General features: G+C 42.0%; 13 protein-coding genes and 1 long non-coding RNA gene across 30 annotated transcripts; 6 read left to right on the forward strand and 8 right to left on the reverse strand.

The window, feature by feature from the left end:
- The first annotated feature begins 6415 nt into the window (after positions 1 to 6415).
- LOC127587106 (zinc transporter 1-like) lies at positions 6416 to 18146 on the forward strand. Its single transcript, XM_052045328.1, has 2 exons — positions 6416 to 7047; positions 10125 to 18146. Exons 1-2 carry the CDS (start codon positions 6585 to 6587, stop codon positions 10862 to 10864), a joined length of 1203 nt encoding a protein of 400 aa, XP_051901288.1. The 5' UTR covers positions 6416 to 6584; the 3' UTR covers positions 10865 to 18146.
- Positions 16742 to 36352, reverse strand: LOC127587107 (histone H3.3A). 3 transcript variants are annotated; one of them, XM_052045332.1, is made up of 5 exons: positions 36236 to 36287; positions 35144 to 35253; positions 24833 to 24989; positions 23522 to 23675; positions 16742 to 19514 (listed from the first exon to the last, which is right to left on the reverse strand). In XM_052045332.1, exons 3-5 carry the CDS (start codon positions 24958 to 24960, stop codon positions 19386 to 19388), a joined length of 411 nt encoding a protein of 136 aa, XP_051901292.1. In that variant the 5' UTR covers positions 24961 to 24989; positions 35144 to 35253; positions 36236 to 36287; the 3' UTR covers positions 16742 to 19385. The 3 variants fall into 3 exon arrangements, with proteins under 3 accessions (XP_051901292.1, XP_051901290.1, XP_051901291.1); XM_052045330.1 differs by lacking the exon at positions 36236 to 36287 and adding an exon at positions 36112 to 36171; XM_052045331.1 differs by lacking the exon at positions 35144 to 35253 and having other exon boundaries at positions 36236 to 36352.
- Positions 36353 to 48499: 12147 nt separating this feature from the next.
- Positions 48500 to 57715, reverse strand: LOC127587066 (LRRN4 C-terminal-like protein). Its single transcript, XM_052045241.1, has 2 exons — positions 57595 to 57715; positions 48500 to 53803 (listed from the first exon to the last, which is right to left on the reverse strand). Exons 1-2 carry the CDS (start codon positions 57638 to 57640, stop codon positions 52920 to 52922), a joined length of 930 nt encoding a protein of 309 aa, XP_051901201.1. The 5' UTR covers positions 57641 to 57715; the 3' UTR covers positions 48500 to 52919.
- Positions 57716 to 71157: 13442 nt separating this feature from the next.
- Positions 71158 to 117075, reverse strand: LOC127586984 (fermitin family homolog 3-like). Its single transcript, XM_052045050.1, has 15 exons — positions 116754 to 117075; positions 104444 to 104621; positions 93258 to 93491; positions 89083 to 89220; positions 87647 to 87812; positions 86792 to 86894; positions 86028 to 86135; positions 85350 to 85481; positions 84421 to 84470; positions 83044 to 83165; positions 82363 to 82469; positions 80031 to 80252; positions 79302 to 79426; positions 78390 to 78531; positions 71158 to 73800 (listed from the first exon to the last, which is right to left on the reverse strand). Exons 2-15 carry the CDS (start codon positions 104607 to 104609, stop codon positions 73621 to 73623), a joined length of 1995 nt encoding a protein of 664 aa, XP_051901010.1. The 5' UTR covers positions 104610 to 104621; positions 116754 to 117075; the 3' UTR covers positions 71158 to 73620.
- A 5548-nt stretch (positions 117076 to 122623) lies between these two features.
- Positions 122624 to 147331, reverse strand: stip1 (stress-induced phosphoprotein 1). The gene is made up of 14 exons (XM_052045029.1): positions 147180 to 147331; positions 140238 to 140447; positions 137013 to 137154; positions 133361 to 133502; positions 131719 to 131884; positions 131495 to 131621; positions 130625 to 130727; positions 128431 to 128551; positions 127984 to 128080; positions 125892 to 126016; positions 125062 to 125098; positions 123832 to 123935; positions 123281 to 123453; positions 122624 to 123069 (listed from the first exon to the last, which is right to left on the reverse strand). Exons 1-14 carry the CDS (start codon positions 147192 to 147194, stop codon positions 122997 to 122999), a joined length of 1635 nt encoding a protein of 544 aa, XP_051900989.1. The 5' UTR covers positions 147195 to 147331; the 3' UTR covers positions 122624 to 122996.
- A 3251-nt stretch (positions 147332 to 150582) lies between these two features.
- LOC127586941 (ADP-ribose glycohydrolase MACROD1-like) lies at positions 150583 to 884664 on the forward strand. Of its 3 annotated transcripts, XM_052044972.1 has the most exons (11): positions 150583 to 153582; positions 159664 to 159765; positions 175774 to 175890; positions 402255 to 402284; positions 540677 to 540793; positions 812916 to 813034; positions 839042 to 839072; positions 850115 to 850188; positions 864469 to 864550; positions 865969 to 866064; positions 883272 to 884664. In XM_052044972.1, exons 1-11 carry the CDS (start codon positions 153279 to 153281, stop codon positions 883280 to 883282), a joined length of 1083 nt encoding a protein of 360 aa, XP_051900932.1. In that variant the 5' UTR covers positions 150583 to 153278; the 3' UTR covers positions 883283 to 884664. The 3 variants fall into 3 exon arrangements, with proteins under 3 accessions (XP_051900932.1, XP_051900934.1, XP_051900933.1); XM_052044974.1 differs by lacking the exon at positions 540677 to 540793; XM_052044973.1 differs by lacking the exon at positions 402255 to 402284.
- On the reverse strand, positions 161010 to 162788 carry LOC127586942 (RILP-like protein 2). Of its 2 annotated transcripts, none has more exons than XM_052044976.1 (2): positions 162730 to 162755; positions 161010 to 162593 (listed from the first exon to the last, which is right to left on the reverse strand). In XM_052044976.1, exon 2 carries the CDS (start codon positions 162565 to 162567, stop codon positions 161998 to 162000), a length of 570 nt encoding a protein of 189 aa, XP_051900936.1. In that variant the 5' UTR covers positions 162568 to 162593; positions 162730 to 162755; the 3' UTR covers positions 161010 to 161997. The 2 variants fall into 2 exon arrangements, with proteins under 2 accessions (XP_051900936.1, XP_051900935.1); XM_052044975.1 differs by having other exon boundaries at positions 161013 to 162593; positions 162735 to 162788.
- Positions 208030 to 212365, reverse strand: LOC127587076 (leucine-rich repeat transmembrane protein FLRT1-like). The gene is made up of 3 exons (XM_052045256.1): positions 212290 to 212365; positions 211710 to 211754; positions 208030 to 210027 (listed from the first exon to the last, which is right to left on the reverse strand). Exons 1-3 carry the CDS (start codon positions 212363 to 212365, stop codon positions 208163 to 208165), a joined length of 1986 nt encoding a protein of 661 aa, XP_051901216.1. The 3' UTR covers positions 208030 to 208162.
- Positions 249669 to 328428, reverse strand: LOC127586943 (uncharacterized). The gene is made up of 3 exons (XR_007958730.1): positions 328218 to 328428; positions 252481 to 252519; positions 249669 to 249765 (listed from the first exon to the last, which is right to left on the reverse strand). It is a non-coding gene; the product is annotated as an uncharacterized LOC127586943 (long non-coding RNA).
- Positions 884665 to 930510: 45846 nt separating the features above from the next.
- Positions 930511 to 958166, forward strand: LOC127586982 (G protein-coupled receptor 137Ba-like). Of its 4 annotated transcripts, none has more exons than XM_052045043.1 (11): positions 930528 to 930658; positions 936011 to 936221; positions 937345 to 937468; positions 938139 to 938679; positions 939909 to 940333; positions 943025 to 943074; positions 949834 to 950059; positions 950266 to 950415; positions 951866 to 951994; positions 953334 to 953455; positions 955285 to 958166. In XM_052045043.1, the coding sequence occupies exons 5-11, from the start codon at positions 939965 to 939967 to the stop codon at positions 955454 to 955456; spliced, it is 1218 nt and encodes a 405-aa protein (XP_051901003.1). In that variant the 5' UTR covers positions 930528 to 930658; positions 936011 to 936221; positions 937345 to 937468; positions 938139 to 938679; positions 939909 to 939964; the 3' UTR covers positions 955457 to 958166. The 4 variants fall into 4 exon arrangements, with proteins under 4 accessions (XP_051901006.1, XP_051901004.1, XP_051901003.1 ...); XM_052045045.1 differs by having other exon boundaries at positions 939912 to 940333; XM_052045044.1 differs by lacking the exon at positions 936011 to 936221 and having other exon boundaries at positions 930521 to 930658.
- A 19754-nt stretch (positions 958167 to 977920) lies between these two features.
- LOC127586894 (centromere protein F-like) lies at positions 977921 to 986107 on the forward strand. The gene is made up of 7 exons (XM_052044909.1): positions 977921 to 978060; positions 978938 to 979140; positions 980641 to 980766; positions 982228 to 982356; positions 982840 to 982962; positions 984979 to 985114; positions 985671 to 986107. Exons 2-7 carry the CDS (start codon positions 978952 to 978954, stop codon positions 986105 to 986107), a joined length of 1140 nt encoding a protein of 379 aa, XP_051900869.1. The 5' UTR covers positions 977921 to 978060; positions 978938 to 978951.
- Positions 986108 to 987643: 1536 nt separating this feature from the next.
- Positions 987644 to 999256, forward strand: LOC127586893 (centromere protein F-like). 2 transcript variants are annotated; one of them, XM_052044907.1, is made up of 4 exons: positions 987644 to 988681; positions 992445 to 992613; positions 993606 to 994118; positions 995278 to 999256. In XM_052044907.1, exons 1-4 carry the CDS (start codon positions 987644 to 987646, stop codon positions 995382 to 995384), a joined length of 1827 nt encoding a protein of 608 aa, XP_051900867.1. In that variant the 3' UTR covers positions 995385 to 999256. The 2 variants fall into 2 exon arrangements, with proteins under 2 accessions (XP_051900867.1, XP_051900868.1); XM_052044908.1 differs by having other exon boundaries at positions 993714 to 994118.
- A 1888-nt stretch (positions 999257 to 1001144) lies between these two features.
- LOC127586896 (RNA-binding protein 4-like) lies at positions 1001145 to 1046894 on the forward strand. 7 transcript variants are annotated; one of them, XR_007958727.1, is made up of 6 exons: positions 1001145 to 1001356; positions 1003268 to 1003574; positions 1038387 to 1038527; positions 1039114 to 1039315; positions 1040769 to 1040891; positions 1045473 to 1046894. XR_007958727.1 is itself a non-coding variant. In XM_052044912.1 (4 exons), exons 1-3 carry the CDS (start codon positions 1001252 to 1001254, stop codon positions 1009140 to 1009142), a joined length of 987 nt encoding a protein of 328 aa, XP_051900872.1. In that variant the 5' UTR covers positions 1001145 to 1001251; the 3' UTR covers positions 1009143 to 1009149; positions 1009961 to 1010341. The 7 variants fall into 7 exon arrangements, 6 of the variants coding, with proteins under 6 accessions (XP_051900872.1, XP_051900875.1, XP_051900877.1 ...); XM_052044912.1 differs by lacking the exons at positions 1038387 to 1038527; positions 1039114 to 1039315; positions 1040769 to 1040891; positions 1045473 to 1046894 and adding exons at positions 1008568 to 1009149; positions 1009961 to 1010341; XM_052044915.1 differs by lacking the exons at positions 1038387 to 1038527; positions 1039114 to 1039315; positions 1040769 to 1040891; positions 1045473 to 1046894 and adding exons at positions 1008568 to 1008787; positions 1009961 to 1010341.
- On the reverse strand, positions 1024390 to 1033429 carry LOC127586895 (prokineticin receptor 2-like). Of its 2 annotated transcripts, XM_052044911.1 has the most exons (4): positions 1032878 to 1033429; positions 1028664 to 1029470; positions 1027010 to 1027202; positions 1024390 to 1026922 (listed from the first exon to the last, which is right to left on the reverse strand). In XM_052044911.1, exons 2-4 carry the CDS (start codon positions 1029113 to 1029115, stop codon positions 1026527 to 1026529), a joined length of 1041 nt encoding a protein of 346 aa, XP_051900871.1. In that variant the 5' UTR covers positions 1029116 to 1029470; positions 1032878 to 1033429; the 3' UTR covers positions 1024390 to 1026526. The 2 variants fall into 2 exon arrangements, with proteins under 2 accessions (XP_051900871.1, XP_051900870.1); XM_052044910.1 differs by having other exon boundaries at positions 1024390 to 1027202.
- Positions 1046895 to 1057205: the final 10311 nt, after the last annotated feature.

Below are 1057205 nucleotides of genomic sequence, written 5' to 3' on the forward strand. Positions count from 1 at the left end.
GCGCTCCCCCCTCACCGCCCCCCCCCACCCCAGCGCTTCCCCCCTCACCGCCCCTCCCTCAGCAGGGTGCTCACCTGCCACAGGGTCCTCCACTGGAAGACACCGCCTTTGGAACAGTTGGAAAGAAACCATTAAAGCCTCCCATTGTTTTGAAGGAGAAAGAAGTCCTGGCCTGGAACAGCTCGGGGCCTAGCAGTGAGGAAGCCGAAAGCCTGAACAGGAGCGCCCTGGAGCCCAGAACTCTCTGGAAAACAGACGCCGACGACCAGCCCTTGAAGATCCACAGGTTCACCCCGGAAGAGTACAAGATGGTCTTCAGCGCGGTGGTGGGCAAGGCCCTGACCAACACAGCCTCCCGGCCTACTCGCAAGTGCAGCCTGGAGCTGGCCAGGAAGATTAAAGAGCAGCTGTACAACGCGGTGAACCGGCCAACCTTCAAGGAGATCGTCCACACTGACGGGCGGGTGGAGTTCATTGAGCACTACAACACGTCCAGCAGGAAGAGGATCCCGCCCCACTTCGAGCTGGACACCACCGGGGAGCCCGACTCCGAGGACAAGGCCTCAGAGTGGACTGAGTTTGCAGGAAAGAACTTATGAGGCAGAAGCTGGTGCCATCTCAAGTCTCGCCCTCCCTCGCCTTCCTCCCACTCCCCCCCTCCGCCCCAGCCTTCCTCCCACTCCCCCCCTCCGCCCCAACCTTCCTCCCACTCCCCTCCTCCGCCCCAATCTTCCTCCCACTCCCCTCCTCCGCCCCAATCTTCCTCCCACTCCCCCCCTCCGCCCCAATCTTCCTCCCACTCCCCTCCTCCGCCCCAGCCTTCCTCCCACTCCCCCCCTCCGCCCCAACCTTCCTCCACTCCCCTCCTCCGCCCCAATCTTCCTCCCACTCCCCCCCTCCACCCCAATCTTCCTCCCACTCCCCCCCTCCGCCCCAATCTTCCTCCCACTCCCCCCTCCGCCCCAATCTTCCTCCCACTCCCCCCCTCCGCCCCAGCCTTCCTCCCAGTCCCCCCCTCCGCCCCAGCCTTCCTCCCTCCAACTAAACACCAAATGCAATTATTTTTATTGTATTTGATGGTCAAGAGTTTATTAATTGAATAAAACTGAAATAAAACAAAGGTTTTACATTTTTCCTTCATGGTACCATTTTTAACTGGGGAGAGTTGCAGTGACTGCAATATAATGGTCTGTTACAGAAGATGTCATCGGCTGTGCTATCAAGCGCCACTTACTCACCAATAACCTGCCTGCCGATGCCCCGTTTGGATTTCACCAGACCCCATCACAGCCTTGGTCCAAACGTGGACCCAAGAGCTGAATCCCAGGGGTGAGGTGAGAGTGACTGCCCTCAACATCGAGGCAGCGTTTGACCAAGTGTGGCTTCAACAAGCCCTGCTGCATCTGAAGTCCACGGGCATCGAGGAGAAAACACAAACGGCTGGAGTCGGACCAGACACAGAGGAAGGTTGTGGTGGTTGGAGGTCAATCAACCCTGTCCCAGGACATCACTGCAGGAGTTCCTCGGGGCAGTGTCCTGGGCCAAACCATCTTCAGCTGCTTCATCAATGGCCTTCCTTCCATCGTAAAGTCGGAAGTGTCATTAATGCACAAAGTTCAATTCCGTTCACAATTCCATAGCAGCCGTGTCTGCAGCAGTCCCTAGACAACATTCAGGCATGAGCTGAGAAGCAGCAGTAACAGTCAGGCCATAGCAGTGCCAGGCAATGACCAGCTCCAACAGTGAAGGCTGACCACCTACCCTTGGCGTCCAATGATATTCCCGCTGCTGAGCCCCTCACCATCAACATCCTGGGGGGGGGGGGGGGGGTCACCACTGACCACAATTCAACTGGAGGAGCCACAAAAATATGGCGAGCGACTCACCTCCTGAAGCCCCAAGGCCTTTCCGCCATCTACAAGGCATGAGTCAGGAGTGTGACGGGACACTCCCCACTTGCCTGGGTGGGGTTAGTCCACGCACTCCACATCCGCCACATTACCTCTCCACTGTCTACAGGTCAGGAGTGTGACGGGACACTCCCCACTGGCCTGGGAGAATGCGGCTCCGACAACTCTCGAGAAGCTCGACACCGTCCAGGACAAAGCAGCCCGCTCGATCGGCACCCCACCCACCCCCCTAAACACTCCCACCCTCCACCGCTGGCGCACAGTGGCTGCAGTCTGCACCGGCGATAAAACACACTGCAGCTACTCGCCCGGGCTACTCCCGACAGCACCTCCCAACACCACCACCTCCCCCCCACCACAAGAAAGTGAAGGGCAGAAGGTGCAGGTTCCTCTCCAAGTTCCCCACCATCCTGACTTGGAAGCTTATCGCCGTTCCTTCACCGTCACTGGGTCTAAACCATGGGACTCCCTCCCCAGCAACGCCACGGAAGCCCCTTCACCAGAAGGACGCAGTGGTTCGAGAAGGCGGCTCACCCACGTCTTCCGGAGCGGCAATAAACGCGGGCCTTGCCGGACGCCCAGATCCCAAAAAAGAATTTTCGCACAAAAAAGTCTGAGGTGAACATCATTGCAGCCATCGTGATCCAGATGTGACTGTCCCAAGCAACGTCAGACCACAGAGTCACTCACCCATTCATTCATTACTTCACTGGGGGTATGGCAGCATTATAGTTCAGGGATTAGCACCTAGAAGTCTAAACAGGTGCTCTGGAGATATGAGATCGAATCCCACCATGGCAGCTGGGGAATTAAAACGTATGATTAAATAAATCTGTACTAAGAAGTTGGTAACCACAGTAACGGTGACCAAGTAACTCAGGACTATCGTAAACACCCATCTGGTTCACTAATGTCGTTCAGGGAAAATAAATACCTGCTTTGGAGGTTTTTATGATCCACCAGTGTAATGGACTGCAGCTGCCCTGATCAAGGACAATTTGGGTAGGGAGTAAATGCTGGTCCTGCCAACTCTGTCCTGGGACTGCTGTACGGAGAAATAAGTTTTCAACAACCGGATAGTTTGCATTTAGAGAGCCCTTGTGATAAACCTGCCAAGTTACTGAAGGGATGCAAGTATCAAATGTCTGAATCCAATTGAATCCACCTCAGGGCAAGTGACCAAAAGGTCGGCTTAGAGTGTTTTAAAAGAAAGAGGAGGTAGGGACGTGTGGGGAATATATGTCTTGTGTGTTTTTGCATGTATACATGAATGTGTGTGTGTGTGCGCATGTGGGGGGCGGTGTGAGGGTGATCAGAGATGGTTCATCCTCACAATGCACTACACAAACATATACATGCAAAAACACACAAAACACTTACATACATGCACACCAGAGACACACAAAAGCGCAACAGACAAGTGTGCACGCGTGCACGCGCGCGCGCGCGCGCACACACACACACACACACACACACACACACACACACACAATGTAAATTGCTACCATTCACTATGGAAATGCCAAAAGTACCAGACTTCATACCAGTGAGTACAGCAGAGAGAGAGAGAGAGAGAGAGAGAGAGAGAGAGAGAGAGAGAGAGAGAGAGAACTGCCCGTGTTCTGGAACATTCCGTTACATCATGAATGCGAAATCACATTGCAGCCATTGTGAGCTGTGGACTGTCAGAGCAGACAATATCGTACTGTAAATCAGCCGACCCAGTCAGACTGACCTCTCAGCTGCTGCTGAGTCCACAATAGGCCTCGTCCTTAACCCCTTCATGCCGCTTCCCCTGCACGTTCCTTCTATTGTTGGCTTCATGCTCACTCAGCTGAGCAGGCCATTCCTGCATGCCCTTGGGCAATGTCGAGGGAGCTTCACTGTGTCTGACCCCGGGAGTGTGTGATGGGACGGTGTAGAGGGAGCTTCACCCTGTGTCTGACCCCGGGAGTGTGTGATGGGACAGTGTGGAGGGAGCTTCACTCTATGTCGAACCCTTGGAGTGTGTGACGGGACAGTGTAGAGGGAGCTTCACTCTATGTCGAACCCTTGGAGTGTGTGACGGGACAGTGTAGAGGGAGCTTCACTCTGTGTCGAACCCTTGGAGTGTGTGACGGGACAGTGTAGAGGGAGCTTCACTCTGTGTCGAACCCTTGGAGTGTGTGACGGGACAGTGTAGAGGGAGCTTCACTCTGTGTCTGACCCCTACCCCGGGCGTGTGTGATGGAACAATGTAGAGGGAGAAACCTAGCCACATTGTGTGCCCCCTGCACTCTCTTGTCTATTGGCCAGCAGTCAGGTCTACCACTTCCCACAGGGTATGGAACCTCAGAGGAGTTATCTACACAGAACCCCCACCCCTCCATCCAGCCCATAGACTTCTTTTGATTCCTGATCTGAACCCAATATGTTCACGTTCCATCAAGCTGAGGTTGTGCAGCTCAGCTCCAGGGAAGTGGGACCTCTACCCCTGCAGCTCAACCAGCAGTGCTCTGGTGAAAGTCAACGACCTGAACTGTCCATCAAGTCAGTTGTCCCGGTTTGCCCAGAGCAGGGTTTAAATTATTTTAGTGATGAGCAAGGGTATGGCAGCAGGATGGTGAGATTCCAGAATCTGATCGTGGAACATCTTCGAATGTTTTTCAATATATTGTCCCTGGAGCACAGTTGTGTTTACACAAGCTTAGAAGGGAATCATGTACTTCAGAGATGTTAAGAACACAGGTTACATACAGAGCCAAGTTCTCTCTATACACACTCTCAGGGCAGGGACAGTGCAGGTTACATACAGAGTGAAGCTTCCTCTACATTGTCCTGTCACACATTCCAAGGCACAGGTTCAGCAGAAAGTGAAGCACTCTCCACACTGCCCTATCACATGCTCCTAAGGCAAGGACAGATAGGTTAGACACAAAGTGAAGATCCCTCTACACTGTCCCATCACACACTCCCAGTGTAAGGGTCAAACACAGAGTGAAGCTCCCTCTACACCGTCCCATCACACACTCCCAGTGTAAGGGTTAGACACAGAGTGAAGCTCCCTTTAGACTGTCCTGTCCCACACTCCCAGTGTAAGGGTTAGACACAGTGAAGCTCCCTCTACACCGTCCCATCACACACTCCCGGCGTCAGACACAGAGTGAAGCTCCCTCTACACCGTCCCATCACACACTCCCAGTGTAAGGGTTAGACACAGAGTGAAGCTCCCTTTAGACTGTCCTGTCCCACACTCCCAGTGTAAGGGTTAGACACAGTGAAGCTCCCTCTACACCGTCCCATCACACACTCCCGGCGTCAGACACAGAGTGAAGCTCCCTCTACACCGTCCCATCACACACTCCCAGTGTAAGGGTTAGACACAGAGTGAAGCTCCCTCTACACCGTCCCATCACACACTCCCAGTGTAAGGGTTAGACACAGAGTGAAGCTCCCTCTACACCGTCCCATCACACACTCCCAGTGTAAGGGTTAGACACAGAGTGAAGCTCCCTTTAGACTATCCTGTCCCACACTCCCAGGACAATGGCAGCATTGATTAGGAACAGAAAATGCCAGAAACACTCAGCAGGTCAGGCAGCATCTGTAGAAACAGAAACATTTCAGGTTTCCCCTTCCACAGATGCTGCCTGACCTGTTGAATATTTACAGCTTTTTCTGTTTTATTTCGGATTTCCAGCGTCTACAGTTTACTTGACTTTCCCAGCATAGTTAAGATACTGTACAGAATAAAGCTCCCAGTTCTCTCTGTACTGTCTGGTTACACACTCCCAGGGCAGGGACAGCACGAGTTAGGAACTCGAGTAGAGGTTCCTCTACACTGTCCTGTCATACATTCCCAGGACGGGGACGGTGTTGCACAGAGCAGTGCTGTGCAACAGGTTTTTAAATTGGTTCAGAGTCATTTAAAAGGTTTTTAAATTGTTTAAAAACCGTTTACAAGGTTTTTTTAAAATTGAGGAGTCTGCAGCCCCTGTTTGAGTATTTGAAGGGGCTGCTCCTCAAGTTCTGGTTGCACTTCAGCCCCACTCTCCTGATCTCTGGGCACCTGGTGTGGAAGGGGATGAATCGGCTGGGGGAACCCCCTCGTCGGTCATTCATGGGTCCAGCCAGCGGGCCTTCCGAAGGTTCAGCCTGAGCTGACTGCCTGCTCCTCCTCCGAGGATGCGTCCGTGGCCGGCAGTCGCTGGAGAGGGAGCAGGCGGTGTCGACTGGCTCTCTGGAGGGCTTACAGGAACAGTGGGCACCGCAGGGGCTGGAGTGTATCCTGGACAAGGATGGTCATGTTGAGTTTGGATTTGTATATATTCTGATAGAAATGTACATATTGTAATTATGTAAATAAACTTTTTCTGAAACAAAAAAACAAGTCAGACACAAAGTAAAGCTCCCAGGGGTTAAAAACATCATTTCATGGGCTCAGCAACTTGCCCCTTTAAGGGCGTGAGCTGCAGGGAGACCACAACCACTGAGGGCAAAGGATGAAGCTTTTCGATGCATGAAGGAACTTCGTGATCTGTTTCTGCAAGTGCTGTTATTTACTTGGTTCTGATCTCTGGGTCCGTGTGGAGAGAGCTTGGTTTAGACCCGTGTGCATCCGACACCGGGTGCATAACTTCGAAGGGGCAAGTGAAGAATGCAAAACGGCACTGTGCGTGTGAGGGGGGCTTTGCAATGGGCAGGAGGAGCGGCTGGGCTTTGCAACTGATGCTTGCACTAACTCTGGCGGTCTGGCTGTTGCAACTGAGTGCAAGCAAAGTGTGCAGCTCTCTAACTTTGCTGGCTCACTCCTTTCACACCTTCTCCACTCTACTGGGTCTGGGGACCCTGCAGGTGTCTCTGAAGCTCAACGGGGGCGGCCGGAATACTCAGGCCAGGAACACCTTCGGCTGGTTGAGGGTCGAGCCGCTGGGAGCCCTGGTGCAGGGGGTCTTACTCACCGGCCTCTGCTTCACCGTCCTGGGAAAAGCGGTGGAGAGCGTGTTGCAGCCACGCCCCGTCCGGCGCCCCGGGGTCCTGCTGGGGGTCGGGTTAACCAGCCTCCTGATCGACCTGGGTAGCTTTTACCTCTTCAGGAGAGACAGCAGCCCACAAGACTGGCCCTCTGCAGACATGGACTGCAAGCATGAAAACAAAGGTAAGATTTTACAGGATTTTTTTTTGGGTGGGGGGGGGGGTGTAGTTCATTGCTGTTACACTTTGGACAGTTTGGTACAAAAGTTAGAATTGCACCGCATAGAAACAGGCCATTCGGCCCACAGTGTCAAAGTCGAGTTTGTTGTCATATGCACAAGTACATGTCTGCACAGGTGCAGTGAAAACTTACTCACAGCAGCATCACGGGCACATAGCACCTGCCCTGCACTGATCCCGTTTACCCACATTAGGTTCGTAGACTTCAATGCCTTGGCATTCAAGTGCTTGTCTGGACGCTTCTTAAACGTTATGAGAACGTCTGTCTCCACCACCACCTCAGTCTGCACGTTGCAGATCCTAACCACCCTGTGTGAGAACCCACCCCACGTCCCCTCTCAACATCTCATCTTCATTCTATGCCCTCTTGTTTTGGACACCCCCATCTAGCCTATGTATTTTATATAAATCTTTCAGGTCAGCCTTCTGTCTCCTCTGTTCCAGGTTATCCAGTCTCTCCCTATCACTGAATTGCTCCAATCCAGGCTACATCCTGGTGAGGACCCAAGAGACTGCAGATGCTGGGCTCTGGAACATAAAACAAACCACTGGAGGAACTCAGTGGGTCGAGCAGCATCCATGGAGGCAAAGGAATTGTCAACGTTTCGGGCCGAAACCCGGTATCAGGACCGATGCAGGGTCTTGACCCAAAACGGCGACCATCCCTTTGTCTCCACAGAAGCTGCTGGACCCGCTGAGTTCCTCCAGCACTTTGTTTTATCGTCTTGGTGAGTCTCCTCTGCACCCTCCCCAGTGCAATCACATCCTTCTGACAGTTGGTGGGGTGCAGATCCGCATTTATATAGGACCTTTCTCCACTTCAGGGGACCCCACCAGAAAACTTTGAGCTGATGAGGCTTTGGGGTTGGGAGTGCACTGCCAGGGAGGTGGTTGTGGAGGAATAGTCGGGTACAGAAGGGTGCTCAGTCCGGTCTTGGAAAGGATACGCTGAGCAGGCAGGGGAGTGGGACTAACTGTAATACTCTTACGCAGAGCCAGTACGGACGCGACTGGCCGAATTGCCTCCTTCCACACAGTAAAACTGTTTATCATTCTGTAATGTGCCACACAAGGCAGCGACCTGTGTACAGCAAGATCCCACAGTGATATAATAATAACCAGAGATATGGTTTCATTGAGAGTTTTATTTTTCCCGGAATGGAAATATCAAATACTAGAAGGCATAGGTTTAAGGTGAGAGGTGGAAGGTTTAAAGATTTGCAGAGCACGTTCTTTCTCACAGAGAGTGGTAGGGGCCTGGTACATGCTGCAAGGGGAGACGGTAGAAGCAGATCTGATGTCTGAACCTGCACATGATTCACATCCCCCATATTCATGCCCGTCTAAAAGTGTCTTAAACACCACCATATCTGCTTTCATCACCATCCCTGGCAGCCCATTTCCAGGCACCCACCGCTCTATGTGCAAAGAAACCTGCCCCACACATCTCCCTTAAACTTCCCCCCTCTCACTTTAAATGCATGTCCTCTGGTTTTTGATATTTCTACCCTGGGAAAAATATTTTGACTGCCTACCCTATCTGTGCCTCTCATAATTTTATAGGCAAGGCATGCAAGGATACAGTCCTAATGCAGGCAAGTGGGGTTAGTGTAGGTGGACAAAAAAGTCGGCAGGGACGTGATAGGATGAAGAGCCTGTTTCTGTGCTGACTTTAAGCAATACTAGGTGTGAAATTACCCCTTCCTCCTCTCGCCTAGTCAGTTAGCTACTGCACCTCAGACACTGTGGCATTCCATTAGGACCGAAATGAGATAAGTGACCTGAATTTTGAGCTTAAGGCATAAGGTTTGAACCACAGACCATATGACTAACTGAGAAAGGACCACTAAATCTCCTTTACAAGGGTGGCAGCATAGAAAGGCAGAGTCCAGAAGTGGTCATTGCGCCCATCGTAGCCGCACTGTCTCTTTGAGAGATTTCTGATCAGTCTCACTCCTTCCCCATGACCGTACCAGGTCGACCAAGTACTCGCCCAGTCAGATTTCCATTTATAGCATCTTCTTCTGATGCCTTTTCTTGGAGTGTGTTCCAGATCACAGGTGGTGAGGAAATTCTTTTGTTGGTCTCTTATGTTAGTATCGCAGACTATTTATCACACTGCACTCTCCTTGTAACATGAGGATTTGCAGCTTGTGACTTCTTAAGAGTCTAGGACTTTATTACCAGAGGGTTTGAACACAGGAGGGAGGAAGTCTTCCTGCAAATGTACAGGGGCCTGGTGAGCTTAAAGAGAGTGCAGGAACCAGGGCCCAGCAAGTTTAAAGGGAGGGTGGGAACTAGAATCCCATGAGTTTGGCAAATTGGTTTATTATTGTCACATGTACCGAAGTACAGTGAAAAACTTGTCTTGCATATGATTCCTACAGATCAATTCATTACACAGTGCATTGAGGTAGTACAAGGTAAAACAATAACAGAATAAAGTGTTACAGTTACAGAGAAAATGCAGTGCAGGCAGACAATAAGGTGCAAGGTTATAACGAGGTAGATTGTGAGGTTCAGAGTCCATCTCATCAGACCAGGGAAACTGTTCAATAGTCTTCTAACAGCAGGATAGGAAATGGCCAAGGAAAAGTGCAAACTGGAGCCACAGTGAGTTTAAAGGGAGCCTGGGACTTGGTGTGGAGGCAGCGGAAACCGGTGGTTTTGAAGAATCAGATAGCAGATTATCGGAGTTTTGATGTATTTGGCCCCCATCACCGTCTCTCACAGCACCCAGCAGCAGTGTAACGAGCCGTGTCTGTCCCATGGATCAGGTACATGGATAGGAAAGGTTTAGAGATGGGCCAAATGATACGGGCTTAGATGGGCATCTGGGTCGGCGTGGTCGAGTTGGTCCAAAGGGTCTGTTCCTGTATTGTATGACTCTGAGTATCTGCTGAATACGGCAGGCCTGAGGGGGACCTCCCTGCAACCCAGACAGGCTGTTGGAATCTCGGCCCAGGATCTTAGGAACTGGCGGGTTGGTTGTGACGTCCTTGTGCCTTGCTGTCGTTACAGAGCTCCTCGGCGAGATGGTGACCAGTGACCCGGGACGGAGCAAGGGCTGGTGGGGAGAGGACCTCCAGGAGCCCGGCATGGTGGGTGAAGGAGGGCACCTTGGCTGGCAGAGGGCCTCCCCCCATGTGCTGGGGGATGCCCTGGGATCGGTGCTGGTGCTGCTGAGCGGCCTGGCCCATTACACCACCTGGCCGGCTTGCCCCGGGGGGCAGTGCGGCAGGGAGGAGGAGGAGACGGGCAGGGCCGGGCCCTACTGGTTGCTGCACCTGGACCCCGCCCTGTGCCTGGGGGTGGTCTCCAGGGCCCTGTGGATGGCCTGCCCCCGGCTGAGGGAGTCGGCGCTGCTCCTGCTGCAGGCCGTGCCCGCGGGCCTGGACGTGGGCCGGCTGCGGGAGCGGCTGCTGGGGGTGGAGGGAGTGGTGGCTGTGCATGAGCTCCACCTGTGGCGGCTGGCCGGCTGCCGGCTGGTGGCCACGGCCCACGTCAGGTGCCGGGAGGCGGGAGCAGCCAGGCGCATCGGTGCCCTCTTCCGGCGGGAGGGCTTCCTCGCCGTCACGGTGCAGCCAGAGCTCGGCGGGGGCGCGGCCCAAGGCTCGGGGTGCGAGCTGGCTTGCGGGGAGCACTGCGCCTCCAGGCTGTGCTGCTCGGGAGACAGGACCCAGCAGCCCCGGGAGGATTCCGTGCTGGCCGAGGTGCCCCTCCCAGCTTACACCGGCACTGAGTGCGAGACCACCGTCTAATGCCGCACAAGTGCACTTAGATGCACACACTTGTGTACAAACACGTGCGTGCACACACGCAGAGTACATATGTGGGCTAGTACATGCAAATTACCAGTGCACACATAGCTAGGCATGCATGCACAGAGGTGCACAGACAAGCATGTTTAGAGGCACAGACACAGTTGCATACACGGAGCCATGCATGCGTACACACACTCAGTTGCATGGAGGGAGGCATGCATGCACGCACACAGTAGTCCGGCCAGTTTCATCAATTCCTCATTAAACCAACAGAAAACTCAAAGCAGAAAAGTCCTAGTGTTGTACTGTTCTCCCAAGTAGTTCTGTTGGGCAAAGAGGAGAAACAGTTGCTCTGCTTTTCCTTAAATCACCCAGGCCATTCGGCCCCTCTTCTGTGCCAGTATTTCTGTTCCACAACAGTGCTACTCTCTCACATCTCCCCCATCATTTCCCTCCCATGACTAACCAACTCCCCCCCCCCCCCACCCCCAAGCTCCTCTCTGCTGCTTGCCCAACCCTTCCCCCATGGAAGTGAGCCCCCACCCTCTGGGCAGAATAAGTTAATGACTACCTTAGATGGATGGGGCCCTTGCTTTTGAACTGCCTCCCTCAAGCATCATTTTTAAACAGTGTAGAGCTCTGAACTATTTCCAGTGTCCCGAACCTGGTCTCACAAAGTTTCTGCCCGTGTTTGATCTGGCTTCCTCCGTCCCTTTTATCTCTCATCTGCATTCCCAACTTCCCTTTGGATTCATCCTTTACTATTTGACTGTTCCCTGTCAGAAGGCATGCCACAATCCACGCCTCCAGTTCTCCTCTTCATCACGAGGAGTTACAAGGTTGCAGCAGATGATTTAGGCTTTGTATTGACAACATTCTTCAGTTTCTGTGTTTGGACTTACTCTTGTAAAAAGAAACGACATGAACTACTTAAGCCCCCCACGTCAATCAAGGTGTATTTTAAGAAAGGAATTGGACAAGTCCTCTCCCAGGTGCCATTGTTATTTAGTCACTTTCAGGTGGAATTTGACACAAATTGAGAAGCAAGTTCCCAAGATGATTGGTTCAGCTGGGGGAGGTCTTCTACCCCACGTCGAGGCTTGTGGGCCCAACCTGCATGTCCACAGTACGCAAAGAGGATTGACATCTGAACACACCCACGAGGGCCCACTAGATATAGACTTGCATTTATACATAGCCTTCCACGACAAGCTCTCCCACTTTTACTGCCAATCTTCAGAGCATTTCATGTAAGACAGGAGCAGGACTCAGCCAGGTGGCGTGTTGAAGCAGTGCCATTGTTCAATAAAATCATGGCTGATTCGACCTTGCCCTCAGCTCCCTCATCATTCAAAAATCTGCCCTCTTCAGTCTTGAATATATTTAGTGACCCAACGGTCAGCTTCTGGGTGGAACCCCTCTCAACAGAAATTTGTCAGCTCCATCTGAATGGATGACCCCTTATTCTGAAACCAGGCCTCCCTGGATTTAGTTATCCCAGCAAGGTAAACATCCTCTCACCATCCATACCATCATAGCTCCCCTCCCTCACCCCCCCCCCACCACCACCACCAAAGAAAATATGTTTCAATATCTCCTCTTCAAGACGCCGAGTATCGGCTCAACTTTTCCTAAAACAACCTGTTCATCCCAAGAATCAACCTAGTGAGCCTTCTCTGAACTGTCTGCAGTGCAAGAACACAAGAAAATAAGAGGAGCAAGTCATGAGACCCCTCAAAAGCCTGCCCTAATGTCCAATGTGATCATGGCCGATCTATGCTGGCCTCAACTGTGCCATTTCTCCATTCTCCTCTATTCCTTGATCAAATATTTATCCACCTCCAATTTAAGTACTTCCAATCCAGCTTCTGCTGTCAGGACAGAGGATTCCAGAGATTCACTGCCCCTCTGCAAGAAAGTTCTTTGTACCTTGGTTTTAAAATGAATGGTCAGTCCCTTATCTTGTAGCTGTCCCCTTGGTCGCGAGACTCCCACGAATGAAAATATCCCAACGTATCCCCTTAGAATCTTATATGTTTGATTAAGGTCACCCCTCACCCTAAGCTCGAGGGAATACAGACCTAAACTATTGGTAGGGCAGCTCTCTCATCCCAGGTATTAGCCCGGTGAGTTTCCTTTGAACTGCCTCCAGTGATACTGCACATCTTTAAGGTGGTATTCCGAGTGTTTCCTCATCAACTGCAATAAAAACTTCCTTTAAAAAACACCAACCCCTTTGCAATGAAGGCCAAAATGCCATCTGGCTTCTTAACTACTTATTGGACCTTCCTGCCAGCTTTTTGTGATTCATGGACCAGAACACCCAGGTCCCCCCTGTACTTCGCCTGTTCATTCTCTCCTCACTTCAGTAACGACCGGCCTTTTGATTTCCCTTACCAAAGTGCATCACCTCACACATTCATCTGCGTGTCTTGTACCCACTCAATCTATAGCCCACTGCAGTCACACAGTCTCATCACAATTTGCCCTTCAACGATTTTCATATCATTGACACATTTGGAAACCTTACATACTGTTCCTTCCTCCAGATCATTTATGTAAATAGTGAACAATCGCAGGCCAAGGACTGACCCCTGCAATACTCCATTGGTTACCTCCTTCCAGTCTGAAAAGGACCCAATACCACCTTGTCAGTTTTCAATCCATTCTAACACACTTGCTCCATTACCGTGCGCTGATATTATTTACAATGCAAATGTATTCCCCAACTGAGAGAAAAAAACTGCAATCCTCCAGGTGTGCCTGTCCCCACACGGTGTGCCGTTGCAGCAATATTTCCCGAAATTTTATGGCCCATATTCCTCTTGCAATAGAGGCTGACGTTACATTTGCCTTCCCAATTACTTGGCACACCTGCTTGCTAACTCAGTGCTTTGTGCATGGGAACACTGATCCCTCACGTCTCTCTCCGTTGAAACGTTGTTCTGCTTTTCCGCCCTTCCAACTAAAGTGGATGACCTCACATTCCCCCACATCATCTGCCAGCTCCCCCCCCCCCCACCCATTCTCCAAATCCCTTTGCAGACTCATAACCTATTTCCCCGCTACCTTCCCACCATCAGATTTGGCTACAATGCTCTCATCCCCGTAACTCCATCAGCAACACTGCCTGTAAATAGCTGGACCCCACCACCGATCCCTGGGCCATCCCATTTGCTACAGCTTGTCAAACTGGAAAATGGGCCATTTACCCCAACTTTCAGTTTTCTGTTGGTTATCCAGTACTCCATTCATGCTAATACACTATCCCACAACAGAGCTCCTTCCTTCAAGTCACCTTTATATAGCACCTAATGGAATGGCTTCTGGAAATCCAATATACTAAGTCTACTGGTTCTCCCTTTATCCATTATTCATTTTCCAAAGAACTTTAATAAAATTGTTAAACATGATTTCCCTTTCACAAAACCACTGACTGATTATATTTTTGATTTTTTTTAAGTATCTGCAAATGCTTTAATAACAGATTCCAGCATCTCCCCCCCCCCCCCCCAATGGCAGACACCGATGGTTTCCTATCGTCTCCTTCCTTGAACAAGGGTGTTACATTTGTGGAACCTTTCTGAACCCACGTGTTTTGGAAGGTCACAACCAACACATCCACTGTATCTGCAGCCACTTCTTTTCAGATGCTGGAATGCAGGTGATCAGACTGAGGGGGCATCAGCCTTTCGTAACATCAGTTTACTTTGTATTTGTTCCTTGGTCGTGATTGTTTCAAGTTCCCGTCTCCCCTGATTTTCTAGTATTAAAGAGAGATTCCTTGCACCTTCAACAGTGAAGACAAATACCAAATATTTGTTCAAAGTCTCTGTCACTTACTGTTCCCCCCTCCATTATTAATTCACTTGTTTCAAAGTACAATCAACAATGTTTACTGTCATTATTTTGCATTTATATTTTTAATTTACTTGTAAAAACTTATTTTGCTACTTAATCAATTTTTTAAAAAAAATTATTCATACTTTGCTGGTTCCCAATCTTCTGACACTAATTTTCACATGTTGTAGAATTCTTCCTCAGCCCAAAGATCACAGTGCAATCTTTAAGTGTCACACAGGAAGAATGATCAAGGGCTGCTGCAGAATTATTTGCTCACTCCACAATTTTCACATGTTGTAGAATTCTTCCTCAGCCCAAAGATCACAGTGCAATCTTTAAGTGTCACACAGGAAGAATGATCAAGGGCTGCTGCAGAATTATTTGCTCACTCCAACTGATAGGCTTGGTCTAATCAATCTCCTCATGTGGCAAAGCCACCATCCCTAGGACTAATCTGGTGAATCTTCACCACACTCCCTCTAAGGCAGGCATGTCCTTTTTTGTTTGGGGTACCGAGACCCAAACAAAGTATTTTGGAGAAGGCACTCAATGCAGTGGCCAGACTTGGTCAATGTTAATGTGATGCTGTTCATTATCCAACTGAAGCCCCACTGTACGTAACAAAAACAATGCTGGAAGCAGCCAGCAGGTCAGATAGCATTTGTGGAAAGAGAAACTGGGTTCATGTTTCAGGTCCAATACCCTTTTGCAGAACTGGGAAGGAGACAATACAAGTTAATATTAAGTTGCAAGGGGGGCGGTGGATAAGATGATGAAAGTAGCTCTGATAGAGACCAAACAAGCTAACGTGGCAGTTGGAGGCAGATCATGTTTCTTTATCCATGTGGAGCTTTGCTAATAGCAGGCCAGGCTATACTAATGAGCCAAATATCACAGATGGATGACTGGCAGAAGTGACCAGTTCTGATACAAACAGGAATAGAAATTTACACAAAGTTGGAGAATTCTACACGACTACGTGTTAGGTTTGGGTTGTGCTGGGACATTGTAAATAAGTGCACTGAGATCTCCAGAAATTTCACAATTTAAAAGCATAACTATGAAGAATGATTTGATAAACTGGGATTATTTTGTTTAGAACAGAGAGCGAGACCATACTCAAAATGTATCAAATTAGCAGGGTCTTGATTAAATTGGAAAGACCCATTTCCCTTTGTAGATGAAAATGTGGATTTAAAGTTATTGAAGGATTCGAGAGGTCGAGGATGGGGTTACGGAGCTTAATGTCCAAGAGGGTGACAGAGGCAGAGACCCTCACCACATTTAAACACTATGTGAATGTGTATTTGGAAGACTGTGCATCCAAAATAGGGCTACAAATCAAGGTGGGTTCGGCCAGGCAGCTTTATCAATGAGCAAGTACGTGTTGGGCAGAATGGCCTTTCATGCCGTACATTGGTGGGGAGGGTACTTTTGGGCTGTCTCCAGGGCGATGGATGGCTGCTCCAAGAGGCAGCCACTTTAATCGAGCCAGGCTTGGAGAAGTGTACAAGTCAGAGAGGTTTAACTAGGAGGAGGAGGATCAGGGAGAAGTAAACTCTTAATCCAGGGACCAATTTTACTTCAGATGAACAAACTGCAGATGCTGGAAATCTGTGGGGATAAAATAAGATGCAGAAAACATTCAGCAGTAATTGGGGGACACAGAGGCAACACGTCATCAGAACCAGGCAATTGAAAGAAACTAAAAATGAAAAATAAAGAATCTGCAGGTGCTGGAGACCCGAGATAAAACAGAAGAGGCTGAATCCACTCATCAGGTCAGGAAGCATCTGTGGAAATACTGAGTTAACATTTCAGGACTCAATGTAGACTTTGTTTATAAGTGGGGATGAACCCCAGACAGGCCTGGATCTGGTTGAATGACAGGAACAGGTCAAGCTCGTCACAACAGATCGCAGGCAGGGGGAAGGGACTGTTAGACAGGGCATTGTGTTGCAACCCCAGTCCCATCGAGCTCGGGGAAAGACTGTTGAAACTGGCAAAAAAGAACCAACTACAACTCAACCATCAGATTTCACGCTTTTAATAGTAATGTGTACAAGATAGAGAAAGGAGACAGTGGTCACAGAACGCAGAGGAGACACGTCATGAATACAGATGAAGAAACCTCTTTAGAAAGACAAATACAAACAGGTTTAGATTATTCTTTTAAAACACAAATAAAACGCTTTCTACAAACATTTTCTTTTTCTACAGTGTAGTTGATATGAAAGATTTAAAGACTGGATTATAAAATACCCTGGACTGTGCTGTGAACTAGAGAAACTAGTGCCGCAAGTGTGGGAGGCATTTTGTCCATTTTAGAATGGAGGGAAAGGGGGGAGCGTGGGCAGGAGAGGGGGGGCACCCAGTGATGATTGGCAGAGGTGAGACAGGAGCCATTTCCTGTGAAAGTATTCTTTAGAACAACAGTTATGCTCAAAGCAATGTTGACGTGGGGAAAGGCATTCCCAAAGCAGGGACGGCAGAGTACAGCTCCTGCTCCACTGTCCTATGACAAGTTCCCAAGGAAGAGACAGTATGGGGTAGATGCAGAGTAAATCTCCCTTTACACTATCCTGCAACACCTTCCTAGGGCAGGGACAGACTGATGCTGTCCTACAGCTTGCCTCAGCTCCAATCTTCTGTTGCCAGTCTCTGGCCATCACCAATGAGCATTGCTGATGAACACTGGGTTTGTACTAATAAGCCAGTGCCCACCTGGACCACAACCTCCCAGTTTCCTCACCAGTAAACCTTAACAGTCAGCAGAACAAGGAAGTTTCCATTTCACCTGCAGGGATGCACCTCCATTCAAAAGGTGAGCTTGGTAGTTAATCCTACCCACCCGCATTCCCTCCTTTGCAAGGGGTAACAGCCCACTCACACCCATGTTGTGAATCTGGTGGGCAGGAAGAGAAGCAATTTTCTTTTAAAGCCAACCGTTCACCCAAACAAAAGCAAAATCACAGACACACTTGGATAATCCAGATTCTGAAAGTTACCTCATCCAGCAATGAGGAACAGGTTCCTTACTCCCAACCACCAAGAGTTCAGACACTTTCTTGCCGCCATTTCACATTTGAAATGCTAATTTTGAATGAATTGTATTTTTTTCCTGGGGATTCAGCTTACAAAGAGAATGGGGTTAAAACATTCTGGTGGCAGACATTTTGCAAGGAATCTGCCCTCCAAAAATGTCTCTTCTCAATAAGAGACTGAAGTAAAAACTGCCCACAGAACAGTTTTTATAAAAACCATAAACAACGAGAATAAAAATAATTCAAAAATCATCCCAATCCACTGGGTTCATTGTGGCTGAGGAAAGAACAGGTAGCCAAAGGAAACAGTACGAACAATTTGCCATCTCACGGCTTGGAGGTAAATTGGTAAGCACCCATTGTCACTTCCTCACCCCCCCCCCCCACCCCCCGATTAAATTGTCGCAAAGTCAATATTAGCAATGGAAAAATAGTTTTTTCTTCTTTACTGCAGTATAAAATTTATTATAAAAGGCAGGGTACCAATTGGTACGTTTGGGCCCATTTAACCATGGCTAGAGAGAGACAGACAGACAAGTCTGGAACAGGGTGGGCAACTATAATTTAGTGTTGAGATCAGGAAGCATTTCTAATCCTTGGGGTGTTTGGTGGGGGGGGTGGAAAGAGGGGAAGTGCAAGGATAAACTTAAATTTCAACACCATCCAAGCCACATTACTCCCCGTTCATTCCACTAAGTGATGAATGAATGCCAAATGTACAGCTCTGGACGAACTGCATCAGGGAGTGCCCAGACATGGTCCTGTGTGGCCAAATTGCATGGCACCAGGTAGTCAATGGGAAGCCCAGCCCCAGCTCAGACTCCTTGTTGCCCCTCGAATGCCTGGGGTGTGGGGGGGGGGGGGGGGGGGGGGGGGTGTGGAAGGCAAAAAGTGGAGGAGGGGAGAGGAATTTAACGCCCCTGATGGGGCAGCGCTGGGCTCCTGTACCACTCGGCCCCTCCACAGGATGTCCACAGCGGCCCTCCAGACAAGCCCCGCCCCCTACCGCCGAGGAGGAGGTACTGCGGCCGCCGGACGTCCCTGGGGCCGCCAGGCGCTGCTCCCCAGCCACATCCGAGCTGAAACCGGCTGATCATTCCTGACTCACCCGCCCAGCGAACGACCAACGTCAGAAGGGAGGAAGATTCCCTCTCCTCTTCCTCCTCCAAGAGACCGCGTCCCCCTTCCCACCCTCAAGCCGCGTTCGACTCGTGCGAGGGGCGGGGCGCTGGCGGCAGGAAGACAGCGGTGACGGAGATTGGGCGCAGGCACGGATGGCGGGGAGACGGCGCCGGCAGCAGGAACGGAGAGTGGGCGCAGGCGCAGAACGACAGCACGGTCGGCGGGGACGGGGAGAGGTGGGCGGGGTGCCGGCAGCACGACGTCCCACACTTGCCTGAAGCACCGAGCCCTAATTCACCTGCGTGGAAAGAGATAGGGAAAAAAAAAATAAAAAAATTTATATAATTTTACCTCAGACCCAGCCCCACCCACCCCCTCCCCCCCAGGAAGGAGTTAGAACAGCGACAGTTTCCTCAGAGGAAAATTCTAGAACAGTCGACAGAACTACCGAACAAGTGGGGGGGGGGGGGGCAGGGAAGCCCCCAGCCTCCTCCCACCCCACAGCCACCTTAGGCCCGCTCCCCACGGATGCGACGGGCCAGCTGGATGTCCTTGGGCATGATGGTGACTCTCTTGGCGTGGATGGCGCACAGGTTGGTGTCCTCGAAGAGGCCGACCAGGTAAGCCTCGCTTGCCTCCTGGGGGTGGGGGTGGAAACAGAAGGGAGATAAAAAGAGACCATGATTTAGTTGGGGTTCAGGGCGATCAAAGTCAAACATACACATTACAAGGAGTAGGCCACTCGGCCCCTCAATCCTGCTCTGCCACTTAAGATCGTGGCTGATCCAAATTGTAGCTCAACTCTGCATTCTGGTCTAACACCAGTAACCTTTCAATCCTTGCACATCACGTAACAGTATTACAGCGCCAGCGACCTGGGTTCAATTCCGTCCGCTGTCTGTAAGGAGTTTGTACGTTCTCCCCGTGTCTGTGTGGGTTTCCTCCGGGTGCTCCGGTTTCCTCCCACATTCCAAAGACGTACGGGTTAGGAAGTTGTGGGCGTGCTATGTTGGCGCCGGAAACGTGGCGACACTTGCGGGCTGCCCCCAGAACATTCTACGCAGAAGATGCACTTCGCTGTGTTTCAATGTACATGTGACTCAAAGATATCGTATCGTATCAAGAATCCATCTTAAAAATACTCAAAGACTCTGCTTCAACCACCCTTTGAGGAAGAAAGTTTGAGACTTACCACCCTGAGAGAAAACATCCATCCTAAATGAATGACCCCTTATTTTAAAGCTACAAGCTAGTTTCGATCCTAACCTCTGGCACTGTCTGTCTAGAGTTTGCACCTTCTCCCTGTGACAGTGTGGGATTTTACTTGGATCCTCCAGTTTTCTCCAACCTCCCAAAGACGTGCTAGCAAGTTATTTGGCTGCTGTAAATTACCCCAGGAAAATCAGAGGTGGAGTTACCAGACACGTGGGAGAGGATGAGTTAGAGGGAACGCAAGGTGAGGAATAGGTTTGTCGGGAATTAGCGTTGACTCAATGGGCTGAACGATCCATGTTGTAAGAAGAGATTAGAAAACAATGCTCCCCCTAGTTCTAGATTCTCCCTCGAAAAGAGACATCTCCACATCACCCTATTCAGAGCCCTTATGGGGACAACTGACTTGCTCTTTCCCAAACTGTTGAGATTTACAATGCAGGATGGGGTCAATTTGCTTCAAGTCAACTAAGATAATGGAGCTATTTTGGTTACCGCCGTTTACTCACTCTCAGTCTGACTCAACAGATTACAGGTTCGCTTAAGTGACTTCCAGGTGAGTGGAACATTTGACAGTGGAATGGGGTGTGGCGGGTGGCTCCCTTGCTTCTGAGCCCCTCTAAAAGCCATCTAGCTGCCTAAAGTCAAACCTGCATCTCCTATGACTATAGTGCGAGGGAGACACTACTGCAGCAAGGTGTGGCTGCCACCTTATGTTCTTCCAAGTCAGCCAGTGCCACCAACCCCCGAGATCCCGGATATCCATCTGCACCAGGGCCGCTGTACACAGGCCACCCATCAGCAAAGGCACATCAACAGGATCTGCTGATCTGCCAGACAGCAAACCTGTTTACTTTATTGTGCCAAAAGCTTGCATTCTGTGCTCTCCCCAGGACATGTCAGAAGTGATCTCATGCAGTCACCCTCAGTGATGAGCCCTCCCCTCCTTCTTTCCAAAACACCCCCTTCAAGGTGAACTAGGATGCTCAATGCACCCACAGCATAACCCAAACAGCATTTTTTTTTAAATTAGAGAAACAGGACCGCAGACGCTGGAATATCGCGATGAAAACACTGATGCTGGAGGAACTCAGCAGGCCAGGCAGCATCCGCGGAGGAAAGCAGGCGGTCAACGTTTCAGATCAGGACCCTTCTTCAGGACTGAAGATAGGAAGAGGGGAAGCCCAATATATAGGAGGGAAAAGCAGAGCAGTGATAGGTGGACAGAAGAGGGGAGGCGGGGTGGTCATAAAAGGTGGTGATTAGGTAGATGCAGGTAAGAGATAGGTAGGCGCAGGGGAGGAGGGGAGAGCAGATCCACCAGCGGATGGGTCAAAGGCGAGGAGGGGAAAAAAGGGGTAGAAAAAGAGGCTTAAAAGCGAAGAAAGGAAGAGGCATAGTTGGGGGGGGTTACTTAAAGTGGGAGAATTCAATGTTCATGCTGTTAGGCTGCAAGGTTCCAAGATGGAAAATGAGGTGCTGTTCCTCCAATTTGCGCTTGGAATTCTCCTGGCAGTGGAGGAGGCCGAGGACTGACATCAGTGATAGTGTGGGAGGGGGAGTTGAAGTGACTGGCAACGGGGAGATGCGGATCGCGGTTACGGACAGAGCGCAGATGTTCTGCGAAACAGCCACCTAGTCTGTGTTTGGTCTCACTGATGTAGAGGCGGCCATACTTGGAGCACCGAATGCAGTCGATGATATTAAGGGAGGTGCAGGTGAATCTCTGTCCCACCTGAAAGGACTGTTTGGGTCCCTGGATGGAGGTGGTGTAGGGACAGGTGTTGCACCTATGGCAGGGGCAGTGGAAAGTCCCCGGGGTGGGAACGGGATGGGTGGGGGGAGGGATGGAGGGAGGGAGGGAGGAGTGAACTAGGGAGTCGTGGAGAGAGCAGTCCCTACGAAAGGCTGAAAGGGGTGGGGAGGGGAAGATATGCTTGGTGGTGGGGTCCCATTGGAGATGGCAGAAGTGGCGGAGAATGATGTGTTGGATATGTAGGCTGGTAGGATGAAATGTGAGGAGAAGGGGTTCTTATCCCTGTTGGGTCTGGGAGGGTGGGGGTGAGAGCAGAGGTGCGGGAAGTGGCAGATATGCACTCTCGACCACTGTCAGGGGGAAGCCACAGTTAGTAAAGAAATTGGACATCTCAGATGTCCTGGAGTGGAAAGCCTCATCATGGGAGCAGATGCGGCGGAGGCAGAGAAACTGAGAAAAAGGGATCGCGTCCTTGCAAGAGACAGGATGGCAGGAGCTGTAATTGAGGTAGCTGTGGGCATCAGTGGGTTTGTAGAAGATGTCGGTGGATAATGAATCTCCTGAGATGGAGACGGAAAGATCGAGGAAGGAGAGAAAGGTGTCAGAGATAGTCCCAAGTGAATTGGAGAGCAGGGTGAAATTTATGAAACTGTCGAGTTCCACATGGGTACAAGAGGTGGCACCAATGCGGTCGTTGATATAGTGCGGAAAGTTGAGGAATGGGGCTGAGGTAGGCTTGGAACAGAGACTGTTCAATGTAGCCAGTGAAGAGGCAGGCGTAGCTGCGGACCATGCTAGTGCCCATGGCTACACCCTTTGGTCTGTAGAAAGCGAGAGGAATCAAAAGTGAAGTTGTTCAGAGTGAGGACAAGTTCAACCAAGCATTTTTTTTCCTTTTTAAAATTGGTACATGGATTTTGCTGGCATTTAACATTCATCGCTAATGGCCCCTTGAACTTGAGGCAATTGAGAATTATATGTAGACTAAAATAGGCAAGGATAGCAGACATTTGTAAATCAGATCAGATTTTACAAACAACTGGTAGTTTCTGAAACTATTTTTTTAAATTCCAGATTTATTCAAATACTTAAATTTAACGTTCCCAGCTGGTGTGGTGGGATTTGAACTATTGTCTGTGGTCCAGAATGCTGGCTGCGAGCCCAGCACCTTGACCACTATGCTGCTGCAGTTGGGCATGTTTAATTCCCAGCTGCACATCTCAGCCAACAACTGCCTGCTAGGATCACATCAAATGACAGCAGAGCCTTGAAAAGCCTTGGTTCAGCAGATCCCGATACTCTGGGGGAACAGAGTTATCCACAGTTTTGCTCTTTGAGAGGAAGCAGGATGCCTTGTCGGAGGAGAGACCCCATGCCCTGGCCAGTCCCCCACCAAAAATGGATACCAGAGAGATAGTCCACCAAACCTGAATGGGAAGATGCAACAGGTGGGGGATTTCATCAATGATCTCTGAATTCAGTTTATTTTACAAAGTTGACCAGAAATGAAGACAAGAGCAAGTCCTTGCTCTGTCTACCACACATATAAACCACCCCCTTGCCTAGAGGACACACGAGAATCAGAATCTTCCTTGATAACCTCTCAACCAACAGGGGACTATGGCCTGCCCAAGAATGGGTTGCCTAGTTCCCACCCCATGGGAATTTATTCTGTACCTGGAGGGCACCGATTGCTGCACTCTGGAAACGTAGGTCCGTCTTGAAGTCCTGGGCGATTTCACGCACCAGGCGCTGGAAGGGTAGCTTGCGGATCAGCAGCTCAGTCGATTTCTGGTAACGGCGGATCTCTCGCAAGGCCACGGTCCCCGGCCTGGAAAGATGTACAGAATGGTAGATGTGCACTTCAGAAAGCAACCAGCAACACAAGTCTAATCAAAACCCAAAGCCATCGTGGCATCTGCAGGATATCCCAGCCTCTCCATACTGTAGAAGCTAGATTCTAGCAGCTGCTTGACTGAAATGGGATGGAGCAACAGTTATCATAGAAATTTTTTTCTGCCAAAAATTAAGCCTTTTTGGGGCAATCCTACATCCCCAGCGGGTCACGGTTTTTCAAGGACTCATCCAGGGGTTCTTTTAGTCAATGAGTTCTGAACCCCACTACTATGGATGAAATTTCTTTCCTCATCTCCCTAAACCTAAACCCCTAGTTACAAACTGCTCTGGTGAAACAAATAGGTCCTTCCTCCTTACCCTGCCCAGCCCTCTCAATCTTAAAATACCTCAGTTAAATGTCCCCTCAGTCTTCTGTGTCCCGAAAAAAGAATCTAACCTGTGCTAAACTTCCTTCATAATTAGAGTTCTCCAACTGGCAGCACAGCTGTGAACCTCCTCTGTGGTGCCCATGAACCCTCCGTGTGGTGCCCAGACCTGTACCCAGTACTGCAGCTGTGGCAATACTGATTTTATAAACTGGTCCCACTTGACCTCCCACTCTTGCATTCTGTGCCCCAGCCAAAAGACAAGCATCCCGTTTGCCCTTCTAACTGCCTTCCATACTGTTCCCATTACATTGTTATCTCTGAACAAATATTCCAAGATCCCACTGTTCGTGTGTAAATCTTAATATCTTGCCTAGATACAGTGGGCCAATGTCCCTACCTTTGGAAGTATGAGTTATCCTGTATTCCCGACACAAATATTAGCTCCCACTTCTCTGGCCTGAACTGCACTTGTCACTTTTTGAACAACAGTGATAAACTACCTGCAGCTCAGACCGTTTTATCAACAAATGCAAACAATGGCTCCTCCAGTTAAGTCATTCCAAGTGACCAAGAGTTAGAAAGCATTTGCTAGGAGGTCACAAACTACAAGAAGGATTGCAGTGTCTCCCAGAACCTCTGAGAGGGAGGGGCGTCCCTTTCTATTGCCCAGGGGTGGCACTGAGCAGGTCTGATGCTTTTCCTCTCACGTAACTGATCGCTGCCCAGTGTCTGAGACCCCAAATCAAATCCAGACAAGACTTACCTGTAACGGTGAGGCTTCTTGACACCCCCGGTGGATGGTGCACTTTTACGCGCCGCTTTAGTAGCCAGCTGCTTGCGAGGGGCTTTGCCACCTGTAGACTTACGAGCTGTCTGCTTGGTACGTGCCATATTCCACCTTCAGTACACCGCACACCTTCCTGGTACAGGCATAAGAGGAGGGAGTTAAAGAACCAAAGCATCATTGACACTCCCCCCTCCCCTCATCCCAATGTACCCACCCTACCACTGATCTAAAACTCAGTGTCGGGGGGGGGGGGGGGGGGGGGGGGGACTGAAGCATGGATTTCTGTGTTCCTTCCAAAATTAGATCAGCAGAATTGATAAATGCACACATTGGTATTTTAAGTCATTTGATGTCTACGCAGATATTGGATTTCAGAGGATTTTTTAAAATTAATTCACATGACATTGTCACTGGTCAGGTTACTAAAGTTCCAGGTTCACCACAAGGCTCAGAGCAGCTAAGAATTGTAGATGTCCATCTTTAATGGACACAGTGAACCTGATGGCATTTTCACAAAGTACACGTTTCATCATTACCACAAATGTACTTATTCTAATGACTTAATTAGCTGACTTTAAATTCCCCAAATGCTGTGGAATCTGAAGTTACGTTGCTGCATTATCGTAACGTAACAGCGATGCTACTTCACCCATAAGACCATAGGAGCAGAATTAGGGCATTTGGCTCAAGAGTCTGCTCCACTATTCAGCCATGGCTGTGTTTTCCTTCCCCCCACCACCACCCCACCCCTCCCCCAACCCCATTCAACCCACAACCTTTCCAGAATTAATTTTGGTCCAGAAGTAGGACATTCAGCCCTTTGTGCTTATTCTGCCATTCACTTGGATCACGACTGATCTTTCCTCACCCCATTTCCCTTGATTCCCCCCATATCTGTAGCAGAGACGCAAACCTCCAGTCCACCTGGATTCTCTTGGTGACGCAGCAATAGGATACACTGAGCTTTTGTGCCCATTGGGTGAATACCAGGTATACCACAGCACCATTTCAAGGAAGTGAAGCTCTCCCAGATCTTGGGCCCCTTCAAAAATAGTATCATGACTGTTTGTGGAATCAAACTCTGCACAGATGGAAACTGTATTTTCCGATGCAAGAAGCAACTCCAAGCTGAAAGTTGTCTCAAGACAAACAAGTGCCTGTGGACTCATCACATGGTTACTCCAAAGCAAGAATAGATACTTGCTCATGCCCAACAACAGAGCCCATCCACCACTGTATCCCAGGGGCATGCCTGTGGTCAGGGCTTGGTTCCACAACTTAGGTGCTCAGGTCAAACCCACCAGGCAAGAAGACCCAGCTGCACTGAAAGCCCAACCAATACAAGCAACTTGGTGGGAACCCGGGTCCACATCAAGCTAACCAACCCTGCAAGTGAGCACAGCAGTTGGGCTGTCCCAGATGCAATAAAACAGCACACAGGGCAGACACCTAGGCTGCGACAGCCTGCAGGAGTGATAGCGACCCGTAGGAGACACTGGAAGCAACCTCACTCTAACGGACAATTCACGAGGTACTTAGAGTACTTCCAGAGCACACTAATGCTATTTTACGAGAGAATGACTTCCCCTTATGGATGCAGGTGAACCTTCAATAGGAAGGCAAAACAGAACTGTCAAAATTGGCTGAAAATGACCAAGTTGTGGAGAATGAAGGCAATCTGACTATGTCATCATAAGACAAAGGGTTGACTAACAATGCAAATCTGACTGGAAGCACTGACATTGAGTGCCCAGTGTTACTGCACCTTTGCTGATGTTAATACAGCTCCCTATCAGGGTCACTCAGTAACCGTCTAGCCCAGTATCGTATGACAGACTGCATCTCTTCTCCCATTTCTATTTCTTACCGAACTTGAAGTCCTAATATTCTTTCGCGGGCAGAAGTGTCCTACTTCCAGGATGTTGCCTGGATTGGAGAGCATGTCTTATGAGGATAGGCTGAGTGAGCTAAGGCTTTTCTCTTTGGAGAGGAGGAGGATAAGAGGTGACTTGATAGAGGTGTACAAGATGATAAGAGGCATAGATCGAGTGGACTTTTTCCCCAGGGCAACAATGGCTAACAAGAGGGGACATAATTTTAAGGTGATTGGAGGAAGATGCAAGGGGGATGTCAGGGGATGGGGGGGTGGGGTGGGGGAGGTGTTCTTTACACAGAGAGTGGTGGGTGCGTGGAACGCACTGCCTGCAGAGGTTGTGGGGGCAGATACATTAGGGACATTTAAGAGACTCTTAGGTAGACACATGAATGATAGAGAAATGGGGGGGGGGGGGGGCGGCTATGTGGGAGGGAAGGTTTAGATAGAACAGGATAAAATATCAGCACAACATTGTGGGCCAAAGGGCCTGTACTGTGCTGTAGTGTTCACAAGATCACAAGACAAGGGAGCAGAAGCAGACCATTCGGCCCATCGAGTCTGCTCCAAGGAAAGGGAAATAGAAATGAGAAATGGGGAATGGGGGAAGAAGAAAAAACCTATTCTAATCCCAATTTCCGGCCTTATCCCCATATCCCTTGATATCCTGACTATTTAGATATCTATCTATCTCCTCCTTGAACGCCCCCACTGATCTGGCCTCCACTGCTGTACATGGCAAGGAGTTCCACAAATTCACCACCCTCTGGCTAAAGAAACTTTTCCTCATCTCTGTTTTGAAACTGTACCCTCTAATTCTAAGATTGTGCCCTCTGGTCCTGGACTCACCCACCAAGGGAAACAGCCTAGCCACATTTACTCTGTCCTTTCCTATCAATATTTTAAATGTCGCTATGAGGTCCCCTCTCATTCTTCTGTACTCCAGCGAGTACAGTCCAAGAGCCGACAAACGCTCCTCATACGTAAGCCCTTTCATTCCTGGAATCATCCTCATAAATCTCCTCTGAACCCTCTCCAACGTCAACACATCCTTCCTAAGATGTGGGGCCCAAAACTGCGCACAGTATTCCAAATGAGGCCTCACTAGTGCCCCGTAGAGCATCATCAACACTTCCTTACTTTTATACACTATACCTCTCGAAATGAATGCCAACATAGCATTCGCTTTCTTTACCACCGATCCGACCTGGTGGTTAACTTTCAAGGTATCCTGCACGAGTACCCCCAAGTCCCTTTGTACTTCCGTGCTTTGGATTTTCTCTCCTCCTAGATAATAATCTGCCCGCTTATTTCTGCTTCCAAAGTGTACAACTGCACATTTCTCTACATTGAATCTCATCTGCCATTTCCTTGCCCATTCTCCTAAACTGGCTAGGTCCCTCTGCAACCTTCCTATCTCTTCAATACTCCCTACTCCTCCCCCTATCTTGGTGTCATCCACAAACTTAGCCACGAAACCATTTATTCCATCATCCAAATCGTTAATGTACAAGGTAAAAAGGAGCGGTCCCAACACCGACCCCTGCGGCACACCACTAGTAACCGGTAACCAACCAGAACGAGATCCTTTTATTTCCACTCTTTGCTTCCTGTCAACCAGCCAATGCTCCACCCATTCTGTTATCCTACCTGTAATTCCATGACCTCTCATCTTATTAATCAGTCTCTTGTGAGGCACCTTATCAAAGGCCTTTTGAAAGTCTAAATACACAACATCTACCGCCTCTCCCTTATCCACCCTACCTGTGATTTCTTCAAAAAACTCCAATAGGTTGGTCAGGCAGGATCTTCCCTTCACAAAGCCATGTTGGCTAGGACCTATCTTGCCTTGCGCCTCTAGGTATTCCGTAACCCCATCCTTGAGGATAGATTCCAATAACTTTCCCACCACTGATGTCAGACTAATAGGTCTGTAATTTCCTTTATGCTGCCTCCCACCTTTCTTATACAACGGAACTACATTTGCGACCCTCCAGTCCTCCGGAACCACGTCGGAATCTATCGATTTCTGGAAAATTATCGCCAATGCCTCCGCTATCTCTAAAGCCACCTCCTTCAGAACCCAGGGATGTACCTCATCCGGTCCGGGAGACTTATCAGTCTTTAGCCCATTTAGTTTTCCTAGCACCTTCTCCCTAGTAATCTTAACTGAACTCAGTTCCATTTTGTGAGACTCCTGACTAACCGGCACATTGCCGACGTCCTCCACGGTGAAGACCGATGCAAAATATTCATTCAAATGTTCTATGTTGATGCTGGAAAGACTGTGGAAGGTAACGTCATCATTATGTTCACCTGTCTCCCTCACACTGCCAGTCAGTAATCACCACCTTCAGCACCATGTTATAGACTGTACATCTGATGGTAATCCCTCACATTTGCTCTATAACCCCACTCTGCAGCACCGTGTCATGACTACTCACGCTAATACAATTCAGCATGCACGTCACGGTATTGCTCTGACGCTAGTCCACCTCCCTCACGTGGTGGCTCAGCAATGACAGCTGTTAGGGGGATTGGCCCACTGCTGGGGATGTACAGCACAGACTGGTAAAAGATGATGGTTCAAGCCATTGTTTTCAACTGACACATTCAGCAGTCTCCTTAAACTGTTTGGCCTGAAGATTCTAAAATTAGGCACTTTACGTGAACTTATTTACATGCAACCAGTTGATTTTTTTTTTGAGCAAGCAAAAGAGGCGAGCAGAGGTTGGGTCTCACCCTAACTGTGCCCAACTGCCTGAAGGCAGGCTGCAAGCCTGGCACTGAATTACCTCACCAGCTGTAGGTGGCGCCATTGGCAGTGATTGGACTTGACAACAAGATTGCGTCAAGAGACCCAAGATAATCGCAGAGCAACATGGGCCAGTGGCAGGCACCACCAACATCTGGCAGGTTTCACAGGCAGTGCTAACAGATTAAACCCCTCCTCAACTTCAGTCGGCCAAGATTAAAGGTCACAATACAGAGAATGCCGCACACTGGTTTCAGTTCTATCGTGTACAGGGAGGACACCTGCTATTAGATAAAGAGGGAATTTCTAGAATGTTCTATTAAATGTCACCAATAGTGACAAAAGATTAAGGAGGAAAGGCACCGTTGATGCATTGCAACAGTGAAGAACTGTGTGGATGATGGTGGCAGAAGGAGAATCAACAGTGGAGCTCCCAGGGCACTTAAAAATCCCCCATCCCCAGCTTGCCCGTGTGCGGCCCAGCAACTTGCTGAACCACAACATCTAACACACAAGCAATTTGCATTAATTAAGCTGCCTTGCAAAGGCAGTCCCACGAGCCCCACCCGGCCTGCAGCCTCCTAACCTCCTTTGCAGACAACAAGGAGACTTGGGCATTGAAAAAACTGACAGCAAACTCCTCCCTCAACACCAAGAGCCAGGCCCACTTAATGACAGGAAAAAAATGCATCGGCTAATTAGTAAGTATTCCACCTTTGTGTCAGATATTCAATCTGTTGACAGGTGCAACGTCTGCCAGCTCATTCCTTACTCAAAGGTCCCAGACAAGATTAAATTAACAGCTTCCCTTCCCTGGAGACAGTATCGATGGGACATGTGTCCTGTGAGCATTGCACCATCTCTGCATCACCCCAGCAGCCACCATTCACATTGTAGACCAATGCTGTGTCATCATTGCCACTTCAAAAATGAATCAAAGTAAGGCAGGTCTATTCCTCAACAGATTGCACACACACGAGAGAATCTCACCCTAGTTGCCTTCCGGACTGGTTCCTTGGGGAAAATGCACCTAGTACAGGGACAAGCTGTGGGATGTGAAGGGAAGACAGTCATTGGGCCGAGAGCTCTGCAGACTGCTCAGCGTTCCTGGAGACTGCTCAGTCTCTTCACAGTGGGAATTCAAAGAGCTATTGGTGCTGATACCATTTAAAGGGGATACCCTCTCTGCCACCACCCAGGAAAGTCAGCCTAGCCCACCTAACCAAAAGAACCTCAACACATATGGAGTTCCCTCCCAAACAATGGACACCCAAGAAGACCATGTCCAACAGTTCAGCATTGCCACTTAGATGCAAGCACAGAGCCATCCATCCAATGGGTTGGACCTTGTCAGAAGCAGAGTTGGCACCAGTCTATCTGATGACAAATTTGAGATCCAACCCCACCCTCCCACAGTAGCTTCAGTAGTTATCAGCCAAGCTGAGCCTGGGAAAACCACTGAGTGCCACACACGTCTCAGAAGGCAGCGCTCTCACCCCTGTATGCCAAAAGCTAATAGGCTCACATCTCACTCCATAGACTGAAGCACAAAAAACATGGAGTGACACCCGGGTTCAGGACCGAGGGAGTGCTGCACCATTGAAAGAGCCAAGTGATTTGAGACCCTCAATCTCTCTCAAGTGGATAGATGAACAGTAGTCATGAAGTCAATATTTACTCCTTAACATTGCTAAAACCCAAGATCTCAATCTGTGGGAGCTTGCGGCGTTTCCTCACTAACATTCTAACACCATTTCATCTTGGCAGAGGGAATAGCAATCGATAATCCATTACAAGCCCTTGGACTCCAACAGCTGACTGCGCTGCGACGGTTCCCACTCCATTCACCCAGTTTCTCTGCCACACAAGCTCTTCTGGATTTCCACACCGGCACTTCCGAGATATTGACAGGACCCTCAGTCACCTTTCTTCTGGTCTCAACCTTTCAACTGGTGTTCACCTTCCATATTCAACAGCTTATCCTCCATTATTTCCATAACTTCAATAGGATTCCACCAGGTATACATTTTCCCCCACTCCTTTCGGAATCCTAACGGGGCCATTCCCGCTACAACTTGCTGATATTCCCCTCCACATCCACTAATTACTCTGCTTATAAGGGCCTTTCCCAAGCAACTGCAGGAGATGCAACATTTGCCCTTTTACCATCATCCAGCAAACAAAACAGTCTTTCTAGATGAAGCTGCAGCAATTTACTTGCACTGCATGCAACACGTTAAACTAGCAATTCACAAAATGTGCTCTCCTCCACGTTAGAGAAACGAAACGACCGAGCTTCCACTTATCATCTCCCTCCTACTCCCACGCGGATCCTTCTTTGGCCACGTTGTTCCAATGAAACCCAACAATCTTGAGCAGCAGCAGCTCATCCTCCTTCTGGGCACATTAGAGTTCTCAGGACCCAATGCAGGGTTGTGGAAATCTGACAACGCAAATTCTCCCATCCACTTTTAAGAAACTTTCGAGATAGTAGTAATAATGTCCTAGTACAGTATATATTCCATGAGATTAGTCATGGGTAGTGTTAGGGTGAACGTTCCATGAAATGAAGTTATCGCAAGTGTACATAGAGCTGTACGATATGGGTAGCCATAGAAAACTGACGTTTCTGACTTGGAGAAATTGGCTTACAAGCAGTTCTCAGGAATGGAACCCTGACGTAACCTGGGGACCACCTGTATTGAATACAGCGATTTCAGAAAACCAGCCTTTCCTCTGTGTCAGAACTGGCTGGTTCTGATACAAGGTCACACACCGAGAACATGAACTCTGTCTTTCTCTATCCACAGATGCTACCTGATCTGATTATTTCCAGCAGGTTCTTTGATTTCAGATTCCCTGCAGCTGCTGGGTTCTGTATCTGACGGGTTCAGCATACTGGGTATACTTTCTCCCCTAACTATCCTGATTAGTCTATTCCCACTCCTCCACACAGATCAGTTATCATTAACCAGAAGGAAAGCAAAGTGCATCACCTGGAAAACTTTGCTCTCCACTCAATCACAGTCATTCCCTTTGTTCTGGCCATCCCCCCCCTCCCCCCCCCCCAAATGTACACAACTTTAAACAGGCACGTTCTCACACTTCTCCTGATGAAGGTCACTAACCCGAGGCATTAGCTGTTTGTCTCCACAGATGCTGCCCGACATGTTGGGCACCTCCAGCATCTTGTTCTTATCCTGGATTTTCAGCATCTGCAGTTTCTGTTCGTCATTTCTATTTCAGGCCTTTAATTAAGTGGCTGAATTTCAATCGCCCCACTGCCCTGCTAGAACCCAACACATTTCCAAATCAATCCCAGAAAAAGATACAGTGACATAGTAACTTCTATGCTCCCTCAGCACAAGGCCAGGAGATTAGTCTGTGCTAATTTGCAGCAAGGGTTAGGCAGTTTCTCTTACAAGATTGTCCCAAGTTGGAAATGAAAATTCATCACATGCTTTTCTCAGTTCAGAACTAAAATGCATTATGGGAGTAGACTAAGTAAACTTCTACAAAGATTCTGGCTTGGGAGTGTGTGACTGGGCAGCACAGGGGAAACTTTACACCCAAGCTGTGCTGTATGTACCTGTCATGGGATCATGCAAGAGGGAGACACTGAAACCAATATAGGTGCAGCAAACAATTAAGCATGAAGGTATATTGACCTTCGTTGCAAGCAGTTGAGTAGGGCCAAGGATGTCTTGCTACAATTATATAGGGCCTTGGTAAGACCACACTTGGAGTATTATCAGAGTCATTGAGGGATACAGCACAGAGACAGGCCCTTTGACCCACTGTCCATATTTACACTAATCTCATTTTATTCTTCCCACATTCTCATCAATTCCTCCCATTTTCTACTGCTTGCCTACACACCTGGGGCAATTTATACCAGCCAATTTAACTACCAACCAGCATCTCTCTGAAAGATTTTAAGTAGCTCCAGCTTTGTTTAATTATTTGAATTTAAACTCTCCAGCAGCCATGGTGGGATTTGAACACATGCCCCTGAGCTCTGGCTGCTAAACTATAATTAAGCCACCATCTCTGTGCATTTCTTGTTCCCTTTCCAAGAAAACATACTTATTATAGAGGGAGTAACCAGGATGTCGCCCAAATTGGAGGACTTTAGTTATGGGGAGAGATCAGATAGTCTGGATTTATTTTCCCTGGAGTGAAGGAAAGGTGACCTGATAGAACAACACGAGATTCTGAGCAGCATAGACAGGATGGACAAAATATTTTTCCCAAGATAGGGGTATCAAAAACTAAGGGGACATAGAGAGGGAGGAGTTTCAAAGGGGATCAGAGATGCTTTTTAAAAAAAAGCACAGGAGAGTGCTTGATATCTGGAACACACTGCCACAGGAGGCAGTGGAATCAGGTACACTCACTACCTTTAGAAGGCATTTAGGCAGACGTTTAAATAGGTAAGGCATAGAAGGATACCGTCCTAATGTGGGCAAATGGGCAATAAGGTCAGCCTGGAGGCGATGGGCTGATCTCTGCAACAGAGTTTCACTAGAGATCTCTGGGATGGTGGATTGCCATGAGGGGCAAGATTAGGCCTTCTACATTTACTAGAGTCTAGAAGAATGAGTGGAGATCCAAACTGAAATTAACTACCTTCTAGCAGAGACTGGATGCATGGAGGATGCTTCCCCTGGCTTCGGTGTCAAGAATGAGCAGCCACAGGACAAAATATTTAGGACTGAGAAATTTCTTAATGGGTGGTGAAGCCGTGCAGCTTGCTAACACAGAAGGCCGGGGGGAAGCAAATTACTGAATATATTTGAGATAGATGGTTTTCTACAAAAGCCATCAAGGGATGTGGGGAGAGATTGGAAATGTTGTACTGACATAGGTAATCAGCCATAGTCGGACTGAATGGTGGAACAGGCTCGATGGGCCAAATGGCCTACTCATTTTTTTTCCTGTGTATGATGGTGTAGTGTAGAAGGAGCTTTATTCTGTATCTAACCTGCCCTGGGTGTGTGAATCTGGACAATACAGAGACAGCTTTACTCTCCAATTTAGACAGCATGCACTCAGGGAGCTGCGTCAGCCACCCTGGTGAACATAAATATCTACACCTGCCCTTGTTTGTGTGTCTTCACGTTTCATCAGCCACACAAGGTTAATCCAGAAGCAACGTTAATTCTCTCTCTACACTAGAATGGTCTAAAATTAATCCGGTCACAGAGACCCAGTTCCTGCCCTCAAGCGAGACACTCAAAATCTGCCCTGACAAACATCTATTAGGCAACAAGACAGGCAGGAACAATCTCTTGAGACAAATATTTCCCGCTCAGAAAATATGGATCCCGATGGTGATCCCTAAATAGTTTCATCTGTCTCCTGCACCTGGAATAGGGATGGATCGCCCAAACCGACCCAATTCTTTAAAATCGCATGCAAAAATCATTTTTTTAAAAAAAATATCACGAATAAATGATAAACGCGGTAGAAACAGGTTTAAAATATTAGCAACAGCAAAAATCGATAATTGAGCGAAAGTTGAAACAGGAACCACCGAATTTAAAAAAATCCTGGATTATTTTTCTTCAAAAATGCAAGCTCTGGAATAAGTCCTTGATTGCAATGAATCAAAATATTACAGGCCTGAATTGCCCCAAAACGTTACCATATGCCCTACCTCCTTGGTCTATCCCGCCAATATGAGTAAAATTTGACCCCCTTCCGTTCAATTGAAATTTACAAATCGGCGCCGTTTGCGCACACCACGTGGCGAGGAAAGGCGATCAGCTAGAACAACAAACACAAGAAATACAACAGCAATTTAAAAATGCCCCCCAAGAGAAAATTATCCTGCAAGAAAATCCACTCTAGCATAAACAACCACGATAGCACAAGCACAAACTTAAAGGCGGCGCGGAAAATGTACTCACACACATCCTGTCTTAAAGCACTCAATAATTGTTAACAATTTTTAAAAAAATATTCAAACAAAAAAAATCTTTTCTGTGGTAAATCTAATCCGCCCTGAATCGATATAAACGAGTCTCCAGCTTTTTACTTTGCCCTTACTTCAAAATCCGAGCAAGAATAAACAAACACGGACACCCGGTCTCTCCTCTGGAAGAAGTCGTTTGTTTCTATTATTTTAAAATCGGTTCTAAATTCTGGCGTTCAAACCGACAAGGAGAGAGGAGGAGGAGAAAGCTTATTTTAAAAAAAAGTACAGGGACCGAAAACGCGAAGTAAAAACATACACACACGCACACCTCGTCTTCCAGGGCAATTCTTTCACCATTCTCGCACGTTTTATGGGTGAGTGTGTGACAGACACACACACACACTCTCTCTCTCTCACACATACACACAAAAGGACAAAATGGTGATCGGATCTAAAACCCCTCCAGAGCTCAGGCACCAAAGCACCGAGACAGTAACAAGCGTTTAAATAACCAACCTCCCAGCCAGCTCAAGAGCCACGCTTAATAAACAGGAAAGGACGGGGATAAAATGTATCAGTACGACCGGACACTAATTAGACACAGCATTGTAACGAATTTTTGATACAATTTGGCCACAGGCACAAACAACAAGAGCAGTCAATGTAACAAGTCCGTCCACACACACGCAATACAAAAAAACATTTACTGCAAGGAGATAAGAGCCACAGATACAACGACTTCAAGCTCATGAAGGAAGCCTCCAGACGTTCCAGCTGAAATGTGAGGGGACGTTAAGTAGATTTGGGGGGGTGGGTAAACCAGCCGCTCACCTCCCTCGCCGCTGGATCTCCCTCCTCAGCTTCCCCCTCAATTGCAGCTACACAATGGCAACGTTCTGCCGTATCCCAGCGACCCACTCGCTACTCGGTCGGCCCAATCAACGCCCGCCCCCCGCGGGATGGCGGGGGGGGGGAGTTCACCAGCCAATGGCAGGTGGCGGAAACTCGGCTCCATTCATAAAGCTACCGGGAGGGCGCGGGTAATTCAAATTCTCATTCCCCCCCCCCCCCCCCCCGGTTACTTTTCATTTCCCAAATGGGATCAAAGCTCAGGCTGAGCCTGCGGGACACAGAGGAGGGGAATTTCAAGGCTGCACGAATATTTTACACTGGCAGCAGTGTTGCTCGGGGGCATCACCGAATCCATCAGGGAAACACTGGCTGCAAAATATAGGCGGCACTGATAAATACAAAATCGGCCGAAAGAGATCGGGGATTTCCCGGTGATGGTTGTGGGCTGGGGACTGAACCCCTTCTCCCACACGGAACCTCTTCTCGTAGGTATCACCCTCACTGACAGGACAAAGCGGTTACAGACTTTAACATAAGAACATATGAAATAAGAGCAGGTCATTTCCCTCTCGAGCCAGGCCGGTCATTCAACAAAAGCATGGCTGATCATCTACCTCAATGACATATTCCTGCAAACAACAAACCCAGAAAATGCAGGTCAGGCAACATCTGTGGAAAGAGAAAACAGAGTTAACTTTTCAGGTCGAAGACCTTGCAGATTTCCAGCATAGAGTAATGTAGCACAGAAACAGGTCCTTCGGCCCAATTCGCCCATGCCGATTTTCCCTTGTTTGGCCCACATCCCTCTAAACATTTCCCATCCGTGGACCTGCCCAAATGTCCTTTAAACATTGTTACTGTACCTGCCTCACCCACTTCCTCCGGCAGCTCGTTCCACATACGCATCACCCCTGCATGAAGAAGTTGCCCCTCAGGTCCCTTTTAAATCTCTCCCCTCTCAGCTTAAACCTGTGCCCTCTAGCTTTTGATTTCCTTTCCCTGGGAAAAAGACTGTGTGCTCTCACCCTGTCTATGCCCCTCATGATCTTATACACCCCAATAAGGTCACTCTCCAAGGAATAAAGTCCTATTCTGCCCAACCTCTCCCTATAACTCAGTCCCTCAAGTCCTGGCAACTTCCTCGTAAATCTTCTTTGCACTCTTTCCGGCTTAATGACGTCTTTTCTATACCAGGGTGACCAAAACTGAACACAATATTCCAGCTGCAGCCTCACCAATGTCTTGTACAAATGCAAGATAATGTCCCAACTCCTATACTCAATGCTCTGACTGATGAAGGCCAGAGAGCCAAACGCCTTCTTCACCATCCTGTCTTCCTGTGACGCCATTTCTGGGAACTATGTACTTGCTGAACAATGCTCTCCAGGACTCTACCGTTCACAATGAAAGTCCTACCCTAGTTTGACTTTTCAAAATGCAACACCTCACATTTGTCTGAATTGAATGCCGTTTGCCATTCCTTGGCTCACTTGCCCAGCTGATCAAGGTTCCCCCTTTCATTTTTGATATCCTTCTTCAGTGTGTTATGTTCAACATACTATGTTGGCGCCAGAATCATGGCAACACTTGCGGGCTGCCCCCCAAAATCACTACACAAAAGATGTATTTCAGTGTGTTTTGATGTACACGTGACTAATAAAGATCTTATCTTATCTTATCGTCCACTATAACAACTGTCTGGTGTCATCTGCAGACTTACTAACCACGCAAATTTTCCATATAATTATCTAACAGCATCAATCCCTGTGGCACACCACTAGTCACAGGCCTCCAGAGAAACAACCTTCCACCTTCAGCCTCTGCTTCCAACCATCCAACCAATTATCTGTCCAATTAGCCAGCTCTCCCTGAATCCCATGCAATCTAAACTATCCCTTCCATACGGGACCTTGTCAAAGGCCTTGCTAAAGTCCAGATAGACAACGTCCACTGCCCTGTACTCATCAAACCTCTTGGTTATCTCTTCAAAATACACTGACAGACTTGCATCAGCAATTTTTTTTCAACTTTGATATTGGCAAAGTTTTCACAATTGGTTTTATTGTTAAAATTACTTAATTTTTAAAAAAAAATTCCAGCTTTATTTAACTACTTGAATTTATATTCCCCAGTTAACAAAGCAGCATTTGAACTTGTATCCTCAGATCAATAGTTCCGAGCTCTGGTTGCTACTCCAGTAACTCAACCAGTACGGTACTGTCCCATTATTACAGATCCAAAGTGGTTAGCTGAAGTTAAGACAGATGTCAGTCATTGAAGTGCAGAACTAGTTCGATGAATTGAGTGGTGTCTTGGTGCTCCACTCTGCTTATTGCTGTTTACTCCAGCCACTGGTTTTGTAACAGGAGCAGCCCTGACCAACCGATTGGTTTAAAAGATGAAACATAGGGAGGTTGTGCTTCCCATAGTTATATAGGGCACTGGTGAGACCACTTCTGAAGTACTCTAAATAATATTGATGTCCTTATTTAAGAAAGAATTTACCCCCATGTAAAGATAGTCAAATCAATGCACACCTTCCTCTGATGTCCCATAGCTTTGTTCATAGTCCGAGGATAAAAAGACTTACAGAATGTAACCCTTTATTAGCCGTGGTTTAAAACATAAGAGTAGGGAGATTATTCTGGAAGGGTATACAGCACAAGTTAGGCCACTGCTTACAATTCTGATCATTACATTACAGAGAAGAGGAAGATTTATGTTGTCAGGACTTTAAAATGTTAGCTTTGTGGGAAAAATTGGATAGGCTGAGGTTGATTCCCTTGGAACTGGGGGGGGGGGGGGGTGCTGAGGGAAGACTTGAATGAGGTGTATAAAATTATGAAGGGCCCAGATAAATAGGAAAGATTTATTTCCCTTAGCAGAAGGACCAGAAACCAGGAATTGAGGAGGAAAAATTGTTTTTAACCCAGAGGATGGTAGAAGTCTGGAACTCACTGCCTAAAAGGGTGGGTGGAGCAAAAATCCTCCCCACATTTAAACAATACTTTGACTGAAGAACCTTGATCTGCTGAGGTATGGACCCAGTGCTGAAAGGAAGGATGAGGTTGGTGATCTTTTTCTCATCCGGAACAGACATGATGGGCCAAATGGCCTCGTGCTGTGTCCTAACTTCTCAATGATTCTAAGCACTGGATTATAACTTGCAATGATATATAACTGCTACTTATATAAGGGAAAAGAATGAGGGATTAAGAGAGTTTCGATGGATTTCAAGGCTTCCTCCTGTGTGCTGTTTGACAAAGTTTGTCATGGGCTTGAATGGCAGTTGACAGTGTTAGAACTGTGAATGGAAACATTAGATATAAAGAAGTATTAGTGGACAGACGAAATATTGGCAGATGGATTTCATTTGGGAAAATGTCTCTATCCGACTTGGATTGGCACAGTGGTGCACCCAGTTGAGCCGCTGCCTCACAGCTCTGATGACCTGGGTTCAATCCTGACCTCCGGTGATACCTGTGTGAAGCTTGCACATTCTCCCCGTGACCACATGGGTTTCCCTCTGCTGCTTCCGTTTCCTCCCACATCCCAAAGATGTGCGAGTTAGTAGGTTAATTGGCTGCTGTAAATCGCCCCCAGTGTGTGGGTGAATGGTAAAATCTCTGGGGAGCTGATAGGGATGTGGGGAGAATAGGTTACAGGGTGATGGGATTGCTGTGTGAGCTGCAAGCTCAGTGAGGCTCAGTGGGCCAAAGTGGCCTCCTCCTATGACATCAGCCAATATGGATCTAAAAAGAATAATGGGAGTACTCTCTAAATGGTGAATAGCTGGAACCAAATGTGCATAAATCATTAGAAAAGTCAGGGAAAGCACAGGAAATAATTGAAAAAGCTAATGGAATTCTGAATCCATTTCTCCAGAGATTTTTTTCTCCAAAAGTATACTTCTTTCATACAATTTGCAAATATATAATACAGGACATTCATATCTTGTCACTCACATTACCAAAGCGTTCCATTTGCTGCAAAATTTACATTATATCAGCATGTCATCAACTTTCCTTTCTCATATGCTCCATGAGCAAAGGAAGGGTTCCAGCCCGTCAGATACAGTAGAAGGAGGGCCTTAAAACTGGAGCCTTCCCCCAAAGAACCTGCAGTAAATTTCAGTGCGTCCCTCAGCACGTGTCCTGCACCATGGAATGTGCTCGTTGGCACCATTTGGTTGAGGACACTCCTTGCACTGGAAGACCAGCAGGTTTCAGGCCAACTAAAGCCCGTCGTTTACTGAGTTAACAATCTTCCAGCAGCAATCGATGTTTGCCTCAGTGTGCATTCCTCTCAGTATCCATTCCTTTAGAAAGAAGTTGGATCAAGGCCCTGTCTGCTCTGAGTGGATGTAAAGAATCCCATGGCTACCACTTCACAGAGGAGGGTGGCTAGTGTGCTCGTGTCCTGGGGCCAATGCTTCTCTCTCAGACAACATCAGATGATCTGCCCATTCCTCTACTCCACTCTGATTCTCCTACCACCCTACACTAGGGGTAACTTACAATGACTAACTAACCTTCTGACCAGCACATCTATGGGATGTGATAGATTTTCAGTTAACTAAAGGAATTAAAGGATTTGGGGAAAGGATGTTTGCCCACAGCGAGGTGACAGATTTGTCAATCAAATTGTAAGGCAGAGGACACTCAAGCACTTCCTCCTGTTCCTACCTACCTAGATTCCTGTAGCTGCTGAGGTATTTTCTCTGGGACACTAATGCTTTCTGTGGTAATTTAGAAACTAATTGCATCGAATTTTCCTATATTGTGCGACACTTATAAATCCTTAGTTCCTACACTTCTCATCCAAGTAATCAAGGTGAAGGAACAAGTCTTCCTTCTCTTTCCCACATGTAGTTTATACAAGATATACACATGCATGTACATTTTATATACAGATCAAGTCAAGTCGAGTTTATTGTCATGTGCACGAGTACGCTGAGGTACAGGTACAATGAAAATCTTGCTTGCAGCAGGATCACAGACACGTAGGTTCAGACGACAGAAAATATAAAATTATACAAGACAATGAAGAGGAAAAACTTTGCAAAACAAGCCATTAGTGCATGAAATATGCAGGAATATGCAAGCCACATCGCTTGCATATTCCTGAAACAGACCCTCTATTTTTATCTCTGCCCTGGTAAAAGATTACCACCAATAGAGGAGAAGATTTAAGATGTTGTTAAAGGCTGCTTGAAAAGGTGTAACCTTCCACTGGGAATCACAAGCACATAGAAACTCTGCGCAAGCTGAAGGAGTGGACCACCTCACAAAACTGCCCGCCCAGTCAGTCACCTCCTGATCCTTCTGGGGGCAGAATCCACGGGTCCCACATCAGCCACCTCAGAAATGTGGTGGAAGCAAGTCACCCCTGCTCAACAGGGGATGGTTAAGAAAAAGAAATGTACCTGTCTACACACATATTTTTAAATTTTGTTCATGAAGGTTAGATCTGGAGATGATGTTGTCCAAAAGGTTCTTCAGAAGTCAAGAATGAGGCACAAATTTTACGGTTACAGCTGTTTTATTAGACGTTCATCATCGTGCAGGTCAGACAGGGTCAGCCTGTACCAGCAAGCAGGGCAAGGAAAGAAGTCACAAAAAGAATTTGACCACATGCTCTCCATTATACTGCAAACCGGTCTTAGGGAAACAGGTGAACAGGTACTGACTGAGTCACACTTCAGCTTTGCAGACAAAGAAATTACAGAAGTATAGAACCAAATGTACTACAAGTTACTAAAAGTTTACAGATAAACATGTGATTCTACAAACATATAAGCAAGCATAAGGAAAGCTAAAATTCCAAGGAAGAGCAGAATAAAAACAACAAAACTGGACCCTAATCCAATAAGGTTATATTGAAGAATATGGAAATCCAAAGTTATATTTTTACTACATGCCTTGCAGGAATCGGTCTAATCGGTTGTTGCTCCCCTGTGGAGTCTCTCCACGTATCTTTTGGAGTTCTGCAGCATTACCACAGGGTGGTGCCAGCATCCAAGTACAGGAGCAACCCAGAGAGGATGTCCCCTCTCCGTGGCTCTGCTGGAGCCCCACAAACATTCACATGAGTGGATGTTTTTAGCAGGCCATTGACAGAGATATTTAAACCAGATTATCTGGTCATTATCACTTTGCTGTTTGTGGCAGCTTGCTTGGCACAAGTTGGCTGTTGCGTTTCATACATTACAATGGTGACGATATTTCATTGGCATTGGAGAGCTTTAGGATGTCCTGGGTTGTAACTGAAGGTTCACCTGTAACTTTATGTTCCCTCATTTCTTGCAAAATAAAACTAGCAGTTTCCTATTTTAACCTCTACTGGGCTGTCACTTTACCAACATATCTGATCAAGAAGTAGCATGCGCACGCGTGTGTGTGTACGTATCTGTGTGTGAGATGGTGGGGGGGGGGGGCGCGGAGGGGTGGGAAGCACTGTGCTTTACCTGGACTCCCTACAGCAGGCACTGAAGAGATGTAAAGTGATGCAGCGTGGAGCTGCTCCCTCACAGCTCCAATCACCCAGGTTTGATCCTGACCTCCGGCGCTGTCTGTGTGGAATTTGCACGTTCTCCCTGTGACCGCATGGGTTTGTCCCAGATGCTCTAGTTTCCTCCACATTCCAAAGATGTGTCTGTTGGTAGGTTAACTCCCACTGTAAGTTGTCCCTAGTGTATGGGTGGATGACAGAAGAACAGGGATAGGCAATGGAGAGTTAATGGGCATGTGAGGGAGAATGGATCGCAGAGAAATAAGTGGGGTGTGGCTCTGAGAATTGGCATAGATTGATGGGCCAATTGGACTCTTATGTTGTTAAAAAAAACAATAAAAATGTCTCTGCAAATTCCTCCCAGGTTTAGTGGAAGGATAAGTGAGCCACAACAGTGCTCTCTCCCAGAAAACATCCCCACTATTGAGGCCTTTTATTCCATTGGCTTCATAGGGAGGCCACGTCAATTCCATGACTAACCAGACTCCCGAAACAGAAGCTCTATTCTGAACTCTGTCATGGGAATAGCTTACGATTCAGGTTCTCAAAGCCTTCTTGAACAAGTGTCACATCCCCACTGATTCCTGGGAATCTCTGGGCCAGGACTGTTCCAAGTCAGCAAGAAGCATTACAGATGGTATTGACAATGGTAGGACCACTCAAGGTGAAAGGAGGGAACATGTGCTTGGAAGCAGGGGATGTGGGTGAGGTCTTAAATGAGTACTTTGCGTCAGTATTTACCAAGGAGAAGGACGAGGAGGATCGGGAGATCAGTGCAGAGAGTGCTAATATGCAAGGGAATTTTGAGATCAAGAAGAACATGAAGGTGAATAAGTCCCCAGGGCCTGATGGGTTATACCCCAGGTTATTGAGAGAGGCAGGAGATGAGATTGCTGGGGCCTTGACCGATATTTTCGTGTCCCCTCTAGCCACAGGCGAGGTCCCAGAGGACTGGTGAGTAGCTAATGTTGTTCCATTATTCCAGAAGGGAAATAGGGATAATCCAAGGACAGCTTCTATCCCATGGTGATAAGACTATTGAACGGTTCCCTTTTTCGATGAGATGGACTCTTGACCTCACAATCTACCTTGTTTGTCTACCTGCAATGCACTTCCCTGTAGCTGTGACACTTTACTCCATATTCTGTTATTGTTTTTACCCTGTACTACCTCAATGCACTCTGTTCTACCTCAATGCACTGTGTAATGAATTGACCTGTACGATCGGTATGCAAGACAAGTTTTTCACTGTACCTCGGTGCAAGTGACAATAATAAACCAATACCAATAGCTGGAGGTCCATGACTAGTGGTGTTCCTCAGGGATCCTTGTTGGGACCTCTGCTGTTTGTGATGTATATAAATGACCTGGATGAAAATGTAGATGGGTGGGTTAGTAAGTTTGCAGATGATACAAAGGTTGGTGGTGTTGTGGACAGTGTATTAGACTGGCAAAGGATACAGTGGGATGTAGATCAGTTGCAGATGTGGGCGGAGAAATGGCAGATGGAGTTTAATGTGAAGGGTTGCACCCTGGGAGATCAAATGTAAAGAGACAGTACACTGATGATGGCAGGACCCTTAACAGTGTTGATGAGCAGAGGGATCTTGGGGTCCAAGTTCACAACTCCCTGGAAGTGGCTACATAGGTTGATAGGGTGGTAAAGAAGGCGTATGGAATGCTTGCCTTTATTAGTCGAGGCACTGAGTTCATGAGTCAGGAAATTAGCTGCAGCTTTATAAAACTCTAGTAAGGCCACATCTGGAGTATTGCATTCAGTTCTGGTCGCCCCCCTATAGGAAGGATGTTTTGGAGAGGGTGCAGAAGAGGTTTACCAAGATGCTGCCTGGATTAGAGAGCGTGTGGATATGAGGATAGGTTGAACAAGCTTGGGCTGTTTTCTCTGGAGTGGCAGAGGCTGAGGGGAGATTGGAAAGAGGTTTATAATATTATTGCAGGCATAGATAGAGTTTTCAGCCAGTGGCTTTTTTCCATCATTGAAATATCTAATATCAGAGGGCATGCATTTAGGGTGATGGGGGTAAGTTCAAAGGAGATGTGTGGGGCAAGTTTTTTACACAGAGAGTGGTGGGTGCCTAGAACGAACTGCCTGGGGTGGTGCAGGAGGCAAGTATGATAGGTGCATTCAAGAGGCTCTTAGGCACATGAATGTGAGGGAAATGGAGGGATATAGACATTGCGTAGGCAGAAGGGATTAGTTCAGTTGGGCATTTGATTACGAATTTAATTAGTTCAGCACAACATTGTGGGCTGAAGGGCCTGTTCCTGTGCTTACTATGTTCTAATGTCCAGACCATGCTGTGGGAATGGAAGGAGTGTATTGCCTCCCAAACTATCCCTCCATGTACCAATCAACCATGTCCTGCCCAATCTGTAGAAGAGCTGTGCGTGTGTGCATGCATGTGTGCATGTGGTGGATGTATGTCTGTGCGGTGTGCTTGTAGGTCTGTATGTGTGTGGTGTGTGTGCAAGTGTGGTTTATGTATGTTGGTGTGGTATGTGGACATGGACACTGTATATCTATGTGCATATGGGGGGTGTACTGTCTGGCTGGGTGTGTGTGTGAATGTGTGGCTGGCGAACTGGCAGGAGTTGGGGGCGAAAGACTCGGCCTGGCTGGCGTGCTGGTCAGGTCTGCTCCGGGCGATCTCGTACCGGGGCAGGGCGCTGGTCATCAACCAGCTGGTGGCCTCCATGCTGTGGTACCAGCTGGCCACACTGGTGCCTCCCAACATCTTTGTCGCCAGCACCCAGAGGAGGTTGACGGACTTCTTCTGGGGTGGATGGAGGCACTGGGTCTCTGCGGCGGTCCTGAGTCTGCCGTTGGTGGAGGGGGGGGGTCAGTCGCTGGTGTGCGTGCGTACCCAGCTGGTGGCCCTCCGCCTCCAGGCACTGCAGAGGTACCTGTATACCGAGCACCCCCTGCGGTGGCACGCGCTGGCCACCTGTTTCCTCCGCCGGGGATGCTGCCTCCGGGAGGGAGCGTGTCTCCCGGCAGTGGGCGTTAGCCGTGCCGCTCTGCGGGAGCTGCCCGGGTTCTACCAGGATCTGATGCAGGTGTGGGACACGGTGTCGTGCGGCGAGCGCGAGGCCGCTCCCCCTCCGGCGTGGCGGGCGCCGGGGGGTTCCCAGCTGTGCCGGCGCCTGCCCTGCCGGGGTTGCTGGTCAGGCCCATGGCCCAGCGTCTCTTGCGGGAGGCAGCGCAGCACAACCTGAGCAGCCTGGCGGACACACCGAAGGTGCCGTTCTGCAAGGCGCCGAGGCAGTTCTTGTACAGGCTGCTCCTGCGCACCTTTCACTTCCTCGCCCTGGTCTGCTGGCCGGACACGCCGTGGCAGTCCGTCTTCCTGGCGGACGGCGAGGGTGGTCCCCGGTGGAGGTCTCTCTATGCGGGAGTCCTCCTGCTGTACATCGAAGACCTAGGGTGGAGGATGTTAAACTGGGCTGTGCCGTGCAACCGAGTTTTGAGCCGGTTCACCGACACCCAGGCCGCCTGTCACTTCTGCGGCCAGGAGGAGACGGTGTACCACGCGTACGCGGTGTGAGAGGTTGCAGCCCCTCTTTGCGTATCTGAAGGGGCTACTGCTCAAGTTCTGGCTGCACTTCAGCCCGGCGCTGTTGGTTTACGGGCACCCGGTGCAGTGCGGGGAGGGGCGCGTGGAGGACCTCCTGGTGGGTCTCCTGCTGGGCCTGGCCAAGCTGGCCATCCACGGGACGTGGCGGCGGGCGGCTGAGGGTACCGGCATGTCTGCCTGCCTGCCCGTCTTCCGTGTTTACGTGCGCGCACTGGTGTGTTTAGAGAGGGAGCACGCGGTTTCTGCAGGCACCCTGGCTGAGTTCCGTGCTCGGTGGGCCCCTCAGGGGATCGCGTGTGTCGTGGACAGGACAAACGCGATTCTTATTTGAAGTGTCACGTGTTGCGTTAACGGGTGTAGTGTTGCGTGTGTGTTTTGTTAGTATTAGTTTGCATTCTCTACCGTAGTATGTTGTTGCGTAGTTTCTTCTTTTCTGTACTAGATGTCGTGTATTGACACTGGTTGTCCTTTTGTAGTGCTTTTAGCGAATAAATGTTTATATTAAAAATGTGTGTGAATGTGCATGTGTGATTGTGTGTGGGTGTGTATATGTGAGCACATGAGTGGATATGCGTGGGTATGTGTGAGTGGATGTGTGTGTTTGAGTATGGTGTGCGTGTGTCCATATGGGTGTGCATGTGTATATGCTTATCTGTAAGTGTGAGCCAAGTACAGCCAACACACACAATGAGTTACATTCACACAGAAAAGCATGTGGTCAGAAAACTGCTTGCACTGTTCCCAGTGGGATTTTAAACATCCACCAGAGCAGGTGGACAAGGACTTTCCTTTAATGTCTCAGCCAAGCAACAATGGCTGCTACAGTTCTGGGAACTCATCCCAGAAACCACCATTGCATTATAGATCTCCTCTTTTGGTTGGAGACTCAAACTCGTGACTTAGAGCAGGAAGAAACCCCAACTAAAAGTTTTGTGTATCAATACAGGTTGCACCTGTACCTCACCATACTTGTACATATGACAGTAAACTCGATTTGACTTGTAGTAGGAAGCCACTTGGCCCTTCATCCCGCCATTCAACAAGATCTTGGCTGATTCGGTGCATCCTCCATATTCCAGCCCATTCCTATAAATCTCAATACCCCAAACTGTACAAGTCACAATTCAACCCACAGAGCATCCAGAACCCTCTCTGGAGGGGAGAATTTCCAAAGATCCTCAGAGGAGTTTTCTCCTCAGCCCAATTCTAAATAGCCACCTCCTTATCCTGAGACCAATCCCATTTATTCCAGCCTTTCCAGATCGATCTTGTCCATCCCTCTAAAGTATGCAGCTAAGCATCTTAATACTTAGTTGCATACTTAGCCCAGCAGAATGATGCCATCAATTCAATTCCCCCCGCCCCATTATTTCCCTATAACATTCACACATGCCCATAAACTCCCCTTTGATTCTTTTTGCTATTAATCTAAATGAGGGGCAATTTACAGTCACCAATTAACCCACCAGCACGTCTTTGGGATGTGGGAGGAACCTGGAACATCCCAGAAAAAGCCTAGGAAGCGACGGAGAGAACATACAAACTCCACGCAGGTAGCGCTGGAGGTCAGGATTGAACCCAGCCTAGGTCGCTGGAGCCATGAGATGGCAGCACTACCAAACCACCCAGCAAAAACAGGATCAAAACTTTTAGGTTATTTGCCCGTGGCAAGTTGCTGTGTGCATCATGTCCACTTACACTTACACTTGCTGGGTCTGCGATGTCCCAGATACCTGCTGTTTAATGGTTTGGACATAACAAGAGTGTAGACAGGAATGTGGATTGTCTCCCTCTGAATCAGACTGCGAGTTACATCATTCAGTCCCAGCGCTGAGGGAGTGCTGCACTGTTGGATGCATCCTTCAGACGAGGATTAAACTTGGGCTCCCCCTGCTCTTCTGACCTTCCTCTGAACTCTCCCTGAACCTCCCTGGCCACTATTTGAAAAAAACCTCCGGAAATTATCCTCATATTCTTGTTACCAGTATTTATCCCTCAATCTACAACACTGACACAGATGATCTGTTACATGTTTGGTGCTTATGGGAATTGGCTAACCCTCACTTTACTCCAAATTCTTTATTTTCTCCTGGGTCAGGCACAAAAATAAAATTAAAAGAATTCACAGGAGAGGGAGAGAGAGAGATTTACACAAATATGTTTATTAATATCAAAACTGTACAGAAAGATTTATTAGGAATCAAAATCATTTCCAGATCATACAATGACTAACAGACATTAATATGTACATGTATTGAGAAATCATAGTACAGAAAGATTTATTAGGAATCAAAATCATTTCCAGATCATACAATGACTAACAGACATTAATACATACATGTACTGAGAAATCATAGAAATTTATCAGAGGCCATTTGGCCCATCATGTCCTTTCTAGCTAACAGTGCACTTCAGGTTAATCCCACTCCCTTGCGATTGGTCCAGAGCCCTGCAGGTGAAATAATGGAGGGACCTGGGTACCTCAAAAGATCTCTTTAGTACACCCCCACCACCAGCACCACACAGAATCCCCAGCCCAGTTGATTGAGATAATCTGGCAGACAATAATACATGACCTTGCAAGCACTTCGGGCTTCAGACCACAAAATTATGAGGGACATAGATGAGGCAGATGGTATGAAACTTTTCCCCATAGCAGAGGTCCATAAAACCAGAGGACATGGCTTTAAGGTAGGGGAAAGAGGTTTAGAAGGGATCTGAGGAAGAATTCTTTTCACTCAGAGGGTGGTCGAAATCTGGAACACAACTGCCTGAAGGAGTACAGACTGAGACTCTCACAACATCTACGAAGCATCAAGACAAGCACTTGAGTCACCAAGGCATAGAAGATGACAGGGCCAAGTGCTGGTAAATGGAATTAGTATAGATGGGCGTTTGAAGGTTGGCATGGATCTAATGGGCCGAAGGGCCTGCTTTTGTCCTGTTTGACTCCATGACCTTCCAGAGTCTGCAGCAGAACAGAGCAGCAGACAAATAAGGAGCTCAACAGGTCCAAGTCCCATCTAAGATGCATTCTTGCAAATTCCACATTACCAGCCCTCTGCACCAATAGAATTTTTTAAAAATCCTCAGATGCTGGAGATGCAAAATAAGAACAGAAAAACCTGGAAACACTCAGCAGGTCTGTGGAGAAACAGGGCTAACGTTTCCGATTGGAACCAGCTCAGGAAGACACCTTGGGTGGCATGGACAAGTTGGGCCGAAGGGCCTGTTCCATACTGTATAACTTCCCCTGTTAACCCTTCAGCTCCGTAAACATTGGAATCATCTAGACAAATGTAGCCTCACCCAAGATATTTACTTTGTCCTTTCCATCCCTCCCACACCCTTTCTACAATGTTAGCTTGTTTTCTTACAATCCCAGTTCCGATGAAGGGTCTCCAACTGGAAACGTTAACTCCGTGTCTCTGGCCCAATGAGCTGAGTAACTTGACCCACTCCCAGGTCTCTGCCCTCCCTCTTTGCCGTTCCCAGGATCTCGAGTTTCCATCTCTGCCAGTCCGAGGGCCTCTGACCTCCACCTCAGCTGCCCTGATGTTTTCCAGCCTCCTCTTAGCCCCCCGGGGTTTGCTGTCCACCCACACATCCTCAAAACCCCAACAAGTTGGCTGCACAAGTCAACAGGGTGTAGGGAACGCATACGGCATGCTTGCCTTTATTAGTTGAGGCACTGAGTTCAAGAGTCAGGAAGTTATGTTGCAGCTTTACAGAACTCTGGTTAGGCTGCATCTGGAGTATTGCATTCAATTCTGGTCACCACATTACAGGAAGGATGTGGAGGCTTTGGAGAGGGTGCAGGAGAGCTTCACCAGGATGCTGTCTGGATCAGAGGGTATGTGCTATAAGGAGAGGTTGAACAAATTTAGGTTGGTTTCTCTGGGGTGGCAGAGGCTGAGGGGAGACCTGACAGATAAGATTATGAGAGGCATAGGTAGTCAGCTGATATCTTTTTCCCACGGTAGAAATGTCTAATACTACAGGGCATGCATTTAAGGTGAGAGAGGGAAAGTTCAGAGGAGTTTGTTTTAACACAGAGAGTGGTGGGTGCCTGGAATGTGCTGCCAGGGGTGGGGGGTGGAAGCAAATATGGGAGAGGTGTTTAAGAGGCTCTTGGATAGATCCATGAATATGCAGAGAATGGAGAGATATGCACCATGTGCAGGCAGAAGGGATTAGTTTAATTAGTTTGGCACACTATCATGGGCTGAAGGGCCTTTCCTGTGCTGTACTGTTCTATGTTAAACACACAACCCACCTGTCTCTGTAGCACTTCCTGATCTCAAACCCACGTCATGTTGGATTGGAGCAGAGATTGGAGCGGTTCACAGAAGTACATGTATTGAATGAGAAGCAGCAGTTACTTCTGTAAAACACTCCACAGACAGGAGTCAATGTTACGGTTTAAACATTCTGTTAAGAAAAAAAGTGCTCAAGTAGCGTGAGCCATTTTACAAACGTAACCTGCTGACACTGCAAATTACTGCAATTAATCAAACAGCAACTTTCCCCAATTTTGGCTGCCAGTCAGCTACCAGTTTTTGAAGTTCCTCCCAAATTTTCGGCAGGAGCTTGTGAGTCATGGACCGCACGGTGAATCTGAAACACGTCACACATGACATATTCTCCAGCTATGCCGTCAGATACCTGCATCCACACCCCTGAGCCATGTTATTGCTCAGCATTCTTCCCCTCTTGTCTGCTTGGCCACTTGACTGGCAGGCGCAGACGGACAAAGTCATCAGATAGGAATATGTGCAGTAACCTGCTCTGATAAGAGCAGGCAGGAGGGAGGAATTCAACCTGAGGGCAGTTAACACTATTTCCTTACGGCAGAGAGGAAGGCACTTTCAGCCCATCGAGTCCCTACCAGCTCATTCCCATTCCCCTCTTAATTTTCCCCACAAAGACCCCCCCCCAGGTTCTACCACTCACCTATATACTGGGGGCAATTAACCCACTGACCTGCATGCCTTTGGGATGTGGGGGAAACCCGCGCAGTGACAGGGAGAACGTGCAAACTCCACACAAACAGCACCTGAGGTCAGGATTGAACCCAGGTCGCTGGAGCTGTGAAGCAGCAGCTCTCCCCGGTGCACCTCTGTGCCACTCCTAATGAATAGAAACTCTTTGGCCATCAGTCTATCCCACAAAGCTTGCTCTTGGTTGTGATGGACACACCTGAGCAGGAAAAACTCAGCGATGAAGGGTGACGGAGGGGGGGGGGGGGGCTGCACTTGGATGAGGGAACACAATAGGGTCTGGTACAACAGGCTTTGATTCATTGCCCTCCCTCACCCTTAAAGCAGAATTAAGTTGGGCCATGAGCGTCACTAACTCACAGTTCTCTCATTCCCTCCACAACATGATGAGGGGCTGGCGTCCAGCTGACAAAATCGGCCGTCCGTTAGATTGCCTGAGGACGGTGCTGACAGCACAAAGTATGAAGCAAGACCAAAGAAGTGGGTGTACAGAATGTGGGCTTGTGTAGGACACATGAAACAGCTTGGGGTTCATTCACCTGGACTTTGCCCCACCTTACTCCCCCTGTCGAGTGATGCGACGAGCACGTTGTTGGACAGGGCTGCCCTGGATGGATGAGGTAGAACGTCGTACTACAATTGTATAGGTTCTTGGTGAGACCTCACCTGGAATATTGTGTCCAATTTGTTCTCGTTAATTAAAATAGGATTACAGAGGGAATGCAGCAAGATACAACAGACTAATTCCAGGGATGCAGGTTTGCTGTGTGAGAACAGATTGAGAAGACGGAACCTGTGCTCTCCAGAGTTTAGAAGAATGAGAGGAGATCTCATTGAAACAATTCTTAAAGGACTTGCAGACACAAGAGACCCCACCTCCCTTATTTGGTACCACGGTCCACCCTCCTCTCCTGTCAGATTCTATCATTCTGCGTGCCTTTGCCCCATCACCTCCCAGCTAATTCCACTCTTGCCTCCTCAAATGGATCCACTATTCTTCTCCAACCCTCCCCTCACCTCTTTATACCGGCCATCTCCCCGCTATCTCAGTCCAGATGAAGGGCCTTGACCCGAAATGTCGACTGTCCATTCCCCTCCACTCGGCGGGTCAGATGCTGCCTGACGCACTGAGTTCCCTCTAGCAGCTGCTTACGGGACCTGACAGGCCGGTTGCAGGGAAGGTGCAGATTTCTTCACCCAGAAGGTGGCGAATCTTTGGAATTCTCTGCCCAAGAGGGGCTGTGGAGACTCCGTCACCGAGTGCATTCAGAAGAACGACCAGTAGTTTTCTGATTATTAAAGGAATTAGACTACAAGAGGTAGAAGTGATAGTGGGACAGGGTCGAGGGGCCGAGTGGCCCACTCCTGCTCCCAGGTTCTTACCCGACTTCCAGGAGCCTTTTCCTGGCATTGCTGGGGGTAGCCCAGAACATTGAAGTCCTGCCATTAGATCCTCGCCCACCCCTCCACCTCCCTACCCCCACTGCCGCGGGGGCTCAGCAACCACGCCAGGGGAACCGGGTGGGCTTCGGTATCCAACACCACCCTGGGCACAAGCTAGGACTGCGAGGTGCCCTTGTCGTGCTCGTAGATCGGGTTGCGCAAGCCGAGGGCGACCGATGAGGGGGTCGGGGGATCCCGGTGCTTGGCGCAGAGGCACCTCAGCAGGACGCAGAGGACGCTGAGCAGGACGAGGAGGCAGATGGTGACGCCGATGTAGAGGATCAGCCTGCGGGTGGAGCCGGTGGCAAAAACGAGGCAGGGTCCCGCCCCGGGATCCGCCCCGTCCAGGTCCCGCTTGGTGAGCTGGCTGGCGCCGGCCGGGTTGAAGGCCAGGACGCAGACCACATAGGTGGTGGCCGCCTCCAAGCCGGCCAGGGTGAAGAGGCGCTGGCGGCTGGGGATGAGCTGGGTGGTCACGTTTTCCGAGGCGCCCTCCGGCCAGAACACCAGGCGGTAACCGCTCACCACCGAGGACGGCTCGCACCAGTGCACGCTGGCCTCGGAGTCCGACGTCCCCGTCACCCGCCGGATCCTGGGCTGCTCCGGCGGGATGTCTTCGCCCGAGATCCCGGGACAGAGGCAGGGCTGGGCGCGCTGCAGTTCCTCGCAAGGCACCTGCATGTGGCTGCAAGGGTTGTAGTCGCAGCGGGGCAGGGGACCCCTCCGGGTGGGCGGCGGCGTGGCCTCTTCCTCCTCGTAGTCCTCGTACTCATCGTTGTTGAGGGTGAAGCGGATGAACCTTCTCCGCGTTGTCCTCCAGCTGCTGGTCACTGGTCCTGGCGACTCCCGGCTCTGATTGAGGTTGGGCAGTTGCACTGAGGTCGCCGGCCAGTCTGTGGTTCCGGGGCTCAGGGGGGCAGAGGCCGTTTGCTTCCAGCTGGCAACACCCACACAGGCGAGGAAGACAAACACGGCGGAATATCGGCTCAAAGTGTCACCTGGAGAGAGACAGCAAGTTTATTGTCATGGGCATACATATCCAGGGTATAAATGCCACCAGAATTAGCTTTTTGCGGCAGCCGCACAGTAAACAGAAGTTAACATAAACTTAATTGACATAACTTACACGACCAAAATAAACAGAATAACATGAGTGCAAGTTGAGACAGAGGCAAAAGAAATATAGTCTAAGGTAGTGTTAGGGTTTTTCAGGTCTGTTCAAGAACCTGATGGCATTGCAGAAGAAGATGTTAGAACACAGTACGGCACAGGAACAGGCCCTTCGGCCCACAATGTTGTGCCGAACTAATTAAACTGGTAATTAAATGCCAAACCAAACCACTCCCTTCTGCCTACACAACGCCCATATCCCTCCATTCTCTACACATTCATGTGCCTTTTAAACGCCTCTATCATATCTGCCTCCACCACCACCCCAGGCAGCGCATTCCGGGCACCCACCACTCTCTGCGTAAAAAAACTTTCCCCCAACATCCCCTTTGGACTTACTCCCTCTCACCTTAAATGCATGCCCTCTAGTATTAGACATTTCGACTCCAGGAAAAGGATATGGGCTGTCTATCCGTGCCTCTCATAATCTTAAAACCTCTATCAGGTCTCCCCTCAGCCTCCGCTGCTCCAGAGAAAACAACCCAAGCTTGTCCAACCTCTCCATATAGCACATGCCCTCTGATCCAGGCAGCATCCTGGTAAACTTCCGCACCCTCTCCAAAGCCTCCACATCCTTCCTATAATGGGGCGACCAGAATTGAACGCAATACTCCAGATGCAGTCTAACCAGAGTTTTATAAAGTGCAACATAACTTCCTGACTGTTGTTGAACCTTGAGGTGTGGGTCTTCAGGCTCCTGTACCTCCTGCCTGATGGCAGCATCGAGAAGAGGGCATGGCCCTGGTGGTGGGGATCCCTGATGATGCATGTCGCCTTCCTGAGAGACATCACCTCTTGTGGATGTCCTGGATGGTGGGGAGAGCTGTCCCTGTGATGGAACTGGCCTCTTGTGTTCCTGTGCATTGGATTTCTATACCAGGCTGTGATGCAACCAGTTCATCAGTCCCACCTCAATGTGGATGGACGGAAGGCTGCTGGACCATATGCTGGTTAACGAGATCAGTATCGATGGTTGCCACAGACGTGGTGGGCCAAAGGGCCTGTTTCTGTGCTAGATGAGATGACCTCTTGATCTCTCAATCTGCCTCATCATGGCCCTTGCACTTTATTTGTCTACCTGCACTGCACTCTGGCTGTAACTGTAACAATATATTCTGCATTCTGTTATTGTTTTCCTTTTGTACTACCTCGATGCACTTATGTATAGCATGGAAACAAAGCTTTTCACTGTATCTCAGTATGTGTGACAATCATGTACCTTAACCACCGACTAGTTTTCCCAATCTGGCAGCTTGCCCTGCATCCAATCTGTGCACAAAAAAATCCCACAAACAGCAATGCAGCTTCGATTCATTGCTTTTTCATGGGAGCTTGCTGTGCGCAAAATAGCTTCAGGATGCCACACTGCCTGAGCATGTCTCATTGGTTGTGACTGGCTATGGGAGGTCGTTGTGTAGGCTTTCTCCCTCCTGTGACCTCCACTGCCCCACCCAAGAGTTGTCACTCATTGTACCCGGGGGGGGGGGGGGGGGGGGGGGTGTACCCTGTGATCAGAGGTGGGGAGCAGCAAGCCACAGCGAGCTTAAGCCAATCGGTGTGTGGGGGAAGCAGGGAAGGCTGGCGGGCAGTGATCAGGCCAAATGTTACAAGTGGATTCATGAAGCTGTAAGATAATTTGATTCCAAAGCTTACAGAAAACGAAATAAAAGTTTGAGAATGTTGCCAGGACTTGAGGGCCTCAGTTCCAGAGAAAGGTTGGACAGGCTAGGACTTTATTCATCATAAAACACTGAGGGGTGACTTTATCGAGGTGTGTAAAATCATGAGGGGCACAGATAGGTGAATGCACTCACCCTTTTTCCCAGGGAAAGGGAACAGAAGTCTACACGGCATAGGTTTAAGGTCAGAGGGGAAAGATTTAAAAGGGACCCAAGGGGCAACTTCTTCAAACAGAGGGTGGTGAGTATGTGGAACGAGCTGCCAGAGGAAGTGGGTGAGGCAGGTACAATACAACATTTAAAAGGCACTTGGACAGGTACCTGGATAGGAAAGGTTTAGAGGGATGTGGCCTAACTACAGGCAAATAGGACTAGCTTAGATGGGCATCTTGGTCAGCAAGGATGAGTTGGGCTGAAGGGCCTGTTTCCATGCTGTGTCACTCTAGGACTCCAAGTTAAACCAGCCGCAGCCTACTGTACTGCTCCAGCAATTCCCAGGAATTCAAGACGAGCCCCAGCTACTCAAAACAAAAGTGCCTCTGATGTAGGAGGGGTGGCTTATTTTACCAAATATCAACAAATGGGGTTCTTGATATAAAAGGATAGGGGCCATTGGCTGGTACTGAGTTTTTTTAGATTCTCTCCCCAGGTTCCTGAGGCAAAGTCCTGTGTAACCACCTGCCTGACATTGAATGGTATTAACCCATTCAATGCCAGGCAGAGACTTGAACTGGGGAACCTTCGCATGCTGAAGAGCTCCAGCATGCTCCTGGGGTGGTCAAGTTTTCCATAGAACATAAAACAGTGCAGTGCAGGAACAGGCCCTTCAGCCCACCATGTCTGTACTGACCATGGTCCCAATTGAAACTGCATATCTGTCTGCACACGGTCTGTATCCCTCTGTCCCCCCCACCCCCACCCCACCATTCATGTGCCTGTCTAAATGCTGCTTTAACGTTGCTATCGTATCTGCCTCCACCACCCCTGGCAGCACGTTCCAGGCACCCACCGCTCTCTGTGTAAAAAAGCTTGCCCCGCACATCTCCTTTAAACCTTCCCCCTCTGACGGTAAAGCTGTGCCCTTTGGTATTTGATTTTTACCATCCTAGGGGAAAGACCCTGTCAATGCCTCTCATAATTTTATATTTTCGTTTTCCTATTTCTCACAATAACGGAGGCCATTCAACCCATCATGTCTATACCGTCTCTCAGAGCAATCTCATTCCCAATAACCTGTCCGCTCTCACAATTTCATCAACTTCTGCCATCCCTCCACCCACCCACCCATGTCTTTTGACGTGGGAGGGAATCAGAGCAGCTGGGAAAACCCACATGGACACAGGGAGAACATGCAAACTCCACGCAGACGGAGCCGGGGGTCAGGATCGAACCCAGGTCTCTGCAGCTGTGCTAACCATTGCGTAACCACGTCACCCTCCCTCCACCATAACTGTCACCAACAGAAGCCACTGAAACTGCTTGTACTCAAAGTTCTATTTTGGGATCTTGCTGTGTGTGAGATGGGGGACCCCATCCCCTTCATCGTTGTTGGATAGAAGCTGTGTCCTGGATGAATGATTGGATAGCCCGTGGCCTGGATTTTAGCCCCTTGAATCAGGAGGAAGAAGCAATACCAGGGTTAATGAAAAAGATCTCTTGTGCAAGGATCGAGCATTTGCAATGTGAAACACCCTGGGACAGTTATTCAACAGAAAACATTGCAAGCGAGTTAGATAAAACCTGGAAGGAAGATTGTAGGGAAGGAGCAGCAGATGTAAGCTGGATGGGCTGATTGGCCTCCTACACTCTATGAATACGGTAGCAACACTTCAAGTAACGTAAATGCTGTTTAGCACTTTGAAAGTAGGTGTAAGTCTCAGTATTAAACAATTTCTGTTTTTAACTCAGGAATCCAAAAATCTAAAAGCAACTGGGCTTACCTGAAGATAATTTGCTTCTCTGTATCTTTGCCTGCATCCCTTCCATGCCCTGTCCGAAAGCAGTCAATGCACGCTCCTGATTTCTGGAGACTATCAGTCGATGTGTATCCCCGTCTCTCTCTCGCTCTCTTGTGATCCTGTAACTCAGTTTTATATGGAGCACGGGAAGCTGACGTAACCCAGAAGTCCCTGGCAAGGCTCCAAGAATTGCTTAATTGAGGGTTGGGAGTGGAGAGTGTGGTCACTTAACTGAGTGAGAAGTAAACACTGGATGGATTCAGCTTTGAAAACCTTGACAATGTTTCTCTGTTGAAGCCGGATCTTGGGAAATGCATTTAATAACACAACAGAGAGCCTGGATCTAATTAAAAACACGATTAATGCATGGCAACAGCATCGATTGACATCAACTGCCTTCCCACATTTTTGTCAGTGTTGTTTTGATTTTATCCTGTCTCTATTCAGGTTGGAAAGGGGGTTGGGATGAGACTGTAGTTACTCCACTCCTTCCCACCGATGCAATCAGCCAATCCCGTCACCGTCTCATTCACAACTTGGCCGTGTCACTGGCTACGATGCCCCTGCCTCCTTCAGAATGGCTGCCGAGGGGCACATGACCATTGGTATCCATTTTGAGTGGAGAGGTACGGGGGCTTCGGGCAGCCGAGTTGCCATATTCTGTTGGCAAATCTTACCCCTCAAGGGGAGGAACGAGGGCTTTAACCATTTGCCAGCCTCCTCTGTGGAGAGTGGGAGCTAATGCTCAGTAAGGTGGGGAGGGCCAGGTGGCAAGATGGGCAGTGTGGAGTGTTCGTTCCTTGCCACGGTTACATTGCTACACCAGCCAAAGCAGAATGGCTCAAAACAAATGAGGAGGTTGGATATATTAGTTGATCCGTTGGGTCCAACCGTGCTTTGACCACATCTGTTTCCATTCCACACTTTCTTTCGCTCGGATTTTTAAAGTGTATTTTTGGAACAACATGCTGACCTTATTGAGAGTGGGAGGGAGAGAGGCCCTCGCTTTGCACAGTGTATCACAGCTGAAGACAGCAAAGCATCTTTGTTCAGTCTTGCCTCACTCTCCATTTACCCCAGGGCCCTGGCCGAAGAAGTGCTCATGGTCTTTTAAAGGCTTGTATTCCTCGCAGTCTGGAAAATTAACCTATAGTCATTGAGAGATCCAGCATAGAGACAGGCCCTTTGGCCCATCGAGTCCATGATGACCAACAACCCCCTATTTCTACTATTTCTACATAATCCCATTTTTTTATTGTCCCCACATTTATCATCAGCTTCCCCCAGGTTCCACCTCTCACCTAACACTGGGGGCAACCTTACCGTGGCCAATTAACCTCCTGACCCACGTACCAGAATTGGAAAGAGATTGATTATCACTGACATATGACGTGAAATGTGTTGTTCTGCGGCAGCAGTACAGTGCAAAGGCATAAAAATCTATAAATTACAAAAATAAATAAAGTGTAAAACTAAAGGAATAACGAGGTAGTAATCATGGGTTCATGGATCATTCAGAAATCTGATGGTGGAAGGGGAAGAAGCTGTTCTTGAATCATTGAGTGTGGGTCTTCAGGCTCCTGTACCTCCTCCCTGATGGTGCTGACAAGAAGAGGGCATGACCCGTCTGGTGAGGATCCTTACTGATAGATGCCACCTTCTTGAGGCACCGCCTCTTGAAGATGTCCTTGATGATGGGGACGGTTGTGCCCGTGATGGAGCTGGCTGAGTCTACAACCCTCTGCAGCCTCTTGCAATCCTGCGCATTGGAGCCTCCATACCAGGCTGTGATGCAACCAGTCAGGATGCTCTCCACCGTACATCTGTAGAAATTTGTAAGAGTCTTCGGTGACATACCGAATTTCCTTAAACTCCTAACTAAGTAGAGCTGCTGGCGTGTCATCAATGTGTTGGGCCCAGGATAGATCCTCTGAAATGTTGATGCCATCTTTGGGATGTGGGAGGAGACCCACACGGCCACAGAGAGAATATGCAAACACAGACAGCACCTGATGTCAGGATTGAACCTGGGTCTCTGGCACTGTGAGGCAGCGGCTCTGCCCGCTGTGCCACTGTGTTGCCCATCTGAGCTGTTTGAAATGATGGTGGGGGTCAGTGGAATAGAGCGAGAGAGTATTTGTTCTGAATTTCTGAAAATTGAAAATCATGTTAACTGTTTCTCTTCCCACAGATGCACCCAACCTGCTCTTGAGTATTTCCAGTTTCAGGTCAGTTAGAGGGTCATTTTCCTGAGTTCACCAATTAGTGGCGGGATCTGGAACAAGGAGGTGACATGTTCAACCGACAGCCAAGCCCTCAAGGGCGAATATCCTCACAAAAGTGGCAGTGAAAATTCTCAGGAAGAGGGTCTGAGGCTTGGGACACATCACCTTTGGGCGGAAGTGTTCAGGTCTGCTTTCCCTGGAGCAAAAGAGGCTGAGGGATGATCTTATAGAGGTTTGTACAATTATGAGGGGCATTGATAGGGTAGGTACTCACTATCTTTTTCCCAGGGTAGGGGAGTCTAAAACTGGAGGGCACAGGTTGAGGTTGAGAGGGGAAAGATTTAAACAGGACCAGGGGGCAAGTTTTTCACACAGTGGGTGGAACAAGCTGCCAGAGGAAGTGGTAGAGGTGGGTACAATTAGTGTTTAAAAGTCATTTGGACAGGTTTGTGGATAGGAAAGGTTGAGAGGGAAATGGGCCAAGCACAGGCAAATAGGATTAATGTAAATGGGCACTTTGGTCGGCGTGGATGAATTGGGCTGAAGGCCCTGTTTCCATGCTGTATAACTCTACGACTTGTGATCAGAACTGGGATTGAGCTGTATGCGGGGAGAGAGAGAGAGGATATCAGGCATGATTTTATTGAAATGGGGAGCAATCTCAAATGTGCTCTTATTTTCTGTGTTTGCAGTAAAGCAGAAGGCTAAAAAACCCCAGCGGGTCAGGCAACGTCTGAGGGAGAGGAGTGAGTGAATGTTGCAAGTCCACAGAGTTCCAGTACAGATCAGCCCTGATATAGTAGGAAAAGCTTGAGGGGCAGAATGGCCAGTAGGAGGCAAGGAAAGGGGTTAATTAAGCTCCGTTGAGACGGAACTAGGTGAAAGGTTATCACCATCACTTCTTGACTTGGACGCATTCTGAAGGTGTGATCACAACTTTATTCACCTTGCCTTTTTTGGGCAGCGGAACAAGGAGGGGCTGAGGGGGGAGTATGTGTGCTGTCCACAGCTAGCTGCAGTGACATGTACTGTCTGGCAGCAGTTGGGGTGAGTTGTCGGAACACCATTAACATTTTTCATTGATTCACTCCATCCTGAGTAAGACTAAACAAAAAGCTTATTCAATCATGGTGTAATCGCATTGAACTGAGCTTTAAACACCAGCATCAAATATCAGACATCTGCCTCCTCTGGCCCACTGTCTCACCACCGTACACCCCCTCACCTCCCCTACAATGAAGCCAGGACAAATTTGGAACCTGGCATGAAATACAGTTCAAAACCCTTCGTCTACCCAGCAGCTGTGAGTCCCCACCCTCCTGTTCCCAATACCAAGCAGATTTCCACCACTTGCGGTTTTTTTGCCTTTTGATATGTGGACTTGTAACATTAACTCACTCTTCTCCCTCCACAGACGCTGCCTGACCTACTAAGGGGTTTTCTAGCCTGCTTTATTGCAGAAACACAGAAAATAAGAGCACATTCAGCCCTTTTCAGCTTGGTCCCCCATTCAATAAAATCATGCCCAATCCCTCTCTCCCTCCGCCTACCCCCCAATTCCTTTTGTGTCTATCTGCCTCCTTCATGAATATATTCAGAGAGTTGGTCTCCACAGCCTAGTGCAGTAGAGGCCTCCATGGATTCACCACCCTCTGAGTGAAGAAACCTCATCACAGTACTAAATGTCCTAACCTGTATCCTGAGACTGTGACCCCTGGTTCTTGACACCCCTACTAACCAGGGGAAACATTCTCCATGCATCATGTCCGTATCACCTGGATTAGGTTTAGCCTGATTTGTACAAGTGGTTCATTTCAATCACTCTTACACAAGGTAACTGGTTCCCACAAGTTTGTTGAGTACTTATTGCAATCTAACATTCCTTGCAAAACAGGAGGCTAGATCTGAGAGAATGCGTTCCCAGGACCTGAAGGGTAGACGTGGGAGTGTGTTCCTGAGACCAGGAGTGGTCAATGTGGGAGTGTGTTCCTGGGACCAGGAGTGGTCGGTGGGGGAGTGTTTTCCCAGGACCAGGAGGGGCCGATGGAGGAGTGTTTTCCTGGGACCAGGAGTGGTCAGTGGGGGAGTGTGTTCCCAGGACCAGGAGGGGTAGATTTGGTTCCCGGGACCAGGAAGGGTCGATGTGGGAGTGTGTTCCTGGGACCAGGAGGGGTTGAGGGTGGAGTGTTTTTCTGGGACCAGGAGTGGTCAATGTGGGAGTGTGTTCCCAGGACCAGGAGGGGTAGATGGGGGAGTGTTTTCCTGGGACCAGGAATGGTCAATGTGGGAGTGTGTTCCCAGGACCAGGAGGGGTAGATGTGGTTCCCGGGACCAAGAAGGGTAGATGTGGGAGTGTGTTCCTGGGACTAGGAGGGGTCGATGGGGGAGAATGGTCCTGGGACCAGGAGTGGTCGATGTGGGAGTGTGTTCCTGGGACCAGGAGTGGTCGATGTGGGAGAGTGTTCCTGGGACCGGAAGGGATCGTTGTGGGAGTGTGTACGTGGGACCAGGAAGGGTGGACGTTCCTGGGACCAAGGGTAGCCAAACCAAAAACAGTCTCACAGGCAGCAGTGGTTCTAGGAGGTGGTGTCCTTAAACCTCGACCGAACATGCACCTAAATTCCCCTGGTAGGGAATCATCTCAGAATCCTGTCATGTCCAGCTGCGAATCTGGAAAGCGGTGTCTCCCTGTGAAAATTGCTGGGCTAAACCCTAGAATCCATCTCCTGTAGTGTGGTCTGAACTCAGCCAAAGGGCTGAAGCATTAACCTGTTTCTCCTCCACTGATGCCACCCAGTACTCTGACCATTTCCAACATCCCCTGCGAAGTCTGAGATTGGATTCGTGCCCCCAGTCACTTGAAGCCAGCACACACCCCACCCACAGCATCGAGGAGAGAGCTGTTCCTTATAAAGATGCCAACTGCTTGGAATTACATCCGAGCAGCTGTGGAGAGCCACTCCCACAGCCACATTCCTGCCTTGTGACATAAAGCGGGAGGAAGTGGCAGACATCCAAGGCGAGATTCTGAGGGGTACACTCATATTCCACACAAGAAGGAATGCCACAGGTGGGCGTGATGGAAGTATTCACTGATTTATCTTGTCCCCTTCGCCATAAATCTTCACATCTCCCTATGTTCTGAATATGGGATGGCCCCCTCCCTGTTTTTGCCAGCAGTTCCAATGAGATCCATCTGTCAACTCTGACCCCTTTCTTGCTGCAGGTTCAGTTTTCATGGGAGTAGCATATTTTCCATCTGTTGGATCAACAACATGGTGAATTCTCTTTGGCAGAGAGCTGAAGGTTTGCACTGTTCAAGGGAGATCAGGCAAACTGTAAAAGAGGCACTCTTCTACCTCTGCCCCCACCCCCACCTCCCCCCTGCCCCCACCCCCCTGACAGTCACATCTGCTCTTCTTCCGCAATCCGGTAGATATCCCCCGATCAGGATTCTGCCTCTTTTCAGAATGTCCATTGATAAACGTCTGACCTCTGTCCCAACAGGGGTGGATTATCTGTCTCCCACTCTGGCCTCCCTCTCCCACTCTGGCCTCCCTCTCTGCTGCTTCTGGGGTCTTGGGTGCCCTCTCCTTCAGCAGATCCTTGGGGTCTCCTCCCCTCCAGTATTTTCTCCTCTTACTGGATATTATGTTCCCCTAATTTTGTCAATTCAGCCAGGATTTCTTCGGTTTATCTCACAGCCGAAGTGTGGCCTTTACCATTGAATCTGCTTCAACAAACAGATGGGAAGAGGGGAACTGAGAGCATACCCAGAAGAAAAAGGGGCCTTGGTATGGTGGTGCATAAGATTTGGAAACTTCTTTTTAGGCAGTCATCGAGTCATAGGCCCTTCGGCCCAACCCGTCCGGGCCGACCAAACTGTCGTCCTGAGCTAGTCCCAATTGCCCACATTTAGTCCATTTCCCTCTAAACTTTTCCTATCCATGAACCTGTCCAAATATCTTTTACACCTTGTAATTGTATCTCCTTCGACCAGTTCCCCTGGCAGCTCATTCTATATACCCACTGTGTGAAAAACTTGCCCCTCAGTTCCCCTTTAAATCTTTCCCCTCTCACCTTAAACCCATGCCCCCTAGTTTTAGACTCCCCTACCCTGGGGAAAAGGCGGTGACAATCCATCTGATCTATGTCCTTATGATGTTGTAAACCACTATAAGGTCACCCGTCAGCCTCCTTCGCTCCAGGGAAAACAGTCCCAGCCTGTCCAGCCTCTCCTTATAACTCAAGTCCTCCAATCCCTCGGGATAGAGGGTGACTTGCTTCCACTCTGGTTCTGAGGCAGCTGTGGGAGCCACAGACTCTGCCACAGAAGGGGCAGGAGGTAGCTGACTGGGTGGGGGAGTGAGTGTGTAGTTTGTGAGATGTCCGCTGCACATACAGGGCCTCTGTGCGTTCCCGATGCATGGCCTCGAGATCCTCAATCCCATCCAGAATGCTCCTTCTCCGTGTTGAGCGGTCATGAGCCAAGGACTCCCTGGAGTCAGTGGGGATGTCGCATTCCTTCAAGGAAACTAAACACACAGGAGTGGCCTGCAGTTGGGAAAGCAAATAGTTACTGGAGTACAAAAGTAAGGAAGGCTTTGTGACAGTGTGCAGGGCTTTACATAAGATCTCATCTGCAATTCTTTGTGCAGTTTTGGTCGCTAGGGTAGACTTTGCTCCTGGAAAGAGGGCATTGCTCCTGGAATGAGGGCATTGCTCCAAGATGAAAGTGGTCAACACCCTTAGGAGTTTGGCAGAACAAGATGTACAATCCCAGAACAACAGAATAGTTAAGCACAGAGGGAGGCTATTCGGCCCATAGAGTCCCTGCAAGCTAGTCCGTCTCTCACTAACCCTGCAAATTCTTGCACCACCAGCTCCCTTCTGAAGGCTACAGCTGAATCTACCTCCACTCCTCCAGGACCCTGACTGCTCCCTGTGTAAAAATGTTCCTTCATGTCACTTTTAATTCTTTTGCCAATCCCCTTCATTCTGTCCAATCGCCCTGATTCTGCACTCCTCTGCCAATGGGAGAAGTTCCTCTCCATCTACTCTGAATCCTTCAGGACTGTAAGCACCTCCATCAGATCCCCTGGCAACCTCCTCTGTTCCAAGGAGCTTCTCAGCTTTTACAACCCATCCACATCTATCCCTGGAATCATTTCAGGAAATCCCTTCTGTAGCCTCTCCAAAGCAGAGAGGGGATTGACATGGCAGAGGTCCAAGGAATGCTTTCCTCTGGTTCAGACCCAGGGCACAGTCTATGGATACAGGAGGCCACTTGGGACCAAGACAAGCAGAAATTTCTTTACTTACAGGGTTGTAATTCTCGGAGACCTGTACAACAGAGGCACCTAGGAGTACAAATGCATAGCGCCCTGATAGTGGTGTCCACAGGCAGATGTGGTGAAGAAGGTGTTTGGCACACTGGCCTTCATCAGTCAGGGCATTGAGTACAGGAGTCAGGACTTTATATTGCAGTTGTACAAGACATTGGTGAGGCCACACGTGGAATATTGTGTACAGTTTTGGTTACCATGTTATAGGAAAGACATCATTAAACTGGAAAGAGTGCAAAAATGATTTACGAAAATGTTGCCAGGATTCGAGGGCCTGTGTTATAGGGAGAGGTTGGGCTGGCTAGGACTTTATTTCATGGAGCATAGGAGACTGAGGGGTGACCTTACAGAGGTGTATAAAATCATGAGGGGCATAGATAGAGTGAGTGCACACAGACTTTTTCCCCGGGAAAGGGAATCAAAAACCAGAGGGCACAGGTTTAAGGTGAGTTTAAGGTGACCTGTGGGGCAACTTCTTCACCCAGAGGGTGATCAGTATTTGGAACAAGCTACCAGATGAAGTTGTTGAGGCAGGTACAATAATAACGTTTAAAAGGCATTTGGACAGGTACATGGATAGGAAAGGTTTAGAGGGATATGGGCCAAACACAGGCAGATGGGACTAGCTTAGATAGGCATCTTGGTCGGCATGGATTTTTGGGCCGAAGGGCCTGTTTCTGTGCCGTGTTACTCTATGACTATGATATTCAGTGATGAATATATAAGGGTGGGTGATAGACTATGGGCACAAGTGGATGTGGGGATGATGTGGAAGGTGGACAAGGATAGACCATGCTTCTGACTTCAGCCTGAAATTGTCCGGATGTGGTAAAATTAGTCAAAGCCCACAGAACAGCACAACCCAGAACTCCCTTAATCATTCATAAAGACCAAGTAAATGCAACACAGAATGTGAAAATCATACACAACAAATAATGTATTACAGAAATTACCAAAGATTAAATAATATTAAATGCTCCAACTACAGGTTATTCTGCTATTAGGTGTGTTTCCATCATTCCACAGTAGATGAAGGGTCTCGACCTGAAACATCGACTGTCCATTTCGCTCCACAGATGCTGCCCGACCTGTTGACTTCCTCCGGCAATTTGTTTGTTGCTCCAGATTTCCAGCATCTGCAGTCCATGGTGTCTTCTCCAGCATCTTGTTTATAGTGCTATCAGGATTGGGGAAACTTGTTTGAACCTGTGCTTTCACAGCCTGATCTGCTATAACATGCCTTTCTAATAATGTGAGATTTCTCAGAGACATAACTATCACGTATCAGGACTACCTGTATTGTGAGGGTAATGTTTGTAATTGTAGCTTGCACGCATTTCTGTCTGATCCTGAACACCTCCGGAGATCGCTCGAAGGAGCCCATTCCCACCTCTATCATGCCATTCACAGTTCCCTTATAAGTGGCTCTTTAACTTTAAATGTCATTTATATGTACGGTTCTCTTTAAGTCTGGATGATTTTGAACTTGAGGGAGTCTGTTCCCATGTGTACAGGTGATCAATCCTGTCTGCAGTTTCCTTGCAAGTTGTTAAAGTTTGCCCTGACCCCTCCTTTACATCATAAAAATCACACCCAGGACAATTTGATTGAAGCAACCCCCCGTCCCTCTGTTTACCCAGTGTGTCTGTTGTAAGTCCAGGAACTGGACGATTTTGTGAACCAGTCCATTGTCACTTCGGAAATGTCATTCCACTTGATGATCAACTATTATCACAACCAAAATATGTTTCAACCCACAAAGCGCTGGAGAGACTCAGCGGGTCAGGCAGCATCTATGGAGGGAAATAGACAGTTGACGCTTCGGGTCGAGACCCTTCATCTGGGTGGAAGGAAAGGTGGAGATAGCCAGTATAAAAAGGTGGAGCAAGAGCTGGCAGGTGATAGGTGGATCCAGGTTTGGGGGGGGGGGGTGTTGATAGGCAGATTAGGGAGGGAATGATGTCAGAAGCTGGCAGGTGATAGGGTGGAAGTGACAAAGGGCTGAAGATGTTGGAATCCGATAGGAGAGGATGGTGGAGCTCGGAATAAGGGGAAGGAGGTGGGGAGGGGAACGTGGGAGTCGTGGGTGATGGGCAGATGGAGAGGGTGAGGAGATAGGGTGGTGGGGGCCAGTTGGGTCAGGAGTAGAGACAAAAAGAAATAAGGGAAAGGGGACAGAGGGGGAGCGGTTTGAGGATTCGATGTTCATGCCACCATGTTGGAGACCGCCCAGGTGGAATATGTCATTCCTCTAATTTTCGTTTGGCCTCAATCTGGCTGTGGAGGAGGCTGTGAGCAGATATGACAGCATGGGAATGGGAACTGGAATTGAAATGGCTGGCCACGGGGAGATCCCAGCTGGCATTGCAGACGGAGCAGAGGTGCTTGACAAAAAGTATGTTTGAGGTGTGGGAAAGTCTGAGCTTATCAGCATTCTGAAAGGATAATGAATGAGATTCACTCCAGTGATGATCCTGATGTTTACCACTTTCAAGAACCATTGTGGACAAATCCAGACTTGGTGGGACTAATGATACATACGTGCTGCCTCACAGCACCAGTGACCTGGGTTTGATCCTGACCTCGGGCGCTGCCTGTGTGGAATTTGCAACGTTCACCCTGTGACTGCATATGCTTCCCCCCGGGTGCTCCGGTTTCCTTCCACATCCCGAACACGTGTGGGGTCGGTGGGTTAATTGGCCACCGTAAATTGCCCCTAGTGTGTAGGGGAGGGGTAGACATCTGGCGGGAGTTAATGAGAATGTGGGGGAGAATTAAACAATGGCTTGCATGGGACTTCGTGGGCTGAAGGGCCTGTTTCCGTGCTGTGTCATTCTCCAACTCTTGAGTTGTGTTGATGGCCAGACACTAGGGCTCACGGGCGGAAGCAGATAATTAAGTTCCAATGCTGCAGGGTTGCGACAGGGCAGAATAGTTTCCAGTAAAGTTCCCTGCCTCAGACACATCTGATTTTTCTGCCAACTCAGCTTATGACAGGAAAGTGCTCAGGCAAAAGTCCATAACTGTCCAACAAACTGCAGTGGAACCTCTGTATGGTTGATCAGAGATCCACAGGGGAGTTGATGATGAGTGTTCCCTCTACACTGGAGCAGTGGTAGGGATGGGTGAGGTTTGGAAAGACAATTTCAGCTTCCAAGCACTGTGGGCATCGTGCTCTGGGCTGCCTTGTGCTCTCTACACTCACAACTTCTCTCTCACACCCCTTGAGAAGTAGGAGTGAGTGGCTGCAGTCCTTCTGCTGGTGGTGGGACGGGGGGGGGGGGGGGCAGGTTCCAGGATTTAGACCCAGCAATGGAGGACAGGCGATATATTTGCAGATTACGATGTATTTTGAAATGGGTGTGTGTGCATCTGCGTGTGTGTGTGTATTTGTGTGAGACGCGAGTGGGTGTTGTGTATGTGCTTTCTATGTATGCAGGCGTATGCAGGAAGGGGTGTGTGCGTGTATGAGAGTTTGTTGCAGGTGGATGTATTAAAGAGTGTGTGTGTGTGTGTGTGTGTGTGTGTGTGTGTGTGTGTGTGTGTGTGTGTGTGTGTGTGTGTGTGTGTGTGTGTGCGTGCACGCACACATGCATGGTGTGTGTTTCCACGTGTCTGTGTGCCTGTACTTGTTTCCAGTCTACATTCCTCTGTGTGCACCTTGCATTTTCCAGAGGATTGAAGAGTCCTTGAAACCTGCTGGGGGGGGGGGGGGGGGGGGGGGGGGGGGGGGGGGGGGGGGGCCGGGGGGATGGGCACATTCCCATGGTAATCCGTGTTTGGTGTGAAGCCCGCTCCCTCCAGTCCACAACAACCAATCTCTGGTGGCTGCTGTCAGTGCCAAGTGCAGATGGCCGTGGCCGCCCCCGCCCCCTTCTGCATGGCCGGTCTGGCTGGGCACAGAACACTTGCTGCTGTGGTTTGATTCACACTGCGGACACGCCAAGCAGCACATTCCAGGGAGGCTCAGAGAATAGACTTAGTCCAGGCTTCCCATACAACCACTCCTGGGTGGGAGGGGGGCAGGGCGGAACTACAGCATTGACTGATGATCTGCAACAGTGTGGTCTGCCTAACATCACAGTGCATGCAGGAGGGCAGAGAGGGGGTGGGGGGGTGATAGAATGTGGAGCGGGGAGAGAGTGACAGAATGTGGAGGGGTGAGAGAGGGAGGGAGGGAGGGAGTGACAGAACGTAGAGGGGTGAGAGAGTGTGAGAGGGAGAGCATGACAGAATGTGGAGGGGAGAGAGAGGGAGGGAGAGTGTGAAGGAACAGAAGGGATAGAGTCAGTGACAGATTAAACAGTGGGAGGGGTGGGGGATGTTTGAGGTGGAACTGCCGGAGACAGGTGCAGAAAAGGAGGATGATAGATAGGGATTTATCTGATAGGACACGTACCAAGAGTCAGGTTCAGACATAATTAGTGACGTATATACGTGAGACACAGGCAGAAACCCACACAGTTTACTGACAAACTAAAGACGAAACCCAGCGACAATTATCCTCCCCACACACAAGCCACAATAGCCTGTCTCACACTGGAGGCTCGAGGCACAATCCCCTTCAATGGTCAGTTTCTACACGAGGAACTCATCAGCTCTCCCCACCCACCTCTGGCCTCGCAGTTCCTGCCGCTCTCTTGATGGGCAAGAGGCAGGGAGGTATCCTACCAGGGCAGCATTGCTGCCACCTTAACACTGGAAAACTGGCATTGTGACCCCCCCCACCCTAGGATCAAAAATTGGCATCATGCCCAGGTCAGTGGATCTTAGGACCCGGTTTGGGAGAGATGGCTTCAATAGGAGATGATGTGGAGGGATGGATTTCAATGAAAGAGGTAGATCCATCTGCAATATTACTTCGGCTTTCTTCCCTGAACAGGTGCTGCCTGACTTACTGGGTATTTCCAGCTTTCTCCTTTTTGTTTCAGGTTCAGTCGAGAGGTGAGGAGGAATCAAGTACAATTACAACGTTCTAAAGACATTGTGACAGACACTTAAATAAGCAAGGTATAGAAGGAAACAGTCCTAATGCAGGAAAATGCAGGTGGGGAAAACAGATCAGCATGGATATGATGGGCCGAAGGGCCTGTTTCTGTGCTGAATCCAGCACTATGATCTGCATTTCACAGCTTTCACATCTCCTCGTGTGTTCTCTCTAAATGCCCTCATTTATCTATTAACTGGACTGAAAACCTGGGCTCAGAGGTATTCCCCATTCCTCCCTGATGCTTTCTGCAACTTAAAACTAACTTAGAAACGCAAGAAGCTGCAGAGAGTCATGGAGTCAGCCCAATGGATCACGGGCACGTCCCTCCCCACCATCAGGAGTATCTACAGGAGGCATTACCTCAAGAAGGCAACATCCATCAACAAAGATCCCCACCCTCCGGGCCATGCCATCTTCTCGCAGCTCCCATCGGGCAGGAGGTACAGAAGCCTGAAGTCCCCACACCACCAGATTCAGGAACAGGTACTTCCCTTCAACTGTTCAGTTCTTGAACCAACCGGGACAACCCCAATCACTACAGTTTAGCAACACTATGACCACTTTGCACGAAAATGAACTGTTTTTTTTGTTCTAATTATCTTGTAAAAATCACGTACATATTTATTTTTCTTGTGAATGCTGCTTATCTGACACTATGTGCCTGTGATGCTGTGGCAAAAGTTTTTCATTGCACCTGTGCACACGTGGACTTGTGCATCTGACAATAAACTCGACTTTGACTTTTCTCCTTTTCCCAGTTTTGACAAAGGGTCTTCAACCAGAAACATTAACTCTGTTTCTCTCTCCACAGGTGCTGCCCAACCGGCTGGGTGTTCCCGGCACGTTCAGATTTTATTTCAGATTTCTAGCATCTGCATATTTTTGATTCTGGTTTTGGAGCTAACTCTGGGTTCAGAGTTAACGGTGGGTAACGGAAAGTGTCGAGGTAATAGGGACAATAAAACCTGCGGGTGGTACAAAAGGCCATTTTTATTCTCAGTTTAAACCATGCTTCTCCTGTGAATATTCTGTTATATAACACAGAAATGGGCCCTTCAGCCCACCACATCCATGCCAACCCTTCCTGCCCACTACACTAACCCCATTTGTCTGCATTAGGTCCATACCCTTCTATGCCTTGTCTATTCAAGTGCCTGTCTAAATGCCTCTTCGATGTACTGATTGTATCTGATTCCACCTCCTCCTCTGGCAGCGCGTTCCAGATATCATCTGCTCTCTGCGTATAAACCTTACCCCTTAGATTTAAAACCTCTTCCTCTCACCTTAAACCTGTTCTCTCTTGTTCTTGATACCCCCTACTGTGGGAAATGGATTTTGACTGTCTACCCTATCAATGCCTCTCATAATCTTACACACTTCCATCGGGTCTCCCCTCAGCCTCCTTCGCTCCAGGGAAAAATAGCCCAGCCTGTCCAGGCTCTCCCCATAACTAAAGTCCGCCAATCCAGCCAACATCCTGGTTAATTTCCTCTGTACCCTCCAGTGTAACCACATCCGCCTCATCGTGTGGTGACCAGAACTGCACACAGCACTCCAAGTGCAGTTTAATCAGTGCTTCGTAAAGTTGCGACATAATGTCCCAACTCTTATATTCTCTTAACGTTTAACGGACACAAGATCCTAAAATGCAGAAGAAAAAACATTTATTGTTTAAATATAACTAATTGCTTTGACTTCTCAAAAGTGATATAAAAACCATGTGCTTTAGCATCGTCTAGTTTCCTGTTTTATCCATATTCTGTTAGACAGTGTATGTTATATTTGTTAACATTATTTAAACCTCTCCTCTTTTATACAAAGATGGTATATGTGACTACAGCTAACTTGCTTTCCCCACAGGAAGTCAGCTTCCTGATCCCAGGGGCAAGGATGAAAAGTGAGAACCTCAATGGATGACCAGCCAGTGTCCAGGACGGCTAATTGCAGATTCTCCACAAGGTCAGACACACGATTGTCTCCTCCACTCACTCGTCTTTTCAAAGTTGGGCAAAGTGTGACCCTTCAGCTTTCAGGCTCTCTACTGGCAAATGTAAACCTTGTCCCCACTGACCCAACACCCACTGTGACTGCACAGTGGAGTGAATGGGAAGGGGTTTGCATCCATTGGGAGCATGGACGGTGGGAGTGAGTGGGAAGGGGTTTGCATCCATTGGGAGCGTGGACAGTGGGAGTGAGTGGGAACAGATTTGGCACCTTGGGATTGTATGTTAAGGTTAACATTAAAAGTTTACTGGTGGTCACAGGGATAAGGGAAGCTCCTTATAAACTGGGCTCTCTAAACCAATGGAGCTCAGATTAAATCTAATCCATGACATACCCTCAGTTCAATTCTCCTCCAGTGGGTGAGCCAGAGGCAGAGAGTTCAAATTCTTCACCAAGTTACACAGAGATCCTGCACATTTCTCTTTTCCCTTTCACGTTCCTGCTGCCCTGCAGCGCAGCTATTCCACTGGAAGATGCTGCACCAATTGGGATTCACAGCCCCCCCACACAGTCTCAGTGCTGCCTCCTGATGGGGGAATGTTATTGGGTTGAGGCTGCTGGCTCTATGAGTTGTCCACCCAGGGACACGAACCCAGCACAGCACAACTGACATCTCCTAGGAAAGCCCGTGGCAGGAGACTGATGCAAGGTCTGACTACCCAGCCCATACACTGGGTGCCCCTCTTCACAAAGCAAGTCTGTCGCTGGCAGTGTGTGCTTGGCTCCCAGCATCAGACAGAAAAGACCAGCTGAAATGTGAAATTGCCGTCTCTGTCAGTGAGGGAGAGAGGTGGAAGTGGGGAGGATTGTGCCTGATTTTTTTGGGGGGGCAGGGGGGAAGAGCAGACAGAGACAGAGAAGGAGAGAGACAGACAGACAGAGAGACAGAGAGGGAGAGGCAAAAGAGGGGTGGGAAGTAGGAGGCAAGAGGCAGAAAAAGAGAAAGAGGAGGCAGCAAGACGAGAGGGAGGGAGGGGGAAGGGGTGCGGAGAGGACAGAGAGGAAGGGGAGAAGATGCTGAAGGTGTGCTGACCTCTACCAGCTATGTAACTGAGAAGAATAGAATGAGAAAAGAAGGGAAAGGAGGAAGACAGGACAGGAGGAGGGAGGGAGGGAGCCGGCAGTACTAACTACACCTGACGACACGGGGCAGCCTGACAGTGATGGGGAAATAGGACTGGTGTTCAGTCAGTGAGAACGTCGGATGTGACTAGGATCTCCCACCAGTGGCCGCGAACAAATATCCAAAGCACCCCCTGGAAGTACAGAGACACCAAAGCATGGGAGCCTCTGTGCTTTGAAAGCTGCGTGCTGTGCAGTTTGCTGGATTAGTGAGATTAATTTAGTTAGCAAAATTGAAAGGAGACTATTGTTTTCATTTTTTCAATGCTCAATGCCTTCTCTTTGCTTCTGTGACAGAGTGGTATCTCCCAGTGAGAGTAGTTCAGAGCGCCTCGTGTCCCCCAGTTAGTTTGAGGAAGAGTTCTTCGTTCAGGACCTCACTCTGGTCCTTAGCACGGGTAGACAAGAAGATGTAACCGCCAATATACTCATGGACGATTTTGCAGTCGGCTGTCAGACAGCTGAAGGCGATGTTTATGTTTTCGTCAAACTCGATCGCAACCTAAGGACGCAAGGAGTTGGACTTCCATCAGTAAAAGGTAACAGAATTTATTGCTAACACTGCGTCAACTAATGCTGGAGGTGAGGCTCACTGCAAACCTCCTTGGTCTGTGCAAAGAACACAGGAAACAAACTGCAGCAACTTCTCCCAACAAAAGCAGGGCGATTTCTCCAGAAGAACGCAGTGAGTGGAGGATAGTTACATTTAATCAAAATGTGGACAGGTACATGGATGGGAATAATGGGATTAGTGTAGACTGGCACTTATTATAGGCAAAAGCTTGAGAGCACCTACCACCAGGCTCAAGGACAGCTCCTAGCCCACTGCCATTAGACTCTTGAACAGACCTCTCATATGCTAAAAGCTGAACTCTTGATCTCCCAGTCGACTTTGTAGTGGCCCTTGCACTATATCTGACTACCTGCACTGCACTTTCTCTGTAACTGCAACACTTATATCCCTTTTTCCTTTTTTTTACTACCTGGATCTACGGAATGACGTGTCTGGATGGCACGCAAACAAAAGCTTGTCACCGTATTTCGGTACATGTGACAATAATAAACCAATACCATATTGGTCAGCATGGATGAGTTTGGCCGAAGGGCCTGTTTTCATGCTATGAAATTGTATTCGTGAAATTAATCTCAATCACATGCAGAGGAATGTGCACTAGGCTTGATTGACAGGGGAATTAACCAATCATGTCCACTCTGCCTGGCAAGAGTCCAATCATATCTGTAAGTTTATGGATTTCCAATGGGACAAAAGTTGGCAGCTAGAAGATAGAGATCCACAATCAATGGCAAAGAACTCAGAGAGAGGAATGAGGAAATTTAATTTCATGTGCAAATTGTGATCTCGATTGTGTTGCCTGAAAGTGAGGTGGGAGCAAATTCAACAAGAACCCACACAGAACAAGCGAATTGGAGAAATACTGGGAAAGGGGAAATGTAAGAGTGGAAGAGGGGTCTGGAATTAACTGTACTCTGGACAGTTTTGGTCACCCTGTTGTAGGAAAGACGTGGTTAAACTGGAAAGCGTGCAGAAAAGACCTACGAGGAAGTTGCCAGGACTGGAGGGCCTGAGTTACAGGGAGAGGTTGGCCAGGCCAGATCTTTATTCCTTGGAGAATGAGGGGTGACCTTGTAGAAATGTTTAAAACTGTGACAGGCATTGAGGGCAGGGGAGTCCAAAACTAGGGGGCATAGGTTTAGGGTGAGAGGAGAAAGATTTAAAAGGGACCTGAGGGGCAACTTTTCCATGCAGAGGGTGGTGAGTATAGGGAATGAGCTGCCAGAGGAAGTGTTTGACAGTATCATTAAAGAAGCACTTGGATAGGTACATGGAGGGGCGGGGCCTGGAAGGCCATGGGCCCAACGCAGGAAAATTGGGACAGGCTGGGTGGCCTCGTGGAGGGCCTGTATCTGTGCTGTATTTGCTCCACGTCTCTACAAGTGGCTAAAGAAAAGGCTCCAGTGGCCTGATGACCAAACGTTCTCCTTATCTGCTCTGCCACTTTAAGGGATGTCACCCTTCATTATCCCCAGGTTATGTTCCTGGTGCACCTTCGAGTTACTGTTAGGAGGAGTTTATTACCTTCTGGTTTACTCCGGTCATCAACAATTGGACACCGACCACACAGGTGAGATATGAACAGAATCAGGAGGAAGCCATTCAGCCTGTCGTGTCTGTGCCAGCTCACAAAGAGCCTCCTAGTCTCATCCCACCTTGTGTATCTGGATGAGGTACACAGTGGCAGACAGAACTGCAGATTTGAGATTACAGTCAGTTCAGCCACAGTCTCATCTAATAGAGCAGGCTCAAGGGGAAAGAATTTGTGGGGCAACAGAGAGGTGGTAGGTGAGTGAAACCAGCTGAATTGCTCTTTCAGAGAGAGCCAGGACATGATCGATGGGCTGAATGGCCTCTTACCTTCTTGTAACCATACTATGGAAGGTGGTTTAAATGTAGGAGGGTTTGTCTGTCACCAGCCTTTCAGAACGAGGAGCTCTGGAGTCTACCACACTCTGGGTGAAAACATTTTCCTCAAATCCCCTTGGACCCTTCCGTAAATCCATGCACTCTCCCCCTGGATTTTAAGCCTTTCCCCACCCCACCACCCCCATCTCCTGCTAAGGGAACCAAGAAGTATACTCAAAGCAGCTGGACCATGACCCCAGCTAACTTGGAGCTCAGCACAGAAACCACCCAAGAGGTTGTGGAGAGAATGAGACAAAAGCAGAAGCCTCTGGGCAGGGGACCTCAAAACAGTGCAGTCACCAATTCTCCTGGGCAGTCGCTCAGGCAGGTTGAGCGCGGATCTGGCAGTAGGAAAGGATCCAGGGCCATCTGACAGCATGATACACCAGCCATGACAAAGGTGTAACCGTGGATAAAAAGCCCTGTTGGACTTCAGTGGAAATTTAATATTTTTCCCCACACATTGAGTCCATGCTGGTTACCACAGTAATCCCATTAGTTCTACTTCCCTCTCGCCCTGTTCTCTCCCTCACCCACCTCCTCCCCCACCTCTGTCCTCCTGCCATCCACCTACACTAGGGCTAATTTACAGTCGCCAATTAACCCACCCACACGGACTTCCAGAGCCAGGGCTCTCTGAAGAAGTAGGTGGCCATCTAGGACTGAGAGGAGGAGACATCTTTTCACCCAGAGGGTGGTGAATCTCCGGAATCCTTGATCCTGGAGGGACTGCGGAGGTTCGGTCACTGAGAACCAGATGGATAAAGTTCTGGAATCTTTTGCAGATCAGATCACAACCCGACACTCTCCTGAGTCACAGGTGCTTGTCCCCTCTCACCTCAATTTCAACCTCTCATATCACAAGGATTACAGCAGGAGGAGGCCAATTGGCTCCTCGAGCCTGCTCCCCAGTCATCAAGATCATGACTGATCTTCTACCTCAGCCCCACCATTCCTGCACTATCCCCATAATATCCAGAAATTTATCCATCTGGTTCTCAGTGACCGAGCCTCCGCAGTCCCTCCAGGATCAAGGATTTCGGAGATTCACCACCCTCTGGGTGAAAAGACATGTCCTCCTCTCAGTCCTAAATGGCCACCTACTTCTTCAGAGAGCCCTGGCTCTGGAAGTCCGTGTGGGTGGGTTAATTGGCGACTGTAAATTAGCCCTAGTGTAGGTGGATGGCAGGAGGATGGGGATGGGGGAGGAGGTGGGTGAGAGAGAGAACAGGGCGAGAGGGAAGTCGGTCTAATGGGATTACTGTGGTAACCAGCATGGACTCAATGGGCCAAATGGTCTCCTCCTCCATCATAATATGAGATTAACTCCTCAGCCAATGAAGCAGCCTGTGCCTGCATGCAGCAAGACCTGGACCACATTCAGACACGGGCTGATCCGTGATGAGTAACATTCACCCCACACATGTGTTGGGCAACAACCACCCCCAACGGTGGTGTCTAATGACATTCCCATCGCTGGGTCCCCACTACCAACATCCTGGGGGTCACCACTGACCAGAAACTCAACCAGACCAGACACGTAAATCTCGTGGCTACAGGGTCAGAGGCCAGGGATCCCATGGTGAGTGACTTACTTCCTGACACCCCAAGGCCTTTCCCCCATCTACAAGGCACGTCAGGAGTGTGACGGGACACTCCCCACTTGCCTGGGAGAGTGCGGCTCCGACACCTCTCGAGAAGCTCGGCATCATTCAGGACAAAGCAGCCCACTCGATCAGCACCCCATCCACCCCGCTAAACACCTCCTCTCTCCACCACCAGCCTCGTGGGCTGAAGGGCCCATACTGTGCTGTACTGTTCTATGTTCTAAGCTGGTACCACTTGCCTGCGTTTGGCCCATGTCCCTCTAAACCTTTCCTATCCATTTACCTGCCCAAGTTCCTTTTAATGTACCTGCCTCAATCACTTCCTCTGGCAGCTCATTCCATGTACCGATCACTCTTTGTGTGAAGAAGTTGGCCCTCAGGTTCTTATTAAATCTCTCCCCTCTCACCTCAACCTGTGCCCTCTAGTTCTTGATTCCCCAACCCTGGGAAAAAGACTGAGTGCACTCACCCTACTTATGCACCATGATTTTATACACCTCTATAAAATTACCCCTCATTCTCCTACACTCCAAGGAATGAAGTCCCAACCTGCTCAACCTCTCTCCTTAACTCAGTGCCTCGAGTCCCAGCAACATCCTCGTGAATCTCCTCTGCACTCTTTCCAGCTGAACGGCATCTTTCCTATAGCAGGGTGACCAAAACTGAACACAACTTTCCAAAGGCGGCCTCAAGTTGTCCCAAGAGACCCTGTACTACTCTCCCAGACGAGGACGAGGCTCCAGCAACCTCGGTCGTCAACCCCCCACCACCACCCCCAGCCACACCCTTCCTGTGGCTCCTCCACAACCTTAGTTCTCTTCAGGAGAAACGTCAGTCAAGGCAAAGAACATTCCCAGTCTGGATGGTTATGGGATCTTGCTGTGCCACCGGACCAAGCTCCCTCTGAGGTCCCACCCCTCCTAGTGAGGCCCCAGCCCCCGAGGTCCCACCCCCAGCCCCCCCAACGAGGTTCCGCCCCAAGACCCCCCCACCCCACCATACCTGCCGAATGTCCCAGTTGACGTTCCACTGCCTCATGTTGTTGAACCTCCAGGTCTTCACCACGTCGCCCACACCAAGGTCGATGCGAATCAGCCGGTTGGGCGCGATGCCCAGCACCTCCTCCTTCTTACAGCCCTTGAACCTGCCGGGTCAGTCACAGTGTCAGGGGTGGGGGTGGGGGGCCCCAAATCCTTCCATCCCACCCCATCCTATATGGCCCACACACACCCAACACTGAGCCTCCACAGGCTGTGTCCTGACCTTGCGCTCCACCAGTCGAACAAACGCAGTACCACCTCTGGGACCTGTACAGACTCAGCGCTGTACCACTCTGGGATCTGTACAGATCAAGTGCAGTCTGCCCTCTGGGACCTGTACATTACCTAACACAACTCTGCCTCTGCGACCTGTACAAACTTATGCAGTCCAGCCCTGGAGTCTGCACAGACCTGACACAGTCCCATCCCCGGGACCTGTACCGACCCAGTGCAGCCCCGGCCCCGGGACCTGTACCGACCCAGTGCAGCCCCGGCCCCGGGACCTGTACCGACCCAGTGCAGCCCCGGCCCCGGGACCTGTACCGACCCAGTGCAGCCCCGGCCCCGGGACCTGTACCGACCCAGTGCAGCCCCGGCCCCGGGACCTGTACCGACCCAGTGCAGCCCCGGCCCCGGGACCTGTACCGACCCAGTGCAGCCCCGGCCCCGGGACCTGTACCGACCCAACATACTGCTGCAAGTACGTTTTTCATTGCCCATCTGCACACATGGACGTGTGACAATGAACTCCACTTGACTGACTTTTCCGCCCTTCCTCTCCCCACACCCAATGCGACCCAGAGAGATCCCGGGGTGGGGAAGACCACGGACACTACAGCTGTTCCGCCCAGATGTGGAACACGGTCACTCTCACCTGACGACGAAGTAGGACAGGCCAAACTCCGGGAGGGACTGCCAGGCCTGGATGAACTTCATCTTGGCTTCCATGAGCGAGAGTTGGTCAACGTTCTGGTAGGCCTCCAGGATGCGAGGAGACAACTGCAGGAGGTCACCAGTCAGAGGTTATCACATGGGACCCCCTTCTCCTTGGTCACCCGAACACCTTCTCCACCTCGGCACCCAAACTGCCCTGGGCCCCGGAATCTCCCATCAAACCCAAACCACTCGAGGTTCCGAGGGTTGGGGAGGTCCCGAGGGTGAAGGGAGGCAACATGGGGTTCCACCAACTGAGGTCACCAGTGGGGTCGATACCCGTCCTGTCACAGGAGGGGGAAGGGAGGGAGAGGGTGGGGGTAAACACAGGCAGGCAACCCTCCCCAAACCGGACACTGGGGACCACATTTCCCAACATCCCCCAGGAACCCGAACCTGCCCCAGAGGGGGGTATCAGACACACAGACCCTGCCCCAGAGGGGGATATCTGACACAGACCCTCCCTGGGGTGGGTGGAGGGAATATCAGATGCACAAACCCCACCCCAGAGGGGGAGTATCAGACAAACAGACCCTGTCCCAGAGGGAGGGGGGTATCAGACACACAGACCCCGCCCCAGAGACAGGTATCAAACACACAGACCCTGCCCCAGAGACGGGTATCAGACACACAGACTCCACCCTAGAGATGGGTATTGGACGGTGCCCACCTGTTTGATCTTGTACTTCTTCTGATACCGGTGGGACACCAGTGACTTGGTATTAATGTCCTCGGCTCCTGCCTCCGCTGCTGCCTGGGGCTTGGAGTTGGTTTTCTGCATTGTCAGGAAGGAGCGGATGTTCTGAACCTCACTCTGGTACGAGCTGTCCGCCATCGTTTTATTCTTGGCCGCTAACCGACAGGCTGCCATCCACTTGGCGTACTGTTCCTCCTGGGCCAGGCGAGGAAAAACAGCCTTAAACACATAAACTCACATCCCCCTCTGTACCCATGAATCACCCTGCAGGGTTAGAGAGAGCACCACCTGGCTACTTGACTACACGAGGCAACACAGCCACCACCAAGCCCCTTCAAGCCATCTCCTCCAGATGGGTCACTGTGCTGTGTAGTCCCTTCAAGAAACATTTAACCTTCACTGCAGCCGCACAGGAGAGACCACACCTGGAGTACTAGGACCACTTTTGGACTCCGTACGCAAGGAAGGATTGACTGGCCATGGAGGATGTGCAGGGAAAATTGACGACTCGTTTTCTGTATGAGGAGAGATCGAGTAGATGAATGGTATTCTCTGGGGTTTGGAAGAACAAGAGGAGATCTGATCAAAACTTAGAAAATATGCACAGAGCTCGACAGGGTAGTAGTACCCGAGAACCAGGGGTCACAGTCTCAGAATAAGGGGTCCACTATTCAGGAGTAAGATGGGGAGAAGTTTCTTCATGTAGAGGGAGGTGAATCTCTGGGATTCTCTACCCTGGCGGAGGCTCAGTCACTGCCGGCATTCAAAAGGAGAGATGGATAGACTTCCAGGAGAGAAGGGAGTCGAGGGATATGGAAATGGAGCAGGAGAAAAGGGGCTGAAGGGACGAGATCAGCCGTGACCTTACAGAATGGCAAGCAGGCTCGAGGGGATGAATGGCCTCCTCCTGCTTCTGTTAGGAGATGCCCTGGGGATGGGGCAGGAGCGGAGATGGGGCTAGGATCGGCTGTGTCCTGGTCGAGTGGTACAGTTGGCTCGAGGAGGAGTGTGGCCGACTCTTACTCCTGGTTCCCAGCTCTCGATGAGCTGGTTCCCCGGAATCCTCACTGCTGTTCGGCAGCCAGCTATGGAGGAATGCGCCCTGCCTGGCCCACGAACTCTGGCGCAGTGCTGGACCCATGGCAACACAGAGATCATGACAGAGAACGTTCTGTTTGGTCACTGCTGTTACGCACATATCAACTGGTAGTTATACTGCTCCCTGGGCACTCACTTTCCCCAAAGTAAGAGAGTCTTGCTGGCATCTAAGACGATCAAATTCCTCCCCCACCAGCCACTCAAAGGCTCGATACACCTGTAACATTACCTTGGTTTTTCTCTCCATCACAGGCACAACCCTCCCCACCACGGACAGCATCTACAGGAGGTGCTGCCTCAGGAAGGTGGCATCTATCATCAAGGATTCCCACCATCTGGGTCATGCCCACTTCTCGCTGCTACCGTCAGGCAGGAGGTACAGAAGCCTGAAGTCCCACACCACCAGGTTCAGGAACAGCTGCTTTCCTATAACCATCAGGTTGTTGAACCGACCTGCACAACCCTAACCCCACCTCAGCAACGGGACTCCACAGACCACCTCTTGCACTGCCGTGGACTCGTCTCTGATTGTCTTCTTGCACCAAGGTCTTGCTGTTGCAGAATCTTTCTCTCCCCCACTGTGCGGGATAATTTTATGTATGATTTATATCCTGCGTGTGGTCTCTACCTCCGTGCCTGTGAAGCTGCTGCAAGTGAGGTTTTCATTGTACTCCCTCCATAGACGCTGCCTGATCAGCCGGGTGTTTCCAGCATTCGCTTTGATCTCACGATTCTAGCGACTGTCTCTCGCAGTTGAGGCTGCAATTGGGTCAACCCCGATCCTGATTGAACGGAATAGGCTCAAAAGGGCTGAGTGGCCTCCTCCTGGCCCAAACTTGTATGTACATTTTCCCCCCTCTCTGCATTCGTCAGATGGAGCAGCTGTGGTCATCAGCCTCTCCGGGATGGCACCAAAAGCAACTGATCTTATCCCCACCATCCTGGCCTTCCTGCCCCCAACCCCACAACTTAAAACACAATTTCTCACTTTCTCAGTTCTCAAATGGACTGAAACATTAACTTTCTCTCTCCACAGATGCTGCCTGACCTGCAGAACATTTCCAGTGATGTCCGTCTTTATTTAGTGATGCTGATGGTCTCACGATGAGAGAACTCAAGACATTGTCCCACCATGTGCCCCAGCTCCTGTGCGGAGCGAGTGGGTAACCTGCCTCCTCCCTCCCCCCTCCTCGCCCACTGCACTCACGTTCTCACAGCGCAGAATAACCTCGTTCATCCCTTCCGGAGCTGGGATCAGGAGCTTGATGCAGAACTTCTGAGCGGCGATGTTGACATCGGGGGCGACCTCACAACCTGTGGTGGGAGCGGAGGGTCGGGGTTAAAGGTGAGAGTCAAAGGTTGGGTTGCCTTTGATGGGCCAGGACAAGGGGACAGCTCCCCTTGTCCCGTCCCATCTGAGTGTCATTCCCACTGGGACAACAGGAAGGCGACAGAAATGCCTTTCCTCTCGACTGGTGGGGAGGAAAATACCCTCGTTACAAACAGCTTGGATAGCCAAGATTATTCTCCTCCCCCTCCTAACTCCTGGTGGAGCAGCAGTTAAATTTCTGGCACTGCCAAGTCCCAAGTTCAAATCCAGCACCGCCCACTGTGAAATTTGATCATCTGCAATGGTTCTGCAGCAACAGCCATGACCCGACTGTTGTAAAACATCCTCGAGTAAGTTCATTCCTTCTCAGATCCAACAGCATCTTCACTGGAAGGACTGCAGCGGTTCAAGAAGGGGGCTCACCCCCCACCTTCTCAAACACCGGAGCCGGACAGATCCCATAAAACAGATTAAATACTTCGACCCCTGAGCTGCAGCTCAATCAAACCCGGTGTCCAATCCCAACCAGGCCCCCGAAGAGCCAAAGGAGAAGCTCACCTTTGAGGTTCATCTGGTGAATTGGCTCGCCAAAGGCTTCCTGATTTTTGTAGCAGGATATGGTCATCTCTTTAAATATACACCAGTACTGCTTGTAGGCTTTCAGTGTTAGCTTCTTGGGCCTGTGAGAGAACAAAAAGGTTTAATTCTGCTTGGACGGTCCCCACCTTTGGTATCCTAGCATCCAGATACGCGGCTGATCCAGTCTCGGGAGGCTATCCTAGGTCATTGACCACGATGGTGCAGTGGGTAAAGCAGCTGCTTCACAGCTTCAGAGACCCAGGTTCAATCCTGACCTCTGGCGCTGTTTGTGGAGTTTGCATCTTCTCCCTGTGACTGCCTGGGTTTCCCCCGGGTGCTCTGGTTTCCTCCCAAATCCCAAAGATGTGTGGGTAGGTTAATTGGCTGCTGTGAATTATTCTTAGATAAATGGGAACCCTGCAGATAAATGGCAAGAGAATGAAATGGGAGTGGATGGGAAGCACAGTCTGGACACATCCTCTTGCCCCACATTTTGCACCTTTTCTATGCTTTTTGTATTCTCACTGTCCAACCACCCTCATTTAACCATCAACTTTACAACTTATCCCCACTGCAACCCTGACCTCACCCGAACACAAACACTCCCTGTCCTATCCAACTCCCCGCAATCTAAAACTAACTTGTCTTTTCTCATTTTTTGTTCCGATGAAGGATCTCCAATATTAAACACGGACTTTATTTCTCCCTCCATAGATGCTGCCTGACCTGCTGAGTGTTATCGGCGTTTCCCATGTTTGTTTTGGATCTTCAGCATCTGCAGTTTTTTTATTTTCTTCCTAATGCCCTTAATGAGCAAATTATTCCAAGTATGTAACAACCACAACTTGTGGGAGCTGGAGGATGTTAGAGAGTTATGGAGGGGTGTAGGGGATGGAGTTTACAGGGATAGAGAGGGTTGCTGGGGCTGAAGAGGCAGGGAGGGGTGTAGGAGATTACAGTCAGGAAGGAATGTAGGGGCCAGAGGGGGTTAGGGACTGGAGAGGGGTTACAGGGACGGGGAGGGGTGTAGGGGGTTACAGAGTCAGGGAGGGGTGTAGGGGGTTACAGAGTCAGGGAGGGGTGTAGGGGGTTACAGAGTCAGGGAGGGGTTAAGGGACTGGAGAGGGGTTACAGAGACAAGGAGGCGGTAATGGCCCCAGAGGGACCATGAGACAGAATAAGTCACTAGGTTGGGGTGTGAGGACGATGGGGAAACAGGCCGGTGTCCACAATGCTCCCTTCCACACTCTGAAGGTTCCCTACTCCAGTTAATGTTCTGCTTCATCAGGGTGTGAGACTGCACACTGCCCTGGCCTCACATTGGACGGGGTCTGCACCCTCGTCCTGCAATCCTACCTGAAGAGCTTGAGGTTGTCTCGTAGCTCGGGAATCGAGGTGATGCTGTCCTGGAAAGAAGGCAGTCGGAATTATTTTGCATTCCCAAACAAGATTCCTCTCCTGCCCCCTTCATCCCCCATCACTTGCGAGACATTGTACCAGGCCATTCAACTTGGAAGCTCATCGCGTCAAAGTCAACCCCAACACAAACCATCTGACTGACATCATGTCAGAGAGTCATACAGAACGGAAACAGGCCCTTCTGCCCAACTCGTCCATGCCGACCAAGTGCCACCTTCAGCCAGTCCCATCTGCCTGTGTTTGGCCCACATCCCTCTAAACCTTCCCTATCCATATGACTGTCCAAGTGTCTTCTCAATGTTGTAATTGTACCCGGCTCTACCACTTCCAGCTTGTTCTACATACCCACCTCCCTCTGTGTGGAAAAACCTGCCCCTCAGATCCCCCTTAAATCTTCCCCCTCTCACCTCAAACCTGTGCCCTCTGGTTTTAGACCCCCCTATCCTCGGAAAAGGACAGTGACCGTCCACCTTATTTATGCCCCTCATGTTTTATAAACCTCTACAAGGTCACCCCTCAGCCTCCTTCGCTTCAGGGAAAACAGTTCCCAGACCGCGAGAGGGGAGCCAGTGTGTCAGGAGCTGGGACACTCTCGGCATCCCCAATCCGGACTTTAAACTGAGGAGCAGGTGCTTGTGGTGGGGATTCTTTCAATGGTTGTTGCACACCATCTCACACAAGGCCTGAAGGAGCAAGATGGGTAGGGGCACGCATGCGTGCATACACACACATGGGCACGCGCACACACACAGACAGGGGCATGCCCAAGTGACACGTAGATAATAAACCAAGACATACAGGAGGGAGACATGACCAAACACAGAGACACGATAACACAGGGGCAGGAACAAGGGAAGTCCCTTTACCAGGACATCCTTTGGGCTCGATCCCTCCAATTTCACTTCCAGCGTGGACAGTGCTGCCTCCACCTCATCCAGCTCAGAGTCCTTCTGGGTGTCCTCGATCTCCCCTGACTGCGAACGTTTGTTTATGTGATACTGGAATGAGACAAGAGTGAATTTAAGGTGAAGCATTGTCAGCACCGGAGAGCTGGGCCCCACATCACTGACTTGACTAGGTCACTGAAGCAATGTTTTCTGGCAAGACCGTCAGCAAGGGCAGAGCCAGGTCTGGTCCAGTCTGCTGCCTGGTGACTCTGCACAGTAGGAGGGGTGACTAACCTGGGCTGTCCCTGTCCAGTACAGGGAGCTTCACCCTGTGTCTGATCCCGGGAGTGTGTGACGGGACAGTGCGCAGGGAGCCTCACTCTGTGTCTGACCCTGGGAGTGTGTGATGGGACGGTGTAGAGGGAGCTTCACTCTGTGTCTGACCCCGGGAGTGTGTGATGGGACGGTGTAGAGGGAGCTTCGCCCTGTGTCTGACCCCGGGAGTGTGTGATGGGACGGTGTAGAGGGAGTTTCACTCTGTGTCTGACCCCGGGAGTGTGTGATGGGACAGTGCAGAGGGAGCTTTACTCTGTGTCTGACCCCGGGAGTGTGTGATGGGACAATGTAGAGGGAGCTTCACTCAGTGTTAACTCATACCTGCAGAGCTCCAAACATCATCATTTCCTCCTCTGTGCACTCTATCTCCTCCAGAAGGACGGCCCACCTTGCCTGCTCGTACAGCTGGTTAATCCTCACCACGTCGTACTGCCGGGCGAGAGACACAAGGGTGTCAGGGATCACAAGGAGCATTTCACTGGCCGAACTTTGAGCTGGTGAGTTTCACTCTGAGCTGGGGAATGACTGCCCCCCACTGGCAAGGATCCGTACTGCCGCAAGCTTTCAAAAGTGCGCTCATACCAGGGAAGTCTAGAGACGGGTAGAGGAAGGTTGTCCCACATTCAAAGTCAGAGGGAAGCGCCCAGTCCACCAAGGGTGATCAGGTACGAGACATAGGTGGGCAGGAAGAGCCCAGGCTCACTCACTGACAGCCGCGTCTGGAGAGGTGGGAGGGGAGATCGGGCAATAGAAGGGAGGAGAGAGAGGCCTGCCTCACAGCTCCAGAGACTCGGGTTCAATCCCAACCCCTGGTGCTGTCTGTGTGGAGTTTGCACGTTCTCCCTGCGGCCGCGTGGGTTCCAGTTTCCTCCCACGTCCCAGAGGCGGGTGGGGTTGGTGGGTTCACTGGTAATTACCCATCTGGTGTCAGTACTCAAATCCTCCAGGCTGGTGCGTTGGCTTTGCCTGGCTCACGAGGGACAGTTCCTCGGGAGATGGCACCTTTGGGAACCCACCAAGTTGTTGGTCTGTGGGGTGAGCCCCTCTTCGCCCGCCCCCCACTCGTGGCTCCGGTGAGGCCATACCTTGGTGTCCAGGTCATAGAAGCTGTAGTACTTGAAACGCAGCAGAAGCCTGTCATTCTCCTTGATGCCCTGAGACATCAGCGATCGGGAGGAATCCAACCACCTGTGGGGGGGAGCACAGGGTGAGGAGGGGGGGCACAGGGCCAGGAGGGCACATCAGCAGTGAGGGGAGGGGGGAGCAGGGCGAGATGTGGGGGGGGGGGGGGAGAGATGGAACAATATACCTAGCAGGAGGTTCTGAAAGCTGAAAAGATGAAGCTCTGTGGGAGGGGAGGGGAGGGGAGGGGGAGTGAGGGGAGGGGGAGTGAGGGGAGGGGAGGGGGAGTGAGGGAAGGGGGAGTGAGGGAAGGGGGAGTGAGGGAAGGGGGAGTGAGGGAAGGGGAGGGGGAGTGAGGGGAGGGGGAGTGAGGGGAGGGGGAGTGAGGGGAGGGGGAGTGAGGGGAGGGGAGGAGAGGGGAGGGGAGGAGAGGGGAGGGGGAGTGAGGGGAGGGGAGGGGAGGGGGTGTGAGGGGAGGGGAGGGGAGGGGGAGTGAGGGGAGGGGAGGGGAGGGGGAGTGAGGGGAGGGGAGGGGAGGGGGAGTGAGGGGAGGGGGAGTGAGGGGGAGTGAGGGAGGGGAGGGGAGAGGGGGAGGGGTTGAAAGCAAAGGAGGAGGAGGCACAGAGAGGAAAGAAGATGGGGCAGTGAGTGAGGGGAGGGGGAATTGCTGCCAACTGGACCATCTGCAGAGGAACTTGACTGGAGGAAAGAGCGAGGGGGGGGGGAGGGGGCACTCCCTCCCAACCCCACCAGCCATCCCTCAGGCAACTGCCACTGGCGGGAGCTCCTTCCACCCACCACGACCGCAGCCTCCTCACCTGCTGTGGACCTGGGCCTTGTCGATGACAGAGCTTGGCCGGTTCATCTTTGCCAACACCTCGGGCGCCACGTTGGGCTGACTGACGGCCAGGATCCTGTAGCCGGCCTCTCCCTCCTCCGTCTCCCGCAGGTAGTGAACTCCGTTCGGGTGGTGGTACCGCTGGTCTGCACATGGAGACACAGGTCAGACCTGGTGGGGCAGACCAAACGCCCCAAGGCACACCAACTGAGGGGAGGGAGAGGGGGAGGGAGGAGGGGGAAGGAGGAGGGGGATCGCTCCTGCCACCCTTCACTCAATGTCAGGTACAGACACTCTGCCCACCCCTCCCTTTCCCTCCCTGTGATGCCCTCCACAGTCAAATAGTCTTGCACGTTCACACATCCTTTGGTGAGCTGTGCCCAGGTCCATGATCACTCAGCACTTTTAGATGGAGGGGGGAAATCTGAGGTGAATTGAGAAGTTTGTGAACACCCAGCCACCCTGTTTGGAAGGTCTCTCGGTGTGACTGGAGTACCTGCCGGTGCCTGCAGATGGCAATGCTGAGTCCATGAGCTCGGTACTGCCACCTGCTGGGCAGCGACGACACGTCGGAAAGTAAAATCCAATTCCGGAAAAATATCTTAAATATCTTTTTCAATGACTTTTCTAGGATCCATCTCTAACTGCCCCCTAAAAGTTAAGGGTAAAGAACATTGTTGGGTCTGCAGTCACAAAGATAACTGCAAGATAGGAGGACCATAGGCCCATACAGTCTGTACTAGCTCTATACAAGAGGAACCCATTCCCCATTTCCCTCTTCCCCCCCAAAATTTCTTCCTTTCAGATACTTACCCAGCTCCCTTTGGAATGCCGTCACTGAATCTGCTTCTGCTATGTATCGTACTTGTTGTGACATTGAAAGAGCTATTTGGCCCATCTTATTCCTTGTACCCATTTCCTTGTAACTTATTCCCTCTCTCACATGCCCAATCTCCCAATTATCCCACCACCTGCCAGGGGTCATCTACAGCGGACAATCAACACGTCTTTGGAATGTGGGAGGAAACCAAAGCACCCAGGGGAAACCCACGTGGTCACAGGGAGAACGTGCAAACTCCACACACACAGAGACAGCGCCGGAGGTCAGGATCGAATCTTGGTCACTGTGTCGCCGACTGGCCCTCTATTCCCCTGGCCTTGCATTCCAGCTCCCCATCACTCACTGTGTAAAAATGTTGCCTCGGGCCGCCTTTGTTTCCAGGCTATTTCTCTCCTTAACCTCCTCTACTCCAAGGAGAATGAACCCAACTTCCAAACTCTTTCTGGATCAGTTTCAATCATTCCCGATACTTGGGATGGGATGGGATGGGATGGGATGGGATGGGATTGGTGGGGGGAGAAACAAACTGATCACTTTCAATCCATCTTAAAGCAAGAAAACTCTGGTTTCCTTACTCTTTGAGGCTTGAGGCGTTATGAATTTCTCCAGGTCCACCACCTCCTCCTGCTCGTTGTCCTGATCTTTCTTCTTCTTCTTCTGGTTGGGGTCGTCCACTGGCCTGAGGAGGGACAGTTCCTCTGGGTGCCGGATGTCTGGCAAGGAACACAGGAGAAGGGACTGAACGAGGGGCTACACAAGGCAACCTCGGCTGCACCATGTCACGAGGGGCAGAAGGCTCATCCCTATTTCTGAACAGTCCATGAACACCACCTCATTATCCCTTTTGTTTTTGCACTAGTTACTTCTGTAATTTTTATATTTTTATGCCTTTGCGCTGTACTGTTGCCACAAGACAACAAATTTCACTTCATACATCAGTGATAATAAACCTGGTTCTGACTCACCCGCCTTCAATAGCGTTTCAGACCCTCTCCTGTCCCACCTACTTACCTCTGATCCTCAGTGGTTTCAGCCTTGTTGGTTTAGAGTCCCAGAGCTCTTTTGGGGGGGGGGGGGGGTGCTGCGAAATTCTGAAGCTCCTCCTCCTCTTTGTCCAACATGACTGGGGTCCTCCATAGTTGCAGATAGAGGAAAGAGCAGTGTCCATCCCTTGGACACTCACGTCAGCTACTGATGCTTCCAATACCTCTTGGCATCTTGGCTTTCCAGCTCCAGTGTAACCAGTTTGGTTTTGTCCAGGCAAGGCAGTGGGCAGGCAAAATGGGACAATCCCCTGATCGGCTTGTCCTTATAGACTACACACATTCCACACAACAGGTGGGCGAACCATGTCCTCTCAGCTTCCAACACAGGTACAGCGAGAATGTCTGTGCTCTCTGTCCCCTCCCACTCCTCTGCAGCATAAAACTTGCCGACTTCTCCCAGTTCCGTCCACCTAAACAATCAGCTCCCCACAGATGCTGCCTGACCCGCTGAGGATTTCCAGCGTTCTCCATTTTTATTTTGGATTTTCAGTGTCTACAGTACGCTGCGGGTACAGGTGAGCAAATCAGAGGCCGTTCTGTGATACCACCCCTAATTCCCAAAACTGATCTTCCAGGACAAGCCTCTCATCCCAGGAATCTGCACTGCACTGACTGACAGAAAGTAAAGCTGGAAGGGAAATATTGTGAGCAATTTTGGGCCCCGTATCTAGAGAAGGATGTGCTGGCCCTGGAGAGGGTCCAGAGGAGATTCACAAGAATGATCCCGGGAGTGAAAGGCTTAAAGTATGAGGAGCGTTTGATGGTTCTGGGCCTGTACTTGGTGGAGTTCAGAAGGATGGGGGGGGGGGGGGGGATCTCATTGAAACCTGCCGGATACTGAAAAGCCTGGATAGAGCGGACATGGAGAGGACGTTTCCATCAATAGGAAGGGTCCAGGATGAAGCCTCAGAATGAAGGGACGTCCCTTTAAAACTGAGATGAGGAGGAATTTCTTCAGCTAGAGGGTAGTGAAACAGTGGAATTTGTTGCCACAGAGGCCAAGTCACTGGGTGTATTTAAGGCAGAGATTGATAGGTTCTTGATTGGTAAGGGGGGTAAGGGTTATGGGGAGAAGGCAGGAGAATGGGGTTGGAAAAACTAAATCAGCCATGATTGAATGGTGGAGCAGACTTGATGGGCTGAATGGCCTAATTCTGCTCCTTTTGCTTATGGAAACTCCAGCTGTGGTCTCGCCAGACTCTGTGTGGTGGCAGCAAGACTTCTGTTGCCTGAACTGCCGGTGAAGAACAATGTACCAGTTACCCTCCTACTTGCTTGTTGTACCTGCACCATTCCCTCCCAGGTTGGAGGTGGAGAGAACACATTTGGCTCACCTGTTATTAAACAGGCGCATGTCTCCAGCTAGGCAGAGCACTCCCCACTGCACAGATCTCAGAGTCTGGCCAATGCTCAGAATCACTGGGGATTGTTCCATCTTGCCTGCCTTTGCTGGGTGAACAGGTTGAACCAGTTAGACAGGAGCTGGAGGGCTGAGATCCACCAAGCACAAGTTCAGTCATCGTTAGCGGTGTTGGTCACAGCTCAGCAGGTGCCAACGGTGCTCCAAGGATAGGGGGTACTACCGGCCGCCCAGACTCCAGCCCAGACAACCCAGTGCCTGTGGCGAGTGCACAGGGAGCCCTGATTAGTTCAGTATCACTACTGAGGCTCAATAGTTACCCCACAACCAATACCTAAAACAGGAGCAGCACACAAGACACTGGAGGGTCTCAGTGGGTTGGACAGCATCAGTGGAGGGAAATGCATAGTCGACATTTCAGGTTGGTATCCTCCACCTGGGCTGAGCCCTTCAAAAAAAAACCGGAAAGGGCCCAACCAGCTGAATTCCTCCAGCTCATTGTGCGTTGCTCCAGATTCCAGCATCTCGTGTCCCCATCTGAAACAGTATTTCACCCATCCGCTGCTGGTTCATTTTCCTTTCGACACAACGACTTCAAGACCGCAGTGAATGCCCTCCACAGAGATGGATTGGACAAAGGGGATATTTGTGATAGGGCAAGGCCTGCGTGGCCATGGGGACGAGTTTTTTGGGGGTCATCCAGTCAAATGTCTTTGCATATCTTTAAGGCAGAGGTAGACAGATCCCTAATAAGCAAGTGGGGGGGGGGGGGGAAAGGTCACTGGGGAGAGGAGGGTCCCTTTTGATCTTATCGAAGGGGGGAGCAGGTCCAAGAGGCTGAGTGGCCCATTTATGGTCCTAATTTGTTTGTCTTCAGCATCCTGTTGAAGACAGACATGGCCCTGTACAGTATTGATCCTATTGGGATGGTTCTCCATCCACTCCGCTCAGCGGAGTCACCAGGAGAACAGTCATTGGATGCTCGCCCCATCAGGCACCTCGAGAGGTCCCATGCCCAAAAACCCCAGGTGGGTGAAGGGGTGTGCAGGGGGGGGGGGAGCGGGACAGGGACACGCAAAGGAAGGTGGAGATGGTGAAACCCGGGTCTGCCCACAACTGGGGCAATGCGTCCAGTTCTGGGCAGCGCACTGCAGGATGGACATGATGGCCTTGGAGAGAGTCAGAAGGAACTGACTGAAATAATTCAAGGGATGAGGGACTTCAGCTCTGTGGATGGACTGGACAAGATCAGTTTCTCTTTGGGAGATGAGGTTGCTGAGGGATTCAGACCCAGGAAGGGTCCAGAGTCCAGCAGCAGAAACTGGTGTCATTGGTGGTTAGATCAAGGACCAGGGGCCAGAATTCAATTGACACGGGAACATTTCCTTTCCCGCAGTGAGTCGTTGGGATTGGGAATGTATAGCTGGGGCAGGAGTGGAGGCAGACCCAATGGCAGCATTCCATAGGGAGCTGGGTCAGTATTGGAAAGAAAGGAATTTGTGGGGAGAGGGTGGGGGAGAAGGACTAGCTGGATTGCTGGAGTGTACTGGTACGGAATCAATGGGCTGAATGGCCTCCTTGTGTCCTGCAAGCATTCTGTGATTCTAGAAGTGAGGAAACAGGGAACAGATATGAAGGAGGCAACAGGGAGGGAAGGGGAGAGGGGGTGGGAGGGGAAGAGGGAATTGGCCAAGGGGAAAAAAAGTTCAACAAAGAGCCTTTTACCACCTTTTCAACGTGCTTTATAGCCAAAGGAGCGAGATTTTCAGACATGTAGATCGGTGGGAAAAGTAGCAGCCAAATTTTGCACAGCAAGAGCCCACAGTCAGTAACCAGCGTCAGGCGAGAGCCGTATCTCAGCCCCAGAACGAGCTCTGCTCCTCCACAGCAGTTGTGGGATCTTCCTGCTGGGATCTGTGCTCCTACTCTCTGGACGCCCAGCGGAGCGAGGAATCACAGCCTCTGGCATGGGATTGGAACCACAGCCTCAGAGTGGTAGAGTTAGACAGCACAGCAAAAGGCTCTTCAGCCCATCGAGTCCCTGCTGACCATCAACACTACTCCAATTTTTGTTCTTCCCACATTCCAGTTGACTCCCCCCAGACTTTGTCCCTCACCCACACACCAGGGGGCATTTAGAGCAGCCAGTTAACCCACTGACCAGCACATCTTTGGGAGATGGGGAGGGCGTGACCAAGGGGGAGGGAGGGTGCAACAGGGGCGAGGGCGGGCAGAGGGCGTGACGGGGGCGAGGGGGGCAGAGGGCGCGACGAGGGCGAGGGGGGCAGAGGGCGCGATGGGGGCGAGGGGGGGCAGAGGGCGCGACGGGGGCGAGAAGACTCACCGAGTATTTCACAGATGCCGACCACAGACCGGAACAGGGGGCTGGAGAAACTTGCCTTGAGCCTCACCGTCTTCATGTTGGGGAGCTGCAGCCGGATGGACTTGGATTGGGTGGTGAAGTGGAGCTTGGCGTCGGCCTGGATCCCACACTTGTCCAGGGTCCAGTTGGTCTTGAGGACCCAGTTGTTCTTCTGCTCCCACCACAGGGCATGGTCTGACCAATTCTTCTTGATATCTGACAGAAATGAAGAGGGCAAGGTGAGTGACTGAGCCCACACAATCCTACAGGCCTCCCAACAGAACAGAGCACTCAGGACCCAGCAGCTCAATGGGTTGTGGGGGGGTGGGTCAATCATCTTGTAGACAGAAGGATACTTGCCCCCATCTGTGCTGAGGACTTCTCCTGTCTGGTCTCCTGTTTACCCCTCCACTGGTTCCTGCTCCCACCACACCTCAGGAGTCACGGAGCAAAGCACCAGGCCCTTCAACCAGACGGGCAGAGGCACCATTTACATTGATCCCATTTTATTCTCCCTACATACCCCTTCAGATTCTACCCTTCACTCACACACTTGGGACAATCTACAGCAACCAATTAACCTTCCAACCTGTACGTCTTCGGGACATCACCAACATCTTGTCCTGGTCCAGCCAGGTAGACACCATGGTCGAGAAAGCACATCAGCGCCTCTATTTCCTCAGAAGGCTAAATAAATTCAGCACGTTCCCAAAGACCTTCACCAATTTTTACAGATGCACCACAGAAAGCATCCTATCTAGATGCAGCACAGCTCACTCTCCCCGGGACCGCAAGAAATTACAGAGTTGTGAACACAGTGCAGTCCATCACACAAACCATTGACTCTGTCTACACTTCTCACTGCCTCGGGAAAGCAGCCGACATAATTAAGGACCCCTCCCACCTCATTCATTCTTTCTTCTCCCTTTCTTTGGGCAGAAGATGTAAAAGCTTGAAAACACGTACCACCAGGCTCAAGGACAGCTTCTAGCCTGCTGTATCATCTCTTGAATAGACCTCTTAAACAATAAAAACGAACTTGATCTCTTAAACTACCTGGTCTTGGCCCTTGCACCTTATTGTCTGCCTGCACTGCACTCTCTCTATAACTGTAACACTTTATTCTTCATTCTGTTATTGTTTTCCTTGTGTACTAACTCAATGTTCTTGTATAGAGAATCTGTCTGGATGCATGCAAACAAAATTTTTTCCATTGTATCTCGGTACATGTGACAGTAATAAACCAATTCCAATTAGCACATGGGTGGAAACCCATGTGGTCATTATTACTGAGCCCACCCCAACACCCACCCTGTCCAGTCTGTTGATTATTTTGCCTCCTTCCTGACAACTGAACTCGATCTGGAGTGGGCAGGGAGTGGCAATGCAGTCTTGTGCACAGTTTACCCTAGTGGTTCCAGCAGTGCAGAGACTCAAACTGTGCACGAAGCCAGGGTCTGATGCACTGCAGCACCTCTGGATTTCCTAAAAAATGTAATCATGTTTGGGATCCTGGCCATACTGACAAGACCAGCATTTATTGCCCATCCCTAGTTGCCCCGTGAGAAGGTGAAGGTGAGCCACCTTCTTGAAGTACTGCAGTCTTTCTGGGAGAGGGGCTCCCACGGTGCTGTTGGGGAGGGAGTTCCAGGGTTCAGACCCAGTGACGGTGAAGGGTCAGTGATATGTTTCCAAGTCGGGACAGTGGAGGGGAACCTGCAGGTGGTGGTGTTCTCCTGCACCCGCTGCCCTTGTCCTCCTTTGGAGGAGAGGTGGTGGGTTTGGGAGGTGCTGTTGGAGTAGCCCGGGTGAGTAGCCGTGGGGCGTTGTGTAGACAGTGCACACTGCAGCCACCGTGCACCGGTGGTGGAGGGAGAGAGTGTTTAGGGGGGAGTGGGTGAGGTGCCGATTAAGCGGGCTGCTTTTTCCTGGATGGTGTCGAGCTTCTCAAGAGGTGTCGGAGCCGCACTCTCCCAGGCAAGTGGGGAGTGTCCCGTCACACTCCTGACCTGTGCTGTGTAGATGGGGGAAAAGGCGTTGGGGTGTCAGGAGGCAAGTCACTCACCACAGGAGCCCCAGCCTCTGACCCAGGTTATTGAGGACGGCCCAGCCTTTGATCAGTATCCAGAGGAGAAGTGTGTTGCACCCCAAGCCCCAACAACCGAATAACATCTGCCGCCAGGTGAAATGCCTCTATGGGCATTTATTTCCTGAAGACATACTAAGCGCAGTTTATAAAATCGTAATTTTTTTTCATTCCATCAGCGATGAGTTTGGGAGGTTGTTCCGAGGGTTCTACCCGCAACCGCCCCCTCCCCCCGAGTGGCCAGTGGGGTGGACACCTCAAACTACGGCCTTTTCCCACACAGTCTCCGCAGTGGTTGCACTGAGCTTTGGTGCATCCCTCAGCGCGCAATCCTGCGCCAGCCAGCAGCGTTCAGTTGTGGACACTCCTCTCGGAAGGATGTCATTAAGCTGGAAAGGGCGCAGGAAAGATTCACGAGGACGTTTCTGGGACTGGAGGGCTCGAGTTACAAGGACAGGCTGGATAGGCCGAGGCTTTTTTCCCCTGGAGTGAAGGAGGCTGAGGGGTGACCTTATAGTTTATAAAATCATGAGGGGCACAGATAAGGTGGATGGTCACAGTCCTTTTTTTCCCTAGGTTAGGGGAGTCTACCAGAGGGAATATGTTTAAGGTGATAGGGGAAAGATTTAAAGGGGACCCAAGGGGCAACTTTTTTCACAGAGAGGGTGCTGGGTACATGGAGCAAGCTGGAAGTGGTAGAGGTGGATACGATTACGTTTGAGACAGATTTGGACAGGTACATGGATAGGAAAGGTTAAGAAGGATATGGAACAAATGCAGGCAGCTTGGACTAGCACCTTGGTCAGCATGGACGAGTTGGGCCGAAGGGCCTGTTTCCTTGCTGTACAAGTCTATGGCTCGTGAGTAAGCCTTCATCTCTTTGTAAAGGTGAGACGGAAATTAAAAATATAATGTGGCTGAAGAACACAATTGTCTTTTCTTGAAGACTTCCCAGTCCACGAGCTGCTGTTGACGGGTATACAGGACTTGCCATGGAAGGAGTGCAGTGGGTGATTCACCAGGCTGGTTGCAGGGAGGGAAAGTTTGCCAAGAGATCGAGTGGGCTGGGACGGTATTTTCCAGATTTTCGAAGAACGAGTTCATTGGGCAGCCCAGTGAGTGGGTTTCACCGGATGCTCTCGTTTCCTCCCACAACCCAAAAGGTCCTGGTCAGTAGGCTAATCGGCCGCTGTACATTGCCTGCGGTGTGTTGGTGAATGGTAGGTGCAGAGTACCAAAGGGCCAGTCTCTGTACCATTTTATAAAATCTTTGACAGGCCAGACATACAAGGTAGTGTAGCGGCTAGCGTAATGCTTTACAGCGCCAGCGACCCGGGTTCAATTCTGGCTGCTGTAAGGAGTTTGTATGTTCTTCCTGCGTCTGCGTGGGTTTCCTCCGGGTGCTCTGGTTTCCTCCCACATTCCAAAGAAGTATGGGTTAGGAAGTTGTGGGCACGCTACGTTGGTGCCGGAAGAGTGGCGACACTTGCGGGCTGCCCCCAGAACACTACGCAAAAGATGCATTTCACTGTGTTCCGATGTACTAATAAAGATATCTTATCTTACATTTCGATCCCCCCCCCCACCCCCCGGGGTGAGGAGGCCGGAACCAAGTGTCACTGTCTCAGAATAAAGGGTCATCTGTTCAGGCCACAGAGGAGGAGAAACATCTTCACCGAGGGTGATGGATCTTTGGAATTCTCTTCCAAGTAGGGCTGTAGAGGGCCAGTCATTGACTTCATTCAAAACAGATCAAGTAATGCAAGTTTAGGGTAGGAAATTGAGGCAGATCAGCCATGATCTCGATGCATGGTGGAGCAGGCTTGAGGGCTGAATGGCCTAATCCTGCTTCTAATTCACACCTTCACATGAAGATGATGAGAAGAGGCCTGCAGGTCGGCAAAGGGAACAGGTGCCCTGGAACCCACCTGCCTGCTACATAGGAGGACGTTCACAATTCCTCAGGGGCCAAAACCTTCTCCCCCGCTCTTGTCTCCGAGCTCCTGCAATTCTGGCCTCTCCTCTCCCCATTCCCATCACGCCGCCATTGGTGACCGTGCCTTCAGCTGCCCGGGCCCCAAGCTCTGGGATTCCCTCTCTAAACCTCTCCACCCCTCTTCCTTTGAGAGGCTTCCTACAACCTCCTCGGGGGTTTTCAGTCTCCATCCTGACAATCTACCATGTCAACTCTGCCCGATCCACTCTCCTGTGAAACACCAAGACACCTTGCTGTGTTGAAGTTGCCAGAATGATGCAATTTATTATCACAAGGAGTGTTCTGACTTGCTTGCACATTCTTTCCTAATATGGAGATGAAGGATGGGTTGACCCTGGAGGGTTTCTGATACTTTTTGGGATCTATTTGGCCCATTGAGACTATGCCGGGTCTCGGAGTAATCTCTTCCCTCACTTGTCCCCGCAAACCTTCTGTCTCACACTCCCATCAATTCCCCTGAATCTACTGCCAGCCACCCACACTGGGGGCAATTTACAGTGATCAATTAACCTACCAATGGGACTAGCTTGGATGGGCATCTTGGTCAGCAGGGACCAGTAGGGCCGAAGGGCCTGTTTGTGTGCTGTACGACTCCATCAACTCGCACATCATTGGGATGTGGGGGGGGGGAAGCAGGGGAGAAACAGGAACACCCGGGGGAAACCCACGCGGTCACGGGGAGAACGTGCAAACTCCACACAGACAGTGCAGGAGGTCAGGATCAAACCGATGTCGATGGAGCTGGGAGGCAGCGGCTCTACCCGCTGTGCAACCATACGGCACAGCCCTTCCGACCGGCATGCGAGGTCTGTGCTTTTGGGTGTTGAAATAAAAGGGGACGAGCTCAGAGGTTCATGGGCCCCTTTTCAGTTGTACCTGATGCTTGTACCGCGCCCAAAAGTCATCTGCAGGCTAGCCCAGAGTCTGAAGGGTCCCGCCTTCCACACTCACTCCATCCCTCCCACCGAGTGAAGCAGAGTCCTGCAGGGGTGATGCTGCAGGCTGCACAGCAAAGCAGACAGGACGGCGGCTCAGTGGCGCAGCTAGTAGAGCAGCTGCCTCACAGCTCTAGCAATCCTGGTTTGATCCTGACCTCGGGTGCTTCTGTGTCTGTGTGAAGTTTGGGAACTTACAGTGATCAATTAACCTACCAGGTTATGGGCCAATGGGACTAGCTTGGATGGACATCTTGGTCAGCATGGACCTGTGGGGCCGAAGGGCCTGGTTCTGTGCTGCATATTCTCCCTGCGGGTCTCCCCCAGGTGTGCCCCAGTTTCCTTCCACATCCCAAAGGTACATGGATTGGTAGGTTGATTGGTCGCTGTGAATTGCCCCTAGTGTGTAGGTAGTGGGTAACCTTGGAGGGGAATTAATGAGAATACAAAAGAATTGCAGAGACGTGCCTGACAAGTGTAAATGAGTGTGGTGACACAGTCAGCGGACCAACTGAACCATTCAAAATACCATTCCCTGGTGTTTCAACCGTCAGTCCTTCGGGAAGTGGGCACATTTCAAGTCGTTGCCCACTCTCGTCTCTGACAGAGGGGCAGCCCCAGGAAGTTTGTCTCGGCACAGACGCCTGCACATGTCGCTTGCAAAGGCGGCAGCTGAAACTAACTGAACAGCAAAGTGCAGCTGCAGGGCAGAAATGTGCGTTTACCAACAATCATCAGGGTGTGTTCTGGCAAAGATCCAAGAGTACTCAGAGCTCCTTCTCGGTTCCTGAGAGTCTGTGGTCGCTTCATGTTCTCTTCCTCACTCACCGCACACTGGGAATTTCTCCTGTGGGTCTAACCCCCACCCCCCCTCAACACTAAGTGACGTCCTCATTTTTAAGACTTTAGTATCTGTTAAGTGACTTCATTCTTCTCTTAGGAATCAGTATTTTGCAAAACCAATGCATTGCAAGTGCCAACGGTCTCCCCTGCTGTTACACGACTACACAGACCAGGAAAGTCCATAAAATTCCTCCAAGACTTTCACTTTGTCTCTGTATCCTCCACTACCCTGAAAACTCTGAGATGGAATCAGAGAGAGGTACGGCATGGAAACAGGCCTTTCAGCCCAACGAATCTGCGCCATCAACAAACCAATTACAATAATCCGATTTTTCTTGTTTTAATTCTTCACATATTCCCATCAACGTTCCCCCAGACTCTAACACTCGTCTACACACCGAGAGCAACTTACAGCGGCCAATTAACCCACTGACCCCGCACGTCATTGGGATGTGGGAGGAGACCCACGTGGGAGAACGTGCAAACTCCACACACAGGCAGCGCCGGAGGCTGGGATCGAACCCGGGTCACTGGGAGGCAGCAGCTCCAGCAGCTGCACCACTGTGCTGCCCCAAATCTCCAATTCATGCATTTCTCCTCCCATTGCTGCACTGTTCCTTTAGCTGGGCCCCGAACTTCAGAATACCCTCTGTAAACACCTCTGCCACTCTCTGTTCCTTTAAGATGCTCCTAAAGACCAAACTCCTTGACTGAGTTTTTGTTCCCCTGCCCTAATATTTATGACTTGGAGTACAACTTGTGCTTGGAATGTTTGATGAGGTTGAAGGTTCTGTGATACACGCCGTGTTCTCCATGCCTGGAGTACATTCAGTCAGTTGATACAAGCACAGTGACAGACGTGACCATTGCAATCACTCAAGACCAATAAACGCAGGAGAAGCCCAGCGTCAGATTCCCGTCCCCTCTCTGGGCACAGTGCGCCAGGTGAACCAGGCTAGGCCCAGCTCTGATCAGTCAACCTGTCCACCGTTCAAAGGAGGATCTTCCCCACAGTCCATCAAGGCCACATTAGGTGGGAGTGGATCTCAATGCCGAAGGTTAATAATGAAGGCGTCCTGTGAGTCACTTTGTTGGATCGCTCGTCTTTAACTTACTGCGTGCCTGAAAATGCCCTACACATTGTCGTCCCACTGATTCTCCCTCCAGTGTGCTGCACCCAGCATCAAGAATGGCTCGATAGCGCCCCCACTGCCTGAGCTCTGAATGGCAGGCGTGGCAGTCTGGGTCTGTGGCAGGTGGCTGGTAAACTCATCCACTCAAACCGCATCTGCGATGGTCCTGTGACGGACTGTATCAGTGGTCGTGCAGAGGCAACAGTTCCGTCTCTGCCTCCATGGTTGATGTGGGATTCAGGACGGATCTGGAAGTTCAACCCGAGGGTCAGCGAGGTGCTGTGGACCATCAGCTCACCACTACAATCTGTAACCTCATGGCCCCGGCGTATCCCTCGCTCTGCCATTACTGCTAATGCCAGGGGACCAACCCTGGTTCGCTGGGGCTGGGGTGTGGGTGGGGGTCAGGTATGTCAGGAGCATCACCAGGCACTCCGAGAAATGGCGAAGCTCCAACTCCGGACTCCATGTGCTCAACAGCAAAACCTGCAGCCGAGTGCTCCCACGGCCAACAGATCGGATCGAAGCTCCTGTCTCGTCTACTCCGGAAAGGTGGAGCACAATTAAACAGGTAAAGGGAGGAGATGGCTCCAAGAACATCCCTGTCCTCCACTCAGGAGGGACTCTGTGCGTGGGGGAAGCAAGGGGAAAACTCTGAGCTCACGTCTCACACAGAGGAAGATGCTGGTGGCCGTTGAGGTCAATCATCCCAGCCTGTGTCCTGGGCCTGACCACCTTCAGCTGATTCATCAATGACCTTCCTTCCTTCCCAGGGTGAGACGTGGGGATGTACGCTGGTGATTGCACAACGTTCAATTCTACTCACAAAACACTCAGCAACTGCAGGAGCCGGTGGCTGCAGCAACATTCGGGGTGATGAAGGGCAAGTGTCACTCATGGCACACGAGTGGGGAGCAAGGAAGGGGGTGAAAGGATTCGGGGAGGCAGGAATGCCAAGTTGATGTTCCAATCAGATCAGCCATGGTCTTACTTAGGGGTGGGATATGCCCGAGGGGCCACGTGATCTCCATCTGTTGCTTCAACAAGATTAGAGTCAAACCATCTACATTAGCACTCAATTCAGGACTGCCACTGTTAACCAGCCTGCAGATCGGGATCCCAACCATTAAAACCACATTAACCACCCCCCATTATTTGATGGCCTCCCTGTCCCCTTTTCAGCCGCGAGGCAAAATGGCCGAGGTGAAGAGCACAAGAGAAGATGGCTCCCAGCAGGAATTACACGCCAGCCTCCTCCGCCCTCTCAGTTTCTGCACAGACTGGAGCATTTGGTCGTTGGTCTCCTGTGATTGTCAGCAGTGCACTGCAACTTCCTGCCCCAATCTACATCTTACTCACTCGAGCACCCAGGGCCACATCTAACCACTTCCTTCCGCTTTGACACCAGAGGGAAAGAAAAGTAACTCTGCACAGCAATGTTTTGTTTTTGGGGCCTCTAACAACCAGAGACAGTCAGAGGCAATGGCATAAAACAAGACTAAACCCTCTCATTACACATTACGTAAATAGACTTCCATCTCCATGCCAATGACTTCATTGCACTTGTGCTTCCAACAGTCAATGTTTCCACTCCTGGCTGCCATCTCCATGTCCAGCACTCCCCACAGTGAAGAGGAGGACAGGATTAAACCATTCCATCCATCGGGAATAGCTCTCAACTTGCCTGCCCTTTGGCTCCCACGGTGGGAATAGTTAAAATAAGCTATCAATCACAATGCTCCTTTCGCAAACCCAGGACATCCCTGAGCCACCACCAGCTGACGATTGACCCAAGTGAACCAGGCCAAGGCCATAGACTGGCCTCACTGGTTGCCTGTAGCAGGAAGGTGGTCAGAAGCTGGTGGCACTGGAGGGGCCCCTTCCCGCTGCAGCTCCTGTGGTGCCTCACAGAGAGGTCTCTGGCATAGACTCCATCCTCACCTCTCCAGCACTGACAAGGCAGCTCTCAGTCCAGCTGCAATTCGGACCTCAGCACAGTGCTCCTTCAAACCAGAGACCATAGAACACGACAGCACAGAAAACAGGTCGTTCGGCCCTTCTAGTCTGTGCCAAAACTTTAGTCCTCTAGTCCCATTGACCTGCACCCAGTCCATAACCCTCCAGACCTCTCCCGTCCATGTACCTATCCAATTTATTCTTAAAACTTAAGAGTGAGCCCACATTTACCACATCAGATGACAGCCTGTTCCACACTCCCACCACCCTCTGAGTGAAGAAGTTCCACCTAAACTTTTCCCCTTTCACCCTAAAGCCATGTCCTCTCGTACTTATCTCTCCTAATCTAGGTGGAAAGAGCCTACTTGCATTTACTCTGTCTATACCCCTCATAATTTTGTAAACCTCTATCAAATCTCCCCTTGTTCTTCTACGCTCCAAGGAATAAAGTCCTAACCTGTTCAATTGTCCTAGGTTAGGAATAAAGTCCTAACCTTCACAGTTCACCTGGCTGTGTTATACCAAGAGGATTAGGAGTGGAAGGAGGCCACTCGGCCCCACGAACCTGCCGCCCATTCACCCAGATCATGACCGATCTGTGTAACCTTCACTCTGCATTCCCGCTGACCCCTGATGACCTTCCACTCCCTTGCTCATCAACTTCAGTCTTAAAAATATTCAAGGACTCTGCTTCCAGCCTCTTTGAGGAAGACTGACCACCCTCCAAGAGATAAAACTTTATCTTATCTCTATTCCAAAATGGGCAACCTTATTCCTAACCAGCGACCCCGGTTCAGATTCTCCCGCAAGAGGAATTATCCTCCCCACGTCCACCTCAATCTCATAGGTGCAGTCTCACCCTTCTGATAACTCCAGCAGATACAAGCCAAGCTTGTCCAACCTTTCCCCGGGAGACAACTCCAGGGAATCTCGCACAAAGTGAATCTGCCTCATTTACATCAAAGGATGTTGAATTACAGGCCAGGTTCCCACTGATCGAAACCATGACAATCTGATCCCTTCATGGTTTGCAAAGAGTACATGCCTCATCCCTCATTCTGGACTTAAGGGTCTGGAGCTCAGGGACAGTGGCAGGCTCAGGCTTTGAGCCAATCTAGGAAGACAGAATGGTACAGAAGGTAGTGCTGCTTCCTCACAGCTCCAAAGACCCCAGTTCGATCCTGACCTTCAGCATTGTACATGTGTAGTTTGCACGTTCTTCCTGTGACTGTGTGGTTTCCTGCCAGCTCCGGTTTCCTCCCACATCCCAAAGACGAGTGAGTAGGTTAATTAGCTGCTGTAAACTACAACCGATGTAGGCAACTGGCAGAAGAATTGGTGGGGAATTGATGGGATGTGAGAGAGAGAGAGAGTGAGAGAGAGAGAGAGAGAGAGAGAGAGAGAGAGAGAGAGAGTGTAATAAGCAGGGGAATGGGATTGCTTAGAGAGTTGGAATAGACTGGATGGGCCAAATGGCCTCCTTCTCGGTCACAAGAAAACACTAGCAGCAACCTGATACAACTTCCAGACCAGGCTGAATGTTGGCAAATGAACTTCAACAGCTGATGCAATTGGGTGGGAGCATTAATAACGTCAGCTCCACCTTAGGAAATGTGAAAGGTAAATGGATCTGGGAGGTGAGCAAAGTATTAAAAGCATCTTTGCAGATTGGGACTGTGGTCAAACTGCTAACAAAGCACTGAGAATTATTTCCAGTGTTTAAAAAAAGTGTTTTGGACCCTGGCTTCGTGGACAGTTCAAGTCTCCACACTGCAGGAACCACTGGGGTAAACTGCAACACCACTCCCTCCCCACTCCTGACAGAGCTCAGCTGTCGGGAATGAGGCAAATCAGTCAATGGACTGATCAGGGCAGGTGTTTGGGGGAGGGGGGTGGTGTTGTTGGTGAGAAACATTTCTAGTTGTGGGTGAACCCAAAACTAGGGTCTCAAAAACAAGATGGTAATAAAGAGGGTGAGTAGAATCAAAAGAAAGAGCTCAAATGCAGAGCTACCAGGGGAAGCTGTTGGATGCTTCTAAATGGATAGGTAGAGATTTGGAAAGGCTGATATGAGATAGAATGGGGGGGAAAAGACTTGTGAACTATAAATACCTGCAGAGTCTAGGTGGGCTGAAATGGCGGGTTTCTGCACAAGACATTTTGCCCCCCAAAAAATTAAGGACACCTCCACTTTCATGTTGAGTGTCAGTAGAACTTACCAATTTTTTCCACCAATTGCAGAATGACACCACCAACATGGATATCGCCCGTGACTCGCAGGGTAATGGGGTCTGCATCAGGACCCAGTTCCTCGACCGCGATCTTCAGCTCCCACGATGCGTCGATGTAGTCTCCGCTGGCAGTCTTGATGCCACCCAGTGCCATCTTCCAACATACCTGTCGTTGGGAGAGCAGCCAATGAGATACAAAGCCTGCAGAGATCGACAAAGACAAGGCCGGGGAGCGCTCGGCTGGTCAGGAGGGAAGCGGAGTCCCGATTCACGGCTTGGACGTCAGACCGGCTCTGGTCCTCCCTCTGCAGATGCTGCCTGACCTACTGAGCGTTCCCAGCAATTCCTGTTTCCACTTCAGATTCCCAGCATCTTTGGGATTGTTTATGGAAAAGGGAAAAGAACGAGCAAGAGAGGGGAGAAAGGGGGAGGAGGAAATAGACAGGTGACGAACAGTACACAGGGACTCTGCCAAGGAGACCATTACATGCCTACCTCCCTCATGACCACCTATTCCTTAATTTCGTCACCTTGATGACATAAAGGATTTAAAAGATATGTGGAATTGTTCACAAGAAGAGGCCATTTGGCCCATTGAGTTCAGGCTAGCTCTGATTAGTCCCATCCCCTCTCTTCACATCTGCAGGTGTTTCCAGTATCAGCACCGTCCTTTTACCAATCCACTCATGTCACCAGCTCATCCATCTTCACATCACTGCAATGCGCTTTTGTACAATCCAGGGTTTGTGTGAATAAAACAGAGTCTTTCTTGCTTTTATCTTACTTTTTAGGATATGGAAGTGACCGGAGCATTTATTGCCCACCTCTAGTTGCCCTTGGAGAAGGTGAGGCACCTTCTTGAACCACTGCAGTCTTTCTGGTGAAGGTGCTCCCACAACTACTGTTGAGGGAAGTTCCAGGATTTAGACTCAGTGATGATGAAGGCGCGGCGATATAATTCCAAGTCAGGATGTTGGGGGACTCGAACAGGAACCTGCAAGTGGTGGTGTTTCCCTGTGCCTGCCGCCCTCAGTGGGTTTGAGAGGTGCTGATGGAGGAGCCGAAATTTAACTGCACCCACTGTGCATCAGCAGTGGATGGAAGGGGCGTTTAGGGTGCCAATCGAGCTTCTTGAGAGTTGTTGCAAATGTGCACGGAGACAAAGGGAGAGAATTCCATCACTCCTGACTGTGGTGTGTCAGGAAGTGAGTCACTCATCACAACATATGACCTACCCTTGTAGTCATGGTAAGTATGTGGCTGGTCCAGTTAAATTCATGGTCAATAGTTACCCCCAGGGTGTTGATGGTTGAGGACTCGACAACAATAATTCCACTGAATGTGAAGGGTAGGTAGTTAGATACCCTCTTATTAGAGATGGTCATTGCCTGACACTTCTGTGGTACAAATGTTACCTGTCAATTATCAGCTCATGCCTGAATGCAGTCTGGGTCTTTCTCGCTGCCTCGGTAAAGCAGCCAACATAATCAAAGACCCCACCCAGGTCATTCTCTCTTCTCCCTGCTCCCGTCGGGCAGAAGATACAAAAGCCTGAGAGCAAGTACCACCAGGCTCAAGGACAGCTTCTATCCCGCTGTTATAAGACTATTGAACAGTCCCCTAGGACAACAAAATGGACTCTTGACCTCACAATCTACCTCGTTGTGACATTACACCTTATTGTCTGCCTGCACTGCACTTTCTCTGTAACTGGAACACCTTAATCTGCATTCTGTTATCATTTTCCCCTGTACTACCTCAATGCACTGATGTGATAAAATGATCTGTATGGATGGCAGGCAAAACAAACCTCAGTACGTGTGACAATAATAACCCAATTTACCAATTTATGTAGGCAAGGATGGACTGCTTTATCTGTTGAGTTGTGAATGGAATTGAAAACTGTACAATGGGAGGACATCCCCACTTCAGACCTTATGAAGGGAGGAGGGTCTTGGGTTGAGCCCATTGCTATGCACTCCTTACGTCCATACACACACAAAAAAATCTTGGGCCAGAGGGTGAATGCACACAGACTTTTTCCCAGGGAAAGGGCGGCACGGTAGTGTAGCGGTTAGCGCGATGCTATTACAGTGCCAGTGATCGGGGTTCGATTCCCGTCGTTGTCTATAAGGAGTTTGTATGTTCTCCCGTGTCTGCGTGGGTTGGGCCGGAAGGGCCTGTTACCACGCTGTAAATATAATTAAAAATTAAAAATTAAATTAAAGTTAAAAAACTAGAGGATATAGGTTTAAGCTGAGAGGGGAATGGGTAAAGGTGAGAGAGGAATGGTTTAAAAGGGCAATTTCTCCACACAGAGGGTGATGCGCATATGCAACGAGCTGCCAGAGGAAGTGGTTGAGGCAGGTACAATAACAACATTTAAAAGACACTTGGACAGGTGCACGGATAGGAAAGGTTTGGAGGGATATGGGCCAAATGGGACGAGCTTAGATGGATTTCTTGGTCGGCATGGACAAATTGGGCCTATTTCTTGACAGTCTATGACTCTATTCCCAGCCGTTGGGATTTCCACTCATTGAACTCTGATGCAGATCCTACAGCCAGTGTTTGGTTCACCACAACCTTCCGTTTCTAATTCCCTGTGATCACAGGTGAAACATCTGATACAAGTGAGAGTCCAGAGCCCCCAGTGCAGTGCTGGTGAAGTGTTCCTTCTTCCACCACCGTGGACCTCTCTGGAGGACCACATACGCCTCAAAGCCCCTGGGGCCCCAGATCCGGGAGTTCAGCTCGTTGATGCGTAGGTGTGTGCCTGACGGGCAGTCGGTTCTGTTTATCTCAACTGTAGCTTCCAGCCATCAAGAGTGGAGATGATCATTTGTTTTCCTTGTTATTGGCTGGGTTTGAGCATTGGTAAAATGCCACCTGTCTAATTGTGGGATGTTTACCAATGTTCACGTCACTGGTCTGTAAAATTCTGGAGTGATATCATTCCCAGTAAGCATGCAAATTTATGATCCTGATTTATTTTCCCATGACTAAGGAGGCTGTTACTTGACTCATTGACTGGCCTCAGAGCAACCCTATCAGTCCCCTTCTCCCACTTACTTGCCTGTAACCCATTCTCTCTCACATGTGCCTCCATCACACTAGGGGCAACTTACAGCAGCTGATTAAGATTTCTTTATTAGTCACACCTACATCGAAACACACAGTGAAATGCATCTTTTGTGTTGAGTGTTCTGGGGGCAGCCCGCAAGTGTCGTCACACTTCTGGCGCCAACATAGCATGCCCACAACTTCCTAACCCGTCTTTGGAATGTGGGAGGAAACCGGAGCACCCGGAGGAAACCCACACAGACACGGGAAGAACATACAAACTCCTTACAGACAGTGGCTGGAATTGAACCCGTGTCGCTGGCGCTGTAGTAGCGTTACGCTAACCGCTACACTACCGTGCCTGCCCCACCGACCCACACATATTTGGGATGTGGGAGGAAATCAGAGCACCCGGGGAAAACCCACACGGTCACAAGGAGAACATGCAAACTCCACACAGACACACACTCATATAGACAGCGCTGGAGGTTGGGATCGAACCCGGGTCTCTGGAGCTGCGAGGCAGCAGCACTAACTGCCACAGCATTCCGCCGCGCTTCTCCCTCTGCTCATTTCAAACCACCACATGCATAATTTGTTGCCTCCAGCACAACAGAAAGAGGAAGAGTGTGGGTCACTAGCAGGGAGCAGCAAGAAAATAAGGTTAAAAGTTGCTGAGCAAGTTTTCGAAGACGTGAAAGACCTTCCATTTATACCGAGGCTCTCACATCCACTAATGTGCTTGTGAAGCTAATTTGGAAACATTGAAACCCAGCACCAAAGTGGTAATAAGCAGTTTACTAAACAAAAAGATGAGTACCCAAGGGATAAGTGTTGACGCTTGGACTTTCTGAGACTTTGAGAGGGCAGTGGAACAGCTGGTGAAGCTGCCGCCTCACAGTTCCAGCGACCCAGTTTGATCTCTGGCGCTGTGCGGAGCTTGCACGTTCTCCCCGTGACCGGGTGGGTTTTCCTCGGATGCTCCGGTTTCCTCCTACTTCTCAAGAGACTTGCGGGTTCGTTAACTACCTGTTGCAAAACATCCCCTCAACGTAGGTTAACGGCAAACAGAACCGAAGGGGAGTCGACGGGCATGTGCGAGGAGGAGCAAGTTACTAGGGTATAGGGAAGTAAGGAGAGGGGGAAAGAGGTGAAAGAGGTTGGGAATGTAGAAGAATGAGGGGTGATCTTATTGAAACACAAGATCCCAAGGGGCAGGACAAGGTAGATGTTGAGATGTTTTCACTGGTGGGAGTATCTTTGGTATAATTAAAAGTTAAGGGGTCGGTCATTTAAAACTGAGATGCATAGAAATTCCTTCTCGTAGAGTGGTGGAGAATCCGTGGAATTCTCCGACCTCGGAATTGGGGAGGCCAGGCTAAATCTTTCTGAAAGCTCGAGGGTTTCTGGGGATCAGGCAAAGAGGAGTGGAGGCCTGGGGCAGATCAGCCATGACAATTTTGAATGGTGGGGCCAGGCTTGAAGGGCCAGGTGGCCTACTCCTATTTTCTTGTGTTCGAGGGATGGTTGGGATTGCTGGGCTTTGGCTGAATGGCCTCGTTCTAGAGCTGCACCCTCCCATGCCAAAGGACACAAGACTCACGGTGTCAACCACAGACATGCCGGCCAGGCAGGGCCTCTCAAATAACAGGAAGCTGAAGGGTCGCGACCTCTTGACTCAGAATGAGGTGAGTGACTGCGGGAGGAGGAGGAGGAGCTGGAGGAAGGGTGGAGATCCATCGCTGGGGTCTGGGGCAGGAGGGGTGGCATAGGACAAGGCAGGCAGGCCGGCCCCTGGAGGAGCAGGGATAAGGGGCAGCAATCTGGGCAACTGCAATTGCCCACCACTGATCTGGGCAACACCTGCTGAAATGGTTGCAAAGGGAATGGGACGTTGGTCCGAAGGCAAGAAGAGTGGCATATTCTTTCAAAGCGCATCTTGCGACTAGCAATTGGGGCAAGTAGTTATAAAGGAAGTGGAGGGAATAAAGTAGGATGGTTCAGACCACTTGCAGATCTTTCAAAGGGTAAAATGGGTTGAATAGGCTCCTTACATAATGGTAGCTTGGAGTGTGATTAACATCACGATCTGCAAAGATTCAAGTATGAAGCGGTAATTGATGGATTAAGTGAATGAGCAAAACTGAGAAAGATGGAATTTGCCCCAGAGGCTTTTGTGAGATACAAGGGGACACAGTGGGCAGGGTCTCTGCCTTGTAGCGCTGGAGACCCAGGTTCAATCCTGACCTCTGGTGCCGTCTGTGTGGAGCCTGCACATTCTCCCTGTGATTGTGTCGGTTTCCCCTGCGTGCTCCGGTTTCCTCCCCCATCCCATTGCCCCTAGTGTGTGGGTGAGGGGTAGACATCGGGGGGGGGGGGGAATTGATGGGAATATGGGGAGAATTTTTTTCAAAATGGGATTAATGTAGGATTAGTGTAAACACGCGGTTGATGGTCAGTGTGGACTTCGTGATTGGAAGGATCCGTTTCTGTGCTGCATCTCTCTGTGATTATGAGAGATCAGTTTGGGCTGGACCTTAAAAAGGTAGGACAGAGTACTTTCTAAATGTTGATCAGCCAGAAGCAGTGGTGATTCGGAGAGACTCGGGGAAGGTGTCCATGCACACAGGTAGTTAAAATGTGGTTGGCAGGTGGAATTCATGGGCACTGGAAGTTGCTGGATTCTTCAAAAGAGAAATTAAATGAGAGGAAAAGGAATAGAATTGGGAATGCTGAAAGGAAAGGAGGAACAAAGACGAACTGCCAGGGCAAGTTGTATCCCTCTTGTTTTCCAGCTCCTACGGAGAGCTGGCCTATACTTATTACAACATAGAGATGAGCAGAGCAGAACAGTACTACACAGGAACAGGCCCTTCGGCCCACAATGTCTGTGCTGAACATGATGCAGAATCGAACAAAATCTCTTCTGCCTGCACATGATCCATATCCCTCCATTCTCTGCATATTCATGTGTCTATCTAACAGCCCCTTAAACACCTCTATTGTATCTGTTTCCACCTCTATGTGCTAGGGAGGTTCAAGTGGAGGTCACTTGGTCCGTACCAGCTCCCAGAACAAATGCATTGGTCTCATTCCCCTCTCCTGACCTTCCTGTTCCCCGACTTCATTCCCTCGCACATGCCTGGTAAATCATTGTTGAACCATCTGCCACTTATCCAACTCCGATGGATAACTTACAGTAGCCAATTAACACCTTTGGAAAACTGGAGCACCTGACAGAAACCCACACGGTCACAGGGAGAATGTGCAAACTCCACATGGATGGCACCCGAGGTCAGGATTGAACCAGGGTGCCTGGAGCTCTGTTAGCTGTGCCACCGTGTCACCCCATATCCATGGGGGAGATACGGTGGGAGGGGGGGGTGGTGGTGGTAGAAGTCTTACTGGAGCTGCACTCAGTTCGACCCACCTGTGAGTGGACACCGCACTTTTTACTGGCCCTGGAGGGAGATTTATTCAACTCCAAAGAATGTTACAAGTAGAGATTTCAGAAACTTGGGTCGTTTACTGGCATTTGGAAGGTTATAGAGTGACTCCAAGAATCGTTAAAAAGTGCAAGAAATGAAACTCCACTGGTCAGGGATTCCATGCCCAGGAGGCAGAGCAAAAGTTGGAGCTTGGTTTCAGAGACGTGGAGGTGGGGGGATACTGGAACCCCCCCCCCCCCCTTCCACAAATGGCAACTGATGCCAAAGTAAATTGTTCACCTTCAGCCGGGAGGTCAAGAGACTTCTTGTGAATTTAGAGGTTATAAATGGACATGGGGGGGAGAGGGGGCAGGTTGGAGTTAGGCCACATGTCAGCCTTGATCTCGCTGGCTGGGTGGGATCACGAGGTGGAATGTTAAAAATAAGTGGTCACAAAAGCCTGAAAGCACTATCACCAGGCTCAAGGACAGCTTCTATCTCGCTGTTATAAGACTACTGAATAATCTTATAACTATTTAATATAATTATTGAATAAGACTAGTATGATAAGGATGGACTCTTGACCTCACAATCTACCTCATTATAACCTTGCACCTTATTGTCTGCCTGCACTACATTTTCTCTGTAACTGTAACACTTTATTCTGCATTCTGTTATTATTTTCCTTTGTACTACCTCAATACACTGATGTGATGATCTGTACAGTTGGCATGCAAAGCAAAGTAAGTTTTTCCACAGTACCTTAGTACATGTTACAAAAGTAAACCAATTTAAGACAAACGAGGTGACATTTTTCTCTCTCAGATGGTAGATCGTCCTTGCAACTCTCCTCCTCAAAGGACAGTGGAAGCAGAGCCTTTGAATAATTTTAAGGCAATGATGGAAAAAGGTGGCTAGAAGGGGGAAAGATTACTGGTGGTGGGCAGGAACACAGAGTTGAGGTTACAATCAGATCAGCCATGATCTCTTGCTCCAAATTTGTATGCTCATAACCTAGTCCTGAAGTTTAGCTTGCCAGATTGTGGTACAGGGCACACATGCTCTAGAGGTAAAGCAGCAAAGACCAAACCAGTGGTGAAGGTGCTCCCACAGTGCTGTAAGCTCAAGGTTTGGCAGGACAGGCTGTTATATCTCTGAGCTAGGAAAGTGTGCGACTCGGACGTGGACTCAGAGAGGTGGTGGTCATCCTGTGCAGTTTCTGCTGTGGAAGCCAGGGATTTGGGTGGTTAGGCAGAGATGTGAAGCCCCCCAAGATAGCCACGCACAACCTGGAACATCCATAAGGGTGTGACAGCGAAATTCGGCATCTCCAGCAGGACGAAAGGAAAGGAAACAGCACCAGTGTGAAGGGAGATAAATAATTCAAGGGACACTTTACACAGAAGCAAGAGGTCCAAGTATGGACGTCAATCTGTCAGGCTGACAGGCCACAATATCCTGTCATAGTGTATGAGGAACAAAGATAGCAGCTGGCCTGCCTCTGAACCACTGGAGACATTTTTGGATGGTGTCATTTCTGTAATTATTTGTGTTGACCAATTCCTTTTTGACAGCTTCTTTCAAGTGCATCTGATGAAAGTTTGGACAGTCTGCTTTAAGTGACTTCTGGAAATATAGATGGGCTAACAGAGCCCTTGTATCAAGTTAGATGCACCTCTATTATTATTTAGTACCTGCACACCCCTGCTTGCTAAGTCATGGGCTTTCGAAATAGCCATGAGACTCTTGCTCATTCTCCCCCCTCCCCCACTGCCCTCCCATCTCCTCTCCTCCTCCACTCTTGCCACATTCCCTGACCTCCTCTTCCTTTATTACACCAAGTATGTTGCACCCTTTCTTCTCCTGGATGCCATGTTAAAACCGATCCCTCAGGTGTCCATGTCCATGACAACAACAACCAATTTTAATACGTGGGGGAGGGGGGGTAGTTCTCCTTGATGTTCACCCAATATTTAATCCTCAAAAAACAAATAGTTCATCTGGTCTTTGTGCGAGTTTCTTGTGTGTAAATTGGGTGGTACAATTCCTAAATTGCAATAAAAAGATCATCAGCTTTAAATCTGTGAACATACCTCTCATAGAAGCACACAGTACGGAAATGGGCTCATTGTCCCAAGTCCCATCAAGTATTAAAGCAGGACTGTCTGAGGGTTTGACAAGATGGCTACAGAGAGGGTGCTTCTCCTATCAGGAGTCTGGAAGCAGGAGTCACAGTCTCAGAATAAAGACTGAAATGAGGAGAAATTTCTTCACGCGGAGGATGGTGAATGTTTGGAATTCTCTGAGGGCTATTGAAGCTTAGTCACCGATTGCATTCAAAACACTCTGATAGATTTATGGACATTAAAGGAATTAGGGATCTGGGGATAATTCAGGAAAATGGCGGTTGAGGATCAGTCATGATCTTTGGAATGCTCTTCCTCAAAATGGCAGTGGAGGCAGATTCTTGGAATTTTTTTAAAAGGCAGAGGGAGATAGATAGATACTTGATCTGCCAAGGAGGTGAAAGGTCAGAGGTGGATGGGAATGTGAATTGAGGTTACAATCAGACCTGCTGCAATCTCACCGAGGCCGGAAGGCTTCCTGCTTCTAATTTGCATGCCTCTTGTGGAATGATAGAATAGGCTTGAGTGGATGAATGGACTATTTCTTATGATGTTCTGTCTGGGACTTTACTCAATACGTAGGCTATGTCCACAGCACTAGGATAAATATAATCTCCCTTTTAACTTTGATGTCTGGAGCACTAGTTTCGCTGGTAATAATTAACTACTGATTACCTTCTGACTCACATAACAAATGCACTGCAACCATAAACCCTTGGTAAGGAAGTAAACATGGCAGCTTTTGAACATCAGTACATCCAAATGTCTCTCACTTAAGTTTCAGAAATTATAAAATAAAACATTTAAAACTAGCAAAGGGAAACTGTTTTCAGTAAATGGAGGGCTGATAACCAGAGGACATTGAAGATAATGGGCCAATTTCTTTTCTACACCACGATTGTTATGATCTACACTCTATTAATCAATTACTTTTTACGTGCTGCTGAATAATTAGCTGTAAAAGGAGCCACCATAGACAATGGGTAAAATGTTCTCTATTTGATTCAGGTTCAAAATGTAGTTAAAAGCCTCCCCCCCCCCCCCCCACCTTTTTTTGGGTTATATTAAAATTACATACTAAAATTGGTTGTCATGGATGTTTTATAATCATTTGAGAAGTTTTGACGTAGCATCTAGGAGAAGAAAAGGTGCTGTAAACATAATGTGGCTAGGGGAGAGAAGGGTAGGGAGTGTGGGAAAGGGGGGGGAGGAGGAATGACAGGGCAGTGGGAGGATGAGCAAGAGTCTCATGGCTATTTTGAAAGCCTATGATTTAGCAGGCAGGGGTGTGCAGGTACTAAATAATAACGGAGGCACGTCTAACTTGATAGAAGGCCGTGTTAGCCCATTTATATTTCCAGAAGTCACTTAAAAAGGAAGTTGTCTGAAATTTTATCTTACTCACACTTGAAGGAAGCTGTTGAACAGGGATCTGTCAGCACATGTAGTTTCAGAAACTAAGAAAGCTCATCATCAATCTGACTGCTACTGTTTGATTGCTTTTGTCTGCTGCCTTTCCAAACTTGAAAGCTTCTTGTGTTGTAAACGAAGTAATCCAATTAAAAAAAGAATCACTTAAAATTGTCTTAATCAGAAAGGTTGGTGAAGCCTGTGGTACAGAGAGATTCAATAGACCCCAGTTTCTATACAAGCCATATCATCATCTTTATTGGTTACAATGTAGTGGAAATATCAACAGTTCTCCACAGCCTACTTAAAGCACAATTCATGACCCTCTAGCCATTACTCCAATACAAAACACAGTCAAGAGACCACATATAACAACAACTTGTTCCTTATGGTATCTTTCATTGTTGTAAGACATTGAACAACGTCTTACAAGTGCAAATAAAGACAAAAATTGATACCAAATCAAAAAGGAGATACAAGGACAGGAATGATCTTAAAAGGAGGAGAAAGGTTTACGGACAGAATCCGTGAGGCTCAGGCAGCTGAAGGAACAGCTGCCAATGATGGATCAATGGGAATTTGGGACATGCAAGAGATGAAGAAGTGCGGAGAGTTATAGCACTGAAGGTTCTTGAACTACCGACCTGAAAAACCCTAATTCTGTCTTGGAATACATTTCCCTCAACTTGCACTAATGTCGTGATGTTATTTTTGTTTATCGTGTTGTGCAAGTTATGTATTATTTTATGTTAACGTAACTTAATGTAATCTATGTTTGTCATGTTTGCAATGTACTGTGCTGCTGATGCAAAAGGGTATTTTTCATGGCATTTATACCTTGGGTATGTATGGCCATGATAATAAACTTGAACTTGAAGGTGGAGGTGATAACAGAGATAGGGAGGGATGAGATCATGAAACATTTGAACACAAAGTTGAGTTTTATATCTGAGGCACCGCAGTGGCAGGAAGGTCTTCATGCACAATGGGTAGTGGTGGGATGGTGACAGAAGCACCAACTCAGACAGGGAGGAGCAAATTTGGGATGACCTCAAGGGTGGGAGAAAGGAGACTAACTGGGTGAACACTGGAACAAGGGAATCTTGCACCCTGACAGACTCAAGCACCTCTTTTACACTCACTCATCTTATCCCAACACCATGAAACTTTAGTATATCTCATCTCACTTTGACCATCACAATAGACCCAAGCTGAGCACCCATTAAATAAAGCTTTCAACTTTTACAGTGGAAGTTGGGGATCTCATAATAAAATTATCCTAAGAAAATCTGTTACACAAAGCCCCCCTCCCCAGCCAGATAGGACTCCCATGCCAAATTTGCCACCAATTTGCTGTAGTACTTTGCTCCAAAAAATGGGACCGGGGGGAGCACAAAGCACTGCCCCCAAAGTGATGGAGAAGGAATGCATTTCCTCATTCTATACCGGTACGGTTCTTGGATCTCAATCACACCGTCAGGTAATGGGATCGTAACCAAAAGAGGACATCATTGTGAGACACCATAAAAAGAAATCTCATCTGTTCTTCCCTACCCAGCCCCCACAAAATAGCTATTGAACTACCCAAGGATATGGCTAAAGAAGCAATAACAGAAAAATTACTAATTTTAAAAATAAGCTAAGTGGAGAAAAATATTTAAGCAGTTGGTTTATAACAGGCTCAAGGAGATGTGTTACAAAAGAACGGGAGTGGGTCATACAAATTTATTCCTCTACTCTAATGTAAATAGGTATTTTAAAACCAGTTGGAATAAAAACACAATCCTCAAACGGTGGATGATAAAATTCCAATTTAAGTTTTGTATTTATCTGTACATACTTTACGTGGAGAAGCTGGAGCTGTTTTCCTCAGAGTGGAGACGGTTAAAGGGAGATTTAATGGAGGCGTTCGAAGGCACGAGGGGTTTTGATAGACTGGGAGGGAACCGTTTCTGGGGGCGGGAGGGTCGGAGACCAGAAGGACAAGGAGTGAAGGCGATCGGTGAAGGGACGTTAACATCACTTGGAATGTACTGCGTAATAGGAGTGGAAGGGAATTTGGTAAACGCTTGAAGGTGGGAAATTAGCAAGGCTTTGGGACAGGTAAGTCTTGTAAAGAGCTAGTACAGGCTCAATGGGCCAAATGGACACCTGCGCTGTAACAGTCTCCATTCCTCATTTTACATAACTTATGAATTATAACGTCTCCTCAGCCACAATGACGACGGAAATCACTCTGGTAAAAAAAAATCATATAGAAGTGGCCCTCACCAGTTAATACGGAATCCGGTAGTCCTCTCGCCACTTGTTAGAGGTTAACGCAGTAAATTCCCTTTGCTCGGAATCGGCGTCGATATTAAACTTCTCCCTTGTGTTCCTGGCTCGTTGCGGTGTAGGGCGTCACCGACTTTCAACTGCAGTTTCCGTTGAGTAAGAATATCGTGTCACACTTCTGCTGTTGAACAAATACACGCATACACACACACACCCCTACTCGGCCTGAAGTCCCGGCGTGACTACACTCTGCATCACGATGAACCCAACACAATGCATTCATTGGGCAGAGCTGACTGCTTCACCTCACTGGGAAAATACCTGTTGATGTATATTCCGCGAACAAATGAATTAACTTGCGAGTGCGTAATAATAGAGACGTCCCGTGGCTCCGAATATGAAGCAACATACTCAGTTTACTTGGGTGTAGTTCCTGTCTCTGTCTTTTCGTCTGTGGCCACTGAAATATTGCCCTCATTTGGCCGCCCATTTAAAGCCACTTGTTCTCTTAGCAAATTCGTTTAAAACTTTTTTTTAACTTGAGGAATTCAGTAGAGGTTGGGACTTGTAAAAGGAATTGCCTCGTCTGGGCATGCAGTAAGGGGTTATTAAGAATTCCGGTTACCCTAATTTAGAAGCTGTGGCATGTACGTTCTGTGGCATAGTTCAACATGTACTGTTGAACTATCTCCCATCAGCGTTTGTAGTCCGTGCACAAACGGGAGTAGCCGTCCCCGGCGTGATGTAATATGCTTATTGGGCAAGAGAAAGCACTGAAACATTAACAGTACCAATTCTGGTAATAACACGTTGTTGGGATGAATTCAAAGGTAGGTGGTTGTCCAGACTGCCTTCGAAGTAATACCGAGACAGAGAAGGATTTCTGCATCGGATGAGCCAATGACACTATATACAGGTAGTGCACTGACAGATAACATTTCAAACCCACTATAATGTTGACTTCACAAAACACTTAGGGGGTGACTGTTCATACATTTCGTCTTGTGTTTACAATGAGATTTTTAGCAGTTGAATAAGAGCAGAAGATCCTGGAATTCCAAGTGGTCCTTAACGCTCACTGTAAACCAAGATTCTGTCAACTTTTGGGCTGGTTTATTAAAAGGTCAACTTCATCCACAAAACTGGCCACGCCCTAGATCAAATAAATTATTGTGGCGAGATTTTGCTAATTTTGGGCTCCAAGAAGGTTCTTGACATTTAGCATTAAGCAGATTATTTATTGTCAACACTAGCTCAGCCTTTGAGTTTGGGTGGCCAGCTAAAAAAAGCAATTCAATTTACTCAGTAAACTGATCTATTTAGACTAGAGGAAACAAAATACAACAAACTCTTCCAGCAATAGCAAGTAAAAAAAAGTAAGAAAATGCAGCAGGTGGAGGATTGTTATGAATAAAGAAAGTGCATAAAATCCTCATTCAGGTAACATTGTGGGCCCCAAGCTTGATTGACAGGGGAATCAGCCTGGTTGCTTGCATGTTATGATCAAACACAACTGTTTAAGCACTTAGTTGAGGGGTGAGGTTAGGGGAAGGGCATAATTCACCATATTTGAACTTCTTCCACAAAAGCCCATTCACAATTGTGGTGATTATGGTCACTTTTGCCGATCCCTTCCCCAGGTCCACTCCCTGACATGATGGGAATGATTATATGTTCCCATTACGCTTAAAAGCTGCATGTACAGTTATGACTGAAGACTTTTCAGGCAGTAGAGCAAGACACCAGACTGAAAACACAGCATTTCCCATTGGGGGGATGTGGATCTAGCTAACAACCACTATAAATATGGGAACAATTCTGAGACAAGATGGGGGACCATAGGGCGGCATGGATATGGAAGAAAGCCACAACTGGCTGGATGCAAGAGAAGGTAATATCTTGTTTTGGGTCAATAATCCCTGGAAACTCTAACTTGTCCAATTGTGTAGAGTGGGAGGAAACAGTTTTGAACATTCAGCACCATTTTACTTTTTAAAGAATAGATCTCATTAGTTTTCTTTACTTGCATCTGTTCATCTCCCGGGAGATCAAGTAGTTTTTGGGACAGGGAGTGCTTTTATTGTGATGTACAGCATGTCACGATAGCATGGGACAGGCTAGGAGATCCAGAGGATTCATTTTTGTCATTCTTTATACAAATCCCTGTATAAAACTGCAGTTGTTGGTGGCTTTTGCAGTTTAACCTCCATCAACTAAATTGCTATTTCTGCCTCTTTGGAACCGTCAATCCCTGTTCATCTTTTGCAGAAACCCTCAATTAAGGTTTTGTTACCTTTAGGCTGAACTATGCCCACACCTTCCTTGCCAGCCTCCACCCTGCCATGCTCATTCAACATCCTAGCTGACATACACCATTCCTACACTGTTCTCACTGTTAATGCCCTGATTTTAATACTCTTATTTTGGTTTTCAAATTCCTCTGCTGTTCCATTATTTTTCATCTCTGTAATCTCCAGTTCTACAAAAACGGTGTTCTCCTCCAATGCTGGCATTTTATGCATCCTTACTGTAACCCATATTGGCAGTCAACGTGTGAATTGCCAATCTCTGGATTTCCTTTCTTAGTCCTCTTTGCCAAAGGAATGACCTAAAACGTCGTCCAAGCATTTGTGCTACGGAAGGAAATGCAATCTGTTGGTCTGAAGCTTTGCAAAATCCCAAAATTTTGTCTTCTGATTCTTCTGCAAAGGAGGCAGCCAGATACCTCTTCGAATGGGATGGGCTGACTGTACAGAGCTGGTCTCTGGAATCATACAGGCACAAACAGATGTCCCGCAATAACAATGTTTTTCTAGCCCTAATATTCACATGCATGTTATAGTTATTGTCATAGACTGATTTAATAAGAGTATGGTTATGCCCTGTGTATCTGAGCAAAAACACTGTCTTCTGCAATCCATCATTACCAACAATCTGCATAAAAACCCAATACGAGTAAATAATTTCCCTAACTAATTTCCTAAACCCTGTCTTGCCTTCATCCAGTTCATGGTTAAAACACACACCGAACAACGTGGGCCCATTGCTAATACACCACCTACCCAGCAAACTTTTTCTGTAATTTTTGCAACCAGTAAGCTGTGCTCCTGTTGCAAGATTTTCCCCACTAACAGTGATATTTTTGAGGCATCATTTCTCCTCTCCTGGTATATTAGTAGAGTCTTCTCACTAACTTTTTTTTCTGCAATTCATTGTCTTTATGAGGATGCTAATTGGTTAAAGTGGGATGGCCAGTGATAGTGTTAATGTCAACTGTGGGTGCCTGCAAGAACTATCCTCATACTTATACCAGAATGTGGTGGGGCATGTTCTTGGAATATGTCAAAGTGCTACATTGTGGGATATATTATTCTTCATGTGAGATATCAAAATGAAGCCCTATCTACTGGCCCAAGTTGATGGAAGAGCAGGGGAATTTTCTCTTGCCCAGTCTTTATCATTTAATGGCATAACCAAAATGGTTATCCAGTTGCACCAACTCTAGTGATAGACATTCATGAGAGTTATGGCATTAGATGTCTGTTGAGGGTTTGGTATTGGTATTTATTGTCACTTGTACCAAGGTACAGTGAAAAGCTTGTCTTACAAACCGATTGTACAGGTCAATTCATTACACAGTGCAGTTACATTGAGTTACTACAGAGTGCATTGATGTAGTACAGGTAAAAACAATAACAGAACAGAGTAAAGTGTCACAGCTACAGAGAAAGTGCAGTGCAATAAGGTGCGAGGTCACAAGGTAGATCGTGAGGTCATAGTCCATCTCATTGTATAAGGGAACCATTCAATAGTCTTATCACAGAAGTAGAAGCTGTCCTTAAGTCTGGTGGTACATACCCTCAGGCTCCTGTATTTTCTACCTGATGGAAAAGGAGGGGAGAGAGAATGTCCCAGGTGGGTGGCCAGAGCTGTGGCAAATTGCTACAATGCTTCTTGTAGAAGATAATACAAATGGCAGCTTAAATCAAGCCAACTGCATTTAGGTGCAACAAACTGTGTCCTGATGCAGGGCCTTGAACCAAAAAACAAACAATTCCTCCCTCCCCCACAGATGCTACTCAACTACTGATATTCTCCAGTAGATTGTTTGTTGGATTCCAGCACCTACAGTTTCTTGTTTATCTCAACTGCATTTAGGTAACTAGTGCAGCTTAAATTTCCTGATCAATAATGACCTCCCATTGGAAACTGATACAAGTTGAAACTCTCTAGTTCAGCACACTTGGGATCAGGCTGGTACTGGACCACAGAAGTTGGTCCCTGATCACCCTACTCTGAGCAGGAGAACTGTTCTTTTTAAGTATAGACACTTTGTAGGTTACACAAGGGTTCCAAAAACTATTTGTACCCCAAAGTTTCCATAAGTCAGAAATGCTGACTGCTGAGATTGCAGAAGTTGCACTTGATGGTAATTGAGCTACAGATCAGTACTTGGATCTGGGTTGGAATTAGTTAATTAGTACTACAGATTAAAAACATGCCAGACCGTAGGAGTTGTCTGACCACAGAATGCCAGACCTGAGTTTCAACCTGTAATACTCATCACAAAAATTTTAAGTGCCATTATTCCTCAGAACTTAAATTGGAAAATGGTGGGACTGGGAACACTAGTCAATGATGCTAAACCTCATAATATTCTATTTCCTATAAAAAGCTTGTACTTGAATGTTAAGACATTTGCCACTTCTCAAAATTATATTTATCTTATCCATAAAGTATTCCCACTTGCAACAATGGAATAACAAGATCTGACAGACTTGGGTGATTTTGAACAAGGGAAACAAAGTCAGTTGCTATGCATACAATTCTTCCAAATGCTTTCAAAACAGAATACACATTTGGACATGATACATTTCCCCTATGTTTTGTTACATTTTTTTTCTATATATATAAAAAATGAGGTTTAGCATCATTGATGAATGTTTCCATTCCCATCATTTTCCAATTTGGATAGGGCAAATTCAATCATAATTCCAGGTTCTGATGACCATGTTCTTTAAGGCTTACAATGATCTTATGGCAAGAGATCCCAGGGCACATGTGGCAGTATGTTCCAGACAAACCTAATTTCTCTCAGATAGAAAGGAAGTTATTTGAGGAAAAAAAAAGATTATTTCAAAACTCACATTACTAAAGCAGTTTATGAAGCAGGCAGGCAAGTAAATGAAAAACAAAATTAAAATGTTACAAGTTACAACCACACAAACAGGCTCTTACACCCACCATGTCTGTGCCAGCCATCAAGTACTTATCTACACAAATCCCATTTACCAACACTTGGTCCATAGCCTTCTAGCTTTGGCAATTCAAGTGCTTAACACTATGACAGACCTCAGCATGCCCCTTTTGAGAACGTAGTGTTGGCCATCTGAATAACATGGTCTGCCCATTGGAGCCACCTTAGTGCAATTAGAGCTTTATATCCAGGGTATTATCCTGAAAGGAGATACTGATGTTGGTTTGCTTAACATGCTAAATGGATTTAGAATTTTTTTATTGGAGATAATATTAGCAGTACTACTCCAGGTGTCCAAGATTCCTGAAGTGGTGTACAAAAGGTTGGAGATTGCTGCTCAGAAGACAATGAACTTTGTGCCAGGTTTTAGGCCTTGTCTATACATTTCTCCTCAGATGGCCAAGCACTGTGCTAGCATCACCATATCTGCCTTCATTGAGAGATGGCTTCTAGAAACTTCTACAAAGTTCCAGGAACTGCAAAAAAATGTTCCTCCACCTTAACTGTTAATGAAGGGGGAAAAGGTATATTAAAGGTCTGGTTACAAGAGAGATTGCTGTCTGAACAACACATTTAATAGCAGCAGAAATGAATAAAAATAGACCAGATACATGGTTGGGTACAATGTTTTATTGCAACTCTGCATGTGAGAAACTGCAAAACCTCTGAAAGCCAACATCTCTGCAGTTACTGCAAGGTGACAACAGCAGCAGAGGTGCACATTTCACAGTCACCTTACAAATGAAAAAGAAATTAAAATTACAAGTGCACAGTTCTTTTTTGTATCAAGATTACACTAAATATCAGATCTCACTAAATAATTAGATGTTACAAGATGAGATGCTGTACAGTTTATTTTGGCTGTTTTAATTTTTTTTAAATCCTAGTCTTTCCCCAACCCACCCCACCACAAACCCCAAAATCCCTGGAGGGCATGTTCCTGAAGGACTATCCTGGTGTCTCTGGTGAAATTTAGATGGTCATCACCGGATTGCAATGAGACCAACATCAATGAGTTTCTGAATCTTCTGGGCTATAACGGGATTCTTCAAGTGGCTGGGGAGATAAGGAGAGAACATTAATGCTGTGTGTGATAGGAGAGTAATAAGCAAACTTATCTCCATTAAAGATCACAACAACTATTACAGAAGTCCAAACAAATTAATTCAGCACTTCAGAATAATTGCCAGTGATTAAAGTAGGCATATTAAAGAGGTCCCAAACTCATTCAGGACAATGAACAAAGCACATTAGTGCACAAACTTACTCGCTTAGTGCCTGTGGGTCTTTCTGCATTTGCTCCAAGATCAATCTCATTGCAGGGTCACTCATGATCTGCTGCACTTCTGGGTCACCCATAGCACGGCGTTTCACTTCCTCTGGAGTATCATTTCGGTTATACTGCATCATAAGGCAACGCTGGTAACCTTCAGAAGCTTCCTAAAGAATTTGGAAACAAAGGATCATCAGGTTGTCTTGTTAACAGTGACCTCTAGTCACATTATATGTTGTCAACAATGGACATAATATGCACTCTACACCAACAATCTCAACACTCCACTCACATTACTAACTGTACACTTTTGGAACTGGCTCACATGGCCACAATTTTTGGCTTGCCCAAGTACTGCAGCACCTTCATCTTCCAAAACTCACTTTAACTAGTCCACAAGCTTAGCAATTGGACTTCCCTTCGTTTTGGGAAGTCCAGCTGAGAACTTGCATAATATTTTTTCCAGGGTATTACTCAAAACTGCAGAGGCCACTCACTATATGAACAAAGCCAGAAGAGCCAAAATGTAGGTACTTTATTCATACCTTGGAGTTAGGGTCTAGTTCAAGCGCTTTCTGGTAAACATCCATGGCTTTGGAGAAATCCTTCAATGCCTCCAGGGCTGCTCCTTTTCGTGTGTAGCCTTTGACTACAATGAATAAGGTTGAACAAAAAAAAACACTCACTTGTAATATTACCATTAAAAGCAGTCCTCTTTTCAGTAAGAGGATATTTAGAACCCATTTGTTTTTCCTTTCATTTATTGAACATGGTAATGAAAATCTGGGAAACCCCATTTCAACACAATTCTTGACCAATTCTCTGCTTGCTCAGCACACCTTGCAAAAAATATCATGTATGTTAGTGTCTTAATAATCCTGCTTGTAAAGCAGTCCAGTCATTCAAATTGATTATGCTTATTACTCAATATCAAATACTCAATACCAGTATCAAATATGTTACATATTCCCCATACCCAAAGATCAAAAGGAAAGATTTCACAGATGTCAGGTACACAAATGGCTCTAGATGAACTGGATATCTGAGAGGATCAAAATGCTATCATTTAGCACCTCCATACTAAAAGATGTTTTTCATTCTGTACTGCAATGAAAACAGTGGAAGAGTGTTCAATATAGTCTCAAGCAGGCTGGGATGGTGATTAGAAAATAATGTTGAGAGGGCAGGAAAATAAAAACACTTCAGCTGCTGAGCAGTGCCAAGTAAGCAAACTCTGCTCAAGCACACATACACCAAGGCAGGCATGGATGAAGCTTATGAATACTAGTAAAATACCAGGGAGTTATAGCAATGTTATGAAACTATATTCCCGTAAGGAAAGCAGAGTATGAGAAAAATATACCTTAAAATATTCCAAGCAAATGTTTTGAAAAGATAAGATACCATGAATGTTGAAAAACAAAATCATACCAGAAATACCAAACAAAATTAGGCAGTGTCTGTGCTAAACATTTTTTTTTGGCATATGCAGATAACTGTGACACTAAGCATTTCCAGCAGTTTCTCATGATAATTTCATTCTGCAACTGAAAGATTTCAAGCATAATCTAATAGCAAATAAATCTGCTGTTTTAAAAATAAAATGTTAAATCTACCATATATATCCAACCTGGGTCCCAGCAATGCAAAAATTGAATTTGGTTTGCTTTTGAAGCAGACAAATTTGACAACCACCACCCCAACTGGTCCCTCACCACCCACCACCCCACAAAATATAAAAAAAAACTGGATCCTACAACAAAATTGTTACTTACGAAATGTGGGATCAAGGCGGATACAGTCCTCACAATCCTGCCGGAAGAGAAATAGAATAATTTGTCCATTTAAATTCTATGAATGAATACTTAAATATGAATTGGACAATGAAAGTGAATAAGTTGCTTAAAATTTCACAAACTCAACCTTTTAAAATTAAGAAAAGAAATTTTGGGATAACAATTACATACAAAAAACAAGATCATCTGCAACATTACTAATAGTTGTGTCTGGTTATAACTTGTGTCACAAGAGCAGCTACAGCCACACAAATATTAAGATGTTGCTAAGGAAATGCTCCCATGACTGAATGATATTTATTAAAAAGTTGCAACACTGGAAGTGTCTACATTACAGATTCTTAATCCAATTGTAAACAGATCCAAGTTTTATTTCCTTTATTCACCCACCAATTTCCACCCTTCATTTGTGTTCAACAAGGCAGAAACCAGCAGCTTGAGAGGCAGTTCCATTAAGACAGAAAATCCATTCATACAGAAAAGTCATCCCACTGACCACAACTTTATAGCATGTAATCATGAGTTAGTAGGATGTGAAATTCCTCGTGTAGGATGCAGTTTTCCATCAATAGAATAAAGGATCAGCTTTCTTTCTTAAAAAGTCTTTCCTTTTCTCTATCATTAGTTATTTGAACCTCATTAACTCGAAATGTGGCAAACTGAAATTGAGTGGCAAAGATGGAACGAGTATTAAACCACAGCCTTCCTAGTCTGCATTATGCTGCTGCATATATTGAGCAATCTATTAATGGACAGCTAGGGAAAACCAAGAATATTCCTTCAAACAACAAAAAAAAATTCTATATTACCTTCAGAGCTAGCTGGAATTCTAAGAGCTTGGTATAGCAGGCAGCTCGGTTACTATAGAGTTTAGCATCAGCAGGATTGCGTCTAATAGCTTCTGAGTAATGCTTCATTGCCTGTGGGTAATCACCTGCAAGAGGATCAGTCACAGATTAGATACCATATCCACAGAAGCAAATGCGCATCATCCATTAGGTTTAAAAGAAAAACTCGAGGCTTGATAATGCTTAAAGTTTTGTGCAGGCATCATCCATGTACATGCAGAAAAAAAAGCAAGGCTTCAAGGCAGCATCTGAAAAGCACCAAATACAAATGGTTTTCCCCACTGAGCAACAGCCTTAAAATCTCAGATAATTTATTCAATAATGTAAACATGCAAATCCACTTCTCAATATTGCATTTATTCAATTTCAAAATAATGCAAAATGTAAGAATCCAAACTATTGGGCCTCCATTTCTTTCTATGGATTGATTATTTGTTCTTAATTCTGCCATGGTCTGTTCCAGATGGCAGTGAGATGGTCAGGGGTGGTTGATATAGCATGGGTGATCCAATGACTCCTTTATCCAATGCTAGCACGATTGAATATAAATGACAAGACAGCATATTACTTTTGTCCTAATTGGGCAAGCATATTGAAAAGAATTCTTCCACAAATATGAGTAGGTCATTTTCTCATTACTAACAAAATTACTAATCCAGATTTTATAATTTGCACTTCTTATAGATTCAAGAGACTGGAGTGGAAATTTCATAGCCTAGGGGTTCACTGGACAACAAACATTGCATAGGATAAGATATCATCTATCTTGGCACACTACAGCTCATAGACCTCAATATTGAACCAACCATTTCAGAAAACCAATCTTTCCAGTTTGTATCAGCACTGGCAAGTTTTGATACAAGTCAATCTGTAATGTTAACTCAGTTTTTCCTCTCTCCACAGATGTTACCCATCTCATGCACTTCCAGCATTCTCTTTTGGTTCCAATATCTGGATTCCCTGCTTCCCTCCCCATCACTCCTTGTGCTCTCTTTCTTTGCAGGTCCTTCAGACAGATAAGTGATGATTAACAAGCCTTCATCACCCACTCAGGTGGCATTAATACCAATTGGATTCTCTTAATCTTCACCCAGTCACAGACATTCCCTTTGTTCTCTCCACTCTCATCTTTTCTGTAGACTTTTCAGTTCTGATGAAAATCCACTGAAAGGTTAATCATTTCTCCCCTCACCAGGTGCTGCCTGACCTGCTGAGCACTTCCAGCAATGTTTTTATTTCAGATTTCCAGCATCTACTATTTCTATTTGCTTTATATTATTGCAGATGTATTGTATATTTCCCAGTTTCTTCACCCAAAGCACAACTTTCAAATTCAAAACTGAAGATTTTTACATAATAGACAAGGGGAGACTGCTTCCACTAGCAAGAGGGTTGGTAAACAGAGGAAACTGGTTAAGACAAATTGGCAAAAAAATGCCAAAGGAGGAAGTTTAAAAAAAATTACAGGGAACTCTGATGACCTGGAATTATCTGAATAAAGGTGACAGAGAGAGATATGCACAACTTTAAAGGAGACTATACACAAACAATTGAAGAAAGAGGTCTGGTTCTACGGGTAAAGATCAAATGGGAGGCAAATTGGATGGTTCTACCAAAAAGCTCCAAGTGATATCTGGCATGTTGGACCAAATGGCCTCCTTCTAAGCCACGATTACATGAATATTAGAACCATGCCAAGTACAATGCACATGGACTTGAATTCCTGTTCCAATTAATTTAATTGTTTTGAGTAATTAAAATATATAAAATTTCACTGTTGCTTCTCAACAGCTCAAATACATTAAAAAAACACCAAAACATGTCAGGCAGGCAATCAAACTTTTACCAGACAAAAATCACCAATTCAACTTTTTTTTGATTCTGATAACAGCTTCAAGTTCTGTAGGAGCACCCTCTAGTGTCAGAAAATCCCTACTGAGTACTCCAGCTAAACTTATATAAAAAATAAATACGAATACCATACAATGGCATTAGTTACGTTCTTTTTCACCTGCATTTTATCATCAGAACTTAAATATCAACTTGGTGTTACCTTTCTGGAAGAAGTCATTGCCTTTGTTTTTCTCTTCCAGAGCAAGGTCTGGATTAATATATGCTGCTCTCTCTGCATCCTTCAGGATCTTCTCAGCCTGGAAAACAGCAGGTTATTTTAGAAGATATAGCCCCATTGAAAAAGGTAGGCAGCACAGGTTAAGAAGGTACTAGGTCTTTCATAGTAAGAACTCTTGAAACACACAAACAAGCACACCAAGTACAACAGTGCACTGGAAGTAAGGCTCTCCCCACAAAATGGATTTAAAATAACCCATTTTCCTAGTTAAGAAGCTGAGGGATGGGGCAGTAGACAAAAAGGCAATACACTTAAGCTGGATCATGAGGCACCAAAATCAACTGCTTGAGTAATCAATTCCTGCATCACCCTTTTAAGGTGACTCAAGCACAATAAAAAAGTGTGAAGATACAAACAAAGGAAGCTCACTTGTTGACATTTCTTTAGGACTTCAGGAGTTCTATGCTCCGCAAGGGATTTGTTGTAGAACTGAACGGCTTCTTTATATTTCTCTTGCTTAAAGTAGGAGTTGCCAATTCGTGCATATGCCCTGAAAAGGTGCAGGAGATAAATGGAGTATTTAAATTGTTCACATTAAAATCAACATCAAATGCAATAAGTTATGAAAATACTCACATATATTGTTTGTATTTACTTTGGTCACCCCCCCCCCCACCAAGATAAACTTAGTCATATTTTACTTGTCCAACCCTTACAAGAGCCATCAAATGAAGTCAAGAATGAGCAGCATAAACAAATCACTTATTCTACAAGAAACACTATTATCTCAATGATTTTATTTTGAGAGCTGACTGAAATTTTTTATTTTTGTTTCATAAATACATTTGTAGCCTGCAGAGTGCTCTTGGTTCTGGAATTGAAACACTGTACTGTCCCCCTGCTGTTCTTTTAAAATAGAAAAGGTTGGATGCAGCTATGCCAGGAACCTGGTGCTTCGGAAGCACTGAAATGGTGATCTCACTGCTGCACAGCTCATTGGAGAGTGAATCATAGAGACAATGTGAAGAGGCTGCCTGTGAGGGCCACTGGTGGGCAGGCTGCAGCAAGCAGTGTGGCACGAAGGTGCAACCTGGCCAGCAACGGTATGGGCCATTGTTGGGGATTGGGAATGGCTGCTCCATGTGTTGACAGACCATCTGTATCCTAATGTCCTGCCATTTATCAAAACAAAACTTCTTTGTTACTGTTTAGAGGCCAGCCAAAGTAATACTGGAATATTCACATCTGGATGTGGCACAAACCATTAGAAGAATACAGACTGAGTTAGTTCAGAAAATGGCAAACTCTAAACTTTTGAAATGGCTGTTACTATGAATTAGAAAGTTCAAAATCAGAAGAGACAGAGGTTCAGCATGGCATCAATATCGGGAAGAGGATTGAGAAAGCAGCACCTATAATTTGTAACTGGGACAAAAGATAATGACTTGCATTGGGTATACTCTACTGAATTTCAGCTCATGCAAAGCTCTGTTGCCCACAATCTATTCTGCACTGTCCAACATTTCCCTTCCTGTTCACATCATTATGCTGCCTTAACCTCCTCACACTCTCTAATCCAATTTTCTGAAATAATGGATTTCTTAGACTCTTACACATCTCTGCCGGTAGCCATCTTTCAGCTGCAGATGCAACAAATACTTCCCTAATTCCTTTGCCTCCTTCCTCTATAATACTTAAAACCCACCTCTTAACTAAGTTTATCTCCTCCTTTAACCTTATGATTTTTTGTTACCCTTTCAACTGCTTTGAGACTTTCTTCTTAAAAAAAGCAAACTATAAAAAGCTAACTAGGAAGGCAGTATTAAAAGGTAATTAATTTTGCAAATGTGCCTCTTTCTCTAATTTGGTAAGCTCAATACAGAACTTTAAAACATCACAAGAGGTTTGCTGCTATACTTCAGCATTAGCATAAGACAGATAATATACCACCTACTATATAATAGTTGAGTGCATGAAGTATGCTCTCCTTCACTCACACGTACTGGCTTTGTCACAGGAGCCCTTGACTACTAACTCCCTTCCAGCTTCTTACCCTCATTCCTCCCTCCACTGGAAAGATAAGCCAACCAATGTCAGTGCTCTCTCCCAAGCCAACATCCCTGGAATTAAGACCCTTGTTACATTCAATCAGCAACACTAGGCAGGCCACATTGTTTGTTAGACACCAATCTTTCAAAACAAACTCTTATTCTGTCATAGGAAGAGATCGCCAGGTACACAGGAGGCACTTAGTGCCTCTCTGAAGATAACATCTCCCCAATTCCTCTTTGGTCCATGACAACTCAGAGAAAGAATATTCGGGAAGGCTCAGAGGCCCTGCATAACCAACAGCAAAAGATCCGTCCCTGAAACAACCCCAACACATGCTCAGCTACCACCTGCCCCCTCTATGGAGGTTCCTACAATGACTTCCAATAGCTTTCTCCAGAGAGGATGCAAGTCATTCTTCAGAGAAAATGCCTAAGAAGATACTTCCCCAAGCATACAGATACTAAAAGCTCAAAAATTGATGCAGTCTGAGGGATACATGCTGTGCCTTAATAACATAGTTGTAGTAAATTTTTACCCAGACAATATTTTGACTGCAAATAGGGTGACTTACTTTGCAATTTGTCTGTAATCTTCACGATTTTCTCTTCCTACTTCAATAGCTTTTTCACAGGTTTCACGGCATTTGTCAAATTCACTTTGCTCGAAGTACACAGCTGCGCAAACATAATATGTCATGATGTATCCAGCTAATTCTCATTAAAGAGTGGTGCTTTTTTGTTTATAAAAAAGTTATATTAATTTGTCCAAGTTTTGGATCTTTTGACATCATGCATCAATTTAATGAGTGCAATGAGTAACATGTCCCTAAGTATCTAGGATTGCTATCTTAAAACAACTTGTAAATAAACAGGTGAAATTATCAAGAACTGAGTACCCAGCCAGTTCACACCAAGGAAGAGGACAGCAGGAATTCAGTGTACAATGAATTTGCAGTCATTTTCCCCATTCTCCTCTCAGAGAGCAGCAAATCTCTGGAATTCTCTACCCAAGGGTAATGGAGGCCAGATTGTTAGATATAGTTAAGGTGAAGATAGCTAAACATTCGAAAGATCAAGGAATTGACAGTAATGGGCAACTGGTTCAAATGGAGTCAAGGTCAGAAGTCATCAGCCATGATCTTAATGAAGGGCAGGCTTGAAGGGCTTGGTGGCTTACTCCTGCTCCTATTTCCTTATGTTCATGGAAACATAACATCCAATTAAAACAGACTGCTTTGGTACTGGTATACTTCCACTTCTTTTAAAACCCTTGGCATACAGCGATTCCCCCAAGAACGCTGATGGGTTCTGACCATTGATGGCATTTCAGTGGATAAGTACAGAATAAGGATGACAAAAAAAAGCAATGCTATAAACTCTCACTGCACCATTCAAATTCATTTTGTTAAAAACACTTAAAAATAATACAACACTATTCTCACCTGCTTTGTTGGTTAAATAGGTCATACTTGTAGGATCATGTTCTGCTGCCTGATCATAGTGTTTTAATGCAGTTGCAAAGTCCTTCTTTTTGTAGGCTTCGTTGCCCAACTCTTTCTCTTTCAATGCCTGAGGATTAATTTTAATATGCTTATTTCATGATGGCCGAGCAAAACTGATTTTGAATTCCAAGATGATCAGAGAGCCATTTTAGATGGCGCTGTACCTTTCTTTTGTTTTCAGGAAGGTCCTCTTCCATAGGCTCTGGTTTAGTTGTTTTTTTGGGCTGAGGTGGAGGTGGGGCAGGTTCCTCTTCATCATCCTCTGTGCCTTGCAAATCAATTCCAAGCAAAACACTTAGAGTTGTCATAACTCTGGGATCTTGTAGTTTCCTGAGAAAACAAACAGTTGCTTTCTATATGTTTAACAAAACCTTTAGTCTGTATTTGGAAGAGACCCCCCCAGAGTCTGCCTATATTTCAAGAGATTTTGGTTTAAACATCTTCTACCCCACCCAAGACATTTGCTAAGAGGTTCTAATGCATCCAAACAGGTGCACTGAATATGCATTACAGTATTGACCATTTTGATTGAGGGCCCACTGCTGCAAATTTAATTAAAAACATATTTTACCTTCCATATTTGAAAATATACCATCTGAGATCAAAGCTGGGTTGAGCAGCGTACTTGAGCGAGGGGAGATAGAAAATGAATGGCTTGGAATAACCAAGAGTTGGTCATCTTGTCCAAAAATACAAGATCCTAACCAGGGGGCATGATAGAGTAGATAAAGTTGTTATCACTAATGGAGAGTCTTAAATGAGGGGACAGTTTCAAGAAAAGGGACTGATCATTTAAAGATCAAAATATGGAGAAATTTCTTCTCTCAGAGAATGGTGAATCTCCAGAATACTGACTCAGATAGTTATGGAAGCTAGCTCAATAGAAATGTAGGCAGATAAATTTTTGAAAGATCAGGGCACTGAGGGGGGAATCTGGCACAGCCCAATGAAAGTTATTGTTACAGCAAGGTCAAAGTTATCCCACCATATCATGAAAGGAGCAAGACACAGGGAATGACATCATCTCATACACAACTGCTGCGAGAAATTGTATCAGTTATGAAAGGGAGAGTCATACATCGGGAAGTTCCTGGACAAATTTCCAGAAAGACAAAAAGGGCCTGGAAAAGGCAATTTTCACATTTTAGTCAATGTAACGCCGATCTCCAAAAGGCACAAACATCGAAAAAAGTGAATTTCTAGACCATCAGCTTTAAGCCTCCCCAAAACAACACTAGAATTTGGGATTAACATTTCCCTAATGGTCAGAAACAGAAAGAAGGGAAGATCCAGGTCTAAATCGTAATTGGTTACGTGATTCTTAGAAAATGGCTCCAAGATTAAAGAAATGGAGTTTTCCTTCTCAATGAATGATCCCTTATGTGTACATGGACAATACCCCCGCTGCTGCTCCCACCCAGCCCCCATTAATGGTTTGCCAAAAGACTATTTAAACACAAGGACCGAGGGCCACAACAAACACAGTCGTCCTACTGAAATTCAGCATCTTCTACAGAGGGGTGACAGAGCTTATGAGACAGGTAAAAAGATTAAGTTTATTAACATGGGCACATAATTGCTCAAGTTGGATTTCTTAATATTCACCAGATGGTATTCACTTCACTATATTTTAAATGTTTCTTCCATAACTATGTGTTTAAAACTAGAGCTGGATTTAAGTATTTAGCTGACCAGAATAACAAGGGACAGAACAGTATTAACAAGTCACCCCAAATGTAGGCTAATCTTCCATGAAGAACCCTCCCACATGATAATGGAACACCTTGACTGTGAAACAACACATACGTGGCTAAGTCAGCTGGTTTATTTTTCAACTGTTCAATCAATTCTTTGTAACTAGGGTCACTTAGTAATCCCCTTGTCCTGGCGTCACTCTCTAGTTTCTGATACAAGTTTGGAGAAGCAAATGGGTTCATGAATTTCTTTTCTGAAAAGGAAACAAAATAGATTACTATAGCATCCAAAAGAATTATTTTTCTACAAGTATTTTTTTTTAGAACTGAAAATTATGAATCATTCCGTGAAGTTAATTAAGCAAATCATCACAAGAGGCTTTTCAAACATCTAATAAACTATTATTCATCCATTAATTCTTATCAAGAAACAGGAATAGATTTTAAATAGCAATACAAGAGTGCAGATTTTCACCTCGACTACCTTGGAAGGCTGAGAGTGGGAACTAAATGTCCAGAGGTACACAGTGTATAGGAAAGATAGGCAGGTAGGCCAGGGAGTGGGGGTGGTGGCCCTGATGGTTAGTAATGATATAAAATCAATAGAGAGAAAGGACATAGGGTCAGAAGAAGTGGAATACCTATGGGTGGAGCTAAGAAATGGCACGGGTAAAAGGACAATAATAGCAGTATAGCAGTTATATATAGGCCCCCAAACAGCAGCCGGGATGTGGACTATAAGTTACAGCTAGAAATAGAAAAAGCGTGTCAGAGAGGCAACATCAAGATAATTATGGGGGATTTTAACACGAAGGTGTATCGGGAAAGCCAGGAAGGCAGTGGATCTCAGGAGATTGAGTTTATGGAGTGTCTACAGGATGGCTTTTTGGAGCAACTTGTTGATGAGCCCACCAGGGGAACAGCTGTTTTGGATTGGGTGCTGTGCAACGAACCAGAGGTGATTAGGGAACTAAAGGTAAAGGAACCATTAGGAACTGGCGATCACAATACGATTGAGTTCAGTTTCAAATTTCAAAAGGAGAAGCTGATATCAGATGTGTCAATATTTCAGTGGAAAAGGAAATTACAGTGGCATGAGAGAGGAACTGGCCCATATTGATTGGAAAAGTAAGCTCATCGGAGGGATGGCAGAGCAAAAATGGATGGAATGTCTACAAGAAATAAGGAAATTGCAGGATAGATATATTCCAAGAAAAAGGTTATGAATGGAAAAATGGCACAAATGAGGATAATGAGAGGGGTGAAGGCTAAAGTAAAAGCAAAAGGGAGGGCATACAAGGAAGCAAAAATTAGTGGGAAAACAGAAGACTGGGAAACTTTTAAAAACTTGCGGAAAGAAACTAAGAAGGTTGTTAGGAAAGAAAAGATGAATTATGAAAGGAAGTTGGCAGATAACATTCAAAAAGATACCAATAGTCTTTTTTTAAATATATGAAAAGTAAAAGAGAGACATGGGTTGATATAGGACCAACTGAAAATGGTGCGGTAGAGATTATAATGGATAACAAAGAGATGGCAGAGGAACTAAATGAGTATTTTGCATTGGTCTTCACTGTGGAAGACATCAGCAATATACCAGATAGTCAGGGGTCTCGGGATAGAACTGAGTTCAGTTAAGATTACTAGAGAGAAGGTGCTCGGGAAGCTGAATGGACTAAAGGCAGATAAGTCTCCTGGACCAGATGAGGTGCACACCCGGGTTCTGAAGGAGGTAGCTTCAGAGATTGCGGAGACATTGGTGATAATTTTCCAGGAATCAACAGACTGCAGCGTGGTTCCAGAGGACTGGAAGGTCACAAATGTAGTTCTGCTGTATAAGAAGGGTGGGAGGCAGCATAAAAGAAATTACAGGCCTATTAGTCTGATATCAGTGGTGGGAAAGTTATTGGAATCAATCCTCAAGGAATACCTAGAGGTGCAAGGCAAGATAGGCCCAAGCCAGCATGGTTTCATGAAGGGAAGATCCTGCCTGACCAACCTATTGGAATTTTTTTTTTGAGGAAATCTCAGGTAGGGTGGATAAGGGAGATGCTGTGGATGTCGTGTATTTAGACTTTCAAAAGGCCTTCAACAAGGTGCCGCACAAGAGGCTGATTAATAAGATGAAAGCTCATGGAATTACAGGTAGGATATTGGAATGGGTGAAGCATTGGCTGGTAGGCAGAAAGCAATAGGTGGGAATAAAGGGATCCTGTTCTGGTTGGCTACCAGTTACTAGTGATGTTCCACAGGGGTCGGTGTTGGGGGCACTTTTCACTTTGTACATTAATGATTTAGATTATGGAGTACATGGTTTTGTAGCTAAGTTTGTAGATGACACCAAGATTGGTGGAGGAGTAGGAAGTATTGAAGAAATAGGAAGGTTGCAGAAAGACTTAGATAGTTTAGGAGAATGAGCAAAGAAATGGCAGATGAGACTCAATGTTGAGAAGTGTGCCATGGTACACTTTGGAATAAGAAATAAATGGGCAGATTATTATCTAGATGGGGAGAAAATTCAAAGTACAGAAGTACAAAGGGACTTGGGGGTACTCGTGCTGGATACCCTAAAGGTTAACCACCAGGTCGGATCGGCGGTAAAGAAAGCGAATGCTATGTTAGCATTCATTTTCAGAGGTATAAAGTATAAAAGTAAGGAAGTGTCGATGAGGCTCTATGGGGCACTGGTGAGGCCTCATTTGGAGTACTGTGCGCAGTTTTGGGCCCCTTATCTTAGGAAGGATGTACTGATGTTGGAGAGGGTTCAGAAAAGATTTACGAGGATGGTTCCCAGAATGAAAGGGCTTACTTATGATGAGCGTTTGTTGGCTCTTGGACCGTATTCATTGGATTACAGAAGAATGAGAGGGGACCTCATAGAAATATTCAGAATGTTGAAAGGACTGGACAGAGTAGATGTGGTTAAGCTGTTTCCCCTGGTGGGTGAATCCAGGACCAGAGGGCACAATCTTAGAATTAGAGAGTACTGGTTTACAACAGAAATGAGGAGAAATTTCTTTAGCCAGAGGGTAGTGAAATTATGGAATTCCTTGCCGCATACAGCTGTGGAGGCCCAATCATTGGGGGTGTTTACGGAGGAGATTGATAGGTATCTAATTAGTCAAGGTATCAAGAGATATGGGAATAAGGCCGGAAATTGGGGCTAGATAGGAATAGTATTAGTTTAGCTCATGGAGCAGACTCGATGGGCCAAATGGCCTACTTCTGCTCCTTTGTCTTGATCTTGCGAGTAAGGCATGATCAGCCCAATTTTAATTCCACTGTTTGTGATGGGATGAAAATGAGCCGCCTATAACACTTTCCTACCCAAGCTTCAAAGACATCTATCCTGTTAATTTAGAATGTCAAAAAAAATTGCAAAACAAACTGCTCTAGTTTCTTTGCCCTCAACTGGTTTCAAACCTAGTGCGATGCAATATTCATTGTCTATTTCAACACACTTAGAAGCAGTATAATTGAACTCGAGGAATTTCTCTGCAGTGAAGCTTGATTGTCAGCACTATCTTTCTGAGTAGTATCAGCTTCAAGAATGAAGCTTCATAAACAGTACATAAATTTTGTCCATTCTGCATTAGCCTTTCATACACTCCATTTTTGTGACAGCTTCAATCCTGCAACACTTTCTCACCTTCCCCCACCACCACCCCCACCCCCCAACCACCACCAAGTTGGAAGGAATCAAATAGTAAGACATTGCAAACTTGATCCAATATTAAGGCTGTATATTGCACTTGGTGTCTTACCTGCTAGCCTGGCATCCACATTTTGCATTCCATCTTTTAGCTGTTGGTTTCCTGGTTCATGCTTTAGTCCCTCCTCATAGGTTTTCCTTGCCTCCTCAAAGCGATTGAGGAACTCCAAGGCTGCAGCCTTCCTTGAGTAACCCTAAATGGCACAATTATAAAATACAGTTTTATGATCTGAATACAAGTTACTGCAAAAGTTTGAAAGAACTACAGAACTTTGTAAATGTTTTCTGTCAACTATTCCACACCAATTTGACTTCAGGTCAAGGCTAGTCAAAACTGGATTCTTGCAATAGTATCTGATGTACTGTGAATGTTTATGTAAGGTTTTGAAAAAAAACAATAGGAACAGATTGAAAGTTAGGGTTGAGTGAACAGAATTTTAAACAGAGCACTTATGCACTGCTTTTGAGATAATTTTGTTTTGGTTAAGCAGGAGCTTCAGGCAGAGTTAAATGGAAGTATTCATTCATGGATGATATTGGTCCAAGACAAAGGGAGAAATTATTGCTCTAAAGTATAAGAATCCTTTACAGTCAATAAAGCAGTCATCATTCCTTCAGGAATTTAGGCTGATACTCAATGGAGTAGGTACTCAATCCTGGAGTAAGACCACTTTCAGTAAGCTAAGTGTGTATAAATCAAACAATATGCTGGAGGAACTCAGCAGATGCCACCAATAGGTAGAACTAGGCAGGTAAGGGTGATAGGCAGATGGAGGAGGGAAAAGTGGAAATAGAGACAGACGATGGGAAGTGATAGGTAAAGGGCGGCAGATGATAGAATCTGATTGTAAAGGAAGGTGGAGCATGGAACCAAATAAGGGAAGGTGGGGTGGGCTGGGCTGGGCTGATGGGAACAGTAGGAATGTTACTGTCCATCTCCTTTTCAGTCGAGATGAAGGGACTTGACCCAAAACATTGACTGTCCATTTCTCTCCAAAGATGCTGCCTGACAAGCTTAGTTCCTCCACCATCTTGTTTGTTGCTCCAGATTTTTGTGTTGGTTAGTTATTAGTACTCTCACTAGTAGTACAAGGTATGGAGTTCAAGTCCCATGTCAGGGGCTGACAACATATCCAGGGTAATGAAACGTTGCAGTTTCTGACACAGGAAATAGGAAACAGAAATCAGCTGTTCTATCGGTCAAATGAGATCCAAAGTGCTCTGTGCCTGACTTCACATACCCAACTTTCCACCATATGCAGCTCTTAATATCCTCACTTAACAGAAACCTATCAAGTCAGATGCAAATTCACTCTGCATCAATTGTCACTTGTTCCAAATTTGAACTATCCTCTATATAAAAGTGTCACCTGTATTCCAGAAAATACTGGTTACAGTTAGGAGATTATACCTTTCAGTCCTGGATTGTCCATGCATCCAATTAACTCTAAGAAAGAAAATCAAGTTGATCCTTCAACATTCTCAATTCCAGCACACAACCCAATTTTGTATGATCTCTCACAATTTAACCCAGGGAGCCCAGGTGGCACTCTGGCAAATCTATGTTGCAATCTCCCCTTGGCCAATATATCCTTCCAAAAGCTGCTCAAGTGCCCAGGTGTTATCCAACTAGGGCCTTGCATAGCTGCAGCACATTGAAAAAAAACAATTATTTGCACAAAAAGACCAGCACTCCATTAACTTTAATTATTTCCCATAATCAGTCACAACACTTCAATGATTCAAGTTCATGGACTCCAAATTTCCTTGGACCTCCACTGCTCCTCTTGTCCTATTCTTTCTGGTCCAAAGTTGATGATCCTACACTTGTTTACACCTAAATCTATTTGCCACAGTTCCGCTTATTTGTTCCATATTGCTTCATAATTTAATCCTATCTGTACTGCTTACAATATTGTCCATCTTTGTGTTAACTTATCTTAATTGTAAACTTAAGTGGCTTTCTGCATTGCCGCAAGTGTATTTTTCTGTTTCTGAATTAAGTTGACTGATCATCTAGTGGACTATGAGAATTACAATTATCTTATGACATTTGAGAAAGGCAAGTTGCTAATTGTGACAAGAGATTCTGCAGATGCTGGAATCTGGAGCAACACACACAAAATGCTTGAGGAACTCAGCAGGTCAGGCAGCATCCATGAAGGGAAATAAACAGTTGATGTTTTGGGTCAAGACCCTTCATCAGGACTGGAAAGGAAGAGGGCAGAAGCCAAAACAATGTCAGGGAGGGGGAGGAGCACAGGCTGGCAGGTGACAGACGAGTCCAAGTGAGATGGGGAAGGGGAATAACAGGGAGTGATGCAAGAAGCTGAGAGGTGATAGGTAGCAGAGGCGAAGGGTTGAAGGAGGAGGATTCTGGTAGGAGAGGGCAGTACACCATGGAATATAAGAAAGGCGGTGGGAAATAGATGGGCAGGTCACGAGGGTGGGGGAGGGGAAAGAGAAGGGCGAGGGGGCCACAGGAATGAGGAAAGATGGGTTGGGTGGTTACCAGAAGTTCAAAATCAATACTGCGGCCGTCAGGTTGGAGACTACCAAGGCGGATGTGAGGTGTTATTCCTCCAACCTGCGTCTGGCCTCAATGTGGCAGCAGAGGCGGCCGTGGATAGACATGTCAGTATGGAAGTGGGATGTGGCATTGAAGTGGCTGGCCACCGGGAGATCCTTGCTTTTGCAGCAGACGGAACAAAGGTGCTCGACGAAGCAGGCACCCTCCTTCAACCAAAAGGCATCAAAAACTAGCTTACATTTAATAGCCATTATACTGCACCTCAAGTTTTCTAAATGCCAAAAGAAAAATTAAAATAATTAATCAAGTGAAATGACTTACTCAGGTAATTGCTACAACTATTTTGAGCAAAGACTAATCTTCCCAAAAATTAGCAGACCCACTCAAGTCAGAGTAGAATGTTCAAGTTTTACTTTGGAAATAACAGCACATGCACACAATAAACAGGTTGTTACAGCAGTACTTCACCAAGAGAGGGAGTACTACTTGAGGTACACAAGACAGAGGCCTTACCTCTCAGTGTTATTTTGAAGAATAGGGTCAGTAATATCACTAAAACAGACTTTCTGTTCATTATTACATTGATTTTTGTAGAAGCTTGTGGCAAACATAATGGCAACAAAATTGTCCATATTCTGACAACTGCTTCACCAAAAAAATTTTGTCAGCAGCCACTTACGGAGACCTCAAAACCACAGAGAAATACCAGTCTTTTCCTTGCTCTTCCCTCCCCTAATGGTAGCTTACCTTGCCCCAGTCTGGTTTAATTTCAACAGTTTTGCAGCCATCCTCGTAGGCCTTCTGATAATCTCCTTTTTTGGCATAAGCAGCTGACCTGTTGCTGTAGAGTACATGGTTCTTGGGATCCAGCTTAATGGCTTCACTGTAGCATATGATGGCATCATCTATCTTCCCAGCACTTAGGGCTTGATTACCCTTCTCCTTAAGTTCATTCACCTAAGAGGAAAGAAAAAAATATTTTAGAATGAAATCCTCATTTTATGCTTTTGTACAAGCTTGGCATCCATAATTAACTAAAAATATTGCCCAATTCTTTAGCCCTGATAGCTTTAAACTCAAATCTACACAACTGCTATTTTAATCTCACTTCTGCAAGGTTCAATGCCTATTGTAATTAGTGAAACAACCATCACATTCATAAGCTTATTAAAGTCTGGTTATAGGACACGTTGCTTTGTAATGAAGGCATAATGTAGCCCAAAGTTATTCACAGTGACACAGTAGGATCTTCAACCTAAGTTGTCCATGCTGATCAAGTTGTCTACCTAAACTAATCCCATTTGCATGCATTTGGCCCATATCTCTCCAAGCCTTTCCTATCCATGTACCCGTCCAAATGTGATTTTTAAAAAAAAATAAATGCTATATTTGTACCCACCTCCACTGGAAGCTTGTTCCATATACCCACCACCCTCTATGGAAAAACCTACTCCTCACATCCTGCTCAAATCTTTCCCTTCACTTATATCCTTTAGTTTTAGACTCCCCAACACTGGGAAAAACCTGACTATTTACCCTATCTAGGCCCCCCCACCCACCCGCCCCCACAACCAACCTTAACTGGGAATGCACTGGAAACAGTAATTAAGAATCACTGGAAAAACCATAATGGAATTCATCAATAGAAATTTATTGATACAAACACACCAAGCCATTTCAGACCGACAATTCTTAAGTCCTCACCCTGTAGGCAAGGGCATTAATTGTATACTTTTTGCAGGAAGACTGGCCATTGGTCAGGATGGCACTCTCAAATTCAGGGTACAAAGGCCTGCAATTTGATGAAAGCTGCTCACTGTTGTTATGCTGGAATCCTTTGGGATCACCATGAAATTTAAAAAACTTTACCTGTTATTTCAATGTTAAGCTGTGCAAGGATGTTGGGGTGGGGGGCGTGGAAAGAAGAAAAAGCACTTAAGACCAAACTAAATTTAAAACTTGTGCCCTGAAATGTGCCATGATCTATCATAAACAAATGTTAGTAAGACTTCTCTTTATGCACCAGAAACACGATGAATAAAGAACAAACTTAAAGTTTAATACAGGTCATCCCCAGGTTATGGCAGGGTTCCATTCCTGTAAACTGTTCATAATCTGAACAATTCACCAGTTGGAAATGCAGCTGTGAACAGAGATTACAGAAGATACCTGCAGCCCTACAGCACCTGGCAAATTCACACAGTTGGTCTCCCAAACACTCATTCGTCTGTACAGAGCGTACACAAGTCAGGTGTTGGTAAGCTGGGGAGGACCTGTTTATTATACAACTGCTCTAGTGTCAGACTTCATGCTACGACCACAGGGATGGTAGCAATATTAAATATCAAAATGCATGTCAAGATCACCAATAAGTCAGGATTAAGAATTCACATATGATGAGTGTCAATCAGAAACATTAATCGTTTTACTCTCCACAAATGATGGCTAACCTGCCATGTGCATTGTTCTTAATTCCAGCACCTGCTCTTTCTGCTTTTCAATGAAGATTTTTTGCATTTTGGAACATTAGTAATTACCATCAATCCCCAAAGGATGCAGAGTTAGCCACAGACCGTGGATCAATACGTAGGCCAGGCCATGCAGGTATAGCAGTTTTCTCCTTTGAAGGGCATTTGTGAACCAGATGGGTTCTTGCAATAATTCAGCAACTTTCATAATATATGCTAAATTCTGTTTCAGACTCAACGTCCAGGTTTAGTTCAATCCACTAATGCAAGGTTGATGTGCTCATCTTTCAAATAAGATGAACTTTATAGCAAACTGAACTTCATTTTACAGCATTAAGCAAATTTCAAATTTGGCCATGTTCTTGCTCCTAAAACCACAAAACTCTGTTTCTAGCCCAAGGAAACATTTAACAAATGATAGCATACACTGTATCAAAGCTGCCAGTGAACAGGAGATTCAGACTATACAAAAAAAATGATTATGTTTTCAAGAATCAAGACAAACATTAGATTCAGTTGTATAAACATTAGTTAATTACTTAAATCTACCAAAGACCCGATTTCAGTCTTGCTTTTATTTATGACATTTTGACTGTTGGTCATGAAATAGAAAAGGTTATTATACCGATACAGTACTGGATACCAGTACAGTTATCAGTTCCCCTCTTAAAAAAAGAAATAATGAGAACAAAAGGGGGACACTGGATATAATCAGTTTTACAATCTGTGTCACCATTTAAGATTACCCCAAACTCTTGTGCATGAGCTGATGAAATACAAAACTCCATGAATTTTCCAAAAATGTGTCAACACAGAAAATCATTCATCACAGCTGCAAATTTTTCATGCCTTTTTCAGAGAACATAAAGACAACTGTAATGCCAATTTTATGCTGTACATTTTTAACAGTGAAAAATTCAGAGCTGGTGAAGAAAAGGATCCAGAGTGGATTTAATACCAGGAAAGACATCCAATAAAGTGAATCAAGGGCCAGGGGCCTAAACAGTTAAGGTTAAAACTTTAAATAAAATGAAAACTTTCACTGGACCATGTTGTCCATTAATAGTTCAAAACACTCATGATTTTCTTTTTTTTTTGGCTTGGAATTAGGGGAATGTCATTTTAAACAAAGCCCAGAATTTAAAATAATTGATGGTTTTTTTCTGGTTAGCAAAGAGAAACCATACATAGCTTTTCACCTGCCAAAACAAATGTGTACTCTTACTTCTTACCTCAACAGTTTAATTAATACTAATTTCGACAACCCAAAATGAAGGCCTCTAAGAAAAGTGAAAACTGTTTCAAGGTATGCAAAATTTAACCAGATGAGGGTTGCATAAAAATCTGAATTGTATATTTGAAAGGGAAATGTTCCGTGATAAAATCCCTGCAGATCATGTGTATCATAGTTTAATTCACAGAACTCCAAGCTGGAAATGTTAAGAAAATTCAAATTAGAGAATCTAGGAATTAACCATGTTAACACGAACGAAATGTGACAAAGGAAATTAATGTACCTGAACTGGTGGGGAACCAATATCCCGGCAGGGAGATTTGCTACAGCTACTCGGGAGGGTATAAACTCCTCTGGCAGAGGGCTGGGACCCAATGTGTGGCAGATGAGAAAGTTGAGTAAAATAGACAAGTTAAAACAAGTGAGTCTAGTAGGCAGGGGCAGAACAGAGAGCGAGGAAGGTCTGACAGGTTAAACTGCATGCATTTTAATGCAGGAACCCTGACAGGCAAGGCAGATGAGCTCAGGGCATGATTTGGCACATGGGATTGTTATATTATAGCTACTACAGAAATATTGTTGAGGGATGGGTTGGACTGGCAACTCAATGTTTCAGGCATGATAGAGGTGGAGACATGAGGGAGGGGGAGTTGAGTATTTGGGAAGAACATCATGGCAGTACTTAGAGAGGAAATTCCTCGGGGAACATCAAGTGCAATAGGAGTAGAATTGAGGAATAAGAGAATGACCACTTTGATGGGACTGTACTATAGCCCCCCCCCCCCCCCCCCCCCCCCCCAAAACATCAGATGGAATTGTAGCAAATATGTAGGGAGATCACAGATAGCTGTAGGAAACGGCAGTGTAGCAGTTAGCATACTATTACAGCGCCAGCAACCCAGGTTCAATTCCGGCCGCTGTCTGTAAGGAGTTTGTATGTTCTCCCTGTGTCTGCACGGGTTTCCAGTTGCTGGGAACTGGGTGCTCCAGTTTCCTCCCACACTCCAAAGACATACAGGTTAGGAAGTTGTAGGCATGCTACGTTGGCGCCGGAAGCGTGGCGACCCTTGCGGGCTGCCCCCAGAGCATTCTATGCAATGATGCATTTCACTGTGTTTTGATGTACATGTGACTAATGAAGAAATCTTATCTTAATAGGGTTTTAATAGTAGGCCATTTTAACTTCCCTAATGTTGCCAGGGCTAAGGGATTAGAAGGCACAAAATGAAGTATGCCTAGGAAATTTTTCCCAAGCAATATGTAGCTGGCCCTACAAGGGGGGGCAACACTCAAGCTCTTTTTGGGAAATGAGGCAGGGCAAGTGATGGGTGTCAGTAAGAGAGCACTTTGGGACCAGCGATCACAATTCTATTAGTTTTAAAATAATTATGGAAAACAATAACTATTGTGGCTTACTGCAGGCATCAGTGCTGGGTCCCCTGCTATTTGTCATACATGTTAATGATTTGGATGAGATTATAGGTGGCACGATCAGGAAATTTGTTAATTATATGTAAATTGGTGGTGTGGCACACAGTGATGAAGGTTGTCAAAGACTACAACAGGATCCAGATTAACTGGGAAAATGGGCAAAGGAACAGCAGAAGGAATTTAACTCAGACGTGCAAAGTGATACATTTTGACAAGTTAAATTGGGGCAGGATTTGCACAGTAAATGACAGGGCCCTGGAAGTATTGTAGAACAGACACACCTAGGGACACAAGTATATGGTTCCCTGAAAGTGGTGAGACAGGTAGACAAAGTGGTTAAGGCGTACGGCATACTTGCACTCAGGACATGGGACATCATGTTACAACTGTACAAGATGTTGGTGAGACTACACCTGGAATATTACCTGCAGTCAGGAAGGATGTGACATACTAGAGAGGGTGCAGAAAACATTCACAAGAACGTTGCTGGGACTGGTTGGCTTTAGTTAAGAGGAGAGGCTGGGATTGTTTTCCTTGGAGCAAAGGAAGCTCACAGTGACCTTAGAGGTTTATAAAATCATGAGGAGTATAGATAAGGAGGATGGTCACAATCTTTTTCCCAGGGTGGGGTCTAGAACTGGAGGGCATAGGTTTACAGAGAGAAGGGAAATATTTTAAGGGGAACCGAGGCAAGTTCTCACCTACGCAGATGGCCATGGGTATGAACGAGTTGCCAGAGAAGTGGCAGAGGCGGTTAAAGACATTTCGACAGGTACACGGATAGGAAAGGTTTAGAGGGATGTGGGCCAGGTGCAGGCAAATGAGACCAGCTCAGGACGACAAGTGAGTTGGGCTCAAAAGCTTGTTTCTGTGCTGAATAACTGTGACTCCAGCATAATTAACGCACAAGATTAATGGTCTTGCCTCAACTTCCAGTGATAGAGGCCAACCATGCTACATGCCATCCTAGTTCATCTTTCTTCATCTGGAATGTAGACAACACCTCCCATAAGGAAATCACTTAAGATCGCTTGTAGCTGTCATATTTTAAATTGTGCGCATGTACAGAACCAAAGAAATAAATTTAACAATGCGCAGCACCCACAATAAAAAAATTGGAGATGCAAAAAAAGTTTGTACATTAAATGAACAAAAATAGTTTTAAGTCATGAAGGGAATACAGCCCAAAAGCAGTTTCGCATTGAGTTTTTTTTCTTGACTTCTTATATCTTGGTCAATACTAAAGCGCATTTCCAAAGGATGAACTGCAAATTGGTAATGTGTAATCTGTCATAAATGCAAAAATTCTAATGCAAGAGGTACAAAACTACCAGGAAAAAAACTTACCTATTGCTGATTGTAATGTTAATTTTAAAAATAAAATCAAAGCAGATTTTGCATTTATGGATGGTGGAGAAATTCTTTTATATATCAGCTCATTGCAAGCGAGGCAATCCCACTCAGTTAGAAAACAAGAGTGATACTTCTGCCAAGGCAATCTGGAACACATAGCACCTCTCCAAGGATCTTCAGAAATACATTAGCAATGAGACACCTCAATGTAATGAGCTTCTGTTGTTGGTCAATAGCTGACAAGCATTTGTACTTGGAACATTAGAACAGGGAAAGCTAGGTTGGGGTTGGAGACAAGTAAAGCACCACGAACCAAAAATACTCACCATGGATTTTCCTTTCCCTCCATGCCAATAGCAGAGATACCCAACTATAAATAGACTATAAATTGTTGGGGCCAGCATTGAAAGAAGGACTTCATTGATCTTTCCTTATTCAAAGTAGGGTATAGCAAAGAGGTTATTCAGCCTCCAGGTCAATGCCAGCTTTAAACAAAAAACACTTCAGCCAGACCCACTCCCCCGCCCTCTCCCCACAACTGTGCACATTTAGCCCCCCAACCTTTTTATTAGCTCACACCTGATTCCATTCCAAAGACAAAAAAAATCCCCAAGCTCACAGTCATTTACACTAGCACCTAAACCTTTATTTTCAGAAAGCAGGAAAGAAGGGAATTAAGTTAAACATCTCAAGATCTTTATTAATTTCAACTTAGATCCACAATATCTGCCCAAACCAGAGACACAAACATGAGACTGAAGTCCCAAGAAGAGCATCAGGCACACCTAAAAAACAAAAAGCAGAGGTGTTCAGTTCTGAAACAAAAAATTATTAATCTCCAAACGAAAAAAAAATTACAAGTTGGGGGGGCTTTAAAATCCAACGTATTCGAACTAGTAAAAAAAATTGTAAGTTAAATTTAAAATACTCTTGCCCAATTTTTTTTAAAAAATGACATTTTACAGGGAAACTGAACAGCCTGGCACAAGTTTACTGTTCTGCTCTGGGCATTTGAATGCTTTTTAAACAGTTGATCATTTCACTCCTTTAACGTGGTTTTCCTCCACACACCCCATTTTAACCTTCTCATAATATAAATCGCGCCCATCGTCCACAATGCCGCTCCCCCTCCCCGCCAACTGCTCTCCACTTTAACTGTTGCTGAAGTATTTTTGACTGCTGCCTCTAATTTAGCCAACTCACCTTCGCCAGATCCATCTCCAGCGCAGCCTAACCAGCTCACCGACTAACCATGCACCTTCTCGAACTTACTAGAACTCGCCTCGGAAATCCCGCCTCTGCCCAGTCATTGGCTTCAGCTTTCGACAGCCGCCCTCCTGATTGATCCGCACAGCAGTCAATCGGAACCGGCTGGGCAGGGGAAAAGGGGAGCGGGGAAAAAACTCCCGTCTCCCGAGGCTGCTCATTGGCTAAAAGCATGGTCGCTGCTGTCAATCAATAAGCAACATCCAATAAAACGATGCAGTAGGAACAGAAAATGCTGGAAACAACGCACTTCCGTCTTCGTTCTATGACGACGGAGCGGATTGGACCAATCAGCGGCATCTACCCGCTTCCTAATGTTATGATTGACTTCCAGCTGTCAACAATGCCGCTGCTCGTAAGACCCACCGACTCCGTCAAACGACGTATGTGATTGGTTATCAATCTGTAGCCTTGTGATTGGTTGGGTGGAACGTCAGTCAATAGGAAGCGGGGGGAATTTGACATCTTCAGAAGCTTGTGATTTATTTAAAAGTCGGATGAATATTCACGAGCAAATGCATATACTTGCATTCATCTCCACCTTTCACGTTCATGAACTATCGAAAGTAATTTGCAATTGACTCTTACAGTGTTATTATTTGTCATTTTATACAAGGAAAATTCTGGGCTGCCACAACTATTACATGCAATCACAGAATCAGCAAATATTGATACTGGTAATTTCTTAACCGGCTGCAACTTCCAAAAGAAATGCGAGGAAGCAAGATTTGTCGCTGTCACAAAACAAGAAATCGAGCCAATTAGTTTATCCATGGAAACTTTAAAAATAGAATATTGCACAAACTATGTCGTGATGTGTAAAACCTGGCAAATTTAAAAATGCTTGCAAAACCAGTATGAGGTTTAATTAGTTCCTGATTAGCTCAATATTATGTTTATTTTCAGATTAATGCTACAATGAATAATTGTATTAGCCACTAAAGAACTTCATAAGTATAATTATTTTAGCAAAGCAAGCATATTTGCCAATATGTACATAAACAATATAAAAATAACTGGCCAAACGTTATGTTTTATTGGTTGAAGGACAAATGTTGGTTAGGACACCAATGGTGCCCACCATAAGCTTGAGGTGCAGCAACTCATTTTCCAACCAGGAATGTTATAACCCTCAGAACTTGTTACTAAGTTTAACAATTTTACATAACCCCCCTCTTTATCTTTGTACCCCCTCCTTTGTACCTTTTTTCAATGTTATTTTTAATTCGTCTGTGTAATATTTTGTTTCAATTGCTGGTTTTTAACACAATTGTTACCTTGACAAGTTTTGTCGGCACCTTATCATGGACATTTCCTCTTTTTATCATCACCCATTCTCTGCAACTTTAAACAAATTTGTTTTCTCACTTTTCTTATTCTATGAAGGGTCCTTAAACTGAAATGTCAACTCCCCATTGATGCTGCCTGACATACTGAGCACTTCCATCATTCTCTGCTTTTGTTTCGAATATCCAGCATCTGCAGTTTTTTGTTCCACACAGTGTATTCTTGCTAGTGTTTAACTCGTGATATCCGACGGTATATCTCACACCTATCAAGTTCAGGATGCACACACTTCCCATTTCTTAAATAAACAGATATGCTCATATGATCCAAACACAGATTATTTTACCATCTACATCACAATGGCCATGAGGGAATTTCCATTCCATTCTAAGGTGGCTAGGTCATGTATTTGTTAAAGGCCTTTATATAGTTAACCTTCTAACTAAAATTATATAGTTAACCTTCTAACAGCATTTATTTTCCCATAAATGAATTTGGTTGAAGATAGTATGGGGGACCTAGTTCCAGGAGAGAATGGAGTGCAGGATTTATGTGCAGTTGTGGGCACTGCAATGGCACAACAGGTAATGCTGCTGCCTCAGGTCCAGGGACTCATATTTGACTCTGACCTCTGGTGTCATCTGTATAAAATTTTTCCATCTCCGTGGCATCTGCTCCTATGGTGAGGCTTTCCACTCCAGGACATCTGAGATGTCTAACTTCTTTTCTAACTGCGGCTTTCTCCTGACTGTGGTCGAGAGAGCTCGCACCCACATATCTGCCACTTCCCGCACCTCTGCTCTCACCCCCACCCTCCCAGACCCAACAGGGATAGGAACCCCTTCTCCTCACATTTCATCCTACCAGCCTACATATCCAACACATCATTCTCCGCCACTTCTGCCATCTCCAATGGGACCCCACCACCAAGCATATCTTCCCTTCCCCACCCATTTCTGCCTTTCGTAGGGACTGCTCTCTCCACGACTCCCTAGTTCACTCCTCCTCCCCCCCACCCATCCCGCTCCTACCCGGGGAACTTTCCACTGCCCCCACCATAGGTGCAACACCTGCCCCTACACCACCTCCATCATGGCACCCAAACAGTCATTTCAGGTGAGACAGAGATTCACCTGCACCTCCCTTAATATCATCTGCTGCATTTGGTGCTCCAAAAGAGGCCTCCTCTACATTAGTCAGACCAAACACAGACTAGGTGACTAGTTCGCAGAACATCTGCGCTCTGTCCATAACTGTGATCTGCATCTCCCCATTGCCAGTCACTTCAACTCCCTCTCCCACACTATCACTGATATGTCAGTCCTCGGCATCCTCCACTGCCAGGAGAATTCCAAGCGCAAACTGGAGGAACAGCACCTCATTTTCCATCTTGGAACCTTGCAGCCTAACAGCATGAACATTGAATTCTCCCACTTTAAGTAATCCCCACCCCACTTCCCCACAACCCTCCCCCCAACCAGGCTTCTTCTCTTCTTCCCTTTCCTAACCTCTTTTTTTCCCTACCTTTTTCTCCTTACCTTTCACCCATCCCCTAGTGGGTCTGCTCTCCCCTCCTCCCCCACACCTGCCTATCACTATCTCTTACCTGCATCTACCTATCACCATCTTGTGCCCACCCCACCTCCCCTCTTTGGTCCACCTATCACTGCTCTGCTTTTCCCTCCTATATATTGGGCTTCCCCTTTTCCTATCTTCAGTCCTGAACTGAAACGTTGACCGCCTGCTTTTCTGCATGGATGCTGCCTGGCCTGCTGAGTTCCTTCAGCATCATCGTGTTTTTCAGCAATTAATGCTGCTGGGTTTGATGTGAACATTTGGTGACGTCTATGTGGAGTTTGGTTGTTCTTCCTGTGAGCACATGAGTACCTTTGGGTGCTCTGGTTTCCTTCCACATTCCAAATATATGCATATAGGTTAACTGACAGCTGTAAATTACCCTTTAGTCTATGTAAGAGGCAAAATTAATATAAAGAAAGTTGACAGGACAGGAATGTGAGGGAGAATAAGTTGCAGTGCTACAAGTAAATAATAGGTGTGGAGGTATTGGTATTGGTTTATTATTGTCACTTGTACCGAGGTACAGTGAAAAACTTGTCTTGCATACCGATCGTACAGATCAATTTATTACACAGTGCAGTTACATTGGGTTAGCACAGAGTGCATTGCGGAATAGAACTAATGGAATTGCTCTTTTGGGAACTGGCATTAATCTGATGGGTCAAATTGCCTCCTTTTGTATTAGAGTCAAAGAATTATACAGTATAGAAACAGGCCCTTCGGCCCAACTTGTCCATGCCGACCAAGTTGCCGACCTGAGCTAGTCCCACTTGCCTGTGTTTGGCCCATATCCTCTAAACCTTTCCTATCAATGTACCTGTCCAAATTACTTTAAAATTTTGTAATTGTACCCACCTCGACCACTTCCTCTGGCAGCTCATTCCATATGCTAATCACCCTCTGTGTGGAAAAAGTTGTCCTCAGATCCTCTTTAAATCTTTCCTCTCTCACCTTAAACTTATGCTTTCTGGTGTTAGACTCCTCTATCCCGGGAAAAAGGCTATGAGCATTCACCGTATCTGTGCTCCTCATGATTTTATAAACCTCTATAAGGTCACCCCCCCAGCCTATCCAGTCTCTCCTTATAACTCAAGCCTTCTAGTCCCAGTAACAGCCTTGTGAATCTTTTCTGCACCATTTCCAGCTTATGACATCCTTCCTCTAGCTAGGTGACCAGACTGCACACAATACTCCAAGTGCGGTCTCACTAACATCTTGTATAGCTGTAACCCAAGGGCCCAAGTAAGTATTGGACATCTTCAAGAGGTGGTGCCTCAAGAGGGCGGCATCCATCACTGAGGACCCTCGCCATCCGGGACATGCCCTCTTTCTTTGCATTACTACCATTGGGGATGTGGTACAGGAGCCTGAAGACCCACACTCAATGTTTTAGGAACAGCTTCTTCCCCTCTGCCATCAGATTTCTGAACAGTGCATAAACCTATGAACACGACCTCATTATTCCTCTTCCACTATTTATTTATTTATGTAACTTATAGTAATTTTTATGTCTCACACTATACTGCTGCTGCAAAACAACAAATTTCATGACATATGTCAGTGATAATAAACCTGATCCTGATTCTGTAAATACAAGGGATGCATTTGTTTCTAATTTTCCTTCGGCTCCCGAAGTGTTAAACTACATATAATGGGAGTATGGATTAGACTCAGAAGTACAGAAACAAGATCTTCTGCCCAGAAATCCACGCTGACCACCAGACACCCATCTAAACTCACATTTTATTCTCCTCACATTCGATCGACTCCACCCAGAATCTCAAATTAAAAAAAGTCAAAATGTTGAAAACACTCAAGCCAGGCAGCATCTGTGGAGCAAGAAATGCAGTTAACTTTGAAGTTTAAGTCACCTAAGAGGTTAACTCTGCTTCTGTCTCTGCAGGTGCTGTGCAATCTGCTGAGTTTTCCAATGTTTTCTTCTTTAAATTTCAGACCCTGAATAAAAGATAGTTAATAATAACTTTAACAAAATCAAGAAGAAACTTGTTTACTCAGAGAATGGTTGATTCCTTTTAAGTTATTGGTAACTATCTTTTATCCATGGTCTGAAATTAAATAAAAAGTTGGAAATACTCAGCAGGTCAGGAAGCATCTGTGGAGCAAGAAATGCATTTAACTTTGAAGTGTAGGTCACCGGAAAAGTTAACTTCGTTTCTCTCTCAACAGATATTACTTGTCCTGATGGGTATTTCCAACAGTTTGTTTTGTTTTTAATTCAGATTCCCAGCATTTTTATGATTCTGTGTTCACATGGTCCACACTTCTCAATTTTCCCGCGGGCGGAAACATTCTCTTCATCTGCGTCGTCCACTCTAGATCATTATTTTATCAAGGTCTCCTTTTTTTTAACTAAGAAAATTCTCTTTGTAGAATGACTGAAATAGAATAAACACCGAAGTGTTGATATTTGTGCTTGAAATGGGAAAGAATTGGTCGTTTGAAATTGAGCAAATCGTCGTTGTCGTGGCTATCCCTCGAGGTCAAGGACGATGGTCTTCGTTCCGTTGATTTACTTATGGGCCCTCAAGTGGCCTATGAGTCCAGTCTCGGCTCTGAAAGTTCTTCCGCATTCAGGACAGGTGGTTCCATATGGCAGATCGGGCTTTGGTTGCTGCTGCCTCTCTTTCCATTTTCTTCTCTTTTCTTCTAATTCTGCACATCTGTTGCCTTTGAAATTTGCTGTTCCTTCTCAGATGATGGTTTGCCAGAGTTTCCTGTCCTTGGCATTGGTTTCCCACTTGTTGATGTCGATGCTACATTTCTTCATGTTGGCTTTTAAGACGTCTTTGAATCTCTTCTGTTGTCCGCCTCTTTTATGTTTGCCTACTTTAAGCTGGGAGCAGAAGATTTGTTTCCACAGACGTTGGTCTTTCATCTGAACAACATGACCACTTCATCTTAGTTGGTTCTTGATAACGTTGGCTTCAACGCTTGTCGTTTTTGCTTCATTTAGCACGCTGACGTTGGGTCTTCTAGCTAAAACTACAACTTCCAGAGGCCCTTGCGTCAGGGAGTCCCGCCCCTCTCGTCTATAATTGGCCAACTGGTCGGGCCACGTGACAGGAAGCGTCCCCAAACGTGATTAAATATTAATTAAAAATCATTTCAATCGCCGACTTTATCAGGGAAGCGAGTTCGGGATCGATCGCTATGCCGTTTCCGATCGGGCGACAGCTGGCTTTCCTTCTGGCCCGGAGGAGGAGCTGGGAGCGGCGCGGGCCGCGGTCGGTGAGCGCGAGCCAGCAGCGGGCGGCCGGTTCAAACGCCTCGCGCGGCCAACGGCCGCCCGCGTGCCCGCTGTTGTCCGCCGGTCGCCCGGGCTCGCGCCTGCGCCTGCGCCACTCGCCGGCGAGCGCCGTCACCTGCGCCTCTCTCTCCACCTCCTCCGCCAGCAGCATGGCTTCCAAGGAGTTTAACCCAACTTTCCCCACCACCGACTGGAGTGTGGCCAAAAGTAAGTTTTGTGCTTCCCCCCCGCCCCGTTCCCCCGCAATCTTTTCCACATACACAAACGCCAAACATGCTCCCCTCCCCGCTGCATACAAACACCGAGGATAAATCGCTTGACATTTAATACCCCCTTGCAGCAGAAGAATTTCTAAAGGTTGAACGTTTACGTTTTCCAATGTAACAGGTATACCAATAACCCGCATGGTGGACTTGCCCCAGATACAATAAAAAAACATTCTAACTTTATATTTGTGAGGTGACTTTTTGAACAGGTCGACAGTTTTCTAAATTACGCTCAATGAAAGTTTATTGCTTTAAAAAGACGTAATTTATGCACCGAGGGTTGCAATATTTTGAGACCCTTCATTACTATTAAAGTGCACTATCCTACTTAAATAATACATCTGATATTGCAATATATTGAGGACCTTCACTGTAAATTGCACCATATAAAAGTTTATAATTAATGCATGCAGCATTGAATATCTTCCACAAAGTAATTGGATAGCATATGGCAGAAGCAGGCCATTTGGCTAACTGGTTCATGCTGGCATTTGTGTTTCACTGGAGCCACATCCAATTTCTCTCATTAACTCTAAAAGCATAATTCTCTATTTCCTCCCTCATATCCATGTCTAACTTCTTTAATGCAGCTATACAGTTTTCTTCATACACTCCTTGCAGTAGTGAGTTGCAAGTTCCGAGTTCAACGTTCTCAATGCACTTTGGGCAAAGTTGTTCCTTCTTAACTAAGTGGACTCCTGTATGTTCCAGATTCCTTAATGGTGATTGTTTCTAGTTACTTTCTTCCCTACAGGTAGAAACATGTAAAAACATATGAAACAGGAGCAAGAGTTGGGCACTCAAGCCCTTGAGCTTGTCCTGACATTTAATAAGATAATGGCTGATCTGATAATAGCCCATTCAGAATTCTCATTTACCTGTGGGAACCTTTTGCTCCCTTGCTTATCAAGAATCTATCTATCTCTGCCTTAACCATATTCTTTTCCTTCTCTTCTTAGGCAGTACCTTGGGATAGTGGATGATTTACTTCCACTCCAGTTTTGTAGGTTCTGAGGTGGTTGATGAGACCAGTGTGGGAACCACAGACCCTTCCACAGATGAAGCAGGTGGTGGCTGATAGGGCAGGTGGCTGGGTAGTGTTACGTACCAGCAACAATAGAAACACAATGAGCCACGTATAAGTGTTAGAAACTATTTTATTAATAACTACTTGTAATAATAAGAAAAATGAAAGTTAGATATTAAACATTAACCCCAAAACTAAACTCGAAGTGTGTGTGTGGCAAAATCCCAAACCCGAAGTCTAGGAATAGTTCTCAAAGTTCAGTTCAGCAAGTCATAAGGTAGAACGTGAGCAAAAGCTTTTGCAAAACCACTGTTGACTGAAGAGAAAATGTAGAGAGAATTTACAAAATCCACATGTTCCACGATGGAACGCATACGACACCTCAATTTCCGAAGATCTCCACTGCTTTGTTTCAAAGTATCTGCCACCCTGAAGGCATTCGATATATGCCGCCCACAGAAATACCTGCCTTCCAGTACAGGTTAATGACAAAGTGGACTCCACTTGATTGCTCCAGAAATCCATACATGGATTGTAGTGACAGACACATCTATTGTTCCTCATCCATAGGTACAGAGACCAGCAGTCTCTCTCTCTCTCTCCCCCCAACTGTGCAAACAGCCAGTCCAGCTCCAATTATAATCTTGCCATCTTGTAGATAACACCACACACACACTACTACTCTACTGTCCAGGTGCCTTAGAGCGACATTTACCAAGTGGCGACCTGGCTCGTAACAGTAGTTTGTGAGATGGTGCACTTCTTCCACTGCTTACACGGTGTTTCTTTGTGCTTCCAATGCATAGCTTCAAGATTCTCAATACAATCCTGAATTCTGCTCCACTTTGAACAGTCATGGACCCAAGTTTCCCAGGGGACATGGAAGGTTGGAGACCTTTAGAGATCTTTTTCTCTATCCATGTATTCAACTCCTCCCATGACAGAGCTCAGACTAGAGTCTCTTTTGGGAGCTTGGTAGGGGGTATGCAAATAATGTGACTAGTGCAGCTGATTGAGGGTATCTGGGACCAAAATGCTGGGGATGTTGGCCTAAAGAGGATGCTGATGTTGATTCATTTACCCTTACAATGAATGTGGAGGATTTTTGCAAAGAGACACCATTGATAGCATTTTTTCAGTGCCTTGAGATGTCTGCAGTCGGTAGTCCAGATTTCAGAAGCTTATAGAGGGGCAGGATCATCAGTTCTTGGTGCACCATCTTCAAATACCCTTTTCCTCATTTGATCAAAGACTGTGTTGATGTATCTAAGGCCAGTTGTATTTCATTAGGGATGTCTGCCTTCGCTAAGGCCTCTGAGACATGGGGAGTGGTCTACATTTTTCCAAGGTCTCACTGTGAGCTTTTATTGTTGGAGGGCCTATCATCCTCATGCTTTGGTAAATGAGTAAACAAGGTTTTGAGGCTTAGCTACTGAACATAACAGTGTTGAATGCCTACTGCAGCTTGACTACTGATGTTCAGGTGACCTTGTTCTGGAGAATAGATGCCACAAGTTGAACAGTTTTCCATTAGATTGGAATTGCAAAAAGTGTTGGGGAGAGGACAGAGTTTTGTTTAACACTGGTTTTCACTGAGATTGGTTAGGATCATGGCTTTTATGCTTCATGGACCAAATATAAGAAATTCTACCTGCAGCCAAGTTTGATGATGTTCTACAGCCCTTTCTGATTGATGGATTCAAGTGAGGTCAAAGAAGGCCATGTGTAGTGGGGGTGGATGTGGTTGATGCTGCTTCCCTGCACTTTTCATGGGGGTTGTTTTGCAGTGAAGATCCTGTCCAAAGTGCCTCTACATGGATGTAGTCCACAGTGTTATTGGGAGAGCACTCATTTGGCCATTGGGAGGAAGGCAGTTGAGGAGGATCCTGTTGGTAACTCTACTTCTACCACTCTTTGAATAAGACTTCAAATGACTCATGAACTTCAAAAAAAAACTTCATGAATTAATTGCTGCACATTATTTTTTAAACAATAATCCCAAATGCAAGATTCTCCCGAAAGAGGAAACAGTCTTTCCCCATCAAGACTCCTCAGGATCTTATGTGCAACAATCAAGTACACTCTCACGCTGCCAAACTCCAGTGCATACAAGCCAAGCCCTTCCAACCTTTTCTTTCAAGACAACCTGTTCATTCCAGGCATTAGTCCAGTCAACTTTCTCTGCATCTATTCCATCAAAGCAGTCATCATTTTAAAGATATAAGAGAAACCTAGTCTGTTCATTCTTTCCTAGAATGTAGTGCCTTATATTTCTGGTTTCATTCTTGTGAACCTTCTCTGCATTGTCTCCAGTCCCTCTGTCCATTTCATAAAATGTGGAGCAGAACTAACCAAAGTTACATTTTTTAAACAATAACCTCCCTACTTTTCAATGCTGTTCCTCTAGAGGTAAACCCTAGTGGTTGACTGTTTATGGCCTTGCTAAACTGAGGTGCAACTTCAGTGATTGGTGTACTGAGATCCCTTTGTATTTCTGCTCCACCTTGACTTGCACTTTCCAAGAAATAAGTGACCTCCCTATTCCTTCTACCAAAATGTGCAACCTCACAGGAGTGTGTTGAATCTCATTCATAAATTATTCATCCATTTTGCAGTTTAGTTAATGTACTCCTGCAATTTGTTGCCATCCACCTCACGAATGACTATCCCTCTGGTTTGGTATCAGCCACAAAGTTAGAAATTGTTCTCGATTCCAGTCTAAATTGTTAGTGTAAATTGTGATCAACCATCATCCACATTCCACTGGAATAGCTGTCTTATATTTCTCTCTACTTTTTGTCTTGAAATGAGCAAGCAATGCATTCTGCTACTTATCCCACACTAACCACAGCCTCGCAAGTTTATTAAGGGTTTTTGAAAATCTAGATTAATTACCATTGTCTACTCTCTCTATCTCTTAAGAAAAATCTATTAACCTCTTGAAATCCGTGCTGACAATTCATTATACTTTTTGTTTTTAAATGGTCAGATAAAATTTTATATAAATAATTTGTACCAATTTGCAATAGCTATTTTCACTTTGAAGTGTGCCAAATATATAAAAATAAATAAATCAGCTTTGCAATAAATTCCTCAGAACAAATGTTACTTCAATTGTACATTGCCCCTTTAACCTGGAGAAACATTCAAAGCAGCTTCACGGGAGTGCCTGAATGGTGCAGTCTTGCAGTGTAGAATAGAGCCATTTGGCCCATTGTACTTGTACTGGCTCTTTGCACCACTTCAAATCTGTCACTCTGTCATTAACTCTTTTGCTTCATGTGCTTCCCACCTAGCTCTCTCATCTTTCCTAGTGTCAGAGTGTTACAGAAACAGATCTATTGGCCATCAAGTCCATGCTGCTCATTGTACCTATCCACACTAATTCCATTTATCCATGTGTAGTCCATACCCTATACCTTGGCAATTCAAGTACTTGTCTGGATGCTTCTTAAGTGTCTTGAGAGCATCTGCCTCCACCACCTTTTCAGGCAGTCCAACCTATACTCCAAACATGGTGTGGAAAGAAAACTGATCTCTTCTAAACCTCACATCTCTTACCTTAAACCTATGCCCCTTTGACTTAAGACACACCTACCATGGGAAAACAGTTTTTAACTATCTGACCTCTCACCCTCAATTTCATATACTTCTTTCAGATCACCCCTCAGTCTCCTCTGCTCCAGGGAAAACAAACTTAGCCTATCCAGTCTCTCTGTATAATTGAAATGTTCCAATCCAGGCAACATCCTGGTGAATCACCTCCACAACCTCTCTAGCACATAATACTCTAGATGTGGCCTAACAATTTATATACTCAATTAAATCTCCCCTCGGCTTCAAAGTAAATAATCCCAGCCTGGTCAATTTCTCCTCAGTGAAAATTCTACAGCCATAATCACATCCCTTTTGGTCCTTTTTACCACTTACACATCCATCCTGCTGTGTAGTGTCAAGAACTTGAGTTTCTGAGCTTTGGCAGTAATATGTATTTAAAAAAATTCCAAAAGTACAATTGTGTAGTGTCTTCTACCTTTCCAAGTTTTTTCACACATCTCTTAAGGTCCATGGGAATCTGAATAACCTACTAGATGCAAGCTGGACACTGTCATTTTGTATCATAGTTTCTTGTATGTATGCTTAAATTATTGGAATAACATTACTGAATAGAAAGTCCTAGGAGTTCAAAGAAAAATATTCTAACAGTTGTTTAGTACTAATTCATCTGAGCAATGAATGTGCTCAGATTATAGTATTCACATCATTCTAAGGTAACAGCTCTGGACAGAACTAGTAGATATTTTAAACATATTATCCAATTACAGTCTACTTAAATTTGTTTGATTCTTAGTTCTGCATTGATTTAACTGTAAAAGCAGTTGGGCAAATGTTTCAGTTGACTGTCAACTGTCCTGATAAGTTATCTAGTAAGCTGCTCAGTTGCATCATTATCTTCTTAGGGCAACTAGGACGTACAGTCATATGTTGATCTTTCCAGCAATGCCTACATCCTAGGAATGAATTAAAAAGAAATGGAGGCTTGAATGAATCATTTGAGAGCAGGTTCCACTCATTGATCTGTAATCCTAGCAAGGGAATTGGACTTAATTTAAGAAAGGTAAAGTGAAGTGGATGTGTATAAAATATATGACAATTTCTGTTAGTTATAATGTAGGGGATGCAAGTTGTAAATATTTAATTTAAAATAATACAAATTCAGTCTGTTAAAATGTTATGTTTGTGTTGGAGAATGCTTTCATCCTTACATTATGCATGAGTGCATTGTGCTCAGATCCAGAAGAAATATATTGAACCATGAAATATAATGTCAGCATTTGACTACAGTTAAAGTTCTATTAAATATTAATAAAGGAATAGGTTGATTGGCTGTTTATTGTTGAGGGCCTGATGTGTGGGATGATTTAAAGTGGAATAAGGAAACCCCATTGAAAAAAAACAAGGCTAGAAATTAACAGAATTTTTTTTCTTTTTAAGAGCACTTAAAGGAACTTGATCATACAGAGAGAAGAAGTTACTACAAAGCAGAAAGATTTGTCATCCTTGATGAAATTCAAACATGGAAGGACTTTTCTACGGGTGAGTAATAAACTTTGATATTGAAAGGGAAATAAATTTGATGGTGACTTAAAAATTTAGGCCTGTAAACAGTGATTCCATATCTTTTCTTTCTATTCAAATAGGTTTTCAGGATGGAAGTCCTATTTTAACCCTGATTAGTTTTTAGTAGTTACTAAATCTGTGTAGAGTGAAGTGCTTAGGCATGAAGAAAATAGGGAAGCGATGTGTTTGGAAACAAAACAGAAAATGGTGTAAATGCTCAGCAGGAAAAGGTTAAGATGGAAAAGGTTAAGATAGAAAAAGAAGACGACTTAATATTCATGTCACTGATCTTTCATCAGAATTAGAAGTTGTTTCAGCAGTTTGTAACCAGTACAGAAATATGGGTAAAAGGTGGCAGTGGGGGAAACAATTAGCCAAAGTTCTTAGTCAAGGTTGGACTGAAACTTTACATGTGTGAATGTTTGGTGAGCACAGGATTGGACTTCCTTACAATAATATGGTTGTTATTATCAGAGATAAACAAAGAATGGAAATTACACTGAAGAACCCAAACCCTTCCCAGTCCAGTCTGCGTTCTCTCCAGAAGATGCATCAAATCAGGACGAGCAGAATAAAACTAATTTCATTAACTTGGCATTCCTAAGTCCACTGCTGCATTAGAAGTGTTCACAATCTTATCCTGTTAACAAGTATGCGATTAAGCTACCTCAAATAACTTGTGCAATTCTAATAACTGAATAGGGAATCAATACTTCCACTCAAGTCCACATTATGACAGTTGAATAATTGTAGACAATATTCTTGAAAGCTGGATAACCTGAAACTGTAAAACTACTGTAGTCTCCAGGATTCAATATTGAATTCACAAACTAGGTAATTCACTGTTTCTGTCTGTATCAGAACTGACCATTTCTTTATCTGTGATTTTGGCTGTTTTTCCTCTCTCCGTTAGGGCAGTCTGACCCACTGAGCATGTCCCATAGCCCTGCTATTAGCAGCACACGAGAAAAACAAGTATAATCACCATCCAAATGCTCCATTAACCCATTTGACCTGGTTTCACCCCATCATAGATGTTTCTTATGTCCTATCTATTTCTTCCACAATTACCTGTGTTAAAATTACTTTTTTTTAATAAAAAGTCTCTTTTCTAGTTCTGATGAAGCGTCTTTGACCTGAAACTGGCCTTTTTTCTCTTTCCACGATACTTCTGACCTGCTGAGTGTTTCCAGCATTTTCTGTTTTAACTTCAGATTTCCAGCATCAGTTTTTTTTTTATTTTCATTAACTGTCAAAACTCAATGGTTTATCAAAGAAACAACTCAGTTAATCAATATTCAAATGATAATGTACTTACGTTATCATCCATGTTACTAAAGTACTTTGTGTAGATTTCATTTCTTAGCAGGAGGAATGCTCTGTAAATGTATTGCATAGGAAATTAAGTGCCGGTCCTTGACACATGTTCACTGCTGTGGACTAATCATTTTGCATAGTTTGCATGGATCACTAGTTATTTGAGTTTTACGGTGACACTGGCATAATCAGGACATGAAATTGTCAAAGGAGATAAAAGGCAAGTGGTGTATGCCCACTGGCAGGAAGTAGCTGCACATTGTTTTGGCTTCACACCAGCTACAGACAACTCCACGCAACATTAAGTAAAATAAAAAAAACTTTCCAAACGTTTTTTATATATATTAATTCAGGGTGCTTTGCTTGTTCCTCAGAATTGCAGGGAGGAAGAAGTCTCAAACTGCTGTTTGTAGTAAACCATATCTCTACAATTGCTTCATTGATAAGAACATGCTGGAAGATGCATTAATTTAATGTCCCATATAATAAATATGGTTGCATCATAGATTTTTTATTCTAAAATTCTCATTGACAAATACCAGAAAGATTGGTTGGGCTGAGAGAAATATTTGCTGTGTTAATAACTTTTGTGTAGTTTATGGGAAGATTTTCCAGAATTACTATGGTTTATTGGAGATTTTATTTAATTAGAAGTAGTTATTTAAAAATTAAATCTTCAAATTTCTTTTTGCTATCCTTTTATTATTGCTATAATTTTTTAAAAATGCATTGTTATTTTACAGGCTGCAAAATCAATTGTGTAAAAAAAAGTAAACATTGAAAATTCTTTCATAACACTATACAGCTGTTTCAAAGTACTGAAATTCTGTTAAAGAATTCCCTTCTATAAATGCTCATCAAATCTTTCGAACATCCGAGTCTACGTGATGTTTAAGGAGTTTTTTTATGTCTAAGAGAAAAAAGCTTTTTAATCATGGTTTGTTCACTACCAGCACTCGGACCTGACTCACTTATTTTTACAGGTTGAGATTCTTTTGTGCCGATTATTCCGTTCTTATAACACTCAAGTTCTTCTTGTGCAACGTGCAGCTGTGCCTTCAGTTTATTCCGTTCATGTAATACATCTCGCAGTTCCTGTAGTGTGAAACGAGGGCGATCTGGATCATCGATGTCTACCACAAGTTTGCCCGGCCCAATATTTTGCTTTGAATTGCTTACTGCCTGTTGAAGTTCTCTGCTTAGTCTTTCCGTCTCGGTTCTTAGATTGTCTCGTTCAATTTTTAGTGTTTCCACTGTTAAGTTGTGTTTGTTCACGAGACATTCCAGCATTTCCAGGACTCTGATTATCTTGTATTGCAACTCGGAGACTCTGTTACAGCCTTCTGAGCTGCTAAATTGGATTAAATCACGGCCAATGATGTAAGAGATATCATAGACATTTTCAGCCGTGAGCTCGAATGGATCTTTGTCAAATGCTGATGCGGGGTCCAGTTCCTCCATCGACCTGTGGTTCCAACTCCCGCTCACTGAAAATGAAAATAAAACGAGTTGACCATCCAAGATGAAGAATAACTGCTTTGCGAATGGCACGCTTAAGTTTCACTCTTTGAATTCAAACAATAAACCTGTAAAACAAACAGATTCGCATTTTTCATTACACGCCTTACCAGAATCGGCTGATGTTTTTATCACTTCCCTTCGAGTGCAAGGGAAGGGAAGTGATAAACATTTTCACGTGACAGGAAATAGCTGGGATTATTTGATTGACATTTTTCTGAAGCAATCAAAGGTTTCGTTTGGTAAAATCTCGTTGCTGAGGAAACAAACGAACTGCTGGAGGAACTAGGGTTCAGGTAGCGACAAATCCTTTCCCCTCTACAGATGTTGTTCGACCAGCTCGGTTCCTCCAGCAGTTTGTTTTTTTGCTACAGCTTCCAACATCTGCTGTCTCTTGTGTCTCCAGATAAGCATTTATGCTTGCTTTTTCTTCCTACGCCTGATTCTGCAATGGACTGCATGATACATATATTAATCAATATTTTCCACAAACATTTATTTTTGTTTAAATTTTAATTTACATTTCACACATTTTCACTCTTCCACTCGAGTCTTTAAAGAACAGCATCCGCATGCCTATTCTCGATTTGTGTGGTTTTAATAGGCCTATACTGGCATGGATTTAAATACAGATTGGGAGCAGGAGTTCTGTGTTTTTCTGTACTTGTAGTGCACTGAGAATAGGTGTAGTGTCCTGAGAGCAGTGAGTGAATATGGGACTCTTTGGCTGCATTTGACTTGGTATGTAATAATAGATATTGCATTTATATACAGTTACTGAGAGTAAAGAAAATGGATCCTCAGCTTCACGTTTTAACATTTTCCCTTATCTCACATTTTATAAAGATTTTTTAATCCATATTATAAATCCATTAATACTTAAAAAAAAAACTGTCATCCCCCAATCTTCCTTCCTCCCCAATCTAGCAGCCACCCCATTACCAAAGGCATTTTCAACCAATTACCATGCACCCTTCACATGACAATTTCTGTAGTTGCATGCAGGCTGCCATGTCATTAATTAACAATGGTCTTTGTTTTCCCAGCTGTAACCAATAAGCTTTATAAAGCATCTATTTGCTTTTAATTTAGTTATATTTATGCATCACTTGATACGTGTATTATGAAGTTGGAAGTTTTCCAAATCCGCTGATTCCTTGCTTTTCCACCATCCTGTCTCATACTTGGCCAAACTATCAAGTAACAAAGCATATCGTGCAGGCATGGGAACGCAGAATACTGAACTGGGGTCCTTTTGATTGACTTCTTTAAAAGAAACTTTTTCGGGATGTAGTTGTCACTACTGGTGGAGGAGAGAATGAATGTTTATGAACATATGACAGAAGGCATGTCGTTGATAAGATATCTGAAAATAATTGGCCCCAGAATACTAGTCTGAACTCTTGCAATGATGTTGTAGGTCTCGGATGATTGACCTCCAGCAATCACAACGAGTTTTCTTTATGTGACATATGTCTTCAACAACTGAAGTGCTTTCTTCTTGAACCCCATTGATTTCTGTTGTACCAGAACTCCTTGATGCTACACTCATTCAAATGCTACATTGCTGTCAACTGCAGACTCTCTCATCTCAGTTCTTGAATTTAACTCTTTGATCCATGTTAGGACCAAGGCTGTGATGAGGACTGAAGAATCAGAATCAGGTTTATTATCATTGATGTATGTGGTGAAATTTGTTGGTTTGCGGCAGCAGTACAGTGCAAGACATAAAAAATTACTATAAGTTACAAAAAAAACATATATAGCACAAAAGAGGAATAACGAGGTAGTGTTCATGGACCGTTCAGAAATCTGATGGCAGAGGGGAAGAAGCTGCACCTAAAACGTTGAGTGTGGGTCTTCAGGCTTCTGTACCTCCTGCCTGATTCTCAGGTCAACTCTGCAATATAAGTTCTGCAACTTTGTGCTCTGTTGCTGGTCTCTGAAGTTGTCAGTTGCTGCAGAAGAGCAGTCAGCCAATCTGCAATTTCTACTTCTTTGCGTAATTGTGTGGAAACCCCAAGTTTGGTGGCACTTAAGCAGAGAGTTGTTTGCAGTTCCACATGGAACCATGCAACATTTCTTCCCATAAAATGGTCAATATTTTTGAGCATTCCTTTGTAAGTGGAATTTGCTTCATTTATTTTGTAATGTTAAAAGGAAGCAACAATTCTACGATCAGCTAAGCCTTAGTTAGGTCATTTTTTGAAATCTTGAAGTAAATTGAAATTTGAAATTATTTTTTCTTGGGTCATGGCAGTCCCAGCAAATTAGTGTTCATGTTCTTGAGGTGTCCTGAAGATATTGTTAACATGACACAACATACAGTCCTCAGGCCAAAGCAACCACTAGATGTTTCTTCCCTGTCTGTCTCTGGTATGGGTTGGTAGTTGCCATACTAACATGGAGTCATAATAGTGGAATACAACAAATCTCTCAAGTAGCGCTCATTTGAAAAGTTAAGCTAATTGAGCAAGCAGGCTTCATTTTAACATCTCATCGCTCTCAGCATTGAACATAGTACCAGTCTGGATTTTTGTTCTCAAGTCTTTGAAATGTTAGTTGGCAACAGTTAATTCAAAATTGTGATCTCTTTTGATGTATGCTACTATTAACATTAAATATAGTTGGTCATGGGCTCATAGGAAAGGTACTGCAATTTTCAAGGGTAACTTTAATCTGGACAAATAAATTGGCCAAGACACCTTGGTGTACGAGGTTATAGAGTTTATTTAGGATAGTTTTTTTTAAAGGACATTTTGTTGTGGAGCCCAACCAAGGAACAGGCTATTTTAGGGTTGTTCATATAAGATGAGATTGGATTAATTAATGATCTCTTGGTAAAGGACACTTTGGGAAGAGTGATCATAACATGATAGAATTTCACATTCTGTTTTAGAGAGGGAAACTTAAAGAAGTCAATTTCAAAAGTATGAAGTCAAAATTGGCTTGTGGACTGGAAAAGTAGATTAAAAGGTAAAATGATAGTTAAGCAGTGACAGACGTCGAAGGAGATGTTTTGTAATTCTCAACAAAGATGTGTTACATTAAGAAATAAAGACTTTATAAGATAGGATATCCACCATGGAATATCGAAAGAAAAGGCATGCAATGTTGGGAAGATCAGTGGTTGAGAAAATTCTAGTAACTTGCAAAGGAGGAAATAAATCATGAAACTATGGCAAGAAATATAGAAACAGATAGCAGGAGTTTCTGAAAGTATAAAAATGTGTAACAAGATGTTAAGGAAATTAATGATGGTACTTAAGTAAATGGTTTTGAACAATTTTGTATCAAAGGCACTAAAAGCATCTCAGTAATAGAAAAAAATCAGAGTGAAAATGAAGGGTGAACTTAAAACCATCATTATTGGAGAAGAAGTACAATATTAAATAATGGGACTAAAGGCTGGCAAATTCCATGGACCCAATGAACTGCATCCTATTATATTAAAATAAGTAGCTGCAGAAGCAATGGATACACTGGTTATGATCTTCCAAAGTTCTGAAAATTCTGGAAAGTTCCCAACAGATTGGAAAAAACAGGTATAATGCTACTGTTCAAGAAACGAGCTACAGAAAGTAGGAATCTTTAGACTAGTTAGCCCAATATCTGTTGTTGGGAAAAGTTTGGAATTCAGTTTTAAGGAAGTAATGGCAAGACAGTAATCTCTTCAGATCGTATAAATCTTTCGCCTCTTACTAAAGAAAATCATTATGCAGTCAAGCAGCATCAATGTGGTCTTACGAAAGAGAAATCATGTTTGATAAATTAGGAGAAAATCTTTGAGAATGATTAAGTGGGAACCAGTAGATGTCGAGTATTTGGATTTCCAAAAGGTATTCAGCAAGATGCCACATAAGAAGTCACTCTACAAGGTAAGAGCTCATGGCATTGGGGATAAATAATAAGTCACATGAATGGGTTGAAATGTGTTTACTTTAATGCGAGAAGTATTAAGAATAAGATTGATGAACTTAGAGCAAGCATCAGTATGTAGAATTACAATGTTGTGGCCATTACAAAGACTTGGCTGTTGCAAGGGCAGGATTGGCTGCTTGATATTCTGGGGTTTCAAAAGGGAGAGGGAGGGAGGTAAAAGCAGGGTGGGGAGGAGAGTGCCATTGCTAATCAGGGATAGTATCACAGTTGCAGAAAGGGAGAATGTCGTGGAGGGATCGACTACAGTGTGGGTGGAAGTCAGAAACAGGAAGGGAGCAATCACTATTGGAAGTATTCTGTAGGCCCTCCAATAGCCACCAGGACACTGAGGAGCAGATAAGTTGGTAGATTTTCGAAAGGTGCAAAACTAACAGGGTTGTTGTCAAAGGAGACTTAAACTTCCCTAATATTGATTGGCATCTCCCTAGTGCAAAAGGTTTAGATGGGGCAGAATTTGTTAGATGTGTTGAGGAAGGATTCCTGACGCAGTATGTGGACAGGCCAACTAGAGGAGAGGCCATACTGGATCTCGTACTGGGCAATGAACCTGGTAAGGCGACAGACCTCTTACTGGGCAAGCATTTCAGAGATAGTGACCACAACTCCCTGATCTTTAGCATAGCCACGGGCAAGAATAGGAGCAGACAATATGGGAAAGTGTTTAATTGGGGGAGGGTTAATTACGATGGTATTAGGCAAGAACTTGGGATTGTAAATTGGGAACAGATGTGCTCAGGGAAATGCACAGTAGAAATGTGGAGGCTGTTTAGGGAACACTTGCATTGGGTTCAGGATAGGTTTGTCCCACCAAGACAGGGAAAGGATGGCAGGGTAAAGGAACCACGGTTGACAAGAGAGGTGAAATATTTAGTCAAGAGGAAGAAGGAGGCATACCTAAGGTTTAGGAAGCAAAAATCAGGCAGGGCTCTTGAGAATTATAAGGTAGCCAGGAAGGAGCTTAAGAAGGGACTTACGAGAGCTAGAAGAGGACATGAGAAGGCCTTGGCGAGTAGAATTAAGGAAAACGCCAAGGCATTCCACATGTACATGAAGAACAGGAGGATGACTAGAGGGAGGGTAGGACTGCTCAGGGAGAAAGGGGGAAACATGTGCCTGGAGGCAGGGGAGGTAGGGGAGGTTCTTAATGAATGTTTTGCTTCCGTGTTCACTAGGGCGAGGAACTTTGATGAATATGAGGTCAGCGTAGAACAGGCTAATGTGCTGGAGCATGTTTAGATTAAGAAAGAGGTAGTGTAGGAGCTCCTGAAAAACATTAGGATAGATAAGTCCTCGGGGCTAGACAGGATATACTCCAGGTTATTACGGGAGGTGAAGGAGGAGATTGCTGGGGCATTGATAATGATATTTGCGTCCTCCTTGGCCATGGGAGTTGGTACCAGAGGATTGGAGGATGGCAAGTGTTGTTCTTTTGTTCAAGAAAGGTAATAGGGATAATCCTGAGAATTATAGTCCAGTGAGTCTTATGTCAGTGGTGGGCAAGCTGTTGGAGAGGATTTTTAGGGACAGGATTTATGAATTTATTAGGGAGAGTCAGCATGGCTTTGTGAGGGGCAGGTCATGAGCCTAATTGAGTGTTTCAAGGAGGTGACAAAACAAATTGATGAAGGTAGAGCGATGGATGTGGTGTATATGGACCAAGGCGTTTGACAAGGTTCATCCAGAACGTCATGAGGCATGGGATCCATAGAGATTTGGCTGTATGGATTCGGAATTGGCTTACCCACAGAAGGTAGAGGGTGGTATTAGATGGAGAGTATTCTGCCTGGAGGTCAGTGACTAGTGGTGTTCTGCAGGGATCTGTTCTGGGACCCCTGCTCTTTATGATTTTTATAAATGACTTGGATGAGGAAATGGAGGGGTGGGTTAGTAAGTCTGCAGATTACACGAAGGTTGGAGGTGTTGTGGATAGTGTAGAATGTTGTTGTTGGTTACAATGGGATTTAGACAGGGTGCAGAGTTGGGTGGAGAAGTGGAAGATGGCGTTCAATATGGAAAAGTGTGAAGTGATACACTTTGGAAGAATGAACTTGAAGGAAGAGTACAAAGTTAATGACACGATTCTTAGCAGTGTGGAGGAACAGGGGGATCTTGGGGTCCAAGTCTATAGATCCCTCAAAGTTCGCGCAGGTTGATAGGGTGGTTAAGAAGGTGTATGGTGTGCTGGTCTTCATTAGTCAGGGGATTGAGTTCAAGAGCTGTGAGGTAATGTTGCAGCTCTGTAAAACTCTGGTTAGACCACACTTAGAGGATTGTGTTCAGTTCTGGTCACCTCATTAGAGAAAGAATGTGGAAGCTTTGGAGAGGGTGCAGAGGAGATTTACCAGGACGCTGCCTGGATTAGAGAACATGTCTTATGAGGGAAGGTTGAGCGAGCTAGGGCTTTTCTCTTCGGAGTGATGCAGGATGAGAGGTGACTTGATAGAGGTGTATAAGATTATGAGGGGCATAGATAGAATGGATAGCCAGCACCTTTCCTCCAGGGCGACAATGACCAATACCAGAGCACATCAGTCTAAGGTGAGTGGAGGAAAGTTTAGCGGAGATGTCAGAGGGAGGCTTTTTACACAGAGACTGGTAGGTGCCTGGAATGCACTGCTGGGGGTGGTGGTAGAGGCTGATACAACAGAGAAATTTAAAAGCCTTAGATAGGCATATGGATGTAAGAAAAATGGAGGGTTATGGGCTGTGTAGGAGGGAAGGGTGAGATTGATCGTGGAGTAGGTGTTTATATAGGTTGGCACAACATTGTGGGCTGAAGGGCCCGTACTGTGCTGCACTGTTCCATGTTCTATATTTGTATGGTTCGAGGATTGAATAATAAACTGTAGCTAGTTAACTGCCACAAGGATTAGTGCCGGAATATCATCCATTTATAATCGATAGTAATTACTTACAAGCAGGCTTGGGAACCATAAGGCCGACAGCCTTATTTTTTATTTCTTATATTCTTATGCTCTGCTAAATTGTCCTGGGTGTGACTTGGAGCTTAAAGTGGAGCCTTTGTTCACTACATATCATATTGCCTTTCTGCTAGTGACGACCCACTCAGCATTTGAATTTCTTATCTTGAACAGTTATTAATCAGAAAGAGCATCCAACTATTGACCATCTTACTCTCCTTTACCTGGATATGGTCAGTTGCTGTCAGCAGCAGGCATTAATCATATTTTGGCAAAATCCTTTGACTATGTCTATTATTGAATCTCCAGGACTGATAAGAGCTATAAAATCATTTCAAAGAAGATTATACTGTCAAATACATTAAAACACCAAACTTTATTTCCTGCCTTTTAAATAAGAAAATAATTATTGGCTTATTCCGTAGCAATTTGAGCACAAACATTTGTGTCTTCATATCAGTGATTAAAAATGTCAGTACTGGATAATTATGTATGGTTAAAAATAAAACCTGTTTCAGTTGAATGGTGCTCGGAAATGATTTGTCAGTCTACTTGTTGTGCAAACAAGTTGTGATGTTGTGTGGCACTAGAATTGTATTGGTCAGACCAAGGTGACAGTGACAGTTTCTTGTTCCTGTAGACATTGACAAACCATTGATATTTTCTGACAACAATACAACACCTTTTATGATCATTATTTTTTTCCTGGTGTCATCCCACCAACTTGTCGATGTTTCAGGTCTGGGTAAAGGGGCTCGACCTGAAACATTGACTGTCTGTTTCCCTCTATGGATGTTGCCTGATCTGCTGAGTTCCTCCAGCATCTACAGTCTCTCATGTCTCCTTAATCAAATTGTAATTGGATATCTTTTCCTTTCATTCTGTTCTGTCAGGGAAGTGCAGTACCTTCAGGAAAGTTGCTGCCCACCTCCCCACCCACCCAACCCCAATCTCCACCTATTTCAGAATACATAGATACGTAGAACAGGAACAGACCCTTCAGCCCAGAATGTCTGTGCCAACCATGATGCCAAATGAAACTAATCCCATTTGCCTGCACATGATTCATATCCCTCTATTTCCTTCATATTCATGTATCTGTTCAAATGTCTCTTAAGCGCCACTATCGTATCTGCTTCTACCACCACCACTGCTAGTGCATTCCAGGCACCTACCACTCTGTGTAAAACAAAAACACTTGCACTGCACATCTCCCTTAAACTTTCCACCTCTTATCTTAAAGCTATGCCCTCTAGTATTTGACATTTCTACCCTGGGAAAGAGACTCTGACTATCTCCCTTTTCTATGCCTCTCATAATTTTATAAACTTCTGTTAGCTCTCCCCTTAGCCCCTGATGTTCAGAGAAAACAATCCAAGTTAGACCAACCTCTCCTTGTAGCTGATACTCACGAATCCAGGCAGCATCCTGGTGAACCTCCTCTGCACCCTCTCCAAAGCCTCCACATCCTTCCTGTAATGGGGCGACCAAAACTGAACATAATACTCCAAATGTGGCATAACTAAAGTTTTATACGACTGCAACTTGACTTCCAAACTTTTATACCCAATGCCCCAACCGATGAAGGCAAGCATGCTACATGCTGTCTTTACCACCCTACCTACTTGTGTCACCGCTTTCAGGGAGCTATGGACTTGGACCCCAATATCCCTCTGTACATCAATGCTCTTAAGGGTCTTGCCGTTTACTGTGTAGGAGTCATTCATTCAAACAAAAAGATACCAGTTAGGATAGTATTTGGCATGTTTTATATTTGTGCTCAACTAGGTAATAGGAGAATCAGAATCAAGTTTATTATCAATAACTTATTTGATGTGAAATTTGTTGTTTTGCAGTAGTAAAGACGTAAAAATTACTATAAATTACAAAATAAATAAATGGTGAGAAAAAAAGCCAATGTTCATGGGTTCATGGAAGGTTCAGAAATCTGACGGGAGAGGGGAAGAAGCTGTTCCTAAATCGTTGAGTGTAGGTCATCATGCTTCTGTACCTCCTCCCCGATGGTAGTAATGAGAAGAGGCCATGTCCTGGATGGTGAGGGTCCTTAATGATGGATGCTGCCTTCTTGAGGCACCACCTCTTGAAGACGTCTTCGATGGCGTAGAGGGTTGTGCCCCTGATTGAGCTGGCTGAGTCTAAAACCCTCTGTAGCCTCCTGCAATCCTGTGCCTTGGAGCTTCCATACCAGGCTGTGATGCAACCAGTCAGAATGCTCTCCACTGTGCATCTATAGAAATTCACAGGAGTCTTTGGTGACGTACCAAATCTCCTCAAACCCCTAACGAAGTAGAGCCACTGGCATGCCTTCTCCGTGATGCCATCAATGTGTTGGGCCCAGGATAAATCCTCTGAAATGTTGAGGCCCAGGAACATGATTCTGCTCACCCTTTCCACTGCTGATCCCTCAATGAGGACTGGTATTTGTTCTCCTGACTTCCTCTTCCTGAAGTCCACAATCAATTCCTTAGTCTTGTGACATTGAGTGCGAGGTTATTATTGCGACACCACTCAACCACCCAAACTATGTATCTCATTCCTGTATGCCTCCTCGTCACCAGGAGATCATATGAGGGAATATAACATCTTATTTGATTGCTTTTGTTGAACCTTGATGTTCCCTGCAGATTTCACTTTTGTGTGGTTTAAAAGCCATCTTAACAGTGTTAAGAAGAAATATCTAGTGTTATGTCAATATGACAAGTATTGTTTACATTGATTTTGGTTTTACTGTTTCTTATCCTTAACTTTGTGAGTAATCTATTTATCTCGCCCATTATTTATTCTGGGAATTGTGTATGTGAAATCATGCATTTGTATTGCGCATATTTTCACTGAGCTCCCTCCAAACGCTTTGCCCAAGCACAGGGAACGTGAACAGTGTTGAAAGTAAATACTGTTATAAATTAGCATGGATCAGAGTACAATTCAATGAACTCAATGTAAAAGAATCTCTATTTCATTTTTAAAATTCCTCAGGAATAAATTCAGAACAGGCACCCATTCTAATATTTGTATAACTGTTCAAGTGAACTTTTTATTGCATTAGGCACTAAAGAAAGAAATTTTACATAAATGCCATAAAGCCATTTAGAATTTTATTAAACCATTTAATGAAATGCAAAATGAACACTAGTTTTACCACTTACAGATTCACCACTTACAGATTCAATAGGCTTCCAGAGTTTGGTAAGCGTTACATAAATGCATGTAAAGACATTATTAATTTGATCATATTGCTTATGGAAGGTTTAATGGAAACTATTAGGAGAACCATTCAGATGTGGTTTAAATTACTGTCTCATAATCAAGAGATTTCACAGTCCAGGAAATTTAAAAAAAGTACTCCTTCAAAAATTAAAACTATATTGTTCAGAAGGAGCAGGGATTTTATATGGACAGCAGAATAGGTTGATATTGTTGTGCACTATGTTCCAAGTGGTAGATTCCATGTATTACGTTCCTGTGAAAAACAAATCATACAGCCTTGTTTATTGACAAAATAAAATTAATTTTAAGTTGAGATTAAGGCCCAACATATATACTTGCAGTGAAAGGGGTGTTTTGGCCAGCGATCAAATGTATTTAATAACTTCACTCCAGATTGCCTTGTAAACTCACGAATGGCTTCCTTGCATGTGAGTTATTTAGTCACCCAAGCTTAAACCTGATAGTTTTAAGTACAGTCTTGGCACTGCAAAGAAAACCTTGGCCATATTACAGAGTAGAGATATGGATCATTGGTTTCCATTTTTAAAGTGGTTCAGTTTTAAAGAAAAACTTCTCTTATAGTTTATCTAGTTAGAACTGCGGGTATTTAGAGAAGGTGCTCTGGTATTGGTATTGGTTTATTATTGTCACTTGTACTGAGGTACAGTGAAAAGCTTGTCTTACAAACCGATTGTACAGGTCAATTCATTACACAGTGCAGTTACATTGAGTCAGTACAGAGGCCATTGATGTAGTACAGGTAAAAACAATAACAGTACAGAGTAAAGTGTCACAGCTACAGACAAAGTGCAGTGCAATAAGGTGCGAGGTCACAACAAGGTAGATCGTGAGGTCATAGTCCATCTCATTGTATAAGGGAACTGGTCAATAGTCTTATCACAGTGGGGTAGAAGCTGTCCTTAAGTCTGGTGGTACGTGCCTTCAGGCTCCTGTATGTTCTACCCGATGGAAGAGGAGAGAAGAGAGAATGTCCTGGGTGGGTGCTGGCTGCTTCACCAAGACAGCGAGAGTCCAAGGAGAGGAGGCTGGTGTCCGTAATGCGCTGGGCTGTGTCCACAACTCTCTGCAGTTTCTTGCGGTCCTGGGCAGAGCAGTTGCCGTACCGAGCCATGATACAACCAGATAGGATGCTTTCTGTGGTGCATTTGTAAAAGTTGGTGAGAGTCAAAGGGGACAAACCAAATTTCTTTAGCCTCCTGAGGAAGTAGAGGCGCTGGTGAGCTTTATTGGCCGTGGCTTCTATGTGATTTGACCAGGACAGGCTGTTGGTGATGTTCACTCCCAGGAACTTGAAGCTTTCAACCCTCTCGACCTCAGCACCATTGATGTAGACAGGTGCATGTACACCCCCCCCCCCCCTTTCCTGAAGTCAATGACCAGCTCTTTTGTTTTGTTGACATTGAGGGCAAGGTTTTGTCATGACACCATCCCACTAAGCTCTCTATTTCCTTCCTGTACTCCGACTCATTGCTGTTTGAGATACGGCCTACAACGGTGGTATCATCTGCAAACTTGTAGATGGAGTGAGAGCAGAATCTGGCCACACCATCATGAGTGTACAGGGAGTAGAGGGCTGAGGACGCAGCCTTGTGGGGCCCCAGTGTTGAGAATAATCGTGCCGGAAGTATTGCTGCCTATCCTCACTGATTGCTGGTACTTGTGAGCCTCTGCACCCTTTGGAAATGCAGAGTAATAGAGACATACAGCATAGAAACAGATCTTTTGGCCCACCATGTCCATTCCAACCATCAAGTGTCCATCTACACCTATCCCATTTACCAGCACCTGATTCCTGTATCCTCATTGCCTATGGAGAAGACAGAACACCATGGTGGATGGCTCATTTCCCATTTGCAATAAATGTATACATGCCTCTCACTATTTTAGACTCTTAGGCACCTAATATATATTGCAAGACTTGTGCAGTGTGATACAGTTCATGCCATGCTCCTTGGGTTCTCACTGTTACGGTTCTTGCTGTATGGAACTAGGTTGCTGCATTTACCTTCAATTTTAACAGTACTTTATCAACAAAAATACTTTGGAAGGTACCAAGAACCTGACAAATAAATGCAAAAGTTATACTTTCCTTTCAGTAAGCCAGTTCAGTTTTCACTTTGTCAAAGGATACAGCAGGATATAGATCAGTTGGAAATTTGGGAAGAGAAATGGCAGATGGAGTTTCATCTGAATGAGTGTGAGGTGATGCATTTTGGGAGGTCAAATGCAAGAGGGAAGTATACAGTAAATGGCAGGACCCTTGGATGTACAGAGGGATCTTAGGGTCCTCTGAAAGTGGTAATACAAGTGTATAGGGTGGTAAAGAAGGCGTACTGCATGTTTGCCTTCATTGGTTAGGACATTGAGTATAAAAGTTGGGAAGTCATGTGGCAGCTGAGTGAAATCTTGGTTAGGCCACATTTGGGGCATTGTATGCAGTTCTAGTTGCTACACTATAGGAAGGATGAGGAGGCTTTGGAGAGGGTGCAGGAGGTTCACCAGGACACTGCCTGGATTGGAGTGCATTAGCTGTAAGGAGAGGTTGGACGAACTTGGACTGTTTTCTTTGGAGCGTCGGAGGCTGAGGAGAGATCTGATAGAGGAATAGAAAATTATGAGAGGTGTTGATAGGGTAGATGGAGTCTTTTTCCCAGGGCAGAAATGTCAAATACTTGAGGGCATAGGTTTAAGGTGAGAGGAAGAAAGTTTATAGGAGAATTATGAGGCAGGGATTTATACACAGAGAGTGTTAAATGCCTGGAACACCAGAGGAGGCGGCAGAAGCAGATATGATAGCAAGATTTAAGAGGCATTTGGACAGACACATGAACAGACCATGTACTGTCTAATGGGATTAGTTTAGATTGGCATCATGGTCAGTGCATACATGGTGGGCCAAGGTGCTCTACTGTTCTACGTTGTATGAAGAGTGAGGCCAATGATCATTTTCTTGATGTTTCTGTCAGAAATATCTTCCATTGAAAATTATGATTTTCATGATTCTTGTTATTTTAATTTTGTTTGTTTTGTTTTGCAGAAGAAAAGTTGAAACAGCCAGTAACACACTACAAGAAGAATGATGTTCTGAATGAAAAGGTTTCACTCTTGCAGGAGGATATCACAAAGCTGGAAATTGATGCAATTGTTAATGCAGGTTGGTTTATTGTCAGGAATATACAATTGTGATAACATTAGAGAGAGTACAGAATAAATTTCAAGAAATGTTTTGGTTGTTAGGTTAATTGGCCAATTTAAATTGGCCCTAGTATATAGGTGAGTAGAATCTGGCGGGAGTTGATGGGAATATGGGGAGAATAAAATAGGATTAGTGTACATAGGTTGATTGGAGCTGTCTCAGTGGGTCAAAGGGCCAGTTTCCATTCTGTATGTTTCTATGACTATGATATTTCTAGGACTGGGCAAATATATTTTTGTGGAGAAACTGCTGTTGTTTTGTTTGGAACACTGAAGGTTGCTTTAATTGAGGTGTATAAAATGAGGAGTCAATGTAGGATGAACCTGAAAGATTCATGCAGTTGGAAGTCCTTTCAGGCACTCATCAATTGGGTTTTAAAGGACTTTAGCAAATTCATAATTGCTAACTAGGAACTTTATTTCAGAGGATGATGACAGGCACCTGGACAAATTCTTTTTATAAGAGAGTACTTAAGCATGATGTCTTTTCCTACTACACTCACCCATTTCAAAGATTCCATCCAACAGGCCTGCATTCAATCCCCACATTGTTTAAAGAATTACAGTCATATCCCTTTTCTAAGCTGGTTTTAATTGTAAAGCAAATCTAGTTGCTGGCATCATAAACAACTTTGATCAAATCTGCCTGTAACACTGGCCAAAAATCCATTCATATAAAGGACGTACATTATGTACTCAACTGCATTGTAACCAAAAATGTTAAATTATGGGATTGTAATGCCAATAAGGGGTTGGCTGTCTTTTTTCACACAGCCTGGTTGTTGTTGAACCCATCCAAAACAGTTCTAAAATGTAGACCAGAAACAAAGTCTGATTTTTAAATACCTTTCCAGTTATCTGTTTTTCTTGAAATAGAAGCATTAACAGGTTACAATAATTATCTTTACAATCTATAGCTAAGAACTCATATTTAAGCTTTCTTTGGCTTGAAACGTTATATCTCACACAAGGACCAAATTGCTGAAGCTCACCATCATGTTGGTTTTAATGGGCTGGATTGTCATTTTATTATCCTCTCACTGGTGAAGCTGGTTCCTTGATGGTCTCTTGCATAGCTGCTGGGGGCTGAACCTCCCATCCCCTGTGTTCACAGGCATCTTCCTCTTCCCATGATCTAGGTGTGGTGAGATTTTTTACACAACTGGATTGCGGAACCCTCAGATGAGGAAAGAATAGGGCTTCAGTGTAGACCGGGGCTTGAAGAACAAGATGAATAGGAGAAACTGAATTTTTTTTTTTAGCAACAAAGATATCAAGGGTCAAAGGTAGACAGTTGTTCAGCATTGGAGATACAAAGATTTGGAAAGTGGGCATTTGAAACCATCGTTCTAAATTAGTTGAGGATTCAGGGACAAACGTGTAAAGGAACTGAGGTTGGAATGCAAATACAGTGAACCATTTAGGTGAACTTGTTGAGGTCAATTTGTTAATAATTTAATATTATTAAAATGAATTTATGAGTTGTATGTATAACTATATAATGGGAAATATAACAATTCTTATTTTTAGCCAAAAAGTGGGGAACAAAATTAAGAAATTGAATATTGGGTGCTCTGACCTGTTTCTTAATTCCATATGTCTTTAGTGCATGGAAAGGAATGCATTTTATGTGATTTGTTGCTGACTTGGACACATTTGGCAACTTGATGTGTTTTGATACAGCAGTTTAAAAGTTCTACTCTTAATGCAACAGTCTGTTAGAAATAATATTTCGTGAAGTGTGGGAGTGGTTGTTTAACATAATGTAAAACTAAGAGAATTAATGGAAAGATTATTTTGACACATTGGCTGTTCTTAATGGAAGCAAAAATGCTGGCTGCTTCGTGGGAAGTGGGCTGCTGGTTAGTTTTATTCATAGTAATGAATGTCCTTCCTCTTGTGCAAAAGTAATAAAGGCATACAAAGTTAAGAATAGTCACGGGCAGCTATCATCATAAATTCTTAATTTGTTGATTATTTTGGCTGAAAGTTAGGATCTGATGCAGGACAGAATGAATAGAATTCTTACCTACACTGGGCATGATTCCCATTGAAGGTACTGTGGAGCTTGAAGTAAATTATGATTTAGAAAATTAATGATACCTGCATAAGAAAGAAGTCGGACAGTCAGCAATGGGGTGGGTAGCACAGTGTGTATTGCCATCTGACCTTCCCCATGTGTTGATGATTGCTGAGCTTGGTATCAGTTTCTGGAACTCATTTCGTAGTTTGGCAGGCTTGCCAATGATTGCTGAGAGCACATGTTGAGGTAGCAACTGGGCAGAGAACGGTGAGTGGATATCAGGTTGGGTGATCTTGCTCATTCCACCATTGAGATGAGGAAGTGGGGCATGCATTCTCAGGGGATTCTTTACCTTTGTCACACCAGTAATATATGTTATTTTCGTGCCAAGACTTCTTAAAAAGATCACCATCTTAAATGATCACCATCTTAAAGTCAATATCCAAAGATTGTACTCAACATATCCATTCCAGATTCCATTCATTGATTATAAGGTAGTAATGGAGAGTCAGCAAATAAAGACAAATGCAAACAATGAATTAAAAATATTCATATGTTATGTTCATTATTAAATATTAAATGCAATTTAGTACTAAAATCTAAATTATGATAAATATATATGGTCTTTAATATTCTGGGATTGATTCATTTTTAATTCTGATGACATTTTAAGAATTAAGTATAATTCCAATTTATATTCAGGAGGTTGGATACAAATGCAGATGAAAGGTTCTGATCTTCCAGTGTTGACTAATTTTCACAAATTCAGCGTAATCTTTTGAAACATGTTCATCAGGGTTTAAAGTATTTTTTAAAATTACCTCATGAAAAATTTAGTTCGAGGAATATTCTGCTTTTGATTATCAAACTGCTTTGTGAACTGAAAAATATATTCACCCTTCAGTCTGTTCACTTTATTCCACCTGCAATCCACTTCTCTTGAAACTACTGACTCCTATTGGTTTATTGCTCCAAAGATACCAGCTATCTGGTACCTTAGTCAATGAGCCATTCTTCATGAGTGAAATTAGGTACTGAGACTATCTGACAGGAGCTGAATGATCATTTTCATGCATTTGTATTTCTGAGAAGTGGATCACAGAGCAGCAAACAAAAATGAATTTCTTTGACATTTTTTAATGGAAATGAATTGCAGCACTCTGTTATCCAAGATTAGCCAACTCAACACCAAATAGGGGAAAAAAAATCTGCTGATTTAACTAAAGTGGGTAGCCAGTATCATTGATCTGAATGTCTCTGATTTCCATAAGGAAAAGTCAGGTCTTATTTCTACTTCTGAATCCTCATTATGGTGTCCTTTCCTAAACAGAAATATTGAGGCAGAGGAGGTATTGAATTGATAGATTTGTAGCCCCAACATAGATTTTAGCAGTTGACCTCATCACAACCTGCTAATTTGAGTATCTGCTTCCTGATCAGGTGAATAATGTATATCCAGTTTCATGATGTTCAGCTTTAGGTAATAGTCTCTCATGAGACATTTTATGAAATCCCTATAGACAATTATAGAAGTAACATCAATAGATGTTCGACTGTCCATTACAAAAAATTCAGTCAGGTTTGTAGGACGTGAACTTCCCTTTACAATCTATCCTTTCTGTCCCTGATCAGCTGAAAAATTTCCAGGTGTTCAATTGTTTTCTGCATAATTATAGACTTTAATAATATATTTTGACAGCAGGTATTTGCTTAATGGCATATAATTTCCTCCTCTCAGATAGCATATTAAAATATGATTAATGAGAATAGGCACCAAGGGTAAAAAGAAATGGACGAAGAATAGTGGGCAGGATTGTGTAGAGTTGGAATGGGCAACAAAACTGCAAATGCTGCGTAACTGAAATGGAAAGCATTTCATTCAACCTAATATTGGCTTCCATGTGAAACAATGACTTCTCTCTGTATTTCAGATGTGGAATCAATCATTTTCAATATTTTCTATAGGGTAGGATTAAAACTGATAAATAGTATTAAGGTATTTTTGTGAAACTCTGCTACCTTGAACAGAAATAATATATTAAATGTGATTGGTACTCTCACAAAAAGGGGAAATTATGAGCAGTGATGATTTATGGATTAATTTTGCTGACATTTGTAACATTCATCATACAACCCAAATCCTTTGCTAAATCTTTTGTTTCATTATTCTGTTATTGCTTGTCAAGGGTTTCATGAGAAATGCTGGCTCAGTCAGTATTTTTTTAGATCCTTTCTTATTGCAAATACAGACCATTTTAATTGCGAGGCTAATATTGCTTTTTTCCAAGCTACAGGATCAAAAGAATGATTGGGAAAACTGCTCACTGGGAATTCTGCCAAAGCAACACCCACGATGATCATTTCTTGCACTTTGCTCCAATTTATTTTACAGAATGCACTGATTCTCTTCTGAGCAGCTTAACCTCATAACTCTAGTACCCTAGATTCCATGAAACCCAGGATTTATAATCATATTGATTTGAAATGAAGCTTCTGAAATGTTGGTATAAAAAGTATTTACACAATTTTGATGTACCTAACTTTGAAAAGCAAATGAGGACAGATTGCAACAGATCAAGCTATTTTTTTCCCCGGATTATCAATTTTATGACAGAATTTCAACATCTGAGTTTATTTTTTATTCCAATTCTGAACCTATTTCCCTGCAGCCTTTTCCCATTGCTGTTCACTGAACAACCTTTCTTGCAAATTAGTTTTTTCAGCATGCTCTCTATGCTTCTGTCCTTTCTCACTCAAAAGGTAACAAACTGGAACTCTCTCCTCATAAACATGTGAATGGTGTGACAATTGTCTCTTTCAAGACTGATAAATAAATTATTGTCTGTGAAGAGATATGACGGTATTTGAAGTGCAGATTAGCTGTGATCTAATTGAATGGCGTAGCAGACTCAAGGGATGAAATGCATTCTGCTTGCCCTGTTTTTCAGCAATTTTATTCATTGATTTTTTTAACTTTCTTAAGTTTTTGTTGCTTTCTTGTTCTCACTTGACATTAACTTGCTTCGGTATCTTTTAAAATAAATTTCAGTACTATTTACTTGTATATCATATGCTCTCTATCCTTAACATCTAGTCTAAATTATACTTGTTTATCAGGCCCTTCTTAACCTCCAATTACAAAAAAAAATCTAAAACCAACTTGTTTTTTCTTTTTCCCCAGTTCTGACAAAGGGTCTTCAACCAGAAATGATAGCTCTGTTTCTCATTCCAAAGATGCTGCTTTTCTGTTTTTATTTCAGGTTTCCAGCATATGCAATTCTTGAAAAATTTTCACTCACTAAAAATCTTATATTGTTTTCTATTCTTATTACTATTGTAATCTTTTTTATTTGAAATATTGCCCTATTTTTACTGTATGTATTAATTCCAGAAATGTTTTAAACTATTTTCCAAATTGTGGCAATATTGCCAAATTCCAGCAGCTGGCACTGTTGATCTGAAAAAAATGCTGTCCTTCACAAATTCAAACCATCCTATTCTCATCACTACTTTTTTGCAGTGGTTTTAGAAATGCAAAATATAGCAAGGTCTGCCATATATCATCACATTTGAAAATGTAGTGTGAGGTGATTACATAATAATTGGTATCTAGTGTCACTCATCATTTGGGGAAATTATAGGCAGGTACCAGAAAACAAATGACTTGGAATAAAGAATTTCATTTTTACAAACACAGTGGCCCAGATCAGTGCCTCTGAAAGAAGAGCAGAAGCATCTTTGGCCCTCTGCAATGTACAGTGAGCTGTGGTCATCCTCCTGCTTTGCTTATGAATACGTACACTTATAAATACAAAATGATCAACGTGTATGATGGCATAGCCTTAACAAATGGTTGAACTGTTGGAACGTAACTGATAATTTGAAGATCATTGATGTTCATTATACCACTACATTCTTGGAAACCCGCAGCAATGGAATCATTAAATCTTTCTGCACAGAACAAGGCCATGCAACTTATCTTACTTTTAATAGCTCTTTGTTTGAGCTCTCCAATTAGTTCCACAACCTTGCTTTTTCTCCATGGCCCTGAAAAACATTTCATCACAAGATTTGTACTTTCCCCACTGGGTTAGTGTTTCTACCACCCTTTTAAGGCATTGCATTGCAGATAAGAACAAATCATGTGAAATAATCTTTATCCACATTTCTTCCATACGCAAGTGTTGAAAGATAAGTCAAGATGTCTGAATACCTCTGACCTCCTTCCACAATTTTCTAATATAGTTTTTATATGAAAACAAGTGTGTGCAACTCAAAATAATAATTTAAAAATGATTATTCTTACCTAGATTCTCACTCACTTTCTCCCAACTGTCTCGAATTGCCTTTGGCATCAGACTTTATACTGATGAATATTTTTAAATCTGCTCAGATAGCTCTGGGAATATTTACAAATATCTATTGTCATATATTTTTCCATTTGATCTAAGAGTTTTCATTAAACCACTGAGACTATTCTCCTTTCTGTAATATGTCTGCAAATAGGATTGGAATTAATAATAAGCTTACAGTGTTCTGGATGTATGTGTCAGGCACCCCTGAATGTTTAACTAGTTAGGGCGGTGAGTAGTTGCTCTATTCAGAAAAGGAATGACCCAGACGCAATGCACATAATGTTTTTTGTTAGCTGATCTCAAGCTCGTTGGTAGAAAGGGCACTACTATTGGCTTCTGCAGTACTATTTCAGTGAGAAATTCTACAAACTCCTTGTTTCTGGTATATTGGGCTTTGTTGTACTTACCTTTAGTCAACAGTTTCACAGGGAACTAATACTTGCCATTTTGCTTGTCTCTGAAGCCTGCACTATGAAAGGCATCATAAAACACTGCTTTGTGCTGCATTTACAGCAAAGCATAAATGAAAAATATTAATTTTAGTATGCATCATATCACACCCACAAATTTCCAGAAGTGTCCTCTTTTCCTTGATACTTGAACCTGTCCTGTGCCAGCAATGGTAACTTCTTCCAAATAAATGAATTTCTGACTCCATATACTGTCCATTTTGCGGATTATCTCTGTTGCATTGCCCACTTAAACTCCGTAGGCAATGGGGTGGAATTGGGAGGATGAAATCTAATGATTTGCTATAGTGTAATCAAACAAAAATAGTACTATCTAATTGTACAGTGAAGGAGAGAAATTGGAGTTGGGTGGAAAGCTATTTCCTGTCAAAAGCTGCAAATAAATCAAGAAGAATAAGGTGGTAATTTACCATAGACAGAGTCATATTTGTGACATCGAGAAATGCAATTTCAGTGCTATGGTGAAACACAAACTGGGACTGGATAGATTCAGAAATAAACAAGGAAAAGATCGGACTGAAGAGGTGTGAACACATTCAAGGATGGTGGATAGGAAAGAAAGATTGGAGATAGGGCAGTAACCTTCAAAGACAAGTGGGGTCTGGAGTGTAGTTTGATGAATAGTGCAATATTGCAGATTTGAAGTAAGGGTAACAATACTTGAGGAGAGGAAAGAATTAATAATATCTGCTGTTATTGGGTCCCGGAAAAGAAGCTGAGTTGTCAGTGGTTTGGTTAGAGTCAGATCAAATCAACAGAAGTTCATCTTTATGGATAAGGTAAGTGTGGAAAGAGCAAGAAAACTGATGGGATAGAACTGGTCTTGTGACTTCAGCATTAGGCAACCATGGGGAGTTTTGTTCCAGCAGAAAAAGGGGGAAGCAAGGAATGGCAAAAGCAGATGATTCGGATGTCAATTTTTTTGTTTAGCTCCTCAGACTTCTTGTTGGATTTTAGAAGATAGCTTGTGGTGGAGTAGAGAAGTGACCATGTGGAAAGGGAAACTAGGTTTTAAGTCAAAGATCAAAATTAAATTAGGTCACTAGTTTTACCAGTGATTGAGGTCATTGAGCTAAAACAAGCATCTGAATCCTTGGTAATTAGCGATGAAGAAGCTTTACTCTAACCATCAAGAGCTGAAAATCATTTAGAGAGTAAATTTGTTACTTTCCTGTAAATTATGAATTCAGTAGATTACATGTTAGAGGAAATTGATCAAATATTAGCATATTAGCCTACCCATCAGAAACAGAAACTGACCAGACGTGTGGATTTCAGTTGATTGTAGTCATAGAATAATAGAGCACGAAACAGGCCCTTCGGCTCAACTCCTCCATGTGGACCAAGATGCCCATCTAAGTTAGTCCCATTTGCCTGTGTTTGGCCCATACCCTTCTAAACCCTTCCTATCCATGTACCTGTCCAAGTGTCTTTTAAATGTTATTGTTGTTTCTGTTTCAACCACTTCAACAAGCAGCTCGTTCCACATATGCATCACCCTCTACATGAAGAAATTGCCCCTCAGGTCCCTTTTAAATCTTTCCCTTCTCACCTTAAACTGATGCCCTCCAGTTTTGGATTCCCTTTCCCTGGGAAAAAGACTATGCATTCACCCTATCTATGCCCCTCATGATTTTATACATCTCATTAAAGTTACCCCTCAGTCTCCTACACTCCAATGAATAAAGTCCTAGTGTGCCCAACCTCTCCCTGTAACTCAGGCCCTTGAGTTCTGGCAACATTCTCGTGAATCTTCTTTGCACTCTTTCCAGCTGAATGACATCTTTCCAATAGCAGAGTAACCAAAACTATACAAAATACTCCAGGTGTGGCCTCGCCAATGCCTTGTGCAACTGCAGCATAACATCCGAACTCCTATACCCAGTGCCCTGACTGATGTAGGCCAGTGTGCCAAATACCTTCTTTACAAACCTGTCTACCTGTGACGCCACCTTCAGGAAACTATGTACTTGTGCTCCAAGGTCCCTTTGTTCTTCAATACTCTGTTCTACAATACTCCCCAGGGTCCTACTGCTCACTGTTAGTCCTTCCCTGGCTTGATTTTCTAAAATGCGTCTCACACTTACCTGGATTGAATACTTTGCCATTCTTCGGCCCACTTATCAAGTTGATCAAGATCCCCTTGTAATTTTGATAACCTTCTTTACTGTCCATCTACTTTAGTGTCATCTGCAAACTTACTAACCATGCCTTGTTTATTCTCATCCAACTTATTTATATAAATGATGAACAATAGTGGGTCCAGCACTGATCACTGTGGCACACCACTAGTCACAGGCCTCTAGTCCAATAAACAATCTTCTACTATCATCCTCTGCTTCCTACCATCAAGCCAATTATGTATCCACTTAGCTAACTCTCCCTGGATTCCATGTGATTGATTTAACCTTCTAGACTAGCCTTCATTGCGTAACCTTGTTAAAGGCCTTGCTAAAGTCTCCTCTTCAACCTCCTCAAAAAACTCTTACAGATTTGTGAGATTTTCCACACACAAAACTGTGCAGACTATCCCTAATTAGTTCTCGTCTATCCAAATGCTGAGAGATCCTGTCCCTCAGAATCCCCTTCAGTAACATACCCACCACTAATGTTAGGCTCTGTAGTCTTGTAGTTCCCTGGCTTGTCTTTGCTGCCCTTCTTAGATAACGGTACAAGATTAGCCACTCTCCAGTCTTCCTGAATTTCACCTGTGGCTGAAGGTGATGCAAATATTTCTGCAAGGGCCTCTGCAATTTTTTCCTTAGCTTCCCACAAGGTCCGAGGATGCACTTGGTCAGGCCCTGGGGACTTATCCACTGTAATGTGGTTTAGGACTGCTAATACCTCATCTTTGTTAAATCGTAAATGGTCCAAGTCATCACAACCCATTTGTCTCAATTCCTCAGCTTCCATAATCTTCTCCACAGTAAAATCTGATGAGAAATATTCATTAAAAATCTCACCCATTTCCTGTGGCTCCACACAAAGATGGCCATGCTGATCTTTTAAGGAGACATAACCTCTCTCTAGCCACCCTTTTACTCTTGATATACCTATAGGATCTCTTGGGATTTTCCTTAACCTTGCTTGGCAAATCCATCTCCTGCCCTTTTTTTTGCTGAGACTCAGAGCTGGTCATGGTGCCACAGACCTGGCTGCTGCTGCTACCCTTTGAAAGGTCATCCTTCCCAACAGCATCTAAAGAGATATAGCTGTTACTGAGTGGAATGGCCACAAGGTAACCCAGCAATGTATGCCTACTCCCTTTACCTTTCCTGGTGGTCACCCAACTACCTGCAGCCTGCACCTTAGGTGTGACCACCTCACTATAACTGCTATCTATGATGCTCTCAGCATCCTGGATGATCCTGAGTGTGTCCAGTCCAGCTCCAGTTCCTTAATGTGGTCAGTCAGGAGCTGCAGCTGGCTGCACTTCCCACAGGTGTAATCACCAGGAACACTGGAATTTTCCCTGATCTCCCACGTCCTGCAGGAGGACCATACCACTGCCCTGACTGTAAAGTAACTAGGTGCAAAAAAGTTGGCAGCAATTAAGAACATTAGAGTTGAAATGAAGCAAAACACAGTTACATCTGGCAACCACTGTAAGAACTTGGTCTCCCAGCAAATTTAACCCAAAACACTCAGAAGGACCCAGGAGACACAATATCATGAAGGGCAATAAGCATTTGTAAAAACTACTGCTACAGCCTGCATGATGGAAAGAACAATTAATGTTCCTGCTCCGTAAATGTCAGGTATTGACTACCTTCAACAATAAAGCATTTAGCCATCTGTTCTTGATATTCAATTGCATTACCATTACTCAGTCCCCAGCATTAACTTTCCTGGGTAACTCTTAATTGTACCAGCCACATTAATACTGTGGCTACAAAAGCAGGTCAGAAACTAGATTTTCTGTGGCAAATGACCCAGGCCCAAACTCCCCAAAGCCCTTTCCACCATCTACAAAGCACACCAGGAGTGTGGTAGAATACTCACCACTTGCCTGAATGAGTGTAGCCCAACAACTCAAGAAGCTTGACACCACAGCTATGCTTGACTGCACCACATCCTCTACCAGTGCACCACATTCACAATGTTTGTTAGCTACAGGATATGTTGCTGCACCTAGTAAGAGGCTCCTTTGAAATCACTTCCCAAACCCATTGCCTCTGCTATCCAGAATTGGTGCATGGGAACACCACCAACTCTTAAACTCCACTCTAAGTCACTCCATTCAGGTTGAAGTCACCATAGGAAATATGGGTCTGGTCACTGCACTGTCAGCAGGATGTGATTGCATTGGAGAGGGCATGGAGGAGATTCATCAAGATGATGTCTGGATTGTAGCATTTCTGTTATATGGAGAGATTGGATAGGTTGGCTTTGTTTTTCCAGGAGCAGAGGAGACTAAGGATGACCTGATAGATTCATATAAGATTATGAGAGGAATAGATAAGGTAGATAGTAAAAATCTTTTTTCCCATTGTGGGATTATCTAAAGCATGAGGGCATAGGTTTAAAGTAAGAGGTAGGAAGTTTAGAGGGGATCTAAGGGGAATTTTTTCACTCAGAAGATGGTTGGGGTCTGGAATGTACTGCCTGAGGAGTAGTGGAAGCAAATACTTTCTCAGAGTTTAAGAAGCATCCAGATAAGAATCACCAAGGTACAGAAGGCTACAGTCCATATGCAGGTAAATAGGATTAGTGTGGATAGTTACAATAGATGGCATGGACATGGAGGGACAAAGGGCCTGCTTCTGTGCTGTATGACTCCATGGCCATCCTAACTTCGAGGTAAGTCATCATCACTTCATCATGCTGGGTCCTGATGCTGGAACTTTCCCAATAGCACTGAGGGAGATTATTCACCAGATTTAAGAAGGCACCTTACCATGACCTTGTCAAAGGTAATTAGAGTTGGCCAAAAAATGCTAACCTTATCACTGATGCCCATATCCCAAAAATGAATTTAAAATAATTATAAGTAGTTGTCAAGATAAAAACATTGAATTGTTTCTGAAACAAATTTGTGACCTCAAAATCTTCCTGAGTGAATTGCACTGGTTCAAAGGGTAATTTTCAAGTGTAATTATCTTGACCTTTCGACAAATGCAAAGAAAAGAGAAATACAGAATCTGGGAGGAAAATCATATAAAATAGAATTATTTGTCTGATGAATGAGAGTTTAATTCTTCTTCTGCTTAGTTGGAAAGTGCAAGATAACCCAATGTGGATTGATGGATAAAAATCACTCTTCCTTAAGATCCTTACATTTTTCACAATCTGAGAGGAAATATCTGATTTTCCCAGTGGTGTAATTGAAATTGAGAATTGGTCCATTAGGGACCATAACTACCAGTTTGCCAACATCAATACATAAATTTTATATTTGTTTTACAAAAAGAATTACATTCAGTCATAGGGAACAAAGAATTTCTGAATGTATGATTTATCTTTTAATATATTTGTTTGATCATCAGCTTCAAAGTTCACTTAGCTGAATGAATCATCATAGTACTTCTGAGATCAGAAAGCATTTTACGCTGATGATGCATTGAATGTCCTTAGTTCACATTGTAACTTGAAATTTAATCTCTGATTTGTTTTGCTTCATCGGTTTCTTAACCAACATTCCTGTCTCTGATTCCAAGAGAGTTTAACCCTTGATCTAATTGTAAAGAAAGTACTAAGTTGAAAGTTCTGGATTTGTGATTTATTTGAACAGGCACTAGAATTTCTAATTCATTTATACGGAAGGGAAAGTTAAGTGAGTGAGTGCTTCATGTGACTGAAAGTAGGGGAAGCAATTAATTCTTTTGTAGCTTTCATTGTTGAGGATGTTCCCACTCTGAAAACTAAATTGGGAATTGCTAAAACTATTGAAGAAAGAAAGAAAAAGAAACTTTAGATAAAAGAGACAGATGTGATGGTATTTTAGTAACTACCACTATCATGGAAGTCTATAATAAAAGTAATTTCTTCTTCAAAGTCATCAAAAAATCAGATTCATGTCATATAGACCTCCTCTTTTAGTTGTTGAGCTAAGTTGTTAAAAAAAAACTATGCCAATGGCAAACTGAAGGATTAAAAGTTCAAGGGACCTTGGACCTAAAGTCCTATGAGGTGGGTTCAAATGGTTGGATTTGAGGAAAAGGTTGTTGCAAAACAATTGGCATGACAGGGCTAATGCTATACAGCTGGTTAACGATGTGATGGCTATTGAAGGGGCTGAAAGACTAAGTGCAGATTTCATTGTATTTAATGCTCTTTTAATTAAAAAAATGATGCAGTGAGTTTTGCACAATGAACTGAGAGTGTGTTCAGCTTCAGCACATCACAACAAAGTTCCCTCTTCCGGTGTCATTCAGGATTTATTGGACCCCCACCACTCTTTAACAATGTGTGTGGTGGACTTTAACAGGCCTATATCTGCAGTTATATTGAAGGCACTGGTAAGACAATATAACTATTCTGACAATTACGATCTATTTAGAAAGTGCCTCTTTAACATTTTGCTCTCTAGAATTTGTTGAACTTTCAGTTGTAGTGTGAATTGCTGACTTTTGGCAGTTGGGAAAACATCATAAAATGAATAATAAGTAAATGCTTATTTTTATTTGAGTTTGAAAATTAATTTGATGCCTTTTTTATCATTACCAAAAAAATAACAAATTTCTTGGGGGAGCTGAGATGCTTTATAACGAATGCAGATACACTCAAAGGAAAAGTAAAATATTTACTGCAAGTGGCAAATTGATCATTTCAAAGCCTTGTGTTTCTGGGAGGTAAATCAAATTGTTTGACGTTGACAATAATTCCAGCAATTGGACCAGAATAAGAACTTAATAACTCTGAGAGGCAATTAAATTAGTAGATGACTGATACTTCATGTGGTTCAGTTAGGACTTTTAAAAAAATGTTAAAAATTGATTTTAATTTTAAAAGTAAGGATTGAGTATAAAGAACTGTTTTAGCCACAACTGGAGTATTGTCCCATTCTGGGTGCCACACTTTTAAAAAGATGTAAAAACAGAAAATGCTAGAAACACTAAGCAGGTCAGGCAGCAATGGTAGAAAGGGAAACAGAGTTAACATTTCAGGTTGAAGACTCTTTGTCAGCTTTTTACTTTAAAAAGATGAAAAGGCTTTAACAAGGTACATAAGAGACTAACTAAAATTATTCTAGGGATGAGGAACTTCAGCTATGCTAATTGACTGGAGAAGTTGTTTTTTTCCTGCTTGGAACAGAGGAGGTTTCAAGTGAATCTGATGTAGACAGTAGATAGAGAGAAACGGTTCCCATTATTGGAAGGGGCAAGAAGCATGGGAGAGAGAATAAAGGTGATTGGCAAAAAGAACTAAAAGTGACATGAAGATAAATTTCTTAAGCAGGGAGTCAATAGGGGCTGGAATGCACTGTCAGAGTTCTAGTGGAGGCAGATTTAATTATAGTGTTCAAAAGAAAGCTGGTAATGTATCATAGAAAAGGAATATAGAAACATAGAACAGTATAGCGCAGGAAAAATACCCTTCAGCCCACAATGTCTGTCAACCGCAATGCCAATTTAAACTGCACATCTGCCTGCACATGGTCTATATTTCCAATCCATGTCTGTTCCTGCACCTGTCTAGATGCCTCTTAAACGTTACTATCATATCTGATTCCACCACCTCCCCTCGCATTGCATTCCAGGCACCCACCACTGTCTGCATAAACAAAAAACTTGCTTTGTAAATCTCCATTAAACTTTCCCTCTCTCACCTGAAATCTATGTCCTCTAGTATTTGACCTTTCCACTGGGAAAAAGACTCTGACTACCTATGCTATCCATGCCTCTCATAATTTTATAAACTGATAGGTCTCCTCTCAACCTCCGATGCTCCAGAAAAAACAACCCAAATTTGTCCAACCATACCATACAGCTCATACCCTCTAATCCAGACAGCAACCTGATAAATTTCTTCTGCACCCTTTCCAAAGCCTTCACGTCCTTCCTGTAATGGGGTGACCAGAATTGCACAGAATACTCCAAGTGCAGCCTAACCAAAGTTTTGTAAAGCTGCAACATGACTTCCTGGCTCTTATACTCAGTGCCCCGACCAATAAAGGCGAGCATACTCTATACCTTCTTTACCACCTGTTGCCATTTTCAGGGAACCTCAAAATCATCCTGTACATTCAAGGGCCCTGCCATTTACTGTATAGTTCCCTCCTGCATTTGACCTCCCAAAATGCGTCACCTAACACTCGTCCAGATTAAAATCATCTGCCATTTCTCCATCCAATTTTCCAACTGATCTGTATCCTGTTGTATCTTTGATAAAGTAAAAATCAAACTTGCTTTCTGAACAGAAAGTATAACTTTTGCATTTATTTGTCAGGTTTCTTTGTACCTTCCAAAATATTTTAATCTCAATAAAGTAGTTTTAAAATTGAAGGTAAATGCACCAACCTATTTCCATACAGCAAGGTCCATAACAGCGAGAACCCAAAGAACATGGCATGAACTGTATCACACTGCACAAGTCTTACAACATATAGTAAGTGCCTAACATCTAAAATATTGTGCATACATTTATTCCAGGTGGGAAATGAGCCACCCACCATGGTGCTTTTGCTCCTCCATTGACTAAATTTGCAATATCTCTTGTCATCCTAGGTTCCTGAACCTTGCGATCCTTGTCTTTCTTCCTCACTGGAACATGTTGGTCCTGAATTCTGACCAGCTGGCCTTTAAATTACTCCCACATATCAAATGTGGACAATATCCTGACAGAAAGAAAAGAATTAGAAGAGATTTTAGAAAGGGTTGTTGGGGGGGGGGGGGGGGGTGGAAATGGATCTTCTTACAACCTGTGCCGTAAGCAATCTGTGGTTCTGATTCTGTCAGGGAGATGAAACCATTTTCAGTCTAAGTAATTCAGAAACAGTAAATCTTTTACAATATCTCTATATCTCTTCAGCACTTTGTATCATATCAACATTACAATAGAAGATGCTTAAAAATGCACAAAAACTGAAAAAAAACAAGGAGAGGCAGACTTAGAAGCATAGAAATTGAAGAAGCACGCTGAGTAGAGGAGACAGTGTTAAGAATTGCAAATAAATGCAGTTTTAATTGGTCTGCTTCTGATATTGAATTGTAAGGTATTGGGCAGGTATCACACTTGTGAAAGCTTTTTTCCCAATCCTGCTGAAATCCTCTATTTTGTCCACAAGTTCCCATTCCCAGATTTTAGAGCTACCTCCAGACTTTCTGATACCATTCTCTACCAGATCTCTGGGATCATTACTGCGATCCTAGTAGCTTCCTCAGGGATTTTTAAATCTTCCTCATCATTATTTCCAAATTACTCTCACTGGAGCCCAAGAAATTTCCATTGATGCACCACCCTGTTTTTAGACATCATCACATTTGAGTTGAGAGGGACAGAAGGTTGGAATATTCATGCTGGTTATTCAGTAGAGGAGAATAGGTGCAGTATTAGGGAAGAGTGTTGCTCAGAGATTTTGTATTTGCATTTAAATAGTGGCCTTCTTGAAACATAAACACCTTTGTAAAAGAGCTAGTGACTGCTGAGAGATGTGAAAATCTGTCTCAGCTGATCTATTAATTTTCTTAATTTAGTATGACTATCTATCCTTTGGAGTCTCCCTAGATGGCCAGGTCACAAAATTGCTATGTTCATTCTGCAAAACAGACAGTGCCAGATCAAAATGGTATACCTAACAGCATGTGTCTCTGCAGGCAACAATTTAACCATGCCACTAGGAATATTTTCACTCCACTTAGACTGAAATAATGCCCTGAGAGCGATTTTGATGGCATTCTCAACAGATACTGGCTCTTTTATAATGATGTCTGGATTTCAGTAAGATCTCCAAGCAATGCTCTTCCCTATTACTGCACCAGTGACTGTTCCATTAGATAGATAACTTGTATGTTATAACCCTCCTTTTCTCGCAACTCAAAACTTATGTTTGAAATTAAGGTGGTACTTCAGAAGAACATCCAGTGGTTGTAGTGGGGGTGATTTGGAAGCATAGAAAGGGAGGTCAAAAATCTTTGGGAAGCCATTGGGGGTTCTGGTGTTGCGGCATAACTTATGCTATGAAAATGCTGCCTCCAAGATAGAATGGATTCCAGAGCATAATTGTTGACGAATAATTAAATTTATGTATTATCTTTGTTTTTTAAATTTCGCACAGGTAAGAAGTCGTCCCATGTCTGAAAGGCTTTGCAGACTTCTTTAAATTTAGTTCTCTCTCAGAAGTGCTGTTGTGTGTGAATACAATTTCAAATTATGTACAGACCAAGAAGCACATCCCTATTTCCTCTTCAAATTATTTGTGGGGCTTTGTCCTGTATACATAGAGCCAGCTGTAGATATACATTCCTTAAGCACTCATTTTCGATGATGTAGGCTTGAGATAAAATAAGAGGTTTCATTTAGGTTTCCACAACTAATCCGTCAGAGGATGGGAACTTCAGCAAAAGCCTATTGAAGTACTCCATTTATTTAAGCATTCCTTTGAAGTGAGAATTGTACTCACTGATCTCATGGGTTTTTGAATTCTGAATAAATTCCAGGGATCAACTGAGGCAGATTTTCACATGTTTTAGCAGCCACTGGCTTTTTTACAATAGTGCTTGGCTTTCAGGAAGGCCACTGTTGAAATGGAAATACAAGATGACAGCAAGGTGGCTATGAGGGTTTGGGTTTGAGAAATTCTTCAGCAATGAGCATTATTTTTATTAAACAGAAAGCCTATTATTTTTCTTTGTTGTTACACATTAGTACAGAAATTGTAGGTTTTACTACAGGTATAGTGTCTAAAAAAATTAGATGCAGAATTGGGTTTGCAATATAACACAAGAAAGAAACTTCTGGAAGAACTCGTGGCCTCAGACAGCATTTGTAGAGGGAAATAGGCAGTCGACGTTTGGGTGGAGACCCTTCATCTGGATTGAAAGAGTTGAGGAGAGATAACCTGTATTGGTGAGAGGAAGGCGTAGGACAAATGCTGGCAAGTGATAGGTGGATCCAAGTGAGAAGGGGTGATTGGCAGAAGGAAGAGTGGAAATAGTGATAGAGGCTGGGAGATGATAGGTGGAGGCAACAAAGAGCTGTAGATGATGGAACCTGATAGGAAAGGAAGGTGGAGCATAGAACCAAGTAATGGAGGTGGGATGGGCAGAGGGGAACAGTGAGGGGAGGGGACCCAGTGGGAAGAATATGTGGGTGATGGCTCGATGGAGTAGGTGGAGGAGGAGGAGAAAGAAACAGGGTGATCTGGGTTGGTGGGGGTTGTTGGGTGTGTGTAGACTAGGAAGAGAGAGAAAGGGACAGGGGGGAGCAATTTAACTGAATTCATTGTTCATGCCATTGGGTTATAGACTATGAGGTACTGCTCCTCTAGTTTGAGTTTGGCTTCACCCTGGCAGTGGAGGAGGCCGAGGACCAACAGGTCATTGTGGGAATGAGGAGGGGAGTTAAAATGGCTTGCAACCAGGAGCTCCAGGTGGCCATGGCAGACAAAGTGCAGGTGCTCAGCAAAGCAGTGGCCTAGTCTGTGCTTGGTCTCACTGATGTTGACGAGGCCACATCAAGAGCACTGAATGCAATAAACAAAGTTGGAGGAGGGGCATGTGAATCTCTGCCTCACCTGGTATGGCTGTTTGGGTCCCTGGATGGTGGTGAGGGAAGAGGTGTAGGGCCAGATGTTACATTACCTATGGTTGAAGGGGAAAGTGCCTGGGGAGGGAGAGGGATGGATGGGGAAGGATGAATGGATCAGGGAGTGGTCCCTGTGAAAAGCAGAAAGGGATGGGGAGGGGAAGATGTGATTGTTGGTGGGATCACGTTGTAGCTGATGGACATGTTGAAGAATGAGGTGCTGGGCTTGTGCAGTGAAAGGTAAGGATGAAGGGAACTCTATCTCTGTTCTGTCTGGGGGTAGGTGGCATGAGAACAGTAGGGGAAATGGAGGAGATGCGGAGAGGGCTCCATCAACCACAGTGTGGGGGTGGGGGAAGCCCTATTTCCTGAACATCTCAGATGCCCAGGAGTGGAAGGCCTCATCTCTAGAACATGCAGCAGAGATGGAGAAACTGAGAAAGGAATGGTGTCCTTACAACGGATAGTGTCAAAAGAAGTGTATTCTAGGTAGCTGTGGACTGAGTGGGTTTGTAGTAAATGTCAGTGGATAATTTGTTTCCTGATATTGAGACAGAGAGATCAAGAAAGGGGAGAAAGGTGTTGGAAATGGTCCACACAAGAGATTCTGCAGATGCTGGAATCTGGAGCAACAGATACAAAATGCTGGAGGAACTCAGCAGGTCAGGTGGCATCTATGGAGGGAAGTAAGTGAATTTGAGGGCAGGGTGGAAGTTGATAGTGAAGTTGATTAAATTGGCGAGTTGCACATGGGTGGAGGATTCGAGGTAATGGAGAAAGATTTGGAGTAATGCCAGAGTAGGTTTGAAACAAAGGCTACTCCATGTAGCCAACGAAAAGGCAAGTGTAGCTGGGGCTCATGCAGATGCCCATGGCTACACCTTTGATTTGTAGAAAGTGTGAAGAATCAGAAGAGAAGTTGTTCAGGGTAAGCACAAGTTTCGCCAGGTGAAGTAGAGTGTTAGTAGAGGGGCATTGGTTGGATCTATGTTCTAGAAAGAAACGGAAAGCCTTAAGGCCTTCCTGATGGTGAATGTAAGTGTATAGGGACTGGATGTCCATGGTGAAGATGAGGCGGTGGGGGCCAAGGAATTGGAAGATGTTAAAATGATGGAGAGCATGTGAGGTGTCCCAGATGTAGGTGGGAAGAGACTGGATAAGGAGGAGGAAGGGGATGAGGTATAAGTTCAGTAGTGCAAGAGCAGGCAAAAGCAGTGGGCCTACCATGGAAGTCATGATTGTGAAGCTTGGGTAGGAGATAGAAATGGGCAGTATGGGGTTTGGGAACTATCAGGTTGGAGGCTGTAGAGGGGAGATTTGCAATAGTTTAGGCCAAATTTCATTCTGTGCTCTGGTTTAATGATATGTTGGCAAAAGAAATTTGTGCTTTTTATTCCTTTCCTTATTATCTAAATGGGTGTACCATGTATGATTTTCTGATTGACTAACCTGACTGATGGATGAAGGCTTATAATGCAATACATTACCAAGGCTGAAAAATAATAAAGGGTGGAAGAAAAGGGGTAGCCTTGCAACTCCAGCAACCTGGGCTCGATCCTTACCTCCAGTGCTGGAGTTTGCATGTTCTCTCTGTGGCTTTTCCCCCTGGGTGTTCTGTTTCCTCCCACATCCCAAATACATATGGGTTGGTAGGTTAATTGGCAACTGTAGATTGTCCCTAGGTGTAGGTGAGTGATAGAATCTGGTTGGAGTTGATGGGAATGTATTGAAGAAGAAAATGGGATTAGTGTAAATGGGCACTTGGTGGTCAGCATGGACTTGGTGGGCCCCAAGGACCTCTTTCAATGCTGTATTACTCTATAAAAAGGTGAACAGGATGTTGTGATTAAATGATGACAAGTTTTTAACTTAAATTGTGCAATCAGATCAGATTGACTATTTGGTGCTGTAATGGATTATGCCAAAGAATAATAGGTTCATGCTTGTGGTTTTCCATCAGTGAACCATTGATGTTACTACAGCTGAATATCTAAGATACTTACTGGTATTGGTTTATTATTGTCATGTGTACCAAGATACAGTGAAAAACTATGTTCGTGTGCCATCCAGGTTGATCATGCCATACATAAGTATATTGAAGTAGTAAAAAGAAAACACAATGCAGAATATAGTATTGCAGCTACAGAGAAAGTACAGTGCAGGTAAACATATAAAGTGCAAGGGTCATGATGAGGTAGACTGGGAGATCAAGAGTTCATCTTGATCATATTGGTAATTGAAGCCATCTCGCAAAGAGTCACCATGCTTCAGTGCCACCTTGGAGCTCACCCTCCAGAGGTCTGTTCAAGAGTTTGACAACAATGGGATAGAAACTGTTCCTGAGTCCAGTGGTACGTACTTTCAAGCTTTTGCATCTTCTGCCCAATGGGAGAAAAAAGAATGACTGGGATGGGAGGTGTCCTTGATTATGTTGGCTGCTTTCCCAACACAGTGGGAAGTGTAGACAGAGTCAGTGGAGGGAAGGCTGGTTTGCATGACTGGGCTGCATTCACAACTTCCTGCAATTTCTTGCGGTCTTGGGCAAAGCAGTGCCATGCCAAGCTGTGATGCATCCGGTTTGGATGTTTTCTATGGTGCATCTGTAAAAATTGGTAAGAGTCATTGGGGATGTACCAAATTTCCTTAGCCTTCTAAGGAAGTAGAGGCACAGGTGTGCTCTGTTTGCCCGAGCATCAAAGTGGCTGGACTAGGACCAATTATTGGTGACATTTACATCTAGGAACTTGAAGCTCTCAACCGTCTCCACCTCAGCACTATTGATACAGACCCCACCCCATTTCCTGAAGTCAATGAACAGCTCCTTCCTTTTGCTGACATTAAGGAAGAGGTAGATGTCTTGATACCATGCCGCTAGGCTCCCTATCTCTTTCCTGTACTCCGCTTGTCATTGTTTGAGATCCGGCCCACTACGGTGGTGTCACCTACAAACTTGTAAATGGAGTTAGAGCAGAATTTGGCCATACAGTCGTGAGTGTTAGGGAGTGTAGTAAGGGGCTGAGGATGTAGCCTTGCGGGGCACCGGTGTTGAGGATAATCACGGAGGAGGTGTTGTTGCCTGTTCTTACTGATTGTGGTCTGTCGGTCAGGAAGTCAAGGATCCAGCTGCAGAGTGGGGTGCAGAGTCCAAGGTCCAGGAGTTTGGAGATGAGTTTGGAATTATGATGTTGAAGGCAGAACTATAGTCAACTAAAGTCTGACATAGGTGTCTTTGTTATCTGGAGGTTCTAGAGATGTTCAGGGCCAGGGAGATGGCATCCGCTGTGGACCTGTTTCAGCGTAGGCGAATTGCAGTGGGTCGAGGTTGTCTGGGAGGCTGGAGTTGATGTGTGCCATGACCAGCCTTTTGAAGCACTTCATGATGGTGGATGTCAGAGCCACCGGGTGGTAGTCGTTAAGGCACATTACCTTGTTTTTCATTGGCACTGGGATGATAGTGGTCTTCTTAAAGCAAGTGGGAACCTCAGAATGGAGTTGGTAGAGGTTAGAGAGATTCCCGCAAGCTGGTCCACACAGGATCTAAGGACACAGCCGAGAACTCCACCCGGGCCAGTTGCTTTCTGAGGGTTTAGTCTCAGGAAGGCCGATCTGATGTCTGAGACGGTGGACTGATTGGAGGTTAGGTACTTCCCACAGAAAAAAAGGGAAAAGAATTTGAAAAAATCTCGGTCATTCTTGTTAAGTAGAAATAGCCCATGTCTAAAATAATGGGTTGTTCTCCTAACATTGGCATGAAAAGACATTAAAACCATTCCTGTTTAAGCAGGTCCTTTGGCCCACCATGTTCATGCTGACTGTCAAGTATCCATCTACACTAATCCCATTTTGGTCTGTAACCTTCTATGCCCTGGCAATTCAAGTGCTTGTCCAGATACTTCTTAAATGTTGTGAGACTGCCTGCCTCCACCACACTGTCAGGCAATGCACCCCTTTCTTGTGAAAAACATTTCCTCAGATCCCCTGTAACCCTCTTATTCTTTACCTCAAACCCCTATGCCCCTACTTTGAGCCATCATTATGGGGAAAAGTTTCCGATTATCTACCCTATCTCTGCCCCAAATAATTTTGTATCCCTCTATCAGTCTCCCCTTGGCCTTTTCTGCTCCATGGTAAACAATCCTAGCTTGTCCAGTCTCTCCCCATAACTGAAATGTTCCATCTCAGGCAACATCCTCTGCACCCTCTCCAGTGCAATCACATTCTTCTTATAGTGTGAGGAACAGAACTGCACACAATACTCCAGCTATTAATTCTGAAATATTTCTCCAGATAAATGATCAAAGGTAAATGACCTGACATGAATGATCTTCCATGTTAGAACAGAAAGGGTTGGCCAGTCTAGCTCCTTTTTCCATAAAGGCTTATAGTTTCCCTTCATCCCACTTCACCAACCTTTCTCCAGTAATAAGTCATTAGCATTATGAAGAATGAGATCACAATGATAATTTTTTTTTTAGCTGCTGCAGTTTTCGTTATACTGTGCCTTTAATGATTTTTGTGCTAAGTGGCTAGGCCAACACTGTGTAGTTGTAAATTGTCTTTTAAAGTTGTCTGTGACATAATTATTTTAGATTTATGAAGGAACTTTAAGCAGTTTAATTGAAGGTTATGTTATATTACTTTGGAGTTGGAGGATTGACAGGGATGTAGCCCTCTGTCATAATTTGATTGGATATGTTCAGTTCTGAAATATTGCCAAACCATCCAAAGGCACTTTCATACTACAAGCCAAAAGCATTGCATGGTTCTTTTGCTATCAACTGCACTTCGAAATGTGGTATGCATTAACTTAGTTTGAGCAGCAGCAGAGATTTACTTCCTTGGCAGATCTTTTAAATGGCTATCCAATTCCTTGATTTTAACCTGAGTCCAGGCGGTTATTGTGGATGAAAATGAACGTTGGAGGGGGTGGGGTTTCACTGGGGAACTGCTATTTCAATGTCTTCATGGATAAAGGCACAACCAACTAAGAGGAGCGATAAGATCCCAGTTTCAAACATTAGTCTGTTCTGAGTTAGCTGATTATCACCTGACCCATAAATGGAACAGTGAAATTAGTCTCTATGCCCTCTGGTGTGTGGAGTCAATTTGGCTCTTACTCTTAATGAATGTCTAGTATCTTTTGCAGAGATCTGTATGCATGAGCACACGGAGTTGGGTAAAGTACACATTGATTGAAGGGTTGAAGTCTCCACTTCAAGAGTTCAAGGGATGAACTCTTAATCTCACAATCTACCTCATTGTGGCCCTTGCACCTTATTTGTCTACCTGCACTGCACTTTCTCTGTAACTGCAACATTATATTCTGTTCCTTTGGTACTACCTCAATGTACTTATGTATGGAATGGTCTGTGTGGATGGCATGCAAACAAAGCTTTTCGCTGTACCTCAGAGCGTGTGACAATAATAATCCAATTACCATTTACCAATTAAAAATACACTGTGTTTCTCTGTGACTGCTTCGACACTGAGATTTGCTGGAGACTCAGATGTCTGGGTCATCTGAATGTTCTCCCTAGTTTAGACAGACATTTCCAGTGGGGAAGCATGAAGTACCAACAAGGAGCAACAAACAACATATTCTGTCAAGTTTCAGCTGACCAAGGAACAAATGTTGGGGGACCAGAGAGTGGCAGGGAATCAATTACCCTCAACAATGCAATCATAACTTGCACTTTTATATGCCTTTAACATGGCAATACATAACAAAGGAATCTATAGCAGCTTTTATCATCAAAATTTGAATCAAAAACCATGGGAGAAGATATTAAGATAATTTGATCAAAGAGAGAAGCTTTATGAAGGGCAGAAACATAGAGCCTTGGGAAGTTTTCAGTGTGTTTAGCTGAAATCTGGCTGCCAGTTGAAAGAGAAAGGAAAATGATCATGCACCTTAGGATAAAATACACTGATCTTGGAAATTGGAGGGATGTAAAAGGTTACAGGGATGTGGTTGGAAGGGCTGGATGGTGGCAAGATTGTGGAGGGAATTGAAATGTGTTGATGAACCTGGAGCAAATATTGGCTGCGGGTGATGAGTGAATGATAACTGCAGAGGGTAGTGGTTGGTCAGGTCAGTGGTTTTCATCAGTTTTGAAATGTTAATCCTGTTGCCTTCCTACTGATACTGCCTGACATGCTGAATATTTTCGATTTTATTTCAGATTTCTATTTTGGATTATTTCAGATGTCAAATTTCTAGTATTTGTGTTATTTTACCCTTCTATGACTATCGTGATAGTGGGGAGATTTTGAGAGACGTAGGTGACACAAAGTTGACATTATGGGGAGTATGATGATGCGTTTTTGGATGAATTTGATGGGGCAGAGCATAGATGAGGAATAGGCAAAATTTAGAACATAGAGCAGTACAGCACAGGAACAGACCCTTTGGCCCATGATGTCTGTGCCGTTGTTAATTCTTGGATGGCACATTTTCTAGTTACAACTGGATAGATAAGAATGGAACAGAGGGAAGCATAGTCAAATATGTCAAAGGCTATAAATGGATTGGAAGAGGATATATTGTGCACCATTTTCACAGAGAATACCATTTATTCTGTGCCTAGGTTAGAAACTTGGGGGGATTTAAATATGAAGTCGGAGGGGTAAGATTTGGAAGGCAACCACAAGTTTAATAACACTGGAGAGGAAAGTAAGGTTGGAGATGGGTCAATCGATTGAATGACAGGAGTTGATGGTGGCTTTTTTTTGGGGAGTTGGGTGGTAATGGGCAGGGACTTCTTGCAGAACAAGAGAAAACACAACCACAACCTGTACTTATTTAACAGCTTTTTAATGCAAGTGGAAATTACCTCATTTTACTATAATTAACCACAGAATTTGGCAATAGTGCTCAAATATTCCAGCCAAGAGAAGTTATGTGATATGGGGATACTTTGGAGAAAAATATAACTGACAAACCTAAGTTATCAGTGATAATAGTAAACACAGTCTGTATTTTTAAAAATTTTATTTTGAAGAGAACAAGGAAATTTTCACATTTGTATGTACAAGAAAAAGGTCAGCATGTTTCAGTTTGAACACACATTTAACATTGAAATTTCAAGGCACCTACAAAAAGAGGCCAAAGGGCTTCACAATGCACTTTGGTTTTGTCTTCTGAAAATCCTTTTTTCCATGTAGCAATTCTCATCAAAAACACAGCAAGCCAACCCTAAACAATACAACATTTAGAGAATGAAAAAGGAGTGACCATTTTTTTATATAATGATGACTAAGCTTAAATAATCAACCTGCTCCTTCTGATTTATTGTTTTGTGTAGGACATAATTATTCACACTATACAGCAGACACCAGAGCTAAGAATATTAATTCACCTTTTGATAGTTAGCTCCTGTCAGGAAGTCAATATTTCTGCAGTTCCAGTATTTGCCTCCATGTCCTTTGAACTGCATTTTCGTTGTGTTCATTTTTTGTTCTTCAAGCTGTGCACTTAGATTTGACCAGAGCAGTAGATGCAGGCAATCACTCACCTTGACTTTTTAATAATTTGTGATATTTGCGGCCTAGCCCCCTTTTAACTAATCTTAAAATAATAATTCTGGGGCAATTCTTTGCCAATGTATGTATTTGTCCAGAATGGTAAGTAGGCCTAGGCCAAACTGTTCTGCAGTCAGCTGCAGTGACCACCACTTCATATTCTCAGTGGATTGCTCTGCTCCTAACATCAGACTCATATCTTGTGACAGTGACAAAAAGAATATTTCATAAACTAGATGACACCTACTTTTTCCACAGAACAGTGTAAACTCTAATGAGGATTTTTGATTTAAGGTTGTTTAAGATTTTTAAGCAATTTCATCATCAGGAATTTGCATTAAGCAGAGAATAGTTATTTGTATTTCAATTAAGGAAACATTTATGCGATGAGTACCTGTATGACCAATTGATTCTGAATGATGCATGATATGGACCTGAAAAGAATTTAAATTTGAGATAGCATACTCTTGTGATAAAATGGCAAGTTGTATTGGCCAATACAAATTTGTTGCTGTACAGTAGTCCTTGCAATAGTGTTCTGGTGACACTGTTACCTATGTAAAAGTGGCAATTTATCATCTGCTAAAAGTGAGAAGTGAATTGTGGTAAACCATGGTTTCTCAAAGGGATGCCTCCTTACATAAGTGAAACCCAAATAGGAAGTAAAACAACAGCAAATTAGGAGTGGAAACAAGGCTGAGTTCTGAGATTTGCTTTGTTGATGCTAAGTAAATATCAAAAGATTATATATAATGTTTAAGTTCTGAGAACGTAGCCATTGCTGGCAAGGTGAACATTAATCGCTCATCCCCATTTGCCCTCTTTCTTTGCTAGGCCAGAGAGCAATTAGGAGTTAATCATGCTGAGGTGAGGCTGCAGCTGAGTAAAAGCATAAAAGCTATTTCCCTCATGAGGGGTTTTAATGAACACCTTAGATTTTCTTAATACTTCAGCTGTTTCATGGTAACTGATTCTAAATTCCGGTTTAGTTTTGTTTTCAATTTGGTTCAAATTTTCAAACAGTCATGGGGGGATTTGAGCATATCTGGATTATTAGTCCAATTACTTAGCCACTATATTACCATGTGTTGTGACCAAAGTTATTGATACTTCAAGATCATCAGTCACAGAAATGCATGGAAAAATTAAATATTATTTTTAATAAAAATTTGGTGTCTTAGTTACTGCCCGGAAATGACCACAAAGTCTGCATAGAAATTAGACTTTTTGTGGTGAGAATGGAAAGTAGCAAACCTAGATTCTTCCTGGTACTTTTTAGTGCATGGACTGGGATCTTAAAGGATATTTATTAATTCTTCATGCTTTTGTTTCTTTAATTAAATTAAGTTTTATTTACAGCGTGGTAACAGGCCCTTCCAGCCCAAAGAGTCCGTGCTGCCCATTTTAAACCCAAATTAACCTACCCGTATGTCTTTAGAATGTGGGAGGAAACCGGAGCACCCGGAGGAAACTCATACAGACACAGGAGAACGTACAAACTCCTCACGGACAGCAACGGGAATCGAACCCCGATCGCTGGCACTGTAATAGCGTTGCGCTAACCGCTACGCTACCGTGCTGCAAAAATATTCCATGGAAAGAGTAAAAGATCTTTATTCGTGAAATGCTAGTCCAAATGCTATGGAAGGACAGATGTATGCTATGGGGAATACCAGCTGAGTCACATAACATTATTTTTGCAGGAATATTTTGGTCATAATTGCCATTGCCATTATGGTTTTATCATGTGCACAATTGTCCATGTTGCAAGAAATGAAGAAAATCAAAAAAGATAATTATTTAGAATTTGTAAGGATTGTTACTTATGAATTATATATTGATTTTGTGACACTTCAAGGTTGAGTTCATGTGAAGTGAATTTTACATAAAGCAAGTTAGCAGATTGTTAGCGGATGAACTAAGGTGATGATGATATGTCTGAGCTGATGGGCAGTGCGTTTACTTATGATAATTATCCTCTGAGATTTTATTTTTGAGATGATGAGATCAGAAGGTTATAGAAAAACATCTATAATTTAGCTTCCTGATGAGTAATGCTATTCTATTTCAAAGTACACATGCAATGCCCATGATGGTGGTCGAAGAGTAAAAGAACTATTTTGCTTAAAAAAACGGTATTATCTACCATCTAAAAGAATGACTGGAGACATGCTCTCTTTGGGAGTGGGGGAGGGATTTTCAGTATGGAGTAGTAAGATGGCAGAAGAACAGCGAAGATTTGATGGTGATTTCCTTTAACAATAACAACTTGTGTTTATATAGAACTCCACTAACATTGCAAAATGTCTCAATGTCCTTCAAAGGAGTGTTATCAAACAACATTTGGCACCAAGCCTTGTAAGTGACAAAAAGCTTGGTCAAACAGATAGCTTTTATGGAACATTTTAAAGGAGGAAACAGAATGAGAGAGTCAGAAATATTTAGGAAGGGAGACTTAATAGTCGGGAAAGGAAGAATGATGGAAACATGTTTTAGAGTGCCTGTTTTGTCATTCTGATTTCCATTAATCATACAGCTGAGTATGTGAAATATCTGTGTTACTCACGAAAAGTCATATCTGATATGAAATAAATTCCTCTCTGAAATTTATATACTTTCTCCCTTCAAAATTAAGTTGTGTTTGAGGAGACCATTTTAATTTGTGTGACATTAGGGTGATGAACAGTGAATGTACTTTTAACTGACTTCCTGTTTTACTTTAATTCAATTAAGGCCAGGGACAAAATTGAAGGAAAACTATTTTGGGTCAAGGAGTAATTATGTTACATATGTGTCCAGGTGTTGAATCGTGAGGTTAACATTCCAATATGCTGTGTTAGTGTGTCTTTGGGCACTGGTTGAATTCCTTATCTTGTTTATGTTGCCCTGGGTGGTTGCTAAATGGATCATCTAACAGTACAGACATTTTTTTGAGTGGGAAGAAAGATTGGAGAGGCAAACTAGAGAATTAAGCAGAAACCTTCTTGGCTGCAGGGCATGTTGGGAAATAAATTATCTGTATCTTTTTGAACCAAGGTGTTGCTTGGAGGAACCCAAGAAAAATAAATCTCAAAGTAACCAATTTAAGCATGTGTATAAATTAGTCAAATTTTGGACTGCACTGAGACCTGCAGTTTTAAAGTGTTCCTCAAACAAAGAAATGTAATAAAAAAACTTCCCCTCATTTTTCTCTCCTTTCCAGATGGGAGACCCCTCTGATTGATAAGATGCAATTGTACCCATGCCATGGTGCTCTTTGCTGCTTCCTCCTGGTCTTTGTATGCAAACCTAGCGAAGTGACATCTTTTGGTAAATTTACAGTCATATCACAGAAGTCCATCATTACTTGTTTTTCTCTAAGAAGGCCAGCTTGGTAACTCACTGGAACATGTAGGGGTACAATTTATTTTTAACTTATTTAACTGATGGTGGACCAGTTACTCTTGATAGCATTAGGTTTGCAAAATAATGAAGCATAAGCATGAATTGAGAGGATGGACAATATAGTTTCTTCTTACAGTACTTGAACTAAAACTGCCTTTGTTTTTTGGTTATCAGCCAGTAGCATGGTATCTTCATACATATTGTCGTCATGGTCAGTGTTGCTGCATTGACAAGGTCAAGAATGCTGAACGTTCAGATCTGCAAGTAACATCGAGGCAGATAATTATTCATGCTTGTCTGCTTGGAACAGTTTGTAAATCAGTCTGGTGGATATATTGGCAGTTTTCCTGTTTAGTAGAGTGATGTTGCAAAGATTGCTGGTGGCTCATTTTTCTCATTTTGAAAATGTATCACACTACAATGAGGTGTGCTCTCACTTTAAAGCTGTAAATTTACATCTTTCTCAAATAATGGTGCAGTGAATTAGAATCAATATTTTATTTTATGCACTCTATTCTCTGTACTACGCACTGCATTTTAATTACCTTCTGGGTGGTTGAGATAAATGTTTTGTATAACATTTTACTTAATGGTTTGTTTAAGTGAAGCATTTTTAACATTTTAATTTGAGGGTTTATTACAATTTTGACTCTTCTGAGGATGCATAAAGTATAAATGCAAAATTTGCTGCAGTAAACAAGTTATTTGGGTGGTTCTGCTTTCATCTGGGCTGACTGGTGCGACAGACAAGATAGTCTGAATCTACATGTACATATCATTATCCAAGTCGTCAAAGCGCAAAACGTTCAGCCTATCCAGAATGCAAATGCATATCCTGCCATTCTTCACAACATTCTATTATATTTTGTCAACCTATTTTTAATTCCATTCTGAAAGTAATTTAAAAGTGCTAGGTTTGGGCAGGGGAAATGAGAGTGAAAAATGTAGTTAATATTCTCATTAAAATTCTCTGATTTAAAATAAATCAATATTTCATGGTTATTTAAAAACAAATTAGAGCTGAGAAATAACAGTGAAAGGTTAGATGATATAACTACAATTACATCATCATTAGTGTGGAAATATGAACTTCTCATTTACAATGTCTAAGGTCGCACAAATATTAGAACATTTCACATTTTAAGGAGGGGGATTTATTTAAAAGATCAGTTGTAACTTGGTGATCATAGCTTTAAAAAAATTATTTACAGGCAAACTTTTATGTAATCATATTATTTCTGTTAATCGCCAATCCAGGGTATTAATGTATCTGCTAAGTAGAAAGGTTCGAAGCTATCAATTCAAATGTTCAGGAAACCTCATCACTAATATACAGGAATCAAATGAAGACCTTTTGGAACAGAGGGTGCGGACAATGCTGTCAGTAAAGATGTACAAACTTCCCTGAAAGAATTCTCAGTATATAAAAATGCATTTCTGGATGATCACCATAAAGAGGCCAAAAATCTGACATTACAATGAAGAAGATGAGACTCCAATTCTTAGATTAGCAGCAGGTAATACATTTGTGCAGCTGTGGTATCTTGGGACATACTTTCCATTTAAACTGTAGCCTTTTATCATCCAGAAAATATTTAACACCAAGACTGGGTTTGCTTCAGTTTAAATTTGTTCTTTTCACAACACCCAGTCTAGTTTCTTTTATGGAGAAAGTATTATTAACCCTTTGAATATTTAGTTTGACTAGTCACTTCAGAAATTGTATTGTTTTCTTCAAAACAAAGGAGCTTTCATAAAATAGAAGGCAGGGCATTTCACTCAGAGCAGATAGTTTTGGCTAAACCTTGTCAAAACCAAATGCACCATGACATGTCAATTTTTCTACACTTTGTGTTATCAGAATAAATGTAACCACACAACAAAACTGAGGCTCATAGTGTTATTCAAATAAATTGCAAAATTTGCTTTTGGGTTAAAATTTGTTTTAGTTGCAAGTTTTTCCATAGTAGTCCTTAGAGAGTTAAGTTGAGAAAATCAACAGCATGACAGGTCAGATAACCATGTTACATCCATTTGGCCTGACATTTAAGGACAAGTAATTCACAGTTGAGATGCACAAAACTAACTTGATTTTTTTCAAAAAATGTTTCAGCAGAATTATCTTCAAAAATAACTATGATATTCTGTCTCTTTTCCCAATTATGATTAAGTCCTAAAACAACACCATAAATGCTATAAAGAACTAAATATTTTAAAACTAATTTCCTCTTTTAAAACACCATTGCAGAGAAAAGGAAAACAAAATGTCAACAGATGATACCGCTGGAACTGTGGGGAAAATTTAAATCCTGCACAAAGAAACAGAATTTTTATGTATGTGTGTGTATACATATATATGCATATGCATGTGCATATGTATACAGCCTTTTGCTGAACCATATGTAGTAAATCTTCAAAATGGTGGTGAAAGAACTCATTGCTAAAAAAAATTCCAATGTTGTTTACCTGTTGGATATGAAAAAAATTTGGAGTCTTTTAATCGCCTGATGATTCCAGAGTAGGCTGTTCATTCTTTATCCCACTTCTAACCAAAATGCAAAAGAAAGACTGGCTTGAAAACAATTAGGAAGCTGTGTTTTCTTTCTAAATATCCAGCTTTTTTAATCTTTTAAGCATATTAAATATAAATTATATGACAAATGTACAAAATATCGTGCCAGGCATTTTCTGCTGGACTTTGTGTTTTGTCCCTAACGGTTTTTATGATTTTTTTTTAAATATCTTTTGTTTGCAGTGCATTGGAGATGATAATGCTACGAAGCATCACTGCAATCACGTGTAAGAGTATTCAGCATCTGGTATCCCACCGTCTCTGTAACCTCGGTTACTGCCAAGTGCTGTACTATGACTGTTCTTGTAAATACTTGTCCCATTGGATGGAAATATGGTGTGAATCACATATTCCTCCTTTGGTCGCTGTAGGTTGTTGAGTGGTATCATCTGAAACCCACTCCCTCTGATTTCTAAGATGGAATTATCTTTCTTTGTCCCTGCTTCTGCATAGTCATCCTTTTTCCTACAACCCCTGTTGTATGGTTGATCCTGTGAGAAAACATCCCTGTTGTTGTTGATGTAACAGCAGAATGCTGCAAGGACAACAACAATAAATACTAACGCTGATGCACCTCCAATAATACCAGCCAGTGGAAGGGCTACTTGGTCCGATTCTTCTTGCTCCCTGTTTAATGTTGTGGTTGGACTATATAGATCAGCAGTCTCTGCTTTAGCACAGACTGGAGTTTCATCTCTTACGTAGAAATTGCTGGCCTCCATTGTAACCATGCAGATGACGTAGGTCGACTTGGGTTCAAGGGCTGTGAGAAGATATTCAGTCTGGTCTCCTTGTACCAAGGTTTCAGTGATGGACCCAACTGATGGATTGTGGTCAAGTCGAAGCCAACTAAGCCTGAAGGATGTGACTGGCAACATTGCCCTCCATGTTATACGAATGGTGTCAGCAGTTAAAGGCATAACATTAATGATTATTGGTTTTGTTCCTGACCCTCCTGACAAAGGATGGTCTACAGCTGAATCTGGTGACTTCAGATTTGGCCGCCTTGGTTTATATGTGAATTGTAATCCTTGAGTGGCAGTGACTGTATGTACAATTGGGGTCGTCTTCAGAGCTGTATTACCACCATGTAAACCAGTCTCAAAACATTCATTCATTTCTGTTTTGATGTCTTTGACTGCCATTCCTCGAACTTTATCAGGTCCTTGGCACATTAACCCTCTCACGTTAACATGAAATGCAGTCGTTTGTAACCAGTCTCTCAGCCACATCATCTTGCAGCCACAGTACCAAGGATTGTTGCGTAAAAGTAGCTGACTCAAGTTGACCAAGTCATCAAAGACTCCTTTGGGCAAATTTGTTAAATTATTATTTGATATGTCCAGTCTCTGGATCTGTCTCATTTTAGAAAAAGCATTGGGTGGAATGTAGCTAATGAGGTTATCCTGAAGATACAGCTTTTGTAAATTTGAACTAGGTAAATTTGATGGAGGAAAACTCAGAGAGTTTCTGATCAGTGAAAGTTCAGTCAGATTTTGAAGTCTGCTGAAAGTCTCATCTGCAATTCTTTGATTAGCTAAAAGATTGCCATCCAATACCAAGCGCCTCAAGTTGACTAAGCCTTTGAAAGCATACTGTGGAATGGTTGCAATCCGGTTGTCATCCAATCTCAGTTCCTCCAGTGTTTTAGGAAGACCAGTAGGGATGCTGCTCAGATGATTCCTTGACAAAAAAAGCAATTTGAGGTGCTTACTGTCAGCAAAAGCATCTTCCTCAATACTAACTGTGGACACTGAGTTATCATCCAAATGTAACTTTTCCAGGAAAGGAATCCTTGAGAGTGCGTCATGGGTAATGGCCCTAATATTGTTGTCCTGAAGATGCAGTTCTTTTAGTGATCTTGGAAGGTTTATTGGAAACTCATCCAAAGCATTTTCATAAAGGTAAATCACTTTTATGTTCAATAGATTTTTCAGTTGCTTTGGGATCCCAGCATTGTTAATCTGGTTATTTTGTAGGAAAAGAGTTGTAGAGTCTTCTGGTATTTTGGCAGGAATGGATGTCAAGCCTCGATCATTGCAGTAAACAAATCCATTGTCACATCGACACATAGAAGGACAAGCAGATAGAACATTTGGCATCAGTAGTGCTGGTATGGTAATGCAGAACAACAAACGATCTTTGAAATCCATTGTTTGAAGCAACATTTGGAGATATGTAATTTATATTTCTGTCCTCTTATAATCTGCAGGGTAGGAGAAATTACAAAATACACATTAGTTAACATAGAATTTCTTCTCACCTTTTCTGTTCCATGCACCATTCCCCATACAAAAAAGCAGTTTTGTAATTTCACTTGTTATTTATCAGATGGAGCATAAATGATGGTTGCAAATCCCTTGTGCACTAAATTGGCTATCTACACTAATGAACAATGCCATAAGGTCTTAGCATTACAAAAATGAAGCTTCCTGCTAAAGTGTGCTTTCCTTCTGTCAGATAAACTTGTATATGAATAAGGGCTTATTTACCTGCCATTGGAAACACTGTTTTCTCTTGAATCTTTTGATCTGTCATCAGATTTGCTTGGATAGTGGCTCACAGAAAGCAGTATGTGACCATGCAAAGCAAAGCTAGCATGGTGTTACTTTTCAGAAATTTGATACAAAGATGCCATAAAATTGACTTATCTTGAATTAAAAGATTACATTCCTGGCATTTACATCCAAAAACTAATGTGCCGATAAGAATAACCACCAAACTAATTTTACTGGGTAATGACACAATTCCATAATGTTAAATATATTCAGAAATATGTCCAAAATCAAGGATTTCTGAGTAAGAGCCCTTCTTGATATTCTACTAAGTTGAATTATTTTTACGAAAGGAGAAGATATTTTTTCCTCAACAAATATTATTTCTTGTAGCCTGATCCTTCAATTAGCTTGTATTCATATCGAGTTCACTTTGGAGTCAAACAATTAAAAACACTTGCCTCGTCAATTAGCAAAAATTCCCTTTATAACTAAATACTCAGTTCACGTCCGTACTTTGATTAGGACAGATATAAATTCATTTGAATTGGAGGTTTTGGTGAACAAACTTGTTAGTTTTCAGATTAGATGTTAAAAATTGATTATATTTACTCCAACCAGAATTGTTAGAAGTCTCGCTGTTAATGTTTACAGCATAATTGAATGTCCAGACATATAAAACTGTTTCTGTAGTTTCACATGTATGTTTGACATTAATTCAAAACTGCCTGTGCGTGGGACCTGACCTGATTGATTTTCATGGATGAGGTCATGAGTGGGGTGAATTACAGACATCTGTTTCTGTCAGTTATTACGAGGTGAGAAGGAAGATGCTTCTTCTTCATTGTGAGTAACAATGCAGTAATTTCGTTCTTCTTGAATTTATGAGTTTGGAGGAACAATGTGGAAGCATTATTTCTAAAATGTCATCATGATCTTGTGATTGGTTACAGGCTTGTAACTTGGTTCTTGAAATGTTGTGTGAAATGCCAGACTGTGTAAAATATCCAGGTATCCCATATCAGAATTCATATGTGCATATTGTCCTTTGTTTTAATTAATAAGGATTGATTGAGAATTATGATGTGAACTTGAAATTCAGAGCATCCTCTTCTTTTGGAAGTTGTTCATTTATTCTCCCTTGTCTGAGTTCATGATGCTCATACTCCAGCATAAAACTACACCACAAAGTTAAAACACAAGGTTATATTTCCACTGGAAAAATCAATAACACCTTTTATTTATTTGAAAGATATTACTTTATTCATAACATTTGCAAATGAATAATATAGGAAATGCATTGTCATGATTATCAGCACTGGCACACAAGAAATGTCATTATGTTTACATTATATTCAGTGTTTCTTCATTCGTTTTCCTTTACATAGATTCTTTATGTAAGTAATCTGAGGATTTTTTTAAACATTGATTCCAGCTTCATAAAGCTGCACCACTTTTCAGTGTATCTCCCAGCATGGAGTCTTAGACCATGGAATATGCAGTATTCAACATTCGGAGGTGGACATCTCCTTGTCTTGGATGACCATTAAGTTTCATGTAGATCTTTCAGGGAGTTGATAATCTTTGGCAACAGTTAGTGTTTCTCTCAGTGTGTGTCCCTGAGAAAAGTCCATAGAGCATAGAGTTCTGTGTCATACAGCTGCCTGAGTTAAACTTCGAAAGAAGTCATTGAATCTCTTTCCAGACCTTCCAGACAGATGCACATTCCAGAAGTAGGTGGATGATGGTTTCATCCCCAGCACAACTGCTTCGTGAGTAGCATAATGTGACATTGAGTCTCTGACTGTGCAAGAAGGATTTGACAGAGAAGGTTCTTCTTATTTTCAACTTACTTGTATATTGCTTGTATGAACGTTCTATTGATGAGGCATTTTGCCACATGATCTTGATGGCCAATAGGATCCCCATATGGGTTTCTGCTGTGCTTTGAGACTATTCTTTGCAATTCAATGCCTCATTGAGTTATGGTCAAAGATCTTTTGCACAAAATTTTCAGTGTGTGACAGGTGGTATGACACAGTCCAACTGAAAGGAAGGTTTTAAGTCAGTACAGCCGGAGGACAGATAGAACTTGAGCATGCAGTGATACTTGGTGTCTACATGCCCAATGAAGGAGCAGGCTGCTTGGTCTCAGAATTCACTGTCCCACTACAATACCCAGCTTGAATATTCCTGTTAAGTTTCATACTTGAGTTTGCTTGTTCTATGACTGGTGTGCCATCTATCTCATACCTATTCCTAAACCACACTTTTGCTTATGTTTCATTCCAGCATAAATCCACGAAAGATTAATCCCCTGCTGTGTTGTACAATGAACAATCTTGCATTCAACTTGCTTCTCTTTGTTGCACTAATACATGAAATCTTGCTTTTCCTTGTATCATCAATTCCCTTTGTGATTGGAGTTTAGGCCTCAGTTTTATATAAATAGAGCATGTTCCACACAAAATCAACAGGCCTTCGTTTGTTTTAATTCACACAACCAATTTAAGGCTATGTACAAATTGCAAGGTGTGTGATACTAGAAGAAAATCCATGACATTTGCTTACCAGTTTAGTCCTTCAACTTTCAGTTAATATCATTAAGAAAATATACAATTAATTTTTCATAGAAATATAACTGTTATCAGTGCTGAGGATCCCTCAGGGATCTGGAATTTGATTGCAATTTTTACTAACGATACTGTGTGAAGAATCTAGTTTAAGACACCTATCATTCAAAAGTGTTTCCAAATGTGAATTAAAATATGATGAGTTCAGGTTTGAACCTTGTATAAGTGTGCCTTCCTGGCTCAGCTGTGAGACAAAACAGTTTCTTGTTGTACAAAGAAGTGGCATTAAAGTTGGTTCCATGAAGTCAGGATTCTCTGTTCTTCTAAATTATTCCCTTGAGAAGTAATGCTTATTCCACCACTTTTTAAGTCTCAAAAGGATAGCTCCTTAGATGGGAGTATATCACTACAGCACTGTAACTTAGAAAGCGAAGTGTAACTAATGCATTTTATTACAAGACTTTAAATCAAACATGCCCTTTATATCAGGTTAAATTATGTAGCAATTTTCTGTGATCCTTCTCCTCCTTTACTTTAAATGTGTCTGACAGGGTTAAGATTTATTTTGAGCTTCATGACTTTAAGCTTTGGGTATCTTTGTTCCCACGCATTATCTTCGTATTTTCTTTTAAAACGCACCAGTAAAATGCTAATGGTGCTTTAAACACGTGCTAATTTGTTTTTAAGAAATTGAGTATAAATTGTAAGTGTCAGAAAAGAAGCAATTTAAGAAAGTTTCAAAGACTTCTGTTTATTTTTTTCCATTGAGTCAGTCTTCTGGAGTTTCTCTTTCACACTGGGACATAAAACTTTGTTTTTTTAACTTTCTAGCCTGTGAGTACTTATTTTACCATCAAGGGGTGATGTAGAATTTAACAATGCTATTGTAGTTTCTTTCCTCCCTCCTTCACAGACCAGTAAACAGTAAGGTCACTGGGGTGAGGGGTTTCACTCTGTGTTGTAATCTTGGAGAAATTCAGTTCCAGAATTTGAAATGTGTAGCGTCCACATGATAGTATCTGTTACTGCTTCCAAATTACATTCAAAATTTTATAAATTGAAATGTTCATCCAGTAGAACACTGGTAAATCAATGGTTGAGCATTGTTGCTGTATCAGCAATTGATTTTGTTAAGATTTTCACTTGGCTAATGAATTGAATGAATGACCAGCCATGTTTAAGTAAATTTCCACCAGAGAAGACATGGCATATATAGAGCTTGAGAGGAATGAGAGGGGGAAATAATGAGATTAAATAATAGGTTAAAGAAGGAAACTATTCCGATTGACAATTCCTACTTTCAGTCTTGTTTGGTAAAATTATTGTTGAATTTGGTATTGGTATTGGTTTACTATTGTCACTTGTACAGAGGTACAGTGAAAAGCTTGTCTTACAAACCGATTATTACACAGTGCAGTTACATTGAGTTAGTACAGAGTGCATTGAGGTAGTACAGGTAAAAACAATAACAGTACAGAGTAAAGTGTCACAGCCACAGAGAAAGTGCAGTGCAATAAGGTGCAAGGTCACAACAAGGTAGATCGTGAGGTCATAGTCCATCTCATTGTATAAGGGAACTGTTCAACAGTCTTATCACAGTGGGGTAGAAGCTGTCCTTAAGTCATGTGGTACGTGCCCTCAGGCTCCTGTATCTTCTACCCGATGGAAGAGGAAAGAAGAGAGAATGTCCCAGCTGGGTGGGGTCTTTGATTATGCTAGCTACTACACCAAGACAACGAGAGGTAAAGACAAGAGTCCAAGGAGGGGAGGCTGGTGTCCGTAATGCGCGAATTTAGGAAGCATTGTTTAATAGTCACTGAGACATTTTAAGATAGATTGACCTGTTCTGCACTAAAAAATGGGAATAATTGTGTGCAAAGGTAAGTGTCATTTCATGGTAAAGATCTGTCAGCATCATTTTGTATTACTCACTTGTTTATTGTCTCAGTACCATTTTCCTGCAAAAATCAAAAGCTGCAGATTATTCAACCAACAGTCCATGCTCAGGACTATATTAAATACTTCTACGCACAGAATTATGTGCTGTTGTTAAATGGAAAGAAATGTGAAAATGCCACCATGTCTATTTGAAAAAAAAATTAAGTTTCTAGAATTGCATTTTTATTGAATTGCAGAAAGTTTATGGCACACAAGAAAGTTATTCAATCTATTTTGTTTGTGCTAGTTTAAAAAAAAGCTACCCAATCTAATCCCATCTTCCAGTACTTGATCTGTAGCCCTGCACACCATGGCTCTTCGACGTATTCCAGATTTTTAAAATGTGTTTGGGGTTTCTGACTCTGATAGTGAGATATAGACCCTGACTAACCTCTGCATGAAAAATCTTTCCTCATTTCCCCACTAATCCTTCCTGTGTTGGACAAAAAAAGGGCAAGATGGAAAAGCGGGTTTGGTGTTCTCGCTCAGAATTTGAACAGGAACTGGAAAACCCATATCACCAGGTGTAGATAGCATTCCTTTAGAAGATTGTTGTTGAATTTTCACCACCATATTAAAGCAGAATCCACAAATTTAATAGTGTTTTAATCTGAGAATTTATGTGTGCTGATATGTGTTCATAATGCTCCTTCAATTATCTTGAGGTTCAGTACTGGTTTGTAATTAAGAGTCTGCAATCTAAAAGTAAGTAGAAAAGGCATTTACTTTCCCACAATGTGCTGTACCTGCTCATGCATATTTTAATGCCTAAGTATCACAGATAGTATATTCTCTAACACCTGCACTCCAATTCCTCCTCTGCACAGCATTAGCTTAGCACAGCTGAACAACTGCTTTTTCAATGACACTGCCATTGTATATCTGCCATCATAATCTTCTTCTTAGCATTCCCTCAGGAGCAAGGATCACTTGCTTCCCCTCCAGTTTTGTGGGTTCTGAGGTGACTACTGAGGCCAGTGTTGGGAATTGCAGAATTTTCCACAGATAGGGAAAGAGGTGCCTGATAGGGCAAGTAGTTAGTGGTTTGTGACATGGTTGTGTTATTTCTGCAATTTAAGCAGGGCTTTGGTGTGCTTCCTTTTCTCAATAATGCCCCAAATGCTCCTTCACTTTGAGCAGGGATTCCCAAGAGTCAGTGGGGATTAGCATTTTAACAAGTAGGCTTTAAGCACCTACTTTTTTATTCTGTCCATCTGGTAATCTCTTCCCTTGACAGAGTACAGAATAGTGTGTCTGTTTTTGGAGTCTGGTGTCAGACATGCGAAAGATGTGGCCTATCCGGTGGAGCTAACTGAGTGTAATGAGGACTTCATTTCTAGGTATATTGGCCTGGGAGAGGACGCTGATACTGGTTCACACATCCTTTCAGTGGAATTGAAAGACTTCGTGAGACAGTGTTGGTGACACCTTTCAAGTGCCTTGCTGTCATCCTGTCGGTAGTCCAGATCTCATTAGCATAATAGGAGGCCAGTCTCACTGCTGCTCAGTATAGAATGAGTTTAGTATTGGATTTGAGGCCTTGATCTTCAAATAGCAATGTCCTTGATTGACCAAAGGCCATGTTGGAACCTTCAAGGTGGTAAATTTCATCATTGATGTTTACCTTCACCAAGAGTGGCTCCAGAGATATGGGAATTGGTCCATATTTTCCAAGGTCTCCCCATTAACCTTTGTTGTCAGGGGGTAGGATTTTGCAGCAGAGGTGGTTTGGTAGAGGACTTTTGTTTTCCAGATGTTGTTAAGGTCTATCCTTTCATATGCTGAAGTGAATGAACTAGTGATGGCTTGGAACTTGGCCTCTGGGAATATGCAAAAATAAGTATCTTTAGCATGCCACAGTTTTACTACTGAGGTTTGGGCGACCTTGATCTTGGAATGTAACCAAACCAGTGCCTATATCATACAACAGAAAATGGTGAAAAACGCGATGATGCTGGAGGAACTCAGCAGGCCAGGCAGCATCCGTGGAGAAAAGCAGGTGGTCAACGTTTTGGGTCAGGACCCTTCTTCAGGACTGAAGATAGGAAAAGGGGAAGCCCAATATATAGGAGAGAAAAGCAGAGCAGTGATAGGTGGACAAAAGAGGGGAGGCGGGGTGGGCACAATGTGATGATAGGTAGATGCGGGTAAGAGATAGTGATAGGCAGGTGCTGGGGAGAGGGGAGAGCAGATCTACCAGGGGATGGGTCAAAGGTAAGGAGTGAGAGGAAAAATAAAGTAGAAAAAAAGAGGCTAGAAAAGGGAATAAGAGAAGGAGCATGGTGGGAGGGGGTTTGTGGGGATTACCGGAAGTGGGAGAATTCAATATTCATGCTGCTAGACTGCAGGGTTCCAAGACGGAAAATGAGGTGCTGTTCCTCCAGTTTGCGCTTGGAATTCTCCTGGCAGTGGAGGATGCTGAGGACCGTCATATCAGCGATAGTGTGGGAGGGGGAGTTGAAGGAGTGAACGAGGGAGTTGCAGAGAGAGCAGTCCCTGCAAAAGGCTGAAAGGGGTGAGGAGGGGAAGATATGCTTGGTGGTGGGGTCCCGTTGGAGATGGCGGAAGTGGCGAAGAATGATGTGTTGGATATGTAGACTGGTGGGATGAAATGTGAAGACAGAAAATGGTGGTTTTGCCTCCTTCAGAAGTACTGTTCTGAAACAGCCAACTGCCAAATACCAACTAGCTGCTGTACTGGTCCAAGAGACCCACATAGGAGACCCTGCCAAATGTTGCCTGGCTGCTTTCATTAAAGCTAATATCCAACGTTAGGCAACTAAACATCCCTTCCAGACACACAATACAATGAGCAAGTGTGAAACAAAGCATCAACAAAATCATGAATCTAGAGATGTCATGCTGAGATAACAATATGGGATCCCTATACCCATCTTAGTTGTGGGATGGGATGGAATGCCATGACATAGAGCATATAGAAAAAAACTTGATTGGGGTTACCTATAAAGATTTGTCAGATACTTCTGTTTCTCATATCTATCAACATTGGCTGGAGTTTGAATTGCTATGACTCTGTAATCCAATCTATTTACATTTCTTATGTGTTTAACGTAAAACAACTGATATTGCACTTTCTGTTGGAAGATTTATTGTATGTGGAGCTGAAAGATTAATCTTACTTTATGTTGATGTTTAATTGACATTCATAATTGTTTAATCTTCATTTGTATAGTTTATCATGGCCTTATAACTCATTACTACCAAATTATTATCTTTCCCTTTGTCTTTAATATTTATATTTTATTGCTTCCTCAAAAAAATTAAATATATTATTGTGCATCTTTCACCCCATAATATATCCCAGAACAATATAATCATATGCTTCATTGTACATAGCTTTGTAGGGTACATAAATTTGAGCCAGAGCTGGCTTGCAGTTAAACTGCAGACAGATACTCACTGCTGTTTCTTTTGTTCTGCTTCTGCCTAGATTATGACAGAATCTTCATGGTTATATTGTACTTTGGGGACTAAATTTTTGAGTTTTCTAGTTCTCATATTATGGTATGGTCAGCATGACATAAATACCCCCATTCTTTGTGCTGTTCATCATACTTTGGTGAGTTGGGTTTGTAGAGATTCTCAGACCCTTGATGGATGACAACAGGTGACTGTGCTGGTAAAGGCGAATGCCACATTAATAATGAAACAGTGCTCAGGGATAGGAAGGGCAGGTTTGTGTGTACTTGATTCAACTTTTGGGTTAAAACTGATTTTGTTTGTTTATTAAAATTCAACATGTTCTTACATCGCCTAAGAACATATAGAATTTGCTATGATACTGACATGAAGAGTGCTTAGTGAGAATACTTCTGAAGGCAAGTGTACATAGAGATATGATACTGAAATAAAATTAGGAATATAAAAGTAAAATGACACCTCCATATGTTCACCATTAGAAATAGCTGAAGTTCAGGCCAACCATTTTTGCTCAGGAGATGAAGGTGACAGGAGGGCTATAATATGCTGGGTGAACATTTTGAATGATAAGTTTCTTGAAACAATATGGCCTGTTGCAGTTTTTATCTGCTACTTATGCTAAATGTATTCAAACCGTGTCATCTTGTAATGATTGGGTAATCCATGAAAGAGAAACTGCCTTCTCTTTGCTTGCTTACCACATGGTACCAGAACTCTTAATTCTCTCCAAGTGCCACACTATTACAAAAGAAATGGTTCGGTGGCAAAAATCCAGTGAAAGTTCTACTATGGAATAGAGAAATTTGAGTGTTCATCCTTAGTGATTTACTCATGTATTGAGTACTTGACCTCAGCCATGTCTGTGCTGAGGAGGTGGAGGAGGACAGGAGGAAAATAGGAGAATGAGTCAACTCTGTTCCTTGACAAGGCTGCAGCTCATAGTTTGGTCTAAAATCTAATTGAGGATGATCCAAAACCTAAAAGTACTTAAACATTGAGGAGAAACAACACAGCCTGATTTTAGGGTCACAGGGAATATACATCCATTTTGGTGTAAGTTATTAATCCAGGCTTTTTCATTATAAAATGAATCGGCCATTTTAATTTGCTTATGATGCTAAAGGATTTGAAACATTCACATTCACATTTTAGATTATGTCACTAGCCTAAAAGTATTGTAAAGATTTATTTCAGCTACTCTCAGCTCTTCTTGCAAGAAGGATCAAGCAGAGTACCGTTTAACTGGTTTAGTTAAGTGCATGATTGGCAACTCCTTTCAAATTTAACTATCAGTTACTTAAATCCATAACTTGCTTCAGTATTTAAGTACAGAAATGTGCAAATTAAAGTTGTTTTGAGATGGCTCAAGTCAACTAGCATTTCTATTGCTATGACTGCATACATAAAGATAATTGATAAACTAAAAGTACAGAAGTTACAAATGTTATTTTGGTTTTGAGAGGCCAGTTTAATAGAATATCTGTAGTTTTATTTTCCTTCATTTTTGGGGGATCTGTGCATAACTGGAAAACCAAGTGTGTATCGTCCATCTCTTAATGAAATAGCTGGACGTGATTGAGCCCAGAACACAGACTTGAGCAATCAATATCTTTGGTCTGGAATAATTGACCCTCAACCACTGTAACCATCTTCCTTTGTGCGAGGTATGATTCTGACCATCGGGTTGTTTTCCCCTTGACACCCATTGACTTCTTGATACCATTCTCAATCAAATGCTACCTTGATGTCAAAAGACACTCCCTCCCTCCTCATTTCCAGAATTCAGTTCTTTGGTTTATGTTTGGATCATCTTCCATCACTTTGCTGAGTGAGAGTAGATTGAGTCGATTGTAAATAGCCGGGTTGTATCTGTCCTTTTTGTGAACAGGTCACAACTGGGCAATTTTCCACAATCATCATGCTTGTGTTGAGAACCATTTTACAACTAGATGGCAGAAATACAAGAAACTTCCTTCCCATTACAGAGGGAATGCGTCAATCTGAACCATATAAAAAGGCTGGGCAGACTCCATGTCATACAACATCCTCACCTGGAAATTTTTTTTTATTCTTGTGTGTTTGCATATCCACTATGCTGCAGCCAGTTCCAGAACAATAATATCAGTATACCCTCACAAGCTGCACTCTAGCAGTCTGAAAGGATCAATAACAATGGGCTCCCATATGTTACCCAACATTCACGAGTGATAATCAACACAGAGAAATGCATATCCCTGTAGGGAAACAATTCCCATGTTGCTCTCTCTCTGTTAATTGTCACCTGCACAAATTATGAAGGGCAGCTCTGACCAATTAAACATACCTCACCATTTCAAACAAAAGTGAGATGATACAATCATTGACTAATTGTCTTTGGTCCCTGTCTTCCAAGTTCCTCTGCCTAAGCTATTACTTCTACACAGTTCTCCAGTCATTCACAGACTTGTAGACAGTTTGATTGCTGAGAAAATGCAAGAGCATTGAAGTCTTTATATAATTAAACAGATGTCTCCTAGATGTAACTTGCACTGTGACACTTCATACACTTCTGAGTATTCCACTTCTCAAACTGGAATTCAGTCAACCCAGTTCCACTGGTAAGTTTATTTTGTATTTATTTCTAGAATTGTTTTAAATTTTAAACACAGTCCCACTTAAAACAAAGTAAACACTACGCCTGATCTTGGCAATCCTTGCAACTCTACATATAGATTAATTAATTGCAGTTTTTGTCAACTGAGGTACCTTTAGAAAGAGACAGAAGTAAGTTTCCATTAACCATTCTGTGTCACTGCCTTTTCTTTGCATTCTTTTCTAAAAGCAAAGAGGAGGCAGGCATTAGGAGAAAGGGAGGGAATCCCAAGAAACTGAATAATGTACAAGTGCAGAAGGGGCACGTGATTGAGTCTTGTCATCTCTGGACCCCTGCCACTGCGATTTGTTATTACAGTTGTTTCAAGGTATCGGGTTTTTGTTGTGGTAGGCACCACTAGGCTGGCTGCCTGCTAATTTGATCAAACAAAAGTGCATATGTTCTCACTTAGTCACACTGGCACTCTATGAAAGGGGTTTCTTTTATATTTCAATGGTGCATTTTCTGTCACATAAATAATGCATTTTATGGCTGGATTAAATACTGCGGAAAAGCTTCCTTCCATCACAGCTCAATTAAGACCTTGAAGTTTTGTTTATTTTCTTTTTATTTAAATATTGTTCAAGTGGCAGGTTCTTGCAAAGCATCATCTGATTTTAGACTTTGTGAGCACTGAAATTTTTTGAGGAACAGTGTTTTTGTGAATGTTTTGTGTTTTGGTGAAATGTTTATCCCCACTGAAACATTGGCCTAAATAGTCATATAATATTGATACTAGGAAAGAAAAGGAAAGGAATCTCAGATGACTGAGTTAAGTAACTCTGTAATAGTGTGCCATAAAAGTTACTTTGGAATCAGTTGGTTTCAGGAAAGTTTATTGGAAGGAAAAATGCACAGCAAGTTTAAATAGTTTACGGTTTTCTGATTAGCCTCGCACCACATCTGATTTAGGATAGTCATTGAGAGCAAGCTTTTTAGAGTGACAGTTTTCTGCTTGTGAATGGCTGAGGAGACTATATTGCCTCAGTGCCCAATTCAAGCATGGGAGTGGGTGAAGTGCCCCCCAGCCTTCGTGCAGAATGTCTACAGGTGTATTTTTTAAATTGAAGTTTGTGATTCGATGCTTCAGCATAGGGGATTGTATTTGTACTGTACAGGTAGAAGTGGATCATAAGGTGGAAAAAGTTGAAGAGTTCAAGTAGTGCCATGAGGAATAAGAAATTCTTCAGTTCTGTTTATTTAATGCTGGTATCTGATAATGTATATTGTGCAAATCTTATTTCACAGTGACTCATAATTTTAAAACTATATGTCTGGACAAAGCACTATAGGAACCTTCTGCACCATGTATGGTTATGTATATATGAAAAAAATAATGTAACTACAACCATGAACCTGGTCTGCAATTAAATTTGAATATCTGTCTTTCTCACCCTGTACCTCTTGTGTGAGCCTTGTTCAGTTGGTAACAATGATTGGGCAAAAATTTGCAGGTTAAATCTCTCTCAAATATATGAATACCTAATCTGGACTTCATTTTGAGAAGTAATTAAGCAGTAAACAGATGCATCATTTGTCAATTTAAATTAATGTAAAAGAGCTAATAGTACTTTTTGAGAAAATCCTTTTCTTGCTTTTGTGGCCATCATTCATTTCTCAACAAACACCACCAAAGCACATACTCATTTCACTGCTTTAATGAGATTTTTGCTGCGTGCAAATTGGCTACCAAATTTGCCTCTATAGTTATCACATTTCAAAAAGTATTTAACTATCCATCACACGTAGAAATGTGTAAATATTTACCAAGAGCAGAATTGAAAGCCGGTCCTCCAGTGAATTTAAATATGTATTTTTTTAAAGATTCAATAATAGTTCACTGTGCTATGACATACTGCGTTTGCCACAGTTTAACAAATTCACATCAATATACTGATCCAACTATTACGTAAATTATACAGACAAAAAGGCAGCACCTTATGTAATCCTAAAGAAAATTAACACATGACGAAGTTCATATCTCTGTAACTTTTACTAGTAGACTGTGACATTTAATTTGAGCACCCAGCTAATGTTCCCCCCTTGGGGCAAATATTATAGGAATTCAGTGCCATGGTCAATTAAGTGTTATGGTGGAAAATGTAATGAGATTTTTGTCCTAAAATAATAAGTAAAGCTTCAAAGAACAGTAACTACATGGACAACATTAAAAACAATTGAAATAATGTGAAGTATTACTTATTACGGTATTCACATGAAAGAAAATCATGCTACTCAGAGGAGCATTTCATACAATATCTCAGCTGTATAATTGCCTTTGATTCTGCAGAAGTATATTAGAATTTTATTATAACACCTTTTTTTGATGCAAAATAATTTAGTTTTCTTGTTAGTTATTCTGCTTATCACATGACTTGTGAAGGTCTTCACAGGCTGAAAATCTAAAAAGTGCAGATACTGCAAACCTAAAATAAAACAGAAGGCACTCAGCAGGCAGCAACTGTGGAAAGAAAAACAGAGTTAACACTTCTGGTCAAAGAACCTTTGTCAAGAAAAAGAGAAAACAATTCACAATGAAGGTGGGGGAGGGATGGATGGGACAAAGGGAATAGCTGACCAAGTGAGGCCAGGGTTGGTGTGGGGATAACCTGCAGAGGTCATCTGATCAATGGATTAAGACAATAAGACCATAAGACATAGGAGCAGAATTAGGCCATTTGGCTCACACTGGAAAGTAAGAAGACAAACAAAGGAGTGTGAAAAGTTGCAAAATGCAGGGCTGTAGGATATGCCCAGCAGGTCAGATTGTTCTAATGGAGAGAGAAAATCTGAGCCTCCTACATAGGAGAAACCAAACGCTTTGGGTGACTGCTTTGAGGAGCACCTGCATTCAGAATATAGGGGCATCCTTGCTTGAGCTCCCTGTTGCACACTCACTTGCACTCCGACCTATCTCTCTGTGGCCTCCTGCACTGACATAATGGAGACCAACACAAGCTTGAGGAATAACACCACATCTTCCATCTGGGCACAACGTAGCCTTCTGAAGTCAGTACTGAATTCTACAACTTCAGGCTAACTCACTTTCTCTGTTTGAATCAGAAATGGCCATTTCTGCTGTTAGTCATCCATCTGTAATATTGGTTCAGTTTTTTGTTCTCCATTAGAATTGTTTGACCTTGCAGACATGTCCTGCAACCTTGCATTTCACAATATATTACATACTTTTGTTTTCATTCTCACTCTCAAACTGCCCCCATTAATCCATCAGCTGAATGACGTCTACAACTTATCCCCACGGCCATCCTGGCATCACCTTATCAACAGATATTCCCTTTGTCCTGTCCATCTCTCTCCATCTACTGACACTAAAAAGTAACTTGTTTTCTTTCTTTTCCTGTTCTCATGGATGGTCTCCAACCTGAAACATTAATTCTGTTTCTTTTTCTACAGCTGCAATCTGACCTGCTAAATGTTTCCAGCATTCTCTGTTTTCAGAGGCTGAGCAGCTTGATAGTTGATAGGCTTTCTGCCAAGATTTCCTTCCACCAGGTGGCCGCGAAGTGCTACCCAAGCAGTCTGAGATGATTCTCCCTCTAACCTTCTCTTTGAAATAGCTTGTAGCTTCTGTTACGTGACAGTGAGATTGGGCAATTATTTGTCTGAAACATCTGGGTTTTTAAACTCTGAGGATTTTTAAGTATGATTAGGATTTATATTGACTTCAAGATCTTGGCTCACATAGCAACATTTATATTGTTTTGTATCAAAGATGTTTCTCAGTGTCACTATTGCATTCATTTGGTTAATTATTAGATAAACAGCTTAAGTAAATTGTTCTTTATTCCTTCTATAAAAGGGTTCAATTTCTTTCCAACCTGTCTACCCCTAAACTTACAATTTGTGTGTATTAAGACATATTGCAAAATCGATAAATTGTTAATTAAATTGAAAGTATTGGCAATGTTGAGGAGCAGTTAAAAAATCAAGGCTATTTCTGTTTTAGGGAGGACAATTATGGATCACATTCCTGTGCAAGACAATCAAACGAAGGAATATGACTGGGTGTTCTGTATATTGCTCTGAGAACTTCTTGGTATTCTGATTTGGCAAATCAGAGTCAATCCTGCTACATACGCTTATCTTGCTTGTATTGCTAATAGAAACTGAGTCAGTCGGTAACTTGAGATCACGAATTAAACACGTGGAGGATTTTGGCTGCAATCAACTGTTGCACTGCCATTCTATCTTACAATATGCTTTTGCGCTAATTTACTGCTTAACTCTGCTGCTTAAGTTATTTCTTGTTTTAACTTTCAACCCAGTCAGAGCTAAAGTGTTTAAAACTGAAATAGGAATTTTTCCCAAAATATTTTTTGTTCTATCAAAGGAACCATGGAGAAAATACTTTTCTTTAGAAAAATAATTAGGGATTTTCTTTTCAACTATTTGATATCATACAGATTTGCTTTAAGGCAGGAGTAAGCTGTTGTGAGGTTATCAGCTGCAATTTTTGGAAGAAACAATAGTGTTGCAATGGTATGTGCTTATAAAACTTTTATTTGATAAAGTTTCATAGTTCATGTACAGTAAAATCAGGCAACCAATTCCCTGTGTGGCTCCACATTTCAGGTGTGGACTGACACAGAAAAGGAAAGAGCAAGACATACGGGGTTCTGTATTAAACAAGAACAACCAAATAACCACTGTAAAAACACCTTACTGAGAAAATCTGTTCCGAGTACTGCTAACTCTAACACTAGTTTATTTTAATCCTGATTTCAATCCAGAAGCTTATTAATAAGGGCAAGTCTAAAAATGCTAAATGCTCCCAGGTGAAATGCTAACAAAATCAGATCAAAACTGAAGTAACCACTCCTTTTATCAGCCTTATTATGTATGTTCCATGCCAGTCTGCTATAGTGAGCAAAATAATGTTTAATAATCTTACTTCATCACCTCTAATTTCACAGCAATAATTATCTCCAGTGGTCTGGTGTGGGAATATACTGTTCAAAATACTCTGACACGTTCAGAAGGATAAAATAAGTAACAATATGTTTTCAAAGTTCAAATGAACACCATATGGAAATATCGCTTTTACTGCAATTTTAATGGCAGTAATTATTCTGAGATAATCTTACCTCTTTCACTGTATTTTCAACTCCTGTAGCATCTGAATTGAACAGAATTAGCTAGAATGGCATGTATCCAGCAGCAGAAGGGATCCTCCTTTGGTCTACTTAAATGTTTTGTTTCAGACTTACATTGGTAGTTTTGCAGTATAACTCACACAGGCAAATCCCCCCACAGATTCCAATGTTCATGTTCCAGGCTTTCAATGAGATCTTCCCTCTTTTCAAGCAAAGATTCTGAAAGTACTTCAATTTTGTGTATTTGCCTTTTTTATCAGCTTGTAAAGTCCTTTCTTATTTCCTTTTTTTCGTTTCTGTCAAAGCCAGCTTCTTACAGATTATTTCCAAGCTAGATTCTTCAATAGCAAGTGGGGAATTAGCAAGCAGAGGAATAGCTCCAGTCTGTAGTCCTACTATTAAAGAGAGCAGTCTCCAGAACAAAGTAGGTGGGATTCCTGGTATTACATTACATAGCCGTGGAGTTGAAACACAGGTTCTTTATCTGTCCAGTCACTTAACATGCAATAGAGAGCTGTCATGCTCCTAAGGAACTTCCAATGTGAACCTTGACCAGTGGCATTCACTTGTATGACCAAGGAATTTGGCACCAACCCACTTATTATTTGTTGTTGTGTTTCTTTAAGACATGGTAAACAGTTTAAATGACAGAGAGCTGCTCTGTCATTTGTTCCTTTCTAACAAAAAAATGTTTTCTTTCTCCAGGGTTGTCTGTCCAGAGTTAAAGGCAGCAAGGTTACCCCTGCAAATAGTGAAAGAAAATTAGCAACAACCATAAAATTATTTGCTGAACTTTTGTTCCTACTCTTGATTTGAAGAAATATTTGTTTTCAATTTTCTTTAGAGGCACTGAGTGAAACTTGGGTGTAGTTTCACAGGTGTGTAAATCTAAATAGGTAGTGTCAATTGAAGTTTTAAATACACCCTATGCAGTCCTTATCTAATATTTACATTAGTAACTAGCAGGGAATGCAGAGTGATCAGGAGCAAGGCCTCTGGTTGATTTCCTCTCCTCCTTAGTGACTCTCTTGAAATCAATGTGGCTCTAAATCTTTAACCTTAGATGAAATCAGTTAACTCAGATCATGAATCATGCCAAAATGTCTCCTGGTCGAGGTGATTTAGCCTTTACTAAATGATTTATAGAGTCTTAGAGCAATGCAGCATGGATACTGGCCCTTCGGCCCAATGAGTCCATGCTGACCTTGGTGCCCGCCCAGCTAGTCCCAATTTCCTGCGTTCGGCCCATATCCCTCGGTAAGCCCCGCCCCTGCCTGTACCTATCCAAGTGTTTCTTAAATGATACTATTGTATCTGCCTCAACCACTTCCTCTGACAGCTCGTTCCATAAACTCACCACCCTCTGTGTGAAAAAGTTGCCCCTCAGGTCCCTTTTAAATCTTTCCCCTAAACCTATGCCCCCTAGTTTTGGACTCCCCCAACCCTGAGGAAAAGACTGTTACTGTCCACATTATCTATGCCTCTCATAATTTTAAACACCGATAAGGTCGCCCCTCATTCTCCTACGTTCCAAGGAATGAAGACCTAGCCTGGCCAACCTCTCCCTATGACTCAGGCCCTCTAGTCCTGGCAACATCCTGGTAAATCTCTTCTGCACTCTTTCCATTTTAACCACGTCCTTCCTATAATAGGGTGACCAAAACTGTCCACAGTACTCCAAGTGCAGCCTCACCAACAACCTATACAACCGCAGCATAATGTCCCAACTCCTGCACTCACTGCCCTCATTGATGAAGGCCAGCGTGCTAAATGCGTTTTTCACCACACTGTCTACCTGTGATGCCGCTTTCAATGAAAATTACGGTGTATGGCTCTCAGGCTAAACTCGCTCCTGTGCATTTAAAAGCCCACTCCCTGTATTAAGTGCCTGTGACATGCCCCAAGTGGGTTGAGTGTCAATTGGGTTTATTCAAATTGGGTGGCCTCCTGCTTGCCCAGTTTATTCGGGGCAGATTGCCTCCTGGCTTGTTCCATTGATAAGATATCTTTATTGGTCACGTGTACATTGAAACACACAGCGAAATGCATCTTTTGCGTAGAGTGTTCTGGGGCCAGGCCGCCAGCGCCGCCACGTTTTTGGTGCCAACACAGATTTGCACGAATAGTACACTAGAATGATTATTATAAAGGAATCTATTGTTGGAGAACATGTACAGTACTGGTACTCCATTAAATGTACATTGTTGCTTTTCCTTGTGGTACCCAGCAACCATTACTAACAAATTCTGCCAAAGGCAACTGTTCCTCCAATACAGGAAAAATAGTGCTTTTGTTTTTTTTTCTCATGTCTTTAGCTGTCAACGTGACTTGTTCCTTTGTTGAAAAATGAGAGGTTCACCTGCATATGGTTACAAGAAAATGAGGCTGTATTCTGGGAACACATTTGTGAGCAATTCCATTTCAAATACGGCACTGGATGTCTTTTACTGCAAAGTCCAAAAGTGTTGACAATGGAATATTTGTTGAAATGGAGAAAGCAATATTGTAAGAGTTAGTGATTACTACAAAGCTGATTAATTCGCCTTATCTCTCAATTGAAGTGTACAAAATGGAAAGTTTCCCTTATCATACCCAACCCTTCATTATAAAGCACTTTATTAATTTGATTTCTGCAGTATAGATAAATTTATTAAAATACCCATTTTATTTTTGGGTTGTGAATCCATAACACCATGTCTATTATATACTCTTTTCACCAGCAAGAACACATCAATGATCTTTGGTATTCTGTACTAATGAGGGCTCCATCAAATACCACAACCATTTATATGCCATCTTTAAGGTGGAACATCCCAAGGTGCTTCATAGAACAGTTATCAATAAAAAAAAGATGCCAACCCACATAATGAGAAGCTAGAGCAGATGATAAAATGGTTGGTTCAAAAAGCTAGATATTAAGAGAGGCAGATGTTTTGGAGAAGCAGTTGTAGAGTGTGGGCCCTGGCAACAAAAGGCGTGGCTGCCAATAATAAGCTATTGCTTCAATTTTGTTGGGGGTACAGGAAAGTAAATGGTACCACACTTTTGCAAGGAGAAGGTTTTTGCCAGTGTTTCTGAAGGCAGCACAATTCCCGACTCCCATCTTTCCTGTCTACTGTGAGGCCAAAAACCCAGGCTAACACTGAAGTTTCCTGATGGCTAGGCCTGTAGGGACTATACTGACTTGGAAAGGATGGTGACTGGAAATAAATCCACTAGTTACAAGCAATCATGTAGAAATAACGTTCTGAATGCACATTTGTTTGTCTTTTGTTCCAGGACTGTGAAATCTGAACAGTGTTTTGTCAGGCTAGATTCCGCAAAAACAGGAATCTGGAAGATTATAGGATGAATTCTTGAAGCAGCAATGTTGTAACAAGTCATTGGTTATAAAATACCAGTTACAATTTGCAATTTAACATCAACAGTTTTCTGCCGTGACACAGTTTCATTGTTTTTGGTACATTCCATGTTATCCCTTTTTTGCCAGGTGACAGTTATAGAACCATAAATACAAAGGGAATGGCGTGGTCATGGGTGAAGGAATGTAAAGGTTCTGTTCAGATATTAGAATCAGAAGAATGAAGAACCCTGTTTATAACTGTCTTATCAACTAGGGCAATGTTTTATAACCTTAAATCTGCTATAGTAAGCATTGTCAAATAAAAGTATTTTATTTATCTGACAGATTTTCAAATATGTTGTCATGTTCAGTGATAGTGTTCTCACCTTTGATTAAGAAGAGACCAATACAATATCTAATCCTGGATGACAATTCAGTGCAGTGCTGAGGGAGTTGAATAGTTGGGCCTGTTTTCTTTGGATGAGACATTAAACTGAGGCCCATCAACCATGTCAGGTGAATGTAAAAAAAAATCCTGGATGTCTATGTAAAAAAGAGGATAGGTGTTCTCCCTGGTGTCAACATTTATCCCTTAACTAGCACAAAAACAGGTTATGTCCTCATTACCTCATTTCTTTTTGTTAAACCATGCAATGCACAAATTGGTCGCTGTGGGTTCATGACAGGTACAACTTAAATGGAAGTTATTTCCTTAGTTATATGCTTTAATGTATTATGACAATCTAAAGGTTATTAAAGATGAGTTATTGATGTGTGCCACCAGACTTTTTTTTACCTGTGTGCCAACCTTTAATGTGAATGGACTGAATTTGGCTCATGAATGTGCTTTGAAAGGCCATGTTAAAAAGAATGTACTATAGCTTAATTCTGAACAGGGCCCGAGTTTTTAGTTATTATTTTTGGTTCATAGGGTATTCTTTAGCCTTTTGGCAACATCAGGCAGAGGAAGAGGGAAAGAAGGTGAAAGACAGTGTGCAAAGTGAAAAAAGGCTGAGGGGCATAGAAGGAGCAGTGAGCTGTTGGGATTGGAGGGGCTGAGAGAGGGGAGATTCAGGGAAAGGACATGAGGAGTGGGGTGCCAAGGAAGAGTGTGTGTGTGTGTGTGTGTATGTATGTGTGTGTGTGGGCAGGCAAGCTTGGGGTGTGAGTAAGCATATGCACATATGTATCTGTGTATGCAATGTATTAAGTACATGCAGCACTTAATTTCTAATTGTTTTGGGCTTCCACTCCATGTTAAAAGAAATCACCCACGGGTATCTTCCACTCCTCAAAATGAACTTGAGAACCCAGATATTCAGGACCCTCAAACTCCAATGGTGATAGACCTGAGCTATTATAACCTGGAAACTCAAATGCTTCAACATTGATATTGCTACCCTGAATCAGATACGATACAACACGATTTTTTTATTAGTCACATGTACACAGTGAATCGAAACACACAATGAAGTGCACCTTTGCATAGAATGTTCTGGGGGCAGCCCACAAGTGTCACCAAGCTTCCGGTGCCAACATAGCACGCCCACAGCTCCTAACCCGTGTGTCTTTGCAATGTGGGATGAAACCGGAGCACCTGGAGGAAACCCACACAGACACAGGGAGAACGTAAAACTCCTTACAGACAGTGGCCGGAATTGAACCCGGGTCACTAGCGCTGTAATAGTGTCACATTACACTAACCACTACACTACCGTGCCGCCCTGATGGGAGAAGACCATCTCAAAGACTAAAGAAGCAGGTCCACTTTCTTCTGAAACTTGAAGAGAAATGCCATTTCTTTGGGGTTGGTTTTGCTTCATGAATGAACTACTCTGGCAGCTCCCTGAAGGATGAGTGGATGCCTTATGACTTACTGACTCACTCTAATGCTGGATCAGTATAAAACCCAGTCATGGAAACAATGGAAGCTGAAGAGGAATTGCACCCTGACAATGAGGACTCTCTAGATAGACCAAGTCCTAACTGGAGACAAACTTGTTGTCCTTGATGACTTCATTTCCAGAATTAGAAAGAATGTGAACCTCAGGAAAGTTTGATTGGCAAGGAAGGAATAGGAAAAGCTCACTCTCATGGAATTCTCCCCTTGACAAAAAGCTTGAAACGGTCTTGTCATAACCAACACTGTTTCATCAGAAAAAAATAGAATGCTTTGTGGCTGTACCATTGCTCCAAGCATTGCTAGGTTATGTCATTGGCCAAGTGAAAGGCAGTAAGGATGTCTTGATCACTTGTGCAGTTATAGGTGCCAATGACGCCTGAACTGACCATCACCTAGTCTGGTTCATTATCTCTATCTATCTGACCCTTAAACTATGGCTGCAGCAGAAACAACAATGATCTTTCATAAGAGAAACAAAGGACTGCAGATGCTGGAATCTAGATGAAAAGCATGATGATGCTGGAGGAACTCAGCAGGCCAGGCAGCATTTGTGAAGAAAAGCTTTTCTCCATGGATGCTGCCTGGCCTGCTGAGTTCCTCCAGCATCATCATGATCTTTCATAAGGTCTTCTAAAGGCTCAGGTCCAAAAAAATACCTGTGACCAAAAGAATAGATGGCAGGTTCAAAGAATGCCTGGATCTAGCTGATAACGATGATATGTCTGAATTCTTCACTACTGCCATGACCATCTGGTTCATACACTGAAGGATCCACCCCATTAAGAGTCAAGAATGGAGGACAGCTTATCAAGGACATAAGAATCCCCACTAGCTGCTAGGAAGCACTACATTGAAGTATTTTGAAGAGCTTTTTGACCAACTGGCAGGCAAAGTTTCTGTATCAATTGGCTTTCAACCCCCACCGCTTCCCCCACATCCCCCCAAACAGGAAAACATGGATCACTTTTCATACTCAAGAGTCACCTCTTGGCAGAGGCAAATGTTTATGACAAAGTTAACCACCACCTTCAGTGCACTAGCACAGCTGTTGGCCAACTGAGGAAATCCTTTTAGGAAAACAAGATGCAAAATCCAGTAACAGGCTCCAAGACTATTGAGTGGTAATGATTCCCATCCCCTCTGTATTTTTTAGATACTTGCACAACCTACATGGTAGCTCAAAAGACTGGAGAAGTGTGACCAATGCTGTTTGTGCAAAATCTTCCAAATGTCAGATTAGGTGAACCAATGTCAGTGTCTTCTCCCAGGTCAACATATCAACCCTTTGATAGTGCTCAGCTAGCACTGCTGGGCAGGTTACATTGTTTTCATGCCTGACACCCGTCCTCAGGTTATGGAAGATGGTGTGCTGAAATGAAGTCAAGGACATGACATTTGCAAGACATAGGGAAGGCTTCCAGAGTCTTCTCAGTCCTTGAAAAAAATGTAGCATACACATTCATTCATGGGAATCTCTGCCCATGATCCCATAAAATGAAGATGGCATACTTGTGAAGGCAGTGAGCACCCTGAGTCTTTATGCAGAACCCATGCATAAACAAATGAAAGATGATTAACTTAATATGTTGACTGTTTCATTTACAGATACTGCCCAACCTAAAGAGTATTTCCTCAATTTTTTGTTTTTGTTCCAGATTTCCAGCATCTGCAGTATTTTGCTTTAGCATTTCAGCAATGCTTTTGTTCATGTTTATGGAACAGCTGTTTGTAACCATTTAAACATCTGTCTTATTTGTGATCATTATCTGAGAAGTTACAGTGCAATTTTTTTTCTGTCTTTAGTGCTGCTGCTGGTTTGGTAAAGACTCGATAAACATGATAGTGGTGATCCATTAGAATGATTTTCCAAATGGGGTCGGGTGTGAATAATTGAGTCAGTTACCTTTGCATTTTGTGAAATTTTTCTTTCTGGTTCTTTTTTTAATTACCTTTTTCTTTCTGCTATTCACTGTACTCTGGACGACAAAGCTAGGAGATGATCAGGTCCCATGCCACTGTAATTTTTTCATGGGATATGCAGATCTGGCTGTTTCATCCCTTTCTCACTACAAGTTGTTCCTGGGTTAAGAATATCCTACTTATGGATACCCCTACATATGAACGAGCTCCCATATTGTTATTAAATTCAAAAATCCAATGTATGTACATATGTTCATTCCTACAAACGGAAAAACTAGTTTTCTCTCTCTCTCCACTTCTTGTAATTGTTGTTTCTTATTGGTCTTATGTGCTTTTAATGCCATTCATTACAATGTTGTGGAGGTAATGGCTACCATATCAAGCGATTTTTGTGCATTTTTCAACTGATGGACGTCTGTAAAAATGGAATCTGTTTGTTACCTAGGGATGGCCCGGGTATGAAGTTTATGAGGTTTCCAAGTGTGATAACCTTTGAAGTTAAGACAGAAAACGGTGGAAAAACACAGTAGGGCAGGCAGCATCTGTGGAAAGAGAAACATACTTAATGTTCCTTTGTCAGACTGAGGAAAAAGAGAAGTTAGTTTTAAGTTGCAGAGAGGGTAGGTGAGGACAATGAGAATATCTCTGGTAGGCTGAGGCTAGGGTTGTTGTGATGATGAGTTGTTGATGAAGCTATTTGTTTGATAGATTAATGAAGAAGGTTAGAAACAAAGGAACTTGTAAAATGTTGTGAAATGATGGTTGAACTGTAAGAATTGCCTGGTGGTTCAGGCAGTGTTAGTGGTGAAGGAAAAACTGAATTACTTACAGTAGAACTGGCCGTTTCTAATACAAACAGAAAAAAGCAATTATCCAAAATTGGTAAATACAATATTGTGTCCAGAAGTTTGCAGCACGACAGAATATAAGCTGCTATTCCTCAAGCTTGCATTGGGCCTTAGCAGGACCCATGGACACAGTTGATGTGGGATGTGAATTAAAGCAACTGGAAGCTCAGAGTCACCATGTAGACTGAACGCAGGTGATCCATAAATTGATCACCCAGTCTGCATTTGGTTGCTCCATTATGGTGGGAATAATGTTGTGAACATTGAATGCAGTTTACTAGATTGGAAGAAGTGCAAGTGAATTGCTGCTTCACCTGAAAGGCCTGTTTGGATCCCTGTTGATGGGAAGGGAAGGGGTAAAAACAGATGCGTTGCATTTCCTGAAGTCACTTTGGAAAATGCCATGAGAAGGGGAGTGGTTGGTGGAAATTGAGAGTGGACAAGGAAGATGCAAAGGGCACAAGCCCTTTGGAATGCTCGAAGAGGAGGGGTGGAATCTCGTTGAAGGTGGTGAAAATTACAAAGGATGATCTGTGAATGTGGAGGCTCATGGGGTGGAAAGTGAGGACCAGGGGAACTCTGTACACACTGTCCAGGAGGAGAGTGGGTGAAAGCATAGGTGTGAGAAATGGATGAAGTGGTGTTAAGAGCTCTTCCTGCTTTGGTAGAGGAGAATCCATGGTTACAGAAGATGGAGGACACTTCAGAAGCATATCTGTGGAAATTCTCATCATCAGTGTAGATAGGATGGAGACAGAGGAATTGGGTGAGTGGGAGGAAGTACGGTTAAGAAAGCTGTAGACATCCATGGGCTTGTAATGGATGTTGGTTGCTAAACTATTTTCTGAGACAGAGACAGATCTGGAATGGGAAGTGAATAGTCAGGGACGGACTATGTTAAGGTGAAAGGAGAATGAAAATTGGCAGCAAAAGTAGTAAAATTTACAAGTTCTGCATGAGGAAGCAGCACCAATGCAGTTGTCGATGAATTGGAAGAAGAGTTGAGGGAGAAGGGAGTGAACAAGGATTGTTCCACATATTTCACAAAAAGACAGTCATGGTCTGGGTCCGTGTTCATTCACATAGTTATACTGTTGATTTGGAGAAATTGAGTGGATTGAAGGAGATGTTCAATGCGATAATCCTTGGATGGTTCAACAGTAAGATGAAATTGCTGAATAGGTAATATAGATATTTATCTGTCCCACAAATTCAATGTGAAGCATTCTACCATAGTATCTTGTGGCAAATATTCTGCTTCAGATATCTTTTCTCTGTAACTTAATATATTTTACATAAGGACTATTTCAGTCACCCATTGTGCAATTCCTGAGATGCATTTTCTGGTTGGTGCAATTATTATTACATGCCTTTGGCAAGTAAGTTTTTCATTGCACTTGTGCATAAATGTACTTGTGCATATGTCTATAAATTTGACTTCGACTTTGGTAGCATTGATTTTTCATCCTGCCAACTAGATTTTTTTTAAATTTATCATATGGATTTTCAATGAGAGTAATGTTTGTGATGGTAAATGCAATTATCATGAGCAAATAATACTGGACACCATTTTTTGTTAATCTTAACCATATTCATTGCTTTTATGCAAAAGCAATAAACAGAAGAAATCTGAAATAAAATTGGTGAAACAATGGTGTAAACTCTCAGGCATCAAGATGAGGAGAGAACATGAGAGAGAGATAGAGAGAAGAAGCAAAGTTACTGTTTTTTTATCTTCTGTGATCTTTCATTGGAAGTTGTATCAGACCATATCTTTAGATGATGCATGAGCCTGATAACTCATTGGTATGGAAGATTAAATATGTATCATGGTGTGTAGGTATTTTGTATTATGCACACAGGCTTGCCACTTTTTGCCAAATTCAAAATGGAATAAAGGAAAAAAAAGGAATGAAGCAAATGATAGGGTTAAGGCATGAATTCTGATGAGGGCTTTGCTAGTGTGAATATTAATTGAAACAGTTACTAATATCAACTTGTGAGTCACAGACACAAAGAGGATCAAACATACATCTATTTAAAAGTGGATTTCTAGGAAGAGAAATTATTCTGTGACTTCTTAACAAATTACTATGTTAAGATCATACTGTTAATTTGGGTTAACTCACTCAGGGTTACTTGTGTTGGGATGTCTTTGACACCGTGAGAAAGTCAGCTTTGGTCTTACTTCAGAGATACAACCTGAAGACCATGGTTCAAAACCCATTGCAGGATGTGAGCATGTAATTTAGGCTGTGAATCCAACAAGCACTGCATGGCCAGAGGTCCTGTGGTTTAGACGAGAGATTAAACTGAGCCCCTATTTTCTGTTTTAGATTAATTTGCAGAAATTACCATGGCAAAGCAGTTGCTTTGGTCAGTATTCAGCCTACAATCAACATCATCAAAATGGATTAATAGGTCATTCATCATGCACTGTTTGTAGGATATTACAGTCTGCAAATTGTTTCGGCATTGCCTGCATCACAACATTCCAATAGTGATTCATTGGCTGTGAAGCACTTTGGGACATCATGAGAATATAAAAAGCTCTGTATAAATATAACCATTCTTTTCTTTCTCATTAAATCTCAATCTTTTTCATTCAACTACATTAAAGACTGGTTAAAAATGTTGCAAAAATCTATCACTTGGTGATAAATTCATATCTTAGAAACTTGCAGAGTGCTTAGCCCAGACCTAGATGGTAGAACCTTAATCATTCAGTGCAGCCATTATTTACCCTCTTGTTTATATCCACTGTTTTGCTCCCAAGCACATTTTTGTATGAATTACAAGGAGGTAGGTATTGCAAATGGCCTGTCTGTAAAGTGTTTGCAGTCTGGGGTGACTTTCCATTTATAATTTATTTCTTTGAGATTTGTTTATGCATCTCCCTGAGACAGTTTAATCATCGACAACCCATGTAAAATAATAGGTCTCAAAAACTTTCTCTCTTGGCTCCCAAGCAACCTCACACTTGCTGTCCTGCCCTCTATTATTGCTAGACCACAAGTGATAGACAGTGACATTTTACAATTATTGATTCTCCAGAACGGTGTGGGAATGTTTGACTAATACTTCTCCCATCCAATGTGCTTCCCCACCCCCGCAAACACATGCACTCGAACACAAACACCCAGTACATTTATTTAGAGGGTTTGGGTCTGTGAATCCTGCATTGAGTTCAATTATTGTTAAAATGTTAACACACTTAACATACAATATACTGGTACAAGTGGATGCTCTGCATCTTTGCTACATTAATATGACAGGTTTATTTCATTGCTATGTAAATTCAACATAATTGTATATATGATAAATAAGGTTGTGAATTCTCTGTCGAACTAGAAACTAGCTTAAGAATAGGGAAATGTTGATCGAGTATTTGTCAAGGACTTTATGATAGTTGCTTGAACATAAACTATTGTGAATCAGAATTTCATTATAACTGTGAAACATTTTACATTTTGCTTCCTACTTTGCTCTTTTAATTTTCCCCATTCCTGAGATCATGCCAAGCCAAACACTATTCTCTTGCAATCAAGGCAAACCTCAAGCCCCAAGATTGCTTCTTCTGCTATTATTTAACCATGTGTCAGGAAGTGCATACCTCTGTTCCTGAGTAACTTTGTTGTCCAATTTTCCCTTTAGCACCAAGCCTTCTCTTAATACTTGACATTGATAGCCTCACCAAAATCATGAATCCATTTAACTGAGCTTCTATGATCTATAAACGTTATGGATGGAGCAATCTTGATCTGTTTCATTAATAATTCCAATTCAACAAAATATTATAACAAAGCTATAGTTCTCAACTACTGTTGTATTAACATGAACCATATTTTGTGGATGAAATTTGTCTTCTTTGATAGATCTGTTTAACGGCAGAAGTAAATTCAGTTACTGTAAGGGCCATTTATAACTGCCTCATTTCATGGTTGTCATGGTTTCGTCATTTGTTAACAATGATCATAATTAAAGCATTTATTATTATTGACATTCAGGAATAGCATGGTGCCCAGATACAGAGGATAGAATCTAAATAAGTGTTGCAAATGTTCTGCCTTTTGTGTTCTCGAGATATCTAAACTATAACAATGCACTTGATGCAATGCAATGAACAACTTACATTACTGATAGGGCTATTAAGATATGTGTGTCACCTGTAGAGAGATTAGCCAGGTAAATGACTCTCCACTAGGTATGAGTACAAGTGAACAGTCAGCAGATACCACAGTGATGTGCAAATGTGGTAAGATTCCCTTAAAGAAAACAGTAAAAATAAATGATAAACAAATCTGCTTTCAGGTTGTTATTTGCCAGTGGTTAAATTCAAAGCAGCATCAGCAGAAACTGAGCATTTGAGCCTGCTAAGCTCAAATTCTTTGGCTCACTAAAAGTACACAGATGATGGCAAGGAAGAAGAAATTAAGAATGAAAAGGAGTAAGTGATGTGTACTAATTAAAATAAAGTGATCAAATGGGAACCCCATCTTATATTAATTCACAGAACCAACCAGAGAGCACCAACAAGAGGAAAAAAAAATCAATCTTTTTGGGTTCTCTTTAGTACCTTTTCAAGGTGATTGAGATAGTTATGATGCTGCATTGAAATGCAATGCAGTGCTTTATAACATCCTGTATAAAGTCAAAATAGACAGCTTTTTTTCATTCAAGGCTTTTCAACCAACCTCAATTTTACTGGGGTCTGAATCTATTGGCTTTGTAATGTGCGCAGTGTTTGCTGAAACACCATTAAGCAGAAAGGAAAATGGTGTGACCATTTCAATAACATCACTGCGTCTCTCTCACTGATGGATTGCATACACTCTGCTATTAGGATGGGCAACTGTGTATACAGATTTATCCTGCTAATGGACAAAAGTGGAAAGTAATGAATATTTAGTTACTGCTGCCACTGAAATTTTAAACTAGAGTATTGATGCTGCAAATGGTTTCTGATTTGGTGATGTATTGTACAATTATGTGCAGAGCAGAAACTAATGAAGGTACAGATATGATGACTTTGGTAATTTTCTCTTCATATTTTGACGTGCACCATGAGCTGTTTCTCTAACTTAAGCCTGCACCAAACATAAAATATTAACCTTTTTCAGGGGTTCAGATAAATCCTGTATTTCCCCTACTTTGCACTGTGATTATATAATTACAATCTCATGCGTTCCTAGATTAAAACTCCTCCAGCAGTAAATTCTATATATGTACATGCATGTCATTACATAGGCAGCTGTCTGCAGAGATACAGTATGGGCTTACTGGAAACAAACAGTGAAGATTGCATTTGCACATTTATTAAATGTTGTGCAGCTGTAGCTTCAAGTCTGCCTTTTTATTGCATTGTAAAGCCTTCAGGGTTGATGTGCAAATATTTGGTATGTTTAATCATTTTCAATAATTGTCCCCATTTTCTCTTCCATCTCCACCCCAGCCCTGCAGGCATGAACACTTGTGGGGCAATTCTTCATGTGCACATAACAGACAGTGAATTTCATCAGTCTGTTCAGCTGGAACTGGGATGGGGGTGGGTGTTGGAGGGTAGAGAATCAGAGTCTAATGCTTTCCTCACTCGATTTCCACGAATGTGTATTTCCATTAGACAGTGATTAGAAATGAGAACTCTGGCTGTTTTCTTTCCTCACTCACCAGCCTAGGGGCAGAGGACAATTGTATTATTCAACCAGATAATTTCGTAGAGGTTGGGACTAAAATGTGGAATGTCCCTCATCTGCATGACTCCATACTCGTAAATGCTGCAGTCACCAACTGGGCCATTAAGGGTTCTTCTGGTATATATTTATGTTTTTAAAATTGGATGTTGCCTGGATTAATAAATCTAATCAGTGGACACAAACTGAATGAATTAAATGAATGGCGAAGTACCTAAATTATACCGTGGAACTGAATCTGTAACAAAATATACAGAGTATAAAGGTTATATTGATATAAATATATGACAATACATGACATATTTGACATAAAAATATGCAAACATAAACAATGCTGTTGGCCCCAAATATATTTTTTTCATCAAATGGCCTCAGACTAAAGAAGAAGCTAATCCTCAAAGCATTTGGGAATCCTCAGTGCATGCAAGTAATTACTAAGACATGCATACAAGGTGACCTGCTGGCTCTGAATTACTGTACCATGGCACAGCCTTTTGTCACAGGAAATGTGATCCAGGGCTTTAATAAATACTTGCTTTAGTTTTTTACATCAAATTTGTAACTCCCGCCTATTAAATGTTCCTCAGTACAACAAAGCTCTTCTTTCCACATCATGGTTAGTTTGAACTGTACGATGCGTAAAGCTTCTGAAAATTACAATTTATTTCATTATATTCAAAAATTTCTGCAAGTTTCCTTGAGTAACCTGTACAGGGGGATAATTCATTTCTAATTCAGTAATCATTCTGGATGATTCAAAATGAGCCATAAATGATGAAGGCAAGGTTTGAATGGTTTATAGTTATAATCTGAACTTTAAATTGCTACCTGGAAATAATGATCTTGTGTTGGAGGGACATATTTTCAAGTTTTTGTTCTGGCATTTGGTGTAATGGCTGATGTGAAATTTATATGTGCTGAAACCCCACTGAAAACTCAAACATTTCAAAGTAATCATCACCACATATTTGTTGCAGATAATTATCAAAAGAAATTGACTGATAGGTTCAGATGAGAGTTCCTTATTTGTTTTCTGGTTCCTGAATTATTGAATCCTAGAAAATTTATGGCATAGAATGAGACCATTCAGCCCATTGTGTCTGCATTGGTCATAAATCCCTTCTTCCAATATAAGGTTTTCAGCTCTACAGGTTATGTATTTTCAAGAGAAATGCAGAGAGCAGCACCAGGCACTAATCATGCCCTTCACCTCCATTTTAAATTTTGCTCTAATGGCATTCAAGCCATGATCTGAATTGAAGGTTGACAACAAGGCTAATCTTAGTGCAGACTAGTGTCAAGCAATGCTGCATCATTGTTTCAACACTATTTTTAATCATCCTTGCTGCAATCCTGCACCTCACCTCCATCAAATCTCTCGCTGGAGTGGAATTAATCTACAGGACTAATGGGTAATTGCTCACCCTACATTGCCTAAACATTTTTCAATGGGAGTCACTGGTAGTGGTTCCCACTCCAGACCAACGTCACCTCAACCTTGGTAGTTGAGCTGCAGTGTACAGAAAACACTTGCATTTATGTGCATTCAGAAGCCGCATTTGAGCTAATGGGTCTTACGCTCAACAACAGTAAAACAAAGGTCTTCTACCAATTTACCGCAGTTCTATAATGCTGCATTTTGACAATAATGGTTAATAGCATTACTCTGAATAACATGGACCACTTCCTGCATCTTCTCAACAAAGGTAGACATCTGATAACGAGATTCATCATTGTTTTTGGCCATCAGAGGAAAAGGGTGGTTGAGGATTAAGATTTTTACCAAGCATTCATACAGAGTACTCTCAGAGAGCACCCCTTGGGTGATTTCCACCCCCCCCCCCCCTTCTCCCCTCTAATCCTTTTACTAATTAACTCATGATTTTGATCCCTGTTTCAAGGGAATTATATCCTTCCTGTTTACTCTTATGAGGTACCTCATTTTCACATCTTAATTACTGAATATTTCCACTTTTTTCTTATTCGTCACTCAGCACAAAAAACACATGCATTATTTTTGCTATCATAAATATGATGAGTATTTTAAGCTGTTGAATAAAAAGATGCAGAATATTTGTGTTATTTTCATGTGGAATGGTATGCACTCACATTGGGGGGACTATGCCATTCATTAAAAGAAAAAAAATACTAAAAGATAGCAGATGAAGTGCCAACCAAATTGTGAATGTGTTGATGAAGCAACTTGTCAATAAGCAACAGAATTTTAAAAGCAAGTTATTTGTGCCTGCCCAACAATTTCCTAATGAGGTGATAAAATCTATTTTCAGAACTTAATAAAAGCTGCAGAGACTGGCTTCAGGAAAGAGAGAAGGCTGAAGGGTGACCAGAGGTCTTTAAGGGAGTTCATAAGGCAGGCATAGAAAAGATATTTCCATTTTTGGAGTAGGAGGGGCATAATTATCAGAAAGTCTTTAAGAAATTCAACAAGGAACTCCTGAGAAACTTGCTACTACATGGATTAGTTGAGTCGAAGAGATCAATGAATTTTAGGGTAAGATAGATAAGGAGGTAAAAGAACGCGCAGACAAGGTGAGATAAAGTAGGATTGGAAGAAGCTTGTTAGGTGCATAAACACTGACAGGCCATTGATCCCAATTGCTGTAATTTCTGTATAATTCTATTTTGTAGAGAATAGACAGCTGCTCTTTGCTTGTCTAAGTGGTTTTGATTGCACATTTCTCAGAAATATAAAAGGGAAAAAAAAGAAATGGTTTTTAGTTGAACTGGTGAAACATTTGTTTTATGCCCTGGAAAATGAGATTGATTCTGTGATTGTTTCATTATTTATTACAGTAATCTAATTTTAGTATAATGTCAAAATATTTCCTTTCATCATTTTGGCACAATGATGGAATCCATTATAATGTTACAATTAAACCTGGAGAATTTGTACTGCTGCTCCTCCAAAAATAATGACTTTAGATTTTCAAATAATCTCATGCTTGTGAATTTTGATCCCTGAAATAATGCTCAAACTAAAATTAGCTTTCATTATTACAATGCATTAAACTAAGCATTTATTTCCAGCGAGCACATGAATTTCAGGATGTATGTGAATGTCCACTTTATATGGCACAGAAGCATAACTGCATAATAAATTAGAATTGATGAGTATTAAATTAACTATCTCTGCAGGCAGATATTGAATTAAATTCTTGCTTGTTGCACAGCTCGTGCAGTTTATGACCTCATTATTAAATCTTTGCAAGAAGCAAATATTTTCTTGATGAAATGGACACAAATGAGCAAGTCTCACACAATTAATTATAAATCCTGATTTATTGCATTGATGAAGGTGGAGTCACAGCTTTTTACTTCACAAACGTGAAGGGCTTATAACTTATAACTACAAGTTGTATAAAAGGAGTAACACACCATTATCATGACAATATATTTCAATGATTCACTCAACATATTGACATTTATATTAATAAATGTTTCTCTTGTTTTTCTTCTGGTTTTGGCTGGTGTAGCTGTTTCTGGGGCATGGTTCCCTTTGTGCTATCAGGTCTCTGGATAGCTCGCCTAAATTGCCATTCTTCAAGTATGATCTTAGATCTTTAGCTATCAGATTTGATCTCAGTTCTGTCCTATTCGACATACAGACACCTTAACATTTTTCAATGGGAGTTACTGGTAGTGGTTCGGACCACAAACTCACTGATATAGTCACAAACACTGAGATTAATTATGGTCTTTCTTGTGTTGTAACAATTTAGATCTTTGAAAACAAAACCCAGCATGGACATTAAAGTAAATTTTTTTAAATTGAGGAATACTTTCCCTTTTTCGGTTAGTTTTATTTCCTTACAACTTACAGGTGTTTGAGCACCAGGCATAGTGGGTGAAGTACTGCATTTTGCTGGCCTTCTACAAGACTGTATGAGGAAGTAAGTTCAGGCTATGGTTTGGCAGGGAGATGAGGTGTCTCTTGCCCACCTCAAGACCGTGTATGAGGAAGCTTTCATTTATTTATTCTCCCATCTGTTTTCTCTTTCAGCCCATCAGGTTTTTTCTGGTTGAATTAATAGGAAGGGCATCTTACTCCAGATTAGAAATGTTGAAACAGGGGGCCAAAATAGACACTACCTGTTGCGCACCAATTAGATTTTCTTTAATTCTGTACAAAATAGTAGAGTTGGTAATTGGGAGTAATCTTGATGACTGTCTCTGCTACAACATTGATGAGTGAACACCAATGAACACAGCTTTGGATGAGGAAGAAATTTGTTGATAAATTTCTTCAATTTTTTTAAAGACAGTCATCTATCTAATGCCATTTGTTAGGAATTCCAAAAGGAATTTTATGAAGTTTCACATGAAAGATTACTAATTATTTTCAAAGCTGTGGAGATTCTGGGTAAACTTAGCAATGGAAACTAAACTGGCTGACTGGTTAAACACATAGAAAGGACAAAGTACTGAATGGAATCTCCCAGGACTAAGTGTTGCAACCAATTGTGTTTTTAATTGATATTGCGACTAGGATTTGAAAACTCAATACAAATTGAGAACTGTTCCAGATGATACAAAACTCAAGAGGGGCAAAGGAGATGAGATAGAAAATGAGCCAAAACATTTTCAACAATATCTTCCAAAGCTGGAAGGACAAGGACAGGGGGAGCATGGAAATTCACAGATTCCTTCTGAGTTAAATGCAACCCTAATTTTATATTCATATATCTTGAAACTCCTTAACTAATAGGACTATGGGAGAACCTTAATCACAAAGACTGCAACAATTCAAGAAGAAGGGTTATTGCTGCTTCTCAGGGGCAATCCAGGACGAGCATTAAATGCTGTTCCTGATAGTAATGCCCACATCAAAAGAGCTAGTTGAAGCAGGCAAGTGAGCTGAACATTGTCAGATGTTCAGTTTGAAGACAAGGGGTCACCCATTTAATACAAAGATGAGGGTCATGAAGAGCAGTCTTTGAATATTTTTAAAGTAGAGATAGGTAGATTCTTGATTAGAAAAGGGTTGAAAGGTAACCAGGTATTGGTGGGAATGCAACTGAGAGGTTACAATCAGAGCCACTTATTTTATCAAATGGCAGAGCAGGCTCAATGGGCTGAATGGCTGATTCCTGCTCCTAAGTTCATATGTTTATATTAAATCTAATGCAGACAAGTGTAGAGCATTGCACAGAGGAAAGAAGACTGAGTCACGCACATACTCCATGAATATAACATGGGCACAGGAGTAGATAATTTCTTCCTTTGAGTCTGTCACACATTCTGTACAGCTGAAGTTGTTAAAGCTGAGTTTGAATTTTGGGATTCTCCTGAAAATCCCACCTGTCCAGTCAGTATCCAGTAAAGCCAGCGTGACATTAAACCAAAAGCCAAAATAGTTGAATGCGAGTCAGAAGATGTTATCATGGTTATAAATAGAAATTACAAGTGTTGGAACAGACATTTGACCCAGCGGGACCATGTCAATCTCTATCCTACACATGAGCAGTAGTCCAGCTACTGTATACACACTCTGTTTCTCTGTTTTTATTCCTATTGACAGCAAACTTCTAAATAACTCATTCTTAAATACAGGCAGTCCCCTGGCTGTCTAAGTGTTCCCTGTCTGGGAACTGCCAGTAAGCCAATTTCTCCATAAGTCAAAAACATCCATTTTCTGTTGTAGCCCATGTCATATTGTGATGCATACACGTTATAATTCATTCATTTCATTCAGTAAACACCTCCTTGCACTACCCATAATTAAACTAATGGAGTATTTACTGTATTCAATCATTAGTGAATATCATGAAACATATTATTGTTATTACTTGCTTGAAGAATGCTTTAAAAATATAGGGGAGAACTTGCATAAAGTCAGATGTCTATAAGTCAGGTCATTTGTGACCCAAGGAGCCACTGTTTTTATGTGGTCCTTGTTTCAATCAATAACTTCAATCAAGCCTAAGTATGGTAAAGTTAGAAAGGGAGGCATCGTTACTAAAATTAATAATTTTTATTCATCTTTTTCTAATTTGAATAGAAATGCATTAGGGTGTCATCCAGTAAAGAACAAATTTCTTGGAGGTGGGATACGTGAAAAATTTTGGGAATCTCTGGCAGTGCATCCATTCTGTCAACTAAGAAGTATGATTTTTTTAAACCTTCTCTCTTATATATGTCTCTCATTTAACCTGGTATGTATACACCTAATATTTCTATTGCTATAAATTTTCCAATGACATCCTTTTGGTACTATTTGCATTTAATTGTATCCAAGGTGAGAATGGAAGAGGAGCAAGATATAACTTGGTCCACTTTTGCCTATCTTGTGCTGTTGGAAGAGGTCTGGAGGCACTCAAATGTTTGTAATTAATAAATGTTTGTAAATCACACCTTGTTCTGTAAGGTCTTGACTGTCAGGTTCATGTGTATTGCTTCCAATGTCATCAGCACCATACCACCAGGAATAAAAAGTGCTTTTGATGTCTGGGGTCTGATCTTTGCGGATTATTGTGTGCAGCTATAGAAGGCAATAGAAAATTGAGTTCTCTACTGCTGACCCCCCTCTTGGTGCTGCTGACATGCTGATAAAGAGGGAGAGCAATGCTGGTCTGTCATCTCTCAAGTGCTATTTCATAGCCCAACATTGATATAAAATTTCTATAAGTGGAGTGATCTCCTTTATTTCTTCCACCAATCCAGATAGAGAGCACTAGGAATTGTCACAATTTTCTTAACATGTTCATAGTTCCATGTTGTAGCAGTCCAAACTTGTCCAGTAGACTGTCTTGGATATTAAAATATACATCCGGCATGTGTGTGTATTGAAGAGAGAACTGTCTAGTAGTGATGTCAGGTTATAGTGTTGGCTGTGAAGTTCATTTCTCTTGAAGAATGGCTGCTTGTGCAATATGTGAAAGGACTGATGATGAGCATCCAGACTAGATCAACACCTCTTAAACTGGGAGAAAATTGAGGAATAAACATAAAAATAAATGTCCAAAAATAATTCCTTTAATTTTGTGATCATAATATCATCTGATATGTTTGATAGGATTACCATTCAATTTCATGTTTGTGTATTCATTATTCTATTTATGATTTTTAACAGCATTGCAGTGAATTATGAAGTAAAATTGTCATCAGCTTCTGTTGGGTAAATAACTATCACAACTGCAATAATGCTGCAGATTTTTGCAGTGGTTATGGCATAACTTATGGGACTGGGAAAGAATTATGCGCCTGGATCTCTCTTGTGCATTTCAGCATTTATTGATTAAGGAACTGTAAATCTTTTGTTTATGATAGAAAATCAGTGTTCAACCCAATATAAATTTCAATTATAAAATCTATATACTGCAATGACCTCACACTTGAAGGAGATGAAAGGAAAAGTATGACAATTGGTCTTTAGCCGTTTGCTGATTTGGCCGTAATTTCCATTGTTATCTTTAATCCAGTTTTATGGAATGCATCACAATGTAGTTCAATATATGACATTTAGAAAAAGGTGTGTATATTATATCTGACAAAATAATACAGCTACAACTTAATTCACACAGCAAAATGTCTCATTAATCTCCAGTCATTGAATCCATGACATCAATCTAAAACAACATAAATCTGTTACTAAAAGTGAAAGGAAAATATTTAGCTTTTAAGCATTATAGTATTAGAATGTTAACAAGGGGCCTATTACTTGTGAAAGTTAACAGATTTTCTATTAGTACTTTTAGTTGAGGGACTTAGTTTAAAAAAAAACTGTTAGGTATGCACCATTGAGTGGCAGTGATGTGCTTCTCTTTTGCAATTTGTACTTTATTATGAAGAAAAATACCAGCATTGGGCATATAAGAAATGGATAATAGGTAGTTCTTCCTCTCTTCCAAAGAGTTAGAGCAGATGGAAATGAAAGCAAATAGATTTTATTTTCCACATTTACAAATTGAAAGGAAGGACAATCGCACTTGCCCATCCATTTCCTCCTTAAATCCTTAAATCCACACCGCAGAAGCCAGTCTTCAGCCAATTTTGATTCACTCTGTGTAATATCATGAAATGGCTGAGAGCACTAGAATGTAGCAAATGTCATGGGGCAGACATTTTCTGGTTGTTGTACTGAAGACTTGCACTTTGAAACTAGCTGCTTCTCTTGCCGAGCTGTTGCAATATACTAGCACCTACCTGGCAAAAGTTGCCTAGGTAGGTCCCATGCACAAAAGGTAAGGCAAATCAAATCTGTCTATTAACCACCTAAGCAGTCTACTCTAATCGTTAACAATGTGATAGAAGTGGCCATTGACGGAGCTATCAAGCAGTACTTACTTGTCAATAACCTACTCACTGTAATACACTTTGGGGTTTTGCCAAGACCACATGGACATGGTTCCAGACTTCATTGCAACTTTGATCCAAATGTGGACAAAAAAATTCCAGAGGTGAGGTGAGAGGGACTGCCCTTGACATCAATCCAGTATTTGACCAAGCATTGTGTCATGGAGCTCCGGTAAGACTGAAATCAATGGGCATCAAGGGAAAAACACAGTAGTAGTTGGAGTCATACCTCTTATGTTGTAAGATGCTTATGGTTATTTAGATCAATACTTCCACTCCAGGATGTCACTGCAAGAGAACCTCAGGGTAACGTCCTAGGCCCAACCATCTTCAGCTGCTTCATTAATGACTTTTCTTCCTCCAGAAGTAGGAATGTGTGAGATGATTACACAAAACTCAATTCCATTTGCAACTCTTCAGAAAATAAAATAGCCCATGCCTACATGCAGCAGACCTAGACAACATTTAGGCATGGGCTGTTAAGTGACAAACAACATACATACTACTGAAGTGCCAAGCATTGACCATGTCCAACTAGAGACAGTCTAACAACCTTCCCTTGACATTCAGTAGCATCACCATCGCAGAGTCCTCATCTGTCATAATCTGGGTCACTCTTCACCAAAAATTCAACTGGACCAGCCACATAAATCCAAAGGTTACATGAACAGGTCAGAGTGCCTCATTTGCTGATACCTCAAAGCCTTTCCATCATCTACAAGATTAAAGTTATGAAGGTCCTTCATAACTTGCTTCAAGAAGCTCGACATCACCTATGACAAAGCAGCCTGCTTGATTGGCACCTGATCCATCACCATAATTGTTTACTCCCTTCATCACTGTCACAGCATGGCTGCAATGTGTGTCATCTGCAGTCACTCGCTGAGGGTTTAAAGTGTCTCTCAAACCTAAGGTCACAACCACCAAAAAGGACAAGAGCAATAAGCAGCTGTAGATAACACTCTGTGTTACATGTCATAATTACTTGGAAATATATTACTGTTTCTTCAGTTTCAATGGGTCTAAACTTCAACCTCTGTATTGAGCAGTGTTGTGGAATTATGTTTTACTTAGAAGAACTACAGCGGTTCAAGTCAAAGCACCGCCTTCTCATTTTTTTTGGCCCACACCCTAAAACTGAATTGAGAAAGTGAGAATTTTACGAAGATAAGAATTGTGATTGAAATAAATGCATCTCTTCCATTTTTGGATAATCCTGAACCTATTGGGGACAATCGTTTTACTTTACTTGAGAGTAAAACATGGTTGTATTAGTGGGGGAACTCAACATTACCTCATTGTTGATGACCTGTTGGTTCAAGGTTATTGGAAAGAAGGTTCTGCGTTGATGTCTTTCTGCTCAGTCAGTTGTACCAAGCACAGGTGCAAGTAGGTCTTCAATTGGCGTTGGTACTTCTAGGTTGGAAGATGGAAAGATTACTCTGGATTTTTATTCCTCATCACTGTGTTGCTAGAAATTTGGATGTCAACTGGGAACTTCATCAAGTTTGGCTGTGAAGCCTTCTGTGGAATAATCTGCTGTCTCTCATTATTTAGGCTCACACTTGTGTGTTCTTCCTGAGTAGGTATGGCCTGTGTAGTACATCTTGCCACCTTCAGAAATGGAGGAGAAAAAGTGAAAGAGAAAGCAAGACTGGCTATGTGGAGAAATGTGTTTGCCAACAAGTACTTTATAATATTACTCTGGGAAAAGCAGTGGAATTCCAGGTGCTTGCTAACATGTTGGTGATGTATATACATATATGTGAGGGATGGTTATACAGGGCAATTCTCCAATTTCCGTATCCCAGTCTTTCATTTGTGCAAGTGAGACTCTTAGGATGTTAATGGGTGTTGGGATATATGATGAAGGAGAGGCCTGATTACATAATTTGGAAAGCATCTTCTTATTTTGCTCTGGTCAGTTGATAAAAAATGAAGTCAGTGCACACAATGATAAATGAGATGAGCTGTAATTGAGCTGAGCTGATACAGTCCTGCACTGCTTGTGTGGTTTGCTCTGCTGACGCGGTTATTTGTTCATGCAGACTTTTTCATTCATCTACAGCATGCTCAGCTTAACTGTATATAAAGGTTAGAAATAAAATGTTGATGTATGTCCTCTTGTAAAGGTGTAACAGTTATGCTTGGTCTCTAATCCATCAGGTAGACATTTTAAACTGCTGAGCCAAGTCTTTTTTATGATCTCTGGAAACGAAATTTAGGTTCAAATAGTTTTAATCCTCAAGATTGACTGAGGTCATATGTTTTGATATCACAACCAAATTCTCAAGAACAATTTTAAGAATGTTAATATTATTAATCTTAAAGGTCTTTTCTTTTGGGACTTGCATGATAGTTGTTTATTTTTGTAAACTTAAAAGTAAGGCAGCTTTTCTTTCTAGGAGGTGCCCTCACATCTGAAGGGATCAACTCATAGTGGTGTGGAGTTACACATGCATCAGAAGTCTTCCTGTATCTCATCCATATTTTCACTAATTATACATGACATGTTCCCCAGCTGTTTGACCATCAGTGCTTGAACAGCCAATTCTGACAATGTCTTGCCCAAAATCCTGTGCTTACCAGCTGAGGTACTGTTTGATTGATGACAGGGAGCAAGTACTTTTGCAGTGCTTCCACTATTTAGTTGAGAGGTGTTACTTGTAGCACCCATATGTTATCCAGGTGGTGCTTCACTTACTTGCCACAAACCAGAAATGAACCTGGCACTTTTTCAGTTTGTCTTATTCATTACTACACCAGGCAGTGAACACACTTGCAGAATTGATTCATTTCAATATTTGAAATCAGTATTTGATTATTTACTGAGCCCATTCCCATTTTGTGAATCTTTACAACTTGACTTTCCAAATAGTTTCCCTCTAGGTTGTCTCCATCTGGCAGTCGAGTGGGGAGTGGAATAGGAACTATTGGGCCATGTTGCCCATCTCCACAAGCCTAGTTCTTTAGTCCGATTGGCAAAAGTCTAGGAGCGTGCACACAGGATTCTAATGAATAAATTTTTGGACTTTGGGCTAATATTAAATGCTTTTCTATACAGATGGTGTGACACTACGTTCAGATCCGTGGCGCATCCCCTGCCAACAGCACGTGATCAACAGAGAAACACATAAATTCTATGTTTTTGTTGGTTAGGACCTGACCCTTCTGATTTGCCTGTAGCTAATCCAGAAAAAAAATGATTTCTTTCTTGTTGGCTCTTGCCATGGTACTGCTGATACATTGATAAGGAAGGCAGAGTAGTCCTTAAGTCTGTATCTTCCAACATTGATATAAGAGTGTCTTAAGAGAGTTAGCTGGCACTTCATATATTCCTTCCATCAATCCATATGAAGAGCAGTAAAAGTAAGTTGACAATGGTATCTTGTATAATTTAACTCATTAACTGTGTACTAAAAGACTGTGGCCTAAAACAAGAAGTTAAAAAGAACTGATGAAACTTTGAGCTCAGGAATCAACACTATACCATGACTTTTGCAATTTTTATTTCACTTCCAGTTATGTTATTTTCCCATGTTTCTCTGCATGGTGAATTTCCAGAATTTCAGGATGTCGATGAAGGACAAAAGCCATTGTTCTACTAAATTGACAGTACACGAACAAAAAACAACTATCTGTTTTCAGGTTGAATTTTGAGGTTGTCATTCTCTGGTAAGCACTACTGTGTCATGTTCTTTTCTTTTGGCTGCAGTCATTATGTTTTTTTCACCTCTTGACATAAATTACAGGGTCATGTGCTTTAAAAAAGAGCGCATTATAACATGACATTTGTATAAACAAAAACATTTCAAGGTCCACACATTATACCATGATACAGTATATTGCTGGTTGTCAAATGGAGCAATGCTTAAATTTTTAAAAAAAGTAAATCCCCTATGCTATAATTGGTAAAGCCAGCACATTGGAAATACATGTAGAACTTGATGGGGTGCCCTGAAAGTGACAATGTTATGCCAGCCAGAATGGAGTTGAGTGGACAATTTCCCTTTCAGTTTGCTGTAAGTGAATGAGACCAATTCTGTGCACAAAATTTGCATGTAGCTATCCTCTATTGGATTTCTCTGGAGAAAGTACCCTGTTTTAATCGGGTGGAAGTTGCTGTAATTTCTGTTTCTTGAAATAGACTTAATTATATGACTAAATTGAATTTGGTGTATAATAGATTGTTTGATATGAATCATATGGCCTGCCCCCAGCTCCAATTCATTGGTGGACACAGTGTTGTCAGTGAATAATGTGATCAATGGTATCTTTGATAGCATTTGTAAGCAGTACACCAAGTGGAAAGTAAATAACGTTACTTACCAGTGAGACATGGTAAATTGCATTCTTTCTTTGGCTGAGCTGTAAAACAAAACCAGCTCAACAATTTGCAAATGACATCAGTGAGGAATGGATAAAGAAAACATGAGTGTTCTTTTCAGTTCCTATCCTTCATTTCCTCCGGCTGTGATAGGAGTGAGCATTTAAACTGCTTGCCAAGGCCCACAATGTGGTTTCTGCAATACTGGCATTTTCCAGCAGCTGTGGAAAATCTGGCAGTTAGGATTCAATCACAAATTTTCTTTTACTTTGTTTTGCAGTCAATACTTTACAATCTAATTCAGCATATAAAGAACTGTTAAAGAGCTGCTCCTTGAAAATGCAAACCTGACATGAGAGAAATTACAATTTGTAGTTTGTACCCATTTTTTTCTCAAATGTATTTGGAGTATTTAGTTCAGAATATTCTGATTTTCAAAATTTAAAGGTAGTTCTTATTTAAACAGGAAGTTAATGAGATTAATATTACTAACTCTTTTTACATTAAACGTTGTTACGGACTCAGTGAAAGTCCCTTTAAGATAGAGAGTGTGTGTATGTGTGTGTGGGGCGTGCTTACGTCAATAGAAGATAAAGGACGTAATGACGTGGTTAGAAGAAGAAAAAAAGAGAGAGAGAGAGAAGGGAGAGAGACACCAGCCTGCTTGTTTTCTCTATCGGTGGATGAGAAACAATAACTGTGTTTGCCACTGAAATCCATGTATGGAAGTTGGAAGTAATCCGGTGGAGTTCACTTTGTTGCTGACCTGTGGAAGGAAACAGGTATTTGTGTGTGGACGACCACGGTTCGGATGCTTTTCGGGGTGAGGCAGTCACTACCGAGTAAACGCTGAGGTGTCGTTTGGGTTCCATCGTGGAACATTTGGATTTCGTATGTACTCTCTCTATGTTTTTCTACATCTACATCTTATCTTCAGACAACGGTGGTTGTTGAAGAAGCCCTTGCTCATGTTTCACCTTATGGCTTGCGGAACTGAACTTTAAGAACCATTCCGGAACTGGGAGTTTTGGACTTTGTCACACACACACACACACGACAAGTTTAGTTTCAGGGGTTAACGTTCAAGGTTTAACATTTTTGAATTCTAACATACTAACATCTTTACTTTTATTTTACGTATTATCATAAGTAGTGATTAATAAAATAGTTTTTAACGCTAAATTATGCTCAGTGTGTTTCTTTTGTTGCTGGTTTGTGACAACGTTACTGTGTGGGGAGATAGAATGAACAAACACCTGTGAAACTGAAGCATCATGCAGTTAATGTGAACAATGAAAGTCTCCAATATTCTCTGAGTAACTCTCAGAAGACATATCTTTCTCTCAGTGATATTTTCAACATTTGCTGTTAGTCATAGAGTAGGATTGAAGAGGTGGACAAGGGAAGGCACTAAACAATTGTAGGAGCTGGGACCTGACTTTCAAAAATTCAGCCAATGTGAATTGTGGTATTGAAATTATTGATTGAACTGGCTTTCCAGTCTCCATATGGACTGACCATTATTATTCTCTCTCTTCCATATCTGAATGGGTAAATCTGAATCTGGTTAATCTGAATCTGTCTGAATCGATATCATGCCATTAGAATTTGATTTTCCTCCATCTGCATTTTGTTGCAAATTTTTTCCCAAGGTCTCTCCTCTGTAGAAGCTAAATGGGTTTGGCTTTGCTTCTTTCTGATTGCTCTTGTTTCTTTCTGATTTTACCCATTAGATCATTATGGGCTATCTTCGGAAATTGTTTCTTTCTCAGCTCTCCGACATCCCCCAAAGTTATATTCTTAGCCCTTCCTGCATCTGATTTGCATGCTCCCTTGTGACAAGTGATATTTGAAGACACAAGAGACTGCAGGTGGTAGAATCTGGACCAACAAACAATCTGCTGGAGGAACTATGTGGGCCAAGCAACATCTGTTGGAGGGAAAGAAATTGTTGATGTTTCGGGTTGAATCCCTGCATCAGGACTGAGACTGGATAGGTAAGATAGTGAGTATAAAGAGGAGAGGAGGAGGGGTAAGACAGAGGCTAGTAAGTGATTGGTGGACTGAGGAGGGGTGAAGAATGCTGAGTAGATGGAGCCGGGTGGGGGGTGGAGTCGGGAGACAGAGGCAGATGCGACGTTTTGGGTCAAAACAAGGTCTCTCATAGTGTTCCACTTGTTCGCTGACAATACACAGCTCTACCTTTTCACTTTCTTTTGCATTTTCTCAATTCAACTCCATGTTGTCAGTCAGCCAGTTTCACATTCAGTGCAGATGAGCCACAAAAGTACGCACATTGAAGGCCAACACAATTGTCTTCAATCTCTTTAAGTACTCACTTACGATATCATTCACTTCTTTAGCTACCATCCAAAACTGGACTTCATTATTTACATCCTTGACTTTGATGGTGATCAACTTCCCTTCCTGTATCCTCTATGAACTGAAATACTGATAAGCAGAGGTGTAAGCATTTGGTCAGTGGTAGGGGATTACACAAATATCTTGTCATAAATGAGGTGGAAGTGTAAGGTTGGAGTTTTGGAAAAGGTATCCTTAAAGCACAGACAGAGATATAAATCCTTTGAAATATAACAAATAGAATAGTTGGTATTTAAAATTACAATTATATGTTTGAATCAGAATAAGCTTTTTTTTGCACAAATACAAGGATATATGCCAAAATATAGCTGCAAAGGAACGACTCATAAATTGTGTGAAACCTCCTTTTATGCTTTCTCAGTTCTTTCCCTGCCATTCTTGAAGTGATTGTATTTCAGGATCCTTATTGCCTTTGTTCAACCCTGATGCCTGTCATTTACATGCTGAACATTTCAAACTGCTCATTGCTGAAGAATTAGTATATCACATAACTGAAAGGTTCGAGAAATTTACCACTGTGCTTTTCTGATTAATACTGCAGTCTTGATGTCAATCTAAAGGCAAATAATCTCAAGAGCTCAGCAGAAAGTGTCCATTTTTTCCCCTAACATAGGAATGTCAATGTGATTCAATACTGTAGCACCATATCTTTATATTCAGGATTTCTTTGAGATTCAGGTACTTAAGCACTAGAGAACTGGACATTTCTATATTGCATCCCCAGAAGACTGTGATTCAAATCTTAACCTCAAATAACATTCTAATTATATCAGTAACTCGCCGTAAGCTAATGAAAACATTTTGCTCTCAAGGTAGTATAATTTGATGAAATTATTAGCACTGCATAGGTTCTAGTTTTACAGTTATTTTCCAATTTTCATTTTTAAGGTGTGTGCTAAGCTAAGGAGTGTAACTGAGCACTTTGGGGTTAGTAGAGATTCTATCAGCACAAACATCTCAGATTTTACACTAATTGCTGTTATAATAATGTTGCTGGCTCCTGCTGTACAGGTGATGCTTAAGCAGTGGCAACGCTAAAAAAAATACCCATTGGTGATTCTTGGCCACTGGCCAAGAAAATGCGATATGCTTACTTTGGTTTTGCTGCCATAGCACAGAGTACCTTTGCAGAGAGCTGATGGCTCCTCGGCAATATAAAAACAAGGCAGTAATTCAAAGAGTATACCCTCCTAGGATTTTAATACCCACACCACGATTTCATCCTTAAGTATTTCATTTATTTCATTGAATGTGACAACTTTTGCCAAATTGTAGGCAGTTTGGTGGAATGAATTGGTAACCTAGTTTGTCTCAGACTTCAGAGAAAGAGTTCTGATGAAGGGTCCTGATCTGAAACATTAGCTGTTACTCTTTTTACAGATGCTGCCTGACTAGCTGAGTGTTTCCAGTATTTTCTGTTTTTATTCTGGGAAGAGAACATGTTCAAAAGAGGGATCTCAATGGCAAATGCACACTGCCTGTACTTCTGAACATAACTTGTTCCTCAACCTATCTTGTTCAGGCAGCAGATGAGACCCACCTCTTCAAAAGTTTTGTGACCTGCTGTTGGATTTAATAAATATACTTATGGACTTCTAATTGAGTAGAACTCTCTGTACAACATCAGTGTTGGAAGTCATTCCAAACAATGACATCCTTATCTCCAGCTTTGTGACCCTGCAAAACCAATGCTTTAAAAATAGGGATCCAATTATTCACAGTTTCAACTCAAAACTACCCAAATACCAAATGTAGATTGAGACAATAAAGCATTGTGAATACTTAAAAAAGCAACCATTGCTTTTGCAGTTAGCCTTCTCTGCAACTATAAAGAGCAATGTCAGGTTGGCAGCATAAACAAGGAAATCACCATTTAGAGGTTTGTTTTGCAGTGCTCTCTAGAAACTGGATGATAATAAACCTTAACATAAAAGCAGTGAGTGAAGAGTTTTTCATCCCATTAGACTCTGCTACCATCATCATGTTTAATTCCACAAATGTTCTAACTGTGTTGCATCCTTCTTCTTACCCCTCCTTGCAATTACTTTCTAATGCTAATTGTAATTCAAGGCTTGCTGAAGCAATTTTATCTCATTTACAGCATAATGAAATAAACTGTGCAGTGAATAAAACACTGTTACTTGAGCAGAAAAATAAATTTTATCAGTGTTCTTTTTGCAACACAGCTGGTTGGTCCCAAATTTCTCATAAAATAGAGGAAAATATGTCCTCACATGGTAATGAATCACTTAAAACATCACTGCCTTTTCATTTATTTTTCTCTTGCTCAAAAATGTGAATTATAAGTTGCAAAGATGTGCATCAGGCTACTTTGTTCAGGTATGGTTGTGAGGTTAGGGATGATAACTGTGAGCTGGGAGGTGGAATTTCTTACTATCCTTTTTAGAAAGCATTTTGTGGTAATTTTTCTCTCACTTTTCTGAAAGCATATCAGTGATCAGAGTTAGGATAGTTGAGGAATCCAGGATTCTTGGAGTGAGTGGAGGAGGTTGTGAATGTATTAGCCATAATCCTATTGAATGGCAGTTGAATGTGGCCTACTCCTGCGTCTATCTCTTACATTAGTCACTGTCATTTGTAAAACCAATAGCAGGTATGGATAAATTATAAAGTGTTAGCCATTTAGGACTGAGGAGAGGAAAGTTCTTTAGACAGATGGTTAAACCTTCAGAATTTTATACTGTAATAGCTGTGGATTCTTCGCCATTGAGTGTCTTTAAGGCTGATTGATAGATCTTTGGACTTCACAAATATTAGAGAATACTTGAATCAAGTGAAAAAAATGAAGGCACAGGATTAGCTATGACCTAACTGAATGATGGAGCAGAATTGAGGGGGAGTATGTCTTACTCCTGCTCTTGTTTGTTCTGACTTCAGCTGGCTTATGGGTTAAAGTGTACCATGAAATATGTACCCAGATAAGCATTATTGACATTATTCACCATGAAATTGAATGCTGCAATTAGTTGGTTTATTATTAGAACTTTGGTCTCAGGGAGAGATCACAAAAGATCACCAGGGCAGTGGGTAAGAACGCTTCATGCAAAATTGTGGGTATACCTGGCATGACCAGCATTTATTGCCCATTCCTAATTGGTTTTGAATTAATTAGCTTGGTTGGCTATTTTAGAGATGAAATTAAGAGTTAACATTGCTCTGGTGTCACAAATAGCCTGGACTGGATAAGAATGGCAGACTTTTGAGAATTAGATAAGTTTTTACGACAATATACAGAGGTTTCATAATCAATATTACTTATACCAACTACTAATTTCAGATTTGTTTTAAATAATTGAATTTAAATTCCCCAGCTGCCTTGCTGAGATTTGAATTACTATCTCCAGATCATTGATGTAAGCTCTGAATTACTTGTCCCATTGCAAAAATACCATACTTCAGTATCATACAGGAATGCAATTCCATTAGCAAATGCACAGAATATTTAGGTTGATGCCATTTTTATAAGACAAGTTGCACAACATTTATTTTGTTGCTTAGCCACAAACATCACTTAGGGAATCTACTATATTTCTTCTTTAACAGAGCTTATATGTGGTACCTACATCAAACATTAGATCATTATTATCTCATAAGCTGCCAGTTTGATCCTGCTTTTTCTGCCCTTCATTCCCCCCAGAAAATCAGTTTTCCTTGACCTTGAATCTGCTGCTGTGAGAGGGACTAAACAGACAGTATGGCAAAAGAGGTTAAACTCTTTATCCCAGCAGAAGGAATATTCAATAATTTCCACTGAGAAGCTGTTGTTCAATGACTAGGACTTGCAAGTGCAGATCTTGGCATTGTGTTGGTGATAAGATGCATTGCTATGTGGGGACCAGTGACAGGTGAAAATTGAACCAGAGAAGATACTTCTTGTCTATTTCTGGAGCAATATTTATAAATTGTTTTAAGTTTATAAGCCTTTATTCGCAAGGATATCTCCCATTGAACCTGGGTTACCACATTTACAGGCAGAGGAGTGTTTGATTTGCTACTCATGCGCATTTGGTGATCATGTTTCCAGTGAATCTTCTGATCTTATTTAAAACTGCCCAAGTCCTTTGACGCAGGTGAAATGCAGGTAGCCTTGCTGTTGGATCTTGAACTTGATAAGATTAAGGAACTTAATCTTGATAAGTTCTAGGCTTTATTCTATTCATATTCACTGTTGAAAGTAAAGTGGAGAAGGTAGTCAGTCCAGAAACATTTTCTTGAAACTATATGAGTTGTTGGGGCTTCAGGGAGGTCTTGATGGTCTGGAGGTCTTGATTGTGGGTTGCTGAGAATTTGTACAAATTCTTTAAGTGTCTCAGCACTTCAACAGGTGTGAGGGAAGGTGATATTTGATAGTAATGCAAGCTATTGAATTGCAGTTAACTTTAAGGTTTCAGTGAATGCCCATGTTGTCAGGTTTAGCTGAGTATCAATGAATTTTGTATGGAGTCTTATGCTTGGTTGTGGATTATTTGAGTGCAAGAACAAAGGTCCGTAGTACCTCCACATTGCCAATGATATGTTGCCATTGGGTCATACTGAATTTTCTTTCGAGAGAAGGTAAGTGTTGTGATTGTCAAGTGAGTTGTGGATTAGAATACTGTGACCATGGATTTTGCTGTATTTGGTTGCAGCTTCACTTTAGCCAATGCAGTTAGGTGTTCTGTCTCAGTGCCTTCCAGATCCTGGAAGGTTTTTGCCTGTATTGCAAGTTCCACATCATAAGAGTTGGCAAATTTTCTCATTGTTGTGGCAAGCATATCGCTTGCATATATATTAGAGGGAATAGGAGCAAAGTTCCTCCTTTGGGTTGCCTGTTGTTGAGGGTTTGGGCATAGTTGATCTTATCTCATTGATGAACTCTCATTTTTTGATTGCTTGAAACTGTTCACAGAGGTTAAGCAGCCCAAGCTGAGCATGAGTTGTGCTTTCAGGCTATGACCTAGGCAAATGATGTCATTGCTGTTTTGAGACAAAGGTGGATTCAATCTTGAAGTTTATTGTCAAGAACTTGGCTGCCACAGGTTTGAGGATGCCAAAAGCTTGCCTGCTCATAAGTGAGAGAATCATTGATAGTGGACTAATTCTTTGGCAAATTAGCTGTACGATGAATTTACAGGTTGTGAGGAATAATGGGGTCAGCCTGCAGTTCTTCAATTCAAAGGTCAATTTCCCTAGCTTTGAGATGGTGATAGCCATTGCTTCCTTTGCCAGATTTGTGGGATATCACCGTTGCCCATAACACAAGAGTAGAACTCCAGGAGCCATTTGTTGGCACTTGCAAAATACAGTATGCCTCCTCTTAGGGTTGTTACCTTTTGCCAGCTCCAAACAGGATAGTGGAAGGGTAGTTGATGAAACTACCCTTTCAGCCATTTTGATATTGGTGACAATTCTTACACCAGTATGTCCCTCCACATAATTAAACATAATTATCTGGGAACATTGTATTTTAACTAAAAATGTAATTTTGCTGTCTTCTTCACATTTTTATGCATAATTGTTTGAAAAATTTGCAGTTGGGTCTAAAACTAAATGTCACTGCTCCCTGCCCTTATAATAGGCTAACAAAGTGGCATCCACTAAAAATTATTTTTAAATTGCTTCAAAATGTTACCTCAATGTAGTTATGTGGATGGGAGAAGGAAAGCAGGGCATAGGAAGCTTGCTTGGTGAGATGTAACTGATACTGTTCCCTGAAGGATAAGCAGAGGATCTCCCTTTTTGTTTTCTACTAAATACTTTGGAATGTTGCATAAAAGCAAATAAAGATTGCTGATGTCAAAGTAAGAAAGCAAAATCCAAGAAGGTATATTGGAAGTGAGAGGATGGAGCAAAACTTTATTTGGTTGACATTTAGAAATGATATATAATTCTAAAAAATGCACATTTGTGTTCTAAAGCAAAAGAGCTTCTTCATTTATGCCACATACTCAATCTCTAAAATTATTTACTTTGAGAGAGATTGCACAGTGAGGCAGCTGCATCAAAAAAATTAAATTCTGAGTGATAATTTTTTTTTATTTTAAGCTGCTGGTTCTTGCCTGTTACTGGAAAAAATGCAGTGCGACTAAGTAATGCTGTGTCCAATATGAGCTTGCCAGTGGCATTCCTGCTTTATATTTGCCATGAGCAGCACCATTATCTTGAAAGAAGTTGATAAACATTATCTGTGGCACTGGTTCTCCCTCAATGATAATGCTCTGCCTGTGCTAATGAAGACCAGGCTTACATCAAGGCTATTGCTGGAATATAAAGTGGGTTTGAACTGCAGATGGCACTGCAGTGTCTGCAGCTGGTGCCAGTAACTGTGCCCGAACAGCAGCATTGGTCTACAAGCCGGATATTCTTGAGTGAAAATATGAACCTCTTTTTTTGTAGATGACTACATATAGCCAGAGCATTGTCACATGATGTGCTGTGCATTGCTTTCATATCTGCTTATCTGTGGCAGCTGACGACTTGACCCTAATGCCTACCAGGAAGCTATCTGAGATTGGCTAAGAGGATTTATGGGAAATGGAAGGTATGACATTACACTTGGAAGCAATCTTGACCTCAGTAATGGAAATGCATTGAATTAAAACTGAAGTACTTGTAAGGCGATCCAGTCTCTGAGACACTTTGTTCATTACATTTAGTCAGAAACTCAATTTTCTTTCTCTATTTCTTTCCTAATTAATAAATATGAAGTAGTCCCAAATGAAACTAGGATGATTCAGTGTTGAGGTGGGGGAAATGGATTCTTCAGCACCTCTTCTGACATCTGTAGTTGTAAAATAGACCATAAGGGGAGTTGTGACAAATAACAGAAATGCATTTCAGGGAATGTGGAAATGAATAGAAGAACATGACTTTATAATATATTGTTGGGGTCCAAAGCAGCTGGGTGGAAGCTCCTGTGGTTCTGGACTTGTGAGGCCAAAGATGCTGTTTCCAATCTGTTAATGGTTTCAAACAAAACACTCAATCTTTTCATTTGTAAAGAAGCTATTGCATTAGCATTCAAGTATGTCATAGATTCGAAGCCCATAGTTTATCTATGTAACAAATCCTAATAATCAGTTCTACTACTGAGGAAAGATATTCTTTGGAGACCACTGCTTCTCCATATGGAGGATCAGTAAGCTGCCTGGTTCATGTTATTCATTAAGTTGCACTTTTATCTAGTGAATAGCAAATGGGGTTGTGAATCCAAAGAGCTCAGATTAAAGGGTCTCAACTAGAAAGGTTGATTGCTTCTTTGTCCCGGTAAGTATTTCCAGCATTTTCTGTTTTATTTTTTGAATTTGAAGAGAGACAGAATGTGGCACTAATTGGGTGGCTTTGGCACACTGGGCCAAATGGCATCCTTCTCTGCTGTGTTTCTCTGATTATCTGAATACTTTGTGTATGATAAACTCAATGAGCATTAAATGAAAACTGAGGAAGAGCTTGCTTTAGATGTTTATCTAATACCTGTCAAGAAAATAGGCATGCTATTTGGTGGCTCCTTCCTAAAATGAAAGATTCTCTTTGAAAACTTACTGTGGGGAATAAGATTGCAGGCAATTCTAAACTACATACAGCCAAAAGGAATGTAAGTTTACTTGATGTAGGCTACAAAATACTACCATACTAGGAACCTATATGAAGTATCTAACATTTTTATTTGTCATTTTAAAGGAATAACAAAGTTAATGGATTTTATGTTTAGCAAAAGAGTGTGATCGTCATTTTAGAGGGATGCAAACAATAGTTTGAGGGTCTGACTTGGGATTTTAAGTTAATTCTGCAGAGGCATATATATTCAAGGATACTGCAATATCTTGTATGTTCTCTTTTGATACATCCTGACCTCGAATACAATGTTTGATGCTGATGTCGCATTTTCACCCTGTATTCATCCAATAATTTTCAATTGTCTGTTTCTAATGAACATATTTTCCACACCATTGAAAACAGCTGCCTAAACAACCAATATCTCCTATAAACTACCATTGTTATATGGACATTTGCCTGCAGTGAACTGTTGAATGCTGCTAAAAAAATGCAGACAGTGCAGAGCTATCAATTGAAGTGTGCAATGTTAACAAAGTATGTGTTGTTTATGACTCTTTAACTTCTTTGCAGCATTTGCATTGATTACATTTTAATATCAAAGTTGAACAGGATAATTTGTGTATCAAAAATTTGGGGAGACCTTTGTGCTACAGGTGACTCTGGCATTATGGGGGAAGGTGTGTGGTACTCCTTCCCGAATAAATGTGTGATTTTCCATAGCATACATGTTCATCATCTGCTCATGTGTCAAGAAAAGCAAATTGAAAACAAACAGATTTTGTGTGGATTTATTTACTTTTTTTCACATAAATCCCACGAGATCGACTTTTATTCTGGATCTCAAATTTTTGGGTAGTGATTTGTGAATTTTGTAAGGGCAAATTTCCATAATGGTTGTTACGCTGGGGTCGCCTATATCTGTGCTAGGAAGTGAAACTTTTCTTCACCGGCATCAAATCGTTCCAGGTTAGGTAATTCCAACACAAATTAGATACAGCATTGTTTTATTCTAGTCCAATAGTAATCCTTGACACCAGCTTCAGAAGATCATCATTTATTTTATCAATCTCATGATGGCCCTTGAGGCCCATCAAAGTGACACTGCCAGTCTTGTGTCAAATTATGCTTAGTTTTGTGCTGTTGATGGACTGAGGTTGTTCAAATTGTTTTGAGTTTCCAATGTTAACAATGTTTTGGGAAATACAAGACTTCATCTGTCTGTGCTTGATTAGTTTTAAAAGTCATGGTTGGCTTTCTTCAATACTCTGCTACATCAGGGATCTTTCTTGTTCCAATTGTTTACTGCTCATTACCCACATACTGTTTAAAAAAAAGCAACAGATGTTGAGTGAGAAAGGAGCAGGCTTTAAAGGTGGAAAATGTTCCAGAGGTTACATGAACTGTCACTCCTGTGTGCCTGTGAATGCTTAGCTCGATTCCGAGCACTGGAACCCAACATGTTCAAGTCTCTATTATTAATTTCAGTCACGTTATGAAGCTCAAAGCTCTAGCCCTTGAGAACGATAGAAATAATCTTTTTAACAGAAAAATAACCCACTTTTTTCTTTGATTTTCATTGTTGAAGTGAAGGGCATCTGTTGTCCTGTGGAGAGTCTAGCAGCATAATTACAACAAGCCGTTAGCCAGAGGGATGTGTGAAATCAAAGGTGCACCAGAAATCCAAATCTTCTGTGATCTGAAGGAGTGTTTTGGGAGAATTTCACACTGACCTGTGAATGTGTCTTCAGCTTTGTAGTATGGGTACGAAGGATCAGATAAAACCATTTGGGAAAATATACAGCTAGAACACTCTTTCCAATACATTCTCAGGACGTGCAGCATCACTGACAGTGCCAGGAGTTATTGTCTCCCTCTAATTGCTATCCTCTTGATCTGTGGCAGCTTATTTTTGTGGGATTCTTTTTGAGTTTTTGCTTAGTCACTTCAGATAGCAGTTACACTTCAACTGGTGTGGGACTGGAGAGAGTAGAATGTGTAAGTGTGGTAGGCATTGTTCTCAAAAACAACGTAATTGAATTTGTTTTCTTTTTTGTGACAGGCTATCATTTTTAGTGATGCCAGATTTTCTATTTTTTTATTTGCAGATTTTAAAAAACTCAATTAAAATTTTCAAATGGCCATGGTATATTTTAATAATGAGGGCTTTATTTAGTATATCTATAACATAACTACATCTTTGGTTTCAGCAGTCCCTACAGGTTGAGATAGACTTATTTTGGCTCCGGTTGCTACAATGCACTACTACAGGTGGGGTAGGAGGTTCTTTAGTGGATGAGTGAATGGTTAGTATGGAACATGCTGCTGTTCTTTTGCCATTTTTATGTTCCTAATGGAAGGACTGAAGGTCCTCAATGCTATCATGGATGCTGTTTTTTCTCTTTGAACAATCATGGTCAAGTATTTCCATAAGATCAATGGGAATGTTCCAGTTTTACAAGGAGGCTTTAAGAACATCTTTGAATTATTTCCTGTCCTTCTGGTAATCTATTGCTGAGAAGGGGTTCGGAATTGAATTTTGGGAGTTTGGTGTTTGATGTTGGTTTCCTATTCAGGCCAGTGAATTTGTAGGATTTTGCAGAGATAGTGTTGGTGGTATTTCTTAAGCGCTTAAGACCCTGTTTCAGAAAAGTACGGGAGGGCAGGCTTCACTGTGGAGATAAAGGATGGACAGTGGAGAATGACTGGGATGAAAGAGTAATAGAGCTTTAATAAAAACTAAGGCATCAGATATATAGTGGAGTATGTGATTTTACAGATTAGTAACTGCAGAAAATGTTTTACTTGTGAAGAAATGAGGACAATGGCTTCAGAAGACAGAAAGCAAGAGATGTTAAATTAAGGTGAAATACACAGGGTGAGAAGTTGATTAACCTAGAGGCTGAGGGAGAAGAGCAGAGAAGAAATCTCATTTGAAAACTTGGGTGAACGTTAAAAAATAAAGCTTTTAAGTGACAGGTACCATGAAGTGACATGCTTGAAGGAGCAGAGTAAAAGTATTGACCAATGTATGACTTAAAAACTAGGGCTACACGATCATTTTGGTGGTTTGAATGCACTACTGGTTCTTTGCAAGAGCCAGTTTGAGAACCAGGCACATGTCAAATTTCATCCTCTCTCTTTGACTTTGAATGTTAATCATCTCTTTCTGTTCTTCCTGCAGTGTCTATGTTATTTGTTTTTATATTTTGCATTCAGAAAATTTGCTTTCATCAGCAAATAAAACATGAAGCTGCTGCCATATTCTGTTGATGAATGAACATGCTGTGCCATGATCTGAAGTTGCTGAACCATGAATAGATCTGTAAGAAGCAGCATGTAATTCCAAAGGGAAACAGGAAAGAGTATTCCACCCTATTTTCAGGTTTAGGAAAATTTTAAGTATTTGCCAGGAAGTTTAATTAATGTATAAAGAATGATTACAACATTCAAAAGCCTTAATCAAGATTAAAATTTTCTTTTCATTGCAGGAGTGTGTATTTATGGAATATACTGTCAGGAGAAGTCGATCATTGATACCTTATTAAAATAAAGGTAGATCTGTATCTGAATGGAAATGAGTACAGGGTTGATGCAGAGGCTAGGAAGAGTGTTATGGATCTGTATTATGGAATATGATGTCAGATTCTTGGGTTGTCTGATTGGACTGACTTTCCAAAAAAAAGTTAGTATTATTTTTTAGCAGCTTTCTGTTGGATTAGGTTGTTCAAGGTACTTTGTAGACAATGAACTACTGTGGAAGTATTGGTAACACAACAATCAATTTGTACACACAAACTCCCACAAAGCAATGTGATATGATCAAATCATCTATTTTTATGATGTATATTGAGTGATAAACATTAGCTTGAAACTGGGGTTAACAATTCTTGTTTTAAAGTTTTGCTATAAGATATTTTACACTGAATTGAGAAGGAAGATGGGTCACACAAGATCACAAGACAAGGGAGCAGAAGCAGGCCATTCGGCCCATCGAGGCTGCTCCAAGGAAAGGGAAATAGAATTGAGAAATGGGGAATGGGGGAAAAAAAAACTATTCTAATCCCAATTTCCGGCCTTATCCCCATATCCCTTGATATCCTGACTATTTAGATATATATCTGTCTCCTCCTTGAACGCCCCCACTGATCTGGCCTCCACTGCTGTACATGGCAAGGAGTTCCACAAATTCACCACCCTCTGGCTAAAGAAATTTTTCCTCATCTCTGTTTTGAAACTGTACCCTCTAATTCTAAGATTGTGCCCTCTGGTCCTGGACTCACCCACCAAGGGAAACAGCCTAGTCACATTTACTCTGTCCTTTCCTATCAATATTTTAAATGTCGCTATGAGGTCCCCTCTCATTCTTCTGTACTCCAGTGAGTACAGTCCAAGAGCCGACAAACGCTCCTCATACGTAAGCCCTTTCATTCTTGGAATCATCCTCGTAAATCTCCTCTGAACCCTCTCCAACGTCAACACATCCTTCCTAAGATGTGGGGCCCAAAACTGCACACAGTATTCCAAATGAGGCCTCACTAGTGCCCCGTAGAGCCTCATCAACACTTCCTTACTTTTATACACTATACCTCTCGAAATGAATGCCAACATAGCATTCGCTTTCTTTACCACCAATCCGACCTGGTGGTTAACCTTTAAGGTATCCTGCACGAGTACCCCCAAGTCCCTTTGTACTTCCGTGCTTTGGATTTTCTCTCCTCCTAGATAATAATCTGCCCGCTTATTTCTGCTTCCAAAGTGTACAACTGCACATTTCTCTACATTGAATCTCATCTGCCATTTCCTTGCCCATTCTCCTAAACTGGCTAGGTCCCTCTGCAACCTTCCTATCTCTTCAATACTCCCTACTCCTCCCCCTATCTTGGTGTCATCCGCAAACTTAGCCACGAAACCATTTATTCCATCATCCAAATCGTTAATGTACAAGGTAAAAAGGAGCGGTCCCAACACCGACCCCTGTGGCACACCACTAGTAACCGGTAACCAACCAGAACGAGATCCTTTTATTTCCACTCTTTGCTTCCTGTCAACCAGCCAATGCTCCACCCATTCTGTTATCCTACCCGTAATTCCATGACCTCTCATCTTATTAATCAGTCTCTTGTGAGGCACTTTATCAAAGGCCTTTTGAAAGTCTAAATACACAACATCTACCGCCTCTCCCTTATCCACCTTACCTGTGATTTCTTCAAAAAACTCCAATAGGTTGGTCAGGCAGGATCTTCCCTTCACAAAACCATGTTGGCTAGGACCTATCTTGCCTTGCGCCTCTAGGTATTCCATAACCCCATCTTTGAGGATAGATTCCAATAACTTTCCCACCACTGACGTCAGACTAATAGGTCTGTAATTTCCTTTATGCTGCTTCCCACCTTTCTTATACAACGGAACTACATTTGCGACCCTCCAGTCCTCCGGAACCACGCTGGAATCTATCGATTTCTGGAAAATTATCGCCAATGCCTCCGCTATCTCTAAAGCCACCTCCTTCAGAACCCGGGGATGCACCTCATCCGGTGGGAGACTTATCAGTCTTTAGCCCATTTAGTTTTCCTAGCACCTTCTCCCTAGTAATCTTAACTGAACTCAATTCCATTTCGTGAGACTCCTGACTAACTGGCACATTGCTGATGTCCTCCACGGTGAAGACCGATGCGAAATATTCATTCAACTCCTCTGCCATCTCTCTATCGTCCATTATAATAGCTCCTGCACCGTTATCAATTGGTCCTATATCAACCCGTGTCTCTCTTTTACACCTTATGTATTTAAAAAAACTCTTAGTATCCTTTCGAATGTTATCCGCCAACTTCCTTTCATACTTCATCTTTTCTTTCCTAATGACCTTCTTAGTTTCTCTCTGCAGGTTTTTAAAAGCTTCTCAGTCTTCTGTTTACCCACTAATTTTTGCTTCTTTGTATGCCGCCCCTTTTGCTTTTATTTTAGCCTTCACCTCTCTCGTTATCCACATTTGTGCCTTTTTTCCATTCAAAACCTTTTTTCTTGGAATATATCTATCCTGCAATTTCCTTATTTCCTGTAGAAATTCCTTAGTTTAATGTTTCACGTGACAGACAGCACCTCCCAACAGTGCAGCATTACTTCAGTACCACACCGAAATGCCACATAGGTTTTGTGCTCAAGTCAGTGGAGGGTGAATTACCAATGGATGTATGGCTTTTAGTATTTTTTAAAAATTTATTTGATTTAGTAAAATTAGTCTGGAGGAATTACAGTAGTTGAAGGAACTGAATGCAGAATTGGTAGATGCGCTTGTTCATCCAGGGTAATATTCAAATGGCTTTCTTACTCCAGCTGTGCTTGTAAGTCAGCTTCTTTAGTATATGAGTTTGTCCAAGTCAGTACTTGTTTTTTCTTCAAGCACTGCCACTGGCACTTGCTGTCCATAGTATAGTGAACATGAAATATACAGACAAAAATAAGATTGGTGGAATTAATAATTTCTTGTAGATTTTTGAATTTTAAATGGGAATTGACTGTCTTTAAAAGTAAAACACTAAGAATGAGCAGATAGCCAGATCCTAGATTTTGTCTGGTGTTATCCTTGAGGTGTTCCAAAGGGCCTGTACAGAAAGGACAAACTAACAGGAAGGTCAATTTTTAATGCATCACTTTAATCTGACAGACAGTAATTATAGCATGTGATTGTAAGGTTACTTTGAATGCATTTATTAAGGGATTATAAGGAGGTATCTATTAATATGGAATGTAATTACTTTTCCCATCATACCATAGACCCAGAGCTAGCCATGTGAAACAAATAATTATCAAGTCCATACAATGGAATGCTTTAAAGGGTTAAGAAGGAAATAATGTGTAAAATGTTTACTTTTAGAATTTTGTTTTGGTTATGTTGTTATTGCTTAGTTGCTGATTTTGTACAGAGATGTGTGAGTTTTATTTTTCATAGCACTCATCAGGTTCGATTTGTGAATTTTCCTGGAAGCAGGGCATATAGAACATAGAACAGTACAATATAGAATAGGAACAGACCCTTCAGCCCACAATATTTTTGCTGAACACAATGCCGAATTAAACTAAATCTCTTCTGCCTGTACATGATCCATATCCTTCCATTCCCTACATATTCATGTGTCTATCTAACAGCCTCTTATATGCCACTATCTTATCTGCTTCCACCACTATTCCTGGGAGCCCGTTCCATTCACCTACCCACTCTCTGTGTAAAAAATACTTGCTTGGCACATCTCCTTTAAACTTTATCCTCTCTTACCATAAATGCATGTCCTCTAATACTTGACATTTCTACCCTGGGAAAGGATCTTGACTGCCTGTCATATACTCCTGACATATATTGTATATTTTTCCACATGTTAAAGTTCTGGAAGCACATGAGCTGCAGTGGGAGCTGAATCTGTCTCAGTGTGGTTTTAAGTGCTGACCTGGAGTTTAATCATTTTTTTGAAGCATTAATTTGAAGTGATCTCTGACCATGTTACGATGAACTGCAACCCAACTTGCCTTTAGTGTACTATTCTCTGTACATAATGGTGTACTCTGCATTTGGGAGCCGTAAAATGGTCAGGCAAAGGCTTCAATGTAAATGAATGGCAAATAAACAGCAAGTCTTGAAGTATTCCATATCTGGGTGGGATTTTGAATTGAAACAGTCTTGACATTTGAAATCACTTAGGTCATGTGTTTTTTTGTCACAGTTTTGGATTGGGTCATCTGGCAGATCAAGGAAAAAAAAATTACTTGTGACTGAGTGTTTGGTAGGGAGAGGATCCTGTATCCTTCGATGAAGCTTGCTGTCTGGTAAATCTATCACAGAATGGATTGGTAGTACACAATCACAAATAAATAGTTTGAGAGAGGTTATTCATTCCATCTTCTCATCCAACCAAAGAAAAAGTAATTGTGCTCAAAATCACAAAATAATCTAAATGGACTTTGAATTAATAAGATTTTTGCCTCCACTGCCATCACATCCTTGAAGACATCGGGTATTTATCACTCGTGTGACGCTTTCACTTTAAGATTATAATTCCCAATATAGGAGGCCATCTCAGTCCATTGAGTTATGCCAGTTCTCAGGGCAACCTGTAAATCCCTGTAACCTATTCTCTCACTAGTGGTAATTTAGAGCAACCAATTAACCTATCAACCCGCACACCTTCGGTTCCCTTACAGGGGAAATTACACTGCCACAGACAGCACTGGAGGTCAGAATTAAACGCTGTGAGACAGCTCCAATAACTGCGGCATCATTGTGTCATTCTTGCAATCTGTTGGCTTCTAAAAGGTTGCGGTGGATTTACTTTATCTATACATTTTAATATTGTGTTTTTAATCATTATAAGGATCTGAGCATCACTGGCAAGACCAGTTTTGATTGCCCATCCCTACTTGCCCTTGAAGTGAAGATGAGCTGCTACCTTGATCTGTTGCAATCTATATGGTGAAAGTATTCTGACAGTGCTGTTGGGCATGGGCTTCCAATACTTAGACCCTGTGATGATGAAGGATGTTGAGATATTTCCAAATCAGGCTAGTATATAACTTGGAGGGGAACCTGCAGGTGGTGGTGTTGCACTGAACCTGCTGTGTTTGTCCTTCTTGATGATAAAGTTTGTGGATTTGGATGTGCTATAGGAGTAGTCTTGGTGAATAACTAAATGATACACGTGCAGTTGTGTGCTGGTAGTAGATCAAATCAGTGTTTAGGGTAGTTGATGGGGTGCCAGTTGTGAATAGTGTTTTATTATGAATAGTATTCAGCTTCTCGAGTGTTGTTGGAGCTGCCATCTTCCAGGCAAGTCGAGGTTATTCCATCACACTCTTGATTTATGCCTTGTTGATGTTGTAGAAGCCTTGGGTTGTTAGGAGGTGAGTGACTTGTTGGAAGATACCCAGCCTCTGACCTGCTCTTGTATGTATATGGCTGTTTCATGTAAGTTTCTTGCGAATGGTGACCTCCTGATGTTGATAGTGGGGCACTCAGCAATGGTCATGCCATTGAATGTCAAGGGTGGGAGGTTGGACTCTCTCTTATTGGAGATGATCTCTACATGGTACCTTCGTGGTGCTATTTGCACTTATTAGCCCATGCTCACATATGTCTGGGTCTTTCTGCCTGGAGACATGGGCTGCTTTTTGCTGAAGAGTTGCAAATGCAATTGCACATTGTGTGACCATCAGCGAACATCCCCACTTCTAGCATAATGTTGCAAAGAAGGTCATTGATAAGCAGCTGAAGATGGTTGGGCCTACGACACTACCCTGAGGAACTCCTGCAGTGGCTTCCCGTTGACCTCCAACAACCACAACCATCTTCCTTTATGTGAGGTATGACTGCAACCACAAAGCGTTATCCTGTTGATACCCATTTATTTAAATTTTACCAGGGTGCCTTTATGCCACATTTGGTCAAGTGATGCCTTGGTGTCAAGGGAATCAGCTTGGTGTTACCTCTTCAACAAGGTTGTGATGATGTCTAGAGCCGAGTGGTTCTAGTAAAGCCCAAAATGAGCATTGGTGTGTGGTTTAATGGTAAGTGCTGCATAAGAGCACCAACAGTGACAGCTTCCATCACTTTACTGATGATTGTGTACTTGTACAAGATGATTTATATGAGATACTTGTGCAAAATGCTTTGTGACTCATCATAAAACAATACTTCTCCAAAAATGCTTTTTATTGTTGTTCAATAGAGCAGTACATGATCAGGATGAGGAAACTTTCAATGGTTGGTTAATTAATTTAATCTGAAGTAGTCTAAGGCAATCAGACTTCTGGAGCCAGATCTAAATGACTACAGTTTCACCGCACCACCTCCACCCTCCCCCCCCAATTCAGCCAAGGAACTGCCAAGCATAATCTTAAAGGAAAAGAGGCAAATGATAAGGTTTTGGAAGAAAATCTCAGGGCTTAGATGGTTGAAAATTTAGGTGCAAATAATGAACACATTGTGTGGGAGTTGCACAAAAGGTATTGAGGAAGGCAAAAAAATGCATGTTAGACTTTGGTTTGCCTTAAGTTTTCAACAGGAGTTACGTCTAGAATTATGCAAACTTGTAAACAAGGGTTGTAAATATACATTGTTCTGCTTACATTCAGTCATTGGGCAACAAATGTATTTCTCATTAATTCAGTATTTTAACTGTCAACTATTTGAATTCCATATTGATGGGGAATTTGTTGGACACTGGGTAGTAAACTAATTGTTCTAAAGTTGTCAAAAATAGAGCTGCTTGTGCTTTCATATGTCAACACTTCACTGCAAACAAATCAATAAGATGACCAATGCAAATAACTTTCATTTGAGCTTTCAATAATTGAAGCTATAATTGGTTTTAGTATTCTTCACATGTTGACAGAGCTTCAGATGATTTTTAAGATTTACAGACAATATTCAAAGTAAGCTTGGGGGCTGGATAATGGTGAGAACCAGCACTCATCTCAATGAGAAAGGGATTAAAAGTTCATTTGGCTGTTTTAGTTCTCCCCACCCCTCAGCTATCCACCTTCTACCGGAAGCCCCACAAAGCATAAAAATAGACGAGTGAAATTATTACATTATTTTGCCCAAATTATCCAAAAAAATGAGCGGTATAATCACAGATTTCATCCTTACAAACTTGGGGTCATGTCTGGGGAGAGACTGTTATAGACTATACATAAAGCTAACTTTAAATTGAAGGTATCACATAAGAAGTGTAGATTATTCCCACTGAACAATGTTGCTTTAACTACAATCTTTTTCTTAATGTGCATTGGTAAGTGTCAAATATCTAGGAGGAACTGGTGACTTTGAACCTCAGATTCTTGAAGCTTCTCACTGATGAGATTTATCTGAGTTTGCTATAGACTAATTATAGAGATTGATTACAATAGTTAGTCAATGTCTCCATTGTTATTGATCCATTTAACTAGTAGTTTTGTAGAAAGTGAACTTGGCCTTATTGTCCATTTTGTTGATGGGTGCTAATATTCAAATCCTGCTGGGTTATTTATTGAACCCGGTGTTCCCGGTGTGGCCTCCTCTACATTGGTGAGACTGGATGCAGGTTGGGGGACTGCTTTGCCAAGTGCCTTCGCTCTGTCTGCCATGGCAGCCAGAATCACCCAGTAGCCAGCCATTTTAATTCTGTTTCCTATTCCCACATCAACACATCTGTCCATGACATCTCCACTACCTCGTGGAAACTAAATGCATTTTAGAGGAACAGCACCTCATATTCTGCTTGGACAGTCTCCAAATTGACAGCATGAACATTGAATTCTCAAACTTCCGGTAACCGCACCCCTCTATCCCTTTTCTTTTCTCTCCACGCCTGATCCAACTGGCCCCCATCACCCTATCTCTTTCCCCTCCCCCACCCTCTCCATCTGGTCATCACCTACACACTCCTCCCACTGGTTCCCCTCCCCATCTCCCTTCCCTTATTCCAAGCTCCACCATCTTCTCCAATCAGATTCCATCTTCAGCACTTTATCACTTCCACCCATCACCTCCCAGCTTCTGACATCACTCTCACTCTCCTCCCTCCCTCATCTGCCTATCACCACCCCTCACCTGGATCCACCTATCATCTTCCAGCTCTTGCTCCACTCCTTCCCTCCATCTCTTTATTTACGAGCTATTTCCCCTCTTTCTTTCCAGTCCAGATAAAAGGTCTCGACCCAAAAGTGTTGCCTGTCCCATTTCCCTCCATAGACGCTGCCTGACCCGCTGAGTTCCTCCAGAGCCTTTGTGTGTTGCTGAGTATGAAAAATAGAATGTTCAATTCTCTGTAATCATTGTTGTGGAAGTTCAGAACTGGTTCTGATTTGTTAGATATATTGTCATTCTTCACTCAAGTGTAGTTGTCAGAAAAGAAAAATACATGGAAAGCTCAGAACTTTTTTTATTGCTGTAGAAGTACTTGAGTTACAGCTTTGATAGTTAAAGTTCATTAATGTTTCTGAAGAAGTATTTTTAATGAGGTATTTTGGTTGCAAAGAATAAGCTTTGGAATAGTTATTGATGACTTTAATGGTGTTCAAAACGAGCAGCTTAATTTTTGGGTTAAAATATCTGGTAGTGAAATGTCAATCAGACATAAAGAACATTCATTTATTAAAATCACCAACTATGATTTCTAAGCATCAGTCAAAAGATTTTGAATGAAAGGAAAAGATTGTTGTATTTACTTAGTGCTCCAAGTCTTCTGGGCATGGTTTCCAAGAACGAACTTTTAGAGTGTTGTAACGCTTTATGTAGGGAAATATGGTCATAATTTTATATGCCGTCTAATATTTTTTCCTGCTATTCTATAATACTCTACAACAAATGAAAATAACCAGAAATAACTCTGATTTTGGTTGAGAAAGAAGTATTAGTCAAAACATTGGGTGAAACTATTTGGACATTTCGAATAGTCCAGTGAGTGTCTTGTTTTAATGACATATCTTAAAGACAATGGCCTAGAAATTCTTTATGATAGATTAACATTTGGTGCAGGTTGCTTGAGTCCAGATTTTAAGTGTGGGGCTCATGTGCATGTGACACACGTTTGTGAGGCTGCTGAACATGCGCAGTGGTATCAGATGACAAATAATACATGGTTTTACACCACCTGTAGTTAGTTAATATGTGTATGTGAAATCTGAATGGTGTGGGCCACTCACATAGAGGCAAGTTTGCACAACAAATGTGAGTCTGTTTCCTCACTATTTAAAGGGGAACTGGTTTCCTTGGTCTGTCAAAGTGCAGTTCAGTCCATGGGTCCTGCAAAAGGGAGTCCACTTCAAGCTTTCACCTAAACCCCTCATGAGAAATTCCTATTCCCTCTGACAACACCTGTCTGTGGATGTTTGTTCTACCAGACCCCTATGCTGGTCCTGTCTGATTTCAAATGCCTCGGCATGACCCTCCAATGGCAAAACATCCTCCTCTTCCATCACGCCTCACCCGCCAGCTCCACACACACACACACACACACACACACACACACACACACACACACACACACACACACACACACACACACACACACACACACACACACACACACACACACACACCATCTCTAGGTCTCTTTCAAAAAAGGTCTTTGTGCAAATTCTTGTGAAAAAGGCTTCTTTAGCATATGATGCATTAGGTCTTGTGCAGTGGAATATTGCAGCAGAATCACAAAACATGCATTGACCCTACCCCTCCCTCCTTCTGGCTCAGTAGTGGCAGTTTGGCACAACCATTTAAAGTATCACACTGGATTATTTGCTCAAGCTGTAGAATCAAAATTTCTGACACAGGTTGGTCAAAAAGTTATGATAAAGTGAAATACCAAGTATCGCATTAATATGTTGAAAATCTGCTTTCCACTGAATTAAAATTTATGCATGTATTTGAAAATGTAGCTATAAGAAATCAGATTTGGAACAATGTTGCTGAATATTGTGGCTCCTTTATTGTCCGTGATCTTAAACCTGGGTCTGCATTTGCAGTAAGTCCAGACGTTCTTCTGACCAGAACTATTTAACCAGGGTTTTTCTTTACATTGGTGCCCCAGAAAATGCTGATTCATTCTTGTGCTCTTGGTTCTCCTGTCCAAATGCTCACAGGAATGCTGCCTATGCCACCACCATACACAAATAAAAAGAGTTCTATGGACAACATGCTGCTGTGCTGGGAATCTGGTGAGAACACTTGCTCTTTGCTGGTATTCCCACTGTAATTAACCCATGGCTTGGTGTGAAGTGGCTGCCCCTGAAGGCTGGTGATGGGCAGACTGGGGTGACTGGTAGAGCTCGGGCTTGCTAAGGACAGGCAACACCTGCTCCTGTCATGACAGAACATTCAGATCCTATGGTGTCTCTCATCACCACCACTTGGAAGTGATGGAAGCTGCTGTCTCCACCTCTCTTTCTTTGGCTGCTTGGCTCTCCCCAGCCTGAATATCTTTCTATGGTGACAAGCCGAACAGTGGGCAGCCTCTATCACATCCCACAGGAAGTGATGATAGAGGCAATAGGATGCAGGTTGTATGTCATTGCATGGAGCAGCCAAGCCCCAGTAATGGCCTGCACATGGCATGCTGGCCAGAGTACAGCCCTGAGCCCCACATGTCAGTGCTAAGTAGCTGCAGCCCTTGTCCCAGCCTGCATACCGCCAGCCCTCACAGGTAGCCTCTTCGCATTGCATAGTGGGCAATTCATTACTGCAAGAGCACCAAAGGAAGGCACTGAATTCCAGGTTCACACACAGTGGCACTGTCAGTAACCTATGCCATAATAATTCCTTTTACCACTGATTCCATTAATTCCATTTTTTGTTCCTGGCATCACATCCTTAATGCCAAGCGAGTTACCAGTCCAGTGTATTGCTGTTTCATTTGTGACTTTGCACCTACTCAGTGTCCATGATTGAGATTGGAAATTTCAGACCTCGATTCAACTACTGCACAGCATCGCTGTTGAGAGTGGCCCATGAGTAAATCATTGGGATTGTGACACACTACAAAATCACAGGAAGAAATGTTACTTTAAATTGTGATTTTTCACTAAACAAAATGCAGTTCTATCACTTTTTACTATTGTCTTAATTTATATGTGAATGTAAATCAAGTCCATGTGATTAAGGTTCTGCTAATCCCACTCCACTGCTAAATTACTAATAGCCCTCTGTCCAATTAGAGAATTGGTCCTAGATCCAGCAATAGATTTGGGTCGACATAGGATGCAGAACTATGTGTAAACTAATTTCAAAATAATGGGAAGAATTAATGATATGCATCTCAGTTGGGAGAAAAAGTTGTTAGAAAGGCACATTAAAATCTTAATAATGTTGAGTTTTGCCATGGCTTAAAGGAGCTTCATTGAGGAAGAGAAGGAAATTCTATTTGCAATCATAACTTAAAGTAAGGAAGCAAGAGAAAAGCTTGCAAATATCATCAGTAACTACTCAGTGGTTGCAAGGATGGCTATTCCCTTTGCTGGTCCACAGCAACAGGTCAATAAAACACTGTTTAGGCCATAGAGCACTATGTCCAGTGCTGGTCACCACACTTCAAGAAGAATGTGAAGGTCCAAGAGGCGTTGCAGGAAAAAATTATTAGAGTGCTTCCCAGGATGAGAAACTTCAACTACAGGGAAGGTTGAGAGCAGATTGGAGATTTGATGAATGTGTAAAAGATTATGATTGATTTAGATAAGGTAACAGGTGGTTCAGAGACCAGGGCTAAAGATACAGTGGGAGAAGTTACAATCTGACTGCAAGGGTGGTGGAAACAATGTCAACTGGAGCCTTTAAAATGGAGTTGGATAGGCAATTGATGAAAAAGTAAATTGCAGGACCATGTGGGCGGGGGATTGAATTACTTTACAGGGAGCCAGCTTAGACTTGATGTATCATGATTCTGTCCAAATTATAGAGGATGGTAGGTCCGCGATTGTAAGGCAGTAATGTGAAGTTGAAAGACGCTATTTGAGCTTGCATTGAACTGGAGACATTCATTAAGGAAGCAAAATGTGGCTGGTGAAGTGAGTTTGGTAAGTACATTAATTAAAAACAAGGAGGAAATCATGAACTAATGAAGATAAACGAGATAAAAGGGATGCATGAAAATCCTCTCTAAACAACACCTCACCTTCCAACTTGGTACACTACAGCTTTCAGGAATCAACTCTGAATTCAACAATTTCAGATATTCAGCCACTCCTACTTGCAGCATTCAGTTTTTTTTTCATTTCTCCTGTTATTATTGATCTTCACCTACTTGTACCTTCTTCTGACTACATCTTCTTTCAATTTAAGCCACCACTATTCAGTCTCTCCCCCATTTCTCTGCAACTTAAAATTTGCTTGAGTTCTAACTTTTTCCAGTTCTGATGAAAGATTATTAACCTGATACATTAACTCTGTCTCTCTCTTCATGATACTGCCTGACTTGTTTAGTATATTCAGCATTTCCTATTTTATTTGATGTGCAAGAGCAATACCAGGGGTTGGTTACAAGTGTCCTTGCTTACAGAGGCACACTTTGCTTTCTTAGAAGTGTTCCTCATAGCAGTTACCAAGCAGATAAAACAATGTCTGCGAATATAGATGATGTCAGGTATGGTCCAACAACATAAGCTGGCAGTAGATCATACTGCAGGACATTTTCATGGGCTACCATGTAAAAAGTAACATGCAGTTTACTTCTGAAGAACTATCCAGTATAAAGTTCTGAAGGCATTCATGTATTTTTGTATCATCAGACCTGGTCTTATAACCTACCATTTAAAGTTGGTGCCTCAATATTCATCAATCGTGTTCCAAAGAAATTTCAAGAGCAGGAGAAAGACTGGGTAATTCTGCATTGATTCATCTTATGACTCCCCAGAACATCTCAGGAATCTACAAAGCACAAATCAGGAATGTGATAGAAAATTTTCCACTGGAATAGCACTGCTCTATCAAAGCTCAAGAAGCTTCACACTATCCAAAAGACAAGGCAGCTTATTTGATTGTCATTGGCCATTCCTCTTTTTCTGGTAACTTCAAATAACAAAGATTTGCTCTTAAAACACTCCAAAGCACAATCTTAATTTAAAAGGATTTTGAAGCAAATTCTCCTGTTCCTTGAAATCATTATGCTATTTTTCAAAGAAAAAGCCAAAGAGTTGTTCTTGAATCTGTACAGAGACCAGTCTGGTGTTGGCTTTCTTCTCCTTTTCCTCCTTAAGAGAAAGTGCTATATCTCCCAATTGATCAGTAACTTCACATAGCAGACTGCAGCTTGCGACAACTCAGCAATTCATAATTCTGTGATACAGCACATCATCCATTTGAGTAGTACCAAAAAAATTACAGCTGTACAGTAAAAAAAATGGAAGGTTGGCAGTTTAAGTACTGCATTCATGAAGATGCATTTAGTGGTGCTGCAGTAGTGCTGTAAATCTTAGTACTTACAGCTCCTTTTTACTTCAGGTATTGAACGCAGCAAACTGCAGTTTTCTCAGTTCATTTTCTAGTTCCAATCATAGTTCTAACTTACTTAATTTGCTGTTGCCTGAGGATGTATGAGTGTAGGGGTTATTGGCAGCATTCAATAGAAGTGCCGCATGGTGCTTAAAAAAGTGGAAGAAAGACCTCTAATGATATTGATAACATATTTAAAAATACTGCATCTGTATGAACTTCCTGATTACTTCTTTCACTATAAACATCCATTCCACATTTATCATAGAAACTTGTGTAGTTAAAAGTATGATTCTTCAGTTGCAGACTTCCACCACTGGAGGCAGGACAGTAATTGGTCTGGGAGGAGGGAAGTGACTGCATTTTAATGATAGTTCCTATTATGAATATAGACATTAGAATTTATAAAGGTCAAGTCAGGGTATATGACTTTAAAATGATTACCAGTGTCTGCATGTCCGACCCAGGAACCACTTCTGTCATCAAATTCTTGTGTTCAATGCCACAGGGCATTAATTGATCAGAAGTAGAATTATTTAAGTTATAATTAGTTGTGTTGCTTTTATGAATGGATGACTAAATCTAAATCTCCTACAGCTGGCACATTATCTACATCCAACTCACTTTTTCTTCTGCTTGCTCTATACAACTTATATGTATCTCCATCACACATGATCATGTAAATTGCTATCACATATGATCATGTAAATTGCTGTTTCTTTCAATATGTAGAAAATACCTATCACAATGTTGCTAGTTTTCATGAGGTACATGATGGACTACACTGCAATATTGAACACATATTGTCCTAGTTTACTAGGCCAAGTTTCCCTATATTCCACTTAAAATAGTTTTCATTAAGCAATTGCTTCATTATATCTTATCACATTTCTCACAAACCTTTACCATATTTCCCTACTTCTATAAGTAGTGTTACAGGAAATTAATTGACTAAAATATAAAACCATAAGTCCAAGGGATCTATGAGACAATTTTTGAAATCCATATTCCACCTTTTTAGCCATGTTCGTTTTCTTTCCTGAAATATATTTGAGGACCTTGGGATTTATTCAAAAATGCACTCCTTGTTAACTGATTCCTTTGATAACGAGATGTGGAACATAATGTTGAAAAAATTCTTTCTCAAAAATCTTCTGTATTGAAGATCTGGCAGTTTGACAGCGTTTCCGAAAAAAATGTTCTCTGACCCAATCTCAAACCTTTCACTGCTGCCACATTTTGTAATACCAAATTTAAATGGGAACAGAATATTCCATATTCACTTAAATTAAGAATTATTTGATTATTATGAAAATTCATTGAATGTCTCGGAGACTATTAAAATAAATGGTGAAAAAGAAAAACAAATGAAGTTGGTTTGCAGGTTGGAAATATTCAGACAGTTTGCTGAAAGATTAAGCCACCTGTTTCAGAAAATGGAGAATGAGCACTGGGCCTCTCATAGATTATGGTTACGAGATTAACTGGAGACAGGTGAGGGAGAAATGGAGTTCAACAGCACCAGCGCATTAATTCTGGCACTGAAATTTACCAAAATCTACTTCATAACGGACATTGCCAAAAAGAACCAATATTACCAGATCATCATCCATCCCTTGCACTTCGTATATGAGGAGAAAAGTAATTCAGTAATAAGACCAGCATAATTCATTTGAACAGTAAAACAGCTTCAACCTCAGGTGTAAAAATGCAGAAAATTGCTTCAAATTGTTGTTTATTTACCATCCCCCTTTCCCCCTTACATGGATATAAGAAAATCTTTGTGTCTAATCTCATGAGTTGACCTGTGACATAGTAATCTTATTATTGGACTGCAAGAATTCCCTTGAGGTAGTTTTAATGAGGTGCTATCAGCCCTGCTAATGCTAAACATGCCAGAGCTGCATTGTTCAAAGAAAAGCAAAATACAGACTGGTTGTGGGCTGAGACAGCGTGGGTTTTCATTGTCAAACATTTAAACATTACCGTGCTGATTGTTGCTTGTGGTATGGTTATTTAATATGTTTTAAATGTGTTGTGAAATATCATCTCATTTCTGGGACAGAGTGGAAAATATATGTATAGTTGCTCTTTGTACATTATATGGGTTTAGTGCAATTACTCTGCTGTGTCTGCGGGCATACTTTTTATTCATATATTGCTAATGTTTCTTAACATCTGTACAGTGATGTAGAATATTGTGTTGTAGTGTGTAGCACAAAAGAACCTTTTAAATAGGGAAAATGGGTTTATCTAAAAGGGTTGTTACTGGATTACTTTGGGAGTTTTCAGGCATTAAAACAATGCTTTGTTAAAAATTGATGATGTTGTGATGTTGGCTGCTAGGGAGTGTTGTATTTCAAATACTGTGTTAGTGCTGTTGTTCCCACTTTCAAGACCAGTCTATTTGCTTTACTGTGTCTCAGGCTAACCCCGATTTTCTGTGCTATTCATCAATTATCTCAAGTGGAAAACGCAAACCTTTTTCCAATGGATTATCTATAGTAGAGATTCACTTTCATTTTTAATATGACAGTTTTATTTTTCTCTTCAGCATTTCTTTAGCTGTATATTAATAACCAAGTGCAGCAGTGGTGAAATAGTTTCTTGTTTGAAATACTTTATAGTTAGGTCAGCTTATTAAATTGGAGTATGGGCACAAGTAATCATTTTCAGTTTTTTATTCACTTTCTTCAACTTTGTTGTAAGGGTATATATAATTGTTCCTATTTTTCTGCTGGTCCAAGGAAAAACTCCCTCAACATCTGTCTCTCCATCTCCAACAAATTCTAATTTCTCTCCTTTTGTCTTCATTTTACCCTTTGATCTGTGAAATGTCTTGGGGTAGGTTCAAGTTCAAATGGATTCTGTGCAAGTTCAAATTTTTGCTTGTGCCCAAAATACATCTACATATCCCTGTGTCAAACATTTTGTTTCTCTTTTCTTGTATCTGGTGGTGTTTTCTTATTTTCCCTTCTCTGCCTCATACAAGAAATTTGTACATTTATTAGCTCATTCATATAGCCACATCATTTACAGTACTTCTACATTTTGATCATGAAAAGTTCAAACAGGTGTGTTGCAGTAATGTGGCATCATTGCCTCAACATTTTACTTAATCTTTCTTTACGCATTGCTATATCGTAGCTCCAGCAAACTTCCTGCAGGAGTGGTGCTAATCTTTGCAAATGGTTCAACCTTTGGCAACTATACTCTAGAACCATGGTCACCTGAACCTCAGGAGTCAATCTGCAATATGTAGATGATTTGTTTGTGCATGCTCAAAAGGCCAAGCTCCAAGCTGTCCTCACTGATTCATATGAGAAGATGGTCTTTATGCTCAACGTCAGCAAGACAGTTGTCGTCTACCATCCTTCCCCAACTGTACAGCACTGCCCTCTGATTAGAAAGGTTCAAAGCAAGAAACTGGAATCACCTCTTGTACCCCAATAGCCACTTCTCAGTGAAGATAGACATTGATGATGAAATTCACCATTGCTCAGTATGGTCAATAGAGAAAAATGGTGTCTGTAGATCAAGACCACCTCAGACCTGGCACAAAACTTATAGTCTACTACTGGGCTATGATCACTGTTCTCCAAATGCTTTTGAGACCTAGACTACCAACAGCAATTCTTGAGGTACTAGTAAGATATCACTGTCTCTGCAAAATCTTCCAAACTCTCTGGAAGATTCGTGAACCAATACCATGTCCTCTCCTAGACGAGCAATCCCAACATTGAGGTTCTAGTTATACTCAGTCACCTCCATCAAGCAGACCACATTGTTCATGTGCCTGACTCCAGACTCCTGAAACAGGTACTCTATTCCAAATTCTGTCACAGAAAGAGATTACCAGGCTCACAGAGGAAAAGGTTCAAGGATATGCCCAAATGCTCCTTGAAAAATCCGTCATCGCTATCCCTGACCCCTGACCACTCAAGGTAGAGAAGGAGCGTTTGGAGTGACATTGACAACCTTGAGTTCATGCATCAGGAGCACACAGTGAAGCCCTGCATAAACAGTGTAAAATGCATCATCTTCTAAACCATCTGCCCATGTGCCCTGGCAAGCACCACCTTCCCCATCCTGTTCTGACATTGTTCTCATGAGTCACCTCAGAACTCACCAAAATAGAGAGGAAACAAGTAATTTTTTGATCCTGAGGGATTGTCTTAGAAGCCAAAGAAAGATTTTGTTCCCTGAAGTTTGACAAGATTGGTTGGCTTCGGGGATCCATTCTTTAACAGCTAGTGACCAGTTAGCTGTGATAGCTGTCTTCGGCCACAAATGTACCATCATAAACATATTGTTCCTTTTAATTTGGTTTATTGCGATTTCCAAACAAATGACCTGCCTGACATTTTAACTTGCAAATTTGTTAACAGAATCAGGTAATTTTACTAGATTATCAAACTTTTTTTAAAACTCCTTGTACTATTATTTATTGGTTTGTACTGTTTATTACAATAAGATGGTTCTCACAAATAGGAGAATCTGAGAAAGTTGATTGTCCTTGTAATGTATAAATCTGTTAAAAATAAAAAGACAATCAAAGCAAGTCTTTGGGAATCACTTAAAGAAGGCCCTTTCACAGTGATTTAGAAAATAAAAAACACGTACTTTTTAATAATTTTGGAAATGCATTTGCCAGGACAGAACATAATAAATTGCTAATCAAGGTTATTAAGTGCATGAAAAATTAAATTAATTTTAAATGGGGATGTATTTCTTTATTTTGTCTCACCAAATAAGATTAACCTCCTTATTATATTTTGATACATAGTTTAAATCTGTAATCCCTCTGACTGAGTATAAAAAAAGCAAATTAATCAGAAAAGCCTTTTATTCACTTGCTCAAAGCAAACAGCAAATTTGCTTCACCAGTAGTGAGGCAACATATAGAATAAACAGTTGAATTGCTTTAATGATGTTGGTTGAGGGATAAATATTTGCTAGAACACAGGTAACTCAAATACTACCAAAGGTTAGATCTTGTTCTCCTAAAACAAGCAGATGGGGATTAGTTTAACATTTCAGCTGGAAGATGGTACCTCTGATAAAGCAGCACTACCTCAGTACTATGCTGGAGTATCAACCTGGATTGTGCATTCCAGTCTTTAGCATGGGACATGAAAGCCAGCAGAATACTGAATTACCATGACAAGGTCATAGGTGAAGTACTGTAATGGCCAAATTGTATAATACTGAGAATACAGATGATGTAATCTACATGGATTTCATTCAGGCCTTTGGTTCAAAAGAGATGAACCCATGACATCCAGGACAGTTTGGCAAATTGAATCCATAATTGGCTTGGTGATCGGAGACAAAGGGTGATGGTCAAAAGTTGCTATTGTGATAGGAAGCCAGTGGTGTGCTGCAGGGACCGGTGAGTGATCTGAATGTGACTGTAGAAGGTAAGATTAGTAAATTCACAAATTATATGAAGATTGGTGATATTGTTCATAATGAGGAGGGTAGTCCTTGGCCACAGTATTATATTGATGAGTAGGTAAAATGGGCAGAGAAATGGCGGATGGAATTTAATCCTGAAAAATGTGAGGTGATACATTTTGGGTTGACAAAGAAGGCTAGGAATGAATGAGGACCCTGGGAAGTGCTGAGAAACAGAAAGCTTGGTCTACATGTTCAAGGATGTTTGAAAGCCGCAGCCCAGGTAGATAAGATAGTTAAGAAGGCACATGGGATACTTGCCTTCATTAGCTGGAGTATAGAATATAAAAACAGGGAGATTATGGTACAACTATATAAATCATCAGTTTGGTCACAGCAGAGTACAGTGTGCAGTTCTGGTTGCCACATTTACAGGAAGGGTGTGATTGTATTGGAGAGGTACATATGAGATTCACCAGGATGTTGCCCAGGTTGGAATGTTTCAGATATGAGGAGAGACCAGATGGGCCGAGTTTGTTTCCTTTGGAGTGGAGGAAGCTGGAGGGAACCTGATTAAGTTACACAAAATTATGAGGGGCATAGATAAATAGTGAGAAAGTTTTTCTCTTATTAGGGATGTTTATGACCAGAGGGCATAGAGGTTTTATATTAGGTGGAGGAAATTTAGGGAATTTTTTTTCACTCATAGAGCAGTTGGAATCTGGAATGTACTGTCTGAGGGGATGATGGAGGCAGGTATTCTCATAACATTTAAGAAGTATGTAGATGAGCACTTGAAACACCATGGCATAGAAGGCCATGGGCCGAATACTAGGTAATGGGATTAGTTTAGATCTTGGTCTCAAAAGGTACTTGATAGCTGGCATGGACATGGTGGGCAGAAAGGTCTTTTCCATCCTGTGTGACTATCACGCTATCCACTTCTGATAGAATGTTCACATGCTCCAGGCAGTGCAGTGAAGAGTCATAATACAGGGTCCAAGTCATCAGGAAGCATTGGGGAAACTCTGGCTTTTTATCTGAAAAGTATGTGAGCTCTGGGGACCAACACTAAATCATTATAGCACTCCAAATTTATTTTTCCATGATCCAAATATACAAGCAGTTAAAGGAGTATGGATCTAATATTAGCTTCGGGACAGGAAACAGGGACCCATGGCAAATGTTTGCTTTTCTGGCAGAGTAAAGTTTGCTGTGGTGACCCCCAAGGGTCAGTTTTAAGAACTGCTTTTAGTAATGGGTATACAGGACATAATTCCAACATTTTCGGATGATGCAAAGTTTGGCAGTGTAGAGTAAGCAGTGGGAAGGATAATGATAGAATTCAGGAGGATATATTCATTCTGGTGAAATGGGTGGATACATAGCAGATGAGATTTGACGCAGAGAGGGGCAGGGATTTAATTTGTTAAGAGAAATGAAAAAAACAGTATAATTATAAAGGAAACATCAAAAGTGGGAGTAGAGGCCTTGCTGTAATTGCACAGAAACCTTTGAAGGTGGTGGTACAAATTGAGAAACCAATTTAAAAAAGCAAATGGGATGCTGGGCTTTGTAAGTAGAAGCATGCAAAGTGCAGAAGCAAGTAGATAATTTCATAATTCTTTATTAGAACTTGTATTCAATATCACCTGTGCTATAGCCACAACTAGAATTTTGTGTCCAATTCTGGACATCATCCCTTTGGAAAGACTTGAAGCCCCTAGAGACAATGTAGAAAAGATTTAGTACAATAGTCATGGAAACGAACAGCAACGGTTAGGTCAGTATGCTGGAAGAGCTGAGACTGTTCTCCTTTGATTAGGCTGAGAGGCGATTTGATGGAAGTGTTCAAAATGATCCAGAACACATACAGAGTGAATGAAGAAAAACTTTTTCTACAGATGGGAAGCATTGAGAACCAGAGGACACAATAACCTGACATTAGAGAAACATTTTCGCTTAGCAACTAATCATGGAAGCAGATTCAGTCTCATTTATAAAAGGGAATTGGATAGATATTTCATGGAGAAAAAAAAAGTTACAATGCTGTTGAAATTTGCTGGGAATGGGACTGAATGGACCATAGTTTCAGAGAGCTGGCATGATCTTGATGGGGTGAATGTTCTGTACTGCAGTGGCTCTGTGATTCTAAGGTAGTCAGAATCGAATATTACTTTAAACTAAATTGCAAGAAATAGAATAAGGAAAGACGGGATCAAACTAGGTATAATTTTGGACTAATAGCTAACAAACAATGATCAAATATGTAATGTACTAGCAGCTCATCAAACAAACACTGCAGGAAAAGCCCATACTATCCAAACACTGAGGGGAGAGTGCCCATTAGACATACAGACATTGAATAATCTCTCTTCAATTATGAACTACATGTTTAATCTATTGAAAACACTATAAAGCCGAAGAGGATATTCAGGCTTTAGAGAGGGTGTTTGGCAGCTTCACTGGTACTGACTAGAATTACAAAATAAATAATGAAGTCCTGAAGAATTGGCTCTTTTACATTAGAACACTGCATATCATGAGTTGATGTGGTACTGATAATTATGAAAAGATTGGACAGAGCATTCAGGCAGTGCATGAGCTGCATTATAGCACATTTAGCTTCACAGAACAGGGATGAATTTCTTAGCATGATTCATCACTACCTGAGAACTCAAGAACATGTGGCCATAAATGCAACACTAAAACAAGAATCTATTTTAGTCAGGATTATTAGAATACAGGAATTCATCTGCAGGGTTAATGGTTGAAGAACAAACCATATCAGCATTTAATTTAGGTTGGATAGACTGACAAAGAAAAGGCAGTTGAAAGAACTGTGATAGATTGTCTAGGTTGTTTCCATGTTGCAACTTCTGTATGTGGACTTCTAAGCAAATTAAAGTGTGCAGATTGTATTGGGAAAAGTCTGCTTACACTAATTGCTCTTGGATTGTTGAAAAAAGTTCAGTGCAGTCTCTGAAATGTTAATATTTTAGATATTCTAATTTTCTTACAGGGCATAATTTTGGATGCACTATTCAATTTTTACCTCCTGATAAACCAGGTACATTCAAGCATAAAATTAATAATGAATGTCTTTTCCATTTGGAAATAATGTGTGCAGATACTTTTGTGAAGATGGAGTGTGTTGAAAGTGGAGAATTCTGTCTGTACTTTGTGAGCACTGCAATTTTTTTAAAACCTAAAACTAATTTTAAGGAAGATGCTGCTTCTGTAATTGCAAGCTAGGAGAATGGCTTCAATTTGGGTGGTCTGAGAAAATAGCAGAAATAATTAGCACTATAATTTAATCAGGAAATCACCAACAAATAATAACATTTGGCATATATCATAAATCAGCATACTTTTGTCTATGAGTTTCTGTATATTGTTCCAGGAAGCTTATATTTAGTTGTCCTCCACTATTTATGATTGGATGTAGCATAATTGCAGATCTTTTATCTAATCCAATCACTTAGCTCTATTTGCTGGTTTGGTACTATGGTACACAATACGGAGGGTAGAGTTTTGGACCAGTAAGAATTTTTGCAGAATAGTGTTTGGGAGACACAACACTCAAATAAGTAGCACAAAACAGCTTCTAAACCTTCAGTAAGATTGATTGGAAGTGCTCTTCCCAAACTGACTTTTGCCAAGGATCTGCATGAGTATCCATGCCTGGAAAAGGCATAGAAGTTTACATAATCAAGGATAAAGAAGTTTTGAGAGAGAAAATGAAACGGACGTGGTAATGAACAGGTGTGAAGTTTGATGCTAAATTCAGGGTCAGAGAGCTTCAGACTGTGTACTATGTGGGTTCATCCAGTGAACAGCCAGAAGAATTATATACACTGTATGAAATCACTTAAAGCCATTCTAATAACTAGGCTATAAGTTCAGTTCAAATTTAGTGCAAATCAACTTAGATACAAGCAAAAGCTTTAAATGTGCTGCTCAGTTTTAAAGCAGCATGTTAATGAAATATCTCCCAATCTTTGGTATTATCAAACTTGCCATTCCTCATGTCTAAGCTGTACATTGAGTGCAGTTGGATTATTTCATCATGAAAGATGAGGGACAATGCAACCCCTTTTTATCTTACCTTCCATCATGAGTACAGGCACACTTCCTAGGGAGGGGCATAGTGATGACTATTGCAGATTTTCCTCTCTCCAGCACAGAGTCTATTAAATCATTCATGGCATTCAAATTGCTGCCTAACTGGGATTAGTTAACAGTGTCAGACAGAATTAAATAAGGGATCTATTAATTATGCTTACCATTTATTCACTGAGATCTTCTGAGAGCTCTCCTTGGTTTCATTGCATATCTCAGATACCCCTTCCACCTACAGTCAAAACTTTAGAAATTATAGTCTTTACTTAAGGTGGAGTTGGCAAATTTTTCTGTGTAAAATAGCAAACACCTCAAAAACTTGCCTTATTGAAAAGGAAAAAGATACTTTTCAGCACTCGTCTTCATGGGCTACCATTCAGCTCAGCATTTAGTTAAACAGATCGTTGAGTTTTACCAATTGATTACCCAAAAGAAATAAAACTGCAGATGGAATCTGAAACAAAAATAGAAATGCTGAAAGAACTCAGCCAGTCAAGCAGCATTTGTGGAAAACCAGCTTACATTCTCAAACGTGAACTGGTTTCTCTCTCCACAGATGCTTTTTGCCTGGCTGATTTTTTCCAGCATTTCTGTTTTGGTCACCCAAAAGACCTTACTGCAGTTTGAGACAAATGAACTGTATTGTTTCTATCACCCTTCAGGCCAAGATACAATTCCAGCGAAGCATGGCCATTGATGCTTAGTCCAATTTTTCTCTATCTGCTTGATGGTTCAACCAAGGTTGAATGATGTATACCAGTGGAAAATTGTGGGAATCAGTTTCCTGGCCACTTTATTGTGCATTGATTATAAGTGCAATAATTGACTATGCCTCAAGTTACATCCTTGCATCTGAAGAATTAATAAATTATACAGACACATCATTTATGCACCACAGAGATAGCTGAGTAACGTTGTATATTCTTTTTACTTTTAAATATAGAGGGACCTTCAATTTAACCTGCAGTCCATATCATTCATGGTACAGTTATTACAGCATTCAAAGGAAATAATTCCAAATAGTTAAAAATCAATGTAAAGCAATGGTGAACAAATATTGATTGGGCTGTATACCAACTTTGAGCTAAAGAACTAGAATGTAATGATTGATATACATCATGCTCTTTGGGGAATTTCTAACAATGCCTGGTGAAGTAAACATTAAACGAATTGAGCTCCAACAAGCGAACCATTACATTTGCTGATGTTTGTATGATTACAATTAACAAGGCAACTGTGTTAATTAAGAAGGCAGAATACATTATGATTGGTGTGGGATTTGATATTTGTGCTTGGAGAGAGTGCAGGGTCAAATAAGTGGAGGCTGCCAACTAAGGCAGTGAGCAGATTACAGAGGCACTGAAGATTAAGCTGAGCTGTGCTTTGCCTCCAAAATGCTTCCAGTGGAGGTTTTAGTACCTAAAGTCATGATATCTTCATGCTGGCGGGACTATGGCAGATCACCTTTCAACCAATACGCTTACTTTGGGATCCAGAATCAAAGATCCAGAATTATTGAGATTGGAACCCTAGTAAATATTACTCTTGATGCAATTTTGAACTTACTTCAGTTTTCACTAAGTTGAAATTCACATTCAGCAAAATGTACAATTTAGAAGCAAAACTCTGCAAATTATCTCCATGTTTTGTTTCGAGTGGATTGGTGAAAGAAACATTTTAAGTGGATTGTGCTTCAACGATTGGCAAGGTAGCATTTTTCATCTGTTTGCTAAAGATTCCTGATTGAAGCATAAAACGTGTTGGTCTATGTGTTGTAAATCTTATCATTTACTTCCAAAGGAGATTGTGAAATAAATACAGAATGACAAGTAGCTGTGTCCCATAAGTGACTCAAAGTCTCAATAAAGGCTACTTATTGTGGCACACGTCTGCATTATTTACTACTGTGCAGTGTAAGCAAACGTGAATCTTGATGCAACAAATGAACCATTACATTTGCTGATTGCAGGATTTCAGTTACAAAGTAGATGTAGTTGGCGGAAGGTGTGGTGTGTAAAATAGCATGCAATAATCCTATGAACAAGACCAAGCCTCACTTCCTTATTATGAGGGGCAGGCAACAGCCAACTTTATTTATACAGCATGGTAATAGGCCCTTCTGGCCCAATGAGCCCGCGCCGCCCAATTACACCCATGATAACCTACTAACCCATACGTCTTTGGAATGTGGGAGGAAACCGGAGCACCTGGAGGAAACCCACGCAGTCACGGGGAGAAAGTACAAACTCTTTACAGACAGCGGCGGGAATTGAACCCCAATCACTGGTGCTGTAATAGCATTACGCTAACGGCTATGCTACTGTGCCGCCCTAGTAGGGGACTGCTTAACAGAATGAAGTACAGTCGTCTTGGAGGCCTGTCATTAATCTCAAAATGGGTTGACAAATTGATCAGATGGAAGAGGACCTTTGAAACTCAAAGGCTGTGAAAATGGATGAAGGCTGCAGCAAATTGGAGATCTCTAAGCGACTCAAGAGTTTCACATTACTAGGTTTGTTAGGACCTATTGGCCACTATGCACCCAGCTTCCTACAGTACAAAATACCACAGGCAGGTTTCTACCATGCTGAGATGACTCACAAGCCCAATCCTGAAACTACAAATCTGCCCAAGGAAAGAAGGTCTTCCATTTCCTTCTTTCTCTCTCCCTGAAGAAAACATGTGTAGGTATCATGACTGAGAGGAGCAAGCCAATCATGACAAGATAATTCTTGGAATCCACATACCTTCATTATTTCCTTGATATCACATCTTTTATCTGTGACCAGTTGGGAGGTCTGCAGCACTTACCATGTAAACTGACCTCTCTGCTGTCCCATTTGAAGATAATGTAAAAATTCTCATTCCCAAATTTAAATCCTTCCATGTCTTCAACTCACTCTTTGTCTGTAATGCCCTCCAGCTCTTGTGATTTCTGTGCTTCTCCAAATCTGGCTTTGCATCCATCCCAGATTTTAATCACAGTATCACTGTCATCTGTGTCATTAGTTGCCAAGGCCCAAAGCTCTGGAATTCCCTAGTCAGACCTCACCAACCTCCTCAACACCCTCAAATACTTAATTCTGTGACTAACCTACTCTTAACACTCCTTGTGCAGCATGCTGTTTTTCTTCGCCAACAATTCTGTGAATGGCCTATTGCATGTCACTGCATTAAAGGTCCATGCTGTCGGAATGAAGTATGGTGGTTACAGCCTGAGACAGTGATACAAGCAGGAAAAATATGAGCTAATGAATTAAAAGCATCTTGTAAGTGTGTTGGCACAACATTGTACCAATACTGAATAAGGCAAGTGACAACTATAATAAATTTCAAATCCCTTTAGGCTGCTCAATTGTTCAAAATTGATTCCATACTGGTAATGGTTATGATTTTTATTTAAGCATAAATAATAATTAACAGCTCATAGTATTTATGTTAAACTGAGGTATGTAACTTTGGGAAGACAGGCAAGAGTAAAAGACTATTAAAAAGCTGGTTGTTTGCTAAGACAGCTTCATAAAAAGAAACTGGTCATCCCACATGATCTGACACACCTGCCGAACGTAGATCATAAAATAAACTCTTGATTTCAAAATTGGGTTAGTCGACAAGGAATAATTGAGGATTAAATCACCATATAGATCCTCAGGTAGAATTTGGGGCGATTTTTTATGCAATTGACTAGCACATAGGATGTACACCAATATGATACCTTCCTTAGCCCTTCTACCCTGAGAATGAAGCAAAAACATAAAACCAGAACCTTGGAGAAATCCATCCTGTCATGGCACAGCACTGGATCTCTTTCACCTGCTTTTAATTTTAGCACACGCTTTTGCAATTAATAATAAGATTTGAATTCAAAGAGTTCTAACAGTAAATTAAATCTAGATTTAACATTACCAATTTTCTTTTAAAATTGAGGAAAATAAGTTTGTAAAATTATAAATGATATTGCTATCTGGGAAAGAAAACTTCTGAATTATAGTAAAGGGAATTGTAATAACAAATGATAAAAATTTGCTTATCTCACAAATACAGAAAAAGTCAGAGATGTGGTGTTAAAGCTTTCTTTTTCGCAGAAACCATTAGCCCTTGCATTAACATTTGCAGAATCTAATCCATCTAAGTATCCTCATCAGCCTATATATTCTTACAGAATCCTAATTCTGTTCTGATAGTTAACTCTGATTAAATGACCATAACTAAATCATTGTCACATTGCTGTTGTTGAAGCTTGTTACACAAATTAGCTGCATTTCCTGGATTATAAGTGACTGCACTTCTAAAATACTCATTGGCTGTGAAACACTTTTGAACATCCTGATGTGCAAATATAGAAGATCTTACTCTTCTGCTTCCCATTGGAGTTCCCATTAGAACTCTTCCACTGCCATTGAAATCCAGAATTCATTTTGTAAGATTAGTTGATATTTCAAATGATGTAGTAGTACCAAGTTGTTTTGATATCCCTGTCTTAACAAATTGTCAGCTTTTTAAAATATCTCTTTTTCTGTATTATCTGTTTTCCCAAAGCCACATACCTGTTTTAACTGCCAACAAGTTTCTCAATAGAGATAATATGTGAAATAATTAGTTATTTTGTGTTCAATAATAACATGACCCTTGTAAACCTGTCAGTCTCACAATGATAAGCTATGGGTTGCAACCTATCATATCTCTCACTGCATGTTGACATTTGAACTAGTTTCTCTTCTTGTACACAGTCATTCTTTAGAGGAGGCTATGCAATTTTCTACAGATAATAGCAAGTCATTGGTGGATTGTCCTCTTAAATTTGAGTGAATACAAAAATAATGCCTTTTAGAGGGTGAAGAACTGATTTTCTCTACTGTCAATGAGTGCAGTTTGTGGTGGAAGGTGATCTTAAAAGGAAAAGTGAATGGCTGAAGAAAAAACACCATTCATGTTTGTTTGTCTCACTGTATGCCCAGTTGAAGGAATGTGGAAATGTGATATCTTTGATGATTCCTGCTTTCCAATGCCTTCAATTGTCTGATTTCTATATGACAGCAAAATAAAGGTATTCCTTTATCTGTATTTTTGCTGTGGAAGTAAATAGACAACAACTCAGTATCAGTATAACTATATGACGGTTTTAATGAATTGGTGAAGAAAAGAAGGAGAATTAGGCAAAGGGATTTGTTGTGCCCTCTTGAGCCAATTTAAATTAGTGGAATGGGCTTGTGGCAGGCCTCAAGGAACTGTGGTATTTTGATAAAGAGAATTTAGCTTTTGTCATGGTGGATTTGTAGCAGTTTTTTTAGAAAAACTGTTCAAAACAGATGACAATTTATAGACACATCTAGACAGATCCATATTTCTTATTTACCTGGCAGCTGAAGTATGGCCTGAGGATTGCAGAAAATATGACTAAGAATGAGTTGATTTTGCATTGGCTGGACAACAGCTAGCACAACAAGGGATTATATTTCTCATCTAGTTACCTTGACTAAGTTGGCAGTACACTGTTATCATCTTCGGTTGTTATTTTGTAAAGAAAAAAAATGTCTATTAACAATATGAAAGCATTTAAAAACAACATATTTTTATTATTATCATTCCAATGATTACATTCTGATGAAGAACATTGGATGTGAAATTGGCTCAGGAAGAGGAAATACATAAATAATGATTTCTTGGGGGGGTTGGATGTTCCGCAGGGGCAATGTTTGACTTGATTTATATTCATGACTTGGATTTGTATTAGTTTGATTTATATTAATGGCAGGGCACAGTTTTCAAACTTTTCTAATGACACAAAACTCAGAGTGTTGTAAACATTGAGGGAATGATGATAGACCAGGAAGGGGTAGATCTGCAGGAATGTGTAGCTACATGGCAGATGAAGTTCAATGTAGAGAAGTGTGAAGTGATTTATTTGAGTTGGAAGAACAAGGGGAACCAAAGTAATAAAAAGGGTGAAAAAACAGCTGCTAGAAGAACTCAGCGGGTCAAGCAGCATCTGTGGAGGCAAAGGGATAGTCAACATTTTGGGTTGAGACTCTATATTGGACTGAAAGTGTGAAGATAGCTAGTATGAAGACGCAAGGGGGAGCCGTGAGGCAGGAGCTGGCAAGCAATAGATAGACCCAGGTAAGGAGGGGTTGGTGGGCCGATAAGAGTCAGGTGGGATGGTAGGGTGGAGACAGCAACAGAGGCCAGGAAGTGATATGGAGACAACTAAGAGTTGCAGATTATGGAATCTGAAAAGAAAGGAATATGATGAGTGGAACCAGATAAGGGATGGATGGTGGGCAGATGGGAAAAATTGGGATGGGGGGGTGGCAGAGGAGGGGAGGGGATTGGGTTGAGTGTGTGGATGATAGGTAGATAGAACCAGGTGGGGGAGGGGAAAGAAACTGGATAGCAGGGGCTTGGGGGGGGGTGGTGGTTAGAAAGAAGGGTGCATGTGAGAATACCTGGGTGGATCAGAAAAAGAGCGAAAGGAACAGAGAGGATGAGGGCTACCTGAAAATGGAGAATTCAGTGTTCATGCCATTGAGTTGTAAGGTGGAAATGGGAGGGGAATTAAAATGGCTTGCAACTGAGAAAGCAGAAGGTACAAAATCCAGTTTTGTTGAACCACATAAAACACTTGTTCAGCCACAACTAGAGTATTCTCTTCAAATCTGGGTATTGCATTAGGAAGGCAATGAGGCCTTAGAGAGTGCAGAGAAGATGGTCCCAGGATGAGTTTCTATTCTGGATTCACTGGAGAATCTGGGGATATTCAACTTGGAATAGAAATATTGAGAAGCGATTTGTTATAAATATTCAGAATTATGAAATGACAAAATGAATAAACTGTTTCCATGGGAAAAGGGTCAAGAACTAGGTAGCACAGGCTTAAGGTGTTTGGTCAAAGAGCTAATGCTGACATGAGGGAAAGCTTTTTCACGCAGTGAGTAGTTATGATTTGGGAATGGAGTGCTGGTAGGATAATGGAAGTCTGGATTTGAGTGGATGTCGTGAGAGCTTTGACATTAGTGAGCTTGTTACTGCTGAGCGCTGTCAATGACACCTTGCATTACTTTACTAATGGTAGAAACTCGTGGGGTTGTAATTAGACAGATTAAGTATGTCCTCCTGTCTTGTGAACAGGATGTCCCAGAGCTGCTGGAGAAATACCAATATGCTGCCACCTCTGGTGGGTTTATTCTGTTGATGAGGCAGGATATGTCTTGGGACTGTGTAGAAGGATGGAATATTAGCTGATGTATATGATGCCAATTGTGGCTGTGCCAGGTTTTTGTGCTTGACTAGTTTATGGTAAAGCCCTCCCAATTTAGCTGTAAGGCCCCAGAACCTAATGAGGAGAATTTTGCAGTGCCAGCTGGGATGGAAACCATATAGCCTCTGTAATTTGTAGCTTAGATTGAGGTTGAATAGACTTGAGATTTGAAACAACCCGAGAAAGTGGGCAGGGAGGGGAGTGGAATCAACGTGAGGCTACATAGTTTAAAGTGGGCATTGAAAATGATGCATTTGGTCTTCTCTCTGTTTAGCTGGAGGACATGGTAGTTTATTTGAGGACCGGATGGTGGATTAACAATTTGACTGTGTGGTCTCAGTGCAGGTGAGAAGTGAGATGATAAAAAGGTAGTGCTGACTACTTAGCATTTCCGCAGGGAACATCATGATTGAACAGTATGTACATAATGAGGAGGAGGCTGCCAAGGATTGAACCTTAGCTGCTTCAAACTGGGTAATATAGGGGCAGAAGCAAGTTATTAATGGCAATTGTTCGGCTTTGATGAGGGAGAATCGTGCCACTCAGATGGCCAAAGAGGAAATGACCATGCCAAAATGCTATTCTCTAGGTGACACTTCCTAATCTTAACAAAAGTAAAAGTTTAAGTATAACAACAATAAATTGTCACTTGTGAATAATTCAGTCAGCACCAAACAGGAAATCTAAACAACTGTTTTTGACAGAGGTAGACCAACAAAAAAATTTGAAGTCTTTATTGGTAAGTTATATGTTTTATTCCATTAAGCTAATCCATCAGTAACAGACCATTGCAGAGATGATAACTCCCAGTGAGAAATCTGTGGATGTAGCCCCCCGCCTTGCTGATTTACAGTTAAGTAGTTATGGTGTTTGTATGGCTGGGAAATTCCTGCAGCTGCTCTCTCTGGGGTTTGCCCACATGGGGGTGGTACATACTGCAAGGTTGCCTTATTACCAGCAAAAGGTCATTTGTTAGCTGTTGCTTTCATGTTTGCCTGCCTATAATTATGATAAATTCCACCATCAGAAGCCACCAGCTGAGGTCTATTAAGAATTGTTGGCTCTTGCAGTTTACAAATTGTTCCAATATTAACTTTACAGCAATCTAAATTCATACAAATGGTGTATAGCATTTGAAGCTTATTGAAAAATATGTGCTCCTTGTATTGATGCTTCAGCCTTGCCAGCCTCCTGAACTACCCTGGATCTTCCAACTGAAAATTAATATCTCGCACATCACCATCAGCAACCTACCAAAAAAGTCATTGGGAAATTAAAAACAGTAATTTAAATTACTTTTTACATTTTTGTTAACTGTTTTGATGATGATGTGAGGTCCATTGCAGAACCAAGTCACTATATCATCAGTCATCGAACATATGCACACAGGCCAAGCTACAAGTTATGGTTGACTTGTTAACTGTAAGTGTACAAGAGAATGGCCCTCGCACCAAACAGAGCAAGGATCTACTATCAGCCTAAAGCCATTGCCCAAAACTACTTCCAAAAAATAAAGGCCCACCTTTGTTTGTTACTGGAAAATGTGGACCATTTTCCATACCTCAGGAGTTATCTCTCAGCAAAGGGAGACAATGATGATGAACTTCACCATCAACTCCTGTGCACCACAAAGCCTTTATGTTTCTGAGGAAAAGAGTGTTCAAAGATTAAGCCCTCAAACCTTGCACGAAGCTCATAGTTTTCCAGGCAGCAATGATCCTTGCCCATCTGTACACTTCTGAGACAAGGACTACCTTCAGCAGGCACCTCAGAACATTAGAGAGGTACCATCAACATCGTCTTCACAAAATCCTCCAAATCCAGTGGCAGGATAAATGAATCACTGACAGTATCCTTTCCTGTGCCAACTTCTCCACCATTTATGTTCTTGTTACATTCAGCCAGATTTGTTGGGCAGACTACATCATTTGCATGGCTGACATCAGACTTCTGCAATAGGCACTGTACTCCAAGCTCCATCATGGTAAGGATCCCAGAGGACAGAGGAAGCAATTAAAGAACATTCCCAAAGCCTCCTTGAAAAAGTGAAACATTCTCATCAACCCTTGTGAATTCCTGGACTATCAAAAAGGAGAAGGAACATTCAAGATGGGACTGAGAATCCTTAATCACTTTGTCAGGGCCATGCTGAAGCGCAGTGAAATTGGCAGGAGAAGCAGACTGCCTCCCAAACTACCCAGCCACCCATCTGCTTGACCCATCTTTTACAGAATCTGCTAATCCCACATTGGTTTCATCAGACACAGAACTAGATTGGAAGCAAATCATCCTTGACACTTGAGGGACAGAAGAACATGAAAAATACAAGAAAAACCTCCAGGAAAACATCCAACCAAAGTTGGCAAACACATCATTATTGACGCAGAAATCGTGGTTTGAAAATCTGGTTCTAAACCAAGTTATGCAATACTCAAAACTTCTTTATATTCAAACAGAAATGATTTCTTGATGAACCTGCAGGAATGGTAATACAGCCATTAATTCTGCAAGCAACAAGCGATCTGCTGGAGGAACTCTGGGTCGAGCAGTATATGTTGGAGGAAAGAAATTGATGTTTCTGAACGTCTCTTGAGTCCTGATGCAGGGTTTCAACCTGAAACGTGGACAATTCCTTTTCTCCAATAGATGCTGCTCAACCGGCTGAGTTCCTCCAGAAGGTTGTTTGTTGCTCCAGATTCCAGCACCTACGGTCTCTGTGTCTCCATTGATTCTACAATATGTACATTAGTATGCGGTACTTTTATCTCTATTTTAATAGATATTTTTAATGGAACTTGAAGATGGGTGACATTGTAGACTTCAGTGAATAGGGTAGAATGTTGATACAGAAGATCTGATAAATTGCAGCATTTAATTATGAAGCAGAATAGGCAGAAGCCAGTTAAGGACTGGGGTGAGGGAACATGGGAAACAAGGACTCAACTATTAATCTAAATCCTAGCTTTACAAACTGGGGCACATTGATGAAGGGTACATTGATGAAGTTAGAAGGGTAATGCAATTATAAAGATTGCAAGAGGCTGCAGAGGGTTATAGACTCAGCCAGCTCCATCACGGACACAACCTTCCCCACCATCAAGGACATCTTCAGGAGGCGGTGCCTCAAGAAGGCGGCATCCATCATTAAGGACCCTCACCATCTGGCATATGCCCTCTTCTTGTTACTACCATCAGGGAGGAGGTACAGGAGCCTGAAGACCCAAACTCAACAATTCAGGAACAGCTTCTTCCCCTCCGCCATCAGATTTCTGAATGATTGACGAACCCATGATTACTACCTCATTATTCCATTTTTTGTGTATTTTGCATATTTATTTTTGTAATTTATTAATTTTTATGCATTTGCACTGTACTGCTACCACAAAACAACAAATTTCACGTCATATGTCAGTGATAATAAATCTGAATCTGATTCTGAAGCTAGGTAGTTTTTATTCACTGTTTAGAACATACAGTGGGAACAGGGTGGGGAGCAGCAAAGACTAACTTCTGCAGTGGGGTGCAGTGAAAGAAATTTAGGACTAATTAAACAAGATGGAAAGATGTACTTGTTCAAAGAAGTAAGAATTCTGCATTTTAAAAAATTATTTTTTCCTGATAAAGTATAATTTAAAAAAAGTGGAGGCACAAGAGACTGCAGATGCTGGAATCTGGAGCAACAAACAATCTGCTGGAGGAATCTCAGCAGATCCTGACCCAGGTGCTGATGCAGGGTCTCAATCCGAAACTCCTTCCCTCCCACAGATGCTGCTTGATCCACCGAGTTTCCTCCAGCAGAATGTTTGTTGCTAATTTAAAAAAAAATCAGTGTTTAATATCCACATGCTTTCTCCCCCTTAGAAGGAATTAGTGAAGAACTACTGATGGGGATTCCTGGTTTTACTTTTACCCTTCTCTCTTGCTAACTCCTGGGAAGCAGCTGACCTCTGAATAGCTCTATCTCCTGAGATTGTTAACTCATCACTTGGGGAATCAAAGAGGAAACGCATGATGAGCTCTGTGAGTCACTCACACACTAGTTGTTGTGCCAGCAGCAACCGCTGGGCTTCAGCTTTGATCTGCATCTCACATGAGAGATAAATGCTGGTGTGAATTCTGGCTTATACTCATGTTATTCAGAATAATGTTACTTGACTTTCTAGTTGCATAACTTTGGATTTTTGGCTGCTTCCATTTGTAATCACTGCATGTGCTTTAATAGCTATTGTTTTTCATGTCTTTCTTACTGCTTTCATAGCTGCTCCTACAGTAGAAGATAGTGAGGAGGCTAAAATCTTTGTCGCTTGTGCTGTAAGCAGTACAGGAAGTCCCCAACTTACGAACATCCGTACTTATGAACTGACCTCCATAAAGCCTATCATTTAAAAAAATCGAGTTACACACAATGGTTCGTACTAACGAACGGGCGGACTACTTTGCGCGACGCTCAAAACACTGCGCGTTTTAAGCAGTTCGTCAGCCCGTAATCATGGCTTCAAAGCGTAAATCTCGTGCAAGTGATGGTGATGGTGATGCATCGAAGAAACAGAAAACGATCACGATTGAAATGAAAGTAGAAATATTAAAGCGTTCAGAGAGAGGTGAAACACCATCAAACATTGGAAAAGTGTTAGGCTACAGTCGGTCAATGATCGGGACAATTATAAAGGACAAGGGGAGAGTAATGGAGTATGTAAAAGGCTCTGTCCCAATGAAAGCGACTATTATCACTAAGCAACGCAGTGGTTTAATTATCGAAATGGAAAGGCTATTGGTAATTTGGTTAGAGGATCAAAATCAGCGTAATATTCCTATTAGCCTTGGCTTAGTGCAAGAAAAGGCGCGAAACCTTTTCAGTGATTTAAAGGCTGCACATGCAGCAAGTTAAGGTGCTTGTGATGAAGAATTTGTTGCAAGTAGGGGTTGGTTCAACCGTTTCAAAGGGAGGGTAAATTTACACAATATCAAAGTGCATGGTGAAGCAGCGAGTGCTGACGTAAGTGCTGCGAGAGAGTTTCCTGAAATGTTGAAAAAAATTATTGCGGAGGGAGGTTATGTGCCTGAGCAAATATTTAATGTAGACGAGACTGGCTTTTTTTGGAAAAAAATGCCTGAAAGGACATACATTTCAAAAGAAGAAAAAACTGCTCCAGGGCATAAGGCATCCAAGGATAGGCTAACGTTATTGCTTGGTGGTAATGCATCCGGAGATTTCAAGCTTAAGCCTATGCTTGTGTATCGCTCCCTAAATCCGAGGGCACTTAGCCAAATCATCAAGGCATCTCTTCCCGTTATTTGGAAGGCAAACACAAAGGCTTGGTTAACAAAAGCTCTCTTCGAAGATTGGTTCCTGAACTTTTTTGTTCCTGCTGCTGAATGTTATTGCTTGGCCAAGAAGATTCCTTTCAAAATTCTCCTTGTGCTTGACTACGCCCCCAGACATCCAAGCACTTTAGATGACCTTTACCCCAATGTAAAGGTTGTCTTTTTTACCACCCAACACCACATCACTACTTCAGCCAATGGATCAGGGAATCATAGCCTCCTTTAAGGCTTACTATTTACGCCGGACCTTCTCACAAGCAGTCAGGGCTACCCAAGATGATGCAATGACCTTAAAGGAGTTCTGGAGGAATTACAACATCTACGATGGCATCAAAAACATTGCAGATTCTTGGGAGGAAGTGAAGAAAACCAACATGAAAGGAGTCTGGAACAAACTGTGCCCCCAATTCGCAGATGGTTTTCAAGAGTTTACAGCTGAGGACATTGCCGAAGCCAGGCAAGCTGTGGTTGATATTGGTAATAATCAACTTCAGTTAGACATCAGTGAAGATGATGTCTTAGACTTGCTTGAATCCCATCCCGAAGAACTGACCAATGAGGACCTTATGGAGCTAGAGCAGCAGATGATAGTATTTGAGGAAGAAGGCTGGGACCAAGAAACCCCAGAACCCAAGAAGTTTTCGACGAAGGACTTAGCTGAAGCCTTTCGTCTCATTGAAGCAGGGATGGCAAAGTTAGAGGAGCAAGATCCTAACGCAGAGAGGTTCAACAAAGTTTACCGGATGGTTGCCGACGGCCTCAGCTGCTACAAGGCCATTTATAATGAGAAAAAGAAAAGCTCTGTTCAAGCCACCCTTGATGTTTACTTTAAGAAATTGACTTCAGAAGTTAACCACTCTACAGCAGCAGAATCAGGCCCTGACTCTCCAGTAGTAGTATCAATCCCTGACTCTCCAGCACCAGGCCCATCCTCTCCAGCACCAGGCCCATCCTCTCCAACGCCAGGCCCATCATCCAATTAATAAAGTCATTTTAATTGTTAATTAAGGCTCCTTCTGGTATGCAAGGCATCAATTGGAATGAGAGTAAGTGTTAACCTTCAATCATTATCTTTTCTATCTAAACAGTTTAAGACATGTTTCTTTAATGTTTTTTATACCCACACACACACACACACACACACACACACACACACACACACACACACACACACACACATTCTCTCTCTCAATTATAGACATTTGACTAATTGACGCTAGATGTGAACTGTTCCGACTTACATACAAATTCGAATTACGAAGACTGAAAAACGGAACTTGTTCGTAATCCGGGGACTTCCTGTATTTGAAAATTATTTACAAAACTAGGTCATTTCTCTTCGATCTCTCTAAATTCTGAACTACCACCATTTTTAAATGGTAAAAGTGACAACTGGAGTGCTGCAACTGATGTCAGGTACTTTTTAAAAGAAAATTCTTATTTAAAGTTATTTTATCCCTATGATTCTATAGATAAAATTCAAAAATGTTCTTTTGTCACAAAGAGCACAAGATTTATGACTTGTGTTTTAAAGACCTTTATTGATGATACCATGAAAAGCTTGCAAAAGCTATGCTTTTGTTTGTAAGTTCTGAAAGATTAATTCCATCTAAGCTGAGTCAGTTTGTTCCTGTTAATAAAAAGAATTAGTAAGACTTCGGCCTTTCATTATTAATAACTAAGTTCTTTGTATGTTCTCAATATAGTGTTGAGAGCAGAAGCCTAGCAAGGACAATGTAGTAATTTTCTAAAAACTGAAATACTGAGTAGATAGTTAGCTATCAGACACTATATTAGAATGTTCAAAAACTAAGGTTATTAATGAGCATATTGAAGGGATAGGTAAAGTAATGGTAATACTGTTTTTATTAAAATCTCTTATAAATTTGTGAAAAGCAAATCACATAGAAATGCACTCATTGCAAAGCTGTAGCAATTCACAGCAAGGAAAATAAAAGTTAAATGGTACAACACAGTGTTAAGCAATAAACACTTCATAATAAATTTATTCTGGTTGTTAAGTTATAAATTACAATTAAAGAGCACTTCCAAAGTAATTTTAAAATCAAGTAAAAATCTTTTTTCTTGATTTTTTTTCCCTAACAATTGTTTTGCTAAACTCATGCTTGGTGACACTTATCCTAGCAACTCTCATCCAGAATGGATATGACACATTTTTGACTTGCCTTTGAAATTTACGCTTTCATAAAAAATCACCCTGTTAAACCTGTTTGCAAATATTGCTGATCCAAGGACAGAATTCCGAAGTGCACTTCTAATTCACCTTCTGTGCTAAGTAAATTATTGTAATTATAGCTAGAATTTCACAGCAGCTACTTTATTGTCAGGATTCAACCAGAATTGTTTAGTTGTTCAAATTCCTGAAACTAAGAAATGACGTTATTTAGTGGCCATGTTAACTGGAAATGAAGCTTGGATAAGAGAGTAAATGTCAAAGAAATTGGTGGTTGACCCTGGTAATTAAATTTTACCAAATTAGCTGAGAATTGTTGAGTGAAGAAGAGTAACCTGGACAAATTGTGCTAATTGCTTTTGCTCAGGTAGGCAGCTCAGAGAAAACCAGCTAACAATAGCACTATTGCGCTGGATGAATACAGACTAAATACATTTGCTCTGTGCTAGCAATAGTTTCTGTTAGCGTTAACACCTGAATGTCCTTACTTTTCATTGTTATTCATGGTTAAGGAAGCAATTCAGTGCTGTGAAAATGCTCCCACTTAGGTTGGAGAGTTGATTTCACAGCACTTAGATCAACGTCAAAACTGCATCAGCGAGCTCAGAACTCCTTAGATGAGCAGTTTTGATGAATTGAACTTTTTAGCAAGTCTGTTCCAGTTAAGGCAGTTTTTGGGGCAAGACTCATTATTGGGGAATGAATTCTTTTCTGATTGTTCTGCCTTTGAAGGTAGTAATATTTTATATAATAGAATTATAGAAAATTTGCAACATAGAAGGGGGCCATTTGACTCATCATGTCTTTGTCAGTTGACAAAAAGCTACCTTCCAGCAATTGGCCCTTAGGCCAGCAGGTCACGGCTCTTCAATATACTTTCATGCCATCGCTTATCTACCACCCTTTCACCCTTGGGGTGAAAAATCTTTTCCTTATAATCCCTTTAATCCTTCCAATAATTACTTTAAATTTATGTCCTCTGTCTTTTAACATTTTATTCTTTTAAATGATCATGTTGGTAAAACTAATAAACTTGTAATAATCAAGTCTGATCTTGATCTTGAAGTTGCAAAAAAGTTAACATGAATTTAGCTGGAAAAGATTGTGGAAAATCAGCGTGTTTCTAATTATTTGATAGTGAGGGCATCTCAGATCAATGGAATCCTGTCTCTGAGTGACGTCTGTGCAAGATGATGCTTTTATCGTATTTTGTGGACTAGGTCAGCTAATATCTTGGGGAGGATGAACACAACAATATCTTTCTTCTCTGGATAGTTCAGTGCCAAACTACGTGCCAGCTAAGAGTACTATGGTTAATATTTTTGCTCACACAAAACGTCACATTTCGACAAAAGGGGCAAGAAGCAGTGACCCACCCTATAATTTACCCTTCCCTGTGATCTTCCTTCCTTATTTGTGCTGACCTCTACCTACAGCTTTTGTCAAAATCAGTGATACCTTTTAGGGAATTGTTACCTGCAAGGCAAGCTTCGCCTACTCGGGTACGTCAAGCTGTTCTATTAATAGACAAGACTTTGAAAACATGACACTACCAGATATAAATAGGAATGTTGTTATTCATGACTATCAAGGAGTAGAAGTGCTCAGAGACTCACTCATTGTGGAATTTAGATTTCTGCACAGAAAACCACAAGGGAAGGAGAATCCCAGAGAGATCTCATCCAGTTGCTGTTTTATGTGGGTGTGATTTATGTATTATATGTACAAATGCTGAAATTGAAGACTGCAGTTGACCTAGCAGGAGTGCAGGTGGGGTGATTGGGAGTTCACTTATTGAACTCTTGGGTTTAGAATCCTTATTGCCCCCTCCATTTCACCTTGCATGATTCTTCCAGGGCACCCCTGGATTTGAGGGACACCTTTACAAATGCTTAAATATAGCTGTCTGAAAATAAAACAAGTAATTCTGATATGAACCTGTGAGCCTGTATGTAGAACTAGGATTTCTTTTCCAGCTTATTTTTTAAGTCATTAAACTTACCTGTTCATTAACTCATTCATAATGGCAATCCAACTTTGGTAATTAATAGGATTCCCATTATGAAATTGATCTAAGGAAAACCTTGTTAAAAAAAGCCCTAAACAATTCTCTCTTATCAGTAATAGTTATCAATATTAAAGATAAACCATGATTATCAATCTCCCAAAAAATATTTGTTATATGTTGGAAGCTGTTGCTTCTTCCTAGGGATTCCTTGGAATGAAGGATGACTCTGGGTCTGTGGGTTCTGAGGTGACTGATAATGCAGGACCACCAGACTCTGGTGCAGGAGGTGCCGTATGGGGCAGGTGTGTGAGTAGTCTGTGAGGTAGTTTGCTTCTTCTGTCATTTACATAGGGCTTCTTCTGCTCCCAATACATGGTCTCAAAATTCCCAATATCATCCCAAATGGTCCTTCTCCACTTTGAGCTGTGATGGGCTAGAGATTCCCAGGATTAAGAGGGATATTCCATGTTTTCAAGAAAGGCTTTGAACCCATCATTGAATCAGTGCTCCATCTGCCTGGTAATCTCTTCCCCTGACGGATAATCTATTCCAAACTGTGTTTCGGGAGTTTGGTGTCAGGCATACGAATGATGTGGCCTCCCTGATGAACTGACTGAGTGAAACTAGAACCTCAATATTAGGAATGGTGGCCTGGAAGAGGGCACTGACATTGCTTACCCTTTCAGTGAATTTGGAGGATTTTGTTGAGCCTGGTGGTAGCTTTTCAGTGCCTTGAAATGTCTGCTGTAGGTAGTCCAGGTTTCGGAAATATACGTGGGCTTGGAAACTACACTGTATGCCATTATCACCATGCTGTGAAGCAGACAACAAGATGGGCTTTATACTCTATAAATGGAAGGTGAAGATCCTTCACAAATTTGCCCCTGCTGGACACCACTTCCCTCTGACAGTAAAGGTTCACAGCAAGACCCTGGAAATTGTTGACCATTTGTCATATTTCAGCAGCCAACTCTCTACAAAAATGAAGAAATTCAGTGTTCCTTTGGTCATTGAGGAAAGGGCTGTTTGAAGATGAAGACTTCATACCCTGCATATAACTGCAACACTCCCTGTCCTCCCTTATGTGTAAGAAGCAATTGTACAGTAGATAACTGATCTTTAATTAATCACTCATCATTTTGTTTTGGAATACTGGTGTGCAGATAATGGCTGATGCATTTGCCAATAAAATTTCAGCATTTTTGTTGCATGTGAAGTGTCTTGAATTCTGAAAAGATGCCTTCTTGTTCATAATATCAGGCAATGAAACACTGAAAAAAATACAATGTGCACAAAATTTGACAATTCAGTTGATTTTTGTTTTGACCACTTCAACCACATTATTGTCTAGTAACCAGTATTAAATTAAAATCAAAAAAGAACTGCACCCTTTGTAAATATTGGTGTTATTTACAAACACCAATCGTTTTGTTTGTAAACAACTTTGGTATTATTATCACCACTACAATCCACAAAAATAGGACAAAATAGTGGTTTTTTTGCAGTTCAGGTACGTGCTACTTAATCTGCAGTCAGATTTCAGATATTCAAGCTTTGAACAGTAAGCTAAATTCCTCCCTTAGGGCTTTGTAAAGTGATTTCAAGTGCCATGTTCAATGAAGCTTTTGCACTGAATGTGTAGCAGGGTTTTTGTCCAAAATTCTGTCATGTTCTGTTTTAAAGAGACAATAATGTATAGTGGAGAATGATAACAAAGCAGTAATCTGACTGAATCTGATCACCTGAACACTTGATGAGATTACAGCTTTGAAATCACTCCAGGGTGTCTTTAAAAAGAATATCTCCTCTATATTTCATGAGATAAATGTGTTCTGTTTAATTTTTTTCTTTCCTCCTTACAGTTTTCAGTGTGGCTACTGATAATATTAACGCAAAAGGACACAATAATTGTGATGAGTGCTCTGCAAATTTATTGATAAAATAATATTCATTTGATATACTGAGCAGGAATGTGATCAATGTTTGTGAAACTATAGGAAAAATTACCAGATAATGTTATTTTTAACAATATTGAAGTACTTGGAGATCACCATTTACTAAAAATATATAGTGGGACTCCACAACAATGAATAAAGGTAAGTTTTTCAAGATCTAAAGAAAGGAAAGGGAAATTAATCCATTATGTGCTTCTCTGACTCACATTTGCACACAGGTATGGTCATGTAATGGTAAAAGTTACTGGACTAGCAGCTAGAGTTCTGGAAAATTGATGGAGAGACAAGTTCAAATCCCTCTGTAGCAGCTGGTGAATTTAAATTTAAGTAATTAATAAAATGTGGAATTTAAACCTATTATCATGAAACTATTGGATTGTCGTAAAAAAACATCTGGTTCACTAATGTCCTTCAGGGAAGCAAATCTGCTGTTCTTACTCAGTCTGGTCCATATGCAACTGTAATTGATTCCTTACCTCTTCAGTTTAGAGGCAATTAGGTATGGGCCACAAATGCCAGCATTCCAGCAATGTCTACATCAGTTAGCAATTAGATAATATAAAAATATTAAAATACCTTCCCCGTTGTAAGCTGCTTGTTCTTTTTAGACATTGTTTCCACTCATTCAAAATCACCAACACCACTCTGTAAACAAAATATGATGAGTTCTGTTTCCGTAACATTGTCTACCATTATCCATATCTCATATTATCTTCAGCTGAAATCTTTGGCTATTCTTTTGTCACTTTAAGATTTTACTATGGCAGCTGGAGTCAAGTTGAAAGTGGTTGTTTGCCCATTCTTCATCCTTTGTAAATTTAAGCTCATCCAAACTCTGCTGCCCTTCTCTCTACTCCCACTGACACACCTCTGTCCCTGCCAACACCGGTTTTCATCCTTGTTTAGATTTCTAAGGATGAGAACCAATGTCATCAAGAAAAACAAGGTCCTCATTATATTTCTGATATCAGCTTTTAATCCATCTGCCTTTTCATCCTATTGAATTTTGTTGCATTGTCCCTCAACTCTGGAATTCCCTTCATTTCCCCTGCATCGTTTGATCCTCCTCGGAACTCAACTCTCCTAATCATTTTCTTGAGCTAAACGTCAGTTTTCATTGAACTTCTTGATATATTTATCAAGATTTTGTAACTTTTTAAAAAAGTTTTCCCTTTTGCAGATGCTGGTACATCAAAATTTTCTGCCCTTATTACTGGGAGATGTTGTGACACCCCAGTATGGATGGGGCATGTATGCATTCCCTTCCACTAAAGTGAATACTACTCAATTCCCAGGCTCAGTTGTGCAGAAGCCTTATAGTTGGTTGTTAAAAGAAGCTTGGGAAAATCTGAAGGATAGTTGCGACAGGATCGATCTTAAAACTTGATGGCTGTTTGGCTGCATCTAGTGGAGGAGAAATAACAACCACAAAACAGAAGTGCTGTGTTTGGTATGCAGCCTTGCAGAACAGTTAAAGTAGCAAGAAAATAACTTGGAAAATGGTGCTTTTAACCAAAAACATGTTGACCATATTCCAATTGTCATAAAACATCGATGATATATTCAGTTACTGACCCATGGTGTTTCCTTTAAACACATGGAATGTACCAAAAATATGACTGATGTTTTTTTGACACTAAGAATATGAATACTGGGGATATAGTAATCAAGTAGAATAGTGAATGAGTACAGAATCAGCCATGGTATTGGATCGGGCTCAAAGAGTAGAATGGCCTGCCTTTTGTGTCAATGTCTTATGTTCCTGTTCTTGCATTAAAGCTTGACCCAACCAAAACTCATTTCTCACAAAAAATCAGCAGCTTAAAAACCAGCTGTGTATTCACTTTTGTGATCATTGCATGGTAGTGTTACCATGGAAACTTTCTCCCTCTGACTGGCCTGAAGCTTTTTGCACTTTCAGGAGAAAAAAGAAAAATATAAAATTACTCAAAACTTTACTTACTTCCCATGTTGGAAGTTTAATAATGTAATTTACAATATGTTGCATCTTACCTCAATTCACATTGCAAGTGAGGAACCTTATCAGTGAAATGCAAATTATTTCAATGCCTAGACGCATAATGCCACAAATTAATTGTGACAGTCTTTCATTTCTTACTGTTTCAGTGTTCATTATATGAAAATAAATTAAATAAAGACTGAATTTTTACTATCTTGAATTAACAGATCTATGTAATAGATAATTCACAATGTATATTTAGTGTTTCCTGATGACATTCACTTAGAAAATTTGTTGTTGATGTGATAAGGTTGTTAGGTGACAAAATGAAAATGAGTGTGTTTGGATTATTCTTATAATCATTGAATTGTACAGTGTAGAAACAGGCTATTTGGCCCAACTCGTCCACACCGACCAGTGGGAGCCCTTCTTCCATCTACCAGCACTTGATCCATAGCCTTTTATTCCTAAACAATTCAAGTGCTTCTTAATGCTTTCAGTGGCCCAACTTCAACCACTTCCTTAGGCAATGCATTCCAAGTACTTACGATTCCCATGGTGAAGAAGATCCCCCTCATATCCTCTCTAAATCTCTTCCCCCTTACCACAAATCTCTTCCTCTAGTTTCAGCTATTGATATGGAGCAGTTTCCTGCAGTCTACCCTATCTACAGCCCTCATAATCTTATATATCTCAGTCATGTCCTCTCCTAACCTCATCTGCTCCAGGAGAACAGACCTAGTTTCCCCATTTTCTCTTCATAACTGAACTTTTCCATCCTGGGCAATATCCTGGTGTACCTCCTCTGCATCCTCTCCAGCGCTACCCCATCTTTCCAATAGCATAGTGACCAGAACTGCATGCAGTACTCCACCTGAGGTCTGACCAAGGACTTCTAAAATTGGAGCACAATTTCCCTACTTCTGTATTCAGTGCCCCGACTAATTAAGGCCAGTATCCCATATGCCTTCTTAACCATGTTACCTACCTATGCTACCACTTTCAAGGATAAATTGACTCTCAGGTCCTTTGTTCCTCAATACTCCCAAAGACCCCACCATTCATGGTGTATGCCCTAGCAGTATTAGTATTCCCTAAAATCATCACCTCATATTTCACAACCTTTAAAAGACACCTCACAACATTTAAAAGATGCTTGGACAGGTAATGGATAGGATAAAGGGATATGGGCCAAACACGGGCAAATGGGACTAGCTTAGATGGGAATCTTGGTCAGCATGGACCAGTTGGGCCGAAGGGCCTGTTTCCGTGCTGTATGACTCTGTGAAACATTTGTCTGGATTAAATTCCAACTGCCATTTTTCTTCCCATTTCATCAGTGCATTGATATCTCTCTGCAGCCTAAGACTACCTTCCACACTATCAAACAACTCTGCCAATCTTTGTGTCATCTGCAAACTTACAGATCATGCCTTCCACACCCACATCCACGTACATTACAAACAGCAAGTGTCCCAGCACTTATCCTCCTGACACCACTAGTCACAGGCATCCAATTACAAAAACAAGTCTCTTCTATCATTGATTGCCAAGCCAATTTTGGATCCAGTTTGCCAACTTCCATTGGATTCCATGGGCCTGAAGCTTTTGAAACAGCCTCCCATGTGGGACCTTAAAAAGCCTTACTAAAGTCCATGTAACTCACATCTACTAACCTGTCCTCAGTAATACACTTTGTTACCTCTTCAAAGAATTCAGTCAAATTGGTCAGACAGGATCTGCCCTTGACAAAGCCATGTTGGCTGTCTCTGATTAGTCCCCACTTTTCCAAGTGATCATTAATCCTCTCCAGGTTTTGTTTCCAGTATCTTCCCTACCATTGATGTTAGGCTCACAGGTCTATAGTTAGCAGGCTTTTCCCTGCTGGCTTTCTTGAAAATTGGGGGAACCAAATTTCCTGCCCTCCAGTCAATTGCTACCTCACATGTGTGCAATGAAGATTTAAAAATATCCACAGAATATTGACTATAGAGAGATTTAGGTGTCCTCTCACATGAAACTCAGATATTTAACTTACAGGTACAGTGAGTAACCAGGAAGGCAGAGGGAATGTGAGCCTTCTTGCAAGGGGGATGAAGTAAAAAGTAGAGAAATCATGTTTCAACTGAATAGGGCATTGGTGGCATCACACCTAGAGGACTGTACAATTTTGGCGTCATAATTTAAGGAGAGGTGTCCTTCCATCAGAGGCAGTTCAGAAAACGTTTGCAAGGTTGATTCCTGGGATTAAGGGGTTACATGAGGAGGATGAACGGGTTGGATCTTTCTTCACTGGAGCTTAAAAGATGAGAAATGATTTTACATTAAAGAGAAGAGGATTAGGCTATTTGGTCCCTCATACCTTCTCTGCCATTCAGTAAAATCATAGCTGATTTTTTTTACCTCAGCACCATTTTCCTAAGATTCTGAAGGCAGCTGACATTTCTGAGAGGGTTTTCCCTCATTGGAAAATATAGAACTAGAGAGCATTGCTTCATTATAAGGGACCATCCATTTAAAATGGAGATGAGAAAGAATTTCTTCTGTCAGAGGGTCATAAATTTTTGGAATTCTCTATACCAGGAATGGTGGCTGAACCATTTAATGTATTTAAGGCTGAAATAGATTTTTGGACTGTGGGGATTGGATAAAAAAGTGAAGTTGAGGCCAAGATCAAATCAACCATAATGTAATGAATGGCAGAGCCAGCTTGATGGACTGCTCAGCCTACACCCATTCTTCTTTCTTACGTACAGGCACCCCTGCGATATGGTGGTGGGGGAGAGGGGGGTGGTTGGTTGCATTCCTAGATATCAGCCTGTATCATGATTTTCTGTAATCTGCTCGAAGAAACGTGAATTGAAAAAATATGATTTATTTATTTTCCCACAAATTCCATCAGAGTGAGTTCCATTCTGTTACTCCAATTTTTAAGTAGTAATTTGTGAATTCTGTAAGGGTGAATTTCTGTAACCCGAATGACCAATACGCAGGGGTCACCTCTATTTAAATTAGATCCTTGTAACTAAAATGGCAGCTTGGATGTTGCCAAATTTAATTATGTGGATTGAATGTTATCACCTCCCTTCCCCATATTCTTATTCCTTCTATTCTTCACAAGGTCAGAGAATGAATGGCATCTAGCAATGCACATTGCAGGTATAACTGATTCTGTCTGTAGGAATCACTTGAAATTGACAGGAATAGGAATCACTGTAGATTTCCTCTTGTCTCTATTCCAGAGATAGTGAGGTTAGTTTGATTGTCTCAGCCAGAATCCTGACAAAATAGCTAATAATGTAGGCCAGGGTTGAAATTTGGGGAATTTATTACCTATATCAAATTTCACCCAGAGCCATTCAATCATTGGCAATGTATTTTTTAATTTATTTTTAATCGATGATCGAGTATATACATAAATTATTATGTAAGAGGATTTGTTATCTTTATTCACCTTGAAGGACTAAAGCTACATACTTTAGCTAATATAACTTTCTGATAACTGTAATTGTTTTTCAACTTATATCTTCTATGAGCAGGATAGTACTCTGTCTTGCCTTCTGTTACTGAGACACAGCATATGTGCATTAGTCACTCTCAAATCGTATTCTTCTCTTTTCTCTATTATTTACCGCTCTATGTACCTTTAGCTTCCAAACCTTATCAGCACTACTTCCCCACCAAACCTGTATTCTGCTGGTTCCCCAGAGACCATCAGGCCAGAGCAGAGATTCATCGAGGCATTCTTCTCCTGCATCAAAAGTGTTTGTTCCCAACTTTTTTTTACATGCCCTTATTTGCCTTGAAATGTCAGATGGACTCTCTCCTATTTTAACCCCAGAAAAGCAAACTCCAACATGGCCTCAAGTCTATAAAACAGAGATTAGGACTGGCTGTTAACTATCAGGTTCCCTTTGCTCGATGATTATAGAGGCCAGGAACAATATCAAATATTTTTATATCTCTATTAACTGTCTTATTTGGGAAATATCCTGCCAAATATCCCAACCAGAAGTCTATGAGAGTCAATAACTTCTTGTCCTTCAGCTACTCCATTTCATCTCTCATTCTTCTTCACTCCATCCTACATCATGCTATCCTACTGTGTGAGTGGAGACAAAGTCATCTTAACCACTCTCTGGAACTCTTTAAAATTGCCCTGTGACCTCCCTTTCGGCTTTCTATTTCATTGACTCCTTCTTCCATGTCTCTTGCCATTTCAATATTAACTTTGCTGCTCACTATCGCCTTTCTTTTGTACACACTCCAAGACATACCTTTATATGAAGAGCAGAAAATGTGGATGGTCGGTAATGATGGTCCATCATGAAAGTCATTTATAAGTATAATAAATGAATGTCTTAAGACTGTGATCAAATTTTCAAATTATAAAGAGTCTTTTTTAGATGTTTAATGGGTAAATGATCCGATTAATGAGTACAGTACTTGCCTTGGTGGGTTAGCTAAGACTGGCTTTACATTCCTTATGGTAATGCCTCTGGTTTGTGGCTATCAGGTTAGAATAAAACGTAGTTGATTATGATGCTTCATCACAATAGAAAGGCCTGTTGACACTTCCTTCTTACATGAAGAATGGAAATTTAGATGGTGGAGGATTGCCAGGTTGAGACAGTGCCTCAGGGAAGGAAAATGGAGTAAAACTGAAAGAATCCTCATTATTTGTTTCAGGAGAGTGGAAAACCCTCTGGTGCAAGTTATTAAGCCTCAGTATCTATTAGTCATTCTCTCTGCTCCCTTGCAAATCCATCATAGTTCCCACAGAGTAATAATTTGGAATCTGAGCTAATCTTCAAACTGTAAGAAAAAAATGTATTCTGGCCCAGTTTCTGATGAATTTTGTAGACCGATCTATTCAGGTAACATGGATTGTAACCTGGGGCAGCATTTCCTTAAAACGGTACCAGAATTCTTAAAATTCCTTACACAAGGCTGCAAACATTTACATAAATTGCTGTTCTGAAAACAAAAGTTAGTGCTTAATGTAACCTTGTAGATACTCAGTATAGCTCCAGCACTGTAATTTGATATACCTTTTCCTGGTAACTTGGTTATATGCATTGACAGTTCAGTATAAAAAATAAGGACATAGTTGGTTTATTATATACAGCCATTCATAAGTTTCAAGTGCATGATTATTTTGGTATATGTTTGAATGGGGTTTTTAATAGAATTTTTATTCATTGTTTGACTGTGGGATTCATTCAAATATATATTCTTAGGTTCTTGGCCTCCTGCACATAGGCAAATACATCATCTGCTGATATCTTAAATCTAGAAACCACATTGCCTTACGTAAATTAGTTAAATTTTATAAGTAGAGTGATTTCATAAAGGAAAGCTGTAGGAATTCATCTTCCATGAGGTGGATTTTAAAACAGTGTATAAAATATACAATTATAGCGACTGTAGGTTTAATATACAGATAAAACAAAATGGAGACCAGAAGAGCTTCTTAAAGCTTCTTTTACACTGGCATTCATTTGATTTAGATTTCAGGAGACTGGCATCCATGAGCAAGCTCCCTGCAGTTAATCTACTCCCCTGTCCCAGTTGCAGAATTACAGATCCATGAAGATCTCTTATAGCATCCTTTGAGAGTTTAAACTAAATAACATAACAATGTAAAAATAGTTTAACGAGACTACATGGCAGCAGCTGACATAAGAACTTCCTGGTTCCTGCTATTGGCTGACCACAGAATGCTGGTAAGGATTCCACAGTTGCTCTCAGATTGCACAGGGTGTAGTCACTTAGTGCCGCCCTCCCCCCCCCCCCCCCCCCCCCCCAACTTCAATCTGGTGCCCCTGCTTGGAAGGACATCCATGTAGAAGGTTTAGCGCAGGAAAGATCAAGTTTTAGCTTATATGTGCTCAATGCCAAATAGTTTGGTGATCTTTTTAGCTTCCCACCAAAAGAATCATCACTTGGTGCAGTTCCAAAGAAACAGATGCAGGCAAGAGTCAACATATACAGAAGTTAAATAATTTCTATAAAATGAGATAAAATTTGTTCAGATTTAACCAATAAATGATTATTTTATGATTTTAGTTTCACTTCAATATGCAGTCATTCATAATTGGTATAGTCCCTTACAAACTGTCCTTGTTAATTGTTATAGACCGATTAAAGGTCTCATCCTTACATTATTGTTATCTTGCTGCCAGTTCTTAACTTCCTTTCTTTCCTTAACACATTGAAGAATGCAGATGGGTACTGCTTCAAGCTTCTATCACTGGCCTCAATTCTGTCAGCAGAACTGATCATCACCAAAATTGTTGATTGGGAGAGGTGCCCAGCAGTGTGAAGGAATTTAGAAACTTCAGTTACTGCACAGCCATTACCTCAGGTGCTTCAGCTGCTTTTGGTAGCGCTTATTAACTATGCTCTCTGACATTATTGAGCTTTAAAACTTTTTAAAGTTGTTTCCATTTAATGAAAATCAGAAGAATAGCCTGCAGTAACAAATTGGTGTTAGATTTCAATGTAAATTCTTTCTAATGCCTTGAATTTCAAAGCAGAGTACCAGTGAGACTCCGTCTAGGTTTTTCACATGTGCTGACTGTAGCTGCCATTCTCTCAATTATTATTATTATACATTCAATTCTGATTGCCCCCCCCCCCATAGGAAGGATGTGGAAGCTTTGGAGAGGGTGCAGGTTTACCAGGGTGCTGCCTGAATTAGAGGGCATGTGCTATAAGGAGAGGTGAACAAACTTGGGTTGTTTTCTCTAGAGTAGCGAAGGCTGACAGGTTTATGTTGTGCCAAACTAATTAAACATAAATAAAAACCTAACTAAACTAATCCCTTCTGCCTACATAATGTCTATTCTCTGCACATTCATGTGTCTATTTAAGTGCCTCTTAAATGCCTCTTATCATATTTGTCTTCACTACCAACCCTGGCAGCCCATTCCAGGCACACATCACTCTCTGTGTAAAATAAAAACTTGCCCCACACATCTCCTTTGAACTTACCCCTCTCACCTTAAATGCATGCCCAAGAGACATTGACAGACAGTCAGAATTTTTTTCCCAGGGTCGAACTGTCTGATACTAAAGGGCATGCATTTAAGGTGAGAGGGGTAAGTTCAAAGGAGATGTGTGGGGCAAGTTTTTATTTTACACAGAGAGTGATGTGTGCCTGGAATGGGCTGCCAGGGTTGGTAGTGAAGACAAATATGATAAGAGGCATTTAAGAGGCACTTAAATAGACACATGAATGTGCAGAGAATAGGCATTATGTAGGCAGAAGGGATTAGTTTAGTTAGGTTTTTATTTATGTTTAATTAGTTTGGCACAACATCATGGGCTGAAGGGCCTGTCCTGTGCTGTACTGTTCTACGTACTTACAACAATCAGTTTGGTTTCAAGTCATTACTTTACAACATGTAGAAGTGCACGTAATGACCATGGCAGGATGGTACAGTGATGCATTTCTGACTGCTGTTTTACTGTGCATTAGCACACATTTAGGCAAACATGCATGTCGAGTTATAACTTTTTATTTCTTGCTTTCATTCCTGTTTTTACTGAATTTGTTTTATAATCAGCAAAAGCAAAAAAAATTTCATCGTAAATAAAATCAGAAAACTGCTATGGATACTCAGCACCATGTGTGGAGAGAGAAACAACAGTAACGCTTCAGGATGATAAGATTATTAGCAACAATTTTTGTGTTTTCTCCCAGATTTCCAGCATCTGCAGTATTTTGCTCTTTCCACTAAAAATGACCAGAAAATATTCTTAAAATATTTTTTTGCCAAGATTTAATGGGAAGAGGGATTGCTTAATGTCTTCCTGAGACATTTCTGCCACCAAGGTCTCATTTGCATTCTTGTCTTAGAATCCCAACAATCTGCTTTATTTCACCACCAATTCCCCACATTGGGAGAATGGAGATTGTACAGTGCCAGAAGATCCACATTTCTTTTTGGTGGGGGGGGGGGGGGTGGTGGTGGTGGTGAGGAGGGAGAAGTGAAGGGTGGTGAGGAGGAGGAGGAGGAGAAGGGAAAAAGGGGCAGGGGTCAATGGTAACCATTTGTTCTTCCCTTTGAAACTTCATTGAAGTCATGGTCTTGCTAAAAAATTTTTGCAAAATTGCCAGTCCCTCTTTGGGCATTTCTGCCCTCTTTAATGATCCTCAATCTCTTTGGCTGAATTTGTCGTTCTGTTGTGGAACTGCCACTGTTTTCCTCTCTGGCTATAGCTGACCACCTCAGTGGGAAGTGATTTGTTAGGAGGCTTATCTCCACAGCTAATGATTGTCCAGCTTTCCACTCTGGAAAATCCAGCTCTTCCTTCTTGGGTTCATACCATGAGGAATGACTATACAGATCAGTTACTGAGCAACGTCTGTACATTTGAACTGCAGCATGAATCAGTGGATTTAGGAGAGAAGGAAAAAGATAACAAAATGGATGTTGATGACTGCTTGTATTTGATCTTAAAAAGGCAAAAAGGTTCATTAATTATGTTGTCAAGGAAACAACAGCAGTGACTTCTTAATTTTCTTTTATAATTTGTATATTATTTATTTATTACTACCAGGATGCATTCATTGGGAAAATGCATAAAAAGAGTATTTTTTGTACAAAATATTGTTTCAGTAATTTATGACTAGCATTTGCCTCCATTACTTCATGTATTTATTTTTTGTTCCATTCTGTCAAACACTGACATAATATCTGGGTTGATGCTATTCCATAACAGGATTTTGTTTTGATAAAATTATTCCTGGTAGTAGTGATTCTATTCAACAGCTTCCACACTGTCATGACATACTTTCTTTGTCTCTTTCAAATGGAGCAACAGTATGAACAAAACACCAGTCTATTGCTGTGACATAGTCTGACGTAGCATTCTGACTTCAATGAAGAAGTCATGAAACATCCTTCATTCTAGTACACACTGATAAAAAAAAATGTTTGCAGGTCCACCTTCCACAAAAAAACCTACAAAAAATTTTACTAAAATATAGAGTTCAGAAATGTAATATTCAGTTAGTATGTAACAGTAGGGTGGGATAATTTTTCAGGTCTAATGAAGGATTATGTTCGGAAATTAAACAGACACTTCCTTTTGGATCATGAATAAGTCACTGTGAACATCCAACATTTTCTTCAGATTGTTTTATTTCAAATCCTTGGTACTTGCAGTTTCTTTTTACAAAACTCGGTATAATGCTTTCTGTTGTGACCTGTTATATTCTAATTTGTTGCAAATGAACAAAGCATTGTCCTCTTGTCTCGAAACATGCTTTTGTATAGCAAAAAGACCATTATTAAAGTATATCCATTTCCTTATTCATGTGGTACTGAACTGTTGATTATAATTAATATATTAGGTTTGATTACTGCTTCATAGTTAGGTGAGATTGAAGGCAACAGTGAGAATTGTAAAACTTTATAGAAAAAGAAGATATCCGGCTGGTTGTCTGCAGTAATTTCCATCTCCATGAATCAGCTGCTCTCTAGTATACAGTTTTTAGGTAACTTGTTTAATTTCCTTTCACAAGACAATGGACTCTGCTCAAGTACTGCTCAAGAAGTGCTTGCATTCTAACCACCCTCTAAGCAAGTAAATTTAAACCCACTATAGTTCAAAACATTCTGTGACATAAAACCAAAAAGTATTGGAGACACTCAGAAGGTCAGGCAGCATCTGTGGAAAGAGAAATAGAGTTAACATTTCAGGTCGATGACCTTTCACATTTGCATTTTTTTTGCTTTTTGTCATTTTAAGACATCCTGTGCTTGCGAAAGGCACCATATGAATACAAAGTTTTCTTCTAATTTGACCGTATTTATAGGAATTACTCTGTATTTCAATTACAACATGCTTTTATGAAATATAAATTATCTTTGTACCAGAGCTGGAAATTTTTTTGTGTCTTCTCCCATATCACCAAGAGTTTGGCAGAAATCAAATGTGTCATGAGCTTTCTGCTTTATTCTTATTATTTCTTATGTATTATTGTGATGAAATGGGAGAAGGCCCGAAGAAATTTCACTGTTAGTATTTAACATTAATAAGAAAGTAAGGAATAAGCAAAAGCCATTTTGTTCATTTAACTCCTGCCTTAGTAAATGCTGTATAAACTATCTCATCTAAATTCCTGAGGGAAGGTTTTGCATAAATGCTTTATAATCTTTAAAGATAATCTTGCAAATCTTCTGAATACTCATCCATCTCTGCATTCTCTCTCAGTTCCAGAACTGTATGCTTTAAAATGCTTAGAAACTGACTGGGAATAGCTATTTTGTATATTATCTACCTTGCAGTGAATTGTAGTTCTGGTCCAGTGACAAATAAATAGGCAGATCAGCGCATTGCTATTGATGAAAGTTGATTCAGTAAAAATATGCAGAATCTCTCTTTGCTAAACATCTTCAGCATCCAAGGCACTTTGAATGAGCAAAGAGATGCTTCAGATATGCACGCTCTCCCAATAAGTCTTCTGTCTCCATAGCAACTCTGATTACTTAAAAATTAATATTTTTTTACAATGTTAATTTTCTCATATACATCTTTCATTTATGCAAGTATATATTTTTCATTGTCATCTTGTGTAATTTCTTTACAAAGCGCATGTCCCATTTGTTACGTTAGCAAGACTGCGTTCTCTCAATACTTTCCACTGTTGTAGACTGCAGGATCGTGCCTTGAGGAGATGCAGAAGTACCACCATGAAATCATATTTCAATCTTTAAAATAATATGGCACTTCAGATAAATTGGATCTTTTAAAGGGGAAATGTATAGGAAAGAGTGCTTTGTTAAACTAATCTCCATTTGTATTTTTAATGAAAACAATTGTAGACACAGAAAAAGAAGCTAGGTGAGTGGTCCTGATGTAAACATTTAATCGAGTAAATAACAAAATTGATTTAGCCCCTTAATTGGCTAACAGTTTGCAGTTAGAGGACTCAGTTTCAGGAGGTTATGTATTCAAGCCCATTATAGACATTTAAGGGTGCAATCTGGGCTGACTTTTCATTAGGGCATTGAGGACAAGCATCATTGTCCAAGATGCCTTTTTACAGGTGGCATGTTAAGCAGTACAGTGGGTGAGCTTGAAGAATGATATCATGCCAATAGGGAAGAACAGAGCAGAAAATTGAAAGCTTTCTCATTAAGAAGAAAATGTACTAATAAGTTCAGCTCCAACGTGACAGCTTTCAGTGCTATTTCAGATACATCACATGGCCTGCGCTGATCAGCAAATCATTTTTTGAACAGTTCAAAAACCATGATTTATTTAAAATATTCACATGTAATTCCTTTGACCATCATTTTAATACAGGGTTGTTACCTCTTTATGCACATATTTGATTTCAACTATCCATTCAAATAATTCATAAAGATTCCTGAAACTTTTCAAAGGAGGAGTAGGGTTATCCTGTTGATCTGGCGAATGATCCTCGCTCAATCAACACCATCAAAAACACGTTAATTGGTTACTCATCATATTTGCTGATTATGGCAATTTGCTTTGTTTCGATTGGATAACTATGTTTGCCTCAATAATGCCTCAAAAAAATATCATGGGTTGTGAAACACTGGGATGTTTCAAGGATACAAGGAAGTGTTTTGTAATCATGTTCTTTGCCTTTTTTAAAAAAAAGTGAAATTGATTGCCAGTGTGATTTCAGGACATGTGAGACAAAAAGGTTCATAGCTATATCCCCGTAAAAGACATCACTATCATATTCCAATGTTAATTCTTGATGTAAAATTGTGGTTTGAATATATAGCAAATTATTCTGTTAAAAATAGTAAGGTTCACAATGAAGAAACATGTTTCATACACTTCCTTTTTGAGGGAACAGTTTGAGAGTCTCAAAGGCTTGGAGCTTGTTGTATTCAATTTTTGCAATGTGGGTCTAGCTGACATTTATTGCCCATCCCCAATTGCCCTTGAGTGGTGGTAAGCTGCCTTCTTGAGATACTATAGTCCTTTTGCTGAAGGCACTCTCACAATGTTATTAAGTGTGGACTTCCAGTATTTGGACACTGCAATGAAGAAAAAATAGCAAAATATTTCTAAGGAAGGATGGTACATGACTTGATGACATGCCATCATGTTCTTATAATTTGCAGCTCTCATTCTTCTAGGTAGTACAGGTTACAAGCTTGGGAGGTACTGTCTGAGTAGGCTAGGCAAGCACTTACAGTGCATTTTATAGATGGCACAAACTATAGCCTTGATGGGATTGTGATGGAAGAAGTAAATGTTTAGGGCAGTGGATGGAGTGGCAGACATACAGGCTGCTTTATTCTGAATGTTGTTGAGCTTCTCGAGTTTGTTCAAGCTTCATTAAAGCAAATGAAGAGTGTTCAATCACATTCCTGATTTGGAATTATAGATGATAGAAGGGTTTTGGGGTGCCAGGAGCTGAGTCATTCACTGTGGGACAGCGTGCCTCTGACCTCTTATTGCAGCCATTGTATTTATATGGCTGTCAAATTGAATTTCTGGTCATTGGAGATCTCCATGATGTTAATGGTGGGGGACAATGATGGTAATGCAATTGAATGTTGCTGGTAGATTGTTAGACTGCCATTTATTGGAGATTGTCATGGCCTGCCAATTTAGTGATGCAAATGTTACTTGCTCTTTATCAGCTCATGCCTGCATACTATGTAGGTCTCTCTGCATACAGGCATGAGCAGCTTCATTTCCTGAGGCATTGCGAATAGTATTGAACATTGTGCAATCATCAGTGAACGTCTGACCATATGATGGCGGGAAAGTCAATGATGAAGCAGCTGAGGATGGTTTGTCCTAGGACACTACCCTGAGGAACTCCTGCAATATTGTCCTGAGCTGGGATGATTGACCTCCAACAACCACAACCATTTGCATTTATATGGCTGCAATCACTGGCATATTCTTCTGAATGGCCATTGACCAGTTTTACCAGGTTTTCTTGATGCCACACTCGGTCAAATGTTGTGAATGGAACCATATTTAAGCTTGATTCTGTTCATATCAATACACACTTCACTGCAAGAATCACTGAATCCTGACCAGCAGTTTCCCCCTTCCAAGTGGCCTCAGTGTGCCCCCCTTGCTTCCCAGGTTAAGAGTGTATAACTTCATGGACCAAAGAAAAAAACAGGGCCTCTTTCTGCAGGTTCAATATGACATAAGTGATGCACGAGTTCACTAAGCGAATGGGGCCTCTAATCTACTTGATCCAAGTTCCATGGAACCTCTTCTTCATTAGCCAAAAATTCTTTTGTGCAGTAGTCTGTGCCTCACAAATTTCTTCCTCAATCCCCTTCATTAGCTGAGGAAATACAGTAATTTTCTCAGGAGATTTGTTGGTCTCAGGTCCTTTCGACTTAACAAATATCTCCTGTCACTGATTTCAAAATGTCTGTACTGATTAAACTACCAACATTGAATTGCAAATTAGTATTATACTTTTTGTTACAAAAAATACTCGTAGATTTTATCATCAGATTCTCTACTAGGAGCTCAGACATCTACACCAAACACTGTTTTATTTTTACAATATGAGAAGTAGTAGTAGTGCAGCTGAAATTTGTTAACTCATCGTAGACCAGGAGGCAAATCTGGGACTTTTTAGCCAGTGGGGCTTGTTTCAACCTCCTGTGGAGGCACTTAAGCACCAAACCATTTGGGAAGTTGTAATTTTTTTTCTTTAATAATATTAGCATTTGCCAAGAGTAACATAACATCAAAGTACAGTAATGTTAATTTATTTTTCAGTTAAATTATCACATGCAATTGCTTATTGGGTGCAATTTTGTGAGGCACTGCTTTCAAGTTTTAGTAGATAGGTGCAGAAGGGTACATCTATATGGTTGATTCTGACATTCACAATTCCATTTTGCCTGCTGAATTATCATTACCGAATAAATTTTACTGGTTAGAATTAAAATAGTAGTTTCCATTTGCTCATTAAGAATTATTGCTTCAGTAAATCCATTGCAAATTACATGCCTGGTAAAACAGTGACTCTGGTCAAAGTGGTCCTTGGTTCAATTCACTGAGTACTGAATTTCTTGATTTCAGTTGGGGCATTAGTTGGAGTGCTACCATATAGTCTTTGGCATCCTTTGGCTTAGGCAGAAGGGATGAACAACAGCCATGATTCATGCTCCTGTCTGTTAACCAGTGACCTCTGCTAAAATGGGGACGGTGTGAATGGAATTGGGTTCAATTCCATTGTAACTCCCCCCTTCCCACATCTGACTTATCCACTCATGTGCATGGTCAAGTCAAGCACATGAACAATGATCACTTGGGTGAAAGCAGCAAGTGTGTGAAGATCCATAACCAGAAGTTGAATTTATTGGCAAATGTCATTCAGACGATAAGGATCATTGGTCTTGAGATCTAGAAATTGACAGTACATTGGAGAGCATTCTTCTGAGATGAGCTGTTTGGTCAAACTGAAAGGGAGGAATAATATTTTTCACCCGCTGAGAGAGTATAAGGTTAATTTTGATGCACTGAATTATGGAAAGTGTTCTGTTTTCAACAGTGAAATTGTTCATCTCTGTGAGTAAAAGATTCAATAAATTTTACAAAAGTGAATGTCCACAGCTTTATTATGAATAATTTTTAAAGGAAAAGTTTATTAACATTCCTGCTTGTTAGGCAGCAATATAACCTGTGATTTGTTTTTTAATGATGCATTAAAACTTCGACAGCTTGAGGACAGTTAATCCAATTTGAGACTAAGCTCATGCACTGATTTGCATGTGGTTAAAGTCGAGGTATTCATATCCATAGAGGATCAACCGTTGGCCGAATGGTCTTAGTTGAATAGAGGCTGCAAATCCATACAGATCAGGAAACATCCATCCCAGAACGGAAAGAATACCTTGGATATGAACCTGAAGCAAGTCTCCATTGATCCTTTCATGTGTTTTCAGCTGATTATCATTAGTTCAGTTTCAGTGCATTTGGAAAGGAGCTAAAAATAATGTAATACTTCTGTTTTAGTAACTGCAGTCAGGTGTGAAATAAAATTCATGTTTCATTGTTAGTGCTTGGAAGTAATAAATTCCCTAATGCTTCTCCAGTATTACGCGCACAAAAGAGCATTTGCAAGTTCTGAAATTAATTTTTTTTATTCTTATCTCCTTTCAAAGAAGTTTATTTTTAAATGGTTATTCCCACACTTGTGACATATCGTCAGCCCTTTGTTGATCCTCCTGTACATCTGTGCTATTCATATTGGACAAAAATGTGCCAGGTTAATTGTCCCCCTTATATTTTCTGTTAGGTCCCTGTGTGGAAAAATACTCGCTTTCTGATCTTATTAGATGGCCTCAGTTGTGACCTGGGGATTCAGTGTGTAGGGTATGGTTCGTGGGGGCTCAGAGATGAATGTACCATCTTCCAAGCCTTCTGGAGTAATGCATGGTACAGCAGAACACTGCACCATCAGGCTGCCTTAGATTAACCTTTGAACAGTTTTGCTGCAGTTGTTGTGACACTGTAATTAATCCCTAAAGTATTTAATCTGGACTAAAATTCAGTTCAGAATTGAGTGCATCTCAAGCAAACTGGCATATTTCTTTGAAAAGCTTTTTGTAGCTTCTCCAGAATCATTGCCCCGTTTATCTTCAAATTAGAAGATTTATTGCAGCCACATTCAGAGACACAATAAATAAGTGCAGTCCTGCTACAATTGCATTCTTATAGATGATGCCAAGGGGAATAACAGAGGCCAGTAGGTTTTCAGCTTTGGGCTGAATTGTTTTCCAAGTTCAGTCTATAGATGCAGGAAATGAAAGGAACCGTAGATCAGTAGGACTAGGTGGTGTGTGTACAAGGTGGAGAAAGAAAGGAAGAAAATCAGGATTGGCACGATAAAAACAGGAGACTAAGTGAAACTTTCAAGCTCCACAAGCAAAAAGACCAGCAGCTTCATTCATTGTCACACTCCCTGTTATGTAAACCAAGACCAATGTTGTTGTTTACAATCTATTGTAGCTCAACCAAGCTGTGAGATGCAACTCTGGTTTGGCCTTCTGATCAGTCAGTTCCGTTATATATGCACTTGGTTTACAGTGCAACTTTTTCATTGCATCAAAAACTATAATTGCCATTTTCTGGGATTCTTTAAAATTGATAAACAAGGAAAGTTAGCAATTTTATTAATTATGCAATGTTTGGGCAGAAGATCATTATACTGAAGCATACAAGGAAATCACAGATTCTGATCTGCTTATTGAGTATTTCTTGATTTTACTTGTGTTGTATGACAGGTATCTCAAGACTGATAAAGGGAACATTGGATACCCTTGCATACAGCCACACATTGAATATTTGAAGGCTTCACCTCATTTTGCTACTAAAAACATGTTAACTGTAAGATATTGAAGACCTTTCTGTTGACCTAGAAAAACAATACCTGCTTAATAACTACTTTTTTTTGGACTGATGGGGAGGAGGTTGGGATTAGAATCCAGGTCAAAGGTTGAATTTTTAGCACAATATGACTTAATCCTCCTTGCTTTTCATTGAAGTTACTGAAAGGCTCTATTGGGTATGTGTGCTGCTTATTCTCACTGTAACGTCTCTTTTGTTGGACTTCTTTCCATTTAGATTTGATATATGTCTGAAAATCAGAGCTCCAGTACACTGGAGTTTCGTTTCTTTCCTTTTATATATACAGCTTTCAAACTTGGCAGCTGGCGTCTGTGCTGCTTCATAGACTGTTTCATAGAAAACTGACAACTTAGCTGCCTTTTACACAGTGTGTCTCACAAATACATCAGAGCTGAGTTGCTTGTGTGTGTAAGCAGGTTTGAAACTGGTCACCCAGTGGTAGGACTGATCTCCCAGTGTTATTTGTTTCCACCCTTTATATCTCATGCATTTCTCACTTCATTCCTTCCACTCCATCTTTACAAATATCATCAAAGCATTTGTTGTTATTTGTGACCAAAACCTCTCCCCCAACTTCATTAACATTCAATGCATAGAACAGCGAAAAAAACACAGCTAATCTCCCTGCAGGAATACATAGTACGGCAATAGAGATGATCTAAATTTGGTCAAAATACAAAAGGGAAAAGAAAAATGAGGATTGGTACAGTAACAGTTCTAAATCGTGCAGTGCAGTTTTTCAGCACTTTGCTCTGAAATCTTAGCTATTCACCACAGAAACCAGTTATGTGGAACATCACTCACCTGGTTAAAAAACTGCTTAGGCCATAACATTCTTTCTCCAATTGCACTCAAAGTAAAATTACCATAAAAACAATCTTTGCACAGAATGATAAAATTGAATTCGTCAGAAGACCGCCAGGAATGAATGTTATCCAATGCTTTTGACAAGCAGGTGAGAGTGAAGAAAGGTAAGAATTAAGCTCCTGGCAATTTACTGCAAAATGACATTGCTTTATGGTGCATGAAAACAGAATTAAGAGAGTGAAAGGATAGCGCAGGAAGAGAAGACTTGTCATATGCATGTAGGTTGATTAGTCGATTGGAAAGGTTTGCAGAAAGAACAGGCTTCTTCATTGTCATAAGCTAAACAAGCAGAATGCTACAAAGCAGCTTTTAGTTTTCAGATATTTCAAAATCTTTATATCTTTCCTTGGAGTTCACATGTTGATAGTTAATTAGCTAAATGTTCCTGTTTCTTTCTGCAGGTATTTTTCTTTCCCAAGTTTGCAATTGTTCTTTTTCTCTATATTCTCAGGATATTACTTTATGCAGAGCCAGAGATACATAGGCATCAATGGCTGTGCTGGAAATTCGTGAACAATATAGTAGAGTAAGCATTAGAAATTTGCTTGATGTCACATTGTTAACAACATATTTCCCTTGTTCAGCACTGCCTAAACACAAAATGACAGCTTTTATTCTTACTTTCAGTTCACTTAGTTTCATTGCTGATTTGTGCATATGTTGTGAAAATCGCACTTTGTGTAAAATTGTAACAGGGTTGCAGTAAAATAATATCCAATTTTCCATAGTTCCACTTTATAAGGGGAGTGCAATATATAGTTACCTGACCTACAAGAATGGAATTAAATACAACCAGAACATTCAATTTTAACAATAAAATCAAAAGTAGAATGTAACTTTCCATCAGTAACCACAGTTAGTTACCACAAGGTGCACTTTCCAGAAAAATATGCTTAATGGGGTGGTGGTGTGGTGCTTTTGGATTGATGTAAACCTTGACAGGCTGACCCAGAATATGTGTGCCAAAATTGGAAATCATATCAATATAATTTATCAAAATAAACCATACCATAAATACTACAAATAACGAAATTATCTGTAACTCTCTACATTTGTTTAACGTAGCAATCATATTTCAATATATTATGAAAATTGCCAAATGTTTTGATGTGTAGATGCACAAAAGAAATTCCTGTTTTGAGAGCAATTTGGATCTTTCCGCCCTCACGGAGTTAACTCGCACAATTATTCGTATTAAGATCGGCCAGTGCTGACTGAATCTGTTCACAAGTGTAGAAAACTTTGTGTGTATAAAACAGAGGCCTTCTATTCAGCTAGGTTACTCTGCATTTAATAAAGTGAGTGGAGATCTGCAAATTTGCAAAGTATAAAAATCTTCCAAATGAATAAAGCATTTTAGCTCTCGCTTACCTGTTCAAGGTTTGCTCATCTTCAGGCACTGTGATTCAAATGAAGCCCCCATGAAACACAAGAGATATTCCACTAAGCGAAGGAAAAGAGATCAAAAAGAGTTCAACACACTCCTGAAGTCAGAAAGCACGAGCAAGGTACATAGCCACTGGACGATCATACATCAAGGAAAAAAAAACAGGTTGGGTCTCAGTGTTCCAAAGATGTCACAGACGAGCCAGTTAGTACCCACTGCAAGAGCTCAACTGGAGAACTGAGGGCTCCTGCTGACACGCTTGCTGAAAATTCTGATGAGATCACCGGTAGGTTGGGCTTCTGGGTTGACAGACAGCCGAGGATGTGTTTGGGACTTTGCATTTACAGCTATCTTGAGGGGATGTGAAGCTAACCTTGCGGGCTATTCCATACGGAATAACTCAGTCATGTGTACTCATTTAAACAAAAGCCAGCGGCTAAGATAAAAAGCGAGACAGACAGAGAAAACAGAATGAATGTGCAGTCATTTATCTGCTACAACTTGAGAGAGTTTGATCATTTTATTGTTCTTCAATTTGCTGATAGAATATTGAGTAAATCAGGCAATGCCACCTTTTTTTTCTAAACCTTTTTGAAAACCCTCAGTAGCACGATACATTGTTTGCTTTCCTTTTGGATGGTCATTGGTCGGGCAGACCTGAAAATCTCTGCACTTTATGGAATTGACAATCTTAACGTGATACATAATTTTGATGCATTGTTTAAAAGGGGGATGGTGGAACATGGGTCATTTGCTGTATGCTATGCTGCTGTTATACACTTTTAAACAGTATTTTCTTTTAGCAAGGGGGCAGTATTTTGGGATTCTCCAATGCCGATGTTTATTCTGACCAGATTAATTCGATGATGCTGCCTGCTTCTATCAAATACATTATGAATTTGTGTAACTCTGTGTGTGTGTGTGATATATATAGACATTGCATTCAAAATATGCTTTACATATCCTCATGCACTATATGTGTAAATATTTTTTGGAAATGTTATTTACTTAATAAAAATTAGGCAGGTGGCAGATGTTTATCTGAGGACAGAGCTGACAAGTGTGAAAGTGTCAGTTTAAATTTCTGTGAGTGCAGCATTGAAAACTGTCAAGCACTGCTTTGAAATCTGCCTGGTTAACATTAATGGGAACTCAGTAGGGCATGTACTTGAATTGATTTTGAACATCATTGGACACAGATATTTTACACATTCACGATGGTTTTTAACATGATTAATGATTATGGGGTGAAGGGAGTCATGAGCTGTCCTGTGATGAGAGTTGAAGTGCATGGCAAACTGAGGTCGGGTTTCAGACAAAGTTAACTTACTCTTGTCTCTGAGCTGAGTATTTGATATCTGAGTAATTCCTTATCACAAAGCCAAAGCTAAAGCCTCAAAGTTACCCAGTACACTACTGCCTTGTTTCTCTTTTGTTAAGTTCAGGTACAGGTATAAGTTGCAAATCCCTGATAAAATGTTTAAAATGTGCTATATGGACATATATCAACACTGCATGCATGCATTGTAAAGTGAGATGGATAGTTAACTACATTAAAAGTGTTTATGTGTATTTCTGTTTACTGCATAATATATAAAAATAAAATTATGTAAAATTATATAGAATACACAAGCATAGTGGTTGAGTTGCAGAACTGAAATCTAGATGCCCAGACTAATCTAAAGACATGAGGTTGAACCCCATCAGAGCAGCTAGGAAATTTAAATTCAGATCATCAAATATCAGTAGCGGTTACCACAAAACTACCAGATTACCAAAAAGAACCACCTGATAGACAGATGTCCTTTGAGGAAGGAAATATGCCATTCTTACCCACTCTGGCCAAAATGTGACTCCAGGTCCACAACAATGTGGTTGATTCTCAATTGCCGTATGATTTGGCCCATCAAGTCACAAAGGTCAATTGCTGATAGACACTAAATTCTGAGAATAAATGAATAAACTTAATCTGGGCATATAATATGTAGATACTTAACAACAACACAAATGGGCTGTTATTTGAGCAGCTTTAATATAGTTAACAACATCATATTTTGCAGGAGTGCTGCAGAATTTCAAATTGAGCTAGATGATACTAGGATTGATGATTGAATGTTTGACACATTTGGGTACTTCAGACCAAATACGTTCATCTGGAGAAGTTCAGTTAGATATCAGGAGACAATTGGAACACGATGCTGTACTTCTGATCCTAATATTTAGATAAATTTCAATTATGTACTTAATTTTTTAATAACTTCATGGAATGATTTGGGAAGTTGAGAAATAGACTTGGTTGAAGCAGTGTTTTGCTGTCCATGGTGCAGAAATGGGAAAGGTGAAACAGATGCTACATATCACCACTGATAGGTGTTTAATTACACTGACGGGTTTAGGTTGGAAATTTCCACTATAAATGTAGTTTGTGGAATTAACAATAGGATTTGTTGAAGTACTGTGTAGGTCTAAGATCTGAAAATCAAAAAACCCTGCAGATACTGGAAATCTGAAATAAAAACAGAAAGTGCTGGAAATATTCGGCAGGTCAGACTGCCTCTGCAGGAAGAAAAACAGACCTGAAATGTTAAATCTGTTTCTCTCACTATCAATGTGGCCTGACCTGCTGACTATTTCCAGCATTTTCTGTTTTATTTTAGGTTTAAGATTTAAATGTTCTAGTCAAAGATTTGCATAAATATCTATAACCTATATAGTTTATTTATTTAAAGGCCCATTACTTTTGGGAAGTATTTTTGTATGCTTTGTAACTTTTCACTTAAAAAATACAGAATTATATCAGCCATTCTGATATGATGGATGATGAATTTTTAGTAATTATTGCAATGCAAGTTTTGTTTTGATTATTATAAATTTATCCATGCAACGACATTTGACCAGATATTCACTCAATTAGGTAATTCTGATTTCTCTTTATACAAACCTGGAAAGCTGACTCTCAAATTCTACTACCAGAGTGACAGTGTGACTTAGTCCTCAGTGAAATCTCAGGGTGCAACACGAGTATCACATACTGTACTTCATTAGTGCTTGTGGTTAACTAAAACTTGCCATTTATGCTGATAATTGAGATTCTTGTACTATGTAGAATTAGTAAGTGTAGCCGTTGAGAGCAATGTGCAGTAAAGTGTTAAGTTGTCTGAATAATTTGGCTTTGCTTTCATTCACTGGACTTGTTAGTGAATTGTTTTTATTTTAGAATCAAAATGACAATTTTGCAAACTAACGACCTTGAATGTGGTGAAAGGTTCTTTAAGAGATTGAATAAATACCTTTAAATTGATAGAGGGAAATGTCCATTGGTTTTGTTGTCAGTTTTTAGCACCGTGAGCTGCAGTGTTTTGGAGAGTCATTCTATAAGTGATTTCCTTTCAACTCACTAATGTGTCTCACTGATTGGCACATGTGGGATCACCTTGGCAGTGGGAGGTGAATTACAGAAAATAAGATGGGTATTGAATATCTTTGGCAGACTTTGGCAGAATGAGAATTGCCCACCATCTTCTTGGCCAAGGAATGTTGTCAGGAAAGGGGGAACAATGGGGAATAAAAGGATGAAAACCAGACAATTTACCCTTTTCAAGATCAAGTTGAATACAAATTGTACAGGGACAACTTTGGCAAATATCAGATTGCTGTCCAACATATCCTTTAGGAGCCTGAGTGTATCAAGAATTTAATTCTGAGCTATTTTACTCCAAACAGGGGTGAAGCTTGCTGCAACAATATTTTTACAGCAATATCTGGGATCTGCAGTTGCTTTCATATGCAGTCCAAATGTAGAGGAAGTAATTACACAGTTTTTAGGTTTGTTTTCTGTTCAAAGCAGCTGAAATTTCATTTAATTCTCCAGCAGTCAGAATGTCCCAAATCAACTTAGTCCTTAGGTCCCAAAGCAGCCACAGGTGGCAACCAGACTTTAAACAGAATATTCTTAAATAACTTTTTGTTCACTGGATAGCTACCTTAATTGCATACTTGTAGGTGTACATCTCTGCATTTACATGGGGAACATTGAGCTCAACATGTATTCTGGGATACAGGCTCCATTGTGCAAAATCATTCAGCAATCAGAATTATAACACATTGATGCAATCACAAAGAAGGCATGCCAGCGGCTCTACTATATTAGGAGTTTGAGGAGATTTGGTATGTCACCAAAGACTCTTGCAAATTTCTATAGATGTATGGTGGAGAGTATTTTGACTGATTGCATCACCGCCTGGTATGGAGGCTCCAATGCGTGGGATCAAAAGAGGCTGCAGAGGGTTGAGACTCAGCCACTTCATCACGGGCACAACCCTCCCCACCGTCGAAGAGAGGCGGTGCCTCAAGAAGGTGACGTTCATCATTCAGGACTCTCACCATCTGGGATATGCCCTCTTCTCGTTACTACCATCAGGGAGAGGTACAGGAGCCTGAAGACCCACACTCAACATTTCAGGAACAGCTTCTTCCTCACCACCGTCAGATTTCTGAACGGTCCATGAGCCCATGAACTCTGCACAATTTTATTTATTTTGGTAACTTATAGTAATTTTTATGTCTTGCACTGTACTGCTGCTGCAAAACAACAGATTTCACGACATATGTCAGTGATAATAAACCTGATTCTGATTCTGAATTATTCTTATTTTCATCTCTTCTGTTATTGGAATATATTTCCACATTGCCACATATCTTCTGATGTTTTGTTCAAGAGTCTCCCCCACATAGTAACTTCCAACAAGATTGCACCCAGGAGGGCAGCACTGCTGGACTTGTTTTCACCTAGTTTCCACTCATCAGGAGGGAAAGACCAGATATAAGTCAGCCACAGGAAACTGGAATAATCTTTCCCTCTCTTTGCTTGGTATCCAAGTTTAGGCTGACTGGCAAAATTTTTATTGATTTGTTCATGGAATAAGGGCATTGCCGGCAAGACCAGCTTTCAATGCTGATCTCTAATTGGCCTTGAGAAGATGCTGGTGAGGCACGTTCTTTAATGCTGCAGTCTCTGTGATGACCATGTATTTGAAGAGGAAGTTCCTGGTTGAGATCAATTAGCTGGCTTCAAGACAAAGTTAAGAGCCAGGATTTTTAGTTTTAATACAGCTCAGTTAAAGGCTGACTTAATCAACAAAGTCAACAGGAAACAGTTATAATTATATTCCATCCAGCCAAGATGTGCAAAAGTGTGAACCGTAACATTTCCTCCTGTTGGTTTTCACTCCCTGTGGCCTGAGGAATTATCTGGCTTCACTTCAGTTATTGCTTCCAAAAGACACGTATGAATTCAGGGGAATTGGTGCTGAAACTCCATCTCAGAGCTCTGGTTTACCACCTAGTATTTTCAAATATCTTAATAGCAATTTTATAGAGTAACAATGCTAACGTGAAATATTGAACTTCATTCTTCGAGCTCCCCTGGTGGCCTAGTGGATAAAATCACTGGCCAACATAGAGTTTTATCTGTGCAACAAGAAGGTTCAAGTTCAATTGCTAGGCTTATGCTGAGGCTGCCAACCGTAGATTTATTATAGAGATCTTGCGTTGATCCTTCGTGCTCCTGGCCTGAAGAGTGAAAGTTAGTCATGGTTCTTGCTTCTGTCATAAGCAAATAAGTCCATCTGGCACACATGAATATGCGGCTATCATTTGAGAACAGGTTTACACTCAGTTTTTGCACCATCTGTGGTCAGGTTTGTTGCTGATGTCCACATTGTCACTTGGATAAGGCATTGGAGAATTGTCACAACTATTGGAGCTGTTCCCAGCATGAGTCAATGTCTTTAGAAAAAAAGGTAGACAATTATTTAAGCTTCATGAAGCATGATTGTCAATACATCTTAAAGAATATATTGGTTTGAAGGAAAAATGTCCCATTTAATATTAATTATAATTACCTGCAGGCTTGTTGCTTCTGTAGGTGATGCTAATATACTTCTAATGTAAGAAAGCTGCTAAGATTCTTCACAGCTGGTTGTTTTGAAGTGGGAAGAGAGGCCAAGTTGGAAAGAAAAGACTTGTCCGATAGAAAGTTTGCCAAAGAGAGCAACTTAGAAGATACTTTTGAAGATGGAAAGGGTTGGAATTGCAAAGAAGCAGGATGGTTTTAGAGTAAGGCTAGGATTCAGTTAACTTTTCTAGCCTTTTTACTATCCAATAACTTAAATAAATCTCTTCGTGAAGGTCATGTATCTCTTCCTAACATCGTTCTGCTCTCAAAATAACTGTCTTTTTTGTATTTCCCCAACAATTAATGCTCACATTCCTCACCTTGATGCCTCTGCTTTTTTGTCTCTGCATCATACCTATTGCAGTTCAAATTCACATGCATACTTTTGTCACTTCTAGATTTGATTTCTGAAACTCTCTCCTTACCATTTGATTTGTTTGTAAAGACATTTCCAGGTCTATGGGGAAAGGATGAGGCAGTGGGTTTAGCCAGATTACTCTTTGCATAGGGCCAAGAGCTAAATAGTTGCTGAAACCTTTCTGAGATTCTACAATTCTCTCTGTTGTCTTCAGAGTCCTCAAAACTTGGGTACCTAATTTTTGCCTAGCACTGAGTTCTGCTTGTCCATCACCCAGATTTCCAGAGATACCTTTTCATTTAAACATTACATTTAAAATTTTCATTCACTCTGTTAAGATCCTTGCCTATCTCGCTGCACTTCACCTTACAGTGCCCTCCAACTCCTATCTTTAAAATCTCTTGAATTCTTGAGTGCTTCCCTTATGTACATAGTCTTCAATGTGCTTGGTTCCTCTTCATCCATCTGTATTCCAACAAGAGCATTGTTATTTGGAGTCATCATGTGACTTTTCCACCTCAACTATGTTTCAAGGTTTTTCTGGACATTTTTCTATATTAATCAATACACTTGATTTCTGTTTTTGTTACTATACGTGCTCAATAATGACAAAATCTGTCCACCAAAATCTAATCCTATCCTTCCAGTGTTGATTCTTGAGTCTCTGTAGAATCTAACTGTTCAGCTCTTGTAAAACCTCAGGCTAGCTCAAGCTAGCCTGAGTTAGCCTTTTATCATTTGTTGGGAAAATGTTAGATACTTTGACTAAGTAAGTGTTAATTTGTTACTTAGAAAATAGGATTAGGCAGTGTTAACATAAATTTATGAAAGAATTACTTCCGCAAATCTGTTTTGAGTTGTGATCAGCAGGATAAATAAGGAAACCAGTGTATGTGGTATATTTGGACTCCAGAAGCCCCTGGATAGAATGCAACACAGGATATTACAAACCAAAACCAGAGTGATGGAATTGGGTTAGTATACTGCAGTGGAATAAGAAATGATTAACAGACAGAAAAAAGAGATAAGGGAGGCTGTAAACAGGTATGTGGTCATTTTTGAATTGGGAGATGGCACAGTGATTAGTGCTGGATCCCCAGTTGTTCACTCTCTATATGTGATTTGGATGGGGAGAGTGTAATATATCTAAGTTTGCTGATAATACAAAGCTGGGTGGCAGTAGTGAGGAGGATGCAGGGAGCCTTTAAGAGATATGGAGAGGTTTTATCGATGGATGGGGATATGGTAGATGGAGTACAATGTAGAAAAATGTGAAATTGTCCACCTGGAAGGAAAAATAGAAATGCAGAGTACTTTACTTCATTTTACTTTATTTATACAGCATGGTAACAGGCCTTTCCGGCCCAATGAGCCCGCGCCACCCAATTTCACCCATGTTAACCCACTAACCCGTATGTCTTTGAAATGTGGGAGGAAACCGGAGCACCTGGAGGAAACCCATGCAGTCACAGGGAAACTGTGCAAACTCCTTACAGACAGTGGTGGGAATTGAATCCTGATCGCTGAAACTGTAAGAGCATTATGCTAACTGCTACGCTACCATACCACCCCTTGTAGTTTTTAAGTGGTGAGAGATTGAAGGGTGATCATGTTCAGAGGGGCATGGGTGTATTGCACATAAATCACTGAAAGTTAACAAGCTGCTGCAGTAAGCATTGAGGAACGCAAGCGGTGCGTTGCCCTTTATTGCAACTTTATTTGAGTACAAAATAAAGGAGTCTTATTGCAATTACACAGGGCTCCGATGAGACTGCATTTGGGGGGGTGGGGGGAGATTGTTCAATAAGGAGAGATTGAGTAGACTGGAACCTAGGCTTTAGAAGAATGGGAGGTAATTTCATTGAAATGTACAAAATTCTTGCCAGGCTTGACAGGGTAGATGCAGGGATTATGTTTCCTCTGGCTGGGGTATCTAGAACCAGGAGGTTCAAAATAGGGAGTTGACTGTTCAGGACTGAGAATTGGAGGAATTTCTTCACCTGGACGATAGTGAACATCTGGAATTCTCTGTCCAAGAGGACTGTGTAGGCTCATTCACTGAGTATTTTCAAAACAGAGAATGGTGGTTAACAGAATCAAGGGAAATTGGGTTAGTACAGAAAGGTGGTGCTGAGGTGAAGTATCAGCCTTGATCTTATTGAATGTTGATGCGGCACAAAGGGCCGAATGGGCTTTGCCTGCTTCTAGTGCTTATGCTTTTACCAAGTACCACTGAGTGGATACACACAGCTTCAGCAAGAGCAGCAAGAAGATGTTTGTGTAGTCTTCAATTATCCTACTTGTGGTTTGCTTCGCTGGATTATGAACCCAGAATCCCCTGTCTATTTCCTCATATACTAAACTGTTATATTACTTAAGACTGATGATATATAGTGCATAGTGTGTTCCTTCTGTTTGTAATCAGCAGCAACTCTTATACAAATTTGTCAAGTTCCAGATTAATTAAGTAATTCAGTTTTCTGAAAGTTCTATACTAGGATAATTGTTTTGAGCTGTACCAGAATAAGTAAATTGGTTTATTATTGTCACATGTACCGAGATAGTGGAAAACTTTGTTTTGCATGCCATCCATACAGATCATTTCATCACACCAATACATCGTGGTCGTACAAGGGAAAACAATAATAGAATGCAAAATAAAGTGTTACAGTTACAGAGAAAGTGCAGTGCCGGCAGACAATAAGGTGCAAGACCATGACAAGGTAGATTGTGAGGTCAAGAGTCCATCTTGTCAGACAAGAGGTCCATTCAGTAGTCTTATAACAAGATAAAAGCTGTCCTTGAGCCTGGTGGTATGTGCTTTCAGGCTTTTGTATCTTCTGCCCGATGGGGGGAGGGGGGAAGGGGGAAAGAAGAGAGAATGTCCGGGGGGGGGGGTTCTTTGATTACGTTAGCCACTTTACTGAGGCAGAGAAGTTTAGACAGAGTCCATGGAATGGAGGCTGGTTTTCATGATGTGAAGTGTTTTACAAACCTAAAATGATAGTTTCAATTTGTACCAAAATCGCTCATTATAGTTCAAATAAGACATGAGGATCCAAAATTCATTTATGGCCTCATATAAGTTAGTAATCTCAGTGAGAGGAGCCATTGTGTTATTATAATTACGTTCACTGAGGGAGTGAAAAATTCACCTAGATACCAGCTCTTGACTGCTACTAAGTGATCCCTGTTGAAAGCTGTGTGGATGTTGGTTGAAAACAGAGCACATGTGTGTACAAGATTATGGAAGTGAAATTTATGCTGGCACATTGTGCATCATTTACTTGTGTCAACTGTGCTTCTTAAATTTTACAAGGCAAATCTCTCTCATGATGTAAACAAACTTGTGGCAAAAACTTTGCCTGTCATATTTAGGGAGAAAAGAGATTACAGATGCTAGAGGGCTACAACCCACCGTAGTCTTATAGTTCATAATGGAACAGCAGATAACTGAAATGGGTCCTTTTGATGATATAAATTGGAGATATTTCAAAGAATGATAGCCCTAGTTGAGACTGAAAGCCAACCTCTGGTAACAATGAAGGTGCAAACTGTGCATGGGGAGGTCATTACTCAAATCTGAAGTCCCTTGTGCTTGATTGAAACTGAGGTTTGGCAGTATCAGGTGAAAGGCAAAGATGAAAGACCTTAATGGTTTCAGACACATTGTGTGGTTTATAGAGCACACACAGCACAGCCAAAGTTAGGAAGGAAGAAAAGGTAAACCGAATATGAAGGCAAGTGACACAGCAACCTGGCAGTTGAGTCCAATTTAACAGTTTCTGAATCAGATGTGGCAATATTCAAGGTGATTGGAAAAAGACTGGCTGCATGCATCATTCCACGTTGTCACCCCTGAGGATCAGTATTGCTTCAAGCCTGCATGAAGAGCAGGCAGTCATTGTCTATGCCACTTGTGAGGTGGTTCTCAGCAGCAGGTCTCCTAATACCCTGTAGCATTCCTTTTCAGTGAATCAGGACCATACCAAAAAGTAGTTTCCTGTGATCAATATCAGGGTCTTACAGTATAGTTGGTAGCAACTTTGATAGTACTATCTAACGCAGTGCCTTTCATTAGTACCACCTAAAACAAACATGCTGTGATTATTTCCAAAGAATCATCCGGCATATTAGTTAACTGCACATTCATATTGGAAGCATGCCATCTGGAAATTGGGTTTCTGAGGAAACTGAGAGTTCAGATTGCTGAGTGTTTCTGTTTAACTCCCTTAGGCATAGAGGGCCCTAAGTCATTGAACATTTGCTAAGGTGAAGAATGTCTGCTTGATCTTGCTCACGTCAGTGGTTGGGTGCAGAATATTTTTTGTACAATCTGGCCAGCTTGATATCCTCCCATTGGTTCGTTTCCTCCAAAGAAACCAAATGGGGGAATTCCCATTTGTGACGCCAATAGCTGGCATACCAGCAGCGGAAAATTTGCTGCAACTCCAACATGCTATGTGGAAACATGAGAAAAAATAAGAAAGTTAGTGCAGAGATACTGATTTTTCTTAATTTGGTCTTTAAACTTATTCTTGGATATGCTGCATTAAGTAGACCTGAATGCCATTAATATATTTGTGTTGTAGCGGTTGCTACCGCGAAATAAAACAAGACGCTAGTCGGAGGATTGTAGAACAGAAGTGGTTTATTTTCCCGCCTTGCGCGGGCCCTTTAAGGGAGACTGTTCCCGCCCAAAACAACCGGCAATGACGTAAGTCCTACGTCATCAAGACTTTCCCGTGCGCGGGTTCTCCCCGTCACTCGGAAAGATGAGGCCCGCCGCCATCTTGGGCCTCGTCGCTCCGACGCCGCGCAACCCGACTGCCGAGCCGGTTCGCCCGACTAAATGGTGAGTCGCCACAAAACCCCCCTCAGAACCGGCGATACAGTCCCCAAGGTCCGTGGGCTGTGCCAGCTGCCGCTTAGGGGGCCGGCCTCTGCGTCGCGGCGTTGCAACCTCGACAGGTTGTTGCAGATCCAAATGGGCCGGTTTGAGGCGGTCCGCCGTGAAAACCTGTTCCCTGCCTCCAATGTCCAAAATAAAGTATGACTCGGAACGGTCCCTCATATGGTCGTTGCAATGGCGCCCGACGTGTGCCCCTGCGAACGAAAACAAACTTACAGTCCCGTAGTTCCTTGGGCTGGCAGGATGGGGCTTGACCGTGCCGTGAGGTGGGAATCAGGGCCAAGTTGCCAAGCTTCTCGCGCAGTCTTTGTAGGACTGCTGGGGGTTGTTCCCCTTGGTCCCGAAGGGCAGGTATGAAATCCCCGGGGACAACTAGGGGCGCCCCATACACAAGCTCAGCTGACGAAGTGCGGAGGTCTTCTTTGGGGGCAGTGCGTATGCCGAACAGGACCCAAGGCAGCTCGTCAACCCAGTTAGGACCCTTCAGGCGGGCCATCAAGGCCGATTTCAGATGGCGGTGAAAACGTTCCACCAACCCGTTTGATTGAGGATGGTAGGCCATGGTGGTGTGCAGCTGCGTCCCTAGCAGGTTCGCTAATGCAGCCCAGAGACTGGAAGTGAATTGGGTGCCTCTGTCTGAAGTGATGTGGGCCAGAACACCAAAACGTGAGACCCAAGTTGTGAGCAGCGCCCGGGCGCAGGAATCAGTTGTGATGTCAGTCAGGGGGGTTGCCTCAGGCCACCTCGTGAACCGGTCCACGATGGAAAGGAGGTACCGGGCTCCTCTTGAAACCGGCAGAGGGCCCACGAGGTCGACGTGTATGTGGTCGAACCTCCTACGGGTAGGCTCGAACTGCTGTGGTGGGACCTTGGTGTGTCGCTAGATTTTTGATGTCTGGCAGTGCGGACAAGTCCTGGCCCACTCACTGACCTGTTTGCGCAGGCCATGCCAGACAAACTTGCTGGCGACCAGTTGGACAGTAGATCTGATGGACGGGTGCGCCAACCCATGTACCGAGTCAAAAACGCGTCTCCGCCAGGCTGCAGGGACTATAGGGCGGGGCTGACCAGTCGCAACGTCGCAAAGTAGTGTCCGCTGACCTGGACCAACCAAGAAATCTCGGAGCTGCAGACCCGAGACTGCGGTTCTGTAGCTGGGCAGTTCGTCGTCGGCTTGCTGTGCGTCAGCTAGGGCCGTGTAGTCGACACCCAAGGATAGGTTGTGGATGGTTGGTCTGGAAAGTGCATCAGCAACGACATTATCCTTTCCGGAGACATGTTGGATGTCAGTTGTGAATTCAGAAATGTAGGATAAATGTCTCTGCTGACGAGCTGACCAGGGATCGGAGACTTTGGAGAAGGCAAAGGACAGAAGCTTATGATCGGTGAAAGTGGTGAAAGGCCTGCCTTCTAGAAAGTATCGGAAATGCCGGACCGCCAGATACAGCGCTAGAAGTTCCTGATCAAAAGCGCTGTACCAGTTCGGGCGGTCTAAGGTGCTTGCTGAAAAATGCCAAGGGTTGCCAGCGGCCTTCGAGTAACTGTTCCAGTACCCCACCCACCGCGGTGTTGGACGCATCTACCGTGAGGGCAGTCGGGACGTCAATCCTGGGGTGTACAAGCATCGTGGCGTCTGCCAGGGCGTCTTTGGCCTTAACGAAAGCAGCCGCAGCCTCGTCAGTCCAGGTGATGTCCTTGCCCTTACCAGCCAGCAGCGAGAACAGAGGGCGCATGATACGGGCTGCTGCAGGGATGAACCGATGGTAAAAGTTGACCATCCCAAGGAATTCCTGTAGGCCTTTGACTGTGTCGGGGCGGGCAAAATGGCGGATAGAGTCCACCTTGGCGGGTAGGGGTGTTGCCCCGTCGCTGGTGATTTTGTGGCCGAGGAAATCGATAGAGTCAAGTCCGAATTGGCACTTGGACGGGTTGATCGTGAGGCCGATATCGCGGAGGTGGGAATACAGCTGGCGGAGGTGGGAAAGGTGTTCCTGGCGGTTACGGCTGGCGATCAGTATGTCGTCTAAGTAAATGAACACGAAGTCCAGGTCTCGGCCTACCGCGTCCATCAGCCGCTGGAAGGTCTGCACGGCGTTCTTAAGGCTGAACGGCATCCGAAGGAATTCGAACAGGCCGAATGGGGTGATAATCTTGGGGAGGTCATCCGGATGGACCGGGATTTGGTGGTATCCCCTAACGAGGTCCACTTTGGAAAAGATGCCCGTGTAAGTTCGCTGCGAAGTCCTGGATGTGAGGGATGGGATAGCGGTCCGGGGTGGTAGCGTCATTCAGCCTGCAGTAGTCGCCGCAGGGCCTCCACCCTCCGGTGGCTTTGGGGACCATGTGCAGGGGGGAGGCCCAGGGGCTGCCTAACCTACGAACAATCCCCAGCTCCTCCATGTGACAGAACTCTTCCTTTGCCAGGCGGAGCTTGTCTGGAGGTAATTGTCGTGCTCGGCCCTGTAGTAATGATGTGGTGTTGTACCCCGTGTTTGGGCCTAGAATCTGAAAACGAAGGTGCCAAAATTGATGGGAATTCGGCTAGGAGCTTGGCGAAATCGTCACCAGGAAGGGAAATGGAGTCCAGGCGCGGGGCTGGTGTGCTGATTTCTCCCAGGAGATAGGTCTGCAAGGTGCTAGAGTGGACTAACCGCTTCCCTCGCAGGTCGACTAACAGGTTGTGGGCCCGAAGGAAATCGGCTCCTAGGAGTGGTCGGGCGACCGTGGCAAGGGTAAAGGTCCAGGTAAAACGGCTGCCGCCAAAGTGTAATTGAAGCGTACAGGTGCCGAAAGACCGTATCGTTGTACCGTTGGCGGCATTGAGTAGAGGACCGGGTGGCCTGTTACGAGTGTCGCGGCCGGTCGGGGGCAAAATACTGACCTCCACTCCAGTATCAACGAGGAAACGCCGTCCAGATTTCTTGTCCTGAACGAATAGGAGGCTCTGTCGGCGGCCAGCCGCCGTAGCCATCAGCGGCGGCTGGCCCTGGCGTTTCCCTGAAACTTGCAGGGTGGGCGGCATCGACGGGCCTCCGCACCCCACCTCTGATGGTAGAAGCACAGCTGGTCACCAGTGTCGTCGTCTGCGTTCCTGGGGTGTGGTTGCTCGGTTGCTGGGGCCGGGCGAGGCGGGTGTTGGGCTCGCGGCCTGGTGATTTGACTGACGGACGAGCCGCTCTCGCGCTTGGCCCTCCACAGGACATCTGCCCGGGCAGCCACCTCATGGGGGTTGCTGAAGTCGGCGTCAGCTAACAACAGGTGGATGTCATCAGGGAGCTGTTCGAGGAAGGCCTGTTCGAACATCAGGCATGGCTTGTGTCCCTCGGCCAATGCCAGCATCTCATTCATTAGGGCGGATGGGGATCTGTCCCCCAGGCCGTCCAGATGAAGCAGGCGGGCGGCGCGCTCACGACGGGAGAGGCCGAAGGTCCGAATCAAAAGGTCTTTGAAAGCCGGGTACTTATCTTCCTCCGGAGGCGACTGGATGAAGTCTCCAACCTGGGCAGCTGTCTCTTGGTCCAGAGAGCTAACCACATGGTAGTACTTCGTGGAGTCGGAGGTGATCTGCCGAAGGTGGAATTGTGCTTCGGCCTGGTCAAACCAGACGCCGGGCCGAAGGGACCAAAAGGTGGGCAGCTTGACGGCCACTGCGTTGGCTGCTGTGCTGTCGGCCATTGCGCGGGTCCAAAATCCGTTTGGACCGTCGGGGTCACCAATGTAGCGGTTGCTACCGCGAAATAAAACAAGACGCTAGTCGGAGGATTGTCGAACAGAAGTGGTTTATTTTCCCGCCTTGCGCGGGCCCTTTAAGGGAAACTGTTCCCGCCCAAAACAACCGGCAATGACGTAAGTCCTACGTCATCAAGACTTTCCCGCGTGCGGGTTCTCCCCGTCACTCGGAAAGATGAGGCCCGCCGCCATCTTGGGCCTCGTCACTCCGAATCCGCGCGACCCAACTGCCGAGCCGGTTCGCCCGACTAAACGGTGAGTCGCCACAGTGTCATGATTTTGATATCTCATTGCTATGGACTGGTGTATAACTCTTGGGTGGGAGCTCCTGCTGTCTCTACCCAACCCCCAGCAACCAAAACGTGCACAGATGGATTGGGTGTGATTCCCATCCATTTTTGGTAATCCCATCTGTGCCACATTCAAAGCTGTGACAAAAATTGCTTCAGGCCACACCAGTGATTTTGTTTGAAGGTGGAGTGAAAAGAATTCTGCATTACTTAAGGCAAATGCGGCAACTATACCCATTTACCCAATAAATTATCTTAAAATACAGGTATATGAATTAGAATGCACTTGACATTTTGGATTTACTTTTCAATTGGCCTGGTGACCCAAATTGCTTCTGTGTGTTGTTCTTATGGAGCCATTGCATTGCTTAGTCTTTATTTTAGTAGCTACAGTATGTACCTCATTGCAAAGCCCTTGATACAGGACTGTCAATGTTAAGGGAATGTTGGAGGTGACATTTATGGCCAGCAAGACTGACAGATTGTGTTTCTCAAAGTGACATCAAGTGGGAGATGAAACTGAGTGTTGGCAAGTCTCTCTGATGTTGTTGCATTTGTGCTTTGAGAAGGATGAATGCAATAAAAATCTTACAATTGTAATTCAGTTAATTTTTAAAATTATGGAAAGTTGTGTTATTATAAACCTTTGCACAGGGATTTTCCCAATTGGTAGAAGAGCCTTCTGAGAAATATTTCAAAATGGTCAGTCCTTCTGAAGCTCTGTCACTCTCCCTCTGAAGATGTAGTAGGAAAGAAGAAGAATTCTTGCTGAGTTTCCTTTCAGTTTGAACTCTTGTGGACCTAAAATATTCATGAATGCTTTAAGGCATAGACTGGGATTTTTTGTTTGTATGGGGTTCTTCCAACTGACAGCCATAACGTTGGGTAAGATCATTGGAAATCTGCTTCATGATGCAATCCAGCTTTTTCCATAGTATGTACCCATGAGGAAAATACTGGCAGTGCTTCATAAGACTTTTGCAGAACTAATTTCACATTGCAGTTTCAATATGGAAGTGATCTGAATCATTGAGTATGGAGGTAACAAAAGACATGGATTGGAGTTTTTGGTACTTGGGTGGAGAAGGAGAAAAGTAATATTGTTACAGAATGAAAGGTAGTGGATACTGTAATGGAAAGGGTTTTATGTTGGAAGTGTCTCTGTACTGACAAGGATGTCATGATTGTAAACAGTTCGAAGTAAAACTGCAGCTTGAGTGGGGGAAGAAATTGGCAGTGAGAGTTCACAGTGTCAAGTACTTTTGTTTTCTCCAAATGATGAGCTGAGGAAATTACAAGCAAGTAAGGCTTGATGTTACCATGTGCAGCACCATAGCACAAACGCAGACAAGACTTTAAACCTATGAGGTTTAAATATTGATCATATATTGGACCCAGCTAGTTACCTTTTTATGTCTCAAGTATATGTGTTCCTTTTATTGAAGTCATTGTTTTAAGATGCCTGTGACTTTTTATCTCATTACTATTCAGCTCTGCAGAGCACTATTTTCATAATTAAAGGCAGTTACCCTGAATTTATTATTTGTAGTAAGAACAATAAAATAGTGATTTAATCTGGTGCAAACAAAAAAAAAGGAACTCAATTTGGTTTTCTTTTAAGGTATGCAGAGGATGTTACATAGACTGCAGTGTGCACAGCACATCTGCTGCTATTATGATAGGCTTTATTCATTATTATACAATTCCAACTCTATTGTTTATGTTTCTGGAGAGCCTACAGTACTCTGTAGACAGCTGTCTGTAAAACTAATGTAAATAAATGCCAGGAGCTGTGTGTTTATATATATCTGCACAGATACATAGAATAGGTTCTTTAGAAATGCACACAATGGAATTACAATTCTGGATGTATTGGGTGAGCAGGGATAATAGTTGTGGCATTCTGTGTAAACTAGGGCTGAAACCTGATGATATTTGATTGATTTCACATGGTGAGAAGGAAAACTAAGATAGCATATTATGCCAGGTTAACTTTCTCTACCTTGGACTAAAAGCTGAAGTGGAAGTATCTCGTGATGAGATAGAAGAACAGTTCAAATCAGAGCCACCCAGCAGGCAAGTTGTTGAACATCATATCCACCTACTATCTCCTCAGTGAATCAGCTCCTAGAGGCTTTTCCACATTTGGAGAGCTGAAATAGCTTGACATAGAAGATTGACTGACTGGCAGAAGGCAAAGAGTGGGAATAAAGGCGTCCTTTTCTGGTTGGCTGCCGGTGACTGGTGGTGTTCTGTAGGGGTCGGTGTTGGGTCCGCTACTTTTCATGTTATATGTTAATGATCTGGATGATGGAATTGAGGGCTTTATGGCCAAGTTTGCAGATGATACAAAAGTAGGTGGAGGGGTAGGTAGTGTTGAGGAAGCAGGGAGTCTGCAGAAGGACTTGGACAGGTTAGGAGAATGGGCAAAGAAGTGGCAGATGGAATACAGCATAGGGAAGTGTATGATCATGCACTTTGGTAGAAGGAATAAAGGCATAGCCTATTTTCTAAACGGGGAGTGAATTCAGAAATGGAGGTGCAAAGGAACTTGGGAGTACTAGTGCAGGATTCCCTGAAAGTTAACTTGCAGATTGAGTCGGTAGTAAGGAAGGCAAATGCAATGTTAGCATTCATTTCAACAGGACTAGAATATAAAAGCAAGGGTGTAATGCTGAGGCTTCATAAGGTATTGGTCAGACCACATTTGGAGTATTGTGAGTAGTTTTGGGCCCCATATCAAAGGAAGGATGTGCTGCCGTTAAGAGGGTCCAGAGGAGGTTTACAAGAACGATCCTGGGAATGAAAGGGTTAACGTGTGTGGAGCATCTGATGGCTCTGGGACTGTACTTGCTGGAGTTTAGAAGGATGAGGGGGGATCTCATTGAAACCGACCAAATATTGAAAGACCTGGATAGACTGGACGTGGAGAGGATGTTTCCAGTAGTGGGAGAGTCTGGGACCAGAGGGCACAGCCTCAGAATCAAAGGACATCCCTTTAGAACAGAGATGAGGAGGAATTTCTTTAGCCAAAGGATGGTGAATCTGTGGACTTCATTGCCACAGATGGCTGTGGATGCCAAGTCTTTTGAAGTGGAGGTTGATAGGTTCTTGATTAGTAAGGGCATCAAAGGTTACGGGGAGAAGGCAAGGGAATGGTGTTGAGAGCCGTGATCAAATGCTGGAGCAGACTTGATGGGCTGAATGGCCTAATTCTACTTCTATGTCTTATGGTCTAAGCAGAATTGAAGCTAATAGATATTCACCCATCATGATCTTACAGAATTAATTTCCAAATATATCATCCTATCTTCCTCCATTTGTTTAACACTTTGTGTAATAATGCTGTACACATATCACTTCTATTGTGGTATGTGAAGCTTATCCATTTCTGTCAATTTTAAAAAAAATGTTAGAATTCTAAATGTGAAATACTAACAATAGTAAATAAACATAAAAATGGTCAACATCATCTAAAGTTACTTATCTTAAGTTATATCCCAAAGTAAAGCATTTTACATTTTATATCTTTTTGTTCCATGTGTTTCAGTCAGAAGGTGACAAAGCATAAACATAAGAGACTGCAGATGCTGAAATTTAGAGCAAAAAATAAACTGCTGGAGGAACTCAGCAAGTCATGCAGCATCTGTGGAGGCAAAGGCATTGTTGATATTTTCGGGTCAAGACCCTGCATCAGGACTAACAGTGTAGAGGGGAGCCAGTGAGTGTAAAGAGATGAGGGAGGGGTGAGTAAGGGGGCTGGCAGGTGATAGGCAAAGAGGGAGATAATGGGCAGATGAGGCCAGGTGGGGAAGGGGGAGGGATGGAGTCAGGAGACAGTGGCCGGTGGGTGATAGGTAGAGATAAGGAGAGAGAAAAAATGGGGCAGATGGAGCCAGGTGGATGAGAGGTAGAGACGGAGGCTGGAAGGTGATGTTGAGGCACAAGAGGCTCCAAATGCTGGAATTTGATAGGTAAGGAAGGTGATAAGTGGAACCAGATTAAGAAAGTGAGATAGGCATATAGAGCCAGTTGGGGGATAGGATAGGAAAACCAGAAGATGGAGTGTGTGGGTGATAGGCAGATGAAACCAGGTCAGGGAGGGATATAGACCACATGCAGACAGATGTGCAAATTGGCATCCTTGTCAGCACAGACATTGTGAGCTGAATGGCCTGTTCCTATGCTGTGCTGTTCTATGTTCCATGAAACTGGGTGATGGGGAGTGGCAGTAAAATGTTCTGTTCTTCTAGTTTGTGTTTGGTCTCACCCTGACAGTGGAGAATCCTGAGGACTGACAGGTTGGTGTGGGAATGGGAAGCAGATTTGAAATGGTATACAGTCGGGGACTGGGACGTCAGGATGGCCATTGTGGACAGAGCGTAGGTATTCTGCAGAACAGTTGTCTAGTTTACACTTGGTCTTGCCAGTGTAGAGGAGGCCACATCAAGAGCACTGATTGCAGTATATGAGGTTGGTGGAAGTGCATATGAATCTTTGTCTGACCTGGAAGGGCTTTTGGGGTCCCTTGCTCGTAGTGAGGGAGGACGTGTAGGAACAGGTGTTGCACCTCCTGCAGTTGCAGGGTAAACTGCCAGGAGATGGGGAGTAGTGGGTAGGTATGGAATGAGTGAACCAGGGAGTCATGGAGATTGTTGTCCCTGTGGAAAGCAGAAAGGGGTGGAGAGGGGAAGATGTGACTGGTGCTGGGATTCCATTGCAGCTGGCGGAGATGACGAATGATGATGAGCTGGATGTGAAAGTTGGTAGGGTGAAGCACGAGGACCAAGGGAATTCTATCTCTGTGCTGACTGGCTGGGGAGGGGTAAGAGCAGAAGTCCATAGAACAATACAACACAATACAGGCCCTTCGGCCCACCATGTTGTGCTGACCTTCAAACCACACCTAAGACTATCTAACCCCTTCCTCCCACATATCCCTCTATTTTAAATTCCTCCATATGCTTATCTAACAATCTCTTGAACTTGACCAACGTATCAGCACCACCACCCCAGGCAGTGCATTCCATGCACCATCCACTCTCTGGGTGAAAACCTCCCTCTGACATCTCCCTTTAACTTCCCACCCATTACCTTAAAGCCATGACGTATTGAGCATTGGTGCCCTGGGAAAGAGGCGCTAGCTGTCCACTCTATCTATTCCTCTTAATATTTTGTATACCTCTATCATGTCTCCCCTCATCCTCCTTCTCTCCAATGAGTAAAGCCCTAGCTCCTTTAGTCTTTAGTCCAGGAAATGCGAGACAGGGGCTCATCAACCACAGTAGAGGATAAGCCATGTTTGTTGGAGACCTTTTGGTGTCAGCTGAATGGTGTCGAGACAATGCAGTGGAATCAATAGCAGAAAAAGCAGTTTGTGGCCTGGCTGAAGATAATGGCTTTGTTGTTCTTTGTTTAGCAGGAGAAACGCTAGGCTAGATGTTGAAAAAACAGTCTAAAATTTGGTGAAGAGATTGAGAGATATTATGGAGGGGTAGAGCTGGATGCCACAATTATGTCTATGGAACCCGAACTCCATGACTTTTGATTATGCCGATGAGGAGAGGAACTGGATGAGAAAGAGGTGTCAGATTATATTTTTTTAGGAACTCTTGAGCCAACATATTTTTGGCATGTTGTTTGCCAGCCCCTGCATTGGGAAGAGCAGAAATGAATCCAATAGCCAGGGTGAGGGGGAGACATTGGAGAAACCATTACTGGAGATGACTTAATTATAATCAAATAGCTAGGAGTGAAATTGAGCAGAGGCAGCCCAATGCTTTGGAAATAAGAGAAGGGGTTTTGTAGAAGAATGATGTAGTCACCACTTCCATAGGCTGTAGAAATAGTGAGAAGGATGATGCTGGGTAGTGATCTATGGTCCAACTTGTTGAGGAGGACACGTGACCTTCACGGATGCAGAAGGGGCAGAGCCTGAATTAGAAAAATTCGTTGTTAGTTGTGGGACAGATGAAACCAAATTTGGAAGGGGAATGATTGATAGCTTTTTTAAAGGGGAGGGGGCAAGAGACCGTGATTAAAAAGCAGTTTTGATGGGGATGGGGGAAGGAAACCACTTGTTAGTTATTAATAATGCTAGGAAGATAAGTTCTTCATTCAACAGTTTAGTAGGAATATTGTTAGTGAGCTGCAGGTGGATAGTAATGAATGAGTATGGAAGAAGCTTTTGCACAAATGTTAGAGAATTTATTGGAGACAAAAGCAGTTTAAGAAAAATGTTTTTTATTGGAGGGGAGAGGTGGACTGTATTGACTGCTGGACAGTAATAAGGTAGTAAAGTGAAAGAGGCCTTTGGTCTTGATCTTAGTCACAGTTCATGAGTGCCTCATATTTATTTAAGGAGATGGTTGGTGGTGGAGAATAGAAACAGGGGCTCTCTTTTCTCTCCAGATTAATCCTGGTATATTGGTTTTGATGAAGGATACTTGAGGTCCGTTTTGTTGGTGTAATCCAGCTAGATTTGGTGATAGGTGGAAAAAACAGACATGTGCCTTATACACTAAATTGTGCACTGAGACTTCAGAGAGTGAAGATGTGAACCTCGGGGTGATGACCAATTAGGTGATGATTTATAATTTAGTGGGACAAGACTGCCAAAGGAGTGGGTAAGTTTTAAAAATGATGGCTGCAGAATTATCACATGTTCAGAATTTGTGAAACAGTGGGAACCATCAGGGCAGTTTTGCATTTTGAATTTACTTTCTACAATGTCCCTATCTTTGTGGTGGTATTAAGGAATACTGTATACCCAGGCAGTTGTGAACAGGGAATTTAGAAGGCTAACAAGGTAGCTTTTTGTAAGTCCATTTATCCTTCTTCCTTTTTGATAATTGTCTGGATAAGTTGTTTTATACCAGCACAAAGATAAAGAAATTGTGAAAGGCGCACCCTATGTGCAAAGCTGCATAAGTTTCTATTGTTTCTCAAATCCTTTAGACACAAAAAGAGTTAACCTGATGAATTTAAATGTATAATTAGCTGTTCCTAAACATTAATCTCAGAATGGCTGTTCGTTATAATTTATGAGGAAAAGGTTGTACTGTATGTGGAAATATTAGCCAAGAGGCTGAACTGCATTTGCTAAAATCTCTTTAGATCTAATTTTTTATGAAGGCAAACCATTACAAATGAACAATTGCTGCACTTATGATTAACAGTCACAAGTAGCTTGGTTTGCTCGCACTGCCTGTAATTCATGTTTAAAATAATGTTAATGTATTTTTTTGGACTCTAATGAGTATTTCATTTGCACATTCCACTGTGATATTTGTTTAACATTGCCCTGTTCACTGGTACCCTCAATATAATACAGAAGCAATTTCAACAGTGCTTGAGTGCTGCAGACTTCATAAAAAATTGCTTTAAAATAATACATAATTTAAATCAATAGTCAAAATATGTTGCTGGTAGTAAGAGGAATCTTTTCACATATTAAGACTTTTAAGGATGGACTTCCATCTCTAAAAGATACCCCAAATGTCAGATGTGGTTTAAAGAGAGACTCTGATTCTCTGGATTAACCAAGGACTCCAGATCAATACTGCAAGCACCTTTGTTTACTAGTTATTAAAATATTGGGTGGTGGGGGGAAGACTGGCAAGAATTATCCATTTGAGTACCGAGGAGTCTGTTTACTTTCTGATTGGCATAGGAAGGCAAGCTTCCCCATTACTGGCCAGTCATTGGAGAGATTGAAGGGTAAGGCAAGTGGATGCAGAAGTTATATATTGAAACCTCCAGGAATCAATATGGATCAGTGTGGGCAATCCTATACACAAGGTATTACAGTTGCAAGAGACAATGGAAAGTTGTTTGTGTATTTGTAAATAGTCTTCATTATTTACATTTGGGATTATTTAGTGACAGAATTGAGCACAATTGTAATTCCTCCCCATGATCATCTGGTCTTCCAACTCTCTCTGGACTTGATTATGAAGGACAGTTATTTAGGCGAAGAGTTGAAGTGAATCACAGCATGTATCATTATCTTCAGGGGATGAAAAATAGGGAAGAAATGAATAGATGTTGCCATCTTATAAAATTCAGTTAATTATCATGACATCCTTCTTTCTTCCTCCCAAATAAGGACCAGTGCAGGGGAGGTGGATAAACTGAGCAATGGAGAATCCAATGATTTTTTCTAACTTTTGTCAAATGTCTACTTGTCTCTGAGATGATTGTAGAATCTGGATGGGAAGCTTTACAGAGCTCACAGTGCGTGGGAATTAAATTAAAAGGAGCAGAATTCAGTAACCCATTGGTGTTTTGACTGCAACTGTGCATATTAATTCACTATGTTCTCACTGTCAATCTTGATGTTTCCTAACACTTGTAACTGTGTGAAGTAAATGCTGCAGGATGCACAAGCAAATGAAATGTGTGAAATGACATTGATTAAAAGCTCCAAAGTAGGAGAGAGAGGTGAAAATTACTTCATTTGTTTCAAATGAGCTTTGGAGATTTGGAAGTCCTGAAACTCCATGCAAGTCTTAAACCAGTGATTGGTACATAAGTGCTGATTTCATGTCTCTTTCTGTTTTGGGGGAAGCAGTATCATAACAATAGTTTACTTGTTAAATTCTCAATTAATATTTGTGGTATACCAGTATTCTTTCGAGGCCCATTGAATACCAGTGCAGAAAACAGACAGGACTTCTCTGTGCATGCAGACAACTGAGTGGACCAGTTAATCTGATGTCATCTCACAACGTCCACAAAAATACAAGAGTTGAAAATCACTGGAATTTTTGTTGCACAGTTGACAATTAGAATGTCTTTGGTAAAGGTGAACTGCATAGCTGTGGGTAGGGAAAACCACATTCTCCAAGCCTAACCCTAAATTATATTGTTTTATGATCATTCCTGTCCATTGGATAACATGGATTCCAGCACCCCACGGCTGATGTAGGATCTTGATCTGAAACACCAGCTTACAACTTTTGTTTCCACAGATGCTGTTTGACCTGCTGAGTTCTTCCAGATTCCAGCATCTGCAGTTCCTTTTGCCTTCTTCCTAACCCTATCATTTCTGATGCTTACATTTGTGAACTTTGTAGTGCACCCATGAACAGTACTCAGAAGCAAAATCACCTGGTGACATTCTAAATTCTGGGCTGCTAGCTTATACTCCCTCATTGCCGTTGAACTGGGATCAACTAACAGTGCAATGCAGGAATGAAAGGGTTCAAACCTGGATATTATTGATCTTGCTAGATAGCACAGATACTGATAAGTATTGTTGGGGAGCTGTCAAATAATACAAGAGTTGTTTACCTTTAGTCATACATAGCAGATGTGCAATGATATATTAGGGAAAACTACAATTGGGATAAAAGATGCCATAAGGCTGATTACTCTTCCATTGCAGGCACATTTTTTGTCATTGGTCACAGTTACAAAGTGTACCCAGTTACATTCAAGAAATTCTACAGAAATAGAAAGGGCACTGATCAACGACTCTGTCTCATGAGGGGCATATAAGGACCACAGTGGAATATCAGCTTGGATGTTTGCACTAGTCTCTTTAGAGGAGCTTGAACCCTCTTCCTGACTCAGGCAAAAGTACTGTCTTTTGATATAGATATATAGATAAATTAGATAAGCTATAGATAAATTAAAATATATTTTAGAAAATGTGTTAAGCCCTCATAAATCTGCCTGGCTGATTGTTCTAATGATAAATGCTTTTACGATTACTCAAAATGCAGTCAGCTACTGTAATGAAAAAATTAAGGCATCAGATAGGACACAAATGATTTCTTGAAACGATATATTTTGAGAGTGATCTGAAATTCATGCTGAATTGAGGTTAAGGGATAAAAGAAGCTGCCTTGAATCCCATATCTGCCAGGATTTCAGCTTGTTTCCGTTGTATCCCCTTCCTAAGCTACTGTAGAAACTCCACCTGGTAGATCAAGTGGGATTCGAGCTTCCTAAGAGCTGGTACAAATTCCATATCGATCTTTAGGAAAGCTGTGCAACTACCACCAAAATGAAAAAAGTAATTTATACCAGTTCATTTGAGAAAGATTCTGGCTTTCCCCTTCAGAGTAGAACGAAATGTATCTATCTTATCTGTTTAATGCTTCCTGAATATTAATATGAGTTACAGACGATGAGATAATGGGTGTATATATTGGCTGATTGCCTCTCCAAACAAGTTCTTTTCCAACAACATCAAAGAACTTGGAGGGATCAACAGAATCAATAAAAGGTAAACTTGAAATCAACCCTGAAGAAACTTGGGATTGATAGAGAAATCTGGTGAAATTCCATCATGAAGATAGAAACCATTCTGGCTACAGCAACATTTGTTTGAGAGATCCTACAACTTGGAAGAAATTTGTCTCTCTGGCAATGAAGAAGAGAGAAAAGAGAAGTCCAAGGGACAAGGAATGATGATGATATGGCCATATTTTCCTTTAATCAACGTGTGCCACACTATGGATGTGCCTTGAAATCTCGGCTCATAAGCCACCGTAGGGTTCACAAGTTACCCTGATTCTGAATAAGGACAATTTGGAAGAGAATATCCTTACAAGACATGTCAAGACTGTGAAACTGGAGGGGACACTGTCAAGCGGATGGCTCCTTTGCGCACTAGTAGGTGTCTTTTGTCTGGCTTGTCAGGAACTGAAGTTGAGCTGAGCCTGCAGCAGAAGATGAGATCAGCACCTGGGCTCAGTAGTGGTAGACAGTGATATTCTGCTGGATTTTCTCAGTAAAGCAGGAATCTTGGAATCTCAGAGCCTATTTTTGAAAGTTCCAATCCTCTTTCTATCGGTGAAAATCATGAGTTATATATCACTGGAATTTGAATAATGATTGCTGGATGACTTCCTTTATACATTACATTTATTAGAAAGTGGATGTTGTCTTGCAGATTTATAAGGAAGTTGTACATTCTTCCATGAATTTGAAGTAATCTGAGATTTAAAGATTTCTCTGTGCTTGTTTAATGAGTTATCAGTGTATCTTCAATCTGACATTCTTTTGTTTTCAATATTCAATCTGTGTCAGTGATGTTGATTGACATAACATTAATTCATTTATGTCCTGCCACAATCTTGTAAAAGCAAATAGAACTACCAGCAACATCAGAGGTAAAACAAAAGACAAGAGAAATAATTCATAATCGGTAATGTTTGTCTTTGATATTAAATTCTGCTTAAGTCATTCACCTGTCCAGCTGGTGGGTACAGACATTCTTCATTACATTTCCAACTGATTCTTCCTTTGCTTTTCCTCTTCTTTGACATTTCTCATTCAAACTGTCAATTTCTGTGTTTTTTTTTTCATTAAATTGTTGAAGAATTCAGGTAAATGGCTGTGCTCCAAACTGCTGGACTCAAGCAAAGTTGAACAACAATTCGCCTTTATTGAGTATCTTTATCACTGTAAAATGTCCCAACATGCAGCTGAACTTTGACAACAAGCTAAATTCCAGAATTTACTTAACATGCCATCAGTCGCTCCATGAGGAGTACTTCGGCACATTTTTGTGCTGTAAAACAAAGTTGATGTCTAGTCCAAACCAAGATTTGGAATAGTGATATTTATTCACAGTTCTTTCTCCATGAATGGAGATTCCACAGCAGAAAACATTCTCTTACTGAAAAGTGTGATGAACAAGTGGGACCTACTAATCTCACATTACTGCCAATTGGATAAAAAAGCAGATAGGCCAGAAATTCATACTGTAAATTGCACTTGGAAAAAAAGTAAAGTAACATTAAATACCTAACTGTGGTGTTTTAATGTACATTTATGCAAAGGAAATACAGAAAGCAACTTTGAAGTTCCCTTAAATTTTAGCAGTTAATTTAGGAAAAGATACGAGAAGAGGTATGGTAGGGTAATTTAGTAATGCCAAGTTTATGATTTCAAACCCTGGTTATAAAATGAGTGGTAGATAGAGGAAAATAGTGCTTTAGAGAGTCTTAAAATCCTGCAGAAGAACAAGTTCAAGAAGATTGTGATGAATCTTGATGACAAAACAGTGCACAGTAGGGTGGGATAATGTGGGAAATGCACTGAGGACAGGAAATGCCTGTGGTAATAGGAATGGCAGCACAAGCCCATTATATTTCATTTTGTCACATATTGGGCAGAATCTAAAAAGAAATGGTGGAGTTTAGTCATTCAAACTGAACTAAGTCCCAGACTTCTATATATATGCTTTGAGTCTAGCACTTACTTATGGATTTGTTAGGTAGAATCTGTCAACATACCTCTAGAATCCAGTGGTGGGAGCCAGTTTTGCTTGGAGTTCCCAGCGTCTGTTGCTCAGATCCTGCCATAGTCAGATTTGGTATGGGCTCTGAGCTCCTTACGATTTCATTGGGGGTTCTCAATGTGCAGGTGAGCAGGCATTGGGAATGATAAGTAATTTAAAAATTATATACTTTCCATTAGTTTAATGTTTCAAATTCTTTCAAAGTATTTAATGTGTTGTTAATTTTTAAAAATTTTTAATAGCTGTATAAAAATATTTACTTCAATTTTAATAGTTTTTACATGTCTGAATGATAGCCATTTAAAATAAGAATTAATGGCTGTAACAGTTTCATCAAAAGGCAAAAAATCCAGGCCCAGCTTGCATCAAAGGCTGTCAGGGTGTTTCTGCACAATGCCGCCCATGGTCCCGTTGTTGCTCAGACCTCACCATCCAGTTTGAGGGTGTGGATCACCAAGTGAGATTGATTCCTTGGGGCATCTAGGTCAGGTGAGTCTGAGTCTGTGAGGACTGTGGACGACAGGCTTGGTCCAACGGTGAGACCTGATGCAGATTGGGGGATCACTTCGTTGAGCACCTTTGCTCTGTCCCCCGTACCAGCTGGGATAACCCGGTGGCCAGCCATTTTAATTCTGCTTCACATTCCCACACTGACATGTCTGTCCACGACCTCCTCTACTGAGGCTAGATGCAGATTAGAGGAGCAGCACCTCATATTTTGCTTGGTAGTTTGCAACCTGATGCATGAACTTCGATTTCTCTAACTTCTGGTAACCACTCCCCTCTGTCCCTTTTTTCCCCTTATCCCTCCAGCCCCATCACCCCATCTCTTTCCCCTCCTCCCGCTCTCTTGATCTGCCCATCACCCACACATTCCTCCCACTGGTTCCCCTCCTCATCTCCTTCCCTTTATTCCTTGGTCCACTGTCCTGTCCCATCAGATTCCATCTTCAGCCCTTTGTCACTTCCAACTATCACCTCCCAGCTTCATTCATCATTCCTGCTCTCCCCCCCCCCCCCCCACTCACCTGCCTATCAACCCCTCACCTGGATCCACCTATCACCCGCCAGCTCTTGATGCACCCCTTCACCCCACCTTTTTTTTCTGGCTATTTCCCTCTTTCTTTCCAGTCCTGATGAAGGGTCTGGACCCGAAACATTGACTGTCCGTTTCCCTCATAGATGCCGCCTGACCCACTGAGCTCCTCCAGCTTTTTGTGTGTTGTAACAGAATCACCATGTGTGGATCTAATTATACATCAGCTGTAGGTCAAACTCCACTCTGACTCGGGATAGGGTTCAATTCTTACTTGTGTGGCAAGTACACATAACCTAGGTTGATGCTCCAGTGCAGTATAAAAGCTCAGTTGTCAAAGTTGCCATCCTTATGGAGGTGACATTAAAGTGCTTTCTCAGATGAACATAAAAGATCTCATGACATTATTTTGAAGGACAGCACATGAGTCCTGAGCAATGTTTATCTCTGTCAACATCACTTCTCACTTGAGGAATAACTCGTCATCTTCTGTCTGGGTATGATGCAGCCTTCTGAGTTCAATATCAAATTCAACAATTTTAGGTTACTTGTTTCCTCTGTTTATGTCAGAACTGGCCAGTTCTGCTGGAGTTATGCATCTGTAATGTTAACTCAGTTTTTCTCTCTCCACTAACACCACCTGATTTGACAGGCATTTGCTACACCCTGACCTGTGTTTCATATATGTTTGTATGTTCCTTTGTTTTCTCCTTCTCTTACTGCCCTTCATCAACAGCTTATCATCACAGCAACCCTGGTCTCGCCCAACTGGAAATATTCCCAAAGTTCCATCCTCTCTGCAACTTAAAATTCTGTTTCTCAGTTCTGACAAAGGGTCTTTGACTTGAAAGGTTTTCTCTGTTTCTGATTCCAAAAATGATGCTTGAGTGTTTCCAGCATTTTCTGTTCTTGTTTTAGATTTCCAGAATCTACAGTCTTTTGATTTTCATTCACTAAAACAGATTTTCAGGGGATTAACACATTGCTGCTATGGCAGCTTGCCATGACTGTGTTACTTACAATAAAAATTGTGACATCTAAATTATCAGCTTAGGCTATGAAACTTTTTGGTTTGAATGCCTAGCGTCTGTACACCTTAAACCTTGGTCATCAATAGAACAGTGAAAGTGGTCCATATATAGTATTTTACAGTCAACTGTGCATGATGTTTTTCACAGTTGTAACTAATGGAAAATCTTTGTTTTTCTTGTAGAGTGCACCATCAAGGGTGTATCCTGCAAGCTGTAGTTTATTTCATGAGCATGGATAAGATATATAAACTCCTCTCCAATCAGTAATATATAAATATACATGGGTAGAGTAAGCTGCATTTATTCTTTATCGAGCATTTATTATCCTGGTGTTAGATGTCATAACAGAGTGACAAATGGGAAGCTTCGGTAATCAAACCAGGCATTTCAGCTAAAATTATATAGATTAAAAAGAGGTAATATTGGGTTTTATTTCACTACAGTAGTATACCATTAAGATGTTATATTAGGAATAAATAATAGCAGTGCAGCGAGCTAAATTACAATAAATAGAGGTTCAGCCATTATCTCAGTGGGGCTTCAATGATTTTGCTATTTCAACTGGTGCATGTGTTAATTCTGTACTTAAACAGCTCAGTAATCCCGTCTTCTTAATGAAATCACAAAGAAACACATTTTTCAGTCATAGGATTATGTAGAATATGCATAGAAAACAGGCCATTTTGTCCAACTTGCCAATGTTGGGCATTTTACTCCCCTTGAGCCATGATAGGTAGACTGGTTTGCCAATGGTTCATTCAATAACTGAATCAGCCGGTGTGGTAGTGAGCCATAAAGGTGAAGAAGATTTGGTGTATGGAGAGTTAAAATCAATAATGATTTCCACTGTAGATCATGATCTAGAAGCCTTCTGCTGAAAATTCTGCCTATTCATACATTGCTTTAAAATTATAGGAATGTAAAATATGGAATATAGGAAGAGGATGAGGCATTTTAGACATTGAAGTGGTTCTGTCTTTCAATGAGATCATTACTGATCTGTGACCTATCTCCATGTGCCCCCCCCCCATTAGAACCTTATCCCTTTATATCTTTAGTTAACAAAAGAAATCTACCAAAGATTTAAAATTAATAATTGACTAGGTGTCAATTGTCATTTGTGGAAGAAGATTCTGAATTTCTGTCATTTCCCTATCATCACCCCAGAAGGACTGACTAATTTTTAGACCATGCTGTTTATGCACTGCACCAAGGCTTTTTAAAGGAAATGTATCACTTAAGTTCAAGTTTATTGTCACAGATACACATACCTAGGATATAAGTGCCATGAAAATTAGCTTTTTGCAGCAGCAGCAGCACAGTACATTACAAACATGACAAACCTAAGTTAACATAAACTTAAAGTAACATAAATTGTACATAACTTTGACAACAAAATAAACATAACGACATTAGTGCATGTTGAGACAGAGAGAGAGAGAAAGGAAATATAGTTCAAGGTAGTGTTAGGGTTTTTCAAGTCAGAACCTGATGGCAGTGAAATAAATAGTCGACGTTTTGGGCCGAGACCCTTCTTCAGGACTGGAAAGAAGAGGGTAGAAGCCAGAATAAGAAGGTGGGGGGAGTGGGAGGAGCACCCTGTACCACAGTAGCAAAACTTTCCTATTCTTAAACTTCAACATGTAGTTTGCTTTCTTAACTATTTATTGGACCCGCCTTCTATCTTCCGTGATTATGCACTAGGATACCTCGATTCCTCTGTGCCTCACTTATTTGCAGTCTCTGCATTTAGATGATAATCTGCCTTTTGATTCCTCTTACCAAAGTGCATGACCTCACATTACATTTCCAAGGTTTCACTCAATATCTCAATTACCTATGTCCCATTGCAGAATCACAATGTCCTCATCATAACTTGCCCTTCCACCCATTTTTGTATCATTGACAAACTTACGTTTCGTTCCCTCCTCCTGGTTATTGACATAAATAATAGACATCTGAGGGCCTAGAATCAATCCCTGGGGTACTCCACTAGTTACATTCCTTCAGCCTGAAAAGAACCCATTTATTGCAACACTGTTTTCTCTGTGACAGCTAGTTTTCAATCCATGTTAGCTGAGGGATCTAAGCGATCTCATGGGATCTAAGTACTGGGACCCCCGCAGCACCTTTACAATTCAAACCGCAACAAGTGGTTTATCACCATCCTCTCAAGGGCAATAAATGTGACAATAATATCTATAAATGAATAACGGAATTCTTGACTTCTGAGCCAGTAGAAATAAGTTCTCTCCTAGCCTAGCCTAGCTTTAATGTTTTTGAAAATGTGTTTCAAAACATCCCTTAATCTAAATTCCAAGGTTTGCCACCATACTTTGTGTCATCTCTCTTGATAATGATCCATAGAGTACAGGCATCATTCTGGGATCCACTAATGCAAAGTACTGTCTATTCTGGGCATCTGAAATAAAAGCAGATTATTCTGGAAGTAGTCCCCATGAGGCATCTGTGGAGAGAGAATCAGCATTCATGTTTCAGTTTCAGTCTGATAACATTTTACGGGGTATCCTTAAATTCATATAAAGCAAATGACACAGAATAATCATCACTTATTTTGTAATTTTAAGGAAATACCTGAGTTTTTCCAGCATTTTCTGTGGTGTAGGCAGGGCATATTTACTGCCCATTCCTGGTTTCTCTGACCACATTTCAGGGAGCTTTGAGAGTAACTGCACATGTAGATTGTAGTCATGTGTGGGACAGCTCGGGTCAGAATGACAGCTCCATTTCCCTGGAAAAGGTCAGTGACCTAGTTAGATTTTACAATAATGCAGCAATGTTTTTTTCTGTTGCTGAGCAGCACAGTGGCACAGCAGTTAGCACAGCTACCTCTCAGCTTCAGAGACCATGGTTTGATCTTGACCACTGGAGCTGTCGCTATGGGGTTTGCATGTACTCCATGCGACCACATGGGCTTCCCGTGGGTGCTCCAGTTTCCTTCTACCTCTCCCAGGTAGGTTAATTGGCTACTGTAAGCTATATGAAATGAGTTGAAAATTAATTTATTTCACAACTTGTAATAGTGAGATTTGAACACTTGTTTGTTAGTACAGTACACTTCCATTCTTGGGTTAAGACCAAGAAAAGATTTTGATGATCTTAATGGCTTAATAAGTACTCAAAGACTGGATGCCTGGACGTGGGTTTTCTGCCTGTATTGATCCTTAACCTGCTTCACCAGTCAGCAACTTCACTTGCACTTGGATTTCCATATGTTGTTAATACAGTAGGGCATCCATGATGGTTTACAGGAATGTTATCAAACAAAATTTGATATTGTTATGAACCAGCAACAAAAGAAACACACTGAGTCATGATTCAGTGTTAAAAACTATTTTATTAATCACTACTTATGATAATACGAAAAATAAAAGTAAAAATGTTAGTATGTTAGAATTCAAAAATGTTAAACCTTGAACATTAACCCCAAAAACTAAACTCTTCGTGTGTGTGTGGCAAAGTCCCAAACTCCAAGTCCAGGAATAGTTCTTAAAGTTCAGTTCCGCAAGCCATAAGGTGAAACATGAGCAAAGGCTTCTTCAACAACCACCGTTGTCTGAAGTTAAGACGTAGATATAGAGAACATAGAGAGAGTAATTACGAAATCCAAATGTTCCACGATGGAACCCAAATGACACTTCGGTGTTTACTCGGTAGTGACTTCCTCACCCCGAAAAGCATCCGACTCGTGGTCGTCCACACAAATACCTGTTTCCTTCTACAGGTCAGCAACAAAGTGAACTCCACCAGATTACTTCCAACTTCCAGCAATGGATTTCAATGGCAGAACACAGTTATTGTTACTCATCCATCGATAGAGAAACTAGCAGGCTAGTGTCTCTCTCCCTTTTCTCTCTCTCTCCCTTCGACTTCGACTGACCTCTTCAACAACGTCATTACGTCCTTTATCTTCAATTTACGTAAGCACGCCACACACACACACACACTCTATCTTAAAGGGACTTTCACAGAGTCCGTAACAATATCAAGGCACATCAGGACAGATGACCAAAAGCTCGGTCGAAGAGGTAGACTATAAGGTACGTCTCAAAGGAGGAATAATGGAGAAGTTAAGGAAGTGAATTTCAGAATTTTTGTCCTGTTTGCTGAAGATACAGTTGTCAATGGTGGAGTGACACTCACTGTGGTCAGGAGTAAATAAAACTGACAAAAACATTTAAGTTGTTATGTTTAGTAAGTAATACAGAGTTTTAAAATGAATGCTGATGAGAGAAACCCATTTTAAAAGAGAACTGCTAAAACTATAATTTTACTTTTTAAAGTACTTATAAGATTAAACTCCCCTTCTTGTCATTGCATGACCGAGAAAATGATTCAGTCAATATTCAATTCTGCAATACACCAGCGTGCACAACCAAGAAACCTCGAGTATTCAACAACTATTCAGCTGGAGCTTTTCATAAATTTCTAAAGAATTGTGAACTTTTATGTTTCTTTTACATGCCATGAATTAAATCACAATCTTATACTAAAAAGTGATATGGTCCTTTGTGACCCAGGAATGTATACAGAATTTCAAGTGAAATTGCAAGTAATCCTTTAAATTTTGCAAATGATCTCTAAGTGGCTTTTAAGGCTTGAGAAGGATTTTCATCTTTGTAGTATTGCCCTGGGCATCCCAGGACATATGATTAGTAGTTTAGAATTCAACACAAAATAACCCTCCAGCCATGTCAAATCTCAATGGAGTATCAGCATCAATATAAAGTGACGGACATAAAGCATGAAATTGATGCTATAGGTTCCGATGCTTCCACTTTCTTGCACATTTTTAATTGCAGTTTCTGCAATCCTGCAAACCAAAAGCATGTGTGTCACTCCCACACACTAGACAATTGCAGAGCAGAGTGATCATGATTGTAATATTTGCGCAAATCTGATTTACCAGCACTGATAAATTAGACCGAAATGATCCAACTAAAGCCATGAGTTAATTGCGAACATAGTTGGGGTTGTGGTTGGTGGTGTTTAGTTGCAAGAAGAACCCTCTTCTCGCTTGTACTATTTAAGGGGAACCTCAGTGATTTTCAGGGTTATTGATGATTGATTGGAAGGAAAAGTGGTTGTGAAGATTTGCTGGAGTTTGATTATTGGCTGCAAATGGAGTTTTAGCTAGAGGGTAAGTTTAACCCTGTTTCATCCAGGTATGAAAGGCAGAGGCTTTTCTACATCAAGAACCATACTCAAGGTACTCGCTTTTCCATCAAGCTCCTCATAGAGATCTTAAACATTTTGTACCTATACTAGAGGCTGCACATAGGACCAGATTTGCAACAATGAATTTTTCTTCCTTAGATTATTTCCAGGTTAGTGCTGGAGACGTGTAGTTGAGCAATTTGTAGCCAGCTTCTCATTATTAAAGCAACAAACCAATTCAATACTTTTTTTTCCTTGGGTGCTGAGTAGCAGGGATTGTCTGGGATAACAGTTTTCATGGTGGCACAGGGAGATATAGTCAGGATACTGGTAGCGTTGCTATGGTGTGGATATTCCCACGGTATTAGAACCATAGAACCATACAGCACAAAACAGGCCCTTCGGCCCACCATGTTGTGCCGTCCATCAGACCACCCTCACACTACCTAACCCCTTCCTCCCGGAAGTTACAGAATATAGACCCAGACGTAATGAAGGAAAGGCAATAAATTTCCAAGTCAGGATGGTGTGTGGCTTGGAAAAGAACTTGCAACTGGCAGTGTTTCTTTTTGCCTGCTGCCCTTGCCTTTCTGGCTGTTTGAGGACACAGGTTTGGGATGCTGTTGAAGCTGCCTTGCCAAGTAACAGCAGTGAGTTTTGCTGATGGTGTACATTGCAGACAAACCCAGTGGTGTGGAGATACTGAATGTTCAGTGTGCTCAGTGGATTATCTGTCAACTGGCCTGCTTTGCACTGGATGTTCTTGAACTTCTTCAGCGCTATAGAAACCAATGGGGGGTGGTGGGGGGGTGGAAGGAATTCTTTAAAATCATGATGGTGTTCAATGGTCAAGACATCAGGAAGGTTTTTCTACCTGAGGGAGTCCAAAATTAGGGGCAACAGGTACTAACATCTGCTGATGAAGTCAGAAGATTTATCTTTACGTAGAGAATGGTGAGAAAATGGAACGTATTATCATACGGAGTTGTCAAAATGACAATAGAGACTCATCTGTGCAAGGGGCAGAAAGTAACAGAAGAATATATTAAAAGTGTGGGATGAACTAGGTTTGAGGAGACACATGAGGAGCAAAGGCACAGGTGTGTGCAAATTATAGTCTGGATCCTTGCTTCTGATTTGTAAATTAAATGCAACCTCATGTGCATAGAAGTTTGAAAAAATATGAATCCCATTGTCTCAGATGGGTTATCCTAAATCTGGTCATCATGATTTAGTAGTATCCGTAAGTTAGTGAAGATAGCTTGATGTACACTACAGTTAGAAACGGAAATTAAAATTGGAAACAAAAAAATGGCAGAACAAGTAAACACTTACTTCACAAAGGTGGATACAAACAAGCTTTCTGATATGTTAGGGAAACAAGAATATACAGTAGATTGAGGAAAGAACTGAGGGAAATCAGTATTGCTAAACAAATAGTACTAGAGAAATTATTGGGGCTGAGACTGACAAAGCTGCAGATCCTGATAATCTTACATCATAAGAGTACTGAAGGAAATGCCATAGAAATAGTGGATGCATTGTGGTCCTTTTCCAAAATTCTTTAGACTCTGGAGCAGTTCATACATATTGGAGTCTGGCATATGTTACCCCACCATTCAAAGAATGAAGGATAAAAAAGATGCAGGGACTTGCAGAACTTGCTGGAATCTGTTATGAAAGATGCAATGTCGAACACTTGGAAAGCATTAATAGGATAGGACAAAGTTAAATGAGTTTATGAAATCTACTGGAACTTTTGAACTTCGGTTCCACAACAGAAAGATTATTATCTGAAATGTGATAGATTGGGAAAAGGGAAGTTGCAACAGGACCTGCGTGTACTTGTACCCCAGTTGCCGAAAGTAAGCATTCAGGTGCAGCAGGCTGTTAAGGCAAATGGTATGTTGGCCTTCACTGCAAGAGGATTTGAATACAGGAGAAAGGATGTCTTGCTGCAGCTGTACAGGACCTTGGTGAAACTCCATCTGGTGCACAGTTTTGGTCTCTTTATCAGTGGGAGGATGTTCTTGCCTGTGGGAGTGCAACTAGATCAATTCCATGGATTGCAGGATTGACGTTTGTGGGGGGGGGGGGGCTAGTTTGGGTTAATTAGACCTATATTCCCTGAAATTTAGATGAATAAGAGGGGATCTCATAGGAACCTATAAAATTCCAACAGGATTGGACAGACTAGATGTAGGGAGCATGTTCCTGATGATTTGAGAGTCTGGAACCAGGGGTCACAGCTTCAGGATATGCAATGTGCCATTTACAGCTGAGATTCTCTTCACCCAGAGATGGTGAACCTGCTGTGATCTTTACCATGAAAGGATTGGAGGCCATGTAATTAAATACATTCAAGCAAGTAGATATATTAGTTAATACTAAAGGGATCAAAGGATATGGGGAGAAAGGAGCAACAGGATACTGAAGTGGGTGATCAGCCAATATCACACTGAATAGTGAAGCGGAGCCAAATCACCTACTTCTGCTGCAAATTTTTGTTTATGTTTCTGACTTGTGGGAACATCCACTTGAATTTACATGGGATGACAAAAGCTATGTGAGCCCACATCTAACTTATCCATAAAAATAAAAAAAACCTCCTGCAATACAAAGCCTGATGCAACATGGCAAATTGATGTCAATGGACATCGAGTCAAGGTGAATACAGTAGTTGGAGTTAAAGGAACATGTCTGATTGTTTAAGTTCATTTATCCCATCCACAGGACATCACTGCAGGAGCTCCTCAAGGCAATGTTCTTGGCTCAACCATTTTCAGCTTCTTCATCAATAACCTTATCTTGGAAGTAAGATCAGAAGTGGGGATGCTCACTGATAATACTCAGCAAATGAAACAGCTCATGCCTGCAAGGAGCATGATTTAGAGAACATGAAGTCATAGGCTGATGTGGCAAGTAACTTTCACACAACAGGTCATGACCGCCTTCAATAAGTGAGAGTATGACCACCTATCCTTGACATTCAATAGCATGACCATTGCTGAGTCCCCCACCTTCAACATTCTGGGGTCACCATTGATCGGAAATTCAGACAACTGTGGCTACAAGAGCACCTGAAAGCTTAGGTACCCCATGGCAAGTGATTCACCTTCTGACACCACAAGGCCTTTCCAACAATGCAGCTGGCTTCATTGGTTCCCTATCGACGATCCTAAACAAGCGCCCCCACCACCATGGGCACGTAGTCTGTAGTGTGTCCTATCTACAAAATACCCTCCATCTAACTCATCTAGGCTACTCCATTAGCAATTCCTGCCACCAAGGACAAGGTCAGCAGTCATTTGGCATAACTACCACTCGCAAGTTCTCCTCCAAGTTGCACATCATCCCGATTTGAAAATATATTGTTGTTCCTTCATCGTTGCTGGGTCTAAATTCCAGATCACCTTGTCCAGAATTTAAAGTTCAGTGGTTCAAGAAAGTTGCTCACCACCAATTCTGGGGTGTCCTAGTGCTTGATTTACAAAAGGCATTTGCAAGTGCACCATGTCATTGAGAAAGCCAGCAGAGTGTTTTTTGTTTTTTGCTAGAGAAATACAGTGTAAAAATAAGATTATGCTTCAGTTATAGAGGGAATTGGTGAGACTACATCGGGAGTGTTGTGTGCTGTACTGGTCTCCTTATTTAAGGAAGAATATTAATACCTTGAAAGCAATCCAGAGTTATAATGGGAGCTTAATGTATGAGCAAAGGTTGGACAGATTAGGCTTGTATCTCCTGGAGTTTAGAACAGTGAGAGGTGACAATAGAAATATGTAAGATTCTGAGTAGTCATGACAGGGTGGTGTGGTGAGAATGTTCCCTTTTGTGGGAGAATCTAGAACTACGGGTCGTTGTTTAAAACGGGAAGTTTCCCATTTAAGTCAGAGACTAGGTGAATTTTTTTCTCTTGGGCTTGTGAATCTTTTAAGGGTCTTTGGATATTTTTAAGACAAACATAGATAGAGACTTGATAAGCAAGAGGATGAAAGGTTACTGTGATTAGATGGGAATGCAGAGTTGAGGTTACAGACAGATCAGCCATGAGCTTAAATGATGAGCAGGTTGGAGAAGCCAAGGGCCTCCTCCAGCTCCTAACTCATGTTCTCAAGGGAACTTAAGGATGGGTAATAACTGTTGGCTGAGCCGACAATGTCCACATCAGGAATAAAATACAAAAAGTTTTAAAATGAAGAGTCAAAACTTATTTGCAAATTTAATATTTGCATTTCAGTATGAGGGTCAGATATTGCTCAAAGCAACAGGATGAATCTGGCTATAGAACCAATGAAGCAAGAGACATTAAAATGTTCAAAAGTTCTATTCTGCTTGCATGTTTTATATAAACAAAGGGCAATAAAGTGTTTTCATAATATATGTATATATTATATATATATATAATATATACATACACACACACACACACACACACACACACACATACATATATGTTTGTGTGTGTGTGTGTGTGTGTGTGTATTCAACTAAGTAGGAATTATCCTAGTTTCTTATTCCTCATTTTCTTGCAACAGGAACTAGAACCACATATAACAGTGAATCTCTTGATTTTTTTTAAGCCATTTCCAAATTGGATCATATTGGGACAGTTTTGAGTTCAGTATTCTATGGGCAAAATGTTCTGTAAATATGGTACAGTTTCATGGATTCTATGTTTTTAATTTCAAGTCATTTATTTGAGACGCATCAACAGTACACATGGACATACTTGCAGGCATTATAATGTCAAAAAGGGCAATTATTGTCAGTGCACAGAATGGGTGGGGCGGATGGGTGGAAGAGAAATTAAAACAAGAGATGCGTGAAAGGCTGAACAGCATCAGTCTTTCATGTTATTGGGTATGGAGCAATTCTTTGCTGCTTCCCATTCTTTCTCTACCTCTCCTGAAGCTGCTCATTTTAGTTGAGGTCCATCTTTAAGGGCCCTCTGATCTCTTGCTTCAGTTGAATCTTTCTCATGTGAGCTGAGATTGTGACTACCAACGGGATGCTCAGCATGGCTGATCCTGTCCACTCCCAAAATCTACACAAGGAGCTTTTTCCAATAGGGATCACTGGACAGTGATTCAGAGAAGGAACCCCAGCTGTTTTTTTTGTTATCTCCTTCCTGACCCAGTGGTGTTGAATCCAGCCCTCGATTGCTTTTTGGGCTGACATCAATTAACAAGCACAGAATGGGAATTGTGCAAAGTTCTTTTTATTTCTCCCCATGCTCAGTTTTCTGGAGCACCATTGATCACTTGTGTCTGTGTTGTGCTCTGCTGTCAGGACCATTAACCTCTGTTCCCTGTTGATTTGGGCATCCACATTTCTTACGAATGAAGGTTTTCCCCTTTAGCTTTTTCCATTGCAATTAGCTTATTATATTCAAGCTTGATCACACCCTCTTGTTCCTTCCCTATGATGTAAACTTAAAATAGAGGAATAAATGATGGAAAAAGAAGGTGGAAACTCTGCTAACCCACGGGATCTTCTTTGTGCAAGAATAGACTATTCCCAAACAGCAAATGATTATTTTTCAACAAGAGCTCACTGAGAATCTGATTAGTTGCATGTCCCTTGTTTATGTTGTGTGATGCTTTTTGAGAAATTAGTTTGGAATGCCAGGTCAGAGCTCAGCCCTGCACAGAGCTGCTTTGTATAAACATTGATCTTATCAGTGGGCAGGAGAATTTCTTTCAGGTGCGGTACAGGAGAAGATAATGATTTCAGGTGAAGAAAGGCCTTTATTTCCCAGATGGCAGACTGTTCTGGCTGAGAATAGTTTTAATTGTCAAGAAGCTGTTTTTGTCATCAAAAGTTAACAAGTGTGCTACAGGCCCTTGGAGTATTGAGATCTTTTTCCCTTATTAAGTTTCCTCATCCTATCTGGTGAATGCTTACAGAAGCAGACAAGAATGAGCATTTAAGGCCATTCTACCTTGTGTGACGATCAAAACAGAAACTGCGGGATATACTCAGTAGATCAGGTATATCTGTGGGGGGGGGGGGGGTGGAGGAAAGAGAGGAATAACATTTCAGATCAATAACGTTTGTTCAGAAATTGTTGGTTAAATCCATTTGCAATGATCTGGTGGGGGAGGAGTTTGGTGTTGGGAACTTACACTTAGGAGCATTTCACTTATTAGATGCAGCACCATTATACCTACACCAGATAGTCAATGAGGCAGTTGTTAAAGTCAGTTTTCACCAAAAGATGTGCTTTATTTAACTGAACTTATGTGAAGTCTGAGAGGAATCTTACAATGCTAAATTTTAATTTGTGTGAAAATGATACTGGTAAACAACTCTTTACCCAAGTGGAGAGGGAAGAATCTGTTGAATCAGTTGAAACATTAATGTAATTTGGAAAATGTAGGCTCATGGAGTCCTGAATGAGTCTAAAGTAGAGTGGTTATATCAAGGTCAGATGGATATGATTATAATCTGACATATCCTTCTGTCAACCTGAAGGAGTAATTGAGTTCTATTCGAATAACCACCGGGACTTTTCTTTGCTAGTGATGCCCTCCTTGTCAGATCCTTATGCACCACCACACACTGCCCTTGAAGTGGCTTTGGTGGGATGAGACTGTCATCCATCTCCTTCTGGACTGTGCATTTACCAAGAAGTTGTGGAAAGGAATGCAGTAGTCTTTGTCAAGATTCATTCTGAACAGCTGCGTAACACACGATTCTGTGCTTTAAGCTGTTCCTGCGACATATACTGAGACTAACACTGGCTGCTGCTGGAAGATGATTAGCTTGGTGAATAACACACACTGGTTTGCCTTAAATTTGCTGCTCCTTCAGTGCAAGGAGCTGTCCATAAACAGTAGACTGGTATTGACTCCATGGTCCATAGCTACCTACTTAGCGATGCACTGAAATTTGGTGTAGCTGTTGCAAAGGCTCTTTGGGAAAAGGCCACAGTTTAAAGCCCTTCTGCCATTGTACATGCTGAAACTCAAGTAAAATCCCCTTGGACTTCGTGCTCATTGGATGTATATGAAAGAAAAGTTGATGTTACACTGACATAAGGTAAATTTTCTACATAAATGGAATACTGGAATGGAATATATACAAAATGGAATACCTACAAAAATATATATGATATTGCTAATTTTATGCATAAAATATATTTTTGAAAGGATTTAAAAAATATGTGAACCATTGATACACAGACAGGATCATTTGCAATAATACAGCACAAAGATGGTCAGGACCTTGTGAAAAAATTTGGTTGAGCAAGGTCAGAATTTGTGAGAAAGCTGAATTTGGATTCAGGAAAAGTGAATAATTGTTAAGATGGAGCAACATGGAAACAGAACTTGCAAAAGGCTTACAGCTAACAGTGTTATTAGGAAAGTTGAAGCACATGACATGAAATGAACATTGATAACATAGATACAAAGTTGGCTAAGTAATGGACAACAGAAGATTGTGGTAAATGGTTGTTCAGACTGCAGGGAGGTTAAATAGTGGCATTCCCCAGGGATTGTATTAGAGAGTTTTCTTTTCAAATATATTCATGATCTAGACTTGGGAGTGAAAGTCACAGTAAGTTTTTGCCCAGACCAACATGGAACAGAGGTTAATGGTCCTGACACCAAACCACAACACAGATGTAGGTAATCAATGGTAGTCAGAAAATAGAGCATGGGAAGAAATAACAAGAAATTACTATAACATGTGCTTGCTAACTGATATCAGTCAAAGAAACAGGGCTGGATTCACTACAACTGGGCCAGAAAGGGGACAACAAAAAGGGAGCAGCACTTTTATCTCTGAATTGCTGTTGGAAAGTGCTGCTGGTGTGGATTTTGGGAGTGGGTAGGATCAGCCATGCCCTCTTGACCACAACAATGTGGATGACACAAAACTTGGCAGTATTGTGAACTTCAAGGAATTATAGTGATAAATTGCAGCAAGATATAAACAGGGAGGTCAAATGGGAAGACACAGAATAGTTCGATTTAATGCAGAAAATGTGAGGTGATGCATTTTGGTAGGAAGAATAAGGGGAGGCAATATAGAATGATAGATTGTTTTCTAAAAGGGGTGCAAAAGCAGAAGGACCTGGGGGTATGAGTGCATAACTCATTGAAAGTGGCAGTTTAAGAAAGAATATGCAAATCTGGGTTTTCATCAAGAGAAGTATAAAGTACAAAAACAGGGAAATTATGCTGAACATTTATAAAACATTGGCCTGGCCTCAGCTGAATTATTGTGATCAATTCTGGTTGCCATATAAGGGGAAGGATGTGGAGGCTCTGAAAAGGGTCCAGAATAGATTTACAAGAATGGTTTCTGGGATAAGGGACGACAGTTGCAAGGAAAGTTGGGAGAGGCTGGGACTGTTTTCTTTGGAGAAAAGAAGCTTGAAGGGAGATCTGGTAGGAATTATAAAATGATGAGAGGTCAACATAGAGTGGAGAGTGGAGGCTGTTCCTGTTTGTGGAGGAATTGAGGGTGAGAGGACAAAGGGAAAGGGAATTAATAGTGACGTGAGGAAAAACTTTTTTATGCAGCATGTGGTTGGAATCTGGAGCGCATTTCCCACAGATGTGTTGGAGACAGGTTTTATTGTGGTCTTCAATATGGAATTGTATCAATATATGGTGAAGAAGAATTTGCACGGCTGCAGAGAATGGGCTGGAGGGTGGAACTAGTGAGGTGTTCTGGTTTGGAGCTGATGCAGACACGATGGACTGAATAGCCTCCTATGATTCTAGGGGTAGGCCATTCAGTCCCTTGAGCCTGTTGCAAAAGAGTACAATTTGAGGATGAGAAATGTGGTAAACTGGAGAGGGATGAAAATAGAAATGATAGGAAAAGGGAAGGGAAAGGAGACAGGAAAGAGAAGAGAAAGAATTGAGGATTGTTGGCCTCAGCTCACTGATGTTTAACTTGCATTTGTAATTTTTGTTCCGGTGAGCAGACTGGATTTTTGCTTGGGGGAGAGGCTTCAGGATTGCTACTCCAGGAAAGGAATTGCAAATGGAGACACAAGAGACTGCAGGTGCTGGAATCTGGAGCAACAAACAATCTGCTTGAAGAACTCAGTGGGTCGAGCAGCATCTGTGGGAGGAAAGGAATTGTTATGTTTCAGGTCGAAACCCTGCATCGGGACTGAGAGTGGAGGGGTGAGATGGCCAGTATAAAGAGGAGAAGGGGAGTGGTGAGAAAGGAGTCCAAGGTGATTGGTGGACTGAGGAGAGGTGTAAGATAACAGGCAGGTTGTGCCAGGTATGGGATGAGAGCAGGAGTGGAATTGGGAGGCAGCAGCAGATGGATGATAGATGGAGGCAGACAAAGAGAGAGAGAAAAAAGGGAAAAAAACAGATGGAGCAAGGTTGGGGGGGAGGGGAGTGTGAAGACTGGAGTCAACTGCTGAGTTCTTCCAACAGATTGTTGCCTCAGGAGTTGCAAATCTTGCTTCATGTGTTTACGATTCCCGATTCTTACTGAACAGCATTAGGGGTGGGGCAGGTTAATGCTCTCATATGGGTGTGGGACACGAGGGAATTTTTGCTGAAGAAAAGTGCTTAGGCAATTATTTTACTATCTTTGATCTACTTCACAGCTTTTACAACTTGAAGGCTTTTACTTTTGAAGTTGACGTTATTTTTTTGTACTCAAACTTAATCCTTACAAAATGTCGATCTTCTCTACCAAGTGTTGCAGTCTTCCAGACCTTGGGTGAGAGAGGAGAAATCTTGGAAGAGTTTTCAGAGTTAAGAGCAGGATAATTGCCTTAAACAGAAAATCAGAAACACTGTAGGTGCTGGAAATCTGAAATAAAAACAGAAAATGCTAAAACACTTAGCACATCAGGCAGCATCTGTGGAAAGAGAAATAGAGTTAATGTGTCATGTTGAAGTCTCTTTGTCAGAACTGGGAAAGAGAGAACAAGAAGTTGGTTTTAATTGTGGTTGTTGGAGGGCTGAAGGCATGGGGTTATGTGAATTTGTTACAAGAGTTAGGAGAAGAGTGTGTGGCAACACAAGATTGGAAGCTTGCTTTTGCATCCCTTATATCTCTGCTGGCAATTGTTTCTAATTGCTTTACTCCTTCTAAACATGAGATTTCTGGTCTGGTTATCTTGGTGAGGAAAGCTACTTTATGGGAAATAGGACCTACCAGAGAGGTTTCAAAGCACACAAATCGAGGATATTATATGCTGGCTCTACAAAATTGCAATAATCTGCTTAGTGTCAAGTACAGTGGGGCTCCTATAAGTGACTAGGACCTAAGGAATAGAAAAACAATACGTGGATATAGTCCACAGATGTTATTTGATGATTTTTGCAAGAAAATGCCATTAAATTATGGTTCCACCTGCTGCCATAGAAGGAGTCAATGTTGTCAAAAGAAAATGGCAAGGAAGATAAAGAAAAGTTACAATTTATATTACCAAATCCTCTTCAGTTAAAAAAAAATCTTTGGGGAGAACTGACAATACGTGGGAATGCAGTTTGCATAGGACAATAAAATATTTTTTTCCATGGCTAGTCAGTTTCACAAGCAATGAAGGTAGCTAGATTGCCTGGAGGAAAGCAACAGGGAAATTAAACAAAATGTTTTCTGTTATACCAGAAGATTGCAAATGGGACGTATGTTGCATTAGAAAGTGTCTACATCAGCGGACAGAACAGACCATGAGTTGAAAATTGAAAGTCAGATTAATCTCACAATATAGGACATGTGACTGCTTGAGAACCACTGATTATACACAGACTATTAGTACAAAGAAAAAAGATGTGATCAGTTGCTTTTATTTTATAATCTGGTGCTGTGTAGAATGCTTTCCTGAATTGATGAAAAGATCTCTTGTAACGTACTTACTAGAGGTTTTTAAGTCTTGCTCCATCTGCTACAGCAGCCTCATTGATTGTTCTTTATTGAGTGAATCCAACTTGTCATAGATTGCTTTGATCAGTGTGAGAAGTACTGTAGAACTTGCCAGTTGCATTTATTGCTATTATCAAAACTGCTTAGTTTATTTACAAAAGTGTTAACACTAACTCAACATTAATATTTATCTGAAACAGTAAAAGATAAAATTCTCTACTTTTTAATTTTTTTACTCTTTTGTACCTATCAAATGTATTACCTTTGACCCACCCATATGAATATAGCTGCCTTGTCTCAAAGAAGCACTGAAAGTTCAGATACTTAATTCACTGCCTATTTTGACAAGGAGCTATGCACATTCTGTGCTGAATTAGTCAGCATAGAGGTGCCAGCGTCTGGATTGTCCAAGGATAACCTCCTGAATAACGTATTAGATGGCTCTCTATGCTCATGGAACTTTCTCTGGTATATTGGTACCATGGTCTGGGCAGAATGTTCCCAAACCAGGTAACATTACATTTTGCATGCTGGATGGCAGGGTCTCCTTGCTGCTTATGTGTCTGAATAAAAAATGGAAGATGGTGAAAGAATTGATCCACACATTAAAGGAGCCACTTGGTTCCCTCCAGAGCATTAGAAGATCCATTGGAGTTATTTGAAGGAGATTTGGAAACTGACTTTGATTAAAACCCCTTGCACTCTCCCAATCCATGCTCCAATTCTGCACAAGGTAAATCACTGTATGGATGCAAAATATTGGATTTGTGCTGCAATTGGTATTGTGTGCTTTGAAATTTTAGCTTCAGTACTGTAGTTCCTTGCAGAAATACCAATTCAAAACTGGTAAATATGCTTTTGTGGAAAGGGCCAATCGATTATATTCATAACTCTTATGAGGGACAAGTTGCTGCTAACGAGTGATTGTGTTTTTCTTTCCATGTTTAAAGTTTCATGAGACAGTGTATAGGAAAATTGGCCCTTCTGAAACTTGTTTTTTGATAAAATGACAACTAAACTGGAAGAAATAATGTCCCATGTTAATGGCAGCAGTTGGTTCCAGAGGCAAATAATTAGTACTGCGTTCAGATTCAGGGCGTAAATCGGGGAATAGAACAATATGTTTTTGTTATTGTGAGAGCATATTAATTAAAAGAGGAAAAAAACCCTACAGACACTGATACCTAAAAACATTATTAATCTTGGCTTAAAGGTCACTTGATCAAGAATTGCCTTAAGACTTTCCATTGTGTAAATTCTAATTCCTATTGTTGTAATTGGCATCTGTGGGCTCAGTTTGAGAAAGCAAAAGGGGAGGATGAAGAAACTAATGCCTATGCTGTAACATGTCTGGCTCTGACTGAATGGAATGGAATGGCTTTTGTCTTAGTGAATGTCTCCAAAGATTTTCTGTAAGCCAGATGTTAGGGTTTTCAAGAGAACAGTTTGGTTTCTACTTCCCCTGGGCTGATATTCAATGTCCCATGATACGAGCCAGAAGTAGACCATTTTTGATGAAGGAGTCATTGAACTGAAAAATTAACTATTCCTCTCTCCATTGGTGCTGCCTTACCTGCTGAAAATTTCTAACGATTTTCCAACCGGAAGTGTCCTAGTATCAATCCCCATTTTATGTGTGTTGCATGATATCATGCAGAATGATTGACAGGAGGACCACGATTGGTAGCAATATTCCTTTTTGAGGATTGCGATGATAAGGATGCTTTAAAATAGCCTTCTGGGCCCAGGTGTAAAGTGGCCACCTGGTGACGTAACTGAAAGGTGCAGTCATCATGTTTTATAAAATATGTGGAATCACTCCTGCAATCATCAGGCATTTTAAAATGCAAGCTTGATGTCAGTTAATTATTCCTTGACCTATCTAATAAGCTTTTCTACCATTTTGTATTTTGCTGGTATCCTGCACAATTTCTGTTGTTGAGCTTAGTGTAGAATGATACAGTTCAGAAGTAGGGCAGGTAGATGCATATGTGTAAATACAGTGTGGTATATTTTCCTCATCCCTGTTGGAAAATAAAGGTTAGTATGACTTAAGTACCGGTCACAAAATGTCATATGCTTTGACTCCTGCATCTCTGTTATCTGTTTTTTCACCTTTTCACCTCTATCATGCTGTCTCCATCATGCATGCTGTTCAACAGTACAAGAATTATGTTTGTTCCTTTCTTGAAAGCTCCTACAGATTAGCTACTTGTGCTGGAGCAGCTCTGCATCTTGGATGATTTTTAATAGAAAAATGCCAACATATTTCGTGTAAATATTATTCATTCTCTGCCAAAATCTCTGCTGCAGTCCCTGAGGTGATCGACTGAGAAGGTGGAAACTGAGCATAAATCTTGAGAGATGAGCCCCAGGTGTAGTGCTGTGCAGCCTTTATGAGCCTGGCAATGTGGTCTTTAATGCCAACCTCTCCATGCACATGCCAATGAGTATTCTTAATGATGACTCTCTTGCAACTCAGCTGAATCTGCAAAAGAAATAAACTGTTGTATTCATTTGCACCTTTCAGAACCTAAAGACACAACAAAGAATTTAAAGTAATGAAGTACTTTTGAACTGTAGTTTTGATGATAACAGCAGTAAAATACAGTGATCATCTGTTTGTTTCATGATGTTGGTTGAGGAATAGGTACTGGACAGGACTTTAAGGCAAACTTCTTCATAAAACTTTTGTTATGGGAACTTCAACCAGAGAGTGTCTCAGTTTAACATCTCATCTTGCACTGTATTAGCCCTCAGCACTGCAAAGGAGTGCAAGCCGAGGTTTTATGGAATGTGTTTCTGGAATGGGACCTGAGTCTGCGCCTTCTAACTTAAGACAAGAACGCTGTGGGTGATGTTTTTGCAGCAATATGCGCAAGGTGCAGGATAATACACCTCTTCTTGGGAATCTAGGGTGCAGTGCAATAGATGTTACACTTTTCAAGTAATGCTTAATTGATTGTATTGGAGCAGAAAGTAATACAGCCTTTGAAAAAGATGATATGGTTTTGCTCTGGTAGAATTAAAGTAACAAATGAATGGAAGTTCACAATTGCTTTTCTGCCAGGCACTGCCACTTTTCTAATTCTCTCTGAGGCAGTCCCTTGGGGCTAAGCATGACAGACTTCCATACCAGCTCTTTGGGTTCTGAGGTGGCCATTGAGCCTAATACAGGACCCACAGACTCCGGCTCAGTGGGGGAATAAGTGGATAGTTTGGCAAATGGTGCACTCCTTTCACCATGCTAGGCTTTTGTGTGCTCCACAAATGAATTTGAAGGTTCTCATTGCAATCTTAATTTCTCTTTTTTGAATGGTCATAGGCCAGGGATTCCCAGATATCAGTGGGGATATCTAGGAATCTTTGAGAACATCCTGGAATTATTTCCTCTCCCTACCTGGAAATATCTGGCTGTGGTGAACCATGGCAGACTTTGCCTTGGGTCTCAACAAATTTTGATTTTATGAAGTCTCCTCAATATCACAACAGACTAACTGATTCATCTGGGTTAGAGTGAAACCTAGGCTATGACATGAAAAGGCACAATTCTGAGAAATCAAAATGATGATTTTCTGTGATTTTATTGCATATTTTAATATTGAATGAATAAGTCCACAAGGGTATCTGTGAGCTTCCATTCAGTTGTCACCTTAATCCTCCATCCCACTCCCACTATTAGAGTCCATTAATCGGTGCAGTTTTGAAACACAAGCTCATTCCCTTATCTATTGGAATTTTGCAGTAATTAGAATAGGATAGTGGAAGAAAAGCTTTAAACTTTTTACAGGCTGTATTAGAAATTGCATTGACACTTCTACCTTGCTGCTTCCTGGCCCTCAAAGACAGAAAGGTGCTTGGCATCTGTATTTACTATTAAGAAGTGTTTCCATGGGAACTTGTTTTCCAGCACTTAGAGAAAAATGTACATGTAAAAAACAAGATATCCCATCAATTTCTCCTTGATAGTCTATAGTTTCTAATTCACTTATTTTGTAAGGCTGCAATGTTTTGTGATTATAAAATGCAGTTCCTGATTCATTCTTTCTTAAATATCTCTTGATAAAAGTTGCATGACTAATGATTGGGGTTAATCTTTTATAGTGGATCTCTTGAAACCGTGCAGTGACCAAACTGTTGAAAAGTACCATGTGACACACTGTGGACAAAGTAAAACCAAAGCAAAAAAAACACATGTGGGCTGAACAGAGTGTTTATTTCATCTGCTGGGTCAGATTTCAATGGATCATATATTTTGTATTTTATGGTGACAGGTTTGAGCAGCAATAGAGTCATAGAGCAATATAGCACAAATACAGGCCCTTCGGCCCAACGAATCCATGCTGACTGCATGTACCTATCCAAGTGCTTCTTAACTATTGTACCTGCCTTAACCACTTCCTCTGGCAGCTTGTTACATATACTCATCACCCCCTGCGTGAAAAGTTGCCCCTCAAGTCCCTTTAAATTTTTCCCTTATCACCCTAAATCTATGCCACCTAGTTTTAGACTCCCCTACCTTGGGGAAAAGACTACTACCATCCACCTTATCTATGACCTTCATGATTTTATAAACCTCCATAAGGTCAATATTGGAGATCTGGGAATAAGTCAGGCATGGAGATTTGAAGGGAAGAAGAATTTAGCAAGTGGTGTGGCTGATTGCTTCCAATGCTCACCTGCAGATGGAAGTCCACAAGCCTAAACTGGGAGCTACGGTATTTTGGAAATTGAGTTATGTGACTGAGAGGCATGGAGTACAAGAGTAAGAAAGTAATGGTAAACCTTTAAATATAAAAAAGTAATGTGGCCATAACTGGAGTATTGTATTCTGTTCTGGGAACCACACTTTAGATATGAAGGCTTTAGAGAGGATGTAAGAGAGATTTACCAAAATAATTCCAGAAATGAGGAACTTGTAGCGGTTGCTACTGCGGAATAAAACAAGACTCTACTCGGAGGATTGCCAAACAGAACTGGTTTATTTTCCCGCCTTGCGCAGACCCTTTAAGGGAGAATGTTCCCGCCCAAAACAACCGGCAATGACGTAAGTCCTACGTCATCAGGACTTTCCTGCGCGCGGGTTCTCCCCGTTGCTCGGAAAGACGAGGCCCGCCGCCATCTTGGGCCTCGTCGCTCCAACGCCGCGCGACCCGACTGCCGAGCCGGTTCGCCCGACTAGACGGTGAGTCGCCACACAACCCCCCCCAGAACCGGCGAGACAGTCCCCAAGGTCCATGGGCTGTGCCAGCTGCCGCTTAGGGGGGCGGCCTGTGCGTCGCGGCGTGGCAACCTCGACAGGCTGTTGCAGATCCAAATGGGCCGGTTTGAGGCGGTCCGCCGTGAAAACCTGTTCCCTGCCTCCAATGTCCAAAATAAAAGTGGATCCGTTATTCCGTATGACTCGGAACGGTCCCTCATATGGTCGTTGCAATGGCGCCCGAGGTGTGCCCCTGCGAATGAAAACAAACTTACAGTCCCGTAGTTCCTTGGGCTGGCAGGATGGAGCTTGACCGTGCCGTGAGGTGGGAATCGGGGCCAAGGCGCCAAGCTTCTCGCGCAGTCTTTGTAGGACTGCTGGGGGTTGTTCCCCTTGGTCCCGAAGGGCAGGTATGAAATCCCCGGGGACAACTAGTGGCACCCCGTATACAAGCTCAGCTGACGAAGTGCGGAGGTCTTCTTTGGGGGCAGTGCGTATGCCGAGCAGGACCCAAGGCAGCTCGTCAACCCAGTTAGGACCCTTCAGGCGGGCCATCAAGGCGATTTCAGATGGCGGTGAAAACGTTCCACCAACCCGTTTGATTGAGGATGGTAGGCCGTGGTGGTGTGCAGCTGCGTCCCTAGCAGGTTCGCTAATGCAGCCCAGAGACTGGAAGTGAATTGGGTGCCTCTGTCTGAAGTGATGTGGGCCGGAACGCCAAAACGTGAGACCCAAGTTGTGAGCAGCGCCCGGGCGCAGGAATCAGTGGTGATGTCAGTCAGGGGGGTTGTCTCAGGCCACCTCGTGAACCGGTCCACGATGGTAAGGAGGTACCGGGCTCCTCTTGAAACCGGCAGAGGGCCCACGAGGTCGACGTGTATGTGGTCGAACCTCCTACGGGTAGGCTCGAACTGCTGTGGTGGGACGTTGGTGTGTCGCTGGATTTTTGACGTCTGGCAGTGCGGACAAGTCCTGGCCCACTCACTGACCTGTTTGCGCAGGCCATGCCAGACAAACTTGCTGGCGACCAGTCGGACAGTAGATCTGATGGACGGGTGCGCCAACCCATGTACCGAGTCAAAAACGCGTCTCCGCCAGGCTGCAGGGACTATAGGGCGGGGCTGACCAGTCGCAATGTCGCAAAGTAGGGTCCGCTGACCTGGACCAACCAAGAAATCTCGGAGCTGCAGACCCGAGACTGCGGTTCTGTAGCTGGGCAGTTCGTCGTCGGCTTGCTGTGCGTCAGCTAGGGCCGTGTAGTCGACACCCAAGGATAGGTTGTGGATGGTTGGTCTGGAAAGTGCATCAGCAACGACATTATCCTTTCCGGAGACATGTTGGATGTCAGTTGTGAACTCGGAAATGTAGGATAAATGTCTCTGCTGACGAGCTGACCAGGGATCGGAGACTTTGGAGAAGGCAAAGGACAGAGGCTTATGATCGGTGAAAGCGGTGAAAGGCCTGCCTTCTAGAAAGTATCGGAAATGCCGGACCGCCAGATACAGCGCTAGAAGTTCCCGATCAAAAGCGCTGTACTTCAGTTCGGGCGGTCTAAGGTGCTTGCTGAAAAATGCCAAGGGTTGCCAGCGGCCTTCGAGTAGCTGTTCCAGTACCCCACCCACCGCGGTGTTGGACGCGTCTACCGTGAGGGCAGTCGGGACGTCAGTCCTGGGGTGTACCAGCATCGTGGCGTCTGCCAGGGCGTCTTTGGCCTTAACGAAAGCAGCCGCAGCCTCGTCAGTCCAGGTGATGTCCTTGCCCTTACCAGCCAGCAGCGAGAACAGAGGGCGCATGATACGGGCTGCTGCAGGAATGAACCGATGGTAAAAGTTGACCATCCCAAGGAATTCCTGTAGGCCTTTGACTGTGTTGGGGCGGGCAAAATGGCGGATAGCGTCCACCTTGGCGGGTAGGGGTGTTGCCCCGTCGCTGGTGATTTTGTGGCCGAGGAAATCGATAGAGTTAAGTCCGAATTGGCACTTGGACGGGTTAATCGTGAGGCCGAAATCGCGGAGGCGGGAATACAGCTGGCGGAGGTGGGAAAGGTGTTCCTGGCGGTTACGGCTGGCGATCAGTATGTCGTCCAAGTAAATGAACACGAAGTCCAGGTCTCGGCCTACCGCGTCCATCAGCCGCTGGAAGGTCTGCGCGGCATTCTTAAGGCCGAACGGCATCCGAAGGAATTCGAACAGGCCGAATGGGGTGATAATCGCAGTTTTGGGGACGTCATCCGGATGGACCGGGATTTGGTGGTATCCCCTAACGAGGTCCACTTTGGAAAAGATGCGGGCCCCGTGTAAGTTCGCTGCGAAGTCCTGGATGTGAGGGATGGGATAGCGGTCCGGGGTGGTGGCGTCATTCAGCCTGCAGTAGTCGCCGCAGGGCCTCCACCCTCCGGTGGCTTTGGGGACCATGTGCAGGGGGGAGGCCCAGGGGCTGTCTGACCTGCGAACAATCCCCAGCTCCTCCATGTGACGGAACTCTTCCTTTGCCAGGCGGAGCTTGTCTGGAGATAATCGTCGTGCTCGGGCATGAAGGGGTGGCCCTGTGGTAATGATGTGGTGTCGTACCCCGTGTGTGGGCCTAGAATTTGTAAACGGAGGTGCCAAAATCGATGGGAATTCGGCTAGGAGCTTGGCGAAATCGTCGCCAGAAAGGGAAATGGAGTCCAGGCGCGGGGCTGGTGGGCTGATTTCTCCCAGGGGATAGGTCCGGAGAGTGCTAGAGTGGACTAAACCGCTTCCTTCGCAGGTCGACTAACAGGTTGTGGGCCCGAAGGAAATCGGCTCCTAGGAGTGGTCGGGCGACGGTGGCAAGGGTAAAGGTCCAGGTAAAACGGCTGCCGCCAAAGTGTAATTGAAGCGTACGGGTGCCGAAAGACCGTATCGTTGTACCGTTGGCGGCATTGAGTAGAGGACCTGGTGGCCTGTCACGAGTGTCGCGGCCTGTCGGGGGCAAAATACTGACCTCCGCTCCAGTATCAACGAGGAAACGCCGTCCAGATTTCTTGTCCTGAACGAAGAGGAGGCTCTGTCGGTGGCCAGCCGCCGTAGCCATCAGCGGCGGCTGGCCCTGGCGTTTCCCTGAAACTTGCAGGGTGGGCGGCATCGACGGGCCTCCGCACCCCACCTCTGATGGTAGAAGCACAGCTGGTCACCCGTGTCGTCGTCTGCGTTCCTGGGGCGTGGCTGCTCGGTTGCTGGGGCCGGGCGAGGCGGGCGTTGGGCTCGCGGCCTGGTGATTTGACTGACGGACGAACCGCTCTCGCGCTTGGCCCTCCACAGGACATCTGCCTGGGCGGCCACCTCACGGGGGTTGCTGAAGTCGGCGTCAGCTAACAACAAGTGGATGTCATCGGGGAGCTGTTCGAGGAAGGCCTGTTCGAACATCAGGCATGGCTTGTGTCCCTCGGCCAATGCCAGCATCTCATTCATTAGGGCGGATGGGGATCTGTCCCCCAGGCCATCCAGATGAAGCAGGCGGGCGGCGCGCTCACGACGGGAGAGGCCGAAGGTCCAGATCAAAAGGTCTTTGAAAGCCGGGTACTTATCTTCCTCCGGAGGCGACTGGATGAAGTCTCCAACCTGGGCGGCTGTCTCCTGGTCCAGAGAGCTAACCACATGGTAGTACTTCGTGGAGTCGGAGGTGATCTGCCGAAGGTGGAATTGCGCTTCGGCCTGGTCAAACCAGACGCTGGGCCGAAGTGTCCAAAAGGTGGGCAGCTTGAGGGCCACTGCGTTGGCTGCTGCGCTGTCGTCCATTTCGCGGGTCCAAAAGCCGTTTGGACCGTCGGGGTCACCAATGTGGCGGTTGCTACCGCGGAATAAAACAAGACTCTACTCGGAGGATTGCCAAACAGAACTGGTTTATTTTCCCGCCTTGCGCGGGCCATTTAAGGGAGAATGTTCCCGCCCAAAACAAGCGGCAATGACGTAAGTCCTACGTCATCAGGACTTTCCCACGCGCGGGTTCTCCCCGTTGCTCGGAAAGACGAGGCCCGCCACCATCTTGGGCCTCGTCGCTCCGACGCCGCGCGACCCGACTGCCGAGCCGGTTCGCCCGACTAGACGGTGAGTCGCCACAAACTTTAGTTAAGTGGTTAAGCAGGAAATGCTGGTATTGCAAGGAGATCTGACATTTGGAATTATGAATGTTTTAGACAGAGTAGATGGAGAGAAATTATTCCCATAGCTAGAGGGGTCAAGAACAGAGGACATAGCTTGAAAAAGTACCAAAAGCAACATGAGAAAGGAATTTTCACAGAGCATGTGATTAGGGTCTGGAAAGCACAGCTGAGGAGTGCAGTGGAGGCAGATTTAGTTTTGACATTCAATATGCTGCTGGATAAATATCTGAAGGCAAGAATTTGCATGGCTACAGGGTGTGGGTGGGGAGTGGAACTACCTGGATTGCTCTGAAATAGAGGTGGTACAGATGATGGGCTAAATTAGCCCTTCCATTCTGCAACAATTCTGTGATTTCCTGTGGTGCATTATAGTCCTGCGTTGGTCACCCAGAGATCATGAATTCAAATCCCATCATGTTAAGTTGTGAAATTTAGTTTATAAACCTGGCAAGTTGTCACCAGAAACAAAAATATGGTGAAAGCTGTTGTATGTTGTTTTAAAACAAAACAAATGGATCACTACAGTCATTCAGGCAAGAGAACCTGACAGGTCCATGTGTTCTGGCATGAACACAAATGTAGTTTATCGTACATAGCTGATTCTTAATATGTACTGAAGTGCTCTAGTAATATAGTCAAATAGAAGAACTGCATAAATGACTCACTACCACTTTATGAGGCCAATGCAGCGGGGCTCAAATGCAGCCTTGGTAGTGTCATTTGAATACTGACAGTAGATGGAATAAAAGAAAGGCTGTCTAATTGAATGTGATAAGAACTGTCTGTGGATAATTGCAGTGATTTGTTGAGTTTCTCATTATCTGCTATTCTTCGTTAAATGCTTTACTATAGCAACCTTCAAGTAATCCTATGTAATAGTCTTGCTTCTTGAAACCTGAATTTGAGTCTTTCTCATAGCATTAAATTTGAGAGCGCTTTATGAAACAATGCTCAATAAGAAGCCTTCTACTTGCAGTAATTGTTTGGGCTTTGAGTCCTGAAGACCAGCTAGCATCTATCATTACTCAAAAAATCCTCAGGGAAAAGCCATTAGCTGAGTGCTCACAGACTAATATCCAATTAAGTGTCATATTCTGTACATTATACATGTTTGAACATTTTTGTTGGTTTAATTGTTTTAAGTGTTGGCTTTTAGGGTAGCACTTTCCCCCCACTTAGATCTAATTTGCATGTTATCATTTCTGTAATTGGCGTAGGTAGACTGGGTTTAGAGTGATCAAGAAAGGGATCTTGCGTTGGATTCTATGAAACTTCGTAGTGTTGCACATCTATGCACTGGCTGTAGAATTTCTGAGGAATCACTTGCCGATTGTTTTTCAGTTTGAAAACCTGTTGTTACATCATCGGTGCTAATTCCTAAGTTGTAATATACTTCAGTGATGTAAGGCATGCACATTGGAAGTACATACTGAACTGCTGTCAACTGAAAACAATAATTTATTTAGTTTATTCATTCACAAGCAAAGTTGGCATTTATTGTTCATCTCCAATTGCTCACTGAACCTTGTAGCTTGCCAGGCCATTTTGTAGTGTAGTTATGAATCAACCACGTTATAGAATTATGTATCAGTTAGACCAGGTAAGTATGGCAGACTTCCTTGCTTAAAGGACCTTAACAAACTAAATAGGCTTCTGCGAATTCTTGTAATTTAATGGTTACTATTACTAAGATCAGCTTTAGCTATTTCAGATCTAATCTGTTTAATCTTTCATTTAAAATCCCCAGCTGCCATGGTGGGATTAAAAATCATATCTCTATATCAATAGTTCAGGGCTCTGGATAACAATTCTTCCTTAATTATTATGCCATTGCACAGAGTGCATAGGGTAATTTTACAAGACTTTCAGCTTGTAACATTATAAGAGGAAAACTGGGGTATAGATAAAATTGTTTAAAAATGCAGAACCCATGTATAACTCATTGTGTGAATATAAACCAATGGGCTGGGGGATGATTAGCTGGCCCTGGAGGTTTAGCAGGTCAAAATCCACCAAAACAGGAGTATCATTTTCTAATTCTCCAGGCCTTGGAAATTTTTAGAAGTTGAAGTGGATAAATTCAGATCTAAGAAGCAGGAAAGCAATAGGGTGCTTGCGGAACAGGTCAAGGAAGTTCCTGGGCTGTTCCATTGACATCATTGATCTAGTGGTATGGGTTGTTGCTCAGAATGATCCATGCTCACTTCATGAGTATCAGCTGAGACAGACCAAAGATTAACTTGAGTTCCTCCTCTTAATCATTGTTCAGTGGCTCCTGCTGGAAAGTGCTGAGGATAGAGTGGTGAGGGTAGAGTGAAGCTTGAATGTAAAATCATCAACTTGTACTGTCTGAGTTCAAGCATGAAGTATGACCCTTTAGCTAGGACTCCAAAGAACATTCAATTACCCAGGAACATATACAAGAATCAGCCCTTTAGGAAAAGAGAGATGATGATTGGAGGGGTTTGAGGATAAACTGATAATTCAGTTTCCTCTTCTAGCTCTGAATGCTTTCAAGTCAGCCTGGCTATTGCAGTCACCCTACTTATTGCTGCCAAGACCATCAAACAAAGTATGCAAAATGAATTGTAGCCACAGAAGAAGGAAATTAAAGTAAGCTAATTATTTTGAAGCCTTTTCATTTTTTTGAAGAGGCCTTAAATTTCATATGTGGGTAAGCAGCAGTGTCAAAGAAAAAGTCAATTTGCCCTTTATGCCAAGTATTTGCTAAACTGTGGATATGTTAAGCAATAGTGTTATATTGGCTGAACGTCAAAGGGCCAAGTTAAATTGTTTGTATTATACCCTGACTTAACTGTTTATTATTCTGTTCACATGATAGCTGTTTCATGGTACATTTGAGTGCTAATATTTTTTTAAAAGTAATTAATTAAAGTAGAATTATTCCAGACTTACCGCCATTTGTAATCTGTGACATTTTCTGCTTTACAAGCAAACCTCAGCCCAAATATTTTCAGAGCTGACAATTCCTCTGCTTAGAATTCCCAACTCACATTTTGTGACTTGTTCTTCTGGAGAATGCTCATTTCAGTACCAGCTCAGATTAGGTGATAAAATAAAATGCTGTTTTCTGCATCTCTCCACAAAAAAATGTTTTTGGTACTCGCCATTTCTGACATTGATTCCTAGTTGACAAAACAAGGAAGCTGATCCCATTGATGTTCAAGTGCATAAATACAAAATCTAGTGTATAATGTGTTTTCAATTAATCCAGGAGGATAACACACATTTCAAATAGATGGAGATGTTATAATATGAACCAGGAATTTGGTTTGCAACTTGCACATCTTGCACTCCATGGGTTAAGCTGTATGTTCTCAAATAAACATTAACTTTTTAATAACTATAAAGCATATAATTGAGAACAAAGTGACTTCATAATTCTTTAATGGGGAGTGCTTGCATGGGTAATGAAATGTAACGTATAGTCACAAAAATCTAACTTTCCCAGTTAGTAACATTTACAAATAAATTTACCAGAGTTTATCCGAACTGTGAGAATTCATCAAACTGTAGAATACCTAACAGAAGTTCTATGTCTAGATGCAAACATTTTAAAGTAAAACAGAGCTAATTGTCTTGTCATTGAGTTTTGTATCAACAAAGCCCACACATATGATTTGATATTTATGTCGCAGTGAATTGATCCAGGTGTTTGGACTCTTGTTAATAAGATAGAATATAATAGAGTGGTTTGAATAGATACATTGAATTCAGGATTTTTAAAAGTGGGTAATACACCGGAATCTAATTCAGGTGTTTGGATTGGTATGTGAACTATTGGCAACATGAAAAAATGAATAAAAGGCTCGTATCTAATTAAATAGTTCATTTGGATTAATTAGTTGGCAATGGGTTAGAGGTTGGAATGTAATTGAGCCATTTTAAGAGGTATTTTTAACAATGAACCTTGGAAGTAAATTATAGAGTATCTTTTTCTAAACAATTTTGATAATGATGATAATGCATTCCGTAACTGTCATGGTTCACTAGACTGGTTCATGGGATGAGATGGCTGTTTTATAGAATTGGCCTATTTTCTTTGTTCAGAAAAATGACTGATGATCTTATTGACAGGGTAGCTGCTGTGAGCTTGCTTTCTCTGGTCAGAGAGTCTTGCATTGAGACAATAAACAGGATTAATCTTTAAGATGAATCACTATCTTGCTATGGGAAAAGTCCATATCTTTGGAGAGTTACCTCAGGACTTCTGTAGGTTAAGTGCTATTTATAGTGGGATCTACATATAGGGAAAAGAGGACTGCCTGTTATGGGTGAGGAAAAGAGGAATTTCTTTAGTCAGAGCTTTGTAAATCTTTGGAATTCTCATCCTCAGAGGGCTCTGGAAGCTCAGCTGATGATTATATTCAAAGATTTTAATGAATTTTTGTGCACAAAAGGAATAAATGGATATGGAGATAGGGTGGAACATTGATAGTGTTCACCCATAAAATTACTGAATGGCAGAATGAGCTCAAGGGACTGTATGATTTCAATACTTCAATTCTTCAAAGTTCCGTGTAGCTAATTAACAGAGCATCTACATTTATCCAGTGATTGATACTATTAGTAGCCAAGTGATGAAATGCAACCTCAATATATTTTGTACACTTTTCAATTTTGGATCTATTCTCCCTGACAGGGATGATGAAGCAGACTAGTTTCAGGAAAGGGGAGTGAAAAATGTAAGTAGCTTGCTCCAGTTTCCTTTGATGGTCTGGGCACAGGTTTGTACTGAGACTTAAATATTGCACTATGTTGAAAGAGCGTGTGGGATAGATCTGTGACTTCTGAGCTCTGTGACATCACTAGTTTTTTGGGTACCAGTGGAGAGGAGCCAATGTAGCAGATGATGTAGGTGGCCTTTATCACCGTGAACTAGTAAGGATTATTTTGTAGATTTTGGTAGGCTTTACTTGGACCCAATCAGAGCTCGGACTGTTGAATAACCGTAAACTTGACTGGAATTTGGCTGGTGGAGAAGTCAAGTATGGATGAGACCTGAAAGGAAGTCAGTGCCATTAAGATAAGATATCTTAATTAGTCACGTGTTCATTGAAACACACAGTGAAATACATCCTTTTGCGTAGAGTATTCTGAGGGCAGCCCGCAAGTGTCGCCACGCTTCCGACACCAACATAGTGTTCCCACTGCTCCTAACACGTACGTCTTTGGAATGTGGGAGGAAACCGGAGCACCTGGAGGAAGCCTATGCTGACATGGGGAGAACGTACAAACTCCTTACAGACAGTGGCGGAATTGAAGCCAGGTCGCTGGCACTGTAATAGCGTTATACTAACCACTACACTACTGTGCCTAATTAGTTTTATTTAAAATGGACAAAAGCAGGCTTTTCTTGAGAGTTATCACTGCTGCCTCACAATTCCAGAGACCCATTCTAATCCTAATGTAGGATGCTCTCCCTGTGGAGTTTGTTCATTCTTCCCACATTCCAAAAAAACATGCTGGTAGGTTAATTTGCTATTGAACATTACTCCTTAGTGCAGTTAATTGGGAAAGGAGAGCGATGGGTATGGGATAGAGAATAAGTTACAAGGAAACAGGGAAGTATGGAGAGAGTACACAGTGTTGATGGCCTCCTGTGTGTAATAAGTAATTAGATCAAAATGTGTAGATGCAGTCTTATTATTTCAGTTGCTCCATTGGAATTTCAATCTGAATTTAGTGTTTCAATCAGATTCACAGTTTTATATATCATTTATTTTTTTTCACTTTGTGGTATCTTCCCTTTTGCTAAAAATTTGCTTTTATGCCAACACCGTACTTAGTCAAGTGACTGTAATGCAAGGGCAAAATAGTGCAGGTGCTTGAAATCCAGATAAATAGAAAATATTGAAAATACTCAGCAGGCCAGACACTAATTGTGGAAAGAAGGAGAATTAATATTTCAGATCAATGACATTAACTCTTTCTCTCTCCACAAATGCTGCTAGACTTGTTGAGTATTTCCAAACTTTTTAGTTTTTACTTCAGCTTTATTTTAAATGTCTGCCAAATGGAATCTTTTAGTAGTCTGTTCAGAAATGTGTAAGCATTAATAGTGATTCATTGTCCCTTTATCACACTTGCAATGAAGTGCAATTCAATGCACCCTTGTACCTGTCAGTTCTTTGTTGTACAGAATTAGACCATTGCTCCTAAAATTGCCCTGAGATTCCTAGGGTGAGCTATCCAATGAGCTTTGATAGGAGTTCACTGTGTGGGAATCACAGAAATGAGGATGTATCACACAACTCCTGGCACTGCACTTCAATTCCAATGAATGCTAGGTCAGTTATTGGATGGCCTTACTTTAACAAAAAGACTTACAGATTTGGTCACCTGCAGATATCAATATTTTGATTTGTATGGTTAGATTTGTCTCCGATACTGACTTATACATTTCTATCTTATTTGATTGAAGGCCTTGGGAAATCTGTGCTTGGACTCAGTGTGATTGAATTAAAGACAAGATAGTGCAGCTTTCCTTCATTTCAACATTTTTCCATTCCATTTTAACACTGCGATGCATTGTTACTTCCAGGTTGGTGCATCTCCCCTTCCCATATCCCCACCCCCTCCCCCCCTCCCCCCATCCCCCAATCCCCCAATCCCTCAGTACCTGAGAAATGGACCATCGCTCTCAAAGCTCAGGCTGAGCCATCTCTCTAAAGACCCTAACGAAATAGTGAAATGCAATATAGCTGAATCATCAGTGAAATTCTTCCCCACAGGAAAGTATTTTCCTGCTGGTATCTATTTAAAATGCCATCTGGGGCCTCATTCAAATACTAAGCTGCTCAGCATATGACAGTATTGAGAAGATCTTAGCAGCCACCTCCTTTGGGAAGCTTTTCAGTCTATAATAACACCATCCACTCTCACATAGTGCTTAGATTAAGTGAACATTGAAATTCAGATGAACAGGGTCATTATCTCAGTTTCTTGGACTTGAAAAGAGCAGATTTTACAATTTAACTCTTGCCTTTATTCCTGTGAAGCTAACATGTTCTTTTGCAACTAAAAAGCATGTGCACTGTGATCATAAATATAACATATGCTGGAAATCTTAGACAGAAGTGGAAAATTCCAGAAAAAAAACAGAGCACTTTGATCAGTAATCCAAAAGGGAAAGTGAACTGATAATGTTAAGAGAGATTCTGTCTGAAATGGTGTAGGAAGACAAGACTGAGAAGGAAGGAGGAGAATAACCAGTGAGGGCCAAGGATTATCTTTGCACAGAAGCAGCTTATGCATTTAATATCCTAAAATAAGGTATTTTTTTGTGTGGAAAGAGGTTATGAGGTTTTGACGATAAAGTTCATCTCATTCAGGTTGCAAAAAGTGAGAAGGACACAAGGTCAGTAAAACAGCTCCAATTTATGCACTGCAGTTTAAATATGAATAGGGCTGATTTTAATGCAGGCCAATTTTCATCAAGCACTGTCTTTATTGTCTGATTAACTCCAGACTTGCAATGTGTGCCAGGGGTGTGGGACTGCTACTGACAGCTCTGTTAACACCAGTTAACTGGCTATCGGTTTTGAAGTGATTAACTGTGGCAAACTGTGAGGACGAATTATGGTATTGATGTGCTTACTGTCCTTTTAGATTTACAGAAAAAAGATCCAAATTAGTAGAGTGACACATTTGGCAGGGTGGAAAAGGTGGTGAGTTTTATTCATGTGGAGATAATGGTTGATTGTGTGAGAAATCAATAGCAATGTTTAGAGTAGGATTTAAAACTATTACTTGAAACTTCAATTTATTTTTAAACCCAGAACTTTTATTTATTCTCCCCTGGAGATTTCTCTGCTTTGCTTTCATAAGCACCAAGATAGTCTTGATCCAACGACAAAAAGGTGCAAGAGTCCCTTCTTGATTTTTTTTCTCCCCTTCTGAAGATTTCTCCTTTTGCCATTGTCCAGTGGGATTTTGTAACATGCAAATCATTTCGTCAAATCCTATCAATCTACCCTTTCAGTCTTCCTTTATGCCTTTCATCTGCAAACTTTAAACAAGATTTCCCAATTTATCCCATCATTCTTTTAATTCAACCCCAAGGATCCTCTTTCTTGTATTAATTTTGTATCCATGTCAAGGGTAGGGATATCAGTGATGCAGAATATTCAAACATCCATTGTTATCTTAAAGTACTCCCCTGTCAGACACAGTGCAGCTTTTTCAGGGTAACGTTCCCTCTGCTCTGTTCCAAAATGTACCTCAATCGCAACCTAATCACCTTTAATCTGCTATCCAATAATCTACAGTCATAGAAAGCATCCCATCGGGATGCATCATGGCTTGGTATGGCAGCTGCTCTGCCCAAGACTGCAAGAAACTGCAGAGAGTTGTGGACACAGCTCAGCACATCATGTAAACCAACCTCCCCTATACTGACTATACTTCTTATTGCCTCAGTAAAGCAACCAACATAATCAAGGACCCCACCCACCCTGGACATTCTCTCTCCATTCCTCCCCCCCCAATCAGACAGAAGGTACAAAAGCCTGAAAGCACGTATCACCAGGCTTAAGGGCAGCTTCTATCCCGCTGTTGTAAGACTATTGAATGGTCCCCTTGTGTTATAAGATGGACTCTTGACCTCACAGTCGATCTCATCACAGCCTTGTACATTATTGTCTGCCTGGACTGCACTTTCGTTGTAACTGTAACCCTTTATTCTGCATTCTGTTATTGCTTTTCCCTTGTATTACCTCAATGAACTGTGTGATGAAATGATCTGTGTGGATGGCTTGCAAAACAAAGTTTTTCACTGTACCTCGGTACGCGTGACAATAATAAACCAATTTACCAATTTACTGTATTGCTCTGTACAGGATGTATTTAGAACAAACAGACATGGCATCATGTGAATAATCTGTTCATGTGACAATAATATACCAATTTCAATCTGATTTTTCAGAAATCTTGATTGCATGGCATCTGGCTCACCAGGTGCTAAATCCTGCTCTCCCTTAAACACACCAGGGCCCTGGTTCCTGCGCTTCCTTGAAAACACTGGGGCTCTGGTTCCCGTGTTCTCTTTAATACAGTGGGGCCCTGGTTCCGCACACCCTTAAACTCACCAGGGCACCTCGGTGGGAAACAATGCTCTCTTGAAGCTCACCTGGATCTGTTTAATGCACTACCTGAAATTCACTGAGGTTCCATTTTCACACTACCTTGAAACTCACAGGGTCTATTTCCCCCTTTATACTCACCAGAGCCCTCTTTCCCATGCTCCTTTTAAATTTACTGGGCTTGCTGGAAAATGTATTCTATTACTATGTAATATTTTTAGAAAATGAAATATAAATGTGTTGGAGTATTAATTGGAATAACATCCAGTCATCAGGAACATCTGCCAGTTTGGCTCCACCAAAATTGCAAGCATGCTGATTTAATGGAGTTTTATTGTATCATGTGTTTCCCATCTCCCATACCAGTCATACTGTTGCTGTGTTAAGTGAGGTTGCCAGTTAGTCATGAATCAGTCTCTGCTTTGTGCTGGGGCTCACTAGAAACTGAATAGAGATTGTTTTGTGTCATTGCTGTTGCCACTTTACAGCTTACAACAAAACAATATTTTTCACCCTGTGGATTTGAACGCAGGACATGAGGATGCGAATCAAGCATGTAATCTACTGTGTTACCAAATGCCAGAACATCAACTCCTTATGATGATTTTTCAAAGAAAACCTGCCTACCAAGGTTTAATGAACCTTTGCTTGTATTGATATTAATGGTAACTCCAAGCAAAGTATCCCAAAGAAGGTTAAAATGGATCTCCATTGTTGGTATGCTGAGCGATGCATAGAATAGCCATCTGTGGTGCAGTTAGGGGGTTGCCCTGGTCATCCCGAAACGAACCAGTGTGACTGGAGGACTTCCTGAGAACTTCCAGGTTTAGACTTCCTTCATTTATTTCATAGATGTGGACTTTACAGACATTGCCAGTAATTGCAACCCATCCATAATTACCCCTGAGGTCCACCTTCTTGAGCCATTAAAGTGCACTGCAGAATTCATCTTATCTGGCTATGTATTGACCAAAACTACATTGAGGTCTAATGATGGGTGCTCCTGGAAAGATCAAAACTAAGTTTAGTGATTAGTTTATCAGTGAGTACGTCCTGCTGTTCAGCATTGTTAGGGGCAGTAATTGGTCATATTGGATTTATTCTTTTTTTATGGATAAGACACATTTGTTAGAATACAGTTGTAGTGGATAGTTTTGCTAGAGGAACTAGGATATTGTTAGGTCATAGAGCCTTTACACATCCAATGCACTCAGTTGTTTCTGGATCTGACATGGAATGAATTGAATTGACTGAAGACTGATTTCTATGATGACGGAAGCTTTGTCATAAGAAGGAGATCCATAATGGATTACACATTTGGAATTTCTGGCTGTAGATGGTTGCAAATACCTAAGCTCTGTTGTTATCTTCATGTTGGGGTCTGCTTTTTTTAGAACCTCCTTCTCCTGTTGGCTGTTTAATTTTTCACCACCATTTATGAGTGGGTGTGGCAGGACAGAAGAGCTTTGATCTGATGCAGTGGTTGTGGGGTCAGTTAGGTCTGTCTGTAATATGCTGCTTTCAGTGCTTTGCATGCACGTAGTCTTTCACAGTTTGGTGTACCTGGTGCTGCTGTGGCATGCTCATGTTGAATATCCCATACTTAAGGCTATAAGTTGTGCAGTTTTTAACAAGGCCTTCAGACTAGGTGTGTTAGCATTCCTCTGTTCCTAGCTCTTGTCATGTGGGTTAAATTTTATATTCTCCCCCTCTGATCAACCGACCTAACTCTGCCACTGTGGCCTCCCATGTAGTTTTGAACAAGTGGGCATGATTTTCCACATTGTCTCTTGCTAATTTTGATAACTGAAAACCAGACTGCAATGTCTGGCTTTGATTATTGTATTTAAAAAAATACTTTATGCACATATATACGAATGGACATGCTTTGCAGAAGCAGCTAAACTCGGTTAATTTATTTTTCCCATTTAGCTTGAAGCTGGTTAGAACCTAGCAGCTGTAACTGCAAAAGATTTGAATTCAAACATGTTGCATACTACAAAACTAAGTGAGTTAGCAGAGAAGAAAAATAGTGGCATGTTGCTTCCATTATTAGCTCCTCCAAACTGGATGTAAATTGCCCTCAATTATTCAGCAAATCCTTCCAACCCCAAAATGAGCTGTTTTCTTTCCTTCATGGTTAATGACATTAAGCACTGTGGTATTTACGTATTGTCTTCCTGTTTCTCCATAGTCTTAGAGAAGCAAAAGACTTGCATGCTTATTGTTGGTAATCAGTAGTCCCCCTCAGTAAGGAACCACATAAAAACAATCTGGAGTAAAATGAGTAATTGATGTAAAGAATGAATGTGTTGTAATTACAAAACAGAGAGTGGAATGTATGCCATTCATTCCAGAGCAGTCACTGGTCATGATTAACTGGTAGACTGTATGAATAGTGTATAATGTAAGACATTACAAACTGTGTGACAGTTTGGCAAAAAATTACGCCGCATGATTACATTAAATAGATTAATTGTTAAGCCTGAGTTTGTTTCTCCATCTGGAATAAGTTGTATTAAATGTACGGCTTCCAAATTGTAAAAGAAAAAACTAATTGATGTTAGACCATATTGAAAATCCAAAATTGTCTGTTGGGATTCAATAGTCCTTCATTATCATTGAGTTTTCTTATATGTCAAATTCAACCATTTTACGTTCCAATTTTACTTTCCATCTCTCTGAAAGGATATTCCATGGATGAAAACTAACTCTCTGATGCGATTCATGATGATTCCTTGGAAGGAGGTTTGACGCCAAAAGAAATGAAGCTTGCTAAAATTATTGTGAAATAATAAAAAAAAATGAATCTTCAGTCTTGTCAGTTGCAGTGCAGTACAGAATGCACAATGTAGGTGACAATTGCTGGTCATAATAGATTTGGACCTGTATGGCTGATGGCCATAAGTTGGTCAGACCCATGAAATTGGGTGGAATTCTGTGACACACATCTTCACTCATTTATGCACCATGCCATTTTCCTCATTAGTTTCACTTGCCTGTTTCCTGATAGTTCCATGTAAATGAGATGAAAATTATTCTATGACCTAGTACAGTTAGGTTACTTCTATCTAACATGCATTATTTCATCACCTTTGCTATGAAGTGAGGAAAAATACTAAATAAAATATGCTTCAACTTTGATAGCAAAATTTTGAAACATGCTACTGACTCCACTTCTGCATCTTTTTGTTACGGTACTCTTTACGCCATTTGTTGTGTATGCATAGTTTTAAGCCGGATGATACTATTCCCCACAGTTATTCTCCTTGTGCCTTTACTTTTGCTATGTAAGAATAGAGGAGGAACAGTTAAAGACATTAAGATGGTCAGAAGTGGATAACACCCATCTGCTAGAACCTGAAATCTCTAGTGTATGGCACACATCTGTATATAGCACACATCTGTATTTGTCAAAGAAGATTCAGCTTACAAAACCTCTCACTGAGTTATGCTGTATACAAACAGTATTCATACATACTTTACACACAGGAAACAAGTTATTCAGCCCAAGCAGTCCATGTTGCTGTTAGCCCTTCACAAGAGTATGAAGTTCTAATCATATTTACCTATCCAGTATCATTTCTCTTCTGGTCCCTTCCTTTCATTAACTTCTGCAATCTACTGGAGAGTGCTTTTTTAGTTCTGGCTTCAACCACTTATCAGAGAAGGAAACTATACAGCCTTGCAACTCTCTGAACAAGTTCACCTGCTGTTCAATATTTGCTACGTTTCAATTTTACAGTCCCCTTCATAATAAAAAGTATACCTATTTCTGATTTTAAATATTGAAATATTGAATAATATTTGAACAATAATTAAATATTTTTATTATAGATCTTGTTGTCCACATGAAGCCCTAGTCTTGAAACTTATTTTGCATTTCTTCATGTTGTATACTACTCTGATGAATCTGTTGTACCTGCTCAAAAACTCATATGGTATAGAGCCCAATGCTGCATGTGGTAATCAAACTGAGGCCTCAGTTGGGTTATTATACACTCATAATTGTTTCTTGTGTTTTATTTTCTATAACACAAGATAAAACTTAGAATTGTATCTTTTTGTTGTTATAACCTCAGCAACCAATGGTGCTAACTTAAATTTTCTTCAAATTTCACCCACAAATCCCTTTGTTCTTCCATAGCTTGTACGTTTCTACCATTAAGAGTATAATTGCTGCTTTTTTAAAAATGACAATGTGTTGCACAAGAGGACATTGAAGTCTGTCAGATTTTAGCCCATTCCTCCACCTGATCACTATTACTTCATAACTTGATCTTGTTTTCAAAACAGAAGAACCCTTACCTCCTATATTAGTGTCACCTGCACATTTTGACACCATTCTCTTCAGGACTACACCAAATCATTATTCAATGAATGGTACTGATGCCACTCTAGAGAAACATCCTTTAACTCTGACTCTGTTCTCCCCCCACCCCACCTCTAGTTAATTTCTAATTCAAACTCTTTCGTTTTCTCTAGTAAGCTCCCATGTGTTTTCATGTCTTGACATTTGTCCCTCTGTAGTATTTAGTACCTCCTCAAAGAACTGTATGAGTTTGTCAAGTACAATTGTGCCTTTTACAGTCTGCACCAACTTTTAAATCTTCCTCTTTGTCTGGAAACCTGGGAATTTTATATTTGATTCAAGGCTCTAATCATTTTGATATCGCAAACTGCAGGCAGTCCTCCAGTGCACCTCCATCACAGGCAATGCGTTGTCAGTGGCTTATTTGGGTTAAACCATCCTTGATCTTTTATAGTTAACACATTTTTTCAAGTTGTCACAAGGGAATGAGTAACATTAGTCAACCAACTATGCATGGATGCATGAAGCAAACCGCTGATGTGTTGCTAGTGTAAGTAATTTCATCTTCAATCCCATTGACAATTGTTGGAGATATTATGGAGCACTTCAGTTCGATCAGGTGAAAGTATTTTGCAGGTCCAAAGAGTTACAGATTGCATCTATTTGCTTTCTGGCTCAATAGTGCTGCTGTTGCTTTATTTGTAAGGCAGCTTACTATTTGGAGAATTTTCTTTTCACTCTGGAATACAAATGAATGAAAAGAAGTGAGGAAATTCCAGGAGAGAGCTTGCTAAGGGACAAATCTTTCTCAGAGGCATTGAAGATAAGTAAGTAATATGTATAAACACTGTGATGTGTTACTGATGGAAATTGTTTGTTGCTTATCATTCTTATAAAATGCAGCCATCTCCTCTTATTTGCATGACCTGACCTGGTCATTAGACTTGCTTCTGCACCACCCAACCTGGCTTGCATTGGTTGAGTAAGTAGTAACTGCCTTCATCACAAATTTCCACTATCTCCTACACAGCTTCAGATTCCTTAATGCTAAATAGGTTTTTGCTTGTCAGCCTCATTTTCTGTAGTTGTGAATGTGGGGAATTTCAGCTTTCCTGCAGAACTTTGGGCATATTTTCTGAATATTAGTGTCAAAGAAACAATAGTTCTGCCGTTAAGCAATGTGACTTTATATTATGCTACTTACTTCACATCTCCAAACAAGCTAGATTCAAACTAGGTATTTTGATGCCTGAGGCTTATTGGCTTGGGGTGGGAAATTGCAAGTTGTTAATGGGTCAGTGGGGAGGAAGTTGTTTTGCTGGTTAGTTTGGAAGCAGGCAGGACTGCTTTAGCATCTCAGTCCAAAGCAAGATACTTGATGCTCATGCTGTCTTTGGCAGTCTTTGATTTGAATGATCGAAACTCCTTGCAAAGGAACAGCCCATTTATAGGTTACAGGTGTATTGCAGAATCCTGCTAATAGCCAATTAACAGATTGCCGCTTCCCTTAAAGATGTTGCAGGTGTTCCCATTACTGAGCAATTAATGGTTTACAGGTGTTCTGAGATGTCACATTAAGAGGGAAAATAAAATATCTACAAGACAATCTGTTTGCATGTGATTTTAAAACTGGGATATTAATATATGTACCTTCTCCTTGTGGGTACAACCCAATGGAGTAATTTACAAAACAAAAGAGCTAATAGTAAAAGAGGCAATGCAAGTTGTTACCTGTCAATTCGAGTTCTCAGTGGACTAGCACACACAATCTTAAGACGCAAAGGAAGAGTGCTAGGGATTTAACATTATCTGATTATACAACAATCTAACAAATTTTGGTAGAACAATGGAGCATAAGAAAATATGTTTAACCACTAAAGTTATATTGTGTGACATCTTATTGCCTTGAACAAATCCTTGGAGTAGTTCAAGCATTAGGCAGCACTCACAATACTTAAATGCAGCTGAAAAGAGAGATTACTTCAAATCGGAAATAGTTCAAACCTTTCATACCTGACAATGTTTTGTAGTTGTTGGATCCTCAGGTGTGCTTTGTTGTAATCTCTGATGTGTTAGACTATTAACCAACTAATTTTTATCTTGGTTTTCATTTATTCAATGAAGACTTGAATCAAAGTTAGAAACATCCAACCAAATCGATGTATAGTGCTAACTTATGGATCAAGCAGTTTTCATGTAGAAACTGCATCATGATCTTCACAATACATTAACTTTATTCCAAACCATGAGGATGGTGACCTCATGTAATGTATCACAGTCAAAAATGTGTTCTTAAAGTCTCCATCTTTAGAGTTTTATCTTCCTCTATTTTCTCTATGCATTTTTCAGTCTCCCCCCCCCCCATTTTTCTGCATAATTGGATCTTCTTGGTTTCTCCCTTAATTCCTTCTAAAAAAATCTTTCCTTCCCTTTATCTTCTAGCTTCCATACATGTTTTGTTATTTTTTTAAAGCAGGACTGTAGTGATCATAGTGGAATACTCTCTACATTCCTGAATACTGAAACTTCCAACAACTTTCAGGAAGCTGAGCACCACCCAGGATAAAGCAGCCCACTTAATTAGCATCTTATCAGCCCTCCCAAAATCTCAACCCCTTCACCACAGATGTTCCATGGCTGTGTACCATGTACAAAATACATTTGTGATTGCCTGTCAAGCCTTGTTTGATGGCGTCTCATAAACCTGTAATCTTTAGCATTTAGAAGGTCAGGTATTCTGGCACATGGGAACACCATCATCTGGAAGTTCCCCTCCAACTCACACACCATCTTAACCTGGGGGTGTATTAATATCCTATTATTATTGTAGAATATAAGAAGTGGAACTCTGTACCCAGCGTCATCATGTGAGTACCTTCGCCAAAGAGATGACAGTGATTCAAGAAGGGATTTCAGTACCAACTTATCGAGGGCAATCAGTGATGTGCAGTAAAATGCTGGCCTTGCTTCATCTAAAATTCGGGTTAAAACATGTACTGGATTGGATGTATTTGCATGAACTAAGCAGATAAAAGCCACCTGATTATGGCACAGTGGCACATTGGCTTGGGCTGCCACTGCACAGCTCCAGTGATCTGGGTTTGATCCTGACCTTGAGTGCAGTCTGTGTAGTATTTGAATGTTCTTTGTGCAACCATGTGAATTTCAGATGGATGTTCTGGTTTTGTTCCACATCCCAAAGGTGTGATGGTATGTTGGTTGCCTATTGTAACTTGCCTCTAGTCTTGGTAGGTAGTAGGAGAATCAGTGGGACGTTAATGGGATTGCAGGGAAATGTCGGGGAATGATCTGATTTGCCTCTTTCTAGGTCATCAGGTAATATATGAAATATAGAATATAAGAGAGATTATTCATATATACATGGGGCACAAGGTAGGTCTAAGATCTCGAATGGGCAAGTGAACAGGCATCAGGATCCAGATGTGAATGGGAGATAGGACTGGAACTGGAACTCATTTCTAGCAGGGTGAGTAGACTTTTTTCATCCCTTGTATTGTCCTGAGATCTAAAGCTACTGTTGCATCCTGTACCATTATACCTGTAAGCTTTCAATATTCTGATGATGAATAGCGTCTATTTTTACACCAGCGATTTCAGTTCTGCTGATGTCGGAAAACTTTGAATTAACCCATCCATAAAATTTGGGGTAACTGCAGGTACTTCACCTTGGCTCATCTTTTACGTGAGGTGGAGTTACGCAAATAGGTTATGAGGGGAGAGAGTTTCAATGAATGTATCTTAAGAATGGAGCAACAAGGCAAGGAAGTGTGTATGTACTGATATATCACCTTGAATGAGTATGTACATGATCAGTGCTGTGCTTAATTTTTAATAATTGTACTGAAAAATTTTTGTATGATGTGTTATTATTTTGTATTATTTCTAACTTTCATAGGTAAGTTGGGAAGTTTTTGACTACAAACTATATAACATTTCACTATTGCAAGCAAGATTGTCCTTATGATTGTTATTCACAGACTAGTCTCACCTTTCCATCCCAGTGAGCCTGTTCTATACTTTGAGTTTCAATGGATTTTGTCAAAAGTATTAATTATATCTTCATAATTAAAACATAGGTGTAGGGGAAGGTATGATTGCTAATTAGTTTTGGGAAATGGAAAGGGAATAAAAAAGCAAGAAAGGTATGTGGCAATCGTCTTGATCATGGTATTCATGGTATGAGTAATTGTGTGAACAAGGGAGACCTTATAGTGTTTAACAGTATTGGCTATTAAAAAGTTGAACAACCATAATGTACATCACTGGATGAAGTATAGACTGTGCTTAAAAGAGAGTTAAATTAGTCCGCAAGAAATCGACTGATTAGATGAATGAGCAGGTTAGAAGAGCTGAAAAAAAATTGCCTTATCCCAAGACCCACACAAGTGTGACTGGAGCACAGACTGCCTAATTACTAATTTCGAACAGAGCATCTACCACTTTGTGGCTGTCAGAAACTCACACTGTAGCCCAACCCTTCATGAAGCTAAGAACTGAACCAGCAACATGTGGGTATTTCTGCTGGGAATGTATTGCCACGGTAATTAGCCGGGGCCACAAAGTACCAATCCAATTAAACTTGGCAATATTAAATACTGGTGCAGCTCCAGCCTTTTTTAAAAAGAGCTAAAAGAAGCATTGTAACAGAGGAAGAGACAGCCGCAGTAATTGAGGTTGTATGTAATTAAAGATCTCTTTACCAGGTTTATCAGAAGGATCAGATTCAGAGCTGAAAAACTGTGAAAGGCCAATGTCAGTTTAATCTTTCTGTCTCTTTCTTGGCTTACAACTTTAATTTCCTCATAGTAGATTCCCACAACACTGGTCTATTTATTAGTCTTGGAACCAGAAACAACATGGGATCCTTGTTAGATGAAATGCTGGAGTTTACTGATCATTTAGGAAAAACTGGTAAATGTCATTTATTAGGATTAACAGCCACTTATCTGTAATTAAACATGAAATCTATTTTGATGCATCACTCTTAAATACAGATTTTCACTTAAATTTGTTGGTTTTGCTGACCATAAGCCCACATGCTGACATCTCTGCACGTGAGCTCTGCTTTTTTTCCACATAGGGTAATTACTTTCAGATTTTGGATATAATGTCCTTCTTTAGAGATAAAAAGAAAACATGATGGATAGCAGTCAAGCATCAGAAGTAGTATAGGGAAGTTCCTCAAGAACGATGCCCATTTTATCAGGAATATCTGGAGGAACAGTTTATTAGCCTATAAAGTAGCCATCTGATGTGATCTTAGAGAGAAGATAGCTAACAAAATACTAAAGGTAAATCAGAATTCTTACTTCAAGTTAAACTCAGAGGGTAAGGTAATGAGTCACAGATCTGGTGAAAGATCATCCAGCTGAAATGTTAATCTTGTTTCTTAACAGATGCAACCTGGCCTGCTGAGCATTTCTGATATTTTCTGTATTATTTCTTCATATGGGATTTTGTACAGTGGAATGGGCATGATAGAAAGGTTTGCAACCATATTTATTAGGAAGTGATTTGGTCATTGGAATTAGTAATTACATCTAACTTGGTTATTGTAATTTGACTTTATGCTGCAGGCTGCATTGATGCATAAAGTGTACAGGAATAAATGTGCTAAGTTGAGTGTTATATTAATTTTCCTTTTCTTCTTTGCAGCAAATTCTTCGCTGATGGGAGGAGGTGGAGGTAATCATTTTGTATGATGCTTTTTTTGTTTTTTATTTTATAATATTTTTTCTCATATATGTCTTGAGGCACAGACTGGGATGACAGCAACTGTAAAAACCAATCCAGTAAATGAAGAGAGGCACTTTTGTGCCCGTATGATGAAGCCTATTTGTTTAAGTATCTGGACTGTATTTAAAATCAAATTTAGTAAAATCATTTCTAGCATTTAACAAAATTTCAAGTTTCAAAATACGTTCAATATTCTGCACTATTTCATTTCCCTGATGTGTGCCAGTGGCACTGATTTTTATTGTGTGTATAACAGATATAAGATTCTCTGCTATAGTTACTATTCTGCTATTAGGTCAAAATAAAAGCTTATCCCTTCATAACTCCATGTTCTCCTTTGATATTAACATTTCCCCAAAGAACATTGGCTTACATGACTGATACAGGGTTTTAAGAGTGTGAAAGACTTTGATTGTTTGGACATGGAGAAGATATATTTTACTTGGCAGAGTCCATAAACTAGGGGCCATCATTATAAGATAAATTAAATAGTAAATTCAGAGCAAATATCTTCACTTGGAAACTGGTGAGAATGTTGGACTTGCTGGATGTTGAATATGGGAGCCAGATGAACACATGCAGAGAAAATGATGGAAACTGCGATCTTTCACATATTAATTTCAGTTAACCCAGAGGCCTGTTAGAATTGGAAAATTCTGGTAAGCTTAGGTTGCAAATCAGAGCTGTTTGGCACCAAAGCAGTTTATTTTAATTTTTTACGATTACCAAGCACAGGAAGTCTGACTGCTTAGGAAGCTGATTCTTGTTTTGGGAGTGGATTTGCTGCTTTTTGTTACAGGATGATATAGGAAAGAAGCTTACACATAGACATGTATGATTGACACTTGATAGGATAGACATGAAACTCCTGTGGGTTTTAGTAAATAAACTATTCATGACTGTAGTGTTATGCATTTAGGCCTTTCTTATTGGTTCGTGCCCTCTTTGACTTCTTTTTCTCCGCAGTCTCCACCAACTGATGACAATTGAGAAAAGTATAAGTGTTGTATTTATTTTTTAACAGCTACAATTTTCTGTTCAAGTCCTTGTTGTCCTTGCTGTTGCCATTTGAGGTAATTCTATTAATGGAATGAGCAGATTTTTAGTGTAAATGCAACCAGCTTTGCTCTATTGCTGGTACCAGCTGAATGCGTGAAATGCACTGAATATACACCAAAAGAAGTTCTGATGGTGGTTATTAGAAAATTTAAATTTTCACTAAAATGCAACATTACAAAAACTCATCCTAAAAGTTCATTCTACAATAAGCAGTATGATTGACCTGCATGCCAACATAGTATTTAACATTTTGTGGGCTTCCCTCAAAATACAGAAAAACTCTCAACAAAATATTGCTCCTTGCCTCCTATTCCATGTCCTATAATCCTCATGTAGGTTGATAAGGGACATTTCATTGCTTGGAAGGTGGCAAATGGAAGCAAAGTAATGAGGGAAACCCTCTCTTTAAAACGAGATACAGCAAAAAGGATTCCCACTAAATAAAATATGTGCACCTAACCTGGATCATGGAAATAGTGGGGAAGATGATGGAATATATAACAGGTGCGAGGATATTGATTTATTTCCAAAAAGTCACAGTCCTTGGGGGTTCCTGCCTGTTTGAAAACTTTCAGTAACATTATTAAATGTTATTGGTTTATTTTGTTAAAGATTTTTATTGTACAAGCAGAAGTAAGAGTAGAGGAGAAGATTTGTGTTGTTATTCAATAAATTCTCCTCATAACACATTAAAGACATGGTTGGCTAATAAATTCATTTAGTGTTTTGATTCTTGTGATAAATCAAAGCAAGTTACTTAGTTTTTTCCTGCTGACCAGCAAATTAGTTTGATAGTGGTTTGATTTATCTTGGAAAGTTACAGAATCCACTAGTGCTTTCTTCCCAGGTTGTATTTCCAGAAACACATGGATAAAGTATTCAGAATGCAAGCAAATTAAATGGGATTGTGGTTAATGTTGGTGCTGGTTATTTAAAAGTTGTCAGATAAATACTGAGCATTAGTCAGTGGTGTTGAATGGAAGCATTAAAATAGAATACTCATAGAAATGACATCATACTGCATCAAGGATATTTCTGTAAATACTTCCTATATAAATTACCAATATTAAAATTATATTTCATAATATCATACCATGGCCAATTACAAATATTTAGCAACAGCCAGCTTTGCAAACTATAATTATTAACCTAAATTTAAACCCCCACTTACTCTCCTGTCTTTTGCAGAAGTCCTGTCTTTCGTTCAAATACAGTAAGGTAGTCTGACATATCAGTGTTGTCCATGAGACTTTTTTTTCCTCAATCTGACAAGACAAACAGAGTTAGAAGCTTGCACCTTAGCCAGATTTGCCTGCCTTCTCAGGCAACTTTCCTCACATGCACTCCAGCAACAAAAAGACAGGAGCTCCATTGTCAGTGAAGAATGACCTATGGACAGTAGAGAAGAATGAGGAAGTCTGGCTACATTATTGACTGCCTGCCCATCTATGTAATTCTTGCCTGCCATCATACAATTAAGATTATTTTTAGATAGGTAATGATGATGGGTTTGTAAGATATCAGAAGTACTGAACTTTGTGCAGATGAGAAGACCAGAGCATCTCAGGTTAGGCTGTTAATTTGAACTTGTAATTACAGTCTCAGTAAATCAAAAATAACAATGCTCTCATATACAATTATTGAATTAGTATATTCATACAATTACCATGTCCATATCAAATAGAATAAGATGCAGTTTATGTCTGCTTATAGCAACTAAGTGCCTGTTTAGGGAATTGAGTCTCATCTTTAGAAATGAAACAGGATGAATCTAAGGAACCTGACTTGGTACAATAATATTCTTTTATCTCTTGGTATATTTAGCAGGAATTATGACAGGACTATGGACTTATTGCGTGAACTTGTGACAGAATATCAATACACCACCAGTCTTTGTTTTTTCTCTATTGACAAAATGTTTAATTTGGACCCCCTTGATGGTGTGTATAATTGGATTGTCAATTGCTCTATAGATACTTAGATTTAATACTATATGTCAATACTCAGTGATGCTTTATTTCATGGTGAAGCTTAACTTCTACCAGAAGACTTGATTTCCTGGAGGAAGACTTGCTTTGAAATTTTATTGTGCTGGCCAGGTTGTGTTCAGTATACGCACTGCTCCTGTTTGAAGGTTTGCCACACCATTTCACATATATCATATTTGTATAGCATTGAGAGTTAGAGTAGTACTTGTGGAATGTTGCATCTGACTAAGGGTGAAGCTAATGAAACCTAACCATCATGCTTTGTATTCATCAGTGCTCATGTTCTCTCTGATGGAGTCAGACTTCTTTTAAGTAAACCAGCACAAAATATAAAAAGGTCTTATAATTATATAAAGCAGAAAAGGGTGGCTAAAGTGAACGTAGGTCCCTTGGAAGATGAGACGGGGAAATTAATATTTGGTAATGTGGAAATGGTCAAGGCTTTGAAGGACTATTTAGTCTTCACAGTAGAGGGCATGTCGAACATGCCAAAGAAAGATGTTATGGATGCAATGGGAGGTGAGGTCCTCGATACAATCGCTGTCACTGAAAAGGTAGAGATGAGCAAACTAGTGGGCCTAAAGGTAGACAAGTCCCCTGGTCCTGATGGGATTCATCCCAGGGTACTGAAAGAAATGGCAGAAGTTATAGTAGATGCATTTGTGATAATTTACCAAAATTCTCTGGAGTCTGGACAGGTCCTGGCGGATTGGAAGACAATGGGTGCCACGCCACTGTTTTAAAAAAAAGTATGTAGGCAAAAGGTGGGTAACTATAGGCCAGTTAGCTTAACGTCTGTGGTTGGGAAAATGCTTGAAGCTATCATTAAGGAAGAAATAGCAAGACATCTGGATAGAAGTGGTTCCATCAGGCAGATACAGCATGGATTCAGGAAGGGCAGGTCCTGTTTGACAAATGTACTGGAGCTCTGAGGATATAATGAGCGCAGTGGATAGAGGGGAACAGATGGATGTTGTATACTTGGATTTCCAGAAGGCGTTCAATAAGGTGCTGCATAAAAGACTTATCGATAAGGTAAGGACGCATGGAGGTGGGGGTAATGTATTAGCATGAATAGAGGATTGGTTAACCAATAAAAGGCAGAGAGTTGGGATAAATGGGTGTTTCTCTGGTTGGCAATCAGTGGAGAGCAGAGTGCCTCCGGGGTTGATGCTGGGCCAGTAATTGTTCACGATATACATTAATGATTTGGAAGAGGGGACCAAGTGTAGCGCATCTAAGTTTGCTGATGACACTAAATTAAGTGGAAAAGCAAATTGTGCAGAGGATGCAGAGAGTCTGCAGAGAGATATGGATGGGTTAAGTGAGTGGGCAAGGGTCTGGCAGATGGAGTACAACATTGATAAATGTGAGGTTGTCCACTTTGGAAGGAAAAATAGAAGATCAGATTGTTATTTAAATGGTGAAAGATTGCAGCATGCTGTTGTGCAGAGGGACTTGGGAGTGCTTGTGCATGAATCGCAAAAGGTTCGTTTGCAGGTGAAACAGGTTATCGAGAAGGCAAATGGAATGTTGACCTTCATTGCTAGAGGGTTTGAATTTAAGAGCAGGGAGGTTATGCTGCAACTGTACAGGGTACGGGTGAGGCAGCACCTAGAGTACTGCGTGCAGTTCTGTCTCCTTACTTGAGAAAAGATATACTGGCTTTGGAGGTGGTGCAGAGGAGGTTCACCAGGTTGATTCCAGAGATGAGGGGGTAGCCTATGAGGAGAGATTGAGTCGCCTGGGACTAACTGAAATTCAGAAGAATGAGAGGGGATCACAGAAACATATAAAATTATGAAAGGGATAGATAAGACAGAGGCAAGAAAGTTGTTTCCACTGGTAGGTGAGACTAGAACTAGGGGACATAGCCTCAAGATTTGGGGGAATTGATTTTGGACAGAGATGAGGAGAAACTGCTTTTCCGAGAGAGTAGTGAATCTGTGGAATTCTCTGCCCAAGGAAGCAGTAGAGGCTACCTCATTAAATATATTTAAGACACAGTTTGATAGATTTTTGCATAGTAGGGGAATTAAGGGTTATGAGGAAAAGGCAGGTAGGTGGAGCTACGTGCATGGCCAGATCAGCCATGATCTTATTGAATGGGGGAGCAGGCTTGATGGGCCAGATCCTGCTGTTTCTCATGTTCTTGGACTTCTATTGGTGCTCTGTGTTAATGTTTAGTGTTAGCTTGGCTCAGTTGAAACAAAAGGATTTGGGTTGATAGTGCGGGGAAGCTCTATTTCAGTTGATACAATAGATTGGCATCTGTTACAGTGACTATGAATAAAATGAGTGTTCTTGTTAATGCTTTGCTAGCATGCACATTCCCCATTGCAGTTCATTGGGAAAGGTTCAAAAGTGGCTCCAGAGGAAGACTTTCTCTTTTAAGCACGGGGAGGGTATCAGCACCTCCAAATTCTGAGCATTGAATATTACAGTTTATATCCCGCTTCTACCCTGCTGTTGTAAGACTATTGAACAATCCCCTAGTACGAAAAGATGGACTCTTGACCTCACAGTCAACCTCATAATGGCCCTTGCACCCTATTGTCTGCCTTCACTGCGCTTCCTCTGTAACTGTAACACTTTATTCTGCATTCTGTTATTTTCTCTTATACAACCTCAGTGCACTGATATGATGAAATGATCTGTATGGATGGCATGCAAAATAAAGTTTTTCACTGTACCTCGATGGATGTGACAATAATAAACCAGTTTACCAATTTACAGTTTAATTGAAGCTTTTATGATGGCTAACCGATTTAAAAACATATCTTTCAACTGAAGAATTTGACATTTATTTTTCCCAGGATGTTCTCCAGATGAGACACTCATAAGATGAATAATTTCCTCATTAAATATGGCAAAGGCACCTTTGGTTCCCATCACAAACTGTGTCCGAGCCACCAACTCCACTTCTCTCTGCAGCAACTGTCTGAAATTGAATCATTCTATTTACTGCCTCTCTGTTCCAAAATGAGCTTCATATCACAATACCATGCCATTACTCTGATTTTCAACCCTGTAACATCACCCACCTTTACCCTCACCTCAATTAATCTGTAGCTGACACCTTCTTCCAGATTTGGCTATTTCTGTGGTCCCATACTGGTCTTTCTTGTTTATTCTCTGTAAGTATGTCATCCATACTCTGCGGTTTGATTTCTATTTCATTCACCCATTATTGCTTGTTGACTTACTTTATCTGAAATTTTCATTTCTCATGGTCATTCCACCCCTATCCATCTCCGTTATCTCCTTCAGCCATGTAATCCTCCGAGATATTTGTCCCCCACAGAGTCTGGTCTCTTGATCAACCCTGAATAGTCACCATAATGGAATCTGCAAACTACAGCCTGTGGCTCCTCATTGTGGGTCATTCTACTGGCTCGCAGTGGCGGATTGGCTGTCAATTCTGTGGCATAAAGGATGCATTAAAAAATCATGCCTTGCAATTCCCAGGCTTGGACCAGAAACCCTGTCTGAAACTTGCACATTTGCAGCATTTCACCCTTTTGCATTGCTGGAATTACCAGCCCTGTTGTGGCTTTTTGTGTACTTATTGCCATCTAATGATATAAAAGTTATCTGTAACTTGGATCAACTACTATTTTAAAATTATTTAATTGTTTGTAACTGTTTTGCATAAGTTATTAGTTTCAAAGTTTGGATCATGGGACAAATAAAGAAAGTAAATTTTCTGGGGAGCATGTTCTCAGTATCCAAGGAAGTAAATTTTGTGTTTAATAATTTCTAAATATACTGCTGCAAAAATAACACTTCTGTGTGCCTAATTTATTTTTATATTACAACTGACAGAACATTGTGCATAACTGCAGCTGATGACAATCGCATATTCCAGATTAATTACCAGTTTCAGATATCTTGCACTACCCTATGGACTTAGATTTTCACAGCAAAGTGGATTGACTTGTGAAATGTGATTTCCAAAACACTAGTCAAAATTCCAGCAGCCTAAAACATTATCATAGTTCTACATTCAGAGCCACTTGAAGTTGTCTGGCGTGATTAGAGATGTCAAATTTTGCAGATTTTCAAGGTTGACATTTATAGCTGCATCCCAAGTGAGCCCATGAAAATGCAGCTGAAGCAATTGTGGGTTGACAGTAGAAATTGTTTTGTTACCTTCTGAATTCTGTCAATTCTGTATCATGTTTCACAACAGGCTACTTCATCAAAATGGCAAGATTTCCTCTACTTAATTACTAGGTAATGACTCTTAATGAATATAAAAGTATGTAGATGTTGGGTAAGAACAGGATTTGATCTGGGTGTACCCTTAAATTCTCACTGCCCATTCTTGGACTCAAGGAGTGACAACTTCAGCAAAGTATTGGTGAGTCAGCTATATCGGAGAAGTCACATGAGTCATGGAGAAGGATGAAAAGGAACAAGTGGTATAAATTGTTGGAGGAGAAAGATCTAACACTGCTGTGTACCCTATATTGGATTTGAACTAACATAAATTCCTCCATCATTAAATAAAGATATTTTTACTTCTGGATGGTCTAGATCTATATTTCATGATTATTAGGCACCAATAAATCCAATAGGAGATATAAAACATGCTTTACCCAAAGAATCTGCTGGAAAATAATGAAGAGCCCATGGGCTAATGAGAACTTTGATGAGACCACACTTGGAGCACAGTCTGCAACTTTGGCCCCAAACCACAAAGGAGAATATGTTTGTCTTGAAGGGAGTGCAGTATAATTCATTACTTGATTCCTGAGATGAAGATGTTGCCTTATGAGCTGATATTGAGTAGGATTGGCCTGTATCAAGATTGATAAGGAAGATGTTAAGAGGCAATTTCCTTTGACTGAGAGTCTAGTTCTTGGGGCCAAGGCCTTGGGTTAAGGGTTTGTCTATTTAAGACGAAGATGAGAAGGAATTTTCTCACTTGGGTTTGTAAATCTTTAGAGTCCTCACCCCAGAGGGCTGTGAATGTTCAGCCATTGAGTGTATTTACAGCTGTGATCAATTGACTTTTGGGCAGTGAGGAAATCAGAATGATGGAGAATTGGTGCAGTAATGGCTGAGGTGGAGGATAAACCATGATCTTAATGATGGAGCAAGCATGAGGCACCGGGAGGAGCTTGTGTAGCACATAAGCACCAGTATTGACCATTTGGGTAAAATAGCCAATTCTTATGCTCTAAATTCTGTGTAATGAAATTTTATGTAAATGTGCCACATGACTTGACAACTCCAGTTGAGTAAAGGTGCAGTTTTACACTAGTATGGACAGCAATTGCAAAGCAAATTTACCCATGTTTTATTATTCCGATGGCAAATACAAGCTTGTACAACTTGCATCATTCTCTGAGCTCATTAACTGGACTGCTGCTTTTTAATTCATGGACTAATATATTGTTTTTTTTATGATCCAAGATGGAAAATCTCATCCTATAATTCTGTGTCTCAGAAATAAAGCGGCAAGGATTTTGATGATTATTTTCTGAATGTGAAAACCAAACACAAATTGATAAATAATGCCACTTGCAAATCTTTAAGCTTCATTCTGCTGAATTTTATTTTTCATCCTTAAAATCTGTTTATTAAAGTCCTGTATTCCTATTGTAACTCATGCACCTTCCTGTTAGAGGTTCAGGACAAAGCCAATGTAATTGCTTTATTTTAATAATTAAATGTTCAACTATTATGCTTTCCAAACATTACAACAGTGACTACTCTTCAAAAGCTTTTTGGAATTTCCTAAGATCATAAAAGTGGCTGTATATATGTAAATTTTTCTTTCTATTTCCATCTCTGAACTAATTCCCTGGGATATAATATCTGAAAATCAACTTCAATTTTATATCCCATTATAAGTTTTCAGATAGATTTTATAAATGGGTTTACTGGTAAATCCAGTTGGATTAGTAGTATAGGAAATATAACTCATCCCTTTACGGGCTGATATCTTGAAGTGGCATTTCTACTAATCCACATGAAAATGCAAAACTGTTGCACAATATACCAACAGATACTAAGATTTTAGAAGTCACCAGTTTGAAGTGATGCTGAAGTAGATGTTGGTTGTGTACTCCTGAGTTTAATCTAAAAGCCTTTTGGTTATGACAGCAAGGATAGCCTGAGTTAAACAAGTCCCTGCCATCCTTCAAGTGCTGGATGGAGAAATAATCAGAATGGGTCGCTTTACCTTGGTAGAGGCTTGAGGCAGGAGCTGGTGGGTTGTGGATTAATGATTTGTGAGATAGATTTCGAGAAACTTAGACTACAAGAGGAGGTTATTCAGCCTATCAAGCCCTTAACAGCTCTTTGAAAGAGCTGACCAAATAGTCCTTTTTGCTCCTCTTTCCCTATAGCTCTGCAGTTCTTTCCTCTTCATCTGAATATTCCATGTCCTTTTGAAAATTACAAATAAATTTCCTTCCACTGAAATTAACAACTCAAGTTCTTCTTCAATGATATTGAAAGCGGTGATGTTATCACGCTTGGAAGCACCATTGTTGACAAACCAAGGTGAAAAGCCCCAGCAAGATTCAGGAAAATAACTGAGGCAACAAGAGAGATGAAGTAAGTAATTTTTTTAACTATAGTAAATGGCTACATACTGTAAACTGTAAAATTGGTCTGTGATATGACTTCCCTTTTTCATCCTTTGTAGCGTTTGAGAACTTGTTATAACAGACAACTCACTTTGGTGCTGATGTTAAAGGTGTGATTCATTAATACCATTTAAAGCCCAGAGGCATCTGGGTAAGGCATTCTGAATCACATTCAGAGGTGTCTAGTTTGAAAATGCATTATTTGGTCAATTAACAAGCAACATTTGGATATCTTCTAAGGTTACGCTTTCTCCTGAGTCACAATTGGTGTGTGAGTTTGCAAAGCTTGGTAACCTTCCTAGAGTGTTCAGCTATAGAAAACAATCAAGCCAACATTTGCACTTTCCAGCACAACATGGATTGTCAGTAGCAGTGGGGCACTTGATTCAATTGGACTTGTTAAATATAAAAGTGGTGAGGAGAGTTTGAATCTCTGTCTTGTCTTCAGTGGAATTAAAATATATTTGTGGATGAGGAGAGTGTGTCTTTGTCTCTCCAAAGAAATTCTGACCAAGAAATTTGATTGTGATGTGACTGTTTTACAGGTATAAAGTATATGCTAAGCACCCAATATGGCACCAACCCATCCTTTACTGAAAGCAAGCCACTGTTGTGTTGGATCAGTCTTCTCTGAAGGCCTCTGGAGCATACAGGTCCTCCTGAAGTTATGACAGGATTCCATTCTTGAGAACTGTTCATAAACAAACAGTTTGTAAGTTGGAAATGCGGCAACATATTGAAATAAAAACCTACGGGCAACTAAGGGCAAGGAGTAGTTAAACCAAGGCTTTTAACTCAACCATTCAGATATTGCCATGGACCGAGTTCCCACATGGCAAAAGATCCCAACAGCCCCCCAGCAGCTGGCAATTCCATCTTGTGGGTCTCCCAATAGCTCATCCTTATGTGCTGACTGTACACAAGTTGGGCATTCATAACCTGAGGAGGACCTGGGAGGAAAATCATTTAAAAAAAACCTGATTACAATTGTGGCGACTCACTGTCTAGTCGGGCGAACCGGCTCGGCAGTCGGGTCGCGCGGCGTCGGAGCGACGAGGCCCAAGTTGGCGGCGGGCCTCGTCTTTCCGAGCGACGGGGAGAACCCGTGCGTGGGAAAGTCCTGATGACGTAGGACTTACGTCATTGCCGGTTGTTTTGGGCGGGAACATTCTCCCTTAAATGGCCCGCGCAAGGCGGGAAAATAAACCAGTTCTGTTTGGCAATCCTCCGAGTAGAGTCTTGTTTTATTCCGCAGTAGCAACCGCCACATTGGTGACCCTGACGGTCCAAACGGCTTTTGGAGCCGCGAAATGGACGACAGCGCAGCAGCCAACGCAGTGGCCCTCAAGCTGCCCACCTTTTGGACACTTCGGCCCAGCGTCTGGTTTGACCAGGCCGAAGCGCAATTCCACCTTCGGCAGATCACCTCCGACTCCACGAAGTACTACCATGTGGTTAGCTCTCTGGACCAGGAGACAGCCGCCCAGGTTGGAGACTTCATCCAGTCGCCTCCGGAGGAAGATAAGTACCCGGCTTTCAAAGACCTTTTGATCTGGACCTTCGGCCTCTCCCGTCGTGAGCGCGCCGCCCGCCTGCTTCATCTGGATGGCCTGGGGGACAGATCCCCATCCGCCCTAATGAATGAGATGCTGGCATTGGCCGAGGGACACAAGCCATGCCTGATGTTCGAACAGGCCTTCCTCGAACAGCTCCCCGATGACATCCACTTATTGTTAGCTGACGCCGACTTCAGCAACCCCCGTGAGGTGGCCGCCCAGGCAGATGTCCTGTGGAGGGCCAAGCGCGAGAGCGGTTCGTCCGTCAGTCAAATCACCAGGCCGCGAGCCCAACGCCCGCCTCGCCCGGCCCCAGCAACCGAGCAGCCACGCCCCAGGAACGCAGACGACGACACGGGTGACCAGCTGTGCTTCTACCATCAGAGGTGGGGTGCGGAGGCCCGTCGATGCCGCCCACCCTGCAAGTTTCAGGGAAACGCCAGGGCCAGCCGCCGCTGATGGCTACGGCGGCTGGCCGCCGACAGAGCCTCCTCTTCGTTCAGGACAAGAAATCTGGACGGCGTTTCCTCATTGATACTGGAGCGGAGGTCAGTATTTTGCCCCCGACAGGCCGCGACACTCGTGACAGGCCCCCAGGTCCTCTACTCAATGCCGCCAACGGTACAACGATACAGTCTTTCGGCACCCGTACGCTTCAATTACACTTTGGCGGCAGCCGTTTTACCTGGACCTTTACCCTTGTCACCGTCGCCCGACCACTCCTAGGAGCCGATTTCCTTCGGGCCCACAACCTGTTAGTCGACCTGCGAAGGAAGCGGTTAGTCCACTCTAGCACTCTCCAGACCTATCCCCTGGGAGAAATCAGCCCACCAGCCCCGCGCCTGGACTCCATTTCCCTTTCTGGCGACGATTTCGCCAAGCTCCTAGCCGAATTCCCATCGATTTTGGCACCTCCGTTTACAAATTCTAGGCCCACACACGGGGTACGACACCACATCATTACCACAGGGCCACCCCTTCATGCCCGAGCACGACGATTATCTCCAGACAAGCTCCGCCTGGCAAAGGAAGAGTTCCGTCACATGGAGGAGCTGGGGATTGTTCGCAGGTCAGACAGCCCCTGGGCCTCCCCCCTGCACATGGTCCCCAAAGCCACCGGAGGGTGGAGGCCCTGCGGCGACTACTGCAGGCTGAATGACGCCACCACCCCGGACCGCTATCCCATCCCTCACATCCAGGACTTTGCAGCGAACTTACACGGGGCCCGCATCTTTTCCAAAGTGGACCTCGTTAGGGGATACCACCAAATCCCGGTCCATCCGGATGACGTCCCCAAAACTGCGATTATCACCCCATTCAGCCTGTTCGAATTCCTTCGGATGCCGTTCGGCCTTAAGAATGCCGCGCAGACCTTCCAGCGGCTGATGGACGCGGTAGGCCGAGACCTGGACTTCGTGTTCATTTACTTGGACTACATACTGATCGCCAGCCGTAACCGCCAGGAACACCTTTCCCACCTCCGCCAGCTGTATTCCCGCCTCCGCGATATCGGCCTCACGATTAACCCGTCCAAGTGCCAATTCGGACTTGACTCTATCGATTTCCTCGGCCACAAAATCACCAGCGACGGGGCAACACCCCTACCCGCCAAGGTGGACGCTATCTGCCATTTTGCCCGTCCCGACACAGTCAAAGGCCTACAGGAATTCCTTGGGATGGTCAACTTTTACCATCGTTTCATCCCTGCAGCAGCCCGTATCATGCGCCCTCTGTTCTCGCTGCTGGCTGGTAAGGGCAAGGACATCACCTGGACTGACGAGGCTGCGGCTGCTTTCGTTAAGGCCAAAGACGCCCTGGCAGACGCCACGATGCTGGTACACCCCAGGACTGACGTCCCAACTGCCCTCACGGTAGACGCGTCCAACACCGCGGTGGGTGGGGTACTGGAACAGCTACTCGAAGGCCGCTGGCAACCCTTGGCATTTTTCACAAGCACCTTAGACCGCCCGAACTGAAGTACAGCGCTTTTGATCGGGAACTTCTAGCGCTGTATCTGGCGGTCCGGCATTTCCGATACTTTCTAGAAGGCAGGCCTTTCACCGCTTTCACCGATCATAAGCCTCTGTCCTTTGCCTTCTCCAAAGTCTCCGATCCCTGGTCAGCTCGTCAGCAGAGACATTTATCCTACATTTCCGAGTTCACAACTGACATCCAACATGTCTCCGGAAAGGATAATGTCGTTGCTGATGCACTTTCCAGACCAACCATCCACAACCTATCCTTGGGTGTCGACTACACGGCCCTAGCTGACACACAGCAAGCCGACGACGAACTGCCCAGCTACAGAACCGCAGTCTCGGGTCTGCAGCTCCGAGATTTCTTGGTTGGTCCAGGTCAGCGGACCCTACTTTGCGACATTGCGACTGGTCAGCCCCGCCCTATAGTCCCTGCAACCTGGCGGAGACGCATTTTTGACTCGGTACATGGGTTGGCGCACCCGTCCATCAGATCTACTGTCCGACTGGTCGCCAGCAAGTTTGTCTGGCATGGCCTGCGCAAACAGGTCAGTGAGTGGGCCAGGACTTGTCCGCACTGCCAGACGTCAAAAATCCAGCGACACACCAAGGTCCCACCACAGCAGTTCGAGCCTACCCGTAGGAGGTTCGACCACATACACGTCGACCTCGTGGGCCCTCTGCCGGTTTCAAGAGGAGCCCGGTACCTCCTTACCATCGTGGACCGGTTCACGAGGTGGCCCGAGGCAACCCCCCTGACTGACATCACCACTGATTCCTGCGCCCAGGCGCTGCTCACAACTTGGGTCTCACGTTTTGGCGTTCCGGCCCACATCAGTTCAGACAGAGGCACCCAATTCACTTCCAGTCTCTGGGCTGCATTAGCGAACCTGCTCGGGACGCAGCTGCACACCACCATGGCCTACCATCCTCAATCAAACGGGTTGGTGGAACATTTTCACCGCCATCTGAAATCGGCCTTGATGGCCCGCCTGAAGGGTCCTAACTGGGTTGACGAGCTGCCTTGGGTCCTGCTCGGCATACGCACTGCCTCCAAAGAAGACCTCCGCACTTCGTCAGCTGAGCTTGTGTACGGGGTGCCACTAGTTGTCCCCGGGGATTTCATACCTGCCGTTCGGGACCAAGGGGAACAAACCCCAGCAGTCCTACAAAGACTGCGCGAGAAGCTTGGCGCCTTGGCCCCGATTCCCACCTCACGGCACGGTCAAGCCCCATCCTGCCAGCCCAAGGAACTACGGGACTGTAAGTTTGTTTTCGTTCACAGGGGCACACCTCGGGCGCCATTGCAACGACCATATGAGGGACCGTTCCGAGTCATACGGAATAACGGATCCACTTTTATTTTGGACATTGGAGGCAGGGAACAGGTTTTCACGGCGGACCGCCTCAAACCGGCCCATTTGGATCTGCAACAGCCTGTCGAGGTTGCCACGCCGCGACGCAGAGGCCGCCCCCCTAAGCGGCAGCTGGCACAGCCCATGGACCTTGGGGACTGTCTCGCCGGTTCTGGGGGGGGGTTGTGTGGCGACTCACCGTCTAGTCGGGCGAACCGGCTCGGCAGTCGGGTCGCGCGGCGTTGGAGCGACGAGGCCCAAGATGGCGGCGGGCCTCGTCTTTCCGAGCGACGGGGAGAACCCTACGCGGGAAAGTCCTGATGACGTAGGACTTACGTCATTGCCAGTTGTTTTGGGTGGGAACATTCTCCCTTAAAGGGCCCGCACAAGGCGGGAAAATAAACCAGTTCTGTTTGGCAATCCTCCGAGTAGAGTCTTGTTTTATTCCGCGGTAGCAACAGCCACACAATGTTAAAATCAAGATCCTATGCTCTTTGCAGAACAGAAATTTAATTAATCCTACAGCTTGACCTGGCTGCATAGTAAATCACTTGTGCATTAAGATGTAGTTTTCACAAAATAAAATCAACAGAATTTATATTTCCTTTTATAGATTGTTTGTAAACTTCTTGAAAGTAGAAGAAATTCAGTGCCAAACACTAGCTAGGTTTATATGTGTCGCTATTTTCTTTAAATTTGAAAAGTCGGATTTACAAAAAAACAATTGGAATCTTCTATTTTTCAGTCTTTTGCAACATAAATTTTAAAGGGATAATATGTGATGCATATTTAATCATTCATATGTCAATGATGTGTAAATAGTAGCAGATTTTACATAGTTGCATGGAACTCACAGCTCAGAAATGGGTTACTATACTCGAGACTGGTCATGGGCTGAGGATTGGCACCTGAGGTTAGTAGGATCAGGAATATTGGGGGCTCAGTGAATTAGAAGGTTTATGTACATTGGTGGATTGGGGAGCACAGGCCCTGGACATTAGAATGGTCAGCAGCAAACTCTGTGGGCTGTGGTGATGTTGATGCCATGTTGGTTGGTGGCCTTGAAGGATTATTTATATGACTTGCCTTGCAGGAGTCAAAACGGGCACTTCAGTATTAAAACCTAGTTTTCTCAGGTTTGCCTGATGATGGATACTTCCTGGACAGTGTGATCTAGGTTCCATCCCAGTGTTCCAGCATGGGGATGACATCATCTGTTGCACAACTGACAGTAGTTTCATCAAGGGCACAAGTGAATCAATTCAATGTGATGAAAACAGGTGAATAAAATGGTTGTTATTGTGTTTCACTCTGAAAAGAATCATTTTTTCAATTGCATCGAGCTGAGGTTGTATTCTTCTCGGTTACCTTGTTACCTAGTTTTGATATCATCAACTTTTGATAATGATGTAGATATTCTTCAATCCAAATCATTAATTATTAATAAGTGGCCTCAGAATTGAATTGCTTTCTGTTCTCCTCCCAAATTTGTTAATTTTTCTGTTTCCCAAGTGGATTCACAGTGGGCAATGTTCCATGTTCACACTTATTAACTTAAGTCGTCAAACGTACCTTCTAACTTTTAAAAAGTACCAATCCCTTTTAGAGAATTGAGTGGGAAGGAATTAAAATGCAGTCTCAAACCTCATTTCTTAGTGAATGATTTTCTATTTCATTAGGATTAGCATAGAACATGGTCAATTTTGCTAGATTTATAATATTCTTTGTTTTAACTCATCTGCTATTGGTGATGATCATTAAACCAAACAGTGGCATTATTGTTTCAGCAGAAATTGGTTCACTAACTTGATCATTAAAATCCCATTTACTTTGTAAGTGCACAATGAAACATGGCTTTAGTTTTGAGGGCAATTAATGGAACTTTGGTGAGCACAGACTTGTATCCTTGGTGATGCTCAGGTAGACTTTGGTATTGGTGATCTTCTCTGCTACTAGGAGTGGAATATCAATTTATTCTGCTAGTCTTTTGAACCTGGTGGCATATCATTGTAATGCCAGCTCTGCTGAATTTGATGCTCATCGTGCATTGCTGGTTAATAACAGAACTCAGATTAAGAGCATTAACACCACTATTGAGGAGGCATACAGGAGTGAGATAGTTCAGCTGGTTGAGTGGTGTCACAACAACAACCTCGCACTCAATGTCAGCAAGACCAAGGAACTGAATGTGGACTTCAGGTATGGGAAGTCGGGAGAACACAGACCAGTCCTCATTGAGGGGTCAGCGATGAAAAGGGTGAGCAGCTTCAAGTTCCTGGGCGTCAACATCTCAGAGGATCTATCCTGGGCCCAACGCATGCCAGCGCTCTACTTTGTTATGATTTTGAGGTGATTTGGTATGTCACCAAAGACTCTTGCAAATTTCTATAGATGTACGGTGGAGAGCATTCTGACCGGTTGCATCACCGCCTGGTATGGAGACTCCAATGCACAGGATTGCAAGAGGCTGTAGAGGGTTGTAGGACTCGGCAGCTCCATCACGGGCACAACCCTCCCCACCATCAAGGAGATCTTCAAGAGGTGGTGCCTCAAGAAGGTGGCATCCATCACTAAGGACCCTCACCATCTGGGACATGCCCTCTTGGCGTTACTACCATTGGGGAGGAGGTACAGGAGTCTGAAGACCTACACTCAATGATTTAGGAACAGCTTCACCCCCCTCTGTCATCAGATTTCTAAACAAGCAATCCATGAACACTACCCCATTATTTCTTTTTTTTGCACTTTATTTATTTTGTAATTTTTATGTCTTTGCACTGCACTGCTGCTGCAAAACAACAAATTTCACGGCATAGCAGTCAGTGATAATAAACTTGATTCTAATTCTTCTGATTCTTCTTCTGAAAGAGAGAGTGGCAAAAGAACAGAAGTGACATGAAGAAAGACAGGGGTGGAAGTGGAAATTGTTCCATAAGTGAAAGGATGCAGTCCAAATGATGGCATGATCACCCGGTCTGTAGATTTTCTCTTGGTCAAGTATAACACTGAGGTCGTTTCAGTTTTAGAAAGTTGTCAGTGACAGGGCTGGAATCAATGGTTGGAGAATGGATTTGTGAGGGAGTTTCCTAAAAGAAAGGGATGACTTGGTTTTACAAAGGAACTTCTATGACTGCAAGATATATCCAAGTTGCTTACATCCAGTAAGACAGTTCTAGTCTTTGTTGTAATGTATGAAATGCAGCAGCTTATTTACAAACATTGAGGTTCCACAAACATCAGTGTGATGTGGAGTGAAAGATAAATGTTGACATGAGACCACCAGTGAGAATCTCCCTACTCTTCTATAAAGCAGTGGCCATGGAATCTTTCATGTTCACCTGAGAGAATAAACAGGGCTTCAATTTATTATTGATTTGAAAAGCATTAATTCCACTAGTACGGCAGTGTACAGCATTGGAGCGTCAGCCTAGATTTGGCAGTCTAGGTTGTACTGTACACTAGTGCACTCCCATGATAGCTGCACATACATTAGTGTATCTGATAGATATCTTCTTCTGAAGCAGTCTCTCAGGATCAAGGATGACTTGCTTCCACTCCAGTTTTATGGATTCTGAGGTGGCTAATGAGGCCAACGTGGGAACTGCAGACTCTTTCGCAAATAGGACAGCGGGTGGGTAGTTTGTGAGGTGGTGTGCTCCTTCTGCCACCTATGCAGGGCTTTTGTGTCTCCTTGAGATTCTCAATACCATCCAAAGGGCTCCTTCTCCACTTTGAAGAGCCAGAGCTTCCCAGGAGTCAGTGTGGATGCTGGACATCTTCAAGGAAGTTTTGTATGCATCCTTGAATAATTTTCTCTGTCCTCCTGATTAGCTCCTCCCATGACAGAGTTCAGAACAGGATGTCTGATTTGGTCATCTGGTGTTGGGCTTGAGAATGACATGACCAGCCCTACATAGCCAACTGAGAGTAATTAAGGATGATTTTGGGGATGTTGACTGGAGGAGACACTGTCAGTGGTTTGCTTATCCTTTTAGTGAATTTGGAGGATTTTGTGGAGGGAGCATTGATGATATTTTTTCATTGCCTTGAGATACTTGTTGTAGGTAGTCCAGAATTCAGAAGCACAAAGGAGTCAGGCATAACTTTTGTCCAGTTGACCATGAGTTTTGTGCCAGGTCTTGGTCTTCAAATGCTCTTTTTCCAATTTGCAATATAAACAAGTAGCACAGAATAACATTGGAAGGTAATGGATCCATGAATAATCGAAAGAAAGAACGTAGTGATAAAGCCAAAATCAGAGTATGATTTTGACCTTTAAATTAATTAACCAGACTGTCATATAAAGTGCAATGATTATAATTTTTAATAGGTTGTGTTTGAAACCTTCTAATATTATATATGATCTCTTACCCTGTGATATTTTAATAATATAAACGTTTTACTTTATGTGCACTGTTCTTCTCTTGGAAGCACTCTTAATATTTGGTACTTTAATTTTCTATGGGAGCTGTGTATTCCCAGCCATTTGGAACACATCCTGCCTTTTCCCCTTTGTTTTCCCATGCTGTACCACTGAGACAGCAATAAAATATCTTTAAGATGGATCAGTTGAGCTCCCCAGATGGTTCAGCTATCAACGCCAGTGTGTAATTGAGCCACAAAAACAACAGATTGCAAGGTCACTCTTTGAGCCTGTAGTGAATTGGCTGATCTCCACAGGGAGTGGGGTGAGTGGCCAGGGGAGGGGTGTGGAGAGTGTGGCTATAATTGCAATTGTACTGGGAGCAGGGAAATATTGTCTGAGGCACCAGCTCCTGATCAGTTGAGTGTTGCTGAAAGTTAAGGCCAGCAATGATATCCTGCATGTCTCAAGCCCCGTCAATGTTACCCTCTATATACCTGGCCTTCTTTGAGCTAAGATGAACAATGTTGGTTTGTCCAGTTTAATTTTTGAGTACCTAGGTTTAGAGCGGTTTTTAGCACTGTTACAAAATAAATCCAAAACTACAGCAACATGGAGACACAAGAGACTGCAGATGCTGGAATCTGGAGCAACAAACAATCTGTGGGTTGAGCAGGTCCTAATGCAGGGTTTTGACCTGAAACATCAAAAATTCTTTCCTCCCTACAGATGCTTCTCAACCTGCTGATTTCCTCCAGCAGATTGTGTGCATTGCTTACAGCAAAGTGATGTGCTTGTATCATCAGCTTGCAAATAAATTGGAATATGGACTGAAGCTTCATATGTGTCCCTTGTTGGTCTGAACCCATGTGGCCCACAAATTCAATAAGTTAGGTGGGTGCAAAGGATGAGGCCAGCTGTAAAGTCCTCCATCATAAACAACTAACCAATACTCTTGATCAGCTCATGCATGCCATCTAACTTGTGGGCTGTGGTCAGAAAGTTAATCATTGTGGGATGCAGGTGAAGGGAGCTGGATACAACCTGGATTTCTGAACTGGTATGTCACTAATTATATTTCAGTCGTATCTTTCTTGTAAAGTACCTTTCTCAATGTATTTTCTATTATTTCCAGAAGATGAAAAAATGTAAGTATTGAGCTAAATTACTTCCTTAAAAACATGCGGTGTTGCTTATTATCACTTAAACTGTCACTTTGATTTCACATGTTACATGAAGTCCTGTCAAAATATGGTAAGTAAATTAATGAATTTAAATGTTGACGTTAAAATAAATCTCAGAGCTGACAACTAACGCGCTGCTAATTAAAGCCCAAGAAATAAAAACTTGCAATTCTGACTATGTATGGGGTTTGTGTAACATTCAGCTCGTAATTTTAACCAACCTGTTATGACCTTGGACATTCTTTCAGAATCATATTTAATCTCAGAATTATTAGCTATATTGTTTTGGTTGCCTGGCAGACTAGAGTGGCAAAATGCTGGGCACATCTGTTAGAAAAGATACACAAATTGAGTTTGGGATGCCACACAACACTCTCCAGGAAGGCAAGAGTTGTTGACCATGTTAATTCCTCTAGAACGGTCCTCTCATTCTATAGAAGCAGCTTTTGAAACTGACTCCCCTGACTACAGAGAACCAACAGCACAGTAAAAAGTTATTTCAGTTCTATTGGACCATACAAAGCTTTTCTCGCTGCCCTCATCCAACCCTCACAGCTGAGTGTCATCTGGGATCTATCCAAAGTAGAAATATTTACCTCTGATTAGAAATCAACTTTAATGTGGAAATTGATACCTGGACTTAAGGATGTCTGACTTTATGCACAGATGAGGTGTTCTGCACACCAATAAAGAATTACATTTATTTACAATTAACAGTAACTTTTAAGAGCAAGGATTAAGAACAGAAAATACACAGACATCCACAGTAAGAAAGGTGTTAAATAGGTTAATTAACAAAGGAATAATTTGATTCAAATTTTAAAGTATCTTGTGTTTTGTATTTTTGTCGTTTCTGGCATTAATGGAATGCAGCAAAATAGTCACTGTGCCGAAATTAAAAAGTGAACCTTTCCATCTTAATTCTATGGGTATTTCAGAAGAACACAACATTAATTTCAGTTCTGTAAAATCACAAAAGTTGCCACATTCAGGGCAAAATCCTTAAAATATCTTCTATCGCTACACAGTCTGCTTATAAGTTTTAACTCAGTGGGTTGATTTTGAGTGTTTTTGGTTGGTTCTAACCTCAGAGTGGGGTTGACAGCTTTAACTGTTAACACTGTCAGTGTGCCTGGTTTCGTTTTAAAAAGGTCTTACCACCAAGTTTCCAAAGGAACCATCTGTTTGAGGTATCAAATCCCTTTTGAGAAGGAAATCAGGGTCCTGAAATGTAAGGAGTTGCTTGGAATGGGACTTTAGACAGGAACTGGATCATGGCCTGAAGAATTCAATAAATTCATTGGCAATAAATCTATAAGAACTAGTCCTAATTTTTATTTTGGAGGCCCCATTGGATCGGAATGCTTCTGTTGGGCTTACAAATAATCTGAATCTCAGAATTGATCTGTAAGAACGGGATGCAAGACCAGTTTGTCACTGTACCTTGGTACAAGTGACAATAATAAACCAATACCATCACCCCACCACTTTTCTTTTGTTGAATTTAAGTGAGGCTGAAGCTGAATAGTCTCCTTCTGTGTTGTATCTTTCCACAAGTCAATCAATGGTACCAGGGAGAACTCTCTAGCCCACCTTTGAAATTAGATCATTTCTGTCTACTCAAGAAGATGGGTAATTTAATGTCTCGTCCAAAAGACTACAGCTCTGATAATGCAGCACTCCTTCATTACACTGAGGCTACAGATCTAGAAAACCAACACACTTAAAAAGAATTCACTACGTTTTCCCATCAGTAACCAAAACAGGGAATTCACGCTTTGCAGCTTTGTTCCACCAAAACAACTATCTATATATCAAACAACCCCAACATTTTTCTCTCTGCTTCCCTGCCTAGAAGTTAATTCCAAACATTTATCATTCTTTCAGTTTAAAAAAAATCTTTCTGCTATCTATTTTAAATTGACTACCAACTAATCTCCGTTTATGTCCTCTGGCTATACTTTCCTGGTTTCTTTTGAATCAATCTGGCATTACTTCATCTACACTATTTAATATTTTATTATACTTTCATGAACTTTCTTTCTTAAATGCCTTATCTCTAGGCTTAAGCTTCCCTCATTTCTCGACATAGTTCATGTTATACTTTGGATCAGCCTTGCTTACTTTCTCTGAAATGCATGAATATCTTATCGGTACTGTGGTCACACCACTAATTGTGGTTTGATCACTGCATTGTATAACCTTAGCAGAACACCGTAGAACTTATTTAATCGTTTCATGATTTTATCTGGACATTGAAGGTAACAGATACACTAACACCCTGAGGGGATTATTTTGGTGAACAGTTGCATGCAGGTGCCAAATGGGTGCTTGCCCATATGACATGCCTGTTTGAATGTTTGGTCTTTACACACGGTTTTGGTCCCAGTTGCTAATAATTATAATTTGATTTGTCTGAGGGTGCTAACAGAACAATTTCAGGTTCAGCACTTAAATGCTGACTGGATGCATACTTTCACGTGCAGTATACTGAAGGTGTAGCGAGTGCAGGCTTTGGGATAGTTAAAAATAATGTGAGAGGGTAGTCAGGTTCTTGAATACATCATTGAAGGCTCTGATGTGGTTGCAGAGAGGTTGGATGCCATGAGCAGCAGGACCCTTTAAGCTTGATCAACTATTCAGTAAGATTAGGGTTGACCTTCTACCCCCAAAGCCATTATTTCAAGCATAGTTTTCAGTGTATTCAACATAGTGACCAGCCTGTTTCCTGGGGCCTCTTATAAAATGCTGAGGAGCAAGCACTTGCTTAGACGCTGTTGGTGAAACATTCCTAGCTGTGGGAGATGCAGAGATATATGGAGGAAAACACTGGGCTGACATTCATTCAAAGAACTCCTCAGTGATTGCTGCAAGAGCTATCAGAGCACATCTGCAAAATAGAATTGACCTGTGACAACATTTCTTCTTTCCAACCTTCAAATAAAGGAACACTCCTTCAATCACTACCTTTCCTGGAAAATGACCATACAACAGTTTTCCCCCGGATTCACATGGCAATAATCATAACATTTAAATAATTCAGCACTAATTTTTTAAAATAAATTCATTCGAGGGATGTGGGCTTCACAGCCTGACCCAGCATCTAATTGCCCATCCCTAGCCGCCCTTGAGAAGGTGGTGTTGAGCTGCCTTATTGAACCACTGCAGTCTTTGAGATGTGGGTATACCCACAATGTTGTTAGAAGGAGAGTTCCAGGATTTTGACCCAGCAACGGTGAAGGAACCATATTTCCGAGTCGGGATGGTGTGTGGTTTAGAGAGCAACTTCCAGGTGGTGGTGCCCCCATGCTTTTGCTGCTCTTGTCCTTCGATCTGGTAAAGGTTCATGGATTTGAAAGGTGCTGTCTTAGGAGTCTTGGTGAGTTGCTGCACCTCATCCTGCAAATGGTGTAAACTGCTGCTATTGTGCGTCAGTGGTAGAGTGAGTGAATGGTTGTGGATGGGATGTCTATCAAGTGGGCTGCTATGTCCTGTATGGTGTCGAGCCTCTTGAGTGTGTTGAAGGCGTATTCGTCAAGGCAATTGGAGAGTAGTAGATAGAGTATAAGATTTCCTGGTTCTTTGGAAGTGGAACTACAATCAGTCATTAACCAACATGCAGCCAAGACAGGCTCCATTCTCAGTTAGTGGTGCTTTGAACAGTTTGTTTTACGCTAAGTGGGTATTTGTTCTGGAAAGCAAATGAAGGAAATAACCTTAAGATCTAATGTGGCAGACAAAGTTTAGTATCAACATTGGACCATATGCTGATGGCACTTCTGTCTGCTGAGAAATGCTACTTGCACAACATTCCTACTGGATCAGGATTTTTACATCTCTGAGTAAATACAAAATACAGAATGGAATCTTGTCAAGATGTACATCCTCATGGAAGACTGTCCATCCCGTTGAACCAGTTTTCACAAAAGGAGATGTCACTGTAATTACCAATACCTTGTCAAAGTGATGATGTGAACAAAGGGTCGAGGACACCATTCATGTAAGCTAATGGCCCCTTCATGACAAACTTATGTGGAATTGCATTGAATTATTGTAGAACACAGGAATGGCCCAGTGTCTCAACTGTCCTTTGCTATTATTAAGGCTTCACACAAGCCACCTCCAACTATACTTGATCTAATCCTATTAATACATCCTTCTCTTTTTTCATTCCTGAGTTTATGCAACTTCCCATTAAGTATATTTCTGGGTGGCATAGCTCACAGCACCAGAGACCTGGGTTCAATCCTGACCTTGGGTTCTTGCACATTCCTCCTGTGACCGCTTGGGTTTCCTCCGGGTCCTCCAGTTTCCTCCCATGTCCCAAAAATGTGCAAGTTGGTAGGTAAATTGGCCACTGTAAATTGCCCCTGGTGTGTAGGTGAATTGCCAGAATCTGGGGGGAGTTGATGAGAATGTGGGGAGAATAAAAATAAATGAGATGAATACAGTATGTATAAATGAGTGGTTGATCAGGGTGGACTCAGCGGGCCAAAGGGTCTGTTGTCATGCTGTATCTCACTATGACTCTGCTGTTCATCTTAACCACTGTGGAAGCAAGTTCCAGGTTCTCACGACTCCCTGGTTAAAGAAATTCCCTGTGAATTTCCCAGTAGATTATTCAGTGATTACCTTATATTTATGGGGCATAGTATTAATCAAAAATAGGAACTCTAATGAAGATGATGTTTTCCAAGCTAAAGTGTAAAATGTGTTGGACAGGAGGGTTTGAGGGAGAACTGGAGTGGGCAGAGCAAGGGGAAGAGATGGGCAAGTATCATTCAACACTGGGGGTAGGACTTCCAGCATTGAACTTCAAACATCAGAGGCAGATTGAGGGTGGGGCTTGTTTTGCCTCATCAGGAAGGATTCCAGTGGTTCTTACACATTCTCGCTTGAAGGTCAGTGCTTGCCACTAATTACAAGATCCTGAAGCTTTCCATCTGATGAGTGACTCCGGGCAAATGATATCCTGGAGTCCTTTGAATAGCAATGCCAAGGAAGTAATATTTTAGGTAAGAAACATGGGAAAGCTATATGGAAAAATGGAGTTTGGTTCTGATATTGTGTAGAGCAACCAATTTTCTCTTTAAATATAATGTGCCTGGCCACTATGGAACCATTGACAATGCTGCCTTCACCTATCCACCTACCTCCCTCGCTTCCTGCAACCCTCTTTGCTTCCTCTTCCTCCCTTTTTCTCATCCTTCCCTCTCTTTCTCCTCCATGCTTTCTCCTTGTCCCTCTCTTTTCCTCACTTGCCCTTCTTTTCTGTCCTTTGTCCTGGCTGTTGGGTCTTTGCTGGTTTGGGACATGACCTTTGTAGGCTAGGTGCACAGTTTAGGAAAATCTTGGGAAACAGGGCATCCATTTTGATCTCCTCAGGTACAGCTGGGGCACAAACCCACAATTCTAGATGGGGAAAAACACATCTCCTTTGGCCTCAGCTTGTGCGTGGGGTCTCTGTTGGAATCATACTGAAGCCTGCAAACACATTTAAATCTGGCTCCTATGCCAGTTGTAAGGCTGTGATGCATATTTCAATTGGGGGAATTATGCATCACATGTTGCATATTATGCATCACATGTTGCATCTATTGATCAGGCTTTGTGCATTTCAATTGACAGGTTCTAGCTTCTTGATTCAGTTCCATCAGCTCTGAGGCAAAGCATTTTAAACAGAATTTAACGCGAAAAAGTTTATTGCAGTTTTGTTTCGATCTCAAGACAATGTGACTTTCTCTCTCCCAAATATGCCCATTTCAGCACAGGGTAGCATGCTCTCAATTCAAAGACATTCATGGGAAAGGTGTTTATAGGTCTAAGTAAACAGAGTTCTATTAGTGACAACACTGTATACAAAAACAGTCAGCAGTATTTGGGAAATGGATAGTAATTGCTTGGAGTAATTTTCATGTCAAGCTGGAGGAGTTTGCAACTAACGGTCACCTTTTAGTGGAGCTATTGAACAGCAAGAGAGCCTATTAACAACTTATTTAATCTTTACTTGCTCATTTGGTGGAAACCAATCTTTCACACAAATCCTTGAATTTGCCTCCTGCTTAGTTAGTGCTGTGGTAGGAGTGATTCTGGTAGCTGCAAAATTAAGAGTATTTCTTAAGAGTATCGCATTTATATTTATGTTCGAGCATTGTATGTCGATTAATATTCTTTTAAACTCATGATGCATGTTGCCTTAAGTATAGGATTGACAGGCCAGTTCCCTACACATTTGGGCGCCATACCACAGGAGTGATGTATTCGGGCCAAAGAGGGTGCTGAGGTGACTTACCAGGATGTTGCCTGGGATAGAGAGTTTCAGTTACGATGAGAGCCTGGAGAAGCTTGGTCTGTACTCCCTGGAGCAGAGGAGGTTAAGAGGAGACATAGAGTTATACAACATGGAATCAGGCTATTTGGCCCAACATGACCATACCAACCAAGGTGTCTCCCTGAGCTAGTCTGCTTGAATTTGGCCCATGTCCTTCTAAACCTTTCCTATCCATGTACCTGTCCAAATGTCTTTTTGTGGCGACTCACCGTCTAGTCGGGCGAACTGACTCGGCAGTCGGGTCGCGCAGCGTCGGAGCGACGAGGCCCAAGATGGCGGCGGGCCTCGTCTTTCCGAGCGATGGGGAGAACCCGCGCGCGGGAAAGTCCTGATGACGTAGGACTTACGTCATTACCGGTTGTTTTGGGCGGGAACATTCTCCCTTAAAGGGCCCGCGCAAGGCGGGAAAATAAACCAGTTCTGTTTGGCAATCCTCCGAGTAGAGTCTTGTTTTATTCCGTGGTAGCAACCGCTACATTTTAAACATTATAATTGTATCTGCTTCTACCTCTTCCTGTGGCTGCTCATTCCATATATCCACCACCCTCTGTGTGGAAAAACTCGCCTCTCAGATCCTCTTTAAATCTTTCCCCTCTCACCTTAACATTATGCCCTCTAGTTTTACACTCTCCTACCTCTGGGGGGAAAAAAACCATCTTATCAATGCCCCTCATGATTTTATAAACCTCTATAAAGTCACCCCTTAACCTCCTACACTCCAGGGAAAACAGTCCCAGCTTATCCTGTCTCTCTTTATAACTCAAGCACTCAAGTTCCAGCATCATCCTTGAGAATCTTTCTTACACCCTCTCCAGCTTAATCACATCCTTCCTACAGTATGGTGACTCAAACTGCACACAATATTCCAGGTGCGGTCTCGCCAATGTCTTGTGCAGCTTTAACATGACATCCCAACTCTTCACTCAGTGCCCTGACTGATGAAGTCAAGCGTGCCATACGCCTTCCTCACCTTGTCTACCTGCGTTGCCACTTTCAGGGAACTATGTACTTGTATGCCTTGGTGTCTCTGTTCTACAACACTCTCCAGGGCCCTGTGTACGTCCTGCCCTGGTTTAACGCCCCAAAGTGCATCACTTTGCACTTTTCCAAGTTAAATTCCGACTGTTATTCCTTTGCCCACTTTCCCAGTTGATCCAGATACTATTGTAACCTTAGACAACGTTCTTCACTGTCCACCACGCTACCAATACTGGTGTCATCTACAAACTTACTAATCATGCCACCTACATTCTCATCCAAGTAGTTAATATATATTACAAACAACAGTGCACCCAGCACCGATCCTTGCAGCACGCCATTAGTCACAGGTCTACAATCTGGAAAAACAACCCTCCACTACTACCTTCTTTGTCCTTCCACCAAGCCTGTTTTGTATCCAATTGGCTAGCTCATCCTGGATCCCACGAAATATAACCTTCCAGGCCTTCTATCATGCAGGACCTTGTCAAAAGCCTTGCTAAAGTCCATGTGGACAATGTCTACTGCCTTTCCATGATTGTGGTATATAAAATTATGAGGGGTAAACTACAGGAAAATTTTTTCCATATCAGAAGGTAAGATATCTTTATTAGTACATCGAAACACACAGTGAAATACATCTTTTGCATAGAATGTTCTGGGGGCAGCCCGCAAGTGTCGCCACGCTTCCGGCGCCAACATAGCATGCCCACAACTTCCTAACCCATATGTCTTTGGAATGTGGGAGGAAACCAGAGTACCCGGAAGAAACCCACGCAGACATGGGAAGAACGTACAAACTCCTTACAGACAGCTGCTGGAATTGAACCCAGGCCGCTGGCGCTGCAATAATGTAATGCTAACCACGACGTTACCATGCCTCTTATTTAGGATAAGAGGGAAGAGGTTAAGTGGGGGTATGAAGGGGTTCTTTTACAGCCAGGAAATGGTAAGTGGCTGCCTGAGAGAGTGGTTGAAGCAGGATCACTGATAGTATTTAAGAAGTCCATGGATGAATACCTGAATCGCTCAGGCATAGGAGGGTATGGACAAGTGCTGGGAGATGGAATGGGTGTGTGCTGGTTGGCTTGGATATGATGGGCCAAGTTGCCTGTTTCCATGCTGTTTGTCTCTATGACACTATCACAGTATGTATGGCATTAATCTAAGAAGGAAGCTGGATTGCAAGGAACAATATTTCACTAAAACTAGCAACTTTAAGGGAGGGTGGGTGGAAAATTGAATAAAAAAGTGATACCTGCAGGTGGCGAAGAATATGGATTGGGTAAGGAGAGGATATTCTGGAATAATATTTCTGAATATAATTGCCTTCAGAAAGAGATGATGTGGTGATACATCCAGGCATTTCTTGCATGAATGAATGAAGAATGTCATGAGACAAACCAAGGCTGCTGTAGCAAGGCTCATATGCTTAACATCAAATGTAATGTGTGAATAAGCTATAAAAAATACTTACCGGATCAAAATATAAAAATACTATATTCACAATAAACATAGTCTGAAAAAACACTATATTGTAAGTAATTTGCATAGGTAAGTTTCATCAATCTTGTGAGTTGTGCATGAATATGCTTCTATCCAGGTTGACATTTTTGACACCATCCCATTTTTGATAACATAAGCGGTTTGATGAGTGTGAAAGTGATGAATGGCATCCTAAATCCAACTACTGTGAATAGTTGTATAACATTCCCTAATATTCAGCTGTGTTCAGAACCCCTATATCCCAGCTCGACCCATCTGGCGTGTTTTCAGTAACAATCATCTTTAACTCACAAACATACATTAGTTTGTGTTTAATTTCCCCTACAACATTGCTCCTTCTGATATACCGCTAAAAATATATACTAACAAAGCAAGCTGCTTGGACCATCAAGTACATGTTCATATACCACTCAAACCACCAACTATCCTTCCTCATCAAACTTTATCAGCAGAGTCCTCAATTCTGTTACCTTTATTCACCTGGACTCTGTTTCCTTTGCTGGTTTCTGCATTTTCTGGTTCTGGAGAATTAGTGAAGGCTGTACCTGAGATTGCTGCTCTCTCTTTCTTGTTAGTGTTCTTGTTCAATTTGTATGTCTCACAGTTCAGAATGCTTCAATGAACAGTTAACATCAAAGGTAATTCAGCCATTTCTCCCATTCTCACTTACTATGCATTCCTTCCCTTTGCCTATATTTGGCACCAGTGTCACCAAACATTTTGATGCTAGGTTTGAGAATTCCTCCCTTGCCTCTTCTTCCGTCTTACCACCTAAGTTCCAATGAACGATCATTTGCCTAAAATGTTAGCTCTGTTTCCATTATTGCTGCCTGATCTGGTAGGTATCTTAAGTATTTTCTGTTGTTATCTTCTGTTTTATGTCCGCCCTAATGTATGTGTCTTTGACCATCCCTTATGTTGTCTTTCCCATTATCTTTTCCTGTGGCTTGGCCTTTGATCTTGGCTCTTCAAGGTGTTTTTGGAAATTTATTTCTGTTAAAGGTGCTGTAAAATTATTAGTAATAACTATGATAATTATAAAGTGCATTAAATATCTTTGCACTAAATTTCAAAGAGCATAATCTCAAGGCCAGTATTTTCTTGTTTACCTTTTAGATTAAACATATTCTTTGGCATCCAAGATAATAAATCTTTGAAGTAAAAAATAATGTTATTTATTGAAAAATGCTGGGTTCTAAGTTTTTTTTTTAGTTTAATTTATAATGCAACCTGAAGTTGTTAACCAGTCTCAATCCATTCTGTAGCCACATGGTTGAAGCTCATGAGCCTTACCAGCAGCAGTTTATCGCATCACTTCATTGGTGGGGAGTGCTTATAAATCGTTTGAAATAACACTGATATCACTCATGGGAATGAACTTTTGTGAGAGGTAAAAGCATTCATTGCCAGCTTTATGGAGTTCTAATTTGTAGCAAGATTAAAAATTAACAACATTTGTATTGCTGATGTGCAGAAATGCCACTATGAATAAAAATCACTTTTAAACCACTATGACAACCTGAATAACAAAAAAAAAACTACCACTAGTGTAATTCTATCCAATTGTTGATGGTGAAAACAAATGACAAATTGCTCATTAAAATGTATTTTTTTCCAGTTGAAAGCATACTTTAGGTGTTATAAATAGAAAGCATCATTGCCAGCAGTGTGTGGTAGGCTCATGTAAACTTGTCATGGCTCAGTGGCAGTAAATTTAGGGTATATTTAGATTTAAGAGTTGTACATGTCGTGACTTTTTTAAAACATGTTTATAGTTGGTGGGGGGGGCTCTATTCCATATTGTTACCTTGATAACTGAAAGCTCTATCTACTAATTAAATTCAGAAAGATTGGAATCGAGGGACTAGAATACTTTGGAGAAATATGCGACACCCACACAAGTTACATCACCAGATTTTGTTGTGGCTAATCTCTATGGAACTCTATACCTAAAAAAAAACAAAAATGAATTGTGCTCTTTAAAAAAAACACTTGCTGCTGATGTGCTTCCCATGCAAAACAAACTTTTAAGATAAAAGGTTAGAGGTTATTTTTTGAATATTGCGCAATAGAATTTTTTCTTTTCCTGTGGCTTGGCATTTGATCTTCTCTCTGCGAAAAAACATGGAATTTATAAAAATTTCCCCCCCTTCCACCATTCTAAAATAGGCATTAACCAATTTATTTGATAATTCCATTAAAACAGCAGAAATAAATTTTGCAAGAGTGTATTTGGCCAATCGCATTTTAGGTTCTGGATCATGCTGTAAAGAAAGCTTTAGCTGTTGACAAGAAAGTCCTTTCTTGCTTTTTTTAACTGCAAAGGTTGTGGAATTTTTTGCCAAGGTCAATCATAATAAGATTTCTTCTTTTCATAGTGATCTGCAATTCTTTAAAAAAAGCAGTCTATCCAACCATGGTGCACTCCCCCTTCTTGAAATATTATTTTCACACTCCTAATCCATGTTACATCTCTCTGTCCTTTCTTCTACAGTATAATTGGGACTAAATTAAACTATCCCCTGGAAACAAGCACCAAGTTTGTGATGCACAATTAACCTGTGCTCGCTGCTTCTGATCTAGGCAGTTTACTTACAAGATTGTTGCATGCAGCTGGAGCTTGCTGTGCTATTCAGAGTCTTAGCATCTCAGCAGGTTGCCTGAGTTTGTGAGCAGCTAGCACCATATAAAGTTACGCTGCTCTACTTAAATCTGGCTTTCACCTCTGAGAGGATACACACTGTGCTGCAGCAGATTCTGGCAGGTATTGCTAAATTCTGGTCTGGGATGAAGCAGTTTCCATGGTTGTTTGAACCTGAGGCCTTGGTGGAGATGGAGAAAGGTAGGAGAGATATCTTGTCTCCACAGGGGCACAAAAAAATACTGTGAAAGCTTCAGAGGAGAGATTCAGAGGAGAGAAAGGAATGTGGAGGACAGCCACTCGGATGCAATGTTGCAAAAAGATTCAGTGACCTCACAACTTTGCCTTTATTACTGTAGTTAGTTAATTTCCATGACTGTGCTTTCAGCCTTCAAGGATCTGAAATTCACCATCTAAACCACTCTGCATATCTGTCCTTGGAACCTTCTTAAACCCTTCGTCTTCTAACGAGTCATCCATCCTAAAATTTCCTTCTTGTTTCTCCACCCAATTCCAAATCTTTCTGTCTTCACTCCTCTGAGAAACTCCTTCCCAACTTATTTAAATCTGGGCTTTCAAAATTTCAGCTGTCTACCTATTGGTCTCCCATCCATGACATTTCTTCAATTACTGATCTGCTTGACCACTCCATCAACTTCATCTTGAATGGCTTTTGACCCCATTAAAACCCTTACTTTCTCTTTCACCTTACTTTCTCTTTCACCTTGCTTTTTTTAGTAGAGCATTTATTTTCATCCCCTTAACTTGAAGGGATTTGGATTTGAAGTGTAATGATAACTGTTGCAAATTATCTTTTTAAACTCATACCTTCTGTCTCCTCAACCATTACCTCCAACAATAAGTGAGAGGTGCTCGTTGGGTCTTTTTCATTAAGGATGCCGCTGTCACTTTTTTCTTTTTCTGCATCTCACCAGGTCAAAATTTCTATTGTTCTGCCCAGCAGCAAACTTGAACTCATCTTTTTGCACTTCGTTTCCCAACTCCCTTTATGCGTTGCCTACCTCATCTTCCCCATGAGACCCAATACCTGCTTCCTCAACCCTACTCCCACTAAATTACTGACTCCTAACATTCCTTTCTGGCTCTCATGTTCGTTGATATTGCTAATAGTTCTCTCTCCTCAGTGAGCTGTTTCCCACTGCTTCTTCACCCTTTTTTTTGAAAGGAACCTTCTCAACCTCTTGCCTTATAAATTACTGCTCCACCCCCAACTTTCCTCTTTTTGTCAAAAGCCCTGAAGCATGTTGAAGCCTTCCAAATTTGTAGTCACCTTTCCCAGAATTCATTACTTGAACCTTTCCAGACAGACTTCCACTCTGCCACATTCTAAAAAGTCTTTTATTTAAGTTATAGGTAACACATTACGTTGTTGTGACAATTCTCTTGAATTCAAGTTGTCAAGTTGAGTTTATTATCATGCAGGTACAGGTAGAATGAAAAGCAGCACTTAGGTTCAGACAACACACAGAACATAAATTATACATAAATCATACCAAACAGTGAAGAAAAAGAAAGACAGTGCAAAACAAGACATCGATGCAAAAAAAATCACAATCAGTGACATGTCCAAGGTCGTGCAAGAGGTGATCCACAGTGTTCCATCACTGAGGTAGGATTAGGGTTGTGCAGGTCGGCTTCAGAACCCAATTATTGTAGGAAAGTAGCATTCCTGAACCTGGTGGTGTGGGACTTAAGGCTTATTTTCCTTCTGCCTCATGGTAGCAGCGAGAAGAGGACATGACCCAGGTGGTGGGGATCCTTGATGGTAGATGCTACCTGCTTGAGGCTGCACTTCCTGTAAATGCTGTGAGTTGTGGGGAGGGCTGTGCCCATGATGGATCAGGCTGTGTCCACTACTCTCTGCAGCCTCTTGATTCCTGTGCGTTGGAATTGTTATGCCAGTCATGGAGTCATACAGCATGGAAAAGACTGCTTCATACTGATCAAAATTCCCACCTAAGCTAGTCCCATTTGCCTGCATTTAACTTCACTCCTCTAAACCACCCTCTAAACCTTGCCTATCCATATATCAGTCTAAGTACCTTTTAAATGTTGTTAGTGTACCCACCTCAACCACTTCCTCTGGCAGCTCATCTCATTTCATATACTGACCACCCTCTTGGTGAAAAAGCTGTTCCTTAGGTTTCTATTAAATCTTTCTTCTCTCACCTTAAACCTATGCCCTCTAGTTCTTGATTCCCCAACCCTGGGAAAAAGACTGTGTGCATTCACCTGATCTATGCCCCCCATTATTTTACACCTCATTCTCCTACACTCCAATGAAAAAAGTCCACGAAGCAACCTGTCAGGATACTTTCAACAGCGCATCTGTAGAAGTTTGTTAGAGTATTTGATGACATGCCAAATCTTCTCAAGCTTCTAAGAAAGTAGAGGCGCTGGTGCACTGCCTTCATGATTGCATCAATGTGTAGGACCCAGGACAGCTCATCTGAGATGATAATGCCCAGAAGTCTGAAGCTGCTAACTTTCTCCACCTCTGATCCACCAATGAGAACTGGCACATGGTATTTGTAGATAGTATTGGGGTGTCTTAGCCCCATGATCATGGGTGTAAAGAGAGTAGAGCAGGGGGCTAAGCACACAGTCTTGAGGTGTACCTGTGTTAATGGTCAATGAGGAGAAGATGTTGTTACTGATCCCTACAGATTGTAGTCTGCAGATGAGGAAGTCAAGGATCCAGTTGCAAAGGGAGGTACAGAGGCCTGGGTCTTGGAGCTTGGTGATAAGTTTGGAGGGGTTGATTGCATTGAACGCTGAGCTGCAGTCAATGAACAGCAGCTGAGATATGCGTTACTGTTGTCCAGATGGTCCAGAACAGAGTGAAATAGTATTGGGGAGGCCTCCACTGTGCCACAAAACGTGGTCGCCAAGGGAGGAATCATGGAATGAGGATAGGATGCAGTTAATGACATGCACTCACGATCATCTCAGTCTACAAGCCTGTAAATCAGCAGTCCCATTGCCACATGCCGCTTCAATACATTGCACGGGCGTGACAACTGATTGAAGTACTGGGTATCACAGGTTGGGGAGATTTCTGACATTTCTATCTGTCCTTTCAACAACTGTAGACAGCCTTCACATAGTTTGTTGCTGTTACATGTTCCCTCTGTGTTACTGGATATAGTCATTTAGGAAAGGAGAATATAGTTATACTGCCAAAGGGAAAGCATTTGCCTCCTTCCATTGACCAAAGAGCTGGTCCCCAAATCATAGTAGGGCTTCTGTCTTCTGAGAGGCACAGTGGACATGATCATCATTGCATGACAATTCCAAGAGAAATATAGCAAACAGAATCAATCACTATCCATGACCTGAAAAAAGCCTTTCCGTCAGTTGAGAGAGATTGTTGAAAACCTTCATTTTTGGTTATCCTCTGAAATTTATCTCCATTCTAAGTCAATTACATGATGGCATTTGCGCAATTCCGCCTCAGACCCAATATCAGCGCAGACTGTAGTCAAGCAAGACTGTGTTTTCGCACCTCAATTCCAACAAACTTTCCACTGAAGTGGAGCTAATGAAAGGGAAACTATTCAAAATATGTCATCTCCACTCCAGAACTAAGGTCCATTCAGCCTTAGCCTTAAGGTCCATCAAGCTAGAGTATGCAGATGACACATTTGAAGGCTAAGCTCCAAGTTATTGTTGCATCATTCACTGAACCATGCAAGAGAATAGGCCACTGCAGAACAATTATTCTCCACTAACTTGATTCTGCTGTGCAATACTGCTCCCCTGACAATAAAGGTCAATAGTGAGATCCTGAAAAATAGAGATCAGCGAAGACAGACACTGATGATGAAATTCACCATCAGCTTCAATGCACCAATAAGGAAGGGATTATTCAAAGATCAAAACCTGAAACCCAGTAGAAAGCTCATGGTCTACTGGGCAGGAATGATCCTTGCCCTGCAGTACACTCCTGAGATAGGGACTGGCTAAAGCAGACATATAAAAATACTGGAGTGATATTAGCAACATTTTCTCTGCAAAATCCTCCAAATGTACTGGTAGGATGACCAAATCAATGTCAACATACCTTTCTTGACTAGTATTTAGATGCTAATCACAGTAAGCCGACTCCCTTAACCAGGCCACATTGTTTGCAGTCCCCAAGACCAGAGTCTTGAAACAGGCATTCAACTGCAGGCTCGGTCAAAGATGTTCTCAAAGCCCCATTTAAAAAAAAAGTAACATCCTCACTGACATTGGAAGCTCTGGCCCCCATTGCCCAAAATGAAAAAGGAACATTCAGGATGGCACTGATAACCTTGAATCTCTCTGTCAGGAGCACTTGGAAGCTCAGCCTAAGCAATGGAAGGAGTGCACCATTTCACAAGCTACCTGCCCCACATTTTCCAGAGCATGTGGAGCCCATAGTGGCCTCATTGGTGATTTCAGCACCCAGAGAACTGAATTTGAAGCATTTAGATGTACTTAGACAGGCATGTGAACAGGCAGGGAATGAAGGGGTATGGACCATGTGCTAGTAGATGCAATTAGTTTGGATTGGCATCATGGTCAGCACAGACACGGTGGGCTGAAGACCCTGTTCCTGTGATGTACTATGTTATGTTCTATGTTCAGGATAACACTGAAGTTACCCCTCTACCCCAGCTGACTACCTAAGAAGAAGACTCATTAACCCGCAAATCAGTCTGGGTCTGGCTGTGGGCATTGGACTGGGGTTAGAATTCAGGGTTGGGTTTTGCACTTGGGCTGACTTTAATTGCCCATTTGTAGTGGTGGTCATGTGGGCAAACTATCATCGGGCAACTGCAGCTCTGTGGGGCGACTGAATTCCAGCAAAATGCAATTGAGAATAGTCTACCTATGGCCTCACAGGCAAAGAATGATACCCTGGTGTGAGGTCACTGATTCTTGAAATTCCAGAGAAAAAAAAAGTTTAGTTCAGGAGAGGTTGAGTTGGAATTAAGTAATGAATAATAAAAGTGGCAGATGGGGAAAGGAAGGATCTGGGCTTCAGATTTACAGATCACTAACTCAGCTTAATAGGCCAAATGGCCACTGGTGTTCATTTCAGAGGGACAGAATTAAAAAGCAGAAAGGTTGGGTTAAACATACGTATATAGCATTCACGAATTACCACAGCTTTGATTTCTTTTTCATTAAAATAATACAGATGTAATATATTTTACAGATAATATGAGAGGTTAAACCCATTAGGAAAGATTGAGCAGTCTTAGGCTCTTTTTTCTTAAAAATAGAAGACTTGGGAGTGGCCTAATAGAGGTTGTTAAGATTATGAAAATTTTATCGGGTAGATGTAGAGATGTTTCCACGGGGAGGGGGGAGAATCAGAGGCCATAAATACAGTTGCCAATATCCTCAGTCAGGATTCCATGAAAAACATTTTTACTCAGATGATTCTTGCAATGTTCAGTGTTGAGTTTAACCCTGAGGTGAACTTGCAGCAGCATTCTTACATCATAAAGACTCTACTTCCCTTCTGTAATATCACCTTGTCTCTGCCTTTCTTTGGCATTGTGAATTGAAGTGTCACCAATCAAGCAGTTCTGAATTTTACTATTGGTAGGCTGTTACTGGTTTGTGTTAAAGCTCTGTGTGCACTTGAGGTAATCATCTGTATCTTGGAGAAGCAAAGTGAAACAGCATAGAAATGACCATGCTGGATCTTTGGTGTGGGTGGCCAAATTGGTCACAGTGCCTTGCTCCATCTCATAAAACTGTATGCTTTTCTCTTCAAACATTTACTGAATTCACTTTTGAAAGTTCTTATTGAATTTCCATTCTCCTTGTCAGGCACTGCTTTCTAATAATAAAAATAACCTGGATATACACATTACTTTTCACAGACTGGCATATCCCTAGGTACTGGGAAGATATTAGGGCAGATGACTAAAAATACCTTGGTCAAGCAGAGGTTTTAAAGAACCTCTTAAATAAGGAAAGAGAGGTAGGGAGATTGTGGGAAGGATTCTAGAATTTAGGCATTCGGCAGCTGAAGGCTCAGCTGTCAATAATTGAACAATTAAATTGGGGATGAACAAGAAGCCAGGACTGAAGGAGTACAGAAATCTCAGAGTGTTGCAGTGCTGATGCTTCTATTGTCTGTTTTGTTGAACATTCACCTTAAGGATATCTGTGTCCCCTGGTTCCCGACTTTTTTCCTTTCTGCCCCAGGAAACACTTTCTCAAGTATACTCAAAGCTGAAATAATCCTGAAGGGAATTAGGGATAAGAGGACCAGACAGGAAAATGGAACTGAGGCTGAGACTAGATAACTAATGATTCTACTGAATGGCAAAGCAGGCACAATGGGCCATGTGGTCTACTTGTGCTCCTATTTATTATGTTTTTATGTTGTTCTCAATTACTTGATCACACTTGATTATGAATAGTTCTCAAATATCCTCCACATTCTCTGTCCAGAGAAGAGAAATCAAGGTCCATCATCACTTGAGTCCCTTTTGTGAGAACAAATATTTATTTCTCCCATTATAAGCCTTCGAAATTAATCTCATCAGCCTTTGCCAAAGCTGTTGGGAAAGTGTCAGGTGAATCATGTGGAAGAAACCCAATATGCAGGCAAAGAATAAGAGAACATAAAGAAGTGTACAACTGTTGATTCCTTGATTTCGGATAGTGAAATGTATGAGTAACAGCAGAAGAAGGATGCTAGAGAGTTGTTCAGTTTGACAATATAGGGCACACCACCAAAATGGTATCTGTGTCATATTTGTGATGGCACAGGGTAAATACTACTTGCATGACCTTGGAATAACTGAAGCAGCAAGACTTTAAGGAATCTGACAAGAGCATTCAACAGTATCACATGGGTGATCCAATGATTGCTTCTTTCAAAGTGTTTTTAAGTTCCATCTTTACGCCAAACCTCCACGAAATCTTTCAGTACAGTCTTTTACATCTCAGGTATACCCAGATCTGAGGGTGTAGTGTAAAAACCTTGCATGTTGGCATTCAGAGGTATGTATCTGAATTTAGAGGAGAATTAACTCTGTGCTGATACTGAAGTTAGTTTGTTGGTTGATGTTGCTGCATGTGTGCAAATTTCTTGTTGAGTTCTTGAGTGTGGATAAAAATATTGAAGGAAATAGCTGATTTACACTAAAATAATTATATGTTTTCTGTTTTAGCATATCTTCATACTGTATCTTGTAGTTGTGGAGTTGTAGTTGTAGAGTGGTTTGAAGGTCGGCACAACATGGTGGGCCAAAGGGCCTGTATTGTGCTGTATTGTTCTATGGATCTATGGTTGATATTTTAAGTCGATAAAATGTAACCAGTTTAGTGAGATTATCTGTTTTACCCATTTCTGCCACTCCTGCTAACTCTCACTGATTCCAAGAAAACAACTGCCCTCTCTTTACTCACCTAAATGCCTTTATATGTGGACTAGAGAATGGAAGTTATCATAGCTGAGCCTGATTTTGTCCGAATAAGTATTGTTGGAATCTATGTCAAGTTCACCAGTATTTTGTATATACCGTTTTTTGCACCTTTTTTTTTATTTTTTTGTTTTTTGTTGTGTTTATTGTATGCCTTCTGTTCTATGTATGTCCTCTGTTATGTGAGTCTGGGGGAAACGACATTTTGTTCCGCCATGTGTTTTTATAGCAAGGATGAATGACACTAAAGTAACTTGAACTTGAACTTGAACAACAGAAACCTTGGCTGATTTTCCTCTCCTCTGATTCAGAGTCACTGAGTTCCCGCTGCTTCTTGGGTTAAAGTTAGCTAACTCACCATTGATTGAGCAATCAATAATGTTCTGATTTGTGTAGCTCATTTAATGCAAGCCAGTACTTTTGCCTATTGGGCTATTATATCTCATTGCTGTTACCTCATGGACCGTACATAGGATATTTTAAACATAACTGTCTTTAAGTCAGTATAAAAGTTGGACAGTTTAAATTATTAGCAGTAGGCATTGTGAAGCAGTTATCCAATATCTGTAAATAGGTTATCAGTTTCCTCCTCATTTCTTTACTAAACATTGCTACATTACTGGCTTATCTTGTGCACAAAGTACAGGCATTCACAGCTGGTGACCAAAAGCTATTAGTTTTCTGTAATGGAAATCACATACTTCTCAAAACAACAGCAGCATGTTGTCAGGAATGTTGTTTGGGCACACAATGGAAAGCAATTTTTCAAACATTTACTGTATCGTTGAGTTTTCTCTGTTTAAAAGTAATGGAAAATTGACTTCATCTGGTGTTTTGAATTCATGACTGATAAACAAATGGGGAACTGGCAAAATGACCATCTCTAACTTATCTAATGGAGCTCAGGAATCAGAAACTCCTTGCATTGCTTTGGTTTATCATCTTTTGGAATCTGTAATCTTTTAAAACTCCAGCTGCACTTGTGCTTCCCAATTTACTTCATCCCTTTCACTCTTTCCACCTTTTTTGTTGTTCGCACAATGGCTCTTGGTTCTTTAGTTATAAACAACCAAATTTACCACATTTCCTATCAGCCTTGAGCTGCAGTCAGGAAACCTTGAACGTGTCCAAACAAGAATAGAAGGAAATAGGTCAAGATACAGGTATTCTGCCAATTAAACCAATTGCTGTCAACAGGCCACAAGCTGTCCATGATGTTATATATTCTCTTCAATCTTTGTCATGTTTCACAGAGGTGTTTGTTTATTTGTAAAACTCCCATAAGAGCTGGATGCCATTAAATTTCTCCTCAGTGAGGCAGAATCTACTGGATGAAAATAAAAAAAAACTGCAGATGCTGGAAATCTAAAATGAAAACTGAAAATTCTGGAAATGCTCAGGGGGTCAGGCGATATCTGTGATAAGAGAAATAGAGTTAACGTTTCCGGTTGAAGACCCTTCATCAGAACTGGGTTCTATGAAGGATCTTCGACTTGAAATGTTAACTATTTCTCTTCCCAGAGATGCAGCTTGACCTGCTGAGTATATACAGATTTTCTGTTTTTATTTTAGATTCTCTATATGTTAGTCCTATCTTAGAATTCATTCTTTAATCTTTTCCATTCCCAGACACTATTTGCATTGATTAGGGGAGCGAGAGAGAAGTTAATTCACTATGAGACATAAAATAAATGTCCAAAACAATTTTTAAAAAAGATGGGACCAATATATAAAAATGTGTTTTATATATGTATGACAATATAATCAGTTAAAAGTTTTTGGGGAATATAGTTAGCGAACACCTGTAATAGCTGTTTTACTCCTAATATAGATTGGAAAAAAAAGGGGGAGTGAAGGTGAATAATTACTAAAATAGGTGAACTGATTTAATGAGTATGTGTCAAGTCCATCAGGAAGGAAGCAGCATTGGGTATAGTTCTGGGGAATAGAACAGGCAAGTGGAATGTTTATAATATAATTAGGTTTGAAGCAGTTATCGAGAGGGACAAAGATAAATCAAACTTAAAATATCCAACTGAAATTTCAGTGATTTGGAAAGCAATCTGCATAGCTGAAAATAGATCAGAGATTGCACAGGAAATCAATAAATGAGCAAAGTAGGCTTTCAAAATGGAGATACATAGAGGAGCAAACAAGCTTCTTCACATAAGGAGGAAAGATGGAGCACTGAAGCTTGGCTCCTCCAGTGACAAAGGAAAGATTAAAATAAAATAGAAAAAAGTTCATAATCAGGAGTAAACCAAGCAGAATAGAGAGTGCTGAAGGAAATAAAAAATTTGATCTCAGAAGACAACGAGAGTGTATGGGAAAGCTTAGCTGCCAGAAAACATTGAACCTATCTAAACATGAATGGAGGATAGGAGTATTTGGCTAATTAAATAGCTTGCTGCCATCAGGCCATGAGTTGTTCATGATTTCATATTATTTTCAATCTATTTAAGTTTGAAGATTAAGTGAGGCAGCAGCAGATTTCAGCAGCTCATCAAAGTGGGCAGATATGTGGCAGGTGAACTTGAAAGCTGAAAGGTGTGAAGTGGTGCACTTTAGTAGAAGCAACTAGGTGAGCTGACGTTATTGAAATTAAATTATTTTGAAGGGTTGCAAGAGTAAAGAGACTAAGGAGCTTACTCTTAAATCATTGAAGGTGCCGTGTGCATTGATAGGGAATGTGTGCTAAACCTTTAAAAGACCTCAATGGGAATATTGTTTCCCATACTGGGCACTACACTTTAGGAAAGATGTCAAGGTCTTGGGAAGTCTGCAGAAGATATTGGTTGGATGAGTAGTTTGTTACTCTCAGTCCTGATTCAGGGTTTTGCCCTGAAACATCAATTCCTTTCCTCCCACAGATGCTGCTCGACTTGCTGAGTTCCTCCAGCAGATTGTTTGTTCCTCCAGATTCCCCCATCTGCAGTCTCTTGTGTCTCCATTGTGCAGAAGAGATTAGTTGCATGAGTAGTTTGTTATGTGCAGAGGTTGGAGAATCCAAGATAGTTCTCATTATATCAGTAAAGTTTAGAATAGACTTAACAGAGGCAATGGAGACACAAGATTCTGCAGATGCTTGAATCTGAAGCAAAAAACAAACTGCTGGTGAACTCAGTGGGTCAGGCAGCATCTGTGGAGGCAAAAGGATAGTCGACGAGACCCTGCATCGAGACTGAGAGTGTAGGGGGAAGATAGCCAGTATAAAGAGGTGAGAGGGAGGGGTGAGGAAGGGGCTGAAAGGTGGAATCAGGTGAAGTGGGGGATGATGGGCAGATGGAGCTAGGTTGGGGAAAGGGAGGAGGAAGATAGAGACCGAAGCTGGAAGTGATGAGTGGAACCAGATAAGGGAGTGATGATAGGCAGATGGAGCTAGATGTGACAGGGGGATGGGGAGGGGGAAGTTTAGAGATAGAGGCTGGTGTGGTGATACCTTCTCATCTACATCCAGGACACCTCTCATGCCCTCCACCATTTTAACAACTTCCATATCCCTGGCTCCAACCACTTCTTCTTCACTATGGATGTCCAGTCTTTATACATCTCTATCCTCCATCAGGAAGGTCTTAGGGCCCTCCACTTCTTTCTGGAATGAAGACCCAACCACTTCCCTTCCACTAACACACTTATCCACCTGGCAGAACTTGTTCTTACCCTGAACAACTTTTCTTTTGATTCCCCCCACTTTCTACAAATCTAAGGTGTAGCCGTGGGCACTTGTATGGGCCCAGCCTCGTCTGCCTTTTTGTTGGCTACATAGAACAGTTTTTGTTCCAAACCTGCTATGGAAACCATCCCCAACTCTTTGTCCACTACACTGATGACTGCATTAGTGCTGCTTCCTGCACTCAGGTGGAATTCATCAATTTTATCACCTTTGCTAATAATTTCCATCCTGCCCTCAAATACACTGACCATTTCTGATATTTCTCTCGCTTTTCCGGACCTCTTCATCTCCAGAGCCAAACTACTACTATATCTACTATAAACCCACTGACTCCCTTGGCTAATCTGACTACACCTCCTCCCACCCTGTCTCCTGTAAGGACACCATCCCTTTCTCTCAGTTTCTCTGTCTCCAATGCATCTGTTCTCAAGATGAGGCTTTTTGTCCCAGGACTTCTGAAATGTCCTCCTTTTCCAGGAAACATGCCTTCCCCTCTGCCATAGTTGATGGAGCCCTTACTCAGATTTCCTCCATTTCCTGGGGATCTGCTCCCAACCCCTCTCCCCCAAGACAGAACTGAGAGAGAGTCCCCTTGGTCCTCACTTTCAACCTACTAGCCTCCACATCCAGCATATCATCCTTTGCCATTACTGCCAGCTTCCACGGCATCCCACCACCAGCCACATCTCCCTTCTCCTCCATTTGCTACTTTCTGCAGGGACCACTCTGTCTGTGACTCCCTGGTCCACCCCTCCTCATCCTCTGACATGTTCCCCTACAACCATAGGAAGTGCAACATCTGTCCCTTCACTGTCTCCCTTACCATCATCCAGGGACCTAAACATCCCATCCAGACAGAGATTCACATACGCTTGTTCCAACCTCGTCTACTGCATTTGGTGCTCTTGACGTGGCCTCCTCTATATCGGCGAGATCAAGCGTAGACTAAACAACTGTTTTGCAGAGCACTTGCGCTCTGTAAGCTAGAACAGAACCTCATATCCCACTTGGCTGGCCTATTGGGTTTGAACATTGAATTTTCCATGTGCAGATAACCCTCACCCCCTGCGGACCTTTCCCATTCCTGCAGGTCCACTTGGGTTCTTTCTCCCTTTGCTGACCATTTCTATTCCTTCTCCCTCCCCTCCCCTCCCCCTGAATAACCTCGATCTGTTACCTCTCCCCCACTCCCAGTTCCACCTGTCCATCACCCACACACCTATCCACCTGGGTTTCTTCTCCCTCGGCCAACTTTTCCTTAACCCTCCCACTTCTGGTTCCATCTGCCCATCTTCTCTCCCTTATCTGGTTCCACATCACTTTCCAGCCTCTAAATCTACCTTCCCCCTCCTCACTCCCCACCTGGTTTCATCTGCTTAATTCCTTTTTTTCCCTTATCGGTTTCTGCCTATCACCTACCAGCCTCTGTCTCTAAACTCCCACCCTCCCCCTCCTGGCTCCATCTGCCCATCACCCCTGCCTTGCCTGGCTCCATCTGTCCATCATCTCTCCTTTATCTGGTTTCACTCATCATCTCTAGCTTTTGTATCTACCTGCCCTCTCTCCTTCCTCCACCTGGTTCTCTGCCCATCACCCCCCACCTCACTTGGTTCCACCTCTCAGCTGTCTGTCTCACCCCTTCTTCTCACCTCTTTATACTGGCTGTCTTCCCTCTGTACTCTCAGTCCTGATGCAGAGTCTTGACCCAAAACATTGACCATCCCTTTGCCTCCACAGATGCTGCTTGAAAACAGGACATATATTTTATATAATTAGCAAAAGAATTAGAGGGGAACTAAAGAGAAATGATTGCATGCGGAAGGTAGTTGTGATCTGCAAAATGCCATCAAAGGTTGACAGAATCAGATTGCTTAGGCTTGTAAAATAGGAAATTGGCATGAGGAGAGGAAGTAGCTGAGACAGGTACATGGATAGGAAAGGTCCTGAGGGATATGAGCCAAACTGGCTAGATGGGCATCTTGGTCAGCATGGACTAGTTGGGCCAAAGGGCCTGTTTCCATGCTGTATGACTCCGTGACTTGAGACAGAATAACTCTCAGGCTTATGAGGAGAAAGCTGAGCTGAAGGGCTGAAATGAAGAGTGCTTTCAAAGAAGAGAGTGCAGGTATGGTGGGCTGCATGCAGCCCATCTATGGTGTGAGATTGTATAAATTGCAGAGCTGAGCAGAGAGCAAGGGTTGCAGCCTCCATTACTCATGGGGAATTGAAGCAATGAAAATGTTAGATTGTGGCTTATGTGGTAATGGATTAAAATAGGAAACTGAGGCTCATTGCCATAAACAGAGGGCCTTTGCAGCAGGAAGCAGAATGTCATTGTGTACATGGTATTCATTAGCTCAGGGATTCTAGGTATTCTATACTAGATTCAGCTTCATTGCAATCAGGAACTCCATACCAGAGTCTGAGGTTTATTTCTTTTTTCTCTCTTATAAATGTAAAATAACATTTGATGAATATTTTTGGCATGTTGCAGTAATGGGGGTGTTATGGTGACACAGAAGTTAGTGTTGTTGCCTCACAACTTCAGGGACTTGGGTTTAACCCTATCCATGGGTACTGTCTATGTGGACTTTGCATGTTTTCCCTATGACTGTGTGGGTTTCTGCTATGTGCTCTAGTTTCCTCCCACATTCCAAAGATATGTTAGTAGGTGAACTGGATTACTGTACATTAACTTATGGTATTGGGAAGTTGATGGGCATATGAAACAGAATAAGTTATAGGGGAAAAGGGAAGTGAAATGGGTTTGAGGGGATTGATTCGTTGGAAGCCAGCATAAACCCAATGGGCCAAATGGCCTCTTCCTTGCCATTGTAAGGGTGTAAGTAATGGAAGTATAAAGTAGGATGGATTTTGTATCATCACAATGTGACCACTAAATACATGTCATTTTCCTCCTCTTTCTGCTTAAAACTAACTGATGCTGTGCAGTGCTGCTGTTTGATGGAGCCGGTTGACATTGGATACTTCTGTCAAGTGGCTAGTGAAGAATGAGCTCAAAAAATGAATGTTCATTTAACCCGCAGCATGTGGCAGTTCTGCCTCATGTTTTGCATGTCACCTGCTGTTGCTCTTTTGATCAAATAGAAAGGTACAACAATGTAAAATAGGGGTAGGTGTTGGACTTATGACCTTTAGAATCTGCTTTGCTATTCAGTAAGATCACGGTTGATAAGATCTTTGGCCTCAACTTCACTGTCCTGAAATTAATGATTCATTGGCTACATCCTAACGCCCTCTTCACAACCTGCGTACCTGAGATGCCGCTTTCAGGGAACTATGTACTTGTACTCTAGGTCACCAGCAGGAATCATCCACACAGCATCTGTCCTGTGTGGTTCCCTCAGACTCTTAAATGTTTCAAGAAATAATCACTAATTCCTTGAAACTCAAGATAATTAACTCAATCTACCCTCATAAGACAACACATCCATTGCAATAGAAACGGACAGGCAACCTGATAGGTTGTTAAAATGACTCCATGATTGTTTCAGCAGACCTTTTCATTGTAAGCAGTATCCAGTGGATGATCCAGAAATGTGCCAGGTCAGGTGTTGGATGTGTGCCTGATTTTCTACTTTCCTGAAGCCAGATGTCGGTTGTATTACCTGACCCTAGTTCAGCAAACCAAATGCAGATGGGGGATTGAAAGTTTGAGATGTGTGCAGTTGTCTTGCTTTGCTGGAGACTGCTCTAAAGTAATCAGATGAACATATAATTTGGTTACTCACTTAATTTTCTTCTGTTATCAGATTCAGTTGCAACTTTAAACTGTTTTCCCAATTGTTTTGGTAAACCTTTGCATTTATTGAACATTTGTATCAATTATCTCATATGTACTGAATGGCATTATAAGACTGTATCTCCTGATATTTTACCAGATGTCTGTTTCATCATTTTTGTGGGAGGTACAGATGCACCTTTTTTAGACTCCGAATGATTACGAAGTTAAACATCAAATCAATCAGAATACAATTGATGATGAAGTGTTATTTGGATCGTTTAGCTCCATGTCAGAAATTCCCACTCTGGAGTACACTGTCCAAGCTAACAGTGGATTGTCTGAGATATCAGTTTTCAGATGAGAGGGTATTTCATCTGATTGTCCCATGCATTGAGGTGAACACAAGCAATCCAAAGGCAATGTTTTTAAAGAAAGTTTGGAGAGGTGTTGTTGTGAGTGAGAAAACAGATTCGATGGGTCTCAAAAGCAAGGACTCTGAACACACTGGCAGAAAAGGACTTTATTTACAAAAGACAAGCGTGGGAAAATGGTAACGGGAATAACACACACGTGGTCAGTTTAGAGCGATCGTGGAAGAATTGCACAGGGTAAAACACACACACACACACACACACACACACACACACACACACACACACACACACACACACACACACACACACACACACACACAAAATGAACTAGGTACATGCAATCAAGGAAAAACAATACGATACCCACCACCCCTTGACTCAGTGCAGGCACGGCTCTATGCTACTAGGGACACTAACTAAAATGCTCCCAACCCTTTAACAGTGCACACCTCACTAACGATTTCTCCAGCGCCGTTCCACAGTACTCAGCTTGGAGTGAAGCAGGGTGGTCTCTCGAAGATGGCAAAGAAAGCAAGCCGAGCACACATGGCACCTTTTATAGTGTTGGAGGGCTGGGGGGTCCAGCCCAGGTAACTTACAGAGAGCCAATGGTCAGGTGTGCGCTGATGGATAGGGCGGGGCCAAACTTTGATTCCGACCAGGTCGTGGGCAGTGCTGTCACATGACAGCCACTACCCTCCACAATACAGGTGTTTTCTGGCCATCTGCTTCAACAAAAACAATAGCCTGTCCTTCATCTTATTGCCTTTTGTTGCTGTGTGCCCTGTTTACCCTTGCAACATTAATTATCTGTGTAATTAAATGTATGTGAACATTTCTAGAAGACATGATATGGAGCAGCATTGATATTTTTTTTTATTTTCCTGAGTTTGATACTCTTCTTCATCAACTAATCTTTGGTCCACTAATCAGCCTTCTGTATGCACAGCATGGACATATTTGTCAGATTGTGGACCTGTTTGAGCAACTACATTGGAAAGAGTTTCTGCAGCCTTTTGACACATGGGATACAGTTTGTTAGAAGAAAGGAGGACCTGAAAACACTTGCCTTTAAGGCCCATTTAATGAGGTTTTGAACTATCAAAGCAACGGGGAGTTTCTTGGTTTCATAGTCATTCCAGTTTTGCTGAAAAATATAAATTATAAGGCATAATAGCACACAGTAGAATCTCATAAGAATGACTGGAATTACAGCATGCTCAGCCCAGATGATTAGGCTTGGGTGAGGTAGAGTGTGCTGACGGAGCACTATTTCAATAATCCTCTGTATCTGAAGGAGATGAGTAGATGATTGGGAGTCCTCTTTTCTCTATATTTACATGAATGTGATGAAAAAGAATGTATGATAGGGAGAATATTTTTATAGCTTCTACATAAAGAGGTTGTTTGAAGTTTGTGGACTCTCTTCGAGTGGGAGTCCTGGTGTTAAGATTTTCTAGAGTTGTTTTTCAGTAGTTTTTCCTCAGGAGTCGCAGCCACACGCCACCTCTTTGTCTTGGGACTGCTGCTTCTGTTTACAGCAATACAGTCGCAGATGTGCTGGTGCTTTGTGGCCAAGATAAATGAGTGAGAAGAGAAATGAGAGCAGAACTCTAATTGGACCGTGAAATTACCTCTCGAACAAAATTCTGTTGTGAGTTAATTAGCCTTTATGTGACTTATTGTTTTGGATTGGGTCCTGCCAAGAGAAGCAGTTGTTGACATACCTTTTAACTAACCTGACTAATTAACCCAAGTGCAAAGTGCATAATGAAAGAACGCCCAACAAACATTGGCTTAAGCAATTTATTTACTGGGTCTGCCTGTCACATGTTTTACATATGTGAGTGCAAACTTTTGCTAAGTCCAAAGCCAATCAAGGACGAGCAGCAGATTTGATCCTTTCTGAGTCAAAGTTGTTCATCACAAAATGTTGCTTTCACTTCATGAGCCACAGAATATAGGTTTTTGTTTCACAACTCGTAATTTCTACAGTCTAGTTTGGCTCTTTTTTTTCAAAACTATCTGCTCATTCCAAAATCAAATAGGTGGCTACTGCCTTGGGAGTGAGAATTTGCATATGTGATTTTTTTTTGATAAATAATTTTCACATTTTATACATTGGGAGAGGGAGTCTGGGTAAACCCAGTTCAACCACATCCAAGTTACAATGAGAAGATGAAAAACACGATGATGCTGGAGGAATTCAGCAGGCCAGGCAGCATCCTTGGAGAAAAGCAGGTGGTCAACATTTTGGGTCAGGACCCTTCTTCGGGACTGAAGATAGGAAAAGGGGAAGCCCAATATATAGGAGGGAAAAGCAGAGCAGTGATGGGTGGACAAAAGAGGGGAGGCGGGGTGGGTACAGGGTGGTGATAGGTGGTAGTGCCCACTTCACCTCTCTTTTGTCCACCTATCACTGCTTGTGCCCACCCCACCTCCCCTCTTTTGTCCACCTATCACTGCTTGTGCCCACCCCACCTCCCCTCTTTTGTCCACTTATCACTGCTTTGCTTTTCCCTCCTATATGTTGAGCTTCCCCTTTTCCTGTCTTCAGTCCTGAAGAAGGATCCTGATCTGAAATGTTGACTACCTGCTTTTCTCCATGGATGCTGCCTTGCCTGCTGAGTTCCTCCAGCATCATCATGTTTTTCATCCAGATTCCAGCATCTGCAGTCCTTTGTTTCTCTAGTATTACAATGAGAAGAGAACCTTTGAGGAAATTCATTCTGTCAGCAATGATGTAAGAGATTTTCCAGTAGTCTGAAAATTTATTCAGTGAAGTTGATCTTCCTCTTCATTATGGTGCCCAAGGTTTCTTTTTTTCTGAAGGAAGGTCTTCGACCTGAAACATCAGCTCTGCTTCTCTTCCCACAGACGTGACCTGACTTGCTAGATATTTCCAGCATTTTCTATGTGTTTTTTTTCCAGTATTATTGGTTTGAAATGCAGCAAGTGTGCAATAAAATGAATATTTTGCTTCTGAAGATAAGGAAGATGCAGCTACTTTGCTTGCAAATAAAGTGTGACAAGAATATGAGGGGACACTTCTTACCTCCTTTGATAGATTTTTGAGAACGATGTATTTTCTGGAAATTCTCATTCAGAGGGCTGGTTAAGGCAGAAGGCATGTACTGTCATTCCCACTAGAATTACATTCCCACTATCATATTTGTGACCTTTTATTTTGGGTCCCTGCTCTCTGCACAATTAAAATTTGTAGGAACGTAACTGCAAGTTTAAAGTGCATATGGTTATTCGCAGCAGGGAAAATTTACAAGTCAATATAAATTAGTAGTTAGTTTACCTGGTTACCTTAACTGATCTCCATCCCATTAGTTTAAAGAAATTGGTGAAAAGTAAACATAATTGTTTAATTTTTAAACTCATCTTAGAAAATCAGGGATGATATTTAATGCCAGCAATGATAACACTTTAATTGGTGCTTGACACTGTAGATGTGGTGTTGATGTTTGTTTCAGCTAGTATGTCTGGAACCAGAAGTCACAGTCTCAAATTAAGGAGATAGCTATTCAGGAAAGAGAAATTTCTTATTTGGAATTCTCTACTGAAAAGGACTGGAGAGCCTTGGTTGTTGAATATATTTGAAAAAGACATCAATAGATTTTTAGATATTAAAAGAATCAACTGATGTAGAGATAGTGCAGGAGATAAAAGGTCAGGCATAATCTTTTTGAATGATAGAGCAGATATGAGGGGCCAAATGGCCTACTCCTGCTTCTGTTTCTTACGTTCTTGTTCTTAATCTCATTTGCCCAGAAAGAGAATAATGAATATGTGCAATCTCTATTCTGCAGGCAGTAAATTGTTCTTAGAGCTTTAAAGAAGCAGTATTTTAAGCATTTGAATTATTTTCCACTTCCTCTGTCGTCTTCCTTCATCTAATTTCCTTCCCTTTGTTTCGATTCCTGCTCCAGATTTGACCCTAACATCCTGTTTCTTTTTCCTTTTTCAGTCCTCGGATCTCACCAATATACATTGGTTAGTTGATGCTAAAATTCACACAGTCTGCAGATTGCCTTTTTCTCTCCGCTTTATAATCCGCTGTCACTTCCAGCAATTTGTGGTGTTTAAGTCTTTTTCAGAGGAAGAATGAGGAGAGAATTCAAATCAACAAGGCATGCCACTCTGGGGAAATTCTGGGCCATGATGTTCAGGGCATCACAGGTCAATCATTCATTATAATGGAATATACTGCTTTGGATGGGGCTGCATGTCATAATGGAGATACTATAAACATGAAAATTAGCAGTAATTTCATGATACCCATATCTGTCAGTTAATTGCTTTCTCCCCCGATATGCCCAGGCATTCCCAATATTGAAGCAAATAACAACTTGCATTTGTGTTGCACTGTAATAATAGGGAGCTATCCCAAGTACCCCGCAGAGAAACGGTTGATTAAGGTATTGGTGAGACAATCAAAAGTGGGTTTAAAGAAAAGGGAGACAGAGGATTAGAGTGGTCTAATGAGGGAATGCTGAAGTGTGGGGTCAATAATAATGTTGTTACAGTCTTGTCACCGCATGAGTGAGGAATGCCGGTGTAAGCTAGTGAAGATCAGAATCATAGCAAGAGGGGCTTAGGGTGCAGAGACTTAGCTGAAGTTGTATCCAGTCATCATATCCAGATGTGTTAAAGACATAGAGGGATTCAGCAGAAGACTTATTGAAATAGGATCAGAGGTGAATGGTGTTACTGTGGTATTGGTAATTCAGAGGATATGGGGGTTTGAGGTTGAGTTTGGAATTTAATAGGATGCAGGGGTTCCCTAGTCTATTTCATTTAGACTAATATATTAGCCAGGAAGAGGATGAAATTAGTATTGAAGGTAAAGAATTTGGGGAACCAAGATGAGGGCATGGGCCTTCTCAGTGTTCTATCTGCAAGTCATTGTGGCTCATCCAAGACTAAATGCAAGTCATGCTGTTTTAAACTGCAGTAAATATCACATTGAAAATATATTTCTTATTTCCTTATTTGAAAATATAACATTGTAGCGGCTAGCTACACTACTATAGAATAAAGACACGGAGTCTGTTGCTTGGAGTCAGAAGTCGATTGCTCGACAGGGGTGCGGTGCGCCTTTTAATACCGAAACTGTTCCTGCGTTAAAGTTCCCGCGCTGACGTCACACGCGGGTCACCTGACCTTCCCGCGCGTGGGCTTTCCTAGCCCAACGATGGAGAAGGAGGAGGGCCCCACGCCATCTTGGGTCGGGGCCTCCAACGACGCTCGCGATCTCGGGAGCCGGTTCAATACCGGTAAGTCGCCACATAACCCCACCCCTCCAGAACCGGCGATACTGTCGCAAAAGCCAGAATTAAATAAACTATGACTTGGGTGGCCTGCCCCTGCGTCGCGCTGGCTGGACCACTACCGGTTGGTCCAGGTCTAAATGAGCCGGCTTCAGCCGGTCAATTGTAAAAACCTCCTTGCGCCCCCCCAATGTCCAGCACAAACGTAGACCCATTGTTCTTGACGACCCGGAATGGCCCTTCATACGGCTGCTGCAGCGGTGTTTGGTGCGTGCCCCTCCTGACAAAGACAAACTTACAGTCTTGGAGGGACGTCGGCATATGGGTCGGGACCTGTCCGTGTCGCAAGGTGGGTATCGGGGCCAGGGTGCCAAGCCGCTCGTGCAGCCGGTTGAGCGTCACAGCAGATTCTTCCTTGCCCCCGAGGGACTGGTAGGAACTCGCCCGGGACGACCAAGGGCATTCCGTAGACCATCTCCGCAGATGAGGCATGCAGGTCCTCTTTTGGCGTGGTACATATCCCCAGCAGGACCCAGGGGAGTTTGTCCACCCAGTTGGGCCCCTTAAGGCGGGCCATGAGTGCCAACTTCAGGTGCCGATGGAACCTCTCCACCAGCGCATTGGATTGCGGATGATAGGCGATGGTGAGGTGGATCTGGGAACCCCACAAGTTGGTGACAGCAGACCACAGGCCTGAGGTGAATTGAGCTCCCCTGTCTGAGGTGAAATGGGCTGGGACACCTAAATGGGTCACCCAAGTTGACAAAAGGACCCATGTGCAGGACTGGGTGGAGGTGTCCGCGGGGGGAATGGCTTCGGGCCAGCGGGTAAAGCAGTCGACAATCGTGAGGAGGTACCGCGCTCCTTGGGAGACTGGGAGGGGACCGACAAGGTCGACATGGATATGGTCGAACCTCCGGTGGGTAGGTTGAAAGTCCTGCAGAGGGGTCTTGACGTGCTGCTGTACTTTCGAGGTTTGGCAGTGTGTGCAGGACCGGGCCCATTCAGAAACCTGTTTACGCAGGCCATGCCAGATGAACTTGTTGGACACCATCCGGACAGTAGTCTGGATGGTTGGGTGTGCCAGGCCGTGGATGGAATCAACGCCAGGCAACTGGAACGATGGGGTGGGGTTTACTGGTGGCGATATCGCAGAGCAGGGTGCGCTCACTGGGGCCCACCAGTATGTCTTGCAGTTGCAGGCCCGAGACTGCGGTGAGATAGCTGGGCATCTCCATGTCCGTTTGTTGTGCCTCCGCCAAGGCGCCGAAATCCACCCCCTGGGACAAAACTTGGATGGTGGGCTGTGAAAGTGCATCTGCGACCACATTCTTTTTCCCGGACAGATGGTGGACATCAGTGGTGTGCTCTGAGATGTACGACAAGTGCCGCTGCTGCCATACTGACCAGGGATCTGAGACCTTGTTGAAAGCGAAGGTCAACAGCTTGTGGTCGGTGAAAGCTGTAAACGGCCCGCCCTCAAAGAAGTATCAGAAGTGTCTGATGGCCAGGTACAACGCCAACAGCTCGTGGTCGAAGGCGCTATATTTGAGCTCTGGTGGTCGAAGATGTCTGCTGAAGAACGCCAGCGGTTGCCAACACCCTCCAATGAGCTGCTCTAGAACGCCTCCGACTGCTGTGCTGGAGGCGTCGACCGTGAGGGCAGTTGGGACGTCCATACGAGGATGCACCAACATGATTGCGTCCGCCAAGGCCTGCTTGGTTTTGACGAACGCGGCGTCAGCCTCCTCTGACCAAACAAGGTCCTTGCTTCCGCCCGACAGGAGAGCAAACAACGGGCGCATGATGCGGGCCGCGGATGGTAGGAACCGGTGATAAAAGTTTACCATGCTGAGAAATTCCTGCAGGCCCTTGATGGAGGTGGGTCTGGCGAAGTGGCAGATGGCGTCGACCTTTGCCGGCACGGGCAAGGCACCGTGTTTGTCAATCTGATGGCCCAGGAAATCGATTGTCTTGAGCCCGAACTGGCATTTGGCTGGGTTGATGGTCGGGCCGAAATCCCTCAGGCGAGAACAGAGTTGGCGGAGGTGCGTGAGATGTTCCTGGCAGCTGCTGCTGGCGATCAAGATGTCATCGAGGTATATGAAGACGAAGTCAAGGTCGTGCCCGACTGCATCCGTCAGTCATTGGAAGGACTGAGCAGCGTTCTTGAGGCCAAAGGGCATCCAGACGAATTCAAAGGGGCCAAAAGGTGTGATTAGCACCGTCTTTGGAATGTCATCCGGATGCACCGGGATCTGGTGATAGCCGCGGATGAGGTCGACCTTGGAAAAAATGGACCGCCTGTGCAGGTTGGCAGCGAAGTCCTGAATATGCGGCACGGGATACCAGTCCGGGGTAGTTATGTCGTTCAGGCGTCGGTAATCGCTGCAGGGTTGCCAGCCTCCGGCTGCCTTGGGGACCATGTGTAGCGGAGAGGCCCATGGGCTGTCCGACCTGCGGATGATCCCCAACTCCTCCATCTTCTTGAATTCCTCCTTCGTGAGGCGGAGCTTGTCCGGAGGTAGCTGTCGGGCACAGGCGTGGAGGGGTGGGCCCTGGGTGGGGATGTGATGCTGGACGCCGTGTTTGGGCAAGGTGGTGGAGAATTGGGGCGTTACTACAGACGTGAACTCTGCCAGGACCCTGGCGAACTCGTTGGTTGACATGGTGACGGAGTCGAGGTGTGGGGCCAGTAGCTTGGCCTCACCCAACGAGAACGTTTGGAAGGTCCTGGCATGTACCAAACTCTTACCCTATAGATCAACCAGCAGACTGTTGGCGCGAAGGAAATCTGCCCCGAGGAGTGGTTGCGCAGCAGCGGCCAGGGTGAATTTCCAGGTAAAGTTGCTGATGCTGAACTGGAGTTGCACCGAACGGGTGCCAAAGGTCTAGATGGTGCTGCTGTTGGCAGCTCTGAGGGCGGGTCCTGGTGTGCGGTTGTGAGTCTTGTGGCTGTTGGGAGGCATGATGCTGACCTCAGCCCCGGTGTCTACCAGGAAATGACGGCCAGAACGCCTATCCCACACATGCAAGAGGCTATCCGGGTGGCCAGCCGCCATAGCCGTCAGCGGCAGCTGGCCCTGGCGTTTCCCGGAAACCTGCATGGTGGCCAGCACCTGCGGGCATCTGCGCCCCACCGCTGGTGGTAGAAACACCATTGGTCGGTCAGTGTCTCAGACCTGGTGGCGGGTGGGGTGCGGTCGATTGCCGGGTCTGGCCTGCTGGGTACGTGGCGTGGCAACGCACTCGACAGATGCCCCACTCTCCTTCGCCCGCCAAAGGACATCAGCACGGGCGGCCACCTTCCGGGGGTCACTGGTTGGCATCCGCCAGGAGCAGGTGGATGTCGTCGGGTAACTGCTCTAGAAAGGCCTGCTCGAACATCAGGCAGGGTTTGTGGCCGTATGCCAGGGCCAACATCTCTGTCATCCAACCCATCGAGGTGGAGGAGGCGGGAGGCCCATTCGCATCGGGAAAGGCCGAAAAGTCTCAAGAAGAAGGGTCTTGAACTTATCATACTTCTTCTCCGGGGGTGCCTGGATGAAGTCCTTGACCTGGGCTGCGGTGTCTTGGTTGAGGGCGCTCACCATGTAGTAGTACTTGGTGTCGTCCTTGGTGATCTGGCGAATCTGGAACTGGGCCTCAGCCTGTTAGAACCAGACATGTGGTTGGAGGGTCCAAAAGGTGGGCAGTTTAAGGGCTACTGCCTGTACCTCTTGTTGCACAGACATTGTGGGTCCAAAAACGTTTGGGTCCGTTGGGGTCACCAATGTAGCAGCTAGCTACACTACTATAGAATAAAGGCACGGAGTCTGTTGCTTGGAGTCAGAAGTCGATTGCTCAACAGGGGCGTGGTGCGCCTTTTAATACCAAAACTCTTCCCGCGTTAAAGTTCCTGCGCTGACGTCACGTGCGGGTTACCTGACCTTCCCGCGCACGGGCTTTCCTAGCCCAACGATGGAGAAGAAGGAGGGCCCTGCGCCATCTTGGGTCGGGGCCTCCGATGACACTCGTGATCTCGGGAGCCGGTTCGATACCGGTAAGTCGCCACAACATAATAAATCAAAATTGCAGTTCACATATGTATCAGGTCAAATATAAACAGCATGTAGTACAAAAAATATTAACACCACTTTTTACTAAAATACTAATGCAGGATCCAGTTGTCCTTGTATGGGTCTCTCTCTTCTGAAGTTCTTAGCCGTTCTATCCAGGAAGACTGAGTTTCCAGGGGTTTATTGATGTCAGTTAGGAATGTTACAGTTAGCATCGATATTTCTCTGCTAAGAGGAAGAATAACCAATAGGAGTTATTGCTTCTGATTGACCTCATCTGGAGGGCCTTTCCTCTAGCTGTTGAATGAGAATAGGATGGTGGTCAAATAGATTATTGTCATTGTTTAAATAGATGCTGATGACACTCTTTGCCCATTTGGAAATGACAGTGATGGACTGCTTGTGAAACCATACTTAGCATGAAGTAATGGCTTACAGAAAAGGAAAATCATGTAAAAAAACTAAAATAATTTTGACACTGTGGTCAGGCACTAATTATTGACACTCAGTCATGGCTATAGTCTCTCAACTTGCTGAACTGACAGCTTGCAAAAATTCTGAATCCCAATGGTGGTGGAAAGTGAAACATATCTACTGTATTGGGTGACGGACAGATTCACAATCTACGGTATGGATTTGGCAGGAATTTTATAATGAATGGGCTTTTAAGTTCTTTTCCATTCTGTTGAAATGCTTTCCTTTATACATTCCAAAGCTGCTTTGAATGAACAAGGCATCAGTTAAGCCCTATGTCCAAGAACTAGGTGAAAGGAAGCCTTTTATGAAATGGAATTTAATGCTGACAAGATCAGTGTTTGTTTTGAATGAAAGATGAATGTAAAATCCATTGAGTGAATGGAGAAGGAGAAACTTTATAAAAATCATTTCCAAGATGTCCTTCAGCAGAGATGCACTACCTTATTTTAGAAATGGTGATGGTGTATTGTATTCTCTGAAACATTCAACTTTAAAATATGGAGAGTGTTGATTCCCAATCTGACAAATACCAATTTGCCTTTTTTGGATCAGTTTTCTACCTCCCTCCTCTCCCTGTTGAATGTTTTGACATAAGATAATTCAGAATGAAGGAGGTTAGTTGGCATATCTTAGTTTATTCATCCAAAAAGACCATGTTCCTCAGCACAGGTGATGATTCCAGGATGTTTGCTTCCATGGCTCTCAACCGGAAGTCCATTCAACGTATTGTTCACCTTTCACATGAAATGCATCTTCCATTTGGCTTAAAACTTTTCATTTAACAGTTTTAACCAGGCTTCCCTGTCCAATTCTCCAATATGATTTGTTGATATTCTAAATTTATATTTTACGTTCTCTTATACACCATAAGATCACAGCTCATTCAGCACCTTCCAAGCCTTAGAATCCCATGAATTTTCTCCTGGAGCTCAGTGACTCTTGTCTTTTTAATTTTAGCATCTGATGACCTCCTTTATATCAGAAGAACCAGAGTTAGATATGGTATTTCTAAAGGTATGCTCTGAACACATAATTCAGTTTATCATGGCATCCCTACCCATAATCTACTGTTCATACCACACAGATGAATATTCTGTTCACTTTGTTGATTGTCTAATCAGGATTTAATTGGAATATGCTGAGCATCACGACTCCTGTGTTTGTTTTGACTTTGTCCTTAAATATATTTAAGGAGTTTGGTCAGGTAACATGTTTCCCTCTGAGGCCATTTGATGTGTAATCATCTCCAGATTAACTTTTTCTAAAGCTACCCCATTCACTATCTCACAATTCACTCCTGATTGTTGTATGACTCTTTAACCCTACGGTCTCTTCAAGATCATTTGGAAAGGCAGGGACTAATCAGAGACAGCCAACATAGCTTTGTCAAGGGCAGATCCTGTCTGACCAATTTGATTGAGTCTTTTGAAGAATTAACAATTTGTATCGAAAAGAGCAGGACAATAAATGTGGTTTACATGGATTTTAGTGAAGTCTTTGACAAGGTCCCACATGGGAGACTGGTTCAAAAGGTTAGGGCCCTTAAAATCCAGGGCAAGTTGGATTCAAAATTGGCTTGGCAATAGGAGAGTAATAGTAGATGGTTGTTTTTGCAATTGGATTCCTGTGACCAGTGATGTCCCACAAAGATTGGTGCTGGGACCCTTGCTGTTTGTAATATAAGTGAATGATTTGGGTGTGGATTTGGGAGGCATGATCGGTAAGTTTGCAGATGACTGAAGATTGATGCTGTTGTTGATTGTGTGGAAGATAGTCTTAAGCTGCAGAGAGATGTCAATGTATTGGTGAAATGGATTGAAAAATGGCAGATGGAGTTTAATCCAAATAAAGGTGAGGTGATGCATTTTGGGAGCACTAATGAGGCTAGGACATACACCATGAATGGCAGAGTCTTAGGGAATAGTGAGGAACAGAGGACCTCAGAGTGCAAGTCTATCGATCTTTGAAGGTGGCAATGCAGTTAGGCAACATGCTAAGGAGGGCATAGAGGATACCGGCCTTCATTAGTTGGGGAATTGAATACAGAAGTGGGGAAGTTGTGCTCCAACTTTATAAAACCTTGATCAGACCTCAGCTGGAGTACTGACTGCAGCTTTGGTCACGAAGGTATCGGAAGGAAGTGATAATGCTGGAGAGGTGCAGATGAGATTAACTAGGATGTTGCCTGAAATGGAGCAGTTCAATTAAGAGAAGAGACTGGAGAAGCTAGGTCTGTTCTCCTTGGAGTGGAGGGGATTATGAGAGGACATGATTTAGGAATATAAAATTAAGAGAGGTATAGATATAGTAGACTGCAGGAAACTTCCTCCTCTATCAGAGGCAGGTAAAACTAGACAATGTAGCTTAAGGATAAGGGAGAAGAGATTTAGAAGGGATATGAGGGAGACCTTCTTCACTCAGACAGCGGTAAGTACCTGGAATGCACTGTCTGAAAAAGTGGTTGAAGCTGGGTTGCTGACAGCATTTAAGAGGTGTCTAGATGGATATTTAAAACGCTTAGGTATAGAGGACTATGAACCAAGTATTGGATGATGGGATTAATACGGAAGGGTGCCTCCGGGCAATGTGGATGAGTTGGCCAAATGGCCTGTTTCCATGCTGTACAATTCTATGATTCCAAGATCTCTGCACTGCTCCAATTCTGATCCTTGCACAATCCCAGTTTTCATCAATTCACATTGGCAGCAGTGCCTTCCTCTGCTGAGGCCTATCATCTAGAATTTCCACTACAGGTACTTTTTGAACTCTCTGTTAGTTTATGAGACTCCTTGAAACATCCCTTTCTGACTAAATTTTTTGCCTCCCTGTCCAAATATCTTTGTGGCTCCATGTCAGAAGTTCTTTGGTAACAATCTTGTAAGAACCTTGGGTCATATTATTTTGTTAAAGGCATTATATAAATTCTTGTTGACAACTTTGCATTGACTAGAAGGTTCTGTGTTATTGTTACACTAATATCAGCAAGAAGTTCGAGGAATTTCAGGAGATTATCCACTGTGTCTTAGAAATTATGTACATTATACAGCCTTTGAGAAAGCTGTTAAAGCTCTCCAGCTGCTGTTGTACAAGGTATATCCTTTGGTATTAAAATGGTAAATCGATAATCCGGGCAGTGTAACCGTAACAGTTTTGCTAATGAGTCAGTTTTCTATATTTCTACTGTCATGTCTATGGATTAAACATATCCATCAAACAAAACTTATTTAATGGGCATCGAAGCACCAATACAAAATATGCTCAGATCCCAAAGAACAGCTGGTGGAACAAAGACTAGGATGCAGAGACCTAAAAATTCTAATATTCTATTTATGCCAAGGAGTTGAATAATGGATCCACATTAGTCGTATGGCTACAGGTAGGGTACGATGAGCAGGGCATAGTAAATGCTGGGTGGTTTTGTGCATTTCTCACTAAGAACTGCCACTTGAAATACTACTACAGATGTGGTTCAGCAATTCCTTGAGGAAACAGTTTGGAGATAGGAGTGGCATCACACATCTCTCATGGATGATGGGATAATAATTTCAGATAACCCCTATATTTCTCTCTTTCCTTGTGGCTTTTCCCTCTGTTTCAGTTTGTTTCATTTTTCTTTTCTATCTCTGTCTGCCGTTTTGTGACAAGATGCAATTTCGGTCTGCATCCTGTCACAAACATTCCCTCTGTTTTCTCCACCCCATGCCCTTACTGCACCTTAAAGCACCATTGTCCTATCATATTTCGACCCAAAAGAAGTGACTCTGTATCTCTCGTCACTGCTTGAGCTGTTGGGTGCTCCCAGAATTTCCTGGTTTTGCTTTGGATTTTCAGCATCTACAGTTTTTTTGGCTTCAATTCTGATTAGATTCCTCTTCAAAATAAGCCACCACATTTTCTCTCTCTTTACCTTTCACCCATCCCCGGTGGATCTGCTCTCCCCTCCTCCTCCGCACTTGCCTATCACTATCTCTTACCTGAATCTAGCTATCACCACCTTGTGCCCACCCCATCTCCCCTCTTTTGTCTGCCAATCACTGTTCTCCTTTTCCCTCCTATATATTGGGCTTCCCCTTTTCCTACCTTCAGTCCTGAGCAGGGGTCCTGACCCAAAGCATTGACTGCCTTCTTTTCTCCACGGATGCTGCCTGGCCTGCTGAGTTCCTCTAGCATCATCACGTTTTTCATTCTTCAAGCCACTACAGTTGGATGGGTTGAATATGCTCCATTGATGCTGTACTCTTTTTGCATTTTGTGATTAGTGAAGCAGACGTGTAAAAAAAGAACCACTGTACAATTTTGCATACAGAGAGATATATATGAATCAATAAATAACCCAACAATTATATATTTTAGTTCTATATTCATGGTGACACTGTGGTACAACAGATAGTGCTGTAGCCTCGCATTTCCTGTGACCAGGTTCAATCCTGACCTCAGCAGCTGTCTGTGCACATTCTCCCTGTGACTGTGCACATTTCCCCCTGGTGCTCCACTTTCCTCCCTCAAGCTAAAGACGTGCTGGTTGGTAAATTAATTGGTGACTGTAAATTATCCTCAATGTAGATAGATGTTAGGAGTCGATGGGCATGTGAGGGAGAGTAGGTTGCAGGGAAATAATTGGGAGAGCGGAACTGCAGTGAAGCTGGGGTTGACTCAATGGGTCAAATGGTGTCTGATGTCATAGGAAAATATGAGGAATATGAGATGTATTTGAGCTAACTTTGGACATAGTAAAATGCTAAATATTTTATGTATAAATGTGAAAATGAACTAAAAATAATTAGAGTATAATTTTGCTGAAAAATCAGGGATTTTGGGGAGAGAAAAGGCTCATTGATAAGTTTCCCCTCTCATAACTCCAACATTTGTTTTTAATCAGCTGAGAAGCTTGTAAAAATCCACATTACTCCACACTGATAGTAATGCTACCAGGACAGAACCAGGACTGTCTACAGGACAGAATAAAGATGGTGACCATCTTAACTCAGACAGAATGAAGAATGTTTATTCTTGATAACATATATGCAGTTTTTCCCAGTGTAAAAGAACATGGGCAGAGATTACCGCCTAGTACATTAGCAGATTGAAGCTCACTGTTCAATTCCCAGCTATTTTAAAGATGCTACAAGCTCATTTAAAATAAATGAGATGGTATATATTAAAAGCAATAGACAAGAATATTGAACTTCTATGACTCAATTCCTGATAATTTTGACCAGATGAATAAATATGAAGTAGATGTTAGACACATGTTGTAATTTAATATTTGCACTGAAAGACTTTAGAAAATATGTATAAAAGACACATCTCAGATGTTTTCGGAGAAATTATTCTCTATAACTATTTTTAGTTCATTTTCACACTTTATACATAAGGTACTTAGCATTTGGCTGCTGTCGCTTCCTCTCCAATCCTCAACTTCTTTTCCCTGCTTGTGGATAAGCTCTGCTGCTTGGTACTCCCCCATATAAGGATATAACACTGATATATGACAACAAGACCAATTAGTGAGCTCCGGGAAGTGCATAAAGCCCACTGCCAGCATCTGTTCCAGGTGTCTCCTTTTCTGCAGTCACTATTGGACTAATTGCTTTCAAAGTTACAAGATGACTCAGAACTGCAGTTGACATGAGTGCCAACTGTCTGCATCTGTGCTATTTCACACATGCCACTGCTTATAAGGCACCTTTCTTAAAAAAAACTGAACTTTGTAAGCACCTGATAAATTCTGATGTTTTGTTTTCTGATTACCTTGCAACAAAGGCCATCAAGTTGAAGCTGGCCTGACTACATCTTGTGACTGTAGACTCTACAGCTAAAGTTGTGTTACCTTCCTTTGTTGACATGCAGATATGCTCTGGCATACTGAAGTTGGCCAAGTGTCACTCCAAGCTTCATGCGTTCTAGTGCTGCATATTATGTTTACCACCTCCATTGTAAAGGAAACACATATAGATCCTTATTATTTCTGGACCTTAAGAGCGCCATTAAGGATGGTTGAGTTCCATCTTGAGCCAGTTGGCTCTTAATCAGTCCTGCTGTCCCGTCATTATCACTGTCTGCTATTGGATGCTTTATTTTCTATATTATTATAATATCTTGTAGAATATGTAGGCAAGGCTAACATTTATTGCCCATGTTGGTTGCATGAGCAAGTGTCATCGGGCTTTCTTATTATTGATACCATGCATCCCAGGATTGTTTGCTAGACATCTTCAGGATTTTGGCTCAATGTCAGTAAGGATTGCTGATATGTTCTTAAATCAGAATGCTTTGTACTTTGAGGGAATATTGGAGGTGGTGCTGCTGACAATATTCTTGCAGGTAATAGAGCTTGCTGGTAAAGTCAATGTCAAAGTAGCCTAAACAAATTACTGCAGTACGTTTTGTCGCTGGAACTCATTTCAGCCAGTTGCATTGATGATGAAATTAGTGATATTTAAGGTGGTGGATTGGATGCTAATGAAGCCTGAATGGTGTTGAGCTGGTTGATGACATCAATATACATTCCTGACTTTTGTCTTGACAATGGTGGAAATGCACTGGGGAGTCAGGAGCCAGGACACATATTGCAGACTACTCGGCCTTCAACTTGTTCCTGCCGTCAGATTATCCTTGTCTATTAGTGATGCTTAAGGTAAGCTTGTGGGCTCTTGTGGCTGTAATATTCAGTTTTTCCTTTTACTCCTTTGCCTATGATCATTCATTCCTGCAGGACATTGCTTTCCCATCTCTTATAGTAATTTTATGACATTCATTTCCTTACTTCCTAACCTCTAAATCATTTGTTCTATCCTTTCAAAAATTCTTTGTTAACGCACTGTAGTGTAGTGGTTAGGGTAATGCTATTACAGCGCCAGCGACCTGGGTTCAATTCCAGCTGCTGTTTGTAAGGAGTTTGTACGTTCTCCCCGTGTCTGTGTGGGTTTCCTCCAGGTGCTTCGGTTTCCACCCACATTCCAAAGACGTACGGGTTAGGAGCTGTGGGCATGCTATGTTGGCGCCGGATGCGTGGCGACACTTGCGGGCTGCCCCCAGAACATTCTACACAAAAGATGTATTTCACTGTGTGTTTCGATGTACATGTGACTAATAAAGAAATCTTACCTTAATACTGGATTTCACAGGATCAAGCAGGAAATGAATCAGATTTGATCACAACTTGATCCATGTAAGGAAGCTATTTGGAAAGGAAATTGAAGAATCTTTGGATTGAGAGGACTGGAGCAGGACACATAATTCCTCGTATATACCCTCTTAATCACATGTCCACATGATTAAGGCGGCACTAATATATCTCTAACATCTACACCTGTGTAGTTTCTCTACGGTAACATTTACGCTGTATGCATGTACTCATCTTGCTGGGTGTTTGATTTATTTGACAAGCAGTTCTTTCAAATGACAAATTGCTGTACTTGTGTATGTGGGGTCACCATCAAAATCTAAACAATGATGCAGAAATGGATTTTTATCTGTCTATGGGAAGTAGAAAATAGAGTGAATAGTGTTAGATACATTTTTATATCTAGAAAATCTATCTTTGACTTCAACATGAGAATTTTAAAAAAATGTAGTCATTCTGTTTAGAGATGGATGACTTTATGTGAGTTTCATATTGCAGTGAAGGAGTTTTGGATTTGGAATTCTCTGAGGTTTGTGTGGAAGGAGAGCAGCGGGATATTTCCCACCATACCCTGCATGCTGCATTCCCGCAGCAGAATGGGACATGGTTAAAATTGAATTCTCTCTTTACAGCTCTCAGCTGTCCAGAGTGGATTAGTGGAGACTGCTGGCTTTAATTGCCTTAAGCCTTTCAGGAATTTCCCTCCTTCCTCTGATTTAGCTTTGGTCCTCATGCTTTTCTGGAACAAAAGCTGCATCTGCACTAACAAATACATCATTATTATCAAAGCTAGGACATTGATCTGAATTATACGTTACAGAATAACTGAAATGCAGCCAACCTTTCAATCACTAATTGAACAGAAGTAAGCAAGAGAAGGTTGTGGGTTCTTGGCTTTTGTTATTCATACTTGTTTATGTGGTGAGTGGGGGGTTAGATGAGGGAAATTAAATATTTTTAGAATATATTTATAGAATTGTGTTATCCAGCAAGAGCAAAGTTCTACTGATGTAGTGCTGAGTTAATATTATAGTATGAAGAGGCTGATTTATGTTTGGACTGCCACCAAGAGCTTTTACAGACATAAAACATTTGGAAAGTAAGAAGGAACTTGCATTTACACAGCATCTCAGGACACCCAAATTGTCACTGTTGTAATTTAAGAGGGATATATTTGGTTCCTGCCATAAAAATTCAGAACAAGGGTATTTTGAACATTTTAGTATAAATTGCTGGACTGGGGGAAAAAATGGAAATAAACAGGTTAGTTAACACTTTCCTGAAAAGGAAAGTTGATTTATGTTTCTTAAAAAAAAAACTCCTGAAACTTATTTTGTAAAGGAAAATGTAAAAATGACAAAAGTGAGCTGATTTCAGGACTACATCATTTTCACATTCTGTTTGGTCTTTCCTGTTTCATATATATTTATGGTTAATCCAAGAGCAGGTTTATCATCTGGTGAAGTTTTTGATTTCAGCATATTGTTGCTTCAGACCTGTTACTTGCCTTGAATTTACCTTGGGTGGCAACTACAATTCTTCTCAGTTACATGTTCGTGATTACCTTGACAATAGAAGCATTTTTCTATTATCAACATTCTTGCCTCCAATAGAATTTTGGACTATTATTTTGCTTTCTAACTGGCTTTATATAGCATTATCTTGCATGGCACAATCAACATTGAGCAGTGCGACAAACATATTTTGAGATTTCCAGAAGCATTAAAAAAATTTGGTTTCTGGCAGTTCAAGAGAGTTGCCATTTAGGTTATTGCGGAAGACTTATTTTCACTATAACTTAGACCTATGTTTTACGTTAGACATAAGGAAGGGAATGGGATGTCCAAAATAATGCATGATTTTCCCAAATACATTTTTTTTTTGAAACAGTTGGATCTCTTGGACAAAATTATGTATTCCTATTCCTGAGATTTGAGTGGATGTTATGACTTTATTTGAAGAATTAGAAACTCTCCTGGTATCCTGGATGACAATTCTCACCAAGCCAAAATACCTAAAAATAAAATAAGAGATAATTCTCACTGTCATTGCCAAGGAAAATTGGATTCTGCATTTTACTTGGATTACAGCATTCACTACATTCTGAGAGAATTATTTGAAGAAATCCAAATTTAAAAAAACCCTGTGGATGTTAGAAATACGAAATAAAAACAAAATTGCTGGAAATACTCAAAGTCAGGCAATATTTGTCAAGAGGTAAACAAAGTAATTGTTTCAAGTCAATGACATTTTATCAGAACTTGACCGAGCAAAACTTATTTTGGTGTGGTAAGCTGCATCAGCATCCATGCAACAAGGGATCGTAATGCTCACCATATTACTAGTGGTGTCTTGTACCATTTACATTTTAATAAAATTGTGAAGGCCATATTATTTCACACAAAAACATTTTTTTGCTACTACTCCAACTTTGGAGCAGGTCGCTCAGGTGACCCTTCACAGAAGCAGTAGCAGTTCAACCAGCTGTCATCAATTAAGAAGAAATTTGAACTGTTTGTATAACAGGTTGGTAACATCAGTCCTGATGAAGAGTTTCAACCCAAAATGTGGACCGTCCATTTCCCTCAATAGATTCTGTCTTACCTGCTGAGTTCCTCCAGCTCCTTTGAGTGTTGCTCCAGATTTCCAGCATCTGCAGTCTCTTGTGTCTCCTTTGTACTTATCCTTGGTTATTTCAATTAGGCAGTAATTTGCTTGCAATATATATAACAAAATAGAGTTGAGAAACTGAGATGTTGGGAAAAAGAATTAGTTCAAGGCAAAAGGTAAAAAAAACCTTAACAAATCTAGTAGCCTTGCTGTGTCACACCAACAACTATTAGGATCACATTCATTAGAGTATAACAAATAGGAGCAGGAGTAGGGGTATTTCAGTCTCTTGAGCCTGTTTCGCCATTCAACCTCAACTCTATTTTCTTGCCATATACTGTATCTGTATTCTTAGATTACTGTAATATCCACAAATCTATCAGTCTCTGTGTTGAATACAATCAATAACTGATCCTCCACAGCCCTCTGGTATAGAAAATTCCACATAGTAATCATCCTTTGAGTGAAGACACATCTGCTATTTTAATCCTAAATGGCCTACCCTTACTTTGAGACTTTGAATCCTTGTTCTACTCTCCTCAGCCAGGAGAAACATCTGCCACATATTTGCCCCCATTTTTAAAACTTAAAAAGTCTGAAGCAACAATATTCCCAAATCAAATCCATCAGCAAATGATAAACCTGTTCTTGGGTTAATCATAAATATGAAGCAAGAAAGATCAAATAGAACATGATAATTTTTTTTATATATAAAATAGTTCTTTTACAAAAAGAGCATTTTTTATGTTTCAATGAGGTGAAGTGGAGAATATCACTCATCACCTTACTGGGAATTAGAAGATTTTCCTTATTTTTATAAATCTGAACATTTTTTTGTCTAGTTCTGCTGAGGGCACTACATCAGTTCAACAAGATAATAGTAGCAATCCTCAGAGTAAGAACAATATAAAGGCTGAGCCCTGAGTCATATTGCACTTGAAAGCCAGTGATAGCAAAGTGAAGATAGCTCAATCATACCTTCCATTCTATCAGGTCTCCTTAGTCCACGTACAATTCACCCTGGGTCTCCAATGAATTTCCCATCATTTTCACCACGAGGATTATACAATCCAGCATGCAGCTACTCAGAGACAGGTCATTCAGTCCAATTGATCTCCACCAGACTTTATCTTCTGCATGAGTGTCCTCCTACTGTTCTTTATCTCAACCTGTGAGCCCCTCCTGTTATTGAACTTATTCTTGCTTATTTAGCCTTTAACCCATTGACATGTTGGGATATGGTTCCACAAGTACCAGCAGTCAAAGCATTACTCAATCCAAATACCCGTCATGACTAAAGGCCATGCATTTAAGATGACAGAAAGTTCAAAGGAGATGTGCGGGGCAAGTTTTTTTACACAGAGTGTGGTGGGTACCTGGAATGCACTGCAAGGGGTGGTAGTGGAGGCAAATATGATAGAGGTGCTTAAGAGGCTCTCAGATAGGCACATGAATATGCAGAGAATGGAGGAATATGGACCATGTGCAGGCAAAAGGGATTGGTGTAATTAGGCATCATTAGCTTAATTAGTTTATTAAGGGCCTGTGTAATTAGCTTACTCAGGGCCTGTTCCTGTGCTGTACTGTTCTATGATCTATTCAGGTGCAAAGTTTCAAAAATGCTGAGTCCCATAGCTGAACCTATTTCAAACTTCACTTAGGGTCCTTCTGTGCACTTTCCAGCTTTTTTGGGCTACAGGGGAATTGAGATTTATGGGCCCCATTGTGCAATCATCAGCAAACATCCCTACTTCTGACCTTATGATTGAAGGAAGGTCATTGATGAAGTAGCTGATGATGGTTGGGCTGAGGAACTCCTGCAGAGCTGTCCTTTGGCTGAGATGATTGACCTCCAACCACCACAACCATCTTCCTTTGTGCTAGGTATGATTCCAAACTGTGGAGGGTTTATCCCCTGATTCTCATTAACTCCAGTTTAGTCAAGGCTCCTTGATGCCATATTTGATTAAATGCTGCTTTGATGTCAAGGACAGTTTGGGTATAGGTATTGGCCAGGATACTTGAGAGGGCACCTCTTTTATTAGTAATTAGGAGTTTATGCACCAGCTGATTTTTATTTTCCTTTTCTAGCACCAACAACTCTGAAGTTATTTTTTTTATCACGGACATATGTCGTGAAAATTGTTGTTTTGTGGCAGCAGTACAGTGCAAGACATAAAGATTACTAAAAGTTACAAAAATAAATAAATAGTGCAAAAGAGGAAGAATGAGGTAGTGTTCATGGACCGTCCATAAATCTGATGGTGGAGGGGAAGAAGCTGTTCTTGAAATGTTGACTGTGGGTCTTCAGACTCCTGTCCCTCCTCCCTGATGGTAGTACCCTAATTGGCATCACCAAACTGCATTCATAGTAGAGACCTGGGATTTTCTTGTCTACAGGGCCTCAGTACCAAACAACTTGTTATTAAATCATAAGGAGAACTATTCTGGAAAATCTTGACATTTTTTTTTCTGAATGTTGCTTCATGTGCTTCCCTGAATGTGAAATTCTGATATTTAAGGAGGACTCCTGGAAATGTCTCAATTTTTGTTTTAACAAATGGGGTTCCAATGACTGTTCTGTAGTCTTGAGATTAGAACTGTGAATTTATCCTGATGCAAAAACTATGTGATCTTACTCAGACCATGAGCAAGGTAAGAGTTTGTATGTATTTCTGAAAGTTTACTTGCATGAGCTTTTGCCTCCATTTGTCCCACACAGACAAGTAGCACTTTTCCCTAACATTCTCTCAGTATTTCTTAACTCATAAGCAAAAGCTTTCAATTGAAATAGTTTATCTCCTGGATTCTCACAGCCATTTCCATGAGGTAGTAACCTCAAGAGTTGTTTTATTTATTCATGGGACGTGGATGTTGCCGACAAGGCACACATTTATTACCCATCCCCATGACACTTTAAACTACAGTTCTTCTAGTTATTGCCCTTTCACAGTGCCATTGGGTAGGGAGTTCCTGGATAAAGGATTTAGTGGAGAGAGCAGAAAGAAAGTTGAATGGTGATTCATCCTGAACTACTACTATTTCTCAACACTTTTCATTCACAACACTGGTGCTCCACAAGGCTGCGTCCTCAGCCCTCTACTCTACTCCCTATACACTCATGACTGTGTGGCCAGATTCTGCTCTAACTCCATCCATAAGTTTGCAGATGATACCACAGTTGTAGGCCGTGTCTCAAACAGCAATGAGTCGGAGTACAGGAAGGAGATAGAGCTTAGTGGAATGGTGTCATGACAACAACCCCTCCCTCAATGTCAACAAAACAAAAGAGCTGGTCATTGACTTCAGGAAAGGGGGCGCGGTGTACGTGCACCTGTCTACATCAATGGTGCTGAGGTCGAGAGCTTCAAGTTCCTGGAAGTGAACATCACCAACAGCCTGTCCTGGTCAAATCACATAGATGCCACGGCCAAGAAAGCAAACCAGCACCTCTATTTCCTCAGGAGGCGAAAGAAATTTGGTTTGTCTCCTTTGACTCTCACCAACTTTTACCGATGCACTATAGAAAGCATCTATCTGGATGTATCACAGCCTGGTACAGCAACTGCTCTGCCCAGGACCGCAAGAAACTGCAGAGAGTTGTGGTCACAGCCCAGCACATCACGGACACCAGCCTCCCCTCTTTGGACTCTGTCCTTACCTCACACTGTCTTGGTGAAGCAGCCAGCATAATCAAAGACCCCACCCACCTGGGACATTCTCTCTTCTTTCCTCTTCCGTCGGGTAGAAGATACAGGAGCCTGAGGGCACGTACCACCAGACCTAAGGACAGCTTCTACCCCACTGTGATAAGACTATTGAACGGTTTCCTTATACAGTGAGATGGACTATGACTTCACGATCTACCTTGTTGTAACCTTGCACCTTATTGCACTGCACTTCCTCTGTAGCTGTGAGACTTTACTCTGTGCTGTTATTGTTTTTACCTGTACTACATCAATGCACTTTGTACTGACTCGATGTTACTGCACTGTGTAATGAATTGACCTGTACGAACGGTATGCAAGACAAGTTTTTCGCTGTACCTCTATACAAGTGACAATAATAAACCAATACCAATACCAATACTATTACTCATCTTTTAGCATGATACTTCTAACAGTGGTAGTCTGGCAAGGTTGAAGTTGGACTTGCAGCTTGTTGGGTCTTGTTCACATGCCAGCATCAGCTGACAGTTGACTGTTTCTCTGATTGGGTTGTGTATTCATTAGTGTGGAACTGCATGTGGGATATGAGACAGAAAATAATGTCTATATCTCTAACCTTCACTCCACTGAATGTGGTTATTTCCAGCTAGCGACAGAGCATGTTCCCAGTGATCTGATAAGTATGCAGCCCAGATTCACTTAAGGTTGAACCAATTAGAAACTTGGGGGGGAGTCAAAGGTTCATCTGAAATAATACCCTTATCTGGTATTTTGGAACCTCCAGTTTATCAAACAACTTCTAATTTCTGACCTTTGCTGTGATATGCAAATTTAAATAACTCAATTAGGCCACCCTATTTGTACTTTGGCCTTGCTAAGTAGTTTGAACATACATATTGGTAGTTTTCTAAAACTTGCCTTTCAGAATTTATTTTTTTATTGGCGATGTCTCAAATCCTTTGTGAATTAAAAATTAAAGGTTTGGTACTCAGAATTGAAGGCACTTCTGAATAACTCTCATGGCCTTCTATCCTATTCCCTCTGTGCTGCTGAATAATGCTATTCAGTTTTGCAGCATTTTTCTTGCTTCTTTGATATTGGTTGGAGAGCTCGAGCAATTGTGGAAAATATATAGTATTGTGACATGGTCACATACAGCATCCCAATGCTTGACTCAAGAATATTTCCCAAGAGATAAAATGGTTGGTTTTGCTCCTGGGCTTCCAGTGTGTTTGAGAGCAAACTGGGATGATTCATTTAGAATGCAGGCTGATAGATCTCACATTGCATAATTATCTCATATTGCATAGATTGCAAAGTTCTTCCTGGCAGAGGATCAATACTTAACATAGTTTTTTTACATTTGGTTGGTTAGCATCTGCTGGAGAAAGCCACTGTTTATATTTATGGCTGATTTTAAATAAGTTTGAATTCTACATTAAAAAGAACAAATTGCATTTTTACTTTGGAACAGTGGCATAGTTTTATTACAGCTTACCTCATGGTTAGTGTCTCTACAGTTTCTTTGTAACAAATCCCACTCCTTTTCCCTGTCTACTGATAATATCAGATTTATATTGTGTCTCCTGTAAAATCAATACTTTCTGCTGTACTCATACCCACATTAAGAAATTGGTTTTGGCTCTCTGACCATCACACAAACACAGAGGTGAATGCATTAGATACACAATCCTGACATTAAATCGGGGCTAGTAAACATAATTAATGGGCAGTATTTGTCACTGATCTGTGACTTTTCTAATACCTTGGTTACAAGACTACTACTTTTGCATCTGAAAGGAGCATTATCTGTGGATGAGGGGTATGTAATTATGGTAAAGCCTCAGACCTCCTAAGCAACCATAAGAAATAGGAACAGGAGAATGCCTCTTAAGCCTGATCTTCCATTCAATAAAATCATGGCTGATTCAACTCTCCTCAAGTCCACTTACCTCCCCTTTCCCCATTACCCTTGATTCTATCACTGTTTAGAAATCTACCTCAGCTTTGAAAATATTCAAAGATTTGGCCTCCATAGCTTTCTGGGGCAAGGAATTCCAAAGACAGTCAACCCTTTGAGAGAAGTGGGCACCCTTTTATTCTGAGACCATGCCCACGAGATGAAACATCATCTCAGCATTTACCCCATCAAACCTCTGAAGAATCTCATGTTTCAATATTTCACCTCTCATTAAACTCCAATATGTACAGACCCAACATTTCCTCACAAGGCAATCCCTCCATATCTGGCTCGTAAACCTTCTCTGAACTACCTCCAGTGAAAACATACCTTAAATAAGGGGACCAAAACTGTACACAGTACTCAAGATGTGGTCTCACAAGTATCTTCTACTGTTGAATTGACTCTTCCCTACTTTTGTACTTTAAATCCCTTGAAATAAAAGTCGATTATCTGCTGCACCTGTGTTTCAGGAGCGAAGGCCTTTGGTGCTGCAGCTATCAATAGTAGCATGTGAGTCGATGCTATGAGTTGAGCCTTTTATTGGAAACTTTTTAGTCTTCTAGGTGCTCGCTTCAGAAACTTTTCACTTTTTCTACTTTCCAAATGTTATGGATTTTAACTTCTCCCAAAATTGACTCTGAGTGTACCAATTTTATTCTAATTATATCCATTTTGTCTGATTGCTCGTCCTTCACCTATGGTGGTTCATTTTAAAACCAGAAACTAAGTAGCAACCTGCATTTACATGATGCCTTTTAATGTTCTGTACATCCCAAGAGATTTATCCAAATTGAGCTGAAAGTCTCCCTTGAATGCTAAGGGTACGAATCCATTGTAGTGACATTGACCTACAGAACTAAACTGACTCTAATTTGATACTTTCACTCAGGTGATTATCCTCAATGGGAGACACAAGAGAGACTGCAGGTGCTGGAAATCTTTGCTGCCAATGAGAGATGGAAGTACATCATACAGATGCTGAGCTGAGAGACATTGTTGAAGAAGAGAAGAGAAAAAATTCAAAATGTATCTGCCCTGTGGTGTTGGAATGGTGTGGAGGGAGTTTTATTTTATACCTAACTTTCTGCGATCCTATTGCTAGGACAGTGTAGAGGGAGTTTTACTCTGTAAGCAACCTATGCTGCCCCAGCCTGAGGACAATGTAAAGGGAGCTTTACTCTGTAGGTTTTCTTTTGGCCTTTATCCTTCACCCCCATTTTGTGTGTGTGTGTATGTTGTCCTCCATGTGCAGGATATACTCCAGCCTCTGTAGTGCCCACTAGTCCTAGAAGGCCTCCAGTGAGACAGAAGTGCTCCGACTCTAGAAACACCCAGGTACAAACATAACCTTGGAATAGGGGCAGGACAGTAGCCTCCCCTAATAGCCTGCTGCCTGGACCTGTGAATGACATCCCTTACCAAACCAACAGGGAGGTCCCCTGACCAACCAGCACCCCCATGTGCACTGGGTGCCCAAAGATAAGGAGTGTGGAACTGAAATGTAACCAGAACTTGAGGATCATCCTCTTCAATACTGAAAAGGGACTGCAACCTTGCGCATTCCATATCTGAAATTGACACTGTCATGCAGGTGCAGGTGACAAACTGTGGAAGTGGCTCAGGTGAAGAACCTCTTCTCATTATAAGGAGCCAATTCCTTGTGTTTGCCTATTTTCATGACGTCATCCTAGTTAGGGACTTTCAGTTTGCCAGACTTCTTCAGGAAGGGTCCCAGGGCCCGGACAAGTTCCAGCACATTCTGTCCCTGCCCTGGGACTATGCCCAGGCACAGTATAAAGGGACCTTTACTTTGCTTTATCTCATCCTGTCCTTGATCCCAGAGGGTGTGGTGTGACAGTGTAGAGGAAGCTTTTCTCTGTACCTAGTCCCAATTTTCCCTGCCAGGGTGTATGTGACGTTACTGTATGGAGGGAGTTTTAGTCTGTACCTAATCCCATAATTTTTTTAAATAACTTTAAAAAAAACAGGAAAAATCCTTCAGTGAAAACGGTCCAGAATGCACCAGCCCCTGTGATGCCCTTCAGTGAATCAGTGAACACTTTGTGCTCCTCTCCAGGAATATCCACGCATGAAAGTAATCTTGGAAGAGGAGAAGGCAATCAGGGATGGATGGACTCCTATGTTGTCCCTGTCTTGGGCATCTTTGATAGCACAGTGCTGAGGAAGTTTTACCCTGTATCTAATGCCTGCTTTACATACCTTGGGAACATTTGATGGGATATTGTAGAAAGTGCTTTACTTGTATTTACTGCTTGCTGTGCCAGGCCTGGGAGTGTTTGGCAACATATTGTGGAGGCAGCTTCACTCTTTATCTGATCCACACAGCCTCTGCACCAGCAGTGTTTGATGACACAGTTACATGCTGTATTTAACCCATGATACACTTTGTTGGTGTTTGATGGCTATATAGAAGGGAAATTGTTGACACTGAGACTGGCGCAGAATTTGCTTCAAGGGCTTAATCTCTAGCACTAACATTCATGATAAACACAGAAAAATTATATCCATTCTTTTCTCATTGTAGTATAGTGGTTAAACAAAGTTAGAAGAGTGAGAAGAAACTAGGTTACTGCTGTCTGGAGAGTTTATTGTAATCTAAATATAGGTCTGTGCCGATGAAAGATTGAACTCAGAATTCCCTTTTCTTTTATTACATTTTATTTATTGTTCCACATCATAATTTATTTTCTTCCTTATTTGGGTCTCCGTGGGGCATACATCTGAAAAGATGAATAGGCAAACTGTGAAGAAAGTTCTGTCACACCTGTGCTTGAACCTGCCAAGATATCCACTGATATTTTTTCTACCCCTGCAGCATTGAGGAGAAAATTCTGAACATTAAGAAACCCCTCCCCACCACTTTATGGCATAACTGATGGAGGACCATGTTCTGAGCCTTGAATTAGTCAATGGGTCAGATCATTTATGAGCCATTACATTTCATTTTTACATTCCAATATTTTCCTCTGCTGAAATAATTATTGAAATTACAGCACACAGAACCAGACCCCTCAATCCATCTAATCCATGTTTGTGTCTGCTGCACATCAGCTTCCTCCCACCCTTCTCAATGTAACTTTGGCACCTGCTTTCTTTTTTCAGTGTTTGGTTCACAGAAAGCTCTCACAGAAGGAACAATTGTTCTTTTGGTAACCTAACCAGGATAGGGTACTTAGTGAAATCTCCTCTCAAGCTTGTAGAAGTCCTATGGTGTATTATTGTATGCCCAAGTGAAAACAGGTGAAACCTTTTGATACATATGGCTGAGTGCTACATTGGCTACTGATTCACATCTCTTATCTTGGTATTGGCATTAGTTTATTACTGTCACATATACAGAGATACAGTGAAAAGCTTTTGTTTACATTCTATCCAGACAGATCATTCCATACATCAATACATCGAGGTAGTAAAAAGGAAAGCAGAATGTTGTATTACAGTTACAGAGAAGTTGGGAGATTACATTAGATTTAATAAAGTGCAAAGGCCACAACGAGGTAGACTGGGAGATCAAGAGTTCATCTATTAGCGTATGAGAGGTCCATTGAAGAATCTGATAGCAATATGATAGAAGCTGTCCTTGAGCCTGGTGGTACATGCTCTCAAGCTTTTATATCTTCTGTCCAATGAGAGAGGGGAGAAGAGAGAATAACTAGCATGGGAGGGGTCCTTGAATATGTTAGCTGCTTTCCCAAGGCAGCAGGAAGTGTCAATAGAGGGGAGGCTGAGGCCATTGGTAAGAGAAGTGTGGAGGGTGAGACTAAAGGTTAAGAAGATGAAAATAGAGTATATCTAACCTTCGTTATGTGAAGTGTTACGAGCCAGGTTGCTCCTTGGTGAGTGTCCTTTTAAGGCACCCGGATGGTAGTGTGGTAATGTGTATGGCTTTATCTGACTGCTATGAGTGGGAGTGAATAAGCGTCTATAACTGGAATGATGTACGAGTCTGAAGGTGGATTTACACAGACAGACAGACAGACTGGGGGGGGGGGGTGGAGAGAGAGAGAGAGAGAGATAAAAGTTGGTAGCACTGACTGCCAGTTTCTGTATTTATGAGTGAAGCACAATCATTGTGACTGTCACCCTACAATCCATGTATGGATTTCTGGAGCAATCTGTGGAGTCCACTTTGTCATTAACCTGTACCAGGAATCAGGTATACCTGTGGACGGCCATGTATCGAGTGTCCTCAAAGTGGCAGATATCTCTGACTGAAAGCAACAGAGTTCTTTGGCGATTGAGGTGTCGTATTGGTTCCATCGTGGAACTTGTGGAATTTGTAAACTTCTCTCTACATTCTCTCTACATTCTAATGTGGTTTTCAAAAACCTTTGCTCATCGTTTTGCTTCGTGACTTGATGAACTAAACTTTGGGAACTGTTCTTAGACTTGGGGTTTGGGAACTTGCCACACACACACTTCGGGTTATTTTGGTCAGTGTCTGATATCTAACATTTTTACTTCTCTTATTATTACAAGTAGTTATTAATAAATAGATTCTAACATTTAAACATGGCTTGTTGTGTTTCTGTTGTTGCTGGTATGTAACAGAAGGCTTTTCTAGATGATGCCTCCTAGTAAATTAAGTTGTACATCTGATCCATGCAGACTAGAAGATTCAGGATTCTGCCTTCAGACCAGTTTAATTAGCTAATTTCAGCTGGGGATAGAGATGATACCTCTTCATTTGATGTTGGCACCCATTGACAACATGAGAGAAAAACCACCCAGTATTTGGCAGTTGACAGAAACGTAAGGGGTATGGCATATCACATAAGGCCAGCTTTGCATTAAACAGTGGTGCACTCCATTGCCAAGTAGCCTGCCAATGTCCATTATTTAGGATTGTGTAAGAAAAATAGCACCTGTCACACAAAAAAAGTCATCCTAACTCCTCACCTACAAATTCTCAAAGCAGAACTAAAGTGGGAACACCTGTTGGGGTGGGGGCCCATTGAACCAGTTTGTTAGCAGGCACAACTTTTCAATTGGGCCAAAGGCAGGCACATGGGACCAGTTCAGGTAGGTAACTTGGTTGGTGTGGACAAGGGCCTGTTTCCGTGCTGTATAATTCTATGACTCTAATATCTCAGTTGAAGTCAATAGCTCTGGAAGAGCAGGAGGTGAGAAGTTTGGTAGGATTAAAGGTTTAGCCAACGCCAACAATTGACAGGAGACACAGGAGACTGCAGATGCTGGAATCTGGAGCAACAAACAATCTGCTGGAGGAACTCAGTAGGTCGAGTAACATCTGTGGAAGGAAAGAAATTGTCAACGTTTAGGGTCAAAACCATGCATCCTGATGCAGGGTTCCTCTCACAAATGCTGCTCAACCCACTGAGTTCTCCCAGCAAATTGTTTGTTGCACCAACAATTCACAGCCAGCTCTCTCATCCTTCTTGATGATCAATTATGGGTGTTTAGCACCAAACTAATTAATCTATGAGTGAACAATACTGTTGGACTGGTCATTGAAGAAATCGAGCTAATGCCTAACCAATGCAGGAATACAATTAGCAATCAGATTGGATAAGTAAGCAGTGCAGGGAATGAAGCTAATTATTTATGATACCCACATTCCTTTCTCAGAATTGTATCCAGAAATGATCAGCCTCGACTCATCGGCTGCTTGCACCGTTTCTGTAAGCATTCTTCACACACACCATAGAACTGAAGGATTCCTGCCAGGCAGAATAACAAGATATGTGGAAAACCCCAGCTGCAGTTGAGCTGAAATTGATCACAATGCACAAAGTTTGATCTTTCTTGGTGATTGCAAATTTCTCCATATTTACTAATTAATTTTTTATCTCTTGCTCATTTATAATGCATTTCATTCACCTGAAATTTAAAACTGAAGATAATCAATGATTTGTAGCCGGAGGAGTTTAACGGAACTCGTGAGTCACCAGTGCCTCGGGGACAAACAAAAGTTAATCCTAAATGTTGGGTATTTATAAAATATAACTTAATTTTGTGGTTTTCCTCACAGTGTGTTTTCTGCATTTTCCACCTATATTAGCTGCAAGCACATCAATGGCTTTGCTTGTCATCATTCAAAGATCCAGATACGGCTTTTATTATATGTGATGCGGCAGTCCTTTATAGTTTTCATGGAAGACTTTGATCCCTCACTTGTTTTGTCAGCAACTTCTGACAGGAGGGATTTTTTGCACTTCCCTAGATAGTTCATGGAACTGAAATTAGGAAGGAATATTAAAAAGTAGTAATAAATAGTTTGTTGAATAACTTGAAGAGCGGCAAGATTAATGGATCTTGGAAGCCCAGATTGTGGTGGATATCCAGACTTTCAGATGGACTCCAAAAATTGCCATGCAAAGGGAAATGACTAAGCAAGGATTGGTTATCAGGCTTTGGATTGGAGGAAGGAGTAGTAGCAGCTATAAATGCAGTTACTAACAGCATAGATTTTGCATGGAGGACAGTCATGAAGTATCAGTGTTAATCCTCTACTCCTTGCCATTTTTCTTACTGTTCTGGATCAAGTGAACTGGGAACTACACAAGACTTTGCAGGTTTCTGTTTGAGATGTTAACTTAATTAGATTGGATGTAGGCAAATTCAGCTAAGGATATTTTCAGATATGGGGAAAATATGTCTCTTGATAACGTGTCTATTAATAGCATGATGGATTTGAGTAGGGACTTCAAGCACTTGTCAGCCTTGGCAGTGTGACAGCACTTTCTCCTTTGCATCAGGAAGTTTTAGGTTTGAATCTTCCCTGATGGCAAAAGGACTCAAGACCACAAGAAGCAGCAGCTGGCCCAGGCCAGATAGCCCCCTCAGTAAGATCACAGCTGACCCGCTATTCTGTCTTGCCCGATCCCTATATCACTGAATTGCTCAGAATCCAAAAATATTTTGTTCTCAGCTTTGAACACTCAATGACTTAGCATTCACAACCATCTGGAGTACTTAATTCTACAAAATTGAAGAAATCTTTCCACATCTCAAGCCAACTAAAATGAACCACATTTTCCCATATTATAACATCTGCAACTTTGCCACTGACTTGTACATTCATGTGATTTGTCTCTATCTCTTTCCAGAACCTTTTCATCTTCTTCACAGCATACTATCTTTATATCATCAGCAAATTTTTCATGTTCATCACAGTCAGTCCCCAGCACTGATCCTTCCAGCACTCTAATCTTAACAGTCTGCCTGTTTGAAAATGATACGTTTATCCCAGCTTTCTTGGAATTGGTTTATGACAGTCACGTACCATGTACTTGTCTTGCATATCGTTCATACAGATCAATTTATTACATAGAGCACTGAGGTAGTGCAAGGTAAAACAATACAGAATGCAGAGTAAAGTGCCACAGCTACAGAGAAAGTGCAGTGCAGGCAGACGATAAGGTGCAAGGTCATAACGAGGTAGTTTCTGTTTCTGTTGTTTAACGAAAGACTTATGCATTCTGATACATTACTCCAATCACACATCCTTACTTTTGTAACTTTTAGGCAGCCCCTCAGGTTGGAGGATGACTTTATTCCATAATTTCTCTAATTTCTGGCTGATTGGTGGGTTGTTAGGTATGTATGCCAGCTCTGCCACCAGAGGTACTCAGTACTTTCCAGGCTGCTTCTCCTTCATTTTGACCTGTCACAGACCAGAGATACAGATAAGATGAGAGAAAGTTATATTGTTTCAAGGAGGCTTTGAGAATGTCCTCAAAACATTTCCTCTGCCCTCCTGGAACCCTCCTGCTATGATATAGAATATGTGTGTTTTCGGAGTTCAGTGTCAGGTATTCAGAGAATGCGGCCTGCCCATTGGAGCTGATTGAGCATGATCAGAACCCCGATACTCCGTCCATTGGCCTGAGAGAGGTCACTGAGATTGGTTTGCATATCTAACCAGTGTATTTGGGGGACAGGCTGGAAATACTCAGCAGATCACACAGCATCTGTGGAGAAAGTATGAGCTAATGCTCAGGTCCATGACCTTTTATCAAAATCTTAGCAGGTCATTTTATCAGGTCATCAACCTGAAACTTCAGCTGTGTTTCTTTGTCCACTGATGCTGTCTAAGTTGCTGAGTATTTCCAGCAGTTTCTGTTTTTGTTTCAGATTTCTATCTTCTGCATCTTCTATTTTTGCTTTTTAATTCATGGATCTGGAGGACTTTGCAGGGAAAGTGTTTGTGGTACTTTTCCAGTACTTTTAGATGCCTGATATCGGTTGTCCATGTCTCTGAAGTATGCAGGAGGGTAAAGATCACTGCTGCTTAGTAAGTCATAAGCTTGGTCCCAGATTTGAGATCAAGATCCTTGAACACTTTTCCTCAGTTGGCCAAAGGTTTTGGTGGTGCACTAGAGACTGTGGTGAATTCCACAATCAGTGTTTGTCCTCACTGGCTTGTGGCACCTGGGATATAGAAACTGGTCCACGTTTTCCAAGATCCCTTCATAGATCAGATCAAATTCAGATCAGATTTCTTTATTAGTCACATGTGCATCGAAACACACAGTAAAATGCGTCTTTTGTGTAGAGTGTTCTGGGGGCAGCCTGCAAGTGTCGCCACACTTCCGGCGCCAACATAGCATGCCCACAACTTCCTAACCCATACGTCTTTGGAATGTGGGAGGAAACCGGAGCACCCGGAGGAAACCCACGCAGACACAGGGAGAACATACAAACTCCTTACAGACAGCGGCCAGAATTGAACCGGGGTCGCTGGTGCTGTAAAGCGTTACACTAACCGCTACACTACTGTTGGACAGGATTGTGTGATGGGGGTAGGTTTGTCGATGACTTTTGTCTTCCAGCTGTCTAGTGCAAAGCCTGTCCTCTGGTACATTTTAGTGAAGGCATCAACAGCAGCTTGGAGCTCAGCCTCCGAATTAATGCATATGCAGGCATCGTATGCGTACTTAAATTGATGACTGAGTTTGGCGGTGATGTTGGTTCTGGTGTGGAGGTGAAGAAGATACTCTACATTTTCCTGTTCATCCTGTAGATCAAGCCCAATGCAACAGGAAGTTTGTGGAGATAAACTACAGTATTGCAGCCAGAAAGATGGAGAGTGTTGGTGCAATGTAACAGCCTTGCTTTATCTCATTATGCACTGGCATTAAGTCTGTGTTGAGACCATTGGTTGGGATCACCATTTGTATGTTATCGTGTAGTAAACAGAATGGCATCAAATTTCTGAGGACATCTGAATTTGACAGAGCCAGAGTTGTTTGTGAATTTAAAAGAGCATAAATAGTAGTTGGTGCTGCTTCCTATGTTTGCATAATGGCTTTGGGAAGTCATGAGCTAGGAGGAACCTTGCTATGAGTTTCCCTGTGACATACAACAGAGGGACTTCTCTGTAGTCAATGCAATCAGTCTTCAAGATGGACACAATTGTGGCATCTCTGAGATTCCTTTGCATGCTATCTTTTTTTCAGAAGAGGCAATGAATTTGCATGTGAAGTACTTGTCTCCCATTTTAAATTGTCTGCTCCAGATGCTTTGTTGCTTTTCAACTACTGAAAGGCTTTTTCAACCTCTGGCTTGCCCAGGGTAGAGCTAAGATTGTGGAGATTAGTGTGCTGTGGGATAGAATCCAGGATGTTCATGTCTAAGACTGATGAAAGCTTAAAAGTACTGTTTCCAGCAGGTATGAACTGCCCTTCTGTGCTTGGTAAGCTTTCCATGGTTCTCAACCTTTCATGTGTCCACCTTTAAGATGTTATTTTGAAAATCCCTGAATACTATATCCATTGGAACAATTTCTACTCTGTAATTATATCCTCAAAAAAATTAGATTTTAAACACTATGTTCCTTTCATAGACCATGTTGACTCTGCTTAATTATCTGTTTCTGAGTCCCTTGTTACCACTTCCTTAATAATGCATTTCAATATTTTCCTGACAACTGGTGGTAAGCTAATTCATCTGTAGTTTCCTCTTATCACTCTCTCCGTTCTTGAAAAGCTGCCTGACATTTGCGACCTTCAAATCCACTGGACCATTTCCAGAATCATTTTGTGCTTTCTACTGTGAAGACTGATTTAAAAATATTTGTTTAACATCAGGGCCACCTTCTTACTTCCTGTCGTAATTTCTCCAGTCTCTACTTTTAAGGATCCTCTGTTTGCTCTTGCTCATCATTTTGCTTTTTACATTCTAATAGAAGATATTGCAATCATGTTTTATAATCTAGTGTAATACTGAAGGAGTGCTTGGAGTTACTGAATTTATTATATGGTTATTATATTTATTATATTATTATATTTAAGATATTATATCAAGACCTGCCTTCCTTCTCTCCAAAGGAAAGCTGGGGAATTCTGCATGGGGCAATACTTATAAGAACATAGCATATGAAATAGGAACAGGAGTAGGTCATATGGCCCTTTGATCCTGCTTCACCATTCAGGAAAACTATGGCTGATCTGATTTTGACTCCACTTTCTTGACTTCTCCATAAACCTCTATAACCCTTGAGTCCAAAAATTTCAATGGATGCTGAATGTCTGAATATCTTCAACAAAGGCAAACAAATATACAATCCTGTAAAAGAAATTCCTCCTTAATACTAAGTGGTGACTCCTTATTCAGCAATATGCCCCTGCTTTTAGGTTCCCCAGGAAAGAAAACATTCCCTTGGCATTGCCCTGATCAAATCCTCTCCAATAAGATTACTTCTTATTCTTAAGAACTCCAAAGAATATATGCACAACCTTTCCTCACCAGACAACCCTTACACCAAAAATGAACCTAACGAATCTTCTCTAAACTTTTATCGAAAGATTCCATATCCTTCCTTAAACAAGGGTATCAAAACTCTACCTAGTGTTCCAGGTGTGCACATCAACACCTGCACACTTGAAGCAAGAATCCTTTACTATTTTTCTCCAACTGCCTTGCAATAAAGATAACACCTCATATTCCTCCTTAGGAGTCTCCATCCTGATGGCCTCAACATTGATTTCTCTAACTTCTGGTAACCCCACCCTTTCTTTTTCTTCCTCCCCCCACTCCTTTGTCTTCCCTTATTCCTGTGGCTCCCTTCCTCCAACTTGATGACGTGCCCATCTCCTCTCCTCTCCTCCCCTCCTCCATCCTTTATTCTATGGTCCATGGCCCTCTCCTACCAGATCCCTCCTTCTTCAGCTCTTTGCTTCTTCTTACCTATCACCTCTCAGATTATTACACCTTCCCCTCCCTCCCCCACCCTACTTTCCCCACCCCCACCCACCTACCTACCTACCTCCACCTCCCCCTCACCTGGACTCTCCTATCACCTGCCTGCGTGTGCTCCTCCCCTTCCCCCCACCTTTTTATTCTGTTTTCTGCCCTTTTCCTTTCCAGTCCTGATGAAGGGTCTTGGCCTGAAATGTCAACTGTTTATTTCCCTCCATGGATGCTGTCTGACCTGCTGAGTTCCTCCAGCACTTTTTGAGTGTTGTGTCAAAGCTGGATTTGCCTTCCTAATTATTCATAATACCTAGATACTAACTTTATGGGTTTATGTACAAGGAGTCACAGATTCATCTGTGCAGAAATATTCTGTAGTCTCTTTCTAGTTAAACAATCTTCTCTATTCTCCCTACCAAAGCAGATGAGCTCACATTTTCCCATGTTATGCTCCATCTGGCATATATTTGCCCCCTTATTTATCTTTCTTCCTCTGCAGACTATGTCCTCCTCACAGGCCAACATTTACCTCAGCTACTTTCTTGCTTTTGTACACTTATTGGGGCTCTTAGTTTCTGCCTTTATGTTTCCTGTGAGTTTATGCTCATAAATCTATTTTCTGCCAGTGTTATTATCTTTTCAGTTACCTTTTGCTGGTTTCTAAGATTTTCCACAATCTTCCACAATCTTATGAACCTTGACAACTTTGTATGCCTTTTCTTTCAATGTGATAGTGTCAGCATTTATACCTACTTTTGTATTTGTATGTTCTGTTCCTTACGTCACTCTCTGGTTATTATTATCCATAATTGCCTTAGCCTTTAACTTTTTTACATTTCCACTATCTAAAACCTTCTCCCTGCACCAGTACTTGCTCACCTCAGCTCCCACCCTATTTAGTTTAGTGGCAGAGTGGCACAGCTAGTAGAGCTGCTGCCTCTCAATGCCAGAAACACTGGTTCAATCCTGACCTCAGGTGCTTTGGTTTCCTCCCCTATCTCAAGATGTGTGGGTTGGTAGGTTAATTATCTGCTGTAAAATTCCCCTGGTGCCTGGTTGAGTGGTAGAATTTGGAACGTGTTGGGGAGGGGGGGTGGGTGCGGGAATGATGAGAATGTGGGGAGAATAAAAATGGCATTTATGTAGGATTAATGTAAATGGGTGGTTGATGGTTGGCGCAGACTTGATGGGCCGAAGGGTCTGTTTCCATGCTGTATCTCTCATGTAGACCTAGTTACTTATTATATCAGGACACTTGGTACCAGCCTAATTTAAGTGAGCCCCATTCCGACTGAACAACTTCCTCTTTCCACAGTGCCCTGTTGTGACTTTGAATGAGCCACATGGAGACGGGAGCTGTAGATGTAATGGATCTTTATTCAGCACAAGTAAACATTCAGTAGGAGGCCTAGTGGAAGAATCCCCTGTGCTTGTTGCTCAGGTAGTAACCCAGAGATTATTACCTTTGCTTGTGATAATTTAGATCTAGCTGGTCATTATCTTCCAGTAGAAGGTCTTTCTGAGTCTTACTTTTGTCATTGATACCAGCTTAGACTATGACAACCGAATCTTCCCCCTCATGATTCATCTCCTAACTGTACCAAATCTTACCACTACTGCTTTCCGTTTTATTCCCTCAGTGTGAATGGTGCCCTGTACCACAGTGCTTTGATCAGTTTGCTCACCCACCTTGCAGTCCCTGATCTCAGCTACATAGGCTGCAAGAACCTTGAACATTTGAAAATTGAAAAGGGCAGAGACTCTTCAATGTTACTTTCAGAATACCCAAACCTGATTGGCTTGTAGTTGCACCCTCCTGTCCCTAAACAACCTGAGGGGTGTGACTGCCATCTGAAACAAATTATCCAGTTAACTTTCTCCCTTCTGGTGTGCTGCAGTGTCCAGAGTTCAGCCTCCAGTTCCTCATTTCTGGGCTAAAGTTCCTCAAGCTGCAGTAACAGAGCAGATGTGACTGCTGTGGATCATAGTAGTCTTCACCAGCATCCACATGCAAAAGCCATAATACAGCACCTGGCCTATCACAATTTAATTTGTTTTAATTATATATTATAAAGCCAATTAATTATTAATATAATTCATTCTAGATAATTATCCAATTTTAAGCCCCCAATTTTTGCTGCAGATTTAAAGCAAACCCCTTTAAACTACAATACTAACCAATTATTCTACTGTCATGTCAGAGCTTGACTTTTGCACTCCACTGCCAATTTCAATTTTTAAATTTTGGGGTGCTGCCTCAAATGCTTTTTTTTGTATTAACTTAATCCTGATTGCTTTCTTAAAAGTAATGATGCTATTCTTCCTCCTCTCCCTTCAATTAATTTCCCCACTTTGCCAAATTCTGACCTTAGCATTCCATTGAACTCCATTGTATTCCATTAAAAATACACAAGGGTACACATACTGCGAGTAAGACCACAATAGTTTATAATTTTGGCCTCAGCTGACAGCAGTTGCCGGTGAACCAGTTAGTTACCAGTTCTAGCTGAGAACCTACTTAACTGAGAAACTGCCACTAGCATGCAGCATGTCTACCATAGACGGTCACTGTGAAAGAAACAAAGTTAAGGTTAAAGTCACCTAAAATTCTAAATGCAAAATATATATACATTTTGAATGAGCTAGCTTCCTTAACCCTGACTTACAATTCCCTTTCTTTATCAAATTCTAACCTCTGCACTCTGTAGAAAATACACACACTTTTTACTTAAGCAAAAAAACTTGAGATTTATCAACTGATAGTAATTAACAGCTAATCAGTTCTAGTTGACTATAATTAACTGAGAAACTGCCACTGACAGGCAGTTCTCTTAACTAAATGTCTCTGGATTTTGCTAAATATAAATTGGCTGTCACTTATACTGCAACAGTGGCTACAGTTCAAAAGTACAATGGAACATTTTGGGAGGTCTTGAGATGGTGTGTTAAAACTGATGGCCAGAGATCGCACAGGAACAGTTTTTTGCAGAATTTTTCCTACAATAATAGCAAAAATGGAGTAAGCAACAATACACATGCATGGTATCATTGCACTCAACAAAACATTCATTTACAATTCAGAGGAAGTTTAGTGGAGGCCTGGTGCAATTCATTGCCTTGCCGCCTTTACTTGGCACTGAACTCATAGAGGAGGGCCAGGGACTTAAGTCAAAACAAAACACCAATAAACTTTCACAAAAAAAATTTAGTGTGGAATCAAAAGTGGCTGAAAGGTAAGTATAGTTGAACACTGATCTCCATTAACACAAGGCAATATGATGATGGTTCCTGTATAAAGAGGCAGCTTTTTCTGGAACTTTCAAAGTAGCTTTTCTGTGTTGGTTGGCTGGGAATGTTTTCATGATGGAATTCTTCTGACTGTACAGACACCTATGATACTTTACTACCATGCAATTTGGTTTGCTAACTTGCGATTCAAATTCGCTTGGTTTACACATCAGAGTGAATTAGAGATCTGCAGCAATCATGGAATAACTTACAGTTGAAGGTCCAGTATTGCTCCTCCATCTGAGCTAAATCAATTGGTTCCAGCCAAGACTGGCAATATGTGTTAAATTTAGCCTTGAGGCATTTGAATCTTCATGAGTGGAAAAGGAAAATTTGGAGGATTAGAATAACTCTGTGATATACTTTCTCTAAAGTCATTGTCATTGTTCAGATATTGGCTTGGAGAGTTTCACTGCTCTTAGAATCTTTTCTGAAAAGGCCAGTGAGGTCTCAATTTGTTGTCTCATGCAAAATACAGTAGCTCCAATTTCACAGCATTCCCCAGCTACTGGCATAGATTAGTCACACTGGATCTTATGCTTAAGAATGGAATTTGAACTCACAACTGCCAGTTCAGAAGTGAGAGTGCTTACCACTGAACTACAGCTAGCATTGTGGATTCTGATGAAAGAACGGATAGGATGAGAAGGTGGGATGGAGGTATCAGATTGAATGATTTAGGATGGAAAAAATTAACCGTAGATTGTGTCAAAGGACTCACCAGGTCAAGAATGTTGGTTGAGTATCACAGATCTCTGTGTAATTTGGGAGATAGAATTGGGGAAGCTGGAACACTAATTGTCCAGAGCATTTAAACAAAACCAAAAATATAATGGAAATGAAAGAGCGGGATTTGTGCAGTGATATTGTAAGGATTTAAGCAGATTGCTCTTTAATCAAGTAGGTACATTGTATCGTTATTGAAGTCAAATTTGATGTAGGAGACATATTAGGGCAGACGAACCTAAAGCTTGGTCAAAGAGGTGAATTTTAAGTATCTTAAAAGAAGAATGAGAATTATGAGAGGATTATGGAGGGAATTCCAGAGTTTAAGCCCCAATCAGCTAAAGGCAAAGCGTAACTTTGTGAAATTAGTAAAATGAGGACTGTAGAATGAGGACTCGAAGCAAAACTGGAGATATTCCAGGATTGTAGGGCTGGAGGAAATTATAGAGGTAGGGCATTGCAAGTTCATGGAAGGGTATGAAAACAAGAATGAGGATTTTAAATTCAAGTTGTTGCTTAACTAAGAGCAAGTCTAGGATTGATGCAAGTTCAGACACAGGACAGCAGAATTTTGGTTGGCCATTAGTTAATGACAAAGAGTGGCTGGGGGATTGTTGGAATGGCCAATTTTAAAAGTAACAGTGATGTGTTTGAGGATTTTGGCAGCAAATGAGCAGAGGCATGTAAGATTTTGCTGTCCTTTTTTTTAATATGGCAGAAAACCCTCTCCATCCAATATTGCATATATTAACCTATTAATTTTGCTAACAACTTTCAGCATAATCACTGAAAAGATTCTGTGCCATGCTGCCTCTGTCTCTCTCTGAGTGTTGCTCCACATAATAATCTTAAATAAATAATTGAAACTGTATAAGAGCAAAGGAATGGAAACTAAAACTCCTGATAGAGTACAAAATCGTCCTGAACTCATAGAGGAAAAATAATGACTGTTGATGGGGAAACAAAATGTGTGTTAAATCACTCCCATCTGCTGATGGAGATGTGACAACATGTAGGATCATTTTTGGCAGATATTGCGAAGGGATGTGATTGAAGTTACATGAACAAGAATGCTTGAGTACAGAATTTGAGAGAGACAGAAATAATGGGACCCGCAGAGACGCAAGGCTCCGCCAAGGACTGGCAGTGATATATACTGTTGTGTTAATTCAGTTTATCAAGAAAAAACATCTCTTTCAAGATGCTTGTTAAAGTGACTGCAAATCAGGGTTTGTGTCTGATGTTTGATGATGTCGGAATTAGAGAAAAAAAATGATCTGGCCTGTGGCAAATTCTTTAGTCTGCTGAATTATGTCAGTATTATATGCAGTTCTCAGTACTCTGTACCTTGAGTCCCCAGCTGTCACATCTGACAGATCCTGAGGGTGACGCTTTAGGCAGTGAACTGTATACCCAAGGCTACCTCTTGTTTCAAAGATATAAATATGATTAGAAACTGCAAGCACTGTCTGTCATTTGCACCACAAGGGATAGCCAGACATTCTTCTGTTCTCTTTCCTATCTTTATCTCCTGATATTTTCTCAACCTTGCCCTCCCCTTTCTGTTCCTTACCTTTAAATGTTTTGCTCTTTCTCTATTTACAGACTTGGTTAGCTTCAGGTTTTTCATATAAATTTCTCTAGGACATTGTGAATTACAGCTGAATATGTGAGAATTGGTAGGCAGGTCTGTACTGCATGAAACAGCAATAAAGTTGATTTTGCTGTCATGTAGAAAGTGTCCTTGGATGATTTTTGGAAATGAGAGGTACATATGTAAGGAATAGACCAAAAACAAAGCATGGGAGAATTGAGTAAATTCGCAGTCAAAAAGATAGGAAAATTTTAAATGTGAGACAGAAAAAGAACTAAAGGTTTAGAAAGAGAGTGAGTACAACAGTGATAATTGATGGCTATCCCTCATTGATAATGGGGTATGTCAGATCATTGAAAAGTATACAAGGAAACGTGAGACTTGGCAAAAGCATATATTTGCTGAGGTAGGGTAAATTGGGAAGAGCTGCAGAGGTTTCTGCAGATTAGGTAAGAAAGTAAAATTGTATTGGAGGATGGTAAACCTGTACATGTCAGAAAAAAAGGCAGGAGTGATGGACAAATTGGACTTAACTCAGGATTCTGAAGAAATTGGAAGCTGTGGAGGTTAGATAGTGAATGAGGTAAATATTGGATGAATTGAAAGCCAAGCACTAGATACTTGCTTTCTGAAGTAAATACTGAAATTGCTGGGAATGCTCAGTAGGTAAGGCAACATCAGTGGGGGGAATAGAATTAAAGATAACAAAAATAATCAGATCTGAACCATTCACTTTGGATCTCACACCATAGATGGTCTCTGACCCATTGAATGTTTCCAGAATTATCTGTTTCTAATGGATAAATCAGTCCCAGAGCTAACAGAACATGGGTGTTGTTGTTAGTGCTGATTCTTGCGGCAGTGGGGTCGTTTTGTGAAGGTGGAAGTAAATAGATTTGGTAATGGATTGGATGTAGGATTCTATGGTCAGCTATGGATGATGAGGGATGCTTGTGCCTCACATGTCTGGTTCAGACTGGGTGAGTTTCAGAGGAAGGAAGTGGTGAAAGCAGATATGATAGCAAAATTTAAGAGGCATTTAGACAGTCACCTGAACAGGCAGGTAATGGAGGGATATAGACAATGTGCATGCAGATGGGATTAGTTTGGAGTGGCATTATGGTCAGTACAGACATCATGGACAAATGGGCCTGTTCCTCTGTTGTACTGTTCTATGTTTTTAAGTTTAGCATAACATCTTATGTTAACATGCTTATGTACCCTATACTGACTGCACCTCAAACCAAGGTTAGTATTGCTGGAATGTTCTAAACCAGGGAACAGCTGCTATTTTGTTTCCAGAGATACAGACAAGAATTTTCTTGAGAAAGAACAACTCTGCTCGGTATCCTGAGTGGTCAAAGTAACTAGGGTAGGTGGTCATGGGATCAAAATCTGACTGGGTGAATACACTACATACGTGCTACTCCTATAAGTGGATCAAGGGATCATACTGTCAGACTAGTAATTGCTAGTAATTAGTTTAGGATGCGGTTCTCAGCCTCCCAATGACTCTTATCTGCACTCTTGTTGAGTGTAATCTATGCTTAAATCAGAATACACTGGTGTACCTTAAACATTGCTATCATATCTGCTTCCACCATTTTCCCTGGCAGTGCATTCCAAGAACCTACCACCCTCTGTGTAAAAAAAAATAGCCTTGTAAATCTTTAAACTTTCCTCCTCTCACCTTAAAGCTATGCTGTGGTGTTTGACATTACCACCCTGGGGGGAAAAAGACTCCATCTACCCTATCTATGCCTCTCATAATGTTATATACTTCTATCAGGTCGCCACCCCCCCTCCCCCCAAGCCTCCAAGGCTTCAGAGAAAACAATCCAAGTTTTCTCCTGATTGTTAATACTCTCTAATTCAGGCAACATTCTGGTAAACTTCTTCTGCACCCTCTCTAAAACCTCCACATTACGGCACACAATACTCCAAACGTGGCCGAACCAAGGTTTTATATACTGTAGCTGCAACATGATTTCCCAACTTTTATACTCAACACCCCGACTGATGAAGGCAAGTATGCCACATGCTTTCTCTACCACCCTATCTACTTGTGTTGCCACTTTCAGGGAGCTGTGGACTTGTAATTCAAGATCTTTCTGTACATCAATGTTCCTGTTATTTACTGTATACTTTCCTCTTACATTTGACCTCCCAAAGTGCAACACCCCACACTGAATCGGATTAAGCTCCATCTGCCATTTCTCTACCCATATGAATAGATTGTAACTGGAGAATTGTGGAGATCTTTGGAGAATATTAAAGGTTTAGAAGGGCAAAAGAGATTTATTAGAATGATAAATCTATCACCCTTCCCTCTTTTTAGGGGTGAGCATTTTGAGTTATATTGTGACTACAGAGATTGCAGTTGAGAAGATTAAGGGAGATCTGATAGAGGTGTACAAAATCTTGGCATTTTTTTTTCGAGTACAAGTGGAGAAGCTATTCCCAATGGTTCAAGCTTTGGTAACCAAAGGGCACACATTTAATGTGATTGGCAAAAAGATAGAGACAACACGTGAAAATATTTTCATACAGTGACAAGTGGTCAGGAATGTGTTGCCTGGAAAGGCAATGGAAGCAAGTTCAATAGGACTTTACAAAAGCAAATTAGATAAATTCTTGAAAGGGGAAAAAATAACTTTCAGGGCTCTGGGGACGTAGTAAGTGGAGTGAGATGATTGAGAGAACTCCGAGAACTTACACAGATACGAAGGACTGAATGGCTGCCTCCTGTATCATTTTATAATTCTTTGTACGCCTTTGTTGAAAGAAATTCATATACATAAAGGCATTTGTTACTGTATAATGTCACAAAAATTGATTGTACCAGATGGAACTACTCCACAAAATATAGCAGCGATGAGCTTGGCACAGGATGTATTTTCTATTTCCATTTTCTTTCTGGCAAAGAATAATGCGATTTCCTCTGTCCAGCTGACTCTACAGTACTTGTGTACATGCAAGGATGGGAATTTGCCATGACCTTCGTGCAACCTCTTCACAGTCTGGATAATCTATTTGTTTACATGCATTGCATCTTATTGTCATTGAATGTGATGAGGTTTGAGATTGTCGATAATGCCATCGAGTTATGTTATTTCTTTCAGGTAACTCTCTAATAACACGTTCCATTTATTCTGCTCTCCAGCCTTTCTACAAAGTTTTGCACATTGCTGCCCACCATCGGTACTAAGGAATATAAGCTGTTCACCTCAGTTTGATTTTGGTCATGGTTCAAAAAGTTAAGACTAATATAGAGAAACAGAATTAATATAGTCCAATAATGCTTCTCTTTGCACATCCTGACCTATTTCTTGCTGCAGGATTGGGCTTCTTTGCAATGCTTGAAAATACATTTTATTTTAACACTGCATGTCCATGGATGTCTGGTTGTCATGCAGTGAAGTTAATAGTCATTATTACAATTGTCATTAAGGGAGTTATTATCAGCTTGTGAGTTGCAAATGCCACTGGGTCAGTCAGGATCATTTTTCTGATAACCATGCTGTCTGAAATGATTTGCCAGTCTATTACCAATGTATTCAACATCTTGCAGATGTATACCCCTACTGTCAGCATTTTACGTTATACATTCCTATGGCTGCATTAAAATGCAAAAGAGTCTGTCTTTTTTTCAGTGTAATTGCATCTCCCCCATAGCAGAGTTGCATTAGTACTTGCACTAACAGAATGGTCTCACAGGATGGAGATGGGTGAAGTGGGTGCACTTTTGTTGCGTAACAAACTAACTTGTTTTTCTCTCTCTCTCCCAGTTTTGATGAAGGGTCACTGACCTGAAACATTGAGTTGTTTCTTTCCACAGATGCTGCCTGACCTGCTGAGTATTTCCAGCATTTTCTGTTATTGTTGTTTTTTGTTTGATATTCATTAAAAAGATGGTTTTTGTTACAAATGTGCACAAGGAACTTATAATAGCATAGAAACAGATCCTTCGACCTACTTATCACATGGGATCCACAGTTAGCTAGTCAATTGGATACAAAATTGATTTAGTGGAAGGACTCAGAGGGTGGGAATGGAGGGTTGTTTTTCAGATTGAAGGTCTTTGACCATCAGTGTGCCAAAGGGATTAGTGCTGAGTCCACTGTTGTTCATCATCTATATTAACAATTTGGATGACAATGTAGTTGGCATGGTTAGTAAATTTGCGGATGACACCAAATTTAGTGGTGTAGTGGACAGTGAAGAAGGTTATCTAAGATTACAACAGGATCTAGATCAACTGGGACAAGTGCGAAGTGTTGCATTTTGGTAAGTAAATGGCAGGAATCTGGAGAGTATTGTAGTACATAGTTCTCTGAAAGTGTCAACAGAGGTAGACAAGGTGGTGAAGAAGGAATTTGGCATGCTTGCCTTCCTCAGTCAGGGCAATGAGCACAAGAGTTAGAATGTCATGTTATAACCACACGAAGTATTGTGTGCAGTTCTGGCTGCCTAACTGTAGGAATAATGTCATTAAGCTGGAAATGGTGCAGAAAAGATTCACAAAGATGTTATCAGGACTGGAGGGCTTGACTGGAGAGGCTGGATCGGCTGGGGCTTTTCCCCTGGAGCATAGGAGGTTGAGGGGTGACCTTATAGACATACATAAAATAACGTGGGGTAGTGATAAGATGAATAGTCTCAGACTTTTTCCGGGGTAGGGGAGCCAGAGATTTAAGGTGAGAGAGGAAAGATTTATAGCCCTTTGAAAGCAGAGGAAGGTTTTGTAGACTTTCAGAGCAATGCAGAAAGCTGAAGCTGAGACAAAGAATGGAACGGTCTTAAAGGTGGATTTAAGAAGGGTGATGGAGCTTTGGGATAGGCCAGTATCGTTGAAGTGTGGAGGGAATGCGTAAGGCCTGAATCAGGGAATCTTATCAATGGAATGAGGGTGGTAGGTATGTGGAACGAGCTTCCAGAGGAAGTGGTAGAGGCGGGTATAATTACAACATTTGAAAGACATTTGGACAGGTGCATGGATAGGAAAAGTTTAGAGTGATATGGGCCAAACAATGGCAAATGGGACTAGCTCAGATAGGCAACTTGGTTGTTATGGAAGATTTGGGCCAGAGGGTCTGTTCCCGTGCTGTATAACATTACGACTCTCTGACTATGTCCATGCTGCCCATTGTACCTGCCTACACTACTTTCATTTACCCACATTAAGTCCATGTCCTTGTCCTTGTCTAGATACTTCTTAAATGTCGTGAGAACATCTGCCTCCACCACCTCTTCAGACAGCACATTGCAGACTTCAACCACCCTCTGTGTGGAAAAAAAATCCCCCCTCAGCTCTCCTCTAAACTTCCTACCGCTCAACTTAAACCTATGCTTCTTGTCTTTGACACCCCTATCAAGGGGAAAAAGAGTCTTACCGTCTACCCTATCCATTCCCCTCATAATTTTATATACCTCCATCAGATCAATCCTTAGCCTATTCCACTCCAGAGAAAACAAATCCAGCCTATCCCATCTCTCCTTATATCCATAATGCTCCAATCCACACAACATCCTGATGAATCTCCTCTGCACCCTCTCCAGCACAATGCATGAAGGACATTTGCATGTTTTCTCCTTTCCCAAACCTTCAACCCGTGAGATCCCCCTGGGATTATTTTGGTTTAATTGTGTTATTCTTTTCCTCTAAGCTGCTGACTCTTGCTGGGATAATGTTTCATGAGTACTGGTTGCCTTTAAGTACCTTGGATGGAGCCAAATGGTGCCTCTGAATCAGAAAGCCTGAGGTTGAACTCACAATCCAGTGAGTTGAGCATAGAAGTTTAGGGAAATTATTGCCTTTCAGAAGGGTGAGCTGCACTGTTAGAGTAGATTCCTTCAGATTAGATATTCAGCCTTGGCCCTGAGTATTCCTTCCTGTAGCACCACTTGAAATGAGCAAGGGAATTCTCCCTAGAATCCTGGCCAATGTGCTTTCCTTGATTATCATTATCTGATCATGAATGTGGGACCTTGCACAAATTGGCTGCTTCATATCACTGCATTACTTCGAAATAGCTGAAAATGACTGCTGTGTGGTGACCACTTTGAAATTATTTCATTATCTGCAAAATACTCTTGGATATACTGCAACCAGCAAAAACGCTCTATGAAAGGAAGTTAATTTTCCTTTACCCATTACTCCATCAGGAAATTAACCATGGAGTTTTTATTTGAAAGTTTATTTGAAACTCCTTTTTAAGGATGAGCCTGTGATTCAATTTGAAATTATAACTGGTTTTGATGAAAATCCTGGATACTTTGTTTTTGAGCACATGTGAACTTCAACCAATCTTGTTTGTGTAATTGCACTTTTTAACAGTGATTACAGAATGCAGCCATAATTTAAGAAGGCTTTTCTCTGCAGCAGGACATAATTAAATAGTTCATGTCCAACATATTACTCTCTATCTTGAGAAAGGAATTGGTTAGGTATGCCCAAGTTGAAGCAGTGTATATATTCATTGTTTCCATTTGTTCAACAAGATAACAAGATAGGTGAATTAATGGCACAGGCAGGAAAAAAAATGGACACCAAATGATAGCCATTACAGAGACGTGGTTGCAAAGTGAGCAAGGGCAGGAATGAAATATTTCAAGATACTTAACTTTTACAAGATATAGGCAAAATGGAAAAGGAGGTGAGATGGTGAATGTTAAGGAATAGGACAAAATCATTAGAGAGGAAAGATCTTAACTCGTAAAATCTAGGAGTTAGAATGACTTTGGGTGGAGCTATGAAACAGTAAGGGGTAGAAAATATTAATGGGAGTTGTACATATCCCCCAAGTTGTGATGATAATGCAGGGCATATAAATCAGGAAATTAGAGGTGTGTGAAGCAGGGCTCACAATTGTAATAGGGGATGTTAATCTGCACGTAGATTGGGCAAATCAAATTAGCAGTAACATTGGAAGATGAATTTATGGAGTGTATAAGGGATGGTTTTCTGGTTTTGTAAGCTGATGAACCAGTGAGAGAACAGGCTATTTTCCCACATTGTGGAAGGGTTAATTGATGATCTGGTAGTTAAAGGGTCTTTAGGGAACTATGGTCATAATGTGATGGAATTTTATATGAAAATTGAAAGCAGTTTCGTCTAGCACAAATGCATGAGGCGTGAGTTGGCTATTGAGCAAATATATTACAAAGTGTCAGGGTAAGCAAGAAATGGCAAACACAAAGAATGAACGCACAGTTTACAAGTAATATCAGTTGTAAGGCAAAAGAAATTGGTATTGGTTTATTATTGTCACTTGTATTGAGGTACAGTGAAAAGCTTGTCTTACAAACCGATCGTACAGCTCAATTCATTACACAGTGCAGTTACATTGAGTTAGTACAGAGTGCATTGAAGTAGTACAGGTAAAAACAATAACAATACAGAGTAAAGTGTCACAGCTACAGAGAAAGTGCAGTGCAATAAAGTGCAAGGTCACAACAAGGTAGATCGTGAGGTCATAGTCCATCTCATTGTATAAGGGAACTGTTCTATAGTCTTATCACAGTGGGGTAGAAGCTGTCCTTAAGTCTGGTGGTACATGCCCTCAGGCTCCTGTATCTTCTACCTGTTGGAAGAGGAGAGAAGGGAGAATGTCCCGTGTGGGTGGGGTCTTCAACTATGCTGGCTGCTACACCAAGACAACAAGAGGTAAAGACAGAGTCCACAGAGGGGAGGCTGGTATCAGTGATGCGCTGGGCTGTGTCCACAACTCTCTGCAGCTTCTTGCAGTCCTGGGCGCAGCAGTTGCCGTACCAAGCCGTGATACATCCAGATAGCATGCTTTCTATGGTGCATCGGTAAAAGTTGGTGAGAGTCAAAATGGGCAAGGTGATCCAAATGTGGCTGTCAAGAAGGACTGGGAAAATGCTGGTTCCTTACAGACTGAGACAGGAGAAATAATATTGGGGAATAAGGAATGGTAGAGAAATTAAACAAAGATTTTGTGTCAGTCTTCATTAATGAAGACACAGAAAACTGCTTGGAAATAGTGGAGAGCTATACATTGAGAGGATGTGAGGTGTTCAAAGAAATTAATGTTTTTGTAAAAAAAGTTAGCATTGGAGAAATTAGTGAAACTAAAGAACCAGATGACCATGATCCTAGAGGTTTTAGGAGGTGGCTATGGAGACAATGGACTAGGCACTGGTTAACATCTTACAAAATTTCATTGTTTCTTGTACAGTAGATTGGAAGGTAGAAAATGTAACACCACCATTTAACTGTGCTTCCTAGGATGGATTATGCTGTGTGAAGAGAGATTAGGTTGACTAAGATTGTATTCACTAGAATTTAGAAAAATAAGAGGGAATCTAATTGACATACAGATAGACAGACTGGATGTGAGGAGGTTATTTCCCTGGCTAAAGTTCTGGAATAAAGAATCACAAGTCTCAGGATATGGGGAAAGATATTTAGGACTCAGCTGAAGAGAAATTTCTTCACTCAGCGGATAGTGAACCTGTAGAATTGTCTACCACGTAGAGCGGTTAAGGCCAAATTGCTGAATATATTTAAGGAGGTGGTAGACAAATTTCTGAGTATAAAAGGCATCAATGAGTATGTGGAGGGACTGGGGACATGGTATTGAGATAGATGATAGGCCATGATCATATTGAATGTTGGTGCAGGCTTGAAGAGCTGAATGGCCTATCCCTCCTATTTTCTGTTTCAGTTTTTAAGAAAGGGAGAAGAGAGAAGATGGGAAATATAGACCCATTAGCCTGATATTAGTAGGAGGGAAAATAGTGGAAGCTATTATTCAGGAAGTGGTCATAGGGTACTTGGAAACTGATAATCAGGCAAAATCAACATTGATTTATGGAAGGGAAATCATTTTTGAAAAATCTGTTAGAGTTTTTTTTGAAGTTGCAGTTAGCAGAATGGATATGGATGAACCAGTTGATGTGGTCGATAAGGTGCTAGGCAAGTGGTTATTAAACAAAATTAAAGCACATAGTATTGGGAGAAATATACAGGTGTGGATTGAAGATTGGTTCATAGGGAAAATATAGAGGGTAAGAATAAAGGGGTCTTTTTCAGATTGGGAGACTGTGACTGACTGCTGAGGTGCCACAGGAATTGGTGCTGGGGCCCCGATTATTCACAAGTTATATCAATGATATGGATGAGGGGCTCAAGTGTAATATATTCAAGTTTGCTGCTGATATAAAGCTGGGTGACAATGTGGGCTGTGAGGAGGGTTCGGAGAAACTTTAGTTTGGGGGAAAAAAGATGATCCAGTTGAAACTATTCATATGGGAATTAACAGGGCAAATGTAGGGATGATGCTTTCCCTGAATGATCTTTTAACTCAGTACTATTTTCGTACACTAGCCCCATATTCCTTGATTCCCTTAATATTCAAAAAAATGATCAGTTTCTATCTTGAATATATTCAGTCTAAGCCTCCATAGTCTTCTTGGGTAGAAAATTCCAGGAGTTTATTGCTCTCTGGGTGAAGAAATTTCTTGATGATTTTATTCTTAAAAATAACTGATACATTAAATAATTTCATGGCTGAAGCAGTTAATGTTGGATTGATTAACGTCTACAAAAATGATTGAACAAAAGTCCAGTTAAAGTGGATTGATTGTTGCAAGGATATTTAAAGATAAAGATAATGCAATACTGTTCAATACATAATGGTTCTAGTGATACTGGAACTGTGGAGAAATATATACCAGGGAAGACTATTTTGTTAGGAATTAATAGTGTGGATTTGACACTGGTTAGATATTTTGAATTTCTGATGGGATTTGCGTCAGTTTTCTGACAGATGGATTATATGGGGCCCATGGAGAGAAAAGCTTTAGCAGGCTAAATTATTTCTTCAGTTCCCTGTCTGTTTTGTTATCATGTCAGCTTGGTCACTGCATAAGGGCATTAAGTTGTTTCTGCACAGGCAAGGGACAAACTCATTCCAAATTCCTCTGTGTACTTCCTTTGGCTTATTGCACAGTGGCCTTGTTGAAAGTCTCATTACAGACTATATAGAACATTCCCTTTCTTTTGTTGGCTCAGTCAGTTATCAACATTATCTGGTATCACCTGAAGCCTTAGATACCACAAGTTAGCAGAGTGGATTTCTGATCTTCATTGTTTTCTGCTTATGTTCTTGAACTGCTAACAGGAAGGGAAAAGCAGGAATTCTGGCTCTAGACTGCTATCTTTGCAATCTAAATTTATGTATTGTAATGTAACAATTGGTACCAACCAACTGTGTGAAAAATGTCTTCAGATCTAAAATGTATGATGGTGTAACAGAAGGCAGACCTTCAGCCCTCAAATAAATACATATGTCCATAAGATAAATTAATTTTGGAAATGTGATAGGCACAGCCTTCCACATTCCTGCCTTGATCTATCGTTCTCAATTACGCACATATAAAATAGGTGCCTTTAGCTACCCTTGCTGACGTTGAGCTAATTCTCTTCGTTGAGTTCTCTCTCTTGGACAGCTTAGGCATAAAACTTGTGTATCAAAAGAAAACAAGACACAGTCTTTTATGTTGAAGTCCAGAGAAAATGATTAGGAATAAAATTTTAAAATTAAATTATCCCACTTTAAGGATGATTTAATCAGTCATCATTAATTTTTTGGCATTATTTCTCCCATTTGATTGTCTTGAAGGTATTGATTCCTGCTGTGGTAAATAAAATACTTGGGTTTATGATGGTTTTCAGGTTAGATTATCTCAAAAATACTTTACAAATTGATTAAGTTTTGTAAATGATTCCTGTTATTTAGAAGTTTGGTTGGGAAGGAGACGTGGAAGTGAGTGGGAGGGAGACCTGGAGGTGGGAGGGAGGGAGATCAGTGGGGGACTTGGAGGTGGAGATGGAGGGAAGATTGGGAGATAGATGAGATGGAGTCAGGGAGGGGAAGGAGCTGAGATGGAATCGGGGAAGGGAGGGAGATGGGATGGAGAGGGAGGGAAGAGAGGGAGATGAGGTGGACTGGTGGCAAAGCGAGAAGAAGGCAGAAATGTTGGGGGAAGGAGGGAAATTGGTTGGGGTCTGGAGTAAAATAGGCTAGGAGGAGGGTAGGTAATTACTGTGGTGAGTTCCAGCCTCTCTGCATGTAATCTCTTTTATAATGCTTCTACCAATTACTTTAAATCTATACCTCTGTGCCTACCCCTGACCCTCCTCCACCACCACCACCACCACCACCACCACCCCCGGATTTTGAGATCTCTGATGAGTAAAATGGATTCTTCCTCTCTGTTAAGGCAAATAGATTCCCTCAGCGGCCTCTGTTCCAAAGAAAATAACCTTAGCTCATCCAATCTTTCCTCCTAGCTATAATTTTCCAATCATACAGTCAGCTAGCACATAAACAGGCCCCTCGGCCTATCATGTCCATGCCAACCACGTAGTACCCATCCATACTAATTTAGTTTCCCAGCATTTGACCCATAGCCTTAATGCTTTAGTGATTGAAGTCCTCATCCAGATATTTCTTAATTGTTGTAAGTCTCTGCCTCTGCCACCACCTCAGGCAATGTGTTCCAGATTCCAGCCACCTTTGAGGTATAAAAATTCTTCGTCAGGTTTTCTCTGAATCTCCTTCCCCTTACTTTAAATCTATGCCTTTTGATTTTACACGAGAAAGGTTTTTTACTTTCTACCTTATTTATGCCCCTCACAATTTTGAATATCCCTTTGGTCTCCTCTTCTCTCAGGAAAACAAACCCAGACTGTCCAGTCTCTATTCATAGTTGATGCTGTCAGACCTGGGAGCAACTTTGTAAATCTTGTCTGGGCCCAAACCTGTGCAATACAGCATTTCCAGTAAAGCGGTGGCCAGAAGTGTATGCGTTGCACAAGGCTGTGGTCTAACTTTAGTTGTATACAATTATAATATAACCTTCTTATTAGATTCCATAATCTGCAGCACTCTGTTGTCTCCACTATCACCTCCTAACCTCTGTCACTATCTCCACCCCTTCCTCCCCCATTTAGCTCCATCTGTCTATCAATCCTCCTCACCTGAATCCACCTATTGCTTGCCAGCTCCTGCCTCTCCCCTACCCCTTACGTTTTTATACTGGCTATATTTCCCCTTTACACTCTTAGTCATGATGTCGGGTCTCAGCCTGACTGCGTCCACAGATGCTGCTTGACCCACTGAGTTCCTCCAGCAGCATCTCTGGAGGCAAATGGAGAGTCGATGTTTTTTGCTCCAGATCCTAGCATCTGCACTCTCTTGTGTCTCTATAATATAAACTCCCTATTCTGATATTCTGTGCCTCATCTAATAAAAAGCAAGCATCCTGGATGCATTTTTTTAACCTCTTCATTGACCTGTCCTGCGACTTTTTGGATCTGTGGACATTCTCTTGAAGCTCCATAAACCAAATATCATTTCTCTAGGGAATATGTAACCCTAATCCTCATTTAGTTGGTGTTTTAAAAACACAGGCATTTGGAACAATAATCAATTGGCTCACAGAATCAATTTGCACAGCCTGAAATGGCAGAAGGCCTGAAGTGCCTTGCATGCACATTATATTAACAGCAAGGAATCCATATGTTCTTCGTGTGCACAGTTGACCATTCTTATTAACAGAGACTTTGATAGCAGCCATGAGTCTCCTTTTCAACTGTCGCATCTTTCATCCTCTGTCAGTGGTAGAACTGGTAAGACTTAAGAACTGGATGCTGAAGTTTGAAAGCGTCACAAACTGGGATGACACTGTCATGGTTGTAACACTTAAATCTGATGCTGTGTCAGGGAAACAGTAACAGAAATGTTGATTCTGCAAATTGTTTCATTCCAGCAAAGTTTCTTGAAATGCTCGCTGATTCCTGCTTTCTGTTTGCTTGGCACTAACAAAAGGAAGTGGTTCTGCTAAGTGAAGATCACTGCTATTAGTGCTCTGAAAGGAGGTGCAGCCTTCCCATCTGTGAGCAAAGACCTTGCCAGGCAGGTTGGAAAATGACATAGTGAGATTGAGAGCTCGCTGGCAGGTTGCAAAAGCCTTGTTCACACTATTCCGTAGCACATCAAATTAACTTCTATCAAGCTGCATCGCTTTTTGGATGAGGCACTAAACTAAATTCCCCTCTGTACTGTCAGATGGACGTAACATTCCATGGCATTATCTCCTAACTATTTCTTAGAATTTGTTGCGTGCAACTTCATGGCCTGATTTCCAACATCACAAAAAGGCCATTTTTGACTGTTATAAAAATAGAAAATGCTGGAAATACTCAGCACATCGGACAGTATCTACGGAGAGAGGAAAACAGAATTAACAAAACTAGATGAACTGAGTTTCTAACTTTTCCTAATTCTGATCAAGGGTCTTCAACCTGACTATAAAGCTTGTTGGGGTGTTTTTCCTCCTTTCTACCATTACATTGCCTTTTATTTTGCTTGTATTAAATTCGTCATTGTGCATTACTTTGCTGCAGTTTTTGAAAGGGATCTACAACATAGATGGTTAACAATTGTAAATGAATTTATTCTAAACAGGTGAGAGTTTTGACCTCTGTCCATTTTATGATCTAGGGATCTAATTGGGTCTCTGGCAAAAAGTAATACGTCATTGTTACATAGACAAACCAAAAGACTAGGAACTTCATTGCTCAGATTTATTGTGCCTTGAACAGTAGATATTTCATGATCCCATGCTACTAATGTCAATGTCAGTGATGTAGAAAAGTCATGCAATCTAATTGCATGTTAATCTAACCACCTAAATGATGCTTGGTATTATTTAGTACACAGAACTTACATTGTAAAAAAAACAGAAATCCCAGGCCCAATGTTTTTACACCTTTTAAATATGTTGAGAGGAAATTTTGCAGAAGGAATATATTTTTTATTGTCATATGATTTCTCCACAGAATTTGCTCACAGTAATGGGCTGGAATTTATTTTTTAATTCTTGAAGACTTCACAGTAGTTTTTCACCTTAAGAATAGTTGGACAAGATAGCAGAGGACAACTTTCTCCAGCAAGAATAAGCACTTTACAGAGAAGGATCACAATAGAGTAAACATTACTTACATTTTCAGCACCATTCATGAATATCACTGATTGTGCTTTAACATCAATGAAACAAGTTTTATCCTTATTGGAAATGGCTGTTTTAACATATTCTTCCCTGTGGTCCTTACGAAAGATTTGTGCACTTACTAAAGATCAGATCTGTGAAGAAAATATACCAGGCACGTGCACAGAGAAGTGTTTCATGTGAATTTTTGGGGGGGAAATAGCAACAATACCACAAAAAAATGTCTGTCATTGTATGCTCCTCTGATTAGGATTGGGAGGTCCAAATCATTGGAAAATGCAATGCAATTCTCTATTCTCTGCAGAAGGTTATTTGCAGCTGCTCAGCAGAACAGATTGGTCGCTACAGGTGAAAGTGGAGGCAGACAGGGTTATCCCTTCGGCTGAATTAAAATGAGAAACAGCTGTTTGCAATTCAGGGCACATAGGAGCTAACCTCACTGCACCAGTACATGGCAGGCTGCTGGTCACACAGCAACTGCTGTGAGGTTCAAATGTCAGGCCTATTTGTGAAATGTTCAGGCAATATAGAATGTACCTTTGTTTCATGGTTAGTAATTTTGCTTTTTTTTAAATTGAACATTCCCTTGCCACTTTTTGTATTTTTTCTGTCATGGTGTCTGACCATATCTTCACAGTAAATGATGCACCTGTTCAATATTTGCATGATAAGTCTGATGATTTTTGATTGTGCTAAAGATTTTGGCTGGAAACAATCCAACAAGGATTATATTACTTCTAATAATAAAAAAAGAAAATTGAACTTTGAACTAATCTGGTAATATCATGTACCTGAAATGGCTCAGACTGTATTAAAATTCCATTCCAAATTTGGGTTGACCAATCAGCAATTCAGCCTCTCACAGAACTCTTCTGAGAATGTTGTTTACGAAGCCTATAGCACGTGTCAAGTGGTTGACAATAAGATGTATGTTTGGCAGTACAGAGCATGAATAATTTGTTCCTTTTAACCTGGCATGTATAGCAGACATGTGGAATTGACCCCAAGATGTACTTGTCTTACAGCACTAGATGTGAGTGAATCATTAACTTTGCAGCAATGAAAGCTGTCTTATTTTTTTCCAGATATGATTCTGTTATTTTGAGGTGCAGTTCCACAGATGTTGCATGCTTCCTATATGTCAACCAAGTGGCCTTCCTGCCTTTGAAAGCAGAAACATGATCAATGATGATTGGACGGAGGTGTGAGGCAGATTAGCCATCATCAAAATAAAGGATCACCAGCAAGTGTGATTCTCTTCTCATCCAAAGTCACAGATGCATATTGTCCATCCTTAGGTAAGACAGCAACCAGGAATGGAAGTTTGTTCTTGTTTTCTTCTCAATATTCAAAGCAATATCTCTCTCTCCCTTCAGTCTCCTAATTCAATTTCTGATAGTAATTTTCTGTTTTACAACAGGGCCACACTTTTAAGTTATTTTGGGATATCCAGAGGTTCTGAAAAGCATTTTTCAAATTCAAGATTTTCCTCTTCCATTCTCCTTTTATTTCCCCTTTTTCTTTCTCTTTCTGGTTATTTCTCTCTTTCTTCCCTACACTGCAAACTTAAAAAAATATTTGTAGCATGCCTGTGACAGAGCTATCATTTGGATGCAACTGGATGGCTTCAGTGTATCCTTGATGTCTTGCTGTGAGCTGTATCAAAAAAATCAGTTCTTAGATGCGTGTGTGTGTGTGTTTTCTTAAAAGCCAAAAAAGCTCTTGCCTGTGAGCATCTAGTGTTCAGTAGGATTTAGTTTCAGTAGCCATGTGAAGGATTCCATGTGCTGCAGTGGCTCAATGACCTATATTAATCCCTCGTACATAGTGGCAAGTTAAAAGCGTTTCAGATTAAAGTCAGTCTCCCTCTGGCAGTTTTATGTAAATACTCCAATTTGGTTGATTTTAACCTTCACAGTCCCCAAGGCTTGTACTAGTCTGAACCAGAGAAATAGTGAGCTCTTCTCATTTATTTAACTGTTGTCATTCCGGATTTTATTGATCTGAACTGAACATAAGTCAGAATCTGATACACCACTTAACCTATGCTATCTATATCTATATTATAGCAAAGCTAAACAAAGATTATTTGTATTTAATGGCTTACTTCTATAAAATAGTAATATTTTCACTGTATAATAGCAGAGCTCCTGGGTACTGGGATGATGAAATATTTTTGCCCTTATGGATCCAGGACATCTACGCGTTTAAAGCCCTGTTCATTTCCTCCAAAGAAATCATTTTGCTCTGATACCTAAGGGCTACCCTGCATTTACATCTCCTCAACTTGAAAAAGTAAACGTGCCAAACTGTATCAGCTCAGCACATCATGAAAACCAGCCTCCCCTCCATGGACTCTGTCTACAAATCTTGCTGCCTCAATATAGCAGCCAACATAATCAAAAACTGCACCTACCCTAGATATTCTCTCTTCTTCCCCCTCCCATCGGGCAGAAGATACAAAAGCCTGAAAGCATGTACCACCAGGCTCAAGGGCAGCTTCTGTCCCACTGTTATCAGACACTTGAATGGTCCCTTAGTACAATAAGATGGACTTTTGACCTCACAGTTGACCTTGTCATAGCTTTGCACCTTATTGTCTCCCTGCACTACACTTTCTCTGTAGTTGTAACACTTTATTCTGCATTCAGTTATTGCTTTTCCCTTGTACTACCTCAGTGCACTGATGTGATGAAATGATCTGTATGGATGGCATGCAAAACAAAGTTTTTCACTGTACCTCGGTACGTATGACAATAATAAACCAATTTACCAATTTACTGTATTGCTCTGTACAGGATGTATTTAGAGCAAATGGGCATGACATCATGTGAATAATCTGTAACTTGCCAACAGTACAAGAAAATCTTGCCATCAATGCTATTTCTCAATTTAAAAATAAGCCAGGTTCACTTCTTTCCATGAAATGTTTGTTTACTGATTGGCTTTTTTTCCTACCAATTTTCTCGTCTCTGGAAACCCAGGATATCTTGTTAAAGTATTACCTGCTGCTGTTTAAGTAGCTATTTTTATGCATAAATTTCAATATTAATTATCTTAAAGCATCATTCATTCTGACTTATTAGATCTAGAGTGGCTTCACTGACTAACTTTTATCTCCCCTCTGCATAATATTGGAGTTCTGAGGCCAACAGTTGCATTTAGAGTCATAGGGTCACACTGTACAAGAACAGGCCTTTTGGCCCACCATGTCTGTGCTAGCAATTAAGTAAGCCATTAATACCAAACAGATTTTCCAGTGCTTAGCCCATAAATTTCCATGCCATGGTTTTTCAAGTGTTCATCTAAATACTCATGTCATCTCAAATAAAATCAGTTCACTTCATATGGATAAGGATACATTTTGGTTGTTATAGTTCTGCTTCCTATCTTATTAACTGTCTGAACACTGGAAGAGTCCTAAAGTATTTTGGTTTTAATGCATCTTAACCCAGATAGAGAAATTCAATAGTGATCCATCATGCTTATAGCTGAGAACCCACAACTGTAGCAACCTGCAAAATGCATTTTTATCATTAACCAAAGAACAAAGTCCATAAATTCCTTTCTTGCTTCTTACTAGTGCTAAATCAGCATTGTGCATCACCCTAACACTGTTTTATATCCAATAAAGACAGAGATCTTCTAATATAAATCAGGTTCCCATTGCAGAATTGTTGGGTTTCCCCGAGTATTGCTGGGCTGTATTAATTTTAGTGAATGCTATTGTATTGCAAGACCTCAGAGCTGCTGGCACTTTATCAGTCAGATGTGACCTTGGGAACTAGGCAAAGATGCACAATACAAGCTGCACTCTTCCAACCACTAGAGAGTGTTGCTTCTTCACAAGTGGATGCTGCAATGATTGGAGAAAGGTTGCAGAGTGCTCGCAGTCGTCCAGTGGGTTCTGGACAGGCTGATGGAAATCATTATCCATAGGAGGCATGAGGTTTATGCGTGAATGCCACAGAAATGCTTCAGGGCGTCAAGCAAGACGTTGCCAGGGAAGTTTCTGTATGGTGAGAAAGAAATTTTCGGCTAAAACATTTTGTGCATGATGCAATCTTATTTCAAAGACAAAGTGCTTTGGAATTTCAGTATGTGATCACATCATCCCTTATGAGTGGCTTTATCTAGCATTTGTCTTAGTTATGAAAAATATTTTCCTTTGAACAAAAATGTTAATATTAATAAGGAAACAAACTTGTGACTTGTGGATTGTGAAGTGAGAGAGGGTTGATGCACGCATTTTGGACGATCATAATTCATACAGATGTTCAAGTTGGAATGTAGCCGTACTGATTTGTGAAACAGAAAATGAATAATATATTTAACCTTTTAGCATCCCTGCATTTATAAGACCAGATCTCTGAGTATTTTGTTTTCTTTCTTTGTGTTAATGATTTCCATTCATGAACTAATCTTACCATTCCTTTTTATTCCAGTCTAAATTCATCCACCACTTCAGATCTCTATCATTCAGTACTTGCATTCTCTGCCATCTCAAAGTGTAATGATTGATTCTCAACACAGCAATTTCATTTGTGTCCTTTGATGGAAAGTGGCAATTCTTTCACTTGGTCAATATTTCTTCATTTCTTGTATTGCTAGTGCACTGATAGTGCCACGTCTCTTTGCCCTTCTCCTTTTATTGGTGTCCTTGGCTTTACTTCTTCTCTGATCTCATAGGATTCCAGTATTTTCCCCATCACAATAGTTTCCTTCAAGAAGGTTGATTTCTTCTATTCTTCTGCTGAACTTTTTCTTTGAAGGATAATTGTTCACTGCTTATAGCAAAGCAGTAAAATCATTGCTTGTATTCGTATTTATAATTATGCTGCAAGAGGACAAAGCAGAATTCTTTCTCTTCCTTAAGTCTTGAATACTACTACATTATTTGAGGGAACTTTGCACACTTCAATTTTGCACTACTGGATAGGATAAAAGAATGTTTGTCACTGGTTGGTCCTTCCATCACTGTATTAATATCATCTGCAACTGTTTCTTCCCTAAGAATTTCAAACTGGAGCCCTTTATCCGCGTTGTAATTCTTAGATTTTTAACTCAAGGTTTTGTCACCTAACCACTGCTTGTTGATTTGTCTCAATGACCTTATGCCCTTTAACTTGACTTCCTTTTCCATTGGCTTGAAAATGTATGTGTGTAAAATACAGGGGCTTTATTTGGTATCTCGTTGATTGTTCAAAGAAAAGTCATTGGCTCCAAAATGCTTCCATGCAATACAATAGGACAAAATAAGAACTATGTTTGGAGTCTTCCTTTAGGGACAAGTTTAAGATGTGTCATTTGAATTATGAGTTAGAATTTACATTACCTGTAGTCAAACAGAACCAGAAGCTGACAATTCCTTTGTATATCTTAAGACAATCATCATTTGACAGATGGCTGAGAGAATGAACTGCCTAGATAGTAAGGATTCAACTGTTGATTGAACTCAATATTCAATCAGTTTCTCACCAAATTATTCTGACAAATATCTGTCAGGTTATTATTCAGTTCTGTATTTAGAGCTTCCATTCTTTTTATTTTCAATACAAAGATGAATAGATAAATCACTCCATTGTACAAAGGTAGAGTCATCAAAGGAAGTATGATTCATAATTTTGTGAAGCTTTTCCTCAGAACAATCACGTCTCCAATGAAAGATAATTTTTATTATGAAAACCATAAGAGGCAAGCCAAAGCCCAAAACACAAACAAGTCTAAACCACAAAGGAAAATTCATTGATTGGTTTCTACCATCTTATATTATAACCCAGGACTCTCCAAGCACATCATGTAAAATGTAGGTGATGCCAGTGGATCCTTAGGAGGTAATATTAAACTGAAGCCCAGCCTGCTCTCCCAGGTGAGTATTAGACCTCACAGCACTAGTCATTGCCCTCCTCACCCAATATTTATCCTAAAATCAGCATCTAAAGTCAGATCATCTGATCATTATTATATTACTACTTTTTAGGAGCTTGCTCTGCGAAAATTGATTGCTGTGTTACCTACATTACAATAGCAACTGTACTTTAGAAAATACCTGATTGTCTCTAAATGCTTTGGGGTGACCAGTTCTGAAAGGAACCATTTAAAGCAAATTCAGTCTTTCTTTCTTGTCTAATGGAACAAGAGCTGGGATATCTGCATCATATGACTTTGTGCAACCATCCTAAGGTTTAGTTCTGATGTTGTTAACGGTTACTGTTGAGAATTTTATCAAATCAAGGGACATTGAGTCACTTGTGTAGATCACATAGAAAATGTTGTGTATAATGGGCTGGAATTCTCTCTACCACATTTTAATTCTGTTATAACAGTATTGTGAATCTCCTTTACATTGCTTGTAAAAGTCACATTAAAATCAAGATCTCAACTATAAAGTTCCTGGGAAAGATTGTCAGGTTTTCCCATATTATGCAGCACTGAAACTTCCTTTGTCAGTTTCAGAGCAGTGTTCTCCATTGATGTATTGCAAATTCTCACTCCGGCATTTAGCAGAGCAGGTGAATTCTCTGTAACAAGCCTTAAAGGGACATACGACAATACAATGAACATTCTTTTGGCTTCAGTTATGAGAAGGGAGTGAGAGAGTGCTTCCAAGAGGTCAGAGGGTCCTGGGTAGACTAATGAGTAGTGGTCACAGGAATTATTTGTGTACATGGGCCATGGAAGCCTCCAGGACTACAGCCAGATGCTGCCATAGAGGTCTCTGTAAAGTCATGACAACAGACAATAAATGCCTGCACTTTGGGGAATGCTGCCAAATGCATGTGTGTAGTCTGCTTCCTCCGGTGGGCTGAAGGAAAAATAGATGTTGTCATCTCCAGTATAGAGAATGGATGACCTTCTTAATGCAGAAGTCAGGACCAAATTGTGAGACATGGCAGCGATCAGCAGCTGCCTGGAATGATCCTGAGGTTAGGAAGCTGAGAGTGAGCATGAGTGTCTGACCTCCATGGGCAAAGCAATCCAGGCACAGATGTATTTGAGTTTAAGGAGGTGACAGATCACAGTGAGTATGGGATCTTTAAATATCAAAATTTCTGGGGAAAATTGGTTGGTGGTAGATAGGAACTCTTCTGAATCAGAGGTTGAAACTCTTACTGCGAAGAAAGTTGCACCATGTGTGGCACTGGCATTCATGTTGTTTGGGCATGTTCTATGCTGATAAAAAAAAATTCTGCTGAAAGATCAATAGTTGAATTTCCTCATGGACTCCCCAAAATGTGTGCAAGCTTGCCCCAAGCATACTAAAATAAATTTTCCATTGCTAAGCAGCCAATTTTTATGGTATTGTGGAAATGAATTTTTAGGCAAATGTGTTTTATTGTTTTCTACGGAAAGGAAAGCTAAACTGAACTTAACAAGACTATTTTCCATTTGTTAGATGTTCATGTCACAGGGCTTGACTAAGGATATCACTTAGTGATTACTGAAAACTCTTGAAGGGGAAACGAGAGCAGCCAGGGTTAATGGTCCACATCAGTATCAGTGACACAGGTAGGAAAAGGCATGAGGTGCTGCAGGTGGATTTTAAGGAGTAAAATGACAGACTGAGAAGCAGGATCTCAAAAGTGATAATATCTGGAACACTCCCTGTGCTGTGCACCATTGAGTGCAGCAATAGGAGGATAGCACAGATAAATATGTGTTTGGAGAGAGAATGCAGAAGTGAAGTCTTCTATTCCTGAGGCACTGGCACCGTTTCTGTGGGAGGTGAGACCAATACAGGCCAGATGGATGACACCTGAACACTACAGAGACCAGTGTCCACGCAGAGAGGTTCACGAGTGCTATTGGGGTAGGTTTAATTTGGCAGGGGGATTGGCATAGGAAGGTAGCATTGAAAATGAGAAAAAAACAGAAAGAATTAGGAGAGATAAATGGCACCAGAACAAAAAATGGAAAGTTCTAGACAGATCGAAACTAAGAGGGTATACAAGAGGTCTAAAACAGGTTGATAGCACATCTGTGTAAATGGCAGAAGCATATTAGAGTCACGATACAGCATGGAAACAGGGCCTCTGGCTCCTCAAATCCACACCAACCATCAATCACCCATTTACACTCATCCTACATTGATCCCATTTTTATTCCCCGTACATTCTCATCAACTCCACCCAGATTCTACCACTCATCTTCACACTTGGGACAACTAACAGTGGCCAATTAACCTATCAACCTGCACGTCTTTGGGACATGGGAACACTCAGAGGAAATCACACAGTCAGAGGGAGAACTCCACATAGACAGTACCCGATATTGAATAAGGTTGGTGAGCTGCAGGTTCACAGGGGATTTATCCTACAACCTTTTCAGAACAAAAGTGTAATGCTTGTAATTTTCCTGAATCGATAGCTGTTTCGAAAATTATGATCAAGATCTCGGAATTTCTTCCTTTAGTTCCCTCAGCAGCCTTAGATGCATCCCATCTAGAGTACAACTTGCCTTACTAGTACATCCTCTTTATCAATTTCTAGTCAGTCCAGGATCTCAGCTACATCCACCTTTGCTGAGACTCTTCTTCCTTAAACTGACTAATTTGTAGTTACTGGATTTATCCTGCACCTTTGTTCTAAAATTTAGTCAGTTTAATCTCGGAGGTGAGAAAAGTTCTAGAAACAACAATCAGGGCCAGAATTAATGCATGTGTGCATTGATTGGAGAAAGCCAGCAGAGGTTTCATAAAGTCAGATTATGTGAAATTGACAACAGAAGTTTTTGATCAAGGAGCAGAGAGAGTTGATGAGGAAAATGTAGTTGATGGTCTTTTGAAAGGCATTTGATAAGGTGTCATATAATGGGCTTGTCATCAGGGTTGAAGACCATGGAATAAAAGGGGCTTTGGCAGCAATGATTAGTAAACAGGAAACAAAGTGAAAGGTTTTTAAGAGATGAGTGCTTTGGAGTTCCGAGGAATCAGTACTTATCCACTGCCTTATGTATGATAATGACTTGGACTTGGGTGTACAGGTTATAGTTTCCAAATTTGTTGATGACGTAAAACTTGGAGATGTAATGAATTGTGAGGAGGATAGTAATAGAATTTCAAAAGATATAGACAGGCTGGTGGAATGGATAGATAGTTGGCAGATGGAATATATTGCTGAGAAATGCAATGTGTTGTGCTTTTGTAGGATGAACAAAAAGTGACATTAGACTAAAGGTCACAATTCTAAACGGGGTACAAAAACAAAAGGATCTGGGGGCACACGTGTACAGTTTGTTGGAAGTGGCAGGGCACATTGAGAAAGTGGTTAAAAGGCATAAGGGATCCAGGACTTTATATGAGCAAAGAAATAATGATGATCCATTATGAAATGTTGGTTTGGCCATGCAGAAGTATTGTGTCCAGTTTTTTGGAGGGTCAAAAAATGGTTCTGGGGTGAGGGAGATGGCTCTGTGGATCGATTGGAGAAACAGGGATTGTTCTCCTTGGAGTAGAGGAATTTGCAAGTGGAGCTGATAGAGATAATTAAAATCATGATGGATATTGACAGGGTGATAAAGAGAAAGTTACCATTGGCCGACGGCATAGAATTAAGGTGATTGACAAAAAAAAGTGGCAAGGGGAAATATTTTCTTACAGAGATTTGCTGGGGTCTGAAATGCACTGCTGGGAAATAGTGGAAACAGATTAATGGCAGCATTCTAAATGAAGCCAGAAAAGTATCTGAAAGGTTTTAAAAAAAACAGGATAGTGGAGAGACGGTGAGGGAATAGGGCAAGCTGGATTACTCTTAGATAGAACCAGAATGGACTTTACAGCACAGGAGGCCACTCAGCCTGTTAATGTTCTGTGATTCCATCATTTACTTTTGGAAACTCCTTGTCATGGGTCAGGGTACCTGTGAAAATGAAGTACTTTTGTTCCACGTCAGATTGTTTAATTCTTTTACTATAATATGAAGAAACTCCAATTTAGGATTGGTTTATTTCAAAATGATCTGAATTCAAACATCTTTAGACAGCTTGTGTGATTTGAAATACTTATTGAATTGCCACTACTGTTTGTTGTAACAATGCTTTTTGTTTCACCAAACACACCTCAACAATATCTGTTTTGTTGGATATAATATTAGCAAGAAAAAGAGAGACATGCATTTCTATATGACCTCTGATGTCTCAAAGCATTTTACAGCCAAGAAAAGATTTTTTGACATGTAGCCAATGTTCAGATATGGAAAGCATGGCAACCTATTTACGTAAAGCAATCTACAGAAGCAGCAGCATTGTAATGACCAGATAATCTGTTCCAGTCATGTTGATTGAGAGATAAGCATCAGCCAGAACACCAGGGAAAACTTGCTGCTGCTCTTCAAAATAATGTCAAAGAATCTTTTACATTCACTTCAGAGAGTAGACAAGGGCCTCTGACTAGTATCTCATGTGAAAGTCAGCTTCTTTGTTAGTGTTCTGTTCCCTCAGTACTGATCCAGGAACATCAGCCTAGAATTTTGTGCTTAACTTGATAGACCAAGACTTGAACCACAGCTGTGTGAGCTACCATTATGTAACATGTTTTTAAAGTAGTCATTTGGCCTTAGCCCAAATCTTTTGCTGCATTGAAGTTATCCTTTTGGAATTAGTCAAGCGCCGTGGTTGTGACTTGCAGAGTGAGAGGTGACTTGTTCCACTTTTGCTCTTGTCAAATGCAAAAGGTGATCAGACCATTCACATTTGCAATCATGGGCCGTGAAGCATGGATCTTGACAATCAATAACATAATCCAGTGCTAATTCTCTTGGAGGCACTTTATATAAGAACCAATGCTTTTGTCCCTTGGCTAAACTGATGATTTTGATAGAGCAACTTCCCGCAACTCAGAAGGCTTTCTTTATCAAAGCTTGATCTGTTTTCTTTGGCATCCTTTAATGTCACCACAACATTTCTCCTTAAGAAGATTATGTGGCTTGACAAACAAGTTTCCCAAATCCTTATTTGATTAATAAAACTATCTTTCTTTTAAAAGACATAAGAAAATTCAGTGGGTAATGTTAATTTGCTTCCATAAAACATGGAAGTTATTTTATTTCTCCTTCAAGTAAGTTCAGTTGTTACGAAAATAAATTATTGTGCAATTATTTATTATGCAATATCATGAAAACAAGAAAAATACAGCAGATACCAGAAATCTGAAATAAAACAGATAACGTTGGAAACACTCAGCGGGTCACCCAGCAACTGTTGAAAGAAAGTTGGTATTTCAGGTCAATAACATTTCATCAGATCTGTGCTAAATGGTATGAAAATAAATCTTTGAGATCCTGAACTAATAATTATAAACGGAAGCACAGCACATACCCCATCCAGCACTGCCCAGGGCTGTAGACGACAAGCAGATATTTTAAAATTCTGCGTGAAGCTGCGATAATGTAACTGCCACATAATCAATCACAGCATATTAAAGCATTTTTCAAATATGTATTGAGCTACCTCAACACTTAGATTGAGGTGATGTTATAATGTGCAATGCAATTCAACAGATTAGATATAAACTGTCATAAAATATGATTTTTTTGAGTTGTGCAATTCTAATAGCTCTTCAATATTGCAGTACTGAGGCCAAGATTTCAATTGTGAACTGTTAAACTCAACTGGGCTAGCACAGTGTAAGATCTTTTCTCAGCACAGGCAGCCATTTGGATTCACAGAAACAACTTTAATACTCAGTGAGGCCCTGAGCACAGGCTGTTAAAACTCTCCTTATGGTTAGGGCTTTTGAATGTCTGCAAATATCTTTAATGTTCACCAACATTCAGTAAATCTTGGCACATGTAATAAAATAAAATTATTTTTTATAAAATAAGAATATCTTAAAAATGCTTTCAATTTAAAAAGCTAAAATACAAACCCTCAGACTAAAACCCAATCAGAATCATTAAAACTTGCTTAAGTAAATAATAACGACACAACTACTAGCCATTTTGCTGTCTCATGTTCACTTGAGTGGGGTCTGTCATGCTTGCTCCAAATTTAACCAGGTGTAGGCTCCCATCCTGAGGATTGGGAAATCTGTGAAAAGTTGCATTGCCCCATTGGGCTTCATGAATAATCTACCAGAGCAGCAGAGGCAGTAAGATGGAAGGTGCCACAGCTGTTTTTGACTGGTGCCAACAAATGAAAACCAGGTTAGTGCTGGCATCTCTCTTACTGTGTGGGGGGGAAAAAGTCCAGCTCTTTTCCTGAGTCAAATAAGGGTTACTTTGCAGTCGTGACCTTCAGGTGTCTTGTCAAAGAGATTATTTCTCATATGCAAGAATAGATGATGAATGTTGGGAAGCTAGTTAACCATATTTGCATCAGTTGAGCTCATCTTCAGCCTCCCCTCCATTAACTCTGTCCGCACTTACCGCTGCCTTGGGAAAGCAGCCAACGTAATCAAGGACCCACTCCCACCCTGGTCATTCTCTTTTCTCCCCCTTCCTTCAGGCAGAAGATAAAAAAGCTCGCAAACATGTGCCACCAGGCTCAAGGGCAGCTTTTATCCCACTGTTATAAGACTCGAACTGACCTCCTTATACAATAAAGGTAAACTCTTGATCTCTCAGTCTACCTCATCATGGCCCTTGCACTTTTTGTCTATCTGCACTATACTTTCTCTGTTACTGTAACACTATGTTCTGCATTCTGTTTTGTTTTGCTCTTGCACCTCAATGTACTTATGTATGGATTGATTTGTCTGGATGGCGATCAAACAAAAGCTTTTCACAATTACTAATTTCCTTTAGGCTTTCCACCAGGGCTCCTTGGCTTATTGTGGGAAACTAAGGCTCTGTCCGATTCCTCTCATTGTTGAAGTTTTTACTTGTCTCTCTGAGATGAGTTTATTCAGTATAGACCAAGATTCAGTCCCAGGACCTCTGATTTTTATGGCTCAGTAGGCCCGCAGATGTTGCTTGGTGAATTTTATTGTTGTTTTTATTGTTTGTACCTATTATGAATGGTTGTGGTGGGAATCTTGGTTTTTGTGAGCACTGTGTATACTGTTCCATTTGGATGGTAGGATTGCAGGAATTCCTTTTTAAGTTTCAGTTGCATTGGAATAAGTTGTTTGTGTTTCATTTAGCAAATTTCCCAGATAACAAGTCTCAAATGCAAGATTATTTGTGTGACTAAGTTTTAAAAATTTAGAACTATTTAGACCTGTTGTCTGTGCCTAATCTGCACCATCCAGTTCACTTCTTCTCCCATTGCTTGCTGACTGCATTGAGTTCGTTTTAAGAAACATCATGATTTTAAAATTCTCACTCTTGTTTTCAAACACTTCCCCATCTCTGTAATCTTTTCCAAAACCCTTAACCTTTTGGGATATGTATTTCTGGCCACCAGAGGTTCCCAGGTTTGAATCACTTTACTATAGGCACCCATGCCTGCAATTACCAAGGCCATAAGGTTCAGAATTCCTTCCCATAACCTCTTCTTTGTCTTGTTAAGATGCTTTTTAAGCCTTTCCTCTTTCACCAAGCCTTTGCTCATCTGCCCTAATATCCACTTGGCTCAGTGTCTCTGCTCAGGGCATTTTACTACATTACAAATGCAATATAATTTAGGTTATTATTATCTGGGCAAGTCCTGGTTTACTTAAAATGATATCTGCAGGCATGATTGAATCCTGGACAGATCCTGTGTTGTCGGAATTATTACCTTTGCAGTGAAACTAGTTGGGTTGATTGAAGTAATTTCAGGTGTTAGACTATGAGTCTGACATTTTATGAGGTTAACTAAAATGGTAAGGTGATTTCTCAATTTAGTTGATCACATTTCTCAGAGACAGAATGGATTAAAGTCAAGAAAGGACAGGTTGTGCAGGTGTCAAAATTGTGTAAACGATTCATTATGGGCACATAAATAAACAATGAATATTAATGACCCAAATTTTAAAAGTTCAAACAGTGGGTAGAGAAATGGCAGACATTAGTTAATAAGAGGAAATATGTTTGCAAGAATAGACAGAGGGAAGAGATAGAGGCTGTGCTAAAAAGGAAAGAGTCCCTTCAGTAGAAGAACAATTGGACAAGCTCTGTTTGTGATGTGTACTTCTTCCTGTCGGCATTTCCTTTCAGCACTGCATTCAGACAATGCTTAACATTCAGCCAGTAAGATGAAAATAAAGTCTGTGGTATCAAGTCCAGATCACAAGAGAATCCTTTGACTGCATTCCTGGCTTACATTATAGTTCAATTTTATATCATATGGACACAGTTTGAATGAAACATGTTCAGACAATTGCAAGATTATATTATCTCTTGCTCACCAAGTCCCCAATTTCTGTCTTCATCATCTCACTTGTCTATCCTGCTGTTTCACCTCCCTGACTTTAAAACCTTCATCCATACCTCTATTACTACTATTACAGTGCTCTCCTGGTTAGTATTCCACCCTCCATAAATCTCAGCTTGTCTAAAACCCTGCTGCCTATATCCAAACTAAGTCTTGTTCACCTAATGTTCTGTCAAGATGTGTAATGGTTTTGTGCGTGCGTAGAATTCTTTTGTGCTAACTGTTTTGAAATTATGACCACATTGGTTCAAGTTATATTGTTGAAACCACCAAATTTTCATTTTTAGTCTTCTCAAGATGTTAATTGTGAATTCACACGAAGATTTAGATCACCTCACCTAATTAGCCTCCTGTCCTCTATAATCTTCAGCTCATCCAAAATACTGCTGCCATATACTAACTTCCTCAAGTCCCATTCACCTAATCTTGTGCTTCCTGGCCTACATTAGATCTTGGTCCAGCAATAGATTCTCTGTCCTTATGTCTAGCTCCTTCCACAGTCACTCGATTTCCTATCTTCACAACATTCCCCAGCCTTAAACCCTCTATAATCTCTGCAGTCCTATGATTCTAGCCTCTCTTGTGTCCGAGTTGTCATTGACGGCTGTGTCATCAGCTGCCTGGCCCCAAACTCTGGAATTCCCTCCCTAAATCTCTTCCTTCTCTCCTCTTTTCGTGTGTTACTCTTTAAACAGCCTTTAGCCACTTATTATCTTTGTGACACAGTGTCAAATTTTGTTTGATAACACTGTTGTGAAATGTTTTTCCTACAGTAGAGATGTAATATAAATGCAATTTTTGGTCATATTATTTCTGACAACCAATGTTAAAAATGAGAAAACTAAACATTGACCAATGTGACAGACCTTTTGAATTACCCATAGTAGCTAGTTTTCATTGATTTACTTCAAGATATAGAACTAGATTAAGCAAAGACTGACATCTCCTGTTATAGCATTTGGGAGTAGGTGGTAATTCCGTTGAGTTCAGTTCCTTTCTGTTACATGCAGAGTAATTTAAATAGCCAGCAATTAGCTGGTTACATTATTTGAGCCGTGTACAGTCCTCTGCTGCTTCATGAGATTTGGCTGAAAGATGCACAGTTTTCTGTAATTTGGCACTGACTGGGCTCTTGTTTTTTTTCTCTTGATGCCAGGCCTCTCACAGGAGCCAAATAAAACAAGACCAGCAGCCAAATCTGAACATTGGGTGTGAAATCCAGCCAAGTGGCTCATTTTACACATGGTTTTGCTGCGTGTGCTTTGTGTAGAGATGCATAATGATCTTGTGCGTGCTCAGAATTCTGTGCAGCCAGTATCCTGCCAAGAGTTTGGAATTTGTGAAACACATCATTTCATATCATACAAACCAGAAAATTTTCATTTTTAATTTTCTCAAAATGTTAAGGGTGAATTTATCAAAAGATTCAGATTACATCACTTATTTAGTCCTGCATAATTCTTCCAATTTGTCTAGTGCATCAGTCACAGCAGATTTAAATTGAATTGCATTGTGTGACTGTTTTGTTCTTGTACCCTGTTTTTCCATCTAAATAATAGCCTTTCTCCTAAAGCACAGCACATGAAAACCAAAATTGTCTTGAAATTTTCAATTAAAACACGATTGATGGTTGGGAGATAATGACTGTAGTGTGGTCTAGTGAGAAAGGCAGCTGGTGGAGTCAAATAAGGCAGTAAGGGGATGAAGGAAAGAGTACTGAGGGAGATCAGGGCATAGGGGATGGTTGGGGATGGCATCAGAAAGAGATCAGGAGGTGGAGGATAGCAGGGCCATCACAGGCAGCAATTAGGAGCAGAGGAAGGAAGTTGAGAAGAAGGGCAAATTAGATCAACAAAAGTAAGGGTTAAGAAATGTCTGAAGCATTTGAAGGAAATGCCATGCCCACTAATGGAGGAGATACAGTGACAGAGGAAATGAAGCAGGATAGTAGTGGGCTAATTGTTGTTATTGGAGAGTTGTGAAGTAGCCATTGGATAGGTTGGAGCAGTATGTGCAAGAATATGTCAATACCTTTTTCATTTGTGGTGGAAGAGAAGAATGATACCAAATCTTGCACCTGTGACAGGATAGTGTTATGGAGCAGCTCTCCTGTGGGAGAAAGAGAACTAAGATCTTTATCTATGACAGCAATCTGAAGGGGCTTTCTTTATATTCACTTAGAGATTGTTTGGTGCAGCCCCTTTGCAATTGTATTGGTTACATTATGTATCGAATTCAGCATCACCAATGGGAACACATCGTATGGATCTTGACACCACTATAGCTCTTTATATAGAACATCTAGTCATTGTGTTTCAGACTATTTTTATACATAAGTCTTCACTGCCTTTGTTTTCAAGATCTTTTACTGACCTGCTATCAGCTCTTGGAAATATTTTCTGACTTTTCATAAACTTCAGGAAGACTATCTTTGGAGGTTAATTGATCAATTATAAACTGCTAATTAATAATTGATGATAATAATTAATAGCAGAATGTGCAAGGTTTAAGGATGGTATGATGGTTAAGTTACCAGTCTAGTATGTGAAACTCAGAACTATTGATCTGGAGACATATTCAAATCCAATATGGCAGCTGGAGAATTTAACTTCAAGTAACTAAATACAATAAGTAATAAAAAGCATGTTTTAGTAATTGTGACCATGAAGCCACGGATTGTCAAAATACCTACTTATTAATGACCTTCAGATTTGAAAATCTGTTACCCAATCTGGCCAGTATGAAACTTCAAACCTACAAATGTGGTTTACTCTTAACTGCCAACTGAAATAGCATTGCAGACTGCCTATTTCAAGGGACAATTAAGGATGGACAATAAATGTGGCCTATCTAACAATGTCCCATCCCATCAATGAATAAATAAAACAAAACCTTTTCATTCTGTAGGCAGCTAACATTACAAGACTATCCCTAAAATCTAACATATGTTTGCAAATCATTGTACATGTCCTACAACTTGACAAAGGATCCTTGACTCTGAATTAAGAGAATTATTCCAGGTACAGAGCATTTCTGTATTTCTCGGTGATTGAAGTGCTTGTGGAAAACAATGAAAGTTTATACTCTTCCTCCAGCATGACTGGTACATTGGTAAGAAATATAATAAGAAAATTTATTGTGGTAGTTACCTAGAACAAGTTTATAAATATATTCAATAAAATGCAATTTCCATGTAGGAGCAACCACAGATTGAACCAGGGTGTGGTAGCTTTGTTTGTAAATGAATGCTTTTAATCTTTTAATTTTTTTGCCATGTTTCAGATGCATTACAGAGTCAGATCATTAAAGTTTGTGCACTAGATTTCCAGCCTGTTGGACTCCACATTGCAGTGGTGCAACTTTGTTGAGCATATGAAGTGGTAGACAAGCCATTTCTTCAGAGAGGGGGTTGGCAAGTAGAAAAAAATAAACATCAAGGTAGTGCCACAGATACTGACTGGTACCAAATTCAGTAATATATGACATGATCTGTTTAATGTATTCAAAGTTGCCACCCTGTTCTCTGAAGAAATGGTTTGTCTACCATATTATCTGCTTGATTTCTCAGATGTTTTTCTAATTCTTCTACATTTCATGAAGGCCATTGAACCTGCTTACAGCACGTTGTTGCAGGCATTCTTCCAAATCTATCTGTTCCTTCAAATTCCTCTTATTTCAGCTGACCTGAATGGCATTAATGTAAAAATGTGGTCCAAGTATGTAGATGCTTGGAGCATTTTGTATCACGTTGGTTTTACAGTTGCTTTCCTGTGCTAGTGACTAATTAAATAGAACTGCATACCATGTAGAAAAGCCATTGTCTCTTAATAAAACAAGCAGGAAATTCTTGTATTCTCACCTCTCCTGAAGGCACTGACTACCGCTTGATAACAATTCTTCCGCTGGAAACTCTCATGCTGTAAATAAGTTTCCATTCCTCCTGTCGGAGCAAAGATGATGAAAGTCAATAGATTGTCACAGCCAAGGAACAGTCATGGCCAAAGGTAGTACTTTTTTTTGACCACATTCAAATTGATCTAAGAATCATTTGGCAGTGACAGTAGAAATGCCAAACCTTTGTCTGAGAGAAAAGGTAATACAACTGTCATTGCCTGGTGAGGAATATCTATTGCAATAAAGAGAAGTGATTAAACCTTGAGCCTTCCTGATCTTTGTGGTTCACTACTGAAACAAACTGCATTCAATTAGCAGGCCATAAGAGCAGGCCAGAAACTTCAAAACCTCAACCTTGGGTTTCAGGTGACTATGCAATTCTTCTCAGACTTCAGTTCATCCAGAAAAAATCCTGGCCTATATGCTTGTTACTCTGTCTTTACCAGCTGTGGTGATGCTAAGTGCATTGCATTGAAGTCCTTCAATGTTCTTACCTTATACTTTCTGAGGATGTGCAATGACTAGCAGTTCTACCTCCACCAAGCCTGTTCCCCACCGCATTTCCTTTTTCATTTGTTTACATCCTAGTTTTTGGATATCTTTCCCATAAACATTGTAGTTTACTGCCTCTTTCTGGTCTTTGCGAAGCTTCCTTATCCCTTCAGCAATGTTTGATCCAATGCCACACCTTTTCTTCTTTTCGACTCCACCTCATGTCCAATACAACCACATTCAGCAATGAATAACAATCAAAAATAGGATGTTCTGCTGTTTTTATTTTCTTCTACCTATTCTAACTCTCGTGTCTCTATCGTCATCTTAATTGAATAAGCTTATCCAGACAGCAAATGAGTAGGATCATGACCCTTGCCGATACCAGGCAGCACATGCATCACTGGATTTACAAAGCACTCTGATATGCTTCTGATTTTGGATTGATATTGACATTCATTTTATTGCCCTCGTTAAGTGTCCTTGCACGTTTGCTATGTCACACTGAAAGGAAGACTTAGCTTTACTATAGTGCCTTTCACAAACTCTGTGATCAATATAGAAATGCAAGATCTAACACAAACAATAGGGGACATTGATAAGCCAATTTATCTTAGTGATGGTAATTGATAAATATTGGCCCAATATAGAAAGAAGGGTTCTTCAGAATTGTGCTGTAGAATTTCTTCCATGAATCTAAGAAGGCAGATGGAACTAGCTGCTTGGTATGAGAAGTTTGCCTCCAGTTTTCCTATTGCATCTTGTGCAGCATTGGTTGAATATATTCCCAAATGGGAAATCACAGTCAGAACCCCTGTGCATTATCACTGTTATTTGGCAACACCAGCTGCCACCCATAGTTTCTTTGAGGTTGTTGCCCTGTTACATGAAAACAATTTCTCAGGTATTTGGACTATGAAAGGATTATTTAGTTGGGATAATCTGGATAGACCATGCAGTGATGCACAATAAAGCTTTTGTCAGTGATAATTATGGTTAGAATAGGCCTATGCACCAGCTCACACAATGGTATGAGGTACTGCTTTATAGCACATATAATAGTCCACTGTGTAAAATGGTCAGCTTGCCAACAAGCCCAAGTACTACACAGCAGAGGAAACCAGAGGGGAAGGATCCATTCATTGCCATTTTCCTCTGCAAAGTAGCTAAGCCATTTTGATACTAAATAACAGGCTTTCATTTTAAATAAAAGTGGAATTATAAAAAAACCAAGAAATGAACCAATTTTGAAAGCAAATTTATCTGGTTGGCATGGCTTGGAGTATTTTCTATGATGAATGTTTTACTTAAAACTATCCATAGACTGAGATGCAGTGCTTTTGAGAGGCATTGCCTGGTGTTTGTGATTTGAACAAGCAGAACTTCAACTGTACACAAACAGGCTGTAGGCAGAAGCTGCTTTTATATCTTTTTATTTGAATTTCTGGAGCCCATCATCCAGGAGGAAGCTCCCAGTGTTGACACCATTTTCCACGGCTTGGCAGCAGACCATCTAAACAAGGCAGACTTTGTTTACAAGTCCACTGCCAGGGTACAACAAATGAAAATAACAGCACTTGCTGAAAGTGCCTCAAGAAACATTGGATTCCTGGACTCCAGAAGAACAAAGATAGATTTGAATTTTAATCATGCCTTTCATGACATCAGGATGGCCCAAAACACTTTACTGCTTGTTGAAGAAGTCTTTAAATGGAATCACCACTGCATAGCAGGAAACATGGCAAATTACATCCAATTACACACCAAATCTCCCACAAACAGCAATTTGACAAAATTTGTTTTGACTGAGGGATAATATTGGCCAGGACACTGTGGAGAACTCCCCTTTTATTATAACTTTGCAATGAGACAAAGAAATCATAACGGTAAATTCGATAGTTATATCAAAAAATATCCAAAAGTTGATACTATAATTAGCATCCAGGATTCATGTCTGCTTCAAAGGAAATGAATGTCCTTTTAAAATAGTGCCATAAATGGTAAGTGTTTCAATTGATAACTCACAATGTTTAAATTACTCAAAGTTACCAAGTACCATTTTATACTAGTTGCATTTGTCGTAAAAAAATGACTGCATGTAAGACATCCTTGCATTCAACAGAGCTTAGATACTGATGCTTTTTGCTGTTCAAGTTAAGATATGGCAGTTCATTTTGGCCATTGATGTACAGAGGTTGGATTTCATAGTAATGAAGCACTGAAAGAAAGCCTTGTTTGCATGCATTTCATGCAATTGATGGCGCACTGTTGAATGCAGGGAAAACTTGTGCCAGTGATTTTATGACAAATACAGCCCGTAGACAAAGCTGTTGAGCTGTAACATGTCTTTGGAGAGTTGACCTTACAGTGTGTGCCTTTGGAGCTTGGTATTGGTTTCTGATGCAATATTACATTCATTAGTTCTAGCTAGTTATCATACTAAGTTTGAAGATGAATAGAACACCAGCGCTATGGGGATTGGTCATCTGTGGAGGGCAATGTTGGTTCTGCTCATTGTTATGTTTTGAACCTGTCGCAACTTCATTTTTGACCTTTGATTGTCTTGCTGTTGCTAGCTGAGATGTACGATATAGTGCTGTTCCTTGTTGCATTCTAATGAATGAAATTTAAAGTAACAGGAGGTGGGTTAATATTAAAATAATTTAGTTGCTGCATGCTCTTTCAGAACCTTGGTCAGTGGATTGTATTTCCTGTGGTCCTCATCTCTCCACACTATTGATAAGAACCCTACACAGGTGACCTCTGTGCTAAGGAGAGGGTTATGTTCCAAGAAAATGATCCATATTGATGCACGTATGATGCATGCATCAAGAAATGCAAGTTGAAAGAAAATTCTGTTTATTTATTTACTTTTTTCACATAAATTCCTTGAGAGTGAATTTTATTCCGTATCTTAAATTTTTGGGTAGTGATTTGTGAATTCTGCAAGGGTGAATTTCCATTACTTAAACAGCCGTAACATGTAATTCTGAAAAAAGTTAGCTGTGATGCTTGCCAACCAGGTGTTTCATGGCCTTTCTGGATAATGTTTTCACACCTTCAGAGAACAGGCCCTGAGTATGCTACTAGTGTGATGTAACTGGTTAGGTCTGGACAAGCAGCCTTCAGGTGACATTCAGAGGAGGTTTGTTTGGGCAATTATCTTTCTGACCTGAGGATTGATGACATGGTCACACCTTTATTAAAGTCGAACCAATAATTTTGGATTTCCTTTTAATGTTAAAATGCTCAGCCTTCAAATGCTGCCTAGAAATGCCTGATATTAGGAATTCACTGTATTACAGGTTCAAACCACATGCATGATTCCTGGAAATTGCCTTTAGCAAGATATTGATTGGGAATATAGCCCCTGGCAAAAACTTAACATCCAACACTGGAAAAATGAGGGGAACAAGTCATTTTGCACAGATCATTGTTTAAACCATCAGAGGTTTGAGGCCTTTCCATGTCTCAAATAATAAACAATTAATTATCTGGAATTTGCAATTTTCAAGGGTTAATACTTTATTTATGTTCAGGATGCAAAATTATTGAAGGATTAATTAGCATTAGGAGTCTCCTATGACTTGTAGTAGAATTAAACCCAATTTATCTGACTAATATTTAAATGCAAGCTGTTAACTTTCAGGGATTTATTTTTGTTTATGTTTTGCCTCAATAACAGATTTGATAGTTTACAAGATTTAGCCTTTGGCCTCCTTAAATTATTTGGATTCTGGAGATTAAAGCAAATTCTGCTGCTCATTCTTTATCTTAGAAAGAGAGCGCAGGTTGAGATATTCTTGATAGAAATTGATGATTCTTAGGAATGTTGAACTGCCTGCCATATTGCAAGTCTAAGAGGCAAAGTACAATTATCTCTGGGTTGCATGCTTTGACTTTTTTATATTGCTGGCTGTCCTGAAAACTCTTGATGGGTATTGATCCACAGGCTTCTATAATATTCAGGTGCTTCTCCTGATTCATATATATATATATATATATATATGCCTAAACAGTGAGTATTTTCCGGCTATTTAATAATGAAGGTTTCCATTTCTGTAGAACCTTTCATGTCCATTCCATGACATCCCAAAATGCTTCACAGCCAATGAACTAAGGTAGGACGTTTGAGAGGGCATCAATATGAAATCAATCATTTCTTATTGCTTGTTCTTTCATTTGGGGTCACTTGATAGTGAAGAAGATGACAAAGCAGCAAATTCTCCATAAATCAAGAATTCTACAGCTTGGAACAACTTTGTGCTCCCAGTGATCTTAATGAACAGACAACACTGTTAGTACTTCTTTTTAAGTGCAGAGAGTGAGCCACTGGCCAAAGCCTACAGTTTAGAAAATTGGGTAGGAAAGAAAATTTGGTTAACAAAGGAAATAGTGGATAAAAATAGCAGAAGCAAGAAAGGATTGAAGAAACAGATGATTTGTTTTTTGACCCTGGGAACTAATAAGCTGGGGGAGGATTTAGTCTAATAAGTCTCAATTTTAGTTTTGTAAAAATTAAGGGAAGAGAATGACTCTATCAAGCTGCATATTTAGAAGACAGATTGTTAAGTAAAAAAGAGCAATGAGAATTATAGTATTGTGAAAGTACAGAAGAGAAAAACAAAAATGTAAACGAAAAGCTTGGAGATGTGAGGAACACACATTGTGTATCACACTGGATTTTGAAAGAGGTGTCTGAAGAAACCTGCCTACATTCAAGTCTTTAACAACTGTACTATGATGAGTGAGAATTCAGTGCATCAAGGAAACCATACAAGTTGAAGGAAGTTCAAGAATACATTGTGGCTTCATTTGCAAAATAGTCAGATGGGTAATATGTTAAGTGGAGAACTGAGTAGAATGGGAAAGAATGTTGTTAGAATGTAATTCAAAATAAGTCATCCAAATTTCCACATCACTCTAATAAAAGGATCTTCCCAGCCACTGGCTTTAAGGACAGGAGCAAATTTATTTTGATGTTGTGGGATATTGATCCACAGGTTTTGTACAGCTGCTAGAAAGATTCGTATTTTTACTATATCTTCACAGTGGCTGGGTCTACCTGTTGGATGGCACCTGTGTTATCAGATGACAAGTGACATGAGAGTAAGATCAAAACAGCTATGTCTTCCTTTCACTTAGCATGTTTGTGCTGCAGTTGTTCTTGATATAAGCAGTTACTTCTTCAGTGGATGTTTTTTTCTTATGTAGATACTTTGTCAGTAGTTAATTATATGTTGTATTTTTTAAAAGTATATTATGACCTTTGTGTTTGTCATCCACACCTCATTTGTAGAGGCAAGGGATTCAGTTTACTGGGATAATGATATATTAAATCTCACGCCTACATAAATATCAGCAATTTTGAGAATTCTGAGTAATGGAAGACCATCAGTGCAAACTGTGTTGGAATAACCTTATTTTGTGTGATATTTTTCACTTCTGTGCTCTCCTTCCAGCATTGTTTCACAACAACATTTCAAATTAATTATTCTGATCTTCATTTTTGAATCCTTCTGTGGCCACCCCCTCAATATCTGTATTGCCTCATACACCCCCATGACCCTCTGAGATGTCTGCGCTCCTTCAATTCCAGCTCCTTGCCAATAATTGATGGCTGTGCCCTTAGCGGCATTGGTTCTAAGCTCTAGAATTTCCTCTTTACCTCTTCGTACAAACTGTGTGGGTTTCCTCTGGGTGCTCCGGTTTCCTCCCACATTCCAAAGACGTACAAGTTAAGAAGTTGTGGGCATGCTATGTTGGCGCCGGAAGCATGGTAACACCTGCGGGCTGCCCCCAGAACACTCTACGCAAAAGATGCATTTCACTGTGTCTTTCGATGTATATGTAACTAATAAAATAAATCTTATTATATATATGTGAACATACAACTTAGGAGCAGAAGTAGACCACTCAACCCTCAAACCTGTTGCACCATTTAATGAGATCATGGATGATCTGATTTTAACTTGAATTCTACATTCCCATCTACTCATGGCTATGTGGATGGAACAAGCTGGGAGAGGAAACTGTAGAGGTGGAACTTCTAAAGACATTTGGGCAGGTACATGGATTGGAAAGGTTTAGAGCGATGTGAGCCAAACACAAGCAAATGGGATAAGCTCAGGTAGGCATCTTGGTCGGCATGGACGACTTGGGCAGAAGGGCCTGTTTCCGTGCTGTATAACTCAATGGCTCTAACTTTCATCTCCTTTCTTCTTGATCTCATAAGAGGCTCTTTAAAATCTCTATCTTTCTAAATGCCCCTAATATATGGTTTGGTGTTCTGCTGACATTCTTATGAGGTGCCTTGGGTTTGTTTGCTATGGTAAGGGCAGTTTACAGATGGAAGTCATTAATGCCATGAAATACTAGGGATGAGCCAGAAGTAAATATGAAACCACAAACCACCATCCAGGACACATTGTGTTGAATCCAAGATTTAAAGCAAATGCAGAAAATTCTGCCCCAGACATTTGCAATGTCAAAAATGACCATACAGTGCAACAAACTGGGAAAAAAATTGCAATTCTAAATCTGTCAATTCTAAATCTGTAGAAATAATTGCAAGAAAATGATGAAAATAAAAAACAGACTAATGGAAATACTTACCAGGTTAGGCAGCATCTGTCAAGAAACAGAGTGAACGTTTCAGGTTGACGACTTTTAATCAGAACAGGAAAAGTTATAAATGATGTTTTAAATTGTAGGGAAGAGAGGAGGGTTGCTGGATGAGTCCAAAGGGAATATCTGTCTTAGGGTGGATACCAAGAGAGACTGAATGACACAAATGATGTTGTAGAGAGCCTGGGATCTGTTGCTCTGCTAAAAGGCTTAGTGTTATTGCTTAAGCTTTCAGAATTCTTAGCCACACAAATAAATCAAACCCCAATAATATGTTTGCTCCAAAGGGAAAATAGTTCAAAACCTCTGAGGGCGATGATACCCAGAAGCTTTTTACTTAGTATTATTTTGTGCAGTGGGTGATGACTGTGCGGCACAGAGTATGCTATGGAAGGAGACAGTCAAAATAGATTAGTGTTTTAAATATTCAGCAAAGACGAGTAGATAGTTAAGAGGGTGGGCAATATGAGTTATTAATTTTTGGTACCCGGGTCTTTTACAATCCTTTCATATCTTTTAGATGTTGTGAAGCATGACAGTTCATGATCTCTGGAATTACTAACCTAAAGCTATTTCATCTTTGAAATTAACTGAAGAAAAGAGTGGTCCTCTGTCAGATTGGAAAGTTTAGTTCTGTGTCCAGGGGTCCTTCTTACATCTTGGATTGTTAATTTTACTGTTGTACTTTGTAAATAAGGATATTGTGTCCTTGTTGAGAGTAGTTACTCTGTATAAAAGCATTGCACATACTTGGAAATGCTGAGACCTGTGTATCTGGCATTTATCCAGCCTATGAGGCATTTATTGCCTTATACAGTCCTCTCAACACGAACGTTATCTCTTAATTAACAAATGATTTATAATAGTTTGAGGAGACTTCAGACCATCCCAGGCCATATAAAATAGCTTTCACTCAGCAGAATTTTCCTGATGAAGCTTCGCTCTCTCTCACTCTCTCACCCTCACCATTAACTTTATTCCCCAAAGTAAAAAGATTGACTCATCTGCTTCATCATGCCCATGCTGTGCTAGATGACAGTGCACCGTGGTTAAAAAAAGACAGAGCATTGGAAGAACTCAATGGGATAAGCAGCATCTGTGATGAAAAAAGGTGTAAGTTGATGTTTTGGTTAAAACCTTACATCAGGAAGGACTGAGAGGGAAGAGGAAAAACTGCCAGTATATAGCAGTAAGGGCTGGGGGTAGGATAGAGGCTGGTGTGGATGTGGGTTCCCTGAAATTATAAAATTCAATGTTCACACCATTGTGTTGTAAAGTACCCAAGTGGAATACAAGATGTTGTTCTTCCAGTTTGCATTTGGGTTCTCTGTAGCAATGGAGAAGGCTGAAGACAAACAGGTTGGTGTGGGAGTGGGAAGGAGAGTTATATTGACATGCAATTGGAAACAAGATGGTTGTTGTATCGATCACCTAATTTTCTTTTTCCTATGTTCACCTCTCCCATCCCCCTCTCACCCATCTACCCATCATTCCCTCTCACCTGGTTCCACCTGTTAACCTCTAACCTCTGTCCCAATCTCTCCCCGACCTGCCCATTATCCTCTCCCCATATTGTTCCACCTCATACTGCTATATGCTAGCAACCTTTCCTTTCTTCGTCTCTCTTAGTCTTGATGCAGGGTCTTGAACGGATGTATCAACTTACACCTTCTGCCTCCACACATGCTGCTTGACCCACTGAGTTCTTCCAGCGCTCTGTTTTTTGTTCCAGATTCCAGCATCTGCAGTCTCTTTGGTCTTCACCGTAGATTAGAATTTTTCTTCATACACATGATGATGCCAACTCCTTCTAGTGTTCAATAGACATAAGAGTAGGCAGCACAATAAGAAATATAAATTTGCTTCCATGTTACCAGAACCAGTTAGCAATATAGTTCTTCCCATTTAAAATTACAGCTAACTTTTATCAATATAGCTTAAATTGCTCTCTCTATTGTTAAATTTACAGCATACATGATAAGGTGTGGACAGCAATCTGGACTGCACTCTTGGCACTGCCTGTCACTCACACATATAACTTCATCAGTCACAAGATACAGGCCATACCACTTGTGGAATATGAATCATATTACATGGCTCCTAGCCAAGGATAGTCTATTTAATCTAAAGGTTGCGTTGTTCGTCTCATTAGATGACACTTATTGCAATATTTCTGGCACCATATTTGACCCCATATGTGCACTGACAAATGACCTTATTTATCTAATAACTGAATATGATGTTAGTCACTATCTTGAGTATCCTAGGACATTAAGTTCATCTCATCATGTAAAGGACATTATTGTCCTTGAGATACTCCAAAAACAAACTGCTAAGGTCATTTAGAAATGAGAATTTAACTTGCGTGGTAAATTGGGTTATTTACTTTGCAAAGGAGAAGAAAAGGAGGATGTTGATATGACTATATACTTATCACCTATTTGCTGAGAAAATGGAGGTGGACTCTCTTCCTGATGCACTGATTCACACATTTGAAATGATGACATGATAATGGTGCTTCTATAATGGTCTTATGCAGGTAATTCTAGGGTGTTAACCAGCAATAGTGAAGATGTGTTGAGGGACATGGAGGTGGACTAGAAAATCATGGTGTTTCTGTTAGGTTGTCTTCCCTTTCTTTGTTGGGAAAGATGTGCTGTTGAAAATAATTTGGAGGCAGTTGATGCAGTGTATCATAGAAACTGGCAGCATTCAGCCAAGTATTCTTTTATTCTTCATCGATTTTCATAGTTCTGTGCTTGGTTCCATTTTTCCAGTTATATGTAGTTGCTCTATTCATTTCAGCATCATTACCTTTACCACCCAAAGATCTATCCTTAGCCTCTCCCCTTTCCCCATACCTCTTTATTTATGTTGCCCTTGGTGATGTCATTCAAAACTACACATTGCGTGCACTGCCCAGCTCTTCCTCTCACCGATCTCCTTTTTATCCTTTCACTGACTCAAAATTACATCCTGCTCTGTGATGTTCAACACTGGATGAGCAGAAATTTCCTTCAATTAAATATTAATAAGATACCAGAGTCATTGACTGTAGGGCTTGCTGCAAGCCCATTTCTGAGCCATAAACTTCTTCCCTCTTCCTAGGAATTGTATGAGGCTGAACGAGAATGTTTACAATCTTGGTGTTGTGTTTAACCATTTATTCACACTATCAAATAACCCTCTCTGCAACATTGTCTGTTTTCTAATTTATACCAAGGCACATTCATCCATCACCACTGTGCTCACTGACTTATATTAAGCAAAGCCATGACTTTCGAGTTCTCATCCTCCAGTTCAAATAGCTTCATTGTAATCGTCAATTATCTTGTAACTTTCCAAAATATATATTCCATCAATTCGTGCCTCTTGATATTCCCAGTTTTAATCACAGTACCCTTGGTGGCTGTGTTGCTGAGGATTCCCCATCACCCTACCACTCTTTTCTCCTTTCATGATACTTCCTTAAATACCACTCTGTGACTGAGTGTTATTGTCTGGACAATATTATGGACAATATTTGTGCATGCATGTCCATAATGGAATGTTACATGTCTGTTTTGGATGATTATTGAGGAATAGGGCCTATGTCTCTCCCTATTGTTCATTTGCAGGCATAATAACTGTCTATAAATCATGCAAAATCTTCAAATCTGCAGTCTGGTTAGCTCTGGCTCAAGAACTTTCAGTTTTGCCTTACACCATGTGAAAATTTTAAGTGTGTGGCTTGACATGTAAGGACCAAAACCTTTTGTGATTCTTACTCCAATCTGTCTTCCATTTCTTCATCTGGGATTTCCTTTGAAAATTCCACACTTCCTGTTTAAAAACAGCAGTGTTAGTTTGCAAATAGTAGCCAAAGTCTTTCAAAGCCATTAGAATGCAGATATGATAAGACTAAAATAAGATTGCAAAAGTACACCAGGCAGCCTCTGTGGAGGGTTGATGAACGTGATGAGATGAGATATCTTTATTAGTCACATGTATATCGAAGCACACAGTGAAGTGCAACTTTTGCGTAGAGTGTTCTGAGGGCAGCCCGCAAGTGTCGCCATGCTTCTGGCAGCAACATAGCATGCCCACAACTTTCTAACCTTGTATGTCTTCCTAACCCATACATCTTTGGCATGTGGGCGGAAACCGAAGCACCCAGAGGAAACCCAAGCAGACACAGGGAGAACGTGCAGACACAGGGAGAACGTGCAAACACCTTACAGACAGTGGCTGGGATTGAACCAGGGTCGCTGGCCCTGTAATAGCTTTACGCTAACCGCTACACTACCATGCCTGCCCTGTTTGAATGTTTTCAGGTTAATGATCTTTCATCAGTAAAATGTTTCTCTCTCCACAGATTTTGCCTAATCTGCTGAGTATTTCCAGTATTTTATGTTTTTATTTTAGATTTCCAGCATCTGCAGTTTTGTTTTAATTTTTGATTGTGATATCTCCATCCTGTCTCACAACAACAAATAGTCACAGATCTGAACCATTGACTATTTCTCTTTCCACAGATACTGCCTGACTTGCTAACTTTCTCCAGCATTTTCTCTTTTTATTTCAGATATCCAGCTCGTGCAGTTTTTCTTTGACTTTCAAGCAAATAGATCTCCTCATTGTAATGTAATTTCAATTACTTGAAATCAAAATTTAAGTGATGTCAACATCTAAGCACTTCTTGCCTTGTAAAACAGCAAGAGTCATTACTGCTGGAAAAATTAAAAGCACTGAGGAGCACAGAGTGCTCCCCAGCACTGCTCCAGATGTCATATAGTTACGCTTAATTGTCAATTCCTGGAATGTGATACAGCTTCCACTAAAATGACAGAGAGAATCTTTTTTTTGTTAAGTCTGTTTATACTTGAGTGTATCTCATTAGTGACAGGTTCAGCAATGAGGAACAATTAAATCCCTTCCCGTCATTATCTTAATTACACCATGGAGCTAAACTGCTAATGAGACAGAAAACGTGAGATACAGGCTTCAAGCCCTGTCAGGCACTGATGGTGGTGTTATGCTATTAATATTATCTTTGATATTTGGCTTGTCATGCTCACCTTTCTTTTGTTGTATTGTTTTCTTTGCTTCTTCATTCTCACTCATGCAGGAGAATGAAATCGGGAATTTTCTTGATGGAGTCTGATGGTATGACAGTGATGCACTGGAGGCACAATTATTAACCCTCCAGCTCTTTCAAAACACCTGCAGTTGGCCTTCCTTGCAAATGTCAAAATCATTAACATGTTTATAGATTCTAACATTAATACTGAAATTCATATTAACAATTAAGTGGCAGGGGAAAAAACTATTGCTAGAGTAGATGGTAATTCTGCATTTTGAAAATGGTAATTGTGATATCTTCAACTCTTAATGCCTGAAATATTGACGTTAGAACATGATGGAGATCTGTACAAGGGTGCTTCATTCTGTGAAAAGATCCAATCTACAACCTCCTTTGATGGGTGTATTAACAAATCCGGTGTGGAATACAGATGTACTGTGAATGGAAATGGATCTTGGCTTCTGTATCATCACCTAGCTCATTTCCATGGTCTGGAAGGACCATGCACAGGAGGCCAGAGTTTGTGGACAGTTAGGGGTGGCACCACAGGCTCTAGAGGTAGTCTTCATACTCCTGGACCTGTGAATGGACTGCCTCAGCCAGCTCACTGCACATTAAAGCCTGTGAAAAATGCATGTGTGTTTATATTTAGCATGACTGGGTCTTTCTCTAAAGCCATCCATGATTAAAACACATCATAGTGCTTAGAAAGGAACAGCTTGGTTTATACACTGAAGGAGACTTAGCTTATAAAACCTAAGCCAACACTTTCAGTACAGTACTGAGGAAGCGCTGTAATGTCCAAAGTACAGTCTTTCAGAAGAGATGGTAAATCAAGGCTGTTTGTCCTCCCAAATGGACATAATGTATCTCATGGCACTGTTTTGGATACAGGTGGAGATCTCCTCAAAGTATTCAATAACATTTATTCCTCAAGCAACCTCATGGTCACATTGCTGCTTGTGGGATCTGATTATATACATTTTAGATGATGCATTTCTACCATCGCATCAGTAACCACACATTAAATTACTTGCGACTTTTTGTGTCATTAATTGCACCAGTTAAATGCAGGTCTTTACTTTTCGTAACAAATTATGGAAAAGTCATCTGTGCAGTACTTTATCACTTTGACAGCACCGCTTGCATTTTTATAATGCCTTCTCAAAAGGCTCCACATCCGAGGAAATTAACTGAGGTGAAATGTAGTAACTGTTAGCCCCAAGGTAAATGTTTGCATGGAGCCAAATTTCAGAAACCAAAAATTAAATGAATGACCACTTAATCAGTTTTGGGTGGTGTTGTTCAAGGGAGAAAGCTAGGAAAATTCTCTTAAACACAGCAAGCATTTCTTATAATTAAGTTTTAAGATGTAACTGATTTAAGAAAAAATATAATGCTGCTCTGCATTTCATCAGGAACGTTATCTGAGTTAGGCAGAATTGATCGGCTGTCACATGTGAAATTGTCGGCAGGCAATGTTGGCTCTTTGGGTGAGGCAGAAATGAAAAACAGCTGCTACATTTCAGGGCACACAGAGGCTAATCTCCCTGCACTAATACAAGTCGGAATGCTGGTCACACAGCAGCTGCCTCTCACTCAAGTCATTGTGTGATACACTGCAGAACCACACTTCTTCAAAGTTTTTCCCTCTTGATGAGGTGAAGCCTCTGTGTAGCATGCATTAAACAGGGAACAGTTGATTTCTCTTGCTCAAATCTACTGTGTCCTAAATTACATCTATCCATTGATCGCCTTTGTGTTCACTGACCTTCTATGGCTAAGCAACACCTCAATTTTAGAATTCTCACACTTGTTTTCCCAATCGATCCATTACTTTCTCTGTAATCTCTTTCCTTGCTATAACTTTCTGTAATATTTGTGCTGGACTCCAGGACCTGAATTCCCTTTCTAGACCCCTCTTCCTCTTGCTCCTCTTTTAAGATGATTCTTAAAACCGCCCTCTTTAACCTCTGTGCCCTAATATCTCCAATTGTACTCTGGTGTCAAGCTTAATGACTCTCCTTGGAAGGCCTGTTGATGTTTTTTTTGTTTATGGTGTTATATAAATGTTATTGTAGTGTTTTACACCTATCCAGACCATGGAAATGAGCTAGGTGATGATACAGAAGCCAATAATATGAAAAAGTAGTAGGGGGAGGGATGCACAGGAGGCCAGAGTTTGTGGAATGGAGAATATTCAGTCCTTGGGAATCTTACAGTAGAATCTGAGCCACCAACCTCAGAATCTCAAGGTACAAAAGTTAGCACCATGTTGGGAAGGTTTATATTTGAATCAGATTAGATGAAGGGGTAGATATGATGAAATTACATACTAATAGAATATACCTCCAAGGAAGTGTATGGGGCTGCTGGACACGATGAAAGTTGGGAGGGAATGCCGTCATTAAAGGAAATAAGTGCAAGGAAGAAAAATCATTCTTTATCCTTTCCAGCTTTTCAATAAAATGTTTCCAAATTTTAACAAATAAGAAAACTAAAAGCCGAAATACATATAATCCATAAATAGATATAATCCATGTGCCAAGATTACATTTTTCATTTTATTAATGTGTTAATGTTATGTCCACCCCTTGCACCTAGTCTAATTTAAATGTGATCTTTCCCTACATGGTGCAACTTTTGTCTCATAGAGATTTAAGCTTGGTGGCGAGCATTCTACTGAAGGAGGCTTAAGGTTTGAGGAGGCAGTTATGTTTTATTGATACAGTTATTGATTTCCTTGCAAGGTGCTTCCAGTGTCACATCTCTCGTGTGTTCATTGCTTGTTTACAGACACTGGTATGAAGATTATTGGATTGATGTAACAACTTTGTCATTACTATCAAAAGTCACTGTCCCTTGTTTCTCAATTACTGGGGATGGGCACACTTGGGTTTCTCGTGTATATGATAGCAGATTGTAATGTTTTGATTAGTCCTGAGCCTTTGGAAAGTCATGCCAATGGTTGTAATGTTCATCTTGAGAACCTTCTCTTGATATGTAGATGTTTAGAAATCTACTGGAAAACACTCGCCATGGATCTTCTGCATCCTCTGGCAAATTTTCTTTGGTTCTGAAGGTTCACCTACCAGTAGCAACTCATTAGATACAGAATCTGAACTCATTCATGCCTCCAATAAAAAGATGGTTGGTTCCCCATCTCCCATCTTCTGTGATTTTGCATTTCACTCTGTGACAAATGGTCTGTTTTTGTAGCTTTATCCACCCAAGAGATTTTTATTTGCCCATGTTGCAAGATAAATTATATATTAAGTCGTCAAGTGGAGTTTATTGTCATATGCATGAGTATGGTGATGTACAGGTACAATGGAAAACCTACTTGCAGCAGCATCACAGGCATGTAGGTCCAGGCAAGACACAGAACTTAAATTATACTAGACAGTGGAAAAAAGTGTGCAAATCAAGACATTAGTGCAAGTCTGTAGTGTCCGTTGCTAACATAGGATCACAAAACTCATTCATAGCCATAACGTGCTATGAAACAACCTGAGCATGTGCCGTGCCTTCCTTTATATGCTCTGTGGATAGAACTCTATTTATAGTAACTGTCCAGTGACCCCTAATGGAAGGCATTTATTTGTGAACCTCGTATGAGATTGTGATTTGTATCAGCAGTGATGCCTTATGATTGATTGGCCAGCCAGTGCTTAACATAATAAACAAAGTACTGGAAAATACTGATGCCATTGAACTATGCCTCAATAAAAGGCAGAGGAAATAAGTTGGGGGGGGGGGAACTAAAGAACAGGCAAGAAGAATGGTATATTTATAGGGTGAAGTAAGAAGGAGCCTTATGGAGTATCATCTTCGTTTTAGGTGGGTCCATTGGGATGGAGGATCACTTGCTTCCATTCTTGGTTTGCGGATTCTGAGGTGGACTGATGAAACCATTGAGGGAACTATAAACTCTCCTAAGGATGGATCACAAGATAACTGATTGTGTGGGGTAGATAGATGGCTAGTTTTTGAGATGGTGCTCTCCTTTCCTATTCTGTGTGCTCCCAATGCAAGGTTCTCAATATCTTGGCAAATGCTTCTCTAATGGGCCAGGGATTCCCAGGAGTCGATGGGGCTGTTGCATTTTTTTCAAGGCTTTGAGCACACCCTTGAATCTTTTCCTCTGTCTCCCTGGTAATATCTTCCAATGATGGAACTAGAATAGAGTTTCAGGAGTTTGATACCAGGCATGTGGACAACATGGCTTATCTAATGGAGCTGATTGAGTGTAACAAGGGCCTCAATAATGGTGTTGGAAAGGATGCTGACAATAGTTTATTCATCTTCTCAGTGAATTGGAGGATTTTATGGAGACAGTATTGGTGGTATCTCCTGGATGCCTTGATGTGTCTGCTGCAGGTAGTCCTAGATCACAGCTACAAACATAGGCCTCTGTGCTGTATGTTCTATGTACAATAAAATTCCTACGGTCCTGTACACGGGTTGGATCTTTGGTAGTACCAGACTAGCCCATTTTCTAGCCCAGCAGATTTTGCAGACTATTAAATGTTATTCCTATTAACACCCCAGCACATTTTAATTCATTTTGTTAGCTGTTATACAATATTGTAATAAACTTGCCAGTGAACCTGGGTAGGTTTACAAGGGAACATGGTTAATGAGACCCTGGTCAGTTTAAAGTGAGCACGGGCTCCAATGGGTTGGGGGCACGGGAACCAGTGCCCCATTGAGGGGGAGGGAGCGTGGTGAGCTCATGCCCCGGTGAGGGGAGCACAGGAACCGGGGCCCAGAAAGTCAATGCAGCTAACATCACCTGGTGAGCCCAATACCAAACCCTTCGGATTTCCAAATGGTCGGGTAGTGGTAATACTTTGCAAAGCAGGCAAGAATCAGATTGGAGTCTTGAGTATCTGAATCGTGCGATCAAGAATGTTGATAAAGCAAAAAAAATGCAGAGGTGCAAAATATGAATGAGGGTGTTGTGGGAACTTGTTTTTTCGAATTCCATCTCTGTATATGGCTGGTTTCCTCTTGGGCATCACAAGAAAAAGGAGTAGGAGGAGTCTACTCGGCCCTCAAACCTGCCCTGCCATTCAATCTATGACTCAACGCCTCCTCTGTATCATTTCCCCATAACCCTCCTTGCCATCCTCTGGATATAAGATAGTGATCATGTAATAAAATATATTGTCTTTGTGATGTTTTTCTTTTCCAGTGGACGGCTGTATTCACATGGCAGCAGGGCCCCTATTGAGCAAGGAATGCAGTACGCTCGGCGGGTGCAGTCCAGGAGATGCTAAAATTACCAGTGGCTACTGCCTGCCTGCCAAGTGTGAGTAAAGATAACATTACCTTTTCCTACTTACACCAAACAAGCTGTTTCCTTCCATGTTAAGGGAATTCCTTTCTGTCAGCACTTGTGTTATGTTTAATTAAGTAATGTCCTGAAGAAGAGGTCACTCTGGCATATGCAGGAGCTTCACTATGATTGGCACATCCAATTTACTTCTCCCATTGAACGTGCATTTTCTACTCTAAATTTACTCCAATAATGTTCAACATTGAAAGAATATTTTTAAAAAGTACACCACGAGTGATAAAATATTCAACTGTGGCTTAACTATTTTATATTTGAATGTACTGATAAGACATCACCAGATAAAGGTACAAGGGAATAGATCCTTAGGTCATTTGGTAGTTCCCTGCCTATATTTGTTTAAGAAACTTGTTCCTGTTTTGAGGCTTATAATTGGGATTTAATTCCTGCAAACAGCTTTTGGCATGGAAATGCACAGCTTGACATTAACTTACAAAATCAGTAATGAGCTCGTGTGAAAACTTCTGGTCTTCTATTTTGTCAGAAGTGTTACACCTATTTACAACAATAAAGATAAGTGCTGTGAAATCACACTTTGCCATATGAACATGTTTATGCATATTGCACAAGGAAATTTTAACATTGAGATTTTTGTTCCTCTGTTTCTGACATAGTCAGATTATTTGGGGGCACTTTTCCTGGGAGAAAAATCAATACAAAGCTAGTATGCTTTCAGTTAAGCTAAAATTAAGGAAGCTTTCTTGGGAAATACATTAGTATTCCCAAGAAATCATAACACTACAGTACTAAAAGGTCAGTGGAGCTAAGGTGAAACCACATGGCTTGGTTATTTTGGTATTGGTTTATTATTGTCACTTGTACCGAGGTACAGTGAAAACTTGTCTTGCATACTGATCGTACACGTCAATTCATTACACAGTGCAGTTACATTGAGTTAGTACAGAGTGCGTTGACGTAGTACAGGTAAAAACAGTAACAGTACAGAGTAAAGTGTCACAGCTACAGAGAAAGTGGTGCAATAAGGTGCAAGGTCACAACATGGTAGATCATGAGGTCAGAGTCCATCCTATAAGGGAACCGTTCAATAGTCTTATCACAGTGGGATAGAAGCTGTCCTTAAGCCTGGTGGTTATGTGCCCTCAGGCTCCTATATCTTCTACCTGATGGAAGAGGAGAGAAGAGAGAATGACCCTGGTGGGTGGGATCTTGATTATTCTGGCTCCAAGGAGGGGAGGCTGGTTTCTGTGATGCGCTAGGCTGTGTCCACAACTCTCTGCAGTTTCTTGTTTTCCTGGGCAGAGCAGTTGCCATACCAAGCCGTGATGCATCCAGATAGGATGCTTTCTGTGGTGCATTGATAAAGTTGGTGAGTGTCAAAGGGGACATGCTGAATTTCTTTAGCCTCCTGAGGAAGTAGAGGCACTGGTGAGCTTTCTTGGCTGTGGCATCTATGTGATTTGACCAGGGCAGGCTATTGTGATGTTCACTTTCAGGAACTTGAAGTTCCTCAACCCTCTCGACTTCAGTACCATTGATGTAGACAGTGCATGTACACCACCCCCTTTCCTGAAGTCAATGACCAGCTCTTTTGTTGACATTGAGGGAAAGGTTGTTGTCATGACACCATGCCACTAAGCTCTCTATCTCCTTCCTGTACTCCAACTCATTGCTGTTTGAGATACAGCATACAACGGTGGTATCATCTGCAAGCTTGTAGATGAAGTTAGAGCAGAATCTGGCCATACAGTTATGAGTATATAGGGAGTAGAGTAGAGGGCTGAGGACGCAGCCTTGTGGGGCGCCAGTGTTGAGAATAATCGTGCTGGAGGTATTGCTGCCTACCTTCGCTGATTGTGGTCTGTTTGGTCAGAAAGTCAAGGATCCAGTTACAGAGGGAGGTGTTGAGTCCTAGGTCTCGGAGTTTGGTGATGAGTTTGCTTGGGATTATTGTATTGAAGGCAGAGCTGTAGTCAATAAACAATAGTTGGAATCTAATACCAAATCATATGCAAATATAAACAGATTATGGGAAGGAACTGAAATGTATTTGGGTGTCCATTGAAAGGCAAGAAATTTGTTGGAGGCAACTGAGTGAAGCTGGGAATTGCCACTGTGCCTAGGGTTCAGCCTACTAGAATAACCCAACATGTATATTTCCAACTGCACAAGCGAAGGTTTTGCCACCTTTAATACACTGTCATTGGGTCGAGTCAATGGCATTGGTAACAGGAGGACTTTGCTTCTTAAACTGGTAAGTTCCACAAACAACTTGGGCAAACTAGGAAGATCGCCGAACCATTCTGTATGTGCAGTATTTTTGAGTAGAATTCATCAAACAGAGGGACTTGTAAAATCACTCAGTACTTTGGAAGAATCAACAAAAAAACAAAACAATGTTGAATGTCTTGGGTATAATCTTCAGTACAATGTAAAATATCTCCAGAAGATCAGTATGTGAATGCTAGCCATGCAGAATTGCATCAGGTTTAGGGTGTACAGTGAAATACTACTGTACAGCTTGTGCTGTTCAAGCCATGCCTATAGTTTTCCACCTAATTGTGAATTCCTATGAGACATTTCTCCAAATTTGCAAATTACTAAATCCTTGCAAAAAGTACTGTTTTCCATTCAGCACCTTTTTGAATAATCGCAAGATTAAGAAAAGATTATATGCAGATATTGTATTAATAGTTGGATTCTTTAGGATATGGTGAAATATCCAGTAACAGTAATTGGAGGAGATACAAAAAATGCTTGATGGGTATGTAATAATGATATCATGGTCTTTTATTTTACTCCCAGTGTATCTGCAGTATTATTTTTCACTATTCTTCTCTGGAACAGGTATTGTTGAATGATATGCTGCTTTGTCAAAACAGACTGATTTTACTCTCTAATGTGAATTGCTGTGCAGCTAATGTGCTTCTTTAAGGACACAAAGTCCAGGTGTTGTAAATACATCCTAGTTTAGGTTGCTTAAGTCCATCACTTTTCCTTGTTTGCCTCACAGTCCTCATTCTCAGTCCAATTTATATCCTAATTTCATGTTGAGGCTGTTCCAAAAAAAACTCTCATGTCATTTATAATTGTGTTTTGAAACTCTAGCTTAGCCTTTAGCCCTTCATTTGCCACAGTGTTTCTGTTGCTATTGAGCTGCCCAAACGCGTTAGTGTGTCTCAAATTTTCAGCCCCTCAATATGGCTTTATCTGTGGTCAACATTTCCAAGTCTCCTTCAACTCGAAAAGAACATCTTTTAGCATATTTGGTGAAGATTTGATTTAACCATCAAATCTACCAGGACCTCATGAACCACTTTTGGCTCTGGGACCTCTTTCTGCTAAAAATACTCATGACTCATTCTGGAAACTAAAGTTAACTCCTTTTCTTTTTCAATCTTTTTATTAGTTTTCAAATTAATACAGATTGATATATAGCATCAGTATCTATACATGTAATACAAAGAGATCAGGATAACAATCATAGCATAGATAATCATAAAGAACAACAAAATATAAAACAAAATCTGTAGATCCAACAATCTCTTAGTAAATGAATATAATATAAAGAAAGGAAAGAAAAAGATTTGTTATATAATTTAAAAAAAAACTCAAATCAATAAGAAAAATTGTAAACAATATAAACAAAACAAAAAAAAAAATTTTAAAAAAAGCAAACAACAAAAAAAAAGAAAAAAAAACTGGGCTAAAATTTCTCAGTAGAAACAGAGCAATATTATGTCGTCAAGTCCGTTCCTCCAAGTTGGAGAGTTATTGAAAGGGGATCTACATCATGTGAAAATATTGAATAAATGGACTCCAAATATCTTCAAATTTAAGTGAAGGACCGACAGTACCACTCCTAATTTTTTCCAAGTTTAAACACGATATAGTTTGAGAGAACCATTGAAAAGTAGTCGGGGGTATTGGATCCTTCCATTTAAGCAAATGGATTGTTTGGCCATTAATGTAACAAAGGCAATCATACGGTTAGCGGAAGCAGATAAATGGCCAGACTCTATCCTTGGTAATCCAAAAATTGCAGTGATAGGGTGAGGTTGTAAATCAATCTTCAATACGTTTGAAATAATGTTAAAAATGTCTTTCTAATATTTTTCCAGAAGAGGACAGGACCAAAACATATGTGTCAAAGAAGCCACATTCGATTTATACCTATTACATATAGGATTTATATCGTTATAAAAAAGAGCTAACTTATCTTTGGACATATGGGTCCTGCGGACTACCTTAAACTGTATCAACGAGTGTCTGACACACATTGAAGACGTGTTAACTAAACGAAGAATTTTCTTCCAAGTCTCTATAGGTATGGATGTCTGGAGTTCACTTTCCCATTCATTCTTAATTTTGTCTAATGATTCTAGATGTATTTTCATAATTAATCGTAAATTATTGCTATCAAGCCCATCTGATAAGGATTAAGAACCTAAAATTTTTTCTGTAGTTTCAATTTTGTAAGCTGTCGGAAAAGAGGGTATAGTAGTTTTTTAAAAAATTTCTAATCTGCAAATATCGAAAAAAGTGTGATTTAGGCAAATTATATTTATTAGACAATTGTTCAAAAGATGAAAAAACAGTTATCAATGAATAGATCACGAAAACGTACTATTCCCTTCCTTTCCATATGGAAAAAGCTGATAAAGTTAACTCCTGTTGGTTTCTTTCTTCTTTTGCTTGTCCATGCAAGATATTCATGGACTAATTTGTCAGTGAGATTGAGACTATCTGTTTGACTTCCTCTTCGGTTTAATCATTGTGAACTTTGTATTCATTGAATTCTAGCCTCTTGGATATCCTGAAATAATTTTATCATGTGCTATATTGACATTCTGTCTGGAATTATATGTGTAAGGGGTGTTGCAATGTATACTTTGAATCTTGAGGGGCTGGTGTTGATTGACTGAAAACTGTTCTAATTTAATTTTTATTGAGAAGAATCCTGTGGGTATAAAAAAAGATGATGTGGGTACATGCAGAATGCTTAATGTGAGAAGGTTTTTTTTAAATGGACTACAATGTTAAACTTGTAGCTCAATCTTAGATGGAATATTTAACATTTTTAGGGACCAAAAATATTCAAAAGCCAAATTCCTAACTACAATGATTTTAAATAAGATACTGGATTGACAATCATAACGAACAGTACATTCGTGCCCATGTCTTCAACCATTTGGACAACAACTCCACAAGTCTCTGACTTAAACATATTGGGTCTTTACATGCTACGTTAAAAACTACTTCAGAGTTTTTACACCCCACTCTTATATCTCCACTGCTTTTGATTTCTATGTTGTGAAGTATCTTGATACATTTTCCTGAATAAAAGATAAATACAAGAGGTCATTGTTGGAAAATGCTTGTAAATTTTACTCTGCAGATTAGAAGTGTCTAGTATTTTCCACTTTTTTTTGTTTATTTTGATGTAAGCTAATTATTGGATACAGATATTCTTACTTCAGTGTCGGTGAGTTTTTTTTCTGATGCTTTGTACATTGTAAATGACTTTCTCTTTTAACACTTTTTGAAGTGTGACAGACAACATACATCAAGTGTGCCAATTTTTGCAATGTACATCCCTGGTACATTGGAAGAACTGTAAAATATTGTTCATTTTCTCTGTGGTTTCAATGCCAAGAACATCTTTGAACCTCATTATCACCAGGGAAGTGCATTTATTTAAGTGTTCTGTGCTCATGCATGTCCTTGTAATCTTTCCACTGGTAAATCTGATATGACTGGTAAATCTTAAGCATGCTGAAAGGTATTTTGTCATCCAAGAGATCTGCAGTATATGAGGTGGTTGGCTAACTTAAGCATCTAAGGTGCCAGCAAAGAAATATTGGCTTCAGCACACAGAGCGTCTTGTCGTCATGTCCAGTGTCAATTCTTCAGGCTCCTTTAAAAGGCTATTTCTGACCTACACAGATCAGGAAACTTACCAAAATGTTGTTGATCTATGTAAAAAAGCAGTCATTTCTTATTGGATGATTTTCAAGTTGCATCTATATTTGCACATGCGGTTTTATTGCACACTTAAGTGTTGTTCTGATTAGCTAATAATGTGTAGTTTCTTCCTTCCTTCATATCCAGTCATCTCATTATCTGATATCCATGGTTGTACATGCTTCATTAGAGTTTGAATCCTTTCTCGGTAGCAGGTTGAAGGTTTGTGAATAATGTCTCAGTGTCATCTTCCAGTTATGTATTATTTGACTGTTTTGTCTGGAACACATGTACAGTATATGAGGAGTACTACATTGTATACTTTGAATCTTTCATACCTGAGGAAGCTGTGTGTTTGCGTGGAGTTGTTCTCATTTAATTATTATTGAGAAGAGTCCTATGGGTGTGAGGTGTAAAAAAATGTTGATATGGAATACATACGAAATGTACAAAATAATTGGTTTTTTGAATGGATGAGCAGTTTTAAATTGGCAGACCACAATTCTTGATACCGTTGAGGAAAGATATCTGTTCAAGTGTTATTCTTGTGACCAGTAATTTTTTTTTTAAATGAGAGCACTAAACTAGCATTGGAAGAGTAGCACCATACTAACAGAATTAACAAGGGCATCATTATAACCATTCTGTCTTTACTTTCAAAAATTTCTGATGTAAGTTACTCTTTAGATTATTAGCTGTGGAAATGCCAGTTGGTTTTGAAGAATTATCTCTGACATCAATTTCTATTACAATTTGGTGTGTCACTGGAATACTATTTGGGCCCATAGTTGTTCACATTACTTAATAATTGGTCAATAATACCTCAATCAAATTGAGAGCATTCTTACCTCAGTCATGAACGTGTAGGTTCAAAGCTTCAGCACAGGATATAATCTAGATTGAAACCTTGGGCTCATACTAAAGGGAGTGGGACTGTTCTTCCAAAGAGACTCAAAATTAAGTTTTTTGGTTCAGGTAGATGATAAAATTTCATAATGATATACTAGACAAAGAATAGTCAGTACTCTGCAGTATTATGGGCAACACTAAAAGGAAGTTTTAATTAATCATATATTTAATTGTTGTTTGCAATACTTCCTTCCTCTAAAGGAACCCATCAGGCAGCCCTCAGATTGTAGCTCACTAATTCTTTCCCAGACTATTATAGATTTCAGTGGGAAACTTCTGAGTGTAGTGGAGGCATTTTTTCCAATACCTGAAGTAACTCCCAAGAGATCTTGAGCGTGTCTCCTGAAGCAGCCACCTCTGCCTGGTACAGATTGCACAGATTATGAAGTTATCTTAACTCTGTCATTTGCATTAATCTGTCACTGAGAGAACAGATTCTCTTCAAACGCTCTTGGAACTCCATGTGAGTTGATGCCAAGATGCATCTGAAAGACTTGTGCGCTTTGGACCCATTTGCAAAAAAGTCCCCATCAGGGTGCACTTACGCAGTTGCATCCTCTATCAAGTTCATAAAATTTTGGACCTAACATCTGTGGACGAGGAAATGGTAAAAAAGCAAACTGGAGATTGATCTTTAGAGAAAACAACAACCATTACAGTGAAAAGGGAAGAAACTTGTGTCATTTAAAAAGTGGGAGTGACAACAGATTCATTCTGATTGAAACAAGATGGCTTTCTCGCCTACATCTGAATATAAGTCCTTTGCATGACTCAGTAATAGTCTCAAACGTTGGATTTGAAGAGGGGCAAGAATAAACACAGAAATGAAAATGATCTACCTTTCAGTAAACTGTGTTCAGGAAAGGAGAAGATGCTGAAAGGTACCAAGATAATGAGGACAGGGAAGGAGTGTAGCACAGTGGTGTCACTGATAAGCTCCCAAGTTACACTTTTAACTTGACTAGAACAGAACACTTGCTGAGCAGAATTTTTCTATCTTGATCTGGAGATCAAGCACCCTTTTCATAAAATCTTTACCACAGTAGGCCAGAGACTTTAGATTTTTCAGAAAATTTTAGCATCCAGCTATAGAAGGGTCAGGAACTCTCGCAACTATTCCATGGCATATTGCTTCTGTTGGTTTTAAGACAGGGTTACAAGCATGTATGATTGTTACTCAACTTGGCTGGTGTTTGGTTTTTACAGTAAGAGTTTCTATTAATTATTATAAAATCAAGCAGCTTAATTATTAATCGTTTAAACTCGGGCACATTGGCGAAGTTCTTTCTATGGAGGATCACTTTGATATGAGACTTCTTTGAGGTTTTAAACAAATTTCTAGTGTTAGTGCAGGAAACTTGGTTGGAGACTAGATCTGAATATAAAACATAGGTTAAAAGCTCACCTATAACTCGTAATAATATGTCTGGCCCATGAAATACATGGTAATTGGCAGAATATCAAACTGGAGACTGCACAAATTATGCTTAATGTAAGAATGAAATCAAAATACTGCAGATGCTGAAAATCTAAAATAATATGCAGAAAATACTGGAAAGATTCAGCAAACAGGCAGGTTGAAGATCCTTCATCAGACCCGTTAAATGTTAAAACGATGGCAGGTTCAATCTGCCATCATTTTCATTATTTGTTTATTTATACTCAGGATGACAGGCTTGGGGGCAAGAGTGACATTTAGTTGACAATCCTTGATTGCCTTTGAGAAAATGGTATTAAGTTGTTTTCGTAAACTGCTGCAGTCCATCTGGTGAAAGTATGTTCCAGTACAGTTGGGTAAGGAGTTCCAGGATTCAGTCCCAGAGATGAAGGAATGATAATATATGCTCTGTCAGGAGAGACTGTTACTTGGAGGGAATTTGCAGGTTATATCCACCTGGTACATTTGTCCTTCTAAGTGGTGGAGATCTCACTTTTGGAAGATGATGTTAGAGACGCCATGACAAGTTGCTGCAGTGCACTTTTTAGCTACATTCCTCTGGGTAGTGGAGAGAAATGACGGCTTAAGGTAAAGGATGGTTTGCTGATTCTAATTTGGAAACTAACGTTGTCAGTATCAATATTGCCCACAATTCAATTTTCGTGTGAGTGAATATTGGTGTCCATTGCCAGAAATTCGCACCACAACACAAAACTATTAATTTTGTGGGATGATATTGTTTCTATCAGATTGTCCTCGTTCATTTTGGTATGTCAACTCTTTGCTCTAAGTGCAGCATTGGTCATGAACCTTTAGAGGTCCTTGCACTGCTTTATTTAGATATTTTTCTTTCCCACCATAACTCTGAGATCAGTTCCCTTCCCTGAGGTGCATATGTATCTTAGCACGTGACCTGCCCATATCTAGAGCTCCGAACTTTGCTCTCATAGAGTTGTACAGCACAGAATGGGCCCCATGATGGCAATGTCAACTTATTTACCTATAGAACATAAAATGTTCGGCCAGGAGCAGGCCCTTTGGTCTACCAATGTCTGTGCTGACCATGATGCCAATCTAGCTACTCCCACCTGCATGCACATGGTCCATATCCCTCTATTCCTTGTCTGTTCATGTTTCTGTCTAAATACCTCTTAAACATTGCTATGGTATCTGCTTCCACCACCTCCACAGGCAGCCAATCCAGAAAACTACCGTCCTTGTGAAGTGAGCTGATGGAATTTTCCTAATGAGTATTCATTGACAATACTGTTAGTTGATAAATTGATGATGGATGTGACTCATGCAGTGCCTCTGTTCAACACACACAATTAATTTACTCAGTACGCAGACTATTTAAAGGACAAAAGAAAACAAAATACAGCAATTTCCCCAGTGAAAAGCTGGATAATTTTTCAGGTAAATGCAGTGAGTGGAGGATTATTACATAAATTACATACATGCAAGTATTCATGATTATTTTTGCAGTGACAGCAAGCTTAGTTGGCAAGAGAATTACCCAATTTCTTATGATCCCAATCATTTCCACCTTGACTGGCTATAGCATTGTCACCAAAACGAGCCTTTCAGTACTAGGACAAGGAAGGGATTGATCAAAGTACATCTCCACCATTACAACATAAATACTACCAGATTCAAAGCGTTCAAATCATTAATGCTTGGGGGAGGGATATTATTTTGAAGAAACGCAGAACACAGCTCTCCCTTGAATTCTCAGGGCCAATATTTATCCTTCAATCAAAATCACAAAACAGATAATTTGGGTCGTGATCATTTTGTTCACTGTGGGATCTTGCCTCCGTAAACATTTGCTGCCATGTTTCTTTGCAATACAGCAGTGACTATACTTCAGACATATCTCATTGGATGAAAAGCTTTGGAAGAATCTGAGGTTATGAAAATAGAAATCCAAGTCTTTCATTCCTCCTTGAGTTTATATATATCATAGTTAGTGAAAGTCTTGTCACCTCATCCAGATGTTCAAAGTATCCCTGCATACCAAAAAACTGCCAGAATTGAAACTCTCAAAGGAACCCTTTTCTACCTCATTTCCTTACACATCTTTCTTGGAAATCTTGATTTGCTTAGGTAATTTGAATCAAAGAATGACAGACAGACACATGTGCTTCCCGTTTCTTTCTGTTCTTGCCAGCTTTGTTGCAGCCTTTGGGAAAGCAAGCAACAGCACCATTGTCACTCAGTAGTTCCATAACTGCAACATCTCTTAAAGGATTGTACAGGACATCCTGGTGGGTGTAGATCAAAGAAAATTCAGGCACAGGCAAGCTGCTGCTTAGGCTATGGGAGCTGTCCAGGAAAAGGAATGATTTAAGGGTTCAGGGAATTCCGTGGCACCGCCCAGTTCCTGACTGAATGAATTAACAGCAACCCCACTTCAAAAAGGGGTGAAGTGAAGGCATTAATCCCAACTGATTAGAAGGTTCCTGTTTAAATTGCCTCTATGTCCTGATTTAATTAATCTCAGTTGGGATGCTGCATTTGGCCTCAGATACATCTCGCAATAAGGAGAGAAGGATCATTTAATGCAGGTTGTTACAAATAAACTGCTCTGTCCCTTTTCCCTTGGGTGACCTGTTGTGCAATTCTGTACCAGCAAGCCTTGCTTAATTGATCCAGAAGTACTAAGTATTGTTGTAGCTGCAGTGATTTTAAAAAAGCTCCATTGAAGTTCGAGAGTGGATTCATTGAGACCAGTGAAGCTGATCACAGGTTGGAGTGATGAACTATGAGAAACAACAAAATAAACTACACGCCTTCAACTTCACAATAAAACCTTCTGGAAGGGAAATTTCCAAGCAAACACAAGAGAAATGCTTTCAGTTATCTTAACTTGAATGGTCAGGGGGAGGAATTAAGACTCCAGGAAATTTGCACAGATATGATAGCATATATTGAGAAGGATTGAACACTTGCGAAACAGATGCTGCTGTGGGTTTCCAGTACAGCTTTTATTCTGAAAGACAGAGCTTGAATGAATTCAATAATGTTCTTATCCAAGGAGGTTATGGGAGCTGGTTGTTGATATTGTAGCTCTGAGTTTAATACTTGTTCACTGAAGTCAGGAAAAGTTAAAGACACAACTGCTGTTACAGTTCCTATGCAGCAGTTTAGGCAGTTAACCTTTCATAACGAGCCGCTTTGAGACTTATTTTAGGTATTAAATATTCCGAGAGGATCGTTATTATTTGAGATCCTTAATTAGCTGGATTGACTTTAATGTCTATACATAGTTTGACCTTGTGGAAAGGAATGAACACAGTTGGGGGGATGTGGTGGGGCAAGAAAAAGCAGAAGGTAACATTAAGAGGAAAAGATGATTGAATTTGTGAAAGGAATCTGTGATCTGGGTTTTAATTGCCAGCTTGTATCTGGCAAGATTAATTGCCAGCCTGCTTGCAGTAGGATGAGACCCAGACAATGGAAAGCGGAGGAAATGGTGTGACCCAAAGGTTGCCCAGCAACAGTAAGTAAGTGGGTGGCTGCCAGGCTGTCCCCTATCAGAAAGGTGGGCGGTGAGACTCTGGCAGGAGAGGGCTAATCCTTTCCTTGTAAGGACCTGGAAGAATATTTTAAAAAAATTAAAAACATTAGTTCTGGGTTTCTTCTTGCTCCAGAAGAGCTCCAGTCCTTTATTGCACTGGAACTGGCACTTACTGTCATCTGCCGTTCAAAGTAATGGTGAAAACTGTAATAAAGGCCCAGACAAGGACTCTAGGTGAGGGTTTATTTTGAATGCTTGTAGAAGAGGTGAAATTTGGATGTTGTAAACTTACTACAACACAGGAGACCACTTGACTCATGCTGGTTCCCAGCAGAGCAATCTCACCGATGCCGTTACCCCACTCCCCACCCACCTTCACCTTCCTTATTTCTCTGTATTCTCTCTCAGATGCCGATCAGAGTTAATTTACAGTAGCCAATTCATGAACATACGCATCATTTTAGAATGTGGGAGGAAATTGGAGCAGTTTGAACCCACTTAGGCATAGGGAGAGCATGCGAGCTCTACACAGACGGCACCTGAGGTCAAGATTGAAACCTGGGTCCCTGGAGCTTTAAACCCTATATAATCTGGTAACTTCACACTTATTGTTACAGAGACTATCTTTTTGCAAAAAAAAATCCAGATTTATTTCATTACTTGAATTTGAATTCCCTAGCTTCCTTGGTGGAAATTTGAACTCGCATCTCTGGGTCAGAGGTCCAGAAGCTGACTACCAGTTCAGTAACTTAACCTGTATGCTACTGTACCTCATATAACACAAAATTGTCGTTGTTGTTTAGAATCTATTCAACCGGTGTGTTGGGGAGCTCCAATAGCTCCAGCAAGGGAAATTTTGAATCTTGTTCACTTGAAATCTAATCTTTGCAACAAATATGATTTCAAAGCTTGTTAATAAGAGACTTCCAGTCTTTGCTTCTCTATTCCATGTATCCCACTCCTCATGCTGAAGCAAAGAAAGCAAAGTTAGTAATTCTGGAGAGCGGAACACATAATTTCTTACCTTCTCATCGTTCTCACAATAAAGTACTTTCATTGTCAAGCAGGATGACCTCCTGCCACTCCTTTTACTTTCTCCACTCTGGAGGTTGTGATCACACCATATTTCATACATTCCAGTCTCCTGAACAGGTAGTATTGTTCCTGTTGGAATTAAATCAAAGACTTTATAGCATCTTGTCTCTGAAAGGGAAGATTGAAGATGTGACCTACTGGAGGTCATACAATGGATGGTAGAGTCTTGAGAAACAGAGGGACCAAGGATCCCTGAAGGTTTCTGCACAGATAGTACAGTGGTAAAGAAGACATACAGGATACTTGCCTCATTAGCCAGGCACAGAATATGAAGAAGGGAGTTATGATACAGCTTTACATAACGATGATAGGCCACAACTGGAGGTCTGTTGTGGTACCCACACCATAAGAAGGATGTGATTGCGCCGGGGGAGGGTGCAGAGGAGTTTACCAAGATATTACTTAAGATCGAGCATATCTAGACAAGCATTTGAATTGCCAAGGCATTGAAGCTGTGGACCAATTGCCCATACATGAGATTAGGGTTGATAGGTACTTGATGGTTTGACATGGACATAGTATGCTGAAGGGGCTTGTTTCTGTGCAGTATGACTCAATAAATTTGTGAAGGGTTTTTAATGGGTAGACCATATAAATAGTTTCATTTGTGGGAGCCAGAAATAAACAATGGCCATATTCAGTTCAGAGTGGGGAAGATCATGAGCAATAAATGCAGGGGCTTGTCAGTGACAATTACATCCTGTAAACAAATAAACAAAAGAGATCATTTCTATATTATTTTTGCATTGCACATTTATTGCATCAGAATTATTGTCTCAGTCCTTACCAGGCCATTTCATCTTGCAAGTGTGGGTCAAGTTGCAAAATTCCTTAGAACTGGAGCTAAAACCCCGAAAAATTAATTAAAAAAAATAGCTCCCAGCAAATGAAATTAGCAGAATTTTGATTCAAGCAATTTAGTCTGCTCAACACTTGACTTACAGGTGAGTGGCAATGATAGCAAGTTGTAAGTATGCGCTCACTCTGATCTTCTTTCCCAATATTATGATTATGTCTTCGAGCTATTGTTTAATACATGTGTGAATTGTGTGATCATTGCTCAATGTAGAACTGACCATTCCAATTACTGCTAATGCTGGCCATGTTTCATTTGAATGTGTGACAATCTGTCGCTTTGATACAATGTGGTCTGTGTGGTCCAGGGTTCCTGTTTTAGCTGTTTAAATCAACGGCAAAATCTCATAATGAGTCAAATACCTCGTGAGTCTTTTAATTTTGATTAATGTGATTATATTTGTACGGAGCTGAACCTCTTTCCCCACCCTTCCCTACCCTACATACATTTCCTGATTATTTTCTTATCTAGTGAGAGGAATTCTGCAATAAATACTGATTAATCAACAAAATACTTAGTCCCAGCTAACTTCAATTGAAATTTATCTGCATATTTACTGTCAATGTTTGTTAGTGCTATTTAGTGAATTTTTTAGGTCATAGCCCATTGAGTAAACAGTAACTCCTTAGAGTTAGTTTTTTTTATAAGTTGTGCAATGTTGCAGTAAGATATTTACATTAGCAAGTTTCAGGCTTGATTCATGATGGAATGGTTCAGCTAATCATGATCAGGACAACAGATAACTGGCTTTAGTGCTCCAGATTGGGATAATGGGCTGAAACTAATCATTATTCATGCTCCTGGGTGTTAATCAGTCACTCTTGAAGATAGGATTGCCTTTGGTAATGATGCCTTCCACAGTCAGATAACTGTCATTGCTTAGGTTCATAGTTGCAAAAGCGGTTCAGTTGATCTGCAGAAGATGAGAAACTGTACTCCAGTGTGAGCTGGAACCTTCCGAAAACAGTGAATGAAAGTGTTTGAAAGATGTACACTATTCAATAGGAGAATGAAAGACTCCTCCTTAGCTCCTCCTCAGTATCCTATTTAATTGTACGGCTAAACATTCAATGTGCAGTTGAGGATTCCAATTCAATTGAAAGCCTTGGAAGTTTCAGAGTTCTTTAAGTTGATACAGTGTAGTTAATTATAATTATATACCCTGGTTTAATATTTATTTTCTGCCAATCAGTAACAGTCATGTGTTCAGTGCATTTTGTATGTTAATATGCATTTATTGACCAGAGACAAGCTGTTTGCATTGTTTGCTCCATTTTCCACTCTTGCTGCAGGAAACCAAATGTGGGAGTCTGAGGGTTATTAAATCTACCATTGTTTATGTGTGTGCAACAATCTTCTAAGTCCAACATTGTGTTGCTTCAAAGCTCAGCTCCAAGCACCTTGATTCTAATTTCATGTTGTGGCAAGACTGGACTGCTGAAGGTCAGCACAAATACCCCATATGGCTGCAAATGTGGTTTCATTGCCTGTTTTCATCCTCAACAATACTGCTGGCATATTGTTAACTTCTTCTCTCTTTTCCTTTGACATCGTCACTTTGGTGTACTGTGTTTTATTCTGGATCTCCCCTGTGTATTCTGAATACCTTCAGTGGTCACTCCAGGGTTTCACTCTAGACTCAAGCAGGCAGGCAGCATCCATGGAGAAAAGCAGGTGGTCAACGTTTTGGGTCAGGACCCTTCTTTCAGGACTGATGTTGACCGCCTGCTTTCTCCACAGATGCTGCCTGGCCATGCTGAGTTCCTCCAGCAATCATCAATGTTTTTCATCTAGATTCCAGCATCTGCAGTCCTTTGTTTCTCTTCTCTTTAGGCTCCTCCTCTTCAGCACGCATGGTTCCCTGAGTGGCAGCAGTATCATATGAAAGGAGGTGCTCAGTATTGATTTGTTCTGTGTGATGATTTGGACATCACTGCCTTCTCCACTGACTCCACACTTTTGCTCATTTTCTGCTTGCCTCAGTATAAACATCTCCTCTTTGCCATCTCTCTTGTGTGCTTTGATAAAGCTTCTCAAAATCACTTCCTGATTGTCCTTTTTTGCCTCATTCAAATTCCTTTATTATCTACATCATTCCATAAAGCACACTGAATTGCCTTCTTTTATATAAATAATTTTTCAGCTCTGAGAAAGGGATTTCTCTTGAAATATTATGTTGACATTTCCCTCCTTAGTTCTTTTTGCTGTTTCAGCTTTGCTTCGGTTTTTATTTTATATTCCATTACAAGCAGCAGTTTTCCTTAGTACCTCCTGTGCCTGTTTGTAATTGCCCCTGCTGGTTTAGATATTTCTCTGGAAACTTCATTGATTAGAGTTGACTTGTTGCAAAAACATAAAAATCACATTGAAAGGATGTAAAAACTAGGATCCTTAAGGATTTTGTCATTACCCCCACTGCTACTATTTCCCACGCCCTGACTTGAAATCTACTGATATCGTGGACTAAACCTTGCCTGTGTATCTTGCATTTAGAGTGAATGTGAACTGTACATTATTGACAGAGGAGCGTGTAAATAGCTACCACATTTGTACAGTTAGGGCCATAAAATTTCATATTCTAATAATGCACAGTGTGATTTCACCCCAATTATTTGTTGAATGTACATCGTTATTTGATGCAGTGGTCCCTACAAAAATAAGCAGCAAATTGAATATCTGCTTTAAAAACAACCAGAGTTTTTAACTTTTGAAGTCCAAGAGTGATGAACAAAAAGGATGTTTTAATTGGTTTTAGTTTTCAAGTTCCTCCATCAGCTGATGAATCTCAAACAAATATTTTGCAACGTTTATCATATGCAATGGTGTTCGCGCAATAACCTGAATTTTTTTCCAGTCAAGTTGATGGGGGAGAAAAATTTGTTCCTGCAGAATCCTTTGATCTCCTTTATTTCCACTGTACCTATCATCTTTCTGTCTGCTGTGCTGGTCAAAGATAGATACCATTCTCTGTAGCAGCTTAATTCCATGTTAAGGGATAGTGTGTCAGCATGAGAGATAGGCAGAGCTATTTGGCTGTCTTTGTGAGGTCTCATCCCCGTCCAGAATCAGATTTATTATCACTGACTTAGATGACGAGAAATTTGTTGTTTTGCAGCAGCAGTACAGTGTGAAGACATAAATTATGATGAACAATAAAAAGATCACAAAACTGAAATAAACAAATGAATCAAATAAATAGAGATAAATAATGAACATAAATAAAATAGTGTGGAGAAAGAAAAGGAATAAAAAGTGGTGTTCATGGATTTATGGACCATTCAGAAATCTGATAGAGGGGAAGAAGCTGTTCCTGAATCGTTGAGTGTGGGTCTTCAGGCTCCCGTACCTCCTCCCCGATGGTAGTAACAAGAAGAGGGCATCTCCTGGATGGTGAGGGTCCTCAGTGATGGATCTCTGTTCATCTTTGCTGTTGTTACACTGTGGGCCTCCCTTGGAGACTGCACCAGCAATTTGGAAATTGCACAAATTTTATTAATGTGTAGAACTCATTCCCATAACTCTTATTTACATACTCAATAGCTAAGCATAGTTAACCTGTAAGGAATTGGGGGAATGTGCATTTTTTTATGTTTCTTTCTCTGCTTCTTATCCAGCCAACCATCCCCACCTCTTCCCCCCCCCCCCCCCCCACTAATGTGAATGTGAAGAGACTTCCGGGGTACAATTCCACAAATTCTGGCAACCCACCAGTCCTCGTCCAAGTCCCCTGTACTTGATGTGTGAGCCCCTGCAATGAGAGTTGGCAGCATTGCAGCTAATGCTGATACAGTCCATAGCTGGCATCAACAAAAATATTTTTCTGAGAGGATTTGTAAACAGGAGTCTTGAATGATTTCAAAGAAGGCTGCTAAGGCAATTTACACCACTCAACTGAGCCTTGGCTCACTTCTGATAACTCATCTCCGATTAGGGAACAAAACCTGCAGCTCCCTCTATTTGCAGGAGGTGTCATTCTTGGTACAGTCTGGGCCACAACATCATGGGTTCAGGCCCCTTCCAGTGCCCTGAACATATAACAAGCCTGGCACTTCACTGCAGTGCTGAGTGAGTGCTGCACTGTGTTAGGTGCTAAATTTTGGGTGAGCTATTAAACTTGAGGCCTTATCTGGTTCTCTTATGTCAACATACTTGAAGAAGGGCCACTGGATTTCTCCTGGTGTCCTGGCCAGTGTTCAATGCTCATCCAGATGACTTATTCTTTTATATACTTGTAGTTTGTGGGACCTTGCTGTGCATTAAAAATTGGCTGCTACCTTTTGCACATGACTAATGTTCCAAATTAGTTTACTAACTTAAAGGTGCTCAAGTTGTGAAAGGTATTGTAAAAATAGGGCTTGCCTGTGTTTATAGAAAATAACCAAGATATGCCCCTGAAGACCTTAAAAAATTATTTTCTTCCCACCGTAAAGCTCTGTATTGGTGATATAGCTTATAAAGCCAACCATGAAATTTGCTTTAAGAATATGACTTTCAAAATGCTGTGCCATGCACATGAACAATTGCATTTGTAGTGGACACATTGCAGAATATGCAAGTGAGAGAGGTGACTGAGTAACTTAAAAAAAGAATAAAACAGTTTAAGTGGTGTTGATAACTTTAAATATGCAAGTATTACTTACTGTCGTTACCAAATTTGTTGCAATTTATTATAGGAGCTGAAAGTTGATGCATTTGCCTAACTTGTGTTGTTGATAACTTAAAATACACGATTTACCAAAAAAATGACCAAAACAGAATTAAACCAAAGCCAAAATCTCAAAGTTTCAAGCTCTTGTTCTCTCACCCTCTGGCTCAGCCACACTTGGATAAATTCATTCAGTCATTTGGGAAATCCTTTCAATTGTTTTTATTAATCCAGCCCTGCAATTTCTACATTTTCAACCTAACCCCATCGAATGAAATAGTGCACCTGGCAAGATAGTGAACTGATCTCCATGATTTAATACAAGATTCTTTGGATGTGTCAACAAATGAATTATGTGGAAGCTTATTTCTTCAAAATATGAGCTTCAAATGGTCTGAGGCAGTACACTAATAATTTGAGAAATCATGAAGAAGTTCTTTAAATCTAATGCTGATTTGACTCTTCAAGTAAGATCTAATATAATGAAGTCATGAAAGAAGAGATAAAGTGTGGAAACAGGCCCTTCAGCCCACCAAGTCCAACTATCATGCACCCATTTTTGCACTGATCCCACTCTAATGTATTTTATCTTCCTCACATTCCAATCAACTCACCCCAGAGTCTACCATTCATCTAAGGAAAATTAACCTACCAACCCAGAGGATGTGCAAGGAACCAAAGCAGCTGGAGGAAACCTGCAAAGTCTCTGGGAGAGCATGGAAGTTCCACACAGACAGAACCTGAGGTCAGGAGTTAACCTTGGTTGCTGAAACTGTGGCAGTACCACCCTGTGGAATAAGATGGATATGGATTCGCCAAATGGAAGTTGCCAGAACTTTACAATTTGGGATGAGGTAAAATAAGGTCCATTTAAAGTTAACCATGTCTCACATCTGCTGCCAAAATGATTCTCCTGGGATTCCTGGGCCTGTGGATTTATTTGTCAAAAATAACAAATGAAGTCATACTGAATCTTTATCAGGTCCAACAAAAAACATGTGAAGTAAAATTTGCTTAGTACCTGCAACTGAAAATGTAGAGGGACAACCATTCTATTAACAGAGTGAGGTCCTTAATAGTTGGTATTAGAAAGCTTACACCTATCTGTATTAATTACCATCAGCTTCTTTCTCCATAGTTTGTATCACAGTGAACTAATGTGATATCCCCATTTATTAAAGGATAAACCTTCTGCGGTTCTGGGAGAGATTGCCTTGCTCTGGAACAGGAGATAATGTCAATGTTGATTTTTTCCAGAGTGAATCATAGGGTCGTAGAGTTGTACAGCACAGAAATGGACCCTTCGGCCCACCATATCACGCTGACATTTATTGCCCATCTACACTAATTCCATTTGTCTACATTAAGTTAGTTTCTATCTATGGCTTGCCTCTTTAAGTGCCTGTCTAAATGTATCTTAAATGTAGTGAATGTGTCTGGTTCCACCCCCTCTTCTGGCAGCGAGTTCCAGATATCAACCACACTCTGTCTAAAAAAAATCTTGCCCTCAAATCCTCTTCAAAACTCTTTCCTCGTATGTTAAATCTGTTGTTTTTGATACCCCTACCATGGAATAAAGTTCTGACCTACCCTATCTATTGCCTCTTATAATTTTATATGCATCTATCAGGTCACCGCTCAACCTCCATTGTTCTAGGGAAAACAAACTCAGCCTATTCAATCCCTCCCCATAACTGAAGTCCTTCAATCCAAAAAAACATCTTGCTGAATCTCCTCTGCACTCTCCAGCACAACACATCCTTTTGATAGTGTGGTGACCAGAACTGCGCACAGTTATCAGGTGTGGTCTAACCAGTGTTTTGTAAAATTGCAGCATAAAATCCCAATTTCTATATTCCATGCCCTATGAAGGCAACCATACCATATGCCTTCTTAACCACCCTATCTACTAATGTTGTCACTTTTAGGGAACTTATAACTTGAACCCCAAGGAACACCAACATTCCTTATACTGTATATGTCCTACTTTTATTTGACTTCCCTAAATGTATCACCTCACACTTGTTGAGATTAAATTCCATCTGCCAATGCTCCGCCTAGCTTTCCACCTGATCTAAATCCTATTGTAGCCATAAATAACCTCCCTCACTATCCATAATACCACTTACTTTTGTGTCATCCATGCACTAACTACTCATACCTCCTACATTCACATCCAAGTCATTAATATATATCCCAGCATTGTAGTACACCACAGACTTCCAATCAGAAAAGCATCCTTCCACTATCACCTTCTGCTTCCAATCACTAAGCTAATTTTGGATCCAATTAACCAGCTCACCTTGGATTCCATGTGCCTTAACCTTCTGAACCAGTGTCCCATGTGGAACATTGCCTGTATGGACTTCAGCAAGACGCTTGACAATGTATACTGTCCTGCCGACATCAACCTTCTTAGTTATCTCCTCAAAAATCTCAATTAAATTAGTGAGGCAGGATTTCCATTGCATCTAATAACACTTCCCTCTTAATACTGACCTGCTCCATATTATCCTTCGTACCCTTCCCCAAACTCACTATCTTCCATGTCCTTCTTGGTGGATACAGATGAGAAGTATTCATTTAAGACCTTACCACATGGCCTGACTCCACACACAGGTTACCCTTTTGATCTTTAAAGGGATCCAATCTTTCCCTAGCTATCCTCTTGCTCCTGATAAAGAATGTCTTGGGAGTCTCCTTAATCTTACTTGGCAAAGATATTTGATGGCCCCTTTTTACCTTCCTAATTTCTTTCTTAAATTGTCTCCTATTCACTATATTCCCTTGATTGCCTTGATATCTGCCATATGTTTCCTTTGTTATTGCTGATCAAACCGGCAATATCTATTGTCATGCAAAATTTCCTAATCTTGCCATCTTTGCCTTTCACCTTTACCAGAACATACTGTCCCTGAACTCTTACTAAGTCTCTTTTAAAAGATTCCAACTTGTCAGTTGTACTTGTCTGTCGGTTTACCCGAAAGTATCTGCTTCCAATCTGCTTTCACCAGGTCCTCCCTTCCATTCTTAAAATTGGCCTTCCCTCAATTCAAGACCTTAACTTGAAAACCGAGCTGATTCCTTGCAGCATAAGTGGAAAAACAAGTAATATAAACATCCTTCTGATTTAATAAGAATAAGGAAAGTAATAAAGATATTCACGCAATTCAAACATTTTTGAGGAACAATGTGATCAGGTCCATCAACTGGGTTGAATGCAAGATCGATATAAATGGGTGTTTGGTGATTTGCATGGACTCTGGGATGAAGGGTCTGTTTCCATGCTACATGTCTATGACTCTATAACTTTACCCCCTTTATTATAGAGGGGTAGATTTTACAGGGGTTGCACTGGAAGTTAAGAAAACATAACAAAGCTTTGATAGAAAATTGTGCCTGTTCTTCTCAGCTGAACTCTATTGATTATTAAATTTTCATGCTAAGTTACAAACTATACCCAGAACCACCAAATCCCTGTTCACCATATCCTTTGTCTGCCTGTTTAGCTTTACTTCTTCAATGGCTTTTTATTTAAACTCCATTTCCAACAAACCCTAGGATGAACAAATTCCACTTAACTTTCCTCCTTATCCAACTGACTTTTAACTGGTGATGATTTTTTTTCCCAATCAGTTGGTTTCTCTTATATAAATTTGCATTAGAGCCAGCATACATCTTAATTGTCTGACGCGTTTATACAGTGGATGCGAGCTTTTGTTACGCTCCTCAGATTGGTTCCTGGAGAATGGGGGTTTCATGCACTCTGGGATCACTGACTTTACGGTTTTCGTTGTTGGTTAAGAAGCAGTTATTTAGAAAAAATGCAGATATACTCAGGAGTTAGCATAACTTGACAGTCTGTGAACCAAAGGAAGCTGGAAGAGTTGGAGGAGAGTTAGGTGCTGGCCTTCTGAAGAGACATTATCCATCATACAATTGGACTTAAAAATCCCATGGCATGATATAAGGACAATCTTCCAGATGCCTTGCCAACAATAATACATCAGCCATTCCCACCAAAATGGTTTTATGGGATTTTGCTATGCCCAAATTAACTGCTGCATCTACCCACATATTAATAATGGCTACACTCCAACAAGCTGAAGTGCTTTGTGTGCCCAAATGATGTGAAAGGCATTATCCGATGCAAATTTTTGCTTGCTTCCATCTTCCTTTACAGTTTTCCCTCTTCAGTCCAGTGGACACTGCATCCTCCTCCTGGACAAGCTGCCAAAATAAATTGTTCTTAATTCTACAGAGTCAGTTGTTGGCTGGTATCCAAAAACAGCACGAGTTATTTCTGCACCCCTCCACTGCCTCCCCCCCACGCCCCCCAACACCTCCTCCTTTCCTCTCATTTCATGTGGAAAAGATAGCTCATTTTCACTCAGCTGCATTGTAACGAAATAGTGCTAAAATCAGGAGCTCAGCCCTGCAGGCAAATTGCCAGCAGAGAATTGATTATACATTATACTTCCTCCCTTAACTCTGTTAGCAAACTGCCTCGAGGTGCATTAGTTCTGATGTCCATAACTAATGGTGTCCTGTGTTGAAGCAATGAGTGTCCTCCATCAAGAATCTTAGTATCGCACTGTTAGTCATCGTGAAAACTGTGCTTTAATTATGAGTTTGTACATTTGACAGCCATCAAACAGATCATTAGCGGAAAACTGCTTCAGTTTTTTTTGGATTGAAATGCTTGAATTTATTTTGTAATGCAGTGAGAGAAAGGGCATGACTTAGAGCAGGAGAAAGATAACGTGAACCAGTTTGCTTTTGTCCTTGTGTTTTTAACCATTTCCTGTGGAAGTTTTTTTTAACCTTTTCCAATTAGATCCAGAATATGGCAAATTAATTTCCTAGAACTGGAATAGAGTGGTCAGAAGGCTTCTTTTAGGATCACTCATCTACTCTTCTTCCTGCCTCCCCTTGACTAAAATTCTGCAGGCATCATTCAAGTGGTAGTAATGAATTTTGACATTATTTGGCCACATGGTATCTAATAGAGACCTAATCCTTACTCGTGCCCACTCAAAGGAATTCTCGCACTGAATCCAGGTCGCTGAGTATAATCAGGTGTAGGAGTCCAGTTTGACCTTCCATTGCCATAATTCAGCAGTGTACTCTTACCCCACTGGGCTCAACTAACAACACAAACCTGGGACCTCCTTAACCTGTATTCTTAAACTAGTCCCTGGATAAACTTGACTGAGGCATCACAAAGCCATGGAAAATATTTTCAAATAGTTGAATAGTGTAAATTCCATTGTAACGTAGAGTCTTGGCTCAGTCAGCAGTACCATTGCCTCCAAGTCAGGAAGTTATGGTTCAAAGCCCATTCTATTACCTAATCCAGACTGACACCTCAATGCAGCACAGTGGAATGATGCACTGACAGAGGCAGCATGTTTTAGATGAGATATCAGGCTGAGGCTCTGTCTAACCTTTGTAATGCATGTAAAGGATCCGCTGCACTATTCAAAGAAGAGCTGGGGAGCGGCTGTAATGTTCCTTAACCATAAATTAGCAACATAAAATTATTTCACATTTATTTTCAGTACTCAGTGAGACAGATTGGCTACTGTATTGTCAGAAGTACCTACTCTTCATCAGTTGTAAAGCTTTGGTGCTCTCAAAATTCTATTCCCTTTCCACCATCTTGCTGAGTGACCACCTGCCACATGTTAGTTCCACCAGGCTGTTCCAGATGAGGGTCAACAAAGCCCACCAAATATTGTTATCATAACATGTGACTGGTGAAACAAGCCAAATTGATTTGCCTGTTTTTACTGTAAATTGTCAATATAATGGACAAAGAAAACAGTTCCCATAAAATGTAATTTCTATGTCTCCTTCATGCACTCACCCAGGTGGGTATACAGCATCACAGCTGCCAGGGTCAAATTCATGACAATTCACCTGTGGAATCTCCCAGATTAAAGATCAGAGCAGGCAAGATATTTGGCAATTTATGCATTAGTAGATAAAAAAGCTAACTTGAACCTCAATTGTCACTACCCCCACTCCCCCCCCCCCCCCCACCAAATAGCTGAGCATTATCCAGGAGTGGCCATTTCTCTGATAAACTTCAGCAATGAGTACAAACCAGCAATTCTACACATCACACTGAGCCTGGTTTTCACATTGGAACATTTCCACCATAAGCATCACTGAACAGGAAAGGGAAGCAATGCGTTTTTTTTCTTGTACTTTCTCTCAATTACAAAAGTCATATCATTACACTGGTTCATATCAGCAAACTGCATAAAACAGGCTGAACTTGGGACTTTCTTATCACTTAAAATTATGTGTGTGCAGTAGATTCATGCCTACTGTCATGGTCTGTAGTACCTTCCACTGTTGTCTGAACTAATTTCCGGCTCCTTCAATGGCTTGATGGACAATTTGTTGCATAAGGCCATTCACACTTAACTCATGGATTATGCTGAGCTATTTGGGGGGGTGACAATTTAGGGTCAAGTGAGTTTTTTTTATCTTTTGAAGTTTAAGTTGCCAAATGTCTTGTCTTTAACCTGGGAGATTCCACGGGTGAACTGTCAGAAATATGACAAATTGCAAAACACTGCAGATATTGGATATCTGAAATATAAATAGAGAACAGTAGAATACTTATCAAGGCGAGGTTGCACCTTTGGAGAAAGAAACAATTTACATTTCAGGACTGCAAATTTTTATCGGAATTAGAAAATGTTGACAGATACCAGAGGTCTTAAACGAGGACAGATGTGTTTTAGGGTGGGGAGGGGAAAAAAAGATGAAAGGCAGGAGAGTTTAAATCAACTGCAGAATAATTTCCAGAAATTGCTGTTTGAAACATTGAGAATAATTGTGTTACTGTCTGAAATTGTTGAACATCCAATCCGAAAGGTTGTGATTAGGTGTTGTTTCTCAAGCTTTCATTGAGTTTTGCTGAAACAGTGTAAAAGGTTAAAGATGGAGAGCTCAGGGCTGCGGCAGAGCCTTAAAATGACAAATCACAAGAAGTTTAGTGTGATGACACTGGACTAAAAAAAAGGTGTAAAGTGATCACCCACTCTTTGAAAGGCATATAAATGCAGATGCTGGAAATCTGAAATAAAAGCAGAAAGGGCTCCATATACTCAACAAATCAGGTAGTGCTTGTGGAGAGAGAAACAGAATTAATATTTCAGGTCTGACCCTTCATCTGAACAGGAAAAGTTAAAAAAGCAAGGTTGTTTTAAGTTGTAGGAAGGAAGAATCATGGAAAGAACAAAGGGGATGCTTGTGATCAGGTGGAGACAAGGTTGTCCGGGAGATGCAATGCTTTTGGTGCCATCTAGTTAATAAATGAAAGAAAGCTGTTGGAGACAAAAAAATACAAAAGAGTACACTGGAACTGTGAAATGCAGAATACAACAATTGCTGGAAATCTGATGCAAAAGAGAATGCTGGAAATACTCAGCAGATCAGGCAGCTTGTGTGGAGAGAGAGAAAAACAAGTTAGTGTTATGGGTGTGTGACCTTTCATCAAACCTGGCTAGTTCTGATACAAACTGGAAAGGCTGGTTATCTGAAATTGACATTGAGTGCTGGGGGCTGCAACGAGTCTGGATAGAAGATGTGCTGTTCCTTGAGTTTATGTTGGGCTTTGTCAGATCAGTGCAGTCTGCCAAAGACAAAGGCCAGAATGGGAGTGGGCTGGAGAATTAGAATGACAGATCACCCAATCTATATATGGTCTTCCTAAAAGAGAGACCATATCCTGACCGAAGAAAGAAATTTAAAAGAATGTATCACCTCCTCTGTTGTTCCTCTGTTCATATCAGCTCATTACATCATTGACACTGAGAGAGAGCTGTGACAAGCTTGATCTGTTGAAAGGGACTCATAACCTTAACTGAGGCCAAGAAAACTAAAACATAGCACAGATTATATGTTTAAATATGCGATATAAGTGAAAAGATTTCTTTGAGATAATAAACATATGATGTAATTGAGTGAAATGAATATCAACGGTTTAATATGTTCCAAAATTTCTACCTTTGTAGATCCAGTTGTTTGAGGATGTTTGACATTGCAGCATCAAATTAGAGCAGCCTTTTCTGGAAGGAATTTAAACTAGACTGTTTTTGGAGAAGCATGTCTAACACAAATGTGCATATGTGCTTATGTAGACATCCTTAATGTGCATAATGATTATTGAGGGCAGCATGGTCAGTGCCCTTGCTCTTACTCTCCCCCCCCCCCCACCAATCCTTCTGCACATCACTGCTTACAGCCATCTTGTGGTTCCACTGCAATTCATGCAATTTCAATGGGCCTTTTACAAAAAAATAATTCTAGTGGTGTGAATGTCATTGGCAAGGCTGTAACTTATTTCCCATCCCTGGTTAATCTTAGAAAGATGTTGGTGAGCCACTGTCTTAAAGTACTGTGTCCCTTTGTTGAAGGTGTTTGCACAGAGCTACTCGGTAGGAAGTTCTAGCTTTAATCAGTGACTGATTAAATAGAGAATATATATATATATATATATATATGTGTGTGTGTGTGGAAAAATGATGAAGAAAGAAGAAATTACTTGTGTAGCACCGGTGATTGCCTTTTTTTTCAATTGAATAAGATAGTTTTTGTTTTGGGAATGCAGAGGGAAGAATCATGTTGGGAAAATACTTGGACTCTCACTGGGGTCAGAAATAGTGCAGTGAGAGATAGTTGTGTGTTCTCTGTAACTGAGTCTCTCTTGACAACTCTGTGTCAGCGAATAAGCTGAATGCTGAGCAGAGCACTCATCTGGGCTCGCAGCAGTCAATGTCATTTTTGTTTTATTTTTATTTATTCATTCACAGGATGCCAACATTTATTGCCCATCCCTAATTGCACCCAAACTGAAAAGACAATAAAGAGTTAGTCACATTGGATCTGGAGTTGCATTAAAAAAAAGCTAGATGGGGCAAGCATGGCAGATTTTCTTCCTGAAGGATATTAATGAAGCAGGTAGTTTTATTTATAACTATCCAATAGTTTCAAGTACTATTACTGAGACTAGCTTTTAATTCCATATTTTTATGGAATTATTTGTATTTTAAATTCGCAGCTGTCATGGTGGAATCCAAACTCATGTTTCTGGATTATTGGTCCAGAACTCTGGTTGCCAGGCCATCAATTTAACCGCTGTGCTAACATACTAGCCAAATAATAACCTACTGCCCAGGATCAAGTACTGGACATCTTCCACATAATACCTCCAAATGCAGCCTAACCAAAGATGTATGCAGTTGCAACATGATTTGTCGACTTTTATTCTCAACATCTCAACCAATGGAGGCAACCATGCCATACACCATCTGTCCCAACCTATTTACTTGTGTAAATGCTTGCATAGCTCCTCTTTCAGGGAGCTATGGACTTACACCCCAAGATCCCTTTGTACATCAGTGCCATGAACTAAAAACTTTCCTCTAACACTTGACCTCCCAAAGTGAAACACTTCACGCTTGTCTGGATTAACCTCCACCTTCCATTTCTTTGTCTACATTTCCAACTAGTCTATATGCTGCTGAACCTTTGAGAAACTTCCTTATTGTCCACAACTTAGCCAATTTTTGTGTCGTCTGCAAACTCACTAATCAGCCTACCTACATTTTCATCCAGATCATTATATTGTATATCTTAAAAAAGACAGAGGTCCCAGCAGTAATCCCTGTGGATCACCACTGGTCACAGACCTCTATTCAGAATAACACCCCTCCAGCACTACCCTCTGACTTCTGCGGTCAAGCCAGTTTTGAATGCAATCTACCAAGTTTCCATGGATCCCATGTGCCTAATCTTCTGGATCAGCTGACCATGAGGGACCTTGTTGAAAGCTTTATTGAAGTCCATGTATGCAATATACATTGCCCTATCCACATCAATCAACATTTGTCACCTCCTCAAAAAACTCAAAACAAGTTTATGACATGACCGCTCCTTCACAAAACCATGCTGACTATCCCTAATAAGTCTATGCTTTTCTAGATGCAAGTAGATCCTATCCATAAGAATTTTCTCCAGTAATTTCCCCACATCTAAGTTCACTAACCTATAATTTCCTGGTTTGCCTCTGTTGCCCTTCTTAAACAAAGGAAAAACACTGGCTGTTCTTCAGTCCTCTGGGACCTCGTCTGTGGCTAAAGAGAATCCAAGATCTTTGTCAAAGCCTCAGCAATCTCCTCTCTTGCCTCTCTCAATAAGCTGGGATAGATCCCACCAGGCCCTGGGGACTTATTCACCTTAATGTTCTTCAAGAGCTCCAACTTGGTAACAACGTGCCCGAGAATATCAGCATACCCCTCCCTGATCTCGCTCTCCTCCACTTTCTTCTCCTTGGTGAATACCAATGTGAAGTATCCGTTTAGTACCTCATTCACTTCCTCTGGCTCTGGACATAAATTCCCTCCTTGGTCCTTGAGTGGTCCTACCCTCTATCTCGTTACCCTCTTGTTTTTAATGTATGTATAAAATACCTTGGGATTCTCTTTAATACTGCTCATCAAAGACATTTCTTAGCCCCTTTTAGCCCTCCTGATTCCCTATTTAAGTTCTCTCCTGATCCTTATATTCTTCAAAGACCCTGTCCGATTTCAGCTTCCTAAAGCTTACATATGCTTATGTCTTTTTGACAATTTACATCATCTGTTGTCATTCCAAGGTTCCCAAACCTTACCATTCTTGTCTTTCTTCCTCACAGGAGCATGTTGGTCCTGAAGTCCGACCAGCTGGCCTTTAAACAACTCCCACATGTCAAATGTGGACTTATACAATAACAGCTGCTCCTAATCTACTCTCCCTAACTCCTGCCTAATAATGCACTCATACTCTCCTTCCTTTTGGTGAAGCTTCCCATTATATATTCAGTTTGGGGTGGCAGAGTGGGGCAGTGGGTTAGTACAGTGCTTCATAGCGTTAGAGACCTGGATTCAATCTGGACCCTGGATTCTGTCTGTCTGGAGTTTGAATATTCTCCCTGTGATCAAAAAAGGTTTTCCCTGGGTACTTTACTTTCTTCCCATGTGTCAAAGAGTTAGTTGCTTGTTTAACTACCTAATGTACATCCAATCCCCCCCACCCCATGTGGATAGGTTGCAGGAGGGTCAGATGAGTTGATGGGGAGGTGGAAGAAAAATGGGATAAATGTGGCTTGATGATCGTGCGGACGTAGTGGGTTGAAGATCCATGATGTATGACTATAACAGGAAATTTGCTGGTAAAGTCCATTCGTACAGATTGGCACTTAAGAGGGGTCTGAGCATAAATAGGACATTGAAAAGAAAATTAAGAATGCTGATAATCATGATTTTTAGTTGTAGTTCCATTGAAACATAACCTAATAATTTCTATAACGAACTAACTCAACAGAAATGCAGCCTTACTGAAGCACATTGCAGAGGTGCCAGTGGCCCTCTCATCCATATGACCATTTTTCATGTGAGAGCATGGATAATGTACAATGGGGTTATTGATTTCTTCCACTGAGGGCTGCAGGTCAAGTATTATTTATTCAGGTAATAACATATTTGGGCCGTGGCTAGGTAGATAACTTTTTACCGATTCTCAGTATGTGCTACGGCATGCTTATTACAACCCCAAGGCCTGGTTGATATGATTTGAGGTTTAAAATTGCCTTCTGATTATTTTGTCAATGTAAAAGATCATTTCAAAGTCTAATGATGTGATAACTCACCAGTTTGAAACTTAAAAATAATTACCCCACTCCCTATGGAGTCATCATTTAGCAAACTGGTTCCAGGTTGAGAAAAAGAAGAATGGAGACGCCCATCGTATAGATCCAACATCACTCCTGGGATGGCTCCTTGTGCAGCAATGTGCAGTTCCATTTGCAATGCAGAGAGAAGAAGGTGTTCATATTTCAAGAAGAAGGTCCAAATCAGAGCTTAAATCTGAGAAATCCACATTGCTGAACATCGGAATACAAGATATGATGGTTTCCAATGTGAAAGAGATTTGAATTGTATTTTATTTTTAGCCATGCACCTCTACTCTCTCTACTCCCCTCCACAACCCATGTTCATCTGAAGTTACCGAGGTTTGTTGAGGTAGGCACATTAGCAGCTGGGTTTGGTAAGATCAGCCACAATCAAAACAAATAGAGGAACAAACTTTATGAAGCTCCTTATGTTCCTGTGATACTGAGCCATACAGTCCAGATAGCAGTGGTGGGATTCTGCAAATGGTCATAGCACTTTGGATGATGGAACAAGAAACAGAGAAAATTTGTCCTGATAATGAGAATGGAATCGAGCTCAATTACAATATTCACCCAGCATTAAAGAGCAATGTGTCACTTGCTCACTAAATTTATGCATAACTCATCACCACTTGGTTGAGATAGTGGAACCATATTTCAGCTTTGGTAGGACAAGGAAGAAAAGAGAATATTGTTTTTATAACAAGCATGAACTGAATTTGTTAATGATCTGGATGAAGGAACTGATGGCATTGTGGCCAGGTTTGCAGACGATACCAAGATAGGTGGAAGAACAGGTAGTGTTGCAGAGGCAGGGATCTGCAGAAGGACATAGACAGGTTAGGAGAGTGGGCAAAGAAGTGGCAGATGGAATACAGCTCGGTGAAGTGTGGGGTTATGCACTTCAGTAGGAAGAATAAAGGTGTAGATTATTTTCTAAATGGGGTGAGGATTAAGACATTGGAGGTGCAACGGGACTTGGGAGCCCTAGTTCAGGATTTCCTTAAGCTTAACTTGCAAGTTGAGTTGGTAGTAAGGAAGGCAAATGCAATGTTAGCATTCATTTTGAGAGGACTAGGGTATAAAAGCAAGGATGTACTGCTGAGGCTTTATAAGGCATTGGTCAGACCGCATTTGGAATATTATGAGCATTTTGGGCTCTCTATATAAAGTGTGCTGGCCCTAGAGAGGGTGCAGAGGAAGTTCACAAGAATGATCCCAGGAATGAAAGGCTTAACATTTGAGGAGCGTTTGATGGCTCTGAGCCTGTATTCGATGGAGTTCAAAAGGATGAAGATCTCATTAAAACCTACTGAATACTGAAAGGCCTGGATAGAGTGGACATGGAGAGGATGTTTCCATCAGTAGGAGAGTCCAGGATCTGAGGGCACAGCCTCAGAATAAAGGGATGTCCCTTTAGAACTGAGATGAGGAGGAATTTCTCCAGATAGTGGGTGGTGAATCTGTGGAATTCATTGCCACAGAGGGCTGTGGAGGCCAAGTCATAAGGTTTATTTAAGGCAGAGATTGATAGGTTCCTGATTGGTAAGGGGGGGTTAAGGGTTACGTGAGAAGGCAGGAGAATGGGGTTGAGAAAAATAAAATCAGCCATGATTGAATGATGGAGTCGACTCGACGGACCGAATGGCCTAATTCTGCTCCTACATCTTATGGTCTCATGAACGGCAGCTTATATTTCTTGAAATTTCAAATTGGAAATTCAAGTAATGGAAGGTAAGTAGTTCCTCAGGGAGACTATTCTAAATCTGGGAAAGTAACATTGATATGAAGTTGCTGTACAGAAGTCAAAAGAAAGCTGCTTAATGTGATTTTATAACACTAAACTCATCCTTTACTGATTTTGTTCTGATGTTCATGTTGTACTTGTTCAAAATGGAAGGATGGAAACAATACCATGGTGCCCTGGTGCTCCCAGGTCCTGGTGAAATGTGTGGGTCAGGAGAATCTATCAATTAGAGTCTCCCAAGCGACTCTTTCCCTGTCAGCACTCATCCATCCTGTGCCCAGCTCTACTCTCCAGTGATTCAGGTTAAGTGGAAAAATCGCCTTTGACGTGAACTGTCGTCTCATTAATAAAAATAAAAAAGTAATTTCACAAGAGCAGGGAGCTGAACTTGATTTCTTTACACCCAGCAGAATATTAAAATTACTTTGATTTGCATTTGTTCCGGGTGCAATTGCTCCAGGCTGGTAGTTTTAAAAGGAAATGGGGACCCACCTAAAATTTAAATCTCATTAATACATTTTTCAATGGTCTGGTTTTATCTCGTATAGTGGGCAATTGTAATCTTGAATATGTATTTAATGTAGTTAAGATATCCATTGGGAGACAAATAATTTGAGTCTTTTTAATAATCATTAGGCTGTTTTAATCCTTGATTGAAATTTAATTGTGCATTCATTGCTGTAAATTTGTGTACATGTGCGTCCATTAGAGTGCTTCACTTTCAGGGAACTCATAATCCTCTCTATTTTAAAAAAATGTGTTCACGATTGTGTTGCTTCTGCATTTGCAGAGCCATGCCTTCAGCTGCCAAAAATCAAGGCTTTGACAAGCTCTACCTTAAACGTCTCCTCCTCTATCTAATTGTCTTCCTTTAGACACATTCATTAAAGCCTACACTGACTATGCTTTTGTTCACATTCTGTTTGCTAACAAGTCTTCTGAAGCATCTTGGCACAAGTACCTTTGTTAAAGGTATGACAAAAGTACGAGTTGTAGTTAAGAGTTGCTTGGGGATCCTGAGGTTGTCAGATAGTTATATAACAGAGAACCAAGCCAGTCAACCCACCCAGGTCATGTTAGCATTTATGTTGCACGTGAATCTTCTCTTATTTTTTCCTTGTGTATCAGTGGAACTCTCTATTTTTATTCTCCCTTGACACTGCCTGCACCTTATACCACAACAAGAAGTGCCACACTCTCACACTGTTATATATGTTTCTTTTGGAACCTCCCCCACGTGATCACCCTCGGTAAATATTGTTTGTCGCTTTCCTTTTACCCACATGTATACGTAACAGCGGCTAAACTGGGTAGTAGTGGGCAGCATGCATTAGTCTCGTATTGCACAACTGATCCTTGTTTGTTTGACCTTCTTGGAGAACGTAAAGGTTTCTGCTTCCAGCTTGTAATCATGATTCCAGACAGAATTTACCACATTGTTGCTTTATGAATATCTACACAGTTCAATTTCATAAATGTCTTATACTATCACCATTACTTAATGTCCATTTAAACAGCAACTTTGTGATAGCCAAATAACTTGAGGCACCACACATGAGGTCCATCCAACAAGAATTGATGCAGAATCATTCATCAGGGTGAATAACCAAAAGTTTGGTGAAATAGGGAGGTAATAAGCAGTAATTGGAAAGCAGTTGAAGGATAATTTGCAACTTCTTTTTGCCTTGCTCCATCATAAGTTCCAGTTCATTTGTTCTTAAAATCTTGCTCAAACTTTATTGCTCTGGTTGATGAGTACAGTTTCTCTCCTGCAGATTTAGTATTTTCCTCAGGAATGTCTGAATTTTTTTTAAAAATCAGTTCTGAACAGCAGAGATAACAAGAATTCTGAGTGGCATTAAAACACATTGCACTGTTTTTCCTCCAACATCTTGAACCAACTTATTAGTCTTAAAATTATTGGTAGTGGAATGAAAAGACTTATTGGCTATTGGTGGTAGGAGGCAAGAAATCAAGAAATGTGCTAAAACCAGCAGGAATGTATCCAATGTGAATTAGCAGCCCTAGTTTGCTGTAGTAGCAATGCCCACATAATGCAAGAAGCTGACAGATCCCCTGAAAAAAGTTATATTATTAAAAGGAGATATTTGTATTCTGTTTTAGGCCATTTCAAGTTATAAATAATGGGTAAAATCTCTTCATACAATCCCATTTAGGATTTAATTATTATTGCAAAATTTAAGAAATGAGTATTAGATTTTTCATCAAGGTTTATGCTTGCTAATTTCAATGTTGGACAAGGTGGTGGCTGAGTGTGGCTTTGAGTTCTACAGTTTGCTTTGTTGCTGCTGATTTGAAAAGTATTGATTAACGTTTCCAGGTAGTTAAGCAGATAGACTCCATTTTTCATAAACTAGGCTTTTACCATCTGTGACGCACTTTAAGCCACCTTGTTGAAAACTGGACAGATAACTGCCCCACAGCACGAGACTGCAGTTTGAACTGAGACTATATCCATAGTTTGTCCGGGCAAGTGGAGAGGAGTGAATAGGAAGCAAACTCTAAGTTAACCACTGCTGCTCCACCATGACCCCAGTTACAATAGCTACTGTTTGCAGTCCCTTCATTAATAGTGAAGCCCTCCCACCATCATACAGCCCTGTGTATAATGCACCTTCTGTCCAGACCCTGGAGACAGACTGGTTGGGGCTATTGCTCACAAGGGTTCTACTGCACTAAACTGATGATCTTCAATGCACAACAGTAAAGGCTTTATCTTTCAACAAAATTGTCCTGTAGTTGGAATTTGAATGTGTTTTGTCAATTGAAAATGTGAACAAATGTATTAGTCTATAAAAATCTGAAAGGAACAATGTTGTTCCGTAAGGCAGAAAACTTCAGAAGGTCGCTTCAAGGGCAGCTGACAGTAAATGATTCAGTTGACATGATTCACAATTGTTCGCAAGGAATGATTCTTCTACAACAACTTCTACTTATATAGTACCTATAATGTATCAAAACCATATAAGCTGTTGGGGAAGATGATTATCAGGAAAGGACGAACATGGTCAAAATATTAAATTTTGTGGAGCAGAAGGGACATGGAGAGATTTTGGGAGGGAGTTTCAAAGTTTGGAGCCCAGACAGCTCAAGGCATGGCTGCCAGCCATGAGCAATTAAATACAAGGGATTGAAGGGAGGCAGAAACCTTGGAGTTGTAAGGCTGGAGAAAGTACAGAAACGGGGAGGCGTAGGTTATGAAGGGTCTTGAAAACCAAAAATGAGAATTGCAAAGTGCAGGCATTGCTTAACTGGGACAAACACTATCGTTTAGTAGTAATTTTGATGAATTTGAACATAGCTCCTCATGAACACCTTCATGTGATTTTTCAGAGAGCTTCGTAGTTTTTCTTTGTGCTATATGGGGCTAGTTATTCCAGTCTATCCACTACACCAAGGATTCCAAAAATTCCCCACAGATTGTGTCAGATTTCCATTGATGGGATAGTTGAATGGGTTGTGCACCCAAATGTGCAGTGAAGTGCATCACTTTTCCCGAGCATCTCTCAGAACAGATCAGAGACAAGTTTTGGCAGAGGCTCAGGATGCTGAATTGCACAGAAGCAGAAGATGGTGCACATCTGTCCACCAGGGGCAGCACTGGAGGTACTGCAAGTATCTCAGAACTAACTGGACAAAGATAAATAAGTCTGTTCTTCTTCCTCACCAGGAAGATGTACATGTGTCAGCCCCAGCAAAAGACTGAAGTAGGACTTCTGCTGTTTGTATAAAGCACACCCATCAAAAAGGCAATATGGAGGTAACCACTCTCAGGCTCTTATATCCCAGAGTACTAAATATTGAACCATTGCGACATGGAATGTGAACTTAAGATTAGATAAGGAAAGGCAAGTATACAGTCACAACTTCAAGCCTTTGTGCAGTGTGTGGCAAATGCAGGTGATAGTTGGGAGCATAAATACTTGGTGGAATAGGGATAAATTTTTGAATGTGAAGCTCTTGAGCTACACAAGATAGAAATTCATTTGCCTTTTAAAATGTGTGCTAAAATAGCACTGTCCGGGGATTCACAGCAGTTTGTCCCAGCGCTTTTACTATGTGATTTTTATGAATGGACCTCATGCCAGAATTTGTGCACTTTGGAGCCACCGTACATTATTGCACACTAAGGTCGAGTAATTTCAGGAATCCCATCTGGCAGCTGGAACTGACCTAATCCATATTATGTGTACCTTTCTGAAAAGAGAGACCACCAAATCCAGTTACTGCCAGAAGTCATTGGGTAAGGCTCTCAGCTGCCTTAGACTGGACACCTTAATTCATGACACTGTATCTGGGTGGAAGAAAGAGGTCTTTCACCCTCAGGACCCCAAGAAGCCACATGAGCAAAAACAAAATGTCTGTGGGAAGAGATGGTTAGATGGGTAATCGCCTGCAGTACTGACGTGGTCCCAGTGCCTCAAGAAGATTTAAAACCTTACATGTATGGTTAAACCTAGTGGAATGGCAATGTTTTACACTACTACACACACACCTGCTTCCACTCAAACACTCACATGCATATCTTGCAATTTAGATCCACTGACAGCTATGTAACAGCATTTAAACAAATACACTCAAACATGCACTTAGAGAAGGCTCTTAAGTAGTACAAGCTGGAGAGGAACCCTACTGTGCTCACTTATCCATTTATCCACTTGTTGGTTCTGACTTTTGTGATTTATGCAGAAGGGGATCAGAGGGCTGGCACAATGGAAACTGTATTGCCATGGGAATTTGAGTTTTTGTCTTTATTAGTTTTTACTGTTGAAACAACACACATGATGCTGGAGGAGCTCAGCAGGTCAGGCAGCATCTGTGGAGGGAAATGGGCAGTTGATGTTTCGGGCCAAGACCCTTCATCTGGACTGGAAAGTTGAAAGTTGGCTGTTTGCCATTGAAGGTGCTGTGTAACTTGAAGTACAGAAGTGCTTGTGGTGAAGGAAGTCGAACATTGCCATTAAGGGGTCAGCTCCAGCGTAATGCATGAGTGAGCCCACAGGAAAGAGACTTTATCCACCTTGCCTACTTTAAAATATCCAAGTTGCAGGCTGCCCAGGCTGTTGCAGATGGTACAAGTTGAGAGGTCTCCTATTGATAGGGAGAAGCTTTGACAAGTTACTTCTGGCCAGCTGGAAAATTCTTACACTGCAGATATTGTGTCGATGTGGAATTGAAGTGAAAGATGAGTGTGGTTCATGAGGCCGGCATGCTTTGTGCTGAATGAGGTGCAATATTGTTCATTGTCTTCAAAGTTCTTTTTATTTATTCATTAATTCACATTATGTGGCTGTTACTGGCAATGCCAGCATTTATTGTCCATCCCCAATTGCCTCCTTAATCTTATAGCTTTTTGGATCATTTTGGAATACGGTTATGACCCAACCACATTGATGGGTTGGCAGTGACATATAGACTCCATAGGGTAAGAATGGAAGATGATCAGATTTTAACCAAATGTCCCTTCCATTTCCAAGAGAGGAAAATTAAGTAGTTTAAAAGTACCTTGCAATTTGGTATGCTTAGAAATGAAAACAAATGGGAATAGATGTGACCAGATGTGATTTTGTACAAAGTTAACATGCATAGAATATATGGCACAGAAGCAGGTAATTTGATACAGCCAGTCCATACTCCACATCCCTTCTTTCCTCATCTGTCCATTGGCGTGATCCTCTATTGCCTTCTTCATTGCATGCTTGTCTAGCATCCCCTTAAATATATCAATAATATTTGCTCCAACATGCCCTGTGGCCCGGTGGTAGCAAGTACCGCACTCTTACCACTCTTTGGGAAAGGAAGTTTCTTGTGCTTTTTGTGCTGGATTTCTTGATGGCTGTTGATGGCTGTCTTCTATTGATAACCTCCGGTTATACACTTCTGTCTTTATTCTATCGAAACAGTTCATCATTTTAAAGACCTTTCGTAGGTCATGCATCAGGCTTCTTTTTCAAGAAAAAAAGAGGTACAGACTGTTCATCCTTTCCTGATACGTACACCCTCACATTTCTCTTGTCTTCATTGTAACTTCTCTGCGCTCTTTTTGGTATTGGTATTGGTTTATTATTGTCACTTCTACCGAGGTACAGTGAAAAGCTTGTCTTACAAACTGATCGTACAGGTCAATTCATTACACAGTGCAGTTACATTGAGTTAGTACAGAGTGCATTGACGTAGTACATTTAATATCTTTTTTATAATATGGTGACCAGAACTGTATGCAACACTCAAAGTGAGATCTAAACAAGTTTTGATGTAAATTTAGCATAACTCCTTGTGCTTGGTTTACTTTTTATTTAAAGACTTCCCAACTTGTGGCACAACCTTGAGTAATTGATTATTTGTTCTCCATGACCCCTTTGTTCCTTTACTTCACCTAGTATCATACCCTTCAAGTAATAACTGACTTCCCTATTCTTTCTACCAAAATATACTGCTCACATTTAACTGTGTTGGTCTTCATTAGTCCACTATTTGTCCAACTATGCATGTTTATTCATGTTATTTGTTCCAGTTCTCATTATTGACATTCTTCTGGAAATTTAGAAATTGTGTTTTTGGCTCCAAATTCTAAATTGTTAATGTTAATTCTGAACAGCAGCGATCCTAGCACTAATTATAGTGAACCATGGCTATCCACCTTTTTCCATGATGAACTGCTACTCTTTACTCCCACTCTCTACTTTCTGTCCTGAAACCAGCTAGCAATCAATTTCTGAAAAAACAGTTCCTGATTCTGCAGTCTCTGACACTTATCAGTCTCTTCAGTGGGACCTAATGGAAGACTCTGGATAAATTACATCTACTACACTACCATTTGTCTGCTCTCTGTGTTATCTCTTCAAAAAATTCAGTGAGATTGGCCAAACAATATTTTCCCCTAGAATTCCAAGCTTGATTCCACTATTTTTCCTATCACAGGTGCGAAGTTGTCTTTGTTAGCTATCCTCTGGCACTAGACATTTCTCCAACAAATTTTTAAATGAATGCAATAATGTCCTCTGCTAGTTCCTCCTGAGATTCTTTTAAAATACATAGATGCAATCCATCTGGAACAAATGTTTTATCCATCTTGATTATTTAACATACATATTTCCCTATTTTAAATGCACTCATTTCAACATCCAGTGTCATATCATTCTTTCTATATTCTATATTCCTGTTAAATACCATGCACAATAATGATTTAATATTTCTGGCATCTATTTTTGCCTGTAGTATTCTGACTATCCTTCATGACTCGGGAACAATCCCAACCTTCATTTTTAATGGTATTTCTTGATAGTTTAATTTCCCAGTTGCTCTTTGCCTCCTTAATTGTTTTTCCTAATCCATCATATTCTCTCATATTGTGTGGTCTTCTTTCCTCATCCTCAATTGTTTCCTTGATTATTCATCCATGAAGTCTTGGGTGCATTTTTAGTGGAATATATTTTTCCTGCATTGTTTGCCAATATTGTGGACTAATTTATCTTCCCAACTCATAAAAATCAGTTTTCATGTTCTCTATTATTATCTTAAAGCATGCTATATTGTGGGCAAGTTTCACTACTTCAGCTTCCCTTATCTGCTCTGGTTCATTCTGCATTTATACAACCATCTTCCTTGATGTGCTCCTTGCAAAGGAATCTATACATTGCAGGAACTACATTCCCGTGTCTTCTCTACCAATACCTTTTCCCTTATTAACATTGAAGTAGTTTAAATCCCCCATGATCATTATTCTATATTGTTTTTCTCATTTCCCAAGTTTGTAAGCATATTTCTTCCTCCACCTCCCTTCCATTAGTAGGTGATCAGTAGAATAAGCCAATTAATGTGAATAATCCTGCAATAGCTTTTGCTTCTATCCATACAAATTCTATTTTTGTCTCCCTTATAGCTGCACCCCTTTTATCTATTGCCATTCTGTTTCCCTAATAGGTACTGCTACTCCACCTCCCCTTAACCCTTCTCTGTCTTTTCTAAACATATTGTGTGTTGAAGTGTGTTTAATTTCTGGTCCTAATTTTTCTGTAAGCATGTTCTTTCTTTAACCATGTTTCAGTAATCATTGCTATGTCACGGCACAATTGCCACCAATTGCCTTATTTTATTATAGGCGCTCTGTACTTCATTGTGTAGACAGTTTAATTTGCTTTTAACAGGATTTCCTTTTACCTTATGGTTAACCATCTTTTAGTCTCCTGCTGTATAATTATTACGTCCCTTGTTGTCATTTTCCTCCCATACTTTATTCTTTTCTAAATCCTCTTTTATTGTTTACATCAAGGCCTTTATTGTTTCTTGCTGATTTTCCACCCCTCCCCCCAACACCCTGCCCCTGACTAGTTTAAATTCTCTACCACCAGCCCATTCACAATTAAGTATACCTAGGAAGAAACAGATGAAGATAAGATTTCCTTTATTAGTCACATGTACATCGAAAACACACAGTGAAATGCAAATTTTGCATAGTGTGTTCTAGGGGAAGCCTGCAAGTGTGGCCACGCTTCCGGTGCCAACATAGCATGCCCACAACTTCCTAACCCCGTACATCTTTGGAATGTGGTAGGAAACCAGAGCACCCGGAGGAGCCCCACACAGACACTGGGAGAATGTACAAACTCCTTACAGACAGTGGTCGGAATTGAAGCCGGGTCGCTGGCGCTGTAATAGCGTTACGCTAACCACTACACTACCATGCCTGCCCATGATTCAATGAGATTCTGTACTATGGGAAAAGTGGGAAACAGTTAACTCCATTCGTAATTCTGTATAGTGGAATTAACAGGAGGGAGTTTGATTCTCTGGAATTCAGTAGTGACTGGGACATCCTTTGTACTGGATTGGTTACACTGTGAATGTATTTTAGGTTGTTCCATTGATGCTTTTGAAAGATTTTACTTGCTGCTGAATTTATAGAATTTATATTTGAAACATGAATAAAAATCATTCACACTATTAAAAACAAATCATTTCATCAAGAGCACAAACTTGGGTTCAGCATTACTTGAAATGACGCTCGCATCCCATAACTCTTTTTCCTACAGATTTAGTAAAGCATTTAAAAGAATGATAAATACACACACAAGTATACAACAGTATCTCTGATTAGCATTTTAACATTTTCAACAGGATGAATAAGAATTCATGGATCTTTTAGTGGGGAAAACTTGTTAGCCTGAGGGTCTATTTCTAGTCAGAGCCATGTGAGATCTATCGCAACTAATTCAAGGATGATTTTGGATGTAACTGCATCTGTGGATCATTGTAATCACACTGATGTGATGGTGAAATTCGATTCTCTGAAACTAGAAGGAGCTTTTAGAATTTGAGATTGCAAATCACTTGATAGTATTTTTCACAATTATTTTTGATTTATGAGGCTGAATCTAGTTTGATTTCATTAGAAAAGAAGCCCTAAGTGGAGCAAATGGGTCCATTAAAACCATAGATTCTTATTGAGAGGGATAACAAGAGAATCTTAATAAATAGTAATGAATCAACAGATACAATTATACAAACAGTTTGAGCAGACTGTCCACAGAAACCAGGTAGGGTTAAATCCAATTTCAGATATAAATGGGCTCTTGATATTAGCCTGTTAATACTTCTCTGAAATACCTTAGGATGTTTTGCTTTGTTAAAGGTGTTATGTTGTTGTTGAACATAGATTGGCACATGGCCTGCGTTTAGAAATTTGGTAAGTTTTGTTCTCTCTTTTGTCCCATGAGGTTCAGTTTTAGAAGACTTCCGTTATATGTAAGTACTAATTGACTGTTCAATTAATTCAGAACCAAACTCCATCATTTCATTCTCCATACACTGCAGGTGATATAGCATGTAAACCACGAGCAAGAACCTTCCTTGAAACATTTCCCTCTTTGACACAAACCGCAGAGGTTAGTTGTAGTAACTCAACTGCAGGCAGGACTAAAAGAGGAAAATACAAAACAACATATTGGTAAAGCAGAGCTGGTTTATCAAACTTGAACTCTCAGAACTGTGATTCACACATCATCATGTTTATCCATTCCTCTTCTTCCATTCATCAGCAAGCATGTACATTCTGTGGGAGGAAAGAAATAATGAAAAGTCTTGACCAACTTCAGAAAATTCCACAAATTATTCACCATCTCCCCAACAAACCAAAACTAGCCCAGGACATCACAGTGACCATAATTTATATTAATGGTCTGCTGTGGTTTCCACCCCAACTATGAACTATTTCAGTTCCTTTCAGAAGATAAGGAGAAAATTATCTGGCGGGGCATGATCGACCACCATCCAGGAGAAAAGAATCTGCCTGGTAGCTACCATAATTGATCTCATTTGTTGATGCTGAGTATGTCTAAACCTAGCTTATTGAAATTAGTCTCTCAGAATTAATGTAGTCTGTCCCCTTAATCATTCTAATTAACTCCAAGAGAGTATTTCCAGAGTATTGCAGGTAACTAAGGCATTTAACCTGGCTATGATATTTGTGGCCTTCTGAAGGCAAAACTGCAATATGCAGGTGAGCTTCCTTTCAGATTTGCACACCCTGTGCATAGCAAGCTTCAAGACGAGCTGTAGGTCAGATCCCAGTGCATCTACCCTCCTGTTTTGTAGCTGCACAAACATTGTGAGCTGAGGGGTTGGGTGCTCTTTGCAGGGGTGGCTGGTGCATGCGACATAACCCAATGAATTTGAATGGAATTATGGAGCTTGTTTAGAAAAGATTAGTGCTTGTTTTTTCTTTATTTTACTGATCTTAATGTTTATAATATTCTCTAGACATAAAGGTATTTTAGGTAAACTTGGAAATTATTTTCATTTAAATTATTTAGGTCTATTAGAACAGTTTTAAAATATCTGTCATTATCAAAACATTTAAATATTGTTCAAAAGACTTTCAGGAGCAGCGATAGGCCAGAAGGCCGTCAGGGCAGGGCTGGGCCTCAGAATGCACTACGAATAGCTTCCGCCAAACACTCGCAGACAGTCCGCCTCATGGCACTCTTCTGGGACAGCCAGGCCTCGAGGACAATCAGACCTGCACTTGCCACAAAAAGTCAATACAAGCAGAGTAAAATGAAGGGTGCAAGCACAATTCCGCCAATTGTATTTTATTGCTTTATGTGTTCTAATCTTGGCAATGCAAGCAAATCTCTTATTTGTTTTTACTGGTGCTGTTGCATAGTCGTAATGTACACACAAGTCTTTCTTTTATCTGCAAATTCTCAGATAATTCCCCCACTACTTATTTCGAGGTCATTAATGAAGATAGTAAATAACAATGGGCCGAACATTGATCCCTGCAGGCCGTCATTATTCGCAGGTCTTGAAGCAAATCGCAGTAATTAATAACTGCAATTTGCCTCTAGGAATGCAACCAATTCTTAATCCAGTGTAGTGACCTCCCACCAGTTCCACAAGATGCCATCTTGCAGAGTAACCTCTTGTGAGGTACCTTATCAAAGGCTTTCTGAAAATCCATGTGAACAATCCCAGTGAGACTTTCTCCACTGATGTGTTCATTAAGCACACCTCTGATAAACTTTCCTGGCATCTTGTCTCAGATTGGAAGTGAAACAATGGCTCCGTCATTCCCCAGTTATTTCCAGAACTTATTATTGTTCTGAAAATTGAAACTGAATATGCATCCTTGCAGTCCAGAATCAGCTAACTCAGCACAAATTGCTTTGAATATCTCATTAACATACCAGCACTGTGCTTAACAGCTCTTTTGATTTGCCTTCATTCCGTTCTTTCAAAGTTTCTCGATTATTCCACTCATTTTCTTAAAACATCCACCTAGTTGTTTGCTTCTACCTTTTCAGTACTTTAAACATCCATATTATAAGAACTGAATATCACTGAGTATCCATGAGATACCATTTATGATCTAGGACTAGTGCAAAGACGTTGCCTGGTTTGCTAAGTGGCAAATATGGCAGGACATGCAGGCCTATTTTAAAGCTCATTGAGAATGTCATCACAAGAGGAATGCTCGAATGAACTAAAGTTCCATCAAAGCATAACTTCCCTTTTGTCCAATCGTGTCCAATCTCAGTTTAAATCCAGCCCACATTTATGGAACAAGTAGGGAAAATAGTTATAAATGTGGATGCGTTGGAAGTTTGTAGCAGATGCTTTAAAGATTACCTCATGGAATTTTGTGTACTTTTATTGGCTCTGAACTATAAGATACATTAAGATTTAAAAGCACTTGACAACTGGTCATTAATTGTTTGTCTCTGCTGTACTGCATTGCCTTCAACAATCGACCAACCTGAATGGACCACTTGGGCCATTCTAAAAACTGACACAGGCACTCACCACAACAGTGATGAGAGAACCAAATTCACTTTTACCTTTGCTGGTCTAGTTACAGATTCTTAAAGCACAGAAAGAGTGTGTTCAATCATTGTGCTTTTACTGGCTTAATTGCATCCCATTTCACTGCTCTTTCCCAAACTCTGCAAATTTCTTTTCCTTTTTAGTTATATTTCCAGTTTCTGTTGTGTCTTTGTCATCCCTATTTAGGGGTTACCATGAAGCAAGTTTGTCTCCCCAACGTATAGATTCCTTGAGGATGCTACAAGGACAGACACAACTCATTTTAGCAACAGCAGATAAGGTGACACTTAATGTGATGATTTTTTAAAAGGCAGAGTAATTCAAATGTGTCCTTATTGCAGAGTTATAGCTGTCAGGATATGAATGATTTATTTCATTAAATCATCTGTGCTTTCAATATTTTGAGCTCATGGAACACATGGACTGGTTTTTATTATTTAATGTGAACCAGTTTTGTTGAGAGGGAGCTGTCACCCACTAGGTTACAGTTCCAGTCATACACCCAATTGCATTAAAATGTACAGCACAGAGGCAAACCATTTGCCCCAACATATCTGTGCAGTGCTTATGCTGCAGATAAACCTTCTCTATCTTATTCATCTAACCCCACCCACATAACCTTCAGTACCTTACTCCCTCATGTGTTCAGGTGGCTGTCCCTTAAATGTATCTGTGCTAGTCCCTTTAGTTGCTTCTTGAGATTAGGAGTACCACATTTATATTATGCATATACATATTGGGTGTTTGTTGGCTGCTGGAATATGGCAATGCTGGAACTGGGCCTGTCCTCACATGATGACCAGATATAGGCACTTTCTATCAGGGCATCCTGGGAAGCAAGTGACCAGGAGCAGAAACCCTAAAAACATTTTTTTTTCTAACCCCATCTGAACTTCAAGGCCCTCGGAGCAATTTCTCTGTTGCTTTTCTCTGATCATGAACCCATACTTCAGCCGAATACCAGCCCATAAACAACAGCTTCTGCAGAGAACTTGTTTTCAGATAATTATATTGAAGTTGTATGGGCAGTCATTAATAAGAGCTGCATCACTGATGCTTGCCATGCTGTGGAGGACCATAGCAGGCATCTTGGTGAAGATCAGTCATCTTCTGGAGGCATGTTGTGCAGACTCCTAGTTAATGGATTTATGCTGGCAGCAGGCATATTTACATATCCTGACTCTGTCAGCAGATGCCTCTGTTGTTTCTTAATGAAATGTACCTAAACTTATTGATAATTTAGTTTATGAAGGATTTTTGTTCCAGGCATTGATTCCATAATTCACGTCAGATTTCAGCAATAAACAGTTTTTGAAAATCTTAATGGCTTCTGATGGCCTAGCAGTGAGCAGCAATACAGTGAGCAGTGAGTAGGCTCACAGTTGAACTGCCCTCCAGGCTGGCCTCCATTTTCCATTCTCCATCAACTTGAACTCATCCATGTCCAGTCCCCTCTGCTCGACCTACATAGTCTTCTCGTCCAGTGGTGCCTTATACTTCACAACATGCATTCTTGTTTTCAAATCCCTCCATTGCCTTCAATCCCTCCCTATCTTTGTAAACTCCACCAGCACTAAACTCTCCAAGATTTGTGCGTCCACCAATGCCGGACTCTTGTTCATTCCTCATTTTCTGTTTCTCCACTTTTGGCAACTGTGCCTTCAGGTGCCTGGCCCTAAGCTCTGGATTTCATTCCCTGAATTCTCTCTGCCTCTTTCATTTAAGAAGCTCTTCAAAAATAAAACACCAGTTTTTGGTCATCCACCCGATTATCTCCTTTGATGTTTCTGATGTTTCTCCAAAGTGCCTTGGGACATATTTCTACAGAACAGGTGCTGCATGCTTACAAGATTTTGCCAAATATCCTTCTGACTCTCACACCAGACATGCATGCAAAGAGTGTGGATGAATAACCAGAGGGTGACTCTGGCTCCAAACCCCAATAAAAATCAGTGCCTAGAGGCTATTTCACAAAAATATCACAAATAAGCCCTTTTAAATGTGCTGTGTTATTGTCTTTTAGTCTGTCTTAAAACCATTGTATTTGCATATTCGTGGTTGTAAATACTTGTAATAAGGCTTCGCAATAGAGCCATTCACTGAACTTTGAGATACCAGTGAAAATTGTTTGATTCAGGTGGGACTGAGTGGGATATAAGACAGAGCATGTCAATCCTTTGTGAGGCTTTATTGTCCACTCCACCTGCAAACCCGCAAGGCCCTGTTTGTTGTTCCTGGTGGGGTGGTGGGGTGGTGGAGTGGAGGAGTGGAGTGGTGCAGTCAATGCTTTATGCTGTACATCCTTCACGGAGGATAACCACTGCTGCCACTCAGAGCTCTGCTGAGCAGGGACTATAAAGAAACAGAAAAGCCTTGAATTGAGCTCAGGACCATCATGATATGTGTAACCATTCATCTTACAAGTAAATTCTAGCTCTGTATCTCTTTACTGAGCCATTTTGAATAACGTCTATACTTTTCAGGGCTGGGTTAGAAGAGGTTTTCCTGGGTCCATAAGACATAGAAGCAGAGTTAGTTGAGTCTGCTACGCCATTCAATTATGGCTGATTTATTTTTCCCTCTCAACTCCATTCTCCTGCCTTCTCCCCGTAACCTTTGGCACCCTTCTTAATCGAGAACCTATCAACCTCCATTTTGAACATACCCAATGACTTGACCTCCACAGCCGTTTGTGGCAATGAGTGCCACAGATTCACCACCCTCTGGCTAGAGAAATTTCTCCTCATCTCTGTTCTAAAGGACATCCTTTCATTCTGAGGCTGTGCTCTGGTCCTAGACACTCTCACTACTGGAAACATCCTCTCCACATCCACTCTATCCAGGCCTTTCAATATTCAGTCGGTTTCAATGAGATCCCCTCTCATCCTTCTAAAGTGCAGCAAGTACAGGCCCAAAGCCATCAAACACTCCTCATATGTGGATCCGAGTGGAATGATCCCCTGGATCATTCTCATAAACCTCCTCTGGACCAGCACATCCTTTCTTAGATATGGGGCCCAAAACTGCTCACAGTACTCCAAATGTGGTCTAACCAATGCCTTATAAAGCCTGAGCATTAAATCCTTGCTTTTATATTCTAGTCCTCTTGAAATGTATGCTAACATTGCATTTCCCTTCCTTACTACTGACTCAACCTGCAAGTTAACCTTTAGGAAATCCTACACTAGGACTCACAGGTCCCTTTGCACCTCTGATTTCTGAATTCGCTCCCTGTTTAGAAAATAGTTTACGCCTTTATTCTGTCTACCAAAGTGCATGACCATACACTTCCCCATGTGTTTTCCATCTGCCACTTCTTTACCCATTCTCCCAACCTGTCCAAGCCTTTCTACAAGCTCCCTGCTTCCTCAACACTACCTGCCCCTCCACCTGTCTTTGTATCATCCACAAATTTGGCCATAAAGCCATCAATTCCATCATGCACATAATGTGAAAAGTAGCGGACCCAACACCGACCCCTGTGGAACACCACTAGTCACCGGCAACCAACCAGAAAAGGCCCCCTTTATTCCCACTCTTTGCCTTCTGCCAGTCAGCCAATCATCTATCTACGCAAGTACCTTTCCTGTAATACCATACCATCTTGTTCAGCAGCTTCATGTACAGCACCTTGTCAAAGGCATTCTGAAAACCCGAGAAAACAACATCCACTGACTCTCCTTTGTCTATCCTGCTTGTTAGTTCCTCAAGGAATTCCAACATATTTGTCAGGCAATATCTCCCCTTAAGGAAGCCATGCTGACTTTGGCCTATTTTATCATTGTGCTTTCAAGTACCCCGAAACCTCATCCTTAATAATGGCCTCCAAAATCTTACCAACCAGTGAAGTCAGGCTAACTCGCCTATAATTTCCTGTCTTTTGCCTCACTCCCTTCTTGAAGAGTGGAGTAACATTTGCGATTTTCCAGTCCTCTGGAACCATTCCTGAATCTAGTGATTCTTGAAAGATCACGACTGATGCCTACACAATCTCTTCAGCTACCTCTTTCAGAACCTGGGGTGTAGTCCATCTGGTCCAGGTGATTTATCCACCTTCAGACCTTTTAGCTTCCCAAGCACCACCACCTTAGTAATAGTGACTACACTCACTTCTGCCTCCTGACTCTTTTAAATTGCTGGCATGTTGCTGGTGTCTTCCACAGTGAAGACTGACACAAAATACTTATTCAGTTCATCCGCCATTTCTTTGTTCCCCATTACTAACTCTCCAGCATCATTTTCCAGTGGTCCGATGTCCACTCTTGTCTCTCTTTTACTCTTCATATATCTGAAAAAACTTTTGGTATTCTCTTTTATATTCTTAGCTAGCTTTGCATTTCATCTTTTCTCCCCTTATTGTTTTTTTAATTGCCTTCTGATGGTCTATTAAAGCTTCCCAATCCTCTAGCTTCCCACTAATTTATGCAATATTGTATGCCTTCTCTTTTGCTTTTATGCTATCTTTGACTTCCCTTGTCAGCCACGGTTGCTTCACCCTCCCTTTAGAATGCTTCTTCTTCTTTGGGATGAACTGATCCTGCATCTTCCAAGTTACTCCCAGAAATCCTGCCTTTGCTCCTCTAGTGTCCCCTTCCAATCAACTTTGGCCAGCTCTTCTCTCATGCCTCTGTAGTTACCTTTACTCAACAGCAATACTGATACATCTGATTTTTAGCTTCTCCCTCTCATACTGCAGGGTGAATTCCATCATATTATGATCACTGTCTCCTGACGGTTCCTGTATCTTCAGCTACCCAATCAAATCTGGTTCATTGCACAACACCAAATCCAGAATTGCCTTTTCTCTAGTGGGCTTGACCACAAGCTGCTTTAAAAATCCATCCTGAAGGCATTATACAAATTCCTTCTCTTGGGATCCAGTGCCAACCTGATTTTCCCAGTCGACCTGCATATTGAAGTCCCCCATGGCCACCTTTCTTACATTGCCTTTCTTACATGCCTTTTCTATCTCCTGTTGTAATTTGTACCCTACATCCTGGCTACTATTCGGAGGCCTGTATATACTGTAACTTCCATCAGGGTCTTTTTAACCCTTGCAGTTTCTTAACCCTGCCACAAGGATTCTACATCTTCTGATCCTATATCACTTCTTGCTTAGGATTTGATTTCATTTTTATCAACACAGCCACCCCACGTCCTCTGCCCACCTGCCTGTCTTTTCGATAAGATGTGTATCATTGAATATTTAGCTGCCAGCTGTGCTCTTCTTTCGGCCACGACTCTGTGATGCCCACAACATCATACCTGCCAGTCTGTGTCAATTCAGATGCTAAATAGATGTGTAAGCAGACTGGGTCTGCCTTTTCTCGAGTTTAGGAAAACGAGGGGTGATTTCAATAATATATACTAAATTCTTAAGGGGCTTGACAGTAGAGTTGATATTTCCCCTGGCTGGTATATCTAAAATCAGAGACTCAAAATATGGGAACAAAGATGAGAAGAAATCTCTTCACCCAAAGTGTGAAGAATCTTTGGAATTCTCCACCCAAGAAGACTGTGGAGGTTTATTTGCTGAGTATTTTCAAATCAGAGATTGATTGATTTTTAGATATTAAGAGAATCAAGGGATATGAAATTAGTGCAGGGAAGTGATGCGGGAGTTTGATAAGAGCTGTGATCTTATTGAGTGACGGAGCACACATGAGGGGCCAAATCATGAAATCCTGCTTCTATTTCTTATGTCCTTATTATTGCAGATTTATCCTGATTGGCAAATACTAATTCTTTTGGATTATACTCAAACATTTGATTGTAGATAGTTTCTTGATATGACTCATTCATTTGTACAAACTTCTTGGATAATTATCCCCTGATTTTTAAAAATGATTTAATAGCTCATTGACGGTTACTTGTGTGGAATGGACACAGGGGATCAAAGCTTTGCTGCATTTATCACACCTGTCAGCATTGTTCCTAAAGCACTATGCAAACAATGACTGATGTCAAAGTGTCATGCCTATTGTTATGCAAGCTGTGATGCCAACTATATGGATAGCAATACCTGAAACAGGAATGAAAAGAACCAAACAGTTGTTTATTTTTGGTTATATTGGTTGCAAAAGGACCATTGGACAAGCCACCAGACCAGTTGACTGTTTTTTGAATAGTTGTTGGTTTTTAGTGTTGTTTGGACTGACCCTCAGTATAGAATCTCACCTCACTGAGGGCAGAACTCAATGAAAAATAACAAATAGTCAGTTCTTATTTTCCAAGCTGGATTCTTGAACTATATAGAAATACAAAATGAATTTTCGAAAGTTGACCAACAGTGACAAGTTTTTTGTCATTTGGAAGTATAAATAAGATTCTGGTCTTCTGGTGCTGTGAACGTGTGGTATTACATTTGGTTCTATTTGTTCTTTAATAATAATATGAAGAGATGGTAATTTATCACTGCAGAAAATCCTGCATCTCTCTAGAAAAAGGGAAATGTAATAAATAATAACTTCTTGATGTCCTTGGTTATCAAGTCTGACACTTTTATTAATGTTTTAATTCACATTATAGCATTGCTTTCAAATGGATGAACCAGTTGCTGTAGCCCTGAGGCCGCAATCTTGTTCAGTCAGAGCTCGGCATCTGACGGAGTGACTGCACTAATTTCATTTTACAAGTCTGCAGTTTCTGTACCTTTAACCCATCAAAGGTCAAGCATGGTGTTCCAGCATTCCGTTACTCAGTATGAGAAGGTTAGCATTTTCATATGCTGAAATGTTACACATTTTCTGACCTTCACTGTTTCCTTTTCTTCACTTTAATGTGTTGCGCACATTACAGTCCTTGCTTGAGCTTTTTTCTTTACATGCTTTTGGATCTTAGGCATGCTTTTGGTGTTTATGCTCCACATAAACCTCCTCCCACCCTCCACATTTTGTCAGCAGTCTACCTTCTGTTCCTTTTTCCCTTGAGTGTTTATCTGGCTTGCCTTCAAATGCATCTATAAAGAAGATTTGCATTAAAACAGATCCTTTCATGACCTCAGGGCATCTCAAAGTGCTTCACAGCCAATAAAGTACTTCTGAAAAGCAGTCCCTGTTGTAATGTAGAAAATGCAGTGGTCACTCTATACACAGCAAGCTCCCATTGACAGCAGTTTGTTAATTATTAGATTATCTATCTTATAATTGTTATCAGAGTGGTAAATATTAGATAGAGCACTGAGGAGAATTGCCTTTCATATCATCTTGGTGAGTAGACAAGGCCTTAGTTTATAGAGTGATAGAGAGACACAGCATGGAAACAGGCCCTTTGGCCCACCAAGTTTGCACTGACCACCAACCACCCCTTTACAGCAGCCAATTAACATACAAACCCATGTGTCTTTTGGATACCGGATGAACCAGAAGAACCCACATGGTGACAGGAGGAACACGCAAACTCCTCACAAATAGTACCCAAGGTCAAGATTGAACCTGGGTCTCTGGTGCTGTAAGGCAACAGCTCCACTAGCTTCGCTACCGTGCTATCCAATTTAAAAAGCAGCACCTCTAACTGTGTGGCATCCCTCAGTACTGCACTGGAAAGTCAACCTTGATTTTTGTGCTCAAGTCTTAGAATAGACCTCAAACACAGTGGGAAGTGTACAACCCACCGAGCTGTGGCAGAGTTGCTTACCAACCATGATATTAGCAGTAATATTAGAGAACACTAAGAGACCTTAACGATAAGATCTGCTGGAGGAACTCAGTGGGTCGAGCAGCATCTGTGGGAGGAAAGGAATTGTCGGCATTTCGGGTCGAAACCCTGCATCAGAACTGAGGTGAGGTGATTGCTGGACCGAGGAGGGGGGAAAGATGACAGGCAGGTTATGCCAGGAAGGGGAGAGGAGCAGTTGGAGTTGGTAGACAGTGGGAGGTAAATGAGTCACCTTGGACTCCTGTCACACTATTTCCCTTCTACTCTCTATACTGGCCATCTTCACGCTCAGTCCTGATGCAGGGTTTCAACCCGAGACATTGACAGTTCTTTTCCTCCCACAGAACCTGCTTGACCCACAGAGTTCCTCCAGTGGATTGTTGATTGCCCCAGATTCCAGCATTTGCAGTCTCTGTGTTTCCAAATTTTAAATGAAGCTGGACATCACTGGGTTTTCCTAGATGTATAGATGTACAGGCCAAAACAATGGGTAAAATCAAAAACTAATCCTTTGTTTTGTTTCCGGTGGTATAGAATAGGCAACTAAGGTGATCATGTCAAACTTGCCCAATACTTTCAGTATGTACTTTATAGTACAGCTTCCTTTCTCTTCTGCAGCTCAAGGAGAATGACAGATTATCACTGTGCATTGCCTCAGCTTTTAGTTTTATATTGTTCTTTTACACTCCCCCAAGTTGACAGTGATACTAATGAGGGAGATCATGTGTGAGTGGTGCATTTTATTTGGTCTGGGTCAGTTGGACCAGAAAATGAGTGTATGCATGTTCAATAAAGAGAATGAAAAGACAATGCCTAAATCTGATCACTTTATTAGGTCCATCTAGATGGATCATGGTCTCCCTATTGCACCATTTGTCAAATTCTTCCATTTTCTGTCTGTTATTGACTAAGTCCTAAATTGCATTTCTTTCATTTTGGGTCTGTCCCTCCCATCGTCTTAATTAGCGGTATCGCTGCATATAACTATTGCGTGCTTTGTTCTACATCATCCTGGGTCCCTCCAGTCTATGCCACAGTTTGTGAAGTAGAAGTCTTTTGCAATGGTATGATATTTCACTCAATCTTTCAAGGAATGTAGACCTTCACCATTGCTTAAATGCAAATGCTTTATTTTCTCTTGAAAGCAAAAGGCTTAAGGATGACCAAATGGAGCCCTCTAAAACGATGGAGTGTATAAAGAGAGTGATGCCACTTTCAACATAGGTGAGTCCCCAGAGAATCTAACAGGAACTTCAGAATCTACTCCTTTACAGAGATATTGATGAAAATGTTAACCTGTGACCAAAGGGATGCATGGGTCTATATGGGACATCATAATACCATGGAAGTTATTACATAATTACCATACCTCACTAACAAAACAGGTGACAAAACAGATGAAATGTTTAAAAAGATATGAAGATAGGTATGTGATGTAATTGATAAATGAATCAAAATTGGAGAGGATTAAACTGCTTATTGAGAAGGATTGTATCTTTTCATTTTAAAAGTTAATAAAGAGATAACAGGCAATATTTTATATGTTAATCCCTACACAAATAATAAATATATTACTTAAATTAATTTGAAGGGAAAGAATGACAAGGCTGGCAAATATTCAGTATGATTCCATTATATAAAAGTAGCCATCAATGGACCTGTAAACCAGTAGCTTAAAGAAAGATTATGAATCTGTACTCAAAGATGAAATAGCAAAATATACAAGAGACAACGGGCTTCTGAGAGTAAAAGCAATGGGAAGAAAAGGACAATGCAACAGACAGATGCCAGCAACCTCTTCTCATTAGAGGATTAACTAAACATGGAAAACCGATGCGCAGACAGAGAAAACACCAAAATGGAGGGGACAAAGTGGGGGGGAGCCGGCAGACAAATACAAGCAAGGGAAAAGTTCAGCCTGCTGCCCCCCCAGCTCTGCGAGACCAGGAGCAGTACAGAGGCCATCAGCCCCCAGCTCTGGGAGCCGGGGAGCAGCACAGTGTCCAGCACACCCAACTCCGAGAGATGGAGGGTGCAGAACAATCAGATCTGGAGATCGGAACAGGAATACAGACTGATTTCCCCCTCCCCTCCCCCCCACCAGTGACACCACCAGCATCGTCACACCCTGAGGAAGACCATTCCCTGTACCTGAGCCCAAAAACAGTGAGGCAGTTCACCAAGGCTGTGGATATGAGGGCTCAGGCTGATTGCCAATGGACTGTGTTTGTGAACCGTGAACTCCAATAACTATGGAAGTAAAATTAGCATCTCTAAACATGCTCTCAGGGCTGCTGTACTTGGTGCAGGTGTGGCCTGTTCCCTGTTCCTCTGCCTCAGTAACCACCTGGGATGTCTTCCAGTTTACCTGGGGATCCAAGCTGGAGCAAGTCCGACGGGTCACATTACACAAGGCCCCCAGAGAATGGGGGCAAAAATGTACCCAACATTGCCCTCATCCTGATGACCACCTTCGTGTGTGGCTGTATCAGGAGGTGTGTGGACCCAAAGTATGTTGCCACCAAGTGTTACTACGTGGTAAGGTTCTACCTGTCCCTGGTGTTGCAGAAGATAGGCCTGGCCCCGTTACCTTGACATGTCCCAGTCAGCTGGACGTTGCCACACTACTCTTCCTTTGTGGAAGAGTACTTCCAAGTAAATACCTTTGACCACAGTTCCATCAGGCAGTGGTCAGTGTGGAATGTCCTGCAGATACTGTGAGACAGGGACACCATGGATACAGTGGGGTGGTTTCCTGAGCAGATTGTCCAAACAATCTGGTAAATATTGATAAACTTACATGTTTCAGCAGCAACTTTGGGATGTCGTGGGATACACCCAGTCCTCTGAGTCTCCAGGAGCCACATCAAAATGAAGCCAGCTGATTAACTGACTGAGAAATGGCGTGTGATTACCAAATGAATTTCAATTTGGATAAGTGTGAGGTGGTACATTTTAGTCATTAAAATTAGGAGAGTATATACTTCAAAAATAAGAGGAGAAGGAGGATCTGAGGGTCAGATGCACCGCTCACGTAAAGTGACAGCAGTTAATGCAGCTATTGAAAGGTAAATAAAGTATTGCTGTCCCTTTCTCAGTCATTCATTCAGATGCCCTCATGTTGATGTTGATTTCTGGAGACCCAATGGACTGGCTGTATCCATGACAATGCATCACCACCATATCCCAAAGTTTCTGCAGAAACATGCTTGTGGCATCTTTGATCACAGGCATCCACCTTGTTTGCTGCCTTCCTCTTTTTCTGTTTCCTACCATTTTACCAACCGTCTTCTCTGTTTCATTATTTGTCCACACACCATTTCCAGTTTCTGCTTGAGTATAGCACCTTCAAGGAAACAAATATACTTTATTAGTCCCAGGACTGAATAGTTGGTTCTCCTTGTTATTCATAGGGTGTGCCAATGTTCTTCCTCTTGCTCTTTTATAAAGTCCAACTTTTATGCCCATACAATGTTACTGGTAAAACTAATGTTCTTATAGCTCATAGCTGGAGGATAGAATTGAAAAGCAAAGAAGCCATCTTAAATTTATATGGAATCTTTGGGTAATCTCACAATACTGTATGGAATTCTAATCTCCAATATCACCAAATGGTCGCAGGCACTAAGTCACTCGATTGGTACCAGAACTCAGAGGTAATACCCATCAGGAAATATTGAACAGACATGGGGCTAAACTTGATCAGTTCTTTAAGTTTGTGATATAATTTAATAGGTAGAGATGTATAGAAGGAGTTTCCACTTGTGTTCTGGTGACCAGGACTAAAAGTCAACAGTAAATCAGTCACTAATAAATCAAGTGGGAAATTTAGAAGAAACTTCTTCACAATGTGTGATGAAAATATGGTGGTACTAGTTGAGGGAAATAGGATAGGTATATTAAGGACATTAGGTAAATGCACAAGGGAAAGAAAGAAGGATATGGTGTTGGGGTTGGAATGAAAATCTTTGGGAGCATAATTATTGGTATCAGACCATTGGGCTGAATGGCCCCCATAAATACTAGGTACTGGTAATTTATTCATCAGGCTAATATTTCATTCTTTTCAGATTCTGTTATTGTACTGGCACACAAAACTTGGCTGAGTCTTAGCAAAATGTTGTGAATTTTGTACACCAGAGGAACACTGCTGATTAAAGTGTCAGATGACTGGACTGCCAGAACACTGAGGGAGGAGGAAATCACTGAATCGGGGAAGTGTGCAGTCAGCTGTGACTTCTGCTGCATTACTAGGTCTGCTGTACTGTTGAGAAATGTCACCTGAGGTGGGAGATTGACATTTTCAGGCTGAAAGATACAGAACTCTGGAACAGGCATAAGTATATAAAAAGTCAGAATTTACTACGTAAAACCAGAAACCCGTGAGCTGACAGCTGCTCCACTGAATGAAGCAAGTGTCGCAAACTCTTCAGCAAAGAAGGTTACAAGGCTTCAAGAGAAGAATTGCAAACCAAAGATCAGAGCCAAAACTGCAGAAACATCAGGTTCCAAGTGAATTAGATGAAAAGTTTGGCACGAGAAAAGTTTGGGGCTTCTATAAAATTCAAATAAACCATATTAAGGAAATTACTGGTTGTGCATGAAGTGTGACAGCAGTGACGGCTGCTTTGACGAGACTGAATACTAGTACGTGATGACTCTCTCTATGTGAAGAAGAAATGAGCAATGGATAAAAAGCAATTAGATGAGTTCTACTGCACAAAGTGAGCTTGTACTATCTTCTCCTGCTTCTGTGATTGGCATTTTTATACAGGTGGTTGGAGAGGGAATTGTAGAAAATAATCACGTAATCCCTTACAAGCCAACTTTCCAGCCTTTTGTTGAGAATATCATGGCTTGTTGATTAGCCTTCTATGAGCATTATGAGCAGTGCAAGGAAGCAAGTGCCTTTGTCTATGATCAGACACTCCATATCAGTTGCACCCCCACCTTAAAACCTGTTCCCTGCCCTCACTCAGTGCTCAAGAATTTTCTCCACAAGAACACAATGGGCATGTTTCCTTCTATTCCTAGCTGCATTTGCACACACTACTGCTATAGGATGCACAACTTAGTCATTCAGATCCATTGACACATCTCATTAGCAATTGGAAATGTGCAATATTATTGAAAGTAAATGTTCATTGAATGCAGAGAACCTAATTACAGTTTGTGTATTTGCTCATAACTAAGATCCACAACATTTATTTGGTCCATTGGGTGTCATTCTGTGGAGACTGGTGAGCTGATCATAGAACCATAGAACCATAGAACACTACAGCACAGAAAACAGGCCATTCAGCCCTTCTAGTCTGTGCCAAAACTTTATTCTGCTAGTCCCATTGACCTGCCAGAAAATTAAAATCCCAGAGGATCTATGGAAAAAGGGTGGGTTGTAATCAAAGTTGGCTTCGTAGCAGAAAGTAAAGGGTGAAAGTTGACAAGTGCTTTAGTGACCAGAAGGCTAGTTGCATTGGAGTTCTATGGGGGTTGGTATTAGACCCCTTGAAATGGCATAAATTCGTGGCTTAGATCCAAGAATAGGGGCAGTATTTGAGAAGTTTGCAAATAATACAAAAGTGGAGCATTTAGTCAAGGAAGACAGATGTGGGATATGGAATGATGTCAGTGGACTGTTCAGATGTACAGAAAAGTGGCAAATTTAATTCAGTACAGAGACGTGAGGTAATGCATGTTTGTAGACAAGACAAGGAGTAAAAGTAACTTATCTTTCTTGCCAGTATGTTGTATCTGCCTGTACCTCTGGACGTACACTGTTACGGACTAGGTGAATGTCCCTTTAAGATAGAACATAGTGGTGTGTGTGTGTGTGTGTGTGTGTGTGTGTGTGTGTGTGTGTGTGTGTGTGTGTGTGTGTGTGGGGCGTGCTTACGTCAACAGAAGATAAAGGACGTAATGACGTTGTTGAAGAAGTCAGTCAGGGAAGAGAGAGAGAGAAAAGGGAGAGAGACACCAGCCTGCTAGTTTCTCTCTCGATGGATGAGAAACAATAACTGTGTCTGTTACTACAATCCACGTATGGAAATTGGGAGTAATCCGGTGGAGTTCACTTTGTTGCTGACCTGTAGAAGGAAACAGGTATTTGTGTGGACGGCCACAATTTGGATGCTTTTCGGGGTGAGGAAGTCACTACTGAGTAAACACTGAGGTGTCGTTTGGGTTCCATCATGGAACATTTGGATTTCGTAATTACTCTCTCTATGTTCTCTACATCTATGTCTTATCTTCAGACAACGGTGGTTGTTGAAGAAGCCTTTGTTCATGTTTTACCTTATGGCTTGCTGAACTGAACTTTAAGATTCCTGGACTTGGAGTTTAGGACTTTGCCACACACACACACGTCGAGTTTAGTTTTTGGGGTTGATGTTCAAGGTTTAACATTTTTACTTTTATTTTTCTTATTATCATAAGTAGTTATTAATAAAGTAGTTTTTAACACTGAATCATGACTCAGTGTGTTTCTTTTGTTGCTGGTTCGTAACAGCACAATAAACTGTAGCTAAGGGTAGAGAAACAGAGGAGTCTTGGAGTGAATGTGGCAGACCAGGTAGATAAAGTGGTTACAAAGGCATACAATATACTTAACTTCATTGGCCAAGTCATGCAAGGATTTTACTGGTTTAGCCAAGGAAAGACTACTGTGTATAGTTCTTGATAGCATACTACAGGAAGGATGTGACAGCACTAGAGAGATTGCAGAGGAGATTTATGAGGACGTTGGCAAGCTGAAGATACAGTTATTAGGAGAGCTTGATCAGACAAGATGTTCCCTTTCAAACAGAAGAGGCCAAGGGGGTGATTTAATTGATATGTATAAAATTATGATGGACAGATGCCACAAATAGAAATGGCCAGTTTCCCTTAACAGAGGGGTCAACGACAAGGCGGTATAGATTCAACGGAGAAGGATAAGCTTAGATTTTGTTTTCACGCTGTTTAGTGGTTGCCTGAAACTTGCGGCTTGAAAATGTGGAGAGGCAGAAAACGTCAATACTTTAAAAAAAATTGGTTGAATACTTGATGTGCTGAAACCTGGCTATGGACCGATAGCTGGGCAGAGTGATTAGCTTCAATTGTCTTCAGTCAGCATGGGTAGATGGGCCAGGTAGCCTCCTCCTGTGCCATGAATTCCTATGATTTCTTTGAATTACGAAACAGAATTTCAACCTCTGAAACTATAGAAAAGATTGCAGCAGTGAATGAAGAGAACCAGGATGAATGGCTCGATTACTTGCCTAGATTTTGGAGCACCTGATGCATAATCAGATCATCTGTGTTAACATATTATAAGGTAGCTTCTCATTTTCCAGAACATGCTGCTCAGTGGAGTAGCACATAATTTTTTTTATCACTTTTAATGGGGTCTCTAATTGAGATCTCTTTATGTACATTTGTGAGAAAAATACAGTGAGCTTTTATATGTTCTCTCTGGTTGAAACCTAGGAATAGGAAGTAATAAAATTGAGTTTGTTTTTCTGATCCAGATGAAAAAAAGCTTGAAGTAAAACTTAGTGCTGGAAATACAAAGCTCATCTGTCAATAGCTGGAGGAGAAGAGGATGGTTAATGTTCAATGTAGAATTTGAATTAGAAGTGAAACTATATTTCCTTTCTTGATAGACCTGTTGTGCATTTATGTATTTCTGCCTTCATGTTTGTATTTAATCTATAAATAATTTGAAAGCTTTTAGGTTCACCTAGCTTAAAATGAAGCCACCTTTGTTGAAAGAAATTCAAGGTGAAGCCTGTTTCAATTACTCCCACTCTACTGTACATCTCACCCAAACCCATTGATACTGTTTTTTTTTAATCTTGCTTTTCACTCTCTCTGGGTTTTTTCCATTCTCTCTCTCTCTCTCTCTCTCTCTAAAACACACACACACACACACACACACACACACACACACACACACACACACACACACACACACACACACACACACACATACTTATGCTGTTGCTTTTCTCTCTCATCCTGTCTCTTTTTTTTCACTCTCCCTCTTTCATTCTTTTGTCTTTATTTTTTCCTGTTCCTATTTCACCTCTTCACAACCTTCCTCCCTATTCCTATGTCACGTTTACCCTCTCGCTGTCTCTCCATTGCAGCGTCTCTCTCTTTGTGCGTGCACACACACAAAATCTTTCCCTCTCAATGTTAGTGATGTTTTATCAAAATCAAAATAACAACAGGAAATTGACCCCTATATGTGCACACTCTCTGTCTCTGCCTCTCTCTTTCTCTCTTCTCCTCTGTTTCATCCCTACATTAGATAGTCACAGATGTTTGCCACATTTGAAAGCATTTAATACTTACTATTTTAATTTTCAAATCTTTCCTTTAACTCCACAACCTACAAATCTATATACAAGTAAGCTACTTCATAGACTTGCTTCTTTCAGCTTTTGTAGGTGTTGTTTTAATTTTAACTAAAGAGGCTGAATTTTTCTAGGGCTTTCCCTGTTCTATTCCCTACCATCACAGGAAGGCCTCTGCAACATTTCTCCTGCTGCCCCAATAATTTTGGAAACGGTGGTTTCCTTTATTATATGCTTTTTTAAGAATTCTATTCAGGAATGGATGTTCTTGTCAAAAAAGACTATTAAGCCCCCCATATGAGGCTTAATCTGTTCCATGAGCCCTGGACATTTGTCTGTCAAGTATCTCGTTTATGATCCTAGCGAAGCCAGGGAGGTCCCCTGGTGCATCCTGAACAACACTGGGAGGTCCACTGTTGTTTTTATTTATAAAAGGCCAATCTTGATTGTCATAAATTTTTGCTATTCTTCTCACCAAAATTATATCCAGGTTATCTATGGGCACTATCACAATCGCTTTCTCAGTCACCTCACTCAAGTCAAGCCAGAACCAGTTCCATTCCTTGCTAGTTTGTACTTATTTCTGGTATGAAGCTGGTTTCCAGTTTTACATATTTTATATCATATTTGCAGACTAGAATAACAGATAAAGTACATATAGTGTTGGAAACAAGCTTCTGGTTGGGAACAAAATAGCTGGCAATGAGTAAGAGGCAGGAGTACAATGCAAGGGGAAAGTTATTCAGGCTAAGATGATTATTCGCAAAGCACTTCTCACAATGGCAACTTCAGAAGCATCTCTTCTCATGCTGCCAGGTATTATGGTAAGAGTTAGAAGTCAACTTGCCCAGCTTTGCCAGATCTCAGAACCAAACCTTCCCATTTTGCTATACAAAGACTTCCTCCAGTGCTGGGGTAGTTGGTACTGAGTCCTCACTCCTAAAATTCTGGATTCTGGATCTTCCCTATTCATCTTCCCTGGCCTCAACCTCATTAACCTCCTCCTATACAATCCACATATTCCGAGACCCTGCGGAGCATCATGGGGATAAGCCTTCATCTCCAACACTCCTTCAAAAAGCTACTGTGGTTCTGAAATGGAAATAGATTTTTGTTGGGTACTTGCATTAATAATTAGGAATCAAAGAGGTGAATGAGGTTATCTTTATCTTCAGCTCAGTCTTGGTTAAGGTTTGACCTAACTTGCAGGGTGAACTTCAATACCCTCTGGCTGAGTTGCAGACAAAACACATTTGGGGAAAAGTAATGTTTCCTTTTATGAATTGTGGTAATTTGCAAAAAGTAAGTTGGTATATTCATTTCTAGACAGAAAATGGCTTATGGTACATAAGCACTAATACCTTTTCAAATAATTTAAATCATGCCATCAAATCCTATTAGTGGAATGTTTGACTGTAATAGCCATTGTTTCTTTTTCAATACATTTCCTTTTTCACTGGTCCAATCCAGTGGTGCTGCAGAAACCATTGGGTCTGGGATCTGGTTTTGGGTGACAGACAGCAAACCCCAGAAGCTGCCAAGAGGGAGGTTGGGGACCCCAAAGTATCTGAGATGGAATCCAGTGACTCCTGATATAGCATGGGGGTAGACAATCTGGACCATTGTCTGATATTACAGAATCCTTACTTTGAAGAATTGTTTTTTGGTAGCACCCCCAAACGGACCAGATCTTTGTGTCAGGGAGCATGCATAAAAGTTCCTGTAACTGGGAGAGAGAGGGTTTGGGGTCCAGTGGAACAGCAGAATAATGCAGGAGCATACTTCCAGTGCTGTAAGTTCCATATCCAATATTGAACAAGCTCCTTTTCCCCTGCTGCTACTTGATGCTCGACTTTTCCAGGAACTAACCCTGCCAAAGACTAGTAAGCACCATTTACCAACTTCCCACCTGCCACTTCTGCTTTCTATTAACAAAAGTTAACAACTAAAAATTGGGCCCAGAGAGATTATATAATAATTGAGATTCTTTTTTTTACTATAACCGCAGAATTAACTTAGATCCTCATAACACACAAACAATTCCAGAAGGCCAAACAGTAGCCCTGATGATAATACTGTAATCTGTTGAAGGGAAACACATCCCGTAACAAACCTTGACTCACTTTGGGAACCTTGAGAAATGCCTGATCTGTCACAGACTGGACATGAATCTTAGTCATCTCCACAAAACATACTTAAAGAAAAAGGAAAGCTGATCACTGACCTTAAAGGCTTGTATTCCAAAGCAGTTACATTCATTATCTGATTACTGACAGTAGTTTATCAATGGACACAATACCTGAATATGCTTGTTCAGGACTGTGACGTTAAAGGCACAACCACATTCCACTCTGGATAAACAGCACCATGTGACTCCCACCATCAGTTTGTGCAAGAAGACAGACAATATCATTCTGTCGATTCATTAGGTCTCTGAGCTTTTGAACAGAATTCCAAATAAGAAAATATGTCCTGAAAAGGGGGAAGGTTTATATCAATAATCTCCAAGAATAGAATCTCATCTTTAACTCCTGGATCTTGGAACAATCAGCAATTATTCCAGTTCAGATAAGGATCCCATAAGATGGAACAATCCTTTATTTCACCTTGAGCTGCTCCATGAAGCTGGCAAAGGATTTATTGCCTGGAATAAAACTGTGTGCTGGTCAATAAGCTTACCCTCTCAGGGATAGTTTAATAGATGTCATACTGTGCAATAATTCAATTTTACATAATTAATGTGCCTCATGTATTGAGCTGCCTGACAACATAATTGCAACCATTCTGTTAATTGATACAGTGTGATTTGTTTTAATTAAACATTAAAAATATACAGGAACCTATTTCTTTGCAGGCCATGTGATTGAAATCATGTGTCTATTTTGAGGGCTGAAAAAGGCTCTGGTAGCCCTGCTTTTTTTCATCTTTTTTCCCAGACTCTTGAGTGATGAATTAGGCAGTGTTCAGTTTGAATAGGTCTATTGGCAGCACTCTGGGTTCAGAAGTTCGAGTGCCTGAGATGTCTTTATTAAAGGGGGAAAATAGCTTTATGGTTGCCTTCTTTGTTTAAAGAAAATGAGCACTGAAGTCTGCAAGAAGACTGTGCATCCGCCTGATGGCAATTTCTCTTTGGCCAACTAACGTCACATCACCGCCATGGTTTAATGCTTCCACACTCATTGTCAGAATTCTTTTGTATGTCAAACATTTTCCACACTTTCAACCTTTGCTTGAACTGAACTTGTCAGAGGGTGAAGGTGAAGGAATGTGACAAGGGAAGCCAGCTGAACTTCCTGATAGCAAGCGAGTCTGAGTGTCACAAATTTCAAAGCATCTGGCCAAAGAGCAGAACTGGCAGAGGCAACAAGTTAACAATTTAAGTTGACTGTCTACTCTCTGTCAGGGGAGTCATGCTGGAAAACTTTTGAAAAGAGCAGATAATCTAACAAGTGAGGACCAAATGTTTACCAATAGCTTAGTTGGTATATAACAATAACTTGCATAAAAATAGTTTGGAAAAATATCCCAAGGTGTTTCACAGAGTTCAGTTTGAATTCAGCATGGAATTGACTACTGAGCCTCCAAAGAAAAAGTTATTGAAGATGGAGAATAGCTTTGCAATAGAGTGTATTGGGAGAGGGAAGCGGAGAGCAGAAGGTAGGGAATTCTGGGATGTGAGGCCAAGATGGCTGAACCATTGCAATGGAGTATCCTTGGGCAGAATACAGACAGGTAAAGATGAGATTGTGATGGATTTAAAGGATGAAAATTATAATCTTTGGATATTGTGAGGTGCTAATGAGCCACCTTCTTGAAACACCGCATTCCAGACAACAAAACTGTTCCTAATATACTGCAGGGAATGAAGTGCCAGGGTCTTAATACATTTTCAACTCGGAATGATGCTAAGCTTGCAGGAGGCCTGGAGATCATGACATTCCCATGTTCTTGTGGAGGTCATAGAATGAAATGCCTTCAACAAAGAAGACCATGCAAGAGGTGTGCAGTTAATCCTACTCTCCAGCGCATTTGTTGGAGCCTTTCAATTTTCTTTTCCTTTCAGGTACAGATCCAATTCCCCTTCAAAGCCAAGATTAAATCTTCCTCCACTACCTTGTCAGGCAATGTATTCCAGATGTTAACAACTCACTGTGTTGATCGATGCCAAAAAATTACCAGCAATGATTTCTTTTCCTCCTCCTACACTGGTCATCACTGGTATCTTACTTTTTCCATTTTCATCTTCTCTTTATGTTTTAATCACCCTCTTTTCTGAACCTTCTCTAATAGGTCTACACCCTTCTTGTGGCTTGGTAACCAAAACTGAGAAGTGTGCATTGGAATGATTAGTCTGTTTTGTGAGCTTTATAATTGCATTTGCAGGCTTGCATTCAGTTTCCTAATCTTGTATTCTGTTTGCCTTTTAGTCTCTTCGCTGCATGAAATAGACATTAATTGATGGGTTTATAATTAATTTTGGTCCTCTTTTAAATTTTCCAATGATAAAATAATATCCTTCTGCACTGGTAGCACACATTGTCATTAATTATTTTTATCAATTAATCAAATTTTTGATCATTTTCTAAAAAGTGCATATACTGATCCTGTGGTGGGTATAAAATCTTCATGATTCAAACTCACAATAGGTCTAACATTTAGCTGTAACACAAAAACCTTAATAAAAGGTTATTTCAGGGTTGAAACTGCCCACGATGAAATAATTTATAATTTTTTTTGTTATCCAGCTGGGTACTGAATTTTAATTAAAATAAAATGTAATATTTCCTATGTACAGAATTTTTCAAACTTTCTGTTGTTCAGTAGTTTCTAAAATAAAAATTCTGGTATTTTCTTCAGTCCCTATTAAGAGGTCTCTGCCCAGCTTTGTGGCATACCCACACCTCAAGGACTGCAGTGGTTCAAGCAGGCAGCTCACCACCACCTTCTCAAGGGCAATTAGGGATGGGAAGTTAAATGCTGGGTCAGCACATGAAGCCCATATCCCTTGAATGAATAAAAAAAAATGAAAGAAAGAAGGACTTGCATTGCTCTGCATCTGTTATTACCTTGAATTTCCCAAAGCACTTGGTCATTTTTGCAATGCAGGAAGCGCAGCACTCAATCTACATACAGTGGTTCCTACAAATTATAATGTTATAATTGTTTTAGTCAATAGTTCAGGAATAAATATAGGTCAGGCCTTGTTATTCATCCAAAAAGTGCCATGTGATCTTTTAAGGTCAATTGAGAGATCAGATGGGCCTCATTTAATGTTTTATTTGAATTTTGGCACTTCCAGCAATGCAGCCTTCCCTCAGTGCCACAATGGAGCATGAGCAGAGATTTTTTGATGTGCCAATGTTCCAAGAAACCACAAACTTAGGTGAAAGCTCTCCCACAGAAACAGCTGAATGTAATGATATCAGTGCATAGTCTATCACAAGGAACTCATGGAGAAGCTTTGGCAAAAAGTTTCTACCCAAACATATTTTTCATATATTGGCCAGTTTGATGCAGTATTTTGTGCAAGCTCTCTTTTATTTCAGAATTCATGTAGCTTTCTCACCTTTTTCCAATGAGATCCATCAGATTTCAACCACTTAAATCTGTCAGCCTCAGAAACTTTCTCATATGCAGCTGAATGCCAGACCCATTGAGAGAGAAATGCTGGTGTATCACTCACTCCACGTTGTCACAAACCAGCAACAAAAGAAACACACTGAGCATGATTCAGTGTTAAAAACTATTTTATTAATCACTACTTATGATAATACGTAAAATAAAAGTTAAAAAAAAATGTTAGTATGTTAGAATTCAAGAATGTTAAACCTCGAACGTTAACCCCAAAACTAAACTCTTCGTGTGTGTGTGTGACAAAGTCCAAAACTCCCAGTTCCTGAATGGTTCTTAAAGTTCAGTTCCGCAAGCCATAAGGTGAAACATGAGCAAGGGCTTCTTCAACAACCACCGTTGTCTGAAGATAAGATGTAGATGTAGAAAAACATAGAGAGAGAGTACATACGAAATCCAAATGTTCCACGCTGGAACCCAAACGACACTTCAGTGTTTACTCGGTAGTGACTTCCTCACCCCGAAAAGCATCCGAACCGTGGTCGTCCACACACAAATACCTGTTTCCTTCTACAGGTCAGCAACAAAGTGAACTCCACCGGATTACTTCCAACTTCCATACATGGATTTCAGTGGCAAACACAGTTATTGTTTCTCATCCATCGATAGAGAAAACAAGCAGGCTGGTGTCTCTCTCCCTTCTCTCTCTCTCTTTCTTCTTCTGACTTCTTCAACAATGTCATTACGTCCTTTATCTTCTATTGACGTAAGCACGCCCCACACACACATACACACACACTCTCTATCTTAAAGGGACTTTCACTGAGTCCATAACAACGTGGAATCGAGCAACAGAGCTCTGTCTTGCTGAGATTCCCCAGAAGTGTGATGCAGAGTTTCCCTCTCCAATTCTGTGCCCACCAGACCTGGCATAAAATGGGACTCCCCTTTTAAATGAATGGAGATCAGGGGGAAACGTCTAATACTCAACTTGTTTTAATGTCTTCGGCCAACATGTCCATACTGACCAAGTTGCTTCCCTGAGCTGGTCCCATTTGCCTGCATTGGGCCCATGTGTGTCTGAACCCTTCCTATCCATGTACCTGTCTAAATGTCTTTTAAACGTTGTAATTGTACCCACCTCTACGACTTCTTCTGGCTGCTCATTCCATATAGCCAGCACCCTCTGTGTGGAAAAAGTACCTCAGATCTCCTTTAAATCTTTCCTCTCTCACCTTAAACCTATGCACTCTAGTTTTAAACTCCCCTATCCTGGGGAAAAAAACTGTGACCATTCATCTTACCTGTGCCCCTCATGATTTTTTATACCTCCATAAGGTCACCACTTAGCCTCCTATGCTCCAAGGAAAAAACCCTAGCCTATCCAGTTTCTCCTAAAAACTCAAGCCCTCCAGTCCTAGTAACATTCTTGTGAATCTTTTCTGCACCCTTTCCAACTTTATGACATCCTTCCTCTCACCAGGCGACCAGAACTGCACACACTACTCCAAGTGCAGACTCAGCAATGAATTGTACAGCTGTAACATGAAGTTCCAACTGTTGTCCTCAGTGCCCTGACTGATGAAGGCAAGCTTGCCTAACACCTTCTTCACCACTTTGTCTACCTGTGTCATGTTCAGGGGACTATGTATCTGTACCCCTAGGTCTCTCTGTTCCACAACATTCTCCAGGGCCCTGCCATTTACTGTGTAAATCCTGCTCTGTTTTAATATCCCAAAGTGCAACACTTCACACTTCTCTGAGTTAAATTCCATCTGCCGTTTCTTGTCCCACTTTCCCAGTTAATCGAGATCCTACTGTAATCTTGGTTAACTTCCTCCACTGTCCACTACACCACTAATTTTAGTATCATCGGCAAACTTACTAACCATGCCAACTACATTCTCATCCAAATTGTTAATATAGGTGACAAACAACAGTGGATCCAGCACTGATTCCTGTGGCACACCACTGGTCACAGGCCTCCACAGGTTGAAAAACAACCCTCCAGTACCACCCTTTGACTCCTACCACCAAGCCAATTTTGTATCCACTCGGCTAGCTAACGCTAGATCCTATGTGATTTAACATTCTGGATCAGCCAACCATGCGGGGCCTCGTCAGATTTGTGAGATACAATTTCCCACGCACAAAGCCATGCTGACTCACCCTAATCAGTCCTTGCCTTTCCAAATGCAGCTAGATCCTGAGTATCAGAATTTCTACCAGTAACTTTCCCACCACTGAAGTGTGGCTCCCCATCCTGTAGTTCTCTGGCTTGTCCTTGCAGCCCTTCTTAAGTAAAAGCACAACGTTAGCCAGTCTTCAGGTATCCCAACAGTGGCTAACGATGATACAAATGTGGAGATATAAGAGACTGCGGATGCTGGCACCTGGAGCAAAAAGCAAACTGCTGGCAGGTCCCCAGTAATTTCTTCCCTGACTTCCCACAACGTCCTAGGATACACTTGGTCAGGCCCAGGAATTTAGCTACCTTTGTGTGCTTTAAGACCACCAGCACCACCTCTTTCGTAACGTGGATATGTTTTAAGACATCATTATTCTCTGCCTGAATTCTCTAGCTTCTACTACCTTCGCTGTGTAAAATACAGACAAGAAATATTCATTTAAGACCTCGCCCATCTCCTGTGGTTCCAACCATAGGTGACCACATTAACTCTTAAGGGGACCCATTCTCTCCCTCATTACCCTTTTGCTCTTAATATACTTGTAGAATCTCTTGGAATTCTCCTTTACCTTATTTGCCAAAGCTATCTCATGTCCTCTTTTTGCTCTCCTGATTTCCCTTGTGTGTCCTCCTGCATCCCTTATACTCTTCAAGGGATTCATTTATACCTACCTATACCTGCCATAAGGCTCCTTTTTCCTGAACAGAGCCTCAATATCCCTCATCAACCAGAGTTCCCCAATCCTGCCAGCCTTTCCCTTCATTCTAACTGGAACATGCTGGCCCTGAACTTTTCCTCTCTCACTTTTAAAACCTTCCCACTTGCCAAGTGTCCTTCTGCCTGCAAACAGCCTCTCCCAATCACATTTGCACTGCTTCCTTTAGCTGATCTCACAAGAATAAATCTGCTTTGCATTTTGGTTCAACAATTAAATACTTATTTTGTTTATTAAAAACACAATGCTTTAGATCACTTAGAGTTCAGAGCATCTTAACTGACATTGACGTTCAGATTTGTCAGCTGTGTATCTGTACTCACTCAGTGGGATCAGATGCCTCGCATCATGGTCACTTTTTTTTCAAACTGTAGATGTGCTTGGTACTGTGATGATGGAATAGAATAGTAAAATAAAATGACTGGAGTTTACAAGGGGTGCTCTCCAGTGTAGCAACCTTCCCTATTAAATAGCAAATCAAATCAAATTCCTCCACCCGAAGTTGGAGGATAATTTTGTCATTAAGTATTCATTGCTCTTTGAAGTGATTTAACTAACCAAGACACACTACATATTCAGGTATTATTGCTCAAAAAGTTTGTTTTGCAAAACCACTTAAAACCTAGAAGTAAGTAGAAATCAGTGAATGCTGGGAATTTGAAGTAAAAAATTCTAAAGTTACACGGAAAGGATTAAAAGGTTTCAGTCTGTTTCATTGAAACTGCAAGATTCACTGTGTATTTCCTGCAATTTGTGATTTTGTTTTTGCACTTTCTGTGTTAAGAGCATGGTTGTTATACTTAATTACCAACTTCATTTGCTACTCTTACAACACCTTTGAATCAGTGTCCTCCCTATAATGTGATGTAAATACACAACTTAGTTGCTTATAAGCATCTGAATCCAATCAGTGGATCCCACCGCTTACAATATCCATGCAACCGATAAATAATGATATTCTACTCAAATTCTTTTAGTTCCATGGGAGACTTCTGTGGGAAGATGAGCATGTCACATTGAGAGTGAATGTGTATGTATAGATGCAGGTTAGGGTTGCAAAAATATCTCATAAGTAATAATGATAAGAAATTCAGACTCCTTTGAATAAGTTTATTGGAATCAATAGGCCTGGTTACTACTGCATGTTGTTGGTCAGCATGGATGTTTCCCCCTTTGTTTTTAACCTGCTCTTTTGAAACATGTCACTATTGGAAAACCAGGTGCCTTTGTCATATAATTTACCAACCCCACATTTTGTTCAACATTTGACTTACTTTCTGTAGTCAGAATGATTTTGAGGAAACATTTTAAGCTGCTGCAGGTCTTCAAATCCAATTTGGTGCATTATTTCATAATCCTCACTCTGCACCATGCCAGAAGATGTATTTGAATCTCCTTTGGCCTACTGATGCAACCCTGGAATTGATGACATGGTGATTAAACTGGGTCACCCCCAGTGAAAAATCCAGGCTTTTGTCACCAAAATCAAAAGCTCTAACATCCTTTTCCACCACATTCACAGAATTCTCCAAAAGCTGATGTAAAGATTCTTAAATCTATACAATTCCACCATCTCATTTAATCTATCCGTGGAAGGAACAGATCTGGTGACTGCCAGTGAGTGTTCTGCTGTGATAAAAGTAAACACGCATTCTTATAAAGCAAGGAAACAATTACAATTCGAGGGAAGCTTGCATTACTTGGCAAAGAAATGGTTTATTTATGAAAACCTCAACATCTGTTGGAGACATTTTATTTAAATATGGATGTTCAGGCCATTGCCTTCTGGAGCAGGACAATTGTGAAGGATTTGCCTTCTGTTGCCAGATAACCAGATTATTTTGTCATCTTATGAACAAGATGAATTACAAACCCACTGTTGACATGAAAATATGTAGGTAGGTTGGCATATTGTGAAGAGAATATTTCAACTCTGCAACATGATCTAGATTGGTTGAGTGAGTAGGTGAAAACTTGGCAAATGGAGTTTAATGTGGGAAAGTGTGAGGTCATGCACTTCAAGTGAGAAGAATCTAAAGGCAGACAATTATCTAAATGGAGAAATATTGTACATGAGCAAAGTACAGATGGTGTTCTTGTGCATGAATTGCAAAAGCTTAGCAGGCTGGTGCGACAAGTGGTAAGGAAGGCACATGGTATATTGGCCTTTATTGCAAGAGTATTGATAGGGAAGTATTGTTACAATTGTACAGAGTAATGGTGAAGCCACACCTGGAGTACTGTGCACAGTTAAAGAAATGGAGGTAGTCCAAAAGACATTGACTTGGCTAATTCCTGGAATTAGAGGATTATCCTAACATGGGCACCTAAAGAAACTTTACATATATATATAGTCCACACTCCCTTGACCCACCACTGGTACATTCTCCATCGCTTTGTAAATTTTTCTCCCCCATATATTTATCCATTTCCCTATTGAAGGTCCCAATGGAACCTGCATCCAGCATATCTGCAGTCAATATAGACCAGATTCCAACCACACTCTGCATAAAAAAAGCTTATCTGCATGTCATTATTAATTCTCTTTTTTATTTTATACATGTGACTTCTTGTCCTCAACTCCTCCACCAATGAGAATAGCCTCCCATTACTCACTCTGTCCAGACCCCTCATCATTTTATATACATATCAAATCTCTCATCATTTTATATACTTGTATCAGCCTTCTCTTCTACAAAGAAAAAAATCCCAAACAGTCCAATCTTTCCTTGCATCTATAGTATCTATAGTCTCTCATTCCAACGATCATTCTTGTGGACCCTCTCAAATGCCTCCCCATCCTCTTGCAATGAGCTGACCAGAACTGAACACAATACTCAAGCTGAGGCTGGACCAGTGTTTTGTAAAGGTTCAGCTTGACCGTCCTATTTTTATACTCTCTGACTCTATTGGTAAAGCCCAGAATTGTGTATGCTTTATTAACCATTTTCTCAACGTCCTTTCATTTTTAATGGCTTGTACATGCATATCTACAGATCTTTCTGCTCCTGCACCTCTTTTAGAATAGTATCCTTTATTCTATCTTGCCTGTGCTCATTGTTCCTACCAAAATATATTATGTCACATTTCTCCAGATCTGCTATGCGTCTGCCCATTCTATCAGCTTGTTTATATCCTGCTACAATTTATCAATATTCGCTGCAGTTATTCGCCCAGGCTTCTCCAACAGTGCAGCTCAAACCCATGACCTCTCCCACCAAGAAAGGCAATGACAGCTGGTGCATGGAAACGTTGCTACCTGCAGCTTCCTGTCCATTTTGCACACCATTCTGACCTGGAAATATATCATTGTACCTAAATTCTGGAATTCCCTTCCCAAAAATAAGTGGGAATACCTTCACCAGAAGGACAGTAGTGGTTCAAGAAGGCAGCTCTCCACCACATTTTTGAGGGCAATTAGGGATGGGAAATAAATGCTGGCCCTGCAAATGATAGCTCAACCTCGAAAATGAATTAAAGAAAAAAAAAGACCTGCGCTATCAGTCCAGGGCCTGTGATCCAGGTGTGCAATTATTGCAGAGGTAAAACATGTCCACTGCTTACTGATGGATGCCCTTGACCTTCCATCTTCTCAACACAACTTCCATTTCACTGTCCCAAAGAACTTTGCTTATTTTTGAAATATTCTTCCAATTTGTGTTTCAGCAATGCCACTAATGCTGTTTGCATTGCATATTATTTTAACTCTGTGTCTCATTCCATCAAATATATATGATAGAGCACCTTGGCTTACATGGTGTAATATTGTTATAATATTAATTTTGTGGAACAAAGATGATGCAACTTGAATTGCGTGATGTGACCATGACCCAGTTTAAATTACATGGGACATCACTACAGTTTGGGGATTACAAATCCCATGGTGCCTTGAAATGGTGCTTCATTGTGCTACACGCATGTTCTCCTAAATTGTTAATTAAATGATTAAAATTTAATTACCAGATTGATACAGAGCCTGCCTTTCCAGCATAGAAGCATGGCTCCACTGCACTACCTGCAGGCATAACCATTATGCATGGATCTCTGTCAGGAGGCCAGTATTCAAGTTCCCACCAATGCCACTCCACCAATGCTCCTGTTACCCCGCCTGGACAGTTGTTGCTTGTGTTGAGATGGTGTGATCTGAAGATGCGCATCTTAGGCCCAGAGCTAACTCAAGCATCTGTTTTTCTTTGGCAGTCTCTCAGATTGATATTACCACATTTCTAAACAAGTATCCCGACATGCATTATCTTTAATTATCTGTACTTATACACCCACAGAATCTGATGAGTAAAATAAAATGTCAAATCTTCATTTCTCATGAGGACTGATTCAAACCCACCTGCAGCCTTCTTTACAGCAGATTTGCAGCCTTCCACCAGCCACACTGCTGCCATGGGGGAAGCATTCCGTAGTTGCACTGGAGACAGGCAAAGGCCCACAGAACTGAGGAATGTATTAGTTGATGATTTTATGTATTCTGTCAAAACAAATCTTCTACTCCCAGTTTAAAGTAGGCAAACGTAAAAGAGGCAGACAGCAGAAGAGATTCAAAGACGCCTTAAAAGCCAACATGAAGAAATGTAGCATCAACATCAACAATTGGGAAACCAATGCCAAGGACAGGAAACTCTGGCAAACCATCATCCGAGAAGGAACAGCAACTTTCGAAGCCAACGGATATGCAGAATTAGAAGAAAAGAGAAGAACGTGGAAAGAGAGGCAGCCACAACCAAATCCCGATCTGCCATCTGGAACTACCTGTCCTGAATGCGGAAGAACTTTCAGAGCCAAGATAAGACTCATAGGCCACTTGAGAGCCCATAAATAGATCAACGGAACGAAGACCATCGTCCTCGACCTCGAGGGATGGCCATGACGATTCTGTCAAGGTTGGAGATATGTGGTTTGGAATATTTAGCTAGTGTGGTCTTGTACATTATGATTATGGACAATCAGGATTTTGGATATTCAGCATTAGGGAGAAAGTAAAATAGGAACTGTAATGAAATAAAGTATTAGGATTGAAACTGTAATTAGTAGTCTGAATCCCCATCAGAAAACAACTCCTAATGTTTCACCTTCATCCTCTTTCACTTGCTCCAGTTACTGGACGACTCCTTTACGGTTAGGCTGTTGAGGAGAAAGCAGGAAATTACACATTTTGATACCTGATCCACAGCAGTCCAGACATCAAGAACACCAATCAAGTTGTAGTGGTACTTTGCTTTTTGCTATGTTAGCATTCTCTTCACAGGCATGGGATCCAGACTGGAGTGTAAGAGCCAGATGGATGAAAATAGCTCATACCCAATGCCCACTCTACTCTGCCAAGAAGGGCACAGAAGAATGAAAGAGCTGTGACTGATTTCCCAACCGCCCCCCAGGATCTGGCAATGGCCATCAAGATTTTCTGTGCAACGTCACAGAGCAGCTGGATACACAAGGTGTGAAATACCTTGTGATTCCTTAACATTTGCAATCCTGAATAGTGTTTGGCCCTGGTCCCAGAAGGGGAAAATGACAGTGGTTGCAGTTGATGGCTCTCTGCACTGTTGTTTAGTCCACAATCCCGCTAATTCCGACTCTGCTTTCCTTCAAGGGACAGGGAGGTGAATTTGGCTAATCTTGAATGGGCACTCTCCAAGATCTCCAACTGTTGCAAATTTTGAGTAGTTGATGTCCCTAGCACTCGCCCAAAGACTCAGGAGGTGTAGAAATTTATCTGACATCTGACACTTTCACCAGCAACACAGTTCTGGCTCTGCACTGTGAATGCATGCAACATGCAGCGACTTTGAGAGGTTAGAAACACAAAGTGTTGGAAATATTTAGCTGGTCAGGCACCATCCGTAGAAAGAGAAACAGAGTTAACATTCAGTTTAATAATCCTTCATCATGGATTCTGATGAAAGATAATTGACCTGAAATGTGAATTCTCTTCTCCACAGATGCTGCCTGACCTGCTGAATATATGTAGCACTTTTTATTTTTATTTCAGATTTCCAGCATCTGTAGTTTTTAATTTTCAATTACTTTGAAAAGTGGTGTCTCCAAATTCAATACCCTTTGCTGATGGGTTTGGCTGAGCTTCAATGCAGTACTAAATGCAACTGCATAACTACCTGAAGATTTAGGAAACTGTTGTGAATTATCCAAAGACCAATAGACAATTCTTTACAATCAACCATCAACAAACCTCCAAGTAAGTGATTATCCTTTTAACTATGCAAGATGGTTCATCTTCCTTCTGCTATACACATGGTCTGCCTTGGGAAATGACCACTGGCTCATCAAAAGTATGAATACTAAAATAACTGAGATTCATTTTAGCTGTGCTGGTATCAAATCGGCACTGCACACTGAATGTTGTAACAAACTGGCTGCCCCATATATTTCTGGCAAACAACATGCCAAAATGTGTGCAGCATCATGTCAAATTCCAATCAGTCTGCACCCATAATGTCCAAAAAAAACCAATTTTGTGGACTACTTTTTCTTAAGTAAAATGGTAGGACGATATTAACCTATACGAAGAAGTATCAAAGTATTCTAATGTTCAGGAGGGCTTTGATGAGAAAAAAATTGGTGTTTACGGTGCAGCTGCTGAGGACTCAGACATGAGCAGCTTTTGAAGCTACTATAGCAAAGAGACAAACACTCTGTATGTTAATTTCTATGGAATTATTCTTGCTACAGTGACAGTAATCTGGAGGAGTTTGTTTCACTTACAGTTGTGAAATGGAAATTAACGAGTGTGGAATATTCTGTATGCAAATTTGAAACAGTGGTGTGGAGAAGGAGTGTTTCAACTAAATAAACAGTCTATTATTCTTTTATGCCTGATAACTACTCTGGTTGGTTTGAGGTGACGTGGAGCATGGTTCATAGAGATTAGTAATAGTTCAGGATCTTGAATTTTCCAAAAGCATCTGCAAATTTCACATGAGGACTATTGCTAACATATTTAGGTCAAATTCCTGTGTGAGCAATTTTAAAGTTGTTCATTTAAGAGCAGGCAAGATAAGTGTGTGAGGGAGAAGAAGAAAGCTTCTACAGAAAAGCTGAGATGAAGTAAAATAGCAGTCTCATCTGAAATATTAACATTGGCAAGGCCCAGTGAGACCAAGCAATCTGTTCCTGCACAGAACATCTTATGCCATGTAATTCATAGAATTACTTTGACTCATTTGGCCTATTGAAGTCAAGTAAAAAGTGTGAGCAGAGGAAAGTGGCATTAATTTGTAAACCAATACCCTGTAAATGGAAAATGTTCAACTTTATGATGATCTCAACTCAGTGTCAGAAAGAGGAGAAGCAGTAGCTCACAACAACACTCCACAGGGACCAAATTGTAGGATGTGGGGAGGGAGAGGGAATGTACAGAGACAAAATGGTTAGTACTCAACTTGTGTGCCTCTAGTTGGTTGCTGCAAAATAGCAAGATCAGGATCTGGGAAAATTCATATTTTAATTTTAATCCTCCTTGGGCTTCCTCTTCCCCTTCTTTGTAACATCTGGTAATCCTCTGAGATCTCTAAACTCTTTCAATCCTGGCTTCTTGATTTCCCCTTATTTCCCCTTCTGCAAAGGACTGCAGATGCTGAAATCTAGATGAAAAACCAAAAAGAGCATCTTGTTGTTTTGCCCTTAATTTTAATTGCTCTGAAATTTCCTGCCTGAACCTCTCAACTCTTCTAATCCTCTATTAAAAATCCACCTCCTTAGTCCTAGTATTTTCTTATGTAACTGGCCTATGTGGCTAATTATGTTTGATAATCATATAAAAATTATCACATTGAAGGAGGCCATTTAGCTCATCATATCTTTGCCAGTTGAGAAAGAGGTAACTCCCTCCTTCCAGTACTTTATCTACAGTCCAGCAGGTCATGTCTAAGTGTGTTTAGGCTTACTTTGTCGACAGCCCTTTCAGGCAACAATTTCCAGATCCCACCATGCCCTAGGTGTAAAGGTTTTTCCTCATCTCCCCCCCTAATCTTTACAGGAAACACTTTATCTACAATCCCTGATTTTTAAACCCTCTGCAAAGAGAAATAGGTTCCATCTTTTTCCTATTTCTAGACCTCTCATAATTTTATATACCTCAATTAAGTCTCCCCTCAGTTTATTTTCCAAAGTAAACAAGCCTATCCAATCTTTCCAGTCCTGGTGACATCTTCATAAATCACCTTTGTACCTTCACCAGTACATCTATCCTGTGATGTTATGACCAGAATTCTATGCAGTATTCAAGCTGTGGCCTAATAAGTATTGATTATAGTTCTTACATTACCTCCCTGCTCTTATATTCAACACCTCAGCTAATAAAGGAAAGCATCAGTTTTACCTCATTACTATAATTAAAAACATAAAAACATAAAATATGGTGCTAATAATAATAATAATAAACAAGCATATTGGGTAAAGTTTTCAACCCCATCCAGATGAATTGGATATCTCCTGCATGCCAGTCATGGCTGGCTGTTACGAGCCAGGTTGCTACTTGGTGAATGTTCCTTTAAGGCACCTGGTCAGTAGAGTAGTAATGTGTGTGTGTTATCTTCAAGACGGCAAGAATAATTGGAGCATGCTGGCTGTTTTGCACAGAGAGAGAGAGAGAGAGAGGGAGAAACACTGACTGCTGGTCTCTGTATCAATGGATGAAAAACAATAGCTGTGTCTGTCACTACAATCCATGTATGGATTTTTAGAGCAATCCAGTGGAGTCCACTTTGTCATTATCCTGTACTGGAAAGCAGGTATTTCTGTGGGCGGCCACGTATCGAATGTCTTTGGGGTGGCAGATACTTTAGAACAAAACAAATGGAGATTTTCAGAGATTGAGGTGTTGTATGGGTTCCATCCAACGTATGGATTTTGTAAATTCTCTCTACATTCTCTCTACATTTTCTCTTCAGTCAATGGTGGTTTTACAAAAGCCTTTGCTCATGTTTCACTTTATGACTTGCTGAACTGAACTTTGAGAACTATTCCTAGACTTGGGGGTTTGGGATTTTGCCACACACACACTTCTAGTTTAGTTTTGGGGTTAATGTTTAATATCTAACATTTTTACTTTTCTTATTATTACAAGTAGTTATTAATAAAATAGTTTCTCAACACTTATACTTGACTCGTTGTGTTTCTATTGTTGCTGGTACGTAACACTGGCATAAAGCTGCAGTGCATCTGACCCCTCATCTCATTACATTCCTGAACTAGCTTTGAATGGTAAGTCCAGAGGCAGAGCAGGTGAATTTTACCAGGCATCTGAGGTCCTACATGTTCCCTACTTCCACACAGCAGTGTTTGGAGATGGAAGTCAAATTGCCACCAAGTAGCAGAGGAATATGGTCAGCAATCCCATGTGGAACAGTAGCACAGTCTGCCCCAATAACTTCTTAAAATTATCAAATTCTACCACATCACCACAGTGATCCCACTGACAATGCATCTCACCAAAAAATGAGATGGGATGGGGTTGGAGGGGTTCAATTTGCATATTCTGAAAGCCTCATGCAGTGTTCTTAAAACTAAATATGAATAAAAATGTAAATTCTGCACGGTTGGCATTTATTGCCAACACAGTTTCACCAGTGGGAAAAAAAATCTTCAGAGGTTTCTTTATTCATATGTATTGGTTAAAACTGAAAAATTCAAGACCTAATTCAAATTAAAATACACTGGTGGTACATGTACAACAAACAGTATATCTAAAATGTAACATTATTTATGCTTTGCTGGGAAACTCTTGGCTTTTCAGCTGCCTGTACCAATAAAATGGGGTCTTCTAAAAGTGGAGTAATTGGTATCTAGTCTTAGTCACAAAGATGATATTTTATATCCTGAGGAGATTTCTATATATTTATGTAACCAAGATTTTGCTGGCAACATGCTGAGAATATTTCCCAGTGAAGGGTTATTTTTCTTTCACAGACTTGCATGCATTGGGAAGGAGATGTCTGTATAGATAGGGTGTCTTCTTCTTATCTTCACTCCAGCAATACAATCCCTGTTTGCAGGTCTTCCAACAGAGTGAGGGCTTGCTCTAATGGTAGAGGGTCTAAGATGATTGGAGATTAGTGTTGCTCACTATTAAGAAATCTAGTGAAAGAATGCACTATTCTCTCCATCTATTCTGGATGGAGAGTGATTCATTGATTTTAAATGAATTTCTTTGAAAGGAGAGCAGAATTTTGTCAATGCAGTGAACGAAAGGAGAATAGTTTGAGACAATCGCAACTTACTGTTGGAGTTTTCGCCAGTCTGCAGAACACATGGAAACCAATATATTTAGGATGCTCTTGTGTGAATGTGCACACAATTCTTTCTTGTTGTAGTATCTTGAATCTAGTGTAGGGAAATTAGTGGGCACAACAGAATTGCAAATTTGGTAATGCTGAAATAATGTGTCACTCATTGAGAGAGTTAACTACTTTATGAATCAAGAATGGGCCACAACAAAAGATGAAAACCCAGTCTGTTTAACGAAGCTTCGGATTTTTTTGTTAATACTTTAGCAAATCTTCTCTGACACTGCTGATAAAAAATTTGGTGAATGGACCTTTTCATATCATGTTGAAGTTTCTGACATGTTCTAAGCAGAGCAAGAACAACTTCTGTTCATCCAGCAGAGTCGTAGATTGTTCCTTGAGGGGCAAGTTGACTTGAACAAGATCCTCATCCATGTGTTGCCTGTTCTCAAACCATAGGCAGACCAAAAGGTGTTATATGGCCTGCCTCTCACCCCAGGTGCTGGTTCCTGCAAAATTACCTTTTTTATAGTTTATAACCAGGAGGTACTTCTGCAAAGCTTTAAACATTTTTTTTCCTTTTTTATTCCCATAATAGCTGTGATCAACCCAAGTTTTGCTAGCCCTTACTCTTTATCCCACCCCAACATCCTGCCCTGAATAGACAAGATACTTGCAACAAAGCCAACACAAAACTTTTTAACAATTAGATTAGGAAAAAGAAATTGATCAGAGCAGCACTGTATACTGATATCACAGAGTTAGAGTTGTACATTGCAGAAACAGCCCCTTCAGCCAGCATGCCCATGCTGAGAATGTATTTATCTATGCTAATCCCATTTACCCATATTTGGTCAGCCGACTATATCTTAGCAATTCAAGTGCTTGTCTGGACGCTTCTTAAATGTTTTGAGAGTACCTGCCCCCACCATCTCCATAGGCAGTGTGTTCCAGACTCCAGCCACTTTCTGTGTAGAAAAACCTCCCCCTCAGATCCTTCTAAACCTCCCACCTCTCGCTTTATACTTGTACCTTCTTATTTTAGACATCCCCACCATGGGGAAAGAGATACATACTGTTTGAGGATAGCAAGGTGGGAATTTCTTGCAAATTATCTAAACTAGCAGAAGTAGGAGTGGGGACACTAATGGAACTAAAGAATATTTTTTAAACAATTCCAAGATTATCAGGTTTCCATCCCATAACTTTCAAGGAAGTAAATGGGGACATTGCCGAAGCCCTGACAATGATCTTTCAAAGTTCTTCTCCAAAGTGTGAGGGAAACTGAGGAACTACAGAGAAGTTAGCATAATGTCTGTTTTTGTTAGAATTTATAATTCAGGATGAAGGACTGGACACCGCCAGAGAAAACCAGCATGAATTTGTAGGTCCTGCCTGACAAACCCTATTACATATTTTGTCTAAATTAGTGGACATGGTTGTATCTCTGGGTATCAGTTAACTGGTATTCCAGGAGGCAATTGATAAATTCCCCTGTAAAAGGCATTTAAGGTTTATAGAATTGAATCAAATTAGTAATCTGGTTCAGGAATGACAAAAGGCAGACGGTAGAGACTGTAGTCATAATCTTTAATCTGCTTGATATGGCTAGTAGTGATCTGTAAAGATCTACATTCAGGGCCATAATGTTTCAGTCTATTTATTAACAGATAATGGAATAGAAAGCAGCCACCTATCTACATTTCCTGATAACAAACAAATAGGCAGCATTAAGGGCAATGTGAATAAAATTATATCTAAAGTTGCCAAATTGCAAGGGGATAAATGGTGACTAATGGATCTTGATGAGTATTTTCTAAAGGAGGAAAAGTTGGAAACGGTTAAAGCTTTCTTTAATTCACAGAAAAGTGCATTCCTGATATCCAGCATTTACTACCCATCCCGAATCACTCTAGAGAAGGTGGTACTGAGCCATCTCCATGAAGTATTTATGATGGATGTTAGCCCACTTTGGAGCACAATGAGTCTGTAGTCACACATTGGCTGGGTGGGGTAAGGATGGCAGATTTCCTTTCCTGCAGGACATCTGTGAATCGTATTTACTACATATTACATATTTACTTAACCAGCAACTTAAATTTCCCAGGTGCTATGGTGGGATTTGACACTAAGGGGATCTGATAGGGAGACGTGGGGTGCAGGACTGAAGGGAGTGACTAAACATTAGAGCCAGGCCTTTCAAGGGTGAAGTTAGGATTGAGTGGTAGAAGATAAGAATAATTTGGAAATCTGTGAAAACAGTTGGTTTTAAATGAATTGTTAATTCTGAACCTGGGATTTGGTTGAATTTTATTACCCAAAGGTTTAAGGGAGTGTGGGGCAAAGGTGGATATTTGGATTTAGTTCACAGATCAGCCACAATCTCACTGAATGGCAGACAGGTCAGAGGGGCTGAAGAGTGAGCAGACCTGAGGGGCTGAATGGCCTCCTCCTGTTCCTGTGTTCCTAATGACACAGAGGAACGTTGCGTTTCCATCAGATCATTGTGGCTAACCAGTTGAATTGCACATGTTGAAGCCTTAAATCTTTGATTATTCAGTTGCATGTTGATGAAAGTGTTTCCTCATTCCACTGTTTCTTTATGGCTTTATAGATTAATAGTAATTAACAATGAATGCAATTACAGGAATGAACTGGATTGATGCAAGCAGTATTGTTTCTAATAAGCTGCTAATCACTTTTTTTCTGCTCCCTGTGTCAAGTTCAAGTCATTTTAGGAAACCATAGTGATGGAATGCCGGATGACCATACAGGCAGGATTGTTTCGGTGATTGTTTTGTCAGATCTGCATTGGGAGAAATGACAAGCTGCAGAATGATTAGGATGGAGGATGTAATTTTTCTTTTGGACATTACAACCTCTACCCAGATCAGCAGGGCAATCATTGCCAGAGTAACCACGTTTATCTACATTCAGTAGAATATACCTTATTTATGCACTTGTCTTGTTTTAAACATCTCTGGTAAGTGGCATCCAAGACTGTAATCAATCCTCTGTATTGTTCAGCGACTATCGTAAGTGTAGACGGCAGAACTGATTCAATCTTTCTGAGTGGATGTGCATTACATGTAATGTTTCAGCGTCTGACAACCCAGAATCTTGCCAGTTTGAGGGAGCATTGTCGTCGAAATCAGAATCAGGATCACATTTGGGGCAGGGAAATTAGTATCAGCTGTTATTGAACAGGTGATGATTTAGTCCAAGTAATTTTACCTTTTCTCTGTTTATTTGCGAACTATTGAAAATTACTCAAACTGAATTCCAGCTCTCACTCCGTTATGTTACACATTGCACTTATGCTATTGATGTTGATAATCTTCAATAGTAATTTTCCAAAGTTGCTGTTAATATACTAGGGATCATCTTGGGATTACATCTCGTGCAGGAGGGAGTTGATGATTTTAGTAAGATCAACTAATTTAAATGATCATGTGCTCGAAATGCATTCAACATGAGAACTATAAATGGAATTATGTGGTAAATGTTGCTCTTGGGAAACCTTGCTATTTGCTGTGGCTGACTGCAAAGGCAGAATCAGCCAAAGGGCAGAACTGTCTTCCTTTATCGGAGCGTGAGATCCAACTGATTGGAGGAGCAGCACCAGTAATGTGCCAAGCAGTATTCTACTCGGAGTTTGGTTCAGGAGAGCTGGCCAGCCACAACACAGTGGACCCTGTGCTGTGGGTGGGGTGGGAGGGGTGGTGGGATCATCAGAGCTTCTCAGGACAGTTCCACTGATATTTGGAAGCTAAGTGGGGTGGGAGAATTGTGATATCAGTAAATTTTTGGATGGTTGCCTAGGAAGGAGATGGAAGATTGGAGGCAGTGTTGGGGACTTGGGACTCAGAGGACTGTGGGATAGCATGTTGGGTGGAAGGGGTGTAGCTGGCATTGGTTGCTGGAAGGATGAAGTTAAAGTGATTGGCTCATCTGAAAAGTATCTCTGTCTGGCATTATGCTGGGAAGACCATCTTGTCTCAGGAGTATTGATGATCCAAAAGGAGCCTTGCACTGGAAGTGACATCATGGCATATGCACCCTGACGTAGAAATAAAGACAGGGCATAATGGTGAATTATTCCAAGCTGAATCTCTGAAGTGATATGAAACAACTCAGAAAGCATCACTGGTGTGTTTCCTCCAGAAAAAGTTTTCAATTGCACAATTGTGTTACGCAATTATACTTCTGGCCATACATGTTAGCTTAGCTACCTGGAGTAGAAGATTGAGTTACATCTTGTTTAAATAGTCTAACAGTTCTGGTTTTTGTTTTGCATGCATTAATCTGTAAGAATGGAAATTAATTCATAAATAAAACCTAAAGCAACATCCCAGGAATATAAAATATAAATACCTTAATCTCGCAAGTAATGATATGAAATTAAAATGTAAAACGGCAGTTCCTTGCCTATTTTCCTCTACATCCAATATCACTGTATATTTCATGTTACAGACTGTATACAATTTACACAATGTGCAGGTGGATAAAGCAAGTCCTGCGCATCATCCTGAGATAAAGGAGTTCAATGTATAAATTATTGACTTGCCCTATAAACTATTTTGTTTACAGTTACTCCTTAATTTATAATCACACTGATTGAAACTCAGCACTTGCAAGTATAGAGGGTCCAGTGGACGCTGGTTATATTACTGAAAGTAGTAATTCAGAGGTGTGGAGTAATAATACGGGAAAGGTTGAGTTCAGTCTCTCCAAAGCAGTTTGAGAATTTCAGTAGCACCATACACTATCACAAGCATTACAGATGTGTCCCAGTATGCTTCTCTGCTGACTTAACCAACAAGGGAGAGGTGTATCCACGTTCAGAAAGCTGTCTGGTTTCCACTTGATGACTCCTTGATCGTACTACATTATGAACCAGCACAGTCTTCTCTGTAAGTGGTGAGTTGTTGGGAGGGACATTTGCTGCATTTGGCTGAGATCCTTAAAATCTGCATATTCTTTTGGCTCATGTACATTATCATTTAGTCCAGAGCAAAGAATGGACCAAGAAGAATTCTTGTCCACTGACATTTTTAGCTGTCCTGTAAAAAAAAAGATAAACCTTCAAGGTTTCGGCACAACATTGGAACTATAGGAATACAAAAACACTTTCCTAGAAGCTGAAGGAGCCACTTTTACCTTCTTGCCATTAGTCATATCTCTAGAGAATCGCTAAAATATCCTGCTCCCTTATGTGTACACACTTTTAAAGGGCAGCATCTGGCTTCAACAAATGTTGACATCTTTCGGGATAATGTATTGAGAAAGATTTCCCCATGCAATACTTAGGGGTTAGGATAAATGAGGGGAAACAGAGACTGTGAGGCATATCTCTACAGTTTTGCTCACTTTACACACTGCCTATGCTTTTATCAACTAAGGTGGGAGATAAAATAATGTTGGAATGAAATTAGGAATAATGCATATTGCTGTTCACTGTGCAGAAGTTAATTTGAAAGTTACAGAAATTGTCACTCTAAATATTGTATAAATCGCACAATTAGATGGTGGGAAAATTCAGCATTCAGTGAGTGAGTCAGTGACTTTGACAAGATGAAAAGAACTCTTTACTCACAGGGGACTGCTGTTAAGAGGTTTTTCTTATCCTGTTAAAAGTGAAGGAGGTAGAACAAAGAATTATGTGATTGACAAAACTGGAATTATGAAGTTGTGTGTCAAATAAACTGAAATGTAAAGCAGTTTACGAAATCCTGTCTGGTGCAAGAAACACTTGGAAGGTGGCAGGAGCATCATTACAGTGGAATGAATGGAGAGGCTCAATCTCGCACATTATTCAGCACAGATAACGGAGGTAGGGCCGGCATAACTCCTGTGGCTGCTGATGACTCCAGTTCAGTAAATTGCTGACGGTGGGATATTTTTGTGAAGTGAACAGAAAAATGAAAATCCTCAAACTGCCTCGATCTTCTGCTGCTGACAACTGAATTTCTTCATCTGTTGAAGTCTTTATGAGCTTATGCCCAAATTCAATATTTTATAGCATTTACAACACGAAATAACACTCTTGCATGGCACTCTTCAGGCAGTTTACATAACCCACACATATTTGCTTTGTACATACCTACTTTACAATGATTTAGGCTGTGCACATATGAGCATGAAACTCAGTAGTTGGCGACTCTCACAAGTTCTGCTGGTGCTTTAACCCCTATCTCCTGCTTCTTGCTTCCTCTTGTGAAGTTGCTAATATTTGCTCAGGCATAGTTTGACACAAAATCTCCAAAAACCACTAACTGTGAGCCAAGACATCAAGATGGATCATAGCTTTCACCACAGTCCTTTAATGCATACCAGAATATCAGTTAAATGTTATGTACCTCGGGTATTTCCAACTTCAACAGGGGTCAGTGACTATTAATCATTAATAGGAACGAAGGGGGATTTTCCCTTCGAAAACTGCTTTTAGAGCTGTATCTGGCTCAATGTAGCCAGTGGTTCCAATCATTTTGTATAGCGGTCTCACATTTTCATTCTTGGTAAAACACATGTACTGAGGCCTATACTGCTTTAAGTACCTGATGATGCCATGGGCCACTCCTTTCAAGTAGTTGGAGCCATCCCTGGGACATGTTGGACTATTCGCTGTCCAGCAGTAGGGGCAGCTAATGCACCAAGTAGATTTTTAATTATCAAAATTACCTCCATGGTATAAAAGCCTCCTTTGGGTGGGGCACCCTCTGAAGGACCCCCCCCCCCCCACCCCAAAGAGGTTGCACACCACGGATTGATTAACCATTGGACCAGGAACTCTGACCTGGAATGCCACATAAAATGGAGTTTTTACTTAAGCCAGATGTGTCTACAGTTGAGAGTACTACTGGCTATAAAAGTGCTTTGAGACAATCTGAAATGGACTTGAAAAGGGTAATATAAACGCAGATTTTTTCCTTTTTTTTGCCTAATTAGTCAAACCACTATTAGTTAAAGGGTCATCAACAACATGCTCATATTTTAATTTTTCATGTGGGTGAAACCCTTGCTAATTTCACATTATTCCTCTTATCAAGCAATACATGTTACTTCAAACACCACCTCCAGTCCCTTCCACTGTAATGTGAAACCCAAGAGATCCGTATATCTCTTGTTAATATTGAATGAGCTGATTTTTATGATACTTTTACTACACATTTGACAAACTTTGAACCTTTTCCCATCTATATTCCATAATTAAATACAACAAACTTTTATCAAGAGAAAAAATATGCTGGAAATCTGAAGTAAAAATAAAAAAAACTGCTGGAAATGCTCAGCAGTCAAGCAGCACCTGTGGAGAGAGAAACCAAGTTAACATTTCAGGTCACTAACCTTTCAGAACAGACAAAAGTTCAAATGTTAAATGTTAAATGTTAAACTTTGTTTCTCTCTCCACAGGTGCTGCCTGATCACTGAATACTTCCAGCATTTTCTGTTTTTACTTCAGAAAGCTCACATGGCTAAATCACTCTTTTCTCATCTGATTGACAGGCTTTTGTAAGCCAAACTGGATGTCACCCCTTTACTACTGTCTTTGTGCATTGTTTCTTCACCTTCCAAGCTGATGACTCCCAAAACCTTTTTTAAATCTCATGAGCTCTCGTTGATCACATTTTACAGATGATCCAGCTGAATTTGGGAAGAATGCTCATGTCAAGAACCTACATCTCATTCTGTGAACGTACAACAGTTTAACACATAACCAGCCTGAGGTTATTCCTGAGGCTACTGCTGTTTTAATTTGGGAGTGTTGTGATCACACATGCTTCATTACTGGAATAAACTATCTGTTGATAAAGTAGAGCCACATACTATCAGGGTTAATAACACCTGCACCATTGAATGACCATGATTTGGTTGATAAATAATGGCTAATGGTGTAGGATAAATTGCCTCTCTCTCTGCTAATGATTGCTCGAGGCCACTCATGCCAGGCAGGACCAGATGGTGACCACTTTGTTCATATACTTGTCAGGAATTCTCAAGAAATACATTAATCATGCACTTGTTGTGTTGCCACATTTCAGCAGGAAGCTTGCTCTGTCGTCATTTCAGTGACAAAGCACTCTATCCTGCCTAGGTTCCACTCAGCTCCAGGGTGTAACTTTGTCACAATGAGGAAACACAGTAAACATGATGTTAATTGGTGTACTTTACTTCCCCTTCTCCTCCTGTGAAAGTCAGTGCTTCTCACTGCACTAAGTTCCCCAGATGCTCAGGTACTCTAATTGTCTCCTCTGAAGTTGCAAAGATAAAAAGCACAGAGAAAGAGGTTGAATTACAAGGAAAAGCTGCAGATGTCAAAGTTCTACACCATGGAAAAAATGGTTACAAGATGAGTTTGTCAATTATTGTAGAGAATTAGAGAAACTTACAGGCCAGTGAATCTGTATAAGAGTGATTCAATTGGTTTCACACCCCCTGCTGTTTCCTCACAGCCCTGTACAATTGATGAATTAAACCCAAGCAAACTAGGGTTAGAGTCGAGATAGAGAAGCTTCAGCCAGGTAACAAATTCATTTTAAACTGTTAAAATGAAATTCCTCACTGGAATAGTACTAGTCTACTACACAATCTGTCAGGAATGTAATTAGAAAAAAGTTATTGGAAGTGTTCATACTGCGGTTGAATATAACAGTTGGGTTGTTAAGGCTTTGGAAGGAGGCTGAATGGCCTTTATTTATTATTGATTTGGCTCGGGTTTTATAAGAAGAAATAAATACAATAGTTGATCTATAATAAATGGACAGTAAAATGCTTTACTCTCTTTTGAGGTGCACTGTTCCTACTTTGCACTGTTAAATAAGTAACAGGATAGACCCCAGATGTTTCATTACTAATTGTTTGAAACTAGGCTATCTGGTCCAGAAGATTCTACTTTTGATTCAGAAGTGGGGTTTAAGCCTACTGCCTTCTATTTCAAGGCACTTTTACGTTGGATGTTTATTTATCTTTGACCACGAGGAGCAAGTCATAAACCTGGAGGCAATGCCAAGGATTTTCAGATGCATTCTTACTGTGAATGGTCAATGACAAACCCAGCCTCTTGGTATTCCTTTGTTTTGTTACTGAGAAGAAATGTAGATGGAGGTTATCCAGTCAATATTACTTAAACACTCAAAAAATCATGCTGATCAGAAAATCTAATCTCCTACCACAGAATTATGGAATGATACAGAGGTCATTTGGTCCATTTTACCTTAACGAGCCCTTTGGGAGAGTTACCTAACTGGTCCCAATGCCCTACTCTATCCTCTTCTACTACTTATCTTAATTTTACTTCCATCTTTCTCAATTTCAATAACTTACTGTGTAAAAAAAGTGTACAGATATCTCCTCTTGTTACCTTGTCACCTAAGCCTTCTTTCTACTGGAAGCACCTTTTTTATTCTATCAAAACCCTTCATAATTTTAAATACCTATATCCAATCGGCTCAACATTCTTTGCTCCAAGGGGATCAATGTTTCTTCAGTCACTCGTTTTAACTGAAGTGCCCCATCGCTTGTACTACAAATATATCTTCTGCACTCTCTCCAAGCTTTTGACTGTCTTCTTTAAGTTTTGGTTTGAGAGCAACCAAGTGCAGAAAGTTTGGATAAAATGCTTCATGTTTTCCTTTAAGAGGCAGAAACGATAAAGCAGCTGAGCTCTGCATGCAATCTGAAACAAACATCAAGTACAAAAATAGTATTCAAAGGATATATTTCAGAGGAACAGCGTCTTTGTCCGTGATTGTATTCCATTACTAATTGATTTGCACTAATGGCAGTATCTGATCTGCGTTTATCGATACAGAAACATTAAATTACTCCTAAAGCTGTCAATAAATCTGCTGCAATAATATCCTCCCAATTACACAAAAAGCTTTTTCCACCTCAAGCAATTACTTAAACTGTGCAATAAAAGCCCCGTGGAACAATAGAAAATGAAATTGTTTGTGGGCTCTCACATCTGAAATATTTTTATTATTCATCTTTTTCATTATTTTAGCACTTACTGCATATTCTCCCTCCTGGGCAATGAGTGCCCACATAATCTTTTCATAGGTTTCTGACAATCACAAATTATACCAGAAGGCAAAAAGAACAATTCTTTTGTTATGTTAAATATTCAGGCTCCCTTTGACTCTCCTTAAATATCTTCAGTGAACATGCAGTCAGAATAAGTATTCTACCAGGGGCTCATGAAGCAGAGAAAAAGACTATTCAGCCCATTATGTTCATCAAGGAAGAGCTCCTCAATTATTTGTACTACTCCACCTGCACAAACCACTCCCACCCCCCCCCAATCTTTCCCCACAACCCAATAATTTTTTTCCCTTTTCAAGTGTTTGTTCAATTACCATTTGATAACTACTGTTGAATCTAACTCTATCAAGCCTTCATGCATGCATTGCCAGATAGATTCCTGGAATGGTAGGTTTGTTAGGAGAGATGAAGTAGAATGGCCCTCTTCTCTTTTCAGTTTAGAAGAGTGATGGGTGAAAGTTAGGGTTAGGATTAGTACCAGCTCATAATCAACAAGATAGCAAGACAGATGATGAAATAGGTTCAGCTTCAGACAGCCATTCAGCTCGTGGATCTCACACACACTGAGAGCCAATTATTGCTCCAATTTGCAGAGCAATTAAGATCAAAACAGCATGGACTCTAAATCAATCCTTGGACTTTCAGAAACAGATTGTAATGCAATTCCTTGGCATTAAATTGTAATGTGTATATTAATATGTGTTTGATATGAAAATTATGTTTAATAAATGCACATTTATTGTACACCTACCACCCTGGTATCCTCCTCCATTCAATGTAAGTGTATCAAACATCAGCCCGTGGCAGTTACAAGGCAATAATACAATCTTGAAATTCATGTACGAAGTATAAACCAGCCGTCACAATGACATGTGAACCTTTGAATTGTGTGCAGATTTCCTTCTATCTCCTGTTTCTGTGTTTAATACACTCAAGGCTACTGACAGAAGATTTTATCGTGATGCTGCTGCTTTCCTGCATGTTATCAATTCTAGAGACAAGGAATTCCCTCTGCCTAGCTGCTATCAGTGTCTCCTCTCATAAATGTCTTTTTATGAACAAGGAATTGAATACTTCCACACATGCTTTACACTGTCAAATGCACCACACACACACACACACACACATTGAGTGGACACATATTTCCCTCATTAGATTAACAAGATGAGTTTTAAAAAGGAATGTGCACACTCTTAAAATTAGTGGAACAGGGCTGTGCAGAGGGGGCAATGATATGGTGGTTTTTTTGCCGAGCCAGATGTTGTGGAAGCGATGTCTCTTTCATGGTGGCAGCTGATGAACCTCCCACAGGTCAGATCATTCTGGTTGAAGGAGAAAAAACTGGGAAGCAGATTTATGAAAAGCGGTGATTAATTAGCTTCTTCTTGTGTGCCTGGATATAAACCAGTGAAACTGTGGGACTGAATCTCTAAAACCTGACAGGTTTTGGCAAATGATTTTGGCATGGACGCATCGGTCTGCATAGCATGGTACAATTGTGCATGTGCTGCAGAATAATAGGAACTGGGTTTGTGACCATGGATCCCCCGTGTCCTGCAGTTTTGAAACTCAATTCTTTTGATGTTACAGAAAATCATATCCAGGAATGGGGTGGGAGTGGGCAATTGGACGGTGGACCTTCAATAAAACATGTGTAATGGTGCTAAGGTGTTCTCACCGTTTCTAGTTGCCCAGCTTCTTAATTACACCATTTAAAAATGGGTAGCCAGAGTTTGAAGGTGGTGTATACTGCAAGCTGCAGAAAGAACAAGGTAACAATCTTACTTGTACCTTTTGTTTCATCTTTTGGCTTCAGGGATTGGATTGGTTATCTTTTTGAAGACAGGTTACTTACACTAGACTTTTGTCCACTGAAGTTTGGATGATTGGGGGGGACGTCATTGCAAAACATAAGATTCTGAGGAATCTTGACAGAGTTAATGAGGAGAAGGATATTTCCTCTCATGGGAGAATCTGGTACTGGAGGTCACTGTTTAAAAATACCGGGTCACCTATTTAAGACAGAGCTGTGGTGAATTTTTCCGAGAGGGATATGAGTTTAGAAGAGGCAGAGTTTCTGTTTTTTATGTTCTTATGTTCCCAAGCCTGCTGCATTTAGTCACAAAAAAAGTCAATGAAACTTGGCTGCCTTTCCTCACAAGTGTGCTGCAATGCTGACGTACTTGTATGGTCCTCTAGGTGGACACTGGAATCACCACCCTCCAGTCCAAAATTGCACTTTGGGACCGGAATGACTGTGACACTTAACCTGCAATTTCTTATGTGCATCCTGCAATTCCGAGACTAAGTTGACTCTTATTTCCTTCCTTACAGTCTTGGCAAAGACTGATAATGAATGGACTGAAGTGTTTATTGAACTTTTCCAAAGATTGCTAGTAAATTGTTTGTGGGAAGAGAGCAGGAGAGCCATGATCCATACTCTGTGTGGATTACTGCTACACAATTGAATATAGTGCCTTTGAACTGGAGTCCTTTGTCATTCAGTTTCTTCTGTTGCAGAGTTAGCCAGGATGCCATGTGGAACGTTGTGATGGATTCTGAGTGCTGGACTAAGGTGGTGCAAATATTAGGCTGGGTTTCTACCCAAAACCACTCAATCATGAACTCTCTTGGAAAGCATTCATTATTATTTGTTGGAAACAGGAGCAGGCGCAACTGTGATGCTCCTGTGCTTAAATGGCCTTCCAACATTCACCGTCAAGGCTGACACATGAAGTGTGTCCACTTGTTTAAGGGCTGAGAAAATAAGCAGCAACAGGAGTCCATTCCTTCACGAGGAGAGGTGGTCAGTACAAGAACGCTCTGACGACTGTAGCACTTCAAAATTGTATTGCTTCCATCTGAATTTCAAAATGTATAACACTGTAGTGTTTCTGTGCAGATTCCATCATCTGCAGCCCTTTGTTACCTCCACCTATCACCTCCCAGTCTCTGTTGCTACTTTCACTCTTCCTTCCTCTATTCGCCTATCACCCCTCCTCACCTGGACCGACCTATTGCTTGCCAGCTCTTGCTTCATCCTTTCCCCTTCGTTCTTTATGGTGGCTATCTCCACTCTAGTCTTTCAGTCCATATGAAAGGTCTCAACCCATAACATCAACTGTCCATTTCCCTTCACAGATGCTGCCTGACCTGTTGAGTTCCTCCAGCTGTTTGCTTTTTGCTCCAGCATCTGCAGTCCTTGTGTCTCCAGCGTTCCTGTGCTTTCTAGTTCTGTGATTAACTCAGTAGCTTCATTAACAGCTTATTCCCTCTTTCCGTCTTGGCCTCATCTTATCAGGAATATCCCCTTTGTTCTTTCCATTCTCCTCAACTCTTGTCTGCGATTTAAAATTAACTTGTTTTCTCTCTCCCAGTTCTGAAGGAGGGTCTGTCCATTTGTTTGCTGTCCATTTGTCATCTCATTGGGGTTATGTCCTTGTGGTTTGGGGGGGAATCAAATTACATTAAATTGCTTTCCCTTCTGTAGTTCGACTCAGGGTTGATAAGGGTTGAAGTATCTTGTTAAACAAATCTTTTGTGGAAGATTTTATCCTAATTTTCCAAACAGTCAGTGGGATTGGAGAATATATTACTCAGTGGTTTCTGTTTACCAACTGCTTGAGAGGACGGATGAAATATTATTTATAACTTCCAACATCTGGGAATGACAAAAGTAGATCAGGAAATCAACTGTACTTCTCAGACCATGCTATATTGTATTTCACTTAGCTTATTTCTGTAGGAAGTCTACTATCAGACTTAAATATCCAGCCTCTTTTAGTCGCATATTAATGAATATTAGTAAAACATTGGTTCTTCCAAAGATCTCAGTATCCAGAATCAGAAGTCATCAGAGATTCTGCAGATGCTGGTATCTGGAGCAACACACACAACGTGCTGGAGGAACTCAGCAGGTCAGGCAGCATCTATGGAGGGAAATAAACAGTCCGCGTCTGGGGTTGAGACCCTTCATCAGGACTGGAAAAGAAGAGGGCAGAAGCCAGAATAAGAAGGTTGGGGGAGGGGGAGGAGCACAGGCTGGCAAGTGATAGACGAGTCCAGGTGAGAGGGGGGAGGTTAGGTGGGTGAGGGAGGGGGGAGACAAGGGGCACTCCATTGCTCTCGCATATTCACTCTGGGGCAGGCACGGTAGTGTAGCGGTTAGCGTAATGCTTTACAGCGCCAGCGACCTGGGTTTAATTCCCGCCACTGTCTGTAAGGAGTTTATATGTTCTCCTGTGTCTGCGTGGGTTTCCTCCAGGTGCTCCGCTTTCCTCCCACATTCCAAAGACGTACAGGTTAGGCAGTTGTGGGCATGCTATTGTTGGCGCCGGAAGTGTGGTGACACTTGCGGGCTGCCCCCAGAACACTACGCAAAAAATGCATTTCACTGTGTGTTTCGATGTACATGTGACAAATAAAGATCTTATCTTGTCTTAGATGTAAGAAGCTGAGAGGTGATAGGTAGAAGAAGCAAAGGGACGTAGAAGAAGCAATCTGGTAGGAGAGGGCAGTGGACCATGGAATTAAGAGAAGGAGGTGAGAAATAGACGGGCAGGTCATGAGGGTGCGAGTAGGGGTGAGGGGACCACAAGAATGAGGGAAGAGGGGTGGGGGGGAGGAGAAGAGGGGAAGTTAGAGAAATCGATATTGAGGCCATCAGGTTAAAGATTACCAAGGCAGAATATGAGGTGGTATTCCTCCAACCTGCGTCTGCCCTCAATGTGGCAGTAGAGGAGGCCATGAATAGACATGTCAGTGTGGGAGTGCGATGTAGAATTGAAGTGGCTGGCCATCGGGAGATCCTTGCTTTGTGGCAGACAGAGCAAAGGTGCTCGATGAAGTGGTCAACCAATCTGCGTCGAGTCTCACCAATGTAGAGGAGGCCGCACTGGGAGTACTGGATGCAATAAATGATACCTTCAGATTCACAGGGGTGAAGTGCTGCCTCACTTGGAAGCGCTGTCTAGGGCCCTGAATGGTGGTGATGGAGGAGGTGCAGGGACAGGTGAAGCATTTGGTGTAGTGCAGGGATACCTACTGGGAGGGACGAGTGGACGAGGGAGTCGTGGAGAATGATCCCTGCGGAAAGCGGAGGGGGGGGGGAGGGGAAGATATGCCTGATGATGGGATTCCGTTGGAGGTAGTGGAAGTTGTGGAGAATGATGTGTTGGATGCGGAAGCTTGTGCAGTGGTAGGTGAGGACAAGGGGAACCCAGTCCCTCTTATTTGGCGGTGGGGGGGGAGTGAGGGCATGGGGTGTGGGAAAAGGAGGAGCTGCGGATGAGGGCAGCAATGATGGTGGTGGAAGGGAAACCGCGTTTACTGAAAAAGGAGGACATCTCAGATGTCCTGGAATGAAAAGCCTCATCATGGGAACAGATGTGGTGGAGACATCCTTGCAAGTGACTGGGTGGGAAGAGGTGTAGTCAAGGTAACTGTGGGAGTCTGTGGGTTTGTAAAAGATGTCTGTGGTTAATCTGTCTCTGGAGATGGAGACAGAGAGATCCAGAAAGGGCAGATGGACCAAGTAAATTTGAGGGCAGGGTGGAAGTAGAGGCAAAGTTGATGAAATTGACGAGCTCAGCACGGGTGCAGGAAGCAGCCCCAGTGCAGTCAATAATGTAGCGGAGAAAGATTTGGGGAGTATTACCAGTGTAAGCTTGGAACGTGGACTGTTCCACGTAGCCGATGAAAAGGCAGGCATAGCTGGGGCCCATGCGAGTGCCCATGGCTACACCTGAGGTTTGGAGAAAGTGGGAGGAGCCGATAGAGAATTTGTTGAGGGTGAGAACCAGTCCTGCCAGACGGAGGAGGGTGGCTGTGGAGGGGAACTGGTTGGGTCTGTTGTCGAGAAAGAAGCGGAGAGCCTTGAGGCCTTCCACAGGGGATGGAAGTGTACAGGGACTCAACGTCCATAGTGAAAATGAGGTGGTCAGGGCCAGGGGAATTGAAAGTTGTTCAAGTGATGGAGTGCATGCAAAGTGTCACGGACATAAGTGGGAAGGGACTGGATCGGGGGGACAAAATGGAGTCAAGATAAGAGGACATGAGTTCAATGGGGCAGAAGCAGGAAGATACAATGGGCCGACTGAGGCAGTTGGGTTTGTGGATCTTGGGTAGGAGGTAGAAACAGGTAGTGCAGGGTAGGGGAACTATGAGGTTGGAAGCTGCAGAGGGGAGATCTCCGGAGGTGATGAGGTCACCTCGTCTCCCGCTCTATCTCCTTGGTGAAGTCCAGGTTGAAGGATAAGTCAGAGGAGGTGTCCAAGAGTTGACGTCTGGCCTCGGCAATGTAAAGGTCAGTCCGCCAGACTACAGCAGTGCCACCCTTGTCTGCAGGTTTCATGGTAAGATTAGGATTAGTACAGAGAGAGTGGAGAGCAGTGCGTTCACAGGGGGTGAGGTTGGAATAGGTAACGGGAGTGGTGAAGTTGAGACAGTTAATGTCCTGTTGGCAGTTAGAGATGAAGAGATCCAGAGCGGGCAGAGTGCCAGGACAAGGTGTCCAAGAGGAAGAAGATGGCTTAAGGAGGGAGAAGGGGTCGTTGACTCACATTGAGTTGCCATTTCAATGGCCCTATTATTCGATAAATTAACTCCAGCACTTCCAAAAGCACACTTTACATTAAATGTTTGGGATTATTTCATAATCTAGGAATTCATCATTTGGGATTATCCTTTTTAGGTAGATGAGTATAACTATGACAGGCTGTGTATGCCCTTCCATAGTCAAATTCTGATTCAGTCACCTGCAGCCCTCTGTAGTGAATGAAAATTAAAGAACTGCAGATGTTAGAAATCTGAAATAAAATCAGAAAATACCGGAAATACTCAACAGGATAGGCAGTGTCTGCAGAGAGAGAACCAGGTTTCAGGTCAAAGACCCTTCACCTGAATTCCAATTCACTTACTATTAAATTCACTGCTCTTTTCAAAGAATGCCAGTCTTAAAGAAGCTCTGCTCTTCCATCTGATGGAACTTTCATCTGACTCCTTTGCCATGTTCATCCTCAGTGATTTTTGCTTCCCTTCTTATCTTCAGTTAGGTTTTGACCCATCCACGGTGATATTAAGTCACACGTAAGGTTTTCTGGCTGGCTATGTATAGCTAGCAGCTTCTCCAGACTGATATTGAAGACAAATTTCTTTTCCATCTGAGAAATGGGTTATGATACCTTGGAGCTATCCTTCAGTGTGGCCTGCTGTGCCCTAGACTTTTGCAAACAAGATCCTAAACAAGCTCATCAGTGGTCCTGTTTTTAGCTGGTAAAGGTTGTACAACTTCACATCCATCCTGTGGTGAAGAAATATACCTTTATCCAAATTCCTGATATAGAAATATATAGCAGCAGGTAAGGTAATGCACTATTAGGCACAACCCTGTGTCACTCTTTTGGAGATGAGGAGGAACTGGAAACTTCATCTTCCAAATTTGTGACCATTGTGATACTTTCACACCAACAAGATCCACTTCTTGGGATGGTCAGCTTTGGCAGCTGTTTGAAGAGGCCCATTACCATTGGTCTTGCTGTGATCAGTACAAACAGCAAAGAAAGCCCAAGTTTTATTTTTATATTTTCTCCTGAACTTGTCTGACAATAAGTTCATTATAGCAGTATCTCTGCCATTTCCAAATGCACACAGGGCAAGATTAATTGACATTTGGAAGGACTAATAACTGAAAGTCATTGCAGATTTGTTAGAGCTAAATTCTGTTTGACTAACTCAAATGAGTTATTTGATGAAGTAATAAAGCCAATGAATAGTTGATGTGGTATATATGAGTTTTCAAAAAGTGTTTGACAAAGTACCACATTATAGACCAGTAAGCAAAATTAAAGCACCAGGGATTGAAGGCAGTGTGGATACAAAATTGGCTAAGGGACGTAGTGTAGCAAATAACAGGGAACAGTTGTTTTTCAGTTTGGACGAAAGTATTCAGTGGTCTTCCCCAGGGGTTGGTATCATTATCGCTGCTGTTTTTGATACATGTTAATACCTGGTCTTGATTGCACAAGCCAAAATTCAAGGTCTGCATAAGATACAAAACTTGGAAAGGTAGTACACAGTGAAGACAATGTGTACTACCTTTCCAAAACAGGCACAGATGGGTAAAATGCCCATAAACGTGGCACAAGGTCTAAATCAGATAAGTTAATTATTGTGTGATAAAAAATGAATAATGCAGCTTTAAAAGGGGTGCCAGAACACAGAGAGTGGCATAGGACAGTTTCTTTTTCTTTTTTACATTCATTCTTTCATTGGATGAGGGACTTTGGAAAGTACAGCATTTACTCTGCATTACCAGTTGCTTTAGACATGATGGTGTTGAGCAGTTTTCTTCAAGCACTGCAGGCTTGAAGGCAGTACGATACTCTTGCAGGTAGTCAGGTAAGGAGTTCCAGAATTTTGTGATTTGCAGTGCTTGAAGTGGTTTCAATAATGACTTCTGACTGGTTGACAAGTTGTTTTGACTGGTTGACAAGTTATTTTGACAAATTGGATGAAAAGAAAATAAATTATTAGATTCTGGGGTCAATGCTGAGAACTGGATTAGGATAGGTCTTTCAAAAAGGTGTAATGAGGATGATGCTCTCCCTTTATGTCTTATAGTTCACTTTGTTTGATGTAATGATCTAAGGTGATCAGAGTAAGGATTTTCATTCTGATTATAACAAGTGTTATGTACCAGCAACAATAGAATCACAATGAGCCATGTTTAAGTGTTAGAATCTATTTATTAATAACTACTTGTAATAATAAGAGAAATAAAAACGTTAGATATTAAACATTGACCCCAAAATAAACTCGAAGTGTGTGTGTGTGGCAAGTTCCTAAACCCCCAAGTCTAGGAACAGTTTTCAAAGTTCAGTTCAGCGAGTCATAAAGCAATACGATGAGCAAAGGCTTCTGAAAACCACAGTAGAATGTAGGGAGAATATAGAGAGAATGAGTTTACGAATTCCACAAGTTCCACGATGGAACCCATACGACACCTCAATCACCAAAGTTCTCCATTGCTTTGTTCCGAAGTATCTGCCACACCGAGAGCACTCGATACGTGGCCGCCCACAATATACCTGCTTTCCAGTACAGGTTAACGACAAAGTGGACTCCACAGATTGCTCCAAAAATCCATACATGGATTGTATAGTGACAGTCACATCTATTGTTCTTCACCCATAGATACAGAGACTGGTAGTCAGTGCCACCAACACTCTCTTTCTCTCTCTCTCTCTCCCCTTCTCCCCTCCCCTCCCCCCCCAATCACTCTGTGCAACTGCCAATATGCTCCAGTTATAGTCTTTTATTTTCACTCGCAGTAGTCATACACACAGTACTACACTACTGTCCAGGTGCCTTAAAGGGACACTCACCAAGTAGCAACCTGGCTCGTAACACCTCCCCCCAAAAGAAAAATTTTGATCTGCAAGAGCAAAATTTTTAACTACGTATACAATTAGTAAAGCAATGCATTACAATGATCATATTACTTGATTATAGACCAGAAAATAAATTACATTAGTAAATATACATATCAAACTTAACATCTGGAAAGGCAATTGCTGACTGCCTTCAATGTGAGCCTTCAAAGTTTCAAAAGAAATCATGTGATCACACCTTTGTAAAATTAAACTCCAACTTAACCATTCTCTAACGTATACTCAATCTCTTGATCAACAAGTTTATTCTTTTCTACATTCATTCGATATGGATGTTGCTTTATCGATTCTGCATCTCCAACATCAACATCATGATAAGGGATGTACAACATCATCTATATCTGGTGCAAGTGAAGAGTTTCAACCGGAAACGTCATCTGTCCATTTCCCTCCACAGATGCTGCTGACCCACTGAGTTCCTCCAGCATTTTTGTTTGTTACTTTGGACTTCATTTATATTTTTCATATCAGCTGGAGAAACTTAGTTAAAAAATGAGTTACTTGGTGTTCTGCTGTTTGTTGTAAAGCAGAAGTATAGCAGAGGAATGCAGTTTACAGCCCGGGAGAAGTTAGTGAGCTCGGCAGTATGAAGATGCTCATTAGTATAGTAATAATGCATTTAGGTAAATATTACAATTCTTGGACAGAGTTCTTGAGCCTTAGTGATCTGCCATTGGAACAACACAGGCAGTGAGTTCCCAAGTGTAATAAAAAAAATACTTGTGGTCCTCCTGCATCTTTTGCCCATTTCTTGAGTGATGCACATTTAGTGCATCAAAGCTTGTCTTGCATCCCAACTTTCCCATCTTAAACTTCAGTGGATTTCAAACAATGTCAGTACCATCTTGACAAATTATTCCTGATACTGATCTCTAAGTAAAGAAGCTCTTCCAAAAGTCATTTAAAATTTTCTTTTCAGTGAAGTTGATATTCATATATTGATTCATTTGGAAGTAATAACAGAATTTCCTCATCCTGACGACTCAATGGTTTCTTTATACACTTCATTACTAATGACCTCCTAAGCTTCTCAAATCTTTTCTCAATGCTCATCTTTTTTACAGCTGACATCCTCTTACTGCTTCATTCTCACCTATCCACTATCTTTATGCCTTTCTAACACAGAATGAGTGAACAAGATAGTTTAAAAGCATGTTTTAAAACCTTTGTATAACCAGTGCATCATTTAGTCTGCATGGATTAGGCTGTATCATTTAACAATTTGATGAGCTGGAGTGGGACTGAATGTCCATAAAACCACTTTTCTGGAATTCCTCAATTCTTCTACCAAACTTATAACCACAAGTAGACAAATGTTTCTTAAACCATTCAAGCATAAATACAAACAGCCAGATTAAGGGTAGGAACAGGCCACTTGGTTTCTTGAAACTGCTGCACCATTCAACATGACTGATCCAATTGTAACCTCGACTCCACACTGTTGCCTACCCCCAGGAATCTTTCACCTTTGTATTTATCAAAAATCTATTTGACTCAGATTTAAAAGTATTCAAAGACTTCTCTTGCACTGTCCTTTGAAACATAGAACATTACAGCATAGTACAGGCCCTTTGGCCAACGATATTGTGCCAACTTTTATCCTGCTCTAAGATGTATCTAACCCTTCCCTCCCAAATAGCCCTCCATTTTTCTATCATTCATGTGGCTATCTAAGAGTCTCTTAAATGTCCCTAATGTATCTGCCTCCACCTCTGCCAGCAGTGCATTCCATGCACCCACCACTCTCTGAGTAAAAAAAACTTACCTCTTATACATTCCTCCAATCACCTTAAAATTATGCCCCCTCATGTTAGCCATTTTTGCCCTGGGGAATAAGTCTCTGACTGTCCACTCAATCTATGCCTCTTATCATCTTGTACACCTCTATCAAGTCACCTATCATCCTCCTCTCCAAAGAGAAAATCCCTAGCTCATTCAACCTATCCTCATGCTCTCCAATCCAGGCAGCATCCTGGTAAATCTCCTCTGCACCCTCTCTAAAGCTTCCACATCCTTCCTATAGTGAGGCGACCAGAACTGAACATAATACTCCAAGTGTGGTCTAACCATAGTTCGATAGAGCTGTAACATTGCCTCACAGCTCTTGAACTCAATACCCCAACTATTGAAGGCCAACACTCCATACACCTTTTTAACAACCTTATCAACCTGCATAGTAACCTTGAGGGATCTATGGACATGAACCCAAAGATCCCTCTGTTCCTCCATACTACTGAGAGTCCTGCCATTAACCTTGTATTCTGCCTTCAAATTCAATCTTCCAAAGTATATCACTTAACACTTTTCCGGGTTGAACTCCATCTGCCACTTCTCAGCCCAGCTCTGCATTCCATCAATGTCCTTTTGTAATCTACAGCAACCTTCTACACTATTCACAACACCACCAACCTTTGTATCATCAGCAAACTTACTAACCCACCCTTCCACATCCTCATCCAAGACATTTATAAAAATCACAAAGAGCAGGGGTCCCAGAACAGATCCTTGCAGAACACCACAGGTCACCGATCTCCAGGCAGAATACGCTCCATCTACCACCACCCTCTGTCTTCTATGGGCGAGCCAATTCTGAATCTACACAGCCAAGTTTCCCTGGATCCCATGCCTCCTGACTTTCTGAATAAACCTTCCATGAGGAACCTTATGAAACGCCTTACTAAAAATCCATGTACACCACATCCACTGCTCTACCTCTTCCAACTCCAGGCCATGTTTCCTCTTTTATCCCTGATTGGTCCTATCCTCACTCTAGTCATCCTCCTATTCTTCACATCCGTGTAGAACACCTTGGGGTTTTCCTTACTCCTACTTGCCAAGGCCTTCTCATCCCCACTTCTAGCTCTCCTAAGTCCATTTTTAAGCTCCCTCCTGGCTGCCTTGTAACTCTCCAGAGTAACTGATCCATGCTTTCTAAGCCTTAGGTAAGCTTCTTTCTTCCTCTTGACAAGATATTTCTACGTCTCTTGTCAACCACGGTTCCTTCACTCTACCATCCTTGCCCCACCTCAATGGGACAAATCTATCCAGAACCCCATGCAAGTTCTCCCTAAACAACCTCCACACTTCCACTGTTCACTTCCCCAAGAACATCTGTTCCCAATTTGTGCTCCCAAGTTCCTGCCTTGATGGATAAAATTCCGCCTAATCTCTACCTTAAGTGGGTTACCCCTCGTTATTAAACTGTGACCCGCAGATATAGATTCTCCAACAAGGGGAAATATCCACTCTGTCAAGATCATAAGGAGCTTACAAAATAAAGTAATGATACAGAAGCAAAACAAGGTATCAAATAACCAACCATATAATCCTTATAGCATTCTTAGGCAAACACTGAATGATTCCCAAAACTAGAATTGTCCAGCTGTGTCTTTAGTGATAGTTTATAAGACTAAAGACTTTCTGCAGAGCCCCTTTGATAGTCTGGACTGAGCAATGTACTTACTGGAGTGCTGTTTCCAGTGCCTCCAGCCCAATGCATATAACACTACAATGCTATCTTTCCACTTGATATCAGTGTCATGAGCACAAACACATTATTAGGATGGAAGTAAGTGTGAACACATTCGGTGCAGGAAACAAACAGCTCATCACTGACCTACCACACTGCTCCAGGGCTTCAACCTCCCTGAAAAGCAGCAGATAACCCTCAACAGAATCCACACAGGCCAAGGGCAATCTGGCCACCTGCTCCACAAATGGAAGGTACCTAATGACCCAAATCATGGAACTTTAACCTGGTCAGTAAATTGTGAGAGACATCTTATTTCTCCACCTGAAGAGGCCATTGAGTGGACTTACTACCGAACATCCAAGTGTGATGTTTTTCATATCATACGAGAGAGACTGCAAATACAATGAAAATTCTAGACTTTGTAAGATATTACTAACTATTTCTGTCTTCAGAGATGCTGCCAAGCCTGCTGAGTTTTTCAGCATTTTCGATTTTTATTTCTGGCATTCATAGTATTTTGCTTTTTAAAATCTTTTTCATATTTCATTTTTGAGGAATTGAACACACAAAATCAAAGGATCTCTTTTTCCACTTGGCACATTATCATGTTATAATCAGTCCTGTGTTCATGTCCATTCAAACAGCCTTCAAGCTACCTTGAAGGTTTCACTTGCTTTGCATACCTGAATTCCATAGCAAGAAACGTTTTTCTGTCATGAGATCAGCTTGCTGAACACTGTCTGATTGTCCAAACTGACCAACCACATCAATATTTCAGCTTGTCTCTTGGAAGCCACATGGGCCAGATAATCCCTACAGAAATCTAGCTATTTCTACGTGGTGCTCTTTAGTTATGTGTACCTTCTCAGAGAGCAGAGTCTCTCCTTTAATAAGTTCATTATATTTTCCACGGCTTAGGTCATGGACAATATTTGCGGATGGGTTTTAGGGGTAGCTAGGTAAGTACAGAAGGGAGAAAGAATAGAAGGACATGTTGATGAGTGAGATGAATAGGGTGGGGGAAGGGAGGTTTATGTTGAGCATAAACCACTAACGACCATTGGGCTGAATGGCCTTCTTGAGCTGGAAATTCAAAATGATTTTCTGATTGATGAATTCTACTAATGCGTGGGCACGTCTGCATCTTTGAACGGTAGGTCCTGGCCAGAGGCACTGATAACAAACAGTGAAAGTGGAACATTTACGCATTTAGATAAAGATGCGCTCTCAGCTTTCTGAAAACTGCTCATCCATGAAAGTTACACCTGCATTACTTTTCTCATTGCTGAATTGGAGTTTTTAAAAAAAGGGCCACATTTCACAGTGTGAAAGCTGTCACCATTGAAACAGACCCACAATGTAAAAATGGCACATATTAAAGTTTGACCATTCTGAATCAGATTGTTGCTGCTGCACTTCTGATCCTGGGAGTCTGCTACTTCTGATAAATGGAGCCCTCCATTAACTAGTCTTAATCTCATTCTGCTGGATGTAGGATAAGGAATTAAGCTGCAGCAGCAGCAACATTCAATCTGCTACAAAGCCAGGAAGATCAAAGTAAAGGGAACAGACAGAACTAGGATTCTTTCTGTGTACACTGCTCAAAGACTTTGAGACCCAAACAGATCTAACAGCCATGCCAGACAATCACAGTGGAAATTGGAATGTAGAAAGGAGGAATTGCTGAGGTATGACATTGATGGCATGGATTTGCCAAAAGACAAATGATCTGAGCTGTGAGTTTATTTCAAAATTTTTTTATTCCTCCATAATAGTTGGATTGACAAATATTATAAACCATTCGCCATCTTTTGCGTCTATCTTCTTGCATAAGGCACAAATATTTGTAGACGTCAAAGGCAAACTCTGCAGATGCAAGAGGATGTGAGATGGCATCACTGAAATGGGAACAGGCTTCTACAGTAGCTCCTAATATTTTTTATGTGGCTGGGGTGGCCATATTTTGTTTAATTAATGAAAATAAGATGGTATAAACCAAGAGGGGGTTCAGGCAAGTCAAACTGTTGAAATAACTGTCCATAATTTGAGGACCTGCTAACCTGCTAAAAACCATGGTGAAAAATAGGTTTAATGAGCACCTTAAAGGGAGAGGGAGGGAGGGAGGGAGGGAGGGAGGGAGTGAGAGAGCGAGAGAGAGAGAGAGAGAGAGGAGCAGAGTTGGGAGGGAGCATGTGTAAGGGACGGCTATGGTTGGGGGCAGAGAGAGTTAGGAAGGCAACATTCAGCAACATATGAAAACTGAGGCAGAGCTTAGGGCACAGAGAGCCGCACACTCCTAACGTGTAATTATAGACCTATCATCCCAGATGAAATCAAAGCAAGATTCTTCTTGGGTTGTGCAGCTTCCACCTACAGAAGGGAGTACTGTAAGACCAAGGCAATTGAGAGATGGACAGCCTGTAGAGCTGTATGTGTGGATCTGAGCTGCTTGTGTTTTGTTGGCCAAGACTCTGAAGTGTTGGCCTACTTTTCACGTGTTGATGAATGCTTCTGAAACTTTACAATCTGTTACCTCATGTCATTTGTGCTCTTTCCACTCAAGGTAACATTGCAGAATGTGGATGTATATTGAGGAAACTTATTATTGGGAGTTTGAATCTTGGGGTTTTCAATGAAATATTGCCAAAGAGTAGTATAGCATGTACATAAGCCTTAGAACCTATCGGGTAAAAAGATAAGTATTCCAGTTTGTGTTATTGATATTTGCTATCAGGCATTTAGGTTTTTCATTTTGTGCTTTCCCTTCCTGTCCTGAAGGATCTTTATAGGGTTCAGTCCTAGATGACTTCCACTAACTTGCACATGTACTAGTAATTCAGCTGGGAGTGTTGGTCATACTAAGGATTATAGGTGAGCTTGACTAACATTTCACATGTATCCACATGTTGGCACCAGTGGCTGGTGAAAATAACTCGTATCTTTTCCCTTTCCTAACTAAGGACAATGAGAGCTTTATCCCTCCCCATTCTACCAATTAACAGTTTATTGGTGCAGCCCAGGAATCAGTTAAACTCAGTACATTCAGCACTTTGGGAGCTTGGCCATTGAACATTTTCAGAAGGATGGTTCTGATTGGATATGAATTAACAGCAATGTGCATTTGCGTTGTAAAGATAAAGATATATTTGAAATCAAATTAAAGGATAATCTCTCTTTCTTTGTCCACTGGGACTATCTGGCCGAACTGTGAAGTGAATCATGATGTTACATATTGATGTTTTTACCATCATTTAGCAAACTTGCATCAGTAATTACTCAGAGTACACAGTTAATATTGCTCTTGGGCAATATTTTCAATATCAGGTCAATACGGACACTAACTAGCTGCTTTTTACTGCAGATCCATCTCTACATTCAAACATAGAAGGATCTGCTCAAGCTAAAGAATATAACAGTGATAAAGCAGGAGTGGGTTATTCCTCTCTTTGCAAAATACTTTTTGTTTTGATTTTGAAAGAACTTGAATGCTTTTAAATCAAGTAATGACTATTGACAATATCAATGAATGGCAAGATTCTTAATGAGATTCTTCTGCCTATTGTTTTAACCACAGGCATTGACTCATTTATGATAAATGGGTTAGCACATCTTCTAAAATTGCATGCAGTCATTTCTCCAGATTGATCTTTCTGAGTCCCCTTCTGCTATTTACTGGTTTATTTTCAGTAATGAAACAACATTTGATCCCAAACCACACAAAAGATAGGGTAGATGACCAAAGGCCTGGTGAAGGATAAGATAAGAAATTTATTTATTAGTCACATGTACATCGAAACACACAATGAAATACGTCTTTTCGTGTTACTGAGAATGTGCTGGGGGCAGCCCATAAGTGTCACCACTCTTCCGGTGCCAACATAGCATGCCAACAACTCCTAACCTGTACGTCTTTGGAATGTGGGAGGAAACCGGAGCACCCAGGGGAAACCCATGCAGACACGGGGAGAATGTACAAACTCCTTACAGACAGCGGCCGGAATTGAACCTGGGTAGGTTTTAAGGAGGAAAAATGAAAATTAACAAATTACAGATGCTGGAAATCTGAAATAAAACCAGAAAATGCTGTAAACACTCAGCAGATCAGGCAGCATCCATGGGAAAAAGAAACAGTTAATGCTTCAAGCCCAATACTTTTTATCAGAACTGTGAATGAGAGAAAACAAGTTGGTTTTCAGCAGCAAAGAAGGTGGCATGTGAAGAGCAAAAGAAATATCTGCTTTGGTGGGTTCAAATGAGTTAAATGTAGCAGATTAGCAGGTAGAAGCACATTATACAAAGTAGTATAATGTGCTTCTACCTGCTAATCTGCTACATTTAACTCATTTGAACCCACCAAAGCAAGGCTGTGGGACATACCCAGCAGGCCAGAAAAACTAATAGAAAAAGAAAAAAACGGAGCCAAAATGATGACAAGGAAAACAAGCCCATTCTGATACAGACAGAAAGATAGAGCAAGTTACCTCATGTTGGAGAATTCAATATTGAGTATGGAAGGCTCCAACGTGCCCAGACGGAAGATGAGGTGTTGTTCCTTAAGCTTACGTTGGGCTGCTTTCTAACAATACAGGAGGTACCAGCAAGGAGGTCAAAATGGAAGTGGGTTGGTGAATTAAAGCGGCAGGCAACTGGAAGGTCAGGGATACTCCTGTGAACTGAGCACAGATGTTCCACATGTGTGTTTGGTTTCTCCAGTGCAGAGGAGACCACATTGTGAACAACAAATACATTTTACTAGATTGGAAGAGGAGCAAGTGAATCACTGCTTTACTTGGAAAACCTGTTTTTCTGTTCTTGGATGGTGAGAAGTGAAATGGAGAAAGAACAGGTGTTGCATCTCCTGTGGTTACATGGCAAAAAGCCCTAAGACAGGGAGTAGTTGGTGGGATGGAAGGTGAGAAGCATTCAAAATGCTGAAAGGAGGAAGATATTTGGTGGTGGAATATTGTTGGTGCTGGTGGAAATTGTGAAAGATGATCCATTGAATATAGAAGTTGATGGGATGGAAGGTGAGAAGCAGGGACACTCTTGCTCTGTCCAAGGGGAGAGGGGAAAAGAGCAGAGGTACGGAAAATAGACAAGATGCAGGCAAAGGCTTGGTCCACTATGATAGAGGGGAAACCATGGTTCAGCAAGAAGGAAGATATTTCAGAGGCATCCATGTGGAATGTCTCATCCAATGCAATGGAGATGCAAATGCGATGGAATTGGAGGAATTGAGAGAGTTGAATGAAGTCCTTACATGATGCAGGGTGAGAAGGAGTATAGTAGAGACAGGTGTGGGAGTCTGAGGTTATAATAGATGTTTGTAGATAGCCTATCCCCTGAGATGGAGATGGAGAAATTCAGAAAGGGAAGGGAAAAGTCAGAGTTGGACCATGTGAAGGTGAGAACAATGGAAATTGGCAGTAAAAGTGATAAAATTTTGTATGGGTGCAAGAAGCAGCAATGTACCAGAGAAAGAGTTGAAGGAGTGGGCCTGAGTAGGACTAAAACAAAGACTGTTCCATATATCCCACATAAAGACAGGTGTACCTTGTGCCCACACAAGTGCCCATCTCTACACCTCTGATCTGGAAAAAGTGAGTGGATTTGAATGAGAATTTGTCCAGTGTGAGGACAAGTTCAGCTAGGTGAATGGCGGTGACGGTGGAAGGGAACTGATTGGGTCTCTGTTCAAGGAAGGATTAGAGAGCCCTCAGGCCCTCCTGATGTGGGAAGGAGGTGCAGAGGGATTGTACATTCATGGTGAAGATGAACTGGTTGGGACCTGGCGCTGTAATAACGTTATGCTAACCACTACACTACCGTGCCGATAGTAGGGAGAAGGAGTTATGTTGCCCATGACCACCAGGGTAAATTCTATTGGTTACATTGATCCCTCAGGGAAACCTTACTGAGTCATGCAATACTGTCTTAGCACTGAAGATTAAGTAATACTCGAAGCACAAGAGCCACAATTTGTCAACCGGCATCAATATCACTCCAAACTGAACAGCGTCACAAATTGACTGGTTAAATGGGCATGTATTGATCTATTCATCTTGTGGAGATAGTCTTGCAATGTGTTAGGACAACTGGCACTATTAACTTTCCCATTCACAATGTAGAAAGGGCAACCATATCATTATTGTGCAGGAAAGATTCAATATTGGATGCAATTTAAAATATACATTGCATGTTTTATGAAAATTAAGAGCCTAATCTACTGTGATGAGAAACAAATGCAGCGTTTTTTTTGTCTTTGACACTTAGCATCTAGAAGCCCCTTGAAAATTCACATCGTAGCATGGGCCCCTTAAAAGCTCAGACAGTATTATGGGCTGCTTGGAAACTCCCCAGATAACATTGATCCCAGTGCCTCTGGAGGTCCTATGGAAGCTCACTCTGTAACATGTTTTCATTGTAATAGCAAGAGTGGAATATTTAAGGCCTTTGAAGCTATTTAATCATACCATAAAAACAAGTCAGGCTCCCAGTTGCTCCATGAACATCCTTTGACTTCACTAATTCATCTGAGAAATTATTCATTTATTATCCATTGAGTACAGAATCGGTTCTATTTTTTTCTCTAATGTTCAAGTTGCTTGTGCGTGTTGATACGTATGCCATATGTAATTCAGAATCCACAGTTCAATCTATTCAGGATTTGCTTTGTTAAGATGAAAACTGCAAACTGCTTCTAAACAGGACTATTGACTCTTTCACAGAAATCTGTTTAAATTGAGTGTGCTGTTGATAGGGGTTGACATGCCTTCAGGGTACACTGAGTGACAAATGAGGATACTGACACATTACAAATCAGTTACCCCTGCCACATGGTAACAGAGCAGCAGCATTACATGGTATTCTGCGTTTTATTGGGCCAGCAGCTGAGTCTCCACCGATCAGTAGTTCCGACACTCTTCTGCTTCTGCTCTCCTATTCTGGTGTGGTCCACATTATCTGTTTGTCTGAGCTTTGAATAAAACTACATCTTCAATTCTTGTTCCAAATGCTAAAATAGAACGTGCATGCAATGAATGGAGAGCTTAGGTTCAGCAGTTTGCAAGTTAAGTAGGCCAAACTGCTGGAATGTGGAAAAGAAGGACCAATCACGCCAGGAGATCTCCAGTGGCAGCCCAGATGTTCTCCATCTTACTCCCAATAAAGGAAAGGAAATAATTTGCATTTTTTCCTGTCTTTCATAATCTCAAGGCTTCCCAAAGCACTTTAAAGCCAGTTAAGTATTTTTGATATGCAGACTCAGTTACAATGAAGAAAAGACATGCAATTTCCACAAAGCATGCTCCCATAGCGGTAGAGAAATAATGACCATTAATGACCATCTGTTATTAATGATGGTGAGGGATAAATATTGACCAAGATACCATTGAGAACTTTGAAATAGTGGTCATGGGAGAGCAGGTGGTATTTGGGCTAACGTCTCAGTCAATAGACATCACCTCTGTCAGTGCCGTGTTCCCTCGATACTAGATTCTGTGCTCGACTTTATGGATGGGGATAGATCCACAATTTTATGATTAGTGTGTCTGTTGTCTTGCAGAAGATTTATACTTAGCATAAGGTATGTCAAAGCTGTTTTCCATATGTCAGCACCAGGCACTTCCAAGCCGGCTTGGCATCTTGTTTTTTTCCCTTTATTCATGGACCTTGCCAGCAAGGTTGGCAATTATTTTTCATTCTTAATTCCCTCTGAGCTGAGGTGACCAGCTTGAGTTAACCAGACTGGATGAGGACATTAGTGAACCAGATGGGCTTCTATGATATGCTCACCGTTACTGAAACAAACTTCCTAGTCCAGTTAATTAAATAATTCGAATCTCCCAGCTGCCATGATGGGATTTGAATTTGTTTCTCCAGATCAATGGTCTGGGGCTCTGGATTCTTGTTTGGTAACTTAACAACTATACCTTATCCTTCAGAGTAAAGGTCCCTTAGCGTCACCCCAATAAAGAAGGCGTCTCATGAATTACCCTTGAGTTCTATCTATAGGCAGTTGCATGCAGTGGATCATAGAGTCATAGAGCACTAGAGCACAGAAACAGGCCCTTCAGCCCATCTAGTCCATGCCAACCTGATTTTCTGCCTAGTCTCATCTTCCTGCACCTGGACTATAGCCCTCCATATCTCTCTCATTCATGTACCTATCCAAACTTCTCATAAATGTACAATTGAACCCACTTCCACCAGTTCCGCTGGCAGCTCATTCCACACTCGCACCACCCTCTGAGTGAAGAAGTTCTCCCTCAGATTTCCCTTAAATATTTCACTTTTCACCCTAAACCTATGACCTCTAGCTGTAGTTTCACCCAACCTGAGGGGAAAAAGTCTGCATGCATTCACCCTATCTATACCCCTCATAATTTTGTATACCTCTATAAGATCTCCCCTCATTCTCCTGTGCTCCAGGGAATAAAGTCCTAACCCATTCGACATGTAACTCAGGTCCTCGATTCCCCGTAACATCCATGTAAATTTTCTCTGCACTCTTTCAAACCTATTGATACCTTTCCTGTGGGAAGGTGACCAGAACTGCACACAATACTCTAAATTTGGCCTCACCAATGTCTTATACAACTTCAACATAACATCCCAACTCCTGTACTGAATGCCCTGATTTATGAAGGCCAATGCATCAAAAGCTCTCTTTACGACCCTATCTACCTGCGATGCCACTTTGAAGGAATTATGGATCTGTATTCCCAGGTCCCTTTGTTTTACCGCCCACCTCAGTGCCCTTCCATTCACTGTGTAAGTCTTACCCTGGTTTGACCTCCCAAAGTGCATCACCACACACTTGTCTGCATTAAATTCCATCTGCCATTTTCCTGCGCATTTTCCCAGCTGGTCCAGATCACTTTGCAAGCTTTGACAGCCTTCCTCACAGTCCACTACACCCCCAATCTTGGTGTCATCTGCAAATTTGATGATCCAGTTTACCACATTATCATCTCAATCATTAATATAGATGATAAACAACAATGGACCCAGCACCGATCCCTGTGGCACACCATTAGTCACAGGCCTCCAGTCAGAGAGACAACCATCTACGACCACTCTCTGGCTTCTCCCGCTAAACCAATGTTGAGTCCAATTGACTACTTCATCCCGAATGCCAAGCCACTTAACCTCTTGGAGCAGCCTCCTATGTGGGACTTTGTCAAAGGTCTTGCTAAGGTCCATGTGGACAATTCCTCCACCTTCCCTTCATTAATGTTCCTGATAACCTCCTCGAAAAGCTCTATTAGATTGGTTAGACATGACCTGCCACACACAAAGCCATAATGACTAACCCTAATCAGACCCTGTCTATCCAAATACTTATATATCCTGACCCTGAGAATACCTTCCAATAATCTACGCTCAACTGACATGAAGCTCACCGGCCTATAATTTCCCGGCTTATTCTTAGAGCCTTTCTTAAATAACGGAACAACGTTAGCTATCCTCCAGTCCCTCCAGCGCCTCACCCATTGCTAGGACATTTTAATTATCCTCTGCCAAAGCCCCTGCAATTTCTGCACTAGCTCCCACAAGGTCCGAGGGGACACCTCGTCAGGGCCCTGGGGCATTTATCCACCCTAATTCACCTCTAGACAGCAAGCACCTCCTCTTCCGTATCCGGATACAGTCCATGACCTCACTACTCTTTTTCCTCAGTTCTCTAGACTCTGTATCTGTCTCCCGAGTAAACACTGATGCAAGAAATCCATTTAAAATCTCCCCATCTCTTTCGGCTCCACACATAGATGACTATGCTGATCTTCAATGTTGTCCTTTTGCTCTTTATATAGCAATAAAAACCCTTTGGATTCTCTTTCACCTTGTCTGCCGAAGCAATCTCATGCCCTCTTTTAGCCCTCCTGATTTAAAAGTGTTCTCTTGCATTTCTTATACTCCTCAATGCCAACTGGATAAGATATCTTTATTAGTCACATGTACATCGAAACACACAGTGAAATAAATCCTTTTGTGCAGAGTGTTCTGGGGGCAGCCTGCAAGTGTTACCACACTACCGGCGCCAACATAGCATGCTCACAACTTCCTAACCTGTACGTCTTTGGAATGTGAGAGGAAACCAGAGCACCCGGAGGAAACCCACACAGATACACGGGGAGGACGTACAAACTCCTTACAGACAGCAGCCGGAATTGAACCCAGGTTGCTGGTGCTGTAATAGCGTTACGCTAACTGCTACACTACCATGGATATTGGACAAAGATTTGTAGAGTCACATTTTACTTTGAAGATGCAGTTCAGATATTGATCCTATCAAGTGGAGCAGATTCCAAAGCATAACTCCAGCGGTCGATACTTGATCATATATCATATGTCACACAGTGGTTTGAGTATCTGCATCAAAAAAACAGGTTGGAGGGACAGATCCAAAGTGAAGGACTGCATTTAGTTGTTGAAGTAAGTGGTGACAGTGGACTTAAATGAGAAGAATCAAGTAATGTCAATCTATGGTTTTAAAAGTTTGTAGAAAGATGGAAGGGAAATCTTGAGGGAGATAAAGAATGCCATGGTTTTGAGTTGTTAGGAAAGAATAGATTAGAGTGGGAGGTGGTACTATAAGTTTTGGTTTAAATTCTTTATATCTGCATACACTAACCTATAGTTCTTGCAACAAGAATGCTATAGCATTAGATGTTTTAAGTTCAGCAACTCTCTGCTTTTTTCTTTTGTTAATATGAGTGTATGGTTTCACTTATTGATAGCTATCTTGTGTCACCTACCTAGGTTTGGAATTACTATTATTAATGGACATTATTCCAGTTTTGAAATTCTTTTCCATCATGTTCACAGTCCAGTTCATGGGGGAAGATTGTATTCTACACAGTCAATGCGTTTACAAGCTGGTATTATCCAAAGATTATTCTGGCACGACAAACTCTCATTTCCACACACTACCTATTACTGCTGTCACTGCTATTGAGTCGTAGATTTCCATTTAAAAAAAGACTGAATAATTATGATATTAAGGAAATATTATGTATGATCAGATGAAGTTTGGTGAGCCTGTCAGTTTGATTAATTGTTTGTAATATAATTTGCCATATGGCTTCATTTTAATTTACAATAACATTGTACTTTTTTTATAATTTTGGCTTCATCTCCATGTTTCCACATATTACTCGAAGCTACGTAACATTTAACTGTTTATGAGACTTGATTGAAAGCTTTAACAGACAGCAAGAGTGAGCCTGATAGAGTCCAACACTAAATAAACCTCAGGGAGGACTGTGTCTCATAGTGCCAGACACCATGAAGATTGGAAAGAAATGGAGGACAGGCAAGGTGATTCTTCTTCAGGCAATCTCTTAGGTTTAAGGATCATTTACTTCCACTTTGGTTCTGTGGGTTCTGAGGTGACCAATATGGGAACCACAGAATGTGGGAGGGTCAGGAGGTGGTGTTCTTCTCCTGCCATTTATGCTGGGCTTCTGTGTGCTTCCAACACTTGTCCTTGAGGTTCTCTGTGCTGTCCTGACTCATTTTGAGTAGTCAGAGGCCGGGGATTCCCAGATTCAGAAGGGATGTTGCAATTTTTCGAGAAGGCTTTCAATACATTCTTGAATCTTCTTTCTGCCTGCTACTCTCTTTGCATGAAAGAACTTTTTCTCAGTGTCTGTTTTTGGAGTCTGGAATTGGGCATGCAACTGACATGGCCTTAGGGCTGGGGATGTTGCTCTGGGACAGAACACTGGTATTTGTTCACTCACCTTTCCCAAGGATTTGGAGGGTTTTGCAGAGATGGTGTTGGTGGTGTCTTTCTAGTACCTTGAGATACCTGTTGTAGACAGTACAAGTTTTGGAATTATGTTAGAGAGTAGGGATCACTGCTGCCTAATAAGCGACAGGTTTTGTACCAGGTTTAAGGATTTTATCATCATCCACTTTTCTCTGCATCGATCTAAGTCTGTGCACTGCAGATGCAGGCAAGTTCATCATTAATGTCTGTCTTCACTGAGATGTGGTTCCTGAGGTTTGAGAAATGATCCACATTACCAGGATTTCTCCATGAATTTTTCTTGTCAGACGGTGGTGTTATACATCAGGACAGGTTAATGGAGGACTTTTCTTTATTTGCATGTTGAATGTAAAGTCCATTCTCTCATATTCTTCAGTAGACAACTTGACAATGACTTGGAACATGGTCTCTGAATGTATGCATATGCAAACTTTCCATACTGCAGCTCAACTACTGAGCTTGGGGTGACCTTTGTTCTGGAATGGAGGTGATAAAGATTGAACAGTTTCCTCTTAGTCCAGGAGGTTAGCTCTACTCCAGGAGGAAGCTTATTGGAGGTGAGATGCAGCACTGCAGTGAAAAAGGTCGAGGAAAGTATTGGGGCAATGATGCCGCCTAGTTTAACCCTAGTCTTCACTGAAATGGCCATGTTGTGGACCTTTTAGCTTGTTTGCCATCATGAGATAAATGTCAGATGGAGACAATTTTCATGGGCAACTGAGTTTGAGGAGGGTATTCCACAGACCCTCTCATATGACAGAGTCAAAGGTTTTAGCGAGGTTGAGAAAATCCGAGTATAGTAGTTGATGTTGCTCTCTGCATCTCTCTTGGAGTTGTTGTGCAGTAAAGAATCATTTTCACTGTTTGTCTAAATGGATGAATCCACACTGCAACTTGGGGAACGGCTCTTGAAAAGCTTGTAGGAGGTGCTGGAGGAGGACTCCGGCAATGACTTTCTTTTCCTTGAGGATGGTCACAATTAAGGCAAGCCTGAGATCCTTTGGCATTTTCTCTTGCTCCCAGACATGGATGATGAGGATATGGAACCAGAATGTTATGGTTATTAGTGTATACATCCTAACTCTGGAAGTGATAGGTGAGGCCAAGGAACGCTTCAATTCTAACGAAATTCCTTGTTCTGGATCCCAGCAGGAAGCAAACTGAACCTTCTGGGCAAATGCAGTGCCAAGGTGGGAAGGGATGCAACCTGGTAAGGAGGGAGTAAGGAAGGCTAACTCCCAAGGTCTTGAACTTATCAAGGACAGAGACGTAATGAACTCTCCCTGTAAGGAATACACTGAAGACATCCTCAATGACTACTTTGTCCTTGACATGAGTGACCTTGACTCCATCCCACAGCAGCCTATTCCGTCTAACCTTGTTGGCACTTCTGACTGATGAGAAGTCGAGAAAGGTAATATGCTAACTAAAATTCAACAAAACCTTGGAAGCATATGGTGTCCCTGCCGAGGTTCTAAAGCTTACAGTAAAGGGGCTTCAGTCATGAATCAAAAATCTCTTTGTTCACATCTAGGGTAGTTGAGAATTATTGTGTGTCATCAGTCTTGGTTCGACAGGTGTGTAGATTTTAAAACAATAGAGAGGAAAATAAATCACCCTTCATTTGTGGCGGCTGCACACAGACTAATCAATGCAGCAATAGACCATCCAGGTCCAGGTTCTTCCGCTGCCCCCTCACTGTAAAATGGCCTCCTTCAATCTTCCCGTATCCCCTTCTCCTGTGATCTACAAACTGGAGTTGTGATTTACCTGCTTTACACAATGTGTGAGTGGGAAACGTGTGGAGGAATATCCTTGCATGGCCTATTCTATAATACATAATGCCTTGGGCCTGATGTGCTGTACAATGCAATTTGAGGTGAAGAATATTTGTTGATCTTCTGCATACTTTAATGCGCCTTTGCAAGTGCTGAAGAATTTCTAGGCTGCCATCCTTTAACCTAAGTTTAAATCAGCCAATTGAAACAGCTGACAGTGTCTGTCAGGGTGGTGTGATTTGGAAGCAGGCTGGCAGTAGGCATGAATGGGAGCTTCAAAACAAAACGGTTGGCATTGGCTTTGCTTTCTCTTTTGAAGGAATGGTCGATTGAGGCAGTTCAAGGAAGTAATAACATGCTGCCCTTTTCATCTTGGTGCTATACAATTAAATAGGCTTTTGTGAACTGAGTCTAGCTGTCCAATCCTGTATCTGTTTGGCACCAGTACAAAACTGCTGTAAATATAGTAGCTGGCACAAAGTTGGTAATTTCGCTCAGAGATGTTATAAGGACAGGCAGCTGGTGAGTACTTTCATTGGTGAAAGAAAGGGGTAACATAGCTTATCTGCTTAAGGCTGTTAGGTTTTCATGGGACTGCATAGAAACTGTTTATATAATTTTATAAAAGCAGAATACTTTAATATTTCCAGTGAATTTTAAAGTGGGCAGTCAGAAAACATTTTCCATGCTGTCATGTTGCACTTGTATTATTGTAGTATTGTTTCTGGGGAGGATCTCTGACTCGGAGCTCTTGGATATCACTGTGCGGCAACCTATCACTCATGTATTTTTTGATGTACATTGAGTGAGCTAAATTCAGAGGGTGCTTTAAAAAGGATATCTCAATTGGATTCCAAACTAATGTATGAGACGGCGTGGAGAGTGTGAGCTTGGATTATAGGGTCCACTGGGAGGTAATCACCAAAGTTTCCCTTGATCATTGATCTGTGCCTGTAGGTGCTTTGAGGTAAAATTCTGGTGAGAACCAGGTTGGGGCAGTGGATGGTGCCCTCTGTAGGTCAGAGTTTACTACTTATGTGCATGAAGAGATTAGAACTACCTTTTAATTTAATATGCACAACGTTAAATTGTACCAAATACAACAAAAGACACAAGCAAAAGTAAGTCTATGGACACTGCATTGTTTTAAGAACATTTCTCTGTGGCTGCCAGCTATCAGTCCACAATACCTATGGCTTCTCAAAAGTCCAATTGTAATCCCTTCAGCAGTTAAGGTATCTCCACTGTCACTAATCTACAACATTTGACCAAAAAGAATTGGCATACAGAGAACAGGATGATCTGATACTCTTGTTGATCACGCATCTGAGTGCAAAGTAACTTTTCACCTGTCTAATAACATTGACATTAAAAATATGAGAGTCATTGAGCTGTTGAAACATTGCTCCACCAGAGTATGCATTGGGAGCTTTTCCAATAAGCTCCTTGAAGAGTTGACTCTATTAATTTGTCAGCATCTTGAGCTCTGATTAGCAGGAGTTCTGGATTTTCACTTGTCTCTAATCATGCTCTTTGAAGTAATGTTGCAGTACTACATAATAATAGTGCATTATCCCCATAGTAAATGTCTATCCTCTTGATTTTATCCATCAAGAATTCTCTTGTGTCAGCGATCTTCTTGGTACAGTTTTTCTCTTTTTGTTTTCTTCTGTTTTGTTTAATAGTACTCTGGTCATTATTCCACAATATTTTCATTGCTTATTTTTCCTCAACTTTAAGGCTGTGTTCTAATTTTCTTTGCTCTTCAAGTGTCCAGATTTTGAGACACAGGAGCTGTGGAGCATGCTGGAAGTTGAGATTAGGCAAGATAGTTTTTCTTCAACTACCATAAGATAAGATAAGATATCTTTATTAGTCACATGCACATTGAAACACACTGTGAAATGCATCTTTTTTGCATTGAGTGTTCTGGGGGCATCCCGCAAGTGTGGCCACGCTTCCGGCGCCAACATAGCATGCCCACGACTTCCTAACCCGTACGCCTTTGGAATGTGGGAGGAAACCAGAGCACCTGGAGGAAACCCACGCAGACACAGGGAGAACGTACAAACTCCTTACAGACAGCAGCAGGAATTCAACCCGAGTCGCTGATGCTGTAATAGCGTTACGCTAACCGGAATGGCTTCCTTAGGTGTTGTAAATTTTATACGATTCTATTGAATTTAAATAACAAATTTATTGCACCATCTTCTTTCTCAGAACCTCACCTCTTCTGCCTTAATTTGCTTCTATAATTTAAGTTCAGTCACTTAATTACTAATTAGTTTATCGAATCAAGGAATTAGGTAGCTACAAACTCGATGATAGATATCTGGGAGTGAGTTAGAATGTAATCAAAAAGTAGGGATGGTATTTCTGTAGAATAATAGATCCCTAGGAGTGTACTGTGGACAGGAATCTAGTCAAAGATCACTGGTGATGGAAACAGGGAATACTTGGTACTTCGAGTGGGATACAGACTGGAATGTAATCCAGGGGTTTGGGTGGTTTATATATGGAATGACAGGGTACCTAGGAGTGAGTTACAGGCTGAATCTGATGAAGGGATTTGTGGGGTTGTCAAATAGTGGCAGGTGAGTGGGAGTGAGGGGAGCAGAGTTGGGGGTGGGTGGTTATGCACAGAAAAGCAAGTGATTTTGTTGAAACCACCAACAGAATCTTTGAGCCTCAGAGAATCCATATTTTGTATATAATGTGGTCTAACTGGGATGTAAGGTATGTCAGACAGTGAATATTAAGAAAATAGCCATCAGAATCAATGGTAGTAATTGGCAGTAAGAAAGCAGGCTGTATATCTGCCTGTTAACAGAGAGGCATTTATTAGGAGATGGAATAATTTCTACAGGAGAAAGAGGGATCAGTTAGGGGTTAAATAGAAACTTGAGCTTTCAAATAAAAAGAAATAATTTCTTACCGTAAGCCAACGACATTCTCATTGAAATCACCACCTGTAGGAGCAACTAAAATGAAAAGTACTTCATTAATTTCTGAGACAAAACCAGAGAGACTGATAGTGCAGCCTGTTTGTCTGATTCATTGCTGAACTGTGACTCTGGCATTGTGCATGGCCTCTTTCTCTTTATCACCATAAAATATATATCAAAAGTAGACAGCAGGGAGTGGGATTGAGAGTGTTAAGATCCACTTTATATTCAGGTTATTGCCATGGAAAGTCATTCATCTTGAAGATAATCTTTTCCATTCCTCATTTGAAATTAATTTTGGGCTTTTGTGTTCTGCTGATGAAATGAATATTTTAGCTAGAAAGTATTCCTGTCATTAATCTTGAAATAAAATATATTCCCATTATTGTGAAGACCTGGAGTTGGGAAACCTTGGTGGAATCAGCACATTTAGAAATGCCTTGGTTCAGTGCAAAGACCTATCACGGCTGTTGAGGGTGGCAAGGTTATAACCTGTGTTAGTTGAGAATCTCTATGAATTAGTGCTAATATGTTATTCTGGACCTGGCTGAGTTCTTTATTCTCAAGTTCATGTCTTGGATCTGACAAGGGACGAGCACTTATACTTAGCCAAGAATATCCATGGAACAGTGCCAACACCCCAACCATAACTTTGGCAGGAGTTCAGTTGTAGAACTGGGATTTCCGCTGGTAGGAGAGGAGTAGATCGAGGAAAATCCATGTCTTATGTATATATCTATCCCTATATCTTGGACCACTTCATTCCACCAATTGCTTTTTTTATACTTGCATAAAGCTTAGTAATGTATTCTGTGTACAGCAAGATTCAACAGGTCAGAATGAAATGAATGAACAGCTTTTCTGTTTTTTGTTGGCGTTGTTGAAGGGGTGATTGCTTGCCAGGACACCAGGAGAACTCCTTGCTCTGGAGCAACAAACAGTCTGCTGGATGAACTCAGCAGGTCGAGAAGCATCTGTGATGTCCTGATGCAAGGTTTCGACCCAAAACATTGACAATTCCTTTCTTACCACAGATGCTGCTCAACCCGCTGAGCTCCTCCAGCTGACTGTTTGTCACTGTGAGATCACAGTTGTCCCCAGGAGTGACCACAGAAGCAGATTCCCACAACATTCACATCATACCTCGATTTTATTATTCCCTGGTTTTAAATTAAGCTTAACTGTTTTAGTTAGGTTGGAAAACAAGTTAAAGGATCTCCCACTGTGTACTTGCAATGGTATTTTGTAGTCAAGGACTAGGGATGGAGGATTATGTGACCCCAAACTTGAAGTCCAAATCTAACTATCTGTAATTAAGAAATACCAATGTTTTGATGCAGCAATTTGAATTGCTTAAAGGCTCGTACTTTTATTGATAATGTCGTTCGAGATGAGACAACTCATAGGGAGGTTAGGGTCCCCTCTAGTAATTGGAGGAACATCAAATTCAAGACTTGGTCCCATTTGTCACATCAGGAAATTGAGGTGAAATAGTATAAAAGCAATCCCCAATCTAACATCTGGATGAAACAACTAGATTTGTGGACATTAAAGAAATCAAGGGATATGGGATTAGTGTAGGAAAATATTTCAAGGTAACAGATCAGCCATGATCTGTCTGAAAGGAGTTTGTACGTTCTCCCCGTGTGTGCGTGGGTATCCTCCGGGTGCTCCGGTTTCCTCCCACATTCCAAAGACGTACGGGTTAGGAAGTTGTGGGCATGCTATGTTGGCACCGGAAGTGTGGCGACACTTGCGGGCTGCCCCCAGAACACTCAATGCAAAAATGCATTTCACTGTGTGTTTTGATGTACATGTGACTACTAAAGATATCTTATCTTATCTTATTAAGTGTTGAGCAGGAACAAGGGGTTGAATGGCCTTCTCCTGTTTCATTTTCTTATGTTCTTTTGGCTAAGTTCCAAAGCACTAAAAAAAAAGCAAAACAAAAACCCTAAATTCTTAAACCGTGGTATTTAGAACACCACTGTCTGAATAACAGCAGCAATTCCAAAAGTGAATGATTACCCTACCTCAAAATACCTCCAAAGAATTAACTGGTTTAAAAGAATTCTGATTAAATTTTTTTCTCTGTTGATTTTATTGCAATGTTCTTGTTTAATTGGTTTAATGTGATTCCATTAGGTGAATCGGTTGAGGAAACTGTTGAGCCTGTCCAAGTGAGGAAACTACATTAACACATTTGAAAAAGTACCATCAATGAAGCATACTGGGTTAATTAATGTATCTACTAATTGCTATTAACATCCTTTGTGCTCCCAGATACTGTGAAGTTGAAATTAATAATACTTAGGAAGTTACATTTATTACCATCAGACTGTTCCAATGTACTTCAATGAACGAAAGAGAGGATGTATTTCTTTTATCATCTTTCATGTGCACAGGATGTCACAAACTACAGGCAAAATGTATAAAGAACTACTTTTGGGGTAGTCATTGCTGTGTTGCATGGAAATATTCAGCTATTTTGAGCACAGCAAGATTCCACAATCAGCACTGAAAATGACCAACCAATTTCATTCTCTCTGTTGGCTGGAGAGTAATATTAGCCGGGGCACTGGTTAGAATGAAGTAGTGCCATGGGATTGTTAATTGTCATCTGATTGTGGAGAAGAGACTTCGGCTTCACATTTTATTCCAAAGATCGTAGGTTAGAAATCCATTCACCCAACTCTGGAACAAAGAGTGTTGTGCTATCAGAAATCACCTTGACCTGTGGAGCAATTCTCCACTCACTTATGCGTGTGTTAGCACCTATAAGGAAATTTCTCTCTTTGTTATTCAGCGTGATTTTTGTTCTCCTCAGTTTATTTATCCAGCATAAAACTTCCACACATAATGTCAACAGTAGTCAAGTTGCAAGATTTGTACCTAGTGAGATTTTCAACGCCACTGATATAAAAAATCTGACACTTCTTATTTATTGACAGAACAACCAGGTTTCTCAAATCCTATTTCCCTTGAAACTACTATTTAAGGGAACAACACTCATATGGGACTTTAAATAAAACTTCAAATTTGCACCTTGCCTGCTTTACCTCCAAGATCAGCCTCACAGTCACTCTCAGCTTTCTCGCCTCTGTATCATTATAGACTGCTACAGTGTACATTATATACTGCCGCATCTCACAGTTCACCAGACTAATTCCTGGGACAGCAGGACTATCACATGCAGAGAGTTTAGATAGACTAAACCTGTATACACTAGACTTTAGAACAATGAGAGGAGGTCTCATTGAAATGTACAAAATTCTGCCAGGGCTTGACAGACTGAATGTTGGGGGGATGTTTCCCCTTGCTGGAGAGATCATAGACTAGAGGTCACAGTCTGAAGATGAGGGTTAAAGCATGTAGGATTGAGATGACAAACAGAGATGCACATGTGGAATTTACTGCAGGAGGCTGCAGAGGCCAAGTTGCAGAATTTATTGATGAAGGAGATAGTTAGATTTCTAGACACAAAGGGCATCAAGGGAGAGAGTGGGAATATGAAGTTGAGATGAACGATTGACCACGATTGTATGAAATGGTAGAGCAGGCTTGGAGGGCCAACTGACCTACTCCGGCTCTTGTTTTTATGTGTTTTTCTATATTTATTGTATTAAATGGGTCACCCAAACTCCATATTGAAGCAAAAAAGGCCATCTATTTTTCCTCCAGCCCACAGGAGAGAGCCATAGAACTTGCTTGTTTTGTGGGTTTCTCTAAAATGCAGGCACTTATAAACAGCATTCATGCCCTGACTGAAACCTCCCTGACAGGAGCACTTGGTGGGACTTTGGTCCTTAATGTGCAAAGAACATTCCTCCCGTGGCCATTATTTTTCATCAGCCTGACCAGGTCCCTGAAACCTCTTGAGAACACTCTTCCACTCCTGCCAATTATTGCAGCATCAATTTAATCATGGAATGCACTGCCTGGGGTGGTGGTGGAGGCAGATACATTGAACAGGTTCAAGAGCTTGTTGGATAGGCATATGGAGGAGTGTGGGATGGGGGGATATGCGGGAGGAAGGGGTTAGGTAGTGTGAGGGTGGTTTGATGGACGGCACAACATGGTGGGCCGAAGGGCCTGTTTCGTGCTGTATGGTTCTATGGTTCTATGGTTAACACTCTCCTGCAGCTAGAAGAGTGCAGCCTCTATTAGGGTATGACTCTTCAAGAGCAGACTGCAATGATTGCACTTGCTGTGCTACATGTTGATAACTGTCAGAAGTTATAGCATATCATTTGGGAACCTTGTGCTGAAACCAATGATGTTATACAGGGTAACATTTGTACAGCTTACACTAAGACAGCTGTAGGGTGATCTACAATGCTGTTTGAATGCCAGAAAGGTGGTGTGGAGCAACCTCTAGAGACTAGATCATGCGTGTCTGGAATGGGGCTTGAAGCCACAAAGCCAAGGCTGACAGCTGGAAGATGATTAATTGTTATTGAGCACATGAGGCATCTGTTGCGTCTTTAAAATTTCTCTTCCCCTTAAGTGGTCCCTCAGGATTAAAGATGAATTTCATGCACCCTAGTTTTGTGGGTTCTGAAGTGACTGATAAGCTGAAGGTGAGGTTCACAGACTCAATCACGGGTGAGACAGGAGGTGCCTGGCATGATGGTGGGTAGGTAGTTTCTGAGATGGTTTAATCTTTCCGCTGTTTACGTTGAGCTTCCTTGTGTTCCCATACATTATACGAGATTCTCAGTGCCATCCCGAATGCTCCTCCTCCTCTTTGAGGGGTTACGGGCCATGGATTCCCAGAAATCACTGGAGAGATGTAGCATTTTTAAAGGAAGCATTGAGAACATCCTTGATTTTTTTCCTCTATTTACCTGGTAATCTCTTCCCTTGACAGAAGTTAGATCAGAGTGTCTGTTTCAGGATTCTGGATTCCGGCACGTGAACAATGTGGACTGCCCATCACAGTTAACTCAGTGTGATTAGGGCCTCAATACTGGGGATGTTGGCCTGGGAGAAGACACTGATTTTAATTATCTTTCGAGAGGATTTTGCAGAAACTGCATTGATGTAATTTTCCCCATGCTGTGAGATGCCTGCTGCAGGTAGTCCAAGTCTTGAGAGCAGTGATCACTGCTGCCTGGTAGACCATGACTTTTATTCCAACTGAGGTCTTAATCTGCAGGCACCCTTTTCCTCAGTTGGCTAAGGATGTGGTGGGGTATTTTTTATAAAAGCATTGAGCTGTATGACTAATGATGCTGTAATCTAGTTGATCTGTTTTTTTGTTGGTGTCGATGCTTTGAAATAAATGTGATTTTTTTTCCGGGTGCAAAATTGAATAAAACTTGAAAGGATTATCTGTATTACATTGTGCTATTGTAGTATATGACAGAGTTGTGGGACACACATGCAAGTGTGCCATGGTCAGTCCCTGAACTTGGCTGAGCCCAAAAAGAGAATGTTTGACTTCTCTGTGAGCAGAGGAAATTTGAAATCTGAGTCACAGCTCTCTGCCACTGGGCATCTTCCCTCAGTGCCAGTTCTGCATCCAAAGGGACTGTGCTTAGCTTCCTAAAGTCACAATCTGTCACTTTGCGAGGTGTGTTGTTCCTGTAGACCAGACTCTGATGTGAAGACACAAGAGACTGGAGATGCTGGAATCTGGAGCAATAAACAAAATGCTGAAGGAACTCAGCAGGTCAAGAAGCATTTTTGGAAGGAAATGGACAGTCGATATTTTGGGTTGAGACCCTTCTGACAGATAGAGGAGATAGAAGGCATGATAGCATATTTTTCAGTCCAGATAAAGGGTCTTGACTTGAAATGTTGACTGTCCAATTCCCTCCACAGATGTTTCCTGACCCACTGAGCTCCTCCAGCATTTTTGTTTATTAGTCTCTTATGTGAGTCTGTCGTCAGCAGCTGTTCTTTTACAGCATCACAGGGTTCAATTGGCCACCATTCTGTGACAGGTAAAAGGTCTGATAGAACAGCAGCATGTGGAAATACCAACTCTCCTACTCTGAGCTCTTCCTGTGTTTAACAAGGACAGGAGATTGGCACTTTTAACTCAGAGGGTGACATGATGAAAATACATTGATATCATTGATATATTTCTCCATGACCCTTGGCACAGAGCCTCCCCACAACTGGAATATTTCTTGGCAATTTTGGCACAAAGGGTGGCATCACCCACACCACAGCTGCATGCAGGATCACCCAGGACACACTGACCTCTGTGCAGGAATTCTCAATAAGTAGTTCTGTCATATGAACCAAGAGTAGTGACTCCTATCATCAATCTTAATGTTCCTTCCTTTTCATTTACATCAAAGGATTGATGGTGGTTGCATAGACTGCTTTGTGCATACAATCAATAATGCATAGTATCCTTGGAGGCGAATGCTGTTATGAAACTGACTCCTGTTCTTTGCTGCTGGTGGTCCTTTTAAGTGTTCTGGGGGAGCATGGTGAGATAGGGTTTCGGTTACATCCTCAGTGGAGCAATTGATGGAATAATGTCTGCTGCCAACAATGTCCTGTGTGCCATTACAGTTAAGGGTAGTAGTGACCTTCAATGAAACTGACCAGTGTAAAATGGCTGATTGCCCAAGCAGGGCTATATTTGAATGGATGGCACAGAAAATAGCTGAGCTTGACTACCTCTCCACCCCTCCCTCCTCAAAGATACTTATTAAAACCTATCTCTTTGACCAAGCTTTCATCTGCCCGAGTCTGTAAATAAATTTTGTTTGTGTGCTCTTGTGAAGTGCTTTATGTAGTCCCTTAGTGTCTGTCCTCTGTGTGCCTTTGTCTACCCTAGTGTTCCAACACAGTTTTCCCTTTGCGGTTACGACTCAGCTGGTATTCAGTGGAGGAGATGGAAGGAAGGCATGGAGGACAATTTTGAGCAGCTCCAGACTGAAAGCACAGCTTTAGAATGCACCTTCTTGGCAGGGCAGGTTGTCTTATGACAGACTGATCAGGCTAGGCTTGCATTAGCTGGAGTTTAGACAGGTGAAAGGGTACTTGGTTATGTAGAAGTATGTAAGATCTCAGTGATCTTGACAGGGTGGTTGTGAGAAGGTACTTTTCTGTGGGAGAATCTGGAACTGAATGATTGCCCGTTTAAGGCAGAGATGAGGCAATATTTTTTTCTTTCAGAGGGTCGGTGTCTTACTCTCTCAAAGGGCAGTGAAGACAGAGTCTTTGGGTAGATAGATTCCTGATAAGCAAGGGGTTAACTGTTATTGTGGGTAGGTGGGAATGAGGAGCTGAGGTTACAGTCAGATCAAACATTATCTCATTGAATGGCAGAGCAGGCTCAAGGAGCTGACTGGCTTGCTCACTCTCCAATTTGTTTGTTCATGTGAGCTATCATTCCTAGGTTCTGATGGTAAGGCATTGGCCCAAAGTGCTCATTGTGTTTCTTTCTCCACAGATACTGAACACTTCCAGCATTTTATGTTTCTTAGTGGTCAGAGGTTGCTGACTGATAGGTAGCAGCAAGGACCAACATGTGGAATCACAGGCACTATTATCCTAGGAGAGAATTAAAAACCTGCGCACCATGAGCCCCTATCATTTCCCTGGGCAGCACCTCTTTGTCATGAGTTAGAGGATGGATTTGTGGACTGCTGTGACACCCTGCAAGTTCCATTGAACTCTGGTAGCTTCAGCAATGATAAGTGTAGCCCCAGATCGAGCTTGAATGGCAATAAGGTGAGGTCACGTGACAGATGCCTAAGTTGCTACTTCAAAGGCATCTGCTTTTGTACAATGGATGTTGAAGGCTGGGTCTGGATAGGTATGAATGGAGTTGCCCACCACCATGCTAACAAGGATGGTTCTCCAATTTCTGTATAAAAAAAATCTCTCATCAAGGCTGGTGTTGGAATCCTCAGTGCTCCTCAGCACTGCACAGAGACATTCAGGCAGTTGTGCTCCATGTGTTTCACTGTGCAAATCCATCAGCTTTCTTCTGTTAGGCTGCCCCATTTGAAGTCCTTTGCAGAAGACCTCAGAGTGACCTCACTCATGAGGGAACTGGCAGGGACACTACCCCTTTCCTCTCTGCCCTGACAACAGGTCACTCACGCCTGGTGACTGCACAGTGTGTCAGAACTGCCTGTTGGCTGGGGAGGTTAAAGCAAGTAACAGTGCATCTTCACCCCTAACCATTTGCTCTTCCACCAACAACAGACCAGGTTACAGTTCCAGATTGCCCAAAGAGAGAAGAGCACAAGATTAGGGTTCTGACGGGGGTGATATGGGGGGAGGAGGGGAGGGGAAATGTAAGTGATACATGCTTGCACCATCTGCAGCTTGTAAATTAGAAGGGATTGTTGGCAGGTGAGTGGTGGAGGTGTAATGCAGTGAGCATTATCTGAGGCTAGTGGTTCAACTGGTGGGATTTGACATGTGAAGGTTCATTAACAGACCTGGACAACTCGTGTAAGGTCACTGAACTTTTTGTAGTACTGGATCCTGACTTGCATAGTTTGGCTTCGGTATTGATCACCTGACAATTCACTGTGCCTGCGCAGTTAGTGTCCGGAGAGACTCTTGATTGCCTGCATAGAAAGGATATATCTCCTACTTTGTAGCTCCTTCAACAAAACTTTCAGGAGAATATTGAAAATTTGTTTTTGCTCATTCTCTTCTGTGTTGTGGAATTCCTGAATGCCTGTCGGGTCTGAATGAGTTTCTGAATGCCTGGCAGCACCTGCTGCAGACTCCATTTAAAACTTGGGCTCAAACTGAGATTATAAACTAATAAAACACACCCATTAGCCCTAATTGCCTCCCACAATCATTGAATGGTCATACAGCACTGTTTATGTGGTGCCAGCATGGGAAACAATTGGTATGGTTAAACCTGTGAAGGCAGGTTAAGCAGACTGGGCCTACACTGAGTTTAGAAGGATGAAAGATTTCACCCATACAATATTCTTTCAGGGCTTGACAGGGTAGATGCATGAATGATGGGTTTCTGACTGGGGTGTCTAGAACCAGAAGTATCAAAAATAGAGGTCAGCCATTCAGGATAGAGTGGAGGTACAGTCAATGTGTACATTCAAGACAGAAATCGATAGAATTTTAGATGCGAGGAATTAAGGGGTAGGAGGTTAGTGCAGGATGGTGGCGCTAAAGTAAAAGTTCAACCAATTATCTTGTTGAATGGTGCAGCAGACATGAGGGGCAAAAAGGCCTACTCAGGCTTGTGCTTCTCATATTCATATTACAGATTGTGATTCCCTTTGCCTGTTTTCAGGGCATGGCCAGTTTAGCCTCAGAATGTCTACCTGCTACCATAACCAACAATAATCTCTGAGCTATGAAAAGCAATTGGATTTTTTAAACTTCATCTGTACATAAAACCATTTTCTGTTTCATTTGCCCCAGTAGAATTCAATACCTTATTTTGCATTTGTCCCATGAGGTACCTTCCTACTGAGATGCTCATCACACTAGCCGAACACAAAGAGCTCAAATTAATTTTTTGGAAGAGGCAGCAAATACCAGATTCATTTTGTGGAGCAAAGACAATCAGCCACTTGATTCAAAGATCACCCGATAATAGCAGTTTTAAAGCATACCATTCTGCACTTCTCTTTTAATAGGCACAGACTTAAAGTTGGAGAATTTAAAAATTAGACCTGTGCAAGGCAGAATTGATTAGGAGACAGAGTGCCAGATGGGAGAGAATCACAACTATAAAATAAATGTACCAATTTCTATGAGGAATTGATTTTTATTCCCCTTTAAATATTTTCTCTTCCTTTTCTTTGTGGTGGTATGATTCCCCAGGGAAAGGCAGCCACCCCTAACCAAGTGGGCAGTCCTGAGCCTAGACACTGAATGATGGCAGGATGGAAGGGAATCCAGTTATGTCCTCGCTTGACAACCACAGGCATACACCTTTGAGCAGGAATCAATGGATGGCGATGAACACCTACTCTGTTGGGTCTGAAAGTGGAGAGAAGTGAGGGTGGGAGTTGCGGGTGGGGGGAAGGAGGAAGGTGTATAATGAAAATGTCAAAACTGAGAAACGTAGATTTTGGTTAGGCGGTTGTACTAAGCATTGCAGAACCAAGGCAGGTAGGTAGGAATGAGGTACATATTAGCCACGATCTAACTGAACTGTGGAACAGCTCCACGGCTTCAGAGCTTCGGAGACCTCCTGCGTTTTTATTTCTCCACTTTCAGGGCCAGAAGTATTGAGTTCAATGCTGTGGATGAACCCAGTGCAAAAATTCCATATGACTTTTACATCAAGTCCCCATTTGGCAAAGAGCACTTTATTTATTTGTCAAGTTCTTGCCCTTCCTATGAAGGAAGATCCCACCTTTCTCTAACAGGATGTCTGAGACAGGAGGCTTTCAATCAGGAAACTCAGGACTGGTTCACGACACTGCGGCTCTTTGTGAGTCTCATGTTTATATTGGCAGACATTTTGATCTCAGGTGATGTAATGCCTGCTGCTATTGAGTACAGTTTAAACAGCCACAGATCAAAAACTTGGTATTCTTTTGTATTATTGTTTTATATTTTTGCCCTAATCAGTTACATCTGTGTCTTGGCCATTTGATCCTCATGAATGCCTAACAGATGTATATTTTTTACTTGAAAACTGCTGACTATATCATGGTCTTCAAGCCATCTCAGAATTTAACCCCGTGAATACTCAATGTTTAAGTTTTAAAGAATAAATGAAAATGACACAATTCTTCATCAGTCCTATTCTGGTTCAGACTACATCATCAAGCAGTTAGCTCCTATTGCACTTTGCTTTCTGACTTTAGAGACACAGAGTTCTTTCACTAACTTTCCCCGATAAAAGAAAGCATTTGCTAAGAGGGTTGAAAGAGAGAATTGGGCTTAGATTTGGGAGGTATAAAATATTCACTGACTTTGAAGAAGAGAGGTTTGAAGGATTGAGGGTGTTTTATATTGATGCAGAAGTGATGGAAGAAATTTTACAAGGGACAAATCCACAACCTGAACAAACTTGAGGGAAACTAGAGATGAGGTTCAGAAGAGCCAAGAGGAGGTTTAACTTGGGCAATGAATGGAGGTATAGGGACAGATCAATGTCTGGTATTGTACTGCTCTGTAGCAATGATTAAGATATCTTAAGCAGATATAAATATTTACACAATCACTTTGGTCACGGCCTCCGCAGCTTATCTTGTGGACATATCTACCTACTTAAATTTTTTTGACATATTGCACTGATATTGCACCTATGAGATAGAGGGAGAAGAGTTAATTTTGATCAGTCAGGGTGGCAGTAATTAAAGTCTTGATGTTTTGAGTATTAACGTAGCACACAATTTGAATGTTTCAAACCCATCTTCTTGTTGTATTTAATTACCTTGTTTTAATTGACTTTAGCTGATATCAAGACAGCAGATGTTCACACTCTCCTGTGTCTTACACCATCAGTGACATTGTTTTCACAACATGAAGTTCGTGAGGAAGCTCAACAATATTTTTCATCTTTAATTATTCAAGCCAAATCCAAAAATTACTTCAAACCTTCAGATGAACAAGAGACAAAAAGAAAGATGTGCTTACATTTATGGAAATATTGAAGTTTTCAAACTATTTTTACTGGGGGAATTCCCTGCAAATATCTGAAGATTCCTGAGAACCCTCTATGAACATTGACATGCAGGACTGCTTTGGAACAGAATGGCCCACACCGTTGAGACGTTGCCCAGTCTTACAATTCTCATCTTTGTAGGTTATCCAGTAGCTTGTCACAATGAAGAGGTACAACCTGGAGTTACAAATCACCATATGTTGCTGCCTGATTTTCACTGCTCCAGTATTAGCCATGTAGATGCAGCAGCTCATTCTCAACACAACTGCTCCCCCCAAACCCGAACAACTTCCACCCTCTGACTGTGAGCTGCACGTGATTGATGCATTTGTATAAGGGCAGGCACGGTAATGTAGCGGTTAGCATGACACTGTTACAGTGCCAGCGACCCGGGTTCAATTCCGTCTGCTGTCTGTAAGGAGTTTGTACGTTCTTCCCATGTCTGTGTGAGTTTCCTCCGGGTGCTCCGGTTTCCTCCCATATTCCAAAGACATACGGGTTAGGAAGTTGTGGGCATGCTATGTTGGCACCGGAAACATGGCGACACTTGCAGGCTGCCCCCAGAACGCTCTCACTGTGTGTTTCGATGTACATGTGACTAATAAACAAGTCTTAATCACCGGTTAATCTCAATTTAGAATGTTAGGAACAGGCATAATGCCATAAATACCTTTCTAATGAAGAGGTCTTTGTTCTTGCAGTGCCACAACCTCCCCAGTATGGAAAAGCTTCTTTCCTATTGGTATTAAATTATTGGAAATGTTTTTAAAAAGTACCATTGTATATTTACATTCTTTGACCCATCTCCTTTTTGAAGAATGATAAATTGTGCTGTAAAGCTTCGTTGCTCTATTTTGCTTCCTGTTCTTGATTTGGCTCTGGTACCCTATTTCCTTTTTTTCCCCGTTTATTTCTCAATCCTCATCCCTGTTCACTGCCACTCTCCCTCTCCACGTCCTGCAATGTTGTGGATGCCCAATTTCCCTTGTTGCAATTTAACAGCTGGCACTTCCAGCAGATTAAATGGCAAAATAACTTAGACCTGAAAGGAGGAAGATAAACTAATGGGGCACATTGCGAGGCTGCCACAGTCCAGAGAGCTGGGTCATTGTTACCTACCTTAAGGGAAATGTACTATCACTACACTGAGCTGTTTTTTTAAAAATTACTATACAGCTACTGAAAGACTTTGGTAATAATCTAACAAATATACTCCGATGGAAAAAAATCCTAATGATGTTGATTTCCACTAAGACCACTGTGAAAATCTATGATACTGTACAGTATCATAACGAAAAATCTCAATACACTGGTATCCCTCTGATCTTCAGGGAGTATTTGTTATTCAGGTGGCGACAGCATCAGTAACATCACAGAGATAAATGACCAAATTGATTTTTTGATCAAAATCCATTGATGAACTGTTTCCCTGTAGTATTAGTTGATGGAAGGATTTTGGTCAGATTAGAGTGAGAACGCCCGGCTTCTTTTAAAATAGTGGACTCAAATATGCAAACAGGACCTGGGCTAATGCATCATCCAAAGGTCGCCAACTATGACAGTGCAACATTTCTTCAGTGTTCCACTGAAATGTAAGTTGTATTGTGTATGGTTTGAATCCATAACCTTCCCACTCAGAATGCTAGAAAGCCTGCAATAGCTTTATAGTTTTCTTCTTCCATCGCTCAAGCCTATGGCAATACTGTTGTCCAATGGAACTCGAGTCATCTGAAAATAAGCTTTCCTCCTTGCAGTAAAGTATGTGGGTCATGCTTGGCACATTACAAATCCAGAAATAAATCTGAAGTAAGATATTGGGTTGGACTCATTCCCGGAGGTTGCTGACCCCCATGTACTGTTTGATGCAGTTTCACCATGTTAGGTCAGCCAACAGATCCATTAATTGTTTTTCACTCCTACTAAAATGAAGCAGTCGTTGCAATTTGCAATGGACATAAGGCGAGCTGATCTGCAAGTGCGTTTTTTTATAGATGAACACTGAAGTAAATGGAACAATTGTATTTTAACTAAAGTTTGCTATAAATAGTTTAACCATTAAAAGGTTAATGCACAACAAGCAATTTGAAGAAATAATGCAATGAAGATAGTGCTCAAAATGCACCAAGAACAATGTGTTCTCCAGATAGATATAAAAGTACATTAATTTAAATGATACCATAATAACACTGTTCCCTTATGAAAAGTCAATTTGTTTGATGAGTGCTATTCTAAAACTGTTGGAAGCTACCACTAGTGGCAGTGAACCAGGATACAAAGTAGACATTGGTGCTTTTAACAGTCAGCCTTAGCTCAGTGCATTAGCACACTTGTTCTGAGTTCTAAAGGTAGTGGGTTAGTGATCAACTCTGCAGGTGATGCACCCAATGGAACACTGGACTGTTGGCAGTGCCAACATCCAGCTGGATGTTAAACTGAGGCCCTGTCTTCACTGTCTGATGTATGTAAAAATTCACATCCACTGCCCTGAAGAAAAGCAAGGGAGTTTGCCCTTGTGTTTTGGCCAATATTTAGTCTCAATCAGCAATGAAATAACAGATTATATGGCCATAATCACATCTTTGATAGAATTATTGAAGGGTTACCACACAGAAGGAGGCTACTCAACTCGTTATGTCTGTGCCAGCTCTGTACCAGAGCAACTCTCTAGTTCCATCACCAACCCATGTCTGTAGACTAGCAAATTTTTCTCCACAATATATTTATCCAATTCCCTCTTGGGACAATGGAACCTACCTCCACATCTTCAGACAGTACATTCCAGATTCCAACAACACATTGCATAAAATGTTTTTTTCTTATACCATTCTTTATTCTCTTCCACTTTATCCTTGTGACCTCTAGTCCAAGACCAAAGGAAACAGCCCTCCCACCATCTGATCTGTCCAGACCCGTTCACCATTTTATAACCTTCTATCAATCTCCCCTCAACTTTTTCTTCTCAAAGAAAACAATCCCAGCCTTTCCAATCTACCATTGCAACTGCAGTACCTCATCCCAGGAACCATTCTCATCTAACTTTTCTGGAGGCTCTCCAGTGCCTTCACACCCAATTATGAACAAGGCATGACTTCTGTAATTTTCAGTTAGGTGCTGGTGTTGTAACTGTTCTGGCGAAATATGTGGCTGGTTCAGGGGCGTACATCTTCAGTACTACAGTCAGTATGTTGATTGGTCTGTAATCATTTCTGCATCCACTGCTCTCAGCTGTTTCTTTATAAACGAGGAATCAGTCAAATGGTTGAAGGTTGTGATGGGAGTGTTCTCAAGGTAGGTCATTCACTTCACCATTTCTGGCAGAATATGGTTGATAATTGCTGGCAGCTGTTGTCTTTGGCTCTCACATTCTGGCTCTGCCATCACTGAGAAAGGGCATGGTCTTGAACTTTCTTCCTGTTGTTTTCTTCACCACTCATTACTAAATGTGGTTGGACTGCAGAGCTTTAATCAACATCTTGGTTAGCACAGCATCGACCAGGGCTGAACTCCAGAGGCAAAGTGAGAATACCTACCCTTTGATGTCAAGGTAGCATTTGATGGAGTGGCATCAAGGATCCCTGGTAAATCCTGATGTCAAAAGGGCATCAGAGAAAATATTTCTTTGGTTGGAGTCAGATCTTGCAGAAAGGAAATGACTATGACCATAGGAGGTCAATCATCGAGCCTCGGGACTTTGATGCAGGGATTTTTTCAAAGGAGTAAAGTCAAAGTCGAGTTTATTGTCATATGTACTTGTATTGTCATGTGTGCACAGGTGCAATGAAACACTTACTTGCAGCAGCATCGCAGGCACATAGCATCAGATACACAACATTCACAAGAAAAAACATGAATTAACAAGATAAATTATACAAGAAAGAACACAATTATAACAAAAAAAAATCAAAGTCCATTGTAGTGCAAAGTAATCATCGTGTTGCTATACTGAGGCAGTGATTAGGGTTGTGCACGTTGGTTCAAAAACCAAATGGTTGGAGGGAAGTAGCTGTCCTTGAACCTGGTGGTGTGGGATTTCAGGCTTTGTACCTCCTGCCTGATGGTAGCTGCGAGAAGATGGCATGGCCCAGATGGTAAGGATCTTTGATGATAGATGTTGCCTTCTTGAGGCAGCACCTCATGTAGATACATGGTGGGGAGGAATGTGCCAGTGATGTATTGGGCTGAGTCCACTACTGTCTGCAGCTTCTTATGTTCCTGCACATTCAAATTGCCATACCAGACCATGATGTAACCAGGCAGGATACTTTCAACAGTACACCTGTTGAAGTTTGTTGGAATATTCGGTGACATGCCGAACTTCCTTAACCTTCTAAGAAAGTAATGATGTTGGTGCAGCTTCATTGTGATTGCATCTATGTGCTGGGCCCAGGACAGGTTGTCCAATATGTTAACACCCAGGAATTTAAAACTGCTGATCCTCTCCACTGCTGATTCACCAATGTAGACTGGTGCATGTTCGTTCTCCTTCCCCTTCCTGAAGTCAACAATCATTTCTTTAGTTTCCTAAGCCCATTCAGTTTCTTCGTCAGTGACCTTCCTACCATCATATTAAGAAGTGAGGTTGTTCATTTTTGGTTGCACAATGTTTAATTCCATTCATTACTCCTCAGCAAATGAAGCAGCTGAAGTTTCAGCAACATTCAGGCATGGGCTATCTTGTGGCAAATAATATTCACTTCACACAAGTGTCAGAGAGTTACCATCTCCAAGAGAGTCTAACATCCCATCTTTGAATTTCAGTAGCATTATCATTGGCACATTACTCACCATTAACATCACCATAATTTAGAAACTTAATTGGAGCAGCCACACAAATACTGTGGCTATAAGAACAGATCCAAGGCTATGAAAAGTGTCTCACCTCAAGGTCCCAAAGGCTTTTAACCATCTGCAAGTCCTGAGTCAGAAGTGTGAAGTACTCTCCACTTGGCTCCAACAACACTCAAAAAGCTCCACATCATCCAAGATAAAGCTGTCCACTTGACTGGTACCCCATTCACCACCTGAAGCATTCATTAGCGCACTGTGACTGTATTATGTAACGTACACAAACTGCATGCACCTAGACTGGCCTAAGAGCACCACCAAGAAGGATAAGTCAAAGTCGAGTTTATTGTCATATGCACAAGTACATGTGTGCACAGGTGAAATGAAAAACTTACTCGCAGCAGCATCACAGACACAAGAAAAAGATAAATTAAACATAAAATATACGCAATTATGCATTTCATACGTGTTGTGATTGTAACTAAGTTACTGGGGAAACTGGTAGATATGAAGGTCTTTATTCATCACGACAGCAGATGAATCAATACAGTTTCAATAGCTACAGTGACATTGTTTACTTCAATATTTTATGTCTGATAAATGGTTCCATTGAATTACATGCTTACAGTGGGAACACATCGTAACTGACAAAACACTTCTAAATGTTCAAGCGCCTTTGCTGGGACAAAGTAATTCACCTGGATGGTCTAAAAGCTTCTGAGAAGAGAGAACTCAGACACTTAAAATTAGTGTTGTGAAGGCTGACTCTCTGAGTACACAATTATCCCAATTATTGATAGAGCCAATATGCCGATGACCATGTTTGATGTGCTATGAAGGTTTGATGTAGGCCAATTAACATAGACCCATTGTCTTATGTTTGGCTGATGTATAAGAGAACGTCTCACAGTCACATCAATTTGCAAACCATATCCCTTGAGCAGCCTCCTGCTGTGGACCAGTGCTCTGTAGACAGCACTGTTTGTTTACAAAGCTGCCCTTTTAGTTTCAAAACTGATTAGCGCTTGTACTTTACATTTGAGTAGGTTTTTTGAAGACTGGTTCTTGTTTGTAGTAATATTTCCATAGCTCGTATGTCAAGCAATCCTTTTCACATGTGAACACCATAACCAGCACTTTTCCTTGCAGATCATACTCACTAACCATCCTGACTTGAAAATAATTTACCATTCCTTCATCATTCCTGGTCTTAGTCCTTACCCAGCAGCACAGTGGGGAATATCACCACCACAATGGTTGATGAAGCCAACCCATCAGCACCTTCTTAAAACCAGTTAGAATACACAGTAGATGCCATTGTCAATAATTGTCAATGACAGCCATTCCTGAAAATAAAAATAAAAAATTTTTCTGAATGAAGTGATCCACCACTTCCTATATTTAAAGATGCTAAGTTGGATATGAAGCCTTTTAGAGTGGCCTGGGGTCCTGCTCTTTCCCCATAACAACATTGTGATTTCCTTGTCATAATCTGATTCAACAAAAATATTCTGAACAGATTAAATAAAAAAGAGACCCCCTTCAGAATGATCCTTTTGAGAGAATTGAATACTGAGGAGCAAAGAGACAAGTCTGAAATATAGCCAGAGGGTTCAGATAACTTATATGGAAATGAATGTTTGAAATGTATCAAACGGTGTAGCTGGTAAATAGAATGAAGGAATCGCAAAATGGCTAGAGACTGTAATCTAATTTGGAGGTTTCCAAAGATTATCCATAGAATTAAGGACGCCTGGGAGTGAGTTACAGGTTGGAATCTATGTGATGTCTAAGGTAGAGTTTGCATCTAAAAATCGAGTTGTTTATTTTCATATTACTCCTTGTAATTAATCCTGAGCACTCTTGTTAACGAGAAACTGCTGATACTGAAAATCTGAAACAAAAATAGAAAATGATGGGAACACTCAGCAAGTTAACACCTCGTAAATGCTGACTGACCTGCTGAGCATTGGGAATATTTTCTAATGTTACTTTGCAATACATTATTGATTCTATGGGATGAATGTGTTGTCAGTTTAGCTTTACCCTTGTAATGAAATGAAGTGTCAGTATCTAGAATGTACCTGCACTGTGGATGTGTGATGCTGCTTGCACTGAATGATTAACAGCTGGTGCATCCTTGAATTGAGATTCTCAGGAGGCCGTTTCCAGCTGTAAGGAAGGACTCCAATGCATGCTATAGATTTGTTGCAATGCCTAATGCACACATGTGGACAGGCATACAATAATGGACTGATACACACATGTAGGCACACGCACACACACACTCTTACACATAAAAGTATCTTCATATTTACAAGTGCACACACGTAAACACAGAACTGTAAAAAACAAAAGTTCATGCTCATTATGAATTTCACCTACTACTTGAGACATTATGTGTAGTCTCATAATAAATCAAATGTGTATTTCATCATCCAATGGTAATGACTACTTAGATATGAAAGAATTTGCTGCTCAATTACTGAGACATGGTGAAGGCATTTCATCTTCCCTTCCATTCCATTCATATTCCTCCTCATTTCTACTTCTGCCTCTCAACGTCGGGTTTGCTAGACGTTGTTAGCAAAAATACTATCTTTTTGATGTCAGAACATGGATTATGAAGACCTCAGTGAGGCAAGGGCATTAGTGCAGCTATACTTAAACAATGGAGTAATTTATTATGGTTTCCGTTTCCAACAGAAGTTGGAATAATGCAGAAATTGCCCCTTGTGTAGATGCGCGGTAGGTGAATCAGGGTGGAGTTGATGAATATGTGACAAACAATAGGCTGCAGAGAAATAGGTGGGGGAAATGGGATTGATGGGCTTGCTCTGAGAGTTGGCATAGTAGGCTGAATGGCCTCCTTCTATGTCATAAGAAAATACTAAATAGAGTCTCTATGGGGGGAAGTGGACAGCCATTTCCCTCCACAGATGCTGCCTGACCCGTTGAGTTCCTCCAGTGTTTTGTGTTTTGCTGTAGATTTCCAGCATCTGGTGTCTCCACTAAATACTGTATAACCTTTCATCCCTCACTTTTCAAGAAGCTATATACCTCTCCCTTAAAAATATTCAAAGATATTGCTCCCATTGCTCTTTAGGAAAAGAGTTCCAAAGATCCATGGCCCTATCTGTAACTTAAATGACAACTCCGTATTTTTAAGTTGTCCTGGCCAGCATAGATGTTGGAAGGCTTGTCATGTAGGCGAGCTCAAGCTCAAGGTTTTATTGCTTGAACAACAGCTAACATCTCTGCAGTCCATCCGTGAGTTTCAGAGTTTCGTGGATAGCAAGATTCAGGGAATGGTCACCCCACAGCTCAAGAGAGTGTGGGCAGAGAAGGACTGAGGAACTGGTTGTTTAACATCCCTGGTTATGGAGTTTTCAGATGACATACAGTAGAGAAGGATAAAAAAGGAGGGGTTGGCAATATTTGTTAATTACAGTTGTAAGAAAGAATGATATGTTAGGAGGTTAAACTAAAGATCAAAAGAGGGGCAATCTGGGAATGCACAATAAATCTCCAAACAATCTGAAGAATGTGGAAAAGCAGATTTGTAAGCAAATTTCTGGCAAGTGAAAAGCACTGGGGTAGTAATAGTGGAACATTTCAGTTACTGCAATATTAACTTGGATAATGTCAGTGTAAACCGCACAGTATTCCATAATTGTATTGAGGAGTATGTTTTTAGCCAGTCTGTACCAAGCCTAATAAGTGGGGAAATCATACTGGATTTAGTTTTAAGGTATGATGCTAGGCAGAGGAGTTTAGTATCAGTGGGAGAACACTTCTGTGGTTATAATTTAATTATATTTACCATAATAATGGAAAAGGAATAAGATAAAATTGGAGTTAGGGGTCTAAACTGAGGTGAGGCCAATTGAACTGGATCTTCCAGTTTCAGGTCAGCCAGTCCCCCTGTGTTCCAATCTCACTCCCACCAGTCTTGCCAGGGTCTCTCTCCCTTTGATCACCATTTCCGTTCCTCTCTCCCTCGTTACCTCGACTTATCATCCTCCCCCACCTGGTTTCATCTGCCCATCATCCCTCCATTATCTGATTCCACCTAACATCTACCTGCCTCTGCCTCTACCTCCCCCCTTCCCCACCTGTCTCCCTCTGCCCATCATTTCCAACCCCCCCCTCCATTTCTGATTCCACCTATCACCTTTCAGCCTCTGTTACCCCCTCCCTCTCACTTCTTTGAATAGGCTATCAGTCCTCTACATTCTCAGTCTGATGCAGGGTCCTGACCCAGAAGCTGGACCATCTTTTTGCCTCCACAGATGCTGTTTGACCCGCTGAGTTCTTCCAGAAGTTTATCTTTTGCTTTAAGACCAATTTTACTGGACTGTGAAGTGGTTTAAGAGAAAGGAACTGGAAATAGGCACTTAAAGATAAATTAGTCTCTGGACAATGGGCGGCATTTATGAAAGAGGTTCAAGGGGTTCAGAGCAAACATAATTCAACAAAGAGAAAGGGTGAGCCTGCCAAATCTAGACCCCCTGGATGGCAATGTGATGAAGGGTAGGATAACACAATAGAAGGGAAACAAAAATGTCAGATACCAAGAGCTTAATACAGCAGAAAGCCTGAAGAATATTGGGAATAAAGAAATAACATTTTTAAAAAAGGAAAACAAAGAGAGGATATGAAAAATATTGCTTAGTAAAATTAAAGAAAGGCAAAGTTAGCCTTAAAGACGATTTCATAACATGTATTTTGAAATGGTTTCTCAGAGCAATACATTGAGGAACGAACTGGGGCAAAAACATTTTTAGATCTGGAATCACATAATGCTCTCGCAGTAAAGGATCCCTGAGGGGAAAATAAGGGTCCTAACATGGTACAATTTCAAATTTAGCTTGAGGGGAAGAAACTTGGGTCTGAAACTAATGTTACTGAAATTTAAGTAATGGCTATTAGAGTGATATGAGGACAGAGTTGGCTAAAGTTGACTGGAAAAATAGAGTTCTACAGCATGGAAACACCCTTTGGCCCACCATGCTGACCATCTACACTAATTTCATTTTATTTGCCTCATGTTCCAATCAACTCCCCAGACTCTACCACTTGCCTTCAAATTAAGAGTAATTACAATGTCCAAATTAACCTACCAATTTGCATGTTGGTAGCACTAGAAGTCAGGATTGAACACAGGTCGCTGGAGCTGTGAGACTGCAGAGATGAGCAAGAATTTCTTCACTCAGAGCTGTGAATCTCTGCAAACCTCTACCCCAGACAACCGCTGAGGCAGAATTATTAGAGATTGACAGACATTTGAAGTACAAGGAGTAGGAGGAGAGAGTGTTGTTGAGGCCAAGATCAGGGATCAACCACCATCTTACTGAATCGCCTGAATGGTGGAGCAGACTTGAGGGGCTGATTTATCTACTCTTGCTGCTGTGTTTACGTTCTTGCATAAATCCAGATGGTTTTAAGAGGTACGTAAAGAGTGAGAGGATACTTAATGAATTATTAGGGGCCATAATGGGTAACCTTTGGCTGATACAAGATGATGTGGATAAGGTTCTTAAAGAATATTTTGTGACTACCTTCACAAAAGAGGGAGATAATGCCAATGTTGTCATGATGGTGAAGAAGTGTGTAATATTGGATAGGATATATACTAGAAATAAGAGGTTAGCATTTTTAAAAATTGCCCAGGCCTGAATGATGTCTATCCTAAGCTGTTAAAAGAGGCAAAGGAGGAAGTTGCAGAGGATCTACATGGAACATGGAATAGTACAGTACAGGAACAAACTCTTCTGTGCTGACCATGATGCCAATCTAACTAATCCCATCTGCCTGCATGTGGTCCATATCTGCCTATAATGTTTCAATTCTCCCTGGCTACAGGATGTTTGGTGGACTGCTAACACTGTATCTTTTTTTCCAAAAGGGAGATAGAGATAAACCTGGAAATTACAAACCAGTTGACTTCAGTGATGGGCAAACTGTTTTAATCCATTTTAAGAGATAACATAGGTTTACATTTTGAAAGGTACAGATTAATCAGCAGCAGTCATCACAGATTTTTTAAGGGAAAGTGATGTCAATGCATTAATAGAATTCTTTGGGGGAAGTAACAAGGAGGGTTGACAAGGATAGTGCATTTGACATGGCCTAATTGGACTTCAGTAAGGCTTTTGTCAAGGTCACAGAAGGTAGGTTGATCAAAAAAGTAAAAGCCCACAGGATCCAAGAGCAAGTGGCAATTGGGATCTAAAGTTGGCTCAGTGACAGGAAACAAAGGGTAAGAATGATGGGGGGTTTTGTATTTGGAAGGCTGTTATCAGTGGGGGTTCCCTAGAGCTCAGTGACTGGCTGGCCCTTGTTTTCTTAGATATACATGAGTGATTTAGATCTAAAAGTGGGAGCATGGTGAAGGAATCTGCAGATGGTACAAAAATTGTGAGGAGGAAAGCTTAGACTGCAGGAGGATGTGGATGGTCCGGTCAATGGAGCAGAAAAATGACAAATGGAATTTGATCGAGAGAAGTGTGAGGTAAATCATTTTGGGAAGCGCAACAAGGTGAGGTACAATAAATGGGAAGATATCGAATAGCATGAAGGAACAGAAGGAGTGTACGTCCACAGGTCCTTAAAGGTAACAAAGCGTTTTTCAGTTCTCAAAATAATAATGACTATTTTGGGCTATTTGCCACCATCCACAATGTTTTGCCTTTGCACTAGTGTTAAAATCACAGCCACTTCACTTCCAGGTTTACCAGTTTTGAAAATGAGCTACTCTTTATTCTTGAAAACCCTGCTTTGCTATATTGCAGTATTCCACAATATTGACCCAGCTATCTGAAATGGGAGTTGAAAATTCACCTTGATAGCTCTTTGATATTTCTTGTAGTGGCAAGGGCCTTATTATATTTGTTGTCTCTCTCTTTCTCCAGAGCTTTTCCAATGTCTTGAGCCTGATTAGCAAGCAACTATCTGAATGAATGATTCTTAACATGATGGATTGATAGATGATACGTATGTAATGCCAGCTATCTTGAGTGTATGGTCTGGACGTTTATGTAGGTAATTGGGACTGCATCCTGGATGTTAATAGAGTCAAAGCCTTTCCCATTCATAGCATTGACATTTGTCAAAAGTTCTTTGAGCGGCTCCTGAGTACCTTTCACTGTGCTTTGCACCTGTTTTTAACCCTGCCAGTCTGATGTTTGAACGGCTCATTCCCTTGCTTTTCATTTCTTGTTGGGAAGAATAGAAATCATGCAGCCTTACTGTCAAGTCAGTCAGTGATTTCCTTGATGTAATAATGCTGAGTACCTGATCCATGTGACAATGCTTCCTGGAAGCACACAAAAGACACAGCCACCAAGAAACACATGGCAATGTTGACCTGGGTTGACTTTGGATGGCTTGGGCAGTTTTTTTGGGGGGGGAGAGGGTAACGTGAAATGCCTTCTAGGGCATTGATCATCAAAGAAAATGTAATTAAGACTCTATTGGTCAGAGCTTATAGGGAAGATGAAGCTTTTTATGGTGTCACACCAAGATTGTCCAAACTAGTCTCTTTTGTATCATTAACAGCTCTGTTCCTGTAGGAAATCCATGTTCTCCAGTGCAAATCATTACTTTGAGCATTTGTAACTAAACTAGTAAGTAAAGTCCTTATTGAACTCTAAAGCATTTAATGAGGTTGGTTTCCGGACCAGTTCTGAGTAGCAATGAACAAAATGGCCTCCTCTGTGATATCCCCTCAGGGATACTTCAGTGCAGATCCCCTTGGTGATGGCAATTGTTTTGGGCAGGTTGAGGGTAATGAGGAAATGGGCTTGTGGAGCTGGATATGACCCTTAACCCCAGTTAGATGAGGCTTATTATCTCCCAGCAGGTTTTAAACATAGACTGGCATTTTTTTTGTGGGATAATCCAGGAGCAGTTCTTTTAGCAGTAGACATAGAGTGATGGCTTTAGGAATTCATTTTACTTCGTACACTGGGCCAACACAAGCTATACTTTGAATGAATAAAATAGTCCATTCCCTTATTTCTGGAGCAAAAATTCAATGCAGTTAGAGGAAATTATAGACATCATAACAGTGTTTTATTACTTATAGAAGTGAGATATAAGAAGAGAACAACTTAGGAACCAGAAGCTGAAGGACGCCATTCAACCCTCATAGCTGCTCTGCCATCCAAGAAGATCATGGCTGATCTATTACCTCTGCCATGTTTTTGCACTAACCTCAAATCCCTTAATATCTGAAATCTCTACCTTCAATAAACTCAGTGCCTGAGCCTCCACAGCCCTCCTAGGCAGAGAATTGTGACCCCTGGTTTGAGATTGTGACCCCTGGTTTTAGACTTCTCAGCTAGGGGAAACATTAATCCCCTGAGAATTTTGTCCATTTCAGTAAAATCACCTCTCATTCTCGTCCGTGCTGACGAAGGTGCCTTCCTGAGCTAGTCCCATTTTTCTGCATTTGGCCCATATTCCTCTAAACCTTTCTTATCCATGAAGTGGACAAAAGTCTTTTAAACATTGTAATTGGACTTGTTTCTCCCACTCCCTCTGGCAGTTCGTTCCATATACCCATGACCCTCTGTGTGGAAAAACTTGCCCCTCAGGTCCCTTTAAACCTTTTCTTTCTCGCCTTAAATCTCTGGCCTTTAGATTTGGATGCCCTCACCCTGGGAAAAAAGGACTGTGATCTTGCCCTCATGATTTTAGAAAACCTCTATAAGGTCACTCCTTAGCCTCCTTTGCTCCAGGTAAAACAGTCCCATCATATCTAGTCTCTTCCTATAACTCAAGCACTCCAGTCCAGGCAGCATCCTTGTGAATCTTTTCTGCACCCTCTCTAGTTGAATTACATCCTTTCTGTAGAACTGCGCACAACATTCCTTGTACACCTGTAACATTAATGTCCCAACTCTTTTGCTTTGGAAACTGACAAGGCAAGCTCCTAAGTGGCCAGTAGGTGTGCTTGGAAACACAAGCAACCGCAGATGTTTATCACCTTCCAGCCTTCAGTTTGAATGGAGACATACACTTATAAAGGCATATTAAATATAGGTAAGATAGTTTTGTGATACAGTTTGCAACAAATATCAGTGGTCGGTTAGGTTTACAACTTGCACTTAAACTTGCTGGCCCTGTTTCAGCCATCTTTGAAGTAAATAATATGCAAAATGAACCTACCAAACTAAAAAACCATATTATCTGCACGTGTCAACAATGTGTAAAATAAAATAGACAAAATTTTATGTTTCTTTTGCATTTTATGTTTATTTACTTAATTTCCCCACCCCACACACACACACACACACACACACACACACACACACACACACACACACACACACACACACACACACACACACACACACATATATAAATTTGTAAGAGTGAATTTTATTCTGTATCTTGAAATTCTGGGTGTTGATTTGTGAATCCCATAAGAGCGAATTTCCATAACCCAAACAGTCATAACGCAGGCCTCACCTGTAATTAACTTCAGCTCATAAGGTACACAGAAGCTTCTTTTTCCAGGGAGTGCGAAACATGGAATGGTTGAAGTGAATGTACTCGACACATTTAAAGGGAGGCTGGATAACTTCATGAGGAAACAAACAGGATGTGGTGATAGGGGGTAAGATGAAGAGAGAGTGGAAGGAACATGAACACCAACATTAACTAGTCTGGCTGAATGGCCTATATCTGTGTTCTACACAAATACTCAATGCATCCATCTTCTCATTACCTTCTTCATTGCCCAGAGTTGCATTTAATTATCTCTTAAATCCATTTTCTGCTCTACTGATTCTCCTTTGTAACTTATTCCAGCATACATGACCTTCTTTATGAAGAAATTCTATCTGACTTCTCTCTTTATTGCTTCCATATTTATTTTTTAAACTTGAATGGTTATCTTATTGAAATTTTAGATAGCTTTACTTCATTCTGATCAGATTTGTAGATTGAACCTATATTTATAGTGTTAAGTGTTTATATTTTTGCTATAAATATCAAAGGACTACATACTAATATGTAAAGGTAGCCGTTCATAGTGATAACTACTTTTAAGTTTCTGTATGAAGCTACTATTTGGTGCTATAACAGCATTCACAGTCAGTCTCTGGGGATCCTTTAACAATTGGAGAACATGTGTGTAATGGGCATTTAGAATTTATTTAAAATGCCTCCAAAGGAAAGCACATAAACATTACAAGAGGACACTGACTCCAATAGAGCCCATGATGAATGACCCTCCAGAGACCCCAGATAACACTGCATGTAGAACAAAATGTTTTTTCTGTTTACCCTCAGAGATAAACAATGGTGCTTGGAGAGACTGAACTACATGTGTTAGGTGAAGATTTATCTTGTGTTGTAGCTGTGGAATTGTAATGAGAAATGAGGAGGCTGCTGTGCATACTAAATTTACGTGCTGATATAGTATTTGTCTCTTAATGAGTGGAGTGCCCATTGGCAAACTTGGCAATATTATTCACTTGTTACATTTCTAATCAGTCATCCTTGCCTTTGTTTGGAAAGTAATCAGTGGCTCAGAAGTGTGTAGTGAATTTATGACTCATCTTTTCCTTACTATTCCACTTTGAGGGGCTTTACTCAATTTTCTCCCACTTTTCATCCAGCGTCCCAACCTTTCTGACAGGAGTCTCCGTATTGTAATTTCAGGAGTGGAATCTCTGATTCATTTTTTCCCCTGAGCCCAATGTGTCAGGGGCCAGTTATAATTGTTGACATCAGTTAACTGCACAGATCTGTGATCAAATCTGAAACCTTTTATATTTTGTGTAGAACCAGTAACAATTCCATGACCATGTGGAGAATCATACAAAGGTTACATTTAAACCCTTGAAAATGAACATAAGGATCACCATTTCAATGCTGAGAGCAGATTTAGTTTTAAAACATGCAGTTTTAAGAGACTACCTCAAGTACTCAGTGATTCTTGCATAGTTTACTTCCTGGACAGATTATAAAAGGGATTGAATATCGCAAGTGGCAAGTGCTATGTAAAGACTGCCCACACTTCTTAAATTTGAGGGTTCGTTGTGTTCCAAAAATTGGTGGGTTTTTTTGAGGAATTGCTGAACACGGGAGAGAGTGTGCATTGAGGTTTTTTTTGACATTGGCAGGAGATTTGGTGGAAGGCGTGGAGTGATGGTTGGACATTGTGTAACCACAGGGGCCTGTGGGCCCTCCAGACAGATGCTCAGGAGGCAGTAGGGAGGAATGGTCATGAAAATGATTCCCATAGTGTAGTTCCTAAAACTGAGGTGAGAGCCCCACGGTCAACTGTGCTTCCTTTCTCAGGTGGACACAAAAGACCCCCTAACACTATCTTAAAGAAGAGCTGAGAATTTATCCATGGTGCCCTGCGAATATTTATACTTCAATCAACATCAGTAAAATAGACGATCTGGTCATCATTCAATTGCTAGTTGTGGATCTTTCTGTGTGCAAATCAGCTGCTGCATTTGCCATATTATGAAGATATATAACTCGACTCACTTTAAAGAAGGAATTCAATTGAGTTCATACAGAAAGCTACTTCGAGACTTAGCAGTCCAGATGAATGAAGCTCAAGCGTTTTAGCAATCCCAACTTGTGCTGAGCTCCATTAATTTATCAAGTACAAATTGATGCTTACAGGTCAATAAATTCCTGCTTTACCCCTGTCCTTTTTTGAAGAGGGACATCAAAATTTTCACCATCCACTTGATCAATAAAATTTTCCTTCACTGAACAATTACCAACGGATCTTTCTCGTTTCCTGCTAATATTGTTTTACCTCAAACCTGAGTATTGTTTCACAACCACCATCATTGAAAAAAAGCAGATATTCCGATCAGTGTCACATTGCTGACTATGGGATCTTGCTATGTGCGAGTTGATTGCTGTGCATCCCATATTACATTTGTGATTGCATTGGCTGCAGATTGCATTGCAACATAGAGTTAGTGAAAGACTCTATATAAATGCAAATCACCTCATGACTTTATTGTATCCTTGAATAAAACATCAACAGATAGTTCTTTAACCATTTCTTGGGGTGCTACAATCCTGTTCCTCTTTAAAATATTTAAAAGACAAAATATTTATTTGATATTTTCGCCACGTTGTCCACTGTCTGCAACTTTCATCTCCTGGTAACCCAATATCTATCTCCATCTGAACCGTCCTTTTTCAATTAATGTATCCAATCATACAGATCAAGTATTAAATAAACATGAAAGGTGTTCATTTCAGACTATCTCCTGCAGACACGACTGTTACTAGGGCATATTCTGCAGCTCATAGCTGCATTCACCATGAAACTTGGCAAAAAAGGAATTAACACTGAAAATCTGAAATAAAAAAGAAAATACTGGAATGCTCAACAGGTAAAGCTGATACCTGTGGAGAGAGGAAAAGAGTTAAAGCTTCACATCATTGCCTTTCATTAGAACTAGGACAGTTTGGAAAACAGGCATGTTTTAAGTTGCAGAGAAAGGAGGAGAGGTAGAAGGTGCAAAGGGATTATCTGTGCTTTGGTGCAGACCAAGAGAAAATGGATGATATAGACTGATGTTGGCTGAGAGTGGGTGATGAAAACGTGTTCATGGCAGCTCATCTGCCTGGGGGTGGTGTAAATAGAGGACAATGCAGAGAACAAAGGAGAAGGAATAAAACAAAGAACAAGACATGTGGAACCCTGAAAATGCTGGAAACACTCAGGAGATCAAGCAGTTTCCACGGAAAGAAAAGCAGAGTTTTTCCCCCAGTTATAAAAGATCATCAACCTGAAATGCCAACCCTGCCAAGAACCACCTTCCTACAAACTGTTTGACCTGCTAAGAACCCCATCCCCACCCCCTCCCCAGCATTCTCTGTTCTTCCTTCTGAACTGGTCAGTTCTGATAACTGGACAAACTTGTTATTTGAAATTCTTGAATTCATTGTTGAGTATCAAGGTCTGTTGATAGAATTTGAGACGTACATCGAATGGGGAATGCTAGCTGATTGATTCCACTGTATAGAATATCATGCTTCTTTCATGTATCTGTATATAAAATCCTTGAGGACTGGGTAAATTTTTGACATATCTGTAGGTTATAAATCACTTTGAATGACTCATATCCCTCATACCCTAACAAAAGTGCACTATTTCATTGTCTAAAAGATAGCACTCAAATTGTTGAACCAAGTTCTTAAGTCCTTTGCTAGGTCATGTTGGTTTCTTCCATATGAAATTTTGATTGTGAACATGATAAGTTATTTCCATTAATACTACAAAACTTACAAACATCACTATTTCATGTCTGTAATACCTGTAAAACATGCTCTTTGCACAAATCTCCCTTTTATTAGCAACATGAGGATGGAGCTGTGTGCATTTCCTTAAGCTTGCGTTATTCTCTGTACGTCCATTCCTTGCTGGTACTTTGTAATGTGCAAGACCTGGATAAATTTCAATTGCTGCTGTGTTCTAGGCATAAGAAATACATTCCAAATACATTATATTTTACTTTACGGACAGGGAATAAAGAGCATGTGTCGTCATCTTATGAAGCAGGGATAGGAAGGAACTTGAATTAGGGTTCCCAGTTTCAAGATCACACACTTGTTCCTTATTTCTATAGAGCATGTAGATTTTATGCAATTATTTTTGATAACATTTTTGTAATGTTATCAAAAATAATTGCATAAATTGTAGAAGATAGAATTTGGATGCAGACAAGGAATACAGGTTGGAACATGTGCTACTGTGCAGAACAAGCTGAAGGGCTGGATCACACTAAAGTGTACAAGCTATTTAGAAGAATAGAAATAAGGCATATCAACTTTGCAAAGGCAGTTTCCTTTATAAACATTGTAGTAGAAATTCATAGTGGGCAAGTGACAGTCTGTAGGTGGATGCTGGTATTTTCAAATCTTTCGTTCTGTGGACTTCAGGAGATCATGTGTTTTTAAAGTTCCCAGGTCCATTGATGCAGTAGGTCTAATAAATTTTTAAACACCTTTCCAACACGCACCCATTCACATTGTTCAGTGCAAAGTCCAAGTTTCAGCGCTGAGATATCATAGCCCAGTATCTTTGTTGCACTCCTCCCAATCACAGTTTGTGAATTTGTGTATTCAAGTGTCTATATTCCAGACCATTATTTATTCAACTTTACAGAACTTGGGCTGTTTAAGCAACTTGACAATGCTGCATTACATCAGCTTCAAGGAGGTCTCAGGTTGTAGGAGTCAAATCCACTTTACTATAATCCATCTTTTTAAAAAGTAGGCAATCAGACTCACTGTTTCTTGGAGCGAAGGCCATTTTTAAGCAACCAATTATAGATTCCAAAAAACTATCTTTTGATCTCCCCAAGCTTAACCCTCAGTCTGCATACATTAACAATTAAATTTTGCAGGTCACTGCTTTAAATGTTAAAGCAATATAAATGTTTAACTGAATAAATCTTGAAAATTTAAGCGCCCCTCAATGTTATGTTTTCTTTGGAACATAGGAGGCCAAAAAGAGATTTACTAAAATGATGAGGAGGTAGACAGAATGGATAAGAGTCACTTTTTCCCTGAAAGACAGATCAATGACCACAAATGTAGATTTAAACTTATTAGTAGAAGGCAACAGAGGAGAAATTTTCTCATCTAGAGAATGACGGAGGCCTAAAGCTCATTGCTTAAAAGAGTGGTAGTGACAGGAAGTTTTGCCATATGAGTGGAAGTGCTGTAATTAACAAGGCTGAGGATCGAGAGCTGAAAACGGTTGTTGGCTTAATACCTCTTTTTTTGGGCAGCTGGGATAGAAAGGCCAAATGCCCTCTTCTGTGCCATAAATATCTACAACTCTGTGTTTGGCGGATCAACATGCCAAGAACTTCAGCCACCAATTGTCGAAGACTTTTGAACTTGGAAAGTGTCCTCCAAAGGGATACAGTCTTCATCATTGGGGGATGCATTTTGGACACACATCTCCCAAAAAATCTGGCAAATCTGATCAAAGAGTACCTGCCCAGAGGGGAGGATGACTCCTCAGCTGAGTCTTCACTGGGTCTCATTGAGGTTCTGGGTAAGTGGGAGTTAGGAATGTAGTGTCGTGGTTAGCGTAATGCTTTACAGCGCCAGCGACCTGGGTTCAATTCCGGCTGCTGTCTGTAAGGAGTTTGTATGTTCTCCCTGTACCTGCGTGGGTTTCCTCTGGGTGCTCCGGTTTCCTCCCACATTCCAAAGACATACGGGTTAGGAAGTTGTGGACATGCTACGTTGGCGCCAGAAGCGCGGCGACACTTGCGGGCTGCCCTCAGTACATACTACGCAAAAGATGCATTTCACTGTGTTTTGATGTACATGTGACTAATAAAGAAATCTTATCTTTTATCTACCTTCCACTTGTTGTCAAGTTGGGGCTGGTAGAGGTTTCATATTGAATCACAGATGTACCTAGTCTGCTATGGTCTGTCTAGTTTCTCTAGCAGACTTAGGGAGTCTGAATTTAATTTTCATAGAAATCTTGAGTAGAGGTCATCTTAAGAACATATTTACCCTTACAAGGGGATAGCAATTATGTTCCAACTGTACATGGCTCTGGTTAGACTCCATCTGGAATAAATGGATTCATTTGTGAGGCATGCACTTCAGGAAGGAGTGAGGAGCAATAGCAGTATATTAAATAAAATGAAGAACACACAATGACAGCAGTGCTGAGAGAGAGGGGTTTCAGCATAGATGGCCTGCAGCACCAAAGCTTATAAACTCACTGGCAAAATTTGGGTACCGTAGGGGAACTTTGAGAAAGTGAATCATTTAATATATAGGTCCAGAGGAGAGAAAGAAAGCCAGAGAGTACAAGGTAGCCACAGGTATTTAACATTGAAATTACTGTATAAGTTGTTTCCATATTCCATACAAATTGCTTTCTTTTACATATTGTAAAATGCATTTAAATTGCAAACAGAGGAAGCAGTAGGTGGCTGTGTGGCAAATTATTCCCACTCAAGCGCAAGTCATTGCTTTTGAGCCATGGTTTATTTGATTCAAATAATTTCACTCTCACCAAATGTGTGGTAGCAATGGTGTAATGACATCCTCTTATTACCTCTGAATATTTGTACCCTCTGTCACCTTGTTTCACCATCATTAAACAAGAATGTCACCAGAGGTTTAAAAGCAGACAATGATATTTGCAACCAGGGCAAGTTGAAGAAATAGAATTATAGGAGGCCTGGGTCTTATCTTGTCTGATATTAGCAGCAGTCATGCTGGTAGGTGTCCTTTTATGTCTTCCCTGTTAACAGTTATGACATGGCACCTGGCCTAGAGAAGACAGAATCGCATTGCTTTTTTGACATTAATTAAGGAGACTTCATCTCTAATAGCCAGTATATTTAAGTGCTACAATCAGGATCCATTGAAAAGTGTAATAATATCATTCAGTATGGTTTAAATCCCAGCAGTAGTCTCATTTGCTTTTGCATTGGGAAGAAATTAAGATAACTTTCTGGCAAAGAACAACATTGGTTTGACTCTCCTGCTCACCATTACATACCTTAACACAATGGGAGCCTCAGAACACTAAATTCAGAGACACTGTAGTTACACATCGGTACAACAGGTATAAAACATCTTGGCCTAAATTTTCCAGTTTGCTGCGAGTCCCATAGTAAGATTCGTTACAATAAACATAATGGGATTTCCAACCCTGTTGTTCCCACTTTGGGTGGGGGGAAGAAACCATGGTACTCAGTTGTATCTCAGGGAGCAGCCAGGTTTAAAGCTGAGTTTTCGTACCTTGTTTGAATACTAATTGATCTCTTTGGACTGGTGAAGGTAAAATCTAAGAGCATAAGACCACAAGAAATAGGAACAAGAGTGAGCTATTCTGTCCCTCGAGCCTGCTCCCACATTCAATAGGATCTTGCTGATCTGATATTCCTCAAGTCTACTTTCCTGCCCTTTTGCCATGATTCAATTACTGATTAGAAATCTAGCTATCTCAAGGACTCTGTGGGGACAAAGTGGGGACAAAGTTTTCCTTGGCAAGTACCAAAAACTCTCAACCCTTTGAGAGAAGAAATGCTACCTCATCTTAGTCTTAAATTAGGGAAACCTTATTCTGAGACCATCGTCTGGTTTTGGACTTTCCCATGGGAGGAAATATTCTCTCAGCATTTACCCTGTCTAGCCCCCTAGGAATCTTATATGTTTTGGTAAGATGCCTCTCATTCTTAGTAACGAGTGGAGTTGCAACCTGTTTAACCTTCCTCATGGGACAACCCCTCCATCTTCTGGATCATCCTAGTATCCTTCTCTGAACTGCCCACAATGAAACAATATCTTTCCTTAAATAGGGGACCAGAATTGATCACCTAAGCAAAGGCTTCCACTCCTGATCGTAATTGCTGCAAAATACATGTATTTGGGTCATCACAGAGAGAGGGCTTGAGTGTGATGCCTTATGTAGCACAGAACCCCTTGAAGCTCACTGAAGAGGAGTACTTGCTGAGCCAAGGTATGTCCAAACGATTGGGACTGTACCTCAGTAACAACCTATGTGTTGGTGCAGTGGGAAAAAATAAAATTTCCACCCTTTTCACCTCACTAGAAAGAAAAAGTTGATTTATTAGGAAAATTATTTCAATACATTGCACACCTGCTGTGAAAATTATTTGTAATCCAATTAAATTTTCATAATGTAATTGTAAGGTATCCAGGGAGAAGCAGCTTAAAGGAAAATATATTTTAGTGATAGGATTTATTGTAACTTAAGTATTTTTTGGTGCTTTCATTAAGTTAGTCAATTCTCATTGCTCTGAGTGTGCATTGGAGATTGTTATATAGAGCTATTTAAGCAAATTTAGAAAGAAGTCAAAGATAAAAATCACTTTCCCAATGTAACTTGGGATCTGTGCATAATAAAGTAATTTTGTGGCTGCAACCCGTAATTTCTTTCATTCATGCAGCTAATTTCAATGGATTGAATACAAGTACATTTCAGGTGTTACAAAAATCGGATCTTGTCAGCATTTCCAAATTAAAATTCAGTTTCAATAAATTAGCTTTATTTAACTAAGTATATACAATGGTAAAGGCAAATTATATTTCTGATTTTGAAGTTATACAACTCAGCTTGTTTAACAAGGTTATCCAGAGACTATCTGAGTCATTTGGATCAGGAATGATGCAGTTCTGCTCTTGCTCCACGCTGTTAATTAGGAATATGTTAGCATGCTCTAGATCCAACTTGTAACTTGTTATAGTTTCTAAATGGTTTACACCACTTTGCCGTTAGCCCTGTGAATATGGTAGCTTGGTCTCATGCTCTCAAGCAAGTTTCAAGAAAATGCTGCACTTGTACTTGAGTTGGCAATTAAATTTACTTGAGAAAAGTTAGCAGCCTAAAATTTATTTTAAACACCACAATCTTTCTGATCCACTTTGATGAATTTATTGCAAAACAACTGTTATCCTTTTCTGCTTTTTTTAATCCAATCTTTCTCTTCCTCTTTTTAGTTTCTTTCTGCAAATGACTCTAATTCAATGTACTTCCTCTGTTTCCTTCTCCATCTTTACATCTCATTGATTAAGGAGAGTTGCTGTTGGCCTCATGATCCACCAGAGTTTCTGATGTTCTTCTGCCCTGACGATTAACCAAAAATTCACACTTTTGACGGTTTATAACACAAAGCAATTTTTTAACCTTAAAGATGAGGGGAAGCATCTAACACAATTGGCTGCAAAAAGCAGTGTTCCAGCAAAACCTGTGTCCAATATCCTGTCTAGTTCCCTCTGAGCTCATTTGATAACCTGCAGTGAACTTTGTTGACAATGTTGAAAGCTTAGATGCCTCATATTGCCCCTGGATGAAGTGCTGGAGAATAGGTGACAAATGTAGAACTGTCACCCAGTGAGAATCACCCCTGTAGGTGGGAAAAACAAGCACATTCTTATGGTCTAGTATCTTGGAGCAACTCTTGGAAGCCGAGTCATCTTATCCTGCTAATGGCATCAATGGAGATTCCTAGAGTTTGAACGACCCTTTTCACAGATGAGGAGGGTGTAGTTTTGAGAATATATAGCTTTAACTAAAAATAATAGCAGCTAAAGAGAATGACAATAAGTTTGTACAGTTTTGACAAGTTTGAAGGTTAAAGAATCATCTTTAATTTGGCCCTTAATACTGATGGAAAGACTAGATGTCAGCTACCACAGGGCAAAGCCACTTAAGATTTACTGTAAGCTTTTAATGGTTTAAAAGATAAAACAGGTTGTAATACCATCGTAAACATTATTAAGCATCTTTATGACCAGACCCGAGAGTCTGACAGGGTGAAATACACCACTGAGTGCAACTGCTTGGACTATAAAAGACATTTTCTTCACTGTCAAATCTATGGCTATTGATTCTGTTAAAGATGCAAAGCCCCACAATTAACTTGTTCCTCCATCAGAGTGGGAGCTGAAGGAGCCTACTTTGAGAAGCAAATTAAAATAATTGACATCCTAGAAGGTAAAGAGGTGCTTTCTTTAAGAAGTGCTTTTTGAATGCTTTCCATGTGCTCACGATAGCCAAAGCACTGTGCATCCATTGAAGTGGCATTGAATCTCCAGTACTTTTGTAGGCCAGACCCTGCACAACAAGATCCCATGCACTCATAAGTAACCAGGTTACTATTCTCTGTGTTTGTTGAGGGATAAATATTGGCCCAGGATATAAAGGAGAATTCCCTTGGTTGTCTTCAAATAGTGAATATGTTGAACTGAGAAAGCAATGAAGGGTCCTGACATCTCCTCTTGTGGGAGGACCTAGAACAAGTGTTCACTGTTTAAAACTAAGGGGTCACTCATTTAGTGCAGAAATAAGGCAATTTTTTTTCTCTCAGAGGGTCTTCTTGTAAAGTTGGTGGAAGCAGAGTCTTAGTTTTAAGGCAGTGATAGATCAACACTTAATAAGCAAGGTGATGAAAGTTTTCTGGGTGAGAATGAAGAGTTGAGGTAACAGTCAGGTCAGCCGTGATCCTATTGAATGGTGGACCAAGGGGCCTACTGCTCCTAATTTATGTATCATCTGTAAGCTTCAAAGTAGTTTGTTGTGTTTCTTTCAGGTTACAATGGGACACTATTGTTCCCTGTTCCTCCAATGTAATTTGGATAGAACTGGATTGCTGTGTGCAGACATCTGGAAAATTCTGTCTTACAGATGAAACAAATTATATGGGAAGTTTATACAAGTATGGCTGCAAAGGCTGGTCCCAACTACAAAGATGGTATGCTGTGCTGTGTGTGCAGCATTGAAATGTTTAACAATCATGGGTGACAGTGGGTGGACTGTAACCATTAATAGTGGGATATTGAGGCCATAAAGCAGTTAACCAGGCCCATAATTTACTTAATTTTCTTAAGGTGGGTAATTTTTGGCAAATCACAAGCTGTGGTGTTAGTGTTGGACAAGGAGAAAGCTTCCACTTTTTGCATTTAGTCAGGAGAGCATTGGTTAGCATTTTCCTCCTATATATAAATAGCTTCCGTCACAAAGACAGGTATTTGATGAATTTGACCATGCCCCATGTTAATTAATGGTCCAGATTATGCTCTTTATTATTAAAACTGAGATAAGTCCTGGATTTCCTGACAGAATTGTCAGGCTGAGCTGTCAGTTCATCTCATTGCTGGGATCCTCCATTATGCCAGCCAGTTGGATCCTGCAGCAGGTTAGGGCTGGAGATGGAACCAAGACCCCATTTAGTTCAATGGGAATTATAGGCTCGAGATTCAAGAGACTGCACAGATCCAGCAACAGTGGCTCAATCCTGATCAAGGGTGCAGTATGTATGGTGTTTGCACATTCTACCTGTAACTTTGTGGTTTTTCCAGGTGCTCTGGTCTCCTCCCACATCCCAATGATATGCTGGTTGATAGGTTAATCAGCTACTATAAATTGCCCCGAGTGTAGATGGGTGGCAGGAGAGTCATGGGAGAATTGATGGCATTTGAGAGAGATTGGGTTGCACATACTGCAAATAAGCGGGGGAATGGGATTGATTGATTTGCTCAGAGCTGGCACAGATGATGGGCTGAATGGCCCCCTCCTATGTTATGAATAAATATGAAAATGGGGCACAAGGGAGAGAGTTACACAGTAATAATTATTTTTTTACTTTTTTCTAAGTTGTGTTTTCAGTTAACTATATTTTTAATAATTTTTTTTAATTACATGCTTTAGTCTTAATAATTTTAAATGTATCAGTTACTTAAAAATCACTTATGGTTGTTAGTGGCGTTTCAGGGCGGCCCTCCTCACTGCACCGCTGTTGCTGTCTAGAGCACACCACCGGAATATTGTACACTGAGGGCTGGCAAGATAGGACACCACATCTAAACAAGGCAAGTGCAGGCACTAGTGGACTACAGGTGGTGATTCTGCGCAGGGAACCAGTTCAGTAAGACCTTGTCCTTTGTGTTGGAATCCACTGGCCAAGGAACACATTGTGTGTTGTTTGTTGAATGATAAACATTGACCAGGATAATGGGTGAACTCCACTAATCTTTCTTCAAAAGGTGTGTTTAAGACTTTTATGTACACTAGGTAAACCATACAGATTCTCAGTTTGAATATTATATTGAAAGGTAGCACCTCAATAGTGCAGCTCTCTCTCTTTACTGAATGAAGGTGGCAATCTAAATAATAACTTCAAGTGTGGTGCATCGTGCTCAAAGCCTCAAGATCAAGACACAGAGGCAAAAGTGCATATAACTGAGTCAGAAGTCTTAAAATATTCTTGAAATAATAAAAGGAGACTGCCTGTTTGTCACAGAATTATGAGTTTCACTCATGTTCAGGCAAAGGTTCCCATTACCGCGCATATTTGCCCAGTGTCAGTAAGCCTCTGCTCCCACTGATGTGGAATTTTCTGTGCTAGATACTACTGTTTATATTTTCAACCTATGGGTGTGACTGACAGTTGAGTTTGATTGTAACACACAAAACATTGAAGGAACTCAGCAGGTCAGGCAGCATCTGTAGAGGGAAATGGACTGTCAATGTTTTGGGTTGAGACCCTTCATCTGGACTGATAGAGGGGAGATAGCCAGTATAAAGGGGTAGAGCAAGAGCTGGCAGGCAATAGGTGGATCCAGGTGAGGGGGATGTTGGTAGGCATATCGGGGAGGGGAGAGTGGGAATGGCGTCAGAAGTTGGGAGGTGATAGGTAGACGTGAGAAAAGGCTGAAGATGGTGGAATTTGATAGGAGGGGGAGCATGGAATAAAGTGAGGGAGGTGGGAAGGGCAGAGGGGAGGGGAAAGAGATATGGAGATGGGGCCAGGTGGATCAGGAAGAAAGAGAAAAGGGTCAGGGGGAGCAGTTACCAGAAGTTGGAGAATTCAGTGTTCGTGCCTCCAGGTCGAAGACTACTTTGGCGGAATATGAGGTGCTGTTCCCCTCGTTTACACTTAGACTCAACTTGGCAGTGGAGGAGGCTGAGGACAGACATGTCGGCATGGGAATGGGAAGGAGAATTAAATGGCTGGCCACTGGGAGATCTTGACGGCCACGGCAGACGAAGCGAAGGTACTCGGCAAAACTGAATTGTGGACTGTTTAACTCTTCCTTTTGTTGCAGAGAGGAGACATTTGTGCCATCAGTTTAGGTTTCATTTGTTTCAAAGTTCCATGGGTGCAAGGAATGCTTTGTAACCAATAGCAATGCCTGTTCCTTGATAGTGTACTCTTCATGGCAAGTGAGGGATATTCTCATCACTGATATCAGGAAATGAAGACGAGAACTTCCACAATATTGACCAGTGGTGATCCTTATCAGGCCAGTCCTTTCAGGAAACATTATCTTCACAACTATCCTTGTTCTAAAACAGGCAAATTCTAATCGATATTATAAACTGCTGGAGTCGGTCAAAAGGCACTTGTAACCACTTGTAAATTTCAAGTTGCGGATCAATAACAGACTTGCTTCTGATTTTTGGATGTTTTGCATCTGCAGCTAAATATGACAGACATACTGAATGTCTACAGAGACAGGGTTAGCACTTTGCCTTCAGGTATTTCAAAGGAAGTAGGTTAAAGTAAAGAACACAATGTTCACAGTTGTATAATGTCTTTCACCTTCCTTTCAAGAGGTCCCAAGCTCTTTTGAAGTACTTCTGTGAAGACTGTTGGAAACACGTCAGCCCATTGTGCACAGCAAGATCTCAGAAATAACAATTTGGTAATTGTCAGATACTCTTAGTAATGCTGAGCAGCAGGTTAATATTGACCAGGATAAAGAAGTAAATTCCCCTGCTCTTCTTCAAAATAATGCAATTGGCTTCTTTTTACATCCATTAGAAAGGACAGCCAGGGCATCCGTTTAATATCTCATTCGAAGCACGGCATTTCTGACAGGACAGCACTGCACTGGATTGACAGCCTTGATTTTCATGCTCAGGGCTCTGGACTGGGACTTGAAACCGCAACCTTCTGAGTCAATGACAAGGCTAGTACCAAGTGCGCTACTGTTGTCATTCATAAATAAGCAATGTGAAAGGCCTTAATATGCAACTAACAGAAAAATTTGATGGGGACAAAGGCAGAGAGGTCAAAAATTTAAAATAGCCACTCTTAAATCTAGTAGGGAACTCGGGAGAAAACTGATTGGTGAGAATGTGGAACTTGGTGGACAGGACAATTCAAATTTGCTGAGCTGAATACCAGGGATGCATTTAAGGGGAAACTGAAGATAGCAGATGTCAGTCAGGTTAGGAACAGTGAGATGTGAAAAGCTCATGTGGCACATAAATCTTGGTGTGGACCAGCCAGTTCCTGTGCTAAGCATTCCATGTAAAAATATTGTACTGTCTATTTTCAAAGCCAAATTATATTTGGTGAGTAATATAAATGAAATATGACTTGGAAATGACTCCCTGTTTAGTGAAATGCAGGATTCATTGTGAATCCCGGCTCTTTTTTTTGTAAATCCCTAGTTTTACTGTTACTGTCAGATACCTTACTTAGCTGCCTCTGATCAGCAAGGGACTTGTCTGTTACCATAGTGACTAAAGCAGACCTGGATCTGAAAGGTTAAGGACAGCCTATAAAACTTTAATGTCTTTATTCCCCAAATCCCATGCAAATAAGTACTGGGCAAATAATGTATATCACAAGGAGTGAGGACCCCCACCTTTATTGTTGGAACACTTATTAAACATAGGAAACCTTAGTTTATCAGCAGTATAAAAGCACAAGTGCAAAGCCCTAGGTTCCAAATACTTACATTTATGTATCACAGTAAATTTGAGGATTTCCCTTGAAACTAATAAGATATAAGATAAGATATCTTTATTAGTCACACGTACATCGAAACACACAGTGAAATGCATCTTTTACGTTGAGTGTTCTGGGGGGGCAGCCCGCAAGTGTTGCCACGTTTCTGGCGCCAACATAACATGCCCACAGCTTCCTAACCCGTACATCTTTGGAATGTGGGAGGAAACCGAAGCACCCGGATGAAACCCACGCAGACACAGGGAGAACGCACAAACTCCTTACAGACAGTGGCCAGAATTGAACCCGGGTCTCTGGCGCTGTAATAGCGTTACGCTAACTGCTACACTACCGTGCCCTAATATTGAACAATGACACACACAAAAATTTTCATGCAAAGTAATTTTTATTCACTGACATCATTCTTCTGTAGCCTTCTCTGCTTAAATAACAACAATCCAGCAAAACGAGATCAAATTCTTGTGCGTTTTCCTCCAAGGTGAGCCTCAGCATGGAGTATTGGATAACGGAATAAATATCAACAACAACTATAGTGCCTTTATTGCAATAAGATATGCACAGTGGCATTATAAAACAAAATTTGACACCAGGCATTGTAAGAAGATATCAGGGCGGATGACAAAATCTTGATCAAAATGACAGGGTTAAAGAGGAGCAATCCTGCAGATTGCTCCAAAACAAAAATAGAAAATGTTGAGTTTTATTAAAGGGACCTTGGTCAGAAAGATCAACTGTTTCTTTCCCTGTGGATACTGCTTGACCTGCTGAGTACTTTTATTTTTGTTTAGATTTAAAGAGGGTTTTATTTGTTCTGGGGGAGTGAATTTTGCTGGTGATGCTGGCATTTATTGTCCATCCATTACTGTGCTTGAACTGAGAAGGTAACTAAGAGGTAACCACATTTGACCAGATAATATGGAAACACTCAGCAGTCAGGCAGCATCTGTGGAGGAATTCATTTGACATCCACATTCTTTTATCTCTGCAGATGTTGCTTGATCGGCTGAGTTCTACCAGCAAAATAATAAATTACTGGAAGAACTCAGCAGGTCAAGCAGCATCTGTGGAGGAATACCTTTGACATCCACATTTCTTTGCCTCCATAGATGTTGCTTGATCTGCTGAGTTCTTCCAGTAGTTTATCATTTTGTATCACAGGGATCTTTTTCCATTTGTTACCATAGGTTTTTCCATTCCATCCTAGCATTCAAACAATACACTACAGTTAATATTTCTCAAGTCAATCGGAGAATCCACATGAGTAGGTGAAATGGACATTGCTATTTAAGTGCCATCTCGATGAGTTGCCACTTTGGTGAACATGGCCAAGGCAATGTGGAATAAGGGGAATGAAAGAAAAGAAATTGGCAACCTGAAGGTTGAGTCGGTAGCAAAGAAAGCAAATGCAGTGTTAGCATTAATTTCAAGAGGACTAGAGCATAAAAGCAAGGATGTACTGCTGAGGCTTAATAAGGCATTGGTCAGACTGCATTGGGAATATTGTGAACAATTTTGGGCCCTGTACCGAAGGAAGGATGTGCTGGCTCTGGAGATGGTTCAGAGGAGGTTCACAAGAATAATCGCAGGAATGAAAGGCACAGTGTATGAAGAGCATTTGATGTCTCCGGGCCTGCACTCGATGGAGTTCAGAAGGATGAGGGGAGATCTCATTGAAACCGACTGGATACTGAAAGGTCTGGATAGAGTGGACATGGACAGGACATTTCCATTGGCAGGGGAGTCTAGGATCCGAGGGCACAGCTCAGAATAAGGGGATGTTTCTTTAGAACTGAGAGAAGGAATTTCTTCAGCCAGTGGGTGGTGAATCTGTGGAACTCATTGCTACTAAGGGCTGATGAAGAAAGGTTGAGAGAAAGGAAAAACACATAAAGCCTCTGCAATGTTTATTTTGAGGTCAAATTCTATGAGAGTCACTTCATTTGTGTAGATGGTAAATGGTGCTTCATGTCTCTGCAGTTAGGCAACGAATCAAGCTAGTGGCAGCCAGCAAACTGTGTGTTGTTACATTAATCTCATGTGAAATTGATTAAGAAAAACATTTCAGAAACTTTAATAGTGATGATGATTTCACTAAGTTGCAGCAACATTCGTCTGCTTGGGAGAAGGAGTTCTGAATAAGAAGAGCATAGGAACCCATATAGAAGACTGACTGCATTTCCTGTGCTTAAGCAACTCTATGGACAAAAATAGATATTTGCCGCAGTTGTGCCTGTGAGAAAGGACAGCTTATCACCTTCATCCAAAACCTTCAAAGGTCTCAACATTTTCTGATCTGTGAACAGCATTTGTGATTTCTCTTTCTCTGATGTCAAGCATCTTGTGTTCTTAGGCCAAACTTACTCCTTTCCTTCCCATCTCCACAAAACTGCCCAGAGAAATAACACAAGCCTGGGAGCATCACTGCAAGTAGAATGTACAGGACAGGTCAAGTAACATGGAAGCAACATAGGATTGTTTCCACAAGGGTGAGATCAGAAGTAGGAGCCATAAACATCAGTTGGTTGCTGATGAATGCAGTTGGAAATCTAAGATCAAGTTCTTAACACCAAAAACTGCCCATGGAGTAGCTGAGGCAAATAGAACTGATGAATTCAAGGGAAAATAGAGGCATGAGGGAGGAAGGAATAAAAAGTTGAGGGGGTTAGAAGAAAGGGAGAAAGCACATGCAGGACGGAAACAAGTATAACCTATTTCTATGCCGTAGATTGTAATTGTAAAGGCTCTTAAGCATCTGAAAGAGAAAACAGACAAATCTCTTATTCAGGCCTTCATTTTCTCCAGCAGGTTCTCCTTATCTCCCATGGTCTCGGATAATATTTCCCTTTTCATCCTGAGGTATTCTTTGCACAAGGGACATGATAAAGCATGCAGCAAGACATTGGAGTCATGATTAGCATCGGGTGCACAGCTGCATTTTAAAAACTTACAGATTTTAAAAGGAAGGGAAGATTGAGGCTTTTCCTAGTTTCAAGATTCTGGAAATGAGTGTTTTGGAATTGGAGACCATGATGAAAATTCATTGTCCTGCTCTTGTGGGAAATTATGAGCACCAAACAACATGGTATTATCACGATGTTTTCATTGCAGTTGCTTTCCACACTACCATTTGTGAGGTATCATAGCCATTCACATGGGAAGATTTCTTACAGGGGAAGTTTAATCCTTTTCTCTAATACATATGTTTCTCATACTTCTCTGAACCTTCGCTTCTCCTACATGACTGCATGATGCTGAATGAGCTGAGGCTTGTGGTGCTTCACTTCCTTTTCTTCTCTTCCTCATAGAGGTATGTAAAATTATGAGAGGCATAGATTAGGTAGATAGTCAGAATCGATTTTTTTCCATGGTAGGAGTATCAAAAATGAGAGGACATCAGTGTAAGGTGAGAGGAAAGAATTTTAAAGGGGATTTGAGGTGAAGGTTTTTTACACAGTGAGTGGTTGATATCTGGAACTCGCTGCCAGAGGAGGTGATGGAATCGGATACATCACTAGGTTTAAGAGACACTTACATGGGCACTTAAATAAGCAAGGCATAGAAGGATGCAGCCCTAATGCGGGCAAATGGGGTTAGTGCAGATGGGCAACAAGGTCAGCATGGATGGAGTGGTCCGAAGGGCCCATTTCTGTGCTGTACAAATCTATGACTCCATGAGAACAAGTGAATACTGTAAAAGTTGGGGCTATGCAAGTTTCCATAGTATAACTTTCATTGTATGGCATATTTAGCATACAATTCATGCTCAGCAAGCTTCACAGGGAATGGGGGAGGAGGGGCATGGTTGATAAACAAAATTTGTCTGCAAATCTCCTGAGGAGAAATAGGCAGGGGTGCCTGTAGCCAGTGGGCATAGGTTTAGGTAAGGAGTAGGAGGTTTAGAGGGGATAAGTAGAAGATTTTTTTTTCACCCTGTGGATGGTTGGAGTTTGTTATGCACTGCCTGAAGGGGGTGGTGGAGGAAGACTCTCATAACATTTTAATTATCTAGACCAGCACTTGAATTGCCAAGGCATAGAGACCTGGGATCAAGTGCTGGTAAATAGGTACAGATGGATACAATGGTTGGCATGGACAGGGAGGGCTGAAGGGTCATTTTCTTTGCTATATGACTTTATGACACTGTCCAAAATCAGTGATGCAGTTTTATTTAATGCGTGTATTGAAGAGAGAGAATTAGAGCTTAGGCCCACAACAGCTGAGGTTGCAGGTGCCAATGGTGAAATGAAACAAGAAAGAGATGGAATAAAAGTTGAAAGGAATAGAGAAAACTGTAGGGCTTCATAATAATCTACAGTTACTAAGGCATAATGTCTGACTGGCTATTAATTTTGCCAGTAGGATTTGTGATAGGATTGCAGGCACAAATCCCAGGTTTGCAGTTCATGCCAGATGCTTGTAATTATTATGTTACAATACTTATTGTGATAAGTATTATTCTTGAATAATCTTTTTCACTCTCTTTGTCTACGTGTAAGTAACCACTGTAGAGTGGATTGTGCTCTGTTTTAATTCAATAGTACAGTAAGCAATATTAGTATTTTATCCTTTCTCTGATGCTGCTGACTCTTGTAGTGACAGGGCATTTGTGTTGTGTAAAGAGGGGTAAATTTAATCAGGTTGCCTTTTGGTCTTTGTTGAAATGGGAATGTGTGCATGTACACTTGGGTGTGTAACGATTTAGCAGGGTTTGCCTGGGATACCCCCACACCCTGGCTACACCCCTTGTATAGGTTAACACACAAAATAGCAAGTTAGACAAGATGCTACCAAGTTTCTAAGACCTACCCTAGGTGAGCAGAGAGGAATTATCTGCCCAGATTCCTGCTTCCCTATTTCACACATGTCGCAAGATAAAAGCAAGGCTAAATTGATCTACATTAAACATTCTTACTGCCAAAACATTCCATGGTGAGTTGCTTCTCAGTGGAATGAATATCTGAGTGACAATTTTCCTAACTGGAAAATATTCAATATTCAAGAGTAGGGTGGACTTTGTGTTTGTTTGAAGACCAAAAAGTTGCAGAGACTGGAAAGTTAGAACAAAACCAGATAATGATGGAAGCATTCATCGGCAAGCGTGATGAGAGGAACGGAGAGGTGATCCAACATTTTCCTTGTTTGTTTTAATAATGTGTTTGTTCCTCCTGCACTAGCTCCTTCCTAGAGATCAGCATATTGTTCTACTTCCCCACTTTTGAAGATGGTGGATTGCTTGCTAACCTTGGGTGATTAGGGGTATAAATAGATGGCAGATTTCACCAAAAGCAGCAAAATTAAAACCATGTGTAAGACTCAAAGATGAAAAAAAGAAACCATGAACTGGAATAAATAAAACACTAGATTCATTACCAATTAATGAAGAAAAAGGCTTCTCCCTTTCTTCTGCAATCTGGCATGTTGGTTTTGTATTGCCTTGTAGACTAGGTAACAATGCATGTCGAGGATTTTTGCTAAACTCCCAGTACATGTGCCCCTAATCACCTCTCAGATTATTAAACCCAGACCCAGCTTGAATTGTCACTGCCTTTTCCTAAATAACAATGCCCGCCTTTTTAGCTAACTCCCTCCCAAAGCACCTTCTTAAATGCTGTAGATACTGGGCTGGTCAGGCAACTTCTGCAGAGGGAGAATCAGAATCCATGCCACTAGTCTTTGGGCTTCCAGCAGAATCGTTCCAATGAGGGGTCGTTGATCTGAAACATTACCTCTGTCTCCCTCCACATGTATTGCTAGATAGATGCTGTTCTGATTTTATTTCTGGTTTCCAGCATGGCTGTATTTTGCTTCTGTGAATTTTGTCTCCCTCTATCATAAAACAATAACAGAAAATGCTGGAGTCAGCTCTCTATAGCATTTTGAACATGTTTTAGGCTAAAAAATAGCATTGATTTTTGTTTCTCTCCAAAGAAACCAGGGAAATTTGCTTGCTAATGTCAACTTGTCATCCTTTCATATCTTTCTGATTAACACTAATGATCTTAGAAACTCCTTCACAGCAACACTCAGCTGAGTGCTAGACAGACAACAGAAACTCTCAAATACTTGTTGACAGTGCACTTCCAACAACAAGGTTCATTTATTTAGCTCCTTTAGCATAGTTAAGTGTCTCAAGGAACTACAGAAGAGAGCAAACAAGGGAAAATTTAAACCGACTCATTTAAAAAAAAATGTGTGGACCATGAACAAATCTTGTTTGAAGGAGGAAAGAAAGGTTAATTATAAAGGGAGCTTCACAGTCTGGGGCCAAGGCAGCTGAAGACAAAGCCGTCAGTGGAGAAAATTAAATCAGGGATATGTCAGAGACCACACACAAGTAGCGCAGTGGCACCGCAGGCAGTACAGCTGTCTCATAGCTCCAGCAATCTGTGTAGAGTTTTCACATTCTCCCTGTGACTCTGTAGGTTTCCCCTGAGTGCTCCGGTTTCCTCTCACATCCCAGCTGGTTGGTAGCTTAATTGCCTGCTGTATGTTACCCCTAGAGTAACTGCGTGGTAGTTAATGGATATGTGAGAAAGAATGGGTTACAAGGAATTAAGGGGAGAAATGGGATTGCTCAGAGACCCTTCAGAGACTTGATGGGCCAAATGGTCTCTTTCTGTGTCACAAGGAAATATGCAACATGGGAGAATTGGAAAGAGCAGAAATCATGTAGTTATACAAGGTTACAGAGGAAAGAGAGGAACCTTTGAGGGATCTGAGCGTGTCCAGTTCCAATGTGATGTGTACCCGTCTTCTCCCATCACCACACCAACTCTTTTGATAATTATGTCAGAGTCAGTTTGTTGCTATTTCACTCTCCAATCTCATGATTGCAAGATTATAACAGGAATGCTGGTTTTACTGTGTATGGCCTGACATGTGAAAATTTCACTTCAAGTTAAACTCTTAGATTAAGAATATTTGAATTTATCCTTTTGGCCTTATTAATTTTCATTGGCTGAATCTTGCTGTTATTAATGAGACATGGTGGCAACGTCTACAACAGTTCAATAAACAATGAGGTTGGGCTATTGGGAGAATAACACTTTAGCATGAAGACTAGAGATACAATGGCTTAGTGAAGTCAGGGGATGGGCACCATCATAGCAATAAGAAAGAGAAATAAAGTGCCAAAGGACTGGGAGTGATGGATAGCATCAGTATAGAAAGTAACACAGAATTAAGTTGAAATACAAGAAAGATAAATGCAAGTTTTGAATGCATGCATGGAAATGTACAGTGTGGAAAATAAAGTTGGTGAGCTTCAGGCAGAAGGAATGTAGTGTGGAGGCTATAACTGAAATGTGGCTCAAAAAGGAATGGGACTGGGAATTTCATATTCCTTGATAAAAAGCATTCAGAAAAGATAGAGAATGAAAAAAAAACTTTACACTGGCTACATTACTGAATAAGTCAGCTATTTTAATGACAAAGGGAGAGTGGTCAAGAATGGGATCCAGAGAGCTGGAAGGCAGAAAGGACACTGTCAGGCTTTCTGTAGACCATCAAATACTGAAAGGTAGAGAGAGGAGCAATCTGCAGACATGTGCAAGAATTGTAGAAAGGTAATATTGAGGATCTTAATTAGCCCAAAGCACATGGGATCCTGGGCTTCATAAACACATGTTGAACCTTTATGAAATAGTTAAGCTACAGCTGGAGTATTGTGTCCATTTCTGATTGTAATACTTTATGAAATGTGTGAAGGTCCTAAAAGAGACTGCAGACAATATTTACTAGCATGGTTTCTGGGATGAAGGACTCTAAATCATGGGGAAGACTTAAACCCTGGAGATGCAAGGATTGTTGTTCTTGGAGCAAAGAAGATTAAGAGAAGATTTGGTAGATCATGATGGGTTTAGATCAGATAAATGGAGAGAAGCTGTTCCTATTAGCAAAGAACCAAAGAACTTTGACAAAGAGATGGATAAAAGATACTGTGACCACCCTGGCAAAAAGACTGACTGTCTACCCTATGACTCTCATAATTTTAGAAACTCCTACAAGATAAGATAAGATATCTTTATTAGTCACATGTATATCAAAACACAAAGTGAAATGCATCTTTTTGTGTAGTGTTCTGGGGGCAGCCCACAAGTGTCGCCACGCTTCCGGCGCCAACATAGCATACCCACAACTTCCCAACCTGTACGTCTTTGGAATGTGGAAGGAACCCGGAGCACCCGGAGGGTTGCCCCTGAACCTCCAACGCTCCAGAGAAAACAAACCTTTGAAACAAGAATGTGCAGCACTGGAGCAGATTATTGTGATCCATTTGTGGAAATATATTGTTGTATTGCTGTTATTTGTAAGTTAACAGACTGAGTTCAAACCTTCCCTGTGGACATGAAGGAACAATCTGCACTGATATTTGACTGCTGCTTTGCTGTTACTGCCATTCTTCAGATGAGCTGTTCAAATGAGGATCTAAAACTGGATTTTGAGGAAGGGTCTATATCAGAACTTCGACCTGAAACATTATCTCTGTTTCTCTCTCCATAGATGATGCCTTACTTGCTGAGAGATTTTAGCATTTTCTGTTTTTATTATACGGTAAACTGAGGATCTACCTGTTTTCTGTTTGTGGGGCAAATAAAAGTTACCATGTCAACCTTTGAAGGAAACTATTATCTTCTGTCTGTCTGGTACAATACTTGTCTCTCTCCCAGTTTCTCAAAAACAACTTAACTGGTCACTTATTCCATTACAGATTGTGAAATTTTGTGAGCGCTTAATACCAGATGCTTTTGCCAGTATAGCAGTCTTTTCACTTCAGAGTAATTCTTGTTTTGTGAAATGCTTTCTGATGTTTCTCTGTGACGTGACAAGATTATGTAGCAATACCTGCTTTTGGCTTGATGGACTCTGCAGATCTAAGTCCTGAAAGCAGGCTGATCCTTTTACTGCTCTTCAATCTGACAGTTGCAAAAGCGTGGATTGCAAACACAGTGGACCAAATCATCCTCAACTTCCCTTCATATTTTGGGGTTTATAGCTCAGGCTAGAGTCAACTTGAAAATGAGACTCCAGTTGTATTAGACCCAGATCCTTGACCAGATAATGTAATGTTTAAGTCATACCTTTGGGTCTTCAGAAACCCAGCATAGTGTAAAATCCATGGTTATATGGAGCAATGTTGCCGTCATTTGTACAGGCTTATTTATTGCATCTGTTAGAACTTGACATGTTGAAATCAATAATTTGCTTTAATAAAAGGTATTTTATAGAGAAAACCAGGGGTGAAAGTAACTTAAGTTTCTTAGCAGTCTGGTTGTACTGATAAACAAAGCTTAAAATACCCATTTGCTCTGAATACTTCAGCCATTTTCTTTACAGCATGCTCCCTGTGCCTATATCGACTTCCTGTCACTTCAGGGGAAGCTCAGCACAGTACACCAATCCCACAGCTAAATAAGTTTGAAGGAGTGAAAGAAATAGAAGATTATGCATCTAGGTAAAGGAGGAGAGGAATCATAAATTGATCCATTATGTGATATGGGTGTCAGTGGCAAGCCAGAACTTGTTGCCCATCCGTAAGGCACTTAATAAGATAGTGGTGATCCACCTTCTTGTACCATTGCAATTCTTCTGGTGTTAGGGAGAGAGTTCCAGGATATAAACCTGGTGACGAAGAAGGAACAGTGATGTATTTCCAAGTCAGGATGGTGTGTGACTTGGACAAAGGTATGAGATGGGAGCAGGAGGCCACTCAGTCCTCCAGACATAGCTCATCTGGCTGTAATCTCAACTCTTTATCATCTACCAAAAATATCCTTTTACCCCCCCCCCCCACCGCTTATCAAATACTTATCTACCTCTGCTTTAAAAACAATCAAAGACTCTGCCTCCACTGTACAGTGAGGAAGAGAGATTCAAAGACTTACGACTCTGAGAAAAAAAAATCACTTTATCTCTGTCTTAAATGGATGGCCCTCTATCTTTAAAAAGTGATTCCTAGTTTTAGATTCACCCACAAGGTGAAGCATTTTCCCCACATCCGCCCAGTTAAGACCCCTCAGGATCTTATATGTTTCAATCAGATCCCCTCCAACAGATACAAGCCTAGCCTGTAAAACCTATTCTCATAAGACAATCCACTCATTCCAGGTATTAGTCCAGTAACCTGCTTCCAATGTATTAATATCAGAGGGAAACTAGTGGATAATGGTGTTCCCATGTGTCGTGATTGCTTGCAAAGACCATTTCTTCTATGATGTGCATATGTGTTGTTCAGGAGTGCTAATAGTAATATCAAATAGCTTTATAATAAATCTAAATCAAATGAAAAAGATTTATTTTGAAAATGTTGAAGCAAACATTAGTTTCTTCATCTCCATGAGAATAACGACTTCCTTTCATTTTTCACTAATAACATAAAAATGTGGACTTGGTCAAGTGACAAGCTCAAGGACTGCAACCTTCTTCTTGCTTTTTATATACTGTATATATCTATTCTCCCATTGCATTATGCGAATCCAAACAGATCCACATAAGCTTACCACATATATCACTCCATGCTCTGATCTCGCTAAATCTATTTCCATCTTTAACCCATAAAATTCTTGCTGAAATATTACTCATTTCAACTTAGTATTTTTTACTTTGTATTTATGAATGTCTCTTTTTGTTTGCCCCTTGAAATTAATACATAGGTGCAATATGTATTGGTTTATTATTGTCACTTATACAGACGTGCAGTGAAAAACTTGTCTTGCATACCGTTCGTACAGATCAATTCATTACACAGTACATTGAGGTAGTACAGGGTAAAAACAATAACAGAATACAGAGTAAAGTCTCACAGCTACAGAGGAAGTGCAGTGCAAGGTCACAACAATTGTAGATTGTGAGGTCAAGAGTCCATATCGTATAAGAGAACCGTTCAATAGTCTTATAACAGTGGGATAGAAGCTGTCCTTGAGTCTGGTGGTATATGCCCTCAGGCTCCTGTATCTTCTGTCTGATGGGAGAGGGGAGAAGAGAGAATGTCCGGGGTGGGTGGGGTCTTTGATTATGCTGGCTGCTTCACCAAGGCAGCGAGAGATATAGACATAGTCCATGGATGGGAGGCTGGTTTCCGTGATGTGCTGGGCTGTGTCCACAACTCTCCGTAGTTTCTTGCGGTCCCGGGCAGAGCAGTTGCCCTACCAAACTGTGATGCATCCAGATAGGATGTTTTCTATGGTGCATTGATAAAAGTTGGTGAGTGTCAAAGGGGCCATGCCAAATTTCTTTAACTTCCTGAGGAAGTAGAGGTGCTAGTGAGCTTTCTTGACCATGGTCTCTATGTGGTTAGACCAGGACAAGCTATTAGTGATATTCACTCCTAGGAACTTGAAACTATCAACCCTCTTGACCTCAGCACCGTTGATGTAGACAGGTGCATGTGCATTGCCCCCTTTCCTGAATCAATGACCAGCTCTTTTGTTTTGCTGACATTGAGGGAAAGGTTGTTGTCATGACACCATGTCACTAAGCTCTCTATCTCCTTCAACTCATCGTTATTTGAGATACAGCCCACTACAGTGGTATCATCTGCAAACTTGTAGATGGAGTTAGAGCAGAATCTGGCCACACAGTCATGAGTATATAAGGAGTAGAGTAGAGGGCTGAGGATGCAGCCTTGTGGGGCGCCAATGTTGAGAATAATCGTGCTGGAGGTGACCTTACTGTCCAGATGCTCCAGAGATGAGTGTAGGGTCAGGGAGATGGTGTCCACTGTAGACCTGTTTTGGCATAGGTGAATTGCAGTGGGTCAAGGTTTTCCGGGAGGCTGGAGTTAATGTGTGCCATGACCAGCTTCTTGCAACACTTCATGATGGTGGATGTCAGAGCCACCGGTCTGTAGTCATTGAGGCTCAGTTGGTAGTACTCCTGCCTCAGATTCAAAGGTTCCCACTCTAAAGGATAGATCAGAAGATCTAGGCTAACACCACCAATGGGGTAATGCTGCTTGGTTGGAGATGCTATCTTTTGGATGAGCTGTTGAACTACCATCCTCTCTGGTGGATTAAAGGTCCCCTTTTGAACAGCAAGAAAGTTGTAGCCAATATTTCTCTCTCAAACAAAACTACTAAAATTAGATGATCTAGTCATTATCACATTCCTTTTTTGTGGGATCTTACTGAGTGCAAATTGGCTGCTGCATTGCCTAAAATGGTGTCTGCATTTCACAAAGGACCTCATTTGTTATAAAGTGCACCCTGATGTTGTGAAAGATACCAAAAAGTTTCTAGTTCTTTCTAAACACCATAAATTAGGATAATAAGCAGGACTGTAGAACCAGACAAAGGCTATTTGAGACTAGGATGAGGATAAATTTTTTCATCCAGTGGGTGGAATTCTCTACCCACAAGTTTAGTCTTCAAGTTCATTCAAAGCACAGATTGATAGATTCCTGGACATAAATGGAATTAAGAGATATGGGGATGGTGCAGGAAAATGATATTGAGATAAAAGATCATCTGTGTTGATGAACTCAAAGAACTGGATGGCCAACTTCTGCTCTTATTGCTTACATTCTTAATTAGTTAAATAATTTCTTTCTCTGGCTTCCTGGTCTCTTTTATCAATTGCCTTTCTTTCATAGGTGGAATGGGATGTGTAGCAAAAGCAATGCAGTAGAGAGTTGTTGGGGCTTCCACCATGAAGCAAAATGTATTTGAGAACCTGCAGTGAAAAATTCCACTCAGCTTATTTTATGTTTTCACTGCAGCTCTTGTTGAAGGTGAGGTATGTGTTGCAAAGGGATTACATAAAGGGCTGTCAAATGCAGGAATGCTTAAAAATTTGCAATTGGAGAGTGAAATATAGAACAAGACATAACCAGGAGGCACAAATCTGTACAATTGTTGGAGCCTGTTAATTGGAGTGCCTGAAAGAAAGGAATTCATCCTGATATCAAAATATACCCTCATTAACTATAAGCAGTCAGTTATTATTTCAAATGCACTGAGTCAACTGATACTAAACGAAAACCTCCACCAAAGTAATGATTCTCATTAACTGGCAACAATTTACGAAGGACTAGCAGCAGAAAAATACATTCTGGTTTCCATGATATAATGAAATAGGATAGACTCTTGCTTAACTTGAGGAATGTGTCAAGAGACCCACACAGTGCATTAGAACAAACCAGAGTGTGTCATCAGAGGCTTGTTCGCATCTTCATTTATGTTATTTAAGTCACTACCATGATCTATTTCGGTCTCTGACTTTTCCCTTCACCACCCTCACCAGTACTTATTTCCTCTCCTTCTCCCATGCAACTCCAGCAGGAGGGTGGGGAGGGGAGCATATAGGGAAAGGGAGATCAAAGAAGGAAGGGGATCAGGATGGAGGCATGTAAAGGGGAGGAGCCAAGAAAAAGTGTGAAGGTGCGTGTGCTAAATTTGTGCCGGCAGAGCCTGGTCTCCAAACATCTGGGACCTTCTTATCCCTTGGATCAAGCTTTCTCTTTGTCAAGTCGGTTGGTAGCCAGTATGCAATGACCACCCTGTGTAAATGGAATATCTGCACATGCATTTTCTGCTCCTCAGAACTGGGAGTTGAAACAAGTCATCCTCAACTCTGAAGGACCATTGAAAAACAAGAAGGTCCCTTAGCTGCAGGCAGTCTTACTGTAGTTATCATTAGCATGTGATAAATAATCTGCTCAGCAAGATAATTGAAACAAAGAAAGTAGGAGCAGGAATAGAACCTTCAGCCCTGTACAATCGCAATACCATACTTCTTCACTCTTCCCATACTCATTGTTGCCTTTTGTGTCCACAATTCCATCCATTTCCTTCTCAAATATATTCAGCAACATGGCCTCCTGTGGTAGAGAACTCCACAGGTTCACCCCTCTCTGAGTGAAGAACTTTCTCCTCATCTCAGTCTTAACTATCTTACTCCATGTCCTAAGATGGTGACCACTTATTCTAATCCTGTCAGAATTTTGAACATTTCAATGAGATCTCTCATTCTTCCAATTTCTCTTCATATGGCAGTCTTGCCTTCCCAGGAGCTGTCTGGTTAACCTTCACTGCACTCCCTCTATGACACATACAGGCAGTCGTTGGGTTATGACAGTGTTCCGTTCCTGAGAACTGTTCGTAACCAGAACTGTTCATCAGTCAGAAATGGACAAAAACAGTGTGTGGGAGAGATCACAGAAACAGCTGTGATGGGAGAGTGAGCAGGTACAGGATGAGCAGCTGCCAGCCGGCCTCACTGACTGACACTCCCAGCTTTGCTGGCTCAACCCAGTCCCCAGTTATTGCAGCTGGAGTTGCAGATGGGGGAGAAGGTTCGTGGAAATGTCTCATCCGGCAAAAGATGAGTGCAGCCATGCAACAGCTCGCAAATCCATCCAGCCTGTCTCCTTAATGCTCATTTACATGTACAGGCTGTCCATAAGTCAGTCAGTAGTAACCTGGGGGAGGACCTGTATGTCCTTAAATAAAGAGACCAAAATGCACGCAATACTCTAGGAGTGGTCTCAACAATGCCCTATGTAATTGTACTCCTGTACTCAAAACCTGTTGCAATGAAGGTTAATATGCTATTTGCCTTTTTAATTGCTTGCTCTGCCTGCACATTTGCTTTCAGTGACTGGTGTAGAAGGGCACCCAGATCCCTTTTTACATCAGCATTTCTCAATTTATCACTACCTAAATAATACCCTGCCCTTCTATTTATCCTACTGGAGTGAATAACTTCATATTTATCCTTGTTATACTGCATCTGCCATGTACTTACCCACTTACTCAATGTCCTATTAACCTTGAAGCCTCTTTGCATCCACCTCACAAATCACAATTTCACCTTGTCTCATGTGTGCAAACTTAAGAAATATTATGTTGGGTTCCTTCATCCCCATCCAGCTCATTGATGTACATTGTGAAGAGCTGGAGCCCTAGCACTGATGCCTGTACTACTTCATTGGTTACTGCCTCCCACCCCCAAAAAAAAGTCCCATTTATTCCTCCTCTCTGTTTCCAGTCCATCAACCAATTTTCAATCCATGCCAGTATATTATCCCCAAATTGATGTGCTTTAATTTTGAACACTAACCTTACTATAGACCTTCTGAAATTGTTGGGAAAGAGGCTGTTCAAAATACAATTAATTATTGTGGTTGGTTTGGAAGTATTGATTGCTCCATGCTTGAAAAAGTTAGCTTGTTACTGGTTTTAATCTATTTCCCCTTGTTTTCATAATCTGCCAGGAACAATTGACCTTCCTGTTGGTCAAAGTTGAATTTATCGTCATGTGCACGAGTACATGTATGCGGAGGTGCAATGAAAAGCTTGCTTGCAGCAGCATCACAGGCACATAGCATAATATAAGCAGCATTCACAAGAAAGACATAAATTATACATAAATTATATACAATTTTTCCCCCAAAAGAACACAATTAGAACATTTTAGTGCAAAGTAATCAGAGTGGTCGTAGTGTTGCAAAACTGTAGTGGTGATTAGGGTTGTTCAGGTTGGTTCAAGTACTGAATGGTTGAAGGGAAGTAGCTGTTCTTGAACCTGGTGGTGTGGGACTTCAGGCTTCTATACCTCCATGTAATAAAAGATCATGGGTTTGAAATGTGGACCACAGCTTCCTCTCTTCACAGACGCTTCCTGACCTGCTGAGTGTTTGGAGTATTTTCTGTTTATCTGTCAAGGCGATGAAGCTGCTCCTTTTATTGTCTGTGCAAACAGAAAACACCATGTTGCGGCTACGGTTCTTGTTCTCACTAGGGGGATGTGATGTTCTGTAAACTGTTCTCTGCTTTTAGCAGCTCTTCAGCCATTCCATTCTCTTCCCCCTGCAGTATCTTGGAGTAGATAATTGCAGTGATCTGTGGTTTTACCATGCAGTGTCTAGGACGGCCTGGATTCTCATTTCAATCAAGTAGTAGCCAGAGGGGAAGGCATGAGCTGCTCTAGTGCACCTCTTGGGGGCCATTATCAAAACAGCATGTGCTATGGCCTGGGGCATGTCAGATCTAATTCAAAAGTGGCAGAGGCAAACTATCCAGACAGAAGGCAATACTAAAAAAAACAATTTCTACATAAAGTGTGTTATAAAAAGTAGTTAATTCAAACACTTTTGTTCCTGATATCTGGGACAATATAGTGTAATGTCTGTTGTATCCTTTCTTGAGGAACGATGCCCAGAACTGCTCACAGCACTCCCACTGTGTTCTAACCAGAGCTTTGTCCCCCTTCACTGTTTGTGAGATTTTGTGTGTGAAAGTTAGCTGTTAGTTCAGCATTGGCTGAAATATTCAGTCATCTGAGGTCTCTCCATTCTGGGCTCATTCTAGACCCCTAGTCTGTCATGCTGTGGTCATTTCTCTCCCATACTCTTGGGTTACTCCAGTCCTGAACTGTGGGATCACTCCGGGCCTATTCTCTGGGGTCACTCTGGACCTGAAATCTGGAGTTGCTTGTGGCTCACACTCTGGGATCTCTCCTGTCCTACACTCTGGGGTTGCTGCAGCCCCATACTCTGTAATACTCTGCAGATCCCAGACTCTGGGGTCACCCTGATCCCATACTCGAGGATCACTCTAGTCCTGAACTCTGGAGTGACTCTTGTCTTGTACTTTGGGGTGCCCCATTCCTGAACTTTGGGGTTGCAACAGTCCTCACTTCTGTAGTCACTCCAGTCCTGAACTTTGGGGTCAGTCAGAGCCTGAACTCTGGGATCACCCCGTTCCATATTCTTGCAGTTACTCTCTTCCCATGTTCCTTCAGGGGTCACTGTGTAGAGTCATAGGATCATACAGCACAGAAACAGGTCCTTCAGCACACCATCCATTCCAACCATCAAACACCCATTTACACTTATCCTGTACAAACCCATTTTATTCTGCCCACATTTCCATGAACTCCCCAAGATTCTACCCCTCACCTATGCACTAGGGGCAATTTATGGTGTCGCTCCAGTCCTCAATTTTATGGTTACTTGATTTCTGTACTCTGGGGTTAACCCAGACCTGCATTCTCAGATTACTTCCATTCCATACTGTAGATTTATCCAGTCCTGATCTCTGGGGTTAATCCAGTCCTTTGCTTTCCACAGTTGTGGTTTGTCATAAATCTGGGCAGTTGTTATTTTGTATAGTAACAGAAGTTTGCTCGTCAGCTTTTTAAAAAGAATATTTCTGCCAAAAAGTTAATTGTACAAATAAATAAGGATTAATCAATGCAGAGTTTTTCCATTATCACTGAGTAATAATCTGTGCAGTTCACGGATGATTTAATTGTGCTGTTCTGTTAAATTCCGTGATTATCAATTAACAGTCCGTCACTTTTTATTTTAGGCGATTGCAGCGCCACATTTCTCCTTTGGACTGGATCTTATGGTGCCATAATTTTAATTTGCCACTCTCAAGCACTAGCGTTCTCATGTCAGAACAACATTTGGCAATTTTCGTTAATAGATGGAGGCACTTTTTTTTGCATAAGTTTCTGAAGGTCTCCATTTAACTCTCCGAATGATTTAATGGGGAAATGCATGATTTAATCTGGTCTAAAGCAAGCATCACATCCAATCTTTGTTAACTGGGCCAGCAGTTGGGGCATTTTGCCCTCAGTCTCTGGGCTCAAAAAGAAAATGATCTTCAACTCCTGTTCATAATCCAGAGATCTCTTGTGTGGTCACTTGGTCTGGGACATTGGGAGGCTGACTGACTTCTGCAGAGTCCATAAGCCACTGTCATTGTCCACGGTCACCCCTGAGGGAAGACCACTTGGATGACTCTGTATGGGTCAAGAATGAAGCAGAGACTCCAGGGGAGAATACAGATGGAAAAGCTGCGTACTGTGTGTCCACCACTTCCTTTGTACCTTCAGAAGCAGAACCCTCAACCAGGCATTAGGCTCTGGATTTTCCTTCCTAAATCTCTCCACTTCCCACTCTTGCTTTAAGGCGCGTGTTAAAAGCTCTCGGTCACTTGTGGTAATATCTTTTTTGGCTCTGTGTAAGATTTTGTTCAGTTTATTTCCAGCAATGCACTTCAGATTGTTTGATTACATTTGGTGGAGTTGCAATCATGCAAGACAGAAAAGACAGCAGAGGCTGGAATCTAGAACAAAAAACAGAATGGCATAGGAACTAAGTGGGTCAAGCAGCATTTATGGAGGCCCTTCCAGGAGAGGCAGAGGTTCATCTGGACCTTTTCCAACCTTGTCTACTTCATTTAGTGCTTGTGATGATGTTTCCTCCACATTGGTGAAAGCAAGCGTGGACAAGGCGACCGCAACGGCCTTCTCGAACTTCTGGTTGCATGCCATTTTAACTCTCTTTCCCACTCCCACAATGAACTGTCTGCCCCCAGCTTTCTACATTGCTACAGAGAGGCCAAAAGCAAAATAAGAACAATATATCATATTCCCCTTGGGTAGCATACAATCCAGTGGTATGAACATTGAATTTTCTAATTTCAGGTTACCTACATCCTGAAGATCTGGGTGGTCTGCTCCCACACACATTCACTCATTCACCTGGTATTCTTCTCCCTTTGCTCATCTCCTGCACCACCTTCCTCCACCTGTCCTTAATTTGTCAAGGCATTGAATACAGAAGTAGGGAGGTTACACTCCCTAGAATTTTGGTCAAACATCAGCTGGGGTACTGCATCCAGTTCCGGTCACCATGCTACAGGAAGGATGTGATAGTGCTGGAGAGGGTGCAGAGGAGGTTCACCAGGATGTTGCCTGGGATGGGGCAGTTCACTTAAGAGCAGAGACTGGAGAAGCTAAGTCTGTTCTCGCTGGAAAGGAGGAGGTTAAGAGGGGACATGATTGAGGAATATAAAATTATGAAGGGTATGGAGAGGGTAGACAGCAGGAAACTTTTCCCCATATTAGAGGTAGATAAAAGTAGAGGACAGAGATTTAGGATAAGGGGGAAAGGATTTAAATGGGATCTGATGGGGATCTTCTTCACCCAATGAGCAGTAAGTCCCTGGAATGCACTGCCTGAAAGTGTGGTTGAAGCTGGGTCACTGACAGCATTTAAGAAGTGTCTATGTGAGCACTTGAATTGCCTAGAGGGCTAAGGACAGGTGCTTGGAGATGGAATGAATATGGATGGGCCCACTGGTTAGGGTGGTTGATATGGGCCAAGTGGCCTGTTTCTCTGCTGTACAATTCTATGACTCTGTCTGCCTGATCATCCCCTTCCTCATCTGGCTCCACATCACAACCAACCTCTGTCCCAAACCCCTCTCCCACCTGGTTCCATCGCCCACCATATCCTCCCCATCTGCTTCCACCCATCACCTATCAGCTTCTGCCCTCTCCGCCCCCTGCACCCCCCCCCCCACACACACGCACACACACACAGCTACATACTTGCAATATTTCTTGTTCTTTCTCAGTCCCGATGCAGGGTTTGAATATTGACTTAACACCTTTTTGCCTCCATAGATGCTGCTTTGACCCACTGAGTTCTTCCAGCATCCTATTTTTTAGCAATATTGCAAGTCGTAAGGTTGAGCTGAAGACCAGTTTCCTTTGAACTACTTTAAAGTGGCCCTATCAGGAACAGCAAAGGATGTTGCTCGCCTAACATTTATGCTCTTTCCTTCAAGAATTAGGTTTGCAGAAATTTATTGGATGTAACATCATGTCCAAACAGCTACATCCATGTCTGTTTTATTGTGACTTTGATGGTTTATACCACGAACATGTTCAGCTTATGCGAAAACTTTAAGTTCAAAGGCACACTGATCTTTTTTATGTGACAATTCGAAGGCTAAAGATTGCAGTGTTTCAGCGAGTAGAAGATGAAACGGAAACAGGGCAAGGGAATGAGATGTTCCATGGATGTCTGATCTATGAGAGCGAAAGATGTCAAATCAAACAACTGGAGAATCAGACAGAAAAAAAAAACAAGAGGAAGAGAATGGAGGAAAAGGGAACAAGTATACATTTTACGTCTTTCTGATTAACCTGACTTTGTTGTCATCTTAATAGTTTGTGCACTAGATGGTATCTGTACTGGGGTTCACACTCCTTTACCAAACTTTCCCAGTTAAGGAGGAATTGTTTATAGCTTTAAATTAGTAACTGAAGCAACAGAGACCAGAGAATCCTGGTTGCACCCTTAGTACTGAATTTCAGGCACTTGCCGCAGTCCAACAGGTCGATGTAAAAGATCCCACGATACTACCTTGAAGCAGGATATTGCTATCCTCCCTTGTGTTCTGGACTAATATTTATCCTTCCATTAACATTGCTAAAGCCAATGATCTGGTCATTCGCAAATTGCTGTTTATGGGAGCTTGCTGTGTGTCATTTGACCAGCTCATTTCCTATTTTACAGCAGTACTTCATTGCCTGCTTGTAAAAAGCACTTTATCAACCAAAGTCTTCTTGTTTTTTGTAATGTTTGGAAACAGATCATTTTAGGTTCCTGCTCTTGACTGGAGTAGTGATAAGAATGTGAGATAATTGTGTACATTAACAGTATCCAGTTGCTTAATCTAACACTTTATGGATGAGTTGGTTGATGGTGCAGTTATTGTGTCATGTCACTGAACTGTGAAAGCTACTGGCTGTAAGTGTTGTCAGAAAAATGTAGTTCTGGGGCCTTTTATTTTGGTGCCTTGGGCAACACTGATATCAGGATGCATGCATTTGCCCCCATATTGGAAATCAACTCAAATATGCAAAGCTAATTCCCCTGGAATTGATCAGAACAGGCAGGTGATGATGTCATGATGAGCATGAGAATCTTAGATGCAAGTCCTGACTGAGAGAGATTGGTGACAGGTAAGTTGATGGAGATGTGGTACATTGAGCAGTGCCTGAGACTGGTGAGATATGACACTTAACCTTGACCACTCAATGGAGCCGTTGAGCTTCTAACAGCTCTTCTGCTTGTGTCCTTTGAAATTAACTCCTAGTATTGCTTGCCACAGTTGTCTCCTCCCTTGCTATAACTCACATGGGTGGCCTCCTAGACTTACAGAAGGTGGTCTCTCCTGCATCAAGACTGATAGTGCAAAGTCAGAAAATGGTGGAACCCACCCTCTCCTGTGTTGTGTATCACTGAAGGTCACCAAGTCAAATTCCAGATATGTGTTACATCCACACTATGTATCTCCTTTAAGAGGTACAAGCTGGCTTTTAGTGGCGTAGGCCAGCTTTGACTGGCATTAATCACTCATGACATGACCTGCTGAGGCGATAAACCAATAAACAGCATGCTTAGCATGGGATGCACATTGAGATCATTACACTCAGCATGAATTTGGCCTGCTGGCAGCATTAGGTCCAAAGGGCTATTGTTAATTGTGGACTGTGATCCCCGTGCCTGCAGTTTGAGGATATCCAATTTAGTCCCCTTTGAATCATAAATTACAGAAGGAGGCTATTCAGCCCACTGAGTATGTGTTCAATCTGAAAGAGTATGCAATTTGCCTCACTTTCCCACTCTTAACCTGTAATTTATTTCTCCTTCAGAAACTTAATTAATCTCCTTTTGAAGACTGTTATTGATTCTGTTTGCTTGACCCTAGCGGGCAGTGTGTTCCAAAACGTAACAACTTCTTGCATTAAAATGTTTCCTCATATTGTGTTTAGTTTCTTTACCAATCAGCTTTAACTTCTCTGTTTATTGATTCTTCAGCCTCTAGAAGCAGTAGAACGTAAGAAACAGGAGAAAGAGTCTGTCCCACCATTCATTATCACAGCTGTTCTGTGCCATTTTCCAGCACTATCCCCATATTCTTGATTTCCTTAATTCAAAAATGTATCAGTCTTTGCTTTGAATGAACACTGACTGAACTTCTACAGCTCTCTGGTTAAGAACATTTCAAAGTTGTACCATCCTCTGAGTGAAGAAATATCCCCTCATCTCAGTCTGAATAACCTGCCCTTATTCTAAAACCATGTCCTGTGTTCTTAGACTCCTATGCCAGGGCACAATCATTCCCTGCACCAAGCCCCTTAAGAATTTAGAAGTTTCAATGAGATGTCCTCTCATTCTTCTAAACTCTGGAGAATCCTGCCTCAGTCTACTCAATCTCTCCTCATACAACAATCCCGACATCCTTGGAAATAATCTAGTGAACCTTTGCTGCACTACCTCTTGGGCAAGCATATTCTTTCTTATGTAACAACACCAAAACTATACACAATACTCCAGGTGTGGTCTGACTGGGGCCCCGATTGATTGCAATTAGCCTTCCTTGCTCCAGTAAACAAACCTCCCCTAATAAAGATGAACACACCATTTGCCCTCTTTCCTGCTCGTTGACTTTCGGTGACATGTGAACAAGCAGACCTAGGTCCCTTTGAAAATCAACACTACCCAATTTCTCACCATTGAACAAATACTGTACTTTTCTGTTCTGTGAACCAAAGTGAATAACTTCAGTTTTGCACATTACAATCCATCTGCCATATCTTCACCCACTCACTCAGCTTGTTCATATCCCATTAAAATATCTTTATATCCTTCCCTGTACTCAATCTTACCTAGTTTAGTACAGTCGCCAATCTTGGAAACATGATGCTTAATCCCCCTCAGCCAAATGACTGATGTAAATTGTGAAAAACTGGGTCCAAGCATCAGTCCCTGCATATCCCACTCATCACAGCCTGCCAATCTGCATCCATTTGTTCCCACTCTCTGTTTCCTATCCCATAAGCAATTCTCAATCCATCTTCATATATTACCCCCCACAGTTCCATGTGCTTTCATCTTGTTGATCAACTTGCTGTGCAGGACATCAACAAAATAACATGGCCTTATGAAAGTTCCTTATTATTTTATATAAACCTTATAGGTTTAGAACAATAATTTCCCCACAACAGGTAACTGAGTGGAAATGTGCAATAGCTGGGTTTCAGACAGTCTCTCAGCCTCCTAATGCTTTACAAAAACGTACCTTTGAAAGCATGTTTATGTGGAGACAGGGCCTCCGTTTATGCTGTACTGTGATCACTATACAAACTGGTTAGACCTTGTTCTCTCTGCGTGTAGTTATGCCTATAGCTTACAAGATCAAATAATTCCAAACATTTCTTAAAACATGACCATCAATAAATCGTCATCAGTAAGTTGAATCAAGTCAGAGAGTGGAATGTAAAAAGGTGTCTGAGTAAATAATTTCCTGCCCCTCACAACCAGTCTTTGTTGTCTGAAAAAGATTAGAATACAAAAAAAGAATAAATTGTTAGCTTTCTTCTCATTTTTTCTTCAACATTTGAAATCCAGTCATAGTTGAAAAATGATCAGAATTCTTTCCTTCTCAGGGGAATTGCTTCTTGAAAATGCTTTCCAATTTGTGCTTTTGTCATAATGAAGGTGCCCATTAGAGAAACCAGCTCCACTAACCTGTTCACAACACACTACAGCTGTCTCCCCTCCAGTTCAGCCATTTGACACAACAAAAATACTCAGTGCCATTTCCTCAGGGGACAGGCATTGTCCTTGAAGAGCAACACTTGCTCTCCCTGTTTCATTTGTCTCTTGACGGGCTCCTCTGAGCTGTCGCTTCTGGCTGAGCATATATAAAATATAAAAGTGCTTTCTGGGAATGAATTGATTAGTGCACAGCTTGAAAGCAAAGCAGCAGCCTTGGATTTGAGGATAGCTAAGGGGCGCCAGAGTGATTACAAGAATCTATTTGTCAAGCAAGCCCAGGAATATAATTGATCTTGAGTTGTGGGTGTCATTAGATATTTAGTTTAGGCTATTTTGTTTTGTTTTTCCTTCTAATTTTCTTTGCTGAATTACATAAATTGGATTACACTTCCTTAAACACCTCCAGTACCTCAACCATATCTAGTATGCAAAGCCCATTGGGTTTTGGGAATCTGATGTCCGGTCACATCTTTCATAACCTCAAGACATCCAACTGCATTGTAAGTGAACGAAGTACTTCTGAAGTGGAGTCAGTGTTGTAATGTGGGAAATGTGAGCACAGCAATTTCCCACTAATTGCAATGAAATAACTGACAAGGTAATGTTTGCTGGTTAGTTTAATATTGTCCCAGGACAATGTTGAGAAGTCATCCCTGCTGTTTGAAAAATACCTTGGGCTCTCCGAAACCTACTTCTCAAGATATGCATGCCCATTGGTTTAATATCTGAATCGAAACATGACAACAATGTAGTGACATAGATTCTGGTGCTGAAGCCTTTGGAGCAGAATTGAATCAATGTCTCTGTACTCCAGAGGCAAAAGCACTAGCACAAAACCAAGAGTGCTAATTTGACAATATTGCTGCAGTATAGAAGGAAACCAGAAAGCCCAGTATGCTGGTACACTCTTTCAGCCTCACTCCCCTCCCTTTGTCTCCCAGCCTTGCAATACTTTCCTCTTCATTCAGTTATCCAATATCTTTTGAAACTTAATGTTGAATCTCCCGTGACCATCTTTTCAGCCATAAAAGATTGGAACAGAGGGTAAATGAAGAGTCATACAGCACAGAAACAGGTCTTTTAGACCATTGCATCCCCACCACCATCAAGCATTCATGTGCACTAATCCCACTTCTTGCAATCCCATTTTTCCTCTTATATCCCAATTAACTCCTCCATCCCTCCCCACCAATTCTCCTGCCATCCATCTGCATTAGTGGCAGTTTACAGTAGCTAATTAACTTACCAACCATGAGATGTGGAATTAAACAGGAGCACTGGGGGAAAACCCAAGCAGCCATTGAAAACATGCAAACTCCACACAGACAGCACATCAGGTCAGGATTAAACCTCTTCTTTTGTACCTTAAGAGGTCCAAGGAAGGGAACTCCAGAGGAGAATTTGGCTTTGCATGTTCACTGGTATAGATAAAGGCATTGATCAAAATGAGAGGTGAGAAACTGAAGATGGAAATGAGTTTGCTTTATAGACGATAGGTTGTATGTCAGTGTTTCTAAATTACATAAGTAATTTGGTTTCTAAAATTCAAAGCAAATTCATTGGATTTGCAGATGTTAGGAAACAAAGCAAGGTGAAATTGAAGGAGGAAATTTGAAATTGCAGAATGAACAAAACAAATATGTGAATGAAGCAAATATTTTAGCAGTGAAAATGTGAAGTGAAGGAAGTAGCAAACTGTACATTTGACGAATGATGTTGTAATAGCTAAGGAGACCTCCAAGTGGAGTCTTAGTGGACTCAGCAGTCAATGTGTCAGACGATACAGAACAACAACAAAACTAATAGAACCTTGAAGTTAAAGGTGAAATGCCAGAGAGACATGTCAGGAAGGATGTATTGAGAAAATCTGGGGCTAAATTTTTCTTTAATAAAGCATCTATCTGTGGCTGTAGTTAGATTCCCTTTTATGTTGAGGTTCCATTAAGCAAAGTAAGTGTGAGTTGATAAGGGTGCAGTGGGAAAAGCAGGATATCTGGACGCTGAGCCAATGGGGTAAGCAACCAGATATCTCATTAACCAATGAAATCAAAGGATTGAGAAACAAACACCAAGGTCAATGAATGCAGTTTCAAACCAGGTACAGAGAAGGAGAGTAAATAAGATAACGTTAAGAGCAAGTAGAAAAATCAGAAAAATAAGGGAAAAATAAATAAAATGTACTTTAAAATTTGATTTTTTAAAAAACCTTTCAAAAACAATTATAGCCCAAGGGAATGAGACTCCACATTTGTAATCATTAATTTCCAGTGCCAGGCATCTTGATTGGCAGTTGTTAACACTCACCATGTTACTGAAGAAAAAGCTTGCGTTTATTCTACATTCATGCCTTTCAAGGAAATCCCTCAGTACTTCACAGCCAATGAAGTATTTGTGAAGGGTAGTCACCATTGTATGCAGAAAATATTGCTGCTAGTTTGTGCACAGCAAGCTCCCACAAGTAGCAATATGATAACAGACCAAACAAAGAGTTTGTCAACTTGAGTGAGGGAAAAGTATTGGCTGCAGTATTCAGAGGGTATGCTTGGACTGGAATGGAGAAGTTTGAACTTTCTAAAGCAAATTTTGTTCTTTTGCAAAGAGCCACTTAATGACATTAAATGTGCTTCAGTGGTGATCCAGATAATACAAAGCTGCTTTTGTGGATTTCCCACAGGGTGGCTCGTCAGACAATTATTTGATGATATTTGAGTTTAGCTGCACACTTGCTCCTCGGCTGCAAGTTTCACCATTGCTCAGCCATATCTGCAAGTGTTTTTATCCTCGCCATTATTTTGATTGATTATAGAAGTTATGGTTCAGGTCCTTGTCCTTCTGTCGCAATAGAAGGTTTTGTATTTGGACAGCTTTTAATCAGGTCTGCGGCAAAGGAAGAGATTAAACAGGAAGAGCCGGCAATTTAGTGGACAGTCAAGTGTGATGAAAGACAAAGTAATAATTGTGCAGAATTTTCAGAGGTACTTGTCCTGGGTCTGTGGAGTACAGCCTAGTCCCCAGTCCTCTTGGACCAAAACCTCACTCAGCCAAGTCCTTGTGGCAGCTAGTATGCAATGGCCACCCATATTATAAAAGAAATCATGTATGAGCATCTTCCACTCCTCAGAACGGGAGTGGAGGCAAGTTATCCTCAACCCCAAGGGACAGAAGAAGATGATGATGTTATGAATTAAAGAAACTATAGATGTTACCGGAGGGTTGGGGCGGGGTGGGGTGGGGTAATAAAAATGGACAATTGGTTAAAGTTTAGAAGACTCTCACAGCCCAGGAATGTGGCAGAAGTAGGGGAGGTTACACCAGGAGCTTGGGCTGCTCAATGAGTACCTACCTTAACAACCATCTCACACCCATTCCCAGTTGCTCTGGTGCAACACCCCCACCCCCCCCCTTCACAATTTTGAAGCACTTAGACATAATCATGGAATGGAAGTTCAGAGCCTTAAATAGTCCACAGCGCCTGGTCAGTTTACACTGGATCTTGAGCAGCAAGTTTGAAGGAAGCAGGGCAGAGAAAAGCAGCAACCAATCTCCAGCATCAGAGTTGCAGGGAAAGATTCAAAAGACGGAGTTTCAATCTGGAGGTGTCCTAAAAGTCAGAGAAAGTAAAATCTGCATCTGGAATACTGACAGGTGGGAGCAGGGCAAAAGTCACAGGGTCCAGTTACTAAAAATGAACTCTCGCACTGATATTGGGAAGTGTCTCTGAACACTTGTCATTACTAAAGGTAGAGTGGTGCATGCATAAGCATTGGAAACAGTTAGAAGCAGCAGTGGGGAACATTACTGGATGGCAGATGGGCTGAAAGGCTGTCTTCATCTGTTAGTATCTTGTGGTCTCATGAAACAAATTGCGCAGGTTTTACAGACAGATTGCTCTGAGGAGTGCAACATAAATCATGCTCACAGCAGCAGAAATCTAAGTAATAGGTGCAGGATAGAGCTGTTAGAGGTAAGTAGCATCTGGTTTTCATATGAATTTCAGAGGAAGTATCACATACTTCAGTCAGTGTGAAATATTTGGGTGGTCTGTGGGGGAATTGAGAACCTCCTGCACATTTGGGCTGAGAACCACAGAGCCAGCTTTAGTAAGGAAAATTAGAACAAAGTGCACTCACTGAGGCCACTTTCTCAGACTTGCCTATCAGGGAACCACAGATTTACATATCTTTTAATCTTTTCATCATGGTGAAATTTCAGACTACGTAGCTTGGGCCTCAAGCTATGTTTCTTAACAATTGGAAAAAAAAGGCAAGACAAAGCAACCCAGATTAGAGGGACAGCTGCAGAATTATAGAATCTCACAATGCAGAAGGGGACCATTTGGCCCCTTGATCCTCTACTGTCTTTTTGGAAGAGATACATTCCTCTGTTCCCAGATCTTGCAGCTTCTTGTGTGACTGGTTGACAGTGGCTTTTCATCCAAAGCAAGTCAAATAGTAGGTGTGATGGACTCTCTGTGGAGGTCTTAGGGAGTCCGCCCACACCCCAATCACTGAGGGGAGCAGTCAGTGGAACCTGCTCCCAGGAGTTTGTTGGGCCAAGTGTTGGGTTCATACCTTAGAGTCATAGTGTCACAGAGAGTTACAGCACAGGAACAGGCTCTTTGGCCCACCAAGTCCTCCCCACCCCCACCCCCCAAGTTACAGCCCGCAGGACTCAATATCAAATTCTACAACTTTAGGTAACTCACTCTTTCTTTCTGTTTTTATTAGAACTTGCCTTTTCTCTTTGAGATCATTTTGACTTTGAAAAAAAAGTTTTTTATGTGTATAGTCTGACCTGCTGGGCAAGTCCCATTGCCTTACATTAAGTCATTTGGTCTCATCATATCAGAAATAATTTCATTGTTCTATCCATCCCTCCCCCATCTTCTCTGTCACTGAAAGCTTATAAGTTTTCTCTCTTTCCCAGTTCCGATGAAGGGCCTCAGACCAAAACATTAATTGTTTCCTTTTCCACAGATGGTGCCTGACCTGCTGAGTGTTTCCAGCATTTTCTGTTCTATTGCATTTTCCCAGCATCTGCAAGTTTTTACTGATTTTCTTTTCGGGTCATGTTGGGGCGGGGGGTGGGGGCAGGATGGTCTGATGATATTAGATAAAATATGAATGTAATTTTCGGAACATTTACTCTTCCTAATCTCCTCATCCAGATAGCCTGCCAGTGGACTGTGGATTGGTGGGTTGGGGGGGGGGGGGGTTGTCCCTTTAAATAATGCAAGATTGGGCCTTATCTGCCAGGTAAATCCTTCCTCAGCATTTGAGGCTATTAACATTCGTTTACCAGTTGTTCATTTTTTAAAAAAATTAGCAAGTGACATCAATCATGTATTGTACGTCGATTGTCCCTTGTCCTGCAACCCCTCTGCGGATAACAATCGTGGAATTTCTGAAGCCTTTTATGCATGCACAAAGTACCCAATCAGGGTTCTGATTAGGTTCAATTGCATAGCACGTGTAGACATTCCAATAGAACCTTTGGCCTCCTGCGGCCCTGCTTATATTCAGCATGCTCCTGAGATTGAATCTGGTATCAGAAAGGACTTAGTCATATTCTTGCTACCTTTTGCTCCAGCCAAGCAGTAATCTCTGAACATGCCACCGATTAGAGAGGCAAGTTTTGGCTGACAGCTACTTGGAGATTAATAGCTGTTTTCTCCTCCACCTCCCACCACTACTGTTTTCCATCAGAACTCTAATAATTTGTTCAGAGTTATTCTTCCTGACCTTTACACAATTTCAAACTCTTCTCTCTGTGGAAATGTCTTTTCTGTGAATTATTGTGTGTGCTATAAGATGATGCCTAGGTAGTTGGGATTATATTTCAAACAGAAATCAATCAGATTCATGCTGGGCTTTTGTAATAAAATTTAAGGGCTGCTTATCAAGCTCTCAGCCTTAGTTAATAATAGCAAATCTGCAGGTTCGACTCGAAGTTGGCAACTAAATCTTGAGAAAAACTTTACAATCAGCACTCTATAAAACCTATTGTAAATTTTTCCCCATGTTTGTGAGATTCATTTGATTTCTTTTGCCTTTCTTTCCTGAATTCTCTCTTTTGCTACACCCCTTTGCCATAATTACACCATGATATTTGTGGAGATAGCACATTTTAGCACAGGCAGTCAGTCTGGAGTTACAGTTGCTCTCAACAACTCTGTACCAAGTTAAGGAAAGACAGATAACAAGAGCTCCCATTCATGACAACTGGCTGGACTACGTGTGCACCTGCATGTTAGATGCCTGGAATGGATGCAGTGGAGGTGTTAGCTGTGACATTCTTGACTCTTTCAGAAGATCGTGGGTTCAAGTTCCAGAACAGCAACTTGAGCACATAATCTTAGTCGACACCTCCTGTAGGGTAAACTAAGGAGATCTGCATTATCGAAGGTAATGCCTTTCAGGTAAAATGTTAAACTAAGGTCATCTCTGCTCTTTCAGACAGATATAAAAGATCCTATGAACACCATTCAAAAAAAGGCAAGATCATTCTCCCCAGTCTCCTGCCACTTTTAATCCCTCAACCAAAACCTAAAAAAAGTTATTGGCTTGTTATCTTATTGCTATACACCAATTGACTGCTGTGTTTCCTACATTACACCAGTGACATTTCAAGGGCATTTCATTATGTTCTAACATCACTTGGATTTGTGATATAGATGCAAGTTGTTTCCTTCCAATGGATGAGTAGCCTGGTTAGAATAAACAAAGTTTGTAGACAGTGGCCCAGCAAGCACCAGCACTTTTAGAGGAAGGTCAAATTCCAGACAAAAAAATATGATTTAGGTTTAAGAAATCAAATCACATAATGGTCACAGCATTGGAAAGAGGCCATTTGGCCCATCGAGTATAGACCAGCTCAATGTAAGCACAATCTAGCTAGTCCTCCTCCCCCTTAAGCTCTCCACCACCCTGCAAAATCTTTACTTTCAGATACTTATCTATCTCCTTTTTTAGATGCTATTATTAAATCTGACTCCGCCGCTAGCTCAGCCAGTGCATTCCAGATGCAAACACTTCACTGTGTAAAAATATTTTTATGCATCCCACAGAATGTGCCTGATGTTCAGATTTCAAGTTGAATAGCAAAGAACATGGTGTTGGATTCCTAACTTTAATCATCTTCTGACACCTATTTGGAAGAAGTAGGAGATCTCACTGCAACTCACTGAGACAAGCTAAATGGGTCTGTAGACCAGAACAATGATGCTGTACCAACAACCTAGGCTACAACAACTACAGTGCTGCAAAGTGGATTTAGGTATTGTCTATTAACTTACAGCAGTCCCACAGGGATCCAGATTCATGCTGTGACCTTATCGTTGATAGCTCTTCTGCTGGGTTGATCAGGGCCATAAATCTACATTCAATTCCGATTGCTGAGTGGGCACATTGAGCAGAGCGAGCTGCTCACACTAAGATTTCTAAGCCTTACTTCCTACCGGTACAGGATTAGTTTGTATATTAGTTCTATGTTTGCCTGCAGTAGAGAACGTGACTCCCACATCCCATTCGTATATCAACAGTTGCCAAGGGGATGACAATGGTGAAAGCTTCTGGAAGTGGGAACACCAGTTTTGAGAGATAAAGTTTAATCTTATCTTTCTGGCTTCATTCATAACCTTGGAGAGGATGTTAAAATTCTGAGCTTGATTTGGCTTTACTTGTGCATTTTGCAGAACTGAAGGAAATGAATGTTTAAAGTGGTGATGAGGAAATGGTTAAGCGGGCTCTTTGTCCTGGACAGTGTCAAGCTTAAGTGTGGTGGAGCTGCACTCATCCAGGTACAAGAGAATTCTCCTGCATCCCTATTATGCGCCTTGTAGAAAGGCTTTGGTGTGTAAGGAGGACATCCACCCTTTGACCTGCTCCTCTGGCCAAAGTATTATGAGATTAGTCTATTTAAGTTTCCGGTCAATGGTGATCTCAGGTTTTTGATTTTGCGATATATTTGGATTTTCAGAAGGCCTTCAATGAGGTGCCACACAAAATGTTATTAAACAAAATTAGTGCATGTGGGATTTGAGGATTTGGGGTACATACAGATATGTATTGGGAGTTGGTTGACAGAAAATAATAAATGGGTTATTTTTGGGTGGAGTGTCATAGGGTTCACTGTTGGAGCCTGAGATGTCAAAATCTGTATCACTGACTTGGAAGAGTGGACCAAGTATAAAGTAAAGTACCCAAAACAAAAGCAGAAAATGTAGGAAACTCTCAGCAGGCCAGGCAGCATCTGCGGAAGGAGAAACAGTCAGTGTCCCAGGTACGAGGTCTTTCATCAGATCTGGCCAGCTGTGTGTTTCCAGCATTTTCTGTTTTCATTACCATACTTTATTTTTGAATTTCATGTAAAGTAGTCAAGTTTGCTGATCATTTAAAGCCGGGTGGCAGTGTGAGCTGTGAGCAATATGTGAAGAGGCCTCAAGGGGATTTATACAGGCTAAGTGAATTTAGGTGATCTCATTAAAATCTGCAAAATCTTTAGAGCTTGACAAGGTGATTACAGGGATAGTTCCCCTTGACGAAGGGGTTTAGAACCAGGGATCAGAATCTTAAAGTAAGGGGCAGCCATTTAGGACTATGACTGAAAAAAGCATCAATAGATTTTTAGATATAAAAGATGTAAAGGGCCAAATGGTGTACAGCTGCTTCTGGTGCCACAATGATGCAGCTGGTAGAGCTATTGCCTCACAAGGCCAGAGACCTGGGTTCAATCCTGACCTCGGGTGCTGTCTGTGTGGAGTCTGCATGTTCGCACTATGACCACATGGGTTTCCTCCGGGTGCTCCAGTTTCCTCCCACATCCCAAAGACCTGCGGGTGATAGGTTAATTGTCCACTGTAAATTGCCCCTCATGTGCAGATGAGTAGTAGAATCTGGGGGAGTTAATGAGAATATAGGGAGAATTAAAACAAAAATGCTATTAATTTAGGATCAGTGTCTAATGATGGTAGGGGTCTTGGTGATACTAATGGTAATAATAGGTGGTTAAACACTTTCTTGTTAGAGATGGTCATTGCCCAGCCCTTGTGTGGGGTGAATGTTATTTGTCACTTAACCAGATCATGGTTGAATTTTGACCAGATCTTGCTGCATTTTCTAAAGAGATGTAAATAGAATTGAACATTGAGCAATCATCCCCACTTCTGACTTTATGATGAAAGGAAGATCATTGATGAAGCAGCTGAACATGATTTGGCCTCGGACACCGCCGTGGGTAGCCCTGCAGTGAATTCCTGGGCTGAGTCAGAGAGTCAGAGAGTTGTACAGCACAGAAACAGGCCCTTTGGCCCACCGAGTCCATGCCAACCATGAAGATCCCATTTCTGCTAATCCTACACATCCCAATTTATTCTTCCACATTTCCATCAGCTCCCCCAGATTCTACACTCACCTACACACCAGAGGCAATTTACAGTGGCCAGTTAACCAACCAACCCACACATCTTTGAGATATGCGAGAAAACTAGAGCAACGTGTAAACTCTACACAGACAGCACCATAGGCTAGGATTGAATCCGGGCTGCTGAAGCTGTGAGGCAGCAGCTTACTAGCTGCACCACTGTACCATTCCCTTTGGGTCATCAAACAGCCATTTACACAAATCCTAATCCCATTTTATTCTCTCCACATTCCCATCAACTTCCCCCCGATTTTACCACTCAACCATATGCATGGGGCCACTTAACTGAACAACCTGCACATCTTGGGATGTGGAGGAAACTGGACCACCCAGAGAAAAGCCAAGCAGTCACAGAGAGAACACGCAATTTTCACACCGATGGCACTAGAAGTCAGGATTAAACTTGCGTTGCTAGAACTGTGAGGCACTGTGCAATGAAGAGTTTTCCCCTTGATTCTCATTGACTTAAATTTTGCTAGATCTTCTTGATGCTGCACTTAGTCAAATGCTGGCTCACTGTCTAAACTGGAGCAGCTGGGCTGGAGGCAAGGCTAGTTCTGAAGTGCAAATCTTCCTTACTATTGCCGAGATGTTGTCTGGTCCCTTAGCCTTTGCTGCATCCACTACTCTCAGTTGCTTCTTGTTATCACATTAAGTTAATCCAATTGGCTGAATATTAGCTTCTGTGATGATGGGGACCATAGGTTGTAGCCTATTCATTCTGCATTTACGGCTGAAGATGATTGCAAGTGCTTCGGCCTTGTCTTTTGTACTCACGTGCTGGGTTTCATCAGCAGGGGAAATGGGAACATTCTTGGAGCAATCTCCTCCTGTTTAATTGTCCTTCACCATTTGCAACTGAATGCACCAGAGCTTTGATTTTATTTGTTCACTGTAGGATTGAATAGCTCTGTTTATTGCATGTTGTATTTACTGTTTAGCACGCTTGTGGTTCAGTGTTACAGCTTCACCAGGATAGAATATCATTTTTAGATTCACCTAGTGCTGATTCCAGCACATCCTCTAAAGTCCTCATTGAATCAGGGTTCCACTCAGCTTTCCACTTACATCCAAATTTGTTGTACAATGGCAGTTTACTTTGCACATCTGCTTTGTTGGAGAACAGTGCCGTTGCAAGTGGAGGCCCTTTCGGATGAATGTAAAGGACCTCACAATTCTATTTCAAAGACCTCTGCTAAACTAAAACAGATATTCTGGAGATTAACACTTTGTTGTTTGTGGGAGCTTGCTGTGTGCAAATTGGCTGCACATTTTCTAAATCACAGTTGTGCCTCCAATTCAAAGAGTAGGTTTGTAATTTCCTGAGGATATAGAAACCACTGTATAAATTCCTCTTTCGACCGAAACTGCAAAACACTCACTTCTTTTGTGAGCTTTACGAGCAACTGAGGACATTGTCTAGACTGCTTATAAGTTTTCTGTTTATATTGAGGAAACAATAGAATTTTGTCCCCTGGACTGTGAATAGAAAACATATGTTTAATAATTTAATTTTACTTCAAGAGTTAAAACAATCTCCCTGCAGCAACTGGGTCCTGCACTGGGGAAGGCAGTTTGATGTTTAATGCAGTACATTCTGTTTAGATTGCCAGACATCAGAAATGTTTTCCCAGCAAATTGTCTTTTTTGAGCGACCTTAGGCATTTATTCATTTGCATATTTTTTCTTTGCCATGATATATCTTTGTGTTAGTAATTATATTTTGAATTTTTCCTCCCACCCTGCTTCAGATTCTCCCATGTGGGACACATGGCTCCCAACAATTTCTGCAAATCACCAGTAACTAACGTTTGTCTCCATCTAGGTGAGGGCCCAGCTGATGAGGCTCTCCTTGGTGTAATTTTAAACACAAGATCTAACAGCGCAGAAGGAGGTCTTTCCGCCCATTATATCTCTGATAGAACCATTGTTTTCTCCCAATTCCCACAGCCCTGTACTCTTTCCTTTCTAAGCCCATTTATGCAAACCACCTCTTGAAAGTTACTCTTGAATGTCCTTCCATTGCCTTTTCAGACCATTCATTCCAGACTGGAACAACTTACCAAAGTATTGTCACTCATATCCCCCCTGGGTTTGAGTTATGCTGTGATTATTGATTGTCTCCCAAGTGGAAACAGTTTCTCCTAAATTACTCTATTAAAAGCCCTCATGATTTTAAACACCCTTAAGACCATGGTGCAAGCAATCTCCTTCCTGTTTTGAGACCTGCCTTAAAATGTCATCATTTAATAAGGACGAGTCATTACAACAAGCAATCTGATGGCGGAACAACAGGTCACGCAGCATCGATGGGGGAGGGGGCAGGAATTGTTGCCATTTTGGGTCAAAACCGTGCCTTAGGTCCTCCAGCAGATTGGTTGTTGCTCCAGATTCCAGCATTTGCAGTCTTCTGTACCTTCATTAATCTATTATCAATTTCACATGAACTGACTGTACATTTTCTTATACAGAGAGTTAGGGGAGGCTATCAAGTATGCCACAATGTAGGCTTCCCACTATCTCACTGCAGCATTGTGTCCCAATCCACCATTCACCATTAGATCCAAGGTTCAAGACTTCATTCAGTCCTTGATGTCCAATTTTACATTCAGGTGAGGAGTGAGGAAAGTTAGCATTGGAGGACGGAAGCTTGGCACAGCACCAACCACCATTATATGCAGAACAAAACTGCTGCAATATTGCCTCAAAAATGAACCTCCATCCAGGCTGTGAAGCGAACCTTCACATGACATTTCTCAATTTCCTTCAACAGCCCATCTATGTGAGGTTACCCAATCCAGAAAAAGTGAATGTTGAATTAGGGCTCCTAAATGCAATGTTCTCCAGCAATTATACAGTATTGATTTTGCATGAATTCATTTTATGAAATTTAAGACTTTGATTCTATCGACACTGGGTTTGAAAGCTGTTTCCTTGAGATGAAAGACTAATCCAGTGCACTACTTAATCTCTCAGAAAGAGTCCATTTGTATGACAAATAAAAATTGTTAGTAAAGCACCGTGCTCTTTGTGATTGGCATGATACTTGTTAACCGACATGGCAGTAGATTTTCTGTATGACTTGAATGGCAACAGTAGAGGGCACAACTATGTGAACATGTTACTGATTGGCAGATACCTGTGCACATAGAATTGGTTTAATGACACTGAAAGCATTATGGGTCTACAGCATTCAGAAGTGTTGTTTGGAAGCTGTGTATCTTAAGGGACTGGATGATATTGTTAGAGATTGCCTTTATGTGTTACTTTTTATGATACAGGCTGTCCCTGGGTTAAGAACACCTGACTTATGGACACCCTCTACACATGAACAAGTTCCTATCATATTATTAAATTCATAAGTCCAACATACATACATTCGTTCCTACGAATGGCATAACTAGTTTCCTCTCTCTCTCTCCACTTCTAGTAATTGTTCTTTCTTATCAGCTGTATGTGTGTTTGATGCCACTCATAACAATGTATATATATTTTTATTTATATATCTATAAAATATATATATATATATATATATATATATATATATATATATATATATATATTTCAATGTTTTTGGAAATTTTACTAAAGACAATTAGCTGATTTCTTTTACAGTTGAAGGAAAGCATTGTTGGGTACTCTGAGGTCTTCTCCTTTTTGTTAAGTACCTTAGTTGGAAGCATGAAGGAGAGCAGTGATCACAATACCTCTTAACAGAAACCTGGACTTTACCTGGACTTCTTATTAAAAGATTATCACAGTCATTAGAACATTACCTTGTGGACATCTTTTGAAACTCATATATTTTTTGTCTGTTACAGTGATGAAGTTGCACACTATTTTGTTCCACCCCTAATCTACAGTGTACTTCCAGTGTGTTCTGATTATATAGCCTTGAGGTACTATCTGCCCACAACTATATTACCAGATGAATGGAAGAGTGGATCTCAGCTTTACCTTGTGGCTTAGACATAAGTAGCATGGTGCTTATTCAGTGCTGCATGTTAAGGAGAACCCTGATATCTATAAAGCTTCTGACGTATTTTCAAAATACAGGTACTGCTTTAATATAAAAGCTTAAGAGCCAATTTGTGCACTGCATGGTCCCAACAAACAGTAAAGGCTCATGCTAGAAAGTTTGCATGGATTGTAATGTTCTCCACAGTCAGCGAGTTCCATGTGCTCATTGCCCACACTTCCATATGAAGAATGAGCATTTCCTTGAGGTTCTGGAGCCTCTTGATACTCTGATTAGCAGGACCTGTCAAACTTGGTAAAGGTTCACAGTTTATTTCTCAATAATGTGAGAAGGGAGCAACAGACAAGGAACAAACAAAACCTCAGAGTGAATAGTTTCAGTTACAATACTGACTGAGAATGGAACTGGGTAAAAGAGCTAAAAATGTGCCGCATTTGTACAGCTTACAGCAGGACCACAGGAGGGTAAAAGCACTGTGGCCCCAAGTAGATTGCACTTAGCTATGTATGTGTGTTTCTTTTGTGCTCAACATGAGAGGAAACTACCAGTATATGATACTTGTGTAACCATCATGCCTAACAAGGTGAATGTACAGTAAACACTTTGCTGAGAAGCTCACAGGTTATTCAGTTATCTCAAGCCTCTAGCCAAATGCATTGTAACAATGGCATCACTTAGCAAGGTTCCAAGTTAGGCATCTTGGACAGAACACAGGAGGAGAGTGTTCTCTGTATATTTCTGGCTTGCTTTCCAAACTACCCTTCAGCTAATAGTATGTTGTGGTGGAGTTTGAGGCTCAGCATTGATGTTTTTGACCGCAGAGCTGTGGAGCTGTTACCTTGGTTGTAGGGATCTGAGTGGTTTGTTCAGCCCCACAAGAACCATGAGATCATGGCTAATTGGTCGCCTAACTTGACATTCCAAGCTTTGGGACCACCCATGCGAATGTTTGGAATTGTGAAATAAATTGGTACTTAAAAAGAAAGAAAAAGCAAAATATTTTAATAATGAACAAAAAATTTCACTCCTAATGCAGGGTTTCGACCTGAAATGTCAAGAGTTCCCCCCACAGATGCTGCTCGACGCACTGAGTTCCTGCAGCAGATTACTTGTTGCTGCAAAAAATTTCACTCGTTTGATCTTAGATCTTCTCCACAACAGCCTTTTTGCCATTACGCAGATCTTATTTTAAAGAACCAGTTTCATCAGAAGCATTTGATTAAAAAAATCAAACCTTTACGAGAAAGCTACAACAGTGTAAGGGAACTGGATTAGCACAATGTGTTGGCTCAGAGGAATTACTAGGCCCAGCATGTCTGGAATTAAACAAAACAGCCGACATGTGAAGTTTACAAAGAGAAGTCTTGGTGATATTGAGTATATTTTTCTCTCCAGTTTGCTGCTGTCTTTCCCAGAAGTGGGGAGGGACTGCCAGGATGCCAGCATCCCTCTGGTACCTCACCAATGTATTCAGCTTTCAGATATTTATCACAGCAAAGAATGAGGACATTCAGCCTAACACCTCTGTACTAGCTTATTAACTGAAGCTGTCTCCTCTGATTCTTCTTCCCTGTTGTTCCTCGACATTCTCTCAGATTCACTCTTTCCAAATTATGCAAGCAGCCTTTCAAGTGATAAAGTGTCTTACCTCCGTAGTCACTTGAGGTAAGACACTTTACATTCTAACAACCCTCTGTGTAAAAAAAATACCAACTTCATGTTTGGCTCTTGCAATCTTTATCCTGGTGTATCACCTTTTGTTACTGATTCATCATCCTCCAAAAGTAATCTTTTACTGAACCCTTTCATTACTCCTGCAAAGCTACCTTGTCTATTTTATAACTTCTGTATTCTAGTTCACATTATCCCAGTCATATAGGTCAACAACCTTTCATGGCTGATAACATGTTAGTAAATTTTGTTGTATCTCATTAATTTGCCCAGAATGTTAAAAAATAATCCAGAAGAGATCATGCCATTTTCTTGTACAATTCAACATGACCTCCACTTGCTTTTTTACAGCCCTTTTCACTTGTAACCTTTACCAGCCCTGATTTCCATCTCTGTTAAGAACAGAATGGATCCCTTCTTGTGCTCTGTTAAGTAATTTCTTTCAGTGTTCATATTCCCATAATTATTATAGCTTATGTCCCCATATTGAATGGTCCCAACTCCTACCTGCTCATTGCACCAACCTGTCTCCGGCCTTCTGGAACCTTCCTCAACATCTATGATGCTGCCTAATTTGTATATGACTATCATTTACCTATGCCTGTACATGGAAAACAGTTGGGATCAGAGGACAAATATCTGTTACGGATCCCTACCCACATCTCTCACTTCAAGAAAAAATCCATTTATCCTTCTTTGTTTTCCAGCTGTCCATCCATTTCTCACCATTGCCTTGAATGCAAGGGTGTAGAAATCCATTCTCTATTGCATGTGCCAAAATCGCAATATAGCTGCATTTCTGCTTTGTACTTCACATCTGCAATTTGGTTCCTTTGAATTCTACGGTAATCCTTACATTCATCCTCAACATTACCCTAACTACTGGGTGGTTTCCTCATAAACTAAGTAAGTTTGTAAAGCAGGAACTGTTCTTTCTCAGAAAATGTTGGAGGAACTCAACAGGTCAGGCAGCATCTATGGAGGGAAATGGACAGTCGATGTTTCTGGTCGAGTCCCTTCATCTGGATCAGATGACAGGTCCAGGTATTGGTATTGGTTTATTATTGTCACTTGTACCGAGGTACAGTGAAAAACTTGTCTTGCATACCAATCATACAGGTCAATTCATTACACAGTGCAGTTACATTGAGTTAGTACAGAGTCCATTGATGCTGTACAGATAAAAGCAATCAACTCAAAACATCAACTGTTTCCCTCCACAGATGCTGCCTGACCCGCTGAGTTCCTCCAGCGCTTTGTGTGTTGCTCCAGATTCCAGCATCTGCAGTTTCTTGTGTCTCCACTGTTCTTCCTTAGTTCGTGGTACCTGTTCTGATGAGATCGTCCCTTTCTAAACAATCACCACTTTAATTGAGTTTTATGGATTCAAGAAAGGTTACTTTCTGAATGAGCACTATCAGTGGAAGAACAAGCTGCCGGGGTAGGCAGTTTTCCCTCCCATCAATTTTAACAGACTGAAAATCAGTGTTACTGATACAGCTTTCCCACAGTTCCCTGACATGCACAGACAGTAATGATATTGACCATTGACAGTGGCTGTTCATTCAAATTGCTTTTATTTTCTGAGTTTAATGATGGTCCATGTGACATTAACTGGCTTATGTTGCTTCTTTACCTGGCATCTTCTATTCATCACCATCCATGCCTCTGGGACAAGTTTTATCTTCAAAAGATTTTTGAGACATTATGGTTAATGTTTCCAGTTCCCTCCACCAATACAGGTCAATGTGCTGTGCTGTGTACTTTCTGGAACCCTGTGATATTTTCACTTGTAGCTTCATGCTTCCTCATAATTTTTTTCAATATTTCTTCCCTCAGACTTAATATCTCATCTTACTTCCATATTTAATATTTACCACCCCTTTCTTTGCCTAGTGCTCTCCCTTCTTATTGGCAGTGGTTAGGTTCTTGGGCTAATATCCAGAGGCATGGATCATTGATCTGAAGTTAGTAGTTCAAATCCAATTGCAGCAGCTGGCAAATTTAAAGATTAGTGTGACTAATGGTGACCATGAGACCAACAATTGTCATAAAAACCCATCTGGTTCACTAATATCCCTAGGGAAGGAAATCTACCATCCTTACCTGGTCTGGCTTGTATGTGACTCCTGACCCTCCAATGGGGTTGACTCAATTGGCTTCTCTATACAGGGGTTCAAGAAAATGCTGGCCTTGTTGGTGACATCTACATCCTATGAATGAATTAAAAGAAGTTATTATATGGATCTTTTTTGCATGAATCTCCTAATTACCCAAGGCATCTTAGCCTTTGATCTGCTCCTTTTATTTCTAATTGCAACACATTTAATCCTTATTATCCACTCATAAATGTAATATCTCCTATGCTGGTATGCAGTTTGAGATGCCATTTTTTCCGACTGATTAGTCAGGGCATGATCCAATGAAATGACCTGTTTTCCACTCCAACTCCTTTATCTCTAGCTTCTCTTTATCTGCTTTCAGTTTGACCATAATTAGGTTATAATCATGATCTTACAAGCATTCCTGCATCTTCAAGTAATATATTTGTCCTGTTTCATTACCTAGAAAAGGATCTTGCACTACATCATTCAATAGTGACTTCAGGAAGCAGTCCTGGCCACTTTAGTTGAAAACATTTCTTCCATCTTCGTCAACTTTTAGATAGTTAATCTTCCCTATTATTTCAACCGTGTTATCACTGCAGATCTTTCTAAATTGCCTACAACTCTTATCCTTGATTTCTTTACCACTGTTTCATGGTCTGCAATGAAAAATAACAATGCATTTGCAGATCCTTTACTATTTCTTATTTCAACCCAGTCAGGTCCCATTTAAGAACAACCTTTGATATAAAAAAAATCTTCCTTTCCATGACTGTAATTGTATCATTAATTAACAAGACCATTCCACTTCCCATTTCTTTTCTATTTTATCTTGAAAATGCTTTCAGTGGTAGCCAAGAATATTTATCTCTCATTCCAGCCAGCTGAAGTTAAGTTTCCATCAAGTTTTTAAGATGAGTTCTCTCCTTTGTAATTAGCCTTTAGCTCCTGAGTTTCTTTCTGGCCTATTCATATTCTTTAACCTTCTATTCTTATCTTTTTCCTTTGCAGCCTTCCTCACTCTGCTCTTAGCTTTACTTTTGTACATTGCTTCAGCCCTTGTAGATTTATAGCAGGATCTTGATAAGCTAGGTAAGTGGGCCGAGGAATGGCAAATTGAGTTTAATTCAAGTAAGGCATGCTGGCTTTCTTCAGTCAAGGCACAGAGTACAGCAGTTGGGACATTATGTTGCAGTTGTACAAGGCATTGGTGAGGCTGCACTTGGAGTATTGTGTTCAGTTTTGGTCACCCTGCTGTAGGAAGGATGTTATTAAATTGGAAAGAGTGCAGAAAAGATTTACAAGAATGTTGTTCGGATTCAAGGGACTGAGTTATAGGGAGAGGTTGGACAGGCTAGAACGATTTTCCTTGGAGCATAGGAGACTGAGGGGTGATCTCATCGTGGTTTATAAAATCAGGAAGGGCATAGATAGGGTGAATGCAATCAGTCTTTTTCCCAGGGTTGGGGAATCAAGAACTAGAGGGCATAGGTTTAAGTTGAGAGGGGAAAGATTTAATTTGAGGTGCAACTTTTTTACACAGAGGGTGGTACGTATATGGAATGAGCTGCCAGAGGAAGTGGTTAAGGCAGGTATAATAACAACCTTAAAAAGACAGCTAGACAGGAACATGGATAGGAAAGGTTTGGAAGGATATGGGCCAAATGTGGGTAAATGGGAGTAGTTTGGATGGGCATCTTGGTTGGCATGGACCAGTTGGATCAAAGGGCCTGTTTCTATGCTCTGTGACTCTAGAACTCTATTCTTAACCTCTTATTCTCTGAAATAAGTCTTTCTATTGCCCCTCTGAATTTAAACCTATGCCCACAGTTCTCCAGAGTAGCAATACCAGAATACTGTCATAGATTGACTTCACCAGGGTTGCATCCTGGGGTAATAGTCACCCCTCAATCGACATCACATGATGAACTATTTTATAATTTTTACAATTGTCTGAGCTTGATGTGATCAAAATTACCTCCCAAATTTCCAGCATTGCAACAGCGATCATGTGGTATCTCACAGCTCCAGGAACCCGGGTTTGATCTTGACCTCAGCATGGTCTATGAAGCTTGCATGTTCTCCCTGAGACCATGTGGGCTTTCCCCTGGTGCTCTGGTTTCCTTCCACATCCCAAAGATCCACTGGTAGAGTAATTGGCTACTGTAAATTATACCTTGGTTTAGGTGGATGGTAAAAGAATCAAAGTGAAGTTGATGGGCAAAGTCAAAATCAAGTTTATTGTCAGGTGCACTTGTGCATGTATGCATAGGTGCAATGAGAAACTTGCAGCAGCATCACAGGCGCATAGCATCATATAAGCAGCATTCACAAGAAAAACATAAATTAAACATAAATGATACGTATTTTTACAAAAAAAAAACGGAATTAGAACAAAAAAAACAAAGTCCATTTTAGTGCAAAGTGATCAGACTGGTCATAGTGTTGCTAAACTGTAGTAATTAGGGTTTTGCCAGTTGGTTCAAGAACTGAATGCTGGAAGGAATGTAGCTGTTCTTGAACCTGGTGGTGTCGGACTTCAGGCTTCTGTACCTCCTGCCCGATGGTAGCTGTGAAAATATGGCAAGGCCCGGATGGTGGGGATCTCTGATGATGGATGTTGCCTTCCTGAGGCAGTGCCTCCTGTAGATACTCCCGATGGTGGGGAGGGATGTGCCCGTGATGTATTGGGCTGAGTCCACTACTCTCTGCTGCTTCTTGCATTCCTGTGCATTTGAATTACTGTACCAGACCATGATGCAACTAGTCACAATACTTTCAACAGTACATCTGTAGAAGTTTGTCAGAGTGTTTAGTGACAAGCCAAACCTCCTTAACCTCCTAAGAAAGTGAAGATGCTGGCACACTTTCCTTATGGTTGCATTCTTGTGCTGGGCCCAGGACAGGCCATCCGATATGCTAACGCCCAGGAATTTAAAGCTGCTGACTCTCTCCACTGCCGATTCCCAATGTAGACTGGCACATGTTCGCCCTCCTTCCCCTTCCTGAATCAACAATCAGCTCTTTAGTTTTGCTGATGTTGAGTGAGGTTATTGTTGCGGCACCACTCAACCAGGTGTCCTGTCTCGCTCTGGTAAGCTGACTCATCGTCACTTGTCATTCATCCAACAACAGTAGTGTTGTCGGCGAATTTGAAGATGGCATTGGAGTTGTGCTTAGCCACACGATCATGTGTGTTTAGAGTACAGAGCAGGGGGCTAACCATGCAGCCTTGAGGTGCACCTGTGTTGATGATCAGCGAGGAGATGTTGTTACCAATCCTCACTGATTGAGGTCTGCCAATGAGGAAGTCGAGTATCCAGTTGCAGAGGGAGGTACAGAGGCCCAGGTCTTGAAGTTCAATGATGAGTTTGGATGGGATGATTGCGTTGAATGCCAAGCTGTAGTCGACGAACAGCAGCCTGACGTATGAGTTCCTGTTGTCCGGATGGTCCAGAGCAGAGTGAGGAGCCAGAGAAATCACATCTGCTGTTGACCTGTTGTGGCAGTAAGCAAATTGGAGTGTATCCAGGATCCAAGGGTTGATTTGCGCCATAACCAAACTCTCAAAGCGCTTCATTTACGGTTGATGTAAGTACTACCAGACATTAGTCATTGAGGCAGGTCACCACGCTCTTCTTGGGCACCGTTACAATAGATGTCTTTTTGAAGCAAGTGGGAACCTCAGAGCACAGAAGCAAGAGGTTGAATATGTATGAGAGAGAATAAATTGTAGGGCTGAAGAGAAAATGTTGGAGAGGCGGCAAGTTGGAATAGAATTCATGGGCTAAAGGGTATGGTTTCATTCTGTAATAAGTAGGTCAAGGTGGAAATGCTCAGCAGATCTATGGAACAAGAAATAGAGTTAGTGTTTAAGCTGAAGACGCTGTCAGAACTAATATAACTGTTTCTACTTTAAGAAGAACTCAGGATTTGGTCCTTTACTGTGCTTTTAGTGAGTTGGATTTATTTTCGCTGCTGACTGAATAGGTGACACGCTATCAGTTGAAAACAAACCTGTGACTGTCTTGTACTTAGCACAAGTTTTGAATTGCAGGAAATTTTATCCAATGAGACACTTACAAAAAACGTGGGCAGTCAATCTCTCACTTTCCTCTCAGAGAATGGAAGCCGCCATGGTTAAACATATATCTGAGCTTACATCTTAAATGCAGTGTTCCTGTGGCATATAAACACAGTGAGGTCCTCCCCAGGTTACAACAGGGTTCTGTTCCTCTGAATTGTTCGTAACCTGAACAGTCTACAAGTTGGAAATGCAGCGGTGAACTGAGTTCCCACATGGCAGAAGGTGCCTGCAGCTGCCGCCAAATCCATCACCCGGTCTCTCAAATGTTCATTCGTATGTATGAGCTGTACATAAATTGGGCATTCGTAATCTGGGGAGGACTTGTGACAGGAAACGTAACTGCAACCTGGAACAGAAACAAAAAGTACCAGTAATTCACAGCAGATCTGTAAATTGTTGAAAGGAGTTCAGACAAATGAGCAAATGAATTTGAAAATCTCTCTGCATCAAAAATACTGCATATGGAGTAATTTCCCCATATTTTCTCTTTCCATGTACTGGTGGAACTGCCACCTTTTTCTGGTAGACTGAGGCCCATTGGCCACTTAATCCTAGGCCCTGAGTACGGAATAAAGCTCTTGTTCCAGCTATGATTAATAACGAGCACCACCCAGGCTGCTTTAAGTGTAATCAAACTTGCCAAAACATGTAGGGGATATGATGGTGGTACTGTGGTTAAGTCGGTCGACTGGACTAACCATAGCAGCTGTGGAAACAAAATTCACTAGGAACCTTGAATTGAAAAGAATAGAATCATTAGTAATGATGAAAACAAAACTACTGATTATTGTAAAAAACCATGTTGATTCACAACTGTCCCTCAGAAGAGAAAATCTGCCATCTTTATCAAGTCTGGCCTACATGTGGCTATATACTCTGTAACGGCCAAGTAAACCACTTGGTTCAAAGTCACCTAGGGATGGGCAATAAATGCTGGCCTTGCCCTGATCCAGAGAAACCAATAAATGAGAATAAAAGCTCTTCCATTCCTTTTCCCTTGCTGCAGAAAAGAAATAATCGCTTTTCTCATACCTCGTCTCCTTGGGGATTGAATTTATGTGGTGGATTTAAGAACTCATAAAACGTTTCACAGACAAAAAAGTTAGTACACCCCTGAATCCATTGGGCCAAATGGCTTCCTAAGCTTAAGAAAACTACTTTAGAATTATAAACGTGGTAATGCAAGAAACATAGCAGCCAATTTACACAGCCCACAATGTGAATAAACCCAGCCAGATTTGTTTTTAATGACTTGCTGAGGGACAATTTTTATCCTGGGGCACCAGTGAGAAGTCCCAAGCTCTTTTAACAAAAATGCCGTGGAAACTTTTATCTGCCTCTGAAAGGGCCAATGGAGTGCTGATTTAGTGACTGGCCTGAAAGACCACAGACTAGAACTTTGTTCACACAATCCTGAGAAAAACGTGCTGTGCCATTGAAAATCAGCTTAACCCAGACCAGGGAAGTCTTGTACAAGTTTCTGGGTATCATAGTGCCCAACAGGAACTTTGTTTCTCCATTTTCCAGCAGAATTTTCATTTTCCATTGCCTTTTTTCACCCAGAAGAGTCTTCTGAGTGACATCAACAATAATGCGATATGGAAAGTTTTTTTTATGCAGAGAGGTTTTCAAATTCATTGGTTTGAAAAATGACAGTGCTTATTTAGTCACAAAACAACCAGGTTTACTAACTCTGTTCCTCTGGTACTTTGCTATTTAAAAGGCCAAAACTCAAGTTGCATTCCTTGTCCTCACTGAGATCTGTGACATCCTTTGTGAAAGTCAAGTCACAATCATTCTCAGTTTCTTAGCCTCAAAGCTGCTGCTATATCTCTGCCACAGTTTGCTCTCACTGCTGTACTTGGGAGGTCACCTCAGCTTTACACTCAAGAAGAGATCTCATCTACTTTAGCCCACAAGAGCAGGAAGAGTGGGGGTCTGGCAGCATTCCCCAAAGTGTAGGCATTCATAGATTGAACACATCTCTTGTGAGCACTGTTCTTCATCAACCTGTCTCAGTGCCTCTGATGCCAATCAGCCCTCCCTACAGCCATAACTGCACCAGTCATTCAATCAATAACAACACTCCCAAGTAGATGGATGAGTGTTGTTTGCATTGTAGCTTGTACCTTTCAGCACTGGCTACAAAGATCGCTCTTGTTGACCAAAATGCTGATAACTGTAAGAATTTGCAATACATGGGGAATGCTACAGTTAAGCCCAAAGCCTCAGGAAAACCCAACAAAGCTAGCCTCTGAACCTTGTAACTGATGTTCTCACTCTTGATGCAACTCACAATTCTGTTTTTAAACCAAGAAAGCACCATGGATCTATTTCTGGGCCTATATCTCTGCCAGTGCAGCCTTCCCTCAGCCTAGTTTTCAGTGCTCGAGTTTCTGCTGATGGATGTGAAATCTCAGCCATTTGGCTGATAAAAATGAAAGTTCCACAATGAGTCTCAGCTAATTAGGATTGTGCTCTAAACACATGTAACATGCAGTCCCCTTTGGTCCATATTCATTCCCATTTTCTCTGCTAACCTGAACAGCAATTTCCCTGTGCTGAATCATTGCTGATCTGTTCTTCAACTCTAGCATATACCTTCTCCTCAAAATGTTTTCAAGGATTCACACCACTCCATAATTGAAGAACAGTCATTTATTTACTATTCATCCCAAAAAGTTCCTTCATGATACACATTTAATTTTTAATGTGAATGGTTTCAGCTACACAATTCTTTGTTTGGGTTTGATGGAGTTCCTTCTTCATGGAATAAATCGTCCTTGTATTTCGTTTTCATCTCCTCATTCAGGCTTGTCCAGAACTTGAGAGATACCTGCATTAAATGCAAGTGATTAAAGCATTTTTTGCAGCATTTTGGACATTGTTTATGATTAAATAAGAATGCAGCATCAAATTGAACTGCATTAATGAGAGTTTCAATTATTGATAAACAGGAAGTTAGGGAAAAGTGTCAAGCCGTGACCCTCTTTGACCTCTCAGATGAATATAAGGCATTTGATGATACTAATTTGAAGAATAGCAGTGCTGTTCTACCAAGTCCCCTGGGGATATTCTTTCACAGCAGCAACATCAGGTAAACATATTATCTGATCATTTATTGCTTTGTTGTTTGTAGGATGGAACCATATACAAATTGGCTGTGGCTTTCCTGATATTGCAATAGTAACTACATTTTAATAGCTGTTACATGATTTGGGCATTCTGAGGTTGTGAAAGGAGCTATATAAATTCATATTTACTGTTGGTCCATCCATTTGTTTCACCCAGTTGCGATGCCTTATGGATCTTGATACATAAATTCCTTGCTGATTCTCTTTTGATATTGCTGTGACATTCTGTTTGTGTTTCCTCTTGGTTACTAAAATTTTGTTTTGAGTCTACTTCTTTTACTACTCCAACATGTTCAAGGTTAAGTTTGTCCTTCTGTAAGTAAATTTCTGTGTATGAATGTAAAATGGAATTTTCTAAAGAAAAATATTCAGTAAAACACTACTAGTCTCTGATGGCTTCTGCATGTTTCCACAGGGAGGCACAGAGATCAGGAGGGTATCAGTCTGCGCTGCTCGCTTATCTCCAACAAAGTAGCAAAAGGATGCTTTAGTTGACCATAGCGCCATTCTAATGCAGAGAGGAAAACCAAGGTTTCACTTTTGTTTGATCTACAGTGAATGTCGATAAAAAGTTCATCTCTGTATCTCAGAAGGAGTGGATGATGTGGCTGATTTCAGATGAATCTCATGCTAGATAGCCTGTCAGTACTGAGACACTATAATTCCCAGTTTGGGAGAAGATTAGCGATTGGATCTCTGAAGAAGCTGGAAGTTATGACTGGGCCAATACACTTCGGGGGTTTTCTGGTGAAAATTCACTGCCATGAATTTTGTTGGCACAGATTAGCCACAATCTATTTGAATTGTGGAATGGGCTTGAGGTCTGAATAGCCTACTTCCATTCCTGCATTCCTTTACGGGAGGGTCTGAAGATGCACCTTACCCACCTGGGCAGCCACACCTCTCATCTCTAATGTATCTTTACATGATTTATTTCATCCTTGGAAAAAGTTACAGTTTAACTGAGCTCAAAGATTTGTCCACTGAAGAGGGATTAAGCAGACTTAGCCTATACTCTCCTACATTTATAAGAATAAGAGGTGATCTCATTGAACCAAAGTTCTCGTGAAGCTTAACAGGGTAAATGCAGCAATGATGGTTCCCCTGGCCTGGATGTTTAGAATCATGAGGGGCATAGATAGGGTGAATGCATACAGTCTTTTTTCCAGGGAAAGGGAATCAAAAACTAGAGGGCATAGGTTGAAGGTGAGAGGGGAAGGATTTAGAAGGGACCTGAGGGACAACTTCTTCACACAGAGGGTGGTGCATTTGTGGAATGAATTGCCAAAGGAAGCAGTTGAGGCAGGTACAATAACAACATTTAAAAGACGCTTGTACAGGTACATGGATAGGAAAGGTTTAGAAGCATATGTGCCAAATGGGGGCAAATGGGACTTCTTCGATGGGCATCTTGGGTGGCATGGATGAATTGGGCTGAAGAGCCTGTTTCTGTGCTGTGTGATTCTGTAACCATGGGGTAGCAACCTCAAGATAAGCAGCCTGCCATTCAGGACTGAACAGAGAAGAAATTTTTTCATTCAGAGCTCAATGATTCTTTAGAATTCTCTGTCCAATGGGACTATGGAGGCTGAGTCATTGTATGCATTCAAATAAAAGATGGATTGACCTTTGGATAGTCAGAGAATCAAAAGATATGGGGTTAGCACTGAGGAAAAAGATCATTCCTGATGTTATGGAATGGTAGAGCAGGCATGAGGGGGCCGAATGACTGACTGCTTTGAATTCTTACATGCAATCTGCGGGCTTGCCTATAGAAATTCTACACAGTATAAGTCTTAGAGAAGGAGATTACGAAGCAGTAAGAGAAGTCAGTTGGATAACCTCACTGCTCCTAAGTTACATTCCACCCATCCTGATCATTTTATGCCACTATTTAAAGTTACAGTTTGCCAGGACCCTTTCATCAAGGGTCAGTGAAAGTGCCCTAATGAACTGCAATTCTTCTGTGAAGATCCTTGACCAGACCTTGGTTTTAACTGTCAGGTTCAGGTAAAAATAATAGCAATGTTATACTTAACAAGCCTTGCCATCATCCTTGGAAAACATTGTGCTAAAAAGAAAATTACTGAGCAACTTGTGTCAGGTTACTCAGGCAGCACTGGAAAAGAGACAGACTGTTCAGACACTACAAATTCTGCACTTTCCAAGGCCTTCACCAGGCACGAGGCTGAACATTCATGACTTTTTAGACAAACTTAGCTCATTGCTACATCCAGATTTATATCCAAGCAGATGCACTTCAAAGTACATATGGAGAAACTGACCACACCTCAACCTCTGTGCTACAGGCTCATTATGACAAGCCACAGGGAACTAGATGAGTTAATTTGAGAATCACTACCCCAAAACGAAAGTAACTAATGATCTTTTTGCCTGAATCTCAATTTATAGAATTCAACAATGTTCCCAGAAGTGATTGAGAGAGCCATCACATCTTTCAGAATTACTTGATGCCTTCAGGTTCAGATGCAGTTGACTGTACCTCTCATGCAAATCCACATATTCACAAGAGCTGAAGGCTGCCATTCTCTGATATGATAAGATAAGATAAGATAAGATACCTTTATAACATACATTTGTATGATGTACATTAATTCTTGTGTTTATTAATGTAAATTCTAGATAGGCTAGAAGCTGTCATGATCCTTTCATACTTTATCAGTCCAGTTTAGCTTTGTTTCAGCAGTTGATGGGCTGCAGGCTGACAGCTGGGTGATAACTGTCTGTTGTTCTCGTGGACCAACAAACAGTGGCGCATCCATCATGGATAATAACAGACTGAGCCAATGGATTGCTGAAAGGAAGATGTTAATGAGTGGTTAGAGCCAGACAACCCAACACTACCTCACAAGTTATCATAGTTGTTGTGTGCTTTACCACTATGCAACCTCTCTTACCTCTTGAAGGTGGACCTGCTTTCCCTTCTCACATCTGTGCCCATCTTTCATGGAATCCATCCAATCAGTTTTCTGCCACCGCCATGAAATGGCTATTACCAAAATTACAAATTTTACCCCGTGATTCTAGCAAGGTAATTTATCCTTCTCATCCCACACAACCTGTCTTTGACTTGGTTGTCCATTATCTTCCAATGCCTCCCCACTGTCATTCAGTTGGGTGGGACCATACACCTCTGCTTCCTTTCTTTTCTACACAGTCATAGCAAGATCCTGTGGCTGACCCACCCTTAACAACCCTGTTATCTCTATTGCACCACAAGGATCTATCCTTGGCTGCCTCATACTTCTCATCCATATTCTATTCAACAGCACCTTCATCTGAAACAGTGTCAATCAAGGCAGCCCGCCTTATTCCAGGTATTAGTCGAGTAAACCTTTGAACTGCTTCCAGTGTATTAATACCTCGTACTGTTCACAGTGGTCTCATCAATGCCTTGAATAACTAAGATATAACCTCTGTACTTTTGTATTCAATTTCCCTAGAAAGAAATGATAACATCCTGTTAGCCTTCTTAATTATTTGCAGTCCCTGCATGCTAACCATTTTGCAAATTATGCACTAGGTCATCCAGATCCCCCTGCAATGTTACCATTTAGTTAAATAGATCCTTCTTATTTTTCATGTGAAAATGGACAAGTTCACATTTTCCAACATTGTATTTCATTTGCCCACTCACCCATCTGTATCCTTCCATAGCCTCCTCATGTCCTTCTCACAACTTATTTTGCTCCCTATCTTTGTGACATCAGCAAATTTAGCAACCATAATTCTGGTGCCTTTGTCCAAGTCATTTTTATGAATTGTGGAAGGTTGAGGGCCAAGTACCAATCCTTGTGGCACACTACTGCCACCAGAAAAAGACCCATTTGTGCTTACTGTTTTCAGTTAGCAGCCAATCTTCCAAACAACTCTGATAAATTTCCCTTTCACATAACCATGTTGACTTTGCCTGATAACTTTTTCTCCAGTGCCTTGCTATAACATATTTAATAAGAGTTTCTAATATTTTCCTTTGGACAGATGTTAAGATAACTCGCTTGTAGTTTCCTGCTTTCTGTTTCCCTCTTTTTTATTGAATTAAAGTATGTATTTGCTATTTTCCAATCGAATGGATCTTCCACAGATCTAAAGTATTTTGGAAAAGTAAAATCAATGTATCATCTTTTAAGACCCTCGGATGAAATCCATGTGTTAGCCCACAGCTCCTGTAATTTGCTTAGTACTATTGCTCTGATGATTGTAAGTTCTCCGAGTTTGTAGCTATTTCTGGGATGTTACTTATCCTCCATAATGAAAACTGATGCAAAATACCAGTTTAATTCATTTATCATTTCCTTGTTTTGCTTTGTTAATTCTCCAGCCTAAATTTCTGTAAGACCAACAGTTATTTTCTGTTTTCTTTTCTTGAACATTTCCGGAAACCTTTACTGAATGTTTACAAATTTCTGGTGGATTATAATTTTTCCTTCCTTTTAATCATTCATTGCTGTTTTATATATTTTGTCCAATCTTATGACTTATTACCTCTCTTTATACAATTAGATGCTTTCTCTTTAAGTTTTTTTTTAATTAACAGTGGACAGTGGGTCCTCCTTTGGAACTTTCTTTTCATGTTGGGACCTATCCTGTGCATCCTGAAAGATCCCCTTCAATATCTGCCACTGTGTTTTAATTGACTAACTGATCCTTTAACTTAATTTGAAAGTTCACTTCAGCTAGCTCTGCTTGCAAGCCTCATAGTTTGCCTTATTTAAGTCCAAAATACTAGTCTTGACCCATTCTTCTCTCACTCAAACTGAATATAAAATTCAATCATGTCGCAGGCATTGACCTGAGGATACTTTCACAAGATTATTAATTAATCCTATCCATTTGACCTCAGATTGAGCTTTAAACACAATTAACTTCACAACATCCCTGACTCTATCCTTATCACCGTTCATCTGCTGCTCAAACCATATCCATACTTCAGGTATCTTTCAGCTTAACTATTCTACCTTTCATAAACTTAAGGTTATCCAAAACTCACACCAAGTTTCAGTCACCCTTCACATCTGTATTTACTGTCCTACAATGGTTCTGGCCAAGTAACGTCACAATTCTAAATTTATCAGCCTTGTTTTCAAAACCTTTAACAGCCTTGCCACCCGTCTCTCTCTTCCTCCTGCCCACAGCTCTTATAGACCAATCTGTCTTCAAAGTAGCCACAAAATCCATTGTCCCACCGTTGGTAGCCATGCCTTCAGCTGCTTGGGCCTAAACTCTAAAACTTCTCTCAGCCTCTCTATTTCCTTCTCCTCCTCTAAGACACCCCTTAAGGCCAAGTTTTCAGTTCTTCTGCCCTAATATCTCCTTATGTGGCTTGGTGTCACCATTGCTCCAGTGGAGTGGATTGGAAAGTTTTGCTCTGGTGAATGTGCTATATAAATACAAGTTGCTGTTGCACATTTACAAGGCTTCCATTACTATTGCAGAAATTTTAGAGCAGATATTGTCAGTCATCTGCCGTCACGGTTCATTGTATGCCTTTGCACCACACAGTCGCACAGCCTGAATTTTGATCATCCATGCAGTTAGCCAGAACACCATGCTGTCGTATAATAAGCATTCCTGCAGGGCCATGGCGTAGCCATTCAATCACCATGTTGTAAATTAAATGAGACTTTCAGGAATAAATACCAACCATGCGATAAAACTCAAGGCATTTAATGACATAATCTAATGATAAATTCAAAAGCAGAATGAGAGGAGACACATCTGTTAAGTTCATAGAATGGAATTTTATAAATGTAAAAATCTCTGTGCGTATCTTGTACCCGTCTAAGTAACTCTCATAGGAATCTTACAGTCATAGTAACCTAGCTTTATGTGCATAATGGTCCACGGGGATACTGAAAATTATCCCTTAACTGCCTTAAAGATGTATCCATTTTGATTTATACATTCTTTTCTTTCATTCTGTCTTGTCTGCCCACCTTGCAGCTGCCTGTCTTGTTTTATGAAACAGCAGTGCTAATGTGAAAGTTATGAACTTGCTTGTTCCTTTGTGTGCTGTGCTGCCTGTTTGCAGTTGCAGCTGAAACAGGTCATAGTTTCCTTGAGATATGTGTGCAGCGGAGGAAACATGATGCCCGATCAGTGCTCGAGTGTTTGGAGACAGTGGTCTTCTGGTTTGTGCCAAGGGACTTTACATGTCTCCTATATCTGTCAAAATTCAACATTTTCATGAAATGATTGTTAATCTGTCAAGTAGAAATTTGTTCATTGATTCAATAGCTCCCATTCATCTTAATGATTTCTTTGAGATCTGAACTGTTTATAATGCTGGAAAACTTGAAGGGCTTGTATTATACAGTGCCTTTCAAAACCAGTGTGCTGGAATAGAGAGAAAACGGTTTCAGAGTGCCTCTGCATGATTCATCTGGCGTTGTTCTGAGCTGTTCCCTGGAGATTTTAGTTTTCAGAGACGGATGAAGTACTTTCATTTGGGGGAATGAAAGGAACAAGTGTGTAAAATAAGTGTGCAGCCCCTTTCTCCCCCTGTTCCATAGTCCTTTAAAGAGAGCATGTTCTTTTCCAGATCCCTTCTCTGATTCCATCCCCCACCTTCAATTTGATGATGGGCCTTCACCAATCACCTTCCCTTTTACGTGTGTGACTACTTGCCACTTGAGCATTAAAGGTGCTCCAATCTCTGCTTGTTGGATCAATGGACTGAAGCATCAAATCTTGCAGCACAAAATAAATTTTTTGGACCAATTGTTAAAATGTAAGAACTTTTTGAACACATGAAAAGCCATTGTTCCCAAATGTTTTTGATGACTTTTATTGAGAGAGAAATGTTTAGCTGGATTTCGTTCTTATTCGGCCAGTACCACGAGATTTTTTTTGACATTCCCGTGAAGCAGGCAAACATGATCCAGATTTAATGTTTCATCCAGGGGAAAAATCCTGCATCCTTGAAAATAGAACAGTCCCACAGTTGCTCATTAGAGTGTTAACCTACATATCTGCTCAATATCACAGCCTTCTATCTTCCAAAGGGAAAATCCTATCTGCTGAGCCATGCTATTACAAAGGAAAGTAATTTGCGGAATAGTGTAGGTGAAGTAAAATTACGGCAGGGAGCAGACCTAAAATCATGAGCCACAGCAGATTGTACTTCCGGCAACTGTTTGATGCTTGATGCAGATGCAATTGTGGATAAAGCTCTTCCACGTGTATGTTGAGAAACTGAAAGAGATTTCATCTCACAACAAACCACAGCTGCATTAGTCACCTTGCTGACTCCGTGTGCAAAAGGTTATCTGATCTAACCATGTTACAAAACCAGTTGCACATCAATGTGATGCTCTTTTAAGCATTTCTGTATGATAAGGTTTCCTATAAATGCAACTCCTTTACTGTAAATGAATCTCAGAGGTCATCATTATAGATATATACTCATGGTGAAAAGAAGCAAATTGGCTTCACAGGGGTAGGTGACTAATTAACCACATCAATCATACTTTTGAAAAGCCTAATAAACCTTTGTTGCTTTTATATGCTTGCTACATGTTCTTCTGTTTAACAGGATCTTCAGATGGTGGAAACACTAGACAAGTGAGCTTTGATGTGTCCCTCGAAAAGCTCCATGCTGACCAACCACTCCAACTCTGATCAGCGTCAACATTTCATAACAGAATTTACAGATTTTGCAGTAATTTTACAGGCTTCAGCTGAATCCTTTCCCCTCCTCAGGATGGTTTCTTAAGTACATACACATTTGAACAGTTTCATGAACTGAATGTAGCCATCATTCATTCCTTTATAAGTGCCTGGTTGTAAGATGCTCAACATTGTATCTGCATTACAGCATTGACTCGTATCAATTCCTTTGCTAGTATAGCAAATCTTATTGCACGTAAAACTTAAAGACATTACAAATTAGTGCACAATTCGTCCCTGGAATTTGGATATTAATCTATGAAGTCAGTCTAGAAGATAATTAAACACTTTTCCCTTCTCAAGTGACGTAGTAAGTAGAGAATATCATACTAGTGCAGGTGAGAGGGTTATTCAAATGTTGAAGAATGTGGGGGAAGAATAGAGAGCTTTACCTTGTAATTAAGATCCTAATGAGCCTGATAGTCCAACCAGAATGCTCTTTCAGTGGTACCTCAAGGATGGTAAGGCTGGGCTCTTAAAATTAATGGAGATCCAGTCGAAAGGAGGCATTATATCTTAGAGAGAGTTGTTGAAATGGAGGAGATCTGTCATGGCAACAGTCTGTTACCTGTTGACTTTACACTGAAGACCTTACCAATACAAGATAGGTTAAATAGGTAACACCTTTTATAGCATTAAGTGATTAACCTAAGTGATCTCTCATAGGCTCCAGTCCCTCCATCGCTCCTCATTAAACTGTCAAAAAAGGAAGAATGGTTGTTTGGCCACCGTCAGTACCAAATGCATTCTTATTTTGATTTAGTGGTGGAAAGTGCTTGGCTACTTTCTGGCTTATCTAATCAGATATATGTAGGAAATGGCATGAGGGCCGCTCTCTGTTAAAATGTAAATGATTCATCAATGAAGACAAGAGTGCAAAGCGAGCCATCGATCGGCTTCCATTAAAAATAATGTACTTTATAAATGGTACACTGTACATAAAGCTGTCAATGGCGTCAATACCAGCCAGCTGTATTAACCGTGCTTGATTAATATAAACTACTTACAGCACACCCTTCAGCTCCTTCCCCCTTCAAATCAATTGGAGTAAAAGGAAGGTAGCAAAGCAGTTTACAACACACTTAAGGATACTTCATCGAGAAAATTGCAACTCTCAAGGAGATTGCCCCGCCTGTGCCCCAGCAAGATTTCTGCCTCTGCCTGTAATGGTTTGGATCAACAACCTCGTTTTTTATCTTGTCCAACAGTAGCATGCACGTAGAGGCTACTGACAGAGACAGCAGAGCCAACAAGTACTGGATAAACTTGTTATACAGGAATAATGAAGGTCTTAATCACAAAGGAGCATTTTATCTCCTTATCTGCTTCATTCACAGCTCCGCATAATAGCCTAGCCAAACTCATTCTTTCCAAGGGAGCGCTGACTATCTGATGAAACATTAAATCGAGACCTCTCAGATTGATGTAAACAATCCCATGATAGTGCTCTGGAAGAGGAGTTCTCTTAGTGTTCTGGAAATTGTGCATCCCTCAGGCAACATCATTAGACCATCTGATAAAGTGTCTTCGACCTGAAACATTAAGTTCACATCTTTTTCCACAGGTGCTGCCTGACCTACTGATTGTTTACAATTCTTTTTTTAATTTCAGACTTTCTGTATTCACAGTTTTGTGATTGTTTTAAAATTCACCATTTGACCTGATTTGCCGTATCATTTATCGCCTTGCTAACTATGGGAGCTTACTGTGCTCAAATGCATTGCTGTATTTACCAACTGACAACAGTAACCACAATTTTTGGGACTTCTTGAGATTGCAGAGGATGCAATATGAATGCAATGATACTTTGAACTGCTCTGACATCTAAATTTCAAATTAGTCTTTAAAAACAAAATCAGCTGCTCTATTGCTGTTCAGCTAGGTCACAGGCAAAGGTCAGTACCTTCTCTGTCTGCCGAAAGTAGAACCGTTCTAATAATAAGTACTTTCTGCAAACATAACAGACTTAGGCAAGCATTTGTTCTGCTTAACTGGTTGCTCTCAAACTCTGAGCTGGTGACAGCATGGATGAGAAAATTAAACAACACACTGAGCTTTTCAAATGCTGTAATTTCTTTTTGGATTCAAGGGAATATTTAGTTTATTTTTACTTTTCAAAACAGTCCAAGCCCTAATATACTCCACTCACCTACTGTGGCAGAATTTATTTAAAATCTTCCAAGTCCTTGGTTATTCTGAAACTGTAAGTCTGCAGAATGTCACAACAGTGCAGTGCAGGTCAGTATCATCATGCACAGCTCACATGCAATGAAGAAGTAAGAAAGGCTTGAATTTATACTGTACTTGGGCTTTCTAGCCAATAAAGTACTTCTGAAGTGCAGTCATTGGAGCAGTGTTAAAAACCCAGAAGACTCTATGCACAGCAAGTTCCCACAAACAGAAATGTGGTGGTGACCATATCGACCGTGATGAGGCAAAGGTATGTGCCAGGATGCTGCAGAGGTCACCACAACCATGTAACATCCCCACCCCCAACCCACCCTCCCCACTCTTCTCATTTTGATCTTTTACATCCACACAGTCATAGAGTAATAACAGCACAGAAACAGGGCCTTCAGCCCAACTCATCCATGCTGACCAAGATGCCCATCTAAGCTAGTTCCATAAGCCCACATTTGGCCCATATCCCTCTAAACCTTTCCCATCTGTGCTCCCGTCCAAGAGTCACTTAAACCTTGTTATTATACCTGCCTCAGTCACTCCCTCTGGCAGCTTGTTCCATATGGGAAGTTGCCCCTTGAGTCCCTTTTAAATCTTTCCCCTTAAACCTATACTCTCTAGTTTTTGATTCCCTTACCCTGGAAAAAAAGACTGCGTGCACATTCAGCCAACCTATGCCAAGATTGGAGTTAGGAATGACTTAAGAAGAAACTTTTGAAGGACTTTGTTCAAAAATAATTTAACTTATCTGAGGGTACAGCCTCAGAATAAAGGGATGTCTTTATAACTGAGATGAGTTATGAGCTTCTACCCCACTGTGATATGACTATTGAACGGTTCCCTTATACAATGAGATGGACTATGACCTCACGATCTACCTTGTTGTGACCTTGCACCTTATTGCACTGCACTCTCTCTGTAGCTGTGACACTTTACTCTGTACTGTTATTGTTTTTACCTGTACTACATCAATGGACTTTGTACTAACCCAATGTAACTGCACTGTGTAATGAATTGACCTGTACGATCGGTTTGTAAGACAAGCTTTTCACTGTACCTCGGTACAAGTGACAATAATAAACCAATACCAATAACAAGGATGAGTTTCTTCAGCCAGAGAGTGGTGAGTCTGTGGAATTTGTTGCCACGGAGGGCTGTGGATGCCAAGTCATGGTGTATTTTTGGCATAGATTGATAAGTTCTTGATTGGTAAGGGGGTTAAGGGTTATGGGGAGAAGGCAGAAGAATGGGGTTGAAAAAATCAGCCATGATTGAATGGTGGAGCAGGCTCAATGGGCCGAATAGCCTAATTCTGCTCCTATACGGTCTTATTGTCTTATCAGTCAACCAGTACACAGGAGCTTGAGGTTGAATTGAACAGGGTCCTGCTACATTTTAGACTGCAAGACGATCTGATGTCCAGTTTGGATTATGAGCAGGACCCGCACTCCTAAAACCTTGAGAAATGAAAATAAGAATTACTGAGTGAGCATGAGATAGATCTGGATTGATATCAGTAGGGATACAGCTCCTAATGCAGGGCAGTGGGGGAAAGAAGTTACAAAGCAACAGTATGAGGGAGCTGATTTAGCTGCAGTAGAAATGCAGTCAGTAACACTGGGCATTCAGGGAGGAGTTTCTAAGCAACAATATGAGGGAGCTGAATTAACAAAACAGTCAATAAATGGGGGAGAAGGATACTGAGCAACTTTGTGAAGGAGCTAAACTAACAAGATTTGAGATGCAGTCAATAATTATGAATAGAAATTTTAAAAAATTAAAAATGGCATTGTGAATCCACAATTCGCCAAGCCTGCAAGTGGCTGTGTAATTTAAGGAAACCACAAGCCTATAATGTGACTGACTGCCCAAAACAATCGCAGCAGCAGAGTCAGGTTTCTCTCACCCTATCCACATAACCCTTTAATCCTTATTTTTGAAGCCACATTGATCCATGCTTAACTGTGCTCTGCAGCCCCAAGAAATTGATCTCAGAATGGATGTGGGCACATGAGCCACCACTTGTACTTAATGCACCAGTGCAAGCTGTTTTTAGCAGCTGTTGAATGCACACTTTTGGTCCTGACACAAATTTCCAGATGTGAGGCCGATAGATCTTATTTAAAACAGCAATGTTATGAACTCGTTTTTTTCCCTTTACCATAACATTTCACCCTGTGAGCCAAATTCTGCCTAACAACATCCCTCCTGGCCTCTGTAAACAGCTCTTCCAAGCTACCTAATAGGTTAATGACTGCCCTGAGACCATTACTTGCACTCATCCATCCCCAAAGCAGCAGGATCGAAATTAGCATAACAGCTGAGCCAAAGATCAAACCCTGAAGAATTGTAAAGGATTAGTAGTAAGTTTTAACATCCTTGTAAATTTTATTATTCCTTTCTGTAGATATTTTTGGAACTGTAAGTGAAGATGATAGCACTGGGAAAACTGATCGAAAGAAATTAATGAGCCTAGTAGAGCCCAGGGTATTAGATTAAAACTAAAAAAAAGTGGTCAGTGACACAGGGCCTTTGGGGAGAGGGGTTATGGATTAACATCAATAGGGATAGAGCCTCTAATAGAGGGCACCTTGAGGGAGGGGAGGAGTTACTGTCAACAGTGTGAGGGAGCTGGATTAACATCCGTAAAAATGTAGTCAGTAACACAAAGTGCTGAGGGAGAGGAGTTACTGAGCAAGAGTGTGAACTGACAAGAGCAGAGATACAGTCAATAACTGGGGGAAAAGGTTACTAAGATACAGCATGAGGGAGTTGCATTAAACATCCGTAGAGATACAGTTAGTTACACAGGGCATAGGGAGAGTGATTACTGAGCAACAGTGTGAAGAATCTAGATTAACATGAATGGAGATCCAATGATTATTTCTACAGCCAATCAACACTCACTGGCTCAAAATCAAAGTGAGGTTTTACAATGGTTTACACATCTATATGATCTGTCAATGTAGTTCACAACCATTTTAATCCATTTTGAAATACAATTCCTGTTGTAATGTGTGCACAGTGCTGTCTTGCAAACACTGCAACAGATTGTGATGGTTCAGCCTACTTTCAGTGGTGGTAGCTGTTGTGAGGACTCTGGGCAAATTCAATTCATGGATCATTGCATGACAGCAGCGATAATATCTGTCCCTCTGTATGCACTGGATGTTAGCCCAAAATGATAAAGCTTCAACCTTCTGACTGACACGAGATGACGATTCATCCTTTGAGCATGGGGCGAGGGACCTTTCAGCACGGGCATAGTTGTACCTTAAGGAAACTTCACCTTTGGGTGCAGTAACATTTCTATATGAAATAAGGCAGGAAAAAGTACCCATGTTTATTTAGCGTCTTTCACAACCACAATATATCCCAAAGCAACCTGAAAGCCAAGAAAGTACACATTTAAAGTTGAATCACTGTTGTAATGTAGCAGACATTTCCACACAGCAAGATCCCAGAAACAGTACTGTGATAATGACTGAGTGGTGGTTGAACCTGCATCACGGTGACTGAGATAAGTGGACCTTATCACCAAGACCTAATCGCTTAGAAGCACCTATATAAGGAATAAATAGTAAAACTGCACCATGGGTGGTATTGCTGTGGTAGATTTGGTCAGAGCATTAAAAGGCCTCCCTTGCTCTTCTTGGAATAAATCTCTGGGACCTTCAGAATCAGTTTGAACAGTTGAATCTCATATGAGGAACATTTCTGAGAAAAGAGCATTTCTGCACTGGAGCACTAGTCTAATACATGAACTTTAGCTCCAGTGTAGGGGCTTAAAGATGCAGCCCTCTGTACAACTCATTTTTAAGAGAAACAACCCATCTCTAGTGGCAGACTCTCTTTTAATGAACCTATGAGCTGTGGATCATGATTTTCTCTCTCTCCAGCCAAAAATCCTTCGCCCCATTGCAGTCCAGCAGGTTAGCGAGGGAGTACTTATTAAACTATTCATTAATCCTCTGACTGATGATGCTGGAGGCGATTAGCATTTGAAAGACTCATAATAATCTGAAACGCCTATTAATTTTAAGTGATTTTATGCTATTGGCACTGAGTAAGGAGAAATAAATGGTAAAGATTTAAGTAGGCCGATAAATTTTATTACATGGCAAAAAATAAATAAATTCCATTTTATTAACTTCCGGGAAGACACAGTCCTGCCTGTGCAGCAAAAATGGACCATGGCATTTGGAGCATGTCAGGCAAAGGGAGACAGGGGCAAGGCGTTGAGGCCTTTGTTCCTAATGAATAGGTTAAAGTTTGCAATCAGTGCTCCTCTACTGGTTTGTCTGCATGTTAACGTGCCATGCAAGCCACAATGTGACTCTTGGCCAGTGTTTCAGTTTCCTGATTCTCTGGGCCCTTTGCACTTGGCCCAGGAGGTAGAGGAGACGAAAGCAACCAGGGTTCCCACTCTGGAAAATGCAGACTTGTGGACATCAGATAAGGGCAGGATTGGGCCTGGCAAAGGTGTTGATCACAAAGATGTTCTTCTGATGTCCATTCACCAAAGTCACTGATCCTTCCAAAGGCAGGCACAGTGGTACTGGTTTACTCATTGAAGGCTGATAGCAAGGTTGGCAGTCAAAAAAAAATCAGGATCATGATCTAAATGTACCTGCTAAGACCCAAATAATGTTCACTTTGTAAATTGTGGAGATTTGCCAACAGCTGGTAGCCCATGTCACAGAAGGAAGTCATTCACCCCCTCAAAGCACATTCAGTGCGATCAAGGCTGATCTGCATCATGTTCCATCCACTTGCTTTGGCTTCTTCTCTGTTTACAGCCCTATATGGCATGTTACGGACTCAGTGAAAGTCCCTTTAAGATAGAGAGTGTGTGTGTATGTGTGTGTGGGGCGTGCTTACGTCAATAGAAGATAAAGGACGTAATGACGTTGTTGAAGAAGAAGAAGAAAGAGAGAGAGAGAAGGGAGAGAGACACCAGCCTGCTTGTTTTCTCTATCGATGGATGAGAAACAATAACTGTGTTTACCACTGAAATCCAGGTATGGAAGTTGGAAGTAATCCGGTGGAGTTCACTTTGTTGCTGACCTGTAGAAGGAAACAGGTATTTGTGTGTGGACGACCACGGTTCGGATGCTTTTCGGGGTGAGGAAGTCACTACCGAGTAAACACTGAAGTGTCGTTTGGGTTCCATCGTGGAACATTTGGATTTCGTATGTACTCTCTCTATGTTTTCTACATCTACATCTTATCTTCAGACAATGGTGGTTGTTGAAGAAGAAGCCCTTGCTCATGTTTCACCTTATGGCTTGCGGAACTGAACTTTAAGAACCATTCAGGAACTGGGAGTTTTGGACTTTGTCACACACACACACGAAGAGTTTAGTTTTGGGGTTAACGTTCGAGGTTCAACATTCTTGAATTCTAACATACTAACATTTTTACTTTTATTTTACGTATTATCAATAGTAGTGATTAATAAAATAGTTTTTAACACTGAATCATGCTCAGTGTGTTTCTTTTGTTGCTGGTTTGTGACAAAATTGGGGGCTCGTCCGGGATCGTTCCCAAGGTTAACGAGTGTCGTCTGGGATTGTACCCCAGATTCACGAGATTTGTTCGAGATTCAATCCAAAGATTTTTGAGGGAGGTCTGATAAATTCTTTTTAATTGGCTTGTGTGTGTGGAAACCAGCAGCAATGGATATTAAGGCATTTTTGGAGTCACCAACCCAAAAGGGATTGGAGGTGGCGAAAAAGGATGATTTGATAAAGATTGCTACAAGGCTAAACCTTACAGAAGTAAAGCAGTCTATGAGAAAGGCAGATATTCAGAGACTGATAGCTGGCCATTATGTGGAAAAGAAAGTGTTTGAGAAGGAAGTGTTAAAACAGTTTCCTGGCAGTGAAATAGCAATTTCTGAGGCACAGGTGCAGCTGGCAAAGATAGAGGCTGAACGAGAGCAAAATAAATTAGAAGCTGAACGAGAAGAAAAGAGATTAGAGGCTGAACAAAAGCTAACTCAGATGAAGATAGAGGCTGATCTAGCAATGAAGCAGATGGAATTGAAGAGGATGGAGCTGGATAGTGAGGAGAAGGAGAAACAGAGGCAGCATGAGTTACAAATGAAGCGTAGGAGTTCGGAATCTGATTCTGATGATGGTTTTTCAGCCAGCAGGGAGGTTCGATTAGTCCCTCCGTTTGAAGAAGATCAGGTTGATCAGTATTTCCAACATTTTGAAAAGGTTGCTGTGAGTTCAAACTGGCCAAGGAAAGGATGGGCTCTTATGGTACAGAGTGTGATTAAAGGTAAAGCTCAAAAAGCTTATTCTGCTTTGTCTGTTGAGGATGCAGCTGATTATACCAAGGTAAAACAAGCTATATTGAAGGCCTATGAATTGGTCCCTGAGGCTTATAGACAAAAATTCAGAGACTTGAGGAAATCTGCAGATCAGACTTATATGGAATTTGCCAATGGAAAGAGAATATGTTTTGAACGATGGTGCCTGGCTAAAAATGTAGATGGGGATTATGATAAATTGACAGAATTGATACTGGTGGAAGACTTTAAAAGATGTGTTCCAGCTGAATTAACAACATATTTAAATGAAAAGGCAGTGGAAACTTTACAAGAAACTGCTAGGTTGGCAGATGATTATGCTTTAACCCATAAATCCAAATGGGGACAACCTAAAACCTTTCAAAAGAGTTACAAAGACAATCCAGGTAAACCGGAGATTAAATTGGGAGGTAATCAAAAAGGAAAAGATGAAAAGAAGCCAGGGCTGGAGAAACCTGTTGAGCGTACTTGTTATTACTGTAGGAAACCTGGACACGTGATATCTAATTGTGCCCTTTTGAAGAAAAAGAAGGAAGCTGGGCCCAATGCTTGCTTTCAGGCAATTAAAAATCAAAAAGGTTTAGGAGATGCTGTTAAAGACCAGTCCTTGCAAGAGAGAAAAGCGGAAAAGTTGGAGGAGGTGAGAAAAGAATTCCGTTCGTATGTATCAGAGGGTTTTGTTTCACTGAATGATGAGTCACCCCAGGTGCCAGTGAAAATTCTTAGAGATACTGGGGCTAGTCAATCTCTCTTGCTGGACAGTGTTTTAAATTTTGGTGAAGAAAGTGACACTGGTGAAGTAAATCTAGTACGAGGCGTTACAGGTGAGACCATGTCTGTCCCTTTTCACAGGGTGATTTTAAAGTCAAAGTTCGTAGAAGGACCAGTCGAGATAGGGATAAGACCTAGTTTGCCAGTGGAAGGAGTTTCTTTGTTATTGGGAAATGACCTTGCAAATGGAGAAAGTGATCCTGTGGTACGGTTAACAACCAAACCAAGGATTGATGAGTCTGAGGATGATCCAGATGTTTACCCATCATGTGCAGTGACTCGAGCTAGAGCTAAAGAATTAGCCAAGACAGACAGTCTGGTGCAGTCTGATGTAGTTCCTTGTGACAGTCCTAAACAGGAAGAAAATTTTGATGCCTTATCTGAGACTTTTCTGTCTTCACTGGAGGATCAACATCCTTACAGTGAGCCTGAATTTAAAGATTTGTCTTTGTCGAGGAAGGATTTTATGGTGGAACAGACAAAGGACCCTGAGTTGACAGAATTGAAAGAAAAAGCTCTCTCATGTGAGGAGATTGAAAAGGTGCCAACTGGATACTATGTCAAAAATGGAGTGTTAATGAGGAAATGGAGACCTCCTCATGTTCCTGTTACTGAGGAATGGGAAGTTATTCATCAGGTTGTTGTTCCAAAAGTTTATAGGGATGAGATTTTAAACCTGGCCCATAGTATGCCTTTGGGTGGTCATTTTGGTGTGAATAAAACTGTAGGGAAGATCTTGAAACAATTCTATTGGCCTGGTTTGAGAAAAGATGTGGTGATGTTTTGTCGAACCTGCCACACATGTCAGATGGTAGGTAAACCAAATCAAAAACCCCCTGTGGCTCCTTTGAAACCAATTCCTGCTTTTGGTGAACCCTTTTCGAAGGTGATTGTGGACTGTGTTGGCCCCTTACCAAAGTCTAAGACTGGAAATCAGTATTTGTTAACCATCATGTGTGCCACTTCTAGATTTCCAGAGGCAATACCCCTTAGAAATATTAAGGCCAAGACAGTGTCAAAGGCTCTTGTAAAATTTTTTACCTTGTTTGGTTTGCCAAAAGAAATCCAATCTGATCAAGGTAGTAATTTTATGTCAAAAATTTTTCAACAAATAGTCTATGAGCTGGGAGCAAAGCAGATTGTATCATCTGCATATCACCCAGAATCTCAAGGAGCTCTGGAGAGATTTCATTCTACTCTCAAAAATATGCTGAAGACTTATTGCTTTGAAAACACCAAGGATTGGGACGAAGGTATCCATTTACTTTTGTTTGCCGTTAGAGAATCGATCCAGGAGTCAATAGGATTTAGTCCGTTTGAGCTTGTGTTTGGACATAGGGTGAGAGGACCTTTGGAGTTGTTAAGAGAGCAATGGGTTAATGAGGAAGTTCACTTGAGTCTGTTGGACTATGTCCAAAAATTTAAAACTCGGTTGGAGAGAGTCTGCCAGCTAGCGAGAGAGCATTTGAAAACAAGCCAGATAAGAATGAAGACATATTTTGATAGACGTGCTCGGCCTAGGACATTCTCAGTGGGGCAAAAGGTGTTGGTATTTTTCCCTAGCCAAAATAATCCCTTGCAAGCTCGTTTTTCTGGACCCTATGTTATTGAATCTCGAGTGACTGATCTAACATATATAATCAAAACACCAGATAGACGCAAGAAAACACAACTCTGTCACGTAAACATGCTAAAACCTTATTATGAGAGGGATTCAGTTGTGGCCTTGGTGGATGGTGAAAAGGTTGTTTCTAGAATGCCTGATGTTGATGTTGAGGAAGGCCAATTTAGACCAAATATTGTTCCATCGAAACTAAAAAACCAAAATATCCTGGAGAACCTTGAAACGAAGTTGGACCATTTACAAGTTTCACAAAAACAACAGATGAGAGAATTAATTTTAAAATTTAAAAATCTGTTCCCAGATGTTCCAAACAGAACATTGATAATTACCCATGATGTTGATGTTGGGGATGCAAAACCAATCAAACAACACCCATATCGAATGAATGTGGAAAAAAGTAAACTTGTTGATCAGGAAATCAAATACATGTTGGAAAATGATATTATTAGACATTCTAATTCAAATTGGAGTTCGCCCTGTGTTATTGTACCTAAACCTGATGGAACTGTTAGATTTTGCACAGATTACAGGAAAGTGAATGCTGTAACAAAGTCAGATGCTTACCCTATTCCTAGGGTGGATGATTGCATAGACAGAGTGGGAAAGGCAAAATTTCTTACAAAGATTGACCTATTAAAAGGGTACTGGTGTGTTCCATTAACAGATAGAGGAAGGGAAATTTCAGCCTTTGTAACCCCTTCTGGATTGTATGAATACAATGTTTTGCCATTTGGAATGAAAAATGCTCCGGCAACATTTCAAAGAATGATTAATTCGGTGATTCATGGGTTAAAACATACAGATGCCTACATTGACGACTTAGTGACAGGGAATGATACTTGGGAGGATCACATCTCTGCGTTAGAAAGGTTGTTTGAAAGACTTTCCAAGGCTAACCTTACAGTTAACTTGGCTAAAAGTGAATTTGGCCATGCCACTGTGACGTATCTTGGTTATGTTGTAGGTCAAGGCAAGCAAGCTCCTGTTCAGGTAAAAGTTCAAGCAATATCTGAGTTCCCTATTCCCACAGGTACGAGGACTGTTAGAAGATTTTTGGGAATGGTTGGATATTATCGAAAATTTTGTAAAAATTTTGCTGATATTGCTCTTCCCCTAACTAATCTTCAGAAGAAGGGAGTAAAGTTTGTTTGGACAGATTCTTGTCAAGAAGCATTTGAGAAGCTGAAAGCCATTTTATGCTACCATCCTGTGCTCAGAACACCTGACTTTGAAAAGCCATTTTCATTAGCAGTAGATGCCAGTGATGAAGCTGCAGGAGCTGTGTTGTTGCAGAAGGGTGACCTTGATGATATTGACCATCCTGTAGCTTACTTTTCAAAGAAATTTAATGAGCATCAAAAGAATTATTCCACCATAGAGAAAGAATTACTGTCGCTTGTTTTAGCCTTGCAACATTTCAGTGTATATGTTTGCACCGCTCAGAAACCATTGACTGTATATACAGATCATAACCCACTGGTGTTTCTGAGCCGAGTCAAAAACAAGAACAGAAGGCTGTTAAACTGGAGTTTAATTTTGCAAGAGTTTGATCTCATGATAACTCACATTAAAGGCAAAGATAATGTGATTGCTGATTGTCTTTCCCGATGTTAAATGGGAAACATGTATCTGTACTAATCTGATAGTCTGTAGTTGTGTAGCATGATAATTATTAACGTTATTAACTATGCGCGGTTAAAATTTTCTTGGGAAATTTTTTTTTTTAGGTGGGAGGTGTTACGGACTCAGTGAAAGTCCCTTTAAGATAGAGAGTGTGTGTGTATGTGTGTGTGGGGCGTGCTTACGTCAATAGAAGATAAAGGACGTAATGACGTTGTTGAAGAAGAAGAAGAAAGAGAGAGAGAGAAGGGAGAGAGACACCAGCCTGCTTGTTTTCTCTATCGATGGATGAGAAACAATAACTGTGTTTACCACTGAAATCCAGGTATGGAAGTTGGAAGTAATCCGGTGGAGTTCACTTTGTTGCTGACCTGTAGAAGGAAACAGGTATTTGTGTGTGGACGACCACGGTTCGGATGCTTTTCGGGGTGAGGAAGTCACTACCGAGTAAACACTGAAGTGTCGTTTGGGTTCCATCGTGGAACATTTGGATTTCGTATGTACTCTCTCTATGTTTTCTACATCTACATCTTATCTTCAGACAATGGTGGTTGTTGAAGAAGAAGCCCTTGCTCATGTTTCACCTTATGGCTTGCGGAACTGAACTTTAAGAACCATTCAGGAACTGGGAGTTTTGGACTTTGTCACACACACACACGAAGAGTTTAGTTTTGGGGTTAACGTTCGAGGTTCAACATTCTTGAATTCTAACATACTAACATTTTTACTTTTATTTTACGTATTATCAATAGTAGTGATTAATAAAATAGTTTTTAACACTGAATCATGCTCAGTGTGTTTCTTTTGTTGCTGGTTCGTGACAGGCACAAATTTGTTAACCTCTGAAGTAAAATTAATTTTTTTTGTGGGAAGGAGTTCCACATATCCACCATCCTTTGCATAAAGAATTACTCACAATTTCCCCACCTGATTTTAGCTTATGAGTGGTTGTCTCAGATTCCCCCGACAGAAGAAAATCTTTCTCTCTATCCAGCCTATCAATTGACTGAAAGGGAAATGACGTGGGGACTGGTACATTGGCACAGTGACACACCTAGCAGAGCCGCTACCTCACAGTGCCCGTGACCCGGGATTGATCCCGACCTCGGGTGCTGGCTGTATGGATTTTGCATGTTTTCCCTGTCACTGCATTGGTTTCCTCCCATGTTCCAAAGACTTGCAGCTTAGTAGTTTAATTGCTCAACGTAAATTGCTCCCAGTGTGTGGGTGAGTGTTGGAATCTCAGGGGGGATGATGTTAGGGAGGAGCAAGGAGTTGATGAGAATATGGGGAGAATAAAAATGGGATTAATGTAGCTTTGGTACAGATGGATGCTTGATGGTCAGCACAGTGGCTGAGGAGTCTGTTTCTGTGCTCCATGATTAATAAAATCACTCCACAGCTCTACAGCAAATTCAAGTTCAGTGCGTGTAACTACTCATAGTCTAATCTCTGGTCTCATCCTGGTGAGACTACATTGTGATTCCTCCAAGGCCCTTCTCTCATTTTTAAGTGTGTGCCTCTCAAAGAACCACAGCGGTAATCTAACCTGTGCTTTTGTACAGCTGTAGCAAAATATCTTCACCTTTATATACCAGTCTTCCATGACACTTTTGGATTATTTTTATTTGTATTCATCAGCTTCAGGGATAGAAGGGAGAAAAAATGTGGAACTTGGACATGCAGCAGTACATTAAATTGCTTTGAGATGTCCATAAAAAAATAGAGGCCACAGTCACAAAGAGTAGCAGATGGAAGAGGTGGCAGTCACAGTCAGGCATGACAACAGGTGTAAAGCAGAGAATAATGACACAGGACATAGCCTGATAACCTAATGCAACAAGAAGGCGGCAGAAAGAGCAGTGGAATCAGATAATGTTTCATGCGACAATGTGAGCTTGATACTGTCCGAGAGACTATTTGAGTTAAAGCCAAGCCTGAACTGTTTTGGCACCAGATAACGATTGGTGGATCACTGCTCTGCCTGGGATTCCCTGCATGTTGAGGCTGGCTAACTGTGAACGGTGCTAAGCAATTGCTGTTTAAATGCTTCTGTTTATGGGGTGAGAAAATTTAGCCTGCAGAAAGAACTATTCAAGTAAATTCAATCAAAAAAGTTGTAAGGTTGACTGAGACAGTTTCAGTCTTGAAGGAACGTTTGCCCCATTTGCTGATTCTGAAGCCATTTCTGGCATTGCCATTGTTTTGATGAGAAACAGAACCATAGTTGTGAGCACTCATTCTGGGCTTTATTCCCAAAAATCATCTGATGGCACACTGCAGGTCATTACATCTGCATTGGAGGAGGTGGGGGGGGGGGGGGGGGATAAAGAACTGAAGGGTGACAATTGTTGATTGAAAAGCTGTCTGATCTGCCTGCTTTCATTTCTTGTGGTTTATAAAATTCCAGGTCCAAACAAGGGATGTCACAAGCTACATCTTTTTTTGCAGTTTCAAAGCAAATAGATTTCATGTCCTGAGCTGTCACTCATATTGAATCTCTGCCCAAAGCTGTCAATCAGGTTTACTGAACAATGCCTCGATTTAACCTTGTGAATCTGTGTGATGTAATAATTTAGCATAAGCCTTTGCACAGCACTCAGTCAAAGCTCTGTGTCCTAACCAGCACCACATCTCATCCATCCATCACCCACTTGCGTTGGCAGACCTGCAGTCGCGGCAAAGACTCCGTTTTGAAACTCCAACCTTGTTTTTATAATATTCAACTCAACATAGTGACATAGTGATGTTTATACTCTGCATGAGCTTCCCCCCACCCCTCTCCATCTCACCCCATTACTCTTTTCTCCCTCAAGTGCTTCCCTGTCTCTGCTATTGTCTCCCTGTTTCTTGAAGAATTCTAACCATGCCCACCATGGTAATTCATCCTCATCTCCTCCTTTTACTATCTTTGTCGCTGAAATACTTGGCCTCTGCTTTCTACCTCCTTCCTTGCCCAGACCAGAGACTTATATACAGTACCGCATGGCATATGTGAATGTCATTGTGTTGTAGAGCCCACATCTGGAATGATCTTTTTGTATAATGATTTATCCAGAGGTTTCCTGGGACAATTATTTGAATCAACAACACCAGAATATTTTTGCCTTTGTTCAACTAATCTTATGACAGGAGGAGGCCACATGGCCCATTGTGCCACTGCCAGTTCCCGCTCCCCAAGATGAGCTTCTAGACCAGAACATCCAAGAATCCATTGAAAATTTCATTAATGACTCAAAAAAGATGATAATAAAGTGGAAAATGTCCTTAGTTCAATTAAAGACATTAATAGCTAGTACAAGGTAAAGCATTTATTGATTCATCTTGAGTGAACAAGTTACCAATGGATCTGTCATTCCTTTGCTTAACTGAATGCATTTTACAAGGCAGGAGAGGTTCTGCAGATGATGTGTTCTAGGGAGAGAGACTGAGCACACCGACTGTGATGGTTGACAAAACAATTTACAATAGATGTGCTCAGAGAAAGTGGCATCAGTCTTTTTTGCAATTTTCTCTGAGAAACTAAATGATGTTTTCCAGGCATCACTACAATTAGGTGAGTAGAATAAGAGATTTTTATTTCCTCTCAACTCAAATTTGCCAAACAAATGAATCCATTCCTGTAACAGGGAAGAAGAATGGATACCTCCTGCCATATTTTGTATCATATTTTTGGTTTAATGGAGGATTGAGAAGAATGAGTAAAGTGACTCTGTGCTCAGCTGGACGTGAAGAAATCATAGGGACTCGCTACTTCCCGGTACAGATGATGAACAAAAAAACAAAGCAAAACAGTATTTCTGACAGAAGGTGAGGGGAGTGACTCAGGATCAACAGGAAATTGTTTTGAAACAAAATTAAGTAACAGATCAAGGTTCAAGCACACCTTGGTGCCTGCCATGCCACCTTTACCTGCAAATAAAGGGTCCCATCAGCTTTGGCACAATGTAGCACATCCTGACAGTCAGTGGTTGTGTACAGTGCTTGACCGTGAAACCTCCAGTTAGGTTCATGCTTGATGGGTCTCACAAGAGCAGACAAGGAGTTACTTCTGACTTCCAACTGATACACAAAAGCATAACACAATGGATAGGAACAGCAATAGATCATATTGCTTCTCCACCATTTCATGATCAAAGCTGATCCTTTACCCCAGTACCCTTCTGAGCCCATCTCTTCAACCCTGAGAATTCAGAAAAAAATCTATTTCCTTTACTTGGAGTCAGATATAAAGGAACAGTGTGAATACCCAATCTTTTTTGGCGGCTCTCACCCTTCATTCAAATTTCTCTTGAAAGGAGTCTTTGTCTTTTCAGCATTGAAGCATCTCCTGAAAAGAGACATTCGCCATCAAAAAATTAATTTTTGTTTGACATTATTGTCCAGGGCAGTTGAAAGAACTCACTTGCTCTTCTTCTTATCGTCATACTTGCGTTCAGCTGAGAGGGCAGAAGGAGTTTGACATCTTATCCAAAAGACATCCCCTCCAGCAACTCAGCACCTCTTCTGTACTGGCAGCAAGAGTATCAGCCAAGATTCGGTGCTCAATTGTCTGTAGGGGGACTCAAACCCACAACTTAATCCACAGTCAGTGTTATCGCTGAGCTACCACATGCATTTGGTGTGAAATTATGGACAGAAAAATTTGTTATTCTGCCACCCTCTCACCTCACAGGATCTTGCATTCCCTTTCCCAAGTGTGCTACAGACTGTTGATTGGGCAAATTTTTCACCCACCAAGCCCCAATACAAACTAGAAGGACGACACTCAATCAGAATATGCTGCAGAGATCAACAGGGCACCATGCCAAATCATCTGTGACTTTGCAGGGATTGCAAAATGATGACCAATGTGTTTACTGGGAGCGCAACTCCCTCTCTACCTGTGCTGAAACAGCAGCCCTGCGCACCAGAGTATTAAAAGCACAGGTCACTTCCTTTATCTAATGGCTGCAGCCCAAACTTACTGGTGCAATGATGTGTGTATATTTCTTTGACATGAAATTAATTCTGAGGAAAGTGTGGAAAAGTAAAGTGGAGGACAACTTTCATTCCCAAGGCCCTGTCTCTTTGTCCATTATCACTCTTGTCTAAGAGCCCATTACTGCCCCTTGCTTTTAATTACAGCACAGAACCATGAGGAAGACGCTCACTCTGGCAGCCAGTTCTCTGACAAAGACGAATTATGCAGTGTTAATGAGTATTAATATCATTATTCCTTCCAGGGAAACTGCACTGTTTAGCTTTCAGGCTCTCAGCTGTCTGCTTGCCTGCTTTAATCAATCACAGAGGGCCTACTTGAGAAAGGCTTCCTTTCTCTGTCCTGGCTGACTTTGCCATTCTCCATTAATTCAGAGTTTGACAAATGTTGTCAGCAAAAACAAATATGAGGGGATTGATGCTAATAAATATTTTGATAGGGTCATAAATAATAGTTAAAAGCATAATGTTGTTATTTTTTGCACTGTTTAGCTGATTTTTTTTTCTAAAAATGTTCTTTGATAGCATTGACCAGAATACACAATGATTTTTACTTCTTTTCCTTAGGCAGTTGCTCAGTATCAAGTGCTTCCATTCCCGTTCTGTGGGTTTAGAGGGGTCTCAAAAGGGCAAAGTGGAACCCATAGACGTTGCCAGAGGCAGGCAAGAGGTGTTTGATGGGGTGTGCACTGGGTTGTTCAAGAGATGGTGTGCTCCTCATACTACTTAAACCTGGCTTCTGCATGCTTCTGATACATGGATGGCGCTCCCAGTACCATCCCAACTGCTCCTGCTCCTGCTCCATTTTGAGTGGCCCAGATCTTTTCAAGGGGATGTTGAGAATGCCCTTGAATCTTTTCCTCTGTCCACTGTTATCAAATCTCTGTTCCTCTGTTATCCCCTGTTCCTTTGTTATCAAATCTCTTCCATGACAGAGCCCAGAATAGAGTGTCTGTTTCAGGAGTCTGGTGTCAGGCATGCAAACATATATGGCCTGACATCAGAGGTGACTGAATCTAATTGGGACCTTAATGATGGAGGTGTTGTTGGGCTGGAGAGGACCTTTGACATTAGTTCATTTGTTTTGCTGATGCATTCAGAGGGTTGAGGAGGTAGTGTTTGTGGTATCTTGAGGTTCTTTCTGTGGGTACAGGGACCAATGCTGCCAGTTAAACCATAATGTTCGTATTGGATTCATGCTCTTGATCTTTTCAGTTGGATAAGGACTGTGCTGGCACACTAAGTGCAACCGTGAGTTTCATAATTGATGTCAGCCTTCACTGAGCAGTGACTCCTGAGACATGGAAGCAGCCCATGGTTTCCAGAGTCTCACAGTGGATTTTTATTGTTAAGTATGGCATTGTAGAGGTTGGGAGAGACCTTTGTTTTGCCAATGTTTTGTGTGGATACTTGTATGCTTCAGTGAATAAGTCAACTGTGTCATCTGTGTACTGCAGCTTGATGATTGAGGTTAGAGTGACCTTAGTTCTGGACTGGAGGCATTGCAGGTTGAACAGTTTCACATCTGTCCTGTAGATTATTTCCATTCCAGTTGGAACCTTGTCGGAAGTGAAACGCACCATTGCGGAGAAAAGGTTGAGATCAAGTGTTGGGGGGGTGGGGGTGGGGTGTGATGATACAACTTTGCGTGACACCCGTTTGCATTGAGAATACATGATTATTTTTACCTGAACCTAGACTAAAATTATTTTAACTCTAATTGATTCTGGTTTTTAATTACAGTATTAACCTTAAACAAATGATCTTTTTACATTAATATAAGGTGAGGGGGAGGGACTGGCTGTACTCAAGGAAAATTGTTTTAAAGTAATTTTGGGGAAAACTTGACAGGGAAGAACAAAAAAGGAAGACAACTGAAGAAAGAAAATACTACGTTTTGTTTTAGAAGCGATAAGTATCTGCCCTTGCCCCAGTTACTGGACAAACTGTTTTTGTTTCTGCTACTCTGACCTTTCAGATTAAGACCAATGGAAGCCCCACTGTGGAGAGATGACCACCAAGGCCAGCCCAAAGCTGCATGTAGATTTTAGGTTCCAAGTCAATGAGTGACTTCCCTTTTCAATGCAAAATGGAGGGAATTTGGTTTTGATACAATATTAAGAACCTAAGAGCTGGACAGAAAGCACAGTTCTTGTGCCTGCTGCTGATCTTCTACCTCAGTGCCACTTTCCTGCTCTAAATCCATGTCTCTTGATCCCCTTATTGCCTGGGAATAGACAGCCCAGGCAGTGTCAGCTGTAGCTCAGTGGGAAGCAGTCAAAAGGTCAGGGCTTCAATTTCCAATTCAGAAACTTAAGTGCAAGTTCAGTGGTGAGGGGATATGGCACTGTGAGAGGTGCTGCCTTTCGTTGAACCATGGCCCTGACTGCCTCCTCAGTTCTATGGCAAAGATCCCCTGGCTCTCTGCTCTTTCCGGTCTAAAATAGATTGTCTTTCTCATGTTGTAGTTTGTGGGAGCTTGCTGTGCACACATTTGCTGCAGCATTTTCTACATTACAACAGTGACCACAATTCAAAGGTACTTCATTGACAATGGCATGTTTTGGGAAGTCTTGAGATCTCAGAAGTCTCATTATAGATGAGCATTACTCTCTCTCACTCTCTGCAGTATTCAGGAGTGCTTGCTTCAGCCACATGTTGCTGTGTCTATTAATTATTAAGTTTGCTGTTTGAAAACATACAACTATTAAGCACCTACTTTGTATGTTATTGCCTCATTGTGGTTCTGGAATGAGGAGGAAAGCACAGTGCTTTAATATTGTCATGTGCTTTAAGTTCAGAAACATGCTTTTGTTTTTAACAGATCAACAAAATGCATCCACGGGAATGTGCAGGAGGAGAGAGGAAGTGAAGTTGGATAATGGGTATCCAATCATTATCTGTGTAGTACATTATATGTGCCACAATTCAAGAGGGCAATAAGTTGTCAAATAGTTAAAGGGAGGCTGGTGAGAAGTTGCCGACATATAGACTGTATGACAATTTACTCTCTTAAGTAACAGGTCATTCCAGACTCCCTATGTTTCTCTTGATTAATAGAATGTATTAGTAGGTACTCTATCCTTCGTTTCTGTATTGTGTGCAGCTGCGGTTTTGATTGTGTAGAGGTCTGGCTTTTATTGAGAGAGTAGAAGTAAACACTGTTAGAGCAGCCTCCATTTGGCATCTTTCCTGTTTTCAGTGGGGTTCTTAATAGACCACACCATATTTCATCCTGTGCTTTCCTCAGGTCACTGCACCACTTCTCCCAAAGACATTCAGGGAGAATACAGCTATGCAGCTTTGTCCGCACTCACGGAGAATGATTTAAGAAATTTTAGACTTACTAGAATGGCACCAGACATGAGGGACTTTAGTTAAGCTTGACTTGGTCTCCTCAAAGCTGAGAGGTTTTGATTTAAAAGAGTTGGGGAAAAGCTGCTTCTGTTGGCAGGAGGGTCTGTAACCAGAGAAGGAAGATTGAAGAACCAGAGGGTAATCCAAATATTTTGTCAGCAGAGAGAGTTGTTATGATGTGAAATGCACTGACTGATAGGAGCGTAGAAGCAGGTTCAGTGATGAGGGAATTGAATAATTACTTGAAGGTGAAAGCAAATGTAAAGGTAAATAGTTAAGGAGATGCTGGGTGGGACTAATCGGAGAGACACAATGGAGAAAATGGAATTCTTCTGTGCTTTGTGCTGTAAGGATGACCTGTGATCATACCTGCTGTGTTATTTGTTTCTCCATCTCTTTCAATTTGTGCCTTCTCTTGAGCTGAAGGTGGTTCTCGATGGGATGCTGTAAAACGGGTAACCGCTCCCTTCCAGTACTTCACCAAATGCCATTTTTCACATGGGTGTGTTGTCCACAGCAATTCAGATGCAAGACACCAGCCAAACCCAGGCATGAGCCATTCCTCACAGTGCAGTCTGCAACATGAACTACTGGGTTGTAATCAAGGCTGAGTAACATAATTAATAGTTCTCTTCTTTATCTCAGTGGCACTGACAATAACTGTGGCAGTTTTTTAGTTAACTGCATTTCTGTCACATTCAGTTTCCCTCAAATAAAATCGTAGGGAATTCCAGATACTGAGAGTGGGAGTGGGAGTGGGCTTGGCTGAGCTCTGAATCTGCCCTCTCCCATACTCACCAGGAGATGCCCCTGACTGGAGCAACAACTGATTTTCCCTGACTGGAAATCAGATGCACAAATCTCTCCCTAGTTCAGGTACACCAAGGCCAATGTTGACACCCTCAGCTGTGAGTGAGGGTCCATCTTCTGGAGGTGACAGAAGTCACTCATCTTCTGTTTGTCTCTGCTTTCTTTGATGCATGCCCAAGGTTCACAGATGGAGAATGAACATATTTGGCTCTTTGTCACTTCTCACAGGCTTCTGAAAGGAAAGCAGAAGGCAATTTCATTTAGTCCAACTTCATTGTTGCATTTTTTTCTTATTTCTGTAACAGAGAAAATTGCTGCCTTTCACTGTACAACACACAATGCCTGATAAGCTAGGCCTGCAAATGACTGCATTCCCAAAGGGAATTATAATTCAGTGAATGTACTTCAAATCCTTTAATTGAACTAGAGTTTTCTATCCCTGGAGAATTTGATTTTTTTTTGTCTGCACAGAGATCCCTGTAGGATTATATATTTTGTACCCCTATTTGAAAACATTTATCCTTCAATGTTATGCATTTCCAGGGGGTGAAAATGGGCTCTGGGAACTGTATTATTGATTTTTGGGCTAATAGATTTCTTTCCCCTCTGCTACTCTGTTATACAGTAGTGCACGAGCTCTCTCCATTGTGTACACAACCATACATTTATCTATATGTTAGTAGGACCAAATCTTTTTTTTATTAATTATAAGATGTGGGTATGGCTGGCAAATCTCCACTCCCCCCCCCCACCCATCCTCCTCAATTGTCCCTTGACCTGAGTGAATTTGATAGACCAAAAGTAGTTAATAACATTGCAATAAGCCTGCAGGCACATCTAGGCACAGACTGAATAAGATTTGCAGACTTTCTACAAAAGGTCTTCAATGAACCAGATACACAGTTGTTGCACAGTCACCAAGCTCTTTATTCTTGATCACGTGATTAAGTGCCACCTTCATCTTTTCACAACAGTGGTGCCATTATCCTTGAAAGGGGTCACTTGAGATTGGTTTGAAATTGTGTGCAAAATTTAAGGAAAGGGTTGTGTGTGGGTACATGTTCTTTTTGTTTTTTCAAACTAGACGATCTCATTGCAGAATAAGTTACCAGAGAAGGAATGTTAGTTAGAACATACAAAATAAAAGCAGAAATAGGCCATTCAGCACTTGTGCCTGCTCCACCATCTGGTAAGATACTGTATTAACTGCATATCCTTTGATTTGCTTAACATCCAAAAATCCATCAGTTTCTTGAATATACTCAAAGACTGACTCTTCACACCCCTCTTGGGCAGTGAATTCTAAAGATTCAGTTCCAAAAATTCCAGATTCCAGGTTCTAAAAATTAGATGCGTTCCTTTAGGGAAGGGTGAATATGTGGAGGCTCCTTCATGTAAAGTGACTGATTAGTTGAAATTGCTTTCCGCTTTTGTTATCCTAAAAATTCCTTGATGACCAGTAGGTCAAGCTGTTAATTTTTGGGAGTCTTGAGTTTACTTGTTGGGTTTTTCCGATGACTGCTGTAGGCATCCCTTTGTATCTGATAGTCCAAATAGTCTTCACCTGTTCATTAGCTAAATAATGAGTAGAAATCCCAGGGAATAAACAGAGAACATATTTTATTTAAGTTTTGCAAGTTTATTGGCAGACCTCACCAGATCCCTCTCCATTTCAGAAAGTGTAGAATAAAATGCTTGCAAGACCTCAAATCCCAAACTGGCAGATTTATTAAACTGTAATAGGATCATTGAACAGCAGCCATAACCTATATTGCGATTTTACAGAGGTTACATGCTTAACTATTCTTCCTCCAGGTGAAAAATATTGAGCCATCACATCTCTGCACTAAGCTGTATTGTAAACTGGACTAATATTACAATAGCGATCCTACATCCCATATGGCATTGAATGTGGAGGGTGTAGCCTGTAAGGTACAATTCCAGAAGCAGCTTGCAATTCTCATGAGGATTACTAAAATCTCTGGACTATCTCTGTCAGCCTCACCGTGTAAGTACCTCCCCACCTACCTTTGTCAACTTCTCCAACACCTCTCGTATTTCTTTTCTGACACCCAATCCTGGATGAGCTGCAAGTATTTTCATTTTGGGAAGAATGAAGACATTATCTTCTGGCCCTCTGTGCCTTTACCACCAATCACATCCCCTACCTCCCCATTCTCTCTGGTTAAATCTGATGGTTTGCAATCACAGATGAACCTCCCTTGACTGAGGCTAAATCCTCCCGCATCACAGGAAAATATCTGCACCATTTGTATCAAAGCTATCAATTCTACAATGAGGAATGATATTAGCCTGGATATTGTACCTGTAAAGTTTGACTGTGTTCGGCATCATTACATGAAACTGACAGGACCTACCACTATTGAATATAAAAATCCCAAAGTTAACCAGTAAATCAGCATTTATCAACAGGCAGTGGTATTTTGCTGTCTTCTCCACTGTATTTGAGAATTTTGTGATTAAACAAATCTTTAGTTTCACTGTAATGTACCCTTAAAATGTTATGTGTTTTGATAACTTTAATGGCATGTTCAGCCACATTTACTGCTAAACAAACTGTCTGGTTCAAAACTACATATTTTCAGTAGGGTAATTCCCTCTAATTAATTTACAAAATATAGTAAATTTGAAATGTTTATTTTATTGCTTTAAAGTGTTTCTTAATGGTATTTCATAGATTTACAACTGTACTTTTTCTTCTTGATTTGCTGTTTGCAAGAACACTTCAATGGTGATTGGCCATTCAGCAACCTTGAGGATGTCACCGTTGCTGAATGCCGAGGATCCTTTTGATCTTACAGCTTCCAGCAACCAACATCAGGAAAGGGAAGATTCACCCTAGAAAGATTGCCTGGTCTTTGTGAGCAGTTTTCTTTGGGATGAGAGCTATTGCTTCACTGCTGAGTGTAAGTCCAGCCAATTAGTGATTGCAAGAGGCATGGTGAAATGGAAGCAGTCAGCTCCCTGTGGGAGCACCAAACCCTTGCCCTTCTTGAACACAGTACTGTTGTGCACTTCTTTTCAGACTGCTGTGGCTTAAATCCATTTTTGTATTTTGAACATAATGAAACTTCAAGAGAAAATAGAATTTGATATTTTTTTTGCCAAATGTGGCAGGTGGATGGATCCGTGTATTCAAGAGAAAAGTTCAGGTTCATGTTGTTTGTGTGACCCTTCATCAAAATTCACTTGCAAGGTTTAGTTGATGTAAAGCACTGATATTTCTCCTCTAGCTGTTTAAAAATGAAAATGTGAACAGAGCAGCAATTAAAATAGTGTTTTCCTGAGTCGTTTGCCCTAGCAGTCTGCATCAGGAAAGTAGCTGAAGAATTGGAAATTCTTGTTAAGTGGAAGTAACTATATCTCCATTGAGATCTTGGGTAACACGGTAGTGACAAAGTGACCTGGCCTCACTGTATTCACGGTCCTGTTAGTTATCTGGTCGGTCTGATTAATGGAGCTATCTCAACCCCATAAAGCAGTAATGCATATTCTAAACTCACAGGGAGAACATGTAAAGGCTGTGAAATGCAGCTCAGAGCTGTAGGAAATGCCCAGCTTATGAGGCATTGTCAATGAAGTAGAATGCAAGTCCTCATTTTCTCTCCCCATACCCTTTACCAAAGTATTATCCTACACATGTGACCACTGGCAGATTATTCTCCTTTGATTATTCAAACCTGAAGAGTAGACAAAGTGTAGGAGTGAAAATAAAAGGGACATTTGGAAATCAAAGTAATGGTATGAAAAAGGTGTTGGCAAGCAAGATCAAGGAAAGTCAATGATGTTTAACAAATAGTGAGAGGCTAATAAAGGAACAGTGACCAAAAACGTAACCTACATAAGGAGGTAAAGGATGTGGATAGGGTAAAGCAAAAAACCGCACATGCTGTAAATCTGAAATAAAATCAGAGAACGCTGAAAATTGCAAGGCAGGCAGTATCTGTGGAGAGAGGAAAAGAGTTAACATTTCTGGTCAATGACCTTTCATCAGAACAAATGAGAACTAACTCATCACAACTGACTGACTTGAAACATTAACCGTTTCTTTTTCCACTGATGTTGCCCGACCTGCTGAGTATTTCCAACATTCTCTGTTCTTAACTATGTGTGTAAGGTTCTTAATGAACACTTTATGGCTGTCTTCACGCAGAAGGGTGATTATGACGCTGTTATAGTTAATATTAAGGGACAATAGTGAAAGATTAGATGGAGTAAACACAGTAAAAGACAGAGTATTGAGAATTTATCATCTTCGGAAATGGATAAATCACCAGGCCCAGATGAAATATATCCCAAGCTAAAAAAAATGAGGGAGGGAATTGCAGAGGCTTTGGCTATAATTTTCCAATTCTATCCAGCTACAGGACGGGTGCCAGAAAATCTGTGGATTGCTAACATTGTGGCATTATTTAAAAAAAGGACGTTGAGAAAAAAACAAATAAATATTTGCCAGTTGGTTTAACTTCCCTGTGGGCAAATTATTGGAATTCATTCTAAGGAATGATATACGTCTTCATTTAGAAAGGCACAAATTTATGAGGAAAGGTCAGCATGGATTTGTTAAAGAAAGATCATACTTGACCAACAACTGAATTTTTTGAGGATGTAATAAGGACGGTCAATGAGAGAAATGCCTTTGACGTAGTCAAGGGAAAAGGAATATACATTAAATGTGAAGGAACAAAGGGACCTTGGTGTTTGCATCCATAGTTCCTTAAAGCTAGGAGGACAGGTCAATAAGGTGGTGAAAAATGCATACAATACTCTTTCCTTTGTTAGCAGAGGTACAACATATAAAAGCAGAGAGGCTGTACTAGAACGTATACAACATGAATTGGACAACAGCCCAGTCACCAGAGAAGGCATTTCACTGGAGAGGGTACAAAGAAAGCTTAAGAGAATGTTGCTGGGACTGGAAAATTATAGATCTGAGCGAAGATTGGATAAGTCAGAGCTTTTTTCCTTTGGAACATAGAAGACTGGGGAGAGATTTAAATGAAGTGCTTAAAATTATGAGGGGCCGAGGTAGAGTGAAAAGGGAGGACCTATTTCTATGAATAGAACAGTCAAAAATCAGGTTTATTGGTTTATTATTGTCACTTGTACCAAGGTACAGTGAAAAGCTTGTCTTGCAAACCGATCGTACAGGTCAATTCATTACACAGTGCAGTTACATTGAGTTAACAGAGTGCATTGATGTAGTACAGGTAAAAACAATAACAGTACAGAGTAAAGTGTCACAGCTACAGAGAAAGTGCAGTGCAATAAGGTGCAAGGTCACAACAAGGTAGATCATGAGGTCATAGTCCATCTCATCGTATAAGGGAACCGTTCAATAGTCTTATCACAGTGGGGTAGAAGCTGTCCTTAAGTCTGGTGGTACGTGCCCTCAGGCTCCTGTATCTTCTACCCGATGGAAGAGGAGAGAAGAGAGAATGACCCGGGTGGGTGGGGTCTTTTATTATGCTGGTTGATACACCAAGTCAACGAGAGGTAAAGACAGAGTCCAAGGAGGGGAGGCTGGTGTCCGTGATGCGCTGGGCTGTGTCCACAACTCTCTGCAGCTTCTTGCGGTCCTGGACAGAGCAGTTGCCGTACCAAGCTGTGATACATCCAGATAGGATGCTTTCTATGGTGCATCGGTAAAAGTTGGTGATAGTCAAAGGGGACAAACCAAATTTCTTTCGCCTCCTGAGGAAGTAGAGGCACTGGTAAGCTTTCTTGGCTGTGGCATCTACATGATTTGACCAGGACAGGCTGTTGGTGATGTTCACTCCCAGGAACTTGAAGCTGTCAACCTTCTCAACCTCAGCACCATTGATGTAGACAGGTGCATGTACACCGCCCCCTTTCCTGAAGTCAATGTAGACAACATAATTGGAAGGATGAGAAAACAACAAGATGCTGGAGGAACAGGCCAGGCAGCATTCGTGGAGAAAAACAGACGGTCAGTGTTTCGGGTCAGGACCCCGCTGAGTTTCTCCAGCATCTTGTCGTTTTTTTCATCTAGATTCCAGCATCTGCAGTCCTTTGTTTCTCTATAATTGGGGAGATGAGGGGAGAAAGGTAAGGGTCTGGAACTCACTGCCCATAAAGGTGGTGGAGGCAGAAATCCTTGTCACATTTGGATGTGAACTTGAACGTGCCTGGTGGGATTAGGTTGATTCAACACAATGGGTCGAATGGCCTTCTTCTGTGTCATAACCTTTCTCGGATTCTTTCTCTGATTTTACTTCAGCAACATATTGTCGTCAGACTGCCTCACACTGCAATTAAAAGAAGTTTATAAATTTTATATGTGATAACAAGTGTTTACATATTTATGAGATGTTTAATAAAATCAAAGCAAAAATGCTAATTGCTTTTACAGCTCTGCATGAACAACTACACTTAAACATGATGAATGTTGAAACAGATTTTTAGATGAAGTAGTTGCCTGTTTGTACAAAGGAGTAATGGATCTCCAGGAGTAATCAGTTCATAGTATTCTAAATGAGGGGTGTGGCTGTTTTTATACAACATAGACTGACATCAATTTAAAGGGTTATATTCAGAATAACAAATACAGGACAGAATCTAATCAACGAGTTCAAATCTTTTACATAAAATATGGAATTATAGGGTGGAATCTAATCAAGGGGTACAGGTGCTTTGTATATGGAATAACAGATAGTTGGGAGTGAGTTATAGGTTTGAATCTAATCAAGGGATACTGATGCTTTATATACAGAATACCAGATACCAGAGAGTGAATTATAGGGCGGAATCTAATCAATGTGGATGAGTGCTTCATATATAGAATAACAGATAGCCGGGTGTAAGTTATAGGCTCGAATCTAATCAAGAGATACTGATGTTTCATATATAGAATAATAGGTGCTGGGTCGTGAGTTATAGGGTGGAATCTAATCAAGGAGTATGGGTCCTTCATATACAGAATAACATAACTAAGAATGAGTTGCAGGTCAGAATCTAATAAAGGGGTACAGATACCCAGGAGTGTGTAACAATTTGAATAGTTATCTGCAGTCAGAAGTGAGATCAATCTCCTTTCCTCCAAACAGCAGTTTCATATTGGACCATCTTTCTGCTCTCCATTCTGTGTGATTTTTCCTTGGGTTAATGGCCTGAGGAGCCCCTGTGGTTGGTGCGCTGTATCACGGGGAAGGTAGTGGGGGGGGGGAGGATGTCAGCAGCAGAAGTGCTGCTGTTAGCAGGAGTATGTTTCATGATGGTCACAATGTATGCTTATGTTTCAAACCTCCAGCACAGGAGTGAGATGGTCAACCAAGGGATGAAAGAAATTAAGTCAAAGAGCGAAGCAAGCAGTTTTTCCAGAGGCTTTTGGAGGTGGATTGAGTTGTGGTGAGATGCAGTATATGAAGGATTGGTCTCTGTGGTCTCTGGCAGGGAAGCAGATTGAAAGTACAACACTGAGTGAGTGGCATAAAGGATGCTAAGACTTAGGTTGAAGCGCATTTCTGGGATAAGTTAAGTTGAAGACCAGAACTATGAAATCAATATGCTGGCCCATGGGGTGCTTTGAAGTCGGCGATTATGGGAATGTGTTATGTGATGCAAGAACGGACTTGGGCCCCTGAGTTTTCAATTAACTGACAATCAGAATTGCCAGAAAATAAAATGGCCACTGCCTAACTCCCCTCATGCCATCCATTATTCTGGTGATATATTGTTGTACTGGTTTCATAGATCAGCGATGCAAAATGAAAGGGTTTATGATCTTCAGTTTATGGCCTGATGCATTTGCATGGGGAAGTATTTTGGATTTAGATAGCAAATTTATAAGCACATATTCTAAAAGACCAAGTGGATATTAAAGAGGTGAAATCTGGATTTAGGGAGTTGCAAAGTGACCCAAAGAATTTGCTTGCTGCTCGACCCCCTTCCCCCAAACCCATGCTTCCTTTAGCTATGGAGTGATTTGGTTTCATTTCCTATTTCTGAGGCATTCTATCATTGTACAAATGAGAAGTGTCTGTACTACTTACCATGGACAAAAGCAGCATGTGGCTTAGTTGATTAAAAGGACAATAAGATTGATGACGGAGAATTGCTTGCAAATTTTAGCCACACATGTTGTCACAAGGTGCATTTAGTTACAGCAATATACAATGAAGTATTTATGAAATATGAACAAATGGGCAATGTTTAGGGTCTGCAAACCCCATCACTTATGCATGCAAATGACATCAGAGTCACTAGCCAACAGAGTGAAATAAATCACTGCAGTAAGTAGAACATTAGCCATGCCTGACTGCACACTTTTGTTTCAAGAAATATGGAGTTGTGTAACCCTGAGCTTTGTTTAGCGTTAAATCCTTCACTATGAACGGTAACCAAAATTAATATGATATATGTCTCATTGCGGGAGGTTTGCTCCAACATGTGGTTTATGGATGGGAAAGAATACAGTTTTTCTCATGATGGTAATCTCTGTCACTGGAAAATTCATCAGCTTGGGAGATCATCATTTGTTCTTAATTTAGATTTATCCATTGAGCTCAGTTGAGTGTGTAGCTGTTTGTGGTCAGAGTTTTTCAGAGTGAGGGGTTGGTAGTGCATGATCAACAGGAGTGCTTTCAAAGTTCTGAGTTTCCAGAATTCTCAATATTAAAAGTCTTTTTTTTCTGATTTCCCCTTACATCTGAAGGCATAGACTCTTGCAGAGTTTGTTCCTCAAGCACCATCCAGTAACCCAGCCAGGTGCCCACTCTTGTGAATTTAGCTGGAATGGTGCCAAGTTATTTTACTGTAAAGAGCATCTTCACAGTCAGATCCTAACTCAGGTCTGATAAAACGTAATTGACCTGAAACATTAACTCTGTTCTTCATTCCACAGATGACCTGCTGAGTATTTCCATCATTTTATTTTCATTTCAAATTTCCAGCATCTGCAGTTCTTTTTCCTCACTCAGTATCTTGTACGTATGCTTCCTAAGGGATGTCTCTGGAAAATAATCAAAAGTAGAAACTTGGCTGTTCTTTCCCTTTGGTTCAGAAGGCGCAGTATGTAACCTCCTGAGCCATCATGGTTGAGATGAACTATAATAGCACAGATTGCCCCAGGTTCTGTCTGAGTCACTATCACATAAGTAGCATAATTACTCTGGGAACTGGACCCCATGGTAAATTTAGAACATTGTAATTGTCCAGAAGTGTGACTTCTTCCAGATCTCTACTGGATCTATACACTGTGCTCCTGTGCACATAAAGCCTGGGTTTAACTTACTGCAGCAGATGTAACCTCCTCTTGACACAGCATACCTTTCTAAATGCTTCACTGTCTCATCCCTTTGTAGTTGCCACCATTTTCAAAAGGAATTGGTAATCTGTATGTCTGTGAGCAGAACTGTAATTTTAAAGAAGGAATCATATTAGAGAGCAAAGCTTCCATTAAAGCAGGGTTGTGCTTGAATGTGAATCCACATGAATAAGGTCCCCAACTACCCAGAGTTTAATCAGTTGTGCTACAATTTATTTGTCAGTAAGAAAGAAGATTATTGCATTTTTATGGAACTCCAATCAGCCTGGTACTGCATTGATAGCTTGAGATTTTTGTTGAAAGACAAAACAGGATAATGTGTGTGAGGGTAGGGGCTGCAACACTTCTTGTATCTCGCCCATGGTGTGCGTGGCAACTGGGAACACATTAAAGTAGAACTTATATCCCTGGCACTGGCAGTTTGAACCTTCACTTCACGAGTTTCTTAACAAACAGATGGGCGAGCTAATTATTGAAGCATTACCTGTGCTGTGGTGATGCGAAAAGGCTGAAACACTCAGTTTGAAGCTGCCAGGCTGGTGTGGAGACAGTGGTGCAAGGCCAGACCGATTGGCTTGAGTGATGTTGAAAACATCAGTCTGTGAAAATGCGAAAGGACTGAAACTAAGTGACTGCTCACCTAATGGTCTTCTGTGATGCCTGAATGGCGTTGACTGCTGTCATTGCCTGCTGACAGGGAGCAATTTAGAATGACAGCAAGGGGACCTTGAGAAGGTACAGCAATCTGACCAACAGCTTGACGCTAATTACTTAAAAATCTGGACAGAATGTTGCAGAGAAAGGGTGCAAAGTTTTCATTATCTTGCCATTGTGCTTCATTTATTTTGTATCTGACAAGTCTCTTTCTCTTTAACTATGTTTGCTTTAACCGTAGTTTCCCTTCTTCCTCCTCCCCTCGCTTGTGCCATGTATGCTTCCACGGCTGTCATACGGTATCACGTCCAAGATGCCGTTCTTTATGCGTGAAGTCAGACAATGAATGTCAGCAAGTACTTCAGTCATAGAAGGCATTACAGCCAGGCCATTTTGCTGCATCACAGCAGTGACAAAGTATTTCATTGGTTCTAAGTTTTTTTTTATTTGTTCATTTTTCAGGGTGTGGGAAACTTGGGCAAGGCCAGCGTTTATTGTCCATCCCCAATTGCCCCCAAACAGACTGGCTTGCATTTTTACGTTAATCCTGAAAATGCTGGAAACACTCAGCAGGTGAAACAACATATCATAGAATCTTACACGACAGGAACACCCCCTAATGTGCCCATCACACGTTAATGTTTCAGCTTGAAGATGCTTCATCATAAGAAAAAACCAGCTGCCTTTAAGTTGCAGAGAGGGGTGGGAGAGGGCTGGCCTCATTAACCCATCGATGCAATGGCTTCATCAATAGCTTATCACCGTGCCAACCACGGCCTCTACCTATCATGGATATTCCCCTTGACCTTTCCATTCCTCCCCCACACTCTCTGCAACTAACTGTTTACCACATTTTCCCAGTTCTGATGAAGGGTCTTCAACCTGAAAAGTCAACTTTGTTTCTCTGCCCGACCTGCTAAGTATTTAAAGCATTTTCTGTTTTTATTTTAGATTTCTACCATCTGCTGTTTTTGAGGTTTTTTTTACAATATTTCCGTTGCTTTGTAGTTGTCATTACTACAGCTGCACTTTTATAAAATCCAGTTTAGAAACCTGAATTTAGATTCATGTCTCTGGATTGTTACTGCGGCCTCTGGATAACTAGTCATGTAACAGCCATCACGACTTCACCACATCTGCATCTTTTGATAAGCTTAATGCAGGTCACCCATTCACTTTTCCCTTCGTTCTCTTTTTCTCTCCTCTTTGTTCTTTCTGCTTTTTGTTTCTTCCTTTCTCCTCTTTCCCTCCACCTTCATTTTTCTTTCTGTCTCTTTTCTTTCCAACTCACTGGCTTACTTTCTCTCCACCTCTTTTTGGTGATGGCCGTCGTCACAGCCGTCCCCCTGCCACATGTTCACTAAATCCTGTCGACTTGCAACCCAACTTCAGCCTGACTTGTACCTCAGTACCTCAGCACCACACCAGACAGTGCATACCAACTAGTTTGTGCAATTATACAGTGACTTTGTGATTTCCTATCATATCCCTAACAATTTTAATCAGCTTACATTAAAAACGTGTTGATCTGCTGCTGCTGAAATGAAGATCTGAGAGTCTTGGGGGCTCATTATACTTCCATGCTAATTTAGAATATTATTTTTGTCACAATTTGCATTCTGTGTTACCTGTGAATGTGTGGTTTGCCCAAGATTAACATAACCAGAAAATGAGCCGATCATAACTAATACCACTTAGCTTATTTATTAGCTGTGGTCTTGATGAACACATTGAAGATTTGGAGCAAGAAATAAAGAGGGAATTAGAGGAAGGCATATTTTACACAAAGGGCGGTAATGACTTGGAGCTCACTGCCTGAAAGGGTGGTGGAAGCGGAGTCAGTAGGGACGACACAGTGGCCGAGCAGTTAGTGCTGTTGCCTCACAGTTCCAGAGAATCAGGTTCAATCCTGACCTCAAGTGCTGTCTGTCTGGAATGTTCACTTTCTCCCTGTGACCTCATGGATTTCTCTCCGGGATTGCCCTGCATCCCAACGACACACTGGTTGGTAGATTATTTCCTGACTGTATATTACCCCTAATATGGGTGGGTGGTAGGAGAATCAGGGGAGAGTTGATGCACAAGTGAAAGCCATTAGGTTACAGGAAATGAGTGTAGGAATGGGACTGATGCAAATGCTCTGAGATCCAGCATAAGATGAACCAAATAATGTTCTGTGTTGTAAGAAAATATAAGAAATTTTGAAAGAAAATTGGGAGGGACCTGCGGGAAATCAATGTAGGATTAACAGGGATTGAATGGGGAAATGGGGCTGACTGGATTGCTCTATGGATGACCTCCTACTGTGTCATAATGACGCTATTAAGAGTTGCTTTGGGCTTTGCAGGCAACCCCGGTGTTGATCGACTTTTCTCTGCAGAAGGAAGATTTCCTGCATCAGCCAATTTGTATATCTAATGAAGAAATAATATCTCTTGGAAAACAGGGATTTTTTGGGAATTGGAGCCTTTGGAAAGCTGGATCTAGTTGAAGCAAGTTGATAGAGGAGTATGTTTGGATTATTTTCTTTGTTATATGAATGTGTACAACAAAAGGACTGGATCCAAACGATCAAAAAAGAGGACATCTAGAGCAAACCCCATATCAATGAAACTGAATGAAGGAGACTTAAATAGACCCATAAATGGCTAAAAGAATCCTCCAAAACAAAAATGGCTCAATCCATATGGAGAGAAGTAGCATCAGGTAATCTGTTTCCTCTCAGAAGGCTCACAAGAATGTTCACTGGTCTTACCAGAACAAGCGAGGTTCTTGTTCTCAGATTGATTGCACACATTGCTTTCTTCTTTTTCCGCCGTGGGCACCAACATATGCTGAGCCACACGGCTAACCTTTCAAGCTGAGTTCTTATTCATGACCATGGACTACAGGTCTTATGGCACTGAAGGAGACTATTCAGCCCATCACATACATTGCCAGTTAAATATGGATGTTAATTTCACTTCCTAGTCCATGGTCTTGTCAAGCAATGATCTTCAAGTACCCTCATGTCCGTAGCTGAGGGAAGTGAGAGATGAGCTCCTGCAATAACTTACTAGTGGTTTGTACAGGTATACCACCCACCTGGGAAAGTGCATTAATCATATGGCAAACTGTGGCCACCAATCTGATGCAAGAATGGGCTATTGTGCATTTATGCACTGAAAACAGCTTTGCATGAAATACACTGCCTAAAGAGGCAAATCAGGCCACTTTTAACACCGATCACCATGGCCTAAACAATTACAGAGTTCCTGAAAAGCTAAGAAAATGAGCCTTTTGAAATTGTGCCGCACCTTCCTCATTCGCCTCTATTGCCTCGGACAACCACTGGCTACACTGACACTTGTGGGAAGTGTCTGTACCTGGAGGCACAGAGTAAACTATAAGAAGGGTTTCAATCCTTCTGTTACTGGTGCTGCAGTGTTGGCTCCAAGGCTTTGCTTTTGGAGATAATCCGTAAGGAGAATTTAAATTGAGCATGTGCAGGATTCTTGTATTTTGTTAAACAGATTATCCCTCGTGATTAATTGGGAGCTTGTGTTAATGGTCACCTTGCACTCAAGAAAATTAATTGAGATTTGAATGCTGTTTTTGTCAGCAGCGGGCATGGTGAGACCTGGATCTGGGTTTAAGACTACTACTGATCGCTAATATAATCAATTTGCTGTTAAAGGTACAAAATATGCTTTCGTAATGCACTCAAATGATCCTTTTTTTTAAGTCAAGTAGGAGCTTGGAATGAGAAAGGTTGCAAGAGTGCCCCATGAAACAAATGGTGTTGAAGTCCGACAGGCCTGTGCCTACTCATCCCACGTTTAAGAGACATGGTCAACAACTAAAATCTCACAAAAAGGCACATTTCCTTTTGCACTGGTATCCCCATTCTTTCTAAGTTTCTTTCTAAAAATAGGTCTTGAGACCGACACATCCTAGCTATCTCAGACAATTCAGGATGTCCTAAATTGCCTGAGGTGATTGCCAAGAATATCTTAAATATTGATTGAGGGTTGGTGTTGCACCTAAGGAGAACTCTGCTCTTCTGGAATGTTTCCAAGTGCCTTTGACATCTCATCCAAAGGACAATGCTTCCTCAGTGCTGCGGTGAGAATGTCAGCCCTCGATTTTGTGCTCGGAGTAAGTTGGTAGCAATTGAGCAGCAGCTGAGATATTTATGCTGCCAATGCTTCGGATCTTCTCTGGTGCCTATGTGGTTTCTCTTTTGCAGATTACCTGTTCAGTAGCTTGAATGATTTTTTGGAAAGTAAATTGGAAAATATATCACAGATTGATTCCCAATTTATCAAAATTTTCCATTGCTTAACACTTTAAGATCATTCTTTAATCTTGGCTGTAGGAGATGTGCGGTCCATTGATAGAGGTGTGCATTAATGTATTAGAAGCAAGTTCACCAGGTCATCACAACCTTAACGTGCATTGTTACTCGAGCAAGAGAAAGAGAGTGTGTCTTGCAATGCTGAGTGAGAAGGAAGATTGATTCTTGCTAGAAAGGGCACATATTGAAGTGAACTGATTTGAGAACACTAAATTTTATCACCTTATTACAAATCTCATTGGTGAGCATTGACTTGCGAATATAGGTGCTCAGCACTTTTGATCTCTTTGCAGGAGAGAATAGACAAGTCCTTTTTCATCTCGTTGAGATATTATGAGTTTGGAAATTGCTGTTTTTTTTAATGCGAGGCTCTTACAGCGAAATTCAGCAAATCTATGTAGTCTTGATCAGGGTAGTTGAATCGTTCAAAAGAAAAATAAGTTGTTCTGCTATATTTTTTAAGTTTCTTTTGAACTTGTCCTGACTTTAATCTTCTGGGGTTAAAATTCTATAACCATATCCCATAATGGCTGCAGAGAGAAAGGCACATTGGATCAGTTGCAAATTACTGGCTCGCAGCCTTGTGACGGCTTTGTGAGTGGATTTATTTCTACAGCTATGACATCTGAATGCTTATCAGTCTTGTGGCAAGCAGCAAGGGTGATTTTAACCCTCCAGGGATCTCATTGCAATTTTCCTTATGCAAAGTTTATGATTTTCACAGGGAAGTGGTCTGAATCAGGGAAAGCTAGCCCTACTTAGCAACCTCAAGTGAATTTGAATCATGAAATGTAGTGTTAAGCTGGCAATGAGATTGCGGCTCATAGCTTTCCAGGTTAAAGCTCTTTGTAAATGGGAAAACTCTACCCCTATGTTTTTACTGTGCTTTATCTGTTCCATTAATGCAGTTTTTGTGTTGAGTTCAAACAATGAATAGCAATGAACAGCTGCGTGCCTTGTGTTAATTTGGTCCCATTCCGTTTAACCACTGCAAAAGGTGGGCCCGCGACTTAACCTCTCAGTATCCTACTGGACAAAGAATTAACCACCTGTTTGGATTTTAAAATGTCAGAGTTAAGCCATCCAGACTTTCAGTTTGTCTTTATTTGTATTTCAGTCTTAAGGGCTTTGAGTGGAAAACAGAATTAAAATAGCATGAATAAAGTCTGGGGAGAGTGCACTCTGGGGCTTCTGTTTCATCTGGACCAATGATTAGTTAGTTTGTTTTTAATTCCTTTTACACATAATTTTCATACACTTGTTAAGCCCTGGTGATGTGTTGAATAAGCACATGGAGGTTTTTGATGCAAAGAACCACCAGACAAAATTTAATGCTGGTGAAGTGGAATCCTGGTGTGCAGTGAGTGGAGGACAGTTCCAACACGTTGTTTACATAAATTCAGTCTCACTCACTGAGAACACTAGATTCAGTGAGTTTGATTGACAGTGGAATTACTCAATCATCCCCACTCTATCTTGGAACACCGTGCATAGTAGATGCAGCCTTTGGTGTCCAAAGGAGGATTTACCATTGATAAGTGTTGTGTACACTTTTGTCATTATTTAAGAAAGGATATAGTTCCATGAAACAAAGGTTCACTAGATCGGTTCAGGTTATGAGGTCAGATTAAGCAGATACTCTCCAGCACATGGAAGTATGTGGTGAATTTATTGAAATATATAGGCCTGACTTTGCACAGACAAAAATCCCATTAGTGCACTATTAACCAATTCCTGAACACATTCCTGTGAGCATTGTCACCAATCATCAATAAGGTTTGGACATTTTTGCAGGAGATTTCTGTGTACCCTAGTGCAATTCTCTGGCAAATGATTTTGACAGTGTTGCAGTACTCAAAATGTGTCTCCAGCAAGATTTTTAGTCAGGTTGGTACACATTACAACTGGCACTATTAACTCATTGAAGCTTTTAATAATGCTGAAGGGACAAACTAAATATCATTTAAAGAGTCAGACACATCTTTCCAAAATTCATTGACAGCCCAAACAATCCTCAAGTCCAACCCAGACTGGAATCCCAGCCACCTCACCTGCAGGTGCTTTCAGCAGGTCCCCATTAAGTGTTTAGAAATGCTGCAAGTATTTCTGCAAAGACAGAAGTTGCCATGTTCATCAGATCATCAAAACAACAGAAGATCACGGGCAAAAGACTTCTTCACATCCCTAACTTCGGGAAATAGCCCTTAAAGGTCATATTGCAACACAGTTAACACTTTTTTTGTCACTGGGGAGTGGTGGCAAGGAATGAGTTTGCTACAATGAATGGGAGCGGGTGGCAGAGCTCTCCTAGGTGGCCAGAGGAAGTTATACAGGCTCCTGAGGAACTGCATGCGAGGAGGCAGCTTCCTTATGCAAAAGGTGCTTATAGCAGAACATTAAAAGCTGGTCCTTCAATGAGTGAATAGTGCCAGTTGTGATTCAGGCCAAAGTGGCTAAAAATCTCGCAGGAGACAAATTTTGAGTACTGCACCAATGTCAAATTTGTTTGCCAGAGAATCGTGCTAGGGCACACAAAAACCTCTTATGTAAAAGTCCATGCCCTATTAATGACTGGCAACAATTCTCACAGGAATGTGTGCAAAAATTGGTTGAAGTGCAGGGATATGTCTGAGGGCACAAGTGCCACCTGTGAATTCTTGGCCTTTTGTGAACCTTGCAATGAAGCCAAATTCCTTTCCAAATGTCAATACAAAAGTGATATTGACCAAAAAAAAACTTGGGTCCCCACATTGCCAGGAAGATTTTGGACTTCTGCACTGAAGCAGTGTCAGTGCAAACTGATACATGCAGCTCAGAAAATCTAGCTCCCTGCCTTTGAAATTCAATGGCAAACCAAGTTCCCCACCATTAACGTTTTGGGGGGGGAGGTCACCGGAAACTCAACTGGACTCAGTCACATAAATAATGTGGCTACAAGAGCAGGTCAGTGGCTGGATATATTGTGAGAAATGATCCACTACCTTGCATCCTGAGGACTTTCCAACATCTGCAAGGCACAAGGCAGGAGTGCGATGGAATGCTCTCCATTTGCCTTGAGTGCAGAACTAAAAATTCTCAAGAAGATCAACACTATCCGGGAGAAAGCAACCCTTTGTTTGACCCCCATCAGCCACCCTAAACATTCATTCCTTCCACCACTGGCGCACAGTGGTTGCATTGTCACCATCCACAAAATATGCTGCAGTTACTCACCCAGGCTACTCCAAGAGCGCCTCTCGAACCCACGGCCTCTGCAACCAAGAAGAACAAGGACAGCAGGCGCATTGGAAACACCAGTATCTGCAGGTACCTCGCCAAGTGGCACGCCATCCCGAGTTAGAGGTATATTCCATTCCTTTATTGTTGTTGGGTCTAAATCCTGGCACTTCCTACCCAACAGCAACAGGGTGAACTGCCTTCACCAGAAAAACTGCAATGGTTCAAGAAGGTAGCTCACCCCCACCTTCTCAAAGGCAATTAGGGATAGGCATTAAATGCTGGCCTTGCTAGCAAGGTCTGGATACCAATAAAGTAAACACTAAAAAAAAGCTGATGGCTTTATAACCTCAGTATAGTATCCTTTCAAAATACTAGCCAGTGATGTGATTGGTCATCGCTTCATGCTTAACCCTGCAAAAGATCTCACAGCCAATTAATATACACAGAAAAGAAAACCTCACGACACATGGATCCTCATTTTACTAACTACTATCACTGGATGCAGGGAGAGAGTGTCACTCTCTTCCAAGACCAGATCTTCAAAGCACCTTTTGAATTTCATGTATTGTCTGTATATCAAGAGAGTGAAATGAAAATATTAATCTGATAGCTGAAACCAAATCCCTGCTCCCTCCTGAAATTCTTAATGGTTTGGAAAACAACTTCAGGTTTGTATCTTGGCTGGAAGAGGGGTGATTTCAGGGAACCCCCTTTGAACAATGGTTTCTGTACTAATACACAGACAGGAAGCACACCTTAAGTAGATTTTAATCCACTCTATTTTAAGACGATAAATATAGGAGAAGATTAATGAATTGCTGGGAATAGGGAAGACAGCAGTAAGCTGAACTGTGGATGATCGCATTGTTTAATCTACCGAGACGGCAACTGTTCTGAGTGCTTAGGCTTCTAAAGATAAGATTTTACCGGACAAAAAGTGAACAAGCAGCATTAGCTCTTGGGGAGTTGGATCCCAGGAACAGACATAGGCTTAGAAGTTCATGTGCATCCAGGCAGGTCCACAACACACATCACGCAGCACCAACAAGCCAAGCTGCAGTTGTGGGTTCTCTGTCACAAGCTTCATCACTGAATGAATGCTGCACTTCCTTGCAACAGAAATGTACCACCGGGGAACAGGGTTGGCATTCATGGGGAAGGGAGGGGGGCAGTGGTCAATGGCACAATTGGTCAGTGATTAGGGAAGGGACTGAGTGCAGTGGCAAGTGTAGAGATTGGGAGCCTTGGGAGATTGGTAGGTGCGGTGGAAGATCAGTGAGTGGGAGAGTCGGGGACTGGGCTGTTTTTGGGGAGAGATCAGTGGACAAGCACCTCTGTAATGTGACACTGAGTGCCCAAAGGTTGAAAGGTAAGTATTGCACTGTGAAAGTCTTGTTATCCAAAAGTGCCCAATGTCCGTACTGAACAAGTCAACATTGGGTCAATAAACCTTATTTATTCTGTACTGTCATATGATAGCAATGGAAGATATACAGTGTTCTTGCTGTTGAAAATATTTTATCTTGAGTGTCCTATAATCCCCTCCAGATACCTGCTGCCTGCGAGTAAAAAACACAGCCATTTGGTGCACAACCTCTTTGAGCAACTTAAAATGATCTCCACTGTCCTGCTCCCACTCCAGATCTCTGTATCTTATGTAAAAGTACATAGAATTAACAGCATAAAAACAGATCATTTAATGGACTAATGTGATTGCATCTTTAAGCATGGGAGGGTTCCGTCTCCTAACCATTATCCAGGAACCCATGCTCGAAACTTCATGCAATGATGTTGGATAAACACAGGATTCTGGCACTGAACAGTGGGCTGTTGGACAAGGAATTGTAATGCACCCAGCTCCTGAAGGACCACACCTCAGGAAGACACATTGTTTCTGGACAAAGAAACGTTATATTTCTATAGCACCTTTCACAAACTCAGCAAGAGCCAAAGTACTTTAACAATTTTTAAAGCCTGGTCATTGCTTTACTGTAGGAAATTCAGCAACCAATTTGCATTGAACAAGCTCCACAATGTAACCAAAACTAGACCAAAACTGAGTCTATTTAGTGTTGGATGAAGGTTCAATATTTTCCCTGCCCCTCTTATAATAATGACCATCAGATCAGTGCCATCTACCCGAATCTGACCACAGTCTAACACCTTCTCTGAAATCCTCACGCAGCACAACTACTGCATTGGAGTATTGGCCGAGATTTTGTGTTGAAGTGTCAGGTGTGGTACCTGAACCCACAGCCTTCCAACTCAGAAACAAAATGGCCAATAAAATCGATGTTTAAGAAATTCTTAGATTTACTCACCCATGTGAGTTTAACCATGGGAGTTTGTGATCTCCTTTCACAGAACACAATGTCAGTTTTCAGTTGATTAATGGCAAAAGTCACCTGAGGACACCTGAAACGCAGTTAGCTGACCCACAACTAACAAGAGAATAAAACTGGCCAAAAATAACCTTAAAAATAGAGGTGGGATATATCCACCTTCTTTAAACTATGCCATATAAAGTGTTAACTAGCCTGGATTGGTGCATGCAATTCACTCACGGTCCACAATTTCTGTATTCAGTTACACTGACCCAGCACAACATCAACATGTAACCAAATGTGCATTGACTAATCCACTAGCAAGTCTGATTCTGTGCAACTAATTTGATGTAAGATTCAGAGCTCTGGAGAGAGAACAGGATAGTGGAGATAGTTTTGAGTTGCTCAGAGAGGTTGTCAACCAAATGATGATGCCGTAACCATGTAGAAAGTAGATATCAAGAATGGGTCATTGAGTACCTCGGATAAAATAAGACCTAGTCAGCAACAGGAGCACAGTACAGCCACTCCTTGACTTAAGAAAGAGATATGCAGCTGAAATTTTTTTTTATATAAAATGTTGTGAATTGAAAAGACTGGGACCAAATGCATTATGGGCATTTTGAAAGCATGTGTTCCTACATGCAAGGAAAATGGCTTTGTAAATTGAAGACATGCTCCCCCAGAGCCAATGGCGTTAGAGCAAAAATCTCTCAGTGGAACGCTCATAAATCGAGGAATATATTTGCCACCACTCTCACAATTGGCTGCAGAGAAGAAAGTATGTTTTGGACATCTGATGATTGAGATTAGCTTTTGTGGCCCCCTTCAATGATTGTTGTAGATTATTCCCACAGATGATCAGTACACTGGAAAATTTAATGGCACCTTTTAGCAGTTTTGGGGATCACGCCACAGAAGGAATTAATATTGGCCTTTGAGAGACAGCAGTCTTGATTTATCAAAATGATTCCTAAGGCTGAGGGTTAAATTATGAAAAGAAATTATACAAACTAAAGTTGGTTTTATTCGAGGAACATGATTAAAAATGTCTTTCAGGAAAGGCATTTTCACATGCAGGAGGTGGTAGGAATTTGGAACTCTTCTGCAAATTGCAATTGCTGTTGAGGCAATTTTTAATTCCAATTTTGTTGTGATTGATAAGTCTTTGTTAACCAGAGATATAAAGGGATATGCAACAAACTTGGGGACCTGCCCCATTTCTCTGTGGAAGCATTTTTCTCAGATCATGCTCACCTTTTTGAGCAGACCTTCATTGCTTATCCATGATAAATGCTATCCACGCGTCAAGGAAATTGTTGCTCTGAGTTCAGCAAACTTTGAGGAATGGCCCCAGCCATTCAAAGAAATGAAATATAAATGTGAAAATCGTTCAACTTTACTCATTCCCTTGAGTTTAACCGTGCTTCTGAATGCGAGATCATGATCAATTTGTGCGGAAACGCAGTGTTAGTTTTCAGTCGACACAAAGTCAAAAGTCACCCAGGGATACTGAAAATGACCAGAAGCATATAATCTTCTGAAGGCTGCTTAAAAATTGAACTACAGCACTCTGGGAATCTTTAACCCAGCCCTCCTGGGGCACCTTGATGTGATGGATTTTAAAATCCTGTCAAGCTGACGTTACCCTGTGTTTAAAGGATGTTCTTTACCAGTACTGATTTTTACAAGTATTAGTATCCACAGTCTTCCCTGCACTGTTTTGTTTTCCACCTTGAATCTGCCAATGATACACAAAAGATTATCTTTCTGTCCACAAACCACCAGTTGGCACAAATTTAAAAGGACTGCATCAGGGTTCCTGAGCTGCAGCTAAGAAGTGGCCCTTTCAAGTTCATGCCAGCTGTTCCAAAAAAAAGTAATCAAAGTGGGACAGCAGTCTCAACAATCGGCTTGGCATCGTTCTCAGTTACGTTCTCTTCCTCTTGCCTCATTGGATTGCTAAACACGGCAGCAGCTTTTCAGAAACCATTGTCTCTGAGCTTAATTCTTTGGAACGTCAGCCAGCACTGAGTAATAAATCAGTGATCTCTGACATTCATGTCTTCCAACTGATCAAAAAAAAGCCCTCTTGTAAACACTGTCCTTTAATTACTGCCATCTTTGATGCCTCTTCCAAGACCATAACAGTTAGTAGCTAAAATTTCTGCCGTACAAGCTGTTAAGTCGGGACAGAGTACACAGTGCTTAAAATCTGACAGTGCTATGTATGTCCTGTGGGAGCTATATGCTATTTATACGAGAAAGTCATACCATCTGCTGTACCCATCTGAGTTGTTCAATAAATGAATAGTGCTCTTGTGGCACCTGCACAGCTTTCCCTGAACTCTCTTAATTGTACTCTGATACGTTGAGTACAGATCTTTTGTGGGTTGCTAAGCAGCAGACTCGAGGACCAATGACACCAAGGTTAGCTGTTCCCTTTGTTGCGAGGTTCAGGTAGAAGTCTTGATGGTGGCGGAAGGCTAAGACCTTACTGATTCAAGAAAAGCAGCAAGGTTTCGTTGTCCTTCCCTTACCTCGCTCGCACCTCGTATCCTGGCAACAAACACCGTCAAAAGTTCTCTGACATCTCACCAAGCGACCATGCAGGTATTTGTGCTCCCCCATTTTGGTATCAACACTGAAAGACTCTGCAGCGTGTTTCATGGGACGTAAAGGCAGACTTACATTTCTCCAAAGCTGTTCCAAGTACTGCTGCAATGACGCACAACAAGCTTCAACAAACAGCTATGTGGTAATGAATATGAAATCCTTTTTTAGCGATATTGTTTGAGGGATAAATGTTGACCAGAGCACCAGGGAAATATCAAGAAGCAAAAAAAATGATAGATGCTGGACATCTGAGGTAAAAACAGATGATGCTGGAAATACTCAGCAGGTCACTTAGCATCTGTGGAGAGAGAAACGCTTTACATTTTGGGTTGATGACCCCTTTCATCAGAGCTAGGAAAAGTTAGCTGGAGAGGGATGGAAAGGACAATGAGGTGGTCTGTGATGGGATGGAGACCAAGAGGAAACGCTTGACAGAGATTGGTGATGGCTGAGACAGGCTGGTGAAGGCTTGTTGATGGCAGTCTGGAGAAGGTGTAAGTAGAGAGAGAAAACAGGAGAATAAAAAATAACTGGAAGATACAGAACACAGCAGATTCTGGAAATTTGAAAAAGTGAATGCTGGAAAAATGGAAAAGCCCAGGGTGATACAGTGCCACAGCTAGTAGAGCTACTGTCTCACAACACCAGCGACCCTGGTTCAGTCCTGACCTACAGCGCTGCCTATGTGTGGAGTTTGTACATTTTCCCTGTGACCACGTGGGTTTCCCTTGGGTGCACCAGTTTCCTCCCACATCCCAAAGACGTGGGTTGGTAGGTTAATTGGTCACTGTACATTGCCTCTGGTGTGTAGGTGAGTGGTAGAAGCTGAGGGGAGTTGATGGGAAAGTGTTGAGAATAAAATAAGATCAGTGTAGGAATCTGGGGAAGGAGTGGGGTGGGGGGATTTGATGGTCAACGTGGACTCGGAGGGACTGAAAAGTCTGTGTCCATGTTCTCTGACTCAATGGATCTGTAATACAGGAAGAAGGAGGAGAGAACCATCAAGTCGTTGGAAAGTTGGTCTTCGTCACAAGCAACATCGTTTATAAAAGCTGGGAGGTTTTACATGGCACGCCCAGAATACTGCATGTAGTTTTGGGTTCTATGTCTGAGGCAGGATATAAAGTACAGGAAGTACAGAGAAGATTTATTAGGCTGATTCCTGCAATAGAGTATCAAGTTTGAACAAGTTGGACCTATAGTATTGGAGTTTTAACAAATGAGAGGCGATGTTATTAAAACATACAAGATTCTGATTTACATGGTGGATGCTGAGAGATGTTTCCCCAGTGGGTGCATCTAGAAATAGGGAACATAATTTCAGAATGAGGGGTGGCCCCATTCAAAATGGAGATATTTCTTCCCTCAGAGGGTCATGACTCTTTGGAGAGAGCTGTGGGTGCAGTTATTGAATATATTCAAGGCAGAAATTGGCAGACTTTTGAACTATGAAGAGGCCTCATTGAACAGCAGAGTAGGCTTGATGGGCCAACTGGCCAACTCCTAATTCAGTGTTTTATGTGGGAAGAACACATTTTCTTCCCACATGGGAAACCCACGTGGATCTTCTACCTCCATTTGGGGTCTTGTTCCAATGCACATCTGAAGGACAGTGCAACATTCCCTGAGTACTTTTCTCTTTGGAGAGGAGGATGAGAGGTGACTTGATAAAGGTGTACAAGATGATAAGAGGCATAGATCGAGTGGGCAGTCTGAGACTTTTTTCCAGGGTGAAAACAGCTAACACGAGGGGGGCATAATTTTAAGGTGATTGGAGGAAGGTATAAGGGGGATGTCAGGGGTAAGTTTTTTACACAGAGAGTGGTGGGTGCGTGGAACGCACTGCCAGCGGAGGTTGTGGGGGCAGATACATTAGGGATATTTAAGAGACTCTTAGATAGACACATGAATGATAGAGAAATGGAGGTCTATGTGGGAGGGAAGGCTTAGGTAGATATTAGAGCAGGATAAAATGTCGGCACAACATTGTGGGCCGAAGGGCCGGTACTGTGCTGTAGTGTTCTATGTACTGCGCAGGGAGTGTCAGCCGGGATTTCAGACTCACTTCAAACTGAACACTCTGTTTTCCTACTGAGAAGAGAAATTGCAGCCTTATTAAGTCTTGCCTGCTTCCCTAAACTTGTAGGGGGGAAAGATGGACAGCGGTCTCACCCCAAGCAATGATTCTTTCATTCCTGGCGGGAGCTGCACAAATTTGGACATTGATCAAGGACCAGATTGGAGTTGGCCAATTTGTTCTCGTAACCTGCTGGCACTCACAGCACAAGCTCACAAATGAAGAATGGTGACTTGATCAAAGGCACTGGGCTCTGTGGAACTGCTTCCAGGAAAGAGGGTAGGACAAACAGAAAAGTCTTCTCTGAAAAAGTCGACTACTAATATACTTTTTCAGAGCAGGGTTTGCATACTGCAAGATAACTCGGTTATCCTATGAGAGCACAACATCTGCGGCATGCACACAATGGCCTTTGTGTTTAACAGTTATAATTACCATTGAAATTCAATATGTCTATAATTACAACTGAATTTCTGTAAATGGCAATTATACATTAGAGGAACACAATGTCCACCAATTTTCACCCATCAATTTTAACAGTAATAAAATCTGACAACCACCAAGCTGAAGCGTAATAAGTCTCCTTCACCGTAAAACACTGACAGTAATATGAGGCAGTTTAGTTTGCTGTGACTAATAAAACTCTCAGAAGCATAGCAGCATGGTTTAATTACCTCTGGCATTATTGCAGGAAGTAAAAATGGGGAGCAGATCGAGCATATAAAACCAGAGTCATGTTTGAGCATTTTATTCTTGTTTGTGAAGTGTGTTCCTCAAGGTGAGGGAAGGTGCACCTGCTTGCAGTGATAGTGGAATCAGTTATTATTTTCTCATCCTGTGGGCTGTCTGTTGTGTGAATCTGCTCCTCAGTGTCATTTAAAATCCTGTGAATTTGAGTTCATTTACTAGGGTTGTTTCCACTGAGGAGCACTTTCCAGTTTATGCATAATATCAGCACTGATTAGATTAGAGTAAACCTCTTCCCACCCTGCCACATCAATTAGTCCCAGGACAGGGACAGATACAGAGTAAAGATGCCTCCACACTGTCCCATTACTTACCACCAAGGCAGATTCAGGAGAGGTTAAATACAGTGTAAAGCTCCTTCCATACTGTCCTATCACACATTCCTGGGACAGGGACAGCATGGTTTAACCTAGAGTAATGATCCTTCTACACTGTTCCAACAACACCCCCAGAGCAGGCGAGATACAGAGAAAAGCTCCCTCTGCACTGTTCCATCACACATGCTCAGGGTAGGGCCAGCGCAAGTTAGATACAAAGTAAATTGCCTGTTCATTGCCCAATCAATCCATTTACTGTGCTTGCAGGGAGCCTGCAACTAAATAAATCTGAGCAACCCATCAAATGAACTAGTTGGCAAAGCCATACAGGTCAGGAAAGTCCCAGTTGTGATCCTGCACTTGTGTTGGACTAGCTGTTCTAGGTGAGGTAGATGATGTGCTTTACACCATCAGAGTATTCCCGAGCTAGGTGTGGGAAGTAGGAGCAATGGATCCTGATTGCTGGTCATTGGCTCACAGCCAGAAATGGGAATAATGCTTTCATGCCCCGCAAGGTTCAGTACTTTCTAGAGGGAATGAGGGAATAGTGAAAAGATGGCAGCTATTTATTAGGAATTTACAGCTCAGTAACAAGCTGTTTAGCCCCTTCTGGTGTTTCTGCTGTTCACAAGCATCCTCCCAACTCTCTTCAACTCACCCGAGGAGCACGTCCTTCTGTTCCATTCTCCATGTACTTGGCTGCCTTCTTAAATGCATCATTACTGTTTGCCTCAAATATTTCCTGTGGGATTAAGTTCTACATTCTCACCCCTTTAGGTAAAGAAGTTTCTCTTGAATTCCCTGCTGGATTTATCAGTGATTTTCCCATATTTCTAACCCTTAGTTATGGTTTACATAAGTGGAAACATGTAGAGATGTGTTGGAGAGCAGCCTGTCTGTGTAAATCAGTGCCTAGATTGGCCCCCTCCCAGTAAAGACTCAAGGTCAATCCTGGCAAACAGCTGAACTATCTAATGTTTCATTTGAAACACGGCAGCAATACCAAACAAATGCAAAACCCTCTGCTAAACATAGCAACTGAGGCATTAATAGCTGCTGAGAGCCAGGTCTGTGTACTCACATTACTCTGCATTTCTAATCCCACAGGCAGCTGTGACATGGCAAGAAACATACTGGAGTCTGAGGGTGAGAATGTGTGCATAAAAAATAGGAGCAGGAGTTGACCATTTAACCCTTCAAGCCCTCATGGTTGATCTTTAACCTCAGCTCCACTTTCCTGCACTAACCCCATAACCTTTGATTCCCCTTAATATCCAGAAATCTAATTATCTATATTCTGAATGAACTGAGTGACTGAGCCTCCACAGCCCTCCAGGATAGAGAATTCCAAATGTGAGGACACGTAGGCTTGAACGTTTCATCCCACCAGCCTATGTATCCAACAGATCATTCTCCGCCATTTCCGCCATCTCCAACGGGACCCCACCACCAAGCATATCTTCCTTTCCCCACCCCTTTCTGCCTTTTGTAGGGACCACTCTCTCCGCAACTCCCTAGTTCACTCCTGCCCCCCCCCCACCCATCCCGCTCCCACCCCGAGGACTTTCCACTGCCCCTGCCATCGGTGCAACACCTGCCCCTACACCACCTCCATCATGGGACCCAAACAGTCCTTTCAGGTGAGACAGAGATTCACCTGCACCTCCCTTAATATCATCTACTGCATTCGGTGCTCCAAGTGTAGCCCCCTCTACATTGGTGAGACCAAACGCAGACTAGGTGACCGTTTCGCAGAACACCTGCGCTCCGTCCGTAACTGCGATCTGCATCTTCCTGTTGCCAGTCACTTCAACTCCTCCTCCCACACCATCACGGAATTGTCAGTCCTCGGCCTCCTCCACTGCCAGGAGAATTCCAACTGCAAACTGGAGGAACAGCACCTCATTTTCCATCTGGGAACCTTGCAGCCTGACGGCATGAACATTGAATTCTCCCACTTTAGGTAATCCCTGCCCCTCTTCCCCACAAACCATGCCCCCCACCCCCCACCATGCTTCTTCTCTTCTTCCCATTCCATCCTCTTTTTTTCAACCCTTTTTTTCCTCTCTCTCCTTACCTTTGCCCCATCCCCCGGCAGATCTGTTCTCCCCTCCTCCCCTGCACCTGCCTATCACCATCTCTTACCTGCATCTGCCTATCACCAACTTGTGCCCACCCCGCCCCCCTCACCTGTCCACCTATCACTGCTCTGCTTTTCCCTCCGATATATTGGCTTCCCCTTTTCCTATCTTCAGTCCTGAAGAAGGGTCCTGACCTGAAACGTTGACCGCCTGCTTTTCTCCACGGATGCTGCCTGGCTGGCTGAGTTCCTCCAGCATCATCGTGTTTTTCATCTAGATTCCAGCATCTGCAGTCTAGAGAATTCTAAAGCCAAATCATTGATATAAATGAATAGCTGGGGCTCCAATACTGATCCCTGTAGTACCCATTATCTGTTGTCTGCCAACCCCAGAAAGGTTGGTACATTTCTTTCTTTCTGTCCAATAGCCAATTCTCATTCCATGTCAGTATATTGCCCCAGCTCCATGTGTTGTAACGTCTCCATGGGACCTTATTGAAAGCATTCTGAAAATCCAAATACATCACATCCACAGTTCCCTTTTATCTCTGCTGCTGGTCACGTCCTTAAAGAACCCCAGAAGATTAGTCCCCTTTCATAAAAATGTGCTGACTCTGTTCAATCCTATTATTCTTTTCAAGGTATTCTGTTAATTACATCATTATAGATTCCAACATTTTCCCTACAGATGATGTTAGTTTAAAAGCTTGATAGTTCTCTGTCTTCTCTCCCCCTCTTTTTTTAAATAGCAGGGTCGCGTTTGCTACCTACCAATCCACAGGAACAGTTCCAGAATCTATCAAATTTTGCAAAATAATAATCAGTATGACCAGTATTTCTACAGACAACTTTTTCAAAATGCAGGTTTGTAGTTCATCAGATCCTTGAGACTTATTGGCTTCAAGTTTCACCAAACTCTCTAGTCATATATTTATGCAAATATTTCCTTCAGTTCCTCATTCTGGCTAGACCCTTGGTTCTCTGATTTCTGGCAGCTTTTTTTGTGTCTAATCTTGCAGGCAGCGGTAGAATGGCAAGAAAAATACTGGATGGTGCAGGTGAGTTTTGCAAGGGATTAACGCTCTGTTTGAACAACAGGCAAATAAAGCCTCTCTACCTGATCAGATTGAAAAACAGCTTTCAAGAAATAACTTCTAATTATAATAATTTTTAATTCTATTAATGTCTAATTCTTTTCTCATTTGTTTTCATGGTCTTCTATTTTTTATTCTCCCCACCATCACCACCGCCCCCCGACTCCTTCATTACAAATTTGTTTCCTTTTTTGTTACTGATCAATCATGTTGCTCACAATTAGTCTCTCCATCTCAATTTCATTCAGCTAATTTCTACACACTGAACTGATAGGACCGTAATCTTCCAAAATGATTTCCTCATTTTCTTGCAAATTTCAGGCCATGAACACAGAAGATGTCACAGCCAGACACAGAGAGGTCACAGGCAAACACAGGGGGATCACAGGCAAACACAGAGGGTAGTGCAGGCAAACAGAGAGATCACAGGCAAACACAGAGGGCATCACAGACAACACAGAGATCACAGGCAAGCACAACGAGATCACAGGCAAACACAGAGATCACAGGCAAGCACAGTGAGATCACAGGCAGGCAAACACAGAGTGTATCACAGGCAAACACAGAGGGCATCACAGACAGATACAGAGACCACTGCAGACAAACACATAGAGGTCAAAGGCAAACACAGAGGCCATTGCAGGAAAACATAGGGGGATCACAGGCAAACACAGAGATCACAGGCAAACACAGAGAGATCACAGGCAAACACAGGGGGCATTGCAGCCAAACACAGAGAAATCACAGCCAAACACAGAGAGATCACAGCAACCACAGAGAGATTACAGCAACCACAGAGAGATTACAGCAGACAGAGAGATCTCAGCAAAACACAGAGAGATCACAGGCAAACATAGAGGTTGTCACAGGCAAATGCAGAAAGTGCTACAGTAAAACACAGAGATTATTGCATCTATGATCTCTCTATGTTTGCCTGTGACACCCACTGTGTTTGGCTGTAATCTCTGTGTTTGCCTGTAACACCTTCTGAGTTTGGCTGTGATCTCTCTGTGTTTGCCTGTGAGGCCCTCAAATTTTAGCAGTGACACCCTTTGTGTTCACCCACGACACTCCCAGAGATGCACTCCAAATTCACTGGCCTATTTTTACTCACTATCATGGATCGCAGTGGACAAAAGGTTGAATTTTTGTTCATGCGGCACCTGCCATGATCTCAGGCAATCTAGATTTCTTCACTCAACAAGAAGTATTTACTGAAATGTTGCCACAGTTAGAATACAGCATAACAAGAATTTGAATTTATAAATTGGCTCAAGATGCCCTCCAGGGGTGTTATCAAAGAAAATTGGACATCAAGTCGCATATGAGAAGTAACTAACAGCTAATTCATGTGTTGTAAGTCATCATAAAATGCAATGCAAAGTCTGTTTCAAAGATGTAGGTTTTACATAAATATTGTGCAGGACACCTCTCTACTCTCCTCAGCATCATCCCCTTGAGATCACTTGCATCCTACCTGAAAGGGAAACACAATCTTTTAACATTTCATTGGAGAGCTGTTGTCTCCTGACAGTGCTGGACGTCAAATCATGGGATGGGTTTTGAACCAACAACCTCTACATGCCAGAGTGCACCCACTGATCCAGGTCAGACATTTTATTTACTGGATCTCTTTACCTGTTTTATGGGTTAGTCTTATGCTTCAGTGATGGTACAGCAATGCGGTTACTTTGCCAGTAATCCAGACACATAAATTCAAATCCCATCATCACAGCTGTAAAATTTAAATTCAGTTAATAACCTAGCATTTAAAAAAAAACTACCTGTTAAGAATAAAGGTTTCAGACCTACCAAACTGTCATAAAAAAACTTGTCTGGTTCACTAATATCTTTCAGGGAAGGAAATCTGGTATCGTTATCTGCACCATATGTGACTCCAGTCCCAGAATATGGTTGACTCTTGAAATGGCTGAGGGCTTGAGTTGTAAGGAGAGGTTGGATAGGCTGGGACTTTTTTCCTTGGAACATAAGAGGCAAAGGAGTGACCTTATAGATGTTTATAAAATCATGACGGGCTAGATAAGGTGGATGCACACTGTCTTTTTCCCAGGGTAGAGTCTAAAACTAGAGGACACTGATTTAAGGTGAGAGGGGAAAGATTTAAAAGGGACCTGAGGAGAAAGTTTTTCACACAGATGATGGTGGGTACATAGAATGAGCTGTCACTGGAAGCTGTCGAGACAATACAATTACGATGTTTGAAAGACATTTAGACAGGTACATGGAGAGAAAATGTTTAGAGGGATATGGACCAAATGCAGGCAAATGGGACTAGCTCAGATAGACATCTTGGTTGGCATGGACGAGTTGGGTTGAAGGGCATGTTTCCATGCTGTATAACTCTTTGAATCTATAAGCCAGTTGGTTCAAGGACAATTAAAGATGGGCAAGAAATGTTGAACTTGCGAATGAACATGGATCTTGAAAACTAAATAAGTGCACTAATTTTCTGCTTGCAGTCATGCATCACCCTCTGGCTCAGCTCAAAATTCCCATTTCCCGAATTCTCATGGATGCTCCCTTCTGAACCAAAATCTGTGAATTGATAGGAAGGTTACAACAGCTTGTATTTACATGGTGCCCCTGGCCTGAGAAACACACAAAGGTGCTTCATGGGAGCATAGCAAACAAACACTGGCACCTCACCAAAGATGGAGACATTAGGATGGGTGACCAAAAACTCATTAGAGGTCGGCTTAGGGAGTGAATTCTACAGCTTTCAGCCGAAGTGGATGGAGACCTCCTTCAGTAGGACTTCGGGCAGCACAATGACACAGGAGTTAGTGCTGCTGCTTCATCCTGAACTTGGGTGCTGTCGGTGCGGATTTTGCACAAGCTCTCCATCTTTGGAATGCTTTGCAGCTGCTCCGGTTTCCTCACACATTCCAAAGATGTGCTGGTAGGCTAATTGACTACCGTAAAGTATTCTTTAGTTTAGGTAATTAGTATAAGAATTCAAGAGGAGTTGACAGGCAGGTAAAAGGGAATTCAATGCAGGGGTCAGAGAAATAAGGCAAGTGGGAATGAGATTGTTCTCCTGGGAGCTATCATGGGCCCAATAGGCTGAATAGCCTCATTCTGTGCTCTAATAAATAAATGGGCCAGAGGGTGGGGAGTTGATATGGGTTGCCTAAATTACATTGCAGCTCGTCCTTGATTTATGTGATTCTGGAAAGAATTTCATGAAACAAAATTTCATAAATTGCAAAAGCTAGGCAAAATGTATTACGGGGACTTTGGCAGAGTATGTTCCCATTTGCAGAATGGTGCACTATTCGTTCTGGGGAAAAATAAAAGATAGAGTTAATGGTATTATAGGAAACATTCATCAGTTGAATGTTTGTAAAATGAGAAAAACCTGTACATTACATTAAGATTTAAATGCGTAATGCTTACAATCAGTTTTATGAACATTTTAGTTTGGGTTACGGGCATTCATTAGGCTGTAAGATTTACACTGAGCAACAACACTGCCTTTCTGTTTGTCAGGGTTGGGCCCCATTGGCACACAGCCCCTTTAATACTTAGACAGCGAGGCCCTGCGGAGCTATCTTACAAACAGACGCAGCCATCTTAAACTGCTGCTGAGAGACACAGAGCCCTGCCTAATTGCCATATTGTGTGCTGGGGTTATCTCTGTGGCTGCTGTCTGAGATTGGTTCCTCATTCCTCTATTGCATTGCTCCAGGTCACTGCACACAGCATGTGCTTTTGTCAGAACAAACAGGCACAGCGTGCAAATTAGATTGTAATGCACCTTAGTAGGTACTGAGTCAACAGTTCTTTATTTCTCCCTTCTTCTATTGTTCTCCTCTTTTTAGTAATCACTCTTGCTCCCTTCTTTTCTGATGTATCAGCTATGGTTCTACAGCCACTTTTCATTTCAGTTTCAGCAGGCTGCTCCACCACCTGGGGCTGCACAACCAAGGCACAGCCTATCTTCAGTAGATACCTGATCACACAATTTGGGTTGACACTGATACTTGTGCCAGGGGAGTGGTAAATTTTAAGTATCTTCCGCTTTTGGATGGCGCATGAAACTGCAGCTTCTAGCAGGCTCTGTTCGAAAGACAGTGGACTGTCCGAGGCCAATGTTCATTCCTCAACCAACATTACTGAAACGTTGTCTCAGTGTTGTTTATAACATTTTCTTGTGTCCACATTGATGCTGAGTCCCTAATAAGTTATAAGGTACTTATTTGTCTGTGTGATATTCTGGCAGGTTCAGGTGTTGTGAAAGATGCTATATAAATGCAGATTCATTTTTTCAAATTAACGTGTATACACACACACACACACACACACACACGTACATATGCAGGCAAATGCATGCACATGCACACACACACGCATGCGATCTCACAAACTTGGTGTAGCAGCCAGCATAATCAAAGACTTCTCCGGGTCGTTCTCTCTTCTCTCCTCTTCCGTCGGGTAGAAGATACAGGAGCCTGAGGGCACGTACCACCAGACTTAAGGACAGCTTCTACCCCACTGTGATAAGACTATTGAACGGTTCCCTTATACGATGAGATGGACTCTGACCTCACGATCTACCTTGTTGTGACCTCACACCTTATTGCACTGCACTTTCTCTGTAGCTGTGACACTTTACTCTGTACTGTTATTGTTTTTACCTGTACTACATCAATGCATTCCGTACTACCTCAATGCGCTCTGCACTAACCCAATATAACTGCACTGTGTAATGAATTGATCTGTATGATCAGTATGCAAGACAAGTTTTTCACTGTACCTCGGTACAAGTGACAATAATAAACCAAAACCAATACCAATATACACAAACACGCTATCTTGTAAACACATGCACATGCACACACAAACCTGAGCTTGCCATCACATATGCACATACATGCACATCAGACACGAGCTTGCAAAGAGGGAATCAGCTGAGGGGGTCAGCGATATAAGGAGCGGGGGAATGGGACTAATGGGATTGCTTCCCTGGGAGCCAGATGGGCCCAATGAGCAGGAGACACTGGAAAAGCAAAACAATACAGATGCTGGAATGTGAAATAAAAGCAGAAGCTGCAGGAAATACCATCAGGGCAGGCAGACATGTGGAGAGAGAAACAAGATTTTACGGTTCAGGTCGATGGCATTGCATCAGAAGCCATGGTCATCAGCCTGAACCATCAACTCTGTTTCCATCATCACCAAAGCTGCCTATACAGGACGGCAGTCAGGATTGAGAATTCTGTTCAATCGTTCTCTAACTGTTGAAGTCGCAGTTTGAAGTCGCATTAATTTTGGCAGAAAGCTGTTTAACGCTTGTGAAAGACTTCATTGAGAAAAAAATGGGCCAGCAATACTTCAGAGAAAAATATTTTCCAAGTGAATACCAAGGACTTTCAGTCCTGTCATTAATATAACTGTACGATTTTCAAACACATTCATGAATACCAGTAAATCATGTTTGTATATACAATTGGATCATTAGTAGGGGGCCACTGGACACGCTAAAAGTACAGCCAGAAATGTTCCTGGAAGTCCGGAAGCTATAAATCTTATCTGTACTTTATTTATTAGAAAGTGCCATTGGTTTTAACCATTGTAAGGCTGAATCTGCAATGTGCTTTAGGATACCATAAATCAGAGCTCCACCACTACAATACACATGAAGTGGCTTCTAACATACAAGTCCATCCACCCAAAGACTGGAATGACCTTGCAGTTCTGCCACTTTGAGGAAATATATTGGGCCCAGACTCTGACCTGCAGCCATGTCTGAGTAAGGGCTCATCTGTCAACCAGTCAAGATGAAAAGGATTATTGATGGAAAGCTACAGACAGCTCAAAATGAATTGTCTGATCTCTAAATGGCAGGATTAAGGGCAGTTGGATTTGCTGTTTGATTGCATTGTTAATCTTTTATAGATCCCTCCAATTTCTTTCTTTTTATTATTCTTTCGGCAGAAGATAAAGTAAAAACATGCTTCAGTAGGGAACTCATAGGAACGTGAATAGGAACATATAAATTAAAAGCAGGAGTAGGCCACTCAGCCCATTGAGCTGTTCTGCTATTCATAATGATTATGGCTGATCTAATTGTAATCTCATTGTATTCCTGCCTACTGACAGTAATCTTTCATCCTCTTGCCTATCAAGAATCTGCCTCTGCCTCAGAAATATTCAAAGGCTGCTTCAACTGGCCTTTAGGAAAGAGAGTTCCAAAGACTCAAGACCTTTTGAGAGAAAAAATATTGCCTCACCTCTGCCTTAAATGGTGACCTCTTATTTTTAAGCAGTGACCCCCAGTTCTAGATTCTCCCACAAGAGTCCCACAACCAGTCCACTTCAGTATCTGTATCCTCATTGGCAAGCCCAAGCAACCATGAGGAGCAGAGTGAAATCCTGCTGTTGACTGACCAGCATAGGCAGTGGGTGTATCTCATATTATACGCATGGTTCCTTACATAGAATGAGTCACTTGGCCCATCAAGTCTAGGCTGGCTCTCAGAACAATTCCATTTCTCCATGTTTCCCTCCTACCTCTTCTCTCACTCATTCCCATGAACGGCCCCATAATAGTTACCCTCTCTGTCCGAGTAAGAAAATCATAGATTGAAACAAAACTCCAGAGGCTTGAAGACACAATCTATGAAGACACTTCAGCCCAAAAGGAGCTCTGAAATGTCTTTCAAATGAGATGTTAAACTGAGACTCCCACCGTCCTCTCAAATGGTCGTGAAAGATCCAACAACACTGTACTGAAGAGCAGTATCATTCTGGCTAGGCTTCACATCAGTGTTGCAAAATGACACCTCAGCTGGTGATGCACTGGAGTACAAGCCAAGTGCTCCAGCAAGTTAATCCATTGGAGAGATCCAAGTTTCTCTCTGGAACCTAGATCAAGAAGAAATTAATTGTTGGATCTCTGCATGCAGTTCTTCAGTGGTGATTGGGATGGTTAGGAAATAAGTGTCAAAAATTTGTTCAGGATACCAGTCGTCCAATGACCAAGGTCAAAATCACCAGTGACCTTCCCTTTGGTTTCACTGATAGTTTTCTTTTGTAAACCTGCAAGATTATAACATTTTAACAGTGTTTGCATGTGTATGGGAAACAGCAGAACCTACCTCTTGGTTCAATGTGGTCTCTGTTTTCCTCCCCCCACAGATGTCATTCACACAGTGGGACCCATCGTGCAGGGGAAGGAAAGACTTCCGGAGAAGGTGCTGCAAAGTTGCTATGTCACAAGCCTGAAACTTGCCAGTGACAATAACCTGCGAACCATCGTAAGTGATTATTCTTTACTCCAGTAAGCATGACTTGAGGGAATTTCAGCATCCTCTTTCACACAGGACCCGATGAAAGGAGCCTTTATTCTTCAAAAGAGGGGTTGACAATTTGGGTTGCTTTTAACCGCTGTTTTTCTCTCCTCTCATGAAAGTACTAATGCTTTTTTGAATGTGGCTCAACTAGTGCCAGGCGCTGTCTAATATCTTGAGTGTATTAATTTGCATTCATAACAATGCAAAAATGTTCGAAATCACTTTACAGGGGGGCTCCAAAACAAGCTAGCCACATATGTCAGTGCAGGTGACCAAGTACTTGGTCAAAGAGGTCAGTTTTAAGCAGCTTCATAAGGGAAGGAGAAAGGGATTTTCATAGCTTAGCATCCTTGAAGTGCAGTCTCCATGGAGGGTAGACTTGGATGAGGTAAGGGTCTTTGACTGACTTAAACAAATTGGTTAACTTAAATAAATATTCTAAGGCATGACAAGAGTAGATGATGTGTTGCAGCTGTTGTATGTGGGAGTTGATAGAAACCACTGTGATCATTTGCAGTAGTGTCCGTAGCTGAAGAAACCTCAACTCAGAGCTGGTGAAATGGATCTGAGATTCAGACTCTGTGATCAGAGAGGGGGAGAGTTGCCTGGACACTGTTCCAGGAGGCAGTCACATCCCTCAAATTATGCACTACAGAACGGGTCAGGCCAGAGGGACTAGAGGGTGTGACTACAAATGAGGCAGATAAAGGGATTCAGAACTCAGCATTTCAGGAACCGCAGCCCCTGCACCCTATTCTTGCAACCTATAGGATGAGAGCAGGGAGCACTGTAGTATAGGGAGGCATCCAAGTTGGGGAAGTGTAGAGAAGTACTATGATAATAAGGGATAAAATAGTAGGGTGATAGATACTGTTCACTGCAGCATAAGTCCCAAAGGGTGTGTTGCCTACCCTGTGCCAGGGTTGACGACTTTTCCTTGGGGCTGTGGAGGAATTTGGAATGGGAAAGGAAAAATGCCGTTGTTGTGATCCACGAGGCAACCGGTGCATAGATCGGGGAAAAGACAGAGGTTCTGCTGAAGGAATATGAGCAATTAGGGTGCAAATTAAAAAGCAGAACCTGAAAGATTATGACCTCTGGATTCTACCTAAACCATGTGCAAATTGGCAAAGGATCAATTAGATTAGAGAGTTGAATGCATGGCTCGAAGATTGGTGTGGGAGAAATGGGTTTTAATTCATGGAGCACAGTACTTTGGAAAGAGGGTGTTATTGCATTGAGATAGGTTTCACTTGAATCGGGCTGGACTAGTATCTGAGCAAATTGGATTACCAGATTTGTAGATTAGGTTTTATAAACTGGTGGGGGTGGGGAGGGTTCTGGTGAGGGCAGATTTAAAAACTGAAAGGCCATAGTGATAGTACCAGGTAGCTAAATAAGCAGAGTCTGTCAGGATGGAACAGTGCATACAAACATAAGAGTATACATCCAGTATCAGAGCAGGGATCAATAACACAAAGATGAAAATGAATGCTGAAGTGAATAACAAGGTCGATGAATTAATGACACAAGTAAAACTAAATGGATATGATTACAGAGGCGTGGTTGCAAAGTGACCAAGGATGGCAATTGTATTCTAAGATAAGATAAGGTTTCTGTATTCGTCACATGTACATCGAAACATACAGTGAAATGCATCTTTTGCGGAGAGTGTTCTGGGAGCAGCCCACAAGTGTTGCCACACTTCCGGCACCAACATAGCATGCCCACAACTTCCCAACCAGTTCGCCTTTGGGATGTGGGAGGAAACTGGAGCACCCAGAGGAAGCTCACGCAGACACGGGAGAATGTACAAACTCCTTACAGACAGCGGCGGGAATTGAATCCGGGTCGCTGGCGCTGTAAAGCATTATGCGAACCGCTTCACTACCGTGCCTTTTAACTTTTGGACAAAATTGAAGAAACGGCTCAGTAACCCTGATTTTAATGAATGGGATTTTAATGAATGAATGAGTGGTAAAAAGAGAGAGGATCGTTGCTCAGAAAATCAAGAAATAGAATGAGTTTGGGTGGAGCTAAGAAACAGCAAAGTCCCATACAGTAGTGGTCAGGTACGGCAGGGTCTAAATTAGGAAATTAGAGGGAGATGCAGATCAGTACATTGAGGAACCAGTGAAGAAGCAAACTGTTTTAGATCGAACATTGTGTAATAAGAATGGTTTAATTGACGACACAAGAGACTACAGATGTTGGAATCTGGAGCAAAAAGTAAAGTGCTGCCGGAATTCAGCGGGTTGAGCAGTGTCTGTGTGGGGAGGAAAGGAATTGTCGACATTTCAGCTTGAGACCCTGCATCAGGACTGAGTGTGGAGAGGCAAGAAAGCCAGTATAAAGGGGAGAGAGGGAAGGGTGAGACAGGGGCCAGTAGGTGATAGGTAGATCGAGAAGGGTGTAGGATGATGGGCAGATGGAGCCGGGAGGGGTAAGGGTAGGGGTGGAGTTGGGAGACAGAGGCAGGTGGATGATAGGTGGAGGCAGACGAGGAGAACAAAAAGGCAGAAGGAACTAGGTGGGGGGAGGAGAGTGTGAAGGTGGAGACTGCTGCTAGAGGGTGATAAGCAGGGTAATTGCTAATTTGGGATTGACGAAAGCTTTGGGGAACAGTGGTCATAATATAATAGAATTCTATATTAAAGTTGAAAATTATACAAAAATTAAAATAGAAAATGCTTGAAACACTCAGCAAGTCAGGCAGTATCTATGGAAAGAGAAACAGAGTTAATATTTCAAGTCGAAGACCCTTCATCAGAATTGAATGTGATTTAGTTCAGTCTGGGATTAGTCTTTCATTCCTGGTGACTCTGGGTGAAGTCTGGAGGGCTGGCAGCCCAAAGAGGCTTGATTTAGTAGAACAGTCTGGCTGTACTGCAACCCCACGTGAAGCACGCTTCTGGACCTGTGAACTCATTCAACGGCATAAGGGGAGACCTGGGAGGTAAGGACAACTCCAGATTTTGATATTGTTATTATGTCAAAATACCTTTTCATTGAAGTGCTGTCTTTACAGAGGGAGCATTGCTTTATCAGAGGCATTTCCCTTACCCTTTCAGAGCATTGTCCTTACTGAGGGGGAGCTGCTCTGTCAGACGTGTTCTCCGTACTGAGAGGGAGCTGCTTTGTTGGAAGTGTTGTCCTTACTGTGGGAGTGTTGCTTTGTCAGATGGTTCATCCTTACAGGGGGCTGCTGCTCTGTCAGAGATGTTGCCCTTACCGAGGAGGAACTACTGTCAGAGGTGTTGTGCTTACTGAGGAAGTGCTGCTCTGTCAGAGGCGTGGTCCGACTAAAGGAACGCTGCTTTGTTGGAGGCGGGGTCTTTCAGATGAAGCATTAAAGCTGGGCCCTTGTATCCGCCCAGGTAGCCATAAAAGATCAGAACCATTTCGAGAAACAGCAGAGAAATTCTCCCCAAAAGGAATATGTGGCCAATATTTATCCCTCGATGAACTTCACTACAAATAATAGATTGCCCAGTCGTTTATCGGCTGCTTTTGGGACTTCAGTACATGAAAATTAGTTGTTGTGTTTCTTATGGTAAAACTGTGGCTACCCTTCAAAAGTTGGCTGTAATGATCTCTGGGATAACCAGAGCTCTTAAAGAGTGCTATAAAAATACAGGTCTTTCTGTCTTTCTAACACAAATGCAATAATTCGAGTTCATGATTGATTTCCCGGTCTTTTTATCCAAGGAAAGCAGATCTCCTGGGCCTGCCACAGCAGTTCTGATATGATGGGAATGAGTAACATGGGAGGGGGCTGTTGTAGCACTTCGACCGTTTGGGTTGAATGACCTGCAGGATAAATCCTATACAATCCCAAGGAAGCTGTAGAAAGCTGGCAATGAGAAGAGTTTTGATTCAGATTCTGTGAACTCTTTGACCATATTTGGAACAAAATAGTCCTCTCATTGTTTATTGGGTTAGCTCATTCAAATGTGACACTGAGAAATATGGGTTTAACTCCCTGTTTATACTAGCTCAGCCAGGGCAACAGTACTTGCAATGAGCGGACTCAAGAGGGCCAGGATAATTAAAATCCAGACAGACTTTTTGCTTCTGTTCACTGATTCTGCAAATAAGCCTGCCAACTACAGTTTGATGCCTGCTCCAGATTTCGTCTCATGACAAATACCCCACTCTCACACCAATCATTGAAGTGTCCATTCCTGCAAAATAACCAGTCCATTCCATATCCAAATGGAAAGTAAACTGGGTTCTTACTGACTGCCAGACAGGCCTTACTCTTGTTCCATCCCCAACCACCATCCACGTCAAGCAAAGTGAAAAGGACGTACAACTTTTAATGCTCATCATTTGCTCACAGCAGGGTCCTGGCGATCACTCTTTAATTTCTTCCTTTCCTGGAGATTCCTGGTCTATCCTGGATGGTTATGCCAGTCAGGATAACCATCCTATCAGTCCTATGATGCTATCTGCAGAGTGTACACATGAATTTATCACATGAGAGCAGAGCAGGGGGCTCTCACACTTCAAACTGGTGCAGTGAGAATGGCCATTTAGTGAGGACTGTCCGGGGTGCAGAAACGGCACCAAAGCAAACACTTCACTTTGTTAGAGGTGGAGAAGATGTGATGGGGGTCAAAATACTTTATGAAATCTCAATAAGTTGGGGAAATTCCAAACTTACAACCTTAGCATTCCTAGGACATCACAGTTGTGGAGCAGATGGACTTTTTTCGCACAAATTCAAATCTTTTAATTACAAAAATCAAATGATTTATTCCATGGTAAAAAGTTTCCATTGAAAAGAATGTGCATGTGTTTAAGTACTTACAATGCATCAGAGTCATTATAGTTGTACAAACAAACTTCTTTAAGAGCTTGGAGACACAAGAGACTACAGATGCTGTAAATTGGAACAACAAACAATCTGCTGGAGGAACTCAGCGGGTCGAGCAGCATCACTCGACCCACTGAGTTCCTCCAGCAGATTGTTTGTTTCTTAAAGGGCATGGTAGGCTGGAGGCAGCGAAGATGTTTCCCCTGATCGAGGAGTCTGGGCCGAAGAGGTACAGTTTCAGAGAAAGGGGCAGTCCATTTCGGTCTGAGGTGAGGAGAAATTACTTGGCTCAGAGGGTGGTGAACCTTTGGATTTTCTACCTTGGAGGGCTGTGGAACACAGTTGCTGAGTTCATTCAAAACAGAGATCAGTATATTTTTGCACATTAAGGGAATCAAGGGATAGAGGGATACTGCTGGAAAATATGGTGAGGTAAAAGATCAGCCATGAATTTGATGAATGGCAGTGGAGCTCACGAAAGGCCAGATGGCACACCTCTGCTCCTATTTCTTATGACTAGTTTTTATGTCAATTTTGCATTATCACACCACATAGACTCTCGCACATTGTGTGCAAAGAGGTTTGGTGGATGTGGCGTTAAACATTCACCTTCCACTTTAGGTCCTTGGCACAGATTGCACCTTCCTTGAGTGTGTCTCACAGTGTATACTCCTGGACATTGGCGCATGGGCCATGGATCAGTCCTTCTGCTGGAAGACCAGCAGGTTTTGGGTGAACCTTGGGGCCTCTTTCGTTGAGCTGTTACTCTTCCAACAACAGCTGATGCCTGTCTCAGTAAGCATCCCTTTGGGCATGGACTGCTCTGTGTCGAGTCACTGGGGATGAGCAGGAACTGATACCGAGACATCTCCCGCCAAACTTGCAACAGGGTTATCCAGCAGTGGTGTGGGTGATAGTCTCGTCCTCACTGCAGGCACACACTCTGCAAGAATGCTTGGCAGCTTGGTATTAAACTGATCCTGAACTTGCATTGTTCTGTCTAACAAAGTGATTACCAGTGTGTGATGTGAGCAGTCAGTGGGCTGCCTTCCAGAATGTCTCTGCTGTCTGCTTGGTCTGTTGTTTCCATGCCACACACTGACCTGACTGAAAGCCAGATGCAAGCTGCCTTGCTTTGATATCATTTTTCCTTTTGTTTTGTCAATTTTCTTGTTCATTCCTGTCAGCCTTTTTCCCCTCAGGAGGAACATGAATTGAAATTACTATGTTTGTAAAGGATTCTAATTTTCAAAAGGTTCATGGTGAGTGAAATATTTCAGTAATTACTGCCAATATGTAAACACTTCATACTTGCTAGAAAGTAAAGCTTGAAGACATACAAGACTGCAGATGCTAGAATCTGGAGCAAAAAATAAAATGCTGGAGGAACTCAGTGGGTCAGGCAGCATCTATTGAGGGGAACGGACAGTTGATGTTTCAAGTCCTGATGAAGTGTCTCGACCTGAAACGTCTACTACATTTCCCTCTTCAGATGCTGCCTGACCCGCTGAGTTCCTCCAGTAGTTTGTTTTTTTGCTCCAAAAAGTAAAGCTTGCTCTTCACTGTCCCTTCAAAGATTTTCAGGTCAGGTACAGCATGGACCAGTTATGGCTAAGGAAGAGTGGCAGGCAGTCAATTTGGTCAGGCCCTTTGATGGCCCACTGCCCAGACCTGTGAACGGCCACTCTGGCCAGACCCAGGAGAAGAAAGGTGGGAATGTTTCACCCAACTGCCTGCCCAAAGATCAAGAGAAGTACAACCAGAACGTTGAGGAGCAGGTCCCTTCAAGTATTCAAAAAGGGGCTACAACCTCTTGCATTCTATGTATACATGGAACATGGACTCATCCAGGCTACAGAAAAAACTAAAAGTGGTTTGCATAGGACACCTCTGGGCAATACTCTTCCACTCCAGGTCTTTATTGTAAAGGACACCCCACAGAAAGACCTTCTCTGTGGAACCCATTCACCACCCGATGAAGTACTGCTGGTTCACTGGAGGCGTTCCAGGACTGCAGGGGCTGGAGTGCATGCTGGAAAGGACAACATTTTAATTTGTTATTTTTCATGTTTTATATAACGTTATTTTAAAAACAAAAAGAAACACTAATGACACAATGTTGTTTTTATGTTGTCTCAGCAAGGATTCGTCAGTCAGATGTCAACTAAAATCAAATCAACTGCAGATACTGGAAGTGTGAAATAAAAACAGAAAATACTGTAAACACTCAGCAGATCAGGCAGCATCTGTGGAAGGGGAAAGAGAGTTAACATTTTAAGTTGGAGACCCTTCATCAGAGCTGGGAAAGAGAGATTAAAAGTGTGGTTTTAAGTTGCAGAGAAGGGTAGGACAAAGGTCAAGTGGTTTAATTGGTCAAGTTAGATGGTGATTATGCTTCTTTGTCTGTGTTCTGTGTTGCTGAAAGCAGGGCTGTGGGAGATGCCCAGCAAGCCAGGCAATACTAATGGCAAGAGAAAAACATAAGCAATATCACAAATGGATGACCTACCTATAACAGAAATGTCCAGACCTGGTACAGACAGAAAGAACGAGTAATCTAAAGTTGGAAAATTCAATATTTGAGTCCTGAAGGCTGCAGTGTATCCAGATGGAAGGAGAAGTGTTGTTCCCCAAACTTGAGTAACAGTGCAGGAAGCCGTAGACACAGAGTGACCGAATTAAAATAGCAGGCAACGGGAAACTCAGGTTTGCCCCTGAGTGCTCTGCAAAGTGATCACCCAATCTGCATTTGGTTTCTCCACTGGAGAGGACACCACGCTGTGAACACCAAATGCAATACACTAGACTGGATGATTCAGTGTCATCCTCCCAACTGTGCAACTGACATTATACTTTGCCAAACCTTACATGAGCACAGCAAAAGCTGTGACATTTCTACTCCTTAAGGCAACCATCTATTTGACTTTTATGTGTGAATTTGACAATTACTGATCAATCACAGGGCAGGTTTATTCAGGACCAACTACCATTGAAAAGTTACTGGCACAGTGCTCCCATTCTCCAATGACCTATTCAGGGATTTGGCATTTGTTCTGCTGAATATCTCGATAAATATCCTGAGGAGTCTTTTGCTCATCATTTACGTTTAGGTACCAGTTCATTGCCCAGACTGTAGAGGAATGCCTGGTGATTCTTGGATGAGACTCTGGCAAGTCTCGAGTGCACCAGTAACACTGCCTCCCCTTTTAAAATGTGTACTCACCTACTCTGCTTTTACAGCATGTGTGCGTTAGTTGGAGGACTTCCAGTATTCATGATATCTCTTGGATGAACAGGTCTGGCAGTCTAATTCTGCAGACTTTCTTACAATATAAATGTTGATTCCGCAAATGTGTATCTATTCCAATAATTTGTACCTTCAGAAAAATAGACTAGTCAATGAACACTTACCACAAGTTGGCAGGAAGGATTAGAATTTAAAGATAGCAGATCTCTTTAGATTTTGGTGCAAAACAGTTTGGGGAAAAAAATCCCTGCACCTTATCAATTAATTGTGTTGAAGAGGGGTCACTGGTTGCTGAGGATATTAGTTGAGTACTGATGCTCCACATCGAGTTAGAATGTGCCTCTGGCCGTGTGCATTGGACCTTGAAATGCAGCAGTTGGATTTAACATATTTAGGATTTGGATTTTTCAATTTTAACTGATAAAAGCCAAAAAAAAAACAAATTCTTACTGGGAAAAATTGGGTTTTTTCAGACAGATACAACTCCATACCAACAATAAATGTCAACAGTGCAGAATTTACATTTCCACTTATTTCATTTTAAGAATTGCCGATGTGACTTTCAAAATACACATAACAACCAGTGGAACTTGTGCTGGTCAATGGTGGTGATCTGGCAGGTGATGGTCAATTTTAATAATTTAGTATGACTTTGAATGTGCACATTTTGTTGCTATCAACAACTTGACTGCATTGAATATTTTGATTTCTATTTTCAGTTCAATTTGGTTTTTTTTGCTTTTTCTTATTGTTTGGCAAAATTGAGTATTCTCCGTAATTAAAGAAAAAGTCAAGAAGTACCTCATTACTGAATATTGATATATTTCTTGACTAAAGTTTCTTTAATTACGGAGAATGCCCAATTTTTCCAAACACTAATTAAAAGCGGAGGAAACCCCCCAAATTGAACTGAAAATTGAAACCAAAATATTCCACCTCTAAATATATAGAACATGGAAACAGGGAATCAGACCACCTGATTAGAGAGGCATCAGTAAATTGGACACTTGCCATGGTTTGCTGATACCTGTTTGCAGTGTGGCGCTCTGGTGTGAAACATTGCTTAGCAGTGGGCTCAGTGTTTTACAGGTAAATCAATCTCACATTCTTGTCAAATAGATAACAGGAAATACTCAGTAAGCCAGTCAATCTGCTAGTATTGCAAAGATTGAGTGGGTTTAACAATCAGTTCAATTTTCTTTCTTTACCACTTGCCTAAAGGAAATAGGACCTGCATTTGTATTGTGCTTTTCACCACATCCCGGAGTGGTTTCCGTGGAAACAGGAGAAGCTATTTAGTCCCCCAAGCCTGCTTCGCCATTAAATGAGATTACGACTGGGCATGACCTCACCCCATGTTTCCCACTTTTCCCTATTCCCTGAATACCTTGGACTAATAAAAATCTATCAATGTCAGATTTAAAGGTTCACCAGACAGATTTCTGTGATGACAGAACTGTCGCATGAAGAGAGGTTGGGTCAACTAGGCCTGTAATCTCCAGAGTTCAGAGGGGAGTTAATTGAAATATACAAAATTCTGATGGGCTAGATGGACGAGGGAGGATGTTTTCTCTGGCTGGTGGCTAGGGTCCAGATTGAGGGTGTCACCATCTCACAATATAGGGCTTTACTCTTTGGAGAGAAGGAGGATGAGAGGAGACATGATAGAGGTGGACAAAATATTAAGAGGAATAGAAAGAGTGGACAGCCAGCGCCTCTTTTCCAGGACAACAATGCTCAATACAAGAGGGTGTGGCTTTAAAGTAATGGGTGGGAAGTTCAAAGGAGATATCAGAGGAAAGTTTTTTACCCAGAGGGTGTTTGGGGCATGGAATGCGCTGCCTGGGGCGGTGGTGGAGGCAGGTACATTGGTCAAATTCAAGGGATTACTAGATAAGCATATGGAGGAGTTTAAAATAGAGGGATATGTGGGAGGAAGGGGTTAGATAGTCTTAGGCGAGGTTTAAAGGTTGGCACAACATTGTGGGCCAAAGGGCCTGTATTGTGCTGTACTGTTCTATGATTCTATGAAGTCAATGCCCAAGTTCCCTTTCTATATATTGACCTCAGTTGTTGAGTATTGGGATGCCCAGATAATCAAATTACAATTGTGTCAAGACAATATCCACATATATTCATTTTTCATAAAGGGGGAGAAATAGGTGTTGACTTGACTTAGTTCTTAGAACATGGAAGGAGGCCATTTGGCCCATCATGTCCATGCTGGATCCCAGTAGAGCAATCCCATCAGTCCCATTCTCCTCTTACTTTCCTGCATCACTGCAACGTATTATTTCTCGCATGCCATTCAATTCCCCTTACCTACAGTAAGGGAATTTACAGTCGATTAACCCACCAGTACATCTTTGAAATTTGGGGGGAAACCACAGCATCCAGGAAAAACCCATGTAGTCACGGGGCGAACTTGCAAACTCCAAACAGACAGCACCCAAGCTCACGATAAAATCTGGGTCACTGGAGCTGTAGGGCAGCAGCACCAGCTGATGTGCCATTGTGCCATCATTGTCTAAATGAATGTAGTTTGGAAGGGATCATTGGCTAATTTATGCTTATTGCAGACAATTGCAACAGAGGCTGATAAATTCAGCTCTAGACAGGAGTCTTCTGTATGCTTCAGACACAGACACTTTGCCTCAAAGCTCTCAGAAGGGTCAGAGAGCTGTAGTTCTTATAAGAGGGTGACTTTTCTTTTTAAGTCAGTTTCTAAAGTTTTGCTGTCAGGATGGTCAGTATCTGTGTGCATTGATTTTGTTTGAGAAAGGGATCAGTGTTGCTTGAATTTGAATAAAGGGAATTACTGATTCTAAAGCATGAGGCCTGAGGGTATGTTTGATTGTAAATCATGACCTCCTGTTAGTTTATAACAAGAGATTATATGGCAGTTCAAGAAGGGAGATGGTGTCAGTGATTGACAGCACAGAGATTTAATCGGGCATTTCCTGCTACAAAACACAAATGAGTGAAGATAAGGAGAGCTGACACTGAACTTTCACTGTCCATCTCTCCACTGACAAATCCTTCCTCATTTTTTTCTGTCATTTCATACCAGCTCTCCTCCAGCTGTTGGACACTGGTCGTCTCCCTAGCCTGCCTGGCTGTGTCATACAGTTAATCCCAGTCAAGCAAACTTGCTCCTTCCTAGTAGGCGTCACTGAGTTGAGATCGGGCGTGAGAGCCCAGAACAATTTTCTTTCCATCTTAGTCACCGGGGCACTCTAGCCATATCGGTGAATCCAACAGAGATCAACTCACCGAGAATTGAAAATGATAAAGCTACAGATACTGGAAATCTGAAAGAAGAACAGAAAATTTGGGAAACATGCAGCAGGTCAGGCAGCATCTGTGGAGAGAGAAACAGTGTTACCATTTCAGTTTGAAGACCTTTCATCAGAACTGGAAAGGTGAAAAGACGTTACCTTGCCACCTTCAATGAGATTCTAATACCAGAGATACCATCCCCTTCCCTTTCCTTTCAGCATTCTGAAGGGACCGTTCCCTTCGCAACTCCCTCATTCACCAACTCCCCATCTTCTTCGTGCAGCCACAGGAGACGCGACTTCTCCTCTTTTACCTCATCTCTTCCCACCATTCGGGGACCCAAATACTGATCTCGGAAAATGGTAATCCACTTGCACTTTTCCAATTTGCCATACCGCATTCAGTGCTCATGACGTGATCTCCTCTGGACTGGAGATGCCACAGGTCGATTGGGTAACCACTTTGCAGGGCACCTGTATTCAGTCCACAGGAATGGTCACATTAATTCTCCATCCTACTCTGACCTATCTCCCTGTGGCATCCTACATTATTCCAGTGACACTCAATGTAAGCTGAAGGAAATTCACATTCTATGTATCAGAACTGGCCATTTATGCTGTAAGATTTTCCGTCAGCAATATTACATCATTTTTTTTCCTTTCCTTTCTGTGGATACTTCCTGCTGTGCTGGGCATTTTCGACATTCTCCATTTGGTTTTGGATCTCAGGAACAGCTCCAATCTACATCGGATGGTTTTTACACATCCCTCTTTTTGTTTCTCTCTCTCTAACTGTCCTCATTTATTTATCAACCAGACAGCATGGTAAGCAACATCACCATGGCAACCCTGGCTTCATCCTATCAGAGATATTCCCTTCGTCCTATTCATCCCTCCCTCACCCTTTCTGCAATTAAAACAAGCGTTTTCTCACTTTTCCAGTTCTGATTAACTTGAACTGTTCCCTTTGTTTCTCTCTCCACGGCTGCTGCTTGACCTGCTGAGTGTTTCCTGCATTTTCTGTTTTTATCTCTGGGAATTGAAGCTTTGTTGCATTGAAAGAAAGAAGTGGACTTTTCAGCACCTCCCACAGCCTTAGGACAACACAAAGCGCTCTTCAGCCAAAGAAACATTTTAAAGGTGTAGCCCTGTTGTGATGCAAGTGATGGGGTTGTTAATTTGCACATAGTAAGCAAACAGCCATGTGATCATCTCTTTCAGCAATGTTGTTGAGAGCTAAGGACAAAAGGTTCTTTGAAATAGTGACACGGTCATCCTTTATCTCCACTTCAGAGGCCAGATTGGGTCTGAATTAATCCTCCAACCAAACCACAAAAGCTCAACAGGAAGTCATTTGGCCCATCCAGTCCAAACCAACTTTATATATGTGAAATCACTCCCTCTCCCTCTCCCCATAGCCCTACAAATTATTTTCTTTTGATACTCATTCAGTTCCATTTTGAATGCTACAGTTGAATCTGCTTCCACTATAACTCTTCAACTTAACCACTCACTGTGTCAAGACATTTTTCTTCATGTCACTTTTGGAAGTTAGCACCTGTGACTCTGTCGTACTCCATCACATGGTGTAGGTGAGTAACTGTTGGCCCATAAGGCCACATTCAATTCATAGAAAGTGAGTCCAGGGAAATAATAATAGAAGATGAAGGTCGGCATAACATGGTGGGCTGAAGGGCCTATATTGTGCTGTATTGTTCTATGGTTCTATGGTAAGATAAGGGGGTGTCAAATGAATGAAAGATATTTTGCAACAGTATTCACTTTTGAGAAAACAAGTAACATCCACAAATAGCTGTAAATCAGGATTTGGAAGGGAAGTGGTTCTGAGCAAATAGTTGGAGCTGTGGGCTGACTTTATCGTGGTGTCTTAAAAGAAATAGCTAGTGATATAGTTCATGCATTAGTTTTAATTTTCCTTAATTCTCTAGATTTGTGAAATGTTCCATTCAATTGGAAAAGAATAAATATATCTCCTTTAATCAAAAGGGAAGGTACAAAAAAAGCAGGAAAACACAGACCGGATAGCTTAACAGCTTCAAATAGAAAGTATTGGAAGCTTTTGTTAAAGGTGTCATAGCAGAGCACTTGGAAAAGTTCAAAGCAAAGGTCAACATGGTTTTGTGAAAGAGGAATCATGTTTGACCAATTTATCGGAGTTCTTTGAAGAAGCAACACATACTGTGGATAAAGGAGAACTTATGGATGTACTAGACTTAGATTTCCAGATGCCATTTAATAAGGTGTTATATCAAAGGTTATTGTGGAAAATAAAAGCAGCGTGGTAACCTATTAGCATGGATAGAAGCTGGCTAACAGAAAGCAGAGTACATATGAATGGGTCTTTTTTCTGATTGTCAAGATACTTCAAGTGGTGTGCCACAGGGATCTGTGTTGAGGCCACAACTTCTTACAATTTATATAAATGACTTGGATGAAGGCACTGAAAGTACATTTGCTAACTTGGCTGATGTCACAAAGATAGATAGGGAAGGATAGGGGCGGCACGGTAGCGTAGCAGTTAGCGCGACGCTATTACAGCGCCAGCGATCGGGTTTTGATTCCCATCACTGTCTGTAAGGAGTTTGTACGTTCTCCCGTGTCTGCGTGGGTTTCCTCCGGGTGCTCCAGTTCCTTCCACATTCCAAAGACATACAGGTAGGTTAATATGGGTTCAAAATGGGTGGCGCGGACTCGTTGGTCCGGAAGGGCCTGTTACCACGCTGTAAATAAAATTTAAAAATTTAAATTTGAAGTTGCACAGAGGACAGAAAGTGGCTACAAAGGGATACAGATGGTTTAAGAGAGTGGACAAAAATCTGACTAAAGGAATACAGGTGACCGCTGTGTCCAGAATTCATAAATCACTACCCAAGAAATTTGAGATTACAAATAAAATTTGCTCTCACGGAATTTATGTGAGCAAAAGAGTAAATAAATGAACACAAATAAATAAACACAAGAGTTCTTTTTTTCAGCTCTTGTTTCTTGACACAGTTGCAAATGACGTGGCTTTGCATTACGGTAAATTAAGATATGGACCGTTTTCGAGGAACACAAACTCCCCCCACCCACCCCACCCCCATAACAGGGAAGTCGCCTATATAAAATATGGAAAATGTGAAATTGTCAATTATGGCAGGAAAAATTTTTTAAAAGGCATTTTACTAAACAATGAAAGATGCAGAGGTGTAGAATGTAGGGGAATGCCAACTCATGATTCACACAGGATGTATGCAGGTGAAGCAAGTAATTTGGAAAGTTAATGGAATGCTATTGTTTATTGCAAGGGGAAATGAATACAAACGTGGGAGGTTAGGCATCAGTTTTTATGAATCATTGGCAAGACCGTATCTGGAGTATTTCTTATTTAAAGATGGATGTAATTGCACAGAAAGCAGCTCAATAAGGCCGACTCGACTGAAACCTGGAGTGGCTGGATTGTTTTATGGGGAAAGGTTGGACAGGCTAGGTTTACATCTGCTACAGTCTGGAAAAGTGAAAGGTGACTTGACTGAAACATAGAAGATCCTGAGGGATCTTGACAGGATGGAGGTGGAGAGGATGTTTCCTTCTGTCAGAGAATCTAGGTCTAGGAATCACTGTTTAGAAATAAGGGGTCACCCACCAGAGATGGAGATGAGGTGAATTTTTTTCTCTTTGGGGATTGTGAGTCTTTGAAACGGTTTTCCTCAAAAGGCAGTGGAAACAGACTTTGAATATGTTTGTCAGAGGTAGATAATTATTAATAAGCAAGGGAGTGAAAGATTACTGGGATAAGTGGGAATATGTTGAGGTAGCAATCAGATCAGCCATGATCTCATTAAATGGTAAACAGGCTGGAGAGGCTAAGTTGCCAACTTCTACTCCAAGTCATAATACTACCTAAAGGAATACAATCCATATCATTCCACAGTCACTGTTGTGTAATTGTATTCTTGCCTACAATCAGGCTACAACTAGAGGATATAAGGAGAAGGAGCAAGTAACCTCTGACATCAGTGTACAGCTAATGCATGAACTCAGCCTTAAGATACATACTTATCAATGAGACAGCACTGGAGAGGGAGACCGCATTAAGGTTGTGCTTTATTTCGCTTGCTTTGGCTCGGATTAACATTGTGATAACCAGTGTGTAGTTAAGGCTAACCACAGGGTAACATCCTGCAAAGCCTGATGTCTCGTTAGCATCTCTTTATCTGGGGATATAATGTGGCCAGGCAGCTGACATGAGGGAAAGAATGCAGTTGATTCTGCATTGTCTTCATCGACCCTAGCACTGAGCCTCTGGGTTATCCACCGAAAGGTTCATGCACACTGTTACTACACATTGACTAATGGGAGACCATTATTTATGAGGCACACTCTGGGTAGAAGATTAATTTTTCTTTTCACATTTTCTTGTGGTTTGTATTTTGTGCTACCTAAATAGGATTTTGAATTTAACCTCTCATGTACATCCCAATCTTATACACTATCCTTGTGTTGACAGACTGCTTGTTTGACATAAGCTGCAAGCATTGGAAAGATCAAAACCAATTCTCCATAAAGCTGGCTGCAACATTACTCATTTTCTCAGCAAACAGCTGGGCTTGCCCTGCCCTGAATATGACAGACAAGAAACGTACCACCTGGTTAGACACATTAGTGACCATTGCCACATTGGCAAAGGCAAATAAGTTGCCAATGCTTCTGCTGGTATATCTGAAATCCCTTTTTGAGGCCTTCCACTGCCAGCTAGACTGGTGCTGAGATCCACCTACTAGAATGAGGTAGGTTTTAGAAATGCACTAATTGCAGAAGTACTGCTGCTACATAAAAAGAACTCTGGCCTCCCATCACTCCCCCTTCCTCACCACCATTCCCACTGATGGCCCCCAAGCCTGCTTCGTCCTCCAAGTTTGGCCTGTTATCTCTCTTCTTCCTTGGGAAGGTCATATGAGTTTACTATAACACTCTTGGTTATGGTGGCTCCAAGTGTAACACCAGAGTGCAACAGTGACTAACACTGCATCCTCCAGAGTGGGGACCAGTAATTCAGTGCAGAATCCAGAGTCTGTATCACATCCACGTATGCAGTACTTAACTCATCACTGGATATGGTAAGATTGCAGACACTTCATCTGACATGTTTGTTGTGGGATCAGTTAGCTATTGCGTAGTGCTTGTACTGAGCCTTGGTTCTAGTCCCGTTGTCACTCAGCTCTTTTTACATGTCTGACCTCCAGCAAGGCTCCTCTCATTTCTTGTTGCAGTTTCTGACACTGGTTTGAGGAAGGAGGTTAATGAAGGAGAAGTCATTGAGAAAGAAGACTAAGTGATGGGAGAATCTGGAGGGTGGAGGGGACTGGGAGAGGGGTTGAAGAGGGAGATTGGATGTGGGCAAGAGTAGGTATCTTGGGACCTTGCTTCCTGGCATACAGTACAGTTTTCAGTTATGACTCTTGTCTCTCCTGGATTTTTTTACTGAACCCCATGAAAATGCAGTACATAATACAGCCTCACCATAAGAACATAGAAAACAGGAGCAGGAGTAGGCACCAGGCCCCTCAAGCCTGCCCCGCCATTCAGTATGATCATGGCCGATCTATGCCGGTCTCAACTCCTCTTCTGTGCCCCATAACCCTCAATGCAGTGATCTTTCAAGTATTTATCCATCTCCTCCAAAGTTGTGTGAAGCTATATATCATTTCACATCGATGGAAAAATGCCACAAGACCTACTTCTCTGAACAGGTTTTTGTTCATCTGCCGTAATGTGTCCTGAACTAACTCAGTGTCTAATGTTATATGATTATTGCTCCAGTGAATCGCCTTAAGCCATTTTGCAACATTAAAAGCATTATCTAAATTCAGTGGAGACACAAGAGACTGCAGATGCTGGAATCTGGAGCAACAAATAATCTGCTGAAGATGAATGCAAGGTTTCAACCCAAAACCTCAACAATTCCCTTCCCCCCACAGATGCTGCTCGACCCACTGAGTTCCCTCAGAAGATTATGTGTTGCTGTTATATTAGTTCAGGTTCTGATGAACGTTAAGTGACCTGAACAGTTCATAATACTACAATGGCACAGGCAATAAACCAAGAGATATCTGATGCATGTAAGAATGGAACTGCAGTTTTGATGGGGGACTTTAACTTACACATAGGTTGGGCAAATCAAGTTGGTCAAGGCAGTCTTGAGGAGAACTTCATAGGATGCATCAGTGTTAGCTTTCTTGAACAGCATGTTGGTGAACCTACAAGGGAAAATGCTATCTTGGATCTGGTCCTGTGCATAAGACAGGTAAAATTAATGATCTTGTAGTTAGGGATCCTCTTGGAAAGAGTGATCACAGTATGATTGAATTTCTCATACAAATGGAGGGTGCAATAGTTCTATCTAAGACCAGCGTATTATGCCTAAACAAGGGAGACTACAACGGGATGAGGGAGGAGTTGGCTATCATAGACTGGGAACACAGGCTATATGGTGGGACAGTTGGAGAACAGTGGAAGATTTTCAAAGAGATTTTTCACGGTGCTCAACTTGTGGGCCTAAAGGTAGACAAGTCCCCTGGTCCTGATGGGATGCATCCCAGGGTACTGAAAGAAATGGCAGAAGTTATAGTAGATGCATTTGTGATAATTTACCAAAATTCTCTGGACTCTGGGAAGATCCTGGCAGATTGGAAGACAGCAAGTGTCACACCACTGTTTAAAAAAGGATGAGGGCAAAAGGTGCAAAACTATAGGCAAGTTAGCTTAATGTCTGTAGTTGGGAAAATGCTTGAAGCTATCTTTAAGGGAGAAATAGCGAGACATCTGGATAGAAGTGGTTCCATCAGGCAGATACAGCATGGATTCAGGAAGGGCAGGTCCTGCTTGACAAACTTACTGGAGTTCTTGAGGATATAATGAGTGTAGTGGATAGAGGGGATGTTGTATACTTGGATTTCCAGAAGGTGTTCGATACGGTGCTGCATAAAAGACTTACCCATAAGATAAGGATGCATATGGGGGTAATGTATTAGCATGGATAGAGGATTAGTTAACCAATAGAAGACAGAGATTTGGGATAAATGGGTGTTTCTCTGGTTGGCAATCAGTGGAGAGTGGCCTGCCTCAGTGGTCGGTGCTGGGTCCGCAACTGTTCACGATATACATTAATGATTTGGAAGAGGGGATCGAGTGTAGCCTATCTAAGTTTGCTGATGACACTAAATTGAGTGGAAAAGCAAATTGTGCAGAGGATGCGAAGAGTCTGCAGGGAAATAACAATAGGTTAAGTGAGTGGGCAAGGGTCTGGCAGATGGAGTACAGCATTGGTAAATGTGAGGTCATCCACTTTGGAAGGAAAAATAGAAGATCAGATTATTATTTAAATGGTGAAAGATTGGAGCATGCTGTTGTGCAGAGGGACTTGGAAATGCTTGAACATGAAACACAAAAGGCTGGTTTGCAGGTGCAACCAGTTATCAAGAACAAGTGAAACGTTGGCCTTCATTGCTAGAGGGATTGAATTTAAGAGCAGGGAGGTTGTGCTGCAACTGTACAGGGGACTGGTGAGGCTGCACCTGGAGTACTGCGTACAGTTCTGGTCTCCTTACTTGAGGAAGGATATACTGGCTTTGGAGGCAGTGCAGAGGAGGTTCACCAGGTTGATTCCAGAGATGATGGGGTTAGCCTATGAAGAGAGGTTGAGTCGCCTGGGACTATACTCACTGGAATTCAGAAGAATGAGAGGGGATCTTGTAGAAACACATAAAATTACGATAGGGATGGATAAGGTAGAGGCAGGAAGGTTGTTTCCACTAGTAGGTGAGACTAGAACCAGAGGACGTACCCTCAAGGTCGGGGAAATAGATTTAGGACAGAGATGAGGAGGAGCTGCTTTTCCTAGAGAGTAGTGAATCTGTGGAATTCTCTGCCCATGGAAGTAGTAAATGCAACCTCATTAAATATACTTAAGACACAGTTAGATGGATTTTGCATAGTAGGGGAATTAAGGGTTATGGGGAAAAGGCAGGTAGGTGGAGCTGAGTCCAGGACCAGATCAGCCATGATCTTATTGAATGGGGGAGCAGGCTCGATGGGCCATATGGCCGACTCCTGCTCCTATTTCTTATGTTCTCATTGACTCTGTTTCTCTTCTGATGGACACGACCTGACCTGTTGAGTACTTCTAGCACTTACTGTTCTTATTTCAGGTTTCCAGCATCTGCAGTTTTACTGCACTTTTACGGGTTATACTTATACAAAAATCAAAAATGACCCCTAATTCTCAGCATCTTCGTCAAAGTCAGAGTCAAGTTTATTGTCATATGCACAGTACTTCTTATAACCAAGTCAGTGCAGGCCAGTTGCTGGTTGGTTAAACTGCCTTGCTTAATGCGAAGCTGCGGCAGTTTATAATTTTTCTGCTTCAGCTGGGTCGTCAAGCTGGGATCCAGAAACTTATATCTGAGCCTCCAGGAGGTACAATGGGTCATCAGCAATAGGAGATCTATATCCTGCCATAACTTCATGCCCCCACACATCCCTCACTCCTTGGTTAAGCCAGGAGACTAACCATGGCTCAGTGTGTAGTGTAGAAGGCCTTGCTGGAAGCAGAGTTGAGTTCCCCGTTAAATGAAGTACAAGTGGAGGGTGACTGGAATTCTATTACCATTCACCCCTCCTCCCCCGAGCCCTCCGGCTTCCAGGTGCTTTATGCTTTCATTACTAAACAGATTAAAGTGTGAGACGGGAGGCCTTCTCCAGGCTACTGAGTGATCTCTGCTTGTAATGAATTTTATGATTGACGATTCAGTCTGAACTGCTCCTGGGAACTGTCCTGTGCACTGAATGGCAGGAAACCAGCTTAAACTGGATTAACCACGCGCACCTCTTATACTTGCAGAAGAGCTTTCTGACTTGATCCATATTGATCAGCGGCATTTTAATTGTCGCCGTGTCTGGGATATAAATACTTGTTTTTTTCAGCAAGTCTCTCTCTCCCCCTCTCTCTCGTCCTCTCCCACCCACCCTCCCTCCCTCCCTATTTCAGAAATATTTCAATACTCTAGGTGAAGCATCTGACCTACTTTTATTTTCCACTTTGATCCAAAAAGCACTATTTTCATCTGACTTAGTACAATCCTGAGCCGCACTAATTAAAAAGCCCCTAATTTCACTCCCAGTCCACCCTGAGTAGTCCAGTAATGTGAGACGGCTCAGAGGATGCATTCTGCATAATAACTTCACTCTACAGTGGACCTAACTGTGCTTGCAGCAAGGCTTCTTACTCTGCACATCAAACCATGTTTGGTCTCCTGGTTTTACCAATCAGAGAGAGATGTAGGGGCACAAATTCAGATTCAGATTAGTTTATTGTCATATACACCACACTGCAAAGAAATTCTTGCTCGTGTGAAGCTCACAGAGAAAGCAGTATACATGGTAATAATTAATACAGCAAAAATACAGTGACAAGCACAAAAGCAACAGAATGGTGCGAGGTTAGTAGTGCACACTGAGCTAGTGCAAAAAGAATTGCTAAAGTGACAATAACAGAAGAGGTAGAATTAAGGGTGAGAGAGCATGGCAGCACCACCAGGAAGGGGATGTGAAAGAGGTGATTGGTTCAGAAGTCTGACAGCAGTGGGGAAGAAGCTGTTCTTGAGCCTGGTTGTCTGGGCTTTCAAGTTATGGATCCTGGTGGAACATCTGCACAGCTTGAAGGGCCAGATTTGAGTTTTCATATTTCTTTGTTTGAGGCCTTTCTACCTGTCATGTCTATGACAGCTTTCAGAGCAATCCTATCAATCCCATACTTACATGTCCATTGTTTCCCCTAATTCTCCTATCACCCACCTGCACTCGGGGTACAGCAGCCAATTAATCAACCAGCAACTGGCAAACTCTTCCGCACTACACGTTGAGCCATGGTTGCTGGTTCCCACTGTTGTTAGTCCCACTTAGTTTGTTGGAGGTGCCAGACTACACAATGGAGACAAGAGATTCTGCAGATGTTGGAATCTGGAGCACACACACAAAATGCTGGAGGAACTCAGCAGATCAGGCAGCATCAGGACTGATGAAGGGTCTTGACCGAAACGTCGACAGTTTATTTCCCTCCATAGACGCTGCCTGACCTGCTGAGTTCCTCCAGCACTTTTTGTGTGTGTTGCTCCAGACTACACAACGATGTCATAACAAAGGAGATGAGCTTTTTGTTTTCACATGGACTGTACGAGAATCACTTTTGCCCAGTGTTACCTGTAACGTGCTTTGGAAAGAACAAAACTGAGTAAATTAGTTCGTTCCTGGGACGCCTCCAGTTTGGCAACTGGTCTTCATGACCCAACCAGCTTGATCACTGGTGGTAAAACTGAGCGATGGCCATTGAAATAAGCCAGAAAGTGACCTGATTTCATTCAAGTGATGTTCAGTGTGGAGGAACATTGATTCATTGGTTCAGGAGCAATGGGAAGAGGCGATCAATTAGTTTGGCCAAAGGAGGTCGAGGGCCAACACAACCTGACTGCGTATCACTGCATCCTCTGTTTTTGAGTCAATCCTGCCAGTGAAGCAGGACAAACCCAGAGATCATGATGAAAGATTATCTCTGATGCCTGAGAAGAAGGAAAAGAGTTCTTTTGTTGATGCATTGAATGCAGTGAAGAATCAAGTGGGACTGCAGACCAAGCAGCTATGAGGCAGAGTGAGGCACAAGAGACTGCAGATGCTGGGATCAGGAGCAAAATTCAAACTGCTGGAAGAACTCAGTGGGTCAGGCAGCAGCTGTGTTAAAACCCTGCATCAGCACTGAGAATGTCGAGGGGAGACAGCCAATAATAAGGGACAGATGGAGAGAGGAGCAGAGGTTCTTCAAGGTGCGTCCTTCCAGGAGAGAATTGATGATGAATTCAACAATAATCAAAATGCAGAAAAAATAGTCCCGCCTGTTCTGATAAAACGTCATTGACCGGAAACCTTAACTCCGTTTTTCTCTTTCCACAGATACTGCCTTACCTGCTGGGTAGTTCCAGCACGCTGTTTTTCCCATTTCAAATTTCCAGCATCTGCACTTGTCTACTTTTCAATGGTTATGAAGAAATCTGGAATGTTGCCTTATAGAGAACAATAATACACTGTGTTAAGTGGAAACAAAGGCAGAAATGCTGGAAGAACTCAGCCAATCAAGAAATCTGTGGAAAGAGAAACCAGTCAATGTTTCGGGTCAGCGACCCTTCCTCAGAACTGGGGGAAAGGGGAGGATTGATGTTGTAACTGTGGGGGAGCCCTCCCATTTTGACCATTAGCCTCCAGATGTGAGTGAGGCAGGCTGGCTGTCGCCCAGTCTTATCCTGATATAAATAACACGCAGGGCATTGCTGATTGGTCCTTCTGATTGTTTACGAATGCTTATTTGAAAATTTCTTTTGAAATTCTTGAAAATTTCCCTTTTAAACAAAGCATTCCAAGACCACAACCACTCTTTAGAGAGACATTTTCAAAAGTTAGTTCATGGAAATCCTGGTCTGGCTCCTCATCCTGCCAGCTGGTTTTGTGTTGGCTCCACAGACTAACAGCCTGCCTTGGGGTGGTTTTACACTCTCACAAGCTGGTCCTGGGATGACTCTCTGTGCAATGACATGTGTCGTGCTCGCCTTTTGATGTAATTTTATATGGAATTATCTATTTACAGAATAATTAAGCCAGTTAATTTTCATTTCATTTTACATGAGAGTATCTTATGCACACAAGCTGAAGGTTAACACCTCAGGTTTGTACCACCACATCATTTGTGCACAATCTTTTTCCTCCCAGATTCCAGGATCTGCTTATTTTTCTAATGAACAGATTGTGTTGGATCAAACAACCATTTTTCCAGCAAAGAGCTAGTCTGTTCTCAACTGATGGTCTTGGCACTAAGCCATCATGTCCTGTGCATTTGATCTCTGAGTTCCTACTCAGCTCTCTTCATCACCACTCTCCCCTCCATCTCCCCAACCATCTTCAGCTGCTTCATCAGTGACCTCTTTTCCATCATAAGGTTAGAAGGGGGGATGTTTGCTGATGATTGTAGATGTTTAATTCTATTTGCAACTCATCAGCAAATGAGGCAGCCCATGCTACACACAGCAACACCTCGACAATGTTAAGACATGGGCTAATAAAGGGCAAGTAACATCCATGCCAGGCGATAGCCATCCCCAACAAGAGAGAATCTAACCACCTATTCCTGGCATTCAGTGGCACCACCATTACCAAGTCCTCCACCATCAACATCCTGAGGATCACCATTGATAAGAGATTCAACTGGACCAGTCACGTAAATTCTCTGGTTACGAGAGTAAGTCAGAGGCAGGGTATCCGACAACAAATGACTCACCTCCACCATCTAAAGAACTCAAGTCATGAGTGTGATGGAATACTCCCAACGTAGTCCAGGACAAAACAATCCACTTGATTGGCACACCATCCACCACAATAAACATTTATTCCTTCCACTACTGAGCACAATACACTGAACTTACTCACCCAGACTGCTCCAACAGCACCTCCTCAACCTGTCATCTCTGCTATCAAAGAAGGGCAAGGACAGAGGTGCACCAGAGCACCGCCACCTGCAGGTTCCTCTCTAAATTGCACGCCATCATGACTTAGAAACATATCGCCCATCCTTCACTGTTGCTGGATAAAAATCCTGGAACTCCCTCCCCAACAGCACTTTGAGAGCACCTTCACCTGAAGGATTGCAGTGGTTCAAGAAGAAACACCACCAGTCAGGGGTGCCAGTAAATGTTAGCCTTGTGAGTAAGGCAGAGATCCTGGAAAGTCAATAAGTAAAGTAGGGTAATGACACCTAATTTAAATTCTCTTGTGCATGTACCAGGGACAGTTTACCCCCTGTCACTTCAAACTGGTGTCTACCTGGAAACATATCCCAACTGATGCCAGCTCATTTCCATAGTCACCAGGGAACTCACTGCCTTATCATCACCTTAAATTAAAAGTCCACAGTTAACAAAGTGTCCCAACTCATTTTTAGCAGCAGCTGTGAGTAAATGTTCATGACCATCAAACTATTTGTGAGCAACTGTATTTTGAAAGTTACAGCATCTGTGTCATTCTCCTGCACCAGAGAGCACTGGACTGATACAGCAAAGACCACTTCATGTCCCCCAATCTTTCCAGGCCTGTAATGATGGCCTTTGACAAACCCAGGAACTCAGCTCACTGAAAGAAAAGCAATGAGAGCCACGGGTCTCAGAAATGAACCCGACTTACACAGCCTGGGGCTGTAAAGTGTTTCAGCAATAGGTCAACTGTCAAGACCAGGGAGCAGCTGTAAACCGATCAAAGCTTATTGGTTGGATGTAGATTGGACCCCAGCCTGACCTTTCTATCAGAAAAAAAAGCAGGAGATATTTTCTTTTTTAATGTTGGAAAGGGATTGATTGGATTTCAAATTAATAGGTGAGGTACCAGCTCTGGTTAGACATGTTTCTGAAGCCTTCATCAGGTACCTCAAGACTCCAACTCCCCCTCGATCGGTGTTATTTGCATTGTTAATTATGTTATAAACAGGTGGTGAGAAGTGCAAAACGTATATGATCATCCCTTTGGTTTTTTTCCTGGGTCACTCATAGGGGCATCCTGGAGTTTAATCACTTCCTGGAGACTCCTGGACCGTCCTGGGGAGTTAACGACCCTGAGCCTGGGTGTCTCCTTTGAAAAACTCAGAAATGTGGGTTTGCAGGACAGAGAGGAAAATTAAAGAAACGTCAATAATAAGGCCGGTCACTTTAGTGCTTGTACATAGTTGGGTCAGGACAGGGAGTCTGACCATCCAGAGCTAGCAAGGACCACCTAAGATTTTTCCTTTGTATCTGTAGAATAGTAATTACATTCTACATCCAAGTGCCAACCACTTTTATCTCCTTCACTTCTTGTCTCTTCCATCATTCATGAAATGTGGACATTGTTGGCGTCAGGCCATTTATTTTCCATTCCTAATTGCCCCTTGAGTTGAATAGCTTGTAGGCGAGTTTAATCAGCCAACCACATTAATGGTGCTGGAGTCACATATGTGCCAGGCTGGGTAAGTGCAGCAGATTCCTGTCATGAAAACATTGTCGAACAAAATGAGCTTTTACAAAAGTCTGACAGTTTCATGATCACTGTAACTATAACTAGCTTTTTATTTCAGATTTATTTAATTAATTTGAACTTTAATTATTGGTGGACTTGAGCTCCTGTCTCTCAGTCGAGAGCCGAGCCACCTGGATTCCTCCCTGTATCTTGAAGACTACGCTGTGAGGTTCACCTACAAGTTTACTGAGCCAACAGCACACAGGGTACACAGCAGCATAATGGAGGGAGCGACACACCTATGGAGGGAAATAAACAGTCGAGGATTTGGGTTGAGACCCTTTATCAGTATCATAGATGCTGCCTGACCTGCCGAGTTCCTCCAGCATTTGTGTGTGTTGCTCCAGATTCCAGCATCTGCAGAATCTCTTGTGTCTCCTATTTAAATAGAGGGAACTATGTACAGGCTGTAAGTGCCCTTTTAAAAGGCAAATTAAGTCAACAAGAAGCACCAGTTAATTGTTGACTGTTTGTTTTACTTGCAGGCTTTCCCCTGTGTGTCAACTGGAATTTATGGTAAGTTATGATTTTTTTATTAGAACCATAGAACACTACAGCACGGAAAACAAGCCATTCGGCCCTTCTAGTCTGTGCCGAAACTTTATTCCGCTAGTCCCATTGACCTGCACCCAGTCCATAACCCTCCAGACCTCTCCTGTCCATGTATCTATCCAATTTATTCTTAAAACTTAAGAGTGAGCCTGCATTTACCATGTCAGATGGCAGCTCGTTCCACACTCCCACCACTCTCTGCTTGAAGAAATTCCCCCTAATCCTTTCCCCTTTCACCTGAAAGCCATGCTCTCTTGTACTTACCTCTCCTAACCTAGGTGGAAAGAGCCTACTCGCATTTACTCTGTCTATACCCCTCATAATTTTGTAAACCTCTATCAAATCTCCCCTCGTTTTTCTACGCTCCAAGGAATAAAGTCCTAACCTTTTCAATCTTTCCCTGTAACTCAACTCCTGAAGACCCAACAACATTCTAGTAAGTCTCTGCACTCTTTCAATCTTACTGATATACTTCCTATACTAATTCTTTAACTCTTTACTTACTAAGGTAACTGTTTCTCCAGTTAAGTATACCTGATGGGCAAGTGTCTGCAGGAGTAAAGTGTCAGCTCCTCTTCAGATCCCGTGAAAGGTGATTCTGTTCCTTTATAAGCAAACATGGGAATAAGTAGCAGCCAACATGTCCTTGAACTTGTCCTGCCATTCAGGAAGGCGGCTCACCTTCACAAGGGGCAGTTTGGGATGGGCAGTAAAACCTGGCCTTGCCAGTGACACGCACCCATTTTAAAAAATACTTTATTATTCGCAAAGTGGATGGTTCATTTGCTATATTACAGCAGTAGCTTTGGGATATCCTGAGGTTGTGAAAAGGTGCTATATAAATGCTGTGCTTTTAGTTTTTGACCACACCTAAAATCTGCATCCCATCGCTGATCAGAACGTGCAGAGCTGAGACAAAGTTTCTTTTTTAAATTACTCTTAACAAAGTTCACAGTAATCTAGCTGGAACAGCAGAGAGAAGCAGTTTAAAAAAATACCCAGTACTAACATTTTTCCACATGTTGCATCACTGAAATGAAACAGGACTCATTGACCCTTATGAGTTGGCCGTGCTTGTGGGACGTTGAATAGCAAAAAAGTGCAGATTCTGGCAATTTGAAACCAAAGCAGAAAATGCTGGAAATACTTTTGGTGTGTCTTTTGGACCTTGCATGTCTGCTAACTGCCAGAAAAATGACTTTTTGTGTATTGCACAGCTGGATTGGCACATTTGAGAGATTTATATTTGTTAAATGCCTCATTAGTTGCTTGGGAAGTGGAACAGCATTGTCATCACAGGTTCATCATTGGTAAATGGTTGTTTGCAATCATTTATGGATACGCTCATCAAAGTTGTATATTTCACTGTTTTTCCTTGCCGCGGTGTGATTTTTGGAGGGAGAGTAAAGCCCTTTTTTATATTATTCATGATGAAAATCCTCTCCTGGGCACCTGTGTCTCTCAAGGGAACTCATTCCAATGGAATTGCTGATTACTTAATATCCAGCTCCCAGCCTTCTTGGTCCATGTGACTTCTTGGACTGGGATCTGATTGCCCTGAATGGTAATGTTTTCCTCCAGCTACCAAAAGGATGGGGCAGCCTGATGGGTCAGTTGATCTTTTCCTGCCTGATATTCCCAGTTTACCTTCCCATTTCCCAGAAAACTCAGTCCCATCTGCTTTACTCTTTGGGCACAAGAACGTAAGAAAATAGGAGCAGGAGGAGGCCACGTGGCCCCTCAGACAGCCCTGCCATTCAATATGATCATGGCTGATCTACACTTGCCTCTTCTGTGTGCATTCCCCACAGCCCTCAATTCTCCAATTTTTCAAAAAATTATCCTACCTTCACGTCACGTACTTCAAGCCTCCAAATCCCCCTGGGGTGGGGAATTCCAGAAACCTGCCAACCTCTGCAAAAAGAAATCTCTACGCACCTTTCTGAAATTTCTTCATCTTGGTTTTAATTAACCTGTCCCCTCTAACTCTGCCCCCCCCACCCTCCCCACCCCCGTTCGAGACTCTCCCACCAGTGAAACCATCTCAACATTTACCCTGTCATGCACCTTCAGGATCTTATACATCTCAATAAGGGTCCCCTCATTCTTCTAAACTCCATTGATGTCCATTTTGTTCATTTAGGTAGTGCATATCAATTTTGCTGTTTCTTTTCTGATCTAGTTGATAATCACTTCCGGGTCTTATTACCTTATCAAGGTTTATTCATGGTCTCCAGTACTTCTTTTGGGTCATGCTTCTTTAATTTCCTGGGTTAACTCTCCTGGTACAAAGGTCAGACTTAATAGACATGGAGAGGATGCTTCCTGTTGTGACAGAATTAGAACCAGGGGTCACTATTTAAAAATTTAAGACAAATGGGACAATTCTTTTCTCTCATGGGTTTGTGAGTCTTTGGAACACTCTTCCTCAAAGGCTAGTGGAAGCAGAGACATCAAATACTTTCCAGGCAGAAAGTAGATAAATACTTCACAAGTGGGTGAAAGATTACCTGAGAAAGACAGGAATGCAGAATTGTGGTTGCAGCAGATCAGCCAGAGCAGGCTCGTGAGGGGCCCAAATGGCCTTCTCCTGCTCCTAATTCCTGTCTTCATACATATGTAGGTACAGGTGCAAGCAAACTCAGACACAAAGTCAATGGCCCAATGAACAAAATAATGATTTTTAAAAATTTCTTTCAACAAATTGTTTATGATTTCAAAAAACCCTCAGCATGAGGAAATAAGCCGTTTGACTGACAGGAATCCCAACCAGAAGAGTTTTTTTTTGAGTGGACCAGGAACTTCAAGGATGGCAGTAATGTGGGAATGGGACAGGGCAGCAGGTAGCAAGTGATGAATGTACCTAACCAAAGTTGGCAAGCCCTGGGTTACTCATTCTCAGCTATCAGTCTCCAGCTTGCTCACTTCCATATCTGTGCTGCTTCCTGAGCAGCTCTTTCCTGGATCTCGCTTACTTTGTAATCATTCATTCATTGCATTCGGTTCCATGTAGGAATCGGCAATTTGCAGAACAAACCCCTGGTAGGTAGCATTTTGATTAGCATTTTAAGTGCAAATTTCTGTCATATTTCCAATATTCTGCTGATTCATGAATATGAATGTGGTTGTCCTTTGCTGCTATGTGGCATCTCTGCACATTGATAATTTTGAGAAAGGGAAGAGTAAAGTAGTTTAGGTAATAATGGACCTGATAAATGTATTGAAATGGAGGTAAGCAAGGCCAACATTTTAATCTGCACTTTCTGGCAGTCATGGACTGCAAATCAAAACATCCAGTCCCCAACCTCATTAACCATCCCTTTGTCTCATTTTAAATTGAAGGAAACTTTGTTACATTACTTTAGACAGCAATATTTAACACAGTCTTTGTGTTAGGACACCGGTCTTAAAATTGTGTTGCATCGCACCCATTGATTTAAGCGCTGGGCAACCTTGTCAGATCTCAAAGTGGCAGGAAGGAAACATTCCTAAGATGGATGCTCCCGATTTTCTAAATCAGTCTTAAAGAGGATGTATTATAGCAAGGAGTATCAGAAGGGACTGTGTTATCTCAGAGAGTGCGAGCAGCAGTATGTTAGAGTGAGAGATGTGGTGTGTGAGGTGGTGCAGCTGACTGTGAGTGTGGTATATTAGAAAATGAGGTACAGGAAAATCAGAATGGAGTATTAAAGGATGAGGAATAATATTTTTTGTAAGTTGGTGGTATGGTACATCAAAGAGCAAAGGTTATCATATATCAGAATGCAAAATGTGAGGGTATGTCAGAGAGTGAAGATCACAGCCACTTGTGCCTCTTGATGGACAAAATTCACACACTCAGTTCTTCAGCCACTAGGAGGAGGCAGATGAAGGGGACCTTGGTGATAGCTATCCCTGTGGCAGACAGCAGAGAGAAGGCTCTGCAGTTACCAAAATCAAATTTATCTCCTTTCTTGAAGATGTTCCAGGCATGTCCTCCTCTTCCCAAACTGAAGTTGCTCTCAGGTGAATTTTAAAACTGCAGCAGAGATACCATGCACTCCCAAAGCCTTGTTCTTCCTTTAGTTGACATATGGTCTTTTGGATTTCTTTTCAGTCAAGGGTGGCAGCAAGGCCGGACTGAATAGGCTTCTGTGGAATGAAGTCAAGGGTACCAACATCAAGGAGAGTTTCACAATTCAGGAGGACCTCAAAATGTACCTTCCAGCAGGTGCTGGCTCCCTCTGGGTCCTTCATAAGTTCAAGTCCATCCTTGCCTCTCAATGGGGTGGGGTCTTGGGCTTTTGGATCATAGATCCAAAACCAGCCCCAAAGCTCATGCTATTGGGCTGAGCGCATCCCTGCTCTCTGTATGTGTCTGAGACATGAACCACTTAAAGTAGGCACCTTAAAGCACTAAAAAGTTCACTAATGCTGCCTCCATCAAATGCTGCAAATCCACGGGAAGGATAGGTAAACCAAAGTCGGTATTATCTCCCAGGCCAAAATCACCAGCAATAAACCGCTAATTCACTCCGTTGGCTCCGTTCAATAGGCACTGTGGTTCATGTGTTTCATACGAGACTCTTGATGCAGGCAATTTGTTCCAAGAAGAATTTACGAGGTGGACAGAGGAAATGTTTGAGGATGTTCCCAAAGCTTCCTTGAAAAATGTGCAAGATCCCCACCCACCTGGAAATCCCTGTCCCATGACCACTTAAAGTGGAGAAGAAGCATTTGCGATGGCACTGAGAGTCTTAAGTCCATGGGTCAGGAGCACACAAAAGCCCAGTGTAAGGAATGCCTCAACTTCCAAACTACCCACTCACCAGTCCTGTCCAACACCTCCTACCCAACCCATGGCAGAGTCTGTAGGTCTCACATTGGCCTCACCAGTCACCTCAGAACCCATAGAACTGGGATGGAAGCAAGTTACCCTCCACCCCAAGGGATGGTGTAAGAGGGTGGGGGGTGATGGTGAATGTTGGAGTCTGTGACCTGGTATATTTGAGACAACTCCTTGAAAGATGTGGTATTCTTGTGAAATAATTTTTGGAGTTTGGGGCAGTGTGTAAGAGACTAAATAGTTTAGAGTATATCAAATGTGTGGATTTTGGTATATTGGTAGTGAGGTGAACATAGGGAGAAAACACCACAAATTTCACAGAAAAATCGTCAGATGTCCTTTGGGAATTCATGCCTTCAACAAAGCCCGAGTTTGTGAAGTGTGGTCCTGACAGTTTGGCACTTGGTGCATATTGCCTGAAACGTGTAGCTCACCGAAGGCAACACCTCCCAAACCTACAATGTCCAACTCCTGCAAGGACAAGCAGGGCAGCCAGGTTCTCCATGCCCCACACAGAAGAACATAAGCAAGACCTGGCAATCCTCCTCCACTATCTGTACAGATCGTGGCTAATCTTCTACCCTGGCACTGTTTCCTCATATCCCTTGATCCCTTTAATATTCAGAAATCTACCAGTCTTTGTTTTCAATGAAATTAATGACCACCACTCTCTCCATGAAGAAATTGATCCTTCTTTGGTCGTTAATGCCGAATCCATTACTCTGACTCCTGGGGTTCGAGGCTTCTCCTCTAGAGGAGGCACCCTCTGTGCGTACACACTGTTGAACCTAGCAAGAATTCTGCAAGTTTCTTGTTCTTATATACTCAAGAAAATATAGGCCTAGACTTCTCTATGTCCCCTCACATATCCCAAAAGGCAGCGTGGTGAATCTCCATTGTGTTGCCTCTACAGTAAGCATATGCTTCTCTCAGGAAGGAGATCAAAACTGTACACAATACTCCAGGTGTGATCACACCCTACATCATTGCACCATTGGACATACAGCAGCCAATGCTTCTCCATCAATGGGTCTAATCCTGGAACTTCCTCAGCGACAGCTGTGTGAGAGCACCTTTGTCACACAGACTGCAGTGTTTCAAGGCAAAAACCAACACCATCTCCTCAAGACAGAGACACACTGCAGATTCCAGAAATCTGGACCAACACACAAAGGAGCTGGATAGATGCCCTCCATAGAAGCAGTCCAGCCCAGATAAGGGGTCTCGACCCGAAACATCGACTGTCCATTTCCCTCCGTAGATGCTGCCTGACCCGCTGAGTTCCTCCAGCTCCTTTGTGTGTTGCACCATCTTCTCAAGGGTTGGGCCATATGTGCGAGCCTTTAGCAATCCCTGGCTCCCAAGGGCACATTATCAGGAAAAAAAGGAAGGGAGCTGAAGAATTCCTTCCGCTGAAGAACTTTATTGCAAAAGAGAAAACTAGAAGGAAAAATAAACTACTGTTAAAAGGCTCATTGTAGAGGTGTGTAGCAAAAGCAAACCCACATACACAGGAGTCCAGGTGTTGAAATTTGAGCCCTGACAATTTTCCTATCAGTGTGGGAGTAACTAGGTTAGCTTTAAGTGATGCAATAGATTTCTGAGGCTCCTTGCAGTGCTCTTCCAGTCAGACACACATCGATTTGGTTCTCATGAGGATAGTTCCTTCCTGTTATCGATGGCTTTGAATTTGAATGGGAGATAAATCTGCCTCAGAACTCTCAGTAGAGTACCTAGTGAAATAAGTGGAAATCCTTCAAATTTATTTTTCAAACAGTTCCATCTACTGAGATTGTTAGTTAGGGGAAAACTCTACGTGCGCAGCTCTTGGTAGCTGCACACTTTTGGCTCCATCACGGTAGCCTAGTTCTTGATGAGCAAGTGATATGGTCTACAATTTCTTAATGCCTGTCTTTTCGTAAATCAACAGAGTTGGTCTGTGAATTTGATTTCTGTATTCTCCAGTGTAGCTTAATCCACCCGAGACCGACCAGCCCTCAGCACCAAGTGAAGAGTGAGCACTGTAATAGCTTTGTGCTTTTTTTAAATTCTCAGAAGGACAGCAGTCTGGAAATGTATTTATTCAGTATTGGATGCAAGCGTCACCTACATGTATGAGTCATCCCTAATTGCCCTTGGGAAGGTGATGGTGAGCTACCTTCTTGAACTGCTGCAGTCCCTGTGGTGAAGGTGCTCCTGTGGTGTTGTTGAGTCGGGAGCACCAGGATTTAGGCCCAGGGACAATGAAGGAATCTTAAGAGTAGTACATTAGTGAAGCAGATGTTTTTTAATGAAAATCCTCCAGTTTTATTGTCACCATGCCTTAGACTAGCTTTTTTAAAATATTTCATATTCTTTATAATTCCCCCAGCTACCATAGGCAGGTTTAAAGTGGTTTTTCTGCATTGTTAAACCAGATCTCTAGTTTATTAGTCAGCAATTTAACCACTGCACCTCTGTTCCCTCTCTGCAAACTGCTCAACTCTCTTCATTAATGTATATTTGTCCATCCATCCCCCACAAGTACTTTACTGCTGATGACCTACCTTTGAAATGTAATCACTATTCTGGTATAGGAAATACAGTGCAGAACAAGATCCCAGCAATCTTCAAATTGCTGATTAAAGATGAATTTCTATCCAGGGAACAACTGAAATGGACTGTGAAACAAGACATAGAAATGAGTTGTTACGGCAATGTGACACTGGCATCTGTTGGAGTAAATTCTGGAGAGGGAGGGTGAACAGCTAGAGGTTGTGGTCCATCCCAGTATCAATAACATACCCAGAAAAAGGCAAGAGGTCTTGTGGGCAGATTTTGAGTAGATAGCCTGTCCTGGTCAAATCGCGGAGATGCCATGGCCAAGAAAACTCACCAGCGCCTCGACTTCCTCAGGAGGCTAAAGAAATTTGGTTTGTCCCCTTTGACTCTCACCAATTTTTACTGATGCACCGTAGAAAGCATCCTATCTGGATGTATCACGGCTTGGTACGGCAGCTGTTCTGCCCAAGACCGCAAGAAGCTGCAGAGAGTTGTGGACACAGCCCAGCGCATCACAGACACCAGCCTCCTCTCCTTGGACTCTGTCTTTACCTCTCGTTGTCTTGGTGAAGCAGCCAGCATACTCAAAGACCCCACCCACCCAGGTCATTCCCTCTTCTCTCCTCTTCCATCAGGTAGAAGATACAGGAGCCTGAGGGCACGTACCACCAGACTTAAGGACAGCTTCTACCCCACTGTGATAAGACTATTGAACAGTTCCCTTATAAAATGAGATGGACTATGACCTCACGATCTACCTTGTGACCTTGCACCTTATTGCACTGCATTTTCTCTGTAGCTGTGACACTTTACTCTGTACTGTTATTGTTTTTACCTGTACTACATCAATGCACTCTGTACTAACTCAATGTAACTGCACTGTGTAATGAATTGACCTGTACGATCGGTTTGTAAGACAAGCTTTTCACTGCACCTCAGTACAAGTGACAATAATAAACCAATACCAATAAACCAATACCAATAAATGGAGAGATAATTAGATCAAGAGTTGGATAGATAGATAGAGAGAGAGATGGATAGAGATAGATAATCTATCTAGAGCTTTACTCTTACTGGAACATAGATGGTTGAGGAGTGACCCTACAGAGGTTTATAAAATTCGGAGGGCCATATAATAGTCAGGATCTTTTTCCCAGGACAGGAACTAGAGCTAAATGGCACAGGTTTAAAGTGAGAGGGGAGAAATTTAAAGGAGATCAGAGGGTGAGCCAGCATCAGCCCCATTTCAGCATGATTGACCCTCAACAGAACTGGGATCGATGTCCTTGTGGGAAAGTTTGCTGGTACTGTGATGGGAGGTTTAAACAGATTAGACAGAGGGTAGAATGCAGGAAGGTAGGGTTGGAAAGGAGAGAAGAAGATTGGGAGAGATAAGTAGACCATAACAAGAAACAAAAGTTTTCAGGCAGAACCTGTCTAAGAGAGGGTACAAGAAAGGGCACAAATGGGTCGATGGTAAGAAACTTTTCCCCATAGCAGAGCAATCTAAAACTCAAGGACAAAGGTGCAGGATAACAAGCAAGAACTTTAGAGGGGATGCGAGGAAGAACGTTTTCACCCAGAGGGTGATTGGAATCTGGAACACAGGTTTTCTCAAAACCTTTAATAAGTATCTGGATGAGCACCTGAGTCGCCAGTGTTTAGAAGGCTGCGGACCAAGTACTTGATGGTTGCCGAACGGCCTGTTTCTGTGCTGCATGATTCTGACAAAATGTCAAAGAAAAGCATACTCCACAAGGTTGTTGAGATGCAGGTCAACCCACAGTGGGACTACAGTGTCCTGACAGTCGCTGAGGCCTGATTAAAATAAGTGCAGGAATGGGTTCTGTGTATTCCAGGATACAAAAGATAGGAAAGGAAGAAAGAGGGAGAGTAGCATTACCAATTCAGCAAAATATTGCAATGCTGGAGAGAATGTCCTGGTACTATGAAGGACAAAATCTATCTGTTTAGAGTTAAGGAACAGTGGAGATGTGGAGCCCAGTTGGGGCAAGTATCACTGAAGGATCTAGGATCAGTGATTATAACATTAAAGGCCATTAAAGTGAACGTGTTGCAGCTCCAGCCTCGGTACGTTCTCATCAGGAAGAAGGGTAAGGAAGTTATAACTGGAGCTCCTCGCAGACCAAAAAGACAGAGAATAAAACAGAGCAGAATAAAAGAGCATATGACTGATAATGAGTGGGTACTAGGCTGATAACAGAAAGCTCAGAGAGTAAATAAGAAAGGAGATAAGTGTGAGGTGATGCACTTTGGGAAGTCAAATTCTGGTAGGACATTTAGAGTAAATGGCAAGGATTTTAGTAGAAAAACACGATGATGCTGGAGGCTAGGCAGCATCCGTGGAGAAAAGCAACTCATTTTCCATCTTGGAACCTTGCAGCCTAACGGCATGAACATTCAATTCTCCCACTTGAAGTAATCCCCACACCCCGCCCCCACACCTACCCCCAACCATGCCTCTTCTTGTCTTCCCCTTCCTAGCCTATCTTTCTTTCTTCTACCCCCTTTTTTGCCTCCTTACCTTTGACCCATCCCCCGGTGGATCTGCTCTCCCCTCCTCCCCTGCACCTGGCTATCACTATGTCTTACCTGCATCTACCTATCACCACCTTGTGCCCACCCCGCCTCCCCTCTTATCCACCTTTCACTGCCTTGATTTTCCCTCCTATATATTGGGCTTCTCCTTTTCCTATCTTCAATCCTGAAGAAGGATCCTGACCCAAAACGTTGACCGCCTGCTTTTCTCCACGGATGCTGCCTGGCCTGCTGAGTTCCTCCAGCATCATTGTGTTTTTCATCTAGATTCCAGCGTCTTCAGTTATTTGTTTCTCTAGGATTTTAGAAAAGTTGATGCACATAGCTCCCCAATTGTAGCAATGCGGGTGGATAGGGTAGTGAAGAGGGATTTGGTATGCTTGTCTTCATAGGCTGAGGCATTGATTATAAGAGTTGGGACATCAAATTGCAGTTGTACAAAACATTAGTTAGACCGCGGTCACCACACTACAGGGAGGATGTGGTAGCAATAGAGAGAGTGCTGAACAGGTTCATCAGGAAGTTGCCTGGAATCGAGGGCTGTAGTTATAAGGAGAGATTGGATAGGCTGGGTTTATTCTCACAGGAACCTGGGAAGCCAAGGGGTGACCTTATGGAGGTTTATAAAATTATGAAGGGCACGGATAGCATCAGAGTCTTTTTCCCAGGCCAGGGGAGTCTAGAACTAGAGAGCACAGGTTTGAAGCATGAAGAAATAAACAGAGCGGAGAGAAACTGTTCCCATGGGTGGGGCTGGAGAGGTCTTGAACAGGGGACAGAATGAAAGTAATTGGCAAAAGAACCAAAAGTGATGCAAGGAATTTTGTTTTACTGCAGCGAGTGGTTACATTCTGAAATGCACAGCTTGGAGTAGCAATGGAGGCAGATTGAGAAGGGAACTTGGTAAATGTCTGAAAGGAAAGAAGTTGCAGGGCTGTGAGTGAGGATAGGGGAATGGGGCCAGCAAGGTCGCTTGCACGTAGAGCCAGTAGGGACTTGACAGGCCAAACAACTTCCTTGTTGCAGCCATTCTGCGATTCTGTGGAGCATTTTATAAACTATGCTTTTATTATACACACAGGTTATCCCAACGGACAAGCTGCAGAAACTGTCTTAAAGACTGTCAGACAATATCTGGAGGAACACAGAAACTCAGTGAGTATCTGGACAGCTCTGCAAATAAGTTAGATCAATGGCACAAGCATTTTCCCACAGGTACCTTCCTCAAATGCCTCAGCAGCTATGAAGCTCAAGCACTGAATCTGCAAGCACAGAACTACCCATTTATAACCCCAGTGAGGATTCCACTGCTCAGTGGATTTCCTTTCATAAGAGGAGGAAGCTGCTTCATTTCTCCTTCTCTGGTGACTTGGAGGCTGGTGCCATGCCTTCAAGTGTGTGTGGCCCTGTTGCTCCTGCTCACCTCACTTGCAGTTTTTCACTGATGTGCGGTCGATGTATGAGTATGAGATCAGACCTTGGTGAGCTGATTTCTCAGAAAGTACAGCTTCATGCATGGTGTCATCTCTTTGAAGTCAAGCAAGGCTCTGATGTCCATATCATAATTGGCACCAAGTCCTGTTCAACCATAGCCCAGTGGCTCTCGGGTCTCTGTCTCCTGGCACCTCCATCTTCAAAGTCTCTTCCTACTTTTCAAATCCTCCCATGATCATATCCCTCCCTATCTCTCTGATCATTTCCAGTCCTACCAGGTCTCTGTGCTCCCCCAGTCCTGCCCTCTTGAATAAACCCAAGTTTAGTCACTGGATCATTGAGTCATAGAGCAATACAGCATGGAAACAGGCCCTTCGGCCTAACTTGTCCATGCTGACCAAGCTGCCCATCTAAGCTAGTCACATTTGTCCATGTTTGGCTCGTATCCCTCTGAACCTTTGCTGTCCATATGCCTGTCCAAGTGCCTTCCACTGCCAGGGCGCTGAACTCAGGAATTCTCTCCCAATACTTCTCTTTGCTGTCTTTGACCAAGTTTTGGTCAGCTGAACCAACATCTGGTTCAGGGTCACTTTTTTTTTGTTAGATAGCATTTCTGTGAAATAATTTAGGACAATTTTGCTATATTGATGCTGCTATGTAAATGGAACTTGTTGTTATAGCTTAATGGAAGCCTCAACAATCAGCCCCTTCAGAAGAGACCAGAAGAAATGAAAACATATTTTCACCACCTCAACTATCCACTATTTTGGTTTGAAAACTTCAGAGCACAGTATATTTCTCCAAGTACATTGACTTCTGTGCCTTGAATAACACGATTAATCATTGTGAGTGCTGGGAATACTCAACCGATCAGGCAGGCAACACCTTCTATTTTACTTCTGATTTCCAGCATCTGCAGTAATTTATTTCTGCAACTAACACCTTTATGATGCTGGTTTGGCTAAGTTAGACTTCAACTGTTCAGAGTGAACAAAGGAATTGTTGCTTCCCCACCCATTCATCATGTTCCTTGAAAAAAAGTTGCTGAGTGCTAGCAACTCGTGGGACCTCTGTCAAACTAGTTAGGAGTTTTTAATAATTGAAGAAGTGTGTTAAACCCAGCAGAAACATCCAGCACTGATTCTGTGTGATAGGGGATAAATAGAAGACTAATCTAATCTCACCGTATTTCAAAATCATCAAAATGTGCCTTGATTAAATCAGAACACATTACTCTCTCCCTGCTCAACGTCATTCCATATATAATTCATGGAAGTATGTTCCTTGTTTATTACTGTGGACTCTACCCATCAGAGTCCGAAATTGCCTTTCCTTTGCTCTTCTCTGGGCAAAATTTGTTTCACTCTCCCACTTATGTTTGAGGTTGTAAAGTTATAGGTGAGGAAGAGTGGGTTCATTGTGAGATGTCAAATTGGTAAATATTCAACAGCAAAAGACTGGTTGTAAAGTATCTCGGGACTTCCTGAGGATGCAATAACGTGTTCTAAAATTACATTCTTCCTCAAAGTGACAACCTACATTTGCCATTTTTAACTCTGGAGAAGCGTCAAGAATACTTGACGAAACTCCAAATAAGGAAGAAGGGGAGGCTACTCAGCCCCTCAAACCCACTTTGCCATTGAACAAGATCATAGCTAATCTGATTGTGCCAATAACTCTGCATTCCTGTCTAATCCTGATAAACTTTTACCCCCTTGCTTATCACAAGTCAATCTACCATTGCCTTAAAAATATTCAAAGAATCTGCTTCCACTGCCCCTCGAGAAAAACAGTTCCAAATACACAGTCCAAGGGAGTTCCAAACTTCTTCCAGACCCTCTGATGCAAAAAATAACCACATCTCCACCTTAAATGGGCAACCTTTATTTTAAGCACTTCTCAATTCTACCAGAAGCAGAAACATCCTCTTAACATCCATCCTGTCAAGACACCTCAAGATTGCATATATTTCAATCAAGTCTCCTATCGCTCCTCTGTTGAACATAAATCGTTATCAACTAATGCCAATAATATATTTACACTTCATTTAGATTGCAGATTTATTTAACCTCTGGCTAACTGTCCCCAGTGCATGTTACAAAGAGGACTGGGAGTCTGCAGAAACATTGAATTTGTTGCTAAACATTCACAACTTTAGGGGATGGTTTCATCCCTTCTCCATAGTCCATAAACAACAATGTGAATGGAACCACAATCAGTATAAAATGGACAATCTGAAAGCAAGCTCTCTGCAAAATTTGCACGTTCTGATCCTGATGCAGAGTTCCAACCCAAAACATCAACAACTCCCTTCCCCCTACAGATGCTGCTCCACCCACTGAGTTCCTTCAGCAGACTGTTTATTGCTCCAGACTCCAGCATCTGCAGTCTCTTGTGTCTCCATTGCACATTCTCCATATGACCACATAGGTTTCCTCTGGGTGTTCCAGTTTCCTCCGTAAGATGTACTGGTGGCTTAATTAGCTACTGTAAGTTACCCCTCCATGAACGTCATGGCAAAAAGCTTCAAAGGGGAGTTGATAGGCACATGTGAGAAAATAGGTTGTAGGGCTGCAGGGAAATGGGACTAATGGGATTGCTCCCCTGGGAGCCAGTATGAACCTGATAGGCCAAATGGCTTCCTTCTGTGTCGTGATAAATGTGTGCCACTAACTGCAATCAGTTATGTTTGTAGCTATGGCTTTTGTCTCTGAGTCAGTACATCATGGGACCTATGCTAGAGACTCAACACAAATATAAACCAATACTCCCAGTCGACAGGAGATAGGAGACTTCCAATTCCTGATTAGTGTTTTAACACCTTCAGGGGAAAAGGGTGAACCAGGAAGAACAGCAACCTTTGCTTGACAGTTTGTTTTTCTAGAATCAGAACTATAAATGAGACTGCCGTTGTGATTGACAAGCTAAAAGTATGTGTATAACAATAGAGAGAGAGAAGTCTATAGAACCAGACATTCTGTCAGCCTTTGAATAAAGTGTTTCTCATTATCACGCTGTGAAAATAATTTTTCCTCTGGAAGACTTTATTTGAATACAAATGGTAAATCTGATACGATAATAAGCAGATCCCTTTGCACAGTCAAGGTTTTATGCAGCAGGGACTGCGGGAAGCTTTGCACAGTCATTGCAGCATCCCGATCTGCTGCCTCTACCCTCATCCCTGGAGGCTATTCCTGACATTAATCACTGTCTTTGTGATAGAGCTTTCTGGCAGCAGTGTCCAGGTTGCCTCTCCTGCTTGTACCCACTTCCCCTTGTCCTTTATCAACCCTGGGTTCTTAATCCCATTCGGCCAAATTGTTAGACTGAGTTAAGTGAATCTGATTCTGCCTGGGCTGGCAGCAGAAGGATCATTAGGAAAGGTGTGAACAGTCATCACCGAGTCACCAGGGAAGGTAAGCTGTTTCATTTGGGGAAAAGGAAGACATTCAGCCCATCCTGACTGTGCTGATACATGAATCACAGTGTGTGCAGATGGTTCATCCACACTGGTGTAACCTCCCCATTCAATTGTCAGAGCACAAGGGAAAAGCAATAAATTGGCCATCCAACGAATAATGAAAGGTAGAAGAGTTATAGTTGACCTTGATGCTGTGCTCAGGATTATCCATTTTATTCATGGTGATATCCTTTCATTCACCCTCCCCAACTCTCACTGTAACACCTCCAGAAGCTTATTTCTCACATTTTCAAAATTTCTCATGAAATGGAAGGAAGCCATTTGGCCCTTCATGTCTTTACTGGCTTTCGGATCAATCCCATTCCCCATTTATTTTCTTTCTCTCCCATGTGCCCAGCCTGATTCTCCTACAGCCCACCTGCTCCAAGTAAGTTTACCAATTAACCTACCAACAGCATGTCTTTGGGGATGTGAGAGGAAACCAGAGCACCCAGGGAGGGAGGACGGAGAGGGAAGGAGAGGGGAGGTGGGAGCAGGAGGAAACCCACATGGTCACAGGGAGAATATGCAAACTCCACACAGACAGTGCTGCAGGTCAGGATTGAACCTGACTCGCTGGAGCTGTAGGGTAGCAGCACTACCTACTACACCACACTGCTGCCTCACAGCTCCAGTTTACTGTCAATACTGCATAGCCCATGTGTGCACCTTTACCAGGAGGCCTCATGTGGTGATGTTCTATCGGGAGTAGCTCATTACCTTTTGAATAAGTTTCAGTTCCCTTGAATAGAGATTAAGTGGTGATCAGAATGAGTTGAAGGAAATTAAAAGGCTATAGAGAAAGAAACTGTTTCCTGTGGTGGCTATGACCTTAAAATTCAAACCAGATAATTCTGGGGTGAAGACGAGAAGTATTTTATTCATGCATAGCTAGGAAAAATTTTATTCATAGGTTGGAAAAATTTGGAATTCTCTTCTTCAAGAAAGCCTGCTGAGACTGGAAGGTCAAAAGAAAATGTCAAAACTGTGATAGATATATTTTTATTAGATAAAGGTAAAAAGGGATATGGGACCAAGATGGAACAGGTCTGGGGATTTAGTGACCTCTTCCTTTTCCTATGTATGTTTTTGCTGTGCAGATGTTCCTGACTACCACAGTAAACACTGTAAATTTACATCTGCCATTTAAATGGCTGGTAAACATTTTACCGTACATGACATGCTATGGATTTGTTTCTTTTTAACTTGCAGTAATGTTTTATGTTGATTAACTTGAGGGATTGACATGCTGAAAAATTGGACAAACCTCACATATTTCAAAGACTGAGGAAGGACCATTTAACCTCTCAGAGCTCACCCCAACCATCAGGATTGCTGCTTCATCACTTGATCTATCTAAAGATTTAAAAAATTCTTTCAGCAAGAACATCTTTACCGAAAACCAGTGCTAGTTTTCCTCTAATGTAATTTCATTCTTCTGGCCTTCAATATTTGTGGTGGGGGGGGGGGGGGTGGTTGATGACCAAAGCACTCCCCACTCAATATCGTCTCTACAAGGTTGCCAGCACTGATAAAGGGGTCACTGTCTTAACTGTTCAACTCCAGCACCATCTATTGGCAGCTCAATACACAGAAAGTCATTTTGGGTTCAAGAAGGGAGTTGAATTGAGATATTGTCTCAAGCTTCAAGTACAAGGAGCAGTGAGCTAAATTTGTTCCTTCCCTCCCTACCTTTAAAATCTTCCAATCTCACTGTTCGTCTCTGCTTGACTGCCTCGTCAGGGAAGGTTTAATAGATTAATAACTGGAATGGGTGGGTGATTTATGAGCAAAGATTGGACAGGCTTGGCTTGTCCAATCTGCTGGAGTTTAAAGGAGTGTGAGAGGACTTTATTGAAACATATACGAGCTTCTTAACAGAGTTGACACTTAGAGGATGTTTCTTCCTGTGGGAGAATCTAGAATTGGGGGTCATCTACTCAAGACAGAAGGGATGCAATTTTTGTTTCTCTCAAAGAGTTTTGAGTCTTTGGAACTCTCTTCCTCAAAAAGCAGTGGGAGCAGAGTTTCTGAATATTTTTTATGGCAGAGGTAGATATATTCTTGATAAGTAAGGAGGGTGCAAGGTTACCGGGAGTAGATGGGCATGCGAAGTTGAGGTTACAATTGAACCAGCTATGATCCTATTAAATGCCAGACTAGGCTCAAGGGGCCAAGTGGCCCAATCCTGCTAATTCAGATGATTGTCTGTTATACCTGCTACTTCTCCACAGTTAAAAATGGCAAACGTAAGTTGTTATTTTGAGGAAGAACATTAAGTTGTAGAGCACATTATTGCATTCTCAGGAAGTCCGGTAACATTTTGCAACCAATCTATTGCTATTGAAATTATTCTTGCTGAGCAGGGAAATACAGCTGGCAACTTGTTCATTGCAAGATCAGCAACTGAGTGAATAACCAGATCACTTTTGATGGGCTGCAGTTGCAGAAAGGATGTCAGCTTTGACCTGTTCCCAGAGGAAGCAGAGCAAGGAGACAGGAAACATCACTTCCCATTTCACTTACGTCTGGAAGCTGGTTCTGTGCTTGTTGTAAATTCAAGGCCAACTCTCCACCTTTGGAAGAACCCTAGTATTCCCAGAACAACAAAAGCAGGAAAGCAGTCCTGCAGAATAAGGCTCCACACCCTTTCACCTGGCTGTTGGACCCACAACATGTCCACTTCCTAAAGATTATATCAGGAAAATGGGTCCCAATTTTGTTCTTGATTGGACTGACAGGAAAATAAACATCAGGCTTGAGTGCAATCAGTAAAGAAAGTTTTTAAATACTAAACACTGTACATATAATACAAGGTCACTGTCGCTATCCCCGTTATTTGATTGCTTATAATCTCAACACATTGTTAAGGAATGGTTTGGGGAGGAAAGTGCAGAATCCTGAGCTTCATGTATAGGACGGTGTCTATGGAGATGCTGCAGTAAAGCTTCCTGATGGTTCTTCTGTGAGAGTGCCATGCTTACGGGATTGAACAAGGTCTCAAACCTGAGCTGACGAAGGTGGATTCAACCTGTGTGGATCGTCCTCCCTGTTCATTGACCAGACCAGCCTGTGCCCCCTGGATTATCTCACCTCGCAACCCTTATGGACATTGGCCCGTTCAAGCACCTCCAGTATTAGTGACAGTTCCTTATTAAGTTTATCTGACTTGCATGTGGTTTGCCCTCTTAGTTCAAATCCTGGGATGATTTCATCTCAGTTATTGTCCCTTGAAAACCAATGGAAAATCATCTACAAGACTAATCACCTGGCAGCTATGAAGAGAAGGACTAGGATAAGTAAATAAGGAAGAAGAAAGGGAAGAGTATTATTACTTTTTCTCTGTAACATGTTACAGACTTTGGGCCAATTAGTTTGTGTTGATGTTTCTGCACACAAGCCTCATCTCACCCATCTTCCTCACCGTATCTGACTAATCCTTCCTTTTTTATGTATTTAAGAATTTGAGAGAAAAAGAAATAGAAACAGCAATCGGTCATTCAGCCCCTCATGCCTTCTCTGTCATTCAAGGAGATCCTGGCTGACCTTCTACCTCAGTGCCACTTCCCTGCTCTAACCTCATTTTGCTTGTGTCCCTTAATATCTAAAGCTCTTTCAATTTCTGTCTTGAATATACTCACTGACTGAGTCTCTGCAGCCCTCAGGATAGAGAATTCTAAAGATTCACCACCCTCTGGGTGAAGAAATTTCATCCTGAATGGCCGACCTCTTATTTTGAGACTGTGGACCCCAAGTTCCAGATATCTCAGCTAGAGGCAATATCAACTCTGTTAATCTCCTCAACAATTTCATTGTTTATGCAGCTGCCCCTCAAATACATCCCTGCTCTTTGCCTCAACCATTCTGTCGGGGCAAAGTTCACATTCTCATTGCTTTCTGGGGTAAAATAAATTCACCTGAACTCCCTGATATATTTAGCAACCATTGTATTTATAAATACACCTGCAAGTGCAAACGTCTCTATTTCTACTCTGTTGAACTTTTTAATAATTTAAAGATCTCAATCAGGTCATCTTCGACCACCTCTTCCCCAAAGAACAGAACCAGAACAGGTTAATCTTTCCTAATCATTATAACCTCTCAGTTTTGACATGAGTGTAATAAATCTATTTTTGCACCCTCCTAGTTCCTCGACACTTTTTGTTACAAAATGGAGACCACACCTGTTTGCAGGTCCAAACAGGATTAAACATTTCTCTGTTTTTCAGTTCTAACCTGAAATGAACCCTAATGGTTTGTTGGGTTTTGTACATTATTAACCTACAAGGCTGCTTTCAATGACAATTGACAGGTGGCACCAGCTGCCTTTGGCTGTGCTTTTATTTTGGGGAACTTTTCATGAGAATCAGAGATTTTGGCTTGAGTTAATTGCTTTGGTTACTCTTAGAGAGGGGCAGATAGACATATTGGGTTACACAGTGAGATAGGCATGTTTGGATACATGGTAAGATAGGTAGGTTTGATTATATTGTGAAGTAGGTAGGTTTGGTTACACACACAAAGCTATGTGGATTTGGTTACACTGTGGAATAGACCAGCTTATTTACAATGTGAAATAGATGGATTGTTTACATGGTGAAATATTAGTATTGGTTTATTATTGTCACTTGTACTGAGGTACAGTGAAAAACTTGTCTAGCATACCATTCGTACAGATCAATTCATTACACAGTGCATTGAGGTAGTACAGGGTAAAAACAATAACAGAATACGGAGTAATGTCTCACAGCTACAGAGGAAGTGCAGTGCAGGTAGACAATAAGGTGCAAGGTCATAACAAGGTAGATTGTGAGGTCAAGAGTCCATCTCATCGTATAAGGGAACTGTTTAATAGTCTTATAACAGTGGATAGAAGCTGTCCTTGAGCATGGTGGTATGTGCCCACAGGTTCCTGTATCTTCTGCCTGATAGGAAAGGGGTGAAGAGAGAATGTCCTGGGTGGGTGGGGTCTTTGATTATGTTGGCTGCTTCACCAAGGCAGTGAGAGGTATAGACAGAGCCCATGGAGGGGAGGCTAGTTTCCACAACTCTCTGCAGTTTCTTGCGGTCCTGGGCAGAGTATTTGCTATACCAAGCCATGATGCATCCAGAAAGGATGCTTTCTATGGTGCATCGATAAAAGTTGGTGAATGTCAAAGGGGACATGCCAAATTTCTTTAGCCTCCCGAGGAATTATAGGGACTGGTGAGCTTTCCTGGCCATGGTGTCTACGTGGTTGGACCAGGACAGGCTATTGGTGATGTTCACTCCTAGGAACTGAAGCTCTCAACCCTCTCGACCTCAGCACCATTGATGTAGACAGGAGCATGTACACCGCTCCCTTTCCTGAAGTCAATGACCAGTTCTTTTGTTTTGCTGACATTGAGGGAAAGTTGTTGTCATGACACCATGTTACTAAGCTCTCTATCTCCTTCCTGTACTCTGACTCATCATTATTTGAGATATGGCCCACTGCGGTGGTATCATCTGAAAGCTTGTAGACGGAGTTAGAACAGAGTCTGGCCATGCAGTCATGAGTCTATAGGGAGTAGAGTAAGGGCTGAAGGCGCAGCCCTGTGGGCACCAGTGTTGAGTATAATCGTGCTGGAGGTGTCGCTGCCTATCCTCACTGATTGCGGTCTGTTTGTCAGGGCGGCATGGTAGCACAGTGGTTAGCGCGACGCTATTACAGCGCCAGTGATCGGGGTTCGATTCCTGTCGCTGTCTGTAAGGAGTTTGTACGTTCTCCCATGTCTGCGTGGGTTTCCTCCGGGTGCTCCGGTTTCCTCCCACATTCCAAAGACGTATGGGTAGGTTAATTTGGGTTTAAAATGGGTGGCGCAGACTCATTGGGCTGGAAGGGCCTGTTACTGCGCTGTAAGTAAAATTTAATTTAATTTAATTTTTTAAAAAGTCAAGGATTCAGTTGCAGAGGGAGGTGTTGAGTCCCAGGTATCAGAGTTTGGTGATGAGTTTTCTTGGAATTATAGTATTGAAGGCGGAGCTGTAGTCAATAAACAATAGTCTAACATAGATGTCTTTACTGTCCAGTTGCTCCAGAGATGAGTGTAGGGCCAGGGAGATGGCGTACACTGCAGACCTGTTTAGGTGGTAGGCGAATTGCAGTGGGTCAAGGTTTTCTGGGAGGCTGGAGTTAATGTGTGCCATGACCAGCCTCTCGAAGCACTTCATGATGGTGGATGTCAGAGCCACAGGTTGGTAGTCATTAAGGCATGTTACCTTGTTTTTCTTAGGTACTGGGATGATAGTGGTCTTCTTAAAACAGGTGGGAACCTCAGATTGAGGCAGGGGGAGGTGAAATATATCTGCAAGTACCCCCACCAGCTGATCGGCATAATATCTGAGCATACAGCCAGGGACACCATCTGGGCCAGATGCTTTCCTCAGGTTCACTCTCCAGAAGACTGCTCTTACGTCCTCCACGGTGACCACAGGTTCAGTTGCATCGGAGGCTGTCAGGGTAGATGGTGACAAACCAATCCCCTTCTGTTCAAAGCATGCATAGAATGTGTTCTCATCAGGAAGGGATGTGCTGTTGTTGACTATGCTGCCCGATAGGCAAGTTTGGTCACACACTGAAATTGGGCAGATTAGGTTACATAGCCAGTTTTGGTTACATGATAAGATTGGCAGCTTTCAGTACAGTACACCAGAACAAGGGAATGTTACCTTTGTTTGGACTGAAAATTTACTTTGCAACCAACACCATACTAAAACAGATTATCTGGAACTTGTCACATTGTGGGAGCTTGCTGTGTGCAAATTGGCTGCTATGTTTCTTACATTGCAACAGCAACAACACTTCAAAGGCTCTTGAATGAGATAAGCAAGAAGAGCAACTGGGCCAAGCATTCTGCCTGTTCTCACTAGCAATAAAGATTAAAATGTGAAGCTAAATGGCAGTTCCTGTCGTCTTGATGACAGTTCCTTTGGAGAAGCAGGGAAATGAATTCAATTCCCTTTTAAAGGCAGTGAGATCCAGTTAAATGCAGCGACCTAAAAATGTGTCCTTATTCGAGTGTTTTGCTCACAGTCGCTGCATTCTGTTCATTGTATTTGAAGCCAAATGAAACCCATTTTAATTATAATGATCCTTTTCAGTTCGGTCTCTGAGTGCATGAATATCATTTTGTAGGTTTTTTTCCCATCTCAGAGCTACACAGATAATGCCCCCATCAGTGTCAGCAGGTGGCCGCTTTAAATTTCAGGGCAGTAAATTTGTTTTTTAATTGAAATTTCACACGATGTGTAAATCTCTCTCTGAAATTAATTCTGCAGTCGGTCAGTGTCGAGTGTTGAGCTGCGATAAGAAATGAGGGCACGTTCTCTGGAGATGCCCTGTTGGAGCTTTCTGTTATTTTCATGGGGCAAACGCTGCAGCTCCACTGAATCATGTGTGTGCCCTTGGATAAGCACAGGCTCACAGTCTCATGCTGTTAGACAATTAAAAGAAACCCAATTTTCATATTAATATTACAACTATAGTAAATTCTGGATTAGGGCTTTTTAAAGAAAATTGTGTCTCTTTCTTGTTTTCATTCCTGTTATCGGAGAATCGTAGAATCATTGCAACTTGGAAGAAAGACATTTGGGCCCATTTTGAGACTGTCCTAGCTCTTTGCAGAACAATCCAGCTGGTTCTAACCTTCTGTTCTTTCCACGTAACTTAATTTCTTCTCCTCAGAGTGCTCAGCTGATTCCATTTTGAACACCCCAATTGATTCTGCTTCCACTAGCCATAAGGGCAACTCAGAACTCTGAATCTTAGAGTTTTTTATCCCAGTGCACCACCCCCACTCACCACCACCACTATTAACTTTTGCCATTCCATTACTTTTTAACATAGGAAGAAGGTGTAGAGGAGATTCACCAGGATGTTGCATCAGAGGAGATTCATCAGGTGTCACACCAGGATGGAGTGTTTCATTTCTGAGGAGAGACTGGATAAGCTTGGTTTGTTTTCCTTGGAGTGGAGGAGGCTGAGGGGGCTGATTGAGGTATTCCAATTTATGAGGGGCATAGGTTGGGTGGATAGTGAGAAACCGATCCCCTTGGCAAAGGTTTATGAAACCAGAGGACATAGGTTTAAGATAAGGGATTTAGAGTTTCGAGGGGATCTGAGGAAGAATTTTTTTCACCTAGAGGGTGGTTGGAATCTGCAATGTACTGCCTGAGGAGGTGGTGGAGGCAGAGACTCTCAACAACGTTTAAGAAGTATCTAGATGGGCATTTAATGGCATAGAAGGGCTATGGACCAAGTGCTGGTAATTGGGATTAGTATAGATGAGTATGATTAGCCTGCACGGACATGGTGAGGGAGCTGTTTCTATGATGTTATGATTCAATGAGATGGTCATTTTGCAATTGTAATTCATAGATCATGGCTGATATTAATCAAGTAATTGCCCCCTCATATTCTACTGTGAATCTCCCCAAGTTGCTTATTGCACATTTGAAAGAAAGGACTTGCAGTCAATAGCAACTTTCACCTCAATCTGCCCCATTGTACCGTACAGCCAATATTTCAATGTGCGCTCGCTGAAATGTGGCAACCAATTTGTGCTTCCAATAGGATTCCGAAAACAACAATGAAATATGCAACCAATTAAAGCTTTTTGGTGGCATTATTTGATATTAAATGTTAGCATTAATGCTGGAGAACCCACCTGATCAAATTGTGCTGTATCCTTTCCTGCATTATGAAATCTGGCCAGTGAAACATTCCACTCCAATGTAGTGGATTAAACCCAACAAGAAGTAATTTAGGGTGGGATGAGGAGTGTATTTGTTCAGTTGCACAAGTTATCATGTTCCAGCTTCTTTTCCTATCCATCCTTCTCCATGTACTTGCTTACATGACCCTTCTACTCATGGGAGAACCTCAGATAAAGGGACATAGTTATAAGATAAGGGGTTGGTCATTTCAAACTGAGATGCATAGGAATTTCCTCTCTTAGAGGGTGATGAGTCTCTAATTCACTGCTCTAGAAGGTTGGGGAAGCTAAATCAGTGGAAGTGTTTAAAAGAAGAGGTAGGTACAAAAATCAGAGAATTGAAGACTGGGGAACTGACACAGAAGAGGAGTTGAGGCCTGGGACAGATCAGCCATGGTCATATTAAATTGCAGGACAGGCTTGACGGGCTAGGTGATCCACTCCTGCTCCTATTTTTGGTGCTCTGTTTCTGAAAATCAGGACTGCAGATGCTTGATAATTGAAACAAAAACAGAAAGTGCTGAAAACACTCGGCAGTTGGGCAACATCTGTGGAAAGAGAAATAGAGTTGATATTTCAGGTCAAAGACTCTTCATCAAAACCCTTCTGTCTACTTTGTTTTACTTCCCTTTTCCCCTGCAGATATGGGCTCTTCATGGAATAATGCTGCACAGGCACCTGTCACTGCTCCACCCAAGGTCCAAGGAGGGAGCTCAGGCCCATACAGAGATCAACATCTCTCTGCACTTTCTAGCAGGAGACAATGGACAGTGACCAGGGGCAGGAACCCTGGCCAATGTTTTAACCTTAATCTGAGTTCAGTGGTTCCAATTTCAGATCACCACAGACTGAAAGGTGAAATCTTAAGATCTGTCTGATTTGAGATGGCAATGGAGACTGTTTGTATTTCTGTTCCCTCTGCAACATCAACAACTTGCATTTATAGAGCATCTTTAAAGTGACGAAAAATACCAGGCTGCTTACAGGAGCTTTCTTTGATCTTTCTATGGCAGCGTGCCCAAGCTAAGCAGATAAGCTGCATATACTGTATTGATTAGATGCATGGCTTAGATCTGGTGCTTAATGTTCTCTACTCCTATTTCACATGGACCTGACACAAACACAATCCGACCAAGAACTTGGATGATAAGACCACAGAGACTGAAGAGGTCAAGACATTTGTTGAAACCAGTTAGCACAAGCAAAGCCAAGAGCAATAAGTTTGAAAAGTTCTGACAGCAGGTCTCATTCTGTAAGAGAGAGAGTACAAAGAGAACCATCTCTCTGTTTCTCGTACTCTCAGTCCTGGCTTTCCTGGTGCTATCCTGACACTGAAAGCCCTCACCAAATATACGCTTCCAAGACACTAACTATTAATCGCACAAATTCACTCCCTCAGGCCATCTGCCACATCAAGTGGTACTTTTAAAACTGGATCTTGCAATTTATTTCCCAGCCATAAAGGCTGCCTTCATAGCTGTGATGCCTTTCTGAGTTAAGCAGCCAGCTCCTACCTGCTATCCTCACTTAGCCTTGGAAACTGAAGATGGCTTAAGCAGGTAAGGAAAAGAACTTGAGCGGACACGTGCGCGTGTGCGCGCGCACACACACACACACACACACACACACACACACACACACACACGAAAATGTGGATTGAAGCAAAGATCAAAGTGTTTTTAAAAAAAATGCAGACTTACATTTTGAGAAAGAGCATTATGGAGATGGGTTGAGTGCCAGAAATGGGAGTGTAAGTAGAATTCCTACTCTTGCAAAGGGTAATGGACGGTGTTTTCTCCCTTTCAGTTTGATCGCATCATATTCTGTGTCTTCTTGAAAATTGACTATATGCTGTACAAAGAAAAGATGCCATTTTACTTCCCATTTGGTAAGAACTCTCGGTGTTTTCAGCGTTCTATGCTTTGAACTTTTCCTGTAACTAGGGTATGATGTGAATGCATGAGAGCATTGATTTGACCCAACATTAGTGGTATTTCCTTGTGGGCTTTGGGAATAGAGTGCCTTTTGAAGAATGAATGGCACTGGAACTTATGAAAATACTAGTAGAGATGATTCATTATTTTTTATTCGGGGCATCACTGGGAAGACTTACATTTACTGCCCATCCCTATTTCCCCTTGTGTTGAATGCCTCAGGAGACCACTTGAGAAGCACTTATTAGGTACATTGCTGTTAGTTTGGAGTCACATTTAGGCTAGTTTGTCTGCCGTAAAGGACATTAATGAACTAGAGGGGTTTATTGTGATCTTTATTCCAATTTAATTTACTGAATTTAAATTTCCCAGTTGCAGTCGTGGGATTTGAACATGTCTCAAATCATAAGACTGGTCTATGGCTTTGTAATATAGAATGTAACCTCCATCCTACCTTTTGCTGGGAGGAAGGGAAACTGAACACCCTCAATCCTGATTGATAATTCTCCCCTTTACCCCAGCAATCCATCAGTTTTGCCCAGTGAACCCTGAGTCAGACACAAGACAAGAGAGGGTGAAATTAAAAAGAGAATGGAAGGGGCAGATTTGGAATGGAAATGGAGAAGATTAATTGGTTTAATGAGGGTGGAGGGAGAGAGGGCAAAATAAGGAATGAGAGAAGGTTAAAGTCTAATGTGGGATTAATTCAATGCGTCTTTCGAAGAGCTGGTGAGGCCTCAACTGGGCTGAATGGTCAGATTCTGTGTCACACCATCCCATGGTTCTACCAACATGAGTGTAGAGATTTGTGAAAGGGTGGGGATTTGAATGGGACAGTAACTCTGAATGGAGCCTGGGGTGCCTGGTTTTCCTGTCCCTTCTGACTATGGTGGGAATTTATTTCACTGTTCTGATATTTGGAACAATCTGAAACATACTGTCAAGCCATTCAGCATGGAGGAGCATCATTGGCAAGTCTGATACCATCCCCTCCTGATATTTTTGTGGAGCAGGAATCCAGCTCTTCCCCCCCCCCCCCCCACTATGGGATACACAGACCAAATATGGACCCCTCTCCCACTGCTAATTTAACTATGACCAACTGACCCAGACTGAGAGCTGGACTTGGATCCTGGTTTATGACAATGCAACATACCTGACCCATTTGCCCACACAGTTTTTGCAAGTGTGACAGGGGTCTGTGTCCAAAGCCAGTGGCAATGACCAGCCCAAGTGACTGATAGTGTCTTAAACAGCCTCTTGACTGAAAGAGAAATAATGGAGGGGGAGAGTGTGGGGGGGCGAAGTGGGAAGCTTTCTCCCCACATGAGCTGAACAATCATTTTGCTGTATGATTTTTATTTATCTCTAGATGCTGTTTCTCCTGGGTCTCCAAAGGAAAAATCCAAGTCTGCTGATAAAGATGAAAAGCAAACCGAGAATACACTGAAACTCGGGAACGGCCAAGGTTTGTGAATATCCTTTCTTTCTCTTTATTGAGATAATGTTGTTGTGGTGACAAGTCAACTATTTTCTTCAAGGTTCACTCCAGATTCTTTATTAAAACTCCCATGATACTCTCCCAGAAGAGACTTCCAGGTTAGATACAACATGCTTCTGCTGATAGATCATTGAACTGAAATGCAAACTTTTCACGCTTTCTTCTCAAATGCTGCCCGACCTGCTGAGTATTTACAGCATTTTCTGCTTTTATTTTATTTGCAGCATGGGTTAAATACTGAACAGATTGCTCCTGATAACATTGCTAAATCTTCTCCAGGGGCAATATAGGTTAGGTACAGAGTAAATCTCCCTCTACACTATCCCGTCAGTTCTTAAAGAACAGGGAAATCCTTACAATGTTTTGGTCAACTTTTCTCCTTCAACGACAGCCCAAAACTGATTAGTTATCACTTTGCTGTTTGCAGAACCTTATTGTGTATACACTGCATATGCCTGGAACGCAAGATTGACACTTCAGAAGTAATTAGTTGTCTGTGCAGTGCCTTGGCATATCATGAGTTTGTGAAAGGTGCTTTATTGATAGTAGTTTTCTATCATAAATGCTACCTCATAACTGTGGGAATAAAACTGATCAGTAAACATGTAACCTTACAATAAACAAGGTAATAAATGTTAAACCTTAAAACCCAATAACACTTGGGTTAATCTTGCATTCAGAAGAACCATACCTCAGAAATAATCAGTGCCTTCAGAACTCAGTGAAAGACAAGCCAAGTGATCTGATAATAGAGGAATGGACAAACTTGTGAAAGCAAGAGGGACATAGGACTGAATTATAATTTTTTTCCTGTTTATATATCCTTCTTTGAAATATGAAATCTTGGTGGTGGTGCCATAATAAAGGCACATTAAATCACACAAAGGCACTGTGCACAAACAGGCCATTCAGCCCAACAGATCTGTATTGGGGCTTGTGCTCCAGACAAATCCTGTCCCACCATCTAAATCCAATAGAGAAAGCTTGTACTCCTTTCTCCTTCATGTAATTAGACCACGGACAATCTGAGCCCCACCGGAGCCTCAGTATTTGTAACATTTTCCATACCTAACCTGATCAAACCATTGCTGTAACTGTAACAATGTCAAACACACTATTGATCTATTTGAGAATGGAACATTAAATATTGATTAAGATATGATGGAGGATACATGGGGTGATCAGAAGTAAATCATCCTGATCTGGATAAAGGACTTTGCAACTTGATCCAAAACCAAGTGTTATATCAAAATATACACCCAACACATCTAATGAGGTCAGGTGGTCAGGCCTTGCTGCTTAGGTTGTTCTCAGCCTTTGAGAATATGCTTTCTGTGTGTCCCTAGTGGCAGCAGATACAGGGAATGGGCAATAGCAAATCGTGGGCTGTGTGGCTGCAGGCTAATGGTGGAAGGTCAGCTTAACGCTGTTTGAGAAACTGACAGGGTTGGGTGCAGTACTAGTTTTATACCCCACTGAAATAAATGTAAAGGTAAAAGGGTTAGACTAATATTATCCCCTCCCCCCCTCTTTAAATAACAGCTGCCTTCTGCTGGAAAGCTGGAGCCCTGATGAGAAACCATCTGCGCTGTGTCCTGACTCTTCCCACAGGTGACTGCGCACCTTCTGCCCGTTGGGACGGAGAGACTGGTCCTGACCTCGGCCCAGCATGATTTCCTGGAGCCCAGCACTTTAAATTGCTTTGTGTGTTGCACAGTCTAAAAACATGCATTTGGGAGCAATTTTGTACTGAGAAATAAGAGAGGCTGTGTAAAAGTTCACACTGTCTGAAGCCCACAAATAGGCACCTTCAAAACATATTACTGATGCTTTTCCCCTGAAGGAACTGCAGAGCTGTCCCAGAAGCAGCCAGTCCTCGTTAATCTTGTACCCAGGTGCCCATTCTTAACATATCAGTGTGGCCTCTGCTGAGTTACTTTATCTCAGTGGGTTGTTAAACCATAAAGAGCATTGCAGTCAAGTCCAACGCTGTCCTCACCTGTTTTAGATTCAGCTGTTAAGAGGGGGAGCCCTTGTAGCCCCAATAACAAAATCAGACTAGCTATAGCACCTGAACTGACATTCATTCATTAAATGATCAGAGCGATCCTGTATAGGTTGCATTGAAGGCCTTGGAGTAAAACAGGCTGCAGCAGAATGGATAGAAAATTGACAACATTCAGACTGGAGAGAAGTGTACAGTGGAGTTCTCCAACGATTTACACAAGGACCATTGCTTTCCTTTCTAAAGGTCCTCCTCATGTGGGGTCATGAAGTGGCCTGAAATATTGACTCTGTTTCTTCCTCCACATATGCTGACTGACCTGCTGAGTATTTTCAGCACCTTCTCTTCTTATTTCTGATTTCCAGCATCTCAAGGCTTTTAGCTTTTCAAAATCACGATGAACCTTCATAAAATACAGATTGGTCCACAAATGGAGTCTGGTTGTGTCCAGTCCTGGCTGCCAACATTTGGAAAGATGGAAAGGCTTTGGAGAGGATGCAGAAGAGATTTACCAAAATGATTCAAGAATGACAGAATTCAGTTATGTGTACATTCTGAAGCTGGGGTTGTTCTCCTGGAACGGGAGGGTTGTTCTCCTGGAACAGGGAAGATTGCATGGAGATCTGACAGAGATATTTAAAAGAATGGAGGGGAATGAGGAAGAGGATGTGTTTGTGTTCATGTGGCTATCCTCATGCCTTTGGACCAAGCCCTCGCCCTGTCAAGACTGTGTGGGCACTGGCAAGCAAATTAAAAGAATTCATCCACAGGCATTTCCACTCAAAAATGTAGTGGAGACATCATCCCTGACCCTGAGAGAAGTAGTAGGAAATTGTGCACAGCAAGGTCCCACAAAAACCTAAGTGATAATGGCCAGGTATCTAGTGTCTGTGGTGTTAACTGAGGGTTATCTATTGGCCCAGTCCTGCACTCTTTATGAAAAGGCAACTGGGGGTTCTCTTTCATCCACCTGAGCAAGCAGTCAGAAGGTGGCACCTCGACTATTCAATGCTTCCTTTGGTCAACCTGAAAGCTCCATGTTTATTGTTCCAGTGAAGAGCAGATATTCTTCATGGATGCAGTTTTAGAGAAATTCCATTAGGTTAGAGACTTGAGCAGATGACAATGGGTTGTAGAGAAGGGGCTGAGGGTTTTTATATTTCCTTACAAAAGAGTTGGTCATTCGGCCCATTGAGTCTGCGCCGGTTCTCAGAACATTTCCATCAATCCCATTCCCCCACTTATACCCTCTCTCACACGTGCCCATTAACACCCCCCTCTACCCCCCCCCCACCCCATCTACTACCAATCTACATGAGGGACAATCCACCTAACAACCAGCACCTCCTTCAGTTCAGGGAGGAAACTGGAGAACCTGTAGGAAACCCATGAGTTTGCAGGGAGAACATGTAAACGCCACACAGTCAGTACCTGAGGTCAGGATTGAACCTGGGTCACTGGAGATGTGAGGCATCAGCTCTACCAGCTGAGCCAATGTGCTGTCCGCAGCCCAGCGAAGGACCATCCAGCCCAAGGCATCATTAATGGTGCCAACATCTGTAGCACTCGTTGAACCCAAGTCGCTGGTGCTATGAGACAGCTCCACAACTTGTAGCTCCACTGGGCTGCCCTCAGAGTCGGAGTGGACCTGAGAGACAAGGGTCAGTGGTTCGGTCAGCAGCCACATGACAATCTGCGTCAGGAGCAAAACCAGGAACGTCAATGTTCACCCTGCTCCCTCACCCTGGTTTCCGAAACAACATCTACACAATAGCGAGGTGTAAGGCGAGCAAATCCAGGAATATCAGTGTTGTTAAAAACGAGCTGCAGGTCAAACTCAGCAGGTCAGGTCAGGGAAATGAAGAGTCGACGTTTCGGGTCAAGACACTTCATCTGGAAAGGAAAGGACTCAACCCAGAACATCGACTGTCCATTTCCCTCCACAGATGTTCCTGACCCGCTGAGTTCCTCCAGTGCCTTTGTGTTGCTCCAGGTTCCAGCATCTGCAGTCTCTTGTGTTTCCATATCAGCTGTGGGAGGAGGTTGCTGTAATGTGGCACCGGCAAGAAAAGAGCCCCATCTAGTGTGGGTTTGGTGGCGGGGGTGTCACTTCTGGCTACTTTTCCTCCAATTTAATGCAGAGTCCAGCTCAAGGGGCTGAATAGCTCCTTCCTGTTCCAAGCACTGTCAGGGGTTCAGTCGTGGCCGCTACTGCTGTTTGTGTGCAGTTCGCACGTTCTTTCTGTGACCTTGTGGGTTTCCTCTTGGTGCTTTGATTTCCTCTCACATGCCTGGGAGATGCGGGTTGGAGGGTTAATCAGCATGTGGGTGAGTGGTGGAATCTGGCAGGAGTTGATGGGAATGTTCGGAGAATAGATTACAGGAAAAATTAGTGAGGAATGGAATTGCCCTGTGACCTCATGGGCCGAAATATCTTTCTTCAATGGGGAAATGCAGCAGTTGTTGGAGCTCCCTCCAGTATCTCCATGCAGTGAATACACCAAGCACTGGGATAAGAAGCAATACATTTCTGGAGCTTTACCTCCAACACTTGAGTCTTGATACAGGGTTTCGACCCAAAACGTTGACAATTCCTTTCCTCCCGCAGATACTACTCAACCCGCTGAGTTCCTCCAGCAGATTGTTTGTAGCTTCAGATTCCAGCATCTGTGTGTGTCTACGTCCAACAATTGGCCTCAGCATTGCTTGACTCAGTGAGAAGGAGCAATGGCTGCAATTGGTGCCACAGACCTCTATCCAGTGAGAAGTGCAGAGGCTGGGGCAGCATTATTCCTCGACCGCTGATAGCACCCTGATTTTGAGGGGCTTCACCCATGAGGATGTCACTCATGCACACACCCAGCACTTGTGAACAAGATACCAACAACCAACGGTGCTTCAGGAGGGTAGGGAATTAAAAGTGGCAACTCACGCGAGACAAATTATGTGATCATACTGCTAGCCCAACTGGAACATCAGACTGAAGCTATCGCATATTGCCGATTGGGGAATTGCAGTGCTGCAGATTCAACAGCTCACTTATACATCAACTGCAACATGGAAAGCAGGAACACAAGGTGAACTGTGGGAATATGCTGCCATCGGCACAGTTTGACGGTGGAGAGGTAGGGGAAGATGAAGGAGTTTGGGGAGAGTGTCAGCGTGTACAGAAAACTGAAGGCTCCATCACCCAGAAGAAAGCACAGAGAGCACCATAGTCAAGCAGATGGTTGGAGGGAGTTAGTTAACTAGGAAGGGGCGAGGCAGGGGAGGGGTTTTCTTTCAAACAACAGCATTTTTAGGACGTTATGAAGGAGATGGTTTAATTTAAACATCAACAGGCTGAGTCAACTAAACATACACCATATTAAGTGCTGTCTCTATGAAGTTTAATTTGCAATCACTCGCACTGTCTCACAAGTTGCTCAGGTAAAACAGATGTTTAAATAGTGCGGTGGGACATGCAGTACATCAGATGGTTGCGTATCATGACGGCTTTATTCCTCTGCATCTGTTTTGTTTTTCTAACTGTTAATTTTGAGTTGATTTGTGCCTCTGATGAGTAGACAAACAGAAGGTTTGAATTTTTGCTTCTTTGAAGATTGACTGATGGCTGCCTTGCCCTGGAATTGTCCTGCTTGCTAGATTCACTGCAGCTGTATTGGTGGAAGGGGAAGAATTTATATAGAATCCTAAAGAGAAACAGAGAATGCTGGAAGCACTCAGCAAGTTAGGCAGCATCTATGGGGAGAGAATTCGAGTCGGCATTTCCAGTCAAGGACCCTTCTTCAGAACCAGAACCAGAGGACGAGGATGTTTTAATTTGGAGGGTGGAGAGTACAGAGATGTCTGTGCTAGCTTGTTGACCAAAATTGTCAAAATGACACTTACAAAGTCTTACTCATTACTTACAATTTACAGCACAGAAAGATCCCATTCAACTCATCTGGAGTTTCTGCTCAGCTGCTCACCTTTCTTTATGTCCTACATCATAACATCCCTCTATTCCCCTCCAGCCTATGTACTTATCCAGCTGGATGATTCCCCTCGTGGGGTTATTTACAATGAAGGGCTATACATTCAGACTGAGGGGTTGCACAGTTAAGATAGAGATGAGGAGGAATTTCTCTTTACAAAGGATGGATTTTTCCATCCCCAAGAGTCATTGAATATATTCAAGTTTGAGATTGACAGACATTTGAAGTGCAGGGGAATCGAGAGGTATGGAGAGAGAACAGGAAGGTGATGATGAAGCTAAGGTTGGATCAGCCACGATCTTATTGAATGGCGGAGTGGACCCGAGGAGATGATTGGCTGACTCCTGCTCCTATTTTCTTTGTTTTTGTACCCCTTAAATGTGCCTCTACTATTTGGCTTCAACTACCTGCTTGCCTTCCACAATATTTCACTGTCTGGGTTAAGAGGTTTCTTCTGAATTCCCAACTAGGTTTATTAGTGACTACCTTCTATTTATGACCTATGGTTTTGCACTTGCTCCAAAGTGGAAACGTTCTCTCTCGGCAGACAAACATTGTTATTATCTTCAGGCCTCTGTTGGGTTTTCCTTCAATTAAACTTTACATCCTTTAGCCAACTGCGAGTTGTAAAATTGGATTTCAATTTGCAGCAGATTCTTATAGTGGGAGAGCTGCATTTTCTGCCATCCTATCTTAAAGGTTCAGATCATCGACATGTGTAAGCTGATGAATCAGACACATGACATTTTTAATGAATGGATCAATCAGAATGTGGAACGATCCCTTTGGTGTGAAATCTATGGATTTCACATTGGTGGAAGTGGACAGATTGGGTAAGTGTGAGATCATAAATTGGGCTCACAATACACTTCCATTCAGTTGGACATCAGAACTGCAGCTAGATTTTCAGCAATGCCTTTCCATTTCTTTTTTGTTGACATAGATCTTCAGAGGGCAACAGTGGATGTTGAAGCAGTTCTTGCTGACAGGTGTATATTTTGTCTAGCAGTCTGATGCTACATTTGCAGGTCCTGCCCTAGTGGTTATTGCTATCAAAGGCATTAGGGGCTACTGTGCTGACAAACCTGCTTCCTTTGGTCACACTTCTAATGTAATTACATCTCATTGTGACTTTGAGTTCTGTTAATGGGAAGGAAACACCCCTTTCCTGCTAAGGCCTCCCAAGTTTGGGTCAATTTCAATCACCTTCATGTCTTGCTTGAAGTGCATTTTCTGGAGCCTTCCTCTTGACTCCCTTCCTGCAGTTCACCTGCACAGGATCCTCTGATTTTTAAAACTGTTTAAGTTTTCCTTCCTGGGCAGTCTTTCAACAATGAGGATGACTCACTTACATTGAGGAGTGGAAGTTGCCTGTGCATAATTTATTTTATTGTGGGGTGGCCATTGCACCAGGTACCATATGGTCTTGACAGAGCAGTGTCTTGGTCAGTGGTAAGGAGTTCCAAGACAATAGGAGACTGGGTTCAGTTCACACACATGCACATACACACGCACACTCTGACCACCATTTACCATGCACACAGATACATATCTTGCACACACTCTTTTCCTCAGCTCCCCTCCCAAACATTGATCCCCTTCCTACCTCTGATCCCTTTCCTTAACTGCCTCCCTCAGTCTCCCAACTCCTTTGGACCCCATCCTTCCGAGCTTCCTCCCCCTTCACTCACCTCCTTCCCAGTAAGCCCATTCTCTTTTCCTTCCCCTCTTGTTTCCCACACAACCACTCCATCCCATTGCACCCCATTCCCCAGTGCTGTCTGCTCACTGTCTCTGAGTGAGACCACCCACTGACCACTGTGGCTCACCCCCTTCAGTGGTTGCCCCTAACATTGTTAAGCTGGCTTTGGTATGTCACTTGCATTGGTGATTCTGTTTTGCCACTTAAAAACAGAAAGCCACAGACATGTAAAGTGTTTTGGCTAAAACCTTAAAGCTTTGCAAATCATACAAAATAGCATCTTAAAGGGTGAATCTTATCGCAGAAAGCTGTTCTTGTCTTCCCTCATCAGTTGTTACAATCAGAGAGAGTGCTGAATAATTTACAACCAAATTATTCCAAGCTGTATGTCTTTGCTAAATATTACATACCCAGAAGGAAGGGAATGGAAGGTTTTATTGTGGATATTCCCCACTGTGAGCTCTGCTTTAACTAATAAAAATAGCCTACATTTCACAGGGATTAGCTGCATTAATAACGGGGCTTTTCAAGCTGCAGAACCACAATAATTGCAAATGATTTCTCTCTCATTATTTATGCTGTCCTTACCTCCGTCCATGCTCCTTCATCACTCTTCTTAAACTACAGGGATGTGTTCGGTAGGGTTTCATCATCCACCTTGGTACTGCATTCCCTTGTGCCATGCTGAAGTGAGCTCTTCACCACTTTGGAACTGATCAGGCATGGAATTGTCCAAGTTATCTGTCTCAGCACCGTCCTCCTGGTTACACATATGGACCTCTGCAGCTGAGTTTCTTTTCAGGGATGGAGACACAAGAGACTGCAGATCCTGGGATCTGGAACAAACATCCTGCCGGAGGACCTCAGCAGGTCGAACAACATCTGTGGATGGGGTGGGGTGGGGGGGGCGTGGAGGGATTGTCGACATTTCAGGCCGAAATCCTGCATCAGGACTAAGAGTGGAGGGGGGAGATGGCCAGTATAAAGAGGAGAGGGGGAAATGTGAGAAGGCCAGAGGTGATTGGTGGACTGAGGTGGGGTGAAGGCTGACGGGCAGGTCGACCAAGTGGGGGAGGGGGAGAGGTGGATGATAGGTGGAAACAAACAATACAAAAGAGGCAGATGGAGTGGGGGAGGAGAGGGGGGTGAAGCTGGAGACAGCTAAGAGGGCGATAAGCAGGAACACAAAGGCTACCAGTGCTACAGTCTGATAGGTAAGGAAGGTGATAATGGGAATCATTGAGGGAGAGGTGAAAGGCAGACGAACCAGAATCAGACAGGGGGCGTGCGGGGTGGAGAGCTGCTGGGTGAGATGTGTGGGGAGTGGATTGATGGAATCAGAAGGGAGAAGGGAAGAAAATGGGTGATGGGGGACTGGAGGGGAAAGGGGACAAAAATAAGGGGGACCAGAGGGGGATTGGGTAGGGGGGGGGGGGGAAGAAACAACAGATGTGAGGGTTGCCTGAAATTGCAAAATTCAGTGTTCATACCATTAAAGTTCCAGACTACCCAGGTGGGATATGAGGTGCTTTAAAGGATCTTGAGTGAAGAATGTTCCTTGTATGGAGAGGCACTGTGGCAACAAGCTGTGGAAGGTACAACAAACACATCTTTAGGAGACTGTGAGATTATTCTTTCTTGCTGTCTTGGATTTCCCATCACTCGTCCTCTATCTTCACAGCGCCACCCCCAACATTGCTCTTTCCCCTACTTTGATATTAATACCTCCAAATCCTGTATCTCAGCTGATATCGATATGTTCAGCACATTGTACTATGACGGAAAACAGAAGCACAAAATGCTGGAATCACTCAGCAGGTCAGGCAGCATCTGCGGAAAGAGAAGCAGAGTTAGAGTTTCAGGTCGTTGATCCTCCACCAGAGCATCCCCCTCTTGTACTGTGTTCAAAGTGCGAGATGAATTGTCTTTTATTCTCGCCTTTTATTTGAGGCTCCTTTTTCCCGATCATAGTAAATGGTGACATAGCTTGTCCCAGTAATGAGTAATCCTGACTTCTCTCTCCACTGAACGGCAGCATTGCGTCCTTTCATTTCAAGTCGATTGCAAATCGTAAAGAATACCATTCATGTTTTAAAGCCTAGTTAATGGACAATCAATTCCCATCAGCCAGGAATGATATTTAAGTAAATTTAATTCAGGCTGAAATTGATTTGCGCTCAGTCGCATGATCTTTCAAATATAGTAATTACATAACAACATGAATGCATCTGCAGCCTGATTGCTCATCGTACGAGCCTCCCTTGCTCCAACGATATCATCAGCATTTCAACAAGAGCGAATGCATTTGAAATGAATGCCTCCTGATCAAAGTCCCTATATGTGATGGATGTCAACTCCACAGGACCCCTTTATAAGTGCTGTGCCTTCGTCAGGGACCCTTAAAAAATGATTTTTGTGTTTATTGCTATAAGAGAGCACTGGGTGGGTAGAACAGCACAGCAGCAAGCAGCCAATTTGGTTGTTGCCTCAACTCCCACCCACACAATGCTGCAACCAAGTCTGAACATGTATCTCCTGGAACTCTGTCCCAAGGCCAATGAAGGGAGGTCAGTGGGAGAGTGATTGGAGCCCAGCACTGGAGGAAAGGAGTGGGGAGACAGGGTGAGAGCACGGTAAGCCCAAGTCAGGCGATGCTGAATGGTTTAGGGGTGATGAAGCGTGAGACATCGTCAGAGTGACGTAGCGAGTGGAGCTGCTGCGTCTCAGTCCCAGAGACTGGGGTTCAGTTCTGACCTCGGGTGCTGCCTGTGTGGAGTTTGCACGTTTTCCCTGTGACCACGTGGGTGCTCCAGTTTCCTCCCATATCACAAAAACATGCGGGTTGGTAGGTTAATTGGCTGCTGTAAATTCCCCCTGGTGTGGAGGTGAGTGGTAGAATCTGGAGGCAGTTGATGGGAATGTGGGGCAAATAAGCAATAGGACTAACGTAGGATTAGTGTAAGTGGGTGGTTGATGGTCGCACAGACTGTTGGCCATGGGGCCTGTTTCCGTGCTGTATCTCCCTATGATGTTGCAGGACAGCGATGGTGTCTTTTGGACAGGAGATCAGGACAGGCTTCGGGGGATCACAGCTTGAGGGGGGCATATCAGGAGGTCTGGGGTGAAAATCAGGAGGATGTGAAGTGTTAATGAAGGTGGTGAAATAGTGCGAGGGCGAGAGAGAGATGAAAGATAATTTGTTTACCTGACAGGACTTTTACACTGGCCTGACCAGAGTGTCCCAGGAGTGCCCAGCTGCCATGGTGGGATGGTAGCTCCAGTCTCTGCATCGTTGGGCAAGGCCTCTGGATACAAGTCCAGGAGCTTAACGTTTCTTTCCCACTGTCTCTTTCTGTTGTCCTAATGGTCTGTCAAGAGGACTTTATTTGAAGCTGACAGTGAAATCTGCATTCTGAATGCTGACAGGAGTTATAGGTCGAGAGACATTAGTGGTCCCAGCAGTGAGAAGAAGAGTTAGTGCTGCTGCCTCACAGCTCCAGTGACCTGGGTTCACACCTGACCTTGGGCCATGTTCTCTCTGGCCCCACGGACTTACCCTGTGTGCTCCAGTTTCCTCCCACATCCCACAGACCTACTGTAAAATACTCTTTATTGCAGGATAATTAGCAGGGATTTGATGGGCATGTGAAAGAGAATAGGTTACAGGGAAATAACATGGGGAATGGAACTGATGGGATTACTGTGAGCTAAGTGAATGGCCTCCAATGTTGTAAGGAAATGAGGACATACACAATGTGAGACAGATGGGGTTAATGGCTGTATCCACACGGATGTTGATTTCGCTCCCTCACACTTTCAGTCATCAGTTTTGGAATTGTTGCTGCATTTTGCAGAGGAGTTCAGGTTCAGCATTGTGCATTTGATGAGCAGAAACTGCTGACCTTGTGTTTTTCCCCCAAGTCCAGCTTTTGAAATTTATATCCTGTTTGTGTTCCACTGGAAGCTGCCTGGTGCCGGCCCCACCTTGTTTCCACTGCAGCATCAAATCTTCAAGCCCAGAAGTAAGATTTATTCTTTCAGGGTTACTGTGTCCTCTTCCTTTTGTCTGTGATCTGCCAGTCATGCCTCTCCTCAGTGTTCAAGTCCCACTCCAGCACCTAGAGTCCAGGCTGACACCCCCAGTGGAATGCTGGGGAGCATCGGCTGTCTTTCGAATAAGATGGTAAACCAAAGCCCCTGTCAGCAGCAAAAGATCACATGAATACTATATGCATTGATCTTTAAAAGGACAGGACATATTTGTGGGCAACACAGCTAAGAAAGCTGCTGTCTTACAGCTCCAGAGGTCTGGGTGCAATCCTAATCTTGGGTGCTGCCTGAGAGGAGTTTGTACATTCTCCCTGTGACCACATGGATTTCCCCCGGGTGCTCCACTTCCTTCCCAAAGGTGTGCAAGTTAGTAGGTTAATTGGCTACAACAAATTCACCCTATCTGTAGGTGAGTGGTAGAATAGAGTCATAAAGTACAGATACAGGCGCTTTGGCCCAGCAAGTCCATGCTGGCCACAGTGCCCACCCAACGTCTCAATTTCCTGCGTTCAGCCCATATCCCTTCAAGCCCCATTGCTGCATGTACCTATGCAAGTGCTTCTTAAATGATAACATTGTACCTGTCTCAGCCACTTCCTGTGACAGCTTGCTCCATATACTCACCACCATCTCATGAAAAAGTTGCCCCTCAGGTCCCTTTTAAGTCTTTCCCCCCCTCACCCTAAATCTATGCCCCCTAGTTTTGGACTCTCCTACCCTGGGGAAAAGACTGCTACCATCCACCTTATCTATTGCCCTCATGATTTTATAAGCCTCTATAAGGTCATCCCTCATTCTTCTATGCTCTAAGGAATAAAGACCTAGCCTGGCCAACCTCTCCCTATAACTCAGGCCCTCTAGTCCTGGCAATATCCTTGTAAATCTTTTCTGGACTCCTTCCAGTTTAACCACATCTTCTCTGCAACAGGATGACAAAAACAGGGTGACCTCTACTTCCTACCTATGAGCCAATTTTGAATCCACCTAACTAGCTCTCCCTGGATTCCATGGGACCTAACCTTCCAGACCAGCCTACCACATGTGATCTTGTCGAAGGCCTAGCTAAGTGCCAAATAGACACCATCCACTGCCCTAACCACATCGATCTTTTTGGTTACCTCTTCACAAAACTCCAAAAGGTTAATCAAGCACGACATTCCACGCACAAAGCCATGCTGACTCCTCCTAATCAGACAATGTCTATCCAAGTGCTGGTGGATCCTGTCCCTCAGAATTCCCTCCAGTAACTTGCCCACTACTGATGTCAGGCTGACCAGCCTGTAATTCCCTGGCTTGTCCTTGCTACCCTTCTTAAACAACAGAGCAACATTAGCCACCTTCCTGTCTAGGAGCTTCACCAGTGGCTAACGATGAAGCAAATATCTCCTCAAGGGCCTCCGCAATTTCTCCTCTAGCCTCCCACAAAATCCAAGGCTGCACTTGGTCAAGCCCTGGGTATTTATCCACCTTAATGCACTGTGACTGCAAATACCACCTCCCTGGTAATATGAATGCTCTCCAAAACATCTCTAGTTGTTTCCCTCATCTAATGAGCAAGCATGATTTTGTCCTCAGTAAATACTGAGGAGAAATATTCATTAAAAATCCCAGCCATCTCCTGCAGCTCAAGATGTAGGCAGCCCTGCTGATCTCTAAGGGAACCTACTCTCTCCCTAGCCACCCTTTTACTCTTAGTATAACTACAGAACCACTTGGGATTTTCCTTAACCTTAACTGCCAGATCCATCTCAAACCATTTCTTTGCCCTCCTGATTTCCCTCTTAAAAGTATTCTTAATCTTTTTATAGTATCAAGGGACTCACTTGTCCCTGACCTCCTAAACACAATGTATGCTTCCTTTTTCTTGACCAGAGCCTCAATATCTCTTATCAGCCAAGGTTCCCTAAACTCATCAGATTCACCTTCACCCTAACAGGAACATGCTGCTCCTGGACTCTTGATATTACACTCTTCAGAATCAGAATTAGGTTTATTATCACTGACATATGTTGTGAAATTTGTTGTTTTGTGGCAGCAGTACAGTGCAAGACATAGAAATTACTATAAGTTACAAAAAAATACGTAAATAGTGCAAAAGTGGAATAGTGAGGTCATGTTTATAGGTTCATGAACCTTTCAGAAATCTGATGGTGGAGGGGAAGAAACTGTTCCTAAAACATTGAGTGTGTGTCTTCAGGCTCCTGTACCTCCTCCCTGATGGTAGTAATGAGAAGAGGGCATGTCCCGGCTGGTGAGGATCCTTGAGGCACCACCTCTTGAAGATGTCCTCGATGGTGGGGAGGGTTGTGCCCATGATAGAGCTGGCTGAGTCTACAACCCTCTGCAGCCTCTTTCGATCCTGCACATTGGAGCCTCTATACCAGGCGGTGATGCAACCAGTCAGAATGCTCTCCACTGTACATATGTAGAAATCTTCAAGAATCTTTGGTGAAAAGCCTCCCACTTGCACTTCATTCCTTTCCCTTAAAACAGGCTCACCCAATCAACCTCTGCTAGATCCTGTGTAATTCCATCTGGGAGGAGTTGATGGGACTGTGGAGAGAATAGGATACAGGGAAAATTAGTGGGGAATTAGGATTTCTCTGTGAGTTGCCATAGACTTGATAGGCCTCAGTGGCTTCCTTGGAAATATGGAGTAAAGCCCAGCTTGGATTTATAAAAACAGGCACTGAATACGAAAACGACAAGTTTATGCTGAACCTGTATAAAATGCAAGTTAGGCCACAATTGGACCCCTCACCTATAGAAGGATGTGAAGGTCCAAGCAAGAGTGCCAAAGAAGTTTACTAGAATGGTTCCAAAGATGTTGGATTTCAACCATTAGATAGACTGGAGAAGCTGGGTTTGTTCTCCTTGGATCGAAGATGGAGGTGAAGAGATTTGATATTTGGATAGACTATATAGAGAAAAGCTTTAGTGGTTCAAAATTCAGGGGACACAGCAAACTCCCACAGAATGTAAGGCAAAGGCTGCAGGGACAATATGAGTAGAAACCTACTTTAAGCATAGAATGGATGTGGTATGGAACTCACTGTCTGTACGAATTGGTAGAACCAGAATCAATCAGGATTTTCAAAAAGGCACTGAGGGAAAGTAATTTGTGGGGATGTGGGAAAAGAGTGGGGGAATAGGACTGACTAGTTTGATATAAAATGTACTACAATCATTTGCCCAGGCTACTCCAACACAACTCCCAAACCCGCAACCTCTACCACCAGGAAGGACAAGGGCAGCAGGCGCAGGGTTACACCACCACCTGCAGGTTCCTCTCCAAGTTGCTCACCATCCTAACCTGGAAACATATCCCCACTCCTTCATTGTCCCTGGGTCTAAATCCCAGAACTCCTTTCCCTCCTTCCTTGGGAGCACCTTCACCGGACCTTTAGCAGTTCAGGAAGGTTTCTGAGCAGCACTCTCAGCATTCTGCGGACATCCCCAAAAATGAATAAAATATATCACAGAACCAGCAGGTACTCGTCGAGCTGAGTGTCCTCCTGTGCTGTAATGATTGAGAGGGCAGAGTCCTGGCCAATAATTATCCCCAACCAATAAAGCAGATCATCTTGTCATGAAATTGTGGGAGCTTGCTGTGTGCAAATTGGCTGTAGTGTTTCCTATATTACAACAGCAACTACACCTTAAAAGTAATCAATTGCCTCAAAAGCACCTTTGGCATCCTGATGTTATGAAAGATTCTGCATGAAGTACTATGATGTAATGTTAATCATTCAAGCTTTCTTCCATTTCCAGCAGCACTAAAGTGGCGCCAGTGTTAATCTTAACACTGTGATCTGAACCACATTGATCATGGAGCCCTGCGATGCAACTTTCAATGCTGAACAGATTTTGGTTTCTTAAGAGGGACAAGAGATTGCTTCAATTCTGCTTCATTTCAGGAGGCTGAATGTAAAATGCCATAAAAACAAAGTTGCTTTCTATTAGAAAGACATAGTACCTCTAGGTCCAAACTGTGCACTGAGCAAGGTAGAATTAAGGGATAGGACCAAGAGAAGAGTGACCTATGGTGGATCATGGTTAATGGGATTTAAGGAATAGGACATCAAGTGACATAGATCTGCAGGTGATCCTGAGGTAGTGTGAGACAAGGTATTTAGATGGTAGGAATTTGAAACTGGTATAGGGGTCTGTATGGAGCCGCAAAGGCAGGGCTTTGAGTGGCTAAGGATGTGCTCCTTTGTATTCTAAACAAGTTAGACTTTACAGATCAGCGGGGGGAGTGGGGGGGGGGGGTGGTGAGGGAGGGAGGGAGATAGTTAATAGCTCAACCAGGTTTCCCATTAGTGAGTGTCTGAAACACTGGAAAGGAACTGAGTCGTGTTTCAAAAGTAGGATTCTGTAAAAGATTATGGGAAGTTTCAGATCCAGAAAAACATGAGTTCTTGCAGTTCTGGTTGCCCCATTACAGGAAGTATGTGGAGACTTTGGAGAGGGTGCAGAGGAGGTTCACCAGGATGTTGCTTGGATTAGAGAGTATTAACTATAAGGAGAGGGTGGACAAAGCTGAATTGTTTTCTCTGGAGCATCAGAAACTGAGGGGAAACGTAATAGAAGTTTATAAAATTATGAGAGGCATAGATAGGGGCGATAGAATATTTTTCCCATGGTGGAAATGTCAAATACTAGAGGGCATAGCTTTAAGGTGAGAGGGGGAAAGTTTAAAGGAGATTTGCAAAGAAAGTTTTTTACACAGAGAATGGTAGGTTCCTGGAATGCGCTGCTGGGGAGGTGGTGGTTAGCAATGGTTAAGAGGCATTTAAACAGGCACATCAACAGGCAGGAAATGGAGGGATACGGACCAGATGGGATTAGTTTGCATTGACATCATGGTCAGCATCATGGGCTGAAGGGCCTCGGTTGATGGTCGGGGTGGACCCAGTGGGCTGAAGGGCCTGTTTCCGTGCTGTGTCTCTCTAAGAGGAAAACGCTTCCATTTTGTTAACATTGAGTTGGTTAATTTAAGGCATAATCACAGAATGAAGCTTGCCTCAGAGGAGTGTTTCGCTCCACGCTGATCCCAGTGCCCTCCTCTTTTTGATCCACCATCTTCACTGACTCTTTTCCGTGTCCCTAACGCAGCTGTTCGAACATGCGCGGGAGGAAATAAGCCACTGATGTAGTGAAAGGGTCAGTCCTCAGGGTTGGAGTGATGTGTATTTGTCCTGAAAATATATGCGTAAGCTCAGTCTTGCATCCAGCCAGGCCTGGATGTGTTTGACACTGTCGCCATCGGCTAGAGTGTGAAAAATGTTGCATCTTTACATTAGCACAATAATATCGCTTTGAAAAATGGGGAACAGGAAAAGAAGCCAGTGCAGTTAGATTAACCTACCCTGCCCATTCCCAATTGCCAACACACCCTACATTCATTAACATTTAGCTTGTGTCTTTGATGGATTAGGTGCCAAGTGACAGAGCTGGCTTTAAGAACAGCGTCAGTGAAGGATGAAGCCCTCATTATAAGAAGAAAACTGGAACTGAGGACACAGCACGAGATATATTCCTCATGGCTTCCATTTTAATTCCTCTCTACCGATTTCTGATTTACAAGCGGAAGATTTATGCTGCATGAAAATTATATCAGCTATAAATTCTGGGTTATGAAGCACACTCACTATTGAAATCATACACTGATAGCAGGAAATGTCTAAAGGGGTGATTACAATGTTTTTAAATTCTCTATGTTACTCCTTGATGTCTTTCCATATTCTGAATCTGGCTTTTCTGTCCATTTACATTTCTCCAACCCCACCCATCTTGGCAAAGATTATAGTTAATGTGACTCCCACTATCAGCAGTTTTCTTAAAAATCACAAGCTACTTATCCGTTGTTTCCTCTGTAGCTCTTTCCCAATTATAAATTCCCTCCCACTGACCCATTATTCTCCATGTAACTACACAGGCTGACGGGTAGTGCTGCTGCCTCACAGCTCCAGTGACTTGGGTTCAATCCTGACTTCTGATGTTGAATGTGTGGAGTTCGCACATTCTTCCTGTGACCGCCAGGGTTTCCTCCCACATCCAAGAACATGCAGATTGGTTAATTGGTCCCTGTAAATTACCCCTGGTGCACATGGGAGGGAGAGTGGGAGAATTAGTGTGGAGTTGATGGAATGTTAAAGGAAATATGTTACTGGGAAGTACGTGGGGGGAATGGGATTGGTGGGATTGATCTCAGAGCCAGCATAGACTCATTGGCCTCTTCCTGTGAGGTAAGAGAATATAGATGTGAACATTTACTGTGTCCATCATCCTCTGTGTAATGGCCCGTTCTGTTACATAATTTGGGGAAGGACAGTCCCCATCAATGCTGGCTGGTAGTTAAACGGTAAAGATCACCATCACAATGGACAGAGAGATGGAGGCTGGCTGCTGTTTGAGATCTAACCTTCATGACACTTACTCACTGACAAATTGAGAGAATCCCCCAAACCCGTTTCATTGCCTCCCCTCCCTTGATAACAGACAATGCTGGAAATACCCAACAGGCCAGGTGGCATGTGTGGTGAGAGAGAACAGAGTTAGTGTTTCAGATTCTGTTGAAAGGTCATTGATCTGAAATGTTAATCCTTTTCTTTCTCTTTGGATATCTCCAGCATTTTCTGTTTTTATTTCAGATCTCCAGCATCTGCAGTTTTCTCTTTTACTTTTCAACGAATGCTCAGACCTTTGTCCCAATTAAAGACAAATCTGTTTGATATCCTTCTTCTTGGTCTGAACGCAGCTTTTGTGCTTTGATTGTTATTTGATTTTGATGTCATTGTAGCTGATGGTTTGATTCTGCATTGATAAAGTGATTCATATGAACCTTTATATTTGTTTACATATTTCTCTTTAAAGGACTTTCTTCCCATTTGCTCATACATCATGGGCCTAGAAGGAATTAGTTGTATACATCAGACTGAGGCCCTGAGTTATTATTCATAGGCTTTGATTTTCATGAATGTGATGGGGTGTTCAGTGCTTTTATGGTTAACAGCCACTGCGCCATCTGAGATAAGCAAGAACGTTGAAAAATGCCTCCCCTTTTCTGTGTATTTTAAGCTAGTTTCCAATCCAGCCTCTTGACCAAGCCTCTCACTCACATTCCATGATTGCCTTTTACGTCAGGGCAATTGTCTTTTATGAATTAGGAGCAGGAGTGGACCACTTAGCCCTTCAAGTTATTTAATATGACCATGACTAATCCGATTGTAAGTTCAACTCCACATTTGCACCTACCGATATCTACCTCTGACTTAAAACTACCACTACCCTTTGAGGAAGAGAGCTCCAAAGGCTCGCAACCCTCTGAGAAAAACATTTCACCGCACCCGTCTTAAATGGGTGAGCCCCTAGTTCCAGATCCTCCCAAAAAAGGGAATAACCTCTCCACATCTCCCCATCAGGAACACCCAGGATTCTTAAATGTTTCAATCAAATCCCCTGTCACTTGTCAAAACTCCAGCAGATACTAGTTTTTCCAAACTTTTCTCATGATAACCCGCCCAATCCAGCTAGTTGTCTGGTAAACCTTCCCTTAACTACTTCTCACATGTTAATATCCTTCTTAAATAAGGAGACCAATACTGAACACAGTTCTTCAGATGTGGTCTCACCGATGCCCTATATAACTAAAACGTAACCTCCCTACTTTAGTAATCAATTTCCCTAACAATAAACAATTTCGTTCTCTTATCTTTCCTCATTACTTGCAGTGCCACTTACACCATGCACCTAGACACCTCTGCATCTCAGAGCTCTGCAGTCTTTATTTCTGTGCTCAGATCTGCAGGGTTACTGATTGACAGTTGCAGAGACGAATGAGAGGTGGCCTCATTAAACGTACAATGTTCCTGCACAGTAAATGCAAAGAAGACATTTCCCTGAGCTATGGTGTTAGAACTAGGACTCAGTCTCTAAGTAAGGAATAGGCCATTTAGGAGTAAGGTGATAAGAAATATCTTCATTGAGAGGCTGGTGAATCTTTGGAATTTCATACCCTGAAGGACTGTGGAAGTTCAGTCATTAATAACACTCATAACAAGAGTCCCACAGATACCAGGTAGCGAAGGAATCAAGGTAAATGGGGATTAGGCAGGAATGTGGTGTTGAGGTAGAGGTTCAGTCATGATCTTGTTAAATGATGATGCAGGCTCGAAGGACTAATGATCCACTTCTGCTTCTAATTCTTACGTTCTTTTCACCTTATCCCACTATTGTAAAATTTGCTTGCAGACTATTAAACCCAGACTACTAAACACAATATTACTCAACAGAGGCACAAAAGTCCATGAAGCTGTTCAAAACATTACGGGAACTAAGGGATACCAGATAATAAAACAGAAGGAAGAAGACTCAACTGGTAAGATCAAGAGGGAGAGCAGAGATAAATGTGAAAACTGAACACCTCAAGGAGACTATAATGGTAGGGGCTCATCCCAGGAGTATGAACAGCCACAAGGACAATACCTGAAGGATGGTGAGTTGTTAATCTGGAGTTAGAGCAGTGAACACTAAGGAGAAGTCAAGAAGGGTTCCTGAGGGGGTTTGGATGAGAGCCACTAATGGTCCTTGCGGAGTAACTGACACTGATAAATTACAGAACGGCTTAGTAGGCCACGTGTGAGATTGCTTCAAAATTCAGAGATAGTGGTGCATGGTAATATCTGCTCGTGTTCATTGAGGTGAACAAAATGTGGGAAGGTGCTTGGTATCAGTGTGAATATTCTCTGGGTAAAAGGGATGGTACAGGAGAGGGAGACTACACCCCAAAAAAAGCAGAGATAGAACATTGAGGCAGTTATAAAGAATCATTTAAATGACAAAGATTTAGGAGCAGGGCAAAGCTGAGCACCATTCATTCTTGTCAACACAGAACAGACTGGCAGTTAATCAAGAAATGGTTATAGGCACAAGTATTTGGGAAGACCCAGGACTCAACACCCATATTAGAATAACTGTCTGAACTCGGAGGCTGTTGTGATATTAGGAAACCATGTTGCAATAAGAGTCCCTTCTTCTCAGGGAGTTCCTCGAGATCAAGGATGATTTGCTTCCATAATAACGATGCTGGAAATACTCAGCAGGTCAGGCCGCATCAGAAAGTTGAAGGCTCTTTGACCTGAACCCTAGCTATCTTTCTTTTCCCACAGATGCAGCCTGACTTGCTGAGTATTTCCAGCATTTTCTGTTCTTATTGATTTTCAGTGACTTGCTTCCCCTCCAATTTTGCAGGGTCTGAGGTACTGATGAGGCCAAGGTGGGAACTGTGGAATCTTCCACAAATGAGGAAGGCCAAGGCTGATGTGGCGGGCAGCTTCTGTGTGCTCCTGATACATGACCTCGAGGTACTCAGTACCATCCTGAATGCTGCTTCTCCTCTTTGAGATGTCATGTGTCAGAGGTTCCTCAGAGTTGGTGAGGATGTTTTAAGAAAGATAATATCCTCCCACAACAGAGCTTGGAATAGCATGTTTGTTTTGTGAGTCTGGTGTTGGGTCTGTGAACGGTGTGGCTTGCCCAGTGTAGACAACTGAGAATAACTCGGGCTTCAGTGCTGGGGACATTGGCTGGGGAGAGGATTATGACATTGTTTTGCTTATCCTTCCAGTGAATTTGAAAGATTTGCAGAGATAGCATCATTGTTTTCTCCAGTACCTCGAGATGTTTGCCATAGGTTGCCCAGGTCTCAGAAGCATACAAGGAGGCAGGGATCACTGCTGCCTAACAGAACATGAGTTTTGTGCCAGACCTGTGGTCTTGATCTTCAAGTACACTTTTCCTCATTCAACCAAAGGACTGCCGCTGCATTGATAGGATTGGTTAATTTCATCATCAAGCTCTGTTTTTACTGAGTAGTTGTTCCCAAGATATGGGAAATGGTCCACTTTTCCCAGGGCAATAAGACTATCAAAAACATACTTGACATAGCAGACAACATACATGGCTTTGAACAGATAAAGCAGGCAATAAATAAGAACTGTGAGCATATATAGCAGGACCGAGGCTGATGACTTTGGCCATGTGAGAGGTGGAATCTAGCTCAGAGTAAATTCACTGGAGCCCTAGTATCACAAGAGAAAGGGAGAAATGTGAATATTTCACCTTTGAGGGGAAAAGGCAGAGATAGGATCTTAAGGTAAATTACTTCAATCCAATCTGGAGGAGGAGATGAAAACCATGGACTAAGTCTTGACCAGGTGGGTTAAGGTATGGCCTTCCTCATTTTGTATTTGGTACTCCTGGTTTATTGGTTACTCTCCCTTCTTTGGTCCATGATGCAATTTTAAGTGGCGGCCAGCTGAAATCTTTCAAACTTAAGGATTTTTTAAATTAATTCCATTACTTTAGGTTGCTGTTTGATTTGCTGGAGTTTGTTCAGATGTTTCCTTCCTGAACATCCCCAGGGACTGCAGTAGCAGTCTTAGCCTGAGTCCTCCCGAAAGAGTACAGCAGGAACTGATGTGTGCATCAGTCCTTGCATATGGACCAAGGCTTGGCACGTTGCACTTGGTCATTGTTATATTGTTTATGTAAGCTGCACTCTAATTACAATGGAAGAATTTCTTATTGGTTGAAGATCCAGGATGAAAAGCCAAGATCTACAGAGCAGTACATCACCAAGGCTGGACATTTAGGAGAGCAGGTAAAATAAATCAGGAAGCAGTGAGGAGTAATAATGCACTTGGTATGAAGTTTACAGGTTGTAGGGTTACCCTCTACATTGTCTCATTAAATACTCCCAGGGCAGGTACAGTATGATTTAGATGCAGAATAAAGCTCCCTCTATGCTGTCCCGTCACACATTCCTGGGGCAGGGACACCACAGGTTAGACACAAAGTAAAGCTCCCTCTATCCTGTCCTGTCACATGCTCCCAGGGCAGAGCACAGGTTCGACACAGAGCAAAGTTCCCTTTGCACTGTCCTGTCACGCACTTTCAGGATAGGGACAGCATTAGTTACCACTGTGATTTTGCCATTTATTGCAACAGCCACCTTGGGTCCTGTGTATGATTCGGCTTCTAAGCTGCAAGTCATGAACTACAACAATAAGTAAGTGGATTCATTAGGTACCAATATATTTCATCCAGTTTGTTCACATCAGTCGACCATGGGCTTGAATTCAGTTCTCAGAGCAGGAGACAGCGTTGTCAACCATGTGTTACTTTGGAGATGAAAATATGAAATTTGAAGACAGAGGGCAGGTATCAGACTTAAGGTCCTCAACACCAGGCTGTCTGAGTGTTCATAGCAGCCGGATGAATCAAATCATGACAGTGTGGCAGAGGTGGCGGGATATAATTTGCAGAGTATATTTAGTCTCAGCAGGGAGCTAATTACTGGCACAAAGCTTCTGGATTCCAGTAATAACTGTCAAAGGTTTAGTGCTTTCATGTTGCAGAGTCTGGTTACATTGTGTAGTCTTCACATTCATACTGTAGAGTTTGTGTGATGTTGCACTTTGTTTAATTCTCACAACTTGAAAAAAGAGGGGAAAATTGTTTTGACTGAAATTCTTCTGAATTCAAGTTTTTGTTTAATCTTTGTTTGTCATTGAGAATACAGGCACAATGGTGCAGCAATTAGTGCTGCTGCCTCACAGCTTCAGGGACCTGGTTCAATCCTCACCTTGGGTACTCTCTGTGCAGGGTTTGCGTGCTCCCCCATGACTGCTTGAGTTACCCCCCAGGTGCTCTTGTTTCCTGCCACATCTGATAGACATGCTGGTAGGTTAATTGGCTGCTGTAAATTACCCCTAAGTATAGGTAAATGGTGAAAGATTCAAAGGGGAGTTGGTGAGCTTGTGAGAGAGAATAAGCTGCAAGGCTACAGGGAAATAAAGAGAGGGGAATTGAACTGATGGGAGCTGGCATGTACCCAAAGGGCCAAATGGCCTCCTACTGTGTTAGAATAAGTGAGAAAGGTGAAATAGCATTCCAATATTCATTGATGACACAGTATCTCGATGGGAATGCTATGCATCTTTCAGATTCACAGTTACATAGTGCATTTAATTTAGTAAAATATATTGATGCATTTGTCAATGTAAAATTGGACACTGAGCTGCTTAAGGAGATATTTGGACAAGTGTCCAATAGCATGGACAGAGAGTAAGCAATCCCTCTACGTCTACAACAACAGTGGAACAGGTGGACGATTGTGCAAGGGTTTGAAAACTGTGGCTTTGCTTGTTGCAAGAGGTCGCAGACTGAAACCTGTCGAAGGTCACCACACACTCGGAAATAGGAAAGCAAAATCCTAGGTTGTGCAACCTGCCCACGACTGAAATAATTGTACAATCACATTTGTGCTGTTTAGAATTTGTCCTTGGGGAAGGCTTGGAAAACTGACCTCTCGAGACATACGTTTTCACCTGTTTTACATCCCAGGCCCATTCCCAAGGTCAGGGACGGGCATCAAGGCATGGTTTGGAATCAAAGGTGGTTTTTAAATAGTTGCTGTTAACAGCAGTTTATATTTTAAGGCCTGTGTAAATCAAGCAGCACAGAGAGCTGCACAGAGAAGGTGGACAGCAAGCAGGAAAGAAGATTAATGTGCGAGAGCAATCACCGTCCAGGCAATGGAGGTTAAAATAACTCGCTTAAATTTATAACTAAATGTACTGAGCTGTATCCCAGTGCTGGATCAGCCTGGTTTATGACAGCCCTGCCTAAACGGATACCATGAACAATTGGACCTAAACCCTGTTCACCTTTAACATGAAACCACCCGACAAACATGAATGCCACAACAGGGAAATGAACACAGAACAAAACCACTCAAAATGCTGAAAATCTGAAATGTTAAAGGAACTGTAAAATAGTCTGTGGACCAGGCAGTACTCATGGCGATGTGAACATTCATTGAGGTATGGACAGTTCATCTTTATGTCAGCTTGATGACCACAATTTCTATTTAAGGTAGTGATACCTCCCAAAGTACTTTGAAGACCATAAGCAAACACTTGACAGCAAGTTACAGAAGTTGAGTTTTAAGAAAGGTAGAGGTGGATGGAAGGTCCAAGGCACCACCACCAACACTGGTGCAAATAAAATCAATCTGCACCATTCACAGACAAATACGTAGCGCTGCTGCCTCACAGCTCCAGCAACCCAGGTTCAATCCTGACCTCTGGCGCTGTCAGCATGTAGTTTGCACATTCTCCCTGTGACCTTGTGCCTTTTGCCTGGGTGCTCTGGTTTTCCTCCCAAATACCAAAGACCTGCTGGTCGGTTAATTGCCTGCTATAAATTACACACAGTGTGGAGAATCAGGGTGGAATTCATGGGCTTGAGAGGGAATGAGTTGCAGGGAAGTGAGTGGGGGGATGGAACTGATGGGATTGCTTTAAGAGATGGCATGAACTCAGTAGGCTGAATGGCCTATTTCATTAAGAAGAACATGAGAAACATTTTCTTCATCTCTTTAGCAGTGGCCTTATTCCAGTTAAAATTAACGCAAAGCAATATCCCATCAAGCATTCAGTCTTTAATATTGACATTTTTAATTTCAGCTGTCTTCTAATATTGGCAACCACTCTTAGACCATCTGCCATCAAAAGTACACTCATGCCCTTCATCATTGACATCACGTTTTATAGAAGGGATAGAGGGGCATTGGCGGGGATGGATAAAACGATTTACAAGGATGATACCAGAACTGAGAGGCGATGGCCAAGAGGAAAGGTTGTACAGGCTGGAGCTCTTTTATGTGAGAAGGACAATACTGAAGTGACCCAGAAGAGGTTTTTAAGATTATAGAAGTGTTGGAAAAAAAGAGACGTTGAGTAGTTTGCATTTGTGGACTTGTCCAAAAACTGTAGAATCTTAATGCCTCTGGCTGCATAAACTAAAGGAGGGAACAAAGGAGTGTGTGTGCATTGTATTCACTTCAAAACCCAGTTTCAATGATCCCAGTGAAGCTGAAACACATTTAACCTAAAGAGGGAACAAAAAACAATAGTCACTAGTGAACTACTGGTAAAAGTCCCACACTATTTATAGCAGTGAAATGGTCCATTGTGCTCCAGATGAGCCTCCTCCCTTCACTCTTCATAATCTAGAACTCCAGGAATCGCAACTCCAGTGACCAAGGTTCAGTACTGACCTTGGGTGCTGCCTCTGTAGAACTTACACGCTGTCCCTGTCACTGTGTGGATATCCCCCGGGTACTCCAGTTTCTTGCCGCATCCCAAAGATGTGCTGGTAGGTTAATTGCCTGCTGTAAATTGCCTCTAGTTTGGAGAATCAGAATTGAACGTGAGAGCGAATGAGTTGCAGGTAAATGAGTGGGGGAGGGGACTGATGGGATTGCTTTGAGAGAAGGTTCCCTCCCACATCTCATAGAGGTGCTGGTTGGATGCTTGACTACTGCAAAAATCACCCTTCATAGATGAGTGGCAGGAGTCAGACGTGAGTTGATGGGCATGTGAGAGAAAATAGGTTACAGCGAATAAAGTGAGGAAATGGGACCAGTGGGAATGCTGAGAGCCAGTAAATGATGGGCTGAATGTCCTTCTGTAATGTCATAAGTTTTGAGATATGGAAAAATGTGTGAACTTGCAATTAGAAGGAGCAATTGAGGTAAATCGCAGGGATTCATTTAAGGAGAGGTAAGCTAAATGCATGTGAGAAAGGAGTGGAAGGGTATGTTGATGGGATGAGGTGGAGAGTGCTGAAGCATAAACACCAGCAGGGCCGAATAGCTCACTTCTGTGCTGTAAATTCTATGCAATTCCTGGGGACTGGCCAGACCAGAGCTCTGCTATTCACTGCAGACAGCATCGGCTGTTAATAGCCTTCTCCTGCTTTATATTCCCAAGGTAGTTTCAATTAACGTGGTTAATTTGCTGTTCGGCTCGTCAGGATGAAATGGTCTTTGCATGAATCCAAGCAATCAGTCATTGCAGGTCGATTCATCCCAACCACGTGAACCACGTGAGACAGAGCAAAAAGGCTGGAGTGTCCTGGCCCATTTCTTTCAGTTGGCTCCCATAGTCCTGTGAAGCGAGCTCCTTTAAGTGCATGCTAAGCCTTTCTGACCACTGACTGAATGTGTCAATTATCCCATGCATGAAAAGCCTGTGAAGCAGCCATTAATGAGAAAGCCTCCCAATGGCTAAGTTAGTTAAGTCAGTGAATAACTGTGCCTCACAGACCAGAACATCCCAGCTTGAATTCACAGTGTGTACTGCATTAGCTGAGGGGCAGTATTTGGGACACGATAATTGGCCCCAGAGCTGCACACAAAAGCTGATTTCTGCTTTCCGCCAGTGACTGCACTGGAAAGCCTATGTGTGAATGTGTCACCTGCGGCCTAGTTGGCACTCATCTGTGTCTGAACGCAATGAGTTCAGACCCCACTTAATAAAGGTGAGCAGAACATCAAAGCTGTGATTCTCAGCACAGTGTCTGCGCAAATAATCTGAGATCCTATTTGCCCTCTGAGATGAACATAAAAGACCCTTTGCCCTCTTGTTTGGAGGAATAGAAGGGGAATTCTCATTTGCATACTGCAGGACAATATTTATCTCTGAACCAACACCATTATATTGCTGCTTGTGGGAGCTTGCTGTGTGCAAGTGCCTCACAATGGTAACTTCCCCTGGTAACATGTTTCATTGGCTGTAAAACCCTCAGAGACACATTGGAATGGGACTAGCTTAGGTGGGTATCTTTGTCGGCATGGACAAGTTGGGCTAAAGGGCCTGTTTCTGTGTGTCTTACTCTATGACTCCATGTTGTGTTTTGAAAGACAAACAAAATCCTTTCTCTTTTTTCTCTTATGATAGCAAGGACGTGTTTGGTCTTAGCTGTGATGGCTCCGATAGCAGAATACCCTCACTCTAAAACCTAGATCTGGACACAAATGAATTTAAAAGTTCACCCTCGTCCTCCTTTGCTGAGTCAGGCCCAGAGGAATTCTAGGAATAATCAGAAAGAAAGATGTGCAGATGTGTCAACATGAGAGACAGCGACTTTCCAGTCGTGTGTCATTAATTCCCACCAGAAGAACGTCCGTCATGTGATCCCTGAGTGGATGAAAAGTCCTCTGCTTTACAAAGCGCGATCATTCAACCATTATAAGGGGGAAGCATTAACAGGGTGGAGAGAGGTCCTTGCATTTAAAGATTAATCAGCTCCCAGCAGCTCCAGTTTCTTTCCCAAGAGATTCTGACAGGCTGCGGACTAAATGAGAAGTGAAATTGCATCCAGCTGTGATCTCATGTGCAGCCACCACCACGATTAAATAGCCCGTTAACCCCCAAAATGCAAGAGCAATTGGAGACAAGGTTGGGGGCTCTGGGGAATAGATAGTGCTGAATCTCTGAAAGCAATAGCAGATGATGGGCTGAGGACTGTGGGCATGGGAAGGCACTTCAGTGCGCTATTAAAAAAACACAAGAAATAGACCCTCAAGCCTTCCCCACCATTCAATATGATTATGGCTGATCTGTGCTGGCCTCAACTCCTCTTCTGTGCCAGTTCCCCATAACCTTCAATTCCTCAATCTTTCAAATATTTATCAATCTCCATCTTAAGTATATCTAATGATGTGGCCTCCATTAGATGGGGCAGGGAATTCCAGAGATTCATGGCCCTCTGAGAGAAGAAATTTCTACGCACCTCAGTTTTAACTGACTGGCCCCTTAATTTTTAGGTACATTCTGTTATTTGTGACTCTCTCATTCGCGAGAACATCTCGACATCTGCCCCATCAAGCTCCCTCGGGATCTTATATGTTTGAATAAGGTCACCTCTTATTCTTCTGTCCTTCAGAGAATACAGACCCACTTTGTATACTGAAGATACCCTCTTCAGGTACTGCAGGCCCTGCCTGCCCTCTTGGGGGGATGTGAAATATCCCTGGGTGATGTTTGAATTGGGGAGTCCCACACAATATTGTGGACATTCCTTAGCTGAACAATTAAACCAAAAGTTATCGCTCTTGTGTTTGTGGGACCGAGCTGTGTGCATCTCCTACATTATATCACCCTTTAGGAGGTGACTGAATTTCAAAAACACCTCATTGGCCGGAGAGTGCCTTGGGAACTACTGAGGTGATGAAGGTACAGCACAGGAGAATGCCACTAAGGCTGGCATGCTGGGAGGCAGCCCTTCAAGAAACATCCAATTTCTCCTTTTGTTTTTCACTTAAAGTATTGATCCAATTCCTTTTGACAGTTTCTATTGAATCTGTTCCACTGCCTTTTCAGGCAGCACATCGCACACCATAGAGCTTGGTGCCGAAAACTATTTTTTCCTTGTCTCCTGTGCCAATCACCTTCAATATTCATTCTGTAATTATCAACCCTCCTGCCGCTCCTTACATACTCTGTTGAAACACACCTTGACTTTGAACATCACTACAAAATCTTTGTTTAACTTCACTGTGCACGGATTTTCTCCAGCCTCTCCACCTAACTGAAATCTCTCACCTTTTGTACCAGTCTTACACATCTCCATTCCAGTAAATCATCAAAGCCGGGCAAAAAGTGCGCCTGTTGAGACCAAGCCAGTGTTTCATAAAGGTTTGGCATCGTCGTGTTGCAGGTAATGCAGCTCTCTCACAGCTTCAGTGATCCAGGTGTGATCCAGTCCTGTATGGAGTTTGCATGTTCTCCCCGTGACAATGTGGATGTCTCCTGGGTGTTCCAGTTTCCTCCCATTCCAAAGATGCGCCAGGTGATATGTTAAATGGCAGCGTAAACTGCCTCCAGTGTAGGTGGCTGGCGGGAGAATCAGTGGGGAGCTGATAAGCTTGTGAGAGAGAATAGATTACAAGGAAATAAGCGGGAGATTCCTCCGAGAGCCAGAATAGCCTCAATGGGCCAAATGGCCTCCTCTGTCATAAGTAAAATGCATCCTTTTTAACTTTCTTAGAAGCGGAGCTTTGTGCCTTTAGCCTACCGGTGACAAAGCACAGCATGAATTCACATACCAGGTCACCTTCATATGGGGTAACTTTGGATGCAGTAATTTGATTTGTTTCTATTTAGACCATTACATTATGGCACAACGGAGTCCCATGGGATAAATGCACATCATTCAGCCCTGGTTTACAATCTGTCAGCTAAGAGCACAATTAAGTCGAGGACAGGTAGTAAAATATTGGCCGCAAGTCCCCCAGGAGCTGAGATCATTGAGGACAAGATGCCTGGATCCTCCTTTTTCCTCTGAGTAAGGAGAATTTACAGAAGGGCAATACCAAAAGTGAGACCCGCAAGCCAGGTGTCAGGGGTCCCAAAACAAAAGCAGGAAATGCTGGAAACACTCGGCAAGTCAGGCCGCATCTGTGGAAGAGAAACGTAGTCAATGTTTCAGGTCAGACGCCCTTCGTCAAGAGTCCCAGCAGTTCTATCAGTGCTAACTGAGTGATGCAGGACAAAAGGAGAGGTAGCTTGTGAATGTGTGACGTGAATTGTGATAGACGATGTATCTCGTTCCCGGCTGAGTATTACATTTGCATTCCACGATATTTAAGTTCACTGTCCTGATCCACAGTCTGTGTTAATTATTATCTACAGCAACGTTTTAACCTTGGATTGTGAGACCCCGCTATGTTGAGATTCCACATTACCATTTTTATTTGTCTGTTCGATAACGTACTGTAATTTCTTATGCTGTGAACTTAATTGTCAGCTGTGGCTCAGTGAATGACCCTGTCACCTCAGACTGAAGATTTTAAGTCTCCTCACTTCAACATATTTAATGCAGGTAATAATGGCTTGTTGGAAGGGTAGCCTGTACATTGTGCAAATGCACAAATATCAAAGAAAATCTTTATTTTAAAAAATTTTATAGTGCTCTTCACATTCTCAAAAAGTTCAAAGCACTTTATAAAGTGTAATAGTGGCTCTGCAAATAGCAAAGGAATAATGGCCAGATGATCTATTTCAGTGAAGTTGGGTAAGGGATAAATATTGTCCAGGCAGCTAAGAGCATTCACTGTCCTCCTTTACAGAATATCAATGGAGCTTTTACTTCCATCTGCAAATTTACGTCTCATTGTGTGTTTCTGTCTGCATAATGAACAGATGCTTGACCTTCGTGCAAGACTTTAAAGAGGTCTGTGGCTGATGAAAAGGGCATGGTGGTGGTGCAGTGGTTACGTTGCCAGAGCAGTAGTGCAGAGACTTGGATAAAACAATCCAGGGATGTGAGTTCAGTTCCCACCACAGGAGCTGCAGAATGTATACTCAGTTATTAATTTGGGGGAAACAGCAGCTATTCTTAGTAACAATGACTGCAAACACTACAGGATTGTTGTTAAAATAAAATGAAAACCCATCTGGTTCACAATGCCCTTCATGGAAGGAAAACTTCCCCACCTTACCCTGTCTGGCTAACATAGAGTCAGACAGTCCCTTTGGCCCAACCAGTCCATGCTGACCAAGATGCCCATCTAAGCTAGTCCCATTTGCCTGTGTTTGGCCGATATTCCTTTAAATCTTTCCTATCCATGTTATTTCAGATTCACCTCATGTAGTTGATTCTTAAATGGCTTAGCAATTTCAGGGGCAATTAGTAAGGAGCATTCATTGCCAGAGGTGCCTAGATCCCAAAAAAATTGAATTAAAATATATTCATGATATGGCTGAACAACCAAGTTGCACAGCTTGCTACCTCAGCTCCTGGAGCATTGTATGGGACAGCTGCCCTTCATCCTGCTCTTTCACATCTCCTTAGTGTTTTACATTGCCCTGTCCCACAGACAGTGAGAAGGAGAGAAAAGCCAATTGTTAGTATCTCCTACAGATGTGGTGCATGAGCTTCTGGGACAGGTCCTGAGAGGAGTGTAGTGCAGGCAGCCAGGTGAGGCTGGGAGAACGCCCACCAGGTGTGAAAGGCAAGACTAGTGAGAAAAGATCGAGGAAGAAGCGTGAAGTATATAGAGCCTTTATATGGGAAGGGGGATTAATATGTAATGGAGATAGGAGAAGGAGAAGGCCACTCGGCAACTCAACCTTGAATTACCACTCAATTAGATCATGGTTAATCTGATCAAAAAGATGCATTAATATAGTGCCTTTCTCATCCTCTTCAAAATGTCCCAAAATGCTTTGAAGTGTAGTCTCCGTGGGAAATGCTGCAGATCTGGAGGGGTGAGGGACAGGAAGGACTGTTGGCATGGTGATACTCAGAGAAATGGAGTGCACAGAGACATATGTACTCATGGTATTCTAACGATGACATGGGATCTTCAGATAATGCTTCTGGAGCTTGCCTCCTTACCTTCATCATCCCCCTCCAGGTCTAGTGGTCCCTGTTCATCGGGTCTCTCAATAACCTTGGGACAAGGGTTATCAATTCTGCCAATCAATTCAATCAGGACAGATTTTGTCTGTCGACCTGCCTTGCTTCTGGACTCCATGATCCCCAGTAATAAAAATCTATTTATTCTAATGTTGAAACTTTCATAATTCCCACATCTCCCCTCACAGGTTTCTGAGCAAAAGGAGAGTTCCCAATTTCTACCAACTTTTCTTTATTTGTCAGGAAATGTTTCCTGACATGCCCCTTGAACTGGCCAAATTGAAGTTATGGTTGAGACTTAAAGTGAATGATTTAATGGTTGAACCCACATCTCGAAGAGCAGTGCTTTTAACTGTTAAAAGACACAGCTTTTATATACATAAAAACTGATTGTTTTGCATTTTACACCATTTAACTGCCGTGTTACCTGTTCCTGAGGAGCTGGAGCGGTTAACTCTCACTGCGAGTGTTTGTTGATTCAGTTTATTCTGATTGGGAGTCTTCCTCCTCCAGATAAGCTTGACTTGGCTGATTGCCCAGCTCTTCGATCCATATCATAATGTTGGTTCAATTACTACATCGCACACTTTATGTTCAGCGCCGCAGGCTAATATATTTCCACCCCAGAGATTCGCCAATGTATCGTTGGCCAAGGAGATATGGGGCTTGGGGGTGTGAAGGCTACGACAAACGGCGTTATCACTCCGAGTGCAAGTTTTTATTATCTCAGTAGAAATAATGAAACCTTCAAGCCTGTTTGTCCTTCACAGAATCTGTGAAACTCACAGAGGCATCCGGTCCAAAATACATCTATGTCTTTTCAGTAGAAGCCGTATGACAAGAGTTAGAACTGAACCAACAAATGTCAGTGTGGGGATTTGATTCTGGGCAATGGTGTAAAATGGACAACACCTGCTCTGCCTTCCATCTCTGCTGCTTGCATCTCCTGAACACATACTCATTCACACATTCCCTAAGTACATACTCATTCACACATCAATGCTCATGTCCACAGATGCAGACTAAGTAAAAGGTAGGCTAACATCAGCACACATAAACACAGATGCACATTGATAAATGCACATAAAAGCAGGGATAGAAACATGCAGGATCAAAACATAAAAACAAGCATGTACACAAACACAGGTACATCAACGCAAACAGTAGTAAACACACATGCCAGCAGACATACATTAATGAACAGTTACTGTATATACAAATAGGTGCACACTAAAACAAACACAGACACACACTAATAAACACCAACACCAACTGAATTACTGCAGCAATGTATTTGCTCAAAGCTTAAACAATGAAAGAATTCATTAAGAGCAGACCTGATTAAAATAAGCCAGGCTGCTGTTTTTAGTGTTGTGTTGTGTGTTAAATTTTGTGCTGTAAGCCATAGTTGAGAAGGAATCAATACCTTCTACATGGTTTGAGTACCAATTAGTCACAAATCTCTACAATAGATTCAGTTTGGAAAACCAACTGGGAGTTAAATAGCTGGAGAGATTTGTTAACATTCTGTGTGAGACTATCACTGAGGGAGTTTGCATTTGAAATCCATGTATATTTAAAACAAAACTATGATATTCTATTGACTTAAAGAAACCGTGGTAATTATGACATAAAGTCATGTTCCAATCAATTAAACTCCAAACACATGAAAAACAGTCAATATGAAAAATCCATGACATTAGACTGTTGGAGCCTCCAATCATCTTCTGCATATGACCTGCACTCAGAGGGTAAATGTGATACTCTACTGGAGCTGTCTACAGGTTTAGTGTTCATGTTTCATCTGTGTAATGAAGCTGTAACACTCAAGTGGAACTCTGACATAGGAGAAGGCATTCAATGTAACCCTCATCTTAAAAAGAGAACAAGGAATGGACCCTCAGATGCAGTAGATCACTGCGTGTTTACCATGTTTCTGAAATTCCTATTCCAATAGCCTTTGAGGCAGAATCTTTGCCTGTTTTTAAGATAAGATATTTTTATTAGTAACATGTACATCGAAACACACAATGAAATGTATCTTTTTGCATAGTGTTCTGGGGGCAGCCCGCAAGTGTTGCCACGCTTCCGGCACCAACATAGCATGCCCACAACTTCCTAACCTGTACGTCTTTGGAATATGGGAGGAAACCAGAGCACCCGGAGGAAACCCACGCAGACACGGGAGAACGTACAAACTCCTTACAGACAGCGGCCGGAATTGAGCCCAGGTCGCTGGCGCTGTTTAGTGTTACGCTAACCGCTACACTACCGTGCCTGTCCCTAGTAGACAGATTCTTGACAAACAAGGAAGCAAAAGATTACTGTGGGTAGGCAGAACTGCAGAGTTGGGGTTACCCTCAGATTAGCCATGATCTTATTGAGTGGCAGAGCACACCATTCTTGCTCCCAATTTATGTATATGTACAGATCTATATTCCACATAATTTTTACATTATTGAGCTCATCAAAGTTTTGTTCCACTGGTCCTAACTTGCATGGAATCCTCTTCCACCTCTTCTCTGTGCGCACTGAGTCCCGGTTGGCTAGTGCTACAGCAATATCTCAGTATTAAAATTCTCCATTTTGCTTTCAATTTCTGTTGCTTGCAAGGCCAGCATTTATTAGCCATCCCAAAATCCCCATGAGAAGGTGGTAGTGAGCCACCTTCACAAACTGCTGCAGTCCATGTGGTAAAGGTGTCCCCTTGGTGCTACATGGAGACACGAGTCTACAGAAGCAGGAATCTGGATCAACAAACAATCTGCTGGAGGAACTCAGCGGGTTGGGCAGCATCTGTGGGGGGAAGGGGATTGTCCTGATGCAGGGTTTCGACCTGAAACGTCAACAATTCCTTTCCTCTCACAGATGCTGCTCGACCCACTGAGTTTCTCCAGCAGTTTGTTTGTCTGGTGCGGTTTGGAAGGAAAATGCAGGATTTTGTCTTGTGGCATTGACTATGTGTTTCTGTGTTAGGATAGTGTGTGACTTGACAGGGATCTTGCAAATGGTGGCATTCCCTCCTGTCCTTGCCCTTTGAGAGAATGGCAATGGCAGGTGAAGAAGTCAAAGGAGCTTTAGCAAGTAACTGCTAAAGCAGTAGATGCTGCATACTGTGATGTGCTCACTGAGTGTCGGTTGGCTAGTGCTGGTTGAGACTGTGTACTTTTAACATGGTGGATGGCTGCCTGTCTGGTCAAATCAAATCTTTATCCGCGCTCATAGAAGGACAGGCAAAATTCCGCAGCAGTTTTTCAAAGGAGAGCAAGGGAGTCCTGCCTCATGACCTGCAAGATATGTCAATTAACTAACTTTACTGAAATGGATTACCTCACAATTATCAATTGCTGCTTCTGGAATCTGCTGTGTGCAAATTATCTTCCGAATTTTCTACATTACAATGCTTTCAAAAAATACTTCGAAGACGCTCATTGTGAAAGGCTGCCATCGTGCCACAGCTAGTAGATCCACTACCTCACAGTGCCAGAGGCTCAGATACCGTCTGTGTGGAGTTTGCACGTTCTCCCTGTGGCTGTGTGGGTTTCCTCTGGGTGCTCCAGTTTCCTCCCACATCCCAATGACGTGGGGGTTGGTAGGTTAATTGGCACTGTAAATGCCCCCAGTGTGTAGGTGACGGGTAGAATCTAGGAGGAGTTGAAGAGAATTGTAGGGAGAATAAAAAGTGGGATTAATCTAGGATTAGTGTAAAATGGGTGGTTGGTGGTCGATGCGGACTCGGTGGGCTAAGGGCCTGTTTCCGTCCTGTATCTCTCTATGACTCTATGCCTGACAGAACAGCAAGTTTTGAAAAAGGATTAACATTTCTTTATCCTGTATTCGTGGTGTATAAAAGAAGTGGCCTTGTCAGCAGCAGCCTTGGCCATTTATCTTGGGACACTCTCAGGGCGTACAGAAGATCACGTTACTGACTTTAGCGTTGTCCTTCAAGCTCTTCCCATGCAGAACCACAGGGAGGCATTTCTAAGACAGCAAAAGAAATCGTTCTCACTGGCTGATGGATTAAAGAAAGCCATGTTCACTGATACTGCAATCACTGTGTTGCCAAATTGGTGAACAAAACAGAAACAATCACAGTCCATGCATGGCTGTAAAATTGCTGCAGCTGTTTGCCTTTCTTATTGAAGCAATGCAGCACTGCATTGAGGAGTGGCTGCATGGTGGGCTCACAGACATGATGGGGTTATGAGAGCTCAAAGAGGGAGGTGGGATCATAGTTCAAAAGCTGGTATTGACTTAAAGTGGGAATGAGCAACCAGCAGTCTGTTTATACCCTAATTAATTTTCTTTTTTAAGTTGGTAAATTGGTTTATTATTGTCACATGTATCAAAGTACAGTGAAAAACTTTGTTTTGCGTGCCATCCATGCAGATTATTTCATTGCAACAGTGCATTAAGGTAGTACAAGGGAAAAGCAAGAACAGAATGCAGAATAAAGTGCAGTGAAAGTGCAGTGCAGGCAGATAATAAGTTGCAAGGCCATAACAAGGTAGATTGTGAGGTCAAGAGTCCAGTATTGTTGCGTTGTTAACAAAATAGTTATAATAGGCCTTTGCTGGTTATGACGATGGAGCATTGTTGGTTACTATGATGCTTTACAGTTGCTATGATGAGCTAATGTTAGTTATTATAGTTGGAATTGTTAGTTATGATAGACTTGAGTTACCATCATAGGGCATTATTAGCCTCTATGTTATTGGGGCTTGATTAATTATAATAATCCACCATTATCAATATTATGGAATTAGCTGTTAAACAACAGCATTTTTTGTTGTTATGCGGTGACATGCTATGGCAGTACCAGTAATGAAGCATTATGGACTTATTACTGTACAAGTAATACAAAAGACCAAGACTAATAATGCATGGGACATGGATTCAAATCTGTTCATGGCAATTTTAATTTGTTTTCAAAAATTGATAAAAAGTAAAAGTGACCACAAGCTGTCAGACTGTAAAAACCTCATTGATTCACTAATGTGCTTCACTGAGGGATCTCTTCCATCCTAACATGGTCTGGACACATCTGTAATTCCACACAAATGTGGATGGCTTTCAAATTTTCACTGCAATGGTCCAGCAAGGCACTTAGTTGCACCAAGGCACCACAGAGAGTAGAAATTCAAAAACAAGTACCTAAAAATTAGGTTTCAGCCTAGTGAAGCTCCATCTCTGGACTACATGCATGTTGAACAGCAAATGCAGCATGCAATAATGTTCCACAATCAACAGGTCAGACTGAGGCTCCTCAGTCCTACCATATCTAATCACAGATGGTGGTGGAGAATTAAACAGGTGACAGAAGGAGGAGACCCCAAGAATATCCCAACCTCAGCTGTGGCAGAGCTCAGCATGTAAGTGCAGAACTGCTGAATGAATCCACCTTGGGCCAGTTTAGAGCCAGTTTGATTACTCCACATGATATCTAAAGATGGTTGGCACACTGGATACAGAAAAGGATACGGGACGAGACAACATCCCAGCTGTGGAACTGAAAACTTGCACTCCAAAATCAGTTGAGACTTGAGCCAAACAGTTCCAGTTACAACAATGGCATCTATCAGACAATCTGGAAAATTGCTTAGGTACGTCCTGTTCACCAATTCAATCTGTGTAATTACCACACAATCAGTCTCCTCTCAATTATCAACAAAATGATGGATCTTTGACAGTGCTATCAAGTGACACTTACTCGTCAATAAACCTGCTCACTGATGCCCATTTTGGGTTTTTGCTCGGGCCACTAGATTCCAGACTTCAGACCAGATGAAGGGTCTATACAGATGCTGCCTGACCTGCTCATTTCCTCCAGCACTTTTTTGCTTCATCACAGCCTTGGTCAAACATCGAACAAAGAGCTGAATGACAGTGTTGTGGTGAGAGTGCCTGCCCTTGACATCAAAACAGCATTAGATTGATCTTGGCATTAGGGAGTCTCAGTAAAACTCAAGTCAATGGACAACACAGGGAAAATACAAAGGGAGATGGTTGTGGTAATTGGAGATCAATCATCCCAGCCCCAGGACATCACTGCAGGAGTTGCTCAGAGCATTGTCCAAGGTCCAACCAGCTGGAGTTGCCTCATCAGTGACCTTCCTTCCATCATGAGATCAGAAGCAGGGGCTTTCACTACATTCAATACAAATTGAACTCCTCAGCACAGGAAGCAGCCCATGGCTGCAACAAGACAGAGACAACTGTTAGTCAAGGGCTTAAAAGTGACGAAAAACATTTGCACTGCAGAAGTGCCAGGTAATAATCGTTGCCAAGCAGAGACGGACTGTCCACCTACCCTAGACATTCAATAGCATATCACTGTCAACACCCCCATCATTAACATCCTGAGGGGGTCACCATTGACTAGAAACTCAACTGGACTAGCCACATGAGCAAGCCGGAGGCTGGGTATCAGTGTGTGACTCTCCTCCTGGCACCCCAAAGCCTCTCCACTGTGTACAAGCCCAAGTCAGGAGTCTGATGGAATAACTTCTACTTCCCTGGATGACTCCAACTACTCCCAAGAAGCTCAACTCCATTCAGGACAAAACAGCACACTTGATTGGTGTCCCTTCAACCACCCTGAACATGCCTCCCCTCCACCACCAACATAGAGTGATTGCAGTGTTTATTAATTACAAAACGCACTGCAGTTACTTATCCAGGCTACTCCAACAGCACGTTCTAAACCTGCGACCTCTTCCACCAAGAAGGACAAAGACAGCAAGCACGGGGAACACCACCACCTGCAGGTTCCCCTCTGAGTCGCACACTGTTCTAATTTAGAAACGTATCCTTGATAAAACCTTAGTCAGTCCACAGCTGCAGTACTGTGTGCAATTCTGGGCACCACACTGTAGGAAGGATGTGATTGTGCTGGAGAGGGCCCAGAGGAGATTCACCAAGATGTTGCCTGGATTGCAGCATTTCAGTTATAAGGACAGATTGGATCAGCTGGGTTTGTTTTCTCTGGAGTAGAGGAGGTTCAGGGGTGAGGTGACGACAGCGGTATGCAAGATTATGAGGGGGATAGATTGGGCAGGGAGAAAAAAATCGATTTCCCTTGGTGAAAGTGCTGAAAACAAAAGGACTTAGGTTTCAGGTGAGAGGTAGGAGAGTTAAGAGGGAATCTGTGGGGGGATATTTTTCACACAGAGAGTGGTTGGAATCTGGAACACACTAGCTGAGGAGGTGGTGGCGGCAGATACTCTCACAACATTGAAGAAGCATCTAGACAAGGACTTGAATCACCAAGGTACAGAAGGCTGTAGACCAATGCGGGTAAATAGGGTTTGTACAGGTCAGTACAATGGTCAGCAAATACAAAGGGCCTGTTTCTGTGCTCTGTAACTCTTCGTCATCACTGGGCATCAATCCTAAAATTCCCACCCCAATCCATTGTGAGATCACCTTCATAAGCACATCACAGCACCGTTCTCACTGAATCAAATGCATCCTGTTCAGATAACCTCAACTTGACTTTGTGTGATACATTTGCAATTAATTCTTAAGTTTCTCCCTATGCTTTTTACCTACTTTACTGATGCAGAAACTAATTTACAAATAAGTAGCGAGTGTAGCAGGGAAGGAGAATGTAATCAGCATTTGGCACAAGGATGAGGAACAGCCAAGCAAATAACCAGATGAATGGCAGATTAAAGCTAATGCTGACATTGCAAAGTACATTATATGAGGGGAGTTGTAAAAGGAATAGAAATAATAAAGGGAGACATTGAAAGGAACGACATTGCTTTCCCTGCCGTCCCATTGTGGAGGTATGATTGGAAAGTATGTTGGCTGGGGAGGCCTTTGGGTTGGTGGAGGGTTTTGAAGGGCTGGGCCAAGCAGTGGGAGTAGGACAGAGGAGGCAGTGTTGGGTTGGGGAGGGGAATGGGCTCCTGGGCTGGGATAGCGAGTAGGGGCTAGGAAATGGAGGAATAGAGCTGGGATGTGGGAGGGGAGACAGGGAGGGGATTGAGCGAAAGAAGGAAAGGGTTTGTTGTTGGATGGAGTGGGCGAGGCATAATTGGGGAGGGGGGTGGGCAATGGGCTGGGAAAGGGGCTATCGGAGTTTGGGAAGGGTTTATTAGTCCGGTGGAGGGGCAGAGAGTGGGGAAAGGGTTATTGGACTGGGAGACCAGCCTGAGCTGGAAGAGGGTTGAGAGTGGGGAGAGGTTATTGGACTGAAGGAGGAGGACTGGGCTGAAAAAGGGAGGATGTTGGGTTGAATGAATTAGATCCTGACCTGGGTAGGCTGCATGAGCTGATGTCAGGTGTCCCAGGGCAACAAGCACAACTGTTTATTGTAATCCTGTGTTCTGATATACAGTAGCTTCATACTAGTATATCCATTGCATCCACTGTGCTGTGGAAAGACACTGTTGTTCATGTGCAGGTGTCCTTCCAGAGAAGTTTGCCACAGGCATGTGATTGAATGAGCCCCAGAAAACTGAGGGATTTACAGCTCATTCAGAATGGGCTGAGTAATTCAATGCAATGTGAGAAGGAAGGTTTACCCAGGGACATGAGGAAGGTGCAGTGGGGTGGAGAATGGCACTGGTTGGATGGCTTTTTCTAAGAACTGGCACAGGTAATATTGGCCAACAGGCCTCCCTCTGTGTTGTACAGTTCTGTGAAATTGAAAAATGTAAACAAAGCATTCAAAATCCACCAGAAGAAATAGTCAGTTTGGTTTTTGAAGGCTCACAAAACTGCTGTAGTTTCTGGAGGATCTCGCAGCTCGGTAGAAATTCAGTTCAAGTACATTTCCCAGTGGAAGCCATCTCACTCACAGTGGAATCTTGTAGTTACATGTAAGCTGTGGCTACAACAGACCGGAGGCTACAAATCCTGCACCAAGTGACTCACCTTCTGACTTCCCAAAATCTTTCCCCCTCTCCATTCAGGAGTGTGAGGGAAAATTTCCATTTGCTTGGATAATTGCACCTCCAAGTAGCTCAACCCCATCCAGGACAAAGTAGCGTACTTGATTAGCAGCCCCTCCATTCCCTAAACATTCACTCCCTCTGCCAACAGTGCACTGTGGTTGCAATGTGTGAGATCTACAAATGCATTCTGAGGTATGGCTGCAGTCAGTGGAAAGCTTTTCCATTGATTCCCATTGAACAGTTTGAGCAAGGCATCTTTACATCACCAGGCAAATAACAATCAACAGGGTTGTGGGTCAGGAGTCACATAGATGCAGGACTGGGTACGTACGGCTAATTTCCTTCCTGAAAAGGGAACATAATTACCATCCTGTCTGTACCATTCTTGTCTTCTGTTAAAGAAGCCCCAAAGAGATTTGTCACGCTGTTGCACACTGTTACTGAGCTCGGTGAGACTGAGCCAAGCTGGTTGGTTGCCAGACCCGAGGGGAATGGGAGAGTCGCCTTCTTGGCAGGTAGCATTGAAAATTATTAACACATCCATCACAGTACCTGCCCACCTGAAACTGAGGGTCTCTCTCCCCCCAGTCAGAGGCTCAATCCTTTAAGCAACCAGGCTGTGCATTCTAATTAGCTTTCACTTCTCTCCCACGTTTCTCGCTGCCTCAGTTGAAGGCACCGGCATTCACTGTCCCTTGGGTGCCCTGCAGCATCTCATCTAAGCAGCTGTTCCATGTGAGAGAGCTGAGACAAAGCGGCACATTTCACTGCCTCCGTGTGATCTGCAGCATTTCCCAGCCAATGGAGTGTTAGTCGGTTGTTTATGGAGGAAGTCAATTTCCACACAGTAAATGCTATTACAGCGCCAGCAACCTGGGTTCAATTCCGGCTGCTGTCTGCAAGGAGTTTGTACGTTCTCCCCATGTGTCTGTGTCGGTTTCCTCCGGGTGCTTCGATTTCCTCCCACATTCCAAAGGCATACAGGTTAGGAAGTTGTGGGCATGCTGTGTTGGCACCGGAAGCGTGGCGACCCTTGCGGGCTGCCCCAGAACACTATGCATAAAGATGTACATGTGACTAATAAAGAAATCTTATCTAAAAATGTTACTGCAGCAAGTGGTTCATCTCCTGACACCCCATGGCCTTTCCACCATCTACAAGGCACAAGTCAGGAATGTAATGCAATACTGTCCGGTTACATGGATGAGTGCAGCTCCAGCACTCTCAAGAAGCACAGGTAGACAGGGTGGTGAAGAAGGCATATGGCATGCTTGCCTTCATAGCTCAGGGCATACAATATAAAGTTTGGACATTGTGTTGCAACATTACAAAACACTGGTTAGGCCACACTCGGTATTTTGTACAGTTCTGGCTGCAACACTATAGGAAGGATGTGGTTGTGCTAGAGAGCGTGCAGGGAAGATTCACCAGGATGTGACCTGGACTGGAGGACTTCAGTTAAGGAGAGAGATTGGATAGGCTGGGCTTGTTTTCCCTGGAGCAGAGGAGGCTGAGGGGTGACCTGCAGAAGTATATCAGACTATGAGAGGCAGAGATGGGATAGATATGCAAAATCTTTCTCCAATGGTAGGTGTATCAAAAGAGGGCATAGGTTTAAGGTGAGAGGAAGAGTTTTTAAGGGGACCTGAGGGGTAAGTTTTTTTACACAGAGAGTTTTTGATATCTGGAACATTTTACCAGAGGAGGTTATAAATACAATTACTCTGTTTAAGAGACATTTAAGTAGACATTTACATGGGCAAGGCAGAGAAATGGAATTAGTACAGATGGGCAAAAAGGTTGGCATGGACATGGTGGGCTGAAGGGCCTGTTTCTGTGCTCTCAGCTCCACACCGTCCAGGACAAAGCATCCTGCTTGATCAGTAGCCTGCCCAACACCCTAAACATTCATTCGCTCCACCACTTAGTGCACAGTTGCTGCAGTGTGTAAAATGCACAAAGTGCACTGCAGAGACATGCCCAGTTTCACTGACATCACGTCCCAAACTGTGAACTTTACCAGCAAAAAAGAACGAGGGCAGCAGCTTGAGGGGACCACCACTACCCATTGGTTCCCCTTCCATATCGTACACCATCCTGACTTGGAAATATATCACAGGTCCTTCATTGTCACTGGGTCTAAATCCCAGAACTCCCTTCCCACTATGGGACCACCTTTACCCGAGGGACTGCAACGGCTCACGACCACCTGCACAAAGGTAATAGGGTTGGTTAGTAAATACCGACTTTGCCAGCGATGCTCAGAAAATAATGAATAAATAAAACAGATCGTCCATTTTAGATGTTGATTCGGGAATAAAATATTGGCCTCAGTCTGTCAGGAAAAACTCCACTGCAGTTCTCCACTCAGGGAAACATACGGAGCCTGAGGCTTTACTTTTCATCTTGGAATGCAGCCCTCCCTCAGCACCACACTGAAGTACAAGGGTTAGACTTTGTGCTCAAGCTGCAGGTCAACGTTGGTCATCCACAACTGCTGAGCCTGAACTACCTTCGACCAACATTTGTACGTGCACTTTCCAGACCTGGTTACGGATAAACAGCTTAGTTACCTTTAAAACCAGCACACAAGGTAGCAGATTTTGAAATGTGCAATTCCAGAAAATATAACTTGGTTTGTCAGATTGATCGCCTGTCTCCAAGTTCTTTCTTACCACTCTGCCAACCAGCTTGGAGTCTCCACATGTTAACTTCAAGATTAACCCAGTGGATAAGCGGGGCATTAATGAGACTAAACAGCTGCCACAAATGCAATAGGACAAATCACCTCCTGTTGTGGAAAGGGAAACAGAGTTAACATTTCAGGTCAAAGACCCTTCATCAGAACGTTCAGACAAAGGCTCTTTGGCCTGAGCGTTAACTGCTTCTGGCTCCACAGATGTTTCCTGACCTGCCGAGTGTTTACTGCATCTTCTGTTCCAACACTTGCAGTCTTATTGATTCTCAGCCTCCTGCTATGCTATAAGGTTCTCTGATTCCTTGTGTGATGTGAATGGTAACATAGTGAGTAAGTTACTGGACTCACACTGGACTAAACGCATTCTCTCGGGGATTTTCCCGATCTATTCCTGCCACACCCTCCATCCAATTTAAAACTAACTGGTCTCACTTTCCCAGTTCTCACAAAGAGTTTTCAACCTGAAACCTTAACTCAGTTTCTCTTTCCACAGATGCTGCCTGACCTGTTGAATGTTTCCAACATTTTCTGTTTTCAAATATCCAGCATCTGCAGTTTTTTTGATTTGCAAAAAGTACCCTGCACTATTGAACTGTAGACGTGTTTAAATCCCATCTAGGCATTTGGAGCATTCAAATTCAGTTACAAGTATTCCTCAATTTACAAAATGGATGCATTTCTGAAATATTTCATTCAGGGAAATATTGTAAATGGGAGAGGCGTTGTGAATAGATAAGATCTTTATCAGTCACATGTACATCGAAACACACAGTGAAATACATCTTTTGCGTAGAGTGTTCAGGGGCAGCCCACAAGTGTCACCACGCTTTTGGCACCAACATAGCATGCCCACAACTTCATAACCCGTACGTCTTTGTATTCCTATGGGTGACATAACAAAAAAATAGATTCCTAGGTTGAAGGCATGTATGCCAAAGAGTGAGTGACGTTGTAGGGGAAATTCATAAATAGAACCTTTGTAAATCAAGGAATATCTGCAATTAATTAACTCTGGAGTAAAAAGCTATTATCAGCAGATGACCATGAAACGACAGTATAAACCCATCAAGTTCACAAATTACCTTGAGAGAAAGAAGGTTGCCTTCCACACTCAGCCTGGCTTTTATGAACAGTGTGGTTGTCAAGTTACACAGCACAGAAACAGGCCTTCCAGCTCAACGCATCCATATCAACCAAGATGTCTATCTGAGCTAGTCCCATTTGCCTGCGTTTGGATCATGTCCCTCGAAAGTTTTTCTATCCATTGTTGAATCTTAACTGCCCTCTGCAATGATTTAGCAAGCCACTTGGATGAGGAATAATACACTGGTGACACCTATATCCCACAGAAGATTAAAGAAAGCTACTACCTATCATCTTCATGAGCACAAAATATCTACCCTCCCCCACACTCTGCCCCACCACACAAAGGACAATAAAGTGAAACTCCACCTGTGATTGGGGCTTGAAGTTCTGTGGGTGGGGAGGGTTCTGTGCTCCATAAGAGTGAAGTCCTTGCAGAATCCATGGAAATAATTGGATGCATTCAGGCACAAATAACACAAATTGGATTTCATTTTAAAACGGTTGCCAAGAATCCTGATGAAGACAGTACTGGGCAAAGTGTTACATACTTAATCAGGAGTGTGCACACTGTGAGTGGAATACAGCGTGGAATACGGCATGGAAACAGGCCTTTTGCCCCACTGAGTCTGAACTGATCATCAAGCTTCTATTTACACTAATCCTATGCTAATCCCATTTTTTTATTCTCCCCACATTCCCGTAATTTCTCCCAGATTCTACCACTCACCTACACACTGGGGGCAATTTACAGTGACCAATTCACTAACCTGCAAGTCCTTGGGGAGTGGAAGGAAACTGGGCAAAACCCACGGGAGAAAATGTAACCTCCACATAGACAACAACTGAGGCCATGATTAAACCTCGATCACTGGAGCTATGCGGCAAAGCTGTACTACAGATGATAAGCAATGACTGCAGTCTAAAAATCAGTTGCACTCAGTTAAAACAATCCTTTAATCCTTTCTGAACTCCGTCCTGTTGTCCATTCCCATTTCTGTCCCTCTCTCTTTTGTGGCTCACGGATATTGGGATGGCTGTGTCAGCAGTTAGATTTCACAACCCGTGCCTCAAAACTCAGGTTATATGCAAGCAATTCCACGTTAACAGCATTTCTTCATGTTGTCCCTGGTTCTTCTGCCAGTCACCTTAAATTTGTGTACCATAATTACTGACCTGTCTGATACTGGAACTTAATTAAAACCCTTCATGCTCTCTGAAAACCATCATTGGAGCTCCACATAACCTCCTCAGCTCTAAAGAGAACAACCCCAATCTGTTCATGATAATTGATGTCCTTCGTTCTTGGGATCTCTGCAGTAAATTTTAATTTTATAGATGGAGCTGGCAGAGGGATCCGTTTGGCTTTGAAAGTGGCATGCAGGCGTTGTGGAAAGAGGAGGACATTGGGCCTTGCTCCTAGAATGAAAAGATGATGCAAAGGAGTCAAAACAGAAAATGCAAGGACGACAGCAGTCAGGCAGTGTCTACAGAGAGAAATGCAGGGTTAACCTCTCAGATCAGTGACCTTGCATCAGAGCTGGGAGAATTTAGAAAGCAAACATTAAGTTGCAGAGAAGGGAGAGGGATGGAGAAAATAAAGGGAATCTTCCATGTCCCTCCTCCTGCACTTCCCCCCCACCTTGCTTGATTTATAACACAGTTCCCACACAACAACACCAACCTGAAATGTTAATTCTATTTCTCTCTCCATTTGTGTCTTTTGACTTGCTGAGCATTCATTGTCTTTATTTACTCATACCCCCATAGTCTGTCCTGGTCCAACCACGTAGATTCCTCAGCCAAGAAAACGCAATAGTGTCTGTACTTCCTCAGGGGGCTAAAGGAATTTGGCATGTCCCATTTGCCCCTCACCAATTTTTATCGATGCATCCTATCCAGATGTATCACGGCTTGGTATGGCAACTGCTCTGGTTGAGACCACAAGAAACTGCAGAGAGTTGTGGACACAGCTCAGCACATCACATCACAGAAACCAGTCTCCCCTCCATGGACTCTGTCTACGCTTCTCGCTGCCTCGGTAAAGCAGCCAGCATAATCAAAGACCCCACCCACCCTGGACATTCTCTCTTCTTCTCCCTCCCATCAGGCAGAAGGTACAAAAGCCTTAAAGCACGTACCACTAGACTCAAGGACAACTTCTATCCTGCTGTTATAAGACTACTGAATGTTCCCTAGCACAATAAGATAGACTTTTGACCTCACAATCTACCTTATTATGGCCTTGCACCCTATTGTCAGCCTGCACTACACTTTCTCTGTAACTGTAACACTTCATTCTGCATTCTGTTATTGCTTTTCCCTTGTACTGCCTCAATGCACTGTTGTAATGAAATGATCTGTATGGATAGCATGCAAAACAAATTTTTTCACTGTACGTCGATGGATGTGACAATAATAAACCAATTTACCTGATCCTGGGATGTAGGGTTTGTTGAGGAGAGATTAAGCAGGTTGCTGCTATACTGTCTTGAACTTAGGCAAATTTATTGAAATCCACAAAATTCTTACAGGGCTTGACAGAATGGAAGCAGAAATGATGTTTCCCCGGCCGGGGTGTCTAAAATCAGGGTCACAGTCTCAGAATAACAGGTCAGCCATTCAGGATAGAGGACTTTCTTAACCTACAGGGTGATACATCTTTGGAATTCTCTACCCAAGGGGGTTGCAGAGACTCAGACACTGAATATATTTAAGATAGAAAATCAGCAGATTTTTTGATATTAAGGAAATGAAGATTAGTGAAGGAAAGTGTCACTGAGGTAAAAGATCAGCTGTGTTCTTATTGAATGCACAAGCAGGGACAAGGGGCTGCTTGACCCTTCCTTCAGTTTCGGGTAGTAACAACCCACCAACCCTAGACAGTATTTTTCCTTCACAGCCTAAAGGTATATAGGTAAACCTCCAACACACCCTCCAAAGTCTGATGTCCAGAGTGAACACACTTCTCCAGCTGAGGCCCAACCAGTGTTTACTAACTATGCCTGTTGATATGGCTTGTGCTGTTTAATATTGGCTTAACCCCTGTGGAGGGTTACTTGGAGACATCGTTAATTAATGAAATTTGTCCAAGGACCATTTTCTCACTGGTAGTTATGGACACCAGTAGGAACGTGCACTGATTTCGTATTGAATAAATCTAAACATTGCTTCAGAGAGGAAGACACAGCTAAATTCCAGTCATGGTTAGATTTTCTTTATCTTTTGTAGACGCTGTTTCCTGATTTCTCCTTCCTGAGGGCATTGTTTCATAGACAGACCCTAATAGCTGACAATTTTCTCTGCTCAACTCATATTTCATTACATTTATTACATGTTGTTACATTTATTTCAGTACATCTATTACATTTATTCCTGACAGAGAAGGAGCCCATTCAGCCCATCGAGTGTATGCTGGCTCGCAGAGCAATCTTATCAATCCCATTCCCCCATTTATTTCCCTGTAACCTACTCTTTCTCATATACCCATCAACTGCCCCCAATTCATGTACCACCTGCCTGCCTACACCACATAATTAACCCACCAATCCGCGCATCTCTAGTATGTGGGAGGAAACCGGATCACCCAGGGAAAACCCACACAGTCGCAGGGAGAATGTGCAAACTCCACACAGACAGCACCAGAGGTCAGGATCGAACCCAGATCACTGGACCTGTGAGGTAGCACCACGACCTGTTGCACTCCTGTATTGCCAGGGTTCTGACTCACGCTCCAGAACCCTGTGCGTGAAATCTAGAATTTGTGCTGTTACTGAGGGCACGGTGATGCAGCTGTCAGCACTGCTAATGTCTGTGTAGAGTTTGCACGTTCCCCCAGATGCTCCAGCTCCCCCCCACATCCCAAAGATGTCAGGGCTGATGGGTTAATTGGCTGCTGTAAGTAGCTCATAGTGTGTAGGTGAGTGGTAGAGTGTGGTTGATGGGGGGGTGGGGGGGGTGTGGGGAGGAAATTATAGTGAAAGTGTGGAGAGTAAAAGATGGGATTAATGTAGGATTAGTGTAAAATGGGTGATTGATGGTCAGTGCAATCTGGATGGGCCAAAGGGCCTATTTCCATGCTGTACCTTTCTCTGACTCTATGACTCAACAGCAAGCACAAGATACTCTGTGAGCACCCCAAGCCAAATACTGGCGCCTGTTAGATATATCATCGTCTGAGCGAGGGACCGCAAAGATGTCCGTTTCACCCATGCTATGGCTGTTGGGCTGACCGTCGCCTCATCCATTCTTTAGCCCCAAAACATCGGCATCAACAGAAAAGTTGCCACAAGAGGATCAGTGTTGAAAGCTCTCAAGAACCCTTCTCAGGCAACCCCGTTCTACAAGAACCACAGAGTGTCCAAGGCCTGCCCTGAAGTCTGTGAAAGAACGCTTGGCTTCTCTAACAAGAAGAACCAGGGCTGATGACAAGGAGATCAAGGGGCTAATCAATCAACGGGTCCAGAATTGGAAGCTCTTCATTTATTCAAGGGTAAAGTACCTGCTTTACAGGCATCTGAAGGCAGGGTCCGGCAGCAAACCCCAAGGCTAAAGAACTGCTGGTGGATGGAGAGCGTGCAAGAGGCTTGGCAGTTCACCAAAAGCCATGACATACCTGGGTTCTTCAGGGGTGTAAAAGTCATCTACAGTCCAAACACTCAAGACCCTATCCCACTGTGAGCCAAGAATGAGGCTGAACTCATCAGTCAATGCCCGCTGGGAGGAACACTTTCAAAAACCTCCTCAAATGTGACTCTGTCTCTAACGTGAGAACCCTGGACTCTGTCCAACAGCAACCCAGCCTCGCTGCCATGCTTGAATAACAACAAATTGTCCCCGCTCAAAAATTCCAAGTCCTCTGAAACCAACGGCATCCCTCTCAGTGAAGAGCTGCACACTCAACAACAATCTCATTGTCCACATCTGGGAGGAGGAGGATATACTGGGGCCACCAGGATGTCATTATAATGACCACTTTGAGAAAGGAAGCATCCGATTTTGGTAACTACAGAAGGTTTTCCCGACTACCACAGGAAAAGTCATTGCCTGGCTTCTCCTTGACCACCTCCCCCAAGCAGCCAAAGAAATGCTTCCCAAATCACAGTATGTATTCTGTCCATCCAAAGGCACACAGTGGACATGATCTTCATCATGTGTCGGCTCCAAGAAAAATGCAGGGAACCAAGCATCAACCTCACTGTGGCCTTTGACTCCATCATTTGGGAGAAGGTCCTCCTCAAATTCGGCTGGGATTCACATGTTGGCCTCATCAGCCATCTCAGAGCCCACAAAGCCAGAGTGGAAGCAAGTCATCCTCCATCCTGAGGGATTGCAGAAGAAGAAGAAGAAGAAGAAGAAGAAGAAGAAGAAGAAGAAGAAGAAGAAGTGTAGGTAGGTGGAAAAAGAATCAACGTATGAGATGCATGGGGGGGATGTGACAGGGCAGATGTCCCAGATGTTTCCACAAGTGCGAGAGTCTTGAACAAATGGACATAGTTACAGGTTTAGGGGCAGTCATTTAAAACTGAGGTGGATAGGAACTTATTCTTGCAGAGGATGGCGAACCTCTGGAATTCTTTACTCTGGACAGTTGTCGAGGCTGGATCATTGAAGTATTTAAAGAGGATATAGATAAGTTCTTGAAAAATCAGGTGATTGAGGAGCTATGGGCAGAGAAGAGGCCAAGTGGCCCACTCTTGCTCTTATATTCTGATGTTCTTATGAGAGCTGATGAGCATGTAACAATGAATAAATTGCAGGGTAACTGGGAGTGCATGGGACTGATAGGATAGTTGTTCTGGGAGATGGCATGGACCTAATTGGTCAAGTGGCCTCTTTCTGGGTTGCAGTAAGACATCTGTGGGGATGAAATGTTAAATCAAAGCTCGATCTGCTCCGTAAAAGGTCCCAGGCCACCGCTTTGAAACAGACAGGGAAGGATCCTCTCAGGATCCTGAGCCCAATATTTATACCTCAACCACTTGATCATAAAAATAAGCCCCGTGTTTTCACAACAGCAACTTCACATCAGCGAGAAAGCACCTTGGAATGACGAGAGATCATGAATGCCTTATTTTCTTACTTTTTAATCCATGCGGACAGTTTGAGAGCATATCCTAAACATTGAGGACTCTCTGAGCCAAACAAATTTGGGGATTGCTCGGAAGAATCAGGCAGTTGTGAAAGATTTAAGGAATGTACATTATGTTTTAATGAGCCAAGTTAACAGGGGCCAGAATCTTTGAAATGCAGCCAAAATAGTGAAAAGTTAATTTTCCAGAGATAATTTCCTTCCAATTCATTTTTATTTAATTACTGGAGAGCTGGCCACTGTCCAGCACCTTGGGAAGATATCTCAAGCTCAATCTTCAGGAAAGACTTAAAGGGACCAGCACCACAAGGCTGTCAGAGCAGAAGGAAAAGGAGAGCCATAGTCTGTACAGTCCATGATCTGTGCTCTGCCATTCATAAGGTCTTAGATTATCTTCTCCCTAGCTGCAGGGTGAAGGAAGACTCCTAGAGTTCCTGCTCCTGGTTTCCATCCATTGATACCCTCGAGATGGTGTTCATGTTCGTTTTCTTTGGAACATAATCGGTGCAGAGGGTTTGGAACAAAGAAACTGCAGATGCTGGAAATCCAAAACCAAAACAGAACATGTTGGAAGCTCTCAGCAGCTCAGGCAGTGCCTGCAAATGGGAATTTGCAGGGCTATGGGGTAAGAGTGGGAGAATGGGATCGTTCTGCAGGAATACAGCAAAGAATCAGTGGGCTGAATGGGCCATTCTGTGATGTAACAGTCCCAGGATTTTATGTGGGATCAGGACTGGGTTTGACTCAAGTTACACAGGCAGCTGGCAGCAAACACCCTGTGACGGTCAGGGACACCAACCCTGTGAGACAACAGCAGAGGGAGAGTTAAAACCTTTCCAGGGAAGCCATCTAAAAGAAAAGCTGTTTAGAATTAAATGGTACAGCTGGGTCTTGTTATTTTCTCTAAAGTTTACATATATATTAATTCCACCCACCAATCCCCTGCTGCATAATTGCCCTCAAGACATGTAAAGTTGAATAATTAAGGTGATTCAAGGAATGCAAGGCATGAGGAGAGGTTAAGAAAGTTTGCATTGGCATTTTTGGACTCATTGAGATCTTGGAGTGACCACACTGGACTGTGCAAGACTCTGAAAAGAATTAACAAAGTTGATCCAGACAAAGTGATTACCCTGGGGATAAATTCGCCACAAGCTGCAATCAGGAAGTGAGGGCTTAGAAAGAATATTTTTGTCTTAAAGGAGCCAATTCAGTGCCCTGTTCTGGGAAATGTGATCTGACTGAGGAGATGGTTGAATGCATTTTTAATGAAATGCAAGTGGAGAAAACTCTAATGAGATTCACATCACAGTGTATGTTGCCAGCTGCTGAAACTACTCTTTATATCAGTTTATCATTTTGTTAAAAGTATCGTACAGAGAAAACACTCCCAGGGCAGGGGCAGCATAGGTTAGATACATAGTGAGCCTCTGTCCACACTGCACTGTCAAACACTTTCAGTTCAAGGACAGCATGGTTAGATACAGAGTTAAGCTCACTCTACACTGTCTCATTACACACTCCCAGAGTTAGACAGAGTGAAACTTACTCTACACTGTCCTGTCACACACACCAGGACGGCAACAGCACAGGTTTAGATGCAGAGTAAAGTTTCGATGTACATGTGACCAATAAAGAAATCTTATCTAAAGCTCCTTCTATACTGCCCTGTCATATGCTCTCAGGGCAGGAATAAAACTCCCTCGACACTGATCCATAAACCAATCCCAGAGCAGAAACAGCATGGGTTATGTTAGTAGTCTCCTAAATTTAATAAGCTGCCTAAATTTAATGGAGACCAGGGATGAAATAAAAGCTTTCTTTTAAAATAAGATTGACAAAATTAGTTTGTCACAATAAGTTTGTACAGTGGGTAGAATGACAACTTAAAAAAAGGTATAGTTCCATCGCCCAAAAGCGATTTCGAACCAGAGTCAAAAAAGGTGCAATCAATGCATCTTTAAAAAACAGTTTTCGCAAAATCAAAATTATAATGTGGCTTCATCACTCTGAGTCAGGAGCATTTTTCTTTTTAAATGAATGAGGAGCGGATGAATAGATTAACCATCACATTTGAACTGCATTAACATCAGTGCCTGATGATACATTCCACTGCCAAACCATTGTCAGGATTCAGTGTAAATAATTGCAATCTGAGATCCTTACTTTATCCAGCCGAGGTCCTTCAATTACTTTCGATACCTTTTCAAAAAGTCTGTCTTGGTGTGACTTTGTAGAATAGGAATGTATTTCCAGAGAGACAGTTTGGTTTAAATAAACCAGTACAAAAAAATGGTTTGTATGAGATCCAAACCTCAGCATGCGGTTTCTACCCAAGTCATTGGATTTATCACAACCATACCTCAAATAATTGCACAAATCAAAGACTTCAAGCTTATAGCAAGAGAAAAGGATGCAAAACCTGTGAAAATCAAGAAGAATAAGTTGTGGTATTAAAGTATTCACCAGGCTAGTTCCTGGGACGAGAAAGTTGTCCTACCTAGAGAGACTAAATAGTTTGGGCCTGTATTACTTGGAGCTTCCAAGGAGGCTTGACAGAGTAGATGTTGGGATGTTTTCACTGGTGGAAGACTCTCAAACAAGGGGTCATAACTACAAGATTTAAAACTGAGGTACATGGAAATTTCTTCTTGCAGAGGATGGTGTATCTTTGGAATTCTTTGCCCCAGCAGGTGGTGAAAGCTGGATCATTGGAAGTATTTAAAGTGGAGGTGGATATATATTTTATGGACGAAGGAACAGAGGGGGTAAGGAAAAACTAGCACAGTGTAGATCAGCCACGATCATAATGAACGGTGGGGCAGGCTTGAAGGGCTTGGTGATTGACTCCTGATTCTACTTTCTTGCATTCTTGTGTTGTTCCTGTGGTGCAGCAGGTCGTCACCCCAGACAATCCCTGTCATCAGGTCTGACTGTTGAGGAGCTGAAGTGAGATGCAAGATCACAATGTTGTTGAGGTTTTTTTGAAGAGCATGCTGCCCTGTCAAACATCCGCAGGACAGGGACAGCACAAATTAGACATTGGGTTCTGAGTCCCCTGATTGAGGAGGGCAGTCAGCCACTGGTGTGTGGTCATACCCAGGTTGCAACTCACCACCTTTAGACCCTGCAGAGATCCCTGTATGTAGAGCATCCCCCAGGTGGCGTGCTTTGACGATGTACTTTTTCTGCCGGGCCACTGCCTTCACAACAACATGCAGCTCCCATCAGCGAGCATTAGCCACACCTCTGGAGAGAGTTGCATGTCTTTTACCAGGACCTTCTCATGCTCACCTCCAGTCAGTGCGCACCCACCCCACCACTAGGGGAGGGTGCTGGATGTGGCACCTACTGCATGCTTCTGATTTCTCAACGCCATCCTGAATGTGCCTGCTCTACATTGAGCATCCCGGGCCAGAGCTTCCCCGGGAGTCAGTGGGGGATGCTGCATTTCAAGAAAGCTTTCAGCACGTTCTTGAATCTTTCTCTCTGTCCACCTGGCAAGTTTACACAGCTCAGAATAGAGTGTCTGCTTCAGGGATCTGGTGTCAGGCATGCTTTGTACAGCGAGGGTCCACCAGGTTGATTCGTGGGATGGCAGGTTTGTAAGTCAAGTCGAGTTTATTGTCATACGCACAAGGACGGTGAAGCACAGGTATAATGAAAAAGACACATAGGTTCACACATACAGAATATAAATTGTACATCAATTATACAAGACAGAGAAGGGAAATAAAAGACTGCAAAACAAGACACTACTGCAAAAGTAAACAATCAGAGACGAGACAAAGCAGTGCAAGAGGTTGTCCGTGGTGTTCCGTTGCTGAGGTGGGGTTCGGGTTGTGCAGGTTGGTTCAAGAGCCCAGTGGTTGAAGGGAAGTAGCTGTTCCTTAACCTGGTGGTGTGGGACTTCAAGCTTCTGTACCTCCTACCTGATGGTAGCAGTGAGAAGAAGACGTGACCCGGATGGTGGGGATCCTTGATGATAGATGCCACCTTGAGGCAGCACCTCCTGTAGATGCTGTTAATGGTGGGGAGGGCTGTGTTTGTTGTGTGAGATTGGCATATATATATATAGTCATATATGTATAGCATTGCTAATCAGGGAAATATCACAGCTGCAGAAAGGGAGAACGTTGTGGAGGGATCGTCAACTGAGTCAGTGTGGGTGGAAGTCAGAAACAGGAAGGGAGCGATCACTCCATTGGGAGTATTCCGTAGGCCCCCCATTTGCCAATGGGAAACTATGGAGCAGATTTTGGAAAGGTGCAAAAATAACAGGGTTGCTGTCATGGGTGACTTCAATTTCCCTAATATTGATTGGTACCTCCTTAGTGCAAAAAGTTTAGATGGGGCAGAATTTGTTAGATGTGTCCAAGAAGGACTCCTGACACAGTATGTGGACCGCCCGACGAGAGGTGAGGCTATACTGGATCAGGCAATGAACCTGGTCAGGTGACAGACCTCTCGGTGGGCGAGCATTTCGGATATAGTGACCACAACTCCCTGACCTTTAGCAGCCATGGACAACGATGGGAGCAGATGATGTGGGGAAGTTTTTAATTGGGGGAGGGCTAATTACGACGGTATTAGGCAGGAACTTGGGAGTGTAAATTGGGAACAGATGTGTCAGGGAAATGCATGGCAGAAATGTAAAGGCTGTTTAGGGAACACCTGCATGGGGTTCTGAATAGGTTTGTCCCACTGAGACAGGGAAAGGATGGTAGGGTGAAGGAAAAGGAACCATGGCTGACAAAAGAGGTGGAACATTTATTCAGGAGGCAGAAGGAAGCATACTTAAGGTTTAGGAAACAAAATTCTGACAGGGTTCCAGAGAATTATAAGGTAGCCAGGAAGCAGCTTAAGAAGGAACTTAGGAGAGTTAGAAGGGGACATGAGAAGGGCTTGGCGAGTAGGATTAAGGAAAACCCCAAGGCATTCTATACATACATGAAGAACAGGAGGATGAGTAGAATGAGGGTAGGACTGCTCAGGGATAAAGGGGGGAAACATGTGCCTGGAGGCAGAGGAGGTAAAGGAGGCCTTAATAAATGCTTTGCTTCAGTGTTCACCAGGGAGGGGGACAAATGTGAGGTCAGTGTAGAACAGGCTAATGTGCTGGATGCATGTCGAGGTTCAGAACAAGGTGGTTAGTGTTGGAACATTTGGATAGATAAGTCCCCTGGGTCAGACGGGATATACCCCGGGTTTCTATGGGAAACGAGGGAAGAGATTGCTGGGGCATTGATGATGTTCTTTGCTTCCTCCCTGGCCACAGGATGGTACCAGACGATTGGAGGATGGTAAATGTTGTTCCCTTGTTCAGAAAGGTACTAGGGGTAATCCTGTGAATTATAGCCCAGTGAGTCTTACGTCAGTGATAGACAAACTATTGGAGAAGATTCTTAGGGACAGGATTTATGAGCATTTGGAGAAGCATAGTCTTATAAGGCTAGTCAACGTGGCTTTGTGAGGGGCAGGTGGTACCTCACGAGCCTAAATGAGTTTTTTGAGGTGGTGACAAAACAAATTGATGAAGGTACAGTGGTGGATGTGGTGTATATGGATTTTAGCAAGGCACTTGACAAGGTTCCCCATGGTAGGCTCATCCAGAACGTCAGGAGGCATGGGATCCATGGAGACTTGGCTGTGTGGATTCAGAATTGGCTCGCCCACAGAAGGCAGAGGGTGGTAGTAGACGGAGAGTATTCTGCCTGGAAGTCAGTGACTAGTGGTGTTCTGGGACCTCTGCTCTTTGTGATTTTTATAAATGACTTGGATGAGGAAATGGAGGGGTGGGTTAGTAAGTTTGCAGATGACACTGAAGGTTGGAAGTGTTGCGGATAGTGCAGAAGGTTGTTGTAGGTTATAGACAGGATGCAGAATTGAGCGGAGAAATGGCAGATGGATTCAATTGGAAAAGTGTGAAGTGATACACTTTTTGAAAATCAAACTTGAAGGCGGAGTACAAAGGTTAATGGCAGGATTCTTAGCAGTGGCGGAGGAACAGACGGATCTTGAGGTGCAAGTCTATAGATCCCTCAAAGTTTGTCACGCAAGTTGATAGGGTGGTTAAGAAGGCATATGGTCTGCTGGCCTTCATTAGTCAGGGGACTGAGTTCAAGAGCCACAGGGTAATGTTGCAGCTCTAGAAAACTCTGGTTATACACACTTAGAGTACTGTATTCAGTTCTGGGTCACCTCATGTGGAAGCTTTAGAGAGGGTGCAGATGAGATTTACCAGGATCCTGCCTGGATCAGAGAACATGTCTTAGAGGAAAGCTTGAGCAAGCCAGGGCTTTTCTCTTTGGAAGCGTGAGATAATAAGAGGCGACGATATGTGTATAAGATTATGAGAGGCATAGATCGGGTGGACAGCCGGCACCTTTTTCCCAGGGTGGCAATGGCCATTACCAGAGGACATCAGTTTAAGTTGAGTGGAGGGAAGTTTAGGGGAGATGTCAGAGGGAGGCTTTTTACACAGAGAGTGTTGGGTGCCTGGAACGCACTGCCGGGAGTGGTGGTAGAGGCCGATACAATAGGAACATTTTAAAGAATCTTAGATAGGCACATGGATGTAAGAAAATAGAGCGTTATGGGCAGTGTGGGAGGGAAGGGTGAGATTGATCATGGGGTAGGTTTATACAGGTAGCCAAAGGACCCATACTATGCTGTACTGTTCTATGGTGCTCCAGTTTCCTTCCATATTCCAAAGACGTACAGGCTAGGAAGTTGTGGGCGTGCTATGCTTGCGCCGGAAGTGTGGCGACACTTGCGGGCTGCCCCCAGAACACTCTACGCAAAAGATGCATTTCACTGTGTGTTTCGATGTACATGTGACTAATAAAGAAATTTTATCTTATCCATATGAGATTAACAGATTGGGCCTCTATTCTCTTGAGTTTCGAGGAATAATATGTGATCTTGTTGAAAAATACAGATTTTGTTTGGGTCTTAACAAAGCAAATGGGGAATTTATGTTTCCCTGATTGAAAACAGAGTCAGCCATTCAGGACAGAGATGGGAAGAGATGTATTCACCCAGAAGGTGGTGAATCTTTCGTATGCCCTACCCCAGAGAGCTGTGGAGGCAGAAAGCAATAGATTTTTTGATATTAAGGGAACCAAGGGATTACAGGTTTCATGCAAGAAAGGGAGACTGAGGTAAAAGATAAGTGGTGATCTTATTAAATGGCAGAGCAGACACAGGGGGCCAAATGGCCTACTCTTTCTGATATCCTTATCATTCTGTGTCGTTACATTTACGTGCAACTTGCATGTTTAAACTTCCCCCCTGCGCCCAAAAAAACATTCCAAGTTAAATTCCCGATGCACACTCTGGTCAGAAACTGAGCAAGGAAAGTATTTTTAAGACGAAGGAGTTTGAAAATGGATGCCTCTCCAATTTCCATCCACAGCCTGTGCAAACTCATTAGTTCAAATTTGTATTCATTAACACATTGTTAATTGGAGCACGGAGCTTCCATCTGGATAGGTGAAGTGGGCACTCGAAGGTGGCCTCAAGTGCAGCATCAACCTCACCCCTGGGCTGCGGATCCCAGCAGTGCCAAAGGATAAGCTCTCCCTGGAGGGCTACATCTTCAGCTTCTTCATTAGCACCTGCCCCAGTCCAGCTCCCAGCACAACCCTGAATAACAGGGAGCAATCCTGGCAACTTCTGCCAAATGAGGAGGGAAGAGCACGTTATTAACAGGTACCATGGTGGTACAATGGACATAGAGACAGAAGCAGGTGTAAGCCATTCATCCTCGTGCCCCTACTCCACCTTTCAATAACATGGTTGTCCTTTCACTTCAGCACCATTTTGCTGCATGAAACCAACATCTCTTGATTCCCTTAATATCCAAAATCTATCCATTTCTACCTTGAATATATTCAGCAACTGAGTATCCTGCCTGTTAAACTCTGTGGGAATTGTTGTAGTTTTCTATGAGGTCACCTCTCATTCTTCCAAACTCAAGGAAGTATAGATAAAGTCTGCTTAACTTCTCCTGACAAAACCAACTTGCCATCCCAAGGATCAATCCGGTGAACCTTCACTGTGCTCCCTCTATCGCAAGTATCCTTCCATTGGTCAGGAGAGACCAGACCTGTGCACAGTATTCCAGATGCAGCCTTGCCAGGGGCTTATATAATTGGAGCACAATGTGTCTTGTCTTGTACTCAGCTCCTCGTGAAGTAAAGACCAACTACTGTTGCCTTCCTAATTGCATGCTGTACCTGCATGGTAGATTAAAACTCTGCAAATTCTTAACTTCCTGAGTTCCTCTCCCTTCCTCACCTCCGACCAGGATGGGGGCAGGGATTCAAATCTGAGAGCATTTGGAGGGACATTCAACAGGTGCATAATTATTCATATTCACACATGCAGGCACTTCCTTTTGTGCAGGATAATTTTTGGGGATCTGAGCTTCCCGCAGTTTTAAATTACCGGTGTGGTACCAGCCTCATTTTCTCTTTATTCTAATTCATTCCCCCAGCCTGTTTCACTGTTGTATTAGAACTCTTCTTGACATCTGCTTTAAATCCATTACACAATGAAACCCCATATTCATGAAACTCTCATCCATCAAAGATTTGCCATCCCAGGTTTGATTATTTCAACTCAGCCCACCCCTCACCCCCAACTATCCGCAGCCTTTTGGAAAGGACAGTTCCAGAGTCAAACACACTCTTATACGTGTTATGTACCAGCAACAATAGAAACACACTGAGTCATGTTCAAGTGTTAAAAACTATTTTATTAATAACTACTTGTAATGATAAGAAAAGTAAAAATGTTAGATATCAAATATAATCCCCAGAACTAAACTCAAAGTGTGTGTGTGGCAAATTCCCAAACTCCAAGTCCAGGAATAAGTCTTAAAGTTCAGTTCAGCAAGTCATCAGGTGAAACATGAGCAAAGGCTTTTGCAAAACCACCGTTGACTGAAGAGAAAATGTCGAGAGAGAATAGAGAGAAGTTACGAAATCCAACTGTTCCACGATGGAACCCATACGACACCTGAGTCACTGATGATCATTGCTTTGTTCCGAAGTATCCGCCACCCCGAAAGGCATTCGAGATGTGGCCGTCCACACAAGTACCTGTTTCCCACTACAGGTTAATGCCAAAGTGGACTCCAAAAATTAAATACACCAGAAATACTCAGCAGGTCAGGCAGGATCTGTGGAAAGAAACAGTTTAATGTTTGAAGTTCATGACCTTTCATCAGAACCTTATGAGAGGTAATCAACCTGAAACCTTAATCATGTTCCTCTCACTTTAGATGCTGCGTGACCTGCTGAGTATTTCCAGCATTTTCTGGTTTTATTTCATTTTTATGTAACATTGCTTCAGAAGTGAAATGAGCAGTGTCAAGCAAGAGGCCACTCAGCTCCTTGAGCCCATTTCTTCATTCAGAGGGTATTGGACCAAGCATTGACCAGTTGACCCCTTGAGGCAGCTTCATCACTCACTGAGTCTGATCTTTGGCCCCAATTCAGTTTTCCTGCCCAACCCCTATAAATCTCGACTCCCCTATTGTCCTGAATCTATCTACCCTGAGTATACATATTGAATTACCTCCAGGCTCTCTGGGAAGGAATTCTAAAGGTTCACAACCAACTGAGGGAAGAAATTCCTCCTCAAATCAATCCTAACTGGTTGATCCTTTTCCTGAGATAATACACCTTTTTCCTGAATTCTCAGCATCAAGCCCCCTCAGAATATTATGTGTTTCAATGAAATTACCTCTCATTCTTCTAAACTTTGGAGAGTCTGGGCCCATTCTGCTCATTTAATCAGTTCATGGCTGATCCTAACTTAACTCCATTTAATTACCTGCTTGGCTTCTGTAACCCTGAATACCCTTAGCCGATAAAAATCTACAAATCAAACTGATTTGTAGAACTAGAAAACAACTAGAAAAGTTAATGTTTCTCTTTCTACAGTTGCTGCCTGATTTGCTGAGTATCTCCACTAATCTCTGAATTTTATGTTGTTCTAGAGGTATGGTACTCAGAAGAAGTTATTCCAGATGAGGTCAAACCTGCACAGCTGTAACACAACTTGCATCCTATTTGTATTCTGGCCCCTGGAAAGAAGGTTATCATGTATTTCCACTTTAAATTATTTTTTGTGCCTTTTCATTGAGTTCTGTAGGGATAAATAATCCTCTCTGCTCAGACATGGTTTCTTGTACCTAGGCATTTAGGAAATATTTTGATCTGTCCTTCGTGCAAAGTCTTATAGATTTAGTTAAATCTGAAAGCACTTTCTCCATCCACTCAGGGGCTCTCTGCAATGAGGTGAGGGAGCAATAGGTTAGGATAGTCCATTGTTATTGGGACATCAGGTGTCCTATGCGGGCTGCAGTGGCAGATTGCCATCAGTAGAGGACGGGAGAGGCCATTTGAATCTGCAACGTGGGTTGTTTGCCCCATCCAGTGGATGAGGGTGGTTACTGCAGGAAAGTGACCCCCTCCCAAACGCACATTGCCGTTGCCAGCAGTCATTCCAAATGGTCAATGAAGATCAGAACAGCATACTGGACATCTGAAAGAAAAACAGAAAATTTTTGAAACACTCAGGCAGCATCTGTGGAAAGACAAACAGTTAATGGTTCAGGTCTGAGACCCTTCATCAAAGTCAAACGCACAAGTAGATGTATGCATGGTGCAATGAAAAACCTACTTAAAGCAGCATCACAGGCACTTAGCATCATACAAGCATCAGAACTGCTTCAAAATGGTTAGATGTCTAATTACAGGTCACCCCATCCATTGAGATTTAATGAACCTCCCAACTCACTAACTGGAAGACTTTGTGGCCAAGCCTCTGTAGGTGCAGCAGCTTAGAGCATAGTGTGGAATAAAACCATCATCAGGATCAAACATCTTACTCTGACCCAACAGTAGAGCGTCCTGGCTTAGACCTGCCATGTGAAATAAGGAAAGATGTAAACGACCCCCAGCAGGGCCTGGTTGCTTCGATCACTTGATGCACAAGTGGCAGAAGGCAAGTTCTGCAGCTTCCATTACTCTGATTTCTACACAGATTAGACCGTAGCCCAGCAGAGGCTCCCTCGCCTCAAAAGCATAAGGAAGGTTAACAAACTTTAAACTGGATAGATAATTGTTGTTCACTGGAAAGAAGCAACAAACAATCTGCTGGAGGACCTCAGCGGCTGAGTAGCATCTGTGGGGGGGGGGGAAATTGTTGACATTTGGGGTCGAAGTGCTTCAATTAAATTACCTCTCATTCTTCTAAACTTTGGAGAGTATGGGCCCATTCTGCTCAATAATTTTGCATTCACAGGGTTTTGATGTGAAACGTTGACAATTCCTTTCCCCACAGAAGCTGCTCGACCCGCTGAGTTCCTCCAGCAGATTGTTTGTTGCTCCAGATTCCAGCATCTGCCGTCTCTGTCTCCAGGAAAGAAGACAGATGCAAGGCATTTTATTCTTCCTGCATTCTTCAGATTATTGTTGAACAGGACAAATAGATATTGTTGATTATATTGAGAGTATTGTACTGATCTGACAATGTCTGGCCAGTTTAAACTATTTAAATTGAATGCTGACTCTCTATGGAAAGAAAAACAACAGGATGTACTGATCAAAGCTCCAATTCCCAATCTGAGCCTTCTTATTCTCCTTCATGATCTGTCTGACCAATAATGCCTTTTTTCTTACTTATTCATTTTTTGAGTTCTGAGCATCCCTGGCAAGGTCAACATTTATTGCCTGTCACTAGTTATCCTTGAGAAGATGCCAGTCGGTCCCCTTCTTGATTCGCTGCAGTCCTCCTGGTGAAGGCGCTCCACATGGTGTTGGGGAGGGAGTTCCAGGATTTAAACCCAGCAACGATGGAGGATTAACAACATATTTCCAATTCAGGATGGTGTGAGACTTGGAGGGGAAGCTGGGATTACCATGCATTGGCTGTCCTTGTCCTTCCTGGGGATGGCAGGCATTTGGGAGATACTGTCAGAGTAGCCTGGTTGAGTAATTCCAGTGCATTTTGGGGAAGGTACACACTATGCTGGCAGTGGTCAGTGTTTGGGCTGTGGATGGGGTACGGGTGTCGAAGAAATTAATTAATTAAGACCGGAAGTAGTTCATCGTTCTGTTACAGTCAGTTTGTAAAAGTTCCAATGTTAACCACCACAAATGTGCTGCAGCTCCTTGTCAAAGCAACAACACCTCCAAAACCCACAGCCTGTGCCACCTCCGGTTGATAGGTTGATGAGAGTTTTTAGAGAGAAAGAAAACAAAGGGATGTATAAAAAACTATGAAATGCAAGTCAGGGTTGTTCGAGATGCCCGGCAGGTCATGTTATGTTGGTGGAGAGAGAAAAACTGAGTTAATATTATTGGTGGATAACCATCAGCAGAACTGCTGACCTCTTCTCTGTGTCTGTGATAGGGTGAAGGCCTCTTGATCTTTATCCTATCATACGTCCCCTTTGGTCTCCACCCTACTCTTCCTCTGCAATTAAAACATGTTTGATTTCTAATTTTTCCTGGGTCTGATGATTGTTAACTATGATTCTCTGTCTTCAGAAGCTGCCTGACTTGCTGAAAATTTTTTATTTCAGATTTCCAACACCTACAGTTTTATTGAATTTCAATTAAAAATGTCAGTAAAAGTACTGCTGACCATATAACTACCTTCCAATTCAATGAAAGTAAATAAGAAAATATACCATCAGTACTCAAGTCAGGAGAGAGAAATAGAGTTCGTTTCTTTTCAATAACCTTTCAACTAAACTGGATAAAGTTAGAAATGAAAGAAATTTTAAGTTGTAAAGAACAGGAGGGATAGATTGGAGGGGAAAACAGAGTGAACAGAGGGGATGGTCTAGAGCAGAGGAAGACCAGCACTGATTGCCACATATTTCCCGATGGAGCTTGCTGAAAGGGGGTGATGAGAATAAAATCCTGAGTGGCACAGAGGGGGGAAACTGAATGCTGGCAATTAATTCTGATTCATTGGGGCATTTTAGGGATAGAAAACTTGTTGTTACCCCAGTTAACTATAAACTACCTCTGAATTAGGCAAGCCCTTTCCTACCAGGTGATCAGGGGTGGTCACTAATAAACTGAGTAACAAATAAAAGAAAGTAGAGGGAAGAGATTGGTGTCAACCAATGTAAGTCAGCAGATGGGAATATGCCAACAAACACAGGACAGGGCAGATGTGCTTGAAGGTGCTTCACCTTTGAGAACTACATTTCCTACAAGTCATTGCGACATGCGCGCATGCGCAGCTGGAGCAGAGGGTGCGGTTAATTATAGTCTTAATGTTGTTACCCTGTCACTGCTTTCTTTGCTTCACGTTTATAATTCGGAAACAACTATTGTGAGAATTTAAATGATATTTTAAAAAAAACACATTGTGGTCCATTTACGGACTACAGCTACCGTCATCCCTTGCTGAGGGCGGTGCGCAGACGCAGTGTGTTGTTTACGGCCGGGCCAGCTGTTATTCTGCGCAGGCGCGTTGCCGGCTGAGCTGCGTGCTGTACGCAGGCGCGTTGCCGTGCTCGCCGGCGACCGGCGGATGCTGTGCGCAGGCGCGTTGCCGTCGGTGTTTTGGCCCAGATGGAAACGGACGCCGCGGTGGGGGAGTGGGCCTGAGGCCGGGGCAGTCGCACCTTCAGCCCGCGTCGGCAGCGCAGCTTCGTCGAGGGCTCCAAGGGGGCCGGGGCAGGCCGTCTCCACCACTCAAGCACCGGATCATAATTTCCAGTCAACTCAGCGCAAAGTTTGGTAAAAAAAATCGCGTCAGGCGCCCTGGGCTATGCTTCAGGATGGCGGCGGGGTGGGGTGTCAGGGGTCGCTGAGCACCGCTGCTCCCCTGCTGCATGGTCATCGCGGTTCGTGAGTGAGTGTGTCACCGCCCTCCCAGAGTGAGTGTGTTCAAGTGTGCAAGTGAGTCAGCGTGTGTGTGCTATGTGATGAACGAGTATGCCCCTGTGTGTGTGTCTCTCACTGTGAACAAGTGTGTCGGCATTGGTGTCTGGGTGTCATGATGGGCGAGGATGCCACTGGGTGCGTGTGGGTGTCATGCTGGGCGAGGGTGCCACTGGGTGCGTGTGGGTGTCATGCTGGGCGAGGGTGCCACTGGGTGCGTGTGGGTGTCATGCTGGGCGAGGGTGCCACTGGGTGCGTGTGGGTGTCATGCTGGGCGAGGGCGCTACTGGGTGCGTGTGGGTGTCATGCTGGGCGAGGGTGCCACTGGGTGCCACATGGTCTGGGTGTCTGCTGGTGCGGGGTGCCACTGCCACATGGTCTGGACAGTCTGCTCAGGGAGCCACCCCACAGTATCCATCGAGTGCTCCTCTTGCAGTGTCTACAGGACGTTCCGTGCTGACCACTGCCGGATGGACTTGTGGTCAAAGGTGTTGGTCTGGAAGAACTTTTCCCCGAGGGACAGGTAGTGAGGCAACGTCCAGCTGACTGGGGTGTTGTGCGGCAATGGGGCCAGGCCCATTCTTCGCAACATATTGTAAATATGGGATTGGGGCATCACCCCAGAGAGCCACACAAGTGGCATCGGTGCTGTGGTTTTTATAAAAAGTAACACTAAGAATTGATCTGTACACGAATGTAAAGCTTTGCACTGTTTTATTATTATATAAAGTTTCTTCTATTATGAATAAAGTTTATTTTGTTTTAAAAAAAACACGGGACAGGTAGAACCTCGGGACATAGTGACACTTGGTGCCCACGTACTTTGGTTCCACACACAGCCTGATGCAGCCACAGGCGAAGGTGCTCATCAGGATGAGGGCGACATTGGGGACACTTTTGCCCCCCTTGTCCAGGGACTTGTGCATGGTGACCTGTCGGACCCGCTCCATCTTGGATGGATAGTGTGGGGTGGTTCCCTGAGCAGACTGTCCAGACCATCTGGCAGAATGCCTCATCGCCAGAACTCACCGACAAGCACCGGGAGACCTTGCTTGGCTGGCGGTGAGAGGGGCCCTCCCAGTCAGATCCTTACTGCATGGTTGGAACATCACTCCCAGCGCACGCTGCCCCCAGGAGGACTGCGCTGAGGACAAGACAGTCGCCCATCTCTGTGAGGTGTGGCAAAAGCTTCAAGGGTCCTTGTCACGGTTTATCCCCAGCAGCTGCATAAGAGGATTCTCTGATCTACAGGCTGTTCCCAGGGACGCGCACAGAGACTGACATCGACTGCTGCTGGAAGGTCGTCAACTCGGTGAAAGACGCCCTTTGGTCTGCCCGAAACTTGTTGGTCTCCCAGCACTGCGAGATGTCCATAGGCGAATGCTGCCAGCTGGCACATTCCAAGCTGCAGGAGTACGTACTGAGGGACGCACTGAAGCTGGGTGCAGCCAGTGCAAGGGCTTGGTGTGGAAGGACCATAGTTTAGGGTTCTTCTGCCACTGGAGAGGGAGGGGCGGGGTCAGGCGAGAAAGCCCCTTAGATATTGCAAATACGGGATTGGGGTAGCACCCCAGGGAGCCACACGAGTGGCATCGGTGCTGTATTTTTTATATAAAAAGGTAACACTAATGATGGATCTGTACACGAATGTAAAGGTTTGCACTGTTTTATTGTATATAGTTTATAGCTGGGCGAGGTGGCCGCTGGGCGCGTTTGGGCCTCGCGTTGGGCGAGGTGGCCGCTGGGCACGTTTGGGCCTGGCACTGGTTGAGGTAGCCGCTGGGTGCGTTTGGGCCTGGCGCTGGATGGCCGTGCCAGTGGCTGCGATTGGGTGTTACGGCTAACAACCAAAATGCAGGCTGCACTCTCATTCATTGCGAGACCGAAATCTGCACTTGCCTGCAGCCTGTTTCGTTTCCCCATCCCTAACCTCAAGGTAGTGACTCTTGGCTGACAGGAGTGTGTGGTCATTTGTTTGCTAGTCAATTTGCAGGTTATTTATCAGATTTGGCCTCTGCAGTATGTATTGCAATAGGTGAGCATATTGACAACTGCAGCTTCTTCAGTTCCTGAGAGGGAAAGCAAGAGAACCTGGATTTTAAAATAATTCTTATGTCCAGTTACATTTTGTGTTTCTCCAGCAATGAAAATGTGGCGCAACCATTTCTTCTACTTGTGCATAAAAGTACAAAGTGCTGTACAAAATGTCCTTGAGGGAGCAATATTTTAAGCCAGTTATTGCTCCATGTAACGAAAAAGACGTTTGTTGTTCCCCAGTCTTTTTTTTATTGCTGCCTGTTAATAAAGGTTATTGGCTCCATAACACTAACTTATGTCTGTGTTGTGCACCTGCTAATATAGAGCAACTATGTACAGTAGTTAAATGTGTCTGGTGCTTGTTCATGTTGAGTATGCTTGCAGTATTGAATGACATCTGAGCTGAATTGATTTTGTTTTCTCCGCACACTATCTCCAGTCTCCAATTGGATTTGCAGATCTCCATCATCTTTGGTTCTTTGTGTTTTGTTTGTTCGAAACTAGAAGTCAAGTCAGCCCTATATCAAGGGAGCCATTATCTTTGGCCGGTTTCTGAGGCATACAAACATTTGGTTGTCTGAGCAGTTCTCTTACTTTTGACCTTTAACGCTACTAGCACCACGTTCTTTTATTTCCTGTTCGTATTAAGATGGACATATTTTTCATGTTTAATTCTTATTATGCTACTCAATCTGCATTGACTTTATCGTCAGTGTTCAAGTAATCATTACTGGTCCCAAGTTGTTATTTCCCAGGACAGTGCAATATTTTAATTTTAATCTTCTTTCCTTTTCTAAACCTCAGATTATTAAATCTTTGGCTTAATTTACTGGAGTTTTACATTTTATTCACAGCTTGGGTGTAAGTGATTAAGTTTATAGGAACACTAGGCTTTGTAGCAATGATGAAATAATCAATGACATGTCCAAGGAAATGAAATGAAAGGTAACAGTGGAATCCCTTGCCAGATATCAAGTTCTCTTGTTCAAGGAATATGAGAGTGGTGTTGGAGAATTGGATTGTTGGATGAACTTGGCTTGATAGAAATTGATCATGAGATGAACGGAATAGTGATGACACTGGTAATTGCTCTTTAGTAAGCAGGATGATAGGGCACTGGCTGCTATCAGAATTCCCCAGAGATTATGCAAAGTAATGAACAATTTTGCAAATGTGCACAGAAGCCCAGCTTGCCCGTGTGGGGAAATAATTGTGGCCAGGCTTGGTGGTGGTAGATTTTTATTCTTTAGTAATATTAGCAGATAAAATGAATGCTTTAAGGCATTTATTTTGATTTTCATAGCTTTTCATTTGACAAAATTAGAGGTGTGGGAGCAGACAATGGTGATATATCATAATAAACATCATATAACCACTATCAAAATATAGAAAGTAATGAGAACATAAGAAATAGGAGTGGAATTGACTTGAAAACTTGCATACCCCCACCCCAAGCCTGTCCGTAGCTGATCAACACAGATGAGAGAGGATTGACTATCAGTGCCCCTAAAAATCAATGGAAACCCCCTGGTCTGACCTTCAGGTCCTCTGCTGCCTTGATGATTAAATTATGCACATGGATGGAAGAGGGAATCTTTGTGATAAGTAAAGGAATGTTTTTTGAAGTGGAGTAGAAAACTCCTCAACATCAGAAAAGTTGATAAATTGGCTTATTTTTAAGTTTGAAAATTTAAAATAAAACTGCAGCTGTTGGAAATCTGATGTGTTTTCTCTCATTCCCAGTACCCAGATGAAGGGACCTGGACCTGAAATGTTAACTGCTTCTCTTTCTGCAGATACTGAGTAACCGACTGAGTGTTTCCAGAATTTTCTCTTTTTATTTTAGTTTTTAAATTATTGGTCAACTTAAATATGCTAATACTTGCTCAAAGGCAACTTACTTTGAAGTGAGAAGTCTGTTATTCTGTGAGAAAGGCACAGGTAAATTCATTGTATGCAAGAGGGTGTTGCTTTCTTTCTTCACTTCACAGATACTTTATCAGTTTTTATTAGTTTTTGGCAGAATCTGACATTTACAGTTAAAAATAATCAAAAGATACAACAGTTTTTGGTACCTATAAAGTCCAATTGAATTGAAATTAGTAATAGTAACAACATGTTCATTTTTGAATTCATGTTGACTTTTTAAAATTTGCCACAGTCCACCATGTTACCAAAATCATGTCCCTGTTTAATGTGTCCTGCAAAAAATTGTATTGTTAGTCCATATGCAAATTTTGAAAATCATGTGGGACATTCTTAAACAAAATGAATGAAAATATAAATTTTGCATGGATGCATTTATTGCTGACATTAAGTTTTATTACTGCAGGAAAAACAATAATGACTTTTCCAAGTAGACCTTGAGGATGTTCAGTTTATCAGTTCAAAGTGGGGATTAAATCAGTTCTATACATGATGGTTTAAGGATGACAGCTGTGTAAATAATTAACTGCTACATTCTGCTAATCTACAGAATGTGTAACTGCATTCCACTAATCCCACAAGGTGCAATTCCTGCACCTTGATGTCATGTGAAAATGCTTGACCATCGGTTGAAGCTTGGGTAGCATTTCATTGGCTTTTTCTGGTGTGCTTCTAGTATTGAGAAGCTTCCTAGGAAATGGTAAACAAGTAAAACTGCAGGTGCTGGAATCTGAAATAAAAACAAATGCTGGAAGAACTCGGCCAGTCTAGTAGCATCTGTGGAAAGAGAAACTGGTTAACATTTGGCGTCAGAGTTCCTTCATTAGAACTGAGAAGCTTCCCCAGTAGATCATAAGACAAAGGAGCAGAAGTAGCCCATTTGGTCCATCAAGTGTGCTCCGCTACCTCACCATGAGCTGAACCATTCTCCCATCTAGCCCCAATTCCTGGCCTTTTCCCCATATCCTTGATACCTTGACTAATTATATACCTGTCAATCTCCTCCTTAAACACCCCCAATGATCGAGCCTCCACAGCTGTATGTGGCAATGAATTCCATAAATCCACAACCATCTGGCTAAAGAAATTTCTCCTTATTTCTGTTCTAAGTGGGTACCCTCTAATTCTAAGACAGTGCCCTCTTGTACCGGACTCACCCACCAAGGGAAACAACTTAGCCATAGTAATATTTCTTTGTTATTTGGGTCACAGAAGTCTGCTTATGTTGCACTTTACCACCTGCAGTCTCAGACACAGCCCTCAGATTTTATGCATAGCAGAGTGGAATTGGTATTCGAAGAGGAAGGTGTTCAGTATGGTTCTTGTCAGTGTGAAAAGTGCATCTTTTGGATTCGCCATTCAGAAGAGCATCTGTTTTTGAGAGGATGAAGAGAAGTGACTTTGTTATGAAAATTCATTCCGAGAAATAATCTGGCAGCCAGTTGACAGTCCCAAGGTAATTGATCTTTAAATTATTTCCTGTCGGTTTCTTTTTCTGAAATTACTTTTATGGAACCTCAAATGTCTGTTTTATTTGCTTTTTTTTTATGTGGAGAGACTGTATCTCAATTCTTGCACAGTGAGCTAAACAGTCCTGTTAGAGGAAAGAATTGTTCAGGGAGCCATGTTGCAGGAAATGATTTAAAACCTTACCTGTTTATTTCCCTCCAAGTTTCTTTCATTTAATCAGGTCTCACTGGATACTTGTAAGAAACAGTGGTATTTCCCTGTAATTCAATCTGGATTAAATCCTTCAACAGTCCTGTGCGCGTCACTGATGGGGAATGGGGTAATACTTCCTAATGTTGCTGATTCTGCATTTGGGCAGGGAAAGGGAGCACACTGTAGTGAAGTCGGATGCAGATATCTGCAAACACAGACTTATTGCTGCAAAACACTGCCTTGAACTGTTGCTTCCTGATGTGTGGGTCTCGTGCAGCTGGTATTGACACCAAAATAAACACGCAACATTGTTCTGGTTGTGAGCTTTGAAGTACTTGAATCCTCCTGTCCATTTGCCATGGTAAAACTGGCAAAGTTGGTGTCTCAGCCTGTTCTGTTTGGAGTCTCAGGCACAGACTTTGCATTGACACATTACATTGCAAGAACACCCTCTAATTTGATTGCTGCTCTTCTGTGTAGGGACAGCTTTTCTCTCTTCCCAGTTTGTGTATTGTTCTTCAAGCCTTTATCATTGGAGCACAGTGAGTAGGGAGAAGTCATTACATGAAAATCACATCAATTCAGATAATATTCAGTAACGACTCATTATCTGAAGGTGTTCACGAGATCATGTTTGTCCTGGCTTTTTGTGTGTGTATGTTCATCAGTGAGGGAGTGTAATAGATAGCATGTCAATAACAAACACTGTCGGGGTGAGAACAGAATAAAGATGTGTATACTGTCCTATTAAGTTCTTACTGATCAGATTTAGCATGGGTTAAATACAAATTAAAGCTTCTTTTGCACTGTTTCATTAAATTCATTGAACAGTAGAATGTGTGTGATATACCCTCAAACACATCAGGATAGGGTACGGTAGAAAGCTCCCTCAACTCTGCATTTAATCTTTTTTTTAGGCCTTTATCGCTAGACTCCACATTTTCCCTATCCAGTGAGTGTGTGAGGAGGCAGAGTAATGGTTCCTCTGCACTGTCCCAATACACACCTCCGAGGACAGAGTCTGGATGGGAGGTAAAAAGGGTAAGATACAGTGTAAAGCTCCCTCTAACTGACCCATCAAACATTCCTTGGCTTGTTGCTGTGTGATATAGATAGTTAATTAAATTCTCCCCATCCTGTCCTAAGTGTGTGTATCAAATGTTTTTTCAAGTTACGGATACATTTACCAATGTGTTAATGATTTTGTATGGAATTCTTGGGTTCATTGAAAAATGTTGAAATAACAAAGAATTTTCATTGGAATATATTTGTCATGCGATAACTGGTATAACAGTGATTGGCATGTCGTTAAGTTTGTTGAAACCTCTGGATGTGTAATGGTAGCCTCTGCATCAGTGTCTGGAAAATAACATTGTCACCGTGTGTTTAGTAGTGGCAGACATGTAATGAAGTCCACAAGCCAAGTTGTGTTGGCCCCAAAATTTCAGTAAACTGTAATAGTGGGTAAGTGAAATTCTTGGGAATATTCCCCCTATTGTCCCCACCAGCAATGCTTTGCGAACGTGAATTGTGGGGGATGGGGGGGAGAAAAGGAGAGCCTTTCGAGTTGGCAGTGCAGTTTAGAATTAAGTATATTGCACAATATTAAAATGCATCAATTTAGATGTGCTTATTTCCCTACAGTATATTGGTGAAAATTCTAAATTTGGATTTATGATGAAATGTAAGATGTTTTCCTATTATTTAACAGGCAGCAGAGAGGTGTGCTGGCCGACAGCTGATTGCCAATGACTCCGTGCTGGATTAAAGTGATCTGTGCCCAGCTGGACAGGAAGTGACCCTAAAGGACATCAGGAAGAACTCGCCCGATTTCTGCAGTCAAGTGGAGGAGTAGGATTCCAGTCCTGACTCGATAACTGTTTACCAGCACTAGGATGGGATCAGATGACGCACTGTTAACGTTAACACAGTCCAGCAACGGAACAATTTTACTTTCCTTTTACTGGGGCCAAGGCGGGTGGGAAGGGTAGAAACAGACCAGTTGAAACTGCAAAGAAGAAACTGTTTTCGCAAGCTGCTTTTGACTACACGGTTAAAAACCAAATGTCTCATTCCTGATGGAGTTTGATCACAGCTGAACATAAGGAAAGTGAGCAAGGATCTCTCTTGTATTTCTCTACTGTTCACACTCAAGCCTTCAGATATTCCTGAGCCACCTACCAAGAGGAATTCCTGGAAAACTCTCATGTGACTGATGTCACTAGGATGTAATTAAATTGAAGTTGGCCTGGGTACTTGTATAACTTTTAAACTACTCGGTTTTCCAAATGTCTTTATTGATTGTTCAGGATATCTCACTTAGAATTCTAAAAATCTGGGGATCTGCACCTTAATTGGAAATCAATCTGATGCTGTCATTGGCAACAGTAATGGGGAAATACCCACAGTGTGTAGTTGGTGTTGATGGCATTTGAAGCATTATTTAGTTGGGTATCTGTAATCTGGATCCAGTTTCTCTTTAGCAATGGCCAGCAACACAATACTCCCCAATTTTAGTGGGTTGGCACCGAGGCCATGGGACAGCTGGTGTGGGCCCGCAGGAAGCATTAATGCTAAGCGTTGCTTTTCCCAATTTGCTTCCAAGTCCAGCAGCAGCTGGTCTACATTTACTAAAGCAAGTACCCAAAATGGGGAAGAATTTCTGGTTTACAGGAAATTTTTGCCATCCAGATGGGGAAAATTACTTTTGACTGACAAAGCCATAACAGATTTTGCTGCAGGTGAAAGCTACTTCCCTGAGCTATCGGGTGTTTGCTGAGGTTACATTCACTCAACTCAGCCCACATTGGCCAGAAAGCTTTGTTTTTGAAAGGAGTTAAGTGTTCAAACTGGAACTGAATATCTTGGGGGTTGCTGTGCATTTGTAGAATCACGATAAAATTGGTATAGGGCATGAGGAAACCATTCACCTCAAGGAGCTGATGCCAGCTTGTCGTAGAGTAATCCCTCCAGTCCCATTACCCTGCTCTTTCCCCAGAGCCAAGCTAATTACATTCTCTTAAGTGCCTATCCAACTCCCTTTTGAAGGCCTCAGTTGACCCTGCTGGGGGGACAGTGTTGTGGGTACCAGTTAATGATGAATGCTCTTCCTAAGTTTATATGCGTGACTCTCTGTTGGACAGAGAATGTTACAACCAAACCCAATCCTGTCCTTAATGTCTCAACTTGCATTTTCTGGGGGGAGCCACGTCATTTTGTTCAGGGTCTGAGTCCCCGTCTGATTTTCTTTCTTCTCTTTCCCCTTGCCATCCCCACCTCTTCTCACATGTCTTAATTTAAGTTGTATTTTTTTGAACCAGCAGCTGAAGGTTGTTTATTAACTTTGGTTAGGGGTAGGGTGGGGAAAGATAGTTGGTGCATGTATTTCGTGCTCCGTTCCATTGGTGGTATCTGCCTGTTAGCTCACTGATTAATAAATGAAGTCAAAGGTTCAAACTGATTACATTTTCTTTCCTTCTAGTAGATTACTCTGTGATCAAGTCAGTGTTTGGATTAATCATAGCACTAGACTCGAAGATGGAAGCATCTCAAGTGGGTTCTCAGATGAGCACTGTGAGCCCAGAACCCCTGCAGCCTGCTGTACCACCCTCTGTGACTCTGGGGCTGACCATTGTTTACACTGCACTTTATGGACTCCTCTTCCTCCTCATCTACATCCAGCTGTGGCTGGTACTACACTACAAACACAAGAAGTTCAGCTACCAGACAGTCTTCCTCTTTTTGTGCCTCCTGTGGGCTGCCCTGAGGATGACACTCTTCTCATTTTATTTCCGAGACATTATCAAAGCTAATTCTCTGGACCCCTTTTCTTTCTGGTTACTCTACTGTTTCCCAGTGTGCCTACAGTTCTTCACCCTCAGTCTCATGAACATGTACTTTGCTCAGGTGAGTGTGATAAGCTGTCTAGAGACTTGCTTTTGGGACAACTGATACTTTTTTCCCCTCTGAAATTTGTCTGACCAGGTCAGATGATTGGTTGTAAACACAGCCTTTGCAGGCTACTATTGACAGTTGTAACTACGCAGCTAATTGTGTAGCAAGTTTTATTTAGCGGTGACAGGAAATAAGAATCTTTAGAATCCAGGGTCACAAATTATCACTTGTTACCTTGCCTTGTTAACAGTCCAGCCTTGAACCTGAAGGTTGTGGGTTGCAGCCCCACTCCATATCAGAGGTGCCAACCTTCAGATGGATGTGTAATCAAGGTACTGCTCAGATGATCGTTGAAGATTCCACGACGCATTTTGAAGGATGGCAGGAAGATTCTCGCTGTCTTGGTCAACAATTTAGAATTTAAAAAATCGCATGTAATTTGTTCCTCTTTATTCAGGAATCTGCCTGAATGCAAATTTGCTGCACTGTTTGTTCACTGTTGCATCAGTGTTTCAGAAATCATTTGTGAACCACTTTGGCTCTCAAATATTATGTCACAATGTAAATGTAATTATTTCCCTTTGGAGAAATATTTGCATACTTAAAAGCATTCGTCCACTTCAAGGGCCATTCTACCTGTTTTCAGATGATCAACAGCAGAGTTTACCTTTTTATGATCTGTTTATCCCTTCCTCATCCAGAGCCATATCAGCACTTTAAAATCCACTCTTCCATTTTATTTACCTAAAGAAAAAAAAATCAGGTTTATGTAATACTTTTCAGGATATCCCGGAATAATTCATTTCTAAAGTTCTTCACTTTCTGTATGGTTACAATTATATTGAAGGAAATGAATAGCCTGTAAGCACCAGAAAAGGCAATTAAAATATGTGACTGGATACTGTTATGTTGAATCCTTTTTAATGGAATTAATTCAGAGGATGTCAATATTGCAGGCAAGGCAAATTTTACTGTTCCTTCCTGCGTGATTTTCGGAGGCAGTTAAGAATCAACCTTATTTCTGTGGATCTGGAGGCGCGTCTGGGTCAGAATTCCTTCCATGAAGAAAATTAGTGAGCCCTGTAGGTTTTAACAACATTCTGGTGGTATGTGGTCACCATGACTGATTATGATTGCCAGCTTTTTATTGTGTAATTAATGAAGTTAAATCTGCCAGCTGCTGTGAGATTCAAGCTTGTATCTCTGGATCAGTAATTGACATCTCTGTATTGCTAGCCAGGTAACTTAACCATCATGCCATGCTGCATATATTGCCCAGGAGGATTCCTCTGGACTGTACCAGCTGATGTTACCATATGCACTTAGGGGGTGGCTGTCATTGTTTGAAAGGATCTCAGCTGTGGTTAATGATTGTTGGATTGTTACAGCCTTTTGAGGTTTGAGCTGTTCTAGTGTGAATCACACTTGTTTTAGTTATTTCACCACTGTCTGCTGAGAAGTGACAGGACAACCAAATTATTTTTCACTAAAAAGAAATTTAGATTCTAGTTTTTGGTCACTTGTTTTCCCTGGGTTTTTCAATCTGCTTGTGCACAGATGCTGGTACCTTGCCGCTGTTGCAGGCAGTCTTCCTCTGATGTTGCAAAGTTACTGTTAGCAGGTTACACAGCAGCTGATGATCTAGCCTGCAAGTGTTCATGCTCTGACACAGACTAACATAGATAGCAGGAGCTGGATGTCTGTCCTCTTTTGCTTTCTAATCTAAAAGTAATGTGACCAGTGTTGCCCCACCATCATTTGAACTGAGTCTAGCTTAACAATTGTACATGGGGAATGCAGTGTGGGATCTTCCTGGTTTTTAAAAAGGGCATACATTACCTTTGAAAGTGTTTTGTTCTCAGTGCTGGAGCCATGTTACACTGTTGTCATAGCACCAGTATAATTGTATAAATCACAATAAGATAAAATGCTGGAAATACTCAACACATCAGATAGCATCAATGGAGAGAGCAACAAAGTTAATCTTTTGGGGTGATGACTTCTCAACATAGCAAATGGGGTTAACTTTCGAGTCAATGACCTTTCCTCCGATCTGAGTTTGACAAGTGGTATGAATTTGAATCCCACCATAACAGCTGGCAATTCAGTTAATTGAATGAATCTAAATATAAGTTTGGCACATCAGATAGTACATGTGGAGTTCAGAACTCTGACAAAAGTCATTGACCTGAAAAATCAACTTTTGTCTCACTCTTCACAAGTGTTATTTGGCCTGTTGAGTATTTCCTACTTCTTTTATTTCAGATGTCCAGCATCGGAAGTATTTTGATTTTGGGTAGTTATACAAGTCCTTGTGCTGAATTTCTCTTGTGTCTTTTGCATTTCCATGATACTGGTGACGTGTTTACATTGTTGTGCTGAAAAACCATCCTGCTGTAGTCACCAGGTAAAGCAGATGAACTCACTCACTGTGCAGTGATTCTGGAGTCACTGCTGTCATTTCTTGCCAGCAGTTGTCAAAATAAGCAAGCATCATATGAAAAACAATTTGGGAAAAATCAGTCTCTTGCTCCTTTATATTATCAGGATAAGCATTTTTATACTTTTTTTAACTGAGTGAGTCAGCGATCTCTGTTCCTGTGAGAGAAGTGTCTCCCATTCATTCAGGGTTATTCCAGACTGAGGCTTAAACTCAACTACGTGAACACACTTTGAAATAACCAAACGTTTTTTATGTTCCAGGTGGTTTTCAAGACGAAAGCTAAGTATTTCCCTGAGATGGCTAAAAAGTTGTAAGTGAGACATCAACTGTAATAAACTTTGGAATGAGGAGAAAGGGGAAAGTTCAGAATTAGAATTTGATAATGGTGGAGATTCGTTCCTATTTCAGTACCTCATGTCTAAGGCACAGCATAGTTCCTATTTGAATTTCTACTAATTGCATGAGGCTGGGGTCTTGAGTTCTACACTAGTAGAGCAGATATTACTACAAGTGCACAGCATTGTCAGGTCAATGTGGCCTTGCTGTAATTTGCAATTAGAATGTTAATTCGTAGTTTGTTCTTGTCAGTGACTGCAAAGAATGGTCATCAGTTGCATGGTTAAAGTAGTCCTTCCTTATGGTGCTCTGAGGTAGAACAAATCCTCTTTTGCTGAATTAGAAGCATTTTTGTGCTGTAGGTCCTGCACAGTGCACCCCCACGTTATGGCAGTTGTGGTAACGGAAATCTGCCCTTGTGAAATTCACAGATCACAAACCAAAAAATGTGCAATACAGAATAAAAATTCACTCTTGCATAATTTATGTGAGAAAAAAAATAACTAAGTAAGCACAAAATGTGAAAGAAACAAATTAGTTAATTTTTGTCAAGGGTTCAAGTTAACAGAAAATCGAGATATGGATAGTTTTCTAGGAACACTTCCATAATGTGGGGTTATACTGTACTAAAATTACTCAGTATTGGTATCTGTAAATACTGGTAGCTGCTAAGGATATATACAGGGCATGGGCTCTTTAGCCTTTCAAAGTCAGGACCCAAAACTAAGGCTCAGTGCCTTTTGTGACCCCACCTGGCATCTGACTACAAAAGGGTTTTCTAATCCTGTCCCTGGTGACCTTCATGGCTACCAGTTGTCTTTCTACGGTTCAATTATTTAATTACCAATAATTGCACAGATCAATTATTTTAGATCCTTTCAACATTTCAGCTGTTGGAGATCTGTTTAGGATTCAATTTACTATGTGAGAACTCTGAATGAAAACCTGCAGGTTTTGTAGGTAGCAGGAAAAGGATTGGGAAACACTTAAAAATAAACAGGAGGCAGGAAAACAAATTTTCAACCAAGCAAACTGTAGTATCAGGGCATTATTAATGTTCTTGCATGCATGTGCTCTTGTCCACATCCCTTCCTCACTTCTTCCAAATCCCTTCCTTCCTTCATCCTTTCCCTCCCTTCCACATTCTCTCCTTTATCCACTCTCCTTCTCCCACTCTAACCTCTCTTTCTCACCCCAGCTGTCAATAGCCCACTCTCCAGGACTTGAAGCCACTTTCTGGCTGCCAATACTCCCCAACCAAACCTGGTCCCAGCAAGTGTACTGTCTGAAGCTTGCAGCCTAAGTCCAGTTCCCCAACATTTTCCTCAGAAAAGCCTCCTGGGAGCTGACAGGCCACATCCACCCATTGCACCTTGAGCAAGTGTTGGATGCAGAGAGGATTCCTTAGTACGGACACATGGCAGCAGCTGACTGAGGCAACCAGTGCCCAAGGCAGAATCCACTCCCAGGTCTGTCCCTAATTACACGGAGAATGAAATTTTAAAAATGTGAATTGGAAGCAATATTTATTAAAGAAGTACAGCTCTGAGAAGTGATGATAAATGGGAAAGATCACGTAGGTTTGGGAATATTTGGGACTACTCAAATACTGATCAATCTCAAGCAGTAAATTCTAGTCCACTTTACTTGGTCATGTTGTGGATTAGTAAAATTGCCCTTTCCCCAGCTGGGAGTTTTTAGTCCTGGTCTTTGTCCTTATTTAGGTTCTATTAAATCTAGCTGAATTATGATTGTTGGCTCCAAATTTCTTTCCCACTAATAAGTCCTTTTGCTAGTCCAAACTGCCCCCCTCTTGCTGGCTGAGAACAGTTCTTTTGAATGCATAATTTATCTCCTGTATATCTTCTACACTGATATTCTGTTCCCAGTTAATTTAAGAGTAATTAAAATCACTGATTGTTGCCCTGTTGTCTTTCATTCTTCTCCCCCTCTCTGAGTGGGAGCCTATTGTATATTTCCAAAGGTGTAATTGCTCCATTTTGTACTTGTTCAGCCACACAGGCTCACTTAATGATCCCAAGGGCATCTAGCAGAATGGGGAGAGAGCGGGAACGTGGTGTTGAGATAGAGGATCAGTCATGATCATATTGAATGGTGGAGTAGCCTTGAAAGGCAAAATGGCCTACTCTGGCTCCTGTTCTCTCTGCGTCTACACTTCCACTTTTTCATCCATCCTCGCATTTGTAATTCTACCCTCATTACTTTTTATCTTTCTTCTGTTTCCTGAAAAATCTGCAAGCAGCAATGTTGAGCTCCCACTCCCTTAAGCGATCATGTCAAACCTCTACATGTCTGTCTTTAATGGTAGAAAGCTCAGTGCCTTTAAGTTTAGCAGCAGATATAATTTTAGTAATTTCAGTTCAAGCACTCACAGGACAAAAATGCCCTTGATTCAGCATAAGAAGATCAACCTCCCTCTGAAGTCCAAGTTGTTTCACTTTACCTCCTAACAGCATAACTGAAAGATGTCATAAGCCTCATTGGTAAATGAAATTCAGTCCAGACAAGTATGAGGTAATGCACTTGGGGAGGACAAACAAGGCAAGAAAATAGACATTAAATGGCAGAACCAGAAATGGGGACTGAAGGTAGTAGTCAAGGGTGATTTTAAAAAAAGGGGTGTAGCTTACTTTCCTTAATGCACCAAGACATAGAATATATGTGGAGAGAGGTCCCGCTGGAGCTAATCGTTAGAAAGGAAGGTAACAGCATCACAAGAGGGACACGAGAGCGTCATTGTCAGCGTTGGAGAGATTGGATAAGTTGGTATGTTTTTTGGGAGGGGACAGAGCAGGTGGAGGATAAACAATCGAGCAGGGGCATAGGTAAAGTGGTCAGGAAGGATGCATTTCCTTTGGCGAGAAATCAGTAACTCAGAAGCAGCAAAATCTTTTCACCCAAAGGGTGATGGATGTCTGGAATTCACTGTTTGAAAGTAAGGTTAAGGCAAACCTTCACTCAGCCTTGAGAAGGAAGCTGGATGAATATTGATGTGCTGTAACTTCAGAAGGGGGATTAACTGAATAGCTTTTTATCACACCTTAGTGACCACCTATGCTGTAAATTTCTGTGATCCCATAAAGAGGTGAGACCATGACAGTGTGAACGCAGAGGCATGCACCTCCCACCTGCAGTAAAGCTTCCTTTATACTAAAAGGGCAAATAATTTGCTGGAGAATGGTGCTTTGGCTATTATGGGCCACTCATGCCTGCAGCAGGCAAGCCCAGGAGAAAGAAAAGCAGGGAAACTGAAAACAAGTCCCACTCCAGACGGGTGCAGAAGGCCCCAGCAGAAAGACAAGATGCCATTTCTGAAACATGCTCGAGCTTTGGTGAAGATCTGAGGGTGAGAGTGGGAACAGGTGGATATTTAAGGTGGAAAATCACAGGGTGATTGTGGTCACGCTAACACGCAGAACTTAGATATTCAATATAGTTACCTGTCTGCTGATCTCCGTTGATAGGGCAGGTTGGCAGCAATAGCAGAAAGTACATTATGTAGTACCTCTTTGTCACTGAAGAAATGTGGTTCTGGATTACGGTGTGGTGGTGAGTGCACAGTTGTTTGCCTCTCCTGTGGCGAGCTGGAAGTAGAAGTGGTGGAAGTGTGAATTGAGATTCTGCAAGGATGAGAACTGGCTCAGGTTTGTGGTTTCTATAACAGGAAGATGATTTGAAGGGTGAAGAGGGGCAGCAAGAAATGGGGTCAGCTGTAATTTCTTTAGATTGTGGAGAGAGAATCTCAACAACTCAGCCTGGTTTAGATTTTGACCTGAGTCATAAAAACAATAAATTGCTTTCTGACCACTACACCACTCCAGCCTCCAGAAATAGTCTTTGCAGCTCTAATGAATTCACTTCAGGCTGAGAGTTGATGTGAAGCTTTTTTTCATGCTATGTTTTGGCTTTTCCTTTCTCCCCGAAATTTTTAATTTGCCTTGCTCTCTGCCTCATTTAATTTCTAATATGACTTTCACAGCTGTCATTTTGCAGAAAGAGACTGTTTGTTGCACAGGGTTCGAAGTGGCAAGTCAGATCTGGCTGCTTGCGGAGGTGAAGGAATCGTGTCACCGTGGGATAGTGTTTCCATTCTCTTGGCCAAGCCAGTATGATGTAATAGAACTTGGTGTTTGCAGGCTTGCTTTTCTGAGGACACTGAAAGTAATTGTGCCCATTTCTATGATCAATCTGAAGGCCAGTCATCTGTTTAGACTACATTTTGTTTCCAGCGATCACACACAATATGTGTTTGGTATCAGAATCCCAATTTCTCTGGCTTACCAGGGCTAGTGGATGAGGAAGGTAAAGGGAATGAAACTTCTGATTATGATGATGGTGGAGGAGAGAGAAATCAGCCAGAACACCTACTGTGATCCTGATCTACCTGCTGTGATGACTCTGCAATTGAACAGCTTGTGATAATATGAAGAATGGGTGTGTGGAGAGTGTTCCTGCAGAAGAAGTGAGTTGGAAAAATTAAGATGGTGGAAGAATCCCGTTTCTACTTGCTCCCCCACAGCCAACACCTCGATCTCTGATGGTTGTGAGTCCTGCACCAATGGCTGGTGTCTTCGGTCACTGCTTGCCATCACTAGCCATTGTGGAGCATGGCAAGCTACTCACACCAGATAATTGCCGGGTGCTGAGTAAAGCAATTGTTTCCTTACAATTTCTAGAAGGAGGTTGACCAATTTGTGTTGAATTGGGATGTATTTTGTGGAGGGGACCACAATTAAACACTTTATAAGTCTGAATGTATGACAGCATGGTTTGTGTTAAGTAATTAATAGTTCCAGATTGGAAGAAAGGATATGATTCTGTGCGGTCATTGTTGCAAAACACTGGGGTTGCACGATATATAATTGAGACCACTCTGGACCCCAATTAGATGTGAGGAAACATGGGCTCGGACCTCTGGCTCAAATTTATTTCACCTGGGTTGTCTTCAGTGGGCAGAAAGGTGATTTTTCATGCCATTAGTTATCAGTATTGCATCCATGTAAATAGCTTTTAGTTAGCAGAATTTGTGCAATTGTACATTTCGTCTGTCTGTGACTGCATGTTTCTGTGTGTGACTGACTACCTGTGTGTTTGTGTCACTGTCAGTATGTGTGACTGTGATGGTATGCCTATGTCAGTCGTTGTGGCTGTGTGTCAGCCTCTGTGTGTGCACACGCCAATCTCAACCTTTGAAATCATTCCCTTCAGAGACATTGTGACATTTCCATTTCCCACACCAGCTGCAACTGTAAGATTGCCAGTGCCACTCTGATTTATGTAGCTCAGTGCTGTCTGGTCTCTCAAAGATCTGGATTGAAAATTGGCTGAAATTTATTTCACCTGGGATTTTGTCCGAGTGGGCAGAACGGCAATTTTTCATGCCATTGATCAGGCTGAATTTGTGCAGGCATCAGAAATGACAGGATAAAACTCAACTCAGTCTGTCTCCCAGCAGTAAACCTTTTTGCGTTGAGCCTTTTAATTTTCAATATGTGCAAACTGACATTTATTCTCCTTTAACTGAATGTGTGAGCTCCAGACAGTAATATTACTGGAACTTTCTTCTCCCTGTCCCACTTATCTTACTTGCACTGATTTTAAAATGCTGCTTCTCCATATTTATTTTCTTCCTCCATTCTGAAAACATCTTTTTCTCCCTATTTCTACTTTCTGTACCTCCTCAGACATTTTCATTTTTTAAACAGCTTCCACTTTTGCTTGTCCTGTGAACCTTTCTGCTTCACTCCAGCTGGAGAGCATGGAACTTGTCCAGTTGGCGGGATTCACACAGCAAAAACAATTCTCTGGGAATTGTCAAGCAGGGAATTTAATCATTTGGTAATGAGACCATTAATGTGGGCAAATGCAGCAGGCCAGTATGGTAAATGGTGGGAACTGATTGCTTTACATACAGAATAGCAGTAGATCTGATTTATTTCCTTTCTAATTTCACCCAGGGGTTCAAATAGGGCTTGTAAAATTCCAGTGAATAAAGTGTAAACCTGTCTTGTCCTCTGAACCCTGCAATGATATAATCACTTCCACCCACACTCTCCTAATAACTATTTTCGATAATGTAGATTTGATTAAATATTAAATCCAAGCTGTTGGTGCCATCTGCTGATGGCTTTTCTCTTTCATTCTTTGCTCTCTCTCCACCCACCCTCTGTGCCTGGGACACTTAACTAATTAATGCAGCTGATTCTTTGCTCGAGGACCTTTTACCTTGGTTCTTTTCTTCCTCTCCCTCCACCAGCATGTTTCCCTTGGTGTTTGGTCATGTCCCTGGCAGGAATAGCTCCTCTTCGAATAGGTTAATATTGAGAAAGTTTAAGTGTCTCAAATAAAATAAAACCTTAGATGTTGAGTGTTAGTGAGGGTGCGTCCAGTCTTGACCTCACAAAGGATCTATGCTTGTGCACTTTCAGTACAAGTTACTAAGAGGGGCAGGAACACTGGCTGGTCCCTTTTCTTTTTCTGCACACAGTAATATTCCTTAGCTGCCTCAGCAGTATGAATCAACACACTCATCTTTGGAGGAAAGTATGGCAGCCAGTCTCTCTGGATAAATATCTCCTCAATTGTCACATGAATTTAGTTTGTGGTCAATTGCTAGCCAAAAGCACTGTGACTTAAGTATGATGTCTTATGATTGAGAAGTTTTCTTTCCTTCCATCATGTCTTTTAATTCAAGCGAACATTTGTGTTTCAGGCTCCCAATACGATTGGCTTTCCTGGTAGCAAGCCTGGTGTTTCTGACAGTGAATTTAACTTGTGCCTTGCTGGTGAAGATTCAACATGAGGAGACCAAAGCCATTGTCTTAGTGCGGGTAATCATCAACGACTCCCTCTTTGTTGTCTGTGCCATTACACTGGCAGCCTGTCTCTACATCATCGCTAAAACTTCACCTTCGACCAACATCTACTTGGAATCCAAGGTAAGTTGTTCTGGGAAAAGTTTGGATCTGACGTTGTTTGTCATTTGCATTCAATATTGTGAGCTCCATATGGAGAAAGTGGATAAATGCAGCTGATCAGTCAAAGAGAGATGGGACTTTTCTCTTTAGTTGGAATAACTAATTTGTATTTTGTAAGTTCAATTTTTAAAAAGTAATTTCACTTTGTTTTTCTTTTTTTTGTGCAGGGAACATCAGTCTACCAGACCACAGCTGTAGGAGGATTAGTTATCCTGCTGTATGCAAGCAGAGCCTGTTATAACCTAGTTGCTGTAATGCGCTCACCTGCTACCCACGTGGACACTTTCGATTATGGCTGGTACAATGTTTCTGACCAGGTAAATGTGAGATCACAGCATTTTAGTTTTTAATTCCTTTATGTTACTAAATGTGGTTTTATTGTTGACCAAACCTGGAATTGCTTCCATTGTGAACCCACTGACCAAGGCAATAACTGGGTAATTCCTCTGGCTTAAAGCACTGGAGGAAAATCGCACTTTTAATTCTACTCCTGATCATCTGCTGTTGTGAGTAGGATCTGCTCTGGTTTATGCATCTGAAGTACTGCAGCTGAATAAAAACAGAAAACGGAGATACTCAGCCAGTCAGGCGGCAGCTGTGGAGAGAGAAACGGGGTTAACATTTCAGACTGATGATCTTACAGCAGAACGAGGAAAAAGTAGAAAACAACAATGTTTTACTTCCTTAAAAAGAAAAGGGAAGAAGGGTTGAACAGAGGGAAAACTTGTCAGAGGATGGAGACCGAGTTTGAATGATACTAATGGTGGTGGTCTGGCTGAGAGGCTCATGAAGCTGCCTTAATCTTAACTGATCTGTGGAGAAGGTGTAAATGGGAGATGAATGAGGACAGAGGGGAGAGGAAAACTGTTGGAAGTGTGAGATGCAGACCATTGTAGTCGCTGGAAATACCCAGCGGACCAAGTCAGGTCGAGCTGGTATTGTTATCTCAAACTGGCAAGGTGGGTCGTCTGAAACACCTTGTGGGTTCAGCATTAAATTCAGCAATTTCAGAGAACCAACCTTTCCAGTTTGAGATGAAAAGCTGCATCCTGAGGTGAGACGATGAGATGCTATTCCCAAAGCTTAGATTGGGCTTTGTTGGAAACGTTGCAAGAGGTCAAAGAAACAGGTCAGTGAGAGTGGGATGGAGAATTAAAGTGAGAGGGAGCTGTTGGTGAGATGGAGGAATGAACCATAATGTCAAGGAGGAAATGGTCACTTCAGAATTCTGAAAGAGAGGGAAGGAGAATGTGCGTTTGGTGGTGGCAACTCACTGAAAGTTGCGATGATGATTCACTGAATGTGGTGGCTGATGGGCTGGAGTCCTCGGAGGAAGGAGGTGCAGTCGAGACGGCTCCGGGAGTCTTTGGGCTTGTAATGGATGCAAGTCATTAGCCTGCCCTTGAGATGGAGATAGAAAACTCAAGAATGGGAAAAGTCAGACATGGACCATGTGAAAGTGGGAAAAGTGTGGAAACCACCAATAAAGGTGGATAAAGTACTCCCATCTCTAGAGTGGCTGGAACGTTTTAATGCTGGAAAAGAATGCTGATAATCCAATGAAGCCTTCAGGAGATGGGAGAAGATCATCATCATTGTTCCTTGATGCAAAGTCAAACATGGTGATGAACTAAGTGAGATTATTTGCAAAAATCTGCAGTACCACGTTCCTGTGCAGATGAACATTGCTGGTGTGTCCTGTCTGCGTGAGGGAGGGTTTACTTTTTTGTAAGAAGCAATTTAGCCTTGTGTTTTTCGATTCCACAGGCTGATCTCATGTCAAATCTCGGGGACAAAGGCTATCTCGTGTTTGGTTGCATCCTCTTCTTCTGGGAGCTGTTACCGACGGCCGTGCTGGTTTTGTTTTTCCGTGTTCGGAGACCAGCTCAGGACCTGGTGAGTCAAGATGGCTTACATTCCATGCTTTTATCCGCATTCCCTTTTGGGGATGATAGATAACCTGCAGGCTGCTGGGTTGAGCAATTCCAGATTTGCCTGTGCTCGGTGGTCACCAGCTAATCTATGTACTCCAGTCATAGGATCGATACAAATGAGTTCAACCCATCCCTGCCTGCTCACATGGACAAAACCCACAGCTGGATGGTATTTAAACTGCCTGCTTCACACTAACCTTCCTTAAACTAACCCTCATTAATTCTTGAGCAAAAAACAAACTGCTGGCGGAACTCAGTGAGTCAAGCAGCAATGTGTGGGTGGGGGAAGGAACTGTCAGCGTTTTGGGTCAAGACCCTGTATAATTCTTTCTCCCTTAAATACTCATCCTTTATTTCCCCCCCGGCTCATGAATTCAATTCATTTCTGTTCACCCATGCTACTTAAGTGACTGTTCCGCTTGTTGATCTCTCTTTGCCTCTCATGGGCCTTCAAGTGCTTCTTGGTGCAATGACAGCTAAGAAGAGTCGAGCATGTGAGGGTCAGTGTGTTAGTGGCAACATCTTACAATAGAAAGCAGCAGAGTGGCAAGATGACCTATTTTGGGTGAATTGAGGAATTACAGTAAACCACAGGAGTATTCTGCTTTCAGCAGCCTAAAATGAGGGGCTTGCAAGTTATGGCTAGCAAATTGAACTCGGTCCTCAGATTATGGTCAAGTTCTTAACTTGATTTGCATAGTCATGCTTATCAGGACTGAAGGTAGTGCACTTGCTGGGAGGAATGATGCTAACCCTTGGCTGCACACTAATATGAAGTACGATATGTTGAATTGCGACTGTTTGGTTGCTATGAGGAACATTCCTCAAGCCTTCATGGTGAGTTTATCCCAGGCACAGGGCAATAATATCCTGTGGTTATTGGAATAGGCTGCTTGGATCTTTTATATCCAGTTGAACAAGTTCATTTCAATGGGCAGGAAATTGCTGCAAAGGAATATGCACCAGTATTGTGGTTGCAGCTTACGGGAACGTTAAAATTAGGCAGGTGTGCCAAGAGCAAGCGGCTTCACTGTTTTGTCCATCTCCCAAGGTTGGATGTAACTGGGGAGCAAACCCTGGCAACTTTCCTTATCCTGGCAGTGTAAGCAGTGCCAGAGTGATAAGCAGCAACTGCAGTGCAATGGTGTACAGCAAAGCTGCCAAAAATATAGTGGTGGTGATGTGCAGGATAAAGAGTAGTTAACAGTTATGGGGATATTAAAGATGAGGTTTAAATTGAATTTTAATTTGAAGGGTGTCATTATGTTTCCATGCATGACTGTCTTGTTTCTTTCCTTTAGGCTGGGACTGGAACAATAAATGGTCAGAGCTTTGCACCCCGCTCGTATTTCTTTGACAATCCCCGTCAGTTTGAAGGTGATGACTCTGTGTGGGCCCCGGGGGCACAGAGTGAACAGGGCAGGTACACTCTAGCATTTTCTTTTACCCCCTTTCAAATGAATATATGACTATTCGCCTGAACTTTATCAAAGGTCTTTTGTTGTCTGTTGGAGCGCCTTGCTCAGCTATCACCCTCCTTTATTTTATTTTTGAGTCAGAGAGCTGAACAGCATTGAAACAGGCCCTTCGACCCACCGCGCCTATGCTGACCATCTTGCCTGTCTCTGCTCTTCCCACTTGCCTGCTTTAATTCCATCTCCCTCTATGCCCTGCTCATTCTAGTACCTGTCCAGATGCCTCCTAAACGTTGTTACTGTTCCTGCCTCCATCACCACCTCTGGCAGCTCATTCCAGATACCAACTACCCTTTGTGTGAAAATTTTACCCCTTGGATCCACTTGAAACCTCCTCCCTCGCACCTTAAACCTATGCCCTCTAGTTTTAGATGCCCTTACCATGGGAAACACACTCTGCCTATCTACCCAAGTTCTGCCTCTCATAATTTTATATACCTCTATCACCACACCTCTCGGCTTCCTTTGCTCCAGGGAAAGCAGACCCAGGCTATTCAGTCTTTGCTTCTAAGTCAACCTAGGATCCAAGCAACATCCTTATGAACCTCTTCTGTACCCTCTCTAGCTAAATCCTGTAGTGTGGCAACCAGGACTGAACACAATACTCTCAAGTGTGGCCTAACCAACGTTTTGTACAACTGTACCATGATGCCCTAACTCTTGTACTCAGTGCGTCAGCCGACGAAGGCGAGCATGCCATGTGCTGTTTTACCCTCACCAATCACATCACACCAGAGGCTGGTCATGTTCTTCCATTATGTCTATGTATTACACCATTTTTTCAGTGGGAAGCACTGAGCAATGTCGAGAGTGATAACTGCTAGCTGCCTTGTTGCAGCACCTAAAATGCAGGGTACTTGGCATTCCCCATCTGTAATGATATTCCCACCAATCTGCCCTACAGATTCTGGATTGACAAGAATGCACCAATCCAGGGGCTTTCTTTCTCTGTAGATTTAATCTTGCTCTGTCGCCTGCAGCTGAACCCTCTGCACGACATTGATTGAAGAGTCCAGATGCTCAGGATTAAAGTATGTGCCCCATTGTTTGAATTTTTCATTAGGCCCAAACTAGATGGTCCGTAAAACTTCCCCTCAGGGTAGCAGAACTGTTGTTTGTTGTGGGGTGATAACTTGTCTAGATTAGTCCTGCCCCTGAAGTGCTCAGCTCTATCTGTTGATGGAAGTGCAATAACACATGCACTGGTGTATGTGTCAGTGGAAGGTGAGATCATGAGGAAAAAAGGAGCACAAGTAGGCCACTCGGCCTCTCAAGCTTGCCCTGCCATTCAATATGATGGTAATAGAAAGACAGTGTGGAAGCAGGCCCTTCAGCCCATCAACCATCTACAACCCATCTACACTAGTTCCATGTTAATCATGTTATTCTCTGCGCATTCTCATCAACTCCCATATGCCCCCACCCACCACCCTATCTACTCCCATCCCCAGATTCTACCACTCACCAACACATTAGGGGCCACTTGCAGCAACCAAGTAACCTATCAATCCGCATATCTTTGGGATGTGGGAGGAAAATGGAGCGCCCACATAGTCACAGGGAGAACATGCAAACTGCAGAGATCCAGCAACTCACCACCATCTGTGAGAATAAATATGATAGTGATTGCAAGGATAAAGTGCGTGCGTATCCACTGCGTTTCTATTGTGCAGTGTTTTTGAGAGGGAGCTGAGGCTGGAAATGGAGCTGAAACCGAAGTGCCTCCTGCAGATTGTAAGTGTCACCTGCCTCACACACTTTCCCTTTCTGTTTCCAGTTTATCCAGCAGCCTCCAGCGTAATGGCTGGTACGGGAATGACCGGCGCAGCAGTGAGCCAACCTGGTATGAAGGTGGAACCCAAAGTACCACTGCACCTCTGCTCTTTGCCAGAGACCATATCCAAGGCACAAACTACTACCACACGTTCTACTCCACTCCGCAGACGTAGAATCTTGAAGCATTCCATGGGTTCACTCCATAAACCCTCCAATTTGATGAGAGGCTTCTTTTTATTTATTACTGTTCTAAGCATCATCTTTTGCATTTGCAGCTGGGACTGCTGTTTGATTCTAAGCGCGTTAGCCAAACAAATATTATTTCACCAGGCTTTAAGCTGGCTACCGAAGAAGAGGGGGGACCATATGGTGCACACCACCATGACGTGGATGTTTCTTTTGGAACATTCAGTCTCAGTTGTGACTGAGTAGCTGCTGTCGATTGCCAAAGCAGGGACAGTGTGGAGTACCAAGCAGGTCGTTGCTGCAGCAGCCTTGCTTGTACCTTTTCCCATCAGGTCTGTTGGATTTACTTTTCCTCCACTTCACCCATTCTCGAATGCACTGGTTAGTGCTGGGCTGTACTATTACGTGAAATAAAAACAGCATACTGGAAATACCCAGCATGTCAGACAGAAATTGTGCAAGGACAAACAGTTAAATCTCAGGTCAAAGACCATCATCACAACAGGTGAAACATTAACTCTGTTTCTCTTTCCACAGATCTGCTTGACCTGCTGAGTGTTTCTAGCATTTTCTGGTTTTATTTGAGATTTCCAGCACCTACACTTTTTTTTTATCATTCTACATGCCTCCATGTGGGCAGGTTGAGTTACATTGGATCTGGCCAGGGTACAAAACAGCTATTGTTGGCTTTTGTAGGAACCATCTTGTGGTCAGCGGTACTGTTTAGTGGAACTGGTTTATAATGGGCAGGAAAATCTATTTCCCCATGTTTTGTTTTTCCCCCACCCCCACATCTAGTTTCACCTCCATGGTTTGCAGTTGTTCCTACAGGAGTGCTGGAGTTCACCTGAAATTGATCATGATTCCACGGGTTGTCTGTGAAACAGTGGGTTAACGGGTCATGATACAAAACTAAAATACTGCAGATGTAGTAAAATGAAAGCAGAGAAAAGTTGTAAATACCAAGAGGGTCGGGTGGCATCTGTGGAAAGAGAAATACAGTCAATGGTTCACGTTAATGACTTTTCATCTGAACTGCACCATTTGATATTGATTGAGCCACTTATCAGTGCATTTCAGTGACTCAGAGGAGCCAAACAAAACCATGAATGACCAAAGTAAAAGCAACTTACTGAACCACGTGACTGTTAACTCACAGAGAACTTAAAATTAAAGTCTAGCCGAGGAACGGTGGGGGAACTAGATGACCCTGGAGAAGGGGACATTTGTGCTTGATTGGTTGATGCCACATCTTCCTGCAAGGTCTAAAGGCCGTGGTGAGATCAGATGCCTAGATAACAGCATATGATTTGGCAGCAATGAACTGTGAGCCTGGTGTAAAATGGATATCGATGCTCTTGGTTGTGGATTCAATTGTAGTGAAGTCTGATCCGACATGTCTACTTCCCCACTCCATCCCCCTGATACACACATCTTGGCAGTCAGGCACACCAGATGGCAGAAGATGCCAAACTTTGAACTGTTGTTTTTTCCTCTCCTCAGACAGGGCCACTGAGAGCAATAGCAAGTTCCTTTAGTAGTTGAAAAAACATCAACTCTGTGCAGGGCAGGGACGAACCTGAGACTCTCCTTGCCTTTGTGGCACCTTCTCACATTGCACAAGAGTTGTACTACCCGGCCCACGGGGCAATTTATGGGGGAATAAAGGAGCTGACAGTCCATGATGATACTCCAGCCACATGATAACTTTACATCACTGACATGATTCACATCAAATTGAAGGTTTAAGCAACACATGTTTTCATGTGGGGGAAATTTCTTCATACAGTCAAACATTGCAAGCCTTTGCAAGTGGAGGCACTGCAGATTGAGCCTCCCAAGTATATACATTTTCTAAGTCATGCCCAGCTTTAGAACCAATAACCTGAAGACTTGCTGTTTGCTCTGTTTCTCACTCCATATAGTGACATTTGCACTTGCTGCTCTTACAAAGCTTTGACACAAAAGGATTGTGTTTGAATGGAGCAGATGATCCTGCTATTTATTTTAAATGTTAATTTCCTACTGTACCTTTTGTTCCTGTTCCTTTATCGCTGTCTGATTAGGCAGCTGAATTTCTCCAGAAGTAAATGTGGATTTCAGTTTATGAGCACCATGAATGTGTTGTCCAGTACTGGGCAGTCTCACGTTGGCCCCAAGTGTGAACGTCAGACAAGACTTGCATGGCTAGTTACTGAGACCAAGGGACTGACTGTTTTAAGTTTCCCTGCTGCCCTCTGGCTGACACAAAATAACTTGCCACAGATTAAATGTCAAGCATGGGGCATTTGCAATTTTAAAATGGCTGCACTTTTGCCAGCTCTGGTTTCTCAAAGCTCCCAGAGACCCATCTTGAGCTTCTCATAATGAGGGGCTCAAGTTGATTGAAAAACTGACTAATTTTTACCTTTTTAGGTTATTTTCTCTCTTTACTCCGTGTCCTTGAATGGCATGGCTGATGAGATTTTTGTCTGGGTGGAGGAGGCAGTAGCTGAGATGGGAAATTACGTGGCCTACTCGCCCAGTGGCACAGTGAGTTGGAATAAAGCACTGAGTTTGTTGCTTCTTTTCATTTTGTATCCAAGTGCGTGTAATATATATGAATTCTTTTGATAACCTGTTAAAGCAGTTTTAAATTTGTACTGGTTACTGTACTATAACTCATGGAAGGTGTTTTAATAAAAATTTCTGCCAACACCTGCTAAGATGGATCATTGCACAAATGAACACACATTCCTAATCTCCATTTAGTTGTTTTGGTTTGAGCATGTAAATCCACTTGCATAGACATTTCCCAAAGCTGTCCAGACTTGGTTGTGAAGTCACTGTTAATTTACACTTGGCTGTGCTGACCCACAAGAGCTTGGATCTCCTAGGTCACAGGCTCTGGGATGATTTTTAATGTCAACATTCCACTGAATGCTTTGAATTTATGATTGTAAATGGTAACCTTGGGGTTGAGGGGGAGACAGGGAAATGCCATCAGAGGATCTGAAAGAAACCCCACCCTGAGTTCAAAGACAGAGAACTCAACCCCACATGTTCTGAACAAAAAGGAAATTTAAGATTCTTTGGACATGCAAATCACATTTTAGACAATATTCCTTGATCCTATTTACAGTGAGGGTGGAATGTCTTACTAGTCACTATAGATTCTAAACTTAAAAGGTCATTGGTAAGAGGTCATGATTTTAATCTCTGTCCAATTCAGTGCAGTCTTTAATTTTATAGGGCGAGTTGTTTCCATGGAGAGACAGAAAAGTCATGTTTGCTTAATTTACAATAGGCAAAATTCCCAGTCTTTAACAGTGACAAAGCACTTTTTAAAAAGAAAAGAATGTACAACAACAAGGATCTGCCTGTGTTTTCCTGTTTGGAAAGATGAGATGATTGAGGAATTTGCAAGAGAAGCCCATCCCTCACAAGCAATTACTAACCAGAGTAGAGGTTGGATGAAAAATTAATAGCCTCTTTTTTTTGAAAACAGCAACCCCACCTGAAACAGAAAGTCCCTCTTGGAGTGGTTAACTAAATATGTAACACCAATCAGGAAACCCTTGAGTCTCTAACAGAGCTCTTGGTAAAGAAAATGACTCCATCCAAATCTTCCTTTAATGAGCACTTTTCAACAAAACAGTGGCGGGATTTGCTTTCTACATTATTGCCATTTGTTTGCAACTTTGCACCAAAATGTTGAGTTACAGTTCTTTGGGGGAAGAACTGTAAAGCCTAGTGAGGCATGAAAACAAGCGTTTCTGAGCCAGAGTGTGACAGTGATGCTGTGTGCATTGATCGACTCACTTGAGCCAGAGGGAGCATTGCTGTGAAAGCAAAATACTGGTGATGCTGGCAATTTGAAATGAAAGCAGAAAATGCAGGAAACAACAGGTCAGGCAGCAGTGACAAACCAACCACCAGAGCTTTTGAATGTCATCCAATCCTAAATCTGACCACTTGGGACCCTGATAATTTAAACTTTGTTATTTTTTTAAAAATGGCAGCCAAAGAATAACTTGACTTTGAGGCAACATTTCCACTTGGTTTGAAACAGTTATGAGACATTGTGAGTAATTTCATCCTCTATCAAATATACTTTGTAGGGTGGAACTCAGTAACTTTAAGTTTGTAGTTGTTGCACGTTCCTCTTGCTCGCAAGTGGGTGGCCCAGTGCTGTTGCTGGTAGAGCTGCTGCCAGACAACTCCAGTAGCCTGGATTTGATCCTGACCTCCAGTGCTGTCTGTGTGGAGTTTGCATGTTCTCCCTGTGAACCTGTGGTTTTCCTTCAGGGGCTTCAGTTTCCTTGCACACACCAAAGATGTACAGTTTGGCAGGTTAATTAGCCACTATAAATCACCCCTTGTGTGTAGGCAAGTGGTGGAATATGGAGGAAATTGATGGGAACGTGGAGTGAATCTAAAAAAAAGAGTAATTGGGTGTTTGGTGGGCTGAAGGGCCTGTCTCTATCCTGCACAATTCTGTTGTGTTTTTATGAACCATTGAACAGAATAGACTGGCACTTTAATTAGGGTATTGTGTGGTGAGGAGGTCACAACTTATAAATAAGGCTTTTAAAGGTGTGTGAAATAAGCTTAAATGCCAAGAAAAATTGCATAAAACCATTTTTCTTCAATGTTATGCAATTACAGGTTGTTCTTCCAGAAAGAAATACAGAGCAGTTATTTTCAGGTAATTTGTTTCACTCTACAAACTTGACAGGGCACTTGTGGTAGTGCTGCACCCTAATGCCCCATCATGATTTCTATGTCTAGTGCATGATATAAGCACTTGCAAATCTCATTTTGAACCATTGCAGTAAAACTTGTGGTGGGACAGTATCATCTTTCCAGCACAGTGTCAACAGGGATGTCTGCCAGTTTTGTATTTGGGCCCCCACTGCTAGCAACCACCCCTTCCCTTATGAACATCTGGTTCCCAATGTGCTGACCCTGACCTTTATCCCACTCGCCCTCCCCTCCCAGCCCCTGCTCCTCACCCCAACAAATGTCCCTGATCCAATTCCTTTCACGATGCCAACCTCCAAAGCCAGTGCCCTGTGTGCAAGTACCCCTGTACCCCAGAAGTGAAGTCTTCACAGGTTCAGTGCCTGGAATACTTGTCTCCCTAATGCTGCAGTATTCAGCACACTATTTACTGTGCGCTAGAACTTGCAGGCATTAACCTTGTGCAACTGCAGCCCTCAACCACTGGAAATGGTCAGTTTTCATCCACCATCCCAGCCCTTCTATATTTTAAGTAACTTGTTCCAACAAAAACAACCATAAACAGATCATATCACAGTCCAGAAATTCAGGAGGAACCCAGCTTGGTCAATGCTTTATCGGGTCTGTTGTTGGTCAGTTCAACAACAGACCTGATAGAGAATGGAGTGCATGCAGAGTGAATCATCTGGCTGTGGTTAGTGAATCAAATAAAAACAGAAACTGTGAGAAATACTTGGGTCTGGCAGCAGCCAAGAACTGCAGTCGATGTTTTGGGTCAATGACTTTTGAGCAGAGCTAGAAAAAGTCAGAAATAAAACAAGTTTAAGCTGCAGAGCAAGGGAGGAGGGGTGGAAAGAACAAACGCATGGTTAGCAGAGTAGAGATTATGTGAAGGATTAAATATTGTTTATTAGAAACCAGCATCCCCAGTCGAAACAAAACTTTCTCTGGAGTGGTAAGTAAATGTTTGTCACTAATGTGGACAACTAGAGCCTTGTGGAAGATTATTCACCCCAATCCATTAGTGGAGTGTTTCCCCTCTACTCAAATCTCCTCAGCATTGGTATGACTCTCAGTTCCCTTCCCTGTTTTTATCCAGCTTCCTCTTTAAAATGCATCCGCACCAATCCTCTCAACCACTCCCTGTTGAAACAAATTCCAAGTTGCCATCATTCTCTGCGTGACAAAGTTTCTCCTGTATTCTTGTGGAAAGCTTTCCGGTGAGGGATAATTTTTCACTTAAATAGCACAGTGATCTGCTTTGTGTGTTATTACTAATCAGTTTACAACTTTTGCTATTAAAATGCTTTTAGATTAAGATGATTTATAAAGAACTTTAGGGTGGAAGGCAGGAGAGTTTAAATGATAAGTAATAATGCTATATGGCAGAAATTCCCAAGCTGTGAAAAAAATACTCCTGGAAAAAATAGTGCAATGCAGATTTGTAATGCCACTGATCTGATGGAGTTGAAGAGCAGGCTGGTGGAGATGGCCAGATAGTAGGTTGGGGGTGGGATGGGTGATCAGGCAAATGACCTGAGGGGTTGAGCAGAATCAGCCAAATACAAATTGCTATTTATGAGGTTGAAATATTTTATAAGATGAGATATCTTTGTTAGTCACGTACATCGAAACAGTGAAATACATCTTTTTGCGTAGTGTTCTGGGGGCAGCCCGCAAGTTTCGCCACGCTTCCGACGCCAACATAGCGTGCCCACAACTTCCTAACCTGTACGTATTTGGAATGTGGGAGGAAACCGGAGAACCTGGAGGAAACCCACGCCACATGGGAAGAACGTACAAACTCCTTACAGACAGTGACTGGATTTGAACCCAGGTCACTGGCGCTGTAAAGCGTTACGCTAACCGCTACACTACTGTGCCTGCCCTAGTAAGGATATGCAGGACATTAGTAAATCCTGTGCAAATGAATGTTTAGTGTAATGCAAAATGGGTGGTACTGGTGCAAGTTAAGGAATAAAGGATGGGTCTGTAGTGGGTGCAGTTAGAAATAACACCATCTGAAATTGTCCCATTGAGTCCAGAAGGCTATACTGTGCTTAATTGAAAGATGAGGTGCTGTTGCTCGAGCTTGTACAAAGCCTCTTTGGAACAATGAAGGAGGATAGGGACAAGAAGGCAAGTGGGATTGGGGCAGAGGATGAAAGTGACATGCAACCAGGAGCTTGGGGTCAAGGTTGCACTGAGATGTTCTGCAAATTAGTCGCTCGATATTTTTGTTGTCCAGCAAACCCTCTCATGATTTTAAAGACCCCGATTGGTCATCCGTTTTCAAGGAAGGCACAGCCTGTTTATTCCTTCCTAACAGTTACAGCCTCACAATTCTGGTATCTACTTCTTTGAAACACACCTCTTAAAACCAACCTTTTTGAGCATATTTGGCTACCTGCCCTGGTACCTGCTCACATGATGCTCCTCTGAAGTATATTTTTGCTAAGTTAAAGGTTCTAGTATTGTTCTTCAGTACATTATTATCTTATAGTAAACTGATCAGAAATGAACCCTCTATTCCAGTCTAAATGTGTTTAGCACAACCATCAGAGATTTTTAGACTCAGGAGAAATTTCAGTAACATTCAAAGAACATCTTTGAAAAGGATCATTCCCATAGATGCTACCTGATTTGCTTTACAACATCGCATTGTGCTTATTTGTTCTGTGAAAAAGGAATAGCACTTGAATCCCTCCAGCTGATTGCAGACAGTTTCTGCTGTAATGAGAGCCTGTACTGACTGTTTCAGTGGTATTGAAACAATTACATCCCAGGTGTGCATGTACATTCAATGACCTGGTTGCTCTTCTTGGAGCAGGATTCACAACTCCATTTCCTTACGTGTTACAAAGGGTGATGTCTTGACTTGAGGAGTCAGGGATGAGGAATTTTGTTCCCTGTTAGGGAAAAACACTAGACAGAAAAATCTGGGATGAGGAGATGCAGCATAATGGTTGTCAACATAATGGGACGTGGAATCAGATATAAATGGCACGCAATCCAGCCTTCATGAGAAAAATGACTGTGCTGTAGAGCTGCCTGTGGCTGCACAGAGTCAACACCTGTAGACCAGGAGGAAGCTGATGTGAAAAGAATGGCTATAACCTGTGAGATACCTCTTTAAAAAAAGCAGGTTATAAGAAACAGGTAAAACCAGTTTTCAGCTTTTACCAACAACCAAGTTTTCTCCTTTTTGACCCGCCCATGCCCCATTTGGATCCCTGCACTCGTCCAGAACACATCAGTTCCCTGTCTGCTGATATTCATTAAAGATAGAAAACTAGGCAAGTAATTTTGGATAAATGGAATCTTACAATGTTTATTTGGGATGAGGATTCTAAATTGAATGGAAATCTTCACGGAAAATGCAGATTGTACACGTTATCCTCAATCATTTTGCTCCAGGGTTTGTGTGGGAGAAGTGGGCTGAGTGGCCTTTTTTTCTGTGTCCTTGTTTACCTGAATGTCTGCTTTTAACTAATGTTTAAAAAAGTTGCTGTGCTTCTAGGTGGATCTGAGATCAGAACACGGCCCTTTCCCTGAAACAAGCTGACTTTGAAAGCAAGTTTCTCTCTACGATCTGAAACCCTCCCCCTTCTGAGAAGCTCATAAACTGCTTCTAGTTTTCAACACTTGAGTTTCAGGTTGAGTGGTGGAGCGCTGCATTGTCACCATTTTCCATTAACTTCTGGTCTGTAAAGGAATCTCTTCCGACGCCAAAATAAAGGCAAGTACAGTCAGAGAGTTGTAGAACTGTTTCACCACAGAAGGAAGTCATTTGGCCTATCAGGTCCATGCCAGCTCTCTACAGAGCAATCCTACTCTTTCCCCTACCCTACCCAATCCTACCCAACTCTTTCCCCCTAACCCTGAAAATTATCTTCCCTCAAGTGCCAATGCCAAAGCCAATTGGAAGTCCTGATTAACCACCACCACTCTTGCAGTCAGTGAATTCCAGATCATTAATGCACTGCTTAAAAATTAGGTATACCTCCCATCACACAGCTTTTGTCTCTTGCCATCACCACCCTTAAGCCCTCTGCTAACAGCTTTGATCCAGTCTAAATCTGCCTTAACATTACACATTTTTATCAAATCTTGTTGCCAACTTCTTTGCTCTAAGAAGAATAACACCAGCTTCTCCGGTCCAGAATCAGAATCGGGTTTATTATCACCGATGTATGTCGTGAAATTTGTTGTTTTGCAGCAGCAGTACAGTGCAAGGTATAAAAATTGCTATAAGTTACAAAAATAAAAAAGAAGTGCAAATGAGGACTAACGGACCATTCAGAAATCTGATGGCAGAGGGGAAGAAGCTGTTGAGGAATATTGTGTGTGGTCTTCAGGCTCCTGTACCTCCTTCCTGATGGTAGTAACGTGAAGCAGGTATGTTCCAGGTATTGAGGGTCCTTAGTGATGGATGCTGCCTTCTTGAGGCACCACCTCTTGAAGATGTCCTCGATGGTGGGGAGGGTTGTGCCTGTGATGGAGCTGGCTGAGTCTACAACCCTCTGCAGCCTCTTTCAATCCTGCACATTGGAGCCTCCATATCAGGCAGAGATGCAACCAATCAGAATGCTCTCCACTGTACATCTGTAGAAATTTGCAAGAGTCTTTGTTGACATACAAAATCTCCTCAAACTTCGAATGAAGTAGAGCTGCTGGCGTGCCTTCTTTGTGATTGCATCAATGTGTTGGGCCCAAGATAGATCCTCTGAGCTGTTGACACCCAGGAGCTTGAAGCTGCTCACCCTTTCCACCGCAGATCTCCCAATGAGGACTGGAGTGTGTTCTCCTGACCTCCCCTTCCTGAAGTCCACAATCAATTCCTTGGTCTTGCTGATGTTGAGTGCGAGGGTGTTGGTGCAACGCCACTCAACCAGCCGATCTACCTCCTGTATGCCTCCTCATCGCCATCTGAGATTCTACCAACAACAGTGGTGTCATCTGCGAATCTATAGATGGTGTTTGAGCTGTGCTGAGCCACACAGTTATGCAACCATGCAGTGGAAATCCTTCATGCCTGGATCCATTCTTGTAAATCTCTTCATCTTTTCTGGGACCTTTACATCCTTCCTAAAGCATGATGGTGCAGTTATTAGACTTACTGCCTCACAGCTGCAGCAATCCATGCTCAATCCCAACTTCCGATGCTGTCTGGAGTTTGCACGTTCTCCCTGTGACTGCACGTGTTTCCTCAGGTGCTGCAGTTTCCTTCCACATCCCAAAGACATGGGGGTTTGTAAGTTAATTGGCCACTGTAAAAATAAATGCCTCAACATATGTGGATGGTAGAATTGATAGGGATATGGGGAGAACAGGTTTACAGGTAAAATTAATGGAATGAGAGAGCTCTGTGTACTGGCATAGACTTGATGGGCTAAATGGTCCTCTTCTATGTAGGGAAATATGGAATGTGGCTATCAGACTTGAATTCAGTGCTCTAAATGAGACCAAAAATTAGGAGTAAAAGAAGTACTTTCAAATGTAGAAATATCTTATGTTGTTAATTCAGTTCCTACTGGGCATTACTCATCGGCATAATTTTATCAAAATGATTCAGTAACAATGATTTCTTTAGATTTCCACAGATGAAGTAGATTGCAGAGGCTAATTATTGGAGCATAGAAGTGGGCTTTATTCTGTATCTGAGAATACATCCACAAATGTTAAAGAGCAAGAACAAGGAGGTTATGATGAACCGATATAAAACACTGGTTCAACCACATCTGGAGTAAAAAATTTAGAGAGGGTGCAAAGTATTCTACTAAAATGATTCCAGGGATCTGGGATTTTAGGTATTTGGATCAACTGGAGAAGCTTGGGTGGTTGAAACAGATTGCGAGAGGATTGGATGGAGGGATTTATATTCATGAAGAGTACAGATCGAAAGAAACTGAACCCAGAGGTGATTCAACAAAAGGTGAAACATTTTTATGTGACAGGTGATCAGGATCTGGAATGTACTTTCTGGGGATAGTTATGGAGGGAACATTAAAAAATGAGTTGGATAAATACTGAAAAGAATCTGCAGGGTGCAATTTACTTTTGGAGGGTCCATTTACATCCAACATGCTATGGATCAAGTGCTGGTAAATGGAATTAGTGTAGATATGCAATTTATGATCATCATGAACATGGTGAGCTGAAGAACCTGTTTCTGTGCTGTGTGAGTCTAATGCTCAATGGTATGTTTTATCGCAATTGGGTAGTAGAAATGGATGATAGAATGACATGAAAGAAAGCGTACAAAGGATATAGGGAAGAAACATAGAAACAGGACTAGAAGTGTAAATTCAGTTGATCCAAATCAAAAAAAATGGATCGAATGATTTGCTTCTGCACTTTAATTGCTATCCTGAAGTAAAAATCTATGCATTAGAAATGGTAGTTTGTTTTTTTGGTTACATGTTTGGTTTCATGAAGAATATATATCTTCAGAAATATAAACCAGATAAATCTTTTAAACAAAATAAATTCTTCATTTCGATTGATCTCTTCCCATTTTCTTACCATATTTTTCAATTCCTTTCTCCACAGGTGCATCCAGTCTGATCCTACTTTCTCCATTTATACCTTGTTCTCTGATTGCCTTCCCTCCTTATTTAACCTCAACTCTTGCTTGAGACTTCAGCCATAAATGACTATTAAATTTGAGCATAGAGTCAAAGGGATGCTTTAGATGAGATTTTAAACTGGGATTGTTTGCTGCCGCGGATACAAGCAAAAGATCTTGTAGCACAATTACAAGAATAGGCTGGGGATCACTTGAATTCTTCAAGATTTTCAAAATTATAATCTTTTAACTGGCCTAAACTTGGGTTAGAGATGAGAACAGATAATAAAACACAAGATGATTTGGGATATTTCCATACTTTAAAATGGATATGCAAACTGCACGGTGATCTCATTTGAAACATGCAAGTTTCTGAGACAGTTTGACAGGGTAGATGCTGAGAGGTTATTTCCTACAGGGGAATGTCTCGAAATAAGGGTCATAGTCTCAGGGTAAGGAGTCACCCATGTAGAACAAGGTGAAGTTGAATTTCTTCCCTGAGGATTCTGAATCATTGGACTTCTACAGCCAGAGAGCTGAGGATGTATTGTGGTTGAGTATGTTCAAGATGGAGATTGATGCATTTTGAATTATAGTAGAGTGACATTATGAAGATCAGGCAAAAAAAACATAATTTGATGCCATATCAGTCGCAATCTTAAGTGAATGGTAGAGGAGGCACTAGGGGATAAAATGACCACAGCCTACTCTGATGTTTTTGTGTGAATTTTTGAAAATTATGTAATTGTACAATTTTTACATAATTTTATACAATTACAGAATTTAAATTGGCTCATTTGGAACAGCCACTTGGAGGAAGCGATTACTTAATCTTAAAAATCCTCATAATCTGCAATTTGATTGTTTATTCTGAAACCTTTCCCCCGCCCAGGCCCTTTGGGTGGTTGCCATGGGAACGAAATTGAGAGGGGCGGGCAAGGAGCGACGACCCCGCCCAATCGGCGGTGTGACGTCACCCAATCACTGCGCGCTGCTTGTGGGGGCGCGAGCTGCAAGTGAAGGCGAGAAGGGTGAAGGAGAAAATGGAACAAAAACATTTAATCACGCAATTGATTAAAAAATCGTGAAGGAAACACAAGTCTTTTCTTTGGTAAGAACCTGAAATGTAATATCGAACCTTTATAAAAAGTCATAATGTTTTGATTTTTCTTAATGACCAGGTTTTTTTTCTTTAAAACAATTCCACTTCATTAGTTCACTTTAATTTTCTTTTACATGATGCGAGTTAAATTTAACGTCTTGGAAGCATTTTAATTGAGTTAAAAATGCTTTTCATTTATTTGTTTTCCCCCTTTTGTCAATCTAACTCGCCTGTGCGCGGGGGTCCGCCCCTCGTTGGACGCTGATTGGTCGGTCAGTGGAGGTCGCGCTGCCCTATTGGCGGGACTGCTGGCTGTCAGTCTGCTGATGTCACGGCCATGCGGTACGGGCGCTGTCAATCACACGTGCTGGGAAATGGGATCATCCCAGAGCTGGCGCTGACTCCGGGACTCCACATAAACACCAGCTGCGCCAGCTGTGGGCGGCTGAATAGAAAACAAGCACGCTTATCTCCTTTATAAAAGCATGCAATGGAAAAAAAGTTACCAGTTCGAGGATAATATTATCAATTTGGATGCCACGGACAAGGCTGGCATTTATTGTTCATGCTTCATTTCCCTGTGAGCTGAATGGTTTACTGGGCCACTTCACAGAGGGCAGCCAAATCAACTACATTAGTGGGTCAGGAGTCACACGTAGACTTGGTAAGGACAGCTGATTTCATCTCATTATGACTATTAGTAAACCAGATAGCAAAGCTATAAAAGTTTTGCAATTTCGTGGTGTAATGTTGCAATACTGATGTAATGTTTTAATTCCAGAATTTATTATATGAATTTAAATTCTGCAGCATCGGGGATAGGACGCAGAGTCATGTCTAGGCATCAACAGCTTGAGTTGACAGTTACTGGTCTGGTAATTAATCACTCCGATCAAACTCCAATAAGATAAAACACCAGATTACTGTTTATCATTGCATTGTAACTTAATTCTTTTTTGGGTACTAGTCTTTCAGGTTTGGACACAGCTGTCATTTGAAACTCTCCAAAGGAATGATTTTTACTTTTTATTTATTAAAAGTTTTCTTTTAAAAAGGGAATTGCCAAATGTTTGATCATCTCTGGCAGATTGAGTCTCCATGGTATCAGCACTACCAGATTGATCAACTCAACTCCCCCACCTCCCCAGGTTCTACAATTCACTTACACATTGGGGATATTTTATGGTGGCCAGTTAACCTACCAGCCCGTATGTCTTTGGGATGTGGGAGGAAACTGGAGCACCTGGGAAAAATGTGGAGAATGTGCAAACTTCACACAAACAGCACCAGCGATCAGGATGGAACGCAGTTTGCTGGAGCTGTGAGGCAGCAGCTCTACCAGTTGTACCACTATGGCACTCCAAAGGAGGAGGGGAAGGGAATTAAGCGCATACTTTCTATTTGTAGAATTTTACAGCCCAGAGAGGACCAACCAGCCCTTGACATTATTAATGATGCCAATGTTTGTGTTGCTTAAGTGCAACTGTTGAGTCTGAACAGAATTGAGTTCTGCAGTGAAGTACTTGTGGGTGTACATTCAATGATAATAGTAGTTCTCAATTGCAAACAATGACCACAGTAGTTATTTCATTTGTGATGAAATACCATGAGAAAGCTGCACCTTGAGGTCAGGGATGAAGTGTAGGGAAAAAGATACCATAGCCTTGTGGTATCAGAGGTGCTGTCAGAGATGCTCTTCCTTCCTCATCCAGTATACGAATACCATGCCCTCCTCTTGTTGCATTTCCATGTTTTGACAATGATTTTGGTCTCTCATAGGTCCAATTGTCTGTTGATGTTGTCTCCCTGCTGTCATGAGTTGGGCATTAGAGGAATGGAAGTCTGGATTATCCAGCAGGGCCATGCAGAAAATAGCAGAGTACGAGAGCCAGCTGGAGAAACTAAAGAAGGAACGACAACAGAAGCAGCTTCAGCTGGATAGTTTAGAAGTTGCGTTCCAAAAACAAAATCAAAAGGTGACTATCTCCCTCTCTCACTTGAGTTTCCACTCTATCTTCTTGAAGGCGCTGAATTTTGTTGTGTACGTCGGAAAATGGGAATTGCCAGGTGAATAATGACCAAGGCCGATTCAGTTTTTCCTATAACATCCTAGTTGTTCGCTGACTAATCCTACCAATTGTTGTTATTGATCAGTCAACAACAACCAAGGCAAAAGCAGAGTACAATGGAGATGGAGAGCTTTAGCAATTATAGGAGTAAAGTCACTTGTTCGTCAGGAACGCTTACTCAATTTCAAGTCTTGTGTTGTTCACAGTATGATTGGCAAAGTGTTGTTTCCTGAAAGAAGGCAATGTAATTTGCGTTTGACATGATCAGTTAAACTGCATCAGATATCTCTCTACCTTTCAGTACCACCTCCTATAGATCATTTTTTTGATTTGGGTTTAGTCTGCTGTTGATGAAAGCTGAACTTTGGCATTCTCCAGCAGAAACAGCCAATGTGAAAGAGATATTTTGTTGGCTGCACTTAAGATACTGGTCAAGCATTTTTGTATTGAATGGTGGGATTTTGAAATGGATCACCATTGTGTTTGATACCAACAGTACAACACATGAGGAAGGACCTCAGACATGAAAGTGTAACTGTTTTTCTCTTTGCACTGATGCTGTCCGACCTGCTGAGGGTTTCCAGTATTTTCTGGTTTTATTTTGTATTTCCAATATCTACAGTTTTTGATTTTCATTTATGGATTGAAGTTATTTGGTGAAGGATGAGGGAGGAGTTAAGAAAACACTTTTTCACCCAATGTGTGGTGGGATTCTGGAACTTTGTCTGAAAGGGAGATAGAGGTGGAAAACCTATTTGCATTTAAAAAGTATCTGAATGAGTATTTGATGTGCTGCCAAAAAACAAGCTTACAGGGTGAGACTTGGGCAGTGGCATGGGCAAGAGCAGCAGCTTCCTTTCTACTTGGAAGGGGTCTGCCTTTGTTCAAGCTGGAAGCACACAACAACCTGTTGCCCTTGGTGGGCCACTTTAGGCTGCTGCTTTTCACTTCATGAAGTCACAGTTCTGTGAAAGCTGGCTGTTGAGCAAGGGCAAACTTGCACAGATCTCCAGGATTTTGTGAGGAAGATGCATGTTCCATATGTTTTAGTTCTCCCATCTTTCGGGAAGAGAAAGAAAATTTGCGTATATACAGGAAAATGCATGGGAGAGAAAGAGAAAAGGAAATGATGTGGTGGTTTATAATTTATTATTAAAAAGAGCTATCTGTGCATGTCACTGTGTTTGGAGCATTATTTCAAGAGGTGTTTTCCTGTGTTAAATGATGCTTCCACGGGTTTCTACACCTGACAGAAACCAGATTGTGTTTGTGCAATTCCTTTGACAGTGAAGCATCGTAATTGGACAAAAAAATGACACGGAATAAAAGAAAAAGGAAAGAATCAGTCTGTTTTGAGAGGATTTTAAGGAGGAGGCATTAGAGATTAATGAGAGAATCATTGTTGCTTTGTGTGCACCTTGCTTGACAAACACCTGCTGCTCTTGGTATATTACCTGCTACCTTGTGCCTGATTTTGTGTAATGTCTATAAGCTTGAAGGTGAGAAGAACGAAAATGCATGCTTGAAGAGAGAGACACAAAATCTGACGGAAGCATGCAACGATCTAGAGAAGGCACAGCAGAGGCTCTGTCACGAGATTCAGGTGAAGGAGGCCCTGGTGTGCAGTCTGGAGGGCCAGCTGCTGGCAGCAAAGAAGCAGATTGATAACCAGGACCAAGAGTTAAAAAGGTATCGTCTAGACATCTGCCAAAGTTATTGAAGTACAGTCAGTGTTATTGGAGCTATAGCCCCATCACAGGTTGTTTGTGATGGGATCATGGGGGAGCAGAAATATTGGATGTTATACGTCTTGTATGATATATGAGAATTGATAGTACTGGGGTGATGTGGGGCATTTACTGTACCAAGTGGTTTGCAGTCTGTTACTTGGGGCTCACCTGTTGTGGAGTTTGTTTCTAATTGCTCAGATTGAAAAGTGGTTGACCACATTTGAGAAACTGCGTTCTCTCTTTCACCTTGGTCTTCGGTCTTTATTCCTTGATGCTTTTGTGGTCGATGGCCCTGCAATGTTCTCTTCTATCTGTGCTGCAAACTTGGAGAGTTATCTCATTATCTTGGACTCATATTCATTCTATGCTGGTGCTGCAAAACCCATTGATCGCTTCACCTTTCTCGACCTTTCCCAAAATCAATGGCTTTCAAACCTTGAGTTTGGCATCGCTAAGCAGCTTCCTGTTTTCACTCTACTCTTTTCAAACTTGATGGTGCTGTCCTTACACCCATGGGTTTTGTTATTTTGCCTTGGTCTCTCCAGAATAATAATTTAAAAGTTTAAAAAAAAAACCTTTTAATACAAAGTAAAACCGTGGAATGATTTCAGGCTGGAAGCAGAGCTTGAGCGAAGTCAAAGGGCCTCAGCAACAGCAGAATGTCAACTCCTTCCTACTCCAACTAAGAGCTATCCTGGGTGTACCATGCTCAGCAGGGCCATTGAGGGTAAGTTTTATCGCTGAAGGCCGAAAACTGCTTTTCTTTCAATTTTGAGAACTAATGTTATATGATGTAGGTTTGAGATGGAACATCTCGCCATTTAGACAGAGCATTAAATATAGTGTTAGCATTAAGCAATTCCCAGATATTCAGAGAAAAGCTCTTTGCACTGTTCAAGAATTTATACTTCAGTTCTGGACAGTATCACCTTTTTCACAAGCACAATGTTGTTTATTGGCCCAAAGCCCATCACGGCAAAACTGATTTTATTTTTTGAAGATAATGTGTATACTCAAGAAGATGCTGCTTCACGAACCCATGTCTTCCAAGATTCTTTCATCGAGGAGAAAGGGCCAGGAGATGGAGCTGGAGAGTTGCTCTGTAGAGAGTATACATGCACATGATGGGCTGAATGGCCTTCTTTAGTGACGTAATAGTTCTATGAGAAGATGTCTTAATCAGTACAGACTGGCCTAAAATTTGGATTCCAGAGCTGGGAATTACAGTGGCAGTATGAGTATCATGCTAGGCCATTAATCCAGAGGCCTAAGCTAGTGATTTGGAGAGGAGTTGACGTCCAAGCACTAATTTGAATTAAATAAACTTGGAATTTTTTTTTTGAATTGTTGTACACATCTATTGATTCACAAGTGTCTATCAGAGAAAGAAATCTGCTGTCCTCCTTTATCTGTCCAATATGTGGCTCCAGTCACCCAGAAAAACCAAACAAGCCACTCAAATCAGTTGGGGATTGGTAATAAATGTCATTGCCAGTGATGCCCACATTCTTCGAATGAATTTATTTTTAAGAAATGCAAAAATGACAGTGAGCTAATGCTTTATAAGTTCCCACTTAGCCACAAACACTATTAAGTTAGTTGTAGAAATTGTAACTATTCAAAACATACATTATAATTTTGTCTTTAAAACAAAAGGAGTGCTATACATTTGACAACTTGACTGAGATCAGGAGCTCCGTTATTATCACTGAGGAGATAAGGACCTGTTTGCTGATAAGCTGAGCTGCCGTGCTGTTAGCCAAGCTTTTTTTCCTCCCCTTCAGTTTCTCCCGAACTCCCTCTGTTGCTAGGGTTGGGGTTGTGTTTCTGCTTCCTTCCAAACTTTCACAAACATTGCTGCATTGCAGCAGGGGTGCATTAATTAGGCCATCGGCATCAGCTAACTTGTTGATTTTGAAAGATAATGCAGCTGTACACTGTCCTGCCTTCACTGGGTCTGCAGGTACATTTTCAAGCTTCCATGGGCAAGAATTACAACCATTTCACCCCATCTCTAACCAGTACTTGGAATGTTTTGTAGACTTCCAGGCCAGGACATGATACTGCATGGAATTCGTCCAATGTTCTCCTGATCTTTGCAGTTCAGTTATGCACTAAAAGTATTCTTCCTTTAAAATATATATATGTTTGTGTGGAGGGTGATTTTTGTTCCCCTAATTATTACATTGATGGATATCATTTAAAGGAATGGGCATTTTTTTCTATAAGCTGTAAGTTCAACATTTTTCAAAGATTCTAATCTAACACATCATTGCGTAACCATCAACAAAATAGCACCTTTATTGTGGTTAAGTGTCCTCAAGTCACCTCATACTAGTTTGGCAAAGGCCAATATAAAGAGGTGCTAATTTTGGTCAAAGAGGTAGGTTTATCAATGTGTCTTAAAGAAGAAGGGACTTAAGAAGTGAATTTTGAAATTTGAAAGCTGAAGTCATCTTTACCAGTGGTGGAACAATGGAAATATTGATGCCCAGGAGGTCAGGATTAGAAACGTGTAGTGATCTCACATGGTTGTTGGGCTGGAGGAGGTCACAGAGATGGGTACAGGTGAGGCCACAAAGGGATTTGAAACTAAGGTGAGCCTTAGAATTGTTACCACAGAAAAAGAGGATATTTTGGCCCATTGAGTCTTTACCAGTTCTTTGTATTCAGTTAGTCTCAGTTCCTTGCTCTTTCCCTACAGCTCTGTAATGTACATTCCATTGTACCATTCGATTCTTTTGAAAGTTCTGATCGTCCTCGTGTCTACCGTACTTTGAGTTCCAAATCATAACCACTCACTTTCCCCCTTCTTCCCCTCCCCCATACCTTTTGCTCATCCCTTTGAATCTCCCCTTAACTCTTTGGTAATAGGAACAGCTTCTCTCTATTTACCCTATCTAAACACCTCCTGTAAAATCTCCTCTGCACCTTCTGTGCTCCAGGAAGCATAAACCCAGCAGCTTCTGTTTAACCCAATAGCTGAAATCACTTACCCCTGGTTGATACTGGACCAGAACCCATTGTTGGCATCCTGAGTATGACTCCTGAACTGAGAGTCAGATATCAGGTGAGAAGGTAAGGGATAGGATTTTAAAGCTCTGGGGATTGCTGTCAGGATGGACATTTGACAATGTGTTCAAATTCTGCTAAATGATCCTCGGTGGGGAATTGACACAGCTGTTTAGCTGCGTAAATGCAAGCCCCAGATTTCCTAAATGCCAGTGAGCAAAGTCAAGGGCTTCTGCGTAGGTGCAATCAAGTGCAGAAGTCGACGTGCACTGTTGCTGGAGTTCACTGACAGTCTTACTGACATTTCCTCACTCCAGCCAATTTTCCACTTTTTTCTATGCTCTTCGATCCTGCTCCAACCTTGCCAATCTCCATTGGCTCACTGGTGCCAACAACCAAATTACAAACCTTTGCCCCTTTCAACCTCTGTAGCTTTTAACCAGATCTCCCAGCGGAGTGATGCAAAAAAATTGACAAAATAAGATAGGTAAATATACACTAATTATTCTTGTGTTTATGAGGCAAAGTTTGGTGCTGATGGCTGCTTCCATTGTCTTGTACTTGCTGGAAAATTTGTTGCTGGGATGCTTCCAATCATCATTTTCAAACTACATTTATAATGATACTGGTTTACTTCCAATTCCTGTGAGACTTGTTTCAAAACCCAGTGTTTGGATGGCCGAAGCTTTAATGATGTGTTTGGATTCATGGAAAACTGGGATTTATTTGGTTTGATAGTGCTTTGGAGAGCTTGTATTAGCTGTGTAAAGGCTTATGGATTCTGGTCTCCAAGGATCTGATCTCAAAGGATAAAATGAGGCAGCGGTGCAGTTTTGTGGTTTTAGGAAGATGACTCTTCAAGGCTTTAATGTTGACAAATGTAATTGTCCCAAGAGTCAGTCAAAGGAGGAAACCTTAATCCTTTGAGTATTGAGTTATTCTGAAACTTGATTCAGGAGGATGCGGGTTAAGTGACTCACCACCACCCAGTCCCTTGTTGTATTTGGAACTTATTAAAATTGATACATGTTGAGGAAATGTGGGAACACTGGCTCAGCCTGAAGTTATATCTCCATTTCTTATTGTCCCTTTGAGGTGGTGAGGTTCCTTCTTGAACTTCTGTGGTTAAAGTGCTTCTACTGTGTTAGGTAGAGAGTTCCAGGACTTCTACCCAGTGACAGTAGAGGAACGATAATACACTTCCTAGTTGGAATGGTCTGTGAATTGAATGATAATTTGGATTTGGTGGTAGTCCTGTGTGCCTGCTGCCCTTGTCCTTCTAGGTTTGTAAGGTTATGAGCTGTAAGTCATGAAATACTGTTGCAATTTTTAATATTTGTTTTATTTTGATACAGATTCAAAGTGGGATGAACTGCAAGAAAAATACAACCAGGCGGTAGAAGAGAAGAAACGGCTAGGTTCTGAAGTGAAAGCACTGAAGCTGCAGGTCAGCATTAATCTAAAATTACATAATTCCATAATTTGGATCTTGCACGGTTTTTAGGGTTCCCATTGTCAGAATTAAGACAGCTTGACCAAAAGGAGGTACAGTAAAACTTCGATAATCCAGCATCCCATGACTTGGAAAGCCTGATGGTCTGGCTCACTCAGTCATCCAGAATGTGAGCCGGGGTTCAGAGTTCAAGCAGGGTGTGCAGCCAGAGCTAGGTTTGGGGTCTGAAACACCAGGAGTCAGGAACTTGGGTAAATTTGCAGTTATAGCCAGGGTCTGAAGTGCTTGTTTATTTCCTGCTCCCTTTAAGCTCACCAGGTTCATTGGAAAATTTATTATACCATTGTGCTTGTGTAAAAACATAAATTGTGTTTGGGTGTTACTAAGAATAACATCCAATAGTCTGGAAAATCTACTAGGATGTTGGATGATCGTATAGTCTGAATTTAAAGGAAAATACAGTTAAGCTCCATTAGTCCGGCACACTCAGGACCGTGGTACTCTAGCAGATTTTCCGGACTCCAACATACTTTTAATTCACTTTTTTTTAAAGATATTACACAAGAGAGTGATAAATTTTCCAGTGAACATTTAAAGGGAGCTCAGGAATCAGAACCAGGCGAGTTTAATGGGAGTGCAGATATTGAGGTTGGGTTTGCCCAGAACTCAAAATGGTTAATAGTCTTCCTCTAGTGGGGTCTTCCATAAACCTGGCCCCCCTGTCAGGAATTCTCCTTCCTAAACTTGATCACCTTGGGAGTCTTTCTGTTTCTCACACTCTCTCTCTGGCTTTAGGAACTATTGATTTTGGTCAACTTTCAGGGACTTGGGGGAAAAATGTTTCCCATTGCTGTTCTTCTGCCTGGAATTTCCCCTGTTATTTCCGGCTTCCAATGTGACTTAATTCTGAGGAAAATTGATAGTTCAAGATTCAGTGTGCCAGAAAGATTTCTTTCTTATAGCGTGTACCAAAAAAAGTGTTCCATTTAAAGCATCATCTTCAATGGTAAATACTGGTACTTGTTTGATTGCATTTGACTTCATTTAATAGTTTTTTTTTGCCCATGTTTTTTCATTTTGATATTGCCTGAGTGCACAGTGTCAACATGCTAACAGGGAGCACCACTGCAGCACAAGTAGCTGCAAAGAAATGTTACTATTACTTCATTGCTTGCTGCCACCATTTGGTTTTTTCACTTCTCCCCAGTGTGTGCTCTTGAATCTTACCAGTTTCTTTCTCTGCCGATGCTGAGTCTCTGCAGGGACTGAGTATTGTCTAGTAACTTCTCCATTAACTTACCGAATGACCATTTTTCATTTCTTTAGACTGTGACAGAATTAACAATCCTACTTTAGCCTCTCCTCACTTGAACCTTGTGTGATCTTGGAGGCAATTGGAATTCTTATCTTGTTCCAGTGAATGCGAAGATGCTGCTTGGCTGTGATCCATCACACAGCAGAATCACTATTCAGCAGCCACAGTTGATGTTCTGCAGTGCTCCCAGTGCTCCTGTACACTTAATTTCACCCTACCCACCCCCCGATTTTCAGGTTGTGGGGTAAGGGGAAGAAATACTGTAAGACTCTTGCGGGTGCTGCCCAAGTTGTGTTGTTCATTGAATGTTCTTCGGCCAAGGTTCAACAGTTGCAATTCAGCAGCAACAAGAGCCATCGAGAAAGTGCTCCGCAGCAGATCAGGGCCTCCACATTTTCCTGGCAACAGGAGAAAGCACCCACTTACGTCGCTGAGAGTCCTGTAAGACCGGATCTTCTTCTTCTGTGTTTCCGTGGAACAGCCAAGGACCTCTGCATACCACAATTCCAGAAGCCCGCAGCAGAACAACAAAAAAAGTAACCTCACATTGGATTCCAAGAATGACCATCTGGAAGAGTCAGTCAGTGTGCAAGTGCAGGAATTGAGGAAAGAAAACCAAGGTATTGATGATGTGAGGTGTTGAATCTTCTAGTAGTGTGAACTTGTCTCTGCTCTCTTTACAAAGATCTTTTGGAGCTGAGGGGTATAGAGCAAAGAGGGTAGCTTTTCCATCTGGGCTATAATTTTGGTTGTTAGAGGAAGCTCAAATTCAAATGTTGGTTGAAAAATAAAAACAGCGTGCCAGAAATTGGGCACATGTGGAGAGGGAAACATCAGTAAAATCGGTGATCTTTCATCAGAAACTTAATGATTGGTTGCAAAAGAAAAGCTTTGCTATCGTAAGGAGGGCCAAGAACATTTAGTCTTCCATTGTGGGGGCTGCATAAAATAGAGCAATTAATAGAGGTACAGGTGAATCGCAGAAAGGAGGAGAAGAAAGTGAGTAATCTGCTCTTAAATTGGATACGAGAGTGATTGGTGAACAAGTAGAAAAGTGTGGTGTTCTTTCATTCTTCCCCTACTGTTCGACAATTTTATTTTAATTTTAATAAAAACTGGAATTGCTGTAAATACTCAGGAGGTTCAGCAGCATCTGTGTGAGAGAAGCAGAGTTATAATGGTCCTTTAATAATGTATATGGGTAAGACAACTAGGTTGGCAGGTTGAGTCATGTGAGATTTGATTCACTGGCCTTTTGCAGTGATGTAATTGAATTAAGATTATGTAACTGATGTGTTTCATGAATGTACTGAGCAGACTTCTATGAAACTGAAGAATAATTTGTATTTTAGGGCAAAATAATGCTTCAAGTTTAAGTGAATTATTATTGGCATAAATGGTGGAAAGCAGTTTTCCTATGAAACACCTTTTTTGTGTGTATTGTATGTTGTGATCTATCTCTGAATATAAATTACTTTGTGTTTTCTTTCCTTGCAGTGTTGCAGTGTACAATGTCTGAGTTGGAAGTCTGGGTTCAGTCCCAGGAGAAGGAGATCAAAAATCACCTGAACAAGTTGCAAGAAGTGCAGTTGTTGCTGGAGAAATCCAAAGGCGAGCTGGCAGTGAAAGAACAAGCTCTGAGTAAGAGCAGGGATGACCTTGAGAGAGCAGCTGTGCAGCAGGAGCAAACCAAAAACAAGGTTTGATTACCTCTTGGAGAGCTGAGCTCAACTTAACCTGATTCCAATAGCTGCATACAACATGGGGTGTGGAGACAGAACAATAAATGTGAAGAGCAAGAGGGGAATTGGTGGCATGTAAATACAAGGCTTTCACTTTCAAGATTTGAAATTCAGACTCACTTTAGAGGTATTGGGATTTTTCTTTTAACTCCCTACTTCATCTGCTGCTACAGGAGCACATTGTTACACGTGTTTTTGTGCTGTATGAACCTATCCTAAGTGCAGGGCTGCAGCTTAGAAGTGTCCTTAATGTGAAGTAAGTTAACAATTCAGTTCAACTAGACAGATGACAGCAGTTGCAAATTTCAAAAGGGAGCATTCTTCTAAGATTTGTGGCTGAGTCACTCTATTTGGGCAGAGTTTACTATCTAGCCCACAGTGTCCCTAGGGAGTGCTTGATGGACATCGTAGAGTTTTGCTGCCTGGCCTGCCCTTGGAGTGCTTGAATGGACAGTGTGGGGAAGGATTGCCCTGGGAATGTTTGATGTGACAATGGTGTTTTACTCTGTATCTGTCTCATGCTATTCCTGTCCTGGGAGTGTCTAACAGGACAGTGTAGAAGGAGCTTTATTATTCCTATTTGGGTGCGCAGAACATGTGAATTACAGAATAAAGTTGTAGCAGAGTTACAGACAAATCAAGCAAAATTGTGGAAAGGTTATAACCTTTTCATTAGCAGCGGTAGTTTGCAAAAGGCAGTAGACATATTCATTTCTGGGCAGAGAAACTGAGTATTTTTTTTGTTTTGGAAACCATTTTGTACCTGCTTATAATGTTGTTGTGGCAGGTACCCTTTCTTAGCTACCACCCTTTGGTGAGCACTGAGGAGTGAACAGGGTGGTACTCGGCACTTATTGCCTCGAGGCAAGAGAGAGCACTCTTTCCATACTCCACACCTGGGTTGTGAGAAACTCTGTTCCAATACTTATCTCGATCAAGCCGCAGAAATAAATCCAAATTGCCCACCAGCTGCCCTTCATTGGTAGACTGGGCTGATTCCCGAAACCTTTGCAAACAGTTCATTACAAGCACCATTTTCCCCACTTTGACAAATATTGACCTGTAAATTATGTCAGTACTTGCTGATCCCTCTGCACAGCCCTGCCTTTACACCTCCAACACTCTCTCTCTCTGTCTTTCCTGGGCTAGGCCAACAGAACTTTAATTTGTTTGCATGTGTGGAAGAGAGAGTAAGGGGGAAAGGGCGGGATGGCACTCAGAATTGGCACCCCGGCCAAGTAGAGACTAATATTGCATCGTTCATAATTTCCACAAAATCCCAGTTTGGATCGAGTCTTGCACGTGTTTGTAGATTTGTCTACAAGGAAGAATGTTTTTATTCATTATGAACTTTTATCCCCACAATGGTAAACACGACTTTTTTTTAAAACCAAACAAAACTTAATTGTGCTGAAATGGGATGGTATCCTGGGTGACGAGTTATTTTGCTCTTCTTAGTGTGCACTTCTGGAACAGAAGTTGAAGCAGCTTTCTGAGGAGCTAAACTGTCAGAGGCAGAATGCAGAAAGTGTTCGACGCACGATGGAGCAAAAATCAAAGAACAGGGAGAAAGAATATCAGCAGGTTTGAATAAGTAATGGTGAAATTTAAAGGGTTATTGACATAAGTGCATTCTCTAATCCTTTAAGTTGCTTGCAGTGTCCTGCAATTTCATAATCTTTTTGAATTTTTGGTTCTACGTACATAGTCTCAAATTGCCTTTTCCCCCTAAGGCAATGTGGGCTAATAGGTGTAGGTTGTGACTAACTCACTTCAGGTGGGAGGAGAGTGATAAATAGGGTCCAACTGTTGTCTCCAAGAAAATCTAGTGTTAATCTTGCAACTAACTCTGGTCTACAATACATTATTGATATGTGATCAGCCAGTTTAATGATTAGAGGATTTGATCACTGAGGACCAAGGTTTGTCCAGTTCATTCAGATAACTTTGGAAGCCATTGTCTTACTGAGAAGGCTATCTCTATGTGAACGTACCTCGGCATGACAGATGCACAGTGGTTATTGCTACCTCTTAGTAATCCAGAACTAATAAGCAAGTGACATGTTTAAATATCACCAGAGCAGGTAGGGAATTTAAATTCGCCAACATACTAAAATTTTTAATCCAAATTTATTTTCGGTTGTGGTCACCTTGAAAACATGGCAGTAAGCTCACTGAAGTCTGGGCAAGAAAATTTTTTGTCCTTACCAGGACTGGACATTGCGTAACTACAGACTCACAGGGTCCATTTGCTTAGCCCTTAATTGCTGCTGAAATGGTCCAAAGAGTTGGCAAGTTGTTTAGAGGCAATTGCATTGGTGGGTCTGGAGTTGCATGTAGACTGAATAAGAGCTGCAGATTTCCCGTGCTGAGTGAGATTGTTGAGACAGATGGATTTCTACAAAAAAAATTGTATCACTATTAAGTGATGGAGCCTTTTCATTGCCATGGTGGGATTTGAATTTGTATTCAGTGACCAATTGTTGAATATTCTGGATATTAAGCCTGTAACTTTAACCACTTCGCGACTATACCCTGCTAACTGAGACTGTCAGTAGCTCTGGTGTATTTAACCTTGAAGTGTTGCATCTGAGCATGGTGCTATTGTTTACCAAATATTTGTAGGTTTTTGTTTTGCACCACAATTTGGTTGTGAGGAGTGGGTATTACTCTTTTGCTCCTCCACCCCCCCCCCCCCACCACACACACTCACACTCACTCACACACACTCACAGTTAATGGAGAGGTACAAAGTGCAGTTCCAGCACTGTACCCCAGCCCTTGTACAGACTGAGACTGAGTTTCTCGCCACAAAGTGGACTTGAGTGATGAGTTTACCCTGTTCCTGTTGGCAGCTGTGCAGAGGAGAGCTCTATGAAGCTTAATCCAGATTGGTAAACTATTTCCTAGGGTTATGAAGGCCCAAGAGACTAGAGTTTGGTCCTTTTGACATAATGTGCCAACACATTGTACCACTTCTATCACACAAGAAAAGTTGGTGGATGACTAGCAATGTAAAGGTGTCTTGTCTCTCTCTGATCGTAGGAGCTGTCTGACCAGCAACGTGCATATCGTAGCCTTGAACATCAGTGCAAGCAAGAGAAAAACCAACTGAACCAGGAGATCCAGCAGCTCAAGACTGAACACTTGGCTTTACAGGCTAAAATTAATAAAGTAAAATTTGTCAATGTGTCTGAAATTAAACTATTTGTAACCTTTGTGGACTATTGGCCCCATAGTTTTGTTTTTGCATGTGGTGATTTCTCTCACTTTTACTCTATCTTCCGCTTTCATAATTTTGAAGACTACTGTCAGGTTCGTCTTCCTCTCCATGAGAAGAAGGCCCGAGCTTATTCTATCTTTCCCGATAGGCATGACCTCTTGATCTGCTGTCATTCATTATAAACCCTTTTTGCTCCTCCTCTCTGAGGGACAAAGGTTTTCTTAAAATCACTTTCAATCCAAAGGGCAGAACTCCTGAAATAAATGCTGGTTTAAATCAGATTTTGTTGATAACTGGACTGGGTGAAATTACCCAAGGTTTTCCAATGTTTCAGCTTCTGGGGATCCTGACTGCAGCAAAATGTTTTCTGGGCCCAATAAAAATGCATTGGTTGGGCTGGTACAATGAGTTTATGTAGCTATTTTTTTTGACAGATGGCAGCAGGCAAGCAGTTGGTGGATAAAGAGCTGGAGGAAGTCAAAGCAAAATTTCACTGGGCAGAGAAGGAGCTTGCAACTCGCCAGAAGAATGGGGACGATCTTCAGAAAAATCTTCAGGTGTGTTTGATGTGGACGGTACTATATTGAAGCAAAACTGCCTCGTGTTGATAATTGCACCATTTATGGGTCTCTTAGGTTGGTTAAAACATAGAATAGCAGTAGGACATACATCCTCTTGAGCTTGTCAGTCTTCCATCGAGTTCATATATGACGTGTGACCATAAATCTACCTTATCCCTTGTCCCTTTGGTGAAGAAAAGTTTTACCAAATCTTAGATTTAAACTTAATTGATCTGTCATCTGTCCTCTTCCTAAATTTGCACCTAAAATGACTGGGTCTAATTTTTGGACAGTGTCCAACAGCCACAAACGCTCCCATTGACAGACCAGTTTTCCCCTTTCTATTCTAACCTTCGGGAAACTCCAGCTTACTTTCTGCACTCTCTCATAATTTAACTGTTGTTTTCTGGGTATCATTCTAGTTAATTCTTGCTGTACTCCCTCCATGGGTGATATAACTTTGTTGAGGTGTAATTTGGTAACATAAGTAATCCAGTACTCTGGAAGCACTTGTTTCGGGCAGGATACTTCCTTGTATTAGATTTCTGTATATTGCTTCTCTTGCTCTTAAACGATCGATGTGAGGTGACTCCCCATCACTGATAAAATTGGAACTACCCTGACAGCAGGAAGTCTTATCAGCTGCTCTCTACTAGAAGCAGAATGTTAATGATCTTTCTAAAATAAAAATGACTGCATTAAAATTTGGGAGCAGGTGACATGCATTTACACCCATTCCTTTGTGAAATGCATTAGGAGTAGGTGGAAGTGATTGGATTGGATTATAGAGCATTGTTGACAGAGAATAGAGTCAAGCCGGCCCTCGGGGTATAGGGACCAAATAAAATGGTGGGATGGGGCTTGTAGGGTGGGGGTTGCAGTAGGCAGTGAATGAGAAAGAGCGGTCTAACAGGCAAGTAGCCTGCTTGACTTAAACCAAGATCATGTGCAGTTTTTGTTGTAGTATTGCTCCACGATGTTGGCACTTCGATGTAGAATTATAGGAATTTACAGCATAGAAGGTATCCATCAACCAATTGTGTCCATACACCCTTGATAACGTTCAGGCATTGGTTAAGTGACGTAACATTTGCACCACAAAACTGCTTGGCGATGACCATTGCCAACAAGGGAGAGTCTTGTCATTGCCATCACCGTCCCCAGTCAGAATCCTGGAGGTGACCTTTGACCAGAAATTCAGCTGAACCAGCCACAAACTGTGGCTATAAGGACACTTAGAGGCTGGGTATCCTATAGCGGGAGACTCATTTCCTGATACCCAAGCCTTTTCTCTATCTACAAGGCATGATTCAGGAGTGTGATGATCCTTTCCACTTGCCTGGATGAGTGCTGTGACAACAACACTTAAAGTAGTTTGACATCATCCATCTCAAAGCAGCCCCATTTAATTGATAGCCCATCCACAACCTTAAGTATTCATTTCAACTCAAGCTTATCAAACATGTAACCCCTGCTGCCAAGGACAAGGGCAGCAGGTGCAGAGGAGCACAATAGCCTGTATGTTCCCCTCCCATCTTGACTTGGAAATACGTTTGCTGTTCGTTCATAATCTCTGGATCTAAATCCTGGAACTCCCTACTCCACAACATTGTGGGAGCACCTTCACCAGCAGGACTGCAATTTGGCAAGGCAATTGCTACCACTTTCTCAAGGACTATTATGGATGGATAATAAACGTTTGGCATACCAGTGCCCATATTCCAAAAAATGAACTTTAAAAAGTCAATGAAGCAGACGTCAACTATTACTATTTGCTTCCTGCTGCTGAGCTAGCTTTGGCTTCAACTCATCACTTTCCCTTTCAATCCTGAGGGCTATTTTTTTTCATCAGTTTTGGCATTTGGTGGGATTTTGTCGAACATTAAAATTTGCATGAACCACTTCCTTGACCCTTCTTTTGACCCCTTCAAATTATTGTGGGTGCATGAGAAGAGGTGCCAGAGTAATAATGTAGTTACATCTTTGTTTAATGACTTCTTATTTCCATTTTAGTGTGCACTGAAGGAGAAGGAACGTATCAGTACTTGGCAAGAGCAAAGTGCACAGAGAATCATACACCTAGAAACACAACTGGAAAGACTGGAGCAACAGTTAGCACTGAGTCAGAGGTCGAGAGAAGAGTTGAAAGGTAAGGTTTGCTCTTATTCAAAGGATCTTTTGTTGTTGTGTTTCCTCCTGTTACATGTTCTCCAGTAAAGATGTTGAACACCAGTAATAATTGTTTTAGGTGTTAAGCACTGTGCTTTCAACTCAAGATGGCCAATAATCTTTCCTTCTAATTGTCTTGTAAGATAGTTTCTTAGTATAGAACTACAGAGTTATAATATTAGTCGGCCTCTTTAATTTTTTTCCATCTTTTCATTGATGCAAAGTCTCTTGGGTTTGGTGGTTTCATCCTTTCATGTTCAGGCAAGACAGGGTGAATCTTATGAATAGCATTTTGCTTTTGTGGATTGAATTGTGAGATGTCTGTTGCAATCAACAATGCGCATTCAAGATTTCTATGTCGTGAAAGACTGATTTTAGTGATCATTTGGACCCGACCAAATCAGTCACTAAGATGTTTCCACTATGTACTGTGACAGTGGTCGGTAAAGTAACAGCTTTGCTAACCTGGCGCTGTGAAATTGAAAAAGTTTTTTTTATTGTATGCAGCTTCAGGAAAATTTTATTTTGTGTTTTAGCTGAAAACCTGGCTCTTACGTCCCTACTGAAAGATCTACAGGTGAAATTGGATCATCAGAACGAGACAAACCCTGAGAGCATGGATCCATCAGTGACCTTATGCAAGTCGAATGAAAATGACGGAGTCGAGGTCAGCAAACCTAACCCGAATGAAGAGCAGAGGACCTATCAATCAAATGATGGAGACCCTAGTGATATAGTGACAGTATTGGAATTGCAGGTGGAAGCCAAAGAGAAAATATTGGACTTGATGGAAGATGGTCAACTGGGAAAATTGGAGCAGATGGCAAAGTCTGTTAACTTGGAGCCAGGTACTGGGGACAACATGGAGGAAGATCACCTTTCAGACATGGAGGTAAACTTGGAAACCGAACAGTGTGGAAAATCAGTAGAACCCCAAATTTTGGGAAAGCAACAGATACGTTCCATGTTCTGAAGAGGGAATAGGGATGAGACTCCCAGAATTCAAGGAAGAAGTGAAGAAGGAATTGGAAGCCAGTGCAGCAGAACCCACAGTGATGCCTCATGAACCTGAAGAGAAGGGTGAGGGGGTTGACCAGCTTGACAAACCCATCGCAGCATGCGCACATCTTGGAGAACTTGAAATGAAATTGGAGGAAGTGGAAATAACAAATCAGATGTTGCAGTGCGAGTTGGATAATGTGAAACAAGAACTTGAAAATAAAATGACTGAAGGCCGGAAGGGTCAGCAGACTGTAGCAGAGCTGAGAAGGAAACTAAAACAGGTTGTGAAAAGATGTGCCACGGAGGCCGAACACTCGAGTGCACTGGCCGCTCTTCAGACCGAGCAAATTAGTGCACTGGAAAAGGAGCTGGAGCAAGAGAGGGTTCTTGTGGTAAAATTGCAAGAGACCAATAAGATGCTGGAGGTCGAATGCAGAAAATTCTCCCAACTATCAAGATCCAGAGGTGGTCACGTGGGGTCAAATGATGAAATTCAGATTCTGCAAAATGCTGCATCTAAGAAAATACAACAGCTTGAACAACAAATTGTAGATCTTAAAGGTGAAAAGAGTTGCATTGAAGAGATCATAAAGGCAAATGATGGGGCTGTTAATGAAGAAAACAGAGATTTACTGGAGTATTTTAAGCATAAAGATGCTCAAAGCCTTGAGCTCAATCACATATCTTCAGTACTCTCAAGTCATTTGAGTTGTGACCCAAGAGAAGAGATGGAACACAAACTCGATGAGGAGAAAATTTGTTTAATGGAAATCATGAAAGGAGATGAGGGAGCTGACAATGTGAACAATAGTCAAGAACTTTTCCTAGAATGCCTAAAGCGCAAAGTACTTGAACAGTCCTGAGTTTAATGACCAGTTGCAAGAACATCAGAAACATTTGACCGAACTACAGCAAAAATGCGATGAATTGACCAGAGAAAAGGAGGAAGAAGGAGAAGCCAAAAGACAGGCCCAAGATATGTTTGATAATCTACAGTCCAGGATTCACAGAGAGACGCAGCAGTTAACAGTGGCTCTGGAAACCCAAAGCAAGAACATTGAGGGTCTTCTCTTGAGCCTGGAGAGAAGGACCACACCATTGAGGTCTTAAATGGACGTCTACAGAGTGCTTTAAAAAACCTTGTCATGCCTTTATCAGGAAAATCATGACTTGAAAGCTAACTTGAAGACTGTTACAGAGACATCCAAGGAAATTATGCGAGCCCCTCAAGGGAGCTGTGCTGGAACAGAGCTGTGGACAGATTTCTCAAGCCAACCAAAGTGCATGTGAAAATAGCAGCTCATTGTCAATAGAAACGTTGGGGTTAGGCAAGCCATCTTTCTCGGTTCAAGTTGCTGATGAAGATGCACAAAAATCAGAACCTGAAACAGTACAAAGATTAGAGCCTGGTCACCATGAAAATGTGTTAGATAATTCACTGCTGCTAATCCAGGACCAGGTGACTGAAGTGATCCCATCCTGCTATAATCAGTATGAGGAACCAAAGATGCCCTTGCTGAATAGCCCTGCCTTGCAAAATGTACTAGAAATGAAAGAGGTTGTTGAAAAACAGCAACAAATCAAAGATGTAGAAGTCATTTATTATAAAAATGTGTTTACTGATAAGTTGGTTGTACCAAATGAGCAAAAGGCAAGTTCTATTCTACCTACAGAAGTTCCCCAAGGAAAACCAGGGATGACCTCCACGCTTAATTCTGCGTGGCAGACTGTTGCCCAAGTGAAGCAGGACATTGAGAGCCAATGGTACCCTAAGGAACTTGGCTGTGATGCAGTGCAGAATAGGCAACACGTCAGATGTTCTGACAGTTCACACTTAAAGGTTGGTGAATTGGAAGAAGGATTGACAGTCATTCATGATGAGGTGGCCCAATCTGAAACTGAAACACCTATAAAGGAGAGAACAGTAGAAAATGCTGACACCCAGACTAATGTTCCTACTTTAGAAGAAAAGTCAGTGGACGAGTTTACTGAAGAAGTGAAAGGGGTGAATCACAAATTGAATGAAGACTTGAATGTTTTGAAAAAGGAAAATACAGATATGAATGAACTGAGTCAGGGAGAGGTTCACACTCTGAATGAGCAGTTAAGCTGCCTAAATGAAAGATGCACAGTTCTGGAACAAAAAAAGGAACAGCTTAGTTTGGAAGTTCAAAGAGTGCAGAAAGCAGCCAGTGACTTACAATTTGAGAAAGAGAACTTGGTGACTGACATCCAATCCAGTGAAGCTCAACTTAAAGTGAGTACTTACAAGCAAAAATGCCTTCAGGAGGAGCTGGAGGCATTGCAGGAATGGAAGCAGAAAGTTTTAGAAGATGTTGCTACCTTAGAAACTCAGAAAGAAGGTAGCCAGGTGGAACTACATTCCTTACGGGGCTCTGTGCGTGAATTGCAAAACCACATTGAGACACTGGAAGGAGAACGCAGGGCATTGAAAGATGCAGCTGAAAATGCAAAGCATTCACAAAGGCAGCTTCAGCAGGAATTGGAGCAAGCCCACTCTGAAAAGTCTGTTCTGCAGAATCAGGTATCTATAGTGCTTCATGTCTCCTCATTTCTTCCCTTTTCCTAAGGATGTGTCTATCTGCAAGTATATAACTGCAATCGTAGATACATCTGTTATTTAAAAAAAGGTATCTCTCTCTCTCTAATACCAGATTGCTTAAAGAAAGGTATTTGTATTTATCTTAACATTAAGACATGCCAAGGAGCTTTACGAACTGATGAAGTATATTTTGGCAGTGGAGCAGACAATTCGCTTCAAGCATGTTCCTTATGACAGTGTGATAATGGCGATTGCTCAATATGTTGGTTGAGTGATCAACATTGTCCTGCATAATGATAGTCTCTTTACCATCCTGGTTGTCTTGAGATCTGTTAGTGATCAGGCAGATCTAAAATCAAGCACCATCATTGGTTTACACTTCCCAAGGACGAAGCTGTGAGTACAGTTCCAGATCGGGGTACGAATTGGGATGTGAGGGTCTTTGAGCTGATGGCAGGTGGTCCAGGCCTGAGATCTTGCCACAGAAAATAAATTAAATTTTGATATTTTTGAATTTTGTATCTACATTCAAGATTTTTTAGTTTGCACTGAGGGGTGCTGCACTGTCATGTTTACCTTTCCCATATGAGTTAAACCAGATATTTGCCCTTACAATTGAACATAGAAGATCCCATAATCCAAAAGCTTGGGGAAATGCTCCCTGTACCCTAACCAATGTTTATCCTTAGTTAAAGGATAACTGTCCTTGTGTTTCAACCTTGTTGAAACAAATTGGTCCAGACCTTTTCAATGATGTTGACAAAAGAACAGCTCTAGTAACAGATCTTTGTAGGGTGCTTTCTTCAAGGTCAAAGAATCTCTGTGGCAAGAACTTCTATTGCAATGCCTGCTGTTATCAGGGATCAATTTAAATCCTTGGTATCCAGCAGGTGTAATGAGCAGTCTGGCAAATGAAAAATTCTCACAGCAAGTCATGAAGGGAAAAGCACAACTATTAATTAACTTTTTAGAGATACTATTGATGGTGAAATAAAGATTGGAACATAAAGGTACAGTTAAAGTACAAGGTGACATGATTTTCAAAATTCAGTTTTCAAATTCCTTACTTTTTCTTATGAGAGAATTCTAACATGCAGTTATCTTCTTGGGGGCAGGCAGTTTGGAAATCAATAATTACAGCGTCAGATGCCACTTAGTGCAGTGAAGCTTTGGATGTTCAGGATATTTCCATAAATAGTTGTGATTTGTGTCAGTTTAAAGTGATTTCAGTTGATTCTGGTGGAACAGGCTGAAAGTAGAAAACTGCATAGAGGAGCAGTGAATCACTGACAGCAACTTTGGGATTTTTCCATTAAACTATGCATTTGAGGAAATCTGAAGTCACTGTCATTTTAATGGAGTATGACGAATAACATTACTAGTTTTATCATCATTACCACTGCAAATTCGGGCTATTCATAACATTGCCCTTTCTGGAAGTTTATGGTGTGCCTGCATTACAACAGTTTTGCATTTCTCATTCGGCTGGCTCTCAGCACAACCTCATCAATCTTATTCTCTCTCACCTGCACATTGTGTCCACCTGAATATCCTACCACCCACCTGCATAGAAGTAATAGTTAAATTACAGAATCCATATACATGAAAGTGGCAGGGCACATTAAGAGAGTGATTCATAAAGTGGTTTGCTAAGATCCCAGGCTTCATTAATGAAGGTTTGAAGTACAAGAACAGGACTGTTGTGTTGAACCTTTATAAGACACTAGTTAGTCTGCAGCTGATTATGTCCAATCCTGGTCACTACACTTTAGGAAGAATGTGAAGTCCCTAGAAAGAATAGGTTCACTGTGATATTTGTCCTTGGAACAAAGAAGGTGAGAGGAGATTTGACAAAGGTACACGAGCCTGTGACTGGTTTTGATAAATAGAAACAAGGTCTTCCATGAGTTGATTGTTCAAGAGCAGGACTCACGGGTTTAACATTCTGGGCAAAAGATACAAAGGGGATGTGAAAAAGAAGATGTGAAGGTTATCTTTAAGAGTGGTGAAACTCGCACCACCCTTTGAGTGAAGTAGTTCCCTCTCAGATTCCCTTAAATATTTCACCTTTCACCCTAAAACCTATGACCTCTAGTTCCAGTCTCACCCAACCTGAGAGGAAAAAGCCTGCATGCATTCACCCCATTTATACTCATAATTTTGTATACTTCTATAAGATCTCCCTTGTCATGTGCTCCAGGGAATAAAGTCCTAACCTATTCAATCTATCCCTGTAACTCGGGTCCTCGAGTCCCAGCAACATCTTTGTAACTTGTCTCTGCGCTCTTTCAAGCTTATTGATTCCTTTCTTGTAGGTAGGTGACCAGAACAGCACACAATAGTTTAAATTTGGCCTCACCAACATTTTATACAACTTCAACATAACATCCCAACTCCTGTACTTGATGCCCTGATTTATGAAGGCCAATGTGCCAAAAGCTCTCTCATGACACTATCTGCCTGCAATGCCACTTCCAAGGAATTATGGATCTGTATTCCCAGGTGCCTTTGTTCTACCGCACACCTCCGTGCCCGACCATTCACTGTGCAAGTCTTACCCTGATTTGTCCTCCCAAAGTGCATCAAATTCCATCTGCCATTTTTTAGCCCATTTTCCCAGCTGGTCCAGATCACTTTGCAAGCTTTGATAGCCTTCCTCACTGTCCACCATGCCCCCAATCTTGGTGTCGTCCACACGTTTACTGATCCAGTTTACCACGTTATCATCTAAATCATTAATATACTGTAGATGATAAACAACAACGGACCCAGCACCAATCTCTGTGGCATACCACTCGTCACAGGTAGAATGCTCTTATTTCACAGACTGGAGCAAGTTATTTCTAATGTGAAAATGGCAGAGACAAAATTTAGAATTTAATCTTTTATGCTCAAAAGCTAATTAAGTTTGCCACCTCTATCTTTCTATTCCATTCATCTTTCTTGAACACTCTAGTTGAACCTTTTCTCATGTGGTCCCATTGCAGCTGGTAATGCTCTGTGTATCTAGCAAGATACATGTACGTGCAAGCCAAGATCATATCAACAAGATATTTTGATTGATTGCTATATAAATTGATTGTGTACCTGTTCCAGTTGTATTTTCCAGGTGGTTTGCAATCGGGACCTGTAACAGTGACATTATTGTTGTGCTGTATTGTTTCTTTGCTGTTGAGCACTGCTAACTGGGCAAAAGCGATAAAAAAAAAAAAAAATTGCAGATGCTGGAAATATGAAATAAAACAGAAAATGTCAGAAATATTCAGCAGGTCAGGCAGCATCTCTGGTAAGGGAAACAAAATTAACGTGTCAGGTCCAAGACCCTTTGAACTATCGAAGTGTCTCTGGCTCAATACTAATTCCACAGTTGCTGCCTGATCTGCTTAATGCTTCCAGTATTTTCATTTTTTTTATTTAGGGCCAAAGCAGCATTTGCATGGCTGACTCTGTTGTATTGGTCTCAATGGTGTTCTATTCACCAGCTGAAACACTTAACCCTCACCCGTCAAGCCATGTTTCCTTTCTGGAGATTTATATTAGGGCTATTTTTTTAAACTTTGGAAATGGGTCTCAAGCTAATGAACAATTTTTTAGAAGCATTTAGTCACTAAATCAGAATTTCAATAAATACACTTCAAGTTGCTGCTTTTGCATTGCAGTTAATACTCAAACATCCAAAACAAGGTTATTTACATAGGCTCTGAAATAGGTCCACATTTATCACTTGCTGAAATGCTATTTGCAGGTGGAGCATCTACAGAATACAGCAGCTGAGCTGAATAAAGAGAAAATTTATCTGCAGGGCAAGTTGAAGCAGTGGGAGAGTCCATCTGCAGATAAGGAGGTGCCCACGGATTGTCTACAGCAGAGAGGCCTTCATGATGATCTCCTTCCAACAAATAACCATCAGCAAGGTATCATTTGAATTAGCTATGGAAAATATTACTAATCATCAACATTGAGGTAGACAAATTGTGCTGAAAGGCTTTCAGTGAAATTGTGTTAAGAGATTAATGCCAGGATTTCAGAAATAGATTTTTTTAATTAAATGGGGTTCTTTGATATATTAATATGTAAAAGCACTAATCTGAACAGCTAGGCTGACATTCTGTTCAGTCTTAGCCTAGTTAGCTGGTTTAGCTAATGCAGTAATTATGACACAATTTCCCTGTTGTTTCCTAGCAACAGAGCAAAAAAAAAAAGACAAGATGCTTGTTCCTCACTATAATCTTTGGGTGAAAAATACAGGTGTTGTCCCTGGCTTGCTACCTGCCTGGCCAAAAAAAAAGCTTCAAAAGACTTGCTTACTGGGCTGCCACTTGAAGAATGGTCCCTCAACAAGCCCAGAGTTCCTTGGCAGAAAGCTAGGCTCTCCTTTAGACTGGAGAATCCTCTAAAGTATTGTATGTAGGTTTTCATTCTTTTGGAATGTAGGTAGCGGAAGAGTCCTCATCTCCTGTTTCACTGCCAAACCAATTTCTGTTTGCTGTGGACAGCTAATCAATCACAATCAGATTTATTTCATCTAAAGATTCTATAAATTGTGCTGATTTTAATTTTTGTAACTGTTTTTGAAGCAGGTAGTGTTTGTTGATTTGTGCCGAGTTTAAATTATTGAGGCTGAGGTATTTAACTGAATGCATTCTGGATTTCGAATGTCGCAATTTACATTGTTTGGTAGCATTTTCTAAATTGTCGATCCAAACCTGGATTACCAGTCCAGTAATTTAATCTAACTCTAATTTGGGAAATTCTCACATGGACCTTGTCTTTCCTATCTCTGGTGGAAATTAGAAAACAAGGGGAAAATGACCAATATAGAACTTCCATTAACTCATTCCTGTGAGAATTTAGCACCAATTATATGATTTGACAGAAAAAAAACATTAACATGTATTTCTTTAAGCCACTGCACAGATCACAGCAAGAAAGATGCGTGCTGACCTGGAGGCTTTGAAACAAGCTGTGCAGGAGAAAAGTAAAGAAGTTGATCGGAATCTTCTTGACTATACAGATTTACTGAATCAACACCAAGAACTAGAGATGACCAACAATACGTGGTCCACAACTACCCAGTTGCCTAATGATCTGGCTGAACCTGAGAACCAAGAGATGGATGCAGATTGTGAACCAGAGTCCCTGACTAATGATGGGGTGGCAGTCACTGGACAGCAGATGGTTGATCATTTAGTTGAGAAAGTTGAACAGGACCAGACTGAAACCAGCCAGAGATCAAATTATAGCAGTCAACTTCCAGATGCCTCAGCAAGGTTGAACCCTGCAGAACTTGCAATGAAAATCAACCCAGCAGAACTCGCTGCAAGAATACGGAGAAGCCGTCAATTCCGGCATCATTTATCCGTGGCATTTGATGAAACGGAATATGAGCCATATGGACTACCTGATGTAGTGCAGAAAGGTGGGTGGTCATGCAGTTAACTTGTTCTGAAATCCAGTGGCCCAAGGCAAACACAATCTGGTCTCGGAAACTGGTATCTCACTTTGTGCTCAGTGTGCATTGCCAGGAACCAGAGCACTAACGATCAGTGCTAAAGAGGGTCATTATAGCATGTTTTAGGTGTGTTACTGTCAGCAGTGGTATACTGGGAACCTGTCGCAAATCCCTGTCCTCTCAATGCTGTAGTGCTGGAAGCTGGTGCGAATCCAGCAACGAATCGACCCATAGCTCAGTGTAGAGATTCTCCCTGCAGGGGCTACTCTTGAGTGGGCCAGAGTGAATGGTGTTGGCTGGTCAGTGCTCAGATGTGGGACATGGGGCTGCACCCTGGCCGGTATAGTGAGTGTGGGCCATTGATGGGGTTAGCAGCTCCTATTCCATATGACACAGGTTTGTATCAGCACCACCTGTTTTACGTAGGGAAGCTGCTGCTCTCCCACTCTCTCTGTTTTGGCTGCAAAGTCCTCCCAAGCCCTTTACTGGAAACAACTCATTTCCACTGAGAGGAAGACAGCAGCTTCCACCAGAAGGTGATGAGTGAGACCACTGGATCTAGGTGGCCTGTCAACACATGGAGCAGGTGCTGCCAGTCCCCAAGAATAGTCTGTACTCATTGTTCACTAAAACACACCCAGGGCGGGACAGGTCAGAAGAGGAGTGAGGTTCCTTCACACTTTCCCATCAAACACTGCAACAACCTTATATAACCTGTGGGCAACTCCTACCACTCTGAAACAAAGAATAATTGAGAAAAGAAAATCATACAGCATATTGACATCTGTCAGGGAATATCACGTTGATTTATGAAATTATGTTAAATAGCCCCTGCAAAACTCAAGTAGCAAAGGAAGTTGGGCACTTAATACATAGTTGATTAGTTAACACCTGGGTTCCATTCTTTAATTTGCATAATCTCCAGTTTAAAATCTTACACGTCAGCTTTTGCTCTGAAAATTTCTGGGTTTTGTTTAATCTAGTTTGACTAATTGTGACAAATGGAAATTCGACTCTGAACCTGCTTTTTTTTTTAAAAAAGTTAAGTAATTTCAGGCTATAATGGTTTTTTATTCTTACCTGTGGAAAATCCATACAATTCTGATATCGCCTTCTCTGTCCTCAGGCTTTGCAGACATTCCTTCTGGGTCTTTCTGCCCACACGTCCTACGGCGAGGAATTCTAAATTCCGCATTTTGTCCTCAGCAACAGGAGGAAGGGCTCCCTGACTAACTTCAGGGAATCAGACAATGATGGTAGCAAGTGAATGGGAACAAAACAATGGGCCGTACCTGGTGGAATTGGAAAGCTTCCATCCAAAGTATGTTTCGTGATACTCTTAGGAATCTGTTTGAAGTTTCTTCTTTGGATAAGATCAATAGATTTGTATCTTTCAATAGATGATTTATAATGGAGGCTCGGGTTCCTGAGTCTCTTTCGGTCTAAAGCATCATAATTGAACTTGCACAACTATCGACTCGACATGGGTTAATGTTGGTTTTGTTCCTGATGTTTAAGCTCCTTTGTGCAATCTCAATTAATTTGAGATTTTTTTGATTTTTATTAAAATTGATCTTTTAGCTGCAGCACTTTGTATAGAGGTGCCTGTGCCTCTTGCAGTGATTACATCAGGTACAGTGCTGGACATTGTGATCCCGTCAATTTTTGTCACGCTATTATGTGAAGCATCAAGAAGAGGTAGGCTTTCTTCGCATGTAAGGCAAATTAATCCTAAAAATACCCATTGCATCCTCTGACAGAGTGGTATAAGCAGACTTCCTCACCCTCTGGCTCTCCACAATCCACCCCCATCCTTGGGAAGTTGGTGGGGAGCCATGGCAGAGATGGAGTTGAAATAGAGAAAAGACTTCACCCTTTAAAAATAACAGTGCATATCTTTCTTTGTTGCCTCTGTGTTTTTCCCCTCACCCTGTTCTGTATTGTTTTAATTGTAATTTAACTGGCTACATATATGCTTGTGGCAGGTTCCAGTGCGGCCTAAAAGAGGGAATTCGATAAAAGTATGATGAGGAAAATTTGGAAAGCTACAGGGAATAGAATTAGTGAGTTGGTCTGCTAGAGAACAAGCACAGACGTAATGGGGCGAATGGCCCGTGCTGTAACCGTTCTCTGATTTTTGAAGCATTTTACTGCTGTTTTAGCAAGTCTCACCAATTCACATTGGTTACAGGTATTTAAATCAGTTCATTCTGTTGATCTTGTCAATAATAAGGCCACATTATATTTTGAGATATGGTTACAATAGAGAATATTGAATTTTATTGCCTTTATGGGGCTTCATATGTTTGTTTAACCAATTTCCAGAAGTGTGTTTATTATTTATAAAATAGGTGTTGGGATCTTGTTTAAAGATTTTATTTATTGATCACATTTTCTTTGGAATTTTGTCAAATGTGAAACCACTTCTATATTTCTTATTTGATAGCCATTGCATACAGACTTGACATGTTCAAAATATTTGTTGTATGGGTGGAGTAATGTATTATATGCCAAAGCCAATTTGTTCTCAAATATTATTGCTTTCATTATAGTTCTATTACCCTATGCTGAAAATGTACTAAAGGACACATGCTGCTCTTGATACTTCAGATTTATGGTAAACAGCCCCACAGATGAAATCTGCAAATAAATCAGATACTCCTGTGTGATGCAGTTGTCATGTTACACCTCATTCTCGAGAAAGAAACAATTTGTTTTTTTTAAAATGCTCCAATTTATTGTCAGTCTTTTTGCAGAGAGAGCTTATTCATTGCACACTATAATGTTCATTGGTACTGATTCTGAGTCAGTGTTTTGTTCCTTTGATGTAATTAATTACCAGAATTGCAACGTTCCCTGGTTGGAGAAGTCTGTGGGATCTTGAGCAGACTTCACCCTAGTAATTCCTGTCTGAGCTCAACAACCAGCAGGTGTCATGATTTACCACAACATAAAGACACTCTTCCATGAAAGCAAGCAAATCAGCCTGGAGATGTCTCAAGCACAGTGTAATGACTTAATATAAACCTAGTTTATGGTGACAACACGATCATAACAGCTACCCATTACTGGGATGGTAATAGATCCAGTTTTGTTAAATTGTTAAATTTGTTAAATTGACACTGGGCTATTGGAAATGATATTTTTGTGATGTCCGTTGCTGGTTAAGTGCAAAAGTGGATTTAATTATTATTCCATTCAGAGTGTGGATGAATGAGGGTATCATATCCTACAGAGCAGTAAATCTTTGCCGCACTCTTGGTCCTCCAGTCCGAAATACTGAGAGGTAAATGCCCACTGTACTTTAAAAATCCCATCCACTCAGGCTGTGTGCTGCTATGCCAAGCACCTGGAGCAAATCCCTGCAACCTGATGCACATCCCTATACCCCATTGGCATTGATCACCACCAAAAGGTGAAGGCTGGTGTTGAGCAGGCCAGAGATTGGTGTGGCTTCTTGGTGCTGAGATATGGGGCTCAGGCATGCACCCTAATCAGCATGTAAGTTTGGGGTGTTGCTGGAGATTGGAGTACCTGCTCTATGTGTTGACGCACCACCCAGATCCCACAGTTTCTCTCATCACCTCCAGTTGTGACAGAAGCCACTGTCTCCACCTTACTTTATTTGTACAGCTGTCCCCTAGCCTGGAGATTTCTGGATGGTAACAAGCTTACTGGGCAGCCTCTCTGCATGGAGCAGTAGGGTGAATCATTGTTGGGTTTGTGCCAGGTTCCTGGTGCAGCAGTGCTATCAATAACACCCTCCATATAGGATTCTATAATAATCATTTTAACACTAATTCCAGTGGTGCTCTTGTTCTTGGGATCATATGTATGTAATGCAAGGTATCAATGTACTGATAATTTACTTAATTTTTCTTAAGATTTGAAGGAACCAGCAATATATTGAATCTCAAGCTTGGCAGTCCTTTTGATGGTATCAGAAGTTGCTTCATTGTATGGTGTTGATAGCTCCTGTGTAAGCGTACACCATATGTTGGTTGCTTGTGCGGTGAAGAGGTTGCACTTCATATGCCATTTGTGAAAGGTAGCTATATCTGAAGTGTTGTTTGAACACAACTAAGCACAACTCATGATCTTCTGTCCAATTTGAAGTTGGATAATTCCTGCTTCAATTAAATACTTGTTTAGGATATGGCAAGGCCATCAAGCATTCTTTCCATCAATTGTTGACTTTCTTGGGTTATCCATTGTTTTAAGGTAATTCAACCACAGCCAAATCATTATATTAATACAGGATAGAGACAGGGCATTTGGGCCAACATTACTGTGGCGATTTTAGTTCCAGATAAGCCTCTTACCACCTTTCCATCTCAATCTATCTTAATCAAAGAATCATTACGATGAGAGGAATCCGGAATGCATCTTTCTGGAGGGAAAGATGTATTCCTTTCTTGCTTGCCATCTTCGTTGGTATTCATTCTGCAGCTGAGGGGCGTTCCAACCAGCTGTCTCTGAAAATTACTGAACAGTCATTATATTTATTGGAATGCTCATGAATTGGGAGAACTATTTCTTACACTAAGTTTCACTACCTCCTTTGTGAAGTGACATGTGTTTGTGCAGCTTTTTTTTTTAAGTTAGGAGGTCCCTAGCTGCTTTACCAATGACAAATTGGTGCCAAATGAATGCCTGGAGTTCTATGTTGGTTTTGATGTTCTCAGGGCCATAATATTTTTAATAGTCTCTGTCGCTTTCACCACAATTGCTAGTGGTACTGATACAACATTAGTGTCATTGGCATTGAACTCATCCCATTTTGCTTTTGCTGGCTGTGTGGGCCAATGCCAGGGATAACCAGTGAGATCTGGCTGCTTTTAACTGGGGTTTTATTGAAGTCTCTGAGGTACAAGTTCCGAATTAATGCTTCCTTTAATCCTTAATTTCAACACTTTTAATCAGTTGCGTAAGCAGATGTCCTACATGTTCAATTGTTGAATGTAATCTGCAACAAAAAATTGACCATGTGGGAGTGATTCTATTGGATGTACCTCAGAGGGTCTTTGAAAAGTTTTCTTTGCTCTCAATTGTTCAGACTATTTCCTATTAGCACCTTGTATTAAACTCATGGACTGCTGGCCCTTCAGTGGGCATCATTGATATTTTTGAAAGAAATAAATTTGCATGGCATTGCAATGCATCTTGTGAACAAGTGTGTGATGTTTTGTGGTTACAAGGATTGGGGAGGAACATGGACTTGAGGTAGAGGATCAGCCATGATCTGATTGAATGGCAAAAGAGGCTCAAAGGACTGTATGACTCACTGCTTCTATTTATCTTTCAAGTCATTTATAAGTAATGAATGGTTTCTGTTATGATGATTTTGTTTTACACTGCCTCAAAATTTAAAAAGGCAATGATTCTGATGTCTCTTCTACAAGTATCCCTCTTTTATCTGAGAGATGACTACTGAATGCTGATTGCCAAGTGACCATTTCATTTTGATAGCTGGCTTATCCATCAAGGTTTATTTTTATCTCCTTTTCCAGACCTCCTTACCCCACCCCCATTGATCTGTTTTTGCATGAATTATAGAGGAGTGAGGGTTGTTGTTCACAACCTAGGAATGATGGCGAACAACATCTCTCGACAGCTAGCTAAGCTATATGGGGCCCCTTTGGGAGCTGTGTAGCAGAAAAGGATATCTTTACCACAGAACTTCCTGTTAAATGCCATAGCAGAAAGACCAGCTTTAATTGAGTTTAATACCAGCTATGAAAATTAACTAGTAATTCTACTTGCCAATTTTTACTTGCTTATTCTCTTGAATGAGCCAGCAATTTGGTGCTCTTGCCATGTGTGCTGACACTTGCTTGAGGTTCTTCCTCAGTGTTACAGAAAAAGGCCATTCAGCTGAAGAGGGTCTGGGCCACATGAGCTTCTCTCCTACCACTCCTCATCTGAATCTGTCAACAAATCCTTTTCAGTTTCCCTCATGTGCATCTGCAGTTCCACCTTGAATTCACCTCAACCTGTTTATTTTGAGTAAAAAAGATTTTTTTCCTGAATTTTCTTTTTAATTAATGTGTGATTTATTTGTGATGTGCATGGCCATGTTCCACCAGGAACTTAAGTGGGTTTACACTTTAGTCTATTGACAGAATAGGATAACGCAGAAACAGGCCCTTCAACCCACTGAGTGCGCACTGACCAATCTATACTAATCCTACAGTATTCTTGGCTGATATTCTGGTATGGCGACAGTTCATTGCTGGAGGTGCTGTCATTTGGATGACATGGGACATCAAACCCCATTCTACTGTCTCAGAAGGATGTGAAAAAATTCCATGGCACTATTGCAAAAAAAGAACGGGGGCGTTAGCCTTGCTGTCCTGACCCATTATATATCCATGCAGTCACACCTGATGCACATTCGTCATCATCCTCAACTGGCTCACTGAGGCAGCAAGAGTATGGGTCTTGCATTTAACTAAAAACTAATTAGTCGTCGTGAATATGAAATTACTGGTTTATCAGGAAAGGTAAACTGCCAACCTAATGTTAACTTCCCTGAGAGCCACGGTGATAATTGGGAGTGCACAATAAACTTTGGCAGTGACCCTGTCTTCCATCGATGGATGAATTTCCATCAGAGTTTGTGGGAACTTGCCGTGTGCAGTTTGGCTGCAAAATTCATGTCCTAAGTTACAAGGGTGGGTACATTACATTACATAAAATACTGTTGGCTGTATCTAAAACACAAAGTAAATAAAAGACTGAATTTCTATCCCTTTGGAAGATTTCTTCGATGTCAGAAACTTCAAAGTCCAAATCCGACCAAGGGAAAGGGGCGGGAGTAGAATCTTAATTGGCAATACCACTGACCAATCGGATGCCGCAACGGGCAAGGAGGTGACCAGAAGATTCAATGAGTGATCGCGGAACAGTCCAATCAGGACGAGGAGCGAATGGAACAAGGATCCAATCAGAGGGCGGTGGATGGGCGGAACATTTGATTCCCTTGAAGTGCGTCGGGTCGCCATCTTGTGAAAAGTCGTTGGGAGCGAGTGGCGGAATAAACATAAAGGTGTCTTGAAATTAAATAATTAGGATTCTCACCTTGTTCTTTTTTTAAAAAAATGGTAAAAATCTTTATCGGGAATTTGCCTCGTATAGCGACGAAAGAAGAGATCAAGGAGCTGTTCGAGAAGTACGGCAAACTGACCGAGTGCGACATAATCAAGGTGAGACGAGACCAAGGGGATGAAATAAATAAATCAGTCTAAAAATATTTTAATTTTGTTCTCGGCTCTCGGGTTTGAGGCAGAAAACCGGGGCTGCTTTTATCTCGTCTTGAAGTAACGTCATGGGGAACAAAATTGTGAAGGGCCCGCTGTGATGATAGAAGTGTTACAATAAAATCCTTCCCTCCGACTGCTTCAGGGGATCCAAAGGTGATCACCATCCTCGGAGATGGTTCCACTCGACCCGTTGGGAAGGTTTCCTTGCACAGTTCCCCTCTCGGGGAGGGATATATAAATGTAGATAAATTTGAGTCCTGTCACAAAAGCAACATACTGTGGATGACCCGAAATCTGAAATAATGGAAATACTCAGCAAAAAAAAAAAGGCAGCGTCTGATGAGAGAGAAACAATTGATATCGCAAGTCAGTGACCAGACTTTCTGGAAGTAATTTGGCTGGAAGCGTTCTTCGCCATCTGGGTTCTGAGGTGTGAAATGTACTACATGTGCAAAAAGTTTGAAATAACACGTTAATGTATTATTTCATGTTTATTTAATATTTGCAGTTTCTGGACTTGGGCCTCATAGAGGGAATGGGCCTGGGCAAAAATATAGCTCCCGAATCTTATGAATGGAAATGTAGCATCTTGGAAGAGAATCCCTTGGAAAATGTGATACGGGCAGCATTGAGGTGCATTCACTTAAAATAGAATATTGCATTTATTTTGTTATCTTTCCCTGTCTCTGTTCTAGTGTGTTTTCTAGACAATGAAGTAGTTATGATGTTCACTCACTAGTTAAGAAGCTAGTCAAGATCTTGGCTTCAGTTTCATCTGAAAGCTGTAAAGTATAGTTGTCTTGTTATAGGATTCATGATTTGTTTTTCACATCTTACTGATTACAACTTGGCATCTCTGCAAATGTCCTTCATAATCTGTCACTGAGGTTGGATTGTGATGAGAAACAGCTATGTAGAAAAGGCAATATGGTTACATGCATTAAGGGCCACAGGTGGTATATAACTCCTTTTGGCGCACATTTTTTTTATACTCAAAAGATGTTTTGACAAGGAGGGATTGAAGTTGGATTGTGGTGACAATTGTGAACAAGAAATTGGCAATGATTGCAGCAGTTGTCTTAGCCAGAGGCAAAGCACTGTTATTCAGCTGGAGTCTCTAATCAGCTTGAGCACTTAGTTGCAAGTTTTGACATTTTCTGAAACACTGGCTTCTAATGGTACGTTCCGAGGGCTGTGCTCTGTGACCTTGTAAATTGTAAGTCTGTGATGTACATTGAAAGACATTGTTGGCGTTTGGTACAAACGGTCCATGTCTGTTCACGATCTACTTGAGCAAATTGTTCTGACCGTGTACATTTGCCCCTTTCCCATATCTCGTTAATGCCTTTTCCGTACTTTGGGTAGCAAAAGGAATCTTGAATATTGATCACTAACCCTAAAAGTGAATTCCACATCGTAATAACTCTGTTTTTAAAATATAGCTTATTCTGAATATTTAGTTAATGGCCGTTTTGTTTCTGATCCCTCATCTCTACCTGAAATGGTCTGTTTCTATCTACCTCATCTCTTCATAATTCTAAATCCTTCTGCCTTATTGCCCTGTAATCTTTATCATTTGTATGCAGGTCAATGTGATGTTAAGTTTGCTTTATCAATACTCTGTAGGATTTTATAACATTAAGATAAAGAAGGGTGAATTTCTGTTAGTTTTAGTAGTAGGGGTGAAAACCCCAGTCTTGAGAAACAGACTTAAATTGGAACAAGTGGAGGTTGGCATTTGACATAGTCTATGGTCAAAGACCATGGCAGGGAATCTGGTCATCATCGATCCTTATTCAGGATTGCTGGGCTGGAGAAGAGGAGAAACTAAAATGTTATTTTTTTTATTATTAGAATTATGGCTTTGTGCACATGGAGGATAAAGAGGCGGCAGATGAGGCAATCAAGAACCTGCATCATCACAAACTCCATGGGCTTCCCATCAACGTCGAGGCCAGCAAGAGCAAGGTGAAGACCTCAACTAAACTACACGTCAGCAACATCGGTAGCGAATGCACAAACCAGGAGCTCCGGGCCAGGTTCGAGGAGTATGGACCTGTCATTGAGTGTGACATTGTCAAGGATTACGCCTTTGTACACATGGAGAGGGAGGAGGATGCCATGGAAGCCATTCGAGGGTTTGATGGCACTGAGTTTAAAGGTGAAATAGCCAGGGGGTAGTGGGGTTAGGGGCACAGTGCTGACCATATCTGGCAAGAGTCCAATTACATTGATGGCTCTCCCTGTAAATTGTTATGGTTGGATTTGAGGCGACATTTGAAGAAAAAACAAATTCTCAGCTATCCCCTCCTGATTTTTTTTTAAAAGAATTAGAATTGTCATTTGAAGAGATGGTACATAAGAGAATATCTTGCATTTTGGCAAGCAAATAATTGCTATTGCCTGGCTTTGATGAGTCACTGGCCAGTGTAATCTTGAACATTTGTAAAAATCTTCTGTAGAATGTGGGTGTCACAGGCATGTCATTCCCATCCCTAATTGCCCACGACAAGATAGTGTGAGCTGTTGCTTTATACCACTGAGGCCCATTTGGTGAAGGATTTTTAGGATTTGGGTACAAATGGCTGTGAAGAAACAGCAATTATATTTCTAAATTGGGATCACGTGCCTCTGGAAGAGGAGCCTCCAAGTGGTGTTTCCATACACCTGCTGCCTTTGTCCTTCTTGGTGATGGATGTTGTGTGTTTGTAATGTGTTGTTGGAGTAATCTAGGAGAACAACCGAAGTAACTGAACGACATAAAACTTTGTTCAAATTTCAAATCTGGACTAGCCTAGTATAGTTGGCCTTAGGTGGTCCCGATCTCATGATGATGGGTAAATTTGGGAATTCTTTGAATAGACTGTTCAAACTTGCATGTCTATGCTCACAAGCGAGGACTGGCCTGTTATCCAAAGTAGTTGAGAGCTACTGGCATGCCAGGAATTGGTTCCTGGCTTTCAGGAGACATGAGGAGAATTCATGACTTACTCTGTAGAATGTGAGGCTCCAATAACTTTTTTCCTAGATGTGAATTGACTAGTGTTTGAATAAATACACATTGATTGTGGCATTGACTTTAATTTCATTTTGTTCTGTCTTGGGAAAGCTGGGTGGAGGGAACAATGTACTATTTAGAATTCCCAGTGCTAATCTCCAGTGGCTCGTGATCGAAAAGAACAGCCATGTGCCCATGTAGTGTGAACAGCTTTGTGTTGTTTGACGTAGCGAAAAGCCCTTGACACCTGTCATCTAGACTTGTGAGTGAAGGGCCTGCTTGAGAGAGATGCTGCACTCTAGTAGGTACTGGCGCAGGAAAACAAGGTAGGTAACATGCAAATTGCTGGCCAATAGCCAGGAATGTGAATATTTGTAGGTAACTGATAACTGGGCTAGGGAGCGTCTTTGTTTAATATGGGAACCTCAGCAGTTTTTGTTAACAAGCGTCGATGTAAGTTGTGCATTAATCAGATTGTAAATGCTGAGGTTGCATTGATGTTGCTACTTTTACACAAGTTCATGGACAACTCGCCACATCTGTTTTTATTTGGCTCTTAATACGTCCTTGGGTGCATTCCCATTTGCTGCCTCCGGAGAACTGACTAGAAATGTTTTCTTGGATGCAGGATGGGGGTGGTGTCTTTGTTTTTGTACAGTGTAACATCTATAAGCTTAAAGGACTGACTTCATCTAGTGCTCCCAGGAATAGAAGACTCATTTTCTTTAAACTCTGTTTACTATGTGACATTCCATCTCTCATTCCCCACCTTACATTTTTTTTTAAATAGAATTTCCCCATAGAGAATACAGGACAGTAGATATACCCTGTGGCTTATTCACAGGGAAACATTACAAAAAAGTGTAGAATACAACTTTCCTAAGGACTCTCACACACAGTTGCTCAAGCATCAACTCCTTTTCTGTACCCTCAATTCCCCAATCTTCCAAAAATATATCATTACCTTTTTTGAGATATTTCCATGTACTTTGGTTTGATGTGACTGGCCCCTTGTCTTGTAACTCTGTCCCCTTGTTATAGACTCCCCCACTAGTGAAAACATCTCGACATTACCATATTCTGCCCACTTAGGATCTTAATTGTTTCAATAAGATCACCTTTTATTCTTCTAAACCCCAAAGGATGCAGACCCAATCTGATTAGCCCCTCTTGATGGGCACAAAAATCTCATCCCAGGAATTTAGCCTGGTGAATCTCCTTTGGACTGCTTCCAAAGCTCCTCTATCCTTTCTTGGGTAAGGGGATCAGAACTGTCCACAGTATTCCAGATGTGGCCTCCAAAACACCTTGAACAATCGTAACAAAAACAACTCCTTTGCATAAGCCATCTGCCTGAAGTACTTAATGTTCCTGTCTGCTAACTTTTTATGATTCATGCACAAGATCACCTAGATCTTTCTGTACTTCATTTATTTGCAGTGTCTTTTCATTTACATAACAAACTGCCTTTTGAATCCTTTTACCAAAGTGCATGACCCCACATTTTCCAACATTCAACTTCATTTGCCAAGTTTTCACCCTCACATATCCTGTTGCAGAGCCACAATACCCTCATCACAACATGAACTGGCCAAGAATTGATCCCTGGTGTACTTCACTGGTTAAATCCTTCCAACTTGAAAAAGACTAATTTTCTTCCAACTCACTGTTTTGTATGTCATAACCAGTTTTCAATGACACATGTACTCCATTACCATGAGCTCTTAACTTGCACATGTGTCTCTTCTTGATTTGGGAGGTTTATCTAGCGATTGACAAGCCATAATAGACTAGGAAGATTGACCCCTAGTCTTTTTACATCGAAAGTCAAAATAGTTACCTTTGCAATTGGAAGAAGGTCCAGGGTTCTTCAACCTCATTATTCAATGGCATTCATCGGTGAATGAATGGATGGAGGTAAAGAAGATGTCTCCATTGTGGTGCCTCTTCCAGTCAAATATTGTGCCAGCACTCATAACTAAGCCAGGCCAAGAATGTGAACCTGGCATGAGGGAATGTTGGATGACTGGTGTCCATGGAACTGCCTCCCGAAAGGGGTTGTAATCTTGAGGAATAAATTAATGAGAAAAATGTGGTGTAGGGGTGCTGAGTGAAAGCAAGAAAATAATAGGTCTAGCCACCTTATGAGAGTGTTGTGTATCATCCCACCTCCCTCCCCTGCTGTGTCACATACGTATATATTGTTTCCTGAATGAGACTTGTTGAATCGTTGATTTGATCCTGTTGGTTAATAACAAAATTTATATTTTCAGTCATATCAGTGCTGTTTCAATTTTTTGATGTTCATCATTTTGCATTGTTTGTAACTGTTCAAGTTCCATTTTCTTATCATTGTATCTTCTGGGTTGTTATTTGGTCAGAACGAAAGCAACAACCTTGTAAGATGGAGATGCCAGTAAGCAAAGAGAAAGGCACTTGGAGCTGTGTTTGCTATGTGATCCTGCTTCTTGGTCTCGTGCCTCTTCCACTATGGGACTTCATTTGACTGTGTGTTATTGAATTTGCTGATGCTTCACTGTGGGGAAGACTGAGCTTGCAATGAAGCCTGAAGATGGCTGCAGATTTCTTTCCAGTGTTCAGTGCGATGCCGTTTTTGGTAGTTTTAAAATTGTATCTATATTATATTTTACCTACCTGTGTGGATGGTAATCTTATGAATTACTTAACCAGTTTTGAAATTACATGTCCAAAAGGTGCTACAAAATTTGGAAGAAGCCTGTTGCTAACAATTCTGTGGTTTTTCCAAAAGACAGGCCATCTTTAATAAATGTCCTTTAAGACTTTTTTTGTTAGCAAATCTTCAACCATTTAAGAACCTGACAGCTGTCTCCATTCACTTGTGGCTTTTAAGAATGTATAAGGGAGTGTTTGGTTTTCTTTTGCCAAACCCTAACTCCTGCCTCTTCTTTCAGCCACCCTGTTGTTATGCCCAACCACTGTTCTCTTTCATGAAAGTCCAGTGACTTCTTGGGTAGCTGAATCCTATCTTGAAGCTCCTGGAAAAATGTTCTCCCCTCGGTTTGAGCATTTTGATTATTGGCCTCCAGAGGTTTCATTCCTGACTGAGGTTATGCTGCTCACGTCCCCTGTGGTAGTATCCTGTGGGTTCCATCACTTGGATTGTTCTTTGAAGGGGAGATCATGAGCAGCAACACAGTATGACTGATTTGCAGCAGCTTTCAAAAAAGCCTCAATATTTTGCCTCTCTATAATTTGCTGCTTGGAGTTTTCTCCATGGAAAACTGAAGGCCAGTGTGGCCTTCGGTTTTCCATGGAGAAGCGTGTTGATTCACTTGGTGATTGAGGTGATGAATTGAGGGGCAGCAAGTAGTGTGGGGGAGTTGAATGTTGCATCGGTAAATTAATTTCTGCCGATACGTTTCCTTGCACTGGCTCAGCACGTTTTTCTTCCCTCACCAGGGTAATTGAGAATTGCAAGGATGGGTGTTTTGAAACTCAGTGACTTAGTCAGGGGGAAATAAATAAATGAAGGAAGGGAATAAGGTCACCTCTTGTAATCTTCCTGAAGACTTTGTCAACTTGGCTCTCCTCCTCTGCCAGGCCAGGCTAGCATATGATGCCGTTGATGGAACAGGCCAGTCATGGTTCTCAGTTCTTCAGGAACTGGAGAGAGAGGGAGGGTACTTCAAATACTGTATTATTGCTACTCCAGAACACATCCAGTCAGCTGGAAGTTTTATATCCTGGCACAGCTTTGATCAGGGCTTTTCTGCCTGATTGGTGTCTCTGAATGTGGGAAATGTAGCTTTGAAATTATTTGAGGGTAGGGGTTAGTGTTATCAAAAAGTTCTTTCCCCTGCTTGTCTTTTTACAGTGCGATTTGACTGTGTGTCACATAGTGCTGAGTGCTAATATTTCAGAACTAAATTATATCTTCAGTCAGTTCAATCAAGAAAGCAGTGCGTCTTTTTCACCATGCACCCCTTTCACAGTCCCACCCACACTAAATGAGCAAAGGTGATCATGTGACTCCCTTAAAGCACTGTGACTGCCCTTCGTAGCAGTTATAATTAATTTGGCCATGCCCAACTTTGCGTATGGTTTCAACACAACCACAGCAAGTGAGCACATTTAAAGATGTTATTGAGCAAACTCTTGCGTCTTGTTTTTAAAGGCAAACGGATCCATGTCCAGCTGTCGAGAAGTCGGCTCCGGACACAACCAGGGATGGGCGACAAAAACGGCTGTTTTCGGTGTGGTAAAGAGGGCCACTGGTCTAAAGAATGCCCCAAAGATCGCGGTGGTTTCGAAGGTGGATTCCCTTGCGACTACCCCCAACCTTACCCAGTGCGGCCCATGTCGGCGTACGGAGAGCGTCCGGTGTACGACGAGCGGTATGGGATGGCTGAGCACTACGAGAGCTATTTGGCACAGCCATATGCGCCAATGGGAGATCCCTACTATGATCGCCGGTCAACTCAGCTTCCACCCATAGGCACCTCGATGAGCGATTGCGTCCCTGGTGGGTTAGACCCCTATGGGAGGCACGCTGTGCCGCCTCCGTCCCCTTCATATTACAACAGGGATAGGAGCCCTCTGCGTCGGATGCCCATGGCTGCCTCAAGCACCGGATATGGGTTTGATTACACACAAGTCACTTCGGCAGCAATGTCCACTAGATCTCCGTATGACGTGCCAAGCACAGCGGGGAATGCCTACGTGGACCGCATGCAGTACTCTATGTTCTGATCCAAAGGTGAGGCACTATCCGCTTTCCAACTGCAGATGTGTGTCTGACATTGCAGACTTGGCTTACTCAGTGGCTAATGCTCAAGGGACCATAAGGTTTCCTTGCCTCTTGCTCACCACCTCCCAAACCCAACTGGCCCCATCCATGTTTTTTTTTCATCCCCACTTTCTGTTCAAGTATCTCGGGGTTGCTAATGCAGGCCTTGGCACTCTTGGTTTGTGGAGGGGTGGGGGGAGTGGAGGTTGGTTGAAGGAACTGCTTCTGATTGCTGCCTCGTGCTTCCCCTGATCTGCTGGAAGCTTCTGGGAACTCATGATGATAGTTGGATCAAAATGGGTTATAATTTCCCCATGGCTGTTGAAACACCTTCTGCTGCACATTTCTTAAGGTTCCTATGTGAAATGGGGGCAGAAGGTGTCTATTGGAAGTACTTGTGGAATGTAACAGTAAGGGTCAAAGTCTTTGGGTGAGGAGGGGTGGAGAATATCGACCAGACACCTGGTATAACGCATGGTAGCCTTCCTTGTTATTGATATGTAGTTGATTTATACTACTATAATCTCAACAAGAAAATGCTTTTGCCAAAATTAGCAAAGAACTCAACTTTTTTTTCCTCTCTGTTGCCAAGGACCTCTTTTGTTGTGCATTAGTCACTGGATATCTTCAAGTCTGTCTCTCACATGGCTCGTGTAGGACAGGGTGAAATAACTGCGTGTTTCAGGGCAATCGAGTCAGGCTGCTGACACAAGGTGAAACCTGTGCCTTTTTATATGAAAATAAAAATTGATGTCCATGTGTGCTTCTTTATTTCTTGCAGGAGTGGTAATTATCCCTTGACAAGAGAGTCGGGTTTCCCAATACACATGCAAATCTTCGGGTTGTAAGGGATGTGTTCATCGCCCGGATGTAGAGCAAAAGATGTTTGGTGTGATACAATACCCCAATATTTTTTTAAAGAAATCAATAAAATCTACCTTGGTTCCTGACCTGAACTCATTTTCTCCATTGTGACAGAGACCAATCTTTCTGAAGCCTGGTCTTGTTTTGCGTGTATTTTCTTACCATTTCAGTAATGTTCTTTGTGCTAGTTAGGAGTATATTGCGCATCTGTCAGTAGTTAGAAAATATACTTTTCTTTTAGTTATGCATTTCCTTGTATTAAAAGCTTGACAATAAATACCAGGAATTCCACATTCAGTTTCTGGCTCTGTGTTGCTGCTTTATGTTTGATCCTTTTGCTGTCTCCCTTTTGAATTGTTGTGTGAGGTGAGCTACATCTTTGTTGTAGGTCACAAGGCAGCTTCAGGCAATTGCGTCAAGGCAAGACATCTGCTGAGTAGTAGCACTTGCCCTCACGGACTCTGGGACCGCAATTACTGCTCCTAGTTTGCCTTTAATTAGCTGGTCTGTGCTGCCCATCGACTTTGTTTTGAGAAACGCTGTTGTACAAGGGTGAGGTGCAGGCAGGATGTGGTCTGGTTGAATACTTTGGCTGATGTTCAATCTCAAGGTTCAGTATGCAATGAATCGTTGCTTGGATTGAGAACACACCAATCAACCAAATATTTTTATCTGAGATTCAACATAAATGCACTTAATTGATTTAGATGGGTTCTCAACCCAAGTAACCACTCTACTATAGTCTTGTAAGACTCTTGGGTTGGCTTATGATGGGGCTGTGTGATCCTCCAGATTCTAACTTTGAATCTTGTTGGATCAGTGGTGAAAACTATTAACAATAAATAACTCAAAGCAGTACAAGTGGCGTGGGCAGTGGATAGTCATAGAGGGGCTGTGACTCTTGTGTTTTTTCTCAACCTTTCCCCACCCCACCCCCTTTCCCCCTTTGCTTGGAAGAGCTATTACATTTTCTGCAGACACTGTGGGTTTAATAATCATCAATTTAAGTTTCCTTGCTTGTTTGCTGTCTACATGTTCTCTTCTGATCTGCTAACCAACTTTGCTAAGCCAGTCTTTATCTGCAAATCTGAAATGGTACATTGACTTAATCATTCACTGCAAGACTGTAAGTTTAGCTGAGCCATTCATTCCCCCCCGCCCCCCCCCACAGATGTTCATGTACGTTTTTGCTTTGCAGCACAGATCATGAGATTTTCCCTTGCCCCTTACCCTCCCAACCACATCTCTTCCCAAGGCCATACATTGTTGTAGTGATGCTACAGCCCAGATGTTTTAGATTACTGACATAGCCCATGGGTCAAACTGAGAGTTGTCTTGTTATTTATATATAAAGTTATATTTGAAATTGAGAAGTTGTAGTCATGGGGCCCATTGTTCGTGCTGATTTATAAGCCAACATTTGCTTGCCAGATGTCGCTGTGGGCCTTAGTCAATTTGTCTCTCTGGGAGAAGTGTGGAGTTGTTTATGCTTGCAGCCGCAAAGTCTTTGTGAATCAAAATTGTAGACTGTCAGAGAATCGAGCAGAGAGTCGGTATCTTCTAGCCTGTTACTGCTAAAGTAGGATTGGAATAGCTTTATACATTATGTTGTGGATCTTTAAGCTTCCAGTGTAACCGCAGCACATTTAGCATTAAGTAGTTAAGGATCTGTTTGTCTGCTGTTTTGGTGATAATATTAAACTTTTTTGGAATTGGGTATTTTCTGTTAAATCTTAGTTGAGTAGCAATGTTTATAAGCAAACAATTCCAGTTAAACACTAAAGTTCGGTCATTGCCCTCCAATGCTCGCTGCAATTATTGTACAGTTTTTAATGTTTGACCAAAAACTCAAAAATGCCTAATTAAAATTCCATCTAATTCAGATATAATCACTCCAGTTTGTCCTTCCAGGTCCTCTAACACAGGTGTGTGATCCCTGTTTGGTATCTCTCTGTGAGAGGAAATCAATACAAAGGTACTTAATACATTGAGATTGGGCCTTTGACTTTGGATCAAAAAAGTTGTATTCATGATTTATATCTGGAAATTTGCATAATTATTTCTGATTTTCTCACTAACTTTTGCTACATTTGTTCTTTTATTTGGTGATCCGATTTGTGGGCAGTTTGGGAAGGTTCATATGGTATTGGAGATGAGATTTTCTACTTGGCTGAAATTTTCTATTGAAATATTATACACTTCCATGAGAAAAAGACCTAAAATCAAATTCGTGGAACTTATGGGCAGCAATTCTTGCCTGTTGTGCAGAGGCAAAAAGAATCTCTGGAGATCTATTGGTGAGAGCCTTGGTCTAGCAAAAACTGAACATTCTTCAAGCAATGTATAGTCTTTGCTGGACTCTCGCTTCCCTCTCTCCTTACAGAACTGGGGGAACGGCTAAGGTTATTGGTTAGAACAGAGTTGAGGGAAAAACGTTTTCACCCTGAATGAGGTGAAGTTCTGAAGGTCACTGCCTGAAAGAGTGCCAGGGGCAGAAACCCTAATTGCACAAGTTCCCTGAACGAGCTGTTCAATTGCCTATAGAGCTTTGTATGAAAAGCTGGTAAATGATAGTTGGCTGGCAGAGACAATGTGAGCTAAACGGCCTCCTCTGTTGCAAATTTTTATAACTTTGTTCAGTTCACATACGTTTTCATCTGGTCAGGTTTCTGGGGTGCAGGATGGAGTGCAGAGATAGCACTTTGATGTTTAATATTAAGGGAAGATCACTTTAAAATAGATTGCTCACATGGGAAATACCAGCCCTTGATGTCTTCCAAACCCGTACAGATTTCGAAGCTTAGCCTACCAATCTGATCGATCCTAGCTGACTGGTAAGGTTCCCATTAGTAGTAATCTTGCCAGAATCAATAGAGCTGTCGCTGAGTTGCCTTGAGTGAATTATCCTGTGAAGCCCTTGTTTCAATTTGTAAGATGCTACTGATCTCACAATGTCTCTCTCAAATAATCCTATCTGTATCCTTCATTTTACTTCAGTGCAAGAAAATGGGAGTAGACCCGTGGCCCCTAAGACCTGTCTCGCCACTCAATATGATCATGGCTGATCCATCCCGGACCTTAATTCCCCCCCTGTGCCAGATTCCCATGGCCCTCAATCCCCTGATTTTTCAAACATTTATTTACCTCCACTTTAAATACTTTCACTTATGGCTTTATAGCTTTGACAACTCTGAGGTAGAAAATTCACTACCCTCTGTGAGAAGAACTTCTGACTATCCTACATATTTAAATAAAAATAGGACAAAGGGGGTGGATCAACTTTCTCAGTTGCTGTCATTTTCAAAGCTACAAGGCCAACTTGAATTAACAGCATTGGAAAGACTTTATTAAATTGTGCTAAATCTTTTACCAGTCAACCTCAAAAGATTAGAAACAGAAAATTATAACTGTAAGCAAGCTAGTCTATAATTAAAAAACACTTCTTGACAGACCTGTTGGTGTAGAAGGCAGGATGCAACATAAGTGATTTTAATGTCCATTGCCCAGAATGGAAGTTCAGTACAGACACACCTTCTGCTCCCCAAAGTGGCCACACATGACAATCACAGTCTGGTATTGTGTCATCAAGTCATTTAGTTGTGAAGGACAAGGTAGAGTGCAACCTTGTCCAAACCCAATATAGTTCTCCCCTGAGCAGGAGTTACCAGATCACAAAGAAAGGGTCTTCAGTGACAAGGCTGAACGAGCTGATCTGTTGAGAAAGGAGAGTGGAGTCAGGGACAGGTGGGATGGCGCTTGGTGGGGTGCACCTCGACTCTGTATTTTTAAAAGATTTTCATAGACTTTGAGGACCAAGATCTGCATTTTACGTGGATAGATTTTGGCTGCATGGTACAACATAGTGTTGTGAAAACCTGAGCAATACTCTCCTATTTATGTTAACATTCTCATTAGGGGATAGTGTGTTTGTAGCTGGCTGGTCTTACTAATCTTGTAGTTGTTGGCACATGCATGTGTTAAGGGAGAGCAGTGTTTAGTTTGGTTTTGATGCCCAATCAGACTTGAATAACTAATTGTCCTAGATTGTATGTGAGGTCGCTGATTTGGATGCCCAAGGAGGTCACTGCAGCATAGGAACGGGGAGGGAAGTGGGAAACATGCCTCTGAATGCTTAATTTAATCTGCAAGAAGATATCGCATTGGATGAGTTGGCATATCTCAACCAGTGCAGCCAATGAAGATGTGCCTTGGAAGAAAAGCAGCACAAATATTGTTTTTGTTTTATTGAACTAATACTGCCTATTTTACACGGGACCAGTCTGGAGGAACTGCTGTTTTCAAAAGATAAAGGAAATGATGTCAGGTGTAGGGTTGTGGAATTGCTTATTTGCATTGTCCAAATCCCCGCCAAAGTGAATTTTAAGATCGTTCAAACAAAAGTTTGTCCTTTTTCATTCATGAATTTGTTATCTATTTTGACACAGAAGGAAGCCATTAAGCCGAGCAGGTCCTTGCCAGCTCCCGAAGTGAGTGATGCCCCCAGTTTCATTCCCTCTCTTCCTATTTCCCTGTATCCTGCAACTTATTCTCTCCAATATGCCAATAAACTTATTTTTGCTTCCCCTTTTTGCCATATGCCTATACTGCGAAGTAATTTACAGTAGCCAGGTAACCAGCCAGCACATCTTTGGGATCTGGGAAATAACCAGTACACCTGGTGGAAACCTGGGCAGTCACAGGGGAAGAAGTGCAAACTCTTAACGGGCAGCACCCAAGATCAGGATCAGACCTGAGTCCCTGGAGCTGTGAGGCAGCAGCACTAACTTGTACAATGCCAGGCCATTACATTATTTTTGATGCAGTGCAGAGGGACCAGTGAGAACAACTATCAATGTTCCAAGTGGATAAATTCTTGTTCCTAAACCCTGCTGCCCATCAAAAAAAGTTAATTGGGCAAAAAATTAATTTGGTTAGATGATTATCAACTAAAGGTAATAAGTGGTAAATGGAATTAAGGTAAATCAGCACTGACATTGATTAAGTTAGAAATACTGAATAGTCTCGTTCTTTAGGCATCCGATAGAAAACAATTGTTTAATCCAGCATCCCACCTACCTGTTCATGCAGCCGAGCAGATGTTTCTGAAAAGCAGGACATTTTCCCAGTAAGCTGGCTGAAATTCATCCCACCTTTGACCCCCTCTCCAACTCTTCAATCGACAAAACCGTAGAAGAGTACAGCACAATACAGGCCCTTCGGCCCACCATGTTGTGCCGACCTTTAAACTACGCCTAAGACTATCCAACCCCTTCCTCCCACTTATCCCCCTGTTTTAAATTCCTCCATATGCTTATCTGGTAATCTCTTGAATTTGACCAATGTATCTGCCTCCACCACCGCCCCAGGCGGCGCAGTCCATGCCCCAATCACTCTCTGGGTAAAAAAACCTTCCTCCGATATCTCCCTTGAACTTCCCACCCATTACTTTAAAGCCATGCCCTCTTGTGTTGAGCATTGGTGCCCTGGGAAAGAGGTGCTGGCTGTCCACTCTATTCCTCTTAATATTTTGTACACCTCTATCACGTCTCCCCTCATCCTCCTCCTCTCCAAGGAGTAAAGACTTAGCTCCCTTAGTCTCTCCTCATAATGCATACTCTGCAAACCAGGCAGCATCCTGGTAAATTTCCTTTGCACCCTTTCCAATGCATCTACATCCTTCCTATAATGAGGCAACCAGAACCGGACGCAGTACTCCAAGTACATGGGGGTGGGGGGGGGGGGGGGGGAACAACTACAAGCTGCTTTACTTTCTACAGCGGCAGAATTACAGATGTGCCATTACATGCACTGAGCCTGTGCTTTTCAAAAGTTCACATTCAGTGGGATCCAAATCAATGGCCATCTTTTCCCAAATCAGAAACAGTTGGAAAAACTATCTGTGAAGTGTGGAAGGTTGGCATTATTCCTGAGATTTGGATTTGGTTTATTATTGTCACTTGTACCGAGGTACAGTGAAAAACTTGTCTTGCATACCGATCGTACAGGTTTGTTTCCACTTACTTATCCTCTGACCCTCTGTTATAACTTTTATTTCTCAACTTTAACTCATTGCTACTTCCTTTGTACCACCATTATTGCTTCTGTCCAATTATTTTCATTCCTAGTTATATCTGGTTTACTTTTTCCCTTCCCAGCTCCATCTCCCTGACTGTGTTTATTCTTGTATACTGTTCACCTGCAACATCTTCCCACTTGAAATATTAAACACACCTCCCTCGACCAACAAATGTTGCCAAAGCTATAATTTCCAGCATGTTCTGTTTATTTCAGACTATTTTTAATGAACTCATGAAATATTCTTGTCTCCATCACCAGATGGAGCTGTTGCTCTAAGTAGTTTTGACACGTCGTCACATTTTCAATAGTGTGGATCAGAGAGTCCGGTTATTCTTTACGTGTTAATAATTTGAGGTTTTTCTCAAACTACCCAAAAATTTGTTTCTCATTTTCATTGTATTCTTGGTTTCTTATAATTTCTGGTACTTTGTTTTTGTTTTCATGCTGAAGACAAGTGCAGAATATTTGATTAATGTCTCAACCACTTCCTTTTTCCACGTTATAATCTTTGCTGCCTCAAGGGATACACTGATATCGTTAAAGATTCTGTGAGGCCAGATGGAGTTTGTAGAATTGATGGATTGAGACCAGTGTGCAGGGTCTATCAAACACTGGTCATTTATGACTGAAATGAGCAATGTCTTCATTGCAAGTGTTGTAATTCTTTTGAATTCTCTATTTCAGAGGTTTGCAGATGCTGTTGAGTATATTAATGACCAAGGTAAATTTTTAGGATAATTGAAGGGGAGGGGACCAAGCAGGAAAGTGGAGCTGAGGCCAAGATCAGATCAGCCATGGTCATACTGAGGGGTTGAACACGCTTAAGGGGCCAGATAATCACCGCCCCTTTCGTATGCACTCGTGACCTGCAGTTACTTCTGCTATTCTTTTACGTAGTTGTATAAACTCCTACGATCAGTTCTTTATTCCTTGCGAGTTTACCCCATATTCAAAATCCCCCAGTAGTTCTTTTTGGCTGCCTGTTGCTGCTTCCTCAAACACTCCTACTCATGGGGCAACAAACAAACTGCCGGAAGAACTCAGCAGGTGCAGCTGGGAGGAAAGGAATCATTGGTGTTTCGGTTCAAAACCCTACATCGGGACGCAGGAGATTCCACTTGATCACCCACCCCCCGCACCCCCGATGCTGAGCGGTCAGTCCTCAGCAGAGGCCTCCCCTTTGTACCCCTGCGCCCACTCCTCAATGAGTTCTGGGTTCTGGGCTCGTCATAATGTGGGGCTCTTCCATTGTGTCTACCTCTGAGCCGCCGCCTTTGGCAAGGAGTGTCACCCCCCCCCCCCCCCCCCCCCCCCCCCCCCCCCCCGATGACCCCTTCTCACATCCCCTTCCTCCAACCCTTATACCCTCTCTCAACCTTTTCATCTCTAATTCTCTAATTGCTGCTTGATTTCAGCATCTGCAGTCCTTTATGACTCACAATCCTTGGCTGCTTTCCATATCTTTAGTTAGCCATTGTTGAAGTCCATATTTTGCAATGGAAATTAAGGGACTGAAAAGTTTACAAATTCTCTGGATCAGATAATTGAACTCCCAGAAGACTAAAAGATGTTGCTGTAAAAAGAGTTCATGCATTAATTGTGACCTTCCAAAAGTCCTCAGATATTTTTGGAACAGTTCCAGCACATTGGAAGCTGCTCTTCAAGAAGGGATGGGGAGACTAAATAGGGATATGGTGGCTATATTATTAGGGAGCCCTGTATCAATGATCCAAAGAATTGAGTTCAGATACTACTGTGACAATTCAGTTTGGAAAAGGTCATTAATAACCTTATTGAATGGTGAAACAAACAGAAGTCCTCATGTCCTCACTTTGTTCTTCTGTGCTATATTGACCAGTTAAATTATTAGTAAAATGTAGAATCTAATATTGTGGTTTAGTAAAAAAGGCACATATAAAATAATTAAATGATTAGGCAGAGTCATCAAAGGGAAGTCAATGTAGAAAATGGATAAGGTGCTCACATAAGGTTGTATGTAAAAGAAGGGCTGACCAGGTTTGTTTACGTGTTAATATGGATAGAGGGTTGGTTGAAGGACAGAAAGCGGGTAGAATATGTGTCGCTTTTAGATTGATAAATGTCACAAGTGTGACTGCCACAATGATCAATGCTAGGCCCTTGGCTGTTTGCTGTCTGTGTTCATGGCTTGAAAGTAACACATTAAAATATGTTGACGAAACAAAGCTGGGTGTGAAACTGTGAGGATTGTGCAAAGGGACACAGAAACATTAAGGTTGCAGATAGAACGTAATGTTAGAAATGTGAGATTATTCCCATTGGTATAAAGAATAGAAAAATGTTTTTAAAAGGTGAGAAATTAGTAAATATTGATCTAGTAAAATGCACTAGTGTTGATACATAAACTGATTAGCCAGGCAACTAGGACATTGGCCTTCATTGCAAAGAGGATAAGGGTACAAGAGAAAGGAGTCTTGGTAAAACTCCAAGTACCTCTACTGCAGTTTTAGTTTACATACATAAGTAAAGGTATACTTGCTTTGGAGGAGAGATGTATAATTCACAGGATTGATTGTTAGGATGAGGGGTAGTGTAGGATGGGCCTATCATCCCTGTAGTCTTGAACATTGAGTGGTGGTCTCTTGAAATGCATAACATCAGTAAGAGGGTACGATAGTGTATAGGTAAGAACTATTGGGCATGGTCATGGGATAGGGATGCATTCATTTGCATTGAGAAATTTCTTTATTCTGAAAGCTGTGGATTTTGGGAAGTCCCTACCCTTGTCGTCGTGGCTATCCCTCGAGGTCGAGGATGATGGTCTTCGTTCAGTTGATCTGTTTATGGGCTCTCAAGTGGCTTATGAGTCCAATCTTGGCTCTCAGAGCCCACAGAGCGAAGATGCCTGTGAGTGTATTTGTTTAATGTGTACTTGATGTTGCACTACAAAAAGCACACGGTACTTCACAGATCAACCAACTGATTCCAATGGCATGGAAACCACGATGATTGGAGCTGATGGATTTGTTGCAGACTTCACCTGCCTTCACAGCCATTGAGTTCGAAATAACTTTGTCCGCCTGTTCCACTGTTGACGTCTTGATTGGATTGTTCTTTGTCAGGGACCTCACCATCGACCTTACCGCCATGGGTGACCCTACCAGAGCATAGCTTCAGACGGCATCACTCTCGGGATCTCAGGACCACACAAGCTTCTCCACCACGACAAGGTGACAATCCACGGAGAAGTCCCTACCCTGGAGGGCTGTGGATGCTCCACTGAGTACACTTAAGGATGGGATCAGTTGATTTTTGAACATTAGTGCTACTGGATACAGGTAAATTGGTAAATTGGTCACTATCTCATGACCACAGTGACGATCCCAAGAGATGGGAAGTCCTATTGCTCTTCAAAAATTAGACCTGTATGCATCTCCAAATTTAATGGTGGGAATGCCTGCAGCTCCAAAGATTCAGATTAGATTCAGATCAGTTTATTGTGATGTACAGCAGGGTGCAATGAAATTCTTTGCTCAAGTGAAGCTTAGAGTAAACAGAGACAAAATAAATAGAACAAGAAGAACAGTGATGAGTGCAAAACAACAGCATGGTACAAAGTATGGTGGAGCACACTGAGGTAGTGCAAAGCACAATGCTAAAGTGACAATAATGGAAGTGGTAGAGTTAAGGGTTCGAGAACCTGGCAGCACCACCAGGAAGGGGATGTGAAAGAGGTGATTGGTTCAGAAGTCTGACAGCAGTGGGGAAGAAGCTGTTCTTGAGTCTGGTCATCCAGGCTTTCAGGCTCCTGTTTCTTCTTCCAGAAGATAGAAGAGAGGGGAATGGCCAGGGTGGCCATTCTGAAATTCCTCCCTGAACCCCCTTTCTCTCACCCCTTCTTTCCTCCTCAGAACCTCCCTCTGCTATCAAGGGTTTGGTCATCTGTCCTGATTTGGTCTGACAGCAAGTTTTGTTTGCTAATTCTTTCATGAAACATCCTATGTTTTTTTTTGCTTTGTGAACAGTGCTATCTAACTGAAATTTCTTGGAGCCTTATTGTTTTGTCCTCCCTTCAAATGGTAGAAGAACACTTGGTTTGAACATTTGTTCAAACCTTATTTGAGTGAGAGCAAGAAGTGTGCCAATGGTGTGTAGTGCCTAAGCAACCGATGTAGTCAATTCACTGGGGAATTTATGTGGAGCCATAGTGCTCAGTATGCATTATGTAGGATCAACTGGAGAACAAAATGTTTGATGGGACAGATATGTGTTAGCTCCTTGTATGGCAGGCATCACACTTGGTTATGTCTTGTCTAGTCACCTTGTGAGCTCATGCCAGCAGCAGCCACCAAATGGCCATCAGCAACAGCAGGCTTGTGTCCACCTCATGCAATACCTGCAGAGCTTGTTGTCCCATGAAACGTGGCACAAGCAAGCATGAAGGCCGTCCATCAGGGGTACATAAAAGCCCTGTGGAAGGAGTGCACCCCACAAACTACCCATCCCTCCAACCGCCTCCTGCCCTTTCTGTGCAAAAGTGTGCCATGCCCACACTGGCCTCATTAGTCTTCTCAAAGTCCACAAAACCAGTGTGGAAGTAGGGATCATTGCTGATGCTGAGGGACTGACGAAGAAGGAGAACGTTGTAACACTGTGCCTCGTGCATCAGGAAAATCCCAGGTTCATCTTTGACCCATGCTGAGTGAGTTGAGTGTTGGTAGCACCTGCCTCGGTGTTCCTGGCTCAACTGCAGTGAGTGCACTGACCTTTCAACTCTTGGTTGCTACCTGTCACTCATGACTGTAAGCAGGTGTACCTGTGTCGGGGAGAACGGCGTTCAGAATGCACCCTCCTTTATTTACTGCTGCCTTTGCAACAAACAACTGTCGGCCTGGGTCTACGTGTGTAAAGGAGGCCCATTTGCTTAACTTTCAGAGGTTGGGGACTAAGCAAGGAATGTGCCTTGGGAGAAACCTTTGGGAAGGAAGGAAGTGAATCAAGGAATCAATAATTGAAAATGAGTTATGTGGCTTTTACCCAGTCTCTTGTTTCTCAATCTAATTTGTTGATGGAGGTTTATTAGCTTGGGGAGGTTCAAAACTGGTTCACTCTTTTGTGGAAAAACTTCTGATAATCTATTGCAGGTCTCTTCTGCTTCCTGTGCCATAACAGTGCTTAACTCTCCATTAAATCACTTTGATGTTTCTAACAGTGCCAGGTGCATTGTGTGCAAACTGTTGAAAGCCCGACCTAGTCACGATTCCTTGTACACAAATGAAAGGCTTGGGCAATGTGCTGCTGAATGATGCAAGGACGTCTGCTGATCTTGGCTTCTTGCTGCTGTTAGGTTCCTGATGCTGATTCTTGCCAGCGAGTTCTGAATGTGTGGCATGGACAAAATTGGATTTGGGAGCCACCTTTTCTCCATTGGAAAAGAGTGCGATCATTGGGGTTGTGGATGGGTATATGGCAAAGTTAGGATGCATGTTGGGCAGATCTTTGTGCAAAGAATGAAATCACTGGTGAGCACAGCCTTGCTGTTTCTTTTTCCTTCTTTTATGAATTAAACCAATTCCCTTTTGGAAATTACTGAATCTATTTTCATCACCCTTTCGAGCAACTATCTCTGAATCCCTTTGGCACTTTTGAGAACTGTGGGGAGATTTCAGGGTTATCCATGAATAGTGGAGATGAGCAGATGTGATGTTAGTTTTGTATCGTTCACGAAAAAGCTTGTCCTGGCGGCCATTTCACGGCTTTTGGTGACGGTTTCTGGAAACTATGCTGCTGCAAGCCGCCTGCGAAGAGTCGCCTCTCTCCAGCACTATCTTGCCGGTACTTCCCTTCAGCCATTTGGTTCTTGAATCAACCGGCAAAACCCTTAACACTACAGTTTAGCAACACTGACTACTTTGATCACTTTGCACTAAAATTGACTTTTTGTTTTGTTCTAATTATGTTCTTTCTTGTAAAAATTGTGTATAATTTGTTTAATTTATGTTTTTGCTGCTTATCTGATGCTCTGTGCCTGTGATGCTGCTGCAAGTAAGTTTTTCTTTGCACCTGTGCACACATGTACTTGTGCATATGACGACAAACTCAACTTATGACTTTTTGGACTCCTGTAGTACCCCACTATAAGGAATATTTGGGGCAATTCTCTGCATTGTTGTTGACTATCCTGAGTTTTGTCTCCATGTCCACGTTTAAGACTGTAGAATTCTGTAGGCTGAACAGATCTGTGAGTCCTCATGCAGTAGATCACAACGTAGTACTTTGTTATGGTTGCTTGGGAACTGAGTTGTCAGACCTGTGATTAGGTCTTTGTTCCAGTCATTGCCTCCTGATTGCTGCACAGGGCTAAGATTTTCAGCCAATGCCATTATCTGTCTATTTAAGAATTCAATCTGGGTGAAATATTACTTGTGCCTAAAGCTTGTTCTTTTTTCATGTTCGGCCACGAACCTGTTGTACCGAACCCTAACGTCATTTCAACAGGTGGCTTGGTCTCACGATGTGATACCCAGCCTGAAACTGAGCTGTGAGACGACCGACATCCTGCAGCCAAGTTGTCCTCACTGGCTTCAGGTGGAAGGGGAAGCAAATTGGGACACAAAACGTATTCCTTGCTTCCCTTCCAGATTCGGGCAGTGCTGGGCAGAACCAGCTTTAATTGTGATTGAAATCTCACTTTACCTGCTGAAAAGATGAAAGATTTTGCTTTGCTGTTAAAAAAAAATTCCAACTTCTGTCATTTTCTGTTGACAGTGTGCCAAGGTGGTAGGATTTCTTATTATCATTAAAATCTTTTTGAACAATCTGCTTTGATCCATACATTTCCATCAGTGCTTTATTAAATAGGATCCATTTGTGTTTGTTCACCCTTGACCCCACTATTTCTCCCCTCCCAGTCTCTGTGTGACCATGTTGCCTCAAACACTGACATTGGTATTGGAAGAGGTCTCGCGTTGATGGAACCCATGTAGAGTGATTGCACTTCCCAAATCTTTCAGCAGCAATCGCATTTAGGGATTTGGGAGGGAAGAGTTAGACTGATCATGGAGGAGGTGTTCGTATCATTCGGCACAACATCGTGGGCCAAAGGGCTATACTGTTCTATGTTAGCCTTTGTTTATGATCAGATTAACACAGAATGAGTCATTGTCCTGTAACAAATTTAAAAAAACAATGAGGTGAAAAGCTGGTTGAATAAGTGACCTTGAAGTAGGCAGTGTGGATGGGTTTAAGAGACTGATATGTGTCGCTGGAAAGAGAATGAATTGAAGAGTGTTAAAGAGGTTCATCAGCAGGGTTAGTTATTATAGCAGTAGGTTAAGACCAAACCTATTTCACATCCATTTATTCCTGTCCCCTATTGCATAGTGCCTACCTTTTTGATTTTTTTTATTCCATTTCTTTTGATCTGAGTAGTGTTATTTTATCTTGATTCATAGCTGTTGCTGGTCAGTACTTGGATGAATTATATGCATTAGACAGGCCATCTGATGAGGCAGGTGTGGTTTGAAGTCATTGTACCAAGTGCATTTGCATGGAGGACAACACTGCAGGAGCTGCCTGGAAGATGTGGAAAGTCGTGAGTTTGAAAGGCTTCAAAGAAAAAGGGAGAGCTGCAATTGTTTATCAGACTGGGATTCCATTCGAGTCAGGTTCTGGAGTACCGCCAACCGCTGTTTGTGTTCGTGAGCTTGCACTTGGATGGGTTTAAGATTTTTTTTCTCTCACCTGGCAGTTAATTTATCGGAGTTATCCTGGTTGATTTGAGTGGGATTTGGTCTATCAGCTTTATCTAATGTCTTCCAAATGAATGACCACCCCATCACTGGCTTTTATCACCCAGCAAAGACTCTATAATTAATAGCACAATCCTATAACCATGGGAACAATCTATCATGTTTAATCTCCAGTTTTCTTCCTTTGCCATGTAACCCATTGGCTCCATGTGTTGACTGGAGGATTTTGCTCATCATTAGTTGAATTTACCAGTACACTGAAAACAGACTATAATGGTTGGACTGAAGGGCTGTGGAACAGATTCACTCTCCATCTGATGGGAAGAAACAAAGAAGCAGGCACAAGCTTGGATTTGTGCTGTGCCTTTCATCTCTTCAGAGCATTCCGAGGTGCTTTAAAACTAATTATTTTGTTTTGAAGTGCAGCCACTATTAATTCAGCGGAGGAAATAAAAACCTCGGTGCTAGATTCTGGGTGGAGAAGGACAGCCATTTGCATCCCTTCCATTAATTTTATTCAACATTGTTAACATTACAGGAATAGAAACAGGACAACGGTTACAGTTGGATAAAGAACAGTTGTTATATTGCACCACAGGATTGGACAAGAACCTGTTCATTTTGCACAGAGGTGACAAAGCAGGGCCAACAATCGTTGACGAATTTCTCTTTTGGGCACAAGCTTCTGTTTAATGCAACAGGACATACTTGAGGAAAGAATGGTCTGTGATGCCGTCGAAGTTATTTACAAGGTATGTCACAATCTTGATCATTTTTGTTTTATTATTCAATTTGTGTTGGTTTCACCATTTTTCTGCATATTATCTCTGAACTCAGACTGAACTGAATGTGCTTGTTGAGGATGCTCCACAATTTCTCCAATATTCAACAAGAAATATGGAGATGTGTTTTAGGCAAAATATGGTACTTTTTAAAATGCAGGTTATTGTAAGATCAGCCAGTTCTCCAATCTACCAAACCCTGCCCAGAATTGGTAGATTTCCCAACATGTATGTGAGAGGCATGTAAAAAAAAACACATGTACAACTAGCTTGAAATTGACAATTGATATGCTTCCAGTAAAATCAGTTTCAGGTATGGGATTCTGAAAAAAATAACTCATGGAATAATACCATGACCATTTTAACAGAAAACAGTCATATCTCTTTTGGCTTCTGGACTTGCGAGAAACACAAGAAAATCGGAGCAGGAGCAGGCCATCAGGCTGTCCTGTCATTTAATATGATCGTGGCTGATCTATGCTGACCTCAACTCCTCTTCTGTGCCATTCCTCCACAGCCCTCTGTTCCTTGATCTCTCAAATATTTATCCACCTCCCCTTTGAAAGACTTCTAATGATCCACCACTCACCGGGGCAGAGAATTCCAGACGCTTAACCAACTCTAAAACAGTTGAGACCAATAAACCTGATGAGAAAGGTTTCGTTTCCATCGGAGCTTCGTTATGGAGATTTTAGGAACCTGGCCATCTAAATGGACTTGCACTATGACGTGCGTGAGCACTGAGGCTCTCGCCTTTCCTGTTGATCCTCGTTACAAGGGACGTGTCACGTGGCTGCTTTTCCTCTATGTAGTTGTTCAAAATTAATCTGCTGTGGTTATTAGATGAGACATTGGTTATTGAAAACCTTGAACTTGCTCACATACAACATTTCCCAAAATAAATTTCATGATGAATACATTTTTTTGTCCTAGGCTGCATTACCACAGGAACCCTTTGAGTCAGTTTTTCTCTCAAGTGCCTGACCGGTAGCTAAGACTGTACCAGCATCAGTCCATGTATCCACAGTTCTGTGCTCTAATCACTGAGGCACTTGCCATCATCTCGGACCAACCACTTCACCAATGTTGCAGAAGACAATGATTTGTGTTAGTGATCGTGGTGTGGAGTGTTGCTATGCTACTTGACCTTGGGCTGCACCACACCCAAACCCAGATCCCGTTGTAACTCTCGCTTCCTAACATAGACTACAGGAGAATGGGTAAGCAATCTGTGCCGATTTCTTTTTCTCCCTTTCCATTAAACCCAGAGAAATATCCAAACTGCGCGAAAATAACAGCATCCTTCAGGGAAGGAATAATCCACGGAGCCTTTGTGTCTGTTGTTCTGCAGCATAGTTGTCAGTGTTGTAAATCGTAAATCTTCTCTGCTTGATTCAAATGGACAAAACATTGGGAGAGGTTAGATTGAGGTTTATACGTGAAGCTGTTCTATGCTAAAAATGAGCTGGGCTCCAGTCACATCAATTTTCATTGTTACTGAGGAAACCACATGAAGCCCACTCGAATAGAAAAGATAAACTTGTGCATTTGTGATGAGGTGCTGTTGAGCTGGAGTGTTGTACATTTGTAATTAGAGGAGGAGGTGAATGCGGAGGAGAATTTTGTAAATTCAGCATCCCCTTTGGATCAAGTATCAATGTGACTTGGTGGGGCTTGTCTCATTTATATTAAAGCTACTTGGGCATCTTAATCCAGGCTGAAGAGCTTTGCAGCAGTTATGTTCAAAGGTCAAGTAGCCAGTGTTTTGCTTTGCCTGCTGCAGAGTTTACAGGCACCTACGAGCCAAGCACCACACAGTTCAACCAGCGTTATGCAGGGGATCCGTTCACACCTAAAAGCCTCTTCGACATGCAGCCGTTGCCAGGGAAGCAGTTACTCAGATACTGGCAGCACTGAGGTTCGGCACTCTTGCGCCACAGTGCTTTTGTCTTGCATTTGAGTGGCACTGCAACTCTGAAGTAGACTCCTCCTCGCGTACTTAATGGTGTTGTTCTTCACAGTGACAAAGAAGAGCGTGTTTATCATGCTGTTGCTCACTGCGATGCACTTCACAATATAGTACACTGTGATTGAGTGCTTTTCCCTCAAGAGCACATTTGGGAAGAAATCTCGCACAATGGCGTATCCGTAATACGGAGCCCAGCAGAGGATGTAGGCAGTCAGTATACCCATAAGCACCAGGACGGTTTTCCTCCGTGCTCTCAGCCGCTTCCTGATCTGTTTGGTTTGCACGCCAGGCATGCTTTTGAACCACAGTTCCCTGCTGATCTGCAAGTAGCACAGGGACATGGTCACAACTGGAGCAACAAACTCCAGGATGAAGAGGAACAGAAAGTAGGACTTGTAGAAGAGTACCTTGTCCACTGGCCAGATCTGCCCGCAGAATATCTTCCCACCGTTGTTGGGAGAAGTGTCAAAGGTGGTCTCGGTCATGAAGTAGGCTGAGGGGATGGAGATAACCAGGGACACAGCCCAAACTGCAATCAGGATGCAGTACGCTGTCTGTAACTTCATGCGAGGCTTCAGCGGGTGCACGATCACCAAATACCTGCAGTGTGCCCAGAAATGGAAAATACAGTGGAAAGTAAGTGGGTTGCAATGATTGATGTTGGATTCTGAATGACAAGACCCAGTTGTTCAATGAAAGAAAAGTCACCAAAAAGAAATTGTTAAACCTTGCAGTAAATATTTTGACATTTTAATTCTACTCTTTATTTCCTTCCTTTTCCCAAAAGTTGAAACTGAACTCCAGGTTTTAATGGGCACAGCAACATTTGAAAGGTCAATAATGAGGGGGTATGGTTTAAAAGCAGAAGGGTTAAAAGGGAAGGTGAACAAAATGTTTCCACCTTGAGGGTTTCTGGAACTCACTGCCTGAGAGGGCGGTGGAAGCAGAAACCTTCATCGCATTCAGGAAGTATCTGGATGAGCACTTGCTGTGCCATAACCTACATGGTGATAGACTGAGAGCTGGGATGTGGTATTAATCCCAGTAGCTCTTTGGGGATGGTCTCGTTATAACGTACAGAAAGACCTCCCTCTGTGCCATAAATATCCATGATTCTATCTTGCCCCAGTGACCTTTCGGTAGAAGTTCTCATTTATTATCAACAGCAAGAAGTTACAGATGATTTTCCCTTCTCGCAGAGGCCCAGGAGGCATCAAGGTCATCTCATGTCACAACCCGATGCCTTGTCTATCAGCTTAATACCTCACTGAGTGGGCATTGGCTGACATCTGAAGGATACCAGAGCATGGCCTTCTAAGTGTTTCAAGGTGTCCTGCGAGATCTTCATCAGGGAAAAATTCACACCACGTCACAGGGAATATTGGGGCAGGTGAAACCAATGCTTGATCATTGAGGTGATTTTATAGCAGCAGTTTGAAGGAGGAGTGTCAGAGATGGTTACAGATGGAGATTGGGCCTTTTAATGATGGGGTGACAAAAATTAGATGCATTACAGGCTAAGACTGGATCGATGTAGAATTCTTTGAGGGTTGTGAGGTCACTGAAGTGGATTGAGTGGCCTCAGAGAGATGTGAACATGAGGATGAGAATTTTTAAGTTTTGGAAGTTACTCCTCCCAAAGGCAGTTTAAGATGCGGATGAAGAGAAAACCGAGCTGCTAATCAAGTTGGGTTATGAGAGGACAGTATTGACTGACTTTAGTTTACGAAGGATGAAGATAGGAGGCCACACAGGAACCTCATTGGAATATCGACTGACATATGGATGAGGGTTTCAGGAGAGGGAGGCTGTCACAGGGAGGAGGTGACTGATGATGTGGAGCTGGAAGTCACCAGCTTTAGTGATGGAGAGGACATGCAATTGGAAGCTCATTTCAGGGCCAACAGACGTCATGTTTGTGAACAATCTGGTTCAGCTTCACGCACGCTGGTAGGGGAGAGGGATGGAATCAAGAGGCTGAGGCACAGAGTTAAGTTGGGGATGGGGTGGAGTAAGATCATACAAAAAGACCCAACTGCAACAAATGGGAAAAGTTCTCACCTGTCAACTGCTATGACCAAGAGAGCATTGGTGGAGACATAGAGGGAGACCATTCTGAGGTAGTTCACAGAGGAGCAAAGGACATGTCCGAAGTTCCAGGACAGCTCCCTGACCACATAATAATCCATCTCAAAAGGGCAGCACACAATGGCCACAATGAAGTCTGAAATGGCCAAATTGACGATGAGAAGATTGGTGATGTTCCTCAGGTTCTTGTACCTGGCCAGAGTGATGATGAAGAGGAAATTGCCAATGCCGCAGACCAACATAATGCAGACCAGCACAATGCCAATCACAACCCTGACCTGGTAGGTCTTGATGGCATCTTCCTCCCCTCTTATATCAGGAGATGTCATGTACTGGTCATATTCACAACTCTCATTCCAGGAGGTGATGGCATCTGCCAAACTCAGATCAATGTAACGTGAGAGGTTGGCGCAGTGATCCACCATGGCCGAATCTCCACAGTTCACCAAACTCGTCGTCTTGTGGTTTGTGGAATTTTCTCTTCTGGTGTTAACTCAGTGTTTCTGCATACACAATGTTGGATGAAATTCCTTAAAGGTTAGGATGCTAATGTTCTATCTGTATGAAAAAAGTCTTTATTTTAAAGTTTTCAGTTTGCTACGGTCTTGATCGTTGAAGCAGATCGTGCAGTTGTCTGTGTAGTTCCAAAAGGCTGCTTTAGTCTAATGACGGAGCAGCCACAGTACTCGAGACAAGTGTGGCAGCTTCAAGCCAGGTTTGTGATGAGTTACTGACCTCTGCCCAGTGGAGTGGGAGGAGAGAGCTCAACTGTTCACCTTCCTTGGCGGGGGAGAGAAAGGAAAAGGTTTACTGGTTAGTAGCTTTGATTCTTCTCCCTACATCTGTAGCTGATGTATTGTAGGGTCTGTACTGTACGTACCCTTCGAAGCTTGTGGCATGTGATCTGTCTACACACATTGCAACACTATTTAGGGAAAAGCTTCCGGAAAGTTTATCTCAATCTCTTCCCCCTTCCGCCTCCCCCTCCCGCCCGTTCCTCTCTCCCCCCCCCCCACTCTCCTCTCTCCCCCCTGCTCTCCCTCCCCCATCTCTCTCTACCCTGCTCCCCTCCCTGAAGCTACCTCCATGCATCTCAGAGGCTATGTACAGCAAGAAACATGTTCTCTACTCCTTTGTTTATTAATAAAGCATTTTGTCAGCAATAACAGAGCAGCTATCTGTGTATCTGAGAGAACGATGCGGTACAGTCCGGCTGCTGTCCCTCCACCTCAAGCCCTTCTTTGTCTTCTCTCTCCCCTCTCCCTACTCTCTCGCCATCTCTCTTCTCTCCTGTCCTTCTCCCACACTTATACCATTTGTCAATCCACCTCCCCCCCAAGGTCTGTCTCCTCTCGCACCTCCCACGCACGGCTCTCTCCATCTCCTCCCCAACTTCCATCCTCCCTTCCCCTACACAAAGCTGTCACTCTCTCTCTTTCCCCATTCAGCTCCCTCGCGATTGTTTTGTATTCCCTCCCACCCCAGCTCCCTGTCTTTCCTCCCACACCCCCACCTCTCAGCTCATCACCTCTTCCTCCCCACCAGCCTCGCTCTCACCCCTTCTGCTCTCAACTGTCTGTGTTGAGTGTGGACCTCCGAAGCCAGTGATACAAATATATTTAGTAAGGAATGGCAGATGGCACCTGAACCATGCTGGAGGAATGCACGCTCTGGCATTGGTTGAGGAAAGTGAAGCTGCCTGCAGTAGAATAGCCGTGATTCACATATTGTCGCAGTTCACCCTTTAATTCATGGTCATTATTGGTCTGTGATTGTACCCCAACTTGGAGTACAATGAGCTGAGAGAATTTACTGGAAACAGCCAGTGTTACCAGTTTTTGCATCAATGGTCTCATTTATTGATGAGCTTGTTCCTCTGCTAAAGCTAAATTCACTGCTGAGAACAAAATCCTGAGCATTTTGGAAGATAAATATTTTAGGGATAAACATTAGCATACAATGGCCTTGTGTAAGGAGGATGTAACCTCCATGTCTTGCTTAGTGTTCTCCTGAATAAGCTCTCTATGATTCTTGGTAACACTTTTCTCCTGTAACTTGCTGATACACTGACCTCCTCGCAGCCAGAAAGTGAACATCCAGCTGGTGGGCAGAACTGAGTTTACAACAGGCCTGACTGGGGTGGGGGGGAACCGTAACTTGCACTTGGCATCTACCCACCTGATGTTGGTTAGTCAAGGAAATCCTGAAGCAGTGCCCATTCCTCCCTGTCGCTCTCTCCTGACAAGATCTCCATCCTCTGACGGTACTTCTCTTCTGATGATACCTGCACCCATTCCCCCCCTCTGCTGCCCCATTCTCCATGGAATAATAATGAGATCTGCTCAGCATAAGCCTGTAAATTATTTGTTGAAATAACATTGGTGTGTCTGACAATGCTAATTTCTCCAGGAGACACAAACTCTGAACAGAAATTAATATTTCTAAGCAGAGCTTGTTGGAGATGCCTCTTGAGCATTCTTGTTACTGCACTGGTGGGTCACAGGTGCTTCTCCATACAGATCATACAGGGAAAATGCATCTCTTCCTGGTGTGGCACACGTCCACCTTAATAATGCTTTAAGAAGAGAATGCAGCTATAAATGTGATAATACGGTAAATTTCTTGAGTTACTGAATCATAGAAGTTAAATGGAGGCCATTCAGCCCCTTGTGCTTATGCTGTCTCTTGGAAGGAACTCATCCAGCTCAGAAACAGACCTTTCAGCCCAACCAAGATGCCCATCTAATTTACTTCCACTTTCCCGCATTTGCCCCATATCCCTCCAAACCTTTCCTATCCATGTACCTGTCCGTGCCTTTTAAATAATGTTCATGTAGCTGCTTCCATCACTTCCTCTGGCAAATTGTTCCACATATGTAACACCCGCTGCATGAAAACGTTGCCCCTCGGGTTCCTATCTAGTTCTTGATTCCCCAACCCTGGGAAAAAGACTGTGTGCATTCACCTGATCTATGCCCCTCATGATTTTACATACCTCTGTGAGGAATACACTCCAAGGAATAAAGTCCTAGCCTGCCCCACCTCTCCCTATAACTCAGGCCCTTGAGTCCTGGCAACATCCTCGTACCTACCATCCTGATTCTTTCCCCAAAGCCCTATGGATCTTTTCCCTCAAAACTACTTATCTAATTTTTTTGAATACTACTGAAATCCACTTTAAGTTCCAGATCACAAGTAGCATCATAATCTTTCCCCCTTCAGCTCCTCTCTGGTTCTTTTGCCACTACCTTCAATCTGGTTACTGCTGTTGCTGCAAATGCTGGCACTTACTGTCCATCCTTATCACCCTGAACTGAGGAGGCAGGTAAAAGTCAACCATGTATGCCTGACTGGGGAAGGACATCAAATTTCTATTCCTGAAACACATTAGTGAAACAGCTAGGTTTTGTTCATCTGGAAGTATCAAGGTTACTATTACTGAGACTAGTGTTATTTCCAGATTTATTCAATAACTTAAATTCCCCAGTTGCCATGCTGGGATCTGATCTCATCTCTGTGGATCACTGGTCATCTGCAAAGCCAGTCCATATAATTTTGAGTAGTTCAATCTGTTGGAGTAGTATTTCTGTCAAGGTTTCCCTCTGCGCTTGCTCAGGTACAGCTCCACAGATGTTACGTACGTACAAGTTAGGAACAGTCAGCCACTCAGCCCTTCAAACCTGTTCTCCCATTTTATAAAATAATGGCTGATCTGATTTGAACCTTACCTACCCACCCCCCCCCCCCCCCCCCCCCCCCGGTTCCTGGCTACCTGTGTGTCAGCCCCTCGTTTATCAAATGTCTATTGACCATTGATGTCCAGATCTGTAACAAGTGCGCTGTTTTCCATCGCAGGGTGTCTCACTAAACCATGCAGACCGTCTGGTCACTGGTGGACCCGAGTTGCTTTCTGCTGCTGTCTGGCTGATCAGGACACCACCCTGATGGCAAATTGATGATCAAGAGTCATTGCAGTTGTTTGAATTCGATAACCCTGCCCAAACCAAGTCTCTCCAAGGATGAAAATCAACCTGCGACATCACAACATTCATGAATCACACAAGGCCACCTGATATTTTCATTACTCTCACACACCTTCTGTATTTATTCAAACAAAGGTGTCATCTATTTTCTGGCTGGCTTCTTAAAAACCTATCGAGACCACTGACCAAGTCATTAATTCTTACCTCTCCTCCACCAAGACGTCGTTGAAGTATTTTCAGCTCCTTGAGGCAACAAAGGAAAACTTTGTCCCAGATGTTAGGAAGGGCTGGATTTGGGACTGGCTTCGTGACAGCCCCTGAACAGTGCGGAGAGGCAATCATTCAGCAGGAAGCAGATGAAGTTATTTACCATTCTTGATCATTTGACTGTTTTTATATTCCTGTAGCGTGTTCAGAATTACCCGTGTGACAAGCCTCTATAAATCAGCAGCATAAAACGAAGCCGCTTTATTGCTGTCTCTTCCTTCCTCCTGTGCCTTGTATATAACAAGCAAGTTCGTTATTCAATTGCTTCTGAATAGCCCACAAACATGCCTCGCAGACTTGTTTCCCACAAAGGTTTGGTAATGAAATGCTTTCTCTTTTGTCATTACATGTTTCGGAGGTGACATCCAGTGAAGATTTTCACTGTGCCGGTATTCCTCTGCTGTTTGTTAGAATTTGTTGAAACTGTATATTTTCCTGCTGACGGAATACTCTCCCATTGTCTCTCAGTCCCTGTTCCAGAGATCTTGCTCGCTGTGACTGTCTTTGTAGCTCAGTCACTCACTGAGCTGGTGTGACTGCCTGGTGCCCTTCTTTGGGAGGAGCTGATTCACCAACCATAATGTCGTCTTAAAGGAGAAGTCCCATTTTTGAATTAAAGGTAACACTGAGAACTCATGACCCATGGCTTTTAGTGCAAGAAAACATGGACAATTCCCTGGGGTAGGGGAATGATGCGGCTTCCAGCATTGACGTGAAGCAACGAAAAGGTCTTACCCCCCCCCCCCCCCCCCCGGGAATGTCACATATTTAACAGTGCATCAGAAAATTGTCATTATTCCAGCTGGCCTCCTGCCGATGCTAAAAAACTGACTTTAATGGCAGGAGGTACAGAAGGCCGAAGTCCCACACCACCGGGTTCAAGAACAACTACTTCCCTTCAACCATTTGGTTCTTGAACCGACTGGCGCAACCCTAATCACTACAGTTTAGCAACACTATGGCCATTTTGATCACTTTGCACTAAAATGGACTTTTTAAAGTGTTTTTTCTTTAAAAAATTGCTTAATTTGTTTTTCTTGTGAATGCTGCTTATATGACGCTATGTGCCTGTGATGTTGCTGCAAGTAAGTTTTTCATTGCACCTGTGCACACATGGACTTGTGCACATGACAATAAACTCGACTTTGACTTTTGACTTTGAAAATCAAAGTAAATGGTGAGGAGTGCAGGTTGTTACCAAAGCTAGATTTAGGACACTGTCAATAAAGATGAGGTGAGGGCCAGCAGGAGATAGGGAAGACTGAGGGAGGAAAGACATTCCACAACGGAATGTACTGAACAACATTTCAACACGGGTTGCAAAGGTGAAGGGATACGTGTGTGTGTGACCAGGGTATCCACAACTTGAAAGCAGTTCAGACAAACACCAAGCACAGCAGTTTTGAGGAAGCAAATGAGTTGAAAGCTCAAAAGAAGGAACAGTTGCCGGGTCTCCTGTGCGGTATGACTGTGGCACGGAGGGATCAGCCTCGACAGTACAAGCTGGGATCCATTGCGCTTTGCTCCAGATGACCTTAAAGCGGAAGTTCTGCTTTCTGGCAACTTGGAGCTTGACTATGTGGCCAAGTTCCCTGGATTTATGTTTTCCATGGGAGCAGTGTGTGCTCCCACAGCAATCTCGAGGGGATAATTAAAGCATTTTAATCTCAGTGATGAGGTTTTGGGTCTGTTTGATCACAATTAGCCCTGCAAACTCGAATGTGGGACTTTTTGTTCAAGGGACCTTTTGACCTGTTTTTGTTTATTTGCCCTCCTCAGCATATTGAAATTCAGCTCTTGTGCATGGTTTTGCTCTGTGAACCCTCAGCTATTTCTATCCCCTACAATATTTTCCAGCTTCTTTCCCTACCTCTCCCCCTCCATTAAATCCTCACTCACAACTCTGTTCTCCATTTCCCCCCCCCCCCCAATCCATTTAATCATCTCCTCAGCTGTGTCATCAGGATCCACTCAGCCAGAACTCGGTCTCCAATTGTTTTCCCATTTTTAAAAACCTTCTCATTTGTCTCCTCTAGCCCTGTAAACCAATTTTTAATTTCTTGTAATCATTTAAAAATTCTTCCCCGTCTTCCATCTCCAGATTTGTTTTAAATGGTGAGAACCTGGGTATAGAGGAACCTGCATATGTGCCTGTTCAGAAGGCACAGGAGGTAAACGGGTTAGTACAGCAAGCAGTCAGCAGGGACAGAAAACTGGCCTTTATTACAAGAGGGTGAAATATAAAAGGTTTTGTGGAAAATTGTGATTTTGAAGTCACGTGAAATATTCTGCAGTTTTGTTCTCCAAGGAAGGATGTACTGGCCTTAGTTCTCCGATGGAAGAGGTGGAAAGGCTACTTCCTCAGGCTGGGGAGTCTAGGCCACATGTACTCATATTCCTCATGTCGTAGAAAGAGGTCATTCGGCCCATCAAGTCTATTGCCAGTTGTCAGGGCATTTTCATCAATCCCATGCCCAGATTTCCCTGTTGCCTATTCTCTCTCGTGGCCAAGGATTCCCCTGATTCTCCCATCACTCACTAGCGAGAGTGGTGGAGGCAGGTCTTCTCACAATATTTAAATATCCAGATCAACACTTGAACGGCAAAGGCGATGAAGTGCTGATGAGTAGGATCAGTATAGATGATGACTTGATTGTCAACGTGGTGGGCCAAAGGGCCTGTTTCTGTGCTGTGGGATTCTATGACCAGCATGAGAGAGAATTCACAGTTGTCTATGAACCTGCCAACCAGCATGGGAGAAAATACCAGGAGGAAACGTACACTGTCACAGGGAGGATGTGTTCACAAACTGCACTGGAGGTCAGGATCAAACTTGGCTTGCTGGAGTTGTGAGCCATCAAGCCTCCTTACTGAGCCACCAAAGGGCATTACCTTGGCAGAATCGTTTGGGCATTTGAGATGGAGACGAGTGGGAATTTCTTTACACGTAAGGTTGCACATTGTTGGAATTTTGCAACTTGGAGAACCATGGATGTTCTGATATTCAAGGCTAAGACTGATAAATATTTGGGCGTTAAATGCTAGGGGGAGGGGTAATGGTTGGGGATATGGATGAGCCACGCAATCAACCATAATGTTACTGAATGGGCAGGCATGAGGGGTCATATGGCCTCCTCCTCATTTCTCTTGTGTTCTGTCCCAGCTTGTGCCATCTGACTTTATTAAAAACCCAAGTCCCGCACGAAAACTTCAGTGTTCAGGGCATTCAGTAAGGGAATGATTCAATTTTGTGTTTATTTATATACTTCAACTGATAGATTTTTTTAAAAAACTGTGTCCCATTGCAATCAGACTAGAGAGTTTTTGTAGATTGCTGTAGGGGAAATAGGTTTCAACATGGTAAGTCGGGAACAATAGTGGGGAAAGCAAGAGCTATTCTGACTCACTTGAATTGGGTTGGGACCAGTGTCCTGGTGAACCAAAGAACTGGAGCTGCAGATAAGGCTTTAAACTAAATCGCGGTGAGGTGGGGGCAGGATTAGAGTTCAGGTGAGAGAAAATTCAGAAGGTTGAGGAGAAAGATCAAGGTGATAGTGCAGGAAAGCAAAATGAGTAATAATAACCCCAAAGTCTGTCAGGAAGGGACGGAGCATACAGACATAATAGTACATGTGGAATTAGAGTCCAGCCAGGGAAAAGTGGTAAACTTGAAAGCTCTATCTGAATGCATGAGCATTCATAATAAAGTAATTAAATTACTGACCTAAAGAGAAATAAATGGGCACAGTCATCACAGAGATGTGACTCATGTTGGGAACTAAATATTACAGAAAATATATGAGAAGTGGAAAAAGTGAAGGGGTAGGCAGCTGTGATAATAAAAGATTGGATAAAGGTCGGAGAGAAAATGGATCCCAGTTCAGAAAATCAACAAGTAGAAACAGTTTGGGTGGAACAAATAAAGAGCAAGGGACAGAATTCCTTGGGTCCCCAGGCAAAAGTGGAAACGTAGGACATTGCAAAAATAAGGAAATTAGAGCCACAGTTTACAACCAAATAATAATTAGCCTTTACTGCAAAAGGATTTGAGCTCAAGAGTAAAGATGTCCTGCTGGAATATGCTGTACTGTTCTGGTTTCCCTCCCAAAGAAAGTTCTTGAAATTAATTTGTGGGAAGGGGTTCTATCCAATGAGGTGATGTACAATAGAGATTAGGTTCAGGTGATCTTATTAAAGCACGCAATGTTCTTACAGGTGGATGCAGGAATGGTGTGCTCCTCTGTTGGGTGTCTAGAACCAGGGATTACAACCAAAAAATAGGAGATCAGCCATTCAGGATAGAACTTAGCTGATGTTTCTTCATCCAAATTATTGTGAATCTTGGGAATTCTGTGTATCCACGAGTGCTGTAGTGGCTCAGTCATTGAGTACCTTCAAGACACACATCGGTAAGTGTTGGACATTAGACAATGAAGGGATATGGGGTTGGTGCAGCAATGCTGAGGTAGATGATCAGATACTGAATGGCGCAAGAGGCCAACTGATCTGCTTCTGTTTCTTACCTCCCACTGACTTATGATATTAATATTAATATTCTCATGCATGCCTTAGATTGGGTTCTAATCCGTCTGTGTCTTCAGATGTTTTTCTGTGTTGTAACAAATGACCTGTGTTTAATGTTTCATATGAACAATGGCATCTTCTTCAATACTTCATTAGGGTACCAATCTGGAACATGTGCTGAAACTTTGAACCATATGACTGATTCAGCCTGGTGATATTAAATCCTACAGGTCTGCAATGGACAATGCCTGGCCAATCATACCACTGATTTGATGCCATAGTCACTGGCCTCTGTCCACAGTGCAACAAGCCATTAACCCAATATCCTTGAATCACTTGAAATTGCAAAACTTTTGAAACCTCCAATCCTGCAAACAAGTTTCTGAGATTAGACACTGCTTTATTCCCTATGCCAGTATGCTTTAAAAATAAAGGGCCCGGATCTCAGTATAAAATATTCCTTGGTAAACTTCATTGTAATTTTGCCATTGTTATCTTTGGAGCTCAGTAACCCTATCTTCCTGTAGGCTTCAATAAATTTATTCAAATGCTTATCTAAATCCCTTGAATATTTCACTGACGGACTTCAGTAGGCCCTTGTACAATGGACCTTATTGTGTCTCTTCCTGCATTGTGTTATCTTCCTGTGTGGAAGGTATTCCTTCTCTCTTTATAGTTTGGGACCAAAATATGAATTTATGGCTTCATTCTTACCAATTCAGTGTAAACTACCCCTCGTAATTTTGAATTCTAATATTTTCTGAATCTTTATACCAATGAAGAGAGCCCAGGAACTGTAAGTCTGGCATTGTTACTGTGTCTTAATTGTTTTATTTTGCTTTGGTATTTTGTATGTAAAGCTCAGAATCCCCTTTTCTCCATTCTGATTGTTTGCCATCTTTGCTCCTTCTGTTCACCACAGCTCTGCACTGAGAGAATCAATGGTCCTCAGCAGTGGCGAGAGAACATGGAAAAAGAGTCTTGGATGTTGCAAATCAGAAATAAATTGATGCTTTAATCATCGGTGAATGAAGCAGACGGCACTAGATTCATTTGTTGTTGAGTAATGTATGCTTGAGTAAATTCCATCATGCTCTGTACTTTCTTCGTACTGATGTACACCCATATTTGATATACATGGTTGGTGCATAAAAGTCTTCATCTAAGATGTAATGTCTGGGTTCAGCTGTGAATTGGTGTAATTTCAGCCCAATTCATTAAATGTTCACAATGCTTGACAGTTCTAAAAGAGAGAAATATAAAGCAATGATTTGATTGAGGGCTTGTTTTCGAAGCTGGAAAAAACAAGTAAACAACCCTTGTTACAATTCAGGTGGAAACCAAAAGGGCTTCTGTTGGATAGGATGCTAAACCTCAGCCCCATCGCCTCTGGAGTGCAAATAATAAGATTCACTGTTCAAAGAGCTTGTGAAGCAGCAATACTAAAACATCACTTCTGTCCAATATCTCTCTATTTTGTTTTCCCTCAAAGTGCTTAATTAGCTGGAAAGGGTTTGGGATGTATCAAGGTCGTGAAAGGCATGGCATTTTTTGTTCATTCGCCTGAGAAGGAATTGATGATGGCTGGTAAGGTGCAGTGAATGGGTAAATAAGGAAGGAGGGTTTGACGGTTTTTATTTGCTTCTCAGTGGTGTCCATTGGACGAAGAATGATGCACACCTTGTAACTTTTCTGTCATGAATGGTGATGGTAGATTGATGTGACCTACTTGAGAAAGGAGCAGAGGCATTGGACTCGTGGCGAATCGTATATTGTCAAGAAAGCTGAAGATACACATACATCTGGTAGATGGAGTCTGAATGAGGGAGAATGGATTTAAAATGAAAACTGGTGAGTCCCAGAAATTACAACATTCTCAAATTCTACACAACTCATGTCACTAGACTGATTCCTGGGCTGAGCTTTAAGAATGGTCAATGCTTACTGAGGGTGATCTTGTTGAAACAGTCGAGCATCAGCAGAGGATTGATGGTGGGATGCTGTTTCCATTGGCTGGAGACTTTAGAGCTGTGGAGGCCATTCAGGACCAATTGAGAAGTTTATTTATTCATAGGCTGTGAAAGTTTGTCTATTCGCAGAGACTGTGGATGCTCAGCCATTCAGAATATGAAAGGATAAGATCGATTGATTTTGGAAACTGAGGGAATGAAAGAATCTGGGTATTGATTTGGGCTTGCTGGTAATAGAGGGGATGAGGAACACAATCTTATTGAATAGTGGAGTGGCCTCAGGGCCATTTGGACTATTCCCTTCATATCTTTGTTCACATTTATGAAGTATTTCTCCCAACTGATCCTTTGTCAATATGGCAGGTCTTGCTGCGTCCTCGACTCTGCGTCGGCAGTCTGGGTTACTGCAACCCCTTCGAAGGCTGGAAGTGAATTGTGAAAGTGTTTTTGAATTTGAATAATCAGTTTTTGTGGCCTGTTCAACTTTTAAGAGATTTTGTTGAAAGAGCTGTCTCAGTGCCAGGCTGTTGTGTCCAAACCTTAGCCATACTGCTCAGATATTCTTTCCCCCATGTGTATAGTTTACAGCTGAATTTTATGGAGCACAGATGTGATGGTTAGTGTTTAACTGGTTGAGAAGGTGTTCCTCATGAATAATATAAACACTTTAAATATCCTTAAATATAATGGAAGCAAACTGCAACGTTATCATTCTACATGCTTCTGGAATCAGACCGTCGATTTTGTGACTGAATGTATTGCCTCCATGGTACTATCACAACTATTGATGGTTAAAATTTTCTTCCTGGTGCTATTGTTTAGCCTACGTGAAGCTTGCCAAAATTGCTTTTCTGTTCATTAATTTAAATGGACTGAATGGCGCAGAATTGAATGTGTCATCCTTTCTGCCTGAATTGTGTTCCTGTTGCATGAGACGGCAACAGAATGCAAGCTGTGAAAGAAATTACCTTTCGGAAACATTCCCAGAGGCTTCTGTTCCTCTTTAAAGGAATCTCTTCTCAAGCAGTTTTGATGCAGTGGGCTTTCTGAGAAGCGGGAATGTCTCCGGGCTTTGAAATATGACAGAGCAGTGAGCATGAGAAGACTGTAATCTTCCTTAATACTCCTGTGAATCAGGATAGGGAACATAAATCATTGTCGCACAAGCCGTGCAGTGCGATGTGTGCCAAAAATATTATTGTTAATGTTGGCTGCTTTCTAGGCCAAGAAAATATAATTAGGTACTCTCCAAACACACAGGGAGATCTCAACAGTGTAAAATAGCATGACAACAGCCTGCTTGATGTCTCTTATTTTTTTTTATTTCTTTTAAGATGACAAGCACTGATCCTGAAAATTAATCAACCAAAATAAATCAACTCCCGAACACTGCCTCAGCACTTGGGTCAATGCAGGCGAGCACAAGTCTTGCCAGCCACCAGGAAAACAAAGGAAAGGTACAGACACAGTAACAGAACTGTTGTTGTAATGGCTTGGCACTTATTCTTAGAAATGAGACTTTGAATCTGCCTGTTCCAAGGGTTCTACGTACAATAATAAATGTTATCCTTGGACTAAAGAAGGTAATTATCAAAGAGTAAATGGATAGAAGCTGTACTCATTGGCAATAGTTTGATGGTCAGGGACACGGATGTAAAGTATTGTGGAAGTTGATAACTTTTTGTACCCACAGCAGTTATGATCTGGAACTTATTAAAATGGTTGGCAGAAAAGCAGTCAATCAGGGGCTTAAACGAAGTAAGACAGACACTTGAGAGAGGACGAATATCAACAATATCTTGCCGGCCACATCCCCTCACCCCACCGATTGTTTGTTACTTGAGGGGATATTTATGATGGAACAGGATTGAGTGGCGTTCTTTAACATCAGCTGACACGGACTTGGTGTGTTGAAACAATGTTAGGCTTTTATGGAGATGGTCTCAACCTAATTTCTTGACGCAAATCATTACGATAGCAAGGAAGGCCAAATGATAGTTCATATGGAATGGCAATGTATCACTTGGATATGGTCAAGGAACCTTCCCCATTTGGAGCAGAGGCAGCTTGCTGGGGTGGCATGGAGGAAGTATTCTCTGCTTTAGCCCAGAACCGGGTGCAGTTCCCAACCAACGTTGAAAGAATGCACGTTCAAGTCACATCATCTATTAAATGATTAGTAGTGGAAATACTACCCAATTTCATCTCTTACCCCAGGAACACCAGTGGGTGAAATTGCTTGGGCCCACCAGGTTTGACATGAAAGAAGTACCATTAGAGGAGTTGTGAATGCCCTTGCAGTCAAGGTCTTTAGGGTCGACAGTGTAATTAGGGCAAATGTTTGTCTTCCGACTGAATTTCAATTCCAGGAACAATTTGATGTATGCATAAGTGTTTGATATAATATGTGAAGATGGAAAATACTTGTCCAGTGTATCAGTGTTATTCATTGCTGTCACAGAGCAGGCAATGTCCTGTTCCATCCAGTGTGCAGCTATTAGAAGCTCCTTCCCCCTCTCCCCCCCTCCCCCCCTCTCCCTCTCCCCTCCTCCTCCCCTCCCTCTCCCCTCCCCCCTCCTCCTCCCCTCCCTCTCCCCTCCCCCCTCCTCCTCCCCTCCCCCCCCTCCCCCCCTCCCTCCCCTCCCTCTCCCCTCCCCCCTCCTCCTCCCCTCCCCCCCCCTCCCCCCCTCCCTCCCCTCCCTCTCCCCTCCCCCCCCTCCCTCTCCCCTCCCCCCCCCTCTCCCCTCCCCCCTCCTCCTCCCCTCCCTCTCCCCTCCCCCCTCCTCCTCCCCTCCCCCCCCCTCCCCCCCCCTCCCTCCCCCTCCCCCCCTCCCCCTCCCCCCCCTCTCCCCTCCCCCCCCCTCCCCCCTCCCCCCCCCCTCCTCTCCCCCTCCCCCCCCCCTCCCTCCCCCCTCCCCCCCCCTCTCCCCTCCCCCCCCTCCCTCTCCCCTCCCCCCCCTCCCTCTCCACCTCCCCCCCTCCCCCTCCCCTCCCCCCTCCCCCTCCCCTCCCCCCCCCCTCCCTCTCCCCTCCCCCCCCCCCTCCCTCTCCCCTCCCCCCCCTCCCCCCCCCTCCCTCTCCCCTCCCTCTCCCCTCCCCCCCCCTCCCCTCCTCTCCCCCTCCCCCCCTCTCCCCTCCAACCCCTCTCCCCTCCCACCCCTCTCCCCTCCCACCCCCTCCCCCCTCCCACCCCTCTCCCCTCCACCCCCTCCCCCCTCCCACCCCCTCCCCCCTCCCCTCCTCAAACAAACTCTTCAAAATTGACAGATCAAAGGACAGCATTGTTTGAGGATCAGAATGCAGTTAGAAGTCCTCTTGTTAGCATCTCACTTTAATCTAACAGTATTAGAAGCCTTGCAGGAGAGCTCGAGGAATTAGTACAGGGTGACTCCAGCAGTCTGGGACGCAGGTGTGCAAGGACACATTTACCCAACAGACTAACAAACAGGCTTTTAGTGAAGCTCCAAGGTTCAAATCTCACTAATTTAGTCCAAAACATTACTTTGATCAACAAAGTATTGATCACATTATTCATGGACCATTAAGTGGTTTGAAAGTGTCACCTCTTCCACACACACACCAAGATACAAGGATCTCCGAACAAAGAAGAAACAGGGTACTTATTACCACCTCTAGACCAGTCAAGGAGTTGGGGAACATCAAATTGCTCACTGTAAAGTCCATTTACTTATTTGACACTCTGTGCCCAGGGAAAATTACAGAACTTTCCCGCTCAGCGAATTAACTCATTATCCACCCAAGAGCTCTGCTGCTTGAAATTCCCAAGTGGAATGTGAGCAGTCCACAGTGAGCTGCTTTAAGGTCCAGGGAGGAGTCTACCCTCAGTAGAAGATGGGACAGTGTGGGAAGGCTCATTCTCATCCAGGTCATGGAATCATACAACAGGCTATGCCAACCATTGAGTAACCAACTATACTCATCCCATTCACTAGCACTGATTCAGTCATCTGCTGTATCCTGGCGATTCAAGTTCTCATGAAGAGATTTATTAAATATTGTAAGAGTACCTGCCTTCACCAACTACTCAGCCAGTGCATTCCACGTTACAACTACCCCCTGGATGGAAAAGTAAGTTCAAAGGAGATGTGTGGAGCTAGTTTTTTTTAAAAAAAAGTAGAGAATGGTGAGTGCCTGGAATGGGCTGCCAGGGGTGGTGGAGGCAGATGCGATAGAGGAGCTTTTTGAGGCGCTTTGAAATGCACATGAATATGCAGAGAATGGAGAGCTATGGATCACGTGCAGGCAGAAGGGTTGAGGTATTATTAGCTTAATTAGTTCAGCACAACATCATGGGCTGAAGGGCCTGTTCCTGTGCTGTACTGTTCTGTTCTATTGCATTAGTGCAGTCTGTATGATGACCTCGGAACACTCCCTTCTGTACACAATCCAACACATCCCTGACTCTATCACAAGGGAGGCAATTTACCATTCTGGAGTCTTGCTCTTGGCCACAGAAGCACCTGACTGTTCCCATAATTAACAGACATTCCCCTCACCATGACTGATCATCTGGACTTTGCATCAGAGCCAACTGTGGTGGCACAGACCTGGCTGCTGCTTTCATCTCAGAAACCATTTTCCTCCACTCTCCCCCAAACATTGAGAGGGGAATAACCATAGGTGACCACCAGAAAGGGAAGGAGCCTCCTATATTCTTTCTCTGACGTGATCTGGCGTGATCAACTCATTGTGGTTTGTAATGTACTGTCTGAAAGGATGGGGAGGAACAGATTCAACAAGCACACGAAAGAGGGGATATTTCATAGCTTATAGTAGTGGGATCACAGCCACCAATGCATTGTGTATTTCAGTGCTTGAGTGTATTTTTTGTTTACGTACCATTGGGCTTTTCCCTTGCAGAGCTCCACTCAACAGTATGACAGACTTGTACATCTTATTACTAGCTGCACAGTGGCATAGCTGGTAGAGCCACTACCTCACAGCACTCTAGACCTGGTTCAGTCCTGACCACGGGCACTGTCTGTACAGAGTCTGCACGTTCTCCCTGTGACTGCGTGGATTTTTCCCAGGTGCTCCAGTTTCTTCTCAAATCCCAAAGATGTGCAGATTGGTGGGTTAATTGGCCTCTGTACATTGCCCCTATTATGTGGGTGAGCAGTAGAATCTGGGGGAGCTGCTGAGAATGTGGGGAGAATAACAAATGGGATTAATGTAGCATCAGTGTAACTGGGTGACTGATGGCACAGACTCCATGCAGTGTGATTCCATGAATTCTCAACTAATTGACAAGAGACTCCCAGACAAAACACTATTTGAGATTGTGATGCTCAACAAGGCAGTGCATTAGGATCACCTAAGGGGTTGGAAAGAAGATCACTTACAATAAATCACCTTCAGCATTAACTTTCTCAATTTCTCCATTACAAGACAGCATTCTGAGGGCAGTTGATGGAACGTCCCCTTGAGAATGTGCTCTGAGAAGGGCTTTTAGATCTAGCGCAGAAGAAACCTGACAGGGCACAAACACAAAGGAACATAAATCAGAATAACATTATACTCCCAACTTCGTTAGAATTGCAGTGAGGGCAGACACTTGGTGAATCTGTCACTTGGTAAATCTGTCACTTGGTAAATCCTTTCTCTGGAACTTGTTTTAATAATTCTTGCAATAATTGAATCGCAACAAATGGAAATAAGACACAAGCATGCTCACCAAGAATAATCTGATTTCTGAAATGTCACTGCTGTCTGGATGAATAGGACAGTATCGATTGCTGCTGCACATCAACTCACACAGCAAGTGAGCAAGATGCAGTGCTGGCCCACAAACTGCAGTAAACGCTCAGTTGCAATCAGATTTTTCTGCCGGTGTTTGTCAGAAGTCCCAGCATGAGAAAGGTAGTTGCTAATAGTTAGACGTGAGACAGTGTACAGAAAAATACTGAATTTTGAAAAGATAGATACAATCATAAGAAAGGGGCAGGCTTTATTTTCCACATTACTTACATAGTTGATGAAGTGCTTTCGAAGTGAAATGTTTTTAATTCTCCTCACAGTTCTGGACTTCACCAATGAGCTTCCCACTGGAGTGGAGCTGGTCTACAGGACTAATGGGAATCTAGTCAACTTGCGGTCCAGAACCGAGGTCACCTCGTGCTCTGTCGTCAAACCACAGTGTGCAGACAACCTCGAGGCACCAAGCTTCAGGTCATCATTGATTCGTTTACTGAAGCATACAAGACTCATCATCCGCAAGACTGAGGGTCTCTGCCCATCTGCCCCCACTATACGACACCTTCATCCAATAGGAGGCACCTTTCCAAAGGCAGAGAGCAATGGTGAAATTCACCTTCAGTCCACCAGCTCAGCCTTTGACTGGTTGAGGGAAAGGGTGTTTTAAAGATCAAGATTTCAGATCCATCATAAAACACATGGTCTCCCAGGCAGCAGTGATGTCTGCTTCAAAGACAAGGTACCCAAGGGGACCGGAAAGACAATACCAACATCATTTCTGCAAAATCCTCCAGCTCCACTGGAAGGATAGGTGAATCCCCGTCAGCATCCTCTCTCAGACGACATCCAGGCCATACCTTTCACCAGTCCAACATCAGATTGCTGCAGCAGACACTGTATTTTGCGCTCTGTCTTGGGAACAGATTACCAGGTGGACAGAGGAAAAGATTCAACAACGTTCTCAAAGCCTCCTTCAAAGATTGCAGCATCCCCACAGACGCCTGAAACTGCTCGAGATGGAGGGGAAACACTCAGAATGGTACTGAGAACCTGGAGTCTACGCATCATGAACGCAGGAAGCACAGGATAAATAGTGGAAGGAATGCACCACCTCACAGGGATGCATGACCCACCCATTGAGCACATCTGTGGAAAAGTCTGTCGTCCCCGCGTTAACCCCATCAGTCACCTCAGAACTGGAGCAGAAGCAAGTCATCCTCGATCGTGAGGGACTGTCCGAGGAGGAGGGAACATTTTGCATACAAACTTCTACTGATGAAAATGTGGTAATCAGCAATTAATGATTTTGATTTTACTGCATTGGTTGAGGAATAAATAATGGCAAAGGCTCCAAAAAACTCCTCTGCTCTTCAATGGAAACTACCCAAGTTTAGTATCACAAACACATAATTGGAGACTGGGTCTAAATCTGTGTATTCAAGGAACTAGGGTTTTGTGTGAGGGCAGGACAGAGGTGATTTGTAAAGAATCCTGCAAGATTCATGTAACCTTGCTGGTTATATTCCTACCTCCTCCACTCCACTGCAAGAATAAGTGGTAGTTTGGCAAGTGAAAGAGACCACGAACTGCTGAGGTACAGTTAAGATTATAGATTGAGTAGGGTCTAGAGGAGGCACTCAACCATCTTGTAAACAAAAGTCAATGAGCATCAATTTTAACATCTTTTTTTCCAGTGGTGGGGAAATAAATACCAAAATGTCCAGGAGTAATGCCTCATGTCTCATCTATCCAGAAAACTGTATCTCCCAATGCATCTCTCTCTTAAATAAATTAATTCAGTCCAGACAATTATTTGTTGGTAATTCTATGAATAAACTCTGGGAAACAAAGCAAAGTTTGGTTTTTAGCAGTGCATTTTACTTTGATCCAATGCAAAGGGAACTGAGAGGAGATGACCTGCATTTATATAAATGCCCTTCATAACCTCCCAAAGCTTTTTACAATCAATGAAGTCCTTTTTGGAGCGCAGTCACTGTTATGTTGGTGGAAAGCAGGTGAGTAAGTAGCGAGCTCCTGTCGTCAGAATAGACAGGGTCAGGTTCCACTTTAATCTCTGGGTCATACGGTCTGTTGACTGGTGCAGACGTGATTGAAGCGGGAGATGGAAATCAGCACCTTATTATCAGTGACGTTCATTCTGCAAACCAGCCTGTGGAAATGACAGCCTCGGATCAGGGTGGGGGAAGGGAGAAAACACTCTCTCAGAGAAGCGCATAAAATATCTTAAAATGTCAAGCTTAAATCAGCTGCTTTAAATATGTTTGCAATGATGGGTGGTGTTATTGGATCAGTATCTCTCCCTGCTAAATCATTTCATACCTCACAGAACAGAATTTCAAGCAAATGATTGTAATCAGAACACTTCTGGAGACTTCAGTGGTTAAATTGAATAGCCTCAGCTAAATGACAGCCTGCAGAAGCTGAGAATTATTCCAGAAATACACAAAATTATCTTGCCACCCACAAGGCACATGAAATCACTCTGCAATTTTCTTTGTGAAAATCTTCCACCCCACCCCCAGTCAGACACTTGCTGTGTCTGGAAGCTGCAGGAACTGACTCATTCTCACTGGCGTGAAAATATTTGGTCCAAATAAATACAGCCTGTCAATTCTGTGTCACTAATCATTTTAACAAGAAAGCTTATTTCAGTGCAGCAAAGTTGAATACTGGCCTTTCACCTGACATTTCAATCATGTCCAGAATGATGGGATAGTCGTCTTCTCTCTGTGTGGCTGTGAGGATTCTCAACGACAGATACAACTGACAGGTGAAAATCTGCAACAAATACAAAAATTGGTTAGAACAGCAGCAAACACTAAAGCAGACAGGCATTCATTGACATCTCAGAGATGCGAATTGGAGGAAGTTTTAAAATAGTTATGGAAAAAGATAGGACTGGCCCATAGGTTAAAAGTCCTAAATTGAGGCAAGGTTAATTTTGATGGCCTTAGACAGGAATTTGCAAAGGTTGATTGGGAGAGGCTGTTTGCAGGTGAAGGGACCTCTGGCAAGTGGGAGACTTTTAAAAGTGAGATAGGGAGAGTTCAGGACCAGCATTATAGAAATGAAGGGCAAGCTGGCAGGATTAAGGAATCCAGGTCAATGAGGGAATATTGAGGCTCTGGTCAGAAATGTCTGATGTCGTCAGCTGGGATCAAGCGAATCCCTCGAGGAGTAATAAGGGATATAGGAGTACATTTTAGAGGGTAAAAAGAGGACATGAGATAGCTTTAGCAAATAAGACAAAGGAGAATTTTAAGAGATTCTATAAGTATATTCAGAATAAAAAGGGTAATTAGGGAGATACTAGGTCCCCTTAAGCATCAATGCAGTCATCCATGTGTGGAGCCACGGGAGATGGGTGAGGTCTTAAATGAATATTTCTCATCTGTACTTACTTACCGTGGCAGTCAGGAAGCAAGGGAATTCAGAAGGGAACAGTCATGTCTTTAGATATATCCAGATTATAAAAGAAGAGGTGCTGACACACTTAAAACACATAAAGGTGGATAAATCCATCGGGCCTGGCCAAGTGTATCCTAAAACACTGGGAAGATGGGGAAGAACTTGCTGGGGCCCTGGTGGGAGATATCTCTGTCATCATTGGCCATGGGTGAGGTACCAGAAGACTGGAGGGAGGCTAATATTGTGCCTTTAATTCAGAAGGGCTGCAAGGACAGCCAGGGAACTACAGGTTAGTAAGCCTAGCATCGGTGGGAAAGTTACAGGAGGTGATTCCGAGAGACAGGATCTACGTACATTTGGAAAGGCAAGGACTGATAAGGGATAGTCAGCACGGCTCTGTACATGAAAAATCGTGTCTCACAAATTTGATTGAGTTTTTTTTGAAGAGGTGACCAACAGGATTGACAAGGGCAGGGCCAACAGAGGTTGTCTACATGGACTTTAGTGTGGCCTTTGATGAGGTCCCTACCACACACTGGTCCGGAAGGCTAGATCACATGGGATTCAGGGTGAGCTAGCCAACTGGATACAAAATTGGATTGGTGGAAGGAGTCAGTGGGTGGTAGTGAAGAGTTTTTCGGATCGGAGGCCTGTGACCAGCTGTGTGCCACGGGGATCGGTGCTGTGTCCATTGTTGTTTGTCATCTATATTAACAATTTGGATGAGAACGTAGGTAGCTTGGTTAGTAAGCTTATGGATGTCACCAAAACTGGTGGTACAGTGGATCGTGAAGATGATTATCTAAGATTACAACAGGATCTAGATCAACTGGGAGAGAGGGCCAACGAATGGAAGATGGAATTTAACTCAGACAAGTGCGGTGTGTTGCATTTTAATAAGTTACACTAGGTCAGGACTTACACAGTAAATGGCAGGACCCTGGAGAGTGTTGTTGAACAGAGACCCAGGGGTACAAGTACGTTGTTCCCTGACAAAGGGAACACAGACAGGTTGGTGAAGGAAGCATTTGGCACACTTGCATTTAGTGGTCAAGGCATTGAGCATAAGAGTTGGAAATTAACATTACAACTGTACAAGACGTTGGCGAGATCACACTTGGAGTATTGTGTGCAGTTCTGGTCACCTAGCTTTGAGAAAGATGACATTAAGTTGGAAAGGGTGCAGCAAAGAATCACAAGATGTTACTGGGACTGGAGGGCTTGAGTTCTAAGGAGAGGTTGGGGCTTTTCTCCCTGGAGCATAGGAGGCTGAGAACATAGAAACATAGAGAACCTACAGCACAACTCAGGCCCTTCATCCCACAAAGCTGTGCCGAACATGTCACTACCTTAGAAATTACTAGGCTTATCCATAGCCCTCTATTTTTCTAAGCTCCATGTACCTGTCCAAAAGTCTCTTAAAAGACCCTATCGTATCCGCTTCCACCACCGTTGCCGGCAGCTCATTCCACGCACTCACCACTTACCCCTGACATCTCCTCTATACCTACTCCCCAGCACCTTAAACCTATGTTCTCCTGTGGCCACCATTTCAGGAGGCTGAGAGGTGACTTGATAGAGGTATATAAAACCATGAGGGGCATAGATAAGGTGAATAGTCACAGTCTTTCCCCGAGGAAAGGGAAGTCTAGAGGGCACAGGTTTAAGGGGAAAGATTTATAGAGCAACTGAGGGGCAACTTTTTCACACAGAGGGTGGTAGGGATGTGGAACGAGCTGCCACAGGAAGTGGTAGAGGTGTGTACGTTTAAAAGACATTTAGACAGATACATGGATAGAAAAGGTTTTGAGGGATATGGGCCAAAAGCAAGTAAGTGGAATGAACTCAGGGAAGCGACTTGGGTCGGCACGAATGGGTAGGTCCACGGGCCCGTTCCCGTGCTCTGTGACTCTAAGCCCCACCTTGAAACTGACCATAATCAGGGAGGTGTGGGTGGGAACAGCCATCTTCATCTACAATCTCCAAAAAATCTAGAATAGCATTCGCTTCTTTTGCAAATGAACCCAGGCTTTCATTCCATTTACTGAAGGTCCCACAACTTGAGTCTGCATACAGTTTTAGTCTCTCTGTTGAAGGATTCATTAGATTGAGTTCTGGAATGGAGGGATTATCCAATGAAGACAATTTGAGTGGTTCAGAGTTTAGAAGGAAGGAGGAATGATTTTGTTGAAACATTAGATTCTGAGAGGCACTGGCAGGGTCGCGATGGCAGTATTTTTCCTCTGGTGGGGAATCTACAACCAGGGGCACACTATAAGATGACAAGGAATTGGAATTCTTTATCCCAGAAAGCTAAGTTAAATCTATCCAAGGCTGAGATTTTTGATTCTTACTGGAATCATAGGTTATAGGGACCAAGCAGAAAACTGCAGTCTAATGAGTTTCAATGAGATCATAACTGAGGTCAGTTATGATCTCATTGAAAAGCAGAGCAGCCTTGAAGGTCTGCATTGTTTATATGACCCGAGCCCCAAATCAGCATTTTACTACAGCTGCTCATTACTCACTCCTGTCCCTTATGAGCTACATTGTTTTTAAGAATGCTATTGACATGAAACTGAAATGTGTATACATTCTTTCAAGGTCACACCCCTGACTGTCTCTAAAAGCAAAATGCCTCAGATGCTAGAAATCTGAAGTAAAACAGAAGATGCTGGAAATACTCAGTAGGTCAGGCAGCACTTGTGGAGAGAGTAATATAGCTAATGTTGATGATCTTTCATTATCACTGACCACAACAACCCCTGACCCTGACGTATCCAGTCACTCCAATTCATAGACACTGATCTCTTAACGTGCCCCAACCTCATCGTTTGCTGTCTGAAGTGATTGTAGCTTCACGTTCTGCAATTTTCTCCCTAAATCTCTCTGCCTCCCTTACCTCCTTCAAACTCACCAAGCCTCAAGTCATCCCATCAATTTTCTCCTTGAAGATGCAGTTAATACTGATTTCTTCTGGAGTTGGTTTTGGCTGCTGTGGGACTCATGCCAGAAGGCAGAAAAGTTCAGTCTCATTTCACTACGAGCAAAAAGAACAGGGCTTCAGCTTTTATGACTTAGGTGCAAGGCAAAAAAGTGGACTTTGTGCATTGGAATGATGAAAGGCCGTGACAACCTCAGTAAGCTGCGTAGCTGAGAGAAGGTTAATATTGCAGTCTGTTCCGGAGATGACCGTATCCAACTAGAAAACCGTAAAGCATCAATAATGTGCAAGAGAGTCCTGCGTTTTAAAACTGAACTTCACTGCAGATGACTAAGAGAGGCACGATAGAATCGGTCAAACTCGAGTTTATTGTCATATGTACAAGTACACGTCTGCAAGGTGCAGTGAAAAACTTACTTGCAGCAGCATCACAGGCACATAACCAGCATTCACATGAAAGACATAAATTAAACATAAATTATACACAATTTCTACAAGAAAGAACACAATTAGAACGAAAAAAAGAACAAGGCCTGAGCGGGCTTTAAACCTTCCAGCTCCAAGATCGATATCCTTAGGGTATGGCAGGGGAAGGGGGTGTGGAGAAGAGCTGTTGCTGGTGCATTTGGGGAGCATTTCAACTAGCTTGGCAAGGGGATGGGAAATCGAGACAATAATCAGAAAGCAAAGGTGGAAGTTCAAGTTGGAAACATAATAAGTAGGCACTGAAAGCAAAGATGGCAGCAAATTGGATCAAGGTATGAAAAATATTACAAACATGCTTCTAAAGGCAAAGACAGAGGAATTAAACAAATTATGTCTTGTGAAGACACACACACACAAAGTAAACGTTACCAGAAAAACAAACGTCAAGTAAGTGTTGAAGACAAAACAGAGTAGCGAAGTTAATGAGCAAGAACTCTAATAAATCCCTAAGGACCCATTATCTACATTCCAGGGTTTTGAAAGAGATGGCTCTGGACATGCTCTGGTTATCTGCCAACATACACCACAATCTATAAATCTATAATAAAGTACCTTTTAAGAAATAACTATATAATTCAAGAGAGTCAACATGGAACCATGAAGGGGAAATTATCTTCGATTTAAAATAATAACAAAGTGCTGGAAATACTCATCTGTGGAGAGAGAAACAGAGATAATATTTCTGGTTAAAGACCCTTCATCAGAACTAGGAAGGAGAGAAAAGAAGCTTGTTAAGCTGTGGGCGGGGAGGGGGACATCTCTCTGATAGGTAGAACCAGGGTGACCATGGGAATAAGCTGTAAACAAGGTTATCTGGTCAGTGAGTGAATGGGAGGAGTGAGTGAGAACGTAGACAAAATAATGTAGGACTTGTGAAATGCAGAGCAGGAAGACATGCCAGGCAGGTCAGACTTGACGTGTTTGATTTATAGGGCCACACTTGGAGTTCTATATACAGTTTTGGACTCCTAACCTTATACTGTACCTGCTCCAGAGGAAGGGCAGAGAAATTCAGCGGAGTGGTTCCTGGGATGACAGGTTTGTCAACGTGGAGAGATTGAGTAGCCCTGGCCTGTACTCTCTATGGGAGATGAGCTCTTTAAAATGTTCAGAGTTGATGCAGGGCCCAGGTCTATGGGGTTGGTCTTAAAGTAAGAGTTAAGCCAGAGAAATTTCTTCATAGAGTGGTGAATCTGTGAAATTCTCTGCCCAAGAGCTGTGGATGCTCAATCATTGCCCTCAAAGAAAACAGAAATTGGTGTTGAAGCAAAGATCGGTATCCTGTTGAATGGTTGAGTGGGCTTAAGGGGTCAAACACCTACTCTCCCTATTTCTGACGTTCTCCAATTCTTTGTAGAATTGACAGGTTTGAAGCTCAAGTAATTGTTCGTAATGGTCATCGTACAGTGCCTGCTGTGTCTCAGTGACTTCGAGTCCCACTCTGGATACTTGAGCACAAAAGTCCGGGGCCTTCACTCAGGTGGGAGGAGATGACTCACTGCCCTTAGTCCTGGAGACAACTGGGTGTTCTCTCCATCTTTTAACATGTATTTATCTCTCAATCAACATTGCTGAAAATGATCAGATCATTATTACATTTGTTTGTGAGAGCTTGCTGTGCACAACTTGGCTTCCATTCTTCACTGGCCGCAAAGAAGTGAAAGACGCAAACTTTTCTTCGATCCCCAATGTATCTCAAATAACGGTACCAATGTGTCATTAATGAAAGCTGAAAGATACTTCTGAATCTTACCGTCTTTGGGGAAATAACATTTAAGATTAAAAATGAAAATATCCATTCTTTTCCTCTCCTCTTTGGCAGTTCTTCCAGGTCGATGGTGATTTGCTTCCACTTCAGCTCTGACGTGCCTGTGCATGGATTTCTTTTAATGGGATGCGGTCATTGCACGTGAGCTACTGCACAGATTTGACAGAGTGAGTTCTTGGCCCAAAGGCACAGAGATCCAAGACAACTGGGGAAAAGCATCCGTTAGCACCTCCACTGACACAGCCTTGGTCTGAGAACACCTTGACTTTTGCTGTGTAAAAGTTGAAGCCATTCACTCTGCTACGCCAATAGTGCACCTATCATCTTCATACTCCCCACAGTCTTGTTGGTATTGTCCAATGCTCAGTATCAATCCATGACATTTGCAGCATTGTAGTCTCTATTACAAAGGAGAGCTGTTCAGATATCACAAATGAGAGACTGTGCAATGAGACCGCAGGTTGTGCCTCAGTATCGTCTCTCATTCGTTAGAAATTACTTCACAACTGGCAATTCGTCACTGTTGTTGAACTCAAACCAAATGTCCCGCAGTACAGGCTTTCTGCTCTTACCCCACCTCTCCTGAAGCACCTCGTCACTGCATGGAGTTGTGTAGGAGGTCGACCAGACTATGGGAATACCATCGCCATCTCTTGTTCTGTATAAAACAGCAACCAAATGGCCTACTCTCCAGCAAACTACCAAGTCCACCATTTGCTCGAGGAGCAGAATATCTTGACGACACAGAGGCAGCCAACAAGTTGAAAGGTGGGCCAAATTTAATTCATTCAAGAAACAGAATCAACAAAAACAGGGACTTCCAATAATTTCTCCAGAAGACTGCCGTGGATGGAAGAGATGGCACATAGTTGTCCCAGGGGATGAGGGATTTCAGCTACAGAGTTAGACCAGAGAAGCTGGGGTTGTTCTCCTTGGAACCAAGAGATCATTTGATCATGACAAGTTTAGATGGAGTAAATGAAGTGAAGGTGTTCCCATTGGTGGATAATTCAGGACCAGGGGTCACAGATTTAACTGCTGGGCAAAAGATAATGAGAACCTCCACTTCTTAAACACAGAGTTATGTGATCTGGAAATCATTTCTTGTTAGTGAGGGGAAAACAAGTCACTCAAGCCTGCTGGTGTGCATGGGAAGATAATTTGCAAGGCTACAATGGAAAGTCAGGAAGGAAGGGACTGAATGGATTGCTGCCAGATGACATGATGGGCCAAATGGCCTCCTCCTGCAGCGTGATGATTCTATGCATAAAATCAGTTTCCGTCACTTACCAGTGGTGTGGCCACCGAGTAATAAATTCAGTTTACTCAGAAAGCAAGGAAATTATTCCATCAGCTCCACTGTGGAAATAGCTGTGTCATTATATGAAGACTCTTTAAATCAAAAGAGATGTGTGTGACTGAGGAATCCACAGGTGTGTGCAGGGGTAGTTACAGCATAGTTACAGAACAGTACAGGCCTTTTGGCCCACAATGTTGTGCCGACACTTTATCCCGCTCTAAGATCTATTTAACCCTTCCCTCCCACATAGCCCTCCATTTCTCTATCATTCATGTGTCTAAGAGTCTCTTAAATATCCCTGATGTATCTGCCCCCATAACCTCTACCGACACTGCGTTTCACGCACCCACCACTGTGTAAAAAAAAAATCTTACCCCTGACATGCCCCTTACATCTTCCTCCAATCACCTTAAAATTATGTCCCCTCGTGCTAGCCATTGTCGCCTTGGGAAAAAGTCTCTGTACACTCGATCTATGCCTCTTATCATCTTGTACACCTCTATCAAGTCACCCCTCGTCCTCCTTCTCTCCAAAGGTAAGACATGCTCTCCAATCTAGGCAGCATCCTGGTAAATCTCCTCTGCACCCTCTCTAAAGCTTCCACATCCTTCCTATAATGAGGCGACCAAAACTGAACACAATGCTCCAAGTGTGGTATAACCAGAGCTCTATGGAGCTGCAACATTACCTTGCGGCTCTTGAACTCGATACCGTAAAGAAGGCCAACACACCATAAGCCTTCTTAACAACCCTATCGACCTGCGTGGCAAACTCGAGGGATCTATGGATGTGGACCCCAAGATCCCTCTGTTCCTCCACACTGCTAAGAGTCCTGCCATTAACCTTGTATTCTGCCTTCCAGTTCGATCTCCCGAAGTGTATTACTTCACACTTATCTGGGTTGAACTCCATCTGCCACTTCTCAGCCCAGCTCTGCATTCTATCGATATCCTGTTGTAATCTACAGCAACCTTCTACACTATCCACAAACCACCAACCTTTGTATTATCAGCAAACTTACTAACCCACCCTTCCACATCCTCATCCAAACTATTTATAAAAATCACAAAGAGCAGGGGTCCCAGGACAGATCCCTGCGGAACACCACCGGTCACCGACCTCCAGGCAGAATATGCTCTGTCTACCGCCACCCTCTGTCTTCTATGGGCAATTCTGAATCCACACAGCCAAGTTTCCCTGGATCCCATGCCTCCTGCTTTCTGAATAAGCTTTCCATGAGGAACCTTATCAAATGCTTTACTAAAATCCACGTACACCACATCCACTGCTCTACCTTCATCAATGTGCTTTGTCACATCCTCAAAGAATTCAATCAGGCTCGTGAGGCATATCCTGCCCCTCACAAAGCCATGCTGACTGTCCCTAATTAGCCTATGCTTCTCCAAATGCCCATAAATCCTGTTTCTAAGAATCTTCTCCAGTAATTTGTCCACCACTGAAGTAAGACTCACTGGTCTGTAATTCCCAGCGTTATCCCTACTCCCTTTCTTAAACAAAGATACAACATTTGCCACCCTCCAATCATCTGGCACTACTCCTGTGGCCAGTGAGGACGCCAAGATCGTCACCAAAGGTGCAGCGATCTCTTCCCTCGCTTCCCATAAATAACCTTGGATATATCCCATCCAGCCCCGGTGACTTATCTATCCTAATGTTTTTCAAAGGTTCCAGCACATCCTCTTTCCTCACGTCAACATGCCCTAGTTCTGGAGTTTAGCCAGATAAAACGGCCTGGCTGTCCTCCTCTGCAATTGTTGTAGATCATCACATATTGGTGCCGTATTTGACCACATTGAGACTTTGACTCCAGCCCTGAAATCATTATCTTTGCCTTTGTTTTCTCCAAATATCATTATTTTAACGGTTTGATATCTTCCTTCAGCTGATCCACCATTATCCCTGCTCGCAATTAGCTTTCCTGGGTAGTTGAAGCAGAGTAGGCACAGTCCCATGAACAAACTGGTCAATCATCATCTTCTCAGGCAGTCCTTCGGGAATGAGGTTAACTTGCTTCCACTCTGGTTTTGTGGGTTCTGGGATCCCTGATGAGGCCGGTGTGGTAGCAGCAGCAGAACCTTCCACACTGGGGCTGGAGGTGCGTGATGGGG

This window comes from Pristis pectinata, chromosome 38 (genome assembly GCF_009764475.1).
Source record: "Pristis pectinata isolate sPriPec2 chromosome 38, sPriPec2.1.pri, whole genome shotgun sequence".
NCBI lineage: Eukaryota > Metazoa > Chordata > Chondrichthyes > Rhinopristiformes > Pristidae > Pristis > Pristis pectinata.

Excerpts from the sequence above, each read along its gene's own strand:
- LOC127586984 (XM_052045050.1), bottom strand. The coding sequence starts at position 104,609 with ATGGCACTGGGTGGCATCAAGACTGCCAGCGGAGACTACATCGACGCA. Across the intron at positions 89,221-93,257 it reads CGGCATCTGTGAAATACTCG|ACATCCGGCACCCAGAGGAA; the intron begins GTGAGTCTTCTC and ends GTTCCTTGCCAG. Across the intron at positions 80,253-82,362 it reads TTATTCTGCGCTGTGAGAAC|GAGGAACAGTACGCCAAGTG; the intron begins GTGAGTGCAGTG and ends CGCCTGGCCCAG.
- LOC127586982 (XM_052045046.1), top strand. The coding sequence starts at position 939,965 with ATGGAAGCATCTCAAGTGGGTTCTCAGATGAGCACTGTGAGCCCAGAA. Across the intron at positions 943,075-949,833 it reads CCTGAGATGGCTAAAAAGTT|GCTCCCAATACGATTGGCTT; the intron begins GTAAGTGAGACA and ends TTTGTGTTTCAG. Across the intron at positions 953,456-955,284 it reads GCACAGAGTGAACAGGGCAG|TTTATCCAGCAGCCTCCAGC; the intron begins GTACACTCTAGC and ends TTCTGTTTCCAG.
- LOC127587066 (XM_052045241.1), bottom strand. The coding sequence starts at position 57,640 with ATGGAAGGGATGCAGGCAAAGATACAGAGAAGCAAATTATCTTCAG. Across the intron at positions 53,804-57,594 it reads GAGAAGCAAATTATCTTCAG|GTGACACTTTGAGCCGATAT; the intron begins GTAAGCCCAGTT and ends GTCTCTCTCCAG.
- LOC127587076 (XM_052045256.1), bottom strand. The coding sequence starts at position 212,365 with ATGGGGATCCTATTGGCCATCAAGATCATGTGGCAAAATGCCTCATCA. Across the intron at positions 211,755-212,289 it reads TTCATACAAGCAATATACAA|TGCTGATAATCATGACAATG; the intron begins GTAAGTTGAAAA and ends CTTGTGTGCCAG. Across the intron at positions 210,028-211,709 it reads CCTATATTATTCATTTGCAA|CTGCTTGTCCTTCTATGTGT; the intron begins ATGTTATGAATA and ends CAAATGTTCTAT.
- LOC127586941 (XM_052044972.1), top strand. The coding sequence starts at position 153,279 with ATGCCGTTTCCGATCGGGCGACAGCTGGCTTTCCTTCTGGCCCGGAGG. Across the intron at positions 153,583-159,663 it reads CGACTGGAGTGTGGCCAAAA|AGCACTTAAAGGAACTTGAT; the intron begins GTAAGTTTTGTG and ends TTTCTTTTTAAG. Across the intron at positions 159,766-175,773 it reads ATGGAAGGACTTTTCTACGG|AAGAAAAGTTGAAACAGCCA; the intron begins GTGAGTAATAAA and ends TTTGTTTTGCAG.
- LOC127586942 (XM_052044976.1), bottom strand. The coding sequence starts at position 162,567 with ATGGAGGAACTGGACCCCGCATCAGCATTTGACAAAGATCCATTCGAG.
- LOC127587106 (XM_052045328.1), top strand. The coding sequence starts at position 6,585 with ATGGGCAGGAGGAGCGGCTGGGCTTTGCAACTGATGCTTGCACTAACT. Across the intron at positions 7,048-10,124 it reads CTGCAAGCATGAAAACAAAG|AGCTCCTCGGCGAGATGGTG; the intron begins GTAAGATTTTAC and ends CTGTCGTTACAG.
- LOC127586893 (XM_052044907.1), top strand. The coding sequence starts at position 987,644 with ATGCCCTTGCTGAATAGCCCTGCCTTGCAAAATGTACTAGAAATGAAA. Across the intron at positions 988,682-992,444 it reads AGTCTGTTCTGCAGAATCAG|GTGGAGCATCTACAGAATAC; the intron begins GTATCTATAGTG and ends TGCTATTTGCAG. Across the intron at positions 994,119-995,277 it reads ACCTGATGTAGTGCAGAAAG|GCTTTGCAGACATTCCTTCT; the intron begins GTGGGTGGTCAT and ends CTCTGTCCTCAG.
- LOC127587107 (XM_052045331.1), bottom strand. The coding sequence starts at position 24,960 with ATGGCACGTACCAAGCAGACAGCTCGTAAGTCTACAGGTGGCAAAGCC. Across the intron at positions 23,676-24,832 it reads AAGAAGCCTCACCGTTACAG|GCCGGGGACCGTGGCCTTGC; the intron begins GTAAGTCTTGTC and ends ACATCTTTCCAG. Across the intron at positions 19,515-23,521 it reads CAGCAATCGGTGCCCTCCAG|GAGGCAAGCGAGGCTTACCT; the intron begins GTACAGAATAAA and ends CCCCACCCCCAG.
- LOC127586896 (XM_052044912.1), top strand. The coding sequence starts at position 1,001,252 with ATGGTAAAAATCTTTATCGGGAATTTGCCTCGTATAGCGACGAAAGAA. Across the intron at positions 1,001,357-1,003,267 it reads CCGAGTGCGACATAATCAAG|AATTATGGCTTTGTGCACAT; the intron begins GTGAGACGAGAC and ends TTTTATTATTAG. Across the intron at positions 1,003,575-1,008,567 it reads TGATGGCACTGAGTTTAAAG|GCAAACGGATCCATGTCCAG; the intron begins GTGAAATAGCCA and ends TTGTTTTTAAAG.
- stip1 (XM_052045029.1), bottom strand. Across the intron at positions 137,155-140,237 it reads TTAAACCAGACTGGGGCAAG|GGTTACTCAAGGAAGGCTGC; the intron begins GTAAGCTACCAT and ends TGTGCCATTTAG. Across the intron at positions 123,454-123,831 it reads AACTAGACCCTAACTCCAAG|GAAGCTTCTGAAGGTTACCA; the intron begins GTATGAATAAAG and ends CAAATTCTTTAG.
- LOC127586895 (XM_052044910.1), bottom strand. The coding sequence starts at position 1,029,115 with ATGGTGGATCACTGCGCCAACCTCTCACGTTACATTGATCTGAGTTTG. Across the intron at positions 1,027,203-1,028,663 it reads TTGGTCATAGCAGTTGACAG|GTATTTGGTGATCGTGCACC; the intron begins GTGAGAACTTTT and ends GGCACACTGCAG.
- LOC127586894 (XM_052044909.1), top strand. The coding sequence starts at position 978,952 with ATGTCTGAGTTGGAAGTCTGGGTTCAGTCCCAGGAGAAGGAGATCAAA. Across the intron at positions 979,141-980,640 it reads AGGAGCAAACCAAAAACAAG|TGTGCACTTCTGGAACAGAA; the intron begins GTTTGATTACCT and ends TGCTCTTCTTAG. Across the intron at positions 982,963-984,978 it reads ATCTTCAGAAAAATCTTCAG|TGTGCACTGAAGGAGAAGGA; the intron begins GTGTGTTTGATG and ends TTTCCATTTTAG.